Source organism: Heloderma suspectum, chromosome 2 (assembly GCF_057233095.1).
Source record: "Heloderma suspectum isolate Gila_16-S chromosome 2, 16-S_ref, whole genome shotgun sequence".
NCBI classification, from domain to species: Eukaryota; Metazoa; Chordata; class Lepidosauria; order Squamata; family Helodermatidae; genus Heloderma; species Heloderma suspectum.
Genome location: NC_139459.1, coordinates 257,145,844 through 258,299,276, shown reverse-complemented (window position 1 = coordinate 258,299,276; position 1,153,433 = coordinate 257,145,844). Strand labels below are relative to the sequence as shown.

Here is a 1,153,433-nt window from a genome sequence, read left to right as displayed (position 1 = left end):
CAGCTGCGGTGGCCAGTCTTCCGACCGGCTGCCGCCACGGCCATTTCCAGTTAAAAACAAACAAACAAATGTGATAGGCTACGTAAATCTTTACGTAAATCTACGTAAATGGTAAATCTTTACGTAGCCTATCACGGCTAGGTTTTTTTTAAAAAAGTGATAGGCTACGTAAATTTTTACGTAGCCTATCATGTCTGACTTTTTTTTTTAAAAAAAAATGCGCATACGCAAATGGCAGTGGCCACGGCCGCCGCCATTTGTGTTCCTTATTTTGACACGTCTTAGTCTACATAAACATTTACGTAGACTAAGACGGCGAAAATAAGGGGAACACAAATAGCGTAGCGTCTGCTACTCTATTTGCGTTCCCCTTATTTTCGCGGTCTTAGTCTACGTAAATGTTTACGTAGACTAAGACGTGCCAAAATAAGGAACACAAATGGCGGCGGCTGTGGCTGCCGCCATTTGCATACGTGCATTGTTTTTTTTTAAGTCAGCTGTGATAGGCTACATAAACATTTATGTAGCCTATCACGGCTGACTGCAGGGACGCAAACGGCGGTGGCTATGGCCGCCGCCATTTGCGTCCCTGCTAGCCAGCGGCCGGATGTCCGGCTGCTTGCGGAGCTGGCCAGTGGCTCCGCAGAATCCCTGTGGAACACAGCCGGCCGGCCAGGATTCCGAGGGGGGGGGGAGAAATGGAGCACCTCCCCCCCCGGCGAGGATTCTGGGGGGAGGGATGGAACGCCTCCCCCCCAACCATAAACATAATCCGCAAAAGGTAAGTGCCTTTTGTACATCCCTAGATCTTGTTAAGTGCCCTGTCTGGTGTTGCTGGAGGCGCTCCTTAAGATAGGCTGGGCCGGAACCGCATAGGGTTTTAAAGGTCAAAACCAACACCTTGAATTTGGCCCGGAAAACAACTGGTAACCAGCACTGGATTGATGTGATCTTGCCAGCGGCTGCCTGTAATTAGGTGAGCTGCTGCATTCTGTACCAGCTGCAGCTTCTGAACCGTCTTCAAGGGTAACCCCACGTAGAGCGCATTACAGTAGTCTAAAGGAGAGGAGACCAGGGCATGTACTACTGATGGGAGCAGATGGTTGGGAAAGCAGGGGCGCAGCCGCTGTATCAGATGGAGTTGGTACAGTGCTGTCCGGCTCACAGCTGACACCTGAGCCTCCATGGACAGCTGGGAGTCCAAAATGACCCCCAGGTTGTGGACCTGGTCTTTCAAGGGTAGCCGTACCCCATTCAACACCAGTTCAACATCCCCCAACCTCCTCTTGTCTCCCACCAAAAGTACCTCGGTGTTGTCAGGGTTCAGCTTCAGCTTATTCCTCCCCTTCCAGCCACTCACCGTCTCCAGACATTTGGACAGGGATTCTACGGCCAACCTTGTTGAAGATCTGAACGAGAGGTAGAGCTGCGTGTCATCTGCATATTGATGACACCGCACCCCAAACCTCCTGATGATAGCCCCCAGCGGCTTCACATAGATGTTAAATAGCATTGGGGAGAGGATGGAACCCTGTGGCACCCCAGAAGTGAGTGGCTACGGGTCTCAAACCTCTTTTCCCAGTGCTACTCTCTGGTATCTTCTGGAGAGGAAGGACTGGAACCACCGCAATATGGTGTCTCCAATGCCCAACCCCTCCAGGCGGTCCAGGAGGATACCATGGTCAACAGTATCAAAAGCTGCTGAGAGGTCGAGGAGAACAAGGAAGGAGCATTCGCCCCTATCCAGAGCCCTCCTCATATCATCCACCAAGGCGACCAAGGCCATTTCTGTCCCATGCCCAGGCCTGAAGCCTCACTGAAATAGATCTACATAATCGGCTTCTTCCAAGTGTGCCCTCAACTGCATTGCCACCACCCACTCAATCACCTTGCCCCAAAATGGCAGATTCGAGACTGGGCGAAAGTTGTTCAGAATTTGGGGATCCAAGGAGGGCTTCTTTAAGAGCAGTCTTATCACTGCCTCCTTGAGGGCTGATGGCATCAATCTCTCCTCAAGGGAGGTGTTCACCACCGCCCTGATCCCCTCACTCAATCTCTCTCTACAGCCCAGCCCATAACACAGCCATTTGTGTGGTTATGTGATTCCCCCCACCCCGCCTTTGCATGTTTTGTGCCTCAGTTTTCTCCTTCTGTGGTATGGGTCAGGGATGCAAAGACTGCTCCTCATCCACTGATCTCCCTTGGCTCTGCCTCTCATGAGCTCTTGGCTCTGCCTCTGCTGACTGGCCCTCCGTCCCACCATTCAGACTGGCCACCGCCTCCACTGCTTGATAATGGTATTTAAAATTTTGCATGGCTAGAGAAAGTGGATAGGGAGACATTTCTCTCCCTTTCCCATGATACTAGAACCCAGGGTCCTCCCATGAAGCTGATTGGTGGGATATTCAGGACAGGTAAAAGGAAGTCTTAGGGATGTACGAATTGTGTACCTTCCGTGCCGCTTGACTTCCGCAGTTTGCGGCCAGTGCTCCGTACCGTCGTTTGCAAGCCCCTGGAATTCTCCTCTTTTTTTTCCACTCCAAGAATTATGAAAATAAATCCTTACCAACAGCCGTAATTCTGCATAACTTCTGTAAGAAAGGCTATTTTTCATAGATATTGACGTATTTTCCCCCCTGCCCTGAGAGGTGCAGTAATTACTTTCAGCCAAAACACTTCCTCCTCCTTGGGGCTTCCCAAAACAAGGCTGCCCTAGGTGTGCCTGAGCGATGCACTCTTTGCTTAAAGCAACGCTGTTTCAAAGAAAGAAAGAAAAAACCTTTTAAAATGACCATGCCGGTCTGGAGCCCTGCACGAGGTATTATTCCCCGTGCTAGGCTTTCTATTTCCACATCCAGCCTTGTTGGTGACATGGTGAGGCTAAAATGGAGAGGAGAACCAACTCTGTGCATGTCTACTCAGAAGTAAGTCTCACTGAGTTCAATGCAACTTACTCCTACACATGCCCCCAGCTCAGCTTTGTATTTCCACATCCAGCTCATTATCAAACCTGTTAGTTATCCCCCTGGGTGACTTTGGGCTGGGCTCTAACCACTACATCATACTTCTGTTATGAAACTCATGAAGAAGAAGAGACAGTATAATGGAAAGTTCTTTCTGAAGCAGTCACACTTCACTTGTACAAATGCAGCATGAAGGGAAAAATCAGCAACCTTCTCTTAGAATAAAAAGCACACTCTGCACATGCTCAGGGAATGGACAAAATGAGGAATAAACATACCAGGGAATATGAAGAACTATATTCTTCCAGTGTGTGTGTGTGTGTGTGTGTGTGTGTAATCTCCCTCCATCCAGTTGTTCCCTGGAAAAAAAACCCATTCACCCAAGGAGGTTTGCTAATGAGCTGGATGTGGAAATATAAAGCTGAGCTGGGGACAAGTGGGGTGCTGACATGTGTAGGAGTAAGTTGCATTGAACTCAGTAAGACTTACTTCTGAGTAGACATGCACAGAGTTGGTTCTCCTCTCTGCTCAGCTTTGCATTTCCACATCCAGTTCATTATCAGACCTCCTGTTAGTTATCTCAAAAGTTATCCGCATGACTGCTGGCTCCGCAGGACCTCGTGGTGCCGTTCTGCAGAGGATTCCGTGGCACGGACTGAAGGGAATTCAATCCCATTTCAGTCCTTGGCGGAATTCTCTGACATCCCTATCACACAGTGCATAGTTGGACTGTGGAATTCGCTGCCACATGTAGTGATGGCTACTAATTTGGATAGCTTTAAAGGGGCATTGGACAAATTAATGGAAGAGAAGAGTAACAAGGGCTACTAGTCATGATGGCTATAGCCAGTATCAGTCAGTATGCCTATTTACACCAGTTGCTGGGGAACATGGGCAGGAGGGTGCTGTTGCACTCATGTCCTGCTTGTGAGTTCCTCATGGGCAACCGGTTGGCCACCATGTGAACAGAATGCTAGACCCCTGGTCTTATTCAGCATGGCTCTTATATTCATATTAGAGATAGGAACTCAGTGTTCAGAAGCACTGTACCTCTGACTGCAAAGACAGAGAGAGAGAAAGACAGAGACAGACAGACAGAGCGGTATGTGTATGTTAGGGAGACATTTACTTTTTAAAAACCAAGGAAATTCAATCATCAAAACCCCTGCCAGTTTAAAAGGCCAGACAATAAGGCTATCGCATGTTGATCCAAACTCCACAAAGCCAGGAAATTAGAAGCTAAGGCTGATGCCTTATCTGACGTGCCCCGTGATCAGTCAAGATGTTGTACAATGTCACAAATTGTGCTTGCTTACAACTTACCCTCCATGCACACACACTCTTCCTGGGTCTTTCAGTCCTAAATCCAGATTGGGAGGATGGAGTGCCTGGGACCAGCAAAGATGCTCCACATTGTTCTGGTCCTATATTGCCTTTTGAAGCATCTGAGCCTTACTGTATTGCTAGAGGAATCCTACTGTGAGGTGACCCATGCGTGTTTGTTGCTTAAGTTACACCAGTAGCTTGCAGGATGGGTTGAACAGTGAGAGGGAGCCCTCTTCTTGTACCCCTCACCATCCTTATATTATTTTTGTGTGTCACTACAAGGCAAGCCTGTATACATTGTAATTCAAGTCTTTTATTCTGGTTTTTCTATTGCACCAACAGGAATAGGACAAAAAAGTCATTCAACACCACACTGAGATTTCCAGTAGCAGGCATGCTGCAAGAGTTTTGGGATTGCTTTCTCATACAAAATGTTTGGTTGTGACAGAATAGGTTTGGAGTCTGAAAGGAAAATATTCATTCTCTACCATATTGAGATTTCAACTAGCACACATACTGCAGGATCTTCCCATGGTTGCTTTGGATCTTGAGATGCTTGGTGAAGATAAAACAATGTGGTTGCATGGTGTTGTAGATTAAAACAAGTGATTAGTGGAAGGCTTAAACACCTTCTTCCAGCACACTACTTATTTATTTTAGATAGCATCTTTCCAATATCACTTCACCCCAGAAAAGATGAGTGGGTTCAGGTTTGTGAGTTCAATTCTCTAAATTCATATTCTATGTAAGTCTCTTTGAGTACCTTTTAGTAGGGAGAAGGCACTTACCTTACACACATACTTCAATCTAATAGATGTAGCAACCTATTTCTGCTCAAAATCATTATGTTCCCCACCCCCATATGTGGGATCCCCATACTTATATCTGGCAAATATTTCCAAAAACTTGATGCTTTGTTTTGGAAATTCTTTTGGGGTTCCTTTCCACCAAGAATATCTTTGAAAAGGATGCAACTTCCAATTAATGAAGGTGGGTTTGGTTTTCTGGACCTTGCTACATACCATAGGGCTTATTTACTGATCTGTACTAAATTTTGGCCTTTTCCACTCAGATTTGATTTTCCACCTTGGTCAGTGTTGGAATCGTCTTGTCTGGAGCCTCTCTCTAAATGGATGGCATTAGGTTCTTGGCATATTAAGGCTGATAGAGCTCTTCCCACAGTCTTGGCAGTTAGGGACATGTGGCATATAATGTCATGCCAATTACAGTATGACCCATTTTCCTATGCCAAATTGACTTTATGGGGAAATCCAGATTTAATTGGAAAGAATTTTTTTTTGTTGCAGACCTGGACAGATAAAATGATCTTTACCCTAGATCAACGACGGGGTGTTGATGATGAGTTTTTCCTATTTTCAACTTTGCGAGATAAAGTTGATTTGCCTGCTACAGCGGAATGGCAGTACTTGCATTTGAAACATTTGTTAGTATCTATTATTTATTATTAATTAATCATTATTAATTACATTTCTTTACCACCCAATAGCCGAAGCTGTCTGGGTGGTTCACAACAATTAAAACCATAAAACACAGGACAATAAAATACAATATAAAAATGTTAAATTTTAAATTACAGTATAAAAATAATAACCAGATAGAACCTAGCTGCAGTGCAAAGATTTAAAATACAGTACCAGATTTTAAACAGAAACTGAAAAACTAAAATGCCTTGGAAAATAAAAAGGTCTTCACCTGGTACCCAAAAGAGTACAACTTGGGTGCCTGGCAAGCATCTTGGGGAACGTCATTCCACAACCGGGGTGCCACAGCAGAAAAGGCCCTCTTCTTAGTAGCCACCCACACTGTCGTATTTTACATATAAAGCTGTGCCAGATGCTGTATTGATATATTTTGTTTCACAGATTTATGTACTGCTTCCCAAAAAAATTATCGTAGTAGCGAACATAATGCCAACATCAACCCTAAAATATAACAATAAAATACAATAATTAAATTACTGATCAATTACTGATCAACAAAATTATAACTGTAACTGGCTAGGCCACACCTCTGGTAAAGTCTGCATACAGAGAGAGATCTTAAGGAGATGTCTAAAAGGAAAAACTGTACATGCCTGTCTGATGTCAATTGGGAGTGTGTTCCAGAAGCAGATGCTGCAACACTAAATGCTCTATTAATAGTGCTCCTAAGGTGAACCTCAGGACCATGCAGTACCTTCAAAAGTGCTCCTTCTGAGGATCATGAAGACCGGGTAGGGACATAAGGGGTGAGGCAATCCATAAGGTAACCTGGTCCCAACTTGTTTAGGGCTTTATACGTTAACAACAAAACCTTAAACTTGTCTGGTAGCTTTTTGGCAGCCAGTGCAGTTCTTTTAACAATAGCATAATGTGCTGTCAAAAGGAGGCATAACATGCTGTCATTTTACAGATCAGACATTGATCTGGTTCATATGACACCCTGCCATGGGTTAATTTACCTGCAGAGGCTGTCATGTCATGCTGGGTGCCGTGTCATGTGAACCCAGGCGGCAGGGGTTATTTGAGGGTTAGACAACCCTCAAATAACCCTAAAACAAACCATGGATTACTTGAGAGTTGTCTGACCCTCAAACAAGCCCTCCTGCCTGGGTTCGCACAACACAACAACCCAGGGCAAGCTGGGTGCCCACGGGTGCCACGCAAAAAGGTGTCTGGCACAGTGCAAGAGCCCCACAGGTAAATTAACCCATGGTGGGCTCTTGTGTCATGTGAACTGGTCTATTGTTTTGTTTAGGAATAAAACAGTAAAAATGGATATTATTTTCACTCATAAAAAGTTCTGTTTGTTTTTATCTTGAAGGGATGAAAGTCCATGGAAACCAAGTTTTCTACAAAATATGATAGAAGACAGAACAGAATCTGCATTGTCATACTATGAGTTTCTTTTGCATATCCAGCAGCAAGTGAATAAATGAGCCCTTCTGTTACATGGTTCATCTGCTCAAAGGAACGTTCCTGTGTACAGAACACTTGTGCTTGTAATGCTCCTATAAAATTTTTGCCTGATGCAGTTGACGAGAATCTCACTGTGATTCCCCCCACCCCTCAACAAAGCAAATAAAGGACCATAGAATCACAAGTACACTATTGTGTAGCTGTACATTAAACAATTAAAATCAATTTGAACATGTTGGATGCCTTTAATTGGCTGCAAAATGTTTCACTGTAAGTAGCTGCGGCATGAGTTCTAAAGGCGACATTGAAGAGTCGAACCTTTATAAACTAGATTTTTGTTCAAAGTACGTTTTTAACTTTATTTTTGTTATTCTGCTTGGTGTTTTGCTGCTAGAATTAAAACCTCCCAAGACTGAGTTGCAGGGAAACTATACTGTCTTGATTATACATCACTAATTAAAAAACACATTTTTAAAGGAGCAACGGGACAATTCATTGTGAACTGAACAAAATATTTACTTTTTTAAAATGAACTTAGTTGCCAGTGCTTTTTAAAATGGATTATGATGAGCAGGACGAAAAGTGAACTTGAGGTAGTCTGTCCGGATTAAAAATGAATATGGAATAATTCCTTTTAAAAACTTTAGGATGCATCAGTATTCCACTAACTGAGAGAACAAAGAAATCGCATTATGTCCAATGAGAATTATAATGAGTGGCCTGACTCAGCTGCGAAAGTGGCGAACATGGATCCCAGTCTTGGTGTGTTTAGTCTTAATTCAGTGAAAGTAGATAGGGGAACAGACAGTTCTACATTTGGTGCTGCTGCTTTAACTGCTTCAGAGTCTCCTTTGCTATTGGAAACACTTACTGAAGCTGACCAGATTTATCAACCCCTGATTCATGTTTACAAGTTCTTATTATCAATGAATAAATATGATACATGTGGTCTACAGCAGGAATAGAAAAGGGAATTGGAATGTCCTATTTTGTCTAATCAATGGACCCCCATTTTGGTGTCTGTATTGGATATCTCGATGGATCTTTGGTTACGCCTTATTCAGCAAAAAAAAATATGTTTCAGGTCTATTGGATACCACAATGTCTCTTTATTAAACTTTTGTCAAACTCAGCTAATTGTTGGAGGTGTAACGCAGTTAATGCTTCTCTTATTCATATGTTTTGGAAATGCCCAGTTATTGCCTCCTTTTGGGAGGAAGTTATTATACGGATAAATTTTGTACTGGAAAGCTCTTTAATATATACTGATGTAAATGTTCTCTTAACTTACGTATCTGCTTTTTGAAATGTCACACATCGTCAGTGTAAATAGATTCTTCGCACCCTTTTGGCTGCTAAAAGACTGATACTGGAAGGATAAGAGCTCACTGCCTACAGTGCAATGGATTGAAGACTTAACAATGCTAGCAATATTTGAAAGAGTGGTATATAGGCATAAATTGCAAATGGACTTATATTTGGATATCTGGTCTGCTTTTACTGAAGTTTACGTGTAACCTATTCTTTCTCTATATTTTTTTCTTCCTAGAATATTGTAATATTTGAAACTGAGGATTTTAGAATATGTTGTTATATTTTTTATTTTGGTTTTGTTATTTTTTTGTTTTGTTTTGTTAAAACTCACAATAAAAAATTGGAAAAAAAATGTTCCTCACCCTCACACTACCAAGTTCCACTTTTTCTTGGCGCCTCCTAATAATCTTTGAAACAATTTCCCCTACCCCCCCAAAAATGCTTTGACATTTCTCACCATTACTGGCAACATCATCAGTCATACTGTTGCTAGGAAATACAGCTACACATACCACACACCATTGTTAGCAGTAGTACTGTTCTCAGCTCAGCTACGTTAAAACCATCTCTCACTATAAACTCACCCAGTAAAGACATTGTTCGACTCACAGAATAAGGGTGTAAATCACCCCACAGTCAGATTCCTCTAGCAATACAGTACAGCTCAGATACAGGACTGGAAGGTTTTTTGATAATTGAATTTGAATTATATAATGCATGTTGTGGAGAAAGAGGACAGGGAGAAGTTTTTCTACAACCTGGGGTCATCAGATGAAGCTGAATGGTGGGAAACTCCTCTGGGGAGACAAAAGGAAGTACTTCACACAGCACACAGTAAAACTATGGAATTAACCACCAATTCAAATGGCTTTAAAAGTGTTTTAGGGTGTAATCCCATGGCTGCTAGCCAGCAGCTAGATGGTCATAGGATTGGTTGGTTCCTGGGAACCAACCTCAGAGACCGCACTCCGAGGCTGGTTCCTGGAGAACTGCCCTTCACCCCCTCCTGAGTTGCCTTGTAGGCAGTGCAGATTGGTCCCGTGCTCCGTGCTCGGAAGAGCAGCATGGAGCAGGGGAAACTGGGCATTCCTGAAAGTGGGCTGGGGCAAGGAGGTGGAAGTGCTGGTATGACACTTCCTATGTGTTGTCTGGACTCCCCACCCTGCGTTCCGAGATCCCATGGCTAGACAGACGAAATTGGCTGTCTAGCCACAAAAGCAGGGTGGCGGGATTACGGAGGAGTTGTGCTCCTCAACACTCCTCCCGCCCTGCAGTGGACAGGTGGTCATCCCTAGGTTTGGAGGCGGCCATTGATCCCCACAGTATTGCTCTCTCCAACAAATTTATGGGGGATAAGGCTATCAATGACTACTACCTCCAGGGTCAGAGACAGCATGCCGCTGAATAACAATAGCTGGGGAACATGAATGGTGTTTCCAGGTTGGTGGACTGCACCCCACAGATTCGAATGGACTCTGCTTCCAAACAAACTCTCAAGTTTTATTTAAACAAAGGCTCCTATATAGAGCTCTCTCAGGTTGTGGTGTCTCTCTCCTTAGTCCAGAAGCAGTGGGTGTTGCCCTTAACTACTTCCTGGCTCCTCCCAGGAAGCACACCCCATCCAGGCTGAATCTGGCAGTTCTTTCATATTGTTAGAAGTGGGAGGGTGGTCTTGACCTCATGTCCTGCCTGGGTGCTTTCCATGGGCTTCCATCCATTTGGCCTCTATGGAGACAGGATGTGGGACTTTGATCTGATTCTGTAAGGCTCTTGTTATGTTCTTGTTGTTGTTCAGTCATTAAGTCATGTCCGACTCTTCGTGACCCCATGGACCATAGCACGCCAGGCCTTCCTGTCCTCCACTGTCTCTCGGAGTGTGCTCAAGTTCGTATTCATTGCATCGGTGATGCTATCTAGCCATCTCATCCTCTGCCGTCCCCTTCTCCTTTTGCATAGCATTTAATTTATTTGTTTTTGGAGGTAGAGGGCTAGAAGGGAGATTTTAGAAGTCTCTAAAATCAGTGCAAAGGATTTGGCAGTGCATAAGGGTATAGGAATTAGGGATGTACAAAAGTGACTTACCTTTTCGCGGATTCTGTTCATGGGGGGGGAGGCGTTCCGTCCCTCCCCCCGGAATCCTCGACGGGGGCGGAGGCAATCCGGTCCTCCCCCCCCGGAATTCTTGATGGCCGGCTCTGCTCTGCAGCGTCTCCGCGGAGCAGCCGGCCAGGCCAGGGCCATCCGCAGCTGGATTTCCAGCCACGGTGGCTGCTGGGTAAACAAAAACAACAACGGCGTATGCAAATGCATTTGCGTTCCTTATTTTTCGCTGTCTTAGTCTACATAAATATTTACGTAGACTATTACGGCGAAAATAAAGGGGAACGCAAATAGAGTAGTGGGCGCTATTTGCGTCCCTTTTTGATTTGCTGTTTTAGCCTATGTAAATATTTATGTAGGCTAAAACGGCGAATCAAAAAGGGACACAAATAGTGCCCACTACGCTATTTGTGTTCCCCTTTATTTTCGCTGTAATAGTCTACGTAAATATTTACATAGACTAAGACAGCAAAAAATAAGGAATGCAAATGGTGGCGGCCGTAGCCGCCGCCATTTGCGAATTTTTTTTTTTTTAACTGGGATGTGATAGGCTATGTAAGTCTTTACATAGCCTATCACGTCTCTGTTAAAAACAACAACAAAACGACAAGAGTGCAAATGGCGGCGGTGGCAGTCAGTCAGAAGACCAGCTGCCGAAGCCGCCATTGCCGAAGCCGCCGCCGGAGCCACCGCCGCCCGGAACATCCACCCCAGGTAAGTCTCGTCCCGGGGGGGATCCGGGGGGGGCGGGGGGGCAGGCCGTTCCGCCACAGATTTCGGGGGGCCAAATGCACTGGCATTCGGCCTCACCGAGATCTGTGGCGGAATTCTCTGACATCCCTAATAGGAATACTACATGTACAGCCTCATTTGATATATGTGGAATTTTCCATCTTGCAACACCAATATGCATACAGTGGATTAGAGCTAGGAAATGAATCCAATGCAAAAGTGCATTTCCTTGTATAGATCACCCTGTGTTTGGAGCCTGTAATTTTTTTTTTTAACTCAAGTCAGCTTGGAACACTATGATCCTTCCTAATTCTCAGGATATTCTAAAGTGGGGTCTTTAAATAGTACATTTTTGAGATATGCTCCTTATCTTATTGTCATGAATTTGTTTGCAGGTATGTGTGCATGTTCATTAAAAGCCTCTATAGTATTTTTGTTGGTTCTTGGATTTAAGACAAGCAAAACTGCAGCAGCATAACCAAGGTAGAGAAACCTGCTTTATTTCTTTTTACAATTTTTTTTAAATTGCACAACCTAATGGGGTTTAAAAGGAACTCGAAATGTGTTCTCATTTCCTGCTTCATAAAATTTCTAGAGAAAAAAAAGAAGTACCCATTAGATTTTGGTGCAGTGAAGGCCTGTGAATTAATTTCTTCTATTCTTTTCACTGGTTTGCAGTGCATGTTTTAATTAACAGTATGATATTTCTCTGTGTCCTTGCTGCCCAACGCTGCTTCGTTTTGAGCACATGGGATTCATCTTTTAAATCCTTGATTGAGTCCTAGATTGACATTGGAAGAGCTGTTGTTTAAATCTGTGTCTTCCCGTTACACAAGAGACTGTAAATGCAAGACTAGAATGCTGTAGAAACATAGCTCACCTACGGACTTAAGAATCTCAAAGCTGCCATGCCAAACTTATGCATCTGTTAGTTAACAGCAGCTCCCATAAGCACCACCTCACAATAAAACTGTATAACTGCCAGGAAGATTTATGGCTTTCTATTGCTAAGCTCCCAGTCAGATAATTTTTCAGTGTCCACTTTTTTCTGCAGTATTGCAGAAAATGGAATTTTATAATTTAGAGTTCAGCAAGATACTCCTTTTTCGAAAATGATTTCTTTCTTTTTTTTGTAGGGGCGGGGGTGGGTAAATTAAAATGGAACTATTTCAGCCAGTGGAGGATATATCGTAATAGATAGTACTTTGTGAATATTCCTGCGGATATGATATGTGTCCCCCTTTTCTGAAAGATGAAACTGGGGCAAATGTGACTTTGGAGATGAAATAAGAATGTGTGCAGTGGGTCTTTGTTCACAGAGCTGGAACTAACGTTGCAATCTGGCCTACTTTTAAAATTGCAGCCTTGTGATATAACCGTGGTCTATCCTCTGCCCAAAAGGCTGTCCTCAGGTTTCTTAGTTATCCTATACCCATTTGGCAGGGGTTTGTTTATTTGATGCTTTTATCTAGCACCCTTATTTACACTGTTTTTTTTTTTTTTTAAGAACTAGTTGTATAATACACAAAGCCCCTAGCAGCTGTTAAAGCTGTCAGGATTGCATGAGGGAAGAGTCTGTAGCTGGCTCTGCCCCCTCCGTCAGGTCTCTGTCACATGGCACTGATGCCCTCCATACATCAGAGAAGGTCTTCTCTGTGCTACTTGTGTAGGCTCCCCGTACAATTTAAAACTATTTGTGTCAGTATGGGCCTAGATGGACCTACAGACAGTCTGACTTGGTAAAAGGCAATTTCAAACATTCATGTGACACATAAGAAGAACATAAGAAGAGCCCTGCTGGATCAGACCAAGGGTCCATCTAGTCCAGCATTCTGTTCACAGCGTGACCAATGAGCTGTTGACCGGGAACCCACAAGCAGGGCATGAGCACAACAGCACCCTCCCACCCATGTACACCTGCCCAGCAACTGGTGTACATAAGCTCACCGCCTCTGGTCCTGGAGGTAACACATAGCCATCAGGACTAGTAGCCATTGATAGCCTCTCCTCGAGGAATTTGTCCAATCCCCTTTTAAAGCCATCCAAATTGGTGGCCATCCCTAAGACTTGTGGAACACTAGTGAAGGCAGGCTCAATAATCTTAGACCAGGGGTGGGCAGAAAGTAGATCTCCAGAAGTTTGGGACTTCAACTCCCAGCATTCCGTTCCAAAATTTTTGGGTAGACTTCTCAGGGCCCAAACAAATATTGCTTTAAATTTGTGTCTAGCAGCTATGTTATTTATTTATTTTACTCTAGAGTAGGCGCAGGTCCCCTGATCTAGATCTTACAAGCCCCACCCCATGATCTGGATTTGGGCCCCTGCACTGTCCTTTGTTGTTGTTCAGTCGTGTCCGACTCTTCGTGACCCCATGGACCATAGCACGCCAGGCCTTCCTGTCCTCCGCTCTCTCCCGGAGTGTGCTCAAGTTCATATTCATTGCATCGGTGATGCTATCTAGCCATCTCATCCTCTGTCGTCCCTTTCTCCTTTTGCCTTCAGTCTTTCCCAGCATCAGGGTCTTTTCCAGAGGGTTTTCTCTTCGCATTAGATGGCCAAAATATTTCAGCTTCAGCTTCAGTATCTGTCCTTCCAATGAGCAGTCAGGGTTGAATTCCTTTAGGATTGACTGATTTGACCTCCTTGCAGTCCAGGGGACTCGTAAGAGTCTTCTCCAGCACCACAGTTCGAAAGCATCAATTCTTCGGCGCTCAGCCTTCCTTATAGTCCAGCTCTCACAGCTATACATTACTACTGGGAAAACCATAGCTTTGATTAGACGGACCTTTGTCGGCAAGGTGATGTCTCTGCTTCTTACTATGCTGTCTAGGTTTGCCATAGCTTTCCTCCCAAGGAGCAAGCATCTTTTAATTTCATGGCTACAGTCACCGTCTGCGGTGATCTTGGAGCCCAAGAAAGTAAAATCTGTCACTGCTTCCATTTCTTCCCCTTCTATATGCCAGGAAGTGATAGGGCCAGATGCCATGATCTTAGTTTTTTTAATGTTGAGTTTCAAACCAGCTTTTGCACTCTCCTCTTTCACCCTCAACAAGAGGCTCTTGAGATCCTCTTCGCTTTCTGCCATTAGGGTGGTATCGTCTGCATATCTGAGGTTGTTGATAATTCTCCCAGCAATCTTAATTCCGACCTGTGATTCATCCAGCCCAGCGTTTCTCATGATGTACTCTGCATATAAGTTAAATAAGCAGGGTGACAATATGCAGCCTTGTCGTACTCCTTTCCCAATTTGGAACCACTCGGTTGTTCCATGTCTGGTTCTTACTGTTGCTTCTTGACCCTCGTACAGGTTTCTCAGGAGACAGGTAAGGTGGTCTGGTACTCCCATCACTTTAAGAATTTGCCACAGTTTGTTGTGATCCACACAATCAAAGGCTTTAGCGTAGTCAATGAAGCAGAAATAGACGTTTTTCTGGAATTCTCTTGCTTTCTCCATGATCCAGTGAACGTTGGCGATTTGATCTCTAGTTCCTCTGCCTCTTCGAAACCCAGCTTGTACTTCCGGTAGTTCTCGGTTCGCATACTGCTGAAGCCTAGCTTGTAGGATTTTGAGCATCACCTTGCTGGCATGTGAAATGAGCGCAATTGTGCGGTAGTTTGAACACTCTTTGGCGTTGCCCCTCTTTGGAACTGGAATGTAAACTGACCTTTTCCAGTCTTGCGGCCATTGTTGAGAAATCTCTCCCAAAGTTCTGGAATGGATTCATTCAGGTGTAAAAGGGTCAGTATCTGGGCTGGTATTATCTGTGTTCTATTTTTCTGTGAGAAAATTTAAGATAACTATCCTGCAATGTGATCTCTTTTCTGGTCTTCCAAAGGTTACTTACAGTTCTTTTAGTACTTTAACTCCTAATATCACACTCGATCATTCTTTATTTATATCTAAACATAAAAGATATAGATTAGATAGACAGAAAGATAGCATGGTGAATGTTTTATTTATTGAGCAAGAAGATGCTTCCCTGAGTTTTAAACTTAATTAAGAATAAATGTTGTGGAGGTGAAGGGAAAGTTCATTTTCTATATGAATACTGGCAACAGACAGAAATAACTACATGTGCATGGTGAGGATATGAAGCTTCTTTGTTATGTAAAGAAGTGTTTATCCCAAGTTTTTAGCTGAAATTTAGAATTCTGCAAGTTTTGTTACAGGGGAAAGTCTGACTCCCTGAATATTTGATGAATGAATATAGGCCTTCCACATGGCTGGCTGGAATAGTGCTTTATATAGAATATTAGACTCTCTAAATGAACCCACTCTTTCTTTCCCAGAGTCAGAGTAAAGTATCATTATGCAGCACAGTGATAAAGCAGCTGAGGTAAAGCAAAGTTTAAAATGGGTGAAAAACCTCATAGCTAAATATTCCTGACTTATAGAGCTGCTGCAGTTGAGCAAATTCCTAACTGTGTTGGATGAATCAAATCAATAAACACTGAACATGCCCATTATTTAAAGCAACTGTAAATGTAACTATTTTAATTTAAAAAAGGAAGAATACTCCTGTGAAGTACGCAGCGGAAGAATGTATGTGATCCCATTGCTTGGAATTTCTTCCCAGTAGTTTTGGCTCATCTGAGAGTCCCCAGTTGGGAAGTAGCTTAAAGCTCTATGAGGGTGTTCAGCCTACTCACATGGGGGCTAAAAGCAGGGAGGCTCCAGGGCTCCTCAGCCCCACAGTCCCCGACCTTCCCATGTTGAGGAGAAAGGTCTGGAGGGAAGAAGTCTTCTTGCATTTGCTTGAAAGCAAGTAGAACAGGGATGAACTATTCCTATTCTTAAATCCATTCCATCTGTGTTTCGTAGATGGTTGGGCATCTTTTGTTCCATTGTCTGCTCATTGATGGAATTGGATTTTTTAGGGATGTAGGACAATTTTGTTCTACTTGCACAAATGCGTATTTGTGCAAATCCCTCCCCCCCGTAAAAAACTGGTCCACAAGACTGTAGAATCTGCGCAACTTGGGAAAAGCCAGTCAACTGTGGAATCTGCAGGTCAGATTTGTAGAAATCCAAACTCATCTGCATCTGTTGTGGATTTCTCCAACATCCCTTGAGTAGAAGCCCCAGAGAGCAATCTATGGCTGCTAGACACTGTCTAGCGGGCCATAGGATATGCTCGTTTCTGGGAACTGACCTTGGAGCCCGGAAAACCAACTGCTCCCCTTGTCTGTGCTGCCTCAGAGGCAATGCAGAGAAGCCCCGTCCTCCACGCTTGGAAGATGAGTGCGGAGCGACTGAAAAGGGGCGGGGATGGGGGTATTCCGGGGCAGGGAGAGCAGAGCTGTGTGTACGACACATCCAATGTGTCGTACATGCAGTCTCCTCTCCCAGTCGCCCCCCCGCAGCTAAACAGCTGAAAACGGCTGTCTAGCGGAAAATAGCAGGGCAGGAGAGGCATGGAGGAAACGATCATCCCATGCCTCTCCTGCCTTGCTTTGGATAGGCAGTCGCCTCTGAGGTCGGAGGTGGCCGCCTATCTCCTTAGGATTGCACCTGTCAGGATTGATTCTGAGCACAAGGAGATAGTTAGCAGCTCAGATTCAGAAGAGGAACAGCCAGAACCGGGGGATGCATTTTCCCAGGCCAGCTCAGATATGGGCAGGTGTGCTTCTCAGGTTACTAACTCCCAGCTGGCCGGGCCTGAAGCCCTTGCCCCCCTCTGTGAGAAGCTGGGAGGAGGACGAGGAGGAGGAGAAGGAGGAGAGTGGGGGCTGTGACCTAAGAGATGCTCGACTGCGGCGCAGAGCTAAGGGGGAAACGTCGGGGCGGAGCTCAGACGGTCGACCCAGTTAGCGATGCGTGAGAGGCGACGTGAGGAAGCATCACCGGAAGGGTGGGACATCCCTCCCTAAGTTAGTCTAGCCAGCAAGCCTCACTTCAAACTGCAGGCAAGGTCGGTGTTCCCATTTGAATCCCCTGGAGGCATCCCTTTGTAGCCTGAGACTCTTCGGGGATTTGCATCTGTAATGAACCTGTTGATAATGAATTAAAGGCATGAGGCTGAAGTCTCTCTATTTGTGTGTGTGAGTGCATAAGAAAAGAGCGGGGCCAAGGGAAACATGACAGCACCCTTGTGCCCTTACAGAAGTGTCAGAATTGTTAGAATACTTCTGCACTGCTTACAAAACAGAATGCATGTACAGATATAGCTCCAGACACCCTGATTAGCAGAAAGAAAACCAGAACATGGGACATCTGTGTGTGTGCGTGTGTATGTATCTATATCTATATATCACCTGCAAGTAGGAAACATGGAATGTACCCTCAGCTAGTTCGGTATTTCTATACCTTCCAATGTGGTACATAATGAGACAGAAAAGGAGCTAGAAAAGCTTGAAAAATTGATATTTGTACATCTTTCAATTAAAAAAGGGACATGAAGTGCATGCCATAATCAACTACTCCTGCCCTTTCTAGACAGCTGAAATTTGGTGTACATATACACCAAGACATGTGAAAATGGGACAGATTCAGTGTGTGAAGTTTACCTGATAACAGCAGTTCAGCACAGAGCAAGCAAAACCACCTATAGCAGCCTTCTTCAATCTGGTGCCCTCCAGATGTGTTGGACTACAACTCCCCTCAGCCCTGACAATCGGCCATGTTGGCTCAGGCTGGTGGGAGCTGTATTCCAAAACCATCTGCAGAGCACCCGGTTGGGGAAGGCTGACATATTGGATACAGATGTCACACCCCCCAGCGAAGAAAAGTTGAGAACCTCTCACTGGCTATACATAAGTTGCCTTATGTGGAAATGAAATAGATGCCATGATGAATCAGTGGACACCACAATGCACCAAGGAACGTGTTTTGTTCTCCCTCCTCCTTTTTCTCATAACATGCTTGCAGAGGTTTGAGATAGACCAGAAACAGTGAGACCAATCTTTCCCCTAATTGTCGCCTGAAGGCCCTGGACAATTGAAGCTTCGGCAAACATAAATCTTCCCTGTAGAAGAGAAATAAGACTGGTAGCCTGGGAATCAGAGAGCAGACAGACCTAAAGAGGGAGGCAAAGGTCAAACGGAAGGAATGAGAGATGTGAGAAGCCGGCTTTTTCAAAGACTTGCCTGTCTGCTATTTGGGGACAGACTTGTCCCTAAGTTTGTGACTATTGAGATCTAGATGGTGTTTAAGAGCTACTTTTGGATTCAATTATTTAGATATTTTATTCTATTTTTGTACATAATGAAAGAGCTGAAGTGAGAGAACATATATTCTCTCACTAAAGTCTTACCTTTGTATAAAAAAGGTTCATTCTGAGAGAGGATCTATCAATCCCATATTATATAGAGTATTAATCTCTCCAAGTTCTGGGAGTTGGGTCATTCAACTTGCTGATAAATCTCTGCTTGGAAGGGATCCTTAACCGTGACATGGCATGTGTGTTTGTGGGAGTGGTCAGTTTTGGGCGGTGGGGTGGATTTCCAGTTGCACCCAGGAATGTGGATGCATGCTTGGAGAATGCCAGTTGAATTGACTGGTTATAGTATACCACTTTGCTCCTTGTTACACTGTGAATGTGTAAATGAAACGCGCTTTGTATTTCCCCCATCGCCACTGATGTTACCTGGAAAAATGGTCCAGATAATATTCTGGCATGTCACTGAGTGGTTCAGTAGAATGTGTTGCATTGCAATCACCTTGAGTGTTGTTGCTGTTGGTAACCCTCTGTTGCAGAAATTGATTTTTCAGATGGCGGGTTTCTGTGTGCACCTGTTTGTGTTGATTGGAGTAGAACTGATGCAGAGCTGTGTCCCCCCTCGCTTGGTTCTTGTTCTTTGGATCTCTTCCTTACTGCTTCTTGTGTGGAAAATCTTGGCAACCAGGCTCCAGTGGCCTTCTTACCTTCGGTGCCACTGAGCCATCTTGTCTGCCAAAGGAGTTGCAGCTAGGGAAGTACGAGAAATTCAGTTCATTTTTTACTAGAATTTATCCAGTTTGCGCCTCCTGGAATGAAAGGCCGACCCAAACACAAACTGTGGTCCAAGTCTGTACATTTCTGAGCTTGTGATGAGATTTGTGGAACAAACGAATGAACAAGGAGCATTAAAAAACACATACAGTTGAAAATGTGTATGAAAAATGCATACTTTTGAAAAATGCACACAAACACACTTTAATCGATGAGAGAAGCCAGCGTACATTTCAAAAATGGGCACAATTGATGTGTGCATTTGGCAAAATGTGCACCAAAACCTGCATGAATTTTTATGTGAAGAGAAAAAGCCCCCAAAGCTCACAATCTGATACAGACCCCATCTACATGAACCTTTTACTCCAGGGTGGCTGCAAGTCAAAGTCCCTTGGGATAGATGACATAGTCGCCACTTCGCAGCCATCCATGGTTTTCTCCTGGAAACTGTGGATTTCTGAGGTGGCGTTTTGCTGTGATTTTATGGGTTTGCTGTGGGTTTCCCCGTGGTTGCGGATCATCTGTCCCTTCCGCGAACTGACTTTGCATTTTGCGGTGGGCATGTTGTAGGTGTGCGTAGTACTTGCATCACTCTGTGATGCCCCTTTACTCCCCCTGTCCCTCGGCAGCTGCGCAATTACAGAGGCACAAAGAGGCGTTTTCAGTTATCACACCTTTGCACATTTTTGCAGCTTTGTATCTTTGCAACGGTTGCTTTTGGACTCAGTGCCCAAGGGCTGGGGGGTGGGGTTCTTGGGGGAGGACCATCTTTGCTCCGGCCACCATATCGGAGCTATGGGTAGGCACATACCACTCACGCTTGTGAGCGCGAACCATCGGGAGAGTCTCGGGCTGGGGAACTGACAAACAGATGGCATGGAAATGAAGGAGCACAGAACAACCAATTTTTAACTAACGAGGGAGGGAAAGACATAACAGAAATACAAAACAGCTAGGGATGTACGAAAATCACTTACCTTTTGGGGATTATGCTAATGGTTGGGGGGGAGGCATTCCATCCCTCCCCCTGGAATCCTCGCTGGGGGGGGGAGGCGCTCTGTTCCTCCCCCCCCTGGAATCCTGGCCAGGATTCTGTGGAGCCACCGGCCAGCTCCGCCAGCGGCCGGACATCCGGCCACTGGCTAGCAGGGACACAAATGGCGGCGGCCGTAACCTCCGCCATTTGCGTCCCTGCAGTCAGCCGTGATAGGCTACATAAATGTTTACATAGCCTATCACGGCTGATTTAAAAGAAAAAGAAACCAGGCGCGTACACAAATGGCGGCGCCCATAGGCGCCGCCATTTGCGTTCCTTATTTTGGCACGTCTTAGTCTACGTAAACATTTATGTAGACTAAGATGGCGAAAATAAGGGGAATGCAAATAGCGTAGACACTACACTATTTGCGTTCCCCTTATTTTCGCCGTCTTAGTCTACGTAAATGTTTACGTAGACTAAGACGTGCCAAAATAAGGAACGCAAATGGTGGTGCCCATGGGCGCCGCCATTTGCATATGTGTGTTTTTTAAAAAAAATCAGCCGTGATAGGCTACGTAAACATTTATGTAGCCTAGCACGGTGTTTTTTAAAAAAATCTAGCCGTGATAGGCCACGTAAATCTTTACGTAGCCTATCACTTTTTTTGTTTTTTTGTTTTTAACTGGAAATGGCGGCAGCGGCAGCTGGTCGGAAGACCGGCCGCTGCCGCCGCTGCCACCGAACCGCCGCTGGAGCTGCCGCCGGAGCTGCCGCCACCAGGAAGATCCGCCCAAGGCAAGTCCCGTCCCGGGGGGTGGGGTGGGGGGGCAGACCGTTCCACCACCGATTTCAGGGGTCCGAATGCGCTGACATTCAGCCTCCCCGAGATCCGTGGCGGAATTCTCTGACATCCCTAAAAACAGCCCTAAAATACAAACAGCCGATGAAGTGTCACACCCCCATGCTCACAGGACTGCACAGCTACACATTTAAGTATAATGCCCCCCTGCCAAACGACACTGTGAGTCTGTTAGGGAAGCCTGCAATAAATTGTGAGAGTATCGTAGGGGATGCTAGTTCAAAGCTGCATTGCTGCACAGTTGAGACGGGGTGGGGTGAAAGCGGTGCCATGTCGATGACGCCACGGACATGAGTTGAAACGGAATTAGAGAGACTTGATGACCACAGGCTTTGCTAATTTGCACACCCCTAGTTACAGCTGGCTCAAGTGTAATGCTAGGTAGCATATATGGTGTTGAATGGGGTATGGCTATCCTTGAAAGACCAGGTCCGCAGCCTGGGGGGCATTTTGGACTCCCAGCTGTCCATGGAGGCTCAGGTGTCAGCTGTGAGCCGGACAGCGCTGTATCAACTCCATCTGATACGGCAGCTGCACCCCTTCCTTCCTGACCATCTGCTCCCATCAGTAGTACATGCCCTGGTCTCCTCTCCTTTAGACTACTGTAATGCGCTCTACGTGGGGTTACCCTTGAAGACGGTTCGGAAGCTGCAGCTGGTACAGAACACGGCGGCTCGCCTGATTAAAGGCAGCTGCCGGCGAGATCACATCACTCCAGCACTGAAGGAGTTGAACTGGTTACCAGTTGTTTTCCGGGCCAAATTCAAGGTGTTGGTTTTGACCTTTAAAACCCTATATGGTTCCATCCCAGCCTGTCTTAAGGAGTGCCTCCAGCAACACCAGACAGGCTGCTTAACAAGATCAGCCTCGGATGGCCTTCTCTCTGTCCCATCAGCCAGGACAGCTAGACTGGTGGGGATGAGGGAGAGGGCCTTTCTGTGGTGGCCCCACTCTGTGGAACTCCCTCCCTAGGGAACTCCATCATGCCCCCTCTTTAATGAGCTTCCGTCGTGCATTAAAAACGTGTTTGTTCAGGCAGGCATTTGGGGTGGGTTAGGGTATTTTAGAAAATGTTTTTACTGTAGAATTTTATTGGTTTAAACTGTTTTATTGTACGCTGTACATCGCCCAGAGTGGCTGGGTGACCAGCCAGATGGGTGATTAATAATAATAAAATAAATAAATAAATAAATAGCATTACAAGCCCCACTAGCCCCCGTTAGGTGATCTGGGGAGCCAAGACAAGTCTCCTTGGCCCTGTGAAGTTTCTGCCCTGGGGCCTGCTTGTTCATCTGAGCAACTCCTCTCTTAGTGAGAAGATCCTTCTGGACCAAGCACCCACTCAGTCAGCGCCTTTCCGCACACTCTGAAGCCTGAGCATATAGATGCCTTAGAGTGTGCTGCCTGCCTCTGGCCCCACTGGGCTCATGGCTTGCTCCCACCTGGGGCACTGATACCCAGGAGTATTGAAAGTCACCAAGGAAGCAGCTGCCATGTAAATTAGGAGATGAATGGACCAGCCTTTTGGTATTATATTGCTAACTTCATTGCTAACATCCCCTGGGTTGAACGCCTGGAATATATGCTGCAAAAGTTATCACTTGCTCCATCAATTGCACCCCTGAAAGCAACATTATAGTCAAATGTTGGCCTCTCCACCCTCACGGTGGCATCTATTTAGGCTTTTCTTTCTCAGCAACTCTTGCACAGGACAGAGTCATCAGCAGTGACATCCAGTGGCCAAAGTTAATTGAGCACTGCAGATATATACAGCTTGATTTGCTTTTGTTCAAGAGGCAGAAGCTTTAATGGGTATCAAGTTTAATCTTAAAATACAGAGATTTCAAAGGGAAGACAGAAAAAGAGTAATGTATCTGACATTTCTATATTGCTTCTCTGATGCAAAAAATCAGTACCCGAAGTGCTGAACAATGAAACAAGAATAATACGAAGAATCATGATAACCACAAAAAACAGTTCACAAATCATTTCTAAAAGTCAGAAATAGCAAAAAAATAACCCACACAAAACCCGACCCCAAACAAAAAAACTAAAGCCCCCAAAGCCCCCCTAAACATTTATAAATATGGAGTCCAATAAGTATCATGGCATATCTATGTTTAGTTATTTGCGAGGAACCCCTCATGTCTTCAGTTTGAGAAGAGAATGGAGTATTCTGGCTTGGTCACTCCCAAGCAAAATCCACTGACAAGGTAGAAGAAGTGAGTGAAGAATGTTAAAAACAATGTATTTTAGTGGACCCTTCTCCTGACACAAAAGGAGGCTATCAACATTGAAAAAGAGGGAGTCAAATCTTCTGAATATTTCAGGATATTCATGTCTCTCTGCATCTGCCTAAAAGAGTGAGCCCCAACATCTCATTCCTTCTTTCAACAGCAAGGCTAATGCACCGGGGGCGGGGGCTGCACCCAACTTTACCATCCATCCCCGCTGCCCCCCCCAAGCTGGCTCCAGGTTTCTGAGGCACCCCCAGTGGGCCCCCTCCTCGGTGAGTCTGCCTTCTCACCACCGTTGCCACCCGCTGCTACTGCTCCTCCTCCTCCTCCTCCTTGCTGCCACTTGCTTGCTTGACAGGCGGAGAGCCAGGGAGCAAGTCAGCAGGGGCATCCACCGCTCCTCCTCCTCACCTCCCCTGTTGTCTGGGCCAGAGCAAGGGGCAGGTGAGGAAGCAGGTTGCCATGGTGAAGAGGAGGAGCAACTCCAGGGGACTCATGCCAGTGGGCCCTTGCTAGTGATGGGGCCCTTGGCAGGTGCTCGTCCAAGCCTACCCTTGACATCAGCTTGTTCCTACCCTTGTTCCCAATTGCTCAGGCCACCAGATCACATGGAGAACCCTGTGCATGTTCAACTGAGAACATGCAGGCTCCCCATTCAGACTTTTGCAAATGTGTGAAAGCCTGGTGGGCGGAGCTAATTAAGTTGGCAATGTTCAGTTGGGGCCAGCACATGCAGCCCCCCCCCAGTTAAGAAGATAAGAAGAGCGAGCCCTGCTGGGTCCAACCAAAGGCCCATCTAATCCATCATCCTGTTTTCCACAGTGGCCAACCAGATGCCTATGGGAAGCCCACTAGCAGGACAAGAGGCATAACCATCTCCTGCTGTTGTTCCCCAGTAACTGGCATTCAAAAGGATGCTGTCTCTGACCGTGGAGGGCACATAGACCCATCGTGACTGTATTTGGAGACAAAATTGCAGGGACACAAAACCTGCCTTCCACTTTGAAAGCAGAAGGTGCGGTCCTTACAGACAGGGATCCCATAATAGGTTCCACTCCCCCCCCCCCGCCCCCAGCTCCTGAAGTCCTTGCAAGGCCTGCCTTCCACACATACTCACTTGTCATAATGATGTGCATTGTGCTAGTCTGCAATAAAAGCCACGGTGAAGTCTGCTGTCCTGGCAGCTGGGGGCAATGTTATGGTTCTAACTCTCATTTATCGGAATGAAGGAGCACACAACCCAGCAGCCCGCTTTTCTTCTATTCCTTCTCCCTCCATCCCTCCAATCCCTGCATAGCAACATAGGGCTGTTGACCCTTGTTAAATTTACAGAGCTGGGAAGTTATAGCAACAATAACTGCCCATCTACCAGCCTTAGCATTATGTTATTCCATTGCTGTGGCACTGGGGGTCATTATCATGCTTTCGAAACCCCTGTGAGTCAGCAGTTTTCTTCTCTGAGCCTTTTAGATCCTATTTTGTAGGAGAAATTATGCCTAAAACAGGGATGATCCAAAGTAAATGACATTTTTAAGCTCTAAATCTGTCTTCATTGCATGTACTATATACATGCTGTAGTTTTTTTTAACCCCACCAATAAGAAATGAGATACAATCTTCCATTTCCTTCCCCCTCCTCTAAACTAGGCAGACACAACAAAAGCAAAGACCGAGAGACAAAATGAGAACGCTGTGGCACTGAGTTTACAGTGCACTCCTAAACATCGGTGTTTTGAAAGGAGAGCACCACAGAATTCCACGGGATTCACTTCTTCGGAAGTGTGCTTTCAGACTGCATTGTTAGCGATGGCTACAATACAACAGACAGCTCTATCGATGTCGCTGGTTAAGTAACAAGGTGTTAAAAACATGCGAAAATCAGGGCAGTGTTGTTTAGTCAATCAGACTGCAGTCCTCTTTACGCTAACCTGTGAGTAACCCTTGCTGAGCTCAGTGGGGCTTACTTCTGAGTAGACACGTATAGGATTGCATTGCATATCAGTTATATTACAGACATTTTGATCAACTAAAATGTTGCCCCAGATTTCATCCATCAGCATACACACACACACAATTAAAAGTAAGTATAAAAGTCACAGATGATGAGTGCCATCTGCAGAGAGGCCTTCCCTCCTACAGAAGAGGGGATCAACAGGGGCGGGCGAACGAGCAACGTTCCAGATTGCCATGATTCCACCAACATCGTCCCGCCACTTGGCTTGCCCCCAGTTCTTGTCTGCGGCTCAGTCTGCACAAACGGGAAACTTGCACAAATCAAGAAGAAACTGAATAGGAGATTTGCTCATATCTCCCCAAATGTGTGCAAATTTTCTAATTTGCATAAATTTCCTCCCTGCTGGCATGGGGCTGATTCAGTCTATTGAAGAAATTTGTGCAAATCGAACTGGGAATCAGGAAGAAGACAAATGTGAGTACACATCTGACAATTTTCAAATATTTTTGATGGACACATGCTCGAGTTTGGAGCTTCGAACCGGGCATGCTGTCATACATCCCTAGGGATGAGCAATACCTCTTCTTCTAAGACAATGAATGGTGCAACATATGTACACATGATCTTAAACCAAAGGGTGGTATCCAATTAAACTATCACACAGACAGAATGGCTTCCATCAGTAGAATGGGGAGGGGAAACTATTGTTTTCCCTCACATCTGCAGATTTTAATCAACTGTTGTTCAGTCGTTCAGTCGTGTCCGACTCTTCGTGACCCCATGGACCATAGCACGCCAGGCCTTCCTGTCCTGCGCTCTCTCCCCGAGTATGCTCAAGTCCATATTCATTGCATCAGTGATGCTATCTAGCCATCTCATCCTTTGCCGTCCCCTTCTCCTTTTGCCTTCAATCTTTCCCTGCATCAGGGTCTTTTCCAGGGACTTTTCTCTTCGCATTAGGTGGCCAAAATATTTGAGCTTCAGCTTCAGTATCTGTCCTTCCAATGAGCAGTCAGGGTTGATTTCCTTTAGGATGGACTGATTTGACCTCCTTGCAGTCCAGGGGACTTGTAAGGGTCTTCTCCAGCACCACAGTTCGAAAGCATCGATTCTTTGGCGCTCAGCCTTCCTTATAGTCCAGCTCTCACAGCCATACATTGCTACTGGGAAAACCATAGCTTTGATTATGCGGACCTTTGTTGGCAAGGTGATGCCTCTCCTTCTTACTATGCCGTCTAAGTTTGCCATAGCTTTCCTCCCAAGGAGCAAGCGTCTTTTAATTTCATGGCTACAGTCACCGTCTGCAGTGATCTTGGAGCCCAAGAAAATAAAATCTGTCACTGCTTCAATTTCTTCCCCTGCTATGTGCCAGGAAGTGATGGGTCCAGATGCCATGATCTTCGTTTTTTTAATGTTGAGTTTCAAACCAGCTTTTGCACTCTCCTCTTTCACCCTCAACAAGAGGCTCTTGAGATCCTCTTCGCTTTCTGCCATTAGGGTGGTATCGTCTGCATATCTGAGGTTGTTGATAATTCTCCCAGCAATCTTAATTCCGACCTCTGATTCATCCAACCCAGGATGATGTACTCTGTGTATAAATTAAATAAGCAGGGCGACAATATACAGCCTTGTCGTACTCCTTTCCCAATTTTGAACCAATCGGTTGTTCCATGTCTGGTTCTTACTGTTGCTTCTTGACCCTCATACAGGTTTCTCAGGAGACAGGTAAGGTGGTCTGGTACTCCCATCTCTTTAAGAATATGCCACAGTTTGTTGTGATCCACACAATCAAAGGCTTTAGCGTAGTCAATGAAGCAGAAATAGACGTTTTTCTGGAATTCTCTTGCTTTCTCCATGATCCAGCGAACGTTGGCGATTTGACCTCTAGTTCCTCTGCCTCTTCGAAACCCAGCTTGTACTTCCAGTAGTTCTCGGTTCACATACTGCTGAAGCCTAGCTTGTAGGATTTTGAGCATCACCTTGCTGGCATGTGAAATGAGTGCAATTGTACGGTAGTTTGAACACTCTTTGGCATTGCCGTTCTTTGGAATTGGAATGTCAACTGACCTTTTCCAGTCTTGTGGCCATTGTTGGGTGTTCCAAATTTGTTAGCATATTGAGTGCAGCACTTTAACAGCATCATCTTTTAGGATCTTAAATAGCTCAGCTGAAATACTGTCATCTCCGCTAGCTTTGTTGTTACTAATGCTTCCTAAGGCCCACTTGACTTCACTCTCTAGGATGTCCGGCTCAAGTTCAGTGACCGCACTATCATGGCTGTCAGGGACATTAAGATCTTTCCTGTGTAGTTCTTCTGTGTATTCTTTCCACCTGTTCTTAATCTCATCTGCTTCTGTTAGGTCCCTGCCTCCTTTGTCCTTTGTCATGCCTGTCTTTGCACAAAACGTTCCCTTGAGATCTCCGATTTTCTTGAAGAGATCCCTAGTCTTTCCTATTCTATTGTTTTCCTTGATTTCTTTGCATTGTTCATTTAAGAAGGCCTTCTTGTCTCTCCTTCCTGTTCTCTGGAACTCTGCATTCAGTTGGGTATATCTTCCCCCTTCTCCCTTGCTTTTTGCTTCCCTTCTTTCTTCAGCTACTTGTAAAGCCTCATCAGACAGCCACTTTGCTTTCTTGCATTTCTTTTTCTTTGGGATGGATTGAGTTGCTGCCTCCTGAACAATGTTATGGACCTCCGTCCATAGTTCCTCAGGCACTCTGTCTATCAGGTCTAATCCCTGAAATCTATTCGTCACCTCCACTGTATATTCATCAGGGATATGATTGAGGTCATACCTGAATGGTTTAGTGGTTTTCCCTACGTTCTTCAATTTCAGCCGAAATTTTGCAACAAGAAGCTCATGATCTGAGCCACAGTCAGCTCCAGGTCTTGCTTTGACTGACTGTATAGAGCTTCTCCATCTTTGGCTGCAAAGGACATAATCAATCTGATTTCGATATTGACCATCTGGTGATGTCCATGTGTAGAGTCGTCTCTTGTGATGTTGGAAAAGTGTGTTTGCTATGATCAGCGTGTTCTCTTGGCAAAACTCTATTAGCTTTTGTCCTGCTTCATTTTGTACACCAAGGCCATGCCTCCCTGTTATCCCGGTGATTTCTTGACTTCCTACTTTAGCATTCCAATCCCCTATGATGAAGAGGACATCTTTTTTTGGTGTTAATTCTAGAAGGTGTTGTAGGTCTTCATAGAACCGATCAACCTCAGCTTCTTCGGCCTCAGTGGTTGGGGCATAGACTTGAATTATTGTGATGTTGAATGGTTTGCCTTGGATTCGTACTGAGATCATTCTGTTGTTTTTGAGATTGTATCCTAGTACTGCTTTTCCCACCCTTTTGTTGACTATGAGTGCTACTCCATTTCTTCTAAGGGATTCTTGCCCACAGTAGTAGATATAATGGTCACCGGAATTAAATTCGCCCATGCTTGTCCATTTTAGTTCGCTGATTCCCAAGATGTCCATGTTCAATCTTGCCATCTCATGTTTGACCACCTCCAGCTTACCTTGATTCATTGATCTGACATTCCAGGTTCCTAAACAATATTGTTCTTTATAGCATCGGACTTTCTTTTCACCACCAGACACATCCACAGCTGAGTGTCCTTTTGGCTTTGGCCTAGCCGCTTCACTCTTTCTGGCGCTACTTGGAAATTCCCTCTGCTCTTCCCCAGTAGTATATTGGACACCGTCTGACCTGAGGGGCTCATCTTCCGGCGTCATATCTTTTAGCCTTGTGATACGTTCCATGGGGTTTTCTTGGCAAGAGTACTGGAGTGGGCTGCCATTTCCTTCTCCAGTGGACCAGATTTTGTCAGAACTCTCCGCCATGACCTGTCCATCTTGGGTGGCCCTGCATGGCATAGCTTATGGCTTCGCTGAGTTACACAAGCCCCTTCGCCACAACAAGGCAGTGATCCATGAAGGGGTTTAATCAATTAATCAACTAAAACTCATACAGTTAATTGACTATGTTTTCATAAATTGGAAAATAACCCTAGTAAAGCCAACTAATTCAAACAAAATAACGAATTTTATTTATTTATTTATGTATTACATTTATGTTGTTGTTGTTGTTCAGTCATTCAGTCGTGTCCGACTCTTTGTGACCCCATGGACCATAGCACGCCAGGCCTTCCTGTCCTGCGCTCTCTCCCGAAGCGTGCTGAAGTTCATATTCATTGCATCCGTGATGCTATCTAGCCATCTCATCCTCTGCCGTCCCCTTCTCCTTTGGCCTTCAGTCTTTCCCAGCATCAGGGTCTTTTCCAGAGAGTTTTCTCTTCGCATTAGATGGCCAAAATATTTGAGCTTCAGCTTCAGTATCTGTCCTTCCAATGAGCACTCAGGGTTGATTTCCTTTAGGATGGACTGATTTGACCTCCTTGCAGTCCAGGGGACTCGTAAGAGTCTTCTCCAGCACCACAGTTCGAAAGCATCAATTCTTCGGCACTCAGCCTTCCTTATAGTCCAGCTCTCACAGCCATACGTTACTACTGGGAAAACCATAGCTTTGATTAGACGGACCTTTGTCGGCAAGGTGATGTCTCTGCTTCTTACTATGCTGTCTAGGTTTGCCATAGCTTTCCTCCCAAGGAGCAAGTGTCTTTTAATTTCATGGCTACAGTCACCGTCTGCGGTGATCTTGGAGCCCAAGAAAGTAAAATCTGTCACTGCTTCCATTTCTTCCCCTTCTATATGCCAGGAAGTGATAGGGCCAGATGCCATGATCTTAGTTTTTTTAATGTTGAGTTTCAAACCAGCTTTTGCACTCTCCTCTTTCACCCTCAACAAGAGGCTCTTGAAATCCTCTTCGCTTTCTGCCATTAGGGTGGTTCAGCAGTATGCGAACCGAGAACTATCGGAAGTACAAGCTGGGTTTCGAAGAGGCAGAGGAACTAGAGATCAAATCGCCAGCTTTCGCTGGATCATGGAGAAAGCAAGAGAATTCCAGAAAAAATGTCTATTTATGCTTCATTACATTTATATCCCGCCTTTTTTCCTCCAAGGAACTCAAGGTGGCATACATTATCCTCCTCCTCTCCATTTTATCCTCACAACAACAGCCCCGTGAGGTAGGTTGGGCTGACAGTCTGTGACTGGCCCAAAGTCACCCAGTGAGCTTCCATGGCCGAGTGGGGACTAGAACCCGGATCATTAAAAAAATGATCACTGTATTCTATCCTTAGCCTTTGGTCAGCAGATGAATTTTTAAAGATTGTTATTTACTGTTAAAAATACATGACACGTAGTTAAGACTTATATCCTGCACTTGTATTATGGTTTATTTGGGTTATATTCAGTGTTGCGTGAATGTTCCCACCCTATCCTCCCTCTGCCCCCTCTCAAATCTGTTTCCCCAACCTGCCCCCCCCAAGCCTCTGGAGTAGATTTGGGGGGGGGGACAGCAGGCTGCAGGGCAATGGGGAATCTGTCCCACTAGGGGTAGACATTCCATTGGCAGGAGACCACCATTTGACACAACTACAGATGCACAGATCTGTTAGTTTAGGCTTTTCTCAGTTTCTTGTTTTTACAATCTTATGTTTGGCGGTCCTGAATTTTGAGTGTGTTTTTTTTTTAATCGCATGGAAGTTTGAGCATATTCTTGTGTGCATTTCTCACAATACATGTATTTTTGTATACAATTTTGCCTAATATACACACTCTTTGGCAAGCAATTTTTAATGAAGTGCATTTTTGAACATTCTTTTCAGTAATATACATATTTTTGTGTGTACTTTCCCCTAACATACACACTTTTGTATGCATTTTTGATTTGGACCATTCCATTGCAAAACTGAGAGAAGTGCAAATTTGAAAATGTAACTGTGTTTCAGTTTGCATATTTATTTATTTATTTTTATGTTATCTATTTACAACATTTATATCCTGCTCCACATCTAAACAGTTTCTGGAGCAGTGAACAATAAAATATAAAAGAATAAAACATCCTATTACAAATCGTTGTTTTTAAAAACAGAATACCAGTAATTTTGGTTTGAAAGTGTGAAATTAGGTAAGTCTGCATTCAAATGCCAACCAAACTAATTTATTGTCCCATCCTAGATCAACCCTTTAAGTGTCTGGGCAATCAGCAGGGGCCCAGGCTGGGAAAGGCTGATTTAGGGTGCAATCTTATGGGGATAGTCGGCCGCCTCCAAACTCGGAAGCGGTTGACTATCCAATGCTGGGCGGGTGGAGCGTGGAGGGGGTCTTCTCCTCTGCGCTCCGGCCACCCTGTATTTGCAACTAGATGTCTGATTTCAGCTGTCTAATGAGGACACCTGGTGTGGGGGGGGGGGTGACCAGAGGAAGCGTCATAACGGTGCTTCTGTGGTCGTTTCCCTGATCCCGGGAATGCCCCCTTTTCAGCTGCTCTACGCTGCTCTTACGAGCATGGAGGCAGGGATGAACTACCCTGCCTATGAGGCAGCAAGGGAGGGGGCAGGAAGTCGGGTTTCTGGGAACCAAGCTTGGAGCACTGGCTCTGAGCTTGGTTTCCAGAAACCAAAAAATCCTATGGCCATCTAGATGCTGTCTAGCAGCCATAGGATTGCACACTTAGAGGATATCTAATCTGTAAGCCAAATAGTTGTAAAAATACTTCTTGCACTGTGAGACCACTTTTTTAAAAATTAGCAATTCAACAGGAATAACTGAACAATTTTAGTGGTTACCCGGGAATTGTATACTGACAACAATTATGAATAAGTGTCGAATGATGGAAGGTGGATGAGTGTCTGAAAAAGAGACAGTTTACTTGTCCCTTGTGCAAAATCATATTTTATTAGTGAAGAGATTGGTTTTAACTGGGGATATGATTTAATACCATATATCTGTATTTAATATTGGATAATTGGTGGAAGTAAAACTTACAAGGACAGAAACCTTTCTAGCAAAGAAGTCATGAAAGGCACGGGCAAAGGCTTATGTCTTTGCTGCTCTAAAATATATGTATTTTGTCTAGTTTTCCTGACTCTCATCTCACATTGAACTGGCGTTCTGTCCTTTTAATGTGCTGCTAGCAGCTTTACATCAATGGTCTTGAGAACTGATTCTTTGCGCAGGAACCTCTTAATTCCCATTTCTAGTGAAAACTAGGTTTTGCATCGCTGCTGACTGATACTGCTGCTAGGCCAAACAGTGACTAAAATGTATGCACATTTGAGGCTCAGAGCAGGCCCGTTTCAGTCAGTTTTTAATCTGAGGCTCAGGACATGATTTCAGGTTTTGGGTAAGAGTCCCACAAGTTCCAAAGGCTGGTCTTTGGGTTCATTCTATATCAAACTGTTAAAATAAGGGAAGATGCTAAATTTTAAGAGAGTATCTGTCATGTTTACTTTTTAGTGGTCTGTCAAATAAGAACAGGCAAATGCCTCACCTGTCTCCCTAATCCAGGGGTGCCAAACCTCTTTCATCTTGTGGGTTGAATTCAATTTTGGAGACGCTCTTGGGGGCTGCATTTCCATGATGGGTGGGGCTGAAGGCAAAAGGCAAACAGTCCCATAGGGAGGGGCCATAGCTCAGTGTGATAGACCACTTGCTTTGCATGCAGAAGGCCCCAGGTTTGATTCCCAGAGTCTCCAGGTAGGGTAAGGTAAGGTAAGGTAATTTCCTGCCTGAAACCCTGGAGAGCTGCTGCTGCCAGTCAGTGTCGACAATACTGGGCTAGATGGACCAATGATCTGACTCAGTATAAGGCAGCTTCAGATGTTCCTATGTTCCTACTTCCAGTAACTAAGCCTTAGGATAAACATTTCAAGCTTTTAGAAAGGGGGGGGGGAACTGTACAAAAGTGGAGAGACCCCCAAATGATTGGTGGCTGGGGGAAAGGGGCTTGGTGAGGGGAATGTGGAGAATCCTTGAGAGCTGGATTTGTCCTCCAGGCCTGAAGTTCAACCCTCCTGCCCAAATCCTTGCTGGGGATATGCGCTGATTTCAATGAGAGCCACAGGGCATTCCTTAATGCAAATACTCTGGCTCTCAGTCTTCAAGTCAGAATCATGCTCGTCTCTATTCTTCTTTACCATTGTTTATTCAACTTTGTCCTCCGAAAGTTTTCCTGAGTTTGATGTAGAGGTGTTTACCTGTAATGCAATTTGTTGCACCGCTTGAATTAGAACCACCAGAACAATCTCCAGTGTGATGGTATACAAGATTTATTAAAGACATAGGAACTTTTCCCCCAATTAAAAAAAGAGAGAAGATTTTAGTTGCATATACAAAGACCTTGAAAAACCTGTACATCAATACTCAGGGTAGGTGGGAAATGGTGACAGCTGATAAATAAGTGTTCGTTATTTAAGGCCACACATTATGACAAACAAAATTTCTGAATGAAATAATTGTATTACAAAACATGAATAATATTTGTACTTGGTCCCCAAAACAGAACATCACATTTTTAGACAGAAATTACTTTCATATCTTATAGCAAAATAATTAATCTTTTTATGACTGAAGGGTAGGGGTGTATGGATTCCCCACCGTCTGTTCCTCATTTGAATCCGCAGCGGATTTCTCTGACATCCCTACTGAAGGGTAAACTAGATGTGATAGTAAATGCAGGGCTGCTGCTGAAAATAGCAGCCATGTGTCTTATTCTCCCCACCCCTTTGTAATATCTAGCAGATTTTTCCTCTGCTCTGATACAACCATATTCTGCATTTTGCTCTATATTATTCATATTTATATCAAATATTTATAAATATTGATAAGTTGTCTTTTAGGGTAAAACAGTGTGCAACTAAATTTATAACCCTGAGACACAATGGATAGGTTTGCATGTCACACTAAGTCACCCTGTGAATAAGCCACCGTGAGTTGGTTGTTTGCTGAGCAAAGCACAGCATGCCTGACGGACAATTGGGATTCTGTGGATTGTTCTCCATCTCTTTCCCCTTCAGTCCTCCAGCTGGCTCTGGCACTTATCCCAGGTGCCTTTGCAGCAGCACCCATCTTGTCTCCTTGCCCTGGCCCCCTCCCTGCTCCGATTGCTAGTCCTTTTTATTTGCCACTTAAAAAAAACACCACTTGTCGGTGCTTTTGGAGTACGCAAATGTGTTTGTCATTTGTTAAATTCTTCCTCCCTCATTCTTTCGCAAATGCGCAAGAGTGCACTTTTGCCTGTCTGATATGTGTAGTCTTGCCTTGTTGTCAATGTCCTTGCATGTTGCAGCAGTCAACAGGAGCCCCAAAGCGCAGTAGGTAACATACAAGGAAATTGACAAGACAAGCTGTATATAGGCTAATGTGTGTACAGTTGCGAAGGCCCCAGGGAGAAATAACAGTAAGAGAACGGAGGGACCCAGTAGTGCAATTCAGAAGCAATTCGGAAAATGGGGGGAAAGGGCAAATGGAGTAAGTGCACCCAAAGTGGGGGGACAGTATCCCCCCTTGGCAATGTGATCCTCCTGCGTTTAAGTGTTGAACTGACACTTGTCAGTGTCCTCCTCCCATTCAGCTCTTCCCCGAGTCTCCAGCAAGCCCAGAAAGGGGAGATATTGGCTCCCCCCGCTCTTGTTTTTGCTGCTTATCCAATACCAGCACTTTAAATTGGGCCTGGAAATGCATTGGCAACCGGTGCAGCTGATACAGTATGGGTGTCATATGGTCTGACCTCCTAGCACCCCCTTGTACTTGAGCAGCCGCATTCTCTACAAGCTGCAGTTTCTGAACTGCCGTTAATGACAGCCCCATGAAGCACATTCTAGCAATCCAGCCTAAATCCGTGCTTCTCGCGGTGAAGGGCACAGCAATGCAAAACATCATGATATCAGGACATGAATTACTAGAAAACACCGAGGGGGAGGGGTGCTATATGCATGCTTTCCATTTTTGGTGAGAGCCATGCTATCAGCATCATGTTTAGTTTGGCCCTAACTTAGTGAATGAGCTTGATCCTTGCTGATTAATTTTTCAGTCTCTAAGGGCTCAACCCTACTGGGCCTACAAAGCCTACGATGAAGGTTTCTGAGAATCCTATGCCCTGCCAAGGCTGCCCGGCAGGATGGGAAGAATAATGGAAGCTCTTTTTGCCTTTCCATCCCCCTTTTCAAAAAAATCTTCCTCTAGACCAACCTCTGAGCCTGTCTAGAGGAGGTGCAGTGGAGGGGCTGGGGCTGGGGCTGGAGAGGCCATAGGGTTTTTCATTCTGGGCTTCCCCTCCCCTTCCTCCAGGATGCCCCCTTTTTCACCTCTGTAAGGTCCTCTGAGGCTGCTTTTGTGATCTTGGAAGGCAGTCCTTGTGTGTTTTTTTCTGTGGTGGCTGCAAATTGTGCATTCCCCCTCCTGAAGTCATGGCAGTGTCTACGGCTTTGGGAAGGAAAGTCTGAGAAGCTCTGTGGTTCCTGGGACCATGGGATTGCTCTTTAGCCCTCCCAGGGACCATCAGGTATAGTAAAAAGGTAAAGGTGTCCCCAGTCAGTCGTGTCTGACTCTAGGGTGTGGTGCTCATCTCCATTTCTAAGCCGAAGAGCCAGCGCTGTCCGAAGACACTTCCGTGGTCATGTGGCCGGCATGACTGAACACCGAGGTGCACGGAATGCTGTTATCTTTCCCGCTGAAGCGGTACCTATTTATCTACTTGCAATTTCTTGCTTTCAAACTGCTAGGTTGGCAGAAGCTGGGACTGAAGACGGGAGCTCATTCCGTCACGCAGCACTCGGGTCTCGAACTGCTGTCCTGCTGACCTTCCAGTCTGCAGTTCAGCGTCTTAACCACTAAGCCTATTGAGGCTGTAACCATAGCTACAACCTTGGGAGGGGAAATCTGAGTCCCTCCTCCCAGCAGCTTATTTTCTGAGGATGCAGCCGCATCCTCTGCCCTTTAGTTCTGCGCTTACTAATGTCATCTGATGAGATAACCAACTCCACTTGTTTCACAGGATATTTATTTCAAGTGAAATATTTATCCTTATATTAGAGCACAATTCGAAGGGATCAACACTTTATAGTCAGGGCGCTCTAGTATAAGGAGAACACAGTATTTCCAACTTACAGGAGAGTACAGGCAGGCAAGGGGTGGTTAAACATTTCCTCATCCACCAATTACACCCTGCAAATTTCTGTCAAATAGTGGGGAGGGGGTACTGCTGGGACCAGAGCTAAGGCAAATATGAGATGAGCCCAAACTTCAGAGAGGTTTGGGCTCTGCTCATAACTAGCCCAGATGATCTGAACTGAGGATGTTTCTACTCTGAACTCCCCCGTTCCAAAATTTGGTTACAAAAGTAGTCAGTAGTTGTATGCTGAGAAAGGGCTGATGGTACTCTACACAAGCAGGGCTTCATATGCTGTGAGATAAACAACATAAATAATGCTGAGTTGAACACTGTTTTATGCAAGATGTAGGGATGTACGAAAGGCACTTACCTTTCGCGGATAATGTTTATGGTTGGGGGGGAGCCGCTTCGTCCCTCCCCTCCCCTGGAATCCTGGCCAGCCGGCTGTGCTCCACAGCGATTCTGCGGTTTTTTTTTTTTTAACCCACCCAGCCATGATAGGCTACGTAAATCTTTACGTAGCCTATCACGTCTTTCTTTCTTTCTTTCTTTCTTTCTTTCTTTCTTTCTTTTTTTTACCAGAGTGGATATGGCGGCGGTGGCAGCCTGTCAGAAGACCGGCCGCTGTCGCCACTGCTGGTGGAGCTGCCGCCGCCCGGAAGATCCACCCCAGCTGAGTCTTGTCCCGGGGGGGATCCGCGGGGGGGCTTGGGGGTGGCAGGCCTTTCCACCACGGAGTTCGGGGGGCCGAATGCACTGACATTCAGCCTCACTGTGATCCATGGCGGAATTCTCTGCCATCCCTACATCCGTGTCATCGGCAGTATGCATCCTCTGTAGAATAGGATTTCCTCATAATGGGCAGCATTCACAATGCACCCGTTATATTGAAGCAATGTTTGAAAAGAGCAGGGGAAACAGACGTTTTTGACCATTCCACAGTTTTGATCCTTCAAAAGTGGTTTATTCATACATTTATAAAAACATTACAGTATATAATAATGACTGTGTTGTCATTTTAAAAATAAGACTGATGGAAGTAACATTTAAGCTATAAGACTGCAGTCCTATATATGCTTCCATGGAACTTACTTCTGAGTAGGCATACATAGGATTGAGGTGTAAAAACACTTTGAGGATTCAGTGGCCTTTAAGCAATTTCAAAGCACATGCAGGCTGCTGCTAACCCTCTGGATATGAAAAGTACAGCATACATTTGTAGGCTAATTGTGCAGAAAAAGAGCACAGTACTGCAATTTTATCTGCATAATGGGCTGATTGTGCAGCAGTGCTAACACTAGGTGACGGGAGAGGCTTTGGCTATGCCTACTTCTTCTATTTTTATCATCAGCAAAACTTTAATCATGACTGACAAAACCTCCCACCTTCTACATACACTTACAATGCAATAATTATCCTTTCCCTCCATGCTATCTGCATCACTGAACAGGGCAGTGTTATATTCAGTGGGAAATATTGATTCTCTGAAGAAATTATAACTACATTTGTTCTCAAGTAAACATATCAAAGAAGGCTATTACAACAGCCAGAACAAACCCAGTCAATTATCTATGTTTTACTGAACAACACAAGGCTAGACTGGAAACACAACAAAATTAACATAAGGTGATCGCTGGTGCTTACAGGAACAAAAGGAGGAGAGGTTGGATGGATGGCTTGAATACGTTTTGATTCACCTTTCTACTAAGGGTGGAAGAACCTGTTTTCTCTTAGAAGGCTTATGTCTGAACAGCAAGCATAAAGTAAAACACCCCCCCCAACCCTAGTAGCATCATGAATTTAAAGTAATCTTCACAGAATTTTGAAGTCTTCTGGCGTATCTGTTGGAGAAGAAGAAGTAAATGAGTGGGAAGGGTCTTTAAAATTTGTGGTCCAAATGTTTTCAGATAAGAGTAGAGAAAAGTTCTTTAACATACTGTTGGTAGGGAGGAGTAAATAAAGTGTTCTCAAAATGTTTCTGCTCTACTGCTGATTGAAAAAACAACAACAGCTAGTAGCCCAACAATCAAATGGATGTGGAGAACAACAACATGAGCCAAAAATGTGCTTCTGAGATTACAGAGACTTGGAGCTGGCAAATAATGTGAATCATCTCATGAATCGATTCTGCCAGCTGTCTGTGTGCAGCTATCCCTATCGGTGTCAGCAACAGCCAGGTTTTTTTTAACAGGTTTGGGGGAAATGTTAAGACCCACCCTTTCCAAAAGCTACCAATGGGGTGGTGGTGGGTCTGTTATGTAATTATTCATGTAACCTTATACTGCTACTGGGTCTATTATGTAATCATGTGGGTCTGTTACGTAATCATGTGGGTCTGTTACGTAATCATGTGGGCCTGTTTATCATGTGGGTTTGTTATGTAATCATGTGGGTCTGTATGTGTGTCTGTTATGTAATCATTCCTGTAACCTTGTACTGCCACATTCATGTAACCTTATACTGATACTGTCAAATTACAGTGAAAATGAGATATACTTTAAAGCATAATTTAATATAAAAACTTAGTTAATGCTAGAAAAAAATAAGTGTTATCAGACAAAACTTTGCCTGATGTCTTTGTGTTATGATTATGTGAAATGATACACCGGAGAACCACATCGTATGCTGGGATTTTTGTCTGTAACAATATCCCTGCAGGTCACCTGATGATGACAATCACATCCTGCTGAGGTCTGAGTGAATGACTGAATGAGTGAAAAACTCATTGAATGGGATGCTGTGATATACCACGGCTCAGCCATATCACCAGCACATTGACTGACCCTGCCCATCCACCTCTTGACTATCGCATTGGGATAAAAGCTGTGGCCTTGGAACGGTTCTACCCCTTTTTATCACAGTATTTGCAAAGAGTAACCCTGGATGACATGTGCAATTAGAGGCACACGTTGTAGCTAAGTGGTGGGGAGAGCTGGGTGTGACTCTCACTTGTATGCAAGAGCACTTGTAATCTAATAATCTAATCACTTGTAATCTAATAATCTAATCAAAGGGCCCACTTCTTTCCCCAATGCTCCCATTTCCTGTGCTGCTGCTCAAAGCAGAGGGGATCTCTCTCTCTCTCTCTCTCTCTCCCACTCCCCCAAAGGACTTGTATGCACACTAGCTCTAGGGACATATGAGAAATTCGTTTCAATTCATTTTTGGTCAGGATTTACCCAGTTCACAGCTCTTGGGCCTAATGTGGACTCAGACACAATCACAGTCCATACATTTCTGAGCTTGCAATGTGACTCGCAGACTCCAAGATATTGTGTTCGACGACAGCATGTGTACATTTGAAAAATCAAATGCACAGAAGAAAATGTGTAGCTTTGAAAAATGCATGCAGATACTTTACTCAATGAGAGAAGAATGCATATATTTCAAGATACGCACAACTGATGCTTTTGTTGTTGTTTATTCGCTCAGTTGCTTCCGACTCTTCGTGACTCCATGCACCAGCCCACGCCAGAGCTTCCTGTCGGCCATCGCCACCCCCAGCTCCCCCAAGGTCGAATCCGTCACCTCCAGAACATCCTCCATCCATCTTACCCTTGGTCGGCCCCTCTTCCTTTGCCTTCCACTTTCCCTAGCATCAGCATCTTCTCCAGGGTATCCTGTCTTCTCATTATGTGGCCAAAGAAAAATATGCCTGAAAATATGCACAGATTTTCATGCAAAAAAAAGAACTCCAAATCCAAGTTGGAACTAGCTTCAAGATGGAATTCGGAGAACTTTGGTGAGTGCGAGTTTTGCTGATTCGCACATCCCTAAGTAGCACTGGCATGAGGGTGCATATGCAATGCTCAAACCTGCTTTCCTTCCCTGCATCTAATTAACTGGAAGATCCAGGGAACCATGGTCCATGACCAATGCATGCTCCCTGGCGTTAACGCATGTTCCATGTAGGGATGTACGAAACTCCCCTTACCTGGCTCCGCCGGGTTCCGCTGGGGGGGGAGGTGCTCCGTCCCTCCCTCCGGAATCCTAGTCAGACGGGTCTGCTCTGTGGGGATTCTGTGGAGCCGCTGACCGGCTCCGCCAGCAGCCGGACATCTGGCCGCTGGCTAGCAGGGACGCAAATGGCGGCGGCTGTAGCCACCGCCGTTTGCGTCCCTGTAGTCAGCCATGATAGGCTACATAAAGACTTACGTAGCCTATCATGTCTGGCTTAAACAAACAAACGCGCTTTCGCAAATGGCGGCGGCTATGGCCGCCGCCATTTGCGTTCCTTATTTTGGCTGTAAATAAATATTTACATAGACTAAGACAGCCCAAAATAAGGAACGCAAATGGCGGCGGCCGTAGCTGCCGCCATTTGCATACGCGTTTTTTTTTTTAAGCCAGACGTGATAGGCTACGTAAGTCTTTACGTAGCCTATCACTACTATATAAAAAAAAACACAAAACCCGACAAGACTGCAAATGGCGGCGGCAGTGGCAGCCGGTCGGAAGACCAGCCGCCGCAGCCGCCCGGAAGATCCGCCCCAGGTAAGTCTTGTCCTGGGGGGGATCCGTGGGGGGGCGTGGGGGTGGCAGGCCATTCCGCCACAGATTTCGGGGGGCTGAATGCACTGGCATTCGGCCTCACCAAGATCCGTGGTGGAATTCTCTGCCATCCCTAGTTCCATGTGAGCCACCAGTCCTGCCCCATTTTGTATCGGTAAGTTTTGGAAATGGTATCATTAGCAAGGACTAGGGCTGGCTTGTGGTGGGAGGCATGCCTCTAGCCAAGCTAATCACAGCCAGAACTGAATGTTGGAGGGGGCCTGGCTTGGAATGGTCTTGATGTTTTCAAACTGGGGCAATTCATTTTTTAACTCAGCCAGTTCTGAACTTCAGCACCATGACTGTTCTCTAACTCGTATTCCAAACTATTGTCCCCTTTTACGTATTATTTCCATTCTCAAGTATTTTGATCACCAGGGTTCCAGTACAGAGGTGCTATATTTTAGATCTTGGGTTTCACTAACAGAAGAAAAAGGACTAGTCTGCATTCCAGTCATTTGTGCACAGAAGAAAGGGAAGGCTAAAGCCAGCAGCAGAAGTTACACAATTAGTCATCAGAGAAGCAGCAGCCAGAGGCAAGGTCATTAAAGGAAATGGGGGATAGGAGAGGCAAGGGCCAAGGGAAAGAAAGAGGAAGCAAGGTAGCTGGATAGAAGGAAAAAGAAGCTGCCTGTGGCACTGGCTGTAGCCTTACAGCAACAATATATTTCCATATGCATCCCGCCACCCATAAATGGGCCGCCCCCCAAACCCCCTCCTTAGATAAATTCTTAGAAGAGGATTTTGTTTTATGGTAAGAGAATATTTAGGCTCCTTTTCGTTCCACTTGCAGTTTTCTATGGCAGGAGCAAACCCCAGAAGCTCTGAATTGCATGTGAAGAAGTAAGTGCTTCTCTGTGGAAGCACATGCCCAAAGGAATGTGTTAGGGTTCTGGCCGCGGTGGCTGAGTGGTTAAGACGCTGAACTGCAGACCGGAAGGTCGGCAGGACAGCAGTTCAAGACCCGAGTGCCACGTGACAGAGTGAGCTCCCGTCTTCAGTCCCAGCTCCTGCCAACCTAGCAGTTCAAAAGCAAGAAATTGCAAGTAGATAAATAGGCACCGCTTCGGCGGGAAAGGTAACAGCGTTCCATGCACCTCGGTGTTCAGTCTTGCCGGCCACATGACCACGGAAGCTGGCTCTTCGGTTTAGAAATGGAGATGAGCACCACACCCTAGAGTCGGACACGACTGGCTGGTGACACCTTTACCTTTACCTTAAGTTTGGACACAGCAAAATTAAGCCCCAAAGGTCTAACTGATAAACATGGGATTGTGAGTGACAACCGGGTGTGGAGGTCTCGGCAGGCCAAAATAGGCCTCAGAGATCAGGCACTGGTACCACTGACGCCCATATCCAGCCCTCAGGCTTCACATGCATGAAAACTAAGGCTGAACGGAAACTTCAGCCCTAATGTGACAGCCCTTTGTCTTGCGAGGATGGACCCCTCTGTTTCTCTGGTTCTTCGGGGGTGCTGTGAACATGGGCAAAGTCTACCCATTGTTCTCTGTCAGTGGGAAGGGGCAGCGTCACTTTGTTGCTTTTGCAGCCGGGAACACTTTTTCCCAACTGGGTGAGGAGCTTCAGCTTCCCATACTGTGCTATAAGCCTAGCCTTGTTGCCAGAACAACACAGGAGCACTCCTCTGGCACTGTGTGTGCAGCTCCTAGCATGGAGTAGGCATGCAGGCAGTGCAGTTGCCCTTCTGCACTGATAGCTGGCAATGCTTCCTCATCCCCCGTGTTGTGCTGGGTGCCGTGGGAAAGACAGGGAAGCTTCTCCTGCCTTGCTTCTTCTGTGGTTGCAAAGCAGTCTGAGGAAAATGTTGAACTAAGATACATTTGGGTAAGTATCTTGGAGGGTCATTTTGTGCCCCAAACACCCCCAAATTTGTACTGAAGTATTGCCTTGGGGATACCCCAACTTAGCACTCTTGAAAATTGTGCCACATCAATGCCAAGGCCACCACTGATTGCTAGCATAGTATTCCATGGTACTGCAAAAGAAAAACTCCCCGTATCTGCTCCAGTGGCTGTGGTTGGTGGCTCATGTTAAGAGCATCTCTACACCAGCCCCAAACCCTGCATTTAAATAGAGCTTTCTGCTTCCGTTTATTTGCAGGATCACGACAACGCCCATTACCTTTGCTTCCTTCCCCCCTTTCCCCCTTATCCGAATCTTCCATATGTTTCATCATACAGCCGCTAGATGGCGCTGTGGTCTAGCTCCTCTTATGTGGGTTTTGGTTTTCCTCTTTTCAGGAGGGAACTCAAGCGGAACTCAAATGCTGTAATTTGATAGCTCATTATGTCCAATCTTTTTTTTTTTTTTTAAATGGAATAAAGGTCATTTAGTGATGCCCAGGAGGTTCACGACGTCATCTAAAGGACCCGCAAACTTCTGTGAGTAACCAATCGTAATAGCAGGATAAAAGCTCCATGTGAAGAAGCCCTAAATCAGGTGCAGGATCCAGCCAGAGGCATTTCATTCCAAAGCCTCGGCCTACTGTGCATTTACTGCCAGAAGGATTGCTGAAAGGATTAGAAGCGGCTAGGTAGAATGGCACACACAGAGCGCCTTGTTTCTGTGGTGCTGGGATCCTGGGAGAGCAGAGCATGCTGCTCCGTAGGGATGGACGAAAGTCCATTACCTGTCCTCGAAGCTTGCTTCGCGGTGGGGGGGAGGCGCTTCGCTTCTCCCCCCGAAGTTCATGCGAGGGTGGGAGGCGCCCTGCCTCGCCCAGCCGAAATTCAGGCTGGGCGGGAGGCGCCCCATCCCTCGCCGGCGAAATTCAGGCCGGGTAGAGGCTAAAGATTATACGTAAAGATTTACGTAAAGAAAATACGTAAAGATTTACGTAGACTACAGGGACCAAATAAGGAACGCAAATGGCAGCTCCCTATGGGGGCCGCCATTTGCGTATGCGCTTTTTTTTCCCAAAGTCACCCGTGATAGGCTACGTGACGATTAACGTAGCCTATCACGGCTGACTTTGGAGATCTAGCCGTGATAGGCTATGTTAATCGTTACGTAGCCTATCACGGGGTTTTGGTTTGTTTTTTACTGCACTTGTAATGGCGGCGGCGGCAGCTGGTTGAAAGACCGGCTGCCGCCCCCGCCCCTGACAAAGACCCGACGAACCGCCGCCGGGACCCACCGCCGGGAGGGACATTCGTGCAAGGTAAGTCCCATCCCGGGGGGGGCGTGGGGGGTGGCGGAGAATTTCACTGCCGATTTCGGGGGGCTGAAAGCGTTGGCACTCGGCCCCCCGAAGTTTCGGGGAGAAATTCTCCCCCATCCCTACTGCTCCGGCCATTCATTTCCTTCTCCTTTACAGATCTTCAGCCCTGCCTTTTGAGTAATGGGTCTTTGTAAGTCATCTGGAGATTTGGGGGATGACATTTTCCTCTGTAGGCTGTTCTGGCCTGAAGGTATGGGCCTCTACTATTCAGGTTCTCCAGGTAGGTGCTGGGTGATGCTGTGTAGTCATAAATCCAAAATAATGGTTTAGTTCAATTGAATATTTTTACAGCAGATACTTCTCCTATCACCATGGAGGGCCCATAGTTCAGTGACAGTGACAGAGCAAATGCTTTGTATATATAAGGTCCCAGTTTCAGTTCCCTGCATCCCCTGTCAAAAGACCTGCATCTGCTTGAGAACAACTAACTGCCACCAGAGAAGACCATCCTGGGCTATTCAGACTTTTCCCTGGCACTTTTGGTCTTCATAGGAGCGGTTACTTGTCATTAGTGTTGAACTAACTTTACCCTCCAGTTCCTTGCTCAGCTGTAGTTATCCAGAAGTCATCTTAAAGGATACGTCACAATGTTTCCTAATCCTTGAGGTCAAAAGATCTTAATCATATAGGGAGGGATAGAAATATTTTAAATGAAATGAAATGAAAGACAGAATTAGTCTTGGTGACAATGGACAATTGTATCCAATGTTAGTTCTACTTAGAATAGACCCATTGAAATGAATGGGACGTAAGTTATACTAACATTGGATACAACCCCAGGAGTCTTAAAGTCAACTTTAAAAAACCTGAGGACACATTCTCCTAAAATACCCTTCTAGATGTGCATCTTTTTGATTTAGTCTTGTCAACACATTTTTAAAATGTATCTTTCCCAGTGGGAATGTCTGCATATGGTTTGTAGTTCATTAGGTTTTTCTGTCCAGGTACATGGGATAGAAGATGTCTTTCAGGCTGCATGCAGTCTGTTCATGATGACATAATTAGCAGCTCCATTATTTTCATTCAGACTTTGCATTACTTAGTGTCTTAGATGTGGTTTACAAAGATGTGTTTATAGATAAGATTAATAATACAATTAGACAGAAGTATTGGGATACTTCTATACCACCTCCTTGTCAAGCTGAGAAAACCAAGTCAAGAGGTTTGTAGCTTTAAAGAGAGCTGCTTTCAATGATACATGCTTTTCTTTTGCCATCAAGTTTGTGTATCACCAACACCTGGGTGGATGAGCTGGTGATAGGGATGGCGGAGAATTTCTCCCCGAAACTTCGGGGGGCCGAGCGCCAACGTGTTCGGCCCCCCGAACAAGTTTCGGGGAGAAATCCTCCGCCCCCCCGCCCCCCGCCCCCCCCCCCGGGACGGGACTTACCTTCCCTGAATGTCCCTCCCGGCGGCGGGTCCGGCTGGCGGTTCGTCCGGTGTTCGAGCGGGGCGGGAGCGGCAGCCGGTCTTTCGACCGGCTGCCGCCCCCGCCACTGCAATGAAAGAAAAAAAAAAAAGTCCCCTGATAGGCTACGTGACGATTCACGTAGCCTATCACGGCAAGATTTGCAAAGTCAGCCGTGATAGGCTACGTGAATCGTCACGTAGCCTATCACGGGTGACTTTAAAAAAAAAAAAAAAGTGTGTACGGATAATGGCGGCCCCCATAGGGAGCCGCCATTCCCCTTCCTTATTTGGTCGCTGTAGTCTACGTCAATGTTTACATAGACTACGGCGAAATAAGGGCAACGCTATTTGCGTTGCCCTTATTTTCGCCGTAGTCTACGTAAATATTGACGTAGACTACAGCAACTAAATAAGGAACGCGAATGGCGGCTCCCTATGGGGGCCGCCATTCGCGTACGCGCTTTTTTTTTTTAAAGTCACCCGTGATAGGCTACGTGACGATTCACGTAGCCTATCACGGCTGACTTTCCAGATCTAGCCGTGATAGGCTACGTGAATCGTCACGTAGCCTATCAGGGGACTTTTTTTTTTTTTTACTTTCGTGTTCGCGGCCGGGCGAGGCGGGAAGCCTCCTCCCCGGCCTGAATTTCGGCCGGGCGAGGCGGGAAGCCTCCCCCCCCCGGCCTGAACCTCGCGGGGGGAGCAGCGAAGCGCTCCCCCCCACCGCGAAAAAGCTGCGAGAAAAGGTAAGTGACTTTCGTTCACCCCTAGCTGGTGAAGTTGTTCTGTCTCAGCGGTGTCCTGGATACTCCTCAGTTCAGTACCAGCATAGACTTGAGAGCCAGGGAATGTGGGATTGTCTTGGTCTATAAGAATAGCATCTCCTTCTCCAGACTTCCTGTCCAATCCAGTTCTATTTTTGAGCATTTGTATCTTGTGTTGGGCAACTGGGACAGATTAGAGATTCTGCTGGTGCACCACCCCATCCAACCAACCAGCAATCTCCCTACCTGAGCATACTACAGTGGCCTCGGATTTGGTGATGAGGACCACCTTGCGCTCATTTCACACGCCAGCAAGGTGATGCTCAAAATCCTACAAGCTAGGCTTCAGCAGTATGCGAACCGAGAACTACCGGAAGTACAAGCTGGGTTTAGAAGAGGCAGAGGAACTAGAGATCAAATCGCCAACATTCGCTGCATCATGGAGAAAGCAAGAGAATTCCAGAAAAACGTCTATTTCTGCTTCATTGACTACGCTAAAGCCTTTGATTGTGTGGATCACAACAAACTGTGGCAAATTCTTAAAGTGATGGGAGTACCAGACCACCTTACCTGTCTCCTGAGAAACCTGTATGAGGGTCAAGAAGCAACAGTAAGAACCAGACATGGAACAACCGATTGGTTCAAAATTGGGAAAGGAGTATGACAAGGCTGCATATTGTCACCCTGCTTATTTAACTTATATGTAGAGTACATCATGAGAAATGCCGGGTTGGATGAATCAGAGGTCGGAATTAAGATTGCTGGGAGAATTATCAACAACCTCCGATATGCAGACGATACCACCCTAATGGCAGAAAACGAAGAGGATCTCAAGAGCCTCTTGTTGAGGGTGAAAGAGGAGAGTGCAAAAGCTGGTTTGAAACTCAACATTAAAAAAACTAAGATCATGGCATCTGGCCCCATCACTTCCTGGCATATAGAAGGGGAAGAAATGGAAGCAGTGACAGATTTTACTTTCTTGGGCTCCAAGATCACCGCAGACGGTGACTGTAGCCATGAAATTAAAAGACACTTGCTCCTGGGGAGGAAAGCTATGGCCAACCTAGACAGCATAGTAAGAAGCAGAGACATCACCTTGCCGACAAAGGTCCGTCTAATCAAAGCTATGGTTTTCCCAGTAGTAATGTATGGCTGTGAGAGCTGGACTATAAGGAAGGCTGAGCGCCGAAGAATTGATGCTTTCGAACTGTGGTGCTGGAGAAGACTCTTACGAGTCCCCTGGACTGCAAGGAGGTCAAATCAGTCCATCCTCAAGGAAATCAACCCTGAGTGCTCATTGGAAGGACAGATAATGAAGCTGAAGCTCCAATATTTCGGCCACCTAATGCGAAGAGAAAACTCCCTGGAAAAGACCCTGATGCTGGGAAAGACTGAAGGCCAAAGGAGAAGGGGACGGCAGAGGATGAGATGGCTAGATAGCATCACGGATGCAATGAATATGAACTTCAGCACGCTCCGGGAGAGAGCGCAGGACAGGAAGGCCTGGCGTGCTATGGTCCATGGGGTCACGAAGAGTCAGACACGACTGAACGACTGAACAACCACCGGGATGTTAGTCGTGGGTGACTTCAACATTCATACTGAAACTGCCTTGATAGGATGGCTGAGGACTTCATGGCCAACCTGACAATCACAAGGTTTCCTGACTGTTACAGCAATACGACAATGGAACCAATTACCTAGGGAGGTGGTGGGCTCTCCCACACTGGAGGTGTTCAAGACGAGGCTGGATAGCCATCTATCAGGGATGCTTTGACTTGGATTCCTGCTTTGAGCAGGGGGTTGGACTCTTTGGCCTTGTAGGCCCCTTCCAACCCTACTATTCTATGATTCTATGAGACTTTCCCAACATATCGTCATCTCAATCCATGTAGCAGAACATACTTTTGACTTAGCGTTCTCAGCTATGCAGGGGGATGGTGGTCTCAAGAGTTGGAGGTTTTACTGTAACTCCCTTGTCATGGTTCACAGCTTGTGGAAAAGTGGTGCACACACATTAAGATAATATTTAATAGTAATAATAATCACAATGATGATATTAAATAAATAACAATGTGCAGTCACAGTAATCTAGCAGCCACTAACTAATAATACTAATATTTCCCTGCTTAGTTGAAGAGCAAACCCTACCTATGGTTTGAGCTGTATGTTTCCTATCTGAATATGCTCATCACATGGGTTTATTATTAACAGCATGTCCCAACTTCATAAACAGTTGGGAATTCGTCATTAATTAACACAACTAGATAGGAGGAGATTCGCACAAATATAGTAGTGACCCTGAGCTGAGGTCATCAGATGCTGAACTAAGGGTAATACATGATTGCAGGATAAATGCTTTCCATGTTTTTTGACCTCTAAATCTGTGATGTTGACTTTTTAAAATAAATTATAGCATCTCAATAGGAACATGTGACCTTGAGCATGGTAACATATTATTCAGCACCTACTGTATCCGAGGTAATCAGGTGAAACTACGCATCATTGGTTTATATTTTCAATAAACAACTTCAGTAATTAAAAACAAACAAAACAAGATATTAAAATCAAACTTTCATGTGTCAGAGGACTTAGAGTAAAGGCCAGCTAGCTCATGCCCTGTAGAGCAGCTGGAGCATGAAGATCAAAATCCGATGACATTCCTATTCAAGTTCCTCCGACATAACTTTATGAATCCCAGTAAGGAATACACTAGAGCAGGGGTGTTGAATCTCTTTTAGCCTAAGGACCAAGTTCCATGTTGGAGATATTCTCAGGAGCCACATTCCAGAGATGGATGGGGCTGAAGACAAAAGGGGCAAGGCCAAAAATACAAAAAAAATACCAGCATATTGTAGCTACAGTTCTTACTGCCAGTAACTAAGCCTTGAGAGAGGCATTTCAGCCATTTAGAATGGGTATCTATCCATCCTAGAGTTCTCAAAGAACTCAAGTATGAAATTGCTGATCTTCTAACCAAAATATGCAACATGTCCCTACGATCAGCCTCTATACCAGAGGACTGGAAGATGGCCACTGTAACACCAATTTTCAAAAAGGGATCTAGGGGGGATCCGGGAAATTACAGGCCAGTTAGCTTAACGTCTATTCTGGGTAAATTGGTTGAAGGCATTATTAAAGATAAAATTAGTAAGCATATAAAAGGACAAGCCCTGCTGAAAAAAAATCAACATGGCTTCTGTAAAGGTAAGTCCTGTCTCACTAACCTTTTAGAGTTCTTTGAGAGTGTCAGTAAACATGTAGACAGGGGTGATCTGGTAGATGTTGTTTACCTGGACTTCCAAAAGGCTTTTGACAAAGTCCCTCACCAAAGACTCCTGAGCAAACTTAGCCATCATGGAATAAGAGGACAGGTCCTCTTGTGGATCAGTAACTGGTTAAAGAACAGAAAACAGAGAGTAGGAATAAATGGTACATTCTCCCAACAGAGTGAAGAAAATAGTGGGGTCTGTATTAGGACCAATGCTTTTCAACCTGTTCATAAATGATCTGGAATGGGGAGTGAGCAGTGAAGTGTCCAAGTTTGCCAACGACACCAAATTATTTAGAGTGGTTAAAACAAAAAGGGATTGTGAAGGTGCTCCACAAGGATCTCTCCAAACTGGGAGAATGGGCATCTAAATGGCAAATGCGGTTCAATGTAAGCAAGTGTAAAGTGATGCACACTGGGGCAAAAAATCCCAACTTCAAGTATAGGCTGATGGGATCTGAGCTAGTGGTGACCGACCAGGAAAGAGATCTTGGGGTAGTGGTGGACAGCTCAATGAAGATGTCAACCCAGTGTGCAGCTGCTGTAAAAAAGGGCAAACTCCATGTTAGGCATAATAAAAAAGGAATTGAGAATAAAACTGCCAATATCATACTGCCCCTATACAAAACAATGGTGCTGTTAATCTACCTCAGCGCTGCAGTCTCCCCAGCTTGCAGTTAGTGATTTGCATCACCCTATGGATGTTGCGAGCTGCCTCTGAATATGTTTCGAAGTGCCTCACTTCTTGAGCCTAACTCTGGATAGGGGAGCATGAAGCCATAACAGAGGTGTCCTGCACACATCTGACCAGACAGTCAGAGGGTCAACATTCAAAGAAGCCTCAGCTGATGTCCTGAGCTATACATCCCATCTGGAATTATATATGACCCATGTTCATTGTCATTGTACCAGTTCAACCTGGCATACAGTGGGGAATCACTGACACAGTGGAGAAAACCTGTTCATGGTGATGGTGGAAGGTGGGGGGGAGATTAGAAGTGAGTTAGAAGATGCATAGTTACAGGGGTAGTGGGAAGTCAGAAGTATGGAATGGAGGGAGACTGGGAAGATGGCAGGAGATTTACCTGTTCACCTTTTGGTCATGGTTGTCAAATGGATATTGCATATAATATGCAGGCTGACTCCATATCCTTTCATGGTAGAGTATCTTCAGATCTCTTATTTGTGTGTAGTGACAAAGGTAAGCAAAAGTGCAAGAGAGGTTAAGGAAGCAACTTAATTTTCAATTTTCCTCATAAACATCAGGGACATGACTTACAATGTTCCCTCTCTTTTTCCAAAGGTTATCTAGTGGTCTCAGGTAAATGGAAATTCACAAACCAACTGTTATTGCAAATGTTTTGTTTTTATTATGCCTGATGTGTTGCATGCAACCAAAAAGGGGGTCTGCATTTTCAAAATGTATTATATCAACCCACTTTTGGTACTGTCCCCTTTTCTGTTAATATTGCACAGATGAATTTTTCCTGTTACCTCTGAATTGTTCTCTGGCATAAAATGATCTTATAATGAATCTTTGTTTTTTAAATGAAGAAAGGTTTGTGCTTATAATGCTCAGTAGCCTACTGGGCACTCCAAATATCTTTTTTTGTGGGGGAGGGGGGCAGACTGAAGAATAGCACGTAAAAGAATTGATTGTTTTAAAGGCTTAACTTTGTCACCAATCCTCCATGCATGCATTCTCAAAGTGTAATTGCAGCTGCCCCTGTGCTACTTATTTTCCTTTTCTCCTAAATCTATCCATTTCCACTCCTGTGTCTCACCATTGTCACCCATGCCTGAGCTTCTATGGCCTTCCAATCTCCTGCTCTGCCATTTCAATAGCATGACTTTCCTCTCCTTATTTGGCAAATGCGAATTTCCCCGGTCTTCTGTCTTTTCTCTGTCTTTTCCAGATAGGCCTGTTAGAATTCATATACTGGCTTATGTGCTAGAAGTTGGCTATACTAAACAAGCCATGTTTCCTCTTCTGTAACAAGTGTCCATGCATGTGTTTTTTAGAAGAAAAATCTATACAAATGAAGTCTATGCTTTGAACAAGTATTTGGGCTAATTTCCCCATTTTAGAAGTAGTTATTCCCCCCATTTTATTAAGAGCGTAGTGCAGAACTCTGCTGTTTGAGCACCATACCTCAAATAAAAGGCCCTCCTTAGACCCGTTTTGGTCGATACATATGTATACATGCAAGTTGCGCTTCCGTGCGAATAAGGATGTGAGGCAACCAACTATCCCGCCTTTTCCTTCTTAACATGTTTTTGTGTGGAAGGAAAGAAAGATGGGAGAAATGGTGGGAAACACACGAGGGTTATGTTGTCATCTGGATCACTGTAAAATTCCATGAATGAGGCAGGGTGATTACATGATAAAAGCCTCCACTGGAAGTACTCCTGGTCATTTCTGGAATGAGTGTTATAGTTCTTTATTATCGTAAAAGATATTGGCTACATATTGAGTATACCAATGTATAATGTTATTAGGTTACATTTCAATTATATTCCGAGCAGTATGTTCCACCTGTTCTTTTTTTAATTGTACTACTGAATGACTGGTGATGGCCTTTGGCTAAGCAATAAAGATGTGGAATTGGATTTAGCATGGAGTTTCAGTTAAAAATATAAGTTGTTCCTGAACTCTGTTTTCAAGGAACGCTTGATGAAAGTTCATTGCAGGCGAATGGAGAGTCTCTTGCACCAACCCGATTATTTCTACTCATCTTTGACAGTAATCAGGCAAGGCAGATGTCTCTGACAGCTGCACTTAATGGGAAGCCTTACTGTGAGGGGACGGACTAGACCTATACAGCTTTGTGCTCTACAGGAACTGCGTGGCTCTGGATGATATGGAAAAAGAGGAAAATCTAGTCATCCCTTCTTCTTATTATTTTAGCTTTACTACTCAGTAATGAAATAAAATAAAATACAATCCAAAATACATCTTTATCCCTAAAGGTGCCACCGTTTCCCATTGTTTGTGATGTCTGCTTCATTTCTTGATATGAGCTTGAAAGTTAGCTGATTTGGTTCAATTCCACCACCACCCCCAACAAAACTGTTTGTAATTAACACCCAGGTAAAGGTCACTTGAGTCTGTGTAGCTGCTAAAGCATTGTGAATAATAATGAGGCCATTTTTAATGCTGAGATAAAAATTATGCAAGAACCATACTCTTAATAGCCTCAAAAGCAATTAAGGGAGATGCTAATCAGGTGATAAGATGTGAATTTTTTTTTAAAAAAAAAAATGCTCCCACAAACACACGCTACTATGACTGGGACCCAAAGACAACATGGGTGCTGTGAGGCTGCTACTGCCTGCTTTCTGACAAGCCACTACACAAACCAAGAGGGAACTGTGGGCGCAGCTTCTGAGACTGTGACAAGAGCTAAAGTATAGAGAACAAAGGCGAAGCCCTCATGCAGCGATGGGCAACTGGTGGCCCTCCAGATGTGTTGGCCTACCAGTCTACTCCTATCAAGCCCAGCCAGCATAGCCAATGGTGAGGGATGATGGGAGTTATAGGCCAAAGCAACTGGAGGGCCCCAATTTGCCCACTCCTCCCCTAGTCCAAGTGCAGGCACAATGGCATGTACTAAGGCTGCCATCCTATACACACTTGGCTGGGAGTAAGTCCCACTGTATTCAGTGGGGCTTACTTCTGATGAGATATTATGGGATTGCATTCTAAGACTCTTTTTGGACCCCACCTACATATTGAGATAGTGCAAGAGGTTCTGCTAGCCCAGAAAGCAAGTAGCCCTTTAAAATAAGTGCCATTTTATGGCATACCAGCAGGAGAAACAATTATAAAACTATTACCAGATACGATTGAAAAGGACAAAGGGTGAACTTTTCCACTGAAGGGGGGTGCGACTTACATTCTGTGTGAAGCATGTCTCTCGACTGGTTTGTCTGCTGCACATTTTTTAGAGCCATTATGACTTGCATAAAGAGTAGCAGTTATGCATTTCCCCCTGCTCTGTGTCAAGGGACAAAGAATTCGTGTTCCTAGCACCCTCCTCAGTCGCTCACTCTTTCTCATGAGTCCTCTCTGTAATGCATACTGCATGAGGATGGGAGTTGTAAAGAGATGACCTTGTTCACTTGCTTTTTAAAAAACCCAACTAATATATGTCTGGGTTTCTTTTCTCCTATAGCCTGTTTTGGCAGCAAGGCACAACAAAAAGAAAAAGATTAGTGCACGTTACAATAGAAAATTACTGCATCACAGCTGAAACAAATGGGGAATGTGGCAACAGCTGCATAAAAGAGCAGTAAAAAGCTCCTTACCTTTGGACATAAGAACAGTTCACAACAACATATTATAATTAGTCCTGCTGTATAGTACCCCTTGTAAAAACTTGAAGGAAAATACAATTTAAAGATATATTAAAACCCTCTATTTTCAACGTCTCCGGAGAGCTGTTTGACTTCAACTTGTGCCAAAGCAGAGCTCTAGCGAGCTGTCAGGTTTTTAAGTATTTCATACGCTTTGTAGCAGACATAATTTATCAGCACAACAGCTTTGTCCTCTAGTTGTCCCTTTCCTCTGCAGAGCCCCCATGACCCCTGAAAACCTGTACCTGGGGGTTGGGGGTCCCTTGGGAATGGTATGGGATGTGAGGCAGGGGACTGCAGATGGAAATTGTTCCTGAACAGACAAGAAACTTAGGATCCAACCCATTAAGGCCAAACCTTTCTGTACAGAGGAGGTCAGTTAGACCTGTATCTAGCCAGTCAGCCTCTACTTTACTCCTCAGACTGTTTATTTTAGACCTCTTGGTGACAGGGACTTTCTTTTCATCTTATGAAACTCTGTAAGCACCATGTATACTAGTCTTCCCCAATCTGATGCCCTCCAGATGTTTTTGACTCCAACTTCCATCTGCCCCAGCTAGAATAGCCAATGCTGGGAGCTGCAGTCCAATACATTTGCAGGACACCAGGTTGGGGAATGTTGATGTATACTGCATAAAAGGTGGCACCATAGTACTCGCTGACATGTGTTAATGTGGTAAGATTTGTTTCATGCCATGCTCTTTTGCCACTAAGCCCAGTTATGGAATTCATCTATAATAGGGACAGGAGCAGAACTTTGTGCCATGGCATCATCTTTTCAAGGTTAATCTTTTCAAGGTGACTCATACACATACTGTACATAAAAAAAAGTCCTGTGGATCGGACCAAGGGGCCATCTAGTCCATCATTCTGTCCACACGGTGGCCAACCAGCTGCCCACAGGAAACCCTCAAGTAGGACATGCGTGCAACAGCAGCCTCTTGCCCATGTTCCCCAGCAACTGGTGTACATAAACTTACTGCCTCTGATACTGGAGCTAGCACATAGCCATCAGGACAAGTAGCCATTGAGAAACTTCTCCTCCAGGTATTTGTCTAGCCCTCTTTTTAAACCGTCCAAATTTGTGGCCATCACTACAGAAAGCAAGAAGGTTGCCAAAGTCAAGTGGTATAAAAATATTAAAAATGCTGGCCCAAATCTTACCTTGGCAGGTAATTTAGTTTGGGACTGGATCTTTTCTTTCTTTCTTTCTTTCTTTCTTTCTTTCTTTCTTTCTTTCTTTCTTTAAAAAATTAAGGATGCATTCCTATGGCTGCTAGACAGTGGTTAGATGGCCGTAGGATTTTACATTTTCTGGGAACTGAGCTCGGATCCAGTGCTCCGAGGTCGGTTCCCAGAAAACTGCCTCCCCACCCCCAAACGACATGTTACATTAATTGTGTAGCATGTAGCTGAGGATTTTTCTTTTTAGAGTAAGTGCGCATGGCCCCAATTCAGATCAGAACTACCATGTACCAGAAGGGGAGGCTACATGAGGCATTTATTGTGTGGTCATCATTCCTGACTATGTTGTTTATGGGTTCTTCATACGACATTATGACCCTCCAGTTTCACTGCTGTTTTTAAACAGCACTTTTGGCAAGGTTTTTAGAGCAGGGCAAATTTGGTATTATTTGTGAAAGTGGAAGAAAATGCTTTTTCCACTTGTGTAATTCTGCTATTCCACTATGCCACGGTGCCATCTGGAGGTTATGTAGTGGAAAAGCAGGAAAAGAAAAACCCTTGGTGTAGTGCTTGGTCTCAATTGAGACGAAACTAAAAGTAAATACAATGGATTAACAGCCTCATATAGAAAAAGCTCTAAACCACCCTCACACCAGTTTCCCCCCCCCCAAATTCCCCTCCACAGGGTGGGAGTGGTGTTAAAAAAACAGAAAAACTTCCATTGGCATCAATGGATGTTTCTTCCCCATTTAAAATCCTCCCACAGTGTGTAGGGGGGTGATCCTCCCCTCCCGGTAGTCTATGGTCCTTATCCAGATTGTGGAAGTGTGAACGTACTGTAGAGTAAACAAACAAACAAACAAACAAACAACAGATTATCCTCACCTACATGTGACACAATTAGCATAATGTGCAGTTTGAGCCAGAGACTATGTACCTAAAGTGTGAGACAGAGACTAAATATTGCGATGGGATGGGTATGGAATCTCCATCCACATACTTTAGTTGTGCCTTTATAACTGGAGACCTATGGAAGTGCAAATGTTAAAATACAGCTTTTCCAGATGAGGATTTATTGAGGAAACACCATGGCTCATTCACTCACATGATCCAGATGACGTTGTCATCCTTTTGTAATCTAGATTCTACCTATGTTTTTTCAACAATTTTCCTGACTTTCTGCTTAACACAGAAAATTATTTAAGGAGGGAAAGAGCAGAACAGCTGCACATTTTCTTTGATGGTGTGGATAGGAAAATGCAGAATGGAAGCAAGGTGCATCATAGGGGTGGACGAACCACCCCATGCTCGCCCCATGTGCAGCTCGCCAAACCACTACCACTTACCCACACCTGTTTGGTTCCCTGGGTGAGCTGCGGGATGATCTGCAGGCATCCAACTCCTCAACGAGCTGCCATTTTGCATAGAAATGGTGGTTTGTTGTTTTCCATAAAAGACGTCTTATGTAAATGGCGGCCGAAAAGTGGCCATGTACACAAGATTACAGGCGTGAATGGACCATTCTTGCATACATGGCTGCTTTATGGCCGTCATTTGCATCAGATGTCTTTTATGGAAAACAACAAACCACCATTTCTACGCAAAATGGCAGCTTGCTGAGGAGTCAGATGCAATGGTGGTGATAGAGCTGGGTGGGGAGGGGGCACTGAAGCTTTCTTTTTACATAGAAATGATGTACTGCTGAAGGGGAGGGGAATCTGCTCAGCCCTTTAAAAAGGAAACTGGTGCGATCTCCTTTGGGCTCCTCCAAAAATGGCATTAGCAGTCACTTAGAATCATAGAATCATAGAATAGTAGGGTTGCAAAGGGCCTACAAGACCATCGAGTCCAACCCCCTGCTCAATGCAGGAATCCAAGTCAGAGCATCCCTGACAGATGGCTGTCCAGCTTCATCTTGAATGCCTCCAGTGTGGGAGAGCCCACCACTGCCCTAGGTCATTGGTTCCATTGACATATTGCTCTAGCAGTCAGGAAGTTTTTCCTGATGTTCAGCCGGAATCTGGCTTCCTGTAACTTGAGCCCATTATTCCGTGTCCTGCACTCTGGGATGATGGAGAAGAGATCCTGGCCTTCCTCTCTGTGACAACCTTTCAAGTACCTGAAGAGCGCTATCATATCTCCCCTCAGTCTTCTCTTCTCAAGGCTAAACATGCCCAGTTCTTTCAGTCTCTCTTCACAGGGCTTTGTTTCCAGTCCCCTGATCATCTTTGTTGCCCTCCTCTGAACCCTCTCCAGTTTGTCTGCATCCTTCTTAAAGTACGGTGCCCAGAACTGGACACAGTACTCTAGATGAGGCCTAACCAGTGCTGAGTAGAGGGGAACTAGTACTTCACGTGATTTGCAAGCTATACTTCTATTAATGCAGCCCCAAATAGCATTTGCCTTTTTTGCAGCCACATCACATTGTTGGCTCATATTCAGCTTGTGATCTACAATAATTCCAAGATCCTTCTCCCTTGTCGTGTTGTTGAACCACGTATCCCCCCTCATGTAACTGTGCACTTGGTTTCTTTTTCCTAGGTGCAGAACTTGGCATTTATCCCTATTAAATGTCATTCTGTTGTTTTCTGCCCAGCGCTCCAGTCTATCAAGAACACTTTGAATTTTGTTTCTGTCTTCCAGGGTATTAGCTATCCCGCCCAATTTTGTGTCATCTGCAGATCTGATCAGCATTCCCTGCACCTCCTGATCCAAGTCATTAATAAAAATGTTGAAGAGCACTGGACCCAGGACTGAGCCCTATGGTACTTAATTATTTGTTTCCTTTGCTGCTTTGCTCCTGGAAATCACCTGCTTAACTTTGTAGTTGTTGTTGTTTTAAATAAATATAAATGTCTGTTAGTGGTATTCTGGAAAACAGTCTCACACAAGGATTATAAATAAAAAAAGAAATTAAAATTGTGTGAGACAGCTTTGCAATGGTGGGGCTCTGAGGCTTTCTTTTTACAAAACACGGAAAGGGAAATCTGCCTTAGTCTGCTTTTAGCTGCCTGCCAGTAGGCCCCCTTTCTCTCAGCCATATTTGTTGAGAAGCTGAGAAGGATGTTAGCAGTCGTAGGAGGGCTGCTGGCTCTGTATTTCTAAATTACAGCATTCTGAACTACTGCATGTCCAGTAAAAAAAATTTTTTTTTTAGAAAAGCATCATGGACAGGCAAGTTACATGCACCAATGCCCAAAATGGAGATAAGGTACTGTGGGAAGGCTACAGAGTAATGGGAGGGACAAGGAGAAGGAGAGGGAAATGACAGCTGGACAGATCCTGTCCTGGGCTGCCTCCCTTGAAATACTGCTATGTCCTCCAAGAAAAAAGGGCTCAGTAAACTCAATAAGCAACAAAACCTGGTACAGATACTGCCTAACTGCAAAACAAAAACAAAAAAAAAAGAAAAAGAAAAAAGAAAAAAAGTGGGGGGGGGGCTTTGTGTGGAAAAACCCTTAGGGAGCAATCCGATGCATTGCTGGCTGGGGCATGCTGGGAGTTGTAAGCCTTTACTCTGTCTAAGCATGCATCGGATTGCGCCCTTAGTCCCTTAGTCAACCTCTGCACATGATTCTGCTGGGCTTTGTTCCCCACACTGAGAAATTATGTGATGGTGATATTGCCTGCAGCGAGTGGCCCTCTGTGGTTACCATAAGTCTTTGATTATTAACATGCAAGGATCCATCCATCCACAAATGGATAGATGGATTGAGAAAACCGCATTAGGCATGGCCCTGCAACCCCTTTCTATCCATGCTGATAGTAGCATCTGCATAGGGTGTTCGTAGAACACTTATAAAAATATATATTTTAGTAGATATACTAACAGTGCAAACCTTAGTGGGTTGGTGGGGTAGGGGGTGGAAACCAAGTGCCGGATCCTCTGCCACTTCCAAAACTCGGCTGGCTCATGCCAGCCAGGACAGGAAGTGGTGGTGGTAGGGACTTACCTTGCTTTTTTTTTTTTTTACCAGTATCTGGATGTAGAAGCCAAGTTGGGGTGAGGAGCGGGGGAGATTAACTGATCCTGAGACACTTCAGGGATCAGAAGGCTATGGAGCCAGCAGATCTAAAGCTGCCTCCGCTGCACCACTGGAATTCCCCATTTTGGGATCTATACTAATGCTTGCTATAGGGTCATAGAACTTTCTGCTGGTGTAACTGGTCTTGTGAGGTGGATGTGCCCCTTCCCCACTGACGGAGGGGCACCTTCCCCTCATCATAATCTCTGCCAACCAGCAGATCTGGGGGTCTGCCCAACAGCAATCCTATACCCACTTACCTGGAAGTAAGCTCCACTGAACTCAATAGAACTTATTTCTGAGTAAACATGCATTTTGTTGTTTATATTCATTCAGTCGCTTCCGACTCTTTGTGAATTCATCGACCAGCCCATGCCAGAGCTTCCTGTCAGCCGTTGCCACCCCCAGCTAGGGATGTCAGAGAATTCCGCCACGGATCTCGGTGAGGATGAATGCCACTGCATTCGGCCCCCCAAAATCCATGGCAGAATGGCCTGCCACCCCCCTGCCCCCTGTGGATTCCCCCCGGGACGAGACTTACCTGGGGCGGATGTTCCGGACGGCGGCAGCTCCAGCGGCGACTGCGGCGGCGGCTGGTCTTCCGACCGGCTGCCGCCGCCGCCATTTGCAGTCTCGACTTTTTTTTTTACATAGTAGTGATAGGCTATGTAAAGACTTACGTAGCCTATCACGGCTGGGTTAAAAAAACAAAAACAAAACGCGTACGCAAATGGCGGCAGCTATGGCCGCCGCCATTTGTGTTCCTTATTTTTGGTCGTCTTAGTCTACGTAAATATTTACGTAGACTAAGATGGTGAAAATAATGGGGAATGCAAATAGCGCCCGCTACGCTATTTGCGTTCCCCTTTCTTTTCTTTGTCTTAGTCTACGTAAATATTGACGTAGACTAAGACGGCGAAAAACAAGGAACGCAAATGGTGGCGGCTGTAGCCACCACCATTTGCGTATGCGTTTTTTTTTTTACCCAGAGCCCTCCGCGGCTGGAAATCCAGCTGCGGATGGCCCTGGCCTGGGCCTGGCCGGCTGCTCCGTGGAGCTGCCGCGGAGCTGGCCGTTGAGGATTCCGAGAGGGAGGACTGGATCACCTCCCCCCCCCGTTGAGGATTCCGGGGGGAGGGACGGAACGCCTCCCCCCCACCAAGAGCAGAATCCACGGAAAGGTAAGTGACTTTCGTACATCCCTACCCCCAGTTCCCCAAAGGTTGATTCCATCGCCTCCAGATTATCATCCATCCATCTTGCCCTTGCTTGGCCCCTCTTCCTTTGGCCTTCCACTTTCCCTAGCATCAGCATCTTCTCCAGGGTGTCCTCTTGTCTTCTCATTATGTGGCCAAAGTATTTCAGTTTTGTCTTTAATATCATTCCCTCAAGCGAGCAGTCTGGCTTTATTTCCTGGAGTATGGACTGGCACTTTCAGAATTTTCCTCCAACACCACAGTTCAAAAGCATCTATCTTCCTTTGCTCAGCCTTCCTTATGGTCCAGCTCTCGCAGCCATAGGTTACTATGGGGAATACCATTGCTTTAACTATGCGGACCTTTGTTGTCAGTGTGATTAACTATTTTATCAAGATTCGTCATTGCTCTCCTCCCAAGAAGTAAACATCTTCTGATTTCCTGGCTGCAGTCAGTGTCTGCAGTAATCTTTGCCCCTAGAAAGACAAAGTCTGTCACTGCCTCCACGTTTTCTCCCTCTATTTGCCAGTTATCAATCAAGCTGGTTGCCATAATCTTGGCTTTTTTGAGGTTTAACTGCAACTCACCTTTTGCACTTTCTTCTTTCAGCTTCATCATAAGGTTTCTCGGCTCCTCCTTGCTTTCAGCCATCAAAGTGGTATCTTCTGCATCTCTGAGATTGTTAATGTTTCTTCCAGCGATTTTAACTCCAGCCTTCGCTTCATCAAGCTCAGCATGTTGCATGATGTGTTCTGCGTACAGGTTGAATAGGTAGGGTGAGAGTATACAACCCTGCCGTACTCCTTTCCCAATCTTAAACCAGTCCGTTGTTCCATGGTCTGATCTTACCGTTGCTACTTGGTCGTTATACAGATTCCTCAGGAGGCAGACAAGGTGACTTGGTATCCCCATCCCACCAAGAACTTGCCACAGCTTGTTATGATCCACACAGTCAAAGGCTTTAGAATATAGGGATGTTAGAGAATTCCACCATGGACTCCAATGAGGCCGGATTCTTTAGAATCCGCCTCCCTGGAGTACGTGGCAGAATGGAGCAATCCCCCCCGCCACCCCGCGAAATTTCCCCAGGACGGACCCTACCTTTTGTCGGCCATCCGGTCTGTCCGCTGCCCTGGTCTGCGGCCACAAATGGCTGCCCCACTCTGCAGCTGCCATTTGCCTCCCTACTTTAGCTGTGATAGCCCACGTAAATATATATGTAGCCTATCACGGCTAACGCAGGGATGCAAATGGCGGCCGCTATGCCATTTGCATCCCTGCTGTGTTAGCCATGATAGGCTACGTATATATTTACATAGCCTATCACGAAAAGAGCAGGGATGCAAATGGCGTAGCAGGCGCCATTTGCGTCCCTGCTTTTGCCGTGATAGGCTATGTAAATATATACGTAGCCTATCACAGCTAATGCAGGGATGCAAATGGCAGCCACTATGGTGGCCGCCATTTGTGGCTGCAGCCTGGCAGCGGATGGAAGTCCGGCTGCAGGTGGGCCCAGCCAGCCCAGCCGGCGGCTCCATGGGCTCGCCGTGGAGTGGAGCCGGCCAGGGAGGATTGCAGGGGGGAGGGACGGATCACCTCCCCCCCTCAGCAGACAGCCCCACCGGAACGGGGTGAGTAATCCGTACACCCCTATTAGAATAGTCAATAAAACAGAATAGATGTGTGCTATGTGAGACTTTATACAGGTACTCCAGGGTCATACTCATTTCCTCCTCATTTTACCCTGTCATCTACCCCATATTTTCTCTTCCTCCTTCTCCTTTTCCACATTCCCGTCTCTTTCTAGTTGGCCCCTCCTTCAATTGCATTGTTTGTTTGCTCAGATAAATAGTTGAATAAAATACTGATAAAAATGTTTGCCATGCTTTGGCCTAATATTCTTTTCTGACACAGTGTCTATATCTTTTCTACTCACTATGGGCGACTTGGTTGGAGCACACATTACTGTCACCATGGAGATGTCACCAGGAACTTTCTGCCTCATGTTACTGACCTCTCCCTGTCATATAATGTTAAAGGTGCTCACTCTGTGGAACGTTGACCGCCCTACTGTGAGTCTTCAGGTCGCCATATTCCAGGTGACCACCAAAGAGGATCTCACATTGTAATGGGTGAGTTTCCACATAATAAATGTATCTATGCTGTAAATCAGCGGTGGCCAACTTGTGATCCTCTGGATGATGTGGCCTACAACTCCCATAATCCCTCACCTTTGCTAGCTAGGGCTGATGAGAGTGGTAAGCCAAAACATCTGGAGGGCCACAAGTTGCCCACCCCCTGGTACAACTGAAACAGTAAATACATGTTTCTTGCCCATAAAGATATCCCAATTATTAAAAAATCAACAGAGCTCACAATCTCCCCCCACCCCACACTCATACAGTTGACAATGATTTTGTCTTCATTAACAGGTTTTAATATTTTTACATTATACAATTAAAAAAACCCAGTGTGAATGTAATTCATGTAGGGAAAATAAAAGTGCTAACTTGCCCTCTTCCTAACAGGATCAATCTTCCACACCAAACATCTGCTGCTTTGGGGTTACGTGACGTCTTAATGGAATGATACCCCTGCGTGGTTGATTGTGGCTTATGAATCATACAAGGATGTTTTGGCAAATGCCAAAGGCTGCACTGCTCCAGGTGGTTCTGAAATGACATTGCTAAGAAGATTAGATGCTTTCCCCCAAGGATTAGGCCCATGGCGTGTTGTAGGTGAGTACATTCTATAATGATACAGCAGAAAGAAAACTGTCTACCCATTCACAAAGTCATTTTCGTTCTTCGGTGAAAGGCTGAATTTAATTAAACATAGTCATTATTTATATAGTGCCATAAGTGTGCCTGGAGCTTTAGTGTAAAAAAAGGAAAGAAAAGGAAGGAAGACAGGGTTTTGCTTTCAGGACCGCGTAGCTCGAATTATGCCTTCAATAAAGGGAAACCTGAACTAAACGTCCTACCAGCATGTGAGAAAGATACTTAAGGAACACCAGTGAGCCATCTTTGAAAGCTCTAGTGCCATTTCTGTGGTTAGTGAAAGTCTCACCTGAGTCAGTGGGTAGTTTTTTACATGGTTGCTTTAAAGAATGAAAATTATAGTGCTTGGAAAGGAAAGGAAAGTTCAGTGCCCCATGCTGTACATAGTTGTCTCATTTCCAAATATGTGTATCAGCTCAGCCTATGTATTAGAAGAAAATGTATTGGCTGGCCACAAGGAGGAGGGAAACAGTAGCCCTGTGAGCCTACAAACAACATGTGAAGATTTTGCTCAGGAGAGATAGACAGTGCAGGCTATCTTGTCTTTAGGGTGGCCCCTTATGACACTCCAAAGAAGAAATACATCACCAAAAAAGAGGACAAAAGAGGCCTGCAATTTGCATAAAAGTTGTGTAAACTTTGCATATGCTAATATATATGTATAGATGCAAAGTTAGAAAGAATTATAATTTAAATAGAAATATGGTACATCTCACCATTATTCAGAAGAATGTGACCAGGTGACCTGAGTGCCTGCCTGTTCAGTCTGCTGTCCAGGTGTTACCTGAAGATGGGCATCTGTTCTTCTGCTTCCTTATCTTCACATTGGGACAGGACAGGGCAAATAGAGGTCACCTTCAAATAGAGAATGATCCTCTGACAGCTCATCAAATAGAAGACTGGCCTCTGTACAAGAGGCCACTTGGCCACCCTATGTCATGTGGCCAACAAAGAGCCAGTGTGGTAGAGCAGTTGGACTGGAGAGACGTGGGTCCCTGCTCAGTGGGAACAAGTGGAACAACAAGGTTCTACTATGAAAAGTTTTGGCAGAGAGCAGAATGACCCAAACTCTTAAGTAGATTGCAGTGTTACCACGTGTCTATGTCTACATGTATATATGCATGAATATCCAATACACATGTTGGGAACTTTAACCTGACATCGTGGTGGACAGCTCAATGAAGATGTCAACCCAGTGTGTGGCTGCTGTAAAAAAGGCAAACTCCATGTTAGGCATAATTAGAAAAGGGATTGAGAATAAACCTGCCAACATTATACTGCCCCTATACAAATCTATGGTGCGACCACACTTGGAATACTGTGTACAGTTCTGGTCCCCACACCTAAAAAAAGATATTGTAGAGCTGGAAAAAGGGCAGAAAAGGGCAACTAAAATTATCAAGGGGCTGGAGCATCTCCCCTATGAGAGAAGGTTACAACAGCTGGGATTGTTTAGCTTGGAAAAAAGGAGGGTAAGGGGAGACATGACAGAGGTCTACAAAATTATGCATGGTGGATGGGGAGACATTTTTCTCCCTCTCTCATAATACGAAAACCTAGGGTCATCCCATGAAGCTGATTGGTGGGAGATTCAGGACAGATAAAAGGAAGGACTTCTTCACAGAGTGCATTGTTAAACTATGGAATTCGCTACCATAAGACATAGTGATGGCCACCAATTCAGCTGGCTTTAAAAGGGGGTTAAACAAATTCCTGAAGGCCATCAATGGCTACTAGTCCTGAGGGCTATGTGCTACCTCCAGTACCAGAGGCAGTGAGCCTATGTACAGGCTCTTCGTGTGTTCTTATGTTCTTTAGTCATGGTGTGTCATGGCAGGAATTAAATGACCCATGAGGGAGGAGTAAAGAGACAACATAGCAGAGATGAGAGCGCTCAAACATGTGGTGTATTCAAAAAATAGACAGAAATTGACACAACATTCAGAGGCAGATGTACAGAGGCAACATTCGGATAGGAAAGGCAATCATTTGTTTAAATCTATAGAGCAGGGCTGGGCAACTTGTGGCCCTCCAGATGTTTTGGCTTACAACTTCTATCAGCTGGAGCCAGCATAGCCAATGGAGAAGGATCATGGGAGTTGCAGGCCAAAACCTCTGGGGGGCCACATGTTGCCCACTCCTGCTATAGAGGATGGGGACAGCCAAAAGAAATGGAGCAGTGTGCGGGTGGTATAGGAAGGCTGAAAATGGGAAGCTAATGCCAAAGAAGGAGACAGAAGGGCAGTAGAAGCTAGAGAGACCTGAGGGAAAGCCTTCTCAGGACAGAGCCAAAGCACCAAAATGTCAATAACTCTTTGAGATGGCACGGGGTAACTGCTTGGAGAATAAAAGAAGCATGAGAGAAAGCAGGGTTAGAGAAGGAGAGAAAGTGACAGTGTGGATCTTCCCCATCCCAAAGCAAAGGGGGGTTGAAGTGAATTCTTCTTCAAGGGGTCTGCTCTAAACCAGATCTTTCATTGCATGGGGCACTCAGATCATGTATTAGGAACTACCCACGGGCTGAAGAGACGTAGGTTTTAGAAAACAAGCTGCTGGTTGTTATATATGAACATCCAGGAAAAATTGCTGTAATGAGGGGAAATAGGCACTGGCAAGCCACAGATTCCCCTAGAGCCCCATATTTAAAACAAAAAGCTAGATTCTGCTCAGACCTTCCAAAATTGTACAAAACCAGAGTGTAGTGACAAACAGGGGAACACGCTTCCTTGCTGACCAGGGATGAACACTCGAACTAGAAAAAAAGTCTTTCTTAACATCTTGTCTTTGGGGGAGGGGATTTTGTAATACAAAAGGAAGACCAAAAGGCTGTAGATGACACTGATGAGGGGTTTGATTTTCCTGCTGTAGCTGTTGTGTGCCAAAAGGTGCAGGGTGAAAACATGTGCATCTCTTGGTTGTAGGTTCCTAACCATAGTGAGTGCTAGTGCGTTCAATGTATAGGTCTTACAGCGGGATCCCCCACTGCTTCCTGGAAGGTGCTCTTTGCCTCTTTGCCTCTGGGGATCTTAATAGCCAAGAAATGGGTGTGCTGTGAGACTTGACTGGATTGGAGCTGGGTGGAAGGTGCAGCATTTACATCTCTTCAGCAAGTTGCAGGCTTGCTGAGTGGAGTGTGGGCACCTCTCCCTTTGTCCAGTGCAATAGGAAGCCTTCCCCAACTTGGTGCCCACCAGATGTTTGGGACTACAACTCCCAGCATCCCTGTCCATTAGCCATCCCAGCTGGGGCTGATTGGAGTTGATGTCCAAAACATCTGGAGGGCATCAGATTGGGGGAGACTACAATACAGAAAAACTAGTGTACACCCGTGGCCTACTTTGTCCTATTTGGCCAGTTTACAGCAGTTCACCTTTGCAGGCAAAACGAAGACTTTGGGGGTCAGGGTGCTGGGGAAGCACTCCAAATGGCAGTGGGGTGGCTATCTTGGCAACAGCAGTGGCAGGAATAGATTCTGCAATCCCCTCTGGGCACGCACAGGCAGGCCTTAGAGCATAAAAGGCCCGTATCTGATGTTACATATTTTATTTATTTACAAAGTATTTATATTGTCTTTCAGTCAGGGCCGACAGCAGGCTGTGTGTGTGTGTGTGTGTGTAGGATCATTGTATTTGTGCGGTAAGGCAAGTGCAACCAATACATATCTCTTCCCCCTGCCAAAAGGAACATTAGGTGCTTTGCCATGATACTACTTTGTTCTCTTTGATGCACTTCATCCCCTCTAGCTAGTTCACTGGGTGATCATCTTGCCATGTAAAAGTGGATTTAGATGAAGAGCGTCAACCTTGGGTAGAAGATAACTTTTTTTAAGGCACTGAATTGCACTAGTGCCACAGGCTCCATTGTCAGAATGCTCCGTCTTCATTGATAAAATGACAGTTCTTTGATGGTGGCACTCTTTGGAAGGTGCTACTCTGACAGTTGTGAAAATTGGAATCTCAGTATATTAGGAGGCACAGCAAATATCTGAAGTTTCAGTACTAGGAGCATGCTTTTAAATTCCAAAGGCTCGTTTTATAGGGATATTTCTTTGTAGTGTGTATATCTTTCTTCCTTCAAAGTCTTACATCTGTATGAGGTCAGTCTTTTTGAGTCAGTGTTTTCCATTTATCTGCCTGGAAGCCATTGCTTTAGTCGGCTCTACAGCTAGTAAAGTAATCTTGTATAACACCCTTGCATGTAATTCTGGGTCCTCTTCTGGACCTTTTGCTAACAAACACTTGCTCAGGGACAACTAGAAAATACATTAAATGCATTTGCTTGTCTTTATTTTATTTTATTTAATTTAATTTAATAATAGCAGCTACAGTGTATGTGTTAACTGTGCCATCCCACACCATTTTCTCATCAAATATTGTCCCCCTGGAAGCTGCTATGACCATATAGCAGCTTCTGTTGAATGTTGATGTTGAATGTCAATAAAGATTTGGATTACTGTGGTTACAATCAAAAGGAACTTGTAATTAGTTGTAGGCTATTTGACTAATGTAAATTAGAGTATCTGTTTGGTTCTGGGCTCAGTTCAAGATGCTGGCCTTGACCTTTAAAGGACTAAAAGCCTAAGACCAAGGTATATAAAGGAGTTTCTTTTCCCACATGAACCTGCTCATCATTTAAGATCTTCTTTGGAGTCCCTTCTTGTACCACCATCTTCAGAGGTGGAGTAGGGTGGCTACTCTGGAAATGATGGAATTCTCCCTAGGCATGTTCAGCTTGTATCTTCTTTACTCTCCTTTAGGCACCAGGTGACATCTGTCCTGTTCTCTCAGACTTTCAATGACACTTGATGGCTGTTACAACAACTTTTAATGGATAGATTGCTGTTTTATGCATTTTTAGTCACTGGCTTGCTGTCGTTGTGTTTTAGTCTGCTGCTTTATTTGTCATTTGTTACCGGGCTTTTGATTTTTTTTTTTTTACTGTCTTCTTATTTTTTTATTATGATGTGATGTTTGTCAGTTGTCTTGAGACTAATGTGAAAGGTGGGATATAACACCCCCCATAACTAAATAATAAATTAATTAAAAATGGATGGTTGTTCCCAACATATTTGGCTTGGGTTATGGAATCTGGGTTGTGTGTGCAATGGATCTGGGAACCTGTGTGTTAGGAATAATTTGGCCACTGAAGACAATCCTGAAGGGTGCTGAGCTAGAGCTCTCTCTTGGTCAGAAGGAGGGACTGAGAATCAATGGTGTAAACCCTCTTCTCTTTATTCCGAGGGCAGAATAAGGATAAATGGACAGTGAGGCCACTGTCCCTCAACACACCAGGGAGTACCTTGGCAGCTGCTTAAGATATATTAGAGAATTGCCATGAAACAATGCTGGTGTAGCAAAATACACAATCAAAAAACAAACAGTGACATCATATCCTCAACCAACATTTTTATTTTAGAGCTGGTGTCAGAAAGTGTCAATCCGCTGAAGTAAATTTAGATTTATTTAGCTTATGCTATCTCTAAATTTGCCCTTTATGTTTCTTGTGCTGTTGTCAAGTAAACTACAGAATGGGCTCTGTTATCTCCAAACTGAAAACATGGCTATAATGATGTACAAGCACTGCCACACTGGCAACTTCTATAAATATCATGGAACTAGGAATTTACTCTGATGTTTCTCATGGGATCTAATTTAAAACAGCATTGTTGGTGAAACTCAGGTCAAGAGTAAAGAAGTAACTATGAGGGAAATGCAGCCTGACAGCTGAAATATCATTGAACATGCTAGGTTAAGCTATGAAGGGCTTCATGTAAAAGGACTTTGCGGGAGAATGTCATGAAAAATAATACTTCATTTTCCTTCTAATTTCCCACAATGGTTATGCACTGATGTCTTTTTTTTCATCCAAGTTGAAAAAGTCTCATACTGGGTTTAGATAGAAAACCTAGGGTGCAATCCTATGCAGGTTTAGATAGAAAAAAGTCCTGCAACTCCCAGCATTCCCCAGCTAGCATAGCATAGGGCTGGGGAATGCTGGGAGCTGCAGGACATTTTTCTGTCTAAACCTGCATAGGATTGCACCCTTAGAGCTGTTTCCAACATAATTCTTTGGAATTCACCATAGATGCTTTAGAGCAATCGTTTTGAACTGCTCTTTGTAAAAAATATTACATGGAATTAGTATCTATGAATATCATAGATACTTCATTAGTATCTATGAAGATAACAGGCAGTTCTGTATCTATGAAGAGAACTCAAAATCCATGTCCTGTTCAAGAAAGTGTTTGGGAAATCTTGCAGACCAGCATCACACTTCAGTTTGGAAATATCTGAAGTGTTTGTCTGAGAGTTGTTTAACAAAGCATCTTATTATTATTTTATTTGAAATACGGATGTTTATCCTACTTTCCCACAGTATAGTCTACAATGTGGCTGAGTCTGAGAGAAACAATTCAGATTTTAAAAAATAAAATAAAATACATCTAAGTAACCAGGCCCTTCTGTCAATGGCATTCCATATCACATGGCTTGAAAACAATATACTTTTAACTTGCTAGATGAATGTTGTAGATGTCCTGCCTCTTGTGTAAATTTTCTGCATATATTTTAGGATGCTCAAATAATAACCATTTTGGAGAAAGTATTATATATACTTTAAAAAAAACTACTGGGGATCCTAAAGAAAATTATTCGGATATTATTTTAAAAACAAAACAAATGGCAAATTGAATTGAGCAACATACAACTGATAGCACATTTATTAACCACAGGTTGGATCCAGGAACTACTTTCCTCTAGAGGAAGAGCTCCTCTTGCGAACAATCCCTCTGCCTACATTTGACAGATCCCCCCCTCCCCCATAGAAGGAGAGGGTAGGGAATTCCACTTCTGCAAGCAGAGTTGATACATAAAAAAACAAAAAATGTACTACTTAGTTATGGAAATCATCTGAAATCCTGCAGATTTCTGAATGGCTAAGAAAGATTTGGGAAGTAGCATTATCAATTAAATTGATATATTTTTAAAGGAATCAGCAAAATCTACAAATAAATAAATGTATGCAGAAGTGTAGTGTAGTGGTGTAGTGCCAGGGTAGAGCCAGGGTAGAGCCAGGGTAGTGTAGTGGTGAGAGTGACGGACTGGGAGCCGGGAGATCCGGGTTCTAGTCCCCACTTGGCCATGGAAGCTCACTGGGTGACTTTGGGCCAGTCACAGCCTCTCAGCCCAACCTACCTCACAGGGTTGTTGTTGTGAGGATACAATGGAGAGGAGAAGGATAGTGTAAGCCGCCTTGGGTTCCTCGCAAGAGGAAAAAAGGCGGCATATAAATGCAATAATAAATAAATAAATGCAGAAATGGACCTTTTTAATAAACTTTTGAAATAAGGATAAGATTATATTATTTTTTCTATGCTTCATTACTTTTTATTATAAGCTTTTCTGTAAACTCTCTATCCTTCTGTCTTGAATCGTAAATATTGTAGCTTATTTAAACTGTATTTGAACTGTATGTATACTGCTTTCCCACTTTTTCATAAAATGAATGAATAAATAAAAACAAACCAGGTCCAAATGAACAGTTAACAAACAGAATGCAGAAAAATGATCTTCGGACTACCTGACCTTTTAATCTATTTCAAATGAAATAGTTTGAACTTGTTACCAAAATGAATGAAGATCAGACATGAACAAATGTTTATCCTGTACACTATTACCTGGGAGTAAGCTACATTGAACACAGTAGGACTTACTTCCTAATAAAATGGAATCACTGGCTGGGGAATGCTAGAAGTTGTAGGATCTTTTTCTGTCCAAACACGCATAGGATTGCACCCTAAATAGCAGTATGGTATCTAAATAACAGTAGGACTCACCCCTGAGTAAAAAAATGGAAACTAAAAATGCGTAGGTTTCACAGCATGGTTTCTATCCCACAAGGGAAACCCTATTGCAGTTAGGGATGGCGGAGAATTTCTCCCCGAAACTTCGGGGGGCCGAGCGCCAACGTGTTCGGCCCCCCGAACAAGTTTCGGGGAGAAATCCTCTGCACCCCCCCCCGCCCCCTGCACCCCCCCCGGGACGGGACTTACCTTCACCGAATGTCCCTCCCGGTGGCTGGTCCGGCCGGCGGTTCGGCGGGTGTTCGAGCGAGGCGGGAGCGGCAGCCGGTCTTTCGACCGGCTGCCGCCGCCACCATTGCAATGAAAGGAAAAAAAAAAAAAAAAACACCCCCTGATAGGCTACGTGACGATTCACGTAGCCTATCACGGCTAGATTTGCAAAGTCAGCCGTGATAGGCTACGTGAATCGTCACGTAGCCTATCACGGGTGACTTAAAAAAAAAAAAAAAAAAAGAGTGTACGGATAATGGCGGCCCCCATAGGGAGCCGCCATTCCCGTTCCTTATTTGGTCGCTGTAGTCTAAGTAAATGTTTATGTAGACTACAGCGACTAAATAAGGAACGCGAATGGTGGCTCCCTATGGGGGCCGCCATTCGCGTACGCGCTTTTTTTTTTTTAAAGTCACCCGTGATAGGCTACGTGACGATTCACGTAGCCTATCATGGCTGACTTTGCAGATCTAGCCGTGATAGGCTACGTGAATCGTCACGTAGCCTATCAGGGGGCGTTTTTTTGTTTTTGTTTTACTTTCGCGTTCGTGGCCGGGCGAGGCGAGGCGCCTCCCCCCCGGCCTGAATTTCGGCCGGGCGAGGTGGGAAGCCTCCCCCCCAGCCTGAACTTCACGGGGGGACCAGCGAAGCGCCTCCCCCCCACCGCGAACGGCCTTCGACGACAGGTAAGTGACTTTCGTCCACCCCTAATTGCAGTAATCCAACCAGGAGGTTACCAAGGTATTGACAACTGCGGTAAGGCATTTTTCTTAGCAATGGATGCCACTGGCACACCAACTGAGGTTGATGAAAGGCATTTCTTGTGATGAATGCCAGTTGGGCATCCAAGCAGAACCAAGGTGAAAACCAGTGCAGTTTTTCCACTTCTTACATCAGCGGAATCTAGGGATGTACGAATCCCCTTGCCTGGAGTCTGCAGGGGGGTCCATGGGAGGGGGGAGGCGATCCATTGCTAACCCCTGGAATCCGCGCTGGCCGGCTCCGCTCCGCAAGCGATATGGCCGCCATTGCCATGCCGTATTGCTGCTGAGCAGAAACAGGAAGTGATAGGCTACATAAATATTAACGTAGGACGCCACTTACGTCTCCGCTCTTTGCTGTGATAGGCTACATAAATATTTACGTAGCCTATCACGGCTCAGTGAAGGGACGCAAATGGCAGCCGCTACGCTGGCCACCATTTGCGTCCGCAGACCTGCCGCAGCCAGATGTCCAGCTGCAGATGCACCCAGCCGGCAGCTCTGCGGAGTCACTGTGGAGCTGAGCTGGCCGGGGAGGATTCCGGGGGGAGGGACGGAGCACCTCCCCCTCCACCACGGATGCCACTTATGAAACAGGTAAGTGGTTTTGTACATACCTAGTTTGGGATATCCACTGAACAATGTTCAGGACTGCTTCTGAAAGATGTTCAGGACTGGGAGAATATCCCAGAAGAGAATTCTATAATATAGAATGAATAGTAAGTTAGACACTGGGTACCACAATTTATGTATGAAACCTTAGTTCCATGTATTTCCAATTATCCAGCTGATGTGAGAAAGAAGAATCAAGAACTAGTGAGGTATTTCAATTTACTGATGACTGCCAGAGTTTTATTAGTAAAATATTGGGAAAACAGGTTAGTTCCAAGATTGGATAAGTAGCAGATAATATTTTGGATGATATTTTAATGAAAAAAGTAATATACTTTAAACAATTATAAGATGGAAGGATAGGGTCAACTATTATTTAATTAGAAAAAATATTTCCTTTGGGGTGGAGGGTGGGGGAAAGAATTAAACCCAGGAAGTGCTATGATTTAGCATTGGTTATATATGGTATATCTAAGGATTTTATTACCCAAAAAAGAGATGCATCGCCAAAAAAGAGCTCAAATAAGAACACAGATTTGCATAAAATATACATTTGCTAATTTATATGTATAGATGCAAATGTAGATATAGTTGCTATAATTTAAATAGAAATGCATTCCATCTTTGTGGGGAAAACTGTGACTGGGGGGGTGTCTCCACCAGCGATTTACTCCGAGCCAGTTGTGTGTTGAGGTCGTTAGGGATAGATGATGTCGTGGCCATCCAGCAGCCACCCCGGAACTTATCAGGGAAAAACTGGATTTCTTGAGAGTGCTTGAAGTCCGATTCTTTTCCTTAAGTCAGGTTCTCCCTGGTATAGTTGCTGTGTGCCACAGCCCCAGCACTGATCTCAGGTATGCTAGCCCTGCCCAGGGGTGTGCCTTTCACTGTCACCCAGTCAAGGGGAGTTTCCTCCCACTGTGCTGAATGAGGCTTGCCCTGTCAATGACCACAGAAATAACAGAGAAGACCCTCAATTGACACGGCACATATCAAAGCCCAATTCCTTAAATGCGATTAAGCGGGATCTTGAGGCTCTGATTCATTACCTTAGGACGTAACTCCTTCACAGCTTCCTTAAAGAGATCCTGTGCATTAAAATGGGGGCTGGTTTCAGTCTCTTTCCCACAACAAACCAATTACTGTCTCCTCAAAGTAACTCCCATTGCGGTCAATGAGGCTTGCCTTTGAATGCCCACATCAGAACTTACAAAGATTCCCCTCAATTGAAATGGCACACTTTAATCCCAATTCCTTAAATGCGATTAAGCGGGATCTTGAGGCTCTGATTCATTGCCTTGGGATGTAACTCCTTCGCAGCTTCCTTATAGAGATCCTGTGCATTAAAATGGGGGCTGGTTTGTCTTTGTGTTTACTGGTATTTTTCCCACAACGAACCCAGTACTATCTCCTCGGAAGTAACTCCTATTGTGGTCAATGAGGTCCTGTGGGGGCTGGTTTCCATCTTTGTGTTCTTTGTTGTGCTCAGTGAGGCTTGCTCCTGAAATGCAGATGCATCTGGACTTTCAGGGGAAAGGACAAAGAGGGTGGGGAGAGAGGAGAAGCCTCTCTTATTGGTTGAGCAGTCCCTGCCAGTCAGATGACATTCACTCCAACCCCCACCCCCACCAGGAAGTATGTTCTGTGAAGCGATTTTTACTGCTGCGGAGAATCTAGCTCATGGAATCCTGCTCACAGCAAAGCTGATTCCTTTTAAAAAATCCAGTATGCCTCCGTTAGCTTCTCCTTCCGTTGTTGTGGAAACATGGCTCAAGTGACCTGTGTGCCTGCTCAGTCTGCTACCTTGATGCTAACCATTGACAGACCACCTCTAGGCCCCTGGGCTCTCCCTCCCTAGGGTGCTTTATCTTTAAAATTTGGTTGAAATTTTAAAACAGCCCTTGAAATAGATGCATTGGAGCAGTTAATGGGACTCAAACACTCTTCAGGGTCCACCAATGACATCTCCCTTGGGTGTTCTTTTATCCCCCCCACTTGGTGCTCAGTGATGATGGCTACCAATGTAATATACCTTGTGGTGGGGTGGGGTTGCACCAGTGTAGGAGGGTGACCACTGGAAGGCACTGTGCTTAATGCCCCTTGATCCTGGATCCAATTCTGGTCAGGATCCTCTAGATTTACCCCTAAGAATGCCAGCCTCTACCCCTTCCCACTCCCTCTCCCTCCAGTTCTCAGAAGATGCATTTCAGGATCTCTTGCAATGGGGAACTTTTATGCGAACTGAGAATTGACCCAGCATCCCCTATGACACATGGCAAAAGTTGCCCTTTCCACACTGTGCCGAAATGCCTTGGGCCAGCCATGGTAGGAGTAAATACCTCATCCTGCAGCACAGCTGCCCACAGGCCAGGGGTGATTCGATGGTTTGAGCAAAGCGTTGGCTCCTTGTACCTTTCTATTTATTGAAGAAAACTTGGCGAAATAATCTGTTGACTCTCCTAACCTCTCTACTTTCTGAACTTATAAACTCATTAGTAAAACAGCCTAGCAGTGAAGCCCTACACTATTTTCTGGACTTTCGAAAAGCCTTTTACTGACACTTTTCAAGTTACCGGAAATATTAACTACAAATCAATAGGACAGATCCCCAGCACTTGTCCTATCAGGCAATCAAAACAGATGATAGCAGTGCTGCATTCATTTATATTCTCCCAAAGTGCACAATGCTGACAACTAATGACAAGAGTTTTATCAGAGATTTGCAGGACCTGGTCAATTGGAGAGGACAGTAGCAGCAATCAATAGTTTTCTATCATTATAGCAGCGCTATTCATAGTGCTTGTGTAAAGAGGTTGTTAGCATTTCCATCTGCCCATCGCTTTGTAGTTGTTTCAAAGGCCGGGGACAAATGGTATATTTTTAAAGAGAGCTGAAGGTAGAAACATCATTTCCCATGTTGTGCACAGTCTTTGTTGTTGTTGTTCTAGTCTCATCCCTGGTCAAACAGGTTTTACAGGTTTTTGAATCAACACAAAACCTGTGATGAGAGATTATAATGGGATGTATGTACACCATGGGCAACGATGTCTCTATCTTACCACCTCCAACACTGAAATGAATATAAGATCTGTTAATAACATTGTTATTTCACTGGGGAGGGTGGAGGGGAAACTGAGATGACTTGCTATGCAGAACTTGGGGTCTGGCTCCAAAAGCAATATTACCATATTGCATTCCCCCTGTCTCATGACATCACCAAGCTATGAGTTTACCAGCAGCACCCAACATTGTGGACTGAGGGTGGAAAACCTCACCGACTGATGACATCACAACACAGAGAAAGCAAGAAAATCCTGACACAGAGGGAGTTGCTGGGAAGCCAACACAAGGATGCCATTTTTGGTAGCATCCCTATGATAACTGTAATATGCACTTCTGACGGAGGCTACAAGGCTCACATTTAAAAGAAAAGGTCCTTTGGAATTGCATCAATCCATCATCTAAGGATGCCTGTCGTAACTGGTTGCTTAGGAGACAGACAATGGCTCCTGGATTGGCTTTGAACAGTTGCTCTTGAAGAATGTGGTAAGAATGAGATCAAAGCCTGGTTTGAAGGAACTGTATCTTTCAGACATCACAGAACTGGCCCCAAACAGCTTGGCATCTATGATGAGTAGGGAGGTAACCTGGTCTGTTTTCTGGTGACATTTTAAAAATACCTTAAGTTGTATTTATACCTCTAAATTCTAACAGATTGAGAAATAACATGAGTTTTCTTATAACAAGTATAGATCAATATTCTTTGATGCAATGCAGGCGAGCCTAGCTGTCATGGGTCCAGAAACTATTCTGAATGACCAAAATGTTTGTCATTAACAGAATAGTTCTGGGACCTTTTCAGAGACTGGACTGCTCAGATATAATGTTAGGGTCTAACCAGGTAGTCAGTTTCTTTACAATTAAAAGGCACTCTGATGCAGAAAACCTAAAACAGTGTTTAAAGCCGAAGTGGTTATATGGAGCTTTCTTGGTTACTCCAGGTTGCTTTCCAAAGCTCTTCTTACTTCTCCACTGCATTATATATTCTTCATTAGTTAATGTTTAAAGTCTTAGTACATCTTGGGAGAAAATGGGCTTAGTACATAGTGGGAGTTAGCAAGGGCTTAGTACATCTTAGGAGAAAATGAAGAAAAATGGTAAACAGTGAGTTTTATATAAAGAAAAAAGAGCATGCATTCAGGCAAATTTGGAGGTGGGGGGAAACCTAGGAGACTCAGGAAAAAAATCTAGAAAAACTAGGGATGGCAGAGAATTCCGCCACGGATTCCAGTGAGGCTGGATTCTTTAGAATCCGGCCCCCTGGAATCCGTGGTGGAATGGCCTCCTGCCCCCCGCCCCCCACGCAAAATCCCCTGGGATGGAACTTACCTGGGGCAGATGTGGAGGATTCAGCGGCGGTGGTTCCGGCGGCGGCAGCTGGTCTCCTGGCCGGCCGCAGCCGGGCTGCTGCAGCCACCATTGCCGTCCTTTGAGCTGTGATAGGCTACGTAAGAATTTACGTAGCCTATCATGGCCAACCCCTAAAAAAACCCAAAAAAACCCAGCGTACGCAAATGGTTTTTTTTGCCGTTTTATTCTACGTAAATATTTACGTAGGCTTTTACAGCGAAAAATAAAGGAACGCAAATAGTGCCCACTACGCTATTTGCGGTTCCCTTTTTTTTCGCCGTAATTGCCTACGTAAATATTTACGTAGGCTAGAACGGCGAAAAATAGGGAGTGCAAATGGCTATGGCATTTGCGTACGCCGGGTTTTTTTTCCCCCCAGTCGTGATAGGCTACGTAAAGACTTACGTAGCCTATCACAGCTGACTGACTGGATGCAAATGGCAGCTGCTACAATGGCTGCCATTTGCGTCCGCACCAGCCAGTCTGTGGCTGGAAATCCGGCTGTGGACAGCCCTGGCCGGCTGCTCCATGGAGCCACCGCGGAGCAGAGCCGGCCGGGCAGGATTCCGGGGGGGAGGACCGGATTGCCTCCCCACCGTCGAGGATTCCGGGGGGAGGGATGGAGCGCCCCCCCCAAACAGAATCCACGAACAGGTAAGTCACTTTCGTACATCCCTAAGAAAAACAGCAGTACCACTAATGATGGGGTAAACTTCACCATGAGACTTGCATTGGACTCAGAAATTACATTTCCCAGTGGGATCACTGTGCCAGGTGCCACAGAGAAGAATGAGGAGAGACTTCCTTCCCTCCCACTTCCCCTAGAGAGCAGGGAAGATAAGTGGTTGGATAGGTGAGAGGGAGGAGGATGGATTTTGGAGAAGGTTGAGTTGGTGGAAAGAATGCATGGAGAGAGGACTTAAGTTTTCCTGCATGTCAGATTAAAATCTGCAACTCCTGCCAAGAACTCCAATCCTTTTCCTGTGCTCCGGCTGTAAGATCATGGCAACAGCTCCAATTTACTTTTGGACTCTGACAGTGAGATCTCCTGGCCAAGTTGAAACAGCATGCAGTGATGCAACCACCTGTGGGTTTATGTCGAGATGCCCTTGCAGCTCCGGCCCTTCAAAGCCAGAAGTAAGTCTCAGTTAATCAGGCTGAATGATCTCAGCTGCATTCCTATGGGAACCCCCCCCCTTCTATAGTTTGGGAATGCTGCTAGAGTTGGCCTGTGATTGGCTTCAAGAGATCGTCCCAGAGTTGTCAAGCTCCAGGGGAAAAAGGGGAGGCTGGGAGATGCCCCATCATCTCCACCTTGCCAGCTTGCCCTTGGGTTGGTGCGTTCTGAAATCCTGGATTGGGCTCTGTCCTGTTGGGAGACCCTTACTTGCCTAATGTATAGGATAGTCTTAGATATTGTTTTGTTATTTTGTCTAGAGTTGTTCCAAAGGTTCTCTTTGATATCTCTGTATACCTATTTATCCTTTCCCCTTACTTAAATAGACTTCATATTTACCTCAAACTAGGGATGTACAGACTGTAAAATCCACTCCGTCAGTGTTTCGTGGATTGTCAGGTGCCTTTTGTTCCATCATCCGCCCACAGATGGATATAAATATATTATTTTTGTCATGTGGAAAAATACACAAATAATTACATAAGTGTTTACATACTTGCGTAATTTACCTTAGTACGTAACATTTAGTGTATTGTCCCACATTCCATTCAACCTTTCCTCAGCAGAAACTTACGTATTTTCCTACAAATTTATATGCGTAAATTTCAGGAAAGTAAAAAAATAAAAAATAAAAAAAATCTGCGGCCTGAGGGGGTTGCTCCACAGTGGATTCCTCAGGTCAGATTATTAGAAATCCGAGCTCATTTTAGTCCATCTTGAAATTCTCCAGCATCCCTACCTCAAATGTGCTTCATCCCAGGTAATCTCAGTACTAAATTCAGTTCTTTCTGCTGGGCTAATTGCTACTGCATAGCACTTCAGGCTTGGGGCTTGAAAAAGAAGTTATTGGCTTTGAACCCTTATTTCTGCAAGTGTGTCCTGGAAGTTCAGAGAGTCCCCTTGTTCAGGCTGAAGTGGACGTCAAGGGCTGGTGGCAGTCTAGCTGAGTAACTGTGTATTCCTGCCTACACTGAAGGAGTCTGGGAGATCCCCATTTTCCCTTCACTACTCCCATCATCACTCCCATCACGATCATTGGTGATGCGGTGGGGGTTGATGGGAGTTGGAGTCCAACGTCTGGAGGCAGCAGCTTCTCCACCCCTTCATCCATGTGAGGATGAAGTCGAACCTAACGAGGAGCGCACCAAGGAACATGGACAGAAGGGAAATTGAATCAGGCAGGAAAGCACAAGCATAATCCACAAAAGAATAACCATTTTCAAAATAATTCTAAACCACTGCTACGGATGTTGAAAATGGCACAATGTATATGATTGTGTTTGATATTGAGAATAAATGACTTGATGAATGGGTTAAATTTGGATTTTGTCATTTCTAAAAGAAAAGTGACCTTTGAAAAAGTTTGGCTCTTTTTACCTAGCTGGATAACAGACATTTGCATTCTAGGTCATTTTTTAAAGGAACTGATGAAAGCCAAGCTCCTAAATCTGTATTTGGGTTTCTTAAGTGCTGAATGCCCACCAGCTCATGCTAATAAAACACTCAGGGTTCTTGGTACAATTTTCTAATTTAGCAGGATACATGTGGATTCATGTTACTTATTACCCGCTCCTGGCTTGGAAACTTTGTCTCTACTTTTGAGCTGAAATTCTCTAATTTTGAAACTATAGTTTCTCGTAAGACTTGCATGAAGGAAATTCCCTTTGGTAATAAATATTGATAGCTTTTGGACCTTCTGACTTTTGGACCTCAAGGTATAGATGTACTATACTAGGCGGAAAATGTGTGCTTTCTTATTCAAGGTGAGAAAGATGTTCAAGATTAGACAAGGGTTCAGGATGTAAAGAATGTGGTCCTTTTCCTCCATTCAGTGGGGAATTACTTGTTGTGGCGAAGGGGCTTGCGTAACTCAGTGAAGCCATAAGCTATGCCGTGCAGGGCCACCCAAGACGGACAGGTCATGGCAGAGAGTTCTGACAAAATGTGGTCCACTGGAGAAGGAAATGGCAACCCACTCCAGTATTCTTGCCAAGAAAACCCCATGGAACGTATCACAAGGCTAAAAGAGATGACGCCGGAAGATGAGCCCCTCAGGTCGGAAGGTGTCCAATATGCTACTGAGGAAGAGCAGAGGGTATTTCCAAGTAGCGCCAGAAAGAGTGAAGCGGCTGGGCCAAACCCGAAAGGACACTCAGCTGTGGATGTGTCTGGTGGTGAAAAGAAAATCCGATGCTGTAAAGAACAATATTGTTTAGGAACCTGGAATGTCAGATCAATGAATCAAGGTAAGCTGGAGGTGGTCAAACATGAGATGGCAAGATTGAACATCGACATCTTGGGAATCAGCGAACTAAAATGGACAAGCATGGGCGAATTTAATTCAGGTGGCCATCATATCTACTATTGTGGGCAAGAATCCCTTAGAAGAAATGGAGTAGCACTCATAGTCAACAAAAAGGTGGGAAAAGCAGTACTGGGGTACAATCTTAAAAATGATAGAATGATCTCAGTATGAATCCAAGGCAAACCATTCAACATCACAGTAATTCAAGTCTATGCCCCAACCACTGAGGCTGAAGAAGCTGAGGTTGATCGGTTCTATGAAGACCTACAACACCTTCTAGAACTAACACCAAAAAAAGATGTCCTCTTCATCATAGGGGATTGGAATGCTAAAGTAGGAAATCAAGAAATCACCAGGATAACAGGCAGGCATGGCCTTGGTGTACAAAATGAAGCAGGACAAAAGCTAATAGAGTTTTGCCAAGAGAACATGCTGATCATAGCAAACACTCTTTTCCAACAGCACAAGAGGCGACTCTACACATGGATGTCACCAGATGGTCAATATCGAAATCAGATTGATTATGTCCTTTGCAGCCAAAGATGGAGAAGCTCCATACAGTCAGTAAAAACAAGACCTGGAGCTGACTGTGGCTCAGATCATGAGCTGCTTCTTGCAAAATTTCATCTTAAATTGAAGAACGTCGGGAAAACCACTAAACCGTTCAGGTATGACCTAAATCATATCCCTGATGAATATACAGTGGAGGTGAGGAATAGATTTCAGGGATTAGACCTGATAGACAGAGTGCCTGAGGAACTATGGACGGAGGTCCGTAACATTGTTCAGGAGGCAGCAACGAAATCCATCCCAAAGAAAAAGAAATGCAAGAAAGCAAAGTGGCTGTCTGAGGAGGCTTTACAAGTAGCTGAGGAAAGAAGGGAAGCGAAAAGCAAGGGAGAAAGGGGAAGATATACCCAACTGAACGCAGAGTTCCAGAGAATAGCAAGGAGAGACAAGAAGGCCTTCTTAAATGAACAATGCAAAGAAATCGAGGAAAACAACAGAATGGGAAAGACTAGAGATCTCTTCAAGAAAATCGGAGATCTCAAGGGAACGTTTTGTGCAAAGACGGGCATGATAAAGGACAAAGAAGGCAGGGACTTAACAGAAGCAGATGAGATTAAGAAGAGGTGGCAAGAATACACAGAAGAACTATACAGGAAAGATCTGAATGTCCCTGATAGCCATGATAGTGCGGTCACTGAACTTGAGCCGGACATCCTAGAGAGTGAAGTCAAGTGGGCCTTAGGAAGCATTAGTAACAACAAAGCTAGTGGAGATGACAGTATTCCAGCCGAGCTATTTAAAATCCTAAAAGATGATGCTGTTAAAGTGCTGCATTCAATATGTCAACAAATCTGGAACACTCAACAGTGGCCACAAGACTGGAAAAGGTCAGTTTACATTCCAATTCCAAAGAAGGGCAACGCCAAAGAGTGTTCAAACTACCGCACAATTGCACTTATTTCACATGCCAGCAAGGTGATGCTCAAAATCCTACAAGCTAGGCTTCAGCAGTATGCGAACCGAGAACTACCGGAAGTACAAGCTGGATTTCGAAGAGGCAGAGGAACTAGAGATCAAATCGCCAACATTCGCTGCATCATGGAGAAAGCAAGAGAATTCCAGAAAAACGTCTATTTCTGCTTCATTGACTACGCTAAAGCCTTTGATTGTGTGGATCACAACAAACTGTGGCAAATTCTTAAAGTGATGGGAGTACCAGACCACCTTACCTGTCTCCTGAGAAACCTGTACGAGGGTCAAGAAGCAACAGTAAGAACCAGACATGGAACAACCGAGTGGTTCCAAATTGGGAAAGGAGTACGACAAGGCTGCATATTGTCACCCTGCTTATTTAACTTATATGCAGAGTACATCATGAGAAATGCCAGGTTGGATGAATCAGAGGTCGGAATTAAGATTGCTGGGAGAATTATCAACAACCTCCGATATGCAGACGATACCACTCTAATGGCAGAAAGCGAAGAGGATCTAAAGAGCATCTTGTTGAGGGTGAAAGAGGAGAGTGCAAAAGCTGGTTTGAAACTCAACATTAAAAAAACGAAGATCATGGCATCTGGCCCCATCACTTCCTGGAATATAGAAGGGGAAGAAATGGAAGCAGTGACAGATTTTACTTTCTTGGGCTCCAAGATCACCGCAGACGGTGACTGTAGCCATGAAATTAAAAGACGCTTGCTCCTGGGGAGGAAAGCTATGGCCAACCTAGACAGCATAGTAAGAAGCAGAGACATCACCTTGCCGACAAAGGTCCGTCTAATCAAAGCTATGGTTTTCCCAGTAGTAATGTATGGCTGTGAGAGCTGGACTATAAGGAAGGCTGAACGCCGAAGAATTGATGCTTTCGAACTGTGGTGCTGGAGAAGACTCTTACGAGTTCCCTGGACTGCAAGGAGGTCAAATCAGTCCATCCTAAAGGAAATCAACCCTGAGTGCTCATTGGAAGGACAGATACTGAAGCTGAAGCTCCAATATTTTGGCCACCTAATGCGAAGAGAAAACTCCCTGGAAAAGACCCTGATGCTGGGAAAGACTGAAGGCAAAAGGAGAAGGGGACGGCAGAGGATGAGATGGCTAGATAGCATCACCGATGCAATGAATATGAACTTGAGCACGCTCCGGGAGAGAGCGCAGGACAGGAAGGCCTGGCGTGCTATGGTCCATGGGGTCACGAAGAGTCGGACACGACTGAACGACTGAACAACAACAACAACAACAAGAATTGGTCAAAAGCAACCAATTAGTACTCCAGTTTATAGATGATGAACACTGAAGCTGAGAGATAAATAATTAGCATAAGATTAGCTAGGGCACCTTCTATTAAGGTCAGGAACCCTTGGAGATCTACTGCAAACTATCCTGTCACAGACCAGAAACCCATGTTCCACAAGGAGAAAAGAAAATAGGCAAAATAGTGTGCCCACACTTTTTTTTTTTTGCCCTTCCCTTCTTATGGCCTTTTCCACTGCCACCAGGTAGAAATCTTTTTTCTTCTTATTCTTCTGGCTGCCTCCACTAAATTAGACAGGGATTCAGGATGTAAAGAATGTGGTCCTTTTTCTCCATTCAGTGGGGAATTATTGTTTGAATGTTGTGCTGCTGGATTGCCATCAATTTCAGTGGTTTCTAGGACAGTCCTCTATTTTGAAGGCCTCTATGTGAAGGGCTGTCTAGTCCAAGTCCAGTTTAAAGATAAAGAACTGTCAGAAGGACGAGCTGGGCCTTGAAGTTGCCCACCAACAGCATCTGGACATCATACTGAGCAAGGCACACAATGGCCACCTGGTCACAGTCTTCCACACCATGGTGAGATGTACTACATTTCTATTTAAATAAAAATAATTTTTAAATTTGCACCTATACATATGCGTTAGCATCTTTTGTGCTCTTTTTTTAGTGATCCATTTCCTCTTTTGTGGCAATTCCTAAGAGGCCACCCTATTCTGGAATTAGGCCTACTACTCATTAATTTCTTCAAAGATGGCAACAGTAAAGCTTGTCCATTGAAAGCAGAATTGTGCTCATTCTCCAAGGAAGGTTTTGTATGGCGCTACTGCTGCCTCAGGGGACAGAGATCAGAAACTGAATGGTAGTGAAATCGGAATTGCTGGATGTTTTAAGCAAATATTGAACTTGGTATGTTTACTATTATCTTTGATTTATGCATATTTTAAATTTACAGTTGCATTTTATGCAAGACCAAAAGGAGGGGAAATTCAGGGGCTGAGTCAATGATCTGCTGCACCCCATCAGATCAGCCACACAGTGTGATACATGCTAATTTACCATGGATCAGGGATACTAACACATCACTTTTAAAACAGAACAGCAGAGCTGGACAAAGATCTAACTGAATTCGTCAACTGCAGAATTGGTCAAAAGCAACCAATTAGTACTCCAGTTTATAGATGAGGAACACTGAAGCTGAGAGATAGATAATTAGCATAAGATTCGCTAGGGCACCTTCTATTAACGTCAGAAACCCTTGGAGATCCTGTCACAGACCAGAAACCCGTGTTCCATTAGGAGAAAAGAAAATAGGCAAAATAGTGTGCCCACACTTTTTTTTTTTGCCCTTCCCTTCTTATGGCCTTTTCCACTGCCACCAGGTAGAAATCTTTTTTTTTCCTTCTTCTTCTGGCTGCCTCCACTAAATTAGCCTTAAACTCTCTAGGTCTCAGGTATCTAACTCAGGTAGTATGGGGGTTGACTATTAGATGTAGGTTGGGTAACCCAAAAAGAAAAGAGACCACAAAATTTCAAAGAACAAGATCTAAATTTTATGGAAGAAAAAATGTCATTAGGAAATCTGAATGGACACACACACACACACACACACTGAGTAATAGGGTAATAAAACAACAAGCTGGATAAATTCATCCAGCTAACCTTACTAGATTGTATCCCTATTTTATCCTGGTCTCTTATCCAATCAATCTCTTACTGTCATCCGTCCAGCTCTTTCAATCAGTTCTCCAGTTCTAGCACCCCTGACTGTTTCTTTCCTCTAAGATGCTGGGCTGATTGGCTTCCTTCCTTCTCTCTCTCTTCTTTCTCATTCTCTGCCCCATTGCCTTTTTGGCTTAGGCTTTTATCTCTTAAAATTATTATTTTCTCCCCAGCTCCAACCAGTCAGGAGGATAGTTTTTTATTTATTTTTGCATACCAAGTTTATGTTTCTTGTGTTAAAAGCTTTCTCTCTCTCTTCCGCTGATCTTTTGTTGAACTTTATAATCTCTGTGCTTCCTGAGCACAACTCCTTGGCCTCTATATTCCAACTAAACTTTTGACGTCTAAACAATTAACCTTTTGGATGAAATTGATTCTCACGCATGTGTGTGCGTGCGCGCGTGCGTGCACGCACACACAGATTTAACCCCGTAATATTCTAAAACTAAAGTAAATACAGGAAAACAGTGCTGCTGCTCCTTCACACCCCCAGAGACCTACCAGTATATCCTGATCTTCATTTTGCCTGCCCCTGATGTACACATTGCTTAGGCCTAGTTCCCCCTGAAGTGGGAAGAACATCTGGAGACAATTAGGTGGGAAATGCTGCATTACAGTGATGCCAGAGGATGCAGATATACTAGGGAACTGAGAATTAGAGTTCATTTCTCAAGTGTAATCTTAAAATGTCCACAGAGGAGAAAGATGGCAGAATATTTTTTTTGCCAAGATGTGTAAGCCCTCAATTGCTCATGCAGCATGCTTTAATGTTAAGCTATTATACTACAGTATAAGCATCTAGTATTAAATTATCATCACCATCTTCATGATCAAACAATTACTGTAGTAGGCCAACAACCTGTGCTTTCTAATAAACTAATAAACTAATGCACGCATAACGACTGGCAGGTGCCTTAAACAATTTGATGCTGTGCATGAATGGATTTTCCTATTTAAGGTCCTATCTGATTAATTTGATATTTGATTCAGCCTGTACATTCTCCCTAATCCCCTGTGGAACTGGACATGAAGATAAGTGTGAGGTCACAAACTGCAGTTATCGCTTTATAAATTCCTTTATCATGTTGGCAGAAAAATACACAATCTCAATTGATTGCGATTAACTTTGTCACTCTGCAATTAGCTAGCTTGAATGGCTGTAAACTTTGAACATCTATCGGCAAGAGGAAATTCTGGTGTCATTTCTGGTGTTATGATGGCTTAAAGAGGGATTTAGTTTTTATTTTTCAGTACTAAAAATACTAAGTCTAAAAAACTATTGGGCAGTGATCCAGAGAAGCCTGTTTGGCTGCCTCTCCCAAAGGGTGTGGACCAGGACCGCCAACTTTGCATGAACTCCGGAACCGGAAGTAGTCAGGGCACACAGTGTGTGGCCTACAGATGTGTGTGTAAAGGAAGGAAGGCAGAGAGCAACATGATTCAACTGAACTCTTCGTCTGCTATCACCACCCTCCACTGGCATCAAACCTGGGGATGGACGGAACCCCTAGTCAGACCTGCCCCTGTGCGGAAAGGGTAGAGACCAAACCAGTTCTCCCAGTTCCTTGAATCCAGAAAAAAGATTAGTAGAGCCAAACGAAAAACTACACTGGATTCAGCACTGAGCTAGATGGAAATAACAGCACAATTCTTAGAGGTAGATAGTATATTTACAAGTGAGGGAAAGGGGTATAGGAAGGGTACAGTAACAAGTGAATTTCAAAGATTTACATTGCATCAAATAGTTGGAAACCCACGTACAGACAAAATAAGAAAACAGGCTAACTGGCCTATGCTACTTTCTGGTCGTAAGGGTCCTCAGTCATAAGCCGCCCCAAATCTGAAACTCCTCCTCGAGACAGGATGAGAACAAAAGACCTTGGGCAAAAATCCAGACCTGACTCTGATGTGCCCCTGCACCCCAGAAAGGAGGGTGAAAGGCAAAAGTGGTGTGATTCACACCAGCCCAGCTGTACACACTGTCCCCTCCCTTCAGCTCCAAGTGGTTTATGGCCTTGAGGCTGGAGATAACTTGCCCATAGACAGCAGAGCCATATACTCTGAGATAGCACAGACTCATCCTCCCCTCAGGTGTCACAAGGTCTCCATGCCAGCGTCCTCCCTTTTGGGGCCTTTCACAGAACAGCAGTCTCTAACCCACACAATATAAAGTGAATATCACAATCAAACAAAAAAGAACATGGAGTCACTCTGGTTCTTTACAGCATGCCATGCTTATGCTGGTGTGCGCACGTGCGTGTGCGGGGGGCAATTGGGCTACTCTGGCCTGCTCTGCCGCTGTACCTTTTCTCTTCCTCTTATTTGGTGCCCACCCAACCTCCTTCTAAGACAGTCTGAATATGGATAGAGTAGGATTTTTTTTGTCCTGTAAACAGATTGTCCAATTTTTTTTCCCACCTACTACACTGTGATGTGAAGGAGAGGAATGTCAATCAGTACCTGGGGGCATTTTATGAAATAGCGTCAGGTCACCATGTGGCAGGGCTGTGCGGAGTAAGACACACAAGGTGAGGATTTGGTGAGCATTCTCTGGCACCTTTATGGTGGTGGAGGATTCCTGACACTAGCCACTCAGAGCTCTGGGACCTGGTGGGGTGGGGTGGCAGGATATGGGTTCCCTTTGTGGCTGACCTGCTTCCCCTGCCTGTTTCACCTTTCTGAGGCCAGGGGGAATAGAAATGATTCAGGAAGGCTTCCCTCAACACCTGGAAAGATATGGCTACTGGGAAGAATAGTGAATAACTACTCTCAACCCTAGGGGCTGGCATAGCTTGGCCTTCCTACAAGCAAACTGCGTCATCAGGTGGCTCCAGAGCTAGTTGATAAAGCCCTGCCCATCTGAAGAGCTGCAGATTTTGTTGCGAATAATAACTAATTATTGTAGTTGTCCTAGCTTACCTGCACTCCTGTGTCATGTCTCATTATTCCAATATATACAGTGAAGTAATTTGCACATTAATAATGCTTCCCTTGACGTTTTCTCCCTTTCAGCAGCTGCTGCAGCTGAAGAGGAAAGCCATGTTTGGTTTAAAAATAGCTTGCCTCTTTAGCACTACTAAAGAAATAAAGTTTGGGGAATAGTATCTCCCTAGAACACCCTGGTTTCAAGACAGTTACATGAATTTAGGTAGGGTATCTTCCTGGTGCTTCAATTATGGCCCTTAGGAGTTTCCCTATGCAGCAGAATAAAGGGCTGTGCCATGGATTGTACCATGACTGGGGAGAGATGAATGGGGCAGGAATGGGGCAGCAAGGCTTGTTAAAGTCTTGGCCAAGCAAGGGGATGGTGCCATTTTGGCTCCATTTCTAGCAGTAAAGTGGTTTGGGGTATCAAAATCAGACATAATCAGACATAGAATGTTAGCTATGGTAGACTTGTACTCTGATTAAATTTCCTTTTGCAGACTTGATGGCCCTGAGTCCCGCTTTGTGTTTGGGGCCTATTTGCTATAACTGAGGTCAGAAAAGAATGATTTCCTAGAACACGTACACTGTAAACTTCTGCCTTTCCCAGTAGTGAGTGGTCTGGCTGATTTACATGAGTTGCCTGGAACTTTATGTTCTGTCACTTTTTTTTTTTTTTTAAAGGAGGCTCTCATAACAGGCAATGTTGAAGTCTTTGGATGGAAAAATGTGTTGCCACATCCAGTTATGATACAGTGATTTATTATTATTTCTTGTTGTTTTGATTTTCTTGTGGGAAATGTTATTTTACATTAATATACCCAAAGGCCACCATCTAACAGCCTCCCCAGCTGAAAACAGAGAGCCATTAGCAGGCCCTGTAATTAGGCTGATATTAATCCTTCCTAATGGCAGTAGGGAGATAATGCTTGAAGCATTCTAGCAGGGCAGATGATTGTTCAGATGCACACTGCTGTGAAGAATGACTCTCAGTGAACATGTTTGTAGCCAAGAGAATTAATTGTGTACAATACAAAGAGAGGTAATCAGCTTTGCACAAGATCCCCAAGGCCTTCACATTTCATTTGATGCAAATCTTTTCCATCTGCATCGTCAGTTCATCAGAAACTTTCCAAAAAAATAGTCTCCTAAGAAGATGTCACAAGAACACATTGGCTTTGTACAGTTTTCTGTAGCACTGGCTGGGGAATGCTGGGAGTTGCAGTACTTTTTTCTGTCTAAACATGCATAGGATTGCACCCTTTGGTTTATGAAAAGATGGTTTTTTAAATCCCCATAAGGAGCCTGAAAGATACATGAAATGGATGGAGGAGAATATATGAAGCCACCTTATAGTACCAAGTGAGGCCATTGGTCCATCTAGCTCAGAATCTACATCAGAGATGGACAACTTCCTGCTTATTGGCTATACCTGGCCTCTGGGGGTTCCCCAACTGACCTACCAGCTTCTTTACCAGGCCCTACCTGCTCTCCCAGCAGGGAAAAGCTCTTATCTCCAATCAGCAGCAGATCAGAGATGAGCTTTTATCTGCTGGACGGGGAGAGAAGAAGCCTTTCTCATGGTACAGCCAACAAAAGCTGTTATCTCTGATCAGAGGTAAGAGCTTTTCCTTGCAAGGGAGACAGGTGAGGCCTAAGGATGAAGCTGCTAAGTGATTCCGTCCTGCTTACTTTTGAAGTTGCCCTGCAGAGGTTTGTCCTGCTTACTTTTGAGTAGACATGCAGAAGCCTTGTCCTACTTACTTCTGAACAGGCTTAACATTGGTAATAGTTAGGGATGTCAGAGAATTCTGCCACAGATCTTGGTGAGGCCAAATGCCAGTGCCTTTGGCCCCCTGAACTTTGTGGTGGAATAGTCTGCCACCCCCCGTCCCCCCACGGATCCCCCCGGGACAAGATTTACCTGAGGCGGATCTTCTGGGTGGCGGCGGTGGAGGGGAGGCGCTCCGTCCCTCCCCCCGAAATTCTCTCCAGCCAGCTCCGCTCTGTGGCGATTCCGTGGAGCCGCTGGCCGGGGCTGCCCGCAGCCAGACATCCAGCCACTGGGCAGCCTGCAGGGGTGCAAATGGCAGCTGCCGTAGCCACCGCCATTTGCTTCCCTGTATTTTGCCATGATAGGCTACGTAAATATTTATGTAGCCTATCACGGCAACCCCCCCCGACAGCGAACACAAATGGCGGCAGCTGCAGTCGTCGCCATTTGCATTCCTTTTTTTTTTTTGCCGTGCCACTACGCCAATTGAGCCCCTGTCTTTTGCTGTAACAAACTACGTAAATATTTACGTAGCCTATCATGGCAAAAAAAAGGGAATGCAAATGGTGGCTGCTGTAGCCGCCGCCATTTGCATTCCCTTTTTTTTGCCGTGATAGGCTATGTAAATACTTACGCAGCCTATCACGGCTTCCGCAGGGACGCAAATGGCGTCCCTGCATTAGCTGTGATAGGCTACATAAGTATTTACATAGCCTATCATGGCTATAGTGATGAAGCGAATGGCAGCCGCGGACGCGGCCACCATTTGCAAAGCAGCACGAATGGCAGCAGGTAGGTGTCCCATTTCGCGCACCTTTCGCAGGGTGGGGGGGAGGGGGGGCTTCGTTCTGCCACGGATTTCGGGGGCAGAATGCACTGGCATTCGGCCTCACCAAGATCCGTGGCAGAATTCTCTGACATCCCTAGTGTATAGTCATCAGGACTAGTAGCCACCAACAGCCCTCTCCTCCATGAATTTGTCCAACCCCCCTTCAAAGCCATCCAAGTTGGTGGCCATCACTACGTCTTGTGGTATCGAATTCCACAGTTTGACTATGCGCTGTTTGAAGAAGTACTTCCTTTTATCTGTCCTGAATCTCCCATCAATCAACTTAATGGGATGAGCCCAGGTTCTAATATGAAAGAGGGAGAAAAGGTCTTTCTATCCACTTTCTCCACACCTTGCATAATTTTGCACCCCTCTATCCTGTCTCATTGGCTCTGCCCACAGAAGGAATGTGGCTGCCTAGACCTTTGCCAGATTGGAATCTGGCCTTCAGGCTGAACATGGTTCCCTGCCTGTGATCCACATGGACTGGCAGCAGCTCTCCAGGGTTTCAGGTGGGTGTCTTTCCCTGCTCGACATGGAGATGCCAGGGACAGAGTTGCCGCTGGGGATTGCAACAGTTTAGGACCAGGTCTGAAGGACTGAAGCCATGTGAACCTGCCCCATATGAAACTGTCTGGGTCCTAAGATTGGCCTCAGGGGACTTGCTCTTGGATCTGCCACAAAGGTTGATCAGGTTGGTGGGTATCAGGGCCAGGGCTTTCTCAATGGTGACCCCACACTTACGGAACTCCCTCCCCCAAGAACTCTGCTTGGCCTCCTCTCTTGTGGTCTTGAAGGGATCCTAAAGACTTCTTAAAAAATCCCACCAGGATCTTTTTTTGGCTGATCCCTTGCATATGATGTTATCTGATGCTGTTTTTATGATGTTGTTTCCAGACTGTTCTGTCTTTAACATTTTTAATTGTAAGCTGCCTTGTGAGGGCTTGCCCTAAAATTCAGGGTAGAAATATATTTATTAAATACATAAATAATTCAAAGCACTCCCTCTGAGCTACTGCTCTGAGGAGTCATGTGACATTTTGGGCACCAACGAATATGTACTGGTGACCCTCATTAACTTTGTGCATGGCAATCATGGTCACACTATATACTAGCTGGAGAGGGAGGGGAGGGGGATAATATTTCCTTAGTAAGAAAATGCTTTGAATGCTTAGAAAATTTTGTCTCCACAGAAATGCTTCCTTAAACAAAGGTACTTATGAAGAAAGTTGTTGAATCTTGTGAAGCAACTGAGTAACTGACTAGCTCGTGTGGTAAATATACCTGGAAAGGCTCCAGTTAATATGGCCTTGAGATGTCTCTACTTTCAGGCCCAGATTAAACAGCTCAGAGTGGCCCAAAAGTAGGTATGCAATATAGTTTATTTGCATTTCATTACATTGTTTATTACATTTACATTTGTTTAACACTGTTTAACGTCGTAAGTGCTCGAAATGTATTCCATCAACATTGCAACATTCCTCGAACCTGTCCAGAACACTGTGACACACAATACGACATAAATTCCGGTCCGCATCAATGTCCATAAATGCTTCCGAGATGAACTCTTTTAATTTGTCCACTGTCCGGGGATTCCTCTCAAAAACCTTATTCTTTACTACGCTCCCCCCCCCCCCAGAAGACCATTGGTGTTAAGTTGGGTGAACGTGGCGGCCATTCAATGCTTCCACGTCGTCTGATCCAATGCTGTGGGAAGGTGTTGTCAAGATAGTCCCTTACTGCAAAAGCATAATGAGGAGGTGCCCCATCTTGCTGGAAGAGCAGTTCAGCGAAGTTAGCCCTGGTTCTGAGTTGTGGTGGCACTACCATGTTGCGTAACGTGTTTAGGTAATTGTTACTATCCACAGTTGTATCGAAGAAAACCGGTCCTACAACATCTCTGCTGGACAGTGCGCCCCACACTGTGACACCTGGCTGGTTCAGTTGTGATGTGATAGTCAAATGAGGATTTTCATCTGCCCAATACACACAGTTAAGCCTGTTCACGTGGCCTGACAACTGGAAAGAAGCCTCATCTGACCAGATGATCTTATCATTAGAGATTTCGTTATGCATCATCTCACAGAGTTGCAACCAACAGTCCGAGTCATCCTCCAGAAGACCATGTAACAGTCTTGGACAGTACAGCTTCAATTTCAATTTACGCATTAAGCGTTGCAAGGACATTCTAGGTATGGATAGCTGCTTAGATGCACGTCGTGTGGACTTTTTCGGACTGTTCACAAATGTCAGAGCGACTCTCATCTCATTTGTCAGGGTGGAAACTGAGCCAATAGAGCCCCAGAGCAGTTCTGATTCTGAGGAGGAACAGCAATCCGTGGGAGAGGAGTGCACTCATCTCTCACAGGCACAGCAGCAGCTGGCAGAGATTCCTCCTGCCAGCATTCTTGGGAGAGATAGTGACCCTGGCAGTGAGAGAGCAGGGGAGGGGGGTTGCTGGATGCTCAGCGCAGATGCAGGGAGTGTCGACAGATGGAGGGTGCCGAAAGGAGGCGCTCTGCTCGCTTGGCGTGCAAACAACGGTCGTGTCCCAAGGACCCAAGGGAAAGAGGGAGGATCTGTCCCTAGCCCATAAGTTCAGGTTCTTCCCGTGGTTCTCCTTCAAATGGGGACCAACTGCCTTACCTGGAGCTTAGGCTACTCTGCTATCTTTCCCCAGTGCTGTTCTTTGCTTTGTTGCTAGTGATTAGTATCTGAAAGAGTCATAAAGGAATAACGGAATAAAGTCTCAGAAAGAATCCTCATCGTCTGTGTCCTGAGTTGGCTATTGGTGGGGACTGCAAGAGGCAGCTAGGGCGTTCCTGACATCATTTTCTTCTGTCCTAGGACGTGGCCGTCCCGATTTCGGTGCATTAGCCACTGCACCTGTTACTTCAAATTTATCTGTAAGATGATAAATTGTCAGATGTGTTGGTTGAGGAGTGTCAGATGCTTCTTGCCATGCTGTGCGCACCCGCTTGGCATTTTCAGTCTTCCAGTACTGCTTTAGAATCCACTTTCTTTGTTCTTGACTCAGGTTCGCTGCCATCATTCACAATATCAGTAAAAACAACAACAACTAAACAACTAAACAACTGTCATTCTGACTCCACCCACACATCTTCTACTCACACATTCGCTCCCCCTCCCATCAACATTCTAAACAACTGTATACCTACTTTTGGGCCATCTGGTACTTATCCTATTCAGTGGAGGCTGGTGGCTCTGATTTCAGTGGGGATGTGAATCCATTCTGGATTCCAGTCAAAACCAGCCAGAACTCTAAGGGTGCAATCCTGTGGAGACAGACGTCAGCCTTCGAACTCAGAGACTGATGCCTATCCAATGCGGCGTGGATGGAGCACAGAGGGGATCAAGGATTCTGGGGGGAGGGACGGAGCACCTCCCCCCCACTGCGGATGTCCCTGGACGAAACCAGGTAAGTGTTTCGTACATCCCTAGTATCACCACATAATGGCTGTGATGGGAGGCATAGCTTGCCAGACCGAAGTGACAGGAGCCCTTTGTCTTTTCTTTTTCCCTTCTTTTTCTTGGTCGCTGGAGGAAGTGCAGAGGAAAGCACTGGTCTGCAGCCACCCAGCTTCACGTTACAGCCACATTGCCCACCCTTGCTCTGTCATGTTGTCTTTTATTGCTTTTGACTGTATTTTGTTTTGATATTGGGGTTATCATGAGATTCTGATCCTGACGTGCTTTAGAAAGCTGGGATTAAAAAAACACCTTATATACATGAATGAGTGAGCGAGTGAATGAATGAATGTGTGCTGGTTTTAACTTTTAAAGCCCTTCATAGCTTGGGACCATGGTATCGGAAGGATTACCTCTTTCCATATATTCCTACCCAAACCCTGAGACTGTCAATTTAGGGTGCAATCCTATGTGTGTTTAGGCAGAAAAAAGTCCAACAACTCCGATGCTGGCTGGGGAGTGCTGAGAGTTGTAGGACTTCTTTTTGTCTAAATGTGCCTAGGATTGTGCCATCAGGGCCTTTCCCCATGTACTCTTGCCTGTTCTGACATGTGGCCACAAGAGAAAGGGCCTTCTCAGCAGCAGCTCCCCAGTTGTGGAAGATCTACTCTAGAGAGGACCACCTGGTGTGTACTTTAACATCTTTTCAGCACCATGCAAATAATTCATTATTTTCACACTCCTTTTAACCTTTGAATATTTTTGTTACCATGGCATGTTCTAAGCTGTTTTTAACTCTCTCTTTTTTTAGATTTTAGCAGTTCAGTGCTAGTCATGGTATCAGGGCTGTGCATGGACCCCCCTGCTTTGGTTTTGATGCAGATTTGGACCTTCCGGAGCAGCCCTACTTTGCATTGGACCCATTTGGACCCAACCCACTTCACTTCATATTCAGATCCAAAGTGAGATTTGGATATCTGAATTATTCGGATTTGACGTTTTCCCATTGACTTGTGTTGGAAAACAGAAATGCCATAACTTTGTCCATTTTCATGATAAATATATGACATTGGGGGTCCTGGCAGCCCCAGGTGAGGGGATTCCACCTGCCAAATATCAGACAGTTTGGCCCAGGAGTTTTTGTGCTAGGCACAGATAAATTTGATTTTTTCAACAAAAACTCTCAAAGCAAAGGGCTATAACTTTTCACTGGTTGCACAGAAGTGCATGAAATTCCCATGGAGTGAATTTCACCTGCCAAATTTTAGACAGTTTGTTTGTCCCAGTAGTTTTTGTGCTTGGTGCAGGTAAAATGTGCTGTTCTCAGAAACTCAAACCAAAGGCCAGCAGGGATAATTAGAGTAGTTAGGTGTTGAAGTGGTGATTAGGATGAGGTCAATATCCCTAATCTCTGCTGTAGGTTTCTTTGAGGGGCAAAATAACTCCTTTTCCCTAGTACTACTTTCCTATTCACAGTTGATGACCTCAGGCATTCTTTGGCTGAATGGAATACACATTGCCCTGGGCGAAAAAACACTGTCTGATAGGCAGGCTGGCAGAATTGTTTTGTGACTATGTGCTTTTTTCAACACAAACTCCCAAAGCAAAGAGCTATAACTTTTCTCTGGTTGTACAGAGGTGCATGAAATCTGAGCAACAGGCAGCCCCCAAGCCAACAACCTGAAGATGCCTCGTATTGGGCTTGCTTTGCCACACATTGTAGTATTATTTAAATAATAGATGTTATGTGCTTTGCCCACTGTATTTTGAAATGTGGACTTGTGTGTATTGCTTTACCACACACTGTTTGCTTGAGCACAACACAAACACACACACATACACGAGCAAAAGAAAAGCAAATGCAGAACTACCTACAAACAAAGAAAAGGGTTTTTAATTTGTTTCATTTCGTTTTAGGGAAAAGGATATAGAGTTCAAAAATGGGAAGGGGAAGAAATATAGGAATTGAGAAGGGGGGAGCCAAGAACAAGGAAAGGAATATATATATATATATATATATATATGAATGAATATGATAAGAAAGAAAGAAAGAAAGAAAGATAGATAGATAGAAAGAAAAGAACTACTAAGAAATGGTTGAACTAAGAAGGGCAGAGGGTGGGACAGCCAAAGAACAAGGCAAGGAAAGGGGGAAACTAAAGTACTTTAAAAATATTTTTGTTTTTTTTAAATAAATAATCTAGAAAAGAAAGAAAGGGAATAGTTGAATTGGAAAGGGCTGGGTGGGAAAGAATAAGGAGAACAAAGCTACAGTACAACACACACGTACACACACACACACACACACACACACATACAAACGCGTGCGCGCGCGCACACACACAGAGATCTAGCCAACTAATTAAGCAATTCTAACACCTCTCTCTGACCATCACCTCTAACAGTACTCTCTCTTGCAATGAAATGAACACAGGCTGATCTCTCCAATATATACAGTATCCCCCCCACCCCGCCGCCACTGATTGGAGACTGCTGGGTTAATTTCAGCCCTCATTTGGCAACTAGAGTTGCCATTTGCCAAAGCTCACTCTCTCTTCCTCCCCCCCCCATCTTTTACAAGTTGATACATTTTGAGACAGGCTGTCTGGGCTTCAGAAGGCTTCAGAATAGCTCCGAATCCCCAAGGCAGACCAAGGCGCTTCAGTGGTGACTGACTTCACTTTGGATCGCCTTGACGCTGGTCTGATCTGCTTCAGATCTCAGAAGTGCCCAGATTCACTTTGGTATTTGAATTCCACTCCGAAGCTATGCACAGCCTAGTTTTAGTCTCCGCTTTGTTTTTTATTGATTGTTTTAATATTGTTCCGCTTTTTGGGACATCATTTATGTGGCTCTTATGCGCAATCTTATGCATGTCTCCTCAGAAGTAAGTCACATGACATTCAGTAGGATTTACTCTCAAGTAAGTATGTAGAGAAGTGGAGCCTAAGACTCCATCCCTCTCCCTTGAACATGGGGAGGGGGAGAACCTTAGCAACCCTTCACTCTATTGTAGGGTTCTGAGACCCAGAGAAGGAAGGTTCTTCTAAAGACAGGAGGGAAAGCTGCTGGAGCAGCCTTCCCCAACCTGGTACCTTCCAGATGTGCTGGACTGCAAATCCCACCATTCCTACCCAGCATGGCCCTTGGTCATGCTGGCTGAGAATGATGGGAGTTGCAGTCCAACACAATGGAGGAGCACCAGGTTGGAGAAAGTTGTATTAGAACGTGCTGGTGAGTATTCCCAAAGGGAACAAAAAGGAACAACAACAACAGGGGAACAAACACAAGAAAAAGTCCTGTTGGAAACCCAAGGCACCCACTTTCTTGTTAGGCTGTGGCTTGGAGATCTGAGAGCTGAGAATGATCAGATTTCTTGTGCAACACAGTCTTGCATGTAAAATTACAAGTGTCATCAATGGCTGCCCTCCCTCTAAGCAGTATAGCACCCCAAATGTTCAGACCTAGGTGTACATGTATATCCAGATAACTCCAGGAGAAATTAATCTTTGCCTGAGAAACACACTTGCCTTACAGTCTTCACATTCCCACCTGAGTGGCCTTGTTATGCTATTTTAACATTCTTGCTTATTAATGTTTCTCTCTTTATGACGACTCTCTTAATGCATCTCTGAGCTTATCAGTGGCAAGATGGTTCAAAGCAAGCAATTTCTTCTTGCGACCCAGAATTGTTATCACACCTTGCAACCACGTTTTCACTTTTATACAAACAACAGATCCAATCAATCATTATATTTTTATTCCCCCCCTCTCCCCCCCCTCTCTCAATCTCTCTTGTACATGGAATCATTTTGGCATCTGTTATATTGGGGCATGAGCAAAGCTTATATTGTCTTGTTGGATACCAAACAATATATGCTGATGTTTTAGGATTCTGGGTCTTGCTCTTTTATTGGCCCCTGTCTCCTCTCCCTCCTTTGTATTCATTGTTGTTGGAGTTCCACATTGGACTTGAGAGGTCTGAACATGATTACAAATACAAACCATGCCAAGGTTGTACCATTATTTTTCTTCTGCATCAAAGATCATTAAGACATGCCTGTTTTGAATTTGCACTGACCTTTACCAGTATACTCCTGCATCAGTGGACTGTGCTAGCTTGCTTTCTGGTGTTGTTATTCAAACAACAGTGCCAGCGGCATTAAAACAATAGATTTCTTCTGTTATCATATTTACAAAAACCTGCTTATTTTATCACTTGTTCTAAAGCAGACACAAAGTTGAGCTTTCTGATTATATATCCATAAACAACAAAAGGTCTTGTGGCACCTTAAAGACTAACAAATTTAGGTGCCACAAGACTCTTTCTTGTTTTTGCTGCAACAGACTAACATGGCTACCCTTCTGGAACAAAAATCCATAAACAAACTTCAGTACATTTCATATTCTATTATAGGGCAAAGAAAAGCAGATGAACTAGAATGGTCCATCTAGCCCACAAGCCTGTTTCTCATACAGACTAGTGCGGCTATCTCTAGGTAAGTGAACATCCAGAAAAACTGAGCTCATTGAAGTTCTCTGATTTTTAGCTCAAAGCTTGTCCTGACCAGGGATGTTGCAGAAGTCTGGGAAGGGGATGGAGTCTGGTGGACATTCTCCCACTTGGCCCTCTGGACGTCAGTCCATGCACCCCTGTGCTTGCCCGACTCGGCACGCGCAACGCAAGTCAGGCAAGCTTGAGGATACGCACTTACCCACAAGCCGCCATTTTGTAGAAAACTGTGGGTAAGCTTTCTACATAAATGGCCATTTTGATCAAAATAGCAGCCGTAAATATCACCATTTACACAAAATTGCAGGCGTAAATCGTCTAATTAGATTATTTATGCCTGCAGTGTTGCGTAAATGACATGACCTATGGCTACCATTTTGTGCAACATGGCCATTTATGTAAAAAGCTTACCTGTGATTTTCCTCAAAATGGTGGCTTATGGGTAAGTGGGACACCCTGTGTCACTCACCTGTGGACTGTCCGGCGGTTCACGCTGTGTGCCAAGCAGGGTTGGGCAGCCAGCAGGGGTTCAGCAAGCAGTGCACAGCGCGCGAGGTGGAGAAGGGTGAGTTCAGCCATCCCTAGTCCTGACTCACATCTGTACCAGATTATGAAGCTGGGTTTTTTTGTTTGCACAAAAATGTGTGTATATTTTGGTGAGCATTTTCATAGAATCATAGAATAGTAGGGTTGCAAGGGGCCTATAAGACTATCAAGTCCAACCCGCTGCTCAATGCAGGAATCCAAGTCAGAGCATCCCTGACAGATGGCTGTCCAGCCTCATCTTCAATGCCTCCAGTGTGGGAGAACCCACTGCCTCCCTAGGTAATTGGTTCCATTCTCGTATTGCTAACAGTCAGGAAGTTTTTCCTGATGTTCAGCCGGAGTCTGGCTTCCTGTAACTTGAGCCCATTATTCCGTGTCCTGCAGTCTGGGATGATTGAGAAGAGATCCTGGCCTTCCTCTCTGTGACAACCCTTCAAGTACTTGAAGAGCTCTATCATATCTCCCCTCCTCCTTCTCTTCTCAAGGCTAAACATGCCTGGTTCTTTCAGTCTGTCCTCAATCCTCATAGGGCTTTGTTTCCAGTCCTCTGATCATCTTTGTTGCCCTCCTCTGAACCCTCTCCAGTTTGTCTGCATGCATCCTTCTTAAAGTGTGGTACCCAGAACTGGACACAGTACTCCAGATGAGGCCTAACCAGTGCTGAGTAGAGGGGAACTAGTACTTCCCGGGATTTGGAAGCTATGCTTCTATTAATGCAGCCCAAAAGAGCATTTGCCGTTTTTGCAGCCATATCACATTGTTAGCTCTTATTCAGCTTGTGATCTACAACAATTCCAAGATCCTTCTCGCTTGTCATGTTGTTGAGCCACGTATCCCCCATCTTGTAACTGTGCATTTGGTTTCTTCTTCCTAGTTGCAGAACTTGGCATTTATCCCTATTAAATGTCATTCTATTGTTTTCCGCCCAGCGCTCCAGTCTATCAAGATCAATTTGAATTTTGTTTCTGTCTTCCAAGGTATTAGCTATCTTGCCCAATTTTGTGTCATCTGCAAATTTGATCAGCATTCCCCGCACCTCCTCCTCCAAGTTATTAATAAAAATGTGGAAGAGCACTGGGCCCAGGACTGAGCCCTGCGGTTGTTACCTCTCCCCAGTTTGAGAAGATCCCATTGAAAATTACTCTTTGAGTCTGATTCTGTAGCCAATTGTGGATTTACTCAATAGTTGTTTCATCGAGCCCACTTCGAGCTAGTTTGCTCATCAGGATATCATGGGGCACTTTGCTGAAAGCTTTTCTCAAATGTACGCTCCAACTGTGTGCATTTTTGAAAAATACATTCTTTTCTCTCATTGATTAAAGCATGTTTGTGCACGTTTTTCAAAAATACACATTTTTTCATGTGTACTTTTCAAATGTACACATTTTAAAGCACAGTTTTCTTTGGTCTGCAGATCGCATTGCAAGCTTTCGACTGCAGATTGTGTTCGGGTCTGCCTTCAAGTTTGGGAGGTGTGAACTCAGTAAATTCCGGTCTAAAATGAATGGAATCACATTTCTCACACCTGCCTGCTGTTTCCAATCAGATGCCAGAGCATGGAGGCAGCAGCTCTCTCTTGCTCTCCAGCAAACTATATTCCATGGCATATGGACTTTGCTTCTGAATCTGGAAGTTCCATATAGCCATAATTACTAGTAGCCATTGATAGACTTGGGATGCAACCCAATACCCCCTGACCTAGGAGTGAGTCTCATTGAACTCAATAGAACTTACTTCTGAGTAGACATGTATAGGATTGTGTTGCAATTCTCTGTGAATTTATTGAATTGCTCTTTAAAGGTACTTGAGTTAGTGACCACTATTACATCTTGTGGAAGTGAGTTCCATAAGCTGATTGTGCACACTATATGGAGAGAAGTACTTACTCCTTAATCTACTGCCAATCAACTTCATTGGGTGACCCCAGTTTGTTGTATTACGGGAGAGTAAGAAAAATGTGTTTCTACACTGCACATAATTCTGTAAAACTATCATGCTCTCCCTTAGTATTCTTCCCCACTGATAAAGTAAAGAGTCCCAATGCTTTAGCGCAGAATTTTTGGCCTACAATTCCCATCAGCTGTACCCAGCATAGCCAATGGTGAGAGATGATGGGAGGTGTAGGCCAAAACATCTGGAAGGTCAGAAGTTGCCCACCCCTGGTTTAGCTGTTCCTCTTAGGGAAGGTGCCCCTCATTCAACCCCCTGAATATTTTGGTTGCCTTTTTCTGCTTTTTCCTTTTTCAAACCTTTTTCAGCTCACTGATATTTATTTTGAGCTGGGGAAGACACCATAGATTTCTATGAGGGCATGACACCACTTTGAGTTGATTTTCAATCCTCTTTCAAAGGACCCATAGCATCTGTCTTTTTATTGCTCATTCATTTTTTGGAGAGATCCTTTTGGATTGTGCAGGAAGACAGAGTACCTTCCCTAAGAGGAAAAACAAAAGCATTTGAGCAAAAGTATTTGGGGCTCTTTTCACAGTCTGCTTGGGTTTTCATGTTCTGAATAATTTGGCATTATCCCCAAACTTGTTCACTTCATTGCACAGTTCATTTATGAATAAGTCAAATAGCACCAGTCCAAAAACAGATCTTTAGGACACTCCACTTCTTTCTTCCTTCCACTGTGAAAACTGTCTGTTTACTCTCATTGTAGGATGAGAGTTATTCTGCAGCAAGAAGTCCTCATATTATCTTGTTGGGAATATTTGCAAAGTCATATTGAAGTGTTCAACTTGCTAGGATGTACTTTAACTTCTTTTTAAAAATTGGTTTTAAACAGGGCTGCTCACACTCAAGTCCCTTAACATCTGGGATTCCAGCTGTAAGGCTTTCACCTTGTTCCCCACTCTCCTGTGCTTGCTGCTGAACCTGAATTGTCCTTATGACAAGATGACAGCAATCATACCTATTTACAGTTAATTTGTTCTGACTATCAGAACATACACGAAAGGCTTCAATTCCCAGCTCTGGAAAAATCTCTCGCCTCCTCTTTTATAAAGTGGGGGAATAAGTTCAAATTCCTGGAAACTAGCATTTCTGCTCTGAAGACCATGGTAGATATCTTTTCCAATACACAATGTTTTTTAAAAAAACATATAACTTGCCTTTGTGTGTCCTTGAACTATATCTCTGCCCAGCTGCTAATTAGGTTATGGCCACTCCATTGTAGAACGTAGCTTAGTGTGTTCCTAGCTTCAGTCTTTTTCACTTAGATCAAATGTGTCATGTTCAATAACTTAAACATGAAGGCACTAAAATTTGACAGGTGGACGAATGTGCTTTTATTCTGATCATTCTCCATTAAAGAGGAAATTCTCACATGAGGGAGGTCAGACAAATAGATGGTTTTAAAGATTGTACATTTGACTTGGTAGATGCAAAGATAACACCACAGTAGTCTTATATGGCATTGGCAGGTGGGGAGGGAAAATTGTTCCAGAGTGCATTTTTTTAAGTAAAGGATGATTTTTAAAAGAGTAAAATGGGGGAATACAAATACTGTCTGTTGATATTGGCTTGGTTCCTAGGCTGCTCTTCCATTTATGTAAGGGGGGGCAATTTCCACCAGGCCCCCCTCCATCTGCAGTCCCCTCCCCACATGTCCCACACAATTTCAAAGAGTCCTCCAACCCACAAGGACAGTTTTGGATAGTGCAGGAGATTGGCAGAGGGAAGGGGAAGGTGGGAAAACCCCATTCTATTAATATGAACTCTGCTCCATTCACAGAAGGAAAGTTAGGATTCAAGGCAAAGTCCTCAGTAACTCTGTCATTATCCTAGGAAAATGGCATGTGCCGTCCAATGCTATATATATCTATATCTACTCAGATGTAAGCCCAATTTAGTTCAATGTTTATAGATTACAGCTTTAGACTTGCTTACCACCTAAGGTCAGAGATCATGTGCAGGCCTAGGAATAAGAATCAGGGTGCAAAATAAGCTTAGCAGATGTAGAATTTAATATTCAGGTTCTTTCCCTGCATGCAGCAATAACCAGATTCCCAGTTCATCCTTCTAGAATCCCCACTGTCCTCCTCAGTCTAGTATAAGACCTGGGATAAACTACCCTGTGGCTAACCCAGAGCACTTTGAAACACTGGCTTGGATCAAGGAATGGACCTGTCACAAACATTACAGTCATCTTGAAGGGCGGAGTGCTAGGTACTTCAAAATGCAACTGTGTGGATGCCGCTTTGTGTGGTAGAGGTCAGTAATAGCTTGCCCAAACCTGCTTCCCACAAACAACTTGCCAAATTGAGCATCCGCCATGTGATTGTGTTTTCAAGTGGCCAACTTGCTTCTTGATTGTATGACGATCATGCTTGTTTAAGCCATGGTGAGCCGCGGTGTGTGCCAGCACATGCTAGGGGTTTTTGAACATTCAAGCTGCAGCTTATCATCTCATCTAAACCTGGGCAGTGGGGGTTGTGTGTGGGTTAAACAACCCTCGCATTAACCTACAAAAGGCCAAGACTAGGAAGGATCAGCAGGTGCATCATTATTTCATCAGTCAGAGAGACAGTATATCAATGGCAAGTGTCTGTTCTGATCCTCCTCATGGAGAAAATGGAGGGCAGTGCACCACACTATGCTACAGACAGGGGGAGGTACGTGGTCCAGTAGGGGGTGGATAAGACCCCTTGGAGTGCTTACCTACTCCAAGTGCAGAGGTAGTTTCCTGTGAGGAAACCATATTCAGTCTAGAGTGGAGTGAAACTGTCATTTTCAATTTCTCCTGCATTCAGATTTTTACAGTCTCAAGTTGTTTCTCTTCTGTAGGCAGAACTTTACAAATTTTGGTAAGTTCTTATCAAAAACAGAAAAAATGAAACTTTCATCCACCTGCAGTAGCCAAATTCAAAAGGTACAGCTATTCCCAGCATGTAGAGAACCATATTGTACCTGCCTGCTGCCATGTAGCTGTTAAATATGAGGTGCTGTAAGAAAAAAAGGTGGCAAGCCTAATGCAGCACCAGAAACACAGTTGAATGTAGAGGGACTGAAACCCAGACTTTTATGAGTTAACCACTCAAAGCCCTCTGCCTGGAGGGACAGAATCTGTCCATTTTGATTTCTTTCACATTCATTTTTAATCAATCAATCAATCTCACATTCTTTTTGTCCTAAGGAACTTGTGACAAAAATAATTTCAAAAAAACTTTGTGAATTGTGGTAAACGTTTAATGAAAATCGAACCTAGTTTAGGCGCCAATTCCCATAACATGTGGCATCCATGAGATGACTCCTGAAATGCTTCCAGTAGGCAGGCCCTACTGTTAGGCAGAATGTGGTGGCTGCCTTAGGCGGATGATTTTGGGTGTCATGACAGGGCAGTAAATTGTGAGTTATTTAATTTATTCTTATTGTATTTTTACTCAGAGAAAGAGGGAGGGGTTTATTTTCTGCCTCAGGTGCCAAAATAACTTGGCCAGCCTTGGACACTCTGCACCTTAACTCTGGAAAATGGGGCTGGCATTTGCTGTTGTATACATCGCACACTTCATCAGAATGAAAGCTGCTTTGAAGTAGTTGAATACCATTAACTGTGTTACTGAGACCATTCACTTCAGACTTTCATTTAGATGTGTGGCAGGGAGCACCATGCCAATAAAACTTCCTGTAGTCTGTCGTGTTAAAACATGTCCAAAGCTACACTGAATCATTTGTTCTGCTTGGTTATAGAGATTTCTGTGAGCTGAGGCTAGATTTTCCCACAGCTGTGGAATGCGGGATTATCCATGATCACTCTCAGGTGGATTCCTAATCTGATGAAACCTTTCCAAAATATACAGTCATGGGAATCATTCCAGGGACCTTCCTGTGAATGCTTAAATTGCTACGTAGAAGCCAGCCTTCAATATGATTGGCTTAAAGCTGTGGAATTTTGCCCGAGATAATGAACAATGGTGCCTTTGTTTCCGATGGCCTTTTCTTACATTGCTGTCCTTAAGAGTTACTTTGTGCGTCTACTGCATGTTTTGTTGGGGAAAGCTCACTGACAAGGCTGCACACCTGGGAAATAATAGAAAAATGAGATTGTGAGAGGGGTGTGTTGTTGTTGTTTTTGCCAGGGTGGAGAGCAATTAATGTAACAAATGGGCTCGGAGGACTTATGTAAAAAAAAGAAAAAGGAAAAAAACTCCGAACAATACAAAAGCCCGAACAGTGTTTGCACCCATTTATTTCATGGGTGCAAAGACTGTTCCTTGTGGGACAGATTTTCCTATGGTTTAACAGCAGGGAGCAGTAATTAAAAAGGAGAGCAGATTAGGAAAAGAGGAAACAGTAAGGGGGAGAGGAGGAGTTCAAGGGCAACAGGAACAAGGGCTTGTTTGAATAAGGGGAACACAAGCAAAAATGTGAAATACAAACCAGGACATTGGGCAAGGGTTTTGCATCATGCATAAGGTCCCAGGTTCAGCTGCTAGCATCTCAGGTACAAAAGGCCAGGAAAAGCCTCTGGAGTATCACCACCTGTCTAGACTGACCAACAGTCTGACTCAAAATAAGGACGCTTCCTATGTTCATAGTGATTGTCACTTTCACAAGTCTTTATTTCATAGTCTTTATTTAAATAATTAAAATTTAAAGAATTTAGATCTGAGCACTACCCGAGGAGTGTTTCCTTTCCTGCTTTCACACTACATAACCTCTAGGTGGCACTGTGGTGTAGCAAAATGGCCCAAATACACAAGTGAAAAAAGTGGTTTCTTTCGCTTTTACAATGAAATGCTGCATTTTCCCTGCTCTAAAAAAACTCACAGAAAATGCTCTTTAGACACAGAAGTGAAACTGGAGTGTCACGATGTCATGTAAACAACCCGTAAACAACTGTGAATAAGAAATGATGAGTGCACAATAAATGCCTTGTGTAGAAATGCCTTTAGACTAGGGTGCCTGTATATTTTTCCCAGTGGAGAAATTATAGGGCTTGAGGGCAAGACTTAAACTGGAAAATGATTAGACTCATCTTTCCAATGCTGTGTTCCAAACTTATCTTTCTCCCCCACCTCCAGCTGCAGGAGATCCTGATCATGTCTCTCCCACATCATGCCCCATGTCCCCATTGCTGTCATGTGGAAGTTGACTACTAGTGATCTCTAAGTTTGTTTGTTTTTTAGTTCACACATTCTAGCTTTCCTAACTGGAGCTCAGAGCAGTTTGGCGTATGTTGGCTGAGAGCCAGTGACTTGCCCAAGACTGATCAGGAGTTTGATCCTAGTTTTCATGCAGTCCCCCCCGCTCCCATTAAAAAGATAAAAACCTTAGCAGAGCTGTGCTGGATCAGACCACAGGCCTACCTAGTCCAGCATTCTGATCACACAGTGTCCAGTGAGATGTCAATGGGAATCCCACAAGCAGGACATGAGTGCAATAGCCGCACTCTCGGTCATGTTCTCCAGCAACTGTTATACAGCATTATGCTGCCTTTGATACTGGAGGTAACACAGTCATCATGCATAGCAGCAATCAATAGCCTTGATTTACATGAATTTGTCCAATCTTCTTTTGAAGCTTACCAACTCAGCAGACATCACCTCATCTTGCGATTAGGGATGGACATATAGGTCAGTTTTGGTTTCTCCAAATTTTTTTTTAAAATCTCATGTTTCATCCCACTTATGGAGAAATTTGCTAATTTTGATAAGTACTTACCCAAAGGGAACCAAACAAAATTCTCACCCTTCTGTACTACCCAAATTCAATAGGTATAGCTATTTCCAGCATGGAGAAAGCCATGGGGTACCTTCCTGCCATGTAGCTGTTAAAGATGAGAATCCTTAAAAAAAATAAAAAAAAGTGGCAACCATAATTCAGTATCACAAACATGGCTGAACACACACATATTCAAACCAGGCTTTTAAGAGCTAAGGACTCAAAGCACTGGGCCTTGATTGATAAATCAGTCAGTTTTACTTTCACTCACATTTGAATTTTTAAAATCTCAAGTTCTTTCCATTTCTGGTGAAATTTGAGAATTTTGGTAAGAATTTTTTGCATTTTGGCAGATTTTTTTCTGAACCTTTTCCAGCTCAACAATATTCTTTTTGCGATGCACCAACCAGAACTGTACACAGTAATCCAACTGTAGTCACACCATCAGTTTGATTAAAAGGCATCATTATATTGGCAGTTTTATGTTTGCTTCTTCCCTAATGAACCCCAACATGGAGTTTGCCTTTTTCACAGCAGCTACACACTGGGTCAACATTTTCATTGAGCTGTCCACCACAACCTCAAGACTCCTTTCCTTGTCCAGCAACAACACCCCAGACCCCATCAGTATATAAGTTATGATTTTTTGCCGGTGTACATCACTTCACATATTTTGCAATTTGCTTACATCGAAGTAAGCCATTTGCCATTTTAATATTTGGAAGGATCCCTTAGGAGCTCTTCACTGTTCATTTTTGTTTAAACCACTCAAAATAATTTGATGTCATCCACAAACCTGACCATCTCATTGCTCACCCCTAACTCTAAATCATTTATGAACTAATTAAAAAGCACTAGTCCCCATACAGATCCAATTGTTTACATCCCTCCATTGTGAGAGCATTCATTCCTACTGTTGGTTTTCTGTTCTTTATCCAGTTATCTGTTCTTAAGATAACTTCTCCTCTCATCCCATGCCATAACTGCTCACTTTGCTCAGGAGTCTTTGGTAAGGGATTTTTTGTCAAAAGTCTTTGGAAGTTCAAGTAAACAATGTCTACTGTACTGGATCATCACCCCTGTCCACATGTTTATTGACACTGTCAAAGAACTCTAAAAGGTTAGTGAAACAGGACCTATCTTTGCAGAACCTATCCTTGATTCTTCTTCAGCTAGATTTCCTTTTATGTGCTTACTAATTTATAATGCTTTCCACCAATTTACCTGAACAGACCTTAAGTTAACTGGCCTATAACTTCCTGGATCCCCCCTGGATTCCTTTTTAAAAATTGGTGTTCCATTGGCCAGGTTCCTGTCCTCTGGACTGGTACAGAGACCTATCTTAGGGATATAAATTTTCATATTTGAGTTCTTTACTCTTGGGTGAATACCATCTGGACCTCGTGATTTGTTTGTTTTCATTCTAGAACTTCATCTCTTGTCACTCAACACTATTTGCTTCAATTCCTCAGACTCCCTTCCTGAAAACGTAAGTTCAGGCACAGGTATGCGCCCTACATCTTCTTGCAGTGAAGACAGATGCAAAGAATTTATTTAGCTTTTATGTGATCCCCTTATTCCTTTAGTATGCTTTTAACCCTGTTGTCATTGAACAGTCCAGCTGCCTCCCTAGCTGGATTTCTGCTTCTGATGTATTTAAAGATGTTTGTATTATTGGTCTTAATGTTGGTTTATGAAGTTTGTTAGCTCCCCTGGGCTATTTGTGAGGAAGGGCAGGATATAAACTCAATCAGTCAATCAATCAATCAATCAATCAATCAATCAATGCTTTAGTGATATACTCCTCAAAATCCTTTTTCACATTGTCTCTTTGCATTTCTTTTACATTTCCAGTACCAACCAGTAGACTGTAAGCCTACACTTGGGAGGGGAACACTGTATGGATGTATACTGTAGAAAACATTGTCTCTTTGTCTTACATATTCATCTTTCTGTCAACATGTGACTACTCCCAATCCTCTGAATCAGGGTTGCCCTGAATTGATCCTAATGTCAAATCTATAATGAACTTAGGGGGTCCTGCTCGTTATCATGAAGGAAAATTAAAATAATGTTGGTAAGTTTAGTAATATTTAATATAGGGGGGTTGCACATCTCTACATTGGCATCAAATTTCTCCCACTCTGAAATTTGGAGGCACAGTTATAAGGTCTTGCTCCAGTCAATCATTTTTAGGAATTTCAAGAGAAGCTTAAAAAAGAAAAGAAAGAAAAGACAATATTAGTGAAATTTCCCTTGGGAAATTTCACACATCTCTACTCTGAACATTTTTTCTTCCTGCAACCAGCAGTGTACTGAAGAGTATGCATATTTTGTAAAAGGTTCCTTGTACCAAGCCTTGCACTGAAATTTAAATAACATCTGTTGAAGACTTCATCTGAATCAAAATAGTATAAAAAGTAACAAACTCCAACTTCTTTATTCAGTTTTGGTAACAAAAAAATATGTTTTTGTTTAGTAATTTTCCTGAGAGAGTAGCAACATGGCTTCAGGCATAAAAATCCATTAACAGAAGCAGATGTAACTCTTACAGGGAATTTCTCAATATGGTATCCAGCCTCTTTGTTGTGCTGATTTAAGGGAATGGATCACACTTTTGACTAATTTTGGACATGAGCATAGATGGTACATAAATTATAGCATAGCAAACGTGAGGCATTGACAACTTTTGGTCTCTCATGTGACACCAGAATCGAAGTAAGGCAAGGCATATAATAGCCTCCCCAGTTTTGTTGTGCATTATCAGCAAACCATTATCCAGCAGATCAGATGAGGTCTGAGCTGGGAGTAGCTGAGCAGGTAAGGGATCTTGGGGTTGTGGTGGATAGCTCAATGAAAATGTCAAGCCAGTGCATGGCAATGGTGAAAAAGATGAACTCCATGTTAGGGAGCATTAGGAAAAGGATTAAAAGAAAACTGGACCACTTTTTGGCAATGAAAATTAAAGGCCCTCCCCTTGATCTGGATTGGGACCATGGGGGGGCAAAGGGTTAAAGCAACTCGATAGTGTATGCTAGGGCTCCAACCTGGATTGGGCTCCATTGTCTTAATTTTATAATAAGTAAGTAAGAAAGATGTTGCTACTAGCTGCACCTTCAAAGTAATGTGTAGTTTGCATCTCTGTGACTCCCTGAATCTCAGAATGGCTTAGAAAACTTCTGGAGGACCCAGATCCCCGGATTTAGAGGACCACTGCTTTGCTTCAGACAAATCCTGAATCTGTCCGAATCTGCCCAATTCAGCATGGGGGATTCAGGATTCAAATCTGATTTACAGCCCTAATTTGAAACCCACAATCAGGACATGAGGGCAATAGCCTTCTCCTGCTGTTGTTGCCCAGTGACTCTGAACTGAGAGGTAGCATGTAGGCTAAACCTTGAAGCACATTGTAATTGTAACAAGTCTATCTATCATCTGTCTGTCTGTCTGTCTGTCTGTCTGTCTGTCTATCATCTATTCTCATGGGGTTATTCATAGGGGCATCTGAATTACAGTCCTGAAACATTGCAGCCCACCAGCCATGTACTGTGGCCTTCTAAATCCTTGACAATCCTATGATGGCAGCTAAAGGAAGAGGTTAATCGGATTAACCTGCATAAAGGAAGCAGGTGGACTGTATTCAGCTTGGTGGATGTCTTCAGTTGTGCAGGGTTGCTGTCCATGTCACAGCACCCTATCAGCAACACAAATAACTGTGATGAATAGTGGCATCTGAAGTGATGGAACAGACACAATGTGATTTAGAGAAGACAGATCCTTAGATTCACAATGCTGTAGAAGTTGGTTGTAAGTTACCCAGAAAGTTATTGCCTGGCTTGCTTCCAGCAGTGCTGCCATGCCCCTTGTCAGGTTGGGCTGGGGCCTTCCAGCCGTCAGCCCCTTCCTTTGCTTTGCCTCCATGGTACCCACTGCTGCTCTGCTTGGTGCCTGAATGTATTTATTTATTGCATTTATATCCCGCCTTTTTTCCTCCTTAAGGAACCCAAGGCGGCATACATAGTCCTCCTTCTCCATTTTATCCTCACAACAACAACCCTGTGAGGTAGGCTGGGCTGAGAGTCTGTGACTGGCCCAAAGTCACCCAGTGAGCTTCCATGGCTGAGTGGGGACTAGAACCCGGATCTCCTGACTCCCAGTACAACACTCTAGCCACTACACCATACTGGCTGTCTTGCTGAATGCTGCCCTCACCCACCCACTGCACAGCTGGCTGATCCCTGGGTCCGAGTTGCTGCCTGCTCCTCTTGCTAGGTAGGGCGCTGCCTGCTGTGGTAGGGCAGGCAGACAGTGAGAGAGGAAGCCAGGTGCTTGAGTCTCGCTCCTCCACCTTTGTCCAGCCCATTTGTCTTCTTCTTGTCAACCGTTTCCTCCCCAGACATGCCTGAGCCTAACTGTGCTTGCACCCTGGGCTCCCCTGTAGCCAAACCGATGCCAGCTGAACAGCCACCATCACGAGGACAGAGAACAAGAAGCCGAATGACATGCAAGCGACTGGATGGCATGTTGCACTGCTGCCTTCCTAGCAAGGAATTGGTTATAAAGAAAAATACTTAAAAAAAAAACAAAAACAGATCATGGCAAGTTGATGTAATGTTTGAAAAAATCCACTGATTGCTGTTATTTAACTTTTGAATGTATGCACTAGTGTCTGCATAGTCTCTCTCCATCCTGCTGGATTTTTCACAATATCTCCTTCCCCCTCTTGCAATTCATAGTCTGTAGTCTCTACAGTTATGCTGTTCCCCCTCCCCCAGTATTCTCTCCCCTCTTTTGCAATTCACAGTCTGACTGAGTCAGTATACTCTATTTTTATTTTATTTTTATTTATTTAAAATATTTCTAAGCTGCCTTTCAGGGCAGAAGCCCTCCCAATCCTCCTAGGTTTGTCATCCCCCCCCCCCAACTCACACTATTCAATTCATAATCTGTGTACAGTCCTGCTGATTTTTATGGTTCAGTTCCCCTGGGCATGAATGTGATCTATGATTTGACCATTTACGTGGATCCCATGTAAAAATAATGATCCATGCCTTGGATTTGGGTTTTTGGACCATGGCAGCACCAAATAGTGCAGGATATGTGATTTTTGATAGTTCAGTCAATGGAGACAGATCTGTGATTTGATGGTGATTTAGGGGGTATATGCCCTGTAAAAATCATATGAAATCAAGAGGGTCCATTTCTGATTTCATGGATCCAACTTTCACTTTCTTCCCTGCTGGGCTTTCATGATTTGCTCCCACCTTTGCAATTCATTATTTGATTCTGTATAGCATTTCTACAGTTTTGCTAGGCTTTTCATGATTCGACCCCACCCCTTTTTGCAAATCATCATTTGCTTCTGAAGAGTCACAACAGTCCTGCGGGGTTTTCATGATTCCCACCAGCACCTTTTGCAATGCATAATCTGTATAGTCTCTCTAGTCTCGGGTTTGTTGAGGTCATCTGAACTCACATACCCTTAACTCATTAACTGAAGCGTGTGGCTCTCCCTCTCATTAATGAATCACCATTAAAACGTTTGGTGCTTAAACTTGTTTTTGGCAATTCTTTTCCAGACTATACTCCAAATCCAGTTAGGACCCAGATCTTCCATTGCTTCTTTTCTGGTGATAGCTCAACCTCCTAGAAAGCAGGGCCAGCTGTACCTTTAGGCAGAGTGAGGCATTTGCCTCAGGCAGCAGAACCTGTTGCTGTCCCATTGCCATTGCCAAAGAAGGATTCAACCTCTTGTCCAGTCAACTTTTGTACATGGAATGGGAGGGGGTGCCATCTTGTCCTTTGCCTCAACAGCAAAATGTCTTGGGCCAGCTCTGCTACATGCACCTTTTTCTGGCCCATCTCAGGCAGCAAAATGTCTTGGGCCTTCCCTGCCACCATGAATTCCTTTTAAAGCCATCTAAGCAGGTGGCCATCACTCCAAAGCACTGCCATTTTAAACATTATTTTTGTTGAGGTGGGGTGTGTGTGCTCTTCTCACTTACTCTCTGTCTGCTGCCTCCCTGCTTTTATTTTTCAATCCCTGGGTGGTGACGTTCTCCGTCTTTGCTTGCTAGCTCGGTTGTCTGGCTCGGCTGGCTCGGCTTGATGAGGTTGCTGCCTGCCAGCACATGCTGTGAAGCAAAATGGCTCACCAGCCAAGTCCAAGGATGCAGCTGCCCTCCATTTTAACTGAAATCACTGGAGAAGGCTGATCTGTGACATGGCTGGCAAACAGCAACACTATCCCATCCACCCCAACAGCAGTATTCTGTCCCAAGGAACACCCACAGGTCACAAAACACACTCTTAGCCACTACACTACACCAGCTTGAATGGCACTTTCCACACACTTGGGCATTCTACAGACAGGATTCCATGTATGGAAAATAAATCTTGCATCTAGTGATGCAGTAATGCATGTGTTACTTTACTTACACCCCCCTGTGGTTATTCTGGATAGTCATGATTGCTGCAGGGAGCGCAAAGCCAACCACTGTATTCACCAATTTCCTGTTTCCCAGTGGATGAAAGTTTTCAAGCATATTATTACAACCATGACAGCTAGAAACATTGTTTATTAAAATGGTAAGCTCAGCTTCCTGGGTTTATGTGCCAGTTGACTAAATCTGTATAAGGATTTCATATGTGACTATTTCACAACTCTGCCTATTTAAACCCATATCAGTGAGTTCCACAGATAGATAAAGGTTCTGTTCCATGTTATAGAGCATACAAAGCAAACAAGCAAACATCCCTAGTAGGAAATAATTGTTTCTACTTTGAATTCTATTAGATGTATACATCTATTATCTGAGTAGTCGTGAGGTAAATAATTGTGCCTCTGGGGATCCTGATTAAGAATGAGATTTTATGTCAGGTGAGTGCAACTGGGGCATGTTCAAGGATTGATTTCAGCATTGTTGTTATAATAAAGCAGCTTCTGGAACCCTAATGAACCAAACTGTCAATGGAGATCAATGCAATTTTGAAGTAATGAAAAGCAGCCATTTAACCTTTATCTACTTTACACAGCTTCTGGCCCCAGTTGCATGCCTCAGATTGTAGTTTTAATTTAGTCACTCCAGATGACTAAGAATCCATCAAGGATTTTTTTTAAAAAATAAAAGCAGTACACAGAGCAAATGTTTGGCCCCCCTGCATAGGTATCCTGACTGGGTTCTTTTTTTTGCATGCAAATGTACCATTACACTGAAGAGTAGAAGTGGTCGGATGTGCTATTTGGCATGCTTTGATTTCTGTATCTAAGAGGAACTGCCGACATTTTGAAAGATTTTCCAGCTGTTGTTCCATGTATAAATTAAGAGGAGACACATGAAAGATTGTGCAGGCTTCTTCTGTTGCTAGGAGAAAATAATTCTGCAGTGTTTCTAGTCATGGAATCAGTCCCTGTAACCGTCTGTATTTCTCCACTTCAAATGTTTGATTAATTAAGGGAGCAATCCTATGGCCCCTAGACAGTGTCTGGGAGGCCATAGGATAGTGGGGGTTCCCCCCTCCAAGCTCAGAGACAGCCCTCTGACCTTGGAAGGGGGAATCAGAGATCTGCCTCCCTCCCCCTCACAGCCAGCATGGAACGAACTGCACCAGCTGCCCTCCGAGGTCAGATGACTGACCTCAGAGAGGGAGAAAAGGGGGCTGGAGAGGCCAGGATATGAGCTATCCTGAGACCTCTTTAGCCTCCTTCCCTCCCCCTCCAAAGCATCCTTGTCAGATGGGCTGAAAAGCCCATCTACTGAAAAACTCAAAGATCAGAGGGCAGGGAGGCAAAGATCACCTCTGCCATTTCTCCCACTCTGTACTGGATGATTGGAAGCCTCCAGGTTCAGAGACTTCCAATAATTGAGGGCGTGATTGATAGGATCGCACCCTTAAAATACTCATGTGCCACCTTTAAAGCCCAAGGCAGCTTACAAATGATCAAAACTAATCACGTGAGTAGACTCCTTGTGTCATTAAATAGCTATGGGGGCTAGCTGGGATGGGGGGAGGTGGAAATGTTTGCATCAGCTCTGAACAAGGGAAGCAAAGTTGTAATCCATACAGCATACCATTGGACTGAGAGTTCTCTACCCTATAACCAAGGGGTGGGCCACTTGTGGCCCTCCAGATATTTGGGCCTAAAATTCCCATCATCCCATAGCATTGGCTATGCTGGCTAGGACTGATGGGAGTTATAGGCCAAAAAGTCTGGAGGGCCACAAGTGGCCAACCCCTGGCCTGCCATAAACCCATTGGATTGCTTGAGCAACTCGTCAGCTCAAGCCCTTCTGCTGACTGTGGCATGCCCTTCAGAAATTCCTTATGATGAGGGGGTTGGTAAAAATGCAAGCAAATAAACAAACATCTTCTGTGCTGAAGAGACTGTTTAAAGCAGCTGTCCCCAACTTGGTGCCCTCCAGATTAGGGCTGTGCAGGGACCCCTGATGTGACTCGGAAGCTGCTTCGTTGCTTTGGAGGTGGGCCGGATTCGGCTCGGGCTGATTCGGGGGCACCTGACAGGATGGCAGAATCCCACTTCGACCCCCTTGACACCCCCATGCAAACTCCCAGGTCCTTACCTTGCCTCCTCCTCCTCCTCCGCAACCACCACCTTCTCTTCCTCCACTGCCACCTTCGCCGTCATCGCCGCCACCAGCTCCTGAGGCCTGGATGCGCACCGGCTCTTATTGCGGGGAGTCACCATGTTTAAAGTTCTGGGAAGTTGCAATTTTAAAAAGGCCTCTGGAGCTGGCGGTGGTGATGATGGCAGGGGCGATGGCAATGGCGCGGTGGTGGAGGTGTTGCGGTGACGGCAGTGGCGATGGTGATGGCGCAGTGATGGTAGTGGCAATGGTGATGGCACGGTGGTGGAGGTAGTGTGGTGGTGGAGGTGGCGCGGCAAAGGAGGCATTGGTGATGGTGCCAGCAGCAGTGATGGCGATGATGGTGGTGGAGGTGGTGGTAACAGAGGTGGCAGTGGAGGTGGCGGTGGTGACGGTGATGGGCAGTTCTCAAGTAAGGACCTTCAAGTGCTGGCACAGCTGGGCTGGGGGCGCCAAAGCTCTGAAGTGCACTGAGGCACTTTGGAGAGCCCCCAACCTGCTCCAGGTTGCTTCATGCCCCCTCTGCTTCACCGTGGAAGGGGCTCGAAGTGACCTGAATCAGCCTGATTCAACTCGGGCTTTGGGCCTCGGGCTGAAGCGGTGCACAGACCTACTCCAGATGTTGTACTATAACTCCCATTATTTCCAGCCAGCACTCATCCATATGCTGGTGGGGGAGGATGGCAGTTGTAGCACAACACATCTGGAAGGCACTAAATTGAGGGAGGCTGCTCTAAAGAATCTGAAAGTCTGCAATCCTACATACACTTTCCTAGGAATAAGCTCCGTTGAACAAAATGGGACTTGATTCTGAGTATACATACCTAGAATTGCTCTGAATATTATGAACAGGTGAGGCTTTGTTAAAGTAAAGGAAGAAAGGTTTACCAAAATGGGAACTGAGTAGCAGGATCTAGGATGAACATGACACAAATCATAGTGCTAGAATTCCAAAGAATGGAGTATATAGGCAAGGAAAGTTATCCATTTAGTAACTCCCCCATCCCACACTGCAATGAAATACAAGTGGCAGATGTGGCCAGTTCACAAACTCAGAATCACAAACTCCATGCAGTTTTTCCTAAACATCTCAGGGAATGCATTCACAATGTGCAGAGTTAAGCAGAGTTTGTGATCTGGGACCTTCACAGGCGAAGCTGTAGTTTCCCAGTTAGAACAGCACATTTATCAGACGAGATTATAGGAATACTTTTTGGGTGGCTGCCTAATTCCATACCACTCCAGTATCAAAATGGGGGTGTCACATGCATGAAATTTATATATATGTGGTTCTTTTTCATGTATCTATGGATAACGTATAGATTAGACATTAGTTTACCTTCTGGAGTGGGAGAGGAACCAACAGAAGCCCCTTACAATGACAAAGAACTATTACTGACATAAAATAAGGAAGAATCCTACAATTTGTCCAGGTGTCTTGAATTTCTCTGCCTTTTCCTCAGCGAACCTGCTTTACACTGAAGAAGTATGGAGATGTTGGGAAAGCATACACTCCTGATGCTTGCGACAAGCTCAAAGTCAGCTCAGCACTTTGGGATAGTCAATTCTATTCACAAGATGTCAAATTTCCATCCAGTAGAGGTGATGAAATGATGTTACTGTGGTAGAAGTTTTGTTTCCATTCATCCTGTCTTTGCATCGCTCCCCCAGTCTCTCAGTGAAGTAGCATTCATTGCATTTTCCCCACTGTATTTTCTTTGTTTCTTCCACTGAAGAAATGGCATTTGCTGAATTTGCGGTTAGTTGTCAATGACTTTTAGAACAAAATAGTCTTTATTAAACTCCAAAGCCCTCTAGGGTCATGATCAGCCTCTCCTGCGTATTTGTATTTGTGCCTTCCAGATGAAAAAGACAAGCTAGATAAATTCTGGTAATATGGGGGACTACAGATTGTACCTGAAGAAGTGACCTTTTTCATCCAAAAGTCTTGTGTGTAATAAATTATTTGTTGGCCCAGAATTATCTGTATTTCTGGTGTAGCAGTGAATGCTCTTGGCCTATCAGAAAATTCAGGGAGCTGAAGGCTGTAGAGAACATAAATCTTTCCCATAAAGAAACAGGAAAAACATCACATCGAAACTTAGCACGACTCTCAACAAGGATAATAAAACTGTCAGTTCTTGCAGCCTTATATAAATGTATACAGTCTGTTTTTTTTCAATTTCATTTTGTACTTTGGCTATATATGCAGAATAGCCAAATGTCTGTATTGCTTGGCTGCCTTTCTCAGAACATGCGACTCTGATTCCAGCTACCCCCAACCTTCCAGCCTATAAATGGGCATAACTAAGAGGAATGTGACATTTTATACTCCCATATCAGATTTGGTATGTGTGCATTTGAAAAAGAGAGATCTGAATCTGAGTCTGTTGCTATTGTTAAGCATGATTTCTGTTGCTGTTCAGAACTCCAGCTAACTTTAACACTGCTTTCCTTATGTGGCCCAGGGTAGCCAACCAGCAAATTAAAGACTTTAAAAAGAACAAGTGAAATGCAAAAGGTTTGTACCAACTAAAGAGAAACCAGAGCAATTACTGATGTGTGTGTACAGGAACAGCACAATTTCATATATGAGTATGTAAGACAAGAGTACATCCTCATTCATGCACCCTCCTCCCTTGCTGCTAGGACTGGCTCCGCCAGCAGGGTGATGTGACTTGACTTGGGTGTCGAGTGATGTAGCTGCCTTGGGTATCAGGTTGTAAATACATTACACACAAGCTGTTGGAGCAAACAGGTAACAGCTTCAGGTATGGTCTCATGTTTCCCTTATCAGTTAAATTGTGCCATAAAATAACAACAAACTGTCACTTATTTGGTTTATTATTATTCCGTGTGTGTGTGTTTTACCACCAGGTAGAAGGTGGGGATCACCATTTACATTTTCCGACTCGGGCACAAAAATGTCTTTGGGCAGCTGTGGTTGCTGCTCTCTAACACTGGAACTCTTTACCTTCTGGCACCCATCTGGCATCTTACGTTGCTGTGATTAAATAAATGCCTGTTAAAAACTCATGTCATCACTCTCACATTCTCAAATTGATCCACCTCCTCTTTCCCCCTTTACTCTCCTTCCCAGGTTAGTCTCAAAGACTGGAGGCAAACTCTTTTCTTTTGTCTTATGTGCAGCACCTGCTCAATGTAGGCATTCTGGATAACAACAGCAACACCTTGGACAACAACAATGTACTGTGTAACAGTGGACCAGAGTACCTAGAATCAAACAACCCATATTATTTTGACAAAGTGAATTTTTCTCAATCTAAGTTGGGTTATGTCTCTTCAGTGCAGCCCTGGTACTAGGGATGGGTGAATCAGTTTTGGTATTGCTCAGTTTCTTATTTCCCCAACCACAAGTTTGGTATTGCTCAGTTTCTCATTTCCCCAACCACAAGTTTGGTATTGCTCAGTTTCTCATTTCCCCAACCACAAGCCCATTTCCACATCCGTTTGTGAATTGGGGGGGGGGGGGGAGTCCACATGAAAATTCATATACATTTTCATGGACATTTCTTCTAATAAATGTATTTTAATACTAACTTTCCCTATTGTGCACAGTTTTTGAAAGAAATTTAACCCTAATATAATGTGTTTTTCTGCATATTTTCCCTTAATATATGCGTTTTTGTGCACTTTTCCTTAATATGTGAATTTTTGAGTTGTGAATCACATCACAAAATTCTGAAAAGTGTGGCTATCATTGCAGAAGTGCATTTCAGTTTGCCTATAGGTTTGGGAGGTCCAAATTGGGTAAGTTCAGACCAAATGAATTTTTCATCTATCCCTACCTGTACCTAGGTAGGAAGAAGGGAGTCAATCAGTCCTTTGTCACATTATGCCTTGATGCCCTCATCATCTGACAAAGTTGGTCCTTGGAAACCAACTAACAATTTTTCTGAGTAAGAGTCAGACCTAGAAGTCCTCCTCCTTCTTTCAGAGACAATGTTAATTACAAAGTTAACTGCCTTCTTCTCCTTTCTGGTGTTAAAGAAGAGCTACTGTGGCCAATAAAAACAAGAGTGTTGTGGCACCTTAAAGACTAACAAATTGGACTAGAGTTCACTGCTCAGTGAAAGCCTATGACAAATTTGTTAGTTTTTAAGGAGCCACAGGACTTCCTTTTTTTTGCTGCAACATGGCTACTTCCCTGTCAGAAAGGGTTCCGCCAGTGGTGCGGCTAGTTAATTTTAGACCCTGGATGTAACGACCGGGGGGGGGGGGAGCTCAGACATGTGTCTTTCTTTAGCTGTAAACCATACACCTAACATTTCTCTTCTCCTTGCCCCAACTGCTTCTAGATTCCTGATAAGTTGGAACAACAAAACAGTTTGCCGACCTTAGTTAAAAATATATATTCTGAGCATGTGCATCTTTTGCATGTTAAACTCATTTAAATCATAGCATCATCATGACAACAGGTATAAAATGGAGCTTACTTTTGCTGCCCTGATGCCCTCATCATCTGATGCTCCCTAGTGGTCATTTGGGGGCCCCTTGGCCCTGGACTTTGACCCCAGGGTCCAGCCTTGGCTGCATCACTGACTGCGGCCAATGTAAATTCAACCGTTGTCACTTAGTGTGCTGCAGAAGGTGATGCCCGGTATCCGTTGGGGTCGTCAGTAGTGCTGCAATATGAGCCAGGAAGCCAAAACCTGAGCTGTGTGTTGAATGAACAGATAGGCTGGATAGATGCAAAGGACTAAGTTCATACCAATTATATTAAGTCAGGACTGGTGAGGGTGGAAATTGGCTGGAGGTAGAAACAGTTCCACTTCCAAATACATGAGCTGACAAAATGCTTGTTCCTTACTTTGTGCATTTCTCATTCTCAAACCTATTTTTGTGCCATTTTATAGCAGTGTATAAAATGTTTATAGGTTAAAGTGTTGCCATAGTCATAAGCCAGTGTGTGCTTTATGATGGAAGTAGAAACATCAGTCTTGAGCTGTGGCACTGAGTCCTCCCCAGAAATGTACAGGGCTGTTATGAAACTCCCACTAAGGTAGCCTTCCCCAACTTGGTGCCCTATGCTCCTGATGCTGGCTGGGGCTGATGGGACTTGGGTTCCAAAACATCTGGAGGGCACCAGGTTGGGTAAGGCTGCATTAAGGCATAGCCAAGCACGTTGGGTGCATCCTGTAGGGATATGCGAATCAGCAAAACTTTAGCTCACCAAATTTCTCTGAATTCCTGGTTGACAACTGGGCTGGCTGGCCACTGTGTGAACAGAAGGCTGGACTTGATGGACCTTTGGTCTGATTCATCACAGCTCTTCTTCTGTACTTCTGTTCTTCCGAATTCCATTTTGAAGCTCGTTCCAACTTGAGTCTGTATCAGATGGCAAACATTGATATTTTCTTTTCACCTGAAACTCCGTGTGTATTTTTTGTGAGTATTTTATTTTTCCAAATATATGCATCAGTTGTGTATGCATGCTTCTCCCATGGATTAAAGCATATTTGTGTGCATTTTTCAAATGTACAGATAATAGAATCATAGAATAGTAGGGTTGGAAGGGGCCTACAAGGCCATCAAGTCCAACCCCCTGCTCAATGCAGGAATCCAGATCAGAGCATCCCTGACAGATGGCTGTCCAGCCTCGTCTTGAATGCCTCCAGTGTGGGAGAGCCCACCACTGCCCTAGGTCATTGGTTCCATTGTCGTATTGCTCTAACAGTCAGGAAGTTTTTCCTGATGTTCAGCCGGGGTTTGGCTTCCTGTAACTTGAGCCCATTATTCCGTGTCCTGCACTCTGGGATGATCGAGAAGAGATCCTGGCCTTCCTCTCTGTGACAACCTTTCAAGTATTTGAAGAGCGCTATCATATCTCCCCTCAGTCTTCTCTTCTCAAGGCTAAACAGGCCCAGTTCTTTCAGTCTCTTCATAGGGCTTTGTTTCCAGTCCTCTGATCATCTTTGTTGTCCTCCTCTGAACCTTCTCCAGTTTGTCTGCATCCTTCTTAAAGTGTGGTGCCCAGAACTGGACACAGTACTCCAGATGAGGCCTAACCAGTGCTGAGTAGAGGGGAACTAGTACTTCCTGGGATTTCGAAGCTATGCTTCTATTAATGCAGCCCAAAATAGCATTGGCCTTTTTTGCAGCCACATCACATTGTTGGCTCATATTCAGCTTGTAATCGACAACAGTTCCAAGCTCTTTCTCACTTGTTGTGTTGTTGAGCCACGTATCCCCCATCTTGTAACTGTGCATTTGGTTTCTTCTTCCTAGTTGCAGAACTTGGCATTTATCCCTATTAAATGTCATTCTGTTGTTTTCTGCCCAGCGCTCCAGTCTATCCAGATCACTTTGAATTTTGTTTCTGTCTTCCAAAGTAATGCCCTACCTGGCGCCAGGTTGTCTGGCTAAAAGGGGGGGGGCATTACGTGCGGGTGGGGTGACAAGACGTAGGGGCCTCTGATTGGTGCACTCCAGTGGCACCACCATGCAGGGAGGGGCATGCTGAGCTGCCTTAAACTCAGCTCCCCCTCCCAATCTCAGCTCTTTGGCGTGTCGCAGCTAGAGAGAGCTAAAGGCCTGGATTCGACGAGAGACTTCTGCCTGCTGGAGACCGGCTTCGTCGTCGTTCCAGCCACCTGGACCCAGCGTGCTTCTGCGCGCCCAAAAGCTTCTCTTCATACACGCCTATCGAGTTGCGCCAGCCGTCGGGAGAGCCAACGTTGCTGACGTTAGAAGGAGTGTCACTGGGCCAGCCTCTGACGGTGCTAGCTGCCTCCAGGGCTCCGGAGTTCTTGGTGATATCGTGCCCGCCTCACTCCCTCCCTCGCTGGCTCTTTTCTCCTCGCTCACTCGGAGCGCCTGCCACGGCCCCGGGTTGGCCGCTGGTGCGGCAGTGGCGCTTGTCTGCGAAACCCCTCCTCCCCCGCAGTCAGCCTTTTACTGTCTGTGTGAGCGCCGGCTGCAGCTCTGGGGTGCGCGCCTGGGTGTGGCGCTTTTAGTCTTCTTCTGCAGGGTCCAGGTGGGGTGGCACGTGCCCGCCCACCTGCCTGCTCATTCACCCCCCCACTCACCTTGCCCACCCGTTCGCTCACCCGCCCGCTCACTCACCTGTCCCCTCGCTTTCCCGCCCGCCCGCCCGCCCGCCCGCTCGCTCGCTGTTTGCCTGCTGGCCTGCCGGCTGGCTGGCCAGCTCTCGGCCGGCTGGCCAGCTCTCGGCCTGCCTACCGGCTGGCCTGTCTATCTGGCCACCGGCCTCTTCCTTACCGCACCTTCTGCCGGCCCTGGTGGACGTGGCCGTGCTCTTGTTCCTCCGCGGCCTTGGAGGAATTAATACCTGCGGGGAGCGTCGGCGGTGTGAGTGAGCGCGGTGCTGGTGTTTGCTGGCGCCAGCGCTCGCAGCGGCAGCGTGCCTGCCTCCCTCTTGACAGCCGAGACTGCCTGGTTGGGAGGGGCGCCTGGCTGCTGAGCCAGAGTCTGGGTGTTTATACCCCCAGCGCCAATTGGTCGCCTCCCAGGGGCTTGGGACGGCCTCCCCCCCCACAACAAATAAATACATAAATAATAAAAATTAATTAATTAATTAATTAAATTGTGAAACAGCTGCGGCTGCCCGTTTGGCGCCTCCCGAGCCAGGGCGCCCTCAGCTGGGGGCGCCCGCGCTCAAGCGCAGCTCCATCACCTCTGGCCCCTTGCTGCGCCCCTTGAACTCTGATCTCCTACCTAAATGGTAGTAGCGGCGCTCCCATCTTCATCCCCAGGCCTCTCTGTCTTGGTCTGGAACTCATATCCACAGATCGTGAAGACTGTGGGGTGGCTGCCTGTTGCCCGGGGTGCCCAGTTGCTTTCTTAATTCTTTGATAGCAGCTAAGCTTAATTCACTTTCTGCATCATGCCTCCCAAGAAGGGCCAAGGTGGTAAGAAAGGGACGGGGAGGGCCCCTTCCCCCCTCCCCAAAAGACCGCTGCCAAGGCCCAATTCTGATGAGGACGCAGACCCAGTACTGGCATCAATTCTTTCTCGTCTGGAAGCTGCTGAGCGTTCCTTGGGGATCCCTCCCCCGGCCAGGCCCAAAAACCCCTCAGTGGTCCAGCCCAAGCGAACGCGACAGCAGACCCAATGCTTGTTGCTCCTTTCTATTTCAGCTCGCCTGGACGCTATTGAGGCATCCACCTCCTCTTCCTCGGCTCTTCCAGAAGGCTCACCACCTTCAGTGGAGCTCCTCCTAGGGGTGGACGAAAGTCACTTACCTGTCCTCGAAGGATGTTCGCGGTGGGGGGGGGAGGCGCTTCGCTGGTCCCCCCGCGAAGTTCAGGCCGGGGGGGGGAGGCTTCCCGCCTCAGCCCGGCCGAAATTCAGGCTGGGGAGGAGGCTTCCCGCCTCGCCCGGCCGAAATTCAGGCCGGGGAGGAGGCTTCCCGCCTCGCCCGGCCGCGAACGCGAAAGTTTTTAAAAAAAACAAAAACGCCCCCTGATAGGCTATGTGACGATTCACGTAGCCTATCATGGCTAGATCTGCAAAGTCAGCCGTGATAGGCTACATCAATCGTCACGTAGCCTATCACGGGTGACTTTAAAAAAAAAAAACCCACTGCGTACGCGAATGGCGGCCCCCATAGGGAGCCGCCATTCGTGTTCCTTATTTAGTCGCTGTAGTCTACGTAAATGTTTACGTAGACTACGGTGAAAATAAGGGCAACGCAAATAGCGTTGCCCTTATTTTCGCCTTAGTCTACGTAAATCTTTACGTAGACTACAGCGACCAAATAAGGAACAGGAATGGCGGCTCCCTATGGGGGCCGCCATTATCCGTACACACTTTTTTTTTTTTTAAAGTCACCCGTGATAGGCTACGTGACGATTGACGTAGCCTATCATGGCTGACTTTGCAAATCTAGCCGTGATAGGCTACGTGAATCGTCACGTAGCCTATCAGGGGGCGTTTTTTTTTTTCTCTTTCATTGCAATGGCGGCGGTGGCAGCTGGTCGAAAGACCGGCTGCCGCTCCCACCCCGCTCGAACACCCGCCGAACCGCCGGCCGGACCCGCCGCCGGGAGGGACATTCGGTGAAGGTAAGTCCTGTCCCGGGGGGGGGTGCGGGGGGGTGCGGAGGATTTCTCCCCAAAACTTGTTCGGGGGGCCGAACACGTTGGCGCTCGGCCCCCCGAAGTTTCGGGGAGAAATTCTCCACGAACCCTATCTCCTCCCTTCTGCGGCCTCCTCTTCCCTGGGTGCACAAGCAACGTCGGTTTTTCCAGCTGGGGATCAGAGCATGCCCACGAGTGATACAGGTGAGACTGCTTTGGCACCTCAATTCGCCTGGCCGGGCATAGGGCAAATCAACCCCTGGGGTTGGGCGCCGTGGTTTACCTTTCAGGGCGGCCCAGTCCCCCCTCTTTCACTTCCTTCAGTTACTTCAGCCCCCGCAGTTAGTACTCCTCAGCCCTAGGGATGGACGAAAGGGACTTACCTTGCCCCGCAGCTTGCTTCACGGTGGGGGGGAGGCGCTTCGCTTCTCCCCCTGAAGTTCCCTTATTTTATATCGTTACCTTTATTTTCGCTGTAGTCTACGTAAATATTTACGTAGACTAGATGTGCCAAAATAAGGAACGAAAATGTAAATGAACGTAAGCGCTTTTTTTTTTTTTCAAAGTCACCCGTGATAGGCTACGTGACGATTTACGTAGCCTATCACGGCTGACTTTGGAAATCTAGCCGTGATAGGCTATGTAAATCGTTACATAGCCTATCACGGGTGTGTTTTTTTGTTTTTTACTTTACTTTTTTTTTTTGCAAATGGCGGCAGCGGCAGCTGGTCGGGAGACCGGCCGCCGCCCCCGCCAAAACGCCGCTGAACTGCCGCCGGGACCCACCGCTGAAAGGGACATTCGCAAAGGTAAGTCCCATCCCGGGGGGGGCGGGGGGCCAGCGGAGAATTTCCCCAACACTTTCGGGGGGCCAAATGCATCAGCGCTCGGCCTCCCGAAGATTTGTGGAGAAATTCTCCGCCAACCCTACTCAGTCCGTTGCCTCAGCCTCAACTCCTAGTTCAACTGCTCCGGTGGCCAGCCCATCCAGTTCATTGGGGCCTGGCGCCACATTCCCCTTACTACTACCGGCAGGAGACGCCACCATGCCTGCCCCGCCACTAGTCCAGCCTCATCTGCTTAACGTCGCCTCTGCCAGTGTTTGGCAGGGGACCGCTGGTTCGATTCGTGACCCCCTAGCTTCCCTACCTCCTCCCCTGCTAGCCCCACAGTTGTCCTCGGTTGACCCATGCGCCAACCTGAGTCGAGGATCTATGCCCACAGGTGCTACGTCCTCCCCTATTGGTTTTCACTTAACCATTGCCACCAGATAAAAGATTTTGCGGGGTGAATTTATCGATGTCTTTGCCCTGCTCTTTCGTGAGCCTGAACCCAGCGACAAAGATAGGACCTGTGACCGGGATCCTGAGCAGAGCAAAGCTCGCAAGGTGCCTCGCACCTGGGCGAATTGGTTGCCAGGTTTTTTAATTTACGCTGGCATCCTCCAACAGAGATTCCCTGAGAGGGCTTGGGTTCTCACCAAGTACCTTGACATAATATACAGGGCTTACTCCGAAAATGAAGGGAGCGCATGGCTGGCCTACGATGAGGCCTTCCGAAAGAGAGCCGCCATTGACCCTTCCATGCGCTGGGATCTGAAGGACCAGGACCTTTGGGTCCGATTCATGACCCCTTCCAGGCCAGGCTTTGGCGACAGGTTCGACAGCGGCCACATCCTGGCCAAGCTGTCGCCCGCAATAGCCGCCAGGGCTATTGCGGGTCCAGGGGTTTAACACCGCTGGCTGTGCTGGAAGTTCAGCTCCAAAGGTTCCTGCTCCCATAACCCATGCCGCTTCCGGCATGAGTGCTCCCTTTGTGGCGGTCAACACTCCTGCTCCTCTTGCCCGAGAGCCAGAGGTTGGAGAGGTCACCCAAGGGATGGCTGTGGTGGCAGAAAACAGGGTGGTGGGCATCCTCCCCCTCCCAAAGGGCCCCAACCCAGTTAAGATTCTTCCACTCCTTCAACTTCTAGGGCGTTACCCAAATCGGAGGGCAGCAATCTATGTGGAACGCGTCTTTACACTGGGTTTCAGGTAGGGGTGGACGAAAGTCCCTTACCTGTCCTCGAAGCTTGTTCGCGGTGGGGAGGAGGCGCTTCGCTGCTCCCCCCGCGAAGTTCAGGCTGGGGGGGGAGGCTTCCCGCCTCACCCGGCCGAAATTCAGGCCGGGGGGGAGGTTTCCCGCCTCACCCGGCTGAAATTCAGGCCGGGGAGGAGGCGCCTCGCCTCGCCCGGCCGCGAACTCAAAAGTTTTTTTTTTTAAAAAAAAACGCCCCCGTGATAGGCTACGTGACGATTAACGTAGCCTATCACGGCTAGATCTGCAAAGTCAGCCGTGATAGGCTACGTTAATCGTCACGTAGCCTATCACGGGTGACTTAAAAAAAAAAAGCGCGTACGCAAATGGCGGCCCCCATAGGGAGCCGCCATTCGCGTTCCTTATTTGATCGCTGTAGTCTATGTAAATCTTTACGTAGACTACGGTGAAAATAAGGGCAATGCAAATACGGAAAAATAAGGGCAGCGACCAAATAAGGAACGAGAATGGCGGCTCCCTATGGGGGCCGCCATTATCCGTACACGCTTTTTTTTTTTTTAAAGTCACCCGTGATAGGCTACGTGACGATTTATGTAGCCTATCACGGCTGACTTTGCAGATCTAGCCATGATAGGCTACGTTAATCGTCACGTAGCCTATCACGGGGGCGTTTTTTTTCTTTTATTGGAATGGCGGGGGCGGCAGCCGATCGAAAGACCGGCTGCCGCTCCCGCCCCGGACGAACACCCGCTGAACCGCCGGCCGGACCCGCCGCCGGGAGGGACATTTGGCAAAGGTAAGTCCCGTCCCGGGGGGGGGGGTGCGGGGTGCGAGGGGGTGCGGAGAATTTCTCCCCGAAACTTGTTCGGGGGGCCGAACACGTTGGTGCTCGGCTCCCCGAAGTTTTGGGGAGAAATTCTCCGCCATCCCTAGTTTCAGGATCCCCTTTAAGGGCCTGCGCAAGCCATATTTGACCGGTAACCACCGGTTTGTTCTTAGCATGTGGCGCTTGGTGCAAGATAAAATTAACAAAGAAGTTCAGTCAGGTCGGGTCATCGGCCCCTTTTCCTCACCCCCGCTACCCAACCTGAGGATTTCCCCTTTGGGAATTATCCCCAAGAAATCGCCCAGTGAGTTCAGGTTAAGTCATGACCTCTCTTTCCCCAAGGGCCAGTCGGTTAACGATGAAATCCCAGATTACCTATGTTCCGTGCGTTATACATCCTTTGACACTGCGGTAGCCATGATAAGAGCCTTGGGTTGCGGGGCATTGATGGGCAAGCGTGATATCAAATCCGCTTTTCGCATTTTGCCTATCAATCCTCTGGATTTTGATTTGCCTGGGATTTTCCTTCCAGGACAAATTTTACATCGACTGCGCCCTCCCTATGGGATGCTCCATCTCTTGCGCCATGTTTGAAACGTTTAGTACCTTTCTGGAATGGGCCATACGGGATAAGATGGGCTGCGGCGATGTGGTCCATTATTTGGATGACTTCCTGTTTGCTGGACCCGGGGATGGCAGTCAATGTTCTGACCTGATTAGGGCATTCATATCCCTTTCCTCAGATTTAGGTGTCCCTTTGGCACACGAGAAGACAGAGGGCCCAGCTGTTACTTTGACGTTCTTAGGGATCGAGCTTGATACCCTCACACAATGTTCTCGTCTCCCTCACGATAAATTGCTGGTACTTAAAAATAAGCTCCAGTCCATCTTGCACCTTCGTAAAGTCTCCCTTAGAGCCCTTCAGGAAGTCGTTGGCCATTTGAACTTAGCTTGTAAGGTGGTGGCCCCCGGCCGCGCATTCCTGTGACGGCTCTGCTGGGCAACGCGGGGTCTTCAACTCCAGCATCATCGTACCAGAGTCACCTCCGCTATGCGCATGGACCTGCGGGTATGGCTTAAATTCCTGAGGGACTTTAATGGCATCTCCTTTTGGAGGTGCGAGTTACTTCTACGAGCCGACATGCAGATCGATTCGGATGTGGCTGGCACCTTTGGTTTTGGGCTAATTTGGCGAGACCGGTGGTGCCTGGGCCAGTGGCCAGAGACCTGGGCTGCCGGCTGTATCTGTCGGGACCTCACCTTCCTGGAATTCTTCCCCATTTACGTGGCTGTACATATTTGGGCAGACTTGATGGCCAACTCTGTTGCCCTTTTTTGGTGCGACAACTTGGCTGTAGTGCATGTCATTAATACATTATCCTCCAGAAACCAAAGGGTCATGGAGTTAGTTAGAGCATTTATCCTCCAATGCCTACGCCACAACATATGGTTCTGTGCCCGCAATGTGCCGGGTCTGGGGAACCCTGTAGCCGATGCTTTGTCACGAAACCAGATCAACAGGTTCCGTGCGTTGGCTCCGTGGGCACGTCCGCTGCCAGACCCCATGCCAGACGAACTGTGGGAGATTGGCGCTCTCAAGTCGAACGCGCTATCCTGAACTCTATAGCCCCCAGCACTAGAGCTGCCTACGAGAGAGCAGGTAGGGAGTTTTGTGCCTTCAGGTGCGGACTTCAGTTGCAGGATGTGTGGCCCTTACCTGTGGACCACTTGTTGCAATTCTGCGTACATCTACATAACAAGGGAGTGTCTGCTAGGACCATTTCGGGGAGGCTAGCCTCTTTGGCCTTCTGGGCCTAAGCGCGAGGGGTGGAGGACTCCACCTCCAATTTCCGAATTAGGAGGGCTGTGCAAGGCTGGGCACAGATGTCTCCCACCCCGCCAGATTCCAGGCATCCTTTGTCGCCAGTTATTCTTGTAGGGCTTCGGGCGTTGTGGCCCTCCATTTGCTCTTCTCCATATGAAGCCTCCCTCTTTCACGCTGCAGCTTTAACAGCCTTTTTTGGGGCCCTCAGGATTTCAGAACTGGTCTGGGCGTCCAAATCCGACACCACTGGGAGGGCCTTGAGGTACTCCGATATCCAGATCCATCCTAGCCTGATTCACCTCCATATTCGACGATCAAAAAGTGACCAGTCAGGCAAGGGAGCATTGGTGGCCCTTAACCGGGCCCAGGCTGACGAGTTATGCCCTGTCAGGGCCTTGCGGACTTTCATTGAGCACCGTGGGGCGAGGGAGGGTCCCCTATTTTGTCATGTTGACGGTTCACCACTGACGAAGTTCCAGTTTTGGTCAGTCACTAAGTTAGCCTTGACCACACTGGGTCTGGAACATTATCGTTTCGGGACTCACTCATTCCGTATTGGGGCGGCCTCTATGGCAGCTGCCATAGGTTTTTCATCCAAGCAAGTGAAGGCGGTAGGGAGAAGGCGCTCCAGGGCCTTCCGCTCTTACATTCGCAAGTTGCCAGATGCTTCATGATGATTCTCTTCGCCTTCCCCAATGTTTTATTTAGATGGGATTCAACCGATGCCGGTACGGGTGCTCATTTGTGGGCACAGTATGGTTTTTTGGGCTGCCCTCAGAGCTTCTACGTCGGCCTTCGGATCCTGGCTGCAATTTCCCTAACAGGTGGCGATACAATGGCTCGGCCGACGGGGTATGCGATGGGATGGTCTCTCCCCACACTCTTTCAACGAGGTTTGGTCAGTTTCCCTCCACAGGTCCTGGTGTTACACCTAGGAGGGAATGACCTGGGCTACAAGCCTGGAAAGGGCTTGATCGAGCAGGCATTGGCAGATCGGCGGACGATCAGACATCGCTGGCCGGGGGTGACCATATTATGGTCCTCAATGCTCCTGAGAATCATGTGGAGGATGCAGAGCAATGCGGCCATGGAACGGGCCCAGCGCAAGGTGAACAGAGAACTGGCATGTGGGTTGTCAGATCATGGTGACGGTTGCATCAACCACCAAGGAATCCATTGGACTAGGAGGGAGCTTTACAGGCAGGACGGTGTCCACCTGTCAGACATAGGGAACAACTTATTTTTGGCTGATCTGCAAAGGGGCCTGCGGGAAGTTCTTCTACGCAGGTGGGGGGAGTTTCACAAGCAATAGGCTTGTGACTCTTGTGGCGGCTAGGACAGGCAAAACAGGAAAGGGAGTAGGGATGGTGTGCATGCAGAGGCACCTTATGGTGACAGGTGATGCCTAAGGCCCCCCGAACGGGTTGTGCGGCTCGGCAGGGGGATAAGGGTTGCCTGGGAGACCAACCCTACTCACTTACCCAGGTGTTGTGAGGCACCAGGTTGGGAGTGACACCGGAAGGTCTACCTCCCCCAGAAGGGGCAGTCCGGAGGGATGGCGAGATCACTGCCACCCCTCAGGCTGGGTGTGTTTTCGCCCAAGAAGTGTCAGATAGCCGCTGACACAGTTAGATGCCCGTCCTAGTTACCCCTTTGCAAATATTTCAATAAAATGTGGCCCAATTTTCAACTCAAGCTTGTTGTCTGCGTCTTCTTTGACCCATCTCTGCTCGCAAATGCCCTACCCGGCGCCAGCTTGTCTGGCTAAAAGGTGGGGTGCATTGCGGGCGGGTGGGGTGACAAGACGTAGGGGCCTCTGATTGGTGCACCCCAGTGGCACCACCATGCAGGGAGGGCCATGCTGAGTTGCTTTAAACTCAGCTCCCCCTCCCAATCTCAGCTCTTTGGTGCGTCACAGCTCCCCCCACCCTCCCCTTAGGAGTGTGGGTTTTTGCCGGTTGCCCCTTCGGGAGCCATGTAGGAATTTTTTGGCTCACAGTCCGATTGGCCTAGGACTGTGGGTCTTTCTCACCTACATCACACTGTTAGTTGGGGTGGGTGTGTCCTATAGGGGAATATGGTCTATATCATCGGTCACATTCCACTTGGTGGCTAGGACGGGCAAAACAGGAAAGGGAGTAGGGATGGTGTCCATGCAGAGGCACCTTATGGTGACAGGTGACGCCTGAGGCCCCCCAAACGGGTTGTGCGGCTTGGCGGGGGTAAGGGTTGCCTGGGAGACCAACCCTCCTCACTCACCCAGGTGTTGTGCGGCACCGGGTTGGGGGTGACACCGGAAGGTCTACCTCCCCCAGAAGGGGCAGTCTGGAGGGATGGCGAGATCACCGCCACCCCTCAGGCTGGGTGTGTTTTTGCCCAAGAAGTGTCAGATAGCTGCTGACACAGTTAGATGCCCGTCCTAGTTACCCCTTTGCAAATATTTCAATAAAATGTGGCCCAATTTTCAACCCAGGCTTGTTGTCTGCGTCTTCTTTGACCCATCTCCGCTCGCAATCCCTCCCAATTTTGTGTCATCTGCAAATTTGATCAGCATTCCCTGCACCTCCTCCTCCAAGTCATTAATAAAAATGTTGAAGAGCACTGGGCCCAGGACTGAGCCCTGCGGTACCCCACTCGTTACCTCTCCCCAGTTTGAGAAGTTCCCATTGATAAGCGCTGTTTGAGTCCGATTCTGTAGCCAACTGCAGATCCACCTGATCGTTGTTTCATCTAGCCCACTTTGTGCTAGTTTGCTCATCAGGATATCATGGGGCACTTTGTTGAAAGCTTTGCTGAAGTGGAGGTATATTATGTCTACAGCATTCCCACGGCCCACAAGGGAGGTTACTTGATCAAAAAATGAGATCAGATTCGTCTGGCAGGATTTGTTCTTGACAAATCCATGTTGGCTTCGAGTAATCAGTACATTGTTTTCAAGGTGCTTACAGATGGATTGCCGTATCATCTGCTCCAGAATTTTCCCAGGGATTGATGTCAGACTGAGTGGTCTGTAGTTCCCAGGTTCCTCCTTCTTACCCTTTTTGAAGATAAGGACAACATTAGCCCTCCTCCAGTCATCTGGCACTTCACCCGTCCTCCATGATTTCTCAAAGAGAATAGACAGTGGTTCTGAGAGTTCTTCTGCCAGTTCCTTTATTACTCTAGGATGCAGTTCATCTGGCCCTGGAGATTTGAACTCATTCAAAGTAATTAGATGTTCCTTGACCATATGCGTATCGATCTCAAGCTGCAACCCTGCCTTTCAGCCTGTACTTCGACTTTGCCAGGGGGGTCATAGACCCTCTTTTGGGAGAAGACTGAGCCAAAGTAGGAATTGAGCACCTCTGCCTTTTCCTTGTCATATGTTATCATTTTGCCATCCTTATTTAATAGCTGAACCACCATTTCTTTCCTCTGTCTTTTACTATGCATGTAGCTGAAGAAAGCCTTTTTGTTGCTTTTAGCATCCCTCGCTAGCCTCAGCTCGTTCTCACCTTTAGCCTTCCTGACGCCATCCCTGCAATTCTGTGCTACCTGCCTGTACTCTTCCTTTGTTGCTTGGCCTTCCTTCCACTTCCTATATGTGTCCTTTTTTGTTTTCAGGTCATCCCTAAGCTTTTTGTGAAGCCACATTGGCTTCTTTTATTGTCTTCCACCTTTTCTTCTTGTTGGAATTGTTTGTAATTGTGCCTTGAGAATTTCCTTTTTTAAAAGCTCCCACCCATCTTGGTCTCCTTTTCTCATTAGCGTCGCTTGCCATGGGACCTTACTGATCATTGTTCTGAGTTTATTAAAATCAGCTTTCCTAAAATCCAGGGTACGTGTTTGACTACACTCGGCTTTTGCTTCCCTTAGAACCAAGAACTCAAGTACAACATGGTCGCTTTCCCCCAGAGTTCCTGTAACTGCTACTTTATCCACTAAGTCATCTCTGTTGGTTAGGATCAAGTCAAGGATAGCCGATCCTCTAGTTCCTTCCTCTACTTTCTGTAGGAGGACGTTATCTGCCACACAAGTCAGGAATTTCCTGGAGGGGCCATGTTTTGCAGAATTTGTCTCCCAACAAATATCAAGGAAATTGAAGTCCCTCATTACTACTACATCATGCTTCCTTGAAACATTAGCTATTTGCTTTTCAAAAGTTTCATCCTCATCTTCTCCTTGATTGGGTGGCTGGTAGTAGACTACGACCACCAGGTTCCTTTTATTCTTTGCTCCATTTATTTTGATCCAGATGCTCTCGATGGGGCTACCAAGCTCATCCTCCTGTATTTCTGTGCAGAGATATGTATTTTTCACATACAGTGCAACCCCACCTCCCTTTCTGTTCCTCCTGTTCTTTTTGAACAAGTTATATCCTTCAATTGCTGTATTCCAGTCATGAGAGTCATCCCACCAAGTCTCAGTTATACCTATCAAGTCATAATTTCCCTCTTGTATTAAGAGTTCAAGTTCGTTCTGTTTGTTTCCCATACTCTGGGCATTAGTATATAGACATCGAAGACCATGTGCTTCATAGTCTGGCTTTCTTCCTACATGTGTCTGAAGACTATTATTGGGCACTATTAGAGCTGTTCTCTCCGTTGCAGTGCATGAGCCTATGTCCATTGTTACCCCCAACTTTACATCTCCCTTCCCCATAGGATTCAGTTTAAAGCCCTCCTGATGAAGTTCTTCATGCTGTGGCCAAACACAGTCTTCCCAGCCTTTGTGAGATGCAACCCATCCCTTGCCAACAGCCCATCTTTCAGGAAGTATAGCCCATGGTCCCAGAATCCAAATCTCTCTCGTCGGCACCACCTTCGTAGCCAGCCATTCACCTGGAGTATTTTTCGTTCCCTTTCTATCCCTCTTCTAACTACTGGAAGGATGGATGAGAAAACTATCTGGCCCCAAAGTTCTTGAGTTTCCTCCCCAAAGCTTCAAAGTCTGACATGATTTCTTCATAGCTCCACTTGGCGGTATCATTTGTTCCCACATGGATGAGAACAAAGGGCTACCGGTCAGTGGGCTTTATGAGTGCAGGCAACCTTTCAGTCACGTCTCTAATCTGTCCTCCCGGGAGATAACATACCTGGGGAGTCCACAGGTCTTCACGACATACTTGGGTCTCGATCCCATGCAGCAAGCAATCTCCCACTACTACCACTCTTCTCTTCTTCTTGTTGTAGGCCTGAGTTTCATCGCCTCTGTTTGACTGACCTTCAGCCTCTTGCTCGCTCTCATGTAGGTTCCCCTGTGATTCTTCCTCTGCAGGCTGAACTCCAGTCTCATCCTCAAGAACCTGGAATTGGTTCCACAGCTCCACTGCTTCCACTGGTGCAGAGTGGCATCTAATTCTTCTTCTCCTAACTGTCACCCTTTTCCAAGGAGTATCCTCTACTCCATTTTTCTTTACCTCAGCATTTCCCACTTCTGCCTCATCTTGCTGTTGCTCTTCAAGCTTCTGGTCTTCCCTTTGCTGCTGTAGTTCCCCCATTCTGTCCAAGAACTCTTCGTGTTCTCTTATTCCCCGGAGGGTCGACAGTCGCCGCTCCAGTCCACTTACTTTTTCCTCCAGCAGCGTGATCAACTTGCACTTGTTGCAGGTGTAGGCCATGTTGTTCTCAGGCAAGAAAACAAACATTGCACACACCTTGCAGGTCACCATCACTGGAGAGTCTTGTCCTTCCATAGCCTCTTTTCCCTTTTTTTTTCTACCTTTGTGATTGTTCTAGACGAGCCTGTGCCTGCTCCTCTACTCAGTAGAGGTTAAAAGCAGAGTCCCACTGGTGTGGAAGTGTGTGTTACAAGACAAATAAATGAAAAAAAAAGTTTGTTAAAAAAGAAAAGAAAAATGTTAGGGACTTCCCCCTTGACCTCCCCTGCCGAACTCCCCTGGCCAACTCCTGTTTGCTCCCCCGTTTGCTCCCTCTGGTCGCTCGTTCTCTGGGAGCTTGCTTGCTTCTGTAGTCAGATGCTGATGAACTCATTATTTGGTCTGCGAATCACATTGCAAGCTTGGACCGCAGATCGCATCTGAGTCTGTGTTCAGTCTGGAAGGTGCAAACTGGGTGAATCCTGATAAAAAACGTACTGAAACAAATTTATTATACTTCCTTAGCATCCTGTACACATTTGTGTACATGTTTTATCATGTGACTGAGACTTTCATTTTGATATTGTAACTGCGGTGCATGCAACAGTTAACACATCAGGACAGTTTCAGTTTCAGCTTCAGTACTAGGATAATGGTTGTTATAGCAATGACAGAAAGAGAGAACATTTTATTCCTTGAGCAGCCTATTTAAGGAGCATATTCACAAGACAATTTCCCAAATTATTCCTGTTCACCAGTGGCAGCCCTTCCTTCCTTTGCCATTAGCAGGAAACACAAGTTTGCGTGCCATGGCCAGCCTTCCAAATGGGGGCATACTGAACACAAAACACTATGATTTTTGTTCATGGTCTGTGGTTTAGTCAGAGCAGATGACCTGTTTGCCACCAGCATGCATGACGATGAGTTTCTGTTTAAGTAAGCCTTTCCGTTCTTTCTTACTCTTGTTCCCATGTGTCAGTGAAGTCCAAATTAAGGGCTTCCTAAGGGCAGCTTCAGACATCAACAGCCACAGCTTTTCCTAGGTGTATATTCAAATAAATACAAGAAATGCCACACACACTCCTTGGACTTCTAGTTTTAAACTGAGAGCAGCCATGCCCATGTTCCCAATGGACCCAGTGTGGCATCACTCTGTTCCTGCCATTACTATGCGGAAAACCATATAGAAAAAGGGTGCAGAACCTCAGGCCCAGGGACCAAATCCGGCCCTCCCCAGGTTCCAATTTGGCCTTCTGGGGATCCTCAGGAGGCCATAGCTTCTTCCCCTGGCTCCACCCCATTTCCCCAACCACCAGTTGTTTGGTGGTTTCCTGGCCTTTATGTAGTTTTTTTTTTGTCCATTCTGAAAGGCTGAAATGCCTCTCCTAGGGCCTAGTTTCTGGCAACAAGAGCTTTAAGCTAAAATATGCTGGCATTTTTTGTTTGTTGGGCCCACGCCTTTGACTTTGGCCCTTACCGCCACTGGAATGAGGCCCCCAAGAGCTTCTCTGAAATGGAATTTGGCCCTCGGCTGAAAGTGGGTCAGCACCCCTGCTGTAGATTTCATTCCAGCAGTTATTGTGGCGAAGGGTTCAGTTTAATACTGGAATCACCATAAGGGCTGAGACATGGGGCTGTGCCATGTTTGGCATATTCCCCTCCCCATGGTTTCAGGCATGCCCAGTATATGGATATCACTGTTGCCCATGGGTCAGGTTATTCTGTCATCAACCCAGTCAGTTTTGTCAGGGGCTGAGGCCCAAAATCAGGTGAGTTCCTTGGCGATGGGTAGGCAGGAAGGCAGGCAGAGGTTAGGCAGGGCAAAAGGCTGGCAGAAGGTAGGCAACTGAGGCTGAAGCTGAGGCTCAGAGCCAGTACTGTAGAAATGGCACAGCAGAAGGACCAGGTGCTCTCTCTCAGCAATAGACCAACAGAAGGCAGCAGATCTAGGTGACCTTTGCATGCAGAAGGTCTGAGGTTCAAGCCCTGGCATCTCCAAGCAAAAGGATGTCAGTTAGCAGGTGATGGGAAAGACCCTCTGCCTGAGACCCTGCAAAGCTGCTTTCAGTTGGATGAGAGAGAGTAGATGGAGAAATAGTCTGACCTGGTATAAGGGCACTTCCTATGTTCCTAGTTGCCTTTATATTAGGATTGGCACAAGATTGGCCCTCTGGTGTCATCTGACTTCCCACCTTGGTAGGACTATAAACTATTATAGGAATTTCCCTACTGGAACTGCCTGTAGTTGTAGTAAAAATGTAACCTAAAAGCCATTGTATGTGTCTTAAGCAGCACATAGTACTGTAAGAGCTGCGCATGCCTGGAATGAGCAGACAGTAACCCTAAGATAAGGTTGCTAAGCAAACCGCTGGCAACCAATCAAAAGTAACACGCTGGCTGAGGAATGCAAGCTAAGTGATAAAACTGTAGCACGGAGGTTGCCCAGGGTCGACTCTGCTTTGAGCGTGAGCTCCTTTGTCGAACTGTTTGCAAACAATAAAATCGAGTTGGACCCAGCCTGAAGTTGACTCTCCTCTTTGGGGCAAATTGGACCCAATTCCACCTCCAGGGGGTGAAACTAGCATTTTGTGCAACAAACTGGCGAGCAGTCAGGAGTCCCTTGGACCACCCTGGGGTCAAACGACAGAACCGGCAAAGGTGCCTGTGGGGCGCGCCGGACCGCCTTTGAGGTCTGCCACGGCACCAGAGAACGGGGGTCGGGACACCCAGGATGTTAAAGGCGTGGACTCCATTGATTGAGTCAACCAGGCTGAATGGGTCTGAAGAGACGGCACTAGGGTGTTGGGCAGAGTAAGTACTTGATTTCCCTTCTGTCTTTCTGTTTGAGTTGCCTTCGGAGCGTCTGAGGTTTGTCAGACTCTGAGTAAACGTCTGAGGTTTGTCATACTCCGTGTAAGTGTTGGAGGTTTGTCAGGCTCCGTGTATGGTTTCAAATAGAGGTAGGCACAATGGGGGCGGGTAGCTCCCGTTTAGAAAGCTCTGCCACTCCCTTGGGATGCATGCTAAAGAACTTTAGCAAAGTCAAGCGTCTGAGGTTTGTCAGACTCCGTGTACTAAGATGTCGAAAGGCAAGCTGGTTACACTCTGTCAATTGGAATGGCCAGCATTTGGAATTAGTTGGCCAGACATAGGATCCTTTGGTGTAAATCTTGTAAATGCTGTATATAAAAATGTGGTGAATAATGGGCAATGGGATCAATTCACCTATATTGATGGTTAGTTGAATTGGTGCGGAAAGAATCCCCCTTAGTTACAGAAGTGTAAATGTGTAAATGTGTTACTGGCAAAGGACCACAGGGGCAAGAGACCCCGGGTGGTGTCTGAATCAAGTAGTAAGAGATAAATTTGCCTCAGGGAAGGTGAGGTTATCAGCATTTGGATGAGTGCCAACCAAAATCCACTGAAGGCGAGAAAAGGTTGAATATAAAGTTCAATATTGTAAAGGCATGATGGTATGCTCCGAGGTGAAGCCCAAAGCCCCTGTTCTCCCTGATTCAAGCCCCACAGAAGGAGCTTGAAGACTGGGAGACCCTGCCCAAGGTGCCCTGAGCTCCCCCCGGTCTGATTTGGTCTGTTAGGTTGGGAGGAGAGGTTGTTGGGGGAGGGAGGGGGCCCTCCAGAGACAGTTTGTCTGCCACCGTATCCAAGTTTGTTAGAAGAAGCAAAAGCAGTTAAAAAAGTTGCAACTTCTGAAGAAAGAGATTTGTTTGACGACTTAAAGACTGTGGCAAAATCAAGAAATAAAGACAGAGCAAGTTCTTAAAATATCAGGGTCTGTGTAAGCTTATCTCTGTCAGCCTGCTCAGAGCAGAGCCAAGGGGGACTTGCCTAACCCCCCTTTGCCGTGGCTGGTTTAGCCTTAGCAAGCAGAGAGGCTGGAAGGTGTCTGTGAGGACCTGACAAAAGAGTGAGATTTGCAAAAAAAAAAACCAAGAAAAGCATCACAGCTGGAAAGCTGAGCAGCACTGCTCTGTTCTTATCTGTGGAGGAATCTAGAAGAGGTGTAAGGTTACACCTTCCCCATTCGAACTGATGAAGGGACACAGAGCTTTTGTTAAAAACATCCCTTCTTTATGGCCCAAAGCCTTCTTTGTTAGAGGCACTCTGCACATGGACTGGAACTTTAGACAGTTAAAGACTTGCCATAAAAAGTACTGTGAGGCTTGTCATAGCCTTAAACTCCCGTTGTTGTAGATTGTGTGTTTGTTTGTGATCAGCTCAGTGTACAGTTTGATTTGTGATTTCAACACTCAGATAAAAAGCTGCATTTGACTGAAAGAACTGGGTATATTTAGCCTTGAGAAGAGAAGACTGAGAGGAGATCTGATAGCACTCTTCAAGTACTTAAAAGGTTGTCCCAGAGAGGAAGGCCAGGATCTCTTCTCAATCATCCCAGAGTGCAGGACACGGAATAATGGGCTCAAGTGACAGGAAGCTGGATTCCAGCTGAACATCAGGAGAAACATCCTAACTGTTAGAGCAATACGACAATGGAACCAATTACCTGGGGAGGTGGTGGGCTCTCCCACCCTGGAGGCATTCAAGACGAGGCTAGACAGCCATCTGTCAGGGATGCTCTGATTTAGATTCCTGCACTGGGCAAGGGGTTGGACTCGATGGCCTTGTAAGCCCCTTCCAACCCTACTATTCTATGATTCTATGATTTCCAAGGCTTTGATTTCATTTACCCTAATGAAGCATACAGATACAAATTGTTAGAGATTCATAGACTACAAAGGAAACAGCCTTCAAAAAGTTCAAAGAGAAACTACGAAAGTTAGTTTCCCTTTAAAAAGGGGGGCAGCAAATTCTCTTAACTTAAGAGGTGAGAGAGAGAGAGTCCCCCACTCTCCCGTGATACTTCTAAGCCCAGCTGTGTTTCTGAAGCCTAAGAAAGTTCCTGCCCCATGTGTTCCAGCTCTTTCTCAAAATCTGAACTGTTCTGACGTTCCATTTGCTCAGAGGCAAACCTGACACTCTGCCAAAACTCATGCAGTGTGGAGTTGCCGATGCAAAAATGGTGGCTTGGAACTCTTTCCACATATGAGAACGCCCTTCCCTTGATTTTGATGGGCCCTGACCATGCAGTCAGAGGAGCAGTATAATGGTTAGATCTGCTCCACCATGCCCTACTATACAAAACAAATGTTTTCCAGTCATGGTGTTAGATTTTAATGAAATGAAAAAGGTATAAAAGAAGGCAGAAGGAAGTAGCAGACAAAAAGGCTTAAAAAAGAAAGAAAGCTTATCCCAAATGTGTGTCGTTGAAGATCTAAGCAAGCGAGTCTCTGTCGAAGCAATGGCAAACAGCCTAACTTGCAGAGAAAACAAAGAGTTAAAACTGGTGCATGGTACAGAGAATTTGAAACATGATTTGCAGAACAGGCAAGCCAAAAGATAAGTGTGCCTGTTACAAGAGGGAGGCTATAGTAGCCATAAAAAGGGGTGAAGCCCCCGTATGAAGCTTTAACAAAAATATTACCCACTAGAAGTGGACAATTAAAATAAAAAAGGCTTCTCTTAAATTGAAGCAAGCCTTAATATCACCGCCTGCTTTAGCCTTATCAGACCCCAGATCATGAAGTTTTTAGAGCTATGGTGCACATGAGAGCACATAAAAAAGTGCCATTCCTGGAAAAAGGAAAAGGCAATGCTAGCAGCCACCATGGGCGGATATATAAACAGCAGCTTGAGAGCACAGAAGCGACCAGAGGGGGGGGGGCAGAAAAGGAAAGGGCCAACCGGGGCTCAATAAATGTGCGTATTGCCGAGAGAAGAGACACTGGAAGAAAGATTGTCCAGAGCTGAAAGAAAAGAGAAAAGAGACTCACCCTGAAGGCTGCCAAATGCTGGCAGGGTCCTCCGGTGGGGGGGAGTCTAGCTGAAGGGCCACCACCCTACGAACAAACGCTCGGGAGAATCCCAAGGTAAAAGTAAGGGTTGGTGGCGAGGACTGTAAAGCCCTAGTAGATACTGGAGCCACATTTTCTATGATCCCTGTGAAGCCCCCCGGCAAGAGAAAGTGGAAAGCATGTAACTATAAAAGAAATTAAAGGGGAAAAAAAACAAACTAAATTGCCCATGTGTAAGCCCCTCCTCACGAAGACTGGAAATAACATACTGGAACATGACTTTGTAGTTTCATCTGCATACCTGGTTGCCCTCTTGGGGCGGGACTTGTTAACAAAACTGCAAGCTAAAATCTTCTTCAGTGATAATCAGATTGTAGTACAGCTGCCAGCAATGCAGGGCTCAAATTATCGAATGGCCCTTCAAGCAATCAAGATTGTGTCAGAGGCCAAAGGGACTGAGATTTTAGAGAATGTTAATCCATGTGTGTGGGCAGACAGAACCCCTGCCCGACCAAATGCATAACACAAATTAAAATCTTCTTTAAAAAGGGAGAGCCCTGTGTGCGTAAGGCAGTATCCTCTGAAAAAAGCCACCTGTGCAGGCTTGAAGCCGCTCATTGAGAAGTTCAAAAATTATGGTTAGTTAATAAAGGGATCATCCCCCTTTAACACCCCAATTTTGAGTGCGCCCGAGGCAGATAGCACCTCCTTCAGGTTAGACCAAGACCTGAGAACAGTGGCTGACTGCCCTTTGTGCCTCAAAAATGATTCAAAGATGTTTGAGCCCCCAGCTCAAATGAGAAGTCGCCCATGCGCTTACTATCCTTTTCAGAGATTTCAAATTGACTTTTCAGAGTTGCCCCAGACTCATGGCTATCGGTACCTGCTAGTAATGATAAAAGCAATTGGCTGCACCGCTCAGACAGTAGCCAAGATCCTGTTAAAAAGTAATCCCTAAGCTCTTGTTACCTAAAGAGAGTGAATCAAATCAGGGGCCCCATTTTGTTGGACAAGTGACGCAAGTAGTGGCCCAGGCATAACAAACTAACTAGAAGCTACACCCCCCTTGGAAACCTCAATCTACAAGTCAAGTCGAGAAGATGAACCGCACCTTAAAGACAATGCTCATTAAAATTTGTTTAAAGATTAAGTTGAAAGGCCACAGGCCTTGCCAATCACCTTGACTCGAGTATGGTGCGCCCCCAAGGGAAGTATTAAATTGACACCTTTTAAACGTTCCATAAGTGCCCACCTCGGATATTACCTATGGCTGATAGCTTAAATGTGAATTTAAAAGTAAAAGTTTTAAGATTCAAGGTTATGTTACTGCTTTGCAGTCTGTTTTGTTTTCACAGGTTTGCGACACCGCACCAATCCTGGCCTTTAGATGCTCCAGTGCATAATCTCAATCCCAGCGATTGGGTGCTAATCCAGTCCTAGAAAGATGAAGCACCTACCAAGAAGCAGAAGGGTCTGTTTCAGATCCTACTTACCACTCCCATTGCTATGAAAGTCGCCAAAGAAAAGAAGTGGATTCATCACACTGAATAAAGGCATCACCTGCACCAGAGAGGGTCACACCGGAAGCTGACCCACCTGAAGGTCATCGTTGGAATAATGAACCCCTGAAAGGACTCAAGTAGCTCTACAGAAAGAGGGTGCTCTCGTTTCAAGGGTTCCTGATGAACGGAACAAAACTGAGTTCCAAAAGTTCAAAAAAAAAGTGTTTTTGTTGTCAACATTCTAGTAGCTAGAACAAAGGCGTCCTAGGCCTCACTTGCTGTTTAGAGAAAACCATCAATGCCACAGCAATAATAGTTTGCGCCTTTAAGTGCATAGTCCACCGCGGGACCAAAGAGAGTATAAATTTGAGAAAAGCCTTTTGAGGGGGGAATTGTAGTAAAAATGTAACCTAAAAGCCATTGTATGTGTCTTAAGCAGCACATAGTACTGTAAGAGCTGCGCATGCCTGGAATGAGCAGACAGTAACCCTAAGATAAGGTTGCTAAGCAAACCGCTGGCAACCAATCAAAAGTAACATGCTGGCTGAGGAATGCAAGCTAAGTGATAAAACTGTAGCGCGGAGGTTGCCCAGGGTCGACTCTGCTTTGAGCGTGAGCTCCTTTGTCGAACTGTTTGCAAACAATAAAATCGAGTTGGACCCAGCCTGAAGTTGACTCTCCTCTTTGGGGCAAATTGGACTAGCCTCCAGGGGGCGAAACTAGCATTTTGTGCAACATAGTTCCGACAAGTGGCTTTGTGGATGGGAAACTTTGGGGGCTGGGGGGGGTAATTTCCCTCTGAAATTGCCACCGTGCCACCAGGGGCACTGGGGGCTGAAAAAAAGGCTGGGGGCCCAGATGTGGCCTGCAGGCCACATATTGCCCCCCTGCCCTAGGGGCACAAAAGTGTGAGGAACTAGTGGCTGGGCTTATACAACATGACAACCCACACTCCACCCATACTCAAGGTTGAGTATAGGTTGAGTGTGGTTGTAGCTGATTTGTGGGTTGTCACTGAAACATGGGTTGTCATGTTGTGTGAACCCTGCTGTGCTAACAAACCATGGTTTGTTAATCATGAACAGCCCACAGTTCACAACCCAGCAACAAACCATGGGTTCTCTTTGTGGGTGGTTCCTGAACACCACAGGACCAGACAAGTTGTCTGTTCTACTATATGTGAGTGATTTCTAGCTTCTGGTCACCCTGTTCTAAGGATTCTGCTCCTCCCCTCCTCAGTGAGGGTGTGGCCAAGTGTGTCTTCATTGGGTGATGAGTCTTCCCTTCAAGTGAGAGCAGCCGGGCAGTAGACTGCAGATACCAGAAATGAGTTGAGTGGCAATATTTACCTGCTGGGCAGTGAGACTTGGAGACTGCTGGCTATGTGCTGTAGACCCATTACTCACATATGGCCTTAAAACTGTTTCAGGAAAGCAGAGGAGAAATATATTATGCATTTTTTTTCATCTAAAAATTGTCAGTTGCTAACTTTTTTATGATTATGATGATCATGTTATTTAGGAACTGGTGAGTCTTGGGATCATTTGGAGGCTCAGCAATTGATAAATTATATGATGCTAATTATTATTGTTTGTGAACTTCCAGCTTACTTGGTATGAATGCACTTTTAAGCTGCATTCATCCTAGGTAATTTGCACTGATGGATTTATTCAGCCCTCCTATTAAAGACTGGCCAATGGTGAATATTGATTGCCTTTCTAAACTATTATTTTTTGGATATCTTGCCAGTGCTGAATTTGATTTGTTATGTTTTTGCTTTGTAGTTCTTGTAGGCCACTGGTCAGCAGTTCGAGACCTGAGTACTGCATGACGGAGTGAGCTCCCGTCTTCAGTCCCAGCTTCTGCCAACCTAGCAGTTCGAAAGCAAGAAATTGCAAGTAGATAAATAGGTACCGCCTCGGCGGGAAAGATAACAGCGTTCCGTGCACCTCGGTGTTCAGTCATGCTGGCCACATGACCACGGAAGCGTCTTCGGACAGCGCTGGCTCTTCGGCTTAGAAACGGGGATGAGCACCGCACCCTAGAGTCGGACACGACTGGTTGGGGACACCTTTACCTGTTAAAGACTGGCCAATGGTGAATATTGATTGCCTTTCTAAACTATTATTTTTTGGATATCTTGCCAGTGCTGAATTTGATTTGTTATGTTTTTGCTTTGTAGTTCTTGTAGGCCACTGAAGGAGACTGATGTTAAAATTCGATTGGCCCCTATTATAGTGTTTTGGTTCTATGTATTCAGTTTTTAATTTTTTATACTTTGACATATGTTTCATTGCTGTATTGTTACAACATTTGTATTTATTTGTAGAAAACAATATTGTTTGGAGGTATATATTTTCCTTAATTTGTGGTTTCATTGATTATATGTGCTTAAAATACCTGACCTTCCCTGGGCTGACTTGGGCCCCAGCCTTTTATTCTGTCTGTTGTACCAACCTCGTCCCCAGAACCAATGAGTCTGCTAACAAGGACCTGGAAATCCACACCAACCTGACACTCAGCAAAACCTCAGGAACATGCAGGACAAGCAACCTTTAGAGGTTCCAATGCATGCAAAACAAGCAGCCGAAAGGGTGTCAGGAACTTGAGCGCAAGGAGAGGTATGATTTGCTGCCTATGGGCCTGGCCTGTGTCATTATTTATGGGCAGAGAACTCTTCCATGATAACCAGGAAACTACTGCTAGCATAAAGATAATTTGGACAGCCACCACAAACAAATGCCCAGTACTGATGGAGCACCTTGGGTATAATGTCTGAAAGCCTCCAGAGCTTTCTTCATAGATTGCTGTTCATTGTGCGACACATTCTACCTAACTACAGTCCTTGCTATGTTGGATTTCTGGACAAGAGATGCTTATTGCAAAATGATTCACTTATGGCATTTTTTATCGAAGAGGGTGTGATCTAAACATCTGCCTATATCACTGCAGATCTATGCAAATCATTCTGTTTGAAATGTTGCTTCTTAACAATATTAAGATTTTATTGGATGGTTGAAACCAAACTAGTTTAGGTACAATTTAGACTGCAGAAGCATTTAAAACAATATTTTATCATCATGCATTGCTGAAGCACTTACCTTTTAAAATTTGATTATTGTTTTTCATTACAGCTGTCAGCTCATTCACCCTTCACCCATGCACATTTTTACACGGTTCCCTTGTGGCTTTTCTTGCCTGTAAGATAATGTTTCGGAAAATGCCACAGGGGAAGTTGCTCTTCCAGCAGTGAGTTAGATAAGCGAAGAGGGTGGTGGTGGTGGTGGTGGTGGTGTGGAAATGACTCACAAAAGCCTTTGAATATATCCAGTAGGAACAGTAGAACTGAAGAATTTAAATGAACAGCTTATATCCATTTTAGTTTAATACTTCTAATTGGCATTGTTACAGCAGGACAGATGCTTAGCAGTTCAGTGACAAAGAATAATGAATATACAATTCCCATGAGTAATTTCATTCTGGAATGGGAGGAGCTGTGACTCAGTGGTAGAACACATGCATGGCATGCTGAGGTAGGGATGGATGAACTCACCGCAGTCCGAGCCCGGCGGGCACTCAAGCAGCTGCTGCTGCTGCCCGCCTGTGCGAGCCAGGCTGCGCAAGCCTCTGGATTGCTTGGCGAGCTGTCCAGGAGTGTGTCACAGCTGCCCACTCCTCTAAACAAGCTGCCATCTTTTACACAAGATGGGGCTTTGTTTTCATAGATTTATTGTTACACACAATGGTGGCTGGAAAGGGCCATTTCCACAATGTTAAAAGGCTTCTAATGTTGTAGAACTGGCCCTTTCCATCCACATTTTGCACAACATTAAAGCTATGAAAATATAGAGCTCCATGTTGTGTAAAAGGAGCTCTATACTTGTATTGGGGTGGGGGTGGGGGAAGGATCACTCCTGTCTCCCTCTTCCATCCCAGGCGAGTGGCTTGACAGGATGAAAGCTTTGCTCTCACCTTCCTTTTCCTGTCAAGCCACTGCCTTTGCGTAGCTGGGATGAGAGGAGGAGAGCGGATTGTTCCAGTCTCCCCCTCCCATCCCAGGCCAGCTACATGGGGGCAGGAGCTTGACAAGAGCAGGAAGACAAGAGGCGCTTCCCTCTCACCTGCCACCTCCTGTCAAGCTGCTGTTTTCATGTAGCTGGGATGAGAGGAGGAGAGCAGATCATTCCAGTCTCTCTCCCCCCACCCCAATCCCTGGGCAGTTACATGGGAGCAGCAGCTTGACAGGACAAGGAAGGCGAGAGGGAAGCACCTTTTGCCTTCCTCCTTTTGTCAAGCTCCTGCCCCCACGTAGCTGGCTTGGAATGGGAGGGGGAGACGGGAACGATCTATGGGCACATAGACTTATATGCAAGATTCATGGAACTATTTTGCATATAAGTCTATGGGTTAAAAACATGGCAATTGGCATGGAGGCGGACGGGTCAGGGTAAGTAGCAGGCCAGTTGCCAAGTGCAGGAAGGTGGCCTGGGGGCAGTCCAGGGACTGGCAAGCAGGCGGGAGGGCTTGGGGGGCGCAGCTTGGGGAGTGCATGCGCCAGTGGTCCTGTGGTTTTGTGGACCGAAACAGGTGTCCACGCCATCCCTATGCTGAAGGTCCCAGGTTCAGTCCTCAGGTTCTCCAGATAGTCTGGAAAAGCTCCTGCCTGAAAACTGCCAGTCAGTGTTGACAATAGGGATGGCGGAGAATTCCGCCACGGACTCCAATGATGCCAGCTTCTTAGAATCTGCCCCCCCCCCCGGAGTCCATGGCAGAATGGACCACTCACTTCCACCACCTTGCGAAGTTCACGCTGGCTGGATCCTACCTGCTGCCGCTGGGTCTGAGTCCGTCTGCTGCCAGACTGTGGATGCAAATGGCATCCGGCATAGCGGACACCATTTGTGCCCCTGCTCTTTGCCAGGATAGGCTACGTAAACCTTTATGTAGCCTATCACGGCAAAGAGCAGGAACACAAATGGCATCCACTACGCTGGACGCCATTTGCGTCCTCAAACCGGCAGTCCGGCAGTCTAGCAGTCCAGCAGCGGATGGACCTGGCTGACGGCTCTGCGGACATGCTACGGAGAGGAGCTGGCCGGGGAGGATTCCAGGGGGGGGGAGGAACAGATCGCCTCCCCCCCCGCGGACTCCTCCAGAGGACTCAGGTAGGTGGGGTTCGTACACCCCTACTTGAAAATAATGGGCAAGATGGACCCATGGTCTGACTCAGTATAAGCTTCCCATGTTCCTAACTTACAGTAGTGAAAGGAGTGAATAGGGATGTCAGAGAAATCTGTAATGGAATCAAATGCGTTTGGATTTCTATGAATCCAAACTGGATTCCTCAGTGGACTGGCTTTTCCCAATTCATACGGATTCCGCAGACTTGTGGATCGGGTTTTTACTTTCCGGAATTTTACACAAATTTTACACAAAATGTCTACAATTTTAGTTGTAGAAAAATACGTAAAATAAAAGAAACACCAGCCGAAAATGTGCATTTCCCCATAGGCTAAAGCATGAAAATGCTCAAGAGGCGCTTTGTACATTGCGGGGGGGGGGGGGCTTTGCACATTTTCGCAAGTGCAAATTTGTGCAAATACAGGAAACTGGAAAACATCTGATTTTGCTAATGAGATGATAACGTAACAAAAGTTACCTGACAATCCATGAAACGCAGATGGATAAGTTTTTACAGAATTTGTACATCCGTAGTAGTGAAAGCCTCAGTGTTTATGTCTCCTGGTTTATTAAAAAAAATCAACAACAAGCACAATGTGTCACCATACATAGCCCCAGGATTTTGGTGAAACCTTCCGTAAATAGTGATCCCCAAGATTATCAACAGATTTGGGCTATCATCCAAAAATGTATGGATACATGAGCCAAGACTGTACGGGGGAGTGGGGGAGCAGGGCAGGAAAAATGATCTTGCTGTGTTAATACTACTGGAGAATGTGCTAGCTCTGTTCTTGATTGAACGTCTGTCAAGGATATACATACAAGCTGACATAGATAATTCTTTGTCAAACAAAATGGGACACTAACTAAATCTGCAATTGTTCAATTTATTAAGTATATAGATTCCACTCTGTTGTTCAGTGATCAAGTGATGTATGACATTTGTGACCAGATCTAGAATGATGAGGTGAAACATACGCCACTAAATTATCTTGTGCCATTTTATTTAATTTTAACATAATAGGATCTGCAGCAATCATAGGGATGTCGGAGAATTTCTCCACGAATCTCGGGGAGGCCGAATGCCAACGCATTCGGCCCCCCGAAATTGGTGGAGAAACGGTCTGCCACCCCCCCGCCACCCCCGGGATGGGACTTACCTTGCACGAATGTCCCTGGCACTGGCGGCTCCTGGTGGCGGTTCGGTGGCGGCGGCAGTGGCCGGTCTTCCAATCGGCTGCTGCCGCTGCCATTTCCCTGTAAAAAAACAACAACAACAATGCTGTACAGGATATGATTAATGCACAGGAACGTAGGAACACAGGAAGCTGCCTTATACTGAGTCAAACCATTGATCCATCCAGTCCAGTATTGTTGACACTGACTGGCAGCAACTCTCTAAGTTTTCAGGCAGGATTCTTTCCTTGCCCTACTGGAGATGCTAGGAATCCAACTGGGACCTTCTGCATGCAATGCATGTCCTCTGTCACCACCCATGCTTCATATTAGGGTGAAGGGCATAATTACTAACCCCTTTGACCACTGAACTACAGTCCCACCCCTCAAACTGAATTCAGGGCAGATACATAGGCCCATAGGAAGCTGCCTTACACTGAGTGTAATTACTAAGCCCTTCCCACTGGCCTCATGTTTTCAGGTGTCGAGGGAGTCCTTCCTGAGTCCCCTGCCCCCGAGCCTTTCTGACAAAAATGTACTCAAGGTGACTAATCCTGCACTGTCATCCTAGCATGGTTGAATGTGGTGCTGAGATGGCAGCACAAGGGGGCTAGCCAGGGGCGAAGGATAGCTCACCTTGCCTCAGCCTGCAGCCAGTGCTGAGATGGAGCATGTGTCCTCATGCCGCCTCCCACATGTCTTTGTCTCAGCCATTCACAAAATAATGAATGTGAATGTGAATGTGGTCACTACAGGCCAGTGGCTTCAATTTTGGTGGAGCTATCCATGGTGCTGCAACCTATCCCCACAAGGGGTTCAGCATCTTGTATAGCTCCCTTTGAATTCTGGCTGGTTCTGACTGGAACCCAGAATGGAATCACAGCCCCACCAAAATCGGAGCAGACAGCCTCCGCTAAAATAGCCCCAGCCTGAACCCATTCAGGTTGGACAGAAGGGTCAGACATTATCTATCTATCTATCTATCTAATCATAAAAAAATTAAAGCAATCACAATATTATGATGGAGTTATATGAAATAAAGATGCTTTTGAATTTGTTGCTTTAGGAGGAGGGTTCCTTAAATACCAAACACCTAAAGCCAGTTTAGAGCATGGCTGCATTTAGCCAGGCCCAGAGGCTAAATCCAGCCCTCTGGGGTCCCCCAGCCCCACCTTTGTTCCTCCAGCCACCCGTCATTTGGTGGTTTCTTAGCTTTTGCACAGCTCCCCCGCCCTCCCATTCTAAATGGGGGAAAATGCGTCTCCTGAGGCTGAGTTACTGGCAGGAAGAGCTTTCAGTTAAAATATGCTGGCATTTTTGGCCACTCCCCTTTTACCTTCAGCCCTGCCCACCACTGGACAGGTGTTCTGAAATGGAATTTGGCCCTCAGGCTGAAAGAGGTTCTTCTGCCCCTCTGGTTTAGAGGTTCTATGCAGGGCATAGCATCCAAACACAGACTTGCTTTTGTAAGCATTTTTTTTTTACATCACTTCCACAAGATGTGGTGATGGCCACCAATTTGGATGGCTTTAAAAGGGGGAGGAAAATTGGCTACTAGTTCTGAGGGCTATGTGCTACCTCCAGTATCAGAGGCAGTGAGCCTATGTACACCAGTTGCTGGGGAACATGGGTGGGAGGGTGCTGTTGCACCCATGCCCTGCTTGTGGGTTCCTGGTTGACCGCTGGCTGGCTGCTGTGTGAGCAGAATGCTGGACTAGATGGACCCTTGGTCTGATCCAGCAGGGCTCTTCTTATGTTCTTATGTCCTAACTGCATGTCCTGCTGTCTGCCTGTGTATTGTCATAATCCACTGTTTGGGAATTCTGGCCTTAAGTAGCCAGGTAATGGGCCTTTGCTACAGGAGGTGACTCAGTTTGGAATTTACTCTCTACAGATATTTGTCTTTATTCCCTCGTTCTGATCTTTGACAAAGTGCCTGCAGACCTTTCCATTCTCAGCGTCTTATTAGAAGATATGCTTTTGTGCACCTTTGGTATATATATTGCCTTCCTGTCCCCCCTTCCTCTGTGTAAACCCTTTTAATTGGATCTTTATGTGGTTTTATTGTGTTATGTAAAGCAACGTGAAGGCCCAAAGCGTTTTATTATATTATGTGAAGCTGGCTGTGCACCTGCAGGTCAAGGTGGTGGGGTTGATATTAGAATTATTACAATCTTTGGTGGAAGTGGGTGAGTAATCTTTTTGGACAACATTTAACGGGCGGCAACTTTACACTAGCAGCAGCACATGAGGAATGAATGACTAAGGCTGGAGGGCCATTTAAAAATGTTATCATAAGAACATAATTACATAAGAATTGTCATTGTGTGTGTGTGTGTAAAGCTGTCTAAGGTAGTGGACATCACTTGGGTTGGATCCATATTTAGTCTTCCTTAGAGTAGACCCACACAGGGCCAGAGTCAAGGGCAGGCAAGAGCAGGCATCTGCCAAGGGCCCAGACCTCAGCAACTTTACAAAGAGCTATGTTTTCTGTCAGAATGCTTTTTCTTTGTTAAAAAAGGGTTTTTTTGTTATTCATGGGAAGAATCTGGCCATTTGAGAAATGGTATTGTACATATAGATGAAACAGAAAGCCACAGGTAAAAGGTTTTCTTTTCTTTGGGTTTTTTCCTTCTTTTTTCTTCTTTTTTTGGTCTCTCTTTAACCTATCTCACTTTTTTTTTAATGTTCTGGGGGAAAAAAATCAAACCAGCCTATGACTAAATGTGGAAGCAAGCAAGTTCTAAGATGACATTGATCAAATGTGTGTGTGTGTGAACTAACTTGCAAGATATAATCTTTCTCAGGGTGAGATGCAAACAGGTACAGGAGAGAAATCAGCAGATATAAACTCTGTCTTTCCTCTACTGATTCTTCTTACAAAAATCTAGCCACATAGCACAATGCAGTGCAATGAAAAAAAGTGTATCTTTGGTGAAGTGGATGATTCCCAGACAAGCTTCTGCTTTATTGTGGTCCCCCACCCCATTATCACACTTTCAATAATGCTGGGGGGGGGGGGCTAGGTGCATCTTCTAAAAAAAGTACATGTAGCAAAAAATAAAAATAAAATCACACAGCAGTAAAATAATGGCCCCAAATCTCCCAGAGGTTATGATGCATGAGGAAAGTTTTTTCTTCTTTCTTTCAAGTAAAAATGAATACAGATGTGGTAAAACTCTACAATATGACATGTCTGAATGGGGCCATATAATCCACTAGCGAGCTTCAGAGAGAGGGAGAGAGAGAGAGAGAGAGAGAGAGAGAGAGAGAGAGATTGCTTCAAAGGGGGGAAAATGGGCCTTGAGATTTTGGCCATTGGGTTTTAATTCAGAGCTTTGCTGTAGGCCTTCTGTGAGACTTGAAACCAAATTTCTTAATCACTGTGCTTCTATTTTTGTAAGAATGGAATAAAAAAATCCCATTTTTGACACTGTGCTTTAAGAAGGTATAAGCTGGTGAGATGATGGTTCTTCTCTTCACAGCCCACCCCCCTAACATGGAAGAGGTAATATATAGAATTAAAGGTAATAAGAGAAAATAAGATGGAAGGTAATGTAATAACATAAAAAATAAGGAAAATATTTTGGTGTTCTTGCCTTATGCTTTCAGCAAGGAAGTTTTATAGCCATATTGAGATTTTTTTTTTTTTTAAATTGAAGGCAGTTTTCTCTTTGCAAAACACTTTAAGGTTTCTACTATTTTAGAATGAGAGACTAGCCACAAAAAGTTGAAGCCTGATGATCTCTTCTCGATCATCCCAGAGTGCGGGACACGGAATAATGGGCTCAAGTTGCAGGAAGCCACATTCCGGCTGAACATTAGGAAAAACTTCCTGACTGTCAGAGCAATAGGACAACCAATGACCTAGGGAGGTGGTGGGCTCTCCCACGCTAGAGGCATTCAAGACGAGGCTGGACAGCCATCTGTCAGGGATGCTCTGACTTGGATTCCTGCATTGAGCAGGGGGCTGGACTCGATGGCCTTATAGGCCCCTTCCAACCCTACTTTCTATGATTCTATGATATTTGCTAGGGTTATTATTTGAACAGAATCACTCATATTTCTTAATACGTTTAGAGCACAATCCTAAGGGACTGATGCTTGCTAATGGTGCAGTGGAGCTAGGGCTTGCAGGGACACAGTGACAGCGCCAACACTTTTTTTTTATTTATTAGCAGGGACACTGACATCATTTCCCACCCCTCTCAGCATTCCCTGTTCCCTCTGAGCTTAGCTGCAGTCACGGGGGCAGGGGAATGAATGATCCCAGCAAGAATATATTGTTTCCTGTTGCAATGTGAAAGTCTTTGGGGGTAGCTTGGTCCTGAATGGGCAATTAAGACCAATTAGCAGCTTCTCCTAGAAGATGAACGATGCCAAAAGTGGTTTGTGGATATGGATCAAGACAGCTGCCTGCAATTTTGGACTCTCCTTGGGGGTGTGGCTGCAGGGACTGTCATGAGGAGTGCCTGCACTTCAAAATTCACCACTACACCAGTGGACAGAGGGCTGCAAGACTGGAAGCCTCTGTCTGTCCTATGCTCTGCTGGCAAGAACCAAGCAGGGTGGGAGGAAGATGGAGGCTTTTACAGACCTGCCATCCTTAGTTTAAAACATTTTCAGCTAGATGGGCCTCTCAGCCTATCTAGCTTGCTTACCAGGGAGTGGAAAGGGACAGCAATAGACAGGCTCTTGGATCGAGCAGATCCAGGCCTCTCCTCCTCCCTCCACTCCCTGCCCACCATCCTGCCCCCTTTCCCCTCCCTCTGAACTTTTCTACACAAGGCTGTTAATCTTCTGTCTCTACCTTTGGTTTCGTCGCAGAGTTGAGATCTGAGAACAATACAAAGAGCATTTCCTTTCCTGCTTTTCTGCTACATAACCTCTAGGTGGCACTGTGGTATAGCAGAATAGTGCAAATGCACAAGTGAAAAAAGCAGGTTCTTTTGCTTTTACAATTCAATGCCACATTTTTCCTGCTTTAAAACAACTTGCTGAAGGTGCTCTTTAGACACAGAAGTGAAACTGGAGCATCATTACATCATTTAAAGTACCCTTAAAAACCATGAGTAGGGAATGACAAGTGCCCGATAAATGCCTCATGTAGAAAAGCCCCCCGACTCTTAAGGGGTTGCAGTTGCGACCCTGTAAGAAAAACTTTCTGCAGCAGTTGGGAGGGGGGAAGATCCATGATTGGATTCCTCCTCCGTGGTTATAGCCACCATCCATGGCTCTCCAGTTGCTGTCTTGGAGCAGTAGGATTGTTCTGCTATTTATTTAAAGAGATCAGGGCAGCTAACCACTGTAATAAAAATAGCATTAAAACAAATAAAAATTCAATCTCAAAAAATAAAATTATCTCTGTATAAAGAGTACAACAGATCAGAGCAATACAAACCAGCAGAACCAATAAAAATTAACAATCAAAGGAACAGTCCTATGTTTGGGCTGTTGGATGCTGTGAACCTGGTCCACTGTTAGAAATTCTCCATGGATAGCAGTGAAATGTTACACTTCTGTTGTTGCCCCACCAACATACTCCAGTGGCAGTGGGGCTGAAAATGGAGGAGTTTGAGGTATGTGTCTGTCAATTTTTGTGAACTGCCCAGAGAGCTTCAGCTATTGGGTGGTACAGAAATGAAATGAAATGAAATAAAAACAACAACAACTAGACATGGACTTAAATCACATGTGTGCTTTTAATGTGTCTTAAAAAAAATCTTTCAAAATAACAGCTGCAAGGGGTGGGGGAAGATGAGAGGGTGATCAGGACTGGGGCTGCAATGTGTAGAGTAGCAGAGTAACAGGTTTCCACAGTCCTTTTCTGGTGACTATGGTCTCCTCAAAGCTGCTCTTTGCCCTGGTAATGAAGCTGTCATTGGGCCCCATTGGTTGCACTGGGATTTAAGCAAGATCTCCTGATGAGAATAAAATAGCATTTGTTGTGTTTATATTAGGGCTGTGCACGGACCCCCTGAACCAACTTGGAAACCGCTTCAGGGCTTCTGAGTGGGCCTGATTGGTTTGGGCTGATTCAGGGCTTCCCCAGTCCACCTCAGTCATGAACCCAAAGTGGGATTCGGATGGCCGAATCCCACTTCAGGGGTCCCCCAGATGCCCCTGCCATGCTGTGCACCCTCCCAGCTCCTTATCTGGGCCCTTGGGATGTGCGCTGGCAGCCAAGAAGGAGTCACTGTCATCGCTGCTGCCACCGCCATCGCCGTCACCTCTGCCGCTGCCACCTTCGCCTCCACCTCTGCTGCCACCCTCCGCTGCCAGCTCCTAAGCCCTGGACGCATGACAGCTCCCTGTGACAAGAGCTGGCATGTGTCCAGGGCTCAGGAGTTGGTGGCAGCAGGTGGCGGGGCGATGGCAGTGGCAGTGACAATGATGGTGGCTCCCCCTCACGATGGCTCAGGTGAGGAGCTGGAGGCACCAGTGCAGCTGGGCTGGGCTGCTGAAGCTCTGAAGCGCACCAGAGCACTTTAGAGACCGCTTTGCCTCAGAAGGGGCCCGAAGTGGCCCGAAACGGCCCACTTCAACTAAGCCTTCAAGCCTCAGGCTGGAGTGGTGCACAGCCCTAGTTTATATCTCAAACAATACTTCTAATGAGGAAAAACAAATAAACCCCACTGGTGTCCTTTCTGCAGTGTATCGGGCCTCCTGGCCTGCCATACCAGGAAGTGCCTTAGTCAGCTTCCAGGCGTCGGGCTTTCAGTTTCTGTTCAGCATTGCCAGTAGCAGTATGCTGCCTGGCCGGTTCTCAGTAAGCTTTATTTATTAATGCTTTTGTCGTTGGTTTTCCTCTGTGTCACCTTCTCTTCATTGTACTGTTCAGTTTCAACATCCTGGCCTTCTGATTTTTCCCATTTTTGTTTCATTTGAGTTAAGAGGAGATGTTTCTGGTGTGTAAGTCATGTGATATGGCAGATGAAACCATTTGAATGATTGCATTGGGCTTTGAAGTGGAAAATAAGAAGTGCAAAAGTATGAAGCAGATGAGGAAGTGGCTTACTGATCCAGTCTCCATTTCACTGGAACTAGTGGAGACAAACTTTCTTCAGATGGGATAAAGCCAATAAAGAAATCAATCACACAGATTCACACCAGTAGATGACTTTGACTCAGGCTTAGGGAGTTTAGCTGCATTTATACACAAGGAAATCTGACTTGAGAGTAGAAATAATGTACAAAAGATTTTTTATATGTGTTTCTTCAGATAAATTCTCCATTTCATCATGGTCTTAATCCTGAAACCCTCATTCATGCCACCTTGAGTGAAGATTGTACTGAACATTATTTCCTGAAAGCAAATTTTAAATGCAAGCTACATTTTATAATACCTTTCACTTTCAAGTGGCATTTTGCTTTTTTTTTTGCTTTTTATTCCTTAGACATTTTCCCATTAATGTTTATGAGCAAATAAAAGTAAATAGCTATCAAGGGCTGCTGGATCTTTTAGGGCCGTATAGTTACGGCCCAATCTAACATAATTCATGGATCTTTCTTTCAAGAACATTTGCCTCCTGATGCATTTTGGATACATTTTCTTGTTTCAAGATATATGAATAAAAATGGAAATTAGTTTAACCCCCAAATAAGGTGATCCTTGTCATTCTTTCAACCTGGAGATGTTAAATAACAAACGTTTTACTTAAACAGCTGTTTTTAAGTGGAAATTTTAAAAAGCAGTAGACATAGAGTTCAACCCAGAGGAGCTTCCTCTGCTGGAGAAAGTATTGGGGCAGGGTTGGTGTGGTCACCCTCCCCTCCTTAGGTTCACTGAACACTTGAGTGGTTGTAGTAACACCTCTTGAGTGACTTCAAGCATTACAATTGGGTGGCTAGGTGAAAAAAAGGCAGGGCTCCTGCAACAAACAGGAAATTTCAGCATGTGTAACTCATGCACATGATTTGATTTTATATACTGTGCATTCGTTTACGCAGACATTATAGGGTATGCAAGTCCACATGCCCAGAATGACTTAGAAATGGCTTGTTGCATATCCCAGAATATCTCATGCCAGGGTCATCACTGTGCAAAGGGACCCTACGGCTTCTACACTGTCTGCAACTGACATTTCTATCAGCATGCATACAGTGCGTATGTCCCACTGATTGTGCAATAAATGTGATTCTGACTATATTCACTGCCTGCGTGTTTTATATACAAAAGATTGGAGGGGGAGATGTAGCATAGTGACTAGGGGAGCAATCCTATGGCCACTAGGTACTGTCTAGAGGGCCATAGGAGTTTTTGGTTTCTGGGAACCGAGGTCAGAGCCAGGGCTCCCCTCCCGCTCCTGCTCATAGCTGGCGCAGTTCTCTCCACACCAGCTATGCCTCCACGCTCGGAAATGGAGCGTGGAGAAAGGAAAAGGGGGTGGTCCCAGAGGCAGGGAGGGGAGGAGACCACAGAAGCTGCATTACACAGCTTCCTATGCTAGAAACTGCCTGTCTAGTCAAAGATGCAGGGTGGCTGAAGCAATATGCGAGGATCTCCCCTGTGATCCAGCTGCCCTGCATTGGATAGTCATCAGCTTCAGAGTTCGGAGGCTGATGACTGTCTCCATAGAATTGCACCCTAAGAGACTGAGTTATGAATTAGGAAGTCCCTCATTCATTTTTTCTCTCCCATGAATTCACTAGGAGACCTTGGGCAAGCCACTCTCTTTCACCCTCACCTGCCCAGTAAACAACATGAAGGTAAAAACAGTGACCTACCCTATAGCAGGGGTGGGCAACTTATGGCCTTCCAGATGTTTTGGCCTAAAACTCCCATAATCTCTCACCATTGGCTATGCTGGCTAGGGCTGATGGGCATTATAGGTCAAAATATCTGAAGGGCCACAAGTTGCCCACCCCATCCTACAATTTTGTTGCAATGTATGGTAAGCAGTCTGAACACTCTGGGAAGTATATACATGGTTAATAATAATAATAATAATTGCATGTGGTCTTTTTCTTATATACATGTCACTGAAATCCTCTGCAAATATATATCCATTATAATGTCTAGTTAGTATAATGTCCAAAGCCAATCCCTATATGAGATAGATAATGTTAAACTTTGTACATTATAATTTGTCAGTTAAGGTTACACACACACACACGCACACCTTCTGCGCAGCCACCCAACGAGTCTATAGCTACACAAGGACATTCTGTTCTCCCAGGCTTTTAAAGGCAATTAAAAATCTTGTTATTTTAGTCCCTGTAACGCTGATGATAGTTTTACGTCCTGTACTGGCTAGTTGTTTTTAGCCCTAGTGATTTATATTGTATTTTTTACTGTATTTATATTGTGTATTTGGGTGTTTTTTGGGGGGTGGGGGTATTGGATTTTTTTTAAAAGATGTATTCTTGGATTTTTACTGCATTATTATTTTTGGACAACATCTAGAGAACTTGTTTACTAGTCATCTAGCAAGTACAAATAATAAAGTAAATAAAAAATAAGGTGGAATATGATGAACCAAGGTCTTCCAAGTTGATCATGTCATCCAGTGGATCAGCTAATTAAGCTTTACAGTGTGATGCTCAAAATCCTACAAGCTAGGCTTCAGCAGTATGCGAACCGAGAACTACCGGAACTACAAGCTGGGTTTCGAAGAGGCAGAGGAACTAGAGATCAAATCGCCAACATTCGCTGGATCATGGAGAAAGCAAGAGAATTCCAGAAAAACGTCTATTTCTGCTTCATTGACTACGCTAAAGCCTTTGATTGTGTGGATCACAACAAACTGTGGCAAATTCTTAAAGTGATGGGAGTACCAGACCACCTTACCTGTCTCCTGAGAAACCTAAACGAGGGTCAAGAAGCAACAGTAAGAACCAGACATGGAACAACCGATTGGTTCAAAATTGGGAAAGGAGTATGACAAGGCTGCATATTGTCACCCTGCTTATTTAGCTTATATGCAGAGTACATCATGAGAAATGCCAGGTTGGATGAATCACAGGTCGGAATTAAGATTGCTGGGAGAATTAACAACCTCTGATATGCAGACGATATCACCCTAATGGCAGAAAGTGAAGAGGATCTAAAGAGCCTCTTGTTGAGGGTGAAAGTGGAGAGTGCAAAAGCTGGTTTGAGACTCAATGTTACAAAAACGAAGATCATGGCATCTGGCCCCATCACTTCCTGGCATATAGAAAGGGAAGAAATGGAAGCTGTGACAGATTTTATTTTCTTGGGCTCCAAGATCACCACAGACGGGTGACTGTAGCCATGAAATTAAAAGATGCTTGCTCCTTGGGAGGAAAGCTCTGGCAAACCTAGACAGCATAGTAAGAAGCAGAGACATCACCTTGCCGACAAAGATTCATCTAATCAAAGCTATGGTTTTCCCAGTAGTAATGTATGGCTGTGAGAGCTGGACTATAAGGAAGGCTGAGCGCCGAAGAATTGAAGCTTTCGAACTGTGGTGCTGGAGAAGACTCTTACGAGTCCCCTGGACTGCAAGGAGGTCCAATCAGTCCATCCTAAAGGAAATCAACCCTGAGTGCTCATTGGAAGGACAGATACTGAAGCTGAAGCTCCAATATTTTGGCCACCTAATGCGAAGAGAAAACTCTCTGGAAAAGACCCTGATGCTGGGAAAGACTGAAGGCAAAAGGAGAAGGGGACGGCAGAGGATGAGATGGCTAGATAGCATCACCGATGCAATGAATATGAACTTGAGCATGCTCCGGGAGAGAGCGCAGGACAGGAAGGCCTGGCGTGCTATGGTCCATGGGGTCACGAAGAGTCGGACATGACTGAATGACTGAACAACAACAACAACAACAAGTGCAATACTAACCCCCCAGATTTGTTGGGTGGAGGGGTTTAGGATGCCACACAGGCAGTAGCGTAGTGGCAAATCCAGAAGTGCAGGGCCCCTTCGTGGCAGTCATGGCCACGCCCCCTCAGGCACGCCCCTCCTAAGATTGTACAACCTCGTAAGATAGACAGCCTTCAACTGGGATCCAGAAATGGTGCAGCTGAGAGTAAGGCAGGGGTATTTCAGTTGGATGTCTGAGAAAAAAATGCAGGGCTGTTAATCCTTTTCACTCACTCACTGAGACACAAACATTTTAGGTTTTCAAAATATGATACTCTGTGGAAGCTTCACCCTCTCAACTCAGACCTCCTGGACAGATCCCTTCTCATGTAAACAGCCCCCTCGCACACACCCTTAGCACCCCAATGTTACCCATTAGCCTTCCCTAAGCACCTTAATTATATCTCTCCCATCCTGCAACAGAAACATCCACACACACAGCTGAATTGAAACACAACGACACACATGCTCCTTCTTTCTCCTCTCCCCATAGCTGATTTTTGTCTGTTTCCCTCCCCTCTACCAGGTTTGTCTGCCCAGATACATGCCAGCCTTGTACCAAAAAGTGTAGCTGGCAGAGCAGGTTGCATCTGGCAGTTCCGCTTACTATAGAAATTAATGTTCAAGAATTAACAGTGCAATCCGATGGGTCTTTATTTCAAATTAAATTTACAGAGATCTTGGGAAGGCAGCTAAGGCTGCAGTCCTACGCACGCTTACCTGGGAGAAAGCCCAATTGGCCATTGAACATAGCGGGACTGACTTCTGAGTAAACATGCGTAGGATTGTGTGATAAATTCCCCAAACTGGCACAAACCAGCCACCTGCCCTGCCCCATAAGTAAATAATGGTGGCAGCGCCCCCTCCCCTATTGCTGCCGTGGCCAGCAGCAGCAGCCCCGAATGGGTGGCCAGTGTTGCACGAGATGAGGGCAGCGCCGGGCGCGCAGGCAAGGAGCAGGGGCGGGCGGAGAAGCCAAGAGCTGAGGAGGAGAGGGGGGGAGAGGAGGCTGTAGAGGTCCCTCAGGCTCCCTCTCTCCCTTGCTCCCTTTGCCTGGCCAGCTCTGTGTAGTAGTAGATGAGAGGCAGCCAAGAGGCAGCCGCCCCCTCCCTCTGCTCTCTCCGCCTTCCCTAGCAGACTGCGACCCGGCTGGGGGCTGGCTTCAGAAAAAGTGCCAGAGCGATGCCCCGGCATGACCCGTCACCACTACACTGCTGCACACAGGTCCCCACCTACCAATGGAAAAGAACTGTGCTGGCGAGGAGGTCCGACTTCTCCAAGAGTCCAGTCAAACCTGGAAAAAGTTCTGTGGGCTTAAGACTACTTCTGGAATTGTTCCCACTGGCAGCAGTCAGTGGAAGGTTCTGAAATGGGGAATTTGGGGTGTGGGGTGCGGTGGGAGCTGGTTTAGGTACTTCTCCTGCTGCTGAAATCAACGGGAGGGGAAAATGACCATGGGGGGGGGAGGCAACAGCAAGACTCCCCCCCGCCTGGGCCTGGCTGTTTGTGTTCTGGCAGGGCTCCAAGTGCAGCAGTGACTCTTTGTATTGGCACAGGTCTGGAGTGATGTCGGAGATATAGACATTGGTTCTGTGTTGCAGGGATATATATTACCCCAGGTTGGATACTTCTATCTGAATAGTTAGGACATTTGCCTATATTCGGATTCTGGTATCAGTGACAAGTGAAAATAATGATTCTAAAACTTTGTATAGGATCAATAGATAGCTGATCAGCTACAAACAGATACCAAACACTTGATCTCTCAGTTTTGCATGAAAAGACACCTCAGCAATTTGTCTGTGATAAAAGCCAGAAGTGCTTTGTGATCTCAGGATTGGTAAAACTATTATCCTTTCCACTATATTAGGGTAAAACTATTACCCTTTCCACTATATTAGGATTCTGATAGAATCGTTATCGATACACACACACACACACACACACACACAGATTTAGCCTCATACTGTATATTTAGCAGAATGAAATGGGGGATAGGAAGGGGGACATGTAGAGCAAGCTATTTTGGGGTGCTTCAAAAGACAGTAAAGTTACACATTAGGTAATTTTCAGATGCTCAATTTTTTTTTCACTTTGCTGACCAAATCCCAGATCTCTTGCCTATAGTAAAACCAAGAAAAGAAAAGAAAAGAAAAGAAAAGAAAAGTGGATGGATGTTTCTTTTTCTTTTTTGCTTCTGTAAATTGATATTGGATCTGTCAGTCTAGTAGGGGTCATTTCCCCCCTGCTACAAACAGATATGAATCGTATGCTGATAAGCAAGAGTTTAAAAATGGCAAAGTTCAGAGAAAGGGTTTAAAGGGGAAAAAAATCTTAAACGAAAATCTGGAAATAAATACAGCTCCTATTTGTGAGCTTAAACAGGATTCCAAGCAGTAGCGATATGTATTGTTCAGTTCTTTGAAAGAGTGAGTGCTGATTTTGTGCTGCCTTTGAAAGAGATAGTATTCGTCTTTATTTGCACTACAGCTTCGACAGAATGGACTTAAAAGGCAAGACATTACGAGCCATTCTCGATCCGGAGTGGGAATGACAGGCTGATTTTATCACTGCCAGAAGCAATAGGTATGCTTGGTTTCAAGTGCCATAGAAAATCAAGATACATTTTAAATGGGAAGTATTTTATTTTAAGGGGAAGCAAATAGTCCAGGAATGTACGGCTTCAGCACTGTCAAGCAGCTGATGCTGCCCTCCTACCTGCAGATATTGAATATATTCAGAGAGACATCAGCACCGTTAGAGCAGTGGACAAGAGCTGGATTTTTTTTTTAAGGATACATACATGGATGCCGTCTCAGATGCCTAATTCTCAGAATGGGATGTTATCTATGTGTCTCTTTTAATAAAGTAATCATGGGAGAGTATCTGGATGTCCATTTTTAAATGAACATTTCACTTCATTTTATGGCCAGATTACATGTTATGCCCAGGATGGGGAAAGGCAATTTAAATCACTCTCTGCTTCTACATGGTAACTAACCAAGATAACTTTTGGGAAGTAATGAGGTTATTGCTTGGGAACTTTTTCACAGTGCAATCTTATGCCTCTTTTACATGGAAGTAAGCTTCCCTGTGTTTAATAGGACTTCCTCTAAAATAAGTGTGCACAGAATTGTAGCCCCCTAACAAAGTGCGTCAGCAGCTGAACCAGTGGCCAACCTAATTATCAGTGTGGATAAAACATTCCAACTCAATGGAAGCCATTACATAACCATTTTTTAAAAAAATGATCCTTCTGCATCTGCGCTCTCAGTAACATATTGCTCACTTGAACTATCTGAGCTTTCTGGAGCCCTCTCCACTTCTCTTGTCCTTTAACTTACAAGTTGGGGGAAGAGAGAAGGGCTGCTAGCAAGCCCCTAGCAGGGTCTCCCTGAGGCCCCGGATGTTGCCATGAGTTTTGCAGCAATGCTCAAGTACACCTAGAACCATGGGCATGTGGTTCCCAGGTTCTCCAGTATCCCTGAAGCATACACTGAATGCTGCTGTAAGCATACACATTAGTGTCCTAGGTAGGGATGTACGGATTGTTTAAAATCTGTTCCATCTGTGTTGCATGGATTGTCAGGTGCTTTCTGTTCCATCGTCTGCCCATTGAGGGAAATTGGGGGGGGGGGTTGTTTCCAAATTTGCGCAAATTCGCATTTGCAAAAATGCCCAATTGCACAATTTCACACTTGCGAAAATGCACAACATCTCAGAAATGCATGTTTTCATGCTTCATCCTATGGGAGAAATACTTTTTGGCCAGTTTCTTTTAATTTTGCATATTTTTCTACGATGAAAATTCAGGAAAGTTTGAAAATCATTCTGTGAGTCGGCGGAATCCCCCCAACAGGGGAGAAGCTGGTCCACTGCAGAATCCATAGGTTGGATTCATGAAAATCTGTACTCATTTGGTTCTGTTGCAGATTTCTCCAACATCCCTAGTCCTAGGTCTAGAAGTCCTCCCTAGATTAATTTACACCTCATTAAGTTCAGGAATGGGCTAGGTCAGAAGATTCTGAGGATTAGATCCAAGGTCTGCCTTCCATTGATAGAAGGCATCTACTCACAGGAGGTGCCTCTGCCTGATTTTCTGGGATCTGCCCTCCTCTTTGCACCACAGCTCACCCCAATCATCAACAGTGTCCCCAAATCCTCTATTTTCAGGGGGCTGGAAGAGTTGTTCTGTGGAGGTGGGGTGGGGAAGTCACTTCCACCACCTTAGTTGCACACAACTGGGTTTGGGGTCAGATCCAAAATTGATCTGGGGAAGGGCACCAACCCCACGTTTCCTCCATCTGTAATTAGAGTTCATTCGATCTGCAATTATCATGATATACTGAGCTCCTGATATGTTTGAATTAATACAGGAATTCTTTTTTTAATGCATCCAATACATTCATTTTAAAATGGGGTTAAAAGGTTCAGCTTAGTTCAGGAAGTTTCTGATCTTCTATGGTGGTGGAGAAGGAATGCATGCACACACAGTTTTTTTTTTAAAAATTGCAAGACTTAATGCTATCAAATGTGGAATCATGAGAAATGAAATCAAATGATTGCAGAAAATGACATGGCACAATATATTCATAAACAGTGGCCCAATTCAGATGTAACAATATATTTGATAGACTGTAGGTTGCCATATTGATAACACACGCTCCTTCTCTTATGCTTCTCCTTGTGCACCTGACTTGGAGAAAGAATTGTGCAGGATTAGCTGTTTGTGTCTCATCCTGCGGGGCATTGCTTAATTTAATGATTGATACATTTTCAAAGTCCTGACTCTTTATCAAATTCATTGTTTCTGTGTCTGTTCCCCCTCCCTTCGCACACTCACTTTAACGTCCTGTTTCTGCAGAGGATATGTGAAAAGTTCATGAACAAGACAAATGCTACAATGAAAAAGATCCATAGGAAATTATTTACATGTCCAATGTTGTCAATATGGTTGGTGTAGTGAATCTATTCCTTCATTGAGCTGCAACCTTAAACTGCAAAACTTTTGTTTCCACATTCTTTGTTGTCTTGGAGCAGTGTTTGTGATATGCACTATTCATGAAGGCTTTTAGTGTTTCAGACAAGATCATATATAAAATCCCACTTTTATTTTTATTTGTTCCATTTCTGCTTCTTGTGCTGGTTTGAATTAAGGCTCTTTCCTGCTGCTGAACTTTGCTCAGATTTGCTTCTCTCCTAAAGAGTTGGCTGTAGTGTTGCTATTAAATTCCAACTGCGTTCACCTTTTTGACATTATACGTATAACTCCATTAGGTCCCCATATATCAATGAGCACTTGAAAATAATATTGACATTGCACAGTGCATCTTATCTTATACACATAAAACACTGTTTTTTAGTAGAAAAGTAATGGGGTTGTTTATAATGGTGTGTGCGCACATGTGTGCACTTCTGCATGTGTGTGTGTGTGTGTGTGTGTGTGTATATATATATATATATATATATATATGAAAAATATAAATGGCATACAGATTTCACAAAATATTTTAAGAGGAGGGTAAATTAGATAGTAAAAAGTGCAAAAGGGCCATAAATCATACAGTAGTTTCCAAGAATTATTATGAAACATACTGGAGTTAGTTTTAGACTGTGAAACTTTTGTGCCTGTTAAAATAAAGCCGGCTGGCTGCTGCTCATAAGGCACAAAGGAAATATGGCATTCTGTGAAACAATTACAATGGAATATCCTGTGTTTCACAACTTGTGCCCTATGTGGATATTTGCTATATGCATGGAATGTGTAGGATTGTGATTGTAGTAGCAGGTCTTACTTCATCTATTTTCCTGACCTGAAAGGAATGTATACATAGTGATCTATGTGTGCAGAGATAGAGACACCAGAAAAAACTGGGCATACCAATCATGCATTCCTGCCACACACAGACTTGGGAGTTTCAAAGAGATTTGAACCTTAATTTACACATCGTCACCTTTCAGGATACTGACATCTAAACAGTTGCCTATTTGAATCATAACTTGTGAAGGTTTCCAACTCCCTAAGATGTAAATACCAAATCCCCTTTAAAGTTATACGCACTTTCATAACTTGCTTTGAAAATTTCAGGCAATGTACTTCTTAGAATTTCCAACCATTTAAGCAGTAGTAGTTTGAAGCAATTCTTTTAAATGGACAATTTGAGCTTTTCTCTGTCTGCAACAGTTTTATTTATTTATTTCATTTCTATACCGCCCAATGGCCAAAGTATTATAGATAGACGGGATGCATGTTGCACTGTTGTTGTTGTTGTTGTTGTTGTTGTTGTATACTCCCACTGAAGATTCAAGGCACTGACCGCTACTGGAAGGAGAATGACCACCTTTGGCCTATGGACCATCCATCTATCTGCTAATAAAAGAGCATCTTGTTATGGTCTTATGGAACACAGAGGCTATTTACCTAAGAAATCAAGTTATCAGCTTCTCCCATAAATAGACATTTCCAATGTCATCTCTTAATCCCCTGTCTGATAATCCAGACACTGATGGTTGACTGTCAAAGCAAACGGTGGATACTATGCCTCTCTGAGGTAATAGTGCTGACTTTATCAAAGAGTCCTCTCACATCTATTCAGTACTCTGCTGCCAAAATTATTCATCTCTTTCATCATTCTGACTATGTGACTCTACTCCTTGAATCTCTTCACTGGCTTTCTGTGCACTCCCAGATCCCGCACAAGCTTCTAGTCCTTACCGTCAAAGTCCTCCATGCCCTGCCCCCTCTGTACACATCCTTTCTTGTGACCTTTGCTTCTCCAGCTCCACCACCTTCAGTTGTCTGAAGGTCTCCTGCTCCCTGAAACTACTCCACTCATTTTCTCTTGCTGTCCCTTATGCCTGGAACTGCCTCCCAGAATGCATCTGTGCAACTATCTCCCTTCTTTCCTTAAAGTCCCTCCTCAAAATGCCGCTGCTGCCCGGAAGATCCACCCCAGGTAAGTCTCGTCCCGGGGAGGATCTGCGGGGGGGCGGGGGGGGGCAGGCCGTTCTGCCACGGAATTCGGGGGGCTGAATGCACTGGCATTCGGCCTCACCGAGATCCGTGGCAGAATTCTCTGACATCCCTACTTATTGTAACATGTAATTGAAATAATCACATATTCTTTCCCTCATCACCCATGGCTCCATATCCCCCTTCCTCTATTTCACTCTGTCCATTTTAGATGGTTAGCGCCTTGAGGTAGGAACTTGTCATACCTATTCTTTGTAAAGTACTATGTGCAGTCTTGGCACAATATAAATAAATAGATTATAGTTGCAGTGGTTGAAGAGACAAAGGAGACAAAGGAGACAGAGGCTAAGAGGTAAGTGGGTTGCAGGAAGCCCAGGGCGCTGCCCTTTATCCTTCTGACTGGCTGTGAGCTCACCAGGAGCTTCTGAGAGCTCCAACTGAATTGGAGGGGTGTGGCCTGAGTACTCCCAGCAGCTGACTGGGCGGGAAGCTTCAGTCTGTTTCCTGCCTCCCAGCTGAGCAGAGCAGAGCAGAGCAAGCTGCTCCAGCTGGTCCAGGGACTACAGAAGCAGGCAAGCTCCCAGAGAGCGAGCGAACAGAGCGAGCGAACAGGGGGAGCAAACAGGAGTTGGCCAGGGGAGTTGCAGTGGTTGAAGAGACAAAGGAGACAAAGGAGACAGAGGCTAAGAGGTAAGTGGGTTGCAGGAAGCCCAGGGCGCTGCCCTTTATCCTTCTGACTGGCTGTGAGCTCACCAGGAGCTTCTGAGAGCTCCAACTGAATTGGAGGGGTGTGGCCTGAGTACTCCCAGCAGCTGACTCCCAGCTGAGCAGAGCAGAGCAGAGCAAGCTGCTCCAGCTGGTCCAGGGACTACAGAAGCAGGCAAGCTCCCAGAGAGCGAGCGAACAGAGCGAGCGAACAGGGGGAGCAAACAGGAGTTGGCCAGGGGAGTTGCAGTGGTTGAAGAGACAAAGGAGACAAAGGAGACAGAGGCTAAGAGGTAAGTGGGTTGCAGGAAGCCCAGGGCGCTGCCCTTTATCCTTCTGACTGGCTGTGAGCTCACCAGGAGCTTCTGAGAGCTCCAACTGAATTGGAGGGGTGTGGCCTGAGTACTCCCAGCAGCTGACTGGGCGGGAAGCTTCAGTCTGTTTCCCGCCTCCCAGCTGAGCAGAGCAGAGCAGAGCAAGCTGCTCCAGCTGGTCCAGGGACTACAGAAGCAGGCAAGCTCCCAGAGAGCGAGCGAACAGAGCGAGCGAACAGGGGGAGCAAACAGGAGTTGGCCAGGGGAGTTGCAGTGGTTGAAGAGACAAAGGAGACAAAGGAGACAGAGGCTAAGAGGTAAGTGGGTTGCAGGAAGCCCAGGGCGCTGCCCTTTATCCTTCTGACTGGCTGTGAGCTCACCAGGAGCTTCTGAGAGCTCCAACTGAATTGGAGGGGTGTGGCCTGAGTACTCCCAGCAGCTGACTGGGCGGGAAGCTTCAGTCTGTTTCCCGCCTCCCAGCTGAGCAGAGCAGAGCAGAGCAAGCTGCTCCAGCTGGTCCAGGGACTACAGAAGCAGGCAAGCTCCCAGAGAGCGAGCGAACAGAGCGAGCGAACAGGGGGAGCAAACAGGAGTTGGCCAGGGGAGTTGCAGTGGTTGAAGAGACAAAGGAGACAAAGGAGACAGAGGCTAAGAGGTAAGTGGGTTGCAGGAAGCCCAGGGCGCTGCCCTTTATCCTTCTGACTGGCTGTGAGCTCACCAGGAGCTTCTGAGAGCTCCAACTGAATTGGAGGGGTGTGGCCTGAGTACTCCCAGCAGCTGACTCCCAGCTGAGCAGAGCAGAGCAGAGCAAGCTGCTCCAGCTGGTCCAGGGACTACAGAAGCAGGCAAGCTCCCAGAGAGCGAGCGAACAGAGCGAGCGAACAGGGGGAGCAAACAGGAGTTGGCCAGGGGAGTTGCAGTGGTTGAAGAGACAAAGGAGACAAAGGAGACAGAGGCTAAGAGGTAAGTGGGTTGCAGGAAGCCCAGGGCGCTGCCCTTTATCCTTCTGACTGGCTGTGAGCTCACCAGGAGCTTCTGAGAGCTCCAACTGAATTGGAGGGGTGTGGCCTGAGTACTCCCAGCAGCTGACTGGGCGGGAAGCTTCAGTCTGTTTCCCGCCTCCCAGCTGAGCAGAGCAGAGCAGAGCAAGCTGCTCCAGCTGGTCCAGGGACTACAGAAGCAGGCAAGCTCCCAGAGAGCGAGCGAACAGAGCGAGCGAACAGGGGGAGCAAACAGGAGTTGGCCAGGGGAGTTGCAGTGGTTGAAGAGACAAAGGAGACAAAGGAGACAGAGGCTAAGAGGTAAGTGGGTTGCAGGAAGCCCAGGGCGCTGCCCTTTATCCTTCTGACTGGCTGTGAGCTCACCAGGAGCTTCTGAGAGCTCCAACTGAATTGGAGGGGTGTGGCCTGAGTACTCCCAGCAGCTGACTGGGCGGGAAGCTTCAGTCTGTTTCCCGCCTCCCAGCTGAGCAGAGCAGAGCAGAGCAAGCTGCTCCAGCTGGTCCAGGGACTACAGAAGCAGGCAAGCTCCCAGAGAGCGAGCGAACAGAGCGAGCGAACAGGGGGAGCAAACAGGAGTTGGCCAGGGGAGTTGCAGTGGTTGAAGAGACAAAGGAGACAAAGGAGACAGAGGCTAAGAGGTAAGTGGGTTGCAGGAAGCCCAGGGCGCTGCCCTTTATCCTTCTGACTGGCTGTGAGCTCACCAGGAGCTTCTGAGAGCTCCAACTGAATTGGGTGTGTGTGGCCTGAGTACTCCCAGCAGCTGACTGGGCGGGAAGCTTCAGTCTGTTTCCCGCCTCCCAGCTGAGCAGAGCAGAGCAGAGCAAGCTGCTCCAGCTGGTCCAGGGACTACAGAAGCAGGCAAGCTCCCAGAGAGCGAGCGACCAGAGCGAGCAAACGGGGGAGCAAACAGGAGTTGGCCAGGGGAGTTCGGCAGGGGAGGTCAAGGGGGAGGCCCCTAACATTTTTTTTTATTTTTTTTTACTAACTTTTTTTCATTTATTTGTCTTGTAACACACACTTCCACACCAGTGGGACTCTGCTTTTAACCTCTACTGAGTAGAGGAGCAGGCACAGGCTAGTCTAGAACAATCACAAAGCTAGACACAAAAAGGGAGAAGAGGCTATGGAAGGACAAGACTCTCCAGTGCTGGTGACCTGCAAGGTGTGTGCAATGTTTGTTTTCTTGCCTGAGAACAACATGGCCTACACCTGCAACAAGTGCAAGTTGATCACGCTGCTGGAGGAAAAAGTAAGTGGACTGGAGCGGCGACTGTCAACCCTCCGGGGAATAAGAGAACACGAAGAGTTCTTGGACAGAATGGGGGAACTACAGCAGCAAAGGGCAGACCAGAAGCTTGAAGAGCAACAGCAAGATGAGGCAGTGGGAAATGCTGAGGTGAAGAAAAATGGAGGAGAGGATACTCCTTGGAAAACGGTGACAGTTAGGAGAAGAAGAACTAGACGCCACTCTGCACCAGTGGAAGCGGTGGAGCTGTGGAACCGATTCCAGGTACTTGCAGATGAGACTGGAGGACAGCCTGCAGAGGAAGAATCACAGGGGAACCTGCATGAGAGTGAGCAAGAGGCTGAAGGTCAGTCAAACAGAGGCGATGAAACCCAGGCCTACAAGAAGAAGAAGAGAAGAGTGGTAGTAGTGGGAGACTCCTTGCTGCGTGGGATCGAGACCCAAGTATGTCGCGAAGACCCGTGGACTCGCCAGGTATGTTGTCTCCCGGGAGGACAGATTAGAGACGTGACTGAAAGGTTGCCTGCGCTCATAAAGCCCACTGACAGGTATCCCTTTCTTCTCATCCATGTGGGAACAAATGATACCGCCAAGCGGAGCTACGAAGAGATCACGTCAGACTTTGAAGCTTTGGGAAGGAAACTCAAGAACTTTGGGGCCCAGATAGTTTTCTCATCCATCCTTCCAGTAGTTAGAAGAGGGATAGAAAGGGAACGAAAAATACTCCGGGTGAATGACTGGCTACGAAGGTGGTGCCGACGAGAGAGATTTGGATTCTGGGACCACGGGCTATACTTCCTGGAAGATGGGCTGTTGGCTAGGGATGGGTTGCACCTCACAAAGGCTGGGAAGAATGTGTTTGGCCACAGCATGAAGAACTTCATCAGGAGGGCTTTAAACTGAATCCTACGGGGAAGGGAGATGTAATGTTGGGGGTAACAATGGACGTAGGCGCATGCACTGCAATGGAGAGAACAGCGCTGATAGCGCCCAATAATAGTCTTCAGACACATGTAGGAAGAAAGCCAGACTATGAAGCACATGGTCTTCGATGTCTATATACTAATGCCCAGAGTATGGGAAACAAACAGAACGAACTTGAACTCTTAATACAGGAGGGAAATTATGACTTGATAGGTATAACTGAGACTTGGTGGGATGACTCTCATGACTGGAATACAGCAGTTGAAGGATATAACTTGTTCAAAAAGAACAGGAGGAACAGAAAGGGAGGCGGGGTTGCACTGTATGTGAAAAATACATATCTCTGCACAGAAGTACAGGAGGAGGAGCTTGGTAGCCCCATCGAGAGCATCTGGGTTGAAATAAATGGAGCAAAGAATAAAAGGAACCTGGTGGTCGGAGTCTACTACCGGCCACCCAATCAAGGAGAAGCCAAGGATGAAACTTTTGAAAAGCAAATAGCCAATGTTTTAAGGAAGCATGATGTAGTAGTAATGGGGGACTTCAATTTCCCCGATATTTGTTGGGAGACAAATTCTGCAAAACATGGCCCCTCCAGGAAATTCCTGACTTGTGTGGCGGATCACTTCCTCCTACAGAAAGTAGAGGAAGGAACTAGAGGATCGGCTATCCTTGACTTGATCCTAACCAACAGAGATGACTTAGTGGATAAAGTAGCAGTTACAGGAACTCTGGGGGAAAGCGACCATGTTGTACTTGAGTTCTTGGTTCTAAGGGAAGCAAAAGCCGAGTGTAGTCAAACGCGTACCCTGGATTTTAGGAAAGCTGATTTTAATAAACTCAGAACAATGATCAGTAAGGTCCCATGGCAAGCAATGCTAGCGAGAAAAGGAGTCCAAGATGGGTGGGAACTTTTAAAAAAGGAAATTCTCAAGGCACAATCACAAACAATTCCAACAAGAAGAAAAGGTGGAAGACAACAGAAGAAGCCAATGTGGCTTCACAAAAAGCTTAGGGATGACCTGAAAACAAAAAAGGACACATATAGGAAGTGGAAAGAAGGCCAAGTAACAAAGGAAGAGTACAGGCAGGTAGCACAGAATTGCAGGGATGGCGTCAGGAAGGCTAAAGCGGAGAACGAGGTGAGGTTAGCGAGGGATGCTAAAAACAACAAAAAGGCTTTCTTCAGCTACGTGCATAGTAAAAGGCAGAGGAAAGAAATGGTTGTTCAGCTATTAAATAAGGATGGCAAAATGATAACAAAGGACAAAGAAAAGGCAGAGGTGCTCAATTCCTACTTTGGCTCAGTCTTCTCCCAAAAGAGGGTCTATGACCCCCCTGGCAAAGGCGAAGTACAGGCTGAAGGGGCAGGATTGCAGCTTGAGATCGACAGGCATATGGTCAAGGAACACCTCATTACTTTGAATGAGTTCAAATCTCCAGGGCCTGATGAACTGCATCCTAGAGTCATAAAGGAACTGGCAGAAGAGCTCTCAGAACCGCTGTCTATTCTCTTTGAGAAATCATGGAGGACCGGGGAAGTGCCAGATGACTGGAGGAGGGCTAACGTTGTCCCTATCTTCAAAAAGGGTAAAAAGGAGGAACCTGGGAACTACAGACCAGTCAGTCTGACATCAATCCCTGGGAAAATTCTGGAGCAGATCATAAAGCAATCCATCTGGAACCACCTTGACAACAATGCAGTGATTACTCGAAGCCAACATGGATTTGTCAAAAACAAGTCCTGCCAGACAAATCTGATCTCATTTTTTGATCAAGTCACCTCCCTTGTAGACCGTGGGAATGCTGTAGACATCATATACCTCGACTTCAGCAAAGCTTTCGACAAAGTGCCCCATGATATCCTGATGAGCAAACTAGCTCGAAGTGGGCTAGATGAAACAACGATCCAGTGGATCCACAGTTGGCTACAGAATCGGACTCAAAGAGTGCTTATCAATGGGACCTTCTCAAGCTGGGGAGAGGTAACGAGTGGGGTACCGCAGGGCTCAGTCCTGGGCCCAGTGCTCTTCAATATTTTTATTAATGACTTGGAGGAGGAGGTGCAGGGAATGCTGATCAAATTTGCAGATGACACAAAATTGGGAGGGATAGCTAATACTTTGGAAGACAGAAACAAAATTCAAAGTGATCTGGATAGACTGGAGTGCTGGGCAGAAAACAACAGAATGGCATTTAATAGGGACAAATGCCAAGTTCTGCACCTAGGAAAAAGAAACCAAATGCACAGTTACAAGATGGGGGATACGTGGCTCAACCACACTACGAGCGAGAAGGATCTTGGAATTGTCGTCGATCACAAGCTGAATATGAGCCAACAATGTGATGTGGCTGCAAAAAAGGCAAATGCTATTTTGGGCTGCATTCATAGAAGCATCGCTTCCAAATCCCGGGAAGTACTAGTTCCCCTCTACTCAGCACTGGTTAGGCCTCATCTGGAGTACTGTGTCCAGTTCTGGGCACCACACTTTAAGAAGGATGCAGACAAGCTGGAGAGGGTTCAAAGGAGGGCAACAAAGATGATCAGGGGACTGGAAACAAAGCCCTATGAAGAGAGACTGAAAGAACTGGGCATGTTTAGCCTTGAGAAGAGAAGACTGAGGGGAGATATGATAGCGCTCTTCAAGTACTTGAAAGGTTGTCACAGAGAAGAAGGCCAGGATCTCTTCTTGATCATCCCAGAGTGCAGGACACGGAATAATGGGCTCAAGTTACAGGAAGCCAGATTCCGACTGAACATCAGGAAAAACTTCCTGAGTGTCAGAGCAATACGGCAATGGAACCAATTACCTGGGGAGGTGGTGGGCTCTCCCACACTGGAGGCCTTCAAGACGAGGCTGGACAGCCATTTGTCAGGGATGCTCTGACTTGGATTCCTGCATTGAGCAGGGGGTTGGACTCGATGGCCTTGTAGGCCCCTTCCAACCCTACTATACTATTCTATGATTCTATGATTAATAATATGAATAATAAAAAGGAAGTAGGAGCTTGATACTCTGCTATAGAGAATATGAAGTCCTTCAAGTCAATTTATTTTGTTGATACAACTTTAGACATTATTAGTCTTTGTTAACAATTTGATAAATAATGTTTGTCCTTTTTTATTGGGCAGCTAACCGCGGTGGCTTAGTGGTTAAGACGCTGAACTGCAGACTGGAAGGTCGGCAGGACAGCAGTTCGAGACCCGAGTGCTGCGTGACGGAGTGAGCTCCCGTCTTCAGTCCCAGCTCCTGCCAACCTAGCAGTTCGAAAGCAAGAAATTGCAAGTAGATAAATAGGTACCGCCTCGGCGGGAAAGGTAACAGCGTTCCGAGCACCTCGGTGTTCAGTCATGCTGGCCACATGACCACGGAAGCGTCTTCGGACAGCGCTGGCTCTTCGGCTTAGAAACGGGGATGAGCACCGTACCCTAGAGTTGGACACGACTGATTGGGGACACCTTTACCTTTTTAATCTTATTGGTGGATTTGTTTCCATTTCTACAGTGCTCTGGTTACGCTAACTAGCCTGCTAGGTTTTGACTGAGTTTTAGCTTCCTTTCTGAAACCTTTAATCTAAAAAGAAATCAGTGAGCCAAGGATTAATTGGGATTTCCCTGAGGAGATGCTTGAAGCTGGCTATGACTTAATAGTTGGTTAGCATTGCTACAAGCCTTTTATGCCACTTTCTTAAGGTTAGTTAAAAAAAAGGCAAAAAAGCCTTCTCCCATCATGGCCTGTCACACTTCATTTATCTTGTTGAATAATTGTGAATCAATGAACCAATTAGCAACTGTTGAACTCGTTATTTTTAGAATTGTTACTGGTATGTGATTTGCATATGTCCGTACATGTTGCTAAGCATAAAGGCTAAGAAGACTCCTAAATACCCAAATTTTTAGAGGGTTCAATTAGATGAAGAAAGGATTCAGATTGCTGTCCCTGCCAGAGGCAAATTTATACAATCCTCAAGAAGAAGGAAAAAAGTCAATTACCTTTCCTTCCAGTATACATCTACCACTTCCTCTGACATTACTGATGCAATTAATGAAACAGTATATAAACAACACAAATAAATGTCTTTCTTTTTTTTAATCCCTAGTGTGTGAATCTAAATGTTGAGCCATTTCCTGTACTATTGGTGCACTAACAATCTAACATTTTGCTAGTTTTTATTTTCCTTACATTGGATGAGTGGAGAACATTTTAAGATAAAAGGGAAATATTTCACTTAATGAAATGTCTCAAAGCCATTTGATCCGGGGTTCAGACCCACAGGACAAAAAAAAGAAGCACAAATTTGCATATGCTAATTTACATATGTAAATATATGTGCACAATTAGAACTAATTACTATAATTTATAGAAGACAAGCTAATTAACCTCTTGCTTGCTTTCAGCAGAGAACTGTGCAATGTCCCAAATTAGGCTTGCTTAAAACTTGCACTCTATGTGCCCACACATTTCTTGGTCTTTCAGGCCCAAATCCAGATGGGGCGGATGGAGTGCCTGGTGAGACCAGCAAAAAGTTCTATGGTACCGTAAACATTTACTGACTAATTGCAAACTGAACTTGGCACACTGGCAAGGGAGAGTGTGGGAATGTTTTGTAGACTATAATAACCCATGCTCTTAGGCTGCAAACTTACCCAATTATTAGGGAGTAACCCCCTTTAAACATAGTGGGATTTACTTCTGAGTAAATCCTCACTCATTCTTCATAACGATGCTGGGCAGAAACCTCAGGATTGGAGGACATTGCTTTGCTGCTTTTGGTCCCCGGACCAGGTGAGGAGCCAGAAAGCTGCCGCCAAAGGTGTGTTCTCATTGTATTTCAAATACTTTATTTTGGTAGTTTGAGGGATTCTAAATTTTTCTTTTTTTTCTTTTTTACAGTTCTTGGGTTCTAATTTCTGGAAATCCTAAAATCTACACCAAATGTTGCAAGCAATATTAAGTTTCTAACAACCTCATCATCATACAATTCTTAAAGTACCAAAATGCATACTTGGATACCCTTATTAGGAACAACCAAAATTCCCAATAAAGGTATTTCCCAGCTGTGGATTTGGGTTTTTTTTATTTCTCATGGACTGGCATGGCTACCTTTGTTTTTTGTTGTTTGTTTTTTAAATTACCAAAGTTATGAATCCCCAAATTCAGACACTTCTGCTCATTCAAAGTTCAAACCCTTTTTGCAAGCAAACCCACTTCTGTTTTTCCAAGGTAAGGGGCCTGGTCCAGCTTGGAGGAATCAACAGATGAGGAAGGCCTCTTGCACTCCATTTCATATATGAGCAGCCAATGCGCCTGATCTTCCCCTTTTCAGGGCCTTGCTGCCTACAGTGGCCCAGGGCACAAGTGCAATTGGCCAGCAGCAACTGCCTGGGCAGGTCTCTGCAGAGTTAGGCACCCTCCGAGAAAGCCAGGTGACAGTGGTGCTGTAAGGCAATTTTGGACTCTGGACTTAATGAAAACAAGGAGCAAGCTGTGGGAGGAAAGGTGGCAGTCTCCGTTCCAGTTTAAAAGGCTGGTGCCTTCATGCTAAACTCCCTATTAGTCTGCCAAGGAAATAAATCCTAAGGTATCCTAGTAACTGCAAGGCTACTCAGGTCAGGGAGAAGAAGCAAGCTTGTATTAAGGCAGATCATGGCAACTGGGGCAGCTCTAAACATCTGCGGCCCATGGCTAGGTGGGGCCTCCTCTGACACTGCCCATGTTTGAAATCATCTCCCCCCTCCCCCCAAGTTTGTCAGCCTTCTGTGGCTACTGACCATTCTCAGTCCTCTTTGGGTTGTTTTTCGGGTCCTTCCCTTAGGTTTTCTTTACTTCTGCAAGGCTTGAGGTTCTCCCACTGATGCTGATACCTTCATTTTGTGTGTGGATGGTGCTGTTTTGGCTACATAACCACTGGCACTCATGCCTAAACATCGGAAATAGGTGGGATGATTTGTGCCACTACAGTTGAAGTCCCGTTCCAGGTATGGAATGGCCAATTCATGTTTGCATCAGTCTCTGGACCAAAAAGGCATTTCAGATAGAGATGGGTGTACTCCCCAAATGTCTCCCCATTTTAACTTGGAACTGATGTGGACTCTATCCCTCTACCCCAAATTGAGACAGCCTGAATTATTTTTCCAAGCCAAAATGGGGGGGATGCCCACTGTTCATCGTGCCAGCCCCTCAAACACACTGCCCCCGTCCTTTCACTTACCTTCAAAGTGGTCGTGAACCTAGCAGCAGGAGCATGCAGAGATTTAAAAGAGGTTTTTTTCTTCTTCATTCCATTTCTCTTTGACTTGTTGATTAGTAGCATGTTGGGAAGCAAAGCCCAGTAGATGAAGGGCAATGGAGTTTTGCAGTTGCAGCTCAATTCAAGTAAGGAACCTATCGCCAAGAGAGACCTTTTGGTATTACCTTTATAATTGCTGGACTGTTGGGATTAAACATCCTCTTACCACCAGCAGGTCCCATTCAGTATTTTTATCTCCTTGTGGGGCATAGGGAATTATGACCACCAGTCAATGAAAGTTGTCAGGTATTCATAGCATTTTATAGCTGTAGCTACTGACATATCTGCAATATCGAATGAATCCTGTATGAATAAGGAATAGTAAAAGATACAAAGAGTTTTCTGCGTTATGTAGGGATGTACGAAAGTCACTTACCTTTCCGCGGATTATGTTCATGGGGGGGGGGAGGCGTTCCGTCCCTCCCCCCCAGAATCCTTGACGGCCGGCTGTGCTTTGCGGCGGCTCCGCGGAGCAGCTGGCCAGGTCCAGGCCAGAGCCATCTGCAGCTGGATTTCTGTCTGCGGAGGGCTCTGGGTAAAAAAACAACAACAAAAAACGCATACACAAATGGCAGTGGCTACGGCCGCCGCCATTTGCGTACGCGTTTTTTTAAAAACCGGGATGTGATAGGCTATGTAAGTCTTTACATAGCCTATCACGTCTCTGTAAAACAAACAAACAACAACAACAAAGTGACAAGACTGCAAATGGCAGTGGCGGCAGCCGGTCGGAAGACCAGCCGCCGCCGCTGCCGCCCAGAACATCCGCCCCAGGTAAGTCTCATCCTGGGGATCCGTGGGGTGGCGGGGGTGGTGGTGGCAGGCCATTCCGCCACAGATTTTGGGCGGCCGAATGCACTGGCATTCGGCCTCTCCGAGATCTGTGGCGGAATTCTCTGACATCCCTAGCATTATGGAGAATTTGTAACAGAGTAGGTCTTTTTAGGTAGCTGCCAGAATGCATTGTGTGTCTGTAGTGTCCTTTAGAGCAGTTTTTCTCAACCTGGGGCTCTCCAGATGTGTTGGACTACAACTTCCATAACCCCTCAGCTAGCTCTCACAGCAACATGGAAGCTGCTTATATTTCAGCAGATTCTGTGCAGATGGGAGCATGGTTAAATGATCCAACAACTCAGAAGGAACATGTGTGTTATTGAATGGGGTTTCCTTGTGAAATCAGCAGCTCCCATCACAGTGTGGGTGCCAATTTCTGTTGGAATGAACCAGACAATCAATCTTTTCTGCCTGTGGACTGAGACTTTAAACATTTCCCTATTCAGGAGCTGCCCCCATGCAGGAGCTGTTCACATGTAAGTGTGGTGAAGCAATTAGAGTATTGGACTAGGACTCTGAGACCCGAGTTCAAATCCCCACTCAGCCATAAAGCTTACTGTGTGACCTTGGGTTAATCACCAACTCTCAGCTGAAACTACCTCACAGGGTTGTTGTGAGGATAAAATGGAGAGGGGCTGGCAATGACCACATACACCATGTTGGGCTCCTTGGAGGAAATGTGGGTTATAAATGTAATCAATCAATCAATCAATCAATAGCTCCCATGCCTATGCCTCTGGGAGAATCACTAAAGGGCACTTGTTTTGGACGCTGAAAGGTATCAATTTTTATTGCCTTGTATCTACTGAAATGTTAAACTGTGACACATTCTGCTACAGCACAACATCTTTAATTGAAAATTCAATTTAAGATGCTTGGAAACTTAATCCAGCTCCTTGGTTTCTCTAAGTCTAGAGTCTAAGAAGCTGTGTTTGGTGTCCATAACCACTCATAAATGCATGTTGATTGGCACTAGGCTTTTCCAATTGGATGTCTAGAAGTTTTGTAGGCCAGGTGTCCCTTGCGATGGATATTGACGTAAGATTCATGGACAGGAGAGGGTTAGTGGAGCCAGAAGGATTGCTAGAACCTGAGCAGTGGAAAAATTGCCAGGTACATCTTTTGTTTGGGAGATTGCTCTGGATAGCTGGATCTTACATCTTCTGAATGAAGCAAAAGCAGACCCCTGCCCCTGCCCCACCCCCTAGAGAAGGATGATAATCTAGGTGACTGTGAAAGGGAACATAGGATAGACTGCAGTTTTGAATGGGACAAAGGGGAAGGGGCTCTGTTAACTAAACACAGCAGGAGTCTCTCTCTCTCTCTCTCTCTCTCTCTCTCTCTCTCTCTCTCTCTCTCTGTGGTGGGGCAGTGGATATGACTGGCTGTTGAAGTGTTAAGCTTCACCTTTGCTCAATCTGTATATTTGTAAATAAATTAAAATATTACCAAATTCTATAAGCCTCCAGGGAACTCCTTCCACAAGAAGCCAAACCTGCATCCTGTGGCCCTGGACCTTTTCACCACTAGCAAAAAAGTGGCGACAATAGGTAGTATCTAATGTTAGTCCTACATAAAGTAGGCCTATTGAAATTAATGGGGCTTAAGTTAGTCATGACCAACTGAAGTCCCATTCATTTCAATGGGTCTACTCTGTGTTGTTCTAAGATTGACTAATACCCAATGTAACAATATAACAATTTCCTGTGCAGTTTTCAGTTGGATGAACTAGTTTAGCATTAAATTAAATGTATTACTGGCAGTAGGTAAGTCAGGTAAGGTTTGCATTATGGAAGAGGCGTTAGTAGCATCAACCTTTTGTGCTTTTTACAATTGTATGTTTTAAATTAATTTATGAGTACAACATACTGCTGTGCTGTGAACATTCAGGATATTGGTGTGACTCACACAATACATGTTTTTTAAAGCATTACTTGAAAAACCGTATTGATTCATTCCACAAAACATTTCATGTTCACTTGATGGCTTTTGCAGTTCTCTTTATTTAAGTGAACAAATCAGTTTTATAGAAGTAAACTATATTTTATGGCTTAAGATTTACAGATAAAATTATCCCAAATGGTCTTCAGAGCACCGTGAAAGATTCTGCTGCCGTAAGAGCCACAGGCTTACCACATAGATCCCCCTTCCAATTTGTTTTTGGTACCCTGGTGGGCTTCAGATGCATGCTTCTCCTTGAGCGATCGTATTTCTAACGGGGAATAGTAAGTTATCATAAATAGTTATGGATGTGCTAGGTGTAATGCTTACCAGGGTGTTCTGTGTTTTATGAATGTGTGTGTGTGTGTGTGTGTGTGAGAGAGAGAGAGAGAGAGAGGAGGAGGAGGAGGGGGGGATATTATGAAGAGAAAGGAGGAGACTGGGTAGACCTGTGCTTTGATCCTCACTCAGCTGAGATGCTCACTGGGTGACTTTAGGCCAGTTATTCTTTTCCCAGCCTAAACTACCTTACAGGGTGGTTGTAGGGATAAAATGGGAGAAGCGCTATGAGTTGTTTAGAGGAAGTGCAGAATATGCATGTAATGTTGATGAGATGGAGAAGGAGAGAAAAACAAGGATCTAAAACATATGTCTGGTGGAGGCGTTGACTTGGAAAATAACGGAGACTCCAAGCCATCCCCAAACTTGATTTTGAAAGGCCTATTAGCCAAAATGAATAGCTATACATGGCAGGTGGAAGGCTGTTTGAGAAACACAATTTCCAAGTCCCCTTGGGTGCACAGTTGCATGGGCCTTTTCATCCTGGCTGAAGTCAGGAGATTCACACAATTTCAGGGGCACATTCAGGAAAGAGGCAGATGATTTGTGTTGCTTTGAAGAAGACTGGAAGGCTGAGTAATCATTCAGTCCCTTGAAAATATCTATTTTTGTGTGATTCTCCCCCCCCCCAATACAGCATGGGATTCCTTTTAAATCTGCTTTAAAGCATCTTCATGTTTTTGCAAGACATTTATGATGCCATTTTGCCAAAACACACACACCAAAAATGACCAAGTGAAGCATCCCATTCCAGTGTGAGTGAAACAGCATCAACATGATCACTGCCGTTTTGAGTCAGGGTTACCTTCCCACTTTCACAAAAGCAACATGTTGCTATGAGGAAATGAAAACAAATTATTTAATGATTATTTGATCAGCTTTGTCTTTTGGGTAATAAACATAGTATCAGCAACCCTCAAAAGAGGTTCCATGTGGTAGGAAGCCTCTGGGTGACTGCAACAGCTAATATTTCAACTTTTATGTTGCCCTTTGAGCCCAAGAGATCGCCAGACACTGCTAGAGGGAGGGTGGGTGACTACCGTTCACTAGCTCTCACTGTCACCCGGATGCTTCTCATCCTGTATAAGCTCATTTGTGGGCCCCTGCCCCCTGTGTGAACCAAGAACTAGGACACCATTTTTCACTGACATTTTATTAATGTTCTTTGAGATGTTGAAAATTTTGATGCAAATTTTACGGATATGTCTTTCTGCCAAGCACGCTTTCAATCTGAATGTCATATCTTGTCAATCTCATTTTGCTTTTCATAAAGGTTCTTACGAAGCTCATTTCAATGAATATGAATGCTCATATACCATAAACAGATATTTAAAAACCTGTCTGTTTTGGGACTGTGTCACTGTTGCATGTTTTTACCCATCATAATTCCATTCTATTTCCTCTAGGCTTGGGCAGTCCTCGTTAATCTGCACATGAGAAAGAGAGAGAGAGAGAGAGAGAGAGAGAGAGAGATTCTAATAAAAATGAATATTTAAATATGTATTTAACTTTTCTCTCAAATCTGTATTTTATGTGTCTTAAAATACACTTTAAATTGTGTATTTTGATCATGTTTAAACTGCCGAGAACTGCATCACTGCAAAAACTGCTAGATAGCTAAGGTCCGATCCATATATTAGTCGGAGAGATGCAGGTCATTTTGTATAAGAAATGCCTCAAGGATCCCTATGTGTTCCTTAGAAACTTAGGCACAAGGGCATCTGATTCCATTCTTCAACCAAGCCCATTCCCAGGTGCTGGTTGTGGCTGCTATCTCACTGGAGAGGCTGCTGATTCTGTTAGGTGGTCTGGGCGGATTTTTCTTGTGAAGAACAGCAGCTACCTTACTTACAAGTAAGTGTATGCATTTCTGTTGTCTCTGCAAACCCTTGTGTCTGTGCCTGAGAGGCAGAGAGACTGTGACAGTGCATGTGATGGAGGGAGAGAAAGAAAACATTTGAAAACATATATCTGTTGCACGTTCATATTTTAGATTTCTGGGTGTACACGTAAGACATCTTGGGTGTACACCTAAAAATGGCCCTGTTACATGAACAGTTTCCCTTACTTTGTTATACTGATAGTGGCAGTTGTGGCTTCTGTCCTCTGGGTGTCTATGCTGCAACACAGTTTCCTTTCCCATCAGTATGAGAGGAGAGCGAGGTGACTATAATCTTTTTCATCTCAAGGTCAGGGATAGAGCTGAAACAAACAGGGCTTTCATATCTCACAAACCAAATTCTAATACTCGTTCACTTTGACAAATATGCCAGTTGGAGTTCTGTCTATACTAATCAGTGGCCATGTTTTTATCCTTTACTTTGTCTTTGGCAAAAATGCTTTTAACATCAATGTGAGAAAAGCATTCAACATGTGTTGAGTGGAACAGCACCATTGTCATAGCCTGCACACAGATGTTTGTAGACATTTGTAGGCCAAAAGCTTTTTCCCTGATGGCTTTTTCTTCTCTTCTTCCTCCTCCAACATTGCATCTGAAGGCAAGAACTCTTGTCTGTAGAAAAACAGCTGTGTTATTGCCATGTTAAAAAAAGAGATGAAATATATAGTTCAACTTTTATTTACAATTATTTATTTTAAGACATACTTGTCAACCAATAACATTTATTTTAAACCTATATTACGTTTTTAAACAGATCGATATTCATTCCCATTTCATTGCAGACTCCACTGTCCCCTTCCTTTATGTCCCAAGTGTTATTGTCCAAACTCATGTGATTGATTACAATCACATGGAGCAGGAACGAAGGGCAGCACCTATTGGCCGTTGCATCTTGTTTCTCCCCCCCATCTATACATTGGGGGCACATCTGCAGCCCTCCCCCCATTGTACATACAATGGGCAGGATCCAATGGCACCCTTGCGCGGGTGGCCAGGTCTGCCAGTCCCAGTGCGCACACGGCTGCTTCTTCTGCCCTCGGCAGTGATGTCATGCTTCCAGGGGCAAGCCCTCCCGCATGAGCAGAAACACGAATTTCTGGAAGGAGTGGGTCACCCCTTCCAGAAACGAGCATTTCCGCTTGTTTTGGGGTTCGCCTTCAAAAGTGATACATCGCAGCTGTCAGCGGTAGGGGCTGCACGCAGACCTGGCTGCCTGCCCAAGGGCGCCATTGGATCCTTCCCATTGGCTCCTCCTGTGATGTGGAACCCTGCACAATCAGGTTCCATATCATGGCAGGAGGGCACTTTCTGTGTAGAGCAGGCTCCCCTCAACAGATCTGCCCCACAATATATGGATGGGAGGCGGGGATGATGGGACTGCAACAACAGAGGGTGTGTCACATGATTGGAATCGTGCCATTTTGAATGCCCAAATAGAGCTTGCGATTTCAAATCTTCAGTGAAAGTTCTTCCTAGAGATGTATGAAAGTGACTTACCTTTCATGGATTATGTTGATGGTGGGGGGGTAGGCATTCCGTCCCTCCCCCGGAATCCTGGATGGGGGGGAGGCCCTCCGTTCCTCCCCCCGGAATCCTCGAATGGCTGGCTGTGCTCCGCGGCAGCTCTGCAGAGCAGCTGGCCAGGCCTGGCCCGGCCAGGCCAGAGCCATCCACAGCCGGATTTCCGGCCTCTGGGTAAAAAAAAAAAAAAAATGCGTACGCAAATGGCAGCGGCTATGGCCACCGCCATTTGCATTCCTTCTTTTTGGCTGTCTTAATCTACGTAAATATTTATGTAGACTATGACGGCGAAAATAAAGGGGAACACAAATAGCATAACGGGCGCTATTTGCGTCCCTTTTTCATTCACCATTTTAGCCTACGTAAATCTTTACGTAGGCTAAAATGGTGAATCAAAAGGAGACGCAAATAGCGCCCGCTACGCTATTTGCATTCCCCTTTATTTTCGCCGTCATAGTCTACGTAAAGATTTACGTAGATTAAAATGGTAAAAAGAAGGAACGCAAATGGCGGCGGCCGTAGCCACCACCATTTGCATATGTGGTTGTTTTTTTTTTAAACCCACCCAACCATGATAGGCTACGTAAAGATTTACGTAGCCTATCACGTCTTTTTTGTCTTTTTTTTTTAAACCTAGCCATGATAGGCTACGTAAATCTTTACCTAGCCTATCACGTCTTTTTTTTTTTTTTTTTTTTTACACAAGCCTGGTCGGAAGACCGGCCGCAGCTACTGCCGCCGCCGCAGCTGCTGCCACCGCTGCCTCTGGAGCCGCCGCTGCCCGGAAGATCCGCCCCAGGTGAGTCTTGTCCCGGGGGGATCCACAGGGGGGCGGGGTGGTGGCAGGCTGTTCCGCCACGGAGTTCGGGGGGCTGAATGCACATAGCATTCTGCCTCACCGAGATCCATGGCGGAATTCTCTGACATCCCTAGTTATTCCCAACTGTAAAAGTTGGGTTTTTAAAAAAACATTTTTACTTAGCTATCATTCATACCTCAATACGTACAATAAAGAAAAAGATAAACAGGAAAGTCTGAATGAGAAGATGGAGAGAGGGAGGGGAGGTAAATAAACAAAACAAAACAAAAAAACCCCAAATGATCCTCAGTAAACCCTTTTTTATGCTATTTTTATTTCCACAAAAATCCCCCCATACTTCTTTATACCTCTCTTCCATACCCTGATTTTTATATGCAATTTCTTCCTTGGCTGCTAGTTTACACTGCGTGTATAAAGCATCGTGGGAGTCAGGCATTCCACATGTAGCTTTGATTCATGTGATCATCTTCCCCCTTAATGAATGTGTGTGGGGAAAATATTGCAAGTCAGGGTTCCGTGTACATAGGCCTTTCTGTGGATTGCTTGGCTTGCACCATACTTTATACTCATGATGGAGAGTTGACTTGCCATCCACCATAGCAGTGATCTTTGGCTAGGTGAGTGTGTGAAATGGCATATAGAGGTAAAACATGTAAGGCAGAAACTGATACATCGCCTGTTGCATGTTCCTTTAGTTGTTGAACAGCACATTATTGTAAAGTATCAGGGATAATGATACTGCTCCAACCTTTCCTTAGTTTCTGAATTCCTTATTTTCCCCAGTGCTGTTTCCTAGGCTCTCATATCAGTGACTGGCCTAATTTTTTGTTTGCTTGTATTTTCCCTAGCAGTAAATTCATTCTTGTGCCTTATTATTGCTTAATAATTAATTCTGATATGAGTGCAAATCTGAATGCAAAATATATTAATGTCAAATAATAATGGAAAACAAATCTTGTAGATTGGATATGGAGCGGCTGGTGTATCCTCCACACGAGTAACACAGTTTGTTTGAAGTACTAAAAACGAAGAGACTCTCTATGTACCATCTCCTTCCAATTTCTCCTAGATGTTTATTTACAGTCCCAATTGTTGGGATTTCATTTTATAGTCCCAGTTGCTGGGATTGGATCTCCAAAATTAGCATTTTAGGTTTGAGATTAAATGTTTGTGTGTGTGTGCGTGTAATCCTGAGGACCAGTGTACTATCCAGTTAAGAGGGTATTCTATTTGGGGATTTAATGTTGTCAAAACTTTACATTTGATGAAAAATGATTTTTTCATATTTTGTCAGTTAAAAGTAGGAATATAGTTCAAGTTTGCTGCATTTTATGGCCTTCACTGACAAGTGGAGAGACTGAAACTACATGTGATGCAGAATGCATTATTAGGAACTATGTCAGTATCTTTTAAATTTAATAACTGGCATGGATGGCCCCACCCAATTTTCATTGGGGCTGCAGTGCGCTGGGAAAAGAGGTTTAATCCTTCCTTCCACAGCCCTGTCTCCAGTGCAAATTCACCACCATCTCCATATGCCTATGAACCTTAGAATAAAAGAGTCAATTGTACTAATGGAAAGTTTCATTTTTGTGATGAATAGCAATGATTTCCAGTTGTTTATTTACCAGTCCAGTATCTCTGGAAGGTATATGAAATAGATCTGGAACTTTCTGCTGCAGCTACACTAAATGAAGCAACTTGTGTCAGCAACTGACCCATGGGCTGTATTTTCAGAATTGGGTCACTGAATTTAGCAAATCGTGATAAGGGACAAATGTTTTGGAGCATGCTATTAGTGGTACCTTGGGAATCTTCAGTCTTGTAAGGAAGCTGTCAGAAACAGAGGGTCACACCGGGATGGCAATTTATTCACAAGTTTAAACAGACCAAAGAGACCGCTGAAAATATAGCCACAGAAAGCTGGATCAAGATGCAAGCAAGACAGAAGCTTGAGGGATATGGTGGACAGAGGCGAAGGAGGGCAGATTAAAGACAGTAACACATTCACATGGCTGGGCCAGGAAGTGAGAAGAATAGAATCATAGAACAGTAGGGTTGGAAGGGGCTTACAAGGCCATCGAGTCCAACCCCCTGCTCAATGCAGGAACCCAAGTCAAAGCATCCCTGACAAGTGGCTGTTCAGCTTCATCTTGAATGCCTCCAGTGTGGGAGAGCCCGCTTCCTCCCTAGGTAATTGTTTCCATTGTCATATTGCTCTAACAGTCAGCAATTTTTTCCTGATGTTCAGCTGGAATCCGGCTTCCTGCAACTTGAGCCCATTATTCCGTGTCCCGCACTCTGGGATGATCGAGAAGAGATTCTGGCCTTCCTCTCTGTGCCAGAAAGCCAAAATAAAGTAGGAGCAGAAAGCCAAAATAAAGAGACTGAGATAGCATGTACCTAGGGATGCTGCAGAAATTCGAGACAGGCTGAAATGACCTTGGATTTCTAAGAATCCGACCCCCTCAGGCCGCACAGAGTCTATGGACATTCGGGTGATTTTTTTTTTTACTTTCCCGAAATGTACGCATATAAATTCATAGGAAAATATTTAGGTTTCTGCTGAGGAAACGTTGAATGGAATGGGGGACAATATGCTAAACGTTATGTTGTTGTTCAGTCATTAAGTTGTGTCCGACTCTTCGTGACCCCATGGACCATAGCACGCCAGGCCTTCCTGTCCTCCACTCTCTCCCAGAGTGTGCTCAAGTTCATATTCATTGCATCGGTGATGCTATCTAGCCATCGCATTCTCTGCCGTCCCCTTCTCCTTTTGCCTTCAATCTTTCCCAGCATCAGGGTCTTTTCCAGAGAGTTTTCTCTTCGCATTAGGTGGCCAAAATATTTGAGCTTCAGCTTCAGTATCTGTCCTTCCAATGAGCAGTCAGGGTTGATTTCCTTTAGGATGGACTGATTTGACCTCCTTGCAGTCCAGAGGACTCGTAAGAGTCTTCTCCAGCACCACAGTTCGAAAGCATCAATTCTTCCGCGCTCAGCCTTCCTTATAGTCCAGCTCACACAGCCATACGTTACTACTGGGAAAACCATAGCTTTGTTTAGACGGACCTTTGTCGGCAAGGTGATGTCTCTGCTTCTTAGTTCTTACTATGCTGTCTAGGTGTGCCATAGCTTTCCTCCCAAGGAGCAAGCGTCTTTTAATTTCATGGCTACAGTCACCGTCTGCGGTGATCTTGGAGCCCAAGAAAGTGAAATCTGTCACTGCTTCCATTTCTTCCCCTTCTATATGCCAGGAAGTGATGGGACCAGATGCCATGATCTTAGTTTTTGTAATGTTGAGTTTCAAGCCAGCTTTTGCACTCTCCACTTTCACCCTCAACAAGAGGCTCTTGAGATCCTCTTTGCTTTCTGCCATTAGGGTGGTATCGTCTGTGTATCGGAGGTTGTTGATAATTCTCCCGGCAATCTTAATTCTGACCTGTGATTCATCCAACCTGGCATTTCTCATGATGTACTCTGCATATAAATTAAATAAGCAGGGTGATAATATACAGCCTTGTCGTACTCCTTTCCCAATTTGGAACCAATCAGTTGTTCCATGTCTGGTTCTTACTGTTGCTTCTTGTCCCTCGTACAGGTTTCTCAGGAGACAGGTAAGGTGGTCTGGTACTCCCATCTCTTTAAGAATTTGCCAGAGTTTGTTGTGATCTACACAATGAAAGGCTTTAGCATAGTCAATGAAGCAGAAATAGACATTTTTCTGGAATTTTCTTGCTTTCTCCATGATCCAGTGAATGTTGGCGATTTGATCTCTTGTTCCTCTGCCTCTTCGTAACCCAGCTTGTACTTCCAGTAGTTCTCGGTTCACATACTGCTGAAGCCTAGCTTGTAGGATTTTGAGCATAACCTTGAGCGCAATGGTATGGTAGTTTGAACACCCTTTGGTGCTGCCCTTCTTTGGAATTGGAATGTAAATTGACCTTTTCCAGTCTTGTGGCCACTGTTGAGTGTTCCAGATTTGTTGACATATTGAGTGCAGCACTTTAACAGCATCATCTTTTAGGATTTTAAATAGCTCAGCTGGAAGACTGTCATCTCCGCTAGCTTTGTTGTTACTAATGCTTCCTAAGGCCCACTTGACTTCACTCTCGAGGATGTCCGGCTCAAGTTCAGTGACCGCACTATCATGGCTATCAGGGACATTCAGATCTTTCCTGTATAGTTCTTTTGTGTATTCTTGCCACCTCTTCTTAATCTCATCTGCTTCTGTTAGGTCCCTGCCTTCTTTGTCCTTTATCATGCCTGTCTTTGCACAAAACGTTCCCTTGAGATCTCCGATTTTCTTGAAGAGATCTCTAGTCTTTCCCATTCTATTGTTTTCCTTGATTTCTTTGCATTGTTCATTTAAGAAGGCCTTCTTGTCTCTCCTTGCTATTCTCTGCATTCAGTTGGATATATCTTCCCCTTTCTCCCTTGCTTTTCGCTTCCCTTCTTTCCTCAGCTACTTGTAAAGCCTCATCAGACAGCCACTTGGCTTTCTTGCATTTCTTTTTTTGGGGGATGGAAAACATTATGTACTAAGGTAAATTATGATATACTTACATAAATACTTAAGTATTTGAGTGTTTTTCCACATTACAAAATTTTTTTTGCATCCATCTGTGGACGCGGACGACAGAAAAAAAAGGCACCTGACAATCTGCAAAACTCAGATAGAGTGGATTTTACACACTCCATACATCCCTACATGTGGTGCTGCCCATTGCACAAGAGAATGAACTTTTGCAGGGTGGTGTGTTGTGTTCTAAGATGGACAGTGAGAGCTTTGGGGGCTTGATCTCTCTTGAACAGACATAGGTGTCAGTAGGCATGACCTCAGGAACTGGGATATGATGACTAAGGGGCACAGGAAAATGTGCATAAACTCGGAAAGCTGGGATAGACATTCCCCCGTAAAATGTCAGCACAAGGAGTCAGTGCAGAAGGGAGTTGTCCAGTGTATGCTGTAGTTCTGGAGGTCAACTTTGGTGCCATCTTCAGATGAGGTGCTAAGCTTGCAGGTCTTATATTCGGGAGTCAACTGGTTATTAACCTGTTATCGTGCTCTCCATTGTCCCAGACCAGGTTTAGCCTCCTCACAGTTGTATTGTACTGGATTTTATTGTGGAAGCCACCTTGAGAGGATTTCACACAACGGTGGCCTAAAAATATTTTAAACAAGCAAATAAACATTGCTGAGCTTTACCTCCAGCCCTCTGTCTCTTATAGCCAGCCATAGGAAGGAACCATAGCTCAATTAAAAGTGCACATCCACTTTGTGGAAGGACCCACTTGGCCACTTTCAATCCGTTGCACCTCCAGTTAAAAGGACCCAAGGGAGTGAAAAATCTGGCCATTTCATTTCCAATTTTAAGTTCAGTTTGTCCCAAAGTTTGAGGACTTTTTTTGGCAGCTGTTTGCATGAAAGAAAATTCATAATTTTTTTGTGCACATTTCTCCTAATACTGCATATTTGTATGCATTTTGTCTAATATATGTCTTTTTTGGCAGCCATTTTCCTATAATGTATTTTTGAAAGTTATTTCTGATAACATACACAATTTTTGACATATTTCTTGGATTGGAGAACTCCTTTGGAAAATTCAGAGAAGTGCATATTTCAAAGGACAACTGAACTGAGCTTCAGTTCACATAGCAGTTTGAAAGTGCAACATGAATGAATTTCTCCACAATCCTTAAAGAACCAGGGAGGAGGAGATGCTGTGAAAGATGCTGTGAAAGAAGAACTCTGCATGAGTTCCTGGAGAATTGCTACTGGTTAGAATAAACAATAGTGGGCTAGATGGTGCTCCTTAGAGAGCTCCTTTAGAGTTCTGACTGGTTCTGACTGAAACCCAGAACGGATTCACTGCCCCACTGTCACCAGAGCCACCAGCCTCCACTGGCCTGACCAGGAATAAGGCAGCTTCCTAGAGTCACACCGCGGGGGGGTGGGGTGGGGTGGGGTGGGGGAGCCAAGTATTCAACCAGCTGGAGCAGGAACTGGTAGAAAGGCACAGATTGTCCCTGGGTTTAGCTTGTTCTTACACCCTTCTAATTTTCTGAGAACTTTCAAATGGTTGCTATCCTGCAAATCTGTTAGCAGGAGAAATAAAACCAGTATTGTTTTTAAAATGCTGCTATTTGAACAAGCAATGAAAATGGATTCTAGCTTGTCCTCTAAGTACCACTGTTGGTTAACCCCACCCTCAATCTGATTTGAGTTGATTCTGGAGAGTCGCAGTGACATTAGTAAGTACATCTTTGGGGGTTATGTTCTCTCTCTCTCCCCCATTGTTATTCAAACAATAAGAAACACAAAGGTCTTTAATGGCTGGTCACAAGCCTGCCAAAATAAATATATCACCAGTTTGGTAGAAAGCCATGTGTTTAACCTTGTTCTGCCTGAAGGAGATAATGAGAAATGCCATGATGAAGCCAGGTCTGGAGATGCTCAATTCTGAGTGTGCTACATACATTATTTCAGTTTAAGGGGTTAGTTTTGGCTATTAAGGCCCTACAGGCCTGGGTCTAACTTATCTTATGGAATATATCCCCCCCCCATAAGACCCCTGTCCCCTCTATAAGGATTCCCTGGTTCATGTTATGTATGTATGTATTTATAAAACCATGTATACCCTACTTTTTGGCTCTAACAAATGCATTCAAGACAGCTTAGAGTCAGAATTACAAGTAATACATCTAATACAATCAAATCTCAGAGCACAGAGTAGAATCATTAAGGGCGCAATCCTATGCATGCTTAGACAGAAAAAAGGCCTACAACTCCCAGCATTCCACAGCCAGCATGGCATGGCTGGCTGTGGAATGCTGGGAGTTGTAGGCCTTTTTTCTGTCTAAGCATGCATAGGATTGCGCCCTAAGAGATTAAAATGTAGAAGCCAGTACATTAAAAACAGAAAAGGTGCAGCAGGGGAAATATTCAGCATAGGCCTAAAGTCTGGCAAAAAAAAAAAAAGATCTTGACGACATTACATCAAAAAAGAAAAAGAAACAAAGGAAGAGATGGAACCAGGGAGGGAATTGCACCACAATCAAGGGGCTGCAGCTGAAAAGGTTTGCTCTTGTGTTCCTGCAACCACACCTCCGAAGGTGGTGGAATATGGGGCATTTTCTGTCACTTGGTCAGGTGTCATTTGTGCAGATTAGGAGCGGGCACTTTTTGGTATAGTGGCACCACGTTTGTGGAACGTCATCTTGTGCATGTAGCTTTAAAGGCTTAAAATAATTCACACCAGTCCAACAACCATGGTAAGCTTCATTTTACTGAACTGTGACTCAAACAAAGACCAGGTAGTAAACTGTAAAATAGGGTAAGATTTTAAAAAACAGTGCACCAGACTCCCTACCCAAGGAATACCATGTTCAACCTCAGGCAACTTGTGGCCCTCAAGATGTTGTAGCCTACAAATTCTATCAGCTCTAGACAGCACAGCCAATTGTGAGGGACGATGGGTGTTAAAGGCCAAAACATCATATAGCCCCAAGTTGCTCACACTTGCAACATGAGTCCAACTGTCCTGTCCATTGATTTAAGACAGAATGGTTTTTCATTGATTTTATACTGTTTTAATGTATGTGTTTTAATTGGTTAACAAATAAGTGATTTCCAAATGCTTTAAATAAATAATACAGTGCGGTTCGACAACAACATATTGCAGTGTAGAGTGCTTCTGTTCAGTCACTTCATTCCATTCCCCTTCCCTGACTTTCCCTTAAAAATAAACAAACAAAATTCTGATAATCAGCACTCTGTGTTCACTGAACATGCTCAGACATCATGAGCTGTTTTGGTCCTCTCCCCCCATTTTGGAGGGGGTTTGGGGAGCAGGGGTGGACACAGTTCCAGCTACGTTAAAACGAATGTTTTCCATTGCTTTCTATGCACAGCTGTCACCTTGATCCTTGGGAACATTTTAAAATTAAAATACCTTTTCAGTCTGAGCCAGGAAATGACCTCTCCAGACAATGAGAAAGTTCTCTCTGCATTAGGGGTGTAAGAACCCCGGTCACCGTTCCGGGTGGCGGTGTCCGCTGAGGGGGGGAGGTGATCTGTCCCTCCCCCCAGAATTCTGCCGCTGGCCAGGCCCATCCGCAGCCGGACTGCCGTCTGCTGCCGGGCTGCTGCGGCCGCAAATGACGGCCGGCGTAGCGGCCACCATTTGCGTCCCTACATTAGGCCGTGATAGGCTACGTATATATTTACGTAGTCTTTCATGGCAAAGAGCAGGGACACAAATGGTGGCCACTATGCCATTTGCGTCCCTGCTCTTTCCTTGATTTGTTGTTGTTCAGTCGTTCAGTCGTGTCCGACTCTTCGTGACCCCATGGACCATAGCAAGCCAGGCCTTCCTGTCCTGCGCTCTCTCCCGGAGCGTGCTCAAGTTCATCTTCATTGCATCGGTGATGCTATCTAGCCATCTCATCCTCTGCCGTCCCCTTCTCCTTTTGCCTTCAGTCTTTCCCAGTATCAGGGTCTTTTCCAGAGAGTTTTCTCTTTGCATTAGGTGGCCAAAATATTGGAGCTTCAGCTTCAGTATCTGTCCTTCCAATGAGCACTCAGGGTTGATTTCCTTGAGGATTGACTGATTTGACCTCCTTGCAGTCCAGGGGACTCGTAAGAGTCTTCTCCAGCACCACAGTTTGAAAGCATCAATTCTTCGGCGCTCAGCCTTCCTTATAGTCCAGCTCTCACAGCCATACATTATAGGGTTGGCGGAGAATTTCTCCCCGAAACTTTGGGGGGCCAAGCGCCAACGTGTTCGGCCCCCCGAACAAGTTTCGGGGAGAAATCCTCCGCACCCCCCCCGCACCCCGCACCCCCCCCCGGGATGGGACTTACCTTTACCGAATGTCCCTCCCGGCGGCGGGTCCGGCCGGCGGTTCGGCGGGTGTTCGAGCGGGGTGGGAGCGGCAGCCGGTCTTTCAACCGGCTGCCGCCGCCGCCATTGCAATGAAAGAAAAAAAAAAACGCCCCCTGATAGGCTACGTGACGATTCACGTAGCCTATCACGGCTAGATCTGCAAAGTCAGCCGTGATAGGCTACGTCAGTCGTCACATAGCCTATCACGGGTGATTTAAAAAAAAAAAAAAAGTGTGTACGGATAATGGTGGCCCCCATAGGGAGCCGCCATTCCCGTTCCTTATTTGGTCGCTGTAGTCTACATAAAGATTGACGTAGACTACGGCGAAAATAAGGGCAACGCTATTTGCGTTGCCCTTATTTTCGCCGTAGTCTACGTAAACATTTACGTAGACTACAGCGACTAAATAAGGAACGCGAATGGCGGCTCCCTATGGGGGCCGCCATTAGCGTACACGCTTTTTTTTTTAAAGTCACCCGTGATAGGCTACGTGACGATTGACGTAGCCTATCACGGCTGACTTTGCAGATCTAGCCGTGATAGGCTACGTGAATCGTCACGTAGCCTATCAGGGGGCGTTTTTTTTTTTTTAAACTTTCGCGTTCGCGGCCGGGCCCGGCCTGAATTTCGGCCGGGGCGAGGCGGGAAGCCTCCCCCCCGGCCTGAATTTCAGCCGGGCCGAGGAGGGAAGCCTCCCCCCCCGGCCTGAACTTCGCGGGGGGACCAGCGAAGCGCCTCCCCCCCACCACGAACATCCTTCGAGGACAGGTAAGTGACTTTCATCCACCCCTAATACATTACTACTGGGAAAACCATAGCTTTGATTAGACGGACCTTTGTCGGCAAGGTGATGTCTCTGCTTCTTACTATGCTGTCTAGGTTTGCCATAGCTTTCTTCCCAAGGAGCAAGCGTCTTTTAATTTCATGGCTACAGTCACTGTCTGCGGTGATCTTGGAGCCCAAGAAAGTGAAATCTGTCACTGCTTCCATTTCTTCCCCTTCTATATGCCAGGAAGTGATAGGGCCAGATGCCATGATCTTAGTTTTTTTAATGTTGAGTTTCAAACCAGCTTTTGCACTCTCCTCTTTCACCCTCAACAAGAGGCTCTTTAGATCCTCTTTGCTTTCTGCCATTAGGTTGGTATCGTCTGCATATCGGAGGTTGTTGATAATTCTCCCAGCAATCTTAATTCCGACCTCTGATTCATCCAACCTGGCATTTCTCATGATGTACTCTGCATATAACTTAAATAAGCAGGATGACAATATGCAGCGTCCCTGCGTTAGCCGTGATAGGCTATGTAAGTATTTACGTAGCCAATCACGGCTATGAAGAGGAGGAAGCGAATGGCGGCCGCAGGATGGCCACCATTCGCAAAGCAGCGCGGACGGGAGCAGGTAAGTGCTCTGTTTCGCGCGCCTTTCGTGGGTTGGGGGGGCAGGGGCTTCGTTCCATGACGGATTTCGGGGGGCCTAATGCACTGGCATTTGGCCTCACCGAGATCCGTCATGGAATTCTCTGACATCCCTAGCCGTGATAGGCTACATAAATATATACGTAGCCTATCATGGCTAATGCAGGGACGCAAATGGCATAGCGGCTGCCATTTGCATCCCTGCGTTAGCCGTGATAAGCTATGTATATATTTACGCAGCCTATCAAGGAAAGATAGCCTATCAAGGAACGACTCTACAATGGACATCACCAGATGGTCAATATCAAAATCAGATTGATTATGTCCTTTGCAGCCAAAGATGGAGAAGCTTTATACAGTCAGTCAAAACAAGACCTGGAGCTGACTGTGGCTCAGATCATGAGCTTCTTGTTGCAAAATTTCGGCTTAAATTGAAGAACGTAGGGAAAATATTTACGTAGCCTATCACAGCAGGGGGGGAAAAACTCCAGTGTACGCAAATGGCAGTGGCTACCGCCATTTGCGTATGCTGGGGTTTTTCCCCCTGCTGTGATAGGCTACGTAAATATTTACGTAGCCTATCACAGCTCAATGCAGGGACGCAAATGGCAGCGGCTACAACAGCCGCCATTTGCGTCCCTGCAGGGCTGCACAGCTGCCGGATGTCTGGCTGCGGGTGGCCAGAGCCGTCCAGCGGCTCCGCAGGTTGGCCGCGGAGCGGAGCTGGCCAGGCAGGATTCCAGGGGGGAGGACTGGATCGCCTCCCCCCCCGTCGAGGATTCCGGGGGGAGGGACGGAGCACCTCCCCCCTACCGTGGATTGCCCGGCGCAGAGCCAGGTAGGTGTTTCGTACATCCCTAACATGGCTACGTAAATATTTACATAGCCAATCACAGCCACGGGCTGGGATGCAAATGGCGGCCACTACACCGGCTGCCATTTCGTTCTGTAGCCCGGCAGCGGATGGAGACAATGACCTGGAGTAGCCATCGCCGTCAGGTAGGGTCCATCCCAGGGGGATTTTGGGGGGTGGCGGGGGGGTGTAGTCCGTTGAGTCCATGGCGGATTTCTCCGCCATCCCTACTCTGCATCCTTTTAATATCTATGAGTCTTGTCTTCCTCCATTCTCCTTTTTCAGCCACCGTGCCCCCACATTCCTCATGGCTGTCAGGTGGCCCCTGGCCCTCTCACTCCATCATTGTGCCATTAAGTCCTCACTGGGCTATTTGGGAGGTGGGGGAGAGATATACCCCTCCCCCTAGGATTGTTTTTCCTTAAGATTTGTTGTATCCCAGCAAACCTGGGGGTATGAAACCGGATACCTCCGTCTTGCGCAAGGGTGGTGTGGATTTCGCTACATTTGCAGGAGTGTGGGAGGACTTCAGTCAGAAATAGAGGGAATTATGATGATTAAAGAAAATAAGGGAAGCCCTGCAAACTAGCAGAGCAGAGTCCTGTTTCAAACAGGGGGCAGCCTAGGGTGGCCAGGTGTCCTACCTTACAGAGGATGCTTTCTCCTTGAAGGTGTCCTCTGTTCGAAGGGCTGTCCAGTTCAAGTCTGGTTTAAAGTTAAAGCACCAGAAGGAGGGAGAGCAGCATCCTGGAGGCTGCCCCTCAACATATAGTGATTAGACAGGAGACTGAGCAGGCACACCGGCCACTATGGTGAAAGCCAGTGTGGTGTACTGGCTAGAGTATTGGACTGGGAGTCAGGAGATCTGGGTTCTAGTCCCCACTCATCCATGGAAGCTCAGTGGGTGACTTTGGGCCAGTCACACACTCTCAGCCCAGCCTACCTCACAGGGTTGCTGTGACGATAAAATGGAGAGGAGGAGGATTATGTATGCAGCCTTGGGTTCCTTCAGGAGGAAAAAAGGTGGGATTTAAATGTAATAAATAAATAAATTGCATTTCTATTTAAATAATAGTTCTTATTTCTAAATTTGCACTGACAGAAGTGCATGTGCCAATGTTATGCAGATTGGTGTCCTCTTTTGTTCCCTTTTCTGGTGATGCATTTCCTCTTTTTGGGTGATGTACAAGTGGCCATCCTAGGCTTTCAGGAAGTCCACAAGCAGGGCATGGGATCCTTCCCATGGTTTGCTCTTCAGGAGCTGGTATGTGCACAGGCTGTTCCTGCTGCAGCCCCCAAATCTCCCATGCCCATTTTTGTTTCTGCTGTGCTATATGACACTGCAATTTGCCAAAGAGCAGAATTAGTTTTTCACATGTATGATTTCACTCTCCCCCACTTTCTTGGGGTGCAGTAGCCATTCTTTAGCTTTTTAAAATTATTGTTGAAGTAACTCACTTTGAGTTCTAATTTGCAAGAAAATCAGGATATACATTTTAAAAATAATAACAAAAAGCAAGGAAACAAGAAAGGCTCATACCTGAGAGCTTTCTCTTGTAACTCCCATACATATTAACCAGAGAGTAAGGCTCATTGGACTCAGTGGCTCTTACTTCTGAGTAGACATGAAGAGGATTGCACTAAGATCCATTGATTTCAGTGGCACATAAGTCAACCAAATACTGTCTAAATTGCACTATTGGTCTATAACTTCATTGCACTCTTATTTGTATTCAGTTGTTTTATAGCCCCTCAAACAGCTTCTATCTCTCACTGACTTCCTTAGTAATAGTCTAATCTTATAATAGTTTTTAAGGACTGTTTCTTTATTAGCCCACTAACTGGCTTTAATTTTTTAAAGCTTATCCTTGTCTCTGTCCTTCATATTGTATGCAAGCCTTTCTTCCTTCTAGTTTTCCTTTCTTTATATTATCCATGCATATACAGCAACAAATCTTAAACTGTTTAATCTCACTTTATTATTTCATTTGTTGTTGCACCCATCCTCCCACTTACTTGGCTTTTTTATTCCAGATTGTCAGTATGTTATGAAATTGCTGAACTAGAATCTACCAGCAAGTTTGATTCACTTTCTTTAGAGCTCTGTAAGACCAGAGTTTTTTCTCTCTACCACAGCTCTTAAATCCACATAACAAAGCTAGAAAGACTTCATTATTGCTTACCTCTGATGGTGACTCTGCTTACCTTCTGCATGTTTGAGGTTTGCATAGACGTTTTACAGATTGTACCTTTAGCATTTCATGGCATTTTAGCCCAACTGTTTATATTTTTTCCTTTACACTCATATATTTATCTGCCAACTGAGAAGAATAATTCATGCATTTGATGAATTGTGCTGTAAACTGATGAAAGTTTATGCTACAATAAGGGAGCAATCTTACCGGGATAGGAGGCCGCCTCCCAACTCGGAGGTGACCGCCTCTGAGGTGGGATGACTGTCATGAGGTGGGATGACTCTCATGACTGGAATACAGCAATTGAAGGCTATAACTTGTTCAAAAAGAACAGGAGGAACAGAAAGGGAGGTGGGGTTGTATGTGAAAAATACAGATCTCTGCACAGAAATACAGGAGGATGAGCTGGGTAGCCCCATTGAGAGCATCTGGATCAAAATAAATGGAGCAAAGAATAAAAGGAACCTGGTGGTCAGAGTCTACTACTGGCCACCCAATCAAGGACATGACGAGGATGAAACTTTTGAAAAGCAAATAGCCAATGTTTCAAGGAAGCATGATGTAGTAGTAATGGGGGACTTCAATTTCCCTGATATTTGTTGAGAGACAAATTCTGCAAAACATGGCCCCTCCAGGAAATTCCTGACTCGTGTGGCGGATTAATTTCCTCCTACAGAAAGTAGAGGAAGGAACTAGAGGATCGGCTATCCTTGACTTGATCCTAACCAACAGAGATGACTTAGTGGATAAAGTAGCAGTTACAGGAACTCTGGGGAAAAGCGACCATGTTATACTTGAGTTCTTGGTTCTAAGGGAAGCAAAAGCCGAGTGTAGTCAAACGCGTACCCTGGATTTTAGGAAAGCTGATTTTAATAAACTCAGAACAATGATCAGGAAGGTCCCATGGCAAGCAACGCTAACGAGAAAAGGAGTCCAAGAGGGGTGGGAGCTTTTAAAAAAGGAAATTCTCAAGGCACAATTACAAACAATTCCAACAAGAAGAAAAGGTGGAAGACAACAGAAGAAGCCAATGTGGCTTCACAAAAAGCATAGAGATGACCTGAAAACAAAAAAGGACACATATAGGAAGTGGAAAGAAGGCCAAGCAACAAAGGACAAGTACAGGCAGGTAGCACAGAATTGCAGGGATGGCGTCACAAAAGCTAAAGCTGAGAATGAGCTAAAGTTAGCGAGGGATGCTAAAAGCAACAAAAAGGCTTTCTTCAGCTACATGCATAGTAAAAGACAGAGGAAAGAAATGGTGGTTCAGCTATTAAATAAGGATGGCAAAATGATAACAGATGGCAAGGAAAAGGCAGAAGTGCTCAATTCCTGCTTTGGCTCAGTCTTCTCCCAAAAGAGGGTTCAAAGCTTTTGAAAAAGTGCCCCATGATATCCTGATGAGCAAACTAGCTCAAAGTGGGCTAGATGAAACAACGATCTGGTGGATCCACAGTTGGCTACAGAATCGGACTCAAAGAGTGCTTATCAATGGGATCTTCTCAAACTGGGGAGAGGTAATGAGCAGGGTACCACAGGGCTCAGTCCTGGGCAGAAAACAACAGAATGACATTTAAAAGGGATAAATGCCAAGTTCTGCACCTAGGAAAAAGAAACCAAATGCGCTGTTACAAGAAGGGGGATACGTGGCTCAAAAACACGACAAGCGAGAAAGATCTTGGAATTGTTGTAGATCACAAGCTGAAGATGAGCCAACAATGTGATGTGGCTGAAAAAAGGCAATTGCTATTTTGGGCTGCATTCCCCATTTAGGGATGTCAGAGGATTCCGCCATAGATCTCAGTGAGGCCGAATGCCCCCCCAAATCTGTGGTTGAACAAAGCCCCCCTCTCCCACCACCCCGCAAAATGGGCCCTGAACGGAGCCTACCTCTGTTGGCCGTTCCGGTGCTCCTCGAATGGCAGCCACGTCTGCAGCCACCACTCGCCTATTTCGAATGGCCGTGATAGGCTACGTAAATATTTATGTAGCCTATCACGGCTAACGCAGGGACGCCATTTGCGTCCCTGCAGAGGCCATGATAGGCTACATAAATATATACGTAGCCTATCACGGCAATAGACAGGAACGCAAACGGCGGCCACCGTAGCCGCCGCCATTTGTGTCCTGACTTTAGCCATGATAGGCTACATATATATTTATGTAGCCTGTCCAGGGATATCAGAGAATTCCGCCATGGATCTTGGTGAGGCCAAATGCCAGTGCATTCAGCCCTCTGAACTCCGTGGCGGAACGGCCTGCCACCCCCCCTCCCCCCCGCGGATCCCACCCGGGACGAGACTTACCTGGGGCGGATGTTCCAGACGGCGGCGGCTCCAGCGGCGGCTTCAGTGGCAGTGGCGGCTGATCTTCCAACCGGCTGCAACTGCCGCCGCCATTTGCAGTCTGTCCCCCCCCCCATTCATGATAGACTACGTAAAGACTTACGTAGCCTATCACGTCTGGGTTAAAAAAAAAATGCGTATGCAAATGGCGGCGGCTACGTAGTGGAGCGGATCCTATTTGTGTTCCTTATTTTTGGCCGTCTTAGTCTACGTAAATATTTACGTAGAGTAAGACGGTGAAAATAAAGGGGAACGCAAATAGTATCCGCTACGCTATTTGCGTTCCCCTTTCTTGTCTTCGTCTTAGTCTACGTAAATATTTACATAGACTAAAACAGCCAAAAATAAGGAACGCAAATGGCGGCGACCGTAGCCGCTGCTATTTGCGTACGCGTTTTTTTTTTTTAAACCCAGACGTGATAGGCTACGTAAGTCTTTACGTAGCCTATCACGGCTGAATTCAGGGACGCAAACGGCGGCAGCTACGGCCGCCGCCATCTGCGTCCCTGCTAGCTAGCGGCTGGATGTCTGGCTGCTGGCGGAGCTGGCCAGCGGCTCTGTGGAATCCCCGCAGAGCGGAGCCGGCCCGCAAGGATTCCGGGGGGAGGGATGGAGCGCCTCCCCCCCCCCAGCGGAACCCAGCGAAGCCAGGTAAGTGGGGTTTCGTACACCCCTAAGCCTATCACGGGAAAAGACAGGGACGCAAATGGCGGCCGCTATGGCGGCTGCCATTTGCGTCCATGCGCAGCCAAGTGGCCGGATGTCCGGCTGCGGGTGGCCCCGGCTGGCAGCTCCGCAGAGTCGCCGTGGAGTGGAGCTGGCTGGGGAGGATTCCGGGGGGAGGGATGGAGCACCTCCCCCACATGGCGGATTGCCCGGCACGGAGCCAGGTAAGAGTTTCATACATCCCTAGCTGCATTAATAGAAGCATAGCTTCCAAATCCCAGGAAGTACTAGTTCCCCTCTACTCAGCACTGGTTAGGCTTCATCTGGAGTACTGTGTCCAGTTCTGGGCACCACACTTTAAGAAGGATGCAGACAAACTGGAGAGGGTTCAGAGGAGGGCAACAAAGATGATCAGGGGACTGGAAACAAAGCCCTATGAAGAGAGACTGAAGGAACTGGGCATGTTTAGCCTTGAGAAGAGAAGACTGAGGGGAGATAGGATAGCGCTCTTCAAGTACTTGAAAGGTTGTCACCGAGAGGAAGGCCAGGATCTCTTCTCAATCATCCCAGAGTGCAGGACACAGAATAATGGGCTCAAGCTGCAGGAAGCCAGATTCCGGCTGAACATCAGGAAAAGCTTCCTGACTGTTAGAGCAATATGACAATGGAACCAATTATTCAGGGAGGTGGTGGGCTCTCCCACACTGGAGGCATTCAAGATGAGGCTGGACAGCCATCTGTCAGGGATGCTCTGACTGGGATCCCTGCACTGAGCAGGGGGTTGGACTCGATGGCCTAGTAGGCCCCTTCCAACCCTACTATTCTATGATTCTATCCAGTGCAGGGCAGGAGAAGCGCGGAGGGGATCATCCCCTCCACGCTTCAGCCACCCTGCATTTGTGGCTGAAGCACAACACCCTGGCCGCAGGAAGTTGGAGCAGTGGAAGGGGCAGCCAGACGATACATCGGATGTGTTGTACTGATGTTTCCAAGTTCCCCGCCCCGGCACGCTCCCAGGAATGCCCTGTTTTCACCACTCTGAGCTCCTCTTCTGACTGCAGAGCACAGGGCCATTCTGTGCTGCCTGCAAGGCAGTGCGGGAGGTGGTGAAGGTCAGTTCTCAGGGAACCAACCTTGGAGTGCAAGCTCCGAGGTTGGTTCCTGGGAACCAACTTATCCTATGGCTGTCTAGCCACTGTCTAGCAGCCATAGGATTGTGCCCGAAATGTGTTAGTCTTTAAGGTGCCACAAGACTTTTTTTATGTTGGTTATCCATGGCTGTCTTGCAGGAGTATCTTAGCCCTAATGTAAGAGCCATAGAAAGCCAAAGAAGCCAGATGTCTTTGTCTATAGGGTTGTCTTCTCTCCACCAACACATAGTAATTTCTGCCCTTGGCATGCTCACTGAACACCCGAAAGGGGCCCATGTGTGTAAAACTGCCAGCTGTTCAGGAGCTCAGTAACTGCACAGAAGAACAGCAGCATAAGGGCTAATTACAAAAGATATAGGACAAAACTATGTCCCTTTGGGTTCTGTACCTGCTCAGTTCCTAGGGGTGAAGGTGTACGTGGTATGTGAACCCCATATCTCAAGTATTAGGATAATTCATTAAATAAATAATTATTTTGTTTCTTGCAAACATAATCTGCTGCAATGACTCCTTATTTTCTACGTCTCCAGCCATGCTTTCTAAGGACAGTGTCAACTGTCCAAGGGTTTTGAAAAATCTAGGACTCCAACCAAAAAAAGAAAAAAAGATTATGTGGATGCACATATGTCATTACTTCATGAAGTTATGGAAAATTTTCAGCAGATTATTTAATGGTTCTATGAACTTGTCATGGGCCATGCTTGATATTCAGTGACAAGAAGACTTCAGCAGAATGCCATTTCCCCCTTAGGTAGTCAGTTAAACCTAATTTAACAAGTAGAGTAGGTTAGGTCTTTCTCTGACCAGGAGGAGTATATTTTCCTTCTTTTGACAAAAGGATAAAAAAGTTACTCTTGACTTTGGTATCTGGAGTACGAAGGCATTCTGACTTAAATTAAAAGCCTTGGCAAATAAACAAGACTAACTGTGTGATCCTGTGTATCTTCACTCAGACGTTAGCTCTGTTGAGTTCAGTAACGCCTCCTCCCAGGTAAGTGGTTATAGAATTAAAGCCTATGCCTTCTAAATATGTGGTAACAAACAACAAGTTTAAGAGTACAATCCTATGCATATTAGACAGAAAAAAATCCAGAACTTGCTTGCTGGGGAATGCTGGGAGTTGTAGGACTTTTTTCCGTCTAAACATGCATAGGATTGCCCCCCTTAAATGTTTTCTTTTAGACATTGCTTAGCCTATTTCCATGACAATGGAAGGAGAAGGGAGAAGTGGTTCATCTGCATTCTTCTATGAGCTGCTTTTGGTCTGGGCAGGGCTCTATGAGGGTGTACATCGCAGGAGTCTAAGTGGCTTCACATGACTTACTTCTGGTTGGGAGGGGGTGGAGTGAACATCAGGAGCTGCTCAACCAATAAGAGAGGCTCCCCCCGCTCCGTAAGGAAGGTGTGAAGTAGTTACTTCTCCTTGTGCACATTTGTAAGACAAGCCTCCCAATGAGCCCCAAGCCTCACTGAACACAATGGATGTTACTTCTGAATAGACACACATATGTGTGTGCTGCGAAAGGCGGGGGGAACACAGGGATGGGAAACCAGTCCCCTTTCTAATCAAAGTGATACTGCACAGGATCTCTGTAACTAACCTGTGAATTAGTTACTTCCTAAGGCAATAAAGCAAACGATGGAGAATCGGAGCCTCGAGATCGCACTTAACCGCACTTACGGAATTGAGCTTTAAACTGTGCCATTTCAATTGAGGGGAGTCTCTGTAAGTTCTGATGTGGGCATTCAGAGGGTGAGCCTCGTTCAGCACAATGGGAGTTACTTCTGAATAGACACTAATTGTTTTGTGCAGGGACAGGAAACACCCTTCTTAGTCTTCTCCCAAAACAGGGTCTATGACCCCCCTGGCAAAGGCAAAGTACAGGCTGAAGGGGCAGGATTGCAGCTTGAGATTGATAGGCATATGGTCAAGGGACACCTAATCACTTTGAATGAGTTCAAATCTCCAGGGCCAGATGAACTGCATCCTAGAGTCATAAAGGAACTGGCAGAAGAACTCTCAGAACCGCTGTCTATTCTCTTTGAGAAATCATGGAGGACGGGGGAAGTGCCAGATGACTGGAAGAGGGCTAATGTTGTCCCTCTCTTCAAAAAGGGTAAAAAGGAAGAACCTGGGAACTACAGACCACTCAGTCTGACATCAATCCCAGGGAAAATTCTGGAGCAGATGATAAAGCAATCCATCTGGAAGCACCTTGAAAACAATGCCGTGATTACTCAAAGCCAACATGGATTTGTCAAAAACAAGTCCTGCCAGACAAATCTGATCTCATTTTTTGATCAAGTAACCTCCCTTGTGGACCGTGGGAATGCTGTAGACATCATATACCTCGATTTCAGCAAAGCTTTCGACAAAGTGCCCCACGATATCCTGATGAGCAAACTAGCTCAAAGTGGGCTAGATGAAACAACGATCCGGTGGATCCACAGTTGGCTACAGAATCGGACTCAAAGAGTGCTTATCAATGGGACCTTCTCAAACTGGGGAGAGGTAACGAGTGGGGTACCGCAGGGCTCAGTCCTGGGCCCAGTGCTCTTCCACATTTTTATGAATGACTTGGAGGAGGAGGTGCAGGGAATGCTGATCAAATTTGCAGATGACACAAAATTGGGCGGGATAGCTAATACTTTGGAAGACAGAAACAAAATTCAAAGTGATCTGGATAGATTGGAGCGCTGGGCAGAAAACAACAGAATGACATTGAATAGGGATAAATGCCACGTTCTGCACCTAGGAAAAAGAAACCAAATGCACAGTTACGAGATGGGGGATATGTGGCTCAACAGCACTACAAGCGAGAAGGATCTTGGAATTGTTGTCAATCACAAGCTGAATATGAGCCAACAATGTGATATGGCTGCAAAAAAGGCCAATGCTATTTTGGGCTGCATTAATAGAAGCATAGCTTCCAAATCCCGGGAAGTACTAGTTTCCCTCTACTCAGCACTGGTTAGGCCTCATTTGGAGTACCGTGTCCAGTTCTGGGCACCACACTTTAAGAAGGATGCAGACAAACTGGAGAGGGTTCAGAGGAGGGCAACAAAAATGATCAGAGGACTGGAAACAAAGCCCTATGAAGAGACTGAAAGAACTGGGCCTGTTTAGCCTTGAGAAGAGAAGACTGAGGGGAGATATGATAGCACTCTTCAAGTACTTGAAAGGTTGTCACAGAGAAGAAGGCCAGGATCTCTTCTTGATCATCCCAGAGTGCAGGACACGGAATAATGGGCTCAAGTGACAGGAAGCCAGATTCTGGCAGAACATCAGGAAAAGCTTCCTGACTGTTAGAACAATATGACAATGGAACCAATGACCCAGGGAGGTGGTGGGCTCTCCCACACTGGAGGCGTTCAAGACGATGCTGGACAGCCATCTGTCAGGGATGCTCTGACTTGGATTCCTGCATTGAGCAGGGGGTTGGACTCGATGGCCTTGTAGGCCCCTTCTAACCCTACTATTCTATGATTCTACCCCTTGACCGGGGTCACGGTGAAAGGCACACCCCTGGGCAGGACTAGCATACCCGAGGTCAATGCAAGGGTTTGGTCACAACCCTTGTAACTATACCAGGGAGAACCTGACTCGAGGAAAAATATCGGGCTCCAAGCCATCTCAGGAAATCTGTTTTTTCCCTGATCAGCTCCGGGGTGGCTGCTGGATGGCCATGACATCATGTATCTCTAATGACCTCAACACGCAGCCGGCTCAGAGTAAATTGCTTGTGGAAACAGGCCCTTGGTTTCAAGGGAAGTCTTCTAACTGATTGCAGTGTCGATTGGCTCAAACCAATGTGCAGCTTTAAAAACTAGAAGCAATATGTGATTGGGAGCCACACAAGTTGAATTTAAGCTCTACTCTGTGAACTACCGTTGAACTTACTGGTAAATAAGCCAATGATTCTCTGAAGAAATACAGTTGTTATTGGGTTATGTCTGGAAGTGCTGCACTGAAGTGAGCTCAATTTATTTCTCTCTGTAAGAGGATATAGACACAGAAGTGTGCAAGATTTACAGGAAAAATATTGTCAAAGGCTGGGCCCTGGTGTCATCCCAAACTGTCAATAGTATCTTGAACACTGACTCATAAAGGGAAGAGGCAGATGAGTCATGGGGGTGGAGGGGGGCAGTAATACAATGACAGAGGACAAGACTGGGGCCCTGACACCAGGCTCAGATCCAGGGACCTCCTGAGTGCTGAGCTGGGATCCCCAGGGACTGCAGCCCCTGAGCCAAATTGCCAAGGGGAAAGCATCCGTCTTCCCAAGGGCTGTGCACTCCACCAAGTCCACTCATTTCTGCAGTCAGCATGCCTGGAAAGAGATAATGGAAAGGCAATGGAATGCCAGGCTCCAAGCCAGAAGGATGCCTTCCTTGAGGCTCTCCATCCCACATCAAGGGCCTGGGCCTGGGAAGGGCCTGGAAAGGCTAGTCATGCCCAGGAAGTATGTAAAGGCTCTTAGGAAGCACCAAGCACTTGTAGGAACAAGTTGCCTGATCCCTGGGACCTTTCCAGGGTTTGGAAGGACCTGTCTCTGATTCTAGCTCTCACCTTGGAATGGATACTCAGTGCTTGTCTGTCTGCCCCTGCTTTTGCTGTCTGGTCTGGACCTGCTTCTTCCAAACTCTTCTTTTCAGGATTGGACACCTGGGGCAGTATCTAACTGTGTCACTCCATTAATGCTAATGATGGTGCGTTAGCGGAAACTAGGTTTTGAACTATGTGCAGGAGAAGAATCCAACTAAAGTTACATTTCCTAAGACACAGTTGTGCAAGTGACTGTGCGTGATGCTCGTGCAACCAATTGTGCAACCTATTGTGCATAACTCTTGTCCAACACATTGTGCAACCCATTGCACATAATTCTTGTGCAACCCGTTACGTATAGGTTTTGTACAATGGGTTGCACAACCAGTTGTGCAAGTGTAATGGGCAACTGCTTGTGCAATGGAAAGATTCAGCAGAGCACTGCTAGCACTATTTGAGTTTGCAGAATGACACCATTGGATACTGCCCTTGGACTCAAGAAGCTCTGCAGCAGAGGAGGAGATCTGGGAGACCAAGGGGTGTGGGATTACTTTCTGGGATGCAGGCACGCCTTCTCAAGTGACCACTGCCAAAATACAAGGCTGATTCCCAACCAGGGAACACAACCTAGCTATCAATGAGCCCTATGAATTCCTCCCCCAATCTGTCCTTTGGTATCAATGATTCCTCCTTTGCATGTGCCCCATCCCTGGGACACAGAAGTCCACTTCAGTGCCATAGGGACCATGAATGGAGAGAAGACAAACTGGCATCGTCATAATGTATGGCTCAAGGCCAGAATGCTCCTCTCTTTAAGAGCTAGAGGAACTTCAGTGTCTCTACAGAAGGAAGTAGGGGACTCCCAGGAACTCCCAGCTCCCAGGGTTGAAAGGTCCTCTCCATGATCCTCCCCGCACTGGGTCACTGACCTCCAGTCAGAGGATAGGACAGATAGGACAGCGGATACGACCTTTCTACACATGTTACCTCTAGCAAAGTGTTGGACATGTGCATGCAACTACAATCATTAGGTGAAGGACCAGTTACTTACAACTACTGAATGATTTTATCACTTTTCTCCCTCTGTCCTTTTAGTTCACTCTCATATACCTGCTTGTCTTTTTGTATACTAGAGGTCCAGTTATGTTTTCAAGTCAGGTCTGGTGCATATTCAATAGCTGGAAAAGTGATGTGCTTCTTCACACATTTAACACACCCCTATTAAAATTATAAGCAAGGTCCAATTGACTCAAGAAGAGCACATTTTCAATATAATCTCAGTATAATTGTATTTTTCCCTGCAGTTTTCATGAATCCACTGACTTTAAAGCAATAGGCAAGGGAAGTACAAAGGTAAAAAGCCATTATATTTCAGCTTTTTGTTCATTTTAATGGTATTGGTTATTGGGAAAAGGGTAGAAAAATGGTATTCTAGGGTACTGCAAAATGTAGGTTTTGACAATTAGATGCTCTTTGCAGTATACATATAAAAGGTACTCCCCATCCCTCTCTGAATTTAATCCAAAAAGAACCACAGCATTTCCTATGAGACAAGAGCCGTTTTAGCACAGACTGACAAGCCGTTGTCTTCTAAAGCTCACAGAAGTGGCAGGGTAGATTTTCAATGTTTTTTCTCCACAGGCAGTAGCCCTTGCTTCCTGCCTGCAGGTCATAGCAGTGTGCCCCACTCTGAAAATATCTTACAAGCTGCAAGATATGCGATAATTAAAAGAATATCTGTCTGCATATATTGCCTACCATGGCAGGAAAATAATCTTAATACGAATGATCTGAATGAAATTGAAAGGCATGTGAAACCTTCAAGAATTCAGTCGTAGTCAGGTCAAGACAATGCTGCTTATGCCTAGGTGGGCAAAAATGAAGCATGTTGAGATCATAATCTTACACTCAAAGTGAAAGCCTGCAAAAATCAGAAAAAGGCCCAAATTAGGAAACGAAGGAGATAAAATCATGACAGTATTGATGGAGGGATTTGCCTGGTTTCTTTTTTGAAACTTGCAGAGGAAAGCAAGTCCTAGCATTTACCAGAGAAATGGAAAATATTTCCTCCCCTGCATGTGTGAACACCTTGAGACCTGCTTCCGGCTGTGGCTAACAGCACGACGCAGCTGTTCTATACTTCCCGTTCTTCCTTTGGCTTTGCTCTAGCAGGGAGTACAACCTCATTTGCTTTTTCACTCTAGCCCAGGCTTATGATCTACCTACTGATCTTCTGTCATTATGGTGTGATAACCTGGAAAATAACTGTGCCCATCTCCCTCCATCCTGTGCTACTCCAGCTGTGTCTTGCTTCTCCGCCTCCCTTTATGTCTTGGAATCAGGATATGTCTTTAAGCTCGTTGGCTGGAAAGAGAGATTTCTTATGGACATTGAATTCCCTCCCCCTCCCATTTGCATCTTCGAGTCTTTAACCAGCTGCCACATCTTGACTCTACAGTTTCACATCATATGAACTGAGATATTCATATGGTGTTTGGGGGAAAAGAATCAGCTCATTGATTTCCTGTACTGGCCCTGGGTGATTAATATTTCATACAATGGGACAAAATGGCACAGAATTTTATCCCCCCACACCTTCTTTTGAAATGCGATTTCCCAAATGATGTGGTTTGGCTTGCAGGGCTGGGTGGTGGTGGTGGCATTGGTGATGGGAATGGAATGGGGCTCTGCATAAGCTAAGCTTAGAATACAGTCCTGAAAGAGCTGGTGTGCAGTTTCGAAGGTTGCTTGACAGGGTTGTAAATTATGTCATATGCAGTTCATCAATTATAGAGATAAAACTGTGAAGGAGAGTGGTTTGTCAGGAGAGATAAGGAAAGAGGGACTGAACCTAGATATATGTTCTATCCTGATGATCTGGTCGTTTTTAGAAGTGAAAAGAGTCTGCTGAAGGAGCCACTTAATAAATTTAATGACTTGTTAGAAGGAACAGGATGAAAAAGAGCTAGGATAAAATGCTAACTATACTTGCAATTGCAAAATCACCAACTCCCTTTGTGAAGTTCGCTAATGAGTGTAAATGTGGACTGCAAGTAAACAGGCATGAGGAGGAGAAGCTTAGCTTTTCCATGTGAAGAAGAATCCACAGGTGCTTCCAAGATGGAGTGCTCCAAGCACTACCAATCAAAAAGCGTTGTGCAGCTATTTCATTTTTCTTCTTCAGCATATTTTTTTCTAGCAAGAAAAAAGATGGAGGAAGTGGTGGGACAACATGGGAAAGCTCCAGACTGAAGGCATCGTCATCTGGAGCCCCTGAAAATCCTGTGAATGGGGCATGGTGATTGTACCAGAAACACCTCGTCTGGATGGAGCCCTTGTCTTCAGAGGCTCAGTTAGGATAAACATCTGTATCTTAACTAATTATTTTCTCCTATCTATGCAGAACTAATTCTCACATTAGACTCAGGTCCCTAGGGAACTCCGCCATGCCCCCTCTTTAATGTAGGGATGTACGAAACCCACTCACCTTTTTGCAGAATCTTTTGCGGGGGGGGGATGGGAGGGAGACAATCCGGTCCTCCCCCCCCCGGAATCCTTGACGGCCGGGTCTGGATTTCCGGCCGTGGACGGGCTGGTGCGGACGCAAATGGCGGCCGCCGTAGCGGCCGCCATTTGCTTCCAGCCAGGCAGCCGTGATAGGCTATGTAAGAATTTACGTAGCCTATCATGGCTAACCCCCCCCTCCCAAAACCCAGCATACGCAAATGGCGGTGGCTACGGCAGCCGCCATTTGCATTCCCTATTTTTCCCTGATTTATCTTACATAAATATTTACATAAGATAAAACGGCAAAAAAAAGGGGAACGCAAATAGCGTAGTGGGTGCTATTTGCGTTCCTTCATTTTTTGCCCTTCTAGCCTACGTAAATATTTACGTAGGCTAAAACGGCGAATAAAAAAGGAACGCAAATAGTGCCCACTACGCTATTTGCATACCCCTTTTTTTCGCCATAATAGTCTATGTAAATATTTACGTATTCTAAAACGGTGAAAAATAAGGAACGCAAATGGCGGCCGCCGTAGCGGCCGCCATTTGCGTACGTCTTTTTTTTTTACCCAGACGTGATAGGCTACGTAAGTCTTTACATAGCCTATCACGTCTAGGTAAAAAAAAAACAAAAAACAGACTGCAAATGGCAGCTGCGGCAGCCGGTCGAAAGACCAGCCGCCACTGCCGAAGCCACCACTGGAGCCGCCGCTGTCCGGAACATCCGCCCCAGGTAAGTCTTGTCCCAGGGGTGGGGTCTGCGGGGGGGCAGGGGTTGGGGTCCGCGGGGGGGGCGGGGGGGGCCATTCCGCCACGGATTTCGGGGGGCCGAATGCCAGTGCATTCAGCCTCACTGAAATCCATGGCGGAATTCTCCGCCATCCCTACTTTAATGAGCTTCTGCTGCGCATTAAAAATATGGTTGTTCAGGCAGGCATTTGGGCTGGGTTAGAGTATTTTTATGATTTTTTAATGTGGAATTTTATTGTTTTAACTGTTTTGTTGTTGTACATCACCCAGAGTGGCTGGGTGACCAGCCAGATGGGCGATTAACAAATTCAATAAATAAATAAATAAATAAATAAATAAATAAATAAATAAATTTAAGGCAAGGGGTGGCTGATCAGGCAAGTGAGAAGTCCAGTGGTGCAGGGCAAACAGCAGAAGCCTGTCAGGAACAGATGCCAGAGTTTTTTGAACATCAAGGATGGAAAGCTCACCGTGGCGCAACAGTAATGACCAGGTTTGCATGACATGCTAGGCTTACTGTGGGTTGTTTAACCCTTGCATAACCCCTGATGGCTGGGTTTGGATGACATGCCACAACTCCATCAAGGGTTGCATACTCAAAATGGCGCCCGGCATGTGAACTGGGTCAGTGTGAGATAGGTGAGGAATAGCTTCTGGTGGCCTCCAAGAGAAGTTTCTACACTTCCATTCTCAACTGCTTACCATACTAAGGATGAGTTCATGCATGCATGTTCATTACTTGATGACTGTAATGTCAAGCGCTGACCTACAGGCATGTGTCAAATCAAACATCAGAGACACAGTGCAAATGTGTCCTTTCATGCTGATTCAAACACAATGGCCCTGATCCAGCGAAACATGCTGGCTCCGTATTGGGGGGGGGGCTTGATCAAGGTGCCCTCAGTGAGCCCCCTCCTGCTCAGCACTGTCATTACTGCCCTTTTGTTTGCCTTCTCCCTCTGGGCCCAATCCACACACTGTTGTGCAAGGCAAGTGGAAGATGCTGCTCCGTATCCTTACGCTTGTCATTGCTTATGTGCTTAGAGGTGGAAGATGAACAGACGCAAGCATTGAGGAAGAGGAGGAGGAGGATCAGAAGGCTCCCAGGATCAGCAATGGGCTCACTGCAGAGGTGTGGGCCTTGGCAGATGCCCAGCAATTTCAAAACAAACACTACAGGGGATGTGACAAAACTACACTGGATCAGCTAAGTATTTTTATACAAAATTTATAATACTTGATGGTACAATCATGCCAATCAATTTTTCAAAACAACCATATCAATTACAGACAGTCAATTTTTCAGAAGAAGTATATCAGTTATATCTGGCAGTCTACAGAACCCCGAGTATTTCTGTTTCGACTATGAAAAGTCTTCATTGGGTACTCATGTAGACATAACACATTCTAATAACAATTTTACAGTAACCGATAATGTTGAATAGTTGATAGTTTCACTTTTCTGAATGGATAAATTCTTTCAACGGTATACCGGTCAGCAAAGGCAATATAGCCCACTATGTTTGTGGGTTAAGAGTGAGATGATCCCTCTGGTTTTCTCCAGCTCACCCTTCCCAAGATCTGTAGGTACTCCCAAGACCAGTCACCAAAAAACTAATGGACGCTGCCACAGCAGTCTATTCAGACTAAATCCCACTGAAAGCAATGGGATTTAAGTTTGGTTACTAGTGCAAGTCATTGCTTTCAGTGGGACACAGGGACAAGTACCTTTAGCTGGATAGGGGCTAATGCTTTCCATTGGAAGCAATTTCACAGCAGTGAGTTACAGCAGTGAGTCCCATATGAAGAGATGGCATGACGTCTTATGTGTGAATCCACTCCGAGCATGTTTTTGTTTTTTGTGGTTGATAATTTTTCCATGTCATCAGCAAAACTGTTGCTGACTATAAGGCTCTACCATGGCCTCCTGGGAGCTGCACCATATTCTAACTGGGCCCACCCATGTAGCCGGTCATGCACTAGACCTTGTATTTGTTTCTGGAGAAGCGGGGAGTGATCTGGAAGTCAGGGGTATATCCACCACCCCCTTGTCATGGTCAGATCACTATCTGGTGAAGTTGGACTTCTCGATTCCACAACCTCTCCACAGGGGTGGAGGACCCATTAAAATGGTCTGCCCCAGGCGTCTTATGGATCCAAATGGATTCCTGAACACGCTTGGGGATTCTCTGGGGCACGCCAATGGCCACTCGGTCGAGACCCTGGTGGGTGGCTGGAATGCCACAATCACTGGGGCATTAGATCAGGTGGCTCTGAAACGCCTTCACCCCCTGAACAAGGCTCGGACTGCACCATGGTTCAATCCGCAGTTACGAGCTCTGAAACAGGAGGTGAGATGGCTAGAGTGCCGGTGGCGGAAGTCTTGCTCCAAAGACGATCAGACACGGGCTAGAGCTGTATCTTCAGCCTATCATGTGGCGGTGAAGGCAGCAAAAAAGGAATATTATGCTGCCTCTATCGCGTCTGCAGAGTGCTGTCCCAGGAGGCTGTTCCAAGTGGTCCGGAGCCTGGTCGGTCCTGTGGCTCCGGAACCACTGGAGCATTCTAAGGCCTCCTGTGAGGCCTTGGCAAGGCACTTTGCAGATAAAATTTATCAGATTAGGTGTGTTACTCTGCACGCTGTGGATGCAGTTAGTGAGCAAGAGGCGGCCTGTGGCAAACTGGTTTTGTGGGATCGGTTCCAGCTTCTTCCTCCTGATGAAGTGGACAAGGTGCTTTCATCTGTACGGCCGACCACCTGCTTACTTTATCCTTGCCCATCTTGGCTCATTATGGGCTGCAGAGAGAGACTGGGTAAGGGGATCAGGGCGGTGGTGAACGCCTCCCTTGAGGAGGGAGTGATGCCATCAGCCCTCAAGGAGGCAGTGATAAGACCGCTCTTAAAGAGGCCCTCCTTGGATCCTCAAGTTCTGAACAACTTTCGCCCAGTCTCAAATCTGCCATTTTTGGGCAAGGTGATTGAGCGGGTGGTGGCGGTGCAGTTGAAGGCACACTTGGAAGAAACTGATTATCTAGACCCATTTCAGTCGGGCTTCAGGCTTGGGCATGGGACAGAAACGGCTTTGGTCGCCCTGGTAGATGATATGAGGAGGGCTCTGGATAGGGGTGAATGCTCCTTCCTTGTTCTCCTCGACTTCTCAGCGGCTTTTGATACCGTTGACCACAGTATCCTCCTGGACCACCTGGAGGGGTTGGGCATTGGAGACACCATATTGCGGTGGTTCTGGTCCTTCCTCTCTGGCAGGTACCAGAGGGTAGCACTGGGAGAGGAGGTTTCGGACCCATGGCCACTTACTTGTGGGGTGCCACAGGGTTCCATCCTCTCCCCGATGCTATTTAACATCTATGTGAAGCCGCTGGGGGCTATCATCAGGAGGTTTGGGGTGCGGTGTCATCAATATGCGGATGACACGCAGCTCTACCTCTCATTCAAATCTTCACCAAGGTTGGCCGTAGAATCCCTGTCCAAATGTCTGGAGACGGTGGGTGGCTGGATGGGGAGGAATAAGCTGAAGCTGAACCCTGAAAAGACCGAGGTACTTTTGGTGGGAGACAAGAGGAGGCTGGGGGATGTTGGCCTGGTGTTGAATGGGGTACGGCTACCCTTGAAAGACCAGGTCCGCAGCCTGGGGGGCATTTTGGACTCCCAGCTGTCCATGGAGGCTCAGGTGTCAGCTGTGAGCCGGACAGCGCTGTATCAACTCCATCTGATACGGCGGCTGCGCCCCTTCCTTCCCGACCATCTGCTCCCATCGGTAGTACATGCCCTGGTCTCCTCTCATTTAGACTACTGTAATGCACTCTACGTGGGGTTACCCTTGAAGACAGTTTGGAAACTGCAGCTGGTACAGAACGCGGCGGCTCGCCTGATTAAAGGCAGCCGCCGGCAAGATCACATCACTCCAGTGCTGAAGGAGTTGCACTGGTTACCAGTTGTTTTCCGGGCCAAATTCAAGGTGTTGGTTTTGACCTTTAAAACCCTATATGGTTCCGGTCCAGCCTATCTTAAGGAGCGACTCCAGCAGCACCAGACAGGCCGCTTAACAAGATCAGCCTCCGATGGCCTTCTCTCTGTCCCATCAGCCAGGACAGCTAGACTGGTGCGGACGAGGGAGAGGGCCTTTTCTGTGGTGGCCCCCACTCTGTGGAACTCCCTTCCTAGGGAACTCCATCATGCCCCCTCTTTAATAAGCTTCCGTCGTGCATTAAAAACGTGGTTGTTCAGGCAGGCATTTGGGGTGGGTTAGGGTATTTTAGAAAATGTTTTTATGGTAGAATTTTATTGTTTTAAACTGTTTTATTGTATGTTGTACATCGCCCAGAGAGGCTGGGTGACTAGCCAGATGGGCGATTAATAAATTTAATAATAAATAAATAAATAAATAAATAAATGGCTGTGCTTGGCCTTCCCATAGATATTAAGGAGAAACGTATTTTCTGCATTTCACATTAATAGTAATAACAACAGCAACAACAACAACAACAGAAACAAACATCTGATACAAAAATGGAAAAAGTCCACCAGAAACATTCATGAATCTACTTAGAAAGTACCATAATTTTTAATAATCCCCTTCAAGCCCAACTGCCCAGGCCGTTGGTCTTGAAAATGGTATATATTGAAGCCACCCTTCCCTTTCTTGCAGCCAAACTGGTCCTATAGGATTTCTTTAGGGCTTGTGAAATCATTGGGTGACAGCCAAGCCCTAAAGTCAAATGTAGGATTCTTTATTTTTCTTACTATAGTAAGAAACCTTGCAGCAAGACGGTTCTGAGTTCACAACCTCACACAAATTCTGTGATACAACAGAATTCTACTAAACACACACGTACACACACACATACACATGGTGTGATCACATAAATCTTACTTTTTCCCAGTGTAGTAATGCCAGCTTCCCAAAATATGGGGAAATGTGGTTACCTTTAAGCTTCTTTCCAATTCGTATTTGACTTTCCACAGCTGAGATGATTTCCTAATGAAAAACTGAGGCGGCTGTATTGGATGGCATTATAATGAACATAATAAAACAAAGAGTGCATGACAAGAATATGCAAGGTAAGTATTCCAAAATGAGCAAAATAGTGACTGCCCACTCTGCATTCACTCAAGGATGTGCCTTATATGTAAATATTTTATGCAGTGTTAATTGCTTTGTCTGTAATTTTTGGTGGAGGAAGCACTTGGATGAGTCTGTGTACACATGGTGATATTTCTGCTTAATAATACAGTCATATGAGTCTAGGTGCTGCATCATGCCATTTTAATAATAGGCAACTTAGCATGACCAAATGTTAGGTCCTATCAGCCTTATCCATTCGCCTCAGAAGCTCTGGCCCTCTTGTTTGTTAGTGAATGGCACCAACCTAGACTTTTGCAATTTTTCAAAAGAGAAACCACAAAACAGATAACTCTGTGACTAGTTTCATACATTCATTGGAGGTTTTGGCCACAAATATAAGAATTTACCAAAATCTGCAAATGCAAATTTGGAATGGAAAGAATTTGAGATTTAAAAAAAATCGAATGTGAGAGAAACTAAAACAGATTTGTCCATCCAAGCAGAAGGCTTTGAGTGCTTTGCTCTTAACTGTCTGGCTTTGAATTCCTGTATATTCAGCTATCTTTGTGATACTGTATTAGAGTTGCCACATCTTTTTCCTGACAGGCTCTTCATCTTTCACAGCTATATGGCATGAAAGTACAGCTTGGTTCTTTCCATGCTGGGAATAGCTATACCTATTGAATCTGGTTAGTGGTTCTGCCTGAAAATTCCATTTCAGTTTATTTTTTGATAAGAATTAATCAACATTTGCAAATTTCTTCAAATTTGGGATGGAAAGAAAAAATTCAAATGTGGGAGAATCCAAAACTGACATATTTGCCCATCCTGAATTATGCCAGGTACCCTATGCCCATCCTAGGTCTGCTTTCTGACACAGCCACGCAATTCAAGTCAAGCAAGGTCCTTCCATAACTCCCCTAGGAGCATCTTCCCTGGCCCCTGGAATCCAGTCTACTCACAGGTAAAGCAAGGGAAGAACAGGAGACCTGGGGAAGAACAAGCTGCCAAATGCTTCTAGGACAAAAATAGAAGAGCCTCCTTTGACTAGGAGGCTGGTGGCCTCTATGTCCATGGGGCAGTGAATCCATTCTGGGTTTCAGTCAGAACTCTAAAGGAGCTATCTAAGGTGCTGAAACCATTTTGGTGATGGGGTTCAGCACTTTGGATAGTTCCTTTAGAATTCTGACAGGTTTTGACTGAAACCCAGAGCGGATCCATTGCCTCACTGACATAGGAGCCAACAGCCTCTACTGCTGGAATTGCTTAGCTGTACTGGAGTGCACTCAAGAAAGTGACAGTTCACCCATCAGAGCAGCTTAGTGGGGACAGGAGGATTAATAGAGGTCAATGGGAGCAACTCCTCATTCTGTTCTCTGCCTGAACAGGAGTGAAGGACTTTGTGCCGTGGGCTTTGTTCTGCAGTATTGTAAACTTCAACAGCCATTCACAGTATTGCATGAGAGAGCTTTGGCTTGGTGGGCACACAGAAGCCGTTCTGTGGCCTAAAAAGGCTCACTAGATTCTGCCAGATTCACAGATTCCTTTGAGAAATGGCTGAACCAAAACATAGGTGGGGGCTTCAGTGCTCATCTGCAGATGTGGCCCCCAGCCTGGCAAAAGATAGTCACACTCAAGTGGGACTAAATTTGGCTGGACAGAAGCCATGTTGTGGCAGCTGCAAGGAATGTTTAGCATGCCCCTTCCCAAATTCCGATGGCATCCTGGCTGCCTAATGTCACAACCGAAGTTGAAGTGCAAACATATTTATTTTTTGACTATTTTAACTCATTCATAGCCATATTTGCTAGAATTAAATACAAAAGCTTAGTTTGAGGCCCAGCAGTCCATTTCGCTTTTTCTGTGTCAAAGCAAAACTTGATCAAACTTTCCCCAGTTTTAATTTAAAAAAATGGATCTTCTTCAGTATTCTACAGTATTAGAAACAGTACGAAGTTTGTACTTTGTGGAACAAAGTTTCACTTGTTCCAGGGCTTCTTCACATGGAGCTTTTATGTTTTATCCTGCTATTGAGATTGCTCACTCACAGAAGTTTGTGGGCCCTTTAGATGACGTCTTCAACCTCCAGGGCGTCTCCTGCACTGAATGACACTTATTCCATTGTTTAAAAGATTGGAGATAAGGAGCTATTAAATGAGCTTGAGTTCCCTCTGTGAAAAAGGAAACACGGCAAGAAGAGGAACAAGATCAATGAAACATATGGAAGACTCAAATAAGGGGAAGAAGGAGGGGGAAAGGGGAGGGGGCAAAGGAAGCGCATGTAAAGGGAGTCCGTTGTGATTCTGCATTTAAAATGGGAGCAGAAAGCCCACTTTTAAATGTGGGATTTTAGGCTGGTGTAGAGATGCATCCAGTGTAATAAATAACCCATTAGTTTTGTGCAGGAATCCCATGTTCATTATGGAGTGTCAGCAACTCATTCCAGCAGCATGAATCCCAGATTCTGTAGCCCTGCCATTGTGCCCTTAGCCCACCTGGAGAACAACAAGTGGCGCTAATTAAAGGAACTGCCTTGATGAGGTTTAAGGCAGCAAAGAGATTTGCTTCCATCCTTCTGGAAAGTTGTCATCCCCAACGTCCACCAAACATAGGGAGGTTAAATGATTTTCTTCTGAGTCATAATGCTCTATGTTGGTGCCTCCTCATGGCCTGAGATGTGAATAATTTTCAGAATGGTTAGAGTTTTCCTTATTTCAAAGAATTCCCCCACCCCACAACAACTTTGTGTAGGTGCATCTAATATTGATACTCTCTTACCAAAAAACAAAACCTCCATAGACCTCTGTAATACAACTGTACCACTGTAATACAACTGTACCACTGTAGTACAACTGGCACAATGCCCAGTTGTCTGGATGAGTGAAAAGGCAGGGAAAGAAACATTAAATGAAAAAAAGGCTAGCAGGGTGGAGTGATAGGAGGTGGATTCCATGTGCAAAAGCTACCAAACCTATTTTTGAGGGTCTCCGGGTTCACCTCAGGCATATTAAGAACCCTAGTTATCCTTGCACAGAATGTAAATCTAATCTCTAAGCAGCCTCAGTGGTTCTTGACTAAAGTGTTACAGCATGCACTTTCAGCTATTCGCTTTAATGGGTGTTTTTGAATGGCTTCAAAATGGCTTTTTTAAGACAACAAAATTGCATTTTGTTCTTTCTTTTTAAAAAGAGTGAATTATTTTGAAAAAAAATGTTATAATGTTAAAATATTGAGAAGAATCCCAACGAAATAACATCCTGGTCTTCAAGAAATTGATTCCAGAAATTAACAAAGGTGATTGGCTTTGTATAAAGAGAGAGCATCCTCTTGTCATACTGGTCAATTTAATGATTTCAAGTGCATTCCAGATTTTCCATACTATTTTTATTTTATTAGGCATTTGATCATTCTTCATGCTATTGACAATACATTTACAGTGAAATCCTGTATGTGTCTACTCAGAAGTAAGTCCATTGAGTTCAATGGGGCTTACTCCCAGGCAAGTGGGTATAGGATTGCAGCCTTACTATCAATTCCAGGTCAATAGTTTCAGCTAAATCAGATAAGCCAGGAGAACAACTTTAGATTAGAGTCCATGACAAGTATACCTTTGGGACTGCCTTGTCGCTTTTGTCCTTGCCTAATCCTTGCAGTCCTCAGGAAGAGCACTTCTGATGGTGCTGAATGCTCCGGAGGTTCACCTCCGGAATACCTGTAGCTAGGGATGGAAGAAAGTCCCTTACCTGTTCTCGAAGCTTGCTTCGCGGTGGGGGGGAGGCGCTTCGGTTCTCCCCCCGAAGTTCAGGCGAGGGGGGGGAGGCGCCCTGCCTCGCCTGGCCGAAATTCAGGCTACCCCGTCTACCCGGCCATGAAAAAAAAAGTAAAAAAAACAACAACACACATACACACCCGTGATAGGCTACGTAACGATTTACGTAGCCTATCATGGCTAGATTCCCAAAGTCAGCTGTGATAGGCTATGTAAATCGTCACGTAGCCTATCACGGCTGACTTTGAAAAAAAAAAGCGCATACGCAAATGGCGGCTCCCATGGGGACCGCCATTTGCGTTCCTTATTTTGACACGTCTAGTCTACGTAAAGATTTACGTGGACTATGGCGAAAATAAGGGCAACGCAAATAGCGTTCCCTTATTTTCGCCGTATACGTAAATGTTTACGTAGACTAGCCGTGCCAAAATAAGGAACGCAAATGGCGGCGCCCATGGGCCGCCGCCATTTGAGTACACGCTTTTTTTTTTCCAAAGTCACCCGTGATAGGCTACGTGATGATTTACGTAGCCTATCACGGCTGACTTTGGAAACCTAGCCATGATAGGCTACGTAAATCGTTATGTAGCCTATCACAGGTGTGTGTGTGTGTGTTTTTTACTTTACTTTTTTTTTTGCAATGGCGGCGGCGGCAGCTGGTCGGGAGACCGGCCCCCGCCCCCACCGAACTGCCGCCGAACCGCTGCCGGGACCCGCTGCCGAGAGGGACATTCGGCCACGGTAAGTCCCATCCCGGGGGGGGGCGGGGGGCCGACGGAGAATTTCCCCACCAATTTTGGGGGGCCGAATGCGTTGGCATTCAGCCTCCCAAACATTCGGGGAGAAATTCTCCGCCATCCCTACCTGTAGCAGTATTTAGTGTTGCAGCACCTGGAACATGCTACCTATTGACGTTAGTCAGACATCTTCTGTTTTGTCCTTTAGACATCTGCTCAAGATCCATCTCTTCAGGAAGGCTTTCCCTAAGGAGTGACCCAGCCAGTATGCTTATATGCGACCAGTAATTATTTTATTGTGCTTTCATTGTTATATGCTATGTTTTTATTATTCCTCTTAACTGCTTTGAGAGTTTACTAGAAACTAGTATATAATTCTCTCTCTCTCTCTCTCTCTCTCTCTCTTTCTGTAGTTTCAATTGTAATATCAGTTTAAGAAATGTCCCACAAACAGTCATTTCTTGAAAAGGAGACATCTGTAGCATTGCCTCCAGCTTTAACTTCTCCAAGGCCTTCTTCTTCAGTGCTTTTTATTTGGGTTTATTTGGTTTTTCTTTTCCTTTAGAGTTAACTTACTTCAGCGGTGTTGTAGTACACCTTAAATCTTCAAGAAGGGGTAAAAAACAACAAGTAATGGCAGCTAGTTAAAACAATCTGTGAACTACTGCGTTTTTCACATAAATAGGGGCAAGTTGGTCACAGTTTTTATTGCTGCTGACTGATTGCTGGAGCAAAGAGGGTGGGCAAAGAGAAAGCCTCCATCTTAACAGGAAATCTCCTCTGGAGAAAGGAAGAGACTTTACTTGTCCTCCTGCCCTTCTCAGGGCTGACAATTTACTGCCTGAGACAAAGGAGAAGATGGTGCCTCTCCCCATTCCATGTACAGAAGCTGACTGGGCTGCTTGTTAAATCTTATTTCAACACTGAGAAAAGGATAATATCCTCCACAACATCTGAGGGCAGCAGACTAGCTTAGGGACTGAAGCGCAGGCTGAATGGTGCACACAACTCTGTATTCCAATGTCTTGCCACCACTTCAACATCTGCTGCCTCAGGTAGTAGCCTCATTCTGCCTAGTTAAGGGGGTGGCCCTGGCCTTCCTGTTTTCAGAGCAGTCCTTAGTCCAGGGGTGTTTGAAACTCTTTCAGCCTGAGGGCTGAATTCCATTTTGGATAAGCTCTTGGGGGCTACATTCCAGTGTTGGTTGGGGCCAAAGGCAAATGAGGTGGGGCCAAAAAATACCAGCGTATTTTAGCTTAAAATTCTTGCCGTCGGTAACTAAGCCTTAGGAGAGGCCTTTCAACCTGCACAAAAGCTGGGAAATTAAATTACCCAATGATAGGTGGTTGGGGGAAAGGGGAATGGTGTGTGGTCAACTGGGGAATCCCAGAGGGCCACACTGGGACTCTAAAAAGGCCAAATTTGGCACCCAGGCCTGAGGTTCTGCACTCCTGCCTTAGTCTGACCATGAGCTATAACAGAAGGCTGCTTAAGTACTATATATTTGCTATAGTACATAGATGATTGGGGCATATCATGTAGCCTTTAGAGCAAGTTGAATTGGTCTCCTTTTCACTGAAAAAGGTCATGCTAATAATCCTTTGTTATTCTGAATCCTCTGCTGTGTTTAGTCAATATCATCATATGCAGAGCTGCTATGATAGCCAATGCTAAACTGAAGTGCAGAGTGATTTTCTTTCACCCAAGGATCCAGGGGTAATTACCTAGAGTAAATTGATCATGTGGGTTTGTGGGCTTTTTCTCTTTTCTCTTTGGTCCAGGCCTTGGAAAAGCCACATTTCTGACAGAATGTCAGATATAACCTACAGTGCCAGTGACATGCATAGGGTTGTCATCCTTTCTGAGGCAGTTTCCGACAGGCAGAAAATCAATAGCTTCAACTTTTCCTTGCGCTGAGGTGCAGAGCTGGAAAAGCGCAAGCTGTTTAATTTTTCTCTGTCTTGAAGTTATTATTAAAAGCACAGAATACATGCCAGAAAAAGTTCGCTATTCACTTCAGTGAAGCCAAGACTCTCTCTCTCTCTCTCTCTCTGAATATATGTATTATCAGTTGTAGGTGGCATTTTAAAACACTACGATAAGTTTTCTTTTGTCTTCTTCACTTTATTATTTACATTTCAACTGACTTTATACTCTCTTTAAACTATAACAAGATGTCTGACTTTATTTGTCTGTTATTTTATCTCCAGAGAAAGTATTCTTTAGATTAAATGTTGTTGTAACCATAGGTTATTAAAGGCAGTTGGGACCCGTGGTGATGCCATTGTTTTGTTTGTATATGTGATAAAGTGCCACCATTCTGTTATAAAAGTGTCTTTTTTCTTTTGCCCTCTTAACATTCTCAAATGTTGGGTAAGTTTCTCTGAGAGTGCTATTTCCCATACTATGTTGTACCATCTCCTTATATTTAAGCCTTTTGCGTCTTTCCAGCATTTGGCTATCAGCATACGTGCTGCTATTAGAAAATATTCAGTTTGTTTTTTATATAATAAAGTTTGATTTTGACCATCAAATTTGTTAAGTAAAGCCAATTCTGATGTTTTAACTACTTTTGTTTACATTATGACAGATATTTCTTGGAAGGTTTCTATCTAGGCTGACCATATTTCCTTGAGACAAAAATGGGATATTGGAATGACAAAAATGGGATGGGATTATGTAATATTCCATATTTATGAAAAAGTAAGACAATAACAAAAGTTTTATTAGAGAAAGAATATCTATGGGCAGAATGATGGTAGAAGTAACAGTAAGACTCACCCTCCTTGCTCCCACACGCTGAATGGGGCTTAGCAACCGCCTCTTGAATTCCCCGCCACTGCAGGCAAGCAAGGGGGTGGCATCTGATTGTCACTAGCTCAAGAAGCCTGGCTCTGACTGGACAAAGTAAATGGAACTTCCTCTTTCGTCACACTAGTAGTTTTACTGCACGCATTGATTAGCATAGAGCCTTATGATAAACGCGTTCAGTTTTTTACAAAAAATTAAAAACGGGACAAAATTGACATATTGAAATGACGGGACGGTCAGGAAATATGAAAAAACCGGTACTGTCCCATTTAAAATGGTACATATGGTCAGCCTATTTCTATCCTATAACTTTTTAATTATTTTATTAATATATGGTGGGATCAAGGTGGGGTCCCAAGGCATAGTCTGAAGGCACATGAGGCAGCCACCTTGCTGAAGCTAAGCAGGTGTGGGTCTGATCAGTGCTTGGAGGGGAGACCACCTGGGAACCACGTGTAGCCACCTTGAATTCCATGATGGAAGAAAGGTGGGATACAAATGTAATAATAATAATAATAATAATAATAATAATAATAATAATATCTAGACTTAGTGATGCCCATTAAAATCAGTCAGACTTAAGTTAGGATCGAAACCACAGGCTACAATCTGGCATGTGGTTGTGTGTCCAAGAGTCCCAAGAGACTTGCAAGTGTAACTTTTCATGCAGGAATTCAGACTTATATTTTATTTTTTAAAATAGGGGAAATCAAGAAGAAAAAGTGCTGCCCAGAGAATTCCAATCTTTCAGTTGTTTTCTGTCTTTACCTAATGTGAGAAGTGACTCCGACAAGTACAGTGATGGGGGCAGCCAAATGGGTGGCTCATCTTTCTTCTTCAGTGGCAGTGAATGTGCAGAACTGACGAAAATATGGTTTTGTTAGAAAAAGGGGGAGACATGGAGAAGGAACAACACAACTAACCCCTGACAGTGACGTGCTATTACCTGAACTAAAAGGGGCTGAGTAACAGCAGCAGCTGTGAGTACATAAAAACTTTTCATTGAACCGGAACATTTTTCGGTTATACCCAGAATGTCATGAAACCACTTTGTTCCATCAGTGGCACACAAAGCAAGAGAAGCGGAGTATACACTACCTAAAACCTTGCTTTCATGGGTCAAACGGCACTTGAAACTGCCATACTTTGGGGCTGGGTGGGAGGAGTCCAGCGAGTAGAACTGAACATCATCAATCATGTAGGTGATGCTCAGCAAATGAGAGAGGCTTGCTCCCTGCCCCTTTCAATACTCCCCTGCTCAGGGAAGTTTAATGGAAGAGATGGAGTACATCCCGTAGTTTACCCCACACCTCTCCCCTTGTATCCACCAGGACTGCGAAGCAGCAATATTGAAGCCCTGCTCTAGAGAATTTCTCCACAAATCTCGGGGAGGCCGAATGCCAGCGCATTCTGCCCCCCCAAATTGGTGGAGAAATGGTCTGCCCCCCCGCCCCCCCGGGACGGGACTTACCTTGGTCGAATGCCCCTGGCGACGGCAGCTCCAGCAGCTGTGCGGCGGCGGTGCAGCGGCGGCGGCCGGTCTTCCAACTGGCTGCCGCCGCCGCCATTTCCAAGTAAAAAAACAACAAACAAACAAGCAAACATGATAGGCTACGTAAAGATTTACGTAGCCTATCACGGCTAGATTTTTAAAAAACACCGTGATAGGCTACGTAAATCTTTATGTAACCTATCACAGCTGACTTTGAAAAAAAAAAAAGCACGTACACAAATGGCGGCGCCCATGGGCGCCGCCATTTGCGTTCCTTATTTTGGCACGTGTAGTCTACGTAAACATTTACGTAGACTACGGCGAAAATAAGGGCAATGCAAATAGCGTTGCCCTTATTTTCGCCGTAGTTTACATAAATGTTTATGTAGACTATACGTGCCAAAATAAGGAACGCAAATGGCAGCGCCCATGGGTGCCGCCATTTGCGTACGTGCTTTTTTTTTTAAAGTCAGCCGTGATAGGCTATGTAAACATTTACGTAGCCTATCACGGCTGACTGCAGGGACGCAAATGGCGGCGGCTACGGCCGCCGCCATTTGCGTCCCGGCAGGTGACGACGTTTCGTGGCCAGAGGGACGGGGCGCCTCCCCCCCAGCCAGAATTTCGGCGGGGAGGGACGGGGCGCCTCCCCCCCAGCCAGAATTTCAGGGGGAGGGATGGAGCGCCTCCCCCCTACCGCGAAGCAAGCGTCGGGATCAGGTAAGTGACTTTCGTCCATCCCTAGTTACTATAGTGCACTAATGTGACATTGCACAATTGTGCAATTACAGGACTGTGAACTAGCAGTATTGAAGCCCTGCTCCCACCCCAGTACAATTCAATTCTGATTATTGCCCTAATGCGGCATTGCACAATTGTCAGTTGTGTGAATACAGGACTGTGAAATAGCAATGTTGTAGTGCAAAGTAAAAATAAACAAGAAAGGCCTGCAGCCAAATAGTGCTACTGTGTAATAGTGCTAACTGGGAAGAGAAGCCTGTGTCCAAAGTGGCTACTGTTAATGGGGGTGGGGTGGGGAATGGGAAAAAAGGGACAGCTCCACTCCTTGACCACGTCACAGCCAGGTCACAGAACACCCCTAGGCATGCCCATTATGCAGGACTCAGTTTGGGGGAATGGGGCACGCTGCATCAGAGCCACGTTTAAGGGGAAAAGATGCACTAAAAGGACTTTGCGACAATGCACCTTTTTGAGAGGGAAGTTGCATGGTTGTTGGGGGTGACAACAACATCATGTGTCGCAAATGACTGATGTGCTGTCGCTCAGCATTAAATCACCTGTGCAGAGTGGACATCGTTAGCAACAACTCCATAACTATGGCAGCTACAAGAAGTACTGCTGCAATCATGGAGCTGCTGCTGCCATCTATATTTATGATTGCTCAGTGCACACATTATAGAACCTTGCTATACATAACTGTAGTGGCATGGGTGCCACCGCCTCCACAACTGCTGCTCCCAAGTAGGTTTATATGCAACACATACCTACAGAGACCTGCAGGTGAACATCTGGAGGACCCAAAAAAGCTCCCCTGGCAGCCAAGCCTTTGTCTTTTTGGCCCCCAGGCCTATCTAAACTCTGGTGATATTGTTTTTTGTGCTGCAGTCTTCTGCTTCTGCTCCTCCTCCTCCTCATCCATGTGTTTTATTTATTGTTTTACTATTTTATTGAGAGTGTATTGTTATCTGCAGTTGTTAGCCACCCTGTAAATAGCACTGTCGAAGGGTGGGATACAAATGTGTAATGATGATGATATACTATATGATCATCATACACGTAAAGGGAACTATATTCATCCATGTAAGTGTGTGCCTGAAAGAAGTCAGGACTCATGTGTAAAAGCATAGGATTGGATCCAAATTTAGGCACATACAACAGGGCTGGAGGAGGTGGACTTCCCAGGCCCCTTCTTCCCACAGCAGCCCCTCCAGCCCTGGAAAATGCTTCACAGAGAGTCAGGGGACCTTGCTGAATGGGATGAGCTGGGGAGGGGGAAGGAAGATCCCCCCAAATTGGGTGTAAGCACCTTCCACAAGTGGAGCTCTTTCATCAGTGGAGGGCAGATCTTGCATCTCACCTATATTGTATAAGCCAGCCCTTTGCTTGTGCTCTTCATAAGTTTCTCGAGACTTACCAAATGATATTTGAGAACCCAAAATGAGAGTAAGCAGCCCATTACAGAGGCAACTTCTGTAGAAATGAAATGAAATAAATAAACTTCCACACAAAGACACAATGTTGGTCGCAGACTTGTGTTCATCTCCTATTTCCGGCTGAGCATCAGGAAAAACGTCCTGACTGTTAGAGCAATACGACAATGGAACCAATTCCCTAGGGCAGTGGTGGGTTCTCCCATGCTGGAGGCATTCAAGACGAGGCTGGACAGCCATCTGTTGGGGATGCTCTGACTTGGATTCCTGCACTGAGCAGGCGGTTGGTCTCGATGGCCTTGTGGGCCCCTTCCAACCCTAATATTCTATGATTCCATGGAGGGAGTCAGTGGGTGGGATTTATAAATTTCATTACAAGCTCCCCTATCTCTTTCTGTATAACTCAAGTACTGTATTAGGGTAGCTAATGTCACTACCTCTTCCTCTTCCAGGGAAGAAAATCTTTGCCAATCTCTGAGATCACACACTGCTCTCAGGATGGTTTAATACAGTTAACTTGACAAACCCAATGGCAGGAAAGACTTTTCTTTTTCAACTGCTATGGCTTCCTAATACACTTTGTGGGATGCTGTTACTTTGCAGAAAAATGCTGTATTTAATATTCTCACTCACTTTGTGCACATTTCCAAAGCTAGATGAATAAAATATATGCAGTGAACAACAGGCAACTCTGAATAGGTTAAATTCTCAGGTTGGTCATTGTCTCCCATTCAGTCAAATGAGCCTAAAATACATCTTCAAAATGTTCTGACATTTGTTTTCTCATTAGTTAGTTTTGGAATCTGTCCCATCAAACCCCCAACAGATCGGGAATTTGGGCTATAGAATGGTTTGCCTTTAATTTCCTGTTTTATTCTTGAGGCCCCTGTAAAACTGCTTACAGAATGAGAATGCTTATCATACGCAGTAACATATGCCAGTAAACATAATATTTAATATGCATATCTTTCTACACAATTACCTGCAGCATTATGCCTATTTTTTAAAACCCTTGTAAAATCAACAGAGGGAGGTATTCCATTCATGCTAATAGGTTTTGATGGAGTCATAAAATGGTAAGGGCGCCATCTCCTCCAAATGTTCAAAAATCAAGTCATTTCTCAAAATCATGGGAACAGCATAAAATGAGTTTTTTTTTTTTTAAAAAGTAATTCCTTGTGGCTTGAAGTCTTTTGGGTTAGTATAACATAAGAAATAAAAAAATAAAAATAAAGCTGAGCTATTGAATATTTCAGCAGCTGTTGCTTTAACCGAACTCCTAAAGTTATAACACTTCTAATGAAAGTGTGAGAGCTAGCAACTTTCAGTATAAATGGGACAATAACTGTAGAGTAACCCCCCCCCCCAAGTATTCACACTAAGGACTGCTTCACACACACATACACATCTTGACTTGATTATTTATTACTGTCAGCTAACTGTATGAAATGTCTCCACTGAAAAATATTTCATCCCAGTAGACACCAGGTACTATACAAATTCTGTTTGTGTGGATTAATCTATGACACCTCATTTACCTCATTTATATAGACAGACAAGTCATGAATGATAAGCATGCATGTGTGAAGTGGTCCAAATTGTAAGTGAAGAGCTGAATTATCTGTTTTTTCTCATCCTTAGAGGCCATGGCTATATAAGTAGCAATTCATTTCTTAACAACTTCTGGGAAAGTCATCATTTCCCCAGAACAGATTAAAATATCACAATCTCATTGTGTGTTATTTATAAAAAGAATCAAAAACCTACTACTAGGCCCTGTACATGAACAGAAAGAACAGGTCTCAGTCTGCAAGCTCACATGCTAAAAAGCATGAAAAAAGGAGACAGGAGGGGAAAGACTTTGTGCATGTTGGGTGGGACAAAAAGGAAGCAAAAATGTTAAAATAAAAACTGAACAACAATTAATCTATGAATAGAAAAAGAATCTAAAGGCTGAGCCCAGATTGATGCTGGATCAACTGTGCTGAGGGAAGTGGATTTTCCCACCTGCTCCTTCCCACAGCAGCAGCTCCATCCTCCTGAAAATGCCACAGAAGGCTGGTTGCATGACACGAGGGTGGTTTACAAGCCACGGTGGCTTATTAACCACCCTTGCACGTGCCAGCTGATTTCCCTAATTACCCTTGCCGGCTGCAGGTTGTCATGGTGTCCAGACCTGGTGAGGTGAATAGCTGAGGTGGTTAACACACTACCCAACAACCCTACAACATACCATGGGGAAACGAGCTGGCATGAGACCAGCATGCGCAGGGATGGTTAACAAGCCACCACGGCTTATTCATCACTGTCATGTTGTGCGAAGCTGGTCAGGGTGTCAAAAGCCCCTGCTGAATGGGTGAGCTGCGGTGTGTGTGTGTGTGTGTGTGTGTAAGGGATGTGTGCGTGTGCGCGCATGTGCGCATGTGTGTGGTTAAAATGAGTCTCAGTGCAATCCTACTGAGGTTTACTCTGAAGTAAGTCCCAATGACACCAGGCTGAAAATGATGAGAACAGGAATTTGAAAAAAGAATGTGTCAGGCTGCTGACATACCAAATGTCACTTGGATCACAGAGGCAGAATCTGAAAGCTTTTGGGGTGTGTGTGTATTTTCATACTGAGGAGGAAAAAGAGAGGAATCTCCTGCACTCTACACAGGCTGTTCTACCCCTGAAATAGTGTAAGTGAGATGATGGCCACAGCTACGCCAGCACCTGCGTACCCTGGGCTGCTTCTCTAGGGTGTTTTGCTCTCTGATGCTTCTGCCTCTCTCTCTGCCAAACTCTGAAAGTGTTTCTACAGTCTTAGCTCTCTTGAAATGGTTCAGGTCAAGTGTAATGCAGCTTCCTTGGTCATAGGGACCTTCTCTACCTAACCCTTTAGTTCACTGTAGTCGTTTGCTTTTTGTAGAGGTCACTGTGGCCAGGGGGCAACAGAGCCCTGACAGTTCAGGACACAGTGGGAAGGAGTGACCCTGCCCTTGTCCAGTTTGGTCATGCATTTAACAGCCGCATATTAACAAAAGGAGGATTGGATCCAGAATTGTGGTTCTGCCAACGGAAGGGTACTGCTGGGGGAATGGGCTCCTCCTTCCGCTGCCCTGACCACTCTCCAATTTTCCTCCTGAAGTTCTCCCCCAACCCTCTGTAGCAGATTTTGATGCCTGCAGGGGAGGAAAAGAGGTGGAAGTCCTGTTCCGGCAGCAGTATCCGTCCATTGGCAGAACCGTGGTGCTCGATCCAAGCTGGAAAGTGGTTATCGCTGACTATAAGTCACTGTTAGCGCTGTAATCTACTTACACAGTTTTCTTTCACAGGATGGTCACATACTGAATATCAGCTGCCAGTTATTGAAATTAAAGGAGAACAATTTGAATATCTGATAGCTGGTCAATGGAAGAATGTATGGAAGAGAACTATGGAAAGGATCGAGAAGGGTGCACAGTGATTTACACTACAGCCACACTGAAGCATTTGGCACTGCTCAAATAAGAAAGACAGAAAAGCGATAGCACTGATCAACTGGCTATATGCGACCTCCAGTATCAGGGGCAGTATGCCTATTTATGCCGGGCCATATTGCTGGGGAACATGGGTGGGAGGGTGCTGTTGCACTCATCTCCTGCTTGTGGGTTTCCTGTGGGCAGCTGGTTGGCCACCGTGTGAACAGAATGCTGGACTAGATGGACCCTTGGCCTGATCCAGCAGGGCTCTTCTTATGTTCTTATAACTGTTTGGAGGACGGGGTGATTAAATTCAGCCTCTTCCCCATCTTTGCCCATGAATGACTGAAAGGTGCTACTATCAGTGATCTGACTAAGACTACATTCATGCATCCCAGGCTTTGTATTTAAGAGCCACATGCACTGCGCCCATTTGTATACATTGGAGTTGTATCCAGTGTGAGTCCCATTCATTTCAATGAGTCTACTCTCAGTAAATACAACCCATCTTTCCATATCCAGATAGGGTTATGTATTTAAGAACCACATTTAAGAATCCCGCTTTGCCCCCCCCCAATGCCTGCACGCAAACCCCCAGCTCCGTACCTGGGCCGCCTCCACTGCCACCTCTGCTGCCACCTCCTCCTCCTCTTCCTCCTCCTCCTCCTCTTCCTCCTCCTCCTCCACTTCCTCTTCTTCTTCCTCCTCCTCTTCCTCCTCCTCCACCTCCACTTCCTCCTCCTCCTCTTCCTCCTCCTCCTCTACTTCCTCTTCCTCTTCTTCTTCCTCCTCCTCCACCTCCATTTCCTCCTCATCCTCTTCCTCCTCCTCCTCCACTTCCTCTTCTTCTTCCTCCTCCTCTTCCTCCTCCTCCACCTCCACTTCCTCCTCCTCCTCTTCTTCCTCCTCCTCTACTTCCTCTTCCTCTTCTTCTTCCTCCTCCTCCACCTCCACTTCCTCCTCCTCCTCTTCCTCCTCCACCTCCACTTCCTCCTCCATCTCCTCTTCTTCTTCTTGTTCCTCCTCCTCTTTTTCCTCCTCCTCTTCTTCCTCCTCCTCCTCCACCACCACCTCTTTTTCTTCCTCCTCCTGCACCTCTGCCACTGCTGCCTCCACCTCTGCTGCCATTGCCACCACCTCCACCACTTTCACTGCTATTGCTGCTACCGCCATCGCCGCCGCCAGCTCCTGAGCCCGGGATGTGTGGTGGCTCTTGTTGCAGGCAGTCGCCACTTTTAAAATGTTACCACTTTTAAAAGTTCTGCCATTTTTAAAATGGCGACTCCCTGCAGCAAGAGCTGCTGTGCGTCTAGGGCTCAGGAGCTGGCGGCGGCAATGATGGTGGCGACGATGACTGTGGCAGCAGCGATGATGGCAGCAGTGGCAGTGGCAACAGCGATGATGGAGGTGGTGGCCACGGCAATGACGATAGTGATGGGCGGCTCAGGTGTGGGGCTGGAGGCGCCGGAGTGGCTGGGCCAAGGTGCCAAAGCTCCGAAGTGCACCAAAGAGCTTTGGAGAGCCCCTGACCTGCTTCAGGTCGCTTCATGCCCTCTCCGCCTTGGAAGGGGCTCAAAGCAGCCCGAAGTGGCCCACTTCGACTCAAGCTTTGGGCCTTGGGCTGAAGCACTGCGCAGCCCTAATTTAATCCATCTGGTCCTCGGCTGTCCTATATCACTGATTTAGCACTTCTGCTGCCTAGGAGTAGTTGGAAAAAAGAAACAGAGCTGAGTGTCATCTGCATACTGATGACATCTCACTCCCAATTCCTAGAATATCTTACCCAGCAGTTTTATATAGATGTTAAACAGCATGGGGGACAAGATGGAACCCCAATGCACCTTGTAAGCCCAAGATCAAAGGATGGAATGCCAGTTTCTCAGCATTGTATTTCAAGACTTACACTCCATGTAAGACCAGAACCACCTGAAAACTTGTAGCTGAAGGCATGGGGTATAGAATTTATTGAAGAAATGAATAAACAAATCCATCCATCCAGTCATTGATAGAATCACTGCAAGACTGTGAGCTTTGCTACACAAGTCTGTTAATCAGTTGTGAATTGGCTGCATCTACTTTTGGTTTTGCTGCAGAATTGAGATCCGAGTACCACACAAGGAGCATTTCTTTTCCTGCTTTTCCACTACATAACCTCTAGGTGGCACTGTAGTATAGCGGAAACACAGGAGAAAATCACACTTTCGTTTGCTTTCACAATTAAAAGCTGCATTTTCTCTGCTTTAAAACTAGCGGAAAGTACTCATTAGATACAGAAGTGAAACTGGAGGGTCACAATGTCATCTAAACAACCCATAAACAACCTTGAGCAAGGAATGACAAGCACATAATAAATGCCTCATGTAGAAAAGCCCTGTACAGCCCAGTCCCACCACAGCAAGGTGATCCAGAAGGATGTCGTTACTGGTGGTAACAAAACCCACTGTAAGGTCCAGAAGAGCCAACAGGGGCACACTCACTCAGTCCATATCCTGGCACAGGACATCTACTAGGAAGACCAAAGTTTTTTCAGTGACAAAAACAGGTCAGACGTCTGTCTGAAGAGGATCTAGAAATCAGCTTCAATCCAGACCACCTGGGGCTAGGGCACCACCTTCTGTCTCAGCACCTTTCCCCAAAACTGTTTATTTGAGACTGTGCAAAACTTATTTAAGTCAGAGGCATCGAAGGGTAGGCTTCACCTCACCAAGGATCAGGCTGCACAAACTGAAAAGTATCTAACATAAAAGGACAACTGGATGCCCTAGAGAAAAGTAACACATCACATTTCTGTTCTTTAGAGAAAGCAATGCCATGATTTTTTTTTCAATTTTCTTTTTAGAGGGAAAGAGCTTTATTGTTTTTTTTAAAAAAAAACAGTTATTCCCATATAGTTAAGACAATTTGTTTCTTTATGCTATGCTTTGCTGCATATTTTTCCATATGCTACTAAAATTTGAGCCATTCACTACAACTCCCCAAATCAAACTTTTAACCATCTGGTCCTTTTTTTTCTTACTATCTTTTTATTTTATTCAGCATGTCTGCATGATGAAAAGATTTGATTTTTGTCATAAGATGCTCTTTAAACCTCAATTTAAAAACTGCAGTTAAAAAAATCCTGTCTCTTACCATTTTCCTGGATAATGACAGAAATAGTACTGTTACCCTCTGAAGAAAACATTTGCAAATTTAAAAAAAGCAAATAACTAGGCTCCAAAAAAGACAAATGACATTATTCGGGCATAGCAGTGGATGAATAGCAGAGAGACAACCCCATCTTCTGTTAAATGAATTTCTATATCAGTGTCTCTATGCTGTATAGTTTGAACTGTATCTTTTGACTGCTGGGGTGTTTGAAATGTATTTAATGTGCTACAAATTTCAATGGGGTTGAAACTGATAGAGGTTTGTACTTCCTGTTAAATAACCTAATAGGATGCTACCTGTGAAAAACAACCCATATTGCTTAAGATGAATATATTGGGACAAACACATAGCTGAAACTAGGTAAGAAAGTATGCTTGAGTTGAATGAAATGCATGTTGCATGGTGTGACCAAAGCTTCGGCTTTGTTTTACATAGTTATTTTGAAACATAATATGCCCTTCATCTCATTCTAGTCACACACAATTTTGCCACATGAAACAACTAACAGGTCCCAGACAGGGATACATACCCCTTTCAAAAGACATATCTGGCAAGTTCAGCTAGAGTTTTAGAGGACTTCACCTGGTTCCGGGATACTAGGCAACCACCTTAGATTTTTGTTGTTGTTGTTGTTCAGTCGTTCAGTCGTGTCCGACTCTTCGTGACCCCATGGACCATAGCACGCCAGGCCTTCCTGTCCTGCGCTCTCTCCCGGAGCGTGCTCAAGTTCATATTCATTGCATCCGTGATGCTATCTAGCCATCTCATCCTCTGCCGTCCCCTTCTCCTTTTGCTCACCTTAGATTGGGGCTGGAGAATTTACAGCTCTCCAGATCTATTGGATTCAAACTTCCATCAGCCCCAGCCATCATGGCCAATAGTTAGGATTGACGGGAAGTGCCCTGCATGAGCCTCACTCTGAAATTAGGTCCCATAGTGTTATTTGTGCTCTTCTGAAAGTCCATCTTCTGGCCAAGTTTCATCTGACTACTACCATATTTACAGTAGGCTTATTAGTTATTAGTGGCATGAATAAGTCTAGAAAATGCATTTAGACCAAGTTTAATTTAAATGAAAATAAACATGGATTATGAAATCAATTACACATAGATGTATGTGTAATAAATCCACCAATTTAAGAAGCATTTTATTACAATAAGAATAGACGTCTCCTTGCTTCTGCCTATGAAAGCTGAGATAACGTGAAACAGGCAGAATTAGGTCCTTACCCCTTTTGCACAAAAGGAGTGTCTCCAAATTCCCCCCCCACCCCCTTCAAATTCCTATATCTGATACTCACCATGATACAACAAACTACATGGATACGTGGCAGTCCTATTATTTCTTCACAATACCCTGAGCCCTCCAATCCACATCTTTCACTAGGAGACTGATATCAGAAATCTCTTATATAACATCATTTACAAATCAAATCTACAGATTGCCTGTTTAGGATTGCTACCTGGTAGTGGTTTATATGAAAATAATAAAGCTCCCCACTCATAACATGATGATCACCTGTGCTTTCTTTTATCATGTGTCAGTATCATGCTGGCTTGTTTAAGCCAGGGGTGGGCAGAAGGTAGATTGGGATCTACTGGTAGATCTCTGGATTATCTGCAGTAGATCAGCAAGGGTATCTGACACCCCAGAGCCAATCTACATTACAACTTTAAACTGGTTTCAAACCGGTTTATTTAAAGGGATCCTGCAGTTTCATGAGGGTACTGATAATTCTTTGCTAGAGACCCCTGTCCCCTGCCCAAGCGGCCCCTCTTCCTGGAGCTACAATTCCCAGAATTCCTGTATTTGGTAGCCGTAATCACTAAAAACAGTTCTGAAACCAGTTTAAAGTTGTAATGTAGATTGTAGGCCCGTTGTTTATGAACAGCAGTAAGATTACTTTCCACACTGATTTTAGGTTTCTGAAATTAAGAGATCTTAGGTGCTGAGGAATCCTGGCACTAAAAAGAAATTCCTAGGCTTGCAATGTCTTCAGAGGGACTCTGTTCTTTCATTCTAAGTGTGTCTCTTCTGCACCTAGCTCGGGTTGGTGGGTCATGGGGTAGATCTGACAAGCATGAGGTTGTTTCCCAGTGTTTTAAGCCACTGGGAAATGACACTTGGATTGAAACTGAGAGTCCTGCTGTCAAGCAAGTGGCTTCCCATGTCGTGCAATGACTTTCCTACCTCTCTAAAGTCCTTTGTGTACTATCACTGTTTATGTTAAGTGCACGTTGCCTCTCCTAGGGTACTAATGGGGTTTTGCTTGGTCTTCAATAGTGCTGACTCTATTGACTGGAGGAAAGTTAATATTTGGTTGCCTGTGTTCATTTTGTCCTTTTCAAGATTGAACTAAGACTCCTTAAGGGTGAAGACAAATAACTAGTCAAATGCATATGCTGTGTAACTCTCAGAAATTCATTTAACCTGTATCATTTTTAAATGCGAAAAGGAGCCCATTACACATAACCTTTTGCACAAGTTATTATACAGGACAGCTAATTAAATAATCTTCCTCCCTTCCTTATGAGTCATCACTAGACGTAGCCTGCAACCTTTAAATGCGTTTAACATTGAGAGTGGAAGGGAAATGGTGTAGATATTCAATAGCAGATGAGCATATTGCAAATCTCCCTACTGAAGGGGGATTTCCCTCTCTCTTCCTTAAAATTTTGGGAATTTTATCCTTGCTCAGCCAAATAACCTACACAAATGGGTGAGTTGAGTTCAAAAGGCCAAATGGATGTGTCATTGAGAATAATTTCATGGTAGGATCTGTGCCAAATTCAGCATGTAGCACCCCTAAATTGATGATAACCTCACACCTTTCAGTGGTGCTGAAATGGTTGTTGTTTTAGAGAGAACATTTTAAATGTAACAAAAGAAGGTGGCAACAACAGCAGCAGAGTGGAGATTAAGATGAAGGAGCCAGGGATTGAGTGGGTAGATAGAATTCAGAATTTAGAAGGTCATTCACTTATATGGAGCATGTAAACCCTTAGATTTACAATCTAAAAGACATGACATAAAAGGAAAAGGGATTGGGAGGGAGGAGGAAAAAAACCAATACTCTAATACTCTTAAGGAAATGGTAATCTGAGGACATGTTGTAATCTCTCTGGAGTCTGTTAGATCAAAGAAAAACTTGAGACTGCTGTACTCGCTAATGAGTCACTCTTTAGATTCAAGTGGTGTTTAATTTTTATGCTCCTTCATGTTTGCATTTATGGATCAGAGAACATTAGGGTGTGAAGGCCACACTAGACATTTTATGCAATTGCATGTAGCTAAACCATTTCTTTGTTGAAAAACAAGGCAGGGTTTTAGTGCAGAAGTGGCAGGAGTCCTTAACCCCCACCCCACCTGCCCCTGCCGCCCCACCACTCGTATTTTCCTGCTGCAGCAGTCTCTCTCTCCAAACTGTCACAGAAGAGCTCAGGCGTGCTGGTCCGCTGAATACGTGCATATGGCATTTCATTGGCATTGCCCTGATCCCTTGGCTCAAGTATACATTTTTGTTTTGGGAGCAGCAGCATGGGGAGTTGCCAGGAAAGACAATAAGTCCCTGGATGATCACTGCAAGGCCAGAGGGACTGTGTGTATGTCCTTCCTCCATTGATTAGATTAAAGGGAGCTGCTCCCAAGTGATCACCTGATTGGCAAGTCACCTCCCACCCAGCAGACTCATGAGGGCAGCCTTTGAATTCGCCAGTCCAGAGCTGTGGCAGGAAATAAGGTCCAATCATGAAGCCTTCCCACCTACTGGACAGATCAACTGGTTCGGATTAGGGATGGCCGGAACACTTACCTTCTGTTCTGTTTTCCACTTTGGATGGAGGTGATCTGTTCCTCCCCCCTGGCATCCTCCCGGAGCAGAGGTAAGTGATCCCTTCCGCTGTGGATTCTGGAGGCCGGATTCCAAAGGATCCAGCCTCATTTGAGTCCACGGTGGAATTCTTTAACATCTCTAGTTCAGACACCACCTGGGCAACCCTCTGTATTTGTTTTGAATACTGTACTGCGCTGGCTGCTAGACGGAGCTCAGTCAAGTGGCCAGGGGCTTCCACAGAAGATAAACCATTCTTCTTTTTTGCTTTGTAGGGGTGTACGAAACCCTGCTTACCTGGCTCCGCCGGGTTCCGCAGGTGGGAGGAGGCAATTCGTTCCTCCCCCCTGGAATCCTGCCCAGCCAGCTCTGCTCCGCGGCCAGGCCACAGAGCCACCAGCCGGGCCAACCCACAGCGGGGCCTCCAGAAAATGTATATATTTATGTAGCCTATCACGGCTAAAGCAGGGACACAAATGGCGTAGGGGACGCAAATGGTGTCCCCACTTCGCCGTGATAGGCTACGTAAATATTTACGTAGCCTATCACAGGCCAGCATAGGGACGCAAATGGCATCCCTGATGCAGGACGCCATTTGCGGCCACAGCATCCTGGCAGCGGCTGGAGCCACAGCCAGGTAGGCTCCGTTTTGCAGGGCTTTCGCGGGGTGGTGGTGGTGGGGCTCCATTCCGCCATGGATTCCGGGGGGCCGAATTCACTGGAATTCGCCCCCCCTGGGATCTGTGGTGGAATTCTCTAACATCCCTATTGCTTTGACCCATTCTGCTTCCAGCCTCTGAACCACTGATTTGTACTTTCTGTTCTGAACCCTGTAATTGCCCTGGAGTTTGGGCAGCTGTTGTTCTTTCTTTTTGGTTGGGCATCCCTCATGCTGGTGGGTCTCAGCTGAATTCTAACATCAGCCCAGGGTCCAACTGGTTTCCAAGATGGTTCCATATGATCATTTCCTGGCACAAGTCTCCATTCCGCTCTAGTGCCTCTCCTATGTTTCCGGGGCCAGAGTCCCTGCTCTCCTCTTGAACCACTTTGCAGACTTGTTTTCCTAGAGAGATAGGAAGCTGCCCTATACCCAGTCAGATCCTTGGTCCATCTAGCCCAGTATTTTCAACACTGACTGGCAGCAGCTCTCCAGGGTTTCAGGCAGGATTCTTTCCTCACCCTACCTGTAGAAGCCAGGAATCGAACCTGGGGCCTTCTGCATGCAAAGCAGGTGCTCTATCACACTGAGCTACGGACCTTCCATTTGCCTTGCACACCCAGAGAAAAGACTTTACCCTCTTGCTAAAGTACATCTGCAATCCAAAGCTGGGTTCCATGCAGTGGACTGCAACCTATATATGTGACTTGTCCATGTTGAGTCCAGTGGTGGTGGCCAAGCATGGAGCCACGAACATCAGAAAGAAGCTACCAAAGCTCTCGAGCAGAGCGTAACCATTTTAAATCTTACTGGAATTTGAAAGAGAAGCTCCATTTTCAATTATCTCCACCCAAATTCTATTTTAAAACCAAATTGTGGTGGCTCTTGGGTCCTTAATAATTTGATATAATTTGGCTTGAGGCTTTTGCTCCATTTTTTTATATGTAACTAAAAGCTGAGAGATCCGAGGGTAGTCTGTGCCCACAGCATTTTTCTAGTTATAACTAACCAGGAAGTGATGTCCTTTGGATTCCCTTTATTCTGAAGCCAGGTAATTCTAACTGCTTATACTTTGTTTCTTCTCCTTTCTTCCCAAATCTATCCATTCCTGCTCCTGCAGCCCACCATTGTCACCAGCACCTGAACTCCCCTAGTCACATACCCTCCCAGTCCTCTGCCTCACCATTTCCATAGCGTTACCTGTTCCCCATTTTGTTAGAACAGATTGCATAAATCTGCTTTGTGCACACCTCGCCTCTGGTACATGTTCATCATTACACGTGTATACACATAAGTTCACATGTGTGCATGAATGAGGATGTGCAGCAATATTTTATTTATTTATTTATTTATTTATTTATTTATTAAATTTATTACTCTCCTATTTGGCTGGTTGCCCAGCCACTCTGGGCGATGTACAACAACAGCACAGTTAAAACAAAATTCTACATTAAAAACATTATAAAAAATACCCTAACCCACCCCAAATGCCTGGCTGAACAACCACATTTTTAATGCACGGCGGAAGCCAATTACATCTGCTTCCCTCCTGCTTCATGTGCATGTTTACTCCTGGAAAGACATGTCTGGAAGCCCACAGGAGGAAAAATCACCTGTGTGTGTAGAGGAGTTGCAGTTGTAAAGTGGCAGACAAGGAGAAGATTAAGCTCCCCCCCCCCCCATCTTCCCATTACTTCTTCATTGAAAATTACCTCCTCTCTGGACGTCTCTACACTAAAGGAAAATCTGGGAGCAACCCAAAGCATTTTCTTCCATCTCCATGGCACAATAAGAATTGGCTCATTAGATGAGGAAAGCGACCAAATCTCCTTTCTCACCAGCCCGTATATCTTTCAGTGAAAAACAGCGCCGTCTGAAAAATGGCAGTGCACCTTGTTGTATTTAAATACCTCATTTAAACTTTTTTTAAAAAAACCTACACTTTTTGCTGGGGATAGTGCAGGAGGGGCCCTGGATGACGATGGCATCATGTAATGGACCCGTGGACTTCTGTGGCCAGTCACAAGTGCAGTGGCCTAAATTATTTATTTGTATTTTTAATCTGTCCAAATAACAAAAGTTCTCTGGGCAGATTACAGTAAAGGTGACCATCAGAATTTTCATATATGTAATTATGTATAACATATAATTTGTTCTTGACACATACCCTCCCCACACCCCACACACAATCTCTTTGTATAAGACAGGGAGGGAGCTCAGAAAGTTGGGCCTGAAGTTGCCAATAAAATGTAAAAGCAAGGTCATTCCCCCCCACACACACGCTTTTAAGCTTTGATGGCGAATTCCAAAAGGCAATTAAACAGCCATTGTACCTTTGCTTATTGATCACTAGAAAGCACATAAAGTTGTCTGTCAAAAACAGATGGCATGGCATGATATAAATTTTCCCTATTACTTAACTGCATTACTATAATCACTATAAAACTATAAACATTCCATAGTACAACTGGAAAGGCAGATTGGTCGGTACAAAAAAAAGAGAAAAAGGCCTTTGTATGTTTTTTTTAGGTAATCATATCAGATCTTCTTTAGTGGCCTTGCAATGGTAATGAAGACAGCTTGGAAGCAAGATGTTCAGTAACTTAAATTATCCAGAGGTTGTCATGTTTGGCATCTGAATAAATTCAGGCCTTGCCAACACTAACTGCAGCATTCTATGATCCCCCCCCCCAATGTCTGACACCTATAGGAAGCATGACTTTTTCAATACAAACAAGCTATCTCTGGAGGCTTACCTATGTCAAACTAATTGCCATATTGCTACTCCACTATGGACATTTACTTTCATATAGAAGGGTGGAACTTGGCCATTTTTGTTGCCCGAGGACTCCAGCTCCACTTCATTTTTGGTCCCCGCACTATTACTTTGTCTGAAAAGCCTCCATCTTGTCTGGAAAGGTTAGCTGGCCAGGTCTATCAAGTTAGGACAAAACGCATTGGACGTGCTTGCTGACGCTTGAAACAGTGAGTGCTGCAGCCCTCTGGGAACTCTCTGTTTCCTGATTTAATGAAGACAGCCCTGTAGCCCAATTCAGAAGTTAACCCTCCACATATTAGAATTGTATGAGGGGAGATGAGTCTACTCGCCCCACCCCTTCAGTCACATCCTCATCATCGAACTCTGCAGCCTTACATGTGCTGGGGGCTGTCTGCACCGGGGTGGTGGAGGTGGTTCTACTTGTGTAGGCTTCCTGTGTGATTTAGAACCCTGGAATTTCAGGGTTCTAAACTGTGTGTGTGTGGGGGGGGCTACACAAGTTGAGAATAGTCCCCACTGTCACTGTTTCCCCTCCAATGGGCTGCGGGGATAAGCAAAAGGGGATGTGATGGAAGAGGTGGGGCAAACAGGCTCATTCCTGCTCTCCCCCTCACAAGTTTTAATCCTATTGGGGCAAAGTTCTGAACAGGGCTTGTATCACTTATCAGTTGGATATGTAGAGCCCTGCTTGAGTGACTTCTCAAGCAATACTGCAACACACCCATCTAGGGTCCAGCAACCCCTTTTTTGCCAGGAAGAATGGTCAGTCATCCTTCCTGGAAAACATCCTTCCACCCTAGTCCTTTGCAGTGGTTGCTTTCGAAGACTATAACTTTTAGTAGCCCCCTGAACTCAGTGTGATTCCAGGAGGGAAGCCCTGGTGGGATAAAATCAGTGTGGCTCTATCCTGAGACTTCCTGAGATCCCATGAGCAGGAGAACTTCCAGGAGATGTCTTGTTGGGATCATCTCACCCTGACTGACTCTGGAGCTCCCCGAGTGGGAGGGAGTCTCCTCTTCATACCACCTCATCCAGAGAGCTCCTTGTCCAGTAAAGCTATCCAAGGCTGATGACAGCCTGTTCTTTCTGCCTCTGGGATAAATCCAACCGTCTCCGCCACCCCAACCCCACTCCTTTGTAGAAACGTATCTGAACAAGAGGCACGCCCAAATGTGGCCAAAGATTTGTAGACACTACAATCCACATCTCTACACATTCCAGACTGATTCTCCCCCTCCCCCATGACTGAGCTGTATGGAGGCTAGATACCTACAGGAATCACCTGAGCATGAGAAGGTCCTCCCAGGCTGCTGATTGGTCATTCTGCATTTCCCTCTCTGGGAGCTTCCCAGACCCAATAGGAATACCTTTGTTTGTGAGAGAAACGTCCTTTGTTTCCATCTGTCTGGCAAACAGGCAAGACAAGAGTGAGCTAGGCTATGGAGCCCCAGGTGCGTGCACCTCCTCCTCCACCACCACCATCTGTAAGCTGCTTTCTTGAGTGATGCTTAGGATCTTCATAGATATGTTTTAGTTAGCTGGTCTGACGTTTCATTTTAAGGTTGGCCTTATCCATGTGCTAGACTGCTTGGCAAACACACTGACCCAGTTTGAAGGAATTTCAAGGAAGCTCTGGAAAAGGGGTCTGTCCTTTTTCGTATACATAAGCCTGCATTCTTATGTGTGCAGGCTAAGAGGTATTATTAATATCATGTGAGTGGTGGCTGTCTGTCTTTGAGGCAAAGGATGTCTTGCAGGCTGCCTTACCTCACAGGGTTAGAGGTGCAGATAAACCACTTGTCACAGTCTCCTGTTTAGATTTCCCTTCATGCTAAGGCCCCGCATGCCTCCTGGATATGTTTCTGGGCAGATCATAAGGAAGGAAAGGCATCTCTTTCCCTCTCCCTCCCTCTCTGTCTGTCTCTGTCTCTCTTGTCATCTTTCCAGCTTCCACCTCTTCTGGTCCTGCTCCAAATTCTGAAGCATCACTGTGTGGCCTCTTTTGGGTCATTGCCTCCCCACTCCTATTTCCCAAGTGCCTCTGGAAAACTTACCCAATGGACCTCATGGAGATAGCTGTCCCCATTATGTCCCTAGCATCTGGGCTGTGTTTCTACCAGCGATTTACACCAACCTGGCTGTGCAATGAGGTCTCTGTCTTTCCATGACTTCATGGCCATTCAGCACCAGCCCAGCATTTTTTCACAGAAAAACGCCTTCTGAGACTGGTTACAGTCTGACTTTTCCTGCTTACTTCGGCTCCGTTACTGACCTGTTTCCACAACCGCACTGGGTTCAGTATCATAGTCCTGCCCATGGGGCATGTAGCCCAGCCTTTGTGGGTGTGTCGCTCACATGCCCATGACCTCACAGCTAGGGATGTACGAAAGTCACTTACCTTTTCAAAGGGTGACATTCGCGGTGGGGGGGAGGCACTCCGTCCCTCCCCCTGAAATTCTCTCCGGCTGGCTCCGCTCCATGGAGATTCTGTGGAGCCGCCAGCCAGGGCCTCCCGCAGCTGGACATCCAGCCGCTGGGCAGCCTGCAGGGACACAAATGGCAGCTGCTGGAGCCGCTGCCATTTGCATCCCTGTATTTTGCTGTGATAGGCTACATAAATATTTACGTAGCCTATCACGGCAAAAAAAAAAACAGTGGCCGCCATTTGCGTTCCCCTTTTTTTCCCCCCATAATAGCCTCCGTAAATATTTTCGTAGGCTAAAACGGCAAAAAAAAAAAGGGAATGCAAATGGCGGCTGCTGTAGCCGCCACCATTTGCGTTCCCTTAGTTAAGCCGTGATAGGCTACGTAAATACTTACATAGCCTATCACGGCTTTCGCAGCAATGCAAATGGCGTCCCTGCATTAGCCGTGATAGGCTACATAAGTATTTATGTAGCCTATCACGGCTACATGGAAGAAGCGAATGGTGGCCGCAGCCGTGGCCGCCATTCGCAAGTCAGCGTGGACGGCAGCAGGTAGGTGCTCCGTTCCGGGCCCATTTCGTGGGGGAGCGGGGAGGGCTTTGTTCCACCACGGATTTCGGGGGGGCAAATGCACTGGCATTCAGCCTCACCGAGATCCGTGGCGGAATTCTTTGACATCCCTACTCACAACTGGAAGCAGTGTGTGTAGGAGAGGGGGTGATGATACTGGAGGGAGCAGTCAGACAAAGAGGAAGGGATGCACACAGAAGCACTCCTGACATATAAGTTCAGTGTCTGTCCATGCTGGGTATCCATACGGGTTTCCCAGCCATGGTGTTGGTAGGGAAATCACAAAAGCCCCAAAGATGGCTTCATGGAGAGTCGATAAGGCACGATTTCACTCTACAGACAACTTTGCCTATGAGCACCTCTTTGTTGAAGTGAAGCAGCGCTTTAGATCCCTTTTTGGCAAAATCACCAAGGGTTTAAAAGGGCGGGAACACTTCATACAGGACATTGCTCCGCTTAAGGGGGGGGAAAGGATGAAAAAGGGGTGGGAGGCTTTTCCAGTCCTTTGTTAAAGAGAAATTGCGCTTTAAAACTAAGGATGACAGAGAATTCCTCCACGGAGCCCAGTGAGGCCGGATTCTTTTGAATCCAGCCTCCAGAGTCCATTGAGGATGGAGTACTTACCTCTGCCTCCCTGAGGAATCCTCCCTGGCCGGATCCTCCTCGCCGCCAGCTCCGGAGCACCAGCGATATGGCTGCCATTGCTATATCGCTGGCTGAGGCTGACCGACTCCAGACGCAAATGGCATCCGCTACGCCATTTGCAGCCATAAAGCTCTTAGGTTAAGCTAAATGCAACTGTAAATGGCTGCATTTAGCTTAAACTAAGGGCTTTACAGCTGCAAATGGCGTCTGCTACACCATTTGATCTGTGGTTTTTCATGCGATAGGCTAGCCATTTACGGCTGCATTTAGCTTAATCTAAGAGCTTTATGGCTGCAAAGGGCGTAGTGGATGCCATTTGCGTCTGGAGTCAGTCAGCCTCAGGCTCAGCCAGCGATACGGCAATGGTGGCTGTATTGCTGGTGCTCCGGAGCCAGCCAGTGGCTCCACAGAATCGCGAGGATTCCAGGGGGAGGACGGATCGCCTCCATCCAAGGGCAGATTCCCTGGAGGACTGGCAGGTAGTGAATCCATCCATCTCGATTTAAAACTCACTTTTAAGGGGGGAAAAGGGCCCAGAAGGCAGGGAGGAGACTGGCCAGAGCAGGAAACTGGAGTGGAGTGAAGCAGAAGGAGTGAAGGAGGGGGGAATCGGTAGGGCTGTGCACAAAGTCTGAATAATGAGGCAAAGCAGGCTTATTTGTAGCAAAATCCTTGTGATACAAGGTGGGTCAGAGCAGTACTGAGGCACCCAGGGTGAAGCCCTGCCCCACAAAGCGCATCCTCCACCTCATATATTTGGAGCTCTACTTAAAGTCTGAGCAGTCCAGAAAGACTGTCTCCAAAATGTATTGACTTCTGAAAGCTCATGTGGAGGGGTGGGAGGAGGGAGGGAAGAGGGAGGAGGGAGGGGGAAGTCGAGTACAAGAGGAGGAGGAAGTGTGCTTTGGCGAATAGGAACTCTCAGCCAGAACCGACACCAGCAGTCTCCAATCAGGGATAGTGGTGGAGGAAGGGGGTATATACACTTCAGTGAAAGGCTGTGTTCAGTTATTGCATTAGCTGTGTCTTTGGGAGACGGCTGGTGTAAGGGGAGATGATGGTTCGTGTGTGTGTGCGCTAGGGATGTCAGAGAATTTCACCACAAATCTCAGGGAGGCCGAATGCCAGCGCATTCGGCCCCCCAAAATTGGTGGCGAAACGGTCTGCCCCCCGCCCCCCCCGGGGATGGGACTTACCTTGGGCAAATCCTCCTGGCGACGGCGGCTCTGGCGGCAGTTCTGCGGCAGTTCAGCGGCAGCAGCTGCGGCGGCCGGTCTTCCGACTGGCTGCTGTCGCCGCCATTTCCAGTAAAACAACAACAACAACAAAAAAACATGATAGGCTATGTAAAGTTTTACGTAGCCTATCACGGCTAGATTTTTTAAAAATACCGTGATAGGCTACATAAATGTTTACGTAGCCTATCATGGCTGAGTAAAAAAAAACAAAAAACCCTGCGCGTACGCAAAAGGCGGCGCCCATGGGCGCCACCATTTGTGTTCCTTATTTTGGCACATCTAGACTACATAAACATTTACGTAGACTACGGCGAAAATAAGGGGAATGCAAATAGCGTAGCGTCTACACTATTTGCGTTCCCCTTATTTTCGCCGTAGTCTATGTAAATGTTTACGTAGACTAACGTGCCAAAATAAGGTACGCAAATGGCAGCGCCCATGGGTGCCGCCATTTGCATACTTGCGGGGGGGGGTTGGTTTTTTTTTACTCAGCCGTGATAGGCTATGTAAACATTTACATAGCCTATCACGGCTGACTGCAGGGACGCAAACGGCGGCGGCTACGGCCGCCGCTATTTGCGGCCCGGCCGGCCAGGATTTGCGGCGGGAGGGACGGAGCGCCTCCCCCCCCACCAGAATTTCAGGGGGGAGGGACAGAGCGCCTCCCCCCCACCAGAATTTCGGGGGGAGGGATGGAGCGCCTCCCCCCCACCACAAATCAAATTTCGTTCAAGGTAAGTGACTTTTGTACATCCCTAGGTGAGCATGCATTCCTTGGAGTTGTTTCTTCTGTTCATTTTTGATCGCCATTAGGCTTTCCTCAATATTTAAATTAAAAGGAAATAGCTTAGTTGTGGTGGGATCCTCCCCTCACTCCTTGGTTGTCCGTCCCCTTTGGGATGGTGTCTTTGCAGCACCCATTCCAGCTGCCTTCTCCTATTTCTTTCTACCACTGACTCATTTATTATTTGAATTAGATATATTCATCTCTCCTCTCCATATTTTTTCAAACTAACTTAGCTTTTCCTGACCCATTGCTGCTATGCTCCCCCCCCCCATTCCTGTGTTTGTTTGATTATGTCACTTGTGGACTCTGGAAAAGGCTGTGTTTGTTGTTTAAGGTAGACCCTCACTTCTGCTTTCTCCATTATGTTTCCTTGTCATTTTTGTGTGTCAACTCTGTCTTTTTTAGATTTTAAAAAACCTAATCTTATTTTGATTTTTAAAAGCAAACATTGACTTCTGGACATGGTCCTCCCCCTCACCTTTTAAAGTCATATTCAAGCATTTTTTCTTGCTTTTTAAATTCTTAAAGAAAGACATATTATAGCAGCCTATGTGTGTAGTGTTTGGTTCCCTCCCTGCCCCTATGCTGAAGTTAACCATCTGTGTCTTCTCTGTGTTGATCCTCCCCAAACAGAAATTAAAGAAGGGTGGGGTTTTTTTTAATGTTTTGCTTTTTCTTGGCTCTTATCTTATCTCCTGTGCTGTCATCCTGTATTTCTTGAAGTTACCCTGCCTTCCATTAAAGAACATGAAATATAAAACAATACATGAAAGACACCCGTCATTTGCTTAGGTAGTTCTGCTTTTCTTTAGCTCTTGTGCGTCTGTGTCCATGTGTGTGCATGTGTGCATGCTAGGTTGCTGTTCCACGAACACTATACTTCCAAATTTCAAGGCAGTGTTGAAAAATCATGAGACAGATAGCATTTTATAAAAATCATAAGACAGCATTTTATATTAATCACCTTCTTAATCCAATAACACTCCACTGTGTGGCAAAGCAATCCAGCACAATATGAGGCATCTTCGGGGTGCTGGCCAGGGCAGAGGTGCTTGCTTAGTAGCAGCACCATTAGGCAAGTCATCTGTCCCCTAGTCCAGAGAGTGCATCCCGGTGCAGTAGGGCAGCAGAGTGCAGAGGCCAGTTGCAGTGCTCGGAGGTCAAGGAGGCTGGTGTGGGCAGGTGCAGCAGTCGCACTCTTGCCCAAGGCGGAGCAGCATCTCCTTCTGCAGTGGAAGAGGGGGGCCCGCTGATGGACGTTAGGTCAGAAGTGTCTGATGTCCTCAGTATGGTGAAGGGCAAGGAGGAGGAGATCCTCCAGGGTGTGTTGGAGGAGGAGCAGCAGGCAGAGGCTCCAGCACCCAGCCCGTCTTCCATTGTTCCTCCAGGTTGTGTGATGCCCCCCCAGACTCAAGGCAGGCAGTCTGCATCTCCCCCTGCCCGAAACGTCGGGGCAGCATTGCGTGGGGCCACTTTGAGTTGGGAGCGGATCCAGCACTGCCATGCGCCGCCACTGCAAGGTGCCTCTGAGCAGGGGACAGCAGCCGGCTCCTGCATTTCAGGAGGTAGCACCAATCGGTCTTGCTCAGGGAAGAGGCCTCCACGTCCCAGCAGGCTGGCAGCAGGGGCAAGCAGAAGGCTGGTAGTGCCGATGGAACTCCTGCGAGCTCTCTGCCTCATCCCCAGGAGGCTTAGGCAGGCAACCATGGAGGAGCTGGGGTGGGGGAAGCATGGGTCCACAAGATGGAGGTTTCCAGCATTCAAAACTCAGTGGCCCTTCTGGCTAGGCACTGACAGTGTTCATTCAAGATCCATTCAAAATACTCATTCAGTGTGTGCTAGAAATAAACAAAAGCAGAGAAAAAAATAACCTCTTCCTGCCTGCCTGCCAAATAATGTGTGTACATAGAGAGGCTGAGCCGGTGATTCTTCTGAATAAAGGTTGTTTTGCACTTCAAAGAAACCTGCAGCAGAGATTAGGGATAGTGACCTCTGCTTCAACCCACTCCTTTCTGAGTTTGGACTGAGCTTCTGGGAATGTCAAAGTCAACCTGCGCCTAGCACATGAGCCAGTGGGCCAAACTGCCTGGACTTTGGTGGGTGGGATCCCCTCAAGGGGGGCTGGGAGAGGCCCAGGTGTCATGCATGTCTGTAGAAACAGGGAGAACTTACAGCTCTTTGCGTTGGGAGTTGTGGTGGAAAACATCAAATATCACCAGTAGGGATGTACGAAAGTTCCGCCACAGATCTCGGGGAGGCCGAATGCCAGCGCATTCGGCCTCCCGAAATTGGTGGTGGAACGGCCTGCCACCCCCCCGCCACCCCCCCTCGGGACGGGACTTACCTGGGGCGGATCTTCCTGGCGGCGGCAGCCGGTCTTCCGACCGTCCGCCGCCGCCGCCATTTCCAGTTTAAAAAAACAAAAAACAAAAAAACGTGATAGGCTACGTAAAGATTTATGTAGCCTATCATGGCTAGGTTTTTTTTAAAAAACGTGATAGGCTACATAAATGTTTACGTAGCCTATCATGGCTGACTTAAAAAAAACACAAAAAAACGCACGTACGCAAATGGCGGCGCCCATGGGTGCCGCCATTTGCGTTCCTTATTTTGGCACGTCTTAGTCTACGTAAACATTTACGTAGCCTAAGACGGCGAAAATAAGGGGAATGCAAATAGCGTAGCGTCTATGCTATTTGCATTCCCCTTATTTTCGCCGTCTTAGTCTACATAAATGCTTACGTAGACTAAGACGTGCCAAAATAAGGAACGCAAATGGCGGCACCCATGGGCGCCGTCGTTTGCGTACGTGCGTTGTTGTTTTTTTCTTTACTCAGCCATGATAGGCTACATAAAGATTTACGTAGCCTATCACGGCTGACTGCAGGGACGCAAACGGCGGTGGCTATGGCCGCCGCCATTTGCATCCCTGCTAGCCAGCGGCTGGATGTCCGGCTGCTGGCAGTGCCGGCTGGCAGCTCCACAGAATTGCTGCGGAGCACAGCTGGCCGGCCAGGATTCCGGGGGGGAAGGAACAGAGTGCCTCCCCCCCGGCGAGGATTCTGGGGGGAGGGACGGAATGCCTCCCCCCCAACCATCAGCATAATCCCCGAAAGGTAAGTGATTTTCGTACATCCCTAATCACCAGTGCCTTGCACACAAGCCAGAGGGTCAAACTGCCTGGACTATGGTGAGTGGGATGCCCTCGAGGGGTCCTGGGAGGGGCCCTGGGGGGGCACTGTTCACACCATCCATGGAAACAGGGAGAAGTTACATCTCTTTGCTTTGGGAGTTTTGGTGGAAAACATCAGATTTTAACTCCGCCTAACACAAAAACCACTGGGCCAAACAGTCTGAAATTTTGCAAGTGGCCTCCTCTCCAGGGGGGTGGAGAGGTCCCCAAATGTCATGCCTGTATCATAAAAACAAAAAAGTTATGAGTGTTTGTGTTTTCCCATGCAAGTCAATGGGAAAACGCCCAAATCAGGCAATCCGGATATCCGAATCTCGCTTCAGATTCAGATTTGAGTCAAAGCGGAGGAGGTCCAAATAGATCCAAGGCAGATAGGGGTCACTTCAGAGGATCTGAAGCTGCATCTGAAGCCAATCGGGGCACAGCCCTAGGAATCGGCAAGAGGAGGAGGCGGGAACACTGTTAAAGTAATCAGACCCAACACAGACTCCACCCAGCCATCAAGAAAATAATTCGATTAGAACTCAGTGGAAACAGCGCAGAGCCCCAGGCTACAGTGATGATAAGCTGGGACTTAAGGGTTGTGGAAAGAGGAAAAGGAGAAGATGCGATTGGGGAAACATCGCAACAAAGTTGCGAACAAAGTGAAGCCGATAGCATGGAAACACGCCCCTTGTATTCAAAGGCACATTTCATGCAGCTCCTTGAGGTGACTAACGCTAGTTCTCATATGTAAATGTACTCGATAGTGTCAGCAGCTGTGTTCTCCGTCAAGAGGAAAGTCAAGGGGGAATGGAGAGCATTCGAGAGCAATGGAGCCGTCTTAAAATGCTACACCAGTGGAAATGATCAAGTGCAGTATTGCAGCTTTCCCCAACCTGGTGCCCTCCAGATGTGTTGGGACCACAACTCCCATATTTCCCAGCCAGCATGGCCACACCTGGAGGGTCCCAGTTTGGGGAAGGCTGCAGTATTGTCTATATTGACTGGCAGTGGCTCTTCAGTTTTTCGGAGAAATGTTTTTCCCAGCCCTACCTGGAGATGCCTGGAATTGAACCTGGGATCTTTTACATGCAGAGGATGTGCTTTACCACTGAGTCATGGCCCTTCCCTACAGGGGCCCTACGCTAGAACTACAGGGACCCTAACCTAAGATGAGCCACGCAGTCCCAGACCAGAGGTCCACCTAGTTCAGTTTTCGGTTCACACAGTGGCCAATCAGATCCCTCTGGGAAGACCACAAGCAGGACATGAATGCAACAGACCCTCCTGCCCATGTTCCCCAGCAACTGGTGTACAAAGGCCTACTGCCTCCAATCCTAGAGAAAATATGTAGTCATTGTGAGTGCAGCCATTAATAGGCTTATCCTCTGTGAATTTGTCTAATCCCCTTTTAAAGCATCCAAATTGGTGGCCATCTTGTATCATGTGGTGAAAGGTGTATGCATTATTATTAAACATAGCTATTAAGAAGGCTAGGCTTAATAATAAAACTATTAATATTACTATTTATATTTATATTACTATTTATTAATAGTAGACCAAAGGATGATGACTATCTTCTTAATTTTAGCAGAAGTGGAGTGCCTACTCAGGAGTAAGGGCGACTGCATTCAATGCGGGTTACTGCTAACTAAGTAACTGGATATAGGATTAATGCCTAAATCAGTTTCAATTTGTGAGTAGATCAGTTAGGGGAGCCTTTTTGCAGGCAATCCCCATCACGATCACTGAGCTCATTAAGTGCAAACACTTATGAATAGAAAAGAAAAGAGTTACTTTTCTATATGAATAGAAAAGAAAAGAGTTACTTTTAAGAGAAGGAGAATAGTTTTCACCACTGCAGTTGGTTTACTTTCAGTTTTCATTCCGGGCTTACGCTGCAATTCCTGTCAAAATTCTACCCCTTGTCACAACAATCCCATGCCAGATCAGGGCCTACCCATGTAAAAGCATGCTGCGTACATGGCTCCCTTTGCTGCATCCTTACATGTGAACAGGGAGGGAAGCAGCTTGCATGGTGGTCACTTATGAATCACCAAAACCAGAGGAACTATATCACCAAAATGGAGGACACCAATTTCCATTAAATTTCCATATGCCAATGTATATGTTTAAATGCAAGTTTAGAAATAATTATCATAATTTAAATAGAAATGCAATACATCTCACCAGAGTGTGGAAGCTGTGACCAGGCCAGGCTAAGGTGCTGTTGACAGGCAACCTCAAGGCCCAGCTCTTCCTTCTGATGGTTCTTTATATTTAAAGTGGACTTGAGCTAGGGAGCCCTTCAGACAGAGGATGCCTTCAAAATAGAGGATAGTCCTCTGTAGAAGTGGATACATGGCCATCCTGATGGCTTGGATGAATAGAAAGGAGAAATATGTTCAAGGCACATCATGGGAGGAGCAGCATTTTAGAAGAGGGAGATAGGAGTAGAAGAAGATAACGAAAAAGACTAAGAGATGTACAGACAGAATCATTTCACCGCTCCTCAAATCTGCTTAGAAGACAGGGGTGGAAGCGAAAGAAGAGAGGGCGGGGGGAGTCCTAGCTGTAAATATCAGAGAGTATGTATCTTCCTACCCCAATCTGAATTTGAATTATTCTAGATCATCATGATTATTTCAAATGCAGGAGGGAAAAACATCTGCATTCTCTGTTATTCCTCAATATCCTTAAAACGAATAGCTGGAAAGTTAATTTTTCCCTATCTTCAACAATAGTTCCTATAATAAAAGTAGAGGAGCATTCATTCTTGAAAAACAAGGCTGAAAGGAAGCTCTTCTTTCCTCCAGCTTCCTCTTATAGTGACAGTTTAACTACTGAATGCAGTCCAATAATCCTAAATGAAATATTTCTTTTGATGCTTAGAGAGCCAAAAGTGTCATTTTCTCTAATTCTTTTTGTCAGGGGAATATATCACCCTGGAATTAAGTCTCCTGATGAGCCAGAAATCCTCCAATGCCCATTATTATACCACTTTATTTTCTGCTTTCCTTCTATCACCTCATCTCCACTTCATCTATGTCAGTGCAAAAATGAACAATTCACTTTAAATGGTTTTTGATAATAGGTGATACAGGTATGCTCACAGGTTTTTATACACATCAAACTATTTTTTAAATTTTATTTTAAGGATTTATAGCCGACTTCTCTGTTTTAGGTAAAATTTCCAAAGCAGCGTACAATTAAAAAAAAAAAACACTTAAAAAAACTGCACAAAGATTTAATAAAAAGCTTAGAACTAGAAGCAAAATTTAAATGCAACCACAAACAAAGCATAATAAAATACAGGATAAAATAGCAAGTAGCACAGCCTATAGAAGTTCTCAACAGATCAAATCAGAATCACTGTTCGCAAAAAAGGTAAATGGTATCGTCCTGATTTTGTGCTCAAAGAAAGCACCCATCAGACCTTGCTACAGAAGGTATTCCATAAACTAGGGGCCACCACTGTAAAGGCCCTCTTTCTAAAGGTGTTGGGGACATTCAGGATGCTTGCAGAAGAGGCTTATGTGAGCACAGTGTAATTTATGCTAGTGCTATTCAGCTGCCTATTCAGCTCTGGTGTGCAAATATTTTTGGTTTTTCTATCTGTATTAATTCATAAGGCAGAAGGAAATCTGAAGGACATTGAAGCTAAGACGTTTACGTCTGCAACCATTTTTTAATATGCAATATACAATATATAGCCTGATCCACAATCCAGTTAAGGTGAAATATTTTGTTTTGGCAAATATAAATTGCACTAAAACAGGTTTAAGTTGATTTAATACCTCAGAGTTGAGTTAATGGACCTAGACTTGATTAAATCTGAGAACTGAGTGTGGTTAAGAATTTGTGTTTCTCTAAGAGGCTAGCTACTCCAGTGGCTAGTGGCTAGGATGAATGAATCAGCTCAAGTATCCTGGGTCAGATTAGAGTTGAAGCAAATTCTGTGAACAGATAATCTTCAGTGCTGAATTAATAATTGAGTCCTCTGATCCCAGTTGACTTTTTGGGTCTTGTGTTTGGATTCCTCCACTCCTGATACTGCTTCTAACACAATGGAACTGCATGGACTAACAAGTAGATAAGCTACGAAGATTTTCTTTACTCTTTTGTTCTGTTTATTCAGCAAAATGTTTTATCTGTCACGTGGATGGTTCCTGAAAGAGCACGAATGCTTCTGTCTAGTGGTGATGGAAGAAACTTCCCTTAAGAAATGTGAAACAATCGCTCACTTCCACAGTATCTCATGCACTTGAAGAAATGATTTCTTGCACTGAGTGACATTGTTTTACACATATTACTGTAAGGAGTAAAGTAGGGGTGGGAAACATGTGGCCCTCCAGATATTCTTGGACTGCAACTCCCATCAGCCCTTTTGAGCATGGCCAATGGTCATGGATGATGGGAGTTGTAGTCCAACAACATCTGGGGGGGCACACATTTCCCACCCTTGAAATAAGGGTACCAAAGGGAAACAAAAAGATAAAGCCAACCGATTTATTGGCTCTCCATGAACCATGAAGCAATATGAGAATTAGTCTGAACAGGGTTTCTTTCTGTCAGTGGATTATTATTTTTTTAATCTTTGCTGTCAAGCTATATAGTGTGAATGTTTCTACAGCATGTCTTATTCCTGCATAAGAAGAACTGAGTCCATAATCTACTACAATTAATGGAACCTTTTGCACATTCAAAGCATCAATATGTTTTGGCCTTAACCTGCAGCAAAAGCATTGTAAAGTTATTTGTAAACATGTCAATACAATGACATTTAGGTCTGGCTTGTTTTGCCTGGTGTCTGTCCTTTATTGATCAGTCCGGGTGCACGGCAGATAGGTTACCCTCCTCAGCTATATTTTTGCGTTATTGCTAGTGATAAGAGAGCATTAGTCAGTGCTATTGCTGATATACATCTTTGGTCCATTAAAATGCAAATGTTCAGGTGTATTACTGATAGGAATCTTTGCCTCTTAAAGCAGTGAAATGCCTGGCTAATTATAACTCAGAACTATTTTTCAGATAACCGAGCAATAAGTCATTATAAAAATGTGTCATGTAGGCCCTTTTATGTCTCTGTGTCCCTGACTGCTGGGCCAGGGATAATCTAATACGACTTTTTTTCTGCACAAGGTTTCTGAATTAGTTCCAGAGTATTGTCTTTTCTTCTTTTAAATTAAAAATCAAATAGCTCTAAGAAATCAACACATTGTTCAGGCTGTTAAGGGCGAAGGAAACATCAGTATTAATTATGAAATGAGAAGTCAAGGATGCATAATTTATATGAAAAGAGAATGGGAAAAACTTGCGGGTTTTGTCACATTGCCGGTTTATTTTACCCCCCAGATTATGAACTTCTGAATATATAAAGCTGCATTGTACTGGCTCAGGCTAGATCTACACTAGTGCTTTTTGTCGGCATTGAAGTGCGCTGATAACCATTGGGACACATTACGCATTCCACACACTGTTTTTCTAGTGTTATTTCTCGCTTTTTATTCTGTATTATCCAAAATACCACAACAGATGTCATTGCGTGTGCAACGGGATATAAATGCCCAAGAGGGATACGGTGTCACCATAATTGGATCGTAGCGATATGATGCGAGGTGTAGATCTGGCCTCAGACCATCAACTGAGCTAGCTCACTACTGGGCCTACCCCTTCCTCCTCCTCATTGCCACACTTGCTTGTCTGACAGACTGACAGCCAGTGAGCAAGCAGGCAGGCAGCGGCACCTACTGCTCCTCTTTCTCGCCACCACCGCCGTTGTCTGGGCCACAGCGAGAGGCAGGTGAAGAAGGAGGTTGCCATGGTAAAGAGGAGGAGCAAGGCTGGGGGGCTCTAGTCAGGGGACCCCTGCTGGGGTGTGGGCCCTCAGCAAGTGCCCAACCTGCCTACTCTTGACACTGGCCCTGAGGTGACCTACGGAATGTTGCAGGGGGGAAAATACTCGAATTCCAAAAGCTCCTTCAAACTTGTTTTTGAGATGTTGAGACTGGTCTGACACAAGCTGGTGGCAGTTTCCATTCCAGCATGTCCAACAGCATGATGGCCCCTCCACCCCCTTTCCTAATTATATGGAAAGTTAAGTTACTTTTAATGTTTGTCTTCCACTGTGCATGTGGCCACAACACAATTTTTAATCCCCACAGTTTTAAAACTGTCCAATGTTGCACTTTCCCCCAGTTGTTCTCTTCTCCAAAACTGCTATCTTCTCTTCCCCTGCCGCTTTCTCCGTAGTGTTGGCTGCATTATATGTTTTTTGTTATCCCATTAGTCCATTTAAAAATTGTTCATTAGTTGTATTTTTAAGATTTTATTCTACGGTATTATTATGATGATGTATGCCACTCTGGGTGCATTTAGTAGATGAGCAGAGACACTCTTCATCATCAGCATCATCAGCATCAAAAATGTAGATTGTGAGACTAGCTCATTATTACAATTACACCTATAGTCAGACAAAACTGCAATAGTGCAGTAAATAATTTTGGGCAAAGTAAGCGATGAGCACCGCACCCTAGAGTCGGACACGACTGGTTGGGGACACCTTTACCTTTTTATGATGATTCTAGAGCTGAGCTGAGCTGATCCTCCCATATTTTCCACCCTACTCACAGACTGCATTTCAGCAATTTTGGTGTGGGTTACCAACAGGAGTGAAGTTTTCACACACACACACACACCCTTACTGCTGGGAGCATTCACTCTTGGCAATGCTGCTGAGTGTGGTTTCTTCCAAACTCCCTTTCCTTTCACTCCAGGAAGTGCCTATTTATTGTGGCATGAGCCCAACATTTCAGAGAAACACCCCTTCCTCTAGGACTACCTGCACTAGTCAAGCCAACTCCTTACCACTCCACATTCCTTTGATCTCCCCCACCCCCTTCTTCATTATTGTATCTGTCTACTGTTGGCCATTCCATCCACTCCAGACGGAAAGGTTTGCTTCCTTTTATAGTGTTGTCTAGCCGGAGCCAAATCAGAGAGAGGGCAGGAGAAGTACGCATTGCTTCTGGCAGTCACTCTGAAGACACCAAACATCAAAGCAAGGGCAAGGAAACATTGCTTCCAGCTTCTGCCCTTACTCCAATTTGGCTTCAGAGCAATGCCATTAGGGCAGATGAAGGATGCAATGTTTCCTGTCTGGAGAGGAAGGAATGGAAGGAACCATCCCCAACAGCAATAGGGAGAGCCATTGAATATGTGGCAGTAACAGTAAAAAAGGTAAGTGGGGGGAAAGGTAAATTTGGAAAAGCTGTTGTCCTCTGGCCTTATTAGAATCAAAACTTTCCTTTAAGAACTTTCACCTCTGCTTTGTTGATGCATTTAGCATAACAAGATGGATGGGTCAAACCATCTAAGTTTTCTGATATTCACATTTGGCAATATTTAAATCAAATTCTCTGATTCTCTAAGAAATTGCACTGGAGTGGTGCTGTTGAAGTCACAGAACATTAGAGGCCTACTCCAGAGAGTAAATAGTTCCGACCCAGACCATGTCTTTTTTAGATTTGTGTAAACTCCCATCTGTGTTGTGTTACTGAGGACACTAATATATGTTGATACCAGGAACAGCTTAGTTGCCCTTCAGCTATTGTTTACCCAGAGATGGGAGACTCAATATGTGTAATGTACCAACAGCCCTGAATCTATCTTACCATGTTAAACTTTTAAAGTAAATATGTTATGACATAAAGAAGCTTGGGCATCTCATTTTGATAAGCCAGGTTTGTGAGCCTTAACCGACAAAGAAGAAATGCCACAAGTAGGACTGCCAACAACAGCCTCGGGGGGGGGGGGTGAATGGCAGTGCTAATATGCATGCAGAAATTTATGCTAATGTGGTCTTTTTGGATAATAAAACAATTTTTAAAAAATCCTGTGTGCTAAATAGGAGGAGATGGTAAGGCATAACATAATTAGCTGTGTGTCAGGAATGGGAAAAACATGCACATATATTTTCTACATAAACACAGAAGAAAAACACTCAACCAACTTTTAATTCATATAGTTGGATTTGCAGATAGTTACCTCTGCATCCTTTGGGAATGAAAGAGGATGTTCCCCTAAACTCATTAATCCTATTCGGTAGCAGTAAAATGTAACACTTTGAGGTACTTGTGTGCCCCATGTGTTGCAGCCCCACTCCAAACATTCGGAAATGTCGGGTTCAATCCAAATTTATGGACATGCAATGGGGCTGGAAGAAGCAGATGTTCCTGCCCCTCCTCCCTACAGCAGCCCCTTCAATCCCTCCTCCCCAAATGCTACAGGGCATTGGGGAACCCTGATGAATGGGGTAGGCTGTGGTGTTTGTGGGGTGGGGTACTGAGGGGAAGGGGGAATCCCTGAAAATCAGATGGAGGAAACTTCTGTGAGCAGGGAAAGTTTCTTCCTCGCATTGTTAAGAGTTTCCAGATGACATGGTAAAATTCACTTCACTTTCAAATGGCGGCTATACAAAATCGGAACTCTTGCTTCTATCCTCAGTCAAAACAGCTTCTGTTAATTCCGGAGCCTTGCTCCCCATATCAAATTATTTGGCTCATGTCAGGATTATGTGAGCCACCTAAATTGTACTAACGAATTTGGGCCAGATTTTGTAATCACTTTTTTTAATCTGCCCATGTGGACAGCGCTGAGTCAGGCCAACCCTGCCTAGCTCCACACCTAGGACTCCGTAACACATGCCAGGTCGGCCCCTTTTATCCACAATTAAATCATGGATGGGAGAGATTTTATTTTGGACGAACTGGGCATTAACCAACACCAGGCTAGAGGCCAGGTTGAGTGGTCAATTTGTGTCCTGATGGATGGGTGATGGTCTTGCTAAGGGGACAGCTTTCAACAGCTCTGCTCCGTCTGCCTTCTCTGTGCGTGGTGAACAATCTTGAAGGGGCTGGATGAGGAATCAGTTTTCTCAGTCCATCTCTTCCTCAGGCCCTAGTATTTCATCTGCTCACCCCACACTTGCAGTTCCTGCCTATGCTAGACATTGAAACAGTGACAGGTCCTTGGTAGCAGGGGGAGAGATGTACTCAGTTTGACCTCCCTCCTCCTAGTAACCTGGCTTCCTTCAATCTGCTGCTATATCACAAGTTCTGGACACTGTTCCTGCCTCCTGCTGGCCACTCACCTCGGCTGAGAGCCATGGGATGACAGCCCTTATGCTCTTGCCCTCTGGCTCGCACATTTGCCAAGTCACAAGCCTTAAAGCAACCAGAATCAGAAGCACTGGGTGAAATGAGGTGGCCAAACACACCTTCCAGCCAACTTCTCCCCCAACAACTACAATGTCATAGCTTGCGCTCATGGTTTTGATTCTTGGCAAAAGCAATCAAGCCACCAGGATAGAATGGGTTCTCAGCTAGATTATTGTCATTTCCATTGGAAATATCCAGCAATTGCTTGGTAGCTGACAAATGCAAGATCAAGCACCTGTGTGCCAGATGGCTCCGTCTGTCAGGTTGCCTCTTGCTAATTGAACTACAATGCAGTATGTGCCCCATGTCAATTTCTTTTCTAAAATGGATGGAAAATGTTTTTTCCCCCTCTTTTGTATTGTAATGATGCTTCAAATTGTTCAGTTGCAGTCTGTGTTTGTCTTCTCTGCGTGTCACTGACCTTTATTGTTTGTAAACAGCTTTTCTGCTTCTCCCCTAACTCACTTTATTTTCCTAGTCCTCTAGTCATGTACTACTGTTAATAACCTCATAGTAGTTTATTGTGTAAGCAAAACTATTTCAGAAGGAGAGGGAGGACAGAAGTAGAAAAACAACGGGACACCTATGTAGATTCTGAAATGTTATGTAGATTCTTTGTAGATTCTGAAAAATTACAATCCTTTGAAATGTTGATTCTAGATAAAGTTGGCTGTAGATTTGCATCTACAATCTCCTTAACCACTTTCTGCTAAATAAATTGGTGTAATACCATAGGGCCCATGTGAGTTAAGCTGCAATAGTGCAGAAGATTCATCCTTCTATCTTGGCACTTACTACCTGAAGTATGTGAGATGCATACACAGCATCCTCTAGAACACTGATGATTTATCCCAGCTAGTCATGTGGTTTAATATTCGTATTAATTCTATGACCTTGCAATCTCTTGGGCTCTCTAGTGGCTCTAAGGTTGTGCTACGTTGCCTCTGTAAAGTGAAATCCTATATGCAATTACATTAGAGCAAACCCATTGAACATAGCAGGATTGCTTCCAAGTAGCATGGCCAGTTAACCATTGCCAAAAAAGAGGACAAATATTTGCATAACATTTGCATGTGCTAATATATATATGTGTGTGTGTGCGTGTGTGTGTATGCAAATTTAGAAAAAAAAATCCTACTATAATTTAAATGGAAATGCAATACACCTCACCATAGTGGAGAAAACTGTGAGGAAGCAACCTGGCTGCCTGCTCAGCCTACTGCTCAGGGGCAAACTGTTGATGGTCAGCCTCTAGTCCCCTGCTCTCCCGTCTTATGATCCTTTGTCTTTAAACAAGACTTGGACGGGACAGCCCTTCAAACAGAGGAGCCCTTAAAATAGAGAACTGTCCTTTGTCAAGTGGGACACTTGACCACCCCACATCCAAGTAGTCATGTATAAAACCTCTTTGCTCATTGACCAGGAGGAATTAAACAACAACACCATCACCTTTCTCAGAATTAAACCAAGGGCTGTTTTTTCTGCACCCTACACTGGAGACTTCTGAGCAAGTCATTTCCCCCTCTTTTAATGAAAAAAGGATAGATGCAGCCTTAGTTATGGACTCAAAATCATCCTACCTTAATTGAAGGTGCTATCTTGGCAAAATAAACAGATTTTTAACTCAGCCTTGTATCACATGTTATCTATTGTCCACCTAATCCGGAGACTTCTGCTGACTTGTTTTCCACTGGATTTTCTTGTAGCATCAATGTCTTGGTGGAGGAAAACTCGTGCTGAGTCTGACCGAACACACTATCAAGCCTACTCTGTGGCGGTGAGGGTGGAAAAGAGACAGTTCTTTTCCACCAGCATTGCATCTTCTCAGTATCATCCAGCGGAGATTTTCCAAGTGGTTCGCGGCCTGTTACATTCTGGGCCAGGGCGAGAGACGGTGGAACCCTCGGTGGCACACTGTGACGAGTTTGCACGGCACTTTGAAGATAAAGTCGCTCAGATTCATCATGAATTGGACACCACGATTAATGCAGTTCCATTGGTAGAGGCGTTCAGAGCACCGTCTGGTCCAGTTTTATTGGATGAGTTTCAGTTACTGAGGCCTGAGGATGCGGACAAGGTGCTTGGCCAAGTCCGATTGACCACTTGTGTGCTTGACCCTTGCCCTTCATGGCTTATTAAATCAAACAAGGAGGGGATGTCTGGCTGGGTCCAGGAGGTTGTAAATTCCTCCTTGAGAGAGGGAGTGGTGCCTGCCGCTTTAAAAGAGGCAGTAATTAGACCACTCCTGAAACAGCCTAACCTGGATCCAGAGGATGTTAATAATTATAGGCCAGTGGCCAACATCCCCTTCCTGGGCAAGGTGCTTGAGCGGGTGGTTGTAGGACAGCTCCAGGCACTCTTGAATGAAACGGATTATCTAGATCCATTTCAATTGGGCTTCAGGCCTGGTTTTGGAACAGAAACTGCCTTGGTCGCCCTGTGGGATGACCTCTGCCGGGAGAGGTACAGGGGGAGTGTAACCCTGTTGATTCTTCTGGACCTCTCAACAGCTTTCGATACCATCGACCATGGTATCCTTCTGTATAGGTTGTCTGGGTTGGGAGTTGGAGGCACTGCACTACAGTGGTTCCGCTCCTACTTGGATGGCCGATTCCAGAAGGTGGTGCTGGGGGATTATTGCTCTGTGCCATGGCAATTGTGCCATGGGGTTCCACAGGGCTCTATTTTATCCCCTATGCTGTTTAACATCTACATGAAACCACTGGGGGAGGTTATCTGGAGGTGTGGGCTGAGGTGCCATCAATATGTGGATGACACCCAGCTCTACCTCTCTTTCTCATCAAACCCAGGTGAGGCTGTGGCTGTTCTGAATCAGTGCCTGGGCACGGTAATGGACTGGATGAGGGCCAATAAACTGAAACTCAATCCAGACAAGACGGAGGTACTGCTAGTGGGTGGTTCGTCTGCCCGGCTAGGTGATATTCAACCTGTTCTGGAGGGGGTTGCACTCCCCCTAAAGGATCACGTTCATAGTTTGGGGGTGCTCTTGAATCCAGAACTGTCACTTGAGGCACAGGTGAACTCAGTGGCACGGAGCACTTTTTATCAGCTTAGGCTGGTATACCAACTATGCCTTTATCTGGACAGAGATAGCCTAGCTACAGTTCTCCATGCTCTGATAACTTCTCGTCTGGATTACTGCAATGCGTTATACGTGGGCTGCCTTTGAAAACAGTCCGGAAACTTCAGCTGGTCCAAAATAAGACAGCAAGATTGTTAACAGGGACTGGCCTGTGAGCTCATATTATGCCAGTACTTTTTCAGCTGCACAGGCTGCCAGTCCATTTCCGGGTCCGAATGAAAGAGCTGGTATTAACATTTAAAGCCCTTAACGGCTTGGGGCCAGGTTACCTGAAGGATCGCCTCCTCCCATATGTGCCTGCCCAGACCTTAAGATCATCGTCAGCGGCCCTTCTCTGTGAGCCCCTGCCAAAGGAAGTGAGGCGGGTGGCTACTAGGAGGAGGGCTTTTTCTGCTGTGGCACCCCGGCTCTGGAATGAGCTCCCTGGTGAGGTTCGCCTGGCACCTACATTGTATTCCTTTCGGCGCCAGGTGAAGACCTTTTTATTTTCCCAGGCATTTTAGCATTTTAGCTTTCTAAACTTTTAGCTTTGCTGTTTTAAATTTGTATTTTAAACTCCTGCACTGCTGCTAGGTTTTACTGTGGTTGTATTGTTATATTGTGGTTTTAATGTTCTGTATATTTTATTGTTTTATTGTGTGTTGTTTGGTTTTAATTTTTGTGAACCGCCCAGAGAGCTTCGGCTATTGGGAGGTATAGAAATAAATAAATAAATAAATAAATAAATAAATAAATAAAATTGTTTTATTGCTTTTAAATCCTCCTTTGCTGATGCTGAAATAATAAGAAAGGTTAAATCCTTCATAGCTGCAGTGTCCCTTTTAAACAAAATCATATTTCCATAACCTTGGGTGGGCAACGCTACAAATCAAATGTGAATTTCTCAAGATGTTTGCCTTCAAATTCACAGACAAAAAAACTGCTGTGCACTGTGGAAGCTGCCGCAAGATTTCTCATACAAAGACAAGCTGTTATTCCATTTTAATGAATAGTCTTGGAAGAAAGCACATCAATATGGGCAGCTATTCATATGTGTTTATCTTTTCAGTTTTATAGGCCTGCCACCCACATGCCAATATGTGACTGCCTAAATCTGATCATTGGAGGTGCACAAATCGCTTTTCTGAAGCTTAGGGGAATAACAAAAGTTCTGTCTCCTCACACATGCACGTAACACCCTTCTTTTTCAGAAACATACCTTTACTTGCCATCTCAAACCACTGTGAATTTTTGTACATACTTTTGTCAATATTAACAACAACTGAGAACAGTGAATAATTTCACAGGTTGACTGGTTTAGTCAAATTTCAGATAGTACTGTTTCAGACTACAGACTACAGGTAAGGTGTCACATTTTTAATACTCCCCCCTCCTTTTGTCATAAAAATGTCCATGCATGTAATAAAGTAGCACATCAGGGAGTGGAATATGCAAACCTTTCTCTCTGATGGTTTACTGCATGGATGAATATATCTTGTAAGGAGGAAAGCATCTTAAAACATGATACTCCCTACATGGATTGAAGTAATACAGTTCATAATTCTTCAGTCTTGTACTCCACTACCTCTCTTTGCCTAATATAGGACAGATACAGGAGTAGTCTACACAATCATTGTAGATTTATTTAGTTATTGGTGGCTTATTTGCTAAGCACTTTGGTAATGGAGGTGGGGTGTGTGTGATTCAACCCACCAAGGCAGGAAAGAATACAACTGTGGAATTCCCACAGAGGTTGTTGTTGTTGTTGTTATACCCCGCCTTTTCCCCAGTACTGGGACACAAGGCAGCTTACAAAAATTAAAACATATACAATTAAAACATATGAAAGTATACAAAAGTTAAAATACAAATTAAACAACAATACAATTAAAATTATATTAAAACATTAAAACAGCATTTAGGTTGTTGCTGTGGCAGGGGTGACACTATGGTGGGGTGTTTTACTGTCTTGTTGCCTGGGTGATAGCCTTTGTTGTCTGCAGGGCCAGTGTACCTTGGCTTCTTGCTTTTAAATAAACTGCTTAGAGATATTTCTTTTTAAGTAAGTGGTATATAAATCTATTGAATATTAAATAAATACATAAAGTAATGGCTCTCTACACAAGGGCCCCAGCAAAAGATAGTGGTGTCTGTCCAAAGAAATAAAAATGAGAAGGGCATCCCCAGGCTTAACTACATTCAAACAGGTAATCAAGATTAAGCTGGTGCCCTAGAGCTCCCTTATACTCAGGAGCCAAGATCACCTACTGAGGTGCTGTCATCTTGAATTACCATTCTCTTGCAAGTAGGGATGTCAGAGAATTTCGCCACGAATCTCGGGGAGGCCGAATGCACTGGCATTCGGCCCCCCGAAATCGGTGGCGAAACGGTCTGCCCCCCCGCCCCCCCCCCAGGATGGGACTTACCTTGTGCGAATGTCCCTGGCGGCGGCGGCTCCGGTGGCGGTTCGGCGGCGGTTCGGTGGCAGTGGCCGGTCTTCCAACCGGCTGCCGCCGCCGCCATTTCCAAGTTTGGAAAAAAAAAAAAGTGATAGGCTACATAAAGATTTACGTAGCCTATCACGGCTAGATTTTCAAAAAATATTGTGATAGGCTACGTAACTGTTTACGTAGCCTATCATGGCTGAGTTAAAAAACAAAACCGCGCGTACGCAAGTGGCGGCGACGATGGGTGCCGCCATTTGCGTTCCTTATTTTGGCAAGTGTAGTCTACGTAAACATTTATGTAGACTATGATGAAAATAAGGGGAACGCAAATAGCATTCCCCTTATTTTCGCCGTAGTCTACGTAAATGTTTACGTAGACTACACGTGCCAAAATAAGGAACGCAAATGGCGGCGCCCATGGGCACTGCCATTTGCGTACGCGCGGTTGTTTTTTTTTAACTCAGCCATGATAGGCTACGTAAACATTTACATAGCCTATCATGGCTGACTGCAGGGACGCAAATGGCGGCGGCTATGGCCGCCGCCATTTGCATTCCTGGCCGGCAGGATTCACAGCAGGAGGGACGGGGCGCCTCCCCCCAGCCAGAATTTTTGGGGGGAGGGATGGGGCGCCTCCCCCCTGGCCAGAATTTGGGGGGGAGGGACGGGGTGCTTCCCCCCCGGCCAGAATTTTGGGGGGAGGGATGGAGCGCCTCCCCCCCACCGTGAATTGAATTTCGGGCAAGGTAAGGGACTTTCGTACATCCCTACTTGCAAGGCAGAGCTGTCCAGTCTTCTGCATCTGGCTGGGTGTTTTTGGCCACTTGTAAGTGGTGGGGTAATGCAGGCTGGCTCTTTCCCCCACTCTCTTCCAAGTCAGGGAACCCTCTGGCAGCTTCTCTTGCTACTACATTCCAGCCTTCTCTTCCTGCAGTGGAGACATGGCACACTTTTAATTCCCCACTCTCTATCTCCCAGCTCTCGTTGGCTTCAACCCCTTCCTGCCATGGTCTGCAGTCAGCCCCATCTTGCATTTTTCTTGTGCCAGGTGAGCTGACCATGAGGGCATTTCCATGAAGTGGAATCTAGGCCAGCCGCTACCAAGAATGTAAGGATGTATCTTGGGCAAACAATGAAAACCCAAGTCAAACACAGAGGAATAATATCCTGACCACACAACATCAAAACATCAATATAAAAAGTTCAGGACAAAAGCTATAAAGGTTACAGGAAAAAAATGGAAATCGTATACACAGAATAATACAATAAACTATATAAAAATTTATAACAATACAACAAAGTGCTGTACAGTGGCCTCTGTACAGCACTTTGCTATATTCTGTTATGAATTTTATATAGTTTATTGTATTATTCTGTGTATGTTTTTTTTTCCAGTAACCTTTGTAATTTTTACTCCAGGCTATGGAAAAGCCATTGACCTGGCCACAGACCTTCCTTTGCCTGTTTAATCACCACAATGTTGAGGATATTTGAGGTGGCAGGAAAGCAATACTTAAAAAAAAGAAAAAAAGGCCACAGGCATCATTGTTATCAAATAAGCCTCTGATTTTCTGTGAAATCAGAAGAACTTCCCTTCCCTGAAAAATGGAACATGCCGTTCCCATGCACAACCCCTGAACTGGATGTTGAATTGTGTGTGGAGAGGCACCTAAAAACCCTCACTAGAAATTGTTAAGTAGCACATCAAAGAGATTTCGTGCAACCTGCTCCCTGCTTTGCTAATTTATTCTATTCAAGAACTTTTAATGTGCTGAGCATTCAAAAATATGATAACCGTACCGTCATCTGAAGTGGTACAGCCCGAAAACCAAACAGCTCTGCCATCCTCTGAGGGACAGATTTAAAGGGTTCCCCCAAGCACACAAAGGGCTGTTCACAAGATCAGTTGCCATGCTGACACGCAACTAAGAAGGTAGTGAACTCTGTTTCCATGATAACAAAGCTCTATCTGTGAGTGAATACACATGACCATTAGCAAGTGGGAACTCACCACAGTAGATACATAACCACTTGGTAAGGCAGTCTTATTTTGTATCTCATAAACAGGCAAGGAGAATTATATCACCCTCCCGTTTCCTTGGGTTTCTGATTAGGTGTAAAGTGAATGGGCTGCCAATAATATCAATGGTTACCCAGTTCACACATTACTCCACATAATGCATACCACAGATGGTTGGAAATGGACTATTCACACGAACCAAGAGGATTTAATGAATTAGCCCTAAGAAACGGTCCCCATTTTTTTAAAAAAGTGACCATTTTGTTTATTTTTCCAAAGCAAATATTTGATATTTATCAAATGAGGTATCCATTTATTAAAATGCTGTGATGTCTAGATAACAGAAAACCATTTTTGACATTCTCGGGTGTTAGCTGAGTGGTCCCTCTCAAATTTTCAAAACATGAAAATATTCCTGTCAACAACAATAATGATTTGAAATGTAGTAGAAAGTAGTTGAAAAGCAAATGAACATTGGTGATAATTTCTGGCCAGTTTACCATGCGCTAGTGAGTGAGTGAGTCCCACTGTTGTCTTATTACAAATATTAACTGACTGATAACTAAGGTATTTGTATAGTTCCTTTGTACAAAATACCATCCAAGGATGAAATCAGTGGTGCCGATGAACCATGAGGGAATCTGGCTGTTGTTGCCTCCGTTGAGATTGGAGATTTAATCCTTTATGAATAATTTAGAGTTTAAGAGGACTAGACTGGAGTCTCTAATGAGAACATGATTAAAATCGAGGAATCTCATATTCATTGTACTTGCTGCTCTATAAAAATTACATTAATTAATGATGTATAAGTTGCAGGGGAGTTATTACAGAAGTCTCCTTTTCTTTCTCTTTTAGTCTAGCAGATTTCATGCATTAGCGGAAAATGCTGAGGCTCCTTCGATATTTGAAAACTGATCAACTTTCTGAACACATCACTTTGGGCTTTCTTTTAAGAGCTCCCCCCACCCACACACACACATCACTTATGTGGTATTCTTTTTTTTTTTTTTGCCCATTTAAGCAAAAATGGAGCACTTTCTTTATGACATTTCGTTTGCTACAAAGTATTCTATTTTACAATCAAAAAGAACCTGTTCGAAGTAATGAATGAAGCAGTTCCTGCATGCCCGGTTATGTCGAAATGAGAAGAACCTGCTAGTTCTGCTCCGTGATTATCCAGTTATTTACTGGTTGCTATTCATTATTAATTTGGAATCCAATGCAAAGTATGCATTAATTATGAGTAGCCCTTGGAGCACATACCAAGGCCAAGAAGCCCCCAAGCAGTCTGTAATCTACTCAGCAGGGGCTGTGGGATTAAGCTCTCCTGTCCTGACTGCCTTCATCAACTTCTAGTGCAGTCATGGGAACTACATGGAGCCATGGGTAATGTGCTGCCCATGAGGCCAATTGCCCTGTTACATTGGCCTGTGTGTGACCTTGGCTGGGAGTTAAAGGGTTGTTACAATGAACCTGGGTCAGAGCAGGATCTAAGTACCAGTGAAACAGAAGACCTCTGGGACTTGGTGTCAGGGCTGGGCCACAGGCAGCCATTTGAGGGAAGCCAAGAGCTGTGGATGAAAAGGCTGTGGATCCAGTCAGTCAGCCAGGGCCAGTGTCAAGGGTAGGCATAGCTGGGTACCTGCCAAAGGCCCACACCCCATCAGGGGCCCACTGACAAGAGCCCTTGGGGTTGCCCCTCCTCTTCACCATGGTGACCTACTTGTTCACCTGCCTCTCACTCAGGCCCAGATAATGGTGGTGGTGAGAAGGATGAGCAGGAGATGCCTTCCCCAACCTAGCACCCTACAGATGTGTTAGATTGCAATTCCCATAATCCCCCAGCCAGCACGTTGGCTATATGCTGCCTTCAAAATTAGAGGCAGTATGCCTATGTACACCATTTATTGGGGAACATGACCAGGAGGGTGGTAATTATTTCTTTTTAAATTATTTATCATTACATTTATATCCTGCCTTTTTTACTCTTGCAAGGAACCCAAGGCAGTTTACATGCTGAGTGCAATGTTTCTATCTATAATTCTTAATTCTAGGATCAAAAATCTTCAGTTTAAGAGTTAATCTGAATAAAATGTTAAGGTGCTAACAAATGCACTCATGTACCAAAAAGTATATTGTGCTTGCTTGTTTATTTTATTTAATTAATTTCTTTTTTCCTCCAAGGAACCCAAGGTGGCTCTGTGTTAACCTCACAACTTCCCTGTGAGGTAGGCTAGGCTGAGAGTCAGTGACTGGTCCAAAGTCACCTAGTGAGCTTCCATGGCTGAGTGGGGACTAGAGGACTCCCAGTCCAACACACTAACCTACACCACACTGTCCAACAGTCTAAACACGACACCACACTATTGGACTCGTGTCCTAGCTGTGGGTTTTCCACAGGCAGCTGGTTGGCCACTGTGTGAACAGAATGCTGGACTAGTTAGCATTGGTCTGATCCAGCATGGCTCTTCTTATGTTCTTCTGGGAGTTCACAGGGGAGAGTAGGCAAGGCCAAAATTGGCTTTGGCTTGCAAATAAATAACCTACTTCCCACTGGGGGAAGTAGCTCAGCATATTTCTGAGCCAAAGCTGATAAGCCATGAGGTGAGAGCCAACTTCCACCATTTTTGTTGTTCAGTCATTCAGTCGTGTCCGACTCTTCGTGACCCCATGGACCATAGCATGACAGGCCTTCCTGTCCTGCGCTCTCTCCCGGAGCGTGCTCAAGTTCATACTCATTGCATCGGTGATGCTATCTAGCCATCTCATCCTCTGCTGTCCCCTTCTCCTTTGGCCTTCAGTCTTTCCCAGCATCAGGGTCTTTTCCAGAGAGTTTTCTCTTCGCATTAGGTGGCCAAAATATTTCAGCTTCAGCTTCAGTATCTGTCCTTCCAATGAGCACTCAGGGTTGATTTCCTTGAGGATGGACTGATTTGACCTCCTTGCAGTCCAGGGGACTCGTAAGAGTCTTCTCCAGCACCACAGTTCGAAAGCATCAGTTCTTCAGCACTCAGCCTTCCTTATAGTCCAGCTCTCACAGCCATACATTACTACTGGGAAAACCATAGCTTTGATTAGACGGACCTTTGTTGTCAAGGTGATGTCTCTGCTTCTTACTATGCTGTCTAGGTTTGCCATAGCTTTCCTCCCAAGGAGCAAGCGTCTTTTAATTTCATGGCTACAGTCACCGTCTGCGGTGATCTTGGAGCCCAAGAAAGTAAAATCTGTTACTGCTTCCATTTCTTCCCCTTCTATATGCCAGGAAGGGATGGGGCGAGATGCCATGATCTGAGTTTTTGTAATGTTGAGTTTCAAACCAGCTTTTGCACTCTCCACTTTCACCCTCAACAAGAGGCTCTTTAGATCCTCTTCGCTTTCTGCCATTAGGGTGGTATCGTCTGCATATCGGAGGTTGTTGATAATTCTCCCAGCAATCTTAATTCCGACCTCTGATTCATCCAACCCAGCATTTCTCATGATGTACTCTGCATATAAGTTAAATAAGCAGGGTGACAGTATGCATCTTGTCGTACTCCTTTCCCAATTTTGAACCAATCGGTTGTTCCATGTCTGGTTCTTACTGTTGCTTCTTGACCCTCATACAGGTTTCTCAGGAGACAGGTAAGGTGGTCTGGTACTCCCATCACTTTAAGAATTTGCAAGAGTTTGTTGTGCTCCATGCAATCAAAGGCCTTAGCATAGTCAATGAAGCAGAAATAGACGTTTTTCTGGAATTCTCTTGCTTTCTCCATGATGCAGCGAGTGTTGGCGATTTGATCTCTAGTTCCTCTGCCTCTTCGAAACCCAGCTTGTACTTCCGGTAGTTCTCGGTTCGCATACTGCTGAAGCCTAGCTTGTAGGATTTTGAGCATCACCTTGCTGGCATGTGAAATGAGCGCAATTGTGCGGTAGTTTGAACACTCTTTGGCATTGCCCTTCTTTGGAATTGGAATGTAAACTGACCTTTTCCAGTCTTGCGGCCATTGTTGAGTGTTCCAAATTTGTTGGCATATTGAATGCAGCACTTTAACAGCATCATCTTTTAGGATTTTAAATAGCTCAGCTGGAATACTGTCATCTCCGATAGCTTTGTTGTTACTAATGCTTCCTAAGGCCCACTTGACTTCACTCTCAAGGATGTCCGGCTCAAGTTCAGTGACTGCACTATCATGGCTATCAAGGACATTAAGATCTTTCCTGTATAGTTCTTCTGTGTATTCTTTCCACCTCTTCTTAATCTCATCTGCTTCTGTTAGGTCCCTGCCTTCTTTGTCCTTTATCATGCCCGTCTTTGCACAAAACGTTCCCTTGAGATCTCCGATTTTCTTGAAGAGATCTCTAGTCTTCCCCATTCCGTTGTTTTCCTCGATTTCTTTGCATTGTTCATTTAAGAAGGCCTTCTTGCCTCTCCTTGCTATTCTCTGGAACTCTGCATTCAGTTGGATATATCTTCCCCTTTCTCCCTTGCTTTTCGCTTCCCTTCTTTCCTCAGCTACTTGTAAAGCCTCCTCAGACAGCCACTTGGCTTTCTTGCATTTCTTTTTCTTTGGGACGGATTTCGTTGCTGCCTCCTGAACAATGTTACGGACCTCCGTCCAGAGTTCCTCAGGCACTCTGTCTATCAGGTCTAAGCCCTTAAATCTATTTGTCACCTCCACTGTATATTCATAAGGGATATGATTTAGGTCATACCTGAACGGTTTAGTGGTTTTCCCTACGTTCTTCAATTTAAGCCGAAATTTTGCAAGAAGCAGCTCATGATCTGAGCCACAGTCAGCTTAACATGGATAAAGAAATTAAAGCAGTAATCCTGTCTGCCACTTCTTGCATTATATCTCTTTTGGTTCATCTCACAGAAGATCTCTACAGTTCTCACTCCCTCTTTACCACCATTGTTTGTTTCTGTCTTTCTTTCCTGTCCCTTCTGTAATGTTCTCTGAAAGCCAGTGTAGTGGTTAGAGTGTCAGTCCCCACTCAGCCATGAAGCTCACTATCACTCAGCTTTACCTACCTCACAGGGTTGTTTTGAGAGGGGAGGACCATGTACATCATCTTGAACTCCTTGTAGGAAAGGCAGGGAATAAATATAATAAATAATTAAAATAATTAAAACCTCACTGTCTTTCTTGTTCCTCCTTCTGCACACATGCACAGTTTATAGAGTCTTTACCATCATGATAGGATATAAGATAAACCAGACTGACCCTTGATTGGTATATTGTGAATGTTCATACTGGACTAATTGGGGTCAATTATGGCATTAAACAGAAAGTCATATGTTTATATAGGAACTGATCTGCTCCAAACTGTGTTAAAGCAGAAAATGAGGTCTAAATTGTGGAGCACATTGTCTGTGCGCATAATTTTCTCATTTGTGGTTTTGAGACCAGGTCGATGTGCAGCCATTCTACTCAACTTTGACAAGGCTATTTTTTAAAACCCTCCAGTCTAATCAGCAGCATATAGCAAATCTCCTTAGCTGGAAAATGTGTCAAGCACAGAAATTCATATATATATATATATATATATATATATATATATATGAGATACTATTTCTGCAGTCACATGCTGACTCCAATGGTTCTATCTATAACTTTTAATTCTAGAATCAAGAACCCTTCAGTTTAAGAAAAGAGTTAAGGTGCTTACAAATGCTCTCATGTATCAAAAAGCATGAAAATTGTATGTTAAGGTACCTGCTTTAACTGCCCCATCATGTAAGGGGGGGGGGATGTCCTACAGTCCAACATATTGTGCTTCCTTCCTTGCTTGCTTGCTTGCTTTATTTATTATATTTCTATCCTTTGTTTTTCCCTCCAAGGAACCCAAGGGGGCTTACATGGTCCCCCTCCTCTCCATTTTATCCTGACATCAACCCTGTGAGGTAGGTTATGCTGAGAGTCAGTGACTGGGTTCACGCGATCACCACAGCCTGCCATGGCATAAATAAGCATTTGCAGCACAAGCCAGGCAGCTTCTGAATATTCAAACTACATCCACGACTTGTTGTGTTATCCAAACCCAGCGAGGGTGGGTTGTTGGCATGGTTAACAAATCACCCAGAACCCATGGTCTGTTTTAGGGTTGTGGGTGGTTTGTTAACCACACCAACAATCCATCCTTGCCAGATTCAGGCAACAAACCATGGTTGAAGCGAAGTCACCCAGTGAGCTTCATAGCCAAGTGGGGACTAGAAGCCAGGTTTCCCCAGTATTAGTCCAACACTGTAACCACTACACCACACTGTTTACTACTTGGCCTCCAGGTACCCTTGCTCCTTCCCTTGATCTTTCACCCCCCCCCATCCTATTCTTATTTTGCAGGCTAGGGAAGCACTAAATCTCAAGTCACTATGGGGTCACTTCGGCACACTGGCCCTGTGCTTTTCCTACATGCTTTTATCTGGGTTAGGGACAACTGTCGACACTGTTGGTCTCCCTGTGCCACCTGCCTCACCACAGCCATCAGAACAGATTTTCAGGGGGCTGAAGGAGAGGGAAATCAACAACACTGCCTTCCGCCTTCCATTAGCAGGCACCTGGAGTACCCCCTCTATGGGTGAAACACCACTAAACACTCAGGGGATCTGAAGATCATCTAACCCTTTCTGATCTGCCCCTCAATGTAAGCATTCAGTTCATTTTGCACCTGAGGATTGCCACCATGTTCCTTTCATCTACTGAGGTCATCTGATATCCTAGAAGCTAGAATTGGGCCAAGGGCATGGATTGGGAAAGAGGAATAGAATCATTATTATTCTGGAAGCCCTGTGGGTGAGTGGTTCCTGGGTAGGCTCATTGCCTGTTCTGGATGGGGTTGTACTCCCTCTGAAAGATCAGGTCTGTAGTCTGGTGATACTCCTAGATCCATCATTGTCGCTGGAGGCCGAAGTGGTCGCGGCGGCTCGGAGTGCCTTTTAACAGCTTCGGCTTGTTCGCCAGCTACGGCCTCTCCTGGACAGGGATAGCTTGGCCACGGTGGTACAGGCATTAGTAACCTCAAGACTGGATTACTGCAATGCGCTCTATGTGGGGCTGCCCTTAAGGCTGGTCCAGAAGCTGGAGCTAGTGCAGAATGCAGCAGCTCAGCTGTTGTCAGGAGCTGCCCCTTTTCAGCATGTAACTCCTCTGCGGAGGGAACTGCACTGGATGCCTATTCCCCACCATGGAATAGTGGTCCATGGTGCCAGGTTTAAGGTATTAGTACTAGTGTACAAAGCCCTAAACAACTTGAGACCAGGATACCTGAGAGAGTGCCTCCTTCCTTACCAACTTGCCTGGTCACCGAGGTCATCATAGGGCATGTTCCTGGTGGTTCCACATGGACCCATGGCCCAGTTGGAGTCCACCAGGAAAACAGCCTTCCGTGTGGTGGCCCCCTTTCTGTGGAATTCCCTGCCTTTAGAAGTCAGGCAGGTGCCAGCATTGTGTTCCTTCTAGTACCTCCTGACGACGTTATTTCAAGAGGCCTTCCTTGCATGACCAGCCGTGGTTTGTTAAATTCCACTTTGTTGGGGTTTGTCTTTTTCAAAAATGTTTTAACTCTTTTAACCTGTTGTTTTATTCTTTTACCATGTTGTTCACTGCTCCAAAATCTTCTGATGTGGAGTGGTATATAAATATTGTAAATAAATAAATAAATAAATAAAGTTTATCCTAATAACCACCACGGAAGCGTAAGAGAAACCCATGGCTGATTCCTGAAGGTATAACATAACTTGACCAGTTTCTTCTCTGTTTCATTGTCTTCTGGTAAAAATAGAATAGACAGCTTTGTGCAAGTGAAGAGCACAACACTGTGTACCAGTTATATACAGGCTGCCATTTAATGCGATGTCCCTACCACTTTCAATCAGGTGATTAAATGACCCAGTTTCTTCTTCTTTTACTATTCTCCCTCTGCTTATGGGCATAAGTGATATTTAAAGCTAGTAATCCCTGGAAAAACGTCAGATTTAAAGTGGTCAGGGCAGAGAGTGGAAGTTACTGTAAGAGAGAGAGAGAGGGAGGAGAATCAAGAATGAAGTCCAGCTTTTCTGTTTCTGTTGATGTTTGATGAATGGGAGAAAAGATAGCTTTGCTTTTTGGGACTGCTGCCCATTTATCAGGATGTAGCATTATAACTCTTCCCTGTTACATAACTCTGGGTGGACATCTTGATGCGTTGGGAGCATCTGTGGCCTGTGAGAAATAAAGAGATCTGCTGACATCATTGTGTTATTTTGTCTTTTAATCCCATTCCCAAATGTAGAAAAGAACATAAGAAGAGCCCTGCTGGATTTGACCAAGGGCCCACCTTGTCCAGCATTCTGTTCCCACAGTGGCCAGCCAGCTGCCCATGGGAAGTCCACAAGCAGACATGAGCAGGATAGCACCCTATGGCTTGTGTTCCCTAGCAACTAGTACTGAGTGGCATAATGCCTCTGATACTAGAGGTAATACATAGCAATAATGACTAGCAGCCATTGATAGCCTGAGCGGTTGGTAGAGTGTAATGAATGCAGAACAATCACAGCCCAGTAACAGCCATTCCTGCTAGAACATTCAGTAATTTGGATGAGAACTCATGTTTTATGTCTCTCTAAATAAAGTTGGTGTATTTCATCCCCACCTCTGCATCTTAACTAGATCTTGTAGCTTAATGACTAAAGTCCCTCTGGCATTGCAGTGACCTCACCATTGTTCTTTATAAAGGCGAGACGGCCAAGATTACACAAAGCACTTCGTCTCTGTGACATACTGCATATAAATCCTGATAGCAACATTAAGCTGTTTAGCGTCATTTAAACATTGCCATTTAAAGTCATTTTGATCTTTACTTTTTCTTTTTCTTTCTTTTAACAGTAGCAAGCTGAGTTCTTCACTTATGGGGAACTGAGAATTGTGGAGGTGCATAAGTCCAGCAGCAACAGAGGGGAGATGCTGGGAAGTCACAGCTGCTCAGCAGTTTCAAAGGAAGACCTATTGAGCCAATCAGGGCTCCAAAAGGCTTGACAGGGGTGGGGCAAAAGAAGTGGACCAGAGGGAAAACTCCAAATGCGCTCTCTTCCTTCCTTGCAAGAAGGGGAGGGCACCCAGTTGGAGGACAACTCCTGCCTCTGCTCAAACCTTCACGGGTTCCTTGCTTGCGAGGAGCCCGTGATGGCTTGAGTTAGGCCAGTGGCGGCAGCTCACAATGAAGGTGGGCTGCAGCTGGTAACTCCTAGGCCCTCTGGATGTGTGCCAGCTGCCATCTTACTGTTCTAGGAAATGGGGGGAGCCATTTTTAAAACACAGGGAGTCACCTTTTTAAAAATGGCTTCCCCCTTCCAACAAAATGGCTTCTGGCACGCATCCAGAGGACCCAGGTAAGAAGCTGGGGGCTGGGCAGCAGCATGGCTGCTAGGCCTCTGGATTGCGCTGAAGTGCTTCGGAGTGACCCAATTCACTTTGGGCTGCTTCGTGTCCTCTCTGCCTCAACTTGGAAGTGGCCCGAAGCGGCCTGCTTTGACTCGGGGGTCAAGCTTCAGGCCAAAGTGGTGCACAGCCCTATTAAGCATGTCCGTGCCAGGCATGGCAAAAGTGTAGATCATGTGGGAGGATAGTTATGGAAACTTATTTCCTTGTATCTATGTGCCTATTGGCCAGATTTGCTGAAGCCAATTAGAAGTTAGCAATATTCTGAATATAGAGATCCTGCCCCAGGCCTTTCTTGAGAACAGAGAAAGCATGCTTGTGCAGTTGAACTAGAGATTTGTGCTTTCCTATGTGACATGCTGACTGGGTTTGGATGTCATGATAACCCATGATGGGCTAAATAAGCCATGGTAGTTTATTGAATCCATGCTGGGTTATCGTGTTATCTGGCAGGGATTTTTTCAACCCACAATGGCTTATTTGGCCAAAATAACTAGGGATGTACGAAAGTCACTTACCTTGTCCCGCAGCTTTTTTTGCGGTGGGGGGGAGGCGCTTCGCTTCTCCCCCCGAAGTTCATGCAAGGGGGGGGTGTCTTCCCGCCTCGCCCGGCTGAAATTCAGGCCGAGGGGGAGGCTTCCCACCTCGCCCGGCCGAAATTCAGGCCGGGGAGAAGCGCCCCGTCTCCCTGGCCATGAACTTCAAAAGAAAAGTAAAAAAAAAAAAAAAAGCCCTGTGATAGGCTACGTAACGATTTACGTAGCCTATCATGGCTAGATCTTCAAAGTCAGCAGTGATAGGCTACGTTAATTGTCACGTAGCCTATCATGGGTGACTTAAAAAAAAAAAAAAAAAAAGCGCGTACGCTAATGGCGGCCCCCATAGGGAGCCGCCATTCGCGTTCCTTATTTGGTCCCTGTAGTCTACATAAAGATTTACGTAGACTACGGCGAAAATAAGGGCAACGCAAATAGCAAATCTTTACGTAGACTACAGGGACCAAATAAGGAACGCGAATGGCGGCTCCCTATGGGGGCCGCCATTTGCGTACGCGGGTTTGTTTGTTTTTTTCAAAGTCACCCGTGATAGGCTACGTGACGATTAACATAGCCTATCACGGCTGACTTTGCAAATCTAGCCGTGATAGGCTACATTAATCGTTACATAGCCTATCACAGGGGCGTTTTTTTTTTTTTTTTAACTTTTCTTGTAATGGCAGCGGCGGCAGCCGGTCGAAAGACCAGCTGCCGCCCCCGCCCCTGACAAAGACCTGCCGAACTGCCGCCGGGACCCGCCGCTGGGAGCGACATTCGTAAAAGGTAAGTCCCATCCCGGGGGGGGCGGGGGGGGGAGAATTTCTCCCTGAACCTTTGGAGGACCGAATGTGTTGGCACTCGGCCCCCCGAAGTTTCGGGGAGAAATTCTCCCTCATCCCTAAAAATAACCCACTTTGATAACCCATAGCCTGCAGTAGGATTTATTTAACCCACCATGGGTTATCGTGTCGTCTGGCAGTCACCGTGGGTTATTCTGGTCGCTTAACAAGTTCTGCCACAACAGCAGTCAAAACCACTCCTGCTCTGCTCTTCACTGGCTTTAGCACTTATAGGAACACATTAAAGTGGCCAAGCCAGCAGTGTCAATGGGGGGAAATGAGCAATTTCCCTAATGGGAAGAAGTTAAAGCAAGCAGCAGTGTTAATGGGAGGAAATGCGCAATTTGGCTATTGATAAAAGTAATAGTAACTAAGCCAACAGTGTAAATGGGGGGGGGGAATGCACATTTTCAGTTTCGTGCTAAAGCACTATAGCACTTTATGGGTATTGGGAACCAATTAAAGCAACAAAGCAAGGGGGTGTGCAAATTTACTCCCCCTTCCATCCCATCCCAGCTCCCATGAAAGCAGTGGCTTGACGGGAAGAGGGAGACAAGAGGGAAGCCCCTCTTGCTTTCCTCCTCCTGACAAGCTGCTGCCCCTGTGAGTAGCTGGCCCAGGATGTGAGAGGGAGACAGGAACGATCCTCTCTCCTCCCCTCATCCCAGCTACGCTAGCCCTGGCCATACTGAGGCCTTTCTTTCCTGAGCCCAGCCCTTGACAGCTGGTGTGAGGAAGAAGGGCCTCAGCAGCACCCAGCACTCTCACCCTAGCCTCCTCTAGAGTAGGCCAGGGTGAGAGCGATGGAGGCTAGCTGCACTGAGAACTCAGCAGTCAAGCCCTTGTGTGCATACAGCACAAGGGCTTGACTGGAGTCCTTGGCACCTCTGTGAGCAGCTGGGAATAGCTCGGACTTGGCCTCGGCTGGCACCCTGGCTGCTGGCTGTCCCCTGCTTGTGAGGAGGAGACGGCTAGGGGCTGGGGTGTGCATCGCTCCTCCTCTTCCTCCTGCCTGGGCGATTCACAGTGCTTTTCGCATATAAGTCTATGTGCGCATAGACTTCTGATCGCCATGTTTTTTAAAAACATGCTGCTTGCGACAGGGGAGGATGCTTGGTGGGTGTTCAGGCAGGCATTTGGGGTGGGTTAGGGTATTTTTTATGATGTTTTTAATGTAGAATTTTATTGTTTTACCTGTTTTGTTGTACATCGCCCAAAGTGGCTGGGTGACCAGCCAGATGGGCGATTAATAAATTTGATTAATAAATTAATTAATGTATGGGCCTGGGCAAGTTGTGGCCTTTCACCAGGGGGGGAAAGGGGTCAAGAGTGGTTCAGGGACTGGCAAGTGGGGGAAGGGGCTGGGCAGGTGTCTTAAGAAACTGGACAGGGGTGGGCTTTCCCATCCCTAATCAGATGCCCCCTAACTAGAGGAGGCAGGGTATGAGGTTTGGTCCCAATCCTGCTAATCCTCAAGGTGTTATAGTTTTCTATTGTAATCGTTTTGGCACCAGGTTAAAACTGCCCTCTTCTCTCAGGCATTTGGCAGCATATAATGTGTGTTATTTGTTTTATGTCATTATGTGAATGGTTTTTATATTTTATATAATGTATTTTAATGGTTTTTAATTTTTGTGTACTGCCCAGAGAGCTTCAGCTATGGGGAAGTATAGAAATATAATAAATGAAATGAAATGAACTAGTTGCCATCCGCTTTTTCGTGCACCTGAGATTTTCGTTCCTTTCAGAGTTAGCGCAGAGGGTTTTATCAATGTGTGAAACAGCACCACTGCTCAGGCAGGAGGACTGCAGGGGGATGACTCAGATGATGCACAGTAGCTTAATAAGCTACTCACAGTAGCTTAATAAGCTACTCACAGTAGCTTATTAGCCACTTTTGTGGTGGGGAGATCATGGATTATTTTAAAAAATAAGCAACTGTGAGTAGTTTATTAAGCCACCATGGCTTAAAGTGACATCTGAATGAAGCTGCTCTCCTGAGAACTACCAGGCCCAGAGCAATTTGTGCATAGTGGGGCAAAGCAGCATAATAACAAAAGAAACATTGTTTTCATGGTCAGTGGGAGCCAACGCTGGTGGAAGAAATTACAGGGCCCAAATATATCCGAGTAAATGTCGAGTTCATACACTCATTTTCAGTGAAGTGTACATAGACCTACTGATTTTTCACACACTGCCAATGACAGTGAGGTGACCTAAACAGACGTTTCAGCAGATTAGCACCTGAAGAGTTCTACTATAGAGCAAGAACAGTTAAGTCACCTAGCTATCAAGTGTGAACTTGCATGAAAAAATGACTTTGGGAAGATAAGTCGTGATTTTGCAGTGAAAAAGGCCACCTCCTCTCTTTTGCCAGCAGGATCCTCTGATGGATCAAAAGATTTTCCCTGGAGACCTAAGTCAGGATCTAAGCCATTATACATAAACGGTTGGATCCAGGTTTAAGCTGGATCAGCTCAGCTGCACTGGTGAAAATGGTCTTCCCCACCCTTTTCTCCCCACAGCAGCCCCTCCTGCCCCCTGAAAATGCTACATAGAGTCAAGAGAGTCTGCTGAATGGGCGAGCGAGTGTGTGTGTGTGTGTGGAGGGGGATCACCCAAAATTGGGTGGAGGTACCTTCCACGAGCAGAACCCTTCCCCTCCATGGAAGGCATATCCTGTATCCAGCCCAATAGGGCTTCTTATGTATTTGCACTCTCTCTCTCTCTCTCTCATTCTCTCACACACACATATATTTGCTCTCTCTCTCTCTCTCACTCACACACACACACGACGATGGCATCCTTAAACATACCACTGAGTTTAGCAAAGTAATTGGTGCTCATGCAGCACCCATCAAACTCAAACATGTGGACTTGAGTGAATAACCATGCCAAATATTTAAGTTTCTCTACCAGTGTATGTGTTGTCGTCATTGTACAGAAATATAATTGTTGAGAAATGTTCCTTTGAAACAACAAACTTCAGTGGAGTGTGCCCAGTACCCTTGAGCCTAATGGTAATTAAATTTCAGTGTGCTGAGACATAACACTTTATATGTCTGTGCTGAAGCCAGCACTTGGTGAGATAATATGATATGTCCATCCTCCTGATGCTTTTGCCAATGATCTAGTTACTAGATGAGAACCATGCTTCTCAGCAATGACACCTGCCGGAAGCATGAGCCAAACCCTCATTCGGAAATTAATATTTCTGTGCAGCCTTCGTTGCAAAATATGCCAGGATAACACAGTGGGAAAAGTTATACTAACTATTCCATCATACCCACACCTTCATCTTGGTTAGTGCAGTCATTTTCTTGCGCTAATAATGTAGCTGGTTTGTAGCTGTCTAACCTGCATGAATTCTCCAGAAAGAGCAGTTTGCATTAATTATTATGAAGAATAGATGACTTCTTCTTTTTAATCCAAGAGCAATTTGCAAACTAGCTTTGATTCTTATCAACCTATCAGACTACCATTTCATCCTAAGTATTTGCTGGAAAATGTATGAACAAATTCTACTCTAACCAACTCCCCAAGTCTAATCAGGTATAAATTACTGCATTTGCTATCACTGTAAAACAGCATATTTTGCTTACTGGGCTCCCCACTGTAATTTCTGCTACTGCTGTAGGGATGAGGAGGTCCATTTTTCTACATGTTGTTGTTGTTGTTCAGTTGTTAAGTCGTGTCCGACTCTTCGTGACCCCATGGACCATAGCACGCCAGGCCTTCCTGTCCTCCGCTCTCTCCCGGAGTGTGCTCAAGTTCATATTCATTGCATTGGTGATGCTATCTAGCCGTCTCATCCTCTGCTGTCCCCTTCTCCTTTTGCCTTCAATCTTCCCAGCATCAGGGTCTTTTCCAGGGACTTTTCTCTTCGCATTAGGTGGCCAAAATATTTGAGCTTCAGCTTCAGTATCTGTCCTTCCAATGTGCACTCAGGGTTGATTTCCTATAGGATGGACTGATTTGACCTCCTTGCAGTCCAGGGGATGCGTAAGAGTCTTCTCCAGCACCACAGTTCGAACGCATCGATTCTTCCGCGCTCAGCTTTCCTTATTGTCCAGCTCTCACAGCCATACATTACTACTGGGAAAACCATAGTTTTGATTATATGGACCTTTGTCGGCAAGGTGATGTCTCTGCTTCTTACTATGCTGTCTAGGTTTGCCATAGCTTTCCTCCCAAGGAGCAAGCGTCTTTTAATTTCATGGCTACAGTCACCGTCTGCGATGATCTTGGAGCCCAAGAAAATAAAATCTGTCACTGCTTCCATTTCTTCCCCTTCTATATGCGAGGAAGTGATGGGGCCAGATGCCATGATCTTAGTGTTTTTAATGTTGAGTTTCAAACCAGCTTTTGCACTCTCCACTTTCACCCTCAACAAGAGGCTCTTTAGATCCTCTTCGCTTTCTGCCATTAGGGTGGTATCGTCTGCGTATCTGAGGTTGCTGATAATTCTCCCGGCAATCTTAATTCCAACCTGTGATTCATCCAACCCGGCGTTCCTCATGATGTACTCTGCGTATAAGTTAAATAAGCAGGGCGACAATATACAGCCTTCTCGTTCTCCTTTCCCAGTTTTGAACCAATCGGTTGTTCTATGTCTGGTTCTTACTGTTGCTTCTTGGCCCTCATACAGGTTTCTCAGGAGACAGGTAAGGTGGTCTGGTCTGGTACTCCCATCTCTTTAAGAATTTGCAAGAGTTTGTTGTGCTCCATGCAATCAAAGGCTTTAGCATAGTCAATGAAGCAGAAATAGGCGTTTTTCTGGAATTCTCTTGCTTTCTCCATGATCCAGCGAATGTTGGCGATTTGATCTCTAGTTCCTCTGCCTCTTCGAAACCCAGCTTGTACTTCCGGTAGTTCTCGGTTCACATGCTGCTGAAGCCTAGCTTGTAGGATTTTGAGCATGATGGTACAAATCTGCCAAGCACATAAGAAATGGCCTACCCCAAATAACTTGCACAACTTGTGACTCAGCAAAGAGAAGGCAGACCAGTAGCTGTGTATTGTGGAATGGTAGGTGCTTCACATCCCCTGAGTTCTGTTTTTTTCAGTCCCAGAGAGGCAGCAAAAAACAAGAGGTTTGTCCAGCCCCTGAAGGGTGACCAAACATGGCTGAAGCAGCGTCCACTTTCCTGAGTCACAAATTGGAAAGCTCGAAGAATTTGATATTTCTGAATTCCGATGCTAGCAGCCCTGGGGTTGGACCCAGCATTGTGATACGTTAAGTGGAGGCTACCATTTGTGGAAGAGGAAAAATAATGGAAAGTAAAAAATTTTCTACATCCCTGCTGGGGTGAGGGGAAGGCCTGATCAAGAGGTGCATGGCTGAAGAGTGCCGAAGATTTAAATAATTTTCTGTATCTACAGCTTTCTGCGATGAATCGAGACTGGTGACTCCTGAGTTTGAAATACAATTTGTGAATACTTTTCACCCCATCAGACCCCAGTGAGTTTTCCTACTGGCAGCAGTTATGCTCTGCTGAAATTTCAAAACCAATATGGGGAGTTTGCTGTGCATGGAGAAACCCTCCAGCTTTGATGTGCTGTATGCAGCTGCTTCTGAATCATGCCTTTGGTGGGGCTGTGTGTAGGAACTACAGTTAGGATGTACTGTGAAGGCACATATTTTTAAGATTTCCCTTGACCCAAGAGGGCTAGAAACTTTCGCAAAGTAGAAGATGTTGTTGTTGTTATTGCTGTTGTTTAGAATTTTGGCAAACATATAGCTCTTCTGCTGAGAAAAAAAGAGAGACTGCCATTTATAATAACAACAATATACATTTGCTTTTTGTTAGTGTAGCAGGCAGAGAAGATTCTTTTTTCCCTGTGGCAAGATATTGGAAGATCCCACAGGAACATTCAAATTATTGAAAATGCATAAATGACTATGCAGTGATCACTGAATATATTGTGCACACTCAAGAAATCTCATTGCAATGCTGGGAACATGTTTTAGATCATTGGTGATGATAGTATGTGGAAATGCATCTCACACTGCTGTTATTTGATTCACTTCCATCATGTTGACCTTGTCACATTTTGAAAACTAAATTGAAAGGACAAATGCTATCAGAATTAATAGTAATTGAAAGATGATGAAGATATGGCAACTACGTTCCCTTCTGCTACATCCTCCCCCCTGCCAGCAAGAAAATACTCACTTAGGGTAAGAGCTTCTTCAAGAACCATGGCTTCTCTCAGAAGCTCCTTGCAGCTCCTTTCTGTTTCTCTAGATGTTATCCCAAATAAATGGATAGACTGCATATATGGGTAATATGGCAGGTTTCTATACATTAGAGTTCAGCTGAATATTTGTAGCAACTTCTTTATTTATTTTTCATTTATTTGATTTTTTAGCTGCCCATCTGGCTGGCTACCCAGCAGCTCTAGGTGGTGTACAATACTAATAACAAATTTACATAATCAACTGAACAAAATTAATAATAATAACACAACACTGCTCTAAAAAACCCTAACCCACCCCAAATGCCCGCCTGAACAGCCAGGTTTGGGTCATAGCTGAATAACACTTGTGGTGACGTATCGCAGTTTGCCAGGAAATTTAATGCTCCCCTCCCTCACACACACACACACACACACACACACGACACACACAGAAACAAAACAAGACAACTGCCAGGTTCAAGTCAGATCCTTCTGACACCATCTCCTCTAGTGTGTCTGGCTGTCCATCCCACTGATAAGTCGCAGCTGGATGAGTTGCTGGGCACACTGAAGAAGTCTTGGATTCCATAAGTCTGCTGCTGGCTTTACTCTCCATCTTGGATTTATCCCATGGAAGTCTTTCCTGCCAGTTGCGAGAGTATTAGACCTGTACCAATCTGAACTCTGGAATACTGTTTGCCTGAAGGCTGGATCCAAATATCCAGTTTGCCTGGACGAGATCTGCTTTCTCTGTTCTGCTCTGTTTAGATCTTACATGGGTGTCCACCTGAAGACTGGAAACTGTTGATGCTTTCATGAGCTTGGGTCCTGACTGGAATTGCCTTGGGATGTTTTACATTTCTTTTCATAATGTCATTACTAAGGCCAACAATTAAATGACTTTTTTCCTTGACGAGCTCCTCCTTCTCATGTTTGGGATAGCAATAAGCATAAGAAGAGCCATCCTGGATCAGACCAAAAGTCTATTTAGTCCAGCACCCTCTTTCCCAAAGTGGCCAACCAGGTGCCTATGGGAAGCCCACAAGTAGGGCATGAGGGCAATAGCCAACTCTGCACTGAATGGTGCCCATGTGTCCACCTGGAGGGTAGACTCTACTGTTGGTTCGTGTTGCCGATAGGCAATGGTTCATTTTAGGATTCAGAATACAATAACCACACTAAGGGGCGAAGGCGAAAGATCTATTAGCAAATTAACAGAATGAAAGTAGGCAATTAAAGCAGAACACTGCATGATGGCAGCAAGCAACTTCAGAGCAAGATCATAAGCTTATGCCCCTTCAGTTGCTGGGAACCCCCCACCCCTCAGAACCAGCAATGGGCGGATCCCAGTAGGCCTGGTATGCAGCACGGTCCAGATCTGCCTGCATCGAGGTTCCGAATTGGGAGGATCCCAGGGACACATATACTATCCCATTGATCCTTCCTATTCTGGCTGTACTAGCCTCTCACACTGTACTCCACTGACTTCAAGAATAAGCCAACAGAGACAACTCCCATCCCAACTACTCTGCTAAGAACAAGAGGCCTAAACTTGAGATCTCACTACAGTCTTTCTTATCTACCAGCCTTGAGCTGTACAGTCTCAAGCAGATAATTGTTTCTGGGAACTAGCATAACTAACCACTAAAAGCGATAGGCCCAAATGGAAGTCTAGACATGAGAAGGAGCTATTTGCGCATCGCTAACTCCTCGAAACGACAGTGGTCTTCCACATTTCCACTGCATGTTTTCATGAGCCTGGATCCTGAATGATTCTGACTAGATGTTCCTTTGACTCTCTAATATTGCTGTCTGTAAAAGATGGAACAATAATCATGACGTCAGGGCCCACCGTGCATGGCTTTGCAGCAGCCATCTAGAAGCAGATTGCCATCTAACAATCACAAACGTTATCTCATTATGGTCCTTCCCCTACCTAGTATGCTATCCCTACTTTACAGATTGGATGTTAAATTTATAAGGCAGGGTCAAAATAACATATTTGTTGCCAGTGGAGCTGACAATAATTAGCAGAGGAGAGGGGCAAGGACTTTCATCTCCAAATATTCTTATCAGAGTTAATTCATATAAAGTAACAAGAGAAGGGTGCAGCCTATGCTAACCCAAATTACTGTCATAAGACATCTGATCTGTAAAATAAGGTGATATAATGTGATCAATAATAATGATCTGTAGTAAAATGCACAGTTCACATAAGCAAGGTGTGCCCCATAGTACATGAGAAGAAGATCATCTTCAAAGATACCTCAAGATCTTCAAAGATCTGAGGAAACTCATGGAGTCTACAAGTAGGACTAAGTCCATCAACCCTTGTTAAGATAACCAGTACTTGAACATGCTAATCTTTCTTTGTGACTAACTCTGCCAATGATCAAGCCAGGATTCAGAAGCTAGAACAGCATTACCTGAATCCCAACCTTCTCACAGCTGGCCATCATCACTCTACCTCTATAGGAGAACCAGGAAGTATTAAGGCAAGTCTGAAGCGCTGAAAGGTTTTCTTCCACTCCATTGGTGATGACAACCTGTGGAAGTATTATTTCTATGTGTGATGAATCCTAAGTTTACTCAATCTTTCTTAGAACTTTTAGAATTAGATTGACTTCCCAATAAATCATAACTGTGTTCAAGTTCTTTTGGTCCCAGGTTGTGTTGTTGTTGTTGTTATTTGTAGACTAGTGCTTCTGCATTTTCTTCCTGGCCTCTCAGCATCTCCAACTTCTTTGCCTGCCTGCCTGCCCTTCCTCCCCATCAATATAACTGTAAATGCATCACCACAGCCCAAGGCTGGAAAACTTGACAAGCAGTTGTCCTAAAACTGGTATTGGCTGTTAAACAGAAGAAGGGATAAGCTCTATAAGAGAGCAACACGATTGCTAATCTGCCCTGGAGCATTAACTCTTTGCCTGTGTGCATTATGCTGATCCACTACCAGCACAGAGACCTCAAGCCCTGAACACTCTGCTAAAATTGCCTCCTATGTAAGGCAGCAATGAGGTGCTGCTGACATCCCATTAAGGCTTACTTAGTTCATCAAGGAAACTTGGAGATGATTTAACCTGATGGGATGGGATGAGCTTCTAGCCCTAGGAAACCTCTGAAGTGTTTGCAGTTATAATTAAGAAATGCACTAGCCCCGCTGTTAACCTAATTGATGTGAAGCCTTGATTGGGCAGAGGCCTGCTTTTCCCAAGCTGCCTTTAATTCAAGAATGGCACATTTTGAAAGGAAGTCTGTAAAGCACATGGCCTGTTTTTTCTTTTCACTTTCTGGAAATTTGCAAGCGATGGCTGCAAGGCTGTCTTACACAATGAGAAGTGCAGGAAACAGAAAATACCATGCAGTGGCAGCTCTTCATTAAGGTTGATAGTAGGTATAAGGTGTTTTCTCCTGGTTTTGGATAAGAAAATAAAGTTGCTAAAATCCTGGCTTAAGTGAAAAAGCTTGGTCTCTCTCTCTCTCTCTCTCTCTCTCTCTCTGTGTGTGTGTCAAAGCACATGGCAAAACTTTCTCCATAATTCTCAGCATTCAGATAATGACAGGTGAAATTTGTCATGTATGCTTTATAGCCCCCCCCCCTCGTGTTTTCCTTCCCAGCTATAAAGGAAGGGAATGTCACAACTCGGACACTCTGTGGGGGTAAATTTGCCCCTCCTCCTTCAGGGCCTGGATGGAGATATGTGAGGGACCAATTTAATGAGGCACCTGGGAAGCTTAAAGCACTTACCTCTGCAGGACTTCCTCCCTTGGGGCTTTCCAGCACTGCTGCCTACTGAGAACATTTCTACACAAAGCATTTATGGTGTGCTCATCATTCCTTACTCATGGTTGTTTATAGGTTCGTTGGATGACATTGTGACCCTCCAGTTTCTCTTCTGTTTTTTAAGAGCACTATCATGGTGGGATGTTTTTGTGTGTGTGTTTTTAGAGTGGGGAAAATGAGGTATTATTTGTGAAAGCAAAGGAAAACATATTTTCCTACTTGTGTAATTGTGATCTCCAACTATAGCACTGCACCACCTAGAGGTTATGTACCTCTACACGTCTCAAGACAGCAGGAACAGAAAAACTCTTTGTATAGTGCTTGGATCTCAATTCCGAGACAACACCAAAAGTAGATACAGCAGATTAACAGCCTCATGTAGAAAAGCTCTGAGTGCCTGAAAGCTGAGTGAGGATATTTTTTCTTTTTCTTTCTCTTTTTAAAGGACTTAACAACAAGAACAACAACAATGTTACTCAACTTTCAGGTACTCAGTAGGCAGTAGTGGAAAGCCCAAGGGAGGAGGTCATGGTTAGGTCTTCTAGAGGGCTTTTCAGAAAGCACAAACAGCCATGGAGGCTGCAAAAGCACAGGAGAATGGGACATACATTCTTTTAAAAAATAAAGAGCATGCACATACACCACCACAGCCACCTCAGGTAAGGTAAGCCCTGAAGCCCTGCAAACTGAGAAATGTCTCTGAAATTCTCACCCTTTCCCTCTGTCATCAGATGTGATTTCTTTTTGCCTCTACTCTCAATGGATGGTCAAAAAGAAGTAGACAGAAAAATGTGGCACGGTGCTATTTTAAACTCATGTGCTGGTCCATATGTGGTAGACAAGCACAATGTGTGCTGGGTATCTGTCATACCATACCACAGGTTAGAGTGCTGCAACCATGACAGCAGGCCGAGTGGATTTCTGCACAGCCCAGGTGAGTGCTCCTGGACATCAAGTATCTTTTTAAAGTTTGGCTGCAGACAAAGCAATCATCTTCTCCCTGGATCAAGTCTGCTTCATAGGAATGTCAAGCTTTGAACTTCACGTCTTCAAGCAGAATGAGAATACGCAATGTAAAAGGAAGTGCAACAAATGTCAGTTAGCACAAATTCACACAAATTCTTCTGAGCGCAAGCAGGGGAAACTGGTACACGTAGTCACACCTCTCTTGACTGGCGTAGGACTACTTTGACTGTATAATACTAAGCTATCAAGGAAGCAAGAGCTGCCACACCACAGCAAAAAATATAATGGACATTTCACAATTAATTTATCTGTTTGATCGGAAGCTTCTTTCCACTGATTCCACTAAACTGTGAATCAGCCCCATGAACTGCATGGCTAAATTGTCAAAGGTTACATATTGGGCTTAGCACTTAGGGAGCAATCCTATGTCCCCTAGACAGCATCAGGGTTGTTCGGTTTCCTAGATCCGAGCTCAAAGACAAGAAACCATGCTCCCTATCGCCTTCATAGCTGGTGCAGAGAGAACAACACTGGCTACCTCTCTGTGCTCGCAACGGAGCGTGAAGATCGGAGAAAGAGGGTGCTCCTGGGGGCAGAGAGGAGACCAGGGCAGCTGGCTTATGCCTTTTTCTATTGCCGCCCCAACTGTCTTCCCTCCTCAAAGCTTCCGCTAGATGGGCAAAATCACCCATCTAGCTTAAATGCATTGTGGGAGGCGCAAGGCGTCTCCCTCTCTGCATTGGATACATGTCAGCCTCTGAGGTCAGAGGCTTACATGTACCCAGGGTGCAACCCATAGGATTGCACCCTTATAGTAACATTGATTACTACCATGATGACTGTCTATGCTGAGAAGCAGATGCTCCATTGGTAAAATGCTGCGCCTCAGTGCTAAAAATATGTGCCTTTACTGGAGTTTGAGGAAGACAAAGCGGGGTGCTTAAAACACACACATATGCAGATATTCTGTTCCATGAAGTGGATAAACTAAACAATTTGGGAAAACATAATATTCATTGACTACGCTAAAGCCTTTGATTGTGTGGATCACAACAAACTGTGGCAAATTCTTAAAGTGATGGGAGTACCAGACCACCTTACCTGTCTGCTGAGAAACCTGTACGAGGGTCAAGAAGCAACAGTAAGAACCAGACATGGAACAACCGATTGGTTCAAAATTGGGAAAGGAGTACGACAAGGCTGCATATTGTCACCCTGCTTATTTAACTTATATGCAGAGTACATCATGAGAAATGCCGGGTTGGATGAATCACAGGTCGGAATTAAGATTGCCGGGAGAATTATCAACAACCTCCGATATGCAGACGATACCACCCTAATGGCAGAAAGCGAAGAGGATCTCAAGAGCCTCTTGTTGAGGGTGAAAGAGGAGAGTGCAAAAGCTGGTTTGAAACTCAACATTAAAAAAACTAAGATCATGTCATCTGGCCCTATCACTTCCTGGCATATAGAAGGGGAAGAAATGGAAGCAGTGACAGATTTTACTTTCTTGGGCTCCAAGATCACCACAGACGGTGACTGTAGCCATGAAATTAAAAGACGCTTGCTCCTTGGGAGGAAAGCTATGGCAAACCTAGACAGCATAGTAAGAAGCAGAGACATCACCTTGCCGACAAAGGTCCGTCTAATCAAAGCTATGGTTTTCCCAGTAGTAATGTATGGCTGTGAGAGCTGGACTATAAGGAAGGCTGAGCGCCGAAGAATTGATGCTTTCGAACTGTGGTGCTGGAGAAGACTCTTACGAGTCCCCTGGACTGCAAGGAGGTCAAATCAGTCCATCCTAAAGGAAATCAACCCTGAGTGCTCATTGGAAGGACAGATACTGAAGCTGAAGCTCCAATATTTTGGCCACCTAATGCGAAGAGAAAACTCCCTGGAAAAGACCCTGATGCTGGGAAAGACTGAAGGCAAACGGAGAAGGGGACGGCAGAGGATGAGATGGCTAGATAGCATCACGGATGCAATGAATATGAACTTGAGCACGCTCCGGGAGAGAGCGCAGGACAGGAAGGCCTGGCGTGCTATGGTCCATGGGGTCACGAAGAGTCGGACACGACTGAACGACTGAACAACAACAACAACAACAACAACATTCTTAAACCCTCTTGATGAGTGCAAAAAGGTTTTAGGAACATAAAATAAAACCTTGGAGCAATCTAACCTTCATCTGTGTGTGGTGCAATCCTATGCATCTTTACTTTGAAATAAACCTCTGTTCGGTGGGGCTAACTTCCTAGTAAGTGCGTTTAATATTGCAGCCTTACTAGTGTCACTGAAAAAAAAACCCTGTTAGCTAATACTCATTCAATGACTGAACATTACGGGCTACTCATTTAGGCTGCAGGTGCTACCCAAGGGCCTCTAATAGTATTACCATTTTGCAGGCAGTTAAGGAGTCATTCTAAGAAATATGACATTGGAAGCCATGAAAGGGCAACACTTTAAACTAGAAACGTTACAACAAAGAGAAGGTAATTGAAATAGTGCATAGTCAGAAAGGTCTGCTTTGGAAATATTCCTTAGTGACTGCTTAGTTTGAATCAGCGCATTCCTCCCTCCGCTCAACCAAAGACAAAATAAAAGGGTACAGAATAGGATGTGCACATAGGCTGGCCAAATAAAATAAAAAGTGACATTTCCAGTAACATTATACCAATGGGGCAACTGCAAGCATTTGTCAACAGGAAATGCAATGGAATTGAAATAAAATGTCTTCCATTTTGAACAAGGAAGATGCTTAAAAAGAAAAAGAAAAAAGAATAATTCTACTGCAATTAGTGGGGGAAGACATTTTTGTTTTTAACAAATGCTACTCTGATATATATGAGAATACATTCACTTTTAAAAAAAAATCAAATAGTTCAGGGAGAAGCATGTGCTGAATGTCAGAGAACATCTCCACACAAGCAATTTATTGCACACTCATGATTGGTCACTGACGGAAGTTTGTGGGTCGTTTACACAATGTCATCAACCTGCAGGATGTCTCCCATGCTTCCCCCCTTTATCCCACTTTCAAAAAGATCAGACATAAGCTGTAGTAAAAGGTAATGGAGTGATGTTGGCAATGTGTGAAGCTGGCGTAGTGCCACTAGGTGGCGCTGTTTCATTGAACATATAGAGCATTGCTGCTGAGAAGGGAAGTTTTCAATTCCAAATCATGTGTTTGCCGTCTAAAGGAGCCCACCGTAAATCCAGAAAGACTCCAAAAGAAGAAAGCCCCAGTAAGGATCCGGGATTCTTGCTGAATGTAGAGAATGCTATAACGATTCCAAATGCTTCTACTTGTATTCATCATTTGTCAATGTCTTGATGTCTTAAAATTTCACTTTGCCAAAATCTGAACCACTGATTTTCAGCCTTAACAATCTTTATGAAACACAAACATTAAAGTTTGTTCATCCTAACTGGAATCACGATTTCCCATTAAATATTGATATTAACCACCGATGCCATTGTTCAATGTAGTGTTGCAAAATTTGCTAAAATCCATCTCACTAGATGCTGCGAATGGCCAGATTCTGCATAGAATGGGCAGTATCCAACAGGGCTACTTCGACTCCATTGTTTCTGTTGCCCTCGCGGGACCGTCCTCTTGTGCAACGGGGTTTTCATACTTCTAGAAATACCCTGGAAATGAGCAGAAATGCTTGTTTCTTGGTTAGGACTGGTCAGTGGAGTGCCCTTCTGTGAGCTCTGCTCACCTGCCCCATTCCAGAAAGGGGCATTTCTGCTCATTTGGGGTTATTTTGAGAAGGACAAAAGCCCCATTGCATGTGTAGTCGCTCCCACGAACTCATGGACACAATAGGATACTACCCAATGTTATTTTTATTCGTATTGTCATTTATATCTTGGCTTTCTGTGCCAACAGCATACTCAAGGCAGTGTATAGAATAAAAAATATTAGGGCTGTGCATGGACCCCCACCCCGCAATCTGCCTTGGAGGCTGCTTCAGGGCTTCCAAGGTGGGCCTGATTCACTTTGGGCTGATTTGGGGCCCCCCACATCTCCAACATGCCACCCAGCCCCTTACTTGGGCCCTCTGGACGTATGCCGCCAGCTGTCTTGTTCCAGGGGATGGAGCCTTGTTTAAAATGGCAACTCCCTGTATTTCCAGAACTAGATCCTGCAGGATCTATTTCCAGAAATACAGGGAGCTGCCATTTTGAAACTGGTCCCCCCGCCCCTGGAACTAGAAGAAGGCTGCCAGCACACATCCAGAGGACCCAGGTAAGGAGTTGGGGGCTGGCAGGTGGTGGCAGTGGTGCAGCTGGGCTGGGCTTCAGGATTGTGCCAAAGCATGCCGAAGCACTTCAGAGTGACCTGATATACTTCTTGCCACTTCATGGCCCCTCCATGCCCCTCTGCCCCACCTCAGAGGTGCCCAAAGCTTCCCAAAATGCTCTGCTTTGACGCAGACCTCGGGTTTCAAGACGAAGCAGTGCACAGCCCTAAAAAATATAGTAACAACAGTAAGTCAAAATACAGTTCTAAAAACAACAGCACAAAATCTGCAGCAGCAAGATAACAGTGCAATAAAACACACCAGAAAGAGGAGTTAAAAGCACATCATCCTTAAAATCCTCATTTCACATATATACTAAGATGGCAGTGGCTAGCCAGGAAAGAGACCTGGAGTCATGGTGAAGATCTCAATCAAAATTCTGACCCACTGTGCCTCTGCATACCAGTTGCTGGGGAACAATAGAGGCTGGTTGCTCACTGAGGGGAAACAGGTTGCTGAACTAGACAAGAAAAGGTTCCTCCTGTGCAAGCACCGAGTCATTACTGACTCCTAGAGGGACACCACTTCCGCTGGCATTTTCTAGGGATGGTGGAGAATTTCTCCACGAATCTCCACTTTTTCTTTCGTGGCCGGGGAGACGGGGCGCTTCTCCCTGGCCTGAATTTCAGCCGGGCGAGGCGGGGTGCCTCCCCCCCTCGCCTGAACTTCGGGGGGAGAAGCGAAGCGCCTCCCCCCCCCACCGCGAATCACCCCTGCGAAAAGGTAAGTGACTTTCGTACTTCCCTAGCGTTTTCATGGCAGACTAGAGCGGGGTGGTTTGCCATTGCCTTCCCCAGTCGTGACTACCTTTCCCCCAGCAAGCTGGGTACTCATTTTACCGACCTCGGAAGGATGGAGGGCTGAGTCAACCTGAGCCGGCTACCTGAAAACCAGCTTCTGCTGGGATCAAACTCAGGTCGTGGGGAGAGTTTTGGTTGCACTACTGCCGCCTACCACTCTGCATCTAATCCAGGAGGGCTCTTCTTGTGTTCTTATCCACCTACTCACTCTAATTGTTAAAATGCCCATTGAAATAACAGTCTTAAGAGCCCTCTTAAAAGGAGGCAAAGAAGGGCCAGACAAACTCCTTAGGAGACTGTTCCATAATTTAGGCCTCATGACCCAAAAGGCCCTTTCTCTCATCCTGACCAGCCAAGGTGTGGCTAGCAGGCGAACAACAAGAAGGGCCTCAGAAAATGAGCAAAGATACCTGTGGAGGAAATGATATGGGATAATTGGCTCTCCATCTAGTTGTGGTTGCCTCATCACACATTTACAAATGACCACCCCAGGTCGAATGTGTACATATGCTCCCTGTGTTGAAATGTAGAAGGACTTCCCACATGGAAGTATAAGCTACAGAAGCTTGGTAATCAAAAGAGAGGCAGAGAAGGATGGGGTGGGGTGGGGAGGGGAGAGAATGAATAAATCCAAATGGGAGGTGTTACAAAACTCGTCTTTTCATGTCTCTTGAAGCTGAAGCATAGGCTTGCTTTTTCCCCCTATGTGTGCCAATAAAGCTGTTAACAGCTGACATTGCTAGCAAAAAATTGGCGGGGAGGGGGGACATGTGGTTTTTAGAAGAGCCTTTCAATGAATCATTCATTCACTTAGAATGACAGCTCCAAGACTGCCTGGGTCATGTCTAGAATTAGAACTATTTGCTGCTAGTTAGATACTGCAATGATGACATAGGGCAAGATGTATTTTCAGGAGATATTTTATAGATAGGCTCTGAGACTGGGTTCAGACAACACATTAACCAACAATGGTTAATTTAACCCACTGTAGGTTAGCGTGTCATTTGTGAGCTGTTTTCCAACCCACAATGGTTTCTTTACCTAAAATAAACCACCTGGAAATCCATGGTCTGCATTAAGGGTTATTTAACCCATCATGGGTAAGCGTGTCATCTGTCGTGCAGCACAGGCTAAAATGCTCGCCTACAATGTTGCTCAGCAAGAGCGGTCAAAGGTGCGGCCACGGCTCTGCTCCTCTTGGGCAATTTCTGTTTCTGAGATCTGCCTAGCAACAGCACACTGCTGAGATCTGCTCCATCATTTCCCTTGCCACCCAAGTATTATGCACCCCGCTCCTTCGGAGAAGCACTCTGCAAACTGCCACAGTGTCGTTCACCCATGTGCCTCCCCAAGACGTTCCCATGGAGTACAATCCCCACATTTCCCACAGAGAGGCAGAGCTGTGCAGGGTTTCCACTGTGCGTTAGGTGCCTCCCCATGAGGGAACCTGTTCCTGAAATGTCCTCCCGGTCCTGCAGACTTTCAAGGGTTTAGAGCTGTCCCCTCCCTTTTTGCTGCGAAGTAGGTTTCGCTCATGCAGGGTTTTAGTGGTGCATCTTGTGCCTCCCCATGAAGGGAACCTGTGTGTGAAATTTCCTCCCATGTTTGCAAACTTTCAAGCGTTTAGAGCTGCCCCTCCTTTTTTGGTGCACGCAGCCAGAGGTAAGGGAAGGGCTTGGAAAACCAGCTTGGGAAGCGAGGCGGTTGTGTGCGTGTGTGTGTGTGTGGGGGGGGGGGATCGGGAAGGAGGGCCATGAGAATCGGGCAACATGGGGTGGGTGGGGGTGCAGGGAGGTGACTAAGGATCAATGCCACATTGAGAGTGGTGGGGAGCCAGCAGAGCCAGCAGAAGACACCTGTCGTGTGAAGCCGACCAATCGGAGGGAGGCAGGTGATGTAGTGGTGGCGCGAGGGATGGTGGGACATTGTTTCCACTGCAAAGGAAGCTGGGATACCTGCCCGGCCAGGCAGGAGGACTACAGAAGAGATGAGGGGCGAGGGGGAGAAATAAGCTACACACAGTAGTTTCTTTGTCCAATCGTGTGACAGGAACAGTGAGCTATTTTTCAAAATAAACTACTGTGAGTAGCTTATAAGCCAGCATGGCTTAAAGTGACATGCCTGTCACACGACTGGACAAAGGAGCTACTGTGCATAGTTTCTGAATGCTGAGCCTGCAGAATATGTTGAGCATCCAGTCACCCAGTGGTTGCTACAAGTCTCATAAGTTTCCAAGATGAATACATGGACCATTCTCCGATATTTATATTCTCCCATTGCCAACTAGGTTTCAAGACATTTCGAATGTTAGCTGCAGCTAGAGATGGAGGAATCTGTCAATTTTGGTTTTTCTCAGATGCTCATTTTTCCAGTTTTAAGTTCATTTTGCCCCATTTCCATAGCAGTCTGCAGAAAGAGGAAAGAGGAAAGAAAAAAGAAGAAAAAGACCACACAAAAAGTTGTGTGCATTTCTCCTAGTATACAAGTTCTTGTATGCAATTTTTCCTAACATACACATTTTTGCAAGACATTTCCCCTAATATAAGGCATTTTTGTACATTATTTTCACTAATATACACATTTTTGTGTGCATGTTTTCCAAATATACACATTTTTATACACAGTTTTTGACTGGAGAATTGCATCACAACATTTGGAGAAGTGCAAATACCTAAAGGGAATTGTGCTTTCATTCATGCTTTAGATTGGAAAGTGCAAATTAGGTAAGTTCACATTAAAATGCGAATCAAAAGAATTTCTCCTCCATTATTAGCTTCAGCAGCACTTGAAATTTCCTTTATCTGAAGTAATTCTGGAGCAGATGATAAAGCAATCCATCTGTAAGCACCTTGAAAACAATGCAGTGATTATTACTCGAAGCCAACATGGATTTGTCAAGAACAAGTCATGCCAGATGAATCTGATCTCATTTTTTGATCAAGTCACTCCCCTTGTGGACCGTGGGAATGCGCTGTAGCCATAATATGCTTCGACTTCAGCAAAGCTTTCAACAAAGTGCCCCATGATATCCTGATGAGCAAACTAGCTCAAAGTGGGCTAGATGAAACAATGATCTGCTGGATCCACATTTGGCTACAGAATCGGACTCAAAGAGTGCTTATCAATGGGATCTTCTCCAACTGGGGAGAGGTAACGAGCGGGGTACCACAGGGCTCAGTCCTGGGCCCAGTGCTCTTCAACATTTTTATTAATGACTTGGAGGTTGGAGGAGGAGGTGCAGGGAATGCTGATCATATTTGTAGATGACACAAAATTGGGCGGGATAGCTAATACTTTGGAAGACAGAAACAAAATTCAAAGTGATCTGGATAGACTGGAGTGCTGGGCAGAAAACAACAGAATGACATTTAATAGGGATAAACACCAAGTTCTGCACCTAGGAAAAAGAAACCAAATGCACGGTTACAAGATGGGGGATACATGGCTCAACAACACTACAGGTGAGAAGGATCTTGGAATTATTGTCGATCACAAGCTGAATATGAGCCAACAATGTGATGTGGCTACAAAAAAAGGCAAATGCTCTTTTGGGCTGCATTCATAGAAGCATCGCTTCCAAATCCCGGGAAGTACTAGTTCCCCTCTATTCAGCACTGGTTAGGTGGCCTCACCTGGAGTACTGTGTCCAGTTCTGGGCACCACACTTTAAGAAGGATGCAGACAAACTGGAGAGGGTTCAGAGGAAGGCAACGAAGATGATCAAGAGACTGGAAACAAAGCCCTATGAAGAGAGACGAAAGAACTGGGCATGTTTAGCCTTGAGAAGAGAAGACTGAGGGGAGATATGATAGCGCTCTTCAAGTACTTGAAAGGTTGTCAGAGAGAGGAAGGCCAGGATCTCTTCTCGATCATCCCAGACTGCAGGACATGGAATAATGGGCTCAAGTTACAGGAAGCCAGATTCCGGCTGAACATCAGGAAAAACTTCCTGACTGTTAGAGCAATACGACAATGGAACCAATTACCTAGGGAGGTGGTGGGCTCTCCCACACTGGAGGCATTCAAGAGGAGGCTGGACGGCCATCTGTCAGGGATGCTCTGACTTGGATTCCTGCATTGAGCAGGGGGTTGGACTCGATGGCCTTGTAGGCCCCTTCCAACCCTACTGTTCTATGATTCTATGATTCTAACTGTAATGATAATTTAACGCAGATGAAGCCTTCACAGTATAAACTCAGGAAGCTCTGTTGGCTAATATAAGGAAAGGGAAATGGATTCATGAATGAAGAGACCATGGGAAAGAAGCGTTGGGAAGATGCCTGTCTATGTGCGTGCATACACGCACACACACTGAGTCTTGAGGTAGTATAGTGGAGATTAACAGAGGTGCCACCTAGAGATGGGTGAGCTCCCTCTGGCTCTCATCAGATTGGCTTGGAAATGAGCTGAACTATTTATTCCTGTGTTGGTAAATAGTTTGGTTCATTGCTAAACCAGTCTGTGCAGCTGATCAGTGTCGTACACAGGGCAGCAAAGCAGACATCTATCCTTGGCCTTGTTAAGGGCTGCTTTGAAGATCTTCTCCAGAAAACTGGGAGTGGAAGCCAAATGCTGACACATTACAGGGGCCCTTTTACTCCAAGAGTCCCCTGTGAGAGGTGGGCTTTTGGCCCTCAGCCCCAGTTTTCCCAGGGGTAGCACTTCAAAACAACACCCTAGCAGAACCATGGAGAAGGCTCTCTCTGACTTTGCTAGGGGGCTGCTTTGAAGAGCCGCCCATTGGAAAATTCAGACAGGGTGACAAGAGCCCACTTCCCTTTCAGTTAAGAGGCTCTCTTGTGGAGGCAGGCTTTTGCCTCCCAACTCAGTTTTCCTGGGAGCAGCTCTTTAGCAGGAATCCTTCTTCACCTCTGATATTAATCTGAGTTAGAGAAGAATTCCAAAGCCCAGCAAAGTTCACCAGCACCTCTAGTTCTGTTGTTGCATCTAGCACTCTCTATTCAGCTGAATTCTCTACTACAAGCAATATTCAGATATTCATCTGAATGTACGTACAGGAGGGGGGATCGGGATCAGAGCTGATTAGGGTTACTAGCCATGCCCACAGAGTACACGCACATGCACTGAAAGGTCTAAAAACACCTAACTGCATAAAAAGTGTATATGTATAGACTTTGCCTACTGAAGGCAAGGCAAGATGTACAAACATTTGAACAGGGCTAGTTTGACTTCAGCTTCAGATATTCTAAGGTAGGTGTGGCAGGGAGAGGGTTCTATTGCCTTTGCTTCTCTGTAATGTCTAAATCGGAACATGCACATCTTCTCTGTGGTGAGATGTACAACCTGTGCCAGTGGATACGGTGGAGAGAGATGTGCAAGTCCCAGTTAGGACAGTCCGAGGTAGGGTAGTGAACAAGAAGCATGAGCTACTGACGTTTCTGCCCCTCCTGCATTTCATGATTGCTAAAGCGATTTTAGTGGGTGTGGCTGTAGTCTAGTGGTAACACAATAACTGTGTATGTGTGTTTCATGCAAGTGGCAGCCAGCGACAGCCAAAAACACATTAACGTTGCAAATACAAACATGGGAGCCTGGTGACCATCAATCGGGCTGGTAGGACAATGAGGTGTGGGTATAGCAGCCAGGCAAGGTGGGAACTGTCTCCTCTCAGCTCTCCTGATGGGGATCATGTAAAACAGAAGACAGAGCCCAACATCCAGCAGTGGTGGTGTACTGGAGCCAGGGCTCACAGCACTGGCCCTTCTTTATTAGCAGGGTTGGTGACATTACCTGCCACCCCTCCCATCAACTTCCCAGTTTCCTCTGAGCTTACCTGCAGTCCTCACATTAGCTGGGGGGTGGGGAATGCATGTCCTCAGCAACAATATATAGCTGTGACCTGTTGCAATATGGAGTGTTTGGGGGTGGACTTGTCTTGAAGGAGCAATTAAACTCCATTAGCTTTCTAAAAGACCTGCTTCAGGTGGAGATGAAATGGCTAGAATGGGTTTATTGATATGGATCAAGAGAGCTGCCTGAATTTTTGGCATGGCTATGGGGACTGTCATGATGAGTGCCTGCACTTCAAAATGTACCACTTCACTACTGCCCAGCCTGTTAGCACAGCACAGTCAGCAGCAGCTAGGGATGTGTGAACCCTCCCCTGTCCAGGTTCTCCAGGCACCCACCCAGCCCCTGCCCCCGCTCGTCAGTCCTCGGACTATGCTCGAGCACCCTCCAGGGCTCGGCGAGCATTCCCCCCCCCCAAATGCGCGTTTTCACACATAGGAAATATGCACATTCACAAAATGCACATTTTTGTGATCACCATTTTATTTATTTTTTAATGGTGACCACAGAGCTCAATGAGGCTGCTAGGGTAAGTGCGGGCCGCTCACCGAGCATGGGAAGGAGGCATGCGGGGCTTGGCATGCAGGGCTCAAGGATGTGGGGGGCAGGCGGGGGGGGGGTTTCCACCAGATTTCTAGGCCATCCCTAGCAGCAGCTACAGGGTGGTGATGGCAGCTCCTTGCTGCTTGCTCACTCCACCAACAGTCCCACTGATCCCAAGCCAAGCCTGCTCTCTGCCCCTGCATGTCTCAAATTCAGAATCGCCAGCAGCACTGCAGTGTGGGTGAAACAGCAGCATACACCTTCGTTGTGCCTTGCCTGCCCTTCTCCAGCCCACTGACACTCAGACCAGTGATAGCTGGGAGTGCCTGCACTGAAGCCATTCTTGTCATGCTGGAGCAGGTGCTGTGAGCCCATTTGCCCTGGTTTTGCTGTCTCTGTTCTTTTGCGGTGGGCCTCTCAGAGGAGAGGAGGAGACCACCTCAGAAAGCCATCTCAAGAGCTGCTGGCTGGGCGGGGCTGGACCCAGCTCCCTCAAGTGGATAGAGGGTGGCGATTCCCCCCCCCCACACACACACAATTTTCCACCTGATCCAAGGCGCTCGCCTTGTCTCATGGCAGGGCTGGCCCTGGGAAGGAGATCTGTCTGTGAATCACAGCTACGTACAGATAAAAGTGCTCAGGGGTGAGCTCTAGAAAATATTCCAAACATTTACTTAAACAATTACAAAACAATCCCACCTGTAAATCTTCTCTGTATTCATATCCCATTCAATTTATGCACTGGGAACATCGAAGCAGGTGAATAACCATACATAATGTTTATCTTGGAATTACTAAACAATTTTCCCCCTATAGAGGCGTACCTCAGTGTGGGTATATAAATCCACCATTCTTAGACAGGTACTTGCTGTGGAGAAATGACATGTTTATTCTTCTTCTTATAGTCTTTCCTCTTTCCTGAAAAGTAAAGATTATAACCCTGGGTCTATTTTGGTATTATGAACAGCAGGCCAAGAACTCATGAAGTATTGTGCTATTCCTTAACTTGAATGCAGAATCCTGACAAAATACATAAGAGCCCACTTCACAGCACTTCTGGTTAACAGTTCTCTCAGATGTTTATTAGGTAACAAAGTGATTTTTCGCTTATCTCTGCCTGTTTGCCCTTTCTCCAACCCTTTCTCCTCCTAACCTGAATCAGTTCTGCTGCAAAGGCATTTCTAGAGAAATCAAAAGAAGTTTGGTAATTGGTGAAGTATTATAAATGTTAACAACAACAGCACTTCACTTTTCTAGGTGATTTTCTCTGATGCATTTTTTCTAAAGCTATTCTTCTTTTTCTCTTATTGTGTCAGGAATGGAGATGGAAGAAATGAAGGAGCCAACACAATAGAGTTGAGTTCAGAGCAGGTCATAACTAAAGCAGTCATACAGCAGGTTTGGCATATGAGACTCTTACCTTCCATTGTAGCCTGACTTCTGGAAGGCTGGCAGCATAGATCAGAGTGGTCTGACTGCTGGGAATACCTGGAAGGAATAGAAGAAATGAGTAAAAATGTTTGTGTGTGAGAGAGAGAAGGGGGGAGGGGAGGCCAAGGGAGATGGGCCAACGAGGGAAGAGTTGTGATTATAGGGTGGTGCTGCAGGGGCAGTGCCAAAAGGGGCTGCTATATTCTTATCTAAGAGCCCACAAAAACCTGGAGTTGGCCCTGCACATTACTGCCTAAAAGGGGGAGTCTGTAAACCCATTAAGCCCATTAATTACCTGAATGCACCACTACTTACTCCTAACAAATTGCGCATAGCACTGCAGACTGAGCTATCTGTACCACTTCAGACTGTTTGCATGGAATTCTTCTTCACCTGTATAGAGGGTTATCTAGGAAAGAATGTAATTCAGCTTCTGACTTTTCCTTCAGCTCTGTTCAATGCCTGTAGAGATTAGTTAAATGGAGGGCTGCTTGTTGCATTCCTTTTAAACGACACCAGTATGTCCTTCGTGTGCTTCAGACACCAGTACATCTGAAGATGGATGGAAGTGTAATGGAACTCTAATCCATGTGTCTGTAATGCAGAGAAGATTTGAAGACACCTCCTTGATGTAAACGAAGCTGTGATATATGCCACTTGGAGGTGTGGCCCTTCATGTGCTTGAGCACTTTCCATACACCTGATCATCCTAATGGAATGCTGACAAAATGTGATTGATAAAAATGAGCAGTGAGAAACCAACAGTGGATTGAACTATGCGGTGCTTTATTCACTGTGATAGCAATGACGCCTTCTCTCATAGCGTAATTACCACAGTATAAAAGCCAGCTATGGAAACCTACCAAAGAATTAGCTTTTCTTTGACCAACTCTTGATATGGATGCTTCCTTTGCTGCGGAACTATCCTCCACCATGAAGAACTATATGGTAGCTCCTTGGCATACCTTGGAGATGAGGGCAATGAAGCAAGTGGGATGATGGCTGGAACACAAGTGGAGAAAAACATATGCTGGATCTGACCAAACGTGCATTAGAGCTCATTATTGAGTAGGGATGGTCAGAGCCATCTCCATCCATGCTGCCACCCACGTGTTGCACAATCTGCCATGTGATCCACCCATTCTCTCAGCAAGCTGCCATTTTTCACAAAATGGTAGCTCTGTTCTTTCCGTAAATGTAATGTGAAAACAGTGGCCATAAATGTACCATTTAGCCTGTAATGTTGTGTAAGTAGCCCCTTTACAGCCACCATTTACATAACATTACATTACAGAAAAACCTGAGCTGGGATTTTTTCACAAAATGGTGGCTCGTAGAGGGAATGGGTGGCCACTGGGCCACTGGGTGGCTCTGCCAGTGGGGGCTGTGAGGCCATGTGGGGGGAACTCCACCGGACACCTCCCCCTCTTGGACTCCTGAGACATCCCTATTATTAAGCCTAATCTGTGGCAGTAGGGGTGCAAAGGAGGAGCTCTCTTCTACCTCCACTGCATCTTTGCCACATCATCCAGCAAGCTGTTCCAGATGGTGAGGACTTTATTACAGTCTGAACCTGAAAGGAAATTAGTCACTCTTTCTACAGCTTGCTGTGACAAATTTGTGAAATACTTTGAAGGTAAAATCACCTGCATTCAGCATGATTTGGACTCCATGTTAGTGCAGTTCCATTAAGAGTTATCCAGTGCACCACCTGGTCTAGTTGTCTTGGATGAATTACAGTTGCTGAGGTCTGAGAATACAGACAAGATCCTTGGACAAGTTTGACCCACTTACATGCTTGACCCTCGCCCATCTTGGCTTGTTAAATCTCATAAAGAGAGGGTGGCTGTTTTGGTCCAAGTGGTTATAAATTTCTCTTTATCATGACCTCCAGCCCTTGGACCTTCTGGTATGCAGCAGAGAGTTCTGCTGAGGATGAAGCACAAACTACTTCCTTGGGGGTAGGATAATCAGTGCCTTATTTAGGGCCCTGCCCATCAGGCAACACAGCCCTGCCATCATCATCTGACTTAGAAGATGAATCCCCAGAGATACCCCATCTCACAAGTCCCACAGGCTACAAAATCAGGCAAAGGCCCTTCAACAGTCCAGTCAACTCCTTCAGGAGGGGTGGAGATGACCATATTACAAGTTCTGTTAACCTATGTCAGGCTTCAGTTGGCTTTAGCTCCCTGCTGAGGAAACATCCTCTTTATTATTCTAGTTTAAAGAAGAAGAAAAACATTCCTGTCAGCACGTCCCACTTGGAGCTATCCAAGTAGTATCCTATTTTCTTCATGCCTTGATCTGAGTGTCAGCAGGTACTACAAGTTTCTGGAAACCCTCAAGTTACTATAGAATGGGACACTCTCAGCAGTTTTCAATATCATTAACCATAGGATTCCTTTGGTTGAGAGCAAGAGGCACTATTTTACAGTGGTTCTGTTCCTACTTGGGTGGTTATTTCCAGAAGGTGGTGCTGGGGATTACATCATGAGGTAATCATGCAGGGCACAATTTTAGCCCACATGCCAATTAACATCTACATGATACCACTGGGTGTTCTGCTCTAGTTGGGTCAGTCTCTCTATGCCTGGCAAATAAAGGGGTGAATGCAATAGACAAGTCAAGTAAGCAGCTAAATGGTCAAGCACAAAGGTATGGGATCAGCCTAAGGCAGGAGTGGTGAAGATACAGGCAATGGTCAAAGCACAGTATTACTAGGCAAGTAGGTAGTTTCCAGAAGAGCGGTCTGATGCACAACCCAGATCAAAACGTGGGAGAGTAGTCAAGCAGAAACACAGTTTGTCAAGCAGGAGTCCAGAGATTAGTAGCATGAAAGTTCAAACAGGACACTAGAGCTAAAGATAAGATGTTGTTCCAAAAATGGCTAGCCTCAAACTGAAGGTTTATATAGCCAGAGCTTTCTGAGCCCCACCCAGGGCTCAGCTACAGTTCATTACAGGCTCTCTGGTTAAAGTCCTACTCATGAGGAGACCCTTGCTCACAAGGTGACCTTTACTCTTGAGGAGTCCAGTTATAATTCTTGAGGTGTGTGCTTTCATCTCTGTCTGGAAACCTGTGGCTCCACCTTCTGGAGCTGACGCACTCAAGGGCCAAGTAGACACATCTCTCTGCCACAGGGAAGTTACACCAGTGCTTCATCAGCTCCCCTGTCTTCCACTCCATTGCCAGGCCCAATTCAAAATGTTGGTGTGGACCTTGAAACCCTAAACTGCTTGGGGCCAGAATCTATAAAGGAATGACTCCTCCCATATGTACCTGCTGAGACCCTTAGGTCATCTTAAGAGGAAATTAGGCAGGTGGCTACAAAAAAGGGGGCATTTCCAAGAAAGCTCAGTCTTCACCCATATTGTTATCTTTTTGGTGCCCATTCCTCTTTTTGAAGGCATTTTAGGTATGTTAGATTTTAGATTCTAGATATTACAGTTTAGGCTGTTTTGTTATATCTTGTATTGGAATAGCTGCTTTTACAATCTTACCTTGTAGTTTTATCTCCTGTGTGGGTTATTATTATTATTGTTGGTTTTATTGTGTAGTGAATGAGTACTTATTCTTTTAAGGTGCAGTGCTAATGTTTACACAGAAAAAAAGTCCTACAACTCCCAGCATTTTCCAGCCAGCCATGCTGTATAACTTTTCTCGGTCTAAACATGCATAGGATTGCACCCTGTCCCTGAGTATCATGCAATCCACCCAGAACCTGTATAGACGTACAATGTGGCACCCTAGGGTTAAGTACCATCTTTAGCTGATGTATCATTGTGTACGTCTTGAGCAGAAAGAGTCCGTCATCTATGGCCATCTTGCCACTTTAAAGCCTTGAAAGCTTCTTAGGTGAGCAGTAAATGAAACCACATAAACCCTAGGGTGGCTCTGATGGCTTCTAGCATTTCATTTTTATGTCACTCACTATTGGGGCCTGTAGTAGAACTATGTGACCTTCTTGCCACACAGGGACATGAGGAAGCATTTGTGCGGTACTCTGAATGGCTGTTGCCTTACTGGAATTAAATCCAGGATTGGGCCACACTAGGATTTGAACCCAGTCCTCTGCTCCAACTATGACACCACCATGGCTTCAGTCTTATGACTTTCTGTCCTTGAACAGATTAGGCTGGTGCTTAGTTTGAGGCACACCTTATCTTGAAAATGAAAATTAGTTGCTGCACTAAAACAAGATTGAGTGTTTTCTCACATTATTAGCACACTGCTAGATATATGCAGTGATAAGTGTCAATCTGCCACTTATCTTGGTACTTTTCACGTATCTCTAGGGTTTATTCAGTTACATGCTCACTGCGTATCAGCAGCTCTTAAATCAACGTATTTTGCCAGAACTAACTTCAGCTCAGCATTCTCTCCAACACGCATCAAGACTGGCTACATGAACAAATACTTCAAGGTAAAAGGGATTTTTAAAAAATCATATTAATAGAAGCGTGTATATAGGGATGCCTGAGGAATTCAGTCTTTTGCAAATTCCCATGTGAGATTATCTGATCCATGTTTTGCAGACTAATATGCAGACTGGAATTTAGCTACCCACCGGATGTGGCACATCTTCAAATGCAGTTCTTAGTGGTATATGGACACAATCTTATGCATATTTAGCCTGTGCATATTTATCCTATGCATGTTTAGACAACATTGCTGGGAGCTGTAAGACTTTTTTTCTGTCTAAATATGCATAGGATTGCACCCTACATGTATCAAAATATGCCTTATTTTGAAGGAAAACACAAATTAATCTTAAAGTACCCATTTACTGTAAATACATATTCTGAAAGGACTTTTTTCCAGTTTCAGGTTAATGTGAAAATGGAATGTGATTATGGGTAAAGATGTGCAAAAGGCACATGGACCAGACACAGACAAGTTCACCCATTTCCAGGGCTGCACTTCTGCTCACAGAGATGTGCCTGCAAGTCTCATCTCTTTTTATAAGTAACATGTGAATCATGAAGAGCATGGTTAGAACTTTAAAGTACATGAAGTATGAATAAAGATTACAGTATCCTAAAAAATATACAGCTGAACCTGAGTGTTGTTACAGAGCCTTGGTTTCAGCTGGAAATGGTTAATCTGGAATCAAGGGACTCTGCTGCACCATGCCTATTTTTCCTACTTGGTTTAGGATATAATTAAGTATGTGTGAATCAGCAAAACTCAAGCTCATTGAGGTTCTTTGAATTCTATCACAAAGCTCATTTCAACCCTATCAGTTTGCTTTATTTTTTGTTTGCATGAAAATTCATGCACATTTCAGTGTGCATTTTGGTGCGCTCTAAGAAGTATGCATTTTTCCCATTGATTAAAGCATGTTTCTGCACATTTTCCAAAAGTATGCCTTTTTCATGTGTATTTTTCAAATGTATGCATTTTCAAATGCATTTTTTGTTGACCTGTGAATCACATCTCAAACTCAGAATTGTACTGACTTCGACAGCAGATTGCATTGGAGTCCACATTCCAGTTTGGGAGGTGCAAACTGGTAAATTTTGGTCTAAAACAAACAACTGAATTTCTTATACATCCCTCGATATAATTACCTTCCCTCTCCTCATGGTGGGACCATAGGGCCACCATTGTTCCTGCTGTCACCAGCCCAGACAGGTACATTGGGCTTAAAGAGAGGAGCAGAGAGTACGTGACAGATCCAGGGTTGGGTGGGTGACTCCGAAAGTCAGATTAGCTCTAAAATAAGCTATTTCTGATTTGGGGGGATTCTGATTTGGGGGTTTCTTTTCAGAGCCGATCTACGGATGGAAGAATCAGTGATGTTTGAGATTGCTGAGATTCTCTAAACTCCACCTTGAAGCTCAGATCGCCTTGCTCACATGTTCAATTGCAATTGGTTTTTCTTTTCATTCAAATGGGGAAAGTGCACATTTTTGAAAGTGTGCACTCGAATGCTCACTTTTCCCCCATAGAACATGAAAAAGCGAGAAAATAAGTTTTTTTAAAACCTTTTTTTTTTAAAAGTGCACATTAAGTGAAGGAAAGTTTTGGGACATGCAAGCTTTTCCTGAAAAAACATGCTCACATTTATGTTCACATTTGGAGAATTTTGTTTTGCTTCAAAAATAAAGCAAAATAAATTCTTGTACATCCCTACACCAATCTGACATGAGTCTGGGGGAAGTTTCTCATCTCTAGTTGGGATAACTGAGGGAGAAATATTTGTAATATCTCTCCCTCTCCCTCTTCAAGCAAGCATTTGCTCCCTTGAAGGAGCAAATATTGATGTGGCCAGGGGTAACCTAACTAGTACTATAAACAACCACCTCCATAAAAGATAATTCTGGGTACTGTAATAGCAGCAAGTGATGGCTTAATATAAATATTAGCAATTTTATGCAGTGGAAATAAAAAGTCTAAATCAGTGCCCTCAAGTGAGAACTTAATCTCCAACCTGTACAATCTCTCCCTCCTATCAGAAATAATATCTTTCTACAATGTACCCCACTCTGTGGTGATCTAATTAGAACACTAACTGATGTAGCATTCTGACAAAGCCAACAGTGAGAATGAAGATTTAGTTGAATGGACAAATTAGCTTTGAATTTTCCTGCAGTCATAAAAGCTTTTATTGTAATTTTCCATTTCTGCTTCTGGCATATTTGCATTTTGCTTAACAATTTATCTCCAGTCATTTGTCAGATATTATCAATCTCTTGTTAATAAGTTAAGACAGCTCACATTAAGTCTTTTTAATATGCGGGTGTGCTCCTTGTCTGAAATAGACTTCCTTAGGCTCTAGCTGTGCAGCAAACCCATTCCCCGCTGCTCTCCTCGCAAGAGGTCAGAAAGTAAGGATGGACATAAATCTCACATGTGCGGAGTACTAACATGAGGGCTTTGGTTTGACACCATGACCTCCCAGTCTCTGTGTGAGCTACATAAATGCCATAAGCTAAGCACTGTACTTTAGCACAAGGAGTACAGGGACAATGTGGTGAAATTAGGAAGAATGTTTTCTCAGAGGGCATTCTTAAGAGCTAGAATACATCTTTTTCATCATCTGCTACTACGGGTTTCATTCTTCTGTGAAGGATCAACCAACATACTTCATTGTGCCTGTTGCCATTTTCCTACCTATATTGTCAGGGATGGCCCAAGACATCCTGCATGAGGCAAAGGACAGGATAGCCTCCTCATTCCATACAGAAGATGACAGGACTGGCAGTTGAATCTCACTTCAACACTGGTGATGGGACAACATCCTCTACTGCACCTAAGGGCAGCAGGCTAGCATAGGGGGAACAGAGCAGGCTGTCCAGAAACAAACAACTCTGTCTCCAACAGTGGGAAAAGGCCATATAGGTCAAGAGGAACTGCACTGCTGCTGCTTGAGGTGGCTGCCTCACTCTGCCTAATGGTAGGGCTGGTTCTATATTAAATTTGTATCTCAGGCAGCTGCTGGGAGTGGAGGGAAGGCAGTACTGCTCTACACAGTAGGAGACAGCCTATTTCCTCTTGCTGTTTAGCAGTAAATTTGAAGATCCACAGTGTACCCCTGGCACCATTTGTGGTAATATCTCTCTGCAGGAACAGACTTTTTCTGGGTCTTTCATAGCCTCTTCCCTTCTTTTCCTTTAGTGTCATATCCTACTTCCTGAGGTGGACAACATCACCACTACCATAAATCTGGGTAGTGTACTATTCCTACATTGCTAACATGTAGTCTTCCAACAAAGGATAATATTTAATTGCCTTTCTAGTTCATGTTCTCTAAACATCAATATCTACCCTACCCTGAGAAACAATGACCAAGACCTCCCCCATAAGACATGGGCCTTCATCTCTTAAAGTACCCCCAAAGCATAACTTCTTTTCAGTCTTCTTCTCCTTCATCAAGATGGGACAGATATTAAGCCCCTCTGTAGGTTTGCTATGATAAGCCTGCAGAGAGAAACATCAATGTAAGAAGACTAGGAATGCATCAGAAGACTAGGAAGGAGTAACTGGAAGTTGGAGAGAGCTCAGGGACTGACAGGATTGAGGAGCACTCAAGATGAATTAGCATCAGGTGTCATTGGTGAAAGGATTTAAGAACCAATTTTGGAGAAAAAATGTTAATATTCTTCAACAGTTCCAAAACCTAACACTAACTGAAACAATGTCAACATTTAATGTTGTCATGGACCACCAACACCCTGTTCCATAAGTGGAAGAGAAAACAGTCAAAATAGTGTGCCCCATCCTTTTGCCCTCTTCCTGCAGCCTTTTCTGTTGCCACCAAATAGGGATGTGCGTGTGAGCTCACCAAAGTTCTCCAAATTCCACCTCGAAGCTCATTCTGACATGAGTCCATATCAGATGGCGAACTTTGTTTTTCTTTCCTTTTCACATGAAAATCCATGCATATTTTGTGCATATTTTTCCAAGTGTACATATCAATTATGCACACCTTGGAAATGTACACATTCTTCTCCTATTGATTAAAGTGTATTTGTGCACATTTTTCAAAAGTATGCATTTTTTTTCATGCCCATTTTTCAAATATATGCACGCTGCTGAAAGCGGGTTTTTTTGTCTGTGAATCACACTGCAAGCTTGGAAATGTACCAACATTGACCGCAGATTGCATCCAAGTCTGTGTTCAGTCCATCCTGATAAAAAATGAACTGAAACGAATTTCTTACGCATCCCTAGCACCACAGATCTCATCTCATAGAATCATAGGGTTGGAAGGGGCCTACAAGACCATTGAGTCCAACCCCCTGCTCAGTGCAGGAAGCCTGATTCCCAGGCGGTCTCCCATCCAAGTACTAACCAGGGCTGACCCGGCTTAGCTTCTGAGATCAGACAAGATCAGGCGCATCTAGCCCTTTGCTCGCTCCTGGTGGAAATCTTTATTCCTCTGGCTGCCTCTCCCCAAACCAGCCTCAAGATCCCCTGGGTCTCGAATATCTACTTTAGGTAGTGTAGGGTTTGGCTGTTAAGAGATGATAGGTAACCAAAAAGACACTACGAAATTTCAAATAACAAAGTTTAAATTTCACTGAAGAAAACTGTCAATAGAATTTAAGAAAACACACACAACCTGAATGGATACATGCACATAAAACAGGTGAACATACACATGCAGAAAAACATATCAGCAACAGTATAATAAAACAAACATGGGAAGCATATCCAGCTAATATAACTAGACTGTGCTCCTATTTTATTCAGGTTCCTTCCAAGCAATCTCTGAATGTCAGGTCTCCAGTTCCAGCAGCTCTGACTCTTCCTCTAGGGCACGAGTGGGCAACACACAGTCAGGAGGCTGCATGTGCCCCCATCCTCCACCAGCCTCTAGTGCAGCCTCTGCCATGCTGCTGAAATTCAGCAGTGTGGTGTCTGGGGAAAAAAAGTGGGTTGCCGCCGAATTTTGGTGGCAAACCATGATGAAGGATTAAAAGGGGCAAATTTAGCTTGAAAACAACCAACTTTTTTCCCATGGTGGTGGCAGGAGTGTGGCCCCTGGACCACCCAAAGTTGTACACCCCTGCTGTAGGACTCTGGCCTTCTTTCCTTCCATCTATCTTCTCTCTCAACAAGTACAAAAAGAATTTAAAACAAATTAAAAATCCAAAAGAGCTTCATAGATTCTCCGAATTATTGTAGTGTTATTGGTATTCAATCTCTCTTTTCCTACTTAAGCATCCTTGGATCTTTTAAGTTTTCTCAAAAATATTCAATCACTCAATGTTGTCTGGGGTGCCAGATGATCATAGTCCACAAGTCACTTTCATTGATGCCCACACTCTGTAGTTTTGCTTTCTAGCTCTGTGATGGCTACTGATTTATCCACTTTTGTCTTCCTTTCAACCTTTTATTTTGGACATCTTACTGTCAGCTGAAATTTTAAAGGCCTTCAATTTTGTTTTGTTTTTTAAATATGTCATTGCGTTTTTCGATCTTTACACTGCTGCTGGCTTTTACTCTCCCTTTTACTCTGGTTTTATTCCGTTTAAAATTTTTAAAGGTTTGATAATTAGATTCTATCATGCTGTATTTTATGGTTTTCATTTTTGTGAACCACATAGAGAGCTTTGGCTATTGGGCAATATAGAAGTGTAATAAATAAATGTAATATGGTTACAACCAAGGCTGCAGTCCTATCCTCATTTAATGAGGCTTACTTCTGAGTAGACATGTATATGATTGCATTTTAAGCCTCTGATCTTTCCTATGTGACCTTTCTCAAGCCCTGCTTGGGTGTCACAATGACACTGGCACCATTTTGTTCAGTCCTCTTCACCACTGGTGGGGTAATGTCTCTTTTACATAATAAATTTTTGTTAAAAATTCTGCATTATAATTTTATTATATTTGAACATTTCTTCTGTGTGGAATCCAAAAATCCTTGTCTAGAAATGTTTCACCTTATGTCCAGTTCACTGTCCAGTTTCACCTTATGTCCAGTTCACTGTCCAGTCCAGTTCACTGAATATCTCAGTGCTGTTCTTCTAAACAAAACTTAATTATATTATTCTGGCCTTTGTAATTCCACATCTCCACTCCCTTTCATGTTTGCTCACCTGATCCTGGCACTGTCACCTGTTTTGGCACCAGGCAAAGAAGTGATTATTTCCCCAGGCATTCAGACATTAGTTATGGCCCAATTGTTGTGGGCTGCTACTGTGGTGTTAATTAATTCTAGCTTGGGATGGTGGGGAAGGGAGATTTTGTGTATTGTGGATATGCCCTTTTCATTTTTAGGTTATGTTTTTATGGGGTTTATTTTTATTTGTATTATTGTGCTGGTTGTAGTTTATATGGTTTATATTGATTTTGGTATTTTTTTTTTCTTGCCATAGTAATCTATGGATGTCTGTTTATGTGTGTGCAAGTCACTTTGGGGTTTTTATTTAATTTTCTAAAAACAATTTCTTAGCTGCCTTTAAGGGTGGAATCCTTCAAGGTGGCATAGAAGTTAAATACATAAATGCAGCACAGGTACAGTAAGAATGCAACAAATGTGTATTCAATAAAACTTCCATAGAACTTTGATTATCATTTTAAAAAAACAATAAAAATAGATATTGCTATTAAAAACCAGCAGCCTAAGACCCTATGGGAAGGCCAGTGTAAACAGGTGAGTCTTCAGAGCTTTTCTGAAGACCTATAAAGAAGGGGTCTGATGAACCCCCAATGAAAGCCGATTCCAGAAGTACGATGCCACCACTGAGAAGGCCTCCTCCCCTGTACTCACCAGCCTGACCACCCTTGGAGTTGTGCAAGTGAACTGCCTCTAATTTATTCAAAATTTGGAGAAGTTTACAAAGTGATCTGCTAGCATTTGCACAACCACTTGTGCAATGAGAACAGGTACTGGAACAAATGGAGGGTTTTCCCTTTTTAGCCCCGGTAAGGCATGGGGGTGGGGGAGGACTTTAGCTCAAGGGGGCAGAAGTTGGATGGGTAGGTTTAACCGCCCCTACCCACACTTTCTTGAAGGTAAAAAAGGAAGTTAGGATCATCTGCACACTGTGTATTTAATGTAGGATGTAGTTTAGTTTTGAGTCCTTCACAACCAGGGTAACATTAGAATCATGGAATCATAGAATAGTAGGATTGGAAGGGGCCTATAAGACCATTGAGTCCAACCCCCTGCTCAATGCAGGAATCCAAGTCAGAGCATCCCTGACACATGGCTGTCCAGCTTCATCTTGAATGCCTCCAGTGTGGGAGAGCCCACTGCCTCCCTAGGTAATTGGTTCCATTCTTGTATTGCTCTGACACTGACAGTCAGGAAGTTTTTCCTGATGTTCAGCCGGAGTCTGGCTTCCTGTAACTTGAGCCCATTATTCTGTGTCCTGCACTCTGGCATGATCGAGAAGAGATCCTGGCCTTCCTCTCTGTGACAGCCTTTCAAGTACTTGAAGAGCGCTATCCTATCTCCCCTCAGTCTTCTCTTCTCCAGGCTAAACATGCCCAGTTCTTTCAGTCTCTCCTCATAGGGCTTTGTTTCCAGTCCCCTGATCGTCTTCGTTGCCCTCCTCTGAACCCTCTCCAGTTTGTCTGCATCCTTCTTAAAGTGTGGTGCCCAGAACAGACACAGTACTCAAGATAAGGCCATTAAAATGATTCAAACATGGGGATTCATCAGGAATGGGGTGGGGATAGTTCCAAGGGAAAGACCTATATGATCACCCCTCCCCCCCCAGGCATATAGTTAGGTCATTTAGGATGCACTCCTATGTATGTTTAGACAGAAAAAAATCCTACAACTCCTGGCATCCCCCAGCCAACCATGCTCGATGGGGAAAGCTGGGAGTTGCATGATTTTTTTCTGTCTAAACTTGCATAGGATTCTGCCCTTACAGTGCAGTGCTGTAAATGCCTAATCAGAAGTCGATTTCATTTCATTTAATGGAGATCACTCTGAGGTAAGAGTGTGTATAGGATCGCAGTCTTAAATATGACTGCATCCATGCAGCAGAGGCTCACAGAAAAGAAATCCCACATGGTATGGAGACAGTTAAGGGATCCTTATATAGCTAATAGAAAGAAAAATAATGCTGTCTTGAAATTGGTTAAAACTGGGCTGCTGCCTTCATATTGTTTCCTGATAATTTCTACCCCTTTAAAGGAAATTCCCTCTCCTCCTCCTTCTAGCACATTTTCCATATGTAGAGGGAATAATACAAATACTGTTCAATCTACAAACACTGTCTTGGAGAAGCTCGCTTTATAATACACATTCATACCAGGCTATTGTATCTGTGATCATAGTGCTTTATTTGCAATGCTTTACTTGCTGAAAAATAAGTTGTGCCATCATATTGCTAATCAGAACTTAGGTTTGCAGGTGAGGCTGAAGGAAATGGGTTTGCTCATATGTACACTCTGAAATGAAGACACAAGACAGCTATAGGCTGAATAAAGGGTCATACCTTTAGTCCTAACTTAAGGCAAGGGCTGGAAGGATGAATCTCCTGCTGTCTACTTCACATGGGCAACTCCCAGTGCTGTATCAGACCCAGAACTGATCCTTACTTACCTTTCCTTGCCCATGTGAAGCACCTGATGGCTTCATCCTATCCAAAATGGTCAGCTTTAGATGGGATGCTGCTGCCAGGACCCAAGAGTCACTTTGTTCCCATGGGTTGGATCCAGGATCTGCCTTCCTTAAGAGGAAGGGCTCTACTTGTGGAAAGCCTCACCTCCCAATTTTGGGGAATCGTCCTCCCTGCCCCCCCCCCACACACACCACAGCTCACCCCATTCTTCAGGTTCTCCTGACTCTCTGTGTAGCATTTTCAATGGGCTGGAGAGGCTGCTGTGGGAAGGAGGGTGCAGGGAAGTCCACTTTCATCAGCACAGTTGATCCGGCTTAAATCCAGACCAATGCCATGCAATCCTATATTTTTTTAGACAGAAGAAAGGGCCTACGGCTCCCAGCATTCCCCTATGAGCCATGCATTCCAATCTTTGAAGAAGGTGTAAGAGAAACTTCCAGTTGTTTCCAGATAATTTGTACCTGTTCAAACTATAGTGTTATTCAGGCATTCAGAGCATGTGAGGATGAGGAGCCCACTAGCCACACCCCTTCCATCATCATTTCCCTCACCCTCTGCACGTGGAGGGAAACTTTCTGAAATGCAGAGCCTTCTCTGTGCAAGTAGGTTCTCTATGTGATTTGGACCCTTCACGAATAGAGGAGGCTCTCTAATTCAGAAACTCACCCTTCATGTGTAGAGGACAATAGAAATGTTTGAGAGGGGTGGGGCTAGTGTGCTCCCCTCTTCATGCATTTAATCGACACATATTCCAAATGCCTGAATAGGGTTCCATTGTTTCCCCAATCTGCTTTAGCAACAAGGTTTTTAAGTCTGAAAGGGCTTCACTACTACAAATTCCCAGACAATCAGAGATCTCGTAGTAAAGTTGTTGACATCACTGCATCATATAGCCAATCAGATCTGGTAAGGTGATGATATCATTGAGGGCAAAATAAACTCTCCCATTGCTCTTACTCTGAGAGAAGCCAGGCTACCATCTAGGCAATTGGGTCGAAGTCTACCAACTGTAGATTGGTGGGCAATTGGGGCAATTGTCCACCAATCTATCACAGTCCTGCTCAAATGACTGAAGCCAATCCTGAAAGGAAGGAAATTCATTTAATCATGGTTGAATTAAAAAAAAAAACATTTTTGCATAAAAATGCATGCTACAATAAAACTGCTTATTGACTAGTATTTTCATTGACAATGATATAAGGCAGTGCAGTGGTGGGGAACATGTGGCTGTCCAGATGTTGTTGGACTGCAACTCCCATCAGCTCTAGCCAGCAGAGCCAGTGATGATGGTTGATGGAAGCTGCAGTCCAACAACATCTGGAAGACCACACATTCCCCATCCCTGGATAAGGGAATGAATGTATAAACTCCTGTATCCATCAAGCAAGTACCAATGTGGCGCTCATCCTATTTTGAGTTTATTCAAAAGGCCTTGCCTGAGTTGGGCTGTACCTTTATGCGCAGATGCCTTGTGCCTTGAACAGCTACATAACAGGCAGAAATCAACAGGTGAAGCCTTTTTTTGCATGCAGATATAATGGGAAATAATCTGTTTGTTCTGTAGCTATTAAAAGTACAACATAAAAGGATGACAAATGTACACTGGGGGGTCTATTCCTGTCTTCAGTTGTTATTTGAACAGCAGTGTAAACAGTGGCAAAATATGACGTCTAGAGGATCACCTGGAAATAGTAGGTCAGTTCACAAAATCAAAACAAATATAAACAAAACATGAACCAACCAAAAAAAAAAAAGTTAGATTATCTGTACTGGAATACTGAAAGGCCAGTTCCTGCTAAGAAAAAGCTTGTGAATATTCAAGGTTGTTTATTGACAGACACCAACTGTACCTAAGCACAGATATCTTTAATTGATTGATCATCAAGTCAGATATCTTGAAGAGCTTTTGAACAAGAAAGGAACAATGGAGCTATCCAAGGGAAAAACAATATATGCAGCTTGGGGGGGGGGTGTTTTTACAAGCTAACCTGTTTTAAAGAGATTTTAATCTTTCAGGCTAGTATTCTGAGCACACTGTTTTATTCATTGTTCAAAAATCTTACATCCAGCCATAACATTTTCTCTGTTGACAAATACATACTTGGAATGGAGAGCTATAGAACATGATATGAAAACATAATGTTGCAAAGTTGCTTATGACAAAAACGCTGCCTGATATAAGAGCATAAATTTGGGGGATTGGGATTTGGGACTGTGTCAAATATTCAGCTACCACAAAGCTAGAAGGGAGCCTCCATTTGAGGCTTCCATATTCAGTTACCATATTTAGCTACCTCCATCTGAGGCAAAGATGGTACCTCACATGCAAAGCTGAGAGGCCCAGGGTGGTAGCAGTGACTTCGGTAAACCTTCCTCAGAACATCAATGTGAAGGCTGTGATGGGTCATGGGAAGGGGGAAGACTAGCCATAGGCCCTGAGGTAATCTCTCCTACATCAGTCTGATAAAGGCACCTGCACTGGAGGTGGTAATGGGGTAATCTATAGTTATGTCCAAAGATACCCATTGCAAATCCTTTGAAAAATGTGATTACATTGTTACTCATGTTAAGCCCAATGGGTGGAAGCTTATTAACTCCTCCTGCTGACAGACTGGCTTGTGTCAGGGGAACAGGTGATGGGAGGTGAGTCCCTTTTCCCTACAGCCTCTCACGCACCCTCAAAATCTGCTCTGGGGGTTGGGGAACCTGCTGGAGCAGATTGGGGGGGGGCACCAAGGGAAGGAGAGCAGGTGAAAGTCCCATGATATCAGTGGACTTCCGGTCATACAACATTGGATTTCACCCAATGTTTGGAGTTGTGCCTCTTCATTTGTGGGTCTGAGTGCAAGAGACTAAGTAAAAAACCCTTCTGCCTGATTTTCTTCTCTCTTTTTTTGTTATATGCAAACAGCTTTTGTATTGGGGGAGTGCTCAAACATACCAATCCCTCCCTAGCTGAACTGCTATAGAGCTTTTCTACATGAGGCTGTTAACTGCTGTTTCTCATTTTGGTTTTGTCGCAGAATTGAGATCCAAGCTCTACACAAAGTGCTTTTCCTTTCCTGCTTTTCTGATACATAACCTCTAGGTGGCACTGTGATAAAGTGGAATATCAATATTACAAAGTAGGAAAATACCTTTCTTTCTCTTTCAGAAATAATTTCCCATTTTCCCCACTCCAAAAAACCCCCAGGAAAGTGCTCTTAAAAAACATAAGGCTGAATCTACACATAGCAGTTATACCGTTATCATACCGTTATCATAACTGTTGGTACACATGACACCAATGGGCACCAATAGTTATGATAATGGTATAACTACTATGTGTAGATTCAGCCTAAGTGAAACTGAAGGATCATGACATCCTCTAAAGGACCCGTAAAAAAACAGAATCATGAGGACAAAATAAATGCCTTGTGTAGAAAAGCTCATAGCCCAGCAAAAGCTGCACCACCTGAAGTTACCAAAAGCAAGAATTTCCTTTAATATAGAAGCCTTGTATATCTGTAATACAGACAGTTTTGAGTTGACAAACTGCAAGCTTTGAAAATGACCCTATCATTCTGAAAGCGTTGATCCTCTGGTTCCCAAGAGTCAACTCACACAATTAACTGCGTTTGGGGGACCCAGCCAGGCTTGTGCAGGCTCCAGATACTGTCAAGCTTGGTAGTGCACTGTGAGTGTGTGATTAAACATCAAAGCTCTTCAGTCCGTTATCATAAAAAACAGTTACGGTTACTGTCAAGGGCCCACTACGATTGCTGTTGTAGAATGCAAAATTTAAGGGGAAAGACTCATACAACTTGACAAGCACAGTGCACCATGCTTCAGTATACAAATAGAGGTTTATTTACTTTTTATTATGAAAAAGGCACTTTGGGAATTATCACAAATCATGGCTGTTTCATACTGACTAATTAGGGATTCAGTATACTTGGTGAAGGAGCTGCTACACACATGACTCCTGCCCTCCCTGATAAATGATACCCTGACCGGGCATTTTCCATTGTGTGAGGGGGAAGAACTGGGATGTGTTTGCTCGCCCCCTCCATCACATTCCTTTTAAAATATATATATATACTTTTTGTTCTATTTTTTATCTTTATACATGAAATCAACGGTACCAACAACCTAGTCATTATCTACAGTTTCCAACAATACAGAATTCTTAGGAGGACACAGCAATAACGAAAAAGAAAAAGAAAAGAAGAAGAAAGAGGAAGAAGAAAGCAAGGAAGAAAAAGAAAAAGTATTAAAAAGTTACTTGAAAGGATTAAATTTAAACTGCATTACACACAAACTTCAAGTATCATTCTACTTAAAAGTTATACCTATAACATTGCCAATATTACAATTCAGTACAGCATAGATAATCAACCTTACATTTCAATATCATAACTTCAGTCTTATAGCAAGGGAGCAAGCCTACAATTCATTTCCAATAACCATATATTACCCTTCAGTTAACATATAATAGTAAAGCTTAACAATTTTGTTTGTTGTTGTTTATTCGTTCAGTTGCTTCCAACTCTTCGTGACTTCATGGACCAGCCCACGCCAGAACTTCCTGTCGGCCGTCGCCAGCCCCAGCTACCCCAAGGTCGAGTCCATCACCTCCAGAATATCATCCATCTATCTTGCCCTTGGTCGGCCCCTCTTCCTTTTGCCTTCCACTTTCCCTAGCATCAGCATCTTCTCCAGGGTATCCTGTCTTCTCATTATGTGGCCAAAGTACTTCAGTTTTGCCTTTAATATAACAATTTAACCAGCCAAAAATATTACTGATCAAAGTCTCATAATAATGATAGCAATAATAATAAAAAAGGAAGGAAATTAAAAAGGATAAATAATAGTAATAACTTTATGCTATCTATATTTTAGATAGTGTCATTTCTAAATCTATATATGAATGTATACATATCTATGCACACACAAACAGGAATTTTATTATACAGTATATCATGTCTAATGTAAAAAAGGAGGAAGTAAGAAAGAGGGAGAAAAAAAAAGAGGATATATGTAAACAATCCTCTGGACTGGCGTATTGCCTGGACCTTATAACCCAAATAAATCTGAAAAAGAATAATAATTGAAAAATTCCCAGCTCATGAGGCTGAGGAAGATGTCTCCCATGCCTTACTTTGAATGCCAGCTAGCCAAGCCTCCACCATTTCATGATTTAAAAACTTTTTCATCTTGCCTTCAAAAAGAATGCAAAATATAGCAGAATATTTGATATGATATTGCAGATTCATTTGTCTTGCCTGGATTCTTGCCTTGGTAAATTGCCTTCTTTTGCCAGCGATTTCTTTAGTGTAATCCAGAAATAACATAACTTTGTCTCGTGTCGCCCCCCCAAAAAAGTTCTCCTAAGTCCCTTGCCAGGCGCAAAATATGATTTTTTGTGGAAACTCTTGCAAATTGAACTATAACAGTATAGGCAGTCCCTTTGGTGCCATGAACTGGACCTGGAACATGGTATGCATGCTCAATATCAAGTAAATAATCAGATGGCAGAGCGAGTAGCTCATGCAGAAATGTATCCAACAATTTAAACAGACTTATATCAGCAGGCAAATCTTTGATACCAATGATATGCAGATTCGCTCTATGAGTATATGCCTCCAGTTGGGAAATTCTCACAGACAGGATATTATGGGAGGCATGCATAGCGGTCTCTTGCACAGACACCTGGTCTTGGAGAGCATTAACCTTCAATTCCATCTTTTGCGAAGAACTATTAATTAAATCCACAGCCCCTTGAAGGTTAGTAATAGAAACTTGGATTGTATCCAGCCTCTTACCCTGTTCTGTTAATTGAGAAGACAAAGTTTTTATCAGAGCCAGCAACTCCTGTACATCTCCGGCATCTCTAGAAACCTTTGCCAAGGGAGGTGTCGGGGGAGTTGGCAGTGGTCCAGTGGCTTTTTTCCTTCCCCTTGATGCTGCCATCCTCCTCCTCCGTAAAGAAAGCAAGTAAGTATAATTACAAACAAGCAGTCACTTCAACAGATTTTGCAGGTCCTCAGATATTGTTGGTATTTTTAATCCATAAATACTTTTGGAACTCCTCAGCCCTGAAGTCTCCTAATTACACAGGAATTTCAAAACAGCTTTGAATAGATGATGGTCCAGAAAACTGACCTTAGAGTCCAGCTCTTCTGCTGCTCTGCAAAAGAAGTTGTTCTCCCAAGACCTTATCCAGATGGTACTCTCGCTTCCCCTTTTAATTCCAGGGGAAGATGAAAAGGTTTTTCAACCTTTTAAAAGCTGTTTGAGGAGGCGACCTGCGGAGCCTCCGCAGGACGCTTGCCAGGGTGACATGGCTCCTACCGGAACACCCCTCCATCACATTCCTGATGGCCTGCGAGCCTTCTGCAGTGGGGCACCTGCTCTATGCATGTCGGGTCCCCACGTGATTTAGAACGTTGATTGAGCAGGGTCATCAATCGTGTGGGGAACGTACAGTGGACAAAGGACAGCACTGTCACTGTAGAATGGGAATAGCCTGCAGGCAGTCTGTTGCTTGGGTCACCCCCAACTCTCCCCATCAGAGAAAGGAGGAGGCTGGGCACAGATGTGACCCAACCACAGAGTGTGGTGCCTAGAGCAGCTCTTTGGAATGTTAGTTGCCATGTTCTGTGCTTTGCCCTCCAAGCTCACCCATGTGCCTGAGGGAGAGAAGAGAACTGAACTGAAGGCTGGAGTGGAGCAGGCTGGCAGTGTGTGGTGTCCCAGAAGGGAGCAAGCTGGCTGTTAGGTTTGCAGGGCCATGGAGCCATGGCAGGTGCGTGTGCATGTGAGAGAGACAGGCTGTCCCTGCCCACATTCACCCAAGGCCTTACCCACTGTTAGCTTTGGCTTACCCACCACCAGAGATATTTGGCCCCACCACCGCTTTCTCCCAAAGGAATGCAGCCAGCACCCCCCCCCCCATTTGCCCACCCTCGGTTTATAACATGCACAGCCACTTTTTGCAAAGTCCCATAAATACCTTCTTAAACAAAGGACTTCGTAAGCTAAATATCTGGTCTCTCTGTAACATTTACTCATATTTCCTAGGCTACAATTCTGTATACACTTGCTTGGAAGGAAGACCCATTGAACACAAATGGGCTTACTTCTGAATAAACCTGCATGGGACAGTACTGTTAATCTTCTATTTGGATATTCTAGTCTATTAATCTTCTTTTGCAAATCACTTACAAGTTACATGATGCATTCACATGCACACGTTTTAATTGACCCAAATCCTTTCCCCCTGCTTGCGAGAGCTGACTAAGCTATTTGTCATGTGTTATTTAGCACCTCTTTTAAAATTAAATGTGCAAACAGTCTGTATTTTCAGGTTTATGCAGATGGAATTGGGAGTTTAGTCTGCATAGAGTCCTGGAAGAATATTCTGACTTTGTATCTAATTTCCAATGACCTCTTGTATTCCTCTCAATCTACAGTCTTCCCAAGTGTATTCCTGTGCTGTACAATATTATATACAGAGATGGGAGCTCTAGTAAATGATGTCCCTTTTTGACATTTAAACTAGGGTAATTTTTCTAACTGAAGTGTGAACGGGCCCTAAGAGGAAAGGAATGGGCAGTCATGTTTCGGTGCATTGAGAGTTCCCAGAAATTGTTATCTGTTGTGTGTGAAAGAGGTTTAGAAGGGGAAGATTCAGCAGGGGTGGACACAACATAGATTGGTATTTATTTACTAGCAGATCTCTGGGAGATTTGCAGTAGTTTCTGGCTCACATTTTTAAAAACAATTGCAACAACTAAAAGCTCCCCCCCCCTGCATTGCATTCCTATGCATGTTTACTCAGACGTAAGACCTACTGTGTTCCATGAGGCTTAGTCCCAAGTAAGTGTGCAGAGAACTGAGATATTAGTTCAGCAGCTGAAATTGAGAGTTCTGGGGGGTGGGGGGTGAGCAGGAGTGGATTTTTGTATGATGGGACTCTGAGCTCAGTGCTAGTACTGAAAATAAATTCCTGGGTTGAGCCTGTACTCTCTGCTCCTTAATTCTCAGGATATGGCTGCACCCCTGAGCCACTCTTTCACACCTGGTCCTACTTCGCAGACCTTGGGGTTCTAGTGAAAAACAAAGTAGATCCTGCAGGTGTAAAGTCTGCCTCTCCTTACGCAAGCAGATCGTCCTCTCTCAAACTGGAATGTTTTTGTGATATGAGGGATGGATCCTAGCAGGGCTCCCCTCCAGTTTCTAAGGGTCTGAGGAACATCTCTGAGAGCTGGGCTGTTATCTCTTTTCAGCCATCCTCAGAAGCCATTCGGTTGATTGAAGCCTAGCATTTCATGACATCAACCAGTTTCACCTACAACCAGGATTATGGAGCATGCCTAACTGCCAATGGAAAAAAAAAAGTGCTCTGCAATATGATTGGACTTGGTTCAGCTGCTTACCTTGGAGGTGATAGTCTTTGTATAATATAGGGGAGGGGTACACACCTTTCCTCCACCACATATGCAATAGAACATGTGTTTTGAGTGCTCCACATACAAGCCTGTACATACAGCCACCCAGTTCATGCAGTTCTTCCCTCTCAATAAAGATCTCATAAATGCAGTTTATGCATGGACTACTATCCTATTCATGAAATAAACACCCCACACCCCACTTTAACTGCAGTTATTGAGGGGAAGGGGTACATCTCTACACAAATACTGTTGCCACCTGGGTACATGTCTGAACTTATCTGTAGACATGAAAACTTTCTTTCATGAATTTTACAGATGTGGAAGCCATTTAAACCAATCATTAAAAAAAAACACAAAAAACCAAAGCATCCTTTGAACATGAATACTCATTAGGGAATATAGATCTTCTACTATCCAATGCTATACAATGCTGCCATTGTGAATCCTAAACTTGTTCTGTAGAGAGATTTGTGGTCACTATTGTAGTCGTTAACCTACACCTCTCTCTCTCTCTCTCTCTCTCTCTCTCTCTCCATATATATATATATATATATATATGAATGAACAGGTGATAGATTGTCAGGTTTAGATGCTTTTTAAACTCTTGTAAAATTGTCTTTTCAATGGTGCATAGCATTAGTCTTCTAAGAATTATTCTGTTCATCTTCCTAGCTTCACATACTGGCTGACTGACAGCAAAAATATTCCAAAATGGAGGATATTAAGCAAGCAAGCACTGATGATGGATGCCTGTGGCTATCCCAATGGAGTTATCATTCATGTGATTTAAGTTGGCTTCAGAGACACTTTTGTGCCCTTGAGGGTTTCTTGACTTTTTTCTTTCCAAACTCCACGAGCTTTGCCAAATTTCTGTGTATAGCTGCATAATGACAATGTACCAAGCTGGTGTTATGGCAAACTGCTGTGATCTACATATTTGTAGTTTTATTATCAAAAGGAGTCTATCAACTCCTTTGTTGTTGTAACCACTTTTATTATAGCTACATTGGTTATTATCATTTTCTATGCTCTAAGTGAAATTCATATTTAGGATTTCCTGGTCTGGTTCTGATCATAACTGCCTATGCAGAAGAGAAAGTAGTACATTCCTTATCCCTTCTACCATTCAATGAAATGTCAGTAACAACATGGGTGCTTCTGTGGAGACACCTGATGCATGGAGATGCTCACAATTCATCCACCTCAAAAAAGGGGTGGAGATCGTGCAAACAGGGTGCCGCATGACCAAACATTCCCAGGGGGCACCTGCGTTATTTGGGACATGATAATGACCACATGGGGTAGGAGGCATGGTTCCACCATATGAAGACTCTCGCCTCAAGATAAAATGCTGGAATTGGGCCCTGTTTTAACCAACTTTTTATTTTGTTCCATATTTCATCATATGATGTCAGGTCACCAGGCTAATGTTCCTCCTATAGGCTTATTGAAGTTGATACTAAGGTCATCTACTTCTATTGATCCAAATAGTATGTGGCAATATACAACTCAGCTGTGGTTTGTTTGCTAAATTTTCTTTCCCCTTCCATTGCTTTTAAGGCTTCTCTATGCATGTGCTCATGGAATCTCATTTTTAAAACATTACTGAGCAGAAAATGTTACAGAGAAACATGCTCAGAATCACATCCCCAGTTTCCATGAGTCTCTTCTCCAATGCACTCTTCACTTCCCTGCATCTTTACTGACAGCCTTTTGTAAGAGTATGCATGAAGCCACATTTCCCCTCATTTTAACTGACCTGCTCAAAATGGCAGCAATGTCCTTGCTTACTTACAATGAGCTCTATAATCTATGATGACATGATTCAAGAATCTAGCTCCATACTTTCCCCCAGGTATGTTGCCATTCTGAACTGATGAGTGCCACTTTACTTAAAGAAATCATTTATTTAAAGGCAGTAGAAAGCTTATTTCCACAAAACAACTTATTTATAAAAATGTGTCTTTTATAATATGGCAGTTGATGAGGAGGTGTCTGCACTCATTAGCCTTGAGTGCTTTTCAGGTGTTGAGAGATTATCCCAAAACCACAACAGACATAGCGGCATTGAGATAGAACTGACTTTTTATTATCTCATTATTCCCCTGAGTCCCCTTCCCCCCTTTTTTGCTTGTTAACAATTACTGGGTTTCAAGCCCACCACAAAAGGTTAGCCCTTCCAGGGAAGAATTCAGTGCCTAACTGAGGTAGGGTGGATTGAATCTCAGAGGTCTCTGCAATATTAAAGAAATCAACTGCACTGACTTCACTCTCCTCTACTGTCAATGGTGGTTTCTATTTATCTTCAAGCTTTTGATCAAATTCCAGTCAAGTACAGATGCCTATTTTTTTCTTACTAAGATTTGGCTACGTAACTTACACATCCAAACTCTCTCAATAATGAATGAGCAGTTTTACTCTTAATTGTCCCACACTCTCACCCAGGATATACAAAGGACTGTAATTAGTGGTTTTCCTTTCCCTCTTAATTAGTGATGGTGCATGGTTATGTGTGTGTCCTTCCTTTCTTCTGTCCATATTTTTAACTTTATTTCAAAATAAGCTTCCACGTTAAACAAAGGAACCATTGTCTCCGGTGGCGTGCTATCAAGTCCCTGCAAGTCCTTTTTCTAAATAAAAAACCTGCCCATGTTGATAGTGAGCAAAAAAGATGATGAAACACATATGTGTTAAAAAATGCTCAAAGAAAGACTGCGGCTACAGCAAGCCAAGTCTTGTGTACCCCATAGAGCCCTTCTTAAAAATTTAGAATCCACGGGATCAGGTGTTTGGCAGAGAAGCAGACGCACAAGCAGCCCTGAGCAGTGAACCTGTGGGATTTTCATATTTTAAAAAGATCGTTGCGTGCTGCTTTAGTGGTAGGACTGGGGAAGGGAACCATGTGTATGTGATCTGTAGCCACATGTGGTTCTCCATCCACTAGGGGTAAATGCTGTGTGGTATGACCATGTGTGCATACCCGGTCTAGCTAGTTTAGGGTCAGCAGGTGTAATGGTTAAACTGATTGAGGCATTATTTTATATATTCAATGGTTTAATTTATTTTAGGGTACATCCTGGCTATTATTTAATTGAATAATCCTACATGTCTACTCAGAAGCAAGTCACACGGAGCTCAATGAGACTTACTACCATCAGGTAAGGCAACCTTATGGCTTTTATTGGTTTTATTTGGTTTAATACTTGTATGCTGCCTTGAGGTTAAAGGAAGGGTGTACCCACTTCTTTAAATAAGAGCAATAAAATAATTTTCACAGAAGTCCCTGGTAGGATATTAAAAGTAACACAGGAAAAAAAATCTGAAGTGAGTGAAAAATGAAGACTGATCCTCTGCCTGTTTACTGAGATTTATTTATTTATTTGATTTGTACCCATCTTTCTTCCAAGGCAAATGGCACTTGAGGTGGCTTACATTAATCAATAAAATTTGAATAAGGGTGCAATCCTATGCAGGCTTAGACAGAAAAAAGTCCTGCAAGTTGTAGGACTTTTTTACATCTAAACCTGCATACGACTGTACCTTAAAACAATAATAAAACAAATGTATTAGCACACAATTAAAAACACAGCAATAACATAATAAAAACAGCATGCAACCCAGCAGACCTGCTTACCCACCAAAGGCCTGCTTGAATAAAAGGGTCTTTGCCTGCTGGTGGAAGGACATCAGAGAGGAAGCCAGCCTAGCCTCCCTCCGCAGAAAGATGTAAGCCCCACTGAGTTTGCAGTGTGCATAAGATGGTAAGCCGAGAGTTCTAAAATGAATATTCAGCATCCCAGCCCCCAGCCCAGCCACCCACCAAAGCACTAACACTGTTTGCTAAATAAAGAATATGTTTCAAGTGCTGACTAAATAAGGTAAAAAGATTCAGCATAATGGGTTTCAAAATGCTCAGTCTAGCTCTTTACCTCGCAGGGTGTTGGAGGTAGTAATGAAAGATTTTTTTTTGTCCCTGCAAAGTGGGAAACACAGTTTTGTCATTTTCTACCACTATTTTTTATTAAGATTGTGAATTTAAAAAGACACAGGCAGCAGAACAAGAAAGGGACGTTACATGCTGAGATGAAAATGTCACTTTGGGATTCTGATGATAGCTCCTGTGTGTGCGCGTGCACGTGTGTGCGTGTTGGTGGTGGTGGTGGTGGTGCATTGGGAACCTACTGGAGGATGAATTGTACCTTGAGGAGTTAGGTATGACCTGTCACAGCTTCCCTTCATGCCTTTGCTCCTGAGGAAAAAGCTTGGACACGGCAGCTCCGAGAAGCTGCCAAGCTATAGGGCTGCTAGCTATGAACAAGCGTGGGAATATCCCTTTAAGTAGAGACTGGTAGGACTGGATGTTGATGCTGCATTTCTCAGAAGTGTAGGATGGATTAAGCCTACAGGACAGACTGCCTGCAAGGCCCTGCTCATGGACTATAAAAGACAGCTGGAGAAACAGGAAGGGAGGTTGCCAGCAGATGCCTGGTGTGAGAGTCAGTCCACTACCAAAAGCTGCTGACTTGGCTGCTGCCTCCCTCCTTCTTGTCTCTGGGATTCCAGACCACTGAAGCTGGAGAAGTGCTGTGACTGCAACCTGGAAAGAGACCCAGTCCACCAAGGGGAAGGAGGTATCATGCCTTTGCCTTGGGGACACACCATAATTTGGGACAGTATAAATGAATTAGTGGTGTTAATATATGTGATGGATAAAACCCAGTGGGTCTGTTTTTTTTAATATTTATGTTGGCCAATAAAGCCTTAGGACAGCTGCCTGCCTTGACCTGCCTTATGTTGGGTAAAATCAAGAACCAAATCACTTTGGCAATACAGGTGTTTGTATTTTCCCATTATAAGTACTGATGAGCATAGTGAAATGAATTTCTGGGCCTTACTGGCCAGCTGAAAACTTGCAGTGAGGAAATGCCTAGGGAGATTGTTTTTAACATCTTCCACAGCACAGTGCTTTTTGGATACTGGATACTTAGGTTTCGGTAGGGATGGCCAAACTCACCCCGCTGGCCGGCCAGCCCTGCTCACTGCGTGCAGTGATTTGTGGGGTGGTCTGCTGGTGCCTGGTGAGTGGCACACATCATCTCTCTTATCTGCTGAGCTGCCATTCTGCAGAAAATGGCAGCTTGGCCTTTTCCTTAAAGGCCTATTTTACGTAAATGGCGGCCATAAAGAGGCCCGTCTATGCAACATTGCAGGCATAAATTGTCTAAATAGACCATTTACACCTGTAATGTTGCATACCTGGGCCTCTTTATGGCCGCCATTTATATAACATCAGCCTTTAGGGAAAAGGCTGAGCTGTCATTTTCTGCAGAATGGTGGCTCAGCAGAGGAGCAGGGACTGCCGTGCTGGCCTGACTCAGTGTGCACCAAGTTAGGTAAGCACAGGGGTCTGCGGACTGGCATCTGGGGGGCCGAGCTAGCAGGAACCCACTGAGCTTGAGCCTCCAACCGGATGTTTGCGACATCCCTAAGTTTAGATGCCGAAGACATCTGCAATGGATTTGAATGAGTTCGGATTTCTGTGGATCCTACTTGCAGATTCTGCATCAGAATTTGCGCACACAGGTTTTCCCCGAGTCACGCAGATTCTGCGGACTTGCGAACCAGTATTTCACTGGAGGGGTGGGGGTGGGTGGACCCAAATTTGCATTAACTAATGTGGATTAGCACTTCTGCAAAAGTGTGCATTGTCACTAATCTGAATTAGCCCAAGTAGAACACAATTCTGGTTAAAAAAAGAACCCAATTCCTTTCAATAAGCAGATGACGGAACAAAAGTCTCCTGGTAATCCACAAAACACAGATGGGATGGATTTAACAGAATCTGTACATCCCTACTTAGGTTGGTGCATAGCTGTCAAGACTGAAGACATCTTTGGAGAAAGAACCTTTTCTGATAGTAATAAGGAAACAGACCTAACATCTGCGATAACATATGTCCACAGCGTTAGTTAACTTCAATAAACTTAACATAAAATCATAGAATCATAGAATAGTAGGGTTGGAAGGGGCCTACAAGGCCATCGAGTCCAACCCCCTGCTCAGTGCAGGAATCCAAGTCAGAGCATCCCTGACAAATGGCTGTCCAGCTTCATCTTGAATGCCTCCAGTGTGGGAGAGCCCACCACCTCCCCAGGTCATTGGTTCCATTGTCGTATTGCTCTTACAGTCCGGAAGTTTTTCCTGATGTTCAGCCAGAATCTGGCTTCCTGTATCTTGAGCCCATTATTCTGTGTCCTGCACTCTGGGATGATCAAGAAGAGATCCTGGCCTTCTTCTCTGTGACAACCTTTCAAGTACTTGAAGAGTGCTATCATATCTCCCCTCAGTCTTCTCTTCTCAAGGCTAAACATGCCCAGTTCTTTCAGTCTCTCTTCATAGGGCTTTGTTTCCAGTCCCCTGATCATCTTTGTTGCCCTCCTCTGAACCCTCTCCAGTTTGTCTGCATCCTTCTTAAAGTGTGGTGCCCAGAACAGACACAGTACTCCAGATGAGGCCTAACCAGTGCTGAGTAGTGGGGAAGTAGTACTTCCCGGGATTTGGAAGCTATGCTTCTATTAATGCAGCCCCAAATAGCATTTGCCTTTTTTGCAGCCACATCCCATTGTTGGCTCATATTCAGCTTGTGATCGACAACAATTTCAAGATCCTTCTCACTTGTAGTGTGGTTGAGCCACGTATTCCCCATCTTGCAACTGTGCATTTGGTTTCTTTTTCCTAGGTGCAGAACTTGGCATTTATCCCTATTCAATGTAATTCTGTTATTTTCTGCCCAGCGCTCCAGTCTATCCAGATCACTTTGAATTTTGTTTCTGTCTTCCAAAGTATTAGCTATCCCGCCCAATTTTGTGTCATCTGCAAATATGATCAGCATTCCCTGCACCTCCTCCTCCAAGTCATTAATAAAAATGTTGAAGAGCAGTGGGCCCAGGACTGAGCCCTGCGGTACCCCGCTCGTTACCTCTCCCCAGTTTGAGAAGGTCCCATTGATAAGCACTCTTTGAGTCCGATTCTGTAGTGGATCCACCGGATCGTTGTTTCATCTAGCCTACTTTGAGCTAGTTTGCTCATCAGGATATCATGGGGCACTTTGTCGAAAGCTTTGCTGAAGTCGAGGTATATGATGTCTACAGCATTCCCACGGTCCACAAGGGAGGTGACTTGGTCAAAAAATGAGATCAGAGAAAAAATGATAACAAACCACTTTGACAACTATCGCATAGTGATGGGGAGAGAACCAGGTCATGGGTTCCCTAGATGGATTAGATGCCTCAATGGGCTGTCCCGATGCAAAACACTCCCCAGACCATCAGCTCAGTCCTGAGTTTTACTGTGGTGGACATGCAGTCCTGCCTCCTTAGTACAGTGAGGCAGAATGATACACAGGCAGCAGCTGGCGGGATCACTGCCACCTGTGTGTCACCTCATCTCACCTGGAAGAGAGCAAAGTCCTCCTTGCTTGAAATCTAACCTGTTCTGTTGACTCAGGATTGCCCCTTCCAGGTTTAATTTCTGCAAAGCTCCCCCTCAATTACTGTTCCACCCACCATAAGAAGGGGCCAGCTTAGCAAAGCACCCTTCTCCCCATCACTAAATCTCAACGTATTAACCGAGCCATGGACAAGGAAATCCCCTTCATCAAATTACAAATTGGTCCCCTCAGGAGAAAGTGGATACCATCTCCCCCATACTGCTGGATAGCATCTCTTGGGTGATACCAAGTTGATGGATTGAGGTGTCACACCATGAGGAGACTGCTGTAGCTATTTCAGCATTTGCTTTATGACCTGCCTATTCAGTGGCTTGTTGAATTCACATATGGGTAAGTCCACCAATTCACCCTTCCTCATTTTCTCTTCGGTGGCAGATAGAAAAATATATAGTTTGTTTAAAATCAGCCCACAGAGCCGTAGCCTTGGTGGCAGGCAGCAAGTGACAGCCCAGCTAGGCAAACAGTGCAGCAAGGGATGGACAGACTCACCTCTGTCTGAAGTGCAGAAGAGCTCACTGTGACACCGCCCCTGCTTGCATGGCCCAGACCAGCTCAGCAAGCCTCCCTGTCCCCCCACCTCCACCAGCCAAGATGCATGCGCCACCCCTCCTCTGTGCACCGAGGACTCCAGCAGTCAAGCCCTTATGCAAACCAGGGCTTTATGTGCACAAGGGCTTGACTGCCAGAGCCCTCAGCACCATGCATGCCCAAAGCGCTCCCGCCATCTCCTCCTTGCAAGGAGGAGATAGCGAGAGTGGTTGGGGCATGTGTGATGATGACAGTTCTGGGCTGCTCCCAGCCACTTGCTGAGCTCCAGGGCACTTGGCAGCCAGGTCCGTCAGTGACCTGCAGCTCAGCCCGGGCACAGGGGACTTCACCGGCCTCCCGGACCAAGCTTGCAATATCCCTTACTGCAGCATAGGAAAACCACTGACCACCCGTTCCCCCAACCCCCAAGCATTCCCCTGTGGCCTTGAAAGAGCTGGAGCCTCGGTGACACCATCGCAGCACACTCCTCCCACACTGTAGATGGCCATGCCGGCCGCCACCCTAATGCCATGGCTCCCAGCCACCCTGACCCCCACTTTCCATTCCTGGTGAGAGAACTGGCCACGATGAATGGCTAGCTCTGGTACCACCACTATTGCGAAGGTACCTGGCATTGCCACCTCTGCAGCAGCACACACTGAAGTCATCCCTGGCAGGGTCCATGGTACTGAAGATGAAGCCACAGAAGGCACTACTGCCCCTTGAGTAGATGGGAACACTGGGAACGCTGAGGGATGCCTGAACAATGCCATGGCCAGTGCACTGGGCCTCTGGTAGTATGCTGGCAGCCCCCCCACCTACTGGCGTTGCCCAGCATAGGCAGGTCCATTGCTGCCCTCTCCAGCAAATTGAAATGACTTCCAAAGTCCTCCAACAAGTGAAGGGCAGCCTCCCACTTACTGTTGGCCTTCCTTTATTATCTTCTTGTGCCAGGGCTGGCTGGGGCTATCGCTAGCCTCTTTGTAGGTCCAGGATTTGGATACATACATCGAAACCAGATCAGGACTTTAGCAATGGGAACAAGATGCCAAGCTGAGCTTGGAGAACAGTCCATTGAGCATTGCTGATGTAGGAAGAAATCTAAGGCAGATAAAGCAGAAATCCCAGTGCCGATCACAGCTTAGGAAATAGTCTAAGGGTGGGGAATATGCAGGCAGTGGTACAGCTAGGTAGTTTTCTACTCTGGACTTAGAGTTACTCCTAACCCCCTGATGGTAATGTGTATTGCTTCACTTACTTAAAAACAAACACCTTCTGCATTTGGGGGCCCTCCTGCTGAGTGGGGCCCTGAACTTCTGCCCCAAAGTCCTGGCCTGACAGCACCACTGAAGCATGGCAACTCTTGAAATGAAGATGAAGGGAAGGAGCAAGGAGAGTGGAAGCAAGGAGAAGCAGAGAGCAGGACAAGTTAGCACAAACAACGTGTCACCATCATGGCCCCCGCATCTGTATAAATCTTCCGCAACCTGGTGCCCTGAAGATATTTTGGACTTCAACTCCAATCAGCTCCAGTCAATTGTCAGGAATGCTGGGAGTTGTCGTCCAAAACATCTGGAGGGCACCAGGTTGGGGAAGGCTGGTGTATATGGATCCCTAGTACCTGCTGTAGGTCATCCTTTGCCACACAGCCCTGTATCCCTAGACAAGGCACAAGACTGTTTGTGTAATGGTTAAAGGCTTCTTGGGTCTCTGCATTTTCTAGCGAGGCTTCTAGCGGGGCCTCTGCTGTTTTTATTCAGGGCAAACTCTGAATGTACTTCCAAGATGCCAAGCCACGTAAAAAGTGCCTCTGCATAAAGCCAACAAACTTTATCTCCTGCATAAATCCCGTCAAGGACTAGAAGTGTTTTAAGACGCATCATCTCAAAGAAGTTTTAGAATGTGCTGGGAAAGAACTATAGTGCTGCAATCCATAACAGGGAACATTCACTCGACAATAAGAAACCTGATGCATCAGACTACAAAAAACACTGCAGTGTTGAATACTGGCTTGTTTGTGAGTTTCATTTTAAAGCAGAATTGTACATTTTATTGGCAATTTACTGCCATTTCTCTCTCTTTTTCTTTTCTTTTTCGAAATACAGTTAACAAGCAAAAGGAATAAAATTGTTCATTGCAAGGTAATTGTCAATGCAAAAATAAAAATCTAACAATATAACATCCTTAAAGACTTTCCCAAAGGCCTCTTTACTATGAACTGAATGTAGTGGAGGAAGAGTATCAATAACGGCAGAGAGAGGCACACAGAAAACAAAGGGAAACTGTTTAGTCCATAAGGGGAAAAAACTAAAATCCACAGGTGAGCAATACTTTTATTAGGGCCAAACCAAATGTCACAAAATACTGAGCAAGCTTTCGAGTTCTCCTGAACTCTTCATCAGGGTGGATGGTAAAAACAGTGGGTGGTGGGGAGCGGGAATCTGGCTAGGTATTAAAGCCATAATGTCTGCTTTGGTCACAAGAGCAGTTCTGGGGGATGTCAACATTCGCACTGAGGGCACCTTGTGTGGGGCAACTCAGGATTTCATGGCCTCCATGATGACCATGGGACTGTCCCAACATGTCATCGTCCCAACGCATGTAGCGGGGCATACTCTAGACTTGGTTTTCTCAACTGGACATGGAGATGGTGGTCTGAAGGTGGAGGACTTTGCATTAGTCCCCTTGTCATGGTCAGATCATTACCTGCTGAGGTTTAGACTTACAGCAGCCTTTCCCCTCTGCAAGGGTGGGGGAACCTATTAAGATGGTCCGCCCTTGGAGGCTAATGGATCCATATGGTTTCCAGAGGACTCTGGGGAGGTTTCCAGCTGATATGGCAGGCTCTCCTGTCGAAATCCTGGTTGATCTGTGGAATGCAGAAATGACCCGGGCGGTTGACATGATTGCTCCTGAGCGCCCTCTCCTGAGTAGAGCTCGAACTGCTCTGAGGTATACCCCAGCGCTGAGAGCAATGAAACAAAATAGGAGACAGCTTGAGTACAGATGGAGAAGAACTCCTAGTGGATGCAGCTGAATGCTGGTATATGCCTATGGTAAAGTATATTCAGGGGCAGTGAGGGTGGCAAAAAACCATAATCTTGCTGCCTCTGTTGAATCTCCTATCTGCCACCCAGCTTTTCAGAGTGGCCCAGGGGCTGTTACATGCCGGCCCTAAGGACATGCCTGCTGTAATCCATTTGCTAGGCACTTCCAGGATAAGTTCACTTGCATCTGCCGGGACTTAGACTCCAATGTTATAGCAGGTGAATCTGGTGAGGTATCCAGAGCACAGCCTTGTCCTGTTCTCCTGGATGAGTTTCAGTTGGTACAGCTCGAGGACATTGACAAGGTGCTTGGGCAGGTTCGTGCAACCACTTCCGTACTGGATCCTTGCCCCTCTTGGCTGATAAAAACTGGCAGAGAAGGAACAGCTGGCTGGGCCAGGGAGGCAATTAATGCCTCCTTGTGAGAGGGAGTGGTCCCGGGACACCTCAAAGAGGCAGTACTGAGACCACTCCTAAAGAACCCCTCCGTGGACCCAGAAAATCTTAGGCCAGTGGCAAATGTTCCTTTCCTGTGCAAGGTTCTTGAGCAAGTGGTTGCCAACCAGCTCCACTCTTGGATAAGACCGATTATCTAGATCCATTTCAGTTGGCGTTCGGGCCAGGTTTTGGCACAGAAGCAGCCTTGGTCGCCCTATATGATGACCTATGTCAGGAGAGAGACAGGGGGAGTGTGACCTTGTTGATTCTTCTTGATCTCTTGGTGGCTTTCAATACCATCGACCATGGTATCCTTCTGGGATGATTGTCTGAGCTGGGAGTGGGAGGCACTGCATTGCAGTGGTTTCACTCCTACTTGGATGGAGGTGCTTGGGAAATATTGCTCAGCCCCATAGATTTTTCAATATGGGGTTCCACAGGGTTCAGTTCTGTCCCCCATGCTATTTAACATCTACATTAAACCGTTGAGTGCAGTCATCCGGAATTTTGGGGGGGTGTTGTCATCAGTATGCTGATGATATGCAGCTCTATTTCTCCTTTTCATCTTCGTTAGGTGAGGTTGTGGATGTGCTAAATTGGTGCCTGGCTGCAACAGTGGACTGGATGAGGGCTAATAAACTGAAACTCAATCCAGACAAGACTGAGATGCTGTTGGTAGGTGGTTCTTCTGACCAGATGGAGAGCGCTCAACCTGTTCTGGATGGGGTTGCACTCCCCCTGAAGGAGCAAGTTCATAGCTTGGGGTTTCTCCTTGAGCTCTCTTTGTCACTTGAGGCTCAGATGGCCTCAGTGGCACGGAGTGCCTTCTACCAACTTTGGCTGGTGGCCCAGCTATGCCCCTATGTGGACAGGGATAACCCGGCTTCAGTTGTCTATGCTCTGCTCCAAGTTAGATTACTGCAATGCACTCTACATGGGGCTGCCTTTGAAGACAGTTCAGAAACTGCAGCTCATGCAAAATGCAGCAGTCAGATTGATAATGGGGACCAGAAGGTCCAAACATATAAGACCAGCTCTGGCCCGCTTGCACTGGCTGCCTGCATGTTTCCGAGCCTGATTCAAGGTGCTGGTTTTAACCTATAAAGCCTTACATGGCTTGGGACCACCAGGGGGGTACGGATTCCCCACGTCTGTTCTGGTGGGGAATCTGTGTGGGGGGGGAGGTGATCTGTTCCTCCCCCCCCCAGAATCCTCTGGAGTGGCTCTGCTCTGTGAGGATTCGGTGGTGGGGGCGCTTACCTTCCCTTCTGCCAGCCAGAGCCGTTCGCCTCCTCCCTGTCCCTGCCAATCACCATGTCTTTTCTTTAAAAAAAAAAAAAAAAGTGATCGGCGGGATGTGCCCATAGACTTAGACGCAAATAGACTCATGATGACTCTTGCGTCTAAGTGTATGTGTCCATAGGCTTATATGCAAGATTCACAGCTCTATTTTGCATATAAGTCTACGGGCACATCCTGCTGATCACTTCTTCTTTTTTTTAAGAAAAGACATGGAGATCGGCAGGGACAGGGAGGAGGTGAACGGTTCTGGCTGGCAAGAAGCAGCCGAGTGCTGTTCCACCTCCAGTCCTCCTAGAGTGGAAGTAAGTGGTCCCGATCCCCTGCGGATTCCTGTGGCCATTGAATCCGCAGCGGATTTCTCTGACATCCCTAGGGACCACAATACCTGACGGAGCGCCTCTCCCAACATGAACCTGCCTGTATACTACGCTCAACTTCTAAGGCCCTCCTTCGTCTGCCTACACCGAGGGAAGCTCAGAAGACGGTGACAAGGGAGAGGGCCTTTTTGGTGGTGGCCCCTAAATTATGGAACGATCTTCCCAATGAGGCCTACCTGGCACCAACATTGTTATCTTTTTGGTGCCAGGTTAAGACCTTTCTCTTCTCCCAGATATTCGGTAGCATATGATAAATTTTAATAGATCCTGAAATGTCTTATGTTTATTGTTGTTTGCTTTTGAGATTGTTTGTTTGAAGTTGTTTTAGATATATGTTTTTTGTGTACATTGTCTGCTCATGTGTTTTTTATGTACATGGTTTTTAATCTTTGTACATTGTATTTTTAATGTTTTTAATCTTTGTAAACCACCTAGAGAGCTCCAGCTAGGGATGTACGAAAGTGACTTACCTTTAACGAAATTTGATTCGAGGTGGGGGGGAGGCGCTCTGTACCTCCCCCTGAAATTCTGGCCGGGGGGGAGGCGTTCCATCCCTCTCCCCCCCCCCGAATCCTGGCTGGCCGGGTGCGCAAATGGCTGCGGCCGTAGCCGCTGCCGTTTGCGTCCCTGCAATCAGCCGTGATAGGCTACGTAAATGTTTACGTAGCCTATCACGGCTGATTTAAAAGAAAAAAAACGCGCGTACGCAAATGGCGGCGCCCATGGGCGCCGCCATTTGCGTTCCTTATTTTGACACGTCTTAGTCTAAGTAAACATTTACGTAGACTACGGCGAAAATAAGGGGAACGCAAATAGCGTAGCGGCTACGCTATTTGTGTTCCCCTTATTTTCGCCATCTTAGTCTACGTACGCGTGTTTTTTTTTTCCCCTTTAAATCAGCCGTGATAGGCTACATAAACATTTACGTAGCCTATCACGGTATTTTTTAAAAAATCTAGCCGTTATAGGCTATGTAAATCTTTACGTAGCCTATCACTTTTTTTTTTTTTTAAATGGAAATGGCGGCGGTGGCAGCTGGTTGGAAGACTGGCCGCCGGAGCCGCCGCTGCGGCCGCCGCCGCCAGGAGGATTCGCCCAAGGTAAGTCCCGTCCCGGAGGGTGGCGGGGGGGTGGCAGACCGTTTCGCCACCAATTTCGGGGGGCTGAATGCGCTGGCATTCGGCCTCCCCGAGATTCGTGGCAAAATTCTCTGACATCCCTAACTCCAGCTATTGGGTGGTATAAAAAGTAAAGGTGTCCCCAACCAGTCGTGTCCGACTCCAGGGTGCGGTGCTCATCCCCGTTTCTAAGCCGAAGAACCAGTGCTGTCCGAAGACGCTTCCATGGTCATGTGGCCGGTATGACTGAACACCGAGGTGCACGGAACGCTGTTACCTTTCCCGCCAAGGTGGTACCTATTTATCTACTTGCAATTTCTTGCTTTCGAACTGCTAGGTTGGCAGAAGCTGGGACTGAAGACGGGAGCTCACTCCGTCACGCAGCACGCAGGTCTCGAACTGCTGACCTGCCAACCTTCCAGTCTGCAGTTCAGCGTCTTAACCACTACTAAATAAATAATAAAGATGGAGGGCAGGAAGAAGGTGCAGACTTAGTCGGATTAGGTGCTAGGTGCTATGGAGGCTTCAGGCTACACCGAGAGATGCCGGGACAGAGAACAATGGTTGATTCCCCATTTTTGGAATATAAAATCTAGCAGTTATTCAGATTACTTTCCAGCCTTAAGTGAAATGTAACACACACAGTTTCCCTGTTAGGCAGGAAAAAGAAGTAAAGAGAAACATGGCTGTTTTTATATGAGCAAACCTGGTGATTAATTTTAGGTGACACACTGGGTAAAGAAGTTGCTATTAGCTGAGGTTGCTATTAGGTAGCATTACCTAATGTGCCCTCAAATAATAATGTCCCATCTTCAGGTGATAGAAAGTCCTGTTTGTCCAGTTTTAGGGTCCCTCTCTACTACAGGATTTTATTTTTTCAAAAATAGCTGTCAGCCATGGTCTGTGTTTTCTTGCCTTTGCTTTCTGGGTGCCATGGAGAAGCTGTTAAGAGTGGGATTTGAGTGGGATTCTAAATCCTGTTCCTGTCTATTGATGGACAAACTCCCCACAGCTCAATTCAGAATAGGCTCCCTATTTATGACCTTTCTCAGTGAGCATTCGGGGTGAAAAAGCCTCATCTGTTTCCCAAGAGTTTTTTCCAATTTAAGAATGCAAGAAGCACCCTACTGAGTCAGATGAAAGGTCTATGCAGTCCTACATCCAATGTCCCACTCACAATGGACAAGTAGATGCACCTGGGAAGCCCACAACCCAAGGCCAACAGCCCCTTTCCACTACTGTTTTCCCAGCAATTGTTTTTCAGAGGCATGTTGCTTCTGATCCTGAAGGTAATATATAGCCATCAGGACTAGTCGCCACTGAGAGCATTAACCTCCATAGATCGGTCTAATCCCTCTTTAAAGCCATCTATGTTGGTGACCATCACCACATCTTGTGGTAGTGAATTCCATAGCTGAACTATGTGTTGTGTGCAAAAATATTTCTTTTTTGTCTCTACTGAAATTTCCATGACTAGGGCCAGTGTGCCCTTGGAATGGTGCTGCTGATGGGCCTTCCAGTGCCAACCTGGACCCCCATCTGGCTCTGCTGCTGTCCCCACTCCCATTGGAGCCTCTGCTGAGCACTACTGTTGCTTGCTGCCACCAGTTACTCCACCTTCCTCTTCAACGTGTTGGGTGGCGGCAGACCTTTTGGATGGGGAATGAGCCACCTGCCATTGCTTGACTCTGATCCATGGCAGGACCCACTATCTTAGGTTCCCCAAAGTGCAATGATCCCCAAAGTGCAATGCTCAACAAAGTGCTGCTGCCTGCCATGTACACACATCGGGGGGGGGAGTTATTGGAAGCATCATTGCTGAGCAGGGCTCCCAATGGCATTGACAAATGCTGGCTGGGACCCGCAATGGTGGGGCGAGCAGGATTGATGGTGGGGGTCTTCTGAGCTCCGGGAGTGATGGCAGGCACCTGACCCTCAGTCATGTAGCGGATCCATGACTCACAGGGACACAGGCACTTCTTTACTAGCGGAGAAGCTGCCATCATCTGCCACCCCCCTCAGACTTCCCTGTTCCCTCTGAGCTTAGCTGCAATCCCCACAGGAGCTGAGAAGAGGTGAATTACTAGGAACATTAGTTTGGTTTTACCACTCCTGCCCATGCCTCAAAGTGCCAGCCAAGATGGGAAGCTGTCTGGAAAGTCAACCCCACCCCACCCCACCCCACCCACCCCACACAAGCAAGAGAGAACTCTGGAACTGGATAGGGAATGCAACCACATAACATGCTTGCCAGGAACAATCAAGAATATCTGGAAGCATCTAACCATATCACTGGTGCACCAATGACCATCACAATGAAGATAGGGTGGGTGGGGAGCACTTCCAAATAGGCTTCTGCAAGGTATGTTTGAGGAGGGCTGCTTCTGTGCGTAGAGCTCTTTTTGTTGGATCACGCCATTCAGTTTGGAGGAATCACGATGTTCAGATCTAGCTGTCATCTCTATACCACAGTCAATCACACTTGAAATAAGGAAGAATAGCTGGAATGGATGCACCGATGTTGAGCCTGAGGTGGAGCAATCCAAGGACATGTCCCCAAACCTAAATTAAAGCAGGGGAAGAAACAGATAGTAGAAAGTGGTCTGGCCACAGATCAGCAGAGACATCTTCAGTCTCAGAAAGAGACCCCATGACTGGTTTTCTGAGAGGCATGTCCTTGTCATACCTTTCCCAGCATAGGCTGGACTGCAGCTAGGGCTACTGGACTGAATTAAATCCACCTTGGTCAATAATCTGGGTTGGGTATCTAGGGATGTGTGGGTCAGACTAAACTTTTGCCCTCTGAGACATTGTTTTCCCTTTGCTGAATTTAGCAGATTTGAAAAACTTCCATAAAATGCCTTCCTCTATGTGCTCCATATTCTACCTGTGTGCCTCTAAATAACTGAGCTGCTCTTTCAGGCACACCTTCTACAATTTCCTTGGATAGCATAGCATAGGAGCCTATGCCAAGCTATTACTGCTTCTGCTTAATGATCCTGTTCAAGCAGTTTTGGATGGCTAGGCCTTATCTCAGTGTCTCACCTCAGAGATTTAAATAGGCTTGTATATCAAAGCTAAGTCTTTATCTTCTATTTCTATCTCTATTCTAAATCACAAGGGTGCCAGGGCTTTCTATAAAGCAGCTATAAGGCTCGCTGGCATTTGACGGTACCTGCCGCTATCAAAAATCACCCTTGAATATGCATGTTTAACTAGCAAATTTGTTCAAATCTAATGTTCCAGTTGCTAAGCAGTATTTTAACACATCTCAGGAGGTGTCTTTTCATCAGTGGCGAGAGTTCTTTTTTTTCTTTCTACATTTATAATGGCTTGTATGCATGAATTTTCATAACTGCCACTTCCCAAATACAATTTTACATGTAGCTTTCTGTATTCCACCTTTGATTTTTCTAAGCCAGCTGCTTTTTGGGCAACCAACTATTCCACTTGGGGTATTTACTTGTGCGATATACAGATCTGCCTCAAGAAATCCATGCACAATTGTAAGATGTTATGGTCGGTTCAATCCTTTTTATACTTCCATCTCCCCTGTGTTGATGTTATTGAAGAGGAAATGGCCATCTTACATGCATCCATGGATCTGATTGAAGTTGTACTGGATCCACTGTTCTTATTCTGGCATGTTGCACCCCACTGTGGAGCTACAATGATCCCCACAGAATACATGCTCAGGTATAGCTCTGTCTCATGGCCACCACTGGAGTTATTGGCTTGAATCCAACATCCACTAGGAAAGATACTACTGGTGGAATGGGATTTCCATGTCCTCTCCTCCCCTTGCAGCCGCCCCAATTCAAATCTCAGTGTGGTTGAGAGACTCTCTGGAGAAGATTTGGAGGGTGCATAGGGAGGCTGCAAAGGGGAGGAGAGGACATGGAAGTCTTGTTCTGCAAGTGGTATCCTTCTCCTGGCAGAATGTCAATGCTGGATCCAACCCATAAGCAGGAGAATTAAAATTTGTATATGAACTTCGTATACTGCATAGCTGACCTGTCATTTACTGCACGACTGAACAACTGAACAACAACAACAATGGTTAGATGATGGAAACCAGGGTGCTTCCCAATGATAGATGCATGTGGGCAATACAGCTGGTGCCCTATCAGGTCAAAAATCAGACCATGGACTATATGGTTAAGTGTTAAGAGTCAAGCATGCTTTATATAAATATGAGAGTTTACTGCTGCATGTCAATTATACAGCAATCTATAAGAAGAGCAAAAGGCACTCCGTGAAAAAGGTGGCAAGGTACTCACATCATAGTGCCATTTAGACAGTCACTTATCAATTGCTTTGCTGAGCGCCTTCATATCGTATCTGGACAATCTTAATAAAGTGTCAGGAGTTATGATCAGACTTTAAACTTCCCTCTCTGTAACAGGGACTTCCTACAGCACATAAAACAGCTATTGATATTTGCATATTCAGGGCTGTTGGGGTTTGTTTGTTTTTTTAGCTCCAGCTATTAATTTGGGGCTTTTCAATTAAGAGATTTTCATTAGAGATGTGCACAACCCAAGAGAGGAACTCTGCTCTGAAGTCTGTTTAAGTGACTGAGGACCATGGATTTCCACTGAAAATCCATTTGCCCTGTTGGACTGCAGCTGGTGCAATTTGTGGTGCCATTCCAATGCTACTGTTGATTCTCCTATCTCCTTTTCCTTTGAGATATCTTTGTGAATCTACACAGCATTCCATCACATTGCAGCCATAGCTTGATCAAAATCTCACTGGATCATGGTTTTTGCAGTGTTACGGCTGTATGAACAATCAGAGCAGTTCCCGATCTGGGAGAGTGTTCAGCAGATTTAGTGACCGCTGTGCAGATCATTGCTTATATTTCTCAGTGTTAAGTGTCAAGCATGCTTCATATCTCTTCAAATGATGATGAGAACTGTTATTTGTCACTTGTAAAAGAACTTGTGAAAACAGTGAACAGAGATTCTGATAAGACTAAACATTCCAGTTCCATAAAGCAGTTGCTGTCAGTCTTAAAGACTTAAATGAATGCTGAGAGTTGAACTCCAAAACATCTGGAGATCTGCTTCCTGCCCACCCCTGGCTTAGGGAGCTCAACACAGCTTCCTTTTTTCTACCCAACACCACCAAACTGGAGTATGATGAGTGGTGTTGTTGTTGTTCAGTCATGTCCAACTCTTCGTGACCCCATGGACCATAGCACGCCAGGCCTTCCTGTCCTCCGCTCTCTCCCGGAGTGTGCTCAAGCTCATATTCATTGCATCGGTGATGCTATCTAGCCATCTCATCCTCTGTCGTCCCCTTCTCCTTTTGCCTTCAGTCTTTCTCAGCATCAGGGTCTTTTCCAGAGAGTTTTCTCTTCGCATTAGGTAGCCAAAATATTTCAGCTTCAGCTTCAGTATCTGTCCTTCCAATGAGCACTCAGGGTTGATTTCCTTTAGGATTGACTGATTTGACCTCCTTGCAGTCCAGGGAACTCATAAGAGTCTTCTCCAGCACCACAGTTCGAAAGCATCAGTTCTTCAGCGCTCAGCCTTCCTTATAGTCCAGCTCTCACAGCCATACGTTACTACTGGGAAAACCATAGCTTTGATTAGATGGACCTTTGTCGGCAAGGTGATGTCTCTGCTTCTTTCTATTCTGTCTAGGTTTGCCATAGCTTTCCTCCCAAGGAGCAAGCGTCTTTTAATTTCATGGCTACAGTCACCGTCTGCGGTGATCTTGGAGCCCAAGAAAGTAAAATCTGTCACTGCTTCCATTTCTTCCCCTTCTATATGCCAGGAAGTGATAGGGCCAGATGCCATGATCTTAGTTTTTTTAATGTTGAGTTTCAAACCAGCTTTTGCACTCTCCACTTTCACCCTCAACAAGAGGCTCTTGAGATCCCCTTCCGTTTCTGCCATTAGGGTGGTATCGTCTGCATATCAGAGGTTGTTGATAATTCTCCCAGCAATCTTAATTCCGACCTGTGATTCATCCAACCCGGCGTTTCTCATGATGTACTCTGCATATAAGTTAAATAAGCAGGGTGACAATATGCAGCCTTGTTGTACTCCTTTCCCAATTTTGAACCACTCGGTTGTTCCATGTCTGGTTCTTACTGTTGCTTCTTGACCCTCGTACAAGTTTCTCAGGAGACAGGTAAGGTGGTCTGGTACTCCCATCACTTTAAGAATTTGCCACAGTTTGTTGTGATCCACACAATCAAAGGCTTTAGCGTAGTCAATGAAGCAGAAATAGACGTTTTTCTGGAATTCTCTTGCTTTCTCCATGATCCAGCAAACGTTGGCGATTTGATCTCTAGTTCCTCTGCCTCTTCAAAACCCAGCTTGTACTTCCAGTAGTTCTCGGTTCGCATACTGCTGAAGCCTAGCTTGTAGGATTTTGAGCATCACCTTGCTGGCATGTGAAATGAGCGCAATTGTGCGGTAGTTTGAACACTCTTTGGCGTTTCCCTTCTTTGGAATTGGAATGTAAACTGACCTTTTCCAGTCTTGGAAAAGGCCGCATTGTTGAGTGTTCCAAATTTATTGGCATATTGAATGCAGCACTTTAACAGCATCATCTTTTAGGATTTTAAATAGCTCAACTGGAATACTGTCATCTCTGCTAGCTTTGTTGTTACTAATGCTTCCTAAGGCCCACTTGACTTCACTCTCAAGGATGTCCGGCTCAAGTTCAGTGGCCGCACTATCATGGCTTTCAGGGACATTAAGATCTTTCCTGTATAGTTCTTCTGTGTCTTCTTGCCACCTCTCCTTAATCTCATCTGTTTCTGTTAGGTCCTTGCCTTCTTTGTCCTTTATCATGCCAGTCTTTGCACAAAACGTTCCCTTGAGATCTCCAATTTTCTTGAAGAGTTCTCTAGTCTTTCCCATTTTGTTGTTTTCCTCGATTTCTTTGCATTGTTCATTTAAGAAGGCCTTCTTGTCTCTCCTTGCTATTCTCTGGAACTCTGCATTCAGTTGGATATATCTTCCCCTTTCTCCCTTGCTTTTCGCTTCCCTTCTTTCTTCAGCTACTTGTAAAGCCTCATCAGACAGCCACTTGGCTTTCTTGCATTTCTTTTTCTTTGGGATGGATTTCATTGCTGCCTCCTGAACAATGTTACAGACCTCCGTCCATAGTTCCTCAGGCACTCTGTCTATCAGGTCTAATCCCTGAAATCTATTCCTCACCTCCACTGTATATTCATAAGGGATATGATTTAGGTCATACCTGAATGGTTTAGTGGTTTTCCCTACGTTCTTCAATTTAAGCTGAAATTTTGCAACAAGAAGCTCATGATCTGAGCCACAGTCAGCTCCAGGTCTTGTTTTTACTGACTGTATAGAGCTTCTCCATCTTTGACTGCAAAGGACATAATTAATCTGATTTCGATATTGACCATCTGGTGATGTCCATGTGTAGAGTCGCCTCTTGTGCTGTTGGAAAAGAGTGTTTGCTATGATCAGCATGTTCTCTTGGCAAAACTCTATTAGCTTTTGTCCTGCTTCATTTTGTACACCAAGGCCATGCCTGCCTGTTATCCCAGTGATTTCTTGACTTCCTACTTTAGCATTCCAATCCCCTATGATGAAGAGGACATCTTTTTTTGGTGTTAGTTCTAGAAGGTGTTGTAGGTCTTCATAGAACCGATCAACCTCAGCTTCTTCGGCATTAGTGGTTGGGGCACAGACTTGAATTACTGTGATGTTGAATGGTTTGCCTTGGATTCGTACTGAGATCTAGGGATGTACCAAAGTCACTTACCTTTTCGCAGCTTGGCTTCGCGGTGGGGGGGAGGCGCTTCGCTTTCCCCCCCGAAGTTCAGGCAAAGGGGGGGAGGCTTCCCGCCTCGCCCGGCCGAAATTCAGGCCGGGGAGAAGCGCCCCGTCTCCCCGGCCATGAAACAAAAAGTAAAAAAAAAAAAGACCCCATGATAGGCTACGTGACGATTTACGTAGCCTATCATGGCTAGATTTCCAAAGTCAGCCGTGATAGGCTACGTAAATCGTCACGTAGCCTATCACGGGTGACTTTGGGGAAAAAAAAATAAGCGCGTACGCAAATGGCAGCGGCCCATGGGCGGCGCCATTTGCGTTCCTTATTTTGGCACGTCTAGTCTACGTAAAGATTTACGTAGACTACGGCGAAAATATGGGCAACGCAAATAGCATTCCATTATCTTCTCCACAGTCTACGTAAATCTTTACGTAGACTAGACGTGCCAAACTAAGGAACGCAAATGGTGGTCCCCATGGGAGCCGCCATTTGCGTACGCACTTTTTTTTTTTTTTCCAAAGTCACCCGTGATAGGCTATGTGAAGATTTACGTAGCCTATCACGGCTGACTTTGGAAATCTAGCTGTGATAGGCTACGTAAATCGTTACGTAGCCTATGCACGGGTGTGTGGTTTTTTTTTTTACTTTAGTTTTTTTTTCGCAATGGCGGCGGCAGCAGCCAGTCGGGAGACCGGCTGCCGCCCCTGCCCCCGCCGAACCGCCGCCGGGACCCGCCACCGGGAGGGACATTAGCCAAAGGTAAGTCCCGTACCGGGGGGGGGGAGAATTTCACCGCCGATTTCGGGGGGCCGAATGCGTTGGCGCTTGGCCCCCCGAAGATTCGGGGAGAAATTCTCCGCCATCCCTACTGAGATCATTCTATCGTTTTTAAGATTGTACCCCGGTACTGCTTTTCCCACCCTTTTGTTGACTATGAGTGCTACTCCATTTCTTCTAAGGGATTCTTGCCCACAGTAGTAGATATGATGGTCACCTGAATTAAATTCGCCCATGCCTGTCCATTTGAGTTCGCTGATTCCCAAGATGTCGATGTTCAATCTTGCCATCTCATGTTTGACCACCTCTAGCTTACCTTGATTCATTGATCTGACATTCCAGGTTCCTAAACAATATTGTTCTTTACAGCATCGGATTTTCTTTTCACCACCAGACACATCCACAGCTGAGTGTCCTTTCGGCTTTGGCCCAGCTGCTTCACTCTTTCTTGCGCTACTTGGAAATACCCTCTGCTCTTCCCCAGTAGTATATTGGACACCTTCCGACCTGAGGGTCTCATCTTCCGGCGGCATATCTTTTAGCCTTGTGATACGTTCCATGGGGTTTTCTTGGCAAGGTTACTGGAGTGGGTTGCCATTTCCTTCTCCAGTGGACCACATTTTGTCAGAACTCTGTGCCATGACCTGTCCATCTTGGGTGGCCCTGCACGGCATAGCTTATGGCTTCACTGAGTTACGCAAGCCCCTTCGCCACAACAAGGCAGTGATCCATGAAGGGGCCCTGGTAATTATCCCTACCCAATTCCAAACAACAGACAGATGTGGCTAAAAAGCTGAACCCAAGGGAAGAATCTTGTGCTCTATGAAGAGGGCAAAAAACTAGTGTTGTGGCAGAAGGAGGGCAACAAAGATTATCAGGGGACTGGAAACAAAGCCCTATGAAGAGAGACTGAAAGAACAGGGCATGTTTAGCCTTGAGAAGAGAAGACTGAGGGGAGATTAGGGATGTTGGAGAATTTCTAATACTGCCATTTAGCAATGCTATAAAATTGCTATAAAATAGCAATGCTATTTGCGTTGCCCTTATTTTCGCCGTAGTCTACGTAAATCTTTATGTAGACTACAGGGACCAAATAAGGAACGCAAATGGCGGCTCCCTATGGGGGCCGCCATTTGTGTACGTGCTTTTTTTTTTTTTCCAAAGTCACCCGTGATAGGCTACATGACGATTAATGTAGCCTATCACGGCTTACTTTGCAAATCTAGCTGTGATAGGCTACTTTAATCATTACGTAGCCTATCATGGGGGTGGTTTTTTTTTTTTTTTTCGTGGCCGGGTAGACGGGGCGCTTCTACCTGGCCTGACTTTTGCTGGCGAGGGATGGGGCGCCTCGCCCGGCCTGAATTTTGGCCGGGCGAGGCGGGAAGCCTCCCTCCCCTCGCATGAACTTCAGGGGGAGAAGCGAAGCGCCTCCTCCGCCTCTGCGAAAAAAGCTGCAGGACAAGGTAAGTCCCTTTCGTACATCCCTAACAGGGGCAGGAGGGTGCTATTGCACTCATGTCCTGCTTGTGGGCTTCCCATAGACAGCTGGTTGGCCACTGTGTGAACAGAATGATGGACTAGATGGATTTTGGTCTGATCCAGCATGGCTCTTCTTATTTTCCTATGTTCTTTCATAAGCCCACTTCATCAGATTATTCTTTAAGACAGCAATCTATGGGGGGGGTGGAGGCTGCCTCCGAACTCAGAGGTGACTGCCCATCCACTGCAGGACAGGAGAAGTGGTGAGGAGTGGATCCCCTCTGCGCTCCTGCCATGCTGCTTTCATGGCTAGACAGCCGATTTTGGCTGTCTAACTATGGGACCTCAGGGCATGGGGTGGGGAGGCTGGACAATACATAGGAAGTGTCACACTGACAAACTCCCCACCCCGCCCCACCCCTTGTTTTCCCTGCTCTGTGCTGCTCTTACGAGCACGGAGCATGAGGCCAATCCACGCTATCTACGAGGTGGTGCAGGAGAGGATGGAGGGTGGTTCTCCAGGAACTGACCAATCCTATGGTAGTCTAGCTGCTGACTAGCAGCCATAGAATCATAGAAACATAGAATCATAGAATAGTAGGGTTGGAAGGGGCTGATAAGACCATTGAGTCCAATTCCCTGCTCAATGCAGGAATCCAAGTCAGAGCATCCCTGACAGATGGCTGTCCAGCCTCGTCTTGAATGCCTCCAGTGTGGGAGAGTCCACTACCTCCCTAGGTCATTGGTTCCATTCTCGTATTGCTCTAACAGTCAGAAGTTTTTCCTGATGTTCAGCTGGAATCTGGCTTCCTGTAACTTGAGCCCATTATTCTGTGTTCTGCACTCTGGCATGATCGAGAAGAGATCCTGGCCTTCCTCTCTGTGACAGCCTTTCAAGTACTTGAAGAGTGCTATCATATCTCCCCTCAGTCTTCTCTTCTCCAGGCTAAACATGCCCTGTTCTTTCAGTCTCTCTTCATAGGGCTTTTTTTCCAGTCCCCTGATCATCTTTGTTGCCCTCCTCTGAACCCTCTCCAGCTTGTCTGCATCCTTCTTAAAGTGTGGTGCCCAGAATTGGACACAGTACTCCAGATGAGGCCTAACCAGTGCTGAGGGGAACTAGTACTTTCTGTGATTTGGAAGCTATGCTTCTATTGTTGTTGTTGTTCTTCAGTCGTTCAGTCGTGTCCGACTCTTCGTGACCCCATGGACCATAGCACGCCAGGCCTTCCTGTCCTGCGCTCTCTCCCGGAGCGTGCTCAAGTTCATGTTCATTGCATCAGTGATGCTATCTAGCCATCTCATCCTCTGCCGTCCCCTTCTCCTTTTGCCTTCAGTCTTTCCCAGCATCAGGGTCTTTTCCAGGGAGTTTTCTCTTCGCAATGCTTCTATTAATGCAGCCCAAAAGAGCATTTGACTTTTTTGCAGCCATATCACATTGTTGGTTCATATTCAGCTTGTGATCTACAACAATTCCAAGATCCATAGGATTGTGCCCTAAATCACACTTCCATTATAATGGTTTGTCATGGAAGTTTAACACATGTTTGGTTTTGTGTCAGCTGTTCCAGTGGGAAGTTTCTATCCTTTCAGTTTAGCTAATTTGAATGGCATTGACTGTGTAATGTCCTATGCACATTTACTCAGAAGCCCCCTTGAGTTCAATGTGTATGGTGTATATAGGATTGTACCCTTCATCTGGATTTCAGAAGTCCTCCTTTTGGCAATAATAAGAAACATTCTCAGCAAAAAGAAAACAGTTAAACTAACTGGCTGAAAGTCTGACAGAATAGGGAGAATATATACAAATATAAAATCCTTTTTGTCTGATGCTATAATAAGTTCATATCATATAACAGAAAGATTGCCCAAAGGTAGTAGGTTTGGGATTTGTTTGGTTTTTTTAAAAAAAATCAAAATAGCTGAAACTGAACAGAACATCGAACTAAAGAATAAGTAATTCCAAATCTTATTAAAGAACTAAATAGGTCCTGTTCATTTCAGATCAGGTTGAGATGTCATCAATATACAGTAGTTGATTTAAAACAGACCCACAAAACTTGAGACCTATTCACCAATCTGGGGACCAGGCTAGGAATAGCAGTCCACCAAGGGTTTAATAAATATTGGGATTGCCAACAAAAAGGAAAAACACTGGGATTGTCAAGCACCACAGAGATTACGAAACATGGCTGGAAGGCAGAGCTGGCCGTGGTGTGTCATCAGAAGTGCTTCCAGAAGGGCTACCAGTTAGAAGGCATTGTGCAGCTATTCCATCTATTTTCCTTAACAGATATTCTCTGGTAAGAAATATGACAAAAGAAACAATGGGAAAACACATGATGGTTACAAGTGGAAGGCAACGTTGTCTGTTAATTCTGTGGATGAGGCAGGGTGATGGCACTATAAAAGCCTTGGATGTGTAGGCCTGATTTGTGGACATCAGGCAGCTCCCAGCTCCCAGTCCTGTTACCTTGGAGAAATCTTATTGATAGCTTCAGTGAAAGATCTGTGAAAATCTAGTGATTCTCTGAGGTTTTAGGCCCAGATTCTTAAAAAAATAAATGCGTTAATGCCTGAAATTATACCCTTTAAATGGCCATAATAGTGCTACTTGCTTAAGACAAATTCAGCCCCCGTAGTGCCTGCATTAAAATCCTTAGTATTTGAGTAAGCTACCTCATTAAGCATACCGAGCTGTATTTATAGCAGGATACTGATTATTATTACTGACCAATCTGCTCCTTAATGATTCGGCAAGCATGTTGGTTTTAATAGTAATGAAAATGGAGCTCTTAATCAGGTGATCTGACAAGTGTGCAATTTGCCAAGGAAAATGATGCCAGGCTAGAAATGTTTGTGTGGAGAATAAAAGAAAATGGAAAGCACCAAGGTAAATGTCAACAATGAGACCTTGATGAAACAGAAAGAAACGAAGAACTAACTAATAATATTTGTGCATTTCACTTATTAAGCGGATCAGAGGAGTGCTCAAAGGCTTGAATTAAGTACTTGATGCCATAGGTTAGCCTCGCTGACACTTCAGCAAAAACTAAATGAATGTTTCTTTGGATGAGGAGGGAAGGAGAATAGCTCCTCCACTCCATAACGCTATGATGAATTTCTACAAATAGAACTCTCTAACCAAAGAGTCAGGGCCAAGCTACATGTTATTTTATTTATTTATTTATTTATTTATTTAATCGCCCATCTGGCTGGTCACCCAGCCACTCTGGGTGATGTACAATATTAGAAACGGTTTAAAACAATAACATTCTACATTAAAAACATCATATTTCTAAAAATACCCTAACCCACCCTAAATGCCTTCCTGAACAACCACGTTTTTAATGCGTGGCGGAAGCTCATTAAAGAGTGGGCATGGCGGAGTTCCCTAGGGAGGGAGTTCCACAGAGTGGGGGCCACCACAGAGAAGGCCCTCTCCCTCATCCTCACCAGTCTAGCTGTCCTGGCTGATGGGACAGAGAGAAGGCCATCCAAGGCTGATCTTGTTAAGCTGCCTGTCTGGTGTTGCTGGAGGCGCTCCTTAAGATAGGCTGGAACTATATATGGTTTTAAAGGTCAAAACCAACACCTTGAATTTGGACCAGAAAACAACTGGTAACTACTCTTTCAGTACCGGAGTGATGTGATCATGCTGGTGGCTGCCTTTAATCAGGTGAGCCACCACGTTCTGTACCAGCTGCAGCTTCTGAACCATCTTCAAGGGTAACCCCACATAGAACGTATTACAGTAGTCTAGATGAGAGGAGACCAGGGCATGTACTACTGATGGGAGCAGATGGTCAGGAAGGTAGGGGCGCAGCCACCATATCAGATGGAGTTGATACAGCGCTGTCCGGCTCACAGCTGACACTTGAGCCTCCATGGACAGCTGGGAGTCTAAAATGACCCCCAGGCTGCGGACCTGGTCTTTCAAGGGTAGCCGTACCCCATTCAACACCATGTCAACATCCCCCAACCACCTCTTGTCTCCCACCAAAAGTACCTCATCTTGTCAGGGTTCAGCTTCAGCTTATTCCTCCCCATCCATCCACTCACTATCTTCAGACATTTGGACAGGGATTCTACAGCCAACCTTGATGAAGATTCGAACCAGAGGTAGAGTTGCATGTCATCTGCATATTGATGACACTGCACCCCAAACCTAGGGGTGTACGAAACCCCCTTACCTTTCATCCGCGGGAGTCCGCAGGGGGGGAGGTGATCTGTCCCTCCCCCCAGAATCCTGCCTAGCCAGCTACACTCCGCGGCAAGTCCGTGGAGCCACCAGCCGGGCCCATCCGCAGCCGGACTGCTGTCTGTTGCTGGGCTGCTGCGGCCAGTGCAATTGGTGGCTGTCGTAGCGGCCGCCATTTGCATCCATGCGTTAGCTGTGATAGGCTATGCATATATTTACATAGCCTATCACAAAAAGAGCAGGGACGCAAATGGCGTAGCGGCCGCCATTTGCGTCCCTGCTCTTTGCCGTGATAGGCTACGTAAATATTTATGTAGCCTATCACGGGCAGGGACGCAAATGGCCACCATTTCATGGCCACCATTTCAGTCTGCAGCCCGGCTGCAGAAGGAAGACGACAACCCGACCTGGAGCAGCCGCCGCCGCCAGGTAAGGTCCGTCCTACCTTACCCGTCTTTCTAGGGATGGCGGAGAATTTCTCCACGAATCTTCGGGAGGCCGAGTGCCGATGCATTTGGCCCCCCGAAAGTGTTGGGGAAATTCTCCGCCAGCCCCCCGCCCCCCCCGGGATGGGACTTACCTTCAGCGAATGTCCCTCTCGGCGGCGGGTCCCGGCGGCGGTTCAGTGGCGGTTCGGTGGGGGCGGCGGCTGGTCTCCTGACCAGGTGCCACCGCCGCCATTACAAAATAAAAAAGTACAGTTAAAAAAAAACACACACACACCCGAGATAGGCTACGTGATGATTTACGTAGCCTATCACGGCTAGATTTCCAAAGTCAACCGTGATAGGCTACGTAAATCGTCACGTAGCCTATCACAGGTGACTTTGGGGAAAAAAAAAAGCGCATACGGAAATGGCGGCACCCCATGGGTGCCGCCATTTGCGTTCCTTATTTGGACAGGGGTAGTCTACGTAAAGATTTACGTAGACTATGGCGAAAATAAGGGAACGCTATTTGCGTTGCCCTTATTTTCGCCGTAGTCTACGTAAATCTTTACGTAGACTAGACGTGCCAAAATAAGGAACGCAAATGGCGGTGCCCATGGGGCGCCGCCATTTGCGTACGCACTTTTTTTTTTTCCAAAGTCACCCGTGATAGGCTACGTGACGATTTACGTAGCCTATCACGGCTGACTTTGGAAATCTAGCCGTGATAGGCTACGCAAATCGTTATGTAGCCTATCACGGGTGTGTGGGTTTTTTTTGTTTTTGTTTTTACTTTTTTTTCGGGGCCGGGGAGACGGGGCGCTCCTCCCTGGCCTGAATTTTGCCCGTGAGGGATGGGGCACCTCCCCCCCCCGGCCTGAATTTTGGCCGGGTGAGGCGGGGCGCCTCCCCCCCCTCGCCTGAACTTCGGGGGGAGAACCGAAGTGCCTCCCCCCCACCGCGAAGCAAGCTGCGGGACAAGGTAAGTCCCTTTCGTCCAACTCTAGGATTTTCAGGGGGTGGCGGTGGGGGGGTAGTCCATTCCACCATGGACTCCAGGGGGCCGGATTCTAAAGAATCTGGCCTCACTGGAGTCCATGGCAGATTTCTCCGCCATCCCTACCCAAACCTCCTGATGATAGTCCCCAGCGGCTTCACATAGATGTTAAATAGCATCAGGGAGAGGATGGAACCCTGTGGCACCCTATTTTGGAGATGTAGCTAGCAGCTATAGTCAGGGCCAGAAATATTGGAACAAGGATAACTGTTTTGGCAGTTGGTCTCCGTACACCACCACATTGAAGTTGAAAGGAACACACCCAGATGGGAGCGAAGTCAGGACTTTCAGCTGTAGGGGTTTGACAAAAGTGGGGCACTAACCATTCAGGAAGTACAGCCAGTGGCATGCACACACACCCATTGTTGGTGGCTCATAAGTAATGGAACGAATGGCTGACAAGAAGCTGCATGGCCAGGTGTGGCCTGTTTCCTGGGTACCCCATGACCAATCAAGCAGATAAAAGGCCTGGAGGTGGTTCTGAGTGTTACATTTGCATTTGGTAGCTGTTCACTGGAACTCCCAACATGAGGTCCAAAGAGGTGTCCATGCAAGTGAAGGAGGCCATCATTAGGCTGAGGAAACATAGACCCATCAGAGAGATAGCAAAAACAGTGGGAGTGGCCAATACAACAGTTTCGAACATCCTGAAAAAGAAGGAATTAACTGGCAAGCTCAGCAACAGCAAAAGGCCTGGAAGACCACGGAAGACAACTAAAGTGGATGACCACAGAATTCTGCTCATGGTGTAGAGGAACCCTTTCACAACATCTAGCCAGGTCAAGAACGCTCTTGTGGAGGTAGGCATGTCACTGTCAACGTCTACAGTCAAGAGACGGCTTTATGAATGTAAATACAGAGGCTTCACAACAAGGTGCAAACCACTGGTAACGCTCAAGAACCGAAAGGCCAGATTAGCCTTTGCCAGCAAACACCTAAAAAAGCCTGCCCAGTTCTGGAATAAGATTCTTTGGACTGATGAAACCAAGATTAACTTGTGCCAGAATGATGGGAAGAGAAAAGTATGGAGAAGGAAAGGACCAGCTCATGATCCAAGTATACCACATCATCTGTCAAACATGGTGGAGGCAGTGTTATGGCATGGGCATGCATGGCTGCCAATGGAACCAGGTCACTGGTGTTTATTGATGACCTGACTGCTGATAAAAGCAGCAGGATGAATTCTGAAGTGTATAGGGCTATACTTTCTGCTCAGATTCAGCCGAATGCTGCCAAACTGATAGGACGCTGCTTCATATTGCAGATGGATAATGACCCAAAACATACAGCAAAAGCTACCCAAAAGTTTCTCAAGGCAAAGAAGTGGGATGTTCTTCAATGGCCAAGTCAGTCACCTGCTCTCAACCCAATAGAGCATGCTTTTCACTTACTGAAGACAAGACTGAAGGCAGAAAGACCCACAAACAAGCAGCAGCTGAAGGCAGCTGCAGTAAAGGCCTGGTAAAGCATCTCGAGGGAGGAAACTCAGCATTAGGTCATGCCCATGGGTTCCAGACTTCAGGCAGTCACTTACTGCAAAGGATTTTCATCCAGGCATTAAAGGCGATCCTCAAGTTTGAGATGATGTTGGTTTGCTCCATTACTTATGAGCCACCAACAATGGGTGTGTGTGCATGCCACTGGCTGTCCTTCCTGACTGTTAGTGCCCCACTTTTGTCAAACCCCTTGAATTACAGCTGGAAGTCCTGACTTCGCTCCCATCTGGGTGTGTTTCCTTTCAACTTCAATGTGGTGGTGTACAGAGGCCAACTGCCAAAACAGTTATCCTTGTTCCAATATTTCTGGCCCTGACTGTATGTCTTTCTTGCTTTCTCACTCTAAAGTAAGTGCAAGGGAACTGATCCAGTTTGGGACCCTAGCAAGGGGGCTAAGGGAACTTTAGCCATTTACCCTCAAATGTAGAGTATTTTTTTGCAATGAATGGATCACTTTTGGGCAATGAAAAGTAGAGGTACAGGGGGCTGAGCTGCATCAGGACCATACTAAGGGGCAAAGGATTCAAGCCCCGCCTACCCCCATACTATGGTCTCCTTGATTGCCCCCCCCCCATGATTACTTTAGAGTAAACAAGGGAAAACGTAGCTGCTAGCTATGTCTTCCAGGTAACATTTAGTTTGGGTCTCAGCGACCACAATTTGAAAGTTTAAATTTGGAAGCCATGTATCTTTTTTCTAGTGGTCCCCTCCAGATTCTGGAACTTTAAACCTTCAATGAAACATGGAATCAAGGGGCTTAGACATGATAATTATGCCAAATCCAAGGAGGACAGCTGGTGTGATACCTGCATTGTGATGATAAAATAATGGAGAAGCTTCTCCAAGTTATAAAAGGGTATACTTGATCTCCTGTCATACATATTTGATTTCCTATCAAGCTTTGCCATGATATCAGAGCTGTTGGCTCAAGTTTACCTCAGACAAAGCTTACTCAAAATGAGATTTAGGCAGAACGTGTAAGATGTTGCCACTTATGTAGAACTCTGTAATACATGGGACCTACATCTCCCCAAATCCCTCACCATTGGCTATTCTGGATAGGACTGGTGAGAGTTGTAGACCAAAACATCTGGAGGGCCACAAGTTGTCCAACCCTGCTCCAGAGAAGCAGGGGGAGGGGGCTGAGTACACTATCCAGCCACCACCAAAGGGTAGCAAAAATGGGGAGAAGGGGCCTGGCCTTTTACAGGAAGTTGTCATTTTTTCTGGCAGTGGAGGCAAAGAGTGGCTGGGGCTCCATGGTATAGACTCCATGCCCCAAAATGGTAGAAGCACACACTCTGGGCCTATCATCATCATCAGTCAAGTGCCTGGTGGGCTGGTTATCTTCTGTTAATATATGACACCCTCTGGTAAGAGGAGAGGTGCTTTCTCCCATGTGGTTGCCACAGTTCAGTTGTGGCTGGGTAATGCGCTCCCCTTCCAGGCAGGGAGCACACTACCATAGTTGTAGGAATATAGCACAAAATCCACATGGCAAACATCTGTTTTTGGCCCTTAATTTGCTATGGATTAGTAAAACAAATAGAGAAACAAAGGAAGAGGCCTGTATCTTCCTGAAGAAAAGGGATTGTCCCTCACATCAAAGAGTGGGTTGGCTATGAAATGTTGGAGATTAAATGTTTTATTTCTGTGTTCCCTGTTGCATCTGGCTGACCCTTCTTTCCCCACCTTATATCCTTGCTTTAAAGAAGCTATAAAGAGGCAGGAGGGGTGGAAGTCACCTCATCAAATTATACAGCTATGATGAAAAGGTCAATGTAGGATAGGGTAGTATAATTCACATGGCTTGGAAGAGGCCGGTGTCTGATTTTTATGCTGAAGGTTTCAAGCAGGAGGGGAAAATGGCTCAGAATTTGTTCATTTTCATGACAATCATAGTAATAAGTGTGTGTGTGTGTGTGTACGTGTGTGTGTGTGTGTGTGTGTGTGTATAGAGGAGGGGGGAAGGGTTCTGTAAATGTAATCCCACTAGCTGTCATCTTTTTGGAGAAGACAAACTCAGTAATACTGGAATATGCTAGTGAACCTTCTGTTTCAAAATGCCAGTTGCATACATTTTAAATTATAATTTTGAACCTTTCCCCCTGTTAAACTTTACTTAACCATCTCTGGTTCCAGTGTTAATGTCAAAGATCTGGAAAATGTGTGAGACATGCTGGTGGAGAGATAAAAATATAACTTGACAAGAAGGTGTTCAAGGATGAGGCTGAATTTCTTAAGTTCAAATAATGTGTGAATGTGACAATAAGAATTCCATCTATCCCTTCTAGAGATTACACAAACGTTCTTGCACCCAGATTTTTGCTTTTCTTCATAACTCTCACTTCTTCAAACAGTTCCAAAGAGGGCACAGGACTTTACCAGTGCCTTGACCCTTTACACTACCCACCCTGACTAATTTCAAAACTCTTGTTGTACACAAGTTGAGGAAATGGCGGGTGGGTTAATTGGTACTGCAAAAGTAGGTTCTGTTTAGCTTTACAAATGGGCAATCCACGCTGCTCAAAGCTTGCGCAGACAGCCTGGGTGTAGAATCAGTGAGTCTGCACAGGATTAGAGACGCTTCTGAAATTCTCCCCATCTGAATTTCTCCAAGAAGGATTGTAACATTCAAATTATCTGTGTCTATTTCCAGAGTGGAAGTAATGCATTAGGAATCCTCCATTCTTCTCTGTCTGTGTTTTCCTTCCTCGATTTTGAAATGAACACTTCCCATGTGTGGTTTGCAGCAGCTGTCAGCTCCTTCCATTCATTTGTGTCTCCCTCCCTCCTTACAATTATAATTTATTAGCAATAACTATAAATAATTACCAGTAATTATTAATTATCCCAGTTATTAATAATTATCATCATTATCATCATCATCATTTTTATTATTGATAAGGACATAATTACAATCCATGCTGGATCAGGCCAAATGCCTAGTTCAGCATCCTGTTTCCCACAGTGGCCCAACCATATGATCATGGGAAGCCCACAGGCAGGACATGAGCAAAATGGTACACTCCTGCTTGGATTCCCCAGCAATTGGTATTCAGAAGCATACTGGCTTCTGATATTGGAGGTAATGTATAGCTGTTATGACTTTGATACATTTATAAAATACTATGTGTTGATAAAAAAAATGATAAAACACTACAAAAAGCACTTATGATGTGATTGTACATATGATTGTAACAAGATTGATTTTGAGTGGTGTTTTACTGATGGAATAAATGTGCACATCATTAAAACACTGCATAAAAAGAATCTCCATGCTATCTCGATCACATCAAGATGGCATGCTGCCATTACTATCCATGTGTGAATCTTCCCCAAATCCGATAAATTCAGGCTCTGGCCTGGCAAAAGCAATGTTGGAGAAACCAGTGGTTCATTTTGGGATTTTTTTTGATACCCAAAGGGATGATGATTCACATTTGTACCCAACCCACATCTGCACTATTATCTTCCTTTGTCCTCCCATAACTACCCCTTGTAATTAAGTGTGGTATGTTTTGTTTGCTGTTATTATGCTTTTTTAAAAGCTATCAAACACATTTGATAGCGAAGCATTCATATTCTTTTAAAAAGCAGAACAAGTATCCAGTGGTGTTTAGTACCTGCAGACTCCCTTCTACTTTTTCTCTCAGTCAAGGTGCTCTATACCAGATTAGACCAAGGGTCAGCATAGCCCAGTGATATTAATTCTGTCTGGAAGAAACCCTCTAAGATCTCAAGTGAAGGTCTGTCTCAGTCCTGCCAGCTGAGATCCTTTTAAGCAGAGAAGCCAACCATTGAACCTGGGACCTTCTACATGGGATGAATATGCCTCTACCACTGTGCTGTGGACCCATACAACAGGATGGTAGGAAGTGGATAGAGAATAGGTATCGGCGGCAGTCAATCACTATAAGTGGATTCACCTCTCCTTGAGAGGTAAAAATACATTGTGAAGCATTCCTATTATTCTTTTATTGTTGGAGGTACCTTGGCCTCAATGAACATTTTGCGATGTAAGATATCCTTTTATCTGCATTGTAAATCTGGAGATATTTGTTCGTCTTCATGTTTTTGTCTAAAGCTCTTAGTTTTCTATTATCTTTGTAGAAATTTCAAATTAGTCATTTACATTAACTGCTAAAGCAAGCGCTGGTGAAGTTGAAACACAGCTTTATTTTCTTTTCGAAACTCAGATTTGACAGTTGCTAACCATTTTCAATACTGTATTATTTGCTTTGATTTCTCTTTTTAAACAATCCTGTCTGTTTAAAATGATAAACATTTAAAAACTATTTGAAATTGGATTTCATACACACACAGACACACACACACAGACACACACACACAGACACACACACACACACACAGAGTGATCATCTTTCTGCATGAACTTTGAATCTAGTCAGCACGTCTTCTGGGTGCCTGCACAGTGCAGGGTATTCGTATGGGCAACATCTAATACTAGAGCTGTATGTAAATGGCCTCTCAAAATTTTCTACCCTATTTGTGGGCTGAGAAATTTTGCCCAATTTCTTCAAGATGAAGAGAAATTCTTCAATAGTTTCTCAGGAGTGCAGTTCACCATTAGCAGTGGCAGTAACACAGATTCTTTCTCCCCCCCCCCCCGCCCCAGTTTATTTTTGCTGCCACTGCAAATGGCAACAGCAGCCTGGCCACCATTTTGCAACCTTTGCAGTGCTCTGGGCCTAGCATCATTCTGGGGCATTATGGGGATTATGGGGAGGGGGGATGGCAGCTACCACAAAAAGTGGTGGAAAATATTGGAAGAAAGTTCTACAAGTGCCCTTCCTTTTCTAGGGTGGGTGAGGAAAAGAAAAACATCAGAAATGTTCTTTAGAGAGAGAGAAAGAAAGAAAGAAAAGGTTTTCTGAGAAATTTCAGCCCAGCTCTAGTAACACACAGGGGATTTTCTACCCCTTTTCATGTATACTTTTGAAACAGACCAGCAGTCTTGCTTTTCTGGGACCAGCAGAGGGAAACTTAGGAATAGAGCTGCGTGGGTGGACAACATCACCAGGCCATGTGCATTGCTCCAAGAGGCCCCCAGTGCACCGAGCTGGGTGATGGATGCATGCCCCAGGGATACAAGTCCCTTTGCACAACCTGTTCAGAAAGACACATTCTGTCAACAATCCCAAAGTGAAGGGCCAACACACAGCCAAATATCATACACATGTGCCAGTGTGGTGTAGTGGCTAGAGTGTTGGACTTGAAGCTGGGAGATCCGGGTTCTAGTTCCCACTCAGCCATGGAAGCTCACTGGCTGACTTTGGGCCAGTCACAGACTCTCAGCACAACCTACCTCACAGGGTTGTTGTTGTGAAGATAAAATGGAGAGGAGGAAGATTAGGTACACCGCCTTGGGTTCCTTAAAGAAGAAAAAGGGTAGGATATAAACATAACAATAAAAATAAACAAGTGTGTCAGAACCCCACGACTGTGGATCTAAGATAAGCTCACCATGAATTGTCCAGGCTACCCAGTGCACATCATCCAAACTATTCAGAGTGACTTTAAATCAGGCACTAACTACTCTGAGAATATATCTAGAACTTGAGGACAGATGAAGATGGGGGAAAGAGAGGGAGACGGCAGTGGCTGTTGACATTTACATCCCACCATTACAATCTTGGTGACCGTGTCATGCTTCTTTTTCGGTGATGGTGGTGGGAATCATCTCCTGCATCTCACCATGGCTGATCCAGCTGAACAGTATGAACATCTCCTGCATACTTCAGTTGGTGTTGAGGACAAAGTGTGCAAGTGTGCAGTGTCTGGCTGTCACAAGTAGAGAGCACTTTTACCCATCCTGGAAAGTGGATACAGCTTTGATCGTGGCTGTAGCTTCCCCTTTCTCTTCATTTGTCCCATGTTCGGCTACATGCAAACTGGGTCCACACCCACCCACCACCTACAGGTATTGTAGCTTTCACCGCCTGAGAGCCTGTAGCTGTCTTTGAACAAGCTGTCTTTGTAGCTGTCTTTGAAGGATTCTGGGTTAGGGTTTGGCAAGTTCAATGCCCTATATGTACTCATCGCCTAAAGAGAACATCAAGGATAATGACATCTCTGAGATGCTGAGAAAGAAGCCCAGCATCAAAAAGCAGCATGTTCAGGTGGCTGGGCCTATTGCTGCTGATGCCACTGCCCTGGTCCCCCTCTATTGAATGCTGGTCAGCTGCTGTTATAATTGCCTAGATTGCACTGCACAGATTGACTGTTGCCCTTAGCTGCAGCCTGCAGGGCACTGAAGCAGCAGCACATCATGATTGTAGTCCACAATCTGGAGGCACGCATGCCTGGCACAGAGAGCCGGGGTGCACGTGCCTGCTCCCCAACTATGATGCACATAGGGTGGAAGCTGGCCTGTGGTTGTGGGGGTGATGACACAGGCAATGTTTCTGCCAAAGTACTGAAAAAATGGTGGTTCCTCTGGGTCTCTTGGGTCGCTGCCCTGCTGTGTTCCATCCCCTATCCCACCACTGGTTGTGGGTGGCTGAGAGGGTCAGCACACAGACTTCCTTCTGCTGCCTGGCTGGATGCCACTTCAGCACTGATCTCTTTCGCTATGTCTTGCAGGTGGCCCTTGTACATCTGCCCCTGAGCCTTGTACATCTGCACACAAGCTCCACATGCAGATGCTGGAGGTGAGAATGTTCCCAGTACTTCTAGTTGTAAAGGCTGGGATGGGTGTTCATTTTTAATGAATATGTCAAAAAACTGGTTGACTTAACACTGTTCGTTTACATGCAACTCTCCTTTTAAAACAGGGGTGCAGAAACTCAGGCCCAGAGGCTAAATCTGGGCCACCTGGTGCCCCAATCCAGCCCTCTGGTGTTCCCCAGGTGGCCATGCCGCCTTCCCCTGGCCCCACCCCTTTCTCCCAATCACCAATCATTTGGTGGTTTCCAGGCTTCTGTGCAGGCCCTCCTGCCCATTCTGAATGGGGGGAAATGCCTCTCCTAAGGCTTAGTTAGTGGCAGGAAGAGCTTGAAGCTAAATTATGCTGGCATTTTTGGTCCTGCCTCTTTTCCCTTTGGCTCCACCCATCTTTGGAATGTGGCCCCGAGAGCTTCTCCAAAATGGAATTGGCCCTCAGGCTGAAAGAGGTTCAACACCCCTGCTTTAAAATACCACATTGGAGTAAGCGTTATTAAAATAACTGAGCGATTGGCATGCACATTTGGAAAATAAAGTTCTATAATGGAAGAAAGCTGAAAGCATCAGTAATGGCTACTTCTCATGGATGCCATCTTTAATCTAGCACTGGGGAGTAGAGGAGATAATGTTTTCACACAAAGAGAACAGCCAAATACCTCCTGGGTCTTTTTAGCAGGGCGTGCCCATATGTCACATGACAAGGAAGTGGCAAGGAAAATCAACACAAAACAGTATGGGCGCAATCCAGTAAAAAAAAAAAGTGCTTTCAAGCCCCACTGATATCAGTGGGAGGCCTGGGCCTGTGCTTCGCTTTCTCCCATTGGAAGTGCTTCTTTTTGCCTGGATTTTGCCCCGTGTGTCAATCATCTCATAATCAGCTCTTTCATTGCAATGCTCTCAGATGATGAGGCAGTAATTATAGAACGAATTTAGAACCTTCCATTTGAATTTCGAAGATTTGATTTGAAGCCGTTAAAATCGTACTCCAGAGAATGTGAATCTCAATTTAAAGCAATATTTTAATAGAGGGAGAGAGCTATTCAAAATGAGCAGCCATTTAATCAGCATGCTCTCACTGTGATTTTTTTTTTTTAAGCCTGAAAAGTGTTTTTGATATATTATCACGGAGAAATTGCATCTGATTTTAAGACATGAAAATAAAAGCAATGTACAGTGCCCCCTAGTCAAACTGTGAACAATTTCCTATAACAGGCAAAAATCAATAAGCCGTAGCCATAGGTGGCAATGGCAGTGGCAGAGGCTTCTGCTTTAATGTTGGCAAAATGAGCTTTAACAAAGGGGCAGGGGGAATCATAATCAAAATTATAACGTACATCAAAATGCACCAGCTCATTACACACGAGGCTCCCGCATACACATGCTCTTCTGTTTATTGAATGAACAAGGGAGATCAATTTATGCATCCATATGAAAGGGCAAAATCCTTGTTCTCTATTATAGAGAAATTTAAAATTGTGTTAATTAATTGTCCTGGCTGTAAGCTACTCTGAGAACTTGGTTATAGGGTGGAATATGAATGCCTCAGACAAACAAACATACAAAAGATATGGTAACCTGCACAGCAGGGTAGCCATGTAGGCAAACCTGTGTTCAGGGTTTTATATTAACAGTACAGGGCTAGATTGCCTAAAGGAGCAATCCTATGCATGTTTAGTCAGAAAAAAAGCCCTGCAACTCCCAGCACGCTCCAGTCAGCTGGCTGGCTGGGGCATGGTGGGAGTTATAGGACGTTTTTCTGTCTAAACATGCATAGGTGTCGGGGTTCACCTTATGACCTGCCCCCCCTGAGCAATTCCTTAAGGATCTCTTGCCTCTTTAAGAGTCCCACCTTCCTTCTTTTAAACATCTCCTTCCCAATAACATGGGCTTTAGGCTGTAGACATGGGGTGATTGGCACTTCAGATATCTGGGGGCTAACCACAACAGTTTACTGGTAAATTAAAGCAATCAAATCACAACTAAAGGTATTATCTCAATGGAGCTGAGTGATACAAAAGGCATTAAGAGCAAATAAAAGCTTCGAAAATGCAAGTTCCTCTACCCTACCTGCATTTAGACTTCTCCAGGCTGCTCCTTCCTGCTCCGGTCTTCCTCTCTCTTGTCTTCCTTTTCCTGGTCTCCCTCTTTCTCTCTCTCACTGGCTCATTCTCCCTTTTTATTCCCTCCTTCCCCCAAACTGAAAGTACTGTTTCAAACCTGGAGAAATGAAATGTAACTCAGGAAAATGAAACTTAACCAGGGAAATGACACTACTCCTTTCAGGGATACCCCCTCCCAACAACAACAACAACAACAACAACAACAAAAACCCTGGTTCTAGGCTTGACCTTTTTACCTTGCCTCTGTAGTCCTCAAACCTTCACAATAGGATTGCACCCTAAATGACTATCTCCATGTGCCCGTGGGAGAGCGGGGACAGAGGAAGGACTATGAGTTACTTCACATGGAGCTTTTATCCTGTGATTGAGAGTGCCCCTTCATGGAAGTTTGCAGGCTCTTTAACATCATGCCGTCACCCTGCTGTAACCTTCCAGGGCATCTCCTGTACTAAATGCCCTTTGTTCCATTTTTAAATAGATCGCAGATAATGAGCTATCAAATTATTCTGTTGTGTTCCACTTTAGTTTCCGCTGTGATCAGAGTAAAAACGGCAAGAAGAGGAGCGAGATCAATGAAAGATAATGGAAGACTCAGATTTGGGGAGAAGGAGGGGGAAAGGGAAGGAGAGGAAAGGAAGTACGTGAAAAAGGGAGTCGTAGTGATTCTGCATTTAAAACGGAAGTAAAAAGCCCCTTTTTAAATGCAGGATTTTAGGCTGGTGTCCCGTATGGGTCAGACAAGTGCAGGAAAGGATGTGCACCATTACTCATGAGAAATCACACTAATCTTTTCAAAACTCTTTTAGCTTCTCTTGAAATTCCTTGTGGGGTTTGCTCAAGCTGAAACCTTTAGATGGAATTCAGGGGTAACCATTAGGTATTGAGCATGGAGAAAAGGCAGCAGGACAGCTGTGGCCTTTAATCCTGCATTGATTCCATTGGCAGGTACTGCATACCTATATTAGGTCAATTTAGGACAACCTGGAGGCAAACAAGCTGAAGCTTAATCTAGAAAAATGGAGGTTCTTTGTGTGAGGAAATCTGCTGAACTGGATAGAGAAATGTAACGAGTATTGGGCAGGGTTGCATTCCTGCTGAAGAACCAACTTCACAGCTTGGGGCTCCTTCTGGACTCACCGCTGTCTGTGGAGGCACAGGTGGTGGCAGTGGCGTTGGCACATCACCTGCAACCCTATCTAGAGAAAGTAGACCTGGCCTCATTTATGCATGTCCTAGTTACATCCAGACTGGACTGCTGTAATGCACTCTGACTTTGAAGACAGCCCATAAACTTCTGGTGGCTATACATGTCCTCACTGGGGCTAGATGGTCGGATCATATTACACTAATCCTGTACTAGATGCAGTATGTACCAGCTGCAGTGGTTGCCAGTGCATTTCTAAATCCAATTCAAAGTACTGTTTCTTACCTTAAAGCCCTAAATGGGTTGGGTCCAGGTTCTTTAAAAGACCACCTACACCCATATGAACCTGTCCATATTTTAAGATCATCTTCACAGGCCCTGCTTGTTGACCAGCCATCAAGTTCAGTAAAACTGGTGGACATTAAAGGAGGGCCTTCCTGCTGGTGACTGCAACCCTATGGAGTTCCCTCCCAAGAGATATACAGTGGCCCTCATTTGTGGCTCATTTTAAGAGGGTTTTAATAACTTGTCTGTTCTCTCTGGCATTTAATTGAATTTTTAAATCGTATTTTTAATGGCATGGCTGATGGGTATTTTGAAAATGTATTTTATTCTAACTGGTTTTATTTAAAATAGTTTACAATTAATATGATTTCATTAACATATTCTATTTGTATTTATTTCTATACTGCCCAACAGCCGAAGCTCTCTGGGTGGTTCACAAAAACTAACAGCATGTTGTACTGTTTTTATGATTTAAGCTACCTTCAGGGAGCTAAGAAATGGATTTAATAAATAATCAAATAAAACCTACTGGGTTGGATCCAGATTTAAGATTGTGCCCTTGGTGACAGGAAGCCCCTGAACTTGGAGTTGTCCGAACATCCAGTGCAGGGCAGGAGGAATGGCAGAGGCGAACTTTGCTTCCCGATCCTCCCATCCTGCAGATTTTGCTAGATGAGCTTTTTAACCCATCTAGTGATGGCGCTTGGGGTGGGGGAGAAAGAAGGCTGGAGGAGACTCAGAATAAATCATATCCTGGCCTCTGCAGTCTCCTCCCCTCCCCTCCCCACCACTCTCCTGGTTCTTTCTGCGCCGGCTGCAAGGGGGTGGGGGAGGAAAGGGAGATCTTCGACTTCCCCTTCCAAGATTGGAGCGCCATCTCCAACTTCAGAAGGGGGAATCCAAATAATCCTATGGTTCCTGGGATGCTTGCCCAGAAACCATAGGATTGCTCTCCTCAGGTACAATCCTATGCATGTTTAGACAGAAAAAAAATCCTACAACTCCCAGCATGCCCCAGCCAGCCATGCTGGAAGTTGTAGAACTTTTTTTTCTGTCTAAACATTTATAGGATTGCATCCTTAGTCGTGCTTACAGTGGTTCCATTGCACTCCATGGGACAATTTAGTTATGACTAACAAGTCCCATTAATTTCAATGGGTCTATCCTAAGCATGACTAAGTCTGGATTCAACCCATTATCTCTCAATGACAATTAATTGAGTAAAGAAGCCTTGGATGTGAAATTCTATAGACATGCATTATCATTTGCCCAGTTACAAAAAGTAATTTAGCTGTTATCAATTGCGCCAAGATTGGAGGCTTACAGGAAAACAAGCAAGGCAAACTGTGAGGAAAATGGCAATGAACTGAACTTTAAAAGAAATCCTTAAGTTCTTTTTCAATGCTGAGGAAATAGTGTGTGCGCCCAGCGCACACACAAGAAATTAGTTTACTTGGTTTAGAACGACCTTAGAAACACTGTCACTGACATACAAATACATATTTAACCACTTGCATAATTGAGTGTGAACCATCTGCAAAGAAATCCTTGCCTGAGTGTGGTGTCTGTTGCCAGTTAATAAGAGGATAATAGTTTAGATGCTTAATCAGAGTAGGGGTGGGGTTTGACTGATTATATACAAAACTCATATTCGAATGCACAAAACACCAATTCATTCCGTTTGTGAAATTCCACGTACACAGATTTCTTGTTTATGGCAAGTTACATAGAACTAAAATTTTCACTGCATTGGGGATTTTGTTCCTTTCTTGATCCATGCTGTTATTTCAGTCTTCAGGGGGATTTGAGGGCTTAGAGGACTGGTTCCTACATGGGTGTATATCACTTGAAATCTTATTAGGTGATTGATTCATGCTTGCAGATGCTCAGTGTGGGAACTGGCTCCACTGAAAAACATTGTGTTCAGTTGTGATGGTTCACGGTAACAGGAAAGCTCTGTCTGTGGTGGTTGATTTGTATTGGCTCATTCATTAACATGTGCAGGTCACCGCTGGATAACACTGCAGTTGTTAAGTTACAAACAGGTGTGTGCGCACATCAGTGAGAGAGTGGGGAGAGAGATACAGCCCATCTATTCAGAAAGATCAGTTAAGGAAGATTTGATTTGATTTGTCCATAGAATTTCTTAGATGCCTTCCCACTCACCCCAATGCACCAAAGGCAACCATGAGTCAACAGACATTTTTTTTAAATAAGTAAACATAACAAAAGAACAACATGATAAAGTTTCAGTTAGCAAAGCACATATTAAAAAGAACCATATCACAGAGGAAAGACAATTAAAAAGTACATTTGTTGTTGTTCAGTCGTTCAGTCGTGTCCGACTCTTCGTGACCCCATGGACCATAGCACGCCAGGCCTTCCTGTCCTGAGCTCTCTCCCGGAGCGTGCTCAAGTTCATATTCATTGCATCCGTGATGCTATCTAGCCATCTCATCCTCTGCCGTCCCCTTCTCCTTTTGCCTTCAGTCTTTCCCAGCATCAGGGTCTTTTCCAGGGAGTTTTCTCTTCGCATTAGGTGGCCAAAATATTGGAGCTTCAGCTTCATTATCTGTCCTTCCAATGAGCACTCAGGGTTGATTTCCTTTAGGATGGACTGATTTGACCTCCTTGCAGTCCAGGGGACTCGTAAGAGTCTTCTCCAGCACCACAGTTCGAAAGCATCAATTCTTCGGCGCTCAGCCTTCCTTATAGTCCAGCTCTCACAGCCATACATTACTACTGGGAAAACCATAGCTTTGATTAGACGGACCTTTGTCGGCAAGGTGATGTCTCTGCTTCTTACTATGCTGTCTAGGTTGGCCATAGCTTTCCTCCCAAGGAGCAAGCGTCTTTTAATTTCATGGCTACAGTCACCGTCTGCGGTGATCTTGGAGCCCAAGAAAGTAAAATCTGTCACTGCTTCCATTTCTTCCCCTTCTATATGCCAGGAAGTGATGGGGCCAGATGCCATGATCTTAGTTTTTTTAATGATGAGTTTCAAACCAGCTTTTGCACTCTCCTCTTTCACCCTCAACAAGAGGCTCTTGAGATCCTCTTCGCTTTCTGCCATTAGGGTGGTATCGTCTGCATATCGGAGGTTGTTGATAATTCTCCCAGCAATCTTAATTCCGACCTCTGATTCATCCAACCCGGCATTTCTCATGATGTACTCTGCATATAAGTTAAATAAGCAGGGTGACAATATGCAGCCTTGTCGTACTCCTTTCCCAATTTTGAACCAATCGGTTGTTCCATGTCTGGTTCTTACTGTTGCTTCTTGACCCTCGTACAGGTTTCTCAGGAGACAGGTAAGGTGGTCTGGTACTCCCATCACTTTAAGAATTTGCCACAGTTTGTTGTGATCCACACAATCAAAGGCTTTAGCGTAGTCAATGAAGCAGAAATAGACGTTTTTCTGGAATTCTCTTGCTTTCTCCATGATGCAGCGAATGTTGGCGATTTGATCTCTAGTTCCTCTGCCTCTTCTAAACCCAGCTTGTACTTCTGGTAGTTCTTGGTTCGCATACTGCTGAAGCCTAGCTTGTAGGATTTTGAGCATCACCTTGCTGGCATGTGAAATGAGCGCAATGGTGCGGTAGTTTGAACACTCTTTGGCGTTGCCCTTCTTTGGAATTGGAATGTAAACTGACCTTTTCCAGTCTTGTGGCCACTGTTGAGTGTTCCAGATTTGTTGGCATATTGAATGCAGCACTTTAACAGCATCATCTTTTAGGATTTTAAATAGCTCGCCTGGAATACTGTCATCTCCGCTAGCTTTGTTGTTACTAATGCTTCCTAAGGCCCACTTGACTTCACTCTCTAGGATGTCCGGCTCAAGTTCAGTGACTGCACTATCATGGCTATCAGGGACATTCATATCTTTCCTGTATAGTTCTTCTGTGTATTCTTGCCACCTCTTCTTAATCTCATCTGCTTCTGTTAGGTCCCTGCCTTCTTTGTCCTTTATCATGCCCGTCTTTGCACAAAACGTTCCCTTGAGATCTCCAATTTTCTTGAAGAGATCTCTAGTCTTTCCCATTCTGTTGTTTTCCTCGATTTCTTTGCATTGTTCATTTAAGAAGGCCTTCTTGTCTCTCCTTGCTATTCTCTGGAACTCTGCATTCAGTTGGGTATATCTTCCCCTTTCTCCCTTGCTTTTCGCTTCCCTTCTTTCCTCAGCTACTTGTAAAGCCGCATCAGACAGCCACTTTGCTTTCTTGCATTTCTTTTTTTTTGGGACGGATTTCGTTGCTGCCTCCTGAACAATGTGACAGACCTCCGTCCATAGTTCCTCAGGCACTCTGTCTATCAGGTCTAATCCCTGAAATCTATTCCTCACCTCCACTGTATATTCATCAGGGATATGATTTAGGTCATACCTGAATGGTTTAGTGGTTTTCCCGACGTTCTTCAATTTAAGCCGAAATTTTGCAAGAAGCAGCTCATGATCTGAGCCACAGTACATCCCCATGTACATCCCCATGCATATTTATGTATTAAATATAATAGTACATTAAAATCCTGCAATGATAGAAAGGCCTTTACCTGGTGCCTAAAATCCAAAAAATGTGTGGCGTTGTAGGGAGTATATTCTATAATGTTTGATTTATGCAGGAGGAGGACGGGAATAAAGGGGGGCCTTTAAAGAAATTCACAAACCCTACTCCCTGATTCTTTCTCATTTTAACCATGCCCTTTTTTCTTTCTTAAAACAGTAGCTAAGAGGAGCATCACAAAAGCTCATGGAGAGGTCCCTCTCTTCTTCTCCTGTAAGTCAAGTTGTGATGTGCATTGATTTAACATCTTGGAAAGCAGGAACCCAGAACACAACCTCCCCAGATGTTCTTGCAGATTGAGGAAGGTCCTTGGTTTTTGCCATCTTATTCTCACGACCAGGATTGCTTAAGAATGGTAAATGGGTTTTAAAAAATCAATGTCAGTTCTTACTTTGGGGAACTGAGCAAGCATTGCCCTCTGCATTAATATAAGCACTGAACACTATTTGGCAATCATTGATTTAACAATACATTAGCAGTGCTTCTTGAATGGATGTAACATAGTTGGTGGTGGGGGGTGGGGGAAAATGTATGTTCTACCGGCATGGAGCTATTTAACCCTAGTTTGTCATCATCAGTTATTCTCACATTCTAACTATTTTTTAAAGCGACTATGCTATGCATAGACCTAAAAACCATTTAGCTGAAAGGCTCTAAATAATGGAAACTAAAAGACTATTTTAATAAAGACTTTTTATTCTAATAAAATTAAAGGCTTTAAATAATGTAAATTATTGAGCAGGGTTTTCCTCTCAGTAAGAATAGCTGCCTGGTAATTGCATTATACTACCATTCAGCATAGGCTCCGTATCTTAATTTACTGCATGCTTGCTAGCCTGTGAATTAGAAGGGTACCATGTGGTCATTCTGTTTATGTACAGTGTGTATCATAATGGGTGGTGGGGACCCTGATTGCTACATTGCAGGGTATATTTGAACAGAAAACGAAGTTGACAGACTTCCATGCAGAGCCCTTTCTTAAGGCATCAAAGTTTTCACATGCACACAAAAATGGTGTGTTATAAGTATAGTGACTGGCAACATTTGGAGAATAGGGAGAGGTTTATGGCTGTGACCCAGTCTCTCTATCTGCACAGAAAGTGGTTCATTAGTAGATGGGGAGGGTCAATATTTCCTTCTGGCAGCCCCTCATACTTTGTGGGGTGATGTTTCAGAGGCCCCCTGACCTTGGGGGCCTCTTCATGAGTTGTGGGAGACTGCCATTATAAGAGGAAGGTTAAATGCTCTCATGCACAAATAGAAGATGGCCTGCTGCATGTTGGATCCTGCCTTCTATAATTAAATATTGCTTCAGGTTATGGCTAATTCATTTTGCACTCAATTACACAGAGTAGGTCCTGAGTAAAATTGTATCCCCAAACTCAGTCTAGTCAGTAACTGTATGAAATCAGAGTCTAGGATTCACTTCCAAATTTCATTCCTTCTGTAGCAGTACTTGTCAATTGATTAACAATTCATGGTTTGTTCGTTTTTTAAATTACAATTTCTTTCATCCTGCTCTTCAATTCAGAGATTCTCAGAGCACCTTACAAAGTTTTACATATAGTAATCACTAGAGTCCAATAAAAACTGATAACTGCTTGATCATCTGCCTTTTAGTTTTGCAGTACATGCAACTGTATACATGTCATTGAGTTCAGTGTGGGGCATATTCTCGGACAAGTGAGTATGGGACTGCAGCCTTAATTAATTGCATTTAGATAAATTTGCAGATCTAAAACCTTCACCAGGTATCTTTCTGAGATAAGGAAGGAAGTAGAAGACAACTTAAATTAAAAAAATAAAAGCTAATGCTCATTGTTAAAAAAAGAGGCTATCACATATGTATGTATGTATGTATATGTATAGATATTCATTTCCTTTTAGCAGTATATCAGAATCAAAATAGCTTCTTTAAAAATGTCCCTTTAACTCATGGCCCCATAGATTATCATCTAGAGCTTTGGTAATTGATCTTCTTCTTCTAGCAGAGGTTAAAACATATAAAGAGTTAAAACAATTTAAAACAACTAAAAACAATTAAAAATGCCAAGACCCAGTAAAACAACTAAATTAAGAAGCCCCATCATATGCTGCCAAATGCCTGGGCGTAAATTCACTGGTTAGCATTTGCAGCTCTCATTTTAATGCTATACAATCGGGATCAACAACTAGCAGCTCACACATATCTGAATCCTGTCCCCTGAGGGTGTCATCTTCCCTTCATTGTGCTTCTTGAAACAGATTGTAGCAGGATACAGGGTGGGGAGAGACCTTAGTATGTCTGGAAGAATATGCCTTGTGGGACAAGGTTGAATCCCATCACTTGCTTATTCCTTTGACCAATACGTTTCAAATGTATGAACATTTCTCTCCTGGATTTCCACACTGCCTCCAGGGAGATGTAGGCCTCAGGGCAGTAAAACTAGCAGGCAGGCACACAGTCGTATCATTCACAATATGTCCTTGGACACACAACAGTCTACTGCAATAAATCCCAAACTGTTGTGTGAGAAGTACTAACAATGGTCCCTTGTTACACCCTGTTAAAAAATGTTATCATAAATCAGTGAAGTATTGAGTCTTTTAAAAAATGAGAGAAAAGAACATAAATCAGGGATCCTTACAGCACCAGTGAAACAAGCCTCTTCAGGTGGGATAAAGACTTGTCATGCTTCATGTACAAAATGAGGTTCTTCGTCACAACTGCATTCAAATATATCTCCTGGATACCTTTTGCTTACATTTCACTTTTCATCAAGATAGCCAAGTGTAACCTGAAATAAGACCATTCCCTCATGCTAGGCTTAATGATCCTTTTAATATCAGTACAGTCTGATATCTTCTACCTATCCCCCTCATTCCCCCAGCCTTGGAGCATTAAACATGTGATTAAAAAAATACTTTTTGGTATGGTTCACAAATTAACCAAAAGGTGCAATGAAACTGTACGCTCACCCAGCATGAAATAAAAAGCTAATCAAAGCAGATTATATTAGTTTAGTTTAATCAGGTAAACAATTAGCAAAATTATGCAACATAGTTCTTGAACATGATTTTTGCTGTTGTTGCAAAATTCCAGGTTGTGTCAGTCTAGGCCTCCACAACCACACCCCCATGACCACCCAGAGAGTGGCAGGTGATGAGACAGTGACAAAGAGGACAGGTGTCAACTCAACACCTGGGCCAAAATGGGTATTCTGCGGCCTGTTGGGGGTGATACTGATCACAGCATCCTTTCTTATTATTTTTGAAAATATTTTCTAGTGAGGGGCAGCCTGCCAGACATGTACATAGCTACAGATGCTCATATTATTATTTATATTTTAAAGTATATTATCCTTTTCTACAAAAAAATGGTGCTTATCCCCATGTAAATCTGTTAGCATTCAGGTACCAGATGCAAACTCCATTTTATTACTGTAGTCATGACTACACCATGATTTAAGTGAGTTTAAAATGTGAAACTGCACATGCTCAGGGTATTTCTTTCTTCTTTTTTATCAGGGTTGGCAAACTATATTTTGTTTGTTTGTTGCTCTAACAAATCAGGAATATAGAAGCAGTTGTAAAGCATGGAATGATTTGCAGGACAGGGGCCGGGGAGAAATGTTAACTGTGTGCTTCACAACTGAAGGAATACACATGCCCATCTAAAGGAGTAAGACCATTAACGGCACAGCCCTGTGGCTTGCGCCCTGGGTACTTGTAAGCACCCCAAATTGGAGGCTTACACAAATATCCTATGCAGAGAGGAAGGCACCTTGTGCCTCCCACACTGCATTTTAGCTAGATGGCTGATTGTGCCTGTCTAGGCTTCAGGGAGGGGCAGGGAAGGAAGCTGGGGTGGTGATAGAAAGAAATGTAAGCCAGCCATCCTGGCTTCCTTCCCTCCCTGCTATCAGGAATTCCTCTTCCCCCCCCCCATTTCCACGCTCCGTTTACCTCTCTCTCTACACCGGTTAAGAGGGGGAGGGGGGCAGGGAGTGAGGTTTCCTGGCTCCAAGCTTGGAGCCCTGTCTTTGAGTATGGAGACAGGAAACTGAAAAATCCTATGTCTCTTACACACTGTCTAGGGGACGTAGGATTGCTCCCTAAATTAAATTACCTACCTGCACCATTGGATTGTACATTAAATGTTTCCTTCCACAATGAATCTAAAATAATAGTATCAATTAAAAATACATTTGACCTTCAAAATATTTGGCCTTTTTTCTCAGCATTTGTGATGGATTGGCTGCGGAGGTGGGGGGAAGACTTTCCCTTCATTGTTGGTGGACCCCCTTTTTGTAAGTTTCCACCAAAATGAATTACTGATAGGCTGCCACCATCGCAGCTTGAGGACTCTAGACTGTCCAGCTACTTTGGGAGTTTCTAAGATCTGTTGCTAAGGATGATCCCTTCTGCCCAACTCTAGGGGGAAAAAGAAGGAAAAATAATAAAATTAAATAATAATAAAATAAAATTAAATAATAAAATCGAAAAATAATAAAATGGAAGGCACTTGGAATTACTTTCCCAAAGCCCGGAGAACACAAAATCTTACAAAAGTTATGAACTGTCCTTGGAACACAAGGGAGTTGCTTAACAACCACGGAGTCAGCACATGGGAAAGATTTTAGTAAGACTTTTCCTTTTCAAGCAGTGCAGCCAAATGGCAAGGTATAAAAGAAGTGTATTTGGGTTGAAAGGAAAGGGGTGGGGAGGAAGAAAAAGGACAAGAAAAAAACAAAGCACAGACTTGCAGATAAAAATCTAACTTCACTAGTATATTCAATCTAAGTTCATAGAATCATAGGGTTGGAAGGGGCCTACAAGACCATCGAGTCCAACCCCCTGCTCAATGAAGGAAGCCTGATTCTCAGGTGGTCTCCCATTCAAGTACTAAACTAGGGCTGACCCTGCTTAGCTTCCGAGATCAGTTGAGATCAGGCGCATACCTTCACTAGTACATTCAATCTAACTACAATCTAACTTCACTGGTACATTTTACTTGCTAGAGAAGAATCTTGGAGTTCAAGGCACATGTAGAATTTCTTACAGAAAAGAGGGTCTGAGAGAGAGAGTGTCTTTGGATTCCTGGTTGGATGGTTCCAAGAAATAAAGTACTGAGGTGCTACTTCACCTGTTCATGGGAATTTGAGACTAGTAAAGGCTGGCCCTGCTGGAGATGGATTGTTGTTTTGACCACATTGTGAGAGAAGCTCCATTTCTGATGTAAGTGGTCTAGTTAGCCACATCCTTAATGGCTCTTGACTTACTTTATAGGAGAACCAGCCAATTTAGACCAGACAAGCCACTGTAAAAAGAAAAGAAAACAGAACTGACTTCAGAATATATATTGGGAACAAAAGACAGGTTATTTGTCTGTTGTAGACTTCCCAAAAGGTATTCTGATCATAGACACTCTAGGGTTGTCTGCTCAGAGTATAGAGTTCATCACAGTATTCAGCTTCAAATATTGACTTGCATTTTTGTCCCATTATGTGTGTGGGGTTTTTTTTGTATTAAGTAAAAATGCTAAATACCAGTGACTGCAGAACTCTATGGGAAAGTGTGGACTCTTTTTTCTCTCTCCGCAGTTCATCTGACCAATTATTTTTTTCAGAAATTCTTTGTTCCACAAAGAATTACTGGAGCTACCACCCAAATTTGAAATGAAATTCCAAAGTAATGGGAAATTTGAACAATGCATGTTTGCTTCTGAAAAACATATAGGAAGAGCACGTGTGAACTCTCCTTTTCGATTTCAGAATTTCTTTGAAGCGTTGGGCCTTTCCCCTCTGAACAGTAGGAAAATGCACCTGTGCGGCAGGATGTCAGCATTTAGTATTTAACACTCCTCTTTTTTTGCCAACTCACCTTTGGGGACACATCATGCAGACAAAAGAAACCCAGAAGTTAAGGTAAGAAGGTGCTGTCATGGAAGGCTTAGAGGTCATACCAGTCATAGGGCGGCCATGTGTCCTCTTTTACAGAGGGTATTCCTCCATTTGATGGCCTGCCAGCGGACTGTATTTTGAAGCTTCCACTATTTGAAAGGTTGTCCAATCTGATTTAAACATAAAAGACATCAGAGGGAAGAGCTGGGTCTTGAAGCTGCCCATCAGTGGCAGCTGGGCAGCAGATTGAGCTAGGCACACAGGTCACCTGGTCAGAGACTTGCATTCTATGGTGAGATGTACTGTATTTTTTTTAAATTATAATGAATATTTCTAAATTTGCATCTATACATGTACATCAGAATATACAAAATGTATGCAGATTGATGTGCTCTTCTGTCCTCTTTTTTGGTGATTCACAAGTGGCTACCCTAGTCAGGATGCTACATAAGAATTCTATTGTCTCTCTTACCCAGGACAGAAGAGCAACCTAATGTATCCTTGGACTTTCAAAAAGCTTTTGACAAAGTCCCTCACCAAAGCCTATTGAGAAATTTAGCAGCTATGGGTAGGGATGGATGGGCATCCCCCGTCCGGGTTCTCCAAGCACCCGCCCATCCCCTGCCCCCACTCTTGTGCCCCCGGACCCTTTACACCTATAATATTGCATATATGGGCTATTCGTGGCCCCATTTTGCATATATCTAAATATGCACATTTTTGCAATTGCCATTTTTACCCCCAAAATGGTGATTGCAGAGCTTCAGAATGGGGCCTAGGTCAGTGCCAGCAACTCGCTGAGCGGTGGGGGGAGGTCGAGCGGGTCAGGGGCTTGGCAAGCATGACTTGGGGATGTGGGCACAAGGGGGTGTTGCTGGAATTGGGCGCCCACACCATCCCTAGCCATGGGATAAGACAATGGATCCTCTTATGAATCAGTAACTGGTTAAAGAATAGGAAACAGAGTAGTAATGAATGAATAATTCTCGCAATGCAGGGATGTAAACTGTGGGGGCCCAAAATGATAGTGCCTTTTAACTTTTTCATAAATGATCTGGAGGTAGGGATGAGCTGTGAGGTGACCAAGTTTGCCAGTGACACCCAGTTCAGTGTGGCAAAACAAAAAGGGGTTATGAAGAGCTCCAAAACGATGTCTCCAAACTCGATGGATGAGCATTAAAATGGCAAATGTTGTTCAGTATAAGTAAGTCTCAAGTGATGCTCCTGGGGTGGGGGTGGGGACAAATCCTAAGTTCACATATGCACTGATGGGGTTTGAGCTGGCAGTGTCTGACTGGGAAAGAGATTTTGGGGTCATAAAGAATAGATCAATGAAAATGTTGATTCAGTGTGCAGCAGCTGTGAAAAAGGCAGATTCCATCCTAGGGATAATTAGGAAAGGGATAAAAAATAGAACTGCCAATATTTATGACCATACTTAGAATACCATGTACTGCTGTGGTTGCTGCATCTCAAAAAAATGATATTACAGGCCATATCCAGCCTGTGCAGGTTCCCCGTCTGACCTGCAAGCTTCTTCCCTGGGCCCCATGCCCTCTCTCCTGTATGGAAAAGCTCTTATCTCCAATCACCTGCTTATTAGAGATAAGAGCAGGGGAGTGGGCTCAGGGCCTTAGGAGGGAGTCATTCAGTGATTCAGTCCTGCCTCCTTCTGAGGCTTGACCTACAGAGGCTTGTCCTCCTTACTTCTGAGCAGACTTGCCAAGGCTTGCCTTGCTTACTTGTGAGTAAACACACTGCTCATGCTTACTGCTGATTAGAAAGGCAGGGTACTTGGGATGCTATTTGAAATGGCTAAGTGATTCAGTCCCACTTACTTGTGAGTAAATATGCAGAGACTTGGTATTCGGGATGCTATTTGAAAGTGCTTCATGAAGTGAGTGGGCTTAAAATCATTAATAATCACATTTGCTCCCCTTTCTGCCTTTGACCACACCCACTTTTCCTTTGGCCCCACCCACAAATGGAATGCAGTCCCTGAGATATTTCCTAAATTTGTATTTAGCATTCAGGCTGGAAAAGATTCCCCACCCTTGTCACTGAGCTAGAAACTGTTCAGGAAAAGGCAACCAAAATCTTCAAATGGCAGGAGAAATTCTTGTATGAGGAAAGTTTACAACATTGGATCTTTTTAGTTTAGAATAAAGGAAATTAAACGAGGAACATGATAAAGGTTTATAAAATTATTTATGGTGTGGAGAAATTTGATGGAGGGAAGTTTTTCTCCTACTCTCACAATATTCAAACACAGGGTAATCCAGTGAAGCTAAATGTTCAGTGATTCAGGAGAGATAAAAGGAAATACTTCTTCTCACAGACTTTGCTTAATACTGTGGAGTTCACAAGATGTGGTGAGGACCGCCAATCTAGATGGCTCATAGCCTGCTTTTGGGCTTCCTAGATTCTCCCAGTTGGTCATTGTGGGAAACAGGATGCAGGACTAGAAACACCTTTCATCTGATCCAGCAGGGCTCTTCATAATTATCATTTGATTTATCCATTGGGGATCCAAGCTGATTCTAACTAAAATAAAACAACTCAAAACACTAGTTTAAGAATTGCAACTTAGAAAAGTCTAGATTTGTGCATATAATTGAATGGGAGTAGACAAAGTTCCTAATAGATGCCACTCTGAAAATGTGAAATAGCTGTTTATTTCATTTATCAAGTTGGAAAGGTTTTATTCCATTCAGTTCCAAACTTTGCCCATTCCGATGAATGTTTAAAGACAAAAATATATAGAAAGATACTTCAGAAATTAATAAAATTGATGAATAGCTCTATGTAGATCATGGGTGGCTATAAATTCCTCTTGGGTAAAGTGATATTCACTGGAGCATATAATGTAAAGTGCATCGCTCTTTCTACTACATTACTTTTTGTGTTTGATTTATCCTTTCTGGTTGCCAATTTGATTTCTAATTAAAATAAAATGACACATAATATTAATTTAGCTATATTAAAATGCCATCAGAACTTCCTGTTTGTCTACATTAATGTTGCTCTTCCACAGTATAAACACATACATTTCATTTCTTTCCAAGATTGTATGTTAATGCAGGAATTAAATTATGTTTATATTTGCAATTATATCACAGAGAATAAACATCACCCTTTCCCATCTTTTGCTGTCTTCTTCTATAGGGTAGAAATGGTGATGAAACCTATCAATTGCCTCTAGAAATTATAATGACTTACTTCTGAGGAGACACGAATAGGATCTCACTATAAGAAATCTTTCTAATAAAATAAACCAGGATGCCAAAGAAAAGTGTTATAGTACTTGAAAATAACTGGCAAGTGCTTGGTAGTATCAGAAATCTAATGATCTTGAATTATCTCATTTTCAAACAGATTATATTTAAACTTAAAGCTTTTAAAATGTGTTTATTGAATTAATGTATTGGTATCGAACATTTGCATGTTCTCTGATACATCTGTATGAGACCTTCAAAATATTCAACCACACAATCCTATCCATATTTACTCAGAAGAAAATCTCACTGCATTCAGTGGTGTTTGTAGGTGAAATTCTATGCACACTTACCTGGGTCCCATTGAACTCAGTGGGACTTACCTTCGAGTAGACATACCTGAGATTGTACTGCATGTGCAATCAAAAGGTGTCCCAGTTATTCCTGTCCAAAATTTTGATCAAATAATAATGAATGAGTGCCACATTTGCCACTATTACTTGGCAAAAGAACAAGATCAATCCTTTAGTTGTACTATATGATCACTACAGATCAGTGGTGCAGCTAGATACCTTTAGGCCCTGGACTTAATGGTCTTATGGGGGGATCAAATTATAGGAGTCAGTTTATTAGCTAACTGACAATATTTGACCAGTCTGTTGACCAGCAGTCCGACCTTACTTTGGAGCCAGCTGAAAAGGAATTCTCTTTTCCAGATTCTCTGTTTGCATTTAGATGCATTGTTCGGAAAGGTTCTTTTAAGATATTAGTGAGAAGGGGTTGTAGAGTTATTTTATGCAGGACATCATCCAAGCTCACTCAGGGCTTTTCTACATGAGGCTTTTAACCTACACCTTTACCAAGGTTTCTACTTCCGGATTCTTTGTGGGATTAAGATCAGATGCTTTACCTATGGTTTTTTTTCCAGGGGTTTTATTTCTCTGCCTTTTTAAATGTTCCATTACATGACCACGAGGTAGCGCTGTAGTATAGCAGATTCACACAAATACACAGAGGGTTTAATGCTGGCATTCAGGAAATACCGGACTTTGGTTGTTAGGAAAAAAGCTGCTAGAATGGTTGCAAAGCATACGGCAGGCCCTGGAGGATGACAATGTTGTGTAAAGGACCCGCAAACTACCAGTGAGGAATCACAAGTGCACAATAAAACCTTATGTAGAAAGGCTCTCAAAAGATCAACATCATCCCTCTTTGTTTGTAAATAGGTCTGGTGTGTATGAGCTAAAAGATGGTGAGGAATATTATTCATTGAAAAATCAAATGGTGTAGAAATAAAGGGTGGTGATCTTTAAATCATGTTCCTGTTCTGACAGCCCTTAATTATACATATGCCACCTGGAAACTATGAAAAGGTCTTGACTGCCTTCTAACAAAGTGTTTGATTCATTTTCCAGAAATGCTCATAGCTCATATGATTTTTAATCCAAGTGGAAACAACCTGCAGTTCAGCAGACTTTTGTGAATAAAAAGAAAACAAACAGCCCTGGGAGTTATAGGACTTTTTTCTGTCTAAACATGCATAGGATTGCACCCTTACAGTACGATCCTATCCTCTGCTAATACTGGTTAGACCAGGATAAGATCCCAGATAAATCTCCTTGTGCCAGACCAGTGAATCCCTAATGAGATCCCAGGCAGCGTTAGGGAATTATGCCAGCATATCCCATCAGTTGGAGCTAGAGGAAAAGAAGAGACCAAATGATAACTGGAAAGAGAGATCTTGTGCAATTCCCTCCATGGGGTGGGTGAGCATTGTCTTAGGGCACAATCCTGTGCATGTTTAGATAGAAAAGGCCTGCAACTCCCAGAATGCCCCAGCCAGCATGGCTGGCTGGGGCATGCTGGGAGTTGCAGGCCTTTTCTCTGTCTAAACATGCATAGGATTACACCCTTAATCATTATGTTATCTACCATGAGGTCCGCCAGCATTGGGGGAGTGGGGTTGAGACATGAGGAGTGGAAAAAACAAAACCCTAGGTGGCAGGAGTCCCTCGGGGCAGTAGTCTTTCCCAATCTTTCACTCACCAACCCCTACTGAGTGTCTAGCTACAGGAACTATCTGTTGCTGATCTTTACTTATTACCAGCCCCACCCCCTCTCCTTTTCTCCATAGGTAACTAGGAATCAGGAATAATTCTGCTCCTGCTTGTGCCATGTCACAATTCATTGTTTTTTTTCCTTCTTCACCAGCAGTATTCAGTGGTTAAATGTGCTTTAAGGTGTAATCGTATGTGTGTTTAGGCAGAAAAAAAAGTCCTATAACTCCCAGCCTTTCCCAACCAGCATGGTTGGCTGGGGAACACTGGGAGTTGTAGGACTTTTTTCTGTCTAAACATGCATAGGATTGTGCCCTTACAGTGTTAATTGCATGGGCTTGAGGCTGGGTAGCTGTAGCAGTGATAGTCTGCCTAGCATCTTGCCCTTAGTAAGACTTGGAGAAAACTGCTGTTAGACTTTTCATCTACTACAGGGGTAGAAAACCATTTTCCAGTCATGTGCGACATTCCCCCAAGGCAATGGTGGAGTGGTAAATATTGAAGTGAAGGCGCTCATTGTTGCAGTTCCCATACATGGCCACGTCCCCAAGGAGAGGCTAAAAATGCAGGCAGCAGTTCTGTGGATCCATATCAACAAACCACTTCTGGCAGTTTTCACTTCCACCAAGAGCAGCTCTTTTGTAAAGCTAACGGGGCTTAATTTAGGGATGTCATGAGCATCCATTTGGGGGCTCAAGCTCAGTGGATTCCTGCCAGTTCGGCCCCCTGAATGCCAGTCTGCAGACCCCCGTGCTCGCCTGATGCGGTGCACCCTGAGTCAGCCAAGTGTGGCACCCCCCACTTCTTGCCCAACCGGCGGCCACCATATACATAAAATCAGCTGTTACTGAAAAGGGCCTGTCAGGGTTGCCTGTCAACCCTTCACACTTCCCTTGCAAGCATGAGGGGCCTCTGCTGGTGGCAGCAGAGAGAGGCACAGTTGCTCCGCAGCCACCATGGTGCTCCCCACTCAGTTCCCATCCTGCTGTGGCCACCGAGCAACTGCACCTCCCTCTGTCAATGCCTGGCAGAGCGAGACAGGGTTGCTCAGCGGCCACAGCCATGGCAGGAGGGGAGCCGAGAGAGAAGTGCCCTGGCACTTGCTTTCTTGGCTGCCTCCGCCACCGCAATAAGCTGCCATTTTGTGTATAATGCGGCTCGTCAGGGAAGCAGGCAGCTGCTCGTTAGGTGCCTGCAGACCGTTGGGGGACTCGTGCCCCAGCGTGAACACAAGTGGCCGGCCATTGGGGGTCCGTCGAGTGGGGTGGACCCAGGTGAGTTTGCCCGTTCCTAGCTTCATTGTCCATTCAAGGCTAAGCCACCCCCAAATGCTTTGTATTGCAGCAAGGAAGATGTGGATGCTTGGAAAATCCACCTGGCCCCCAGCTACTGTGAGGATTACAGCTAAGCTCAGAGGGAACAAGGAAGCCTTTTGGATGGTGATGGCAGATGATGTCAGCATCCCTGCTATTCAAAAAGCTGAGCACCGTGTCACTGCAAGCCCTGGTTCCACTACAGCACTGTTCAAAGGCTGCATTCGGGGAAGGGGCGAAGGGAGGCATAAAACTCATAGTAGGCAGGCCCAGACCAAAAGTGGATGGGGCCACTTCTCCTCCTCTTCCTCCTCCTCTTCTCTCTCTCTCTGCCACTCCCTCCCCCCGCACCCCGCAGTGAGTTGCTAGGGAAGGGACAGATTCCCTGTGCTAGAGGTCTGAACTCATTGCTTGCAGAAGATTGAAGTTCGGCCAAGGGCCACACAATATTAGAGCGAGGGCCACAGTTTGCCCACCCCGATCTAGCATTTTCAACTCTAGAGCTGTGCACAAATGAGCTCTTGAAATTGTCCACCCTATCTGTGGGCAGAGAAATTGGGGAGACAATGTCACTGAATTTCTCCAGTGGGAGAAGAAATTCTCCAACAATTTCTCATGGGTAAGGCTCACCATTGGCAAGGGTTGTAGCACAACTTCTTTCTCTCTTTTTTGGTAAGGATTTTTGTTTGGGGGTGGGGGTGGGGGTTGAACTGCCACTGCAAATGGCAACAGCAGCAACTGTGTTGGCAGCCTGCCTCCATTCTGCATTCTTCACAATACCCCATAGCTGGCATTTTTCCGGAGCATTGGGTGGTAGAGGGAGTGGGGAGAGGGAAGGCAAACCACACCCAAAATGAGGAAGAAAATTTGGGGAAATTCTGCAAACTGGCCTGTTATTTCTAGTGGGGTAAGAAAAGAAAAATCTCAGGACATTTCTGAGAAAAATGTCTCCTGAGAAATTTTGACTCAGCTCTAGTTGTCATTCTTTAGGGTTCAGCACCTTCCTGAGAATCTTCCAAATGAATGAAATTTCTGATGGGTGTTTGTGGATATATCTTGTCTCTAATGCAGGTGCACTCCTCAGCCACCTCTTAAGTAAGGTAAGCACAAGAATCCTGAACACAACCTAGGAGAATTTCCCCGAAATTTCTTCTCATTTGAATCAAAAGCCATTTCTTTTCTATCAAATTGAATGAGAATGGTCGAAAAAAGATCATAGAATCTTAGAATAGTAGGGTTGGAAGGAGTGTACAAGGCCATCAAGTCCAACCCCCTGCAGTATTCAAAACAAGCTTAGTTATTCTGCACTGCAAAGAAAACATTATACATTACTGTAATACCTGTCAATACAGAGAGCAAGTGTGATGTAGCAGTTAGAGTGTTGGACTGGGACTCAGAAGATCCGGGTTCTAGTCTCCCCTTGGGCATGAAGCTCACTGGGTATCTTTGGGCTGGTCACTGGCTCTCAGCCTAACTTACCTCAAAGGGTTGTTGTGAGGATAAAATGGGGAGGAGGAGGACTAGGAAAGCTACCTTGGGTTCCTTGAAAGAGGAAAAAAGGCAGGATAGAAGTGTAATAATAACAATAAATATATATTTTAATATATATGTATAAAAATATTCCATGATCTTCGATGCTCATTGTGCACCCCTTGACAGGGACAGGCTGGGTAGTTTTATGTAAGTCTCTTACACTTATGTAAAATGACTGGTCTGTTTCAGCCACCGCTGCCACTGTAGTGGGGTGGGGGGAGAGATGAGAGGAGCTCCCTTCTGCCCCTCTTGTCCCTGCTACAGCGGCTCGCTGAGGGGGTGGGTGCTCCTAAGCTTGCCCGACTCACCATGTGCTGAGTTGGGCGAGTGCTGAGGGCTACCGACTGGCAACTGGGGAATGACCTGGTGATTTCTCGCCAGGCTTCAAGCCCCAACCGGACACCCACACCATTGCTATCCCTACCCTCGACACACCCTTCTTACAGTGGTGAGGATTAGTGACAATAAACTGCTACTTCTCATCCCCAGGAACTCATTGATTCCAGGTGCTTTCTGTGCTTTTGTGTATTATACAATGCCCTTCTTTGGCTCTGATGTGTGTGCTGTTAGATACTATTTTAATACACTGCAGTAGGAAATAAAGTGCCAAATAAACTACTAATTATAAGAGGGCAACAGTGTTCTGAAATGGGAGAAACAACTGATCTTTGTTAAGAATGCTGCTTTGTTCTAAATCTGAATCATTATTAATGAGGGCTGAACAACACTCTTAGCCTGACTTCACTTCCATGAAAATTTCTAAATTGCTTCAAGCATTTCATAGGTTTGTCTTTTAAGTCTGACTTGAAAGGCTATCCAGCTAATAGCTCTTTTGAACATTTGGGTTTGTAAAGCCATTGGACTTTACATCCAGTTCAAATATATTTTTTGTTCCCAGTGCTTAAGCAAAATAAAGTACTTCATGGAGTTGTGTTTTAATCTGAAACTTGTAGATGACTAAACTGCTTTGATAGTGCAGAGAAATCTCCACTAGACAAATGAAACCAAAGAAGCAAACTAATTAATAAAAGACTTGTTTGAACTAGGGAGCCTCTTTTATCAGAAAGAAAAAGGACTGTTTTTTCCCCCTCTACTCTAAAAGACTAGAGTTAACTAAAATAATTATGTCGAAAGAGTGTATAAATTTGTTAGCCAATTCTGTGTTCCTATTGATTGTATGATTGTATCTGGAAAAAGAGAAGCCAGCATGGTGTAGTGGATAGAGTGCTGGACTGGGAGTTGGGAGATCCAGGTTCTAGTCCCCACTAGGCCACGGAAGCTCACTGGGTGACTTTGGGCCAGTCACAAACTTTCAGCCCAACCTACCTCACAGGGTTGTTGTTGTGAGGATAAAATGAAGGAGGAGGAGGATTATGTATGCCGCCTTGAGTTCCTTGGAGGAAAAAAGGCGGGATATAAATGTAATAAATAAATAATAAATAAAAAGAGAAGGATTAATTCAAAATACTGTGAGAGAGTTGTAGCTAAAGCATTTTATTCATATAAATTCATTTCAGTCATTATAAACTGTGCAATGATCACAAGCACTGGTCTATCAGGAACAATTTTATATAAGGAACAGTGCCCATGCTGTGTGATGCGTGCATCTGAGCTAAACAAGGCGGCATGGCTTGAAGAATCTCTAAAATCAAATATTTTATGACTGACTGCTCAGAAATCAAATTAAGAGGAAATATGTGAGAGTCATGAATGAAACAGTTAAAATCACTTGTGCAGCCACAGAAGTCTTAATCCTGTAAATTCCCCTCCCTCCTTTAGCCTGATTTAAATATGACTTGGCAGGCACTGATGTTGTTACTTTTTGGCACCTGCAAAAGACATTTTTAGTTCAACAAGCCTTCCCTGACTGACCAGCCACAGTTTTCTTGCCATCATTTCATTTTAAGCATTTTAATTCTGTATTTTGATGCTTTTTTTCCTTTCTTTTTATTGTTCGCTGCTCGAGAATCTTATTCAATATAGGGTAGTATATAAATCATGTACATCAATAAATACACAAACACACTTACCCATACAGTGTGCACATGCTTGGCATTTTAAATCCAATTGCTTTGCCTGCGTCTGCTGCATTAGCACACCAGGCATCCATAGCTTAGGTGACTGTTCCACTGGTATGATATAACACTGCACATGTAGCAGCTAAGGGCTTGGTTTGAACAAAGCGCTGGATACATGCACAACCCCACCTAGGTATGCTTACTTATCTGCTCAGCATGACATTTAAATTGGGTTCCCAGTGTGTATTCCCATAATCAAAGATGGTAGTGGTGGTGGTGAGAAACAAGCTGAGTGTCCTACCTCACAGATTTGGATTTTCTAGCACACCTCTAGAAGAGGAACAGATCTGGGAACTGTCTGGCCTTTGTTCTACCAGCCTACTCTTACATTGCCTATCAAGATTCTGGAAGAGGACTAGAAGCACTGCTTTATTTACTTGTGTGTCCAGTCTTCCCCCCCCCCCCGACCCCCTTTTGGGCTGCCCTTCTTACTTTTCTTTCCCTACTCATCACTGGAAAAATCATTATCAAGTTCCATTGTAACCCGAATTAACTTTGGCATGGCCAACCTGATGTGCAGAGCTTTTGTGGACATGGGCAGTGCCCCAGAAGGTGGGGAAATCCTAATGTGGTTGGGGGTGCAATGTAGATGGTCAAGGCTTAGAGTTGCCAAGATGATGAACTGATTCTCCCCTGTGATCAAGAGTAGGGTCAACTGGGGGTCTTCACTATTGAGGGATTCTAGAAACAGAAAGATGTGGGAGAGGCAGTCAAGGAGTTGTATGTGGTGGAAGGGTATGCTTACTGTAGTATAGATGGCTGCGGGAGGCAGACGATCTAAATGAGATCAAGATAGAAAGACATTCTAGAGGGGTGTTGGAAGTGGTATGGACACAGAATGGCTAAATTTGAAGGGGTTTATTTTTACTGCAGATAATAGGAGTTCTAGTCCTTATGCTACACTGAGACTACAGTTCTCTGCACTCTTCCTTGAGAGTAAGCCCCAATGAAACATAGTGGGAATTACTTCTGAGTAAATATGCATAGGGTTTCACTGTTGGAATGCATCTCTCTCTTTCATCTTAAGGCCCTCTTTTCACATACATTCCTGCTGCGGTTCCACGCTTGTGCGGGTATATGTGGAGCCAGACCTTGGTGGTAGAGCCCCTTCTTTACATGCAGAAGGTCCCAGAATCAATCCCCAGCATCTCCGGATAGGGTTGGAAAAAACCCTTCTTGAAACCCTGGAGAGTTGTAGCCAGTCAGTGTTGACAATCCTGGGCTGGATGGACCAGTGCTGTTACCCAGTGTAAGGGCAGCTTCCTGTGCTCCTATGTGTAAAGTACTTTCTGCACCCAAACCCAGTAATAAAGAGGCAAGAGATCAAGTGTTGGGTAAGCTATGATGGCAGACTTTCTTATTTTTCAGCAGGAAGGTATGGAGCTGTGAGGCTGTTGGTGGGGTGGGGGGTAACAACCCCTCCCCCTGCTAGTTAATGTGGACAAGCTCACGCTCACCTCAAATTCAGCTGTCCCTGTTCCCTTGACCACACCTTTAAGTGTTGAGGAGTTGCCTCCTGATTTATCCCCTCCTCAAGGAAATCATCAGTGCATGGCAATGGAAGGTGGGATTTCCTCTCAATGCATATAGCAGCTTCAAAGAAGGGATTATCCTCAGGATGACAAGGAGGAAAGGGTTAAATTCTCTCTCTGTCTGCTCTGATCCCATTCATTATTAATATCCCCCAGCTGTTGCAATTTGCAATTTTAACACCCCATCCTACCCATGTTACATGCAAAGATGCATTTCACATGGGGTCTAGTTTAGCCCCCAGTTTCAAGGTCAGGAATCTGCAACCCTGCTTAAAGAAAGGTCCCCAGCAAATATTCCCCTTCAGTTGGATGCATTGCATCCTAAAAAAAGGTAGGATGCTTCTTTTCTGAAGAGTCTGTAAATCTTCATTAGTGCCCCCACCCCACCCCCCATAAAAAACGGTTTGCTAAATTTACTAAATAAAGATATTCATTGAGGCAAAGAAAATGGGCTCCAACCCCACCATTAAGTAGTAAAGAAATATGTCTCAAATTACATGCAAGCATTCAAATTGTTTCAACGAATACTAGGAAATCATGATGAACGTAAAGGCAGCTTTTCTGCATCCAAGGAACTAAATAGACCTACCATATTAAAGCAAAACAGCTTTGGTTTTGAAATTGATTTCTTTAAAAAAAAGTTGAAGAAAAATTGCTCATGATTTTAGGATGCCTTTATGAAAAAAGCCAAATATGCTTTTGATTTGACTGAGTAGATTTGCATATGACTGGAATGCCTACAGACTCCAGTGAAGAAATTAGCATTCATGCAACAATGCAGAATGCCTCATGCTTCTTAGAGTCTTCTAAAAAATATCAGAAAGCGAAATGGGACATTGAAACATGAGAGTTTAATTCAGTGTAGAATTCATCAGGGTAGTGGTTTGATGCCAAAGGGGGCGGGGGGGGGAAGAGGTTTTAAATGGTTTTCAGTTATCCTAAGCTGGTGACTGAAGTACAGCATGGTGGTGGATTTCAGTTCTCTGCAGGACAGCTTTTTAAACGACTCACCATCTTGGCACACGATCAAATTATGGGAGACCATGTAGGGGCTTCCGCCCTACCATGAAGCAGAAGTGGCTGCCTCAGGGGGCACATGCTAAGGGATAAGGGCAGACAAGCCTGCTCTGTGCCCCCTAAGCTTATCTGCTGCGCTTACATATGGTGGAGGATGTTGTTCCTTCATCAGTGTTGGAGTAAGGTTCACTGCCAGCTTGGTCTGTTGCTGTACATGGAAGGGCAGGAGAGCACCATCTTGGTCTTCATCTTAGGCAGCAAAATGCCTTGATCATGCCATGACTTGGTCTATTTGGAGCCAAATGATGGCCCTCACAACCTTCTGAAAGGGGTGATCACAAAAGGTAAGGGGGCCAGGCTGCTGGCTCATCTGTCAAACCTTCTATGCCTACTTGTAAGTTTGAAAGCTACAAGTCACTAGAGAAGAAACTACATGGAGTGAAATAACAAATTGCTTATGAGGTAGACTGTGCGTTAGCTAATGGAGTTTGGATGTGAAATAAAATAACAAAGATAATTAAAACTGCTGAGTACAGGTAACACATGATTAACAATAAATGTTTCAGCTCTTGTACATAGTTTTACCTTTTTTGCATGATAATTTGAATTTTGAAAGTACATCTGCAGTCATTGTTTTTGCCTGCCACTAGTGCACAATTAATCTAGAGCAGGGCTGGGCTAAGGCAGTTTTGGAACACGAGGTGGAAAATTCATGTGGTGCCCACCCCCAGCAGTAATACAATAATAAATCAAGGCTTCAATCCGAAGGTCCCATCCTATGATTGGGGCACGCTGGGGGAGAAAATCCCAGCTTCAAGTATGATGGGATCTGAGCTAGCAGTGACTGACCAAGAAAGAGATCGGGTTGGCCACTATGTGAACAGAATGCTGGACTAGATGGACCCTTGGTCTGATCCAGCATGGATCTTCTTATGTTCTCAGGGTAAGGTGTTGTCACATTCTGCTCATGCATACCTCCTTTTCTTCTTTCAGAAACTGGAAAAAGGCATACCAGCAGTGGTTCCCCATTGATGTGGCATTTGCTCCATAATGAGGCTACATCTGTTACACATGAGATAGTGTAACTGACTTATTAAGTGGTGCTTGCATATGTTATAGGTTTAATTATCAGCTATGCCACATGCAATCTGACATGACTTTGCTGATGCCTCTCAGCTAAACTTTTTGAAAGGTTACTTTAAGTGACTATTTCAATGCCTCTTGAAAACCTTCTGGATGCATCTGATCTCGGAAGCTAAGAAGGGTCATCCCTGGTTAGTACTTGGATGGGAAACCGCCTGGGAATCAGGCTTCCTGAATTGAGCAGGGGGTTGGACTCGATGGTGTTGTAGGCCCCTTCCAGCCCTATGAGTCTATTTTTGTGGATGATGAGGGTTGTTTGATGGGGAAAATCACAGTTTCAAAATATAAATATTGAGGCATATTATCCCAAACTCAGGTGGTGTGAAGTGTACATTCATAATTTTGCATAACTGTTTCTATGCTGTTTTGAGATCCAATGGAAATGATCATGAAAGGGATTTAACTTGGATACTCTTTCTGAGCAGCCAAGGAGCCCCCCCCTTGAAATGTTATAGGATGCTTGAACTTATAGAGGCATCCTGAAAACAGTTAAAGGAGCGGGGGGGGGGGGATGTGAATTGTTTATTTATAGGTTTTTTAAAAAAAATCCTGCACTTTAGTTCATTGGTTCCCAAGAGAACTGTTTTGTACTCAACCGAAGCAATCTGCATTCACGTCAGAGCTTTATGAAATAGTCCACTAGTTAGGGCCAGCGTATCAATCAGTGCTGGCTCCAGGTTTTGCAGGGCCTTGGCTCCTCTGTCCTCTCCCTCAGTGAGTCTACCTTCTGACCAGCATTGGTGCCTGATGCTGCTCCTCCTAGAACATAAGAAGAGCCATTCTGGATCAGAGCAAGGGTCCATCTAGTCCAGCATCCCCTACCTCATCATTACTGCCACCTGCCTGCTTGCTCAGCAGAGAACGAATGAGCATGCAGGCACTGGCATCTATGGCCCTTTCTTCACACCACCACTGTTGTCTGGGCCAGAGTGAGAGATGGATGAACAAGCAGCTTGTGACAGTGACAAGCAGGTTCAGGAGCTCTTGTCAGTGGGCACTCTGCCGGAATGAGGGCCCTCAGCAATTTTGCTGCCCCTTGATGCTGGCCCTGATGGAAGTCAACAATGTTTCTTTCTGCTTTATATTACATCTTCTGTTGGAATGAAATCCACAAGATACAGCATCAAAATGTGTGCTACATTCTTCCTGGCAAAATGTCCTCATAGGAAGCTGCCTTATATCAACGTTCCATCAAGCTAAGCATCGTTGACACTGACTGGCAGCAGCTGTACTTCCAGACAGGGCCCTTTCCCAGTCCTACCGGGATATGCTGGGGATTGCATTGTGACCTTCTGTCTCCAAAGCATTTGGTGTTCCACTGAGCTACAGTCCTTCCCATAGCTCAGTCTTTGGGTGCTCCCTGCTTATAGACATGGTCACGTTGAAGCAGTCAGTGACATTTGGGCACACCTACATTTCTGCTCCTTCCCCCAGAGTATTGTCAGGGATGGTGGAGTTGTGTCTGGCTGCAGAAGGAGGTGGTGCATGTGAGTGCTGGGGCCCAGAAGAGTTTTTAAGTTCAGTGCCCACCCCTTATCAGCCTTGTTGTGATCATCTCAGCATCCACCCAGCCAGGCTATATTGCAGTGCAAAAATAGTTGGTTACCTAGGGGCTGAGTAAGATTCTGTCATTTGTTTTTTTTTTTTGCCAATGTACCAGATGGGTTTTTTGCCTACTCTTCATTGTTTTTCTCAGGAGGGGTTGGCAGCTAGTGAGAGGTGGCATCTAAATAGTTAAATAGGCTGGTCACAATTTTAGGACAGCGCAGGAAAGGTTATTAGCAGACCTACTGGTAAGCACCAGAATGGTAAAAGAGATTCCTTTGATTTGACCTCATAGGTTTGGGAGCTGCCTCAGGAAAGGCATGGCAACCTCTTTGGGGCTTGCCTCATGAAAACGCCAGTGCAAGCGGCGTCCCTCTAGGAGCCAGCAATGACTCGGTGCTTGCACAGGAGGAACCTTTCCCTTTCAGTCACGCACCACAGAATGTTGTTGCTCGGGGGAGGGAGTGACTCAGAAGGGCCACCCTCAACTCCAGAACTGGAGTTGTGGTCCAAGTTAACCCAATCCAACTATCTCACCGTTTTTATTCCAGGCATGGACCCAGACATACTACCATTCCAGATGTCTGCACATGCACTGCAGAGCATCCCAGTCTTTAATGTATGTAGGGATGGGTGAACCTGTCAAGCTCAATTTCACTCAAGTTCTCATTTTTCCAATGTAAAGCTCATTCGATGCTGATCTTGAATCAGATTGTGATTTTATTTTTAGTCCTGGCAAAAATCTGTATGCATTTTTGTGTGCAGTTTTAAAAAATCCATATTTGTACACATTACACATTATTCCAATGTACACACTTGCATGCACACTTACTTTTGGAAATGTGTGTATTTTCCTCCCACACCCATCAAATAAAGCATTTTTGTGCATATTTTTTACACACACACATTTTTGTATTTTTTGAAATATACATAATTTTGTGTAAATTTTTTAAGTATTCATTTTGTACACTTTTCTATGTGAACTCTGTTGCAAACTTCAGAAATGTACAGATTTCAGCAACATACTGTGTTCTGGTTTGTGTTTAGGGCTGGGTATGTTAGCATCGAAATGCGAACCAAACAAATGTCTTATCCATATCTAAATGTATGTGTGTTTAATTACTACAACATAGTTTGCAGAAAGTTTATGAGAGCCTATTGCTATTACAACAACCTATCACTAGGCAGAGGTTGTGGATAAGAAAGAAAGAAAGTTGACACTGCTGATCTCTGTTCATACAATTCAACTGTAACTCATTGCTACCAAAGGTAAAAGCTTACTAAATGGAAAGATATATCCATGCTATTAAAAAAACAAAAATTGATGGCTTAACTCTGCTCCATTTTGGGGAGCTGTTAAGTATTATAGGGTTTTTTCAAACTGAATTCAGAGACTGAAACCTTAGCCTGAATGAATTTGCAAAAGTGGATAAAGCAGTCCAGGAACTCAACGGCTTCACTTGTTCAGGAAAGGAAATGACAATAAGTATTCCTTAAAGAATGGATTCATTTGCAACTAAACTAGGGAGGATGTTTATCAAACAGAGAAAAAACTATTTCATATGCAAGCAAAGCTCTAAATGATAATAGCAGGGAAAGATTCAGTCCCAGAGAGGCTATATTTTCAGTAATATGGCTATAAAGTATTGTGTGTGTGTGTGTGTGTGTGTGTGTGTGTAAGATTAGAGGAGTGATGGAACTTTTTATTCTCTTGTGCCCCTGTACATTTTGGGCATGATCCAATGTCATGAACCCTGTTATTTTTATTCATTGTGAATGATGTGAGCTGCAAATGTCATTTTCTGTTTGTGAATAGTTTTGAATACAAAGCCAATTTAAACAATTGTATATTAATCATAATTGCAGTCTAGTTTGGATGGTTTCTTAACATTGTCCTCAGACTTTCAGTTATATCAGATACAATTATTTATTCCTCAAATGTTGCCTGTCATACTGCACCATTCCTGCACTCTGGATGGATGACTGAAATTCTTTAACTTGGGCCTAATCTACACAGCCGATTCAGTGTGGAAGACAGCACGTCAGGGTTGTTCATGACAGATGATGTAGTTACCAATCCACAGCAATCCTGCAGCTTCCCTCTGGAAAAGGCACATTTTTGAGAAGTCCTTTTAGTGCGCCTTTTCCCCTTAAATGTGGCTCCCACATGGTTCTGCTGCAGTGTGCCCCATCCCTCCGCATTAAACCCCGGGCATACCAATTTCTGTGACTTCGCTGTGACCTGGCAGACACCTAGTGAAGGGGTGGGGCCGCCCTCTTTCCCCCCATGCATTCCCTCTTTTCCCCCATTCACAGTAGGGCTGCTTTCCCATTCACAACATCTAGCCTCTTTTTCCCCATTCACAGTATCAATGTAGCACTGTTTCAGGCACTCCCAATAGCAGAGTAGCTTCCTTCCCCATTCACAGTATGTAGGTTGTATTTCCCATTCAGAATAGTAGCATGTATAAATGCCTGTAATGTTGCGGACATTGCCCCTTTGAGGCTCCCATGTGCATAGATGGGATAATTACAGAAAAGAACAAGCAGCCATTTGAGTGGAAAATGGTGCTCGATGAGGGAGCGGACACCCGTGCACTTGCCCGGCTTGGGTGGTCCATGGACTGGCATGGGGGGGGGGGACAGCTAGCAATTTCTCGCTGGGCTTCAAGCCCCAACTGGGTTCCCACACCATCCCTACTGACGGGAGGCCTTTTCAGTGGTGGCAGCCTGTTTATTAAAGTACCCCCCCTCTTGGGCTCACCTGGTATTCACTTTGCTATCTTTTCAGCCAACCCCTTTTTCTTCTCACAGCATTTTTAAGTTCTGAGTTTTCTAACTGTTCTGCTTTTAATTCGTGGCTTCTATTGTGATTTTATTTTGTTTTGTCATACTAATTTCATTGTTTGCATGTTATAGATAGCTCTGGGACTGTTTTTGGCTGAAGGGTGATATAGAAGTGTATAAATGTTTCAGCCTGAGCACTGCGTTACTTTGTATCAAACCTTCTGCGGGCTGCGGGCCAAAGGGGGTGGAGTGCAGTGGGGTCTGGTGGCTCTGATGTCAGTGGGGCATAGGATCCACCCCACAGTTCAGCCAGAACTCTAATGGAGCTATCCAAGCTATGTTTTGCACCTCCCCGCCCCCTCCCCTGCCACCTCATAGGCAGCGCAGATCATCCTTGGGCTCCGTGCTCGGAAGAGCGGCATGGAGAGGGGCAAAAGGGGGTTTCCTGGGGGCGGGAAGGGGAAGGGAGTGTGGATGTGCCAGCACGATGATTCCTATGTGTCGTCTGGCCTCCCCCCCCCCCACCCCGTGGCTAGACAGCCGAAATTGGCCGTCTAGCTACGAGTGCTCCTTTAGAGTTCTGACTGAAACCTGGAGCACATTCACTACCCCACTGACACTGGGGCTACCAGGCTCCACTGGTGAAGTGCACTCAAAAGGTGGGTGGGGTCAAAGATAAAGCTGATGTGGCCACCCACATTCTCTGTCATGCACCCGCACATCCTTTCTCACATATAACACATATAACACACCCACATTCATTCACACCCATCTAACAGGCTCATTCTCACACCTAAAACCCACCCATTCTCTCTCACATACACAAATATCTCCTGCAGAAATTAGGTCTGAAAAAGCTTTGAATTGGAGTCAATGGAGGGCTTTTTCCAAGCCCAATTGCTACACTGTGGGGGGGGGGGGAGGAATTTGGCAGGGGAGTCACAGCATATGGGGAGGGTTAACCACACACTGCAATTAATAGGCATTGGTCACAAGCAAAAGTGCTTCTGGATTTGTGCAAATGCAGAGTCGTGCATATGCACATGTGTGAAAATGCGCAAATTCCCCCCAAAAGTGCATTTTGAAACTTTAGCCTATAGGAAAATGTGCATTTGGGGCCTGGGCTTTTTCACTGTGAGTATTTTTCTATGAAGTTAGAAAGCCTATCCGCAAGTCTGTAGAATCCATCTGACAGGGGGAAAGCTGGTCCGCTGCAGAATCCTTGGGTCGGATTCATGAAAATCCAAACTCATTTGGTTCCGTTGTGGATTTCCCTGACATTTGTACTTGGGGGTGGGGCGTGCAAGGAGGAAAAGGCCCACAGACCACATTTGCCCATGGGTTGGAGGGTCAGAGCCCCTGGTATAAATGAAATACGGAAAAACATTTTTCTTTCTGTCACACCACTTTCTCTGTCATGCTGCTGTTAGAATAGCATCAGTAAAAAGCGGGAAGAGCGGCAGTCTAATTTCAGTAACTGTGGCAGGCTGAAACTTGATCTAATCCTTGCTATATAGGCCACAGCCTGTACAAAAAGCTCAGAATGGTCATGCTCATGAACAGTGTATTAAGGCCATAGCACAATAAAAATAGTCATTCCCAAGACCTGTGCAAACCTGGAGGTTTCTGAGTATATGAGGAAGCATTCATACCAGTTTTCATTGTGCTGGCCACAGACTGCACAGGAGCTTCTAAATAAAAGGTGCTTCTAAACTCTCGCATACCTGTCTTCCTCCACTCAGTGGGATAAATGTCACCTTTATCTTCTCCAAGCCCTGATGGATATCAAGAAATGATCTCCTACCAATTAACTTCCATTGATTGCAGGTAAAAACTTATTGTTTGTCATGGTAAAACCAAGGGTGCTTCCAGATGAGGCTTTTATTGTGACATCACATTGCCTCATTCACAGAATTTTATGGTGGGGGGTGGGGGTGGTCCAGATGACAACGTCTTCCACTTACTTCCCATGTTTTCCCACTACTTCTTCCATCTTTTTGCTGACCACAGAAAATCAATTAAGGGAAAGAAGATGGAACAGGTACACAATGTATTCTGATTGTTAGTGCTGTTGTTTTTCTTGATGTTTTTGTAGATTTTGTAGATGCCTTTCTAGCAAAAAGAAGAAGACTCAAGGTGACTTACAATAGAATTAAAAAACCCAAACTTTAAAACAGCAACAACAATTATCCCTTAAAATACAACCACCCCATGAAACAGGGTGGGTAACGTCTGGGGGACTGGGGGCCCAATTCCATCCCCAAACTCACTGTAATGGGGCGGATAGTGGGAAGACCATGCATTCCAGAAAAAAAAAGCTTTTTTTTTTTTTGAAACTTTTCATAAGTGCTCTATACATATGTAAGATTAATTTGGGGGGTATGGCCCAAAGATAATGGCCACCATTTTCAAAACAGTGGTCATATATGGCAACTATATAAATAACAACCATAAATAAAAGTTGTAACATTTTTATTGATTGATTGATTTGCTTATTTATTTTAAAAGTATGCATTTTTACAATTAAACAATGTAAATAATATAATTTTCTTTTAGCATTGTTAATAATCGGGGACATCTTGTTTATTGGGTTATGAAGTAAATAGGTTTTACTGTATTGGCTGTGAACTACATGTTTTCTTTACTTTTCAAACACATCATTGACATTTTCACAATTATTGCACTTGCATATAGGGATGGATGGACTCATCTCCATCCAGGGCGTGGGGGAGCTTGATGAGCTGCCCCCCCTGCTTGTGTGGCCCAGATTCACTTGGTGAGCCTCCTTGCTTGCCCCGCTTGCTGAGCCACGCAAGCTGCCCCTCCTCTGTGCACCAAGGACTCCAGCAGTCAAGCCCTTGTGCTTTATGCACACAAGGGCTTGACTGCTGGAGTCATCAGTGCAGCACACCCCTCAAGCACTGTAGCTTCTCCTCCTCCCAAGGAGGACAGGGCTAGAGTGCTTGGGTGCTGCTGAGACCCCTCCTGCCCACACCAGTTGACAAGGGCTTCCTTGAGAGCTGGCAGAGGCGGGATGAGTCCTTGGTGCCACTCCCAGCTGCTCACCGAGTTCCGGGATGCTCACCGGCTGGGTCCGTTAGCACCCCACAGCTCAGCAAGTGGGGTCCAGGAGGCCGGACAGGGGAGAGTCCATTGGACTCCACCTCCTCCTCGGACTCCTGCACCATCCCTACTTGCACAGCATTGTACATCTGAGTAACGCTTTTTTGCACTTGCACCAGCTGGTACTGCATTTCTTATAGGAACAGTTTAATAAGTCCTTGCATATTGCGGAAGCTTCGGGAAGATTTGTCCATACTAGGGGTGCACGAAAGTCACTTACCTGGTCTTGCAGCTTGCTTCGCGGTGGGGGGGAGGCGCTTCGCTGCTCCCCCCGAAGTTCAGGCTGGGGGGGGAGGCTTCCCTCCTCGCCCGGCCAAAATTCAGGCTGGGGGGGAGGCTTCCTGCCTCGCCCGGCCAAAATTCAGGCCGGAGAGGAGGCGCCTTGCCTCGCCTGGCCGCGAAATAAAAAGTAAAAAAAAAAAAAACGCCCCCGTGATAGGCTACGTGACGATTTATGTAGCCTATCACGGCTAGATCTGCAAAGTCAGCCGTGATAGGCTACGTTAATCGTCACGTAGCCTATCACGGGTGACTTAAAAAAAAAAAAGCACGTACGGCTAATGGCGGCCCCCATAGGGAGCCGCCATTCACGTTCCTTATTTGGTCGCTGTAGTCTACGTAAATCTTTACGTAGACTACGGCGAAAATAAGGGCAACGCAAATAGCATTGCCCTTATTTTCGCCATAGTCTACGTAATCTTCCCTGCCCCTGTTGAAGCCCTGCCGAACCGCCGCTGCAACCCGCCACCGGGAGCGACATTCAGGAAAGGTAAGTCCCATCCCGGGGAGGGTGCGGGGTGTGGGGGGGTGCGGAGAATTTCTCCCCGAAACTACTTCAGGGGGCCGAATACATTGGCACTCAGCCCCCCGAAGTTTCTGGGAGAAATTCTCCCCCATCCCTAGTCCATACAGGTTTCCAAGTTGATTTGTCAACTTTGTGCCAGCCCCAAGCTCCTGGATCTGGCAACTTAGGTTGCTTGACCTAACATTGTCCCCAGCAATATCCAGCTTGATATGCAGACCACAATTGGGGATGTTGGAGAATTCCGCCACGGATCTCAATGAGGCCAAATGCCAGTGCATTCGGCCCCCTGAAATCCATGGCAGAACAAAGCCCCCCACCCTGCAAAAAGCGTGCGAAACGGAGCACTTACCTGGTGCCTTTCGCGCTGCTTTGCGAATGGCGTCTGCGGCCGCCATTCGCTTCTTCATTATTGCCGTGATAGGCTATGTAAATAATTACATAGCCTATCACAGGTAATGCAGGGGTGCCGTTTGCGTCCCTGCAGAAGCCGTGATAGGCTACGTAAATATTTACGTAGCCTATCACAGCAAAAAAGGGAATGCAAATGGCGGCCACCTTAGCAGCTGCCATTTGCGTTCCTGTTTTTCTGCTGTGATAGGCTACATAAATATTTACATAGCCTACACGGTGAAAAAACAGGAACACAAATGGTGGCCCCCGTAGCCACCGCCATTTGCGTTCCCTTTTTTTTGCTGTGATAGGCTACGTAAATATATACGTAGCCTATCATGGCAAAAGACAGGGACACAAATGGCGGCTATGGCAGCTGCCATTTGCGTCCCTGCGCAGCCCAGCGGCCGGACGTCCAGCTGCGGGTGGCCCCGGCCAGCGGCTCTGCGGAGTCGCCACAGAGCAGAGCCGGCCAGGGAGAATTTCGGGGGGAGGGACGGAGCGCCTCCCCCCCACAACGGATGTCCCTGGATAAAACCAGCTAAGTGTTTCGTACATCCCTAACCACAATGCATGTTGCTCTGTGGCTGCTTTGGTTGGTGGTATCCTGCCAATGGACCTCCCCTTTTGGGTAAAGAGCTCTTTTCTACACTCATTTATGCTTGATTTGTTGTATAATAGGACAACAAATGTTTCTAAATCATTGGTTAAGTCTTTTATGTCTTTGGGTTGTTGGGACAAAAACTCATATGTTTGGGTAATTTCAGGAAGGGTATTAAGCGTTTCCCATGCAGACTTTTTTCCATGACTTCCAAAGGATGATGTGAATGCATGAGATAATGGTGGAGGAGCTGCCTTATCCACACTAAGCACACTATAAACTAAATGCACTGGGATGTAATGGAAATGCTTCCCTACACCAAATGCAATCCACAACAGATTGACTTGTAAAGCACTGAAAACAGATAATGATAGGCCCACATCATCTATGTCTATTGTCTGAATGATAATTGACTTGTGTACATGTTGGCTGGCTTCTTTCGCATGTAAAAGAATTCTTGCGCCAATTTCTTCATGAGAGCATGGCTCCAACTGGTCATGAATACATGTGTTGCATCTTATTTGCTTTCCTTGAGTAGTTACTATCTCTTTATCGTGATGTGTTGTGAGTTTTTCTGCCAATAGTTTGAAGAGCTCAGTTTTCTTTTCATTGTTAGAGAGAAAATGTGTCCAGTTCTTTGGAATTAAGTAACTAAGTTGTTATTAAGTACACATCATCTTGTGTCAGCACCTCAAGATATTCAGGTTTCTGACTTTAAACTGTCTGCATGATTGTTATCCCAGATGACATCAATTCAGCTAGCTTCACTCCACTCCCAGAGAACTGAGTCCACGAACTTCTCGCCATACTCATAGAAAGTCTTCATTTCTCTAGGACGTAACATAACCATAGTTGGTCCATCAAGAACTACTTGGGATAATCTGCCAAGTTTCTGATGCATTGCAGGAGATCTGATTTGTTAATTTTTCTTAGTTGCCCATATTCCAATAGGGGAGGGGATGGTTGATGCTCAAGTGTAAAGAAGTTGTCTAAATGGGCACCCAGTTGTTGGCAGCCAATGTACAGTTGTACAAATAAACATGCGCCATTTTTGGCTAGTTTCAACTGGAGGCTTGCTTTGTTTTTTTCTAGCTCTGGGGTAAATAATTTAAACTGATTTCACTTGATTGATGAGTGATGACTCAATTGGTACAATTTGCTCATCATGTCGCAGGCACATATAGTCCTTGAACTGCTGAATACATCTTGCTTGAAGTTCTTGTAAGTCCTGAAGTGTGGCTTGTGAAGTTATTACCATATTGTGAATGTTCATGATGTCCTGAGAATGGGTTCTTTCAGGAAGATTGGTCAAATCTTCGATCTTATGTATCATTGCCTTGACGTATTTAAAAGAATGGAAGCAGTAAGCTAAATAGGTGTTTGTGGTGCTGAATTAAAGAGAGAGTTGTTGTTTTTTTGTGGGAAATCTTGTTTCAAAATCCTGTTATCAGTTGTACTACATCAGGCCCTGCCACCATCCATCTTCTCAACACATTTGGATTCTCGGTTAAACCAAGAGCACCTCCATCACCCTCCAGAAGTGCATTTCATTGTCTGTGTCTTTGGTCTAAGGCCATTGCTAAGAAAATTTTTCCACCAATGTTTGCTGTGAATTTCCCAGCAGTGAATTCAGATTGTATCTCAGGGTGCGATATTTCAAAGATATACAGGGAGCCGTCTTGCATCATTGGTGTGATTCGTAGGGATGTCAGAGAATTCCGTGACGGATCCCGGTGAGGCCGAATGCCAGTGCATTCGGCCCCCCGAAATCTGTCACAGAACAAAGCCCCCGCCACCCCACCCCACAAAAGGCGCGCGAAACGGAGCACTTACCTGCTCCCATCTGCACTGCTTTACGAATGGCGGCCGTCCTGCGGCCACCATTCACTTCCTCCTCTTCATAGCCGTGATAGGCTATGTAAATACTTATGTAGCCTATCACGGCTAATGTGATAGGCTACGTAAGAATTTACGTAGCGTATCACGGCGGGGGGGGGGGGGAAACCCCAGCGTATGCAAATGGCGGTGGCTACCACCATTTGCGTACGCTAGGGTTTTTCCCCCTGCCATGATAGGCTATGTAAATATTTACGTAGCCTATCATGGCTCAATACAGGGACGCAAATGGTGGCGGCTACGAAAGCCACCATTTGCATCCCTGCAGGGCTGCCCAGATGCCACGGAGCGGAGCCGGCCGGGCAGGATTCCGGGGGGAGGGACGGAGCGCCTCCCCCCCCACCACGGATGCCCCTGCGTGGAGCCAGGTAAGGGATTCGTATATCCCTAGATTCAAGGAGAGAATCAAGGTGCGATTCTCGTCAGAGCTCTCATGTACAAACTGAAACTGGTCTATGAATTGCTGATAAGAACTTGTTTATAGTATCTTCTGCTTCCATAACTGTGCTCCAAATGCACACTGTGGAATAGCTGTGTGTGGCTTTTCACAGCACGCTTCAAAAGTAAGAGGTTTCATTCATCATACTCTTTGATGTACCGTTTGCTGGCTTGTTTTCTTAAACAGTACAATGCACAGAGGTCCATATCTTGTTCTTGTTATATGTGATATGTGAAGGTATGAATCCACTCTACCACGTGATGTGATTCCAGCTTCAAACAGAGCTTCAGCCTATCCACTTTGATCAAGTAAATGTCCAAGTATGCTCATTTTGGCCTTTTCCAAGTGAAGACTTCCCATCATGATAACAAATTTGTCTTCATCAAATATGTTAGGGGATATCCCTAACATATTTGGTGAATGTTGTCTATGTTTAGCAATTGCATACAAGGGGGCATCACATGTAACAACTGTCATTTGGCCCAGATTTAGATGATTAGTTGCCTCTCATATGAGACCTATTACATGTCTTATCATTGGTACGGAATGGGCAACATCCAGAAACATAGGTAGCAATACACATTTTGTTGCATGCATGTCCATCTTTTCTTTGTAGCTTGTCCTGTCATGAAAAGCACCTCATGAAACATACTCAGCTGCATCCAAAGAATTTTGTTTTGTAAAATTTTCAGTGTGGTGTAGCCAGTGTTCATTACACTTAGGTAAACAACCATATTTGACATGGCTGTGACTGCAAGCCTGGTCATACTTTGGAAATGTTAGCAAATTAGCAAATAAGCAAATTTTAGTTGGTAGTTAGATATTCCTCATGAGCCAGATGCTTTGATTCATGAATATAAAGTACATGCGTAAAAATATGAGCATATTTTTATACATTTCTTTTATAGCTGCCATTTTGAAAACAGCTGCCATGGGGGGGGGGGCTCCTTCAGAAATTAAACTGACATGGATATAGATCGTTTGTGGAAAGGTTCATGCTTTTTTCCAAAAATGCACGGTTTCCATGAATTAGTCGTTTTATCTGCCGTACTACTGGGGGCTGCACCCCTGAAACATGGCAGCACAGCAGCAAAAAGAACCAATTCTCCTTTAAAACAAGGCTCTCTTTTTTTTGCTGAAGCACTGCTGCATTTTGGCAGCAAACCACTGCTTGTTTTCCTGAAAACAAGGGGAAATCGGCACCGTTTTGTTGCCATGGTACTGAATCCTGGTGGCAAATTCAGGGGGCGGCAGGGGCCACAAAAATGGCCAGGGAGACCCACATGTGGCCCATCCCTGCCATAAAACAACTAAACCCTCAGCGACAACCATAAATCATTTGAGTCTCTCCTTCTGGTAGCTTTGTGCGAAGCGACTCCGTGGATTAGTGATATTATTTTTTAGAATTAATATGGAAGCGTGTCACCAAAGGCAAGCATGGCAATTAGAGGGGCTGTGAAATTCAGCAGCTTTTATACATTTGGTGTGAACTGATGACAAATTCACATCCCATTTGCAAACAACACCTATGAAGTTTTACGTATGTTTCCCAACTGAGAGGAATTTCAAATACTGTAGAAACTAGATTAAAAATTAAAGATAATCCAGATGAAGTTGGTCATATAGCAACACGGGCATTCAACAAATCCAAGTGCAAGGTGTTACACAAAGGAAACAAAAACCAGATGGCCACATATAAGTCAGCCTGACTCAGCTCTGGCTTCTACTGGCTAGAAGAAACATTGTCAGTGGCCATGGAGTCACGGACTGACCTGCAAGTCCAGAAGGGAACTGGGAGTAGAGACAAGGTGCAGCTGTAATGCCACCACTGGGAAGTAGCTTTCAGATACCCACAAAAGATACTGCAGGCCTTGAGAGCAGGGAGGAAGAGCCAGAAAAAACTGACATGCATGATGTTGGAAGCTGATGCAGCAGAAGTGGCAAGTCTTAGCACCAGCTCCAGGTTTCTAAGGCTCTTGGGCAAGCCCCTGTCCATGGGGCCGTTTCTTAGCGAGTCTAACTTCTCACCACCATTGTCACCAGTGCTAATGCTCCTTCTCCCTTTTTTCCATCATTGCTACCACTTGCTTGCTGAAGAGGCAGAGAGGCAGGGAGCTGGTAAACAGTGGCATCTATTGCTCCTCTTCACCACCACCATTGTCTGGGCCAGAGCAAGAGGTGGATTAACTAGCAGGTTGCAACAGTGAAGAGGAGGAATAACTCCAGAGGGCTGTTGTCAGTGGGCCCCAACTGGGGTGTGGGCCCTGTATTGGCCCCAGGCCTGTAACCAAGTCACCTGTAGTTTTAGAAGGGCCTAGAAATCCATAATGCTTGGCTTAGGTTCATTATTGGTGCAATTTCCTTGCTAGTGGGCCTCTGAGCATGTGAGATGAGTCAAAGGTCGATAGCGCGGCCTCAGCACATTCCATGCTAATGAAGGCTAGTATCTTATCAGGGCCTAGGATGTGCCTGAGAAGTGAGGCTATGTTTATGCCGAGTAACAGGTAGGGATGTATGAAACACCTGCCTGGCTCCGCGCTGGGCAATCCGTGGTGGTGGGGAGGTGCTCCATCCCTCCCCCCGGAATCCTCCACGGCGGGGAGGTGCTCCGTCCCTCCCCCCGGAATCCTGCCCAGCCAGCTCCGCTCCACGGCCAAGCTGCGGAGCCGCTGGCCAGCTGCGGCCGCCCACAGCCGGACATCCAGCCGCTGGGCAGCCTTGCAGGGACGCAAATGGCGGCTGTCATAGCCGCCACCATTTGCGTCCCTGTATTGAGCCATGATAGGCTACGTAAGTATTTACGTAGCCTATCACAGCAGGGGGAAAAAAAACCCAGCGTACGCAAATGGCGGTAGCCGCCATCATTTGCGTATGCTGTTTTTTTCCCCCCCTGCCATGATAGGCTACGTAAATACTTATGTAGCCTGTCATGGCAGGGGGAAAAAAAACCCAGCGTACGCAAATGGAGGTAGCTGCCGCCATTTGTGTATGCTTGGTTCCCCCCCCCCCCCGCCGTGATAGGCTACATAAATACTTATGTAGCCTATCATGGCCTCCACAGGGACACAAATGGCGTCCCTGCATTAGCCGTGATAGTCTACATAAGTATTTACTATTTATGGCTTAAAGCTTAATTAAGTATTTACGGCTATGAAGAGGAGGAGGCGAATGGCGGCCGCAGGATAGCCGCCATTCGCAAAGCAGCACAGACGGGAGCAGGTAAGTGCTCCGTTTCGCACGCCTTTCGTGGGGTGGGGGCAGTGGGGACTTCGTCCCGCGCACCTTTCGTGGGATGGGGGGGCAGGGGCTTCATTCCACGACGGATTTCGGGGGGCCGAATGCACTAGCATTAGGCCTCACCGAGATCCGTCACGGAATTCTCCAACATCCCTAGTTACAGGTGTCTGTGCTGGGAAAGTTCTGATTGTTTCCCTTCTGACCAAGCACTGTTAGCCTATGCTGGGAAAGTTGCAGATGAACGCTAATTAATGCTTGCTGCTGTCATGCTGCCTCACTGCTGACATGTATGATATAAAACCCATTGTACCCCTTGGCTCTGGGTTCAGAGAAGCTGTCTGATCCAACCATTGGGTATGTCTGTGTGCTGTAAGTACTCAATAAGTCTCCTTGTAAGCAAACCTGGGTCTGGCTTATTATCTCTGCACCTCCAAACCTTAGCAGCCCACAGACGAGGCATACAGGCCCTCAGCACGTGCCCAACCATGCCCACCTTTGATGTTGGCCCTGGTCAGGTTGATGTCTGCAGAAAGTTCAGTGTGGGGTCTATAGCACAGCTTCTTCTTAGGGGTGAACAAGGTGGGACTACTTAGGTATTGAGATTTGGTTTTTATAATCACAGAAACTGTAGAACTTGTGTGAATATGTCGGAGCTGTCATTCAGAGTCTCAGAAGGGCTAGGCAATTGATGTTCATTTGCATGTTGCAAACTTGATTCCCTCACCCCACCCCAATAGCAGACCTAGGGATGTACGAAAGTCACTTACCTTTTCGTGGAACCTTTCGTGGTGGTGGGGGCGCTCCGTCCCTACCCCCGGAATCCTCGACGGGGGGGAGGCGATCCGGTCCTCCCCCCGGGATCCTCGACTGCCACTGCCACTGCTGCATCCGCCCCAGGTAAGTTCCATCCCGAGGGATTCCGTGGGGGGGGGGGCAGGAGGCCGTTCCTGGAATCCGTGGTTCACTGGAATCTGTGGCAGAATTCTCTGCCATCCCTAAGCAGACCTCTGTTATTTCCTGGCACATATCTTAAAGATCAAAGCAATACAACACCTTGGAAAATGTAATTGCTATTGACTTTGTGGAGGATTTGATTAGGATGAATTGGCCAGGAAGTAATTTAATGTTAAATATTGAAGGCACTTTCTCTCTTATGTCCAGGAGTTATTCTAGAGGGTTAAAAAGTGGCATGTTCTCTCTCTCTTTCATAAGAAAATAAAGAGATTGATTTTTAATAGATGACAGAAAGGATGAGAAGTTATGGTGATGAAAGCAAGGGGGTTGTTTTTAAGAAAGAACAATTTCTGCTTTTTTATTTGTGCAAGACTGCAAGAGATATGCTCAGGAAAGTTAAATAGCACACTCACAGAAAGATGTGTCTGTGTAAGCATTTAGAAATATAAATGCAGGATTTTTTTTTTATTCAAGGCACTTTCTCAGGACTTATTACCAATGATTGATTATCTGAATCTTGGATGTCCCTAGCCTATTAGAATAAGTGAGATGTATGTTGCTGTATATGGAATTTATTTGTCAAACATGCATTCACCTAAGTAAGGAAATACCTCTAGTGCTTTACATACAAAAGGACTAATAGATCACAAAGTACTTTTGCACATATCATGTACAAATAATGTATGTTTACACATTGCCACAAAGGAGGGAATGAATCACACCAAAAAAGAGGAGAAAGGAGGACATGAATTTCTGTATAATTTGCATAGGCTGATTTATATTAGGGCTGTGCACAGACCCCTTGCTGCTTCAGACCCTCCAAATGAGCCCCGCTTTGAACCCTCCAAATGAGCCCCACTTTGACTCGGACCCCCTCTGCTTTGACTCGGTTCCAGATCTGAAGTGAGATTCAGCTATCTGGATCACTTGGTTTGGGCGTTTTCCCAGTGACTTGTATGGGGAAACACAAATGGCCATAACTTTCTCAGTTTTCATGATATATTAGGGATGTACGAATCCCTTACCTGGCTCTGCGAAGGGGCATCCGTGGTGGGGGGGAGGCGCTCCGTCCCTCCCCATGGAATCCTCGACAAGGGGGAGGCACTCCGTCCCTCCGCCCGGAATCCTGCCCGGCCGGCTCCGCTCCGCAGCCAAGCCACAGAGCCGCCAGCCGGCTCTGGCCGCCTGCAGCCAGACATACGGCCACTGGGCAGCCCTGCAGGGATGCAAATGGCGGCTGTCATAGCCACCATTTGTGTCCCTGTATTGAGCTGTGATAGGCTACGTAAATATTTATGTAGCCTATCACGGCAGGGGGGAAAAAACCCAGTGTACGCAAATGGCGGTAGCCGCCACCATTTGCGTACGCTGGGTTCCCCCACCCCCGCCATGATAGGCTATGTAAATACTTACGTAGCCTCTCACGGCCTCCTCAGGGACGCAAAAGGTGTCCGTGTGTTAGCCGTGATAGGCTACGTAAGTATTTACATAGCCTATCATGGCTATGAAGAAGAGGAAGCGAATGGCGGCCAGGACGGCCACCATTCGCAAAGCAGCACGGATGGGAGCAGGTAAGTGCTCCATTTCGCATGCCTTTCGTGGGGTGGGGGCGGCGGGGACTTCATCCCATACACCTTTCATGGCAGGGGCTTCATTCCACGATGGATTTCGGGGGGCCGAATGCACTGGCATTCAGCCTCACCGAGATCCGTCGCGGAATTCTGTGATATCCCTATGATATTGGGGAACTCTCTGTGGACATGGAGGGGATCCCACTGGCCAAATTTCAGACAGTTTGGCCCAGTATGTTTTGTGCTAGGTGCAGCTGAAATTTGATTTTCCCCACAAAAACTCTCAAAGCACAGAGCTTTACCCTCAGCCCCGCGTCTCCTCCTCCTGCTGCCTGCTTGGCTGTCTATGGCTGATTTGCAAGTGTTTTCATGACAATGGAAGTAGAAGCTAATGGAGGAGTACTGGATTTTTAAAAGGAATCAGCTTTGCTGTGATGTGGTCCACGCAGGGCTCCACGAGCGAGTGTTCCGTACCAGTAAAAATCACTTCACAGAACATACTTCCTGGTGGTGGGGGGGGGGGTTGGCGTGAACGTCATCTGACTGGCTGGGGCTGCTCAACTGATAAGGGAGGCTTCTCCCCTCTACCCCCTTTCTCCTTTCCCCTGAAAGTCCAGCTGCACCTGCATTTCAGGAGCAAGCCTCATTGACCACAAGGGCAGTTACGTCCGTGTAGACATACATATGCTTGTGGTGGGAAAGTGAGCAGTAAACACAAAGACGGAAACCAGCCCCCATTTTAATCCACAGGATCTCCACAAAGGGTGGAAGTAGTTTCTTCCTAATGCAATAAAGAAAACAAAGGAGAATTCGAGCCTTGAGATTGCGCTGTACTGCACTGAGGGAATTTGGGCGTTAAACTGTGCCATGTCAGTTGAGGGGGATCTCTGTAAATTCTGTGGGCATTAAGAGAGCAAGACTCATTGACCACAAGGGGAGTAACTTCTGAGGAGACACTAATGGGTTTGTTGTGGGAAAGTGAGCAGTAAACAAGAAGATGGAAATCAGCCCCCATTTCAACCCTCAGGATCTCTATAACGGAAGGGTCAAAGTTTCTTCCTAAGGCAATAAACCAAACAAAGGAGAATTGGAGCCTCGAGACCACTCTGTGCCTTGTCACTTGAGGGTGGAAACTGCTGGTGGAAACACCCCCAAGGACTGCTAGCCATCTCCTGCCCACAAGGAGGAGACAGCTAGCGAGTGGTGGTGGGGATGCACCACGCTGCTGGTTGGCTGTCCTTGACAGCTGACCAGGTAGGAGGAGAAGGAAGTGTGGCACATGCCCCATGCCAGCAGCCATCTTCTGCTTACAAGAAGGAGACAGCTAGCGAGCGGCGGGGGCATGCGCTGCACCTCCTCCTGCTGCTGCTTGGATGATTCACAGTGCTTTTTGTGCATAAGTCTATGTGCACATAGACTTCCAATCACCACGTTTTTTAAAAACATCGTGATCACGGTAGAGGTGAGGGACCAGCAAGAGGAGCAGGGGCTGGGGGGGGAATCCAGAGAACCCAGACAGGCGTGGGTTCTCACATCCCTAAGTAACACTACCAGAATGTAGGGGTGCACGAAAGCCACTTACCTGGTCTCGCAGCTTGCTTCGCGGTGGGGGGGAGGCGCTTTGCTGCTCCCCCCGAAGTTCAGGCTGGGGGGGGAGGCTTCCCACCTCGCCTGGCCAAAATTCAGGCCAGGGGGGAGGCTTCCCGCCTCGCCTGGCTGAAATTCAGGCCGGGGAGGAGGCGCCTCGCCTCGCCTGGCCGCAAAATAAAAAGTAAAAAAAAAACAAAAAACCCCGTGATAGGCTACGTGAGGATTTACGTAGCCTATCACGGCTAGATCTGCAAAGTCAGCTGTGATAGGCTACGTTAATCGTCACGTAGCCTATCACGGGTGATTTTTTTTAAAAAAAAGGCGCGTATGCAAATGGCGGCCCCCATAGGGAGCCGCCATTTGCATTCCTTATTTGGTCGCTGTAGTCTACGTAAATCTTTAAGGGCAAATAGCGTTGCCCTTATTTTCGCCGTAGTCTACGTAATCTTTACGTAGACTACAGCGACCAAATAAGGAACGCGAATGGCGGCTCCCTATGGGGGCCGCCATTAGCCGTACGTGCTTTTTTTTTTTTTTTTTAAGTCACCCGTGATAGGCTACGTGACAATTTACGTAGCCTATCATGGCTGACTTTGCAAATCTAGCCATGATAGGCTACGTTAATCGTCACGTAGCCTATCACGGGGGCGTTTTTTTTTTTTTTTTACTTTTATTGGAATGCCGCCCCCACCCCTGACAAAGACCTGCCGAACTGCCGCCGGGACCCGCCGCCGGGAGGGACATTCGGGAAAGGTAAGTCCCATCCCGGGGGGGGGGGCGGGGATGGGGGGGCGGAGAATTTCTCCCCGAAACTACTTCGGGGGGCCGAATACGTTGGCACTCGGCCCCTCGAAGTTTCGGGGAGAAATTCTCCCCCATCCCTACCAGAATGATCTCTGTCTCTGAAATGCAGCCATTTTTCTCCAGTTATTCAGTCTTCCTCTGTCCCCCACCACTGTCACTGATTGGAGATTGCTGGGTTACATTCAGCGCTGATTTGGCAACTAAAGTTTCCATTCATCAAAGCTTCCTCCCCCCCGTCCTCCTCCCTTCCCCCCTCCCTCCTTCTCAACCCCTCCCTGAACTTACTCAAGTTGATACTTTTGGCGCCAGGCTATATGAGTTGCTCAGAATGAATCACCAAGTCAGACGAGGTGCTTTGTATACAAGCCACTTTGTTTTGGGGCACCTCATTGTTATTCTGCTCCACCTTGTATCATGCGGTGGCAGTGGCACCTCCAAACAGTCCGCTTCAACTTGTTATTCGGGCTTCAGACCGAAGCAGTGTGCACAGCCCTAATTTATATATAGAGGTGAAAACTTAATTACTATAATTTAAGTGTCATAGAATCATAGAGGTTTTTTTCCTGATGTTTAGTCAAAATCTATCTTTCTGTAACTTAAGCCCATTGTTTTGTGTCCTGGAGGGATCTTCATGACAACAGAATGAGAAGTACGTTGGGGTATTATCTGGATTTTCATGGAATAGGCTTTGATCCATCAGGGACACATGAAGTAAGATTAGATAAGCCAAGTGTAGCGTACCTTTAAAATCCAGTTTTTATGGGCCACACAGTGCTTGAAAGGGACATACTTCTGGATGGGGTGTTGGGAGTAGAACTGAATGTCATCAAACCAGCAGGGGCAGCTCAACCAATGAGAGAGGCTTGTTTCTTGCCCCTGTCTAGGCTCCCTCCTGCTACTACATTATTATGAATGGAAGCAACTAATTTCCCCCCTATGTGTGCAGATTTTCCTGAAAAAGCCAAAATCCCTGATTCTCGAGTGGAGCATCTGAAGACTCTCCCTGAAAGTCCCCCCCTCCATTTTGCTGCATTCCAGCAATCTGCCACAGAGTTATTGCTTCCACACACCCCTTTCTCCTTTTCTCCTTCTCCCTGTTCACAATGAGAAGCTCTCATAAACCTGAAAGATCAGCCTTCGCATTGGAGAAGGGACTTTACATAACAACAGAGAAACAACTTTATGTCAGAGAAACTGCAGAACATCAAAGAAGCACAGAATCACAATAGTGATTTTAGAGAGCATTGGAGAAGTGAAAGAGCACTAATTACTAAAGTTAGCTTTTAACCCTTTTAACACTTTAGCACTTTGGAGAAATACCCTGGCTCCTAATACACAGAGATATGTTAAAGATTCACTGTGGGGGAGTGAGATTTATTTCTTACTTATGAGTAAACATGCACTTGGGGAGGGGGAGATATGTTAAAGATTAAAAGCAGGCTACCTAAGGTGAATGAGTGTCTCCATTACTGTGAATGTGAGGGGTCGCTGCTGTGCTACTGAGGATTTTCTCAATGGGAAAAACTACTTCGATTGGGGAAACAAGGGTGAATGGGGCACCGCACCTCCTTGACCACATCACTGCCAGGTCACAGAGGCATGCCCAGGATTTAATGCGGGGTGCCATAGCACACACTGGCAAAACCACCAGGGAGCTGTTTTAAGTAAAAAAAAAAAAAGGAGAAAAAGGAGTTTCAGAAAATACGGCTTTTCAAGAGGGAAGCGGCTGGTTGGCAATGGATTGGTGATGATGTCATCTGTCATGAAGGATATCAGACTGCTCTAACTTCACACCAAATCACTTGTGAAGACAGCCCCCTATAGTCTTGGGTGATAGAGAACCCTCTTCTGTGTGACAACTTCTTACGTACTTGAAGAGTGCTATCACATCCCCCCTTAGTCTTCTCTTCTCAAGGCTAAACATGCCCAGTTCCTTCAACCTTTCCTTGTAGGACTTAGGTTTTAGTCCCCTGATCATTTTTGTTCCCCTTCTTTCAACTCGTAGAAATACAATACATCTCATCGCAGTGTGGAAAAGTTTGACTAGGTGAGCTGTGTGCTTTCCAGGTGCTAACTGTTGATGGTCCTCCTCCTCTCCTGTATTGTGAAACTGGACTTGGATCAGATAACCATTCCAAAGGAGGACACTTTCAAATAGAGGACTGCCCACTGTCAGCCCTAGAAACAGAGGACTGTCTTCTGCAAAGTAAGACAAATGGCCACCCTACTACACACAATGAAATAAATGATTTTGTGATTATGTGCAGGCAGTCCACGGGGCCACTATTTTAGATTTCAGTATGGATGGGAGAGAATTCAGTGTGTGCAAATGAGGTGGGGGTTGGGGGAAATAATCCAAACCCATTGTTGAATAAGTTTAAGAATAAATGCCCCCAAAACTCCGTGTATTTTAGGAACATTGGTTGTGATTACTTTATAATGTTTTCTAACAACTACAGTTAGCGATATTATCAACCTTTTTTTTTAAAAAAAAGGGGGAAAGCATGTTGTTGTTGTTCAGTCGTTCAGTCGTGTCCGACTCTTCGTGACCCTATGGACCATAGCACGCCAGGCCTTCCTGTCCTGCGCTCTCTCCCGGAGCGTGCTCAAGTTCATATTCATTGCATCCGTGATGCTATCTAGCCATCTCATCCTCTGCCGTCCCCTTCTCCTTTTGCCTTCAGTCTTTCCCAGCATCAGGGTCTTTTCCAGGGACTTTTCTCTTCGCATTAGGTGGCCAAAATATTGGAGCTTCAGCTTCATTATCTGTCCTTCCAATGAGCACTCAGGGTTGATTTCCTTTAGGATGGACTGATTTGACCTCCTTGCAGTCCAGGGGACTCGTAAGAGTCTTCTCCAGCACCACAGTTCGAAAGCATCAATTCTTCGGCGCTCAGCCTTCCTTATAGTCCAGCTCTCACAGCCATACATTACTACTGGGAAAACCATAGCTTTGATTAGACGGACTTTTGTCGGCAAGGTGATGTCTCTGCTTCTTACTATGCTGTCTAGGTTTGCCATAGCTTTCCTCCCAAGGAGCAAGCGTCTTTTAATTTCATGGCTACAGTCACCGTCTGCGGTGATCTTGGAGCCCAAAAAAGTAAAATCTGTCACTGCTTCCATTTCTTCCCCTTCTATATGCCAGGAAGTGATGGGGCCAGATGCCATGATCTTCGTTTTTTTAATGTTGAGTTTCAAACCAGCTTTTGCACTCTCCTCTTTCACCCTCAACAAGAGGCTCTTGAGATCCTCTTTGCTTTCTGCCATTAGGGTGGTATCGTCTGCATATCGGAGGTTGTTGATAATTCTCCCAGCAATCTTAATTCCGACCTCTGATTCATCCAACCCAGCATTTCTCATGATGTACTCTGCATATAAGTTAAATAAGCAGGGTGACAATATGCAGCCTTGTCGTACTCCTTTCCCAATTTTGAACCAATCGGTTGTTCCATGTCTGGTTCTTACTGTTGCTTCTTGACCCTCGTACAGGTTTCTCAGGAGACAGGTAAGGTGGTCTGGTACTCACATCACTTTAAGAATTTGCCACAGTTTGTTGTGATCCACACAATCAAAGGCTTTAGCGTAGTCAATGAAGCAGAAATAGACGTTTTTCTGGAATTCTCTTGCTTTCTCCATGATGCAGCGAATGTTGGCGATTTGATCTCTAGTTCCTCTGCCTCTTCGAAACCCAGCTTGTACTTCCGGTAGTTCTCGGTTCGCATACTGCTGAAGCCTAGCTTGTAGGATTTTGAGCATCACCTTGCTGGCATGTGAAATGAGCACAATTGTGCGGTAGTTTGAACACTCTTTGGCGTTGCCCTTCTTTGGAATTGGAATGTAAACTGATCTTTTCCAGTCTTGTGGCCACTGTTGAGTGTTCCAGATTTGTTGGCATATTGAATGCAGCACTTTAACAGCATCATCTTTTAGGATTTTAAATAGCTCGGCTGGAATACTGTCATCTCCGCTAGCTTTGTTGTTACTAATGCTTCCTAAGGCCCACTTGACTTCACTCTCAAGGATGTCTGGCTCAAGTTCAGTGACCGCACTATCATGGCTATCAGGGACATTCAGATCTTTCCTGTATAGTTCTTCTGTGTATTCTTGCCACCTCTTCTTAATCTCATCTGCTTCTGTTAGGTCCCTGCCTTCTTTGTCCTTTATCATGCCCGTCTTTGCACAAAACGTTCCCTTGAGATCTCCGATTTTCTTGAAGAGATCTCTAGTCTTTCCCATTCTGTTGTTTTCCTCGATTTCTTTGCATTGTTCATTTAAGAAGGCCTTCTTGTCTCTCCTTGCTATTCTCTGGAACTCTGCATTCAGTTGGGTATATCTTCCCCTTTCTCCCTTGCTTTTCACTTCCCTTCTTTCGTGAGCTACTTGTAAAGCCTCCTCAGACAGCCACTTGGCTTTCTTGCATTTCTTTTTCTTTGGGATGGATTTCGTTGCTGCCTCCTGAACAATGTTACGGACCTCCGTCCATAGTTCCTCAGGCACTCTGTCTATCAGGTCTAATCCCTGAAATCTATTCCTCACCTCCACTGTATATTCATCAGGGATATGATTTAGGTCATACCTGAACGGTTTAGTGGTTTTCCCGACGTTCTTCAATTTAAGCCGAAATTTTGCAAGAAGCAGCTCATGATCTGAGCCACAGTCAACTCCAGGTCTTGTTTTTACTGACTGTATGGAGCTTCTCCATCTTTGGCTGCAAAGGACATAATCAATCTGATTTCGATATTGAACATCTGGTGACGTCCATGAGTAGAGTCACCTCTTGTGCTGTTGGAAAAGAGTGTTTGCTATGATCAGCATGTTCTGTTGGCAAAACTGTATTAGCTTTTGTCCTGCTTCATTTTGTACACCAAGGCCATGCCTGCCTGTTATCCCGGTGATTTCTTGACTTCCTACTTTAGCATTCCAATCCCCTATGATGAAGAGGACATCTTTTTTTGGTGTTAGTTCTAGAAGGTGTTGTAGGTCTTCATCGATCAACCTCAGCTTCTTCGGCCTCAGTGGTTGGGGCATAGACTTGAATTACTGTGATGTTGAATGGTTTGCCTTGGATTCGTACTGAGATCATTCTATCATTTTTAAGATTGTACCCCAGTACTGCTTTTCCCACCCTTTTGTTGACTATGAGTGCTACTCCATTTCTTCTAAGGGATTCTTGCCTACAATAGTAGATATGATGGTCACCTGAATTAAATTCGCCCATGCCTGTCCATTTGAGTTCGCTGATTCCCAAGATGTCGATGTTCAATCTTGCCATCTCATGTTTGACCACCTCCAGCTTACCTTGATTCATTGATCTGACATTCCAGGTTCCTAAACAATATTGTTCTTTACAGCATCGGATTTTCTTTTCACCACCAGACACATCCACAGCTGAGTGTCCTTTCGGCTTTGGCCCAGCCGCTTCACTGTTTCTGGCACTACTTGGAAATACCCTCTGCTCTTCCCCAGTAGCATATTGGACACCTTCCGACCTGAGGGGCTCATCTTCCAGCGTCATATCTTTTAGCCTTGTGATACGTTCCATGGGGTTTTCTTGGCAAGAATACTGGAGTGGGTTGCCATTTCCTTCTCCAGTGGACCACATTTTGTCAGAACTCTCTGCCATGACCTGTCCGTCTTGGGTGGCCCTGCACGGCATAGCTTATGGCTTCACTGAGTTACGCAAGCCCCTTCGCCACAACAAGGCAGTGATCCATGAAGGGGGGGGAAAGCATATGGCCTTTTAAAAAAGAAAAAAAGGGCCTTGTGTGTTGCATGCATATTTAGTGCACATAGACCTGTTTAATTGTTTCCAACAGTCATACTGTGTGTAAAAATAGTAACCTGGCCACGGAGGAACAAATACATGTGAACTGAAATGTAACAGGAAATGTCTGTTACTCAACCCCTGGACATGTTATCCATCGCAATTTAGAGCAGATCTAAGAATTATAGAGGAAAAGGAAATATCAATCCATTTTCAACAGGAGGATTCCTCTAGCAATACAGTGAGGCTCAGATGCTTCATAAGGCAATACACAACCAGGAGAATGTGGGGCATCTCTGCTAGTCCCAGACACTCCACCCCCCCCATCTGGATTTAGGCCTGAAAGACCAAGGAAAAGTGTGGGTGCATGGAGAGTAAGTTGTAAGCAAGCACAATTTGTGACACTGCACAATGTCATCACTAATCATGGGGCATGTCTATTAAGGCCTCTGCCTTTGCCTCCAGTTGATGGCTTTGTGGAGCTTGTGCAAATATGAGATTTGGGGAAATAATAATAATAATAGCCATCAATGTTCATGGTGCTTTACAGAGTAACAAGAAGACAAAACTTCTAGACTTGGTGGGCAGAAGGTAGGGAGTGTGCATTCAGTTTGGGGCATATGGAAAGACAAACTGAGCATTTGACTGGATTTCCATTCAGCTTGTCACTGACGACTACTTGTCTGAGTGCCTTTTAAGAGCTTTGGACACCTACTGCAAAAATGAACTGCTGGTAATTAATTATGCCAAGTCCAAGGTCCTAGATTTTACTAGGAGGAGGATCAAACACAGATGGAAGATAAATGAGCACCCTATTGAACAGGTTGCAATGTACAGATATTGGGGTGTTACTTTCCATTCATCAGGCTTCTGGAGAACACAAAAAGATCCCAATGCCATTGCAAATGCTCAGGGGAGTATACAGGCACTCCTTGGCTCTTTTTACACTGAAGGGGGCCAGCATATCCCATCAGCCATGCAGGTATTTACAGCTAAGGTTACACAGCTCAGATACTGCATGGTTCGCAGATGTGTGCTTATGGTAATGATGCCCCATTTGAAATTATACAAACTAAATTTCTGAGAGCCCTGTTTGGAGCCCCAAGCTCTGTACCCAATGTAGTTCTACGATTGGAAGCGGGGCAAATTTTCATAGAGGCCCATGCATGAGTAAACAAGATAAATTTTTGGTTGAAGATTATTTTTTTTCCTCTGGGATTGGCCCCACTAATGCTAACTGATGTCTTTCAGACAAAATGGAAAAGGACATTGAATGGGAAATTATGGAATCTGGGATTCCCTCTTGGATATACCAAAGCTAAAGCGACTATCCATTAGCAAATCCGGGATACTGAATTGCAAAATCATCTAAGTTTGGACACAATACACCCTGACTTCAGGGACAATGGGAGGGCATTTGTGCCTGCAAATTATTTGGCAAATTTCATTTGTCTGTTCCCAAATTTAGAAAAGTATTTACATCAGCTAGGTTCAATGTTCTGCCATCTGCGCTTTTGGAAGGAAGATTCAGGAGGGTTCCTTATCAAGAATGCATTTATGGGGGGAAGCGGAGACAGTTGGACATGTTTTATTTTATTGCTCCTTTTATCGTGATTGTCTATTCACTTTTATCACCCCAATTTTTCAGAAAATTCCTGGTAGATCTGATGTATTTTATTTATTGTATCTTCTGTCTGATCAGAATCCCCAGGTCACAGCAAAAGTGGCTAGTTTCTGTGCAGCTGCTATTGCTTGTCAGAGGGTGATGATAAAACAATATTATTTTCACACTTTATCAAGGTTTTTAACTTTGGGATTTGTATGTTCTTATTATACTGTTTTGTAGTTATTTGGTTTCGAGTCCTTGGGTACTGTACCTTTAGTACTTTATATTTTACATGTGCTGGTCTACCACCAAAATAAACAATCTATATCTGAATCCATCCAGCTTGAAATGGGTGCTACAGGGGGATGTGGATGGGCACAAATGGGAGTCTTGTTTGGGCCTCCCATTTGAGTCCACTTGTTCCATTTCTGGGTGAATTGGACCTTACCTTTGGTGGTGGTGGTGGCTAAGTTGTCTTTTGGCCTCTTCTATATTTTTGCTTAATGCTATGTTTTGCTGCCACCTGCAATGTGGATAGCACAGGGAGATGGCTTTTTCGCTGCCTATGTGGTCATCACTTTGTTTTTCCTTGAATGCCACAGATGTTGCGTCATTCTGTGCAACCACCATTTTGCTTTTCCCACTATGCCCTGGAACATTAAAAATATAATGGCTGCTCCTGCCACTGCTGCTGCCAGTGTCAAAACATAGTAAATGAAAGGTGAGGAGATTTGCAAATCTAGCCGTGATAGGCTAGATTAATCGTCACGTAGCCTATCACGGGGGCGTTTAAAAAAAAACAAAACTTTTAGTTCGCGGCCGGGCAAGGCGAGGCGCCTCCTCCCCGGTCTGAATTTCAGCCGGGCGAGGCGGGAAGACTCCCCCCCGGCCTGAATTTTGGCCAGGCGAGGCGGGAAGCCTCCCCCCCCCGGCCTGAACTTCGCAGGGGGAGCAGCAAAGCGCCTCCCCCCCACCGTGAAAAGCTTCGAGGACAGGTAAGTGACTTTCGTCCATCCCTACAGATGATGACAAAGAAAAGTAGGGATGTCGGAGAATTTCTCCACGAATCTCTGGGAGGCTGAATGCCAACGCATTCGGCCCCCCGAAATTGGTGGGGAAATTCTCCACCACCCCCCGCCTCCCCCGGGAAGGGACTTACCTCGTGTGAATGTCCCTCTCAGCGGTGGGTCCCGGCGGCGTTTCGGTGGCGTTTCGGCGGGGTCAGCAGCCGGTCTTCTGACCAGCTGCCGCTGCCATCATTTCCCAGTGAAGTAAAAAAAAAAGTGATAGGCTACATAACGATTTACGTAGCCTATCACGGCTAGATTTTCAAAGTCAGCCGTGATAGGCTACGTAAATCTTTACGTAGCCTATCATATTGTTGTTGTTGTTGTTTTTTACAATTTACTTTTTTATTTCGTGGCCGGGGAGACGGGGCGCTCCCCCCTGGCCAGAATTTCGGCGGGGAGGGATGGGGCGCCTCCCCCCCAGCCTGAATTTTGGCTGGGAGGGTCAGGGTGCCTCCCCCCCACCAAGAATTTCAGGGGGAGAAATGGAGCGCCTCTCCCCCCCACCGAAAACAGCTGCGGGACCAGGTAAGGGACTTTCTCCCATCCTTAAAGAAAAGGCAGAAGTGCCCAATTCCTACTTTGGCTCAGTCCTCCCAGAAGAGGGTCTATGACCCCCATGGCAGAAGTGAAGTACAGGCTGAAGGGGCAGGACTGTAGCTTGAGATCGATATGCATATGGTCAAGGAACATCTAATTACTTTGAATGAGTTCAAATCTCCAGGGCCAAATGAACTGCACCCTAGAGTAATAAAGGGACTGGCAGAAGAACTCTCAGAACCATTGTCTATTATCTTTGAGAAATCCTGGAGGATGGGGGAATGCTGATCAAATTTGCATAAGACACAAAATTGGGCGGGATAGCTAATACTTTGGAAGACAGAAAGCAACAGAATGTAATTTAATAGGGATAAAAAGCCAAGTTCTGTAGCCTGAAGCCTACAGAGAGAGAGAGAGAGAAAGAGAGAGAGAGAGAGAGAGAGAGAGTGAGAAGGAAGGAAAAGTAGCGGTGGGTTGATCAGAAGCAACAATTTGTAAGAGCCTCCTCCCAACAAACAAAAGCAATATATTTTCTTGGCTGAAGCCCTCTTGTGCAGACAGAAGCTAGTGCGCATTGCAACCCACACCTCTTCTGGACCAGAAGTATTCCATTTTCAGACACAGCAGCGCCAGCATGCATCTAAATCAGTCCCCCTCCCCCCTGCCCTTTCCACAGCCAGGCATGTGAATGACTATCTGACAGACTGTACTTGATAGACATTCAGTTATATCCCCAGGCAGTCAGCTAAAGAGAATGAATGAGGTACTCACGTGCCCCGGCCCGCCCTTTATCATGGAAATGCATTCTTAAAACAAGGGAGAGGTGATTTTGCTTGTTGCCCTCAGTTACCAGATGAACAGTAGTGCTGATTTCTGAGTGAGTGGGTCTTCCCACATTCTACCAAATGAACCTCCTCTCCATTTTATCCTCACATCGACAACCCTGTGAGGTCGATTGGGCTGAGAGTCTGTGACTGGCCCTAAATCACCCAGTGAGCTTCATTCCAAAAATTCCCATGTCTGCTAATCTGCAATAGCACTGAACTGACCCCTGACACACACACCCCAGAATATAATTGTGCATATTCTCAGACAACAAAAGACTGATAGTGCCCCGTGCCCCGGAGGCTCCTTGTCAAATGTCAGTGCATTAGCAAAACAAAGGAGAGGAGAGGTGGCAGAATCAATGAGTGAGTCATAGAGATGACTCATCATGCTAATCGCTGACAGAATGGAAAATGGGTGGATTCATTCACTACACGGAAAGATCATTGTTCAATTGGGAAACACGGGGGCCTGTCTCACATCATCCGTCCGATCAGGAAAAGAAATTAGCACATCACAGCAACAACTCAACACTCCTCATGCTCCTTCCTCCCCAAAATCACTGCAATGGCGAACGGATGACTGAGCAATACTGAACACAAATGTAGCTGAAAGTGCGCATTTCAGAGATTTAAAGGTGTGCAAATTCAAGGCTTTGTGTGCGAACATCCCCTTCTTTGTGCATATTAATCACCGAATCAAAAAAAAACATCACAGGCGTGATCAGTTCATGGAGCGATCGACAGTGATTGTCGATTGCTTGAGTGCTTCAACGAACAGGAGGAGTGGTGAGCAGCGGGGAGTTCTCACTGTCAGGGGGCCCTAGCCAGCCTCTTTCAGTTTACTCCAGTAGCCAACTCCAGACACAGTCAAAGGATTCTTTTCAAGGCTTTATTCTTTTTACAACTTAATAACTCTATCACCAGTGACTAAGCTATGAACAGCAGAGTAACCTATGCCCCGGGCTGGAAACAGTTGGTCTCCATTTGAACAAGAATCACTTGCAGACCCTGTACTTATGGGCTAGGGAGAGTCCCTCCCCCTTTCCCTTGGGTCGTCTGGACGTGACCGTTGCTTGTACGCAAAATGGGCGCTACACCTCCTTTCTGTGCCCTCCATAGCTCGTTGCTCTTTGCGTCTGCTTCGAGCATCCAGCCAGCCCTCTTCCCGTGCTCTTTCACTCCCAGGACCGCTATCTATCTCTGGAATGCCAGCAGGAGGAATCTCTGCCAGCTGCAGGGCCTGGGAGGGATGAGTGCGCTCATCTCCCACGGGCGGCTGTTCCTCCTCAGAATCAGAACTGCTCTGAGGTTCTATGGGCTCAGTGTCCACCCTGACACTCACATCCCTACTTTGCCTTGCCTCCAGCAACAGCCATTTTGTGTTGGTACTCAGGAAAGTTTCTCAAATTGCCAAATGTGCCCACAGCCCCAAAAGGCTGCCTAGCCCTGGCTTGGAGAAAAGATGAGAAATACAGTGTTGGACATGTTAAGCTTGAGCCAGAAATGAGACCTCCAAACAAAATATCAAAGAGGCAGTTGGAAATGTGGGAGTTGACAGAGGGGGAAACTCTGGGTTAGAGAAATTGAGGTGGATGTTGTCATTGTACAGGTAGCACTAACAGGCATAGGACTTGATGCCTCGTGGCATGAACCCAAGGACAGTGTGTGTGTAAAGGGAAGATAGCAGAGGGCCAAGAACAGAGAGGGGCCTCAATGGAGAGAGGGAAAGAAGAAGAGTTTCACCATGTGGAGAGTGGAATTATCAGTTAGACTGGGAAGAAGAGAACTAACAAAATAAAAAGTCCCAGGGGCCTAGACCATCAAGGGATTCAAGCAGGAAAGGGAGTTAATGAGAATATAAAAATACGGTGCAATGGTTTTTGCCTTGCTGCATTATTGAAAGCTGAATTTATTCCTAAAATAGATTTTAATTCTTAAAGGGTAAGGGTCATTTTGTAATGACTGTAAATGTTAGGTAGAAAGGAAATCTTTCTGTAGCAATGAACAAAAATAAGAATAACTTCTCAGCATTACTGTATATCAATAGCCAATTATTTTCATCTGGATGTGTTCCGGCTGGCTGCTAATGGACTGACAATGAGTTAGCTTTTAGAGGAACCGTCATTTCAAAGACAGAATAGCTGACCCTTTAATTCAGAGGTATTACAGAAATTACACCCCTCACCTTTAAAAATTTCAAATGCACTAAATCATTTGATCTCTCCGTGGACTAAGGTACTTTTTCCTTGCTGTTATATTTTATAAATGTATGCCTCTGAGTAGCACTAATGCTCAATTTAGGACATGTTTCACAGTTTCTCTAAGTGCGATCTCTTCTGTCGCAGTAAACATATTTTTGGCTGTGTGTGATAGTTTCACAGAGGTTGGAAGAACAGATAAGTTGTGGCTTCCTCCACCATTCCTCCTATGCAGAACTATTTTCACACAAATTAGGTAAGAAGCCAACACTATCAACAATATCTTAAAGCTATGAATATTTAGACAGAAAAAAAGTCCTACAACTCCCAAAGTCTGGCTGGAGCATGCTGGGAGTTGTAGGACCTTTTTCTGTCTAAACATCCATATGGTTGCACCCAAAATGTCCTATTTCTGTGTTTCAGTTTGGGACAAAATCCTGATTTATAAAGGACTGAGTACCCAAGTACTCATGGCATCACATGGCTTAGACTTCCTCAAAAAAACAGCCAAGTTCAGAAAAATAAATTATTTTTTTCTGTTTCCTTTTTAGAACTTGGGCAGTTCTATTGGGCACTATTCCCTTGACTTCAGGCAAAGGAGGAATTTACCTTTTGTTCTTTGGGTACATAAACAAAATTTGGAGGTTGCTATCTCAGGTTTGTTATACTGTGGTTAGCATATGAAGACTACATGCACATGGAATTGTAGGGCACACAGGTCCTACAGACCTATAGTGCATATATGAGAAAACCGTGCACACCTCTGGAGGCACAGACTTTGCAGGCAGAAAGCCCCAGCATTCAATCCTTGGCATTTTCAGGTGTTCCTAAGTTCTCTGAAGTTCCCACTACAGCTGCTTGCACTGCAAAAGAGGCACAGTGCTTTCCAGTTTTAAGAGTGGGTGTACTGCATCAGCTGCAATCAAAACGCCAAAGAAGCCTTTGGCTCCATTGGCATATTGACTCTGTTAGGTCAGCTGCCTGTCAGGGTTGTTTCTGAGTGCAGGGAGTGGGACAGCAGTTCAGATTCTGAAGGAGAACTGCCAGACATGGGGGCGGTATTTTCCCAGGCTAGTCCAGAAATGACTGGTCCGGCTTCTTAGGTTACAAATGCCCAGCTGGCTGAGGATGAGGGTTCCTCTTCACACACCCCTGTGAGAGACAACGAACAGAAGGATGGGGGGGTTGGAGAATCGGATCTAATAGACGGCAGGTGCAGGCACAGAGCAAAGAGAGAGAAGGCAGGGGCGGAACTTAGATGGTCTACCCAATTGGCCTTGTGTGAAAAGCTGCGCTTAGAGGCCTCACGAGAGAGATAGACCTCCCCACTTAAGTTAGGCTAGTGAGACTGCCTTCCTTTCAAATGGCAGGCAACTCTCGTAACTTCCTTTGAATCCCCTGACGGCTTTCCTTTGTAGACTGAGAGTCATTGAGAATTTGCATCTGTATGACCCTGTGAAGTAATGGATTAAAAGCTGTAGACTGAAGCCTCTCATCAGTGTTTGTCTTTGGTGCTGAAATAAAGTGGGGGCTCAAGGAATCCTGACGCTGCCAGAAATAGCAACCCTGCTATTCTTTAACATGCAAAGTGATTGGGTCGTGGTTGTTGGGATGGGGAGGGGGCTGCAGCTTTATCCCTTCCCCAGTGACCTTGAAATAGCTAGGACTGCTGCTTTACTGCCAGTGCCACTGATGGCTGCTAGTGGTGGCTGGGGCAGTTTTCAAGGCTGCAGTAAAGTAGTGTTCGGATCAGGGTGGCTGGGGCATTTTCCAAGCGACCCCAAATCTTCCACAGCCTCCTCCCTTACGCAGCATGTCTCTCTGTGGGTCTGCCTCTCCTCTACCCACATGTGTGAGTGTCTCCCCGCAACCCCAGCATATAGGCACCAGATTGTTGATGTGGACTCATCACTCATATTGTAGAACTAGCGAGAAAGGAAGGATGAGTGAGCTGAACATCCTTTCTCCCTGCTTCTAGATAGTGTGCAAAAGGAGACTGCATATCTCCCCCTTCACACAGGATCTGTAAATGGGAGGAGGAATACAGCTCTTCACTCATAAACCTATGATTTACCTCTTGAACTGGGATCCCAATTAGAAACTGAAGCTGAAGCCTGGATAGTTATCTGGGCCTTGAAAGTACTGAAGATCCAGATCATTGCAATGTGACTCACAGTTACCAATTCTGGGAAGAAATGAGCACTCCGCTGTCAAAACTTAGAGAAAGTACACATTGCTTTAAAGTAGGCATTCCCAAGGGCAGCAGTAACACCTGTTTACCACAGGAATTAGTCTAATGGTATATATTACGCTCCGGGAGAGAGCGCAGGACAGGAAGGCCTGGCGTGCTATGGTCCATGGGGTCACGAAGAGTCGGACACGACTGAACGACTGAACAACAACAACAACAATATATTTTGTTGTAGAAGCTTTGGGGAAAATATCAGTGTTAATTCAGGTATTAAAAGCCATCTATTATGAACCATCCTGTCAGAGTCTCCTCTGCGTCAACAAGTGAGCTGTCCTGACAACCTCTAAATATTTAAGAAATGTATCCTGAGTTCTCTGACATTTTATATTCCAAAGTTTGCCCAGTGGCTGATGGTTTCTTCCTCAAAGTGACATATTGATTGTAGGTACATGTAGGGTGAGTATGATTGTGTTCAGTATTTTGAGCTCATCATCTGTTATCCCATTCTTATTGTCATCCTAGGCTCAGACAGTATCAAATTGGAAGCAGTAGTGTAGAAAATTACGAACAAATCAGAAAAGACTACAGCTGTGAAATGAATCAAGCCATTGTTTCCACATTTAGTATTTCCTTGAGAATAAAAGATTTTAAACATATTTGGGGGCCTTTCAGCTATCAAGAGAAGAATGCATTTCTGTAATTACAGGCAATGGAACCAATGACCCAGGGAGGTGGTGGGCTCTCCCACACTGGAGGCATTCAAGACGAGGCTGGACAGCCATCTGTCAGGGATGCTCTGACTTGGATTCCTGCATTGAGCAGGGGGTTGGACTTGATGGCCTTGTAGGCCCCCTCCAACCCTACTATTCTATGATTCTATGACTCACATTGCTTGTACTGTTGAACTTAGCCATATTTCAGTGGCACCAAATGCATGGGAGGTTTTTGGTTTTTTGTTTAAAGTGGGACATGAAGGATTATACTACTAACATAATGTAACATACAGTTACTTTTAAAGTTTTTTTTAAAATCAAGACAACACGAATTATTTTTTTTGATGCTTTATTGTATGCCCAATTTGGGTTATTTATGCCCTGCATTGTGCAAAAAGTATTGTAAAATGCATTGAAGCTTGACTGGTGCCGATGCTCCTGCCCCTTCGGTGCTGGGTTAAAAGTGACTTAGGTCACGCAACCCTATGCATGTTTAGACAGAAAAGAGCCCTACAACTCCCAGCATTCCCCAGCCAGCATGCTGGGCCAGCTTATTTGCCCAGGTATTTAAAAGTGTGATATTGGTTTGAGCTTCATCGGTTCTGCTTTTCACAGCTTTGGTTTGTTTGTATTGTAATGTCTTATGGTTTGATTATATTTGTGGTATATTTTTGTTCATATATTTTTGGTTAACTGCCCTGGTATCTTAAGCTGAAGGGTGAGTTAAGCTTAAAAACTTTTAATAAATCAATCCATATATATACACACAGACAGACAGAGAGAGAGAGAGAGAGAGAGAGAGAGCATGTGGATGAGCTGAGGAGGGAGGGTAATGATCAGAGCCTCTCAGCTCCTCAGCTGACCAGTGCAGATCAGGTGAAGATCAAAGAGATCCCAGTTTTCATCCCCACTGTGACACCATGGAAAAGGAGGTTTAAAACTTCCCATTGAGAATTCGATGATGGGGATGAAGATTATGCTGGGGGCAGGGGGAGGGGAGTGTTCTCAAAAAGCACCACAGTCTGAATTGGGGATCCTCACAGGTCACATTAGGCCCTTGGGCTGGAAGTTCCCTAACCCTGGTATAAAGCTTGTTAAGGAGACTGGAAGGGATGGACTTAGGGTTCATAGTATTTGAATTCATATTATTTGCATATTAGGGTGTATGTTTTAATCATGTCCCCATTTGAGTATACCCTAGGCCACGATGTGGAAAATCAGTTCTGTGAAGAACAGAAACAGGATTTATGGAGGCTCATCTTCTAAACATTTTGAGTAATGTTGCAGCCTGCTCCAGGAGCTCAGACAAGTTATAGTAAAGTTCTTATTTATAAAATTGAGCCGACCAGTTTTGTCTTCATGGTTATTTGCTAGATCATACAAAATGATGAAATAACTATGCAATGAAGAAGATATACTACACCCAATGCTTGATTCTATCACTTTGTTAACAATCAGGTTGATCAAAGCAGCTGTGATTAATTCAATCAAAGAGGACCTCATGTTATAAATATTCTCAATGTGTATTAATCAAGGAGCTTGAAAACATAAACATTATTCATTTGTCTGCTCTGTTCCTAAGTGTAGGTGATTTTATCAGTTGTTGTTTGTTTCCATGTGACTTTGATCATTGCTCGGCAGAATTGACGTGCTTGCCAGATCTATCCCTATGCAAGCCAGTATGGATGTAAGCATGTGTGTGTGCATGTATCTATCAGGGCTGGCTCCAGGTTTTTCAGGGCCCTTGGGCAAGGCACCCTCAACGGGCCCCCTCTTCTCACTACCGTTGTCACCAGCTGCTATTGCTCCTCATCCTTTTTCTCATCATTGCTACTTGCTTGACAAGCAGAACCAGTGAGCAAGAAGGCAGTGGCATCTACTGCTCATCTTTCTAACCACCAGCATTGTCTGGGCCAGAGCAAGAGGCAGGTCAATAAGCAAGTTGCAATGGTGAAGGTGAGGAGCAACTCCAGGGACTGGCAAGGACCTTGGCAGGTGCTGAACCATGCCTAACCTTGATGATGGCCCTGGTATCTACATATCAAATCTATCTATATAGATATAAATGTACGCATCAGTGTGCATGGCACTTCATAGAGTTTACCTCTGCCTTCACTTCCCTCCCCATCCTTTCTTGTGACTGAGGGCTTCTTCATATGGAGCTTTTAACCCACTATTAAGATTGTTTACTCACAGAAGTTTGTGGGTCCTTTTCATGATGTTGTCAACCTCCAGAGCACATCCAGAGGCATTTCCTGGTTATTTCATCTCAAAAAGATCCAGAAATAATGAATTATTTAAGTTGGATTGTTGCACTATTAAAACAGCCACTAGATGGTTCTGTTTCATTGATCTCTATGGAACCTTGGAAACTAAAAAATTTCCCCTCTCAGCAATCATGTGGTTGCTGTCTGGGAGCCCACAGTAAACGCAGAAAGGCTCCACAACAGGAGGACTGCAGGTTTTTTCTTTAATGTAAAGACAGCCTGAAAGAGGAAGCCAGTTAGCTAAATCATACAAAGCACTGGAGTGTCAAAGCAGTAAGTAGAAGAAAAAAAGATGGAGTTAACCAAGGACTATGAGGAGATGCCTCCAAATTCCTACTTAGCCCCCTCATGGGCAACTGGCTAGTCCCTTATTGCAGCACAGAGGGGGTGGGAGGGTTGCCACACTGAAGGAGAAAGAGGCTGGAGTGGGGCGTGAACCATTTAAAATGGCAGCAGTCCACCCCCCACCCCCCATTGGCCCAGTGCTCATCATGTGGATGCAGCTGGTGAACCTGCCTGCATCTTCCTTCCCCAGTGTTGGTCAGTGGGGCAAAATTGTTCCAGCCTTAATGCCAGAGATTTCCATCCTGCCATGTTCACAAGATTATTGAGAGAGAGAAATTGCCACTCAGCCTATTAGATGGTGACCAGGAAGCGAAGAGGATCTCAAGAGCCTCTTGTTGAGGGTGAAAGAGGAGAGTGCAAAAGCTGGTTTGAAACTCAACATTAAAAAAACTAAGATCATGGCATCTGGCCCTATCACTTCCTGGCATATAGAAGGGGAAGAAATGGAAGCGGTGACAGATTTTACTTTCTTGGGCTCCAAGATCACCGCAGACGGTGACTGTAGCCATGAAATTAAAAGACGCTTGCTCCTTGGGAGGAAAGCTATGGCAAACCTAGACAGCATAGTAAGAAGCAGAGACATCACCTTGCCGACAAAGGTCCGTCTAATCAAAGCTATGGTTTTCCCAGTAGTAATGTATGGCTGTGAGAGCTGGACTATAAGGAAGGCTGAGCGCCGAAGAATTGATGCTCTCGAACTGTGGTGCTGGAGAAGACTCTTACGAGTCCCCTGGACTGCAAGGAGGTCAAATCAGTCCATCCTAAAGGAAATCAACCCTGAGTGCTCATTGGAAGGACAGATAATGAAGCTGAAGCTCCAATATTTTGGCCACCTAATGCGAAGAGAAAAGTCCCTGGAAAAGACCCTGATGCTGGGAAAGACTGAAGGCAAAAGGAGAAGGGGACGGCAGAGGATGAGATGGCTAGATAGCATCACGGATGCAATGAATATGAACTTGAGCACGCTCCGGGAGAGAGCGCAGGACAGGAAGGCCTGGCGTACTATGGTCCATGGGGTCACGAAGAGTCGGACACGACTGAACGACTGAACAACAACAACAACAGCAAGGAAGATTATGAAAAGTTTGCACATTTTTGTAGGTTGGCTTGCATAACCAATCACTGTCAAAAACAAAGAGGCTCAGTAAAATGCACGTGGACTGTCATCTTAATAAGCAAGCAATTAAAAGTGGGATGTCTCAAAGAATGCTGTCATGTCTCTTGTCTTGTCACCCTCGTGTTCATGTCTTACATTATAAAATAGTTTAAGGTTCTCTTCTAATTAACAGTATTTAATGTTCTTGGGCCCAGTAATGAGAAATAATGATCATAACCATCTTTGTTACACAATTTTTACAAATATCAGGCTCCATAACTAATGAGAAATAAACAAGATATCTGATTTATATAGATATAAATAAATATTATTTAATTCATTTTGGCATGCCATTCACAGCTGCATCCGTATGCATGACACTTTCAAGATCTACGGGAAGAGACAGTACAATCCTATGTATATTTACTCAGGAGTAGATCCCACTGGTTTCAGTGGGACACCACCCTTTTTCAACATGAGATAAGGATTTTGGCATTGGCATTGATCAATGTATTCAGCCAGATCTATGCTACTGCTAGTGCAGCACTGAAGCGCAGTGGTTACTGCTGGGGCACATTACACATTCTTAGGGATGGAGGATTCTCCATCCCACCACGGATGGCCATTCCACTAAGGCCATTCCACCACGGATTCTGGGGGGCCGGATTCTACAGAATCTGGCCTCACTGGAATCCGTGGCGGAATGGCCTCTTGCCCCCCCCCCCGCAGAATCCCCTGGGACGGCACTTACCTGGGGCGGATGTGGTGGATGCAGTGGCGGCGGCAGCTTCGGCGGCGGGTGCGGTGGCAGTGGGTGCGGTAGCTGCAGCTGCAGCAGTAGCGGTGGTGGCAGTTGTGGCGGCGGCGGCAGGTGTGGCGGCGCAGCGGCGGGTGCGGCGGTGGCAGGTGCGGTGGCGGCAGGTGCAGTGGGGGCGGTGGCTGGTCTCCTGGCCGGCTGTGGCCGGGCGCAGTGTACGCAAATGGCAGCAGCCATGGTGGCCACCATTTGTGTTCGCTATTTTTCGCCGTTCTAGCCTATGTAAATATTTACGTAGGCTAGAACGGCGAAAAATAGCGAACGCAAATGGCAGCCGCAGTAGCAGCCATTTGCGTATGCGTTTTTTTTTTACTTCGCCGTGATAGGCTATGTAAATATTTACGTATCCTATCATGGTTAAGTACAGGGACGCAAACGGCGGCGGCTATGGCCGCCGTCATTTGCGTCCCTGCTGCCCAGCGGCCGAATGTCCGGCTGCGGGCGGAGCCGGCTGGTGGCTCTGCGGAATCCTCGTGGAGCGGAGCCGGCCGGGCAGGACTCCGGGGGGAGGGACGGAGCACCTCCCGCTCGTCGAGGATTCCGGGGGGAGGGACAGAGCGCCTCCCCCCCCCACCGCGAAGCAGACCCGCGAAATGGTAAGTGACTTTCGTACATCCATGCACATTCTATATACCACTACTGCCGTGTTATTTCCTGCTTTTTATTCCACATTATACAAATTACTGCAACAAATGTCACTGTGTGTCCTATGAGGCAGAAACGTGCAGGAGCGATGTAGCATTACCATGATGGAATCATAATGATGTAGTTCCGGCCTTCATTGCCTACAAAAACATTCATCTAGGGGGTGTCTCCATGAGCTATTTACTCTGAGCTGGCTGCGTTTGGAGGTCATTAGGGATATATGACATCATGATCATCCAGCAGCCACCCCAGGGCTTATCAGGGAAAAACTAGATTTCCTGAGACTGTTTAAAGTAGGGATGTACGAAAATCACTTATCTTTCGGGGATTATGCTAATGGTTGGGGGGGAGGCGTTCCGTCCCTCCCCCTGGAATCCTCGCCGGGGGGGGGAGGCGTTCCGTTCCTCCCCGCCCCGGAATCGTGGCCGGCCAGCTCCGCTCCGTGGGGATTCTGCGGAGCTGCTCGCCGGCTCCCCCAGCGGCCGGACATCTGGCCGCTGGCTAGCAGGGACGCAAATGGCGGTGGCCGTAGCCACCGCCGTTTGCATCCCTGCAGTCAGCCGTGATAGGCTACGTAAATGTTTACGTAGCCTATCACGGCTGATTTAAAAGAAGAAGAAAAAGCGCGCATACGCAAATGGCGGTGCCCATGGGCGCCACCATTTGCGTTCCTTATTTTGGCACGTCTTAGTCTACGTAAACATTTACGTAGACTAAGATGACGAAAATAAGGGGAACGCAAATAGCTTGCATTCCCCTTATTTTCGCCGTCTTAGTTTACAGAAATGTTTACGTAGACTAAGACGGCGAAAATAAGGGGAACGCAAATAGCTTGCGTTCCCCTTATTTTCGCCGTCTTAGTCTACAGAAATGTTTACGTAGACTAAGACGTGCCAAAATAAGGAACGCAAATGGCGGCGCCCATGGGCACCGCCATTTGCATATGCACATTTTTTTTTCTTTTAAATCAGCCGTGATAGGCTACCTAAACATTTACGTAGCCTATCATGGTGTTTTTTAAAAATCTAGGCGTGATAGGCTACATAAATCTTTACGTAGCCTATCACATTTTTTTTTTTTAACTGGAAATGGCGGCGGCAGCCGGTCAGAAGACAGGCTGCCACCGCCGCCACCAAACTGCCACCGCAACCGCTGCCGGAGCCACCACCGCCAGGAAGATCCGCCCAAGGTAAGTCCCGTCCCAGGGGGCGCAGAGGGGCAGACCGTTCTGCCACCGATTTCGGGGGGCCGAATGCGCTGGCATTCGGCCTCCCCGAGATCCATGGCGGAATTCTCTGACATCCCTAGTTTAAAGTCCAATTCTTTTCCTTAAGTCGGGTTCTCTGCAGTATAGCTGTTATGTGACCCAACCATTGCATTGATCTTGGGTATGCTAGCCATGCCCAGGGGTGTGCCTTTCACCATAACCCCAGTTAAGGGGTGTTTCCTGTGTGTTTCCCATCCCTGCACAAACCAATTAGTGTCTACTCAGAAGTAACTCCCGTTGTGCTTAGTGAGGCTTGTCCCCTGAATGCCCACATCAGAACTTATAGAGATCCCCCTTAGGAAGTAACTACTTCACACCTTTGTTATAGAGATCCTGCGCAGCATTGGCTTAGAAAGGGGGCTGGTTTCCCATCCCTGTGGTTCCCCCCCATCTTTCCCAGCACAAGCATAGGTGTGTCTACTCAGAAGTAACTGCCATTGTGCTCAATGAGGCTTGTCCCCTGAATGACCACATCAGAATTTACAGAGATCCCCCTCAATTGAAATGGCACAGTTTAAAGCACAAATTCCCTAAATGCTGTAAAGTGTGATCTCAAGGCTCGGATTCTTCATTGTTTGGTTTATTGCCTTAGGAAGTAACTACTTCACACCTTTGTTATAGAGATCCTGTGCAGCATCGGCTTAGAAAGGGGGCTGGTTTCCCATCCCTGTGTCTCTCCCCCCACCCCATCTTTCCCAGTACAAGCACATGTGTGTCTACTCAGAAGTAACTCCCACTGTGCTCAATGAGGCTTGCTCCTGAAATGCAGGTGCATCTGGAGCTTCAGGGGAAAGGAGAAATGGGGGGGGGAGCAAGGGGAAGCCTCTCTTACTGGTTGAGCAGCACTCCCCCCAGTCAGATGAAGTTCACTCCAGCCCCCACCCCCACCCAAAGTATGTTCTGTGAAGTAATTTTTACGGGTGCAGAGCACTCACTTGTGGACCCCTGCATGGACCAAAGCACAGCAAAGCTGATTCCTTTAAAAAAAATCTGGTATTCCTCCATTTGCTTCTCCTTCCATTGTCATGGAAACATCCCCCCTCTGGGGGGGGGGGTAAGCTAGGGATGCTGGGGTTGGCATCATGAAAAGCAAACATGGTATCTTGGTGGCCACTTCCCAGGAAAGAACTAGGATGTATAGTTGTCACAGAAATTTTGTATAAGGTGAAATCCAAAGCAAATTCAGATGCCCCTCTTCTGTCAGTTTTTTTTTGAGGAAGCAAATACAGTTTTGATAAGACTGCTTACAAATACCCTTATCTCATGTTGAGAGAACTACCTCTCTTTTTCATCAGATCTAGGTGAGGCAGTGGCTGTTATGAATTAGTGCTTGGGCATGGTCATGGAGTGGATGAGGGCCAATAAACAGAGACTCAGTCCAGACAAGATAGAGGTACTGTTAGTGGGTCATTCGTCTGCCTGGCTATATGATGTTAAACTTGTTCTGGAATGGGGTTGCACCCCCCTAAAGGATCAGGTTCGTAGTTTGGGGGTGCTATTGGACCCAGAACTGTCACTTGAGAAACAGGTGAATTCAGTGGCACAGAGTACCTTATATCAGCTTAGCTTAGGCTGATATACCAACTATGCCCTTATCTGGACAGAGATACCTAGCTACAGTTATCCATGCTCTGATAACCTCTTGTCTGGATTACTGCAATGCATTATATGTGGGGCTGCCTTTGAAAATGGTCCGTAAACTTCAGCTGATCCAAAACAGGGCAGTGAAACCATTAATGGGGAGTGCCCAGTGTGATCATATCATGCCAGTACTTTTCCAGTGGCACTAGCTGCCAGTCCATATCTAAGCCCAATTCAAAGTGCTGGTATACAAAGCCCTTAACGGCTTGGGGCCAGGTTATCTGAAGGATTGCCTCCTCCTATATGTATCTGCCTGGACCCTAGGATCATCCTCAGCAGTCCTTCTCCAGGAGCCTCAGCCAAAGGAAGTGAGGCAGGTGGCTGGTACTCCCAGTGATGGGAGTACCAGACCACCTTACCCGTCTCCTGAAAAACCTGTACGAGGGTCAAGAAGCAACAGTAAGAACCAGACATGGAACAACCGATTGGTTCAAAATTGGGAAAGGAGTACGACAAGGCTGCATATTGTCACCCTGCTTATTTAACTTATATGCAGAGTACATCATGAGAAATGCCGGGTTGGATGAATCACAGGTCGGAATTAAGATTGCTGGGAGAATTATCAACAACCTCCGATATGCAGATGATACCACCCTAATGGCAGAAAGCGAAGAGGATCTCAAGAGCCTCTTGTTGAGGGTGAAAGAGGAGAGTGCAAAAGCTGGTTTGAAACTCAAAATTAAAAAAATAAGATCATGTCATCTGGCCCTATCACTTCCTGGCATATAGAAGGGGAAGAAATGGAAGCGGTGACAGATTTTACTTTCTTGGGCTCCAAGATCACCGCAGACGGTGACTGTAGCCATGAAATTAAAAGACGCTTGCTCCTTGGGAGGAAAGCTATGGCCAACCTAGACAGCATAGTAAGAAGCAGAGACATCACCTTGCCGACAAAGGTCCGTCTAATCAAAGCTATGGTTTTCCCAGTAGTAATGTATGGCTGTGAGAGCTGGACTATAAGGAAGGCTGAGCGCCGAAGAATTGATGCTTTCGAACTGTGGTGCTGGAGAAGACTCTTACGAGTCCCCTGGACTGCAAGGAGGTCAAATCAGTCCATCCTAAAGGAAATCAACCCTGAGTGCTCATTGGAAGGACAGATAATGAAGCTGAAGCTCCAATATTTTGGCCACCTAATGCGAAGAGAAAAGTCCCTGGAAAAGACCCTGATGCTGGGAAAGACTGAAGGCAAAAGGAGAAGGGGACGGCAGAGGATGAGATGGCTAGATAGCATCACGGATGCAATGAATATGAACTTGAGCACGCTCCGGGAGAGAGCGCAGGACAGGAAGGCCTGGCATGCTATGGTCCATGGGGTCACGAAGAGTCGGACACGACTGAACGACTGAACAACAACAACAAATTGATTGATTGACTTTGACCAGTTCTTTATATACTGTATCTCTGCTGGCCATTTTGATTTGCTGCAGGTTTAATTGTCAATCCCTGATCTGCAATAACTGAGATGTAGATACGGACTTGCATATGCAAATCATTCCACTGTGTTGCTCCTCATAGGCCACTGTAGATCATTGGTGCCACCCCTGGGGTACCATTGTGTCTCTGACTCCAATGGATGGACCTTGGAGTTGTAAAAGAAAAGGAGATTTTTGAAGCCTGAAGATTGCTTGCCCAAGTTGTAAAGTATCAAGCATCTAGAGGCACCTATGCAAAAATAAGAACAGATGGAACCAATTCCACATAAGCGGCCCTATCTCCATTTCTTCTTTTGCTCTGCATATTCATATTTCCCAGAATGAGTGCTGCAGCTTCACTTTATCAGAATTTCCACTTATTTATCATGATTCCTCTCCCCACCCACCCCCAACAAGTCACTTTCAGATAAAAATGCTTATTCTCATTTTAAGTGAAAACTGATTTCTGTCTAATGTAACAGATTATATCCTACTGCTTTTCTAATCAGGAACAGTAGCATTTTCCTTTTGTTTTCTCTCCTCAAGGCAATTTCCAGTCCCCATATGTGTAACACACCTTCTCCTTCCCCTACAACTAACCACTTTATCCTTATAGTATTCTATGCCAGCTTCAAGTCTGTACTGTAATTGCAGACTGCAAAACTCCTATAGCTCCTAATGCATTCATCAGGGTCACCAAATGTTCAGTTAACTTTCATCTTTGAAAGATGCTCCTTCTTTCCATGCTACAAAACTGGAATATTTAGACCTTGAATGATAACAGTGGAATGATGGTTATAAAAATCTTTGATCATGCATGTTTGTCTAACTGCAAGATTTCTATTCTTAATCTTTCTTAAAGGTAGAGGGCAGAGGGTTATCTTTTAACAGAATGGAATGGAAGGTGAGATTATGGGGTACAGTGATATGAGGAGAGTAGCCAGGGAGGACATCAATGGCATGCATGCTCTCTTTCATTTTCAAGGTACTGTTTGGCTCATGTCATTTAGAATGCATTGCATCTGCTCAGCTGTTACCTGCGCAGTTTGCGTCATCATTCTTCACTGACAGGACTCTCCAAGTGTAGATGTGAATTGGTCTTTATTGTATTCCAAGGTTCCTTCTCCCCCCACCCATCGTATCCTGAGCAGTCTTCCCTAAAACCTATGCAATTGCTTCCACATGTGATCATATGGCCTACGTCACAATATTTGAAGGGCTGTTAGATGACAGTCCTGTATTCAAAGGCAATCTCTATTTGAAGGGCTGTCCAGTCCAAGGCCCGTCTAAATATAAAGAACCATAAGAAAGGAAAACAGGGGTCCTGAAGTTGCCCACCAATATTTCACACCCCAACAGCAGACTGAGCAGGGACATAGGTCACCTGGTCACAATCTCCCCCCTTTTCAGGTCTTTTCAGTGATCCTGACATGTCTGTGGAATGCCCTCCCAGAAAAGCTTACCTGGCACTTACATTATGATCTTGCCAGTACTAGGGAAAGACTTTTTAATTTTTCCAAGCACTTTAGGAACTTTTAAAAATACTTTTAAATCTTTGTATTGCTACAGTCCTGCTCCTGGCTTTCCTTTTGCTTTCATTGTGAGGTATTGCTGGTTTTATCTGACTTTTTGTTGTCATCATTCTATTGTTACCTTATATTTTATATCTTTGATTGGTATCAAAATATTGGTATCAAAACTGCCCAGAGCACTTTGGTTATTGGGCAGTTTTAAAATGTAGCAAACAAGCAAATAAATACATTCCCCACTATGGTGCATCTCTAGTTAAATTATAGCAATTCTTTCTAATTTTGCATCTATAGATATAAATTAACATATACAAATTTTATGCAAACCTGCATCCTCTTTGTTTTTTGGTGATGCATAAGTGGTCTCTCTACTTCCCAGAAGGAAGACATGACAGACTCAGGCCTGGGAGAAACTAAAGTCAGAACTTCACTGAATGCTAAGGATCAACAATGTGCCTAACAGCCCCCTATAGACGCTGCAGTGTGGAGTAAAAAGGAAAAAAGCAAAAGCCTTCTCCCAACTAGTTTGTACTGAGGCACAATAAATAAATAATCGTCAAACTTTATTATTTATTTATTTATTTATTATACAAATGTGTATACCACTTTCCACAAAGTTATCAAAGTGGTGAACATAGAATTTCATTGCCACTAAAATGTATTGATCAAACAATACTATAATAAAGTATATAAGTAAAGCTTCCGTCGTGCATTAAAAACGTGGTTGTTCAGGCAGGCATTTGGGGTGGGTTAGGGTATTTTAAAAAAAATTTATGGTAGAATTTTATTGTTTTAAATTGTTTTATGGTATGTTGTACATCGCCCAGAGTGGCTGGGTGACCAGCCAGATGGGCGATTAATAAATTTAATAATAATAATAAAGAATTACTAATTAGCAATACAAACTCTACACTGTGCTGTGTCCTGCAGACTATATCTGGCTGTGTTACACTTCAAGGAAAGCCTGCGTGAAGAGGTGGTTCTTAAGAAGACATCTTAATATCAAAACAGTGGGCTCCTACCTAACAACAATTGGTGATGCACTCCAGGGGGTGGGTACTGTGACACTAAATGCTCTGATGCAATTGCTCCTGAGGCAAACCGATGACTAGCGAATCGCACACTGCCTGCTTGTACAGTAGCGTAAGGTTGAGGGTCGGTAGCTACAGATCAGAGAGAGTCTGCCCCATAGACTTAGAAAAGAATGGAGAGCCGAACTAAACATTTGGGATGTTAAAGGCCCCTTATTAAAATATATGCCGCCAAAGAGTAGAGATTTACCTCATTTTATTTTTTTTATTCAAAATATTTATATACAGCCCTTTAATTCAATGGATTCCAGGATGGTGAACAAGGATAAATAATAGGTTATCTATACCATAAACCTTAAAATATACAATTTAACAATAAAAGAAAAGAAAAGGAACAACCATGCATACACCCTAAAAAGATGTTTGGTTTAACCCCATTATTGGGGCGGGGGGGGGGTCTCAAGAAGCCATTAGATATATCATGCAGAGATGGGACTATAGGTGTATCTAAACTGTGGGTACAGTCTGATGTGAGAATAGGTAGCCGATAAACATTTAAACAGTGAAATGGTGAGTAGATTGGGTTTTTTTTTCTTCCCTATATTTATCTCTCTAAAGTATAAGACTGTTATATTTGTGAGTGACAAAGTGAGAAGCATTTTTTTTTTCAGACTGCCTGTGTGACTGACACCGGCTGACAGGACAACTGGTGAGGCCACTTGTTCTTCTCATGCCCTCTATTAAATACTGTGAGTATCTCTCTGTTGCAAATGTTTTGCAGCAACTGTTGTGCACACCCATAAAAATACAAGCACAGACTATAAAAACTGTACAGCGCAAATATACCTTGCCAGTCACACCACTAAAACATCCAACGTAAGAGGTGTGCTAAATAAGTTTTTTCTCCATTGTGTATAGCTTTGTATTTGTATTTGTATTTTAACAAATTCATTATGCCTTTCAAACTGAACATTTTGATAAAGAATAAATAAGTACTACAGCGGGTGATTCTCAACAAATAACAATAAATAGAAAATAATTCCCTATAGACATTGGGCCAAAGCAAAATAATTCTCTACAGAATTACTTTAGATGTAGCAAGCACTTACATCTTTTGTTCTTTTCACTCAAGTGTAAGTGCAGGGACCCAGTCCAGATCAAGGCCACTGCACCTGCCATTTCTATTGCAAAATACTGATCCATTAAATACTGGTCAATATTTTGCATTATAAATTGGAATAGCAGGAGACTCAGTTCAGACTGGGATTGCATTGTGTGTGTGTGGGGGGGTGGTGGTAAAGCCAACCTACCCCCATGCTATGGTCCTGATCCCAGTAGAGCCCACTGTTCTTACACTAGAGTAAAAAAGAACAAAAATGCAGCTATTTGTTACATCTTTAAAGTAATGTCTGTTGGGGCCCTTATTTTGTCTAGTTGAAATATATATCTGTGGATTCTTTTCTTAGTAAACAATATGAATTTAGATATGAACAATCATTATGAATTTATATTACAGCACCAAAGCACCTTCAGTTTAGGAGAAGAGTGGACCTTGTTTCCACTCCCATATACTGATCGTCACTTCTAACATATGTCATTCTATTTATTTAACCCAAATGAAAGTGTAGAGAAAGCAAAGACTCAGCAGGTAGTTAGATGGCCACTGACTTCATAGTGTCCTGAACTTGAGTGCACTAATCTCCAGAGGAACTTGATTTGGGGCTAAAAGACCAAGGAGAAATGAGGACAACAAGTTGTAATTTAGCCTAATATGTATGACTGTGGACTGCTACATGATGTGGAAGTTAAGGCAAGCACTTTAATTTCCATGCTTTGGAATGCATGACTACATTTGTAAATCATGTCTCTTAAAGTTACTTTTTTAAAACCCAGATTTTCCTTGTGTTTTGAAAAGGAAACTCACTGAATTACATGAGCTGTTGGTTGATGATAACATTTAACTTCTTTAGTATTTTATACTGTTCTTTCAGGTGTTCAAAGCATTTCACATATATTAGCTCAGTAATCTTTACATCAACACTGTAAGATTGGCTATTATTATCCTTATTATTCCTGTTTTTTTTAAAATTATGCTTATTTTATACAACATGTTCAAAAAGTGTACTAGGCATGTGATACAGTCCATTTCTTTCATTCCCATATTACCGTTGTGGGCACAGAGTGGCTTGACAACTCTGGAATGCAGTCTACTGTTATCAAATGGCAAATCAAGTGAACATGGCAAAGATGTCAAAAGAAATGTAGATATGAGAGGCTGTGTACGGGTGGAAGTTTGGCAGCCTTGCTTCTCCTGAAAGTAATTGCGGCACTCCCAAAGTAGGTGGGAGCTGGCTGCCACATGCAGCTAATGAGCCCAAGCAACAATGGGAAGATGTAAAAAATGGACCAAAGACAAAAGGAAGGGTGTGGGAGGAGAAGACCAGGAGTCTGGTATGGAGCCATACAACAGACAGGCAAGTTTTGTTCTGGGAGACTATTGAGACTGGGACTATCTATGAGAAAAAAAACAGCCTCTATGATGAGCCAGCTATCTCTTGATTAAGGCCACACTGGAAAAATATTTAGCTTTCTCAAAGAACTGAGATAGACTAAACCATCTCTGAAAGGCAGTATCTTCAATAGCTTCTCACAGTAGAGGAGAAAGTGAGCCAAGCCAAAGACTGCAGACTGAGGGAAGGTTTAACTCTTCCCTCCCCAGTTGCGATCTTGTCCTGTCCAAAATCCTCCCCACCCCACATCCCACCTCAGGCTGCAATTCATGAATGAAAGAAAAAAAAGCTCATATAGCAATAGGAGCCTTCCCCACTATTGCTAACTGCAGTACGGGGGGGGGGGGTTGTTGCGATTATGGCTGGGGAGGAAAGGGTTAAACCCTGCATACTGCAGCCCTGATTAAAATCACACACAGATATACACACCTAGAACCCCTGACATGGCTGCAAGCAACACAATCAACATAATGTGTAGTTAGGTAGTTTGGGATTGGACTCCATGGCCTTGTAGGCCCCTTCCAACCCTCCTATTCTATGATAGGTACTAAACTACAGAGCTGGGAATGGCCATCTGAAGGGAGAAAGAGTAGGCTGAGAGCAGAAACAAATTATCACATTAGACATGCAACTGTGAGTGTTCCCACTTTAAAAATAAAGCCTCACATATAGCTGAGGATCCTGTATTCCATTATTAAAGCAACAGCTATTCACAAAGCAGAGCAAAGTAAAGGGCACTATCTAACAATGACCAGCTGCATGCAGCCAGTCCATATTCTGTTCTGCAAGCGGCCCCCATCATTTGCAGAACTGTGATTTAGCACTTATGGGGGCAACCCCAAAATGAGTGGAAATTAGCCTTCCTGGAATGGGACAGGTCAGTGGAATTAAAGTGGTGGTAGGCAGGATTGGATACTGCCCAAAGGTTGGAGTGGCTCCCCTTTCTCCAGACTCAAATTAGGGGCACCATAACAATAACATATAATAGAACTAGACATTTGATTCAATACTTTACTATTCTGACATCCAATGCAGGACTTGTGAAAACATCACACTTTTTGTGACCAGGAAGCCATCCCCAAAGCTGTAGAATTAATCTTATAAATGAGCCTCATTTTACCCACATAGAGACGGGGTGGAGAGTGTGTGTGTTTCCAACCTTAATAGTTCTTTTACTAATGCACTCCAGGAGACACATTTTTGCAGTACATTTTCTGTTGGATAACAGAACTATTTTGTGTGTTCAAAATTTGCTCTGTTTCACACAGCACAATAATCCATTTCAGATATCAGTATCCTCTCAGAGGAACAGTCACCAAATATGATTTTCCTTACTTCCTCATACTTTTCCAAAGTATATTTTCTTTCAGGGAGTCCCAGTACTCCTAATTAAAAGATGCAACCACTGGCTTGTATTATCCCACCAAGATGGTATTGGAAGACTGCAAAAATCCTTTATTTTGCATTTACAGCAATGGAGACTGACCTGTGAGGTGGTGGGGAGAGCATGGGGCAAAAAGGAGGAGTGATGAAAAATTTGGTACCGAAGCAGCCAAAGGCATTACCCATCATCAATGTAAGTAGAACTGTGCAAGTCAACAGCCATGTTCTATTGCCCTGCAATGCATAGCATGCCCTGCTTGCAGGCTTCCCATAGGCATATGTTTGGCCCCTGTGAGAAACAGGAGGCTGGACTTCGGGCTCTTGTTGTTATGACCTAAGATCACCCTCCCCTCTTTTGGGTGTTGCATAATGACTAATGGCAGATTTGAAAATGGAAGTTCAGGAGACAGGACAACAGTCTTGCATTTTCCTCATCTGCTTTATTTTGTTTGTTACATTGATGAGTCTCCTCCTTCATCCAACTTCCATTTATCCTTACAACAATCATCCCTGCTCTAGCTAACTCAGCCATCCTGCACAGCATCCTTCTTCTTCCCTGGAACTAAATGGAATATGAGAGTAGCTACTAAAAGCCCATAACAAATGACCTCAGCTCAGCTCATCCTTCCAAAGCTATCGTCTTGAATGTTCTCTCAGCAGCAACAACTAATATAAAGCCTACTGCTGACTCATCTGACCTGATTCACTCCCATCATTGTACTTTTACTGTACTGGTGTGAGATAGCCCTCACATGAATGGAGGTATACTGTGGCAGGAGGCTTTACAAGGTGCAGGGTGATGGTGAATTGGGTCCTTTCCAATAAACCAGCTCAGAGAGTGGAGCTCTCTGAGATTTACTCTAGTGATTTATAGTAGAAATATGGTGTTCTTTACATTGCAGCTGCTGCCGTAGATCTTGGCAGAACTACACATATAATAATAATAGAGGTCACAAAAGGAGAGAATGGCTTTACCAAAACACCCACCCCCTTTGTCAAAGCATGCTGGAGAAATGTGCTTGAGTGCATTGGAACTATTTTGGGGTAAGTTATCTGACATTTGCAGCCAAAATATTATTAGAGTAGAATTAAAAGATTCAGTGAAATTTCAGAAAACTACATGGTGTGAATTAAAAGTTAGATCACTGTGTTCTTACCACTGATATGATTCATTGTGAATTGTTCTTGTTTGGCTTCATGATTTCATGATCATATCTCTGGTTTATGTAAACATGAGGTGGGCTAACAGTGTCACTTTGATCACAGGAATTGAAACAAAAGTATCAGTTTCTGTTTCAGTTGGGAGTTGCCAAAACCAGTTAAACAAACTCGAAAATTCTTTAGTTTAAAAACCAAAGTTCTAGAAGATATGAGTTCCATTTTAAATAGCAAATGCAAAAGGGATTCCATCATTTCTTCAATGTACATCAATATTCATTTCCAAAACTGTGCAGTCTTTAGGCCTTGTGGTGTAGGACTGCATGCTGTTTGTATTGGTAACATTTTAAAAAAAAATTATAGACATATATTCGCCTGTGGTGAAACACCATTGGTTCTTCATTTTATTTTTAAAAATATTCTTTAAAATACATTACAAGAAAGCAGCACATGTAACTATATCTACACAGACCAGTATATTACCTTGTAGTTTCAAGACAAAGAGCAATCTATAATTAATTCCTCTTGGTGCACAGCCTGAGCTGTATTTAATTTGTAACGAATGAATGAATAAACACAATTTTTTAAAAACAACTTTTTGGATTTTCTGTATCCAGTTCCACATATCTTCTGAAATAGCATGTCTTTTATCTTGTCTCTGCTTCTTTTGAAAACCATTTGTCTTGTGTAAATTGAACATTAATCAGTATATATTTTACCCAACAGCCATCTCCGTTTATCAACAGATATTAATTCTTCAAATTTAGTTGGACTTCCAAGGAGCCATATTTTTTAATTTAGAATGCAATCCAATGCTTACTTATTAGGGACTACATCCCAATGATATTAATGGAATTTGCTTCTGAGTAAACATTTTTGTATTCATTTATTTAAAACATTTATATATCACCCATAAGCAGAGCTTCCGGGGTGATTTATATAGAATCATACTGTAATTTACTGATGCTGTACTTGTTCTGCAGATATTGAAACCACATTGTGAAATACATGGCTTTATGTATAATGTGTTGGAATGATACATTTCAAGGCATGAATATTTATATCAATTATCTATGTAAATTATTCCAAGCCAATGAATATCTAGATAAAGTGCTGTAATATTTATTTATTTAGAATTATACCCCATCCTTCAAGTACATTATCAGGGTGGCTTACACTAAAATATTAAAAGCACAATATTTCTATCGTGTCCATTTTTACATCTGTCTTGCTTCAAAAATAAATTGAAACAAACAAAAGCTTTTGTTTTGTTTTAAAATGAAGGATGTAGTCAGTCTTTGGAATGCATTGTTACTGAGTGATAATGGTCAACCATAGAGATAAATTTTTTCTTTTGGGACTTGCTCCCAAGTAAGTATGCATAGGATCTCATCAGGCAGGGTCAGTTCCAGGTCATGGGAGGTCCTTGGCAACATGCCTTTGATGGCCCCATCCTCTTTCACACTCTTCAGCAGGCCCAGTCCTCTCTGGGCACTGCTGGGGCGGGGGGGAGGGCGGAGCGGTGCTCTCACGTGTTTATTTGTGCTCAGTCTCTCCCTAGGGATGATGGTGGGGATTGACTTGGTGCTAAATCCTCACAGCTGGGACACTAAAGACGAGGGTGCAAGTGATCAATTTCAGGTGGATGCTGCTGCTGCAACGGATAGCCACAATCTCTACTTGCTCACCTGTGGGCCTTGCTTCTGTCTGGGTGGTGTGGCCCCAGCACAACAGCAGCAGCCATCTCCCCTGTTTTCTCATCTCCCCCCCCCCTTGCAGCAGAGTGGATTGGGCAATCCCACTTCAGCCTACAAGAGAGCACAGTCAAATGCATGCAGGGAGGCATCAGATGCTCTATGCAGCAGCATCCAACTGCTTGCTTTCTCCTTCTGGGTGGGTGTGACAGAAGGATTGGGCCTGCTGAGGAATGAGGAGGAGGAGGAGGAGGAGGAGGACGACGACGACGACGACAGGGTAGGCCACCAAAAGATATGTTGTTGACCCTCCTGCAACATGATGATGATTTGGGAGTAAGTCCCAAAGGAAAAAACAACAGGGTATTTGTTCCCTCAATGGCTCTCACGCCTTCATCATAAGCATGGGATATAATGTGCAAAATGGAACTGAAGATTTCCCTCAGTGTGGGAACGACAAGGTGTGGGGATTGGGGAATTGGCTTTCTCTCCTGATCTGCTCAAGCCAGCTGGAATTGTGTCTTGTCCAATTTAAGAAATCTGAACCAACCTGTTTTGCTTCATCCTGGAGAGCATTCAGTGAACATATCCTAAAACTATGCAGCCCAATGCTGTGCATACTTATTTAGAAGTAAGTCCCAATGTATTCAATGTTTCTTACTCCATTGCTCTCTTGAGAATTCCGCCATGGATCTCCGTGGAGGAACAGCCTGCCCCCCTGCCCCCCCGCGGATCTCCCCCGGGATGAGACTTACCTGGGGCGGATCTTCTGGGCGGTGGTGGCTCCAGCGGTGGCAGCTGGTCTTCCGACTGGCTGCCGCAGCTGCCATTTGCAGTCTTGTTAAAAAAAAAGAATAAATGATAGGCTACGTAAAGATTTACGTAGCCTATCATGGCTGCGTTTAAAAACAACAAACACGACGTGATAGGCTACGTAAAGATTTACGTAGCCTATCATGGCTGGGTGGGTTTAAAAAAAAAAAACCGCGTACGCAAATGGTGGCTGTAGCATAAAGATTTACGTAGGCTAAAACGGTGAATCAAAAAGGGACACAAATAGCGCCCACTACGCTATTTACGTTCCCCTTTATTTTCGCCTTCATAGTCTACATAAATATTTACGTAGATTCAGATGGCCAAAAATAAGGAACGCAAATGGCAGTGGCCGTAGCCGGCGCCATTTGCGTACGCGGTTCCCCCCCCTCCAGAGCCCTCCGCGGCCGGAAATCCGGCTGCGGACGGCTCTGGGCTGGGCCTGGCCAGCTGCTCCGCGGAGCACAGCCGGCCATTGAGGATTCCGGGGGGGGGGGGAGGAACGGAGCGCCTCCCCCCCATCGAGGATTCCTGGGGGAGGGATGGAATGCCTCCCCCCCACCATCAACATAATCCGTGAAAGCTAAGTCACTTTTGTACATCCCTACAAGAGAGCAGTGGCAGCAACCTTCTCTTTGATGGCTTTCCACAAGTTGGTAAATAGAAACCTTGCTTTTTTAAGGAAGGCATTTGGGCTGTGAATGGCTGCCTCACCGAACTTGATTTTTAACCTTGTGGCTGAAAAAAGAACATCGTTGCATTTTTATTTTCGGCCGCTGTGTGAGTGTTCCATTACCCTATCCTAAATCCAGTTTTCTTTTGTTGATAGCCACCTTGGAAAGGTGGGGGTATAAATGTTTTCAATCAATCAATAAAACATTAAAAAGGAGGAGCAACCCCCTCCACTAGCTTGCTGCTCCCTCTGAGCGGTGGCTCTGGTCCCAATCCACATACACACACCCCTCCAGAGGGAGCTGGCAGGCAGAGCGAGCAAGGGCAGCAAACACCCCTTGCCCACAAACGGGCCTGTGCCTCCTGCCCTCTAAGCCCGGGCAAGGGAAGACAGCGGTGGTGGTGCCGCCGCCGCCGCCGCCCCAGGGCAGCCCAAAGGAGGAGTGGGGGGCTGGGCCACCCGCCCAGAGAGGCCCCTTCCTTGCCGCCTGCGTCTAGGCGGGGGGACCAAGTGGCTCAGAGCCAGAAAGGCGCCGTGACACCTCGTGCGCGGTCTCCCGCAGGACTAGCGCCCTCTCTGAGGCGGGGACGTGAGGCAACCCTGCCCCCCGTCGCGCAGGCTATCGCTGGGGCAATGGCTGCTCTGGCGGCGGCGGCGGCGGCCCCTTCAGCCCTCGCCCGCCGCCCCTTGCGCGCCGGCTCCCCGTCGGTCCCGGCTGGGGCGCCCGCCTCTTTCTTCCCCTCCTCGCCCCCCCCCCCGCTTCTCGGCTGCCCGCACAGGTGCCAGCGATTGGGTAGAATATGCAAATGCGCCGCTGACGTCACGCAGCGCCGGTCCAGACAGCAGAAATAGGGCAGGAATTCAGCGCAGCGGCATTTACGCGCCTCTTCGCGCCCGGATTGCGGCTGACGCGGCTTCCCGCTCTTCTGTGTCTTCTTGGGGCTCTTTCGCTTCTCCCCGCTTCGCCTTCCAGCCTCCCCTCCCCCTCCCCGCTGTGCCCCCTCCCTCCAGCCCCACCAGCCTTTCATGATCTCCGCCCGCCGTCGCCCTTCCGAGCGCTCCGGCAGGCGCCCCTTGCTCAAGGAGCCTTGGGGCGGGAAAGGCAGCCCCCCGGCTCGGACGCCGCCGCCTCTTCCAGCGGCTGCGTGTTTTCCCCAGCGGGCTCCGTCTGCCCTTCCTGGAGCGCAGCAGGTAAGCCTCCGAGATGGTCGGTCAGCCAGCCGCGGGGAGGCGGGGGGCGAGCTGGTGTCCAAGCAGCCTTTCCCTCTCCTCCCGAGCCTCCTCCTGCCCCCCGGGGGGCTCCTCTTTGCTTCACCCCGCCCACCTCCGAGAGCCCCGCGCCTTTTCGCTTCTTCAGAGTCTCTCTGAGGAGGAAGGGCTGAGAGTTCACACAGCGTGAACTTCCTAGGCAGCGAAACCGGCGCCGCGCCGGGCAGTTTCTGCTCCCGAGTGTAGCGTGGATGGGATGGGATGGGATGGGATGGGATGGGGCGGGGGGGAGTGCAGGAGCTCCGGGGGGGAGTGCAGGAGCTCCAGGGAGGAGAAGGGAAGAAGCCTCTCCAGAGAAGGTTGCAGGCTCCGTCCCCGGCTAGCTGAAACCTCAGTCCCGTAGCCCCGGGCTCGCCCCCCTTCTCCCGTTTTTGCCGAGGGAGGTGGCCAGCTTCCTGCCTCCCCCCCGCCCCCCGTTGCTGGTTAGCTGAGGGGAATTAAGCCCGGCGCAGGGCGGCCGCTGTCGCCCCGCGCCTTCGCCGCAGCGCTTCCCCGGCGTTCTCTTCGGTCTGGGGCGCCTGCTGATGGCAACTTTGCGCGGCCGGGCGTTGCCGCAGGTGCAGCGCGCGCCGGTCTCGGATGGGCCGAGGCCGGAGCAGCTTGCTGGGGCAGCCTCGGCGTCAGAGAGCCGCTCTCCCTCTGCGCGCCCCGCCCTTCACAGAACTCGGGCAGTTGGGTGCTAGTGGGTTCCTTGGCTCTGTCTCTCAGGCGCTCCTTAGTTTAGCCGGGCGGCTACTTTCTCACAGGGCAACGTGGAGGATCCAGGCTGTCCTGCAGCGGGGATTGGAGCCATGTGCCCTTCCTGGCTTGAGTAGGGGCTGTGAGAGAGGCAGGACTAACGGTCGAATCCTTATGGCAGCCTCCTGCTAAGAAAGGCACAGCACAAGTTCCCCGGGTTTGCTTGCATATGCAATATAGCAACCTATCTGGGAGCAGCCTATCTGGGGAGTGCGTGCGTGAGTGTGTCTGTGTATAGATAGCAGCAGACTTGCAGGCCTAGCCTAGGGAACAGGTGAAGTTATGCAAGTCTCTCCCTCCACCCTACTCCTTCACGCTTCTACTGAAACTGTCCAATGGCACTTAGAAACTAAGGATGAGATGCTAAGGCTGCAATCCCATGCACGCTTACTTGAGACTAAGCCCCGCTGACTTGAACTCGATGGGGCTTCCTGCTGAGTATACTTGTATAGGATTGTGCTGCAAGTGTAGTTGGAAGAAGTAGTATTAAGCCCAACTCTATTAATGTTTACTAAGAAGCTTACTCTCACTGAGTTCAATAGCATTTATTGACTGAATGTGCATAGGACTGTACCTTAGATTTGGGGTACCAGGCAACCAACTAATTTGCTCTACCCTTGATCAACAGTTTTGTCCTCCCCCCATTTGTGTAGAAGCTGTTGAAATGTAGCTGTGGGTTATTGGTTGTAGGTTATTGGTTATTATGATAACCAACCAGTGCTTCCTCCAAGAAGTATGAAATAAACATCTACAATATAAATATCTACAAAACTTTGCTTCTAAGACATGTAAAAATTAACTTATTATGCATCTTCCCTTTTTGCAGTAGAATTAAAACTGAATAGAGATCAAGCCCAGGGAGTTCTCTAGAATAGTCTGATCATGGGGTGCTTAAACTACATCTAGAATAAGAAAGGAACTGTATGGGAAAGAACAAGCTAAAGAGGTGTAACATTAGCAGCATACTTACAAATTTAGAGCATGCTGGGTTTTTTTAGCTTTATCACAAAGCCTCAACAAATAACAAGTAATCTAACAGTACTTAAAAATAATGATATGTTAGAGAATATCTGTACTATCTTTCCATGGAAGGCAATCTACAAAAGATTTAAGGGTATTCATGCATCTGTTCATATTGTTTACTAGGAGGGAAGTTCCAATGGGTTCAATGGGACAATCCTAAGCAAGTGTGCATAAATTTCAGCCATCATTTTTAAAGCACTAAAATGCACAGGCTGTATTCTTCATATGCTTTAGCTTAAGAGAGAAGATTTATCTTCTCTAACAAGATAGGATGATTACTAGGAAAAAATCCAGAACATATTCAGGATTTGTTTTTGTTTCTTCAGAAGTAACTTGAAAAGCTGCAAAGGGAAGTTTCTGCTTATCCAGGCTTTCCTCTAATCCTCTGTTACAGCTGTAACATGTTAAATATCTTGGGACCTCATTGTTAGATGCTGAATGTTCCAGTCTTTATGGCAAACCTTTCTGTATTTTGATGTATTATTATCCTTTAATGCATCTTGATAATTACGGATAAACCTGTTGGAAGTTCAACAAGGATTCTTTGTCACCTGGGTTACACAGCAGGAATGAGCTGTCCATGAGCTGTGGTTCTGAAATCCTGCCTTCAGAGTTGCAGTTTTGCCTTTTCTCTTTGTTCTGCCCCTAGGTGTCGCCTTTAGAATTTAAATTTCTACAGATAATAATGGTGCTTTATTTGTAAATAGCGTTTTGATCCCAAGTTCAGCAGGGCAGACAGATGTTTTCTTTTAGTGTTCTGTGTTAGCTTCCTTCCCCTAGTGTCTTTTTCCATATGGCTCTGAGATCCTTAGTCACATTTGATCGTCAGTAATTGCTATATCCTGGTTAAACTCCTGTATGGAATACATATTTCTATGATCAGTAGAGGAAAATAGTAATATCTCATTTTGGAGAAGTAGTATGCCTTTTTTTAATGCATACCTTGGAAGGACATGCTTAACAATGATTACAGGTTATAGCTGACTGCACATATTTAACCAATCATTTACACTTGTGTGCATTTCTAGGTAACAGTGCTATCACTCATGTAAAACTGGCAATTGGTTCAAAGTGAAATTATGCTCTTCAAAGTACATGTTGGAACTGCTTTCTGGTATCTTAAAACTGTCATCTCTCATTCTCATTTTTATATGCCCCATTATCCTATCTTGTCAAGGTGGCTAACAAAATCATAAAATCAGTTAGTACAACAAAACCAAAGATCCACATCAGCATCAATAAAAAACAGCAACATTAAAGCAGCTGAGATAAATTAAACAGATAAGCCTCAGTACAGAATAAAACTTAAACTTAACTCCTATTTTAAAAGGTCTGGGATTTTTCCCCTCAAAAGAAGATGTGAACCTGTCATCAAAAAGACATAAATGGTGAGTCCTCAGCAAACCTCCCTGAGGAAAGCATTTCATAGATGGGGCGCCACAACTAAAAAAGCCCTGCCACTAATCACTACACCATAACTTCAGAGAGCAGGGATGCCCAGAGTAGGTGTTGCTGTAATGTTCTTATTGCACAGCTAGAGTAAGTGGTAGAGGGCAGTCCTTCATGTTCCCAGGTACTAAACCATAGTGGGCTTTAAATATAAGCACCAGCAGTTGTAATTGTTTCCAGAAATGGACTGGCAGTGAGTGAAGTTGTTTTCAAACTGTGGTGAGATTTTTTTTCCACAGCCAGTCTTACTTAGTTCAGAATGCAACTAACAGAAGTTTCTAAGATGTCTTCAAGGGCAGCCCAGTGTATAGCAAATTAATCTAATTTAGAGGTTACTGGATAAGTAGCCAGTCTATTCCTGTCTAGGAGGGGTTGCAGCTGGTGCACCAGCCTAAGCTATATGCCATGGACACCACATAAACATCTAGGGATGAAGCTGGATCAGTCTGAACCCACAGACTATGATCCTTCAGGGGCAGTGCAATTCCTTCCAGACAGGTCTATTCTATTTCTTTGCACTGTGCCATTGTGAAACATCCCTGATGGCCCCAAAGCACCACAAATAGGTACTATGTCTTTTCATGATCTGTCTCTTCATTAATGTATTGATATTCATATGATCTTTCAAATGCCTCATTGTTTATTTTACTGTTACACATCATGATTTTGAAATGCTTCCTTTCCTATTGTCATTATAATCGTATCTCATATTCTAGTCTGCTAACCTCGTCATCCATAATATTGGAAAAATCTGTAGCATTTTAGTTCATATTTTCTACTACTTTGACTTCTACTTCATTCCACAGCCCTTTAAATAGGACCTAATGTTGTTGGTGATTGTATCAGTAATACACAATGATTTTCAAGTGGCTTCAAATCATGAAATAGTTCAAGCATAGTCTGATCAAAATGGACATTATGTCTTTCTTCCTCTCAGTCTTAGACAAAGTCCGAATCAGATGTAACCGCGTGTTTCATTAAACAAAAGTCTGCTTGCTCAAGCTTTTGAAATTTGCTCATTTGTCCTCCACAACTCAAGACATGTACATATTTCCAAGTTTTTAATCAAGATATGTACATATTTCCAAGTAGATATCCTGCTATAAGATCTCAAATACAACTTTTCTAGGATATAGAAATTGTAACTACATCAAACACGCTTATGTCAAGTTTTCTATATCTTGCATGAATCAATATATCCAGTGAACAAAAGTTGAGAGAAGCTTTTGCTGCTTCAAGGTCACATGGATAATGCAGAATGACAAGGTGAAAAGATAGGAATAACGTTAATGTTCTGATGTAGGAACCAGTTTTACTCTTTAAATAGGAAATATATGCTTCACTTAAGCAAAAGCAAGTTGAGACATTGGGCCAGTTTGCATGATCAAACAGCCCACCATGGCTTATTTAAGCCACAGTGGGTTGTGGCGTGTGCCAGTGGCTGTTTTGAATATTCAGGCTGTGACCGCAGCTTTGTTTGTTGTTTTGACCATGGGTTACAAAAGGGTTAAAACAGGCCACACGTTCTGTGAGGGTTGTTTAATCCTTACATAAACCACAGTCCCTGGGTTTGGAGAACATGGCAAGCCATGGCTGTGACTTCAATATTCAGGATGGTGCTAATGGGTATAGTGGCTTGTTGGGCTTTAAATAAGCCATGATGAGGCACAGCGATCATGCGAACCCAGTCACTGTCACGTCTGCTCTAGTTTGCATTGAACAATATTAATATAACTATTTTACCCTTATCTTGACATGTAATATATGGATGGTTCGTAAATTTCCTGTTTCTAATTGCTGTCAGATTGCAAAAGGAACACTGTGGAAATATTACCAAAATCATGGAATATTTTGGGATGTGTTGATTCAGTTGCACTGAAGTGAACGTGACTGCTATTAATGTTCCTATTTGGGGGTCATTAATTTTGACCACTGATAGCAAATGTGCACCAGACTTCTTATAAATGGCATCTCATTCAGGCAGCTATAAGAATATTTGGAGCCATAATCTCCTCAAAATCTGGCTCCTCAACAATGGCCAGATGTGATCTTAAGTACTTCATATACCAACACCTTATTAAATCTCTGTTCCAAGCCAAGGACCTCTTCATGCTTCTATTCTGTCCATGACTAGCTTTTTAACTTTTAGCCTGGACTGCACAATGTGCTTGATTATATGGATAATCTAAAATATTTTATGGCCCTAAACATTTTTTAACATTTCCACAAACTTTCCTAATGTGCTTCTTGCAAGTTGTTCAGATTACCAGATCACCACTTGCTGAGTGCAATCCTAGCTGAAACAGAAAGAATTTATATCAATCAAATCTCTGTTGGAACTTGCCAATGTTCTTTCATTTTCCTGAAAAATAATCAGGTTCTGGGTAGGGATGAAGATGGGGGTGGGGGAACAAAGCAGGTAAAGTGAGAAGTTTGTTGCTGTTTTTTTTTTTTTTAAAATGGGTTGACACCTGATTTTTAAGAAGTTCAATACTTGCTTACACTGCAAGACAGACATTGGGGACAAAGTGAAACCCTTGAGCTGAGGTTTCTTCAGCTTAATTTCTTTGCAAATGCTCCTTGTCTCAAACAGAATGCTCAACAAAAATGTAACATATTACACTTGGTGCCATTTAGGCATCTCATTTATCAAAACCTAAGAGATTAATCTGAGATAGTATAATTAATTGGAACTGTAATTTAACTTCATGATGGTTTGCTGATAGGGTTAGTATAGAATTATGCTATTTTCCTTGGAATAGCAGTATTTTATGAAACTGATGAGCAGTAAAATTCTTTTCTAAACTGCACAGCTATATAGCTGTTGCAACAAATGAACAACTTCGAAGACATGAAGGCTGGATTTGTTTTGGAGGCACATGTATTCAAACTAGTAATAATACAATTGAGGTTACAGTGCCTGAAGGGTGTGATTTGTCCTTCTAGTTATCTATGGCTGACTCTCCATGGTGGTTCTTTTTGTATAGATGAAGGGGGAAAGGGAAGATGGTGGATAGATGTTGCAGGAAATATGGGTGCTGTTTGCTGCTGACACGTGTTGTCCGTGCAATAAAATTAATGTTTTGCCATGGGGATGTGGCAAGATGTGATTACCATCAATTTGAATTGCTTTAAAAGGGGATTAGACAAATTCATGGAGCATAAGGCTATCAGTAGCTACTAGCCATGATGGCTATATGCTATCTTCAGTATCAGAGGTAGTAAGCATCTGTATACCAATTGCTGGGGAGCATAAGTGGGTGCTATTGCACTCATGTCTTACTTGTGGGTTTCCCACAGGCAGCTGGTTGGCCACTATGTGAACAGAATCCTGGACTAGATAGACCATTGATCTGATCCAGCTTGGCTTTTATGGTGTCTACTCTGAACCTTGTGATACGATGAACTGTGGCTTTAAATAAATGTTTATCAGTCAAGACTGTTTCATGTAGAATGCTAACTTTCAGATTAAGGACATACATTTCACAACTCACTCTGTGAATTATGCACTGAGGATAACTCATGCTGCTGAGCATAAGAATCCAGCACTGGAATGTGGGCACAACTGTTCCCTACCTATAACAATAATATACCTTTCTGTTAGTGCAGTTGTACTAGTTCTTCCTATGTCCTTTTGTTAGGACATATCTTCAAGCAGTTGTCCCTTAATATGGGAAGTTCTGTACTACATACATTTGACAGACTGTTCATAAGTCATAAGAGTTTCAACTAAGGCAGCACAAACCATTCTTTGTGCTATGCAAGCTAAAACATATATGCAGGGTCTGGCTTCCATGAGTACCCTGAACATCCAAATCACTTAAAGGAGTTCACACAAAGCCCTCCATCTGTTCACTGATATGCAGAGGAGTTTTCAGAGCTATGCAGGCCAGCCCTGCTCCTGCTGGAACCACATGCCACCTCCCACTCCCCTGATGAATTGGTCATTTATGAGAATGCATTCTCTGTACATGCAGCTGTCTGTATGGAGAGCCCCTGCACTCTAGTGTAGGAGCTCTCTGTGGATACATCTGTATGTGTGGAGAACTCCTTTTCACTAATGTCTTTTGTTGTTGTTGTTCAGTTGTGTCCGACTCTTCGTGACCCCATGGACCGTAGCACGCCAGGCCTTCCTGTCCTGTGCTCTCTCCCGGAGTGTGCTCAAGTTCATATTCATTGCATCCGTGATGCTATCTAGCCATCTCATCCTCTGCCGTCCCCTTCTCCTTTTGCCTTCAGTCTTTCCCAGCATCAGGGTCTTTTCCAGAGAGTTTTCTCTTCGCATTTGGTGGCCAAAATATTTGAGCTTCACCTTCAGTATCTGTTCTTCCAATGAGCAGTCAGGGTTGATTTCCTTTAGGATGGACTGATTTGACCTCCTTGCAGTCCAGGGGACTCGTAAGAGTCTTCTCCAGCACCACAGTTCGAAAGCATCAATTCTTCGGCGCTCAGCCTTCCTTATAGTCCAGCTCTCACAGCCATACATTACTACTGGGAAAACCATAGCTTTGATTAGACGGACCTTTGTCGGCAAGGTGATGTCTCTGCTTCTTACTATGCTGTCTAGGTTGGCCATAGCTTTCCTCCCAAGGAGCAAGCGTCTTTTAATTTCATGGCTACAGTCACCGTCTGCGGTGATCTTGGAGCCCAAGAAAGTAAAATCTGTCACTGCTTCCATTTCTTCCCCTTCTATATGCCAGGACGTGATGGGGCCAGATGCCATGATCTTAGTTTTTGTAATGTTGAGTTTCAAACCAGCTTTTGCACTCACCTCTTTCACCCTCAACAAGAGGCTCTTGAGATCCTCTTTGCTTTCTGCCATTAGGGTGGTATCGTCTGCATATCGGAGGTTGTTGATAATTCTCCCAGCAATCTTAATTCCGACCTCTGATTCATCCAACCCGGCATTTCTCATGATGTACTCTGCATATAAGTTAAATAAGCAGGGTGACAATATGCAGCCTTGTCGTACTCCTTTCCCAATTTTGAACCACTCGGTTGTTCCATGTCTGGTTCTTACTGTTGCTTCTTGACCCTCATACAGGTTTCTCAGGAGACAGGTAAGGTGGTCTGGTACTCCCATCACTTTAAGAATTTGCCACAGTTTGTTGTGATCCACACAATCAAAGGCTTTAGCGTAGTCAATGAAGCAGAAACAGACGTTTTTCTGGAATTCTCTTGCTTTCTCCATGATGCAGCGAATGTTGGCGATTTGATCTCTAGTTCCTCTGCCTCTTGGAAACCCAGCTTGTACTTCCGGTAGTTCTCGGTTTTCATACTGCTGAAGCCTAGCTTGTAGGATTTTGAGCATCACCTTGCTGGCATGTGAAATGAGCACAATTGTACGGTAGTTTGAACACTCTTTGGTGTTGCCCTTCTTTGGAATTGGAATGTAAACTGACCTTTTCCAGTCTTGCGGCCATTGTTGAGTGTTCCAAATTTATTGGCATATTGAATGCAGCACTTTAACAGCATCATCTTTTAGGATTTGTCTACTGGACATTCATTAGGGGAGAGGGGGAGTTGCTGTGCGGTTCTGGTGCTGGGTAGAGCTAGCCTGCATGGCCCCACAGCGCCCGCCCCCCGTTATCCATTCTTTCAATGTACATGCTCCTCTACTTTCAGTAACAACCAGAATATTATTTTTTATGTAGGTAAGGTAGATCAGTGTTACATTAATATTGCATAGCAGTGTCTGGGGGTGAGGGAATAGTGGTATATTTAAGTTTACCTACCAAATTCCCAGCAACAGTTTGAATCAGGCACTTCTTACTTCACAGTGCAATCTGTTGCCCAGTTTCTCTCTTGATGGACTAAGTACTTTTATAGTGAGTGGTTGCGCTATATGGATGTAACAGAAAGGTGTACAAATAAAACCACAGAGTGCAAAACCCAAAACAGCAGTATTGTTGTAGGCAGCGTTACAAATAAAATCATATGGCCTCTCCACTGAGTACTAATGGATCCAGAGACCTGGCCTGGGCAGAAACTTGTACTATATAGCAGTACAACCTCTCATAGTAAGAACAGAGAAATTTCACTTATAAAGGCCCATTCACCTTAGAAAAAGGAAGTGGAATCTTGTGCCTTCAACATGCATATAAAAAAGAAACGTCTGTAGCTGGAGAATAGGGGAAGACAGGTCACTCTATTTTCTGGCTGTCATAACTTCACCTGTGTTTACTGTAAGTCTGTTCTGTCTCATTTTCTCATTAATCTGCATTTAAACAACACATTTCTAAAAGTATGTTTTCTTAAAATATGTATTTTAGAAGGGATTTTGTTACATATTTTGAGCTGAGAACTGTGTTGCAATATTTGGAGGAGTGCATATCAGAACATAGCTATCCACTGGATTTTGCACATTAGTTTGGCATTTGTACTGGAATTTGCTAAGATCAGATTCTTCAAGCATCCCTACTGGACAATGGCATGTACAAATGGCTATGCCTATGCAGCATCTCAGCTAGGGATGTACAAAAGTGACTTACCTTTCCACGGATTATGTTGATGTTGGGGGGGAGGCGTTCCGTCCCTCCCCCCGGAATCCTGGCTGGGGGGGGAGGCGCTCCGTTCCTCCCCCCCCCGGAATCCTGGCCGGCCGGCTGTGCTCCGCAGCGATTCTGAGGAGCCGCCGGCCGGCTCCACCAGTCGCCGGACATCCGGCCGCTGGCTAGCAGGGACGCAAATGGCGGCGGCCGTAGCTGCCGCCGTTTGCATCCCTGCAGTCAGCCGTGATAGGCTACGTAAATGTTTACGTAGCCTATCACGGCTGATTAAAAAACAAAACAAAACGCGTGTATGCAAATGGTGGCGCCCATGGGCGCCGCCATTTGCGTTCCTTATTTTGGCACGTCTTAGTCTACGTAGACTAAGACGGCGAAAATAAAGGGAATGCAAATAGCGTAGATGCTGCGCTATTTGCGTTCCCCTTATTTTTACCCTCTTAGTCTACAGAAATGTTTACGTAGACTAAGATGTGCCAAAATAAGGAACGCAAATGGCGGCGCCCATGGGTGCTGCCATTTGCATATGCGGGTTTTTGTTTTTGTTTTAATCAGCTGTGATAGGCTACGTAAACATTTACGTAGCCTATCACTTTTTTGTTTTTTTGTTTTTTTAAACTTGGAAATGGTGGCGGCAGCCGGTCAGAAGACCGGCCGCTGCTGAGCCGCCGCCAGGAAGATCCGCCCCAGGTAAGTCCCGTCCCGGGGGGGGGGGTGGCGGGCCGTTCTGCTACCAATTTCGGGTGCTCCAATTTTATAACCAACTTGATAATTGCTTGACAGAAAATCTGGTTTTAGGCAGTGGAAGCACTGTAAGTCATCATGAGGAACCTGCTGTCATGATGTGACCTGTCAGAAATGTTAAATGAGCTGGGTGCAGGGAAAAAGCCAGTCTCCATAGTGAAGTGTTTCCCCCTCTGTTCTGGCTGGAGAATGTTGGGAGATGTAGGACATTTTTCTGCCTAAGCATGTGTACGAAAGTTCTGCCACGGATCTCGGGGAGGCCGAATGCCAGCGCATTCGGCCTCCCCGAGATCCGTGGCGGAACTTTCGTACATCCCTAATCTCAGCGTATGATGCCATCATGGCTCACTTTATGTGTTATCTTAGTAGCATGACTACTATTGGGAACCCAAATCATGTCAATACCTGCTAGCATGATCAGCCACTTTTGTGATGCAGAACCTTCTGATGTGGACCTATTTTAGGTACTGCAAGAAAACACTTCACCATCCGTCTCCCAAAATGAGGGGTTTCAGTGGCCAAAATGGGGCAGACCCCCATGGGTGCTGTATCACGTAAGTGGCTAAGTGAGATAGGTGGACAACATGGTTCAGGTTTGGGGGATGTTAACAGGATAATATATGAAGCACCAGTGTAAATGTTGTTGTGATCAGCCACAAATATTTAGAATCAGAATACCAGTGTTTCTCGTAATTATCCTAGATTGCATTTGGTTCTGGGTCAGATTTCTGCCACCCTTCTCTATTATACACAAGTTGCAACTCTTAAGCGGAATTTAACCCAAGAGGAGGTGCTCATAAATATGCATGGGTTTGATTGCATTTCACCTCAGTAATTTAAATCAAAATATGTTAAATCCCACTCTGCTCCAGTTTTATAACCAACTTGGTAATTGCTTGACAGAAAATCTGATTTTAGGCAGTGGAAGCACTGTAAGTCATCATGAGGAACCTGCTGTCATGATGTGACCTGTCAGAAATGTTAAATGAGCTGGGTGCAGGGAAAAAGCCAGTCTCCATAGTGAAGTGTTTCCCCCTCTGTTCTGGCTGGAGAATGTTGGGAGATGTAGGACATTTTTCTGCCTAAGCATGTGTAGGATTGCACCTTTAATGGGTTAATTCACATGTGGCTTGAACACTAATGAAGGAATTCATTCCCCAATGCATGTAAAAAAAATTCCAACCCTTTCTCCAAAGACCCAGCATTTATATCCTTACAGCCCAATCTTAGACGTGCATACTTGGAAGTCAGTACCATTGAGTTTCATGGGGCTTACTGCATATGTAGTTGTGCTTAAGACTGAAGACCTTAACGAAGCATTTGGCATCAAGAAATTAGAAGAAGAAGCATTTCTTAACCCCTTCCCTCTTATAATTTTTTTTTTTTAAATTAACATGTTTCAGTAACTAGCTAAGCATAGTTCTTTTGACTGTGTTCTACACAAAGCCCTCTGCAAACTGAATTCGTAGTAAGTCCTATCAAACTCAGTGGGACTTCCTTATGAATAAACATGCATACCACTGGTCTTCATGAGCGAGTACTTAAGAGTATTTAATTGTTACAGGCTGGAAATTCCTTGATTCGGTTTTTCATTTGGCCGTGAGTTCACTCATGGATTTGTGCAAGCCACTGTTTCTCCCACCCCAGCTCAGTCCTCATCTATAATATGGGGATAATTAGAGTGGCCTCTTTAACAGGATTGTTGCAAGGATTAAGTGGACAATGTACATTAAATGTTTGAACCATATAGGAAAAACACTGTGTAAATATAAAGCACCCAATCCAACCAAAATTAAGCATGATGGTTCTCTGAAACCAATGGGACTAACTTTGCTGCACCTTGACCATGCTGTTTGAACCTAGTTCAGAATTTAGTGAAAGTATATTTACTTTAGGAAATGTGTATAGGATTGTAGCCACAATATTTATGAACATTTACCTGGAAGTAAGTCCACTGAAATCAATGTGATGTACTTCTGAGTCGATAGGCATAGGATTCGACTGTAGATGGAGCCCTGATTTGTATTATTTCAGACTATAACTGTACGTATGTATATTATATAACATATTATATAGCATGCGTGGACAGCTTGTTGCTCTCCAGATGTTATTGGACTGCAACACCCATCAGCCCTAGCCAGCATAGCCAATGGTAAGGGATAATGGAATTGACAGTCCAACAACATCTGGAGGCCACAAATTGCTCACCCCTGTTGTATATAGAATGGTGACTGTTACTTAATGCTTTGATGTGTATAAATTATGACTATTATCACTGCCAACCCAGTATAATGCTGGATTTCCTTATTCTTGCCTACTAATTCTAACTGGGAATGGTGAATACTTTAATGTTTCTGTAGCCATGATTCCAAAAAGCTGGTAGCACTGAGCTCTCTCAAATTGCAAAATGAAATTGTTCTATTTGCTGTGATGGTATCAAATGATGCAAAATACTCTATATAAAAAGTGTAACAAATAGTACTTCTGCATAAGAGCAGTTTACTATATAATGGGATTGTTTTCGGAGCTTATTGATATAGAAGTTCTGCTTGATTTAACTATTATTTATAATTCCAGCTACCTTCCCTTTGTGAGCATATAATTGGAATTTTGAAAATCTAATATTTATTTTATTTTGTACTGATCCTCTGTGTTCACATTTATGCCTAAAAGTAGTGCCTAGTGTTGATGAGAGAATGAAAAGAATAACAGTGTGAATTGGAAGGGTAAAAAAATGAATGGGGTCTAATTAAAAATGCTATAAATGGGTGCAGCTTGCTGGAAACAATTTTTGAGTTATTCTGGGGGAATATAGCTCACTATAAGATCTGCTTGCATATTTTCATATCAATCTTGGTTTTACTTTCTTTCTCAGCAGTGACATTACCCCCAGCCCCTCCAGCAAAACTAAGACCCAGTCCATCATTTGGACTGGTCAATTGCCAGTGGTACCCTTGCCTTTGATTCTGGCCAGTCTTTTAGGCTTGCTCGCAGAGATCTCCCTCAGCTTGCCTTATGTAAGGAAATGGAATACATTATGCTAGATACTGATGTTCCTTCCCCCCTCCCCAATATTATGCAAAGAGGAGAAGCTGGGGGTATTGCCTAGTATGATCATTTAATATTTGTAAAAGTGCCTGAAGTATACTAGGTGCTCTCCAGAGATAAAAGTAAACAGGCTCAAAGCCCAGACTAAAAACAAGAAACAATAATGAAGGGGACATGTAGTAGGTCCTTTTCTTCCTGCAAGCAATGCTGTGTATGGAAAAAAAAAATAGTTGAAGGATTTGGGTGCAATGGCAGTTCACTCCTTAATCCCAGCCATAAAAGCTTAACAATATATGTTGATGAAGGAAGTTGGATCTTGGGGTCTTGACATCCTGTGTCCTCCTGCCAGAGAACAAGGAAGCTTCATGTCAACCCTTTATTACATTCACATCCCACTTTTTTTCTCCAAGGAACCCAAGGTGGCTTACATGATCCTCCTCTCCACAGCAACCCTGTGAGGTAGGTCAGTCAATGACTGGCCCAAAGTCGCCCAGTGAGCTGAGTGGGGACCAGAACCCAGATCTCCCGAGTCCCAGTCCAACACTCTAACCACTACACCACACTGGCTGTTATTTTCCTGCAATCTACATGACACTGATAGAAATAGAAATTCTGGCTTCAGTACTGTGTGTGCTTGCTTCAGAGTGAATGGGTTAGATCCAGGATCTGCCTTGTGGATGAAGGGTCCTTCTCCAAGAGGAATGGCTCCAGTTGTGGCAGGCCCCCTGTCTGATCTTTGGGGATCTCCCTTCTCCCTCACTACAGCTCATCCCATTCAGCAGGGTATCCTGACTCTAGCATTTTCAGGAGGCTGAAGCAACTGCTCGGGGGAGGAGGGGGTGGGGAAACCCACTTTCACCAGTGCAGTTGATCCAACTTAAATCTGGATTCAACCGAACATGTATAGGGCTCCACTGCATAAATCTTTCAGACATGGTTCTTTGTTAGGAAAGGAAAATGGTTCTTTCTTTGTAAGACATAGGCATTCTTAGAAATGCTGTTGGCTATTCTAGAAACCAATAAAACATCTGTTCTCATATGGGCTGTGCTATGTCTGGTAGTTTTTGTAAAATGATGACTTTGTGCTTGTGCTGATGTTAGGTATACCTAGGGATGTATGGATTGTGTAAAATCCATTCCATCCATGTTTTGCAGATTGTCAGACACCTTTCATTCCCTCATCTCCCCCCTCCCTTGCCATTGACTGAGTCAGATTTTTTCCTGCAGTTGCACAAATTCACATATGTAAAAGTGTGCAAATTTCCCCCAGTGCACATTTCCATGCTTTAGCCTATGGGGGAAATGCATATTTTTGGCTTGTTTTTTTTTTAGTTTTGCATATTTTTCTATTTGTACAACATTTGGGAAAGTTAGAAAACTGGCCTGTAAGTTCACGGAATCCACCCAACGGGGGAAAGCTAGTCCACTGTGGAATCCATGGGTCAATTCATGAAATTCCAAAATCATTTGGTTCCGTTGCAGATTTCTCTGACATCCCTAGGTATGCCTCATCTGAAGTATTTGTCTGTTACTCTATTCATATACTACATTCCTACTTTCTCCTGATCCATAATGCTATAGTCTATTAAATATAATCCAGGCATGCAGAAACTTCGAGGATGCTTCTTGCACTAGAGTCAAACATTGCGTACAATTGGTTTACTCATTCTTCCTTGTGCTACTATTCCTTCACTATACGCATCTGTTGGCAGAGAAATTGTATTGCAGTAGAGCTCAGCACTCAGGTCTTCTAGCTTGACAGACCAAAAACATATTAGGTCAATCATTCTGATAGTAGTACACATCCTAGAAAGCATCTTCTATGCTTGGTAAAAAGAAATCACCGTGAATCTCATCTTGTTGAGTGGCTGTATTGAAACAAAGCAAGAAATTGCCCCTATCGCTCAAATGATTAAGGCTTGGAAATGACACTTGAAAAGGAAATCTGGCTTATGAAACAGAATGAATATCTGTCCATCAAATTGGCAGCACAGTTACACACACCACTCTTCACTCCCACCAATCAAAATTGCAGTCCTTTCTTATGCAAATATATACCCAAATCCTGTAAAAGAATGCCTTGTGCACAGCCCTAGCTATTATCAGAGGAGCCACACTCTGGTTGTTGTACACTGGAGTTATAAGTTCATGGTTCTTTTTCATAGCCAGGTTACCACATAAATCTTTATTTATTTGAAATATTACATGTGATAATAGTCTTCCAAAGTGGCTGACTGTGAGTGAAAATTAATACATAAATATAAGATTATGTTAGAAAGGCAGTGGTGAATTATGAAGACTCTAGGGCAGCCTTCCCCAATCTAGTATTCTTCACATGCCCTGACAGTGATGGGAGTTGTAATCCAACACATCTGGAGAGCAACAAGTTGGAGAAAGCTGATGATAAAAATGTCCACTCCCCAGGCTTTAGCTGCTGCTAATACTGTGGGTGTTCCAGCTGCTGTCCTTCAAATAATCAGCTTCATCAACCAAATAATTCACCTTCAGCTGTATTTTAGCGCAGCTATGGCATGTTTTTGTGAACATGAGTGTTTAAGGATATTCCTGTGTCATTCACACTTCATGTTTGCTTCAGGAAACACTGATGTATGTACATGGCAAATCCAATTGCTATATAAATTGCTTCCTTCGAGTAGCTTTATAATCTTTTGTTTTTATTCATGCACTCTTTAACCCAAAATTACTGTAAGGCCAATTCATGGTTTGGTGTTATGAAGACAAGCAGACTTGCACACTCTCCTTACACTTCCACCTTCCTTTGTGCATGAGGGGAGGTTTAAAGCTTCCAGACATGATTTTGAACATATCACAATTTCTTATTGCTTCAAAACACAGGCAAATGTGGTTTGTTCTAACTATAGTTAGTTCAAACAAACCAGGTTCAAACCATGGTTTCAGATCCTGGTTTGTTAATTAACTGTGGCTAGAACAAATCCGTTTCTGATATTTAGATGTAACATGAAACTGTGGTTTCTTCAAAACGATGACCAGAAGCTTTAAACTAGGGATGGGTGAACTCACTGTGGTTCAGATTGCTCACCGCTCACTGGACCTCCCCCTGCACAACTGCCTGCCCCTGCTCACCATGCAGTCTGCATGCAACTGGCAAGCAGCAAGTGGTTGCTTGATCCCTTGCTGAGCTGCTGTTTTGCATAAAAATGGCAGCTTGGCTTTTTTAGTAAAGGCCGATTATATGCCAAGAGGGCCCAAAAAGTGACAATTTATACAAGATTACAGGGTAAATGGCCATTTAAGCCTGCACTCTTACATAAATGGCTATTTGTGTGAAATCAGCCTTTACAAAAAAGGCCAAGCTGCTATTTTGCAGCTCAGCAAGGGATTGGGGATCTCCACGCTTGCCCAACTCAGTGACTGCTGAGTCAGGCAAGTGCAGGGATCCGTGGACTGGTGTCTGGGGGGCTGAGCCAGCAATTCTAACTGGGCCTACAGCTCCAGCCAGACACCCATGACATCCCTACTTTAAACTGACTTATCTGGAATACAAAGAAGAGACATATTATGGGTTTGTTGTGACATCTGTATTGGCCTGAAGTCTGCATCTTCAATTTGGATCCTCAGCACTGAAATCTATTTTACTAATTGCAAAGCTATTCTGGAAGCAACTGTCCTATAAGTGAAGTGGTGAGAGGTGATTTAAATCTAAGTTATGTTACTGACAACCAAATGTCAATGTGGTCATCTGACCGTACTTCCAAATGCATTTTCAGCTCACCTCATTATGTGTTGAAAATCATTCTGGACAGTTAATAGAGATACCTAGTAATCTGACAACTGTGTGGCCAGTTGTAATGAGTTTACTATTTACCTAGGTCTAACTGTATCCTTAACCATGGAACTAACTTTCCAATGACATGGATCAGTTCTTAAGATGCAGGCATATTGGGGAGAATGGGGGTAAATTTTATATGATTCACCAAAGCAAATCTTCTTTGATTTATAGGAATCTATACAAAGAGCTTAAGCCAGTGGTCTCCAAAGTGGGGTGTACAAGACAATCCATTGGAGTGCGTGAGCTGCCTCCCACTGCTCCTACGAGGTGCTGTAGTTTGCAAGGAGGGTGGCAGTACAGATGAAGGAAAGTGGGAAGGGGAGTAACCCTTCCCGCTCTCCTTTTGCAGAATGAAGCCAAGAAGGAAGCGGGCACTTTGCTCTCAGCTTCCATCCTGCCAAATGAGAGCAGGGAGCGCTAACAGCCCAGGCCAAGCCACTAGTCAGCCAAGGAGTGGGGATTCTGCGCAGGGTGCAGGGCTGGCGACCAGGACTCCTGGCTCTGGCACAGGCAGGAGCTCCTTGTAAGGAGACCTTTCCTCTCCTTGCAAGTTGACAGTGGTGCCCTTGCTAAGTGGATTTACAGATTTATATTAATTTTTTTAAGTAAGAGCAAAAAGGGGAATAATTTTTTTTTAAAAAAATATTTATTTCATCTTTATCTCATCCTGTTTAATTTTTATTTTTTTGTTTATGTTTATAGTGTACGTAACATATTAGTACAGTAGTTTGTTGTTTATTCATTCATTCGCTTCTGACTCTTTGTGACTTCATGGACCAGCCCACGCCAGAGCTTCCTGTTGGCCATCACCACCCCCAGCTCCCCCAAGGTCGAGTCTGTCACCTCCAGATTATTATCCATCCATCTTGCCCTTGGTCAGCCCCTCTTCCTTTTGCCTTCCACTTTCCCTAGCATCAGCATCTTCTCCAGGGCATCCTGCCTTCTCATTATGTGGCCCAAGTACTTCAGTTTTGCCTTTAATATCACTCCCTCAAGTGAGCAGTCTGGCGTTATTTCCTGGAGTATGGACTGGTTTGATCTTCTTGCAGTCCAAGGCACTCTCAGATTTTTCCTCCAACACCACAGTTCAAAGCATTTATCTTCCTTTGCTCAGCCTTCCTTATGGTCCAGCTCTCGCAGCCATAGTACATGTATATAATTTATAAGCAAATATACATCTATTGGGGGTACGTGCTCAAAATTTTTTCACTGATAGGAGTGCACAATCAAAAATGTTTGCAGGCCACTGGCTTAAACTATGCAAGCAACTCCCGAACTATTGTTAAAATGCAAGACATTAACTTACTGGTTAAGAAACCATGTTGAAGCTGTTCATTGACCCTTATTGAAACTACTGTCTTGTCTTCCTCAGATTTAAAACAATGAAACCAAGAAGCTTCTGGTCATTCCTCATATTACTTGAGGTTTTCCTGTCAGTTTCTTGGGGATGGATGGAGTCAAATAGGAGCCGGCAAGTATATTCAGATGCTGGGAGGCTAACACAAGAGGTATGGTAAAACGTTCTATTGCTTTCAAAGCCATTTCTGTTTCTTTTCTTCCCAATGTCTTTGTTTGCTTTTTTCTGCAATAAAGATTAATAATGCAGGCAGTGGTGGAGGGCTACCTTGTTTCAAGTGACGATTGAGAAACGAATACCAGTTTCCACATTGTGTAAGAGAAAGTTTTCTCATTTGTTTTTTTCTTATTTGTGACGTTTATAGCCTGCCTTTCCACCAAAAATGGTGTTCAGTAGATGCTAATAATAATAAAATACAGATCAAAACAATGTAATTAAAACATAAAAACAAATAAATTAAAAACACACCAATAAAAAGAAGTAAGCAGCGCCCAACCAGTTGAATCCACTTCAGCAGCAAACCAGCTTACATGCCAAAGTTCTGCATGAACAAAAATGCATTTGAAATGCTGATGTTAGGACAACAGAGAGGGAACCCAGCTAGCCTCCCTTGGCAAGGGGTTCTAGAGTCTGGGAACAGCCACGGAGGAGGCTGTCTCCCACATCCCCACCAGACAATCACATTTGTATTCTACCTTTACTCTAAGGAACTAAGGGCAGCCTACATCTGACTTTCTCCTTTTACACTTGCAACTAGGAGTGTGCACAGACTCCCCCCTGCTGTGCTTCAGATGCTGCTTCGGATCTTCTGAAGCAGTCCTGCTCTGCTTCCTACCGATCCAGATCTGAAGCGAGATTTGGACATCCGAATCACTCGTTTTTGGCATTTTCCCATTGACTTGCATGGGAAAACACAAATGGACATAACTTTTTCAGTTTTTATAATATGTACATTAAATTTGGTGACCTCTCAGCTTCCCTGGAGGGCATTGTACCTGCCAAATCTCAGACAGTTTGGCCCAGAGGCTTTTGTGCTAGGCGCAGGTAAAATGTGCTGTTCTCAGAAACTCAAACCAAAGTTCATAAAGTGATAATCAAGTTAGGTGTTGAAGCCGTGAGGAGGTCACTATCCCTAATCTCTGCTGTAGGTTTCTTTAAAGTGCAAAGGATACTACTTTTCTATTCACAGTCAATAACCACAGGGTCTCTTTGGCTGAATTGCCTGGGAAAACACAGGCTGGCAGGGAAGAAGCAAACAAAAACAGCAACCCTGACAGGTGGGCACATTGACTTGAACAAAGAGCAGTGACAGTTGTCTGTTGGACTGAGAGAGGCAGGAAGCAACACAGCAACCCTGCCAGGAGGGCACAGTAGCACCTCGCCCACCTCCGCCCCTTCCAAGACCCCGAAAATGCCTCATATTGGGTTTTCTTGCTTTGCAACACACAATATAGTATTATATTATTTCAATAATAGCTGTTAATGTGTAGTCCTTTGTCCACTGTTTTTGGAAATTGGGTCTGTGTGTAGTCCTTTGACACATACTGTTTGCTTGTCCGTGCAGCACAAGCATGCATGTGCACATGCGTAAGCGTGCGCGTGCGCGCGCACACACACACACACACACACACGCAGAAGAAAAGCAAACACTAAACTACAAGCAAAGGTGTGTGTGTGTGTGTGGGGGGGCTAACTATAATCCAAACAGAAGAGAAAGCATTTTTTATTTTTTATTTTTTTAGGGAAAGGAGATCAAAAATGGGACAGGAAGGAATACAAGAATTGAGAAGGGGAGGTGGAGGGGAACCAAGAACAAGGGAAAGGAGAGAGAGAGAGAGAGAGAGAGTGTGTGTGTGTGTGTGTGTGTGTGTGTTCATTGGGGAGTGGGGGGTAGACAAGCAACTACAGTGAAATTGTATGGATTTTTAAATGAACAAATAACAAAAATGATCGGTAAACCTATTAGAGAAGGGTGGGGTGGGGAGACAGTAACATAGCTGTCATAGTGTGGGAAGAAAGTAAAACAAGGATCCATGAAATAAAAAAGGGATCCTCACGATGTCGTATGATGTTTAAAGGGGAGACCCCCAAAACCACCATCCAGTCACAGAGCACATCTGCCTCCATGGACTGAACCAGAACAATCATGGATCCACCTCTCATGGGCACAGCCATGGTGCAAAAACAGGGATCTGAGGCCAGGATCCTCTTGTTTTCATATGATTTTCACACCATTTGAGGTGAAGCAGAAGATCTGGGATCTGCCGGGAAGCAGCAGATGTGGGGTTCTTGGTGTGCATACTTGGACAAAGAGGAATTCTGTGCTTTGATGGGGTTAGGCAGGGGGGACCCAATGTAAAAATTCAGAGGATCTATATTGAATTGGGTGTCTTATCCATGGCTTTATGACATGATGGTGGTATGAAGCCCCAAATCTGTTTTTTGTCACAATCCATAGGTATAGATGTGCTCTGTGATATGACTATGTTTTGGGGCATATATATATTTTAAAAATCATGGGGATCCCTAAGGATCCCTGCCTCGAATCCATGTTTTTCCACCATGGCTGTACCCACGAGTGATGGGTCTGTGATTTTTCTGGTTGTAGATTTTTCTGTGGAGGCAGATGTGCCCTGTGATTGGATGGAGGCTTGGGGGGGGGGTCTCCCCTTTAAAAATCATATGAAATCATGAGGATCCCTTTTCAGTTTTATGGATCCCTGTTTTACCCAGTCCCCATAGCACAAACTTTCTTCTCAGCTTTGTTCTGCCAAAGGAGAGTGGGAAGGGTTAAGGCTTCCTCTGTGATGCCTGGTGGAGACCAGCATAGTTGCTCTCTGTGACTACAACAGAGGCAGGATAGGACTGGAGCAGAGCGAGAAATGCCATAGAGCTTCCCTCTCAGCTCCCATCCCATCCCATCCTGCAGCTGCTGCCACCACCATCATTGCACACAATAGCAGCTTGTCAGGGTAGCGGGAGGGAGGCTGCTGAAGTATCAGGTGCCTCACGCACTCCAATAGATCATCTTGCGGCCCTCCTGGGGTGCATGCACCCCACTTTGGAGACCACTGCTCTAGCCAAATAATGGTCAGAGTCCTCTTCTCTCTGGTAACACCACCTCTTTCACAATGAGTAAATGGAAGCTGACACACAGCAAAGCTCATTCCGTCCTCCTCCTCTGCCCTTCCCCCCTCACTCTTCATCTTCTGCCACTCCTGGTGGCTGGATCCTTCTCAAACTGATACATTTGGTGCCTCCACATATCCTCCCTTTCCTCCCTCCCTCCTCCTCCTCCTCCATGAGATCTTTCAGAAGTCAATACATTTTTCAGACAGCCTGTCTGAGCTGCTTAGAAGGCATAAGAAGAATTCCGAACATACGAGGTGGACTGAGGTGCCTCGTAGGTGATCCAGTTCAGTTCGGGGTCCCTCGGTGCTGTTCTGATCTACTTTGTAGCAAGACGAGGTACCTCTGAATCAACCTGCTTTGCCTCATTATTCAGGCTTCAGATGGAAGCGGTGCACAGCCCTACTTACAACAAATACATGTGATGGGATAGGCTGTGAGATACTTACTTGCCCAAGACCACAGAGCAAGCTTCATGGTGGAGTGGAGCTTTGAGTAAAAGTCTTCCCAATGCAAGTTCAACTCTTCCCCTCCCTCTCTCTCTCTCTCTCTCTCTCTCTCTCTCTCTCAAAATCATCATTATATAATAGCTTGCAAGCTTATTCTTTACGCAGATTTCGATCTTTTGGGACCAGGATTGATTTTCCAACCCTGTTTTCAATCAGCATGTAGATCAACAGTGTTCTTCTTCTTTGCCCATGCCAATGTTTTACAATATATGACAAATGTACACCAACATTTTATATATCTATATTTGAAGCTCAGCTTTGTTTGTCTGAAATAGTAATGTCCAATTATTATTTATAAATATTATTATTGAAAAGCACATAATGAATGTGAAGTACTTTATACTGAAGAAGTGCACTATTAGTGTTGCTTAGTAGTATTATTAAATATGCTGATGGAACTTGCCATTCTCCCCCCCCCACACACACACACTTGTGATATAACCATAGAGGAGTAAGTGACCAGAGGTACAACTTTACTGGAAGCAAATACTAACAGAGATGCTGGTGACGTTCTTCCAAGCCAGGCTCAGAGACCAATTCAGGGAGGCTGTAAAAGCCATTGTCAACTGAGAGCTGAGCTTTTAAAGCCCAAGAATACTTCTCCAACTTGAATCCAAATTTGAACTGTTGGAGAATTCCTGGGCTCTCCATCACCCTACCCGTTTCCCCCAAACACACCCCTAGTAGCCCCCATCCCCCGAACACACCTCTCCCTCTGCCTTCACTTTGACTTTTTCCCCTTTAAAATAAAAACATAAAGAAATCTAATGACAATAAACTAGTAAGTACTATAATGTGAATGATATAGTGAACCCCTTGTCCAGCACTTTCCCTACCTTTAATTGGCAGTGGTGGGGGAACAGTAGCAGAGGAACCTGGTGATAGGGGAAGACAGAGGTTCCCCCCACCTTTCTCCACTGCTCTGGATAACAGCATATTGGAGCAAGGGGATTATCAGAGATGTAGTTCCAATCCCCTACCCCAATTAATCCAAGATGAGTTTGAGAGAGCTTTCCCCATTTAACAATATTACTATTGCTAATAATTTTAATCAAAGACATTATTTGTGGACTTCTACTCTTAATAGCTGAGATGGTAGCAGCAGTAGCAGCTTGTGCATATGGTGCATTAACATGATCTTTTAAATTCTGGGACTTGTGAAACTGAGGTTTCAAATTAGAAATCTGAGTTTTAAATGAGAACAGTACCACTTTGCATGAAATTCATTGCTCAAATGATTTAGTAAAGTGCTTATGGATTTCAATATTAAAATATCTAAAGAAACTAATTCTTTTGGTCTTACTCTGAATCCACAAAGTTATCATACCAATTACTTGATTTTGATTGGGAGGAAAAGACCTGAGGCATCGATGTATTTGTCCAAAGACCTGAAGAAAGGATAACAAGTGCGAATATTATTAAAATAGTGAAATTTTTGTATGTACAAAGCTCCAGATGATATAGCTACAAGAGATATAATATTAATAAATACAGATTAAAAAACAGTACAAATAGAGAGAGCTTCTTCAAAACCAGCAGATTTCTACAGCATGGAGCAGAATCTGAAAATGTACCCAAATGGCATCTCATTGGATACTAACTGGAAGCAGGTTCCTCATTGATTGACTGATTGAGGCACTTTTTTTTTTACCTTACTCTTCAGCTAAAGGCTTCCAGAATGGCTTACATACAATTAATAAAAACAAGACACTCCCTGCCCACAGACTTACAATATAAAAGACATTACACAAAAGGAGAAAGACATGGGGAGGGAAGAGAGAAGAAATGGAAACTCAGCCACCAGTTCTTATAGGTTAAGTAGGTGTTCTAGTAATGACCAGCTGCTGGAAATAGTTCAGGGAGAGGAAAACCCTGAAGGCTTTCAGCAATGGAATGGACCTGCTTCCCAAATGCTGCAACCTCATTATGGTTAATGCATGCCAATATTCTACAACAAAGCAACTTGGTGCCCTACAGATGTTTTGGGCTGCAACTCTCATCAGCCCCAGCCAGCATGGCAAATGGTTGGGGATTATGGAGTTGTAGTCCAAAACATCTAGAGGGCACCAGGTTACCTACCCCTGTTCTAGAAGAGAACAGCATTCATGCTGATGTTAACCTCATTTTATTTCAGGATCCCACATGATTAATATGATGGTGACTATACAGTAGGAGTCTGAGAGTGGAACTGCATGAGTAATGGAAGTCCAGTTACTGCCTCTTGTAGGGGAATATTAGGAGAGGTTGTTTTTGAATCAGGAGACAGTGTGCGGGACAGGATGTTTAATCTTGTCCTGGCTGCTGCTTCTCTAGTAAAAATAATCCATCCCAGGATGCTTTCCCAGATGCGTTATGTAACACTGTGCAAAAATGTTTGGAATTGCATCCAGAGGAAAAGGAGCTCGTAAGGCTGATTTGGCATGGAGAAATGGTATAAAGGAAAAGGGTTAAGCACTTTGCCTATAGCTACTCCCTGAGTCCCTGCCCATTTCTGAATCTGCTTTGTTAAAAAAAATAGAAAACAGCCATTAGGTTTACCTTAACTGGCAGACAAATTCTGCTGTCTCAAGAATAAGACTGGAAGTTCTCATGTGTTAAAATTGAATTCATATTGTTTCCAAAAAAAATTGGGAGAAGGATTTTCAGTATCTCTGTGGAAGTGGATGCAGGAATATACATAATATACACAATACAACCATCTGCGTCAGTCTTGTAGATAATTTAAGATTTAAGTACCAATGTCACTTATGCCTTATAAACTCATGCAGATATAGAAAAAAGATAATGGCAATTGTTGGATTTGTAAACTCCAAACTGATTGTTTGTAATTGTTGTAGAAAATCTTGATCCTTCTATTCTGATAATGCTACTGTGGGCTTTGTAAGTGTTCCTTTCTGGGGGGAAATGAAAGCAAGCAAAGAAACTGAAAGTCCTTGTGACTTGCATTCTCTTTCCAAAAGTATCCAGCCAGGTATCCTTGGAAAGCTGACCTGTAGGAAATTACAGAGATAAAGTGATTTTTAAATCATCACCATCTGTAAAAAGCTGTAGACTTCCCTTCAACAGTATTTTTGCTTGCTATCTAGTTTGGTTAGCATGAAAAATAATCATTTATATCTCTATCCTCCAAAACGTTCTCCATTTCTCTTTTAAAACCATCTAAGCAACTGGTTATCACTACAAGTTGTGGTGGTGAATTCTAGAAGTTAAATACGTATTGCATGACAAACTTATGTCATGATCCTACTAATAAGTCAATTTCATTGAATTAGAAAGTTCTAGCAGTTTTAAGAAAAGAAAGATACAGAGAGTGTTCCATTTTGCCACACCATTCATAATTATACAAACCTGTCATATTCAGTCATAAGTTCTAGCTGGCAGTGGACTGAAACAACTTGGGTTGAACGGTTTTGGCCACTGAGACAGTACTTAAAGAAGGGAAAATAAGTGTGTGTGTGTGTGTGTGTGTGTGTGTGTGAGAGAGAGAGAGAGAGAGAGAGAGAGAATATACCCTGAAAAAATTCAGAGGGTACATTTCTTTCTCTTGAACTCATGCTCCTCAGCAGAGTGAGTTCCTCAGGATAGTCAGTAGCTAGTTGCCACCCTCCATTATTCTCCTCTAAGATGATGCTTGGTCTTGATGCAGAATGTATCAACCAGAACTTCATCCACCTTAACAGACAGAACATCTAGATAAGAGGTGGGAACCTCTGGCCCTCCACAACCCCCGCCTTTCCTGACTTTTGACCATATTGGCTGGGGCTGATGGGAGTTGGAGCCCATCAACATTTGGAGAGCTAAGCATTCTCTACCCCTGGCCTAGATCCTTCTAGATCCTTAATTCTAATTGCTGACTTCTGAAAGATATGCATGTAACAACAGTATATTTACAGCAGCATTTAAACATGTCATGGAGACAGTAGCTCTCTGGCCATGGTCTTCTGTCTTGCTGTATATCCACTGCATACAATAATACTTTCTTTTTATGCAACACAAAATGTTTCTGTAACATAAAGGATGTTCAGGAGTTCTTTATAGATCCTGGTGTCTAGATATCAGAACTAGTAGTTCTGGTGTATTTTTGTTTTTCTTGACAAGAAATGGGTATTAATTATGAACAATACCTATCTGATGATGGTTGTGATAAAGTGGTCTCTGGTAATATATAACTACATTCATTCCACTAGAAGGCATTCTAAGTCCTCTGTGAAAAATAGTAAAGTTCCTAGGCTGTAACTAACTAAAATTACTTTTTTAATGTAATCATCTTGGCATACGTAAAATGGCTATTTTAGAGCTCAAATGATTTCGAGCATATTCTGATTTAAATTTTCCTCCAGATTCATTAAGAAAGGAATTTTGGAAGGGTCACTGGCCTTTATGAATGTTTGCTTGGATCTACAAAGAGGTTGGTTTATTGAATCAAAATTAAATTGCTCAACTTATGGTCAAATTGTTAAGTGCTCACTTGTGGCAGAAGCAAGTTTTTCCATGTTATAAAGTACAAGTAATAAGTATTAGTCAAATACTGTATTTGAAACAGTCTGTAGATCCCAATACCAACTAGTGTGGATATAGAATTATTTTTCCTCTGATCTATCTACTTGCGATATTATGTGGTAGGGCTAATGAGTTATATACAACACTGGCCACCCACCAGTGGAACGGAAACTGCTGGCAGAATGGATTCCCTGCCCCGTGTCCCCACATCTGCTCCAAAGGGTTGAGGGATCCCCCAGAGCAGATTTTGGAGAACATATGAGGGGCTGCAGTAGGGAGGAGGACAAGTGGACGTTCTGTTGCATAAGTGTAAGTCTGCTTACATGAGGTTGGATTTGACTCAATAGTTATATTTTCTAAATTGGAATAGTATTAATAAATGTGTTTGTGTCATATCTAAGGATGAGGCTTTTTTTGTTGCTACTATGGGTAAGTGATTTGTTCAGCACTGATGTCCCTTGTGGGACTAAATTGCTCACCAGAGCAATTCCTATATTTAATTTGAGTAGATTACAGATGACATTTAGTAGTCTGCAGGGCATGGTTTGTGTATGTTACAATCCTTTTATTAGAGACTCTTCATACAACTTGTCAGTCTGAGATAGAAGATATTTTGGAAATGTATGTTTGATGAATATTTAGATATGGAGTATGGTCTTCCAGAGGGAAAGTTTCTTACAAAATCCATGTCCACCCTATAGACATAAACTGGTTTAACAGCAATTCCCACTTCCATACAATTCAGGGAATTGTCCTGTTGTGAGGGGGGAGCCAAGAGATTTCTTGGCACCTCTCCTTATCAGAGCTGAAAAAACATATGATAAAAGACTTGTGAATGTAATGCCAGTTCTCTCTTCATACAATGTTGCCTAATATATGCATTTTTGCAAGCAATTTTACCTAATATGTGTTTTTTAGTACCAATGCCTGCATTTTTGTGTGCACTTTCCCCTAATAAACACATTTGTATATGCATTTTTTAATTGGAGAACTTTACTGCAAAATTTCAGAAAGTGTAAATATTGAAGTATAGCTGTTCATTTTATGTATTTGTTTTTGGGAAATGCAAATGAGGTAAGTCCACATTAAGATGCAAACCAAACAAATTTCTCCCTCGGCCATGTTGTAGAAATGAAGCGCTTGTACTTCACTTATATTTCATATCCTTTATCTGGAGAGAAGAAATTGGTTTATCATCCCTTATAATGTTCCCTGGTCCAGTTGTCTCTGTTTTGTTACTTCTAATTATTTTATAAAGCACTTGGGTAAGAAACTTCTCTGGAGTCACTATTGTTTCTCCGTTCAATCATTTGGGAACAGAAACTATTAAGAGGGCATCAATTGCCCAAACCCACAAAAACATCTTGGCCAGTGACAGACCTTGAACCCAGGGACCTTCACTAAGACTGAATCTGTACATAGCAGTTTTACTGTTATCATACTGCAATGATAACTCTTGGTGCACATGGCACCAATGGGCACCAATAGTTACCACTGCAATATGGTGGCAGTATAACTGCTGTGTGTAGATTCAGCCTAAGACATGTACAGTCAGTAATAAAACAGATTATTTTGTGGAAGAGCCAGATCTACACCTTGTGTCATATTGATACAACCCCATCATGGTGACGCTGTATCCCTCTTGCACATTTATACCTCGTAGCACACACACTGACATCTGTTGTGGTATTTTGGACAATATGGAATAAAAATTGGGAAATAATGCTAGAAAAGTAGTATATGGAATATGTAGTATGCCCAACAGTTATCAGTGCACTTCAATACCGATAAAAAGGTCTAGTGTAGATCTACCCCAAGTTAGGGCTGTAATGTGATAGTGTTACACTAAGCAATACTGCTGTGGTACCCTTTGAACAATAGGTGTTTGATTTATAATAAGCCAATTAACTATATAATCTAAGTTGGATTCCTAATTAGTGTTTACAGTTCATAAAATGGAAAGACATTTTTTTTCAAAGTGAAATATTTAGGGCACAATCTTATGGATGTTTAAACAGAAACAACTCCCAGCTGGCTAGGGAATGCTGGGAGTTGTATTACATTTTTCTTTCCAAACATACATAGGATTTCACCCTTCGAGGTTTAAAATTACAAGGTTTTGTTACACTTGTCACTATTCCAAGGGGGTGTTTCCATCAGCAGTTTACTCTGAGCTGGCTGTGTGTTGAGGTCATTAGGGATACATGATGTAATGGCCATCCATCAGCCACCCTGGAACTGATCACGGGGAAAAGCAGATTTCCTGAGACTGCTTAAAGTCCGATTCTTTTCCTTAAGTCGGGTTCTCCTAGGTATAGCTGCTTTGTGCCCCAACCCCCGCATTGACCTCAGGTATGCTAGCCCTGCCCAGGGGTGTGCCTTTCACCGACACCAGGGTCAAGGGGTGTTTCCTGTGTGTTTCCTGTCCCTGCACAAACCAAGTAGTGTCTCCTCAGAAGTAACTCCCCTTGTGCTCAATGAGGCTTGCCTTCTGAATGCCCACATCAGAACTTACAGAGATCTCCCTCAACTGACATGGCACAGTTTAAAGCCCAAATTCCCTACGTGTGGTAAAGCACGATCTCGAGGCTCCAATTCTCCTTTGTTTGGTTTATTACTTAGGAAATAACTACTTCCACCCTTCGTTATAGAGATTCTGCAATTCAGATGGCTCATTTCCCGTCTTTGTGTTCTTCCCCCCCTTTCCCAGCTCAAGCATATGTGTGTCTACTCAGAAGTAACTCCCGTTGTGCTCAATGAGGCTTGCTCCTGAAATGCAGGTGCATCTGGACTTTCAGGAGAAAGGGGGGAGGGGTGGAGCCTCTCTTATTGGTCAAGCAGCCCCTGCCAGTCAGATGACATTCACTCTAACTTCCACTAGGAAATATGTTCTGTGAAGCGATTTTTACCGGTGCAGAAAACCTGCTTGTGGAACCCTGCATGGACCAAAGTGCAGCAAACCTGATTCCTTTTAAAAAATCTGGTAGTCCTCAGTTCACTTCTCCTTCCATTGTCATGGAAACATGGCCCCAAACCAGCTTTATGATGAGCTATAATTTGAGGGTGGAGAGATTTCGTGAGCTCTACCTGGGCTTAAAATTTGAAGTACAGAAATAGCAACGAGAAAACTTAGAGGCAGAGAAATTACTTCAATTAGATACCTTATGGATGAGCAGATGATACAGTCTTACTTGGGCTACCAAAGTATCGCATTGTTTATAAAGGGACAAATTTAAACTGCCAACATCTAATGATGAAACAGAGCTTCCTACCACCCACCCCAAGTAATAGTTCTGTTATCTACTCTGGAGAATATTTTTTGCTTCATTAGCACCTTTTATAAAACACAATATGTTCCTAAATGTAAACAACATAAGTCCTCCTGTTTATATAAAAGCTACAAATTAAGGTTATGCAAATATCCTAGTCTGCATGTTCATAAACAAACCACTTAATGAAGTAGCCAATACTTGTGATCAATTAGCTTTACATTTCCTTTTTATGGTAAAATGAATTTTAAATTTTGTCTGCAAGTCTTTTTTCTATTTTTGAAAAATGCTGCACTTGAATAGTACTTGATTCATTTTTTAATTGTGGGTTATAAGTGTCCCTGAGACAATTAGCTGAGCCAGAGCTCTAGAAAATTAATAGCCTGATCCTAGACATGTTTACTTAGAAGTAACCCTCACTGTTATTTCAATGACATTTACATTCAGAGTATATATAGAATTATAGTATTGGTGCCATAAACCCAGAAAGCATTTTATTGATTGATTGCATGTATATGGTTGTATCTTGCCCTTAAATTCAAAGGATTGGATCCAGACTTTGTCAGGCTTAGAGTAGAACCATTGAAATCAATGGGACAAGTAATTCACAACTAATTCAAGTCTAATTGATTTTCAGCAATTGATTGAACATTAATATTTGGAATCCTCCAACTTGAATGCACCTATAGCTTCAGTTGGGTCACACATGCCCAGAGGAACAGATCAACAAATTGGCACTGCTGTATCTGGACACCAACATTCATCACATGTGGTGTTAGCTAAATGAAGGGTTATTATGGTATATTGCAGCTATGCTTGCACAGACAAAGTCATGCAAAGAGACTGTTATTTGCTCAAGTCACTGACTAAGGACAGGGATGGGCAACATGTGGCCCACAAGGCCACATGTGGTCCCTGAATTCAGTTTTGTTTTGTTTTTACCAAAAGAAAGAAAAAGAATTGTAATGCTCTTGAGCATCAAAAGGGTCAAATTTAGCTTATTTTCAAACTAATTTTGACCCCTTTGGTGCTCTGTAGTGCTATGGGCACCTATTACTACTGCTACTACTACATTTTACTGCTTTGCAGAATGCAGCCCATGGAGGGGAGGGTCCAGGGGCGGAAATGGGTCTGCAGTTGCCCACTGCTGGTCTAAGGCACTGCAGTTGGTAGCTGCTACCAGGCTTTGCTACTCCCTATTGAGAGAGGTTATGTTGGCTCCCTATGTGCTGTCCTTCTGCTGGCAGGCAAATATGTTTTTATTCAAGCAAGCCTTTGGCATGTGAGCTGGTCTGTTGAGTTGGGTAGTGTTTTTATTTTTCTATTGTGTTTTTTATTCTGTTTTTAATGTATTTGTTTTGTGATTGTTCTAACTATGTTTTTATTTTAAATGTTGGCTTTTATTGTTAGCTTCATTGAATGCAATGTCCTGCTAGAAAGGCAAGGAATCAAATTAAATCAAATGTTTGTTGGCTCGGGCAAGTATCCCCACGAAGTAATGAGAGATTTAACATGCAAGGTTAGTGAGGACAACATTCATGCTTCAGCTTCTCTAGCAGTCTGTGGAGAATGAATGTCTTCCTGAACTGTGAAGAGTTGCATTAAATGTTCCTTCTATTGAATATGAGTAACTTTCAGCTATGAAAGTTACTCTTGCCTACATGTATAGCAAGACTTCTTCCCCTAGCAAACAATGTAATTAAGATTCAGTACCTGTCAGAATTGTCCCATGGTGTACTGCATATATTTGTGACAGAAAGGTAGTCATAATCTTTTAGCCATTGTTAGTTCCAACATAGATGGTTAGATTTCACACAAGCACATCTCAAAGACCATGACAGTTCAATAGGAACTGTCTATTCTACTAGTAAAATGGCAAAGGAAACAATTTAAAATTTAAGCTATTTATAATACTAATGTAGGTATTTCCAGTGTCTCCATGGTTATTTAAAAAATTGCTCAAACTTGGATCAGATATGGGTTATTTAGAAGTTGATGGATTTCTTGTTCCAAAAACTCAGACTGTTTGAGTCTCCTCTGTCCCATTCTCAAGTCATACAAGATGTCCTGCTCCTGGAGGGGCTTATTCCACACTTTGTTTATTGATAGAGACAAGATTAATGGCAAGTGATCACTCTCAGCTCACTCCTCAATGTGAGACTTAGCCAAATGGGGCAATAATGTAGTAGACATAGTCTACCACATTTCTACCTCCAGAGCTCAAGTGTAAAGTATCCATCAAATTTATCAAGATAACTTCCATGTACCAGGGATGGGCAACCTGTGCCCTACAAGCTACATGTGGTCCCTGAATTCATTTTTTTCAGAACAAATGTACTGTGGAGCATCACAAAGGTCAAATTTAGCTTATTTGAAAACTAAGCTTAGTTCCAAGGTAACTTCCACATTAACTGATGTTTATAGAGAATCTTCAATAGTTCCCAAACACTAGAATTTAACATCTCATCTAGTGAACAATTGCCCAGAGGAAAAATGTCCTCCATGTAGATGGAAATTTGACTGCCCTCAGATTTCAATCTTACACTTCTATGATCATTAAAATCTCCACATATGTATTTATTTAATACATTTCTGTAATAAATAGCAGAAGCTCTTTTATTTATTAGAAGGACAGTACTAGGGTAGCATAATAAGATAGTCTCCAGAACTCTGTACAGAATAAAGACAGCTCTGCTGGAGGAATGTAGATGTTAATACAAATAATTCTTCCCATTGTGAATCATCGAAGTCTGGATGTACTGACTATTTATTAATGCCAGGTCTTCCACTATAGCCTTCAAATGGAGACAGATCAGAAATACAGCTACTATCAATGTCTGTCTCAGTGAACAGGGCCATTTTCTTTCATTTGAAAAGATTGATTAACATGTCTGACCACAATTTGGCTAATTTTTCTATCTAGAATAGAACAACAGGGGTGGCTGGACTTCTTGTTTTGAAAAAACTGGCCCATTTTTCTATTTCATTGGCTTCCTTTCATCTAAGTCTAAGGTTAAAACTAGCAGTGAGTTATACACACAGGATGCTAATAAAGATGTTAGAACCATTCAACGAACAGGATTTAGCAGGTTAGTACAATCTTTACAAGGGTGAACAATCTTGCTCTAATTATCTTAATTCTTTGATTCACTAGTAGCTAAGGCAGGCATTTATGGAATTATGCTTCCAGACCCTGCCTTCTCCATATCTGGTTGGGAGGTAATGTTCCCATATTACAACACCTTTGTATATGTGGGGCTCCACAAATTCATTATTCATTGTATATATTTTTTGTGAACTGTATGCCAGTCCCAGGAAAAGATTTATTATACCTTTGCTGGGAGGAATGTCTGGTAGAACCTTGGCTGAGCTGATGTGTAAACTTCTTGTAGGTATGGAACCTTATGTAACTAATCAAGTATCCTTATTCGCAGCGGCTGCTAAAAAGATTAGAGAAAGGGCCCTAAAAACTGTTTCTGTAGATTGTGCACAGAATCAACTGATTTGAGTGGCTTGTTCAACCTTTTTCTTTCTGTAACCATCTCTTTTGTTGTTGTTGTGGCAAAATTGTAAGAACCTATGGTCAGAAGCAATAAAATCAACTGACTGACAAAACATTAAAATCCAAGGCTCACTGTGCAGTATGTCCTTAGTCTTCTTTAAAACAAAACTAAACCATGAAGTAATAATCTCATTAAGAAGCATTTGGGTATTTCTTAACTAAGACTTATTTATTAATTAAATTTATCCTGCCTTTCCACCAAAAATGGCACTTAAGGTGCCTAACAATAATACAATTGAGATTAAAACAAAATCTTAATTAAAACACACCATAAAAACAAATAAACAGAATTAAAAAGCAAAACAAAAGAACAGCACCCAGCCCAATAAAAAAAACCCTTCAGCAGCAGACCAGCTGACACGTCAAAGGCCTGCTTGGATAAAAACATATTTGCTTGCTGGAGGATGGATAACACAGAGGGAACCTTGGCAGGGAGTTCCAGAGCCTGGGAGCAGCCACTGAGAAGGCCTTCTCCTGTGTCCCTTCCAAATGTGCCTCCAGTGGCAGCAGGACTGAGAGAAGGGACTTCCTGGAAGTTCTTAAAACACAAGCAGGCTCGTATGGGAGAATACGGTCTTTCAGATAGCCAAGTCATGCTGGATTTTATAGGTCAAAATCAGCAATTTGAATTGTGCCCAGAAATAGACTAGTAGCCAGTGAAGCTCTTGTAACAAGTGACTCACGCCCAAGCCTGATTACAGGGAACACGACAGTCTGGCTGCAGCATTCTGGACCAGCTTAAGTTTCAGAACACTTTTCAAAGACAGTCCCATGTATAGTCCATTTCAGTAGTCCAAACAGGATTTAACTAAGCTGTAAATGAGTGGGGCCAGATCAGATATAGCCAGGAACAGTTACAATTGGTGCACTAGCTTTAGCTGTGTAAATGCATTGGGCATCCAAGTTCGGGGCTGAATCCAGGAGTACACCTGAACTGGGAACCTGAATCTTCAAGAGGGAGTGTAACCCTATCCATCACAGGTTGAATCCATATCTCCAATTTGCCTTTTGACTAACCATGAGCTCCTCTGGATTTAAGTGGTTTAAGCTTAAATTCATTTCCCTTTATCCAGTCCATTAGTGAAATTAGACAGTGATTTAGAACTAGAACAGTTTCCTTGGATTTAGTTGGAAAAGACTGAGTGGAGCCAGATACCCATTGGGACAAACGTGTGGTTGCCATGGAGATTATAAAGTCCTGAGCCAATCTGAACAGGGTGGCCTCAGCATGTATCAAATGTATGTCGGGAGTCCCCCAGCATAACAAGCCAGGGAAACTCCAGCACCACCTCTGAAACCACTTTTGCTAATTCAGGAAGGGAGACTCTTGGGCAGCAGGGCAGGCAGTACACCAACAGAATCCCTATTCTGTCCCCAGCACCCACTTTCAGATACACACACTCAAAAGTAGAAGAGCATGGAATGGACCACCTGATCAGGGGGATAGAAACATGATCATTCATTGTAGTCCACCACCACACCTCCATGTTGCAGCAGTCTTGCCTGCTGCAACATGGAAGCCCAGGTGAGCAAAGCTGGAGAGATTTACTCCCCCAGTCTTATTCAACCACGTCTGTGATACAGGCCAGGTCAGCACACTCATCCGTAATCAAGTCCTGGATGGCTGCTATTTTCCCATTCACTGACCTGGCATTTGGCAGCAGTATCCTCAACCCGACTTGCTCAGAATGTCATCAGTAAATTGGTTTCATATGGAGGCTCTGCATGCATGGCTGTCATACATGCCTGGGGTGTTTGGAGCACTTTCCCTTCTCATAGAAGCCCTGTGCATTTCATGGGATACCACGATGATCTTTTGTGGAGTTCTTGTGGGCATGGCAGCTGGTGCCAGTTGGTGAATCTGAAAAGTGCCCATGCAGAATACTGCACAGAGAACTTTGGATTCTTAGCTTTCTATTTAATTTCCTAAATTCTTTGGAAATGGGGTAAAAATTAGGAGCATGGAAAAGTAATTATTTGACAAATATAGTGTTATAACTCAGACTTGAATGTCAAAAAATATAGAACTCTATGAACATATGATGCAGAATCTGATAACCAGTAGTAATTTCAAATGATGTACCTAAATAATGGTATGGAATAAGGTGTACAGTCTGAAGTCATGGCTGTACCTCAAAATAATCTATTCTTTGAAGTGTGACACCTGTTAAACTTTGGCTAATAGAGCAGATTCACATAAGTATATATTCCAACCCAAACTGTGATAGTTTTAACTATGCTTTAGAAAACAAGCCAAATTCAAGCTATTGTTTTTGATCCTGGCTTGTTTCTCTAAACCATAGTTAAGATTAACCATAGTTCTGGGCTCTGAAGCAACAGTATACCATGGTTAGTTGAAAATGGAAGTGAAAGCTTCCAATCTTCTCCTTGCATCTGCACTGAAGGAGGGTGGGAGGGAGGAGAGCAAGAGCCTGAGGCTCCTGCACATCACTAAACCATAAACTTCTTTCATGTGTTACTTGTGTGTAGGGGCACAGTGCATTGAAAGGAGCTGCAGGATTGCACCTTTACCACACCCTGAAATCATGTGTTTCCCCCTGGCACAATCAGGATTCCAGAATCTAGGGAAGTCTCAGCATACAAGGATTCCCCCATATCAGACATGTAAACAGCAAGTTGGGGTTGGGGAGCACACAACATTTGGGGAGGCTAAAAGTTTGGCCTCACAGCCCCTTTCAACATGCTATGCCACTTCACGCAAATAACTCTTCCATCAGAACACAGAGAATGGGCTCCTTCACATCGGGCTTTTATCCTGCGATTAAGATGGCTCCCTCATGGAAGTTTGTGGGCTCTTTACATGATGCGGTGACCCTTCTGCACTAAATGGCCTTTGTTCCATTTTTAAATAGATCGCAGATAATGAGCCATCAAATTACCCTGTTGTGTTCCGCTTCAGTTTCCTCTGTCAAAAGAGTTAAAGCTGGAAGAAGAGGAGCAAGATCAGTGAAAGATAATGGAAGACTAAGATATGAGGAGAAGGATGGGGGGAAGGGGAGTGTGTGTAAAGGGAGTCAGTTGTGATCCTGCATTTAAAACAGAAGGAGAAAGCCCTGTTTTAAATGCAGGATTTTAGGTTGGTGTAGAAAGGCCCAATGGATTCTCCCTTCCATAAATCCGTTGTGTGGTTTCTCTAAAAGGCGGCCACAGTTTTCAACACAACGGCTTTAGATTAAAGTTACTATACTTAATTTTTAAATAGCTAATAAAAGATTGTGATGCTAGTCATACAGATGAACAGTTTAATACATTGCTAAACCATATTTAATACATCCAATTACAAAGCATTTAAAATCCTTCAGTGCACAGAAGATTTGGCTAGTTACCACTATTTCAGTGCTGTGGAATTCTGCATGAGAACTCCTAAACTCTGCAATCACAAAGCTTGAATACTGAAATAGGAATAAATGAGAAATTTACATTGCTACACTTTCCAGAGGGACATTTTTCTAATTAAACCTTCCTGGAAGTGTTACATCCTGTTGACTGGGGGCCAATCTACATTGCGCCCGCCATCGCAATGAATTTGGTGTCCTGTCGGGTTAAGTGCTCTCGCATTAAAACATGATTATTCACACTCACCCATTTTCCCCGTTTCAGTGCTTCATCGAATGCGCAAGCTTGGTTCACATTTGAGTGCTGTGCTGTTTTCCTGCGCGCGCTTGTATGATCTCGGAAGCTAAGCAGGGTTAGCCCCGGTCAGTAGTTGGATGGGCGACCGCCTGGGAATCAGGCTTCCTGCATTGAGCAGGGGGTTGGTGTATCCCTTCAAATGAGACTAAGTTTTTAGTATTCTAAAATTATTTAGAGTAATTTCTAAATTTGCATCTATACATATACACTAGCATATGCAAATTTTATGAAAATTGGTATCCTCTTTTTAGTGATGCATTTCTTCTTTTTGTGTGATACATAAGTGGCCATTTGAAATCTAGTGGTGGTATTTTATTTTTTAAAAAATCCATCAGACTGACTAGTGCTTTGGCTTATTTGGTTTATTTTATAATGTGCTGAAATAATATCCTTCAGAAGAATAATCCATTCTGCCAGATTATGGGGTGGAGACTCTTCCCCCTCCTCCCTGACATGAAATCTGACTCTGCATTCTAATAGTACTTTCCTTATCAGCAAAAGCCACCGTTCAACAGTAATCAAGAACTGGTAACACCAAGTAGCCATTGTTTTTTCAGCTTGACAGCTGGAGGCAGTCTTTCATAACAGCAGAAATGCTATTTGTGCTGAGATGTTGTCAAATTGTATCAAGGTTCACCCAGGTGTCTGAAGTGCTTCTGTGCCATGCAGCAGTTACAGGTTAAAAAAATCTATTCAGTAGCTTTATAGACAATATTGTGGTATAAAAAGCATTTTAAAAAACAAAGATGGCAATTGACAGCTGATAACAGTCCAACTACCTCCTTTTGGAAGGGCAGTGACACGGCAGCAAACATTTTGTGAAGAATGCTCCTCAAAGGATCATGGGACAGTGACTCTGGCATGACCAATAATTCATGCCAGAGTTAAGTTAAAATTATATTGCATTAATATCGGGGAAAATAGATGCTAAAAATGCAGGCTGATGGGAAAAAAACATGGGGCACATAATTAGCTAAATGACATTCAGAATGATTTGCAGAACCATGTTCATGAAAAGATTCCACAAAGTGAATTAACACCCTGAAACAAAGTCTCCACTTCAAATCATATGACTTATGCCAGAATGAAATTAGATTTTTAGTTACAGTTATGTACAATCATAAAACAATGCCCAGGAAATAAGCCCCATTTATAAGCATCTGTTTGAAAGCCTCAGTACAAAATTATTCTTCCTGAGGCAGTGTATCCAAGTGCTTCACTATAATTTCTGTCAAAGTAGTTTTGATCCTGGATTTGTATGTAATCAAATATCCTCTGGAGAAATGTGAAGGATTTAAGCAAGTGGGAATATATTTTCTTTTCTGTTAAGAAGCACTTGAATGTCCAGATTATCTTTTTGTTATACTGGCATAAGTCTTGAAGCTATAATGTGGCCGCCACAACTCATAGAACTAAGCTACTTGATCAGCAGAATAATGTGGTACAATTCTTGATGTGCTATATAATCCCATTCTTTAGGTAAATAAATGTTTTTGAAATTTTCTCCTCTAAATTAAAGAAAAAAAGCTTTCTCCACATAGAAAGTAGCATGTGAGGGAGAAGAGGTCTATGGTTGCAATCCTGTGCATGTTTAGACAGAAAAACTCCCAGCATGGTTGGGGCATGCTGGAAGTTACAGGCCTTTTTTCTGTCTAAACATGCAGAGGATTGTGTCTTAAGAGTTTACTCCCAGGTAAAGGAGTCCTTAGGATATGAGCACAATACTTTATATACTCTATGCAGCTAGTTAATCACTTTAAAACCCCACCATCAAGTGCTAATAATTGCCAGCTCTTCTTTTTGGCTTGGCTCCTGTACCCTCAACAAAATTAAGTAGTTTATTTTGTATTTTTAAATAATCCACTCCATGATGGTTGCATAGGAGAGCCATAGCTCAGTGGTAGAGCATCTGCTTTGCATGCAGAAGTTCCCAGGTTAAATCCCGAGTATCATCAGGTAGTGCTGAGAAAGGCTCCTGCCTGAAACCCTGGGGAGCTGCTGCCAGTCAGTGTTGACAATTATGGATGTACAGACTGTGTAAAATCCACTCCATCTGTGTTTTGCGGGTTGTCAGGTGCCTTTTGTTCCATTGACCACTCACAGACAGATGAGAATTATGTTTTTTTTTCATCATGCGGAAAAATACACAAATAATTACATAAAGAGAGAGAGTGTAGTGTAGTGGTGAGAGTGACGGACTGGGAGCCGGGAGATCCGGGTTCTAGTCCCCACTTGGCCATGGAAGCTCACTGGGTGACTTTGGGCCAGTCACAGACTCTCAGCCCAACCTACCTCACAGGGTTGTTGTTGTGAGGATACAACGGTGAGGAGGAGGATAATGTAAGCCGCCTTGAGTTCCTTGCGAGAGGGAGAAAGGCGGGGTATAAATGCAATAAATAAATAAATAAATAAATAAATAAAAGGTTTTGTATTAATTTACATAATTTCCCTTAGTACATAACATTTAGCATATTGTCCCCCATTCCATTTAACTTTTCCTCACAGAAACGTGCATATTTTCCTATGAATAAACGTGCGTAAATTTGGGGGAAGTAAAAAAAACAACAACCCCACCTGAATGTCCACGGACTCCGCGCGACCCGAAGGGGTCACTCCACAGCGGATTCCACAGGTCAGAATCTTAGAAATCTGAGCTCATTTTTGTTGTTGTTGTTGTTGTTCAGTCGTTCAGTCGTGTCCGACTCTTCGTGACCCCATGGACCACAGCACGCCAGGCCTTCCTGTCCTACGCTCTCTCCCGGAGTGTGCTGAAGTTCATATTCATTGCATCAGTGATGCTATCTAGCCATCTCATCCTCTGCCGTCCCCTTCTCCTTTTGCCTTCAGTCTTTCCCAGCATCAGGGTCTTTTCCAGAGAGTTTTCGCTTCGCATTAGGTGGCCAAAATATTTCAGCTTCAGCTTCAGTATCTGCCCTTCCAATGAGTACTCAGGGTTGATTTCCTTTAGGATGGACTGATTTGACCTCCTTGCAGTCCAGGGGACTCGTAAGAGTCTTCTCCAGCACCACAGTTCGAAAGCATCAGTTCTTTGGTGCTCAGCCTTCCTTATAGTCCAGCTCTCACAGCCATACATTACTACTGGGAAAACCATAGCTTTGATTAGACAGACCTTTGTCGGCAAGGTGATGTCCCTGCTTCTTACTATGCTGTCTAGGTTTGCCATAGCTTTCCTCCCAAGGAGCAAGTGTCTTTTAATTTCATGGCTACAGTCACCGTCTGCGGTGATCTTGGAGCCCAAGAAAGTAAAATCTGTCACTGCTTCCATTTCTTCCCCTTCTATATGCCAGGAAGTGATGGGGCCAGATGCCATGATCTTCGTTTTTGTAATGTTGAGTTTCAAACCAGCTTTTGCACTCTCCTCTTTCACCCTCAACAAGAGGCTCTTGAGATCCCCTTCGCTTTCTGCCATTAGGGTGGTATCGTCTGCATATCAGAGGTTGTTGATAATTCTCCCGGCAATCTTAATTCTGACCTGTGATTCATCCAACCCGGTGTTTCTCATGATGTACTCTGCATATAAGCTAAATAAGCAGGGTGACAATATGCAGCCTTGTCGTACTCCTTTCCCAATTTTGAACCACTCGGTTGTTCCATGTCTGGTTCTTACTGTTGCTTCTTGATCCTCGTACAGGTTTCTCAGGAGACAGGTAAGGTGGTCTGGTACTCCCATCACTTTAAGAATTTGCCACAGTTTGTTGTGATCCACACAATCAAAGGCTTTAGCGTAGTCAATGAAGCAGAAATAGACTTTTTCTGGAATTCTCTTGCTTTCTCCATGATCCAGCGAACGTTGGCGATTTGATCTCTAGTTCCTCTGCCTCTTCGAAACCCAGCTTGTAGTTCCGGTAGTTCTCGGTTCGCATACTGCTGAAGCCTAGCTTGTAGGATTTTGAGCATCACCTTGCTGGCATGTGAAATGAGCGCAATTGTGCGGTAGTTTGAACACTCTTTGGCGTTGCCCTTCTTTGGAATTGGAATGTAAACTGACCTTTTCCACGCTTGTGGCCATTGTTGAGTGTTCCAAATTTGTTGGCATATTGAATGCAGCACTTTAACAGCATCATCTTTTAGGATTTTAAATAGCTCAGCTGGAATACTGTCATCTCCGCTAGCTTTGTTGTTACTAATGCTTCCTAAGGCCCACTTGACTTCACTCTCAAGGATGAGCCAGGGCCTGCAGGAGAGGCCACCACCACCACCGGGGAAGAGGCGGGCCTGCTGCTGCCGCCGCCACTGCTGTCACCACCACCAGGCCTTCCCTGGAGACTTCTGCCTGGCAGACTGCCAGTCCCTGCAGGACCAGGCCCCCAGGTATCGAGCCAGCTGTGCTGCTCCACCTGCCCTCCCTGGAGGGGCTACATAAGCTGCCTGGCTGAGGTGGCCTGGGTGGCCTCTGGTGGCCTGAGTGGCCTCTGGGGCATGCAGGAGAGGCCACCATCACCGGGGAAGAGGCGCACCTGCTGCTGCTGCTGCTGCCACCACCACCACCACCACCACCTGGCCTTCCCTGTGGACTCCGGCCTGGCATTATTTTTAAGGGGATTTTTAATTTTGTGTGTGTGTGTGTGTGTTTTCTTTTTCCTGGGGGATTTTGTTGTGGTTTTAGGGGTGGGTAGCCTGCCTGATAGGCGGGAGCGAGGGGGCATGTGTCCACCTGATGGAGGCAGTGGGGGGAGTGTTGGGGGCCAGAACATACCGAGGCTGGGCGGCAGGCGCTGGCGGAGCACTAGGGGCAGGCCATGCCAGGTAAGGGGAACAAGGGAGAGGTGTGTAGTATCTGTCCCCTGCTCTGGGCATGTCCAGAGCCAAAGGATGGCTGGGGGAGGCGTGACCCCATCTTCTGGCCTTCGTTTGCTGCTCTGCAATGCCAGGTCTGTTACCCAGAAAACCTCCCTCATCCATGACATGATCCTGGATGAGGGTGCAGACCTGGCATGTATTACGGAGACCTGGCTGGCCGAGGCGGCTGCTCCAACCCTTGCAGCCATGTGTCCAGCTGGATTTTCGTATGCACAGCAGCCGAGGGCTGGGGATCGGGGAGGGGGAGTGGCTGTTATCTACCGAGAGTCCTTGGTCTTCACCCGACCCCCTCTCCGGGAGACCAAGGTTGCTGAGTGCATGTACTGGAGGTTGGGCCCGAAGGGCAGTCTGGGGTTTCTGCTCATGTACCGTCCACCCCGCTGCACGACTGACTCCCTGGCCAAGGTGCTTGAGGTGGTCTCTGATGTGCGTGTACAGTCCCCTAACTTACTGGTGTTGGGGGACTTCAACGTACATTCGGAGGCCATCCTCACAGGAGCACCTCGGGACTTCATGGAGACCATGGCTTCCTGGGAGCTGCACCATATTCTAACTGGGCCCACCCATGTAGCTGGTCATGCACTAGACCTTGTGTTTGTTTCTGGAGAAGCGGGGAGTGATCTGGAAGTCGGGGGTATATCCACCACCCCCTTGTCATGGTCAGATCACTATCTGGTGACGTTGGACTTCTCGGTTCCACAACCCCTCCGCAGGGGTGGAGGACCCATTAAAATGGTCCGCCCCAGGCGTCTTATGGATCCAAATGGATTCCTGAATGCGCTTGGGGATTCTCTGGGGCATGCCAATGGCCACTCTGTCAAGACCCTGGTGGGTGGCTGGAATGCCGCAATCACTGGGGCATTAGATCAGGTGGCTCCGAAACGCCCTCTCCCCCTGAACAGGGCTCGGACTGCACCATGGTTCAATCCGCAGTTACGAGCTCTGAAACAGGAGGTGAGACGGCTAGAGCGCCGGTGGCGGAAGTCTTGCTCCAAAGACGATCAGACACGGGCTAGAGCTGTATCTTCAGCCTATCATGTGGCGGTGAAGGCAGCAAAAAAGGAATATTATGCTGCCTCCATCGCGTCTGCAGAGTGCTGTCCCAGGAGGCTGTTCCAAGTGGTCTGGAGCCTGGTCGGTCCTGTGGCTCCGGAACCACTGGAGCATTCTAAGGCCTCCTGTGAGGCCTTGGCAAGGCACTTTGCAGATAAAATTGATCAGATTAGGTGTATTACTCTGCACGCTGTGGATACAGTTAGTGAGCAAGAGGCGGCCTGTGGCAAACCAGTTTTGTGGGATGGGTTCCAGCTTCTTCCCCCTGATGAAGTGGACAAGGTGCTTTCATCTGTGCGGCCGACCACCTGCTTACTTGATCCTTGCCCATCTTGGCTCATTATGAGCTGCAGAGAGAGACTGGGTGAGTGGATCAAGGCGGTGGTGAACGCCTCCCTTGAGGAGGGAGTGATGCCATCAGCCCTCAAGGAGGCAGTGATAAGACCGCTCTTAAAGAAGCCCTCCTTGGATCCTCAAGTTCTGAACAACTTTTGCCCAGTCTCAAATCTGCCATTTTTGGGCAAGGTGATTGAGCGGGTGGTGGCGGTGCAGTTGAAGGCACACTTGGAAGAAACTGATTATCCAGACCCATTTCAGTCGGGCTTCAGGCCTGGGCATGGACAGAAACGGCCTTGGTAGATGATATGAGGAGGGCTCTGGATAGGGGTGAATGCTCCTTCCTTGTTCTCCTCGACCTCTCAGCGGCTTTCGATACCGTTGACCACAGTATCCTCGTGGACCGCCTGGAGGGGTTGGGCATTGGGGACACCATATTGCGGTGGTTCTGGTCCTTCCTCTCCGGCAGGTACCAGAGGGTAGCACTGGGAGAGGAGGTTTCGGACCCGTGGCCACTTACTTGTGGGGTGCCACAGGGTTCCATCCTCTCCCCGATGCTATTTAACATCTATGTGAAGCCGCTATGGGCTATCATTAGGAGGTTTGGGGTGCAGTGTCATCAATATGCGGATGACACGCAGCTCTGCCTCTCGTTTAAATCTTCACCAAGGTTGGCCGTAGAATCCCTGTCCAAATGTCTGGAGACGGTGAGTGGCTGGATGGGGAGGAATAGGCTGAAGCTGAACCCTGACAAGACCGAGGTACTTTTGGTGGGAGACAAGAGGAGGCTGGGGGATTTTGACCTGGTGTTGAATGGGGTACGGCTACCCTTGAAAGACCAGGTCCGCAGCCTGGGGGTCATTTTGGACTCCCAGCTGTCCATGGAGGCTCAGGTGTCAGCTGTGAGCCGGACAGCGCTGTATCAACTCCATCTGATACGGCAGCTGCGCCCCTTCCTTCCCGACCATCTGCTCCCATTGGTAGTACATGCCCTGGTCTCCTCTCGTTTAGACTACTGTAATGCGCTCTACGTGGGGTTACCCTTGAAGACGGTTCGGAAACTGCAGCTGGTACAGAACGCGGCGGCTCGCCTAATTAAAAGCAGCCACTGGCGAGATCACATCACTCCGGTGCTGAAGGAGTTGCACTGGTTACCAGTTGTTTTCCGGGCCAAATTCAAGGTGTTGGTTTTGACCTTTAAAACCCTATATGGTTCCGTCCCAGCCTATCTTAAGGAGCGCCTCCAGCAGCACCAGACAGGCCGCTTAATAAGATCAGCCTCGGATGGCCTTCTCTCTGTCCCATCAGCCAGGACAGCTAGGCTGGTGGGGACAAGGGAGAGGGCCTTTTCTGTGGTGGCCCCCACTCTGTGGAACTCCCTCCCTAGGGAACTCCGTCATGCCCCCTCTTTAATGAGCTTCCGTCATGCATTAAAAACGTGGCTGTTCAGGCAGGCATTTGGGGTGGGTTAGGGTATTTTAGAAAATGTTTTTATTGTAGAATTTTATTGTTTTAAACTGTTTTTATTGTATGTTGTACATCGCCCAGAGTGGCTGGGTGACCAGCCAGATGGGCGATTAATAAATTTAATAATAAATAAATAAAAATAAAATGTCCGGCTCACGTTCAATGACCGCACTATCATGGCTATCAGGGACATTCAGATCTTTCCTGTATAGTTCTTCTGTGTATTCTTTCCACCTCTTCTTAATCTCATCTGCTTCTGTTAGGTCCCTGCCTTCTTTGTCCTTTATCATGCCCATCTTTGCACAAAACGTTCCCTTGAGATCTCCGATGTTCTTGAAGAGATCTCTAGTCCTTCCCATTCTGCTGTTTTCCTCGATTTCTTTGCATTGTTCATTTAAGAAGGCCTTCTTGCCTCTCCTTGCTATTCTCTGGAACTCTGCATTCAGTTGGATATATCTTCCCCTTTCTCCCTTGCTTTTCGCTTCCCTTCTTTCCTCAGCTACTTGTAAAGCCTCATCAGACAGCCACTTGGCTTTCTTGCATTTCTTTTTCTTTGGGATGGATTTCGTTGCTGCCTCCTGAACAATGTGACGGGCCTCCGTCCAGAGTTCCTCCGGCAGAGCTCATTTTAGTCCGTCTTGAATTTCCCCAGCATCCGTATCAGCAATACTGGGCTAGATGGACCAGTGGTCCGACTCTTTGTGAGGTAGCTTTCCATGTTGCTACTCTGAGAGCCAGACTATAAATCTCTTAAATGCATGCATACATATGAAGAAGAAATTACGTAGTTACGGCTTGTCCTGACATTTTACGAAGGCTGAGTTGGGAAAGGCTTTGTGTGCTGAATTTCTGATAATGCAGCTATTAAAGGTAGAGAAACCATTCCAGGAAAAGGTTGGCGACTCTCCTAATAGTACAGAATGAAAGTGTTCACAAGCATGGCATCAAAAATCTTTGCAGGATCATCAAAATAACTGCAAGTCTCCAATGGTGAGGACAACTATACAAGGGTCTGGGCATGTAGTCCAGTGCAAAAGCTCTTTATTCATCTATGGTATACAGCTAAAAAAAAGGCTGCATCCCATTGGCAGTTGGCCCAAAATAAAAATAAAAGTCAAGCCTTTTTTTCCTCGTCGTTTGGCAACTCCATCATGAGCAGAAACTGCTTGAACCAGTTGTTTGAGCAGATTTAAGTCATGCAGGCAGCCCCTGAAGAAGGAGACTTTTCTCCAAAATGTGAGGCAGGCAAAGCACATCATAAAGGCCCTGTTGTGACTTCCCCATTTTTTCTTTCTTTCCATGGCCGTTTCCTCCAGTTTAGTCAGTTTGGAATAACTACCATCTCGTTGTTTTGTACTCATGGGTGAATTGAAGTTGCCAGCTTTTTGTACTAAGCAAACATCAAGGTTCAGAGTCGGTGACCATGGTGAGCTGGATAGTGGCCTCTCTCTTAGGGCAGTGCTATATATTATAACAGAAATGATTACAGGTATCTATTGGTTTTTTCCTGACAAAGCCTTTGTGCCTTTAGCAGCTGTGTAACAGACAAAAATTCTGTTGGCCTTGTAGGCCTCTTCCAACCCTACTATTCTATGATTCTATGAAATTCAACTGGTGCCTTTACCCATTAGCATAGCTTTGTGCTGGATAAAGCTGCAACTATTTAATAAATATTAACTGCAATAGAACTAGTATCGTAGGAGTTAGATCTGAGGTATAGGTGCTTAAAATCTGTAAAAATAAAAGTTCTTGTGTTGTTGGTAAATACGTATTTTGATGTGGCTTTTCACATCATGTCTTGTTAAGGGTTAGACAGCATGTTATATCATGACATTTAATTCGTCAATAAAATAATGGCATTTCTATCCAGAACTGTCTATTGATTTTTGTAAGTCCTTTTGTAAGTGCATACCAACCTGAACTTGTAAACAGATATGTCAGTGGTAGTATGCATAATAAGGCAATCTAGTGAAAGTATGTGACCATTGTGGTCATTCTCCTTAATTTCCATTTCTTCTAAAATTCAGATCAGTATATAAACATTCCAAGAGAAGGAGCTGAAATGATGGACTGCTCCAATATTGGAGTGTCTGATCTACCCTAACCCCTGCTAGGCTCTTACCAGCAAGGTGTAAGTAATGACTGAGATCTTTGCTAATGTTTTAACATCCATGTTAACATCTCCTGAACTTCAGATTTGTTGCATATCCAGCAAATTGCTGAGGATAAGTGCAATTTGTTTTTGATGCAAAGTCCTCTTTGATCCTCTGTGCCAAACAAAATAGCCAAGAGCATGATAGCTACGCATATAAAGATTTGGTTTCAGATACTCACATAACAGATCCTAGTCCTATTTTTCACTGGCTAATCAACCTGGCACACACCAAAGTATATGAAGAAACTTTTTGAATTGTTGGATGGTCGTCCTGCCATAGCCTATGCAGATGGTTCCTTGAAGAAACCCATCAAGTCACAGCTGTTGGGAGATTTCTCAGATTGACATTGGCATTGACTGATATGATGACAATTTGACAATGAAGAACAGTAAAAGGCAAAACAGAGGCGCCTAGTTGCCTCAAAAGTGCTCAGGGCATTTTGAGTGTTCCAGTCAAAACATTCAAAAAGCACTGCAGAGCACGCACTCCATGCTGCTGCCCCTTCCCCAAGGCAAATGTTCTTCACTTGGGGAAGGGGGAGGCACTAAGCAGGCATTCCCAGCATCACACAGAACACTGTATTTTCTGCTGGTTCCACAAGGGGAAGCTGAGATTTCATGTAACATTTGCTTGCTCATTTGTGTTCATTTGGCCTCTGTGATGGCTGCACATATAAGAAGTGTAAACTAATTTTCAGAAATAACACTGAGTGCTGTTCACTGTGTCCCTGCTTATGAAGACTGTCATATAATCTATTGTAACTGACATGTGTTAGGAACATGACTTGGTCCAAAGTTTATCATGGTTTGTTTTTAACTTAAAAGGAGATAATTTTCCTATGATTTTCAACCATAAACTTTGACCCTAATTATGTGACAGCTTCTGTCCAATTGAAACACTTTCACAAAGCCCTTCTTTCGTTTATTGTTTCAAGGTTATATCCCAAGCTACTAGTCTCAGAAGAGTGGAGGGAAACCCTCATAACCAGTATTGAGTTAAGGGCACCATATTGAAATCATGCCACATAGTAAACGAAATCTCTCTCCAAAGTCTATGAGACCCATTAAATATGGATCAGAAAAGAACAGCTCTTATCACTTATTCTTATTTTTATTTCTTATCAAGAAAGCACATGCTATGGCAACCATGTTAGTATCTCCCCACCCCACCCTTCTGTAATAGGTTTACTGTTCATTCGTGTTCGTTCATTTAAAATTCCAGAAAATTTCAGAAAATTTCACTGTAGTTGCTTATTTCCCCCCACACCTTTTCAATTCTCTCTCAACCATTAGTTTGCCCTTACTTTGTTTCAGTCTAGATTTTTATAAATCTATGTATCATCGATAGTACTTTCTTTTCCTTGCTCTTGCTCCCCTACACTTCCATACTCAATTCCTGTATTCCTTCCCTTCCCATTTTTTTATCTCTTTTCCCTAAAATAATATAAATAAATAAATAAATAAACCTTTTCTCTTTTGTTAGGATTATAGTTAGTGTCTCCCCACCCCTTTGCTTGTAGTTTAGTGTTTGCTTTTCTTCTGCTTGTGTGTGTGCGTGTGTGCACACATGTGCTTGTGCTATGTGGACAAGCAAACAGTATGTGTCAAAGGACTATACACAGTCCACATTTCCAAAAACAGTAGGCAAAAGACTACACATTAACAGCTATTATTGAAATAATATAATATTTCACTGTGTGTTGCAAAGCAAGCAAGCCCAATATGAGGCATTTTCGGGGTCTTGGCAGGGGCGGAGGTGGGCGAGGTGCTACTGTGCCCTCCTGGCAGGGTTGCTGTGTTGCTTCCTGCCTCTCTCAGTCCAACAGACAACTGTCGCTGCTCTTTGTTCAAGTCAGTGTGCCCACCTGTCAGGGTTGCTGTTTTTGTTTGCTTCCTCCCCACCAGCCTGTGTTTTCCCAGGCAATTCAGCCAAAGAGACCCTGTGGTTATTGACTGTGAATAAGAAAGTAGTACTAAAGGAAAGGGGTTATTTGCATTTCAAAGAACCTACAGCAGAGTTTAAAGATAGTGACCTCCTCACGGCTTCAACACCTAACTTGATTATCCCTTTATGAACTTTGGTTTGAGTTTCTGAGAACAGCACATTTTACCTGCGCCTAGCACAAAAACCTCTGGGCCAAACTGTCTGAGATTTGGCCGGTGGGATGCCCTCCAGGGAGACTGTGCATTCCCCAACTTTCATGCACTTCTGTGCATGCAGTGAAAATTTATAGCTCTTTGCTTTGAGAGATTTCTTGAAAAAAATCTAATTTCACCTGCACCTAACACAAACACTAGTGGGCCAAACTGTCTTAGATTTGGCAGGTAGGATGCCCTCCAGCGCGGCTGAGAGTTCCCCAAATGTCATGTATCTATCTTGAAAACTGAATAAGTTAGAACCATTTGTATTTTCCCATGCAAGTAAATGAGAAAATGCCAAAAATGAGTGATTCAGATATCCAAATCTCGCTTCGGATTTGGATCGGAATTGAAGCAGATGAATTGAAGCAGACTGAATTGGTCTGAAGCGGCATCTGAAGTGAAGCGGGTGGGGGGGCGGTGTCTATGCACAGCCCTAATATTTACCAATTTTTGTGAACTGCCCAGACAGCTTCGGCTCTTCGGTGGTATAGAAATAAATAAATAAATAAATATTCATTCATTTGTTTATTTATGCAAGCAAGCAAGCAAGCAAGCTTGCTTGCTTTAGTTTTAACTATCTGGCTTTTTCCATAGTGACTTTCACAAAAAATGCCCCACATTTGTAAACAGTGTTAAAACAAATATACTGTTGGTTTTTTTTTACAGGAATACAGAAGCTTTGAAGTCACAAGACGAAAAGGTAAGCAAATAGATTTTTCTTTTATATGAGTAAACCTGGGATAACTTGCTCAAGAAAACATGAGCTTTCAAGCTTAAAACAGACCTCTTGTTTAAGTTTTAAATGTTGAGTATGTAAACATATTATTTAAAAAAAAAATAAAGAAAAAGATGCTCTCCAAATGCTTACCGGGAGTAATATTTTCTCAGTACCATGTGGCAAGGTTGTTCTGTGTTGGGAACTTGTTTCAGTGTATAAAACTTTTCACTGTCTCTTAATTGTAACAAATAGCTGGTTAGATTCAATTTCATGACCGTAATTTTTTTGGAAACCTGTATGATAAGCCCTACATTCATAGCATGTGGCATTCTGTGACAACTCATTTTGCAAAAAGGATTTTAAAAGAACTGCTTTCAGGGCAGGTTGGTAGCTCAGAAATGTAAAGAGTGGTTTCTATTTGGTAGATGTTTATATGAAACACCCTGTTCTGATAAGCTGGCATATTACCTTAATTTGCATCATCTAGCTGTAGCATTTTAAGCAATTAACAGTGCGTTTCAAAGCCTAAAAAGAAATCTGTTTTAACCTGAAAAGTTGTGGTAATATGCTCATTTTTAAATGTGGTCATGCACTATAGATCAAACAATTGGGATCATCATTTGTTTATTTATATGTCACTTTTCCAAATTATGCTCAAAGCAACTCACAAGTATGGTAAACAAAACTTCATAGTTTAACATAGGATTTTGCTAAATCCCTTTCAGTTAGAGTAGTGGAGCTTCATGTTAAAGAAGGACTGTTTGTAAAGGTTGCTTTGGAGCAGCAGTGGGAAACCGGAGGCCCTCTAGCTGTTGCTGGACTACAACTCTCATCACCCCTGACTATTAGTTGTGCTGGCTGCGGCTGATGAGGGTTGGAGTCCAGCAACATCTGTTTTTCAACTCCTGGTTTGGAGGATTCCTGATTATAAATTATACTGGTTGTCTAGATGGGTTAGTAGTAGAAGCAAAACATGGCATGCGTGTTGACAGTCTACCTGGCTGCTGCACCATGATCCATCTTTGGCTAGTACATATAACCTGAAAACAGCAGACGCACTAACATGTAAGAGAAGAGTATGTGTTGTAATCACAGCCAGTGCTCATCTGTATCCAGTTGCCTTGAACAACTTTTCTCTTTACTTCACTTTAACGTTTGTTGGAGAGGGAGAAGCAAGCACAACAAGTGTGTAAGCAGCTGCTTTAATTCAGCTCTTGCCAACTGCCTTGCAAGTTAAGACCAAAAGGTTATCGGCAAAATGTCCCAGACTGTTGTGTGATTGCATTGTGATTGATGGCTGTCTAAGGATAGGGAAAGAGTCAAGAGGTACTGACTAATAGCAGCAAGCAACTTTTTTAAATGCATTCCTGCCCTGCAGGCATGAGGTTGCAGCCAGTGCATTGAGATTCTGTTAGGGTGGGAAGTTGCAGGAGTGAAAATTGGAAACAATAAAGAATTTCAGGTTCTGCTGCCACAGAGGATATAATGCAAATGACTGGGACAATATGCTCAGGAATATATAGGGGATGAGTAAATACCTCAAGAATTCTATGTGTTATTAATTGGCAGCTGTCTCAAGCTGTTCTATATAGACAGCTGGCTGAAAATCAGCTATTGGAAAGCTCCACTATTTACTGTTAAATTTTCAGTTTTATTTAACAGATGTTTCTGGGATGTCTGTATAAATGTGAAGTGGGAGACAGTTCTCCATTAAACAGATTACAATACTTTCCCGTTTTGTTTGAATTAGGCTGCAATAAATTTTATTGTAATTGAAGGGTGCCATGTAGGCATGTACTCTGCTATTAGTTGTCTATTCTTGCAATAGCTTCCAGCAAATAAGAAAAAGGGCAAACGGCTGTGATTGTAGTTGAACAGGCCTCTGTTGAATTCCAAGGAATCTTTGAATTTGATTTTATAATGCTTTGCTATAATGATCTAATAAGTGGGCTTGGCAATGGGTACCCAAGCACTATTCAGCATTAGTAGCATTTATAGTGCAGCACACTCTTTGTTAAGAACATAAGAAGAGCCCTGCTGGATTAGACCAAGGTTCATCTAGTCCAGCACTCTGTTTACACAGTGGCCAGCCAGCTGTTGACTGGGAACCCACAAGCAGGACATGAGTGCAACAGCACCCTCCCACCCATGTTCCCCAGCAACTGGTGTACACAGGCATACTGCCTCTGACACTGGAAGTAGCACATAACCATCAGGACTAGTAGCTATTGTAGACTTCTCCAGGAATTTGTCTAACCCCTTTTTAAAGCCAACCAAATTAGTGGCCATCACTACATATTGTGGCAGTGAATTCTATAGTTTATGCTCTGTGTGAAGAAGTACTTCCTTTTAACTGTCCTGAATCTACCACCAATCAGTTTCATGGGATGACCTTGAGTTCTAGTATTGTGGGACAGGGAGAAAAATGTCTTGTGGAATTACTGCAGTTATACCCATCTTCGCTTGGCCCTATGTCTATTATGAATCTCTTCAATAAGTAACACAGTAAGTGAAAGGCAAGCATGGGCACAATCATCTTGAAAGTATAGCCATGGTATACCCACTGCAAAGGCATGACAATATTGTGAGATGGCAGGAGTCATAGCACCATCTTCAGTTTATTTCCATTCTGCCTTTATGTGACAATTTTAACTCCTCTGCTAATATTGGCTGGTGGGTGCAGGAGGTCATCTGTCTCCAAAAAGCTATAGTCTGCAGTCCTTGCAGGTCTTGGTATAGTGTCATCCTTGGCGGTGGTACACATTGCATATGATCAAATTGCTTTTACAAGTTTTTTAGAACTTCTTGTTGTTGTTCAGTCGTTAAGTCGTTCAGTCGTGTCCAACTCTTCGTGACCCCATGGACCATAGCATGCCAGGCCTTCCTGTCATCTTCTCTCTCCTGGAGTGTGCTCAAGTTCATCAAGGTAAATTCAAAGTGTGACTAGTACTGCTACCACAGATGGGTGTATATGCTGATAGGAGAAACACCTCATGCCCAGAGCAGTTTTTCACATGAGAAAAAATGGATACTCATCCACTCACATAATCCTTTGAAGAAAAAAAATCTGAGAAACTGCCAGTGGCCCAAACAATGATTTTCCACTTCAAACACACCTTTCCTTTATTTAAAAAATGCATTTTCTTTGGACAGTATGTGCTGTCCCTCCCCAGTGCTAGAACAAACATTTTGTCTTTGTCTTCATCGTCTTCTTCATTTTTAAGAGGAGAATAAAACTGTTGCATAACTAGTGCTTTTAAAGAGTGACTTAAAAGAACTGAGACTGGTTGGAAATTGGTTATAAGTGTATGTTGAAGGTACTAAGCATGTATCTTTTCTTCTAATACCTCCTCCACAGACAGAGACTTATTGTTTAAGCTTTATTTAAGCATTACTCATTAAGCATCCAGGAACCTATTATTTTTTCTACTATACCACACCTTCCAAAGAGATGAAAGCACAGACTAGCTATGAGCAGCCAGTGGTTTTACTTTGTGAGGATACAATGCTGTCTTTTTACACTGAATTATAGCTACAAAAGGAAGAGCAAAACAGATTTCTTTCTCCCCCCCCCATTTGCAATTCTAGTCATATTTTATTATGTCACATTTGCTGTCATCAAACATTTTTCCAATACTGTCTGTCAAAGCAAAGCACCCTTGAATTTTAGACAACAGCACAAACAGTAGATGCGAAGAGATTCTTCAGTGCCCAGCCTGCACTCTGCCTATCTGTAATCAAAGTGTGTTTGGAGATTTACAAGCAGTGGCATGGAAGTCAAGCCTGGTAAATATATGACTGCTCTCAGAGAATATCTGAGAGGATTTGCTAAACTAGAGGGGATTTTTCTTTTTCATCATATAAGTGGATAATGGAACTGCTGTCTCTGTGCTCCTTACCTTCTCCCATAGCAATAGTCCTATCTAAGATACATTGCATTAAAACAACAACAACACTATACCATCAAGTGAGATAGAGAAACACATTGTTCATAAACACATTGTTCATAAACACATTGTTCATAAACACAGATGAAAACAATGTTTTCATCTGGATATGTCCAATTCACATGACAAAGACTTTGGGATCCCTCTAAAGTTAGCCTCAGAGAAGTTACAAGAACCAAAGAAGTGGTCTTCAGACTGCAAAGGTTGTTTCCGCACTAAACGTCTTTTAGTGCCATGGAGGCATTGTTTCTCCACAATCAATTGGAAACAGAATTAAAATGGAGGTTACACATAGCACTTCATATGGTGCTGATATTTTATTCAGCAATGCTCTTTCCCATGGCCAAAATCTTTCTATAATGTTTACTGAGAAGAGAGTCCTATTCAGGAAAGGTCCCTTCCAATGTGTGCTTAAAGGATTCCTGCTTGCTGGTTCTGCCTTTTTATTGTTTCCTATTAAGCACCACAGTAGTATTGCTGATGTATACGCTGTCAATTGCCCCATGGATATCCTCTTCAAATTTCTCCATGTAGTCAGTTTCTGTTTCCATGGGGGAGGAAGGGTTCAATTCTTTATTTCCTCTCACTTCATCTTTTTTTTTTCATGTACCAAAATCGTGCTGTTTACGAAGAAAAATATACTGGGCTAGTCACCTACAGTGTGATTCTATACATGGCTACTGAGAAATAAGCTGTACTGAATTAAGTGCGTTAAGTCCAATATGTGAGTGGACATCCACTTGTGCAGTGGGGCTTTCCCATCTCTCCTTCTCCCTGCAGTCCCTGTGCCCCCCATTTTCTCCAGAGGCTCCCCCAGCCTCCTGGAGGAGAATTTGAGGGAACATGAGGGCCACAAGGGAATGAGGAATTGTCCGTTCCCTGTTTAGCTGAAAAGAACCCATTCAGTCAGTGGGAGAGGTTAATTAGAACTTCCCAATATTACTTATTTCCAGGTAAGTGAGAATAGGACTGAAGCCTTAGTGCTTAGTCCTCATTGTTCCTTGGGCCCATGTGGTCTAAGTGGAATATACATTGAATATAGTACACATTATGTATTTAACTTGTGTAGTGTTTGGCTTATTGCTCCTTTTGTTATCTGGGGATATCTGCCTGCATACATTTTTCATTCTCACTTTTGGCTTGTGATACATCTGAGTCTGGACTGAGTTGGCTCCATGAAGCCATGCTGTTCATTTCCCAGACTCCACTCCCTAACCACACCTATGCATGCACAGGTATGCCCGTTTTCATCTGTGAAATGCTGGAGAGCATGGATTTAGAGCTGTTTTATTGTTATTCAGTTCACCCTTGGAGGACTCTATGAGTCCCATCAAATCTAACGTAGCAGCTTTCTTGTTCATAGTGCTTCATAAGTCATAATCATGTATTAGAGAGCAAAGCATAATTCACACATGAAAGCCAAACAACTGTGCCCTATCAAATGCCACTCATCCAGTTAATTGATTATTACATCCTTAATGGTTTGTTCCACACAATTAAGACCCAATCTTGCAAGGTTCTAGGAAATCTGGAGAAAGCTTCCAATTGCCTTTTGGATCATCATGCTGCTGATGAGCGTAGAACGTATTTGGCATCCTGAAGGATGAACCTTTTCTTTAAAAATAAAAATCATATACATGCTTGGGTGAGTTATTGTACTAAGCTTCTCTCCCTGTGAAAATTGCAATAGCTTTCCACTCCCCTATCCTCCATTTGTCAATGAAGCTACTAGATCTGGTTCAGGGACTTCAGCCATAATTATTCATTTGTTTTTATTTTGCTTGCAGTCATCCATTCAAGAAATTGGTGTCAAATGATGGGTTTTTTTTTAAGCCAGTCAGCCAAGAAATGATCAGACCAATTTTTCCCTCTCTGCTCGTCTGTCTAACTTTAACAAATGAGATGTATTTTGTGGTTTATCACTAGATGAATAAGACTGAACTATGCTGCTGGCTGTGTATTAGATAGCTTTAAAACCCAACTCCTTAAAATGTATTAAACCCAGGAAGGTGTAGGTACATATATGCATTTGTTAACTCTACTGTGATTCACCTTTTTCATTTTTAATATTATGTTATTATTTTTCATTTTAACATTATTTTCATCCAATATTTGCAGGTGAGCATTAAGCAGAATTAATTATTAATCAGACCACTGTATGCTTTTCCACTATTTGTCTAATAGTTTACATTGCAGCTCTAGGAAAACAGATATAATCTGTCTGATCCAGAGTTGTATGATGCAGAAGAGGCAGTTTTTGTTGATTTCCCCTTTCAGCACTGTATGCCCCCTGAAAATATGTACCAGCAGTTGAGGGATCCTCCAGGACAGCATGGAAGGTGGTACTGGGGAAAGGGGGAAATTGGCAAAAATTGCCTCCCTCCTTCTGCCATTGGGTGTGTCCAGTTAGTGGACTGGGAACCACTGCTAGATCAGACTTATTTCCACAAACTGAAAGAGCACTTCTCTTTCCAGAACCAGGGTCTAGATCCAACCCTATCACCTGCACAAATTAAAATTTCAAAACATATATATTAAATTACAGTTTTATTACAATTAATATGTTTAAACCATTTCATTCACAGAAGGGAATTTAATAAAAACATTCCAGAATAATATCTCAGGGGTGTTTTTGAAGATAGCTCTGTTCTTAACTTGTTTGTTTATTGTACGTTGTTTGTCACGTACACCACTTTCAGAGCCCTAATAGGGCATAAAGGTGGTTAATAAATATTTTAATTAATAAATAAGTGAACATGTCCCATTTGCAGCCCTGAACAGGAGCAGGAATATAATGCTCAGGACATTTTTGTAATTTCCTGAACTTGCATTCATGTTTGAAAATATGCATCTCTCTCCCCCCCCCCCTCTGCATTTTAATGCTTTAGCTTCTGGGGGGAAATGTGCATTTTCTATTGGGAAAAATTCGCAATTTTAAAAATGCAAATTTTCTTGATTGAAAATGCACATTTTTGAGAATTGCAAAAAGATGCTTGCATTCAGGAATGCAAATGAGCTGAGCTTTGAGGAGGTGTTCAGAAATCATCAATGAGCTCTAACATCGCATGTTTACACATTCCTAATATGGAGGTAATCAGTTCTCCTCTAATCAGTTCTCCTCTAGATTCTATTTAGTATAAAAATGGTGTGCAGGTGAAACAACAACAGACAATTGGTAGACCAATGAAAATGTTAACCAATGAGCAATTGTGTAAGAAGTAGCGGTGTCCCATATTTTCAGAAACACTGACTTTTAATAGGTATTGGAGGATTCTTTGCTACCTCCCTTTCACTTTGTTTTTATTTGTATTTTTTCATTTTTATAGCATTTTTCTGTATTTGGTGTTTTAACTTGTTGAACACTGCTCAGAAATCTTTTGATGTGGAGTAGTGTATAAAACCTATAATAAATTTTAAAAATATATATTTTTTAATTTTTGCCTCTGAACTCAGAGGCAACCGCCTATACAAAGCAGGGCAGGAGAAGCACGGGGGGGATCATTCCCTCCACACTTCTCCTGCCCTGTTTTTAGTGCTAGACAGCCAATTACAGCTGTCTAGGCCCAGGGGGGCCGAGCGTGGAAGGAGGCTGCTGCACGATACCTTTGGATCGTGAAGGAGGCTGCTGCATGACACGATCTCCCTGCCCCGTAACACCCCCAGCCACACCCCTTTCCGGCTCCTCCACACTCCTCTTGCGAGCACGGAGGACGGGGCTGTTCTGCACTGACTCCGAAGCAGCGTGGAAGTGGGGGGAGGTCAGTTTTCCAGGAACTGATCTCGGAGCACAGGCTCCGAGGTCGGTTCCCGTAAAACAGCATATCCTATGGCCATCTAGTTGCTGTCTATTGGCCATAGGATTTTTGGCTCCCTTAATGTAAGACTTTATTGAAGTAGATCAGATTTAGATTGGAATTAATTTGAGAGGTGAGAATCAGGTCATTTTGTGTAGGAATTTGCAAATACTGAAGCCTGGGTGGAGCTGGTGAGGAGGAGTTAGAATCATAGAATGGTAGGGTTGGAAGGGGCCCACAAGGTCATCGAGTCCAACCCCCTGCTCAATGCAGGAATCTAAGTCAGAGCATCCCTGACAGATGGCTGTCCAGCCTCATCTTGAATGCCTCCAGTGTGGGAGAGACCACCACCTCCCTAGGTCATTGGTTCCATTGTCGTATTGCTCTAACAGTCAGGACGTTTTTCCTGATGTTCAGCCAGGATCTGGCTTCCTGTCACTTCAGCCCATTATTCCGTGTCCTGCAGTCTGGGATGATGGAGAAGAGATCCTGGCCTTCCTCTCTGTGACAGCTTTTCAAGTACTTGAAGAGCGCTATCATATCTCCCCTCAGTCTTCTCTTCTCAAAGCTAAACGTGCCCAGTTCTTTCAGTCTCTCTTCATAGGGCTTTGTTTCCAGTCCCCTGATCATCTTTGTTGCCCTCCTCTGAACCCTCTCCAGTTTGTCTGCATCCTTCTTAAAGTGTGGTACCCAGAACTGGACACAGTACTCCAGGTGAGGCCTAAACAGTGCTGAGTAGAGGGGAACTAGTACTTCCTGGGATTTGGAAGCTATGCTTCTATTAATGCAGCCCAAAAGAGCATTGGCCTTTTTTGCAGCCACATCACATTGCTGGCTCTTATTCAGCCTGTGATCGACAGCAATTCCAAGATCCTTCTCGCTTGTAGTGTTGTTGAGCCACGTATCCCGCATCTTGCAACTGTGCATTTGGTTTCTTTTTCCTAGGTGCAGAACTTGGCATTTATCCCTATTAAATGTCATTCTGGTGTTTTCTGCCCAGCGCTCCAGTCTATCCAGATCACTTTGAATTTTGTTTCTGTCTTCCAAAGTATTAGCTATCCCGCCCAATTTTGTGTCATCTGCAAATTTGATCAGCATTCCCTGCACCACCTCCTCCAAGTCATTAATAAAAATGTTGAAAAGCAAGGGGCCCAGGACTGAGCCCTGCGGTACCCCACTCGTTACCTCTCCCCAGTTTGAGAAGGTCCCATTGATAAGCGCTCTTTGAGTTCGATTCTGTAGCCTACTGTGGATCCACCGGATCATTGTTTCATCGCACCCTCTTTGAGCTAGTTTGGACACTTTGTTGAAAGCTTTGCTGAGGTCCAGGTATATGATGTCTACAGCATTCCCACGGTCCACAAGGGAGGTGACTTGATCAAAAAATGAGATCAGATTCGTCTGGCAGGATTTGTTCTTCACAAATCCATGTTGGCTTTGAGTAATCACTGCATTGTTTTCAAGGTGCTTACAGATGGATTGCTTTATCATCTGCTCCAGAATTTTACCAGGGATTGATGTCAGCCTGACTGGTCTGTAGTTCCCAGGTTCCTCCTTCTTACCCTTTTTGAAGATAAGGACAACATTAGCCCTCCTCCAGTCATCTGGCACCCGTCCTCCATGATTTCTCAAAGAGAATAGACAGTGGTTCTGAGAGTTCTTCTGCCAGTTCCTTTATTACTCTAGGATGCAATTCATCTGACCCTGGAGATTTGAACTCATTCAAAGTAATTAGGTATTCCTTGACCGTATGCCTATTGATCTCAAGTTGCAATCCTGCTCCTTCAGCCTGTACTTCGCCTTTGCCAGGGGGGTCATAGACCCTCTTTTGGGAGAAAACTGAGCCAAAGTAGGAATTGAGCACCTCTGCCTTTTCTTTGTCATCTGTTATTGTTTTGCCATCCTTATTTAATAGCAGAACAACCATTTCTTTCCTCTGTCTTTTACTATGCACGTAGCTGAAGAAAGCCTTTTGTTGCTTTTAGCATCCCTCGCTAACCTCAGCTCGTTCTCAGCTTTAGCCTTCCTGATGCCTACCTTGCAATTCTGTGCTACCTGCCTGTACTCTTCCTTTGTTACTTGGCCTTCTTTCCACTTCCTGTATGTGTCCTTTTTTGTTTTCTGGTCATCCCTAAGCTTTTTGTGAAGCCACATTGGCTTCTTCTGTTGTCTTCCACCTTTTCTTCTTGTTGGAATTGTTTGTGATTGTGCCTTGAGAATTTCCTTTTTTAAAAGCTCCCACCCATCTTGGACTCCTTTTCTCGTTAGTCGCTTGCCATTGGACCTTACTGATCATTGTTCTGAGTTTATTAAAATCAGCTTTCCTAAAATCCAGGGTATGCGTTTGTCTACACTCGGCTTTTGCTTCCCTTAGAACCAAGAACTGAAGTACAACATGGTTGCTTTCCCCCAGAGTTCCTGTAACTGCTACTTTATCCACTAAGTCATCTCTGTTGGTTAGGATCAAGTCAAGGATAGCCGATCCTCTAGTTCCTTCCTCTACTTTCTGTAGGAGGAATTTATCCACCACACAAGTCAGGAATTTCCTGGAGGGGCCATGTTTTTTAGAATTTATCTCCCAACAAATATCCGGGAAATTGAAGTCCCCCATTACTACTACATCATGCTTCCTTGAAACATTGGCGATTTGCTTTTCAAAAGTTTCATCCTTGTCTTCTCCTTGATTGGGTGGCTGGTAGTAGACTCCAACCACCAGGTTCCTTTTATTCTTTGCTTCATTTATTTTGATCCAGATGCTCTCGATGGGGCTACCAAGCTCATCCTCCTATATTTTTGTGCAGAGATATGTATTTTTCACATACAGTGCAACCCCACCTCCCTTTCTGTTCCTCCTGTTCTTTTTGAACAAGTTCTATCCTTCAATTGCTGTATTCCAGTCATGAGAGTCATCCCACCAAGTCTCAGTTATTCCTATCAAGTCATAATTTCCCTCCCGTATTAAGAGTTCAAGTTCGTTCCGTGTGTTTCCCATACTCTGGGCATTAGTATATAGACATCGAAGACCATGTGCTTCATAGTCTGGCTTTCTTCCTACATGTGTCTGAAGACTATTACTGGGCGCTATCAGAGCTGTTCTCTCCGTTGCAGTGCATGCGCCTACGTCCATTGTTACCCCCAACATAACATCTCCCTTCCCCATAGGATTCAGTTTAAAGCCCTCCTGATGAAGTTCTTCATGCTGTGGCCAAACACTGTCTTCCCAGCCTTTGTGAGGTGCAACCGTCCCTTGCCAACAGCCCATCTTCCAGGAAGTATAGGCCGTGGTCCCAGAATCCAAATCTCTCGTGCCGGCACCACCTTCGTAGCCAGTCATTCACCCAGAGTGTTTTTCCTTCCCTTTCTATCCCTCTTCTGACTACTGGAAGGATGGATGAGAAAACTATCTGGGCCTCAAAGTTCTTGAGTTTTCTCCCTAAATCTTTAAAGTCTGACGTGATTTCTTCATAGCTCCGCTTGGCAGTATCATTTGTTCCCACATGGATGAGAAGAAAGGGCTACCGGTCATTGGGCTTTATGAGTGCAGGCAACCTTTCAGTCACGTCTCTAATCTGTCCTCCCGGGAGACAACATACCTGGCGAGTCCATGGGTCTTCGCGACATACTTGGGTCTCGATTAGGGATGGATGAAAGTCCCTTACCTGTTCTCGAAGCTTGCTTCGCGGTGGGGGGGAGGCGCTTTGGTTCTCCCCCCGAAGTTCAGGTGAGGGGGGGGAGGCGCCCCATCCCTCGCCGGCGAAATTCAGGCCGGGTAGGAGCGCCCCGTCTACCCGGCCACGAAAAAAAAAGTAAAACACACACACACACACACACACACCCGTGATAGGCTACGTGACGATTTACGTAGCCTATCACGGCTGACTTTGGATATCTAGCTGTGATAGGGTACGTAAATCGTTACGTAGCCTATCACAGGTATTGTTTTTTTTTTTTTACTTTTTTTTTTTTGCAATGGCGGAGGCGGCAGCCGGTCGGGAGACGGGCCGCCGCCCCCGCCGAACTGCCGCCGGGACCCACCGCCGAGAGGGACATTCGCCGAAAGTAAGTCCCATCCCGGGGGGGGGCGGGGGGCTGGCGGAGAATTTCCCCAACACTTTCGGGGGGCCGAATGCGTCGGCGCTCGGCCTCCCAAAGATTCGTGGAGAAATTCTCCGCCAACCCTAGTCTCGATCCCACGCAGCAAGGAGTCTCCCACTACTACCACTCTTCTCTTCTTCTTGTTGTAGGCCCTTGTTCGTTCACTCCGGTTGCTCGCTCTCTGGGAGCTGGCTTGCTTTTGTAGTCCCTGGACCAGCTGGAGCAGCTTGCTCTGCTCTGCTCTGCTCAGCTGGGAGGCGGGAAGCAGACTGAAGCTTCCTGCCTACTCAGCTGCTGGGAGTACTCAGGCCACACCCCCTCGATTCAGTTGGAGCTCTCAGAAGCACCTGGTGCGCTCACAGCCACTCAGCCCACTTACCTCTTAGCCTCTGTCTCCTTTGTCTCCTTTGTCTCTTCTACTGCTGCAACTCCCCTGGCCAACTCCTGCTGCTCCCCCTGTTCGCTCGCTCTGGTCGTTCGCTCTCTGGGAGCTGGCTTGCTTCTGTAGTCCCTGGACCAGCTGTAGAAGGGGAGCACCAGGCTCCATAACCCAAGCCAGGCCAGGAAGGAAGCATAGAAAAAGTGGGTCATGGCAGTGCTGCCACCAGCATTTTCTTTAAACAATGCTCATTTGCCTATTATTCCCCCCCCCCAACACACACATAAATTGACATTTAAAAACTGAGCTCTCTTAGGCTGAAGCAAAGGTAGTAGTAGCAACAGATGGGTCAGTGGGGAAGTAGCTTTCATCTACTACTTGTGCCTCAGGACTCTGCATTGTTCACACTCCTAGTTTCCCTCAACTATCTCAGACTGTGAACTGCTCAGAGAGCTTTGGCTGTTGAGCAATATAGAAATGTAATACATCTTTTTTAAAAAAATATTTATCAACAGCTAAGCCTTTACTATATTGTGGTAGGACTGGATCTAATAGTCATCTACTAGGAAATAATGGATGACTCCAACACGCAGAATTGCATGAACCTTTGCAAGCTTCCTTAACCATAAGTCTCGTGGAATTCAAGGGGATTTACTTACTTTGCAGCCTTTATTTGAAGTCCTGGATAGAGAGGGAAATAGATAAATGGAGATTGCTGAGTGCTAAAGGGTAGGGATGGGAGAACCAGGGATGTTCAAGCTTGTTGAAATTCTCTGAACGTCATTTTGAAGTTCAGTTTGGCTTGCTCCCATTTTCATTTGTAACCTATTTTTCAGTTTGTTTTTTCTAAAGTGTGCACTTTCACCCCACTGACTAAACTGAAAATGAATATTTTTTTTAAAAATGCATTTTTTGAATGCAGTTGCAAGTTCAGGAATGTGCAAATATTATTCAGGAAAAAAAATGCTTGTATTTGCATTGGGGGTTGTGAACAGGACAAATCTGGGCGATTTGTGATCTGAAATGAAAGTCCTGTACATCCCTACAGAAGAGAGGCCTCTGGGACTAGATGAAATCATGACAGCTGGCATGGGCAGGAAGGGCCTTGGTGGCACCCCAGCGCTCTCACCCTGGCCACCTCCCAAGGAGGCCAGGTTGAGAGCACTGGGGTGGTGTCCATGCCGAGACCCATCCTGCCTCCACTGGCTGTCAAGTAAGCCCTTGACAACCGGTGTGGGAGGAAGGGCCTCGGCAGCACCCCAGTGCTGTAGCCTTGGCCTCCTCGAGAAGAGGTCAGGGCTAGCATGCTGGGGGGTGCGCTGCTCCAAGTACTCTGACAGTCAAGCCCTTGTGTGCATAAAGCACAAGGGCTTGAGTGCCGGAGTCCATGGCACAGAGAGGAGGGGTGGCTCGTGCGGCTCGGCAGGTGGGCAGGGAGGCTCACTGAGTGGGTCAGGGCTGCATGAGTGTGGAGGGGGGCAGCTCATTGAGCCCCCCATGGCCCGGACAGAGAAGGTTTGTGGAAAACGATAAGGATGCTGATTTCTATAGCCAGTGTAAGACATAAGCCAGCTGTCTTTTGGCAGTCCTGAAGTTGAGAACATAAGGTGTTGGATACTGAGCTGACAAATCATCATACTTTGAGTCAAACTAACATCAGTTTATACCAGTTTAGACCAGGTGTAGCTCCATCTTCTTGAAAGAGAGAACCAAAATGTTAAAGCATTTAACAAGACAAATAATACTGACTTAAATCTCTGCCATATAATAATTAATGCATTAATCATTCTGCCCACAAGTTTGGAAACACACATTCCCAATGTAGACAGCTTTATTGGGAGAAAAAGCAATTGCTTTTCACATTATTTATTTTACCAATTTTAGCAACTATTCTCATGTGAATTGTTGCTGGATCTGACAACGCAGCTGTTGTCATTTCATATTCACCTGCTTTGATTTCCTATTTTCCTCCAAAGCATTGCCATGGAAAAGTAGTGCCCAAAGATGAATATTTGACTAGGACCATATACAGTATGAATGCGCAACTTTCACTATTTTAACAAGTTCTGATACTGTAAAATGTTATTTTTATCCTGCCTGCTCTACCAAGGCTTCAGGAAGCTTACATCAAAGGCTCACAACTAGATAATCATATAAAAACCTACAAAATGCTATAAACAATGGAAGTCACACTCATCCATAAACATATTTTCATTAAAATGGCTTCTAGCAATCAAATTTACTAGGCCCATAAGAGCTGGTGTAGCATAGTGGCTAAGAGACCGAACTCCTCAGATTTAATCTGCCTCTACAATAAACACGCTAGTTTGCCTTGCTCCTTCCCTCAGCCTCAGTTTCCCCAATTGTAATGGGGGGGGGAGAATACTCTGGTTTGTCTTGCATTATTGTTTTGAAGATTTCAACTAGATAACGCTTGTGAAACACCTTATCAATTATCAATTGATTATCAATAACAACAACCACGATAATAATAGATGTCAGGATGATTGTGTTACACAGGGAATGTGCACAAAAACTGGTCATTGCCCCATTCAGTAAAGATACCGTATACCTGATTTTTGTAACCAACAGAATAGGTGAAATGATAGAAAGTAGCAAATCTAAAAGCAAAATCCCCTCCCCCACAAAAAAGGTCTAGCGGCCTGTCAGACATACACAGATATCCTTGCTGGAGTCAAACCCATTGCCATCAGTATGCATGTTATCCATTTGGAGACCTAATCTGTAAAGATGGTGGAGTTAATTATTTTATTACAGCCCTGTCAGTGGTGAGACTTAATTATCCGTTTGACATTTCTTGGCCTGAAGTGAAAACAGCTTACCAAGTGTGTGTGAGAGAGAAGGGAATAAAGCTATCAGTTCATTAACCAATGCCAGAAACAGCAATAACTTAACCAGAAAATTCTGATTAGCACAGAGGGTCCAACGTGTAATAGCTTGTTAAAGACAACTTCATAGAATTCTTGGCACCAGTATGTTGGCACTGAATTTTAGGTTTGCCATACAGAAATTTGAAGTTTTCTTCAGTTTCTAGTTACATAAACAGTGAATTTTCCCTACGTTCTTAAAAGTTGGTTTAAGTGAATAAATTAATGGTATGTTAACTATGAGTCCATTTTCTTTAATAAAATGAGTGAGCTACATATGACACCAATTTATGGAAAATGAGGATGAATCTGGACTATAGACTTAATTTATATGAATAGGCCTCCTCTCTTGCAAGGGTATGCTGGAATTTGTAGTTTGGAGGAGGGGGAGAGCTGTCTAGAACAAGGGTTCCAGTTATCAAGGAAGATGGCAATTCTGAATAGCTTCCTGCCCCAACACCTCTGCTAATGTAACCGATTCTCAGTCCTTTCCAGCTCTTTGAACATATTGTCTCCTACTGTCATGCTGATTCCTTCTCAACTAGAATAAATTACCAGAAATGTATTACGAATTGCAAATGGACGGCTTTAGCGCTGTAAACTATATCCCACTACAGATGCATGAACATTCTTCTGCTCACTTTGAAAGAGGTCAAGCCTTTGAGAGTCTTCAGGTCTAACGCAGGCAAAGGCTCAAACTTTTTTCAAGCGTTTGATCTGAACCTGCACAAAAAGTGCAGTGGGTGCTCATTCAGTGGTTGCCATTTGCCTTCACCTCCTCTCCTTTCCCCTGGCCCAAAGCTCAGCAATTTACATTGCGGCAGGGCAGGGGAAAGTGCTGGAGAGGCAGGGCACTCCTCATTCTCCTTCCTATATAGCAAGGGCAGGGAGGGGAACCTCTTTCAGCCCAAGGACCGAATTCCATCAGAATAAGCTCTCAGGGGTCACATTTCAGTGGGGAGCAGAGCAGAAGGCAACGGGGTGGGGCCAAAGTACAGAAAATACCAGTATGTTATAGCTTAGAGGTCTTACCGTCAGTAACTGAGCCTTAGGAGAAGCATTTCAACCTTTCAGAATGGGGAAAAAAACTGCACAAAACCACCAAATGATTGGGGGAAAGGGGCTGGGGTGAGGGGAAGGGGGCATGCCCATCTGGGGAACCCTGGAGGGCAGATTTGGCCCCCAGGTGGGTTGGATTTGGCCCCCAGGTGGGTTGGATTTGGCCCCCAGGTGGGTTGGATTTGGCCCCTGGCCTGACATTCACCACCCCTGCTATGTAGTGTATGTGCATAAAAACTGGTCATTGCCCCATTCAGCAAAAATACCATATACCTGATTTTTGCAATTTCACCAACAGAATAGATGAAATAATAGAAAGTAGCAAATCTAAAAGCAAAATGCAAAAAATAAAAATAAAAATCTAGCAGCCTGTCAGACATAAATAGGTATCCTTCCTGGAATCAAACCCATGGCCATCAGTATGCATATTATCCATTTGGAGACCTAGGGCCAATCTACATTGCGCCTGCCATTGCAACGAATTCACTGTCCTGTCGGGTTAAACGCTCTCGCATTAAAACATGATTATCCACACTCACCCATTTTCCCCGTTGTGGTGCTTCATCGAATGCACGAGCTCAGTTCACACTCGAGCGCTGTGCTGTTTTCCTGCTCTTAAAGATGGCGGCTCTCATTGGAGGATCAGAAACTCTTCCTGTTTCTGCTGATTCCACACCCACCACGTGGCAGTGGCACGGGAGAGGCTTGTCGTTTTCAGCATGTTTTCCTGGCCTTGCAGGAAATGACCAGCTTGTCCCTTGCCACTGCCGCTGTAGCAGGTGGGGATGGAGGGGAGAAGGAGGCACCTATCCTCTTCTCCCCCCCACCTACTGGAGGCCAGGGCGAGCGGCTGCGAGGTGTCTGCCAATGCTCTTTTCCCTGCGCCAGCCCTTGACAGCCAGCACGAGGAAGAGGGGTAGTGACGGTGGCACCCAGCACTCGCGTTTTTTTTGGGGGGGGCTGCTGGCATCTTTGAAGATTCGAAGCTTCACGTTGGCCCGATCAGTAGTTGGATGGGTGACCGCCTGGGAATCAGGCTTCCTGCATTGAGCAGGGGGTTGTTCTATCCCTTCAAATGAGACTAAGTTTTACCTCCTTCTATCCCCCGCTTCAGCTTTAAAAAAAAAATTAAGGCATTATCTTTGAAGAATCGTGGCTTCTCCATGATTTTTTTTTTCTAATTCAGGCATGATCTTTGAATATTCGAAGATTCGAAGATGTGAAGCTTTGAATCTTCAAATCTTCAAAGATCATGCCTGAATTAGAAAATGCAGGAAGCCTGATTCCCAGGCAGTCGCCCATCCAACTACTGACCCGGGGCCAACCCTGCTTAGCTTCTGAGATAGACAAGTGCGCACACATCCAGCCCTTTGCTTGTTGCTGAGGAAACATTGAGTGCTGAGGAAGCTATGCGATCAGTAGCCAGAAGACAATATGGGGCTGTCGAGAGCTGTGATTGGACAGGAGAGAAATACAAACACCGCCGTATATGGACAGACAGGGGAGGGGACTACAACCAGATATGGTAGCGACGGTGGAAAATCAGAGCACATTAAGGGGAAATACCAGGATATCAGGGTATTGAAAGCGGGAGCACGGAAGCAGGACATTCCGGTTCCAATTCGAGCGGGTACTGCGTAGTGTGAAGGACGGGTGGTGAAACCTGTTTGGAAGCAAAAAAACCTGTAGTGTAGATCGGCCCCTAATGTGTAAAGGTGGTGGAGTTAATTATTTTATTACAGACCTGTCAGTAATAAAATAATTTTTGTGGTTGGTTGTTCGTTTGTGTGCGTAGGGGTGTGTGTGTGCGTGTGTGTGTGTGTGTGTCTCATAGTTGTCTTTAGTTGAACAAGTTTTGTAGATTAAAAAAAGGAATCAAACAACACTGCAAAACCTTTGGTAGAAATTGAAGTTAGATGAGTATAGACATCACTAGCACAAGCAGCAATACTACTTTCAAAATGCGGTCACCTTTCTGAAACAATTATTGTCTGCCTGCTGCCATTGTTCAGCAATTCTGTGTCTCTGAAGGAGGCATCAAATGAGCTGTGCATTGCAAAGTTAGTTGAATCAAAATAATCAGTGTTTCAAGCTTCTTCCTTTTTAAACACAAAATGTTACTCTAGCTACTTACTGAAATCACAGTTCTATTTAACTATCCATATTTTCCAACAGAGATGCTAAAATGGTGTCCTGTGGGTAGCACCTGGCCTGCAAGATGGTTTTAGGATAATCTGCTAATTCCCCATGAGAAACCATGTTTTGTTTTATGTAACTTCAATTTGATCTCAGCACAGTGCTTTCACAAAGTCTGTAATTATGCTTCAATTGAGGTTTAAGTTGACAAAGTTACATTCTTTAGGGATTATAGTCAATCCTTTCTTGTTTTTTGAAATTTATTCCACAACAGTAATAACTTCACAAATGCATGAGAGTTTGTACAAGTTACCTTTTAGAAACCATTACAGGACATGGAGGGGAAAGTGTGTGTATCCACATACAATTTCCCTATTTTTTCTGTAGAGTATCTATGGCAGCAGCTGCAATCAATTTATTATATAGACATAGATGTATACATGGATAGATACACTTTATAGGTCTGATGATACTAGGATAGTCTGAAGAAAGATTGCTCTGGAATGTGATGACATGAAAACAAGGGCTGATGCATTTTGAAAGCTTTCTGTGGGTTATATCCAATCCTGGCTGTCTTCCAGCAGAATGGAAACTGCTAGCAGAACAGTTCTCTCTCCCCTCTGCAGCCCCTGCATGTACCCCCAAATCTGCTCTGAAGGGTTGGGGGGTCCCTCTGGAGCAGATTTGGTAGCTGCATGGGGGACTGCAGGGGAGGAGAGCAAAGGGAAGTCCCATCTCATGAGCAAATGTCTGCTCGCATAACATTGGATTTAAACCTGTGTCTAGTTATCTTAAGATAGTATCTGGAAACGTACAGAGTGACTCTGAAGAAATGAAGGTCTGAAAGAGAAATTGGATGCTGGGACAGGGAAGTAAAATTAGGAGCAGAGTGGAAATTAGGGTGACAAAGCTATTCTATCCATGTCTATTCACTTGTAAGCCCCGTTGAGTTCAGTGGGGCTTACTCTCAGGTAAGTATGGCTAAGATTGCAGCCTATTCCTCGGAGAAGATGGTGAACGTCCTTAGACAAGTTTCAAGTTGAGCATCCAATCCATTACTATCAAAATTAGATGACATGTGGCATTTATTTCCACTTTTGCTAGACAGGAATATTTTGGAATACTCTTGCTCACTTTGAGGTACTTCAGAATATTGTTCTTTTATCTTTCGGACAGGAGTGGCAAGTAATGAAAGCTTTGTGATGTAAATTTTCAAATCCTTAGAAAGTATAATTAATCTCGAAAGTGTTCCAGTGGGGAAATGTAAATCTGGCATCTATTAATCAAAACATGAAATCAGAAAACATGCCCCTTAAGTTAATAAAAAGAATAATTTCCTTTTGGCCCAGAGCCTTGGGTCCAAATAGGGTGGCCACTAACACGTCACCAAAAAAGAGGAAGTGCATCAGCAAAACAGAAGACAAAATAAAATTGGCATATGCTAATTTATATAGCATGATGCAAATTTAGAAGTAATAACTATAGTTTAAATAGAAATACAATATATTCCACCATAGTAAGGAAGATTTTCACCAGGTGACTTGTGTGCCTGTTCAGTCTGCTGTCCAGGTGCTCTTAATGGGCAAATTCACAGCCCAGCTCTTCCTTCTAATGGTTCTTTATCTTTAAACTGGACTTGAACTGGACAACCCTTCAAATAGAGGAGGACTTTTGAGGAGGACTTTCCATTTGGAGGACTGTCTTCTGACAGCCCTTCAAATAAAGGGTAAAGTAGGGAACATAGCCACCCTAAGGCCCTAAACAGCTTATGGGATATGTTGACAGCGCCAGCTTGAGGTTTTTGAGAGTCCTTGCCCTAGACACTCTTAATGCCCTCCCTCCCTCAGCGAGTCTACCTTCTCATTGCCGTTGTCGCCAACTACTATTGCTCCTAATCCTCATTCTCATGATTGCTTGCTTGACAGGCAGAGAGCCAGTGAGGAAGTAGGCAGTGGCACCTACCACTCCCCCTTCTCACCACCACTGTTTTCCGGGCCAGAGCAACAGGCAGGTGATCAAGCAGGTTGCCATGGTGAAGAGGAGCAGGGGCGCCTGCTGTGGTGTTGGCTCTCGGCAAGTGCCCAACTATGCCAACCCTTGGCGCAGACCCTATCTGTCAGATACCGTATTTGATTTTAAAATGAAGTAGTCTGCTTTTTCAGAATAACAGTTAGTACAGAATAAAACTTTGTTTTCACTTACAGACCTATTACAGGTATGTGGGAATTTAATACAGATTGTTGAGCTTCACCTTAATACTACATGCCAGAGACCAATTTCATTTTAATGTAAAAGTGTCTGCCTTTCTCCAGTGTTCCTTTTAGCTAGAGCAGAAGGCAATTTACTGATTTAGCCACAAAATAGCGGTTATGTGATTAAAGCACAGGAATTAAGCTTTTTCCATTCTCTGATGTCAGGTGGCTAAACGTAGCTTTTCACTGTTTTAATTAAGAGAACAGAGTATGACATTTGAATCATGAAGGATGAGATATACAGTACTGTGCAAAAGTCTTAGGCCACCATTAGATTTGTTGTTTTAGCAATGGTATAATGACCATATATAATTATTTCTCAGTCTCTTCATTAGAATACAACTAGAAAATACAGGAAATTTGTATGCAGTATTCAACAATAGAAAAAAAATCAGAAAAAAACAGTTTCCATAGGCTAAAGTGGCAAGTATTTAGTGTGACCTCCCCTTACACTAGAGTAACAACAGGCACCTGGCCAGGAATGGTCTTCGTGGAAGGGTAGCAGCGAAGAAACCACTTTTGTGGAAGGGGAACAGATTGAAAAGGCTAAGATATGCTAAAGCTCACAAAGATTGGAATGAGGATCAGTGGAAAAGAGTATTATGGAGTGATGAATCCAAGTTTGAAATTTTGGGGTCCCATCGTCAACAATATGTGAGAAGAAGAGTTGGAGAGAGATGGCCGAATGAGTGCTTGCGGCCTTCAGTGAAACATGGTGGAGGGTCTGTCCTGGTTTGGGGCTGCATTTCTGCCAGTGGTGTTGGTGATCTTGTCCGTATTGATGGGATCATGAATGCTAAAAAGTACAGACAGGTTTTAATTCATCATGCCATTCCTTCTGGAAAGCGCCTGATTGGGAATGGTTTCATTTTTCAGCATGATAACGATCCCAAGCACACTGCTAATGCAGTGAAATCATATTTAGCAAGGATAACAGCTGATAAAACACTGACAGTCATGGATTGGCCTCCACAGAGTCCAGACCTGAATATTACAGAGGCAGTATGGGATCACCTGGACAGAGAAAGAAATAAAAGACAACCTACATCTAAAGAAGAACTCTGGGAAGTGCTGAAAGAAGCCTGGTATAAGAAAACTTCAGGACAGTCTCTCCAAAAGAGTTCAAGATGTGCTTAGAGCCAAGGGAGATCACATTAAATACTGACTTTTGCCTGTACATATTTCCTGTATTTTCTGTTTGTATCTTAAAACAGAGACTGAAAAATAATTATGGACAGTCATTAAAACTTGGCTAAAACAACAAAGCTGGTGGTGGCCTAAGACTTTTGCACAGTACTGTATAACAACATTTATTGTTTTGATTCACATTCTTAGGGTTTTGGGAAAAACTTTGTATTGCTCACTCTCTTATTATTCCACACATATCTATGTGGGATTAGGTCTGATTATGAGTCCAACATAAATTCTGGAAGTAAATAACCAAGATAGCCAAGCTGGTAACAAGCCATTCACATAACACCAGAGGTGGATCTTTCTCCTTTAAGGTGGATAAGAAGCAATTTTTTCAAGCTGGAGAAAAAACAGCCTTAGAACACACCCTTTTATCATATCAGACTATTTTAGGTCTTTCTCCCTGGTACACTGTAAAATGTGTTCTATGATGGTGGATAGCATGGTTAGCAGAACTCTTCTGAAGTCACTAAGCTCAAAGTGTTAGATGACACTCCTGGTGCCACATAAGCTCTCTGCAGTACTTCTTATTCTATTGAGCTGCCATTGCTCTCAGCAAAATTTGGGTAGATATGTGTGTGGGGATTGCTCATGGTTCCTCCTTCATAAGCAATGACAAACGTATTGTAGCATTAAGACTTTTTAAAAGTATTTGATTGGGGCCTTATGGTGTCTGGAAAATCAGGGTTTATTTACAAATATACGGTTGAGGGAAGAAGAGCAGTAAGCACAAGCAATGTTAGCCACAAAACAACATGAGTTTAGTGGCAACCAGTAAGGTGTTTCACGCTGCAAAATTACTGGTGCCCCCTTTGTGGTGGTAGGGTGGGAAATTTCCATATGGAGGTGGAAGTGAAGATTTTAGGTGCTACAGTTCAGCAAACATCATATAAATGTATAGTTGTTGATGTCAGCAAGAGCTGATATTACTGTTCTTGCATGGGTACAAGCTGCTAATGTCAGCAGGAGTAGCTATTGATTCAGCAACCATGCACTTGCATGGTGCTCTTTGTGGCAACCTCTGCTTCCATCTCCACTTTTCTGATGGTCAGGGTGGGAATTCCCTTCCCTTCTCTAACATCATACAGACAAGTGATGGATTCACCTAGCAAACTGCTTCACTAGCCACTACTACATGGACTCAGTGGCCAGAGTTAACTGATGGACATGTAGGAGTGTGGCACAGTTTGCTTCTTCAATTGGAACAAAGATAGAGCTTTTCTCTGCTTAAAGCCAGTTGAAACTTATGCAACAGCCTAAGTGTATACAACAGCCCAAGTGAACATCAGCATCCCCCTGGCACGTGCAGTGTAAAGTCTGAAGGGGTGATGCATGTAGAATAATAGAATAGTAGGGTTGGAAGGGGCCTACAAGACCATTGAGTCCAACCCCCTGCTCAATGCAGGAATCCAAGTCAAAGCATCCCTGACAAGTGGCTGTCTAGCTTCATCTTGAATGCCTCCAGTGTGGGAGAGCCCACTACCTCCCTAGGCAATTGGTTCCACTGTCATACTGCTCTAACAGGAAGTTTTCCCTGATGTTCAGCTGGAATCTGGCTTCCTGTAACTTGAGCCCATTGTTCCGTGTCCTGCATTCTGGGATGATCAAGAAGAGATCCTGTCCTTCCTCTCTGTGACAACCTTTCAAGTACTTGAAGAGCACTATCATATCCATCCACTAACATGCAGTGACTCATCAACCTGTGTATGTGTCAGGAGTGTTTCTGAGCACAGGGAGTGGGATAGTAGTTCAGATTCTGAAGAAGACCCGCCAGACTTGGGGGAGGTACTTTCTCAGGCTAGTCCAGACATGGCTAGGCAGCCTCCTCAAGTTTCAAAGGTCCAGCTGGAGGAGGAGGGTCCCTCTTAACCCCCCCCCCCCCGTGAGAGATAGAGAACAGGGAGAGGCGGGGTTTGGAGAGTCTGAATGCCAGGCGCAGACACAGAGCAAAGAGGGAGAAGGATGGGGTGGAACTTAGACGGTCTACCCGATTGGCCTTGTGTGAACAGCTGTGCCTAGAAACCTCATGAGAGAGACAGAGACCCCCCCCCACCCCTTAAGTTAGGCTAGTGAGACTGACTTCCTTTCATAGCTATCTTTTGAACCTCCTGAAGGCATTTCCTTGTAGACTGAGAGTCACTGAGAATTTGCATCTGTATGACCCTTTGAGGTAATGGATTAAAAGCCGTAGATTGAAGCCTCTTGTCTGTGTTTTATTTGGCGTTTGAAGTTCAGTGGGGGCAAAAGGAATCCTGACAGTATGCTTGAGAGTCAGATAAGTGTTTGTGGATTCACTGTGGGCTCCTTCTGAAGTTACCTGCATGATTCCAACCTGTGCTGCTTTTTCAGGTAATGGTAGATGAACATTCCGCTGTCCATTTCCATATGACATTTCTAGGAAGACGCTGCATCGTGGATTCCTCCCACAGGACTTCTGACATTACCTGGGTGGTGTGGGAAGGAAACACACTGCAGTGGCTCACATACCACAAAAATGACCTCATTCCTGAGGCAAACACTGGTGTTTCTTGGCTGTCACATAGTGAGTGAACAGTATCTTACTATTAATAGATGGGAATGAAGATGTACGTGTTTCTAGCTAGCCGCTTTGGTCACATTTGATGGTTATCTTCAACAAACAGATTCCACCATACTGAAGAGCAAAAGCATTTCTTCTACACTGAAGGTGGAGCTAATACACCATAATAAATAACAGCTTTAATAAGTGCACCATATAGCAGTGTATTTATGCTTCTTTAGATAGGACTCTGTAGGACCTTTTGTTAGCCTTATTTGTTCAGAGATTTCTATTTCCCCTGTAAATGCTCACTCCAGGCTATGTTATTGCAGACCAGGTCCCAGCTCAGTAATTAATGCCTCTGTTTGTGTATATATTTTTTAATAAGTTGAGTCTGTAAAATGGTCCAGTTGTTTTTGGAGTTAAAGAGTGAAAAATGTGCTGCATATATGGTAATGTAATTACTTTCTCAAATATATTTCATAAGGATTTTTTATTGTATGCCTAAATACTTATTTACTGCATTTAGTAGATCAATGCAAACCCAAATAAGCCATTTTGGTGTGTTAAGTAAATAAAAGCATTGAGAAACCCCTCAGAAGCCAATCCTATCACACATTTATCAGTTGCCTCAACAAATAATACAAACACCATATTCTCCCATAAACATTTTCTTGATTCCCATGTCTATTGTTTTTCCAGGGCCTGAACTCTCTCCTTTGTGGCACAATAGTTTGACCTTAAATGTGTTTATATCTTCAGTTTCTTAACTTCTTGTACTATTATTTTATTTATTTATTATATTTATAAGATGCCTATAAAACAAATCCTCTAGGCATCACACAATTTTAAAGCAGAATAAAAATACACTAAAATATAAACCTCTAAATTTACTAGGATTGTTCTAGTGGACAAATGGGTAATATTTTATGTCTGCTGGATCTTAGAACAAAAAATAAACACATGCATAAAACTGAATACACAAATGCAGGTGCTGGCATTTTAAAAAAAATGGGGTGGGGGGACAGTTTCACCAAATTTCTCCAAGGAGTAGAGAAATTCTCCAGCAGTTTCTCACAGGTATGGCTCACCATAGGCTGGGGTTGTAGCACATCTTATTTCTCCTAAAGGGTTTTAGCATGGGGGGGGGGGAGGGCACTGCCACAGCAAGTGGTAAGAGCAGCAACTGTGTAGGCAGTGTGGCCCCCATTTTACATTCTCCACAATGTCTCATACTGTCAGGGTGGAAACTGAGTGCATAGAGCCCCAGAGCAGTTCTTATTCTGAGGAGGAACAGCAATCCGTGGGAGCGAGCTCGCTCATCTCTCACAAGCACAGCAGCTGGCAGAGATTCCTCCTGCCAGTTTTCCTGGGATAGATAGTGACCCTGGCAGTGAGAGAGCGCTGGAAGGGGGCTTGCTGGATGCTCAGCGCAGATGCAGGGAGCGACAACAGATGGAGGGCGCCGAGAGGAGGTGCTCCACTTTTTTGGCGCTCAAACAATGGTCGCGTCCCGAGGACCCAAGGGAAAGAGAGAGGATCTCTCCATACCCCCTAAGTTCAGGGTCTTCCCGTGGTTCCCCTTCAAATGGGGACCAACTGCCTTACCTGGAGCTTAGGCTACTCTGCTATCTTTCCCCAGTGCTGTTCCTTGCTTAGTTGCTAGTGATTAGTATCTGAAAGAGTCATACAGTAATAAAGAAATAAAGCCTTGGAAAGAATCCTCGTCATCTGTGTCCTGAGTTGGCTATTGGAGGGGACTGCAAGAGGCAGCTAGGGCACTCCTGACATATACCTAGTGTCATTCCAGGACATTGTGGGGGAAGAGGGGGAAGGCAGCCGCCATATAAAATTAATTGAAATGTAGGAAGCCAAAGAGACTATATGGGCTGCCTGAGAGAATAATAGTACAATGAAAGACAGGACAGTTGTGTACATTCCTTGGCAAACTCATAAGTAAGGTAAGCACAAGAACCCTGAACCCCATCCATGAGCATTTCTCCAAAATTTTCTTCTCCTCTGAATTTTTTCTTGAAATCAATTCCTTTTTTTCATCAAATTGAATGAAAATGGTCAAAAAATGTGGGAGAAATGTTTGGCACAGCACTAGTTCTTACTGTGAAATCTAAGTAGGGTTGTACAAAAGTTCCACCACGGATCTCGGGGAGGCCAAATGCCAGATCATTCGGCCCCCTGAAATCGGTGGCAGAACGGCCCGCCCCCCTGCGCCGCCCCCGGGACGGGACTTACCTTGAGCAGATCTTCCTGGTGGCGGTGGCTCCGGCGGCGGCAGCCAGTCTTCCGACCGGCTGCCGCCGCCGCCGCCATTTCCAGGTTAAAACAAAAACAAAAACAAAAAAATGTGATAGGCTACGTAAAGATTTACATAGCCTATCACGGCTAGATTTTAAAAAAAAACACCGTGATAGGCTACGTAAATGTTTACATAGCCTATCACGGCTGACTTTAAAAACAACAACCCCAAAACACGCATATGCAAATGGCGGCGGCCACGGCCGCCGCCATTTGCATTCCTTATTTTGGCACATCTTAGTCTACGTAAACATTTACATAGCCTATCACAGCTGACTGCAGGGACGCAAACGGCGGCCATTTGCATCCCTGCTAGCCAGCGGCCGGATGTCCGGCTGCTGGCAAAGCCAGCTGGCGGCTCCGCAGAATCGCTGCGGAACACAGCCGCCCGGCCAGGATTCTGGGGGGGGGGGACGGAGCGCCTCCCCCCCCAGCGAGGATTCTGGGGGGAGGGATGGAACGCCTCCCCCCCCACCATCAGCATAATCCCCGAAAGGTATGTGATTTTCATACATCCCTAAATCTAAGCTCTATGAGCAGTATCCAACAGGGCCGCTCCACCTCTGCTGGCACCATTGCATTCACACACAGAGAGGTCTGATGAGTTCTGCAAGCTCCACTGCCCTGCCCTGCCCTGCCCTGTTATGCAGGAGGTCATTTTTACAAGCGCAAAAGTCCCGTTTCGTGAGTGCTCATTCCCAGGAGTTCACAGGCACAACAGGATATCACCCCAAGCGTTGAAAGTCAGCCACTGCACACAAAATCCTATTTTTTATGCTTGAAAAGTGGATTTTGCATCTCAAAGGGAGCAATCCTATGTGGAGAGGCAGCCGCCTCCGATCTTGGAGGTGACCGCCTATCCAATGCATGGCAGGAGGGGGGCGGAGGGGATGGCCTGCATTTGCAGCTCAACAGCTGATTTCGGATGTCTAGCTGCAGGACGCTGGAGTGTGGGGTGGGGAGGATGGACGACTCATAGCAAGCGTCTTACCAGCACTTATGCACTCTCCACCCCACCCCCAGGACAGCCCCTTTTGCCCTGCTGTATGCTGCTCTTATGAGCGCGGAGCCCAGGGATGATCCATGCTGCCTATGATGTGGCAGGGGAGGGGGCAGGGAGGCGGTTTTCCAGGACCCGACCAATCCAGTGGCTGTGTAGCTGTTGATTAGCAGCCATAGGATTGTGCCCTAAATCCAGGTGTTTTCAGTTATAACTTCTAATTTTTTCCTTGCATGTTTTTCTTCTTCTAATGATAAATGGATGCCAATGTAGCAGATTTGAATTCTTAGGAAAATAGGAAGCTGTATTAAACTGAGTTAGACCACTCATCACTGTGGTTCAGTATTCTCTACACTGGTAGAAGCTCTCCAGGGTTTCAAGTAGGGATGGGCAAATCCTAGAAACCTGTCTTAGGTTTGGCTTAGTTTTTTCCCTAAGTTCCAACCACCCACTCATGAAACAGGGAAAGCCCAGAAGAGTTACAGAAGCAAACAAAGGACTTAGAAGGTGTTACTTCAGCCCTTTGCCCCTTCCTGCTTTGTGGAAATGGATTTTTTTAAAAATATCCCCCCTTTCTGGTTCAGAAGGTGGCTAAGGGCCAAACTAAATGTGATGCCAAACATGTCTTTGTTTGTTAATTGTTAATAGCCACAGAGGAACCCCCCCCCCCATTTTTCTAAGGGCTGAATGTGCAGAGTGGTCCCAGCAAAAATTTTCCTCTAACTCAGCATGGTCTAGTTTGTCAGTAGGCTGGGGAAGATCTCAGGAAGAGGTCTTCCCCAGCTGTTCTGTCAGTGAGAGATTCTTCAACTAAAGATGCAAAGGATTGAACATGAGCCCTTTAGTATGCAAGGCATGTGCTCCACCACTAAGCTATGGCCATTTTATTGTGGGGTATATGAATGCTGTACATTAACCATTTAATCGTGTTCTCTAACATGTTTTTCAAAGCCCCTTGTGCTTTGATTTTTTAAACTGTTTTATATGTGGCAATTATCTTCTTATTGAACCACCATCCTGCTCCATGTCTATTCCAGCTGTTTTAGTTTCACTTAAAATTCATGTCATTGTTTTTTCTCCTATCCTGTGTGTTACTTTAATTTCTTGAAACCATTACTGTTAGTTTCCATGATTTCATGCTCAACATCAGAGCTAAATTCTGCAAAATTATATTCCCAGTGAAGAGCTCCAGTGATGCTGCTACAAGTTGGATTTTGTATCGTGTACCTTCTGTGTTAAAGACGCATCCAAGTCTGTGATGGCATCAGTGCAAAATGAGGGATGCTCCTGTGCCAGAAAGGTTTAGTGAGGGTGGGAGAAACACAACAGTTCATCAGAATTGGAGGGAGGCTGCAATTACAACAGATGCACTGCTGAGTGGATGCATAGTCATCACCAAGTGAGAAAGGAAACCGACAGCATGAGTCCAGCATGCTCAATAGAAGACTGCTGAGTATTCCATCAATTGTGAACATAAATGCAATGATAAAACCACCACGTCTAGTCTTATGCCTCAGCAAGATCTAATTACCCTCTTTAGCGGCACTTTAAGTATGATACTAGAGAGCCCTTGCAGAGCTGGAAGACAACTTACAAATGAGATAATTCAGCTGCCTAGAGGAACATGAGGGTGGGGGAGCAGAGTTTTCAAGTAGCTCCTGGAGAAGTAGCCAAATGGCTTTGGCTGGAATTGCAGATGTTTGGCAGTAAGCATCATTGTCTCTGCATTATGTGCCCAATTAGATAAACGGCAGGTGGAAAAAGCTGAATGGTCTGATCAAATATGAGATAAAGGCTTTTTCTGGTGCATGCTGGCAGATAGAGAGGATCTGATTGTGGTGTTTTTGAGATTGTGTTGATCAAACTTAGGAAGAAGACAAAAGTTTGTTATTGTATTTATGGCACATGGCCATTGTTGGCATAAATATAGAATATTCATTGCTTCATTAGGTTCGTGTACCCAGCCATAGCTGCAATAAGCATAATTCATAATAAGTGAAAGAGAGAGAGCTTATTCCACATGCTAGAATTAATCAGTAGGTTTACAATATTCATCACTGAATAGCAGAAACATTGTAGGGCAGCTTTCCCCATCCTGGTGGTGCCCTATCTTCTCATCCCTGACCATTGGCCATGTTGGCTGGGGCTGATGGTAGCTGGAGTCCTAAACTTCTGGGGGGGGGGCACCAGGTTGGGGAATGCTGTTATAAGGCATCTTGCCATGCTTCTTTTAACATGAGACTGTGGACATCAGGACAAGGCTGATGCTGCAGCATTCTGTACATTAATGGAAAACTTATTCACAGCTGCCAAAGAATGCAGCAGAACAGATGCTTATTGAATGTCGGCATTTGTCTAGGAGATACAACATTCATATCTGTCAAAAGGTAGATGGATTTCAACGTTCTCCTCATCCAGTTTTCTCCCTGGATTTTGGATGTATGAATTTCTGATCTGATTTCCCAAAGCAGATCTGATGCATTAGGAATCCTTCATTGTTCCATTTTTAAAAAAAGAATTCCAAGAGCAGTTTGGCAAAGATTACAATTAATTTCTTTCTCTCCCCTTCCTCTGCTCGACATGATCAATGTGCACATCCATGTTGGTAAAGCACAACAAAAAAAGCAATTGTGACATGACTGAACATGCATCCATGTCAAGATCCTTTGGTGTGCTGTTTTACCAATGTGCAGAAGCAATGTGTGTGCTTCCGTAGAACACCACACATAAAGGATCTTGATGCAGTCATACCTTGAAAACATCAAGATGCATCAAACACTGCCAAAAGAAAGAGGTGTGGGGAGAGAGAGAGAGAGAAAAAAGAGGAAGGAGAGATGTTTAGATGCTAATGGGTAATACAGAGGGAAGAACTGAATAGAAGGAATTGAACTCTGCAGCAAATTACACTCCTTTCTAGGAGAGGGCAGGTCTCTTGTGCAGAGGTCCACAAGAATCTGGAGCCAACCGAGACTCCTCTTAAAACCTTAGAGATAATCACTTCTCCTAAGTGGTGAGTGCTGACAGAAATGGTGATACAGCAGGCCACTAAGAAAACATGAAGCATGTTTGGGGGAACCCAAAGGTTTGCAGAAGTACAAGAGGTCAGTAAAGTAACAGAGGAAGCAACATCTCTCCCCCCATCCCCCAATAACTCAGTGAGAACTGAGCACCCTGAGTAACCATGGAATGTTGAGCACTGGAACAGAACAAGGGGAATAGAGGGGGGTGGAATGGCTTTCTTCAGCCCCTTACAGATTAAAGTATCCTGCAGGAGGGCATGATTTTCTGGCTGGCACACCTTTTAAGGGGTGAGGATACACTGCAGCATGTTGTTGCAGGTCCCCTCGCAACAGACATTGAGTTAATTTATAGAAACCGTTCCTACCTTTGAATCACCTTAGGAAATGGGGAAAGAGTACTTCTCTATCAGATATGCTTGTAACTAATGTTACAAATTAACTAATTGAAATGATTTTTTCTTCTTTTGACCAAGGACTGCAACAAAGGGTGTTAATAGCATACAATTTACTTTGTAGCATTTCATGTAAGGAATTGACATTTAGTTGGGTGCGATAATGATACACTTTCCTTTCTGTGTGCATTGTACTTTGATGTCTTTAGATCTTTCCTAATAAGCTGCCTTCAGATTGTTCTTGGTAATCAATGGAACTGTTGTGGAAATGGTATCAGGAACCATGTTCCAAGAGACAGAGATAGTATTTTTGCCTGGGAGGGATGTCTTAGGTTTCTTATGTTTGATAGCTGATCAGAACAATGAAGAATTACTTGAGAGAGAAGGCCATTAACATTAAGCTGCTTCTCTAAGCTTCAGGAAATGAAGAAAAGATATGATTCTGTAATTTTATTCATTATCACCAGACCTCCGTATTTCCTAATGGAAGTTACAATGATAATAATGGAGTCTTGCATCCTGGTTACCTTCTAGCAGTTTAAGAACAAAATAAGAGTCCTACCAGATCAGACAAAAGCCCTATCTAGTCAGGCATTCTGCTCCCACAGTGGCCAAGCAGCTGCCTATGGGAAGCCCACAAGCAGCACATAAGGGCAATAGCAGCCTCCCACTCATGGTCACCACCAACTGGCATCGAGAGGCATACTGCCTCTGATACTGGAGATAACATATAACCATCATTACTAGAAGCCAGTGTCATTTAGGCGCATTTCACACATAACACTGTTCTATCCATGTGCGAAATATTTATTTACTTCATTTCTATACCGCCCAATAGCCGAAGCTCTCTGTACATAAAGCATGTACACTACCATGTGTGAAGATCATGCAAGAATTGTTTCTGTAGCATGTGCAGTATTTTCACCCTACACATATGTACACACACAGCAATATAAGAAAAATGTCACCTATGAAATGCTCTTAATTATTTGGAGTAGCATTGTTCTGTGATCCTTGCACAGGGCCTAAGTACAAAGTATAAAACTAAGGGCGCCATCCTATCAGGATAGCTGCCCACCTCCGAAGTTGGAGCAGGCCAAATATTCTATGCATGGCAGGTGGAGCCCAGATGGGATCCTCTCCTCCATGCTCCACCTACCCTGCTTTTGTGGCTAGGTGGCAGATTTTGGCTGTCTAGCTGGGGTGCTTCAGAGTTTGGGGGGGCACATGGCACATAGCACATAGGAAGCTTCATAATGATGTTTTCATGGTCTCCTCCCCTCCCTGTCCTTGGCAATGCCCCCTTTTCACCCTTTCTATGCCCCATTTATAAGCATGGAGATGATGACAGCTACAAGGGAGCAGGGAGCGCAGTTTCCTGGCTCTGAGCTCGGAGTGCTATCTACAGACTTGGAGCCAGTAAACAGAAAAATCCTATGGCTGTCGAGACAGTATCTAGTGGCCACAGGATTGTTCTCCAAGTTGATTTTGTTGTTTTTAAAAAAAGGAGCAAAGAAGAGATTGAATCAGACACAGGAACAGTGTATCTTGTAAATCTGGTGCAACAAAAATTGGGAAAATCCAGCATGGTGCATGTTAGTATTTTCAGGACCACTGAAACATTTGATCTAGAATTCTTCTTCATAGGAATTAACTTATAAAAGGAAAATATATATCAAAATGCCATTTTGACAAATACAAATAATGAAAAACCTTAAGATTTGTCATAAATAGCAACCTAATAGACTGTCATCTCTTTTGTAATTCCATAAAAAGCAAGAAGACTTTAATAGGGTTCCTTTCCTATCTCCTAAATTAAAACAACAAAAACAGCATTATAATACTTTGGCCTATATTTTATGGATTGAATCCAAGCTTGTCCCTTTGCAAATGGAAGGGCTGCTTTTGTTTGTGAAGGGGTCTGAGATCCAGTGGAGGCACCCTGTTGGAGGATGGGGAGGGGAAGTGATATTGCTGATTCCCCCCCTTCCTTCTGTACCACCTTCCACGTTATTCCTGAGCCCTCAGCCCTTCCTCCAGCAGGAAGCATACTGTGCTTGGGAAGTCTGGATCCAGTCCAATGAGTAGGTGGGAAGAATACAATTTGAACTCCATTGTTAAAAATAATATCCACTTTGTGGCTTTGAAATACATCATAAATATGGAACAAATTCTGCCCTCAGCCTTGTAGGAGAAGAGAGAAAAGCTAGGGTTTGAAAAACACACACTTAAAATAGCCCTAAAAGCAAAAGGGCATGGCTGTACTGTATAAACCATTACAGCAGGGCCTTAAACAAAATGTACTCCCCTTCATGGATCACTGCCTTGTTGTGGTGAAGGGGCTTGCGTAACTCAGTGAAGCCATAAGCTATGCCGTGCAGGGCCACCCAAGACGGACAGGTCATGGCAGAGAGTTCTGACAAAATGTGGTCCACTGGAGAAGGAAATGGCAACCCACTCCAGTATTCTTGCCAAGAAAACCCCATGGAACGTATCACAAGGCTAAAAGAGATGACGCCGGAAGATGAGCCCTTCAGGTTGGAAGGTGTCCAATATGCTACTGAGGAAGAGCAGAGGGTATTTCCAAGTAGCGCCAGAAAGAGTGAAGCGGCTGGGCCAAACCCGAAAGGACACTCAACTGTGGATGTGTCTGGTGGTGAAAAGAAAATCCGATGCTGTAAAGAACAATATTGTTTAGGAACCTGGAATGTCAGATCAATGAATCAAGGTAAGCTGGAGGTGGTCAAACATGAGATGGCAAGATTGAACATTGACATCTTGGGAATCAGCGAACTAAAATGGACAGGCATGGGCGAATTTAATTCAGGTGACCATCATATCTACTATTGTGGGCAAGAATCCCTTAGAAGAAATGGAATAGCACTCATAGTCAACAAAAGGGTGGGAAAAGCAGTACTGGGGTACAATCTTAAAAATGATAGAATGATCTCAGTACGAATCCAAGGCAAACCATTCAACATCACAGTAATTCAAGTCTATGCCCCAACCACTGAGGCCGAAGAAGCTGAGGTTGATCGGTTCTATGAAGACCTACAACACCTTCTAGAACTAACACCAAAAAAAGATGTCCTCTTCATCATAGGGGATTGGAATGCTATGGTAGGAAGTCAAGAAATCACCGGGATAACAGGCAGGCATGGCCTTGGTGTACAAAATGAAGCAGGACAAAAGCTAATAGAGTTTTGCCAAGAGAACATGCTGATCATAGCAAACACTCTTTTCAAACAGCACAAGAGGCGACTCTACACATGGACATCACCAGATGGTCAATATCGAAATCAGATTGATTATGTCCTTTGCAGCCAAAGATGGAGAAGCTCTATACAGTCAGTAAAAACAAGACCTGGAGCTGACTGTGGCTCAGATCATGAGCTGCTTCTTGCAAAATTTCGGCTTAAATTGAAGAACGTCGGGAAAACCACTAAACCGTTCAGGTATGACGTAAATCATATCCCTGATGAATATACAGTGGAGGTGAGGAATAGATTTCAGGGATTAGACCTGATAGACAGAGTGCCTGAGGATCTATGGATGGAGGTCCGTAACATTGTTCAGGAGGCAGCAACTCAATCCATCCCAAAGAAAAAGAAATGCAAGAAAGCAAAGTGGCTGTCTGAGGAGGCTTTACAAGTAGCTCACAAAAGAAGGGAAGCGAAAAGCAAGGGAGAAAGGGGGAAGATATATCCAACTGAATGCAGAGTTCCAGAGAATAGCAAGGAGAGACGAGAAGGCCTTCTTAAATGAACAATGCAAAGAAATCGAGGAAAACAATAGATTGGGAAACACTAGAGATCTTTTCAAGAAAATCGGAGATGTGAAAGGAATGCTTTGTGCAAAGTTGGGCATGATAAAGGACAAAGAAGGCAGGGACCTAACAGAAGCAGATGAGATTAAGAAGAGGTGGCAAGAATACACAGAAGAACTATACAGGAAAGATCTGAATGTCCCTGATAGCCATGATAGTGCGGTCACTGAACTGAGCCGGACATCCTCGAGAGTGAAGTCAAGTGGGCCTTAGGAAGCATTACTAACAACAAAGCTAGCGGAGATGACAGTATTGCAGCTGAGCTATTTAAAATCCTAAAAGATGATGCTGTTAAAGTGCTGCACTCAATATGCCAACAAATTTGGAACACTCAACAGTGGCCACAAGACTGGAAAAGGTCAGTTTACATTCCAATTCCAAAGAAGGGCAATGCCAAAGAGTGTTCAAACTACTGTACAATTGTGCTCATTTCACATGCCAGCAAGGTGATGCTCAAAATCCTACAAGCTAGGCTTCAGCAGCATGTGAACCGAGAACTACTGGAAGTGCAAGTGGGGTTTCGAAGAGGCAGAGGAACTAGAGATCAAATCGCCAACGTTCGCTGCATCATGGAAAAAGCAAGAGAATTCTAGAAAAACGTCTATTTCTGCTTCATTGACTACGCTAAAGCCTTCGATTGTGTGGATCACAACAAACTGTGGCAAATTCCTAAAGAGATGGGAGTACCAGACCACCTTACTTGTCTCCTGAGAAACCTGTATGAGGGTCAAGAAACAACAGTAAGAACCAGACATGGAACAACCGAGTGGTTCCAAATTGGGAAAGGAGTACGACAAGGCTGTATATTGTCGCCGTGCTTATTTAATTTATATGTAGAGTACATCATGAGAAATGCCAGGTTGGATGAATCACAGGTCGGAATAAAGATTGCTGGGAGAATTATCAACAACCTCAGATACGCAGACGATACCACCCTAATGGCAGAAAGCGAAGAGGATCTAAAGAGCCTCTTGTGGAGGGTGAAAGAGGAGAGTGCAAAAGCTGGTTTGAAACTCAACATTACAAAAACGAAGATCATGGCATCTGGCCCCATCACTTCCTGGCATATAGAAGGGGAAGAAATGGAAGCAGTGACAGATTTTACTTTCTTGGGCTCCAAGATCACCACAGATGGTGACTGTAGCCATGAAATTAAAAGATGCTTGCTCCTTGGGAGGAAAGCTATGGCGAACCTAGACAGCATAGTAAGAAGCAGAGATATCACCTTGCCGACAAAGGTTCGTATAATCAAAGCTATGGTTTTCCCAGTAGTAATGTATGGCTGTGAGAGCTGGACTATAAGGAAGGCAGAGCGCCGAAGAATTGATGCTTTTGAACTGTGGTGCTGGAGAAGACTCTTACGAGTCCCCTGGACTGCAAGGAGGTCAAATTAGTCCATCCTAAAGGAAATCAACCCTGACTGCTCATTGGAAGCACAGATGTTGTTGTTGTTGTTCAGTCGTTCACTCGTGTCCGACTCTTCGTGACCCCATGGACCATAGCACGCCAGGCCTTCCTGTCCTGCGCTCTCTCCCGGAGCGTGCTCAAGTTCATATTCATTGCATCTGTGATGCTATCTAGCCATCTCATCCTCTGCCGTCCCCTTCTCTTTTTGCCTTCAGTCTTTCCCAGCATCAGGGTCTTTTCCAGGGAGTTTTCTCTTCGCATTAGGTGGCCAAAATATTGGAGCTTCAGCTTCATTATCTGTCCTTCCAATGAGCACTCAGGGTTGATTTCCTTTAGGATGGACTGATTTGACCTCCTTGCAGTCCAGGGGACTCGTAAGAGTCTTCTCCAGCACCACAGTTCGAAAGCATCAATTCTTCGGCGCTCAGCCTTCCTTATAGTCCAGCTCTCACAGCCATACATTACTACTGGGAAAACCATAGCTTTGATTAGATGGACCTTTGTCGGCAAGGTGATGTCTCTGCTTCTTACTATGCTGTCTAGGTTGGCCATAGCTTTCCTCCCAAGAAGCAAGCGTCTTTTAATTTCATGGCTACAGTCACCGTCTGCGGTGATCTTGGAGCCCAAGAAAGTAAAATCTGTCACTGCTTCCATTTCTTCCCCTTCTATATGCCAGGAAGTGATGGGGCCAGATGCCATGATCTTAGTTTTTTTAATGTTGAGTTTCAAACCAGCTTTTGCACTCTCCTCTTTCACCCTCAACAAGAGGCTCTTTAGAACCTCTTCGCTTTCTGCCATTAAGGTGGTATCGTCTGCATATTGGAGGTTGTTGATAATTCTCCCAGCAATCTTAATTCCGACCTCTGATTCATCCAACCCGGCATTTCTCATGATGTACTCTGCATATAAGTTAAATAAGCAGGGTGACAATATGCAGCCTTGTCGTACTCCTTTCCCAATTTGGAACCACTCGGTTGTTCCATGTCTGGTTCTTACTGTTGCTTCTTGACCCTCGTACAGGTTTCTCAGGAGACAGGTAAGGTGGTCTGGTACTCCCATCACTTTAAGAATTTGCCACAGTTTGTTGTGATCCACACAATCAAAGGCTTTAGCATAGTCAATGAAGCAGAAATAGACATTTTTCTGGAATTCTCTTGCTTTCTCCATGATGCAGCGAATGTTGGCGATTTGATCTCTAGTTCCTCTGCCTCTTCTAAACCCAGCTTGTACTTCCGGTAGTTCTCGGTTCGCATACTGCTGAAGCCTAGCTTGTAGGATTTTGAGCATCACCTTGCTGGCATGTGAAATGAGCGCAATTGTGCGGTAGTTTGAACACTCTTTGGTGTTGCCCTTCTTTGGAATTGGAATGTAAACTGACCTTTTCCAGTCTTGCGGCCACTGTTGAGTGTTCCAGATTTGTTGGCATATTGAATGCAGCACTTTAACAGCATCATCTTTTAGGATTTTAAATAGCTCGGCTGGAATACTGTCATCTCCGCTAGCTTTGTTGTTACTAATGCTTCCTAAGGCCCACTTGACTTCACTCTCGAGGATGTCCGGCTCAAGTTCAGTGACCGCACTATCATGGCTATCAGGGACATTCAGATCTTTCCTGTATAGTTCTTCTGTGTATTCTTGCCACCTCTTCTTAATCTCATCTGCTTCTGTTAGGTCCCTGCCTTCTTTGTCCTTTATCATGCCCGTCTTTGCACAAAACGTTCCCTTGAGATCTCCAATTTTCTTGAAGAGATCTCTAGTCTTTCCCATTCTGTTGTTTTCCTCGATTTCTTTGCATTGTTCATTTAAGAAGGCCTTCTTGCCTCTCCTTGCTATTCTCTGAAACTCTGCATTCAGTTGGGTATATCTTCCCCTTTCTCCCTTGCTTTTCGCTTCCCTTCTTTTGTGAGCTACTTGTAAAGCCTCCTCAGACAGCCACTTTGCTTTCTTGCATTTCTTTTTCTTTGGGATGGATTTCGTTGCTGCCTCCTGAACAATGTTACGGACCTCCGTCCATAGTTCCTCAGGCACTCTGTCTATCAGGTCTAATCCCTGAAATCTATTCCTCACCTCCACTGTATATTCATCAGGGATATGATTTACGTCATACCTGAACGGTTTAGTGGTTTTCCCGACGTTCTTCAATTTAAGCTGAAATTTTGCAAGAAGCAGCTCATGATCTGAGCCACAGTCAGCTCCAGGTCTTGTTTTTACTGACTGTATGGAGCTTCTCCATCTTTGGCTGCAAAGGACATAATCAATCTGATTTCGATCTTGACCATCTGGTGACGTCCATGTGTAGAGTCGCCTCTTGTGCTGTTGGAAAAGAGTGTTTGCTATGATCAGCATGTTCTCTTGGCAAAACTCTATTAGCTTTTGTCCTGCTTCATTTTGTACACCAAGGCCATGCCTGCCTGTTATCCCGGTGATTTCTTGACTTCCTACTTTAGCATTCCAATCCCCTATGATGAAGAGGACATCTTTTTTTGGTGTTAGTTCTAGAAGGTGTTGTAGGTCTTCATAGAACCGATCAACTTCAGCTTCTTCGGCCTCAGTGGTTGGGGCATAGACTTGAATTACTGTGATGTTGAATGGTTTGCCTTGGATTCGTACTGAGATCATTCTATCATTTTTAAGATTGTACCCCAGTACTGCTTTTCCCACCCTTTTGTTGACTATGAGTGCTACTCCATTTCTTCTAAGGGATTCTTGCCCACAATAGTAGATATGATGGTCACCTGAATTAAATTCGCCCATGCCTGTCCATTTGAGTTCGCTGATTCCCAAGATGTCGATGTTCAATCTTGCCATCTCATGTTTGACCACCTCCAGCTTACCTTGATTCATTGATCTGACATTCCAGGTTCCTAAACAATATTGTTCTTTACAGCATCGGATTTTCTTTTCACCACCAGACACATCCACAGTTGAGTGTCCTTTCGGCTTTGGCCCAGCCGCTTCACTGTTTCTGGCGCTACTTGGAAATACCCTCTGCTCTTCCCCAGTAGCATATTGGACACCTTCCGACCTGAGGGGCTCATCTTCCGGTGTCATATCTTTTAGCCTTGTGATACATTCCATGGGGTTCTCTTGGCAAGAATACTGGAGTGGGTTGCCATTTCCTTCTCCAGTGGACCACATTTTGTCAGAACTCTCTGCCATGACCTGTCCGTCTTGGGTGGCCCTGCACGGCATAGCTTATGGCTTCACTGAGTTACGCAAGCCCCTTCGCCACAACAAGGCAGTGATCCATGAAGGGGTGAAGCACAGATAGTGAAGCTGAAACTCAAATATTTTGGCCACCTAATGTGAAGAGAAAATTCCCTGGAAAAGACCCTGATGCTGGGAAAGATTGAAGGCAAAAGGAGAAGGGAACGGCAGAGGATGAGATGGCTAGATAGCATCACCGATGCAATGAATATGAACTTGAGCACACTCCGGGAGAGAGCAGAGGACAGGAAGGCCTGGTGTGCTATGGTCAATGGGGTCACGAAGTGTCGGACACGACTAAGCGACTGAACAACAACTCCCTTAGAGGTGATTCTGAATACTCAGCAATTTCAACATCAAACAAAGCAAATATTATTTTTTATGAAGACTGACCTGTTTTCTGGGCATATTAATTCTCTTGAATGCTGTCTACTTCCTGCACATTTAAAGAAGAATTTGTATACTGAAAAGGGAAATCTGATGGAGTATCAAGCTATGACATCTGATATGAATAGGATTAAATTAGGAGCTTGTTCTTCTGCTACTGTGGTCAAAATATCTAGGCTAACTTGCTACTGGTGGTTTGGCTTGCCCATTTGGTTTTTTTCCTGATTCATCTACTATTGCCATCTTCCTCCATTTCTGGATACCTTGTAAATCCACCTCCCCCTTTAAATCCACCACGTACCTCCTGCAGAACTGAGTCATAATGATGTTCTGAGCCTTGGAGCGGAGGAACAACACAACTCAAGTCAATAATATCTAGTAACAGACTGAACTTGAGCTTGTTTAACATAAGAACTAATACAAAATGACAGTGTTGAAGTTCATGCATTTTTACTTGAACAATAGTAAATTGAATTTGAGCATTCATTAGTGGGAGCTAATATCTGATTTATGAATCAAATTAGCCTGATGAGTGTCAGGCATTGGGTTTCTCTCTCTCTCTCTCTCTCTCTCTCTCCCCCCCCCTCTCTCTCTCCACCCCCTCTAGTGTAGTCTGCTGTACCTACTGCTGTGCTGAAAATTTCTTCCACATTATTTTTGATAGAAAACAAATTGTTTTCAAAAAGAAATTCAGTGGAGAAGAAAATTTTGGAAAAAATTCTTATGAGTTGTCTTCAAGATTCTTGTGTTTACTTTACTTATGTGGTGGTCAAAGAGTGTGCATTATCCTTGGCATCCTGCACCAATTAAAGCCCAGGGGAAGACATGAGGAAATTCCTCCCGTAGGGATTTTTCAGATCAGGAAGTGCTGACAGCCTGGGAGGCTGCAGAGCAATGGAGATATGTGTAATGAAAAGAAAAACACACAGCAACCTCAGCCATGTTGCAATGATTATGTAAGCTTAAAACACCACCAAAAGAAATTATAAAATGTCCTGAGAATCAGTGATGTAGAAACTGGAAGCCTCTTTCATGAGGGAAGAAAACTTTCAGGAAATTAAAAAAAGAGCAAGCATGATCCTGGAAATAGCTGCTGGCTGTCTTGATGTACAGGACAATTCATATACAGTTCTGCACCCATACGCATTGCAGGACCCATAGTTTTCTCACTTTCCATATTCCTCTTAAATGCAACAAAGGTTGGTTAAACAAAAGCAAGGCACAAAAATGAGAAGATAGTTTCCCCACTCTCCTTAAGCAATATTTAGCCTGCTGTAAGTTTTCAAGCCACAGGATATTTCAAATCCCATGGTTGTGTGTTCGATTCTCAAACTAACGAAAGGGACTCTCAGTACTTTCAATACAATCAACCACGGTATCATTCTGAAGAGGCTGTCTGCATTGGGTGTGGGCAGTACCGCTTTAGGTTTGGGGAGTTCCACTCATACTTGGATGCCTAGGGATAGCATGAGTGTCCAGTTGGGGCTCAAAGCCCAGTGAGAAATTGCCAGTTTGGCCCCCTGGACGCCAGTTTGCAGACCCAAGCCCTTGCCAACTTGCCGCATGCAGAGTTGGGCAAGAGTGTGAGCACCTGGTCCCTCAGCGAGCTGCCTGTCACCAAGAGGGAAAGAAGGGAGCATCCCCTTGGTGCATTGGCAGCAGTGCAGGACAGGCTGGTCGTTTCTTATGTAAGTCTCTTACACTTATGTAAAATGACCAGCCTGTCCCTCGCTGCTGCCGCTCTAGCAAGGATGAGGGAAGGAGAAGAGGTGCTGCCTTCTTTCCCTCTCATCCCCATGTTGGCAGCGACGAGGAACAGGCTGGTCATTTTATGTAAGTATAGGAGCCTTATGGAAAATGACCAGCTTGTCCCTTGCCACCACTGCTGTAGCAAGTGGGGGTGGAGGGAAGAAGGAAGCACCTATTCTCTTCTCCCCGCTCCCACTACAGTGATGGCAGGAGCAGTGGCGAGCGACAGGCTGGTTGTTTTAGCAAGTCTCTTACACTTAGATTAAACAACCAGCCTGTCCCTTGCTGCTGCCGCTGCTGTAGCAGGGGTGAGGGGGAGAAGAAGGGAGCACCTATCCTCTCCCCCACACACACTACAATGGCAGCAGTGGCAGCGGGGACACCCCTGCAGCCGCCCATGCCTCGATGCGAGACCCCCCACCTTCCATAAAAATGGCAGCTCGCATCAAGGAGTGGGAGCTGTGGGAAGTTCCTGGACAGATCGCCGAGCCCTCCAGGGCTCGTGCAGCCCCTTTTGTGGGGTTGGGCAGCAGCATGCTCGGTGGGCGCAAGCAAGTTCTCACATCCCTATGGATGCCTGTTTCCAGAAGATGGTGCTTGGGGACATCTGCTTGACCACATGCGTTGGGGTTCCACAAGGTTCCATCTTGTCTCCAGTGCTATTTAACATGTATATGAAACCCCTGAGTCAGGTCATTCAGAGATTTAGAGTGTAGTCTCATCTGTATGCTAAAGACACACAGCTCCAGCTGTCTTTCTCATCAGATCCAGGTGAGCCAATGGAACTGCTTAATCAGTGCCTGACCATAGAAATGGACTGAATGAGGGCCAATAAACAAAACTTAATCTAGAGAAGACGGAATTACTCCAGATGAGTTCATCCGTCTGAGTGGGTGGTGCTCAACCTGCTCTGGAAGGGATTGCACTCCCCCTAAAGGATCACATTCATAGCTTGGGAGTGCTTGTAGATCAAGCATTGTCACTAGAGACACAAGTGTCTCCTGTGGGATGGAATTTAGGCTCGTACAACATCTATTAACCTATCAAGATAAGGCTCCGCCTGGCTTCAGTGATTTATGCCTTGGTAACCTCCTGGTCAGATTTAAAAGAGGTTTTAAAATAATCCTTTTCGTGTTCTAGCTGCAGGATTTTGTTCCTGCTTACTTTATCTATAGGTTTCAATCATTTTTGTTAATATCTATACTTAAGGCCTGGTGCATTTAAGTTTTAAAAAATTCTTTATAAATAATGTTTTGATCAAGGATGATAGTTAACCTTTGACAAGCATCTCAAATAAGTGACAAAGGAAAAGGTGAGAATTACTGAGCAAATCCATACCCCTCAGGAAAAACAGTTGAACAGGCATGTCTACAAAACTGTATATGTGATTCATTCAGCCACTCTGTTTTGAGTCACTTTGGTTTTTACGGAGGACGTTTGTATCAAATATGGATATATTTTTTTAAAGAATTTTCCATCAAAACAACACCATAGCTCAACCTTGAAGTTCATATCGACTCTCTGTCAGATTGTAAGCTTTGCTTTTTGTTTTTCCATTTTGCATTAAAACTCATGCACACTCTTCCAAATGTACACATTTTCTCTCTCATTGATTAACTTGTGTCTGGGTGCATTTTTCAAAATTATACATTTTATGTGCATTTTTCAAATACATCCCCCCCCCGTCACACACACACACACACACACACACACTCACACACACACACACACACTCACTGCAAGCTCAGCAATCTACAGACTTCAACTGCAGTTTGCATTCAAGTCCATGTTTGATTCCAAATGGTGTGTACTGGGTAAATTCTGGTCAAATATGAACTGAAACAAATTTCTCATAAATGTCTCCTCCAGCCCAATATTGTTGGATGGAATAATACTTTATAAAACAGGGCCATCATGTAGAACTGAGCACTGGAGACAATCTTCATATCCAATTGTGTATCCTTTTGGTATATTCGATCCCAGAAGCAATACGAAATCTGAAAATTTACATAGCTACTGATATTAATTTGCCTAACTTCATACATATATAGGATGATATATTCTCTTGTACCAACAGTGAAGAAATTTACTACACCAAAATGGAGAGTCAGGACAGTTCTAAACAATTCATTGTTCCTATTTGTGATAGCAAAGGAAAGCACAGGTGTCTAACACAAGCATATGTTAGACATGCTGGAAGAAGAATCTACAATGATACAGTGTAAGTTCAGATAATAATCCTGACATTATTTACTACAACAAACGCATTGTGTTGCTTACCATTAGATCTCACCTAGATATTAGACTATTCCAAGGTACGTTCTAAGAAGCATTGCTTCAGATAACAATCTCTTTATCAGCAGATGAGTTCGCTGTTGCAAACTGTAGCTCCTCTAGCCACCATGAATTAAATTACCCTGTGTCCCAATTCCCCATCTGCCATAGTTATATAATATTTTTCCTAAGGGCAGGAAAGCTATGGCAAACCTAGACAGCATAGTAAGAAGCAGAGACATCACCCTGCCGACAAAGGTCCATATAATCAAAACTATAGTTTTCCCAGTAGTAACGTACGGCTGTGAGAGCTGGACTACAAGGAAGGCTGAGCGCTGAAGAATCGATGCTTTCAAACTGTGGTGCTGGAGAAGACTCTTACGAGTCCCCTGGACTGCAAGGAGGTCAAATCAGTCAATCCTAAAGGAAATCAACCCTGAGTGCTCATTGGAAGGACAGGTACTGAAGCTGAAGCTCAAATATTTTGGCCACCTAATGTGAAGAGAAAACTCCCTGGAAAAGACCCTGATGCTGGGAAAGATTGAAGGCAAAAGGAGAAGGGTGAGATGGCTAGACAGCAGAGGGTGAGATGGCTAGATAGCATCACCGATGCAATGAATACGAACCTGAGCACACTCCGGGAGAGAGTGGAGGACAGGAAGGCCTGGTATGCTATGGTCCATGGGGTCACAAAGAGTCAGACATGACTTAACAACAAATCCCCTGCTTTGGCTTTCTTTAAAAAAAAAAAAATTAAGGATCACAAGTGAGTGCCTTTACACACCCTTCCCCCCCCAATCTAACTTAACTGGTGCTGTAATGCTTTCTCGCGGCCCCAATCCTGGGCACTCAGTTACTCAGGAGTAAGTCACATTGAACTCAATGGAACTTACTATAAGATCACCCTATAAGTGATTTATTTTTAATTAAGGCATTAACTTCGAATTTTCAAATCTTCAGATCTTCAAATCTTTGAAGAATAGGCCTTCTCCAGCCTGATTTCCTCATGCACAAGCATACATTTCTTCACTGGGTAGTCTTTGAAGATGCAAGCAGCCCCCCCCCCGACCTGAATGTCTCCTGCTTCTGCATTTCTGAATTGGAGGGAGCAAAGGGTAAAATGCCTCCCTGCAGTAGAGGGAGACACCTCTGATTCCCCACCCCACCAAGCTCAGAAGCAATGTCCTCTTTTGTTCCAGAGCACCCTGTGGGGCTCAGTGGGGCTTACTCGAGGCTTGCAGACTTACAGGGTGATCTTAGTAGTAAGTTCCATTGAGTTCAATGTGGCTTACTCCTGAGTAAGTTTGTGCCAGTTTTCCCTCAATTTCAGTATTTCCTTTGAAAGGAGGACATTTGATGCAAACAAAAGCTTGTTTGACCCAGAGGATGTTGTTTATGATCATTATGATAATCATTGTTGACCTGGTTCACACAATGCAGTTATTTAACCCATGATGAGCCATGGTGTCTGCAGGCATCACACCTGGTTGGGGGTTGTCATGCCATGTGAGCCCAGTGAGAATGGGTTATGTGAGGGTTAAACAACCCTCACATATACGATATGACAACCCAAGTGGGGATTTAATGTACAAAATGGCAACCACACACACTCTAATAGGCTGCAGCCTACCATGGATTAAATAACCCACGGTGGGCTGCCCTGTAGTGCAAACCAGCGCCTTGTCTGTTACAGCCATTTGGCACTGTGGGCACACAAGGGCCAAGGCTTGTAAAAGCAAAGGAAGAAGATAGCACAGAGAAGAACAACATCAAAACAATGCAAGTGGCTTTGCAACAAGTGCGGATAGACACCAAAACCAGAAGGCACCTTTCAGCACGTATTGGGCTGAGTAGCTCCAGTTGAGCTTGAATCCTTCCCTTCCCACCACCCGCAAATGTTTGTGTAATAAAAGATAGCCTTCATATTTCTTTTCTAAGAATTCTTCACCCTTATACAATGTATATAGGAATCATATTAGAATGAAACCATTTTTTAAAATCTGATACCCTAGTTTCTGATTATCATGTAATTTGGGCCAAGATGAAAGGTGGACTTATATCTGGTTACTTTATAGTAATTTATATAGCATACCCTGTTTTCCATTTACCCCAGTAAATGGGTGGCAGTATCTTGTGATGTATTAAAACAGCTAAGGAACTGATAATTTAATTTACTTTAATTATCTAAGATGTAACTCCCTATTATTTCAAAACAAAGCATATTACCATTTCCTAATATTAAATGAATATTATCTAGTTTCAGGGGTGAGAAGAATTTGCAATGCACCTGCAATGTTGTTTTTATGTGTATGAGGCTACAATCCTTTCCTACATGTTTACTCGTGAGTAAGTCCCATTGAACTTAGTGGGGCTTACTTCTGAGTAAACATGCATGGGATTGCCATGTGAGTTATGGGTTGACACCCTGTTTTCTTCTGTTGAAGGAACAATGCTACTAAAATTTGTGTGGTTTTCTCTGAACAGCACTGTCGAGCTCTCAATGTTTGTTCAAATAATACAGTCCTTTAATGCAATTAGTTGTGTCTCAGTGCTATACAGCTGGGTGTCTGAAAATATAATAAACATGCCACCAGGAAATTTTAATTCATTTTTTAGTATTTCAGTTACAAATGTGGATATTGCTGAATATTCCTAAAATATTTTCAGATAAATGAAAAAGAACATTGTCACCTAGACAGAGCTAAAGGGAAATTCTGGTTTCTTCCTTACAAAGAAAATCACCAGGGAAAAACAATTGGAATGCATTTTAAATGCTTTATCGCCCATTTCCAAAACAGCCTGAAGTACTTTGAATATCAACCAATTCAGAACATGCCGAGGAAATAATAGGACACAAATATGAGTGTGTCCATATTTTGTATTAATTTTGCTGTTCTTGTGGCAGTAAAACCCTACATAGGGTCAAAGGTTGCATCTGCCAACCTCTACTGTCTTTGCTTTTTAAATTTATATTGACAGTTATTCTAACATACTCTCTGCCTCACGCCATATGAACTACATTGGAGCTTTCCTGTCTTCATATCTTCATCAATATTGGTAGAGATGTTAGCTGAATTTCCCACCAGCCTCGTCTTAGCCCAACCATTTATTTCTTAAGTTGCATATTAATGAGCTGAGACTCAGATGTCAATAGAATTTGGAGACAGTTCCTTATGCATGATGGGTTGTGATGTCACTGTTCTTCGAAGTGGGTTCTGGCTGCAATCGTATACCCTCCTACCTTAGAGTACATCCCATTGAACTCAATGGGATTTTCTTCAGAGTAAACAAGTATCAGACAAAGTACACTGACAAAGTAGTGGGAAATGCTTTACCTGCTATATATGTGTAAGAACAGAGCCATGCTGCATCAGGCTAAGGGTCCATCTAATCTAGGGACATACGAAAGTCACTTACCTTTTTGACAGGGTGATTCGCGGTGGGGGGAAGGTGCTCTGCACCTCTCCCCGAAATCCTAACCCGGCCAGCTCCTCTCCACGGCAGCTCCGCGGAGCTGCTGGCCAGGTGCATTCACAGGTGCTGTGTGGAGCCTGCGGACGCAAATGGCAGCGGCTACAGCAGCCGCTATTTGCGTTCCTGTTTTTTGTCCATGATAGGCTACGTAAATATTTACGTAGAACTATCACGGCCTCCACAGGGATGCAAATGGCGTCCCTGTGATAGGCTACGTAATAGTCTACGTAAGTATTTGCATAATGCAAGTATTTGCATAATACTATGTAATGTGATAGGCTACGTAAGTATTAGCATAGCCTATCACGGCAAAAGTAGAGAAGCGAATTTCTCCAGCCGCCATTCGCAAAGCAGCACGAACGGCACCAGGTAAGTGTCCCATTTTGCGTGCCTTTCGTGGGGTGGTGGGGTGGGGAGCTTCATTCTACCTCAGATTTCAGGGGGCCGAATGCACTGGCATTCGGCCTCACCGAGATCCAAGGCGGAATTCTCTGACATCCCTAATCTAATCCAGCATTCTATTCACACAGTGCCCAACCAGCTGCTTGTGGGAAACCCACAAAGCAGGACATGAGCACAACAGCACCCTCCTGCCAATGTTCACCAGCAACTGGTATACATAGGCATACTGCCTCTGATACTGGAGGTAGCATATTGCCATCAGGACTAGTAGCCATTGATAGCCTTCTACTGCATGCATTTGTTTAATCCTGTTTTAAAGCCATCCAGGTTGGTGGCCATCACTACATCTTGTAGCATAGTTTAACTATGTGCTGTGTGAAGAAGTGCTTCCTTTTATCTGTCCTGAATCTCCCACCAATCAGCTTCATGGGATGAACCCAGGTTCTAGTATTATGAGAGAGGGAGAAAAATGTCTCCCTATCCACTTTCTCTACACCTCTATTATGTATCCCTTATTCATCCCTTTTCTTAATGAAACAGCTCCAGACGTTGTATCCTTTCCTCATAAGGGAGTCTATGTCTCAGGTTACTGTTAAATGCAGAGGGACAAGAAAAAATAATAATAAAAAGAGGCAATGTTAATGCGCAGTACAGAGACTTCACATAATTTAATCTGGTTCATGTATGTTGTTGTTGTTCAGTTGTTAAGTCGTGTCTGACTCTTTGTGACCCCATGAACCATAGCATGCCAGGTCTTCCTGTCCTCCACTCTCTCCCGGAGTGTGCTCAAGTTCATATTCATTGCATCGGTGATGCTATCTAGCCATCTCATCTTCTGTCATCCCCTTCTCCTTTTGCCTTCAATCTTTCCCAGCATCAGGGTCTTTTCCAGGGAGTTTTCTCTCCGCATTAGGTGGCCAAAATATTTGAGCTTCAGCTTCAGTATCTGTCCTTCCAATGAGCAGTCAGGGTTGATTTCCTTTAGGATGGACTGATTTGACCTCCTTGCAGTCCAGGGGACTCGTAAGAGTCTTCTCCAGCACCACAGTTCGAAAGCATCAATTCTTCGGCGCTCAGCCTTCCTTATAGTCCAGCTCTCACAGCCATACATTACTACTGGGAAAACCATAGCTTTGATTAGACGGACCTTTGTCGGCAAGGTGATGTCTCTGCTTCTTACTATGCTGTCTAGGTTTGCCATAGCTTTCCTCCCAAGGAGCAAGCGTCTTTTAATTTCATGGCTACAGTCACCATCTGTGGTGATCTCGGAGCCCAAGAAAATAAAATCTGTCACTGCTTCCATTTCTTCCCCTTCTATATGCCAGGAAGTGATGGGGCCAGATGCCATGATCTTCGTTTTTGTAATGTTGATTTTCAAACCAGCTTTTGCACTCTCCACTTTCACCCTCCACAAGAGGCTCTTTAGATCCTCTTCGCTTTCTGCCATTAGGGTGGTGTCATCTGCGTATCTGAGGTTGTTGATAATTCTCCCGGCAATCTTAATTCTGACCTGTGATTCACCCAACCCGGCATTTCTCATGATGTACTCTGCATATAAGTTAAATAAGCAGGGTGACAATATGCAGCCTTGTCGCACTCCTTTCCCAATTTTGAACCAATCGGTTGTTCCATGTCTGGTTCTTACGAATTACAGTTGTATATCTGGTATGCTTGCCCAAGAACTCTGTATTCATTCAACACTGCATTCTGTCTCATTTTTATTGAAAGGGCAGTAATGTTTGACCACGCTAGTGAATCAGCAACAGCTCAAATAGAAGTCCCAGGCAAGCTAGTGCAGACAGATTAATTTCCAGATGAAAAGTGATTCCCCAGTTATTATTGGTCTGTCTTTTCCCACTGCTTGTTCTCTATGTGCTGCTCATGCTGCTGAGAATGTTTCTAATGAAGAACCCTGAATACCAAGCACTTTGCGTTCATATGGATGGACCCAGAAGGGCAAGTCTGAATGCTGATAATGTAAAAACAATTGACATTCAAGGGAACTGATGTTGATCTACCTTCTTATAGTAGCCCTACATAGTGTCAATTTGCAACCAGAGGCCACACGGTGCCATAGAAAGGAGTCCTGAGACTTTGCATTCCTCACTCACCTGCCTAGAAGGCTAAACATTTATGGAAAAGAAGTGTTATGTGTTGCTCTGGTTTTATTTTTCAGACTCCGAACTAAGCAAACCCTTACATAGTTATTGGGAGGTGGGGGTGGAGGGGAGAAAGTTTATAACAACTAGTCAGCCAAGGACAGGAGAAAAAAATCAGTTGGGTAAGAGTTAAAAATCCGGAGGCATAATATATGGTTAATGGAAATGGATTGTTTGCTCCCATTTATTTGCTATAAGTCTGAGGTTATAACATTGAAAGACAAGGCTTACAGTTTATGGAGCTGCGGAGTGAAGATTTAATAATACCTGCATTGTTTGGAAGAGTGGTGTATAGGTATAATTTGCAATTGGATTTATATTTGGATCTTTGGTTTGCTTTCATTGAAGCTTAGATATAATCTTTTCTTGCTTGCTTGCTTGCTTGCTTTTTTTTACTCCTTCTTTTGCTTTCCTCCTTTTTTCTTCCCCCCCACCCCCCGAAATCTGTAATGTTGGAAACTGAAGATTTTGACTATGTTGTTGGTATTGTTTATTTCACTTATAAAAAATAAAATCAATATAGATTAAAAAAAAAAAAACCTGGAGGCAGACATACTGACATCAAAGCAGTATGTTTTGCGACTTGAGTTTCCCAGTGGCATTTATATAACAAACATGGAGCAGTTGGAGCAAAGCTTGAGCCATGCATGTCACTCTGGGCTGAGCTGGAGCAATATAATAGCAAGGAGCTGTTCCAGTACACAGCCAAAATGCCAACCTACTTCTGGACACAGTACCACCACACATGTCTTTCCACACCAGTTGTACAGCTGAGAAAGTAAAGGTGATTCTCAGTGCTGTTCAGGCACAGTCACAGAAGAGGCAACACTGTATTCATGGCTAGAAGTTATGCCCACACCTTCCCTGTTCTGCAAACCTTCAGACCGCACCAGTCTAGGCATTTAAAGCAGAAATCAAAGCCCCATTTGCGAGTGAACTTTCTGCAATTTGCAAAGCCCCCACCTCAAGCTGGGTTCAGAACCCTCTCGGATTTGGCTTGAAAAGGGGCTTATCTTCAACCCTCACCACTAGCCCTCTCTCTACCAGTCTCACCTTCCCAAGCAAAATAACCCTTTCCCTTTGAGGAAAGGGTAACTGACCTTGAGGAGGCCTTGCTATGCATGTTATTTCCTGCTGGGGGACCTGGTTTTGTTACACAAAACCCAATACTCCAAGTGGTCAAGTTTCAGGAGTTCTAATTTTACTCTGGGGTTTGGTTTCCTTTGAATGAATTCACTGGAAAAAGCTTATGGTAGTTTTGTTACATGTATATACAGGTAGATGGAGAGTCAAAGGTTTAACGCTCTAAGAGATACTGCTCCCCCATCAGATTTCTTGCAGGCCCCTTCAGGCCTTTGTATTCTACCGTAGAATAATGACTGAGACGAGGACAGTTTATTTCTCTTAACTTATTAAAAAGTAGTAAAATGTGTCATTCAGCACTGGGAAGTCTTTTGTTTGAAGTAGCATTGCTTCTTTCCCGAAGGACCTGTTGAAAAACCTGTAGACCATGAACCTGCCCAGATGTAGTATATAGCGATAATCAAAGGATTCTAACCAGGCATTTCCTGCTTATTGGTCCAAAGCTCAGATCACTGTATATTGGGAACCTCAATTAAAATGCAGGAGAGAGGAGGCACTAAAGTTTGTATAAGTAACATTTTTACTATCCATATCTATACACTGCTTTAACTAAGATGTTGTGTTTAAATCGTCTTTGCCTACTCACTTCCAGATTTAACTAATAGGACTGGGACGGAACACTCCTCTTTTGTGAGACTTTCTGCCACTGCAAAAACAGGGTTCCCATTTGGGTGATCATTTGGGGACATGCAAAAATTGGCAATAATGTTTGCCTTCTTCAACTGCTTAGAGATTTATTTTTAAATATGATAAACACTACATAAATCTATTACATAAATAATAGAGATGTACGAAAGTCACTTACCTTTTTGATGGTGTGATTCACGGTGGGGTGGAGGTGCTCCGCACCTCCCCCTGAAATCCTAATCCGGCCAGCTCCGCTCCGCGGAGATTCCACAGACCCACTGGCCGGGGCCGCCCGCAGCCAGACATCTGGCCGCTGGGCAGCCTCCAGGCAAAACAACAACAACAACAGCGTACGCAAATGGTGGTGGCTATGGCGGCTGCCATTTGCGTTCCCTTTTTTTCGCTGTTTTAGCCTATATAAATATGTACTTAAGCTATTACGGTGAAAAAAAAGGGGAACGCAAATAGCATAGTGGGTGCTATTTGCGTTCCTTTTTTTTCTCGCCGTAATAGCTTACGTAAATATTTACGTGGGCTAAAACAACGAAAAAAAGGGAACACAAATGGCGGCCACTGTAGCCGCCGCCATTTGCGTACGCTGTTGTTGTTTTAGCTTGCTATGATAGGCTACGTAAATACTTAAGTAGCCTATCATGGCCTCCGCGGGGACACAAATGGCGTCCCTGCGTTAGCCGTGATAGGCTCCGTAATTATTTACGTAGCCTATCACAGCTATGATGAGGAAGCGAAGGTAAGTGCTCTGTTTCGCGCACCTTTCGTGGGGTGGGGGGTGGGAGTTTTGTTCCGCCACGGATTTTGGGGGGCTGAATGCACTGGCATTCGGCCTCACCAAGATCCATGGCGGAATTCTCTGAAATCCCTAATAAATAAATAAAGTGGCAACTGTGACTTTTAGGATGGGATCTCCAGTGTGGCCCTCTCATTCTCTTGGCAGGTACCTTGCCAACAAAGGTATGGATGGTATTTCACAGCAAGAGGCATTTCTTTTGCAAAGAAAATTTATTTCAGACAAAATGTTGTGTCCACCAAAATGCCAACTTTCACTGAAAAATTAACCCTCAAAAATGTGGTGTATAGTCCTGTGAACTAGTTCATCAACTGAAGGTCTCAGTGTGAAATACGATGAGAAAATACAAATAAACAGCAAGATGGATGGATGGCTAGATGATGGAAGGAAAACTTTGAAATCATAAAGATAGGCTTTTGTGGAATAGTATTGCTAGATTTTATTGCAAATATGTAACCTTATCTATCTCACAGGTTTAAGATGGTGAAATATTGTTAAAAGAAAGAGTAGAAATCACTGGGAAAGCAGCTGAAAGGACAATGGGATAACAGGTACCAGTTTTTATAGAAGGATGCTGCAATCCAAAGCAACATAGCTTACTATTTGGCACAATATGTTCTATGTATGTGTCAGCCTCCATTGACTTTGCTCTGTGACTCATGATGATATATGATTCCTCCTAATTGTTTCTTTTAGTTTGTATCTTGGAAGGACAACCCTTTAAGTTAAGCTAAAGATAAGATTGATACTGTGGTCTACTGTAAGAGATACTGTGGTCTTCCATTATTTTTTTCTGTTGCCTGAAGTAAGTAAAAAACATTATCATGCTATTTCCCAGGTGCTCTCTTGACTGAATACAAGCAAATTGTAACACTGTGGTATATTATTGCGATCTAGGAAGTCTGGAGGAAGTTTTAAAAATCCTCAGTTGACTAGGTGAGTCTCAGGTTGAAGCCTTGTTTTAGTCTTCTGACCATAGCTCAATCCTATTGGGAACACTGATGGATGATTTAAAATGTTATGGATCAGGGGTGGGGAATGCATGGCTCTCCAGATGTTGTTGGACTGGAACTCCCATCATCCCTCACCATTGTTTATGTTGGCTAGGGCTGATGGGAGTTGCAGTCCAACATCTGGAGGGCCACGCATTCCCCACCCCTGTTGTGGAGTATTTGCTCAGGTTCAAAAGGCTCTCACCTCTCAAACCATTAACCCATGTTGCTAATTTACACTGGACACACCACTAGTGATGCTTCCTGTTATGACTCTGGGCTTTTCCCCACACCCAGAGTTAAGAAACAAAGGAGGAAAAGAATTACATCAGGCAACAACTTTATTAAAGGACCTATGGGATCTGCAGCTAGATATGAATGCCCTTGCTCTTCCCCCACCTTCTAATGCAAAGGTGGGAGCTAGGAAGGCCTAATTCTGCTGTCATGCCATGCCACCCCAACTCACAGTCTTTGCAGGCCTAAGGCTGATCCTTGCTCTTCCTTGCCGTATCTCCTCTAAAGGTTGTCAGGCAAGCTTCTGGCAGCAAAACTAGTCCTGAAACTGAGAAACCAGTACCCAAGGGTGGCACCCATCCCATTCCCTTTATGTCTGTGGAGCTCGGAGAGAATGTTTCACATTTTAACTCCCTTCAACTCAGGATGCTCACCAGTGTACCCTGCCTCTTGCATCATTCACAGCCGCCATCTGTGAATAACCATTGCATTGTAATGATGCCATGCAAACTACCTATTTCCATCACTGGACAGTAGACCCCCCCCCCACACACACACACAAACACTTTTCCAGAGCCCACTTGGTAAAGAAGCACAGAATCCCTGTTTGGCCCTGGTAACAGTGATTAGCCAGTCCACACTGTTAGTAGTGGAATAGGTGGGCAGATGGCCACCTGAAAAATCAGAGGAGGACAGCATCAGCCTATGGACAATGTTACCTTCACTTGCACAAGATAAGGGGAAGAATGATAGGCCAAATGACTATACTGGGAGAAGACTGAGGGAAGCAAGGGTTCAGATGACGGCCTCAGTCCATTCAGTTCTAGATTCAGCCTGGATATAACTGTATGGTTGCACAGGTAGCATTATCAGGAGAGGTATGGTTTCCTCAGTGCTACACTTAAGCTTCATGGACCACTGAGCACTGATAGGATCTGGTTGGGGAAGGTATCCTACCAAAATAAGGCACAACATTTATTTATCAGGGAGGAGATGGTGCACATCATTGATCCATTCATACCACACACACTTTTGTGTATTCCTTGCCATAAACATCAGTGTTGTGATCCACCCCACCCCACAACAACATGATGCTTTGTGAGATGGCTTGGTTTAACACCTGCTGAAGTTTACTTTCTTCCAGGTAAACATAAAAAGAACCCTTATATCCTAACCCAGTTTGCATAATTTGTGCTGCCTTCTTTTTGTAAAGTCTGAATAGCCTAATTGAATGCAAGTAAAGTAGTACTTAACCACATTAGTGGGGAAAGGTAGTACTTTGTAGTTCTGTGGGATGTTCAGGGCCAAATCAAGGAAGAAAGTAAAAGAAAAAGAAAACCCACACAAAATAAAACCTCACCAAGTCCAAGCAGAAGCCTGATTCATACATTGCCACAGCAATGTGGGATCTGCTTCCCCTTGCCTTCTTTCAAAATTTCCTAGTTAAGAGTTAGAGAAAGGAACCATATGGGTTGGAGTAACTCTAACATTGTCCCAAGATGGGTGATGTTTGTATGATTGTACCATTGGCCTTGCCCACATGGTTTTTCCATCTAGATATCATTGAAGCAGTGTGAAAAGAAGCCAGGGGGATGCAATTCCGTGTGAACTGGGCCAGTGACATCATTGATTGGTCACTTTCATGGCATGTGTGAAAGCCTGGCCATTGGTATTAATTTAATTTGAACTGCCATGATAGCAAATCTTGACATCACTGCAGTGAAATACAGAACTTTATTTAACCAGTGAAATACAGAATGGTACAGGAAATGCAGGTAAGTAGAGGAAGGCCAACTAACTCTGCATTCTGATTGCACAAGTGGAGAATAAAGTCCCAGCCCATCACCTTCTTTTTCCTGGGGTAATAGACGAGCTGAGATTTACTGAGTCAGACTGTCTAGAATAGCTACCTGGACCACTATCTGATTCCCCAAAGTACCATTTTTTGACAGACTGGCTACCCCAAATTAGTCCCCATCATGTTTTCCTATTAAAAAAATGCTATCAAGACCCAAGGTGCATGGCTTTAGAGTCATCCATTTCCTGTTAGTCAATCTCTGGCTGCATGTGGCAGTCACATTGAAGCCCTGCTGCTAGAGATCCTCCGTGTGGACTTCTCATAAACACAATTGTCTTTCTTCTCATGGAGAAAGTAGTGTGTAAACCAAAAGTGCGGCTATGTCTGGATACACATGATTGCAAAAGTTCCTGAAATTAAGATAGTCCTTTCTAGAGCCACTGCAATCATGTGGAATATCTTACATTGAATTTTATATCTGTTTTGAGCATGGGCCCCAATAGTTTCCCCTGTAGATTGATTTGATTTTCTTGCTTTTGATGTATGTAATATATGAATTAGTCAACTTGCCAACTTAAAACCCTAATCACATAAGCAGGTAGAATTATATTCTATTACCATACTAATAACTAAAAAGTATTTTTATTATGGAGGCAGTCTTAACACTCTGCCAAACTTCTGTGTTTATTAAACATTAGGGCTGTGCATGGACCCCCACTCTGACTCAGAGGCCACTTCGAAGCTTCTGAGGCGGGCCCAAATCAGTTCAGGCTGATTTGGGGAGCCTCCGCCTCACTTTGGGCATCCCAACATATCATCCTGTCCCCAACTCCTTACCTGGGCTCTTGTTCCATGGGGGAGGGGGAGGCCACTGCTGCCAGGGGAGCCAGAGCTGACCAGCGCAGCCCACTAACCTCCTGTTCTGCCCCCTTTGCAAAGAGGGAACAATGGGCAATTGGCAGGAGGCACTGTCAATCCTGCAGGACCTCCTTCCTTGCACAGAAGGAGACCATGCAGATTGGACAGGCACGAGGGCAGGAGTCACCCGCCAACTGAGCTCTCTCCCTTCCTTGCAAGGAGGGGAGGGGGCATGGAGGGTGGCTCCTGCCTCTGCTCAAGCCTTCATGGGTTCCTTGCTTGCAAGGAGCCTGTGAAGGCTTGAGTGAGGCCAGTGACAGCAGCTCACAACGAGGGTGGGCTGCCGCCAGTGCTGTTGGGGGAGCCACTGTCACCACCAGCTCCTAGACCTTCTGGACACACACCAGCACCCATCTTGTGGTTCTGGGGAATCGGGGGAGCTGTTTTAAAAATGGCGACTCCCTGTATTTCCAGAAATACAGGGAGCTGTCATTTTAAAAATGGCTCCCCCACATCCAGAACAACAAGACAGCTGCTGGTGTGTGTCCAGAGGGCCCAGGTAAGGAGCTGGGGGCTGGGCAGTGGTGGCAGCAGGTGGGCCTCCGGATCACTTGGAAGCACACTGAAGTGCTTTGGAGCGACCTGATTTGCTTTGGACCACTTTGTGCTCCCTCCACCTTGCCTCGGAGGCAGGCCAAAGTGGCCTGAAGCACCCTGTTTCGAATTGGAGCTCAGGCTTCAGGCCGAAGTGGTGCACAGCCCTATTAAAAATCATTGCCTTTAATATTGAGCTCAGGTGGTTGAGTGCCTATCAGTTTCTAAGAGAGAACCCCACAAAAATAAGGGGCTGGTTTTTACATGGGAGATTCCTTAAATATGCAAAAGAGCAGAAAGACTCCTTTGTTTCAACCCAATGGCTGAACAAGTACCTATGAAGTAGCAGGACTTACAGAAAGTTGATGGCGGCTGAGCCTGTTGAGTGGGGATGAGCAATATGTGGCCCACAAGATGCACATGATCGCTCCTGTTCTGTGTCCTTTTGTACAGGCCCCCACTGAGTTGCCAGACTTTGGCAGTGTGGAGGCAGGAAGGGGAAGGCTCCTTTCAAAAGCACAGATGGGAGCTTGCCGTTGAAATGCATGGCGGTGGCATACCACCACACCCCAAGGAGCAACTTTGAAAACTAGCCCCCTTTCCTGCCCCAGCAGTGTTGAATTTTGGCAGCAAATCATGCTGTCCTGCTTCTAAAAGGCTTTTCTTCCTGTTGCTGCTGCCATACCCCCAAATTTCAATGGCACGTCTGGCAGTGTGGCGGGGGTGGGACAGGGGGCAGCTCCTGGTGGGGTCCAGGGAGGCAGTGAGGCTCCCTAACCTCTGGAAGCTCCACACCCCTGTTACAGAGAGAGCAGGGATGAACAGATTTTGTTAGATTTGTTCCCTCTGCGTTTCAGAGATTGGCTTTCATTCCATCATCCACTCATTGACATATTTGGATTGGGAGGGGACATATACAAGAACGTCTTTCTTGGTTGCAAATGTACATTTTCTCTAATGTGCATTAGTGCAAATCCCCCGCCCCATGGAGAGAAAAGAACAGTCTCTAAATTAATGTGATTTAGAAAAAGCCAGTCTGCTGCAGAATCTGCAGGTTGGATACATAGAAGTCCAAACTCATTTGAATCCATTGGAGATTTTGCCAACTTCCCTAAGAGAGAGGGGGAAGGAAGGAAGGGCCTAAAGGAATCGTAAGTCGTGCTCATTGCATTAACCCAAGCAGGGTACAAGCAACATGCATAAGAGGAATGGGGTGGTGCATGCCAACCCCACCCCTATGTCCTACACTTTGCATGTTGAGTGAGGAAGTCCGCAGGGGGCTTCTTCTTTCATTTGCTTGAACACAAGTAGTAGCCTCCATTCAAGCGGAAACCATGCATGATCAGGTTTTCAGATTACTCAAAAGGTTCTACTCACGAACACACAAAAGAGCTATCAAGCATCTCTTAGGCGATAATACAAGGCTTGAGGGCCATCACTGACTTGATAAGTTGGACATTGTGCAGGCTTGCTATAGAAAAGTGTGTATATAAAATTATTTTGAAGTGGAGGTTTCTTTAGCCAAGAGGATAGTGATCAGGTAGTGAATAAAATTGGCAAATGCCCAGCTGATAGACTCACAGGGAGTAGGAGAGACTTTTGTCTAGATGGCCAGTTGCAAACGAGGACTGAGTTTCCTGCACCTTTATCAGTTGTATAGAAGAGGAAATCTCAGTAGGTGTAGCTTGTCATGCTTTTCTACAAAACTATTAAAGGTCAGGAGCCCTGCCCACTTTTGCATCTGGCTTACCTAATTTTGTCACGCATGAAACATTACAATGCAGCTGTACATCCTTCTATATAAAGATGAATGCCACATAGGAAAATTTAGGATGGGCAAACAACCCCCTGCTCACCTCACAAAATGTTTGGGTTTTGCAAGCATTCCTTGAAAATATTTAATTTTTAAAAAATATTTAAAATTTTAAAGTATTTAAAATTGAAAAGCCCGGGATGGAGGCCAGGGAAGCCAGGGTCAGGGATGGAGCAAAGAAGTAGGGTGCCTCATTTGGGCTCCCCAGAGAACAGGGGTGGTGGGAACCTGAACTTGTGCTGCAAAGTCTGGAACCAGCAGCACCACAGCTCCTGCAACTGCAAGGATTTCTTTTCCTTGTGGCAGCAGGGCTGGGGTCTTGCAGAAGATCTAAATTTGTGAGTACCATTTTGACACTTCAACCATACTTGTGGGTGTCCGTAGCAAGTTGAAATGGCAGCCTTAAAGGCAGCCTAAAAATTATTCTAAATAAATAAATAAATAAATAAAAATTGTACATAACTTGCTTGTCCTTGAACAGAATCATGCTTGTATTCACCTCTTAGCAAAGGTTTTACAACCAAGGTTCATCTAAAACTCCATGCTGCAGCTGGGATCATATGAAGGGAAATCTCTGCATCTAATACATAACTAAAGTCCAGGAACTAGGGATGTGCATACAAACAAAACTCAAGCTTGTTGAAGTTCTCCAAACTCTACCTTGTTCCTTCTCATTTCTGTATCAGATTGCAATCTCTCTTTTTTCTTTTCACACAAAAATTTGTACATATTTTCCTAAATGTATGCATCAACTGTACACATCTTTGAAACATACACATTCTTCTCTCATTGATTAAAGCATGGTTGTGTGCATTTTGCAAAAGTATGCATTTTTTCACACACATTTGTTTTTCAAGTATACGCATGCTGTTGATTTCTTTGGTCTGTAAATAACATTACAAGTTCAGTTTCCATTTGAGCCTGTATTTGGTTTTGGGAGGTTCAAACTGGGTAAATCCTGATCAAAAATGAACTGAAATGATTTCTTATACATCCCTACCAGGAACCAGAGTTGAAAAGAAAATAGTAGCTATATCCTTAGGTGAGCCTAAAGTCCATTTTTGAACTATTGTTGCATACTTGTTAGTTCAAGAAACGATGTTTCTTAAGATTCAGCAAAAGCTTTCTTTCTGATGCCTTTCCTTTATCAGCACAATGTACTCACTGTACAGATGGGTAATTTACATACTGTTTTATTCCTGCCTCATATTAGTTGTTAAACAGCTGCCAGGTTTCAGACTACAGATAGCTGCTGCGAATTGTGTCAGAATTAGGGGTGGACGAAAGTCACTTACCTGTCGTCGAAGGCTGTTCGTGGTGGGGGGGAGCGCTTCGCTGCTCCCCCCGTGAAGTTCAGGCCGGGGGGGGAGGCTTCCCGCCTCGCCCGGCCGAAATTCAAGCCGGGGGGAGACTTCCCGCCTCGCCCGGCTGAAATTCAGGCTGGGGAGGAGGCGCCTCACCTCGCCCGGCCGCGAACGCGAAAGTAAAAAAACAAAACAAAAAACGCCCCCTGATAGGCTACGTGACGATTCACGTAGCCTATCACGGCTAGATCTGCAAAGTCAGCCGTGATAGGCTACGTGAATCGTCACGTAGCCTATCACGGGTGACTTAAAAAAAAAAAAAAAAAAGAGTGTACGGATAATGGCGGCCCCCATAGGGAAATAAGGGCAAATAGCGTTGCCCTTATTTTCTCCGTAGTCTACGTAAACATTTACGTAGACTACAGCGACTAAATAAGGAACGGGAATGGCGGCTCCCTATGGGGGCCGCCATTATCCGTACACTCTTTTTTTTTTTTTTAAAGTCACCCGTGATAGGCTACGTGACGATTGACGTAGCCTATCACGGCTGACTTTGCAAATCTAGCCATGATAGGCTACGTGAATCGTCACGTAGCCTATCAGGGGGCGTTTTTTTTTTTTTCTTTCATAGCAATGGCGGGGCGGCAGCCGGTCGAAAGACCGGCTGCCGCTCCCGCCTCGCTCAAACACCCGCCGAACCGCCGGCCAGACCAGCCACCGGGAGGGACATTCGGTGAAGGTAAGTCCCGTCCCAGGGGGGGGGGTGCGGGGTGCGGGGGGGTGCGGAGGATTTCTCCACGAAACTTGTTCGGGGGGCCGAACACGTTGGCGCTCGGTCCCCCGAAGTTTCGGGGAGAAATTCTCCGCCATCCCTAGTCAGAATAGAATCTCCCTGCCCTCCGCAAGTTGCTTAAGTGCTTGCAGAATTCTTGGGAAACGAAAGGCTCTACTGAAAATGAAAGATTATCAGTAATGTTGAAAGTGGGCAGATGCATCTAACATATATAATTATAAAGTTCTGAACAAGATTATTTCATCTGGCAAACCTTGTGGGACTTGACTTCCAATTACTGTGTTCTAAAGAGTGAAATTTTCTACTCTCTTGGGGTTGGAAGATTAGTAGCTGTGTAACCAATTTTTCTGTTCCTTGTTTTCGTAAGCACGTATTTAATTGCTTACCCTCTTAATTTGGTTGGCAACATTTTGTTTTGCAACAATTCTCCACAATGTTCTTCAGCCTTTTGGACAGTCGCATATGCAAAAAAGAATAAAGAGAGAGAGAGAGAGAGAAAATGGATACTTATGTGTGTAAGATTTTGCAATAAACGTTTGAAGAAATGAACATGTTGTTTATTTATCAGCTATTGATGCAAGGTATATAATACAATTATATAATAACAGTACTAGGTAAATTAGAGAATATTACTGAAAATCCTATTACAGTGGTGTTGAATAAAATGTGGAAGAATTCTGACCAGATTAATAAATGAAATACATGTCAGAACAAATAGAAAGTTTTTGGTATGCTACTTACAAGTTCACACATCAAGCTTTAGTACAGTACAATCTTATTTTTCCCCAAATGACTTAGATAGGACCTGAACAATTGTGAAACACTGAAGCACTAGTAAAGAGGAAGAAGTTGATGCTGAAATCTGGATTTAACTGGTGTGTGTGATTTCAGCAGATGTCCAGTTGAACTCACCAGATGTCCAGTTGAACTCACCAGATGTTAAGTGTCACCTCCAAAAGGACCCAGGACTTCCAGGTGCACACTGATGACATAGGAACATAGGAAGCTGCCATATACTGAGTCAGACCGTGGGTCCATCTAGCCTAGTACTGTTGGCTGTCTGGGGTTTCAGGCAGGATTATTTCCTAACCCTGCCTGGAGAAACCAGGGATTGAATCTGGGACCTTCTGCATGCGAAGTAGGTGCTCTACCACTGAGCTACAGCACCTCTGATACAGCCTAGTCCTAGAAGTGTCTGAGGACCAACTACACATTCTTGAAAGCGTGCATAGCAGAGCATTATAGCGAGCATTAGAATACTGAACACCCGCCACCCTCAAAGAATAGCAGAGCTATGCGTGATCATATTATTTTCCTCAGTGTAAGTGTGCATGGCCCTGATTTGGATTGGGGCTGCAGGAAGGGGGGAGATTTAAGCTTTCTCCCCTCTTATTTTTGTCCCCAAATTCCATCTATTGGAATCAATGCAAAAAAGACTTTTTTCCCATTTTTTTAATGCACCCACCCCATGATGTTTGTGTGTGAGTGGAATTTTGGTACAAAAACAGGAAGGAGGAAAGCTTACATCCCCCATCCTGGAGTGCCATGATCCCAATCGAAATCAGGGCCATGCTATGTTATGTGGTATTTGAAGAATATGTAGTCTGGTCTTCAGGCGTTTTGTGCATCTCCCAGTTCAGCTTGGGCTTTTCATCTAAGGTAGTCCGCAATGTTCACTGAAACATAAACATAACCAAACAAAGAGGAAAGAATCAGTGGAGGCTGGTGGCTCCAATTTCAGTGAGGCTATAAATTCATTCCAGGTTTCAGTCAGAACTAGCCAAAAATAGGGCACTGAACCCTATCCCCAAAACAGGTTGAGCACCTTGGATAGCTTCTTTAGAGTTCTGGCTGGTTCTAGCTTAAACCCAGAATGGATTTAATGAGCTTTTGCCATGCATTAAAAACGTGGTTGTTCAGGCAGGCATTTGGAGTGGGTTAGGGTATTTTTAGAAATATGATGTTTTTAATGTAGAATTTTATTGTTTTAAACTGTTTCTATTATTGTACATCGCCAGGAGTGGCTGGGTGACCAGCCAGATGGGCGAGTAATAAATTTAATAAATAAATAAATAAAAATTCACAGCCCCACCTAAATCAGAGCCACCAGCCTCCACTATCAGTGGTGCTAGTCTTTCACCATCAGTAATATGTAGCCTTCCCCTGAAGCCTAGTGTAAGATAAAATAACATGAAACCTATGAAAATCCCTTTTGCCAAGCTCTCTCTGCAGCTGGCCTTTTGCTTGTATGATCCTGCAGTGTTAATCTGGTTCAAGCAGACAAGGTGCTTATTCTTATCCTACCTTAAAAACAAAACAAAAACTCGCTTGTGCTTTTTCTTCCACTTTTATCTCAGTTACTTTTTCTCAGCTCCTGAAATAAAGGCAAATCTTACAGCCTAGCTTCCTAGCTCTGTTGGCGTCTGCAGTCAGGCCAGTGTGATGAGCAGCTGGAGTGCCCAAATTCAGGGCTTAAAACTGGGAGGGTTTTTCCCAGATAAGGAATTATAGGCATCAGGTCTGGAGTTTACCGTCAGAGTTGGGACTTGAACTGCTTTTCTACAACTAGGATTAGGATTTGGGGAATTGGAGAAGATGCAACATTTCACATGAGATGCCTATAACTGGTTCTATTCCTGACAGTAGTTCAGCTATGGGGAACATGTGGCCCTCGAGATGTTGTTGGACTATAACTCCCATCAACCCTAGCCAGCATTATGGCAGTTGCATTCCAACAACATCTGGAGGGCTACATGTTCCCCATCCCTGTAGTATTTGGCCTGCCCACAGCTGATACCAAAGCTGACATCGGCAGCAGTTGCAAGTGCAGTTGCAAGTTTCTGGAATTAACTAGAATTGGAATGGGGGTTAAAATGCCCATGGAGATCTATCTGCCTATGTTTAAAGTTCATATCAGGACAAAGTTCAAAGGTTTTGTTTTTTTTAAAAAAACTTTTATGTTGATACACATCCATTTTTATAGCTAAAAACATGTGATGAATTCAGGAGTCTCAGCTGGTGGAACACCCAGAACACCTTCTCTACAGGCTGTGACAGGCCAAGCATATGTAAATCACATATCTGCATGATAATCTGGAGTCACATTATGCATGTGGATTGTATTTTTATTTTTGACAGGTGTCACCTGCACAGAATCTCTTTGTTGAATACAATTATGTGCATATTGTTTCAACACTACCCTCCCCATCTCCACATTCTTACAAATATCCTTTGGACTTTTAATTCTCCAATAGCCATCAGATAGCCATCCTGTTTTTGTAGCGCATATATATTCAAGTTCCTCCTAATTATACCTATGGAACAATTCATATTAATTACTCCCCACATACATTGCTAACCATGGATGTGAATTGTTTCATAATTGTAAAAATAAGGAGTGTGTGTGTGTGTGTGTGTAGATATATACATATATAGATACGTATATATCTATATATGTATATGATGCCCTGTCGAAACAGGATGGCTATTGGCGAATCTTATAGCTGGTTGACAAAATGGTAAATCATGGACAAAGGAAATTGACATATCCTGAGCTGCATGAGATGTGCATATCAGACACAAAGGAATTTCCATGGAGGGAAGAGTGTTCTCCTATGAAAAGGTTTAGAACAACTGGTTTAGACAGCCACATATATAGAGAGATAGATGAATTTGCCTGTTTTGCATTCTATAATATTTGCATTTTTTCATGCACATGTTCCTGTTCCCTCATCAGTTTTGAATATTTTAATTAAAAGTTTCCATGAAAATTGATATGCATTTTCATGCACTTCTTTGTGCGCACAAAAATTTATACACATTTTTGTATGCAATGCCCTCTAATATGCATTTTTTGCAATCACTTTCCCCTAAAATCTGACTTTTATTGTATGCTCTTTTCCCTAAAGTACGCATTTCTGCATAACATTTTCCCTACTATATGCTGTTTTGTTGTATCAGAAAATTGCACTGCAGAATTTGGAGAAGTGTGAAAACTGAAGGATAATGGTGTTCCTTTTTGCTTATTAGTTTGTGAAGTGCAAATTAGTTAAGGCACAAATTTAGGGCACAGTCCTGTGGTCCCTCCGGGCCCTACTAATTTGGCAGAATGGGGTGGCTGCCTCAGGCAGCTGATTCTGAGTGTCATGAAAGGGCAGCAAATTGTTCATTATTTAATGTACTATTGCTGCATTTTACTCCTAGGGAGAGATGCTTCTGGGTTTTTCTGCCTCAACTGCCAAAATAACTTGGCCTGCCTTGGGAACTATTCACCTTGATTTGAGAGGAGGGGTGCCATTCGCTGCTCTGGGACAGCGGAATGTCTTGGACCTGCCTTCCTGGCGGCCATTGGATTTTCGGGATCTCCTTCTCTACCTGTGGAAGAAGTCTGCAGGCAGAGAAGATAGTCGGCCCTCAGAAGACTCCTCTGTAGGGCTCCCCCTTTCATGAAGCATGGCGAAGTCCCTGCCTCAGGTGGCACAGTGGGAGGAGTGATGAATTGTACACTCCCCCCCCCTTCCTGCCAGGAGGACCTGCTGATGCCATGCTCCCTCCCCTTGCCATTGCTATCACTGGTGCCACAGCAGAAAAGGCCCTCTTCCTGGTAGCAACCTATCTCACTTCCTTTCGCAGGGGCTCCCAGAGAAGGACCCTTTGGGAAGGAAACTCAAGAACTTTGGGGCCCAGATAGTTTTCTCATCCATCCTTCCAGTAGTTAGAAGAGGGATAGAAAGGGAACGAAAAATACTCCGGGTGAATGACTGGCTACGAAGGTGGTGCCGACGAGAGAGATTTGGATTCTGGGACCACGGGCTATACTTCCTGGAAGATGGGCTGTTGGCTAGGGATGGGTTGCACCTCACAAAGGCTGGGAAGAATGTGTTTGGCCACAGCATGAAGAACTTCATCAGGAGGGCTTTAAACTGAATCCTACGGGGAAGGGAGATGTAATGTTGGGGGTAACAATGGACGTAGGCGCATGCACTGCAATGGAGAGAACAGCTCTGATAGCGCCCAATAATAGTCTTCAGACACATGTAGGAAGAAAGCCAGACTATGAAGCACATGGTCTTCGATGTCTATATACTAATGCCCAGAGTATGGGAAACAAACAGAACGAACTTGAACTCTTAATACAGGAGGGAAATTATGACTTGATAGGTATAACTGAGACTTGGTGGGATGACTCTCATGACTGGAATACAGCAGTTGAAGGATATAACTTGTTCAAAAAGAACAGGAGGAACAGAAAGAGAGGCAGGGTTGCACTGTATGTGAAAAATACATATCTCTGCACAGAAATACAGGAGGAGGAGCTTGGTAGCCCCATCGAGAGCATCTGGGTTGAAATAAATGGAGCAAAGAATAAAAGGAACCTGGTGGTCGGAGTCTACTACCGGCCACCCAATCAAGGAGAAGACAAGGATGAAACTTTCGAAAAGCAAATAGCCAATGTTTTAAGGAAGCATGATGTAGTAGTAATGGGGGACTTCAATTTCCCCGATATTTGTTGGGAGACAAATTCTGCAAAACATGGCCCCTCCAGGAAATTCCTGACTTGTGTGGCGGATAACTTCCTCCTACAGAAAGTAGAGGAAGGAACTAGAGGATCGGCTATCCTTGACTTGATCCTAACCAACAGAGTTGACTTAGTGGATAAAGTAGCAGTTACAGGAACTCTGGGGGAAAGCGACCATGTTGTACTTGAGTTCTTGGTTCTAAGGGAAGCAAAAGCCGAGTGTACTCAAACGCGTACCCTGGATTTTAGGAAAGCTGATTTTAATAAACTCAGAACAATGATCAGTAAGGTCCCATGGCAAACAATGCTAGCGAGAAAAGGAGTCCAAGATGGGTGGGAACTTTTAAAAAAGGAAATTCTCAAGGCACAATCACAAACAATTCCAACAAGAAGAAAAGGTGGAAGACAACAGAAGAGGCCAATGTGGCTTCACAAAAAGCTTAGGGATGACCTGAAAACAAAAAAGGACACATATAGGAAGTGGAAAGAAGGCCAAGCAACAAAGGAAGAGTACAGGCAGGTAGCACAGAATTGCAGGGATGGCGTCAGGAAGGCTAAAGCGGAGAACGAGGTGAGGTTAGCGAGGGATGCTAAAAACAACAAAAAGGCTTTCTTCAGCTACGTGCATAGTAAAAGGCAGAGGAAAGAAATGGTTGTTCAGCTATTAAATAAGGATGGCAAAATGATAACAGAGGACAAAGAAAAGGCAGAGGTGCTCAATTCCTACTTTGGCTCAGTCTTCTCCCAAAAGAGGGTCTATGACCCCCCTGGCAAAGGCGAAGTACAGGCTGAAGGGGCAGGATTGCAGCTTGAGATCGACAGGCATATGGTCAAGGAACACCTCATTACTTTGAATGAGTTCAAATCTCCAGGGCCAGATGAACTGCATCCTAGAGTCATAAAGGAACTGGCAGAAGAGCTCTCAGAACCGCTGTCTATTCTCTTTGAGAAATCATGGAGGACCGGGGAAGTGCCAGATGACTGGAGGAGGGCTAACGTTGTCCCTATCTTCAAAAAGGGTAAAAAGGAGGAACCTGGGAACTACAGACCAGTCAGTCTGACATCAATCCCTGGGAAAATTCTGGAGCAGATCATAAAGCAATCCATCTGGAAGCACCTTGAAAACAATGCAGTGATTACTCGAAGCCAACATGGATTTGTCAAAAACAAGTCCTGCCAGACAAATCTGATCTCATTTTTTGATCAAGTCACCTCCCTTGTAGACCGTGGGAATGCTGTAGACATCATATACCTCGACTTCAGCAAAGCTTTCGACAAAGTGCCCCATGATATCCTGATGAGCAAACTAGCTCGAAGTGGGCTAGATGAAACAACGATCATGTGGATCCACAGTTGGCTACAGAATCGGACTCAAAGAGTGCTTATCAATGGGACCTTCTCAAGCTGGGGAGAGGTAACGAGTGGGGTACCGCAGGGCTCAGTCCTGGGCCCAGTGCTCTTCAATATTTTTATTAATGACTTGGAGGAGGAGGTGCAGGGAATGCTGATCAAATTTGCAGATGACACAAAATTGGGAGGGATAGCTAATACTTTGGAAGACAGAAACAAAATTCAAAGTGATCTGGATAGACTGGAGTGCTGGGCAGAAAACAACAGAATGGCATTTAATAGGGACAAATGCCAAGTTCTGCACCTAGGAAAAAGAAACCAAATGCACAGTTACAAGATGGGGGATACGTGGCTCAACCACACTACGAGCGAGAAGGATCTTGGAATTGTCGTCGATCACAAGCTGAATATGAGCCAACAATGTGATGTGGCTGCAAAAAAGGCAAATGCTATTTTGGGCTGCATTCATAGAAGCATCGCTTCCAAATCCCGGGAAGTACTAGTTCCCCTCTACTCAGCACTGGTTAGGCCTCATCTGGAGTACTGTGTCCAGTTCTGGGCACCACACTTTAAGAAGGATGCAGACAAGCTGGAGAGGGTTCAAAGGAGGGCAACAAAGATGATCAGGGGACTGGAAACAAAGCCCTATGAAGAGAGACTGAAAGAACTGGGCATGTTTAGCCTTGAGAAGAGAAGACTGAGGGGAGATATGATAGCGCTCTTCAAGTACTTGAAAGGTTGTCACAGAGAAGAAGGCCAGGATCTCTTCTTGATCATCCCAGAGTGCAGGACACGGAATAATGGGCTCAAGTTACAGGAAGCCAGATTCCGACTGAACATCAGGAAAAACTTCCTGAGTGTCAGAGCAATACGGCAATGGAACCAATGACCTGGGGAGGTGGTGGGCTCTCCCACACTGGAGGCCTTCAAGACGAGGCTGGACAGCCATTTGTCAGGGATGCTCTGACTTGGATTCCTGCATTGAGCAGGGGGTTGGACTCGATGGCCTTGTAGGCCCCTTCCAACCCTACTATTCTATGATTCTATGACCCCTGAGGATGATCTTAGGGTCCAGGTAAGCATAGTTGGGATGAGGTGAGCCTACAGATAACCTGGTCCCAAGCTGTTTAGGGCTTTGAATGTTAATACCAAAATATTTTTTGTAAGAGCTAACATAAATTACCTACAAGGAGAAAAATGTAACAGAAAATAAGAATTACATTATTGCAGGTATGTAAGTGATAGAATCAGAAACTGAACAGTAGCAGATGCCTGTTGACTGCATTCCCTGCCTATCAAGACCTACGTGGTTTCTGGGAGCCCAGGAGTTCAAGGCAGTTGGTGACAGAAGCTGATCTGTGGAAGAGGCTGGGTAGCGTGTGCCCAGTGACGATGACCACACCATTGTCCAGCTCATCAGGGAGTCCTGTCCAGCAGAAAACTGCACAGGAATTAGAATTAGGCCTATCAGCTGCTTAAATATTTGTTAACTGATGGTCTGGCTTAAGTCAGCGTAGTGTAGTGGTGAGAGTGACGGACTGGGAGCCGGGAGATCCGGGTTCTAGTCCCCACTCGGCCATGGAAACTCACTGGGTGGCTTTGGGCCAGTCACAGACTCTCAGCCCAACCCACCTCACAGGGTTGTGTTGTGAGGATACAACGGAGAGGAGGAGGATAACGTGAGCCGCCTTGGGTTCCTTGCAAGAGGAAAAAAGGCGGGGTATAAATGCAATAATAAAATAAATAAATAATAAATAAGTCAAATGTACATTCTGGGGATTCTGGAGGAAGTGTATGGTTTCTGTGGTTCCTGTTTTTAGACATCTTTGTTAGTTTTACCTTGAAACTGTTTGGTAGCTTTGAATATAAACCAGATGGGGAAACAGTTTTAGGTTTGGTGCACTAAAGGAGCATGCACATGATCTGACAGGCAACCTGGTCAATCATGGGCACTGTCAAGTCTCCAAGGGAAAGAATTCTGTAACCGCAGACTAGGCTGTGCATATGTACCAACCATGTTTATTATTCACAAAATGAAAAATGATGACAAGAACCATAGTGGCAGTAGGCAGATGTCCAAGGACAACAGTGATGACAACATGACTTCCCCCCTCCCCCCCCTCACCCAACACATGCAGACACACCCTGCACATGGACCTCCTCTCCCACAGCCCTACAAAATACTCACAGGATTTTAAAGTTAAGTATGTTCTTTTTAAGAGAGCACAAAATAAGAAATGAGGCATTAATGTTATTCTGTTGACTACTGGGGAATGATCTTAAACCCAACAGACACCGCTTTTATGTGTATTTTCCCCTCTTTTAAGCACCTCAGTCAAGAACTGCTGAAAAATCAATAATCACAATACTGTTCTTCTCATACTGAATGACTGATGGAAAAGGAGAAAAAATATTGCTGAAAATTAAATAGTGCCTGCAGTTACTCTCTCTTTATTTTAGTCTTCCCCTCTTTCCCTCTTTCCATAGGCTGCAAACAGTAGAAAAGAAATGTACTTTAAACAACCCCAGGCGAGTTTCCTATAACATTATGCCATGATCTTAACTAAATTGCAGCAGAACTGAAATGTCTTGGGACTGGCTCAGCTCATGATATTTTGCCAAGCTGTTTTCCCACTGATAGCTCAGTGATTTCATTTGTATTATTGAGTCAGTTATTGCTCATTTTCCAGAACTTGTTCTTGAGGTGCTGAAAGAGAAAGGCTAACGATCTTGAAGTATGAAATTTGGAGGAGGTATCAAAACAGGAATATGCTGAGAGGGCCTCATTTTCCAAACAGGCGGACAACAAGAGCACAGGGAGCATGCTTTTTTGTACAATTAAAGTACGATGATCCAATGACACTTATGGCTCTTTGAATCGATGTACAGATTTGGATTTAGTTGTTAATTTGATGTGGTTATTTGAATATAATGCTTCCCCTGTTTAAAAATGACTAGTAGTTCCAGTACGGTGAGTGTAGTCTCTGAATCATTTCCCATGAGCCACATATTGCACGTTTCAGCTCTGTCCACTTTGAAAAATCTGCCCTGGAATGAAAAAAAGCAGCTTTTGAAGGCAACCTGTTTGTTGTAATGTACAGACAGCCACCAAGGTTAGTAGCTTCCACTTTGCAAGTTTGAGACTGTTCCTCCTGAGTTCCTGCAGAGGCTTTTTTATACACATTGCAGCGAAGCTCACTGAGCTCCAGCCAGGGTCCCAGCCTTGATCCCAGTTGCATAAAGCACAGGTGGTGGTTGTATTTTTCTCGGGTTTATCTTTTTTATTTAAAATATTAACTCAAAAAATTGTTAAGTGTCCTTGTGTCAATGACGTTACATCAGTTGGGCATGTGTCCTACTTCACAGAGGACAGTCCTCTGTTTGTAGGGCTGTACAGTCCAAAGCCTGTTTAAAGATAAAGAGCCATAAGAAGGGAGGGAGCGCAAGGGCCTGGAAGTTGCTCATCAAAATTTAGCACCTGGACCACAGCAGGCTGAGCAAGGCACACAGATCCCATGGTCACAGTTTTCCCCACTATGGTCAGATGTATTAGTTTTCTATTTAAATTATAGTAAGAATTTCTACTTTTACTTTTGCTTCTGTACATATAAATTAGCGTATGCAAATCTGGGTCCTCTTTTGTCCTTCTTTTTGGCAATGCCTAAGTGGCTACCCTAATGATGATGTATCATGCAGTGACAAAGTGAAGCCGAATCCACAGTTCTTTTCAGAGAACAAAGAAGGGGAGTGGATTTTATCTTGTGTGTACTTTTAGCTGCTGAGAGATCATGGCTGCCACACAGGGGATGCTTTTTCCCCAGTTTAATCAACAGCAGCAAACCTGGGAAAAGCATTGTGATCCTGACTCACTTTTCCACTTCTATTGATATAATAGGTAAAGCAACTAAGCTCAGTCGTGTGGGGTTCCCACCTAGCATTTGATGAGAAATGCATTAACTCCTGAAAACTCAGGTAAAAGATAGAACTTTAGTTGGGAAATCTGTCAAAAAGCCATTTTAACCCAACTTCCAGTGAAACAGACAGGACTCGCGCTCTTATGTGGTGCAACACTGACACAGATGTTAAGGGGGAGACTTACACATGGAATTGATGACAAGTGCAGTGGAGAGTATTGTCTGAACCATAGTTAGTCTGAGTCAGCTTTCAAGCTGTCCTGGCTTTGGAACCATCAAATAAAAGTGTGCAGGATTTGCAGCTACTACTCTTGGGCAGGATGAAAAAGAAAAATAGCATATAGCCGACAGAAGGAAATATATTTCAATGTATAACCTGAAAAGGAAATGAAGATGCCTTGGGAGAGTTGTTAAAACAGTGGAAGAAGGCGGGCACCCAAGGCCTGTGGTTTTTAAATAAAATATTCCAAAGTACTGGTCTAGCAGGTTGCATTCGGAAGATGATGCAAAGTTAAAGTCTGACCAAAACTGACCGAACACAGGTAAGAGCCCACTGACCGAACACAGGTAAGAGCCCACTATCGAGCCTACTCTGTGGCTGTGAGGGTAGCAAAGAGACAGTTCTTTTCCACCAGCATTGCATCTTCTCAGTGTCGTCCAGCAGAGCTTTTCCGAGTGGTTCGCGGCCTGTTATATTCTGGGCCAGGGAGAGAGACGATGGAACCCTCGGTAGCACGCTGTGACAAGTTTGCATGGCACTTCGAGGATAAAGTCGCTCAGATTCGTCATGAATTGGACACCACCATTAATGCAGTTCCATTGGTAGAGGCGTTCAGAGCACTGTCAGGTCCAGTTTTATTGGATGAGTTTCAGTTACTGAGGCCTGAGGATGCGGACAAGGTGCTTGGCCAAGTCCGATCGACCACTTGTGTGCTTGACCCTTGCCCTTCATGGCTTATTAAATCAAACAAGGAGGGGTTGTCCGGCTGGGTCCAGGAGGTTGTAAATTCCTCCTTGAGAGAGGGAGTGGTGCCTGCCGCTTTAAAAGAGGCAGTAATTAGACCACTCCTGAAAAAGCCTAACCTGGACCCAGAGGATGTTAACAATTATAGGCCAGTGGCCAACATCCCCTTCCTGGGCAAGGTGCTTGAGCGGGTGGTTGTAGGACAGCTCCAGGCACTCTTGAATGAAACGGATTATCTAGATCCATTTCAATCAGGCTTCAGGCCTGGTTTTGGAATGGAAACTGCCTTGGTTGCCCTGTGGGATGACCTCTGCTGGGAGAGGTACAGGGGGAGTGCGACCCTGTTGATTCTCCTGGACCTCTCAGCGGCTTTCGATACCATCGACCATGGTATCCTTCTGGATAGGTTGTCTGGGTTAGGAGTTGGAGGCACTGCACTACAGTGGTTCCGCTCCTACTTGGATGGCCAATTCCAGAAGGTGGTGCTGGGGGATTATTGCTCTGTGCCATGGCAATTATGCCATGGGGTTCCACAGGGCTCTATTTTATCCCCCATGCTGTTTAACATCTACATGAAACTGCTGGGGGAGGTTATCCGGAGGTGTGGGCTGAGGTGCCATCAATATGCAGATGACACCCAGCTCTACCTCTCTTTCTCATCAGAACCAGGTGAGGCAGTGGCTGTTCTGAATCAGTGCCTGGGCACGGTAATGGACTGGATGAGGGCTAATAAACTGAAACTCAATCCAGACAAGACGGAGGTACTGCTAGTGGGTGGTTCGTCTGCCCGGCTAGGTGATATTCAACCTGTTCTGGAGGGGGTTGCACTCCCCCTAAAGGATCAGGTTCGTAGTTTGGGGGTGCTCTTGGATCCAGAATTGTCACTTGAGGCACAGGTGAACTCAGTGGCACGGAGCACTTTTTATCAGCTTAGGCTGGTATACCAACTACGCCCTTATCTGGACAGAGATAGCCTAGCTACAGTTATCCATGTTCTGATAACTTCTCGTCTGGATTACTGCAATGCGTTAGACATGGGGCTGCCTTTGAAAACGGTCCGGAAACTTCAGCTGGTCCAAAATAGGGCAGCAAGATTGTTAACAGGGACTGGCCTGCAAGCTCATATTACGCCAGTACTTTTCCAGCTGCACTGGCTGCCAGTCCATTTCCGGGCCCGATTCAAAGTGCTGGTGTTAACATTCAAAGCCCTTAACGGCTTGGGGCCAGGTTACCTGTAGGATCGCCTCCTCCCATATGTGCCTGCCCGGACCTTAAGATCATCATCAGCGGCCCTTCTCCGTGAGCCCCTGCCAAAGGAAGTGAGGCAGGTGGCTACTAGGAGGAGGGCTTTTTCTGCTGTAGCACCCCGGCTCTGGAATGAGCTCCCTAGTGAGGTTCGCCTGGCGCCTACATTGTATTCCTTTCGGCACCAGGTGAAGACCTTTTTATTTTCCCAGGCATTTTAGCATTTTAGCTTTCTAAAATCTTTGCTGTTTTAAATCTGTATTTTAAACTCTTGCACTACTGCTAGGTTTTATTGTGGTTGTATTGTTATATTGTGGTTTTAATGTTCTATATATTTTAAATTATTTTATTGTGTGTTGTTTGGTTTTAATTTTTGTGAACCGCCCAGAGAGCTTCGGCTATTGGGCGGTATAGAAATGAAATGAAATAAATAAATAAATAAATAAAGAAAGAAAGAAAGAAAGAGGTGCCACTACACAAAGTATGGGTGTGCATTGAACTTGTACAAATACCAAACCAAGTTGGGCTGATTTGGAGGGGTTTGGGATTCATCCAAAGCTATGCAAGAGTTTTCTGAATCACCAGAGCCCACGGCCTAGGGGTGCACGAAACACTTACCTTGTTCTGCTGGGGCCAACTGCGGTGGGGGGGGGAGGCGCTCTGCTCCCCCCGAATCTCCCCGACTCTGCGGAGCTGCTGGCCAGGACCGTCCGCAGCCGGAATTCCAGCTGCTGCTGGGCTGCTGCAGCCACAAATGGCGGCCACTACGCAGGCCGCCATTTGCTTGGCTGCCAGCCGTGATAGGCTAAGTAAGTATTTACGTAGCCTATCACGATAAAGGCAGCCACGCAAATGGCGGCCGTTTGCAGCTGCAGCAGCCCGGCAGTGGCCAGGAGACCAGCTGGAGGAGCCGCCGCCGCATCTGCCGCCAGAGCCGCCACCAGTTACGCTCCATCCCAAGGGGATTCCGCGGGGTGGCGGTGGGGGAGGCCGTTCCACCACGGATTTCGGGGGGAATTCTCTTCCCTACCATGGCCTGAGGCAGAGCAGCAAATGGAGCCCCCTCCTCCCAAAACCAAAGTGCAACGTACCCTATGGCAATCAAGTTATTTTGGCACCAGAGGCAGAAAATCTAACAAACAGCAAAAATACAATCATAGTAAATTAAAGGTGGAATCCCATGCATGCTTAGACATAAAAAGTCCTACTGTTCCTTGATTCCCTGCTGGGGATTGTAGGATTTTTTTCTGCCTAAACACACATAGGATTGAGCCCTAAATAATAGCAAACACATGCTGCCCTTTCATGACATCCAAATCTGCTGCCTGAGGCGGCAGCTTCACTCTGCCTAATGGTGGGGCCAGCCCTGCGAGTCCCATCAGTGGAGCCTTTCTTTCCTTTCTTTTAGTAATGCCACCCATGGGTGTGAGTGTGTGGAATTTCGCAAAAAAACAGATGGGGTGAAAAGGTTTCACCTGCCTTCCGAGAGTGCCACAGTCCCAATCCAAATTGGGGCTGCATGCACTTGTATGGAGAAAAAGAGATGTAGCATGCATAGCTTCACAGTACAATTCTCAGGATTCCTTTTGCCCCCACTGAACTTCAAATGCCAAATAAAACACAGACAAGAGGCTTCAATCTATGGCTTTTAATCCATTACCTCAAAGGGTCATGCAGATGCAAATTCTCAGTGACTCTCAGTCTACAAGGAAATGCCTTCAGGGGTTCAAAAGATAGCTACGAAAGTTGCCCGCCCTTTGAAAGGAAAGCAGTCTCACCAGCCTAACTTAAGGGGAGGGGGGAGGTCTCTGTCTCTCTCATGAGGTTTCTAGGCGCAGCTGCTCATGCAAGGCCAGTCTGGTAGACCGTCTAAGTTCCACCCCGGCCTTCTCCGTCTTTGCTCTAGGGATGTCAGAAATTCCACCACGGACTCCAGTGAGGCCGGATTCTTTAGAATCCAGCTGTCAGGGTGGAAACTGAGCCAATAGAACCCCAGAGCAGTTCTGATTCTGAGGAGGAACAGCAATCCATGGTAGAGGAGCCAGGTCATCTCTCACAGGCACAGCAGCTGGCAGAGATTCCTCCTGCCGGCATTCCTGAGATAGATTGTGACCCTGGCAGTGAGAGAGTGTGGGAGGGGGGCTTGCTGGATCTCTTCCTAGCCCATAAGTTCAGGGTCTTCAAGTGACTCTCCTTCAAACGGGGATCAACTGCCTACCTCGGTGCATAGGCCACTCTGCTGTTCCTTGTTTAGTCGCTGGTGACTAGCATCTGAAAGAGTCATTCAGTTGTAAAAGGATTAAAGCCTTGAAAAGAATCCTTTTGTCTGTATCTTGAGTTAGCTATTGGAGTAGACTGAAAGAGGCCACCAGGGCGCTCCTGACACTGCCCCCCCCCGGAGTCCGTGGTGGAACAGCCTCCCCCCCGTGCCACCCCACGGAATCCCCCCAGGACAGACCTACCTGGTGGCGGATGCGGCGGCTCCAGCAGCGGCAGCAGATGAAGTGGCAGTGGTGGCGGCTCCGGCCACAAATGGCAGCTGTCATAGCGTCCCCTATGCCCCTACGCCATTTGGCGTCGTCCCCTACACCATTTGCGTCCCTGCTTTAGCCATGATAGGCTACGTAAATATATACATAGCCTATCACGGACAAGCATGGGGACACCAACGGCGGCTGCTACGACGGCCGCCATTTGCGGCTGCAGCAGCCCAGCAGTGGGTGGAGGCCCTGCTGTGGATTGGCCCAGCCAGTGGCTTCGCGGACTTGCGGAGCAGAGCCGGCTGGCCAGGATTTTGGGGGGAGGAACGGATCGCCTCCCCCCCATCGAGGATTCCGGGGGGATGAATGGATCACCTCCCCCCACCTGTGGACCCCAGCACAGCCAGGTAAGTGGTGTTTCGTACACCCCTACTTTGCGTCTGTGCCTGGCATCTATTAATTCAGACTCCCCAAACCCTGCCTCTCCCTGTTCACTATCTCTCACAGGTGTGTGTGTGTGTGTGTGTGTGAAGAGGGACCCTCCTCCTGCAGCTGGACGTTTGAAACCTGAAGAGCCCACCTAGCCATGTCTGGACTAGCTTGGGACTATACCTCCCCCATATCTGGCAGTTTTTCTTCAGAATCTGAACTACTATCCCACTCCCTATGCTCAGAAACACTCCTGACATAAGTGCTAGAGAGAATGTTTAGTTTGGTCCTTAGTAATTTATAGGTAGTGTCACTTCCTTCATCCCCTCCCTCACCCCAAATTTTGGTGCTAGTTGTATAAGATTTTTTAAAAAAAATTAAATTCCATATTAGTGAAATACCTTTATTGGGCCAACCAAAAGATCACAAAAATATGCAGGCTTTCAAGATCTTCTGATTGCGTCATCAGGCAAGATGTTACAAAAAACAGGTGGGGAGGGGGGAGAGGGGAGGAGAAAAATCTGACTGGAAGTCACAGTATCTGCAGACATTCAAATCACTGCTGGTCATGTGGTGGTTAAAGACTGGACCTACAGTTGCAATGTTCTCCGTTTTTGTCTGTATGTATCTCTACTCTTGGACTAATGTAATACTTTCTTCCTGACACTGACTTGGATCCAGATTAGGGCACATACAAGTGGGCTAGTGGAAGTGGGCTTCCCATCTTCCCCACACCCCAGCAGCAACTCCAGTCTCCTGAAAATGCTCCACAGGGGGTCAGGGGACCCTGTTGAATGGGGTAAACTGTGGTGTAGATGGGAGGGGGAAATCTGCAAAAATTGGGTGGTGGCATCTTCCATGAGTGGAGCCCTTAGTCAAAGGAAGGCAGATCCTGGATCCAACCCTCTGTTTCTTTGGGGTGGGGGTGCATCTGAGTGTGCACAGGAACTATTATTAAACGCATATTAATTAAGGGCCTCAAACTGTATTTCAATCCTAACTCCCTAGCCACTGCACCTAAACTTTTGAATTTTACAAGTTACTTGCTTAGGGGCACCTCTATGATCTGTGCATACAAGTTGCCCACAAAACTTCAGTGAATCCCTTTTTTAGTCTGCCCCCAATCAACTTTAAAGGTACCTAGCACAAAAACTCCTGAAATTACCCTTCTAGCCTTCTGCAGGTTTTGTCCCTAGGGCCATGTCTGTGAGGTATGTTGTTTTCATGCAAATTGCCCCAACCCCCCTGCCCAAAAATGGAGGGAGGAAGCAAATCCCTTTTTTAAAATCCCTAAACTGTAAATGCTGCTCTTGCACAAAAACACTTCATGTGTCTGAAATTTGGCAGGCTTCATTCCCTCAGAAGGGGCTCCTATGCCTGCAGATTTCATCCAATGCTGTCAAACATCAACGACATTATAGGCATTTGTTATTTTCGAATGACAGTCAGTAGGGAGGCACGAAGCTTCAGATTTCCCAAAGCAAGGTTCTGATTTGGACCTGAGTGAAACTGGGCAGGCTCGGAAGCGGCCCACGCTGAATCAGGCTGCTTTCCAAATCAATGAAGCAGAGGCCTAACCAAAGCTTGTTGTCAGTGCACGCCCCTAATACATAGTGATATAAAAAGGCAATTTAGTGCTCACAGAAATTATATTAGATGAAGTAGGTTTTAAAAGTATAGGTGATGAAATAGCGTATGCTATCTACAGCATAACTGAAAGAAGAACCTATAATCTGGGCCCTATTCATTTTGCAATGGATGTGAACAATCAGAAAGTATTATTTAAACTGGGCACAGAGGATACTTATGAGACAAGCATTAAATGAGGCCTTATGGAAATTGGAGATGTGGAGAGATGGCCTCAATAAAAACTTATAAAATGAATCTGCACACATAGAAAAAGCTCTGAAGATCCCAGGAACACATACCTGTTTCATCTAATAATGATGTCACACAATTTCCTGTGGCAATGGTATGATGTGGTGGTGGTGGTTACTTATTTATTTATTTATTGCATTTATATCCCGCCTTTTTTCCTCTTGCAAGGAACCCAAGGCGGCTTACATTATCCTCCTCCTCTCCATTTTATCCTCACAACAACAACCCTGTGAGGTAGGCTGGGCTGAGAGTCTGTGACTGGCCCAAAGTCACCCAGTGAGCATCCATGGCCAAGTGGGGACTAGAACCCGTATCTCTCGGCTCCCAGTCCAACACTCTCGCCACTGCACCACACTGGTTCTCTTATTTGGTATTGGATGGTCAGATGCCTATTACTGGAGTGGAGGAAAGATGTACGTATATCACTTCAAAATGGAATGAGAACTACTTCTAGAAGACATATGAAATTAATATCAGAAAGTTTTTCAAGGTGTTGGTAAGTAGTCTCCTGGAGACTATGATATGCTAAAACCAACAGTACACCTCATTATTTCAGACCTAGATCTGTATCTTCTGCAATGAATTAAAAGTTAAGGTGGAGATGAAGAGTCTGAAGGAAAGCAGGTATTGCTGAAAATGAGAAGTTTGCAGAATGGGCAGTACCCATTAAAGCCAGATAGCTCTGCGCATATCTGTGCTTATTATAAGTTTTCTGTTAATAGAATATTGTTCCAGCTGTAATACTCTGTCTCAAAACCTTTTTTTAGCATTAGTAGGGCAAAGACCTGCCACTAGCTCACATGAGGATTCCAAGCAATATGTTACAATCAAGACACAAAGGATATTTTAAATATAATCCTTTACCTTTCAGAGTATACTTTGCACTTTCTGTCCATGGAAGGCTGTGGAGGGGTTCTTTTAGGAAATTCCTCATGTGGTATTATAGGTACATTAATCACAGGGGCCATGGAATGTAGACACTTAACAATATTTAGCTGAGGTTTTGAACAGACTGAACAGGTGTGTTGACTGTGATTAAAGAAAAACAGGTGCTCTTTTAGGGGCACTAGAAGTGGTATACTTGTGAAATAAAGTGGATGCCCATGAATAAAGTGAATACGCCAGGGCTGGGCAACTTGTGGCCTTCCAGTTGTTTTGGCCTATCAGTTCCATCAGCCTTAGCCAGCATAGCCAATGGTGAAGGATGATGGGAGTTGTAGGCCAAAACATCTGGAGGGCCACAAGTTGCCCGCCACAGGACTACACCTCATGATGGATAAAATAAAAGCAGTTTGAGAAGCTCCTAAACTTAAGAATGTCTGAGCTGAAAGCTACCTAAGTTTGCGAAATCACTACAGCGTGTTTTTGGCTAACCAGCTAACACTTGCTTAAGAAAAATGTCAAGTTGCACTGGAGAGTTTCCTCAAGAAAAAAAGCATTTGAGGATGCCAAGCAATTGTTTACTGCAGGTCCTAGAGATTCTATCAATCTCATACTAAAAGTTGTTTCTGACTGTGTCACTTCTTATGGGATTGGAGCAGTATTAGCTCATTGGAGAAAGGATAGATCAGAGAAACAAATAGGATTTGTATCACAAACCTTGTCACCTGCTGAACACAATTAGCCACAATTGGACCAAGAAAGGTAAGCTGTTATGTTTGCAATGTTTGCCTCACCTTGAAGGCCTCCAGTGTGGGAGAGCCTGCTACCTCCCTAGGGAATTGGTTCCATTATCGTATTGCTCTAACAGTCAGGAAGTTTTTCCTGATGTTCAGCCAGGATCTGGCTTCCTGTCACTTCAGCCCATTATTCCGTGTCCTGCACTCTGGGGTGATCGAGAAGAGATCCTGGCCTTCCTCTCTGTGGCAACCTTTCAAGTATTTGAAGAGCGCTATTATATCTCCCCTCAGTCTTCTCTTCTCCAGGCTACACATGCCCAGGTCTTTCAGTCTCTCCTCATAGGACTTTGTTTCCAGTCCCCTGATCATCTTTGTTGCCCTCCTTTGAACCCTCTCCAGTTTGTCTGCATCCTTCTTAAAGTGTGGTGCCCAGAACTGGACACAGTACTCCAGGTGAGGCCTAACCAGTGCTGAGTAGAGGGGAAGTAGTACTTCCTGGGCTTTGGAAGCTATGCTTCCATTAATGCAGTCCAAAATAGCATTTGCCTTTTTTGCAGCCACATCAGATTGTTAGGTCATATTCAGCTTGTGAAGTTGTGATCGACAACAATTCCAAGACCCTTCTCGCTTGTAGTGTTGTTGAACCACATATCCCCCATCTTGTAACTGTGCATTTGGGGTTTTTTTCCCCTAGGTACAGAACTTGGCATTTATCCCTATTAAATGTCATTCTGTTGTTTTCTGCCCAGCGCCCCAGCCTATCAAGAACACTTTGAATTTTGTTTCTGCCTTCCAGGGTATTAGCTATCCTGCCCAATTTTGTGCCATCTGCAAATCTGATCAGCATTCCCCGCAACTCTTCCTCCTCCAAGTCATTATTAAAAACGTTGAAGTGCACTGGGCCCAGGACTGAGGCCTGCGGTACCCCGCTCATTACCTCTCCCCAGTTTGAGAAGATCTCATTGAGAAGCACTCTTTGAGTCCGATTCTGTAGCCAACTGTGGACCCACCTGATAGTTATTTCATCTTGCCCACTTTTAGCTAGTTTGCTAATCCAGATATCATGGGGCAGTTTGTTGAAAGCTTTACTGAAGTCGAGGTATATTATTTCCACAGCATTCCATAGTCCACAAGGGAGGTTACCTGATCAAAAAATGAGATCAGGTTAGTCTGGCAGGATTTTTCCTTGACAAATCCATGTTGGCTTCGAGTAATCACTGCATTGTTTTCAAAGTGCTTACAGATTGATTGCTTTATCATCTGCTCCAGAATGTTCCCAGGGATGATGTCAGACTGACTGGTCTGTAGTTCCCAGGTTCCTCCCTTTTGCCCGTTTTGAAGATAGGGACAACATTAGCCCTCCTCCAGTCATCTGGAGGCACTTCCCATCAGCCCTAACCAGCATAGCCAATGGTGATGGATCTGAGACCACTGCTCCTTGACTCTATAGCCTTCTTATAACCCTTAAACTGAGGACACAATATTACGGCACCATAGTGCATTTTGGGGTCTAAATGGCAAGGGGGAGTGTAGTAATAATTTGTATCTCATTCTCACTCTATACTGTACTGAATTTAACTGCTACGTATAGAATAGCTACAATTCCCTCCCTAGTTAATTCTTTAACTGTCACACTGATAGTAAACATATTAGCTCCCCCCCATTTTTTTATTGCTTGCAGTACCTCATGATTTATGGCACTGACCTGGCGCAGTAATCACCATGACCCATTCTAAGACTTCATTTGCTGGCACAGCAAGTAAAAAACATCAGCCCATATAACACACACAAGCTGATACTGTTCACACAGAAGAGCTCTGCATCATTTTAGTATGCTAACCAGGTTTTAAGAAGACAGGTAAACATACAGTTCTCTCCCACTGTCACCATCCTTTTAACCCCCCCCCCCCCCGGCATGGAATGGTTTGAGTATAACATTGAAAATGAGAGCTAATGAAATGATCAGGGCTAAATTGAACTATCAAGTTTATTTGCTTGAATATGATAATAGTTATGCTCAATCATTCATTAAGACACAAGTCTGTAAAACATATTCTGGAATGAGGTTGTACTGAAATTGAACATTGTCATAAATAACTAGGCTCAGCAATTTACAGTGTGTACTGATCTCTAAATAAGGAGTGAGTGGAATGGCGATGATGGGACATAGTTAATTAAATAGTGTGTGGGATGCCATAAACATCACAATATTACAAATGGAAATGAAACGCCATGTATTGGGGCAGCCATTACAGCCTGAAAACTCCAATGCATCTTTAGTGATGTCTTCATGACAAATGCTTCAATACCTCTGTGAGTTCTTTCACTTGATTCAAGGGCATCTTGAGTGCCATGGTCTCTTTTCCTAACCTCTCTGTCAGGATGGTAACACATTTCATTTACAAGGAAAACATTGCCAATGTGGAATATATTTCATAAATATAAAATCAACAACTACAAGCAATACCGTTAGTTGAAAATGGAATTTGCATTTGGAAGATTGATGATGGCATTGTCACAGATGTCAAACGTTCTTCAGATAAACAACTTCGAGGTGTGGGACAAATGCATATTTCATTATATGACACTGGGGAAGGTGATATGATAGATTTTAACGAGTCTTCCTGCAAAGTAAAGTAGTAATTAAATCTGGTCATATCTTTCTAGCCAAAACAATGGTCCCTCCCCCCCAAAAAAACCTTCCTCTGGTTGAAAAAGATTACTTAAAAAAAAAAATTACAAACAACACTAGAAATAAATGTGCTTGTGATGGAATAAATGAAATAGCTGTTAAGGAGAAAAATGACAGCCAATCTCCAAATGTTGATATCTTTAGCAACTAAAGTCAGTAGTTTAAAAAAAATCTAGATGGATTTTTTCTTTTAAAAATAAAAATTCAAATAAAAAAGGAATAATTATTCACTGTTTTGGAGGGAGCAATCCTATGACCACTAGTCAGTGGCTAGAAGGCCATAGGATATGTGAGTTTCCAGGACCCAACCTCAAAGCCCATGGTCTGAGGTCAGTTCCCAGAGAACCAATCTTTCCCCCCTTTCACACTGCCTCACAGGCAGCGCAGAACTGCCCCACACTCCCTGCTCAGAAGAGGAGCATGGAGCGGCCAAAACAGGGCATTCCAGGGGGACGTTCTGGAGTGAGGAAGGTAGAAATGTGTCGTCCGGCAGCCTCCTCCCCTGCTGTGCCTTCCTGCGGCTATACAGCCAAAATCGGCTGTATAGCCGCAAATGCAGGGCACGAGAAGCGCGGAGGGAACGATCCCCTCTGTGCTTCTCCTGCCCTGCATTGGATAGGCGGTCGCCTCCAAGTTTGGAGGCAGCTGCCAATCCCCATAGGATCACACCCTTTAAAAAAAAGAAAAAAAGTAAACCAAAAAGGTTGCATATATTTATTACATGCTGATGTTAGACTTTGCTGGAGGTATCAACATTGTCACAATGCTCACCATAATTGCTTACATTAAGCATGTGCTTCTGAGTTTTGTTTGACTGGACTTCTAATGTTTTAATAAACATCAGTGTACTTAGAATGCTGCACTTCCTGTTCTAAGAAGCATACTACATTCTTCTCCCCACTGCTCCCACAATTGTACCCTCATTGCCATTTGCTCCATGTACCTCAAGCCATTCTTCTTCTCAAAACTTGCACATAAAGACTAGAACTGCAAGTAAGAGGGTTTTCCCCTACCTTTAAAACAGGTTTGTATACATATGATTATTACCTTAGGCTGCAATCCTGGGAGTAAGTTCCATTGAAGATGGTGTAACTTACTTCTGAATAGGATTTATAGGTTGTCATTACTCTTCTTCTAGCAAGGATTAATTCTTACTTGCCACCACTGGCCTATACAGGAAAATAGGCAACCTTGGATCTAGTATTAAATTCCAGCCTTTAAGCAATCATGCATCCTGAGTAGATAACAACAAATTCTGGCTTCTAAGAAGTCATGTAATGAAGCAAACAAAGCCATCATTTGCATAAAACATGGGTGGCGATCAGATACCCTCTAGACCAGCCTCCTCCAGCCTGGTGCTCCCCAAAAGTGTCGGTCTACAATTCATATGTATTACAGTTACACAGCTGGCTGGGGGCGTGTGGAAATCCAGTCGTGCCCTTGCTCATTTCTGGAAGGGTAGGTCACCATTTTTGCTCATTTGGGGGCTTGCCAGTGGGAGGGGCCACATGCATGCTGGGGCTGGTAGGCCTGGCCATCTGTGCAAGGGCACGATTGGATCCTGCCCTGTAGTCCAACACATCTGGAGGGCAGCAGGTTGAGGAAGACTGCTTTAGACCATACTTGTATGAAATCTATTTTATTGTAGAGAAGAAGTGGGAAACTATAGCATAAAACTTAGCAAAGCAACATATTCCTTTAATGGGTTACTTTTTGTACTGCTTGGGTTGATTGCAATTTACTAAGTAGTGTTCTAAAAATGTACAGTTGCTAGAGTCCTTTGTACTGAATCTGCTGCCAATCAGTTTCATTGGGAGATCCCATGGTCTAGTATTATGAGAGGAGGGAAAAATGTCTCCAGTCCTTCATGCCATCTGAATTCATTCCACCACTTCTAGCATGGAGTGGGGAAGGTGCTGTAGCTGTGTAGGAAGTGTTTAGTGCTATAGACTGAGTGAAATAGTGCCTAATTTCACAGAATCATACAGTCAGATATAAAAATTAACTATAGTGTTTCCTTTGTCTTATTCAGTGGGAGCAGACATCAGAACTAGGGCTGGGCACCACTTTGGCCTGAGGCCTGAACCCCAAATTGAAGCGGGCTGCTTCAGGTCACTTTAAGTCCCTTCTGAGGTGAAGCGGAGGGGCACGAAGTGCCCCGGAGCAGGTCGGGGGCTCTCTGAAGCACTCGGTGTGCATCGGAGCTTCGCCCCCCCCCCCGTGCCAGGTCCTTACCTGAGCCACTGCCGCCTCCTCCACTGCCACCTCCGTCGCAGCCATTGCCATTGCTACCGTCTTCTTCACCACCGCTGCCACTGTCCTCGTCGCCACCTCTGCCATCCTTGCTGCCGCTGCCTCCACTGCCACCGTCCTCGCTGTTCTGGAAGTTCCTGGAAGTTGCCATTTTAAAAATGGCGAATCCCTGCAGTAAGAGTCGGCACGTGCGCCCAGGCCTCAGGAGTTGGTGGCGGCAAGAACGACAGTGGAGAAGGCAGTGCGGATGGTGGCAATGATGGTGGCAGTGGTGGAGAAGGTGGCGGAGAAGGTGGCGGAGGAGGCGGTGATGGTGGCGGCGGTGAGGATGGCACCAGTGAGGGCAGCGGTGGCAGTGATGGAGGTGGTGGCAGCGAGGGCAGTGGCAAGGTAAGGGGGTTTATGTGGAAGCATCAGGGGGGACCCGAAGCGGGGTTCGACATCCGAATCCTGCTTCAGATTCAGGGCTGAGTTAGGTCAGGGACACCCCGAATCTGCCCGAGCCGAATTGGGCCTGTCTCTGAAGCCACAAAGTGGCTTCCAACTCAGATCGGAGGGTCTCTGCACAGCCCTAATCAGAACTACCAGCATAATTCTCAATGTACAACTGTAGCTGATTTCATAACATAAATTACATTTTAAAAGTAGGAATCTCCAAATATTGCCATGTACTCCTTGGGATGAGCTGTCCTCCCCATCCTTCTCTCATTGTGGTAGGAATCCACTTCCATAACTTGAATGACAACCCCATTAGGATGAATACAACTCCTACATCCCCATCTGTATTTTTCCTCTCCATACCTACCTTCAGAGACAGAATGTGTGTGTGTGTGTGTGTGTGTGTGTGTGTGTGTGTATATATATATATATATTGACTTTTTTGGCGTGTGTGTGTGTCTTCCCGTTGTGGTAATCAAATCTATAGAACAGACGTCTAATTCACTTCCCTGGATGCACCTTTTGCTTTTCTCTCCATGTCTCTCTCACACTCACTTGCCTAAAAGTTGTTTTGCCTTGAGGGATCTTGCTGCAATGTTCAACACTCAAGGGTAAGCTCTTATTCAACCATCTGTTTTCATTCTCCATGCTACCAGAAGCAGAAATATGAAACACATATGTTATATTGCTAGATATTTGTTGAGTCTGAATAATTTTTAACAGAGCAACACCATACGTCTATCTTGAGGCGGCTGCTTCCTTCACAATATTCTGGAGGCTTGGGTTTGGTTGTTGTTGTTGGGTTGTTGTTTTTTGCTTTTGCAAAACACCTAAGCTAACATAAAAAGTAGAACAAAGCCATTTTTTATGAGAGTTTTGCCTTTTTGACAATGTAGAAGCTTTTTTATTGAATCAATGGACAAGTTCTGCAAAAACAAGCAAGCAAAAACACTGATTCTGCCCCCACCCCCGCCGCCACAAGGCTATTTCACAAAGATGGCATACAATTCCAGACCAAGAACAGGGAAGCTCCAGAGATAATGTTGTTTATTCGTTCAGTTGCTTCCGACTCTTTGTGACTTCATGGACCAGCCCACGCCAGAGCTTCCTGTCAGCCATCGCCACCCCCAGCTCCCCCAAGGTCGAGTCCATCATCTCCAGAATATCATCCATCCATCTTGCCCTTGGTCGGCCCCTCTTCCTTTTGCCTTCCATTTCCCTAGCATCAGCATCTTCTCCAGGATCTCCTGTCTTCTCATTATGTGGCCAAAGTACTTCAGTTTTGCCTTGAATATCGTTCCCTCAAGTGAGCAGTCTGGCTTTATTTCCTGGAGTATGGACTGGTTTGATCTTCTTGCAGTCCAAGGCACTCTCAGAATTTTCCTCCAGCACCACAGTTCAAAAGCATGTATCTTCCTTTGCTCAGCCTTCCTTATGGTCCAGCTCTCGCAGCCATATTTAAAACAAAAACAAACCAGTAACAAATAAAAACATCATATGAAATAAGGGTAGTGACCCAGTTAAAATATAATTGCATAAGCAGCAGAAAAACAACTGAATTCGTATTAGATACGGACACATTCACACATTACAATAAAGTGGTGGGGGAATGGTAGTTGAAGTGCAACGGTAGTTGAAATGCAAATGACTTGTGGTTTCAGTATAATGTATGAATAAGAATATGTGCGAATAAAATGCAGGGCTGTGTTTTCTCATCTGTAGCCCTTGCATCTCACTCCTTCTGTCTTCTTTCATAAATTATACTAGAATCTCAATTCACTTGTGCCTCCTCTCCTCTGGTTTTGTTATAACACTAATGATGCCCATAAGTTAAACCTGAAGGATGCTGATCATTTGTTGCCATATGCACACAGTGCTGGAATATTTGTAAAACTTACCCAAGTTAACCAGCCATGAAATAAGATACTTTTTGTGAAAAGCTGATGTAAACCTCACTCAATGAAATAGTGAAGGTGAATGAAAAAACAACAATATAATGGATGAATTCAGTGCTTGTTAATAAAAATGGATTCTAATCAGTGTGATTTTTCTTTAGAAGGGGTTCCATGTATGAAAACAGAATCTCTTCAAACACAACAGGAAAGATTATGATTAAATTTTCAAGAGGCTGGAATGACAGCACAACTACTGAAAGGGAATAATGTCATTTCCTGGAAATACATAATTTATTTCAGACTCATTAGGAGAGAGGCAGAGGCTGGATCTACACTTACCACCTTTTTTTTGCTTCCAATGAGGTTTCACCGCCTGCCTTTCACACTACGCAGTACCCGCCTCGAATTGGAACCGGAATTTCCCACTTCCGTGCTCCCACTTTCAATACCCTAATATCGCAGTATTTCCCCTTAATGTGCTCTGATTTTCTGCCTTCGCTACCATATCTGGTCGTAGTCTCCTCCCCCGCCTATCCATATACGGCAGTGTTGGTATTTCCCTCCTGTCCAATCACAGCTCTCGATGGCCCCATGTCTTCTTCCTGCTACTGATCGCATAGCTTCCTCAGCAGCCCCCATTTCCTCAGCAACAAGCAAAGGGCTGGATGTGCGCGCGCTTGTCTGATCTCGGAAGCTAAGCAGGGTTGGCCCCGGTCAGTAGTTGGATGGGCGACCGCAGGCCATTGTGAAGTTGTGAAGCTTCACAACTTCGAATCTTCGAAGATCATGTCTGAATTAGAAAAAAAAAATTGCGGAGAAGCCCCGATTCTGCGAGGATAACACTTAATTTTTTTAAAAAAAGCATCCAAAGCGGGGGATAGGAGGGGGTAAAACTTAGTCTCATTTGAAGGGATAGAACAACCCCCTGCTCAATGCAGGAAGCCTGATTCCCAGGCGGTCGCCCATCCAACTACTGACCAAGGCCGACCTCGCTTAGCATCCGAGATCAGACAGGCGCGTGTAGGAAAACAGCACAGCGCTCGAGTGTGAACCTAGCTTGCACATTCGATGCAGCACTGCAACGGGGAAAATGGGTGGGTGTGAATTATCATGTTTTAATGTGAGAGCGTTTAACCCGATGGGACACTGAATTCATTGCGATGGCGGGCACAATGTAGATCGGCCCAGAGAGAGAGATTAAAAAAACAACCCAAAGAACCAAAACAAAACAGATATAGCAGTATATAATTTTGGTAAATGGACACATATGAGACTCAGGTGTTCAATTCTGGTAGATTATAACAATTTTGGGGATAAAATGTTTAGTACAGAAAGGTGTCATAAAATTCTTATTAACAGATAATTAATAATCTGTTAATTACAGATTATGCAACAGGACCATGTATTAGATGCAGACTTTGTCATACTTAGAGTAGACCCACTGAAATCAATTTACTTCATTGGGACTACTCTAAGTGTGACTACGACTGGATCCAACCTGATGTGATATTTGGGGCAAACATTTTTAGCTAATTTAGGGAGCAATCCTATGGCCACTAGACACTGTCTAGATGGCCATAGGATATGCTCTTTTCTGGGAACTGACCTCAGAGTCCAAGCTTCGAGGTCAGTTCCTGGAAAACCGACATCCCCCCACATCCACGCTGCCTTGGAGGCAGCGCAGAGAAGCCCCATCCTCCGCGCTCGCAAAAAGAGCATGGAGTGACTGAAAAGGGCTGGGACTGGAGGCATTCCGGGGTGGGGATTGCGGAGCTGCATGTATGACACTATGTGTTGTATATGCAGCCTCCTCTCCTGGTCGCCTCCCCCCCCCGCGGCTAGATAGCTGAAAACAGCTGTCTAGTAGAAAATAGCAGGGCAGGAGAGGCGTGGAGGGAACGATCCCCCCTGTGTCTCTCCTGCCTTGCTTAGGATAGGCGGTTGACTCTGAGTTCAGAGGCGGCCGCGTATCTTGACAGATTTGCGCCCTTAAATAATTAGCAGTTTAGTCCTATACATATCTACTCAGGCATAAGTATCATTCAGTTCAATTGGACTTCTTCCCCTTTGGGTATGATAGGATTGAACCTTAGGTTATTAGAATAACTAGCTTATGCAGGATAAAATAGGGGTTTTAAAATGGAAGACAGATGATAAAGGTCAAGATGGATATTTTCTGCCTGGAAATAAATTTTGAAACTACCTAAAAACATCAGATCTGTTACAACCTGGTGGTCAGGATACAGTTAAGGTATGATTTCAATTAAGGTACACACAAAATTGCCAGATAATGAATTATACAGTCCAGTTATAGAATAATGAGGACCTGATGTCAACAAACTAATGTCAGGACCTTTGGACATTTCAGGTTCTCTCTTGGCTGGATTTTCCAGAAACATCTGTAGCATTTCTAAGAAATGACTCAAATGAGGTGAATATTCAGCTTATTTTCTCTGTGGTGGTGCTCCAGCTTTGAAATGTTCTTCCAAGAGAGGTATGATTGATGCTGAACTTGCTTCATTTGGGCACCAAATTAAAATGTTCCTTTTTGCCCAAGCATTTAAAGTTCTAAATGATTTATTAACTGATTGATTTGTTTGTTTGATGGCTGCATAGTTTTTATGCCTCTTGTAATTTTATTCTTGTAAATAAACTGTATTTGTCTTTTTTATAATACCTATTCATTTAATGGCTTTATATACTGCTTACCATATTTTTTAAAGTATCAAAGCAGTAATGGCATCCTGGGATCCTTTGTTGAGGAAGGGTTGGTTTATACATTTTAACAATAAATAAAATAAGTGGTTTTTTGGGGTCAGTTACTGTAATTTTAGAATTCTAGATTATTCTACAAAAGATGCAATGGGTATGGGTGCCATTCAAATAATTTCCTTGTTGACTTCCATGGATAACTCCCTTAAGGGTAAAGTCACAGCAGGTCAATGTTCTAGTAATGTACAGTCTGCATAGTTTTAGCCAAAGAGATAACTTTTTCTTCATCTCTTCAGTTTTAAGTTGAAAATCCACCTACACCACCTAATTGTTAACTGCTAATATAACTTCTGAACTGCTGTTTTAATGCTGGGATTGGTAATTTATCCTTTTGACTTTTTGTTTAATCTGTTGCTAAATATTACTTTCACACTGCAGTCTCATTATGTCTTTCTTGAGTCATTTACTTCTAGCTTTCACTTGATATATTAATGAAATGGAAGAGCTTTATTTGATTTATTCAGCAATTTCTGAAGTCTGTGAGGGTAATCAGCTTTACCTGATTAGGATGGTTCCAGTCTGAAACCTTTTGGCAGAGTGTGGAACAATATTGCTGCTCCTTTGGTGTACTGGAAACCTCAAAATGATGGTCCCTAGAATGGATTGAGAGAACTCTCCCTACAGGTCACATTGTGCCTTCCCTTCACTGTTTGAGACCTTCAAACACACCAAGGTTGAAGTGATATCATGTTCCCTTGGTATGCAGCTTGAGGGTTCTTCCCCAATCACACTAGGGCTCTTCTTTCTGAGACATCCGAGCATGCCGGAAGACTCCAGACATGGGAAGTGGGTGCAACATGACCAAGGATGGCCCAGGCTGCAATTCATCTACCCCAGATGTATTTCCAGAAAGGGCTTGAAACCCTCTGTAAAGTAGCACACTGGAAATGCCTCCACCCCAGGGTGGAGGGTCAAGGGTGCACCCCAGATGTTTCTGCCCCAACAGGAATCTGTGCTTCCAGTCTACATTCCAGTTGGCATTGAATACACCCCCATCCCTATTGGAACCACTATTCTTCAGAGCAACTGAGGTACCATTTATTCCCATTGAATAATATAAGTTGTGTGCTTTTAACTTAAGCTTGTCTAATTTTATGACTTCCTTAGTTTAAGAACACACAGAAACATGAACCTAGACCTTTTCTCACTGAGACAACTTCACTATCCTTGAAGATTCTATGATTTCTGACCATTCCAACAATATTCAAGTGCAAAAGTATTTTTTCGGATGACATGATTAGTAAACATTAATCCTCTGTTTTTGCACCATTCCTAGATTTCATTCTTTAAAAAGCCGTAAAGATACATGAACACAAGCATATAGTAGTAGCACGTATATATGTTAGTTTTCTCAAAGCATTTTTAAACTTCATAATGACTTTTGTTTTCTTTATTAGTAATTGTTTTACTCCCCCCCCCCCCGTGAATATGCTCTATAGTGCTTAATAATAACATGTTCCTTCCCCATGCAGCAGCTACAGGGTTCAGTGGAGGGCCTCTTTCACTTTTGGCATGCATTAGTAGGGCTGGGTGAATCTGTCAATTTCAGTTCCTCATTTTCTAATCTTATGCTCATTTTGTCCTGTTTCCACATCAGTTTGTGATTCTTCTTAAGTTTTCATGAAAATTTTTACACACTTTTGTGCACATTTTCCTAATATTTGGTATGCAATTTTGCCTAATATACCTTTTTTTTTTTTTGCAAGCAAGTTTTCCTAATGTAATGTATTTTTGTATGTTATTTTCACTAACATATACATTGTTGTGTGCATGTTTTCCTAATATACACATCGTTATATGCATTTTCTGACCGGGGAACTGCATCACATAATTTGGAAAAGGTGAATATTAAAATACAACTGCAGTTCAGCATGTGCAGTGGTTTGGAAAGTGCAAATTAGGTAATTTCACATTAAAACACAGACTAAATTTCTCCCTCATCCCTATTGGCATTGGCCATTACATAGAGTGAGAAGCCTATGTGCATTTCCCATATGCACATGCACTCCTCCATCACCTTCCTAAGCCTCAGCTCACAGGTTACTCTGACTAGGCTCAAATAACATGCAAGTAATGGGCACAGCCAGCACCAGCTGAGAAGGGGAGACTGGGCTCCATTGAGAATATAAGAACATAAGAAGAGCTATGCTGGATCAGACCAAGGGCCCATCTAGTCCAGCAATCTGTTCACACAGTAGCCAACCAGCTGTTGACTGGGAATTCACAAGCAGGACATGAGAGCAACAGACCCTCCCACCCATGTTCCCCAGCACCTAGTGTACATAGTCTCACTGCCTCTGGTACTGGAGGCAGCACATAGCCATCAAGACTAGTAGCCACTGATAGCCTTTTCCTCTAGGAATTTGTCTAACCCCTTTTAAAAGCCATCTGAATTGGTGGCCATCATTACATCCTGTGGTAGCGAATTCCGTAGCTTAACTATGCGCTGTGTGAAGAAGGACTTCCTTTTATCTTTCCTGAATCTCCCACCAATCAGTTTCATGAAATGACCCCGGGAGAGAAGGAGAAAAATGTCTGCCTATCCACATTCTCCACACCATGCATGATTTTGTACACCTCTATTATGTCTCCCCTTACCCTCCTTTTTTCCAAGCTAAACAATCCCAGCTGTTGTAACCTTTCCTCATAGGGGTAGTCTAGCCCCTTGATCATTGTAGTTGCTTGATCTTTTCTGCATTTTTTTTCAACTCTGCAATCTTTTTAAGCTGTGGTGACCAGAACTGTACACAGTATTCTAAGTGTGGTCTCACCATAGATTTGTAGGAAGGCAGTATGATATTGGCAGTTTTAGTCTCAGTTCCCTTCCTAATCATGCCTAACACAGAGTAACATGAGGGGGCAACTCTGACTTGGCATTCCACAGGTCCAAGCACTCTGGCTGTTGACAGATAGGTCCCAGAGCCCTATGGTTCAACAGTCACTTGTGCATCCTAATGAGCTCCTGCCCTTTGTCACTTGCCACACATATGCTGGTCCCTTTGACCAAGGCACATTGTAGTTTGAAAGGGGGCTGGCAATGTGGTTGGAAAAATGATTTCCCAGATTTTGTGTGTTCAGTTCAACCATAACTCACAAACCACTGTAGATTTTGCAACTGAACTACACTCAGATGGGGAACCTTTTTCCTTCCAAAGGGTAGGATTCCATTTCGGAGATGTTCTCAGGTGGGCGAATCCAAAGGCAAAAGTGAGTAGGGCTGAAAAATCCCTCCAAATTCCACTGTTACCAACTTATAGTTGGAAGCATGTCTACTCAGTAGTAAGCATGAGCAGCATGTCTACTCACAAATAAGCAGGACAAGCCACCTCAGAACAAGGCGCAGAAGGAAATAGGACTCTCTGTAACAGAAGAGTGTGACAGCTGAGACCAGAACAGAACGTTGGGTGGAGCTAAGGGCAGCTGGAGAAAGTTAGTTAGAAGGAAGACTAACAGGGGCAGATAGGGGAGGAGAGAGAGAATTGAGTTAGGATGGACAGAGATAGTGAGAGGCATTAGGAGAGGAATCTAGTAGCTAGGTTAATTAGTAAGTAGAACAACAGGCAGGGTGTGAATGAAAAGGGTAGAAAAGCTACTGAAAGTGGTATTAGGTTTTTAGAACATTATTATGATTATTTATCAGTTATTCAGAGCAGGGGGTTGGACTCGATGGTCTTGTAGGCCCCTTCCAACCCTACTATTCTATGATCCTATGATTGTTTGTTCTGAAAGTTGACTGTTAAATAAATAAATGTTTATTCTTTTGAAGAGCTATGTTCTGGTCTAGGTGGAATTAAAGACTGGCATATTTTACCCTCACGAGCAAAGTATATAAAGGGGAGAGCCCTACTGCTCTCTCTCTAAATTAGTATGGGGTGGCAGGTGGTGTTTTGAGGAGTGCTGGGAGGGGCCATCTCTAGAGGCCAGGGCCTTATAGGGGGCCCCTAGATGATGTCACACTCTCTTTCTCAATGCTCAGCAGGGAAACTTCTATATAGTACTTATCTCTGATCAGCTGCCAGTCACAGATAAGAATTTTTCTATCTGCAGCAGAAGGAACAGGGCCAGGGGAAGTAGCTGCTAGGGTGGATGGGAAATCCCCGTGGGCCATGTAAGGCCCGTCGGCCGAGGTTTCCCCGGGTGGCCCTAGATTGCTGCCAGCAACTGGTGGCCTAAGTGAACCATGCAGTTGACACCCACACCCCCAGACCCCAACAGCAGTTCTACGCTGAGTTTTTTTTTTGGCAAACTGAGAAACATTTTGCCCCTATTTTCTGTGTAATAAAGAGGCACCCTCCCCTGCCCCCTGCATCTTTGGAAGCAGAAATATTATCATTTATTATTTATTTATGTATTTATTTATTACATTTATACTGCCCAGTAGTCAAGGCTCTCTGGACAGTTCACAATTAAAACCATAAAATACAACACGATAAGACACAATATAAAACTTCTAAAAGTTTAAAAGTGCCACATAAAACCAAAATAAAACCCAGCACCAGTTACAGCCCAGGGAAAGCCTGTGTGAAAAGGTGCACTTTCAGGATAATAAAATGCACCCACAATGTTTCTTTCTTTCTTTCTTTCTTTCTTTCTTTCTTTCTTTCTTTTTCTTACTAAGCACTGTATCAGCACAGAGAGTCTGATAAAAACAACAATGGAGTTGGGCACAGCCACCTGCTCTTTGAAGGAACAGAAGTCCCATCCACAATGCCCAAGGGAGGTCCCTGGAAGAAGGGCTCCAGTTGCATCCTTGGGGCAACATGGCCAATAAGGCACTGCCAGCCCCTGGGCTCAGCTCTCTGAGGGCAAAGGAAGTGGCTACTCTTGGGGGAGCCTCTCACTCCCTGCCTCCAAGTGGGAGCAGCAGCAGAGCAGGAGGATATCATATCCTGCGTCACCTGAGGGAGGAAGCCTCCCAAAGATGGGTTGGCCTGTCTTAGCCCCGCCATCCCCAGTCGGTCTCTCGCTCACCTCCACAGCCTTGGTCACATTCCTTCTGTATGTGCATGGGAATTGAAATAATGACATCATCGTTATTCTATTTGCGTGTTTTTTAATTTGTATTTTTTCCCTTGAATTTGGTCCCCCGCTTAACTTGGTGCCCTAGGCAACCGCCTAATTCACCTGCGTATATGGACAGGCTGCCCTGGGTTTCCCATCACTATTCTACACTGACCGGCAGGGAATCTCTACGTCTTTAGACACGAGTCATTGCTAGCCCTACCTCGAGATACCGGGGATGGAACCTGGGACCTTCTGCATGCAAAGCAAGTTGAAACTTCCACTGACTGAGTTACAGTCCTTTCTGCAAAGTAGATGTGCTAATCGCACACCGAAAGACACTGTTACTCATTTCATTTGGAAAAGCATCCAGGTATTCTTCAGAAATTCTAAGGAATATCAAATATGTCCCCCTATGAGTTGCTGTGAAGAGTTTCTCAGAGATCTGAAAGAAAATTGCCTCTTGGAGAAAGACTGGGAAAAAGGCATCTAAGCCTGTGTTGACTTGCATTGTCACTTTCATAGTAATAGGTTATTAGTCTGAATCATACTGAAGACAAAGTAGGCAGAATAAAAAAAGCCTTTTGGGATCTTTAAGGGAAAACAAATATGTACAGTATCTCATTGACTGGATTAATTTGGAGGGGGGATGTCTCAGCTTTGCAGACAACTCATTTTCCTTTGAGAGTAAAATGAGCTGCAAAGTAAAATCACTGTTTTCTATTATTATAAAGGCCTTAGAGAAGGGAAAGGAGATACGTATATATACACAGTGAGAGGAATGGTTTGACATGCAGCTTTCAGCTTCTGTAACTCAGGCATTACTGTAGGGTAGGAATGTATGAAAGTCACTTACCTTTTCGCAGGGGTGATTCGCGGTGGGGGAGAGGCGCTCTGCACCCCCCCCCGAAATCCTAACCTGGCCGGCTCCACTCTGCGGCAACTCTGAGGAGCTGCCGGCCAGGTGCATTTGCAGGCGTGTGGAGCCTGCGGAAGCAAATGGCGGCAGGCACGGCGGCCACCATTTGCATTCATGTTTTTGGCTGTGATAGGCTACATAAACATTTACGTAGCCTATCACGGCAAAAGGCAGGGGCGCAAATGGCCGCTACACCATTTGTGCCCCTGTTTTTTTACTGTGATAGGCTACGTAAATATTTACATAGCCTATCATGGCAAAAAAACAGGAACGCAAATGTGGTGGCTATGGTGGCCGCCATTTGCGTTCCCCTTTTTTGCCATGATAGGCTATGTAAATATTTACGTAGCCTATCACGGGCTCTGCAGGGATGCAAATGGTGTCCCTGCATTAGCCGTGATAGGCTACAGTCAGGGCCAGAAATATTGGGACAAGGATAACTGTTTTGGCAGTTGGCCTCTGTATACCACCATATTGAAGTTGAAAGGAAACACACCCAGATAGGAGCGAAGTCAGGACTTTCAGCTGTAATTCAAGGGTTTGGACAAAAGTGGGGCACTAACCATTCAGGAAGTACAGCCAGTTGCATACACACACACCCATTGTTGGTGGCTTATAAGTAATGGAACGAATGGCTGACAAGCAGCTGCATGGCCAGGTGTGGCCTGTTTCCTGGGTGCCCCATGACCAATCAAGTAGAGAAAAGGCCTGGAGGTGGTTCTGAGTGTTACATTTGCATTTGGTAGCTGTTCACTGGAACTCCCAACATGAGGTCCAAAGAGGTGTCCATGCGACTGAAGGAGGTCATCATTAGGCTGAGGAAATAAACCCATCAGAGAGATAGCAAAAACAGTGGGAGTGGCCAATACAACAGTTTGGAACATCCTGAAAAAGAAGGAATTAACTGGCAAGCTCAGCAACAGCAAAAGACCTGGAAGACCACAGAATTCTGCTCCTGGTGAAGAGGAACCCTTTCACAACATCTAGCCAGGTCAAGAATGCTCTTGCGGAGGTAGGCATGTCATTGCCAACATCTACAGTCAAGAGACGGCTTTATGAATGTAAATACAGGCTTCACAACAAAGTGCAAACCACTGGTAATGCTCAAGAACCGAAAGGCCAGATTAGCCTTTGCCAGCAAACACATAAAAAAGCCTGCCCAGTTCTGGAATAAGATTCTTTGGACTGATGAAACCAAGATTAACTTGTGCCAGAATGATGGGAAGAGAAAAGTATGGAGAAGGAAAGGAACAGCTCAAGATCCAAAGCGTACCACATCATCTGTCGAACATGGTGGAGGCAGTGTTATGGCATGGGTATGTATGGCTGCCAATGGAACCAGATCACTGGTGTTTATTGATGACCTGACTGCTGATCAAAGCAGCAGGATGAATTCTGAAGTGTATAGGGCTATACTTTCTGCTCAGATTCAGCCGAATGCTGCCAAACTAGGACGCCGCTTCATACTGCAGGTGGATAATGACCCAAAACATACAGCAAAAGCTACCCAAGTTTCTGAAGGCAAAGAAGTGGGATGTTCTTCAATGGCCAAGTCAGTCACCTGATCTCAACCCAATAGAGTATGCTTTTCACTTACTGAAGACAAGACTGAGGGCAGAAAGACCCACAAACAAGCAGCAGCTGAAGGCAGCTGCAGTAAAGGCCTGGCAAAGCATCTTGAGGGAGGAAACTCAGCATTTGGTCATGTCCATGGGTTCCAGACTTCAGGCAGTCATTGACTGCAAAGGATTTTCATCCAGGTATTAAAGGCGATCCTTAAGTTTGAAATGAAATTGGTTTGTTCCATTACTTATGAGCCCCCAATGATGGGGGGGTGTATGCCATTGGCTGTACTTCCTGAATGGTTAATGCCCCACTTTTGTCAAACCCCTTGAATTACAGCTGAAAGACCTGACTTCGCTCCCATCTGGGTGTGACTCCTTTCAGCTTCAATGTCATGGTGTACAGAGGCCAACTACCAAAACACTTATCCTTGTTCCAATATTTCTGGTCCTGACTGTATTTACATAGCCTATCACGGCCTAAATGGGGAAGCGAATGGCGGCCGCAGATGCAGCCACCATTCGCAAAGCAGCACGAATGGCACCAGGTAAGTGCTCCATTTCATGCACCTTTCACAGGATGGTGAGGCAGGGGGCTTCGTTCTGCCACAGATTTCGGGGGGGCCGAATGCACTGGCATTCGGCCTCACTGAGATCCGTGGCAGAATTCTCTGGCATCCCTAATGTAGGGTGATTGTTGTTCCTATATACGTTCTGGACAGATATATCACAAGATTTTGTAAGCAGTGGTTGTCTGAGAAGGTTTGAAGGACTGTCTGCAGCTGTATGCGTCTCCCCAGATTGGCTGTGGAACCTCTGCTCACAGGACCACCAGTTATGTCTATTAGGCTGGTGGGCACATGAGACAGGAACTTCTCAGTGGTGGCCCCATCATTATGGAACTCCCTACATGGGAAGTGTGGCTGGATCCCTCACTGATTGTTTTCTAATGGGCTCTAAAGATCTGGTTGTTTATATTCCCTTTTAAATGATTAATGGTTCTGGTTTACGCTGTTATAACATTTGCTTCTGTTTTTACTGCTGCTTTTGGACTGAATTGTTTCTATTTGGTTAGTGTTCTTATTTGGAATTTTGTATTTCAGATGCAGTATAAAGGCTTTTTAAAAAAAGAAGAAGACAAAAATGAAATAAGCATGAGGCTAATGCACTGGCCCTGATCCAAAGGACCCTGTATGCAGTTCTATATGTATAGTGGGGCTTCTGATTCTCCTTGTTCTGACAGAAGCCCACAGTGGTTATTGGCAGGCTACTCCCAAAATAACTTCCAATGTAGTGAAAAGAGAACTTAAGAAGCTGCCTTATATCAGGTCAGACGATTTGTCCAGCTAGCCTTGAGGTGTACAAAAATTTTGATTCACTTTTCACCAGAACTTGCTCTGTTCACATTTTTGAATGTGAATGCAAATGCGGGTGTATGGTTTGGGCAAAACTTGCACATTCCCAAACTTGCAAAATGCATTTGTTACAAAAATGTGCACTGTAAAAATGTGCATTTTGAAAAAATGCACATGTTCATACTTCAGTCAATGGTGGGGGGTGCATGCTTTTAAAATTGTGCACCCAAATGTGCACTTTTCCCATTGAAACAAAGAAAAGCTCACATTGGGAATGGGAATGAGATGGCCTGAGCTTCGAGGTGGAACTGAGAGGACCTTGACGTGCTCCATTCGCACTGAGTCTCCCATTCCTAATCTGGCCCATTCTTATCTACTCTGACTGGCAACAGCCCTCCAGTGTCTTAGGCAGACATTTTTCATGTAACTGTTGCCTGATTCTTTTAATTAGAGATAACGGGGATCAAAGCTGGGAACTTCTGCATGCAAGGTACATGATCTAGTGCTGAGTCAGGGGCCCTCTGCTAAGGCCCAGTAAGCACACACAAGCCTTTACACATATGTGCCTGCATAGATGCAAATATGCATGCAAACACACACATGCATGCACGCACGCACACACACACACACACACACAAGCACCTTGAATCATGGCCCATGGTCATCATTGTCACACAGCCCCAGAACCTATGGCCAGTTTTCTTCCAGTTGAAACCTGGATTCAACCGCCCCGCCTCCCCCCGTCCACCAAATAAGTGACCGGATCCGTCAAAGCTGGCAGACATAACTATCAGTTTGGCAGTTACTCATATGCAGCAATACAAGAGTACCCACTGCTGTGTGCACATCTCTGGATCAGGGACAAAGTGGAATGCAATCTGGGGAGAGATTGGATGTAATTCCATAGTATGTTGTGCTAGGAAAAAGTAGTGTATAGATAATATAGTTGAAAAATGACAATAATTGGCTTGCAATGCCATGCCTAACCATGATATAGGAATATGGTGGAACACACAAAAATAAACCAATAGCCAGACATTAGCTCAGTACATTCCTGAACTGTTTCTAAGGGTGTGTGGTTTTGCAGCCTCTCCAATGCACATCCTTGTACTCTTTGGCTCCAAGAGTATCTTGCTTCACAAACCAGTTTAAGCCACAGTATACAGATATAGTTTAGCCTTATTTCGATGGGGCTTAATCTCCTGGAATAGTGTCAACGGAGATACCTTGAAGCAACTCCTGTGACTGACAGGAAATGCTTTTATTTGATCATGTAGACATTTTCATGAGACAACAAGGATTTCTTGTTTGCTTGCCTTGGAGATATGAAGTGTCTATATTGTAAAGCTGGATGGAAGTGTTATTCTGCAAACAGTTCATATTTTACTGAAGAGCTACTAAACCTTATAACAGTTTGAGATGACTTCTAGAGAGTGAAGTCAAGTGGGCCTTAGGAAGCATTACTAACAACAAAGCTAGCGGAGATGACAGTATTCCAGCTGAGCTATTTAAAATCCTAAAAGATGATGCTGTTAAAGTGCTGCACTCAATATGCCAACAAATTTGGAACACCCAACAGTGGCCACAAGACTGGAAAAGGTCAGTTTACATTCCAGTTCCAAAGAAGGGCAATGCTAAAGAGTGTTCGAACTACCGTACAATTGCGCTCATTTCACATGCCAGCAAGGTTATGCTCAAAATCCTACAAGCTAGGCTTCAGCAGTATGTGAACCGAGAACTACTGGAAGTACAAGCTGGGTTTCGAAGAGACAGAGGAACTGGAGATCAAATCAGCAACATTCACTGGATCAAGGAGAAAGCAAGAGAATTCCAGAAAAACGTCTATTTCTGCTTCATTGACTACACTAAAGCCCTTGATTGTGTGGATCACAACAAACTGTGGCAAATTCTTAAAGAGATGGGAGTACCAGACCACCTTACCTGTCTCCTGAGACTGTATGAGGGTCAAGAAGCAAAAGTAAGAACCAGACATGGAACAACCGATTGGTTCCAAATTGGGCAAGGAGTACGACAAGGCTGCATATTGTCACCCTGCTTATTTAACTTATATGTAGAGTACATCATGAGAAACGCCGGGTTGGATGAATCAGAGGTCGGAATTAAGATTGCCGGGAGAATTATCAACAACCTCCGATATGCAGACGATACCACCCTAATGGCAGAAAGCGAAGACGATCTAAAGAGCCTCTTGTTGAGGGTGAAAGTGGAGAGTGCAAAAGCTGGTTTGAAACTCAACATTACAAAAACGAAGATCATGGCATTTGGCCCCATCACTTCCTGGCATATAGAAGGGGAAGAAATGGAAGCAGTGACAGATTTTATTTTCTTGGGCTCCAAGATCTCCGCAGATGGTGACTGTAGCCATGAAATTAAAGGACGCTTGCTCCTTGGGAGGAAAGCTATGGCAAACCTAGACAGTATAGTAAGAAGCAGAGACATCACCTTGCCGACAAAGGTTCGTATAATCAAAGCTATGGTTTTCCCAGTAGTAATGTATGGCTGTGAGAGCTGGACTATAAGGAAGGCTGAGCACCGAAGAGTTGATGCTTTCGAACTGTGGTGCTGGAGAAGACTCTTACGAGTCCCCTGGACTGCAAGGAGGTCAAATCAGTCCATCCTAAAGGAAATCAACCCTGACTGCTCATTGGAAGGACAGATAATGAAGCTGAAGCTCCAATATTTTGGCCACCTAATGCGAAGAGAAAACTCCCTGGAAAAGACCCTGATGCTGGGAAAGATTGAAGGCAAAAGGAGAAGGGGATGGCAGAGGATGAGATGGCTAGATAGCATCACCGATGCGATGAATATGAACCTGAGCACACTCCGGGAGAGAGCGGAGGACAGGAAGGCCTGGCATGCTATGGTCCATGGGGTCACGAAGAGTCGGACATGACTTAGTGACTGAACAACAACAACAACAAGGGATGGGTGAGAATTTTGTTTGGTTGAGGGGGCCGTGGCAGTGGTAGAGCACCTGCTTGTGTGCAGAAGGTCCAAGATTTGATCCTCGGCATCTCCAGGTAGGGCAGGAAAAAATCCTGCCTGAAACTCTGGACAGCCACTGCCATTCAGTGTTGATAGTACTAGGCTAGATGGACCAAAAATCTGACTCAGTATAAGTGCCTATGTTTCTATGTTCATTTTTTGACCAAATTTACATTTTTTTCATAAACAGGATGGAAAGAGCTTGAATTCTTTTAAAATCAAATATGGGAGAAACCACAACTAACATTTGTCCAGTCAACCCTAGGGCTTTGAGTGCTTAGCTATTAAAAGTCTGGGTTTGAATCCATCTGTATTCAACCCAGTGGCCAAGTTCGCATGACATGATAGCCCATCATGCCTGACAAGCTACACAGTCTGGGTTCTTTTGCAAACAACCCACAGTGTGTAATTGTGCAGCCAACAGACAATCAGGCTTGTCATGGGTTGTTTTCCCCCTCCTTCCCGCTCAGACCTCAGTCCTCCATCTAGCTCTGCCTGGTATCCCAGGAGACTTGGTGGCACTACCCGTCTTATCTGCCCCCAAGCCCCCCGTCCCCACCAGTTGTGGCTGGAGCCTTTTATACAAAATTTCTCCTTCCCTTTTTTTGTGCAAAAATGGGGCCAGGATTTTTTATTTTTTTTTTTTGCATTTTCAAGCCCCAGGGAATATGCATTAATGCCCCCCTTTCAAGACAATCATTTTTAATCAGTTATTAAGAGTTGCACAGTCACGCAACTCTGACTGTCCAAACTATACAGGCTTGCCTTGGCTGGAGCCTTGTATTCTGGAGTCGTAAAACATACAAGGTAACAGTCAAGGTACACTGTATATGGGCTGGTTTGACAATTTTGGGTACTTGACAGGTAGGGAAGCAAGGTGCAGATCACCCCCTTATCAAGGGGACCCTCATGGTTCAAAGAGTTGCCCTGAACCTTGGGGTGCCCTGCTTTGAATCTCCACTTGCTAGATTCCCCAGCAGCTGTTTTTCAAGGTGCCCAGCTCTTTTTCATAGAGATTTACATTTCACCCCACTTTCCCTTCCCTTTTGCACTGACTGCAGCAACCATTGATAACTTCTTTCACAGCTGTCAAATGTAAGGCAAAAGAGTGCAAAAAGGGTGGTGGTGTGCACATTTATATGAAAAAGAGTTGCTGCCAAGTCAGGGAGGGGTGGACTGGAAGGGGGCACCCCCAAGGGTTGAGGCAACACTTGAAACCCCAGAGATCACCTTGCTAAGTGGGCAATCTTAAGCCCTTTCCCCCTCCTGCCAAGGCAGAAAAGGTCTCAAGGTCACCCACTTTTCAGGGGGATCCCCAAGATTTAAAGGGTGGACCCAACCCTTGGAGGTGGCCTCATCCTAGACCATTCCTCCCTGATCCAGCAGCACCTGTTTTTCACAGAAAAGTGCACACCACGCCACTTTTCATTCCCATTCGCAGTAACTGCTTCTAGTCTGACAGCTGTCAAAATAGAAGCGGTTATTGCCACTGGGAGAAGAAAGTGAAATGGAGTGTCGGGCACCCTTAAAAATGGTTACTGGGAACTCAGGCAAGTGGGGATTTGAAGTAGGGCTGTACACTGACCCTCCACTTCACTTTGGATTCTGCTTCAGACCTTCTGAAGCAACCCTGCTTCACTGCAGACCAATTCGGACCCAGTCTGCTTCACTTCGGATTCGGATCTGAAGCAAGATTCAGATATCTGAATTATTCGGATTTGACGTTTTACCATTGACTTGTATTGGACAACAGAAACGACCATAACTTTTTCAGTTTTCATGCTAAATGCATGCATTTGGGGACCTGGCAGCTCCCATGGGGGAGATTCCGTCTGCCAAATTTCAGACAGTTTGGCCCAGTAGCTCTTGTGCTAGGCGCAGGTGAAATTTGATTTTTTTCAACAAAAATTCTCAAACAAAGAGCTATAACTTTTCACTGTTTCCACACAAGTGCATGAAATTTCGTGACTTGTCAGCTTCCATGGAGGGGATCCCACCTGGCAAATTTCAGACAGTTTGGCATAGTAGTTTTTCTACTAGGCACAAATAAAATGTGCTGTTCTCAGAAACTTAAACCAAAGGTCATAAAGGGATAACCATCAAAGAAGTTGGGTAACTATCCCTAATCTCTGCTGTAGGTTTCTTTGAAGTGCAAATAACTCCTCTCCCCTTTTCTATTCACCTTCACAGTAGATGACCTCATGCTCTCTTTGGCTGAATGGAAATACACATTTCCTGGGAAAACAGGCTGACTGGCAGGCAAGCTGTGTGCCTTTTCAACAAAAACTCTCAAAGCAAAGAGTTCACTGGTTGCAGAAGTGCATGAGATCTGGGCACCTAGCAGCCCCAATGCCAAGACCCTGACAATGCCTCATATTGCACTTGCTTTGCCACACAGTGTAGTATTATTTAAATAATAGATGTTATGTGTGTAGTGCTTTTCCCACTATATTTTGAAATGTGGATGTATGTAGTGCTTTGCTTGACCACAACACAAGCATACACAGAGAGACACACAGGAGCAAAAGAAAAGCAAATATAGAACTACCTACAAAGCATTTATATATTTATTTTTTTTTAGGGAAAAGATACTGAGTTCAAAAATGGGAAGGGACTGAATATAGGAATTGAGAAGGGCAGTGGGTGGGGGGTGGGAAGGGCCAAGAACAAGGAAAGAGAAGTACATTTAATTTTTTTTTTAAGGATTTAGCCAGAAAACTACAAAGAAAGAGTTGACATGAGAATGGTGGTAGATGGTGGGGAGAGCAAGCCAAAGAACAAGGCAAGGCAAATAAACTTATTTTTAATTTTTTTGTGTGTTTTTTTTATAAAGAATCTAGAAAGAAAGAAAAAGAAAGAAAGAAAGGAAGGAAGGAAGGAAGGAAGGTTTAATAATTCAGAAGGGTGGGGAAGGGGAGCCAAAGAATGAGGTAAGGAAAGGAAAGGAGGAAACTAAACTACTAAAGTACTAAATATATTTGGTTTTTAAATAAATAATCTAGAAAATAAAAGAAGGGAATAGTTGAATGAGAAGGGCTGGATGGGAAAGAATAAGAACAACGCTGCAGTATCTCTCTCTCTCTCTCTCACACACACACACACACACACACACACACACCTGCCCACAAAGCTAGCCAACTAACTAACCAACAGGTCTCTCCAGTAGCCACCTCTCTCACACACAATGAAACAAACACAGGCTTTTCTCTCCAATATATACAGTACCCCACCCCCCGCACCCACACTGTCACTGATTGGAGACTGCTGGAGTTCAGCCTTCATTTGGCAACTAGGGTTGCCATTTGCCAAAGCTCCCTCCCTCCTCCTCCTGCTCTACCCCACCCTGATATTTCTCAGGTTGATACAATTTGGAGACAGGCTGTCTGGGCTTCAGAAGACATCAGAAGAGCTCTGAATCTCTGAGGTGGACCAAGGCGCTTCAGCAGTGACCTGCGTGACTTCGGAGCACCTCGGTGCTGTTCTCATGTTTCACCAAGGCACCCCCAAAGTGCCCCGATTCACTTTGGTATTTGGAACTGAAGTGATGTACAGCCCTAATTTGAAGCAGGGTACTCCCGAGGTTCAGGGTAAACTTTTGAACTATGGGAATCCCCTTGCTATGAGAGCAATCTTTACTCCATTTCCCCACCTGTCAAGTGCCCAAGGCTGTCAAACCTAGGGGTGTACGAAACCCCGCTTACCTGGCTCTGCCGGGTTCCGCAGGTGGGGGGAGGCGATCCGTTCCTCCCCTAAGAATCCTTGACAAGGGCGGAGGCGATCCGTTCCTCCCCCCTGGAATCCTGCCTGGCCGGCTCCGCTCCACGGCCAGGCCGCAGAGCCACCGGCCAGGCCAACCCGCAGTGGGGCCTCCAGCCGCTGCCAGGCTGCTGCGGCCGCAAATGGAGTCCTGCGTAGGGGACGCCATTTGTGTCCCTATGCAAGCCCATGATAGGCTACGTAAATATTTACGTAGCCTATCACAGCTAAAGCAGGCACGCAAATGGCATCCCCTATGCCATATGTGTTCCCGCTTTAGCTATGATAGGCTACATAAATATTTACATAGCCTATCACGGGCCGGCGAAGGGACACAAATGGCGGCCACTACCATGGCTGCCATTTGCGGCTGCAGCAGCCCGGCAGCAGCCGCAGCCACCACCGCTGCCGGCGGAGCCGGAGCTGAAGCCGCAGCCAGGTAGGCTCCGTTTTGTGGGGCTTTCGCGGGGTGGTGGGGCGTGGGGCTCCGTTCCGCCATGGATTCCAGGAAGGGGCGAATTCACTGGAATTTGCCCCCCCCCCGGGGGATCTGTGGCAGAATTCTCTAACATCCCTAGTCAAACCAGCCGGTACACAGTGTAGCCTTGACTGTTGTCTTGTATGCTTCACAACTGCAACATACAAGGCTCAGCCGAGGCAAGCCTGTATAGTTTGGACAGTGCAACCCCGAAAAGCCTATATATATATATATATATATATATATATATGGGGGGGCATTAGTGCACATTTCCTGGGACTAGGAAAATGCAAAAAAAAAAAAAAAAATCCCAGTCCCATTTTTGCACCAAAAAAGGGAAGGAGAATTTTTTATTTTTTTAAGGGCTACGCTCCCATACGCCACATGGACAGAGCTGAGAGAGAGCGACCTCTCCAGGTATCCCTGTTGGGTGGGGACATTTTTTTTAAAAGGACTCTGAATGCAATGGGGATTGCAATCAGACTGGGGATGGGGGGCTTAGCGGGAGCCGGGGGAGTTGGTGACAGCCCCACCAAAGTGCCATTTGGGCACAGTTGGAGGGGTTGTGATTGGCAAGGGGAAAGGGCACTTGCAGCAGCTTGGCCGCAATCATGAAGAGCAATCGTAGCTGCACTGGGAAAGAGTGGCAGGGTTTCTGCCACTCTTGCTGATACCCCCTACCCACAAAGTTGGCATGTCCAGGTAAAACAACCCCAAGAACAAACCACAGGGTGCTGCCATGGCTTGTTTTTAAAAAATGACCCACCCCATGGGAAGCTGTTCAGGTTTGAATGACACACTAACCCATTGTGGGTTGTCACCCACGATGGGTTGGCGTCTCATGCAAACCCAGCCAGTTTGCCGTGCAAGCTTAGGGTTCCCAACTCTTTTTCTGATAGGTTCCTCATCTTTAAAAGATGTATGGCAGGCAGATATAACATGGTCAATAGCAATACCTATTGAATTGGCCAGTACAGATGGGTTTCATTTCATTTCATTTTTATAAGAATTTACAGAAATTCATATATGTAATGGGAAGAACTTGAGATTTAAAAAAGTTGAATGTGGGAGAAAGCAAAACTCCATCTTTGGAATTTGTCCATCTTTACACATTTCCAGGATCATGAAGTCCTTCAAACCAGTGTAGGTTGCGTGAACTCGTGTGTCAGTGTGCATTTCAAGAATACACAAACCTGGCCATTTTCAGTGATCCATATACATCCTCTAAAGTGCAGAGGAAAAACATTTATCTTTTAAAACCAATTGATTTATACAAAATACATGAAAAATGCTATGTAAAATCATTGGTTTTCTTTAATGATGGTTAATATTGTGTCAAATCAATTAACATGCAGCCATTGACTCAAACGCTGAGAAAATCTCAATCCATACTGTGCTGTTAAAATAGCTCATTAATATGGGAAAAGAGGGTTGCATAAAACTGTTCCACATCTGTGTCTGACAATTCCAATGCATCACTGTGATGTGAGCACAATATATAATACATGCCAGCTTTAACTATAGTGTTTGGGATATACTGAAGACTGAGGACACTGAGTTCTTTTCTTCTTAAGCCTGTGGACTGCCAATTTATACGTATTGCGATGCACTGTTAGGATAGTGCTAGGTGAACAGAGCTGAACTTATCTGAAGCAGCCTGACCATTGCAGCTTTTAATTGGACATGTGAATGAAATATCAATTTATCTGCTTCCTGTGTCTGGCTGCTCTGTTGAATTTATTGTGTGTTTGGGTGAATGATGGGTGGGAAGAGCTGTCAATGTACATAGATTTAAAATATATCGTATTTGAGGAGTAATACAATATTCTACAGGACAACAGTTCTGGGGGATGTTACACTGAAGATGAGACAATGTGACATCTTAAAATCTTTAAAAGCCTGGGCCCTTAAGGGACATGGTCACAGGTCCATCCCCACAAGAGGAGAGCAACGCCACCTCTGAGGCGGAAGCTGAGTGACCACCTGGCCCCCAAGAGCATTGCTGTCTCAAGAGGCAGGCCAGTAGGGCTCCTATGAGAAGAAGTGCTCAAATGCAAAGGAGGGCTCCTCAAGAGTAAGGCCTCCTTGTGAGCAAGGCCCTCATGAGTAAGATTTTTGCCAGAGGGCCTGTAATGAACTGTAGCTGATCCTCGGGTGGGGCTCTGGAAGCACTGGCTATATAAGCGCTGGCTATATAAGCAGTCAGAGTTTACTAGCTGCTGGAACAACATCTTACTTTCAACTCTAGTGTCCTGTTTACTTAACCTTGAGTGTGTTTCCACGCTATTGGTTTCACTTCGTTTGCAACTTTGTTGCGATGTTTCCCCACCCGCAGCTTCTCCTTTTCCAGTTTCCACAGTGCTTAAAGTCCAGGCTTATCTCTGTGCTGTTTCCACTGAGCTCTAATCGAATTATTTTCTTGATGGCTGGGTGGAGTCTGAGTGGAGTCTGGGTTGGGTCTGATAACCTCATCCGTGTTCCCACCTCCTCGGCCATGTCTCTAGGACAATGGAAGGAGAAGCTAATGGAGGAGTATGGGTTTTTTTTAGAAATGAATCAGCTTGCTGTGAAGAGAGGCTTCCCCCCTCTCCCCCCTTTCTCCTTTCCCCTGAAATTCCAGATGCACCTGTATTTCAGAAGCAAGCCTCATTGAGCACAATGGGAGTTACTTCCAAGTAGACACACATATGCTTGTGCTGGGAAAGGGGGAGAGAACACAAAGAGGGAAACTAGCCCCCATTTTAACCAATAGGACCTCACTGACCACAATGGGAGTTACTTTTAACAAGACAGGAGTGAGTTTGTTGTGGGAAAGAGAGTGAAACCAGCCCCCATTTTAATGCACAGGATCTCTATACAGAAGCTGTGAATGAGATACGTCTTAAAGCGATGGACCAAAGTCTCGAGATCATGCTTAATCGCATTTAAGAAATTGGGCTTTGATATGTGCCCTGTCCTCCTTCATATATCACTGCCTTGTTGTGGCGAAGGGGCTTGCGTAACTCAGTGAAGCCATAAGCTATGCCGTGCAGGGCCACCCAAGATGGACAGGTCATGGCAGAGAGTTCTGACAAAATGTGGTCCACTGGAGAAAGAAATGGCAACCCACTCCAGGATTCTTGCCAAGAAAACCCCATGGAACGTATCACAAGGCTAAAAGATAAGACGCTGGAAGATGAGCCCCTCAGGTCTGAAGGTGTCCAATATACTGCTGGGGAAGAGCAGAGGGAATTTCCAAGTAGCGCCAGAAAGAGTGAAGCAGCTGGGCCAAAGCCGAAAGGACACTCAGCTGTGGATGTGTCTGGTGGTGAAAAGAAAGTCCGATGCTGTAAAGAACAATATTGTTTAGCAACCTGGAATGTCAGATCAATGAATCAAGGTAAGCTGGAGGTGGTCAAACATGAGATGGCAAGATTGAACATCGACATCTTGGGAATCAGCAAACTAAAATGGACAAGCATGGGCGAATTTAATTCAGGTGACCATCATATCTACTACTGTGGGCAAGAATCCCTTAGAAGAAATGGAGTAGCACTCATAGTCAACAAAAGGGTGGGAAAAGCAGTACTGGGGTACAATCTCAAAAATGACAGAATGATCTCAGTACAAATCCAAGGCAAACCAGTCAACATCACAGTAATTCAAGTCTATACCCCAACCACTGAGGCCGAAGAAGCTGAAGTTGATCGGTTCTATGAAGACCTACAACACCTTCTAGAACTAACACCAAAAAAAGAAGCCCTCTTCATCATAGGGGATTGGAATGCTAAAGTAGGAAGTCAAGAAATCACTGGGATAACAGGCAGGCATGGCCTTGGTGTACAAAATGAAGCAGGACAAAGGCTAATAGAGTTTTGCCAAGAGAACACGCTGATCATAGCAAACACTCTTTTCCAACAGCACAAGAGGCGACTCTACACATGGACATCACCAGATGGTCAATATCGAAATCAGATTGATTATGTACTTTGCAGCCAAAGATGGAGAAGCTCTATACAGTCAGTAAAAACAAGACCTGGAGCTGACTGTGGCTCAGATCATGAGCTTCTTGTTGCAAAATTTTGGCTTAAATTGAAGAACGTAGAGAAAACCACTAAAACCATTCAGGTATGACCTAAATCATATCCCTGATGAATATACGGTGGAGGTGAGGAATAGATTTCACGGATTAGACCTGATAGACAGAGTGCCTGAGGAACTATGGACGGAGGTCTATAACATTGTTCAGGAGGCAGCAACGAAATCCATCCCAAAGAAAAAGAAATGCAAGAAAGCAAAGTGGCTGTCTGATGTGGCTTTACAAGTAGCTGAGGAAAGAAGGGAAGCGAAAAGCAAGGGAGAAAGGGGAAGATATATCCAACTGAATGCAGAGTTCCAGAGAATAGCAAGGAGAGACAAGAAGGCCTTCTTAAATGAACAATGCAAAGAAATCGAGGAAAACAACAGAATGGGAAAGACTAGTGATCTCTTCAAGAAAATCGGAGATATCAAGGGAACGTTTTGTGCAAAGATGGGCATGATAAAGGACAAAGAAGGCAGGGACCTAACAGAAGCAGATTAGATTAAGAAGAGGTGGAAAGAATACACAGAAGAACTATACAGGAAAGATCTGGATGTCCCTGATAGCCATGATAGTGCGATCACTGAACTTGAGCCGGACATCCTAGAGAGTGAAGTCAAGTGGGATTAGTAAGCATTACTAACAACAAAGCTAGCGGAGATGACAGTATTCCAGCTGAGCTATTTAAGATCCTAAAAGATGATGCTACTAAAGTGCTGCACTCAATATGCCAACAAATTTGGAACACTCAACAGTGGCCACAAGACTGGAAAAGGTCAGGTTACATTCCAATTCCAAAGAAGGGCAATGCCAAAGAATGTTCAAACTACCGTACAATTGTGCTCATTTCATATGCCAGCAAGGTTATGCTCAAAATCCTACAAGCTAGGCTTCAGCAGCATGTGAACCGAGAACTACCGGAAGTACAAGCTGGGTTTCGAAGAGGCAGAGGAACTAGAGATCAAATCGCCAACATTCGCTGGATCATGGAGAAAGCAAGAGAATTCCAGAAAAACATCTATCTCTGCTTCATTGACTATGCTAAAACCTTTGATTGTGTGGATCACAACAAACTGTGGCAAATTCTTAAAGAGATGGGAGTACCAGACCACCTTACCTGTCTCCTGAGAAACCTGTATGAGGGTCAAGAAGCAACAGTAAAAACCAGACATGGAACAACCGATTGGTTCCAAATTGGGAAAGGAGTACGACAAGGCTGCATATTGTCACCCTGCTTATTTAACTTATATACAGAGTACATCATGAGAAATGCTGGATGAATCACAGGTCAGAATTAAGATTGCCGGGAGAATTATCAACAACCTCAGATACGCAGACGATACCCTAATGGCAGAAAGCGAAGAGGATCTCAAGAGCCTCTTGTGGAGGGTGAAAGAGGAGAGTGCAAAAGCTGGTTTGAAACTCAACATTACAAAAACGAAGATCATGGCATCTGGCCCCATCACTTCCTTGCATATAGAAGGGGAAGAAATGGAAGCAGTGACAGATTTTATTTTCTTGGGCTCCAAGATGACCGCAGATGGTGACTGTAGCCATGAAATTAAAAGATGCTTGCTCCTTGGGAGGAAAGCTATGGCAAACTTAGACAGCATAGTAAGAAGCAGAGACATCACCTTGCCGACAAAGTTCCGTCTAATCAAAGCTATGGTTTTCCCAGTAGTAATGTATGGCTGTGAGAGCTGGACTATAAGGAAGGCTGAGCACCGAAGAATTGATGCTTTCGAACTGTGGTGCTGGAGAAGACTCTTACGAGTCCCCTGGACTGCAAGGAGGTCAAATCAGTCCATCCTAAAGGAAATCAACCCTGAGTGCTCATTGGAAGGACAGATACTGAAGCTGAAGCTCAAATATTTTGGCCACCTAATGCGAAAAGAAAACTCTCTGGAAAAGATGCTGGGAAAGATTGAAGGCAAAAGGAGAAGGGGATGGCAGAGGATGAGATAGCTAGATAGCATCACCAATGCAATGAATATGAACTTGAGCACACTCCAGGGGAGAGCGGAGGACAGGAAGGCCTGGCGTGCTATGGTCCATGGGGTCACGAAGAGTCGGACACTACTTAATGACTGAACAACAACAATCTCTATATGGAAGCTGTGAATGAGTTATGTCCTAAGGCGATGGACCGAAGCCTCGAGATAGCGCTTAATTACATTTAAGGAATTGGGCTTTGATATGTGCCCTATCAGTTGAGGGGCTTCTCTGTTATTTCTGTGGTCATTGGGAGGGCAAGCCTCATTCAGCATAATGGGAGGGGGAAAAAAAACCCTGACTGGGGTCATGAGCTGTATTCTAGTGCTTATTTTCAGTGATGTTTTAAAAGTTGGTCCCTTGGCATCCTGCTCCAAAATGGCAATGAAACTTACGGAAAACAGTGAGGTCACTGAGGTCAGAGCAACACACCCACAAAGGCTGGGCTACACGCCCCATGGGCAGGACTATGATACCTGACCCAGTGCAATTGTGGAAACAGGTCAGTAATGGAGCCACCATAAGCAGGAAAAGCTGGACTATAAGCAGTCTCAGAAGAAGCAGTTCTTCAGTGATAAAATGCGAGGCTGGGGCTGAATCGCTACAACATCATGGAAACGCAGAGACCTTGCCACGCAGCCTGGTTGGAGTAAATTGCTGGTGAAAACACAGCCTTTGTGACTGAACTTCTGTGCTATTGACCCCTGGGCTCCTGCTTGAATCTGCTTCTTGGACTGCATTTGTGTTTGACTGCTCACCCGTGTTTGGACTTTGGCTGTTCCTCAGACTCTTCTTTTGGAACTCACCATGTTGCCTGGTAATTCTGTGCCTTTGACTGTTTTCTGTTTCCTGACTACTCCTGCCTTGAACTTCTCTCTTACTGGACTGATACCTCTGTATTTGACCATTTGTCTGTCTCTCACTTGCCATTGGATTTGTCCTCATGCTGAGTCTGACCCAGCCAAAGCAGGCAGGATAGGTCTGTAGGACAAGAACTCAGACATGGGTTGTCCTGTCTCCTTATGCAGCTTACATCTTTTGGGATTCACTCCTTTGGTTCATGTAATGTCCCTGGACTACCTCAAAATAAGACAAGGTCAGATACCTTGTCTTCAGCCCTGCTAGTCTCTGGCTTTGCAGTAGATGTCCTAGATGTAGTACCAGTTCCCCCTGCCCAGCCTGATGGAGAATTTTGTTGAGTAAAAACATTTATTTTCCAAATAAAGCATTTTATATTAATGTCCATCCCAAAGTTTAGACCCAGTCATACTTCTGATGATGTCTATGGGGGCATGATGAGTCCTCGAGTCAACTCTTCCTGCAGCAGCATCCGGGGTTTCCAGAAAACCAGGAAAAACAGGAATGTATTGTGTTTTGTTTCTTTGTTTGGTATAAGTATTTCACACTATGCTCTTCAGTCAAAAAGTCTTTCAGAGTGGCTTGCAAGAATAAAAAAACTCAGCACAACAATTAAAAATTATAAAAGCCACCAGCACAGAAACGGTCTTACAATAAAACAGAATTAAAAGCTACAGATCTTTTTAAAAAGCCTTAAAAGATCCAAAATTCCTGAGCAAATAATGTCTTAAACTGGTGTCAAGCATTCATCAGCAAGCCTCCCTGCTGCCAAGTGTCTTTAGCCACATATGAATGCACTCATACACACCTACCCGAATGACATGTGAAAGGATCATTAACTGAAGGAAGGCTATTTTGCACTATGGCAGAAATCAGGATGCAACAGTACCAGTAGGGATCAGATAAAAAATAAAAAAGGAACAGCTGCACCAATTGAATTCCCAATGTGTTTCGACACAGGTCTTTACCAAGGGGAAAACGGAAGGAGAAAGAGACCAGAGAAGAACAATGTATGAGTGTTTTGGAAGAATGGAGAAGGAGGGCTGATACCTCATAAGCAGCCATATAATCACAGAAGGGACCTAACTGGGCTGGAGATAGAGATCAGAATAGAAACAGCTTGGCCCATAAAAACTCAGGTAGCTACTCTAGAGTTAGGGAGGAGAAAGGTGGGGCAGAATTAGACATGGAAAGAAGTTGAAGCCCAAATATTTCCCATCCTGTAGAAGTTAGAAGGTGGGTTCTTCCGCAGGGTCTGCTGTGTCCCAGAAATTCATCTTTCTTTATGCAATGAGGATGGGCTACAGAGGCACCAGGTCATGGTGGGTGACTGAAGGTAGGTAATTTTGTCCTCAAGGTTCACTTGAGCCCCATATGGCATGGAACTTAAAACCCAAATCAAACCAAACCTGGGTTCTCCTCCAAACTGCTATCAAAAATAGAGCATGTGTATGGCAGCGCAGGAAGGGGTGAGCTTCTCTCATGCTTATTAGAGGAAGGGCAAAGAATAAATTTGAGCAGGGGGAACCAAGCCACTTCACACTGAAAAACATTCCATTTTAAAATCTTGGTTTTGGGAAGGGTTCCCCAAATCAAAGGAGGGGCAAGGGGATATAGTTGGTGATGGTAGGTTTAGATTTTCCTAACATAGCTGTTTAATTTTTTAAAAAATGCAGAGTGCAAAAGAATGGTCCTGTGCACGTTTGGGTTGTACATTCCTAATGTTGGTGGATGCTAATGAGGGTTAATGTGTTTACTAATGGTAGCAATGCCTTAGGCATGGGGCATCCTTGTCAGGGCTCTAGGTAGCCAGTTAAATGGGTGCACCTTGGGTGGTTTGATTGTGAGGACTACATTTTCCCCATTCCAGCTTGCTAGACTGCCTGAAGATTGCACTCAAACAGCAAAATCCATTCAGTTCTCTGTACTTATGAGGTCAGGGGGGTTAGTTGGAAAAAGGCAGGTGAGAGGGCTTTGTATTAATCTAGCCATTTTTCCTCTCGGTAAAGAACTATAATAGACACAAGAAAGAGAACTAGTCTTCCAAAGCAGAGAGATAAACAGTGCTGCCTTGGAAGACTCACGAATATCTGTAAAGCATGTTGCACTTAGGCATATCCATGCTACAGACCTAAACTGGTTTAACCAGTTGAGTCCAGGGATTTCTGAGAATTGTCATTCTGAGGTGGTAGGGATATGTAATAGAGTATTTTCAGAAATCTCACCAAATGACAATTCCCAGGATTATTTGGGGGGAAACTATAGCAGAGGAACTACTTTAAATCCAATGAAGTTTCGAAATGTAAATATGTAAATATAAATATGCCCCTTGTATGGGTTTTGCAAGTTAGTCTGCAAACAGCTTACAGTGTTGTGTTGCAAAGAAGGTATTGATTAAAACAACAGTTCTGAAACTTAGTCCCAGTTGTCCACATTAGTTAAGGGCTGGTAATTTACAAGCAATGTTAATGTTACTGCTGCTGCTTTTAGAACAGCTTGTATCACATAGAGGGATACTGAAAGCCAAGTTGGTAAATTGCCAACTCAGATATCTGGGCAAAGCAGTCTTCTTTAGTTATGCAAGTGGTGCTAAATTAAACCTGGAAATTCAGAATTAAAGAAATTATATTAATATTCTAATATGAATAAATTTATCAAGGAAGGGCAACTCATCAGCATAATCAACAGAACTTATAAATAATTTTCGAATGATCTTCTGATCAATGGATACAGCTGGAATCTGGCTCCCATCTTGGTCATCCTGTCAAGACACACATCCTCTACCACCACTGTTTAGTTCTGTGTTCCAGAACCTTGCTGTCTTTTTTCAGATAAACTGGAGAGCATAATAAAGAAATAAACATGAATTCTGCATCCATGCCAGTGGGAATCCAGCTGCAAGTTAATCATACATGCTGAATCCAATGTGACTGGACTGACTGACATAGCCTGTCTTGTGGGAATGTGCCTATTAGAATATGACCCCATTATCTTTTTCATTCAGATTCATGTGACTATTATTCAAAGAGCATTCATCTGCTTAGAAAGTACTTTCTCTGTGTTTGCAAGTATTTGCATTATGCTAGTGTACTATAAAAGAATATAGGTGAACCATTTATGTAGCCCAACCTTCTCCAGCTTCATGCTCTCCAGATGACTAATGGCCATGGTGGTGGGGGATAATGAGAGTTGCAGTGCAACACCTCGTGAGGGCAGCAGTAGGGATGTGTGAATCAGCAAATCTGGAGCTCATTGAGGTTATCCAATTGACATGTAACCAAGGTGGTTTTCATGGTTCAGCACTCCAAAACAAAACAAATGACCACCAGTAGTGCATCCAGTTTATAAATTTATAGATTTTTTAAAATTAAATTTAAAAAAAGATTTTAAAACTTTTTTATATATATATATATATATATATATATATATATATATATGCATGTGTGTGTGTGTGTATATATGTACACACACACATATATATATATATATATATATATATATACAAATTTTAAAATGTCAAACATTTCAGTATAACACACCAGCTTCAGTGACAGAAGAGATCTGTGAATGATCTCCTGTGACTTATTTCAAAGGTAAAACAGCGATAAGGGGTTGATTGGGGCCATGGCATTTTTTGAAGGAGGAGCAACCCTTTCCCTCAGTGTTGTTTTCATGATTATAACCACTCTGCTCACCCCTGAAGCTGCCCCTGGGAGGAAACCTACAAAACCCAAATGGTTATCTGTATGTTTTCCCCCACAGGGCAAGTAGCAGTTTGAGAGTTTATATATTTTATTTTATTTAAAATATTAAGCCCCCTCCCTCAGCCGCTTTAACTTCTTTGGAGGGCAGAGCTACAAGAGATCATGAATAATATCCCAATATCATGTCTGGTTTGACCCCAATGTAAATTGGATTTCTTAGAGGCAGCACAGAATGTGAGTGAACTAACATAAGAGTTTCAGGGTGCAATTCTATGGCTAGATGGCCATAGGATAGGTCGGTTCCCTGAGAACTGACTTCCACCCCCTCCTGCACTGCCTTGTAGTCAGCACAGATCAGCCCCATGCTCTACGCTCATAAAAGGAGCATGGAGCAGTGAAAACGGGGAGTTCCTGGGGTGGGGCGGAGAGGGCGGAAGTGCTGTTCCGATGCTTCTTATGCATCGTCCAGCATTTGCACCACCTGCTCCGACTTCCCACGGCTAGTCAGCCAAAATCGACTGTCTAGCCATGAATGCAGGGTGGCTGAAGCATGGAGAGGATGATCCCCTCCACGCTGCTCCTGCCCTGCATTGGATAGGCAGCTGCCTATCTGATAGAATTGCACCCTAAAGGAGTTTCATCTGATATGTCTGATAGCCACACTATCAGAGAAAATTGCCCCCAGCATTTTCTTTCACAACTCTGTGAGTCACCTTCATTCTTAACCCATCTTTTTTCAAATTATCAGAACTGTATATTTAAAAGATTATCCTGCCCCCATCTAATGGCTTCTTCACACATTGACAAATGCATCTACCAGTGGCAGCAAAACCATGAGTTAGTTAAGGTACAAAAGAGTATTTGGTGGACTGGTTTGTTTCTCTCTCCAAAGTTTTCTGGAATTATTTCACATCTCTTCTTAGGACATTAAAGCATAATCAACCAAAGGGAGAGAAAACAGATCTTTCAGCAAATTTGCTGGGATCGCATCAGCATGCACAAAACTACACATCTGTGGTGGTTGATAGAACCAGCTGTGTTTTTGGTTATATGCCGTATAAATTGAACTAGGAACTGAACATCCAGCTAGATAATGTATAGTACAATTTATTGTTCTTCTATTATTGCTTTTAGCTAGGAAGGACACTTGGTCCAAAAACTGCATCACAGTAGATTCATACACCTAATAAGATAGCTGATATCAACTGATTAGCACATGTCATTATGGATGAATCAGAGAACCATTTACCAAGTGGTAAATTTACCATGGCGTGTATCTATTCCTTGGTTAGTTAGTCCATTGTATGAATTTCCCTGCTAGACAGTGAGGAAAATATTACCATTTCTCTTCCTCAGATTTTTGTTCAGATCCAGAAGTTTGGAAAAATTCTTTGCACCTGCGGCAGGGCAATACAGATGACTAGTGGTTACCTGCACACTGAGTTCGTTGCCACTTGGTCACTGATCACATCTGTATTGCTATTTACCTTTTATGTCTGTTAATTTCTGAGTTCTAGCAAGACAGAAGTAAGTCCACAATGCCATTTGTTTGACTTGAAGTTGGTAAAGTCAAGACTTCAGATAAATCATAAAGGGGCCCTTACTAATATGAACTTCCCGTGTGGAAGAAGAAAAGGGAAAAATACTTCTTTTTGTCAGTGTAACAAATGTGAAGAATGGCTGGCTGTGACAGTTAAGAGTGTAACACATCTTGTATAGCTTCAGATTCCTGAAATCAGTAGCAATGTAAATTCTTGGGATTTGGTTAACTTTGTATTATATAACATCTATTGAAAAGTGGCTGTGCTTATCTAGTTGCACTTTAGCTTCCTACTGTATGTATGTCATGTCTCAAAAGGGAACCTGAGCATCTTGCCTTCTGTTCACAGCACGTAGTTTGTATAGCTGTGTTTGCCTGTCTTCATACACTTTTCATTTGGATACCTATTCTCATATCTGGTATGATCTGCAGTTGATTATGGCTACTCTGCTAAAGTCTTGTAGGAAGTAAAACTGGATACAGTTGAGAGCATAAGGGAAATTCTAAGATGTTGAGTGAAAGCAACCCTCCTTAGGTCAGTTTTAATATCACTCTTGGACTAATTTTGAAGGTAGTTGTTGTCATTAAAAAACCACTAAATTAACTGCACATCAAGCTTAAGTTCCACAGGGGGAAAAAAAAATAGATGTCAGTTTTCATAGGCTGAAACATCATCCAGACATGAATAAAAGCGGAGACATTTCAATTTCAAAGGGAAATTGAGACATTTACTCTAAACTAGTGATATTTTCTTATGATAACAAGCAACAAATTCCAAGAGCAATTCAATGCATTTTTCTAGCACTGAATTTTGCATTGTTTGCTGTCAACAGCAACAAAAGTGTCACCTAGGATCAAATGCCCAAAGTATGAGAAATAACAAATCCGGGTATTGCTCACCAAGCTAAAATTGATGGCTACTATTCACAGCTCTATTAGGGGTTACATTAAATTGGCAATCGTATTCAAGCTGTAATGGATCTTATTCTTGTTCAGTGGCTTAGCTGTCTTAAAAATAACCATCAAAATCAATCACTTTGAGTCTTCATGGAGTGATGAAAAAATTGTTTTCAATTTTTTGCAAGGAACTTTTATGAAATGTTTTAATTATTAGTCTGCTCTCCAGTATGATTCTTGGGGCTTATCTCAGTTTTTTGTACCCTGGAAATATAGACTTGTGTAATGAAATTCTGCTTTGTGCATTATTCATGAAATAATGGAAGAAAGCTCTAATAAAACCCATCTGCTTATAAAATGCTTACCTGTGAATATCACAGTGTAATATAAATACCCCATATTTGGATTCTGTTATTCATTGAAAGTGATGCTGCTGAATACAATGCAAAAATGTTAGCTGAGTGGCCTGCAAATCAAGAAAGCCCAATCTAGCTAGACTTCTGCATGTCTATCTCTGGCTGAATTAGGAACCATGAGCACAAACAAGTCACATGCAATCAAGTTTCTCCTCTGCCCCAGCTGATGGAAGATGCAGCACTTTCCAGAATGTGTTAGCTGCTTGGGAGGGGGTACAAGCAGTTGACAGTGCAATCCTATGCCAGTTTATTCAGAAAGTATGACCCACTGCATCCAGTGGGCTTAGTCCCCAGTAAGAGTGTTTAGGATCGCAGCCAGAATTTAAGCTCCCCCTTCCTGCCAAATAGCTGATCAGAACAATTGCCAAGTTTTGAAGGCTACAATTACACAACAAAAACAGGGCCAGAGTTTTCATAATTCTGCAGCCCAATAGATAATGGGTGCAATTCTAGACTTCCCAAAGGCAGAATTTCATTCTGAGGAGTGACTTTCATCCTTCCTTCCTTCCTTCTGCCTTCAGCCCCCAGTACTACCTCCACCCTGTTCCACAGCATCATTTCAGGAGGCACAGGAATCAGTGAAAACCACCATCCCATTTCCTCCATTGGGAGGCTCCACTGGATCCAAGACTTTCCATTATCGGAACGAACCATTTGGTTCACAGAAGGGCATGTCTGGGTCCAAGCCAATAAGCTGAAGATAGAAATATGCAATTAATCATATTTGTTCAATAAAAATGTCATCATACAAGCATAGTTATGGTAGCCATGTGTGTCCACAGTGTCTGGAACATTTACTGTAGCTATTTCATAGCAGAGGACATCGCCCCCTTTATGCACGAAGCCCATGCACAAGGGAGGTTTTGTATATGCAGCAGTGTTATCTCCATTAAGCGAATAGCAAAGCCTGGGAAGCAGACAATATGCATGTATTATAGCTGTGTGCAAATAGCCTGTCAAAATTCTCCACCCTATCTGTGGGCAGAGAAATGGCGGGCGGCGGCGGGGGGGGGAGAATTTCACTAAGTTTCTCCAGTAGGAAGAGAAATTATCCACATTTCTGAGGGGTGGGGCTCACCACTAGCAGGGGTTGTAGTACAGAGTCTTTTTTTCTGAGGGTTTATGTTTTTTTCACTGCCAGTACAAGTGGCAACAGCAGCAGCAACTGTGCTGGCAGCTTGACCCCCATTTTCATCCCCCACAATGCTCTATACCTAGCACATGGGGAGGCACGCACTAAAAAAAAAATAATGGTAGCAAATATTTGGAGAGAATTCTGTGAAGTGGTTTTCTATTTCTGGGTGTGGGGATTTTAAAAAAATCTCAGAAATTTGAGCTAAACATGCTTACAGAGCCCTTTACAGACCTTCATGCTCAAGGTGTGGCAGTCTAACCAGCAGCTGGGGGTGCAGAGAGATGTGGGGGAGGGAGGGCTTTCATGCATGCCCACACATGTTAGCCCTACATAGAAGCAGGTAAATGCCTGCATAAGACTCCAGAGTACCATGAAACTGGGTGGGGAGCCCAAAGCAGCTTTAACTTTTGAACCACAGCTCTCTGCCCTCACTAATGCCACATGGCAAGCTGCTTTTGAAACCAAGCAGAGTTTCATCATTCAGAAGCAGCTTGTGACATGGCATGGGGATTAGTCTAACAAAGGGAAAAAAGAAAGAAAAAAGGCCAGACGTTTACTTGGTAGGCACAAGTCTCTAGTGTGACTGTGAACTGAAGCAGCTCTGTGGGCCACTAGCCTAAATCAGTCTTGCCCATCTGCATATCTTGTTTATCTTTTCTTAATGAATGTCAGCACCAGCACTTATTTGTAACTATTGAAATAGCAGAAGGAAAATACTTCAAATTTGGTAGAAATTATAGGTTTTAAAAAGAGCAAATGTGTTTAGTTAATTTTTTCTTGCAAGGACTGTGTGTTGCTGCTAAGCACTTTTGCGGCTATCCTTTAAGCCTTTAAAACAGCATAGGTCACAGAACATAAATATGACATTTCCAGAGGGTTCCATTCTGCCCTTTCTGTGCTCCACTGAGAGCATTTTGCATTAGCAAGAAGATAGACCTCTCAAATGACCGAGATGCATTAGAATTTGCTAAGGGTGAGCAGCTTCAAAGGCCCCCTCAAGATTATGACTACATTTTCAACTAAAAAGCAGGTAATAATGATTGCTTTTGAGCTATGACTGTTCAGATGAAGGTCAACTTCTCTGTGTATGTCTTAAAACTAGGTCTGAGCCAAAGTATAATTCAGCCAATACTTAGGACAGTTACGGGAGAGTTGTGAGGTATGAAATGTGCCCCCCGCCCCACAACATCCCAGCTGAGTCTTTGCCTTTACATTTGCTCCTTCTGTGGTGTTTGCATCTTTCTCAGCTATGGAAGAAGATTCTCTGTGTTACCCAGGTGAGTCTTCCTTCCAGCATGTGTCTGTAACTCACACAGCCCAGTAGCATAGGATGGGGAGAGACAGTGCTAGTGTCACCAATCAGCTAGGCCAGGGGTGGGCAATATATGGCCCTCGAGATGTTTTGGCCTGCAACTATCATCAACCTTAACCAGCATAGCTAATGGTAAAGAATGATGGGAGTTTTAGGCCAAATCATCTGAAGGGCCACAAGTTGGCCACCCATGGCCAAGGCAATGTGGAGATACCACCTTCTCTTCCCACTCTGTACAGCAAGGGTGCATCTCAATGCAGGAACGGAAGGAAACATGCCCTTGCTATCTAGGCCATGCAGCAAGGAGCTTCCTTCCTACACCTGCCCTCTGCACAACTGGCAAACTTCACCCATCTTTGAAGCCCTCCTAAGGCACCAATGAAGGGGCAGCTTGGGGAGGAAAATTGCAAGCTCACCAAGGAGAGGTTGGGAATCCTGCCATGATCCTGATTATGTAACTGAGGGCACAATGGGGTCCAACTGAATTTGGAATAAACTGAACTATTTCCCCAGTTTGGCAGGGGCAAAAGTTTTCCAAGCCTAACCTGGGGGAGGGGTTCACCTCATCACTACCAATGCACTTTGGCTCCTCGCATCATGTTGTGCCTGTTCCTGCCCTTGCTCAATATCATTGCCTTTTGTTAGTGCAGCTGGGGAAACTACAACATGACAACGATGGCTCGTGGTGTTGGTGTTCCTAAATGCTACAGGTCACGGGGCTGGGGACATGCCATGGAGATGCCCGTTGGCAGCAGGTTCACCATACTGCAGTTGATCTACAGTTTGGCTCTTTTCATCAAGGATGCAGAACCTCTTTCAGCCCAAGGGCTGCATTCCGTTTTGGAGAAGCTTTTGGTGGCCACATTCCAGTGGGGGGTGGGGCTGAAGGCAAAAGGGGCAGGGCCAAAATACAAAAAAATAATAATACCAGCCTACTTTAGCTTAAAGTTCTTATGTCCAGGAACTAAGGGCTCCTTCACATGGAGCTTTTATCCTGCTATTGAGATTGCTCATTCACGGAAGTTTGCGGGCCCTTCAGATGACGTTGTGAACCTCCAGGGCATTTCCCGCACTAAATGACCCTTATTCCATTTTTAAATAGATTGGAGATAATGAGCTATCAAATTACCCCATTTGTGTTCTGCTTGAGTTCCCTCCATGAAAAAGGAAAAGCGGCAAGAAGGGGAACATATGGAAGACTCAGATAAGGGGGAGGAGGCAGGGGAAAGGGGAGGGAGAAAAGGAAGTGTGTGTAAGGGGAGTCCGTTGCAATCCTGCATTTAAAATGGAAGCAGAAAGCCCCCTTTTAAATGTGGGATTTTAGGCTGGTGTAGAGTTGCTCTAAGCCTTAGCAGAGGCATTTCATCCTTTTAGAATGGAGGAAAAAACAGCACAAAAGCCAGGAATTCACCAAATGATTGCTCACCAGAGGAAAGGGGGTGTGGCCAGGAGAAGGGGTGGTGGCCTTCTGAGATATATCCCCTGTGGGTCAGATTTGGCCCCCAGGGGATATAAACAATGTTAAGGTTAAGGTTATACTTGTCCTAATAAAAAAGGAGTTTGCTCATAGTAATTCACTTAAAATGCAGATGGTTACTAATAGCTTGTGTTTAAAGTTATGCAAAGGCATATTGACTTTTTGTTTGCTTTGTACATCAGAATTTTCAATGAAGTGTTGTTGAGTACAGTTTATGTGCACTTCTATTCTAACGTGTAGATTTAGATGTGGAATAATGGGGATTTGTGTCATTTTTGTAAATGTGGAAGCTGATCACAGCAGGGAGTAATTGATCAAATCCTTTGTTCTCTTTCAGTTCATTCTAGGTTCCTTCAAATGAGAATAAAAGACTGAAATAAACCTGGGACAAGTTCTTCAATGTATGACTCATCTTTTCAACCAATCTTGCTAGAGGAATTCCTACAGCTATGCTTCCTTGGGCTGTGATCTTGTCAGATCCAATAAGCTAAGCAAGCTTGAGAGCAGTCAATATTTGGAGAACAGATATTGCAAGGAAATTAAAATGTTTCAGGAAGGAACATTGATTTCAGAGGCAGGGACAATTTTCTTCATAATCAATCCAGGTTTTTGCTAAGATAGTGGTTGCTGTTCAACATAATACTAAACTATGGTTTAGCTTAAGCCTGTCTTGGGTTTCTGAGCTCCCTTTACTCTCTCTTCCTCTAGTATGGCTGTGAGGAGAAGATTGGAAGTGTTTGTTTCTGTTTTCAACTAATCACAGTTATGTCTGAACCCAAACGTAGTGGTGGTTAGTCTTAAATATAGTTTAGGGCAGGCATAGGGACCTGAGGATTTCCAGAAGTTGTGGGACTCTAACCCACATCAACTTAATCCAGTATTGGTAATGGTCAGTGATTATGGGAGATGTAGTCCCAACACCATTTGGAAGGCTGCATTTTCCCCACCCTGCCCTGAACCATAGTTAAGATTTTAATTATCCCTGATTATAGGATCATTGAACTGAATGAGTCATACATTTCTTTCGTCCATTCACTCCATTTCCTTTTTTCAGTTCTGATACTGAAAAGAGAGAGGGAGGAAATCCACACTCCTTATTGAGACTCCTTATCCAGACTCCTTAAAATGCACAACATTCTAGAAAGGTATTCAGGATTGTTTCTTGCTTATCAATGAAATCCCACTTTTAATAGAACATTTTGTCACAAGTAGCAAGAACTAGTATCTTCTTTGTCCCTCAGGTGTAGCTTAAGCCTCCCCAGCTTGCAAAACAGAGCACTCAGGATCAAACCAGACGTTACTTTAAACCTGTATCTAGTGGCTGCTGCTGCTGCTGCTGCTGCTGCTGCTGCTGCTTCTTCTTCTTCTTCTTCTTCTTCTTCTTCTTCTTCTTCTTCTTCTTCAGAAGGTGCAGGGTCCCCTATCCAGATTGGTACAGTAGCATTGAGGTGGGGGTGGGGAGGCTTTTAAGATGCTCCCTGCCTGTGAAGTTCAATAGGGGGGTAATTAGAGGAACTAGGGGCCGCGGTGGCTTAGTGGTTAAGACGCTGAACTGCAGACTGGAAGCAGTTCGAGACCCGAGTGCTGCGTGACGGAGTGAGCTCTCGTCTTCAGTCCCAGCTTCTGCCAACCTAGCAGGTCGAAGGCAAGAAATTGCAAGTAGATAAATAGGTACCGCCTCGGTGGGAAAGGTAACAGCGTTCCGAGCACCTCGGTGTTCAGTCATGCCGGCCACATGACCACGGAAGCGTCTTCGGACAGCGCTGGCTCTTCGGCTTAGAAACGGGGATGAGCACCGCACCCTAGAGTCAGACATGACTGGTTGGGGACACCTTTACCTTTAATTAGAGGAACTACCTGTTAGAGTATTTTGCTCACTAGCCAGTGGGAAGGTGCAGATGAAGTGGTCACTTAAAGCTCTCACAACTTCCTATAGCACCAGTTTGGATGGAGGCTGCAGCTTGTTTACTCAGAGCAGTATAAGATTAGCTGGTTACCTTGAGGGACTGAATAGAAATGTTTCAATGCCTTTTCCCTGAGGTTAAGGGGAGGGCACTTTTTTAGCCTACTCTGTACTGCTAGTGATTTCAGTTGTAGCAACCTGATCTTACAATTTAAATGCAAATTTGCATGTGTATTTTTAAAAAAATTCACAGAAAATATGACAGAACAGACTTATGACCGAACATATGCAAAACTGACATGAACTGGAAATAGATGGATCTATCCATCCCTGGAGGAGTGACTGATGCAGGATATGTTGGTGAACACCCTGAAGCATTATAGCGGTGAAAGGGGGCATATTCTAACAAACATCTCACAGTTTCCAGGCTTAAGAGAATCTGGGAAGGGAACCACCCCTGGGTACCAAGATCCATATTGACCCCAAGGCTCACTGGCTGGGTGGTGACAATGCTTTGAGGAGCCTCCTTGGTGTACTTGGCTGTGAGGGGCAGGGACCAATTTTAGGACTGATATGATGTCCTGAGCCAGAGTGGCATTACCCAAGCAAAGTAGGCAGTGGGAAAAACTCCTTCCCAGATCCCACCTTAAAATTATGCAAGCAGCAATGACAATGAGATAAATATGCCAATGCAGATCCTTGAAGTCAATCAAGTTATACACTTACAGCAGACTACACACGTGCCTTGTGCCTTCACTGTTCTGGGTCTGCTCTTCAGAGACAGGCAAGAAAGCCAGAGGCCATGCTGCTGTAATCTAGGCTGGAATCCTATACTCATTTACCCAGGAGTAAGCCCTGATGAACTCAGTGGGCTTACTTCTGACTAGACATGTAGACAAATGCACTATTAATGTGCTCAGCAGGTACCAATGCTGCTATAACTTAAAAGTTTAGGCATTTAAAAGTATTATGCTGGTTTGTTTGCGCTGCTGTTTTTATTCTTTCATTCTTTGCTTTGTTTTACTGCAATGTTGTATGATTGTATTGTACTGTGTTATTTTGCAGCCTATTTTGTTTTTCTTTCTTTTTTCTTTTGCCTCTTGTATACCAGCTTGATATTCCAGGATGAAGGGTGAGCTAAACATGCTACAAAATAAATAAATTGATAAGGTGAAGAGAAGTGAGGCTGAGCGTGTACTGACTACTTTTTGAGATCCAGCTTCCAGTGATTTCCATACTGAACAGTTATTTCAGCTCACATCCAAATTAAAGAACAACTTGCAGTAGACCACACTGTGAAAGCCCCTTTTCTGCAGTGTAATTTCCTCTAATGAATGGAAAAATTATATTTTAGTCCATATATTGAGTAAACTGCTAATCCAGATAAACTTGTATCAATGTCTTCTGACAGAAGTTAAGGATATAGTAATAACAAAGAGATACTTTGGGGTAGGAGAGTATGAGAGAAAACATCATCAGCTGTCCTATTCTCCAATCTTGCATTTTTTAAATTACTGTTCATTTTGTATCATCCATTTCACCACTGCCCAGAGTTTCACATATATTTGACAACTGAAAAGGCAGAGTTTTGCAACTCATCATATCTGAAGCAGCTGCAAAATCGGTATAGTAGGTCCTGATGGGCAATTGATTTTTAATGAAATGTCAACATAAGGTGCCCACAAAGAAATTTTTTTCATACACTCTGTCCCACAGCAAAGGGATTGACGACATTCATGAAGTTTTTTGCTGACCTCTTTTTATATGTTTGGCTTCAGGTGTATAGGCTGGTGACACAGAGACATGATTTAAATTCCTCTGCAACTACTGGAAGAGAGCAGATACATCAGGGATGAAGTTAAATTATATTCCTCTACTTTTTGCTGATTTCCAACTCTTCCCCTCCCATGCTGTAGGAAAATGTGTGTTTGAAATTTCATGTGAAGTATTTCTGCACTGAAAGTTTTTGCAGTTATGTTTAAAAGGGTCAACACAACCATATTTCAATATAACTTCCCTTTTTTCTGCAAATGAAGTTTCGCCCATGTATTTTGGAAAAAAGGGAAGGGCTTTTTTTAAAGCTATGTTTCTTAACTTAGTAGGTGAATCATTTCAATATCTATATGAAGCTGCTGGGAGAGGTTATCAGGGGATTTGGGGTGAGGTGGTAGCAGTATGCTGATGACACCCAGCTCCAATTCTCCTTGTCATCTGTGTCAGGTGTAGCCATACATAAGCTGAAACTGAATCCCAATAAGATGGAGGTACCGTGGGTAAGTGCTCTCTGAGTCCAGGAATTAGGGAGTTCACCTGTTCTGGATGGGGTTGCGCTCCCAATGAAAGAATGGCTATGCAGTTTGTGGTTGCTCCTATATTCATCATTGTCATTAGAAGCCCAAGTGACATCTGTGGTATGGAGTGCTTTTTACTGACTTTGGCTGGTACGTCAACTGTGCCTGCTCCTGGACAGGGATAGCTTTACCACTGCAATCCAGGCACTGGTAATCTTGAGACTGGACTACTGTAATGCTCTCTATGTAGGGTTGCCCTTGAGGCTGATATGGAAGATGAAGTTAGTGCAGAATGCTGCAGCGAGGCTGTTGAATGGAGTGCTGCCTTGCCATATGCACATAACGCCTGTGTTGAAAGACCTACAGTTGCTGCCAGTTTGCTACCAAGCCAGGTGCAAGGGATTATTACTGATGTATAAAGCCCTAGGCAACTTAGGACCAGGTTACCTGAAAGATCACTTTCCCCTATACTGTGAGAGAGACCCATACCACTACAGGAAGTACATTGAGTGGTGACAGAAGATAAAGCCTTCTCTATGATGGCATCCTGACTTTGGAATGTCCTCTCCCCAGGAAATACACCTGGCACCAACTTTATTAACATTTCATCACCAGGCTAAGCCCCAATCACTTCTAGTTTAGCCTTTACTTAAACCTAGAGCTCATTTGTAAAGTTTAGTTGACTGTCTTGCTTCGACCAGAAAACATTTCCCATCAACCACTTCCTTCCTGACGCAAAGCATCATGAAAAGTATTTTTGGTTGAATCCAATTGTGTTGTTCTGCTGATGGAAGCAGTTCCATCAGTGGAACCAAGTGGGTGGATGAATTCCCTTTCAGCCCCCTGTGCACCCTCAAAATCTGATCTCGATGGCTAGGAAATCCTCCAGAGCAGATTTTTGGGCAGCACAGACAGCTGCAGTGGGGGAGGAAAGAGAAAGACCTGTTGTGCTAGTGGAAGTCTGCTAGTGTGACATTGGATTTAATCCTTGAGAAGCATCTCTCTCTCTCTCTTTGGAATATCTTAATTAATGGTTTAATTGAAGAGAAAAGTATATGAGGTGATTCAACTGTGCAAGATTACAAGAACTGTATTTTGGCCCAAGTTTTCCCCAGCATTTAACTGAAGCTTGGAAATAACTTAGGGCAATAGCCATGAATTAGAGATCCACACATTTTGTTTATTTCATTACATTTCTATACCACCCATTAGCTTAAGCTCTCTAGGCCATTTACAAGACAAAGCTTTAAAACCATAAAATACAACATCACAGTAAAACATAATATAAAACCGTATGTTTAAAAGAGAATAAAACCAAAGCAGTAACCAAGATAAAAGCCAGCAACAGTGCAAAGATCTAAAAAAGCATTAACACAGTTTTTAAAACTGACATGCACAGTGCAGCTTCCTGATTTGCTTGTGGTTTTTTGACTCTCACAATGTGAGTCACTGCTGGGGAAACTCTGTCTAGGTCCCCTCATATACATATACATCTCCTCTGAATAGTCCCTGAGATCATGGCCAGTACGTTTTAACAGGCTAGAACTACCAGTGAAAATATTTTGCATTTGACAGACACCAGCTGAACTCCAAAGGGCTGTTCAACCATGCCAAAGTCTTCAGCCATGCCCAGTGGCAATTTTTTCCTTTGAAAGGCAGAACCCAATGTTGTTTTACAATCCCTATTAGCAAAGGTGGGCTGAGAGTCTCGGGTTCAAAGGTGATCAGGCAAGTGGCATTGCAGGCTGCGGTTCAAGAAATGCCAGCCCAAAGGCCTCTCTGGGTATGTGGAACTAGTTGTGTGGCCCTTTAAACCTAAACCGCTATATGCATTCTCAGGGCTGGCCCTACTGTGAGGCAGAATTAAGTTAAGTGCCTTAGGACGCAGATGCAGGTGGGCAGCAGCCCTGCCACAATTCCTCCTGAGCCTCCCAGCCATTTCTCTCTGATGGCAGACAGAGCTGGATGTGGCACATGACCTGTCCCACACTCTTTAAATTAGCCTGCTGCCCTCTGATGTGGTGAAAGACACTGTCTCATCACCAACATCAAAGTAAAGTTCAGCTGCCAGCCTCATTCATTTTGGCATGTGGGATGTGGTGGGGGCACCATCTTTTCTTTTGCCTCAGGCAGCAAAATGTCTGTTCTGCCAAGAGACAAAGGATCTTAGGAGGATTCAGAAGCAATGAACACTCAAAAGGGTAGAAGCTAAGAATTGTATTAAATAGCAGACAAAAGGTGATAAAGAGACATGCAATATGCTAAGCAAGATATATAGCTTACTCCCCCTTCAGTTGTTGGGAACGCCAAGCAAAATGACAATGGAGAGACCCCAGCCAATGGCTGACATGCAGCACCTCCACAGTCCAGGTCTACATCGAAGTTCAGCTTGGGCAAAATCTCAGGGGTCTTGTATATCCGAGAGCTCTATGTGCTATGTGCAGTTTCCAGCACCAGACTCATTAATTACATCTGCAGTGGTGGTTGTGTTCTTAGGTCTTATCAATGTATATGCATCCTCCCATCTTCCAAGGTCATACAAGTGATTAGCCAAGAAGCTTGAGGACCCTTAAAGGGACCTAGTTCTTAAGGAGATTCAGGCATAAAGGAGTAATTGTAACACATCATCCTAACTCCTTCATATATAATGGGTCTTCTGGAGAGTTTCCTCTACAACCTCTTGGGCTAGACCTGTGAATTCCTAATGTTGGACATACGGAATGAATGGATTGTGTAAAATTTGTTCAATCTGTGTTTCACAGATTGTCAGGGGCCTTTCATTCCGCAGTCCACCCATTGACAGAATCAGATTTTTGTAAGTTCCTGAATTTTTGCAAATTCGCACATATGAAAATGCGCAAATTCCCCCCAGATGTGTAAAATTCGCCAAAATGTGTATTTTCATGCTTTAGCCTGTGGGGAAATGCAATTTTTTTGCCATTTTTCAAAAAAGGTGTATTTTTCGACAATGAAATTTATGCAAAATCAGAAAAGTTAGGAAAACAGTTCCCAAGTTGGTGGAATCCGCCAACAGGGGAAAAGCTGATCTGCTGAGGAATACACCGGTCAGATTCATCACTCACAATTTGTCAGTTTGAAATACCTTTTTGCTTTTGCAAAATGGTAAAGTAAGAGCTGAAAACTGTGAATTAAAAATAAAAAGAATTTCAAAAGTGTCAGTGGGTTTTGAAGCTCAAGCCAAGAGGAAGCGTTCCGCTGTATCAATTTTATGTCAAGCAAATCAACATTCACCTTTGTTTTTTCTTTCTGCTTGAACTCATTTGGCCCTCTGTTGCGTGATGTGATTTCAGAAAGGATTTGTATGTCTTCTGTTAGAACAAGGTGAAATGGAATCAACTTGACCAAGAATGGGGAGAAGATGTCAAGGTGGAAAAAAAATTGGTGGTATCAGTGGAATTTCTCTGGACAGCCATGTGTAGGTCTGTAGGCAGGTCTCTCCATGGATGTGTGGGTCCTACTTTTCAACAAATGGATTATTCAGTTTCCATTTCCTCCCATTTTGCTTTACATTTTGTGTACAGCATCTTCTCTAACCAATTGCCTCAGACACGTTTTTGAGGTTGTATTTCCCCTGTAAGCATTGTGGCTCCATTTGACTGATTAGTTTTGAAAAGTTACCAGTTAAATCCTACATTAAGTCAGCTGTTTGTGAAGTCAAGCTAACAGGTGTGATGTTTTCCTGGGGATGCTGAAGTCGGGAAAGGATTACTTCATGCAGTAATGGAGCTAATGGTGTTACACTCAGGACAGCTGTGGGCACATCTGGTGTTAAACTACCATTATTTAAACTTTATGATGTGAGAGACTGCCAACTCTCCTACTTGCAGCATATAAATTATGTCGATTGCTCATGCACTTTTTCTAACCCTGATTTCTCCTGAATTATGGATGATTGACAGGGCCAGAGCTTGCTTTTAGCATTCCCATGTGGCCACATGTGCTTTGAGTGCAGTGAACAATCATAATCTCAGTGTGTTCAGTCAGGGGATGCATAAAATCATGTGGGCTATGACCATATAATGTGTATCCTGACCATTAAAGGAGCTTTAACATCTCAAAACTGACAAGCTGTTTTGGGATCGTACACGTTTATTTTCTCAGAAGGAAATATGTTGTGGCCATGGCTTTGCAGGAAACTCCTTCATCTAGAATTAAGAAGGAAAGCTATATGCCTAGGCATGAACTCCACTCATGTCCTCAATACATCCATTTCTGAAAGTAGAGACAATTCCTTTATAAGGGAAAGAATACCCTATTGGAAGCAGAGTATATCACTTAAGAGCGTCTCTTTCTGAATACTAGTTATATTTCCAAAAGTGGCTTTGGGCAGACTCTTGACTACGGATAGGACAACCAGGGATGCTTGAGCTTGCTGAAATTCCCAAACTTTACTTCAAAGCTCAGTTCAACCTGCTCCCGTTCTTTAGGGATGGCGTGGGCACCCGATTCAGTCCGGGAATCTGGCAGAACCTCCCTTGCCCGCACCCTTGAGCCCTGCTCATCGAGCCCCTGCCCCTGCTCACCCCTGGCCCACGCTCAGCGAATGGCTTGCATTCACCCCAGTGGCCTCATCGAGCTTCGCAGTTGCTGGGCTGGCCGCTGCTGCCACACTGCAGACTCAAATGGTGGCCTCTATGCCAGCTGCCATTTGTATCCCTGCCTTAGGCTGTGATAGGCTATGTAAGTATTTACGTAGCCTATCACGAAAAGAGCAGAGACGCAAATGGCCTTACTGGTGCCATTTGCGTCCCTGCTCTTTGCTGTGATAGGTTACGTAAATACGTAGCCAATCATGGCCATGGGCAGGGAAGCAAATGGCGGCCTCTACAACAGCCGCCATTTCATTCCGCAGGCCGGCTGCAGAAGAAGGATGACCCGACCCAGAGCATCTGCCGCCAGGTAGGGTCTGTCCCGGGGGGATTTCGGGGGTGGTGGTGGGGGTAGTCCGTTCAGCCACGGACTCCGGGGGGCCGGATGCCAAAGAATCCAGCCTCACTGGAGTCCATGGCGGATTTCTCAAACATCCCTATATGTAATCTAAGACTGTGACTGTTAATGATATCACTACAGTTCAGAATAATCTAGTCCAGCTCATAAAGCTCAGCTGAATTATGGATCAATCATTATTTTCCCCAGATGTTCTTCTCTAGCTCACTTTTTTCTGTAGAAATGCACTGTTAATTTCAGTGAAATTCTCACTGATTGTTATGATAGTACATGGATTACAAAGCTGTTTGCTTTATAGGTCCCTTAATATCGATCCCTTACTCTTGATGAAACTTGTTGTGAATAGGGATGGATGGATGGACCTCCGCCCGCCCGCCTCACGCTCCGCTCACCGGTCCTGTACTGACTGCCCAGATGTCAGGGTTGGATCGGAGCCCATAGAGCCCCAAAGCAGTTCTGATTCTGAGGAAGAGATAGAAACCGTGGGAGAGGACCCCGCGTGCTGTTCAGAGGTGCCGCTGGAGGGAGAGCCCCTCCCTGCTCACATTCATGAGAGTGGTAGCGACCCTGGCTAGGCTCCGGTTAGGGATGGACGAAAGAGACTTACCTCATCCCGCAGCTTGCTTCGCGGTGGGGGGGAGGTGCTTCAGTTCTCCCCCCGAAGTTCAGGCGAGGGGGGGGAGGCGCCCTGCCTCGCCCGGCCGAAATTCAGGCCGGGGGGAAGGCGCCCCATCCCTCGCTGGCGAAATTCAGGCCGGGTAGGAACGCCCCGTCTACCCGGCCGCGAAAAAAAAAGTAAAACACACACACACCCATGATAGGCTACGTAACGATTTACGTAGCCTATCACGGCTAGATTTCCAAAGTCAGCCATGATGGGCTACGTAAATCGTCACGTAGCCTATCACGGGTGACTTTGGGGGGAAAAAAGCGCGTACGCAAATGGCGGCTCCCATGGGGACCGCCATTTGCGTTCCTTATTTTGGCACGTCTAGTCTACGTAAAGATTTACGTAGACTACGGCAAAAATAAGGGCAACGTGAATAGTGTTCCCTTATTTTCGCCATAGTCTACGTAAATGTTTACCTAGACTAGACGTGCCAAAATAAGGAACGCAAATGGCGGTCCCCATGGGAACCGCCATTTGCGTACGCGCTTTTTTTTTTTCAAAGTCACCCGTGATAGGCTACATGACGATTTACGTAGCCTATCACGGCTGACTTTGGAAATCTAGCTGTGATAGGCTACGTAAATTGTTACGTAGCCTATCATGGGTGTGTGTGTGTTTTTTTACTTTACTTTTTTTTTGCAATGGCGGCGGCGGCAGCCGGTCAGGAGACCAGCCACCGCCCCCCGCCACCGCTGAAATGCCGCCGAAACGCCGCCGGGACCTGCCGCCGAGAGGGACATTCACCGAAGGTAAGTCCTATCCCGGGGGGGGGCAGGGGGCCGGCGGAGAATTTCCCCAACATTTTCGGGGGGCCGAATGCATCGGCACTCGGCCTCCCGAAGATTCATGGAGAAATTCTCCGCCAACCCTAGCTCCAGTGAAGGAACAAGTGGGAGATGGAGGGCGCCGAGAGGAGGCGCTCAGCCTGCTTGGAATGCCATCAAGAGCTACACCACGGTGCTCCATGGGAAAGGGGTGGACTTTTGCCTCCTAGCCCTTAAATCCAGAGGTTTCCCGCCTCTGCCCTCCAAACGGAGACTAACTGATTCTCTAAGGCTAGAAACCTCTGGTAGGCAGCTCTCTTAAGTTTCCCTCATTAGGCTCATGCAGTTAGCATCTATAAGTGTCATTAGGCTGAATGGAAATAAAGCCTTGGAAAAGAGCCCTATTGTCTGTGTGTTGATTCTGGCTACTTGAGGATTTCAGAAGGAAGCAAGGGCGCTCCTGAGACCATATCTGCTCTCCTTGTGCAGCAAGCTGCTGGGTGGTCTGCAAGTGCCTGGCAGGCTGCCTGTTGTCTCATTGAGCCACCATTTTACATAAAATGGCGGCTGTAAAAGGGCCATTTATAAAACATTACAGGCTTAAATTGTCTATTTGCACCTGTAATGTTCTGTAAATGGCTCCTTTATGGCTGCCATCTGCACATATGAGTACTTATGAAAAAGATGGACCACCATTTTTACACAAAATGGCAGCTCAGTGGGGCAGCTGTGTGCTTGGCTGGCTTGGTGTGCACCAAGTCGGGCAAGTGTTGCGGGGGGGGGGGCGTCCATGGACTGCGTCAAGGGAACCAAACTGGTGCTCTTTTTTTTACCAAGGTTTGAGCTCCAGCAAGACACCCACGCCATCTCTAGCTGTGAATTACATGACCAAGCCACTTTAGGGTTGTGCACCACTTCAGGCTGAAGCCTGAGCTCTGAGTTGAAGTGGGGTGCTTCAGGCTGCTTTGGGCTGCCTCCAAGGAGAAGCAGAGGGGGCAAGAAGTGGCCCGAAATGCTTTGGTGCACTTTGGAGGAATCCAGTATCCCAGCTGCCACCCAGCCCCCAGCACCTTACCTGGGTCTCCTGGATGCACACTGGCAGCTGTCTTGTTGTTCTGGAGGGGGGGACATTTTTAAAATTGCTCCCCCCCCAGAACATCCAAGACGGCTGCCTGCACGCATTCAGATGGCATAGGAGCTGGTGGCGGCAGCGGCTCCCCTGGTAGCAGCAGCGGCTTCCCCAGTGCTGGCTCCCCCGGCAGTAGAACTCCTGGCGGCACCGGCGGCTCCCCTGGCAGTGGCTCCCCCAGTTACAGTGCCCCCGACCCACGGAACAAGGTCCCAGATAAGGAGCTGGGGGCTGAGCAGCGTGTTGGGGTGGGGTGAAGCAGGATTCGGATGTCCGAATCCCACTTCAGCTTAGTAGGCTGAAGTGAGTCGGGCGGGCTCTGAATCAGCCTGAGCTGCATTGGGCCCACCTCGGAAGCCCTGAAGCGGCCTCCAAGTTGGAGCAGGAGGTCCATGCACAGACCTCTTCTTATTTCCAAGTTTGTTTTGTTTTAGGAGTAGGAGCAGGCAATTTAATTTCCACATGGTCCATAGTTATGGCTGATGCTAGGCAATTTAATTTCCAAGGGGCAACATGATAAGGCACATGTGTGCACAAGCATCAGTGTGCGTATGCTACTATCGCAGTTGAAGAGAGAACTCCTCAAGAACAGATGAACTTTTTCTGACTACTGGCTGAAGACAAGGGCATAAATAGCAAGCCAGTTCTGAATTGAGCTTAGGGTAGTTTGGCCATCATCAGTGGCTATTTGAGTCCAGCTTCTGTTGCCAGTTCCAGTAAGACATATTTTTAAAGAGGAAAACGTTATTAATATATTTATTTTGTAAACTTCTATGCCACCCTTCTCAAGGCAGCCTACATGATATTTTTTAAGCACACACACACACTTCAGTGTTAAAAACACAGAGATAGAAGAAGTAGCAAGTGAAATTCAGCAGAACATATAAAACCATAGTGAAAGTCAGCGTACACCACATGATGACAGACGTACCTTGGAAAGATCCAAATTAAAATTGATTATTCTAATCAAGAATGTGGTGTTAAGCTCCCATGTTCCAGTGGTTTCAAGATAATGGAGGGCATTCTTGCTGTTTTAGGCTGCAATTCTATAGACACATAAATGGGAGTAAGATCCCTTGAGCTCTGTGGAACTTACTTCTGAATAAGCATGTATAAGCAGTTAGGTTAGAACTTGAGCTCACAAACACACACAAAAATAATGCTGGAGCAACACACACCATTCTCCCTCTGTTCACTATTGATTTGAGTCTTGGAGAAGAGTTTGAGGGAGTGTAGCAGAGAGGCCATGGCTAAGAGAAATGACCTTCCATGACTTCCCTCTTCTGACACTGCACCACTAAGGGCACAATCCTATTGGGATAGGCAGCCACCTCTGAACTCGGAAGTGACCACCTATCCAATGCAAGGCAGGCAGAGTGCAGAGGGGTTCTTCTCCACGCTCTGGCCACCCTGCATTTGCAGCTAGATGGCCGATTTTGGCTGTCTAACTGTGGGACTTTGGAGCGGGGAGGGGGGAAGACCGGATGACACATAGGAAGTGTCATACCAGCACTTCTGCACTCCCTGCCCCTCCCTGTCCCAAGGAACGCCCCCTTTTGCCCTGCTCTGTGCTGGTCTTATGAGCCCGAAGACATTCTGTGCTACTGCCTGAGGCAGCAGGGAAGGGGACAGGGAGGCGGTTCTCTGGGAACCAACCAAACCTATGGCCATCTAGCCACTATATAGCAGCCATAGGATTGTGCCCTAAACCACCCATGTGTTTTTACAAATAGGCCTGCTTGAATAACAACTGCACTGGCTCTCAGATGAAGTGGGGTGATAGGAACACTGTTGTAGTGCTGGATCTGCAACTCATTGCTTGACACTGCAGACACTGAGTGAAGATAAACATAAACATGTACTCTCATGCTTAGATATTTTTCAGACCTGACATTTGAGTTAGCCTACAATAACAAAGGTCAGAAATCTCTTCTCTAGCTTTAAATATAAATACTACTGACAACCAGACTTTTTGTGCAGTATTTGTAGTAAGAGCAGCCCAATGTGTGTAGGTTATATTTGAGACACAGTACTAAAATAATTCATGTTGGAATATACATTCTCAAAGTGACGCATAAAAAAGACAGATAAAATTACTACAATATATTTAGCAGCATAATCCTATATATGTCTGCTCAGAGGCCAAGTTTAATTGATTTCAAAAAGGGTTACTACTTCCTGTGTAATCTTTCTTTCTTTCTTTCTTTCGACTACCTAAAAAAATATTTTTTACTGCCTAAAGAATAGATCTGTATTCATCACATAGGCCTGGAGGGATGAAAAAATGTAAATGCAATCAAGGAGCCTGCTGGTACATTAGGAGAATATTGTATATTAACAACTTCCAAGAAATCCTCCCTTTTTCTACGAGAAAGTTGAGTTAATTTTTCCCTATATACACACTCCTAAGTATACACACATGGGAGGAGTAAATCCCATTTGACTTGCTTCAGAGTAGACATGCATAGGTTTGTGCTGTTAACCATTCCAGATACTGTATTGTTCGAGTAAAACTGAAAACACAAAGCCTTGTACTAAAATTCAAAGGTGACACTGTGGGTTTAATTTGCACAGCGCTGAAAGATATAGGTTTTTCCATTGTACTCACTCAAAGATTGCTTGTTGATGTCAGTTTATATATACCTATTCTTTCTCATAGAATATAAACACTTGCTTAGATATTTGTTTGTTGTTCCATTCTCAAAGATGGCTAAATATAGTCAGATCCTTGGATGGTAAAAGGATGAATGTAGACCATCTCCTGATTCTTAAATAGCAACAACTTCGCTTTACTTAAGACATTCTAAATCTTCATTTAGCTGTACAACACATGAGGGAGGTAAAGATGAAAGACAGTACCTTGCCCCAAGCCGCAAAAAATAAAATAAAAGCATATATACACTGACGAATGACTGGATTTTTGAATGGTTAACTTTTAAACTTTAGTGTCCCTTGTTCCTCAAGGAAGCCTTCTTACAAAATGACTCTTCAGATTTGGCTACACAAAAGACAATGGGCTATTTTGTTAATTTTGTTTTATTTTGTTAATTCTGCCCCCCCACACACACACCGCATTTCTCCTTTGTTTTGAGCCATCTGATCCAGCTGGATTTTATTCGAGATGTAGAGCTATACACCCTTCATTTTCTCCAATGGCACAGTTGGCTCTGTTCCCCTCTATGCATCAGTATGCTTGTTACACAAACAGAGAGTATTCAGGGTAATATAATGCATTCTGACTCCAGTATACTAGATTGTAAATGCGTGTTGGGAATCCATTATTGTGATAAAATCCCAGGCATCTTGTATCATGCAAAATGATGTATGCTGCTGAGATTAATTAGTGGATAAATGAAACAGAGTTGTTTCATCTAGCTCAAAAAGTATATTGCCTGTCTCAATCACAATCATAAAGGTTATTGCTAAAATTATACACCATAATACAAATAGGAAGACATTTTTTTCTTTCTTAGAGAATATTTCAAAATCTTGTGCAGCCAGTTGCTAGTCAGATAAATGAATTCCTCAGAGTCCCTTGTAATGTTTATACCTTTAGATTTTGTCTTCAGTAGGTGTACCCAGCTTCCAGAAAAAGCTGTTGGGTTGGATCCAGACCTAGTCATACTTAGAGTGAAATCAATGGGACTTAAGTTAGTCATGGCTAAGTCCCATTGATTTCAGTGGCTCTACTCTAAGCATGACTAAGTCTGGGACCAACCCGCTGTGTGTGCTATATCTCTCCATAACAATATTTTCAAAATTTTTACAACCTCCCAGTGGAAGCATCCTTCCCTAAAGTTCCCAAGCCCCAATTACAGAGTCAATTGTGGTGTGTGGTTCCTCTTTTTAAACCTCCTCTATAGACGTGACTGGTGAATCTGCACTTTGAATGTTACATGGGGAAGCACTGATAGGTCTTAATTTTAATCTGCATAAGAAAGAAGCAGCAGGATCCCGGGTGAGGAAATCTACAAAGAAGAACAAGTTGTTGTTGTTTTACTTAGAGCAAAGTTGTTGTTGTTTTACTTGTTTTACTTAGAGATGTAGTATTAAAATACCAAGCATAGGATCATAGGGCAAGAAAGGACTATAAAAGAAGTAGTAAAAATGTTTGTAATGTAAAATTCAGATAGATGTTAATACTGTAACAGATAATATTATTAAATGTGCCCTTAAGAATGAGGGCACATTTCTCATTGCCAGATTTGCTTAACGAATGAGTATTTATGATTACAGTAGTAATCGTTGGGGCTGCCGTCAAGGATAGGTGTAGCTGGACACCCGCTGAGGTCCCACGACTCAACAGGCCCACTGACAGGAGCCCCCTGGACTTGCTCCTCCTCACCATCGCAACCTGCTTGTTCACCTGCCTCTCACTCTGGCCTAGACGACGGTGGTGGTAAGAAGGAGGAGCACTAGATGCCGCTGCCTACTTGCCCACTGGCTCTCTGCCTGTCAAGCCAGACAGTGGGAGCAATAATGGGGAGGAGGAGGAAGAGCAAGAGCAGCTGGTGGCAATGGTGGTAAGAAGGTAGACTCACTGGGGGTGGGGGCCCATTGAGGATGTCTTGCCCAAGGGCCCTCCAAAACCAGGAACCAGCACTGGTAGTAGAAGTACGATATTATGAAGGAACACGGAGCTATATAAAATGGGGTGATCCAGGTTTTTTCTTGCAAACATGATGACATAGGTTAGACTGAGAGATGGTGACTGAGGCTAGGGACAGATGGATGTGTAGTTCTGATCTATGTCACTTTCATATGCATTCACTCATAGGCCTGTTTTATCTGGATTCTGCATTAACCTTTGATTTTTTTTTTTAAATGTATATGAAAATCTCCATTTAAATATATATTTAAATACAAATTTTGAACATATTTTCTCTTAAAATATACATTTCTAAATGTATTTTAATCCCCAATTTTAAAATGCATTTTGAAACCTTTTTTGAACTGAGAACTTCATCGCAACATCTGGAAAAGTGCCAAAGCCAATGGAAAGCTCAATTACAATCTACACATTAGCCTGAGAGGTGTGTATCACATTATGTCGTATCAGAATTTGCAGAGATAAAATACCTCAAGCATCCCTACTCAGGTTAACCGAGCAAGCTTCAAAGCTGAGTGGGAATTTGAACCCCTGTTGCCCGGTTTCACCATTATAACACTATATGGAAAAACATTACATTATTATGAATAAAGTTAGGGAGGGAGCAATCCTATGGCTGCTAGTCAGCAGCTAGACAGCCATAGGACATCTTGCTTTCCGCGAACTGACCTTCCCCCACTTCCACGCTGCCTCGCAGGCAGTGCAGAGAAGCCCCGTGCGCCACACTTGCAAGAGGAGCATGAAGCGGCTGAAACAGGGCATTCCAGGGGGCAGCATTCTCTCCCGCTCTGCCATCCTGTGGCTAGACAGTTGAAAGCGGCTGTCTAGCTGAAAATGCAGGGCAGGAAGAGCGCGGAGGGAATGATCCCCTCTGTGCTTCTCCTGCCCTGCTTTGGATAGGTGGTCGCCTCCGAGTTCAGAGGCGGCCGCCTATCTGCATAGGGGTGCACCCTGAGCGTACAACGTTCTCAGTATGCAAATCTGACATTGGGCTTTGAGAGTCCTTTGTGAATTTCCTTTTTCTGTACTAGATTTCTTTAAGTCAGATATATCAAGCCACAAGACGAAGTCAGCAAAGTAGAAGTGACAAGTGATCTAATGGGTCATCAATTTCTAGAGTGCATAAATACATTGACACAATTGTGTATTGTACCTAAAAGAATGAGATGGAGGACAACAAAAGTGCAATTGCAGCTAAAGAAACAGTGTGTGCAGGTCAAAACAAGTAGCATAGTATGGCATGCTAAATCATTGCAGACAGGCAAGTATGGAAGATAGAGGCTTTCAGTCCCCGTGACATTTCGTGAATTTAGGTTTCTCTGAAGTGAAGTCAGCCACTTAATACTTGACTGAACAAATATGATGCTAATGCCCTGTGCTTTGTTGTGTACTATGATCTAATTGAGAATTAATGCATTCTCTTTTGTCCCATCAATGACCTTGCCTGCACACTCCCTTTGGACCATGCAGTACAAGTTTATCAGCAGCATCTTGCCTTTCTGTAGCCTCATCCCTCCATCTTGATGGGCACACAGGTGCTTGTCATTTGGTGTGCCCACCTGAAAAGTCATGAAATGTTGTTCTACAAGGAGACTGAAAGATTTGGGGCTTGAAATTTGTATTTCTTGGAAATACATCTTTGTTTTAAGGCAGATCATTTGGCTCTGACAGTTTTATTCTGTTTTACCCCTTTGCATAATAACTGTTTACTTTTCCTTCTCACTGTCAGTATGTCAGATACGATCATGATACCGACAGATCCATCACTCCAGTGTAATATTTTCACAAAGAAGAAATTCAAATTAGACCTCAGAGACATACATCTGTTTTAAGTCCAGCTCAAGAAACTGTCAACACTTCTCTGTATAATTTTGAACCCTCCTTTTAAAATCAGAGGCATATATTGGAATTTGCTTTATTGTTTGAGTGCCCTTCATCCTAAAAATTGAGTTGTGTGACCTATAAGAGCCATAGGTATCAGCCAGAGTCACATGGAACTTCTAGAGCTTAATTTTTGAGAGGTTAGTTAGGATGAGGCAGTATGTGCATCACAAAGAGGCAGATAAGAGGTGGTAAAACACTGAGCAAGTAGAGTACACTGTACCATTTCAGGCTGCAGGTGTAGAATCACATTTTTAACACTTCCCCCAATAAATAAACTCCTGGCCATAATAAAAGTAGCATAGCAGTGAGAGGACTACCTTCTTGATGTGTTAGTTTTCTACTTTCAAGACGTTTTTATCTGGAGGAACAATTAAAAATGGTATCTCTTGCCTGAAGTCTGAAGTAGTACAGTCCATTCTACCACATGTTGCTGCAAGCCTAGCTTAGGCGCCAAACTTAGAGCTGTCAACAAATGCTAACTACAATAAAAAATTTCTGAGGGTGGGGAATTGTACAAAATCTCTAAGTTCCAATCAAATTTTATGTATGATGAAATTTCAAGGCTAACGTAAAGGTGTCAGCCCAGGCAAAACCTCCCAGGAGTTTCAAGGGATATCCTTTGAAATATCTAAATACAGTTCAATAAAACGAGCAAAATATCTCAGTGGGAGTTGTCTTTCCCTATGTTGCAACCAAGACCTGTGTAAGGTGACATTTTAAGGTGAATTTCATGGGTTTTTTCCCCTTCAGGCAAAGGATCAAAGGAATTTTAGGTGAAGCTGGAAACTTTTCATAAGATTTGCAATGTTTCTAAGCAGAGTTCCACATATCCCTGCTTAACTGTTACTTTCACAGAAGAAGTCCTAGATAAACCAAACAAAGAGTCTCACAAATTTATGAGTTATATAAACATTGAGAAACATGGAGATGGGGCTGAGTAAATTAAATTAGCTTCAAAGATTTGGGATGAATGGAACTGCACCTGCCATGCCATTGCTGCCTTGAACCTTGTAAATGGAAGTTAAAAATAATATAACAGAATTGGCATCATGAATGTGGATATAGTAGTCATACAACCAATAACTGTAGTTTTCAGTTCTTGAGCCAAACCCAGATATTTGCTGTGGCAGACATGTTTGCTGAATAGACAGCAGGTATGCAAAATATTCATGTATCCTTGAGGGGGGAAAGTAGTGCAAGCTATTACACAGTTAAGATAGTTGCACTCCTATTCCTCACAAATGAATCTCAATGAGTGAAGGTAGTGATTGTACTGTGGCAAACCTGGGCGAGGGGTGAGGGGACAACACATCTGACTCCCATACTTCAGTCCTGCTGTCTCAAAGGTCTGGGCTAAAGGGAGCAGCTGTGGTCCCTTCTTAAATATTTTCCCAATTTCGGCCCCAAAATAAAGTTGCAAATCTGCTTTTGCAGAAAAAAATGTCCCAAATATGTATTCTTGTGTTTCTGTTCAAAGCTGTTCCCCGCCACTTTGGCTATGTTGCATGCTTCCTAGCATTTCTTTAGAAAAGCAGAGGATCTAGGTGCCTCCTGAAGCAATTACTGTGGGTGATGAATTCTGGTCCTTCGCATTTCCTAGTTTGTTGCAGCACAGAGGACATAATAAAATAGCGGACTTCCAGGTTAGAATATCATGGTGTTAGTGTGCCTGTTTTTTAACTCAACAATTATATGGGCACTTCCAAGCTGGTGGTGTCCTTATGGAATTCTGAATAGGAAAAGCTTTCAAAACCAGCAAATATATATATATATATATATATATATATATATATATATATATTCAGCAGGTACTTAAAAGCGAAAGCTTGCTATTAATTTCTTGATAGTTTACTTTCTGCTGCAGTGTCATTTTAATGCTGTTTTATGTAAGGTTTTCAGTTGTTATAATAGTTTATGTTCATAATATAGGCTCCATTCGCATGTAAAGGCAGCAAATTGTTGGTTAATTAATCTACGATTTGCCACAGCATGTGCCCAGCATGTGCTGCAACCACTTTGAATATGTAACCTCCAATCAGAGGTTATTCTGTGACATGCAAACCCAGACACTACCTGCAGGACTAATCATAGCTTAACTGTGATTTAACCCATGATTAACCCATATTGTCCAGGTTTGCACATCATGGAATAATCTCCGATTGGGCCAACTGGAAGTTGCATATTCAAAATGGTGGCAGCATACAACCCAGGTGAATCATGGGTTAATTAACCCATGATTTGCCACCATTATGTGTGAATGAGGAGATACTTTCTTTGGTTTTATTGTATTATAAGGCACCCCAAAGACCATAGTAGGTGAGACAGATGTAGCAAAAAATAATATGGTGAGACAGAAAGTATTAATTAGTATGGAATCTAATTGGATCTAGGGTTTGATAGCTTTAAAATTAACACTACTCCCATTCTTACCACGTGATTCTTTAAAATGTTTACTTAGAAGTATACCTTTTTGAATTCAATGGGAATTATGTTCCCATGTAAGTATGCTTAGCCTTTCAATTTTAATTCATGTAGGTTTTCCTATTGAATTAATAGCATGTTACACTGTATGCTATTTTAGTCCAATTCAAACATTATTGGAATGGTATAGCAGGCAATTCCTCATAATCCAGTATCAGTAAAATCCAGAAGTATGAATTATATTGGTAAGAAGAATGGCATAATTCCTTCCCAGTAGATGACAGTCTCCAGTTCCACCCAACCCACACATATCTCTAGAGGGAATGTACCCTGCTCAGAAATTTGATTAGAATCATCATCTTTACTTCACTTTTTGATGAAATTAGAGCTGGGCAACAGAATACATTATTTATTCCAGTGAACTCCCCTGTGGCAACCTGAGCTTACAAAATTCTTGTCACCAAATATTAAATTGGACCATAACTCAACTTCTATATATCCATTGAAGTAATTTGCACTTGCTTTAGAGTTGGTCTATAAATCCTTTTGTTTGATTTTACAAGAGAAGCTTCTGCCAAAAACATTTACTGGGAGGTTGCATTATCTGATTTTTTTCTTGGTGGGTTACATATGAAGTAGAATAAAGAACACAAAGGCAATGCTTAAAGCATATTAAGAGTAAAACAGAACTTGACAAAGTTTACAACATTCAAAGTCTAAGCTGTCATTTTATCCCTAAGTTGTATGGCTGTGAGTATGAATACAACAAAGGAAACATCATAGCAGGAGTTTAGGGGATTTTTTTTTCTAGTCATGTGTATCTTGAAGGGGGGTGTCTTTTAAACCCTTTCACATTTTGACTATATTTTTGTGTAAGGGCGCAATCCTATGGGGACTCGAACTCAGAGGCGACTGCCTATCCAATGCAGGCAGGAGAAGCATGGAGGGGATTGTTCCCTCCACACTTCAGCTGCCCTGCATTTGTGGCTAGACAGCTGATTTTGGCTATCTAGCCACAGGAAGGCAGAGTGGGGGAAGCAGCTGCCAGATGACACATAGGATGTGTTGTACCAGCATTTTCACCTTCCCCACCCCAGAACGCCCCCAGCAATGCCCCATTTTCACCGCTCTGTGCTCCTCTTCCGAGCGCGGAGCGCGGGGCTATTCCAAGCTGCCTGCAAGACAGCATGGGAGTGGAGGGAAGGTCAGTTTTCAGGGAACCAACCTTGGAGAGTGGGCTCCGAGATTGGTTCCCAGAAACCGACATATCCTATGGCTGTCTAGCTGCTGACTAGCAGCCATAGGATTGCTCCCTAAGTCTCTTCAGCATACATTTCTGTTGAAATGCCACTGAAATTTTACCTAAAGCAGACTTCAAAGAAAGTATGAGGGATCCTTCTCAGGTGAAACAGCTGAAGCCTTTTTCGAGAAGCCAAAAGAATTTAGAATATATGCCTAGTTAGATTACTGGGGGATGGAACTCTGTGCATCCTTAGTTTATGTTAACTCTCAAATGACTGGAGACATACCATACGTGGGGCAGTATCCAATGCTGCCCTTGCATTAGCAGGAATGACTGCTAGACCTTGATAGTGCAACTGGAATCAAACAAGCTCAAACTAGCACTTCCAGAATAGGTTAAGTCAGCAGAGCATACCAAACAGAGCTGTGCTGATTTGTCCTGTTCTAAAAGTGCCAATTTCCAGAGTGGCGCTAAAAAGCACTAGTTTCCTGCTGTGCCAGCAGTCATTTCTGCTAGCATAACCTGATTGGCACTGGTGGACTGCCACCATTGGATACTACCCATTGCTTCAAAGTTATTGTGCAGTAGTTTATCAAACCACATCAAACCAAGTACAAACGTATTTGTGGGATTTTGTCATAGAACAGTTTTCCTTCCTTATCCCCATCTCCCACCACCAGGCTTGCTTGGCTTCCAAACATTCTAAACCTAGAACAGACACATTCATATTGATTTTAGGGTCAGGATAAGGCTTGCAAAACCATGTGGCTTTGCAGAAGTGGCAGCCCCATTCTTAAGATCTCTGCTATGAACTGGTTGTTCAAAGTAAGTGCGTGCAAAAGATATTGCATCAGTTGGTCCTTAGAAAGGCTGGAAACAGTTAGGTGGATGCTATAGAGACAACATCTCTTGGAACAAGATGGTCAGATGTGTTTTCCATAACAATGACTACCAACCCACTGGCAGGATCTGAATGCCAGCTGTACAGGAGCAGAACTGGAACATCAGCTCAAAAATACTGCTCACTAATTACAAATGGAGTAAGAATTTCAGGGTAAAGATGCCCAACTTGCAATAAAAACAAACAAACAAACAAACATGTGTGTATGTTCAAATGTATGTATTTAAATATAACCCAATTCACTTTTCTGTAAGTTTTTCTTCTAGAAATTCAGGAAGAACCAGTCTGAGTTTATGGCAAACCTATGTATTAGCTATGTATTCGCTTGGGGAAGTACCATAGCTTAGTGTTAGAGCACTAGATAGGTCTTTGGCCTGAACCACCAGGACTCTCCCTATGATCTTATGATTTGCATGCAAAAAGTACCAGTTTCGATCCCTAGCATCTCTAAGTAAGACTGGCAAAGACTCCTGTCTGAAAACCTGAGCTGCTGCCAGTCAGTGCCAACAGTACTGAGCTAGATGGACTAATGGTTTGATTCAGAAAAATTCAGCTTCCTATGTTCTTAACTGATGTAGATAATACAACTGCTCTTTGCCTGCCTTGAGCCATCAACCTTTTACCTTTCAAAAAGTGTGTGGCAGATATACGAGAGCAATACTTGAGTCCTACAGTTTTGAACTTCAGCAACTGAAATAGAAGCCTTGTAATTAGATTTAGAGTTGTGAGACTCATTAAGTATTACCTTTGAAATATCCTCCATGAAAGGTTAATTTCCTCCCAGGGGTGCAATACTTTAGCAAAGGGGTCTGATTATCCATCACATCTTATCGATGGTCTTTCCTATCCGCTTCCATATCTAGCACAATCTCTGTGTTCTTACATTTAAAGGTCTCCACAGCCTCACCTCCCCCCCAATCTTTCTGCTCTCATATCCCAATATATATTGCTGTGACTTGTGCTCCACCTGTACCACTCTCAGCTGCCTAAAGACATCCTGCTCTCTTAAAAGAGGACAGTCTCCCTTGCTACACCCATTTTCTGCCCCTAGCTGCTGCTTAAGTCTGGATTTTGCTCCCTGAATGCCTACATTGGTGCCACATCAATATCTTTCTGAACTCAGTTCAGAATCTACATCTTCTATGAAACCTTTGGCTTAACCTAACTTCCCAATTGCTCTCCCTCTCTTCCCATTTGTTGTATCTTCTTCCCCACCCAGTCTGATTGTACAGTCCTTGGAACAGGGGCCTGGAGTGGGGGTTGTTTTTGCTTCTGTCTAATTGCCAACTCAGATGTCATGTATGGAAAAGAGGTAGGGTGAGTTCACACATGTATGTTCATCACTCAATGATTGCAACATCCATTAAGTGATAGCTTGATGGTGTGTGTAACAGAAAATACAGAGCAATGTCTTCAGACATTCTTAAATAATGGTGCTTATTGGTATTCAGAACATAGACAAAAGGAGCCGCACATGACACAGACTGGCTGGCTCAATCTGTTAGCATCCAAATTTGATGTCAGGGAACTGACTTGCCAACCACGGAGGCCAGAGTTTATCTCAGAACTCAGGTGCAAGTGTCAAGCTAAACATCCTTTGTAGTAGACCACTCTGGTTTTCAGCAGCAGCAGCTGCCGCCAGTGCAAAAATGTAGCTCTGGAAATTTGTTAATATAACTACAAAGCCATTTAGAGCAACCAAAAGAGATGGCATTGTTTGTGAAAATGTTATCTCTGAGCCAAAAAAATAGCTTAGCTAAAGATAACAGAGAAATCAAAAACAAGCATTCAAAAGTGCTTGTTCCTTTGTTTTCAGTTGACAATATTTTGGCCTGCTCTCAAAATGGAGTATCTAGAGCTCCCTCATGCTGGCCAAAATTGAACTAAGAGTTTACAGCTGTTGTAATCCCCTTCCTTTCAGAGCATTGTGAATAGTTAAAAACAACAGCAAAACATCCAGTTATTTCTACAGTCTCCTATTTATGTTGTTAATCCACTTAGAGCAATATGTAAATTCTTGTGCCCTGTAACCTCTTTAGAACTCATTAACTTGTGTGGCACGCTTATTAGCTATTTCAATTGCCTTAAAAATGAAAAACCAGCCAACTTCTGTTTGAAATGGTGGCAACTGCATTCTTGATAAATATTCTACAAAGCTAAGGCACAAATCACATTTGTCACATGATTGCTACTAAAATCCACCTGAGGGAAATGATCCCCACCCTGGCTGCAATATCTAAAACCACTTACTTCATGGATCACTACCATTATTTTTAGTTTTTGTGAACCGCCCAGAGAGCTTCGGCTATTGGGCGGTATAGAAATGAAATAAATAAATAAATAAATAAATAATGCTGTGAATCTCCAAACCCCAAAGTTCCTTCCTAGCAGATGCTGGAAGAAGAGTGAACCGTTGTTACTGTCATCTCATCCATCTTCTCCCTCCACCCCATCTGTTGTTGTCCTCCACTATCTAACTTTAAACAGTCAACTCCCCACATATGTTACCTGAGGGGTGTTCACACATTACATTCAAGACATGTACAGTCTATGTAGATGTGTATACAGATTGTCAATTTGTACACTCATATTCATATGTCATGTTCGGCATGTGTATAATCCATGCACACTGTACACAGATTGCTGATTTGTACACTTGTGCAGTTATTCACATGTAATGGAGTGAACAGAGGGCATGTGACAGAATATTGTAACTCTTACATTGCTGCTATATTCAAGCCTATTGAATAACAAAAAGTAGAAATAAGGTATTTGGGGGTCTTGAGAAAATTTTCTTTTAATTCAAGCAGTTGTTCATAAAAGTACTGCTGCATTAAAAAAACACTGCCCACCAAAAACACTACTATGGAACTTTGGAAATTGAATAAAAATGCTAATGAAAGTTGAAAATATGTGCTGACAATCATTTATTAAATAAGGAGAGGAAAGAGGGAAGGAAGAAATAGGAACAAGTCAGATAATTATATAATTTAAGGTAAGTCTCTAAACAAAGCAAACGAAAAAACCAAAAAAACCCAAACAAACCCAGAAGGGGGTGGAGTTCAATAAATCTGTTATCTGGCACTAGGGAGCACTTAGGTTCTCTCATCATAGGCCTGTCTGGTGCTACACAGCCTTTAACTATAACACAGCCTGCCACTCTCGGGCCTCAAAGCTTCTGCTGCTGCTGGATGAATGCTGTGAGTGAGGATATTTGGCTGTAGTTCTTTCCTCCATTCTCTTGTCTAATGAGTGCTTTTTATTAACTCATTCCCCCATTGTCTTCCCAGCCCCTTTCCTCTCTCAAATTTTCTACTCTCCCTGAGAACTACCTCATAACAACGCCTCAGAATCTCCTATGGCAGCTCATCAGAGCAGGAAAGCGTTGTGCTCCAAGCATCCTGCAGGAGGCTATACTTGAACATGGTTATGTAAAGTGAACATGCGTTCATCAATTCAAACAAACGTATATGCGTTCATTCAACACAGATACAGCTGCACACTTAATCTGTATCCTGGATTAAATAGGATTCTAGTACCGGGTACAAATCAGGTATGAACACAGGTAGGCAGAGATCTGTGGGGCTCTCTACATGAACAAGAATGCTGAAAAATCTGTGTTCCAGCTCAGGAGCCCCATGGATACAGAAGGCTCCTTGCTGCAGACATTTACCCTCCATGAATACAGAATGACAAATGCAATGGAAGAATGGGGTGGGGCTGGAACACTCCTCCTCACGCATTGCTATTAATCCTTCTTTTCTGAATGCGTGAACAGGTCTAGATTCTCACAACCTCTGAATGAGTGTACATATAGTCTGAATACATGTTTAGAGTGACATATTCATAAAGTGTTTTACCTTCATAGCATTTTATAAATAATATCACTCCTTTTAATTCTGAACCCAGGTTGTGAGTGCCAACAGTGGTCAAAATGGGACCACTGACAAACTAGAGGGAAGAATCAGCACTGCTTGAGGGCACCTGTATTCCTGCAAAGGTACATTTTAAAACACACACACATACACAACCCATGCTCAACAGCTGTGGAATGTTGAGTGTCCATTTGAGTAAAAAAAAAAAAAAACAGAAACCAAGGGTGGGAGGGAGAGGAAGAGTTGAATGCCATATTTGGAGGGAATGACCAGCAAGAGTCCTGAACAGGAACACTCTTGTTAGGATATATTACAACACTTTGTTGCGTCTCCTACTTGTAAAATAAACAATTCCCTCCATCTGGGAACTGCAGAATTAATTCAAACACAAATTTCTTATTATTTCCAATTGATGACGGAGTAGACAGGCCAAGAAATAGCTTTAATTCCAGATCATCGTGTAATACAGGTGTTTATCCCTCTTTCTGACTATACTTGAAAGCATTTTGATACAAATATTAAGTTCCTATAGTTTTGCTGAGTATATAAACGTTGCAGATTGAGGGTGGCTTCATTTCACACAGGTTTCAATGGTGGAATTTTCATGTTTCTATTTTCACTTTTTCATATCATGTACAAAGAGGGAAATGGTGCAGTGTGATGTAATGGTTAGAGTGTCGGACTGGAACTCTGGTTTTAGTCCCCACTCAGCCGTGAAGCTCGCTGGTTTACTTTGGGCTGTTGCTGTGAGGATAAAATGGTTGTGCAGATCAAATGGAGAGGAGGAGGACCAGGTAAGCCACCTTGGGTTCCTTGCAAGCAAAAAAAGTGGGATATAAATGTAATAATAAAAATTAAAATAAATAAAATCTTACTTTAAAGTCAGTTGTTAATGCACAAGCTTCCTTTCTTATGTTATATTGGAAGAACATGAGTGCAACCTGCACATCCTTTGTTGGACCTTCTGCATAAATGTTCAGAGCAGCCCTAAGGTGTCAGATTCTACAGATGTACCTATTTTGCTAATTCAGGGCTGATATGAAAATGGCAGTTTCCTGTTGCCTATCTACACATTTCTAATCTGTTCCATTAATAATTACTTTTTTATGATCCTGAAATGGGATATGCTTAGGTAGTTTCCAGTGTAAGAAGATGGGACCTCTTTAGATCTACTGTAATATTATCGCTGCTTTTTATATTATTATCAGCCTTCCAATATATCCACTCTCCAATAGGCTAGGGGCAAGAAAATCCTTGATCTGGCAAGTAAGAATGCTCAGGGAGGGAGGCTGCATTACAGCAGTTTAAATAAGCTGCCAGAAAAACTGTAGATTTTGGGAGATAGTCAGCAGATCTGATTGGTGGGCTGAAACGGAATCAGCTGCACTATTTTTAATCTCTCTCTGGTACTGCTTTGTGTTGTGTTTTATTCTCTCTCTCTTTCTCTCTCTCTCCACATACAAAGCTGCTTTCCCCATAGAGTCTTTTACTCTCCTGCCCAGATCCAAGAACCTGAGCTTCTACCTATCACTTTGAGACTATATGTCTACCAAATACCTCCCAACAAACAAGCTCCCGGGACTTCTTTCCAATTGCAGGTAGATTTTTGAAGAACAATAACAAATTGATTGATTGACTGAATGGGAGAAGAGACAAAGCAATTTCATACTTCCCCTTTTCCTCCCTCAGTTTTTTATATCTGCTTTCTTCAGACTGCACATCTACTTCTGCAGTCTTTCCCCCATTCCCCAACCCTGGTTCCCCCCTACTCTCCCTCCCACTTCCCATATAAGAAAGAAGAACAACAACAACAACAGCAAATGTTTGCATCAATCTAGCAGCTGATAAAGAAACAACAACAACAAAAACTGGGTTGTGAAGGGAAGCTGCTGCAGGGAAGGAAGAAAAATTCAGAGTGGATTTCTTTGGGAGAAAGGGCAGGATTTTTTAACCCTGGCTTTGAAAAAAAAGATGCTTGCTGTGCTGTGCTGGGGCTTGTCAGGGAAGCGGGGAAAATATTAATTTTCTGAAGTCCTGCAGGGGACTCGAGCTTGTAAAAACAATGCAATCTGCCCTATTGGCCCTTCTCCTTAATTCAGAGAAGGGGGCAGGCTGCCACTTGTTGGGTGGAAAGGGAACTCTCTTTTTGTTTAGATATTTTCAGTGCTTTTTTCCAGTATTGTTTCCTAGTCTCAATAATTTTCAGCTGTTACCACTGAGATTTTCAAGAATAGATTGAAAGAAAAGAATATGTCTCAGCCTGTCATGTGTTACAATTTCCAGTTTCTGAGCACCTTCCCAGTTCCCCGGGATACATAAAAGGCTAAAACAATGAAAGAGGATTTAGAATAGTTTGATGTGGTTGTTTAAGACAGTTGCACTTCCAAATCCATGAAGGAACCAATAGCTTTAAATGTTTAAGCCTCTCCTCATTGCTCAGAAAGACTTGTGTGTTGTATTTGGGGAAAAATATTATTTACTTCTAAAACACCAGCAATGTCCCTGGGAAATGAAGATTGCCCAAATAAGCTTCCAAGACCTGGACCACATGTTACATTTACTATGGGGATGTGGATGAAAACAGCCTTGCCATAGCAAGTGATCCCTATTTTGGTGACAAAGGCCCCAATCCAGACAAAGGTAATTGATTTTAATAGGATTTAAAGCACAATAATAATTCTCTGTACTGAGGACAATGTTTAGAAGATTTTTTAAAACATATTTAATTAGCTTATAATCTCCTTTATATATAAACCCAGAGCACTGAAACATCCAAATTAGCATTTGGATCATTGCCATCTTGTTGTCCAAGCCATCCCCCTCCTTTCCTGGTGGCTGCTGGCAACAGTGCTGACCTGAGACTCACGATATAATGGCAGGGAACCATGTAGTAAGTCATCAGAGTCCCTATTGCTGATACAGGATAACTTCACATGGGGAGTCTATTTTTTCGGTATCTTTTCTGGCAAAAATAATGTGCCATTTAGCCCTTTCTTTAAAAGATGGAAGACAGAGAAAGGAGTACCCAGGGAGAAACAAAGGTCAAAAAGGCATTTATAAATGTATAAATACAGTAAATTCAGATAATCTTTGGAGATGGCAACATACATGCATACAAAGTAGCATTCACATCTAGAGCATTGCATTAAGGCTCTCTCTGAAGAAAGTGCTCCCCTGGTTCCCATGTTTATAGCAATTTGAATGGCTTTGGTGATTCAGCACAATGTTTTGACACATTCCATACAATGAATTTCAAACAGCTCATCAATACTTTTGTTTCAGTTGTACAGCAATAATTTAACCTGAGCTAAATTAAATGATTGCCAGGGGCGGGGGGGGGGGGATGTAAACCAAAGCACTGTTTCCATAGTTTAACCATGGATGTGATCTATTATTTTCTTTGCTTATTTAGCAGGAAATGGGTTCCAAACTTTCTGTCCCATTTGAGCCTGATGTAGGGTGAAGATTTATTTAAGTATGATGGGAGTGGTTTGAACAAGCAACAGTGCCCAATGCCCAGGAAACATATTGTATTCATGTAGGGATGTATGAGAAATGTGCTTCATTTTTAATCAGAATTTACCCAATTTGCCCTCCTGGACCAAACACAGACTCAAACACAATCTGCGGTTGAAGTCCATACATTTCTGAGCTGGCAATATGATTCGCAGACCAAAACAATGTCTTCAACAGCATGTATACATTTGAAAAATGCACATGAAAAAAATGCGTACTTTTGAAAAATGTTCACAAATACACTTCAGTCAATGGGAGAAGAATGCCTAATTGTTGCATACATTTGGAAAATATGCATGAAAATACACATGGATTTTCATGCAAAAATGAAAAAAAAAAAGCTCGCAATCTGATACAGACATGAGATGCAGTGAGCTTCAAGGTGAAGTTTGGAGAACTACAAGCTCGGGTTTTGCTTCTACATACATCCCTATTTTCACAGCATTGAATATAGATGTTCCAATCATTTCTCTGACACTTAAAATATATATATCTACCTTCACTCTTAGAGCCAGTTGCACATTATATTCGACAGTTTAGGTTCCACAGCCAAAAATGGCATCCCCATGCTGAATCCTCCCCTTCATTGCCATAACATCTTGGATAGATGTTCAATGCCATCTTGTATTCTAATTCTGCTTTACTTCTCTGAGTGCCATCACTTATATAGCCAAAATGGCAGCAGCCACACACAAGATGGAGGTATAAGAACAGAAGAAGAGCCATCCTGGATCAGACCAAGGGTCCATCTTGTCCAGCATTCTGTTCACACAGTGGCCAACCACCTGTTCACCAGGAACCCACAAGCAGGGCACAAGTGCAACAGCACCCTCCCACCCATGTTCCCCAGCAACTGGTGTACATAGGCTCACTGCCTCTGGTACTGGAGGCAGCACATAGCCTTCAGGACTAGTAGCCATTGATAGCCTTTTCCTCCAGGAAAAGGTATCAGCAGGTTTCAGGTAACCCCAAGGTTTGCAGAAGTACAAAAAATATTTAGAGGGGAAACTTAAGGGAAGGGGTAATCCTCCCCCCAAAGCATATTCAGATCACTCTTTCTCTTGCCATCGGCCTACTCACTTACTCTCTCACCAGCTAGCACCCATCTGTTCACTCACTATCTTGCCAGCCAGTTGCCTGCTGAGAAGGGAAAGAGAGCTTTGAAGCCCCCTCCTCCTGGCAGTGCATACTGACTTGTAACATCTACCATCTTGTGGCCATGTTGAGTTTAGGGATAAATATATTAAGAAATATATTCTGAAAATAACAGTTAGTTGTTGTTGTTTGAAATATTGACTGTGTGGCCCAGTTGTAGTGTGGAGTTCTATTCAGGTGTTGATCTCTGTGGTACCATTGAACTTCTAGCTAATGTGAAAATCTATACGGACAAAATGGCTTGGAAAAGAGTGCTATCCTGTATGAGCTATAAATGGGACAAATAATACATAAAAATGACTGATAATACTGCCCAACAGCCTTCTGTCTTTGGTTCTAGTCAGTATAACTACCAGGAGCTTTCTCCTAATTAAAATGAGAGAATATATTTTTGACATCTTCACAGAGGAATTTCAGTTTATTACATAGCTGCATACTTTCAGCCACAATATTCAAGATAGTTTACAGTTAAAAGAATGGCTTATGATACAGGAGAAGTGGATAGGTAGGAATAAGGAAGATATAGTTTTCACAGAGGCAGCTAGCATAATCAGTACTTGGATGGGAGACCACCTGGAAATCACGCTTACTGCATTGAGCAGGGGGTTGGACTTGATGGTCTTGGAGGCCCCTTCCAACCCTATGATTCTATGATTCAGTAATCAGGTGCCTTGGGAAAACTGCAGCTCCCAGCATTCAAGGGACAAGAATTGGAGGTGGAAGAACAAAGAGAGGAAAAATAGAGAAAAAGAAACTTTGACCTACCTGTCGCCGCTGCCACATTGTCACTGCTGTGTTGCAGCAGGTGGTTGGGTGGGGATTAAAATCTGAACCACAGAAGAGTTCAGGCATCATAATGCTTGCCTCACTTTTATACGGAGTATTCTTGGTTGCTGAAATTCATATGCGGAACCAAGGAACTGCAAAATCATATACCAATTCTTTCATAATGTTATGGAGTCACTACAGGATACACTTCTAGGAGGACAATAAAAAAAACTTCAGGCCCTAGCTGAGCCAGTGGGTGGGCCTTATTGTACCACCTCTCCCTTTGGTGCAGACAAGTGTATTATTATTATTATTATTATTATTATTATTACTACTACTACTACTACTACCACCACTACTACTACTTTATATAGCAATTTTCAAGTGTTCAGAGTTCTCACACATTATGACAGTAATCTTTAAAACTGTCCTGTAAGATAGGATGGTATTATTAACCCCATATTGCAGAAAGGAGACTAAATCTGAGAGAAAATGGCGTCTCTTAGATCCAAGTGAGTTTTACGTGAGAGCTGAGATTTGGAATGTGAATTTCCCAGCTCACACTCTTAGCTCAGCACATTGCACCAGCTTGGCATAATACAGAAGATGATATAATCTCCTCTGAGAAATATGTAAGAAATGCCAGAATCAGTGATTCCTCAAAATATTCTGGGGGGAGGGGGGAAATAGTTGTGAGGGATGTCATTAAAGTGTATATTATATATCTAACTTGCATTAGTTAACTTTCAAGATTAGGGAGGAGATACAGATATTAATTGGGTTGGGGGAGAGATGTTTAAAGATTGAAACAATAAGAGTACCAAACCATACCTGGTTATTTCCACCACCCTCAAAACTGAAGAAATAACTTTGATCATGGATGTGTTCTTTGGAATTTATTTCATAATCACATCACAAATTCTACGCTCTCTGCTAATTTCACTGAAGCAAATGGACATGTGACATTAAACTATTGATCTCATTCATCTTTTAGAATGTAAGCACTCACTGCAGTGGTTAAAGGGTAAAAGACAACTGAAAAATAAGAGAAAAGGAAGGATGGCCTTGGGATTAAGAGAGAAAGCCAGGGGCATTGGGAAGGGAGTAATGAAAAAATGAGATCCAACAAGCCCAGCTTTGAGCAATGATCTAAAGGGATTTCATATCCTGCTTTTAGAAGCACTTAGAGATCTTTAGCTCTAACAGTTCAATTCCCGACTTCACTGTAATCCATACCCTACAGCACAGATAACTGGATATTTCTTTATTTACGTGTAATGTCCTCCAGTGCTGTGATAAGGCCTAACTAAGAAAAATATACATACATTAACTTACTTAATAGGCTCATTGGATGGCCAACTAAGCTTTAAATGTAGGTGCTTGGCATTACATTAAGATCTAAAAGAAAATGTCCTTCCTAGAGATGACAATCTAGTTATACTATCTTAATGTTCTCATTAGTTACTAAATTTCAGCAACAGGATTTCATCTTCTTGGAGAGTTGCCAGCTTTTTAATGAGCAGCTGCAGCTCTGCCTTTAAAAATAGTTTGATGTGCAGACATTAGCAGGTTATAAAATTTATCTGCAGGTTGTGAGATTCCTCACTTGTTGATTTGTACACTCTTAAAGCCATTGGAGCAAGCTGGCATGTTTTGTGGATCAGTTTGCAATTCTGCTATCTCCTATTTCTTTCCTAGTCCCATAACTAGGAACAAAAAATCAAAGCACAAATTCCTGTGGTTTGGCAATACATAAAACACTAGTTTCATATTTATTTATTTATTTATTAAAAGCGATATTGCCTGGCATATCATAGAATAATCAGGTTTAATGGCTGGGATCTCTAAATAATAAAAGGATATATTGGGCATAATAAAAATGTATTTACAACTGTATTTTAATACACAGATACAAGGAAGTATGTCTGCATGCCAGGAAGTATTCTAGTTGGATTTACTTCTGACAAAAACTGCTCAGGATCAGGTTGTGTTCGTTATATTTCACTAAAATCAGTGAGACATTAGCATGCAGTTCTAAGTAAATCAATGGAATTTAGGCTTTGTTTTGGGTAGATTTTGGCATACCAGCAAAAAATAATCTAAGAACAGGCTCCTGTGTAACATTGGTTGGCTTGAGATTAGTTTCCTTTAATATGTCAAATGACTATGTTGTCAGAAAAAGCAAAGGAGCCCATGTTGATTCATGAGAAACTGCAAAATCCATAGTTGGGCAATTCCTTTCTGAGGAACAACCAAAATGTCACAAAAGGATGAGCAAGCTCTCAAGCTGTCCAGAACACTTGATCAGGCTGGATGTTAGGCAGACCCTGAAGGCAGGCCTCAAACTCAGGGACAGATCCTGTCCAGGCTAGCAACATTTTAAGTTTTAAGATGGCATGTAGAAGAAGGTAGAAGCAGACATAGCCTGCAATTCTATACACCAGGTTGCCCTGCTTGGTGCCCTCCAGATGTTTGAGACTTCAGCTCCCCAGCCAGCATGGCCAATGGTCAGGAAAGATGGGAGTCGTAGTCTAAATAATTTGGAGGGCACCTGGTTGTGAGAGGCTGTTGTAGAAGTCTGCAGATTTTTATTTTTTTAAAAAAAATGAAACTCACATATCCATCTGTCTATCTATTTAAGTAATTCCATTTTGTGTTTCACACCTGGAGAGGTGATTGAACAAAATTTGTAACTGGGTCCTCAACCTGACAGACTGTTCTACTCACTTTCAGGTTAACATGAGTAGGACTCTGCTTCAGGGACTGAAGGGGCAGGCATGGGAATGCGTAAGGGAGAATGCCTGCATAGGGCTAGAGACGTTTGTTTGTTCATTGACTTATTTATAACTATTTTAGGCTGCGTTTCAGGGTGGAACCCTCTCAAGGCAGCGTAAAAGATACAAAAATAATTTAAAAACAAATACAATAAAACAATGATAGAGAGATAGAGAGACAGAGACAGACAGACATCTGCACTCTGGAGATTAGTTTGAAATGGTATGTACATTTTTGAGCAATTCAAATAATTCAAGACTTAAAAGTTGTCCCTCCAGTCATCACAGTTCTTGAACATCTCATCTCTCCAAGGTAGCTTTTAGCATGGCAGCTCAAGGGTGCCTTAAATATCATTGAGACCCACCTGGGTTAAAATTAAATATCATTGAGACCCACCTGGGAACAAAATTGGAATTCATCATTCATTGGGGATAAGTCTGTAGTAAAAGAATCAGTGAGGGAAACCCCCTTATCTTTCTGAAACAACTAAGCCCAATTCTGAAGCAATTTGATTGATTTCCCTACTATTACAGATTTATCTTTGGCATAATACTTTGTACATGGTGCCATATCATAAATTAGTTTTCTTCACAGTGAGAACATTGGCAGATAGAGTTTTAATTGTGTTTTTGTTTCAATACCTTTTATTGTTTTATATACTGGTTGAATCCAGGATTTGCCTTCTGTGTACAGAAGGGATGTGATCATGAGAGGTGCCTCTGCCCAGTTTTGGGGGATGCCCCCCTCCCTTACAGCTCATCACATTCAGCAGCATCCCCCAACCTTCTGTATAGCATTTTCAGGGGGCTGGAGAGACTAGCAGGGAGTGGAGGGTTCAGGGAAGTCCTCGTCCATAAGCCCAGTTGCACATGACTAAATCTGGATCCCACCCAAAGTAAATAAATGAAATAATAAATAGGTTGAAAGTTGTGAAGTACAGTATTCATTTCTATTTCGACATTCAGCTTTTCTCTGGGAACACTCTTAAAGGGGTGGAAGGTTTAATCCTCCTCACATTTGAATGAGAAAATTTTCTTTATTCAATGAGGCATCCTGATTATAGGGACTTTACCTCTGTTGCTGAAGGGTGCTTATTTTACTGTTTCAAAACTGTCATGGCCAAAACTGTCATCCCTTGGCAATATATCAGCAGCTATGCCCTTCACTGATTCATGTTAATGTAACCACGTCATGGCAATGTTGCTAAATGTTGCTTTTGTGGCTGCCAGCAATCTTTGCTGTTCTTGAATTGTTGTCAGATGCATTTGCAAAATGATATACTTGGCACCCAAGAAATGGTGATAGTCACTATTAATCATTCACCTTTGACCAAAAACCCGTTTCACAGAAAACAGTTGAGCATGGCAAGTGAACCACCATGGTGAAGGATTTCCTACTTTTAGTTGCATAAGGAATGCTTTCCTGTGGCAAGAACCCACGGGGTGCTCTAGAAAGCATCTGAATACAGGAATCACATCAGCAGGGATAATCATGTGGATCATTTTCACTCACTCAGTCATCACCAAATCCCGGAGTAATGATTCCTGCATTCAGACTTTATCACAGAGACTTAATCTCTGGATGGGTGGGTGAGTGAATCGATCAGTTTTGCTTTCTCCCATATTTGTATTTTTTGTATCTCTAGTTCTTTTTTCCCTGAATATTAAGTTTGCACCCATCTGCACTGGCCAAATTCAATAGGTACAGCTGTTCCCAGGACAGAGCGAGAGGATCATGATGTACCTGTTACAGATAAGGAGCCTGACAGAGAAAAGAGGTGGCAACCCAAGTTAACCACTAACATGGTTGTATACACAAGGATTCAAATCCAGATTTTTAAGCACTCAAAGCCCTGGGCCTGGATGGATGAATCTGCCCATTTTGGTTTCTCACACATTCAATATTTTTTAAAAAATTGGGGCAGCCCCCAGCCCATGCCCCTTTTAAAAAGGGGTAGCCCCCAGCCATGCCCCTTTTCACCTGCTCCACATTCCTCTTGCGAGCGTGGAGGACGGAGCTGTTCCATGTTCCCTCTGAGGCAGCGCAGAAGAGGGGGGAGGTCAGTTCTCTAACATGATATCCTATGGCTGTCTAGCCGCTGTCTAGCGGCCATAGGATTGCTCCTTAAAACAGCTTAAAGAACTGGCTCTGATTTTCCTGAATTTCGCCCATACCTATTAATACTGCATGCACTAGTCATAGTAAATCTTCACTTGGATATATTATAGAGTGTCACCTGGATAGATACAGAGTGTTATGTTCTAAAACTACTGGAAATTCCCTGCAAAATGTGTTCTTGTTGTACCAATCTGTTGTTTTTTGTTGTTGTTTTTTGCTAAAAGTCTAGAATTTTATTATTTCCAGACTCATTGTTCTGTAGTGTTTTGTCATGTTATGGAATTGGGTAGGAGGTTTAAGGCTGGATCTACACTTACTGCCTTTTTTTGCTTCCAATGAGGTTTCACCGCCCGCCTTTCACACTACGCAGTAGCCGCCTCGAATTGGAACCGGAACTTCCCACTTCCATGCTCCCACTTTCAATACCCTAATATCCCAGTATTTTCCCTCAAGGTGCTCTGATTTTCCACCTTCGCTACCATATTCAGTCGTAGTCCCCTCCCCCGCCTGTCCATATGCGGTGGTGTTTGTATTTCCCTCCTGTCCAATCATAGCTCTTGATGGCCCCATGTCTTCTTCCGGCTACTGATCGCATAGCTTCCTCAGCAGCCCCCGTTTCCTCAGCAACAAGCGAAGGGCTGGATGTGCGCGTGCTTGTCTGATCTTGGAAGCTAAGCGGGGTCGATCCCGGTCAGTGTTTGGATGGGAGACCACCTGGGAATCAGGCTTCCTGCACTGAGCAGGGGGTAGTTCTATCCCTTCAAATGAGATTAAGTTTTACCACCTCCTATCCCCTGCTCCGGATGTTTTTTTTTTTAAAATTAAGGTGTTATCCTTGCAGAATCGTGGCTTCTCCTCAATGCTTTTTTTTTTTCTAATTGAGGCATGATCTTTGAAGCTTCGAAGTTGTGAAGCTTCACAACTTCGAAGCTTCAAAGATCATGCCTCAATTAGAAAAAAAAAAAGCATTGAGGAGAAGCCCCAATTCTGCGAGGATAACACCTTAATTAAAAAAAAAACCATCCGGAGCAGGGGATAGGAGGGGGTAAAACTTAGTCTCATTTGAAGGGATAGAACAACCCCCTGCTCAGTGCAGGAAGCCTGATTCCCAGGCGGTCGGCCATCCAACTACTGACCGGGGCCGACCCCGCTTAGCATCCGAGATCAGACAAGCGCGCTCAGGAAAACAGCAGGAAAACAGCACAACGCTCGAGTGTGAACTGAGCTCGCACATTTGATGAAGCACTGCAATGGGGAAAATGGGTGAGTGTGAATAATCACATTTTAATGCAAGAGCGTTTAACCCGACGGGACACCGAATTCATTGCGATGGCGGGCGCAATGTAGATCAGCCCTAAGTCTCCCATTTATAGCTTTCTAGAGTGGAAACATTAAAATGGTGTATTACCTTTTTACTCAACATTGGTAGGTTTCAGACTGGCAATTTTTATTAAGAGGCATTTGAACTGCAAAATATTGTCCATATTTTCTATATACAAATAGGTGGCCCTCTCTTCCGAAGGTTGGTGCAGGTGGAAAGAGCAGCATTAATAGAAATGGAGACATTAGTTCCCTGATTGTCAAAACTGATGCTGCTAGTAAGTTTTTTTTTTTTTTTAAGAGTGGAAATGGTAATCACAGATTTCATGCATGACCTCTAGTTTGACCCTGAAACTATATCAGTAAGGGAAAGAACTTGAATACCACTTGAATTAATATTATTGTCTTACTAGTCTTCCTGATCTCTTTCACATAATCCTGGGCCCCATCTACATGGCGCCCAACTTGTCCATCACATCGTTGTATACCGGGCGAGTTACTGTGCAGCTTGCCGAGCGCTGTTGTTGTTGCTGCCTCCACAGGCCACTGTGTCCCTCTCTACAGAGCACCGGCAGAGAGGGGCACAGTTGTTCTCGGCAGTGGCACGAAGCACCACTTCCCTTTCCCATCGCAACTGCACCCCTCTTAGCTGAGCACCGCGCAGAGAGGGGCGCAGTTGCTCTTGATGATGATGATTGCTACTCGCCCCATGCTGAATTGTGTTGGGCTTTTTAAACACAGTGTTCACTCTGAAGCCAGACAGAGAGAGAAATACAAATTTTAAAAACGCACAATCGGAAATAAACCCTGCACCATAGCTGCTGCTTCTTGGAAACAGTTCCCTTTCTCCCACTCCCTCCCTGCACTGCCACATCTTGCGTGGCACGAAGTGCCACTTCACCATCACAACTGCGCCCCTCTCAGCTGACTACTGGCAGAGAGGGACACAGTTGCTCTCGGCAGCAGGATGGGAAGCGAGAGGGAAGAGAGAGAAGGAGGAAAAAGGTGCCACACTCACTGCCCACCCCATGTCCACCTCAAACCATGATGTCACCCCGAGGGATGGTTAGACAGCGCACCATGCTGCTGTGAAGCTGCAGCAGCCAAAAAATTTGGAGGAAAACTACACCTTGGAAATTCACATTTTCCAGGCAGAAACCACAGAAGACTGCAAAGTGGCGAGTGCATCATCTGTGCTGAGGGACCTTGACTCCCACCTGCCCCAGAGTAAAAGCTGGGTGTAGATGCACCCCGGTCTGTCTTTCATTCTGTCTTCCTAACTCTCTGCCTGTCTAGACCATCTGTATTCATATTCATCCATAGGAGTATGTATTACTTACTGGCCATTGGATTTGTGCACATAAACCTCTACATTATGGCTGAAACATTTCGTGCTTTAATTTATGCAGCTATTCAGACTATATTCCCTGGTTATAGATGAGGCATACTGTCCTCCTATTCAAATTCCCAGAGTGTCTTCAAATTAATGTGGGAGCTGATAATACTCTGTCATTCTCCTCTGAGACTCTTGTTATCTCATTCCAATGGAATTGTGACATTTGTTGGTGTCCTCCTCTATATCCTCTTCAGATAATGTGTCTAAAAAATGCATATGACCTCCAGACTTCGTCACCATCTGAAAGAGTGGGCTGCACTTGTTGTTAAAATAAACACCTATTAATCTTTCCAGGAGTACAACAGAATTAACTGTTATGTGGAGGGCTAACATGTTGCAAGTTTACACAGTCTAAAGCAGGAAGTAGTTTTTCTATATTTTTCTTCTAAACAAGTACATGCCCAAAAAGAAACCCCCCTCCCCAAATCCTCACCTCACCTTCCATTTGTATAATAACCATGAGAAATTAACACCATTTGGCACCCCTCAGAAATTCTATCTATCCTTTCAAATTGCAGTGACAAAAATGCACGCTTAGGTATGGTAGCTGAAGAGCAACCAACCTGAATTAGCATATGACTAAATTTATATTGCTTCAAAGCATAAATTTACCTAAGGAATAAATCATAAATATGCATTGCTAAGGGAAGGTGCAAGGTAGCTCCCTTATTAGATCTGCTGGTTTGTTATCCTTACAAGCTAAGTAAATTATACTTGCTCAATACGATGGAGGGCATACAAGTTATTTACATTTACTTGCTATTCTTTACAGGTAATTAATGTGTAATGCATGCTTAACAGCATTTTCATGGCCTAGATACGATAATATATGATCCGTAATCCCCTGAAATCAGTGGCAAAGCAGTTGTTGATTTATGGAGCTGGATTCTCCCCTGTATATTTACCGTATTTAGTAAAGGAAAAAAAAAACATGCACATCTAGAATAAGAAATGGCAGAGAATAACCTAACAATTATAAACATGTGGGCAGTCAATTTCCCCCTCCCCAGTACAATAAATGCCCTGGGAATGACGCAGCTTCATCAAGGGGTGTGGTGTCTTTCCAGAGGCATTTGCTACCCCATTTTCAAAGTGTGCAGGAGTGGTGCTGTTGGCATGTGCTCAGCTGAGTTGCACTGGCACTTGAAGGCTAGAAAAATAGGGGAATTAACTCATTATTTAAAGCATAGGTAAGGTAACCCTGCTATCTTCATCCACACCTTTGCCTTCTCCACCTGAAGATCTATCCTATCCCATCTCCTATCTCCTATCTATCTCCTATCTCCTATCTCCTATCCTATCTCCACCTGAAGATCTATCCTCTCCTTTATCATTGGGAGAGATTTTGCCCCCATGAATCCACACAATGTAGAGAAAATGGGGAGGGGAGAATTGTTCAGGTTAGGGATGTCAGAGAATTTCGCCACGAATCTTGGGGAGGCCGAATGCCAGCGCATTCGGCCCCCCGAAATCGGTGGCGAAACAGTCTGCCACTCCCCCCGGGACGGGACTTACCTTCGGCGAATCTTCCTGGCGGCGGCTCTGCCGGCGGTGCGGCGGGTGCGGCGGGTGCGGCGGCTGGTCTTCCGACCTGCTGCCGCCATTTCCAGTTAAAAAAAAAAAAAATGTGATAGGCTACGTAAAGATTTACGTAGCCTATCACAGCTAGATTTTTAAAAAACACCGTGATAGGCTACGTAAATGTTTATGTAGCCTATCACAGCTGATTTAAAAGAAAAAACAGCACGTACGCAAATGGTGGCGCCCATGGGCGCCGCCATTTGTGTTCCTTATTTTGGCACGTCTTAGTCTACGTAAACATTTACGTAGACTAAGACGGCGAAAATAAGGGGAACGCAAATAGCGTAGCATCTATGCTATTTGCGTTCCCCTTATTTTCGCCGTCTTAGTCTACGTAAATGTTTACGTAGACTAAGAACTGCCAAAATAAGGAATGCAAATGGCGGTGCCCATGGGCGCTGCCATTTGCGTACGCGTGGTTTTTTTTCTTTCTTTTAAATCAGCTGTGATAGGCTACGTAAACATTTACGTAGCCTATCACGGCTGACTGCAGGGACGCAAATGGCGGAGCCAGCCAGCCAGGATTCGGGGGGGGAAGGACGGAGTCCCTCCCCCCGGCCAGAATTTTGGGGGGGAGGGATGGAGCACCCCCCCTGGCTAGAATTTCAGGGGGGAGGGCCGGAGTGCCTCCCCCCTGCCAGAATTTCAGGGGGAGTGACGGAGCGCCTCCCCCCCACCGCGAATGTCACCCTTCGAAAAGGTAAGTGACTTTCGTACACCCCTAGTTCAAATCAGCCCTAGTTCTGTCATTATGCACATGAGAAACTCCATGGTCATTTATGAGACGTCTTGTGCAGAGTTTGATTTCTTAGTCTCATCTGTCGGTGCTTTTGAAAGCAAGTGAAGAGTAGGGATGGGGGAGAATTTCTCTCCGAAACTTCGGGGGGCCGAGTGCCAACGCATTCGGTCCTCCGAAGGTTGTTCGGGGAGAAATTCTTCGCCCCCGCCCCCCCCCCAGGATGGGACTTACCTTTCACGAATGTCACTCCCGGCGGCGGGTCCCGACAGCGGTTCGGCAGGTTTTCGTCAGGGGCGGGGGCAGCAGCCAGTCTTTCGACCGGCTGCCGCCGCCGCCATTACAAGAAAAGTTTTTTAAAAAAAACGCCCCTGTGATAGGCTATGTAACGATTAACGTAGCCTATCACGGCTAGATTTGCAAAGTCAGCCGTGATAGGCTACGTTAATCGTCACGTAGCCTATCACAGGTGTCTTTGAAAAAAAAAAAAAGCGCGTAAGCAAATGGCGGCCCCCATAGGGAGCCGCCATTCGCGTTCCTTATTTGGTCCCTGTAGTCTACGTAAATCTTTACGTAGACTACAGGGACCAAATAAGGAACGCGAATGGCGGCTCCCTATGGGGGCCGCCATTAGCGTACGCACTTTTTTTTTTTTTAAGTCACCCGTGATAGGCTACGTGACGATTAACGTAGCCTATCATGGCTGACTTTGCAGATCTAGCCATGATAGGCTACGTAAATCGTTACGTAGCCTATCATGGGGCTTTTTTTTTTTTTTTTTACTTTTGAAGTTCGCGGCCGGGGAGACAGGGCGCTTCTCCCCGGCCTGAATTTCAGCTGGGCGAGGCGGGAAGCCTCCCCCCCGGCCTGAATTTCGGCCAGGCGAGGCGGGAAGACACCCCCCCCAGCCTGAACTTCAGGGGGAGAAGCGAAGCGCTTCCCCCCCACTGCGAAGCAAGCTGCGAGACCAGGTAAGTGACTTTCGTACATCCCTAGAAGAATTCTCATGATTCTAGAGATGCATTTTTTCATTTTCTTTCTTAAAAAAACAACAACAATCCAGTAAGTTCTGCAGGAGTTTCAACTCCCATTTAATTTGCTGGAAGTTTTGACTATCAGGATTTTTGAACAGAAACCACATCTGGGAATGGCAGTGGTCATCGTAACAAAGGTGATCGTACACTACAGGATGTTTATGAAAGCATAAAGCTTTTGAAAATAGCAAATGGAGCTTATGTCCTCTTTTCCCTTCCCCTGTTGGTGTTGGCAGGGCTTTCAGAGGACTGTCCTTTATTTGATGGTGTCCTCTGTTGTCCTGTCCAATTCCAGTTTAAAAATAAACACCCATAAGAACTGTTGTCAGTCACTAGTTAGCACCTGGGGAGCAGGCTGAACAGGCAGGCCCCCAGGATACGTGGTCACAGTCTTCTGCACTATGGTGAGATGTACAGTGTTTCTATTTAAATTATAATAATTATTTCTCAATGTGGATCTATACAAATAAATTAGCATATGCAAATTGTATGCAGATCAATATCCTCTTTTCCCCTATTCTTTGGTGGTTCATAAATGGCTCACCCTAATTAAAAGACGCTTGCTCCTTGGGAGGAAAGCTATGGCCAACCTAGACAGCATAGTAAGAAGCAGAGACATCACCTTGCCGACAAAGGTCCGTCTAATCAAAGCTATGGTTTTCCCAGTAGTAACGTATGGCTGTGAGAGCTGGACTAAAAGGAAGGCTGAGCGCCGAAGAATTGATGCTTTCGAACTGTGGTGCTGGAGAAGACTCTTACGAGTCCCCTGGACTGCAAGGAGGTCCAATCAGTCCACACTAAAGGAAATCAACCCTGAGTGCTCACTGGAAGGACAGATACTGAAGCTGAAGCTCCAATATTTTGGCCACCTAATGCGAAGAGAAAACTCCCTGGAAAAGACCCTGATGCTGGGAAAGACTGAAGGCAAAAGGAGAAGGGGACGGCAGAGGATGAGAGGGCTAGATAGCATCACCGATGCAATGAATATGAACTTGAGCACACTCCGGGAGAGAGCGCAGGACAGGAAGGCCTGGCGTGCTATGGTCCATGGGGTCACGAAGAGTCGGACACGACTGAACGACTGAACAACAACAAATGGCTCACCCTAGAATTATCTGTATTTTGTATATGAAAGGCTGCCATTAGGGGTATGGGTGTGTCTGCATGTGTCAATATTGGGTATGATCCAACTGAAGCAATGCCCTTTGAAGAAGCATTGTTAATTTCCCCTTAATTTCAAAGGGGAAGAGAGAAGCACATATTTAACTCTCCTATTGAAAATAACAGGAACTAAATATGACTTTACTTTATCTGGAACATGCCCATTGAATTTTATATCAAATGGAATTATGGCTTCAGAGACATCTCCCTGCTAAGATCCGCATGCCTCTTACTTAGGCCAGAATTCCATCTGAGAACTAATATCTGGTATTAGTTAGAGGAGACAAAAAGACTCCTTCCACAATGTAATACAGTACCTCTAGTCTTGAGCCATATTTGGTAAATTTAATTAGTGTTAAAAAGTGGCTTGTTTTGTAAGATGATCAGTTTTTAACCTAAGTAAATTACTTCCTTTATGACTAATAAATTAAATGAATTATATCTTTTTCATGCTGTGTGGTGGGCTCATAACTCCTCCAAGCAGTTAGCTAGTAGTTTCACTTGATTACCTTTTCCATTAGTGTTTTTCTTTATAATCTTTGCAGAAGTTGGGAATTTATTCAGCTTTAATAATGTAAGAGAAATATTGATGAGGGGCTTGTTTAATTAGTGAACTATATCCTGGATTTGGTCATTGTCTCAGAAGCTGAGAAGTGACCTGATAGCCCCATTCTTGTGGCTTGGCTGATGAGCCTTAAACATTTCTTTTTAAGTGTTCAAGTGTACTTCAGACAGCAATATGGCTTTAAATGGACATGTTCTCTTGTAAATAGCCATCACATGAAAGAGCAGGCCTTTGGAGTCACTTTACTTAATGTACCAGATGACCGAGGTCAAAAGTTTAGTAGAGAGCTATTAATTAAGTTCATTCATTAAGAGCGCTTTAGAAAATGCTCTTAGGAGGCTGTTCCTTGTAGTGTGACTTCCCCTGTTGGAAAATGCAGAACAGTCTTTGATTCCAAAACAGTTTCTCTGCATGGATCCTTCATTTGCAAAAACAACCCCCCCAAAAAACACACACCCTACTTGAGTTAATAACGGATCAGAACCAAGCCAGCTTTAGGTAATGTGTGTAGGCAACACACAATACGCTGTACTCCCATTAGTGTGGGCATGTGTCTTACTTTACAAAGGACAGTCTTCATTTGAAGGCATCCTCTGTTTGAAGGGCTGTTTAGTCCAAGTCCAGTTTCAAGATAAAGAACCCCAAGAAGGGAGAGCAGAGATCCATTGACAGGTAGCAGCTGGAAGGTAGCAGAGACCCATTGACAGGTAGCGTCATTTGCACTTGCACAGACTGAGCAGGCAGCTACACAGGTCACCTGGTCAGTCTTCCCCATTGTGACGATATGTACTGTATTTCTATTTAAATGTAGCACTTATTTTTAAATCTGTATGTACAAATTAGCGTGAGCCCGTTTCATGCAAATCTGTATCCCCTGTTATCCTACTTATTTCTAGTGATGGGCAAACTTACCCCAAGTGAGTTCATTATTTACTGGGAAAATAACAAATTCACCCATGAAGCCTTGGATGAGAGTTCACCCTCAGAGCATACCCTTGTTCCATGTAAACGAGCTTTTGCACAAGTGTAATACCAAGGTGCATCTTGGGAGATGTAGTCTGGTATTATGTAGTGTCTACTCTGAGTCAGACCTGGGTGGCCACTGCAATGAAGAGGGAAGCTGCTAAGGAGACTAAAAATTTAGGATGACTAAAAATTTAGTTGGCGGGGAGTGTTGCCAAGTCCCCCTCCTTCTTGCAGAGCCAGAATGGCAGTAGGGGCAAGGAGGGAAGCATCACCTGATTAGGCATGGAAAAGGTTAGTCCAATCAACTCAGCACACGCACAGTGATGCCAGATTAGGCAAGGGAACAGTTAATCCAACCAAAGCGGTGCATGCACAGAAATGTCATTGTTTAGATACAGACTGTGCATGCACAGAAGCTCACAATCAATTCCAAACTTTTTATTTATTTATTTATTTATTACATTTCTATACCATGCAATAGCCAAAGTTAATAGCAAATTTGTAAACTGCTGATGCAGTTTTTATTGCAGGCTCGTTAAAAAGAAGAACATTACAAACAGGCGAAATTTGGCCAGCAAGCAGACTAATTACAAAATTCAGCAGCATCGCTACTTATTTCTAAATTTGCATCTATGGGTAGTATCCAGTCCTCAGTGCTATACTAATGTCACTTGCTAGGCAAAAGGAAAAAGCTGGATTTTGGCAGTGCTGCTTTGCCATCAGATTTTTGGCAGGTTTGTTGCCACTTTTCCCCTTTGCTACTTTTCCCCTTTGCCTAGCAAGTGCAAATGATGTTACGCTAGCATTTGTTTATGCTAGTGCTGTGATAGTATTGGATACTGCCCTACATGTATAAATTAACATTTTCAAATTTCATGAAAATTGTGTCCACTTTTGTCCTACTTATTTCTAAATTTGCATCGATACATATAAATTAGCATGTTCACATTTTATGCAAATCTGTGTTCTCTTTTGTCCTCTGTAATGGTGAAGCATAAGTGGCTACTCAATTCCCTATTCCCTCTACCTTCATGTTGTTCTATTAGCTACTGCCCATTTGGCAATCCCCACCCCATTGCAGGAACATTGATTATTGATCATAGGGGTAGCTGAAGGACCACTAGAAGAATGGTGATAAGCCTGGGCAGAGCAAGCCAGGAAAGAGTTGGTAGAACAATTGATGGAGGGTGAGGTCAGATGAGAAGGAGTTGAAGCAAATGCCTAGTAGGAGAGGTTGGCAACAACCACAAGACTTGGTTCAGATCATGATTTGGCAATTTGAAAAACAGCCTGATTCGGCTCAGTCCAGTTCAAAGGCCTCCCACTTTGACTTCAGTCTGGATTCAAATTTCAATTAAGAAATCCAAATCTTCATGCCTCCCATAGACCATCATTGAAAATCCACTTTTTTTTCTGTTTCTCAGAATAGGACAATATATATAGTGGTAGTAATGCATTAAGACCACTGCAGATAGCTATTACTTATGCAGCAGATCTCTGCCTGGACATAATGGGGGTGTTCAGACATCATGCTATGCAGGTGGGCTATGCAGAGTAAGCTGTTTGGCAAACAACCTACTGTGCCCCCATCAGGCAATCTAACAAACAAGCTACACAGTATAGTTTATTCCCCCCTGCCCCTCCTCCCCCTGTAGTCTTCCCACCTGGCTAGGCAGGTATCCCAGTGTCAAGATTCCCTTGGCCCCCTCTTTCCTCAAGCACTCACAAACACACAAAAGGAGAGGCTTCAGTCTCACACCTTTAATTCATTACTCACAAGTTCATTACAGATGCAAATCCTCGAAGACTCTCCAGCTACAAAGGAATGCCTCCAGGGGATTCAAATGGGATCACCAAAAGTTGCCTGCAGTTTGAAAGGGTGGCTGTCTGACTAGGCTAACTTAGGGAGGGAGGTCCCACCCCTCACCTGCTGCTCCCCTGTGTAGCCTCTCATGCATCGCTAACTGGTTCCAACATCTAAGCTCCACCCCTGATGTTTCCCTCTTACCTCTGCGTCTCTGCCTGGCATCTCTTAGGTCACAGACCTCAAGCCCTTCCTCCTCCTGCTCACTGCATCTCACAGAGGGGGGTAAGGATGAAGCTTCATGCCCAGCTATCTGGGTGTTGGTAACCTGAGAAGCACGCCTATCCATATCTGAACTGGCCTGTGGAAAAAACCTCCCACAGTTCTGGCTACTTCTCTTCTGAATCTGACCTGCTAACTCTCTCCCTGTGCTCAGAATCAATCCTGACATCATCCCCGCTTCCATGAGGCCTCCCCCCATCTCTTCCCGTGGGTACCCTGGCTTGTGGGGGTAGTGCCGGTGGAAATGGCGAAGTAGTAAGGCGGCATGCAGATGTTCTGCCAGTTCCCAGGAGCATTCATCTGGCCCATACCTCTCCCAGTCAAGCAAATATTGCAGACACCCCCGGAAAAGGTGTGAGTCCAGGATGTCAGCAACCTCAAACTCCTCCCCCCACCACCAAAACTGGAAGCAAGGGGTGCAGTTGGAGCGATGGGGGTCACCAGAGTCCAGGGGAAAAGTAATGAGTGATGAAAAACAGGATGCACCTTCATGGAGGGAGGGAGGGAGGGCCAGGCGAAAAGCAAGAGGGTTAATTTGGGCCATAATTTGGAAGGGCCCCATCCGATGGGCTGCCAGCTTCTTATTCTGGGGATGAGAAGGGAGGTATCGGGTGGACAACCATACCCAGTCCCCAACATGCAGAGCTGGACTGTGTTGGTGATGTCGGTCCGCAGTTCCTTTATACGCGGCTTTCGCTTGCTCGACATTGTCCAGTAAGAGGAGATGCACAGAGCGCAATTCCTCTAAAAATTCATGGGCAGCGGGCACCGAGGCGGGGCCCAACAAGGAGGGGAAGGTCTTGGGATGGTACCCAAAATTGGCAAAGAAAGGGGTTTGGTAGTGGAGGCATGACCCGCATTGTTGTAAGTAGGGATGGACGAAAGTGCCTTACCTGTTCTCGAAGCTTGCTTCGCGGTGGGGGGGAGGCGCTTCGGTTCTCCCCCCGAAGTTCAGGCGAGGGGGGGAGGTGCCCCGCCTCGCCCGGCCGAAATTCAGGCCGGGGGGGAGGCGCCCCATCCCTCGCCGGCCAAATTCAGGCCGGGTAGGAGCGCCCCATCTACTCGGCCGCGAAAAAAAAGTAAAAAAAACCCCACACACACCCGTTATAGGCTACGTAACGATTTACGTAGCCTATCACGGCTAGATTTCCAAAGTCAGCCGTGATAGGCTATGTAAATCGTCACGTAGCCTATCACGGGTGACTTTGGGGGGAAAAAAGCGCATACACAAATGGCGGCTCCCATGGGGACCGCCATTTGCGTTCCTTATTTTGGCACGTCTAGCCTACGTAAAGATTTACGTAGACTACGGCGAAAATAAGGGCAACGCAAATAGCGTTCCGTTATTTTCGCTGTAGTCTATGTAAATCTTTACGTAGACTAGACGTGCTAAAATAAGGAACGCAAATGATGGCGCCCCATGGGAGCTGCCATTTGCATACGCGCTTTTTTTTTCCCCCAAAGTCACCCGTGATAGGCTACGTGACGATTTACATAGCCTATCACAGCTGACTTTGGAAATCTAGCCGTGATAGGCTATGTAAATCGTTACGTAGCCTATCACGGGTGTGTGTTTGTTTTTTTTACTTTACTTTTTTTTTTTTGCAATGGCGGCGGCGGCAGCCGGTCGGGAGACTGGCCGCCACCCCTGCCCCCGCCAAAACACCGCCGAAATGCCGCCAGGACCCGCCGCCGAGAGGGACATTCGCCGAAGGTAAGTCCCATCCCGGGGGGGGGGCCGGCGGAGAATTTCCCCAACACTTTCGGGGGGCTGAATGCATCGGCGCTCGGCCTCCCAAAGATTTGTGGAGAAATTCTCCGCCAACCCTAGTTGTAAGCAAATTCAGCCAGAGGCAACAGGGACACCCAGTTGTCCTGTTGGTGATTTACATAGCAATGTAAGTACTGCTCCAGTTGCTACTGTGGGATTGGTGCGTTCAGTTTGCCCATATGTCTGGAGAAGGTGGGCAGAGGAAAGTCTGAGCTCCACACTGAGCAGCGCAAGCAACTCCTGCCAGAAGCGGGCCGTGAATTGGGCCCCCTGATCTGAAATGGGCCCCTCTGGCCAGCCATGCAACTGAAAAACGTGTGTCAAAAAGATCTCTGCCGTATCTTTGGCCATGGGCAGTCCAGAGCACAGGATAAAGTGGGCCATTTTCAAAAATAAGTCCACCACCAGAATGGTGGTCTTTCTTTGTGAATGGGTCAAGTCAGTGATGAAGTCAAGGGAGAGCAGCTTCCAGGGCCCGGAGGGTGTAGGCAGGGGACGGAGTAAGCCAGTGGGTTTGCCTGTGGGGTCCTTTACCCATTGACAGGTGTCACAGGAGATGACATAGGTTTTGACATCCCGACATACGCGGGGCCACCAAAAGTCCCGCATAACCCATATAATGTTTTGGAAAAGCCAAAATGCCCAGCGGTGGAGGAGTCATGGCACTGACAGAGGACTTTTTCCCAGAGGCTTTTGGAAGGCACATAGGCTCCGTGGGAGTGGTAAAGCAGCCCCCCTTGCAAAGAAAAAGGGGTGGATTTGGAAATGCCAGCTACCTGCCCCAGTTCCACCACTTTATCATGCACAAAGGGATCCTGGCCTTGTTCTGTGCCAAGAACCTCTATCCAAGAGTGAGGTTCAATAGCAGCTGCCAGACTTTCAGGGGGAAGGATGAGAGTGGGGGAGGGGCTCTCCTTACCCCCTCGCTGCAATTCCAGTTTATGGGAGGGTGCGTCCACCTGTTGGTTGTCCGTGGCTCTAACGTGGTGGATCTTAAGGTTAAACCATGAAAAAAATAAAGACCACCTAATTTGGTGCTGATTCAAGGCCCAGGCCATCTGGAGATGTTCCAGATTCCGATGGTCAGTTCTCACTTCAACTGGGTGCTGCGCCCCCTCCAACAGATGCTGCCACATTTCTAATGCCAACTTTATGGCCAACGTTTTTTTCTCCCAAATGGTATAGTTCCTCTTGGACATGCTTAATTTCCTGGAATGGTAAGCACAAGGTTGTAACTCTTCCCCTGCTGTGCCCGGCTGGAAAAGCACAGCCCCCACAGCAAAGTCGGAGGCATCTGTTCACACTACAAAGGGTTTCTGTGGGTCAGGATGGAAAAGGATCAGCTCAGAGCTAAATAGTTTCTTTAGCTCTTCAAAAGACTGTTGGGTGGAGGCAGACCAGTGAAAGGGAGATTTCTTGCCTTTGAAGAGGTCTGTGAGAGGAGTTGTCAGTTTTGCATAGCCGGGCAGGAACTTTCTGTAAAAATTGGCAAAGCCCAGGAATCGTTGTAAGTCCTTTTTGGTGGATGGAGCCTGCCAGGAGAGGACCACTTGGACCTTTGTAGGATCCATTTGATGCCTTCTGCTGAAATAATATAAACCAGATAGTCCAAGGACGTTAAATCAAAAGCACATTTCTCCAGCTCAACAAAGAGATGGTGCTCTCGCTTTCACATGCCGTTGATGTGTGTGTGGGTCCGGCGAAAAAAGTAAATCATCGAGATAAATGATAAGGAATCTGTCCAAATAATCCCGGAAGATGTCATTCATAAAACACGAAAACATAGATGGGGCAAAGGCCAAGCCAAAAGGCATTCATACGATCTGTACCTGCAACTGAAACTTGTCTTCCACTCATCCCCCTCCTGCATATGAATCAGATTATAGGTGCCACGCAGGTCCAATTTAGTGAAAATCTTGGCTTGACCCAGGCTCTCCAGCACCTCAGGGTTGAGAGGGAGGGGGTATTTGTCACAGATGGTAATGGCATTGAGGTCCCTGTAGTCATGCACAGGCCAGAGCTCTCCTGATTTCTTCTTCACAAAGAGAGTTGGAGCGCTTGCAGGGGAGGTGGAGGGGTGAATGAAACCCCGCTGCACGTTAGTGTCCAAAAACTCCCGTAGAGCTCAAAGTTCCAGCTCTGACATAGAGTACAGCCGTCTGGCTGGGATGGTAGCTCCTGGGATCAGGTAAGTGGTGCAATACTAGGGCCGGGGGGGGGGGGAGTCAGTCAGCTTCTTTTTTGTCAAAAACATCCCAGAAAGCCGCATATTTACTGGGTAGGGTCACCGGAGTACAGATGAAGAGGAAGGAGAGGAAGGGGTTAACGCCTGAGCCGTGGCTGCTCCGGTGCCTGGGAAACAATTTTGTTGACAGTATGGGGATGAGAACTGCACTTGATGAAGTTTCCACGAGATCTGAGGATTATGCTTTGAGAGCCAGGACATGCCTAGCACAGTTGGGTACTTGGGGCAGGTGAAATTGGATTTGTTTGATGTGCCCCTGGGAACTTAAGGTGACTGGAGTTGTAATCCAAGTGACTGCTCCAGGTAAGAGAGGATGCTCGTTGATGGTCTCTACTTTCAGGCGGGCAGCAGCAGAGCAGAGATGTTGCGTTGCTGAGCAAACGTTTCATCCATAAAACTGGTAGTAGCCCCAGAGTCCATCAGCACCATGACATGTCATCCCCCCCACTGGGGAGAATGGAGGTGCACAGGAAGCAACAGATGGAATAAGGGAGAGAGGTGCGGGAGGCGTACCCTGCTTGTGGATGGTCCCTCCTCACTGGAGACTCCCAACAGACTTGGGGAGTGGCCTAGCCAGGCTTGGGGTGCAGGAGGTGGTGAGGGAGGTGGGGCTGTTGGTCGGGACTGGCAGAATCTGGCAAAGTGGCCTTTCTTTCCACACCTGAACCACTGACGTTCAGCGTGCCACTGTTCCAGTTTTTCCGGCGACAGCATGGATCGAGTTGCTCCCAGTTGCATAGTAGTCTCCTCCTTCCTACAACAGGGCTGCAGTGGGGAGGGGGCAGTGGCCATGGGGGAATGGGAGGAAGAAAATCTTGGCTAACAGAGCTTTTCTTGGCTTGTTGGTGCCCTTCCAGCCGACTGTCAATCTGCAGGCATGACTGGATGAGCTCAGCCAGCATTGGTGGGCATGTTGCCTGTGCTAACTCATCTAAGATCTTATCATTCAAGCCGTCCAAAAATTGGGCCACCAGAGCCGCATCATTCCACTGTAAATCCTGCATCAGCAAGCGAAAACTGGTCACATAACCTGAAACAGAGTCCTTTCCTTGCTTGAGGTGGCGGATATCCTGGGTTGCCATCTCCGCACAAAGGGGGTTGCCAACCCCCACCCATTGGCATTCATTAAGCCCTGGTAGTCAGCCAGCAGGGGGTCATTAGCGAGGAGAAGCGCTGAGGCCCATTTAGCTGCCACGCCTGAAAGCAGGTTAATGATAGACCCCACACGAATCTGGTCCATTTGGAAATCCTCTGGCCGGAGGCACATACACAGTTACGAATAGGCACAGAAAATTTGAAACAGTCCTTTGTTTCCAACAAACTTCTCTGGCAGAGCCACTGGGCATTTCCGATGGGGAGGGATCAGGGTGGAGAGGATTGAGTGGCCGCTTGTAACGCTTGAACAGCGCCCATTAGGTGGTTGATCTGATTGCAAAGAGCCTGGTTCTCCTGTGTCAACATGGTCAAAGCTTGTTCTATGGCACTGCCCGAAAGAGCTGGCAGGGAAGTTGACCAATGAAAGGAAATCATCAACAGGGCTGAAGGCTGGCTAGACCAAATGGTCAGTGGCACCTCAAAATGGCCACCAGCTATTAGGGCCTACTGCTGTGAGCAGTTGGGCCCTTATTGCCCCCAAAGCAACCACTGCAGGTGGGGATGTGAAACCCTAGGCTTGCAATGCCTCTGATGAAATGTAGCTCATGACTGGCTACTAGGCCTCAACCATTCCTATTTCCTATGCCCCAGGGATCCTGTCCTATCCCATTTCCTAGCAACCACAGCCTGAAATAGGGCACAATGTCCAAAGCAAACAGGCTGCTCCTCAGCACAGTCTCAGCAACAGTTGATTTTAAACAACAACAACTACTACAACAGTGCACCAGCAAAGACACTTTAAAGAGTATTATAAGTAAAAGAGGAACCTGTCCAAAAGAGCATGGCAGAGTTAGTATGGAGGAGAGTGAAAAAGAAAACATTGTCTGAATGATATGTTATATCTTGTTTTGATGGGGGGGAGGTGTACTGTGAGCATGAGATTGCTATGAGTTATTTCTCCACTGGAGAAAATAAACATTTTTGTTCTAAGCAGCCTCATGCTAGGCACCCAGCTGGGTGTAGCAGATGTGAAGAAGTTTGCTTCTCCATCCCTCTTCTCATCCCCTACAACTGCAGCTGCCCTTTGCAAGGCATTTTGTTGGGATAATGGAACAGGTGCTTAGTAAGGTTATGAAAAGATATTCCTGTGAACATTTTTGTATGCCTTCACAGAGTCTCCAGGGGGACAAGACCTCTCCCAAAGATTGGGAAATGGGGTGGCTATTTGTGTGTGTAAAGAAGAAGAAGTGAAGTTGATGCTGAAATCTTGACTTAACTGGCATATGTGTGTGTGTGTGTGTGTGTGTGTGTGTGCATGTGTGTGACAGAAAGACAGACAGAGATTTCAGCAAACCCAACAGATATCTAGTTGCATTTACCAGATGTTAAGGACTTCCAGGTGCACACTGATGACACAGGAACATAGGAAGCTGCCTTATACTTAGTCAGATCATTGGTCCTTCTAGCCCAGTATTATCAACACTGACTGGCAGTGGTTCTCCAGGTTTTCATGTAGGAGTCTTTTCCACTCTACCTGGAGATGCTAGGAATTAAACTTGGGACTTTCTGCCTGCAATGCATGTTCTCTACCACTGAGCTATGGCCCCTTCGCGTGCGTGTGTGTGTGTGTGTGTGTATTCCTTTTGCCCCTGCTGAACTTCAAAGGCCAAATCAAAACACAGACAAGAGGCTTCAATCCACGGCTGTTAATCCAATTACTTCAGTGGGTCATACAGATGCAAATTGTCAGTGACTCACAGTCTACAAAGGAAATGCCTTCAGGGAGTTCAAAAGAAAGCTACGAAAGCTGCCCACCGTTTGAAGAAAAGGCAGGCTCACTATCTTAACTTAAGGGGTAGGGGGGAGATCTCCCTCTCTCTCATGAGGCCTCTAAGCGCAGCTGTTCATGCCAGGCCAATTGGGCAGACCGCCTAAGCTCCGCCCCTGCCATCTCTCTCTTGGCTCTGCGTCTGCGTCTGTCATCTAAGAATTCAAGTTCTCCAAGCCCCACCTCTCCCTGTTCGCCATCTCTCACAGGGGTGTGTGAAGAGGGGTCCTCTCTATCCAGCTGTGCCTTTGAAGCTGGAGGAGTCTGCCTATACATCTCTGTACAAGCCTAGGAAACTTTCTCCCCCACATCTTGCAGTTCTTCTTCAGAATCTGAACTACTCTGCCACTCCCTGTGCTCAGAGGCAACCCTGACAGTGTGTGTGTGTTGTATTACTTACAAAGTATTTTATAAGGTGGCCCAAGGGCTGGCAGTTTTAGTATCTTTTAAGTTTATTTTCTCTGATTTTTCTTTTAGTTGGCTCAGTGGTAGAGTGCCTGGCACCATGGCTGCCACATGCTTGCAAAATGGGGCCAGTAATGGCTCTGGGAATCATAGAATAGTAGGGTTGGAAGGGGCCTACAAGGCCATCGAGTCCAACCCCCATGATGATGGGGGTTGGACTCGATGCTACATGATTTGTTACAAGGGACATTGTACAAAAAAATGGCGGTTGCTCCTACCTCATTGAACCTATTGACTGATATGGTAGTTCCATATTCTAATTTACCATGTAGTGTTATTCCCAGAGGCATTAGCAGGAACGTTTCCCCATTTCCCAAGCATGCAACAGCTGTGCTGCTGGGTCGTCTCCCATGGAGCAGCAGCTTCTTTAAAAGTTTTTTAAAAGAAAATAAAGAAAAATGCCACCCTTCAGACCACCTTATAGAAGACTTTGTCATAATACAACCCCTGCCACCTCGAAAGAGAGAATATTTACCTGCACCACTGAATATCCCCAAATCCCACCCCTCATTTTCTTTTCCTGTACAAACGTCTAGTGGCGGGGGGAGAGGATTTTGCACAGCCCTAGTCTTTAGGGAATACTCTGGGGTGGGCCACTAAAGAGAGGAGGCAAATAGCCACAAAGAGGGGAGATGGGGGAAGGCATCCCAAATCTACAGTCAGACCAGAAATGGGATTCAGTACATACAGTAACTCCTTATAAAACATCCTTAATTGCCAGAAGAAAGCTCAAGAATATCTTTTCTCATGTAACAAAAGATCAGGTGAATATAGCTGTGCAGATTTTTCCTTCTTCGAGGCTTCTATGCTTCAGCACTGGGACAATGTGTTCTGACAAATGTACAGTATACTGTAATTGTAAGTGACCTTGGCAGTCATAGGTTATGCTATTAGCATTCCCATGGATATTGCTGGAGGGGCACACTGAACAATTAGTGAAGTGAATAAAGGATACTCACATACGCCACTTAGGAATTGTAATTTTTGTGCCGCTTGGAGACATTTTGACCTTCTAGTTTATTATGATTCAAGAAAAATGTCAGTATTTCTCAGCCTGCCAAGGTTGGTGGAATTTTAATGAGTTATTGAACAAAGCAGTTAATCCTCCAATAACAGATTCTTTTCCTTTGACTTTACAGTGATGACAATAAAGGTTTAACTACAGCTGTGGAAAAAAAGGGGGGTATTTTCAATTTTTACATGTGAAGCTATTGACCAATAGTGTAGTTTCATATTTTAACTCAATTTGGTCTTCAGGAGGTTTGGAGTCTCTACCTTCCACATGGAAGAGTTTTGTGCTATATTGTAAAAGCAGAAAAAAAGATAAAGCAGCAGCAGCAACACCGGGATTAAAGCCTGCAGTAAATTGCAAATTAACTTTTCTGTTTTGATTATTTCTTTTGCAACTTCCTTTTGTAATGCTCTATGTTGTGCTTATTACAATTAATGGTGTGCAGTAATCTAGTTTTGAGAAATTTGGATAATGGAGAATAATGCTAGTTATTCATTTTTGCACAGAACTTTATTTGGGAAATCTTTTTATGTATCCATTTTGCTACGAGCTGTAAGCCTTGAATTCCCTGAAACATCAGGTGCCTCATTATTGGGGACTAAAAATTACACTACTAGTTTTCTATGTCACCTAGTCTTATTGTGTGCATACTTGAAAGGTACAAGAATGAAATGTGCCATCCAGTAAAAATATGAAGCTCAGAACTTGCATGTATATGTGTGTGTGTGTGTGTGTGTGTGTGTGTATGTATGTATATATGTGTGTATATATATATATATATATATATATATATATAGAGAGAGAGAGAGAGAGAGAGAGAGAGAGATGTATGTATATGTGTGTTATTACTTGTTTATACTTGGGCCCTATCTACACAGGGAATTTATTCCAACTCTACTGTGGCTCTCCAATGATTGTGGTACATGAACTATGCCCCTTTTTGCAGCAAGCGTGTGTTTTAATGCCATAAAACCAGCTTTTTTGCAAACTCGTTTTGTGATGGATTTTCCCATTGCGGCAGCTTCAGTGTGGTTTTGGAATGTGTGTGACCTCAACTGGCTTTGGTGAAGCCTGGGGAGGAGTAGCACTGATTAGCAGAAGGGAAAGTTGCCGTCATGAAAGGGTGGACACAAGGAGATGAGTGGGCTAAACATGTCTACTTGGAAGTAACTCATTGCCTTCAATAGCACTTCACTGAGCACCGGAGCAGAGAGAGGGGCCAGGAGCAAGCCTCCACTCATTTGCTGCACCTCACCCACAACAGTGACATTCCGTTCTACTCACAGGGCCCTGCTCACCCAACCCCAAACTAAAGTGATTTCAGGTGCCATTTTTGTCAGTGTATACACCATTTTACTGGCCCCATGTGCCACAGAAGGAGCTAACTCAGTTTCTTAAAAATCCACTTTTAAATGGAATTGCATTGGAAAGCGTCTCCATGTAGATGGGGCCTTGGTCAATATCTCCTGGTCAAAAAGGTTGGAGACAAATGAAATCCTTTTTCAGAGAACATACGATGGTATTATAGGATGGTATTGTAGAGCTACATCACTGAGCTACTGAATGTCTTTCATTCAACTATCATTTCCAGTAGTCAAATAGGCTTTGCATGTGGTTGCAGCAGTGCTTCAGAAAACCTGCGAAAACTATTTGACCTGAGAAGAAAGGGGTCCAAAAGACATTAGTGAGTACACCATGGCTCTCATATAGGGATGTACGAAAGTTCCGCCACGGATCTCGGGGAGGCCGAATGCCAGCACATTCAGCCCCCCGAAATCAGTGGCGGAACAGCCCCCCGCCACCCTGGATCTCCCTGGTGGTGGTGGCTCCAGTGGCGGCTCCAGCGGTGGTGTGGCGGCAGCGGCTGCGGTGGCCAGTCTTCTGACCGGCTGCCACCGCCGCCGCCATTTCCAGGTTAAAACAAAAACAAAAATGTGATAGGCTATGTAAAGATTTACGTAGCCTATCACGGCTAGATTTAAAAAAAAACCGTGATAGGCTATGTAAATGTTTACGTAGCCTATCACGGCTGATTAAAAAAAAACAAAAACGCACGTACGCAAATGGCAGCGCCCATGGGCACCGCCATTTGCATTCCTTATTTTGGCACGTCTTAGTCTATGTAAACAGTTACGTAGACTAAGTTGGCAAAAATAAGGGGAACGCAAATTGTGTAGATGCTACGCTATTTGTGTTCCTCTTATTTTTGCCGTCTTAGTCTACGTAAATGTTTACGTAGACTAAGACATGCCAAAATAAGGAACGCAAATAGCGGCGCCCATGGGCGCCGCCATTTGTGTACGCGCGTTGTTTTTTTTAATCAGCCGTGATAGGCTACATAAACATTTATGTAGCCTATCACGGCTACTGCAGGGACGCAAATGGCGGCGGCTACAGCCGCCGCCTTTTGCGTCCCTGCCAGCCAGCGGCCAGATGTCCAGCTGCTGGTGGTGCCAGCCGGTGGCTCCGCAGAATCCCTGCGGAGCGGAGCTGGCCGGCCAGGATTTTTGGGGGGAGGAACGGAGCGCCTCCCCCCCTGGCCAGGATTCCGGGGGGAGGGACAGAACGCCTCCCACCCAGCATCAGCATAATCCGCGGAAAGGTAAGTACCTTTCACACATCCCTACTCTCATACCAGTTTCAACTCTCTTGAAACTACTGTCTGTATCCAGTCTAATCTTTTATTTTACATGAGAACTCATGTAACAATACACCCCCTATGTTCCCACTTTGCAGGGTTTCCAAAGTATACCCATTGTCACTGGAGTTCTTACTAATTAGTCTTGATTACCTTAAAGACTCAAATATGACCTCATCTAATTTTGTCACTCTACTTTTATTCAGTTCAGAACACTTTAATCTTTTCACTTTACAGAAGAGGTTTCCTATCCTATCGAAATCAAGTTCCCTGTGCTGAGAATATGAAAATAGCCCTATTAAAATAACATGGTCAATATGCTGTAATTGTTTCATTCCGGTTGCAGTTTATCACATTATCACATGTATTAGCCATTTTAAGCAGGAATTGTGGTCTGCTCCTTTTAGAAAGAACTTGCAACACATTCTTAAGCATGTTTCTTTAGAAATCCCAGAAGTAAGTTCAATGAAGTTTAACCTCTAGTCAATATGCTAGCATTGCAGCCTTAAAACTCCATAGGCTGATATTTTAATTATTGATTATGCTAATTACCTCTAGTTAAACAAACTGGAGTGGGAATATGAAAGGAGCCAGGTTGCTGGGTTTACACTGTCAACAAGCAGGCATGGATGGATCTGTCCATTTCACTTTCTCCTGCATTCAAATTATTAAAATCTCTAGGTCTTTCCATCCCCAATATTAAGACATTTCTAAGAAAATTCTTATAAAAAATGAACTGAAAAGAAATTGTCACCCATCCCTGTCAAGTTCAGTGAGTGTTGCCACAGTGGGGACTATTAAAGTAGGAGCTAACATCCAATGCAAAGACAGGTCTGGCAAGTGAAAAGACAACTGACCTGTTAGAAATGTGGTCTATGTATGTGGATTTTTAAAAAATAAATAAATCAGGAAATAAGATATAGGTCCCAACCAAAGACATGATATGTGTATAAGTAACAGGTCTGGAAGATTTCATTCATTTATTCAATCATTCATTCATTTCATTTCTATATCCCCCAATAGCCGAAGCTCTCTGGGCGGTTCACAAAAATTAAAACCACAGAGTGCGGCATAAAACAATATAAAATATGAAAGCTTAAAGCCACAATATAACCGGACAACCAGAATAAAATCTAGCAGCAATACAGAGATTTAAAATACAGATTTAAACACCAGAGCTAAAAGATGAGGAAGCTAAAATGCTAAAATACTGGGAGAATAAAAAGGCCTTCACCTGGCTCCAGAAGGAGTACAACATAGGCACCAGGCAAACCTCTCTAGGGAGCTCATTCCACAGCCAGGGGGCCACAGCAGAAAAGGCCCTCTTCCTGGTAGCAACCTGCCTCTCTGCCTTTGGCATGGGCTCCTGGAGAAGGACCCCTGAAGATGCTTTTAGGGTCCAGGCATGCACATATAGGAGGAGGCAATCCTTCAGATAACCTGCCCCCAAGCCGTTAAGGGCTTTGAATGTTAATAACAGCACTTTGAATCCGGCCCAGGAATGGACTGGCAGCCAGTGCAGCTGGAAAAGTACTGGCATAATATGAGCTCATTGGTCAGTCCCTGTTAACAATGTTGCTGACCTATTTTGGACCAGCTGAAGTTTCCGGACCATTTTCAAAGGCAACCCCACATATAATGCATTGTAGTAATCCAGATGAGTTGTTATCAGAGCATGGATAACTGTAGTTAGGCTATCTCTGTTCAGATAAAGGTGTAGTTGGTATATCAGCCTAAACTGATAAAAAGCGTTCCATGCCACTGAGTTCAACTGTGCCTCAAGTGACAGTTCTGGGTCCAAGAATACCACCAAGCTACAAACCTGATCCGTTAGGGGAAGTGCAACTCCCTCCAGAACAGGTTGAACATCATCTAGCTGGACACCCAGTAACAGTACCTCCATCTTGTCCGAATTGAGTTCCAGTTTATTGGCCCTCATTCAGTCCATTACCGTGCCCAGGCACTGATTCAGAGCAGCCACTGCCTCACCTGGGTTTGATGAAAAGAAGAGTTAGCGCTGGGTGTCATCCACATATTGATGGCATCTCAGCCCACACCTCTGGGTAACCTCCCCCAGCAGTTTCATGTAGATGTTAAACAGCATAGGGGATAAAGGACAGCCTGTGGAACCCCATGGCAAAATTGCCAAGGCAGAGAGCAATAATCCCCCAGTGCAGCCTTATGGAATTGGCCATCCAAGTAGGAGTGGAACCACTGCAGTGCAGTGCCTCCAACTCCCAACCCAGACAACCTATCCAGAAGGATACCATGGTCGATGGTATTGAAAGCCGCTGCAAGGTCCAGGAGAATCAACAGGGTCATACTCCCCCTGTCCCTCTCCCAGCAAAGGTCATCCCCACAGGGCGACCAAGCCAGTTTCCATTCCAAAACCAGGCCTGAAGCCTGATGGAAATGGCTCTAGATAATCCATTTAATTCAAGAGTGCCTGGAGTTGTCCCACAAACACCCGCTCAAGCACCTTGCCCAGGAAGGGGATGTTGGCCACCAGCCTATAGTTGTTAACATCGTCAGGGTCCAGGTTGGGCTTTTCCAGGAGTGGCCTGATTACCACCTCTTTTAAAGATACTATATTATTAGCTTATGTATGATGATGAACTACCACAGGTTCTCTGTGAGCACATAGGGTCCCTGTTCAGGCCTTCCACTGAATGCATGGGGGTCAGGGGCTGGAGATGGAGGCATATGGTTGCAGCCGTCCACCCCTCCATGTGTTCATGGGGAGCATTGTGTGAAAAGGACTACAGTCCATTTGATATTTGCCTGACGTAGCCTTGCAAAAGCTGGTTGGATATAAAAGTATGTTGCAACAAAACAGAATCTCACTTCTGTTGCTTGGCTTGGAGTTGTTCTCAATACCGATAGATTTTTTTCCCTGCTTTTCCAGTGCTTTATGGGCAAGATGGCCTCCATGCATCATGTGAAAAGAAGTATTGTGGTCGGGGAAGTCAGTGTGTTGTGAATAAGGAGACTGATAAGCCCGAATGTAGATGCATAGATGATTGCAAGCCCAGTTACATGCCGGTATGTGGATCTGATGGCAAATTCTATGAAAATCACTGTGAACTCCATCGAGCTTCATGCTTGCAAAGGAAGAAAATCTACATTATTCACAGCAAAGACTGCTTCTTCAAAGGTAGGCCTTTCTCTCTGATAAGCTAACCGTAGAGAATTTATGCCACCTTCTTTGCCTTGTCCGGTCCTGTGTTAGGTTTAATTCTGTAGCAAATAAATGTTTAAAGGAATGCACAGAATAGATATTATGTTCACAGCTGTTATTAAAAAGCAATTAGCATCTGAACTAATAGTTGATGTATTTCCATATAAGGGGCAGTATCCAGTTGAGTTATCAGCAATGGCTGCTAGCGCAACAGGAAGCTAGTGCTTGCTACAGCAGTCCTGGAAACTAGCTCATACTATCTTTTCAGAATGGGACAGGTCAGTGGAGCTCCCTTCCAGAAGCTCTGCTGACTTGTTCCATTCTGGAAATGCTATTTTGGGCTAGTTTAGCACTAGCTTCCCATTCCACTAGCAGCCAGGTCTACTATGACAAGTACAGTACCACTGAATGCTGTCCATTGGATACTAAGCATATTTAAGTATCTAACACATTTTGTTGTTCTATGAAGCTTTGAACAAAATAGATGAACAGGTAAATAGTTTTTAATAGCTGGAAAAGAGAAGCCAGTATCAGATACTTTGGGGAATTTACATGGATCAGAGAAGTATAATTGTGTTGCCTCTGAAGACACAGAGTATGTAAAGATATCCTTGTTTTTTCCCATAATTTTGCAGACGTTTGAACTTTACAAAGTGGATTTATTTTTTTAAGAAAGGGTGTTTCTTAAGGAAAAGAAAATGGATGGCATTCTTGTACAGCCAGATGAAACAGCTGGTTTATATGCAAAGCAGGACACAGGCAAAACTCTCATCCATTAAGGGGCATACTTGGCCAGATATTTTGTTTAAAATGCCTTTTTTACTCATCTTCTTTGTGTGCACTGTTAGCATGCCAGCAATCAATCCTGAGAAAGATGCCATGTTAGCATGGTAACAACACAAAGAAAGGGCCAAACTGACTGGTAAAAAACATTTTTAATGAGATGCTGGGCGACATGGGACACTGCATAAATCAGCTTTAGCAGCCAAACACATATGAAACGAGACATCTCTGACTGGGAGTTGGATCAAGATTATGACACTGAGGGGGTTATTCTTCCACCCACCCCAGCGTCATTTTTCTGATTTAAATATCTTCTTCAAAGCTGATATTAGCTGTGGAGAGTAACAAAGACAGGTACCTATATTGTACCCCAATGGCTAATAGTAGTTGGGGAAGAGGGCAATTTCATTTTTTTAAATGGGACAGGGGAAAGGGTTGAACTCACCTCTGCTGCCAAATCAGGCCTCCTCACAGTGGCTTTTAAGCAGAGACAAAGAAAGCTGGAGATCTAGGCCACCTTCACACCTTGTTTTTTTTTTTAGCATGATGGTTCTTCATTAATCACTGGTTTTCCCAGGAGCTTTAAACAAAGACGCTGCTCTTCTCCTGCTATCTCACAGCTTCCCTCCCTCTTCCCATGTCATCTGAGAAAGCAGAAAACCCGGCATTTTCTGTGCTTGCAACTGAAATCACCATTCCCCCCTGTGCATTTCCCCTTTAGCGCTTTGTCCCGCTTTGTGTGGGTGTGTCTGGTAAGGGGTGTTGCTGGGCAGTGTTGAGTAACAGGGTCATGACAAAAAATCGGTGGGAAGGTGAGGGCAGGCACTGACCGTGCTTTCAGTGACCATTTCTGCCTCTCCCCCATTCTACTATGGTCGCTTGACCTGTAAAGTGGTTAATTTATTTATTTATTTATTTATTAAATTAATTAATCGCCCATCTGACTGGTCACCCAGCCACTCTGGGCGATGTACAACCCACCATAAAACAATTTAAAACAATAAAATTTTACCATAAATTTTTTTTAAAAAATACCCTAACCCACCCCAAATGCCTGCCTGAACAACCACGTTTTTAATGCACGACAGAAGCTCATTAAAGAGGGGGCATGACGGAGTTCCCTAGGGAGGGAGTTCCACAGAGTGGGGGCCACCACAGAGAAGGCCCTCTCCCTCGTCCCCACCAGTCTAGCTGTCCTGGCTGATGGGACAGAGAGAAGGCCATTTGAGGCTGATCTTGTTAAGCGGCCTGTCTGGTGTTGCTGGAGGCGCTCCTTAAGATAGGCTGGGCCGGAACCATATAGGGTTTTAAAGGTCAAAACCAACACCTTGAATTTGGCCCGGAAAACAACTGGTAACCAGTGCAACTCCTTCAGCACTGGAGTGATGTGATCTCGCCAGCGGCCGAGATCACATTTAATCACTTTAATCAGGCGAGCCGCCGCATTCTGTACCAGCTGCAGCTTCCAAACCGTCTTCAAGGGTAACCCCACGTTGAGTGCATTACAGTAGTCTAAATGAGAGGAGACCAGGGCATGTACTACCGATGGGAGCAGATGGTCGGGAAGGAAGGGGCGCAGCCGCTGTATCAGATGGAGTTGATACAGCGCTGTCCGGCTCACAGCTGACACCTGAGCCTCCATGGACAGCTGGGAGTCCAAAATGACCCCCAGGCTGCGGACCTGGTCTTTCAAGGGTAGCCGTACCCCATTCAACACCAGGTCAACATCCCCCAGCCTCCTCTTGTCTCCCACCAAAAGTACCTCGGTCTTGTCAGGGTTCAGCTTCAGCTTATTCCTCCCCATCCAGCCACTCACCGTCTCCAGACATTTGGACAGGGATTCTACGGCCAACCTTGGTGAAGATTTGAATGAGAGGTAGAGCTGCGTGTCATCCGCATATTGATGACACTGCACCCCAAACCTCCTGATGATAGCCTCCAGTGGCTTCACATAGATGTTAAATAGCATCGGGGAGAGGATGTAACCCTGTGGCACCCCACAAGTAAGTGGCCACGGGTCCGAAACCTCCTCTCCCAGTGCTACCCTCTGGTACCTGCCGGAGAGGAAGGACCGGAACCACCGCAATACAGTGTCTCCAATGCCCAACCCCTCCAGGCGGTCCAGGAGGATACCGTGGTTAACGGTATCAAAAGCCGCTGAGAGGTCGAGGAGAACAAGGAAGGAGCATTCACCCCTATCCAGAGCCCTCCTCATATCATCCACCAAGGCGACCAAGGCCGTTTCTGTCCCATGCCCAGGCCTGAAGCCCGACTGAAATGGGTCTAGATAATCAGTTTCTTCCAAGTGTGCCTTCAACTGCACCGCCACCACCCGCTCAATCACCTTGCCCAAAAATGGCAGATTTGAGACTGGGCGAAAGTTGTTCAGAACTTGAGGATCCAAGGAGGGCTTCTTTAAGAGCGGTCTTATCACTGCCTCCTTGAGGGCTGATGGCACCACTCCCTCCTCAAGGGAGGCGTTCACCACCGCCTTGATCCCCTCACCCAGTCTCTCTCTGCAGCTCATAATGAGCCAAGATGGGCAAGGATCAAGTAAGCAGGTGGTCGGCCTTACAGATGAAAGCACCTTGTCCACTTCATCAGGAGGAAGAAGCTGGAACGGATCCCACAAAACCGGTTTGCCACAGGCCGCCTCCTGCTCACTAACTGTATCCACAGTGTGCAGAGTAACACACCTAATCTGATCAATTTTATCTGCAAAGTGCCTTGCCAAAGCCTCACAGGTTAACCATCCCAAATGCTTCTCTGAGATGCCCCTGAACACAGCAATGCTTACTTCTGAGTAAACTCATTGGCCGTAAGGCTGTACTTGTTTTTTAAAGGGTACAGGGACATCTTCTCTTTCTCCACAAACCTTCTGCTTTACTGCTACAGTCCTCAAACTGTGTAGAGGCCAGTGTCAGTTCTAACTGTAACAAGAAGAAAATCTACATTAAAAGATGGAGTTTTACTGAACTGACTTGTAGATTGCACTGTGAAGTGGAACTCAGGCTGTGGCTTCATAAATACTCCTCACCCTTTCCTTTCCTGGGAGTAAGTGCCATTGAAATCTGTGTGGCTTCCTTCTGAGTAGGCATGCATAGGAGTGCACTGTAAGTCTACTTAGAGTAGCAGTCTTAAGGTCTCCCATACCCTTCAATGCATGTACTTTGAATCTCCCCCTCCCATTGACTTCACTGACTGCTTCTTCTCCCTTTTGCTCACCAGATTGATGGGCTGTTTTCCTCCCAGGGTGGATGGGGGTGTCTCTGCTCTCAGCCATGCAGGAGAAAGGCTTGACAGTGAGGATTTCAATGGGTATTAAAAGTGCCTTTTCTCCTCCCCTGAATAAATCCATCATGCAGCACTTGGAATGGTCATTTTTAATAGTTTCCTTTTCGGGTGTGGAGTTGTTTTAACTAAGGCAGCAATGCTGCAGTGGTCTTTCATAGTACTCCCTCTCACCTACAGCAAACCACTGCAATCACTGGCACAAGGTCTTCTGAGTGGCAACCATCTAGGACAGCACAGAAGATGGTGGAGCAGACATTTATTCATTCACTCACTCACTCACTCACTCATTCATCCATTCATTTCATTTCTATACCACCCAATAGCTGAAACTCTCTGGGCGGTCAACAAAAAATTAAAACCAAAAAGCACACAGTAAAACAATATAAAATATAAAAAAAATTAAAACCACAATATAACAGTACAACCAGAATAAAACCTAGAAGCAATGCAGAGATTTAAAATACAGATTTTAAACAGCAAAGCTAAAGGTCTAGAAAGCTAAAATGCTAAAATGCCTGAGAAAATAAAAAGGTCTTCACCTGGCACCAGAAGGAATACAACAGAGTTGCCAGGCAAACCTCACTAGGGAGTTCATTCCACAGCCAGGGTGCCACAGCAGAAAAGACCCTCCTCCTAGTAGCCACCCGCCTCACTTCCTTTGGCAGGGGCTCACAGAGAAGGGCTGCTGAGAATGACCTTAATGTCCAGGCAAGCACATATGGGAGGAGGCATCTGCACAGGGTTGGCATGTACATACATACAGCCATTGAATGGACTTGCACTCATGCCTGTGAAAACATCTGTATGATTGGGAAGCCAGCCAGCCACTATCAGTTCTCCTAGCCCACCTTACAGGGTCGTTGGGAAGCCAGAATAAGGGGGAAGAGCAACAACAGCACGTGGGGGGGGGGAAGAGGGCAGTTCTGACAGCCCACTATCCCAGTCACTAGAAAGGCTTCCGACTTGCCTCCTGCTGCAGAGGAGTGGAGGGATGGGTGGAGCCATCAATCATGTTACAGGAACCAATGATCAGTGGAGGGGAGGGGGCAAGGGGCCAGCAGCCCCCTTCTGTCCTGATTGTTCCATGCAGCTTGGCCCAGCCATGAAAAAGTATAGAGCAGAGGGAAGCACTATGAGAGATGCCTGTATACAGGGCCAGTGTAAATCCCAGAAAGGAACTGGAATCGAAAGGACCAGTTTGTAGTGGGATAAAATGCCAGGTGTGAAGAGAGCCCGAATCACAAAGATCACATATCCAGTCTATTTGGGCCCTTAGTTTCTGGATGCTTGGAGAACAAAAGAATAGAATCTGGAGAGATTAAGTTGTGCCGTTTAGTTTATGTGGACCTGTAAAAGACATTCAATCTGATTCAAAGCTTTTCGAGATCAGCATGTGAACAATAGTGGTCCCACATGCAACTCAAGACCTTAAATCAGGACAGTTGCATTATTGAGGGTGAAAGTGGAGAGTGCAAAAGCTGGTTTGAAACTCAACATTAAAAAAACTAAGATCACGGCATCTGGACCCATCACTTCCTTGCATATAGAAGGGGAAGAAATGGAAGAAGTGACAGATTTTATTTTCTTGAGTTCCAAGATCACCGCAGATGGTGACTGTAGCCATGAAATTAAAAGACGCTTGCTCCTTGGGAGGAAAGCTATGGCAAACCTAGACAGCATAATAAGAAGCAGAGACATCACCTTGCCAACAAAGATTCGTATAATCAAAGCTATGGTTTTCCCAGTAGCAACGTATGGCTGTGAGAACTGGATTATAAGGAAGGCTGAGCGCCGAAGAATTGATGCTTTCGAACTGTGGTGCTGGAGAAGACTGTTACGAGTCCCCTGGACTGCAAGGAGGTCAAATCAGTCCATCCTAAAGGAAGTCAACCCTGACTTCTCATTGGAAGGACAGATACTGAAACTGAAGCTCAAATATTTCGGCCACCTAATGCGAAGAGAAAACTCCCTGGAAAAGACCCTGATGCTGGGAAAGATTGAAAGCAAAAGGAGAAGGGGACGGCAGAGGATGAGATGGCTAGATAGCATCACCAATGCAATGAATATGAAACTGAGCACACTCCGGGAGAGAGCGGAGGACAGGAAGGCCTGGTGTACTATGGTCCATGGGTTCACGAAGAGTCGGACACGACTTAACGACTGAACAACAACAAATCTTGAAGCGTGAACATGAGCACCTGTCTGGGAACATAAGAAGAGCCATGCTGGATCAGACCATATGCCTATCTAGTCCAGCATTCTGTTTCCTGCAGTGGCCAAACAGATGCATATGGGGACTCTACAAGCAGGACATGAGCACAATAGTACCCTCCTGTTCGTGTTTCCCAGCAACTGATCATGAGAGGGAATATATAGCCACCATGACGAGTAGACACTGATAGACTTAACCTCTATGTATTTGACTAAGCCCCATCCAAGTTGGTGACCACTGCTACTTTTTGTGGTTATGAATTCCATAGTTTGACCAGGCACTGTGTGAAGAAGTACTTTCTTCTACCTGTCTCGTATCTGGGTCTTCCTTACCGCTGTTATCGCAGGGGAGTTATTTCTAATTGCATAAATGGTGCAGGAGCTGGGAGGAAGTACGTTGATCCAGAACTAGTTGTTCGTACTTGTGATTCCTCAGCCCAGAGCAACAGATGCTTCTGTTAGCTTTTAGCTGATAGTGAAGAGCCAGATTATATTCACTTTCTATTAGTTCATCGTAACAACTTGATTTTTTACTAGAAACAAGCCCTCAATCCTACTAGAATCAGTGAAAACAACTGCAGCTAACATGAATGGGCCTCTGCCAAGGATTCTTTTTCTCCAGATAGTAGCATACTCTCGACTTTGACTTCCTCTGTGATTTATTTATATTTCTTTCAAGCCATATCAGAGAAGGATATTTCTTTGGATTAAACCATCATGAATGAAACACATGATATATCCTTTTGAAAGATGTTAGCTTTTTCTTCAGCTGCAAGTAGATTAATTGATTCCATGCATTTCGGCTAACTGACATGGTAAGCCCAAAACAAATGTTTCCTCCTACTCTACATGGCAGTTCTGTATGATGGATATGCTTTGAATTGCCTGTAAGCTTGCAACAGTTACAGAAGGTAAAGTTTTGGCTACAAGTATCCAGTAAGCTTTTCTATGTTGTGAACTATCTTGTTTGATCTATTATATAGTAGAATTCTTTCTTCTGTCCTAGTGAAAATCAAAGTTGAATTTCTTGAGACAAAAGTATTGAGAAAAATTAGTGTGTAGTAAACAGAATTCTCACCAAGAGAAAGCTTTCTGTCAAACAATCACAAATCTGTTAGCAGAACAATTTAATGTGTCCCCAAAATGTTTGACTTCCACACCACTGATTAAATGCTGCCATTATACCTAATGATACAATGTCATACTTGACTAGTTTTCTGTACAAACCATGAAACTATATATGAAAGGAATAAGTTAGTATTTCCATTTAAATAAGCATGAAACTTCAGAAGCTGAGCAGTGTTTAGTTCTCTATGTTTGCATTTTAGTGATTTAAGCACCTCTTTCATTTGGAGAGGGCTATTAGAACTTTTGAAAATTGCTAAAATAATGATAATAAACATTTAACTGTCTGTGGCAAAACTGGCAATGTGAACTAAAATAATAATTTTTCGTAAAAGACAGAAGACACCAAAGACCAATTCATCCATGCACTTCACTAGTAATGGGGAGGGTGAGGGTTTCTCCACATGAGGCTTTCATCCTGTGACTTGAGACTGGTTACTCACGGAACTTTGCAGATGCTTTACATGACACTGTCAACCTCCAGCACCTCTCCTTTGGTTTCTGACCATTTCTGCAGCTTAATTTGAAATTTGAATCCCCTTATTAAAATTAACTCTTTGGCCATTCTACTCCTTCCCTGAGTTTCAGTCCTGGCCTTGGCCTTCCCTTTAGGAGTGGTTAAATTGGCTGGAGAAGGCCCACTTTCCTGAACTAGTAACTCTAATCAATCACTCTACTTTTTATCATTTGTGTAAGATTAAGCAGATGAGGACGTTTGCGAGCGGAGATGGGTTAAAGAAGACACAGACAACAAGCTTGGGTTGAAAATTGGGCCACATTTATTGAAATAGCTGCAAAGGGTAACTAGGACGGGCATCTAACTGTGTCAGCGGCTAGCTGGCACTTCTTGGGCGAAAACCTACCCAGCCTGAGGGGTGGCGGTGATCTCGCCATCCCTCCGGACTGCCCCTTCTGGGGGAGGTAGACCTTCCGGTGTCACCCCCAACCCGGTGCCGTGAAACACCTGGGTGAGTGAGTAGGTTTGGTCTCCCAGGCAACCCTTATCCCCCTGCCGAGCCACACAACCCGTTCGGGGGGCCCTCAGGCGTCACCTGTCACCATAAGGTGCCTCTGCATGCACACCATCCCTACTTTCCTGTTTTGCCCGTCCTAGCCGCCAACTGGAATGTGACCAATGATAAAGACCATATTCCCTTACAGGACACACTCGACCCGCAAAACAGTGTGACGTAGGCAAAAAAGACGCACAGTAATAGGCCAATCGAACTGTGAGCCAAAAAATTCCTACATGATTCTCAAAGGGCAACCGGTAATAAACCCACACTGCTTAGGGGAGGGTGGGAGGGAGCTGCGTTGAGCCAGAGAGCTGAGTTTGAGAAGGGGGCTGAGTTTAAGGCAACTCAGCCTGCCCCTCCTTGCATGGTGGTGCCACTGGGGTGCACCAATCAAAGGCCCCTGCGTCATGTCACCTCACCCGCCCGCAATGCCCCCCCCTTTTAGCCAGACAAGCTGGCGCCGGGTGAGGGCATTTGCGAGCGGAGATGGGTTAAAGAAGACACAGACAACAAGCTTGGGTTGAAAATTGGGCCACATTTATTGAAATAGCTGCAAAGGGGTAACTAGGGCAGGCATCTAACTGTGTCAGCGGCTAGCTGGCACTTCTTCGGCGAAAACATACCCAGCCTGAGGGGTGGCGGTGATTTCGCCATCCCTCCGGACTGCCCCTTCTGGGGGAGGTAGACCTTCCGGTGTCACCCCCAACCCGGTGCCGCGAAACACCTGGGTGAGTGAGTAGGGTTGGTCTCCCAGGCAACCCTTATCCCCCCGCCGAGCCACACAACCCATTCGGGGGGCCCTCAGGCGTCACCTGTCACCATAAGGTGCCTCTGCATGCACACCATCCCTACTTTCCTGTTTTGCCCGTCCTAGCTGCCACAGGAGTCACAAGCCTAGAGCTTGTGAAACTCCCCCCATCTGCGCTGAAGAACTTCCCGCAGGCCCCTTTGCAGATCAGACAGACATATGTTATTCACTAAATGAGACAGGCGGACACCGTCCTACCTGTAACGCTCCCTCCATGTCCACAGAATTCCCTGGCGGGTGGTGCATCCATCACCTCATTCACCTGGCAATAAGCCATTTCTCTGTGCACTTTCCAACGTGCCTTGCCACTGGCAACGTCATTCCATTCCTTCCCATTGATCCATGGGAGCAGTGAGGGCTGCAGTAGGCTACTTCCAGCCAGGTATGCCGGACCACCTGCATCTCAACCAAGGCCTGTTCCATCAGGTCCTCGTCTGGCTTACAGCTGAAGTCATTCCCACCAATGTGCAGCACCTGGACCTGCGGAGGAAGACTGACAAACTTGGTGGGACAGAGTGAGGAGGGGACTCCCACCGTATGCCACGTCTATGGAGCCACTGGAACTTAATGTGACAGGGTGACAGAAGCTGAATTCTGAAGAAGACATACAAGCTCTTCATGCAGCTCCAGACATCAAAACGTGCCCATGTAAGAGCACCCATACCGGCGTACAACGAGTCTGCTGGTCTAAGGAATAAGCACATTAAGGGAAACTATACAATTGCCCTTAAGTCAACAACAAACCATTGAAGTGATAAAAACAGAGGCCCCTCCTCAGACCCGTGGCATGCCATAAAAACCCTTAAGGTGCCGCCAGAGCATAATCCATTGACTTGCATTTGCCCGTGGGCCACAGCCGTGCCCTTGCCATGCCGATCAGTTTGATCACCAAATATGTAAATGGATTACCTTGGGCCATACCTGTACCTTGCAGCAAATCAAGGCCCTCCGGGACAAGTCGGCCTTGTGAGCCCAGACCAACCCTGCATTCCGTTAGGGCTGCTATGTGGAACAGGGAAACGTCTTACTGGAAAGCTCAAATGGAGGGCCATGACCCCCGGAGCCCGAAAGGGGTATCCGGAGAGAGAGGATGGTTAATTTACTAATGCAGGCAAACATCTGTGCCCAACACTATCTTGCACGCCGAAACCTAAATTCTGACATGGAGTCAGTGAAACCCACCTTTGTGGGCTGGAAGGCTAAATGGCCAGCTTGCGACTTATGGACCAAATAGTCTGTTGTTCCTTAAGGAGGCGTAAAATTGTGGCCAATGATCTATAGATAAGGGCCATGAATCCTATCGCTGAGGTTTTGCATAATGCGTGGCACACACACCCTGCTCTGTCGCAGGCGGCTCCTGTACGGAGAGCCATGGAATGCAGGCTGGCATGCCTGGCTTCAGTATCCCGATCTCCCATAGTACTGCAAGGATGGGATCTGGGAACGGAGCACCCACGGGGCTAAGGCCCAGAAGATGTTGACCTAATTTCATGACAAGGCATCGACAATTGGTTTTGCCTAACCCAGCACATGGTGGACCCAGAACCAGATGTTGTAATACTGACTCTGGAGCGTGAACACACTGACACATGACATGACCCTCCAATTTTGGGAGGACGGAGAATGAATAATGTGGTCATGTTGTCATAGTGAAGGGGGAGGGTTACTGACTTGGCTATAAGGTTATCCCTCAATATGCTTGGTGGGGGCGGCAGCCTCCACTCTACAGGCCTTTACCCACTGCACGATTGGACCTGCCCTAAGAATCTGAAACCCCTTGGGGTAGGGGGCAGAACCATGTGAGTCCGCAGTCCGGCTTTGAGGAGAGGCTCACACTTCCGGGAGGAGGTGCCATTAAAGCCCTACTAAGTTGAAGCCATGCCTGATGTATAACTACTTGGAGCTGTGCCTAACGGACCTGAAAATTGTCCTGAGGGAGGTGAGAATAACACCTAAGGGTATCAGATTGGCTTCACCGAATGTTGCTGTGGGAGACAGGCCCTCAGCCTTTGTGAGCTAAGGGGCACCGGAGTAACAGAAAAGGGGAAGCAATACTTGCGTTAGGTCAGAACATTGACCACCATCTTTGGACTCCATGTAGCACATGCCCATCAGGGACCCGTGGCCGGGATCCCAGACAAAGACAGCTGCCTCATCGAAGAGGTGTGACACACTGAGCAGAGATGATCAGGGATCTCGTGATAATTGACTGGCCCTCAGGAAAGAGAGGTTACAAATCAGGATAAACTCCCTAGAGGATTTCCTGGGCACCATTTCGAGAAGGGAGATCCCTAGAATAGCTAACGGGGTGTGGAAAAAAAGGGGGGAGGCTAAAACCCTTCTGCCAGTACTGCATTGTTAACCTCTCCTGAACCTGTCAACGCCTAGTGAGGAGAAATGTTGCTTACGAGGTAGGGATGGTCTACGTTGACCTAAAGAAAAAATGCTAGGGGGCCCTAGAACCTAGCATAAACCGTGTTCCAAGTTAAGACGCGTTCCCCCAGTTGGGTAGTGTCTTAAAGCCGGAGTATCGGCGCCAACCTTACTAGGCATTGGCCATCCAGAGCTTCCTACTGCCTCGGCTTTTCCAAGGGGACCCTACCCTCCCCGAGCATTGGACAAGAGGTGCAAGAGTGCTGACTGCTACAAGGGAACATTCACGATGAAAGCTGCACGTGTCCTGGGAGCATGTGCCCATTGGGGCTTTACTCCCAGCACAGATAGCAGTGCTGAAGCAGCGGACCCGCCATAGGCCGAGGGCCAGTGCGGGAGACCACCTGGTGAATGTGGCCGCTGCCAGATCTGTTGCCGACCTCAGCTGGGAAGGAGTCAGGCTTCTGTCTCACTCAGGTGACATGACGCAGGAGCCTTTGATTGGTGCACCCCAGTGGCACCACCATGCAAAGAGGGGCAGGCTGAGTTGCCTTAAACTCAGCAACTCAGCCCCCTTCTCAAACTCAGCTCTCTGGCTCAATGCAGCTAGAGAGAACTACAGCTCCGCTAGAAACGACGAAGGACACCTGCCTGCTGGAGACCGCTGTTACGCAATTTTATTAATTAAATATTTAATAATCGTAATTTAATTAATCTTTATTATTATTAATATTAATATTTATTTAATTAAAGCTTTCTTTTCATACAAACATAGGAAGCTGCCTTATACTGGGTCAGACCCTGGGTCCATCTAGCACAGAATTGTTGACACTGACTGGTAGCAGCAGATCTCCAAAGTTTCAGGCAAGATTCTTTCGTAGCCCTACCTGGAGACGCTGGGGATTAAACCTGGGGCCTTCTGCATGCCAAGCATGTGCTCTACCACTGAGCCGCAGCTCTTCCTATTTAATTAATTAATTAATTAATTAATTAATTAATTTTGTGGGGGGGGGAGACGTCCCAAGCCCATGGGAGGCGACCAATCGGGCTGTGATATACACGCCCCGACTCGGCTCAGCAGCCAGGCGCCCCTCCCAACAGGCGGGCTCGGCTGACCAGTGGGGGGGGCAGTCAGACCGCCGCTTGGAGCGCTGCCACTGGCAAACACCGGCGCCGCGCTCACCCGCCCGCCGACGCCTCCCGCCAGGAGCAACACCTCAGGGAGGCCGGCAAGGCGAGGAGGAAGAGGCTGGCAAGGCCGGTGGCTGGGTAGACAGGCTGGCAGGCAGGCAGTGAGCTGGCCTGGCGGCCGGCAGGCCGGTCAGGCAAGCGGGCGGGCGTGCGGGCAGGGCGAGCGGGCGGGCAAGCGAGCGGGCGGGCGGGCTGAGCGAGCGGGCGGGCGAGCGGGCAGGAGAGCGAGTACACAAGGAGTACTCCGAACGGACAGGCGGGCGAGAGGAAAGGCGCCGGCGAAGGAGGGAGGGAGGCGAACAATATCACCAAGCAAAGATTTTGGCGCGCAGAAGCACGCTGGGTCCAGGTGGCTGGAATGAGGACGAAGCCGTTCTCCAGCAGGCCAAAGTCCCTCGTCGTGAACCGAGGAGAAAGGGGGGGTGGGCGCACTGCAGCCTCAAGAGCCGGGGCCCTCAGCGTGCGTGACGACACCGGTCTCCAGCAGGCAGGTGTCCTTTGTCGTTTCTGGCGGAGCTGTAGTTCTCTCTAGCTGCGTTGAGCCAGAGAGCTGAGTTTGAGAAGGGGGCTGAGTTTAAGGCAACTCAGCCTGCCCCTCCTTGCATGGTGGTGCCACTGGGGTGCACCAATCAAAGGCCCCTGCGTCATGTCACCCCACCCGCCCGCAACGCCCCCCCCCCCCTTTAGCCAGACAAGCTGGCGCCGGGTGAGGGCATTTCTTCGAGGACTTTTTGCTCTTCAGCTTCTATAGCATAGGTGAAATTCTCTATGGAGCATGATCTGATTAGTGTTTCAGATTGAATTCCTTGTCTGACATAGTTACCCAATATCCAATATCTAAGTTATCCAATATCTAAGTGACAAACCTCATGCCCTATGCACATCACTAGTGATCAAGAGCATACTGTTTCAATGGCAGAAGGAACAAGGCACAAATAAATGATGACAAAGTTGGGACATTCCATCTTGGTGGTTATGATGCTTTTGTGCATATTTTTAGGCTTCTGTCTCACTCGTCATCTGATGTTGGCATGAGAGCTTGTGACAGGGAGTTTATTCTATTAATATGATTCACAGCTGTAGCGGTGTGAACCCAGGGAGATGCTTGACTTCCACACATACAAGGAACTTCGGAAGTACCTGTTGCTGTATTCCTCAGTATATACTATGCATGCATATTAAATATGAGCCAAGCAGCAGCATTTTTGCAAGCTGTTTTTATTTGATTTATTTTTATTTATACTCCATCTTTGATTTATTTTTATTTGATTTATACTCCATCTTTCTACCAAAAAAATGGCACTCAGTGAGAGAAATAAGGTGGTGGGGGGTAAGCCCTCATTAAACCTAGTGGGGCTTATTTTTTAGTAGAGATGCATAGGATTGTGCTGTAATAAATAACAAGAAAAGACTATGGCAGCCAATAGTTCGGGAAAATAAAGATTGCCCAGATAAATGATGTTTGACATACAACTAGGGATGTCATAGAAATCCGCAATGGATACAAATGAGTTCAGATTTCTATGACTCTGACCAGCAGATTCCACAACAGACCAGCTTTTCTCAAGTCATGTGGACCTGCAGACCGTTTCTTAAAACCTTTGTGGGGGATTTTTTCAAATTTGTACTTGCACTAAGGCATTAGCGCATGTGGAATGAAATTCTCGTTTATCCCTAAAAAAAATCTGATTCCATCAGTGAGCAGATGATGGAATGAAAGTCACCCGACAATGAAACACAGATGGAACAGATTTAACAAAATCTATACATCTCTACAATATAAAACCTCTTAAATTACAGTTTTCTGTCGCAGCACATTCCAGCTTTATTTGTTTTACTTCCTAGGGCTAAACTAGACAAAGCAACATTCATACAATTAATAATTGTATGAATGGTTTTAAAAAGTAAATTGCAGGTATGAGGGATCTGAGCTGGATCATGACCCTGATGTGGGGAGGATCAAATGAGAGCTCCCCCCCAGTGCAAATAGGAGAGGCTGATCTGGCTAGGGACTGCAGTGAAGGCCAAATGCATATGCACCTGTATTTTACTCTTACAAAGCCTATCATACAATTGCTAAGTGCATAAATGGCATCTAGTCTAATCAGCAAAAGAAGGTGTTATAGACATTTATTTCTAAAAGTTTATTATTGAGCTGACCTATGGAATTCTGTCTTGTGTGGGACCCAACAGGAAAGGAAATCCAAGCCCTCTGGGTAGATCTGAGGCAGCTTCCAGTCTGAGGTTATTTTGAATACATCTATGTTTTAAATATAGATTTATAAATGTAAAGTGTGAATGTGACAAATGTGTTTGCAAACACGTGTGTATCATCCAAAATATCTGAGAAGGTGGGATTAACTGTTGTTCCCTGGGGAATATGTTTGTTGGCATATTGGAGTTTGCTGCTGCATAATATGTTAAACAGCTGTTACACACATTCAGTTACTTTATTTATTTATTTATTAAATTTATTAATCGCCCATCTGACTGGTCACCCAGCCACTCTGGGCGATGTACAACCCACCATAAAACATTTTAAAACAATAAAATTTTACCATAAATTTTTTTTTTAAAAAAATACCCTAACCCACCCCAAATGCCTGCCTGAACAACCACGTTTTTAATGCACGACGGAAGCTCATTAAAGAGGGGGCATGACGGAGTTCCCTAGGGAGGGAGTTCCACAGAGTGGGGGCCACCACAGAGAAGGCCCTCTCCCTCGTCCCCACCAGTCTAGCTGTCCTGGCTGATGGGACAGAGAGAAGGCCATCTGAGGCTGATCTTGTTAAGCGGCCTGTCTGGTGTTGCTGGAGGCGCTTCTTAAGATAGGCTGGGCCGGAACCATATAGGGTTTTAAAGGTCAAAACCAACACCTTGAATTTGGCCCGGAAAACAACTGGTAACCAGTGCAACTCCTTCAGCACTGGAGTGATGTGATCTCGCCGGCGGCTGCCTTTAATCAGGCGAGCCGCCGCGTTCTGTACCAGCTGCAGCTTCCGAACCGTCTTCAAGGGTAACCCCACGTAGAGCGCATTACAGTAGTCTAAACGAGAGGAGACCAGGGCATGTACTACTGATGGGAGCAGATGGTCAGGAAGGAAGGGGCGCAGCCGCCGTATCAGATGGAGTTGATACAGCGCTGTCCAGCTCACAGCTGACACCTGAGCCTCCATGGACAGCTGGGAGTCCAAAATGACCCCCAGGCTGCGGACCTGGTCTTTCAAGGGTAGCCGTACCCCATTCAACACCAGGTCAACATCCCCCAGCCTCCTCTTGTCTCCCACCAAAAGTACCTCGGTCTTGTCAGGGTTCAGCTTCAGCTTATTCCTCCCCATCCAGCCACTCACCATCTCCAGACATTTGGACAGGGATTCTACGGCCAACCTTGGTGAAGATTTGAATGAGAGGTAGAGCTCTCACAAGGACAAGTTACTTGTCCTTGTCCAGGACTTACAAATGCTGTATGTTCATGAACCTACACACAAGCCCTGGGTTTCCACCTGCTGGGCTCCCCATTTTGTTCCTGTTTTATGGGGGGCAGAGAGAAATCAAGAGGGATCCCCTTCCATGCATGGCAGGTAGTTCACTATCTTGGTTCACTACCTGGCTGTGCTGTCATTCAGGCCTGCCAACTGCTGTGGCTGGATGGCTTCTGGGAGAAGGATCTGGGAGCAGCCCTCAGGAAGAACCTTGTCCCCTGGTCTCCTCCTATGATATAAACAGGAGTCTTGGTCCAGGGCATTGCTGTCATGACTTCCCACTCACCCAGCCTTGGTTATGGCACTTGCCATCTTGCTGTGGAAAAAGGGTTCACTGTTGGTTGATGGAGCTGGGAATATTACCCAGAGTTGTGATTGGTCTTGGCAATGCTTTTTTGCCTTCTTCATAGCAACAACTGTGGTTTGTTGTTGAATTGAGTTGTTTCTGTTTTTGTCACAAAATTTCTTCCAGGTGCTGGAGGCACTGGGTCAGGCAAGAGAACCAAAAAAGTTAAGGACCCACACACAACTTTTAATAGGAATTATCAAGTATATAATGTCTGTGCATAACCAGTAAGTAAGCAGTGAATAACACTGATGAACCAAATAGCATAGCTCTGTGATACCTATAATAATAAAAGAGGATGTGTGTCTGTCTGTCTGGCCATCCATCTCTCTGTCAGTGCCATAGCATCAAGACTATGAAACCTGGAACTTGGTATGCATATAGAGGGGACCCTAGGGGTGTGCACCTCAGGGTTATTTTGCTTTTAAAATCCATTAGAGAGCAATCCTGTTGGGATAGGCAGCCCGCTCAGAACTCGGAGGCTACTGCCTGTCCAATGCAGGGCGGGCAGAGCATGGAGGGGATCTTCTCCTCTGCGCTGCAGCCACCCTGCATTTGTGGCTAGACGGCCAATTTCGGTTATCTAGCTGTGGAACTTTGGCACGAGGGTGGGGAGGCAGGATGATGCATAGGAAAGTGTCATACCGGCCGCTCCCCTCCCCACCCCCAGAAGCACCCCCTTTTGACCTGCTCCCTGGTGCTTTTCCAAGCGCGGAATGCAAGGATGATCTGCGCCACCTACGAGGTGGCAGGGGAGGGGGTGGGGACTTGGTTCTCTGGGAACCGATCTCAGAGCGTGGGCTCCAAGGTCAGTTCCCAAAAACGAAACAATCCTATGGCCATCTAGCAGCCATAGGATTGCGCCCTTAATTAATTTTAATGAATTTAAATGTGGTTGGAGCCTGCAGTAACATCTTCAGCCATGTTGTTCAGTCGTTCAGTCGTGTCCGACTCTTCGTGACCCCATGGACCATAGTACGCCAGGCCTTCCTGTCCTGCGCTCTCTCCCGGAGCGTGCTCAAGTTCATATTAATTGCATCGGTGATGCTATCTAGCCATCTCATCCTCTGCCGTCCCCTTCTCCTTTTGCCTTCAGTCTTTCCCAGCATCAGGGTCTTTTCCAGAGAGTTTTCTCTTCGCATTAGGTAGCCAAAATATTTGAGCTTCAGCTTCAGTATCTGTCCTTCCAATGAGCATTCAGGGTTGACTTCCTTTAGGATGGACTGATTTGACCTCCTTGCAGTCCAGGGGACTCGTAACAGTCTTCTCCAGCACCACAGTTCGAAAGCATCAATTCTTCGGCGCTCAGCCTTCCTTATAGTCCAGCTCTCACAGCCATACATTATTACTGGGAAAACCATAGCTTTGATTAGATGGACCTTTGTCGGCAAGGTGATGTCTCTGCTTCTTACTATGCTGTCTAGGTTTGCCATAGCTTTCCTCCCAAGGAGCAAGCGTCTTTTAATTTCATGGCTACAGTCACCGTCTGTGGTGATCTTGGAGCCCAAGAAAGTAAAATCTGTCACTGCTTCCATTTCTTCCCCTTCTATATGCCAGGAAGTGATAGGGCCAGATGCCATGATCTTCGTTTTTTTAATGTTGAGTTTCAAACCAGCTTTTGCACTCTCCTCTTTCACCCTCAACAAGAGGCTCTTGAGATCCTCTTCGCTTTCTGCCATTAGGGTGGTATCGTCTGCATATCGGAGGTTGTTGATAATTCTCCCAGCAATCTTAATTCCGACCTCTGATTCATCCAACCCGGCATTTCTCATGATGTACTCTGCATATAAGTTAAATAAGCAGGGTGACAATATGCAGCCTTGTTGTACTCCTTTCCCAATTTGGAACCACTCGGTTTTTCCATGTCTGGTTCTTACTGTTGCTTCTTGACCCTCGTACAGGTTTCTCAGGAGACAGGTAAGGTGGTCTGGTACTCCCATCACTTTAAGAATTTGCCACAGTTTGTTGTGACCCACACAATCAAAGGCTTTAGCATAGTCAATGAAGCAGAAATAGATGTTTTTCTGGAATTCTCTTGCTTTCTCCATGATGCAGCGAATGTTGGCGATTTGATCTCTAGTTCCTCTGCCTCTTCGAAACCCAGCTTGTACTTCTGGTAGTTCTCAGTTCGCATACTGCTGAAGCCTAGCTTGTAGGATTTTGAGCATCACCTTGCTGGCATGTGAAATGAGCGCAACTGTGCGGTAGTTTGAACACTCTTTAGCGTTGCCCTTCTTTGGAATTGGAATGTAAACTGACCTTTTCCAGTCTTGCGGCCATTGTTGAGTGTTCCAAATTTGTTGGCATATTGAATGCAGCATTTTCACAGCATCATCTTTTAGGATTTTAAATAGCTCAGCTGGAATACTGTCATCTCCACTAGCTTTGTTGTTACTAATGCTTCGTAAGGCCCACTTGACTTCACTCTCTAGGATGTCTGGCTCATGTTCAGTGAGCACACTATCATGGCTATCAGGGATAGATTGTTGGATATATCTTCCCCTTTCTCCCTTGCTTTTCGCTTCCCTTCTTTCCTCAGCTACTTGTGAAGCCTCATCAGACAGCCACTTGGCTTTCTTGCGTTTCTTGTTCTTTGGGATGGATTGAGTTGCTGCCTCCTGAACAATGTTATGGACCTCCGTCCATAGTTCCTCAGGCACTCTGTCTATCAGGTCTAATCCCTGAAATCTATTCCTCACCTCCACTGTATATTCATAAGGGATATGATTTAGGTCATACCTGAATGGTTGAGTGGTTTTCCCTACGTTCTTCAATTTCAGCCGAAATTTTGCCAGAAGCAGCTCATGATCTGAGCCACAGTCTGCTCCAGGTCTTGTTTTTACTGACTGTATAGAGCTTCTCCACCTTTGGCTGCAAAGGACATAATCAATGTGATTTCGATATTGACCATCTGGTGATGTCCATGTGTAGAGTCGTCTCTTGTGCTGTTGGAAAAGAGTGTTTGCTATGATCAGCGTGTTCTCTTGGCAAAATTCTATTAGCTTTTGTCCTGCTTCATTTTGTACACCAAGGCCATGCCTGCCTGTTATCCCAGTGATTTCTTGACTTCCTACTTTAGCACTCCAATCCCCTATGATGAAGAGGACATCTTTTTTTGGTGTTAGTTCTAGAAGGTGTTGTAGGTCTTCATAGAACCGATCAACCTCAGCTTCTTCGGCATCAGTGGTTGGGGCATAGACTTGAATTACTGTGATGTTGACTGGTTTGCCTTGGATTTGTACTGAGATCATTCTATCATTTTTAAGATTGTACACCAGTACTGGTTTTCCCACCCTTTTGTTGACTATGAGTGCTACTCCGTTTATTCTAAGGGATTCTTGCCCACAATAGTAGATATGATGGTCACCTGAATTAAATTTGCCCATGCCTGTCCATTTTAGTTCGCTGATTCCCAAGATGTCGACGTTCAATCTTGCCATCTCATGTTTGACCACCTCCAGCTTACCTTGATTCATCCATCTGACATTCCAGGTTCCTAAACAATATTGTTCTTTACAGCATCGGATATCAGCATATAGCTTTGCAGTCTATACAGGTTGAAGCCAGGGCAGATGAGTAGGCTGAGGGGCAGAATTATATCCCTGCCCCTTCTCTGGAGGAGCCCCTCCCCCTGCAGGGGAATGGAGTGGACAGACCCTTCCCATAAGGGGCTACAGGGGTGCACTCAGCAGGCGCCATGCCTAGGGCTTCCAGAAGGCAGGACTTCAGTCAGATGGGGCGGGCACAACGTGTCCAGTTCTGACAGCTGTGTAAGCTTGCTTGAAGCCTTTCTAATATCAGACAAAGAGCTATTCTAACCTGTGCAAAGCCGGGTCCATTCTCTAGTACACAGTTGAAGAAGTTTCATTTGCCTGAACACATTTCATCCAGAAAATGTCTTCAGTAGGAGAATACACATGATGTTTTCAATGTATATTTTGAAATATACTTTGAAATATATTCACGTGTTGGCATGCGTGCTACACAGTCATGTCGCAGAAATGGCCCGCGGTATTGGTTTGTGCCATGGTGGGCCTGAAATTCCTGCCACAGACATCAGTGTCACCCCATCACATGGGTAGGGATGGGATTGGTCAGCAGTTGGTCTGGGCAATGGCTACATCCTTGCCAAATGCCATGCCAAACTTAGAGTTTGCCATGGCATACTCTGTAAACTATAACCAATAAATGTTGTTGCTATTAATAATCCACTTTAGCCTATGCATAGTTCTTGCATAGAGATGAAATTAATACCCATAATGTTCTATTCCTGTGATGAAAACCACCTAACTGCATATGTGGATAATTGTCCTGAACAAGCCGCAGGAGTTGCAAATAATTTCCAAATAGTTTTGTTGATCCTCCAAATGGGAAACAATGTGCAATTAATCCAGGTTTCTGTGCTTAAAGGAGGTATGAATTGCTATTGTCTGCTTCCATTTGCTAAATCCTTATCAAAAGCAACAACTGGTATGTCCATGATAAATAATTTGTAGCAAAACAATATTAAAAGTGAAAACTATTTTTTATTATTTAAGGCTGTACTCCTGTGCATATGTTCTTGTCAGTAAACTCCACAGTGTGACTTACATACAAGGGACTTTTTCTTTAAAAAAACCCATGCCTTTGATTGGGCTGTACATTTGTGTACCATTGCAAAATATCCCAAGCTCAAAACATGATTGGCTAATGCAAATTAGAATGTATATGCATCAAAATACTTGTGATTAATCAACATCTTTTGAGCTGGTGTATTCGCGAACTTGTAACATGCTGGTGATCTTTTGTTGAATTGTAAAATCTAGTGATAACTCTGAGACCTGAATGTTCCATGATTGTTTTTAATATTTCGATATTTGTAATGAATAGAGTCACACTACATATGCCACAGCAAACAGCAAGAAGCTGCCAATGCAGAACCAACTCATATAATGAAGTCCCACTCGTTTAAGTTTTTTAATTTCTTCGTTGAAATTGTCAGAATGATTGAAAGATTGTAAAATTATTGATGCAGAAGAAAGAAAAAAACAAAATTGTCAAATCAAATTATTTAAAATTCAGAGTTGTCTGCCTGAAATGTACCATTTCCAAAGAAAATGAACATGCAGATTTGATGTACAAAATATAAATATTGATGTTCGAATGTCTATTTTCCACTCATTAGCATATGATTTGATTGATGAACAATATCTACTGTATTTTGTTTTTGATTGTCACAGCAGTGAAAGGAAGCATTATTGCCCATCGTTTTGATGCTATTACATTGAGTAACCAATTTCTGGTTATCATTGCATGCTCAGTTACACAAGTTTAAGGCCAATTGAAATCAATAGAATTCTAAATGTGCATTAACTGAGGACTAGGAATGTAGCCTAAGACTTTTTCATATTTACATGGATCCAAAATATATCCACTGTATTTACTATTATACTGAAATGCTCACTGACAGACAACAACCCCCCCCCCCCGCCAAAAAAATGGAAATGGAAATTCCATTTCTGGAAGCCCACTTAACTACTTAAAATATGCTGGCAATTTGTGCCTCTCTCTGTCTTGGTCTCTTGGTCTTGCTCTCTCTCTCTCTCTCTCTCATGAATAGGCTCTCTGAGCAGCATGGCAATATAATTTTTTGCATAGTGATTTCCTGTCATTCTGTTGTTGTCCCATAGCTGCAGTGCTGTTTTTCTTTTCTATATATTCATTATTCCCTTATTTCTATCTTGCTTAATTTCTTATTCTTTTTTTAATACCACTTGACATTTTTATGTGCTGTGGGAAGAAGTTCCAGCCATAGGGGGAAGCAATGGAGGCCTTTGGCTGACTGAGGACTGGAGGAACAAAGGTTATGGGCAGCACCATTTCAGAAGAACGTGAAGACATAAATATAGGATGGGGAAGCCCCCTTGGGAACTTAGAAGATAAAGACAAGGAGGTGTATCTAATGGTGCCATCCCCTACCACAAAGTTTCTACCACTTGTAGAAACCCTATTTTCAATCCATGCACAAATGTCAAATCCAGTACTTTGATTCCCATTGATTAAGCCATTGCACCCTGCACTGAACAAAGTGTTGCACAACTTCTTTAGGCTAGGCATTGCTTGCACTAGTTGTGCTAGTTCAGGGATGGGGAACCTCAGCCCTGGAAGTTGCTCCTTGGGTCTCAAACTGGCCTTCTGGGGTGGCCCCACTCCCACTCCCTTTCCCCGAACCACCAATCATTTGGTGGTTTCCTGGCTTTTGTGCAGTTCTTTCCCCCATTCTAAAAGGTTGAAATGCCTCTCCCAAGGCTTATTACTGGAAGTAGAGCTTTCAGCTACAGTATGCCGTGTTGGTTTGCGTGCGTGCGTGCGTGTGTTTGCTCCACACCTTTTGACTTTGTGGCCTTGAGAGGTTCTCCGAAAGTGTTTCCCCACCCCAGTGCTAGTTGCTCTGTTAGTGGTTCTGCAACCACTAACAAAGTAACACCAACTCTGATAATGTGTCTACTCGTGTAGAATGGGAAACCAGTGAAGAGAGTAGGGGAGTCACATCACAAGATCAGAATGATATGAGAAGTGAACTCACTGAGTAGCACAGCTCTGGGTAGACATGAGCGGAAGTGAGGTGTGATGACGGCAATAGACCAGAGAGGAGACTGTTATGGTAGCTAAGTAGGAGGTAACCAGGGCATAGATCAATGTTTGATCAGAGAACTTTTATTCTTTTCTCTCTCCTTCTCCCCCCTCCCAACATACTATAACTGAAATAAGTCCATTATGTTCTCATGCAGCTTTGACTTTGCCCTCTAAAAATTAACTGTAATTTCAATTGAAATTCAAACCATCCTCTAGCGTTAGTTCTGAGAATCTTTTGCCTTCCCATTTAATAAAAAAATGTATTAAAATACTTTTTAAAAAAACATGCATAAAACTGTGGTTCACATTCACCTAGGTATTCATGAGGGAGCATGCATTCTTTTGCCATTTCTCCACTGGAGAAGGAAAAAAGAAGAGAAACATCACTCATTGGATATCATTTAGGGTGCAATCCTGTGCATGTTTAGACAGAGTAAAGTCCTACAACTCCCAGCATTCCTCAGCCAGCTAATATACCATTTATTCACAGTTCTAATTATCAGGGTATTGAGAGATTCTCTCTAAGACAGCTAAAGAAAGGAAGTGAAATAGTGGTTTCTTGTGACATGACAGGGTTGTCTTCACTACACTCCAACACAGTGTGTGTGAGTGTGTGAACCCTGGGAAGACATTTGTGTGTGAACCCTGGGAAGACATTTCTTTTAATAGTCCCCTTGTTTCAGGGCCTCCTTACTGTATACAATGCAACACCAAACAGAGAGAAATGTAAGAAGATATGCAAATACAAACTGATGGGTTTGGGCAAGAAATACTAGTCTTATTGACATTCTGAATGACTACAGTAAATCCACAGGTAACCTCCTACATGTATTGTGCTTATGCACAGCAGTGGCAGAGCAAGATGTCCCCCTGCCTATATGGAAGGATGTGCACTGCCAGTCCTGCAACTCCTGTTGCCACCCTGACACACACAGCCCCCCATTATTGCTCTGCTACCATGTTCTACAGGCAGTCTCCAGGGCTACCTCACAATGCCTCGCTTTGAGGAAGGACCCCTCCAAGCATGGTCTCTCATTTGGTGGGTGGGGCTGCACATGCATGCATGTGTGAGCATGATCGCAGTGCAGTACTGGGAGGGGCATGCATGTGTGGCGGTGGAAACGGCAGTGTGGGGAGTGGCAGCACACATTCACTTCAGGCGGCATTTGGGCCAGGGAAGCTCTCCAGAGGAGCTGCCTGTCCAATCTCTCACATTGGAAGAATCCTCAAAGTGAGAGATCAGGAAGGTGGCCTCTCCAGAGAGCCTGCCCACCCAATCTTTCACTCTGATAACTCTTCTGAAGTGAGAAATTAGGCAGCCTCCCACCCCACGCCTGGTAGAGAATTTAGAGCGAGGGATGGGGGGTCTGTTCGTGGAGCGCTGCTGCCGACTTGCCCACTGTGGCATTTGCCACAGCGGGTGAGTGGGGCTGGTACGTCACCAGAGGCAGTGCCCTCAGAGGTCCTCTTGGAAGTGGGTGGGTGCAGTCCATCACTCCTCCTGATTGGATCCAGAAGAGCTCTTATTAAGTTATGAATATTCTTACGATGACTAAGTTCAATAACCAAACTTAGGACTTTCTCATCAAGGGATGTACGAAAGTCACTTACCTTTTCGCAGCTTGGCTTCGCGGTGGGGGGGAGGCGCTTCACTTTTCCCCCCGAAGTTCAGGCGAAGGGGGGGAAGCTTCCCGCCTCGCCCGGCCGAAATTCAGGCCGGGGGGGAGGCTTCCCGCCTCGCCCGGCCAAAATTCAGGCCGGGGAGAAGCGCCCCGTCTCCCCGGCCGCGAAACAAAAAGTAAAAAAAAAAGACCCCGTGATAGGCTACGTGACGATTTACGTAGCCTATCACGGCTGTCTTTGGAAATCTAGCCATGATAGGCTACGTAAATCGTTACGTAGCCTATCACGGGTGTGTGTGTGTGTGTTTTTTACTTTAGTTTTTTTTTTTTTTTTTGCAATGGTGGCGGCGGCAGCCGGTTGGGAGACCGGCCGCAGCCCCCGCCCGCGACAAACTGCCGCCAAACCGCCGCCGGGACCCGCCGCCGGGAGGGACATTCGCCAAAGGTAAGTCCCGTCCCGGGGGGGGCGGGGGGGCGTAGAATTTCACCGCCGATTTCAGGGGGCCGAATGCGTTGGCACTCGGCCCCCCGAAGATTCGGGGAGAAATTCTCCGCCATCCCTATTCTCATCTTAAGCTATAGAATGGCTTGCACTTGCCTGTTTTTGCCTCCATCGCCTACCGTGTGTGTGACCCTGTTGCATACATGGTTTGTTGGTTCAGGATTATTGGAAGTAAAATAAAAATAAAAATGAATGAATGAATGTAAGTAGATTTTGGGTGGGAGGGGGAAAAACTTGAATGAAAGAGAATGAAAACAGCTTAATATCCCCACAGAGATACACCACATGCAAATTAGACTAACAAAGATGAATGGTAAAAGAACAAAAGCAACTAATTAGAGTATCTAGGATGCATTTTTACAATATTGTTTGGGAATACCACTCTCTGTGATAGCAACCCCATTGGTACAAAGGGAATGGGAATCAAAGGACATCATGAAAAACTGCTACTAATTTCAGAAGACTGCATGCACAATTATATTGGGAAGAAGCTAATGAAACTTCTGATCAAACACCCCATACAAACCATCTGTTGATGAGAAAATGTTTGATATAGTCTTTAGATTGAGAAGGATATTTTTGTATCTTTGTTAGAACAGTAGGTATTTAGACTATCTGAAATTTAAGCTGCTCATGTCAGGCAGAGGGAAACCATTTCACTTTGAGCCTGTTTTCTCACCTTCAACTGCTAGGTAAAGCACTATTTTCAGTTGCAAGGCAGTGGTGTAATGGAACCAGGGCTCACAGGAACACAGCACCAACATTTTGTTTTTAATTACCAGGGAAATGGGCATCATCTGCCACACCCTTCAGAATTCTGTCTTCCCTCCAAGTTTAGCTGCAATTCCCACAGTAGCTGGGGGGAAATGAATTTTCCAGTAACAATTTTTTTGTTCCCTGTTTTTTAATGCAAAGTATTTTGGGGTGGCTTGCTCTTGAGCGGGCTATTGAGCTTTACAAACAATGTGCTCCAGGTGGAGATGAAAGCTGCTAGAACTAGTTTGTTGATATGGGTCAACACAGCTGCCTGTATTTTTGGACTCTCCCTGGGGGTGTGGCCATAGGGAATGTCATGACGAGTGCCTGCACTTCAAAATTTACCACCACACCACTGTTGAAAGGTGAGATATAAATGTAAAGAAATGAATAATTTTATGGATACTACCACTGTTCAAGGCATCAGATAGGCTATTAAGGAATGTATTTTGACCACAGTATGATCTAATACTGTTTTAAACATTTTAATTATTAAATATAAGCAGAAATTTCCCTATCTGGCAATGAGGATGCTGGCAATATAGGTTGTTCGCTGGTGACAGAAGACATTTTACTTAATTCAGTTGATCCTATGGCCAACTAAATATATGATCTTTGATTTACCAGTCTTCACCATTCATTGTTATCTATTCAGATTTTGTTTCTTATAATAAGTCACTACAACAGAAGTATAGATAAATGTTATTCATTAAATATGTTCTGCATATTTAGGCACTGAGCTCCGTAAATATGACCAATTCATACACGTTATGAACCTATGCCAGCCTTAATGATTGGGTGTAGTTCTGTGTTAGCACTCAAACATTCTGTGGATCCATAATGGTCAGCAGTTCATGCATTAATTAATTTTCCTGTTGGAACCAAATAACAGTTAGTCAATGAGAGTACATCAGAATAAGTGCTCTCAGAAGTGCAGCCATAATAATTTATAACAATGTGGGGCAGAAAGAAGTAATTTAATTTTAATCTGTGGAATAGAATCACACACTGTTCCCCCACCTTCTCTGGTTAAGTAGTTTGTCTTAAAGATGCATTTGCAAGAGTAATAATTGTGTAAGCCCATGTATAAAATTACACTTGACAATCGTTGAAGGAACGAATCCTGAAAATCTATTAGATTACACTACTTCCATCTCATCTCATTTTGCAAATCTATGAATCTTATCTAATAATCATTCTAACAATGGCCATAATGAACAAAGTACTGTTGAGACGGATACTGGAAATGGAAGTGACTGAGCTAACACCATGGAAATAATGCTAGCCTTGGAATGCTTGACTGTTAATATGTGCTGACTACTGGATAAGCCAATTAAGGCTTATCACCAAAGCATTCCAGGTCTCATTTTGGCCCTGAGATAGATCCCAGTTTCAAGGATTCTACTTGTGCACCCCAGCCATTCTCTCCTGCATGAGCCAAGACACAGATTAAACTCTTTAACCTTCTCTACACATGGTGAAGAACAACAGATGCTGTTTGGCCCCTTACAAAGAGATTCAGACAAACGTTTCACTTGCACATACAGCAAGAAATGTTCTGTTAAGTAGGAGCTCACACACATAAAGGTATAACTTGGCCAGAGTTCCCTTGCTGTTCCCTGGGAGGAAGGAGAGTTAAAAAGCCATTTTCCTAAATCTTGACTCACATGGGAGTGAGTCAGTGAACACAGCCCATTATAGCTGACCCTTCAGCCATTGTTCACAGCAAGATATGAATTATTATTTTTTTTTTTGTTAAAACCAAGTTGCTGGCCAAAGGTTTAAGATAATCCCCCAGTCTTATCCAAACAGACTAGCTCATGGGTTAGATCCAGACTTAGACATACTTAAGTAAACTGTGACTTAAGTCTGGATCCAGCGTTTTGTCTTTTATAACTTAGGACGTATTTTTATTGATCTTGAATCTTTTGTGGAAAACCTTTATAGAACATGCAGCTTGTCAGATTGTTCCTGAATAAACCAAGAAAGAACAGATTGGCAGTTGAGTCATGTGTTGCATTCATTTATATAGTTACTGAAACAACCTATATCCATTCTAAAGAGCCATTTCCATTTGAAAAGAAAAGCCAAACCTAGAAAGGGAACTCAGAAAGCACTACATAATCCAGGTTTTTACATTCTAATGTGATAGCTAAATTGTTGTTCAGGATGAATGGAGTTAATTCTTTATCTTTATGGTAGCACAAAATCACTCAACACAAACAGGCATTTTTGAATGTCGTGAATTCACTAAATAAAAAAAGAAGGGTGATAATGAATCATTTCTTCAAGCATTGCATTAGCGCTTGAAATGGGAAATGAAACTTGTTATGTAGGAAGTGGGAAAATAAAACAAAAGATGTGAGACAAGGCAGGAACTCACACTTTACAATTGGTGTTCCTTTGAAAATATTTGTTCTACCAATGTAGCACTTTCATGAGATACAGGGTCTTTAATTTTTAGAGACAGGTAGCATTATACTAGCATACTTGATACAGAACTCCAAACTGGCACTTAATCACTTATTAGAAAACAGAAATATACCAAGGTGTTTTAGTTGTAAAGGCCAGGACTGATTACTGTAATCATGAGCTTTTCCTTGAACACAGTTCAGAAACTAGAATTGGTGCAGAATCCAGCAGTTACAGTATTTGTAGAAGCTAGGCATTTGAATCATGTTATACTTACTCTGCACCACTTACCTTGGCTGCCCATTCATTTTTGGGCCCAATTTAAGATCCTTTTAAATCCATAAATTCTTTGAGACCAAGTTATCTGAAGACCAGGTTACTGCACTGATACAATCCTAGCTGTGCTTTAAGATCCGCATTTGAGGCCCTGCTCTCTGCTCCACCAGTGAGAGCTGTGAGATTGGCAAGTACCAGGACAAGATCTTTTCTGTGGAATGTCCTCTCCCGTGAAGTGTGTATAGCCCCCTATTTACCGGCTTTTAGGAAGATTTTAAAGACTATTTATTCCAGTCTACATTTGTTTAATTTTGGTGTCCTGTGCTTTTTGCTAAGGTTTTATCTGCTGCTATCTTATTTTCTATCTTATAAAATATTTGTTATTTTAATGATTTTTGTATAGAATATTTATTGTTTGTATGGTGTGATAATGTAATTTGTACTTTAAAGCATGTTGTCATATGCATTCTGAGGGTTATGCATTCTGAGCAACATTAGCAAGGCGTTTTAGTGAGCAGTGGTGGCAACTCAACTTCAGGCTTTCTTGGATGATACTGATTATTTGGATCCTTTCCAATCTGAGTTTAGGCCCAGTTTTAGGATTGAAATGATTTTCATTTCTTTGGTGGACCATTGATGCCAGGAATTAGATGTAGGGGATGGAGAGTGAGCCCCAGTTGGATTTGCAGTTCTCAGTACCATTGATAATGGTATTCTTTGGAGGCATCTCACAGGGTGGGACTTGGGGATACCTTTTTATAGTAACTCTACTTACCTGCCAGGTAGGTTCCACAAGATAATGCTGAAGGGCTACCACTCTGCTCCATAGCCTTTGTGGTTCCGCAGGGTACTATCTGGTCTTGCATGCAATTTAATATCTACATGAATCTGCTGGGGAGGTTGTCCGGGTATATGGAGTTGTGTGTCATCAGTAGGCAGATGATATCCAGCTCCTTCTCTCCTTTTCTTCTAATTTCAAGAAAGCTCTGGAGGTTCTGGACCATTGACTCAGTGCAGTGATAGATTAAGCGTGGGCTAAGGCTTAATGCAGACAACACGGAACTGCTTTTGATCAGTAGGAGAGAGCTAATCCAGGCTTGGAGTTATGGCCTCTACTGGATGGGTTTGCATTCCTTGTGAAATAGTTGTTTTATGTGCTTGTTGTACTGCTGTTTTCATGATTTAATTGACATATTGCAATTATCTCATTATTTTTATTGTATTTTATATTTGGGTTTTAAATCTGGAAGCTGATTTGAGAGCTGGAAGGCAGAGCAGAAATTTTCTAAAATGGAAATAAATATAATACACTGTCTGGCAGCATCTCTGCAAGGTTTCAGGCAATGATGTTTCCCAGCCCTACTTGGAGATGCCAGAGATTGAAACTCGGACCTTCTGCATACAAAGGCTGTTATCTACCACTAAGCCATGTCTTCTCCAGAGCTATGTTTAATAGTTTCTCATGTTAGCCCAATGGGCAAGAAGTGCCAACATTACAGTAATTGTAATGCTGCTGGAATAATACAAGAACCCACTCCAAAATGTGGCAGTTGGATGTTGGCTGTTGAAAGTAAACGTGACATAAATTCAACAACAAGTAGGCACACTACCAATAGAGCAACGTGAGGAAGCAAAAGATATATTAGCGGGAAAAAATTGTAAGATTTACCCACTGCCAACCAGCAGTTGTGGTGGGGATATGGAATATTCTTCAGTTTCTAGTTTTGTACCTAATTGAGATGTGAGTTCTTTTCAGGAAAAACAATTCTTATTATTTCGCAATTTTATATTATTATGTACACCTCAGGGCACATGTGAGAGGTCTTCTGTTTTCAGCATGTTATGTTATCTCAGGGGCAAGACTGTGAGAAATGCAAACATCTACCACAAGTGACCACAACTGTATTCTCTTGAGGGAGAAGGAGCAGCAGGCTTAATATCCAAATACTTGTGATCTCTTGCTAGTTTAACATGACTTACAGTCAAGCTATGCCATACTGTCAGCTGTATCTACTCATTACAATACTGAGTCCCAGTATTGGGAAAAAGGCAGGATATAGATAAATATAATAATAATAATAATAATAATAATAATAAATAAAATTACATGTTACTCACCAGTCTTTTGTTCAGAGTTTGAAGGGAGGATTTTCTCTAGCCATTTCAGCCTCCCACTTAGTATATATATCTGATGAGCCAAATTGGGGAGGGATTCTAATTATCAGTGATTATGAGTGGATAATCATTGGATAACCATGCCATGTTTAGATCACTGCCATTTAGATCATTGATACCATCAATTAGGCATTAAGAGATTACAAATAACTAATCTTAGATTTCTATACCATTCACATGGCAGAAAAGCTACTTATTACATTTTTCTGGGACTGTATTTGAGGAAAGCATTGTTGAATACTCTGACAGCAATGGATGGACTCAAAGTCTCTCAAACATCTGCCATTCTAAACAGTTGGTTAGTAAGGCCATTTCCTCTACTATTTGGCATCAATAGTTATATCCTGTAATGGCATCATCCCAGTGCAAATGGATTGTATGCTATGTGTGGTATAAACAAGGCAATTGCAGAACTTTTCTTAAGGATATAGGAGTATAGTGTCTGCTGTTGATACTAAGCCGTTATGAACTCAGCAACATGTTTTGCTGGGAGTGTCTATTTAACATTGTTGTCTCAATACTTGGGGCATTTCTTTAAAATATTCTTGCTTACCATCATCTTGTGAATGGAGACAAATTGGTTATTTTCCCCTTAAATCAGGAGTTGGAAACCTGTAGCCCTCCAGATGTTGTTGGACTTCAAATTCCATCAGTCCCAGCCAGCATGGCCAGTGGTCAGGGGTAATGGGATGTATTATCCAAGATCATCTAGATTGCCAAAGGTTCCTCACCCCCTTTCTTAAATATACTCCGGCTGTATTTTTGAGAGGTTCCAAGAGAACTTGGAGCGTCTCAAAACAAAATACTTCTCTCTTGTTGCAACTGGTACATCTCAGCCTTAGAATTTGTATTAGTCTCTTAGAAGAGGAAACATGTTTCACTGGTTATTTGAAAAGGATGAGGTGACATTGCATATATGGGCTGATAATTTGCAAAAAGACCTACACATCATGACCCACCAAGTCAAATGCATCCATATATTGTAACCCACCAAAGCCCAGTTGGTTTCCTGGTTTGCTGTCTGCATGGCGCTGTGAAAACCAGGGGGTTCCCATGAACTTGGTCGGCCTAAATGCATGGCTGTTGAGCTGTTTTCAGCTTGGTAGGTCACAAGTTGGGCAGGTCTTCCCTGTTTGATTTTTTAAAATAAATTTTGGATTTGAAGAGTTTTCCATACATATGAACCTTGCTGAAACTCTCCAGGGTGACATCACCTCATCCTCTTAAAAACAAAAATGAAAGGTGTGTTTCTCTTTTTTTATGACGGTAATTTTGAAAACAGGTTTTATTTATTTGCAGTAACAGTGTTTCAGGTGAGTTTCAAATTATTTGTTACCAGTATCCAGAAGCCAGTCAGTGTTTCTGAGCAATTCATGTGGAATATATTGGATGTGACAAAGGTGCAATATCCAGCAGAGCAGGCTTTCAAAAACAGAAGGGTTGTTGTCTCTCTTCATTAGATTAGGAGCAATGCAATTGCTGCTAGCTTTTGTGCTTTTCAAAAACGCATTCCTATTAAGTAATTATATTTATGGTGTACAAAACCTGATGTTCTATCAAGCTGTACATTAGTCACTACAAAATGCCATTCCCTTCATGGGATCAAGCTACTATGCCTTGGAAAACAATGTGAACAGTTGACATTTTGATGGTGATAGAATCTGAATTCATATCATGTGGGTCAAATGTTGTTATAGAAAATCCTGAGTTTTGAATCAGGTTTACAACAATCTCCTGAGATAGTTCAGCCCCCATTCCCCTGTGGAAGTAGAAGAATCATTCAGACCATGTTCTGATCACATTTTATTAGCTGAACAATGGATGACTCTCCTCCTTCTTCATTTTGTTATTCCTATTGCAAATGTTTGCTCACAGCATTTTTATGATACCAAGGCAAATACAATTTTCATGAATTTATTACTTTGCATACATTTCGAATTTGCCATCAAATTATATCAGAAGAGTTGCATCTAGTAAATTGTTGTGCTGTAAGGCAAGTCTTGGAAGAATGCAAGCATCTCCCATAGTGGCAGTGACCAGTTAAGGTGCTTGCCTGATTATAAAGCTGAGCAAAGGACACTGAGGAAAATAATAATAATAATGATAATAATATACACATTTATCTCCAGTATTCAGGGTGAATGGTTCAACAACTATATTGACTAATGCTGAGCTGAATGTTTGTTATGTCCAATGTTTAGCTCCAAAAGAGGGGCATTACAGAGGGGCAGCATTTTTCACTAAATTCTCCTGTCAAAAATAGCTTATGATTCAAACATTATGGTGGTTTCCATAACATGCCATGATCTTTTCAACCCTTTTCACTATTGTTAGTTTTTTCAGGTTGGAGAATCATAGAGTTGGAGGAGGTCTTCACTATGGGGTATCTATTCATGTCACAACAAATGAAAAATTGAACTGAATGGACCCCATTCAGTTATCATTATCTCTGAAATGAAGGCAAAGAGGTACAGATGGGAATTCATACCATTTGTGGGGGGTGCTACACTGTCATAGAATCATAGACTTGGAATGTACCTCAAGGTCATCTAGTCCATTTCTGTCTGATGCAAGAAATCCACTACTACAGCACCCCTGAGAGGTAGCCATGGAGCCTCTGCTTAAAAACCTCTTAATGAAGGTGAGTCCACCACCTTCCATGGCAGGACATTCTTTGTAATGTTTAGTCAAAATCCCCTTCCTTGTAATTTGAACCCATTGGTTAAAGTTCTATCATCTGGAGCAACAATAATCAAATTTGCTCCATCATCTACATCTTACTAATTTTAGGCCAGTGGCAAATGTTCCTTTCCTGGGCAAGGTTCTTGAGGGTGTGGTTGCCAACCATCTCCAGGCACTCTTGGATGAGACTGATTATCTGGATCCATTTCAGTTGGGGTTCAGGCTGGTTTTTGGCATGGAAACAGCCTTGGTAGCCCTGTATGATGACCTATGTCGGGAGAGAGACAGGGGGAGTGTGACCTTGTTGATTCTCCTTGATCTCTCAGCAGCATTCGATACTATGGACCATGGTATCCTTCTGGGGCAATTGTCTGAGTTGGGAGTGGGAGGCACAGCATTGCAGTGGCTTTGTTCCTACTCGGATGGTCAGCTCGAGAAGGTGGTACTTGGGGGATATTGCTCAGCCCTGCAGATTCTCCAGTATGGTTCTGCAGGGGTTGGTTTTGTTTCAACATGAAACTGTTGAGTGTGGTCATCCAGAGTTTTGGAGTGCATTGTCATCAGTATGATGATGACCCACAACTCTATTTCTCCTTTTCATCTTCTTCAGGTGAGGCTGTGGATGTGATAAATTGGTGCCTGGGTGTGACAATGGACTGGATGAGGGCTAATAGACTGAAATTCAATCCAGACAAGACTGAGATGCTGTTAGTGGGTGGTTCCCCTGACCGGAGGGAGGGTACTCAACCTGTTCTGGATGAGGTTGCACTCCCCTGAAGGAGCAGGTTTGTAGCTTGTCCTGGAGCCATCTTTGTCGCTTGAGGCTCAAGTAACTTCAGTGGCATGAAGTGCCTTCTACCAGATTCGGTTGGTGGCCCAGCTACATCTGGACAGGGATAACCTGGCTTCAGTTGACTATGCTCTGATAACCTCCAAGTTAGATTACTGCAATGCACTCTACATGGGGCTGTCTTTGAAGATGGTTTGGAAGCTGCAGCTTGTGCAAAATGCAGCAACCAGATGGATAACAGGGACCAGAAGGTCTGAACATATAAGACCTATTCTGGCCCTCTTGCAATGGCTGCCTATATGCTTCCAAGCCTAATTCAAAGTGCTGGTTTTGACCTATAAAGCCCTACGCAGCTCAATACCACAGTACCTGATGGAATGCCTCTCCTGGCATGAACTGACCCATACACTATGCTCTGCATCTAGGAACCTCCTCCAGGGACCTCTTCCGAGGGAGGCTCGAAGGGCAGCAACAAGGGAGAGGGCCTTCTCAGTGGTGGCTCCCCATGTATGAGTAATCTCCCTGACAAGACCCGCCTGGCACCAACAGTGTCACCTTTTTGGCACCAGGTTAAAACTGCCCTCTTCTCTCAGGCATTTGGCAGTATATAATGAGTCTCTTGATTGTCTCTGGCTGATTGTTTTTGTTTTAGATTTATGTTGTTGTTGTGTGTTATTTGTTCTATGTTATTATGCAAATGTTTTTATATTTTATACAAGTTATTTTAATGGTTTTTAATTTTTGTGAACTGCTCAGAGAGCTTCGGCCATGGGCCAGTATTGAAATATAATAAATGAAATGAAATCTATGTGACATCCCTTCAAATATGTGAGTATGGGTATCATATTGCCTCTCAATCATCTCTTCTCCAGGTGAAACATACCTGCCTCCCTCAATCTTTCGTGGTCAATACACTCTTCAGGCCCTGGTCACATCTGCTGATCTCATTCTTAAACTGCATTCCCCAGAATTGGACATAGTACTCAAGATGAGGTTTATCTGTGCCAGCGGTGATGGCAGGGTTGCTGACTTTGCTGGCTGCCATTCCCCCTGTCCTCTAAACAGCCTGGATGTTGCATTTTTCTGGGGCGTTGTGAGGAAAAATGGTGCCCGCCGCACAGAAATAGCAAATGCTACTGGAAGTTGCAGGTTCTATTGTGGCAGCCACCATTTTCTCCACAGTGCCTCCAAACATACAATGTCTGGGGCACTGTGGGTAAATAAATAGTGGCTGCTAGGAGGCTGCTACTCAAAAGGCTGCTGCTGCTGCAGACAATGGCAAAAACAAACAGTTAAAGCAACACAGTATACATAAACATGAATATTAGTAAAAACAAGTATGTATTAGCAGTGAATTAATAACACACTGAATGTGATTTCTACAGATTAATAAGAAAACAATTGTGCTCTTTAAAAAGACAAATGGAAAGCACTTCGCCAAGGCCTCCCCTCAAATCTGGAGTCAGTCCTGATTGCTTCACACATTATCGATTGTACATTCTAGGTCCAAGTCATGACTCGGTTTAAGCTATAGGTGCAAAGATACCAAGTTGTGTGACATGAAAATCCCATAAACTAGGTGAGTGGATGCGATTTAAACAAATGAAAAGTGGCACAAACCTGGTTAATCCATTTGCCGCAGGAGTAGGCAACGTGTGGGTGTCCAGGGGCCAATTTCCCGCCCCCATAACCTGAGGCCGCACACACCCTGCTGCTGCCAAAATTGCCACTGCCACACAGCCAAATTTGTTGCTGGCACAGGGCTTCCAGGAATTCAATGGTGTAGGGCTCCTGGGACCACAATGTTGCTTTAAAGCAAAGTGTGCACTCCTGTGCACTTTGTTTTAAAGGAAAAGCACATCCTTTTTGCTAGCACTGTGTCGAATTTTTTGACCTATTTATTTTCAACCGTTGGTTAGCGGGGGGGAGAAACTGCAACTGAAAATTGTGGGAAGGGGGGAGAATTTCTCCACAATTTTTTAGAGTGCTGGGCTTCAGTGCTTACCTTACTGTAAGGAGGTGGCAGCGGGGGGGGGGGCGGTGCATGTGCATGCTCTTTCTTTTACTGAAAGCTGAGAGAGGACAACTTCTTGTTGTTAAAAGGACTTTTAATAAGAATAAAGCAATTTTTTTTAAAAAAAAATGTCCGTCGGCTTTCAGGCTCTCAGCAGACAGCAGCATTGGAAAGCTCCATGGGAAGAAGTACTGGCTAGGTCCTCCAGGTTTTCCGAGAAGCTCAAGCAGCCAGAGAGGCTACACGGACAGAATGGGAGTGGGGCGGGGGATTTGCTCCATGGCACCTGGGCATGCATTCTAAGTATCTCTAGTTGTTTCCACACCAATTGACTCTAGCAACATTTGCATTGAAGCAGGTCTAAGTTACTAGATGGTAGGGATGGTGCGGGCACCCGATTTAGTCCGGGAATCGGGTGGACCCACTGCTGCCCGCATACCTGAGCCCTGCTCGCTGAGCCCCTGCCCCTGCTCGCCCCCTGCCTGCACTCGGTGAATGGCCTCCACTCATCCTGGTGGCCTTGTTGAGCTTCGTGGTCGCCATTTTTGGAGAAATAAAATGGCAACAGCAAAAACGCACAAATTTGCGCACACAGAAAAATGTGCATTTTCGCAAATGCACATATTCACATATATGAAAATACACATTTTGCGAAAGTGCATTTTTGTGTATGCAACAAAATGTGCATTTTCCAGAAAATGCACATTTTTGCACGCACACTGTGTGCCTTTGCAAAAATGCACATTTCACACATGAGAATATGCGCATTTTTGCACATAGAAAAACATGCACATTTTTGCAGTCGCCATTTTATTTTATTTTTAGCTCAACAAGGCTGCTGGGATAAGTGCAAGCTTCTCGCTGAGCGCGGGAGGGGCTCAAGCACAATCTGGGAGCAAGCGAGCAGGGACAGGGGCTGGGCGGGCATCCGGAGAACCCAGACAGGGGTGAGTTCGCACATCCCTGCTAGATGGCAGGGTTAGCCATTCTCTGGTCCTGCCCCCTTTTATGCTGGAAACTTGTTCTTTCCGGCTCATCTCTTTTTGTCTCCCTTCACCAAACCCTGCCATGCCCACTTGTGTCTTAGATTCTCTTAAGGACAGATTTTTTTCCCTGCAGCAACTGGTCAAGGGGAATCCATGTTCTATCATTGCCTTGATATATATTTTTGTTTACACACAGACTGAAGGAAGATATGCATGTGTGTACGTGTTGGGGGTGGGGAGGATGTGTGTGATGTTACTAGGGATGTACGAAAGTCACTTACCTTTTTGCAGCTTGGCTTCGCGGTGGGGGGGAGGTGCTTCGCTTCCCCCCCCAAGTTCAGGCGAAGCGGGGGAGGCTTCCTGCCTCGCCCGGCCGAAATTCAGGCCGGGGAGAAGCGCCCCGTCTCCCTGGCTGCGAAACAAAAAGTAAAAAAAAAAAAAAGACCCCGTGATAGGCTACGTGACGATTTACGTAGCCTATCACGGCTAGATTTCCAAAGTCAGCCGTGATAGGCTACGTAAATCGTGACATAGCCTATCACGGGTGACTTTGAAAAAAAAAAAAGAGCGCGTATGCAAATGGCGGCGGCCCATGGGCACCGCCATTTGCGTTCCTTATTTTGGCACGTCTAGTCTATGTAAAGATTTACGTAGACTACGGCGAAAATAAGGGCAACGCAAATAGCGTGCCCTTATTTTCACCGTAGTCTATGTAAATCTTTACGTAGACTAGACGTGCCAAAATAGGGAACGCAAATGGCAGCGCCCATGGGCCGCCGCCATTTGCGTACGCGCTTTTTTTTTTTCAAAGTCACCCGTGATAGGCTACGTGACAATTTACGTAGCCTATCATTTAGTTGTGTTTTTTTTGCAATGGCGGTGGCGGCAGCCGGTCGGGAGACCCGCTGCCGCCCCTGGCCATGACGAACCGCCGCCGAACCGCTGCCGGGACCCGCCGCCGGGAGGGACATTCGCCAAAGGTAAGTCCCAGGGGGGGGCAGGGGGCGGAGAATTTCACTGCCGATTTCGGGGGGCCGAAGATTCGGGGAGAAATTCTCTGCCATCCCTAGATGTTACTAGGTTAAAAGCTAGAGAAAGACAATAGGCAATGGCAAGACATGCCTATCATCATGGAAAGAGGTGGGATGGACTTCAATGGGCTATTGGGTAGGAGAAGTGTGTGGCTGAACAGCAGCAGCCAATCACATCCAAGGGACCAGGGTACACTGAAAGGCACAGAAGGAAAAAGGCAAGCTGAAATCCCTTCTGGAAGGATAAATGAAGAAAACCCTGTCAAAGACCAGGTGGGAGAAGACTTCACAGTTGTTCAGCTGACGCAATGTTGGAAAGGGCTCCTGTTTTTAATATTTTACCCAAGGCATCAAATTACTTAAGTCTGATCCTATTAGCCAAAATTTGTAGTCTATTAAAAAGTGTCCCACAATGGATATTATGGGTTCACTGTTGTGACTGGCCATGATAAAGCAGGGGTTATAAACAGAAGTTGATGTGGCTTGTTACTTTGCTATCACTTTAATATATCTACTCTAATTTGGTGTGCAATAGACCTTGCCTATTTTGTGAAATGTCTCAATTGAACAAGCAGCAATCTTCATCAAGTGAGACCTGACCCCCCTCCCTCAAACACACATATACTGGAAATATGTGTATTTTCATGTCACATGTCAGTAGAAAGAAATGGGCTGCCTGTAAAATGTCAAGTGATGACAAAATTAACTGATCAGGGTAGAAGTATCAGCAAGGCCTGTTGCTCAGAGGAATAGTTTCTGGATAATTTCCCAAGATAGATCTAATCGTTTGAAGACTTTGGCATTGAGAGGATTGCTTCTGTATGCTCTGGACATCTATTTGGAAAATACCAAGCAGGTACATTTCCGAAGGGTACTGATTCCATCAGTAACTGAAAGTTAATTTTTAGAAAGATGCTTGCAATGTCTGCCTGAAGGATAGATTATCTACACTAAGTCTGATATTTATTCAGTGCCCCAAAGCTAAATTCCTTGGATTCAAATTGTAATCAGGGAAAAATCAGCTATACAGTTGAATGTGCCTGAAGTATTCTTTTCAATCTGATATCTTCTCGAATATATGTTAAATAGGGTTGTTCCTCTCCAGCCCCTTTCCCCTTCCACAACTCCATCTGAAAGATTGATAGTGGACCTTGTATTTAGCCAGGTGAACAAATAGAGTAAGTATTTTGGCAAGATCCAGTGGGAACCCTGAGCTCAAATTAGTCATTACTGTGTATTATGGTATCAACTGCAATTAGATCAAAGAGAAAAAAAATGTTGAGGCAATAAAATGTATTTTAAAGTCTAAAGGGGACAGAGCTAAGCATGGAAATCCAGCACTGTGAGGTGCATTCCATGGTCACTGGATAGATCAGAAGATGGTTATAGGAAGAAATTGAAGGGCTCTGTTATGTTTCTATGGGAGGTGTTCAGGCCTTTGAAGCAAAGACATTCAAAATCAGGAATGTCATGGTTTATTTAAGTACACCGACATAAGTACTATGATTATCATCCAAAGAAAAAAGAAGAAAAACGCTGTTTCAGCGCAGATTCATATAATCAAGTCCCATGATTACAAGGATGGCCCATCTATTCTTTTTCAGTGGCTGGGAAAGCAAGATATAGTCTCCAAGGACACACTGTGGTAAATGCTTTTGTCTTGTCTGCTCAGCTTCATTTCATCTTGTTCTAGCATTGGTTCCTTGCCAGTGAAGTTCTAATAGGAAAAGGACCCTATGCAGTCTAAAGCATTTCCCAAAGTTCAGCAAAATCCCTTCACCACCAGCAGGTTTCACCAACATTGTGGTACATTTTGCAAGCCACAATAATAGACCCAGAACTGTCCTTTTTGCCTTTGTTAGCTAGAATCACTCAATCCTTATGTGAGGAAAGTATTTATTTCTATATAACACTTGTACACTGCTTGATATAATAAAATCTCTAAGCAGATTACATGCTAAAATTGTAAAAATCACTATTAAAATACTCAGCAAACAATTACAGGTACTAGTGACGCATGGTTCCATGTTTCATGGATTGTCTGGCATTTTTCGTTCTGCAGTTTATTCATTGATGGAATCAGATTCCCCCCGCCCCCCTGGAAAAGTACACCCAAAAAGTCTGTTGCAGTTACGTAACTTTTGCTGGCACTTAACATTTTGCATATTTTTCTTAGTTCAGCATACAGTCAATGAGCAAAGCACACACACACAAATTACTGCTACACAGAGGAGGCTGAAGAGAGATCAGAGGGCTGTGTGTGTGTGTGCGTGTGTGTGTATGGATATATATATTAGTGTATCTTCAAGTACTTTCATGCTTTTGTATGACTGAAATTTGCTTACAGTTCTGGAAAGTTAAAAAAAACCCAACCCTATCCACAAGTCTGCATGGCTCGGAAGATGCTGGTCTTCTGCAGAATCTGTGGGTCTGAGACCCTGTAGATTTGATAGGCGCAAGGGCAGGAGTCACCCACCAACTGTGCTTTCTCCCCTCCTTGCACACAGGTGGAGGGTGACTCCTGCCTTCACTGTGTCAAGCCTTCACAGGTTCCTTCGTTGAACATAAGAACATAAGACGATCCATGCTGGATCAGACCAAAGGTCCATCTGGTCCAGCATTCTGTTCACACAGTGGCCAACCAGCTGTCAACCAAGAACCCACAAGCAGGACAGGAGTGCAACAGCACCCTCCCACCCATGTTCCCCAGCACCTGGTGTACATAGGCTCACTGCCTCTGGTACTGGAGGTAGCACACAGCCATCAAGACCAGTAGCCATTGATAGCCTTTTCCTCCAGGAATTTGCCCAACCCCTTTTTAAAGCCATCCAAATTGATGGCCATTGCTATATCCTGTGGTAGCGAGTGCCAGAGTTTAACTATGCGCTGTGTGAAGAAGTTCTTCCTTTTATCTGTCCTGAATCTCCCACCAATCAGCTTCATGGGATGACCCTGGGTTCTAGTATTTTGAGAGAGGGAGAAAAATGTCTCCCTAGCCACATTCTTCACACCATGCATAATTTTGTAGACCTCTATCATGTTCCCCCCTTTGTTGTTGTTGTTGTTCAGTCATTCAGTCGTGTCCGAGGGGAGATGCTCCAGGCCATTGATCATTTTAGTTGCCTTTTCCTGCATTTTTTCCAGCTATACAATATGGTTTTTTTAGGTGTAGTGACCAGAACTGTACACAGTATTCCAAGTGTGGTTGCACCATAGATTTGTATAGGGGCAGCATTATATTGGCAGTTTTATTCTCAATTCCTTTTCTAATTATGCCTAACATGGAGTTTTCCTTTTTTACAGTGGCCACACACAGGACTGACATTTTCATTGAGCTGTCCACCACAACCCCAAGATCTCTGTCTTGGTCGCTCACTGCTAGCTCAGATCCCATCAGGCTTTACTTGAAGTTGGGATTTTTTTGCCCCAACATGCATCACTTTATACTTGCTTACATTGAACCACCTTTGCCATTTGGATGCCCATTCTCCCAGTTTGGTGAGATCCTTGTGGAGCTCTTCGCAATCCCTTTTTGTTTTAACCACCCTAAATAATTTGGTGTCATTGGCAAACTTTGCCACTTCACTGCTCAGTTCTAATTCCAGATCATTTGTGAACAAGCTGAAAAGCATTGGTCCCCATAAAGATCCCTGTGGGATCCCACTATTTACTTCCCTCCATTGGGATAATTCACCATTTATTTCTACTCTCTGCTTTCTATTCCTTAACCAGTTACTTACTGATCCATAAGTGGATTTCACCTCTTAATCCATGACTGCTAAGTTTATTCTGGAGTATTCTGGTTAGGGACATTTTCAAAAGCTTTTTGGAAGTCCAAGTAAACAGTATATTGGTATACTGTTTTGTTAACCACTTTGGGCACTTCTTTTGAAAAGCAGCATATAAATTGATGATGATGATACAGTCCCTGATTCAAAATCTCGGTATTTTAAACATGGAAGCAGCTCAGAAACTCCTTGCAAGGAGCCCGTGAAGGCTTGAGGCAGGGGGTAGAGGCAGGGGTCATCTGCCAACTGTGCTCTCTCCCTTCCTTGCATTGAGGGGATGGTGCATGGTTGGAGGGTGACTCCTGCCTTTGGGAGCCTGTGTAGGCTTGAGTCAGGCAGCAGCAGCTCGCAATAAGGGTGGGCTGCTCCCAGACTCTTGCCAAGCTCCAGGGTGCATGGCGACCAGATTTGTCAGCGCCCTAGGGCTTGGCAAGCGGGGCCTGGGAGGGGCAGATGCAGGGGAGTCCACCATGCTTCTGGTCCCGCCTGGGCACTTGTGACATCCTTAGTGAAATTCAAGTATTTGCATGATATTGGGAAGTTTTTTGGTGTCCATTCATTTTTTTTTTTTTATGGATTTCTGAGTTGCTTGCATGTTTAAAATACTGAGGTTTTGAATCAGGGACTGTAGCAAAAAGTGCCCAAACAAAACAGTACAAAAACAAAAAAGCATACCATTACATCCTTACAGTAATAACTCATTTCACTAATACTAAATTATAAAATCTCAAATTAATTACAAAAAGGCAACATCAAACATTACAGCACAATATCAATTATTATTTATTGATTATGCTTAAACCAGAGCAAAATAAACTAAACCTTTCCTATGCATTAAGGCATTAATAAACACTACATACTGCAAACAGCTACCCCAGGAATACAAGGTTCAGAAAATAGCAACGAGCTTTCTTACAGCCTGTAGCAGCTGATCTCTCCGATGTTCCAGTCTTTCATTCTGGTGCAGTTCTCAAGGCTCCAATAGAGGCAAGGAGGGTATCTACACAGGGCTTTCACTCCAGTTTAACTCCGCCCCTAAGTCGATCATGTCAGATGACACATGCCCCTCTCCATAGCTGGCGTGGTATTTCTTGCCCTAAATTGGAGGGGGGGGTTCAAACTCAGTTTGGGACGCCTTTTCCCATCGCAGTGGCTTCAGTGCAGTTTGGGAGCTTGTGTGACCTCAGCTGGCCTCAGTGCAGGCTGGTGAAAGTGGCGCTGACTGGCAGAAGGAAAGATGGTGTGGGGCAGGGGCGTGGGGAGAGCAGAGGCCTAAACATGTCTACTCGGAAGGAACTCATTGCCTTCAATTGGACTTTGCTGGGTACAGGAGCAGAGGGATCGGGAGAATTTCCTTGCCTGTTGTTTGAACGCAGGAGTCGGGAGGGAGCAGGGAGCCAGCCCCTTTTCATTGAAACTGCTCTGTTGCAAAGATGGGCTCAGCCGCAGCCTGTTCCTTTAAATAGTCAGTAGCGTGGGAGTGGGGAGGGGAGCCAGCCCTGCTGCTTTCAAACTGTGCTGTTGCAAACGTGGGCTCAGTTGCTGGCTTATTATTAGTGCTGCTGCTGCTCTCAGTCATTCAGCGCCAAGACCAGAGCAGCATCTGCTATTATCACTTGTACAAAGGAGCGGTGCTTTGTAAACATCTCTCTCCCCTCCTTTCTCTCTTCCCTGCCTCCACGCCTCAGACCACCACATCTGCAGGGCGCAAGGAGAGGAAAGGAGACGCAAGAGCAAGCAGCCATGGGTCTGCTGTTATTAGTAGTAGTACTATTGCTTCTCAGTCATTCACAAAATTGCTTTTCCAGAAGAGCGTTTTGGGGCATCTCTGCATTATTTTACCCAGGCTTGGAGGCGCCTCCACTGTCCCCACAGGGAGAAAGAGGGTTGTGAGGGCAGATGTTTTCATGTCTGCGTGGAAATAACTCCATTGCACTTTATGAGCATGCAAGTGACAAAGGGGTTGGGAAAAGCCTGTTGAGTCAAAGCTGCACAACTACAAAAGAGTACAAAGAAGAAAGGGTGGATGCCTGTTTGTTTGTTTGTTTGTTTATTTATTTATTTATTTTAAAAAAGAACAAAACACAACAACAACAGACGCAGAACACTACACATACACTAAAATATCTTGTAAGATATCTACCTTTGGCTCAGCTTACACAACAAATGCTTATTATTATTCTCCAGTTCTTATCTTAGTTGTATATCATACATTGAGTTCACAGACATTATCCCCTTTCTCCTAATTTTAACAGCAACAGAAAAAAGAGAATCAACCATCTCAAAGTTCAAAACCCACATACATAGATATCATTTTTCTGTTTCTTGTACAAATTCTATAAAAGGTTTTCAGTCTAACATAAATTTAGTTACTGACCTTTCCTAATTATAATAGTAAGTCTTGCCATCTCTGCCAATTCCATCATTTTCACGATCCAGTCGCTCACATTTGGTGCGGGTTCATTCTTCCACTTTTGTGCATACAATAACCTTGCAGCCGTTGTCCTGTAGAGAAAGAGGGATACCTGTTGATTTGAAGCTACAAACTAGGGCAGCTTCACTTCCTATTTACCCTGCAATAGCGGAGGAATACAGCACCTTACTGGGTTGCATGTGCCATGGAAGGAGCTAATTCATTTCTGTGAAAATGCAGATTTTGCCCAAATTGCTTCACAAAGTATTTCTGTTTAGATTGGCCCAAGGGCGCTAGTAGTTGGTCTCTTCCCCTGTGCCTTGGGTGTTTCTGCTGCTTCTCTTTGTACCACTTTCTGCTGCTTTACTGCCTGTGCCACTTTTAGAGCTTGCCCGTGCACTAGAGCTGGGCCAGAATTCTTGCCCTCACTCTGTTTGACCATTCATGGGTGGTATTGGGTGGGGGACGGGGAGTGAAGAGGAAAAAGAAATCACCTCAAAAACTGGGAAAGGCAAGAGAAATCTCTGAAATTGTTTTGAGCAGGGGTTGAGGGATGGACTTACCTTACTTATTTGGATGACGTGGCTGAGGATTTTATGTAGTTTCTTTCTTTAACACTTAAAAAAGAAGAAGCCTCCCTGGCTTCTCATTGCAGCCGGGGAGACTTTCCACTGCAGCTTCCTGCCTCAGATCAGGAAGAGGAACCAGCAGTGTGCTTCAAGTTCTCTATGGTGTTGCATGTGAGGGAAAAAATAAATGCTCTGCTTACTTACCTCTGTGTAAGCATGCATGGCCCTGATTTAGATCAGGACCATGGCAATTCTGGAGGGGGATTTAAGCTTTCCCCCTCCCATTTTTGTGATGAAATTCCCCTGTCCAAAGGGGGAGGGGTTAAAAAAAATCCATCTCCATGGATTCCATGGGATGCTTGACCATAGCCTATGCTGGCTGGGGCTGATGGGAAGTGAATACGGACAGCACCATATTGGGGAAAGCTGACATGCATACTACCATTCCCATTTTCACCTTCTCTTTTAAATCAAGATGATGGCAGCAGAATGAGAGTTACTCAACCCCAAAATATATTTCTGTGGCAACTGACTTATAGGGCGTTCCAGGAAAGAAGAATACTAAATGTTCTTCCTTTCTGTTTTTTTAATATGTAACCTATCAGTGCTGTGATTTGTTTTTGTTTTTTTAAAAAAATACCTTAGATGTGATGAGCTCCTGCCTCCCCCTATCCCCAATGGGACTATTTCTAGGCTTGAAGTTTACACGTTTTGAATACACACGACTATTCACAGCATCTGTGATTCTGTCTACTCTGTTTCCCTTGGAGAGCACTCCTATAGCCCCTAGACAGCATCTGGGGGGCCATAGAATATTTCAGATTCCTGGATCCGAGGTCGGAGTCAGTACTCTGACCTCAGACCCAGGAGTCTGAACTCCCTACCCCCTCTCCCTCACAGCCGGCACGGAGAGAACCGTGCTGGCTGCCTCTAAGAGGTCACAAATGCAACCTTGGAGGGAAGAGAAAGGCAGCACGCTGGAGGGCAGGGAGGGGAGTGGACTGGAGAGGTGCCTTATGCCATATTCAGTGGACATCCCAACTTCCTTCTTTCCTCCTCCCTGATGCCTCAGTTAAACAGGAGAAAACGTCCATCTAGCTAAAATGCAGAGGCTCTGTGCTGCTTCCACTCTGCATAGCATTCAGAGTTCAGAGGCTGACAGGAATCATGACAGGATTGCGCCCTTAATACATTTGGGGGTACAGCCAGCAGTGTAGTGGTGGCGGGTCATGCCGGGGCATCACTCCGGCACTTTTTCTGAAGCCAGCCCCCAGCCGGGTCGCAGTCTCCTAGGGAAGGTGGAGAGAGCAGAGGGAGTGCAGGCAGCTGCCTCTTGGCTGCCTCTCATCTACTACTACACAGGGCTGGCCAGGCAAAGGAAGTGAGCGAGCGAGAGAGGGAGCCTGAGGGCGCTCTGCAGCCTCCTCTCCCCCCCTCTCCTCCTCAGCTCTTGGCTTCTCCGCCTGTCCTTGCTCCGTGCCTGCGCGCCCGGCGCTGCCCTCATCTTGTGCAACACTGGCCACCCATTCGGGGCTGCTGCTGCTGGCCACGGAAGCAATAGGGGAGGGGGCGCTGCCACCATTATTTACTTATGGGGCAGGGCAGGTGACTGGTTTGTGCCAGTTTTGGGGATTTATCACACAATCCTATGCATGTTTACTCAGAAGTCAGTCCCACTATGTTCAATGGCCAATTGGGCTTTCTCCCAGGTAATCGTGCGTAGGACTGCAGCCTTAGCTGCCTTCCCAAGATCTCTGTAAATTTAATTCAAAATAAAGACCCATTGGACTGCACTGTTAATTCTTGAACATTAATTTCTACAGTAAGCGGAATTGCCAGATGCAACCTGCTCTGCCAGCTACACTTTTTGGAACAAGGCTGGCATGTACCTGGGCAAACAAACCCTGGTGGAGGGGAGGGAAACAGACAAAAATCCACTGGGGGGAGAGGAGAAAGAAGGTAGGTGTGTGTGTGTTTCAATTCAGGTGGGCATGTGGATGTTTCTGTTGCGGGATCGGTGAGATATAATGAAGGAGCTTAGGCAAGGCTAATGGGTAAGGTTGGGGCACTAAGGGGGTCTGCCAGGGGGCTGTTTACATGAGAAGGGATCTGTCCAGGAGGGCTGAGTTGAGAGGGTGCAGCTTCCACAGAGTATCATATTTTGAAGACCTAAAATGTGTGTGAGTGAGTGAGTGAAAAAGATTAACACCCCTGAATTTTTTCCTCAGACATCCAATTGAAATACCCCTGCCTTGCTCTCAGCTGCACCGTTTTTGAATCCCAGTTGAAGGCTATATATCTTACAAAGTTGTATGATCTTAGAAGGGGTGTGGCTGAGGAGGCGTGGCTGTGACTGTCACGAAGGGACCCTGCACTTCTGAATGTGCCACTACACTACTGGGTACAGCATTCATCAGTAAACTCCAATATACTTGGATATTTGTGGGAAGTCTCTTTATACCAGGGTTATCTGCATAATAATTCAGGGAAATACCTAAACTACATTATTTATATGTATAAAATGAACAAAACATTTCTTTTATTCTGATTACTGGGTGTTCTATCTCTCCTCTCAACCAGCAGAGAACATTTTGAAGGGGGTGGGGGAAGATGAACAATCTCAATGGTGTAATTTCAGAATACTGAAAAGGTCAAGGGAGCACATCAGACTTCAGTTACCTCCAAATTATCTAGCACTGGGTTCTGATATCCCCATCTTGTCACAAAGGCTGGCCCAAGCACCAAAAATAGTGATGCTCTTATCATGTTCTTTATAAATGAACAGATTTGTCACTAGAAGAGGCAATACATTTGGCTGTACTCAGAGTGGTTTCTATCAAAACTCTGAATTTATTTCCCTCTTTAGAGAGTACCAAATGCATCGATGCTTCTACTAAGCAGTTTTCTTTAAAATAGCATCCCTTCATTGTGATATTGATTGTGCTGTTTAAGAAGGAGCTTAAAAAAAATTGATCTGATTTTCTGTTGTTGTATCACAGTACCGAATCACATCTGCTATGACTTTTCATTCTTGTCCAGTTTAAAGTGCTGATATTGGCAAAAGTGCAAGATTCAAAAACAGACAGAGTGTAAAAGTTGCTTATTGGCCCAGCATGATACAGATAGTTTGGTAATTCTCTTCCATGTATGTATCCCTCTAAGATTTCACAAAGATGGACAGACAAGAAAGACAGAAATATGAAATGCAATCAGAAGATAAAAGGTCATAATACCAGCTATACTTTCCCTGAGAGTGGGGGATGAACCTTTTCATCTGAGCAGGCAAGATATTTGAAACTTAGCTCACATTTTAAAGGCTAGTTGCGAACACCCCCAACCCCCAACAACAACAATGCTTGCAGATATATTTGTCTGAAATTTGACAGGCTTCATCCCCTCAAAAGGGCCTACTACACCTGCAAAATTCATCCAGTTCTGTCAAAACCACAAGCAAAGAAAGTTATTTGTTGATTTTCCGATGATAGTCAGTGGGTAGACACAAAGCTTTGGATTTCCCCAAACTAGGTTCTGATTCAGACCCAAGTCAAATCGGATGACCTCCAAAGCAGTTCCAGTCAAATGAGGCTGCTCTCCAAATCACTGAAGTGGGTTCCAATCCAGACACAATTGTGTTGTGTGGTCAGCCCACACCATTATTAAATAGTTTCTTTGGCGCTGTCAGTTCTGCTGTTTTGATGTGGGGATGATTCTCTGCACAGCAAACAGAGCTGATTCCAAATGTTCAAACAAAGCAAAGAGTATAGCCTTAAGGGATGTAGCACCCTAGATGTTCATGTGGAGGGGAGGTCATCAAGAAGGCTAAGCCTGAACTCATCTCCTTTGTGTGTGAGCTTTCTACATCAAAAGCTTTTTAATGTGGGAAGGATTCAAATGTAATTCTACCACCTGCATTTTAAAAATAGTAGTTACATGAGGTATTCAACATGTGCTTTTTCTGAAAGTGTGAATTGGTTCTGAGATTCGATAGTTTCATATGTAATTGTACAACAGCAGAAGGGCATATATGAATTAACCACTTGCGTTCTTTTACATAGATGTTTTTATCATAATATGGATGCCTTTGGGTTGATGTCCATGATAATTTGCCTCCTTGGACATACAAGTACAAAGGGGGGTGGCCATCTATAGTGCCTGCTGTCATAGTGAGGAGAATTTTACCAAACACGTGAACCAGTTCAGAAGCCTGGGAAAGCAGAGGCCTGGTAAAATTCTCTTCATGTAGAAGGAGGCTACTAACAACCTGCTCTCCATGTGGTTGTATGCCAAATGTGCCAAGTTACTGCCTGGTAAATATGGTCGTCTGTATTCTCCCTAGGTTTATGGCCTTTATGTTTGTGCAGAAATCATTATGTGATAACAACATTAATGAATGTTGTTATCACCAGGGAGCCTTGCTCTGGAATTGGCATTTTTAAGGAAATCCTCTTCTCCCAACTGAGCAAATAAGGGTGTGCAAGAACTTGGTGTTCAGGAGAGAGAAACCAAAGCTGGAAGAGAGGACATGTTCTTTGATCTTTGGGGAAGGAAAAGAAGTAGGCCAAGGGTAGAAACTGCCCTTTGGAAAAATATGGGAATGAAGGTAGGAGAGAGAATGTGGTTTAAAGGAAATGGCAGAGTTAAGGGTTTAAACAGATAAGGGAAAAGAGTGAAGTTCAATGGCACATGGAAAATGAGAGGAAGGAAATAATAATAATTTTAAGCCCTCCCCACCTCCTAGAAGTGAGATGTCTAAAGGTCATACTTTTGGGCGTATTTCCTTTGGAACAGAGAGAACACTGGAGACTTACGGTGTCTTTGCAATATTTTGTAATATTTGCTTTATTAACAAATGTACAAGAAGAACATATTGGAAGCAATTAGGCACTCCTACTCAAGGTAGCATACCTTCCAACCCTGCATCAGATTGCGGGTGCATAGGGGGGAGAAATGACGAGATGACACCAATAGAGTTGGGATAAAACTGGGCCACATTTATTGACATATTACAATCTGCAAAGGCAGCACTGGCGGGCGCATAGAAAAACAAGTAATCATGACAGGTATTGAGTGAGGCATTTGTCGTCTGAGGCATGGTGTCCACTGTAGCCACCCTGCAGATCAATCCACCCAATTCTGGGCTGGGAGACCTTCCCCTGTCATCCCCCCTCAAGCCACAGAACCCGAGTGGGTGAGGAGGGTCAGCCTCAGAGGTAAGCTGTAGCTCCCAACTCAGGGCCACGAAACCTGGAGCCGAAAGCCTCGGGCCTTACCAGTCACCTGAAACGGTGCCCACGAATGCTCACCTGTCCTCTCCCCCAGTGGAGTGCCCACCCGGAACTGCCACAGGAGGGTGACAAGCCTCTGCTTAGTCACTCTCCCCCCACTTATGCAGCAAAACACTCCAGGATGCCCCTTTGCAGATCGGCTAACAAGAAAACCTTGCCTAGGTCAGAGATGACCACCATCTTCAGGGATCCCAACCATCATTCCATGGCCCCCACAGCAGCAGGTTGGACCCAATGGTGGCAATTCTGGGTCAGCGACACCGAATCAGCTGTAAATCTCAGGCTTGAAGAATCAGGGCCTTGCCCTTCAGCAGGCATAAATCATTCCCCCCATGTGCAGAACCAGAATCTGTGGAGGAACCTTCACCAGCCCTTGCTGGAAGAACGTGGGCAGGAGGTGCTCCCAACACATGCCGCATCTGCCCAACCACTGAATGGTGGCACACCAGCTGAACCCCAGCTAGGCTCCGCCACTTGAGGAGGCAATCCGACCCACCCAGAGAACCAAGCTGTGCCCCCAGATGAGCACCCGTACTGGTTCCCTCACACTCTGGACATCTGAAAGAACAAGAGACAAGCATGTGAACACCAACATCCTCATATTCGAAAAGTCCCAGTAGTGGTCTTGCGAAGGCCCGGGACACTTTGGTGCGCCATCTGCCGATGGACTTCACTTTGTCTGATGTGAGCCCCAGAGACGCAGGGCAAACCCAATGCCTTAAAGGCCGCAGAGTGACTACCCAGAATTGATGTTTGGTCAGGGGAGAGGAGTCACTAAGGCCGAAGAAGGGGCCAGGGAGACTCCCCTAGACCTTGAGAAAAAGCCCCCAGGGTGGTGACCAGATGAAGGTCCAGCACCAGGGCTGGGAAGAGTGATGCGCTGACCCCACTCCCGCCCGGTCAGTTCTGTACTTCCTCAGCCGAATAAAGACCACCCGCTGGGGAAATTGCACATCACCAAACTGCAAAGCCTCGTGTGGTGAGTTAACAAAAGCGGGCCACAGACCCCATAAACCCAGCAATATGTCTGGCAGCAGAAGGGCTCTGGAGGCATTAGGGACCCCCAAGACCAATCCCGGAGCTCCTGCCTGACCCAGAAGTCAGCAGTGTTGTCGGCCCCACCCTTCGTCTTAGCCCAGAAGGCCAGTGCAGTGAGCCTGCCCCCAATAGTCTGGGCAGAGAGCCATAGTTCCTTTCATGGGCTTTTGCAACTGATCATAGTCCTAAATTGATTCCAGCTGAACAGGATGCTGAGACCTTTGCGTGGGAAGAAACTGGAGCCAAAACTATGGTTACTCTAGCAGGATACCCTATGGGTAGGGTGGGAGAAAATCAAAGGAGCCTACACTAGATCTTACTTAAAGGCCAGGATTGGACTCATCTCCTGCACTGCCATAGTGCTGGGCATAGTAAAGGAAGCTGAATAATAGGAAAACTCCTGCTATACGTATAGGCACAGACAGTGCCCCTCAACAGTCACAGATAAAATCTTAACAATTTGTCATCTCCTTCCAAAGACTGTCTCCATTCAAAAGTCACGAGAAACGCGAGATAAGTTAGAAGCCACACAATGAAACACAAAATGAATATTTGGACCTGTGAGTAGCATTCTAAATGTTTGTTAGCCATTCTGCTGCTTAATGCTGAAGCACAGCACAGCAAACCTCCAAGTTTTAACAAGGAAGCTGGTGGATTTTTATTTTATGTTTAACACACAGGCTTATAAAATATCAAATTCTAAGGTCACGGGTAGGGATGTACGAAAGTCACTTACCTTTTCGCAGGGGTGCTTCGCGGTGAGGGGGAGGCACTTCGCTTCTCCCCCCGAAGTTCTCCATCCCACCTCGCCCGGCTGAAATTCAGGCCAGGGGGGGAGGCTTCCTGCCTCGCTCGGCCGAAATTCAGGCCGGGGAGAAGCGCCCCGTCTCCCCGGCCGCGAAACAAAGTGTAAAAAAACCAAACAAACCTGTGATAGGCTACGTAACGATTAACGTAGCCTATCACAGCTAGATTTCCAAAGCCAGCTGTGATAGGCTACGTAAATCGTTACGTAGCCTATCACGGGTGACTTTGAAAAAAAAAAAAAAGCGCGTACGCAATAGGGGTGGATGAAAGTCCCTTACCTGTCCTCGAAGGTTGTTCGCGGTGGGGGGGAGGCGCTTCTATGCTCCCCCTGCGAAGTTCAGACCGGCTGCCGCTCCCGCCTCGCACGAACACCCGATGAACTGCCGGCCGGACCTGCCGCCGGGAGGGACATTCGGCGAAGGTAAGTCCCGTCCCGGGGGAGGTGCAGGGGGCGGGGGGGCAGAGGATTTTTCCCCGAAACTTGTTTGGGGGGCCGAACACGTTAGCGCTCAGCCCCCCGAAGTTTCGGGGAGAAATTCTCCGCCATCCCTAGTACGCAAATGGTGGCGGCCTATGGGCGCTGCCATTCGCATTCCTTATTTGGTCCCGGTAGTCTACGTAAAGATTTACGTAGACTACAGCATAGTCTACGTAAATCTTTACATAGACTACCGTGACCAAATAAGGAACACAAATGGCGGCGGCCTATGGGCGCCGCCATTTGTGTTCCTTATTTGGTCACGGTAGTCTATGTAAAGATTTACGTAGACTATGCTGTAGTCTACGTAAATCTTTACGTAGACTACCGGGACCAAATAAGGAATGCGAATGGCAGCGCCCATAGGCCGCCACCATTTGCGTACGGCCTTTTATTTTTTTTCAAAGTCACCCGTGATAGGCTACGTAACGATTTACGTAGCCTATCACGGCTGACTTTGAAAATCTAGCCGTGATAGGCTACGTTAATCGTTACATAGCCTATCACGGGGTTTGTTTGTTTTTTAACACTTTACCTTGTAATGGTGGCGGCGGCAGCCAGTCGGAAGACCGGCTGCCGCCCCCGCCCCCGACAAAAGGCTGACGAACCGCCGCTGGGACCTGCTGCCGGGGGGGACATTCGCCAAAGGTAAGTCCCATCCCGGGGGGGTGGGGGGGTGGCGGAGAATTTCACCGCCGATTTCGGGGGGCCAAATGCATTGGCACTCGGCCCCCTGAAGATTCGGGGAGAAATTCTCCGCCATCCCTAGTCACGGGAGAAAATTAACAACAGGAATTAGCTGTTGGGTACAGTTAAAACTGGAAGACTTCAGCTTTTGCCACCCTCCAGGTGATGCCACCCTGGCTTCAAACACTGGCACACTAAGTTGGTGGTCTGAGCTTTCTCTTGCCTGTCCACCATGAAGGTGGACTGAGGGGCCTGTGATTGTTCCAACCCGTTGCCCCTGGTTGGCAACTCGTGAGGAAAACTCTGCTAGCATCACCCTCCGAAGCTGGCAATAATATAATTTGGGTTAGCAGACCGTTACCTTCTAGGAGATGCTCCAGACACATGCTGTGTCCACCAACCACTGAATGGTAGCATACCAGCTAAGCCTGAGCTGGGATCCGCGGCTTGAGGAGGCACTCCGACCCGCACAGAAAACCATGCTGCACCCACAGACGAGCACCTGCACTGGTTCAGACACACTCCAGCCATCTAACAAAGCACATTCCTCCCGTTAAGTTGAGGAAGGAAGCCGGACTGCTGATCATTATCAGCGCATGACCTGAGAAAGGTCCTTGCCTTTCCCACCCAGGTTGTTCCTTCCTAGATGCAGCAATGGAACCTTCAGGGGAACACGCACCAACCCATAATGGAATGGAATGGGAAGAAGGTGCTCTCACTACAAGCTGTGCCTGTCAATCCGCGAACACGTGCACACTGGAACTGGGAGCTGCCGCCTGGCCTATATGCGCTACAGCCAGCTCGTAACACCATGCTGTGTCCGGACATGAGCGCACGTGCGCACGAGTTGACGACCAATACATTGGTCTAAAGGAAGAAATAACTGTAAAGACAAGAGATACCAAGCAGTAGAGTCCACACTTTTAGGAATGGAAACAAGACCATAACTGTAAACTACCGGGAGGGCTACAACAGCAGCTGAATGAGAGAGCAACACCCAGGGCTCCCTATCAACCCAGGTACAGAAGGCCCTTGTCATGTGAGACATGAAATGCAGCGTGGCTTACACTACTTAAATACACAACACTCAACGAGAGCCTCTTAGCATGGTCTCTGGAATATCGGACTTCTGGGTATCAGAGGAAATGTTGGCACTGGCGTTCAACCTGCTGTTTGTATGCCTCATGAGAAAACAGGTGTTGCGCAGGGGGTGTAGCAAATTCAATACTACTACCCGATCCGTAAGGATCGGATTGCAGGAGGACTGTGTTTTACTGACCTGAATGGAGGCCTGCCCTTCGCACACAAGGAATTTAAGAATGGACATAATGCCTTGAATCAGCTTGCATGTGCAATGCTGTGTAAAAGAGAATTTCGAAAAACGGGATCATAGGGCAGCCCTTGGGCATGGCACCATGCATCAGATGATCCCATACGCTGACCCTAACAGGGTAGTGTTTCTTACCTCCCTTGTTACTGCACAGTTGTAACCTTAATAATTTAACCAGTTGGCTGAATTGGCAAAACTCCTGCCACTGACTATGTGGAGTACAAAGCAGATGCCGCCTGTTCCTCAAGGTCATGCCCTTGGAGCGAATGCTAAAGCCGCTGCCCCACAATATGAACGAAGAACAACCCTTACAATAAATCCAATGAGGTGGGTTAGGCGGAGGGCCAGGGATTGGCCTAAAGTCACACAGTGAGCTTTACGGCTGAGTGGGGATTAGAACACATATCTCCAAGTCAGAACCCCAAACCCACATAGCTAACAGTCTCCCCGCATGGCGTTGGCAACAGCTCTACAGGGACTTGAATCAAGATTCTCATCGCGCCCTACCCAGGGAAGCTCGGTATCGAGCCTCAGACCATGTTTAACAACAAGGGGGCTCTGCGAGATGCTCAAAGGCCAGAGTCTGAAACTTAAGCAAGGTGTGGGGCCTTCCCCCCCTCCCCTTTTCCATTTCTTTTCTTCTCATTGGCCCCCTACCGCATAGGCAATGGACAAAGGGGGGGGGGCAAACACAATCCCTTAGTCTTTTTACACAGCCTTAATCTGACCCAATTTAAGATAAGTCTGGCTGGGCCTCATCTTCAGATGAAGAACCATGCATCCTCCAATGCTTATTGGCAAGTGAGCAGGGTGCTTTGCCCTTCCCTGCTTGGCCTTTCTTGTGAGGACAATCCACCCATCACAAAGGAAATGGAATACACAAACAAACAAACAAACAAAAAAGGGGGGTGTCTCAGTGCGGGCCTAGTGACCTGAAACCCTTACAAATCCAAGCAGAAAATAATTAAGTATGTGATTCTCCCATACAATTACAGACCAGGCCTGACCCTCCTTAGCTTTGGCAGAGCGGAAGACTGATGCTCCTCCAGACCATGCCCTTAGAGCAAATGTTAAAGCTGCTGCCCCACAAAATAAATGAGGAACAACCCCTTACAACAACCCGGTGAGGAAGGTTGGGGAGAGGGGAGAGGGATTGGCCCAGAGTCACCCAGTGAACTCCATGGCCTATTGGGGACTAGAATCCATACCTCTCAGTCCCAATACTGTGCTCTAACCACTGCAACAAGCTGGCACTCAAAGGTGCCTGGCAGGTAAGAAAACAATAGAGCCCCAAACCCACAGGGCTACTGCACAGGGGTCAGCAATGGCTCTACCAGGGTGTAGGGATGGCGGAGAATTTCTCCACGAATCTCTGGGAGGCCGAATGCCAATGCATTCGGCCCCCCAAAATTGTTGGGGAAATTCTCCACCCCCCCACCCTCCCCCGGGGATGGGACTTACCTCATGTGAATGTCCCTCTCGGCGGCGGGTCCCGGCGGCGTTTCGGTGGGGGCGGGGGCAGCGGCCGGTCTTCCGACCGGCTGCCGCCGCCGCCATTACAAAGTAAAGTTAAAAAAAACACAAAAAACCGTGATAGGCTACGTAACGATTTACGTAGCCTATCACGGCTAGATTTTCAAAGTCAGCCGTGATAGGCTACGTAAATCGTTACGTAACCTATCACGTTTTTTTGTGTTTTTTTTAACTTTACTTTTTTTATTTTGCGGCCGGGGAGATGGGGCGCTCCCCCCCAGCCTGAATTTCAGCGGCGAGGGATGGGGCACCTCCCCCCCGCCAAGAATTTCGGGGGGAGAACCGGAGTGCCTCCCCCCCACCACGAAGCAAGCTGCAGGACCAGGTAAGGGACTTTCGTCCATCCGTACCAGGGTGTCCCACAAGATTCTTGCCACGCCCTACCCGGGAAAGCTGGGGATTGAGCCACAGACATTCTTTAACAAAACAGGGGCTCTATGAAGTGCTCAAAGGCTCCCTGTCTGTAATTTAAGCAAGGGGGGGCTTCCACTGGATGCTAGGTAAGAAAGGGGTGTCCTGAGTCTGGGAAGCAGACAGTCTCACCCCTTGATGCAAAAGCGCCTCTTCTTCCTGTGGTACACCTAGGGAATGCAGGGCCCTGAAGGGCTGGACAGCTCCCACTCCCCAGAGAGACTACCACCTGGGATTGCACCACTCCCGCAGGGCCCTTTCAGCCAAACCTTGGGCCAGATGGCCCAAGAAGGGTCAAAGATGCATGTTGCCATGTCTGCGGCAATCCCTTCAAGCTGCTAGGCCGGCTAAATATGTTTCTGCAGGCGTGGCAAAAACTCAGGCCATCCCCTGCCCCAAAGAAAAAACAAGGCACGGGAGACACGATTGCGTCCTGCTGGCAGCCGCCACGTGCCCTGCTGGACAGGGCGGGCAGCCTAGCCACGAACAGCAGGCCAGCCACCGCGGCCTCCTACACTCCTCTCCTGTGAGGGCGGAGGCCCAAGGGAGAAGAAAGGCGCCGTTCCCACCACCACTCCGCTGGAATCCCCTCCTCAAGGGCCTGTGTGCTGCTGGGCAAAGATGGCAGCCTACCTGCATCCCAGCAGGCTGGCCATGGCCGCCTCGTCCGCTGCTTAGGCCGAGGCCCGGGGGAGAAGGAACGTGCCATTCATGGCGCCGCCACCTTGTCCGCCTCCCCCACCCGAGAGGCCGAGGCCCAGGGGAGAAGGAGTGCGCTGTCTATGGCGCCACTGCTTCATCCACTTCTCACCTGCAAAGGCCGGGGCCTGGGGGAGAAGGGATGTGCCTTTCACAGCGCCGCCACCTTGCCCGCTCCCCCCCCCATGAATACCGAGGCCCGCGGGAGAAGGAGCGCACCGTTTACGGTGCTGCTGCCTCGTCCACCTCTCCCCCGCGAAGGCCCAGGGGAGAAGGAGCACGTCCATTTCTCTGCCTCTAATCCTCAAGCTCGCGCCACCTTGCAGAAGATGCCTTGCAGAAGATGCTGCTGCCGTGCTGCCAAACATCGCCGCCGTCTCCTCCTAGATGCCTTCTCGGTGCCTCAGCCGCACACTGCCGTGGAAGACTGAGGACACTGCCGCTCAAAGCAGAGCTCACAAAGCCAGAAAAGCCGGAATGAAAGAGGGGGCGGCGGGGCCTAAATATTGGCCGGCTCACCCCCCCCTGCCCCACCGGGATGTCCAGAGCGAGGGCTAATGGCCTTTGACCTCATCCCGCCCTTCCCCCCACCTGCAACATCCCCCACCCCCGCGGCCAGGCAAGCCGGATGCGGGGTGAGGGGACTTCCCAAAGAGGGAGCTCATGTGCCCACACTGCTGTTACTGCTCAAAAACATATCTTTATCCCATGATTCAGACTGCAAAACTGGCTCTGAACTGTTTCTGTGCTGTCTTCTACTACCTGAATTGTGTCACCTTCCAACATCAGTAAAGAGAAATTCTCCAGTGATTAAGACATGTTCATATTCTTTTCTTAAATTTTAGGCTAATATCAGCTAATAATGTCTGGTAGTTAGCAAACCATCAACATAACAAAGATGGCCAATCACAACTGAGTAATAATATCAAATGGAAGATGCAGAGAGAGGGAAAGTATCTGGCTTTGAATGGTTAAACAGCTGGCCCAAGGTGTGCAGATCAGTATATGAAAATGTTCTGGAACCTCAGAGGTGGGCTTACCATTTTTATGAGCCTGTGCATGGCTAACAGCAATCCTAGGCATGATGACTCAAAAGTAAATCCTTCTGGTTTTCATAGTACTTACTCATAAGTACATTTAGTCTTTGGCTAAATCCTATGCATATTTACCAGGGAATAAGCTCTAATGAACACAGTGGAATGTACTGAGTAAATATCTATAGGCTTTCTCTATGTTTTCTTGCATCAAGAACTATAGATAGAAATAGAGAAAAAAATAATTATATAGTAGTAAATATTTTAGCATTTCTGTAAGATCATCAAGAAAATTGAAGACATTTTGACCTCAATAAATGAGTGATTAAAATAGCAATGTTCTTCCCCACTCCCACTAGTTAGTAAGATAGGCAATTCTGGCCCCTTCGTCTCTCCATGTGTTGCTCCTAGAAATGAACGAGAAGTACCAATTACCATGTAAAATTCCTTGTAAAACCAAAAACAATATAATGATTTGGAAATTGTACAAATCACAAACAGCTTAAAGGTAAAATAATTAATGCAGAAATCGACCAAGCAATTATTCTTCCATGTTCTAAACCAAAGCTCACTGAAAGGTAACTGTATATAACAGTATTTTGAGCTATGAAATGGATGCAGCAGGAAATCTTAATAGATCAGTGAACCCTGAGGAACACAGGGAGGTTGTATTAAAAAGAAAGCTGAGACTAACGACAGGGATAAGATGAATAGATTAATGTGATTAGGCTGTGATTGAAGACAACTGAAACTGAATGAAAGAAAACTGAAAGCATGGTCTGAATCTCAGAATTAAGTGGGCATGTAGTGGGCAGGATTTTTTTTTTTAACTTTAAAGATAAAAGGAGAGCTGATTAAAAGCTATTCAGCACAAATGCAAATTTTCATGGGGCATGCAGAGTAAGAATCCGTGGAGTAAATTGAAATTCTAAATGCTGGGGAATACTAAAAGCTTCAGTGCTGCAGATTCAATTAAGTGGCTTAGAAACAGACTGTACATCTCCTGTTTGAGTTCATTAAATCCCCAGCTTCATAGATGTGTGATTTAACAAACCTTTTCTTTTTCTTTTTTTACTAATCCACATTCAGGGGAAACATTCCTATAGGAGGTGTCTGGGAGCCAGATGAATGCTATTTAAAATCAGGTCTGAACATGAGACCAGCAGCATGATAAGCTGATTAAAAAAAAAATCCAGTGCAACTCTTACGTTGTTCTTTTGCATATTATAATCAAAGCTGAATTTTTACTTTACATTTGCTTTTACATTAAGTACTCATGTTTAAAGTTATTCCTCTTTATGTAGTGAAATGTCACCTGACACATTAAAGCGTGACATATGGAACTCATGAGTGCTTCATGAGTGTCAACTATTAGGAGGCTAGCTTTTAACAAACACCTTTTTCACTGGAAAGCTAAAAGTTTGGAATTTCAGCCTAAAAATGCAAGCTTCAGTGAAGAGTAGCTGTTAGGGCCTTCACATACAGATAGTGCAGTGGTTACCCAGAATCACTGAAGGGAGCAAGTGTTCTCTCACAATGCAGGGCCCATTCTGGGGTTAAAGAATCAAGGAACTGAAGACCCAGTAGCAGTGGTCAATTTACACAGCAGAGATGCAATTTTTAGTAATACAACTGCTGATAGTGTAACTTTAAGAAGCTGGCTGGCTGGTTACTTTATAAGAATTAGTGCATCTTACATGAAAAAAGAAAGGTTGTTAGCACCTCTTTCTCTACTACTGTGAAGGCATACACATACATTCCATTAATGCTAATTCGAGGCGAATTGGTCATAAAATAAAGAGAAAGGTGATGGCTTCCAGCTGAGGCTTCAAAAAGATGGCTTATCCTAGTGCTTAATTATAGAATCATAGAATAGTAGGGTTGGAAGGGCCCTACAAGGCCGAGTCCAACCCCTTGCTCAATGCAGGAATCCAAGTCAGAGCATCCCTGACAGATGGCTGTCCAGCCTCGTCTTGAACGCCTCCAGTGTGGGAGAGCCCACCACCTCCCTAGGTCATTGGTTCCATTGTGGTGTTGCTCTAACAGTCAGGAAATTTTTCCTGACGTTCAGCCGGAATCTGGCTTCCTGTCACTTGAGCCCATTATTCCTTATCCTGCACTCTGGGATGATCAAGAAGAGATCCTGGCCTTCATCTCTGTGACAACCTTTCAAGTACTTGAAGAGTGCTATCATATCTCCCCTCAGTCTTCTCTTCTCAAGGCTAAACATGCCCAGTTCTTTCAGTCTCTCTTCATAGGGCTTTGTTTCCAGTCTCTTGATCATCTTCGTTGCCTTCCTCTGAACCCTCTCCAGTTTGTCTGCATCCTTCTTAAAGTGTGGTGCCCAGAACTGGACACAGTACTCCAGATGAGGCCTAACCAGTGCTGAGTAGAGGGGACCTAGTACATTCTAGTTATAACTTATACTTTATATTGTAGGATTTTTCTTCAATTGGGGACAAAAAATGTTTTTGTTAAAATAAACCCCTACACATTTCGCTAAGGGAGGAGCCACAAATAGCTTTTTCTTTGGCAGCCACCCCACCATACCCAACCCCCCACATTCTTCTTCAAATCCTTATCACTGAGGGCCACTGTAAAATGACCACAATCATAGATCTGGTGGGTGGGAGCCTTTATGTATATAGCTATGGGGTATATGTGTTGGGTAGCCACATCAAACCAGAGATTCCCAGCACATGTACCTGTATCAGAAAACCCACATATACACATATTGGGCAGCACTAATGCAAACCAATGCTAGCGCAATGTCATTAATGTTTGCCAAGCAAAGGGGAAAAGCAGTTATTTGCCACTGAATTTTGGCAGCACACTTTGCTGTAAAATTTAACAGCAAATCAGCCCTTTCCCCTTTGCCTAGCAAGAGCTAATGATGTTTCATCATCATCATCATTTACATTTCTGTACTGCCCCATAGCCTAAGCTGTCTGGCAGGTTTACAGAAATTAAAACATTAAAACACAATATAAAAACTTTAAAAGCCATTTACATAAAATCACACAGACAATATACACAAACAACGTGTGACTAAAAACAACTAGTACTGGTTTGCATTAGCACTGAGACAGCATTAGATATTGTCTATTGTTGTCCATCCCTCATAATACTAGAACCCGAGGTCATCCCATGAAGCTGATTGGTGGGTGATTCAGGGTAGATAAAAGGAAGTACTTCTTCACACAGCGCATAGTTTAACTATCAGATTCACTACCTCAGCATGTAGTGATGGCCACCAGCTTGGATGGCTTTGAAAGGAGGTTAGACAAATTCCTGGAGAAGTCACTGGAGCAGGTTTTGGGGGCACATGGGGGTGCAGGGGAGGAAAGAGAGCAAGGGAAAGTCCCACTGCATGAGCAGAGGTCTGCTCGCATGATATTGTAGGTAGCCTATTGCAATGTGTACACTGGTTTTCCCATAGATTACTCCGTAACAGAAGTAATTTCTGTAGAAGAATTTTATCTCATGTGAAGTGGCTGTGCCATTGACTGTTCAAATGTTGAAAGGAGCAGATGTAAAGCAAGTGAATAATATGTGCATCTTCCTCAGTGTCAGGTACATGAGTACTTTGGGACATTGGTTGTTCAATAGAATATATTAAGGATGAGCAGATTCTGCCCATGCCATTCCTTTATTGTTCTGTGGATTTGCTCTCCATGCATTCCCGTCTGCCTGCCTTCTAGTTTAACTTGCAAAATTAATTTTGGATTTGGCAAATGCATATTTTGACACAGATTTTTTTTTTAATTGCACATCAATTAAATTACAGTGGAAAATGGAATCTTGGTGTGATCATGCAATTCTATTAAGAATCTCTTTGTGTTTTGACTTAGTCAATGCACACATGCACTGGTGTACATCAGTAACCTGTAAAATAGGTGGGTGGGGAGAGATAAGATGTTCCAAGGAACAGCTACAAACTGTGCATGCATGGTGGTCTGAATGAAAAAAAAATCAACAATGGTAGAATGGCAGATTGCTAATGCAGTGAGGCCTCTCCAGAAACAAGATCAAGTATTGCAAGATCCTGAGATTAATTCACATAGGGAGAATGTCATAAGAATCATTTGTCTGCATTCCATGGAAGTTGCTCCTCAAGCTTAGGACATGCCAACATGGAGATATTCAATGCCAGCCAGTATAGAACACTGACACTAAACCAGAAATGTGAAAGACAATATCTGAGACAAAAGAAAGTGCCACGTGGTTTGGAATTTTGTGTGGAGTGTGCCACTCACACAAACTCCCTAGTGACTAGCAAAGATCAGCAGCAATCAATATAGGGTTTAACGTGATTGTTATTCAGCATAAGGAATTGGGTGTGCTGACCCAGGGCATCAGAGCCCTGACAAAACCTCAATATTGGCCTCCTTATTTCATGGCTTAAATATTTCTCTGTTTTCTGATGTGTAATGGAAATTGATGAATTTCTGTTCCTGAGGGAGCCAATAAATGAGCCGCCAATAAGTGAGCCAAGTCTCAAGCAGAACACTTCTTTGGGTTTCCACTAGAAAGTTTGTACAAGAATAAGTAGATTTCCTCATTTCACTGTTCCAATATTCTGATTTCCCTTGGGGTTCATTGCCTTTGAATTCCAGCAGGAATTTCAGATTTTGGAATGCCAGTAACAAATTTAGCACATCTGCTCTCACAATAATAATTTAAAGAGCAAAAGAACCCCCCACTGTTCATGTTCCAGTGTGAACCTTGTGGCAATGAATGAAAACATTCCCAGTGTTGTTGTTTTAAATGAAATGTTCCTTTAATTTTTTTAATGTCTTGCCAAATTCTGGAAATATAAAGTAAAAACCAATGTAGGTCCTACTTAGAGTAGACCCATTGATACAAATAGGACTTAAGTTAGTCATGACTAACTTGTCCCATTTATATCAATAGGTTTACTCTAAGTAGGGCTTACATTGGATTTTACCCATAGATTCAGAAGAATCACAGATTCCAACATTTTGAGTTTATATATCCTGTAAATCAGAACCTCAAAATCAGTGGCAGAACGTTGCAGAGTTAAGAAGTATTGCTGTTTGTGGAACCCTCACCCCAATCTAGTCTTGTAAGACTATGCATTAGGGATTTTGTAACCCTTACATCAGAGCATAAAACTCACATTCCAAACAGTCTGATTTATTTATAAGTGCCTTGATCTAAGCCCCTCATTCCAAGCCTCTATCTATTTAAGAGAAACTATAGAAAATAAACAAAGGGACATATAATAAGTGAGTGCCAAAAAATGATAGTTAAATAAATCAGCTGTGTTGCCCTTCATATGACTGCATAATAACAAGCCGTCAGTCTTAGGAAGAAAGCTGACAAATGTGTATAATCCCCTCTTGTATGTGGCCTGGGTTATTAATATCTCAATACTGATGCCTTTTCTCCAACTGTCCTTTTGTTGTCTCCTTTCAGTGATGAAAACCCCATCCACAACCTTCTTCTCCCTCCTCTCTGCTTGGTTGTTCTCATCAAACATTTTCGTTTCCTACTGTGCCAAGTCCCCTCCTGCAAGAAAATTGGGGCTACATGTGCAAATATGACTAGACCACAATGTTAGGACCCTTACAATGAAATTCTATTAATGTCTAATCAGAAGTAAGCCCCACAGAGTTCAATGAAGCTTACTGCCAGGTAAGTATGCATGGAATTGCAGTTTTAGAGTCAAGTAAACTAGGTGGTCAAGGCAAAATACACCAATAAAATAAGGAAAATTAAACACTGGAGCTGGAGCACATCCCCATTAAATCCCATAGATGAAACTGTTAGATGCAGAAGAAGCCATTTGCAATATAAAATGACAAACTGCTAGATTACAGCTATTTTTAAAGGCAATACCTCTTGTAAAGATAGGGTATGATCAGGCTACATCTAAAATAAACACAGGCTTCATCTAAAGTAAACAGTGACTATAACCAACATTTCTTGAGTTGATTTTTTTCTTGTTGTTGTCCTTATTGAAAATAGGCTTGTGGGTAAAACTAAAATTAACCTGTACTTGGGGGGCTTCCAGTTTCCCCCATAAAATAACTGTGATTGCATCTTCTTTCCCTTTGTGGCTTGAAATTTATTTATTTTCCTATTTGCACTAGCTTTTGGCATTTCCTCCTACCACCCAAAGAATTTAGTTCATTGGCATAGGCACATACAGTAACAACAAAAAGAAAAAAAAGGAAAGGCTTTGGACAGAAAAACAAACTGCAGAAGAAAAGATGAAAGATCGGTTTTATTTTTTCAATCTACACACGCTTCCCAGAATGCTCCTTTAGTTGAATGCTACTCACTTTTGTAGCACTTGTGTTCATAGAATAGCTTTTTGGTCTGGTTTCCCATTTTGACTGGCTCATAATTAACGTCAGGAGAAAGCAATTGCTTCAGTAACGAACCTATAGCAGAGGCTATCCCATTAACCCATATTATTGATAGCCAGCCTGTTCTTCAAGGACCTAAAGCAGCATTTCCAAGTAGATTTTCATCAGAAAATAAATACTCCTTTATTTTCTCAGTTTGAAAGACAGGACTAGTACAACATGCATTTGCTTATTATTACTTGGGCCAGGACAATTCCCACATGTCCTGGAGCTGCTATGTTGTGGATTAATGGTTGAATATGGTACTGTGATATTTGGCTTCATGCCCCCCCACAGCCATAGATACATGAAGTATCCTTGGGCAAGACATTCTCTCTCCAATTACTTCCCAAGGTTTCCACATTGTATCTTGTTTATGCTCGTATTACCCCTGTGTGTCAGTCTTACTCCCATAGGCTAGATCTAAAGATACTGCTGGAGTTTGCAATTACCCTGTTGAAATTATAAATGTATCCAGCACATAGTGCTTAGCTATATTTCAGATCAGGTACAATTTCTTCAAAATGTTCATCTTCAGCTCAGAATGTAAAAGTAGATTGTGCACATGTGTGGTCAGCATTCAGAAGAGCAGCTGCCCAAAGCCAGCTGCTTTGTATGCTCATGCACAAAGGTTTAACCTATTCATTCATTCATTCATTCATTCATTCATTCATTCCTATACTGCCCAATAGCTGAAGCTCTCTGGGTGGTTCACAAACCCTTCAACCCTTCCTTTTCTTGCTACTCTTCCTTCTCTAAACCTTAGCTGCTGGGGTAAAGACAGGAAGTTTTCTGTCTCTTTCCACCTCCATCCCTCTATCAGGGCACCCACATGCAGCAACAGCAACAGCTCAGCTAGAAGGAGACCTGGAGAATCTCTCTCTCTATGAATCTTGAGTCTGTAGCATAGATTCAGGAGCCCTGGATAACTAAGGGCCTATCTACATTGTGCCCACCAATGAATTCGGTGTCCCGTCGGGTTAAACGCTCTCGCATTAAAACGTGATTATTCACACTCACCCATTTTCCCTGTTGCAGTACTTCATCAAATGCGTGAGCTTGGTTCACACTCGAGTGCTGTGCTGTTTTCCTGATCTCGGAAGCTAAGCAAGGTCGGCCCCGGTCAGTAGTTGGATGGGCAACCGCCTGGGAATCAGGCTTCCTGCACTGACCAGGGGGTTGCTGTATCCCTTCAAATGAGACTAAGTTTTACCCCCTCCTATCCCCCGCTCAGGATGTTTTTTTAAAAAATTAAGGTGTTATCCTCGCAGAACTAGGGCTTCTCTGCGATGTTTTTTTTTCTAATTGAGGCATGATCTTCGAAGATTCGAAGTTGTGAAGCTTTACAACTTCGAATCTTTGAACATCATGCCTGAATTAGGAAAAAAAAAAATCACGGAGAAGCCCCGATTCTGCAAGGATAATGCCTTAGTTTAAAAATGGGGAGACTGGGAGACAACCCAAAAGGAAGAGAAAAATCAGTGAAAAGATGGTTGGATTTGCCCAATTAAGTGGCACTGGCTGGCTCTTTGGCTTCTTGCCTTCTCTGGGGTCAAATGTGATGGTCTGTCACCTCACACTGCTGTTTGTAACATCTCTAACAGCAAACAGCACACTGCTGTTTGCTGTTAGAGATGGCACGGGTGCCCAGTTCAGTCCAGGAATCTGGTGGACCTGCTCCTGCCCACACCCCTGAGCCCCGCTCACCAAGTTCCTGACACTGCTTGCCCCCTGCACATGCTTGGCAAATGGCCTGCACTCACCCCGGCAGCCTTGTCGAGCTTTGCAGTCACCATTTTCTGAGAAATAAAACGGCGATCACAAAAATGTGTAAATTTGCGCACATGTGAAAATGCACATTTTGTGAATGCGCATATTCATGTATGTGTGAAAATGTGTATTTTATGAAAAATGTACATTTTTGTGCATGCTCTAATGTGTGCCTTCACAAAAATGCACATTTCTCACATGAGAATATGCGCATTCACAAAAATGCATTTTCACACATACAAAAACATGCACATTTTTTTTTTTTAGAAATGGTGACCATGGAGCTCGATGAGGCCACTGGGGTGAATGCAGGCTGCTCAGCGAGTGTGGGAGGGGCTCAAGAACAGTCTGGGGACAGGCAAGCAGGGGCAGGGGCTGGGCAGGAGTCTGGAGAACCTGGACAGGGGTGAGTTCGCACATCCCTAATTCCAGGGATAAGGATGTTAGAGGAATCAGTCTGTGGAGTGCAGTTTTTAGAAATTTTCAGATTCTGGGGAAAAGCCCATGGCTTATCTCGCAAATGCAAGCTGAGCCAGGGGCTCCGGGGAATTCTGTCAAGCCCCAAACGGGCTGGATTTCCCACGACAGACATCCCTAACCTGGATGTTCAGAGAATAATATATGAAGTTCCAGAAGAGTCAGGCACTATTGCCTTCTTGCCTCTCTCTGCCCTGGCTGGACACCATCTACTCTTGCTGTTTCCCTCCCAGTGGCTGATCCGTTGGCTCAGCAAAGTAGCTCCATGTTCATGTCGGCTCCTTTATTCATCCTGGACAGGAAATGAGAAGATGGATATGAAAGCATCAACGTCCTGCCCCATTCAGTTGCCCATTCCAGCCCTCTTTGTACTGTTTTCATGATGTGGGGTTAGGGAAGAATAAATCTGTCAGTTTCAGTTTCTCACCATTACTCACTTTTCCTCTCTCAAGTTTGTTGAGAGAGGAAAATTCCAACCATTAACAATTCTTATTTAAAATTTCACATTCATACACATTATTTTGCATTTCTCCTAACACATGCATTTTTGTACACAATTTTGCCTAATAGATACATTTTTGCAAGCAATTTTCCTAATATGCATTTTTAATTTTATTTTCACTAACATGCACATTTTCCATAATATCAACGTTTTTGTACACATTTCTTTTTATTAGAGAACTTCACTGCAAAATTCAGAGAGGTGTGAATTTCAAAAGATAACTGAGTTTGGGTTCACAAATCAGTTAGAAACTGCAAAATTAGAAAAGTTCACATAAAAATGCATACAGAATGAATTTCTAGCCCATCCCTCTATGGGCTGTACTATCTGTGCCAGGTGGATTGGCCTGTTACTGCACCACCCAAGTGTCACTCTGTCTTCTGCTAAAATGGTGCTGATGTGCACAACCACTGTGGTGTGGCCCAGTCATCCTATGCCACACTCATATTTAATCCTAGATTAAAAAAATATTCCATTAAATCCCAGTGATTAACAATGAAAAGCCATCCCTTATAACAAGCAATAACTTTATGTACTGTGATAAGGTAAAGTAGCCTGGGTACAGTTTGCAGTGGAAACATTTAGGCCATGCAGTGTGTGTGTGTGTGTGTGTGTGTGTACTGTGTACTGGCTTAGAGATGTTGGAGAAATCTTCAATGGATTCATATGAGGTTTGATTTCTATGAATCCGACCTCCAGGTTCTGCAGCAGACCAGCTTTTTTTCTGAGTCACATAGATTCCATGGACTTGTGGATCGGTTTTTTCACTTTTTGCCAGCGGGGGGGATTTGTGCTAATTCACATTAGTACTAATGCAAATTAGTGCAAGTAGAATGAAAGTCTGGTTAAAGAAATCTGATTCTGTCAATGAGCGCTTGACAGAACATAAGATGCCTGAGAACCTGTAAAACACAGATGGAACGGATTTAGCAAAATCCGTACATCCCTAGTGGGGATTATTTTATGCAAATAAAATAGAAAGATTCTCTAATGAAAGTAAATTCAAAATTGCTTCACTAAACGGCTGAAAATGTGCCTTGGGCTAAGAGTAGTGGCCTTACCCTGATATGTAATGAAGCCTCCATAAATCTGGAATGTCTATATTCAGTTTCTGTGCTGTGGTTAAAAGCAGTTAGTGATTATAAACCTCTTCATTGAAGCATGCCCTGATATATTAGGATCTCAGTGATTTCAGACACCTGTGCTTGTTCTCCTTAGTCCCATACTTTTTAGCTGAGTGCTTGTCTCTGGAAAGGCAGGTCAACAAACAGTGATCGGGTTTGTTTACCCCTTTTCATTCCTTTATTGAGAGTGCTGAAGCCTGCTGAATGTATTAATGAGATAACAGACAGGTTGGCTGCTGAAACATCTGCTAATCTGCAGTTTTGATACCCAACAAGAACCTGAATAAGTTTTGTTAAATCTGATTAGCTGCCTGGAATCTGAACTTCATGATCCTCCACTTTGGCAATGGTTGCATGTATAAAAATAATTTTAAAAATAATCAGGAGCAACACAGACCCAGTCTCTGATCTATCACACAAGTTCACTTCACTGTCTCTGGATTTCATATATTTGAGGTTGTACTAATTCTATGCAATATGAAGAGTCTAAAGTAAAAGCTGCTTATTTTGAAAGGATGCAGCTATGCAAAAACAATTTTGTGGCTGATTTCTTCCTGGCCTGTCCAATCCTCTCCTCCAGTACTCCCCCACCTTTCCTCTCTTAAATCTCTCATGCCATTTTTCTCATTATAATCAAAACAGATCCTGCAATGGAGTAAATGGCATATTGCCATTAAAGACAAAGAGCTCTAGATGTTGAAATCAATGCAAGTCTGACAATTTAACAGAGCTGAAGGCCTGGCATTATATGTTCTCTTAATGTCCTTTCTGCTTGTTCCAGTCAATTGCACCTGATCTTTCATTTTTAGTTATGTCAGTTTTTGTTCTCTCAATCTGTCAAGTAGTCTAAGTTTTAGGAAAAGCAGCACAATCAATGATGCCAATGTAGAATTCAAGTCCAATTCTACATGCTCTTAGTCAAGGCATGCTCTTAGTCATACAGATCTATCAGCTGGATGGCAAAAGCACCTATTTCCAGGCAGCAGTTAATTTTTGCTCTTACAGACCCTCTATAGACCCTCCTATGCAGATGCTAATTTACAAGGCCTGGAGCTTGGAATATTCTTTTCTATTAAGATACACATTCCCTTAGGGGTAATCTGTCAGGGGCTGCATGCCAGTTGAGAGTGGGGCCTAATATGAATATGTCGTCTTCTTCCTCTTCCTCTTCCTCCTCCTCCTCCATGGGAATAGATGTTGACTTCATAAATGCTTTAGATGAATCAAAAGACACATATTTTTAAAACCAATAGAAACCATTTACTAATGCCTGTTATTCAAGAAAAAAAATATATTAGTGTCATTAACAGTGAAAGCTTATATGCATCCAGTCAGAAGTAAACCCCACTGAGTTCAATGTGGCTTACTCCTAGATTGCATATAGGATTGCATCCCAAGTAGTAGCAAAATACAGCCTTGTTTCACAGACAGTAACAGTTATCTTACAGTGGGTAATTAAAGGGATTTGTTAATTAAAGTTGCAGTCGTGATCACATTTACTAGGGAGTAAGCTGGACACAGTGGAATTGAGGAAACATGCATAGGGTTGCATGGTAAAGTTATTTCCTATGGAAACAGAGGTATATATTTAATTCTTAGCAACTTCAATCATTTCATATTCCATTTTCTCCATAGGTTTTTTTTAAACATAAAGTTTGTAAAAATGCTGTCCAACACCCTTTATCCATTCTGAGTATGCAAAAGGAGCCCAGGAATCCTAGAAAAGAGTGCAAATAACATGAATGTACATCTGATCAGCAAACCCTGCTGTACAAATATTCAAAGCCTCAACCTTCAGAATGCTGACACTAGTCAGTAGTATATGAATACACCACTTATTTAAAGGAGATGGGGCAGCAGCAACTCAGTGATAGAGTGTATGGTTGACATGTCTGACTCTATTTTGTTCAGTTTGCATATTGATAAGAATTTACCAAATTCACACTTCCAGAATCAGTATGTGATCTGGAATGTAGTTGTCCTTTAGTATTCACACTTCTCTGGATTTTACAATGCAGTTTTCCAGACCCCCCAGAAATGTGTAAAAAAAAAGTGTACACAAGGGAAATGTGTCCACAAAGATGCATATACAGAAGAAAAGAAAAATGCACCAAGAAAACATTATATATGGGGAAACTGCTTGCAAAAAGCATGTATATTACGCAAAAGTGTGTAGAAAATGTATATATTGGGAGAAATGCATATAAAAATCTGTACAAGTTCTTGTGCTAACTTAAAAATCTGGAAATGGGATGGAATGATCTGAAGACTGGAAAATAAGAAACTGAGAGAAACTAAAAATGGCAGTTTTGTCCATCCCTATATGTTATCCCTGAGAACCATTGCTATGAGATCCTGAAGAACTGTGATCAAAATGTGTTCCAATATGATTTGACATACTGAGCCAAATGGGACTATGGGCCTGACTGAGTGTAAGGCAATTCAATTCTGATTCACATGTAGTGGCACCAGCTTTATTTACACTGGAGAAGCTGAGGTTGATCAGTTCTATGAAGACCTACAACACCTTCTAGAACTAACACCAAAAAAATACGACCTCTTCATCATAGGGGTTTGGAATGCTATGGTAGGAAGTCAAGAAATCACCGGGATAACAGGCAAGCATGGCCTTGGTGTACAAAATGAAGCAGGACAAAGGCTAATAGAGTTTTGCCAAGAGAACATGCTGATCATAGCAAACACTCTTTTCCAACAGCACAAGAGGCGACTCTACACATGGACGTCACCAGATGGTCAATATCGAAATCAGATTGATTATGTCCTTTGCAGCCAAAGATGGAGAAGCTCTATACAGTCAGTAAAAACAAGACCTGGAGCTGACTGTGGCTCACAGTCTTATCGCAAAATTTCGGCTTACATTGAAGAACGTAGGGAAAACCACTAAACCATTCAGGTATGACCTAAATCATATCCCTTATGAATATACAGTGGAGGTGAGGAATAGATTTAAGGGATTAGACTTGATAGACAGAGTGCCTGAGGAACTATGGACGGAGGTCCATAACATTGTTCAAGAGGCAGCAACTAAATCCATCCCAAAGAAAAAGAAATGCAAGAAAGCAAAGTGGCTGTCTGATGAGGCTTTACAAGTAGCTGAGGAAAGAAGGGAAGCAAAAAGCAAGGAGATATACCCAACTGAATGCAGATTTCCAGAGAATAGCATGGAGACACAAGAAGAACATTGTTCTTAAATGAACAATGCAAAGAAATCGAGGAAAACAATAGAATGGGAAAGACTAGAGATCTCTTCAAGAAAATTGGAGATTTCAAGGGAACGTTTTGTGCAAAGACGGGCATGATAAAGGACAAAGAAGGCAGGGACCTAACAGAAGCAGATGAGATTAAGAAGAGGTGGCAAGAATACACAGAAGAACTATACAGGAAAGATCTGAATGTCCCTGATAGCCATGATAGTGCGGTCACTGAACTTGAGCCGGTCATCCTAGAGAGTGAAGTCAAGTGGGCCTTAGGAAGCATTAGTAACAACAAAGCTAGCGGAGATGACAGTCTTCCAGCTGAGCTATTTAAAATCCTAAAAGATGATGCTGCACTCACTATGCCAACAAATTTGGAACACTGAATAGTGGCCACAAGACTGGAAAAGGTCAGTTTACATTCCAATTCCAAAGAAGGGCAATGCCAAAGAATGTTCAAACTACCATACAATTGTGCTCATTTCACATGCCAGCAAGGTGATGCTCAAAATCCTACAAGCTAGGCTTCAGCAGTATGTGAACCGAGAACTACCGGAAGTACAAGCTGGGTTACGAAGAGGCAGAGGAACTAGAGATCAAATCGCCAACATTCGCTGCATCATGGAGAAAGCAAGAGAATTCCAGAAAAAGTCTATTTCTGCTTCATTGACTACGCTAAAGCCTTGGATTGTGTGGATCACAACAAACTGTGGCAAATTCTGAAAGAGATGGGACCACCTTATCTGTCTCCTGAGAAACCTGTACGAGGGTCAAGAAGCAAGAGTAAGAACCGGACATGGAACAACCGATTGGTTCAAAATTGGGAAAGGAGTACGCCAAGGCTGTATATTGTCGCTCTGCTTATTTAAATTATATTCAGAGTACATCATGAGAAACGCCAGGTTGGATGAATCACAGGTCAGAATTAAGATTGCCAGGAGAATTATCAACAACCTCAGATACGCAGACGATACCACCCTAATGGCAGAAAGTGAAGAGAATCTAAAGAGCCTCTTGTTGAGGGTGAAAGTGGAGAGTGCAAAAGCTGGTTTGAAACTCAACATTACAAAAACTAAGATCATGGCATCTGGCCCCATCTCTTCCTGGCATATAGAAGGGGAAGAAATGGAAGCAGTGACAGATTTTATTTTCTTGGGCTCCAAGTTCACTGCAGATGGTGACTGTAGCCATGAAATTAAAAGACACTTGCTCCTTGGGAGGAAAGCTATGGCAAACCTAGACAGCATAGTAAGAAGCAGAGACATCACCTTGCTGACAAAAGTTCATATAAGCAAAGCTATGGTTTTCCCAGTAGTAACGTATGGCTGTGAGAGCTGGACTATAAGGAAGGCTGAGCGCCAAAGAATTGATGCTTTCGAACTGTGGTGCTGGAGAAGACTCTTACGAGTCCCCTGGACTGCAAGGAGGTCAAATCAGTCCATCCTCAAGGAAATCAACCCTGAGTGCTCATTGGAAGGACAGATACTGAAGCTGAAGCTCAAATGTTTTGGCCACCTAATGCGAAGAGAAAACTCACTGGAAAAGACCCTGATGCTGGGAAAGACTGAAGGCAAAAGGAGAAGGGGACGGCAGAGGATGAGATGGCTAGATAGCATCACCGATGCAATGAATATGGACTTGAGCTGCGCACACTCCGGAAGAGAGCGGAGGACAGGAAGGCCTCGCGTGCTATGGATCATGGGGTCACGAAGAGTCGGACACGACTTAATGACTGAACAACAACAACCCATCCAAAGAGCGCATAATGAATTAAGGGCAACAAACATTTTGAAACATACAGATTCTCAGCTCCTCTCCTGGCTCTTCAATGAGTATCACCAAGTGTCTGAAGATGTGAGGGAAGGCCAGTGTAAGTATGCCAGATATGCCTGCCACTGTATCATGGGAATTGGCCCTCTTAAATCAAGCTCATCACAGACCTGCTGGTGATCCTGCTCATGACTGCTATGCTATGAAATCACAGAAGCACAACAACAATGTGTGAATTGTGTCTCAGAAGGTGCCAGGAGCTGCTAAGGATACACATAGGAGCAGCATTGTAAGCTTAACTCATCTGATAATGCCTAGACCTAATACAGCAGTTTACCCTCTTTTTTTGGCCAAGGTCTTTCTTTCCAGTGGGGGCATGGATTTTTCTTTGCCAATATAGGAACTGTAAGAAGGAAATTCATATACAAAGGACAAAAAAGAAAAGAAAAAAATAGGAGATTGGTAATTAATTAATTGGTAAAAGGAAAGGAAGGAATGAGCAACAGTGAGATTTGGCTGCTGTGGTTTAGATTTCACACAAACAAGGACAGAGAAGAGATGAGAGAAATGCTCTTCAACTCCAAGAATGCAACCAAAGTGAATAAATTTAAACATCTATCTTAGGGGAAGGATTTAGACAGTAATAATGGGGCAAAGACCGACACAGAGATACTCCTCCACTAGGGATGGCATGGGAGTCTGAGGAGGGGGTGGAGTTCAGTGGGCTCCCCCCCGCAATCTGGCCTTCTAGACCGCTCTCTCCAAGCCATGAGGCACTGACGTACCTGGCCGCCAAGCTCCCTGGAGCTCAGTGAGCAACTGGGAGCACCACCAAGGACTCGTATTGTCTCCACTGGCTGTCAAGGAAGCCCTTCACAACTGGTGGGGGAAAGCACCCAAGCTCTCTAGCCCTGTCTTCCTCAGGTGGAGGACAGGGCTAGAGTGCTGGGTGGGGGGGCATCAGGACCTCTGTTCCCTCTGCCGGCTGTCAAGGAAGACCTTGACAAGTGGCGCAGGCAGGAGGTGCCTTGGTGGCACCCCAGAGCTCTAGCCGTCCTCCTTGGGAGGAGAAAGCTAGAATGCTTGGGGCATGTGGGGTGCTAAGGACTCTGGCAGTCAAGCTCTTGTGCACATAAAGCACAAGAGGTTGACTGCTGGAGTACTTGGTGCACAGAGGAGGGAGGCTTGGCAGGTGGGTGGGGTGAGCAGGAAGGCTTGCAGAGCAGGTCTGGGCTGCACAAGTGGGGGGGCAGTTCGTTGAGCTCCCCCCTTCCCAGATGGAGTTGGGCCTGTCCATCCCTATCTTCAGCTGTCCAAGGATTCTATCATAAAAAGAGAGGCAGGCTCTGTAAACTTGGAACTTTTGTTGGGAAGAATTAGTGAATTATTTTTTAAAAAAAGATCAGTAAGGGTGCAATCCTATGCATGTTTAGACACAAAAAAAAGTTCTACAACTTCCAGCATGGCTGGCTGGGGAATGCTAGTAGTTGCAGGACTGTTTTCTGTCTAAACATGCATAGGATTGCACCCTAAGTGTAGTGGCCAACAGTTTCTACCTGTAGACTTTAAACCATGGCAAAGTATTACCAGGTGGTACATGCTGCAAATTTCGTTCAAATAGTTCGCTAGCTGTGGTCCATTGGAAGGAATTCCTTTTTTAAAAAATTAGACAGATACAAGATTTTCAGTTTTTCAAAAACTACAATCTTCCACATCAGCCTTTCTCAACCTAGTGCCCACCAAATGTTTTAGATGACAATTCCCATTATCCCTGACCACTGGCCATGGTGACTATGTCTGATGGTATTTGTAGTCCAAGACATCTGGAAGATTGGAGAAGGCTGTTCTACAGCATGTTCTTAGTATCTAGGGATGTTGGAGAAATCCTCCACGGACCCCAGTGAGGCCAGATTCTATTGAATCTGGCCTCCCGAAGTCCGTGGAGGATCGGATCTCTTACCTGCAAGAGGAATCCTCACTGGCCGGATCCTCCCTGCTGGTCAGCTGTGGAGTGGAGTAACTGCGGCTGCAAATGGTGTCCAGGACACCATTTGCGGCCGTAAAGGCCTTAGTTTAAGGTAAATGCAGCCATTTACTAAGGCCTTTACGGCCGCAAATGGCATCCTGGATGCCATTTGCGGCCTCAGTTACTCCGGCCCACCAGCGATATGGCAATGGCTGCCGTATCGCTGGCACTTCGAAGCCGCCGTTGGCTCCGCGGACTCGGAGCGGAGCTGGCTGGCGAGGATTCCGAGGGGGAGGGACAGATCGCCTCCCCCCCCCCGTGGACCCCTGTGGATTCGTACACCCCTATCAGTATCTACTCTGCAACATGAGCATTCAAGCTAATTAGTATAAGTGTATTTTTAAATAACAACATAGTGTGTGTGATAATTAGCACCCTGACAAGACCGAGGTACTTTTGGTGGGAGACAAGAGGAGGCTGGGGGATGTTGACCTGGTGTTGAATGGGGTACGGCTACCCTTGAAAGACCAGGTCCGTAGCCTGGGGGTCATTTTGGACTCCCAGCTGTCCATGGAGGCTCAGGTGTCAGCTGTGAGCCGGACAGCGCTGTATCAACTCCATCTGATACGGCGGCTGCGCCCCTTCCTTCCTGACCATCTGCTCCCATCAGTAGTACATGCCCTGGTCTCCTCTCGTTTAGACTACTGTAATGCGCTCTACATGGGGTTACCCTTGAAGACGGTTCGGAAGCTGCAGCTGGTACAGAACGCGGCGGCTCGCCTGATTAAAGCAGCCGCCGGCGAGATCACATCACTCCAGTGCTGAAGGAGTTGCACTGGTTACCAGTTGTTTTCCGGGCCAAATTCAAGGTGTTGGTTTTGACCTTTAAAACCCTATATGGTTCCGGCCCAGCCTATCTTAAGGAGGGCCTCCAGCAACACCAGACAGGCCGCTTAACAAGATCAGCCTCGGATGGCCTTCTCTCTGTCCCATCAGCCAGGACAGCTAGACTGGTGGGGACGAGGGAGAGGGCCTTCTCTGTGGTGGCCCCCACTCTGTGGAACTCCCTCCCTAGGGAACTCCGTCATGCCCGCTCTTTAATGAGCTTCCGTCGTGCATTAAAAACGTGGTTGTTCAGGCAGGCATTTGGGGTGGGTTAGGGTATTTTAAAAAAAATTTATGGTAGAATTTTATTGTTTTAAATTGTTTTATTGTATGTTGTACATCGCCCAGAGTGGCTGGGTGACCAGCCAGATGGGCGATTAATAAATTTAATAAATAAATAAATAAATAAATAAATAAGACCTGATAGACAGAGTGCCTGAGGAACTATGGACGGAGGTCCGTAACATTGTTCAGGAGGCAGCAACTCAATCCATCCCAAAGAAAAAGAAATGCAAGAAAGCCAAGTGGCTGTCTGATGAGGCTTTACAAGTAGCTGAGGAAAGAAGGGAAGTGAAAAGCAAGGGAGAAAGGGGAAGATATATCCAACTGAATGCAGAGTTCCAGAGAATAGCAAGGAGAGACAAGAAGGCCTTCTTAAATGAAACAATGCAAAGAAATCGAGGAAAACAACAGAATGGGAAAGACTAGAGATCTCTTCAAGAAAATTGGAGATCTCAAGGGAACGTTTTGTGCAAAGATGGGCATGATTTTTATTTTATTTTATTTATTTATTTATTTATTTATTTCTATACCGCCCAATAGCTGAAGCTCTCTGGGCGGTTCACAAAAATAAATGATAAAGGACAAAGAAGGCAGGGACCTAACAGAAGCAGATGAGATTAAGAAGAGGTGGAAAGAATACACAGAAGAACTCTACAGGAAAGATCTGAATGTCCCTGATAGCCATGATAGTGCGGTCACTGAACTTGAGCCAGTCATCCTAGAGAGTGAAGTCAAGTGGGCCTTAGGAAGCATTAGTAACAACAAAGCTAGCGGAGATGACAATATTCCAGCTGAGCTATTTAAAATCCTAAAAGATGATGCTGTTAAAGTGCTGCATTCAATATGGAGAGCCAGTGTGGTGTAGTGGCTAGAGTGTTGGACTGGGAGCCCAGCGATCTGGGTTCTAGTCCCCACTCAGCCATGAAAGCTCACTGGGTGACTTTGGGCCAGTCACAGACTCTCAGCCCAACCTACCTCACAGGGTTGTTGTGAGGATAAAATGGAGAGGAGGAGGATCATGTAAGCCGCCTTGGGTTCCTTGCAACAGGAAAAAAGGCGGGATATAAATGCAATAAAATAAATAAATAAATAAATAAATAAATAAATAAAAATATGCCAACAAATTTGGAACACTCAACAATGGCCGCAAGACTGGAAAAGGTCAGTTTACATTCCAATTCCAAAGAAGGGCAATGCCAAAGAATGTTCAAACTACCGCACAATTGCGGTTGTAACATTAGTAACAACAAAGCTAGCGGAGATGACAGTCTTCCAGCTGAGCTATTTAAAATCCTAAAAGATGATGCTGCACTCACTATGCCAACAAATTTGGAACACTGAATAGTGGCCACAAGACTGGAAAAGGTCAGTTTACATTCCAATTCCAAAGAAGGGCAATGCCAAAGAATGTTCAAACTACCATACAATTGTGCTCATTTCACATGCCAGCAAGGTGATGCTCAAAATCCTACAAGCTAGGCTTCAGCAGTATGTGAACCGAGAACTACCGGAAGTACAAGCTGGGTTACGAAGAGGCAGAGGAACTAGAGATCAAATCGCCAACATTCGCTGCATCATGGAGAAAGCAAGAGAATTCCAGAAAAAGTCTATTTCTGCTTCATTGACTACGCTAAAGCCTTGGATTGTGTGGATCACAACAAACTGTGGCAAATTCTGAAAGAGATGGGAGTACCAGACCACCTTATCTGTCTCCTGAGAAACCTGTACGAGGGTCAAGAAGCAAGAGTAAGAACCGGACATGGAACAACCGATTGGTTCAAAATTGGGAAAGGAGTACGCCAAGGCTGTATATTGTCGCTCTGCTTATTTAACTTATATGCAGAGTACATCATGAGAAATGCCGGGTTGGATGAATCAGAGGTCGGAATTAAGATTGCTGGGAGAATTATCAACAACCTCCGATATGCAGACGATACCACCCTAATGGCAGAAAGCGAAGAGGATCTCAAGAGCCTCTTGTTGAGGGTGAAAGAGGAGAGTGCAAAAGCTGGTTTGAAACTCAACATTAAGAAAACTAAGATCATGGCATCTGGCCCTATCACTTCCTGGCATATAGAAGGGGAAGAAATGGAAGCAGTGACAGATTTTATTTTCTTGGGCTCCAAGATCACCGCAGACGGTGACTGTAGCCATGAAATTAAAAGACGCTTGCTCCTTGGGAGGAAAGCTATGGCAAACCGAGACAGCATAGTAAGAAGCAGAGACATCACCTTGCCGACAAAGGTCCGTCTAATCAAAGCTATGGTTTTCCCAGTAGTAATGTATGGCTGTGAGAGCTGGACTATAAGGAAGGCTGAGCGCCGAAGAATTGATGCTTTCGAACTGTGGTGCTGGAGAAGACTCTTACGAGTCCCCTGGACTGCAAGGAGGTCAAATCAGTCCATCCTCAAGGAAATCAACCCTGAGTGCTCATTGGAAGGACAGATACTGAAGCTGAAGCTCAAATGTTTTGGCCACCTAATGCGAAGAGAAAACTCTCTGGAAAAGACCCTGATGCTGGGAAAGACTGAAGGCAAAAGGAGAAGGGGACGGCAGAGGATGATATGGCTAGATAGCATCACCGATGCAATGAAGATGAACTTGAGCATGCTCCGGGAGAGAGCGCAGGACAGGAAGGCCTGGCGTGCTATGGTCAATGGGGTCACGAAGAGTCGGACATGACTGAACGACTGAACAACAACAACAATAGGACATAAACGTGTGCCTGTGAGATGGCAAAATGCAAAATAGACTGATATCAAGTTGGGTCATATATATAGAGACAGACACACACACACACACAGCATTCCACAATTTGTGGACCACCACAGAAAAGTCTTGGTCATAGGTACCTACCCATCAAATCTCACTATATGGCAGCACTCAGAGCAGGTCCTCAGATGATGATCTCAGGGCACAGGCAGGAATGTATGGAAGAGGAGTCCTTCAGATACCCCCAAGCTACGTAGGGCTTTAGAAGTTAACAGCAACATCTGGAATTGGCCCTGAAATGAACTGGGAGCCAGTGAAGGTGTACAATACTGGCATAATATGGTTAAAAACTCCAATTCCAGTCAGTACTCTTGCTGTCATATTTTGTACTAACTGAAGATTCTGGACCATCTTCAAGAGCAGCCCCACCTACAATGAATTACAGTGATCTAACTGGGAGGTTATAAAGACATGAATCACAAATTTGATTCTTTAGGGGGAGCATAAACCCATCCAGAATGGGTTGAACACCATTCATCCAGACAGACAAACTATCTACCTGTAGTATTTATGTCTTATCTAGACTAACCCTCCATTTATTGACCCTCATCCAGTCCATTTGGACAGCCAGGTTCTGATTTAGGACTTCCATTGCCTCACCTGGATCTGATGGGGCAGGGGGAGAGCACTCTAAATCTCCAAATGACCACTCTTAGGTTTCATGTAAACGTTAAATAGCATGGGGAGCAAGATGGAATCTTGCGTGACACCAAAGAATAAATGCCATGGGGTTGAGCAGAAGTCTGCCAGCAACACTTTCTGAAAATAGCCATCTATACAAGAGGGGAGCCACTGCAAAGCAGTACCACCCAACTTGGACAGCTTGTGCAGAAGGATACCATGGTTGATGATGTCAAAAGCCACTGAGAGATCCAGAAGAGTCAACAGACTCACCCTGTCTCTCTCCTGGTAAAAGTCATTCCACAGGCTGACCAAGGCAATTTCTATACCAACACCAGGCCCAAACCCTGACTGAAATAGATCTAGAAAATCTGTTTCATCCAAGAGTGTCTGGATCAGTTGCACTTTTTCCTCTTCTGCCTCAATTAGCACTGGTGTTTTATAAATTATATATTACAGACGTTATCTGTTATACTTCCCTGAAATTACATTTTACTGTGTGCAGTTGACTGGTAAGGTGATAAATGCAGAAAACTGAAAATATATAGCTGAAATCAATGAAAGTTAGCTGCTTGATATATTGGTTTTAGTGTAATATTTATCCTTTAAAGTATGTGTCAATTTCAACATAACATTGCCTTGCTTCCCATTTCCAGATCCAAAGTGATTCCACACAGTACAGAACTGACATCTTTGCCAAATACGTCCACAACATACAATAGAAATGATTTCAATTGTTCCTTTAAAATATGGGAGCTTGCATTTTAGAACCTGGAGAAGCTACCAACCTTTTTACTTTTAATTTTGCACAGGGGAAATCCATTCCCCACCCATCCAAGCAGGTACATTTCCTTGACCAAGGTTTGGTTTTGCACAGATTCTCTTATGGATGTTGGCACAGCTGTCAGTCTTTGACTATCCAGGTTTGAGACTTCCAGTGATTAAGCCTTGCTCAGCATGACAGCTTGTGAACTCAGCATGGAACTACTTCAAATTCCAGCCTCTAGAATGCCGATCTCAGACATTCTGTAGAGTGCTGTGACTCAGCACAAAAGAAGCCCAACTGTGCTTGGCTCCTGAGAGCATGGCCCAGAGTTGTGGCAGCGTGAATAATGCACATTGACCTGTGTGTCATACTAATATGCCATCTCTTTTTCAAAGGGCTGATGCACTGTGTAAAAGTCTGATGCACTGTGGGCAGCACAGACATAAAGAATATTCGTAAATCACACTCATAGCCCAGACACGTTTGCTGTGTCATTTTCGTGCCTTGTCCCATAGGCATCATGTTAAGGTATTCCTATAGTAACTTGTATATGGCTAGATCCTACAGTCTTTGTTGAATGTTTTGCTTAGACAGCTGTTTGGCAGGCTGTAGAGCACGATCCTCATGTACCTTGTTTCTCTGCAGTACCAGCATATATTCTAGTGACTGGACGTATGGGGAGTGTGTGCCCTTGATTCCCGGCAGAAATATACTCTGCCCAGCATACCAAAGAGGTGGGAATCTGGTGGTGCGGCAGTGGCAGGGCTGTGCCACGGAAGCAGAGGACCCTGTGGGAGCTGCAAAACTCCACCTGTGGGCTGCATGTAGGCTGTGGTCCTTATGTTGTCCAGCCCTGGCTGGGAGGAATCTAGATACTGAACCAGCAACAGATGCTGCAGGAACATAATTCTCCATCATTGTCATAACTGCATCTCTAAGATAGGAAAACGTATCTTGAACCTCTCCATAGCTAGGGATGGGGGAGAAATTCTTTGGGTTTGTATTTTAATGCAAACCCACCTAATCTGCATTTCCAGAACCAATAAGTGCACAGAAACACAGTTATAATTGAATATTTGTACTTTTTCGAATTGTGGGGTACAGTTATCCAATCACTAAAGTAATACAAAAATGCATATGTTAGTGACAATAACATATAACCCATTGTATTAGGGGAAACTGCTTGCAAAAAAAAATCCTGTGTATTAAGCAAAATTGAATACAAAAATGTGTGTATTTAGAGAAATGTACATTAAAAAAAAACCTTTAAAAACCCAAATTGTTGCAAAAATGGGACAAATTGAAGTTAAGGTTGGGAAAATAAGAAACTGAGAAATTGAATTGGGCAGATTTGTCCGTTCCTAGCCATTGCACTCTCTTCTCACCCAGTGAATGCAGACTGCTTTGCAGTTTCAGGGCTTACCTAAAGGAAAGGAGATGTCTGAAACTGGAATCTTCAACAAAGGCAGCCAGCATTTAAGAACATCTTAGTTCATGGAGCTAATTCATGTTCTGTCCTGTGTACAAATGCCCCAAAGAAATAAGAATACTATATAATATTTTTAATGTTGCCATTATTATCATCTTTTTGAGAAATAGGTCATATGTGTCTGAGGATGACAAAACTAAGAGATTTTGCTCATCTATATCTAGTCATTTAATTTATATACCACTTTTCTTTATACAGTATGCTCAACGTGGTCCACAACAAAGCATGATAAAAAGAGAAAATAATACATCTCTATCCATATTGAGGAAAATTCAGAAGAATTTCATAGTAACTAATACAACAACAATATCAAAACAATTAATTAATAGTTCATTTGCCGACAAGAGCAAAGTGAGACACCCTCTGATTGCTAATTAGCAGTAACAGCAGAGTGAAGCCTTTCAAAGAGCTTCAAAGGGAGGCAGGGCCAGTTCTCAATCCCAGTTTTAGTACAGGAATGGGGGGGGGGGTCATTTCAGTCAGTGGGCCTGAAAAAGCCCATGCAGTTTTCCCATCTGGCTTGGCAGTAACAGCAGCTTTTTCTTCTGGCTCTGCCCCCTCTACCTCTGAGGTAAAACTTAAAAGCTGTTATCTCTGATCAGTAGTTGGTTGGGGGAAAAGGTTATTTTCCTTGCTTAGCATTGAAAAAGGCTCCCTCCCTCTCTCAGTGCTTAGGAGGGGAAAGCACTTATATCTTAATCAGCTGCAGATCAGAGTTAATAGCTTTCCCTAAGGGGCAGAGGGGACAGGACCAGGGGAGGAGGCTGCTGAGTGATTCAGTCTTCCTTCCTTCTGAGTAGTCATGCAGAAGTTGCCCATCTTATTTCTAAGTAGACATGCTACTCATGCTTACGTCTGACTAGACATACAGAGGTTTAGAGTTTGGGATACTATTTGAAAGTGCTGTGGAGTGATTATTTCCTGTTTACTTTTGAGTAGTCATGCAGAGAGTTGTCCTGCTTATTTGTGAGTAGACATGCTGTTCATGTTTACTTCTGAGGCTCTGTATTTGGGACAATCTTCTGCATGTCACTGAAATATATCCTTGTGTGGTAAGATAATAGATGTGGTAGTAAGAATTTGCACTGCTATATCATGTTAATCATCACAATAGTGGGTTTTTTTAGAGTGGTCACTTATGCATGGCCAAAAATGAGACAATGCATCTGCAAAAAAGAGGACAAAAGTGGATACCAATTTGCATAACATTTGAATAGGCAAAGGTATATGTATAGGTGCAAATGTAGAAATAATAACTATTGTTTAACTAGAAATATAAGACATCTCACACCATAGTACGGAAGACTGACTAGATGACCTGTGTGCCTGCTCAGTCTGCAAGTAGACATGCTTACTACTGAGTATGCATGCTTCCTAGTTTAAATTGGTAACAATGGAATTTGGGGAGGGGGTTGTTTCTTCTTCAGCCATGTCCACTTTTGCCCATGGTCCTACTTACCACTGGAATGTGGCCCCTAAGAGCTTCTCCAAAATGGAATCTGGCCCTCAGGTCAAAAGAAGTTCCCCATGCCTGTTTTAGTAGGAATAGAGTGAAGCAGCGTCTGTCCTAGATATGGCTTTGCTGGTATAAAATGGTGCACACAGAGCTAGTTATAAACGATAATCACAGGACAGGGCTTATTGGGAGTAGGGATAGGAGAAACCCCCAACATCCAGTCTGGAGGGGGGGCACCACAGGGAAATCTGGGCTGCCTGGGGCTCACCGGATTTCCCCCAAGCCCTGGTGCATCCTCTGGACTTCGCAGTGTGGTTTTCCAGCTTTAAAAAAAGGCAAGGTATGCTAATGGCAGCTACCATTAGCATCTCTTGGGAACATTACAGCTGTAATGTGTATATTTTACGCCATTTGTGGCTGTAAAGCACTTATGGCTGAAATTTATGTAGAAGTAAACGCTTTACGGCCGTAAGTAGCATAAAATACACAAATTATGGCCGTAATTTTCCCAAGAGATGCTAATGGCAACCACCATTAGCATATCTTGCCTTTTTTAAAGCTAGAAAACTGCCCCGCACAAAATCCAGAGGATGCACAGGTAAGGGGGGGAGGGTCCTCTGCAGACTCTGCAGATCAGATCCTTGGGAAGTCCGCAGCAGATTTCTCCAGCATCCCTAAGTGGGAGGAAGAGGTCATTTCCTTTGGCATGTCTAAATCTACTTGCTTCAGGAATACTGTACTGGGGTGAAAAGCCATGTTCTTTTTATCCATATACAACTAGGGATGGATAGACTCACCTGCACCCAGCTTTGCCAGGTGTTCACCGAGCCACTGCCACCTCCTGCCCCTGCTCACAGCACTGCACAAGCTTCGTCACACCCCACCAAGCGCCCAACAAAGCCACAGGGCCACCTGTCCTCCTAGCATGCCACCATCATATGCAACGAAGGTGGCTCGGGAGCTTCTGGGTAGGTAATGTTGCATAATTGGTGGCCGTAAAGAGCCCATTTATGCAACATTACAGGTGTGTTGCATAAATGGGCCCTTTATAGCCACCAGTTATCCAATATTACCTAATGTAATGCGGCTCACTAGTAGGATGGGGCAGCTGCCAGGCACTCACCAAGCTGCGGGGCACTCACTGAGCAGGTCCGCCAGTGCCCTGCAGTTTGGCAAGTGGGGCCCAGGACGGTGGGCAAGGGGGAGTCCATCTCCCCCTCGCCCACCCTCTTCCCCTGCGGACTCTCGCAACATCCCTATGCACAGCCGTGGCTGGCCCACTACAACAATGAGACCAAGCCACCACAGCAGCAAGAAATGTGGGGCAGGCTAGTAGGATGAAGTGCACTTTGGGAGAGAACAGGCCTTGTCCACCCTCACGTACTTGATGGAATGACATTGCCAAGCTGCCACCACTGGTTGATTGATGGGGGCGAGAGAAACAAGCCCATGAAATTGGTGGATCCCATGCTGGTTTATTATATTCAGGCAGAAACTGCTACTCAGGCAAACTGCTGAGTGCAAGTAGAAATGGATGTCACATTTCAGACATCAAAGGAGAAAGCCGAAAACTCCTGTTGACTGTATTTTGTGGAGAACTAAAGTTAATGGAGCCTCTTTAATTTTCATCTAAGGGCCAACACAGGCATTACTTTAAATCTGTATCTAGCAGCTGGATCATTTTTCTTCCTTTATTCTAGAGTAGGAACTGGGGGCCCCAATCAGGATCAGGTCCTGTGTGCCTTTTCTAGGGTAAAAAAATGAAAAAAGCCATAACTGCTTTACACATATTTTAAATAATGTTTGTTTTGGCCCTAATTCTATTCAATAGTAGTATTCTTAAATATCTGGCATCTCCTGCAAGAATAGGATGGATGGCCAGGCCAACCCAGCACCTGAAAGAGGTGCATAAAAGATCCAATATGGTACAGTGGTTTGAAATTAGGTCTAGGAAGATTTCAGTTCGAATCCTTACAGCCATGAAGCTCACTGAATCACCTTTTACCAGTTGCTGACTCTTGACCTAACCTATCCCACAGAGTTGTTGTGAAGTTAAAATGGGGGCAGGAGAACTATGTTCACTGTCAAGATCTCTTTCGAGGAAATTATTATTATTATTATTATTAAATTGTTATGGGGGAGCAAAAGTGTAGCTTAGGGAGGAAGAGGAGGAGGAAGGAAGGAGGAAGTGTACAGAGCCTCTGTTAGAGCTTGCCTACCTCTTTCCCAACTTAGGCACAAGCAGACAGGAGACTTAGAGATGGAACTTTCTGCACCAAAGACACCTGATGGAGGAAAATTCAGGAAATAAATTACTGGATTGAATGGGATGATGCTTGCCTAAAATTCTTGAAAAAATGTATTCTTGACGGGTCTCTGTGAGTTTTTCTACATGAGGCTGTTGATCTGCTGTATCTTCTTTCAGTTTTATCACAGAATTGAGATCTGGGCACTACAAAAATAGCTTTTCCTTTCCTGCTTTTCCCCTACATAACCTCTAGGTGACACTGTGCTATAGTGGAATAATGCAATTACAAGTAGGAAAATATGTTTTCTTTCACTTTCACAAATAATACTCCATTTTCACTACTCTAAAAAAACACACCCAGGAAAGTGGTCTTAAAAAACTGAAGTGAAACTGAAGGGTCGTCATCTAAAGAATTGTAAACAACTATGAGTAAGGAATGATGAGTGCACAAAAAATAGTTCATGTAGAAAAGCTCTGTGTTATGGTATGGCTATTGTGTCTCTTTCTAAGCCCTGCAGGCAAGCTATTCCCCTGCCCCCTTATACCAGCCTCTATATCTATCTGTCTATCTAATCTAGTTGCATTTTTTCTTAGGTAATTCTGGTTTATGTAATGGAAGTCACCACATACATGTCAAAATTTAATCTGCACTCATGCAAAGTGGGGCAGCTAGGGCTGGACCTTGGGGCAAAGTCCAGGGTCCCCATAGCCCAAATAGCTATCCAGAAAGTGGCAGGTGATAGGGGTACTGGCAGATAGGCTCAGCATCAGCACCAGGGCCAGCATAGGCAGGAAGGGGTCCACCAGGCTTGATGCTACTAGCCACAGCTATCTACCTACCTACCTACCTACCTACTTATTAGAGTCAGGGGGCAGCTGACTGGAGGATGTACCTGGTTACAGATGCTCATTTTATTATTTTTAATTTAAAAATACAGTATCCTTTTCCAAGTAAATATGTTTAGCACAAGGGTAGCAGAAACAAGCACCATTTTATTCCTGTCGTCATAGTGACGCCATGAATTGAGTTTGAAATGCAACACTGCACATGGCTCAAAGTTATTTTTTATTTTTTTATCAGTGTTGGCAACCAGTTTTGTTTTGTTTCCTTGCTCTAATATATCAGGAATGGAGAAGCGCTTGTGACATATGGAACGGAGGGGAGGGCAGGAGAGAAATGTTTGCTGTGTGCTTCGTAACTCAAATAATACATATGGCTATATAAAGGTGGTGGGCACAATACTGTTAAGTCCAGCGCCTAAAATTAACTAGCTGCACCACTGATTACTACCTTTACTCTATTAGCATGAAGATGATTTTGTCAATTTTTCCAGTTCTTGCCCATTATTGCAGTAACTACTGTTACTGCAGGCACTGACCCTGCATACTGCACAATTTTGTTAAGGCTTGACAGCTCTAAGCAATCAGACTTTGAATTTAATTTGATTTAATTTGCATACCAGTCATTAGATTTGTTTTGTTTTGTTTGCTGCTTCATCTGATGAATCGCGAAATTGTTTTGCTGAAAAGCTTTGGCCATGTTATCCGAGAAATACCCGTGAAAACATGCTTGTGCTCGCTAAAATTGGAACAGGCTTCGCGCCTAAGTCCTTTGACTCAGCAAAATTCCAACCGACAGTTTAATTTGCCTGGAAATAGCAGGCTTGGCTCTAATTCAGTTTTTCTGAGCCTGATGCTCCCTCATCTCTACATGGCTGCAAATTGAGAATAACAATCCACTTCAGCTCATGGAATTATTGAAGTCCTTTAAAAAAAAAAAGCACATATTGGGAGGGAAAGATCAAGCCCTCAGTGCCTTGTGATTAAAAGCACTTGCACTCCTTGCAGTCAGCTGCTGGCTATCATTGTAATTTTGAGAGCGAACACAGGAGCACAGGTGCCGGGGCAAGCTTCAGCATGAGTGGGTTAGTACTAGAACAATGCTAATCCGAGGGGTGAGATATAGCATCAATGAAGCAGCTATTAGTTCTGCCACCTTCAACCCTGGAACTGAGTGTCCCTCACCCTTTAATGATAATAAATTTTGCTATGTGTATAACCTTTGATCTGGCAATGAGAAATCCCCCCGCCCTCACTTTTTAAAAATGATACGAAGGTCATAAGTTACCATCTACATATTCTCTGCTTACGAGCGTTGACTTACACTTGAAAGTTGCTCAGAGAGTGCTTTGCGCAAAACAGGGTCAAAGTTGGCCATATTACATGCTGTCAGCTCCCTTCCAGCATCATTAGGGAGGAACGATTTAATAACAGCTCTATTTGTTATTATATCTGTTTTGCGTTGCCCTGCCAAAAAGCTTTTCATTAGTTGCTATGACGGGTGGTGGCAATGGGCAACACAATGATGTCTACACACACACACACACACACACACACACCCCTCTTCAAAAAGAGTGTCACATCTGCTCCTTTCTTTTTCTTCCCTATGAAAAGCTTTTTGGGAAAGAAAAAAAATCAAGCCCAGAACATTTGTGATGGGGAATAGATTTGTGCTCATCCGTTAATGAGGTATAGCAGAGTATCATACCTTGCTTTATCATTAGAGATGACCTATTGCCTTCGAAATCTGAGAGGCATTTGTTGGACTTTGAGAACTCAGAGGGAGAAAGGATGCAAAACAATAGGAGTATAGATTTGCCTCCTGTATTTGGTGGCTACTTGTGTACGATGAAAATTCAAATGCTGACCACTTCAGAAACAGAGGTTCAAAATGTTAATTGCTCTGAAAGATACCCTTAGCAACCCTTTTGCCATTGACCTATATACTCCTCCACTCAGCTCCTTGGACTTCCACTATTTATCTGGCCTACCTCACCCAAACTTGGGGATGTACGAGAATTTCTGTTCTGTTTGCAGATCATGTGAAAATGCTCTGTTCACATTCCCTAACATGGACAAGAAGTGTGGTTTCTCTAGAAATGTTCACAAATTCCTGACGTCATGATCATACTTGGGAAAAAATCATATTTTTTAGAAATGCATTCTTTGAAATGTGCATTTGAAAACCCCACACACATTTTTATGCTTTAGTTAATGGGGGACACGTGCACGCTTTTGAAAGATACGTACAGAAATGTGCACTTTTCACATTTGGACAAGTTTACCATTTGAACAAATTCAAAACAATTTTTTGAACAGGTCAAAAATAAAAAAGATGACCAAGCCAATGCAAGCTTCGAAGTGATTTGAGGAGAATTTAGGCGAGTTTGGAAATTGCTGGTTCTCCCATCCCTACAAACCTCCACACCATAGACATGAATGAAACACACTCTCTCACTGAAGTCTGTATGTTTTCTACCACTCAGTGTAGCCTAACAGTTGACCAAGAAGAATGACAACAGTTATAGGTTACCTTTTATCCTGGGAAGGGTAGGATGTATAAGAATTTCATATCTGTTCACAAAACATATGAGCATGCCCTGTTCAAAGCTCTGAACATGATCACAATTGCAAGCAGGGGTCTGCCGAAAACATTTGCAAATTGCTGGACATGTGCTTGCATTCGAAACTGCGACCTTCCCAGTTACATTTTGCACAAATTTTCTAAATTGTGCAAATTTTCCTGGAGACAGAATCAGCCCTGCTTCAGTCTATGGAGAAAAGTTGCACAAATCAGGAAATCTGCATAAATCTAACATTTGAGCACTGCTTGATTTGCACAATTTTCCAATTCATGTAGAGCAAGCAGCAGTCGCAAACACAAACAGGAATCAGGCGTGAGATGAGCGGCAAGACAATGTTTGGAGAACTCTAGCAATCTCGAACATTGCTTGTTCGCCCATCCCTAGGGCATGGGCAACTGTCAGTTAACTCCCCAGTTACCACTGAGAGAATTCAGCCTGGTTTCCCCTTATCTACCCTGGGTCATGGTGTGCAGCATGGTCTTGCACACAGGGCAAAGATCCTTGAGTTGTCAAGAGTGAGCAGTCAGACCCAGATTCCACAAATTAACACATGTCCTTTAGATTAGGGATGAAGATATAAGGGAAGAGAGGACAGGTGGCACAAAAACAGAAACAAAAAAGGACAGGAACAGAACTCTCTAAATAATTTAAGCTGGAAAATCTTGAGAAAGATCAAACTTCCTTCTGAGGAGCAAGGATCACCCATGATGACAAATGTTCACTTATAATAATGCCCATTTTAACCCTTGTGGATTCAGGGGAGGGGGCTGATGTGGAAGGTGGATACTCCAGCCAGCTATAGCTATGTGGGCTTGGGCACACAGATTTGTCCCTCCAATAAGCTAGAGTGAGATTGTTGTCGCAAGTGATAGATCAGGGGGCAGGCAGATTGGTACCCCAACCCCTTCACCACTGTCTCTCCCTTCCCACACTGCCTTGTTTCTCTCTCTGCTACCATTTCACCCACCACTGCCTCTGGTTGCCTCCTCCTCTTCTCCAGCTCCAACTGGTTGTGTACAGACACACACACCTGCTGTCATGGACTAAGAAAGGCAGGATTTGTCTGAGGAGTGCGTTGCCCCATCAGGATCTGCTTTCTCAGGTGGCAGTGGGGTTGATTGTGCCTGCAAGTTGAGTTTGTTGGCTTCGGCACAGTTTGGGAGAGGGGCAGAGCAAGTCTCTGCCTCCAAGCCCTCCTACCCACCAACTGTTGCCTAGCTTTCTCTTCCACTGAGGCAGGCAGCCACTGTTCCTTCTGTGACTGGGTAGCCACCTTCTCCAATCTTGGAGAGGTACAGGAAAGTGAAACAACACTACATGGCTTTGCCTTTCTTCCTTTCCCAGTTGCCCCTATTGGACCTAACCTACTTCACAGGGTTGTCGTGAAGATAAAATGGGGCATAGGACCTTGAACTCCTTGGAAGAAAGGCGGCATATACATGTAGTCATTTTTCCTAATGTACGCATGTTTGTGTGCATTTTTAAATGTGTACATTTTCCCCAAAGTACTTTACATTTCTGATAGGGATGTCAGAGAATTCCACCACGGACTGAAATGGGAATTCCCTTCAGTCCATGCCACAGAATCCTCTGTGGAACAGCACCACGAGGTCCTGCGGAGCCAGCAGTCATGCGGCTTTTTTTGGTCATCCGCACAAAGTCGTGAAATTTTCATAAATAAAATCACACCATATTATATTCCGATAATAAATACGTAAGGTGTTTTTTTTTAATGAATTGTGCTCACCCCCTTGTTTGCGGGTGTTCTTTTTCAATTGAAATCTTCCGTCTCCGTTTACTTTCAGCCAAAACACTTCTTCCTCCTCGGGGCTTCCCAAAACAAGGCTGCCCTAGGTGTGCCTGAGCGATGCACTCTTTGCTTAAAGCAACACTGTTTCAAAGAAAGAAAGAAAAAACCTTTTAAAATGACCATGCCGGTCTGGAGCCCTGCACGAGGTATTATTCCCCGTGCTAGGCTTTCTATTTCCACATCGAGCCTTGTTGGTGACATGGTGAGGCTAAAATGGAGAGGAGAACCAACTCTGTGCATGTCTACTCAGAAGTAAGTCTCACTGAGTTCAATGCAACTTACTCCTACACATGTCAGCACCCCACTTGCCCCCAGCTCAGCTTTGTATTTCCACATCCAGCTCATTATCAAACCTCCTGTTAGTTATCTCACTGGGTGACTTTGGGCTGGACTCTAACCACTACACCATACTTCTGTTATGAAACTCATGAAGAAAAAAAGACAGTATAATGGAAAGTTCTTTCTGAAGCAGTCACACTTGTACAAATGCAGCATGAAGGAAAAGATCAGCAACCTTCTCTTTGTGTGAATAAAAAGCACACTCTGCACATGCTCAGGGAATGGACAAAATGAGGAATTTGAAGAATATTTGAAGAACCAGGGAATATGAAGAACTATATTCTTCCATTATGTGTGTGTGGGGGGAATCTCCCTCAATCCAGCTGTTCCCTGGAACCCCCCCCCCAATTCACCCAAGGGTCTTCTGAGATAACTAACAGGAGGTTTGATAATGAGCTGGATGTGGAAATCTGAGCTGAGGGCAAGTGGGGTGCTGGCATGTGCAGGACTAAGTTGCATTGAACTCAGTAAGACTTCTGAGTAGACATGCACAGAGTTGGTTCTCCTCTCCACTCAGCTTTGTCAAGCGGCACGGAAGGTGCACAATTCATACATCCCTAATTTCTGAAATGCTGTTTTGTGTGCACTTTTCTCAAATATATGCATTTTGTGTGAACTTTACTATAATATGCACATTTCCACATGCATTTTCCCCCAGGTGAGCTGCATTGGAAAGCTTGAAAAGTGTGGATTTTAGAACACAACTCTGTCTCAGTTCACTGAAAGGCTCAGGAGGTGTGAGTTGGGCAAATCCATTTAAAAAAACAACACCCAACCATCTATGGAGTGTATTTCTCATCCATCCCTGTCCTGTACACAATTGGGATGAATTAGGAGAGCATCCCCCAGAATGCAGTTTTTCTGAGATTTCTCTCAGAAGTCTCAGGGAAAAAAGTGAAGTTGTTGTCCCCAACCTTCCATGATGGTCCTTCACTTCTTTCCCCAAAATGTGCCCTGGTGAAGCAGGTGAGTACCAGGAATAACAGGCATGGAGGACTCATAGGTCTACTAGGAAGCCTGGGATATGGAAGTTCCAATGCCACTCTAGGAGACATTGGGAAGAACTCAATTTCCTAGCAGCAATGGGTCGGAAATGCTTTCCAGTTCATTCCGCTTAGCAGAGACACATTGGGAACGCCATTTCTCAGGCACCCTTGCAACAAAGGATTTTTCTGAGCATGCTCAGAAGAATCCAGGAGCGACTCATTTACACCTTGTTTGTTGCTTTTTGATCAAGCTTACAGATGCACACAAGCATTCGTGCACATTGATGCGACACCGCACAAGATGGTTTCTTGATTTCTTGAGCTAAATCAGACCCCTATGCAGGGGGGGGGGCGGCGGGGAGGCACAAATGAACAGAAGGAACTGGGAGCTGTGGGAAACTGCATGCACCTATCTCACAATTAATTTTAGACATTGTTTATGATAAATCGGAATACAGACAGAGTATGAACCCATGGAATAATATAACTGAAGTATGTGTGTGTGTGGTACATTTATCCTTGAGTTTCTAAACTCAAATGCTTTTCAATCTATATATAATTTTTCATCCGGGATAATAAACAGATACTGCAATGCAAAGCCTTTTGTTAAAAAGCGCTCAAGCATTGTGTGGGGCTAAAACTTGGGAATGGCTTTTTGACAGCTTCTGCATGGGGGAGTGGGGACATAATGTTTAAATCAGGCCTAAATTCAGGCAAATTATGCTGCACGAAGTTGTAGATGCAAATTAAGACTTCATTGAGTTGCTTAGCTGTCGTGTCTTTAAAACGCATAGCTAATATGAGAGCTGGAATATGATGTTTCCAGAAATGCATTCATAAAATCCATGGCTGGGTCTCATTTCACTTGCCAGGCTTCTTCCTGCGGCATTCTGAAAAGTAGGTAATTTCATGTCTGTACAAATTCAGGAACCTATATAAAGAGCTGAAATTCATAATGCACAGAAACAAGCTACAGCAGTGCAGCATTCCAGACAAAACTCTTTAACAAATCATGCTGATGGCCTGAGAAGCTGCCTAAGTGAGTGAGGCTGATATTGCAGTTTTTGTGCTCTGAATCACAACAGCTAATATAGCTGCCCATAAGATGTAGCCCAGCTGTTCTACAGAGGAATTCCACATGTCTTGGGAGCATGTCTGAATACCAGAACTGTAGATCAGGCCATTCACACTGGTCCTTTTCATGGAATTGTTCGGACCCTTGGAAAAGCAGTTGCCATGCCACTGCAGCTTCATATGAAGCGCACCATGTCTGGCTCTTCTGAATAAACTAACTGAGGCCCTTTGTCAGCTCAACTGTTAAGACTGATATTTGTCAGTTTATTTTGCCAGGTTGCTGCTAACATGAAAATTCCAATGAATACTGAGATATAAGAATGAAGTTTAGTACACATAAATATATACACGTTCAAGGCAGAATTTTATGCTTAATTACTGAATATCAGCTTGATTCCCAGAGCCATGTTCAAGGAGAAAGGAAGGGTATAAAACTGAGCCTGCGAGGCAAGTTCTCTTAGGAGATCTTTTGGTTCCAATGTTGGGGGCTCTAGGGGATGGGAAAGGTTACCCCCAACCACCCACCAGCTTTTTTTCTGTTGCCAGCTGCTTTTAAGGTTTCTAGGATGATGTCACATTGACTTGGGCCCACTCCATTCATTATGGAGGACTGCAGTGATATTTAAAGCAGCTGTGAGCATCTGTTCTCATGTGTAGGTGTGGCAGGGAGGCACAATTGGCTATGGCTCCCTGATCTGCTCAAGGAACTTACTTCACTCCTTTATAATGAAGGCAGCCAAACACCTGAATGACATGTGAAACATCAGAAAACTACTATTTGACTTATTATAGAGTCCACCAGATTAAAAAGATGCATGTTGTCCATATGCAGCTTTGGCACACTTTATAAGATGAGGAACCAGCATTCCTTGAATGGTACATTTTCAAGCATGTGTTTATATGGCCTAAGCTAATCACACAGAACTAGGGTGGATGCCCCGCCCATCCAGGTGCTGCAGGTGCTGCTGAGCCCCTCCCCCTACTTTCATGTCCCCAGACCTGAGCTCGACCCCCCCCCCTGCATTCACCGAGCTACCCACACTCACCTGGCACCCACCTGTCAGCGCCATGAGCACCGCACCGTTTTGCAAAAAGGAAAAAAAAAAGGCAATGGCAAAATGTGCACACATCTAGTCTTATGCAAAATGGCACCATGAATGGCCCATATATGCAAGATCGCAGGTGTAAATGGCCCAAGAGATCACAGAGAGCTGTTGTCAGTCAGAGTTGGTAGGTCTAATACACTATTGATCTGACTGCAGAGGATAGTCCTTCATAGCTACTTATGTGTAAAAAACAATGTTCCCCACCCCTCACCCCATAATGAATGTCCTTGATTCCATGGGGAAAACACCTCGTCCTTATCTGAAATGAGATTTTGAAAGGACTCAAATATGGCAAGACATCTGCCTTTCTTGTTATTGTGCTGCACAAACTCTTTATTCATGGATTGCATTTCTATTTCATGATGTGTACAGGAGGCACTATGGTGTGCTCAAAACACACTAATGCTTATAGTATAGTATAAGCATTGTACTGTCTACCTGTTATACTTGATATGAAGAAATTACAAATTTTGGTAAATTCTTAGCAAAAATGAAACAAAATGAAATTCTCACCCATCTTAATCGGCCAAATTCAGTAGCCGTTCCCAACATGCAGAGGACCATGTTGTACTTCCTGCCATGTAACTCTTAAAGATTAGGAGCCTGTCAGAAAAAAATAGATGGCAGCCCTAATTCAGCACTAACATGGTTGAATACATGGGGATTCAATCCCAGACTTTTAAGAGCACTCAAAGGCCTGGGCTTGGATGGATGAATCTGTCAATTTTGGTTTCTCCCCCCCCCCCAATTTAAATCTCTAGTTCTTTCCATCTTGTTTAGGAAGAAATTTGCACATTTTGGTAAGTTTTTACAAACAGAACAAAATTCTCAACCATCTCTTAAATATCAGTCACTTTCTCCTCTTTGAAAAACCAGTTGTTGTTAGAGCTCTTTTTACTGCTGCCAAAGGCAGGTAAACAATTTATAACATCATGTTCATGAACTTGAAAATTGAGAAGCTATTTTCACATTTTGGAAGCTTCCTTAGCTCAAGTAGGAGAACAAACTAATGACTGTGAAATTGCTTCTCTGCTGTCATCAGCTGTTCCTTGTTGTTACAGACCGGTAACTTTAAGCTGAAGTTCTGTCCGCAAATAAAGTGAAGTTGTCATTTATTAATTTGCTTGGCTCCTGAGACATTTCACAACAGAACAGTGCTTTTCCTCAACATATAATATGGTGATGCCAGCCATCACGTAAGTGCCACTGGGACTTAAAAATATAAAGGAACAATATTACTCTCCAGGGATTGGCATTTACAGTTAGACATTCCACACACAGGAAATTCAGTCTGTCAAAGGGCAGCTGCCTGGGCTGGCGACGAAACCAAAACAGCCTTAAAAAAAATCCAACTTATTGGAAAACCATTGCAATTACTCAACTCACTTGTTCAACAGGCTTTTGAAACACAAATATAAGTTTGCATGGTCCCAGGGCCTGGTCTTGTCCCAGAGCATTGTCTGAGGGTACATGATGCAGCCAGCATTCTGGCTAATCAGGTCTTTGATCATTGATAGTATGGGAGACCGTCTGGGAAGGGAATCCAATCAACACCACTGTGTGTTCCAAACTGGGAAAAGGTGGGGTCTAATGTCCTAAATCAGGGGTGGGGAACCTCTTTCAGCCTGAGGCTGAATTCCGTTTTGGAGAAGCCCATGGGGGCCACAGTCCAGTGGTGGGTGGGGGCCAAAGGCAAAAAGGAGTGTGGCCAAAATACAAAACAAAATACCAGCATATCGTAGCGTAAGGCTCTTAGTGCCGGTCCAAAGCCTTAGGAGAGGTTGGCAAACCACCAAACAATCATAAGAGCGTAAGGAGAAACATAAGAGCATAAGAGCCCTGCTGGATCTGACAAGGTCACATCAAGTCCAGTGTTCTGTTCACACAGTGGCCAACCATCTGTCAAACAGGAACCCACAAGGAGGGCATGTGTGAAACATGGGGAAAGGGGGTGGGACCAGGGCAAAGGGGCATGTCTATCTGGGGAAAGCCAGAGGGCTGGATTGGGACCACAGGAGGACCAGATTTGGCCCGCAGGCCTGAGTTTCACCTCCCCTGTTCTAAATAAATAGATGCTATCTAGATTCCTTGCCACAAAGTTTCCTTCCAAGTCCATAATTCATTCATTCATTTATTTATTTATTTATTTATTGTCCCACCATTTTTCAAAGGAGCTCAAGGAAACATACTTGGCATACCTCCATTTTATCCTCACAACAACCCTGTTAGGTAGTTTAGGATGAGAGACAGTGATTGGCCCAAGGCCACCCAGTAAGCTCTGGCATTCGATGGGGCTAAATAAGTGTGCCTTTTAAGATACGTTGTTGCTGTTACTGTTGCTGTTGTTATTGTTATTGCTATGTATTATGTTCTACGTTCTTACATGAATGGTTTTATATTCTATATATGTTGGTGGGTCCACTGGAAGAGGCACATCAAATCCCCCTTGTTCCATTGCTTCCATAGATCACGTGAGTACAAACTCTGGCTGAAACTTAAATTTATTACTCAAAAGGTTTCAAGTTACAGCCCACACAAAACAACATAGAAACTCCCAAGCCAGGGAACAGCTACAGCGAAGTTCCTCCCAGCCAAGCCTCTCTAAAGTTGTGTGTTTGGGACTGTAGGCAGATAAGCTCCACCGTTCTCGCTGTCTTCCAAGACTGCTGGGGAAATTAGCTCTGAAGACAGGAGTTCTTTTGCCTTGCTCTCCCCCTGGAGCTGTGCCTGTTCCTCAAGACAGGATTTTCTAAACACACTCTCACACCTCCACTGAGGCCCCAGATAAGCAGTTTCCACCAGAGAAGGGCTGGGAATGCCTATGCCTTCCACTCCATAGTTTACCCCATCTGGAGTAGGGATGGCGGAGAATTCCGCCACGGATTTCAGTGAGGCCGAATGCACTGGCATTCGGCCCCCCGAAACCCGTGGCGGAACGGCCTCCAATCCCCTGCCCCCCCCCATGGAATCCCGCCCAGGACAAAGCTTACCTGGGGCAGATGTTCCGGCGGCTCCGGCAGCGGCTCCGGCAGCGGCAGCTGGTCTCTCGGCCAGCCGCTGTGGACTCAAATGGCGGCTGCCGTAGCAGCCGTCATTTGCGTCCAGCCAGGCTGCCGTGATAGGCTACGTAAGGAATCTCCGCGGAGTGGAGCCGGCCAGATTAGGATTTCGGGGGAGGTGCGGAGTGCCTCCCCCCCCCCCCCACGAATCACCTCATCAAAAAGGTAAGTGACTTTCGTACATCCCTAATCTGAAGTGAAGCTGGCTCTTCTGTTAAGCCTCCCATCACCTGCAGCCTTGGGCTCCGTTTCTTCCTGCCAGGTCAGTGAACAATTCTCCACCCCTTTTCCTTCTCTGTTTACAGCCCCTGCTGGCTCTTACCCCTCTTCCCACCATCCTAACAACTGCAGGATTTAGGCTAGGGGTTGAAACACCTCCTTCCTCTGGTCTTTGTCCCCTCCTTCAGCTTCCCTGCATTGTCCTCCATGTTGTTTTGCTTTCACTTCCTCCTCCAAATCCTCAGCGTTTTGTAAGCCTTCAGTCAGTGTTTGTCTCTGACTTGCTTCTTCTGTCTTATCTCTGTCCTCCCCTTTTTGCCTAAATGTTGCCTCATTAAGTACTCTCTCCCGGTGCAGCCCCCCCCCCAGGACTCTGGCCAGCTGAGCAGCATCTCCCTGCTACTTCTGGGACATGCTGCATAGTAGCCTGGCCTCCCCCAGTTGCTGCTACTCCCAAACAGACTGTTCACTGTTTCTCTCACTGCTTTGGCTGAGTGACCTTGGGAGTGAAATAGTTGCAATGGGGTCTCCTAGGGCAGGGCATGCCTCGGTGATCCCCGATAAGTCATCACACATCCCCCTGCCCAAGAGGGAATTGCCGCCTGCGAGATTAGGCCACGGGCCCTATCGAGAAAGAAATCAACGTTAGCATGCTGCTGGCCATGGTGATGCCATACTGTCAGCGCATACAGCTGTAGAGCCAAGTACCAGCGAGTTAATCTAGGGTTTGCATCTTTCATTCAATACAAACATTGTAAGGGAGCATGGTCAGTTACTAACACAAAAGGGGCGCCCCAGAGATAATGCCGCAGGGTAAGGATGGCCCACTTAACGGCCAGAGCCTCTCGTTCAATTGTGGATTAAGTCTACTCCCTATCTGACAACTTTCTACTCAGATATAAAATAGGATGCTCCTCCTCGCCTTTGCCCTACCACTAGCAAGACAAAGAAAACCGTTCCTCTCGCTGTTTTGGCTGAGAGGTGAGTGGCCTTGGGAATGAAACAGCTGCAATGGGGTCTCTTTGGGCAGGGCATGCCTCAGCGATCCCCGATAAGTCATCACAATATAATATATTCTAATATTTTTTTCATTTTTTGTGAACCGCCCAGAGAGCTTTGGCTATGGGGTGGTATAGAAATATGATAAATGAAATGAAAATGACTGCAATACGTGAACACATATTTTATGGCTCTGTAATATATTATAGCTCCTTTGGAGGATGTTGAGCTGTAACATTGGTCACTCTCTTACTTCATGCTAGCACTAGCATCATGAGACATTGGCTTGGAACCTTTCCATGTAATCATATTAGTGCAGATATTGGGTTGTATCCATTGAGTTGTATCCGGTGTTAGTGTAACTTAAGTCCATTTGTTTCAATGGGTCTATTCTAAGTAGGTAACATTGGGTACAACCTGTAATGAAGCTTACCAATTTTAGGCCCCTGTATGGAGTGTTGCCTTGAATAGAAACAAATTTATACATAAAGATGCTCCAGTAGGCATGCCACTGAAACTCAATTTTTTGTGGTTCATTGGTAAAATCTATTATATTCGTAATACCCATATGTGTACCAAGACTGAGTGGCTATGTAGTGAAGTTTAGTATTTTCATTATTCAAATCGAGATTGATTACGGCTTGATATCTATGTTTTGCACTTGTGCAGACTGCATGACTAAACATCTAAACTCTGTCATTTCTATGCATGTCCTGCTGTTGGTTGGTTTAACCCTTTACTTTTTGAAGAAATGTAAACATTTTGAAGAAATGTAAACACATGCTGGTAGAATTATGCCACAACCCTATAAAGAGCAATCCTATGACCACTAGACAGCATCGGGGGGGGGGGCATAGGATAATTCAGATTCCTGGATCTGAGATCAGAGACAGCGCTCCAACCTCAGACCCAAGAGTCCAAGCTCCCCGCCCCTCTCCCTCATACCCAGTGAAGAGAGAACTATGCCCACTGCCTCTCCGATCTCAGAGGGAAGGAAAAGGGGGCATGCCGGGGGACAGGGAGGGGACAGCTTATGCTGTATCCCCAAGCCTCTCCAGCCTCCTTCCATCCCCTTCCCCAATGCCTCAGCTAGTCGTGCAAAAATGCCCATCTAGCAAAACTATAGAGCAGAAGAAGCACAGAGAAGATCACCTCCACTGCATCTCATGTTCTGCTTTGGATGGCTGTAAGCCTTTGAGTTCGGAGGCTTACGGCCATCCCCATAGGATTGTGCCCTTAGTTACTGTTTTCCAAACCAATCCATGTAAAAGTTTGTATTTGGAATCCTTCAACAAACTTGTTTGATAAGAAAAAGCCTTCTTTAGACCGGGGTGCTGGTGGGTGAAACTCTGAAGGGATACTGGAAAGAGAATCCAAGGAGGAAGAGATCAGGTGGGGAGAAGCACAGCCTGGAGCACCTGGTGGGCAAGGAGGAGATCTGGGCTTTGGCAGATGGAGGTGCCTCTTCCATAGCTCCTACTCACACTTCAGCCACTCCCTCTGTCAAGGGCTCCTTGGAGGCCTCTCTCAGTCTAATCCAGTAGCCAAGTCCAGACACAGACAAAGGGATTCTTTTCAAAGCTTTATTCCTCTTTTACAACTTAACAACTCTACCGTTAGCAACTAGATATGAGCAGCACAGTACCTATGCCCTAAGTTGGAACAGTTGGTCCCCATTTGAAAGGGAATTACTGGCAGACCCCTGAACTTAAGGACTAGGGAGAGTCCCTCTCCTTTTCCCTTGGATCCCCTGGGCGCAGCCGTTGTTTGCACGCCAACCGGGCACTATGCTTCCTTTCTGTGCCCTCCATTTGGCGCCGCTCTCTGCGTCGGCGTTGCGCGTCCATCAAGTCTGCTTCCCGCGCTCTGTCACTCCCAGGACTGCTGTCTAAGCTAGGAATTCTGGTGGGAGGAATCTCCGTCAGCTTTTGGCCCTGGGAAAGAGGAGCGCGCTCCTCTCCCAAGAGCGACTGCTCTTCCTCAGAATCAGAACTACTCTGGGATTCTATGGGCTCAGTGTCCACCCTGACATCATCCCCGCTCCCATGAGGCCCCCCCTCGTGCTCCTTCCCTGGGGCCCCAGGTTTGTGGGGGTACAGCTGGTGGAAGCGCCTCAGCAGCAACAGAGCATGCACATTTTCCACGGGTTCCCAGGATCACTCATCAGGCCCATACCCCTTCCAGTCCACCAGATATTGCAAGCGGCCATGAGAAAGGTGGGAGTCTAGAATCTCCATGACCTCAAACTCCTCCTCCCCCTCCACCAGCACTGGCGGCGGGGAGGAGCCGACTGAGTGACGAGGGTTGCCAGAAACCAGGGGGGGACAGCAAGGACCGATGAAAAACGGGATGGATCTTCATGGAGGGGGGGAGAGCCAGGCGAAAAGCAACAGGGTTAATCTGGGCCGTAATCTGGAAAGGCCCCGTGCGGCGAGGCACAAGCTTCCTTGCGGGCGAGTGAGAGGGGAGGTATTGGGTGGACAACCAAACCCAGTCCCCCGGTTGCAGAGATGGGCCTGGCTGGCGCTGCCAGTCTGCAGAGGCCTTGTAGGCTGTCTTGGCTTGCTCGAGGGAGTCCCATAAGAGGTGGTGTACCGCTTGCAACTCCTCTAAAAAGTCCTGGGCCGCTGGCACCGAAGAGGGAGCTAGGGTGGATGGGAAGGCCTTGGGGTGGTAACCAAAATTGGCAAAAAATGGAGTTTGGCGGGTGGAAGCATGGCAGGCGTTGCTATAAGCAAATTCTGCGAGAGGCAGCAAGGAAAACCAGTCATCCTGCTGGTAATTTACATAACAGCGCAGATATTGCTCCAGAGTCGCATTGGTGCGCTCGGTCTGACCATCCGTCTGTGGATGGTGGGCGGAGGAAAGACGGAGCGTTACATGGAGCAACACAAGTAGCTCACTCCAGAAATGGGCAGTGAATTGGGCCCCCCTATCAGAAATGAGACCCTCGGGCCATCCGTGGAGGCGGAAAACATGTGCCACGAACAGCTCTGCCGTCTCCCTGGCTGTGGGCAACCCAGAGCAGGGGATGAAATGGGCCATCTTAGAAAACAAATCCACCACCACCAGAATAGTGGTCTTACCATGTGAGCAAGGCAAGTCAGTGATGAAGTCAAGGGAGAGCAGTTTCCAAGGTCCTGAGGGGGTAGGCAGGGGGTGAAGCAAGCCTGTGGGCTTGCCTGAGGGGGCCTTCGCCCGCTGGCAGGTTGGGCAGGAGGCGACATAGGACTTGATGTCCTGACACACACGAGGCCACCAAAAATCCCTCGTCACTCCATGCAGGGTCTTAGCGACGCCAAAATGCCCAGCTGTGGGGGAGTCGTGGCACTGATGGAGGACCTTCTTGCGGAGGGGTCTAGAAGGCACATAGACCCGGTCGGAAAGGTAAAGCAGGCCACCTCACAAAGAGAAGGGGGTAAAGTGGGGGGGCAGAGGCTAGCTCCAATTCCTCCACCTTTGTGCGAACAAAAGCATCCTGAGCCTATGCAGAGAGAAGGAGCTCCTCCCAAGAATGAGGCACCGCAGCTGCCGCCAGGCCTTGGGGGGGAAGCACGTCAGCCTCCTTCTTATCAAACACATCCCGAAAAGCTGCATACTTCTCTGGGAGGATGACGGTAGCTGAAGGACTGCCAGAAGCAGACGGAGGGGGAGGAAAGGGTTAAGGCCTGGGCTGGGACTGGCACCTCCTCCGGGAGGCAATGCTCTCAGCAGCAGGGAGACGCAAATTCCACTTGCTGAAGCCCCCAAGAAATCTGAGGGTTGTGCTTAGAGAGCCAGGAAACACCCAGCACGATTGGGTATAAGGGAACTTTGGCTAAGTGAAACTGAATCTGCTCAACGTGGGACTGGGTGCGCAGAGTGAGCGGAACTGTAATACGGGTCACCGCACCTGAAGAGAGAGGACGCCCATCAATGGTCTCCACTGCCAAGGGGGCAGGAAGGGGCAGGGTAGGAATTTTGTGGAAGAGGGCGAAGGTCTCATCCATGAAACTGGTCATAGCCCCCGAGTCCACTAAAGCTAGGGCCTCCACCCCACCCCACTGAGAGGAGCGGAGGTGAACATGCAACAGCAGATGGGAGGGTGGGGGGGTTGCGGAAGGCACCCACCTGGTGGGGAACTGACCCCCACACTGGAGGCCCCCAACAAGTTTGGGGGGCAGTCTAGTCAGGCCTGGGAACGAGGAGGAGGAAGAGGGGGAAGGAGAGGAGAGGAGGAGGAGGTAGCGGAGCTGTGGATTTAACTCGGCAGGTGTTGGCGAAATGCCCCAGCTTTCCACATCGAAAACATCGACGCTCAGCATGCCGGCGCTCAAACTCCTCTGGCAGCAGCGAGGTTCAGGTAGCTCCCAGCTGCATCAGGGTCTCCTCCACCCCCAGCACCGGAGCGGGGGGTGGGGGAGGAGGCAGGAAACGTGGGGGAATGGAAGGAGGGAAATCCCGGCCCCCGGCGCCCCGCCGGGTCTGCCGGCGCCCCTCCAGCCGACTATCTATCTGAAGGCAGGTCTGGATGAGGTCCTCCAAAGTAGGCGGGCTGGGCGTGCGCACCAACTCATCCAAGATCTCGTCGTTCAAACCATCCAAAAACTGAGCCACTAGCGCAGCATCATTCCACTGTAAATCCTGCATCAGCAAGCGAAAGGTTGTCACGTAGCTGGAAACTGAGTCCTTGCCCTGCTGGAGGCGGCGAATCTCCTGAGAAGCCATCTGCGTGCGCAGGGGGTCACCGAAAAAAGTGCCATGGCTGTCATGAAACCTTGATAGTCCCCGAGCAGGGGGTCATTAGTGAGCAGGAGCCCCGAAGCCCATTTAGCTGCCATGCCTGACAGTAGGTTAATGATGAAACCCACACGAACCTGTTCCGTCTGGAAATCCTCAGGCCTAAGACGCATGTACAGCTCTGATTGGGCCCTGAAAATCTGAAAAAGTCCTTTCTCACCAGAAAGCTTCTCTGGCAACGCCACCGGGCACTTGTGGTGGGGGGGAATCGGAGGTGGTGGGGTTGAACCACAGCCTGTAGATTCTGCACGGCAGCCGTCAGTTGAGCCATCTGATCATGGAGCATCTGGTTCTCTTGCGCTAGAGCTTGCACTGCTGGGTCCCCAGCGCCCTCCATAAGGCAATAGGAGAAGAGAGAGAGAGAGAGGGGAAAAAAGAGGAACGGGGTCCAAGCTGTCAAGGGCTCCTTGGAAGCCTCTCTCAGTCTAATCCAGTAGCCAAGTCCAGACACAGACAAAGGGATTCTTTTCAAAGCTTTATTCCTCTTTTACAACTTAACAACTCTATCGTTAACAACTAGATATGAGCAGCACAGTACCTATGCCCTAAGTTGGAACAGTTGGTCCCCGTTTGAAAGGGAATTACTGGCAGACCCCTGAACTTAAGGACTAGGGAGAGTCCCTCCCCTTTTCCCTTGGATCCCCTGGGCGCAGCCGTTGTTTGCGTGCCAACCGGGCACTACGCCTCCTTTCTGCGCCCTCCATTTGGCGCCGCTCTCTGCATCGGCGTCACGTGTCCACCAAGTCTGCTTCCCGCGCTCCGTCACTCCCTGGACTGCTATCTAAACTAGGAATGCTGGTGGGTGGACTAAAATGCAGATTTTATGCAGATTTGTGTCACATGGGCAGTATGGCTCGCTGGGCATGCTAGGAATTGTAGGACTTTTTCTGTCTAAATGTGCATAGGATTGTGCCCTTAAGCCCCAAACTATTTTGAAGGGTCTGGACTTACCTTGTATTGGAGCCAGGCTTTTTGAATGTATTTTCAATAGCAACTTTATCCCCAGTCATGAGTAAAAAATATTTTCCCACTGTGCAACTTACTTAAACAACAACGGGAAAGAAATGATATAAAGATAGTTGTTCAGTTTCTAAGGGGACAGTTTCCCGTCAGCTTTGCTTGCATTTTTATCATGACGTCTGTGTTAGAAATACACCTGGATATTAACAGTTTTTATGTGTGAACTAAGCAAATTATTCATTATATTTGTGATTGCTTTCAATGAAATCTAGTAATTTATTTGGCTTCACACCTTGAATTTCTGTAAGACACATTTTTCCCCTGATAGTTATACAAGAAATAGTATGTGATGATGTGTGTGCCCTGCATATATTCCAAACTGAGCAGCAAAGAGGTTAAAATAGATCCAGGACTGATACTAGCAGATTGCATTTCCTTTGTAACACACAGCAGATGGATGACATATGACATATGTTACGATATGCATTTGGTGGGAGTTTACAGCATATACTGAGTACAAGATGGCAGGTAAGAAATGGCTCTGTAAAGCCGTCCTCTAGATTCCAATGCACTAATAGCTGCCTCAGACCAAGTAATGGAACTGGGGTGGGTGATAACATAAGAGCTAAGCTCACCACCCATCCCATCTTACTCTGTAGCACCTTTCCCCACAGTCAATGGATTACAGCTTTAGTGCCTATATTTGAACCACCTATGATTCTCAAGTTACATCTTATTCACCAAAAAGTCTTGTTCCATGTCTGTTGGACACTGGAACATCTCTTCAATAAGGGTTTCTCTAAGTAGGCTAATTGCTGGAGGTGTAATACTGCTAATGCTTCTCTTAATCATATGCTTTGCCAATGCCCAATCATTTCCTCTTTTGGGGAGGAGGTTATTATATGGATAAATGTTGTATTGGAACACTCTGTAATATTTACTGATGTACACATTTTTTAAAATTATTGACCAGCTTCCTGGAAGTTAATTCACAGTCTGTGCCTTTTTGACAGCTAAAAGACTGATATTACAACACTGGAAGGATAAATGCTCACCTGCTATAATGCAATGGATTGAGGATTTAACACTCTCAACATTTGAACGGGTTATATATAGGTGCAACTTGCGAATGGATACATATATGTATATTTGGTCTGCCTTCATTGAAGTTTATGTATAATTTCTTTTATTTTCTAGAAAGCTGTATTTTCATGTATGCATTTCATTAACTGAAATATATACGTTAACATGTATTCAGTTAACATTTCATTAACTGAAATTGATACATTCAATCACGTTGACATATTTCCTTTTCTTTTTCTTTTCCCCCCTTTTGTTTATGGTTTTGCTTTGTTGAATTTTACATTAAAAAGTTAATGAAAAAACCCTTTCCCCACACTAGCTATTGACAGTAGGTGCCATTGCTGGAGATGAGGAACATTCTAGATGGAGATCCATCTGCCTCCTGGCAGAACTCCAGAGAAACCATCACCTGTCCCGATTAAAAGTTTGCAGCACCTGTTTAAGAAGCATTTGTTAATATAAAGCATTTTTACCCTGCTCTTAGTCTGAAAAGGTTCCCAGGGTGACTTCCATACATTCATTAAAATGAAGTCAGTCCCCAGGCCATTCCAGAGAACTCAACAGCAGCTGCTGTCACCCAGCGTACTCATGCTGCGCTAGCTAGGGATGTCATGGGGCTCCAATTGGGTCTAGGAGTCTGGAGGACTCTCCCCGGCCCGTGTCCCTGAGCTGTGTGCCCTGAGCCCCTGCCCATGCTCAACACTGCCCCCCCCCCATGCTCACTGAGCCACCAGCACACCCAGGACCCATCCGCAAGTGCCGTAAGCACGATTTTGCAAAAAAAAAGAAGAAAAAAGTCTATTCTGCATATGCACATGAATGGCCCATATATGCAAGATTACAGCCATTATGGCCAACTTACACCCATAATCTTGCATATATGGGCCATTCGTGGAGCCATTTTGTGTTTAACTAGATGTGCGCATCTGGGGGAGAAAGCTATGAATGGCTACTAGTCCTGAAGGCTATGTGCTACCTCCAGTACCAGAGGCAGTAAGTTTATGCACACCAGTGGCTGGGGAAAATGGGCAGGAGGGTGCTCTTGCACTCATATCCGGCTTGTGGGTTCCTGGTTGACAGCTAGTTGGCCACTGTGTGAACAGAATGCTGGACTAGCTGGGTCCTTGGTCTGATCCAGGATGGCTCTTCTTATGTCCTCATGGCCATGTGATTATTCTGGGTTATATGCATGAGGAAGCAGACTCATAGTAAAACCAATTTTAAAATAGTTCTAAATAAAAAAAATCCTTCATGGATGTATGTAAAGAAAATGTGTGTACCCTGGACTTACATTGTTACATGTGACCAAAATATACATGTTGTATTTTGCCTTAGCATACATGAGGAATGCAGTCTATCTGGCTAATGTACAGATTGGAACTTAGTTGTCCACCACCATCTTTTGAGAGAAAATATTTATAAAGTATGCATTTAATTGTGATTCTTCAGGCATATTTTTAAGAATAGCAGATTTTTATTTATGTTATTATGAAAGGTTTACAGTGTGGTCCTGTGCATATTTAGTCAGCCAGCATGGAAGAAGTCCTACAACTCCCAGAATTCCCCAGCCAGCATGGCTGCCTGGGGAATGTTGGGAGCTGCAGGAAGTTTTTTTCTGTCTAAACATGTATAGGAATGTGCTCTAAATCCCTAATTTTGCCACATGTAGACACCATGGGATGTGTATGTATGTATATGTGGGAAAATAGACACGTGTACATTCATTCCCACATGAAAATTATACCCATGTTTGAAATGAATTGTGAATGAGGTGAGACACAGCCTTTTCCAGTTGAGGGCAGAACAGGCCAGTTCTTTAAGCATTGTCTTTGAAACATGCCCTTTACTGTCAATATCCTTTCTCTACCTACCCTACCCCCACTCACAAATAATATAGGTTATGTGTAGTCATTTATGAGGAGAAAATGAAGAGGTCCACTCCTCTGAGGACCTATTCGGGGTTCTGGTCATGGCCTGGTGCCAACCTTGCAGTCTTTCATGTGTCTAAGGGGCAGGGTTCACATTTACATAAGCAGCAGTGATAATTATGATTAAATAATGATGAATACGTACGAATGAATGATTACGCTCATGGAAATTCATGGCAACTCTTCAGAAAAGAGATTGTTAGCAGAGGGATTGTGGTAGGTCAGCTGCCGCTTAGGCACCCATGCATTTTTGTTTTGCTCTTTATTATTTTGTTCTTTTTTGCTTTAAAGTTCACTTCCCTGTGCAGCCAAACCACAGCCCTGTTTAAGAGGGCCTACCAGAGGGAGGCTGCTTTACCCCACTGTTAAAAGAAGATCGTTCATCTTAAAGCAGAGGAACAAATCAGAAATGAAGAGTGAAGATCTCCTCACTAAGCCTTCTTATCAGCCAGGGCTAGCTTACAGGCTCATAATGGATTGTTGGAAGATTATGTGGGCTACGGCTTCATTCTTCAGAATTTGAAACTGTAGCTCCAACAGCATTAACTTGCATTCTTTTCAGTCATGTCAGTCAACTTTAGGGTAGATGCCGTGCCTCCCATTTAGCTGTAAAATAGAATTATCTGCATTGTCTTTTGATAGCAAAGCTGTGTTATGAATGTATCCTAGGGATGTACGAAAGTCACCTTTTCGACGGGGTGATTTGCAGTGGGGGGGGAGGCGCTCCGCACCTCCCCCTGAAATCCTGATCTGGCCGGCTCCACTCCGCGGAGATTCCATGGAGCCACCGGCTGGGGCCGCCCGCAGTCAGACTTCCGGCCGCTGGCCAGCCTTCCAACCCCCCCCCCCCGCGTACGCAAATGGCCGCGGCTACGGCAGCCACCATTTGTGTTCCCTTTTGTTCGCTGTTTTAGCCTACGTAAATATTTACGTAAGCTATTATGGCGAAAAAAAGGGCAACACAAATAGTGTAGTGGGCGCCATTTGCATTCCTTTTTTCCCCGCCGTTTTAGCCTACGTAAATATTTACATAAGCTATTACGCCGGGAAAAAAAGGAATGCAAATAGCGCCCACTACGCTATTTGCGTTCCCCTTTTTTCGCCGTAATAGCTTACGTAAATATTTACATAGGGTAAAACAGCGAAAAAAAGGGAACACAAATGGCGGCCACCATAGCCGCCGCCATTTGTGTATGCTGTTGTTGTTGTTTTGCTTGCTGTGATAGGCTACATAAGTATTTACGTAGCCTATCACGGCAAAGGCAGCTACACAAATGGCATGGTGGCTGCCATTTGAGTCCGCAGCAGCCGGCCAAGAGACCAGCTGCTGCTGCCGCAGCCACCGCTGGAGCCACCACCAGAGCCTCTGCCGGAGCCACCGCCGCCTCCACATCCGCCCCAGGTAAGCTTTCGTCCCAAGGGGGATTCCGCGGGGGGGCGGGGGTGGGAGGCCGTTCCACCACAAGTTTTGGGGGGCCGAATGTCAGTGCATTCGGCCTCACTGAAATCCGTGGCAGAATTCTCCACCATCCCTAATGTATCCACAGATTATAAACACCAATCTCCTGAAAAACATGGTGAGGAAACCTTAATCAGAGATCTCTGCATTTGATGCTTGGCTTTGTAGATTCTTTCAAGCCTCAAACCTTTCCTAATAATTAAGATTTTTGAAGGAATACCTTTCAGGTTTTCCTGAAGGAGGATTCAATAGGATGATATTTTAGCATTTCCTTTTCTCATATAGAGATTTCACATGCATGTGTGTGTGTGTGCGCGCATGCACACACACAGTGTAGGGATGCTGGAGAAATTCGAGATGGACTAAAGTGAGCTTGGATTTCTAAGAATCTGACCTGCGGAATCCGCTGTGGAGCAACCCCCTCAGGCTGTGTGGACTTCCGGATTCTTTTTTACTTTCCCAAAAATTTATGGATATTCATTCATAGGAAAATACGCAAATATCTGCTGAGGAAAAGTTGAATGGAATGGGGGACAATACATGAAATGTTATGGGCTGTAAATTATGTAAATTCTTATGAAAACTCTTACGTAATTATTTGCGTATTTTTCTGCATGACAGGAAAAAAATTCGCACCCATCTGTGAGCGGATGATGGAACAAAAGGCACCTGACAATCTGTGAAACACAGACAGAGCAGATTTTATACAGTCCGTACATCCCTAACAGAGTGTAGTTAAAAACAAAATATCTTAACCCATTGCCTGTATTTGCTATACTTTTAGTAGCAGCACTTTTCCTGTGAATATTGAAGGTGTTGTAAATTGTATTCAGTATCAGATAAGAAAACTCTGGTAAAAGCTCCCAAGAACAGTGTTTTAATGGTATAGGCTGCATAAATAGATTTCAGTATCTGAGAAGAAACTGCTTATAAAAATCTATTAAGAACAGGGCTTAAAAACGTAGACCAGAGAGCTAATTACAGCAAGCTATTTGAACCACTATATCCATATGCTTTTGCCTGCAGACACTTTACCCTGCAACCATGAAGTGTCCTTCCTGATACCTGTGATTTTTTTTATTAAAAACACACACTTAGGGTGCAATCCTAAGCCAGTCATGCTGGCAGGGGGATGCTGGGAGTTGTAGGACTTTTTTCTGCCTAAACATGCATGGCTTGTGCCCTTAGGAGGTAAAGATGGTGAGCAGCTTCACTTTGATGTGTTTCTAGCTGACCCCCCACCCACCCAACGAAGCAAGAGATGTACTCCATTGCTGCTGCCTATTTAAAGAGGGAGGTTTGGGGTTGACAGCAGGGCAGGCGAGGGAATGCTGGTGATATCCCAATGGAGTGGGAGAAAAAAGTGGAGAGCCCAGGGCTGCCTGGGGCCACCCAATGAAGTGGGAAGGGCTGGGAAAGTGGTGGGACTTGGGACTGTGGTGGGCTGTGAACTGAAGGAAAGAGAAATGAGTGACTGGGGTGAGTGGGTCTTGTGTTCTGGGAATGTGCAGAAAGAGTGAGAAAGTGTTTCTGGGCTCAGACCCTGCCTCTGCCTTGTATTCAGGTTCTTGGACAAGTGACTTGTCATTTAGCATCATCAGTTTGCATTTCTGTAAAATGGTCTTCTGGTGGAGCAGTAAGTGGTGGGTTCAAAGGTGTAGGTTTGTGTTTTGGGGCTTAGCATCCATCTCTGCCGGGTATTCAGGTTCTTTGGCAAATGATTTGTCTTTTAGCCTTACCAGCTTGCCTTTCTGTGAAATTGTTAAGTTGTGACTGTCTGTGCCCACTATGGCAGCGATTTTGTGATGACCCCCTTGATGCTTCCTCAAAATTTCAAATGTGCCCAGCAGCCCAAAAATGGTGGAGACCCCTGACTCCTAAACATTAATAGGAATAATTTTCAGTTTCATCATCTCGTGTATATGACTCAGGTTGTTGCTGATTTCTGAGACCTGAAAGTGGCTGGCACTGCATATGTCTCTATTTTCAGTGTCACCATCTGGCAGTCTGCTTGTCTAGACAATGAAGCACTAAAATGTATATTTAATTATTTTTTTATTTCAGCCTTTATGATCTATTAGCATTATTAAGTCATTTAAGAGCTGTAATCACAGCCATTTTGATAAGCATGCCTGAATTTCCATAAGTGTGACATAAATACAATCAACACATATTTGCCATTAGCTTCGGTCTAATTTAAACTTCTTAAACTAGCAATTTAGGACACAGTATTAAATTTTAATTAATAATATTTAAAGAAAAGTTGATCATATACAAATTAGCTAATATACGATTTATTTATTTATTTATAAATGTTTTTGATCGTACATCTGCTTCCATAAAATAGGGCAGCTATAACCATATATAAAATAAAATAATATGGAATTAGTTTTCTATTGTGCATTTCATGACTTTTTAGAGCTTTTCTACATGATGCTTTTATTGGATGCTCGTCATTCCCTATTCATGGCTGTTTATGGGTTCTTTAGATGATATTGTGACCCTCCAGTTTTGCTTCTGTTTGTATACAGCACTTTGGGCAATTTCTTTTTCTTAGAACAGGGAAAATGGGTATTATTTCTGATAGGGAAAGAAAGCGCTTTTTCCACTTATATATTAATGCTATTCTGCCATACCACAGTGTCACCGAGATTATGAGTGGAAAAACAGGAAAGGAAACACTCCTCCTGTAGTGCTTGGATCTCAGTTCTGTGACAAACCTGAAAGTAGATGTAGTGGATTAACAGTCTCACGTAGAAAAGCTGTTAAAAAAATAAATTGCATTATATTGAAAATAATCTGCTTAGGGCACAATCCTATGCATGTTTAGACAGAAAAAAAGTCCTACAACTCCCAGCATTCCCCAGCCAGCGTTTCTGGCTACAAATGCATAGACTTGCACCCTCAGTGTGTTTTTAAATAGATTTTTTTTAATGGTTGACCTTATGCTCATAGGGGGTGCCATTCAATGGAGAGAGTGGATCCAAATGTACATTGAAATAAATGGGGAAACCACTGACAGAGCCTAAGCATCATTTTTTGGAGGGTCCAGTACAAACTTGCCAAATGGGCCCCCTCATAAGCACATAAGAAGAGTCATGTTGAATCAGACCAAAGACCTGTCTAGTTCAGCATTCTATTCCTACAGTAGCCAGCTGGATGTCTATAGGAAGCCCACAAACAGGACATCAGTGCAATAGCCACTCTCTCCCAATCATGCTCCCTACCAATTGGTATGCAGAAGGATACTGCCTCTGATACTGAAAGTAATATATAGCCATCATGACTAGTAGCCATTGACAGCCCTCCCACACACATACCATGACCCCATTTCATACATACCATCTCATGTATCATGAGAAAAAGTCTCTATTTTAATTCTGAAATTATTTTTCCTACATTTCTGAAATGATACCATGGCCAAGACTGGTCCATTTCTACCATGCTCCAATGCCGCACCCCCACACACACCCTTTTTTGGCTATTTTTATTTAACATAACACTCAGCCTGAAGAAGAGTCCCACTTTGTAACTCGTTGATCGGCCCTAATGTACTATCCCGTTGAGGTTTTGTTATTTTTATTCAAATGCCCACCCCACCCCCCACACACATGACTGTAAACATTGTTCACTTTAAAGATTTATTTTTTGTTGCAAAATCATGAATTGTCTCCACGAAGTCAATTTCTCTTTCAAGTTCACACTCAATAGATAAATTAGCTAGGCAACTGAACCACTCTTGCCCCCGCCCCAAAAGATTTGCTTTTTTATCTTGCACTTAATGCTTTGATGTGTATCTTCCATCAATTTCTAGTTATGCACATATTTACACATGAGCAGGATAAATAATTGCACTAGTTGTGGTTGGGAGTACACAGCCAAACGTGCATGCCACTGAGATTAATGTGGACATTGTGTTGCACATTTTGATGTCCATCCCCACCCCCATCTTCCTAGCTTGCACTAGAGTTTGCACAGACATTTTTTTCCCTGATGTAAATCAGAAAGAATCAGACATTTCAAAGTTTGAGTAATTGTTTGTACCAGTGAAACAATATCCACTTAGAAATCAAGTTTGGGGGATTACTGCAGCGTCTCTAATTATGCCTCTGGGACACCTATATATCTGACCAGCTGTGCATCGTTCTTCACCCATGTATATGAATTCACATCTATACACATATATATACTCTACCAACACAGAAATATTGGGATCTTTTGCGGTGTTGTGTGGACATGGCAGATTATGCACTGTTCTTTGATAAAGTAGGGAAATTAACTCTCCAAGAAAGCTTCAGATTAAAGCTCCTAAGTGTTATCATAACATAAATGTTTACAGAGAAGTATACCAAGCCCCCCAGCAGACTATTCTTAATGATAGAACAAGAGAAGACAGAGGTGGGCAGTTATGGTTAGCCAAATAAGGGGCAGTGAAGGTGCTAGGGAAATGGAGAGACAGTCTTTGGAGACCTAAGCACAACAGGGTACTTGCATTTCAGTGGCCTAGAGTGGGCTGTGCTGGGATGGAATGGTCAAATATAGAGTGATAACAGGAGACGGAATAGGTAATGAAGTCAGAGTGGGTATGTTTATCTGTTTCAGAGGAATGAGAGACACATAGGACTTCACTTCCTGGTTGGTCTAAATCACTTGGAAACTCACAATGAACAATGACTACCCTGGTTGTCAGGGCTTCTGGTCACAAATTCAAAAATGGAGTCATCACCCTAGTATTGTTGATAAAGGGATGCAGTACATTATCAACAAACATCCACTCCTGTTGGACATGCCTGGCTGAAGATTAGCAAAATGCCCTCAGATCTTTGTTTCGCCAACAGCAGGAGATGGGACCACTGAGATTAAAGACAATATCTTAACAGTCACAGTTTTCTTGGGAACCCCGGTGGTTGGCCATGCTCCCAACAGGTTTGGGCAGCGCCACTGAGATGCCTGTTAGCAATTGCAACAACGGATGCTTCACAGGTTGTGACGCTCTCTCTGGATATACAAGGCAGCAAAGTGGTGCAAGGAAAGGGAAGAAAGCTCATGTCCTGGAAATGTTGGTTTCGTCCCAGAAAAAGAAAGAGGGAGATCATGGGTAATGGGCAGCTTGCCAGGTGAACCCCAGGAGGATCTAAAAAACACTGAATAAATTTGATTCTTTGGAAGGACTCTGTGGTTTCCTCAAAAGATGTTGGAACTCAAGAGCATTTATAGAGTTCAGGCAAAGAGCACAAAGTAGGCAATGACTTGGGGCACACCTAGGATGGAGCTAAATCTGTGGTTCAAAAGCTTGGCTCCTAGGATGAACTTAGCCTTGCAGAGGTTCCTGGCTTCTTGATTGAGTTTGGGCTGGTTGTTTCAGCATGACTTCCATAGGCTATCAGAACAAAAAAGATCACACGGGGGGTACCTTGGAGGTGCTTTACCCCGGCAATCTATATGGAAGCGGGCTCACTTCAGGATTGGACCATATTTCCCACCAAGGGAATTTGTAGGTTACCTCATGTGTTGCTTGACTGTGGTGATGACCTGGAATTCAGGAAGGCATTTACATTTATCTGGAGTTCCCACTGTTTGCCTACTCACATGAGTGATGGATGTGGTAGTAAGAAAGTGCTGTGTATTAAAACAAAGTGTGTGTCGGGGGGGGGGGAGTTTTCTCATCCTGCACTGCTAACCTTGCTATACTGGCTATGGAGTATTTAAGAGCAGGCCTTTAAACAATGCTGAACCATCTCCCTAATCCCAACTACAAAAAACCATTTCCCCTTACTGAAATCAGAAATGGCAACCTTTCGCATGTCGCAGACCAATTGGAAGCAGATGGGAGCCAGCTGGCAGAGCTTAGAGAATTTCTGACTTCATTTTATTCACAAAGAAAGAATTTGCTAGAACAATTGCCAAGGGATTTCTACCAAGGGTTTTATAGCTTCCTCAGATTCCACCATCTGAAATGTATGCATGTATATTCATCTTTCTGATCTGTACCACTGTCTCATTTCAAGAGAGCTTGGTTCTGTTTTAAAGTAACATCTGCATGTATTATTGAGCTAGGTTTGCAGAAATCACTAGCTTTAATGGGCAGAAATTTTATAACCTTATCCCCTGCTGCATTAAACTGCGTAGTCGTGTGTCTATGGGGAAAGCTTAGCCATTAAAAACTCACAAGAAGTCACTAATCTGTCCCCATTTTGTGAGTTAGGGGCTATTTTAAAACCACATGTAAGTACGTGGATCTCACACCTTTTTGCAGCTTATAGCTTTTAGCATAATGACTGAAGTGAGAGTTTTCATTACGTCTGAGTTTGCATTAAAAATTAAAAGAAGTTGGTGTATGATAAAACCATGTGGGGAGCATTAATGTGCTAGCAGCAGCTATCATGCATCCATGTGGTGTATTTATTTATTTATGCATGCATGTATGCATTGGATAGCAGAGAATTATGCAGAGATGTGGTGTGGCTGCATTGTGACACAGGCTCATCCCTGTGTCCCGGTGCCCACAGCCAGGACCAATGAAAAGTGCCATGGCTCATCCCAAATTTATTTGCACTACCATAGTATCACCTCTTATTGTTAGAATCCTAAACAGTTCTGGAACAAATGTAACATTTCCCACTTTCTTAACTATCTCATGCCTTGAGAGGCCAGGAGTACCTTATTTGGCTCATGCAAGCTTGCACATTCCCATTAGGGTCTCCACCAATGGGAGGATGTGATTCACACCCTCTGCTGGCTCTTCGAAAAACAGACTCATTCAACTTAGACCACTTCAGGCATAGCCTGTATTGCCTCTGGTCCAAAGCAGAGCATTGCTTTGGAAAATCCAAGGCTTCATATAGTTCCCCATTGACTTACATGAGGGAAGAGAACAAATGACTATAACATTTTTTACCGTTTGATAAAATTAAATGGAATGTGCAGGCATAGTAATTCTTTTCTGAGTGGATGAAGCCTTCTAGGTTTCAGACAAATAGATTCAGGGGTTTCTGTACAAGGCCCCTTTAAAGCTTGCGGGTTGTTTTTTTAAGGGGTTATCTATAACTTCTTATTTCTTAAAAGATATGGATTAAATTTGCAGGTGTCGTTACTTCTTCTTGGGAGATGAATCTTGCCAAATGCTAGAAAAATAGGAGCAGGGTTTTTTTGTGTCCAAATAGAGTCTTTAAGGTTTGGCAAGGAAACAGATTCTCGTACCTCCATGTAGCTTTGGGTGAAACTTGAAAAACACTGACATACATTGTAGAGGTGTCCCTGTGTGTTCTATATTTTACTGTTTGGCTGCTCCCAGGACTCTAAGCCCATTAAAGTGATCTGAATGTATTACCTTTGCCTAGCCTTTATCTCTTGAACAAAAAAAAATTCACATAGTTGTTTTAATCTGGGTCATGCATGCAACGACTACGCAAATTCTGTATACCAGTGTTTGTTTGTTTATGGGTCACTTTCAAAGTCTCTCAAATTTGAATTGTACCAATAAAAGATGGTTGGTGTCATTTGGAAATGACAGATGTTTTAGTCCATTAGGTTGAAAAAAATTTCTCCCCAAAGCGTGGAATAAATGTATCTGACAGCCATAAATACATTTTCTACTTGACTGACTGTAGTTCAAAACATTGTGCAATATTATAAAATGGGTTTAAGTTGTAGGAGACAGAAATACTTGACCCTTCATGTTCTCTCTGTCTCTCTCTGGATTGTGTAGCTGCATCTAAGTCCAGCTGCATCTAAGTCCAGTGTAATGCTCCTAAACCAGAGGTGGGCAACTTGTGGTCCTTCAGATGTTTTGGACTACAATTCCCATCAACCATAGCCAGCATAGCTAAAGGTGAGGGATGATGGGAGTTGTAGACCAAAACATCTGAGGAGCCAAAAAGTGCTCACCCCTGTCCTAAACTGTGAAGTAGCATTGAACTGGAAGTCCCAAAGGCCGTTGCTTGGTGGTAGAGCACATGTTTTGCATACGTAGCATCTCCGGTTCCGTCCCTGGTATCTCTACTTAGAGCTGAGAAATAGTTTTGTCTGAGACAACTCTGAGCCGGATGAGGCATAGGTGTGTTTATTAAACACAGGTGTCTTTATTTTGTTATAATGATTATGGTTCATATTGACATTGTCTTCTTCATTATATGGATTATGGGTTTTTTTTATCTTTTCCTATGCAAGTGGCTCTGTGACTACTTGTGTGGTGGGAAATGACACATAAACTGAATGAATGGATGAGATGAGATGAGATGAGATGAGATGGGTTCTGGTTTGCCTATAAAGCAGGGGTGGGGTGGGATTCACCTTGAAGATGAAACAGAGTGTGGGATGACAGGGAGCAAAACCATCTTGCCTGACCCACACTCTGCTTGCTTGCTTGCTTGCTTTATTTATTTATTTCATTTATACCCTGCCTTTTTTCCTCTGTAAGGAACCCAAGGCGGCGTACATAATCCTCCTCCTCTCCATTATCCCCACAACAACAACCCTGTGAGGTAGGTTGGGCTGAGAGTCTGTGACTGGCCCAAAGTCACCCAGTGAGCTTCCATGGCTGAGCAGGGACTAGTACCTGCATCCCCCGACCCCCAGTCCAACACTCTCGCCACTACACCACACTGGTTTTCTCCCAGTCTGGGTCTATTCTGGTATTAAACAGAGTGTATTAAAATATTAAAATACTGGAGTGTGGTGAGGTAAGGCAGGGAAGGGGCAACATTGCTCCAATCTCCCCTGCACTCTATTTAACCTTAAAAATGAACCCCAATCCCCACTTGTTTAATAAATGCATGTGTCTGGTTTGGCCCTAAGGTGCCTTCCAATATTCCTATGAGCAGATCCCCCTCCTGCCCCTTCCATTCTGTTATTGATCATTCTGTTCCACATTCTGCTTTGTCGCTTCTGGATTTAATGTGGAGAATTTCTACACTTTATTTCGGAGTTGGTGCAGGTACAATTTGCCACAGTTTTCAGTTCATATCTTTGATTAAGTCACAGCACTAAAAAGAATATTGATGCTGTTGTTCCATCACATCAAGGTTCCCTTCAACACTCCTGTAAAGTAGGGTTGAACTGAATTTGTATAGCTTACAATTTATTAAAATATGGGAATGAATTTTAATAAATATGACATTGACATTCATTGTGTGCTTATTTCACGTATATGGCTCAACCAGGGCCATGGAAGGTGTAAGAAGTAGACTTTCTTTTCATTTTCATGAGACATTGTGATGTAGAGTGGAACCTATATCTTTCTTGCTTGGAAGTCGATAAAAAAATGCATTGTACTCATATAAAATGTGTTACACCTGAGTTGCCAGCAGAAAGCCTTCTACTTGAGTGAACAACAGTGAAATCTGTACAGGATTCTGGCATCACTCCTTTGTGCAAGACCAAATTCTAATCTCATAAGTGTTACAAAATGTAGTTTCCCCTTCCTCAGTTTTGTACTATTGGCGCACAGCTATCTGGAGTATAAATGAAACCAAAAGCTCTATCCTATCACTTGTGCCATCACATAACTGCTTATGAAAGGGCGTACTGATGTCTGTTGGACCCGATGGCCTTGTAGACCCCTTCCAACCCTACTATTCTATGATCCTATGACAAAAATCATAATATGCATCATTTAAATGGTAGTGTAGTAAATAATGATGATGCCATCATTTGGTAGAATCAGGGTGAGAATCTCCACAAATATATCTAGTTATCATCCACCAAATTCTAATTCCATTACTACCTAAAAGGATGGTGTGCATTACATATTATTAGCACTGTGCCAAAAATTTCTTCCACATTTTTTTCAACCATTTTCATTCAATTTGATAGAAAAAGAAATGTTTTCGAGAAGAAATTCAAAGGAGAAGAAAATTTCAGAAGAATGCTTAACAGTTGGGTTCAGGGTTCCTGTGCTTACCTTACTTATGAGTGGCCAAAGCATGTGCACAGGTGTCCTGTATTTTGTTGTACAATCATTGCTTTGGCGGCTTATAGCCCCCTTGGCTTCTGACACTTCAATGAAAGCCCAGGAAAAGACATCATGAGATAATTCCTCCCATGGGGCTTTTTCAGATAGGGATGTACAAAACACTTAGCTGGCTCTGTGCTGGGCAAGCCGCAGTGTGGGGAAGGCGCTCTGTCCCTTTCCCCGGAATCCTCCCTGGCCGGCTCCTCTCCGCGGCAACTCTGCGGAGCCGCCGGCCAGGGCCACCCGCAGCCGGATATCTGGCCGCTAGGGTGCACAGGGACGCAAATGGCAGCGGCCATAGCCGCCACCATTTGTGTCTGTGTCTTCAGCCGTGATAGGCTACGTATATATTTACGTAGCCTATCATGGCAAAAGACACGGACGCAAATGGCGGCGGCTATAGCGGCCGCCATTTGCATTCCTTCCTATTGCCGTGATAGGCTACGTATATATTTACGTAGCCTATCACGGCAAAAGACGGGCACAAATGGCGGCTGCTATGCCATTTGCACCCCTGTCTTTTGCCGTGATAGGCTACGTAAATATATACATAGCCTATCACAGCTAAAGACACAGACGCAAATGGTGGCTACAGCAGCCGCCATTTGCATTCCTTCCTATTGCCATGATAGGCTACGTAGCCTATCATGGCAAAAGACAGGGGCACAAATGACAGCTGCTACGCCATTTGCACCCCTGTCTTTTGCCGTGACAGGCTACATAAATATGTACGTAGCCTATCGCAGCTAAAGACACAGACGCAAATGGCGGCTACGGCAGCCGCCATTTGCGTTCCTTGTTATTGCCGTGATAGGCTATGAATATATTTACGTAGACTATCACGACCTCCGCAGGGACACAAATGGTATCCCTGCGTTAGCCATGATAGGCTACGTAAATACTTGTGTAGCCTATCACGGCCTTTCGAAAGAGGCGAATGGTGGCCGCAGACACAGACGCCATTCAAGGAGCACTGGAATGGCCGACAAAGGTAGGCTCTGTTCCAGGCCCATTTCGCAGGGTGGTGGGGTGGGTGGCTTCGTTCCGCCATGGATTCCGGGGGGCCGAATGAGCTGGCATTCGGCTTCCCTGGAATCTGTGGTGGAATTCTCCAACATCCCTGTTTTCAGATCAGGAAGTGCAGTTGGCCTGGGAGGCTGCAGGGCAATGGAAAGATGTTTAATAGAAAGAAGACAACGCACACAGAACTCTTAGACACCTCATGGTAATTAGGCAAGCTCAAAAACATGACCAAAAGAAATTAAAAATAAATGGTAAAATGCTCTGATAATGAGGCAAAAAAACCCAGAAGCCTCTTTTATGGTGGAAGAAAACTTCCAGGAAATAGGAAGAGAGATTCTAGCATAGCACTATTTCCACAACTTCCCCTGGACACAACATTGCCCTCCTCAAACCTGCCACAGGGTGTTCAAGGACATAGTGCAGTAAAGAAAACAGGTATCTGCAATCACACCTCAGAAATTTAAGATTTTGAAGACTCTGGGGAAAGTGCTGAATCTTGGACAATGACAAGTTGACAACTAAAGCTAAGCCAGCATTTCTCAGAAGACATTTGTCTTAGAAAGGTTCTGAGATTTTTCTTTTCTTACCCCCTAGGAATAAAAGGCCACTTTGCAGAATTATCTCCAATTTTTCTTAACTATTTGTATGGGGGGGGCTGCCTTCCCTCTCACCCCACACAATGCCCTGGAATGACACTAGATATGGGGACATTGTGAAGGGATCAAAAAGGGAGGCAGGCTGCCAACACAGTTGCTGCTGGTGCTAGCCAGTTGCAGTGCTAGCGATGGCGTGGGTGCCCGTTTCAGTCCTAGAGTCCGGCGGACCGCCTGCATTCCCCAAGCCATTCCTGCTGAGCCCCTGTAATCTTGTGTATATGTGCAATTCTCTGTGCCATTTTGTGTCTAAGTCTACGTGTGCATTTTTGTGATCACTGTGTTTTTTCACAACATGGTGATCGTGGCGCAGGAGGACGGGGCCTGGGGGAGTGCAGGTGGCTCGGCAGCGGGATGGGGCTCGAGCAGGGGTCCAGGGCATGCGAGTGGGGGCAGGGGCTTGGTGGGTGCCTGGAGAACCCAGACGGGGCGGGGGCACCCATCCCTAGCAGTGGCAGTACACACACACACACACACACACACACACTTTAGGAAAACAGACATAAGCTGTGCTACAAGTCCTGCCAATGGTGAGCCCTACCTGTGAGAAACGGTTGGAGAATTTCTTCTCCCTTTGGCAAAATTAGTGGTATCCCCTCATTTTTATGCCCACAATAGGGTGGAGCTTAGCAAATTCACCCATCCCTACCTACAAGTCGTGTCTCCTGCATACATGGAAGAACCTTCCTGATTTAACTGATTAACTTGATGCAGTTTGCATTTAAAGTCACTAAGTGAGTGAATGGATGTTGCATAAGGGGAAAAAAATATTTATGTACATGTTCTCCTCCCATCCCCAACCAACCACATTAAAACTTCACTTGAATCACCAGTCTGGCTTGGTGCATTTCTGCCATTGTCAGAACCACAGAGCTGTTGCTGAATTCCAGTTAGTATTTTAATTTGGTAATGTTGGAAAGTTTGGTGTGACTTACAGCAGAGTTACTTTATATAAAGAAAGTGTGGTAACACAGCATTTAGTATTAGATGGAATAAACACTGGCTAGAGCCAGTTGAGAAGAAGATCGAATCAACTTAGTTTATTAGTGGTTTTATACACATCGTCAAAGAAGGCTATCTAACACTGTTCATAAGAATATAAGAACATAAGAAGAGCCCTGCTGGATCAGACCAAGGGTCCATCTAGTCCAGCATTCTGTTCACACAGTGGCCAACCAGCTGCTCATAGAAAACCCACAAGCAGGACACAAGCTCAACAACACCCTCCCAATCACAACCACCCCCTAAAGCTGGGTGTGTGCGTTTAAGTAAGTGAAGGCCTGAGATATGGTTCCTTGCTTCCCTCAGGCAGACAGCACATGTTACCTGTTCCAGAGGCAAAGAAGAAGGGGAGGGAGCAGGAAAAAGGAATTAATCAAGTTACAGGACAACAAGGGGCATGAAGAAGACAAGTGGCTGTTGATACAGCACATTCTCTGTCTCCCCCATCCCCCAGTGTCTGGAAGCATGCAGAGCTGTTCCCATTATCCAACAGGCAGCATTTCTAGTTTTAATCTGGCTGGATGGGGGATCGTGGGGATGGGTGGAAAAATGTACACAAATAGTTATTTTTCTTTATAAATATTCCTTAGCTTAGTGACTTTAATGGAAACTGTTTTTTAATATCTTGCAGGGTAGAGGCATCTATAAGCAAAAGCAGTAAGCCCTATATCATTTCTGCTATATCACCTTGCACACTGAGCATGTGATTCTCATCCCCGCTCCATCCCCCAAGCCATCAATGTGACAGACATGTGAATCATATTTGCAGTATCAAATTTTCATTCACACTTTGCTCCCATTTAACTGCCAGTCTTAGCACTGAAAGGCTTAAGAAATAAGCATCTGCTCCCATCCTCTTATTTCTTGAGTAAGAAGCTTTACTTTGTACTTTAATAACATATAATGAAAATCCCACAGCCAACTTCTCAGGTTGGGGATATTGTTATCTTGACAGGTCTCATGTTGACCTACCTCAGAATTGGTATCCTGAGCCATGAAAAGGTTATTTGCCCTGTCAACAGTAAAAACAACAACACCCAGGTAGCATTCAGTTGACTGCACCATTCATCTTCTATCATTACACAACATATGAGGAACAAATGTCAACAATGGAATGGAAGATTTCCTCTGCAAATCTAATCTGAAACATATACTGAAAGTATACACTTTTTTTTAGAAAATGTCTCTGCATCTTTATTCTTTTTGCTGTTAGTACTTTCAGTCTTAACAATAATTCTTGTTTTTCAAATACTGGAATCAATCGGAATGTTATCAATCAGTAAAAATAGTGTTGGCTTGCTGTCATTTTTCAATGAGTCTTACCATATGCTTGCAGCCTGTGAGATCTTTCTGGGTGTTTGGCTCACATGCTACAATGGCAATGTAAGAATCCTTCAGGGCTTTATTCCCCTAGAATCCACACAGGCAGAACAGGACTAACTAATAAGCAATTATGAAGAACATTTTCTATACAGGTCCTCATTTCAGTTGGAGTCTAGAGGTACGTATGCAATATACCAGCATCTCAATGCTAACATGGGAACACATGATGTTCCATTATACTGAGTCATCTAGACCAGTCCATCTATACCGGTACTGTCAAGCCTGACCGGCAGGGGCTCTCTGGGGTCTTAGTCAGAGATCTTTCCCAGTCCTGCAGCCCAAGATCCACTTTCAGCTTGAAATAGCAGGACAGAATCTGGGATGCTCTGTGTACAGAGCATGTGCTCTACCACTAAGCCAGTGCTCCTTCCCTATGCTAAGTTGATGCAGATCATATCCTGCATCACTGCCATCCTATGCAAAGCATGTGAGTTATACTCCAAAGTCCTTGCTGTCCTGGTAAAGCTGCTGGAAGCTGGCTCAATATCATTATTTATATAATGCAGGGGTACTGAACCTCAGGCAGCAGAACAAATCAGACCCACTTGGGGTTCTAATCTGGCTCTCTGGGGTTCCCCAGATGGCCACACATCCTTCCCCTGGTCCCCACCTCCTTTCCTCAACTGCCAGCCATTTGGTGGTTTCCTGGTTTTGGCACAGGTTTCCCCCCCGCATTTTAAAAGGTTGAAATGCCTCTCCTAAGGCTTAGTTACTGGCAGTAAGGACTTTAAGCTGAAATACACTGGTATTGTTTTGGTATTTTCAACCCTGGCCCTTTGGCCTTTGGCCCTGCCCAGCACTGCCCATCTCTGGAATGCAGCCCCTGAGTGGCCCTTGGGCTGAAAGCAGTTCAACATCCTTGATATAATGCAACAATGTGTATGGCACTTTACAGACTACAAGAGGCAATCTATAATTCAACACAGGCGAGACAACAGAGGAAGGGGAAGAAATAGAAGCAGGGATAAACCATGAAGAATATTGTTTCAGTCACACATACTTCAGTTTTGTTAAAGTAGGGTATGGGAACCAGAGCGTTGTACCAAAGGTTTCATGGAAAAGTTGGGTTTTTGAAGGAAGATATGACATCACATAGGTGTGCTGGAAGACAGCATAAAGGGCAACAAAGGGGAAAGGATGTAGTCATTTGACGGAGTGTCTTAAGACACCCATCTGCTTTGGGTGTCTTAAGGTGGTGGAGCTACCGGAGCAAAGATAGGATGTACTGGAATGTAGGAGCAAGTAGATAAAGGGATGTAAAGCTATGAAGGGCTTTGAAGGAAAGGATGGATATGAGCTTTTGCTGGATCAGAGAGTGGACAGGAGGTCAGTGTACAAATTTAAGGAGAGGTGTCACATGTCAGAGCAATGACAGGTGTAAATGGTTTTGGCAGCAGAGTGCTGGATTGAGAGGAGGAGACTAAGGTGAGACAATGGAAGATCAGGAAAGAGAAAGTTGCAGTCGTCAAGGTAAGAGATGACCAGGGTTTGAACTAGAGCTTTTGGCAAGGGGTTACAGTGGAAGGGCCATCTTTTTGTTGTATACAGTTTATGTTGTATAAAGGGAGAAGTGACATATTCAACAGAATAAATATAGGAACAAAAGAGAGAGAGAGAGGAGTCAAAGGTGAAGTCAATAATAGCTACAAGGTCTTTAAAAGCCTGCCACTCTGCTCCTATTTTGTTCACGTGTGTCTCATCTCTATGCATTTTTTTTATCCTGTGGTCTAGCTGTATGCAATATTGCTGTTCTGCATGTAGCAATTATGGCAGTTTCTGAAGTATCCTCACTGCTGTACTGATGCAGAATTTTGGGTGGGCTAATGATGCCATAACCTGTGGCACTGTAGCAGTGCAGTGTTCCATGGACTCAATCCAATATACTTATACATAGGAATGTATGAGAAATTTATTCCAGTTTGGTTTGGCCAGTATTTATCCGGTTTGTACATCCCAGAATCAAATGTGGATCCAAATCCAATCTGCATTGGAAGTCCATACCTTTCTGAGTTTATGATGTAATTTGTGGCGCAACAACAAAATGTTTGAAAATGCATTCATTTGAAAAATGGTACTTTTGAAAAATGCATACAAACATGTTTCAATCAATGGGAGAAAAATGTGTGTGTTTAAAAATGCACACAATGGATGGATACATTGTGTGAAAAATACACACAAAATATACATGAATTTTCATGCAAAAAGCAAAGCAAAGCTCACCATCTGATATGGACAAATTAGAATGAGCTTTGATGTGGAATAAGGAGAACCTCAATGTTCCACTGAGTTGCAAATCGCTACTTATATACTGGTGCAGCAGCCCGTAGGGTTGAGCGGCACGAAATAGAGCTGGTGAGATACAGTGATTTTGATCAGAATTCATGAAATTGACTCAGTAATTCAAGGAGATGTGGTTTCATGAAACAGCTCCCCCCCAACTTTGTTTTGCTGATTCATTTTGCTGATCCTTCAGCATATTTACTTGGGAGTAGGTCCCACTCACTGAACCTTAGTTCTGATTAGATATACAGGATTGCACTGTTAAATCTCTGATTCCCCATCCATCTTCCCACCCCACAAATATAGCATAGGACACCTTTTAAATCTTGGGGTTGGCTTTCAAATAAAGCACTATTGGGTTCCCCCCCCTTATTTATTTCATTTTTATTTTGTGGATAAATTGACAAATCAAAACAGCCCATTTCAATGTGAGTGAATCAACTTCAAAATGATTGTGGTCATTTTGAGTTAGCCCTCAAAGGAACCATATAATTTAATGGAAAAATTAATTTTTAATTCTGCCATTTTTTTTAGCATTAGTCAATATTTACCGGATATTATTATTTATTTGTTTAATAGATTTATATACCACTGAACATATTTAAACATATCTCTAAGCGGTTCACAAAAACATTATCATATACATTAAAATACGTAATAATTCCTAAAACATTTATATAAAACATTAAGAAAAACATTAACATAAATTAAAACCAGTACAACACCATAATTACAAACAAACTGACTGGGCAACACATTCAGTCAAGGAAGTCCTGGGTAAAGAAATGAGTTTTTAATTGGCGCCTAAAGCATGCTACAGTTAGGACTTCCTGAATAAGGGCGGGGGAGATCATTCCATAAATTAGGCACCACCACGGAGAAGGCCCTGCTTCCTGGTTGCTGCAAGATGCCAATCTGCAGGTCGTGGTAACCAGCAAGACCTCCTCCAATGAGCTTAATGCTTGCACTGGCATGTATTAGGCAATCTGGCTGGTAACCTGTTCCCAGGCTAATCAAGGCTTTATATGCCAACACCAAGACGTTGTATTTGGCTCGGTAGCTAATAGGTAGCCAGTGCAGTTGCTTCAACACCCGTGTAATATGTTAAAAGGATATGAGAATAATCCAGCCAAGGTCAAGCACTTTTAAGTCCCCTTGATTTCAAGAGGTTAGATTTAAGCACATGTTTAATTCCTATTGAAATGAATGGGATTCAAAAGTGCTAACACACCGAGTACAACTCAAAAAGAGAGGGGGGGAGGAGAGTGTGCTGTTTTTGTACTGACTTTTGCTAACCCACATGGCAGCTTCTTCTGTCTGAAATCATGCACATGATTTGCACCATCTATTCAGCAACATCTACCCAAAATGTTGCTTTTACTGATCAAATCATCTACTGGAATTCCAAAAATGGTATTTCCAAAAACGGAGTCCCAGAATTGTCTGTGGATTGACCTGTTTGCTTAACACTTGTCTGCTGCTTGACCGACAGGCCAATATAATGAATGGTTTTTCAGTTGCATGATTGAATGATGCACTAAATCCTGTATGAAGGCTATCTTTTCTGGTTTGCTCTATTATCTCTACTGATGTTTCACTCTGTCAGTGTAGTTTTTAAAAAAGCAGCAATCCCTCCGCACAACGTAGGTAACAATGACTAAAATGCCTGGCCTCAATCACATGAATAGCAAAATGCTGTGTGCACTATGTCATGCTCACACCCTAACTGAGCAGGTTGACAAATCTCTAACTATACCAATTCATAGTAAGGTGGGTCAGAAGTGATGGAAGGTGGCATCCAGGCTCAGTTTGGATGCCCCTTCTGGGATCCTGCCCAATCAGTAGCAAAAAGGTATTGTGGCCTCCCGCAGTGCCAGTCAACTGGCACCTGAACTGAGTTAAGTTTCCCTTACTCCAAACTACCTACTGAAACTGAAGGGCAGAATTCAGGAATCTTACTTGTTAATTAATTCCAAAAGGTTCCACCAACCAAGCAATCTGAGTTAACAGCTGGATTTTATATTTTCAAAACTGGAGGGTCAACAAATGTCTGCTATTTTCTTCTTCCCTGTGGTCCTAAGAGCTCTGAAACCTGAAACAATCACTTCATCTTGCAGAAAGACCAGTTTGAATGCCTGCAACCCCTCCTCCTCCACATCACCTTCAGACTCTGACTTTGCAGACATCCGGTCTACAACATCCAGTCACCCTTCTCCCCCCGCACCTGCCAATCCTTTTTTTTTGTTTTTGTATCATGTTGCTGATGAAAAGATCTCAAAAGCTTGCAATTTTTTGTGATCTTTGAGTTGGCCTATTAAAGGTATTACACTAATATGGCTTTTGGATTTTTTCTTATGGCCAACATGGTTGCATTTGTTTTTTGTATTACTTCTTGATGGTCATTCATGGAATAAGAGATCATATATATATATATATATATATATATATATATATATATACACACACACACACATACATACACACACACACACACACACACACGTATATGCGCATAGCTTTTAAGAAAATACTTTAAAAGATGGGATTGCAATTCTGTGCACACCTAACAGGGACCAAGTCCCACTGTTTACTCAGAAGTAAGTCTCACTGAGTTCAGAGTGGCTTACTTCTAAGTAAGTATGCCTAGGATTGCAGCCAAAAGTGCTATAGTAGCTCAGGCCTCTAAAGGAGGCCAATCTTATTATTCCTATATTACGGAATGAGGACTGAGGCCAAGAGATGGTTGTTTGTCCAAGGTCAGTGATCATATATCTTAGGTGAGATTTGAACTGTGCTAAACTATGCAGATAGTGTACAATAATTTAGCATCTCCACTGCCTGGCAAAACTTAGAAAAATCTAAATATGAAACTAATGAGGACAAACAATTAATGAAATATTTCAGTATATTCAAAAATATTGATGCCATAAATCAGGTTATGATTAAAAAAGGATGATGATGATGATGACGACGACGACGACAGACTTGATTCAACTTCTTGAGTTAAATTCCAGACTTAGACATACTTAGAGCAGACCCATTAAAATCAGTGTGTCAGATCTGACTATGTCTAGATCCCACCCACTGATTTCTGCAGTTGTTCATTACTCATTTTTATACCGGCAAATTGAATCAGGTTAGTTTACTGAAATCAAACTGTAATTTTATTTTAATGGGAGTGATATTATCTTACTCCAGAAAATAAACATTTGTTTGATTTGTTTTACATTTTTAATCCACAATATATACTAGCAGTAGTCAGGGCAGGGAAATCCTACACTAGAGACAAGACTCATACAAGGAAATAAGCACCATATGGGCATTTTCCTGTGTTTATCATCAACCATACTCTTCTGGGTTAGCTTGCTCTAGTCTAAGTTGTGCTACCTTATCTGGGTTTTTTTTAATTTGAAGAAAGGAACACCATATTTGGAGAACACTGTTAAATATGTGGAAATAAGACTAATGTTATAATCACTTATTTTGTAATCACAAAAGATTATTTGTGTGTAATTTGGTACTGAGTTTTAATAAGATCAGTTCTCAGTAGATTATTGCATGAATATTCATAAATTATACGGCCAGAGGCTCAGCTATTTACTTAAATGTATTTTTCTTTAAAAGAGGTATTGATGGAGACTGAACTTTCAGTTCAGGATTATCTTTCCATTTGGGAATAAGGTGGCTATGGTTTTATAATATATTGAAGCTGAAGCAAATACATTAACTAAAGCAGCTGCTTTGATTCTGTATGGAAGGCAAATATCCATAACGGGCATGAACTACAATCAGACATTAAACATTTTCCCAGTGGAGATTCCACTGCCTCCATTTCTTTTACAACAAATTATTATAAAATAGAAATTTGGAGGAAGAAAGAGATATAGATACTATGTATGTTTGTTACATAGTTTAGGCCTGAGCTGAAAGGTTTCCAGAGAGAACTTTCAGCTAAAATTTGGGGGCAAAAGGGAAGCCGAATCAAGCCCCTCAGTTTACGTAATTTTTCTGCCATGTATTTTGTCACCAATATCTGTGTTGTGGCAGGGGCAGCATTCTTCACAGCTGATGGCCACCATTTTCCCCAGGCCCCCAACCACTGTGTACTACCACACTGGATAGCATCTGAGGCGGGTCCTAGGGAAATGATGGCCCCGAGCCACCAGGTGGTCGATGCTACTTTTTCATTGAAACACTGCCCCTTTTCCACACAATTATATATCGTTGCATAGCATTGTCTGAAGGGGAATCTGGGAGAAAGATGGCAGCCACCAGGTATTGAGAAGAAAATTGCTTTAACCATTACCATCACCAATAATTTAGTATACAAATTACAAACACACACAGGGCACTTTCCAAGTTGACAATGCCAATAATGTTAGCTGGTGCAACAGGTTTCCCCAAAAAGTCTGTCATGCCAGCTAACGCTATTAGCATTGCACTATAGGTCGCTTATGCTAGTGCAACAGAATTTATATCCGCACTTGTGTTGACTTGGATACTGCCCACAATATTCACCCCCACCCACCATTGAAAAAATCACTACCCCCCACCAGTCCAGGAAATGGGGTAACAAAACGGGGGGGGGGGGCAGCATTATGGCCTATGCATGTTGAGGAGGCAATGGGCTTGACCCAGCTAAAAACTGAGTACTGCTTTCAGTTAAATTTCTCCCATTGAAATTAAAGGAATGTACACATGCTAAACTTGTTTGGTAGGGGAATGCCACACTTTGTTTGGGTCATGTCCAATGTGAACTTCAGCAAGATCTGAAAAGAGGCATCTATTTGCCAAGAAATTGAATTGATGGGATATCAGAGGCAAACTGAAAACAAACACTCCCTTTACCAGAATATGTTGTTGCATAACAACAAGAACAACAAAAATTGGCAAAAAGTTACATTTCTTACAAAGTGCACAAGAATATCCATTAAGTTCTAGCTTAATGCTAGAGCAGTGTTAACATTTATTAGAAAGTTCTAATATTATATTTGCTATCTAGAACTATATGATAGATGTGCGAGTCCTCCATAAAAAAAGAGAGCATAGAGATATCTCAGAGGAATCCAACCAATTTTGCTTTCCATGATAGGAATACGGTAGAACACTGTAAATGTCAAATAGCAGACTGTGTAGAAGCATCAGTCTCTAGGCTAACATACAGAGCAAGCATCCCATATTTCAGTCAGATGGCCTTTTTTGCTGATTTGTGTTGCTGATTTGAATGATGTAATGATGGTTTAAAACAGCTATCAAAATTATGTCCTGGAATTTCAGTAGGCTGTAGGTTCTTTGAAACAAACCAACGAAAAGCAATGAACCAAGTGATCTCTATTAGTCGAAATTCTTCTCCATTGAAGCTCATGACAGCAAACTTGAACAAATGAATGTCTGTCACACACACACACCACCCCCGGTGTATAACTTGCTCTAAAGTACCAAGAATGTCTTTGGCATGTTTCTGCTGTGCAACATACACACAGAAGATTGTATGAACCTCCAACATTTTAAATTACATCTGAAATTGGAGAGCTAGAAAAACAGGGGTTTGGACAACAGATGTTGAAGTACAGAAAATGCCTGCAGGATGGCTTAGACAAGCATTCCAATTAGATAGAAACTGTTTTGCTGATTTACACTTCCCTTTAATTTTGTTTTTGTTCTTCTTTTGTCCTTGAATATTAAAGCTATTTGCACCAAACCCAGCAGGTTTTGTTTTTGACTTTGAGTCCATCTACTAAACGCCCACCTACCTGGAGGCCTACATTTTTGGCTTATTGTACTGCAATCTGTGGTAGTCAGTCAACTTCACTGTAATGTAAAGGGACTAAGGATGTTCTTCCCAAGCCTCCTTATGTAGTAGTAGTAGTCATTGTCATAGTATTGCAATTATTTCAATTAGCAGAAAGATTAGCAGAAAGGTTTTCTATAAATAGCCACTTGACTACCTTTTGGCAATTCTGTAACTTTCTTTTTTAAACATCTTGTGAGCAGAATTATATATTCAAAAATATCCCTTCCCAGAGCTTTCTAATATCTCTTTTCATGTACTATGCAAACATCAATTTTCTTGGATCAGAACTGAAACAGTGTTGGCACTGCAAACCTCTTCATGTGGGTTGAATATTAACAAGAGTTGCTTCTGAATGTTTCCTCACCCGCATTACTCCCTGGATTTTGGAGCACTGCACTACATGATCTTGTCTCCAATGCAATAGGCAACTTCCCAAATTTGTACGGTGAATGGTGCATGCACAATTTGCAGCAGCTTTCAGTTCATGTGTATCTTCCCAACCCCACAGTATTGCCAATGCATACAGGTGCACTGATCAAACACTGTTGAAAAGCCATCTTGATGTGATTGTATTAAGGATTTCAGGGTTTGCCCAATTTTTAGGGAGGCATTTCTGGCAAAGCCTGAAACCAAGAGAAGGAGGGGCAGTGCAAAGTGATTCATGCCACTGGGTGTGGGGAGGGGAGTGGCTTACACTGGCAGCAGGGTGGACTTCTCACCTTCCTTTATTCCCCTCCCTTTTTTTCCCAAAAAGCTGTGAGCTCTGCTACTGGCCTTGGCACTATAACAACGGAACTCCGGCCACTGCTGCTGTCATTCCTTCCCAGAGCTGGTGGCTTTCAAGAGCAGACAGTTAAGAAGTTCACCTGTAACCATGATAAGCCCTTCCCTGAAACCATTTTAGGGGCTGCATTTTGCCCCTCTCCCCAGAATGGCATTGAGACTGCCACTGCCAATTTGCCACCTGTGGATGGGCTAGTGAATTGGGGCAGCTGTTTCAGTCCAACACTAGACTGTGTGATGGTATCACCCACCGGGAATGTATTTGCTTATCAATAAAACATTGTACAAAAAGAATCTTGATGCAAGATAACATCAAACCAGATTTTTAAAAAATGATGTTTCATCAAGATTCATAACAGCAAGAGGAAAAATATACAAATGAACTGGAAACATATTCCTTTGCCAGTGTTCAGGTTACTATTTGTATCTTTTCAGACTGCTTTGATATTTCTCACCTGTGGGTTTTTGTTTGTTGTTAATGAGCATGCTAGAAAGGTTCAGGACATCTGACACCACCTGTAGACATAAATCCTATGAATGTTTGCAAGCAGGTATTTAGGGATCAGAAAGCACCTCCTCACTTTCTCAAACACTTTCTCAGGGTTGCGAAAGTGGGGCAGAATTTCTCTACATTCTTGGGTCATCTGGAGAAATTCTAGTCAAAGTGGGATGTGCTTTGGGGTGGGCTTTTTATGTGTCTGAAAAGCACATGAAACCAAAGGAGGTGCCACCAGCAGAAGATGGTCCTGGAACTTCAAAGCCCTGAACTTTTATCTCAGATGCCTCAGAGTTGAGATGGCTAAGGCTCAGAAGGAAATGTATTGTGCATATGCTCAGAAGGAAATTTCTCTATTTTCATCAGGTCATATGTTACACACACACACACACACACGTGACTGCCTGCTATTCTCACTTTCATACTCTTGGGTAAATCCTGTGGATTCTTCCTCCCTAGCCTGTCCACTGCTTCAATTTTGTGATTTCCCTCCCTAACTCTCTGTAATGTACATCAGCTGAGTCTTTTCTTTTAAAACTGCCTGAAGAAGAGAGTGTTCCTGAGCGTAAGCTGAGTGCCTTTCCATTGGATCCAGCAGAGGGTCCTACAAAGCATTGAGCCCCAGCACCTCTTACATTAGATCAAATTCCTTGCATCCAGTGCCCCACCCAGAAAAGAAAGCTCCCCTCTCCTCTCAAAGGTAAGTCTCTCCCCTATGTGTGCACAAATACGCACTGTAAGAGGGACATATCCTACTCTCCCCTTGCAAACACCCCCTCCTCCATCTGAAGTTTATATTTGATTCTGCATGCAATTGTGGAGAGCATGGAGCTATTCTATATGAGGCATTTATCACATGGCCATCATTTCCTACTCACAGTCATTTACGGGTTCTTTAGATGATCTTGTAACCCTCCAGTTTCATTTCTGTGTCTAACCAGCACTTCAAATATTTTTTTAGAGCAGGGAAAATGTGGCATTTTACTGTAAAAGTGAAGAAAGCACAATTTCCTCTTGTGTATTTGTGCTATTCCACTATACCACAGTGCAACCTAGAGGTTATGTAGTGGAAAAGCAGTAAAGGGAGCACTCCTCGTGTAGTGCTTGGATCTCAATTCTGTGATGAAACTGAAAGTAGATACAGTGGATTAACAGCCAATTAACATCCTCATGTAGAAAAGCTCATTATGAACAAAGAGAACCAAAAATGGGTTAATAAAATCTTAATGAATTTGGCGCAATCTGTTTCTGAGAACAAAGTGAGCAGAGATCTTCCTGTACAAACAATGTGATAATGCTTTAAACAAGGTACAACCCACAAGAGCACAAGACGTCTGGGACAGGAGATTAAACCACAGATAGAGAGCATCATGCTTAATAGGGATGTCAGTTTTACACAGTAGGGCCTCCTTAAACTAATTAGATGTGATTTGCTGAAGCAGAGAGAGAGAATTCCAACTCTCAGTTTATGCACATTTCTCACTTGGAGATTTCAGAAGCCCTACTGAAGGATCGTTCTCTTGCCAAACAGTCAGATCCTATATGGAGGAGACATCAAGAAACAGTCCAAGAGGAATTAACTTGGTTCAGGGTTTACATGAAACTGCACAATCTATGGATGTGCAGCATTTAAGAGCTGAGGCAAAAATTACCATCGCAATTCACAAAGAGCTATTATTTTTCTACTACGGAATGTGAGATGTAGCACCAAGCTCCTTCTGGGCTCAGGCTACTGGAAGGACCAGGTCATGAAAACAGGAGCTTGCCAGTTGTTATGAGGGTAGCCAATTCAATGGGGATTTGCTAGGTTCCCAACTTCCAGTGGGGATAGCCTTTGTTGGACCCTTCAGCTAGTCATGCCCAGATTTTAATAACACAGGAAAAACAAAAGAAGGAAGGGTTTCTTAGTTAATCTGGGGAAAGGGGCAGACAAGGATTATGTCAGGTATCCCGAGCTTTTTGGGTTTGGTGGGTGCACTTGGAATTTTGAGAGTGCCGTGGGTGCTCTCCCAAAATGGCTGTCACGGGGGGCATGGCCAGTCCCCAAACACTCATTTTTTTCAGAGGGCAAACCGATGAGACTAAATGAAAACCAATTTGTCCAAATACCTAAGTACAGAGATGGTCTCTCTTCTGAATCCAAATAAAGATGGTACTGAAAGGCAACCCTTTGCTTTGCAGTAAGGAAGCCTCCCAGGTTACAACAACAAGAACAATGATTTTTAAAATCTTAAATAAAATAAAAACCAGGAGAGGTAGGGAGCCTGGTGGGCACCAGAGACCCCAACACTATGTAACCCAAAACAGTAAGACACCTCATTGGCTATTAAGAGGGCTTTGAGTTGCAGCATCCCCATCAGTGGCCCATAGAAAGCACACAAGGAGAATAAAAAATGAATCGAGTCCTCTGTGTGTGAGTGTGTGTGTGTAGGGGGGAGGTGGTGACTTCACTCCTAAGTTAGAGATGTTCCTCCCCTTGCCTTGTGCTCTCTCCAGACAACTCCAGGCTTTCCCAGCCTCTAATTTTCTGGGACTTTCGTCTTCCTTCCTTTCTTGGGCAGCAGCTGTAGGCTGTCTCTGCTGCCGAGCAGTCTCCATCTGCTCCTCCCTCCAGTGTGTTTAAATTAGGGATGTACGAAAGTTCTGCCACGGATCTCGGGGAGGCCGAATGCCAGCGCATTCAGCCCGCCGAAATCGGTGGTGGAACGGCCCGCCCCCCCGGGACGGGACTTACCTTGGGCGGATCTTCCTGGCAGTGGTGGCGGCTCCGGCAGCGGCTCCGGCGGCGGTGTGGCGGCAGCGGCCAGTCTTCCGACCGGCTGCCACCGCCGCCATTTCCAGTTAAAACAAACAAACAAACAAAACAAACGTGATAGGCTACATAAAGATTTACGTAGCCTATCATGGTTAGATTTTAAAAAAACACCATGATAGGCTACGTAAATGTTTACGTAGCCTATCACGGCTGACTTTAAAAACAAAAACAAAACGCGTGTACGCAAATGGCGGCGCCCATGGTCGCCGCCATTTGTGTTCCTTATTTTGGCATGTCTTAGTCTACGTAAACATTTACGTAGACTAAGACGGTGAAAATAAGGGGAACGCAAATAGCTTACGTAAATGTTTACGTAGACTAAGACATGCCAAAATAAAGAACGCAAATGGCGGCAGCCATGGCCACTGCCATTTGTGTACGCGAGTTTGTTTGTTTTTATAAAAATCAGCCGTGATAGGCTACGTAAACATTTACGTAGCCTATCACGGCTAACTGCAGGGACGCAAACGGCGGCGGCTATGGCCGCCGCCATTTGCGTCCCTGCTAGCCAGCGGCCGGATGTCCAGCTGCTGGCGGAGCCGGCCAGTGGCTCCGCAGAATCCCTGCAGAGCGGAGCCGGCCGGCCAGGATTCCGGGGGGGAGGAAAGGAGCGCCTCCCCCCCCAGCCAGGATTCCGGGGGGAGGGATGGAATGCCTCCCCCCCAGCATCAGCATAATCCACGGAAAGGTAAGTCACTTTTGTACATCCCTAGTTTAAATGGCCTTTCATCATTGAGTGCCCATGTGTCCCCTCTGTTTGGTTTGCTCTCAAGTGAGAAGGCATTGGCTTGGGCAGCAGTTATTCTGTTGGGCAGCTTGAGATACGTTGTCAGGCACAGGACGAGCTAGTGTGGGGCACAGCTCTGGGAGGATGCCATTCCATAAAATATCATAGGCATGCTCATCTCTGTGAATTCCAGAATGGACTGACCTGATTCCGGGGGCCTGTCTGAAACAAGGAAGAGGGGGCAAGAGGCCCCTAACATTGGTTGCAGGGGTGTAGAATGGGATGATCAGGCAGAGACCTTACTGTTGTGGTCAAGGCTAATTGAAAAGGAAAGGGAGAGGTATAGTTCTAGGACGCAACAACTGACTGCAATGTCTTGCTGCTGTGCCTTCGAAGAAGCAGAGCTTAGCTGTGAAGGGAAGGGCTCTTCCCTTCACAGCTTTAAATTTCAGCTAAATTGAGCTGAGGGCCAAGGTGTGGAGAGAAAGAGAGAGAGAGTTCGGTCTGTTTCCCGCCTCCCAGCTGAGCAGAGCAGAGGAAGCTGCTCCAGCTGGTCCAGGGACTACAGAAGCAAGCAAGCTCCCAGAGAGTGAGCGACCAGAGCGAGTGACCAGGGAGAGCAAAGAGGAGTTGGCCAGGGGAGTTCGGCAGGGGAGGTCAAGGGGGAGGCCCCTAACATTTTTTTTTATTTTTTTCATTTTTTAATTTATTTGTCTTGTAACACACACTTCCACACCAGTGGGACTCTGCTTTTAACCTCTACTGAGTAGAGGAGCAGGCACAGGCTAGTCTAGAACAATCACAAAGCTAGACACAAAAAGGGGAAAGAGGCAATGGAAGAACAGGACTCTCCAGTGGTGGTGACCTGCAAGGTGTGTGCAATGTTTGTTTTCTTGCCTGAGAACAACATGGCCTACACCTGCAACAAGTGCAAGTTGCTCACACTGCTGGAAGAAAAACTAAGTGGACTGGAGCAGCGACTGTCAACCCTCCAGGGAATAAGAGATCATGAAGAGTTCTTGGACAGAATGGGGGAACTACAGCAGCAAAGGGAAGACCAGAAGCTTGAAGAGCAACAGCAAGATGAGGCAGTGGGAAATGCTGAGGTGAAGAAAAATGGAGTAGAGGATACTCCTTGGAAAAGGGTGACAGTTAGGAGAAGAAGAACTAGACGCCACTCTGCACCAGTGGAAGCAGTGGAGCTGTGGAACCGATTCCAGGTACTTGCGGATGAGACTGGAGGACAGCCTGCAGAGGAAGAATCACAGGGGAACCTACATGAGAGTGAGCAAGAGGCTGAAGGTCAGTCAAACAGAGGCGATGAAACCCAGGCCTACAACAAGAAGAAGAGAAGAGTGGTAGTAGTGGGAGACTCCTTGCTGCGTGGGATCGAGACCCAAGTATGTCTCGAAGACCTGTGGACTCCCGGGAGGATGAATTAGAGATGTGACTGAAAGGTTGCCTGCACTCATAAAGCCCACTGACAGGTATCCATTTCTTCTCATCCATGTGGGAACAAATGATACCGCCAAGCGGAGCTCCGAAGAAATCATGTCAGACTTTGAAGCTTTGGGAAGGAAACTCAAGAACTTTGAGGCCCAGATAGTTTTCTCATCCATCCTTCCAGTAGTCAGAAGAGGGATAGAAAGGGAAGGAAAAATACTCTGCGTGAATGACTGGCTACGAAGGTGGTGCCGGCATGAGAGATTTGGATTCTGGGACCACGGGCTATACTTCCTGGAAGATGGGCTGTTGGCAAGGGACGGTTGCACCTCACAAAGGCTGGGAAGACTGTGTTTGGCCACAGCATGAAGAACTTCATCAGGAGGGCTTTAAACTGAATCCTATGGGGAAGGGAGATGTAAAGTTGGGGGTAACAATGGACGTAGGCTCATGCACTGCAACGGAGAGAACAACTCTAACAGTGCCCAATAATAGTCTTCGGACACATGTAGGAAGAAAGCCAGACTATGAAGCACATGGTCTTCGATGTCTATATACTAATGCCCAGAGTATGGGAAACAAACAGAACGAACTTGAACTCTTAATACAGGAGGGAAATTATGACTTGATAGGTATAACTGAGACTTGGTGGGATGACTCTCATGACTGGAATACAGCAATTGAAGGATAGAACTTGTTCAAAAAGAACAGGAGGAACAGAAAGGGAGGTGGGGTTGCACTGTATGTGAAAAATACATATATCTGCACAAAAATATAGGAGGATGAGCTTGGTAGCCCCATCGAGAGCATCTGGATCAAAATAAATGAAGCAAAGAATAAAAGGAACCTGGTGGTTGGAGTCTACTACCGGCCACCCAATCAAGGAGAAGACAAGGATGAAACTTTTGAAAAGCAAATCACCAATGTTTTAAGGAAGCATGATGTAGTAGTAATGGGGGACTTCAATTTCCCGGATATTTGTTGGGAGACAAATTCTAAAAAACATGGCCCCTCCAGGAAATTCCTGACTTGTGTGGTGGATAAATTCCTCCTACAGAAAGTAGAGGAAGGAACTAGAGGATCGGCTATCCTTGACTTGATCCTAACCAACAGAGATGACTTAGTGGATAAAGTAGCAGTTACAGGAACTCTGGGGGAAAGCGACCATGTTGTACTTCAGTTCTTGGTTTAAGGGAAGCAAAAGCTGAGTGTAGACAAACGCATACCCTGGATTTTAGGAAAGCTGATTTTAATAAACTCAAAACAATGATCAGTAGGGTCCAATGGCAAGCGACGCTAACGAGAAAAGGAGTCCAAGATGGGTGGGAGCTTTTAAAAAAGGAAATTCTCAAGGCACAATCACAAACAATTCCAACAAGAAGAAAAGGTGGAAGACAACAGAAGAAGCCAATGTGGCTTCACAAAAAGCTTAGGGATGACCTGAAAACAAAAAAAGACACATATAGGAAGTGGAAAGAAGGCCAAGTAACAAAGGAAGAGTACAGGCAGGTAGCACAGAATTGCAGGGATGGTGTCAGGAAGGCTAAAGCTGAGAACGAGCTGAGGTTAGCGAGGGATGCTAAAAACAACAAAAAGGCTTTCTTCAGCTACGTGCATAGTAAAAGGCAGAGGAAAGAAATGGTTGTTCAGCTATTAAATAAGGATGGAAAAATGGTGACAGATGACAAAGAAAAGGCAGAGGTGCTCAATTCCTACTTTGGCTCAGTCTTCTCCCAAAAGAGGGTCTATGACCCCCCTGGCAAAGACGAAGTACAGGCTGAAGGGGCAGGATTGCAGCTTGAGATCGATAGGCATATGGTCAAGGAACACCTAATTACTTTGAATCAGTTCAAATCTCCAGGGCCAGATGAACTGCATCCTAGAGTAATAAAGGAACTGGCAGAAGAGCTCTCAGAAGAGCTGTCTATTCTCTTTGAGAAATCATGGAGGACGGATGAAGTGCCAGATGACTGGAGGAGGGCTAATGTGGTCCCTATCTTCAAAAAGGGTAAAAAGGAGGAACCTGGGAACTACAGACCAGTCAGTCTGACATCAATCCCTGGGAAAATTCTGGAGCAGATGATAAAGCAATCCATCTGGAAGCACCTTGAAAACAATGCAGTGATTACTCGAAGCCAACATGGATTTGTCAAAAACAAGTCCTGCCAGACGAATCTGATCTCATTTTTTGATCAAGTCACCTCCCTTGTGGACCGTGGGAATGCTGTAGACATCATATACCTCGACTTCAGCAAAGCTTTCGACAAAGCGCCCCATGATATCCTGATGAGCAAACTAGCTCAAAGTGGACTAGATGGAACAACAATCCGGTGGATCCACAGTTGGCTACAGAATCGGACTCAAAGAGTGCTTTCAATGGGACCTTCTCAAACTGGGGAGAGATAATGAGTGGGGTACCGCAGGGCTCAGTCCTGGGCCCAGTGCTCTTCCACATTTGTATTAATGACTTGGAGGAGGAGGTGCAGGGAATGCTGATCAAATTTGCAGATGATACAAAATTGGGCGGGATAGCTAATACTTTGGAGGACAGAAACAAAATTCAAAGTGATCTGGATAGACTGGAGCGCTGGGCAGAAAACAACAGAATGACATTTAATAGGAATAAATGCCAAGTTCTGCAGCTAGGAAAAAGAAACCAAATGCACAGTTACGAGATGGGGGATACGTGGCTCAACAACACTACAAGCGAGAAGGATCTTGGAATTGTTGTCAATCACAAGCTGAATATGAGCCAACAATGTGATGTGGCTACAAAAAACGGCAAATGCTCTTTTGGGCTGCATTAATAGAAGCATTGCTTCCAAATCCCGGGAAGTACTAGTTCCCCTCTACTCAGCAATGGTTAGGCCTCATCTGGAGTACTGTGTCCAGTTCTGGGCACCACACTTGAAGAAGCATGCAGACAAACTGGAAAGGGTTTAGAGGAGGGCAACAAAGATGATCAGGGGACTGGAAGCAAAGCCCTATGAAGAGAGACTGAAAGAACTGGGCATGTTTAGCCTTGAGAAGAGAAGACTGAGGGGAGATATGATAGCGCTCTTCAAGTACTTGAAAGGTTGTCACAGAGAGGAAGGCCAGGATCTCTTCTCGATCATCCCAGAGTTCAGGACACGGAATAATGGGCTCAAGTGACAGGAAGCCAGATTCCGGCTGAACATCAGGAAAAACTTCCTGTCTGTTAGAGCGATACGACAATGGAACCAATTACCTAGGGAGGTGGTGGGCTCTTCCACACTGGGAGGCTGGACAGCCATCTGTCAGGGATGCTCTGACTTGGATTCCTGCATTGAGCAAGGGGTTGGACTCGATGGCCTTGTAGGCCCCTTCCAACCCTACTATTCTATGATTCTATGAGAGGGACGGACGGACGGATGGACGGAGGGAGAAAGAGACAGAAACCCAGTTCACATGGTCAAAATAAGCCACTGTGGCTTATTTAAGCTACTCAGAAGCTTATTTAAATTGTGATGCATGCGGAGCCCGACTTCCATAATCACCGTCTGGGAGCGGCTTGTCATGCCATCAAAACCTGGGCAGCATGGCTTGTTGGAGTGGGAAACAACCCTCCAATAACCCATGGGCTGCTGTACGGTTATTGGAGGGTTGCCTCCCCATGGTGGCTTATTTTGATTGTGCAAAATAGCCCAGTGTTCAGGTTGAGAGTAAAGATACTGAGCCCAGAACAGTGACCTTCTAGTTCTTCTACTATTCTTCTACTGTTCTTCTCTAATATACATGAATGGTGTCATTTCAGTATGGTGAGTAGCCCTTTTGAATTTAATTTGGTTTTCTTTTTAATTTAATATTGTGCCACATTGATCCCACATTGAGTTAAAACACTTTTGTGGTCTCTACTTGATCTGCACCTCCCAAACAAATGCGTGGATCAGAACTTAGTTCTCTATAAGCTTTTCACACTTCCTGAATGTTCCAGCATAGTTCTTGGCTCAAAAAAAAAATGTGTCAAAATATATTTTAAAATTCATATCTGAGGAGAAAATATGTTTAGAGATACATATATTGAAATATGAATTTATGTTTAAATGTGAATTTCTGTGTGGCTTTTAAAAAATAAATAAATCACAGGTTAGTGTGGAAGTGGATGAGTGGATGTGTAGATGAACACATGTGAAACTTACAAAAAATAGAAATAGACTCATTTGCCCATCCCTAAAATAGTGTTATTTTTATATTTAAAAATGAAAAGAAAAAACACAAGGAAACCAGTAATTAAAGCAATCTGCCATGTGGGAACAGAAATTGACATTTAGGCAATTATGAGAGGCTAAGGGGTAATTAAGAAGTTATTCATCACTAATCCTCCAACCTTGATCAACTGGAAGCAATAAAGTGCATAGGGCCAGACCGCAAACAAAAAACTCTGTATTACATTGGAAACTACCTTTCCTGAATAGGGCTTATTTGTGAGTAAATGTTATAAAAAGGTCTTGGCTATGATGAAAGGCACTGCTAGATATTAATATAGTGCTATATTTGAGTGGTTTATCAACCTGCTTTTTTCCCCCTGTGATTGTCTCGCTTTTGTTTTGTTGTTGTTCTGGCAAAATTGTAAGAACCTATGATTATATACAATAAAATCAAGTAAACTGACCTGAACTAATATAGTGCTATATGAAGTCCTGTGCAGAAGCCCCCAGCTGCTTATGGAAAACTAATACTTCAGCAGCATTGAAAGGCTCCAGTGTGAAAGCAACTTCAGTATAGTAACCCAAAGTTCAAATGTAGCCTGCCGTGCAAGATACCGGAGTTCCCTTTATATTCCTTGGAGTGCAGTTCTCACCAAGGTTAAGAATCTCAAGTCCCCTGGTAGAAGGATGAGGGGTATACTCAGACACATAAAAGACCTACCATGCAGGTAGGGATGTATGGATTTTGTTTAATCTGTTCTTTCTGTGTTTTGTGGATTGTCAGGTGCCTTTCATTCTGTTATCTGCTCATTGACGGAATCTGATTTTTCTCAATTTCCTGAACTTGCATTCATGTGCACTTGTGCAAATGTGCACTTCTGAAAATGTGCAAATTCCCCCTCCCCAGTGCACATGTTCGCCCTTTAGCCTATGGGGGGAAATGTGTATTTTCAGTCGGACTTTTTTGTATTTTTGTATGATTAAATCTGCGTACAATTCTGGAAAGTAAAAAAATGATCTGCAAGTCCAAGGAATTTGCACAACTTGGAAAAAGCCGATCCACTGCAGAATCCACAGGTCAGATGTATAGAGATCCAAACTCACTTGAATCCATTGCAGATTTCTCTGACATCCTTACAGGCAGGCCACCACAAGTAAGCACACTGGTCCCCATTGTGCTTTTTCCCATCTCTGCTTATGTGGTGCCAAAAAAGAGGAAATGCATCACAAAAAAGAGCAAATGATTATATAGATTTTCATAAAATGTGCAAATGAAGATTTATATCTATAGATGCTAATGTAGGAATAATTACTATAACTTAAATAGAAATATGTCTCACTGTAGTAGGGAAGACGGAGACCAGGCCTTGGTCAGTCTGCTGTCCAGCTGCTAACTGGTGATAGCAACTTCAAGTAGGGATGTTGTGAGAGTCTGGTTGGGGCTTGAGGCGCGGTGATTTCTGGCCAGCTCAACCTCCCAGATGCCAGTCTGCAGATCCCTGAGCTTGCCCAACTCAACAGGTGCCAAGTTGGGCAAGCACAGGGATCCCCATTTGTCCGCAAGCCACTTGTCCATGAGCTGCCATTTTGTATAAAAATGGCAGCTCTGCTATTTACATAAGTCACTATTTCTGTAAAATGGTTGCCATAAATTGCCCCTAATTAGGGGCAGCCGGCTGGCAGGGATCCTCCAAGCAGTGCATGAGGCAGGCTCCAGTGAGTTCACCCATCCCCAACTTCAAGGCCCCTACTCTCCCTTCTTGTGATGCTTTATCTTTAAACCAGAGCTGGACAGGACAGCCCTTGAAACAGAGGGCACTTTCAAACAGAGGACTGCTCTCTGTAAAGTGGGACACATGGCCACCATTCCCTTATATGAATGGACATGGGCCCTGTGTGAGAATGTCAATGGCAGTTATTCCTTATCAGAATGAATTTATATATTTTTATATTCTGGGTTTTAATGTATTGTCAGAGCTCCCAGAGCTATTTGTGGTTTCCCCTCACTGTAAAACAAAAATAAATAATTTCTGAGTTGACTTTGAATTTTTGTAGGTGATAAATTTCTAGTTTTTAATGGTGCTTGCTTCTGTATTCCATTCTATAGCACTGATTTATTCAGTGTGCACTTCTCTGTTGCTTGCTTTATGGAATCTGAGAAATGTATATTACACTCACTGAATTATATTCTAAAAACTCTAAAGAGAAGCAAGTTAGTTTGGGCATTTATTGTTAATTGAAATTTTCTACAAGTAGCAGTTAAAGGACTGCTCATGCTCATGAATTTACATCATATCAAACATCTGCTACTCTTCAACACAATTCTGATAAAGTTACAACCAGCTCATAAATTTCAACTGGGAGTAAAAGAAGTTCTCTGATTCGGAGAGGCTTAATGTTCTGAAAAATGGGACGGAAGATGACATGCTGTACTGAGACCATTTAAAATCAACAATGCTTTTGCCTATATATCATGAGCAGTCCATTTCATGATCAAGTTCAAAGCTGCTTTTTGTGACTGCAGCACTAATGTACTAAATTATTGTCCATGCCACTCTAAGAAATTGCAGACATAGGAGCTTGTTTAAGTGTGAGTTTCTAGTACCACGTAGGTGATGTAAAATAGTATCTCAAGTTGTACAGTCAGAAAATACATGATTCAGTGTTCAGTATTGGTCTTATTTGCGATCTATTTACAAGAACATGGAGTAAGAAGGCAGATGTCACTAGTGTCCTAATAGGGTAATATTCACACCTCTCTTACTGCAGGACCTATGAGTAAGAAAAGAGAGCAGCATAAGATAGTTTCCTTGATATTTTATTTCTTCAGTTAAGAGTGAATTTTAAACATATGTTCTTTAGTTGCCAAACAGTTTTAAATTTCGCTTAGGAATGCTTGTATATGCTAGCTATTACACACAAATGTATTTGCAAAGAAAATGATCTGCTGTGCAACCCTTCCTCCTTGTACCAGCATATGGTCCCACTGGACCCTACTTATTATGGTCTGATGCTGCCAGGAGAGCATTGCATTATGGGGGAATGAAAATGGTGCTACAACACATCCAGCTATGCAGGCCTGGCTGGCACTCCTGCCAGCATTCCTGCTGCTGTTGGGCCACTTGGTTAGCCCACTGGAGCAGTCCACTAAGGGCACTTTGCCCGGAGCCCTTCAAACATAGAGGCTGTCTCCCACCTACCTTTCTCAATGTGATATACAAATGAGCCTCCAGCATCTCTTCATAGTGTGCAGGAATCCTCTTCACCAAGTAGTGCAACAGCAGATGCTGTAGTGTAAGAAGTCTGGCAAAACTGGAGGAAAGAAAGCGGTAAGATGTTTTGATATGGCAAGAGTGGTCGAGACCTGAGAGCTGTGTGCGTGTGTATGTTCAGCATCTGGACAGACCTGAAAATTCCAAAGATTGCAGAGCCCTTTCACAGAAGTGATGCACAAGTGGCCATTTTTGGAGGTTTGGTCTGGCACCTACAGTATCCTGGGTGGGAATGAGACAAACTTCTGTCTTCCTGCATATGTGGGCATAATGAAGAAAACTGATCTTATCAATCAATCCATTCAGTTTTATCATTTATAACTAGCTATGTCCACCACTGGGAAAACTGGCCCTTTTGGAGCTCGCTGGACTTCCACGGTGTGCCCAACTCAGCTTGCTTTTGTGAGCTAACCCATGCAGTTTCCCCCAAGTTCCAGGGACTTTTAATGTATTGTTTTGTCTTAGCCGTGATTTACACAAATAGAGATTTGCACAAATTACTGCTGCAAATTTCAACAATTTGCACAAATTATGGCTGTAAATTGTGCAAATGCTGTATAATTTGCACAAATTACAGACATAATTTGTGCACCTTATGCAAATTTGCCCAATTTACAGCTGTAATTTGGTTCGTATAATCAAAGTTATGGTTTTCCCAATAGTAACATATGGCTGTGAGAGCTGGACTATAAGGAAGGCTGAGCGCCAAAGAATTGATGCTTTCGAACTGTGGTGCTGGAGAAGACTCTTACGAGTCCCCTGGAATGCAAGGAGGTCAAATCAGTCCATCCTAAAGGAAATCAACCCTGAGTGCTCATTGGAAGGACAGATACTGAAGCTGAAGCTCAGATACTTTGGCCACCTAATGCGAAGAGAAAACTCCCTGGAAAAGACCCTGATGCTGGGGAAGATAGAAGGCAAAAGGAGAAGGGGACGGCAGAGGATGAGATGGCTAGATAGTATCACCGATGCAATGAATATGGACTTGAGCACACTCCGGGAGAGAGCGGAGGACAGGAAGGCCTGGCGTGCTGTGGTCCATGGGGTCACGAAGAGTCGGGCATGACTGAACGACTGAACAACAACAGCTGTAATTTGTGCACATTTTTAACACACACACAAAAATTTATGGAAATTCCGCCAGCTGGCCTGATTTATCGCGCACCGAACTGGGCCAGCAAGTGGAAGATAGCACAGAGTCTGGGGGGCTGAGCCCAATGAAAGCTCATTGAGCTCCACCCCTCAACCAGATTCCTCTGACATCCCTATATATAACAGAGAAAAAAATCCAATGCATTATAAAAAGTAAAAATGAACAAATTAAACATGGATCAGAGAATATTAATAAATCCAAAGCCAATACACTTAGGGTGCAATCTTATGTGGATCGCTGGCAGCTTCCAGACTTGGAGGCTGCTGAGTATCCAATGCAGGGTGGGAGGACAGCAGAGGCGATCTTCACCTCTGTGCTCCAGCCGCCCTGCATTTCTGCTAGATGGGCGATGTCGCCCATCTAGTGGCAGTGCCTCAGAGGGGAAGAGAAGGAGGCTGGGTCGACCACAGGATATGTTATATCGCAGCCACCCTGGCCTCATCCCCTGGGAAAGCCCCATTTCCCCCATTTTTGCACTCCATTTTTCGAGTGCAGAGAGGTAGCCAGTACAGGTCTCTCCACGTCGGCTATGAGGGGGAGGGGAGCACAGTTTCCTGTCTCTGAGGTAGGAGCCCTGTCTCCTATTTTGGAGCCAGGAAACCAAACTATCATTTGCACCCCCTTCCCCTGATGCTCTCTGGGGGGCATAGAATTGCTTCCCCCATCCAAAGATACAATTCCATAATACCAGTTTCTAATTAAAACATGCGAGGCTAATATCAAAAATGTTAACTATGACATATCTGCAGTATCACCATTTCTGTTTTCCTTATAAAATCTGGTGCAGACCTTAGGTACTGCCATTAAGAAAGCAGCAACTCTTCTCAAAATCTTTATGTCCTTATTAAAAAGCAAGAAGTCTGTCTTTTAAAACTGATGTTGTATATGCAGAACAGTAACATCTTTGGCCAGTGATCAGAGCAGAAGTTCCATCACAGCATCATGGAAACTAGTTATTCAAACGTTTTTATTCTGATTGAAGCTTGGAAGCAAACACTGCAAGACTCATAAGTAATGAGCATTCATTTCAAAATGCTTCTTCAATGCCATAGATTCAGAGAGAGTTTTTGAATGTCTTGCTGAAATCTTGGATATTGGCTAAATGATTGTATGGACAAAAAAGGATGTTTTCTATTGAGCTCTAAGCTGCATTTTTATTTACTACATCCTTGCCTCTCAAAAACAAACAGAAAGCAACACTATTTCCTTCACCATTTCAGCCAGCTTTTTTACCCTGAACTAAGTAATTGCCATAAAATCCATGGGTCAGCAAGCTTAGGTGCTGCACTCTGAAGTAACTGACAAAGAAATGACATCTCTAGTGCTGCCTGCACTATTAAAATGACATCCTTTGCACTGTTGCAAATAACTTCTGTAATGCCACGTTTGGTGTGGTAAAATGTTGCTCTGAGAATTAGTACCACTTGTGTTCACCTTTGGTGAGGTGTCCATGTATTGTGGTGTTGATGCTTCACGCCCTGGAATAGCTGAGACTAGACAGTTCTCTTGCAATGACAGTTCCCCAGCTAAGGACCAATTTCTCACTGAGATGGTGCCCATGTATGGCACTTTCAATTGCTTTACAGCTGAGCATGCGGATAGATAATCATGTGTAATTCAGCATGCAGGCTGGAGGCTGACAGCTCCTAATGCAATTCCCAATCATGACATCCTAACTCACCAGTTTCAGGCAGCAATGGGTGTGGGGGGAGTGCTGAGCTACCAAACTGCAAATATGTAAAGGGAGATTTCTGCACTGCTCAGGGGAAGGTGGATGGAAGTGCGTGTAATGCCATTCTGAGCTCCGCAGTGTTTGTATGCCAATAAACCAGGTTATACTTATTTAATGTCTTTTAAAATGGATGAACATGCAGGATATTTTGAAATGGAAATGATGTTGTAATATTAAATATTTCAGCTAGAATTGGAATTGGTTTACACAGACACCCCCCCCCCCCCGGGGTTTTGTTTCTTCCTGCAGTTCGAGTATGCGCATTTACACAGAGAAATATGTTCCCTGCATTGGTGACAGTGTGCTTGTGGTGTCCCGATTTCTGCAATTGCTGGAGTGCTTTGGGGAACTGCTGTGATCATGGAAATTGCTGCAGTATAAATGAATTTCAGGCTTGTGCACAAAATCCATTTCTCCACACAATCCTGTCAATAGGGAGAGGATCACACTGAATAATTAGCAGACAACACACAATCTTGCTCTAATCAAATCCAAATGTAAAGCAAACTAAAAAATTATAGGGCCATAGCAGGGCCGGTCCTACCATTAGGCAGAGTGAGGCGATTCCCTCAGGCAGCAGGTGCAGGGGTACAGCCGTGGCAGCCCACAACTGGTCCTCCTGAACAGCCTCCAGCTGTTCCCCTCCACTGAAAATCAGAGCTATGTATATGTTACACAATCTGTCTTGGAGCCCCTAAACAAACCTGCTTCCTCCAGTGTGGTGGAAAACACTGTTCCTTCACCAATATTGGAGCAAGATGTCAGGGTGGACACTGAGCCCATAGAATCCCAGAGTAGTTCTGATTCTGAGGTGGAGCAGCTGCTCTTGGGAGAGGAGCACGCTAATCCTTCCCAGGGCCAACAGCTGGCATAGATTCCTCCCACCGGCATTCCTGACATAGATAGCAGTCCCGGGAGTGAGACAGCATGGGAAGAGGGCTTGCTGGATGTGCAACGCTGACGCAGGGAACGGCGCCAAATGGAGGGCGCGGAAAGGAGGCGTAGTGCCCAGTTGGCGCACAAGCCACGGTTGTGTCCAGAGGATCCAAGGGAAAAGGGGAGGGACTCTCCCTAGCCCATAAGTTCAGGGTCTGCCAGTGATTCTCCTTCAAACGGGAACCAACTGTTCCAACTGAGGGCGTAGGTACTCTGCTGCCCATAGCTAGTCGCTAATAGTAGAGTTGTTAAGTTGTAAAAAAGGAATAAAGCTTTGAAAAGAATCCCTTTGTCTGTGTCTGGACTTGTCTACTGGATGAGACTGAAAGAGGCCACCAAGGAGCCCTTGACACAAGATTCAACTGCCAGTCTGGCCAGCTACTCTACATGGAATGGGGAGGGGGCACCATCTTGTCCTTTGCTTCAGGCAGCAACATGCCTTGGGATGGCCTTGGACCATAGCTTAGTGCTAGAGCACTTGCTTTCCATGCCAACCCATTCACCCTTCCCCTGGCATCTCCAGGAAAGATTGGGAGGGGCTCCTGCCTGAAGCCCTGGAGAGTCACTGCCAGTCAGTCTGTAGAGACACAGTACAGAGTGAGATGGACTAGTAGTCTGACGTAGTATAAAGCAGTTTCCTTTGTTCTATATCAGAGATGGGAAGGAGGTAGATCTCCAGATGTTTGTGACTTCAACTCCCATAAGCCCTGCAAGCCCGGCAAATGATAAGGAATGCAGGGATTTGAAGTTCCAAACATCTAGAGTCCCACTTCCTGCCCATCCCCGTTCTATACAATACAAGCTGTAATTTATTGGTAGAGTATTGTAAGGCTGGAGAAGACTCTTACGAGTCCCCTGGACTGCAAGGAGGTCAAATCAGTCCATCCTAAAGGAAATCAACCCTGACTGCTCATTGGAAGGACAGATACTGAAGCTGAAGCTCAAATATTTTGGCCGCCTAATGCGAAGAGAAAACTCCCTGGAAAAGGTCCTGATGCTGGGAAAGACTGAAGGCAAAAGGAGAAGGGGACGGCAGAGGATGAGATGGCTAGATAGCATCACCGATGCAATGAATATGAACCTGAGCACACTCCAGGAGAGAGCGCAGGACAGGAAGGCCTGGCGTGCTATGGTCCATGGGGTCACGAAGAGTCGGACACAACTTAACGACTGAACAACAACAACAGATTGTAAGGCTACATAACTAAAATGAATATTCTAACTGTTAACATCTCAGGAACTAACTGGTCTAGTTCTCACTGAGGTGGTGAACCTATGTTTGGGCTGCACCACTACAGACTGCTAATGGAGCTCATATGATGTAATGCCCCTTCATTAAAAACATACCCTCACTTGAAATATTGGGGAGAAAGCTAGCCAAGAACCCTTTTCTGTGACATCTGGTCTTCGATGTGCCTGGATGATGACAACGACGATGATTATGGAGCATTCAGTCATGTGAGCTTGCAGTCTGGAATGCACCCTAGACAAAGATTTAGTGAAAACTAGGCCGTTATCTCAGGCTTGTTTTGCCAAGTTAAGAGAAGACAAATTATTTTCACTTTGAATAAGTGCTTCTCTGCATTTATAGACATGAAAACCTGATACACCTTAAAACAGAGGTGTGTGTGTGTGTGTGTGTGTGTGTGTATATATATATATATATGTGTGTGTGTGTGTGTATATATATATATATATATATGTGTGTGTGTGTGTGTGTATATATATATATATATATTCCGCACCCCTGACGTAAGTCTTAGGGAAGCTGTCTTAGGCCAAGCCAGATCATTGATTGGTCCATCTAGTTCACTCCATTGACTGGCAGCAGTTCTGCAGTGCTCCAGGTAGGAGTTTTTCCCAGGTCTGCTGGGAGATGCCAGGGACTGAAGACAGGACTTTCTGTGGGCAAAGCATTTTCAAGATACTTCAAGCTGTCTTTGCAGCTTTAGTGCGTGGATGGCTATCCATGACCTCACCACAGGCTCAGTATAGCCTCCACACTTATTACTGAGGTCCTAGAGACTCAGGGCACGATCCTGTGCATCCTATGAATGGCTGGCTGGGGAATGCTGGGAGTTGTAGGACTTTTTTCTATCTAAACAGGAGTAGCATTGTGCCTTCAGGCCCTTAAACGTCTTTCCCATTTCAAGAAGTCAACCCCTATTATCTACTCAGAGGGATAGCTGTGTTAGTCTTCGCTGCAGCAAAAACAGCCAAGTGTCATGTGGCACCTCAGAGTCTAACACATTTATTCTGTTAATGTGTTAACAGAATAAGGCATAAACTTTCGTGGACACATGCATGAAGCGTTGGCAAGTCTGTACACATGCTAGGATGGGGGATGGGGGGGAAATATTAGCTATGTTGTCAGAGGGAATTGAAATGCAAAACATACAGACAGTGGTGATTACTGGAACAGCTGCCAGCCATTCACAAAACATCATTGGGTGACAGCACAGTCATCATAGCGATGGTGAGCTGACTGACACACGTAGTGTGATTTAAAAACAAAACAACCACAGGAAATAGAGCTCAGTCTCTTGATGGATTGTGTCAGGGTGGACACTGAGCCCATAGAACCTCAGAGCAGTTCTGATTCTGAGGAGGAACAGCCGTCCGTGGGAGCGGAGCGCGCTCATCCCTCCCAGGCCCTGCAGCTGGCAGAGATTCCTCCTGCCGGCATTCCAGAGATAGACAGCGGTCCTGGGAGTGAAAGAGCACGGGAGGAGGGCTGGCTGGATGCTCAATGCAGACGCAAAGAGCGACGAGCTGTGGAGGGCACGGAAAGGAGGCATAGCGCCCATTTGGCCCATAAGTTCAGGGTCTGCAAGTGATTCTCGTTCAAACGGGGACCAACTGTTTCCAACCCAGGGCATAGATTACTCTGCTGTTCATAGCTTAGTCGCTGGTGATTATTAAGTTATTAAGTTGTAAAAGGAATGAAGCCTTGAAAAGAATCCTTTGTCTGTGTCTGGAGTTGGCTACTGGAGTAGACTGAAAGAGGCCGGCTCGGGCCCTCTGACAGCTTGTACTTCAGCACTTTCATGTTGTGATATCTGTCTTTGAAATTCCTTTGTTCAAAAATGGCCACCCTAAGGCCATTGACAGAGTGTCCTGGAAAGTCAAAATGTTCCCCCACTGGTTCCTGAATATTGCCATGCCCAGATAGGTGCCCAGCTTGCTCAAACATATGTAGATTTCCATTGTTAAGAGCTGCTGCTCATGTCTTTCTGCTGCTTGTTAGTTGCATCCCTTTGAAGAACCCTTTGAAGAACATTCAGCAACCTCCTTCCAGACCCAAAATTACTGCTCTTATTGTTTTGTAAATTTGTCTTTGCTCACCAGTGAACTGTGCATTGGTTTTAGGTCCCCATAGTAATCTGTTACAACAACTCACAGAAATCCAGAGTAGATTTTTCAGAAGTGGGCCAATTACTGAGGGAGCTAGATTAATGAGATGTCATCACTTACCACTTAGCTTTCTCTGGGAGGATGGCTTTGAGAAATGCAGTTCATTGCCAAGTCCTGACATCAAAATAGGATCACAGTCTATGTTTCTTGGCACACTGATCAATATTTTATCTGCCAAAGCATGTAGAATTGCTAAACAGAATGAATTGTGGAGCTATGTAACAACACAAAAAGCAGAAAACTTCTCTGTGAAGAGAGCATGCAAATTTGACAGAGACTGTGTACAGCCCTGTCACAATCGTCACTGGGTTTGTAATTTCTTTAAAAATCCTGAACACTGCCAAATATCAGCTGATGAGAAATTCTGTTTATAGATCAGTCAAAGGTTTAGGGTCTCCAGAAATTTGCCATAGGGAGTGTCATAGCGGACAGTAATGAGCCAGTGTGGTGTAGTGACTAGAGCGCTGGACTGGGAGCTGGGAGATCCGGGTTCTAGTCCCCACTCGGCCATGGAAGCTCACTGGGTGACTTTGGGCCTGTCACAGACTCTCAGCCCAGCCTACCCCACAGGGTTGTTGTTGTGAGGCTAAAATGGAGAGGAGGAGGATTATGTATGCTGCCTTGTGTTCCTTAGGAGGAAAAAAGACAGGATAGAAATGTGATGATGATGTCCAATAAATCCAATTTAAACTTACTGCGCATGCTCCAATTTCAGAATTAATTTTAGAAATCTACTGCATTAAGCAAGAGTTCAGGTGGAGTGGAATTCAAGGTAGAGTGAACTCAGGGAACATCAGAAGAACAACATGGGGAAAATCTGTTCATCCCTAGCTATAATTCAGGCAATATGGGATTAGCATACACTACAAGCAAAAGCCCAGGGTTTGGTTGGAAGGAAGTGAGATTTTAGAGTGTGGCTGCAGCATAAGCCCATAGCGGTGCAGTTATTCATCTATGCTGTCAGTGGAAAACCTCACCTTTCGAACAAGGAAAATGTATTGAGGTTTCATCCAAGAAAACCACAAGGGAGGGTGTGCTATGTGTACTATTTGTATAGCATCAAAAGCATTTCTCTTGTAGGGTCTCTATACAAATATGAGTGGCACTTCACAGGGGAAATGTGTTTGAACCCCAGCAGTGTCATACAGATACAAACAGCTCTGCTCCCCTAGAGTGTTGTCATATAATGGAGTGGCAGGGGGTGGACATTTTGCTAAAGAGAGCTCCAGAGTTTTGTAGGAAAGATTGTTGACTGACGTGTATTTTCTGAACCCTGACAATTACATAACATGCGTATTTCATATTATTTTCTGATTCCTGAAAGGTTACATGACATTTGTATTTTCTGAACCCTGATCATTAGAGGTGAGAATGAGATAGATGATTTTGGATGTCCAAACACATGTAACGATCTTGCGTTATTGCCCCCCCCCAATGTAATTATAAAGAGAACTGAGAAGAAGAGGTGAATTTTTCTACTTAATTTCTATACAGATCAAATGAAATTTTAAGCAGCTCCTAAATTACCAGTCAGGAAATGAAATTTGGAAAGACCATGGAATGAAGGAGTTTCCTTTTCCCCCAAGTTTTTATGAATAGCAAAATGTTAGGCTGGAAAACATTAAAAACCAGTTAGAGCCACTACTCCAAAGATATTCTATAACTGAGTCGTGTCCCTAGGGATGGGCCAATGAGCGATGTTCGAGATCACTAGGATTCTTGAATATCACCTAGGGATGTCAGAGATTTCTGCCATGGATCTCGGGGAGGCCGAATGCCAGCGCATTCGGCCCCCCGAAATCGGTGGCGGAACTATCTGCCACCCCCCCGCCACCCCCGGGGACGGGACTTGCCTTGGGCAGATCTTCCTGGTGGTGGCGGCGGCGGCTCCGGCTCCGGCGGCGGTTCGGCGGTGGCAGCTACAGCGGCCGGTCTTCCAACCGGCTGCCGCCGCCGCCATTTCCAGTTAAAAAAAAAAAGAAAAAGTGATAGGCTACTTAAAGATTTGCATAGCTTATCATGGCTAGATTTTTAAAAAACATCGTGATAGGCTACGTAAATGTTTACTTAGCCTATCACGGGTGATTTAAAAGAAAAAAACGCGTGTACGCAAATGGCGGCGCCCATGGGCACCGCCATTTGCGTTCCTTATTTTGTCACGTCTTAGTCTACGTAAACATTTACGTAGACTAAGACGGCGAAAATAAGGGGAACGCAAATAGCGTAGACGCTACACTCTTTGCATTCCCCTTATTTTCGCCGTCTTAGTCTACGTAAATGTTTACATAGACTAAGACATGCCAAAATAAGGAATGCAAATGGCGGCCCCTATGGGCGCCGCCATTTGCATACGCGTGTTTTGTTTTGTTTTACAAAATCAGCCGTGATAGGCTACATAAACATTTACATAGCCTATCACGGTTGACTGCAGGAATGCAAACGGCAGCGGCTATGGCTGCCGCCATTTGCGTCCCTGCTAGCCAGCGGCCGGATGTCCAGCCGATGGCGGAACCGGCTGGCAGCTCCGCAGAATCCCTGCGGAGCGGAGCCGGCTGGCCAGGATTCGGGGGGGGGGGAGGGACGAAGCGCTTCCCCCCCCCGGCCAGAATTTCGGGGGGAGGGATGGAGCGCCTCCCCCCCACCACGAATGTCACCCTTCGAAAAGGTAAGTGACTTTCGTACATCCCTAATATCATCTCACCACTTGTCTTGTACTTAATCCCCATCCACATTTGGAGTCACTACTCGCTTTGCACAAACTGAGCAGCGATTGAACAGGAGATTTGGGCAAATCTCCTGATTTGTGCAAATTTCCTCCATAGCCTAAAGTGGGACTTAGTCTACAGAGGAATTTTGCACAAATTGGGACATTTGCGGAAATTGAATTTGGAATCAGGAATGAGACAAACATAAGCATCTGTTCAATGATTTGCATACATTTTCAGTGGATACATGCTTGTGCTCATTTTCTGGGCTTCAAACAAAGAATGTCCGCATGTTTTGTGAGCAAAAATGCAATTCTCATACATCCTTAAATGTCACTAGGGATGTCTGTCGCTATTGGAATCTGACACTTTGGGGGCTTGACAGACTCCTGGTGAGCACCTGACTCAGCTAGCATTTGCAGGCCAAGCCGCAAGTCTTTTCCTGAAGGCTGGGAACTTTTTCCAGTTGTTTTTTTTTTTTAAAAAATGCATACATAGAAATGTGTGCAAATTGCTGGATGCAATTTGTGCACATTTTTTATTTTTGGAAATTTTTAAAAGCAGGAAAATCCACGAGCTGACCCTACTCAATGCAGAACAAGTCAGGCCAGCTCTCATGGAGAGTCTGGGGGTGGGGGGGGGTGAGCTGATGAAAACTCAGTGAGCTCCACCCCCCAGATGGATTTCTCTGACTTCCGAGGTGTCACATATACTGCAGCATTTCTGGAATATTGGTGCACCAACATATTGGTATAGCCATTCCGTAATTAGATATTTATAGCTACTCTAATGGCATGTGAATACTTAGTCACCAGTCTTCCTTTCAATATGTTCCTCGATGCACAGGTGAAATACATGAGGGAACTGTGTCTGGTCCCACCCTTAGTATTTCCATGCCCTCCTGGCCCTGCCCTCTGATAGCACAAGGCTTCTGATCTTGTGCAGCACCTGTGGCAGCTGTACATGCATAGGTGCCCCCTGTAAAACCTGCTGAATGGATGACGCCATGAGGAACACCTGAAAGGGGTTTCACACGGTATAGCACAAGATGGGCACTGTTGTTGGCATTTTGCATAACTTTGATAGCTTCTGGAGTCATGTTTAGCACACGTTTTCAACCACACAAATATCCTTCAAGTGTAATAGAAGTTGTTGAGTTGAGCCTTGGAGGGAATATAGGAATCCATATTTGCTGTGTGAGGCAGTCCTGAGGTGATGGAATCACAGCCAGGACATCTGGGGTGGAGATGTGGGTGGCAAGCTGGTCATCTTGTCCATCCAGCTCCTTAGACTGCTGAAAACTTCCACCCTATGCAGAAAGCGCTACAGCTGGGGCCATGCATCTTCATCTGTGGCTTCTCACCTTGCAAACAGAATGGCAGAAGCACTGTCTTCTTAACCATGACTTGCTCTGTATAGTTGTAATGTGTCATTATGGCTTGCAAAACCACACTTCAAATCAAGCTTTCAGATCCTGGTTGGGGGCCAATCATTAACCATAGTTAAAGTATCAACACATGATGCTTAACAAGCATATTGTTCCACCCTATCTAAAATAAGGTATCAAATTGTAACAGAATGGAATGTGCTTTACTTCAAAGCACCATGCATACTTCTGGGTTTAAATGGTTCTGACAAAGGTTATAATGGGACAATAATAATATCATACGGAGATGTGGTTATTCAGAGACCAGGGGGGTGTCTCCATGAGCGATTTACTCCAAGCTGGCTGCATTTGGAGGTCGTTAGGGATACATGACGCCGTGGCCATCCAGCAGCCACCCCGAAGCTTATCACAGAAAAATTAGATTTCCTGAACTGCTTAAAGTCCGATTCTTTTCCTCAAGTTGGGTTCTCCCTGGTATAGTTGCTGTGCCGCCCAACCCCCGCATTGACCTGAGGTATGCTAGCCCTGCCCAGAGGTGTGCCTTTCACCATGACCCCAGTCATTTTCCTGTCCAGGACATTGTTTCCTGTCCCTGCACAAAGTAACTCCCATTGTGCTGAATGAGGCTTGTCCCCTGAATGCCTACATCAGAACTTAGAGAGATCCCCGTCAGTTGAAATGGCACAGCTTAAAGCACAACTTTCCTAAATGCTATAAAGTGCAATCTTGAGGCTCCAATTCTCTGTTGCTTGGTTTATTGCCTTAGGAAGTAACTGCTTCACAACTTCATTATAGAGATCCTGTGCAGCATCACATTAGAAAGGGGGCTAGTTTCTCATCTGCCCTCCCCTCTTTCCCAGCACAAGCATATGTGTGTCTACCCAGAAGTAACTCCCGTTGTGCTCAGTGAGGCTTGCTCCTGAAATGCAGGTGCATCTGGACTTTCAGGGGAAAGGAGAAAGGGGGGAGGGGGGAAGCCTCTCTTATGGGTTGAGCAGCCCCTGCCAGTCAGATGATGTTCACTCCACACACACACCCCAACCAGGAAGTATGTTCTGTGAAGCAATGTTTACAGGTGCCGAGAACCTGCTCATGGAGCCCTGCATGGACCAAAGCACAGCAAAGCTAATTCCTTTTAAAAAATCCAGTGCTCCTCAATTCGCTTCTCAATTCCTTCCATTGCCATGGAAACACCCCCCAGGACTTTAATAGAAACTAGGGCTGAGTTCAGTGTTCAAAAAACGTTAGCTGAGGCTACAATAATGTGACTGCTCTCGAGTAGGGTAGATCTACCGCCACAGCTTCCCCAATTTTTCTGAACGTTGTAGCTGGCACTACTTCTGCCCTAAGTTCACTTGGAACCCCAACCAAGCTGATCTCCCCTGCCCAAGCGGAGGATCACGGGGTGTGTTCTGGTGTGCACACAATTGGCTTGGAGAGCAAGCCAGAGTGGATGTGCATGACAGGACATTGTTCTGGGACAAACTGCATGTTCCCTTCCACACTGCCTGCAAGTCCAGCTGGGAAGGTGAAGGGAAAGAAAAGAATTGGAGTGTATAAACACAGAGATTTTTCACTGCACATTCCGTTCTATTTTGCTCCCCTTTTAGCTCACTTAGGATAGATCTACACTACTGCTTTATAGCAGCACTGAAGTCCACCAATACCTGTTAGGGCAGATTACACATTCGATATACTGCTATCGTAGTGTTATTTCCTGCTTATTATTCCACAGTATCCAGTGTACCACAACAAATGTCACTGTGAGTCCTACGAGATATAAATGCCCAAGAGGGATATAGCGTTACCATGATGGGATCATAATGATATGTCACAAGGTGCAGATCTGGCCTTACAGCCAGACTACCCGTTATGCTAATCATGTAGCATGTAGCTGAAGGTTAGCTTTTTCTTTACTCTAGTGTGAGTGTGCACAGTCCTGATATGGATCAAGACCACTGTGCAACAGAAGAGTAGGGTCAAACCTTCCCCCATTGTTTTTCCTGCCTCCCCCCCCCCACAGGGTGGGGACTGACAAAATCTCCATTGGAGATGGAGCCAACGGAGACTTAAAAAACTAAAGGGGGGGTCAGGAAAAAATGGTGGGCAGGGAAGGTTTCACACACACACACACAGGTTCAGATTGGGGCCATGCATGCTTACACTAGAGTGAAGAAAAGCTAACCCTCAGCTACATGCTTCACAGTTAGCATAACTTGTAGTTTGGTTCTGAACCAGAAGGAAAAGGAGGTGATCAGGGTATGTCAACAAGGAGCCAATTCTTCTGTTCATTTCTTATTGCTGGAATTTCATATTCTCTTCATATTCTCTCTTCTTTGATGACTAAACCTATTTCCTTTCCTTGCTTGCACACTGGTATCATGGTGGCTTGTAGTTGAATGCAGGTGGAAAGAAATTCCACCTTCTGCTATTGCTCATGCCTGCTTTCTGTTCAGTTACAGTGGAGAGGAGTGGCTAGAGGTGACCATTCCTTCCACTGCCCATCCTGGAGCATGAGTACTTTGGTTGCTATGCAAGGCCAGCCCCATTACACTACCTCTGTGCAACTTGGTGACACTGGATTCCTGGGGCAGCATCTCCCTCCAGGAAAGGCCATCCCAATTTTGTATCTCTCTTCCCTGACCACAGTAGACATTCTTCTGGACTCTTGCATATTGGACGTTTAACATGCCAAAAGGTGGAAGTTCTATATTCCCTAATATATATTAGGAATTCCTGAATAATGGGTTAGATCCAGCTTTGTTGTTCTACTAGTGGAAAGCATACTGCTGATGAACCAGGATGTCTCTGTCCTCTTCTCTCCATTGCAGCTCTCCACGTACCCTCCAAATCTGCTTCAAAGGATCCCTCCCTCAGCAGCCTTCAGCACCATATCCCCCAATATTCTGGAACTCTCCAGAGATGATTTTCTTGAGATAAAGGGATATGGAGAAATCAGCAAAGATTGTCCCCTTCCCACATTCAGCCCCTTGCCCCCTTCCCACATTCAGCCATTGCAAAAGCTCCATTGGATCAAATGCCTGCCATGGACAGAAGGTGTCCTTCTGTCCATGGGAGGCTTCCCTTAAGTTAGATCCAGTCCTACTCTCTGTGGATAGCTCCAAGTAAATGTTTCTAAAGCTTTCTCATTACAAAGGAAGACCTCAAAGGAATACCTCAAAAACCCTCAAAGGAAGACTTCAAAACCCACGTCTGTCTTGGTATAGGGAAGGGAAAGAAGTGGCATTACCGTTTCTGATTTGGACACCAAGGTGGCAGACCTCAAAGATATATGTCATAAGATATGAAGCCAGCTAATGTGGCACATATAAGCTGGGCTGCAATTATGAAAGAATCAGGAGTCCCCAGGAGTTGCTAACAAGGCAATCCAGCTGTGAACTACCTCTTAACAAAGACCTACCAATGAGGATATTATGAAATGAGATAAATTGCTGATAATGACTTCATGTTGTAAAGGAACGAAAACTGCTGGAGGTGACCACCTAACAAAGCAGAGAGAAGAATGGAGATAAGTGAGAGTACATAAAGATGGTGTTTCATTATTCTCATTGGCTTAACAGCCATGGTTTTAGCACTTGAAAGGACAGGCATAGGTATGAGCCAGTGGTGCTGCCAGATAAAGCCTTAGAACTGGGAGTATTTTGTGGATAAAACTAGTAGATTCCAAGGAGAGTGTAAGAAGATTACCAGGGTCTTTGACAGCAGCAAAAGGGTCAAGGGAAATGATAACACAAGTAGCCTCTGTTCTTGCCAATCCCTGTACAAACACTTCAAGTAGGATTTCAGCAACATTCTTTTAGAGAAAGAAAGGGAGTTATAGGTTTAAAGAAAACCACCTCGCTGAGTAAGGGGGGAAAGGGATGCAATCTTCACTGCAGAAGTCAGGACTTTGAAGAAAGATCTGTGGTCTCTTAAAATTACATTCACCATGAAGAGAAACATTCTTCCCTCATGTATATATTCCCTTCCTCTCACTGAAGGTTGCTCGCTAAGACACAGATGCACTTTCACAATGTCTGAAGAGAAGACATAGACATAACATAACACACATGTTACCTATCTGAAGGACTGTCTTCTACCATATGAATCTGCCCAAACCATATAATCATCTATCAGAGACCCTCCTGTGATGTGCTTAGACAGGTAGCAAGTGGAGAGATGGCTTTTTGATTGCGGTACCTGATATTTGGAATGCCCTCCCCAGAAAGTCACCTGAAGTCAACTGTCAAGGACTCTTTTGTTTGCCGAGATATTCCAGCATCATGAATTGCTGGTTTAACTGTTGCTCTATGGTCTAGATGACTCTTATTTATTGATATTTCTATTTCCGTGTTTTTATTGCTTTGACTGCTATATTTTCTTGCACTGTTTTATTCTTGTAATTATTTTATCCTTTTAATTGTACACCACTGTGAGCTTCAGCTTATGCTGAAGAGTAGCTAACAGATTTACTACATGCATACATTCATATGTAATACTGTGCATATGTATTTATTTTATGTTATTCATACTATTTATGTGGCACCCAATAATGAATGTTCTTTGGTAGTTTGCAATACAAGTTAAAATCAATAAATGCAATACCCCAAAACCCCCACCAAATTTCTGTTGAAAAAAGCTCACAACAAACTGTACCAAAAATTTCACAGAAATATACAAATGTTCTATAGGTCACTATTTAAGAAAAAAAACTTAAGAGCCTGGGAAAATAAAAGCTCTTTTAGCTGGCACTGAAAAAAACCACGACACTGATTGATTGATTATATATCTGATCTGCCCCAAAACAGACATTCTCGGGGTGGATTACAAAACTAAAAGAATAAAATACAATATAAAAACATAAAACCTAAAATAATACAAAACAAAACAAAACACAGCACAGCACAGGAATAAATATAAAATATATAATCTAAAAGACTAAATTCTAAGATGCTTGGGAGAAAATAAAGTTCTTTGCCTAACACTGAAAAGATAGCAGGTGAGCCTCCTAGAAGCCAGAGCAGATGACAAAGCTCTGCAGACCATCCAGTACAAGTTAACAACCTTACTGCCCTATTTTGGACCAGCCAAGGTTTCTGGACCATTTACAAAGACATCCCCAGATTTAGACTGCAGTAATCTAATGAGAGGTTACCAGAGTATGGGTCACTGTAGCAAGGCTAGCTCGGTCCAGATTGAGTTGCAGTTGGTATTAGGGACGTGCAAATTAGCAAAACCCAAGCTCATCAAGGTCCTCCGATTTCCACCTTGAAGCTCTTTCTGACTTGTGTCCATGAGCTGGGGCGGGGGGGGGGGGAGTTCTGCACAAAATATTGTTTGTATTTTCATGCACATTTTTCCACATGTACGCCTCAGTTGTGTGCATTTTTTCAGTGTACACATTTTGTCCCATTGATTCATGTGCATTTTTCAAGTGTCTGCATTTTTCATGGAGACTTTTCAAACATATGCATTTTAACGATAACATTTTAAAATACCTATTGCATTTTAGTGTTTTAACTTCTGTAAACTGCCCAGAAAGCTTTGGCTGCGGGGCAGTATCGAAATGTCATAAATAATGACACAATTAAATCCTATCTCAGTTGAATCCTATCGCAAGCTCAGAAATGTATAGCCTTTAGATCATGTTCAGTTCCAAGAGGTGCAGATAGGATAAATTCTGATCAAAAATGAACTGAAGCTAATTTCTCACCCATCCCTAGCTGGTACGTCAGCCTAAATTTCTTGAGAAGTCAGCGGTGTCTTTCCTCAGAAATAAAAATGTTTATTGTAGTTTTTATGCTGATTCTGCACGTTTCTTCTGACACCAAATGGTTCATGAGAGTAAACTTCCATTGTAAAATACAATGAAAAATGACCTTGAAGGAGGATTGAAATGACCAGTTCAAGGGGAAGATAATGCTTGATAAGCTCATCATGTATCAGCTTGTCTTTCATGAATAGATGCTCGTTTCATATGAATGGCTAATCACTGATATCATTTTCTCTCAGCCAATTTATCCTTTAATATTATCTTGTGAGATGCATGGCTGCCCTGCTGGCCGCATAAGAGGAAATCACCATCTGTGACCTCTAGCACGTCTGGGCATCACTTAGCTGACTGGATGTCAACAACAGGTTTCTGGTAGGTAGAGTCAGGAGGGTTGCTTGCCAACCATCTGTGAATTGTAGTTTTTCCCTGCCCACGTGACACGTTTGCCTCAGGTTTGATATCAGATATTGTGTTTAGTATACTAGGTATTTTGAACACAGAGATTTTCAAGCTTCTGACTAATGTGACAAAATCCCACCAGGCAGCTCATGCTGTCCGTCAAACCCCCATTAGGCTTCACCTCCTCAACCCTGGCTCCACACACACACACAAAATAAACATGTCATAGAGACATAGAGTACTCATACTATAAAAAAAACCCTCTGTACTCATTTTCCTCTTCTGGTAATATATTTTGTCCTTGGCTGGTGTTTCCAGATAGGAAAAGAATTTCTAATATTTGGTGTGCGTGTGCGTGTGTGTGTGTTTAAAAAAAACCATAAAAATATTTAATCCAGGTGTGTCAATATGTCAGATAGTTTTCTTTCTGACTTGAAGTCCCCATACAAATCCTTCTGAAAAGAAAATGCCAGACAAGGGAGAGATCCATCATTGCACTCAGCAAGGTCAGCTATGTATAACATAGTAGCATTTTTTTTTATTACTTGGGATAAGGCAATTGATTCCACCACCACCACCACCACCCTGCAAATAAACATTTGAAGGCAAAGAATGATGGAGCTCTGAATATGCCTTGTGATGGGAAGCCAAGTGAGATGGGGCCAGAAAAATAGAGAAAAACAAACAGTGAGAAGGCTCGCTGTGACCAACTTGCATTACATTTTGTAGACAAAATCACTCACATCCATTCCGATTTGGACGCCATCATTTTGACAGCGTCAGAGATGAATGCAGCTAGGGTTCCATCTAGTCATGTTCTTTTTGGATAGATTTCAGCTTGTACAGCCTGATAATGTGGACAAGTTACTTAGAGATTTGAGACCCACCATCTGAACTTTGGATTCATGCTGTTCCTGGATTTTAACATCTGCCAGGACTGGGTTCATCACCTGGACCTCAGAAGTGGTTAACACCTCCCTCATGGAGGGTATGGTTCCCACTGTACCTAAAGAGGCAGTGTTTAAACCCTTGTTTAAAAAAAACAAAAACAAAATTTAGATGCCCTGTTTCTGGATATTTATCACTGAGTATCCGATATATCATTCCTGAGTAAGATACCAGAAATGGTTTTACCCTTGATGATTGTGTATCTTGATGGTCATCTAATCATGGTACCTCTCACTGCGACAGGGGTAGAGTTAGGACATGCAATTAAGTATGAGGGGCAGTGGATTCCAGCAAAACCTCACCAGTTGACATGGAGGGACAGGTATCTTCAAGCAGTTGTTGAAGACAGAAATCCATGGCAGAAGTAGGACTTGTCCCCAGTACTTATTTTCTGTCCACAGAGCCACATATTGGTGGCTTTTCAAGCTGAGAAGTGTAAAATCTTGCAGCATTTCCAGTTTTATTGTCTCAGCTTTTTGTTAAGTCTATCATCTGGTTAACAGTACAATCCTGTTCATATTTACTCAGAAGTAAGCTTCATTCTGTTCAATGGGGCTTACTAGTAAGTGTATTTAGGACTGCAGCCTATGTAATACATGTTTGATTAATCATATGACTTGAAACCAATTAATCAAATCATTAAGCAATTAAATTAAAATGCATTAAATTAGTTTTGCTAATTGACACCACCTCAATATATTTTGAGATGTATTGAATGAAGTATGTAATCATTTTCAACCTAATAAATAAAATGCATCACTCATGGTTAAAAGGAAAGGCCATTTTTTTATTTTTTATTTTTTTATTCCCTTTCATGGCGAAAAACCAGAGCTAAAATGGCTACAAAACTGAACAAGTTCATTCACAATACCACTGACGGAACTTTGCACTTAGTGAGTAAAAGTGGTGCCCTTTGATTAATTGCCTGAAGCTTTAGTTGATTAATCTACCAATTACAGCTTGAAGCTCTACTTATTGTTGGATTGGCACTAATACCGAAAGTACTTCTGCTCCTTTGGTGTTCTTCTTTGCTGATGAACTGAGTTTCCGCAACATGCCACCAGGGAAATACTAGGGATGTCAGAGAATTTCGCCATGAATCTCGGGGAGGCCAAATGCCCCCGAAATCGGTGGCAAAACAGTCTGCCCCCCCGCCCGCCCCCCCGGGACGGGACTTACCTTGGGCGAATCTCCCTGGCGGTGGTGGCTCCGGCAGCGGTTCGGCAGCAGTTCGGCGGCGGCGGCCAGTCTTCTGACCGGCTGCCGCCGCCGCCATTTCCACTTAAAAAAAAAAAAGTGATAGGCTACGTAAAGATTTATGTAGCCTATCACGGCTGAGTAAAAACAAAACAAAACCGTGCGTATGTAAATGGTGGTGCCCTTTTTTTTCCCCACTCAGCCGTGATATTTATTTATTTTATTTTATTTATTTCATTTCTATACCGCCCAATAGCCGAAGCTCTCTGAGCGGTTCACAAAAATTAAAACCAAACAACACACAATAAAACAATTTAAAATATATAGAACATTAAAACCACAATATAACAATACAACCACAATAAAACCTAGCAGCAGTGCAGGAGTTTAAAATTCAGATTTAAAACAGCAAAGATAAAAATTTAGAAAGCTAAAATGCTAAAATGCCTGGGAAAATAAAAAGGTCTTCACCTGATGCCGAAAGGAATACAATGTAGGTGCCAGGCGAACTTCACTAGGGAGCTCATTCCAGAGCCGGGGTGCCATTAGGGATAGCGGAGAATTTCTCCCTGAATCTTCGGGAGGCCAAGCGCTGACAAAAAGGTAAGTGACTTTCGTACATCTCTAGTGCCATAGCAGAAAAAGCCCTCCTCCTAGTAGCCACCCGCCTCACTTCCTTTGGCAGGGGCTCACGGAGAAGGGCCGCTGATGATGACCTTAAGGTCCAGGCAGGCACATATGGGAGGAGGCGATCCTTCAGGTAACCTGGCCCCAAGCCGTTAAGGGCTTTGAATTATTTATTTATTTATTTATTTATTTATTTCATTTCTATACCGCCCAATAGCCGAAGCTCTCTGGGCGGTTCACAAAAATTAAAACCAAACAACACACAATAAAACAATTTAAAATATATAGAACATTAAAACCACAATATGTTAACTTTGAATGTTAACACCAGCACTTTCAATAGGGCCCGGAAATGGACTGGCAACCAGTGCAGCTGGAAAAGTACTGGCGTAATATGAGCTCACAGGCCAGTCCCTGTTAACAATCTTGCTGCCCTATTTTGGACCAGCTGAAGTTTCCGGACCGTTTTCAAAGGCAGCCCCACGTATAATGCATTGCAGTAATCCAGACCAGAAGTTATCAGAGCATGGATAACTGTAGCTAGGCTATCTCTGTCCAGATAAGGGCATAGTTGGTATACCAGCCTAAGCTAATAAAAAGTGCTCCGTGCCACTGAGTTCACCTGTGCCTCAAGTGACAGTTCTGGATCAAAGAGCACCGCCGAACTACGAACCTGATACTTTAGGGGGAGTGCAACCCCCTCCAGAACAGGTTGAATATCACCTAGCCGGGCAGACGAACCACCCACTCATAGTACCTCCGTCTTGTCTGGATTGAGTTTCAGTTTATTGGCCCTCATCCAGTCCATTACCGTGCCCAGGCACTGATTCAGAACAGCCACTGCCTCACCTGGGTTTGATGAGAAAGAGAGGTAGAGCTGGGTGTCATCTGCATATTGATGGCACCTCAGCCCACACCTCCGGATAACCTCCCCCAGCGGTTTCATGTAGATGTTAAACAGCATGGGGGATAAAATAGAGCCCTGTGGAACCCCATGGCACAATTGCCATGGCACAGAGCAATAATCCCCCAGCACCACCTTCTGGAATCGGCCATCCAAGTAGGAGCGGAACCACTGCAGTGCAGTGCCTCCAACTCCCAACCCAGACAACCTATCCAGAAGGATACCATGGTCGATGGTATCGAAAGCCGCTGAGAGGTCCAGGAGAATCAACAGGGTCGCACTCCCCCTGTCCCTCTCCCGGCAGAGGTCATCCCACAGGGCGACCAAGGCAGTTTCCGTTCCAAAACCAGGCCTGAAGCCCGATTGAAATGGATCTAGATAATCCGTTTCATTCAAGAGTGCCTGGAGCTGTCCTACAACCACCCGCTCAAGCACCTTGCCCAGGAAGGGGATGTTGGCCACTGGCCTATAATTGTTAACATCCTCTGGGTCCAGGTTAGGCTTTTTCAGGAGTGGTCTAATTACTGCCTCTTTTAAAGCGGCAGGCACCACTCCCTCTCTCAAGGAGGAATTTACAACCTCCTGGACCCAGCCGGACAACCCCTCCTTGTTTGATTTAATAAGCCATGAAGGGCAAGGGTCAAGCACAGAAGTGGTCGATCGGACTTGGCCAAGCACCTTGTCCGCATCCTCAGGCCTCAGTAACTGAAACTCATCCAATAAAACTGGACCAGACGGTGCTCTGAACGCCTCTACCAATGGAACTGCATTAATGGTGGTGTCCAATTCATGACGAATCTGTGTGACTTTATCCTCAAAGTGCTGTGCAAACTTGTCACAGCGTGCTACCGAGGGTGCACCGCCTCTCCCCCTGGCCCAGAATGTAACAGGCCACGAACCACTCGGAAAAGCTCCGCTGGACGACACTGAGAAGATGCAATGCTGGTGGAAAAGAACCGTCTCTTTTCTGCCCTCACCGCCACAGAGTAGGCTCGATAGTGGGCTCTTACCTGTGTTTGGTCAGACTCAGCACGAGTTTTCCTCCACCTGCTTTCTAGCTGTCTCCCCTCTTGCTTCATTGCCCTCAGCTCAGGTGTATACCAAGGAGCTGGCCGGGCTCTGCTCAGAGGGAGAGGGCACTTGGGCACGATAGTGTCAACCGCCCGAGTCATCTCTGCATTCCACAGAGCGACCTGGGCTTCGACAGGAGCACCAGCCATACCAGCAGGAAAATCCCCCAGAGCCCTCTGGAATCCATCGGAATCCATTAATCTCCGGGGGCGGACCATTTTAATAGGTCCCCCACCCTTCCGGAGGGGGAAGGTCGCCAGGAGTCTAAACCTCAGCAGGAAGTGATCTGACCATGACAAAGGGACAGATGTTAATTCCTCCATTTTCAGATCACCATCCTCCTGCCCAGTCGAGAAAACCAGATCAAGCGTGTGTCCTTTTATATGCGTTGGGCCGATGACATGTTGGGACAGCCCCATGGTTGTCATGGCGGCCATGAAGTCCTGAGCCGCCCCGGATACAGCAGCCTCGGCATGGAAGTTGAGATCCCCCAGGACCATCATCCTAGGGGTCCTCAACACCAAGTCTGAGACCACCTCCATCAGCTCAGGCAGGGAGTCTGATGGGCAGCGGGGTGGGCAGTACACCAACAGAATCCCCAATCTGTCCCGGGTACCCAACATAAGGTACAAACACTCAAGATCTGCACTCGAATGAGCAGGAAGCCTGGAGAGGGAGATTGAATTCCTATAGACCACGGCAACCCCCCCTCCCCGACCCACAAGTTGGTGTTGGTGCTGCACCGAGTACCCAGGAGGGCACAGCTGGGAGAGAGTGACCCCTCCCAGTTCCCCCACCCAGGTCTCAGTAATACATACCAGGTCAGCCCCCTCATCCACAATCAAATCATGGATGAGGGAGATTTTATTTTGGGCCGACCTGGCATTCAGCAGCAGCACCACCAGACCCGAGGGCAGACTGGTAAGGCTTCCAGGAACCATCAGGTTGGGGGAAGAACCAGAAGAGGGGACAGCTGTAAGATGTCTAGCCCCTCTTCTCCTCAGCTGGCCTGTTAATCCCCCAATGCCATACCTCCCCCTGCCCGTGACCACAGTTATGGTGGCACCTCCCCGACCCCCTGAGTTGCCCAATAATCCTCCCAGGCACATATTAAAGTGTTAGGATATAAAATGCACAACAGTTTAAAAGAATATAAAAGATAAAAGAGATAAAAGAGAACAGAAGCTAAGAAGGAGCAGATAAAGTCCATGTTTGCCCCTTTCCCCTTGTCTTTAAAGCTGCTGCCCTCTGCTGCTGCTATTTGCTGCTGGTATTGTGGCTGCTGGTGGCTCTGGAGAGGCAGGTGGGTGGGTCTTCAGATCCTACGCGACTCCAAGTGCGACGCTAAGTGTGCACTTAGCGTCGCACTTGGTGCGACGCCAAGGTGCACGCCGAGGCGCTGCCTCTGGCAGCCCCGCCTTAAGTACCTGTGGGCGGGGGCAGAAGCAGGTTCAGGCTCAGGATCCACCTGATGCAGCTGCTGGCTGGTCCTCCTTCCCCAGGCTCCTTCCCGAGCAGCCTCTGGCAGCCCCGCCTTAAGTACCTGTTAAGTACGTAACATTTACGTAGCCTATCACGGCTGACTGCAGGGACGCAAACGGCGGTGGCTACGGTCGCCGCCATTTGCAGACCCGGCCGGCCAGGATTCGTGGCGGGAGGGACGGGGTGCCTCCCCCCCGGCCAGAATTTCAGGGGAAGGGACAGGACACCTCCCCCCCACCTCGAATCACATTTCGTCAAAAGGTAAGTGACTTTCGTACATCCCTAGGAAATACTATAACCTGTCCATGTAATAAAGGATGTAGGAAATAGTGGACAGCATCCAACACTGCTACTGCACTTCTGCTGGTTTTGTTGTGCTCATGGCCCATTGCGAGTGTAACAGGAAGTAGCACTTTCTAATGGAACCCTAGAAATGAAAAGAAATGCTTGTTTCTGGAGTGGGACAGGTCAGCAGAGCTCCCTTCAGCACACTCTGCTGACTGTGCCGTTCTGGAAATGAACATTTCTGCTCATCTCCAATTGTTTTGGGAACTGCTAGGATTCCATTGTGCTAATGGTAGGCCCCATTAGTGTGGGAGCAGTACTGGATACTGCCCAGTGTGTTGTTTTGTTTTACCAGTGGCCCTGACAAAGAGTATTGGACCGAAATTGTGTTTTCGTAGACCTCTTTTCACACAACATCTGTGCCCCCCCACCTCTTGAATATGCAGATGAATCGTCTTTGTCACCTTCGACTCTCCATCTCCTGATTTTGTGTGTTAAATTCCTTCCTGCATGGGAACAGGAGCCATGCCTCTCATATACAAAATTAGCGACAATAATAGGTTCTACATTTACATGCAGCCTTAAAACTAATTGTATTTAATTCTTTGTAATAATAGAGTCTTAAAAACAAGTTTCTTAAATCAGAAGAAGCTGCTCTCTAGGCCCATACAAAGGATAGCCACCAGAGATTTTTTTTCCAGTGTTGCCCTATAATTGTATATTTCTAGTCTGAAAACATAACTATTTTTATCCTTCCATTTCTGAAAAAGCTCCTTTAGGGAAATCCTACAGGGGACATAATTGTAACTTGTATTTTAACGCTTGCTGTGCTTCAGTGCTACTCCAGTTGTTTACTATTGCCCCAGGCAGGTGACTTAATTCTAGGGTGTGTTTTTTCATTCCAGTCATTAGACCAGGGTTGGCCAACACAAAGCCCACATTTGCCCCCTGCTGCCCCCCATGTAGGCCATGCTGCCCTCCATAATCCCCAGAAATCGGGGGGTGGGAATAAATTGACACCAACATTTGGTAACAAACCACTATGGAGACTTACTAAAGATACATTTAGCTCATTTTCAAGTTGATCTGGGGTGGGGGCACCAGTATGGCAAGAGTGCAGCTTCAGAGAGAGTGCTTGGAGGGGGGATTGGCCCACAGACCACCCCTCCATTAGACAATGAAACTTCAGTGGGCCCTCCTCCAGCCTCCATTGACAGAAGGGGGACAGAAGCAATAGTCCATGGGCTTGCTTGGGGTAGAAATACTTGTAGTGTCGTTATCCCATTTTGATTACATACTCTTGCGCCTTAATCTTGAACTCATTACTAGGAAGTCAGTCCAACTGGAATCAGGAGGATGCCCAAGTAAAGTCTTTGGGAACATTTGGACTTGGATCTGCTCTCCTCCCTCTTTACTAGGACAATGTTTCATAACACTGTGCACAGGGAGCTGCGTTGCCTGTCTTTTGTGGGAGGGTGTTCTTTTAGAAGCAATTGCCAAGGAGATCCTGAGGAAGTAGTTGAGGAGTCAGGTTGGTGGACCCTCTTCACCCTGCTCCATTAGACCATGGCAAATATGTCAGGACTTGAAAACCAGGGGAGGCTTAGGTGAATACCTGGGTCATCTGGGTCCTGGTACCAGCCCACTCCTATCAAATTTCTCAACACATTGAAAGCATCCCGCTCTTTTAATAGAGATGGTTATTGTTTAAACTTCTCTAATATGACAAAGCAGCAGAATTTAGGGCTTTCTGGTGTGGAAATTTGTGTCCCAGCTTGTATATTGTGAGATTGGATTCAGGATCTGCCTTTCATGAGATGAAAGGCTCCGCTCACAGAAGGTCCCTCTGCCCAATGTTTGGGGATGTCCCTTCCTACACGCCACAGCACACCCCATTGTGCAGGGTCTGCTGACCCTCTGTGTAGCATTTCAAAGGGCTCCCCTGGGAAGGAGGGGGCAGGGAAGTCCATTTCCGCCAGCACAGATGGTCCAGCTTAAATCAGGATCCAACCCTGTATTTACACTGTCTATGGAATATTGAGGGGCCGCGGTGGCTTGGTGGTTAAGACGCTGAACTGCAGACCGGAAGGTCGGCAGGTCAGCAGTTCGAGACCCGAGTGCCGCGTGACGGAGTGAGCTCCCGTCTTCAGTCCCAGCTCCTGCCAACCTAGCAGTTCGAAAGCAAGAAATTGCAAGTAGATAAATAGGTACCGCCTCGGCGGGAAAGGTGACAGCGTTCCGTGCACCTCGGTGTTCAGTCATGCCAGCCACATGACCACGGAAGCGTCTTCGGACAGCGCTGGCTCTTCGGCTTAGAAACGGGGACGAGCACCGCACCCTGGAGTCGGACACGACTGGTTGGGGACACCTTTACCTTTTATGGAATATTACCTTTTGATAATCAGTGTTCCATGCCTGAAGATGGAGCCTTTTTTGACTGAAGTTGAGCCAGTTCAGGGAGTCAGTTATGATTGTCACTTCAAAGGCAGTCTAATCTTCTTCTTGTGTATCAGAAAAAAAGTAGACCGTGCTGTGGAAATGCGGAGGTGCGTAACAAAACTGGGACTCTGTGGGGAAAAAAATAAAAATGTCGATTCTGGACCATTTGATTTCTTTCTCTTCTTCATAGTCACTCAACATATGCATTTACTTTTAAGAAGTATCTGGAGCAAATTTAATATAGTCAGCGGATTATTACATTTTACACGGCTGTCTGCTGAGCAAAGCTGTATAATCTGTAAAGTAAGGTGCTGATGAATGTCCTTGGAGGTAGGATTTAGAGGGTGGTGGGAAATCCCATCTTCTACAAAAGGGGATCTCCCAAAAATCATCTGAAGGCATTGCTTTTGAGAGCTGCAGCAGATGCAGTTCCTCTGCCTTTGGCAGCAGCTTGTGTTGCTCCTTAGAAACAGAGTCCTTCCACAGATCAAACACAAGTACATAGCCAGGTAATGATCTCTTATCTTTTAGGTGACACATGCACAATGGCAGACTACAGTCAACTAAAGGGTATCCTTCTGGACCTTCAGTCTCACCGCCAGAGGCAGCAAACTCACCCAGGAGAGGACAGAACCCAAAAGCGCTTCTTAGTTGAAGATATGTTTAACCACTTGGATATAAATGGTGACGGGCACCTCAGCAGCTCTGAATTGGCGCAGGTGGGTTTGTCGTTCAATGAAAATTGAATTATGAAGTGAATCACATTTCCCATTCAGAGTGTAAATTGAATGTAACCACAGTGGGGTTCTCCTGAGAATAGCCGTTTGTGAAACAACTCAAAATTAGGCTATGAAATCTTGTGCCATAGCTGAAACCTTCCATCTGCCTTAGAAGATGGGGATGTTATTTTGAATAGTTAAGGCTATTTTGCAAAATAAGACTATACTGAGGCACATTTTCCCCCCTCTTTACCTCCCCAGCAAATATAGGTTTGCACCGGCAATCTTCCTTTTTAAATATGCCCTGCTTGCTGCCAAACATGAGACCGTATTTGCATTGAAAAATATTTAAATTAGAAAAGTGGCAATCATTCCTCTGAGATGCTTTAATAGCATAAACTTTATTAACATCTTTATTTCTCAGCCATGCACATAACCTCCTTTTGTAGGTGCAAAGGTGTTGATTATCAGTACAAAATACAAAATTCAAGACTGCGTCATAGAAAATAGTGATTTTATAATTACCAGCATGCTGTTGTCTTCATGTCCTACCTATAGACTTCTGGGAGATGTCTGGCTAGCCACTGTCAGAGAAGGGGCTCTGGGCTGGGTTGGATGGTCCCTTGATCTGTTACATATGTTCGCATGTTTTGGGGAGATGACACCATAAACAAAAATGTCTTCTTTGTATTATTGGTAGCAAAGAAAGTCGCACAGGGATTTAAGTTGTCATTTCAATCCCTACAATAAGTAGAGAAATTCAAATCAATTGGGGAATTGGTTCCTTTTTCATTCTGTGTAACTCCAAAACTTTGGTGCTCTTTTGCTGGCTGCAGTTGATCCAGTGAAAGATGACACCAACCTTACCGATTGTGTATATTTCACACAGAGGAAAACACGCTTTCCTCCAACCCCCTTTTCTTCTTGCATTCTTCCTACCCTTCCTCCAAAGAACTTGAGGAAGCCTAGATGTCAAAGTTAAAATATCTGACTCTGAAAATTCATGCAGGATTAGAGATGTTTCCCAATTCTGTAATTCCTTGGTTTGGGAAATTATAGTGATTAATCCACCTATGATTAATTATAATTATTAATCCCCCTCCAAGTTCTTCTATTGAATTAAAATCCCATGCAGTCACTTGCCTCCAGTCCTCCTCCCACCAGTCGCCCTCCCACCTACTTATCTTGTGCTGAAGTTTAAGCCATAGAGATGGGATAGAGGACCTGGATATCCAAAGGAAGTCCTCTTCCCAAATCTACCTACCTGAGGCCTAAAATCACCAACAGAGGCCCTTCCCTGAGAGCTCCCCTCCTCTGAAATTTGGAGGCTGGCTCTGGGAGAGAGGGTCTTCTCAGCAGTGACTCTCCACCTGTGGAATGCTCCACGTATAGAAGCTCACCTGGCACATACATTAATAATGTCTGCCTACAGTGCTAGGCCTTTTAGCATCATTTTAATATCTTGTAACATCACCTACAAAATAGTATTAGGGTGCAATCCTAATTGGATAGTCAGCTGCCTCCAAACAGTTGACCATCCAATGCAGGGTGGGCAGAGCATGGACGAGATTTGTGGCTAGTCAACCAATTTTGGCTCTGTAGGTGGGGACTTCAGAACGAGGCCGCACAGAGCATAGGAAGCGTTGTAACAACATTTTCGCGGTCTCCTCCCCTCACTGCTCCCAGAAATGCCCTCTTTTTGCCCACTCCACGCTGCAGTTATGAGCGCGGAGACAGGGAAGAACTGCACCACCTATGAGGCGACAGAGGAGGGGGTGGGGAGTATGGTTTCTGGGAACGAAGCTTGAAGCCCTAGCTCCGAGCTCAGTTCCCAGAAACCAGAAAATCCTGTGGCCATCTAGACATTGTCTAGCGGCCATGGGACTGGTCTCCCCGTCTCTGTTTCCTGCCATTTGCTTGTTTTTAGCCTTTATAAGGTTGTTATAGCTTTCTGTGATTTGTTGCTGGCATTTTGTTTTACTCCGTGTTCTACTTCTAGATTGTTGTGTGGTTCTGCAATTTTGTCTTATTGATGGTAAATATTGGGATTTTATGTTTTAAATTGTTTTAAGCTTATTTATTGTATGTCACCCAGATAACATATGGTATGGAGTGACTTACAAGTCTAAACAATAAACCAATCAAAAATAATAATTCTAATCTCTAGCAGGGCTGTATTATCCATTAGGCACAATAGGCACAGTGCCTAAATCCTACAAAACTCCCAAGGGCCTATGAAAAAGTTCGGGCCTACAAAAAGATTCAATTCCATTAAAGCAAATTCTTGTTTTATTTAACAGTTTATTCATACAGGTATAACATGTCTTAAATAAATGTAAGTTAAATGTTAACTTTGCTGCTCTTTTTGTTAGCAAAATCACAGATTACATTTTCATATTTTTTATTATTATTATTTTGCAAAAGCTCATTTTCAATTGAGAGTAGTGCAATTGAACATAGTCATTTATGTCCCATGGTGGATTTAAGACTGTTTGTTATATGTTACGACTTTAAAAAAGAGCTCTCCACATCACAACTTGTTCCAAAAATGGTAATATACATTCTAACATCAATGTTGACATTTGGAAAACTTGTCATCAACTACTCCATTATTTGTGAAATGATCATTTCTGCCACAGATTTCCTGTCTGCATACATACATGAGACCACTAGAAATTCATTTGTGAATGCATGTTCAACATCTGACAGGTATTTATCAATGCCCTTGCTTTAGAGGTCACTTCATCACTAGACAATTTCTGATTAGCTCTGCTGTGTAAGAGCAATTGTTGGCAACTGCACCGGTCAGTAGATGCACAGAAAGCTCCTGGTATGTTTAAATGACAAGCTATGAATGTGGAGGAGTATCTGTAGACTCTGGACTATTGTTTGGGGGTTCCCTGGGGATATTTTGGAGGCCAGACTCTTCCCAGGGCTATGCCCCACTAGCCCGATGAAACACACACATACTGCCTCTGAATACAGATCTACGATTATGGGACTTATACGGTGTAAATATTTATCTATAGATCCATCTTGGGGGCCTATGATTATGAGAGTTCCTAGGGCCTACAAAGACTTTAATCCAGCTCTACTCCCTCCAGAGCTATACCCCAGTTGACATGCTCAGCTCTTTCTGTCTGCTGCCGCTTTTTACAGTTTAAATTAAGAAGTATCATTGTGGCAGCTCACAACGGGTGACAAGGCTGTCTGGCATGCAGTATCCTGGATGTATCTTGTGGGGGGTGGGCCCCTGAGACTGATGCCCAGGCCCCAGGAAATGTGGCTGGAGAAATTTGCTGCTTGCTGCTTACTCTGAGTGGCTGTGGCAATGCTTTTACATTTAAACTGTAAAAATGGAGATGGGGAAAGAACCTTTGGCCACCCCATGGTACACTAAAGTAACTCAGCCAGCCCTGATAATGTCTTAGAAACTCACCACACCTTCCCTGAAAACAGCCCAGACCCCTCCCACACCTTTGTGGGGGATGAGGGATGAAGATCTTCATGAAATGGTTGAGAGAGGGGCCAAAGCCAGGGTGCGGGGCTGGGGGATCTCTAGTCTCAGCTCACCTAATCGAAGCTGTAGATTTTTAAAATCAGGAAAACCACCTCGGAACAAGGTTGGAATAATAAATTAGCCCAGTTTGTGTAGTTCTATTATATTATGGATTAGCATTATTAGAGTTAGCGAAACCATACCAGTTGAAAAAAAGTGTGCTGCTCCTTTTGTAGGAGACAACGATATCATTGCTCAGACTTCAGCATAAGCATGGGGGATGCTTTCAACTCCCCCACCCCCTGAGATCACCATGGAAACGATATTTGAACCCAACCAGAAGGTAGCACAGTTTGTTTGCTGCCACTTTTATCTATATACAGTTGACAAGTCTTAACATCTTCACCAGACAATGCAGGGTGTTAAACTACATTTTTTCATAGATTTCATAGTAATAGCTATAACAAAAATCAAGTACTGTAAACTGGGTTGCAAAAGCCCTGCCTCTCAGAAGTCCAAGGCTCCAGGTCCTAACGAAGCATGCATGCCCTCTCATTCACACACATTACAATTCCACCTATTTCTTAAAAATAGGGTTCCACAGTTTCACTCACCTCCTCATCGGTGGGCAAGTGCACCTCCCTATCTGGTGTGTGCCCCTGCACTTTGACCAAAAAAGCATCTTGCAGGAGAAAAGCCACCTCTCCTTTCCTCCTCCATTCTTCCATCAAGACAGGGGTTAAAATGAAACTCCCTGTTTTTCCACAGAAAACTTGGGGGAAGAAAAGCGGGGTGGGTTTTCTTCCTTCTCATTATGCTTTTGCAGGACGCAGCAAAAAATGGTCCATAGGTCCGTATTATCATGTGCCGTCGCTCCCAGGGGCTTTTCTGGCTCAGTTCCAGCGCAGAGCAGGACAGTGCTTCCCAGCTGCTTCAGGCAGTTAGAATCTGGAAAACCAAAAGAAAAGGAAGTTAGCAAGCCCTCCCCTTCATCCTAGGATTTGGTGACAGGCCAGATTCTAAACTGGGTCACCATTCGATCAGCACATTAGTCTGGAAGTTGCAGACCAGTTAAGTCTGCTTCATAAATCAGACCCACCAAATTCTTCCCCCCCATCCCAGCTCTCCCTTCCTGTTGGGATTTTGTGGGAGGCGGTGAGGTGCTGCTTGCACCTTCTGCGAAAAAGAGCAAACGCTCCTCCATTCCGTGGGGACATAGGAAGCTGCCTGTACTGAGGCAGACCAATGGCCCTTCTAGCCCAGTCTGGTCGACACTGACTGGCAGCGGCTCTCCAGGAGTTCCTTCTGCTGGGAGATGGTGGGGATCAAACCTGGGACCTTCTGCATACAAAGTGTGTGCTCTACCACTGAGCCGCACGCCCTCCTGAGTACCCTCAGCTAAAGGAGGGGCATGTGGTGACCAAATAAATGGATTTGACTAGAAAGCCAAATCAAAATTTGTGGACCCCTGCTTAAAAACATTCTGATAAAAATTTACAGGGCATTCTGTAGAAAGTTGATTGAGCACAGATGATGAATTTCCACAGGTTCCTGAAATGTTGATGATAATGAATGGTTTGTCTTGACCAGCCACCGTGGCCGTTGCGATTCTAACATAAAATAAAGCAGCATCATAAAGAGCGATCATAAATCATGCATATCACTTACAACATACCTACAAAGTTGATTGGCCGTAATATATTTATTTTACCAGCTGCTTTGTTTGTGTTGGAACATACTCTTTTTCAGTCCCATCTAATGAGCCTTGGAAGGAAATCTACATATTTTAATTGTCACAATAGGATGACATACTGAGATGTTTTCAATGAGTTGTTTAGCAACATCTTCTCCCCAGCTGAATCGTTACAATAGATCAGAGCAGGGCAGACCATATAGCATCCAATAAGTGCTTAACTCCTGACTGAGCACTAATTGGTTGAGCTTATATGTGATAGTATTTTTCTGGCTTGGAAAAATCATAACATGTCATTGGATGTGATTCACTGACAAAGCAAAGTGTGAATGCAATCATGCATTAGGAATAGTAGCTACTATATATGATGAATGTCCTGACGTAAGAAGTGATATTCATTATTTTACTAGCAAAATGTCCATCATTATAGCTGGTGAATATGTTTGAAGAGAGAGCTTGTCTATTGCCAGGGCCTTGAGCACAGATGCATGGGTTGTGCTCTCATACAGATTGACTGTGTTCACACGAATGGTGGCACCCACCATGGCTTAAATAAGCCACTGTAGGTTGCGACACATGATGGCTGCCATTATGAATATTCAAGCCACAGTGAGCAATTGCCGCAGCTTATAATGAAGTGTGAACCCAGGTGGGATGGCTTGTTGCCATGGTTAACAAGCCACCCAGAACCCATGGGATGTTGTAGGGTTCTGGGGTGGGTGGTTATTTAAGCCAGTGTGGGCTAAGCCACTCATGAGGAGTGAGCTGGTTTTATCCTCACTGCAACAACCCCACTTCCCAGTACAATTCTTAATTTTTCTCCCACAGGTGTGGATAACAAACATGTATTTGTCTATGGGAAAATAAGGTGATTCACTCAAGGACACCACTGAGGTGTGGGCTAAACTTGTTCTCAGCCTCTTGTGAACCTCCATTAAGAATCAAGCCTGTTCATACCTTCATATTAAATTTTGTTGAAAGCCACAACATCATGATGATGATGATAATAATAATAGGCCAAAATTTAAAAGAGGTACCCTTGGCTATTGATTTTGTTGGATTTAGATAACTCCATTAAAGGGGAGGACAGAGAAACTTATTTAAAATGTAGAACATACTTTTGTTGTAGCAACCCAGATAGCTTTGGAAAACCACTGGAGATCTGCCAGCCATCGCTCCCACTCCCAAATTTTGAAGTGCTAAAGAAAAAGAGGAAGGAAGGCAGGCAGGCAGGCAGGCAAGCAAGCAGGCAGGCAGGCAGGCAGGCAGGCAGGCAGGCAGGCAGGCAAGCAAGCTGAAATTTAGCCCTGGGAAAGTTGCCAACTTATTTACTTCAATTAATGTCAAACCATTCTTTTCAGCGAGAAAAAAATGTCCTTAGCAATAAGAAAGCAGAAAGTCAATATTTGTCCTTTTAGTTCTTAGTCCAATCCAGTTTTAGTCACTGGAAAAACCTGATTAAAATATCCCCTCCTCCCGTTTATTCTTATGAAATATCAGATAAACTTCTGATTTGTGAGTATACAAGCCTATTTACTGCTTTGGTAATTGAAATGTTATTATCATTTAAAACTTTAATGCATTTATGGAATCACTTTCATAAATCTGCTGAATACATAGCTGCTAAAGCAGTTTCTTTTCAGGCATTAAATCAAAGGAGCCTGTCAGTGTTATGAAAAGTTAATCAATTTTCAATACAAAAGTAGGCAAAGGCATAGTTCCATCTTTAAAGATTGATCCTGGAAGCTATGGTTGATCTCAGTTTTATTGAACATTTTATATGGTAGGTGAAGGGTAATTTTTAAAAGCATTATTTCTTGAAATTGTCATCAATGAAATGAACCACATCTGGACTATATCAGGAAAGTTTTTAATACCCTGGAGACTAGAAAGTGTACATTTCATGGGTTTCTCCTGTGATGTTGTCTGCATGTAGGGATTCTGTCTCTCTTACTGCATTTCATGTTGATTCTTGGCTTCAGTTTCTGCTTCAGTTTCATAAATTATTGTTTTTAAACACTGTAATTATGGATTTGTACTATTGTGTTGTTTTTGTGTGCAGTAACCCATGGCTAGAACAAATGAGGCTGTTTGATCTGATCATTTATAAAATCTGCTACATTTCTATATGTTGTGCTGTCTCACAACATATATCAATGACAACAATGACAATGTAACTCCTGCTTTTCAGCCAACTAATCTCATAGAAGGTTTTCAGACAGTTGAGGTTTTCCAACAATGATGAAAAGCATAAAATGTTGGCATCCCTATCTAGCTTATATACTTACTATGGCCCATTTGCCCATTTTAAAATCCCAGTGTTCAGTTTTTCATGCATAATGTATTCAGTTATAATGACTCCACCTCTTTTCCTCTTTTCAATAGCTGATGAAAAAGGAAGATCTGGAAGATGATTTCTTGGATTGTACAGCAGAAGATCTTCTCCGATTTGATGATTACAACAATGATGGTTACCTAACCTTGCAAGAACTCTATACTGCATTCCGTAAGTGCTGATAGCTATCTATCATCTATCTATCTATCTATCTATCTATCTATCATTTATTTATTTCTAAAATTGGCCTGTTTTGTGTGGCTGTGCTAGCAACCCATAGCAGAATGCAGGCAAAGTGGGAGGGGAACCTCTCCTTTTACAGGGAGCCTAAGTGAGCACTTTCCTTCTTGAATCTTCCAAATCTTTCCACGCAATAGTTAATGCATATGTGCTTCCTTCTGCTACCAAGAATATCTTCAACAGCAGATGACAGAAAGAAGCACAAGCCTGAGAGGTGATGGTGGTGGGTAATTGAGTTGGTTAAGGGAGGTGAGCACAGCTGGTACAAGGAACTGTAAATGCCCCCACCCTCCATTGCTTCAGGGATCAAGGAAGCTTAAGAGATCATGCAAGGAAGAAGGAACTTGGAGTCAGAGTTAGATCACCACTCGTTGTTAATGAGTGAAGGAGAACTAAGCAATAATTGTGGGCAGGGATTCCTTGTACAACTTTCCTTTGTTCTAAGCTTATTTTTGTAATGTCAAAATATGTGTTTTTTTAATAACATACCTTGTAAGATGTGATTCTTCTTCAGAATTAGAGGTGTCGGGGGGAAGAAACTTTCATTTTCCCTATGAGCGTTTCTACAAGAGACATTTATTGTGTGCTCTTCATTCCCTACTCATGGTTGTTTATGGGTTCTTTAGATGACATCATGACCCTCCAGTTTTGCTTCTGTTTTTAAACAGCACTTTTGGCAAGTTTTTTTAGAGCACGGAAAATGTGGTATTATTGTAAAAGTGAAAGAAAATGCTTTTTCCACTTGTGTAATTGCACTATTCCACTATTCCACTATGTCACAGTGCCATCTAGAGGATATGTAGCAGAAAAGCAGGAAAGGAAACGTTCATGTAGTGCTCGGATCTCAGTTCTGTGATGAAACTGAAAGTAGATACAGTGAATTAACAGCCTTGTGTAGAAAAGCGCTAGATGTTGGTGCTGTGGAATGTTTTTGTTTCTTAGTGGGCAAATCACTATCTATTTACACCTATACTGAAGATATGGGACAGACACCAGTGTAAGTGGTGAAGAATATAAGCCCCTCCCCCCCGGCCCTCTAATATGGCGAATCAGTTGTTGATTGGAATTTGTAGGACATATATCCGTGGAAGATTGCTTGAGTAATAGCTTTGATTGTTGGATTATTGTGGTGTTTCATTCTTAGGGGCAGTCTTATGTAGACCTGTGCATGTTATTTTGCGCTATCCACAAGAAGCAGTTTAGCAGTGATGTTTAATTTCCATTTGTCTACTACTGGAGATTTGATCAACTGGTCTTAGATGGGGTTGCCTGTCTGGAGAGGACGGAGCTTGCCTCAGTTATCCAAGGCATATTGATGACACATGGTTTGCTCTGACACCCATCCCAGGATGCTTCATGTTGACACCAGACCTGTTGGTAGGGATGTCAGAGAACTCTGCCACAGATCTCGGTGAGGCCAAATGCCAGTGCATTCGGCCCCCTGAAATCTGTGGTGGAATGAAGCCCCCCCGCACTCCCCACCCCGCGAAAGGCACGCGAAACGGGACACCTACCTGCTGCTGTTCGTGCTGACTTGTGAATGGTGGCCGCGTCCACAGCCACCATTCGCTTCATCACTATAGCCATGATAGGCTACGTAAATACTTACGTAGCCTATCACGGCCAACACAGGGATGCCATTTGCGTCCCTGCAGAAGCTGTGATAGGCTGTGTAAGTATTTATGTAGCCTATCACGGCAAAAAAAGGGAACGCAAATGGCGACGGCTACAGCGGCCGCCATTTGCGTTCCCTTTTTTTTTTGGCCGTGATAGCCTATGTAAATATTTACATAGGCTATTACAGCAAAAGAGGGGCACAAATGGCGTAGTGGCCGCCATTTGCATTCCCTTTTTTTTTCTTCGCCATAATAGGCTATGTAAATATTTACGTAACCTATCATGGCAAAAAAAAAAAAAAGGGAACGCAAATGGCGGCCACCGTAGCCGCCACCATTTGCGTTCGCTGTTTTGTTTTGTTTTTTGCCGTGATAGGCTATGCAAATATTTACATAGCCTATCTCGGCAAAATACAGGGACGCAAATGGCGGTGGCTATGGCAGCCGCCATTTGTGTCCCTGTCGGCTGCCCAGCAGCCGGATGTTCGGCTGCGGGCGTCCCCAGCTTGCAGCTCTGCAGAATCTCCGCAGAGCAGAGCCAGCCAGAGAGAATTTCGGGGGGAGGGACGGAGTGCCTCCCTCCCACTGCAAATGTCACCCTTCAAAAAGGTAAGTGACTTTCATACATCCCTACCTGTTGGGGCTCATTCAGAATAGAAAAATGCCCAGTGGGGAAAAGATTAAGCACGCCTTCCTTGCTTCTCTTCCATTCCCAAGTTTCCTCTTCCGAAGCTACTTTTTTTTTTTTTAAAGGACATTAGCAGAATGTCATTTCATTTCATATATTACATTTATATACCACCCAATAGCCAAAGCTATACTCTCACTACCACCATTATCTGTGCCAGAGCAAGAGGCAGCTGAAATAGCAGGTTGCAGTGAAGGAAAAGAATCCATAGGACTCTTGTTAGTGGGCCCAGCCAGGGTGAAGGCCCTTGGCCAGTGTCCAATCATGCCTATCCTTGATGCCCTGGTGATAGAGGAGTTGTGCTGTACAAATTAGTAATGGAGGCAAATTGCAGAATTGATAGAGCTTGGAAATGAACTCCTCCAGTTTGGAATTCCCGGGCCCATTATGAACCACATCCCAATGCCTTCTCAAATTCAGACCCAGCTCATAATTGGCTCACTACCCTTCCTGCCAGTCCCCACTCTTCCCAAACAAACTGACCCTTAGAAAAAGGGGGGGACCAGCATGGAAGATTGGCTGGGGATATCAGGAGGCCAGTAAGCCTCATCCTCAAGTGTTGAATGCTCCTGAGCATGCTTAGGAGCATCCATTCCTGTCAAAATTTATGGAAATAATGGTTTCCAGTGCTTCCTGGTTTAGTTAATCTGGATTTCATGTATCAAATACCAGAATGTGCTACTGAGCATGCTCAAGAATAAGGCCTACATGATCTCTGCTGCTGCCAGCCCGTCCTTCTCACTTCTGACTCCCTTCCTCCACCATTGCAATGGTAAATTTGCTTGGCAAGGGCCTGGGGTGAGCTGCAGGGGCAACCTCACCTTGAAGGCCAGAGATGAGCTCAACATTTGAAGCTTTGTTGGAGAACTCTTGGATCTCTGAGAAAGCTCAGAGGGGTGGGGGTAGAAACAAACTGATTATGAGGTGAGCCAAGGGAGCTCACTCATCACTATTACAGATACTGCCTTATGGGAGCTAGCCTCTGGAGGGGATTGTCGACAAAAGCATGTCCAACAGGATTTGGAACTTATGAATAAATACAATTTTCAGTCAGAAAATACTATTTTGTATAAAAAAAAATACTAATCTGCTTTTAGAAGTTTTGAAGTCGTAAGATATAGGTAATTACTCTCCCTCTGATGTCTGGAACTCAAGAATAAAGTGAATGTTTTATTTTTACACCAGGACTTACATGGGAAGTCCATGATATTTTGCTTCAAGAATACTCTCCTGTCCAATGTTTGTCACGTGCCAAAGATTCTGAAATAGCACTTTTCTTTCCTGATGACCTTTTGCCCTTCTTAAGTGCAATAAAAAATAAGGACAAGTTTCTGTTCTATATACACATTTGAAGAGATGATAGATAGATGATAGATAGATAGATAGATAGATAGATAGATAGATAGATAGATAGATAGATCTGGGGAAAATATAAACTTGGTTGTCACACTGGGTCTGTTTTGCCCTGTAGTTGCATTTTACTCACTGCATCCTATCTTGAGTAATAGATATATAATAAAGCGTAATGCCTCATGTGTTAAGTAGGCTATAAAATGAATTAACCTTGCCATAAAGACTTGACATGCAGTTACCAGGGAGCATATTTGAATCAGTGGATTTTCAAAGTCACAGGAAATATAAGTTAAATTCCAACAGGCCTTTGAATGTATTTGTGGCTCATTGATTTTTAAATAGGCAATGAAATCTGAGACAGGTGCAAAAAATTACAGAGAGACCAAATTTAGTAAGCCATTTTTAGAATTATAGGACATTTAAAGGCATACAAGTCTATAGTCCATTGTCAAAATAATATGAGGTAAAAGAGTGCACAGACCCAGCCACCTTTCGCTAAAAAACCCCTAAGGTAACCCCCTGAAAACTTGGAGAAATGTTTCACCCTCCCCCCCAAAGAAGCAGAAATTCCCCTGAATCATCCTAAGGAAATGTGAGGTTATTTTGGGGACAGCATTATTTCAATAGGCTTGTAAACAGCCAGTTGCAAACTAAACTGTAGCAAGTAAAAATTGCTTCAGGGAAGCAGGTAGGGAAGTTTAAACAAAACAAAACAAAACAAAAACCAAATTATAGAAATTGATTCCACCCCACCCTCAGTCTGGAGATGTGCCACAAATGACTTATATGCATATGCAGATGGATTAGAAAAAATATTTGTTGTTAGTAGAAATTGTTTACATTAACTTGCTGAATGGTGCTTTTGAACTTGGGAATAGATTTATGTCTCTGTTCTAAATGTGTATTTCAATTTTACCGTTCTGAACTGGAATGTTGTTGTTCGAACCATTTAAGATTGTTTTCTGCAAGTGCCTCAATCTTTAAATACTCATTAGTGAAAGGCTGAATGGCTTAATTTCTTTCTTGATCATATGCAAATAACATAACAGTGGTGTGGGGAGGTGCATGGCATGACAAGCACATTTTGGATATTGTTGGCTTTGATTAATGGAATGTGTTAGACAGTGATGGCTCAAGGGCACCATTAACAAAGAATTGTAGTTTTACCGTCTCAAGATATCTACCTCTCATTAACTATGAGCTGATGTACATGTTTTGTCACTTGAGGTCTCATCACTCAACAGCATATTTACTTGGAAGTAAATCAAATCAAATGAATGGAATTGCTTCTGACTAAACATAAGATCAAGGGCCGTGGTGGCTTAGTGGTTAAGACGCTGAACTGCAGACTGGAAGGTCGGCAAGTCAGCAGTTCGAGACCCGAGTGCCGCGTGGCGGAGTGAGCTCCTGTCTTCAGTCCCAGCTCCTGCCAACCTAGCAGTTCGAAAGCAAGAAATTGCAAGTAGATAAATAGGTACTGCTTCGGCGGGAAAGGTAACAGCATTCCGTGCACCTCGGTGTTCAGTCATGCCGGCCACATGACCACGGAAGTGTCTTCGGACAGCGCTGGCTCTTCGGCTTAGAAACGGGGATGAGCACCGCACCCTGGAGTCGGACACGACTGGTTGGGGACACCTTTACCTCTTACCTTTTTAAACATAAGATCATAGAGCAGAAAACTCACACTTGAATATGTGAACTGCTTTCATGGAAAACCATTGAGTTTGAGGTGATGTGGAGAAATTTGTTCGTATTTTGATATGAATGAATCAAATTCATACTTCCTGAATGAATATGCCAGCTGGAAAGCAATTATCGTTTGGTTTTCAAGGCAGCTGTCTGATCACAAAATGCATACAATGATGGGTACATTAGGAAAAGATAGCATACAAAAGGATGGATATAGATATAGATATGGGGAATTTGTCTGCAGAAAATGTATATATTAGGGAAAAATGTGTACAAAAATAAAGATGAATTTTTGTCTCTACAAAAATGTGCACAAAACTGTGTATGAATGTTTGTGTTAATTTTTAAAAGAAGAACATTCTCAATCTGATGTGGAAATGGGATGGAACAAACTTGTGCTTTAAAAAGGAAAACATTGTAGAAAGCAAAAGAGATAGATTTGTCCATCCTTAGAGGTGAGGTGATACAAAAGTAATAGCGGTGATGTTTGAACTATGATGGCCATTTCCGACATGCAAGCTATTTGTCTTGTAGTCATCAAGTGGTGAATGTGCGTGTGTGACTCAGCTATTGGGTCTAATAAGATGCTGCCCTGGCAGTTTTCAACATACAATGACCCAATAAACAATGAATGAATAGAAATAATAACAGCTATGGATACACCAGAGCATAGAGTGAACCCAGTTAATTGGCATGGCAGCTATCTAGTAATTTGGAAAGCTCACAGCCCAGCTGAGTAGGACTTTAAATATGCTCAGATGACTGCTTTTGAATAGATCTTTTGGAATGAAATCTGACTGGAGGTCATTAAAATTAGGCAAGTCACTTCTGGCTTTACCTTTATGTCATCCCCTAATGAGAAAAAGAGAGAGGGGGGAAGTTGGCAGATGTGATGTTCTGGCTGGGGAAAAAATAATGCTCTCTTCCGGTGCTATATAATGTAATCAATGTGGGCAGGTCAATTAGCAATACAAATGTGTCAAAGAGAAGGGAAACATGTATTCAGTCACAATGATTCTGTCTTGTCAACACAGTGTGAATTAATAACATGTCATTAACATTGAAATTAAAGTCTCTGTAAATTATAATTCAGTGCTCATTAGAGTTCTCCAAAATGACATTCATTTATGACAGCTTGGCTCAGCACTGTATGAGCCTTCAGGACAATATAATAGAGCCCCTCAAAAGTACACTGTGATTTAAGAAGTAAGCCCACGAGTGTGTCTGCTGAACCACAATATATTTTTGGAGATCTCTTTATTCTGGCTGCTAATAGCATCACAGTATGTTCACCCATAGGGCAGTTCTGTTCTATTTCTGTAATAATCTGTGAATTTTTTAAATAAAAAATCAACACAAACATTTACAGTTAAATAAATATTTGAATAGTCATTTTGTAGGTTATTTTCACTCAAAATACACATTTCAAAAGATATTTTTATACTTTTTTTGAGCGAAGAATAACTACGCTGCAACATTCAGAGATGTGCGAAATCAGATGGAGAGCGAGCTATGGTTCCAAACCACACATTATTTGAAGACGTGTAGATCACATTAGTTCATGTCATAATTCCCAGAGAACTTGGGCTATTAGGCCTTCTAGAAGTGTAATAAACAAATAGATATTTAAATATATAAAATAATTAAATTTCTCAAGGATCTCTAGTCACAGATTATTCTTTGAAACCATTATGTAGAATTTGAAGTCATCTCCCAGAGAGAACATTTATTTATTTATTTATTGCATTTCTATACCATCCATAAGCTGAAACCTTCTGGGTGGTTTACAAGATAAAGCTTCTGGAGAGACCCTTCTCTCAAGAAGCTGCTTTGAATTTATTTTATTTATTTTAAATTTATTTTATTTATTTTAAATACATTTATTATGTATTTAAAATAATTAAATACATAATAAATAAAGCTTTAAACCATAAAATACCATATGATAGTAAAACATATGAAACCAAAGGAAGAACCAAGATAAAAGCCAACAGCAGTCCAAAGATCTAAAAATGCACTAACACGATTTTTAAAACTGCAGGGTTAAAAAACCTGGAGAAATAAAGTTTTTCACCTGGTACCAGAATGACACAATGTAGCTGCCAAGCAAGCCTCTCTAGGGAGGTAATTACGCACCCGGGATTCCACCACTAAAAAATCTCTCTCTTTTTTATCCACCTACCTCACATTCAGCAGAGATACCCAGAAAAAAAATCTCTGAGGCTGATCTTAAAGTCCAGGAAGATATATATGGAAGGAGCTGATCCTTCAGGTAACATAAGACTGTTGAGTATGGTGTAGCTCAGGATAAAATTTAGGAGGTCTGTGGAAATATCCCTCTGAAACAGAACCTCTGTCCCCAATTAGTGATGGGCAAGCTCTTCTTGGTTCAACATGAAGTTGTCCCATTATTTATTAAATTCTTGGTGAACATTCAGGGAAAAAGCTCATCTATTGCCAAGAGTTCTCTCCCAGCTTGTAATGTTGGTGCATGGTTGCTGGTGGTGCCATTTTGAATTGACCACTGAGATTTGTAGTGTTTATGGAACCTTATGAATGGGTAGAAGCTTGAAAAAAAATCATAGACTGACAGACCCATGGGGCAGTATCCAACTCTGTCATTCTGCTAGCAATTGTACTAGCCGAAACTGGGTTCTGAACTATGTGCAAGAGGAAAATCCAACTAAAATTATGTTTGTACAAGTGTGGTTGTGTAACTGTGCAAGCATAATGCACAAGTGTGTGTGCAATGGAAAGATTTCGCAGAACTCCGATAGCACTATTTGAGTTTGCCGAATGACACTGTTGGATACTACCCATGCTCTGTATATATTTATTTATTGGCAAGACATTTTAGAGGCAGCTCATTCAGGCTTCTCGTCTTACTGATATATGACCATTTTTCTGCAAGGCTGAGAACACATCCCACGTATTCCTCCTGCCCCCCGGATATTTTTTATTCTTTAGATAGGGTTTCTTTTCCTTTGGGGGAAAACCATATTTCACCAGTATAATAATGCACATTTTGCTTCTGTAAAAATGGGTGATAATGACCTATGTGGATGACAGACATAAGACAACTTATGTTGTCTTTCTTTCTTGGAATTAACACCTTTTTTTTTTTTAATGGCATTTTGAAATGCTTCACACATGTATGCACATGATTTGATGCATCATTCATTATTCAACAGTTGATTGATTCTAGCTGAACATGTGAACTGCCTTAAATGAACACTACTGTATTTAAAGTGATGTATGGAATTTTTTTTGGTTCCTGATATGGTTGCTTCCCATAAGCAAATAATTATTTAATGTCACAGTCTGAGAGGGATGAATATTCATGTGTGATCTCACCGTTATGTGTACCTTCTCTTATTCTTGCACATACATGAGCCGGAAATGCTCTATGTATTCATAGAGCATCGGATATGGACTGGGAAGACATGGGTTCAAGAAGAAGAACACAGTAAAGGCCAAAGAAGACATGATGTTAATTGCATAAATGTAATAAATATGCAGGTTATTTCAAATAGCTGTCAGGAGCGCCCTAGCTGCCTCTTACAGTCCCCTCCAATAGCCAACTCAAGACACAGATGAAAAGGATTCTTTCCAAGGCTTTATTCCTTTTACAACTGAATGAGTCTTTCAGATGCTAATCACCAGCGACTAAGCAAGGAACTGCACTGGGGTAGTTAGCAGAATAGCCTAAGCTCCAGGTAAGGCAGTTGGTACCCGTTTGAAGGAGGAGGGTGGGAAGACTCTGAACTTATGAGCTATGGAGAGGTCCTCCCTCTTACCCTTGGGTCCTTGGGACGCGACCGTTGTTTGAGCGCCAAGTGAGCAGAGTGCCTCCTCTCAGCGCCCTCCATCTGGCGCTGCTCCCTGCATCTGAGCCGAGCATCCAGCAAGCCCCCCTCCAGCGCTCTCTCGCTGCCAGGGTCACTATCTATCCCAGGAATGCTGGCAGGAGGAATCTCTCCCTGCCGCTGTGCCTGTGACGGATGAGCGGGCTCCTCTCCCACAGGTTGTTGCTCTTCCTCAGAATCAGAACTGCTCTGGGGCTCTATGGGCTCAGTTTCCACCCTGACAATAGCAGCTGCAGGGGTCCTGAGCGACATCCAAACTATAGGGGTGAGCAGAGAGAGTTTAGTTCTGACAAAAATCTCTGCCCTGAAGCTGCTGTTTGCATCACGAGGGGTGCCAGTGGAGTCTTCCCTCTCAGTGGAAGTAACACCTTTGGGAGGGGGTGGTGTTCATCAGGATCACAACAGGTGAGGGGGAAGGTTATGCTTTTCCTTACCACCCCTTGGGTCCCAATATTGTTCCACCTTGCACCATGGCTGCAAGTTACATTTAAAAACTTGTGCATCCCAATTGTATTCATGCAATTGTCATCATATCCACTTAGTTCTAAAGGGTGCATTAATTAAGGAACATTTCCTTACTGCTAAACCTTTCCTGGGTGTCCAAACCACACTGGTGGTTTCCAAGGCAGCATATTGTAATGATCACACTCATAGCCCTGGTGCATTTCCTGAGAGCTTTGGGGAACCTGGTATTGTACCATTTGGTGTATGTGTTTGGATACTAAACAACTAGATCGATAATTTTCTTCCTTGTGTAAAGGTATCTTTTACGAACACATATACACATATCATATTAATCTACCTTTCTGATATAACATTGACAAACACTGTATGCATTCTAGCCGTTCATATTCATTCTGTATTCTCTCTTTCTATCCATATAAAGCCATTCTATATCTTTGCACACATATTTGTTTTTGTTGCATTAAAAAAAAGGTCTGCTTTTCAGTACTCGTCAACAGAAAGCATTGGGCTTTAGGGTCACTAACAGTGCAATCCTATACATGTCTACTCAAAGGTAAGTTCCATTGAGTTCAATAAGACTTACTCCTATGTAAGTGTGCAAAGCTTTGCTGCCTGTCATGGCCCTAAAGTATTCACCAGTTGGATGCTCTGCTTTACCCATCAGGCTTTATCACTTCAGTATGTGGTCTTGTTTCATGCTCTGGCAGTTTTTAGTGCCAAAGTAGGAAATAATTCATTAGTTTACCAACATTGATTTGTTTCTCCTGTGAGCTATGCTACAGCTACACTTCAAAGATGCCATAGCAAGCAAGGGAGTTTCAGTCCCCTACATCAGACTGAGGCAATGTTGAAAGATGATACTTAAAACTCCTGAGGGAAGGAATGAAGTTTCCTTCAAAGTGACTGAAGCAATTGCCTTTGAGCTATGTTTGCCTCAAAAATATACTCTGCAACATTATTAAACAGCCTGTTTATTCAATGCCTCCCAGAAAAATAAATTATAAGCAATTCAGTGTGATAACCCTATACTCTCTGTTGATGCGGAGGGGCGGGGGAGAAAACTCCAACAAACTCAAACATAAGAGCACTTGGTAAATTGCTTCAGATGTGCTTGAATCCAGTGCTGTTTGAAACTGCGCTTTGATATCTTGTTAATTTGGTATATTCTCCATATAGAATCCTTGACGTAGCACGAAGAGCAGCCATCACATGATGACCAAACCTGCATGCATGTGTTAGATAAAAAATGTAAAAGAGGAAGAAGGAAGTAAAATAATCTTCGGTGCTGTATTCCCCAGTTCCTTAGATCTGTTTCCATCCTTTTCTCTGTGCCTGAACCCCAATATCACAACTCAGTACCCCTTTCGTTGCCCCACAGAAGAGGATTTTGTTTTGTTTTGTTTCCCATTTAAGGGTGGAATAAGGAAACAGGCAGATATGCATTCTGGAAAAATTGTTAATTGTAAACAAAAGTATTTGTCTTACATACTGATATTATGGTGGAATCTCCTCTGGGAGTTTTGCAGCAAAGTCTGGGTGAACTTCTGTCTTGGATGATTTAGTTCCAGTGAGTTTGCATGGCACAGGAGACTAGATTAGTTAACCCAGGTCTTTTCATGCTCTCTAATTTTGCAGCTTTGATCCATGAATAGAAATTTCTTACTCTCCTCTAGCAACTGCGAAGTTGCAGGAGATGTCATTTATCATCTAGACCCTATATTAATCAGTGCCCAGGAAATGTGCCATACCTATGGAATTGTGGGGTTTTGTGGAACACATTTGTCATTATTGGTTATTTTGTTGCATTTTGAAGACCCAAAAAGGATGTTTCTTCTTTGTCTGACATCCCAATGTGAAACTTATTTTGTGCTGAGTGGAGAGAGAGAGAGAGAGAGAGAGAGAGAGAGTGATGATATAGATATATGAGAGAATAATTAGAATCTCACAACTAAACCAAACTGTTGGTACTCTCTGAAGAACTATTTTTTTTGCAAGGGAAAACATAAGTTTCCTAAAGTCATTTGGGGACACATAACAGCCCTTTTCTGATCTTGGCTATCTAATAGTGCAATCCTGTGCATGTTTACTCAGAACTAAAACCCTCTGTGTTCAATGGAAGTAAGTGTATTTAGGAATGGAGTCTAAAACATCTACTTTTTGCTCATAAGGGCTACTGGGAAATGGAATGAAGGGCCTCATGAGTCACGGCTGGTGAAACGGTCAGTGGTTGCAGGCTAATGAATGGAAATGCACCAAACGTTTCCAACATTTAACCTGCTAGGCCATTAAATTAGGGAAATGGACTGATCTTCAAAGTTATGAGCCGTCATGCACAGAGCAAATACTAAAAGATTATTGCAGTTTACCGGGATTAGCTCTAATTTGTGGCATTCTGGAGAGTGACAGAGTTTCATCAAATAATTGTTATAATAAATTTATCTGCGGTGTTTGCATTTACAAGACTGTTTTTTTTATAGTCATAACATTTTAGGAACATTGTTCAAAATATTTTTCAACAATTTGGTTATATGGAAAATAAGTTTGTCTGTATGGTATTAATCTCACTGTTTTCCAGTTGTAACACTCCAGTTAGGAGCTGTAATACAGAATGCTTGCATAAGATACATCTGGCTAATTACAACTTGCAGTGAAAACCTCTGGCATACAGATTGCAAGGAAAACATATTGGGTTGTATCCACAGTTAGAGTAGACCTATTCAAATCAATGGGCCTTAAGTAAGACTAATATTGAATACATGCCAATGGATATACCTGAATAACACCTAGTTCCCATGGGAATGTACATTTGTGTCTGGACTATACCACAGATTCAGATAATTGCCTGAATACTCCTCCGTACAAAAAAAATATCCCTGCACATTAAAGCTAGATGACAAGGTGAAGGGTTCTATTTATTTCATTTTATTTATTTGATTTGTACCCTGCCTTTCTACCAAGAAAAATGGCACTCAAGGTATCTTACTATCACAAATGAAACTTGATAAAAACAATAATAAAGCAAATGCATTAAAACACAATGAAAAATACAATAATAACAGAATAAAAAACAGCATCCAACCCAAGAGACCAAAGGCCTGCTTGAATAAAAAGGTCTTTGCCTGCCGGAGGAAGGACAGCAGAGAGGGAGTGAACCTATCTCCCTCGGCAGGGAGTTCCACAGCCTGGGAGCAGCCACCAAAAAGGCCCTCTTTGAGATTACCACCAAATGCTCCTCCCAAGGCAGTGGTCTCAGAAGAAAGGCCTCTCCCAAAGATCTTAAGAATGGGGCAGGCTGGTATGGGAGAATCAGTGCAGTCTTTCAGGTAGTCTGGTCCCAAGCTGTGTAGGGCTTTATAGGTCATAACCAGCACTTTTAATTCTGCCGGGAAACAGACTGTTAGCCAGGAAAGCTGTTGTAACAAGGGAGTCATGTGCTCCCCGTAAGCAGCCCTGGTCAACAGTCTGGCTGCAGCATTCTGGACCAGCTGAAGTTTCCAAACAGTTTTCAAAAGGAGCCCCACATACAGCATGTTACAGTAGTCCAAACAGGATATGACTAAGGTATGCATGACCGTGACCAGATCAGACATCTCTAGGAATGGCTGCAACTGCACACTAGCCTCGGCTGTGAAAATGCACTCCTAGCCACTCCCGAAACCTGGGCATCCAGGTTCAAGACCAAGTCCAGGAATACACCCAAACTGTGAGCCTGAAGCTTCAGGGGGTGTGTAACCCAGCAGAGGTTGATGTATTCCCTGACCTGCCATTTGACTAACTAGGAACATGTTTGTCTTGTCCAGGTTAAGCTTCAATTTGTTTGCCCTCATCCAGTCCTTGTGTTCCAGTATAAACTTTTCCATTACATGCTAGTTCTAGGTTCAGAGAGAGAGAGAGAGATGCTTGTTTTTATTTTATTTTTTCTTTACAGGAATATATGAGCCTCTAATGACAGTACAAAGTCATACTGCCTCAACATAGGTTTACTAGCACACTGAAACCTAGGCCAAAACAACAATGCTTTTTAAATATTTTTAAATTATTTTAAAATATTCTTTGGTAGCACTGTTTTTCTTAATGTATATTCAGTTATTAAAATGATTTTGTCCTGATATAGTGTAATGCAAATTACATCAAATGTTATCTTGAACTGTGGGAAGACTAGACTATATCAATGTTTATAGCAAGCCATAGCTGCACAAAAAAGGGGGGGGGCAACCTATTTGTCTGCAGTCTGATTAGCTATGTGGATTGAGCAATTCTTTTCTTTTTCTCCTATGCTTTCCTTGGAGATTTGTGGGTGCTTTGGAAAATATGGTCAAATCCACTTACAGTGCTCATAATAGGTTTGCCCCTGGGAAGTAAATTGGAGCTTTGGGGTTGTAGCCAATTAGCACTTCCTGCTGGTGGAGTGCTTTCTATCACCAGAACACCTCTCCCCTGCAGGCCCCCCCCCCATCTGCTCTGGAGGGTTAGGAGACCATCTGGAGCTTGATCTGAGGAACACAGAGTGCTGCAGGGAAGAGGAAGGGAGAGGAAAGCCCCATTGTATGAGCAGAAATCTGCTTGCTCCAAGTTGGATCTCATTTTTAGATTACTGCTTTGAGGGCTTTGAGGGATGGGAGAACCGGGGATGCTTGAGTGCACCGAGATTCTCCAAACTCCACTTTGGAGCTCAGTTCACCTCCCTCCTGTTTTCATTTGTGACCATTTTTGTTTTGTTCAAATGGGAAAAGTGCATTTTGAACAGGGAAAGCATGTATTTCCATGCACATTTTTCAGAAGCGCACACTTAACCTCATTGACTAAAGCATGAAAATGTGTGTGTGTGTGTTCAAAAAAGGCATTTTAAAGTGCATATTTTCCCCAAATTATGCATTTTTAGAATACAATCGCAAGTTCAGGAATGTGCAATTCCCTCCCCCTCCCGCCTCCAATGAGCTCCTGTTTTCATTCGCGTTCAGGGATGTGAATGGGGCAAGTTCTGATCATCTGTGAACTGATACAGAATTATCATAAATCCTTGCAGAAGGCCATGAAAATGGGTCTACGATAATAACAGATTTTCCTTTAACGACAAACATGAATGCACTAGGGCTGTACACCACTTCGGTCTGAAGCCCGAATAACGAGTCGAAGCGGGCTGCTTTGGAGGTGCCTCCGTGTGATATCAGGTGGAGCAGAATATCAGTGAGGCACCCCAAAGTGTAGCGGCTTGTATAGGAAGCACCTTGTCTGACTCTGTGATGGCAATTGGAAGTCTATGTGCACATAGACTTATATGCAAAAAGTGCTGTGAATCGCCTAGGCAGGAGGAGGAGGAGGTGCAGCGCATGCCCCCGCTGCTCTCTAGCTGTCTCCTCCTCGTGAGCAAGAGATGGCTAGCAGTCTTTGGGGTGTTTCCACCAGTGATTTATGCCCTCAATTGACAAGTAGGGATGGCGGAGAATTTCTCCCCGAAACTTCGGGGGGCCGAGCGCCAACGTGTTCGGCCCCCCGAACAAGTTTCGGGGAGAAATCCTCCGCACCCCCCCCCCGCACCCCGCACCCCGCCCGGGATGGGACTTACCTTCCCTGAATGTCCCTCCCGGCGGCGGGTCCGGCTGGCGGTTCGTCCGGTGTTCGAGCGGGGCGGGAGCGGCAGCCGGTCTTTCGACCGGCTGCCGCCCCCGCCATTGCAATGAAAGAAAAAAAAAAAACATCCCCTGATAGGCTACGTGACGATTCACGTAGCCTATCACGGCAAGATTTGCAAAGTCAGCCGTGATAGGCTACGTGAATCGTCACGTAGCCTATCACGGGTGACTTTAAAAAAAAAAAAAAAAGCGCGTACGCGAATGGCGGCCCCCATAGGGAGCCGCCATTCGCGTTCCTTATTTGGTCGCTGTAGTCTATGTCAATGTTTACGTAGACTACGGCAACTAAATAAGGAACGCGAATGGCGGCTCCCTATGGGGGCCGCCATTCGCGTACGCGCTTTTTTTTTTTTTTTTAAAGTCACCCGTGATAGGCTACGTGACGATTCACGTAGCCTATCACGGCTGACTTTCCAGATCTAGCCGTGATAGGCTACGTGAATCGTCACGTAGCCTATCAGGGGACGTTGTTTTTTTTTTTTTCTTTACTTTCGTGTTCGCGGCCGGGCGAGGCAGGAAGCCTCCTCCCCGGCCTGAATTTCGGCCGGGCGAGGCGGGAAGCCTTCCCCCCCCGGCCTGAACTTCGCGGGGGGAGCAGCGAAGCGCTCCCCCCCACCGCGAACAAGCTGCGAGAAAAGGTAAGTGACTTTCGTCCACCCCTATTGACAAGGCACAGCGCGATCTCGAGGCTCCGATTCTCCTTTGCTTGGTTTATTGCATTAGGAAGAAACTACTTCTACACTTTGTTATATAGTTCCTGTGGGTTAAAATGGGGGCTGGTTTCCCTCTTTGTGTTTCCTCCTCACTTTCCCAGCACAAGCATATGTGTGTTTACTCAGAAGTAACTCCCCTTGTGGTCAATGAGGCTTGCTCCTGAAATGCAGGTGCATCTGGACTGTCAGGGGAAAGGAGAAAGGGAAGAGACGGGGGGAAGCCACTCTTATTGGTTGAGCAGCCCCTGCCAGTCAGATGATGTTCACTCCAACCCCCACCCCCACCCAGAAGTATGTTCTGTGAAGCGATTTTTACTGGTGTGGAAAACCTGCTTGTGGAGCCCTGCATGGATCACATCGCAGCAAAGCTGACTCCTTTTAAAAAATCTGGGACTCCTCCATTAGCTTCTCGTTCCGTTGTCATGAAAACACTTGCAAATCGGCCATAGACAGCCGAGCAGGCAGCAGGAGGCAGCGGCACGAGGCTGAGGGTAAAGCTCTGTGCTTTGGGAATTTTTGTGGGAAAAATCAAATTTCAGCTGCACTTAGCACAAAATGTACTGGGCCAAACTGTCTGAAATGTGGCATTTGGGATCCTCTCCTTGTCGGCAGAGAGGTCCCCAAGTTTCATATGTTTATCATGAAAGTTGAAAATGTTATGGCCATTTGTGTTTTCCCATGCAAGTTAATGGGAAAACACCCAAACCGAGTGATCCGGATAGCCAAATCTCGCTTCGGATACGGAACCAAGTTGAAGAGGAGGGGGCCCAAATTGGTCCAAGCTGAAGCAGGTCTGATTTGGAGGGTCTGAAGAGACATCTGAAGCAAAGCAGGGGGTCCGTGCACAGCCCCAAAATGCACCATGCCAGTGGTTTTCAAAGTGCCTTTAAGGGAACCCTAGTATTCCTCTGAAATATATTAAGGTTCCTCAATGAGAAGATCAGTAATGGCAAGCAAAATTGATACATGAGGACAGCGTTTCCTAACCTGACACACTCTCCAGATGTTTTGGACTACAGCCCCTATTATCCCTGACCATTGGCCATGCTGTCTAAGGCTGATTGAGATGGTAGTCCAAAACATCTGGAGGGCACCAGATTTGGGGAGAATGCCTTAGGAAGCTGCCTCATGGCAGGTCAGACTATTTTCCCATCTAGGTCGGGATTATCTATTCTGACTGGTCACGGCTGTCTGCAGACAACTTTCTCATCACCTGCTACATGATCCTTCTTGTTGTTGTTGTTCTTAAAAAACAGCAGCAGCAGCAACCTGGAAATGCCAGGGATTGAACCCCAGCCTTTCTGTATGCACAGCATGTGCTCTACAACTCCAATGGCCCTCCCGCTTCCAATGCAGACCAGTAGCTTGTCTGCCTTTAACGATCTTCCCTTGCAAATTGTGGATGCAGGAGAATGTGGGTCATGGGCCACTTTCCATTTGATTGAAAGGTTTAATGGGGTTTACCAGGTCTGTCCAGTAGCACCCAGTGCAAACTGAGAGTGTAATTCTAGAATCCATGGCAGTTGCACATGTGTTCAATGTGGGAAAGGATTTCTTGAGGACAGGAAGTTTGAAAACCACTGTCTACATCAGAGCTTTCCAAACTTTTTATGTTGGTGACACACTTTTTAGACATGCATCATTTCGTGACACGTTAATTCAGTTTTAGTAGCAAACCGGAGGTTAAACTAACCCGTTATAAGAGATACAGACACATACATAAATTGTAATAACAAAATGTATGGGGATAGAACATATCTCATGAAAACCTTTCATTTATATTTTTTTAAATATATGATTTGTAAGATAATAACATATATTGTTGACATTTATGAGTAACAGTATGTAAATATGTGCAAGAAAATGTGAAAAATAAACAAAATTAACTAAAGTATTTACAATACATATTAGGACACATAGGCCCAGGTAGGAGCTCAGCTGCAAAAACACATGAAGTAGAGAAGCAAAAGTCCAACAAAAATGGTGTAAATATATATGTCTCACTACAAGGCTATATTGCTGTAAATATTTGCAATGCCTATGTCCAGAGTCCAGTTCCAGCACTCTCCGGTGGTACACTGCCGGTGGGTGGTTAATCCACAATTACAGCAGAGTGAAAATAAAAATAAATGGCAGAAATCAAATGATAAGTGCCACGTCATGGGTGGCTTGCTGTTTGCCACATTGGGTTTGGGAGGGTGGTCTCCCTTCAGCCAGCAGCAGGTGGGTTGACTGGGTGACAGCCTGCAGCTGCGCTTGCCCGGGTGCTTGGGAGCACACCGATTCTGAGGCTTCTGGCCTCCACTGAGCTCCGTTCCGACTGGCCAAGATGGCGGACGGCCCACTTGGTACAGTCCCAGGCGGCATTTCCACCCACGTACTACTGTGGCCTGGCCGTGCAGCAGCGCGGTGCAGAAGTCCGCGAAGAGCGCACTCGAAATCTCGCAGGGCTGGTGGCCGCTGCCACTTCTCTGCGCCGGCGTTGGCCAAGCTCTGCTCCCAAGGCGGCGCCTCCCCTCCCCTCTCTTCGCCCTGCGCCTCTACCTCGCCGTACTGCTCCAACACTGCCAATCATGGGCATCCTACATCAAGACGCCACATGATCCTAAAGCAGCTAATATTAAAGCAGCTAAGCCTTAGCTGCTTTAACATTAGCTGCTTTAGGAAGTTCCGGGGGGGGGGGGCAAGGGAAGCAAACGCGAGTAAGGGAGCTCCGTGGTGCCCTTCTGCACAATTTTCTGCATTTCGCGCGACACACCTACACACTGCCGCCGACACACTAATGTGTCGCGGCACACAGTTTGGAAAGCTCTGGTCTACATGAACAGAAGTTGGCCTAATAAAAATTACTGTGTTAGCTATTGTATATTCTTCTGCTAATTTGTAACTAAAGAACATAATTTGTTTCTAATTCATTGTCTCTCTTTTGAGGGGGAGGGGGAGAGAGAGAGAGAGAGAGAGAGAGAGAGAGATGTTATTGACTAGCCATGAAATGGGGGGAAGGAAGCAACTGAAAGAAATGACCATCTACCAATCTGTTCAAGCATGTTTCCAAAGCCAATTCTTCAATTCCAGCCAGCATATTTTCCATCTGAATGCATGAATTGTGGATCTCTCATGTTCAGGCAGCCTGACAAATGCAGTCATAAAGAGACTGATATTTTAAACCAAAGTCTGATTTTGTACTTTTGAGGCAGTGAAAGGGACTGACACATTCACGCGACATTACTTTGAGCTTGTTACTTGAAGAATGCATTTTTTTGTTGGAGGGTGGGGTGGGGAGGGGAAATGGTAAAGCAATTTGTGGGCTTAAATTGAATTGTGTTGGTGTGTTTGTTTTTTTCACCAGCTCAGGACATAAGTTGTTGGGAAGAGGCTTAGTCACTTTCATGAATGATGACAAGCATGAGATCAGTCTCCTAATTAGTCACAAGTATTGCATGAGTATGAAGTACTGTCATCAGCTAGCATTAAAGAACCTAAAGAGGGGAAAGGAAAAAGAAACAGCCTGATGTTAAAAGGAAAACAGGAGGGAAATCCCAAGATTTTTTTTAAAGCCTAACAAAAACAATAGGCGAAACTGTGAAAAGTGCATCAAAATGTATAGGAAGGAAAAAAAAATAGATCACAGAAGTTTTATCTTCTTTCTGTTTTTCATCTCTGCATCACAGCGTTTCTGTTTTATATGAAACATAACAATTAAAAATGGACTTCAAAATGTCAGATCTGTTTAATTGGAACCCAGAGGTCATGCTGCAGAATAGAAAAGTTCTGATAATTTGAAAGAGTTTTGCCAGTTGAAATGTGATTTTCCTTTAGCTCCAGAAAAGGGAAGTTTCTGCTTCAGCCTCCACAAAATGTGGACTGTATTCAAGCCATTACGTGATCTGGAGGCTCATTCACATGGCTGGCTGAACCTGCCAGCTGCATTTTTTGTCAGCTTGGACTGACTTTCACTGTGGTTGTTACTGGTTAAGCTAGTCACACGACTACTGCTGCTTACCCCAAATTGAATGGAGCCTAGGTTAGCCTTTCACAAAACGGGGGTTGGGGGGAAGCCGCCTTTGAAAGTTGAGTACCAAAATGCTATCAAGACTGAACGCCATTTGCACTGGGAAGCAATAGCAAATAGTCATATGACTGGGTTCACACTGGGTGACAGGAAAAAAAGCCATGGCTGCCACAGGATCAATTGCTCATGGCAATGATCTCTGAAAATAGCATGTAGATGTCATTCTTTTTACAATGGAATAATTCAGTTAGTGCAATACATACCCTGCTCGTGATCTGGGATCACTGCCGTCCTCCCTGACACTGTCACTGGTACCATTTGAGTCCATTAGCAATGAGCTCTAGCTTCTCATCACAGTGGATGGTTTAACCATGGCTCTCCAGTTCCAGCATTTTAGGGGACGGATGTTGAAGTAATCTATTGCATGATGGATCAAGGGTCCAATGTGCTTTGCCAGTTCTCTCTCCCCAAAGCAGCAACATCAAAAGAAGTATGGAGGTGGAGTCTGTGGAACCTGGAAAGGTGTAGCATTGGGTGCTGGTGTGGAAAATGCTGGATGTTCAAGTTCGGGCTGGTCCTTCTGGCTCTGCCATTGTATGCTCCACATCCACCATCCACTTTTGTCCAATCGCACTTTCTGTGATTTTGCTGCCAAATGAGCATTTAAAGTCTCCATATCTACATACTGGGTATTTCCAGATGACAGAGTCCTAGCACTAGTGATGAGAAAGCCTTGTGCAGCTATTGCATCTTTACTTACTTAATGTATTTTCTGCTGTAAGAAAAGAGATGGAAGAAAGAGTGGGAAAGCATGGAAGGGTGGAAGATGATGATGTCTGGATCCCCCATAAAATTCCATGAATGTGGCAGGGCGATAACACCATAAAAGCCTCACCTGGAGCCACCCCCTGTGTACTACTGAGTCCTTAGAAATCTGAGTGGTCATCCAGTATTCTTAATTGCTATTATAGTCCTGGTTGTTATCCCTATTACTACAAAAAAACACACACACACAAACAAATAAATAACTATGGTGTGTGTGTGTGTGTGTGTGTGTGTGAGAGAGAGAGAGAGAGAGAGAGAGAGAGAGAGAGAGAGAACATTTGTGTTCCCCATCTTGGAGCCCAATAGCATCTAATAAGGCTAACATTCTTCAGGGAAATAAGGTCAGTTCCTTAGACATTTATAAGCTCATGTGTGAGTGTTGTTCAGGACATAAGTGCAGTGTAATTGCACATAGAGGTTTGGTAATTGAACGTTCATCTGAGCAGCTGGTTGTTTGCTGGGCAGTGGCACAATGATAATGCCCCTTGCCTACGGGAACACCTGCAGTTCTCTTTCTCTCTCTGGATGATGGCATGTCCTTACTTCTATTTATTCTGATCTATAGCTAATGTTCTGCTTGCTGCCTATTTTTCCAAGGCCAGTATTACCCTGTCTGACACATACCAATACATACACAAGCCAAGTGCACATTTTTCCTTTCTCTGTATGGTACTCTTACCAACTGATTGAAAGAACAAGAATGTGCACTTCAAAAATCAAAATACTATATGGAAGAGTTATCATAAAAGGAAGATCTAGTGAGTATTAGGGCAAGGATAAAGTAGGAAACAAGCCATTTCATAAAAATTGTATATGACCATGGCATGAACAACGTCTTTGGGCATGGTACACATTGCCTCATGCAGTGAGATAGAGAGAAGAAAGGATTGTTTGTCCCTTTTATTAAAGATGAAACAAAGAAGATTCATCTCTCTCCTTTGCCCCAGTTCCTGGATGTCATTGCTTATGCAGCTATGGCCTGCAAGCTGCCTGCAAGGTGTAAATCCATTTTTCTTGTACTGGAATTGTTTGATAAGACTATGGACATTTCAGCTTCCATTCTTTTCAAAGTAAATTAACCCTTACTGAGGTAGAGGTATTGTTAACCTGATCTTGCCAGGCTGCATCTCCAACATTTTAAACTATGACTTTAGTTTTGTCCCTGAAAATCTCAGAAATCAACAATATATGCAACTTTCCTTTTGTCTGAAGTCATTGATGTTAAGACAATTTAGAGACCTTTTATTTTAAAAAAGTCATTAGCAAGCATATGTATTTGCTCTCATCACCACCACTGCCACCACCCTTGGGGGGGTGAGGAAAATTGGCATCACACTTGAACATAAACCCATGGAAATGGTTGTACAGGTATCTACTTTGCTCCATCTCTTCAATCTTGAAAGATGGGACAGAAATAGGACTTTTAAGGGAGTGACCTGTATTAACACTAAGGAAAGAATGGTTGCAGCTGGTGAAAAATACTGTGTTATTTAGGCACAATAGTGCAGTGATGGAGCAGAGACCTTTAATCAGTGCTGGGAGCATGCCAGAGGTATGCAGGGATCTTTATTTGTTTTAGAGATCCACTCATTCTGAAAGAATTACAGGAGCTTAATAACAATATGGATTTTTAAGTGCATGAAAGTAAAACAAGATGCTGTATAATATTTAAGAAATCTGATACTGTCACAGTGCTAGTGCTAATGACGTTACACTGGCATTGTTGTTGTTGTTGTTGTTGTTCAGTCGTTCAGTCGTGTCCGACTTTTCGTGACCCCATGGACCATAGCATGCCAGGCCTTCCTGTCCTCCACTCTCCCCCGGAGTGTGCTCAAGTTCATATTCATTGCATTGGTGATGCTATCTAGCCATCTCATCCTCTGCCGTCCCCTTCTCCTTTTGCCTTCAGTCTTTCCCAGCATCAGGGTCTTTTCCAGAGAGTTTTCTCTTCGCATTAGGTGGCCAAAATATTTGAGCTTCAGCTTCAGTATCTGTCCTTCCAATGAGCACTCAGGGTTGATTTCCTTTAGGATGGACTGATTTGACCTCCTTGCAGTCCAGGGGACTCGTAAGAGTCTTCTCCAGCACCACAGTTCGAAAGCATCAATTCTTCGGCGCTCAGCCTTCCTTATAGTCCAGGTCTCACAGCCATACATTACTACTGGGAAAACCATAGCTTTGATTAGACGGACCTTTGTCGGCAAGGTGATGTCGAAACCCCGCCCCTGTCGAAGCCCTGCCGAACCGCCGCTGGGACCCGCCGCCGGGAGCGACATTCGGGAAAGGTAAGTCCCATCCCGGGGGGAGGGCGGGGGGCGAGGGGGCGGAGAATTTCTCCCCAAAACTATTTCGGGGGCCCGAATGCGTTGGCACTCGGCCCCCCGAAGTTTTGGCAAGAAATTCTCTGACACCCCTAGCATAACCTTGCTGGCATGTGAAATTAGCGCAATTGTACGGTAGTTTGAACACTCTTTGGCATTGCCCTTCTTTGGAATTGGAATGTAAACTGACCTTTTCCAGTCTTGTGGCCACTGTTGAGTGTTCCAAATTTGTTGGCATATTGAGTGCAGCACTTTAACAGCATCATCTTTTAGGATCTTAAATAGCTCAGCTGGAATACTGTCGTCTCCGCTAGCTTTGTTGTTAGTAATGCTTCCTAAGGCCCACTTGACTTCATTCTCAAGGATGTCCGGCTCAAGTTCAGTGACCGCACTGTCATGGCTATCAGGGACATTCAGATCTTTCCTGTATAGTTCTTCTGTGTATTCTTGCCACCTCTTCTTAATCTCATCTGCTTCTGTTAGGTCCCTGCCTTCTTTGTCCTTTATCATGTCCGTCTTTGCATAAAACGTTCCCTTGAGATCTCTGATTTTCTTGAAGAGATCTCTAGTCTTTCCCATTCTATTGTTTTCTTTGATTTCTTTGCATTGTTCATTTAAGAAGGCCTTCTTGTCTCTCCTTGCTATTCTCTGGAAATCTGCATTCAGTTGGGTATATCTTCCCCTTTCTCCCTTGCTTTTCGCTTCCCTTCTTTCCTCAGCTACTTGTAAAGCCTCCTCAGACAGCCACTTTGCTTTCTTGCATTTCTTTTTCTTTGGGAAGGATTGAGTTGCTGCCTCCTGAACAATGTTACGGACCTCCGTCCATAGTTCCTCAGGCACTCTGTCTATCAGGTCTAATCCCTGAAATCTATTCCTCACCTCCACTGTATATTCATAAGGGATATGATTTAGGTCATACCTGAATGGTTTAGTGGTTTTCCCTACGTTCTTCAATTTAAGCTGAAATTTTGCAAGAAGCAGCTCATGATCTGAGCCACAGTCAGCTCCAGGTCTTGATTTTACTGACTGTAAAGAGCTTCTGCATCTTTGGCTGCAAAGTACATAATCAATCTGATTTCGATATTGACCATCTGGTGATGTCCATGTGTAGAGTCGCCTATTGTGCTGTTGGAAAAGAGTGTTTGCTATGATCAGCGTGTTCTCTTGGCAAAATTCTATTAGCCTTTGTCCTGCTTCATTTTGTACACCAAGGCCATGCTTGCCTGTTATCCCGGTGATTTCTTGACTTCCTACTTTAGCATTGCAATCCCCTATGATGAAGAGGACATCTTTTTTTTTGGTGTTAGTTCTAGAAGGTGTTGTAGGTCTTCATAGAACCAATCAACCTCAGCTTCTTTGGCCTCAGTGGTTGGGGCATAGACTTGAATTACTGTGGTGTTGAATGGTTTGCCTTGGATTCGTACTGAGATCATTCTATCGTTTTTAAGATTGTACCCCAGTACTGCTTTTCCCACCCTTTTGTTGACTATGAGTGCTACTCCATTTCTTCTAAGGGATTCTTGCCCACAGTAGTAGATATAATGGTCACCTGAATTAAATTCGCCCTTGCTTGTCCATTTTAGTTTGCTGATTTCCAAGATGTCGATGTTCAATCTTGCCATCTCATGTTTGACCACCTCCAGCTTACCTTGATTCATTGATCTGACATTCCAGGTTCCTAAACAATATTGTTCTTTACAGCATCGGACTTTCTTTTCACCACCAGACACATCCACAGCTGAGTGTCCTTTTGGCTTTGGCCCAGCCGCTTCACTCTTTCTGGCGCTACTTGGAAATTCCCTCTGCTCTTCCCCAGTAGTATATTGGACACCTTCCGACCTGAGGGGCTCATCTTCCGGCGTCATATCCTTTAGCCTTGTGATACGTTCCATGGGGTTTTCTTGACAAGAATCCTAGAGTGGGTTGCCATTTCCTTCTCCAGTGGACCACATTTTGTCAGAACTCTCCGCCATGACCTGTCCGTCTTGGGTGGCCCTGCACGGCATAGCTTATGGCTTCACTGAGTTACGCAAGCCCCTTCGCCACAACAAGGCAGTGATCCATGAAGGGGTATATTGGCATAAACCAATGCTAATGCAACATCACACTTAGTAGGCAAAGGGAAAAAGTATCAATTTGATGCAAAATTGGTGACAAACTGCACCACTGAAATTTGGTGGCAAACTATGGAAATCACCATTTTCCCCATATATATATATATTTACAATATTTGTATACTGCTCCATATCTCAAACAGATTTCGGAGTGGTGAATATAAAAGAGTAAAAGAGTAAGAAGTTTAAAACACCATATTAAAAGTATGCTTTTAAAAAACAGAATACCAATAGAAACCGTGGCTGGTCAGTTAAGGAATGCCTCCTGGAACAGTGCTGTTTTCAGGAAGCACTGGAAACAGCACAGTGTTGCATGACCTCCAAGGGCAGGGAGTTCCAAAGACAGGGGGCCACAACACTGAAGGCTCTTCTCCTGGTGGACTCCAGTCGGGCCATAGGTCCATGTGGAACTACCAGGAGCATGCCCTTTGATGACCTCAGTGACTGGGCAGGTTGGTATGGGAGAAGGCGCTCTCTCAGGTATCCTGGTTCCAAGTTGTTTAGGGCTTTGTACACTAGTACTAATACCTTAAACCTGGCCCAGAAGCGAATAGGCAGCCAATTCTCTCAGCAAAGGAGTTGCATGCTAAAAAGGTTCAGCACCCGACAAGAGCCAAGCTGTTTCTTTCTGCACTAGCTCCAGCTTCTGGAGCAGCCTTAAGGGCAGCCCTACATAGAGCGTACAGCAGTAATCCAGTCTTGAGGTTACTAGTGCCTGTACCACTGTGGCCAAGCTATCCCTGTCCAAGAGAGGCAGGGTGTCTTGCTACGTAAATATTTGCTACGTAAATATTTACGTAGACTAAAATGGCGAAAAATAGGAAATGCCAATGGCTGCCGCCATAGCCGCAGCCATTTGCGTATGCCCACCCGCTCAACCCCCCGAACTTGTCTCTGCCCTCCCTGCTCCCTCCTGTTCATCAAACATCTCCACATGCATCCCAGTCGATAAAGCAGCCATGGAAAGGTCTTTCTAGCCACTTGTCAAAAGTTGGAAGCCCACCTCCCCTCAGGAAACTCCTGGTGGAGCCCATCTCCTTCCCCCTTTTTCCTCCCTCCCCACCCCGCAGGGTGATCCACCTACCCCCTCCCAAAGTTCGAGGCACACTTACAGTTCCAGATTTCTTCTCTTGCCCACACGGCAGAGTTCAGGGGCACTGCAGCCTCTCCCGCACCAGGGCAGGTGTGCAGGCTGGCTGCCGCCTTGGCCCCTTTCCCTAGTCCCGGGCTCGCCTAGGCAGGCACACAGCGGCTCTATCTGGGCACTCTCACGCGGGCCAACTCTCCGCGTTGCGCTCTTTCTCCCCCGTGAGGACCTTCACCCAGCCATGGCTGGCTCCGCAACCACTGTGCCAGAGCCAGGAGTGCCCAACAGTGAACACACATGCCTGCCGCCCGCACACTCCTCTCTCTCCCTCCTGCCTCCCCTCTGTCACACACACTCTCACATGCTGCAGAGGGAGAGAGAGAGAGCCTCTGAAATGAAATTTATTATTGATACAAAGAGAGAGAGAGAGAGAGAGAGGAAGAGAAAAAGAGAAAGACTTTCAAGACAATTTCAAGTTATTGTTTCTCTCTGGGAAAGAAAGAAAGAGAGAGAGAGAGAGAGAGAAACAGCGAGCGAGCGAGGGCTTCCCTCCCTCCCTCCTCCCACTCCCTCCCCCGTCCAATCCCATAATATAATGAAACGCTTTTGTGTGGCACTGAACAATACCAAACAAGTATTCTAATAAACAGCCACTTTCCCCCCCTCGTCTCGGTGGTGAATAGAACTGAGCAGTTGGTTTGAGAGCAGCTGGGACGCTGCTTGGAAGAGGGAGGTGGAGCTCTGTCCTTCTCTCTCTGTCTCTCTCCCCCCACCCGCCCCGGCAGAAGTGCACTTTCTCCTCAGACCTGATCGGTCCCCTTCCTCTCTCTGGCTGTCCCACTTTCTGTGCTTGCACCTCTGTCCTCCTAGGCTCCTGCCATCGGGTTCAGAAACCCATCTACCTGTGTTGCAGGTAGACAGACCTCCTTGGTTATTCTTATTTTATGCTGTTTAGGATCGCAGCTTAGGTTCCCTTCAGACATCGCCTCCTCCCCGCACCCAGCATTGTCCTGGCCTGGGAGGAGCAGATCACCTCGCATTCCTTAGCGCAACCCTGTGCGTAAAAGGCGACTGCGCGGCTAGAGGAAAGGAGGTGTTCTGCTCACTTTTCCCGCCTCCGCCGTTTTCTCCTGCCCATACTGGTCTACAGGAGGCTTCGTTCGCCTTTCTTCCCTTTCATTCATTCGTTTTATTATTAAGGAGGGAGGCTGTCTTCCGGTGCCCTCCTAACTTTTCACTCTTTTCTGGAAGCCTCACTGACGCCTTTGGCACCGTTTGTAATAAGGTCATTGTGTGTGTGTGTGTGTGTGTGTGTGTGTCTATACACACAGAGAGATTCATACACACATACAAGATCTGGGGAATCCCTCTCCAAGGCAGGTTCATAAAATGGTCACCTACAGAACTGCAGGTGAAGATAAGAGCACCCACTTTTGCTTTTCTACTCTGTGTCACATAATAGCTTACGTAAATATTTACGTTGGCTATTATGGCGGAAAAAAAAGGAACACAAATAGCATCCACTATGCTATTTACTATGCGTAAATAGCATAGTAAATATTACGTAAATATTTATGTAAGGTAAAACTGCGAAAAAAAGGAAACTCAAATGGCGGCTGCCGTAGCCGCCGCCATTTGCGTACACAGTTTGTTTTTGGGTTTTTTAGCTTGCCCTGATAGGCTACGTAAATACTTATGTAGCCTACCACGGCCTCCGCAGGGACACAAAAGGTGTCCCTGCATTAGCCGTGATAGGCTACGTAAGTATTTACGTAGCCTATCATGGCTATGAAGAAGAAACAAATGGCGTCCGCAGGGCGGCCTCCATTCACAGATCAGCGCAGATGGCAGCAGGTAAGTGCTCCGTTTTGCGCACCTTTCAGGGGTTGGGGGGGTGGGGGCTTCGTTCCGCCATGGATTTCGGGGGGCAGAATGCACTGGCATTCGGCCTCACCGAGATCCGTGGCGGAATTCTCTGACATCCCTACCTGGAAAAGTCTCTGATGCTGGGAAAGATTGAAGGCAAAAGGAGAAGGGGACAGCAGAGGATGAAATGCCTAGATAGCATCACCGATGCAATGAATATGGACTTGAGCACACTCCAGGAGAGAGCGCAGGACAGGAAGGCCTGGCGTGCTATGGTCCATGGGGTCACGAAGAGTCGGACACGACTGAACGACTGAACAACAACATGCATATACCAAGCACAAAACGTACGTGCATTGCATCAGCTGAAAATGGAGTGCTCGTATTACAACTTCTGTAAACCACCCAGAGAGCTTCAGCTATGGGGCAGTATAGAAATGTGATTGATTGATTAATTAATTAATTAATTAATTGTAAATCATAACTTTTCTTGGTGGCGACTGGGAAAGGATTGGACACCTACTTCTGTATGTGTGAATCTGATTACCATTCAGTCTCAGCTGATGAGATATATATACCCGTGTGTGTTCGTGTGTGTGTGTGTGTGTGTGTGTGTGTGTCAATGTATCAGGTATCCACAACATGGTACATAATTTACAGTGGGAAGAGACCTTCTCTATGTGTATGGAAAAAGTAAGCATAGCGATACTGAGCACAAGCCAATGTTGAACATGTCACAATAATTGTTTTACTCATCTGGGCTGCCAAAGTTTCCTTTGTACTAATGATAAAAAGATAAAATCACTTCTTCCATTATCGTCCTTCACAGTTCATGTTCGGTGTGGCATGTGGGGATTAGAGTCCTTGTTAACACTGGAGCGAGCCTACACTGCCAGCTCAGTTCTTGCTACAGGCTCAGAATGTACCTGCTAATCTCTGTGCCCTAAAATAAATGTAAAAGATAGCATCATGCCTAGGAGAATAGAGTGAGATGGTTAGATTTATGTTCGATATTATTTTTTCCATGATGAGAAAAAAATTAGCAAGAACATCAGCGTCGCTGGGAATTACAAATTGTTCTGTATAAATTTCAGGCTTTTGTGGCTAAATCTTGGACTGCAGGACGTTCCTGTTTGGATCCAAGGTTCCGTTCAAATACTTCTATCTTTCTGTAGGTCTAAATCTGTCTCTCAGCGCTCCATGCTGCTGTGTGTTGGTACTGATGGCATCAAGCATTCCCATGCCAGGGCTACACATCCTCAGCGGCCATTGGCAGTTGCATGGCATGGCGATGTTTCACGTGATCAGCCCCAACCGTATGGTACGTTGTTCACAAAATATGATGTCCTGCATGGATTTCTACCTTCTATGCACCAACATTTTGCAGGAGGAGTCATATGGGAAGTGTAATGTTAGAACTGGCTGTTCAGTGGTGGTGGGGTCCTCTGTACCAGCTGAAATGCTCGTTTCCGGAACAGGACAAGCCCGTGGAGCTCCCTTCTGCAAGCTCCGCAAAACAAGGGTTTGGGCTCATTTCCAGTTGCTTCAGGAAGTGCCAGCTTCACATTGCCCTGGAGGTGGTTCTCGTTGGTGCGGAGACAGCTTTGGACGGCTACGGCCGCCGCCATTTGCGTTCCTTATTTTTGCCGTCTTAATCTATGTAAATATTTACATAGACTATGACAGCGAAAATAAAGGGGAACGCAAATAGCGTAGCGGGCGCTATTTGCGTCCCTTTTTGATTCACCATTTTAGCCTACATAAAGGTTTATGTAGGCTAAAACGTCGAATCAAAAAGGGATGCAAATAGCGCTTGCTACGCTGTTTGCGTTCCCCTTTATTTTCGCCGTCATAGTCTACATAAATATGTACGTAGATTAAGATGGCAAAAATAAGGAACGCAAATGGCGGCCATAGCCGCCGCCATTTGCGTATGTGGTTGTTGTTGTTTTTAAACCCACCCAACCATGATAGGCTATGTAAAGATTTACGTAACCTATCACGTCGTGTTTTTTTTTTAAACCTAGCTATGATAGGCTACGTAAATCTTTACGTAGCCTATCACGTCTTTTTTTTTTTTTACAAGCCTGGAAATGGCAGCGGTGGCAGCCGGTCGGAAGACCAGCCGCCGCCGCCGCTGCCACTGCCGCCACCCGGAAGATCCACCACAGGTAAGTCTCGTCCCGGGGGGGATCTGCAGGGGGGTGGGGGGGGTGGCAGGCCGTTCTGTCACGGAGTTCAGGGGGCCGAATGCACTGGCATTCGGCCTCACTGAGATCCGTGGCGGAATTCTCTGACATCCCTACTGCCCACTGAGCGCAGTTTTTACGGAACAGTATTTTCACACGGAGCAATGTTCTTTCCTCGTGAAAATGGAACCATATGCTACCGTGCATGGGCTGCCTCACTTTGGATGAAGAACATTTCAATTGCCTGTCAACTGCAGATAGACTCTGATGCAATTCTTTGGATGAAAGGATGAAAATTCTTTGGGTGGGTTTTGTTGTTTTCCATACAAATGCTTCCAAGGGAAGCAGCTCTTTCTTGGCTGTTTGGTTTATTAAAGTATTTGAATGGTACAGCAAGAATACATTGGAGATACAGCAAAAAACTGAGATACCAAAGTAAGATATTACTGATTGTTATATTTCCAAAGGGAACATATATTCTGTCAAAAACCTTCCTACATTACTCTACACATAACGTCCATGTTTCCTCTGGCACCTGACCCCCTTATTACCAGCCCTTTACCTTATTTTCCGTCCTCATTCCCATCCATCCATCTACACAAGGGGTTCATAACCTTGTTCAGCCTGAGGGCTAAATTCCACTTCAGAGAAGCTCTAAGGGGCCACATTCCAGTGGGAGCTAGGGGTGTACGAAACCCCGCTTACCTGGCTCCGCCGGGTTCCACAGGTGTGGGGAGGCGATCCATTGCTCCCCCCGGAATCTTTGATGGGGAGGGAGATGATCCATTCCTCCCCCCCGGAATCCTGCCCGGCTGGATCCGCTCTGCGGCCAGGCTGCAAAGCCGCCGGCCGGGCCAACCCACAGCATGGCCTCCAGCCGCTGCCGGGCTGGTGAGGACGCAAATGACGTCCTGTGTAGGGGATCCCATTTGCATCCCTACACCGGCCCGTGATAGGCTATGTAAATATTTACGTAGCCTATCACGAAAAAAAAACAGTGAACGCAAATGGCGGTGGCTACGGCAGCCGCCATTTGCGTTCCCTTTTTTTCCCGCCGTGATAGGCTATGTAAATATTTACGTAGCCTATTACGGCAAAACAGAGGGGCGCAAATGGTGGCCACTATGCCATTTGCGCCCCTCTGTTTTGCTGTGATAGGCTACATAAATATTTACATAGCCTATCATGGTGGGGAAAAAAGGGAACACAAATGGCGGCCGCCGTAGCCGCCGCCATTTGCGTTCCCTTAGTTTTGCTGTGATAGGCTACGTAAATACTTACATAGCCTATCACGGCTTCCGCAGGGACGCATATGGCATCCCTGCGTTAGCTGTGATAGGCTACATAAGTGTTTACGTAGCCTATCACGGCTATATGGAAGAAGCAAATGGTGGCCGCAGACGCGGCTGCCATTCACAATGCAGCATGGACGGCAGCAGGTAGGTGCTCCGTTCCGGGCCCATTTCGCAGGGTGGGGGGTGGGGGGGCTTCATTCCACCATGGATTTCGGGGGGCCGAATGCACTGGCACATGGCCTCACTGAGATCCATGGTGGAATTCTCCGCCATGCCTAGTGGGAGCTGAAGGCAAAAGAGGTGGGGCCAAAAAAAAACCCAAACCAGAATATTTAGCTCTTACTGCTTGTAACTGTACCTTAGGGGAGGCATTTCAACCTTTTAAAATGTTGGGGGGGGGGCTGCCTAAAAGCCTGGACACCAAAAAAAATTCAGTAGTTGGGGGAAAGAGAGTGAGACCAGGGGAAAGGGCATGATCTTCTGGGGACAACTGGAGGGCCAGATTTGTCCCCTGGGCCTGAGGTTCTGCACCTCTAGAACATAAGAAGCACCATGCGGGCTCAGACCAAGAGTCCATCTAGTCCAGCATTCTGTTCACACAGTGGCCAACTAGCTGTCGACCAGGAACCCACAAGCAGGGCATGGGTGCAACAGCACCCTCCCACCCAAGTTCCCCAGCAACTGGTGTGTACATAGGCATACTGTCTCTGGTACTGGTTGTAGCACATAAATAGCGATGTTGCAAGCATCCGTGTACGGGGTGGAGTCCAATGGACTCCCCCCCCCCAGATGCGGCTCACCAAGCCCCCACCCGCCAAGCTGCGCAAGCCACCAGGACAACTGGTCCCACCTGCAAGCACCGGCAGCCATCTGTCCTCACGTTGTTGCCGCCAAGTAGCTGGCCCAGGATGGGAGGGGGAGAAAGGATCAATGCTTTCTCCCTCTCCCATCCCAACTACCAGTATACGACAATGTAGAGCCCCTTTTACACAAGATGGGGCTCCATGTTGTCATATATTTACTGTTGCACACAATGATGGCCAGAAAGCCCATTTCCACATCATTAGAGGCCTCTAATGTCATGGAAATGACCCTTTCCAGACACCGTTGTGCGCAACAATAAAAATATGAAAATATAGAGCCCCATGTTGCATAAAAGATGGCCTCTTGCACGGAGGAGTGGGCAGCTGCAGTGTGATCCTGGACAGTTCACCCTCTCCAGGGGCTCACACAGACTGGCCGACGTGAGCAAGCGGCAGTGGAGGGTGCTCGCGCGCCAGTTGAGCACAGACTCCAGTGAGTCTGTCCATCCCTACACATAACCATCAAGACTAGTAGCCATTGATAGACTTCTCCTCCAGGAATTTGTCTAACCCCCAGTTAAAGCCATCCAAAATGGTGGCCATCACTACCTGTTGTAGTAGCAAATTCCATAGATCTCTGTTCTACATGGTATATTTATTAATTTACTGACTACATTTATATCCCACCTTTCTTCCAGTGAGCTCAAGGTGGTAAAGATGGTTCCTCCACCTTTCCATTTTATTCTTAGAACAACCCTGTGTTGTGTAGGATGAGAGGTAATGACTGGCCCAAAGACATCTAGTGAGTTCCGTCTGTGACTGTGGAGATGAACCTACATCTCCCCAATCCTAATCCAACACTCTTACCATCACAATGCACTGGCTCTCAATATATAGGTATTCTGTTCTCTGGACAGACAGTACTATGCTTCTTCTGTGATCTGTGCTGCAACTGGCACATTGCAGCTGCTAAATGTTCCATGACAAGAGGGGAGATTTTTAATTGTGACCCCACCCCCAAATAAGAGGCAAACAACAGGAGGTGAGTAAACTAGGGCCACAACTTTATTGATTTACAGTAAAACAGATCTGCAATGGTAGGTTGTACAGGTACAATGATGATAGCTGACAATATTACTATTATTTATTTATTTATTCATTCATTTCATTTCTATACCACCCAATAGCTGAAGCTCTCTGATGGTTCACAACAATTCTCAGATAAAAAAACAGTGCCAGGCAGGCCTCAGTGGGGAGATCATTCCATAACTGGGGGGGGGGGCACCACTGAAAAAGCCCTCTCCCATGTCGCCACCTTCCAAGCCTTTCTTGGAGGTGGCACTCAGAGAGAAGGGCCTAGATGTAGATCATAGTGTCTGAGTTGGCTCAGGTTGGGAGAGGTGCACCATCAGGTATTGCAGTCCCAAGCTGTGTAAGGCTCTACAGGTTAAAACCAGCACCTTGAATTGGGCTTGGAAATTTACAGGCAGACAATGCAAGCAGGCCAGAACTGGTGTTATATGCTCAGACCTTCTGGTCTGAGCATGTAACGGTTATTAATCTGGCTGCATAAGCTGCAGCTTCTGAGCAGTCTTCAAGGAAAGCCCCGTGTAGAGTGCATTGCAGTAATCTAACTTGGAGGTAACCAGAGCATTGAATTACTGAAACCAGGTTATCCCTGTCCAGATAGGGGTGTAGCTGGGCAACTAGCCAAAGCTAGTAGAAGGCACTCTGTGCCACTGAGCCCACCTGAGCCTCAAGTGACAGTGATGGCTCCCGGAGAACCACCAAACTATGAACCTGCTCCTTCAAGGGTTGAGCATCCTCTATCCAGTCAGAAGAACCACCCACCAACAGCATCTTAGTCTTGTCTGGATTGAGCTTCAGTTTATTAGCCCTCATCCAATCCATTGTTGCAGCCAGGCATTGCACAGCTTCATCTGATGAAGATGAAAAGGAGGTGTCAAGCTGCATGTCATCAGCATACTGATGGCAACACACTCCCAAACTCCTGATTAGGGATGTGGACCCAAATGAGGCTGGATTCCGCTGTGGACCCAAATGAGGCTGGATTCAAAAGAATCTGGCCTCCAGAGTCCACGGAGGAACTGATGACTTACCTCCACCTCCCCTTGGAATCCTCTGGATCCGGCTCCTCTCTGTGGCAATTCCATGGAGCTGTCAGGGTGGACACTGAGCCCATAGAATCCCAGAGTAGTTCTGATTCTGAGGAAGAGCAGTCGCTCCTGGGAGAGGAGCGCGCTCCTCTTTCCCAGGGCCCACAGCTGACGGAGATTCCTCCCACCAGCATTCCTAGATTAGAAAGCAGTCCAGGGAGTGACCGAGCACAGATAGCAGACTTGGTGGATGCGCAACGCAGACGCAGAGAGCAGCGCCAGATGGAGGGCACGGAAAGGAGGCACAGTGCCCAGTTGGCGCGCAAACAACGGCTGCGCCCCGAGGATCCAAGGGAAGAAGGGAGGGACTCTCCCTAGTCCTTAAGTTCAGGGGTCTGCCAGTAATTCCCTTTCAAACAGGGACCAAGCTGTCAAGAGGCTTGGAGGCCTCTCTCAGTCTAATCCAGTAGCCAAGTCCAGACACAGACAAAGGGATTCCTTTCAAAGCTTTATTCTTCTTTTACAACTTAACAACTCTACAGGTAGCAACTAGATCTGAGCAGCAGAGTACCTATGCCCTAAGTTGAAACAGTTGGTCCCTGTTTGAAAGGGAATTACTGGCAGACCCCTGAACTTAAGGACTAGGGAGAGTCCCTCCCCTTTTCCCTTGGATCCTCGGGGCGCAGCCGTTGTTTGCGCGCCAACCGGGCACTGCGCCTCCTTTCCGCGCTCTCCATCTGGCACCGCTCTCTGCGTCTGCATCACGCATCCACCAAGTCTGCTATCTGTGCTCTGTCACTCCCAGGACTGCTGTCTAAGCTAGGCATGCCGGTGGGAGGAATCTCCGTCAGCTGTGGGCCCTGGGAAAGAGGAGCGCGCTCCTCTCCCAGGAGCGACTGCTCTTCCTCTTCCTCAGAACTACTCTGGGATTCTATGGGCTCAGTGTCCACCCTGACAGGAGCCGCATGCCGGCTCTGTATAGCTGGCTAATGGCGATACGTTAATGGCAGCTGCAACTTTACGGCGGCATTTAGGTTTACCATTTACAGCTGCATTTAGGTTAAACTAAGGGCTTTATGGCCACAAGTGGCATCCGCTACACCATTTGCGGCTGTATTCATTCCTCAGCGATACAGTAATGGCAGCCGCCATTACCGTATCGCCATTCACCAGCGATACAGAGCTGGCGTGCGGCTCCATGGAATTTCCGTAGAGAGTAGCCAGCTCCTGAGGATGCCAGGGGGAGGAACAAATCGCCTCCCCCCGTGGGCAGATTCCCCATGGACCGGAAGGTAGGGAATCTGCCCATTCCTACTCCTGATGAACCTATTCAGCAGTTTCATGTTGAATAGAATAGGGACAAAGCCAATCCCTGAGGAACCCTAGACTAGGAATCCATGGGGCTGAGCAATATTCCCCAAGCACCACCTTTTGGAGCTGGCTATTCAAGTAGGAGCGGAACCACCTCAGTGCAATACCCCCCACTCCCAGCTCAGACAGTTGCTCCAGAAGGACGCCATGGTCGATGGTATCAAAAGCCGCCAAAAGATCCAGGAGTATCAACAGGGTCACACTCCCCCTGTCTCTCTCCCGACCCACACATACAGGGTGACCAAGGCTGTTTCCATGCCAAAATCCAACCCTGACTGAAATGGATCCAGATAATCAGTCTCATCCAAGAGTGTCTGGAGCTGGTTGGCCACCACCCACCCAAGGACCTTGCCCAGGAAAGGAACGTTTGCCACTGACCTAAAGTCGTTAAGATCTTCCTGGTCCAGAGAGGGTTTCTTCAGGAATGGTGTCACCACCACCTCTTTAAGAAAGCATAGGACCACTCCCTCTTGCAAAGAGACAATAGTCACCTCCCTGGCTCAGCCAGCTGTTCCCTTCCTGCCTTATTTTATAAGAGTCAAGAGGGCCAAGAATCCAGTATGGAAGTGGTTGCATGAACCTGACCAAGCACCTTGTCAACATCCTCAAGCTGTGCCAGCTGAAACGCATCCAAGAAGACTGGATCAGGCTGTGCTCTGGATACCTCACCTGATTCACCTGCTGTATCACTGGAGTCTACATCCAGTGAGTGCAAGAGATTTTATCCTGGAAGTGCCTTGAGTTACAGTGGGCCTCAGATGGATCTACAGTGGCCTTAAGGCCAGCATGTGATAGGCCCTGGACATCCTAACACGTTTTGCTAGGCAGCAGATAGAGGATTCAATAGAGGCAGTGGGATGTTATTTGTTTGCCGCCGTCACTGCCTAGGGGTGGACGAAAGTCACTTACCTGTCGTCGAAGCTTGTTCACGGTGGGGGGGAGGCGCTTCGCTGCTCCCCCCGCGAAGTTCAGGCTGGGGGGGGGAGGCTTCCCGCCTCGCCCGGCCGAAATTCAGGCCGGGGAGGAGGCTTCCCGCCTCGCCCGGCCACGAACTCCAAAGTTTTTTTTTTTTAAAAAAACGCCCCCGTGATAGGCTACGTGACGATTAACGTAGCCTATCACGGCTAGATCTGCAAAGTCAGCCGTGATAGGCTACGTTAATCGTCACGTAGCCTATCACGGGTGACTTTAAAAAAAAAAAGCACGTACGCTAATGGCGGCCCCCATAGGGAGCCGCCATTCGCGTTCCTTATTTGGTCGCTGTAGTCTACGTAAAGATTTACGTAGACTATGGTGAAAATAAGGGCAACGCAAATAGCATTGCCCTTATTTTCGCCGTAGTCTACGTAAATCTTTATGTAGACTACAGTGACCAAATAAGGAACGGGAATGGCGGCTCCCTATGGGGGCTGCCATTATCCGTACGTGCTTTTTTTTTTTTTTTTAAAGTCACCCGTGATAGGCTACGTGACGATTTATGTAGCCTATCACGGCTGACTTTGCAAATCTAGCCGTGATAGGCTATGTTAATCGTCACGTAGCCTATCACGGGGGCGTGTGTTTTTTTTTCTTTTATTGGAATGGCGGTGGCAGCAGCCGGTCGAAAGACCGGCTGCCACTCCCACCCCGCATGAACACCCGCCAAACCGCCGGCCGGACCCGCCACCGGGAGGGACATTCGGCAAAGGTAAGTCCCGTCCCGGGGGTGGGGGTGGGGGGGTGCGGAGAATTTCTCCCCGAAACTTGTTCGGGGGGCTGAACACGTTGGCGCTCGGCCCTCCGAAGTTTCGGGGAGAAATTCTCCGCCATCCCTATCACTGCCCCTGAATATACCTAAGCGTAGGCATGCACCAATGTTCGATTGCATCCACTAGGAGTTCTTTTCTGCACTCAAGCTGTCCGCTATTTTGTTTCATCACTCTCGATTCTGGAGTACACCACAGAGCCATCCGAGCTCTACTGCAGAAAGGGTATGCAGGAGCAATTGTGTCAACTGCCCAGGAACACAAAATTCTCATACATCTGGAAGAGAGCATTCTGCAGGCAGTGGGAGGCAGAATGGGCCATTTGGGGAGCATGTCAGGGGAGGGCATAGAACTTCAGGATCTTAACCCCATCTAGTTCCCATGCCATATACCCAAACAAGTCCCCGAACTGCACCGAACTGCACCTGGAGCCGGCACAGTTAATTTTATCCCAACGGTTTCAGTGGGAGGGAAATATTTAAAAATAACTCTGGCAAAGAAACTGATGAAAACTAGGGATGGGGGAACCAGCAGTTTTGAAGCTCACCTAAATTCTCTGAAATTCACTTCAAAGCTCATGTTAGCTCACTCCTGTTTTCATTTTTTACTTCTTTTTTGGCTCGCTCAAGTGGGGAAAGTGTGCATTTCGAACAGGGAAGCGTGCATATTTCTTTGCATATTTTTTCAAAAGTGTTCACTTTCCTCCCTGCTGACTGAAGCGTGAACATGTCTTCTTTGGAATGGCCATTTCTAAGCATGCATTTAAAAAATGCAGAGTTTTTGAATGCATTCACAAATTTGGGAGTTTACAAACATTTGTCCAGAAAACCCTGCGCCTGCTCATGTTCGTGTTCAGGGTTGTAAACAGGCCATGAACAGAAACGAAATTCTTGTACCTCCCTAGAGAAAATCCACCAGGCCATCTGCCACGCCAGCTGCTGAGTGCTGGTCTGCTGTGAGCCTGCTAGGGCTCTGGATGTGGATGTGGCTCCGTGGTGGGTCTCTCAGCCCTTCCGCCATACTTATGATTGCTCTGTAATTCTGAAATGGTACACAATGGATTGAATGAACACAAGGGAAAGTGACATGCACTGAAAATAGACTGTTCAACCCTCTCTTTTACATAATGCAAAAGCCACATTCCAGTAGAGAACCTGTCTTGATATAAAAATGTATCTCATGGGAGGCCTAACAAGGGTGCTTAGTTTTTAATACACTCTGCCAACAAAGTAATTCTTCAAAAGAAACGAAAGCAGGAGAGCCGTGCCATCTCTTCTTTATAGTTCTAAAACATTTTGGGAGGTGGGGGAGGCAGGATGAATCCATTTCGCCATCCCTCAGTTAAGCAAGTTTGGTGTATGGAATAATTCCAGCCTTTAGTTGTCATTTATTAAATGCATTGCTCTTCTGTGATGGACAGATACATTGGACTCTAATGAACACGTTGCGATCTCAAGCTGATTTCACATAGAACTGAGAAATGAGAGCAAATGACCCTGGGCTCAGCATGCATTCATGCCTTTATTGATGTGGGTATTTCTAAAGAAAAATGGCTTTGCAAATAAAACGGAACCAGAGGTTCTTATTCCATTGCCAAGAATTTCATGGTGGCAGCTCTGGTTCAGCTGCAACAGAAATGCTTTGAAACTACAAAGGAAAACTTTGTAAAAACATGAAAAAGACAAGTAATGATTCCAAATCTTCTAAGGAAGTGTCACCTTTTGCAATGAACAGGACAGCTAATATGCTTCAAAAAGGGAGATGGGAGCAACACAAAGGAAGCTGTGCCTAAACCACGCTTTCAAAATGAAGGTGTGCATGCTGCCGCCTAATTTTGGTTTGTTTTTATGGTGACACGTGCTTGTTTATCCCAATCCTCTTATTGCAAGGAAGAATCAGATATGAAATGGTTCAAGGAATGTTTTCATGATCACTCATCCTGAAGTACATCTTTTCTTTATAGGAACAAGAGGGGTGACTTGGGTGTAGTAGCCACTTGATATGTGAATAAGCCAGCCTTGAAATATGCAACATCTGGAGCTGAAGCAAAGACACAGCACGCCTGGTCTTTCTGATTTCATATTTCAGCATTATTTATTTATTTATTTATTTCTATACCGCCCAATAGCCAAAGCTCTCTGGACGGTTCACAAAAAATTATTGTTTGTGTAAGCAAAAGCATGCTAAAAGGATGACTCGGCCAGGCTGTCCTTCTATTCACTTAACATGTCACACCATCTCCCAGGCCAGCTTCACAAGTGAAAGCCTAGGACTGTGTCTTGCAACTCATTTTTAACGGGGACCATATTTTTGAACTAAGCAAGACCTGAAGGGGCTGTCACACTGCCCTGTGTCCAGTCATTCCCTCCCACGCAAGGTGTTCTTTTAACTGTTCTTTTTTACACTGGGACTGGGAGTTGAAGAAGGGCCATAGCATAGCAGTAGAGCACATGCTCTGCATAAAGAAGGTCCCAATCCCTGCCATCTGCAAGCAGGACTGGGCAAGGAGGATCCTATAGGGATGGGAGAATGAGCCACGCTCAAATTGTCTAGGTCCACCTCATTCCCATTCCCAAGAGTAGGCAGAGTACAATCGAGAACTGAGTGATTAATTATAAGTAATTAATTTTTAGTTACTTGTGATGTAACCCTCCCTCCGGTCTGTCTGCCTCCGCTTTGGGACAGCTGGCCTCACTATTCCACAAGCTGCAGCCCCTAAATTCATCAGGTAAAAGAGACACCCAATGTGCCTAATTGGTTCCCTTTACCCAAGCAGGAGAACTACCCAGGAAATACGAACACTATTGGTAGTGCAAAAGATGGACAAGACGTGGGGTTTTATAATTTCAAAACAAACAAACTTTATTTAATACAAGACATGCCATATCTTATAATTAATCATTCAGTTCTTGGTCTTACCCTGCCTGCTCTACCCCTTCTAACTCCTATTCCCACAACCATTTTGTGCAACACTGGCAGCTGGGTCATTTCCAGGGAGGGAATGTTGTGTAGATTGTGGCAGTAAAGAATGATCTAAACAACATTACAGGGATGAGTGACTCATTCACACCTGGAATGCTGCGTAGACCGCCCTTTACGGCCACAATCTACACAACATTCCCTTCCCAGAAATGCCGGGGAAGGAGCGGGTGGGCTGCCGGACATTCACAGACCACTCAGCACTCACAGAGAGTGCCAGTGAGTGCTGCACCATCTGTGAACAGGGCTCCAAGGGGCTGAGCCAGGGGGGGGAGTCCACTGGACTCCACCCCCATATCAGGTGCCCGCAACGTCCCTAAAATACATACATACATACACTGTGTGGATTTCTTCCAAGTAAACATGCATAGAGTAGAGTTGCTTCCCTGACGCATTCAGACTATCTTTCTAATGTATGAAATGATATGAATTAGTCGCAAAGTTTGTATCAGGGATAAATATGCTCCCAGAAAATAAATAAATCAGTGCATGAATGCTGCATTTCAAGCCTTGTAACTAAGTGCTAATACAATTATGTTTGGAGGATGCTCAACATTTAGAAATAATGAACTACTGGATTCCTCCCTTATCAGAACAATTTGAAAGAAACCTCGAGGGAGCAGATTTCCTGAGCTATAAACATCATATTTCAGGAGCTGCTGAATGCTAAAATAAAAGTGGCGGAAACTTTTATGACTTTCCCTCAGGCCAGGAGTCCTCGTGAGTCCCCACAGCAATCAGCCATTGAACAAAATGATATAGCAGATGCATATTTCTTGAAGGAAAGAGAAGGACTCAATATATTTCCCAAAAGAATTTGAGCATTTTACCTAGAACCACAGTCTGAATATAGCCAACTAGTTTTTGTTACAGATTTGCTTTGACTTTAAAATGTCCGGTTTTATCCCTCATGGCTTTAAGAAAAAAATGGGAAAAGTACTAATTCTCTAAACCCCAAAGAGCCCTGGCACAGCTAACTATGGTTGATGGTGGATGAGACCTTTGACTCCTGGTATGTGTTAACCCATCCCTGTGTTTTCCTGTGTGGAGAACTGCAGCTTCCATTCTTAATTGTAGTGCTAAAATAAGTGCAACTGGTGAGAAAAGTTGTTGATGAAAAAAGAACATATAGCAATAACAGTGGCTCTTTTGTTCTCAATTAGTCATTCTCCATTAGGTAAAATATATATCTTCTTCCTATGGGGGGACAATTATCAGAGTTTTTCTGCACACGGCATTTATCGTGTGCTCAACATTCTGAATTCATGGTTGTTTAGATGATGTCATAACCCTCCAGTTTTGTTTCTGTGTCAGTCTAACCAGCACTTCTGGCAAGTTTGGGGGGGGGGGGTTTAGAGCAGGGGAAATGTAGCTGTTGTTGCTGTTGTTGTTTATTACACTTCTATACTGCCCCATAGCCGAAGCTATCTGAGTGGTTTAATTTAATTTTGAAAGTGAAAGAAAGCACAATTTCCTCTTATGTATTTGTGCTATTCTGCTATACTACAGTGCCACCTAGAGGTTATGTACTGGAAAAACAGGAAAGGAAACGCTCCTTGTGTAGCCTTGGGTCTCAGTTCTGTGATGAAACCAAAAGTAGATGCAGCAAATTAACAGCTGATTAACACCCTCATGTAGATAACTTCTCAGTCTATCCATTCAGATCTTCCCTGTTCCCCATTCAGATCTTACTATGGCATATTAAAGATCATAATAAATGGCCTGGCACAACTAATAACTTTAAACCTTGATTTTCTATCACCTAAATTATAGGATACATACACTAAACATGCCTCAGATCCTAGCTAACCTCCCATATTCCCAAATTACAGTGAAGGGGTGTAAACAAAAGTAGATTGTTTATGCCTGAAGCTAACACTTGTTTCATCAGTGAAGCAATCCACTTAACTGCGTCCCTCTTCCCAACCAATCCTTTATACCCCTCTTCAAATCTATGCTCTTTTGGATATTTTGAATGGTGAAAAGGAGACAGATAGGGATAGCTAAGCATCCTGCTGCTCACCTCAAATGGATCAACTCTTTGTTCCAATAAAATGTTTTGATGAGAATGCTCTCAGAGCATCGCCATAGCTGCCTCCCATTGGCAGAACCAGAACTGGAAACATACCTTGGGTTAGAGATGGTGGCAGAAGTGGCAGAGCAGCTTTCCCACCAGGGACTGGGACTGGAAAGTCCCCTTTCCTGACAGGAAACTGGCACTACGTTTCCCAGAATCTCCATTAGGAAACTGACACTACCACTTCCTCCACTCCTAACCAAGCTAAGTTTCTGGACCTTGGGTGAAGAAAAGGGTGATGGCTGATTGAGACAAGCAGAGTCCTATGAGCAGGAGTTTTTTCCTTGCCTCAGTCCTGCTCACAAGCGTTCAAGCTGGGGTGTTTGCTTATGTGAGCACCCTGCCTTGAAAGCTTGCTACATCTTTAAACAAAGGAAATATGCACAATTCACACTTGAACAAATTGATTGCTTAAAACTCTTGTCGATGTTTAAAGTTATGGCTGGTTGAACATTTTATTAATGAATTGATTACCCTGCTGTTCCTCCAAAGAGTTCAGAAAGGCATGTGTATGCTTCCTAGGCAGTCCCATAGAGACAGTACTGAGAGCCAGGCCCACCTAGCTTCAGGTAGCGATGGATGGACTCACCTACGTCCGGCTTGGCCATGTGCTCGCCAAGCCACCACCACCTGCCCCTGCTTGCTGCAGGAGCTGCAGGAGCTCCCAATGAGTGCCCAGTGAGCATAAATGGACCATTCACATGTATAATGTTGCATAAATGGCCCCTTTACGGATGCTGTTTATGTAACATTACATATATGGAACCCCCTGGGCTGTCATTTTGATGCAAAATGACGGCTTGCTAAGAGGATGGGCAGCTTCCAGGAGCTTGTGGACTGCACAGGCGCTTGGTGAGAGGGTTTGTTGAGTGACGGTGGATCAGCGAATGGGGTTCAAGAGGCCAAGCAGGACAGCCTGGTGGATTCCAGCCCCTTCTCTGACTCCAATGACATTCAGCAGTCTGAAGAGCTGCCATCTCTTACCACTGTTATAGAATTTGTACTAGCTTAAAATAGTACATGCGAACCTAATCGAAGTGATGATTATGGCTGATACATTTCCCCATCCTAGGGTGTGTGCATGAATGTCTTGTCTGTTCTGTTTTGCTCACCACCATCTTTGGCACTTAACTATAGTAATACTCTGGTTTCTCTTCAGATCATATGAATATTAAATTTGATATCAGTGTTCCTTATGTACATGCCTTCCTTGGTCATGGCACTTTGTCTTTCCTTTTCTTTTGGCTCAAGCCAATTTACTCAAAGTAGGTACTTTCCTGGGTGTGCACCTGTATGACTCTTATCATGTTCCATTAAGAGGTCCAGGGCTGTTTTTGCCTCATAAGAATCTGAGACAATGAAAAATTCAGGCAGAGCCAAACTGTGAACATGGATTATTAGGAACAAAATGGATCCCAAAATGGATTTCTTCTGTCCCCAGACTAACCTGTAAAATGCAGGCCACTGATAAAACTGTCTGATTGTTGATTCTTGCAAGCTGCTCTGGGAGTCTTTTGAATGACAAGCAGGATAGAAATACTTTGAATGAATGAATAACATAAAAGCCAGAGAAAGGGAGTGACTGAGGAGGAACCCAGTGCAACATTGCCCTGAGCTCAAGGAAAGCAGCAGTTTTCCAATCCCCGTTCTGCCACTGGAGGCTACAGGATCTCCAGGGGAACTAGAGATTGAGATACTGGCTGTCTGCTCCTCCACCATAAATGGATATCATTATGCTGGTGACATTTTAGCTTCTGAGACATTCCTACATACACAGTTATATATGCTAAATTAGGCTTGTAAAATGTGGTATGCCTGTTCACCTCTGGTGAGTGAGAATTACATTCAGGTGAGCAGGTAGAAAAGATTTTGTTAATTGGGAGAGAATGGATTCCTATTGTTCAAGCCACAAATGACTTGCATTGGTACACAGGGATGTACGAGAACTTCATTTCAGTGTGCAACTCACTCAAAATTGCCACATTCACAACCCCAAACATGAACAGAAACACATGAAAATGTTCTCAAATTCACAAACTTGTGTTCGAGTTTGCAAAATGTGCACATTAAAAAATGTGTACTTTTAGAAATGTAAACATTAAGAAATGCAAATTTTAAAATGCACACTTTAAAATTTGCATTTCCACACTTCATATGGGAGAAATGGGTACTTTTCCCAATAAAAAAGGGCATTTTTCCCATTTGAATAAACTAAAAAACAAAACATGTTACAAATGAGAATGGGAGCAAGCTGAACCAAACTTTGAAGTGAAATTTGAAGAATTTCAGTGAGCTCGACCATTCCTGGTTCTCCCATCCCTATTGGTACACACTCTCAATATACTTTTTTAAAAGGGGGAACCTAGTAATGCCTGTAGACTTATTTTCAGGTCTGTTAAGATTCAGTTGCTTTTAAGAGTGTCTTCACAACTTGGTTATTAATAATATGAAGGTGTGATCATCTGTTTAGAACAGCGGCATGATTATTGTTTTACTTGGTGACTGAAGGTCTACAGTAGCATTCAATGTGACCTGCTTGTGGGCTTCTCATAGGCATCTGGCTGGACATTGTGGGAAACAGGACGCAGAACTAAATAGACCTTTATATGTTCTTAATGCCTGTGAATGAACAGAACTAGCCTCCTTTTTGTGTTTAGCTTGGGGTCTGGATATCATGGGTTTAAATCTTTTTATGTATGTGCTAGTCAGTTTCAGTCAAAAGGTTAACAGCTTAGAGGTCAACAGTTTAGTTAGAATGTAGAAGTCAAGAAGTTGTGCTCAGGATGCCCCGAGATGATAAAGTTCAGCAAAACATCAGAGGAAGAGAGGGTAAAAAGTCTTTACTCAGGAAACTGAAACATAGTTTGCAAAAATGAGCAAGAAACCACTCTCCTGATTGATTTAAGGAGAGAGAAAAAACTAATTGTAAGAGATAAAAGCCAAAGGCAAAAAGGCTGAATGGCAGAGCGAAACAGAAGAAGAGTAGCAGCAGCAGCAGCTAAAGTCCTAGAGGAAAGAAAGAGTCAGGGGTGCTGGATAGAGAACTGATTGAGAGACCTCGACCACTGACAGTGAGATATTACTTGGATAAAGGACCTGGATAAGATGATGACACAATCTAGTCTGCTGGATGGATTTCTCCCTAGTTGCTTTATTACCATATTGTTGTGTGTGCATCCATTTAGGTTTTTAAACTTTTTTCCACTTAACATTTTTCTTCAGTATATTTTATACTTTGTTATTTGAAGCTCTTTTCATTTGGGATTACCCAACCCACATCTAACAGCCAACACCCACACTACCTAAAGTAGCTACCTGAGACCCAAAGAATTTTAGGGCTGCCTGGTTTGGTGGAGGCAGCCAGGAAAAAAAGATTTCCAGCTGATGGCAGTGGGAAATGCTGGAAGGGCAAAAACGGAATGTGGGCACGCTATTTTGACTGTTTTGCCTTCCACTCATGGAACTGCCACGGCCAGTCTGTGGCAATGCCACATCAGTTTATCTGGTGCATGTTGCTTCTTTCACTCAGACCGATTCGGGGCTCATGACTGTTGCTCTGTGAAATGAACAACTGATTTAAACCAAAGTTGTTGTTTAGTACAGGGAACATCTTTAAAAATGTACTTTTTCTATCCCCGTATCTAGTTATCACTATCTAATATCAAACCCATATCTAGTTCAAACCTAAAAGCCATCTGGGCACTGATTTTACTCTCCTTTTGAACGTATATTATGGAATAATTCCCCTCTTCATGCACACATACATATAAAAGCTTAACTTGGATATTGTTTCCTAATATGCTATATGTTTTATAAAGCCCAGAGTTTAGTAGAATCACTGGCTTTGCCACCATTCCATATTTGTCTTTCTGTGAAATTTAACAACTGCAGTATGAGGTTCTCAGTCTTGAGTAATATAAAGAAAATCTGCAGATACCTCAGCTGTTATTGTTGAGGTGTATATTACAAAGCAAGAAAGGCAGTTAAGAATATATTCCTTAAGCATCATAGAACTTAACACAATCTGGATGCAGTCTTTTGCAAATCTTATTGAACCCAGTGAGACTTACTTCCAGTTTCCCATTCATTGCATCACATTGTTAGTTAACCAGCCTTTCATGAAGTGATACATGCATGCTTTCCTCTCTCAGGTGGCTGTGACTCACACATAAGCCACCATGAGACGACACCTTTAAATGGACAAGTTATCATGCAATAACTGAGATCATAATGTCAAGAACATGGTTATGAAAACCAGCTTTTTGTTGCTTTGTTGGCATTTCCCCCAAAAAAGTCTTTCAGGAAAAAGAAACCATTTTATATTTGTCTCCTTTTTTTGTAGCTTGGCCTTTCCAGTCTTCTTTCCTCCTTTATCAAACTCTCTGTATTATCTTGCTGAACTGTGCAGTGTTCTTTACTGAGCACCAACCACATACGCATAAAGGTCACAACACGTGGCCATCTTATCTTCCTGTCTAGACTGAAGACTATGCCGATAGGAAAATGTGTGCAGAACAGTGCAAATGTATGTCTGAGACATCCATTATTACTATGCATTCCTCCCTTGTCTTATTGTCCTAAATGTGTCAGGATATGAGCTGAAAAAGTAAATTATCCTGCTGTTCAATCATGAAAAAAAAGGTTATCCATGGAAGCATAAAAAAGATTTACTTTTGGTCAGACTATTCAAGGCTAGCATTGGCAGCCAGCATACTTGGGCACCTGCTAGGGTTCCAGCATCTCAGAGGGCCCATGGCTGATACCTGACCTGATCCTCTTGATATATATGTACCCGACCAGCAATCTGGGTGACTGGGTCTAGCCACCATTTAGTTTCCCACAAACCCACCAAAGCAGTATCACTCTGAGACATTGTGGGAAATTGAAATGGTGGCTAGATCCAACTTGGACCACTTCTGCTGCCTGCTGCATCCCACCACTATCAGGTGAGCCTACCGTGCTCCACTGACAGAAGAGGGGCTCACTGGAGAGCAAGTTGCCCAGGGCCCCCTCAAACCTGGAGCTAGCCCTCAAACGGTGAAGATTGGTATCACAAATTTAGTCTTTATGGCTCATTCCACTGAAGAGTGGGGAAAGTGCCAATGCATTTTCAAATTGCCACCCAAATTTCATCATTATGAATGTGTGGGGGTGGGGGGAGGAGGAAACAACAATTTCAACAGTAATAGAGCACAATAAAATGTGTGGGCAGTCCAGTCCTATGAGTAAAAGCTTATGCCACAACGACAGCTAACAGGGGCATTCTGTTGGGACAAATGGAACAGAGGGTTTCAAAGGTATTTAATGAACCTAATGGCAGCCCAAGTCTGCTCTTTTGTTTAGCCTAATTCATAGAGGATTATTTTTATATGACCATGGTTTTATTAAGATACAACATCAAATAAAATTAGGGGGGGGGAAGGAAAAATGAGGAATTTGTGAAAAAGCAACAAATGATAGAACTGGCTTGAAAGCCAAGTCCAACTCAAGGAGCCCCTGCAGTAATATCCCAGATTCAATTTCAACTTTTATAAAAATCATAAAATGTTTATCTATCCATCAGAGCTTATTAAAAATTATCACCTGGTACCACCAGAAAGAGTGAAGCGGCTGGGCCAAAGCCGAAAGGACACTCAGCTGTGGATGTGTCTGGTGGTGAAAAGAAAATCCGATGCTGTAAAGAACAATATTGTTTAGGAACCTGGAATGTCAGATCAATGAATCAAGGTAAGTTGCAGGTGGTCAAACATGAGATGGCAAGATTGAACATCAACATCTTGAGAATCAGCGAACTAAAATGGACAAGCATGGGCAAATTTAATTCAAGTGACCATCATATCTACTACTGTGGGCAAGAATCCCTTAGAAGAAATGGAGTAGCACTCATAGTCAACAAAAGGGTGGGAAAAGCAGTACCGGGGTACAATCTCAAAAATGATAGAATGATCTCAGTACGAATCCAAGGCAAACCATTCAACATCACAGTAATTCAAGTCTATGCCCCAACCACTGAGGCCAAAGAAGCTGAGGTTGATCGGTTCTATGAAGACCTACAACACCTTCTAGAACTAACACCAAAAAAAGATGTCCTCTTCATCATAGGGGATTGGAATGCTAAAGTAGGAAGTCAAGAAATCACCGGGATAACAGGCAAGCATGGCCTTGGTGTACAAAATGAAGCAGGACAAAGGCTAATAGAGTTTTGCCAAGAGAACATGCTGATCATAGCAAACACTCTTTTCCAACAGCACAAGAGGCGACTCTACACATGGACATCACCAGATGGTCAATATCGAAATCAGATTGATTATGTCCTTTGCAGCCAAAGATGTAGAAGCTCCATACAGTCAGTAAAAACAAGACCTGGAGCTGACTGTGGCTCAGATCATGAGCTTCTTGTTGCAAAATTTTGGCTTAAATTGAAGAATGTAGGGAAAACCACTAAACCATTCAGGTATGACCTAAATCATATCCCTTATGAATATACAGTGGAGGTGAGGAATAGATTTCAGGGATTAGACCTGATAGACAGAGTGCCTGAGGAACTATGGACGGAGGTCCGTAACATTGTTCAGGAGGCAGCAACTCAATCCTTCCCAAAGAAAAAGAAATGCAAGAAAGCAAAGTGGCTGTCTGATGAGGCTTTACAAGTAGCTGAGGACAGAAGGGAAGCGAAAAGCAAGGGAGAAAGGGGAAGATATACCCAACTGAATGCAGAGTTCCAGAGAATAGCAAGAAGAGACAAGAAGGCCTTCTTAAATGAACAATGCAAAGAAATTGAGGAAAACAACAGAATGGGAAAGACTAGAGATCTCTTCAAGAAAATCGGAGATCTCAAGGGAACGTTTTGTGCAAAGACGGGCATGATAAAGAAGGCAGGGACCTAACAGAAGCAGATGAGATTAAGAAGAGGTGGCAAGAATACACAGAAGAACTATACAAGAAAGATCTTAATGTCCCTGATAGCCATGATAGTGCACTCACTGAACTTGAGCCAGACATCCTAGAGTGGGAAGTCAAGTGGGCCTTAGGAAGCATTACTAACGACAAAGCTAGTGGAGATGACAGTATTCCAGCTGAGCTATTTAAAATCCTAAAAGATGATGCTGTTAAAGTGCTGCACTCAATATGCCAACAAATTTGGAACACTCAACAGTGGCCACAAGACTGGAAAAGTTCAGTCTACATTCCAATTCCAAAGAAGGGCAACGCCAAAGAGTGTTCAAACTACCATACAATTGCACTCATTTCACATGCCAGCAAGGTGATGCTCAAAATCCTACAAGCTAGGCTTCAGCAGTAGCAGAACTACCGAGAACTACCGGAAGTACAAGCTGGGTTTCGAAGAGGCAGAGGAACTAGAGATCAAATCGCCAACATTCGCTGGATCATGGAGAAAGCAAGAGAATTCCAGAAAAATGTCTATTTCTGCTTCATTGACTATGCTAAAGCCTTTGATTGTGTGGGTCACAACAAACTGTGGCAAATTCTTAAAGAGATGGAGTACCAGACCACCTTACCTGTCTCCTGAGAAAGCTGTACGAGGGTCAAGAAGCAACAGTAAGAACCGGACATGGAACAACCGATTGGTTCAAAATTGGGAAAGGAGTACGACAAGGCTGCATATTGTAGCCCTGCTTATTTAACTTATATGCAGAGTACATCATGAGAAACGCCAGGTTGGATGAATCACAGGTCGGAATTAAGATTGCCGGGGGAATTATCAACAACCTCACATACGCAGATGATACCACCCTAATGGCAGAAAGCGAAGAGGATCTAAAGAGCCTCCTGTTGAGGGTGAAAGTGGAGAGTGCAAAAGCTGGTTTGAAACTCAACATTACAAAAACTAAGATCATGGCATCTGGCCCCATCACTTCCTGGCATATAGAAGGGGAAGAAATGGAAGCAGTGACAGATTTTATTTTCTTTGGCTCCAAGATCACCACAGACAGTGACTGTAGCCATGAAATTAAAAGATGCTTGCTCCTTGGGAGGAAAGCTATGGCAAACCTAGACAGCGTAGGAAGAAGCAGATATCACCTTGCCAACAAAGGTTCATATAATCAAAGCTATGGTTTTCCCAATGGTAACGTATGGCTGTGAGAGCTGGACTATAAGGAAGGCTGAGTGCCGAAGAATTGATGCGTTTGAACTGTGGTGCTGGAGAAGACTCTTACGAGTCCCCTGGATTGCAAGGAGGTCAAATCAGTCTATCCTAAAGGAAATCAACCCTGAGTGCTCATTGGAAGGACAGATACTGAAGCTGAAGGTCAAATATTTTGGTCACCTAATGTGAAGAGAAAACTCACTGGAAAAGTCCCTGATGCTGGGAAAGATTGAAGGCAAAAGGAGAAGGGGACAGCAGAGGATGAGATGGCTAGATAGCATCACTGATGCAATGAATATGAATTGAGCACACTCCAGGAGAGAGCGGAGGACAGGAAGGCCTGGCATGCTATGGTCCATGGGGTCACGAAGAGTCGGACACAACTTAATGACTGAACAAGAACAACAACCCCTTAATGCTTGCTTTGTACATCACTTTGTTCCTGTTTACTTACTTTGGAAATCGCTTTGAGATATTTGGGCTCTAAAAGGCTCTTTACAAAATCAACACAATGTATATTTCCTTGAACAGACGGTTATGCAACTCAGTCAAGTTAAAATGAAGCCACTTCAGGATTTAAGCTTCATAAAACCTTTTGTATTAGTTCCGCCATCTTGAGGCCAGATCCTTACATCTTGGAGACAAGTACAAACGTGAAGAGATTTATTCCTCATGAAATTGAGGTGAGAATATGTCACCGAGATGCTATATTGGTCTTTGATACTGTACATTGTCTGTGAACAATGCTGAAAAAAGAGGTGGAGGGGGTTTGTACTGGAGTAGATTTTATTTATTTATTTATTTATTTATTTATTTATTAAATTTATTAATCGCCCATCTGACTGGTCACCCAGCCACTCTGGGCGATGTACAACCCACCATAAACAATTTAAAACAATAAATTTTACCATAAATTTTTTTTAAAAAAAATACCCTAACCCACCCCAAATGCCTGCCTGAACAACCACGTTTTTAATGCACGACGGAAGCTCATTAAAGAGGGGGCATGACAGAGTTCCCTAGGGAGGGAGTTCCACAGAGTAGGGGCCACCACAGAGAAGGCCCTCTCCCTCGTCCCCACCAGTCTAGCTGTCCTGGCTGATGGGACAGAGAGAAGGCCATCCGAGGCTGATCTTGTTCAGCGGCCTGTCTGGTGTTGCTGGAGGCGCTCCTTAATTTATTTAGGTTGGTTGGAGCTTTTATTTATATTCTGTTTAGAAAACATTTGTAATGCATACACTTCCACCACCCTCGAAAAAGAACTATGTGCATTGCTTCATGATTCCCATACAAACCATTCATTCTTGTTTGGCTTATCATCCTGGCTTCAGCTTGGAAGAGGGTAAATTGCTATATGGAAAAGGCCAGGGCCAGCTTGATAGATTAGACTGTAACTCAGTGTTCATTTGCAACCGTAAATAGGCTCAACAAGCTTCTTCTCTGCCCAACTGCTGAGATAAAACTCTGTTTCATTCTTTTAACACATTCACATTCATACAGGGTAATATCAAATAATTAATCCATGGGCGGCTTTTGTGGTATATACAAATCTCGTTGCTCTAAGCACAAGAAATTTGCATGGTTGCTTAACAAATTGACTGCTGAAGATTTGTTCAGAGCACTCATTTTTCATCTTGACTTCTTTTTTTCTTTGAGGGATGTAAAGCTTTTGTGTACTTTAATACGTCGTATATTCAGGCAAGTGACAGTGCATTAGGAATGGATGAGGAAAGTTATTTTTGCTACTTTGGAATACAAATGCAATTGTGAAAATTAGTCCTCCCCATATTTTGTTTTCCTTTGTTTCTAAAAAGGAAACAAACAAACTGCAATGGAAAATAATATTTGCTGTTGTCAAAGCAAGACTTTTTTCTAGCTGAGGATATATTTTAGAATCCATATTTATGATAAAATGTGATCTTAACGTATATGTGTATGGGTACAAGTAAAATCTATGGAAGCATTCTAGGAATGAGACTTCTATGGCAAGAACTACAGAGCCCATTTCTATAGCATTTTGTCCTCCTCCTTCTTGAGTGTCACTGCTGGGTTTTTTGGTGGCAGTGGATGCTGGGGAGCTACTAGACTAAGCTGGTGGGGATGCCTGCAGCCTCACGGCTGCACCTTTTTCACCCCTGTGGTAGGCAATATATTCTTGGACTTCCAAAAAGCTTTTGAGAAAGTTCCTCAACAAAGGCTCTTGACTAAACTTAGCAATCATGGGATAAGAGAACTTTTGACTGCTGGGTCAAGCCTCTGCAAATATTCTAAGCAAAGGTTTGACAGCTTTGCAAGCATCTGATTTCAAAGGGTTATATCCCATGTTAGTCCTACTTAGAGCAGACACACTGAAACAAATGGGATTTAAGTTAGACTAACATTGGATACAATCAATTAGATACAACACTCTATGTTACATCATGACAGCCGTAGTTGACCATTGCCATCAGACAGTATCCAACACCGCTGCTCTGCTTATGCAACTGATGTAGTACTAGCGTAAGCGACATCTAGCACAGCACCAATAGCATATGCTCAGGGATGGGTTTTCCAGGGGAAGTGGTTGCTCCAGCATTCGCTGTTGGCATTGCACTAGAGGTTGTTTGGACTAACACTATGTCAATGGCATAAGTGGGGTAGCAGTGTTAGATACTGCCCATAGCTAGCTGCACAAAATGTCCTTATTATGAAAGAATGGCATGCGCTCCTAGGATATATCCCCATGTGCTAACTGCACTTAAACTGGACAGCATTGTGCTTTTTGTTCATCGTTAGCTAGCTTTTCAAATCTGACAGGAGTTATAATTCACACAGTAGGCTTGCATTCCATTCAAAGTCTGATCTGTGTTAGCCACATGATGAAAAGTTCATCTACAAAACAAGTTGGTGGTGATGCTGACACTTAGTGGCAAAGTCAAGCCTATTCTGAAGGCACACCAAAAAAGCCAATGCAGTTGTGGCAGTCTAGTGAGGGGTTACAAGGCTTTAAAGGGAGTTAGATGTATCGAGGTTTGTGCAAGACTAGAGAAAGGCAATGAAATCAGTTTAAGAAAAAGAGTATCATTGTGAGGAAGAAACCTCTAAAGGCTCCGAACAAATTCTTTTGTGTGCTTTCTTCCATCCTCACAAAAGCTCAAGCATATAGCTTCCCACCTATTTTTAATGAAACCTCTAACATGTTACTTTCACAAATAAAGAAAGGGAGAGAAGAAAACCTAGGAATTATACTTATAAAACTGTTTCATAGTTCATCTTCCACTCTAGTCCCCAGCAAAGTTCCAAGGCCCATGAAAATAGAATCCCAATGGGCCCTTCTTTCTGAATGTCTTTGATACTGGCAAAAGCAGCACAGGAGGGGATGACTGTGGCTGTAGTTATGTGCTACAACATTGTCAACACTAATTGCCATATAAGGTAAAGTGGAAGAGCTAATAACTGATGTCACAGGTAGATGATAGCATCATCTTTCAGGGACAAACTAATTAAGGTATTTCTTCGTGAACCTATGGAATGCTTGCATGGTTAACAACATTGGGTAGATTTCATTAGAAACAGAAGTCCTGTGTACTTTCTGAGGCATTTTCTAAAAAAATAAAAATAAATCATATTTTGTAACTAAGACATTCAGGATGGCTTCTTTATCAGTATCACGACAGCTATAACATATGTCAACAGTGTACAGATTATTTTATTTTATTTTATTTTATTTTCTGTGGTCTGTGGGGGGCTGACAATATTTTTTGAAGTTGGCAGACTTTTCTGCCCATAGGCAAACAGCATCCAAATGTCTTGGTACAATACTGCCATTCTGTTTTTTAATAATAATAATAAAAGAGTATGGATTCTGGGAAATGTGTTACCTCACAGATTAGCTAAATTGCTTCCAGGATGGCCTGATGGACAACCTATTACACTTTGAGCTAAGAAATCTGGGTCCAGTTATAGGCTTTACTAACTGATTTGCTGCTTGTTTTTTATCGTAATATTTGAAGAAAAGTAGAAGCAAGAATGTATCTTAGATTGTTGAGATAATGAATGTAATACTTTGTCCAGGTTAGGTTTGAACCAAATATACAACTAGCCTCAGTTGCTGTCAATGTAATTTCATTTGTAATCTATTTGAGGCAACTTTTAAGAATGGAAAAATAAAAAAATAGTCTTGTAGCCCCTTGAAGACTAACGTATTTGTTGTGGCCTAAGATTTTGTGGACTACAGGCTACTTTGTCAGGTGAAGTCTTTAAGGTGTCACAAGACTCTCTTTTCTTTGTGTTTGCCATAGCGTTTGCTGCAACAGACAATCATGAGCTACCGTTCCGCAGTTTGTATCTGTAATCTGTGTATATAGCCCTACTTGGGCATTCAACTTACCAGGAAAGTGAACACACGAGCAAGGAATACGGTAGCACCATGTGGCTCCACCTGGACATGTGTGTGTCACATGAACCCCCCCCCCATCTGACCTCTGTACATAGAATGCAAATATCTGAAGACAAGGAGTGTTCTTGTGTACAGCTGTACAGCTGGGGCCTTCCACACAAGCCAGAAACTTATGTTATACACAACTGTACACATAGTTCACACTTAATGCACAGACAGATGGGGAGGGGTTCTCAGCATAGCCCTGTTCCCAGCTCACATGATTGCCTGCCCAGTAATTTAAACACCCAAATAGGTCCTACATCTTTCTCTCTGTTTGAAAAAGAAACATAATGCAGGCATACCTGCTCCATAAGGCCTTCTCAGGTGGTAGACTGTGTTATGTCTCCCACGTAGGACTTTAGAAAGAACACAATGGGATAGATTGTGGACAGATTTGAAAAACTAAAATGACACACTAGTGGGCTTTCATAATAATGGATGCATGGGAGCTTTATCGGCATATTTGGTTGAATAGGTCACAAATTGTCATCTTTTGATTGTCAATTGTCATCTGTTCTAGTGCTTGCCACCCATTGTCAGTTAATTTGGGGATGGGCTACAAATATTTTGCCGCTAATAAATGATAGTCATGTCTGCCATATAGAGATGATCAAATCAAGGATGTAACATCCGCTTCATCTGCAGAGTCTCTGACCACTGTTTTATTTATTACTGAGTGTACACAATGAAACTGGACTTAATGTTACTAGGACAGCTCTCTTAGAAAATAAGGATAAATGGGAATCGAAAATAGTCATTTCTCTTCAGCTCTAGCAATAGAGAATAAAATGTTTATTCCCACTATAAACCCACTACCATTCCATGTAGTAGCCACTGCTTTGTATTTTTACCCAATTTCCAGCATCATGTTATCAATGCCTATTTGTTTATGTACAACACACTCTTTCAATACTTGGTTTGGTGAACAAGTATTCTAATATATATTCCAAATATATTCTAATATTTTTATTTATTGAAAATATTTCTAGACTGCCTTTCAGGGCAGGAGCAAGGCAACTTACAACAATAAAATCCAATATAATCAAAGCCAATACAGAAATGAACAGCAAAAAATAATAAAAAGCAACATGCACTGGCAATAAAACATCTGGCCCAGACAGTACTAAAAGCCTACAGCACAGTTGCAGATACAAACCAGGACAGTCCAGAAAACATAATCAGGGGGGTGGCCAGATTAAACAAGTGAGTCTTCAGGGCCTTCCCAAAAGTCTGCAATGATGTGGCCTGACAGACCCCCGGTGGCAACCCATTCAGAGGTATGAGGCCAATGTGGAAAAGGCCCTCTCTCTTGTGTACTCAGCTGCCCTCAAAGGTGGGCAAGTGAGAAGAGCCTCTGTAGCTGATCATAAAGTGTGGGCAGGCTGATTTGTGTGAAGGTAGTCCTTCAAGTAATTTGGTCCCAAACCAGCACTTTAAACTGAGGTTAGGTGCAGTTATATGATCTGACTGCCTCACGCCTACCATGCAGCCACATTCTGCACCAGCTGAAGTTTCCGGATCGTCTTCAAAGGCAGCCCCACATACAGTGTGTTACATACTCCAGTCTGGATTTCACTAGTGCATGGATAACTGAAATGAAGTCCATGCGCTCCAGATAAGGCATACCTGCATACCAGCCTAAGCTGGTAAAATGCAGTTGTGGACACAGCAGCTTCATTAGCTTCCTCAACTAGGGCAGAGTCCAAGAGGAGTCCCAGACTATGCACTTGGCCTTTTAGTGGGAGTGCAACCCCATCTAAGACCAATCATAAACCTCCATCCAGAGTAGTTGTTTTCCCAACCCACCACATCTGTCTTGTTTGGATTAAGTCTAAGCCTGTTAACCCACATCCACTCCAAAACAGGCTCAAGACACTGGTTCAAGAGTTCCACAGCCTCCCTGGGATGTGTAGATGGAAATAAGAGGTAGACCTGAGTATCACCTACATACTGATGTCACTTCAGCCCAAACATCTGGATGATGTCCCTCAGCAGTTTTCTGTAGATGTTAGAAAACATTGGGGCAGGATGGAACCTTGTGGCATTCCATAGGCAAATGGCCATGGGGTGGAACAAAGTCCCCCAGCATCTCATTCTGAGATGCTCTGAGAAGGACCATAACAACTCTAACACTATTTCTTCTAAGCCCAACCCAGATGGTTGATGGCTACACATCTCTGCAAAAGTCAAGTTTCTCTTTCTCCGTTCTTTAGAACATCCTTATAAAAGAGGAATGACACCTTGGGATCATTCTGAGTCATTAATGTTGTGATTTTTCCATACAAAACATTTGTGACTGCCTGTTTCTACCATGCCCAGAAAACTCTAGTTTGAGCAGCAAAAAATGACTGACCGAAATGCCAAATTGAAATAAATGACCAAATGACTGGAGTACAGATTTGGATAGATCAAAGATACTAGCATGCTGACTATTGACAATGCTGGCTGGGAATGATGGGAGTTGCAGTCCAACACATCTGGAGGGTATCAGATTGGGAAAGGCTGCGCTAAGGAAGGAAGTCAATGAGACAGAACCAACTGGCACATTCTAAATGGAATAGAATACGAATTTAAGAAACATGAACGTAATGCGTAGTGCTTTGGAAACTGTTTATAAACAAAGGCCTAGTTCAGACTTAATGGCAAACCCCCATGATGAGAGCACTCAGAGCCATTTGTGAGAGCCATCTGGGCCTCCAGGTGCAGATTGTTTACCAGCATGGGCAGGAAGTAGATCTCTGGGCATTTTGGACTTTAGCTCCCAGCATTCCTTACCGCTGGCCATGCTGGCTAGGGATTCTAGGAGCTGAAGCCCCAAACACCTGGAGATTTTACCTTCTGCCACCTGGTTTACATGACAAGGGGCACTGCAATCATGTAATCATGGAACCCACATGGAGGACCATATATCCTTTTTGTCTGAGGGTTCAAGAGACAGATATTTATTTAGGCTTCCATGCCCCAGTAGGTTTTTGCTCTCAGCAGGCCAGCACTCAGAAGAGGGAGGTAGACTGATAAATAGCTTCTGTTCTATTAAGAACAGTGCATAGAAACATAACCTGGTAGCAAAGCAAAGCAGCTTATGCAGTCTTCCACATGCTCTAACATATGCACAGAAAGGTAGAACACACCTAGTGGGGCTAAACCACAGCAGGCAAGTATCAGAGGGGAAACCAGACTTGAAGCCTTTACATTTGTGTGGTGAATAGCTCTCTTAGACAACTGGCCATTGTTGTAATATTGTCTAAAGGGGGGGGGGGTGCAACCTGCAGCACTCCAGATGTTATTGGACTTCAAGCCCTGACAGCCCCAGCCAACATAGCCAATAGTTGGCGATGACAGCAGTTGGACTCCAACTGCAACTGGAGCAGAGCACTCCAGGTTGCCCACCCCGGTCCAAAGGTTATCATCTTCACCCATAATCTCCCAGTTAACAGTTACTTTGTAAAATATCGCTGTAAGAAGTGCTGCTGTACTTTATCTTTCTCAGGATGACGTTAAGAAGGTGTCAAGGGTGTGTTTGTGCTGCTAATGCTAATAACTGTTTTCAAGACTGTGCTCTTCAGTAAGTTACACAGACACGAGCAAGCCATCCGTAGTCAAGAGAGTTGTTTTAAGTGAGGAGGATGAAAATGATCCCCCAAATCGATTCTAATTAAATTTCGTTTCTCTTTCATGAGATTAAAAAATGGTTCCTGAGGAGGAATGCGGATGGAAGGCAAAGTGAAGATGTTTACTGTATCTAATAACTTCTGTTTTCTGATTAGAACACAAAGTGCCAGTTTTCAAAGACTGTATTCAGTTTCTTTAAATGAAAGACTTTTCTTTCTTAAATTATTTTTGTAAAGAAAAAATGTCAATGGGAAAACAGTCTGTCTTTAACTGAGATGCTCTAAAAATCCATTATAAAGGAGGACAATTTATCATTCTAAAGGATCCACTACATAGGAAACAATGTGGGAAAACAATCTGCATTATGTCGGCCCATTTTACATAGCTGAAAACATAGTACACAGATGAACAATTTATATCTTTTCTGTCCTGAGAAAAGGAGTTTGGAAAGGCCTCTGTGCTGTCCCACATTACGGACTGTGCAGGTGCAGGCTAGCCGCAGAACCTTCCGGAGATTCTTTTTTGTGGCCTGGGGGCACTTCAGACAAAGGAACACCTACCTAAGCTTGATCAGGCCCAATGTAAGGCTAGTCTTTAAAATGCTGCAGTATATCCCTAGTGTATGTGTGTTGTCTGAGCCTAGGGTGACCTACTTTACAGGGGACAGTCCTCCCTCTATTTGAAGGGCTGTCTGAGGACAGTTCTCTGTTTGGATGTGTCTTCTATTTGAAGTACTGTCCAGGCCAAATCTGATCTAAAGATGAAGCGCAATAAGAAGGGAGAGCAGGGTCCTCAGGCTTCCCACAGTTAGCACCTAGACAGTAGACTGAGCAGGTAGACACACAGGTCACCTGGGCACAGTCTTCCCCATGATGGTGAGACATATTTGTAGTTCTATTTAAATTATACTATTTTTTTTCTAAATTTACATCTATTCCTATACATTAATATATGCAATCTGCGTCCTCTTCTGGCTTCTTTTTGAGCTATGGATTTCCTCTTATGCAATGTGTGATTGGCCTGTGGTGGCTGAAGGGCTGGGGAAAAAGTTAGCATGAAGGACAGGGGTCCCTGCTCTAACTGGGGATTTACTTAGGAATGGATGGACATGCCATGTCTTGTCCCGCAGACCTCCACCGTTTTTCACCACCGAGTGTGTTCCATGCCGGGGTTTGTGTGGGGGTGCGGGTAGGGGTGTGTGTTCCAGACATAAACCTATACAGATTTTTTTGTGTGTGTACTTTTTTTTTTTTAAGTGCACATATTAGTACACATTTTTTCAAATTGGGTGTATTTTTCTATGCATCTACCCATTGACTAAAACATGTTTATGCATATAAGAATATAAGAAGAGCCATGCTGGATAAGACCAAGGTTCCATCGAATCCAGCATTCTGTTCACACAGTGGCAACCAGCAGCCCATGAGAAACCCAAAAGCAGGACATGAGTGTAAAAGCACCTTCCTTTCATGTTTGCCAGCAACTGGGGTACGCAGGCATACTGCCTCTGATACTGGAGGTAGCACATAGCCATCAGGATTAGTAGCCATTGATAGCCTTCCCCTCTAGGAATTTGCCTAACCCCCTTTTAAAGCCATCCAAAGTGGTGGCCATCACTACATCTTGTGGTAGCAAATTCCACAGTTTGACTATGCACTGTGTGAAGAAGTGCTTCCTTTTATCTGTCCTGAATCTCCCACCAATCAGCTCCATGGGATGACTCTAGATTCTAGCATTATGAGAGAGGAAGACAAATGTCTCCCTATCCACTTTCTCCACACCATGCATAATTTTGTACACCTCTATCATGCCTCCCCTTACTTGCCTTTTTTCCAAGCTAAGCAATCCCAGATGTTGTAACTTTTCCTCATAGGGAGTTGCACCAGCCCCTTGATCATTTTAGGGAGCAATTCCTATTGGGATAGGCAGCTGCCTCTGAACTTGGAGGTGACCGCCTACCCAATGCAAGGTGGGCAGACAACAGAGAGGCTCTTCTCTGCACGCCAGCTGCTCTGCATTCGCGGCCAGACAGCCGATTTCAGCTGTCTAGCTGCGGGACTTCAGAGTGTGGGAGGGAAGCATCTGCACTCTCTGCCCCTCCCCACCCCTGGGAACACCTCCTTTTGCTCCATTCCACTTTGCTCATCTGAGCACGGAGCATGGGGACAATCCACACCGCCCAAGAGGCGGCAGAGGCAGGGAGGCAGTTTTCCAAGAACCGACCTTGGAGTGCAGGCTCCGAGATCAGTTCCTGGAAATTGAACAATCCTATGGCTGTCCAGCCACTGTCTAGCGGCCATAGGATTGCGCCCTTTCTTGCCCATTTCTGTATGTAGTACTCTGCCAAACCCTGTCCCTATTTTCACGGAATTTTTCTCTCCCTGTAAGGCATTGGGTTTTTTTTGTTTGTTTTTTTGTTTTTGTTTCTGGCCTCTTTTACAGGGAGAACTTCAAATACTTTTCTCATTGGGGGATGGGGCAGGATATCCACTTAACTTTTCAAGTGTAGGAGGCAGACGAAGGGGTCTTATTTTTATTTTATTTTTCAACTTTAAAATCGCCCCCCGCACTGTTGCACTGCTGCATGGCTCTTTCTGCTTCTTCAGCCCAGCGGCTCTTCCTGAGCTCCCACGAGACCCTGTGACATCGCATGTTCTCATAGGCATTCAGGAAGACCTGCTGTGCTGGAGAAGGCTCTCTGTAAAGAGTCCCACACTGTCACAAGTGCATAGGGCGTTTTGAAAGTAAAAAGAAAAGAAAGAATTTCTATTTATTTCAGCCACCTCCTACACTTGAAAAGTTAACTGGAACCCCTGCCCCACTCACTGCCCAAGGAGAAAATAATTCAGACTTCTCACCTCTCAGTTTTTGTTTCACCCCCGCAAATTGCTGAAATGGGCAGAATCAAAGTATTGGGCACAGCGCTAATAAAATGTACACATTTTCTTTATATCCTTTTCAAAAGTTCATATTTCATCAGATGCGGGGGAGGGGGTTGTTCCATGGAACACATCACAAATCCTGAAATGTATAGATTTGTGGATGCAAAATGAGCCCACGTTGGTGGGGGGGGGGGGCTGCAGATTGAAGAAATCTCTTACCAAAAAATCCATCAGACTGGATTCTTCACACATCCCTGGTTTTACTTCATGTGCAACATTTATTTATTTATTTAGTTTTTGAACGAGTAAAAGTGCAACCAGTCTCCATCCAAGTCAGTGGAGCATAAGGTTTCTAATTGTAATTGAGTGCTTGATTTGATCTGGAATGAAGTCTGAGAGGAGAATTTAAGTAGATTGATACTTGCTGCAACCTGCAAGGGATGAGGGATTAAAAAAATAATAATGATTTTCAAACAGAAATATCAGTCAATAATACATAGCTCAGCATTCAGTTAAATATACAAAACATTAGGCTGATTTGGGATATGAGGTTGTGGCCCTATCAGATAATATATTGAACTTTTGGTTCATCTTATACATAAGAGGGGGAAAGCATACAGTTGAATGCTGTGCTAAAAGTTCTCATTCCAGAAGGTGATAAATAATTGTCAGGGTTCCCTTTTTGCCCTGCTGAGAACTCCAAAAGCCAAATCAAAACACAGACAAGAGGCTTTTATTCCACGGCTTTAATCCACTTACTCTAATGAGGTATACAGATGCAGATTGCTAGTGACTCCCAGACTACAAAGGAAGAGCCTTCAAGGAGTTCAAAGGGAAGCTATGAAAGTTGGCCACCATTTGGGAAAAGGCGGCAAACTATCCTAACTTAAGGGGTGGGAGGGGAAGATCTCCTCCTCTCCCGTGACACCTCTAGACGCAGCTGTTGACTCCGAGCCAATTGGGCAGACCACCTAAGCTCTGCCCCTGCCATCTCCCTCTTGACTCTGAGTCTGCACCTGGCATCTAAGAGTTCAGGTTGTTCTTCCCCTGCCTCCCCCTGTTCGCTATCTATCACAGGGATGTGTGAAGGGGGCCTCTCTCCATCCAGCTGTGCCTCTGAAGCCTGGGAAAGTTCCTCCCCCACATTTTGCAGCTCTTCCTCAGAATCTGAACTGCTCTGCCACTCTATGTGCTCAGAGGCAACCCTGACAATAGTGAACATTTTTGTAGAGATTTATCATTTGGGGGGTTCTGTTGCCTTCTTGAATAATAAGTCAATTCTGTAAGCAGAGCTATATCCCAAATTATTTTTGACCATATTGTTAATAGTTATTTGTAACCATTACAAATGGCTAAGATACACATCTTAGCTGGTCTTAGTAAATATACTGTAAGCTATAAATCTACAAATTCAATTTCCTGTTTGAAGTAACACAATCAAATTGATTTTGACTTGGGTGATAGCTGATACCCTGCCATCGGATGAATTATAGCTAATATTTTATTCCAGAATTGTTTGATAGTTGGGTAGGACTAACGGAATACAATAAAATCAGAAGAGCATCATCTGCCTTTGAAGCTTGAGATCTCCAAGACAAATCCATAGGATTGTTACAGATCTTGCTTAGTTTGTATGGACTGAAATACTATTGACAGATCTTTCTGAAGGTGCTTTCTCTTATAATTTTATTCATCAGGGTGAGTGGTAGGTTGTTGAAAATCCATGATTATTCTTGTTCCTGAATGTGTAAGTTCAGATCTGTATCCCATTTTTAATGGATATACAAGTTCTTTCTTGTGGGTTTTATCCAATGTTAGTCCTATTTAGAGCAGACTCATTGAAATGAATGGGATTTAAGTTAGACTAATATTGGATGCAATCCATTGGCTTGTAATCAGACAAATTTTGCTAATCAGATTCTGAATTGCATGATCTATTAATCATGCTTCAAATTTCATTTTGTATGTAATTGGCCATACCTATTTAGCCATAAATTAGCTTAAAATATGCCAAGCTTCGAAACATTCAGCAATATAGGGGAATTTTGACTGGGAATCCAAAGCACCCTCAATTCCACCTCTGACCTGCAATTTTAATAGTAGATTACATTGTAGGGCTGTTATAAACTATTTTCTCTCAGCCCAGCCTCCAACTGAAGTTGGAGAATACTGTTTTCTCAGCCTAACATTCAACACGGGAATACAAAAGCAATAGATATCACTACAGGGTTGTTGTAAGCTACTCTCTCATTTTCAGTCCAGCCCCCAATCTGCAGTATGAGTCTAACAACTTTGGAAAGCACTGTAGGATTCTTGTAAACCACTCTCAGCATGATCTGTGGTATTGAAGGTGACCTATACCACAGGGCTGTCATAAGCCAAGGAGTCCTGGCTACAGTCCCTTCCAACCTACAATATGGGGACAATGAATTGCATTTGCTTGGGAATTTGCATTAGCAGTTAAAAAAAAGTTTCACACTAAATAAGAACTAAAGAAGCAGCAGCAGAAATGTTTCTTTGGTGCTAGCTTTGGAGGTGGAGAGGAATGGATGCACTGATGCTCAGTGCTGGCTACATTAAAATAATGGATCTCTCCATTGATTTTTATGGACAGCTCTCACTTCTGCCCCTGGGGGACCTTTAAAAATAGCAGTGTTTGCAAGCTTCCTGGCCTGCCCCAGCCATGGACTCCCCTTCACCAACCCATCAGTTGATTCAGTGCCCCCCCCCTGCTTTTTATTTCAAACTAACTCAATGGTATGTAGCTACTGAGTATGTTCAGTCCTCCTTGATCTGTTTTGGAGTCCTTAGGGATTTTTTTTTTTCTAAAGATCTGTTGTGCTTCCACAAACCTTGAAGTTTCCCCAAGCCTGCCAATATGTCCCTCTTGTATGTGGATGGTACCATTTTGCCTGCATAAGAATTGGTACTCACCTCTGAACTTCGTATATAGAGGGAATGGTATGTCAGGAATGTTATGGGCACAAACATGCAGCCCTCTTTGAACCCAGGGGATTGAATGGGACAAACAGAGTATGGAGATTCCTTCCCACACTAGTGTTTCCTACTCTCGCAGCTACTCAGATTTTCAGTTTGGCCTAATAAACCAATTCCCGCTGAATCACATTTTTGAGATATTCTGAATAACACCTCTATAGGGTCATTTTGTTACCAGCAGAAATATGAATTAAAACATAGTTGATATGAACCGAACAAATGAAATCTAAACCAGCTGTATGTAGCTGCAGAACACAGTCACTTTCCAATCCACTTCTTGTTCTCTTAAGAAAATACAAACCCCCTTTCTCAACTGGCAGCTGCTAGCTGAGAGGATCTGTAGTTTTTAAATGACTGCTTACCGAATCTCGATGAAATGGAATTGTACGTACATATTAGGTATGTCAGCCTTAGCTCACTCAGGAAATATTTTCACTACAGGAAGTATTTTGTTGTTTGATTTATGTAATTGATTTAGTCCAAAATATGTAAAATCCGGATTGCTTCAGGCAGATGTAGGATTCACACACACCCCATCTTTGGGTGTATCAAAGAAGATCACAGATCTAAGCACTTTCCAAGTTGTATGCTGCCCACTGAGCCTACATTTCATTACAAGAAAGAACAGTACTTTCTCTCTTAGCTGTCTTGTATTAACCTTTGCTATTTGCCCTCCTGAGTTGGCTGTATCATCTTACAAGATCTAAAAGGCCATTCTGTTCGTTGCTTCTCTTCTGTGCACTGTGCCCTACACTTGGCTGAATCTCCCCATGGTATCAAAGGTCAGTAAATTTCTACAGACGTGGGAGCCGAACTCTTCTCTGGCTCACAAAGGTTTTACACCACTTTGAATTCTACTATTAGTGCGGATTTCACTCCTAGAGGGAAGTCAGAATGGGACCAAAGAAAAGACATAGACTATCAAATGTCACAATTAAAGATAATGTTTAGACTACAGTATAGGTCAAATGTGTATCCTGAATTAGAACTAGTAGTTGGAAGTAGCAGATGATTACAGTAAATGAATTATGACATTCAGATTCAGTGTAATAGTGCAGATTTTGCAGTAGCATTAATAACCCTTCAAAGCCATTATATGCAAGAACATCCTTAAACTGGCACTGTTGAACTGGAGGTTCTGTTCTCTATGTCATTGACTTTCCCAGCCTTCCCCAACCTGGTGCCCTCCAGGTGTTTTGGCCTATATCTCCCAGCATTCCTGACCAGTGGGTAGAAGACAATTTAGATCCAAGCCCATGTAGGGTTTCATGTTAATCATTAGGAACATATGAAGCTGACTTATATTGGTCCATCTAGCCCAGTATTGTTGACACTGACTGGCAGCAGCTCTCCAGGGTTTCAAGTAGGATTCTTTTCTGCCCTTCCTAGGGTTGTTGGGGATCACCCCTGGGACCTTCCACATACAACTTGTGCTCTACTATTTAGCTATAGCCCCTACTCCTACCCGATTCACAGGAATATTAGAGCAAGATATTCCAGTGGCAAAAGAAATATACTTTTGCCAATTCTTGAGCCAAAAATGTGTATCTGGGAGTAATTTGGCTTACCAGTGTTAGCAGACACTAGTATAATAATCCTTCCAACATATGGAATTACATTCACGGAAGAAGCTTGGCCCCTGAGAGGGGTTATCATATCACTGACTGGTTCACTACCAATCTGAAATCTTCCTTCTTTCAGCCAACACACTGTGTTGGTTGTAGCAATTGTCCTCAATGACTGGAGACTGGGCACAGATCCAACTGCTGGCGCAGAAAGAATGTGAGCTGGCGCAGTTTTTAATGCTCAGTTGAAAGTGTCAGCTAATCTCTACCATTAATTGACAAGATAGGTTTAAATTTTGAAACGGCAATATTGTTATACTCTAGTACTTTTAACAATACAATATTTTTTAAAAGAAAATGGCCACAAGTATTGATTTAGTTTTGCATTTATTAAACTGGGGAAAGTGTTCACTGAATTAAAACAAACTGAAATAAAAATACCATGGAGGCCATCTTAGCCATCAAAAGAATGTCAGTATTTCTGTAATATTGTGTTATGGGAGGCAGCAGCTGAGAGGAATATGTATCAGCTGAAATTCAAAACTCAAGTAATTGATGAGAAATTGCCTGAGAGGTAATGGGTAAATAGGTGATTTTCTCACTCCATCTGTTGAGAAAACAGTGATTCACGTTCTCATGACAGGGGACAACTCCTGTCTTTCTTTCCTTCTTTTTTTGAACCTGTGAACTTCAAAGGGGATATACCTCAACCAGCCCTGTGGCAGGTAATCCAAACACAATGGTTACTTAATTATTTCACACTGTTTGAGGGGTGTCAGCTGTCATCTCTTTGAAAAGAAAAACAGACCTTATTCACCGTACATGTTGTACATGTAAATGCCCTGAGTGCCAAAGATTTCTTCCTGACTTGCTTCAAATATAATGAGAAAAGAATGACACCCAGACTGCTAGATGAACACCATGTTGCCTTGCTCTTGGTTTCAAAGAAAATCACATAACTTTCAATGGGACTGTTACTTCATTTTGTTGAATAGATAGATAAACGCCGTTTCCGAAGCTTCAAGGTATCCAAGATTAGAGCAGGAGAATGCATTGTACTTGCCTTGTGGTACTGTCAAAACTTGCATTCCTGACCTGCAATGGGCTCTCCCCTGCCCCAGTGTTTAATGTGACCCAGCAACATATGAGTTTACTTGAGCCTGCCGTGTGTTAGTACATTGCGCTGGCAGGCGTCGGTGTAACGTCTGCCTGCACTCAAGAGACCTTCCAACTGTGAAAATCATGCCGGCAACGTTTTCCTCTTCTTCTAATGTTATTGGTTATGCATTCATTTATTTATATCCCACCCTTCCTTACAAGGAGCTCAGGGCAGCTAACAAGCCATACCAAAACAATACAACACATGAACACCATTACAATCATAATTCTAAAATGACAAATACACAATAAAGTACAATAAAACCAGGACTATAGCCCAAATGCCTGTACAAATAAACACGTCTTTAACTGGCACCTGAATGGCAATAGTGTGGGGGACAGTGGGATTTCTACTCAAAGGGGATTCCATAGTTGTGGTGCCATAGTCAGGCTCTGCCCCACAGGTCGGATTCCTCAAGGTTACCACAAGCAAAGCTTCCCCAGCTGATCTTAAGTCCTGGGTTGGTCAGTACTGGGGAAGAAGGGCCTTCAAGTTGTACAATGCTTAGTTGTAGTTGCCATGGAAACAATAAATATTACCATCCTCTCTAGGAAGGAGTTATGGTTGTTTATGAGGTTTCCTAAGTTAATAAGCATTGTTGTTGTTTTTAAAAAACTTGTGTTAAGATGTAAGAAGAGCAATGAGAACACAACTGATAATCTATTATGAAACAAGTAAGAAACTCATAAGATGGACTGGTGGAGAGCGAAGCTTGCCCAGGAGGGGGCTGGGTGGGTGGAACGTCTCCACAACTGTTGCAGTAGTCACTGCTTCCCTCATTTTTCTCAAGATGATGATTCGGTGGCTGCTTCCATCCTGGCTGCCTCATCACACAATTTTATTTATTGTAAATATTTTCATACCACCTGTCATGTACAACATATCCGAGAAGTATTCAACACTAAAACTCCAATATAAATGTACATTATAGCTAAAACAAAGCACCACTATATAACATAATCAATCGTCCATAAACAAAAAAATCGTAATGACAGTTGTAAGTCAGCAAACACCAAGAGAAATCAAACCTGAAATCATCATTTTCAGTATGCACCTAAACTACAACAGAGTTGATGCATGTTTTATTACTGGGGAGAGGGTATTCCAGAGAGTGGGCTCTACCATGGAAAAGAAATAGGATGATGTGCTCTCTCACACTTCTGGAATGCATAGCATACTTCCTCACATCAGCTATGCTGAAAATGGCACATGCTTAGTTTGTTCAGGATCACTTTGCACTTGGTGAAAGATTCTCCCACCGAAGAATATACTGTCTGATAATGCAACCGAAAACTACAGCAGATACCTGACATAGTAGTTACAGAAGCTCCATCAGTCCACGAAGCACTGCTGTCCTCTAGTATACACAACAGGGATACAGTTACTTTGCCTGATTCCCCAAGAGATGTCTCCATTAACACACCTCTGAAACAATTCTGCAGTACATCATTTTACAGAGGCTGTAACCTTCCTGGATGAATACAGCGAACTGTCACAGTACATGTCAGCTCAGTACCTCAGAAGGACTCCTTTGCAGTTATGCGTCAGACTATTTCCCTATGTTATGTTCACAGATTGCAAAAATTCTCTGAAGGCAGCATACTATAATCAGCTTCAGCAAAAGAGCTAAACTACTACTAATTAATTTCCAAGTTGGGTGCAGCTCATGTGAGCAGATGTCTATTGAGAACGCAAACAACCCTTTTTCAAGTATAGCGGGAGCATTGTTAGTCGCTGGTCCACCTGGGCATGGGCTCTAGATCTTGTGAGCTGTCCTCTCTAAGTACCTTAAAACACACACACACACACATTTTCCCATTGACTTGTATTGGAAAACAAAAACGGCCATAACTTTTTCAGCTTGTATGATAAATACATGCAATTTGGAGATCTGGCAGCCCCTGTGGAGCTGACTGAACCTGCCAAAGTTCAGACAGTTAGGTCCAGTGGCTTTTGTGATAGCCATGCATAAAGTTTCCTTTTCTCAAAGACTAAAGCAAATAGTAAAAATTGTCAAGCCACACAGGGAATTAGAGATCCTAATCAGAAGATGTTTAAAGTGACCATTGTTGTTGTTCAGTCGTTCAGTCATGTCTGACTCTTCGTGACCCCATGGACCATAGCACGCCAGGCCTTCCTGTCCTGCGCTTTCTCCCGGAGTGTGCTCAAGTCCATATTCATTGCATCGGTGATGCTATCTAGCCATCTCATCCTCTGCCGTCCCCTTCTCCTTTTGCCTTCAGTCTTTCCCAGCATCAGGGTCTTTTCCAGAGAGTTTTCTCTTCACATTAGGTGGCCAAAATATTTGAGCTTCAGCTTCAGTATCTGTCCTTCCAATGAGCACTCAGGCTTGATTTCCTTTAGGATGGATTGATTTGACCTCCTTGCAGTCCAGGGGACTCGTAAGAGTCTTCTCCAGCACCACAGTTCAAAAGCATCAATTCTTCGGCACTCAGCCTTCCTTATAGTCCAGCTCTCACAGCCATACATTACTACTGGGAAAACCATAGCTTTGATTAGACGGACCTTTGTCAGCAAGGTGATGTCTCTGCTTCTTACTATGCTGTCTAGGTTTGCCATAGCTTTCCTCCCAAGGAGCAAGCGTCTCTTAATTTCATGGCTACAGTCACCATCTGCAGTGATCTTGGAGCCAAAGAAAATAAAATCTGTCACTGCTTCCATTTCTTCCCCTTGCATATGCCAGGAAGTGATGGGGCCAGATGCCATGATCTTAGTTTTTTTAATGTTGAGTTTCAAACCAGCTTTTGCACTCTCCTCTTTCACCCTCAACAAGAGGCTCTTTAGGTCCTCTTCTCTTTCTGCCATTAGGGTGGTATCGTCTGCGTATCGGAGGTTGTTGATAATTCTCCCGGCAATCTTAATTCCGACCTGTGATTCATCCAACCCAGCGTTTCTCACGATGTACTCTCCATATAAATTAAATAAGCAGGGCGACAATATGCAGCCTTGTCGTACTCCTTTCCCAATTTTGAACCAATTGGTTGTTCCATGTCTGCTTCTTACTGTTGCTTCTTGACCCTCGTACAGGTTTCTCAGGAGACAGGTAAGGTGGTCTGGTACTCCATCTCTTTAAGAATTTGCCACAGTTTGTTGTGACCCACACAATCAAAGGATTTAGCATAGTAAATGAAGCAGAAATAGACGTTTTTCTGGAATTCTCTTGCTTTCTCCATGATGCAGCGAATGTTGGCGATTTGATCTCTAGTTCCTCTGCCTCTTCGAAACCCAGCTTGTACTTCCAGTAGTTATCCATAACTTCTGGGACCTGCCACTATTCAGCTTCACTGGATGGCCTGACACTCCTCATTAAGGGAAGAAAAAAGTTAAACATCTGTTTGGCTGCAATTCACATTACCTGGGAAAACGTCACACTGAACTCAACTTATTTATTGCACTGCTCCACTTTCACTACTTCATATAATTGTATAAATCTTCCTCCTTATTTGTCTTTCTTCTAAATTAAATAGCTCAAACACTGAAGCCTTTCCTTACAGAGTAGTGATTGCACCCCACTCTCAATCACTGCACTGTGATTGGAGACTGCTGGGTTAAACGTTCAACCCTATTGGCAAATAGATGTCACTTGTGAAAACTCAGTTTCCCCCTCCCAACTCCTCCTCTCTCCCTCCCTCCCTAATCTTAAGGAAATTGTTACATTTCCCATACAGGTTGTCTGGGCTTCAGAATCATCTGAAGTGATCTGAAGCGATCTGAAGCGATTCGGACCGATCTGACCCGCTTCAGATCAATCTGGACCCACTTTGTATCTGGACCGACTTGGTCTGAATCACCCTGCTTTGGTTTGGAATTCGGATCCAGATACGAAGCAGTGCACAGCCCTACTTAATACAAGCCTGCTTCTTCCCTCTGAGTTCGGTAGCCTTGCTGTTACTAGGAGGCCTTAGGACTCGCTCCCTTGGCAGACCAACAGGGACTCTAGTGTGAATACACCAGCCTTTTAAATGCAAGGGGAGACCGTCACCTTTCCTTCCACAGTCTGCTCATTAATTTTTCTCTCTCCCCTACTTTTCTGCTGTTACACGTCCACTGTTGGGAGCCTGGTTGCAATGAAATTTTTAAGAGACAGAAGGAAGGGCAGAAAGAGCCCATGTGAAATATTGGTATTTCACACAGCATCTGATTTTACTGCCCCAAATTGGAAACTTTGGTTTCTGCAGAAGTTTAGTAGCTTCAGTACAGCAAAGGATCCAATCAGCCTCCACAAACTTCTTTCTCCCCCTCCACTTTAAATTCTCCTAAATAGCTGTAGGACTCAAATTATTTCAAAAGGAGGGTTAGGACTATGTGGCATCGTGATTGAGGAACTGCTGGGGCTTTTAAATAGGTTCTACAGTTTTGAAAAAGCTAGAAAAAGCCCTTAGCCACCTCACCTCATAAACCCTGCACAGCCTCCTAAATTTATTTTATTTATTTATTTATTTATTTATTGCATTTATACTCCGCCTTTCTCCCTCTCGCAAGGAACTCAAGGCGGCTTACATTATCCTCCTCCTCACCGTTGTATCCTCACAACAACAACCCTGTGAGGTAGGTTGGGCTGAGAGTCTGTGACTGGCCCAAAGTCACCCAGTGAGCTTCCATGGCCAAGTGGGGACTAGAACCCGGATCTCCCGGCTCCCAGTCCGTCACTCTCACCACTACACTATACTGGTTCTCTAATTCCTCTGAAGAACTACCTCTCTGAAAGGAGCCACTTGGTTTAGGGAATTCTCTCTACACCCCCCCTGCGCACATTTCCAAGCTCCATTCTTCTTTTCTTCTTCCCTCCCTCCCTTATCCTGTCCTATCCTATCCTTTCCTTTCCCTTTCTTGCTTGCTTGCTTGCTTGCTTGCTTGCACCCAGAGCATTATCTTGGGGAATTCTTCAAGATAATTCTCTTCGTGGGGCAAGAGAAGTTCTGAACTGTATTTGGCTTTATACAAACAGACAAGAGGGTTGGTTTTTCTCCTTCTCACTCAAGCCTTTGAGAAAAGTGGGCTCACATGGTTGCAGAGAAACAAATCTGGGGCTGTTTTGTTTGTCAGTTGCCATTATCCAGCAACAGGAAGGGCTGTAGCTCAGTGGTAGAGCACATGTCTGGCATGCAGAAAGTCCAGGGTTCAATCCCCTGCATCTCCAGGTAAGGCTAGGAAAGAATCCTGCCTGAAATTTTGGAGAGCTGCTGCTGCCAGTCAGTGTCAACAATACTGGGCTAGATGGACCCACGGTCTGACTCAGTACAAGGCAGCTTCCTATGTCCCTATGATCAGAAAGCTTTAATAAAAATAGGGCTTTTGGTTTGTTTTTTTAAGTAGAAGGGAGATACAGTCAGGGCCAGAAATATTGGAACAAGGATAACTGTTTTGGCAGTTGGCCTCCGTACACCACCACACCGAAGCTGAAAGGAAACACACCCAGATGGGAGCAAAGTCAGGACTTTCAGCTGTAATTCAAGGGGTTTGACAAAAGTGGGGCACTAACCATTCAGGAAGGACAGCCAGTGGCATACACACACACACCCATCATTGGTGGCTCATAAGTAATGGAACGAATGGCTGACAAGCAGCTGCATGGCCAGGTGTGGCCTGTTTCCTGGGTACCCCATGACCAGTCAAGCAGATAAAAGGCCTGGAGGTGGTTCTGAGTGTTACATTTGCATTTGGTAGCTGTTCACTGGAACCCGCAACATGAGGTCCAAAGAGGTGTCCATGCGAGTGAAGGAGGCCATCATTAGGCTGAGGAAACAAAATGAGCCCATCAAAGAGATAGCAGAAACATTGGGAGTGGCCAATACAACAGTTTGGAACATCCTGAAAAAGAAGGAATTAACTGGCAAGCTCAGCAACAGCAAAATGCCTGGAAGATCACGGAAGACAACTAAAGTGGATGACCACAGAATTCTGCTCATGGTGAAGAGGAACCCTTTCACAACATCTAGCCAGGTCAAGAATGATCTTGCGGAGGTAGGCATGTCATTGTCAACATCTGCAGTCAAGAGACGGCTTTATGAATGTAAATACAGAGGCTTCACAACAAGGTGCAAACCACTGGTAACACTCAAGAACAGAAAGGCCAGATTAGCCTTTGCCAGCAAACACCTAAAGAAGCCTGCGCAGTTCTGGAATAAGATTCTTTGGACTGATGAAACCAAGATTAACTTGTACCAGAATGATGGGAAGAGAAAAGTATGGAGAAGGAAAGGAACAGCTCATGATCCAAAGCTTACCACATCATCTGTCAAACATGGTGGAGGTAGGGGTGGACGAAACTCACCTGTCCTCGAAGTTTTTCGCGGTGGGGGGGAGGCGCTTCGCTGCTCCCCCCGCGAAGTTCAGGCGGGGGGGAGGCTTCCCGCCTCGCCCAGCCGAAATTCAGGCCGGGGGGGAGGCTTCCCGCCTCGCCCGGCCGAAATTCAGGCCGGGGGGGAGGCGCCTCACCTCACCCGGCCACGAACTCAAAAGTTTTTTGTTTTTTTTTAAACGCCCCCGTGATAGGCTACGTGACGATTAACGTAGCCTATCACGGCTAGATCTGCAAAGTCAGCCGTGATAGGCTACGTTAATCGTCACGTAGCCTATCACGGGGGCGTGTGTTTTTTTTCTTTGATTGGAATGGCAGCGGCAGCAGCCGGTCAAAAGACCGGCTGCCGCTCCCGCCCCAGACGAACATCCGCCGAACCGCCAGCCGGACCCGCCGCCGGGAGGGACATTCGGCAAAGGTAAGTCCCGTCCGGGGGGGGGGGTGCGGGGGGCGGGGGGGCGGAGAATTTCTCCCCAAAACTTGTTCGGGGGGCCGAACACGTTGGCGCTCGGCCCCCCGAAGTTTCGGGGAGAAATTCTCCGCCATCCCTAGGTGGAGGCAGTGTTATGGCATGGGCCTGTATGGCTGTCAATGGAACTGGGTCACTGGTGTTTATTGATGACCTGACTGCTGATAAAAGCAGCAGGATGAATTCTGAAGTGTATAGGGCTATACTTTCTGCTCAGATTCAGCCAAATGCTGCCAAACTGATAGGACACTGCTTCATATTGTAGATGGATAATGACCCAAAACATACAGCAAAAGCTACCCCAGAGTTCCCAAAGGCAAAGAAGTGGGATGTTCTTCAATGGCCAAGTCAGTCACATGATCTCTACCCGATAGAGCATGCTTTTCACTTACTGAAGACAAGACTGAAGGCAGAAAGACCCACAAACAAGCAGCAGCTGAAGGCAGCTGCAGTAAAGGCCTGGCAAAGCATCTCGGGGGAGGAAACTCAGCATTGGGTCATGTCCATGGGTTCCAGACTTCAGGCAGTCATCGACTGCAAAGGATTTTCATCCAGGTATTAAAGGCGATCCTTAAGGTTGAAATGATGTTGGTGTGTTCCATTACTTATGAGCCACCAGTGATGGCTCAATGTATGCCACTGGCTGTCCTTCCTCAATGGTTAGTGCCCCGCTTTTGTCAAACCCCTTGAATTACAGCTGGAAGTCCTAACTTCGCTCCCATCTGGGTGTGTTTCCTTTCAACTTCAATGTGGTGGTGTACAGAGGCCAACTGCCAAAACAGTTATCCTTGTTCCGATATTTCTGGCCCTGACTGTAAATACTGCTCATTTATACAATCCTATGTATGCCTACTCAGAAGCCCCATTATGTTTAATGAGGCATACCCTCAGGAAAGTGTGCATAAGATTCCAGCACAAGTTACTTTTGCAGCGAGGATTGCACTTTGATGTTCTGCATGTTTACTCAGAAATACATCCTGAGTTGTGAGCAGGTACTGCAGTGCTTAATACAGTGCTTACCCAATTCCAGCCTAATTAATAAACTACCATTTCAGCTCAGTCCTATGCATGTTTTGTCATTTATCTTTTGTTCATTTTGCATGAACTCTAGCTTCAGTGGTGAGGGAAAGGCACTTAGTACATGCTCAGAGTTTCTCCATAACTGGTAAGTCTTGGCACAAATGAAGTTATGGGGAGGAAGGTACAATGAGAGCTTGTGCATAACAAGGATGGGGTAGAGGAGAGTTGTACAAAACAAGATATCTGTTTTTATGAAGAGTTGCTGGAGAATGGTAAGATGAGGAGGGATGGTTGCATGGAGGAGAATAGAATTGGTAGGGGGAGAATGTAAGTGCCCAGTGGTGAAAGAAAAACATTCTTCACATGCTCAGAGGCACTCTGTATTTAAGAACATAAGAAGAGCCATGCTGCATTAGACCAAGGTCCATCTCGTCCAGCATTCTATTCACACAATGGCCAACCTGATGCCCACAGGAAACCCACAAGCGGGACATGAGTGCAATAGCACCTTCCCACCCATGTTCCCCTGCTGCTAACATTGGTGAAATGTAAATAAATTCCATTAATTCTAAATTAGAATGCATGTATATCCTTCAGAAACTTTGCAGGTTTCTTGTCTGGGGGACTCCTCTAATGACCTGTGCATTTTCATACAAATTTACCCAAAAACTATTGGGGGTCAGGATAAATGGAAGGGAAAGCAAATCACTCCCTCCCTCAAATTGGAGAACTCCCCTTCCACATGAACTGCTGCACCTATCCTTCTGAAACTTTGCTGGTTTATTATCCATTACTTTGACTGTCGCAAATCACACACCACTCAGCTTCATTGGATGACCCCATTAGGTTCTAATATTATGGGAGAGGAAGAAAAATTCTTCCTATCCACTTTCTCCACATCAAACATAATTTTATACGCCTCTTTTTTTCTTATTCTTCTAATGATCATAACATTTGCCACATATTAAGACAAGCAATAGTAGTGTGCCTGTATTTATATTCCAAACTGTGTTCAGATAATGTTTGGATCTATCTCTAATTGCAACAAATAGTTGCTCGTTGCAGTGGACAGAAAATATGTACCATGTTAATTGAGTTTATGTTGCAAACAAAGACATGAGTCTTATTAGGCAGCTTGTTTGTGTTTAAGCTATAGGGCATCCCCAAAACCCCAAAATGAATTTTGGTTTATGTCATAATTTGGAACCTGGGCCCTTTTGTGTAGAGATATATTCATATAAAATATCAAATCAAATCATTTCTTTTCTTGATCATAGGTCATCATTTCAGAAGCTAGCATACAGGTTAACAAGACAAAGCTCAAAGCACCTATAACACAAGCTTTGCATAATTAAAAAAAGTAGAATAAATAAATAAAATAATCAGTCAAATAATGACTTGATTTCTCAACTGTCAAAGGAAATGATGATGCTACATTTTCTAAAACATACCTGACTTTCTTTGATAGTAAATACTCAAATATAAAATCTGATAATTTTAATGGGGTTCCTGCACTCAGACACTCACAAAGTCAGAGGGGTAAGGGATGTGGTGCTCATGGCAATCAGTGTGCCTAGGACACCTTTCTTGGCACCCACTAAGGTGCCCGGCCCCTCCTTTTTATTTGTTTTTAAACAACAAAATTTACTGGCAGCTGGGATCACTTCAAAGGGAGGGCCTGTAGCTGTTCCCATCTTCTTTTCCCATGAGTGCCTCTGGGCCACATGTGAGACTCAGAGAAGCTCTTAGGCAATAAAGATGAAGCAGGCCTCTGCAGTGCATCCATTTTGTGGTGGTGCCCAGGAGAGTTTCTCAAATTGCTAAATGTGACCCTGGGCCCAAAAGGTTGCCTACTCCTGCCTTAGGATATGTGATGATGAAAATGGTACGTGATGATGATATGTGGCTGAGTGGGGATTTGAACCTGGGCCTCCCCAGTCCAAATCTAATACTCAAACCACTATACCACACTGGCTGACACTGGCAGAGGGGACTATCTGGATTGGGATCCTAATGTGGAGGGCAGGAGGGCTTTTAAGATCTGCATTGGGGCCCCTGCATCTACTCTAGAATAAAAATGGGGGGAGAAAGATGCAGCTGGTAGATACAGATTTCAAAGTAATATCTGTTTTGGCCCTCAAATATCCTGAATCAAAACCACGTAGGACTTTAACAACCTTTGAATTGGGTTTGGAAACATACCAGGAGCTGACACAGATTAAAGAACAATAGGGTCACAGGGAGTGATGGATGAAGGAGGAAACTATAGGATGACTAAATATTTGCTGGGGGGAGAGGCACTGCTGAATCTTCCTGCTTCTGACTGATCCTGAGTGACGGTGGCAAGGAGGAAAGCAGCACCGGGAGAATCCAACCAACACAGTGCATGTGCAGAAATGCCGGATTAGGCAAGGAAAGGGTTAATACAACCAACACAGCACATGCCCAGAAATTGCATTGTTTCGATACATGCGAATGCTCAGGAGCTCACATCAATTCCGTCCTTAATCGTAAATTCATAAACCACTGGTCAAGGCTTGTTAAAAAGGTGGGCATTACAAACAGGCAAGGTTTGACAGCAGGCAGATGAATTGCAACATTCGGCAGCATCACTAGTCACACAGGCTCCAAATAACAGCCCTGTTAACAGCCTGGCAGCAGCATTCTGAACCAGTCGTAGTTTTCAAGCAGTCCTTAAAGGCAGTTCCTCAGCAAGTGTGTTACTGCAGTCCAGGGTCCCCAAACTGTTTGGACCCATGGGCATATTTGGGAATTGGAGAAACTGTTGTGGGCACCACCACAAAATGGTTCCCCTAGAGGATGTGGCTAGTCACATAATGGGGGCCTGGTTAGTCAAAAGTGAGCTAAAGAGGGCCGGGGAAAAGAAATAGTGAGGATAGAGGCTGGGAGGGAGCAGGAAACAGCAAGGCAAAGAGATAGTTGGGTGAGAAAGGGCAAGGCTAGAGGGAGAGAAAGAAGAGTGCCCTAATACTTTTCAAGGTTTTTATTAAAACATTTTTTAAGAGGCAAGGAGTAGAGAGCTTCATGGGTGCCTTTGGAGGTTGCCACGGGTGCCACTTTGGGGACCCCTGCTGTAGTTGAAGTGATGTGATATGCTAACAGAGATCTCTTGGGCAAGCAGGCAGGGGGCTAAATTACGGGAAGTGAGAAAGGCCAAGAGCCTATGCTTTTATGAGTGGGGAGATTAAAAAAGTTCTTTCCCATTTGCTAAGCACTGAATGCTGTTCAGTTGCTAAAGCAGAGTCTTAAGAGAGAACTGCGTGCTGCTGTATTGGCAAATTATACATCAGCACAACTCAAACCAATATAGAAGGAGGAAATCCAGATTGTATAGCATCTCAAAATAATTCTTCGGAGCGAAGAGGTATAAAATGCAACCATTTTCGCTTGTATTGATCACATTCATATAGATTGCCAGTACAAATCTCTTTTTATGCAAGAAATTGCCTTGCTTTGCCTTGCTGGTTCCTTCATTTGGAAGTATAAAGCATTTTCTGTTGTTGTTGTTGTTGTTGTTAATTAATATTCATTTTAGGACAGTGCATATGGTAAGGAAACCTGTGTATTTCTCTTATCTCTTCGAAGATGCAATGCAACAATTTGAGAAAAACATTCCACTGTGATGGGCCTAAAACTCATTTCAAGTTGTTTTCCAATTACGTATTTCATTTATTCCATGAATGTTAAATGAAATTGCATCGAGCTAAAATGTTAGTTGGCACTCATCCAAAAAAAAAACCAGACTTCATTTCTTTATTTCTATATTCAAGCATGTGAAATAAATTATTATGAATTATTACAATGTAAGCCATTTTAATTTGTTCAGAATTGCCTCAGGGGATTTTAGTCTCTCAGTCTTTCAGTGTCTCCCAAACATCTTAAACAGCCACTTTGCATATAGCAATGGTTCTTGGATAGCCTAATTTCTATGTTGCAGTGCACTTTGTTTTATCACATGTGCTTATGGTGGTTAGACCCTTTAAAACCTGGTTAAGGATGTGCTAAGCTGTGTGCTTTCACCAGTGGTTCCAAAACATTTCTATTATGAAGGAGAGCTTTTGTGATGTGAACATTCTGTTTAATATCCATTGGGATGGTCCTGGACCACAGCCAAGAATTTACTTCTTCCATAGTTTCACTTTGTTGTTATCCTCATGTAACAGCCCACTGGGACTCACCGGACCAAGTCATCCTTACTTTGCTGGAAACGCCCATGCAGAGAGGCAGCTAGGCCTGAGTATAAACCTAAAAGGGAGCACTGCCTAGCGATGGCTCGAGCGGATAAGGGTAGCACAGTTCAGCTATGGGGAATGGAAACTTCAGCAGCAACAGCTGCTATAAAGCCCTGGGAAGGAGCAGGAAGAGGAAGATGGTGGGAAGAGCAAAAGGAGGGAGGGAGTTACTTGCAAGAGGGCAGACAGACACTTTCTTCTGAGGCAGATATTGGAGGAGGGCTTCACCTGCAACTACCAGTCAGGGCTTCTGCTGTTGGGAGACCTGGAAATTACCACTTGGTATCCACAGGAGGAGCTCAGGCATATCCAAGCCAAGGCTTCGCATCCTGCTCAGAGGCACCTCAAGAGCCACACCCACAGGTTGGTCAGGAGAGCTACTTTGCTACAAATGGACAACCACTAGTGCTTTAACTGGAAGCAAAGACTTACAAATAGAAGCTGCCTGCACTTACTGGTGGACTCCTGTAATTATGGAGGCTATGGAAGAGGGTGGCTTTACGCTGCCCCTTCCAGAGGACATGCACATACCTCAGGATCCACTCATGGCATCCAAGCAACTCATTTGAATCATGAAAGGTCAAAGTCTGACCCAGACAGTTGGAATTAAACATTTTTGCTTTCTTTCATGAGAATCTATGAGCTAGCTAGAGAATGTTCATCAGTTTGCATATATTTTAGTCTCTACCATGTTTGTAGTCCAAACACATTTGAATGCCAGGGATGGGTGCTTTCTCTGTTTCAGAATCCTTATACAATCCAACCTACTCCTACCAAATGAGCTAATGGCAGAAGATTCATTTTTCATACTTATCAATTATTAGAAAGAAATTCCAACATCACATCATTTGCATCTGTTCCTTTTCTAATTCAAACACAGGGTGGATTCACATCACATGGTCATTCTTGCAATCAAAATGGATTTTGGGGGGGAAAATAGAAATGAATTGTATTCTGCCACATTTTTAAGGTCTGCTGGGCATTCGGGCATTCAAGTCATTATGTTAGATCCAATCAAAAGTAAATTTGGAAGTGCAGGCACTTATCCTAACAGTCTCTATAGCCATGCCCCTGGCCTGAGGGGAATCCAAAATGCAGGTAGCTGCTGATCTCTCTCTCTCTCTCTCTCTCTCTCTCTCTCTCTGTATTATATGTGTGCTCATATATGCACCCTGTCCAAAAGAACATAATATCCAATTTATTTATTAGGATCAGCTGACAGTCATAGAATAATGAGCTGGCAAAGGGCACTGTAGTGGTTATCCTGTTGGGCTTTGACTGAAGATACCTGAGATTCATGAGAAAGGGAAAGAGAAGGACATAGCATGTCCCTAAACAGTATATGACCATCAGCTCAAAATCTTCCAGAAGTTTCTTTCCCAGGGGAAAACATTTGATGTCAAAGACACCAAACCAGTTCTAGCCATTTTCTTGTCCATGGGTCTTTTGTAAAGTTTAGTGGTCTTAGGGCACAATCCTAATCATGTTTAGACAGAAAAAGTCCAACAATTCCCTGGTAATCAAAAAGCCCCAGTGCTTTGACCCTTCAAGGCCTGGCTCAGCTACACAAAGCTACTCCCCACATAGATCTTGCCACACTATGATTCCAAAAGGCACTTCCTAGTAGGGAGAAAGCCACTGTGAATCTACCCATAGGACTCCACAAATATGAATACTCTACTATTCTATGAGGGGGTTGGACTCGATGGTCTTGTAGGCCCCTTCCAACCCTACTATTCTATGAATACAGATTGGCACAAATCTGTTTGTATAATAATCTGTACTTAAAGCTAACATGGTTAACAAGAATTGTTTTTAGAAATAATATATGACCCAGTTCCTTTAATTAAACCATAAATACATCAGAAAATGAAACAACAGAGAAGAAAGCTTTAGCTAGTCTTCCAAAGGTTTGTTTAGTAGGGATGGAAGAGAATTTCCAAGAAGGACAGGAAGTGACAGAGTTAGAAACAAGTTCTTACATCTCAGAAATTCCTGGCTCATTATGAGCCCAGCCCAACCCCCTCACCTTCCTCCCCAACCTCCCTCACCTTAGCTCATAATGGCTCAATGTCAGCCCTCTCACCTTTCAATGTTTTGCAGCTTTGCATCCCCTCACCACACTTTCATACGTTTGCCAAGTTGTGAGGAGGTGGGAAAATGGCAATAACAGCTGAAACCAAATATGATCAGCTTACAGATATGATCAGTTTACAGAGAGGTGGAAACTCTGGGCACTTGTCTTTGGCAGGTCCTCTCAATGGCTATTTTCTCTCCTCCATTGCACTGGTAACTTTGGGAAAGAGGAGGATAAGAGAACTTTGCAGATAAAAAGACTGGTAACGGTTACCTCTCAGCCTAAGCTACTTCACAGACTTGTTGTGTGGAAATATTGCACTGATCTCTTTGAAGAAAAGGAGGAGAATTCTCCAAAATAGCTCAAGAAAGCCCTAGGCAAGGGTAGAATTCAGGAGGATAAGGCAGGTGGGCCCAGCGTAGCTAGTTGTTGTTATCTTGGGGTTTCAGAATTTTATCTTTTGGATGTGTTAGGTCAATAATAAACAATAGTAAACAACTGAAATATTTAGAAAATTAAAATTCACTACTGTTCTCCATCTGTAAAATATATATTTTTTCCTATCCTGTAAAGACAGGCTAGAATCATTTGCTCACTTGACAAATGCTAAATTCTTTGGTAATGTGCCACATATATAAAGATTATAAGAACATAAGAAGAGCCCTGCTGGATCAGACTAAGAGTCCATCTAGTCCAGCATTCTGTTCACATAGTGGCCAACCAGCTATCAACCAGGGAACCACAAGAAGAACGTGAGTGCAACAGCACCCTCCCACCCATGTTCCCCAGCAACTGCTGTACATAGGCTCACTGCCTCCAGTACTGGAGGTAGCACATAGCCCTCAATACTAGTAGCCATTGATAGACTTCTCCGGGAATTTGTCTAACCCCCTTTTAAAGCCATGCAAGTTGGTGGCCATCACTACATCACTAACTACATAAGTGTTGTGACGATGTGCAGTCGGTGGATGTATTATTGCTTTTGCATACATTTCTCGTTCTTGTTTTGTGCTTGTGGCATATTGTACTAAGGATTGGTGAGAATTTTGTTTCTGTTCATTTTTTACCAGAATTAACCCCCAAAATGCAATTTTTGTCAATTTGGGATGGGGAAAAGTGGAGATTTTCTGGAATAGAAAGCAAAACAGACAGATTCGCCCCTCTCCTCAAATTGTTCTAGTATATGGTCTAGGAGATCAGGATGCTGAAGCTCTTTCATCCTGAGGGCCAAATTCCATCTGGAGAAGCTCTTGGGGGCCACACTGCTGTGGTGGGTGGGACCAAAGGCAAATGGGCTGTTGCCATAAAATGGCAGCATATTTGAACTTAAAGCAGTTATTGCCAGCAACTAGGACTTAGGAGAGGCATATCAACCTTTCAGAATGGGGGGGAGCTGCACAAAACCCAAAAAAACACCAAACAATAGGTGTTTGAGGAAAGGAACGGAGCCATGTGGGGAGGCCCAAGAGGGCCCGATTTGCCTTCAAGCCTGAGCTTCTGCTCCCTGTAGTAGATTGATGACCCCATATCATCTGTGGGGGGCCTACCTTCTTCTTTAGAATTCCAGCCCTGGCCCCAACCCATTCCAAACAGAGATGGATAGATTTTGCCCATTGCTAGTTTTGAGTGGTGGTCTATGCAAAGAAATCGAGGAAAACAACAGAATGGGAAAGACTAGAGATCTCTTCAAGAAAATTGGAGATCTCAAGGGAACGTTTTGTGCAAAGACGGGCATAATAAAGGACAAAGAAGGCAGGGACCTAACAGATGCCGATGAGATTAAGAAGAGGTGGAAAGAATACACAGAAGAACTATACAGGAAAGATCTTAATGTCCCTGATAGCCATGATAGTGCGGTCACTGAACTTGAGCTGGACATCCTAGAGAGTGAAGTCAAGTGGGCCTTAGGAAGCATTACTAACAACAAAGCTAGGGGAGATGACAGTATTCCAGCTGAGCTATTTAAAATCCTAAAAGATGATGCTGTTAAAGTGCTGCATTCAATATGCCAACAAATTTGGAACACTCAACAATGGCCACAAGACTGGAAAAGGTCAGTTTACATTCCAATTCCAAAGAAGGGCAACACCAAAGAGTGTTCAAACTACCGTACAATTGTGCTCATTTCACATGCCAGCAAGGTGATGCTCAAAATCCTACAAGCTAGGCTTCAGCAGTATGCGAACCAAGAACTACCGGAAGTACAAGCTGGGTTTCGAAGAGGCAGAGGAACTAGAGATCAAATCGCCAACATTCGCTGCATCATGGAGAAAGCAAGAGAATTCCAGAAAAACGTCTACTTCTGCTTCTTTGACTACGCTAAAGCCTTTGATTGTGTGGATCACAACAAACTGTGGCAAATTCTTAAAGAGATGGGAGTACCAGACCACCTTACCTGTCTCCTGAGAAACCTGTACGAGGGTCAAGAAGCAACAGTAAGAACCAGACATGGAACAACCGAGTGGTTCAAAATTGGGAAAGGAGTACGACAAGGCTGCATATTGTCACCCTGCTTATTTAACTTATATGCAGAGTACATCATGAGAAATGCCGGGTTGGATGAATCAGAGTTCGGAATTAAGATTGCTGGGAGAATTGTCAACAACCTCCGATATGCAGATGATACCACCCTCATGGCAGAAAGCGAAGAGGATCTCAAGAGCCTCTTGTTGAGGGTGAAAGAGGAGAGTTCAAAAGCTGGTTTGAAACTCAACATTAAAAAAACTAAGATCATGGCATCTGGCCCTATCACTTCCTGGCATATAGAAGGGGAAGAAATGGAAGCAGTGACAGATTTTACTTTCTTGGGCTCCAAGATCACCGCAGACAGTGACTGTAGCCATGAAATTAAAAGACGCTTGCTCCTTGGGAGGAAAGCTATGGCAAACCTAGACAGCATAGTAAGAAGCAGAGACATCACCTTGCCGACAAAGGTCCGTCTAATCAAAGCTATGGTTTTCCCAGTAGTAATGTATGGCTGTGAGAGCTGGACTATAAGGAAGGCTGAGCACCGAAGAATTGATGCTTTCGAACTGTGGTGCTGGAGAAGACTCTTACGAGTCCCCTGGACTGCAAGGAGGTCAGATCAGTCCATCCTCAAGGAAATCAAGCCTGAGTGCTCATTGGAAGGACAGATACTGAAGCTGAAGCTCAAATATTTTGGCCACCTAATGCGAAGAGAAAACTCTCTGGAAAAGACCCTGATGCTGGGAAAGACTGAAGGCAAAAGGAGAAGGGGATGGCAGAGGATGAGATGGCTAGATAGCATCACCGATGCAATGAATATGAACTTGAGCACGGTCCAGGAGAGAGTGCAGGACAGGAAGGCCTGGCGTGCTATGATCCATGGGGTCACGAAGAGTCGGACACGACTGAACGACTGAACAACAACAACTAGATCACCAGTACAGGTCCTCTGATAAAGGGAATAAGGCTTAGCATGCTTTCTGACAGCCTCATACTAATTGATGTTATGATAACTCAGATAGTCTGCCAGCAAAAGTCTTGCACAATAAATTTTGTTAAGGCTGGTATAATTACTGATGGAGCATATGGAACTCAGCAAAGCCCTGGGCAATTTATAATATCCTGTCGTTTTCATTATGATCCATATGTACAACGTTTCAAACAGACCTTTTGCAACTTTCCCCACATTGTTCATTTAACCTAATCCAATTAGACATCTTTCTGTAGTGGTTCTACATATCAAATGTTAAAGAACACACAGGTGCAGATTTAATGTTCTTTATTGTGATTTAATTGCTTTTTTCTCCATTCATGTAAAACTCCAAAAAAATAAAATAGTGTGCATGAGATTTCTTTTCCACCCCATATATTAATAATATTTTCAGACAGGATCAGCATGCCCAAGCTGTGAGAACTAGCCAGTTCTGGTGAAGCAGAGCCCATGAGTGCGTCAGGAGCCTGCAGGTCCATTGGGCAATCTCGGGTAGAAGAAGAGGACAGGCAAGATACAGGCAGGCAGGGTTCACTTGTTTCTTTGGAGTATTTATACCCCACCTCTAGAATCCAATCCAGGGTCAGCCCATGAAGCTGCTTGGTAGGAGATTCTGCACTTCTTCACACAGTGCATAGTTGAAGTGTGGAATTCGCTACCACAAGATGTAGTGATAGCCACCAACATGGATGACTTTAAAGGGGAGTAGACAAATTCATAGATGATAAGGTTATCAATGGCTACTAGCTTTGATGGCTATATATTATATATTACCTCCAGTATCGGGGACAGTATGCCTCTGTATACTAGTTACTAAGGAACATGAGTGAGATGGTGCTGCTGCAGGGTCCTACTTGTGTGTTTCCCACAGTCAGCTAGTTGGTTACTGTGTGAACAGGATGCTGGACTAGATGGACCTTGGTCTTATACATCATGCCTCGTATATTCTCATCCATCTCCTTTCTGAAGTGCATGGCCCCGCTCTCTCTCTCACATTCTCCACCTGATCTGAAGAGGTTGCATGTTAAGGGATGTCAGACTGAGAAGGTCCTGCTTGTTAGGCTCAGACTCAGTAGTGGTGCTCAGGCCCAGTGCTGCTACCTCAATCAGAACCAGGCCCCCCTTGCCCTCTGTGTCTGTATCCAGCTCATTGCTAGACTTTGGGGTCATAGCAAACACATACCCATGAAATATTTTATTTGACTTCTTCCCAATACTAGCACTGTGGTATTGCACCCAAATGCAGTAATACATTTAATATATTGATGCCTCATTCCTATATACACTTGCCTGAATTGCTCTGTTAATTGCCTGACCAACTAATCAAACTGTTTCAGTAAACTCAGATAAGTAGCACACCATTCTGGGGTCCCAAATGTTGTTCTTAATATTGCTATGGGGAACATCTTACTTCTGGGCAATTTTTCTTTTACATTTCAAGGACAATTGTACTTGTTTGTCTGAATTTGAAAACAAATGCAGGTCTTTAAAATACAAACCTCAGGATTTTCAGTTTTAAGAGAGTGATTGTAGTCAAGTATTCATTATAACGTGTCTTTTTGCCTTTGAATGTAAATGCTGTATGTTCAAAGGTTTTTATTCTCCATACAAAACACAGAAATTAGGATGTCTTTGTTGTGGAATCAGAAAATAGTGTTAAACGCATCAAAAGTCCTCCTATTCCTTTTTCCCCCATTTATGCACAAAGTGGATCAAACAAGAACTAATGCACATATTACAGGCACCTGATTATTCCAAATACTCTCACAAAGATGAAAAAGCACCAGAAGCCAACTGGCTAGAAACACATCGTTTCCATTCTAGCCTTTTCTTTGCTCTCCACTGTTTTGTAACAGAAACGTGTGTTGTTGCTTTCAAAGTTTTTTTTTTTTTAACTCAACAGGATAACACAGAACTGGTGGTTACACCTTAAATAAATAGTTATGTTTATTTATAAGGTTTCTCCTCTAACAGAGTAATCCTATGTCTACTCAGAAGTAAGCCTAGGAAAATGTGTAGGATTGCAGCCTAAGCTCTTTAAAGAAAAAAGGCCTGTCACAAGAGCCGTGGGCATCATGTGTAAATGTTTGGGTAACATTTATAGGAGATTTATAATGTCAATAATTGAGCTGCCTGAGTAAGTCAATGGCAGAGCTTTCAACTTGCAATAATAAAAAGGGGGAAAAGGACTGAGCTGGCTTCTAAGGGATTATGCCTACTTCGAAGCTAAGAACAGATGAAGTTGGATGTCGATTTAGTTCCAAATGTGCCATCAGTCTAACCAATCAGTAGTGAATGCTGGGCTGGATGGACCCTTGGTCTGATCCAGCATGGCTCTCCTTATGTTCTTCTGTTCTTATGTCAGAATAAGTTATAATTATTTAAGTGCACGTTTGTGAGCAGAGGATAGCAGAGGAAAAAGAGACCTGCTGAACATCATCAAGCTTTTGTACCAGGACAGTTTTTTTCTGATATCAGCATTTAAGGTCATTGCAACCCTGTCCTTGTCTCTGCTTCACCCAGCGAGCACTGCCCTTCTCACAGCATATCCACGACACAGGGATTTCTCAGTCTTCTGCATGTTCCTCAGTGATAGGAATCCTGATTCAGAGCTGGTGTGGCCAGGACTGGCTCCAGGCTTGAGGGGACCCTTGGGGGGCTTACCCAATGGCATCCCCATCAGCACAGCATCTCTCATCTGGGAGGCTGCCATTTTAAATTTCCCACAATGCCCCAGAGTGATGCTACATTGGGCAAACCAGGGAATTGTGGGCAATGTTGAATGCCAGTTAGTAGTTGCCCGCTGCCCAGGACAGGCATCAGCACAATGGTCCCTAGCAGCTGCCCAAGGATGCTGGGTGCTGATGCCAGCCCTAGGTGTGGTAGAGTTGCTAAGAGCACAAGCGAGGAGTCGGAAGTCCTCAGCGCAAATCTAAGTTCATCCATGACATGGCATCATTTCGGCTTTCAGCAGAGGAGGGGGGAAGCATTTCCACTGCAGGTTGGGTCTTAGATATATTTAAAGTGAAATGGCAAAAAGGAACATTTCTTATGCTTCTTAACTATTAGAGCAATGTTTTCAGCACAGGTGAAACAATCACCCATGGTGGATATTGTGGTCTTGGTGGTGGGTTTTGGAACCAAAAGCATTTGTGCTTTTGGAACATATAAGTAATTCTTAGGCCTATTGAATATAATATACAGTAGTAGTAGTAGTAGTAGTAGTAGTAGTAAAAGGTGCCGTGCTCACACACGGAGTGGTCATTGTAGGCACACTGGCTTGTACGTAAGTTCCCTTTAAATGAATATGACTTCCTTCCAAACAATAGGATGGAGTTAATGATTTCTCTGCTTCTTTCCATGCTGCTTATTAGCTCTTTTTTATGCTTCATTGAACTTTATTTATATTTAAATACTACAAGATATCAAAATAGTCTGTCAGTTCTGATGGTCAGATTTCTAAAGACTAAAGAAGAGGCCATTGTCCTCTTCCATTTGTAAAACGTTCTGGACACTGACATAGCCCTGAAAGCTCAACAGAACCCTGAGTATCAGTGTTGTTTTTTGCTTTCTCTTGGAAAGATAAAAATCATCTTTAGATGTTGTTTAGCTGTGTCTCTCACCATAACACCACATCTTCTTTAAGCAGACTGTGCAACTTCTATCATCACCTTTACTCTGTATCCAATGTTTTACATTCCATTTCCATTCATATTTTGCAGGGTTGTAGTGAGTAACAATGGAGAAGTGATTACATAGATATTCAGTTTTCATGTTCCAATTTGTTGCATCTGGGGCATATTTAGGATTACACTGGATATCAATCCATCAACAAATTCAGACAGTGTGTGCATGTCATTTAGGACTAGTAGACATAAGAGAGTAGTTTAGATAGCTGTGCTGGCTGGGGAATGCTTGGAGTTGTAGGAGTTTTTTTCTTTCTAAACATGCATAGGATTGTGCCCTTAGAGTGTCAGATGCAGGGGGAGGGAATGGGAGGCAGGGGGAGAGAAGAAATTGGCCTGTTGAATTTATGGGGGGTATCCTGGAGGAGAGGGATTAGGTTTGGGAGATGTGTACGATGAAGCTAAAACAATCCTTCTTTGCTGTATACAGGGATGTTTCAGGAGTTATTTAATGTGTGGAGAGTTACGTGATGAAATCTGTGGTATAGTAAATACTTGAGTCGCCTTGATATTGAACTTTGGCATATGGAAATTGCATGAATGGCCTTAATATTTTCCATTATCCAGGAGTAATCCTTTTAGGGGCTGCGGGGATACACTGCAACATTTTGTTGCAGGTCTGATTTAATATGTGGAAAGGAATGCAATGGAATCTGTGGTATAGGAGGTACATTGTTGTTGTTGTTCAGTCGTTCAGTCATCTCCGACTCTTCGTGACCCCATGGACCATAGCACGCCAGGCCTTCCTGTCCTGCACTCTCTCCCGGAGCGTGCTCAAGTTCATATTCACTGCATCGGTGATGCTATCTAGCCATCTCATCCTCTGCCATCCCCTTCTCCTTTTGCCTTCAGTCTTTCCCAGCATCAGGGTCTTTTCCAGAGAGTTTTCTCTTCGCATTAGGTGGCCAAAATATTTGAGCTTCAGCTTCAGTATCTGTCCTTCCAATGAGCACTCAGGGTTGATTTCCTTGAGGATGGACTGATTTGACCTCCTTGCAGTCCAGGGGACTCGTAAGAGTCTTCTCCAGCACCACAGTTCGAAAGCATCAATTCTTCGGTGCTCAGCCTTCCTTATAGTCCAGCTCTCACAGCCATACATTACTACTGGGAAAACCATAGCTTTGATTAGACAGACCTTTGTCGGCAAGGTGATGTCTCTGCTTCTTACTATGTTGTCTAGGTTTGCCATAGCTTTCCTCCCAAGGAGCAAGCGTCTTTTAATTTCATGGCTACAGTCACCGTCTGCGGTGATCTTGGAGCCCAAGAAAATAAAATCTGTCACTGCTTCCATTTCTTCCCCTTCTATATGCCAGGAAGTGATGGGGCCAGATGCCATGATCTTCGTTTTTTTAATGTTGAGTTTCAAACCAGCTTTTGCACTCTCCTCTTTCACCCTCAACAAGAGGCTCTTGAGATCCTCTTCGCTTTCTGCCATTAGGGTGGTATCGTCTGCATATTGGAGGTTGTTGATAATTCTCCCAGCAATCTTAATTCCGACCTGTGATTCATACACATAGGTGTATGTGGTACATAGGTGGTACATAGGTGGCCTTAATACTGAACTTTGGCATATGGAAATTGCGTAAATGACCTTAATGTTTTCGAAGCATCAGCATGATCTGATAACAAGGCTTTGAACAGGAATGTTGCACACCACCCCTTCTTGTCCTGGAAATAAACTGAAGGGGCTCCTCAGATGTTTGATATGGACACCTGAATTCCAGTTTAGTTTCCTGCTATTTTCATCCTCCCCAAGCTAAACATTCTTAACTTGGGGAAGGACGTAGCAAGCAACAGGCAGCTCCCATAAACACAGGAGATAGCAAATGATATGTGGAGTGATCCCCAGCAGGATAGGACTCTTTGCATATCATTTGCTGCCAAGTAGAGGCCTTGTGGGAGTTCTCCCCAAGAGGGTTCTCTCCCAGCTGCTACCCTTTTCTCCACATCCAAGGAAAGACTTTTTTCTTGGGGAACAGGTGGTAGGGAAGTAGGGAAAACAGAGGTTTAATTTAATTTCCTGCATTTTGTCCTCACACAGGAAGACCTTGACCTTACCTCAAATGAACTCTGCGACATGACCTCTTGGTGTTTGAATCTTGGTTGTCATTAGCTCTTAGTCCTTTGCTATCATCATGTCAACAGTTCAAAAAAGCAAAGAAGTAGAGGGGGCCTGATAATAATTAATCCACTCTGAATGTTTTTAATGAAATACAAATGTTAATAGTGTGCTTAGATTGTTTCAACACTATTAACATTCCAGGAACAATATTTCTGCATTATACCATTAATGAAACACCTTGACTATGTATTCTGGCATATTTGCAATACTCCTGCCATGTGGACCTTTACAAAAATATCACTTCTGCTAGAGCACAGACGAGCGCATGCATAAAATATTAATTTTGCACAGTCCTTTATATTATTTTAATTACATTAGGTTTCTTGGCACATAATTTATTTGCAGATGTGAAGTGAAAGCTATGTGCCTGTGTTTGTACAGACTGTTCAACACCTGAAGTGTAACTATAATGTATTTTATATGTGCATAATTTAATGGGGAAATGTGCTACCTCTTTAAGTGAAAATTGTAATTCTAATAGTTATGAGTGGTCTTTGGCAAGTTCAGGTTGTGTTCATTGTTACAGATTGCATCGCTTAATTCATTTCTAAGTGCTATTGATTTCACATGGGTGGCTGTACAGATAACCATGAAATAGTGTTTTTATTATTCTAAGGAGAATAAGTAAATAAGACTTTAAAATGAACACAGTGGAAAGGTCACCTCCATTAAGGGCATGAAAGGAGATTCAGCAGGGGAAAATGTAAAGATGCCACTGTGGAAATGAAAAGGCAACCAGAAAATACTGTGACCAGGATCCAGCAAAATGTGCTACTCATTGTTCCACATGCTCCAGCGTGCTCGTACATGTGTTTCTTGAGCAGCGCCCCTTCATATTTAGCATAGAGAATTTCTTCTGAATGCGAGGGGAGTTTCAAAAGCAGGTTTGACATGGAGTGGGTCTCATGAGGTGGAGGCCCTTGGACATAAGAAAATAAGAAGTGCCGTGCTGGATCAGACCAAGGGCCCATCTAGTCCAGCAGTCTGTTCACACAGTGGCCAACCAGCTGCCCACAGGAAACCCACAAGCAGGACATGAGTGCAACAGCATCCTCCCACCCATGTTCCCCAGCAACTGATGTACCTAGCCATACTGTCTGTGATACTGGAGGGAGCATATAGCCATCAGGACTAGTAGCCATTGATAGCCTTCTCCTCCTGAGGTAGTTTAGGATCCCAACCTATACGACAAATTGTGATTGATCATATTTCAGTCTGGAAAATTCCACACTGGGTTCAAGACTTATGCCAAGCAAAAATATCTAGGACGGGGCTGAGACAAGTGACTGAATCTTCCCCTAACTTCATATGCATGTATTTAATATGCATACCCACTCAGCAGGCAAACATAGGCACATATATTCAGGGATTCTGAAAGGGGTAACAGTTGACATGTGAGGAGAGGGAATGCTCTCGCCCTGCCCCCTTCTTGCACGTTTCCATCAGCCTGTATTCATGGGGGTGTGACTTTCTGAAGAGGAGAAACTGCTGCATCCAGCTTCTACTCTTCAGAAAGTCACAAGATCGGGAATGCTGGGAAACCAGGGTTCTCAATCTCCACGACTGCAGAGCAACAGAAATGTGTGAGGAGTGGCCAGGGCTACAGCATTTTCTCTCCTCACATGTTAACTTTTATCTCTTTCAGAATGCCCGAATAGGGCCACATACATCAAAGTTTTACAGCTTTAAGAATCGCTTCCCTTTTTGGGACATACCTTTCTTCTGCACCATCTCAAGGGAGCCTCCAGCAGTGGGAAAGGCCAAGAGGTATTATCAAAGCAATAAGGTAAAGAAGGGGGAAACTTGTGCCTTCTTTTCTCTGCCTGCCATGCCCCCAGGACAGTCAGGGAGGGAGGTTCTGTATAATCTGGGCAAGACACTTTTGACTGAGGAGCTTTAGCACTTATCCATACCAATAGTTTGGTGAGACTGGCAGAATATTGACTGTGCACCGACATGCAAGCAATCTGCATTGCATGATATATGTGGACTGATACATAATAGACCTCAGGGATCTATGGTAACTTAGAGCGAAAGGATCCATGGTAACTGCAATAGCAGTGCTGGGGTCTTTATGATATCTGGCATAGGGTCAGCACTGGTTAATTCCATGCCATTAATCCTAGTTTCAACACAGACAATGTTATCATTATTTATCATCATTCTATCTGCTTTCTGTTCTCCTGGAACAGCAAGTGCAGAGTCTGGTGCAGGCTTGTGGGATCTGATCTTTGAGAATTCAAATATAAACTGATCGGAACTGCATCTCCCAAACAAATGTGCATAATGGAACTTAGTTATCCACCAGTTTCTCATTTCTCAAATGTTCCAACACAGTTTTCATTGCAAAGAAACATTAAAAAGCATTTAAAAATGCAGTATGTTTAGAAATGTGTATTTTGCCATTGAATACATTTTAAAATATCTATTTAAAGGCCCATTTTCAGGCAGATTAAAAAATGATTTGCAAGTTAATGTATAATGCAAGAGAATGGACTTATGGCTGAATATTCCATCAGCCTCATCCAGCAATGTCAATGGTCAAGGATGATGGGACTCGGAGTTCAGCATCATCTGGAGGGCCATAGGTTCCCCATGGCCATAGTATGTATTGGCTCCTTTATCACAGGGTTCTTCCAGATCACAAAACAGCTATTGGGGGGTTAATGCTGTATTTAGAACTAGACCTCTTCGGAAGAAATATTATCTGGATTCTCAATAATAATCAATGATTAAGGAAGCAATCCTGTGGCCCCTAGACATTGTCTGAGGGGCCATACAATAGCAGGGTTTCCTCCCTCCGAGGCTGGAGACAGCCTTCTGACCTCAGAAGGGGGATTCAGATATCTAACCCCCTCCCCCAATCTCTCGCAGCCAGCACGGAAAGAACCGCACCGGCTGTCCTCCGAAGTCAGGAACTCAACCTTGGAGAGAGGGGAAAGGGGGCATTCTGGTGGGTGAGGAGGGGAGGAGACCAGAGAGGTCAGGATACAAGCTATCCTGAGCCTCTTCCAGCCTTCTTCCCTCCCCCTCCAAAGCACCATTGCTAGATGAGCAAAAATTTCCCTCTAGTGAAAAAACGCAATGATTGGAGGACACAGAGGCAAAGATCGCATCCACTGCTCCTCCCACCCTGCCAACTTCAGACCAGCAAGCCATTGGATACACGGAAGTGTCTGAGTTCGGAGGCTTCTGTACTGCAGTTCTATGGGTTGTGCCCTAAGCAAATATTGCCAATAAAAAAATGATTGTGGAAGCACCCATCTAATAGTTTCCTTCTCCCTGTTTCTCAATTTTGTTTTTTTATAAAACAGTGTCTTAATTCTGTATTTATTGAATAATTATCCAGTAAAGAAGGGTAAAAATAAACTTTTCCAATGACTTTCTATTTCATGCCATGGCTGATCCCATAGGTTTGGGGATGGTTTACAATATTTTTACAGTCTGTCTATCCCAGAGAGGCTTGCCTGGCACCTACATTGTGTCTTCTTGGTGCCAGGTGAAGACCTTCTTGTTTCTTCAGGCTTTTTAGTCCTTCAGTTTTAAAAATTGCTTCAGTCATTTTTATATCTTTGCACTGCTGCTGGCTTTTATCTTGGTTCTTCCTTTGGTTTCATTGTGTTTTACACATATGGTTTTTATTAGTGCTGTGCCAAAAGTTTCTCCCACATTTTTTTCGACCATTCTTGTTCAATTTGATAGAAAATAAATTGCTTTCGAAAAGAAATTCAAAGGAGGAGAAATTTCAGATAAATTCTTATGGGTTGGGTTTGGGGTTCTTGTGCTTACCTTACTTATGAGGTGGCCAAAGAGTGTGCATGAGTGTCCTGTCTGTCATCATACAATAATCTGTGTGACAGCCTGTAGCCTCCTCAGTTTACCACACTTCAGTTAAAGCCATCATGAGGAAGACAACTGTAAAGGCCCCAGGAGTATATCCAATCACCTGTATTTTTAGAGGGGCCTAGAGATCCATAACGCTTGGCTTAGGTTCATTTTAAGTGCAATTTCCTTGCTAGTGGGCCTCTGAGCATGTGAGATGAGTCAAAGGTCGATAGCACAGCGTCAGCACATTCCATGCTAATGAAGGCTAGTATCTTATCAGGGCCTAGGATGTGCCTGAGAAATGAGGCTGTTTATGCTAAGCTACAGGTGTCTGTGCTGAGAAAGTTCTGATTGTTTCCCTTCTGACCAAGCACTGTTAGCCTATGCTGGGAAAGTTGCAGATGAACGCTAATTAACGCTTGCTGCTGTCATGCTGCCTCACTGCTAACATATATGGTATAAAACCCATCTTACCCCTTGGCTCTGGGTTCAGAGAAGCTATCTGATCCAACCATTTGGGTACGCCTGTGTGCTGTAAGTACTCAGTAAAGTCTCCTTGTAAGCAAACCTGGATCTGGCTTATCACTATCTCGGCACCTCCAAACCTAAGCAGCCCACGGCCGGGGCATACAACATCGTGAGGCAATTCCTCCCGTGGGGTCTTTTCAGTTCAGAAAGTGCAGGTGACTGGGAGGCTGCAGAGCAATGGAAAGATGTGCAATAAATAGAGAAAACACACACAGCAGCCTCGGCCAGTTCACAGGGATTTGGTAAAAACTCAAAAACCAAAAGAAATTCAAAATTCTGCCTCAGAAAAGTGGAAGCCACAACATAGTTGATGCTGTTGCCACTTGCAGGAGCAGTGCAATAAGCCAAAGACCCTTAGGAAAAAAGAAAGAACCTGTGCGACAACCTCTGTCAGTAATGAGCCCTATCTGTGAGAAACTGTTGGAGAATTTCTCCTCCCCTAGGAGAAATTCGGTGAAATTGTGTGTGTGTCCCCGCCCCTCGCTTTTTCTGCCCATAAATAGGCTGGTGAATTTTGAGAGGCCATTTGCACATAGCTCTAGTTTTTATATTATTTTTTTTACTATGTTATTGCATTTTATGGTTTTAAGTTTTGCTTTGTGAACCACCTAGAGAATTTCAGCTGATGGGTGATACAGAAATGTAATTAATTAATTAATTAAATAAACATATTCAAAAGTGACACAGACTGGAAACAGAGTGACTCACCCAATCCCAGCTGCAGGCATGGCTGAAAAGAAAGTTGCACCAAGAGGATTTGTTGTTGTTGTTGTTATTGGTGCAATGCTATGCATGCTTAGGCAGCAAAAGTCCTACAACCCCTAGCATTTCCCAGCCACAATGCTGGAAGTTACAGGAAGTTCTTCTGTCTAAACTTGCATAGGATTGCACCCTAAATTGCTTTTCTCCCCACCGGGACCTTCAAAACAATACAGTTTAAAACATTACAACAGTACAGTAAAATCACAGCAAGTAAAAACAGGAACAAAACATTTTAAAAAGAGGCCAGAACAATATTAAAAAATCAGCAAAGGCTGTTTTTATTGCCTGTCAAAAAAAAACTCAGTGAGGATAGAACCAACCTGACCTCCATCAGGACAGAGTTCCACAATAGGAGTGCAGCTACAGAAAAGGCCCTGCCTCATGTACCCACCAACCTAGCTTCCCTTTGTGGTTGGACACACAGCAGGGCCTCTGCTGAAAATCACAAATTATTGGCAGGCTTGTGCAGGAGGAGGCAGTCTTTCAGATATGTTGACCCAAGCCATTTAGGGGTTTAAAGGTCAGAACCAGCACCTTGAATTAGACATGGAAACAAATTGGAAGCCAATGTAGTTGTTCAAGACCAGTGTTGAATGGTCTGTAAAGTGCGTGCCAGACAACAGTCTAGCTACCACAAGTTGCACTAGTGTAGTTTCCGAACAGTTTTCAAGGGCAGCCGCACTTAGTGCACATTACAGTAGTCTACATGAGAGGGAACTAAGGCATGGATTTCTTTGATCAACTTGCGCACCAGCCAAAGCTGGGCAATGGCCCTCTGGCCCTCAAGATGTAATGCTGCATCCAAGAGCACCTCCAAGCTGTGAACCTGATCTTTCAGTGGGAGTGCAACCCCATCCAGAACAGGATGTACTTCCAAACTTAGGTTGGTGTGTTTACTGATCAACAGAGCCTCTATCTTGTCTGAACTGAGCCTCAATTTGTTCGCCCACAGGCAGGGCTTCAATAGGATTGCCAGCTCTAGCTGCTGAAAATTCCTGCCCATGGGGCCAGATGTGGTCTCCACTGTCTTTGAATCTGCCCCATGGTCTTGCTCCCCTTGCAATAATCAAACTTTGGGAGGGAAAAAAGGTTCCATTTGCAGAAAAGGGAACTTTTTTTCACTAAGCCTAATCACTTCTAGGGGATGATTTTGGGGGAAAGCTCAGTTAGGGACGACAGGGTTAATCACCCCCGGTTTTGCACACTGGAATCCCCCCAAATCACCCCCATACAGTAATAGGTTGGGGGGGGCTATCCATTTCTGCATGAGGGGGGGAATCAGTGGGGAAGGAACACTAGAGAGATGGAGGAAAGGACAGATAAGGGGAGAAAGGGAAGGGGCAGAAAAAGTGAGAGGGAGAAAAAGAAGGGAGGGAAGGGCAGAAAGGGAGAGACAGAGGTCAGAGGAGAAAGAGAAGGAGAAACATAAGGGGTAAAAGAGAGAGACAAGGAGGGAGACAGAAGTGGGAGTGGGAATGAGGTAGAGGAAGGAGGAGAGAGAGAGAGAGAACGGAGTTGCAGAGAGAATGTGTGTGTGAGAGAGGAGGGAGCACTGGCTGGCACATAGAAAACGGGTGGTGCTGGCCCTGCCCGCCTTCGACTTTGGCCTCGCCCAGTCCCCCATACCCCAGTCTGTGGTATTCCTCAGTTTAGTTCTGTGGGTTTGGTGGAGAGTATTCACTATATGAGATAGCTTTCCAACATGCCTGCCTTATTTTTTATTTATTTCTCTATTACATTTATATTCCATCTTTTTTTTTTCCTGCAACGAACACAAAGAGGCTTACATGATCCTCCTAATTTCCATTTTATCCTCACAACAACCCTGTTAGGTTAGGCTGAGAGTCAGTGACTGGCCCAAAGTCACCCAGTGAGCTTCATGACCAAATGGGGGCTAGAACTCAGACCTCCCAAGTCCCAGTCCAACACTCTAACCACAACACCACACTGGCTCTCCAAGGTAAATTATGGCCAAGATGCAGCAGCAGTCAGCATCACTTTGAGAACCTCCTTTATTCTTAGACAACAGAGATACCAACTAACAACTTAGAAGCTTGAGCTTGCTATACAGACAAACTTCCACTAACCAGTTCTAACTGGATGATGGAGAAAACCACACCCACTCAAGGAGGAAAGGGAGCTGCTACTAATGCCCCAACATGTCTCGGAGGGAGCAATCCTATGGCCGCTAGTCAGCAGCTAGATGGCCACAGGATATGTGGGTTTCCGGGATCCAACCTCGGAACCCACACTCTGAGGTCGGTTCCCGGAGAACTGACCTTCCCCCACTTCTGCGCTACCTCGCAGGCAGCTCGGAACACCCCCGTGCTCCGCTCTTGGAAAAGGAATGCGGAGCGGCCAAAACAGGGCATTCTGGTGGGCATTCCAGGGCGGGGAAGGCGGAAATGCTGGTATGACACATCCTATGTGTCGTTCCAGCAGCCACTTCCCCCGTTCCACCTTCCCACGGCTAGACAGCAAAATCAGCTGTCTAGCCGAAAATGCAGGGTGGCTAAAGTGTGGAGGGGATGATCCCCTCCGTGCTTCTCCTGCCCTGCATTGGATAGGTGGTTGCCTACGAGTTCAGAGGTGGACGCCTATCCCCATAGGATTGCGCCCTTAAAGACTCTTACATGCTACGCAGTCTGTAGCCTGTGAAAGATTACCTAAGAGGGAATGCAGCCCTCAGTGTGAAAAATATTCCCACCCCTGTTGCACTCCCCCATACAGAATAGCACATGTGGTCCTTTTGTATTGTGTACCAGAGGCTGGTGAGGTGAACGGAGGCACTGGCTGCCAGGAAGCCTCAAAACATCCATCTACTTAGAAGTAAGTCTCATTGTGTCCAATGGGGTTTACTCTCTAGTAAGTGTGTATAGGACTGCACTCTTTGGTTGCAATCCTCTCTGCGTGCTTACCTGGAAGTTAACCCCACTGAATGTAATGAAACTTACTTCTGAGCAAGCGCACGTAGGATGGTTGCACTGTTAGTCTTCATTTAGATGCCCAAGCAGGAGTAAATAAAATACAGGCAATACATTTCCAATTACATGGATTTTTATCTGCAAAGTGCTTAATATAAGTCACACAACATACATGTTTAAAGTAATTATATTTATTCTGCCACTGGAATATATTAGAAAACCTCTGATTAGAAACATAATGTATATTTACATAGGCAGAAGAAACATAATCTCCAGACCAGAGTCATAGTATTTGTACAATGGCCTTTCCAATTTCTGTACCAATTGCGCTTGCTTTAGCAATTGTAATTTTTATTTCGACAATTTTATGCTACGTGTATTACATGTGTTTAGTAATTATAAATTAATTTGATATGGAGTGATATTTCTGAAAGATGATTTATTTATTAAATGGGATAGCTTCTTTTTTTAAGTCTTAAATGTTTGATAAAATGATATGTCTTAAATCAGAAGATTAGCTAAAGCGTGATATTTTAATATTTCAGAGCCACATACTGCATTGCAGATTCAATTTCATTATTTTATTACATGTCCACTAGCGACACAAGGTCCCCCCACCCCCACACAATAAGTGTGACATTCATAATAACACTCGAGTGAGAAAGGAAATTAGCATTACGGCTTTATGTGGTTTTTCTATTAATCCTTCATTAGACATTTTCAAGAGTCTGCTGCTAACACAGATGGGAGCCATGGATACAGGAAATTAACTGCTCAAAGTTCTATGAAATCGAAATTGCATTTAGTGGCTGTAACACTGAAGGAGAAACTGAACAAACTTTCCTGTATCTTCTCATACATGACCTTTGTCCTGGATAAAATGATAAATTAGTCCTCTGATCATCACTCTGGTATAATTTCACTATTTTGTTAATGAAGTGCCTGTAAAGTGTAGACTTTAGCCCAGAATTACTAAATTGGGCTTTTTATCCAAATAACAATTAAGCTCTTTACATTTGAATTTGAATGCAGAACTACGTATGTTACCGTGCTAAATGGCATATATTTATACAGAAAAATACAGTTAATAATTCTAATTCAAAAGATACAAGAGGGGCTCAAATCAAATGCACTTCTTAATGGTGTCACACATGAACATCTCCTTCAACCTAGGACACTCTGGTTCAGTGCTCCAGTGTGCTATGACACTGTGTGACCTTGGCAACCCATTACCTCTCATCCTTGTTTACCTTGCAAGGTTGTTGTGTGGATGGAATGTTATATAAACTCCTTGGAGCAAAGGTGGCATACAGATGCAACAGAGAAATAAATACTGTCTAATATTAAACCTAGTTCGACTTGAACTGTTCTAAGGCTACTGTGGAGGAATGAAAACCTAAAACAGCATGCTGCTATCACGTCCATTGCTTTTCATGAAAACACACTGGTGCTCACCTTTTAGAGGAGTTTCACATAAATTTGTTATCATGAAACCCTCTACATTATTTGAGATATTAACGGTGGCAATTTGTAGCTATGATAGCTGCCCATTAAATTAGAGCTCTATTCCAACGATTCTATTGTAGAGCTGGAAGAGACAAGTCTAGCCCAGGTTCCCCCACCTCAGAAAGAACATCTGAGAGTTGCCTCAACTCTATCAAAATGCACCCATTTGACCTTTCCTTGAATATTCCTGAGTAAGGAGATTCCAGAATTTTACTAGGAAGTTTTTTCTGTTGCTAAAGTGAAGTATCATTGCTTCTTGTCCCATTCTCAGGAATCAAAGTAAACAGATGCTACTATTTTTTTTTAAACTTTCTGAGATCCTTTAAATTATTTTTACAGTTGTCCGTTACCAAGCTTTTTTAATCCAGATTTTGAACAAAACCAGTTTATCTATTCATTCCCCCCATTGCCACCCCTGCATGAGAATGTTGACAAAACTGCTTCCCTCATCCAGCAAGACATTGGAGCAATCTGCCATCATGCATTAAAAATGGAATATATTCAGTGGTGTATGGTCAATTCTGAAGTGCAGCTCTCCTCATGACAGTCCCCATAGCCATGCCCCCAAGGAAAGTACAAAAATGCAGACAGCTGTGCTGACCCCTATCAACAAACCAATTGTAGCAGTTTTCATCTCCACCAGGAGCAGGTCTTTTGTAAAGCTATTGCGTCTTTACTGCCCATTCAAAACCAGGCCACTCCAAAATACTACAGTAGGGGTAGCTCACAACAATATATTGTTGTCGGGAGAATCCATTCCCCACCACCAACTAGTAACTGTAAGAATTATATCTAAGCTCAGAGAGAAGAGGGGAGTCTGTGCCTGTGTGTGGCAGAGGACATTAATCAATATGTCCAGGTGCTTCAACCCTGTGAGCTCCACTACACCACTGAGTAAATTACTATTGAAATGTATGACTCTGTGGTGTTGTGAGCATGCTCCAGATTGTGCACAGTGACTGGGTTTTCACAACATGCTAACCCACACTCAGTGGACGTGTTCAGATAATTGCAGGGGGAAAAGAAGCCATTGTGGCTCCCCCCCCCCCCAGTGTGTGCTGGTCATTTACATAAATACCCATGCTGCAGCACAGGTTGGCATGTCATGCGAGTGCAACGTGGTTGTGGCAGCTTCGTACCCACTCTGCGACCTCTACTACACGTTGTGGGTTAGCCATCCTTGCCACGCCCTGCACCGGATTCACACAACATGCCAATATGCACTGCAGGCAGCACGGGTAATTATGTGGCATGCATGTGGCATGTTAGGGGGGCAGGGGGAGAAGCCACGATGGCTTCTTTCCCTCCCTTCATTGTGCGAACTCAGTCAGCGGTAGAGTGTGGGTTGTTTGTTGAACCCTGTAGCATGTTGTCTGAACCCAGGACATTTTCTGCGGAGTGGCTTGTTAACCATACAGTGTGGCTTATTTCTCTCAATCAAGGCACCTTGAGACCCCTGATTTGTTGTTGGGTTGTTCGGGGTGGTTAACAAGCCACACTGCATGGTTAACAAGCTGCCCTGTGGAAAATGTCCTGGGTTCAGACAACATGTTAATTCATGGTTCAACAAACAACCCACAGTTCAACAACAACCCACACTCAATCACTGAGTGTGGGTTAGCATGTTGTGTGAACAGCCCCAGTATTTAGTTTTAATGAGTTGGAAAAGGATCATGTGGAATGGCACTACTACAGGAAACACTCAGAAGAAGTGTAAGACAGAGGGTAGTGCCTGGTGGTGATGCCCACAAGTATTGCTGCTATGCACAGAGCAGCCTTCCCAAACCTGGTACCATCCAGACGTTATTGGACTATTCTATCATCCCTAGCCATTGGCCATAGCTGGGGCTGATGGGAGTTGACATCCAGCCATCTGGAGGGCACCAGATTTGAGAAGGCTGGCACAGAGGGAAAGGGTTCTTGTGATGCCTCGACCAGCCAGCTTTCTCCCATCCGCATACCTGCTTGTATCTTTGTAGTATTTATAGTACTTTGTAGTATTATTTATATTGTAAATAATGTACATGTAAATGTAATGAAATGTCTACATTACATTTCCCCCTTCTTTACTGACACAGTTCTGTGAATTTCAGTGACCTTATTAACCATTTGTAGCTAGGGAACCGAAAGGAAGAACTAGTTTGATCAGTGCATCCATGGTCCAGAAGAACCATGATCCAATGTGCTGTGTCCCGAAACAAGTTGGCCAGAAAATCAACATCAGCCATGCATGAGCATGGAGTTGGCAAAGATAATGGCAAAAGTTTGGGTAAAAGTAGACAGTTTCCAACACAAAAATAAACCCAAACACACCTAGGACCAAACACACAATTCTCATATTGCGCCTGTAGATCTTTAAGAGGAATCTGGTGAGGAAAGTAGAACAATTGTATGTTTTGTGGGTAGCATAATTTTGTTATGGTAATCTGTGGCAAGGCGCCTTTTTATTTTTGTGTATAGTTTTAATAATAATGAAAGAAGTAATAATAACAGCATACACAAGTAATCATCTTAACATAATTAGATGCTGGTGGTTGTATTGCTGCGCTAATCCACTTCCCCATTGTGAGTGAAATGCCGATCCTTTGTATCAGTGCTATCTTATTCTGTAATGTTATGAAATTATGCATTCATTTCTCCTATGAAGCCCTCTTGTTTATTGTGTGTGCAACACAACAAAAGAAGACCTGTGTATTTACTTTCGATTAAAATGCCCAGTGTTCTTCTCCAAATTCATGCAAACTAAATGGATCATCAAGGGAAGAAAACAAACTCTATTATTTATTTTCATTACATCAATAATTGTGAACCTGCTTTTCAGTATTATTACCCCAGAAATGTGAATCTGACTACATGCTTGCCAAAAGTTGACTCATAAGCACTATCTTTTACTCAGCGCATTTCTGTACGATAGCCCTCTGAGTGAAGATGTGTGCTGAACACGAGCATTAAACAAGGTATTCCTCGCCTAGTTAGAGCAGGTGCACCAAAAACAGTTGCCATGTGAACAGTGGCCACAAACGATCACCATGATAAATTGGGGGTTCTGTATATAACACTACAAGCTCTCTCTCCCCCAAAATGGTCTGTGGTGGCATGCAGAAAATCCCCTACTCATGTGGTGAATCACTGCATGAGAACAGCTAGACTCTTGGTGATGACCACTATCGAGGCCAGATAATGTTGCTTCCACATGGTGGGCATTTTTTATTTTGTATACTGACACTTGCTCCAAGGACCTTAGAAGGTTAGTGCTATGCTCACACTAGTATATATCTCGAGACAGCAAGAAAAAAGAGGTAGCTTTGCAGCAGAAGTATAGGTGTACACTTGTTTGCCTTGGTGGTGGCAGTAGCATAGCTTGGGCTCGCCATTTTGTTTTTATAAAAATGTTGCATCCCACCCTGCAGTGGTACAGTGCGGGGAGTGCTCAGCCTCTTATTAAGCTAATGGAAACAGAAACAAAATAAAACCTCATAAAATGTTCATAAGCCTGGGACAGAGTTTGTGACATCGCAGGAATTCATGCAACTTCAGCACTCACAACACTCATTAACACAGTAGAGTCTGAGTGTTGGGACTATCTGAAATCCCCACAGCAGAGGAAACTGGGATGTCATGTAGTTTCCGACACAAAATGAGTGATAACAACAAGGCAAAATAAAAGATTGTTTGAAAGAGCTGTAAATTTTCTCAGAAGAAGCCTTGGCAGTGGCAAAGTTGTGTGCGTAAGGATGGGACGGCTTATGAGGGTTATATTAACAAAAGCAGGTTGACTTGTACAACATATGAGAAGTTTGCAATGTATAAGCAACACTGATTCTCAAGGAATTCATAATTCTGAAGTTCAGATTCGCTGATAACAAAATAGACAAACATCTTGAACCATAAGCGAGTTAAATCCACCAACTCCATTTGGAATAACTCCAAGTTCTTAAGCTCCAGAAGCTCATGGATCAGAAACTGAGAGCCAGATCAGGTTTTTTTTTCTGAGTGAAAGACAACAAGCAGGTCTCTGGCTTCCCGCCCCCCATCCCCCACCACACCATTTCCTTTACTACATGTAAAAATATAACATTCTAGCTGGGCTGTATCACCTTTAACTGTAACTGAGATCTCCCCAACCCTATAATTCTATCCCTAAAGTGAAAGAGAGACAGATCACAAAGCAAGGGAGATTCGAAATATAGGTAAGTGCAGGATGCTCAAGCGCTACATTCTATATTCTATACTGAGAGATGGAGGGGTCTTGTGGAATCTCAACACTCGCCCCTACTGTTACCTATGTTGCCATTGGCTATCTATACATGACACAAAGTGAGGATGTAGTGGAAGAATTCTGAATCGTATAGTTTTAGACTGCAAGAGGGATATTGGTTTTGGTTCCCCCCCCCTCCTGCCCTGATTCTTTATACAGCTGCCTAGGGCTTCATCTCAAAGCCATAGCATAGCTCTTTGCATGCTGTGCCTGTTTACTATATGCAGGGAGCATTTTGCATAGGGAGAATTTAAAAGTATGATACCCAACCTGCAATCTGAAGTGACACAGTCTTAAATTCTGCGACCTCTCTCAATGTGTATAATGTAGAGATGGATGAAACTGTCACTTTCGTTTTCTTCCATATCTTTTTTTTAAAATCTGAAGTTCTTTCCATTCCATCCCATTCATGAAGCAACGTGTGAATTTAGGAAAGTTCTTATCAAAAAATGAACCAAACAAAACTCTCACCCGTCCTTAGTGGAATGCCTCACAGTAAGAGTAAGATCTAACCATGCACCAAAACTATGATAGTTGCGGTCCTTGAACTGCTCCTTATTTATTTCAACAAGTTTTGTAATGATCCAGCACTGTGGATCAAGCTTCCAGTGTGAGGAATAATGAGAAGTATTTGGGCTAGGCTTTTTCTTTTTCTTTTTTGCAGCAGTTTGCTAATTAGATCTCTGAGCCTTGAAATAACCTTGTCTGGATTTTCAAACAGCTTTTTACAAGGGCACTCTTTTAAAAAAAACTGTCTTACTAATCAGAGCATCAGACTCATTGCAAGGACCTTTGACACTGCTGTAAAACCAGGATATAATGTTTGTAATATTACCTTTATTATGTGCAATAACGTTTATCACTGCCATAGTGATTATCTCCCTCAAATTAGAAAGAGCCAGGAAATCTATCAGCCATATAAGATGCAAGACAATTGAAAGTAGCTAGTTAACCTTTTGTCCAAAACACCAACAGAAATGATGCTTTGTAATAAATCTGTCTGCTATTCACCTGACAGTTGCAAGGTGCCAGATTTAAAAAAAATGATTAAAACAGGATTGGGGGATTATTCTTGGACCCAACGTCATCATAAACAGGTTTATCAATTAAAATATTTTACGTAGGCACATCCTGTGGCTGAAACTCCCAAGACAACTTCAGATTGCAAAAGAAAGTGAAGTAGAACTTTATACACTGCATTTTGGTAAACTTTGTGAGTTGCTGGGTGCATGAAATATAAGGAGGAGGTTTCAGTCTGATGGGGGCCCCAAGGGATTTATGGATTATGGTCATAACACATGGCTGGCTGGTTCTTTGCTACTGAACGTGCTAATTGGGGCAGCCTGCTTTGATATCCTTCAGAAATGTCACCTAGGTACATTTGTGTCTCCAGCTGCTTGTGCTTCAGAATGGCAGGTAGCATGAGAATGGCCTGCAAGAAAGCTCATACTTCCAATTGCAGGCATGGGGTGATTTTTTTATCCCATGTGCAAATGGAAAACGGCAGCAGCAGTCCACATGAATGATCACTCAGGGCTTCCACTTGGAATCCTTTCACTGTAGCTTCCATTCAAAGCCATGATGCAGTGTGGCTGTCTTGGAGCCAATGTGCATCAATGAAGAGCCTAGGGTGTCTAGTTCTCCCTGAGGCGATAAACTTGTGTCTGGCTGTACTACCTCCATTTGCAGCTGGGGCCTCACTTGACTGATTGGTCCTCCATACAAAAAGCATCTCATCCGGGATCCCATTGAAGATTAAGAGCCAAAGTATACATTACACTAATCACGCAGCGTGTAACTGAAAGCTTTTTATTTACTGTAGTGTAAGCGTGCATGGCCCTGATTCAGATTGGGACCAGCACACACTGGGAGAGGAAGATTAAACCCTCCCTCCATCTTTTCCTCCTCAAATCTCCCCCCCCCCTTGCAGGAGTGGGTGAAGTTAAAAAAAAAAAGAAGAAGAAGAGGAAAAGCTTCCATTGGAGACTTCTCTTTTTTAAACCTCTCCATGGAGTGGCGGGGGGGGGGGATTTCAGGGGGGAAATTGTGGATCAAGAAAAGGCAACTAAAATGATCAAGGGGCTGAAGCAACTCTCCTATGAGGAAAGGGTACAACATCTGGGACTGTTTAGCTTAGAAAAAAGGCAAGTAAGAGGAGACATAATAGAGGTGTACAAAATTATGCATGGTGTAAAGAAAGTAGATAGGGAGACATTTTTCTCCCCTCATAATACTGGAACCCAGAGTCAGCAAACAAAGCTGATTAGTGGGAGATTCAGGGCAGATAAAAGGAAGTACTTTTTCACTTAAAGCATAGTTAAACCATGCAATTTACTACCAGAATATATGCACTGACAGTCATCAAGTTGGATTACTTTAAAAAGGGACTGGACAAATTCATGAAGAATAAGGCTATCAATGGCTACTAGTCCTAATGGCTATATGCCACCTCTAGAATCAGAGGCAGTACGCCTATGTACACCAGTTGCTGGGTAACATGGGCAGGAGGGTGCTCTTGTACTCATGTCCTACCTGGGGGTTTCTCAGAGTCACCTAGTTGGCCACTGAGTGAACAGAATTTTGAATTGGATGAACCCTTGGTCTCATCCAGCATGGCTCTTCTTATGTTCTCAGCTTTCAGCTACACCTGATGTAATTAGCTTAATGTGTAGTTTGGTTCCAGATATCAGAGAGAAGAGTTCTAGCCTAGCCTTCTCCCTGACACACTAATTTTCTGTATGCAGGTAATAGTTCTGCGTGGAGGAGGTTTCAGTCAAGTAAGCCGCCACCTACAATCAGGAGTTGTACAGACCAAAGACAAATTTACCTCCTCAGGCCTTAATATACAAAGAGCAAGGTTTTTAGCATTGCTTGCTATTGCTCTTTAATAAATTTCAAATGAGGGTGAACTAGTATTAGATATCTCAGTGATGAAGCATATATACAGAGTGTAGAAGAAACTTAAGATTTGGAGGCAGTGGAAATGTTCTGTCTATAAGGACCTTTGCACTCAAGAAGATAGACACAGGTCGGTGGTCTGCTGAAGAATATTAGAACACTGTTTAGAAGATTCACAAGCTAAAGTGCAGCTAAAATCTAGAAAGTAAGTGTTCAGAACACTTATATTTGCCTCTAATTCTTACACAGTTTTTCCCAACTCATTTTTAGATGCTCTGGTTTATGCTCTGTAAACGGTCAATTAAACAAGGGCTTTTTAGAAACTCCAAACAGGATTTAGGCTTATTTTACCCTTTGTATCAAAATGCCCACAAACATTTAACAGGATGTTGGCCCTGAGCTTACACCTATGGAAGGGAGCTGGTAGGCAATTCGTAAGTGCCATATCTACCATGGTTTAGTCAAGAGCACCTTCTTAGAGAAGTTAAGGTTACCAGTTTCCTGAGAGTAAGCCCCACTGAACTCAGTGGGACTTACTTTTGAACAGAAATATATACAGTTGTGCACTGTGTGTTCTAAATAGATCAAGCTCAATTTGGGGAGGGACCCCCTCCCTCACATCACAGCTCACCCCTCCAGCGGTGTCTCCTGACTCTCTGTGTGGCATTTTCAGGGGACTGGAAGAGCTGTTGTGGGAAGGAGGGCCCAGGGAAGCCTATTTCTGCCAGCACAGTTGATCCAGCTTAAATCTGAATCCAACCCCTGCAAAGCTATTATTAGATTAAAAAGAAGAAGTTTTAATGTGAGGAGTGAAGATATTAATATTACAAGTCTGTCTCGTGGTTTAGTACGGGTTCTCGTTGCAAATATGTCTTGTGGTTGAATGCTCTTCAAGCATGTCCTGCAGTATAATGCAGGCACACAGAGGTTTATTTAAAGTACGGTTGTTTGGCTTGCTGCCAAAACATTTTGTTTCATTAGGAGATGCCTCAGCAATAATAATATCCTTGCACAGAAGGAAGGACAAAGGCTTTGACACTAGCAAATCAGAACACCATTGATACAGATTCATACAGTTCTATAAATCTGCACACTCAGAGACACTGCATAGGAGCATGTGGGAATACTTATTTATTTATGCTCAAGTGGCACCTTTCTTTTGTTCATCCTCAGAACTACTTTGGGAATTGTGGTAACCTAACTCAGATTCTATAGCTGTGAACTGAAATTGAGACAGAGTGACTTGCCAAATGCATTCACAGTCAACATAAGAAAACTCCAGCTGCTCTCCACCAAGGTTCTGCTTAGTCCTGGGAGCTGCCCTCATGGGGTATTTGCTGCGAATTGGGAGCATTTTGAGGTTGTTGGCAGAAGATGATGTTGTGGCCAATCTGCAGCCACCCCAGAGATTTCTTGTGGAAAACCCAGATTTGCTGAGTCTGCTTTTACTCCATTTTATTTCTTTAATTCAGGTTCTCTCTATGCTTCTGGTGCTGTGTGCCCCTGTCCTATGCATTTACTTCAGCATGATTGCCCTGCCCACAGGTGTATCTTTCACCTGGCCGTGACCTCATGGCCTTTCTAGCCTTCAGAATCACGCCGCACTCCCATTTCGCCAGTAATTAGCCTCCGTCATGATGCACTTCTCTGATGTTTGCATTACTTGCTTCTCTGTTATTGTGTTAAATCGCATCTCCGATATTGTGTAAAGTCATTTCTTTGATGTTATGTAAAGTCGCTTCCCCAATCTGGCACGATCATTTCAAGAAGGGAGGCGGAGGAAAGGGGAAGGGGGGAGTGGAAGCAATAATGTGCCTGCCTGGACCTTAAGATCATTCTCAGCAGCCCTTCTCCATGAGCCCCTGCCAAAGGAAGTGAGGCGGGTGGCTACTAGGAGGAGGGCTTTTTCTGCCGTGGCACCCCGGCTATGGAATGAGCTCCCTAGTGAGGTTCGCCTGGCACCTACATTGTATTCTTTTCGGCACCAGGTGAAGACCTTTTTATTTTCCCAGGCATTTTAGCTTTCTCAATTTTTAGTTTTGCTGTTTTAAATCTGTATTTTAAATTTCTGCACTGCTGCTAGGTTTTATTGTGGTTGTATTGTTATGTTGTTGTTTTAATGTTCTATATATTTTATATTGTTTTATTGTGTGCCGTTTGGTTTTAATTTTTGTGAACTGCCCAGAGAGCTTCGGCTATTGGGCGGTATAGAAATGAAATAAATAAATAAAAATAACTCAGCAACTGTTTGCTGGAATGCCGCAAAATGGGGGGGGTGCTCTCAGGGGAAGCCTTCAGATGCTGCACTGGATAATTGGGGATTTTGGCTTCTTCAGGGAAATTTGCACACATGGAGAAAAAATAGTTGCTCTCCATTTATAATAATGTAGTAGCAGCAGGGAGCCTGGACATGGGCCGGGAAACAAGCCTCTCTCATTGGTTGAGCAGCCCCTGCCTGGCTGATGATGTTCAGTTCTACTCCCCCCACCCCACCCAGAAGTATGTTCCTTTCAAGCACTGTGTAACCTGTGAAAACAGGGTTTTAAAGGTATGGTACACTCAGCTTTTCTTGTTTTGTGTGTCCCTCCTGGACCAAAGCTGATTCCATGAAAATCCAGATAATACTCCAGTGCACTTCTCATTCCATTGTCATGATGATCCCCCCCAGGATCCTGTTTCCACCAGTGGGCGGCCAGACATTTCTGGGAAAATTACAAACAGAGCCCAAAGGTTAGAGCTCTTGTGTACTTTCTCTACAGACTTAGGTTTTGGAAATATACTGCCTCTGGATGGGAGGTTCCCTTCATTCATTCATTCATTCATTCATTCATTCATTGTATTTACATATTGCCTTTCTGGGCAGAGAGCCCCCTCAAGGCAATTTACAATATGTTACAAATAACAGTTACAGAGATAAAATGCCAGTAGTATAAAAACAAAACAGGAACTATTAAAACTATTAAAATTCTTAAACTACAGGCCAGCAATCAGTCAATCAATTAATAGCAGTTTCAGTTAAATGCAGATTCAAACCACTAGATCCTTAGGCCCTATTTAAAAGCAATCAGTGAAGGAGCCAGCCACCTTTTGCAAGAGAGGGAGTTCCACAGTGCTTGCGCCACCACCGAGTACGCTGTGCCTCTTGTGCCTGCCAACATGATGGGTTTTATTGATGGGTTTATTAACAGAGTCTCCATCACTGATCGTAATGCCCAGGCAGGTACACATCAAAACTGGTTTTCTTCAAATTACCTGATCCCAAACCCAGGTCAGGCAAACCTTTTCTGGGGCCCGAATTCCAATTTGGGAAGGATCTCAGGGGCCACATTCCAGCAATAAGAGGGGTTAAGGTCACATGGGGTGAGGCCCAGGACAGACCAGGTGGGGCCAGGTGTTGTTTGTACCAATTTAGGGTGCAATCCTATGCATGGTTAGACAGAAAAAAGTCCTACAATTCCCAGCATTCCCCAGCCAGCATGAATTGCAGTACTTTTTTCTGTCTAAACATGCATAGGATTGCACCCTTAGACATTTCCCCACCAAGCATAGAAGCCACAGCTCAATTCCATACATGTCTACTCAAAAGTAGCTCAGAGTTGTAGAGGCAGGCCTTCTGGCCGCTCTGAGCTGCAGGAAACCCAGCGGCGGTGGGACTTGTGGGTTAAGGATGGGGCAGAAAACAATCTATTGGAGGGAAGGGTTAAGCCTCTTCTACTCACATGCAGTGGCCCTAATCTGGATCAGGGTCTGTGCATGCACTTGTGAGTAAGAAAGAAAAAGAGGGTCAGTTGCACCCTACAAGTTTAAGATATTGTAGTTTGACCCTGCTATACTCACCAAGATGTCTTAGCTATACCCTCTTAAGTCTGGTTTGCCTTGTTATTCCTACCCACCTTTCTGACCACATTTCAGCTTTTTTTTCTCTCTTTCATGATCTTCATTGGCTCTCATATACTTATTATTTTATTTATTTATTTATTTGTTTGTTTATTTATTTCATTTCTATACCGCCCAATAGCCGAAGCTCTCTGGGCGGTTCACAAAAACTAAAACCAAACAACACACAATAAAACAATTTAAAATATATGGAACATTAAAACCACAATATAACAATACAACCACAATAAAACCTAGCAGCAGTACAGGAGTTTAAAATACAGATTTAAAACAGCAAAGACAAAAATTTAGAAAGCTAAAATGCCTGGGAAAATAAAAAGGTCTTCACCTGGCGCCGAAAGGAGTACAATGTAGGCGCCAGGCGAACCTCACTAGGGAGCTCATTCCAGAGCCGGGGTGCCACAACAGAAAAAGCCCTCCTCCTAGTAGCCACCCGCCTCACTTCCTTTGGCAGGGGCTCACGGAGAAGGGCCGCTGATGATGATCTTAAGGTCCGGGCAGGCACATATGGGAGGAGGCGATCCTTCAGGTAACCTGGCCCCAAGCCGTTAAGGGCTTTGAATGTTAACACCAGCACTTTGAATCGGGCCTGGAAACGGACTGGCAGCCAGTGCAGCTGGAAAAGTACTGGCGTAATATGAGCTCGCAGGCCAGTCCCTGTTAACAATCTTGCTGCCCTATTTTGGACCAGCTGAAGTTTCCGGACCATTTTCAAAGGCAGCCCCACGTATAACGCATTGCAGTAATCCAGACGAGAAGTTATCAGAGCATGGATAACTGTAGCTAGGCTATCTCTGTCCAGATAAGGGCGTAGTTGGTATACCAGCCTAAGCTGATAAAAAGTGCTCCGTGCCACTGAGTTCACCTGTGCCTCAAGTGACAGTTCTGGATCCAAGAGCACCCCCAAACTACGAACCTGATCCTTTAGGGGGAGTGCAACCCCCTCCAGAACAGGTTGAATATCACCTAGCCGGGCAGACGAACCACCCACTAACAGTACCTCCGTCTTGTCTGGATTGAGTTTCAGTTTATTAGCCCTCATCCAGTCCATTACCGTGCCCAGGCACTGGTTCAGAACAGCCACTGCCTCACCTGGTTTTGATGAGAAAGAGAGGTAGAGCTGGGTGTCATCCGCATATTGATGGCACCTCAGCCCACACCTCCGGATAACCTCCCCCAGCGGTTTCATGTAGATGTTAAACAGCATGGGGGATAGAATAGAGCCCTGTGGAACCCCATGGCACAATTGCCATGGCACAGAGCAATAATCCCCCAGCACCACCTTCTGGAATCGGCCATCCAAGTAGGAGCGGAACCACTGTAGTGCAGTGTCTCCAACTCCCAACCCAGACAACTATCCAGAAGGATACCATGGTCGATGGTATCGAAAGCCGCTGAGAGGTCCAGGAGAATCAACAGGGTCGCACTCCCCCTGTCCCTCTCCCGGCAGAGGTCATCCCACAGGGCGACCAAGGCAGTTTCCGTTCCAAAACCAGGCCTGAAGCCCGATTGAAATGGATCTAGATAATCCGTTTCATTCAAGAGTGCCTGGAGCTGTCCTACAACCACCCGCTCAAGCACCTTGCCCAGGAAGGGGATGTTGGCCACTGGCCTATAATTGTTAACATCCTCTGGGTCCAGGTTAGGCTTTTTCAGGAGTGGTCTAATTACTGCCTCTTTTAAAGCGGCAGGCACCACTCCCTCTCTCAAGGAGGAATTTACAACCTCCTGGACCCAGCCGGACAACCCCTCCTTGTTTGATTTAATAAGCCATGAAGGGCAAGGGTCAAGCACACAAGTGGTCGATCGGACTTGGCCAAGCACCTTGTCCTCATCCTCAGGCCTCAGTAACTGAAACTCATCCAATAAAACTGGACCAGACGGTCCAATATACTTTATTTTGTATCCAGCATAAACTCTTTGTTTTAACTTGTAAGTATTCTCATTCTCATGCTGTTTCTTACCTTTCTCTTTTGTCTCTTCATCAGTGGCAGCTGGTGGCCAATCTGACTGGTGGGATGGAGGGGACAGGTCAGCAAGGGGAGCCAAGGGGTCACTGGACATGGAGCCAACCACATCTATTTTGCTACACAACCCCCAGAAACAGCACAGAACATATGGCAAGCACATGCAGCATAACAGTTTTACAGAACGTTACATGGGAAAGGATAGAATAAGGGCAGAGGAACCTTTAAAGGCATGCAAGTTGGCAAGCACATGTAGCATGGCAGTTTTACCCCCAGAAGAAAAAGACAGGATCCCCAATAAGAAATCAACAAGAACACACACAAGGTGCAGGGAAACATAGGGCACAATCCTATGGCAGCTAGTCAGCAGCTACATGACCATAGGATAAGTCAGTTCCGGGAGAACCAACCCCCACTCCCTCCAGCACCACCTCATAGGCAGCGTGAATCGGCCCCACTCTCTGTGCTCATAAGAGCAGCACAGAGTGGAGAAAATGGGGCGTTTCCAGGGGCGGGCTGGGGTGAGGAAGTTGGAAATGCTGGTACGACACATCCTATGTGTCGTCTGGCCACCGCTTCCCACACTCCGAGGTCCTGGAGCTAGACAGCCAAAATCGGCTGTCTAGCCATGAAAGCAGGGCAGGGGAGCGACGAGGAGATCAGCTCCTGACCACTCCTCATGCCCTGCACTGGATAGGTGGTCGCTCCTGGGGTCAGAGGCAACTGTCAATCCACATAGGATTACTCCCTTATAGAAAAATACCAACATACATGGTGTATAAAAAGGAGTAAGTTTATAATAAATTAATCACACACACAATTAAGGCACAATAAGTTGTATGCACCAAATTTCAGAAGTAGTCAATGATAGCACTGCACATACATCATCTCAGTCATAACAGTCATACATCATAACCATCATATAAATCAACGGAACCCTGGGGTATTGCTCTCTTCCTCAGGAATTATATAGACCAATCTTGTTTATTGAGAGAGAGAGAGAGAGAGAATGTGAAATCTAGTATCACAAGCAAAAATTCTACTTCCTAAATATTATAGACATAAAGAAAGAAAAACAAACATGCTCTTAGTATTAATTGCTTCCCAAAACTTTACTAGCACAAAATTGCCATAAGCTAACAATCATTGTCACCTGATTTTCTCCAACTCAGTCTTTCCCTGGAAAAGATTTGTGCTCCAAAGGCCAGTCATTGACAAAAGAGATAATATACCACCAAAGCAGCCATAACTCAGGAAGTGGAATCAGCTGTATATGTACTCAAATACAGCCCACAGTTTAAAGGCATAAATAAGATGTTTACAAATACGCTGCCAAATCAATATTTTCATTCAAACCTACAGGGGCCAAAGAATTAAGAGGAAATATCAGAATGCTCCCCTCCGTGGGTGGGAGGTGACACCACTTCATGTTTTCAAAAACACATTAACAACTTCTTGATCCTCTTCATGAGGTATATTGGTATACAGGGATGTAAGGTCTAATATAAAGATAATATATTCTCTACCTATCTTAAAACCTTCTGTCTTCAAAGGAAAATCAGAAATGTCCCTTACAAAGGAACAGGTCCAAGGCACAAAAGGACTCAACAAGTGGCCCACATATTTAGCCAAGGGTTCAAAGTACTGAATCTGAGCCAGATGCAGTTGGTTAGCCCGGTGATGGTCTCTCAGGTTTATATATTTTTGGTAGCATGTACAATACTAGAATAAGGATTAATCAATAAGTTATCTACTGAATCTTCTATGTGTCCTAAGGCCTGGGCATCATACACCACAGTCTTAATAACAGACAGAATATGGCTGGTGGGATCATGTGTGATCTTCCTATAAAAAGAATGATCACTGAATTGTCTCTGAACTTCAGCACGATAACCCTCTAAGACTAATACAACAGTAGCCCCACTCTTATCTGCTGGTTTTATAACAGTTGACCTGTCATTGATGAGACTATTAAGAATATACCGATCCTTCTGAGACAAATTACTACAATTATTTGCGAAAGCATTCTCCAGCTCAGTCAAATCATGATGGACTACATTTTCAAAAGCCAAAATGTTGCTATTACTATAGATGGAATAAAGGAAGACCTGCCCCTAGCTTTGATGCACTATGATGTAAATTACCACCAAAGAATTCCCTTAATCTAATCAAGCGAGTTAACATAAATTAGTGCTACGTTGAAAACTCCTCCCACATGTTTTTGACCATTCTCATTCAATTTGATAGAAAAGAAATTGCTTTCAAAAAGAAATTCAACAGAGAAGACTTTTTGGAGAAATTCTCATGGGTTTGGTTCAGGGTGTTTGTGCTTACCTTACTTATGGGGTGGCTGAGAAGTATGCACGAGCATCCTCTCTTTCACTGTACAATCATCTCTCTGGCAGCTTGTAGCCTCCTTGACTTCCCACGCTTCCCACCCAGGGGAAGATATCAAGAGGTAATTCCTCCCATAGCGTTTTTTTCTGATCAGGAAGTGCAGGCAGCCTGGGGGGCTGCAGAGCGATGGAGAGCTGTGTAATAGAACGAAAACACACAGTACTCTCAACCACCTCACAGTGATTATAGTTAAGGTCAAAAGCACGACCAAAAGAAATTCAAAATAAATTATAAAATGACCTCAGAATGAGGTAGAAAAATGGAGGCTTCTTTCATGGGGGAAGAAAACTTTCAGGAAATTGGAGCAGATTTTGGCCCAGCACTAGCTCCACCTCTTCCCTGGAGCTGTACATGACCCTGCCTCCCTCACACCTTGTGCAAGCGCACTCCTTGTGCTGTTTATACTGTGGCTGGAGAGATCAAGGATCTGCTAGCCAGGCTTGCTGTAGCTGGATCCTAGCAGTCTGAAATGCAGAGGCTTTCCTTTGGGCGGGGGTCTTTCTTTACTTTTCGCCTAGCCAGCAAAGAAGCACCAGGCTCAGAAGACCTGGGAGAGAAGACTCTGTTTTTACCAGGCTTCGCCCCTTTTTATCCAGCATCCACCAATAATTTCCCACTGGACCTAGCTCTCCTTTGTGATAACTCCTTGTTTCCTGTGGACTGTGAGTTATTATTTCTTTGTTGCTCTATTGAAAGAGACTGTTCAATAAAGAATTGTTTTGGGGATTTAAAGAGAGGGTTGAGTTAAATTGGTTGAACAGTGTCTATACGCAGGGCACATAGGCATGGAGACGGCACACACCCGCTTCAGGGCTTGCGGGGAAGGAGTGGTATTATCAGCAGCTGCATTACAGACAAGATGTATCTGCAGTCATCCCTCAAAAATTAAACATTTTGAGAACCTTGGGGAAGGTACTGAACCCTGAAGAATGACAATTGAAGCTGAACCAAAATTTCTCAGAAGACATTTTACTCAGAAAAGTCCTGAGATTTTTCTTTTCTTACCCTGCCCCATAAAAATAAAAGGCCACTTTGAGAATTCTCTCCAAATTGTCTTCTCCATTATTTCTTGTGGTGACTGCATTGCCCCACCCCCACCCCTATTGCCTTGGAATGATGTGATACAGTTAATGCTGTTGCCACTTGCAGTAACAGTGCAAAAAAAAAAAAAAACCCTTGGGGGAAAAAGAATGTTGTCCTACAGCCCTTGCCGAAGGTGAGCCCTACCTGTGAGAAATTATTGAAGAAATTCTCCTCCCCCTAGAGGAATTTTGTGACCCCCCCCATTTTTCTGGCCACAAATAGGGCAGAGAATTTTGAGAGGCCATTTGTGCACCGCTCTAAAATAAATCGTTCTAAAAGGCATAACAAGACATCTAAGCAGGTTTCTTTTTTGGACAATTATTCTGTGGGAAATGAAAGCAGTGAGTCTACTTAGGTGTGGGTACAAATCCTAGTCCCAAGTTCAATAGTATCAATACTCTGTGTTTCTCATTAGAAAAATTTCTTGACAACAAATTCAGGACAATGTCTGTATCCTGTTTGTTCCGATGTCCACATGGGGTCTTTTAAAAAGCTATGGAAGATTCTTCTTCTTTATCAGAAGATAAAGAAGATTCTTGATACTCACTGTTTTCATTTTTCACAGAGAAATTGTCCAAAAAAGAAACCTGCCTAGATGTCTTATTATGCAAGCAAGGTACACCAATTGGTTTTTCTAATCCCTCCATAACTCCTAAACGTTGTGATTTTAACAGTTTTTAATAGGGATGTACGAATCCCTTACCTTGTTCCATTCCGGGGATCCATGGTGGGGTGGGGAGGAGATCCTTCCCTCCCTCTGGAATCCTCCTCAGCCAGCTCCGCTCCATGACCTTGCTGCGGAGCCACCAGCCAGGGCTGGCCACAGCCAGACTTCCGGCCGTTGCCGGGCTCCTGCAGGCGCAAATGGCAGCTGTCGTAGCGGCCGCCATTTGTGTCCTTGCATTAGGCCGCGATAGGCTACGTAAGTATTTACGTAGCCTATCACAGCAAAAGGCAGGGACACAAATAGCAGCCGCTACACCATTTGCATCCCTGCCTTTTGCCATGATAGGCTACATAAATACTTATGTAGCCTATCACAGCAAAGAGCAGGGGCGCAGATGGCGTAGTGGCCACCATTTGCACCCTTGCTCTTTGCCGTGATAGGCTATGTAAGTATTTATGTAGCCTATCATGGCCTAATGCAGGCACGCAAATGGCGGCCGCTATGACAGCCATCATTTGCGGCCACAGCAGCCCGGCAGCGGCCAGAAGACGAGCTGGAGCTGCCGCATCCGCCACCAGGTAGGTCCGTCCCGGGGGGGATTTCGGGGGGTGGCATGGGGGGAGGCCATTCCGCCATGGACTCTGGGGGGCTGGATTCCAAAGAATCTGGCCTCACTGGAGTCTGTGGCGGATTTCTCCCTAGTTTTGAATTCATTCTATAAGCGGTTAGTTTTAGACTCCAGTTTCATCAAACCGGTATTCAAACCATCAGGCTCCATAGAGACTTAAATGCACTTAGCTCCTCCTCTATCTTGGAGTCTATGGTGAGTATCTCCTGATTAGGAGTAACAGAAGGTCAAGTGAACACTTGTTGAGGATGGCACTCTTTTATTCTTAAAGGTCTCATCTTCCCTAAACAGCCCTGGAATACATTTAATGTGAGGGCCCCAAGGGATAAATTCATTCTTACAATATTCAGTCAAAGTATATGTGTGTAATCCATATCTAGTCTTCCATTTTTTAACATTCTCAAAGTCATTCCAAACATCAGTTTGCTTAGAATTGCCCCCATCAGAAAATCTGGTTTGCCCCCTAACAAGAGTTGCTTATCAGTGACCATATAAGTAAAAACATAGGTCCATTGTGCCATAATGTCTACCAAGTCTTAAGAACATAAGAAGAGCCATGCTGGATCAGACCAAAGGTCCATATAGTCAGCATTCTATTCACAGAGTGGCCAACTGTTGCCCGGGAGACCCACAAGCAGGACACAAGTGCAACAGCGTCCCAGCAACTGGTGTACGTAGGAATACTGCCTCTGGAACTGGAGGTAGCACATAGCCATTAAGACTAGTAGCCATTGATAGCCTTCTCTTCCAGGAATTTGTCTAACCCCCTTTTAAAGCCATCAAAATTGGTGGCCGTCACTGAGGTAGTGAATTCCATAGTTTAACTATGCACTGTATGAAGAAGTACTTTTATCTGTCCTGAATCTCCCACCAGTCAGCTTCATGGGATGACCCCAGGTTCTAGTATTATGACAGAGGGAGAAAAAGGTCTCTCTGGATTCCTGCACTGAGCAGGGGGTTGGACTCAATGGCCTTCCAACCCTACTATTCTATGATTCTATGATTCTCTTTTCACATTCTCCACACTGTGCATATTTTTGTAGACCTCTATCGTGTCTCCCCTTTACCCTCCTTTTTTCCAAGCTAAACAATCCCAGCTCATAGGGGAGATGTTCTAGCCCCTTGAACATTTTAGCTGCCCTTTTCTGCATCTTTCCAGCTCTACAGTATCCTTTTTTTAGGTGTGGTGACCAGAACTGTACACACTATTCTAAGTGTAGTCGCACCATAGATTTGTATAGGGGCAGCATTATACTGGCAGTTTTATTCTCAATTCCTTTTCTAATTATGCCTAACATGGAGTTTGACTTTTTTACAGCAGCCGGACACTGGGTTGACATTTTCATTGAGCTGTCCACCACAACCCCAAGATCTCTTTCTTAGTCACTACTAGGAATGGATGGAACCATCTTCGTCCAGGGCAGGGGCAGCTTGATGAGCTTCCCCCCCAGCTCGCATGGCCCAGACACACTCAGCAAGCCTTCCTCACCCCATCCGCCAAGCTGTGAGAGCCACCCCTCCTCTTCGCACCAGAGACTCCAGCAGTCAAGCCCTTGTGCTTTATGCACACAAGGGCTTGACTGCTGAGTCCTCAGCATGGCCGGCCCCTTGGGAGGAGGTCAGGGCGAGAGCGCTGGGGTGCCACCAAGACCCTTCCTTCCCATGCTGGCTGTTAAGGAAGCCTGTGAAACGACCCCACTCGCCAAGCCCTGGGGTCCTGACAGACCTGGCCACTGAGCACCCTGGAGCTCGGTGAGCAGCTAGGAGCACCATGGAACCCTAGCGCTCTCGTCCTGGCCTCAGGAGGAGGCCAGGGAGAGAGTGCTGGGGGCTGGCCGCACTAGGACCCATCCTGCCTCTACCGGCTGTCAAGGAGTTCCTTAATAGCCAACGTAGGGAGGAAGGGACTCGGTAGCACCCCAGTGTTCTTGCCCTGGCCAGAGTGTTGGAGGCTGGCCACACCAAGGACTCGGCAGTCAAGCCCTTGTGTGCATGAAGCACAAGGGCTTGACTGCTGGAGTCCTTGATGTGGAGAGGAGGGGCGGCTCAGCAGGCGGGGCAAGCAGAGAGGCTCGCCAAGCAGGTCTGGGCCATGCATGAGCTGGGGGCAAACAATGTCTACCAGTTAACGTCTGTCTACATGTTTATGGACAGTCCCAAAGAACTCTAAATGGTTAGTGAGGGATGACTTACCTTTGCAGAAGTCATGTTGATTCTTTTTCAGCAGGGCTTGTTCCTCTAATATGCTTACTAATTTTATTTTTGATAATGGTTTCAACCAATTTACCTGGAACAGACATTAAGCTAATTCAGTAATTTCATGGATCCCCCCTGGATCCCTTTTTAAAATTGGTGTTACATCTTCCAGTCCTCTGGTATTTTATTTATTTATTTATTTATTAAATTTATTAATCGCCCATCTGGCTGGTCACCCAGCCACTCTGGGTGATGTACAACAATAAAAGCAGGTTACATAGTAAAATTCAACATTAAAAACATCACATTTCTAAAATTACCCTTGTTGTTGTTGTTCAGTCATTCAGTCGTGTCGGACTCTTCGTGACCCCATGGACCATAGCACGCCAGGCCTTCCTATTCTGCGCTCTCTCCCGGACCGTGCTCAAGTTCATATTCATTGCATCCGTGATGCTATCTAGCCATCTCATCCTCTGCCGTCCCCTTCTCCTTTTGCCTTCAGTCTTTCCCAGCATCAGGGTCTTTTCCAGAGAGTTTTCTCTTCGCATTAGGTGGCCAAAATATTTCAGCTTCAACTTCTGTCCTTCCAATGAGCACTCAGGGTTGATTTCCTTTAGGATTGACTGATTTGACCTCCTTGCAGTCCAGGGGACTCGTAAGAGTCTTCTCCAGCACCACAGTTTGAAAGCATCAATTCTTCGGTGCTCAGCCTTCCTTATAGTCCAGCTCTCACAGCCATACATTACTACTGGGAAAACCATAGCTTTGATTAGACGGACCTTTGTCGGCAAGGTGATGTCTCTGCTTCTTACTATGCTGTCTAGGTTGGCCATAGCTTTCCTCCCAAGGAGCAAGCGTCTTTTAATTTCATGGCTACAGTCACCGTCTGCGGTGATCTTGGAGCCCAAGAAAGTAAAATCTGTCACTGCTTCCATTTCTTCCCCTTCTATATGCCAGGAAGTGATGGGGCCAGATGCCATGATCTTCATTTTTTTTAATGTTGAGTTTCAAACCAGCTTTTGCACTCTCCGCTTTCACCCTCAACAAGAGGCTCTTTAGATCCTCTTCGCTTTCTGCCATTAGGGTGGTATCGTCTGCGTATCTGAGGTTGTTGATAATTCTCCCAGCAATCTTAATTCCGATCTCTGATTCATCCAACCTGGCATTTCTCATGATGTACTCTGCATATAAATTAAATAAGCAGGGTGACAATATGCAGCCTTGTCATACTCCTTTCCCAATTTTGAACCAATCGGTTGTTCCATGTCTGGTTCTTACTGTTGCTTCTTGACCTTCGTACAGGTTTCTCAGGAGACAGGTAAGGTGGTCTGGTACTCCCATCACTTTAAGAATTTGCCACAGTTTGTTGTGATCCACACAATCAAAGGCTTTAGCGTAGTCAATGAAGCAGAAATAGACGTTTTTCTGGAATTCTCTTGCTTTCTCCATGATGCAGCGAATGTTGGCGATTTGATCTCTAGTTCCTCTGCCTCTTCGAAACCCAGCTTGTACTTCCGGTAGTTCTCGATTCACATACTGCTGAAGCCTAGCTTGTAGGATTTTGAGCATCACCTTGCTGGCATGTGAAATGAGCGCAATTGTGCGGTAGTTTGAACACTCTTTGGCGTTGCCCTTCTTTGGAATTGGAATGTAGACTGACCTTTTCCAGTCTTGCGGCCATTGTTGAGTGTTCCAAATTTGTTGGCATATTGAATGCAGCACTTTAACAGCATCATCTTTTAGGATTTTAAATAGCTCGGCTGGAATACTGTCATCTCCACTAGCTTTGTTGTTAGTAATGCTTCCTAAGGCCCACTTGACTTCACTCTCAAGGATGTCCGGCTCAAGTTCAGTGACCGCACTATCATGGCTATCAAGGACATTAAGATCTTTCCTGTATAGTTCTTCTGTGTATTCTTTCCTCCTCTTCTTAATCTCATCTGCTTCTGTTAGGTCCCTGCCTTCTTTGTCCTTTATCATGCCCGTCTTTGCACAAAACGTTCCCTTGAGATCTCCAATTTTCTTGAAGAGATCTCTAGTCTTTCCCATTCTGTTGTTTTCCTCGATTTCCTTGCATTGTTCATTTAAGAAGGCCTTCTTGTCTCTCCTTGCTATTCTCTGGAACTCTGCATTCAGTTGGATATATCTTCCCCTTTCTCCCTTGCTTTTCGCTTCCCTTCTTTCCTCAGCTACTTGTAAAGCCTCCTCAGACAGCCACTTGGCTTTCTTGCATTTCTTTTTCTTTGGGATGGATTTCGTTGCTGCCTCCTGAACAATGTTACGGACCTCCGTCCATAGTTCCTCAGGCACTCTGTCTATCAGGTCTAATCCCTGAAATCTATTCCTCACCTCCACTGTATATTCATAAGGAATATGATTTAGGTCATACCTGAATGGTTTAGTGGTTTTCCCTACGTTCTTCAATTTAAGCTGAAATTTTGCAAGAAGCAGCTCATGATCTGAGCCACAGTCAGCTCCAGGTCTTGTTTTTACTGACTGTATGGAGCTTCTCCATCTTTGGCTGCAAAAGACATAATCAATCTGATTTCGATATTGACCATCTGGTGATGTCCATGTGTAGAGTCGTCTCTTGTGCTGTTGGAAAAGAGTGTTTGCTATGATCAGCGTGTTCTCTTGGCAAAACTCTATTAGCTTTTGTCCTGCTTCATTTTGTACACCAAGGCCATGCCTGCCTGAACAACCATTGTTTTTAATGCATGGCGGAAGCTCATTAAAGAGGGAGCATGGCGGAGTTCCCTAGGGAGGGAGTTCCACAGAGTGGGGGCCACCAAAGAGAAGGCCCTCTCCCTCGTCCTCACCAGCCTAGCTGTCCTGGCTGATGGGACAGAGAGAAGGCCATCCGAGGCTGATCTTGTTGAGCGGCCTATCTAGTGTTGCTGGAGGTGCTCCTTGAGATAGGCTGGGCTGGAGCCGTATAGGGTTTTAAAGGTCAAAACCAACACCTTGAATTTGGCCTGGAAAACAACTGGTAGCCAGTGCAGCTCCTTCAGCACTGGAGTGATGTGATCTCACCGGCAGCTGCGTTTAATCAGGCGCGCCGCCGTGTTCAGAGGCTGATCTTAGGGACATATTGCATATTTTGGTTAGAATATCAGCAATTTCATATTTGAGTTCTTTACGAATTCTAGGATGGATAACCATCCTGGGCCTGGTGATTTATTTACTTTCAATTTGTCAATAAGTTTGAGAACTTCATCTTTTCTCACCACTATTTGCCTCTGTTCCTCAGACTCCCTTCCCAAAAACATCAATTCAGGCAGAGGTATCTGTCCTATATCTTCCACAGTGAAGACCAATGAGAAGAATCCGTTCAGCTTCTCTGGAATCTCCTTGTCCTACTTTAGTACTCCTTTAACTCCACTGTCATCCAGTGGTCCAACACACACAAAATCAAAAAAAGACAGCATCTCCAATAAGAAGTCAACAACAACCGCACATACGTACTAGGTGCAAGGAGCCTTATAGAACTGCAAAATACCAATATATATATGGTGTATAAAAAGGAGTAAGTTTATAAAAAAAATAAAGGATTTATATATACACAACAGTTAAGGCACAATAAATTGTACACACCAAATTACAGAAGAAGTCAATGATACCAACACACATTTATTTATTTATAATATTTATATACTGCTCGAGAGCAGTGAACAATAAAAATTAAAAAGATAAAAGAATAGAACACCATATTAAAAATGTGTTATGCATTATTTTAAAAAACATATATCCGTCATAACAGTTTTACATCGTATCCATCATATAAGTCAATGGAACTCTGGTGTATTGCTGTTTTGACTAAGGATAGTCTTCCTCAGGAACTATATAGACAAACCTGGATATAGGTAGAATATTTAGGAGGTGAAATTTTTGCTTGTGATAATATGGAATCTAATATTACAAGCAAAAATTCCACTTCCTAAATATTCTAGATTTTTGGTGGCATAACAGCGGCTCATTGCACATGCCCAGTGTTCCCCCTAGCCAAAGCAGGAAGCAAATCAGGACACAGAGCATTGTGCTGCTGCCAGCCACTCTGCGCTGCACAGAGGGTAAGAAAGTATGGGCTGCGAGATGGGAAGCGGGTTAGGTGAGGCTCTACCACGTGGTCCCCTCCAGTGGGCTGCTTTTGCTCTTCAGTCTGCTCCTCATCTTCTAAGTCCTACCAGCTCTAATCTCTTCTCTAAATAATTTTTGTTCTCTGCTATTTGTCACTTTTTCTGTTGCTACCTCTGGGACTCCCTGCCCCCATATCTACCTACTTTTTTAAAAGAACACCTGTGTCTTTTCTTTTTAGCTCATCCTACTTGCTACTTTCTGCTGTCACCTCTCCTCCCCTTGTTCCTCTTCTATCCCCTTCATCCCTTCTGTCTCCAGTCATTTGCATGGTGAACTTGCAGGCAGTGCAGTGGCTGCCTCCCATCTGTGTGCCTAGCTATCTTAGGAACGGGGGGAAAGTATGTTATTTAGAGCAGAACTGCACAACTAGTGAGCCAGGCAGCTGAATGAAGCCTTCTCAGATATATATGTTGAGCGACATACCAAGGGCTTGGTAAACATCCAGTTTTTGTGTGCTTCCTAGGGCTGCAAAACAGGGGAGATAGTTTAGCGTTCTGCAGGGGATAATGTGTGGCTACTGGTCTGTATTCAGCCTAATAGGTTGCAAGCAGAGCAGGCCTGATATAGGATGCTGTCACAACAGGAAAAAGCCACCACCACCACCAGATGACTTTTAAAGAATCTGGTAAGTACAGAAGAGTAATAATGGTATGCATCATCCTGACACTAGCCCTAGCGGGAGAAGCAAACAAGGTGGGTACCTCTTCTGCTGTCTACAGCAGCATCCAGTTTTCTACACATAAGACCTAGCGCATGCCCAGGGGAGGGAGATGGTGCAGTCAGGGTGAAAATGTGAGAGGGACTGGGTCAGATGAGAGGGAAGAAAAATGGAGCACCAGTACAAAATGAAAAGAGAGCCAAGCCTCAAGCTGGTTTTGAATTGGAAAGCTTTTTCTTACAGAATGATAATAATACAAAGCCCAACACATTTCCATTAAAATCATTCCTCAGGGCAACAAAGTTTGGGCGATAGATTTTTTTTCTTCAAAGAGAAGTCTCTTGGGTCCTTTCTCTGAATGCTTATGATCCCCATTTCTCAAGAATACATTTTAAAATGCAATATAGGCTTCCTCCTTGCTTCTCTCTCTTTTAAGTCAGATGACACAAATTGTGATGGTTCAGGCAGTAAAGATATGAGCTAGATTTGGGTACGGGGTGAATGGAATCAGTGCTCATTGTGCATTGATAGCACAAGGGTGGCAAATACTAGGTGAAACTGGACATAGGCCCTTCTAGGCTGCCAAAATGTCTTCTGCTATCACATCATATCACAGTGGCAAAATACCTCAGGTCCCTGCTAATGAGATCTTGGTTTCATCATGTATGGAACAGATCAATTGCAAATGCTTCTTAAAGGGGGGGGGGGCAGGAGAAGGCAGAAACATCACTGTCATGAAAAAGACATAGAAAAGAATTTTAAAAAACCTAGGAAAGAATATTATTCCAAAATAGAAATGTATTACTACAAGTACAGAATAATTGTCTTGCTGTGTTAGAACAGGATCTGTCACTATTTTTTATTTATTTAATATTAACATATATATTACATTCACATTGTGTTCTTACTAGGGAAAATTGAATCAGCAAAACCTGAGCTTGTTGAGATTTTCCAAATTCCACCTTGAAGTTCGTTCTTATTCATGTCCGTATCAGAATGAGAGCTTTGTTTTTCCTTTTTACACAAATATCCATGCATATTTTTGTGCACATTTTCCCAGTCAATTTGTGTGTCTTTTTAATAGTATGCATTTTTCTCCCATTTATTAAAGCATGTATGTTTGCATTTTTAAAAAGTACCATTTTTTCATGCACATTTTTCAAATCTACACATTTTTAAATGCGTTCTTTGCTTGTTTGTTTCAGGCTCCATGCATCATAAGCTCAAAAATGTACAGGCCTCAGCCACAGATTATGTTCCGGCCCATATTCAGTTCTGGAAGGCATTAACAGTAAATTCCAGTCAAAAATGAACTGAAATTAATTTCTCATACATCCGACATGAGAGGCCAAATGGTTTTCCATCCTAACGGTAGACCAGGTTGAAACCCACTTAGCTGCAGAATGAAGTGCAATTCTGTTTATAGCACTGGCCAGCCAGATGCCTCTAGAACCACATAAGCAGTACGTGATGGTGATGATTGAATAGTTGTTCCCTGTTGCGAGTTCCTTTTTATCTAGAATTTGGAGGTATACTTCACCTCTGTGCATTATGATTTTCTAGCTGTTATGGCTATTAGAGCTCAATAGTCAGACCCGCCCTCCTGGTATTTGAGTGATGCTATGTTCCATTTATGTAGCGAAGTTGCAGTCAATCTATTGTGGAAATCTTAATTAGTGAGGAACTTGCTGCCCAAGCACAACAGCCCATGTTTCCAAGGAAATTATATCTAAAATGGGCTCCTGATACTTTTTTTCCAGCTAAGTTCATAGATCCCATTATAACAGACTTAAATATATATATATATATATATATATATATATATATATATAGTGGAGATGAGCTGATATCTTAAATTTTTATATCTTAACCTGTATTTCTATGGTTGGCTATCAGTGATGAAGTGGAAATGATGCAAAATATTTCTACTCCATTAAGGAATGAACAGTTTATTTGCAAGGATAATTAGAGAATGCCTCTATGAATTTTGTGTCTTTACATGAATCAGGATGCTTAAAATCTGCCCTTACATACCAAGGTTCATCTGGAACCAGGGCTGGCCCTTCTATGTGCCAAGGTGAGCCATGTTGTCCAGACAGCAGAATGAAGGGGGGATTGTACCCCCCCCCCATCTGCCACCACAGTGACTTGGCTGACTGCGCTTCCACAGATTGCCCTGAGTCCAGGAGCACCCTGAAGCTCTGAATCCTTCAAGGGGAATGCAGCCCCATCTAAAACCAGTTGCAAAATTCCATCTGGTCAGCCAGTTTTCCAACCCACAGCTTCTCAGTCTTGCTTGGAGCCCATCCAGCCTAAAATGGCCTCCCAGCACCAGCTCAAGAGTTCCACAGCCTCCCTGGGATGTAGGTGAAGAGGAATTCCTGGCTTCTGCCATGCACTCCTGCCTGCCATTCCGTCCCCTCTGCTGCTCCCAAACATTGGATTTGAGAGCACCATAGTCATGGTTCCTCTCATGAGACTCTGTACACCAGTGTCTGACAGGCCAATAGGCTCTACATTCTCTTTTGGTACCAAGCAGTGCAATTTCCCCATCTTGGCTTTGAGGCTTCCGGCATAGACATACAAACACCTGCGCATTGCATCCTTCTCCTGCACTGAGCAGTATAAAAATATAGCATCACTCCTACAGTAATAAAATCAGTGATATTATAACATGGAAATGCCATCAGCCCTGCAGTGTTTGTGGAAGGATGAACATGTCATAAATTATCTTTTGGGAGAGAATTCTTGATCACACTGCATTCCAGTGTAATATATTGTACTAGTAGGAATATTAGGATGATTAACATGTATTTAAAATTCTAGGGAAGTTAAGCACTTAGAACTAGTAAAGCCATATGGACTGTCTGTGTCAATCTGATGCAGGTGTTGGTTACTTGCTGCAGTTCGACAGAGGGCTTCTTCAAAGCCATGAAATGACTTGTTCACCCACCATACAATGTCACTGTTTGTGCTCTCTGCTGGTAGCTAACTCTTTATAACAGCAGTAATAATGCATTATAGGCCCATTCACATAACATGTGGGCAGTCGACATAGTTACACAACACACACATTTCTTTTTTACCCCAAGAAAACAGAGAGTCCCAGTCAGTACTAATATTGCCAGGAGTTGCTAATATCCAGTGATCAAACAGAATAAGAGCCAATCAAGGGTTGGCATCCTGTAATGCAATCTTTGTCACAAAAATTCTTCTGCTTTGGATTCTCACATCCACTCCCTAGAATAGGTGTGATTGACATTTATCACCTTTAACGGTAAAATGACTTCTCAAGTCAGTTTACAAATAAAACTGTGAAACAGCCAGAGTTCACAAACAACCCAGGTCAGATCCAAAGTAAGATAGTAAGCCAGGCAGTACAGACAGTACAAGGTCATGCAAAGACAGTAGTCAACTCCAGACCAAGGTAACTTACAGAGAGGGGTCCAACCTGTGGCATGTTCCCACCTCAAGTGAGGTGGCAGTGCCACTGCCCCACGTCTTCTGGCCACCGCCACCCACCCTCCCTGCCACCTTCCCTGCCTGCTTGGCCAGTCAGCCACCAACCCCACCTGGCTTCTCACTCCCACTTGCCACTCCCACCTTGTATCCCAGCCACAGGACTCCTGGGAGAGGTTGGCTAAGCTATCACAAGGGGTCCCAGCAGGCGGGCAGGAGCAAGTGGCCGGCCAGCCAGCCAGCCAGCCAAGCTGCAAGCAGGTAACCGGCAGCACCACCAACAAGAAGCAGCAAGTCCTTTGATGGGAGAGAGTGGCACAACTTGCTGTTCTTCCTATTCTGATAAACCCACATCAGGCTGGCTCATTATAGGGCCGGCCCTGGGTCCAAGCAAAAAGCAGCATCCACAGGCAGGATAGGAGGCTAGAGCCAGTACAGAAGCTGTTTCAAGCAGCTGCTGTAAGCTTCTACTGGCTTTTTCTCTTGGAGCTGCCAGAGCCCCACCCAAGTCCCAGCTGAGTCATTCACTTCAGTTGCAGAGCGTCCCCCTCATGGAGAGGGCCCTCTCCTCATGAGGAGCCCCTTTGCTCCTGAGTAGACCTCTGCTGCAGCCTGGCACTTCATCGAGGTTGTCTGAGTTGAGCCTTTCTCCTCTGGTGCCATCACTGCCTGGGACTTGGGGGGCACTCAGCCTCCTCCTCTGAGGCAGACTTTCCCTCTTCCTGAGGGGCTGTGGGCTCCTCTGGCACTGTTGCGGCCTCTGACTCTTCCTCCGCCTTGGAGTCTTCTGATGGGGGCATGACAAAGAATGGTCAGGTCAGGTCCCCTGATGAGCTACAACAATAAGGTTAGTGCCCTTTCAGCCCTATCACCACTGCCTGCTTATTATGCCTGTAATTAAAATGTGTGGTGAGTTTTAACCTAAAGCTCATGTCTCCCTACCATTTACATTGCAAAGCATGTTCAGCATGCATACAAATTACTTTGGGTGTCTTGGGTTGTTGTTGTTTTGCAATACTTTCTTACTCAAAACTGTATGATGCCTGATACTATGCAGACTTGGATGTCCCTAAACCTATTCATTTCAGTGGTCTTAGGTATGTATAACTCATCATGGGTTTGGACTGGCAGTGCTTAGATGTAAGCACGCAGAAATGTGATACCGTGCAATTAAGCCACAGATTTAGGATAAGACACCTTTTACCAGGCAGTTTCAGTTCCTTACTATTACATTACCTTACATAATCTCCCTTCCACAGGTTAACTTCAGAATACATTTGCAGCTTTCCTTACTTTGGAGCAATTCCCAACCTGCCAAAGTTAAACTATTTTCTAAGAAAATATTTCTGCCTTTAAGGTGAACTTTTTCCCACCTGTTGTTATGTCCTGTTATTATGTCTGACTTAAAAGATGTATGACTTTCCATCCAAGTGTAGGCAGATTTACAGCCAAATACCTTGTAACCAATTTAGTTAGCACCTGTGCATGTCAAGATAAAAACCTAAATAAAATTGTCTGGCTTCTGGGGTATACTGGATATTTGGTAGCATATTTGAAATAGGTTATTACATTGAGACATTTTATGTGGCTAATTATAGAAGACCCTTCAAAATCCCAATATAGTCTTCCTTCTATGGCCAAATAGATTAACTTATGTTACTATGAGATTCTGACTAATTGGCAGAAAGAAGTAAAATATACTACCTATGAATGGATTTTTAAAATTCTCTAAAAGAAAAAAAAATCCTGTGGCAATTTCTTTCTAAGCAGTGCGATGATCAGCAATGGTGTTGAGCAATACTAAAATTTTACTAAGCCCCAAATCCCCAACCCTTTATTACAGGTATTTTTATCCCCACCATAAATGGAAAGTACCTCTAGGATTCTGAAAACTGCCCAAGGGATTTGGAACCAATTATTTTTACTATTAAGACAGAATGGGAATTATGCACCCACTTCCCTTAAGTGCCTTTCAAAATGTCAGTATATACTGTTCCACCTGGATATTGTTAAAGATATAATTTTATTCATTAAATTCTGGTTTTATTAATTCCTTTAATCATTGTTTAGTTCAATTAGTCATGTTAGCATCTTCTATAGGTAAAATTGTTGTGCCCAAAAGTTTCACTGTGACACAAAATCATTTCCTTTAAATTTAGCAAACGGCAACATTGGAAAGATTTCTAGTATTCTGGTTTAAAAATGTGCCTCTCTTAGAAATCATTAAGTGTAATTAAACTTTAATTATAATGTTACTGCATTTCTCACATATACCCTAAAGACTGTTCCAGAATTTAGAAGGCTGTGGCCTTTAGGGGATTTTTCATATATTGTTTTGTGATGATAAAGAAGAGAAAAATAAACCTGTATTTCACAGGTAAGCTAAAACAAAAACCACAACTAGGGATATGTGAACACACTCCAGCTCAAGTTTTCCAGGCACCTGCTGAGTGCTGCCCCCCCTCACCCCCGACCTGTGCTTGAGCCGTCATGAGCTCGGCAAGTCGCCCACACTTACTGCGACCTCATGCAGCGAGCGAGCGCCATTTTGCTGCTTTTTTTCTTCATAAAAAAGGGAGTTTAAAAATGTACATATTTAAATATGAACAGCTTGGGGGCTGGGAAAGCTTAATACGTGCAATATTAGAGGCATTATGCCTCTAAAAAGAAAAAAAGGCGGTGAAATGGCAGGCGCTCGCCGGATGAGGTCACAGTGAGTCTAGGAGGGTGTGAGCAGGCACAGTCCAGGGGTTGTGGGCGGGGAGGGGGGCTGACGAACTCCCAGACCCAGTTGGGCACCTGCAACATCCCTAACCACAACTCAGTGAGCACCCTTACTGCCTTCACTAACCAGGGAGTAATTATATTGGATCAAGGAAAATCAATAGCTTGTCAAGTCTTTAAAGCAAATGGCAGACCAAAGATGAGAACTTCTCCCTATGTTTTAGGGCCATCAACACCAGGGCTGGCTGGGGAATGCTGGGAGCTGTAGGACTTTCTTCTGTCTAAACATGCATAGGATTGCACCCTTAGATATCTAGATCTACCTCCACTACAGTAACAGCTTCTCAGACTTTTATGAAATTCAACTGTTTGCTATAATTTTGATATCTTAGAACAGGGTTCCCCAGTCTGGCACCCGCAGGCATTTCCAGTGGTGCCTGTGAAGGTGTCTCTAATTTGGCACTCATGGGCACCCACAAAACTTTTTTTTATTTCCCCCCCATTTTTTTAATATACATACATGGATTTGTACATATCCATAGCAATTAATACATATGAAATGCATGCAGCTTTCTAGAAGTTATACATGGGCTGCAACAAAAGTGGACCAAATATCCAGATAAGTATCTATTAGAAGGTGGCGTCTATATGCCACCCATTCAAATATAGATAGCATTGCAAGGTCCTCAATCCATTGCATTATAGGAGGTGAGTGTTTATCCTTCCAATGTTCTAATGTCAGCCTTTTAGCTGTCAAAAGGATGCAGAGAATCCATTTATGCTGACCATTTGTTAATTCCCATGAAGCAGGTAAATAATTTAAAACACTGTGTACATCAGCGAATATTAAAGACTATTCCAGTACAAAATTTATCTGTGTAATAACTTCCTCCCAAAAAAGAAACAACTGGGCACTGCCAAAACACGTGTTTAAAAGAAGTGTTAGCTGTATCGCACCATCAGCAATTAGCCAAATTAGGCAATCCCTTATTTAAAAAAACAGCAGCACTGCAATGTCAGTAGACATGGAACAACTGATTTTGCTCAGTGAGACGCAGCCTAAGATCCATAGACGTGATAGGTAGAAGCCAAAGTGGTGATCCACTGAGTAGACATTTTGTGTTGGTGCCCACAGCAGTTTCTCAAATTCCCCAGTGTGCCCTTTGGTCCAAAAAGGTTGGGGACCTCTGTCTTAGAACATAGGATTCAAGCTAACTCAAAAGTCTGTAGAAAAATAGGGTTCTCTATTCATCTCAAGATATGAGATACAAGTGGGGTGGAGGTTTCTGAGGAATGCCACAGCACACACATATGTCCATGTTATTTCACATTTAGTATTTTAAAGGGGATATATATGTCGGCACTCCACATCTTCAGCCGAAGCACACACAAAATTCATATCTTCTTTTAATAAGGTCCATCTCACAATTTGAGAAACTTCGCTGCTGAATTTTATTGCCAGTTGCCAGGGATAAAATAGTAATACAACACAATAGAACATTTTGAAATACTAATGCACCACTTCCAATTTAATTTTATCCCCTCCCCAATATTTCATAGCTCTGTTGCTTTAGTGGATGAACTTGCCTCATAAAAATGACACATTGGAGATTTATGAAGGGTCATCATTTATAATAAAAAGACTAGAACACTTTTAAAGTGTCAGTTTAGCACCTATTATAGGGACAGGGCTCGTGGTAATTTTAAATGTATCGCTAAAGCACCCCATTAAATCATTCGGAATATGTTCAGGCTCTCCTTTCCACACACCCATGTCAAATTATAAGTGTAATGAATTGTAACTAGACATAAGTGAAAGGATTATACCAAACACATTTTATTGCTTCCACAGTCATTGTTTTAGGTTATCTTGGGTATGAGGCACTAAAAAAATAACAACAGTGAAATACTGAGCATTGCTCCTGGTAGGCTACCAAGTCCATCAGATTTGATATCTAGTGAAGGTATTTCTCTCCACTCGATCAGTTTTACAATATACAGTATACACTAAGCTAATAGCAATAAAATCCAAACTGTAAGAAGCCAGATAGCTCATTCTTAAATTACATTGTGGGAGACAAGTATCTGTTATCTTGAGAGGAATTCTGGAAAACTAGTTAGTTGAAGAGAACTCACTCGACCAAGGTTGGCTCAAGAGCACCTTGCAAGATTATTATTTTGCTACATGATAAGAATGAAAAACAGGCCTGTCTTCTGATGGGAACCTAGGCCAGGATTGTCAAATTAATTAAGAGTTTAAAAATTGAATGTTTTCAACTCTGAAAATGCACTCTCATTTAATAATTTGCGATAGTGGGCACTGCCAAAAGTAAGGATTTCTAAAATATTTATCGACACCTTGTTAAGATATAACTACAGATGTCAGAGAATTCCACCATAGATTCCAGTGAGGCCGGATTCTTTAGAATCTGGCTCCCCAGAATCCGTGGCGGAATGGCCTCCCGCCCCCCTGCGAAATCCCCCCACGATGGAACTTACTTGGGGTGGATGCGGCGGCTCTGGCGGCAGCTCCGGCAGCGGTGGCAGCAGCTGGTCTCCCAGCCGGCCGTGGCCGGGCTGCTGCGGCTGCCATTTGCATCCTTGCAGCCATGATAAGCTATGTAAGTATTACGTAGCCTTTCACGGCAAAGAGCAGGGACGTAAATGGCGGCCGCTATGCCATTTGTACCCCTGCTCTTTGCCGTGATAGGCTACGTAAGTATTTACGTAGGTAAAGGCAGCCACACAAATGGCAGCCACCACACCATTTGTGTGGCTGCCTTTACCGTGATAGGCTACGTAAATACTTACGTAGCCTATCACGGCTGCTTGCAAGGGTGCAAATGGTGGCCGCTATGACAGCCGCCATTTGCAGCCGCAGCAGCCTGGCTGCGGCTGGAACTGTGGCTGCGGATGGCCCTGGCCGGTGGCTCCGCGGAGCCACCGCAGAGCGAAGCTGGCCAAGGATGATTCCAGGGGGAGGAACGGAGCACCTCCCCCGCACCGCGGATGCCCCTGTGTGGAGCCAGGTAAGGGATTCGTACATCCCTAGAATAGCCCAAGAAATTATGGCATGGTATTAGGTAATTATGGAACTATCTTGAGAGCAGTTTATCGAGTGCTAGCATTATAGAGAGAGTGAGATAGCACTCCTGCACCACTGTAAGGAAAGAAGCTGTAGCAAATCCTGTAGAAGACAGGTGCATCCCTGCATTTCTTACAAACATAGGCTTACATTATAGCTTCACTTTTGAAACTGAACCTCAAACTGTGGCAGATAGCTCTGCAACTGCTGGTGGTAGGAAAATATTTGAAGAAGAGGTTAACCCCACCTCTCCAGCCCAGAAGTTCCCTTTCATACCATAGCTGCTGTTCTCCTGAAAACCCACTTCCTCATCTGCTTCCCCCCACAACAGACAAACATACATCTGGTAAGCTAGCAGTAGGGATGGTGAGACTTTCATTCCAGTTCGATTTTGTTAAGAATGTACCAATTCACGCATACCTTCATATTTGGGATGGCAGAACTTGAAATCTAAAAAGTCAAATGTCACAGAAACCAAACTGGACAGATTTGTCTATCCAGACCTTGGGGTTTGACGGCTACACTCTTCAAAGTTTGGGATTCAATCCCGGTGTATTCAACCATGCGACAGCTTAAATGTAAGGTTGCTGCCTCTTTTTTCTGACAGGCTATCTTTAACAGCTACATGGCAGGCAGGTACATGATGGCCCTCTCCATGCTGGGAATACCTGTATCAATTGAATTTGGCTGGTGTAGATGGGCGAGAATTTCATTTCAGTTCTCTCTTAATAATTTACCAAAGTTCACCAAGTTTGAAAGAGAAAACACTTGAGATTTTAAAACTTTGAATATGGGATAAAGTGAAACTAACAGGTTTGCCATCCTGAGATTGGTGTGAGAAAAGCAGCAAAGAAGAGGCTTGCAGGTTTAGGCAGCAGGCAAGAAAGGGTTAGGTGCTCTCTCCCACCCAACACTTCTCCCCTTCAACAAACAGAAGGGACAAGGGCCCGTGTGGAATGTAGTAGAAAGATTGAACACATTAGGCAAAATGTATTCAGCAAAACATACTGTACTGTGCTCATATCATCATATGAAGGTGGAATATTGTTCAGATGGCTGAAGTAGCAAAGATAGTACAGCCTATCTCCCCCACCCCCGAAAAAATGGTGGCGACAAAGAGTTAAATATTGGGCAAATGCGGATATTGCTGGGAATAACTTTAATGTTGCTTAAAGTTGCATTTGCTTTCACCTCATCATAAGCAGGATACATTGGACGTTTCATGTACAGTTGTCTGCCCAGCAGAAGTAATGTGATTGAAATTTAGGTCTACTTAGCATGGGTCCCAAGCCTACATACTCCTGTCAAATAGCAACAAAATGTTTCTTACATTTGCTCAGGAAGCTGTGCTTTAAGATATACAAAAAGTCTCCTGAAATCCTCTCCCATCCCCATACAACCCAAAAAAGAAATGCCCACACATGGCCTTTGTTGGTTTTTTGACTTGGTTCTGTATAAAGCTCAATATCTTTAACAATAATTAAGACAGAAGAATGAATTAAAAGCTTTCTGAAAGAGCACACCTCAAGCTTCGAATTAATATATAACAGTGACCATATCTGCAATTCAAGATAGCCAAAATAAGTTGGGATTGTATTTAGTCATTTCTTTATTTTAAAACAACATTTGAACTCTGATATTTTTCCATGGAGTGATTTCAGATGCCACATGCCTTAAGTAAACCATTTAAAATTCTATGTTCTGCATATTTTATAGTCCTGTGCCAGCATTTTTGCCATATTTGTGGCATGCAAGGGCATTAAAAAAATCACCTGAAAAAGAAAAGCGAGAGAATGAGAGAACTCTGGATAAATCCTCTGAAGGGGTATGTGGGGGTTGTGTATTCTTGCTCATGATTCATGATTGTGTATTCTTGCTTAACGCCCCTGAGAGGACATTAAGTTATGAGTCCTCCCTTGGCATTTCAGGCAGTCTCTCAGCCAGTGAGAGATTCTGGTGGGAAGATCTTATACTGTAACATCCTCCCATCCAGCCAGTGCTGAGAAGTACTGTGGAGATGATCAGAAAGCTGTAAAAAGAACAACAAGAAGTTAAAAGAACACACTCCATTCAGCCACCTTGTAATGTTATTGAGGTAAGAGAGAAAGAATACACAAGCCCCAGACCCCTCCTTGAAGGTTTCTCGAAAGTTCTCTCCCACAATAAGAAAACAGCAGAAAAACATGCCCCACTTTCTCAGAGTGGGGTCGGGGGAGAGGGAGAAGTGTTCCACAAAATGGAAAGGGGGGATTCAGCACAGCACTAAAGTTTTATATATAGCATAAACCATAATTCTAACTTTCCACACAAATTACGCTATTAATGGTAATATCAGGACCACAGTGCATGGAGAGGGGAGGTTTTACTCTTCCTTCCTTAGTCATGATCTCTGCGAAAACCATCCCTGCACTGCAACTAGCAACAGGAAAAACATGCCAATAGAATATTTGGTGCCAATACAATATTTTTCCCTATTGCTAATAGAGTTCGGGGTGGTGGGATTTTTCATGTCCCATAACTAAGAGAAGTTAGATTGGTGAGGTCACAGGACATTTATTTATTTCTATACTGCCCAATAGCCAAAGCTTTCTGGGTGGTTCACAAAAATTAAAACCAAAAACCACACAGTAAAACAATATAAAATATAAAAAACATTAAAACCACAATATAACAATGCAACCATAATAAAACCTAGCAGCAATGCAGAGGTTTAAAATACAGATTTAAAACAGCAAAGCTAAAAGTCTAGAAAGCTAAAATGCTAAAATGCCTGGGAAAATAAAAAGGTCTTCACCTGGCGCCGGAAGGAATACAATGTAGGTGCCAGGAGAACCTCACTAGGGAGCTCATTCCACAACCGGGGGGCCACAGCCGAAAAGGCCCTCCTCCTAGTAGCCACCCGCCTCGCTTCCTTTGGCAGGGGTTCACGGAGAAGGGCCATTGAGGATAATCTTAAGGCAGGCACATATGGGAGGAAGCGATCCTTCAGATAACCTGGCCCCAAGCCGTTAAGGGCTTTGAATGTTAATACCAGCACTTTGAATCGGCTTTGGCTTTTCTGTAGCAGCACCCTGATTATGGAAGTCCCTCCATAAGGGACTCAGAGTAGCCCCATCTTTAGGTGAGCCAGAGGTAAGACAGTTTTGTATAGGCTGGCTTTTGATGGGGTTTAAAATAGTTCTGTTCCACTCTCTAAATATTTTAAATATGGTTTGTGCTGTTCTTAATTTGATCATTTTGTTATGAGACTTCTTTTTAAAGTTGTATATCTCCTTGGGAAATCATTTGGGCAGAAAGGCGATTCATAAATGTTTTAATAAATAAAATAAATATATACTTTTAAAGAAAAAAAAACAAAACCCTACTGATACATTTCCCAGTGACACATTTAGCATCATGTGTAGTTAGGCCCTTATAGAGCTAATAGTATATTAAGACGGGCTCAGAATAAATAAACATGCAGGGATCATAAAGAGGCTCACATCCACAGAAGCAGAGTCGCGTACATATTCCAGGCCAAGGTGATGTTCTGGGGCTGCAATGATAAAATGAGGTTTTCTGAGGTAGTCCTATATGGGCCCCATAGGTAGAATTCTGGCTACTTAAAGAATCTTTCTCACCCCATTTAATTAATTCAGTATTCCCAAAGTGAGACTAAGGAGGGCATTAAGCAAGCTTTGGTATCTTTTGAAAAATGGATTTTTATGAATACTGCCCCTAGATTTCCCAAGGCTTAGCTGGTGTCTGTTATGCCAAAATTACCTTATTCCCAGGGGGGAAATAAACTCACTACTGCATTGTTAGAACTGGTTCAGATAGTATTCTACATTTTATTATTCTAAGATGCACTCAATTATATGTTGAATGATTTGATATTATTAGGAAAGGAAGAGTACATAAATTACAATGTTTCAGAAAGCATTTTCCTGAATGCCCAGTAGGTATGTATTATGTCTCGGTTAATGAAAGCCGTGTTATGTTTGTGGAAAACACTTCATTAGGAAAGTTATGATTTAAGTAACACATTATATTGTTTAGAAATAACAAAATAACCAACGACCCCATTATTGCCCTAAAGCGTTCAGTGCTTTTAATTTGCACTAAAATTGTAATAGGTTGTTTGCTTTGGCTTTCCCTATAAACAGAAAGCATCAGTTTCAGCTTTCCCCATTCACGGAGGTTATTTTGTCATCTGTAATAATCACAACTGACTGAGTGATTATATTTTGAGCAATATTATTTTGAGCAAAATGATCTTTTCCTGTTAAGATTTCATTATTACATAAAGGTGTATATGTGTGTTTAGGGTGGAGGTTTATTTATTTATTTATTTATTAAATTTCTTAATCGCCCATTTGGCCGGTCACCCGGCCACTCTGGGCAATATACAACAGTACAATTCAATAATAAATAAATAAATAGGTATATTTATGTCTTTCTTGGTATTGCTTTGCTATGTCAGGGTCATTTTATACTAGTGGTAATGCCAAAGATAATTATTACCTGATTTAGGGTGAAATCCTATGCATGTTTAGACAGAACGTAGTCCTACAACAATGTATATAATTAACTCTGTAGTTAATACAAGGGTATTAACATTCAAAGCCCTAAATGGCTTGGGACCAGGTTATCTGAAGGATTGCCTCCTCCCGTATGTGCCTGCCCAGACCTTAAGATCATCCTCAGTGGCCCTCCTCCATGAGCCCCTGCCAAAGGAAGTGAGGTGGGTGGCTACTAGGAGGAGGGCCTTTTCTGCTGTGGCACCCTGGCTGTGGAATGAGCTCCCTACAGAGGTTTGCCTGGCACCTACATTGTATTCTTTCCAGCGCCAGGTGAAGACCTTTTTATTTTCCCAGGCATTTTAGCATTTTAGCTTTCTAGACTTTTAGCTTTGCTATTTTAAATTGTGGTTGGGGGTGGGGGGAGCCCCCTAGTTAGGCTAGGAGTTGTTCTGGGTGGAAGTTCTTCTCAATCCCCCCTTTGAGCCTAGCAGGTGCTATTAACTGGTAGGCTCATTCATTTGACCAGCAGTCCAGGGGTTGCATCTCTATGCTCCTATCAGGGTTACGTATGGGAACAGAAGCATACATTAGTTTGGCAGCAGCTTTGAGGTAGCAATTCTAACATAGCGGAGTACATTGTAAGAAACACCACTAATAATAATTCTGGAGTTTCAAACGGTGGACAGGATTATCAGACAGTTCAACATTCAAGGGATCTTCCAAAGACACGGCTGCATACTGTCCCCTAGGGGTTTTGAAGCATTTTTGGTATAGGAGAGTTATAAGACCCATACAACAGTGCAGAAAGCAAGGAACAATAATTACTATGCGAACAATGATAATCAAAGCAGTGACTAACCTTCTTATCCAAGCAGTTGAAGGGAACCAAGAACTTAGCCAGTCTCCAAACGTGTCCTTACCTACTGAAGACACAGATTCTGAGATGTCATTGCTGTTATTTAGATGGTGTAATATATCTGGCTGATTGTCAACAACCTAGGTACAACATTCATTTCCAATCAAGGCACAGACCCCCCTAACCCCTGAGAGGTTAGGAGATAGTCTAGGGCTAGTCTGCTCTTCAGAGCAACCAGCTGCAACTGGCTAAGTTCAGTTGCGATATCAGTAGTAATATGTCTAGACTCATTGATAAAATGCAAAAAGGATTCTGACAGTGTAACAATATCTCGGTAGTTTGCATCAATCCCATAAGGGGCCAATATAGCGTGACCAAACCCAGTCCAACTGCGTTTATTGCATCAGTGACCTTGAGGTAGGCTATTTACAACATGCATGCCCGGGACTACCATACCTGGAGCGCATTGCCATGGGGGCAATAAGTTGGGTAGCCTGAGGGTGGCAGTGTGTCCACACAGCCACCACATTCCAGTAGGCAACCTAATGCTCTGTATGGTGCCATTTTGAGTAAAAAGATTGAGCAGATTACCTGATATCATTTTCCAGCCAGATACAAGATCTGACACTGGAATGGAGACATTATCAGATTCAGTTGCCCAATTTTTACCGTCAAACTGGAGAGAGACCTTACACTGGTGTCCTGTCACAGACTGTCCTGAGAATATGTAGGAGAGGCAGAAGGGGGCTTGGCCGTCCCCACTTAAAATTAATTCTGAAGTGGTATCAGTCATAGTTGTGAAATTCAGGGACAACGCTCCACTTAATCGGGAGACATTTACAGGAAATCTGGCCAGTGGTGCTCCTCCAGGAGCTTGTGTTGGTGTATGGGTGCAAATATAACAGGTCGGGTTGGTCGTGGCAGCTAAAACTGAGAGCAAATGTAAATACAAATTATGTGTCCATTCTCCTTGGGGGGGGGGTTAAGGGCGAGGTCTTGTGGCTTTTCCCAAATCTTTTCTGACGACACCTGTCTTGCCTCTCCAGGCTTCACTACGGTTTTTGTCCACCCTAGCCCAAAAGGAATGTTGGCAGCGCAGCAATATTCTTGGAGCTTCTGATAAGAAATGCCGTTAGTCAAATTTTTCTGGCAATCTTCTTGAAGCTCCTCATCGCCTAACTGGCGCCATCGGGCTATCTGAGCTACCGTGGCTTTGGATTTTGCTAGATCGTAGCAGGAGGGGTTCTGATGTGGGGAAATACAAACTGTCTTGTTCCCTAGAGTTGATTTGGTGGTGGGGAGGTTGATGTTTACTACCATGAAATGCCCCACCTTTTGGATGGTCGTCTAATTCAGATTTGATGAACATCCACCATCTCTAGTTCCCTCCATCATGGAATCACATCCAACCACTAATGACATTGCTCAGTCTATTTATTCCAGGATCAACCCACGACACCTGTACATACACCTTGCCTGTGCCATTGTCTGGCCTATAATAGTGGGCAAACAAAATCTCATTCCTCTGGGTGGGACAGGTGGAACTGGTATATATTGCTGTCATCAATTTGTCTTGCCGGTCAAACGTTTCTAAGGTTCTTTAGTCAGGGCATTGTGTCCTGTCTTTTGGTTCCCACCTTCCTAATACAGAGCCCCACCCCCACCTTGTGTTTCTTTGGTAATGATGTTTGGTGCAGAGAATGACATCTACTGGGCAACATGTACTACTGAAAGAATCAAAGAGTTTTGGTGTTACTCCTTGAAAACATAAGAATGAAACTAGGAGGTGTGCTCTAAGGTCAGTTTTAGTCCTTCCAAATGAGTAGTCTGCCATGAGGAGGCACTCTGTTCATCTACTTCTGGCACATTTTATCAAGTGCAGCTTGGCCTTGAGATGTCAGCCACTTCAGACTCGACCCTTTCCGGGTCAGGAGAGTCCCTTTTGTTGGCTAGTGGGTTGGCTAGCAAGTTGTCATCTGGCTGGGGTGCGCTGTCATCCGGAGTTTCAACTCTGGGTACCCAGGCGCAGAGGGTATAATGGATCCATAGCTCTTTGCCAGCACCTTCAGAGCAGTATGAGTGGTTAACAGCACATGTGGCCCAGTCCAGCATTCCTTCAAGCCACCTGTGGTCCAAGCTCAAATGTGAACTTCTTCTCCTGCCTGGAACTGGTGAGCTGGGATGTCTAATGGCAGGCCCTGGTTTGCAGACACATGGTCACGGATGCGGAAAAACTGGCCTGTAACTGTGTTACATAAGAGGTTAGTTCTTCATTCCCACCCCCAGCAATGAAACATGAGGGGATCCATATTCCTTGGCTACAGGTGATGGTCTCCTATACCATATTTCATATGGAGACAGTCCTAATGGCTGCCTTGGGGCTGTTTGAACTGAGTACAAGTACAAAGTACAAGGGAACAGCTGTCACCCAGGTGAGTTGACCTGTTTTATAAAACAACCTGACCTTACGGGTGGAATTCATTCATTCTACTTGCCCAGATGACTGCAGGTGATAAGGGGTGTGTAGTTTCTAGGTTATATGTAACGATCTCACTAAATGTTGTATGATTTCTGCAGCAAAATGAGAGCCCAGATCACTTTCAATTATATGGGGGGGGGGCAAATCTCAGCACCACATCCTGTAGAAGCTTTTTTCCCACCTCCAAGGCTGTGGCCTTTCGGCAAGGATAAGCCCCTACCCACCCAGACAAGTTATCTACAATTACAAGAAGATGTTGGTACCTTTGACACTTTGGCATGTAAGCAAAATCTATTTGGACTGATTCAAAAGGCAACTGAGCCCATGGCCTCCCCCCTTGGGGCTCTGGTGCTGCTGTTTTGGCATTTATTTTTGCACAGGTGCCACACGACTGTAGTACATGCTTCGCCACCTGGTGAATTCTAGGGGCGGAGCACATACGACTAGTGGCTTTTGCTAAACCTGAGGTGCCAATGTGGCCCAAGGTGTGTTGTTCTTGACCCACTACACGAAATCTTTTTTTTGGAAGCACCAAGCGACCATCAGGGACACACCACACTCCTTCTGTAGTCTGAACCGCTCTGTCTTGCCTTAACCCACATGTCAGTCTTGTCTTGGCTGGCTTTGTCCCACCAAGATTCTAATTCTGCTTGAGCCGTAGGGGAGGCGAGGGTGCACTGTGTGGCCAAAGGCTGGTCCTGGAGCGGCATGGTCATTTAAAAAAGGTTTTTTCTTTCTTTACAACAGCGTTGCTTTAAACAAATAGTTTATCACTCAGTTACACCTAAGACAGCCTTCTTTTGGGAAGCCCTTAGGAAGAGGAAGTGTTTTGGCTGAAAGTAAATGGAGATGGAGGATTTCAATTTAAAAAGAACACCCTCAAACAAGGCACCGGTGAGCACAATTCATTTTTTAAAAAAACTTACGTATTTATTATCGGAATATACTACACTGCATTTTTATTTATGAAAATTTTGCGACTCTTGACAAAATGACGAAAAAAAGCTGCATGACTGCTGGCTCCGCAGGACCTCATGGTGCTGTTCCGCAGAAGATTCCGTGGCAGGGACTGAAGGGAATTCTCTGACATCCCTACTACAGAGTGACGGGGGATCACATATTCATTAATTTTTCATAGGTCTTAGACTAACCTATAGACCAGCTTTTCTCTTGGTGGGGTTTTCTTCTTTACAGCTAAAACTAGGGTGTTACATGGGGATGAACACGGAATCAGAATTCTCTGTTGTTTTAACTTCTCAATAAAGTCTCCAAGTTTTGCCTCAGCCTCTTTCAACATTGGATATTGCTTTACCATGTCCGTTCTGACTGTAATTTTGACTGGCACCGCTGATTTTAGTAAGCCAACTTCCCCTGAGTCTTCAGCCCAATATTCAGACGCACGGACTCAAGCAGATCAGATGCGGGTACTTGGCCGGGGTCCATTATGTCTGTAAAAGCTAAGAGGCTGGGGGCAGGCATTGTTACCCATATTCCATCAGGACTATATTTAATTTCAGCATTTAACTTACACAGCAAATCTCGGCCCAATAAGTTCCATTAGTACAAAGGCATGGTCTACTATGAGTGGGCCCACTGACACCATAACCTCCATACTAAGGGGTTGAGGTCAGGGTTTCCCATTGATACCAATGATATATTCTCAGCATCCCAAGATGGGCAGTTTTGATGAATTTAGTATTGAGAATGTGGCGCTGGTATCTACAAGACAGGACAATGTTTCTCCATTTACCGTGAGGTTCATAAAAAGACTAGAGGTTTTCAGTTTCCAGCTGTTTGGGGGGTCATTTGTTTCGCCAGAAGTATTCACATAGAAATCTCCCTTGCACCTTCATTGCTAACTCTCCATGGCCCCCATCTCTGCTCCTTGGTATCCACCCACATTCTGTCCTTCTCGGGGCCGGTAGGGGTACTCCTTTTTCCAATGGCCTGGGTTTTTACAATAATTACAGATGTCTCATCCATCTGCACTCAGCTGAGACCCTACGCCAGGTTGTACAGGAAAAATATCCCTGTCCATGTCCCCTGCCCCTTCCTCGACCGCAGCCCTTGCCAGTCTTGGAAATCTAGGCCGCCCAGAGCAGCCAACATTTTAACACTTGTCTCTAGTTCCGTCTTCTTTTCTTTCTTTTCTTTTGCCTCTTTTCCATTTAAAACATGACTTGCAATACTCAAAACCTTATCCACTGTCTCACTTTGCCATCCCGGAACATATTTGGTGAAATATTCTTTAATATCAGGTGCACTCTGATCCACAAACATGCCCAAAATCAAAGCTTTATTCTCTTCAACCTCTATGTCAATACCTCCACCATACATTTTTATGGTTTGACCCAATCGAGTGAAGAAGTCCACTGAACTCTCCAAAGGCGTTTGTTGAACAGCCATTATTTTTGGCCAGTTCACTGTCTTCTGTCCCATTTGACACAATGTTACCATAGCCTCCTGATACGCTGACAAATTTTGCCACCCAGCCGGCAATCTATATCCCAAGTAGGCTCATTGTCTGGCCACTGATTCAATCTATCGATTGGGGTGGTATGCAACGCTTCCCCCAAATGCCATCTCAATTCAGAGAACTGAGCCGGAGTTAAGACAGCTTCCATTAACTGATGACAATCCAATACGGTGGCATTATAGGTTTTCAAAATCACCCTAACTTTCTGCAGAAAGTTTTCTGGCTCAGTTTTTATATTTGGAGTTTTATCCTGCCATAGAACAATGTCCGCAGAAGTAAATGGAACAGGTTGACATGTACTAGCCACCTCTATCCGGGCGGTAATTGTGCCATCTGGACTGGGTGGTTGTGGAACTGCTAGAGGGGTGGTGACATCTAGTAGAGGATATTGACCTTCATATGAGGGAGGTGGCACCATAGAGATGGATCCAAACTCTAAAAGAATACTCTTTTTCTGTATTTTATAAGCCTCATTTGCCCACAAATACCTATAGTCCATTTGCCCTGGATATTTATCCTCTGCCTAGTCTCAGATCTCTCAAAATGGAGTGATTAAAGGATCCTATATCTGGCCAAGTATGTGATGTTACTGGCCATTCTTCACTACACAAATACACATGCGCTTCTTTGACAAGCCAACAGTACCAGATAGAGTATTCCAGATTTTCATCATTACATCCAGAGGTGACCCCAAATAATTCCTAATACACGTATTTCAGTCACAGTATGAATGACAATTAGGATTATTAATATGAATACTCACTGAGGCGCCAATCTAAACAGAATCTGCTTACCCTTTAGGACCTGACCTTACTGAAGTCCTTCTGTCCCCCAAACTCCTCCAAGTAACCCACAGGTGAACTCACCTAGTGCCGGCTGGGTCTTTGATGGAGCTCGGAGGCAGAAGAATGACGAGCTAACCAGTCCTGCTGCGGTCGCAAAATTGTGGTTGGGGGGGGAAGCCCCCCAGTTTGTTGGCTAGCTGATGGTCCAATTGAATCAACTAGACACGAGTAAGCTTCTGAATCAAACATGCATTTATTTCTCGAGCAGTGGCAGAAGTCTCAAAGAGAAATCAGCCGCGAACATGTGGCGGTTTACAACTTTATACTGTGCAGTAAACAAATCTCTTCAGAGTGGAAAAATGCGGTTTCTAGGCAGTTTGCAGATGTTATCTCGCAAGCTTCGGGCTGTGGTTAGCAAGTCTCTCAAGCATACCACTTCTCAGAAAACTTTTAGGTGCTGTGGCACTTTCTAGCACATACACATACCCATCTTGCTTTGCTAAGGTTATACAGCAGACAAACATGGAGTCACACTGGTCAGGCCAGGAGTTGTTTTGGGCGGAAGTTCTTCTCAAAATCTGTATTTTAAATCTCTGCATTGCTGCTAGGTTTTACTCTGGTTTTATTCTGGTTGTATTGTTATATTGTGGTTTTAATGTTTTTATATTTTATATTGTTTTACTGTGCGCTTCTTGGTTTTAATTTTTGTGAACTGTCCAGACAGCTTCAGCTACTGGGTGGTATAGAAATGAAATAAATAAATAAATAAATAAAATATAGAGCTTTTCCTTGTCTAAACATTCATACAACTGCATCCTTATAATACAAATTAAGCCAACTTGTAATGCAGCCTAATTTCTAAAATTCTAAAAGCTAAAGATTTCCAGTAACAGGGAAATATGCATGCCCCGTTCGTAATATATTGAACATACCTTTAAGAGGCCTGTAATGGAACAGTCCAGTTTCCCTCTGATAATTGCCTGATGTGGTCTAATCCCCTGAGTATTGCTCTCATTTCTGTGTTGAGAGGGTGGGAGGGGTCGGATAAAGGGAAGGCTGCATGAGCAGTTCCGCCTTATTGCAAGACAGCTGTGTTTCCATGTGGTGTTCCCAATAAAAGGAAGCTGTTTATGAACCTGCCTCTCCTGAATGCTGACTTGAGAACAGAGCTGTTGCGGGCATGGGATTCTGGGGGAATACTCCACCCTAGGACCTGTATGCAATGATGGTACATTACAGAGAGCTTTGGCTATTGGGTTGTATAAAAATATAATATAATAAATAAATACTGTTCAGCCCACCTCTTTACACAGGACTTACCTACATCCAGGGTGTACATGCAAAGGTTTGTATGCGTGATCTGTGGCCTCCAAAAATACAGTGTTCCACTTACTCCAAATACAAAGCCTAGGCACGTACAACTTATACACAGGCACACTCTGTCCCTAAGGTCAGATAAATGCAAGAGGTCAGGTATATAAGGCCAGGTATATAATTCTTACCCTCCCCTACTCCACATATCATTGGGCAGCAGAAAAAATATAAAATGCCAGAGGAGAGTTCAAAAAAAGTTATGTTTGAAAGTATTTGAAGTAACACAAAGGCAAGAAACTTGCAGAATTCTCATTAAGCACAGCTCTCTCATATGGTGAGGTTCCTTTCATATCGCAAAGGTGATCAGTAGGCAGATGCTTGGGACTGCTAATTAATCTCCACACAGGGAGATACTCACTGGGGTATCAGGTCTTTTATAGCTTTTCCTGTCATACAAAAACATATTTATTTGGGAAAAGTGCACACAAAAATGCATATGTTAGTGAAAATAATGCACAAAAGCACATTATATTAGGGGAAAATGTTTGCAAAAAATATTTATATTAGACAAAATTGCATAGAAAATGTGTATATTGGGAGAAATGCACACAGCAACGCAGACAGATTTTCAAGGGGATCTTTTAAAAGGACATATGGGAATGGGATGAAACCAACTTAAGTCTGGAAAAATGAGAAACTGAGTGAAACGTAGGGATGGATGTCCGCCCCATAGTTTGGGTCCTCTGGGCACCCACCGAGCTGCTGACACAGCTCACACACACCCTAATCCACACTCAAGCTGCCCCCCCCCCGCTTGCCTGTAATCATGTGCATATCAACCATTCATGGTGCCATTTTGTGTAAGACTAGATGTGTGCATATTCACGATCGCCATTTTCTTTCACAAAACGCTGCTCTCGCAGCGCTTGCAGACAGGTCCAGGGTGAGTGCAGGTGGCTCGGCAAGCACAGGGGGGCACTCAAGCGGGGGCAGGGGCTTGGCGGGCAGAGCTCAGGGGCCCGGGGTGGGGAGTGTGCCAGACTCCCAGACCTAATCAGGCACCCATGCCATCCCTAGTGAAACCAAAATTGACAGATTCATCTATCCTTACTCCCAGATCCCCCAAAATAAGTTCCTCTTCTCCCTCCCTCTCTCTCCCCTTCTCTTTCTCCTTCTCCTGTTGCTGCTTCCCAGCAGTTGGTAATCTTTGGATTACCTCCTCTTCCTCCTCCTGTTACAGCTATCACTAGGGCTAACTGCTGCTGCTACTCCTGATCCCTACTTTCTCTGAAGGAGGTGCAGTTGGATACAGACAGTGTTGTCTGCTGGTGGGGCTTTTTCTTTCTTTCCCCGTTAGTGTGTTAGAGAAATGTTCTTGCCTCTTCCAACACACAGCCGCAAGCCTGAGCCAGTGGTGGCTAGCGAGACTTGGAGTTGGTGGGGACAATTTTTTTCTTTTGCTCAGGCACAGACATCATTACAACAGTTGTAGTGGTGCATGTGGAATACACACGTATAGTTTTCCTGTGTCTGTGCACATTCAGGTAACCACTGTATGCTGAACAAAAGTCCTTCACTGACACTTTCTCCTGTAATGTATTTCCTTCAAGTGTACAGTGCCAACATCGCATATTTCATATGCCACTCGCTCCACTGTTTCTATATTAACATTCCTTGGCAAGACAGCACCACTGGGTACTTCCACATCAGGCAGCCTCTTATTTCCAGCACTGCCCAGGATGGTGTCCTGTTCCCTGTTCGTCCAGTAAAATACTGGGAAACCAGACAATAAAGCAAAGGTGGTTCTGAAATGGCTAGCAAGTGGTGATCTTTCTTTTTTAAAGCTGTATAAATCCAAAAGTTAAGCCAGGAGCATCAGTCCTCCTTACAAAGCAGTGTTTGGTATACCACAGCACAAGTTTAATCAGAGAAGAAATAGACATCTGACATATCGCTGCCACCATACACAACAAGACAAACAGGTTCCCTTTTCCTCCCACTCCCGATGCCCCTCTTGAATTTCCACAAATGTTTCTTTTCCACTAGGACAGACTGCCTGGCTGTCTTCATAAACCTTTCTCTGATTTACCAGTTTCCTCTGAGTCTTCTGTTGTGAGTATCAGAATTCCCTGTGGAGACTAAGCCCACTGAAGCACCAGGCTATGATGTCTTTGAAATGCTGATTCAGTTTTTTGAAAAAGCATTGGAAGCCAGCCAAGAATCCACTATGAAGTCTGATGAATTACCCCCTCACTTTATGCAGTAATGTCAAAGGTTCTTAACTTCAGGGTTCCAACTTTTAAAGACTTAATAGCAGCAAAACCAAGTTGCAACTTGCAGCAATAGATGTGCTGATAAAATGAATCCCATGGATTTCTTTGTGAATTACTGCTCTTTCATCTCTTGCCCTTGGTGCTTCAGGTTTTCCTCTTTAGTAGTAACATTAACATGGTTTTTGTAATACTGCACTTATTTAGGGACTCTCTCTCATTTTAACATGGCCATTATTAATCAACAACAAGCCATTTTTGTGCTGACAGAGCATTGTGAGGTAGAAATCTACTGCTATATTAATATTAATACAATATCTTAAATCAATATGTATGTAATGCTGCATATTTATAAGAATAAATTATATTATTGTGTAGTTATTACCTTTGTGAGGCTATACGTCATATTTCAGGTATCGTATGTTATGTATCAAACTTTATGTATCCATTGCATGCATCACATTTTATATATCTATTGTATGAATCTCATTGGAAGTGAATGAGTTCCAGTGGTGTGAGTGTTGGTGCATTCCAGCAGGGCCATGAGCTATGGAGTATTGGGAGTCCCAGAAGTCCTGCCATAAGCACTTTTGGAGACTGGGTGAAGAGGCCCTTACAGATGTCCAGGCTCAGTAACAGTAGTGTCAGCAGCCGCAACATCCCGTGGAATAACAACTCGAAATAGCAGTTACAATATCCTGTGGAAATAGCAAGCTTGTGATCAGTTGACCCAGGGGCCTTGCACCATCAGCAATAAGACTGTTACTGACTTGTGGGTCACCATCTAGAGGGCAGGACAATAATAGAAAGCATCTGTGGGATGAATCAGTAACTGGAAAATGTATATAAAGTAGGCATAGCAAAAGTCCCAGTCAGAGCTCCTAGGACATCAGAAAGGTGCTTAACTTGGGATCCCATGATCTCCAGAGCAAAGTCTCTCTGAATAGGGGTTGGCTTCCCATTGTAGTGAGTAGTGAGTATGATTGGAGAGGGATAAAATTTGATGTCTGTACCAGTTTGAATTTTCTATATGCAGTCTTTGTGAACTAATAAATCAGCTTGAGATCAGAAGATAAATCAGATGCTTGTGGGCAGCATCATTACTCCAACTCTTTGGAGATTCCTGGTCTGATTGGGACTGAGCATCCTAGATCAGACAGCTTTGGGTCACACTTTGAAGACTAAAATGTTCAACAGATGCTCATGGGGCAGGGGGGAGTCACATTTTCCACAAAACCTTACGGTAAGTCTGCATATAATGTTCAAAGAAAGGGTCTAAGGAAAACCAGTTAAATATTCAGAATGATTGGAAATTGGCGGGGGTAGTGTTGAGAGTTTGCAGCTTGGATAACCAAACGTCATGCTGGCGAAGCCAGTGGTCTGCATTTGTTTATACGTTTCTGTATTATGAAGCGTAAACATGTAATAAAAGGGGGAAATAGAGGAAACTGTACTTTTTATGAGGTAACTGTCACGTCGTATCTTATTTATCATGAAATTTTACTTTATTTCAAAATAAGGTTAACAAAATAAAAGCAACAAAAAGAATGAGCATAATAATAAATCAGAATCACTAAAGAAACAAAGGAAGTCACTAATTCTAAATCTTAAGTCTGTAATTGATATGCTTATGGAACACTTGCTGAGTAAGTTTATACATTCTCATAGTCTCCAAAATTTTATTAAACACTGCTCTTTAGTTAGTCGCTTCCAGTTACATGCTATACATAACTTTGTAGCTGTATACAATTCCTTAAGAAAGTCTTTATGCGGGAATCCAGAATCATTAGCTTCAAAAAGATGAAGCAGCATTGCTTTAGGAGTTACAAGTGGTCTATCATGAAGAAATTCCTGACAGTAATCAGCTGGAGTTCCAAAACTCCAACACTGTAGAACCTTCCCACCAAAGATGAAAGTATGGACCAAGGTGACCACACCCCTTCCAACAATATTGACTATAATTTGGATGTATTAGGTGAAGCCTTGCAGAAGTAATGTATCACCTACTCAGAACTTTGTATTGTGCTTCCTTTATATTAGTGTTGATTGATAAAGATGCAAAAGAAGTCCAAATACACTGCCAATCACTTTCTTCCAAAGACTCATCAGCTAGATCTACACTACTGCTTTATAGCAGTATTGAAGTCCATTGATACATGTTGGGGCACATTACACATCGTATATACCACTATCGTAGTGTTATTTCCTGCTTTTTATTCCACATTATCCAACATACCTCAACAAATGTCACTGTGTGTCCTACAAAGTGTAAATGTGCAAGACGGCAAATAAATGGACTGGATGAGTGCAAACAAATTGAAGCTTAATCCAGACAAGATAGAGGTGCTCCTGTGGTGTGTTTCCATGCTGTCGGCTTCACCTGGCTTACAACTTTGTTGTGATGTTTTCCTAATCGCATCTCCTTTTCCAGTTTCCACAGTGCTTAAAGTTCCGGCTTATCATCGCTGTAGCCTGGGGTTCTGTGCTGTTTCCAATGAGCTCTAATCAAATTATTTTCTTGATGGCTGGGTGGAGTCTGGGTGGAATCTGATTACCTCATCCATGTTCCCACTTCCTCTTCTTGCTGAGTCCCCCCCCTCCCCCTTTGCTGACAGAAACATACTTCCAGGTGGGGTGGGGGGATTGGAAGTGAACATCATCAGAGTGGCAGGGGCTGCTGAACCAATCAGAGAGGCTCCCCCCTCCAGGCTCTATTCCCCTTAATGGCAATCTCAGGAACAAGCCTCATTGACCACAACAGAAGTTACTTCTGACCAGACTTCCTGGATGTATGCCTGATTCCACCCATTTTTCTTTCTTTCCATCTAAACAGCAGGCTCCTGCATTAGGAGGCACCCCTAAGGCTTCCACATTAGCAGGCACACCCCAGGTCGCTATCTCATTATCACACTATTGTGCAAGTCTCCCATCAATATGCATACCCTCCACGTCAGTATGTTGCTATGACTCTACCACTCCCATCACTCAATCATGAAATAGCACTAATATGCATTTGTGCTATTGCACAATAGCACATTGGTCCAGGGATAACTGCTGACTCTTGTTGAGGTCAAGGGGGCTTGTTCCAGAAAATGTGCTATGGCGCAATAGCATGATAGCACGATAGCACAAATGTGTGTTAGTGCTATTTCTCTATTGAGTGATAAAGTGGTAGAGTCATAGGAAGATACTGACATAGGGGGTGTGCATATTGATCAAAGCTCTGCACAATAGTGTGATAATGAGATAGCAACTTAGCGTGTAATATGAAAACTAGACTATGATGCTTGCAGCATTGTTTCCCTGGTCCAAATGACACAAAGGAATATGAGCCATGGATTGTCCCCACGTGTAGTTCTGGGGAAGCGACCTGAGATAAACCTTATTTTCAGGCTGTAGTGGGAGTACTTGCTTGCCTGCGACAGCAGGCTTATAAGCCCTAGTGTTCTAGCGCTTAATTTCAATGACATTTTAAAAGTTGGTCCCTCAGCATCCTGCTCCAAAACGGCAATGAAACTTCCGGAAAACAGGGAGGGAAAGGGTTGGGTCACTGAGGTCAGAGTGACACACCCACAAAGGCCAGGTTACATGCCCCATGGGCAGGACTATGATACCGAACCCAGTGCAGTTGTGGAAACAGGTCAGTAATGGAGTGGAAGTAAGCTGGAAAAGTCAGACTATAACCAGTCTCAGAAGAAGCGGTTTTTCCATGATAAAATGTGGGGTTTGTGCTGAATGGCCACGATGTCATGGAAACACAGAGGCCTCACCATGCAGCCAGGTTGGAGTACATCGCTGGTGGAAACATAGCCCAGGTCAGTCGAAAGGTAGATCAGGGAATAGGGATTCAGCTTGTGCTGGATGTGGTTACACTCCCCCTGAAGACACAGGTTCGCAGCTTGGGCATACTTTTTCAGCCCTGAGCCTGGATGCCCAGGTTTCAGCGGTGGCCAAGAGTGCATTTGCACAGTTAAAGCGAGTGCGCCAGCTGCCCCCATTCCTTGAGATGTCTGACTTGGCCACAGTGACACATGCCTTAGTTACATCCCGTTTGGATTACTGTAACATGCTCTACGTGGGGCTGCCTCAGAAGAGTGTTCGGAAACTTCAGCTGGTTCAAAGAGCTGCTGCCAGACTGTTGACTAGGGCTGGCTACAGGGAGCATACAACTCCCCTGCTAAAATAGGGATGGCGGAGAATTTCTCCACTAATCTTCGGGAGACCGAATGCCAACGCATTCAGCCCCACGAAATTGGTGGGGAAACTCTCCGCCGGCCCCCCGCCCCCCCCCCGGGATGGGACTTACCGTGGCTGAATGTCCCTCTCGGCGGCAGGTCCCGGTGGTGGTTCGGCGGCGGTTCGGTGGGGGCGGGGGCGGCGGCCAGTCTCCCGACCGGCTGCCGCCACCGCCATTGCAAAAAAAAAAAAGTAAAGTAAAAAAACACACACACACACCCGTGATAGGCTACGTAACGATTTACGTAGCCTATCACGGCTAGATTTCCAAAGTCAGCCATGATAGGCTACATAAATCATCACGTAGCCTATCACGGGTGACTTTGAAAAAAAAAAGCGCGTACGCAAATGGCGGCGGCCCATGGGCGCCACCATTTGCATTCTTTATTTTGGCACGTCTAGTCTACATAAAGATTTACATAGACTACGGCGAAAATAAGGGAACGCTATTTGCGTTGCCCTTATTTTCGCCGTAGTCTACATAAATCTTTACGTAGACTAGACGTGTCAAAATAAGGAACGCAAATGGCGGTCCCCATGGGAGCCGCCATTTGCGTACGCGCTTTTTTTTTCCAAAGTCACCCGTGATAGGCTACGTGACGATTTATGTAGCCTATCACGGCTGACTTTGGAAATCTAGCCGTGATAGGCTACGTAAATCGTTACGTAGCCTATCACGGGTGTGTGTGTGTGTTTTACTTTTTTTTCGCGGCCGGGTAGACAGGGCGCTCCTATTCGGCCTGAATTTCGCTGGCGAGGGATGGGGCGCCTCCCCCCCAGCCTAAATTTCGGCTGGGCGAGGCGGGGCGCCTCCCCCCCCTCACCTGAACTTTGGGGGGAGAACCGAAGCACCTCCCCCCCACCGCAAAGCAAGCTTCGAGAACAGGTAAGGGACTTTCGTCCATCCCTAGCTAAAACAGCTTTGCTGTCTCCCAGTCTGTTTCCAGGCACAATTCAAAGTGCTGGTCATGACCTATAAAGCCCTATATGGCTCGGGTCCAGGTTATCTGAAAGACTGTGTTCTCCCCTATGAGCCTGCTAGTGCCCAGGGGAGGCCCTTCTCACTGTCCCACCACCATCACAGACTCACCTGATGGTAACGTGGGAGAGGGCCTTCTTGGTGGCTGCTCCAAGGCTCTGGAACTCCCTGCCCAGGGCGGTGAGAGTGGTACCCTCCTTGGTATGTTTCTGCAGGTAGGCAAAAACTTGTTTGTTCCAGCAGGCCTTTGAGGATAGATAGTCTGGACCTGTGAGAATATGATGGATTGATACTATTGTTTATTGTTGCTGTCTTTTAAAATTTTGATATTTTATACAATTTTAATATTATTGTTGATTTAATTATATTTTTAACTTTTGTATATTTCTATTTATATGTTTTAACTGTAAAAGTTTGTAATGTTGTAACACAGCCTTGAGTCCCAGTACTGGGGAAAAGGCAGGATATAAATAATTATTATTTATTATTTATTACATTTCTATACCACCCCATAGCCAAAGCTCTCTGGGCAGTTTACAAAAGTTAAAACATTAAAATACAGTATACAAAGTTGAAAAACCATTTACATAAAAACATACAGACAAAAACATATAACTAAAAACAGCTTTGAACTAAAATCATTTTTTTAAAATCCAACAATAAAACACAGTTTAAAACAACACAGCTTAAAAATAGTATGCAAGAGTCAGCAAAAGGAACAAAAGTTCTAAAAAGGGAAGGCCTGCCGGAATAACAGAGTCTTTAATTCCTGCTTAAAGACCTTCAAAGAGGTCAGCAGGCACATTTCAACCGGCAGGTCATTCCATAACTGAGGGGCGGCAAAGGAAAAGGTCTTCTTGTACATTAGGCAGCCGCAGCAGAGAGCCCTCAGAGGACCTTAGGTGGTGGACTGGGACGTAGGGGAGAAGGCGTTCCCTAAGGTACCTTGGACCTAAGGTACCTTGGACCTAGACCACATAAGGCTTCAAAGGTAAGAACCAGCACTTTATATTTTCAGAAACAAATTGGCAGCCAGTGTAAAGTTTTTAAAATGGGTGTAATATGGTCGCCATGGGGTGTCCCAGAGACCAACCTGGCTGCCATATTTTGTACCAGTTGAAGTTTCCGAACTAAATATAAAGGCAGCCCCAAGTATGGCGCATTGCAGAAATCAAGCCTAGAGGTTACCAGGTCCACATGTTCCAGGAATGGGCGTAGCTGGCGTATCAGCCAAAGTTGATGACACTTCTCACTGCTGCTTCCACCTGGAGTGCCAGGAGAATGGTTGGGTCAAGAAGCACCCCCAAGCTACGAACTTGCTCCTTCAGGGGGAGTGCAATCCCATCCAGAACTGGTTGACATACCTCAATACCTGAATTAGGACCCTTCACAATGAGCACCTCTGTCTTACCTGGATTCAATTTCAACTTGTTCTCCCTCATCCAGCCCATTACTGACTTCAGGCAGTCATTCAGAGGAGTCATACCTTCCTTGGATAAAGATGATACGGAGAAATAGATTTGGGTGTCATCAGCATACTGCTGACACTGAGGCCCAAACCTCCTGATGATCTCTCCCAGCGGTTTCATGTAGATACTGAACAGCATCGGGGATAGATTGGAGCCCTGAGGGACTCCACATAATAGTTCCTTTTCCAAGGAACAACTATCCCTGAGCAACACCACCTGGAGCAGTCCTGAGAGAAAGGAGCAGAACCACTGCAGAGCAGTGCCCCCAACCCCCAACTCCCTCAGGCAATCCGGAAGGATACCACAGTCAATGGTATTGAATGCCGCTGAGAGAGCCAAAAGAATCAACAGGGATGCGCTCTCCGTATCGATTCCCCGGCGACGATCATCCACCAAGGCGACCATGGCAGTCTCAACTCCATATCCCACTCTGAAGTTGGTTTGAAATGGGTCCAGGTAATCAGTTTCATCCAAACAATTATAATAATGAGAAGGAGGAGGAGGATATAGTGTTACCATGATGGGATCGTAATGATATGCCCCATGGTGTAGATCTGTGTATCACCTACTCAGAACTTGTGTATTGCCCCTGTAGTAGGCTTCAAACTCTTAGTTTAGAGGTGCCAAGATAGTGATAAATCAGATCCAGGTTTACTTACAAGGAGATACTTTATTGAGTACAGTCAGCACAAAGGCATACCCAATGGTTGGATCAGACAGCTTCTCTGAACCCAGAGCCATGGGGTAAAATGGGCTTTATACCATACATGTTAGCAGTGAGGCAGCATGACAACAGCAAGCGTATTCATTCCCAGCATGCTAGGTCAGGAGGGAAACAGTCAGAGCTTTCCCACTACAGACACCTGTTTGTTTTAAAGCAAACAAGCTTCACTTCGCAGGAACATCCTGATAAAATACCCTCTAGCTTGTTAGTATGGAATGCGCTGAGGCTGCTCTTTCGGCCTTATCACTCTTTGACTCATCTTGGTAAATCAAGAGGCCTGTTAGGGAAAACAGCAGCCTTCTGAACCAAAGTCAGAGAGCCTTATGGATCATCCAAGCCCCTCTAAAACTACTAATAGCTTGGTTCAGGCCTGGGGCCTTACAATCTGGCCACCGTATCTTATTATAAACTGGCAGATTGAAATGTCCATCAAATTATGGACAAACTTTGGTATTTCTGGAAAAAGAAGTGAATAGTGTGGTTTGGGTATTCTGTTGCTTATTAGTAAGCATTATTCTTAATACATATATTATGCCCCTTAGACTGGATTGTTTACTAAATTGCATTAACAAATTTCACTTTACCAAATGTTATCCGTCAAAGATCAAGCCATCAATCTCAAACAGTGGTATCAGACTATTTCCATAGATGGATTTCCTAGATATAAGTAGCTTTAACAGAGCAATCTTCCCAGGGTGGAGGGAGATGTGAAAGCAGAGGGACAAACGTATCCAGATCTGCTAGGTTCATACTGGTAGGGTGGAAGGGAGAGAGGAGGAATTTTCCTCCCCCCTCCTTTTATTGTTTTTCTTTACTTTTATTATTTCCCTCCAGTTGGTTGCAATAGGCCATCAAAGGCCATGAAATGTCCCCCTTTTGCCAACATCAGAGCTCTGATGTTCGACAACCAAGTTTGTGGATGTTTCCCTGGCCACAGTGAAAGGGGCTGCAAGACTGGATATCTCCTTCCAAAGTCAGACTTCTCCTTCCTCCTTTAGAGGGTGGCATCCAAAACATCCTATGGCTCCTGGGAGGGATGCCAGATGTTTCCTTGCTGTTTCTGTCCCCAAACTCCCTGTGGCTTGTGGTCTCTGTAAATTCAAAGTAATTTACTTAGATATTACTGTAGCTCATGATAGTTAATGGTACATAAATATTTTCATGATAACCCCTAGGAGCTTACAGAGTAGCCATAAAAATTAATTCCAAGGAATAACTTGGCACTTGACAGCCAACACCATAAGCTATTTTTCTGTCTCAAATCAGGTATAAATCTAACTACTATAACTTCTAAGAATATAAAAAGTTGTTTTTATTAGTTTCTGATACTTCAGAATGCCTCTGTCTCTCTTTCTGCCTGATAAGTAATAAAACACAGAAAAGGTTCCTTTGCTGGAAATGAGTGCCTATGGATCATATAATTTAAAATTAGCAATACCTCAAAAGATATCCCATATAATATGTTGCTTAATGTACTTTAGATTAGGAGTGCACGAAAGTCACTTACCTGGTCTCGCAGCTTTTCGCGGTGGGGGGGAGGCGCTTCGCTGCTCTCCCCCCGAAGTTCAGGCCGGGGGGGGGGAGGCTTCTCGCCTCGCCCGGCAGAAATTCAGGCCGGGGGGGAGGCTTCCCGTTAATCGTCACGTAGCCTATCACGGGGGCGTGTTTTTTTTTTTTTAGTTTTATTGGAATGGCAGCGGCGGCAGCCGGTCAAAAGATCGGCTGCCACCCCTGACGAAGACCTGACGAACCGCCGCCGGGACCCGCCGCCGGGAGGGACATTCGGGAAAGGTAAGTCCCGTCCCAGGGGGGGTGCAGAGGGCGGGGGGGTGCAGAGGATTTCTCCCCGAAACTTCTTTGGGGGGCCGAACACGTTGGCGCTCGGCCCCCCGAAGTTTTGGGGAAAAATTCTCCGCCATCCCTACTTTAGATGCCATGACTTGCCTGTACCTTTTTCCTCCTCTCATTTCCATCATGATCAAGTGAGTTGTTAATATGACTACCATGTTTTGTTTTGTTTTTTAAGCAATAGTCTGTTGTAGTAACTGTTGTAGTCTCTCTCTTTTTTGTGAAGAGGAGGAGGTCTGTAGTCTCTCTCTTTTTTGTGAAGAGGAGGAGGTCAGGAGGACCCATGGAACAGAGGAACATAGTATTGCTCCTCTAGTCCTACAACCAGTCACCATGAATGTTTGATACAGACATCAGGTATAACTGTGAAATGAGAGAAGCTGATCTAGGTTTCCATCCCTATTTTTGATATGCTAGCATTTGAGTCTCACACTCCTGTTATTTTACATGTGGTATTCCTCCTTTCTGTTACCTATGTGCCTTTTGTCCTGCTGCTTGTACTTACTGAGCACAGAAGCACAAGAATGCATATTTCATCCGCAGTGGCTGCTCTGTGTTGATCAGCAAGGCTGTGGACAGAAATTCTCACACACGCGCGCGCACGCACACACACATGCACACACATAAAACAAAGCAGCAGCAGTCAGAAAAAGTTATGGAAGTTGTTTGGCCATTAGCAGCTTTATAATGTCAGTTAAGAATTGATAATGCATGGTTATGATCAAATTGAGGTGATTTATGGAGGTCGCATTTTCAAGGGAGACAGATGCATTGCCATAGCAACAACCAAAACATAGCTGTACAGCCCCAGGCTTTGGTACTGGGGAAGGAAGGAAGATAGAGTAGGAAGGAGGTGGTTTGCTTATGAAGTGTATAAATAAATACAGTGTGGAACCACAGTGATAAGGAAGGGGAGACTGAAGATCAAGAAATGACACAGAGCTTGGCCTCTGTCAGAGCTGAGCAATGCTAGCTAAATGCAGGCCCTGTGGTCCAACGCACCACCCATTCCAGCAGCCAAACTGACCAGTTACATAGGTGTGCCACAGCCCTTTTACCACCTCAGAGTACACTGGTGCCACTTCTGACCTTCCTGCCATCACTGAGTGCCTGTAGCAGTTACATTCACAACACCGGTTGAATAACATAAAAGGGACATAGTTATGTCCCTGACATCATTTGGATTCTCAGCATGAGCCAAAGGATGGCTGGCTGAGAGTAGCCACCCTGTCCTCTGTTTCACTGTGAGGATCACCGCAGAGTGAAACAGAGGGCAGGTGGCTTCTCCAGAGGGTCGTGCTGGCCACTCTCTCACTGCAGCATTTGCCACAGTGAGAGGCTGCAGCTGGCAGGGCTCTCCAGAGCACCCGCTAGTGTCACCAAGCTGGCAGCTGCTCTGGAGAGCCCCACCAGCCCTGCTCTTCCCTGCAGCAAATGCCACAGTGTGAGAGCAGCTAGCAGGGCTCTCCAGAGCACCTGCTGGAAGGGGGCAGGGGGAAGCAGTTGTATTGGCCCCAGGAGTGTAGCCAAGTCATTTGTAGTGTTAGAGGGACCTAGAGATCCATAATGCTTGCTTAAGTTCATTACTGGTGCAATTGCCATGCTAGTAAGCCTCTGAGCATGTGAAGATGATTCAAAGGGCCGATAACAGCCTTCTCAGAACATTCCTTGCTAATGAGGAGAAAGCCTTATCAGGCCATGCCTGAGAAGTAAAGCTGTGTGTTTATGCTGAACTGCAGGTGGCTGTGCTTGAGGACCAAGTGCTGTTAGTTTATGCTGAGAATGAACGCTAGGGGCGTGTGCTGCTGTTACACTGCTTATTGCTAACCTGTAGCGTATAAGACCCAATGGCTGGGGGTTCAAAGAAGCTGTCTGATCCAACCATTGGGTATGCCTGTGTGCTGTAAGTTACTCAATAAAGTCTCCTTGTAAGCAAACCTTTGAGTCTTATTTATCACTATCGTGGCACTTCTAACCTAAGAGTTCAACGCCCACGGCCGGGGCGACACAGCAGTCAAGTTCACTGCTCTGCCTGCCCACCAGCCATTTGTTTGCCAGGGCATTTGTCACAGTGGGAGAACAGGCCTGGCAGAGCTCTCTGGAGCAGCAATCTGTTTGGCGACACTAGCAGGTGTTCTGGAGAGGCCCTCTGGTCCCACTCTCCTGCTGTGGTAAATGCCACAGTTAGAGTAGCTGGCAAGGCTCTCCAGAGCAGCTGCCCACCCTCTCTTTCACTCCTCCTGTCCTATGGCTTGCTCCGAGAACCTTGCATTGCGTAAGAATGGCTGTATCTGTTAGCTTTGCTTTCTCCTACATTTTGTTTTTAATTTGAGTTTTTTCCACCCCATTTATGAAGAAATGTGTAAATGTGGATAAGTTCTTATCAAACAAAGAACTCGATAAAATTCTCACCCATCTACACTGGCCACATTCATTAAGTACAGTTATTCCCAACTTGGAGAAGACCATGTTGTACTGTGTCTGCCTGCCAGGTAGCTGTTAATGATAAGGAACCTGTGAGAGAAAAAGGTAGCAACCCTAATTGAGCACCACAAAGACGGTTGAATCCACAGGGATTCAAATCCAATCTTTTAAGAAGTAAGCACACAGGGCCAACCTAACATTACTTTAATCAGGCATAGCTGAGCGATGCATGATTGCCTCCCCTGCTCTCCTGCAAGTGCACACAACCCCAATTCAAATTGGGACCATGGCGCTTTTAAGCTTCTCCGCCCACCCCCCATTTTCTTTTTTCAACCCTCCTCAGGGTTGGCTCCTTAGAAGACCCTGGCACTACTCAAGATGGTCCAGGAGGCTCAGGGGTGATGCCTTTGAATCCACCTCCTGGAGAGGCAGACAAGTCAGCTTTTGAGGCAAAGGGGAATGCTGGGCCACCACCTAGCCCACAGGAACACTGGTGCCTGAAGGTGGCAGCCAGGTGAAGGAGTTCTCACTTACTGAAGAGGACTATTCATGAGTCAGGCTCTCCTCATGGGGAGGAAATCTGACAAACCTTTAACGTGATGCAGCTGAGCACTGGGTGGGGCTCTAGTAGCTCTGGTTATATCAGCTCTCACTTGTAACTTGATTGCTGCTGAAAATAGCATCTGATCTTCAGTACTAGTTTTTGTATCTTGTTTTCTCCCTGGCCTCGTTGTGTGCTTGGACTTCTGTGCTACTGACGTCTGGACTTCTACCTGACTCTGCTTTTAGACTGTGCTTTTGCTTGATTGATCTCCTGGCTTTGACCTTGGCTGCACCTCAGATCTCGCTCTGGGAAAGCCCCTATGTGTCTGGTAAAACTGTGCTTGACCATTTGCCTGCTAAATTGACCATTCTATTGTATACATCCGTGTATTTGCTTGGGAAAGAGCCAGGACTGAGTTTAGAGCAGGACCCTGAGCCTCTTTCTTCGACCCTGGGTGTGGCAGGCTTGTGGTCCCTATGCTGGGCTTGAAGGCACTCCCCAGGGACCTCAGATGGATCCCCACCACAGGCAGGGAGCCCGGTCCTGCTCCCTCTTGCCTTCTATGCCTACAAAGTTATGACTGAAAACAGTAGCAACTGATCTGTGAGTGATAACACATAATGCAGTATAAAAGAACTAACACAAGAGGAAAAAGTCTTGCCATGGAGAAAGTGAAAGCCTTGCACTGTTATGCCAGCTGCACATGCTGGTAAAATTTCTCACCAGCCCTGTCAACCAGCAACTAACTTCTGTCTGCAGGAAGAAATGTGACTACTTTGGAGTGGGTGGGTAGGGAAGTTGGTGATGGCAACTCTGAAGCTGCAACTCAAATATATGTCAGGGTCAGGCCAGAGCAAAATGGTTTTCCCTCTGGTCCACCCAGAAGCCCTGCCTCCCACTGAATCAATCAGAGCCCTGATTGAACAGCTGCATGGTTCTGCCATTCCTGTCCCTGGGACTGCCCCCCACCCCACACACACAAATCGGTTCCCCTTATAAGTGGAGAGCTGTGCATGCTTCAGGGTGGGAGGAAAGAAAAAGGGATAGAGATTCCCGCTATTATCTCTGCACAGTCATCTGAATGGTTGGATAACTAAGGGTGCAATCCTAAGCATATTTAGACAGAAGGAAGTCCTACAACTCCCAGCATTCCTGAGCCAGATATGCCGGCTGGGAGTTGTAGGACATTTCTTCTGTCTAAACATGCATAGGATTGCGCTCTCCGAGAGAGAGAGAAAAAACGGTGGTGGCAGTGGTGCCATTTTTTTAAAAAAAAATCTCCTATCTCAGCAGACCTGCTCACCTTCCCAGCCCAGCAATAAAGGACTGGTGCCACTGGCCACCCTCCTTCATCCACTGGGGGAGAGGAGATCAGAAAAATATTCTGATCCTACTAGTACTGGCCATATCTACAAAAGTCTGTCTGTATTTTTAGGAAGAACTTGGCTGCTTCAGCTGCAAATGGTGGGGGAGCTGTACTGGACTTACTTTCTGGAAGCAAAGTTGACAGGATAAATTTTACACATTTAACATAAGATTAAGTAGGGATGTACGAAAGTCACTTACCTTTTCGAAGGGTGACATTTGCGGTGGGAGGGAGGCGCTCCATCCCTCCCCCCGAGATTCTCTCCAGCCAGCTCCACTCCACGGAGATTCCACGGAGCCGCCAGCTGGGCCCACCCGCAGCTGGACATCTGGCTGCTGGGCAGCCTGCAGGGACACAAATGGCAGCTACCATAGCCGCCAAAAAACAACAACAGTGGACGCAAATGGCGGCGGCTACGGCAGGCACCATTTGCGTTCCCTTTTTTGCCATTTTAGCCTACATAAATATTTACGTAGGCTATCACGGCGAAAAAAAGGGAACGCAAATGGCGGCGACTACGCCATTTGCGTTCCCTTTTTTTCCCGCCGTAATAGCCTACATAAATATTTACGTAGGCTAAAACGGCAAAAAAAAAGGAATGTAAATGGCGGCCGCCATAGCCGCCATTTGCGTTCGCTGTTGTTGGGGTTTTTTTGCCGTGATAGGCTACGTAAATACTTATGTGGAGTGGATAGGTGGAGGCCTATCACGGCCTCCACAGGGACACAAATGGCATCCCTGCATTAGCCATGATAGGCGACGTAATTATTTACGTAGCCTATCACGGCTATAATGAGGAAGCGAATGGCGGCTGCAGACACGGCCACCCTTTGCAAGTCAGCGCGGACGGCAGCAGGTAAGTGCTCCGTTTCGCACGCCTTTCGTGGGGTGGTGGGCGAGGGGCTTCATTCCGCCACGGATTTTGGGGGGCCGAATACACTGACATTCGGCTTCACCGAGATCTGTGGCGGAATTCTCTGACATCCCTAAGATTAAGCACAGCTCAAAGAGTCATAGCCTGTGGAGTTCATGAGTAAAAGACAGACAGGAAAGGTTTGAGATGTTAAAGTCTTTTTCACAGTGAGAAATACGGTCATCGTCATGCCTTATTTTTTTATGACTCAGAAAACACCGTTACTAATCAACTGGAGAATTTACCCTAAAACACTATTTGAAACACTATGGTAGGCAGGATGTACATTACGTTAACAATTTGAATGATGGCAATTACAAAATATAGTTGAGATTAGCATATTTTCCCTAGGTTTTAAAACAATCTTATTACGCACCGTTCAATTAGTTGTTTTTCCTCAGCTAGTGCCAGTACTGAAAATGACTAATTGAAATAACCCACCTGTAAAAGGCTTTGAGCGTGACTCTGGCCTGGCTCACACAAACAGCAGCTCCTCTTTCACAGAAGAATCAGCATAGATATACACAGAAATAGAGAAATACAATTAGTCACACCTGAGAGAGAATGCTTTACATTAAATGTCCATAAGAAAATTTCTGACAATATACTTGGACATAGATAATTTTTATTCCCCTGTTTCTCCAAGTTCATTTCATTGAACTATCCTACCCACATTTTCACCACTGCTGAGAATTTAATCATCATCGGTGTAATTTACCGAATCTGTCTATGCCGTTCATCCAGCATTTGGCAAATTTACATTTCTCCAAAATTTGACACTAAGCATTCATACATCTGCCAGATGCCATTTCACCAAAACTTTGTCATTGTTTCTTTTCTTTTTTCCTGTTTCCAGGAAATATTCAATAGCATAAGCTGAGGCCACTTGGGGAAACAATCCCACATAATTATCTGTATTGTTTGGAGTTTTTTCCAGAACTGTTAAACCAAATACACATAAAATCAACATTTGGGGCTCCTTCACATCGGGCTTTTATTCTGCAATTGAGATTGCTCCTTCACAGAAGTTTGTGGGCTCTTTATATGACGCAATGATCATCCCAGACATCTCCTGCACTAAATGCCCTTTGTTCCATTTTTAAATAGATCGCAGATAATGAACTATCAAATTACCTCATTCTGTTCCACTTCAGTTTCCTCCATGAAAAGAGTTAAAGCGGCAAGAAGAGGAGCAAGATCAATAAAAAATAATGGAAGACTGAGATACGGGGAGAAGGAGGGGGTGGGGGGAAAGGAAGCACATGAAAAAGGGAGTCGTGATCCTGCATTTCAAACAGAAGCAGAAAGCCCTGTTTTAAATGCAGGATTTTAGACTGGTGTAGAGATGCCCCAGGCGTGTTCCTGCACCAACACTGATTCCAAATCGTTTGCAGGGAACCTTTTTTTATATGGAGGAAAACTGGATCATGTGAGCTCCCACCTGCAGTCTGACACGGTACAGTACCATTTCATCTGCTGTTTGTGAGAACTGGGGCACTGTGTTGGATTTGGGGGTATTATAATTAACAATAATGTTCTCAGCCAGGTCCAATATAGTTTATGATAGTGGCAGTGAGTGCAACAGGCTGGATTCAATAACTCACTGCCATCAGATTAAAGGGCCTCCTGCATTTATTAGAGGGAGTTACTTGGTGGAGGCCCGGAATGGATTGAGGATGAAAATAGTTGAATCTGGGTATGAAGAGCAGCCAGCCATGTTCAGCAGGCACCAACTGTGTACATTTGGTCTGCAGCCCAGCTTGGTGTCTCAGTCATGACATAATGGCAGCCTCCAGGAGGTGTATTTCCCATCCCTCCCCTGAACTTACTAGCATTGGTTTATTGAGCGATAATGGCATAGCTCTGCAGATTAATCTGCAATTCTGCGAGACAAAATAATTCAGAGAGAGAGAAAAGGATACTTTGTTCGTTGGGAAGACCTAATGCACAACTTCCATGTTAGAAATAATTAGGAAAGGAACTGAAAATAAAACTGCCAAGATCATATTCCCCTTGTACAAATCTATGGTGCTCCCACACTTGGAATACTGTGCACGGTTCTAGTCACCACACCTAAAAAAGGACATTGTAGAGTTGGGAAAACTGCAGAAAAGGGCAACTAAAATGATCAAGGGGCTGGAGCAACTCCCCTACCAGGGAAGTGTACAACATCTGGGCTTGTTTAGCCTGGAAAAAGGGAGGGTAAGGGGAGACATCATAGAGGTCTACAAAATTATGCTTGGTGTGGAGAATGTGGATAGGGAGACATTTTTCTCCCTCTCTCGTAATACTAGAAACCGGGTTCATCCCAAGAAGCTGAGTGGAAGGAGATTCAGGACAGATAAAAGGAAGTACTTCTTCACACAGAGCATAGTTAAACTGTGGAATTCACTTCCATAAGATGTAGTGATGGCCACCAATTTGGATGGCTTTAAAAGGGGGTTAGACAAATTCATGGAGGATAAAGCTATCCATGGCTATTAGTCCTGATGGATATATGCTACCTCCAGTACCAGAGGCAGTATGCCTATGTATACCCGTTGGTAGAGATCATGGACAGGAGGGTGCTACTGTACTAGTGTTGCACTCATGTCCTGATTATGAGTTTCCATGGGCAGCTGGTTGGGCACTATGTGAGCAGAATGCTAGACTAGATGGACCCTTGGTCTGATTCAGCATAGCTCTTCTTATGTTCTTAACTTTATGTAGTCTTTGAGAAGGAGATGTCTGACAAAGGTAACTTCTTCCAAACTGGAGTCTGTATTCTTATTATATATAATCTGTGTGTACAAAAACATGTGCATATAGCAGAGATAGACAATGTGTGCTCCCCACCACCCCCTGCCCCCCCCAATTTGAAATATAAACAAAATGACATCTGGAGTGGCCATTTTGAAGCAGTTTTGACCCTTTTGGTTCTCCGTAGCCAAGATGTAGCCTATGGGGCTGGGGTGTCCAAGGACTGAAAATGGCCCCCAAACTTCCCAAAGCTGCCCACCCCTGGTATATAAACTAGGGGTGTATATGTATTCACATGCAAATTTGTGTCATAGGCCTGTGCCCCGGATCTTTCAAGTACCTAGTGATCCCCTGGTTGTGGGCATATTCAGAATGGTGGCTGGTGCACACCTCAGAGCTCTACAGGTTAAGCTTAATGTGGCTTACTGTAAACCAGCCCACTGTCTGCCTTTTAAAACTTGAATCACAAATGAAACCTCATGTAGGGTCCATCTTCCATTTTGGTTGGTTTGGGGAGAAGCCTGCTTTCCCTCAAGAAGCACCAGAAATGGGCTGAATGGGGCCTGATTCAGCTTGGACTTCGAGCTTCAGACTTCAATGCACATCCCTAGTGAAAACTAAAGAATAATCATATTCTGGTTCATGTATTAGTTTGGGAAATGTAAAGTAGGGTGTTTCATATTAAAATGCAAACCAGACCAATTTGTTTCCCATCCCTTTTTAAATCCACCGGGAATACAGATTATCTACAATAGCACACCTTCTAGATTTGGATGTGATATCCTTCTTCAGAAATCTTGATGTCTAGGTTGCGATTTGGGGCTATCACATACCTTTTCCCTGAATTCCATTTAGACAAGCAGAAACTATGGTTAAACTGACCACTTGAACTAACTGAAGCCAGTGGGAGTATTTCCAGGGAGGCCAGCAACTTTTAACATGCAGATCTAAGAAAATAAAGAACTGTATTTGGAATGTGTTTTACTGATGGATGAGACAGAAGGTACTGATGATGACGGTGGTTGACTTCAGTTTGTGTGCGCTAAACTAGGACAGAACTTACTTAGTAAGGCTGAAATCCAGGCAGATTTAAGCACCTTTAAGCCCCATTGATCTCAAAGGAAGTGTGAAGTACATGTTTAAATCTGTTGAAATCAACATGATTTATGTCAGGGCCCAGGTTCAGTAGTGCAGTGGGCCTTGTAGATTATAGCCAGGATTTGATTAGAAGTAGCCTGGAAGGGCTTGGGCCTATTCCATTTCTGGAATGTCAGAGTCTATGTGAGCTTATCTCTGCCAGTGTTCTCAGAGCAGAGCCAGGGGGAGTCACTCAACTCCCTGTCCACCTGCTGGTCTGGCCCTGGCAGGCAGGGAGGCTGGAGTGGAAGCTGTCCGTGAGAACCTTGAAAGAGGTGGGTGGGGTTTGCAGAAGGGTTGCCCAGGTTGTAGCATCACTGCTGGAAGGCTAAAGGACAGATGTCTGTCGAGATCTGGAGGGGGTGTCCTACAGTCACACCTTCCCTTTTAAGCTGATGCAAAGGCGAAGAACCTTAGCTAGGAACATCTCGTCTCCATTGCCCAAAGCCTTCTGTGTTTGGATCCATCATTGTCTGGGCTTGTGGAGGCACTCCGCACATGGACTGGAACTTTGGATTGTTAACAACTTGCCATGAAAAGCACTGTGAGGCTTTTCATGGCTTGAACTCTTGTTGTTATGGATTGTGTGTCTGTGTTTGTAGTCAGCTCAGTGTACGGCAGGCTGGGTTCGATCTACCACTTTTGGACTTCCCTCTGCCAGAACAAATGCAGCGTGGAGTTGCCAATGCGAAAGCGGTGGCCTTGAACTCTTTGCATGTGTGGATATGCCCTTTCCTTGATTCTGATGGGCCTTGACCATGTAGCCTAGAGTTATCAACAAAAGATTCAAAGTTGGACTCTTTATGGGTGTGGGTTGTTTAGGCCTTTCAAGAGGTTGTCCCCTGATTGCCTGATGAGTTCATTCCAGGAATCCTTCCCTTTCCACGTCCGGGGTTGGAGCCCTGTGAAAGGATTGTCTGGGTTAGGTACCCAGGAATCCAGAGTCCATTCCCTTGTGTTCAGAACCGTGGAGATGGCAACAGAGAAACCATGTTGAGGATCTCAGTCACGGTAGTAGTGTTTAGCTTTGGACTGTTCTGGAATTTCATAGAGCCTATAGCTACCGGCCATCAGCTATATGATTTCTGAAGAGTGTAACCATTAAGCTTTTGCTGTGGGATTCCCTGCAATAAAGAAATCTCACTGATTTGGGTGTCCAGTGTCAGTTTGCCTGAGCTTGTGTGCTGGGGGGATCAGGCAACCTGACAATTTAATACCACTTAACTTTGACTGGATTGCACCCTAAATCTAATAGCTAGTTAAACAAAAAGAGAGATCCCCAAATTAGAGGCCTTTAAAAAAAAAAAAAAGATGTTAAAAGTGCAATAGCATTATCTATGGCTATTTTAGAATGGGCTACACTGTTTCCTTCCTAACCCAAAGAAATACATTGACTTTATTTTTGAGACAAAATATTCTGATTTCTTCATAGAATCATAGGGTTGGAAGGGTCCTACAAGACTATCAAGTCCAATCCCCTACCCAATGCAGGAAGCCTGATTCCCAGACGGTCTCCCCTCCAAGTACTAACCAAGGCTGACCCTGCTTAGCTTCCAAGATCAGACAAGATGCCCTTCTTAAAGAACTAATTCTCCCATCACTAACTACAGACAGTGTTTTCAGCTTCTGACAATAATCTTAGTAAATAAAAGAGACAGAATAATCTTTATCCTTTAAGTAAAATTCATGCCTGATACCCTAAAGGAACTATTACAAGCACTGAAATATATCTGTGAGCAAATGTAAGACGAATTAAAAAGTAACAAAACACTGCAAAACGATATGCCTAGAGTTTAAACTGAAAAGATCTAATTAAAGATACAAAAAGCATTTTCAAAATGAAAATGGAGTTCTCTGCATACTCCTATAGAAAAAGAAAAGTAGAGTCTATGACCAACATTTGCTATGTAAATTATCTCTAAGCCATGCTAAATCAATGGGTTTTGTTCTGTAGATGCTCATTCCAGGTTGCTCCCGTTAATGACCTCAATTATACATGTCTTCATTGTGAAATTATGATTGCTGTTGGTGGGCTGCAGATGACAGCAGAGGAAAGATTTCCATGATAAAATAGCACAAGTAGTAATACCTGACTAAATTAGCAAGCAGGGCTCGCTGTTGAAGTCAGTGCAGTTCCTGTTAAAGATCCTCTGAGTTAAAAATAAAAAAATAAAAAAAGGTGGGGGAAGGGAAATATGCATGGGTTTTTAGACTGTAATATAAACTGAAAACTTAACAAGGCTGCATATGAAGGTGGAGGCAAGAACGTACAGGATAATTATGTGTTTCAAAGGCTACTAGATTTCTCAGAATGATTCTTTAGAACCTTCTGTAAATAAGTTTGGATATACTGGTCCAGTTCGTATGACATGACAGCCCACTGAGGGTTGATTTATGCTGGAGCAGTTGTGGCACAGGCTGGCTGCCATTCTGAATATGCAACCCCCAGTTCCCCAACAGATTGTGGACTATGTGATGATTGTTTAACCCTCAACCAGTGGGGCTTATTTGAGGGTTAAACAACCCTTGCATAATCCACAATCTGTTGTTTCAATAAGGCTGGACAGCCATCTGTCAGGGACGCTCTGACTTGGATTCCTGCACTGAGCAGGGGGTTGGACTCGATGGTCTTGTAGGCCCCTTCCAACCCTACTATTCTGTGATTCTATGATTCTGTGAAATAACCCCCACTGGCCAGATTTGCTTAACACAACAGTCAGGGGTTGCACGTCCATAACGGCAGCCGGCATGCGCTGTAGCTCTTCAAGGGTGAATTAGCCCTCGATGGGCTGTCATGTTGTGTGAAGCAGGTCATTCTCTTCTTAATTGGCAACAGACTTGAAACCCGTGGCTGCATTTTCTGGACTGAGACCTTGTGGTTCCAGTTTACAGTCAGGGTTACCTTGAATGTGTGGTCATTTTAAAACCTACAAAATTAGTTCTATTTGTGTGCAGATTGGGCTTGTTGATTAAAAGAGAGAGAGGAGATTAGGTAGGTATGTTATAGGACACTCTTCCCCAAGCTGGTGCCTCCCAGATGTGTTGGACTACATCTCCCTGTGTTGACTGGGGTGGGAATTGTAGTCCAACACATCTGGAGGGCACCAGCTCAGGGACAGTGTGTTAGGAAGAAGAGGAACAGGCTAGTCACTACAGTTGGTCTGTCCTGTCTTGAGAATGTAAGGTTATATCACATTTTCTAAATGTTAATTGATCTAACTCCATGAGTTTAAGTTCGCACAGAGAAAAGACAGTACCTTATTGGAACAGTAAAACTACTGCAGCTGAGAAATAAGTGTATGCCTGGGCATGTTTTTCTGTAATATGTGAGCAGGCTTACAGAAGTAAAATAACTATAGGAATTAATTCTGGTGTCTGGTCTAAAGATCAGCTTTGTGCCAGTTAGGGTTGCTACTTTTTGCCCTGGCAAACTATGAATACTTCAGCTATTTGGTCCATTAGTGGGACCAAATCAATGGGATTGTTGCTACTATAATAAAATCATAATATCAAGTCATATAATTAAATAAAAAGTTTGAAAGGACACTACTGATAACTAGTAGGCACTATATCCCCCTATTTTCTTAGGTTGCAGTTTCCATTTTCAGAGCAAGATGACAAGCAAAACAACAGCATGATTTATATTACTACAGAATAACTTGCCCTTTATTTTTCTTCTTGCAGTTGTTTTTGGCCACCTCCAGGGCTGCTTTTATTCCCTGACTGTATACTTTTGGAGGCAAAAGCAGCAATGATTAAAATTTCTACACAATTCTTCTTTCACAAACTCCATCCATTATCAGTTTTATTCTTAGCCAGGGAGCTCCAGAAATATGAATAATCCATTAACATTATTTAGGCATTACAAGCTTGGTGTCATTCAAAAAACTGCCCATTGCCCCAAGGTGGCCTACAAAGTTATTCCATGTATTATACTAGCCAAGGCTAATGATGTCTACAAATCAATGCACAGCTGTTGCTGTGACAAAGTAATTAGTTTACAGTACTTACAAAACTTAGTACTATCTCACCGTCACTTCAACATATGGTTCTTACAACAGCTTATAAGATACAATAAAGTACAACTTCCGACAAAGTGCCCCATGATATCCTGATTAGCAAACTAGCTCAAAGTGGGCGCGATGAAACAACGATCCGGTGGATCCACAGTTGGCTACAGGATCAGACTCAAGAGTGCTGATCAGTGGGACCTTCTCAAACTGGAGAGAGGTAATGAGCAGGGTACCGCAGGGCTCAGTCCTGGGCCCAGTGCTCTTCAACATTTTTATTAATGACTTGGATGAGGAGGTGCAGGGAATGCTTATCACATTTACAGATGACACAAAATTGGGCAGGATAGCTAATACCCTGGAAGACAGAAACAAAATTCAAAGTGATCTTGATAGGCTGGAGCGCTGGGCAGAAAATAAGAGAATGAAATTTAATAGGGATAAATGCCAAGTTCTGCACCTAGGAAAAAGAAACCAAATGCACAGTTACAAGATGGGGAATACTTGGCTCAACAAGACTACAAGTGAGAAGGATCTTGGAATTGTTGTCGATCACAAGCTGAATATGAGCCAACCATGTGATGTGGCTGCAAAAAAGGCTAATGCTATTTTGGGCTGCATTAATAGAAGCATAGCTTCCAAAATCAAGTGAAGTACTAGTTCCCCTCTGCTCAGCACTGGTTAGGCTTCATCTGGAGTACTGTGTCTAGTTCTGGGCACCACACTTGAAGAAAGATGCAGAATAACTGGAGAGGGTTCAGAGGAGGGCAATGAAGATGATCAGGGGACTGGAAACAAAGCCCTATGAAGAGAGACTGAAAGAACTAGGCATGTTTAGCCTTGAGAAGACTAGGGATGTACGAAACACTTACCTGGTTTCGTCCAGGGACATCCACGGTGGGGGGGAGGCGCTCCGTCCCTCCCCCCGAAATCCTCGACAGGGAGGAGGCGATCCGTTCCTCCCCCCCGGAATCCTGTCCAGCTGGCTCCGCTCCGCGGCCAGGCCGTGGAGCCGCCTGCCCGGCCAACCCGCAGCGGGGCCTCCAGCCACTGCTGGGCTGGTGCGGACGCAAATGGCGTCCTGAGTAGGGGACGCCATTTGTGTCCCTATGGTAGCCCGTGATAGGCTACGTAAATATTTACGTAGCCTATGACAGCTAAAACGGGAACTCAAATGGCGTCCCCTACGGCAGGGGATGCAAATGGCGTCCCCAAAAGGCAGCCACGCAAATGGCGGCCGCAACAACAGCTGCCATTTGCAGCCGCAGCAGCCTGGCACTGGCCAGAAGACAAGCCGGATCCACTGCCACCGCATTCGCCGACGCATCTGCCGCCGCCACCGCATCTGCCGCCAGGTAGGTCCATCCTGGGGGGGATTTCGGGGGGTGACAGGGGGGAGGCCGTTCCACCACGGACTCCGGGGGGCTGGATTCCAAAGAATCCGGCCTCACTGGAGTCCTTGGCGGATTTCTCCGACAACCCTAGTCGTAGCGGCCGCCATTTGCATCCTTTCATTAAGCCGTGATAGGCTACATAAATATGTACGTAGCCTATTACGGCAAAGAGCAGGGGTGCAAATGGCGTAGCGGCTGCCATTTGCACCCCTGCTGTTTGCTGTGATAGGCTATGTATGTATTTACATAGCCTATCATGGCCTAATGCAGGCACGTAAATGGCGGCTGCTATGACGGACACCATTTACGGCCACAGCAGCCTGGCAGTAGCCGGAAGACGAACTGCCACCGCATCCACTGCCGCATCCACCGCCAGGTAGGTCCATTCTGGGGGAAGGGGATTGCAGGGGGTGGCGGGGGGAAGGCTGTTCCGCCACGGACTCCGAGACTCCGCAGACTTCTTTAGAATCCAGCCTCACTGAATTCCGTGGCAGAATTCTCCAACATCCCTAAGTTACAGGAAGCCAGATTCCAGCTAAACATCAGGAAAAACTTCCTGACTGTCAGAGCAATACGACAATGGAACCAATGACCTAGGGAGGCAGTGGGCTCTCCCACACTGGAGGCATTCAAGATGAGGCTGGACAGCCCTCTGTCAGGGATGCTCTGACTTGGATTCCTGCATTGAGCAGGGGGTTGGACTCGATGGCCTTATAGGCCCCTTCCAGCCCTACTATTCTATGATTCTACAACCATTTAATTTAAATCAATTGTAGAAACAATTGTTTTCTGTATGCATTATCCTCTTGTTTGATTTTTTTTGCTTGTCTTCAATAAAATGTAAACTGTGCACAGACTGTATATCTTTGATAATGTTATCTTTTGTTGATTTAATTTAAATTGTAATAGTCCAGGTGGCATCAATAAAAATGATCACATTCACTTTTATCATAAGAATACACTCTCTCTCACACACACACACACGCCCCCAAATCATGGATCAATCAACCAGCAGTTAATATGAAGTTAAATCAAATGGATGATAATCTGCGTCCCTTTAGTGATGCCCCAAATCTTCTGTCAGCAATGGCTGCGTCAATCCCAGTCATCGTAGGCCCCTAGGATGGCTCTGTGTGCTCTTTTCTCCAGGAGCAGTCCTCTGTTTGGAGGGCTGCTGGATGACTGTTGGCTATTTTGAATGTGTCCGCTATCTGAAGGGCTGTCCAGTCCAAGTCCAGTTTAAAGAGAAAGACCTGTCAGTATGGATGAGAGAATCAGTTGGGCTGGGATTTGTTGAGATTCTCTGAGTTCCACCTCAAAGCTCAGTCCGTCTCTTTCCCATTTCCAAATGCAAGCTTTTGTTGATGATACTCAAACAGGGAAAGGGTGCATTTGGGTATGCATTTTTTAAACACGCTTTCCAATGCATACTTTTCCCTTATTGACTAAAGCATGAAAATTTGTATTTTTTTAAAAAAATGTGCATTTTTTAGTGAACTTAGTTTTTGAATGCACTTGCAAGCTCAGAAATATGTGAGCTTTGCCCCCCAAATGCACTCCTGTTTGGAGGTGTGTACGGGGCAAGTTCTGGTCAAAAAGGAACCAAAACAAGATCCTCACCAGTGGAAGCGAGTGCTGGGCCTTGAAGTGGCCCATCAGCAGCACCTGGACAGCAGACTGAGTAAAGCTTGCAGGTCAGTCTTCCACGCTGTGGTTAGATGTGCTGTATTTCCATTTAAATTACAGCGATTTCTAAACTTGCAGCTATGCGTATACATTAGCATATGGAAATATTGCTCAGGCAGTTCAGGTCATAAGGGGAATGCTGGCACATGCAAATCTGTGTCTTCTTGTGCCCTTTTTTGGTGATGCATTTCCTCCTTTTTGGTGATTCATAACTGAACACCCTATTTTATTTATTTATTTTTAGCATTTATATCCTGCCTTTTTTCCTCTTGCAAGGAACCCAAGGCAAGGAACCCATAAGCCTCATCCTCTTCTCCATTTTATCCTCACAACAGCAGCCCTGTGAGGTGGGTTGGGCTGAGGGTCTGTGACTGGCCCAAAGTCACCCAATGAGCTTCCATGGACGAGCGGGGACTAGAACCTGGATCTCCCAGCTCCCAGTCCAACACTCTCACCACTACACCAACAGTCCAAAGCTGTTGTACCTCAGAAGGGAGATTATTCCTCCACAGGGTGGGCAGCACTGCAGAGAAGGCCCGTCTCCATGTTGCTGCCAAATGGAAATCTGTAGGTCACAGAATGGACAACAGGGCCTCCCCTGAAGGTCAGAGTGGCCTGGGAGGTTGGTAGTGGAGGAGATGTTCCTTGAGCTAACCTGGTCCTTCACTGTATAGGACTTGTATAGTAACACCAATACCTTAAATCTAGCTTGGTAGCAGACTTACAGCCAGGGTAGATCCTTTAGTGGAGGCCTACTGTGTGTGTGTGGTGAGGCACCCCAGTCAGTAACCCTGCCATGGCATTCTGCACTAGCTGCAGCTTCTGAACAAGCCTTAAGGGGTAGCCACACATAGAGCAGATTACAGTAATCCAGTCCCAAGGTTACCAGTGCATGGATCACAGCTGTCAGGCTATCCTTGCCAGAAATGGGTGCAGTTGGCATACCGGCCTAAGCTTGTGGTAGGCACTCCTGGCCACGAACGTCACTTCATCTTCCAATGACAACCCTGGATCCAGGAGCACCCTCAAACTGTGAACCTGTTCCTTCACAAGGAGTACAACCCCATCCAGAGCCGGCAATTCCCTGGCTTGGGAACTACTCACCCATCCAGCTTATTATTGGGACCATAGTAGGGAGAGAAATAATTAAACTTCCCCTCCTGACTTCCCATGGTCCTGAGGCTGCTCAGACTGCCTTGTGGCTGCCATTTATATAACAACAGCAAAGAAGTGCACATGTGTTAATTGCACTCACACAATTAACAACATGTCTAGTGTAGACCTCAGCATACAGAGCCACGAGGAGATCTTGTTTGGCAAGATCATAATAGCAATTCTTGATCTTCTCGCTCAACTTTATTGTCTGTGGTTTCTCAGATAGCACCATTTTAAATCCAAAGTGAGTAGTTGTTTTGTTAGTCCCTAAACTGATCACCACTGTTAGACTACTATAACTCTCAAAATATTGCTATTGTTTTACCAGGGACTGGGAACGATAATATTTTATCCTTTTCCTGAGAATTCTTGCATTCTGTCATTATTAGAAACCAAACAATGTTTGGCTTAATATAAAAAAGATATTTCACTACAACAGACCACTCAAAAGTATGTGCATGAAGAGCCCTGCTGATAGATTTTAGGGGTGTTTCATAGAATCCAAACCAGTGTAAGCAACAGGATTAAGGAAACATCATTGAAAGACATAAAGTACAGTGAGTGTGCACTTACTTCTGAAGAGATATAAAGAAAGCAATCCTCATTACAGCCACTAAACGTTATGTGTTTCGCTAATTACTTGTTCTTTATTCTATCAAATACATTCCAAATACAGTACTGTTTTCATTAAAATGGAAACTGTACTTTGGCGACAAATATCTACTATTGTGGCGTATATAACCAGTGTTCCAAACGGCAGCATAAAGTGTAGAAACGATCAAAACTGAGTATTATAAGCTGTGACTATTCAGCCCCCAAACAGTTGCAAAGATGTGTGAGTAAAGACAGGAGAAGCAAGGAAACAATTTGGCCAGCTATCCAGATTATAGGGAATTTATCTCAATTTGCAGCAGTAACATCAGCTTCCAGGGCAACATTTTGCAGAGTCCTATGCTTGACTCAGTCAGAGTGCTTTGTAGCTGGCTGTCAGCCCAGCTCTATGAATTTCTGCTCTCTTGAACTCACTATGACAAATCTGCCTTCAACACTGCATCATATAATCTGCACTTTACAGCCCATAAAGAAAGGGGCATGGTTTCAGTAGATTTCTCCTTGCTTCTGGATAGCTTGCTGCAATGGCATAGCCATTTCTAGTTTGACTCTGTGTACAATGTCTGCAGAAAACAGAACAAATAGATTGGCAATGACCTCTTCACAAAGTGTGAGCTCAGAGCTCCACAGCTGAACTGTGTACTGAGTGTATGCTATAAGACCCACATACGGCTGGCTTCCTGACTTCCCCAGCATGCCTCTGGGCCCATGTGGGGCCACCTGGAAGCTCTCTGAAGATGCCAGGCACAACTGCAGCTTCTTCTGTGGCATGCCTGATGAAAGGAAGGGGGAGAGAGCAAGTACAAAGTGAGGAGAGAAAGGGAAGAGGGGGTGCAAATGCAAGTATCAATGGTGGGGGTGTCCTTGCCTGAAAGGCTTTTTAAAGGTGTGAAAGTATGTGTGCTGACTGCATTTAGGGCTCTTCCAGGCTGCAGGGCCCCAGACTTATTCCCTGTGGTCTGACCCTGATGGCACCCCTGCACCTTTTATGTACCCATCTTCATACTATTTCAGCTTGGCTAAATCTGATATTATCATTTTACTGGAATGTGTGTTTCAGTGTGCTCAGTTAAGCATATGCAGCCTGTGAACCCTAAGCAACAAGCAGCCCTTTCCTGCTTGAAGTGAAAAAAAGTGGATACCATCCACTGAGAGGCTAGCAACATGCCACTGCTGTTTGCGAGAGAGACGGTCAATAATTTGGCCTATCTTTTCTGCAACTGATGCATTGATAAAAAGTACTTTGCCCCTAAAGCAGGTCTAGGCTATGTCAGATTCACTGATCGGTGTTTCAGTGTGGATACTTAATTTCTCTGGACATAAATAAAGGGAAAGAATTGTGAGGCAGCAAAGGGTATGCGATCAGATTATCCAGTGATTCAGTTCCTAATCAAAGTTTCTCTTAAAGGCTAATCAGCCTTGACACTTATAAAGAGGAACTAGCTATTCTCTCTATTCTCTTCCCTACAAATCTAAGGTTATTTGAACCTCAGGGTTGTGTATTGAAAAGTATGTGTATGTGTTTAATGTTTTTTCAGCCCACTGCCTACTTAAAGGCCTGTGTTGCTTGTTTGGTTCTTCCACTTTAACAGTTTTTCTTACTGCATGATTACTGTTGTCAAAATGAACAAAAGTATTGAATCTTTCAACGTGGCAAAAATATTGCCTCTGGAAAAATGTCAGCTTTGAAGGGAAACTGCTCGATCCCAGCCCTGATTACTCTTGTTACTTAATCGTGATAAGGCTCCTGCAAATTCCTACCAAGCTTTTGTTTCAGTTATGTCAAGGTTTATTATTTGTCTTTTTCTCTTTTAACATGGCAGTCACTTTTCAGTGAGCAATATCTATCCAGCAGTTAGCAAACAGAAATTTGCAGGCACAAAGTGTACATGACTTCCAGAGATGTCATGTCTCCGGGAATCTCTTGTTTGTTTGGCAGCCACAGATTGGATCAACATCATCCCAAAGAAGGGACTGAACTACCCCCTCCCTTTAAAAAAATCATCTTAATGGGCTATTAACTTGAAAGCTCAATTTGGAGCATTTAAATGAAACATAGTTCTAAGGTCTTCATTTTTTGCCAAAGCCTCAATTGCTCAGCCAAGAAGTAGCACCCAGGGAATGATAAAACTAAATGTTGTGGTTTTGACAATGCATCCAGATTGCTCTACCACTCCTTGGTGTCTCTAGTTGAAATGCTAAATAACAACTCTCTGCCAACAGTAATTTCACCATCAAGTTCCTTACCTGTCAGTATAGCCAGGCACACAAAACTAAGTGGTTGTTGTCATCTTTTGTAATAGTTGGCTATGCAAATAATAATTCTGCTATAGTCATTTTTGAAGGGGTAAAACATACAAATGTCTGGATCCTAAGAAATGTTATAATTATCCCTGTGCAAAATGTAATATTAAGGGGGAAAGGAAAACTAGTTTCTTGATGGCTAATCAGCAGTTACACAGGTAGTTAGAATGGTTATCAGCCAAGCAAAAGATCCACAAAATCATTTCCCAATGGAAGAAGAAATTTGGAGGGCTGCTTACTTAGTCTGCACCCTGCTGTGCATCCCACTCAGAGTTACCATCTTTTTCTGGTAGATCTCCTGTGCCTCTAAAAGCTCAATGGCAGGTAGAATTTCAACAGGGGCAACATTTCCTATTGTTACATCTGCAGGCTGGGGGGGGGGGGGGAAGCACCAGTTCTGACTTTCTGCATGCTAAAGGTATTAGGAACCTTTCCACTAAAATATGGGCAACCTTAGTCTCACTGTATTGTATCAAAAGCTGGACAAGGGAATATTACAGAATGTGAACTTCATTGGTCATTTCCATGATGAAAACATTCAAGGCATCCTCAAACGTTTCTTCAATTCTTTGAACTAGTTTGAATGTTTTGAAAGCAAAGGTGAGGCAACCAGCAGAGGAAGGGAGCCTGGGCCTCATGCCTGCTACTCCCTTCCTCAAGGATAACAAAAATTATTCAGCTTGGTGAAGAGGGGAAGGTAGCAGGCAGAAGAGGACTTCCTGAGGCCTGGAAACAGCTGGGAAGCCACCAGCGGGTAACAAATTACTTGAAGAGTGTCTTTTTCCTGCTGGGAAGTTATGGGCAGCTTCATTCTCCCCCAGCACCACTAAACCCAGCTCTGAGCTACACCTGATGACTTGCAATCATTCTCTGTGTGGAGAAAGGCACGCATGAAGTAAGTTTCCCACATGAGCCACCTGAAATTCTGCTGGTTGTCCTATGTCTTGACTACCCTAGGCAGCAGTCCCACTCTTGAGCCACTCCAGACCTGTGAGTATCATGTCACCCACCATCTCAGCTGACTTGGATCTCCTGACATCTTCCCCTTCGTGCCATATAGGTTGCATTTTCCACATCCCCCGTTGGTGCTTCTGCCAAAAGAGAAGGAAGGAATTAGTAAAAGCCCAAGCTCAAGAGAAGACACATCTCTGTGAAGGCAGCAAAAAATATACCAGCCCAGCAGCCAGAGAGCTTAGTATAAAACAAATCCTTCACAGCTGCCAAGAGTGACCAGTCAAAGCCCAGTTTGCACCTCTGTTCAAATGTCTGGCTGGGGGCACCAGCCTTGGCCTGCCTTGACCAATCCTTAGAATGGGCCTTTTATAGGTTCCATTTCCTCATCTTGTCCCAAGTCTCATGATACAAAATGCCAGGTTTTGCAAGGTGTCAGGCCATTCCAGCCCAAAGTCCTGATGTTGCAAGAAAGGAGGAGGGATGGATGGATCTGTCAAGTTTGATCGCACTCAGTTTCCTTATATTAAGTTCATTCTGTCCCATTCCTGCATCAGTTTGCAAATTTGTTGTGTGTTTTTTTAAGTCTGTGCAAGAATTCATATGTATTTCCATATGCAGGTATCTTGTTTTCCCAGTGACTGGTAATCAGAGGCATGCCCCCTCTGATCCTGGAGGCAGTATATACAGTAACCATCATGATTTGTAGCCATTAATAGCTGTATCCTCCATGAATTAAGGAGCCTGAAGAGCTCTTGACAGAGGTCAACTTTGTTTTGGCAGGATGAGTGTTCTGGTTTCCTGAAATAAATGGGCAGGAAGCAAATTGCTTCCCCTGGTCTGGGCAGTGGCTCCCAAATGCTTTTTGCAACAGCGACTCTGCATATATTTTTTCCACTCCATCACTGCAGAGATCCCCTTCTCCTTGGCCCCACCCTCCTTGAACAGCTGCAAGCACCATCTCTACCACAACACACACAGTGTTGAGCTTGACTTTCTTCCAGCCAGGCTCAATAGAAAACCTTTTCCCTGGCCTCAGAAGAGGGCTGTCTTACACCTGCAGCCTGTTTGCTGTGCTACACAGAACGAGGAGCAGCTGCATGAGGCCTGTGATGCTGGAGATGCCCCCTTCACAGTCATCCTTCTCCCCACACCCGTGGCCACTGTTACTCTGGCTGCTGACTGCTGAGGGGGAACTTTGCTCCACCTCTTCCCACTTCCCCCCATTTCCAACTGCCTGGCAATTGCTGAGACAAGCCTCTCCTGAGGGAACGGCCAAGTGGGGGAAAGCAGCACACTCTTGGCGGCAGCAGGGGGACACTTTCAGGCAAAAAGGCTCTTGGAAATGTAGTGGGCCAAGGACTCACAGCTGGGTAAGGTGGGTGGGACCAAGGAGGAGCTGGTGGGGATGAGTAGGAGAGGACATTGACAGGGCAGGAAAGTGCTATGGTCTAGAACCGGCCTAGGGAAGAACAGTTCCCTGCTCCTGACATACATCATTTATGTGGTCTTTGTAAATTATGATTACATTGCCTCAATAAATCCTGATCAGCCCCTCTGTGCTTACTGTATATATGTATGTATGTATGTATGTATAAATCAGATGTGTGATACAGTTCAGGTGAGTCAAATCACTTGTTCATTATGCATACCTCTTGACAGAAAAATTAGTAGCACAGACATTCTCAAAGTGGTTTAGATGTGCATATTGGAGACTGTGAATTATTTTTATTCCTGCCTGCTAGTTTGAGGCAGGGGGGGGTGTAAACCTTATTATAGTTAGTTTGTTCTACAGTCTCTTTAATATGAAATCGATTTCTGCAGGATACAAATGAGAATGGATGATATTACTGTCTTTTTCTAAATACCCCAAAGATTGTCTGACAACCAAGGAGAATGAAATAGAAGATTATGTTATAATATAGGTTTGTTGAGGTATATCCCATTCACGTTATTGTTCTAAAATTGACCTTTTTTGCAGTTCGTACCTTAGCTATTGCTGAAACTTCACCAATCAATCAGTGAAAAGGCCAGATTCCTATTGGTAGATTATAGGAGCATTAATTACTTTTTGTTATTACTTTCACAGAGGTGGTCCAACTTGCACTTTCCGAAGAGCAGAAGGTCAGCATTACCACCGTAACCGTTGGGCTGAGCACTGTATTGACTTGTGCTATCCACGGACCTCTGAGGCCTCCAGTCATCTGGAAACGCAATGGAGTTATGTTGAACTTTTTAGATTTGGAAGATATCAATGTAAGTCTTCAGCCTTAGTTAGAAGATTGTTTTTAGGGATCCTAAAAATCCCACACAGACATGATGAAAGAGTAAACCAAATTAGTTCAAGGAAATTATCTCTAGAAAAGTTGGTCTTAAAATCTCCCAGGATTCCCAACATATACATTCTTCCTGAGGGGACATGCATTCTCAATGGAATGCTAGGACTCACAGAGGCGCAGCACTAGGGGTGTATGAAATCCACTTACCGTTCCAGTCTGGGGCATCCATGGGGGGGGGAGGTGATCCATTCCTCCCCCCCCGGAATCCTCCTCGGCCGACTCCACTCTGCGGTGAGTCCGCGGAGCCACCGGCCGGGCCCGTCTGCAGCTGGACTTCCGTCTGCTGCCGGTCTGCGGCCGCAAATGGCGTCCGATGTAGTGGACGCCATTTGCATCCCTGCTCTTTGCCATGATAGGCTATGTAAAGATTTACGTAGCCTATCACGGCTAAAGCAGGGACGCAAATGGCGTCCGCTACACCGGACGCCATTTGTGGCCGCAAACCAGCAGCAGATGGACCGGACTGGCTGACGGCAGGTAGGGTCCATCCGGGGAGAATTTTGCAGGGTGGCGGAGGGGAGTGCTCCGTTCTGCCATGGACTCCAGGGGGCTGGATTCTAAAGAATCCAGCCTCATTGGAGTCCGTGGTGGAATTCTCCACCATTCCTACTCAGCACCGGCATTTGTTAGCAGTAGGGATGTTGACACTATCTGCCACCCCCCTCAGAATTCCCCATTCCCTCTGAGCTTAGCAGCAATCCTCAAAGTAGCCAGGTGGGTGGAATGATTTTTCCCAGCAACAATATATTGTTCCTTCTGATGTAAAGTATTTTGGGGTGTCTTGGGCCCAATCTGCACTCACGGTTTGGCATACTTCTGAAGAGTTTCCACCCCTCTCAGTGCACATGATGTTCATGCTGTATTGTTTCTGAGCTGCAAATTTTCTTTGACCTGTTACCATATTCATTTCCCTGAAATAACGTAATATACTATTAGATTTCCATTCATGTGGTTCAATGTTTCGCTTCAGGTACCATATATAGGCATGGTGTGCTCCTAAACCTGTCCTTTTACATTTGATCTCGTATTTCCCTACTGGCCAATCACAGCTCTCAACCCCTCCATCTGCTCTTCAGGCAGCTTCTAGCATTGGTAGCTCACTTCCCGGTGTGTTCACCCATAGTTGTCTTTCCTCTCCGAGCTAATTTTTTTTATATATAGTACTTTATTCTCTTCGGATCTTCAAAGAATCAGAGAGTGTCTAGGGACAATCTAACTTCATTCCAGGCAGGCAGCACCGGTCCCACTTGCACAGACACACACACACACACACACACAGAAACAAACACACACAGGAAAAAGGGAAGACGACAGCTTAAAATTTAGCCATGTACAGATTCTGATCTTCATATCATTCAAAACATACAACACATGGAAGGAGCAGTCTCTCCAGTAGGGATGTTAGAGAATTCCGCCACGGATCCCAGGGGGGCTGAATTCCAGTGAATTCGGCCCCCTGGAATCTGTGGCGGAACAGAGCCCCCCGCCCCTCCACCCCATGAAAGCCCCGCGAAACGGAGCCTACCTGGCTGCGGCTCCGGCGGCAGCTCCGGCGGTGGCTCCGGCTGCCACCGGGCTGCTGCGGACACAAATGGCGTCCTGAGTAGGGGACGCCATTTGCGTCCCTGCGGAGGCCGTGATAGGCTACGTAAGTATTTACGTGATAGGCTACGTAAGTATTTACGTAGCCTATCACGGCAGGGGGAAAAAACCCAGGGTACACAAATGGTGGCGGCTACCGCCATTTGCGTACGCTGGGTTTTTTCCCCCTGCCGTGATAGGCTACGTAAGTATTTACGTAGCCTATCACGGCTAAATACAGGGACGCAAATGGCAGCTACGACAGCTGCCATTTGCGTCCCTGCAGGGCTGCCCAGCAGCCGGATGTCTGGCTGCGGGCGGCCAGAGCCGGCCGGCGGCTCTGCAGCTTGGCCGCGGAGCGGAGCCAGCTGGGCAGGATTCCGGGGGGGAGGACCGGATCGCCTCCCCCCACCATCGAGGATTCCGGCGGGAGGGACGGAGCGCCTCCTCCCCTCAGCAGAAACAGAACAGAACGGAAGGTAAGTGTTCCGTCCATTCCTAGTATTGAGGGAGTGGAGATGAAAGAACTATGCTTCTTAATGTACTTGAAGGCAGTTAATTAAATTACTTCATTCCCCACCCTTTGAGCATGCCTCAAGCAACAACTCAATTGCATTTTTACTTTTCACAATAAGGTTAGCAATTTAGTTAATTGGAAGTGCAACGAGAGATTAATTGTACCTTTTAACTTCAAGGAAACCCTCCCTGCTTCTGGCACAGTTAAAACCACATACAAGCTTAGAAAATGTTCAGGCATTGTAAAAAAAAAAGTTAAGAATTAAAAATCCACATATCCTATTTCAGTTGAGCTATTGCTCTTCTAAAAGCTAACAGTGATCCAGAACATGATATCAAAATAAGAACCAGCTTGTAGCAGGAAATCTGATATTGTATGGACACAAGGAGGCCCCACTCCTGTTAGTGGAGGAAGGCAGGCAGGTGATCTCAGTCAAAGTAGAAATTGATAATGATGGCCAACAAAAGACTAGCCAGTCATCAATGTGCATAGAAATTAAAACCAGGAGACTAAAACTCCTTTGTTTTTATATGCCCTTTCCCCCTTTTGTGTAATGCTTTGATTGGCAACTAAAATTAATTATTTTTTCTTGCTCATTTAATGAGAAACTTTTATAGGCAACCCAGTAATTTCTCTTATCTCCTAAGAACTTAACAGTTTCATCACAGAGTTCTTACAAAACACAGCCTCCAAATGGCATGTGTAATTAAATCTATTTTTTCCTGTCCCAAACATTCAAGGCTGCCTGATATTTAATAGAAATGAACTATGCTGCACCAAGGGGCACATGTAAAAACAAAGAAGCCAGTTTAATTTACTCACAAAAGTTAGGATTTTAAAATGCAAGAACAATGGTTGCTAATTGTAATTCATTCTTGTATTGATAAGAGCACACATGAGGCAGAAAAAGAAGACGACGTGCTTTGTATTGCATTCAGCGGTCCACAGACTGGTAGTGCCATGCCTTGCAGGGATGACAACTGGCATGCAGTTCCCTACTTCCCTAACTATATAGCCTTTTAACTGAAGATATTGATAACAATTAGGTGCATAACTGCCTAATTTATAACTCATCTCTGCTCAAACATCCCTGCCAAAGGAGGTGAGAGCAAACTCACCCCAAGCTCTACAAACAGGCAGGAGAATACCAATATGGTGGAAACGTAGGGCCAGCATCACATCCGAGCAGGGCCCACTCATGAGAGCCCCTTGGAGTTGCTCCTCCTCTTCATCATGGCAACCTGCTTGTCCACCTGCCTCTCACTCTGGCCCAGACAATGGAGGGGGTGAGAAGGAGGAGCAGGAGATGCCACTGCCTACTGGCTCACAGGCTCTCTGTCTGTCAAGCAGGCAAGTGGCAGCAATGCTGATGAAGAGGATGAGAAGCAAGAGCAACTGGTGACAATGGTGAGAAGGTAGACTCACTGGGGGAGAGGGCCATTGAATGTTTCTTGCCCAAGGGCCCTCCAAAACTCAGAGCTAGCACTGCAGATAGCAGTTTTATACTTAATGAAAATGGTGGATCGAGGGCTGGTGTTGAGGGTAGGCATAGTTGGGCATCTGCCAAGGGCCTACATCCCAGTAGGGGCCCACTTTGCTCCTCCTCTTCATCACTGCAACCTGGTTTCTCACCTGCCTCTCACTCTAGCCCAGACAAGGGTGGTGGCAGGGAGGAGATGCCACTGCCTACTTGCTCGCTGGCTCTCAGGCTTTCAAGCAAGCAACTGGTATCAGTGATGAGGATGAGGATCAATAGGAGCTAATGACAATGATGGTGAGGAGGTAGACTCACTGAGGGAGGTGGCCCATTGAGGGAGCCTTGCACAAGGGCCTCCAAAAACTTAGAACTGGCACTCTGGAAACGGATGGAATTGCCCACATCAGATAAACTTCAGAAACAGGAATGACCATGCCTGTAGTTTTGCCAAATGTAATGTAGCAGGTGCACGTATCCAGAAGTCTACCCTACACTATAAATAATTTCACAGGACAACTTACCACAAAATCCACATCCATTCATTGGTCCCAAAATATGGTTTTCATGGCATGTCATTTTTCCCCCTTCTCACTGACACTAGGGGTGGAATGAAACTTATTTGCTGCCTCCAGATTTGATTTAAAGACATCTGCAAGGAAGCAATTGACTTTGGGGGGTTTGCATAGGGCACATCTGGGAATTTAATGCAAGGAGGCAAATGTTCTTTGAAACTAGTTTATAGCTTATCTTTCCAGACCTTTGATGAAAAATCAATAGTTTCTCTTCACTGCTCCCAGGGGCTAACAAATTGCAGCACACAATTTGTTTATTGCTGTCGCTTATGTGTACAAATCCCTGTGACAAATACAGTAGGACTGGAGTTACTTGTAACCATCTCACGTCCAAAGGCTGACATAGTTAAAGAAGGAAAAAGCAATGGTTCAGAGTGCCAGTGTGGCAAAGTGGAGAGTGTTGGACTTGGGCCAACTTTATAGACTTGGGCCAACAATAGACACAGCTTTAGGGGGACACAGCCATGAGGCTGATTAAATGACCGATCTCTCTCTCTCTCTCTCTCTCTCTCTCTCTCTCTCTCAGGCTAACCTACATCTCTCTCTCTCTCTCTCTCTCTCTCAGTCAGTCTCTCTCTCTCTCTCTCTCTCTCTCTCTCTCAGGCTAACCTCTCTCTCTCTCTCTCTCTCTCTCTCTCTCTCTTTCTCTCTCAGGCTAAGCTACTTGTGAGGATCAAAGGGTTAAGTAAAAAAAAAAAAAAGGCCAAGCAAATGCCAGATCTTCACCCTTTATGCACAATTGTGTTTGTCATGGCTATTGTGCTTTCCCACAGCAAACAGGTAAAGTGTGAAGAGTAGATATGTAAACACACAACAGACATGTGCTGGGGTTTATAGCCAATCAGGACTCCCTGACTGTTTAGGAATGTGCATCTACCTTTCACCTTTTATGTGTTCACTGCAGGGAACACTGCTGTAGCTGCAATTCCTGTCATTATGGCAGAAAGCTTGCAGCTTCATATGCCAAGGCTATAAAGGATGTTTTCTCTGCCACATTCAAGCTATGAACAATGAAAGTTAACACTGCAGGTAGGGCTTCACTGACTAGGCCAAACCCCTGACTGATGTTAAATGTGCAGCTTTTTAAGGTTAAATTATTAGCAAATGTTAGAACAAAGCTGTAGAACAGTGGTTTTCAAACCGCTCCAGGGAATCCTGGGGTTTGTTTGAAGCTTATCTGCAGTTTCTTGATCAGAATATCAGTAATATCTGACCAGCTTCCCTGGAAGACAGCTTGTCCATCTCTAGTGATTACCCACTGCAAAGCACATCTGCTGCACTATGTTGGGTGTGCTTTATGGAAACGGGATATGATGTGCGGATGTCTCCTTATACCCAAGGGACTAAAAAATTGCAGTGTGGCAACCAGGCAACCCTGTACGGGATGTAGCTTTGTAGCTCAGAATAAATAATTTTAAAGCCTTTTTCATTAAGGATGTGTGGGGTGGGGGGGTGTGGATCTGAAAAGAAGCATGCAGCAATTTGAAACCAAGAAGGGCTCTATTCATGGCTTTCAGTGATCAAGGAGCAGATGCCTGGACTTTGCATCCCCCAGTCTCTCTCATCTGCCTGAATACTATTAGTTTGGCTCCATTAACCCTTTACCCTCCAGAACTCCAGTTTTGGACAAAAATCCCAAATTCTGTAAAAATTAGGAATGAAACAGAAATAGTGGGCATTAAATTTTGGTGATTTTTGCTGGAGAATACGTGAATTTGGGCTCCTGAAGAGGGGGTGATGGGAGTGGGTGATTTGAGTGTGGTTTGCAAACATTTGCAGTGGGGAGAGGTTGGGGGGGTTTTGCGAGGGGAGCATGCTTACCATGGCAGGGAAGGTGAGTGGTGCTGGCTTCCTTTAAAAAATCATTACTGGATAATGGGAAAATATCATTTTCCTGCCACCTGCCTCAATGGTAGCATCAACAGGTGGAGAACTCTTCTGACTGACCGCTAGTTAGCAACCACCATTTTTCCCCTCCCAGGATGCCCCTGGAATGATGCTGTGTATTTAAATTCCAGGGGCATCCTGGGAAGGGGAAATGGCTCATTCCAAGCCAGCATTCTGAACAGAGAAATGGTGACCACCCATAAGAGTTTCTCTTTTCCTTCTACTGCCACTGCTACAGTTGGCAGCAAAATACCTGAGAGCGCCTTCTCCCTTACCTACCTGTCCAGTCACTGAGATCATCCGAGGGCATGCTCCTGGTGGTTCCACATGGACCAATGGCCTGACTGGAGTCCATCTGGAGAAGAGCCTTCAGTGTGGTGGCTCCCCTTTTTTGGAACTCCCTGCCCCTGGAGGTCAAGCCACACTGTGTGTTTCCAGCGCCTCCTGAAAACAGTTCTGTTCCAGGAAGCATTCCTTAAATGACCAGCTATTTTTTTAATTGGCATTACGTTTTTAATAATTTTAATATGGTGTTTAAATCTTTTACCTGTTTTCTATTGTACCTCTTATGTTCACCACTCTGGAATCTGTTTTAGATGGGGAGTGGTATACAAATGTTGTAAATAAATAAAATAAATAACATGAAATACCCCCCCCCCGGCACACACACTGGATAAAGGATTTTTTTTTTTTTAAGGAAACCACTACTTGCTCTTGTTATCACAATAAGCCCCCACCCCTGAAATGACCCTCTCAAATAATCAAATCACCTGTGAATGGGGTGGTGAGCTTTGCGAGGGAGGAATTTGGTTAGCCCAAGAAGAAGCTTGTATGTTGCATCATGAATAAAATAGGAAAAATTAATTGTTGTTGTTGTTCAGTCGTTCAGTCGTGTCCGACTCTTAGTGACCCCATGGACCACAGCACGCCAGGCCTTCCTGTCCTGCGCTCTCACCCAGAGTGTGCTCAAGTCCATATTCATTGCATCGCTGATTCTATCTAGCCATCTCATCCTCTGCCGTCCCCTTCTCCTTTTGCCTTCAATCTTTCCCAGCATCAGGGTCTTTTCCAGGGAGTTTTCTCTTCACATTAGGTGGCGAAAATATTTGAGCTTCAGCTTCAGTATCTGTCCTTCCAATGAGCAGTCAGGGTTGATTTCCTTTAAGATGGACTGATTTGACCTCCTTGCAGTCCAGGGGACTCATAAGAGTCTTCTCCAGCACCACAGTTCGAAAGCATCGATTCTTCCGCGCTCAGCCTTCCTTATAGTCCAGCTCTCACAGCCATACGTTGCTACTGGGAGAACCATAGCTTTGATTATATGAACCTTTGTCGGCAAGGTGATGTCTCTGCTTCTTACTATGCTGTCTAGGTTTGCCAGAGCTTTCCTCCCAAGGAGCAAGCATCTTTTAATTTCATGGCTACAGTCACCATCTGCGGTGATCTTGGAGCCCAAGAAAGTAAAATCTGTCACTGCTTCCATTTCTTCCCCTTCTATATGCCAGGAAGTGATGGGGCCAGATGCCATGATTTTAGTTTTTGTAATGTTGAGTTTCAAACCAGCTTTTGCACTCTCCACTTTCACCCTCAACAAGAGGCTCTTCAGATCCTCTTCACTTTCTGCCATTAGGGTGATATCGTCTGCGTATCTGAGGTTGTTGATAATTCTCCCGACAATCTTAATTCCGACCTGTGATTCATCCAACCCGGCATTTCTCATGATGTACTCTGCATATAAATTAAATAAGCAGGGCGACAATATACATCCTTGCCGTACTCCTTTCCCAATTTTGAACCAATCGGTTGTTCCATGTCCGGTTCTTACTGTTGCTCCTTGTCCCTCGTACAGGTTTCTCAGGAGACAGGTAAGGTGGTTTGGTACTCCCATCTCTTTAAGAATTTGCCAGCGTTTGTTGTGATCCACACAATCAAAGGCTTTAGCGTAGTCAGTGAAGCAGAAATAGATGTTTCTCTGGAATTCTCTTGCTTTCTCCATGATCCAGCGAATGTTGCTGATTTGATCTCTAGTTCCTCTAGTTCAGCGTGTTCTCTTGGCAAAACTCTATTAGCCTTTGTCCTGCTTCATTTTGTACACCAAGGCCAAGTTTGCCAGTTATCCCGGTGATTTCTTGACTTCCTACTTTAGCATTCCAATCCCCTATGATGAAGAGGACATCTTTTTTTGGTGTTAGCTCTAGAAGGTGTTGTAGGTCTTCATAGAACCGATCAACCTCAGCTTCTTTGGCCTCAGTGGTTGGGGCATAGACTTGAATTACTGTGATGTTGAATGGTTTGCCTTGGATTCGCACTGAGATCATTCTATCGTTTTTAAGATTGTACCCCAGTACTGCTTTTCCCACCCTTTTGTTGACTATGAGTGCTACTCCATTTCTTCTAGGGGATTCTTGCCCACAGTAGTAGATATAATGGTCACCTGAATTAAAATCGCCCATGCTTGTCCATTTTAGTTCGCTGATTCCCAAGATGTCGATGTTCAGTCTTGCCATCTCATGTTTGACCACCTCCAGCTTACCTTGATTCATTGATCTTACATTCCAGGTTCCTAAACAATATTGTTCTTTACAGCATCGGACAGTTTATTGACTAGTTTCTTCTTGCTGCCACTTTTGAATTTGCCAGCTATAGCATCTGGAGTTTTAATCCACACCTTACGCTTACCACTTAGTCCTGTGGTCATTTACTCATGTTGTCAATTTCCCATTTCTGTGATGAGCACACTCACTGAGACAAGAAGGGAAAGACATATGTCAATAAAATAAAGGAGCTTTTGTCTTTTCCCCCCATATTATAGCTTCCTCATAATATGCCCATAACTGTAGCTGACACAGAATCCATATAAATATGTATTTAATCATTTCCACCTACAAATTTAATATATAAATGCGATTGAAGTTCATTGTGTTGTAGAAAATTGAATGCAATATTTGAGTGTTGTCAAATATGTGTTAACTAAATGAAACCAGGCCAGAATGTGTGAGAGAAAAATATTCACGTTGATCTCTAAAATGTAGTATCAGTCTCTAAAGAATTAAAGGCCAAGTGTCAATAAATCAAAAGATGGAGTAACAGCAACTAAGAAGACCAATCTCTCATATTATCCTGTTTGTTGCATAAATGAAAGAATATGAATAAACAGTCACATACTTCAGTGCCATGATAAGCAGGTCCCTGTTACCACATCAATTGTACTTAGTTCTATAATTGTAATACTAAGAACATTCTTGAGATTTTTAGTAGTACACAGGAGTGTTGCTAGGTCCTTAGGAGATCCAGGGCACAGACCCATAACACAAGCTCGCATGTGAGAGGGGGGGGGTGTACTGCTCTGCCCCTGAGTCAACTCAGATCCTGATTAGGCACATTGGAAACCATCCCACTTCTGTTCAGACAAATTTGGAGTCAGTCCACTTTGACTCATTATCAAATGCAAGTCAAGGTTTGGAAAACTCAGGATTTGTGTTTCCTGTTGACTATCATGGGAATTTAAAGAAACCCTATAACTTTTTTTCTCTTCGAATCAAATGATGTTTGCAGGCTTAGTGGCCCCTTAGGAGGAGATCACACCTAGCCAATGTCAGAAAAATAGGTGCAGGGTGTTCTGTGCTACATGCCTTTATATTTTGATTTTCTTTTAGAGGGAACTGCTGATAACTTTTTTATGTCTTGGCAGAATTTTTTTAATTAAAATTTTATTGTGAATTTTTACAAAACAAACTGAAAGCATTGCAAAACCTAAAAAAAGAAATAAAAATACAATATATTCAAAATCCTCAGTTTCTAACATTACAATATTCGAGAAAAAAGGGGAAGAAAAAAAAAGTTACACAAACTTCAGTAAAAGCAGACCAAATATCTGCATATAAGTCCATTTGCAAGTTATGTCTGTATACCACTCTTTCAAATGTTGCTAGTGCTGTTAAGTCTTCAGTCCATTGCGTTATAGGCGGTGAGCTTTTATCTTTCCAATATCGTCGTATCAGTCTTTTAGCAACCAAAAGGGTGCGAAAAATCCATTTACTCTGACCATGTGTTACAATCCAAGAAGCATGTACATAATTTAAAAGAACATTTACATCAGTAAATATTAAAGAGCTTTCCAATACAAAATTTATCTATACAATAACTTCCTCCCAAAAAGAGGCCATTGGGCATTTCCAAAACATATGAATAGAAGAAGCATTGACTGCATTATGCCTCCAACAATTAGCCGAATTTGACAAGCCTTCACTAAAAAGACGTTGTGGTGTCCAATAGACTCAAAACAAGAGCTTTTGCTGAATAAGGCATAACCAAAGATCCATTGAAATGTCCGATACAGATGCCACAGCGGCAGTCCATTGATTAAGCAAAATAGGACGTTCCAATTCCCTGTTCCATCCCTGCTGTAAACCACTTGTGTCATATTTATTCGCTGATAATAAATGTTTATAAACATGGATTGTAAGTCAATACATCTGATCAGCTTGGCAGAATTGAATGAAAATTTCAAGATTAGTTGCCTCCTTTGAGGGAATCATCCCTGTCAAGTTGCAGAATGATAGCCTAGGGATGCCACAAGAGTCCACGGGCGGGGGACTCCCTCTCATCCACCCTCCCAGACCTCACTCACCAAACCACAGGGCACTTTTACAGACAAACTGGGGATGTGCAGAACCTTCCTGAAATGTTTCACACTTCTTATGTTTCCACTAGTAACTTTTAGGAAGTTTTACCCGAGGAAGAATCCACATGTTTGTTTCATATTTCTCTTTAGGCAAAATGTTGCTGTTCACCAGGCAAGCAGTTATGAGACACTAGAAAGGGAGGATCACAGAATTATGTTGTCCATATAATGGGAATGAGAGAAAGTGATGCTCAGAAATCTCATTTCCTGCAAGGATCATGGTCCTGCATCCTTGCAGGAAATGACATTTTTGAGCATGCTCAGAATAATCATTTCCACTTCAGCATCCAGGCAGGAGACCTGCATCTATGAAGATGGGTTTCCTCTCCTGCCAGACCCTGCTCACTTCTCACAAGGAAAAGTAAGAGCTTTGTGATTTTCCTCTTCATCCTTATTTTAGCTTGGGAAGTGGGGGAGGAACTGGCAGCTTTCAGCTAGTAAGTGAGCAGGCCATTTTGAGACCTGTTGAAACTTGAATGGGTCTGGACCAGACTTGACATGGATAACAACTATTCAAGCAGAGAGGCTCATGTTTTCAGCCCCCCATGTCAAACACTCACCATTCCCAATTGCTTACTATGTTGTATCTCATTCTCATCTGTAAATTCAAGTACTTATAAACTTATATCTGCCATGACAAGTTAAAGACACATTTGTCAACAGGTTGTAGTTGCAGATGTTTTTAGGCAATCAGGGCCTTTGCTTTCCTTAAATTACAGAAATGATTATCATGGGTAAAACCAAGAACAAATGAGGCTAATGAAGCTTATGTTCCTTGCTTGACTCTGGAAATGAATTATTAAAAGGACTGAAGAAAATGATAGGTGTCTGTGACTAATTTAGATATTTATTGGTTCTTTTTACATTAATCACTGTGGATCTATTGTGAGAATTAAGATTAGGGACACATTTTGATTAGTATGGAGAAAATAATTTTCACAGCGACAGACATTGTAGGTTTTGCATGAGACACATCTCATTATCTTGTGCCAGAGCACTTTTTTGTTTTTAAATCTTCTAAGCATTGTCAGATAAATATTTTTGGTATTGTGAAAAATAAGTTTAATTTTCAGAATAAAGACACCTGTTGTTTTTGTAAATATTATAATTTTGTGTCAAAGCCCTCCTTGTATCAAGTAAAGCAATGTCTGTTGACTGCGATGGAAAGAAAGATAGTTGTCTTTATGAGTCATTTTTTGGATGCTTAAGGACATCATAGGAGGTCATCAAGAAAAATTTGATTGTGCTTTTGTTGAGAATGCTTTTAAGTAAGGAATTCCTTGCCCTAGGGCCAGGAGTTATAATATGTCAAGGGGCAGCAACAGGGAACTCTTGGGCCAAATGAAGCTCATGGGGAAACCACAAAGCTCTTCTACTCTGCACCTACAATCAAATGAAGGGTTATGGAGGTGGCAGAGTTATGACGGACACCACCTAGCACAATATGGTGGTGGTGATGGGGAATCTTGTAATGCCCTGTATGCATGGAGGGTGAACGTCTGAACAGGAGAGCTTCCTGTATCCATGGATACTCTACATGTGATCCAAGACCCTGGTTTTCCAGGGTTCTGGATTGCATGAGGAGCCTCCACAGATACAGGAGGCTCTCCCATTCAGACCATCGCCCTCCACACATAAAGTGCAGTGGAAATGCACGAGGAGGGGCTGGGGTTGGAGAGCTCCTCCCCTCACAACATGGGATGAAGAACAACTGAAGAGGGCTAGTGTTTATCCAGTTAACTGTTTATCCAATGTCCATCTAACTGTTCATCCACTTAAAGAGTGATATAACACTATTATACTTTTTTCTGCAAAGAAGGACAGGTTGCTTGCCTGTAGCTGTAATTCTTCAAGTGGTCATCCGTGCATTCACACATATGAGCTCTGTGCCTGCACAGAGCCGTGTTTCAGGAAACTTCCAGGGCTTGTTGTATTGGTGAATTCATTAACAGTGGTGCAGTGGGGATTCACACTAGCACATTGATACAGATGGCCTCGGCACCAATTTAGCCTCTTTCTTAGAGCCCTTCTTTTCCTTAACTTAGGCTCCAAAGATGATTTTGCAGTTCTGGTCTTTTTTTATCATTTCCTTGCTAAAGATAGTGTCAGTGACCACCCAGGTGTGAGTGAGTCACGTTGACCTGGAGTCTGCCCAAGTGTGGATGGGTCAGATTGGTTCTGCGACTGCCCAGTTGTGGGTAGATCACTTAGGCCTGTAGCCAGAGTCTGACTGGGGGGCGGGTGGGTGAGTGGCAAGGCAGACCCGGACACTTGCATAGGTCGTGGCGATGTGCTGCTTTCAGCAGACCCTCTGACAGGTCAGGTGGGGCCTGGACCATAGGTTTCGCAGGTACTTCCATGGCTTCAAGTGCTCTCCTCCACGACACAGCACAAAGTGTGACAGACCAATTGCATCTAGCCTGTTTCATAAAAGCTTGGCAAGAGACCCAGGCATCCACCTTGTGTCCTTCTCCAAGACAAAAGAGGCAGAGATAATGGCCATCTGTGGGTGGTAGTTTACTTCCACAGTGGACATACTCGCAGAAGGGGGCTCTTAGGGCCATACACCCTGAGGCAATAAGGTGTTCATGATGATCACAGAAAATAAAGAAACAAATAAAAAAATCTAAAGACTGAAATAAGGATAGCAGAAAAGAAAAGAAAGAATAAAACTTCAGCAGTTCACAGAATTTGCTTACTGAATGGAAGAAGTTCCTAAATGAGCCTGCTACAAAGGTGGTCTAAAGAGAGCTGAGGGAATAGGTGGGAATCCGCTGGGGACATGTGCGCTGAGATGGTGGGGGAGGGTTCCCACCAAAAGTTCCTTAGCTATAGAAGTTTCCTGAAACGGGGCTCCACACAGGCGCAGAGCCCATTTGTGTGATGCACAGAGATCATGAAGAAGAACCAAACACTTTTTCTGAGGTGTAATATAATCCCTCAGATTTACAAAGGCCATGTTTCTGAGACTGAGGAAATGGTCATGTGTTGTCTGTGATACAGACCTCACATCTCAGCAAAACATAACTGCCGCCTTCTTTGTTTATATGGGAAGCTTCATATCAGATCAGTTTTGATGGACTTAAAAGCAGCGCCAATATCTTTAGCTGAGATTGACATTAAGCTTTTGACAGCTACAATTACTGGCAGTAGAAACACTTGATCATCACCAACCTAGGAAGTTGACAAGGGCTTTCATGTCACTCTTTACGCAGGTATTTATTGGCTGCTGAAACCTGATGTTAGGAAGAGGGGAACTAAAGATACATGAAAAATAGGACAGTGAATGTACATCCTGTACATAGTTTCCACCACGGCAAGACGTACCAGCCATATCACGAAGCAGAACAAACATTGTGAAACTGAACCTTCATGCAGTGAGTTTCCCCACCTACAATCCACATCAATGGCAGTCACCAGAAGAGTTGGGGAGACTAACTGTGTGAAAGTCCTAACTCATGGAGTCAGAGGGCCCATAGCTTGAGCTTCTTTTTCTGCATGTTGGTGGGGTTTCCACCTTTCTTTACAGGCAGAAATTCAAGAGGCGGTATGGAAATGAGGAAAGCTTCACCTGTTGAATTTCTGCTAGTCATGCAATTGGTAAAGGCAGACACATGAGCTTTGCTAGAAATGTATTAATTTTCCAAAATGTAAAGGGAACAAAGAGTGCTGAATAAACAGAAAATGCCTGTTTGAATATATAAATATTTGGAAGCAATCATGAAAGGAAATGTGATACAGTAAAGGTACCTGACAGCTGGCCAGACACTGTTTTGTTTATTAAATTGTCTGTTTATCGTAGTGGCTTTTAAAGGCTTATTGAATACAAAAGCAAGCTGAGATCTATTTGGAACACTGGTTTTTAAACTAACAAAGCTTGAAAGTGTACTGGGATCATTTAGGCGATATTCTTTTCCAAGGGTATTTGAAAATGCAAAAGAAACTCGCTAGAGGATACCGACTTTTATTTCAGAGAGGAAAAAGTGAGGCGGACCAAAGAATGAAGCAGTTTTACATATGACTCCATGTGAATATGTTACTAATGAGAATATAGGAGCATGATCTTATGAAAAATAGAAATTCTATCAAAGCCATTTCACAATGAAATAAAATTTTATAGGGGCTAGATGATATAGTCTCTGTGCAAGATTATGAAAAGACAGAACTTAGGCATTAAAATCGCAAACATAAAAAAAAACCAGAGAGGGAAACTTTTCCATTTCATTTGATTCCTCATTTATGACTTTAGTGTTGCAATACTGAGCAGACATTTAAAAGACAGTTGGAAATATGGAAGATTTCAGAACTGAGGTTCATTAATAAATGTGATAGTATTTCTCTCAGTACCTATCATAGGTCCACTTTAATTAATTTGTTTTCAGTTTGCCTGTGTTGGGTGCATTATGTTATCTTGAGTTCTTACCTTGTTGAATTGTTTTCATCCATCCAATGCAGAATGTTGCCTACAAACTCTTACGCAACAATAAGCTAGTTGCTCCCAAAGGAGCTATGGCACTTAATTGCTCCAGTCTAGACAATCACATCCATACAAGATACAAGAATAGTTTCTGCATGTGGTCTAGCCATGCAACAAGTGTAAAAGACAGACCGGACAGGGGAAACCTGTAACCACCGGTCAGGACAGTGTGGACAGAGAAATAGGTCATATTTGCTGACACCTGCACAAACCTTCTATTACAGCACAAACCATCTCTTGGGTGGGGGTGGAGGAGTCATACAGATCAATGCATATTTGGTGTTCCCCAACATCCTCTTCCCACCTCCTAATGTATGATCACCGCTATGCGCTTACAGTGTTGATCACATTCTTGGCAAAGATGGTTTGGTGACAGTATGTGAAGTAGCACTCTTGAGTTGTCACCAAAATTTTGACACCCCAAAATTTCAGACTGAAATGGATGTTCCTCCTATAAAGGTCAAAGCTATGTAGGAGTTTTGAGGGACCAGCAGGGAAGTTAATGGAATCTGAGTAATATCACTTAGATAAGAACATAAGATGAGCTGTGCTGGATCAGGCCAAGGCTCCATCTAGTCCAGCATTCTGTTTACACAGCGGACAACCAGCTGCCGACCAGAACCCACAAGCAGGGCATGAGTGCAACAGCCAGGACCCTTCTGTCCATATTCCCCAGCAACTGGTGTACATACGCATACAGCTCCTGATACTAGGGATGTACGAAAGGGACTTACCTTGTCCCGCAGCTTTTTTCACGGTGGGGGGAGGCGCTTCGCTTTTCCCCCCGAAGTTCATGCGAGGGGGGGGTGTCTTCCCGCCTCACCCGGCCGAAATTCAGGCCAGGGGGGAGGCTTCCTGCCTCGCCCGGCCGAAATTCAGGCCGGGGAGAAGCGCCCCGTCTCCCCGGCCGCGAACTTCAAAAGAAAAGTAAAAAAAAAGCCCCGTGATAGGCTACGTAACGATTTATGTAGCCTATCATGGCTAGATCTGCAAAGTCAGCCGTGATAGGCTACATTAATCGTCACGTAGCCTATCACGGGTGACTTAAAAAAAAAAAGCGCGTACGCAAATGGCAGCCCCCATAGGGAGCCGCCATTCGCGTTCCTTATTTGGTCCCTGTAGTCTACGTAAAGATTTACGTAGACTACAGGGACCAAATAAGGAACGCGAATGGCGGCTCCCTATGGGAGCCGCCATTAGCGTATGCGCTTTTTTTTTATTTTAAAGTCACCCGTGATAGGCTACATGACGATTAATGTAGCCTGTCACGGCTGACTTTGCAAATCTAGCCGTGATAGGCTACATTAATCGTTACATAGCCTATCACAGGGGCGTTGGTTTTTTTTTACTTGTAATGGCGGCGGCGGCAGCCGGTCGAAAGACCGGCTGCCGCCCCCGCCCCTGACGAAGACCTGCCGAACCACCGCCGGGACCCACTGCCGGGAGCGACATTCGTGAAAGGTAAGTCCCATCCCGGGGGTGGCGGGGGGGGTGGCGGAGAATTTCTCCCCGAACCTTCGGAGGACCAAATGCGTTGGCACTCGGCCCCCCGAAGTTTCGGGGAGAAATTCTCCCCCATCCCTACCTGATACTGGAGGTAGCATATAGCCATTACTCAGATTTGATTTTTACATTTGTTCATGAATGTTTTGAATGTTACAAGTGTGAGCACAGTAACTTTACTGTGATAAGCCATAAATTAGAAAAATGTTAGCTTTAAAAGAAATTACGTTTCATCTCACTTGCATATTTGGTGAGCATATTTGGTGATCTGTCCATAGTATGCTTTACAGTAGATTAACAAGAATTCTTTTTATATCCATTTGATAAAGATATGAGGGAGTTTTAAAAGGATAATCAAGCTAATATTTTAATAACATCTTAAGAAACTGGAGCATTTGGAATATTGAAGAAGACTCACAGCTGGCTAATAAGTAAGAGGAATTTCTTCCAAAATTTCTCCGTAGGGCTTATTTCTTGAATTTGGGTTACTGCTGCTTTTATTTTATTTATTCATTCTTTTACCTTCATGGATCACTGCCTTGTTGTGGCAATGGGGCTTGCATAACTCAGTGAAGCCATAAGCTATGCCGTGCAGTGCCACCCAAGACGGGCAGGTCATGGTGGAGAGTTCTGACAAAATGTGGTCCACTGGAGAAGGAAATGGAAACCCACTCCAGGATTCTTTCCAAGAAAACCCCATGGAACGTATCACAAGGCTAAAAGATATGACGCCAGAAGATGAACCCCTCAGGTCAGAAGGTGTCCACTATACTACTGGGGAAGAGCAGAGGGAATTTCCAAGTAGCGCCAGTAAGAGTGAAGTGGCTGGGCCAAAGCCGAAAGGACACTCAGCTGTGGATGTGTCTGGTGGCGAAAAGAAAGTTCGATGCTGTAAAGAACAATATTGTTTAGGAACCTGGAATGTAAGATCAGTGAATCAAGGTAAGCTGGAGGTGGTCAAACATGAGATGGCAAGATTGAACATCGACATCTCGGGAATCAGCGAACTAAAATGGACAAGCATGGGTGAATTTAATTCAGGTGACCATGATATCTACAACTGTGGACAAGAATTCCTTAGAAGAAATGGAGTAGCACTCATAGTCAACAAAAGGGTGGGAAAAGCAGTACTGGGGTACAATCTCAAAAACGATAGAATGATCTCAGTACGAATCCAAGGCAAACCATTCAACATCACAGTAATTCAAGTCTATGCCCCAACCACTGAGGCCAAAGAAGCTGAGGTTGATCGGTTCTGTGAAGACCTACAACACCTTCCAGAACTAACACCAAAAACAGATGTCCTCTTCATCATAGGGGATTGGAATGCTAAAGTAGGAAGTCAAGAAATCACCGGGATAACAGGCAAGCATGACCTTGGTGTACAAAATGAAGCAGAACAAAGGCTAATAGAGTTTTGCCCAGAGAACACGCTGATCATAGCAAACACTCTTTTCCAAAAGCACAAGAGGCGACTCTACACATGGACATCACCAGATGGTCAAGATTGAAATCAGATTGATTATGTCCTTTGCAGCCAAAGAGGGAGAAGCTCTATACAGTCAGTAAAGGCAAGACCTGGCACTGACTGTGGCTCAGATCATGAGCTTCTTATTGCAAAATTTCAGCTTATATTGAAGAACGTAGGGAAAACCACTAAACCATTCAGGTATGACCTAAATCATATCCCTTATGATACAGTGGAGGTGATGAATAGATTTCAGGGATTAGACCTGATAGACAGAGTGCCTGAGGAACTATGGACGGAGGTCCATAACATTGTTCGGGAGACAGCAACTCAATCCATCCCAAAGAAAAAGAAATGCAAGAAAGCCAAGTGGCTGTCTGATGAGGCTTTACAAGTAGCTGAGGAAAGAAGGGAAGCAAAAAGCAAGGGAGAAAGGGGAAGATATACCCAACTGAATGCAGATTTCCAGAGAATAGCAAGGAGAGACGAGAAGGCCTTCTTAAATGAACAATGCAAAGAAATCAAAGAAAACAATAGAATGGAAAATACTAGAGATCTCTTCAAGAAAATTGGAGATCTCAAGGGAACGTTTTGTGCAATGACGGGCATGATAAAGGACAAAGAAGACAGGGACCTAACAGAAGCAGATGAGATTAAGAAGAGGTGGCAAGAATACACAGAAGAACTATACAGGAAAGATCTGAATGTCCCTGATAGCCATGATAGTGCAGTCACTGAACTTGAGCCGGACATCCTAGAGAGTGAAGTCAAGTGGGCCTTAGGAAGCATTAGTAGCAACAAAGCTAGCGGAGATGACAGTATTGCAGCTGAGCTATTTAAGATCCTAAAATATGATGCTGTTAAAGTGCTGCACTCAATATGCCAACAAATTTGGAATACTCAACAATGGCCACAAGACTGGAAAAGGTCAGTTGACATTCCAATTCCAAAGAAGGACAATGCCAAAGAGTGTTCAAACTACCGTACAATTACGCTCATTTCACATGGCAGCAAGGTTATGTTCAAAATCTTACAAGCTAGGCTTCAGCAGTATGTGAACCAAGAACTACTGGAAGTACAAGCTGGGTTTCGAAGAGGCAGAAGAACTAGAGATCAAATCGCCAACATTCGCTGCATCATGGAGAAAGCAAGAGAATTCCAGAAAAACGTCTTATTTCTGCTTCATTGACTATGCTAAAGCCTTTGATTGTGTGGGTCACAAGAAACTGTGGCAAATTCTGAAAGAGATGGGGGTACCAGACCACCTTACCTGTCTCCTGAGAAACCTGTACGAGGGTCAAGAAGCAATAGTAAGAACCTGACATGGAACAACCGATTGGTTCCAAATTGGGTAAGGAGTACGACACGGCTGCATATTGTCGCCTTGCTTATTTAACTTATATGCAGAGTACATCATGAGAAACACTGGGTTGGATGAATCACAGGTCGGAATTAAGATTGCCGGGATAATTATCAACAACCTGAGATACACAGACGATACCACCCTAATGGCAGAAAGTGAAGAGGATCTCAAGAGCCTCTTGTTGAGGGTGAAAGTGGAGAGTGCAAAAGCTAGTTTGAAACTCAACATTAAAAAAACTAAGATCATAGGGATGGCAGAGAATTCTGCCACGGATCATGGTGAGGCCGAATGCCAGTGCATTCAGCCCCCCGAACTCCGTGGCGGAACGGCCTGCCACCCCCCCTGCGGATCCCCCCCAGGATGAGACTCACCTGGGGCGGATCTTCCGGGTGGTGGCGGCTCTGGCGGTGGCGGCAGCGGTGGCTGGTCTTCCGACCAGCTGCCGCTGCCGCCATTTCCACTCTTGTAAAAAAAAAGAAAGAAAAAGAAAGATGTGATAGGCTACGTAAAGATTTATGTAGCCTATCATGACTAGGTTTTTAAAAAAACACACGACATGATAGGCTACGTAAATCTTTACTTAGCCTATCATGGCTGGGGGGGTTAAAAAAAAAAAACGCGTACGCAAATGGCGGCGGCTACGTCCGCCACCATTTGCATTCCTTATTTTTGCCCTCTTAATCTACGTAAATATTTACGTAGACTATGACGGCGAAAAAAAAGGGGAACGCAAATAGCGTAGCAGGCGCTATTTGCGTCCCTTTTTGATTCCCCGTTTTAGCCTACGTAAATATTTACCCACTACGCTATTTGCGTTCCCCTTTATTTTCGCCATCATAGTCTATGTAAATATTTACGTAGATCAAGAGGGCCAAAATAAGGAATGCAAATGGCGGCGGCCATAGCCGCCACCATTTGCGTACGCGTTTTTTTTTCTTTTTTACCCAGAGCCCTCCGCGGCCGGAAATCCGGCTGCGGACAGCCGTGGCCTGGCTGGGCCTGGCTGGCTGCTCCGCGGAGCTGCCACAGAGCACAGCTGGCCGTGGAGGATTCCGGGGGGAGGGACGGAATGCCTCCCCCCCCACCATCAACATAATCCGCGAACAGGTAAGTGACTTTCGTACATCCCTAGATCATAGCATCTGGCCCCATCACTTTCTGGCATATAGAAGGGGAAGAAATGGAAGCAGTGACAGATTTTATTTTCTTGGGCTCCAAGATCACTGCAGACGGTGACTGTAGCCATGAAATTAAAAGACGCTTGCTCCTTGGGAGGAAAGCTATGGCAAACCTAGACAGCATAGTAAGAAGCAGAGACATCACCTTGCCGACAAGGGTTCATATAATCAAAGCTATGGTTTTCCCAGTAGCAACGTATGGCTGTGAGAGCTGGACTATAAGGAAGGCTGAGAACCGAAGAATCGATGCTTTCGAGCTGTGGTGCTGGAGAAGACTCTTACGAGTCCCCTGGACTGCAAGGAAGTCAAACCAGTCAATCCTAAAGGAAATCAACCCTGACTGCTCATTGGAAGGACAGATACTGAAACTGAAGCTCAAATATTTCGGCCACCTAATGTGAAGAGAAAAGTCCCTGGAAAAGACCCTGATGTTGGGAAAGATTGAAGGCAAAAGGAGAAGGGGACGGCAGAGGATGAGATGGCTAGATAGCATCACTGATGCAATGAATATGAACTTGAGCACACTCCGGGAGAGAGCGGAGGACAGGAAGACCTGGCGTGCTATGGTCCATGGGGTCATGAAGAGTCGGACACGACTGAACAACTGAACAACAACAACATCAACAACAACAACACCCAATAGCCAAGGTCCCTGGGAAGTTCACAAACAAAATGTAAAACCATAACTACAATAACATAGTAAAACATAATATTAAAATCTTACATTTAAAAAGGAATAAAACCAAAGCAAAAACCAGGGTAAAAGCCTGCCACAGTGCAAAAATCTAAAAACACACTAAAACAATTTTTAAAATTGAAGAACTAAAAAGCCTGGGAGAATAAGTCTTCACTTGGTGCTGAAAAGTCCTCAGTGGAGGCACCAGTCAAGCCTCTCTGGGTAGGGCATTATCTGGGCCGCCCTCTCTTTAGTAGCCATCTGCCTCACTTCATTCGGGAGTGGGGGTCATCTGGAGAAGGGCCTCAGAGGATGATCTTAGAGTCCAGGCAGGTATATATGGAAAGAAACGATCCTTCAAATAATCTGGCCCCAAGCCATTACAGCTTTGTAGATTAATAGCAGGACTTTGAATTGGGCCCAGAAATGGACAGGCAGCCAGTGCAAATAATAAAGCATTGGTGTAATATGATCAGATTAGCCTGTCCCTATTAACAGTTTCCCTGCCCTATTTGGACCACAACATTTTCGAAGGCAGCTGCACATATAAAGCATTGCAGTAATCCAAACAAGAGTTTACCAAAGCGTGGATAACGCTCTGGGTTGTAGTTCAGCCTCAGCTAATAAAAGGTGCTCTGTGCCACTGCAGCTACCTGTGCTCCCAATGAAAGTGACAGTTCCAAGAGCACCCCCAGATAGGGATGTCAGAGAATTCCGCCACAGATCTCGGTGAGGCCGAATGCCAGTGCATTCGGCCCCCCGAAATCTGTGGCGGAACGGCCTGCCACCCCCCCCCCCGCCCCCCTGCGGATCCCCCCCAGGATGAGACTTACCTGGGGCGGATCTTCTGGGCGGCGGCAGCTCCGGCAGCGGCGGCTGCGGCGGCAGTGGCTGGTCTTCCGACTGGCTGCTGCCACCGCCATTTGCAGTCTTGTCAGGGGGTTGTTTTTTTTTTACAAGACGTGATAGGCTACATAAAGACTTACGTAGCCTATCACGTCTGGCTTTTAAAAAAAAATGCGTACGCAAATGGCGGCGGCTACGTCCGCCACCATTTTCATTCCTTATTTTTGGCTATCTTAGTCTACGTAAATATTTCCCTGCTAGCCAGCAGCTGGATGTCCGGCTGCTGGTGGAGCCGGCTGGCGGCTCCGCGGAATCCCCGCAGAGCAGAGCCAGCCGGCCAGGATTCCGGGGGGAGGGAAGGAGTGCCTACCCCCCCCAGTGGAACCCGGCGGAGCCAGGTAAGGGGAGTTTCGTACATCCCTACCCCCAGACTACAACCTTATCCTTTGGGAGGGGAATGTAACCCCCTCCAGAACAGGTTGAATATCACTCATCTGGGCAGAAGAACCAGCCACGAACCACCACAGTGCTTCTGTCCTTTGGTGTCATCTGGGCAGTTCTCAAGCCCTGTTCAGAAGTGCCCCCCCACAGACACATGTGACTAGGATCAAGTGATGGGGAGAGAGGATCACTAGGATTACTAGGATCACTAGGATCAAGTGATGGGGAGAGAGAGGAGTTGCCCATTGGTCCACCCCTCCATTGCCTCCTCATGGCCTGTTCCCTCAGCCCTCCACATGTTGGAGGAGTAACTTCTGCAGCACTAGTACATGTTACCTTTGTGATCTAGAATCATGCACAAACAGGGTCCTGAACCATGCAGGGGCCTACTCGAGTAAAGAAGGCATGGAGGGCAGTGGGGATGGGAGACGAGGATGCGGGCGAGGGGCAGGGGCAATGAGCTCATCCCTACTCTCCTCATCCAATTCTCATCACGTGTGGGATGACAGGGACTCTGATTCTGACTAGGGCATATGTAATTCTCACATGACAGCTAGGAGATATTTATAGTGTAAGCATAATTTATTATAGCCAATGCATATATATATATAAGCTGCTGTATTAATTGCAAAGAATAAAACACTGAATTTATACATCATAAATTTTATGTGTTAAGGAAAAAGCTTCTCTTTAGTATATGGGAAGAAAATAATAAAACAGAGCCTTACATCTTTCAAAAATGTCTCTGCATACCATACATCAGAGTAAAATAGATCATCCATAAAAAAAAAGACAATTTTAGAGCACCAACCAAGTGTTCATAACATTAATCAGAGATGTCTATTAGGAAGCAACACGTGAATGACAGAGGATTTTTATTGCTTTGTTTTTCTTCATCTCTTTTATAAATCATCCCATAAAAGTAGCCATCTAGTTTTTATTGATCTAAATTTAATCCGGGCTACAATACATCAAACACAACAAAGCCGGATAAACACTGGTACTTCAGTTGAGCCTGTCTAGCTGACGTACTTTCCAGGAGAGGGTTGTGAATCCAATGGATCCATATCTCTCCTTTCCCTCCCCACCCGCTGTCCCTGACCCTCTTTCAAGGGCACTGCGAGATGTGTGTGGGTGGGAATCCCTGCTGAGATTTTCCCCTCCCAAGGTTGTAGCTGTGTCAGTATCTTATGGCCTCCCAGGGACCATAGGGTTGTTCTATTAGACTGTTTAAAAACTTTTTAAGTCAATGGGAGTTAAGCAACCAAACTGTTGACAGGGATGTAGTCCACCCAAAATCTGTTACTTCTTGTACACAAAAAGGTAGGAATATTTTTAGTGATGTTGCTGGAATGCATGGAAATTGTAGGTGCAAATTTATCCTGGATCAGTGAATTAGGGGGTTATTCAGGGAACTTGCCTATTACTATATGTTTTGCATGCACTTAATGAGGCTCGTGTCATTTTAAAGAACCCTTAAGCATTGCTTAGAATTGTGCCCTGGGTGTAGGGATGTCAGAGAATTTCGCCACGAATCTCGGGGAGGCTGAATGCCAGTGCATTCGGCCCCCCGAAATCAGTGGTGAAACGGTCTGCCCCCCCGGGATGGGACTTACCTTGGGCGAATCCTCCTGGCGGCAGCGGCTGCGGCGGCAGTTCGGCGGCGGTGGCTGCGTTGGCCAGTCTTCCAACCGGCTGCCGCCGCCACCATTTCCAGTAAAAAAAAAAAAACATGATAGGCTACGCAAATGTTTACATAGCCTATCACGGCTGAGTAAAAAAAAAAAACCGTGCATACGCAAATGGCGGCGCCCATGGGCACTGCCATTTGCGTTTTTTATTTTGGCACGTGTAGGCTACGTAAACATTTATGTAGACTACGGCGAAAATAAGGGGAATGCAAATAGCGTAGCGTCTACATAGGCTACATAGTGCCAAAATAAGGAACACAAATGGCGGCGCCCATGGGCGCCGCCATTTGCGTACGTGCAGTTTTGTTTTTGTTTTTTTTACTCAGCCGTGATAGGCTACGTAAACATTTACGTAGCCTATCACGGCTGACTGCAGGGACGCAAATGGCCGGCCAGGATTCGGGGGGGAGGGACGGAGCACCTCCCCCCCACCAGAATTTCAGGGGGGAGGGACGGAGCACCTCCCCCCCAGCCAGAATTTCGGGGGGAGGGATGGAGCGCCTCCCCCCCACCTCGAATCACATTTTGTCAAAAGGTGAGTGACTTTCGTACATGGGTGATTTCTCTCATGCTTAGCATTTGTAGAGTGTTCAAAACACTTAACTTACATTATCTCCATATCCTGTGCAACAGCCCTAAGAAGGTAGCTAAGTATTATTACCAACTTGTTGCTGCAGATGAAGGGTTGAGAATGAGCAAATAACAACTTTCAAAGACCGCTTAATAAGTCAATAACTGAGGTAAAACTTTGGTTCTCATTGTGGTTGTGGTTGTAGTTGTTGTTGTTTATTTATATCCTGCCTTTTCCCCAATACTGGGACTCAAGGCAGCTTTACAACATTAAAACGTGTACAGTTAAAACCTATAAATAGAAGTATACATAAGTTAAAATATAATTAAATCATCAATAATATTAAAATTGTATAAAATATCAAAGTGTTAAAAGTTAACAAAAAATATGCCTACCAGGACAAAAAAGTTTTTGCCTGCCTGCGAAAGCGTATCAAGGAGGGCGCCACTCTCGCCGCCCTGGGAAGGGAGTTCCAGGTTCTTGGGCACTGCGGTCTTGGGCACCGCGGTGCTACCTTTTTTCAACCAAGGACAGAAATGCAGAATTTGAAAATAGGTCTTGCCATTTGTCACAGTTTTTTTAGTTCTCCCTCATGCTTATTTCTTAGTAGGAGCAAGGGGCATGGATTTGTTTTGGAAAGAATGAAAAATTGGAGTGGGGCCCATTCAGTTCAATTTTCATTGGTTCAAAAATAAATGCAGTGACAAATGGGTAAGAATACCATTTTCCATATCTTGTTTGTGTCCATTCATTGGACATTTCAGGATGGGGGCTTACATTTATCTGGAGGCAGCAGAGCTGATTTGGGTGACTGCTCCTAGTGGCCACCATTTTATTTTCCCAGAATACCTCAATGTTGAATCACGGGGAAATGACAGCTGCCAGTGGGGCTGCAATTTTCTTTGTGGCAGTTGCCATTTTCCCCCAACATATCCTGAAATAATGCAATGTCCGGGGCATTCTGAGAAGATAAAATAAGCAGCTGCCAAAATTAGTAGCAGTGACAAATAAATAAACGAATGAACAGGTAAGAAAAACAAAACAGAAAGTCCCAAAGCAAAAGAAGTTTAAACATTATTGCACACCCCTATTCCTTAGCGATGAGCATGGGCTAGCATACACTTTGTAGACCACATGATATACCCAAAAGAGGGCAACAGATAGGAATGTGTGACTGAGCAAAAGTCAAGTGCATCAATGAATTCCTCGTCAAAGCTCTTTCTGACTCGTGTCTGTATTGGATTGCATGCTTGAAGGGTGGGGAGGTTGCACAAAAATGTGTGCATATTTTGGAGCACATTTTCCCCAATGTTGAAATGTTGTGCACATTTTTTTTTCCTGTGACTGAAACATGTTTTTCAAATATACACATTTTGTCATGCACATTTTTCGGAATTCTCTTTTTTGGTCTGCGAATCACTAGGGATGTGCGAGCGCATCCCAGCTCAGGTTCTCCAGGTGCCCGCTGAAGCGCTGCCCCCGCTCACCCCCACCTGGACCTGCACTTGCACCTGCTCGCACCCACTCGCACCCCCCGGACTCACCACAACCCTAGAGTGAGCATTATGCCTGTAATATTGCTCCCATGAAGCTTTCCTGGCCCCAAACTGCACATATTTAAATATACATATTTTTTTTTAAAAAAACTTGTTTGCGCAGAAAAAAAGGCGGCAAAATGGTGGGCGCTCACCAGACAGCATTGTGGTGAATCCGGGAGGGTGTGAGCGGAAGCAAGTGAAGACAGTGCACAGTCTGGGGGTTGCTGGCTGGGGGGGCCACAGACTCCCGAACCCAGTCAGGTGCCCACAACTTCCCCACGAATCTCATCACAAGGTCAGAAATGTACAGACTTCAGACTGCAAATCCGCATTCAGTTCCAGGAGGCGGAACTGGATAAATTCTGGTCAAAACAAAACTGAAACAAATTTCTCACCCAACTCTAGCAAGAGCGATGGGCGGGAGAGTGGGGAGGGGGGTCTGAAAACCAAGACTTATGAAGAACGGTTGAAAGAGGTGTGAATGTTTAGCCTGGGTGAGACATGATAGCTGTTTTCAAATATCTGAAGGGCTACCTCGCAGAAGGTGGAGCAGACTTGTTCTCTGTTGCTCATGAGCAGGGGCGGGGATTCTCCAGCCAGCATCATCATTCTCTAGTCTGGGCACAAAATCTTTGCTGGTGAACATGCCCCTTTTAAAATGCATCCCCTCTTACCTCTGTCCTCCCCCGCCCCCAACTTTCTCTTGTGTTTTCACTTTTTGTTGTTGTTGGGCTGGGCACTGAAAAAGCTCCCTTTCTCAGTGCTCAGTACAGAATTACTGTTATCTTGGATAAGCTGCTGATCTAAGAGCTTTTCCCTGCAGGAGCCTGGGGAGGAAACTGCTAGGTGATTCAGTCCTGCTTACTTCTGAGGCTTGTCCTGGTTACTTGTGAGCAGACATGTAGAGCTTGCCCTGCTTACTTCTGAGTAGGCTTAAAATTGGCAAGGATCGCGTCTTGGTCTGTCCTTTCTGCCTTTGGCCATACCCACTTTGCTTTTGGCTCCACCCACAGATGGAATGTGTCCCTCCCCCTCCCCCTCCCGCCTTGAGACTTTTCCCAGATGGGAATTCAGTCTTCGGGCTGAAAAAGGTTCCCCATCCCTGCTCTAGAGGAAAACACTAGAACTAATGGGTGGAAATTGCATGGAAGCAGCTTTCCAGCTAAACATTAGGAGAAACATCTGACGGTAAGAGGTGTTTGATGATGGAAAATGCTGCCTATGGAAACGGTGGGCTTTTCTTCACTGTAGATAAGCAGAGGCTGCAGAATGATCTGTCAGGAATCCTAAAGTTGCAAAATTCCGGCACTGAGCAAGGGGTTGGACTACATGGCCTCCAAGGCCCCTTCCAACTCTAAATTCTGTGATTCTGTCTATCAGTTCTGGACATCATTGAGATTCAGGAGCTGAGCATATTTGACCTCATATTTCTGGTTATTTTCTGATATTTTATTAATTGCATATTTGGCGATATATTCTACTTAAGCACTGAAGCTCTGCATGTAAAGGATTTTATTTAGCATATGTCATACTGTAAGTTAATTAAGAAAGGGAAGCCATTCTTTAAGCTAATTAAGTATGGTTTTTAAATGTGTCCTTTTGGGTTTTGTATATAAAGATCAACAATTCAGCACTGCAGAACCTGCATACTAATGAACACAGAAAATAAGCTGCTGCCGGCATTTATTCATCAATATATAGGCTTGTGTAGCATCCTCTAGAATAACCTGATAAGTAGAGCAGACCACAAGGTCGACATATCCAGGTTTTCAAACCCAGCAAATATTTCATCTTCTCTAGCAGAATTATCAACCTAAATTACACAGTAAGAAATATAAGTAAGAAGAAGGGTTTTGTGTGTTGTAGGCCATGGTGCTTTCATGATCAGTCTCCATAGATTTAAACCATACCCCAAAAGTAGTTTGTATTATAATTTTAGTCATCAAATATTTAATCACAGACCTAGATGATCATCATTTTATGTGTGGGTACTTTTACTGGAAATCAGAAAAAGTCCTGTTTTTCACTTCAGTTCGTTTTAGTTTCACCCATTTATGTACTTGGAAGTCATCCCTTATTCATTCCATCCTACAGATTTACGTAACTAAACATTAAAGTACGGTTTTCAAAACTCAAGCCCCGTTAAAAGCCAAGCAATTGTGAAAATAACCATAGTGTTAGCTTAGCCTCTTTCCGCATTTAAAACAAATTTGCTAAATGATAGGTCTTTTTGTCCCTCTTGTCTTTTGTTACTTACAGGATTTTGGAGATGATGATTCTCTCTACATCACCAAGGTAACAACTATTCACATGGGCAATTACACGTGTCATGCCTATGGCTATGAAGAACTGTATCAGACCCACATTCTTCAGGTGAATGGTTAGTAAATGGCACATATGACAATTCGCTGAAATGTTCCTGTGAGCAATGCTGAATGTTAATATTTTTCTAACAAAAACAACCAAAGAAAAATACTGCATCTTTTCATTAGTACCTGCAAAAGGGGGGGGGGGGACATCTGTTTCTCTATTAATTTGTCCAGTGTAGAAATACACAGTAAGAAAGAAGCCATAAATAGAGATATGAACCAAAGAGATATATGAAAATATTTGTTCCTTTTTACCTACAGTGGATTGGATCCAGACTTAGTCATCCTTAGAGTAGACCCATTGAAAGAGCTGGCCCTGTCATAAGATAGCCAAAACTCTTTGGCTGGTTCAAAACAATTAAAACCATAAAATCCAAGTTGATAAAATACAATATAAAAAAAGTTTAAAACGACAGTATAAAAATAATAGCTGGAGTGCAAAGATTTAAAATACAATACCAGATTTAAAACAGAAACTGAAAAACTAAAATGCCTGGGCAAATAAAAAGGTCTTCCCCTGGTGCCAAAAGAGCATAGTGTAGGTGCCAGGTGAGCCTCTCTAGGAAGTTCATTCCACAGCTGGCGTGCCACAGCAGAAAAGGCCCTCTTCGTAGTAGCTACCCACCTCACTTCCTTTGGTGGGGGTTCCCAGAGAAGGACTGCTGAAGTTGACCTTAGGGTCTGGGCAGTTGTATATGAGAGGAGATGATTCCTCAGGTGACCTGGCCCCAAGCCATTTAGGGCTTTGGATGTTAATACCAGCACTTTGAATCGGGCCTGGAAATGTACTGGCAGCCAGTGCAGATGGAAAGTACTGGTATAATATGATCATGTTGACCAGCTCCTGCTAACAATCTTGCTGCCCTATTTTGGACCACCTGAAGTTTCCAGACCATTTTCAAAGGCAGCCCCACATGAAACAGATTACAGTAATTCAGATGAGAGGTTATCAGAGCATGGATAAGTGTAGCTAGGCTATCTCTGTCCAGATAAGGATCTCATTGGTATATCAGCCTAAGCTGATAAAGGGTGCTCTGTGCCACTGAGTCCACCTGTGCCTCTACTGACAATGCTGGATCCAACAGCACTTCCAAACTATGAACGTGACCCTCTAGGGGGAGTGCAACCCCCTCCAGAGCAGGTTGAACATCACTTAGCTGGCCAGATGAAAGGAGAGGGCAAGAGAGAGCTTGGCGTCATCCACATATTTATGACACCTCAGCCCACACGTCCAGATAAGCTCCCCCAGTGGTTTTATGTAGATGTTGAACAGCGTGGGGGATAGAATAGAGCCCTGTTGAACCCCATGACATAGTTGCCAAGGCACAGAGCAATAATCCCCCAGGACCACCTTCTGGAATTGGCCATCCAAGTAGGAATGGAACCACTGCAGTGCAGTGCCCCCAGCTCCCAGCCCAGGTAGCCTACCAGAAGGATACCATGGTCAATGGTATTGAAAGCAAGTGAGAGGTTTTAGAGAATCAATAGGGTTGCACTCCCCCTGACCCTTTTCTGGCAAAGGTCACCAAGGGTGACCAACACAGTTTCTGTTCCAAAACCAGACCTGAAGCCTGACTGAAATGGATGTAGATTAAATGTACATGAAATGGGGGATGAGGCACTATTTTGTCCACTTATGGCAGGGAAAATTCTTTGGCCAACCCTGTCCGTTGAAAGCACTGAGTCTTAAGTTATTCATGACTAAATCCCATTCATTTCCATTAGTCTACTCTAAGCATAACTAAGTCTGGGATCAAGTCAATAACATTTCTGAGTGTAGCAGCTATGAGTGATTCCTGGCCCTTTGTTGATAACTGTATATCTGGAGGCCAATGACTGCTTCCCCTTTACAGAGGTTTCCTTTTCTTGGCCACTGACAATTTCTGACATCATGATGGCTTGTTCCATGTGTTCTACCCCACTTCCCATGGAGTAGGGCTGGGGTCCCCAACACATGGTACTCATGGGCACCAGGGTATCTCCAGAGACCTGCAATGGTGCCCACCAGGAAATCAGCATCCCTCTGGACCAGATTCCATCCGCCTTCCCATTGTCTCCCTTACCTGTTGCTCTTCCTGCTTGCTGTTCTTCTGCTGCACGTTCCCACCCCCATTCTAATCAGTGGCAGCAGGTCTTTGGATCAGTAGGAGAGGGAGAGAGAAGGACCTTGGCGGCTGAGCTGTGCCTGAGCTGACTCAGTATATTGGTACTTTAAAGGAAGAAAAGTAGGCAGCACAGAACAGTGGAGAGGCCATGGGTGGAGGGTGGAAAATAGGGCAGATGGGGCCATGTGGGGGTGGGAGACCAGGACATTTCTGTGTCCCCCCTCTCTGTGTCTGTGTCTGTATGTGCCTTCCCCCCTTTCTCTGGGTCTGTGTGTGTGCATGTGCACATGCACATCCTGGGCAGGAAGAGACAGAGATGTGGAGAGTTTTCTCTCAGCCTCACCAGTTTGCCTTCTGTGGAATTGGTGTTTTATGACTGAGCATGCCCACCACAGTAGCCATTTTGTGAATGGGCATACCTCCCATGGTAGCCATCTTTTAATGGTGCCTAAGGCGCTCTCTGAGAATTCCAAATGTGGCCATCAGCCCAAAACAGTTGGAGAGCCCTGCAGTAGGAAGTCCCTGGAGCCTCCTTTTACAGGGAAAATAGATGGAATACTGGAAGTTTTTTTGTAATACCTGTTTTTTAGGGCTGTGTATGGACCCCCCACTTCACTTCAGATGCCACTTCAGACCTTCCAAAGCAGCCCCACTTTGCTTCGGGCTGATTCAGACCCACTTTGCTTCGGGCTGATTCAGACCGAACCCGCTTTGCTTTGGATTCAGATCCGAAGAGAGATTCAGATATCTTAATCATTCAGATTTGATGTTTTCCCATTGATTTGCAATGTAAAATAGAAATGGCCATGACTTTTTCCATTTTCATGATAAATATTTTATTTATGAATATTTTATTTATGAATATTTTATTTATGAATATATATTAATGAAATTTGGGGACCTGTCAGCCCCCATAGAGGGGATTCCATCTGCCAAAGTTCAGACAATGTGGCCCAGTAGTTTTTATGCTAGGCACAGATAAAATTGCTGTTCTCAGAAACTCAAACCAAAGGCCATAAAGGGATAATCAGAGAAGTCGGGTGTTTAAGCGGTGATTAGGAGGAGGTCAGTATCCCTAATCTCTGCTGTAGGTTTCTTTGAAGTGCAAATAACCCCTCTCCCCTAGTACTGCTTTCCTAGTCGCTTCACAGTGGATGACCTCAGGCAGTCTTTGGCTGAATGGATTACACACTACCTGAGAATACACATTACCTGGCCCTAAGGCCCATCAGCTGGCTCCCCTCTTCCCCTACAGAAGGAGATGCTGCTCCTTTGGCAAGAGTGCTGCTGCTGCCTGCACCAGCCTGCTCAAACAGTGACCTCTGGGCACTGCGACTGGCCTCCGCATTCTGCTGCCCTACACCAGGACCCGCTATCTGGACGGGGGATGACTCAGCTTGGCTACTGGTGCTGCTGGTCCCACCAGCACCTCGCCTACCTCTGCCCCTGCCAAGGCCCCAAAGATGCCTCATATTGGGCTTGCTTTGCCACACAGTATAGTATAAAATTTAAAAAATATATGTTGTGCAGTGCTTTGCCCACTGTTTGTTTTAAATGTGGACTGTGTGGTGTTTGTCCACAACACACGCACACACACTGAGGCATACAAGAGCAAAAGAAAAGCAAAAACTGAACTACCTACAAGCAAGGACTATCGATAATCCTAACAAAAGAGAAAAGGGTTTTTTAATTAATGTATTAAATTTTTTTTTAGGGAAGAGAGCTCAAAAATGGGAAGGGAAAACTTTGAAAATCTAGCCGTGATAGGCTACGTAAATCGTTACATAACCTATCACGTTTTTTGGTTTTTTTTACTTTACTGGGAAATGGCGGCGGCGGCAGCTGGTCAGAAGACCGACTGCCGCCCCCACCGCCACTGAAACGCCGCCAGGACCTGCCGCCGAGAGGGACATTCGCACGAGGTAAGTCCCATCCCGGGGGGGTGGTGTCAGAGAATTTCCCCACCAATTTTGGGGGGCCGAATGCGTTGGCATTCGGCCTCCCGGAGATTTGTGGAGCATTTCTCCGACATCCCTAGAAGCACTACAGGAATTGAGAAGGGTGGACTGGGGGTGGAGGGGAGCCAAGAACAAGGAAGTTATATATAAATCTAGACAGAAAGTAAGGTAAAACTAATGGTTGAGAATTGAGAAGTTGGAGAGGGGGGAGCTAAAGAACAAGGCAAGGAAAGGAAAACTGAAGTACTTTTAAAAAAAGATTTTTTTTTTAAATAAACAATCAAGAAAAGAATGAAAGTAAAGCCTATTAGATGGGCGGGGGAGACAAAGAACCAAGCAAGGAAAGGAGGAAACTCAAACTAAGTGCTTTTAAAATGTCTGTTTTTTTAAAATAAACAATCAAGAAAGGAAAGGGAATAGTTGAAAGACAAAGAAGAAAGACAAAGCTGCAGTACAAACACACACTCACAAACAGTACAAACAGTACAACTCCCTCTAAGAACACGAAAACACCACCTCCAACTCTAACCAGTGCACGGTCTCTCACAATAAAGCAAAAGCAGGCTGATCTCTCCAATATATCCAGTATCCCCCCCCCCTCCTGCACCACTGTCACTGATTGGAGACTGCTGGGTTAGGTTCAGCCCTAATTTGGCAACTAGAGTTGCCATTTCCCCCCTCACTCCTCCCCCTCCTATCCCCTTCCCCCCTCCATTCTCCTCACCCCCTCCCTGATCTTTCTCAAGTTGATACATTGAGAGACAGGCTGTCTGGGAATGGCTTCAGTGCCTCCGAAGTGCCGAGATGGACCGAGGTGCCTCGGCAACGAACCGCTTCGCTTCGAGGTGCCTCAGTGCTGTTCTGATCTGCTTTGGATCATGCTGAGGCACCTCCAAAGCAGCCCGCTTTGCTTCAGTATTCGGACCAAAGCGGTGCACAGCCCTACTGTTTTTGTTCTTGTTCCTTAACAAATGTATATATTGAGGAGGAGAAAAGATTTGTAAGGGCTGACTTCGTAAGGAACTGGTTGTGCTGTCTGTTACTGAACCTTGATTACTTCTTCAGGCTCCACACAGCTGTCAGCAACATAATGGATTTATTAACAGGGTTATATAGAGATTCCTGGCAGGGTTCTAAACACAGGCCTGAAGCAGGGTTTCTTTGAAACCAAGCAAAGGGAAGAAGGAAGGTGTCTGGAGGCAGGAGGCTGCTAGGGGAGACAGTACAACACATTGGTCTGACTTAAGGGAATACTTACAATTTTTGTGTGTGTTCATATATACACAGCTAGATGGGTGGTACACTTTGCAGTGGAAAAAAACATATTTTCTCCCTCAAACTGTTATTTGTATGATAACTGATGGGTTTGTGGGGAGGGGGAAGCTTACTGTTCTATATCTATTTTGACACTGTATTTGTGTACTTGGGTATCAGACAGCAACGTAGATTGTTGTCATCCCTGAGAATTAAACCCCAAAGGCTTTGAAACTTATACCAAACTTCAAAGAAGATCACATGGAGTGGGATATTGTAGACAGTAGATCAAAGCAGATGCATACTCCATCCTGTCTTTTCAAATACAAGTTGGGAGGGGATATATGTTCTTTGTAGATGAAAGCACAGGAAAGTGAGTTTTGTAAAAAAAATAATAATAAAGGCCCTGTGAGCTTCTTCTTATCAAAAGGAAACCTTCCCATTACAAATGATCTTCCTAGTTTGCTTTGTAATATGCCCGAACAGCCACCAAGTGCTAGCAAACATGTCAAGTGAGTAGACATCAGTTTTGACAGAATGATTTTATTTATTTATTTATTTATTCATTTCTATACCGCCCAATAGCCGAAGCTCTCTGGGCAGTTCACAAAAATTAAAACCAAACATCACACAATAAAACAATTTAAAATATATAGAACATTAAAACCACAATATAAAAATACCATCACAATAAAACCTAGCAGCAGTGCAGGAGTTTAAAATACAGATTTAAAACAGCAAAGCTAAAAATTTAGAAAGCTAAAATGCTAAAATGCCTGGGAAAATAAAAAGGTCTTCACCTGGCGCCAAAAGGAATACAATGTAGGTGCCAGGCGAACCTCACCAGGGAGCTCATTCCAGAGCCGGGGTGCCACAGCAGAAAAAGCCCACCTCCTAGTAGCCACCTGCCTCAATTCCTTTGGCAGGGGCTCACGGAGAAGGGCCGCTGAGGATGATCTTATGGTCCAGGCAGGCACATATGGGAGGAGGCGATCCTTCAGGTAACCTGGCCCCAAGCCATTAAGGGCTTTGAATGTTAACACCAGCACTTTGAATCGGCCCCGGAAATGGACTAGCAGCCAGTGCAGCTGGAAAAGTACTGGCATAATATGAGCTCGCAGGCCAGTCCCTCTTAACAATCTTGCTGCCCTATTTTGGACCAGCTGAAGTTTCCGGACCATTTTCAAAGGCAGTCCCATGTATAACGCATTGCAGTCCAGATCTCTGTCCAGATAAGGGCGTAGTTGGTATACCAGCTGATAAGAAGTGCTCCATGCCACTGAGTTCACCTGTGCCTCAAGTGACAGTTCTGGATCCAAGAGCACCCCCAAACTACGAACGATCCTTTAGGGGGAGTGCAACCCCCTCCAGAACAGGTTGAATATCACCTAGCCGAGCAGACGAACCACCCACTAACAGTACCTCCGTCTTGTCTGGATTGAGTTTCAGTTTATTGGCCCTCATCCAGTCCATTACCATGCCCAGGCACTGATTCAGAACAGCCACTGTCTCACCTGAGTTTGATGAGAAAGAGAGGTAGAGCTGGGTGTCATCCGCATATTGATGGCACCTCAGCCCACACCACCGGATAACCTCCCCCAGCAGTTTCATGTAGATGTTAAACAGCATGGGGGATAAAATAGACCCCTGTGGAACCCCCTGGCACAATTGCCATGGCACAGAGCAATAATCCCCCAGCACCACCTTCTGGAATCGGCCATCCAAGTAGGAGCGGAACCACTGCAGTGCAGTGCCTCCAACTCCCAACCCAACCTATCCAGAAGGAAACCATGGTCGATGGTATCGAAAGCCGCTGAGAGGTCCAGGAGAATCAACAGGGTCGCACTCCCCCTGCCCCTCTCCCAGCAGAGGTCATCCCACAGGGCGATCAAGGCAGTTTTCGTTCCAAAACCAGGCCTGAAGCCCAATTGAAATGATGCTGTAATCTGTGGAAAATATTTGTCTTACACCTGCATGACCTCTTGAGGTTTTCCCCCAAAGTGCCTTGTTGCAGCTCTTAATGTGCTTCACTACACTCCACCCTTCGCTAACCTCTCCTTTTAATCTTGTTCTGGCAACTGATGTTGGGGTGATGGATCAAAGGGAGATGGCAAACCATCCTGCTCCACTGACGAAAGACAGTGCCTAGTTTTGCAAGATAGATTCTTCTTCAAGAATTTCTTGTGTGTTGTGATTTGACAGTTGGGGGATGAGGTCTGAGATTCTCCCACAGAAGAACGGTGGAATGCTAGCTAGGTAAGGAAGAAAGCAAAATGCTGGCCAAAGAACTGTGTTTCTTCAGGTAATTTGACTAGATATAAACAATCCAAGTGACCTGTGGTGCAGTGGTGAATTCTGAAGTGCAGGCACTCACCTTGACAGTCCCCATAGCCTTGCCCCAAGGAGAGTCCAAAATTGCAGGCAGCTGTCTTGATCGATATCCACAAACCAGTTGAAGCAGTTTTCATCTCCACCAGGAGCAGGACTTTTGTAAAGCTAATGGGGCTTAATTTCCCATTCTAGACCAAGCTACCCCGAAATACTTTGCATTACAATAGGGGACAATATGTTGATGCTACGAAAATCCTTTCTCTCCCCCCACCCCCAAATTCCTGTGAAGACTCCAACTAAACTCAGAGGGAGCAGGGAACTCAGAGGGAACAAGGACGTGGCAGATGGTGTCAGCATCCCTGCTATTAAAAAAAGTGCTGCTGCCGTGTCCCTGCAAGCCCTGGCTCCACTACACCACTGCAAGTGATTTCGCAAGATAGGACTATACTCAGAGAATACAGCCTTAAATATACTAGCAGGCAATATTACTTTTAAAAGTCTGTAGGGAATCAGGATTTGGGAAGACAAATCTCTGGTTGTTCTTCCCTTTATAAGCCATACCATTCATGCTTATATTCTGCCAAAGAACCTGCACCCTGTAATTATGAACACAGGAAGCTGCCTTAGCCTTATACAGAGTTGAACCACTGGTCCATCTAACTGAATATTGTCTGCGCTAATTGGCTGAGGCTCTCCACATTTGTCAGACCACAGTCTTTACCAGTCCTACATGGAGATGCCAGGGATAGAACTTGGGACCTTCTGAATGCAAACATGTGTTCTGCCACTGAGCTATGACCTTTCCCCAAATGGCCATACCAATATATCAACAATAACTAAATCTGTATGGCCATTCCTTCTCCACCTTACCTCAAATCAAAGGCACTCCATACAGATCAAGATTACAGATCTTAGTAAATTCTGGAACAAAACTCTTCTCTCTTATCACAAAAATTTCATGCACAAATGCTTAGATGAAATCCAAGTTAGCTTATCAACTGCCCCTTGCACATGGCCACTAAATGGTTTACCTGTTAAGCACGCCTGGATTCATTTGAGTCCCTTCCTCCTCTGTTGAAAGAGTGTTGTGCTACACTCCACTGTGTATCTCCCAGTTAGTGCCAACTGGGTGTATGTTGAGCTGTATGTGCAAATCCTCACTATATGAGAAGTGTGTAGACTGTAACCAGAGTCAAGCAATATGCTCTCCTACAAAGCAGTAGGCCCATTGCCCCCCATCATATCCTGAGAGTCACCCTGCACACCACGATGGTTCCAGTCTTCAGATCACAGCTTTCTGTCTTGATCCCCAAAATGGCTTCTTTTGTTCCTTCACACATGCCTCTTACATTAGCCCTCTACATCAGTTGTGGAAACATCACCTTCTTTGCTGTGATAACTCTTCCATTCCAAACATTTAAGAGAGATGTTACCAATTTCTTAACCATTAGCTCCCATTGAAGAAACTTCTACTGACCATCCTTGCCCATTAACCAGTATTCTACCTAATAAAGTAAGCTTGTCCAACAGCTGTAACACCACTATTGCTAAAAGCTAGTGCAGATCCATAGGATGTGCAGACACATCCTAAAGAAAAGACATATGGCAAAGTAGTTTCATGTATAATAAATCCACATTACCTTCAATAGCAGCACATACTCTGAAAGAAAGAGTGTGTGCATCTAGAAGCCCCATCTCAGTGTTATCTTATTTGCATGGAGGCTGCTAGAATAGGTGTCATTCCAGTGCTGTGCAATATCTGAAAATCCAAGTCCTGTGGGAGAAGTCTGTGAAGGAGCTCCCTTCTCCTGCCAGCATCGTCTCTACCAGGATCTGGAACAATGTTCAAGTGTAACTTTGTGGACTCCTATGTGACCTGGGGACTTCTAACATTGGCAGAGTTGCATTGGAAAGACACTGTCAAGCCATCACTGAAAGGGGGATTGGGGTGTGTGGAAGAGGTACAGGAAATTTGACATAGGATAAATCGAACCATCAGAGCTTTGTGAGAAGTAAAACCACTGGTATTTCTATGAATTGAGCTATCTTTCATATTATTTCTGTCAAGGAGAGGGAATGAATGTAGTAGAATGTACCCTACTTGCATGAATATGTAATAGAGAGTCATAAAGAAAAGTGGTTATGCTGGTAACATGCTTCCCCCTTATATGTGCTCATACCACATTCGAGGTTTGTATTTTATATATCAAGTTTAGTGCAAGAAAAGCCATTTATCATTTCTAACAGGAAGCTCTTTCAGGGATAAAGAGTCTCATAAAACAGTAATCTGCTATGAAAATGGATAGTTTGCAAACCAAAGACCCCTTAGTGTAGGGAATCATTTTCCTTGGTCGCTGCACTGTAGAATAAGTTGACATAAATCATCATAATGTCTTCTATGAAAATGGCTACCAAAGGCAGTTGGCTCCTCAATCCAATTTCAGAGATCCTCCAGGAGAGTTTTCTAGTAATAGAGAAAGACCCATTTTGAACATTGCAATATATGACAATCTGGCATTTAGAAGAAAAGCATAAAGGTAGCAAATTCCTACCATTTTTTATCACAAAAATTCAAAATGTCAAAGGCAAATGATCTATCTGTCAATGTTAATAATTGATGCAACATCAGAATGTGTTTCGGCTTATGGCTTCACACCTGAATCTCTCATCTTTGTGTTACACCCACACCGGAGTGCCACTGTTACAGACCATGCTATTCTGTTATAGCTTGTTTTATTTTTGTCTTCCACCTCATGATCGCAATATATTAGTATAGACTCAGTGTATACTAATAAGAGCATGCGTGTGTGTGTTGAACAGGTCCTCCTTAGTGGAGACTGAAGGCAGACATAGCATTCGAGGAGCTGTCACAACGGACGTTTTGTCCATGGAACGAGAATTTGGGTTTACAACTAGCATTATAGTCATACATACCTGCAAATTGGATGCTAGATAGAAATGGTTGGATTTCCTCTCTTTTGTCCCTTTATTGTTCTGTGGGATCATTCTGCCCTGCATGGCACTCTTCCTTTCCAAATTTGTAAAATTGACATTCAATTGATATTCACATAGGAGCATGTGCAATTTGCTGCAGTTTTTAGTTCCTTCAGTTCATTTGAACCTCCTTTTTTCACCTTCTGTGTTATCAATGAACACAAGCAAATTGATAAAACACTTCAAAAAAGCAATCCTGATGTGAGCTAGTCATGATTGTGTCAAGTTTCTCTTTGTGCAGTGTGCGATTCTGATGTGGTGCATGTGCTCTCCCACACTGGCAAAACACCACTCAAGGAGAAGCTTGATGGAACTGTAAGTACAATTGCATCAAGACTGGGTTATTTTTGCAGTGTTTTATCCATGCTCATGTGTGAATTGATGGGGCTGAGAAGGGAATGAATAGAAGGAACTGGAAGCTCTGGCAAGCTGCAAATGCACACCGCACTGTACAAAATGGGGCTTCCTAATGCATCCTTTGGAACTGTTCCATTGTAAATAGAACTGGTAATTCAGCAGGAAAATGTTTGGAAGAACCTCTAATGCTGGTTCAGGGAACTGCATCTTATTCCAACAGGGTGTACCAGTCCTCAGTCTTGCTCCTGTCCTTATGCACCACACAAGCTTTAAAAATAGAGCATATTGACATTCAACCCTATGCACATTCACCCTTCACTTTATCCCTCCATATAAAAAAACACAAAACCCTAAACTGTAGCAAAAATGTATTTATTATATTTTTAATCCTCCCAATAACCAGTGTTTTCTGGGCAGATTACAAATGGTTAAAGAATAATACAAAATACAAATATTTAAAATACTGCATGGGGGAATGGTGGGATGTGTGTTAGTGAGGTCATCTTGAGTGCTAGCCAATAAGCACACACCACAGCCAGCTTTAGCTCTGTTCGAACAGAACACACTGAAAAGCTACAGAACTATGTTGTTTTCCAGAGCTCACAATGAGTCAGAAAAATAGGCATGTGTTTGGATGCAGTGTTCCTGCCTTCAGATCACCTCCACTGCTCTGTCTTTACTCTTTACCCAAAGGTTACTAAATACACAGGCATGAGCAAAAGCAAATAAATATTTATGTTAGTTTAAAGAAACAAGCCAAGGTGGGACACATTGGAGGGAATATGAGCCAGAATAATAAAATCCATTCCAAATAATACAGTGCCACAGCCATATGTTAAAGATGCCAGTGAAATGTTCATCCAATATTCATCCAAATGACCACGGGACATAGTAGTCAGTCTGGCACCTCATTGCTGTGTATTAGCTTTTCCGTTAAAAATGGAAAAATGCAGAGAGCAAGTGCTGATGAGATTTACAAACATTATACTGAAATAATATAAGGAAGGGTTGCATAGATCATATTAGAACTGTGTAGATGTTTGGTCCCCACTTAGCCAGGGAGAGACTGAGGAGATCTTCTCCTTCATGCAGCTGGGAGAATTATGAACTGTGTGCCACTTGGCTGTGCAAAAACAAGGGGTTTCTGGGGCAGGCCTTGGAGTGGACCAGAGAGGACACTGGTTTTCTCTGGTCTATTACCAGCTTACAGCCAGGGAGCCTGGCTCAGGGCTCCAACATTTCCATCTCCATTTTAGTGCTTTTTCAAAAACCTTGTTATGGACAAAGTTGCCAGTGGATGGGGCTGGGAAGGAACTGTACTTGCATTCACAATTGGTCTTTATGGTCTGGGGTTTTTGCTCTGTTCATAGCAAATTTTTGTTGTTTATTTGCATGATTATATGTTTCCAGTGGTGGCTGGTGACTCCAGAACTGGACGGGCCTTGCTTCCATTCTGGGCTTTAGTTTCAACCAGCCAAAGCTCTAAAGGTGCTATCCAAGGTGCTGAACCTTATCACCAAAATCAGTGCAGCACCTTGGATAGCACCATTAGAGCTTCGGCTGGTTGTAACTGAAACCCAGAATGTTATCACTACCCCTCCAGAATTGGAGTTACCAGCCATCACTATATGTTTCCATCACAATTTCTTGTTACAGGAGCTGGAGACATTGGACTGGATAAATAACAAGGATAAACATGCTATAGGGGGATCCTCTTGAAGAATCTTGGGATGTCATTATATGGCCCAGTACAGCTTGGACTGCCACACCCCCAGGTTGCAGGAAAGGCCCGTGCAACTGTTTTCTACTTTACACAGGTCTCAGATTCTTGTTGTCTCCATCAAAGTTCTCCACAGCACACAGGCTGGATGAGGGGCAACAGTGGGGCTATCTGGTATCTGGTTCCATGCCCTATGCCACACCAAACTCTGTGAGTTGTAACCAACAAAAAGTGGCTGCCTTTTTGACCCACTCCAGCCTGTGCATAGTTCTTGCTTCTGCACTGCTGCACTCAGGGCCAGCCCTCCATGAGGTGGGGTGAACCACCTGCCTCAGGCAGCAGATTGGGAATCCCCCATGTGCCCCGCTGGGAGTCCCAATGCCACTGCTAGCCTGTGCCTCTCAAAGTGAGGCACAGGGTGGATGGGTACTCCAGAGCGCTCTGCCAGCCAGTCTGTTGCTGCGGTAAATGCTGCAGCAGGGAAGCAGCCATTGCGGCTCTCCAGAGCAGCAGCTGCTGCCACCGTCACCGCCACCCGTCCTATGCCTCCCTCTGAGCATAGGCACGTGACCACTCCACAGAGCCACAGCAGTCGGCTCCCTGCTGCGACAGAAGCTTCAGCCAGAGAACACCCAACGTGGCTCTCCACAGAGCCCAGCCAGCCAAACGCCTCACTCTGAGGGGCCCTTCTTCAGAGCGAGACATTGACAGGGAGGTAACTCTGGAGCTCACCTGTGCTGCCATAGCATAGGCAATTCCCAGGGCCATCTCCCTCTGAAGAAGGGCCCCCTCATAGCAAGGTATTCAGGGGAAGGCGGGTGGCAGCGGGTCACGCTCCCACCCCCAGTAGCAGCACACAATGGCTTGCGCTCTCCCCCACCTAGGGATGGACGAAAGTCCCTTACCTGGTCCCGCAGCTGTTTTCGGGGGGGGGGAGGCGCTCCGTTTCTCCCCCCCAAATTCTTGGCGGGTGGGGAGGCACCCTGTCCCTCCCCACCGAAATTCTGGCTGGGGGGGAGCACCCCACCTCTCCGGCCGCGAAAGAAAAAAGTTATGTAAAAAACAAAACAAAAAAATGTGATAGGCTACGTAAAGATTTACGTGGCCTATCACGGCTAGATTTACAAAGTCAGCTGTGATAGGCTAACATAAATCTTTACGTAGCCTATCACGGCTGACTTTGAAAAAAAAAGCACGTACGCAAATGGCGGTGCCCATGGGCGCTGCCATTTGCGTTCCTTATTTGGGCACGGGTAGTCTACGTAAAGATTTACGTAGACTACGGCGAAAATAAGGGCAACACAAATAGCGTTGTCCTTATTTTCGCCGTAGTCTACGTAAATTTTTATGTAGACTACCCGTGCCCAAATAAGGAACGCAAATGGTGGCGCCCATGGGCGCCACCACTTGCGTACGCGCTTTTTTTTTTCAAAGTCAGCCGTGATAGGCTACGTAAAGATTTAAGTAGCCTATCACAGCTGACTTTGAAAATCTAGCCATGATAGGCTACGTAAATCTTTACGTAGCCTATCATGTTTTGTTGTTGTTGTTGTTTTACTTTACTGGGAAATGGTGGCGGTGGCGGCCGGTCAGAAGACCGGCCGCCGCTGCCGCTGGGACCCGCCGCCGAGAGGGACATTCGCACGAGGTAAGTCCCATCCCGGGGGGGCAGGGGGGGGAGAATTTTCCCACCAATTTCAGGGGGCCAAATGCATTGGCATTTGGCCTCCCAGAGATTTGTGGAGAAATTCTCCGACATCCCTACCCCCACCCCGGGTGGTGACACATGTTCCTGCCTCCAGCAGCGGGAGGTCGTGTGCCTGCCCCGCTCCATGCTGTGGGCACAATACTGTCATTACCCTCATATTACATTAATCCTTTGAATTTGTCCCTTAAGTGAGTAGCTACCCACTGACTGGCAAAATCAAACCTTTCTTAAGAAGGATTGCAACTGTTGCCTGCACATTCATTGTAACATCTACATTTTTTTTATGGCTTTTGGGTAGAGATGAGAGGTTTTAGTTACCAGTTAGTTTTACATTCAATAAGGGAAAGGTATTATATTTCTCTATAAATTCCAAAGTCTTCATCTAATGACCTTGCAGGTATAACACAAAAGGGGATTGCCTACAGTTTATTTTATCAAGGACAATAAAAACTCATTCTATGCTTTCCAAGCTACTGCAAAGTCATTACAAGCAATAACTTATCTTTGCCATGAATTATCTAGACAAGGGAATAGAAATCAAATATTTAAAACAGGGTGGGTGAAAGTAGCACAGGAAAGGAGGTACAATGCTTCCTTGGGAGGTGAAAGTATAATGTGCAGGCCTCATTAATCATTCTGAATTAGTGATATAGCACAATATAATTTCACTTTAAGACCATTTTAATGGAGAACTTTGATTCAGTGCCTTAGGTAGCTAGTGGTAATGCTTTCATGATGTAAATCTTACTCTCAGGGCTGCTGTTAGAATATATGGGAAAGTGTTGTTCCGTTTTCACTTGATATCCTCAAATGAATATGGAGACTAGCAGTGCAATCCTATGCACGTCTACTCATCAGAAAGCCCCATTGAGGCAATAAAACAATTAGCAATTGCAATATTGGAAAGATGTTAAAGCAATGGGAAGAATTGCATGTTAGCAAATGAGTGTTACATCTCTATGAAGCTTGGTCCTGATCCTGCAAACCTCCAAGGTTTTATAGCCACCTTAGATTTTTGCTTCTGTCAGTGTCAGGGTGCTGAATTTTTGAGAGTGCTTCGGGTGCCTCCTGAGTAGGGGAGGCTGGCTATGGGTTTTTGTCCTGATCCTGCAAACCCCCGTGGTTTTATAGGCATCTCTCCCTTTTTGGTGCACCTGGGATTTTCTTTGCTGTCAGTGGCAGGGTGCTGGGTTTTGATGATGCATCGGGTGCCTCCTAAGTAGGGGAGGCTGACTGTGAGGTTTAGTCCTAATCCTGCTCATCACACACACACACACACAGATTTACACTGCTGGCTTGGCCGCTTTAACATGTTCCTAACCACTAAGCCAGTGAAGAGCAGAGCATATGTGGTTTTGACTGTTCTTCCTGCACAGTTCTGTAGTCGGCCAAAGTAACGAGAACATGATAACCATGATGGGTTAAATAACCCGCTCTGCAGACCATGGGTTATCACAGTGGGTTATTTTGGCCAAACAAGCCACCGTAGGTTAAAAATCTCCCACCAGATGACACAATAACCCACAATGGGTTAATTAAGCCATCGTGGGTTATCGTGATGTCCAAGCCCAGTCAGCGTAAACAAAATCCCGAAAGAGTTTGGGGAAATCTACATTGCAACTTTAAACTGGTTTCAAACTTATTTTTAGCGATTACGGCTACCAAATACAGGAATTCTGGGAAGTGTAGCACTAGGAAGAGGGTCCGCTTAAACAGGGGTCTCTAGCAAAGAATTCTCAGTACTCTCATGAAACTGCAGGATCCCTTTAGATAAACTGGTTTACCAGTTTAAACCAGTTTAAAGTTGTAATGTAGATTGCCCCTTCGTTTCTTTTTATAGACATCATCAGTAGAAAACAGATTATATTCAATGAGGATGCAATTTTCATGCCTATTTGAAGATATGATGTAATGTCCACTAAAATTAGTTTGGGAATTGGCTGTAATGGGAATTGTTCAGGAGCAGAGTGCTATTAATATGTTGGACTTTTCACTCACATGAGTTTACTAAGAGCAAGTTGGCTTTTGTAGCAGCCTCAGTACACAATCTATTTCCTTCTGAGAGAGGATCTAACCAATCTAGCATGTATGTCTCATGATTAGTCTATGATTAGTAGGCTTGGCAAGGTAAGAAAGCATGCTGTCAGCCTGGTTAGAGAGACTCATGGTTTGTGGAACGTATTGTAATGAATGACCTAATTGTGCAATTGGCCTCGATAGTTTTATGGATGAAATAAAATAAACCCAAAAGCCTAATGTAAAATGGAAGCTAGGCCCACTCCTGTGTTACCAGCTCTCAGCTCTCACTTTCTTCCTCCATAATTGCATCCAATCACTTCAGTTCAACTTACACCTGAACTGTCTTTTTTTAAGGTCTCTGAAACTGAAAAGACTGGAATGAGGCTGTCGTTTCTGATTCTATTTACAGTATTAACCAAAACTGGTGACATGGGGACTATTTTAGGAATCAGTAAGTAGGTACAAGAGAATGGAAACTTTCTGCTGATAGTCACTGGGAAGTGACTGCTTAAAGGACTCTGTAGTTGAGTATAATTGCTAGGTATTATAAATCCTTTCTGGATATACCGTTGGAAGAGGCCATAGCTCAGTGGTAAGGCACATGCTCCCCTTCATGGATCACTGCCTTGTTGTGGCGAAGGGGCTTGCGTAACTCAGTGAAGCCATAAGCTATGCCGTGCAGGGCCACCCAAGACGGACAGGTCAGGGCGGAGAGTTCTGACAAAATGTGGTCCACTGGAGAAGGAAATGGCAACCCACTCCAGGATTCTTGCCAAGAAAACCCCATGGAACATATCACAAGGCTAAAAGATATGATGCCAAAAGACGAGCACCTCAGGTCGGAAGGTGTCCACTATACTACTGGGGAAGAGCAGAGGGAATTTCCAAGTAGCGCCAGAAAGAGTGAAGCGGCTGGGCCAAAGCCGAAAGGACACTCAGCTGTGGATGTGTCTGGTGGTGAAAAGAAAGTCCGATGCTGTAAAGAACAATATTGTTTAGGAACCTGGAATGTCAGATCAATGAATCAAGGTAAGCTGGAGGTGGTCAAACATGAGATGGCAAGATTGAACATCAACATCTTGCGAATCAGCAAACTACAATGGACAAGCATGGGCGAATTTAATTCCGGTGACCATCATATCTACTATTGTGGGCAAGAATCCCTTAGAAGAAATGGAGTAGCACTCATAGTCAACAAAGGGGTGGGGAAAGCAGTACTGGGGTACAATCTCAAAAATGACAGAATGATCTCAGTACGAATCCAAGGCAAACCATTCAACATCACAGTAATTCAAGTCTGTGCTCCAACCACTGATGCCGAAGAAACTGAGGTTGATCGGTTCTATGAAGACCTACAACACCTTCTAGAACTAACACCAAAAAAAGATGTCCTCTTCATCATAGGGGATTGGAATGCTAAAGTAGGACGTCAAGAAATCACCGGGATAACAGGCAAGCATGGCCTTGGTGTACAAAATGAAGCAGAACAAAGGCTAATAGAGTTTTGCCCAGAGAACACGCTGATCATAGCAAACACTCTTTTCCAACAGCACAAGAGACAACTCTACACATGGACATCACCAGATGGTCAATATCGAAATCAGATTGATTATGTCCTTTGCAGCCAAAGATGGAGAAGCTCTATACAGTCAGTAAAGACAAGACCTGGAGCTGACTGTGGCTCAGATCATGAGCTGCTTCTTGCAAAATTTCGGCTTAAATTGAAGAACGTAGGGAAAACCACTAAACCATTCAGGTATGACCTAAATCATATCCCTTATGAATATACAGTGGAGGTGAGGAATAGATTTCAGGGATTAGACCTGATAGACAGAGTGCCTGAGGAACTATGGACGGAGGTCCGTAACATTGTCCAGGAGGCAGCAACTCAATCCATCCCAAAGAAAAAGAAATGCAAGAAAGCCAAGTGGCTGTCTGATGAGGCTTTACAAGTAGCTGAGGAAAGAAGGGAAGCAAAAAGCAAGTGAGAAAGGGGAAGATATACCCAACTGAATGCAGAGTTCCAGAGAATAGCAAGGAGAGACAAGAAGGCCTTCTTAAATGAACAATGCAAAGAAATCGAGGAAAACAACAGAATGGGAAAGATTAGAGATGTCTTCAAGAAAATCGGAGATCTCAAGGGAACGTTTTATGTAAAGACGAGCATGATAAAAGATAAAGACGGCAGGGACCTAACAGAAGCAGATGAGATTAAGAAGAGGTGGCAAGAATACACAGAAGGACTATACAGGAAAGATCTTAATGTCACTGATAGCCATGATAGTGCAGCCACTGAACTTGAGCCAGACATCCTAGAGAGTGAAGTCAAGTGGGCCTTAGGAAGCATTACTAACAACAAAGCTAGTGGAGATGACAGTATTCCAGCTGAGCTATTTAAGATCCTAAAAGATGATGCTGTTAAAGTGCTGCACTCAATATGCCAACAAATTTGGAATATTCAACAATGGCCACAAGACTGGAAAAGGTCCCAAAGAAGGACAATGCCAAAGAGTATTCAAACTATCGTACAATTGCGCTCATTTCACATGCCAGCAAGGTTATGCTCAAAATCCTACAAGCTAGGCTTCAGCAGTATGTGAACCAAGAACTACCAGAAGTACAAGCTGGGTTTTGAAGAGGCAGAGGAACTAGAGATCAAATCGCCAACATTCGCTGGATCATGGAGAAAGCAAGAGAATTCCAGAAAAACGTCTATTTCTGCTTCATTGACTATGCTAAAGCTTTTGATTGTGTGGATCACAAGAAACTGTGGCAAATTCTGAAAGAGATCGGAGTACCAGACCACCTTACCTGTCTCCTGAGAAACCTGTATGAGGGTCAAGAAGCAACAGTAAGAACTGGACATGGAACAACCGATTGGTTCAAAATTGGGAAAGGAGTACGACAAGGCTGCATATTGTCGCCCTGCTTATTTAATTTATATGCAGAGTACATCATGAGAAATGCCGGGTTGGATGAATCAGAGGTCAGAATTAAGATTGCCGGGAGAATTATCAACAACCTCAGATACGCAGACGATACCACCCTAAAGGCAGAAAGTGAAGAGGATCTGAAGATCCTCTTGTTGAGGGTGAAAGAGGAGAGTGCAAAAGCTGGTTTGAAACTCAACATTACAAAAACTAAGATCATGGCATCTGGCTTCATCACTTCCTGGCATATAGAAGGGGAAGAAATGGAAGCAGTGACAGATTTTACTTTCTTGGGCTCCAAGATCACCGCAGATGGTGACTGTAGCCATGAAATTAAAAGACGCTTGCTCCTTGGGGGGAAAGCTATGGCAAACCTAGACAGCATAGTAAGAAGCAGAGACATCACCTTGCCGACAAAGGTTCGTATAATCAAAGCTATGGTTCTCCCAGTAGCAACGTATGGCTGTGAGAGCTGGACTATAAGGAAGGCTGAGCGCGGAAGAATCGATGCTTTCGAACTGTGGTGCTGGAGAAGACTCTTACGAGTCCCCTGGACTGCAAGGAGGTCAAATCAGTCCATCCTCAAGGAAATCAAGCCTGAGTGCTCATTGGAAGGACAGATACTGAAGCTGAAGCTCCAATATTTTGGCCACCTAATGCGAAGAGAAAACTCTCTGGAAAAGACCCTGATGCTGGGAAAGACTGAAGGCAAAAGGAGAAGGGGACGGCAGAGGATGAGATGGCTAGATAGCATCACCCATGGAATGAATATGGACTTGAGCACACTCTGGGAGAGAGCGCAGGACAGGAAGGCCTGGCGTGCCGTGGTGGGGTCATGAAGAGTCAGACATGACTGAATGACTGAACAACAACAACAACAACAACAACAACAACAAGGCACATGCTTTGCATGCATGTGTGTTCAGTCCCCAGCATCTCCTTTTGTAGAACTCCTACCTGAAACCCTGGAGAGCTGATGCCAGTCAGTGTCAACAGTACTGGGCCAGAAGGACTAAGGGTCTGACTCAGGATAAGGCAGCTTCCTATGTTCCTATGCTCCTCAGTAGACCTTCCATAAAAGGCCTCAAGCAAATATATTTTTTGATATTGCAAACTGAGTTACCACCACGCAGGAGAAATAATTTATAGATAGCAAATCTAATTAAGCAGACCTCTTGTTATCTTGACAGGGTCCTACTTCCTGTCTTTATCTGGGTCCATAGAGATGTGGTTTTTCTGATTCCAAGAAGGATTCAGTAAGCCTGTTCAAACATCATGCTAAGCATTTTTGAGCTAACCATGATGGCTTAGAATGATGTCTGAACGGCCTTTTTCCCAACCATTGTGGTTTACTAACCATGGACTAACCACATTCACTAACCACTTGTTGCAAGATGGTTAGTGGTTTCTACCATGGCTTAGCATAATGTCTGAGTAGCCTCCATGGTTAATTGACAGCTGCCATAGAGCTCCGCGGCAAGAGCAGCCAAAGAAGGACTAGCTGCTCATGCCTGAGTGGCAGATCTCTGTGGTTGAGATCCGCCTATCAGGAAATTACACAGCTGCTGCGAGCCTGCCAATACACTGCCCCTGGCAACAGCCCATTGCACACCAGCAGAGAAGTGAGCATAGAGCTTCGGCTCACAGCCACTTGTGCCCTCGCCTGCTGTCACTATGGGCATGGCCATGTGCCACCATGTGCAATGTTACAATACAACTTCAGAGGCAGCATGAACTCTGGCACTGTGCCTGAAGTGGCATAAACAGTCAGCAGAAGCAACAGAAGCTGATTCCTGATGGCCGCCTATGTCCATCAAGGGGACCCTTGAATGCACTGTGCATCAGGGCAGCAGATTACAGCAGTGAGCAGCGATTATAGGCCTCCGGAATGGGAAAGATGGATCTCAGACCATGTGAGTCCATGCTGTGGGATGTGTCTGGGGGTCATGTGCCATGGCACAGGGGGCAGCAGGCTGCTGAACTACCAAGCACCAAAATGGCTGGCAGCACCAAGCACCAAAATGGCCAACAACACAAAGGCCACTGGGATGCATAGCTGCCCATCCGGAGGATTACAGGTTCCTGCAGGAGGCTGGGTGGTTAGAGAATGGTTAGTCTAACCACATTGTGGAACATGGTTACCTGTACATGTGGCTCACAGTGGTTAGTAGTAACCACCATGCACCATGGTTAGCCTAACCACTTGTCCCCAATGCACATCTGAACAGGGCCAGTCATTTTACACTCAACATAGTTATTTTATAAACCGATGCTCATAAACTGTATTTTAAATATTTATTAGCAATAAGCAAGTGTATTTAAGACAATTATAGAAAGAAATTGATACCATGGTATTTGTTGACGAAAGCTACAATAAGGAAAGAAAACAAGACAAAGCAGAATGCATACATTAAGAGACAGATTTTTGCCACTAGTGATTACTCCTGCAAGGGAGAAACACCACACAGTGTCTTCCCTTTACTTTTATAGTTTTACACTTGAATATGACATGTAATGTGATTGTTTACTGTATTCTGACTGGCTACTGTACTCTTTTAATTCCACCTCTTCATATTTGCATGACATCATATTTTTGCTTGTACAGTTCTGTAGAAATTTCCCAACTTGTCCTTTGTAGTTTTGACTTGTCAGGGACATGGACCTTATTGAGCAGGAGTGTTTCATGTAAAGTTCTTGCCAGTAATACGTCAAAAGCAAACTTTGGTTCAGACTATGCCTCCTTGATATGCCTGAAATGACCAATGCCTTAAAATTGCCTAAAACCAGAAGATTTGCTGTTCAGTCGTGTCCAACTCTTCGTGACCCCATGGACCATAGCACACCAGGCCTTCCTGTCCTGCGCTCTCTCCCGGAGAGTGCTCAAGTTCATATTCATTGCATCCGTGATGCTATCTAGCCATCTCATCCTTCTGCCATCCCCTTCTCCTTTTGCCTTCAGTCTTTCCCAGCATCAGGGTATTTTCCAGGGAGTTTTCTCTTCGCATTAGGTGGCCAAAATATTGGAGCTTCAGCTTCAGTATCTGTCCTTCCACTGAGCAGTCAGGGTTGATTTCCTTTAGGATGGACTGATTTGACCTCCTTGCAGTCCAGGGGACTCGTAAGAGTCTTCTCCAGCACCACAGTTCGAAAGCATCAATTCTTCGGCGCTCAGCCTTCCTTATAGTCCAGCTCTCACAGCCATACATTACTACTGGGAAAACCATAGCTTTGATTAGATGGACCTTTGTAGGCAAGGTGATGTCTCTGCTTCTTACTATGCTGTCTAGGTTTGCCATAGCTTTCCTCCCAAGGAGCAAGTGTCTTTTAATTTCATGGCTACAGTCACCGTCTGCGGTGATCTTGGAGCCCAAGAAAGTAAAATCTGTCACTGCTTCCATTTCTTCCCCTTCTATATGCCAGGAAGTGATAGGGCCAGATGCCATGATCTTCGTTTTTTTTAATGTTGAGTTTCAAACCAGCTTTTGCACTCTCCTCTTTCACCCTCAACAAGAAGCTGTTCAGATCCTCTTCGCTTTCTGCCATTAGGGTGGTATCGTCTGCATATCGGAGGTTGTTGATAATTCCCAGCAATCTTAATTCCGACCTCTGATTCATCCAACCCGGCATTTCTCATGATGTACTCTGCATATAAATTAAATAAGCAGGGTGACAATATGCAGCCTTGTCGTACTCCTTTCCCAATTTGGAACCACTCAGTTGTTCCATGTCTGGTTCTTACTGTTGCTTCTTGACCCTCGTACAGGTTTCTCAGGAGACAGGTAAGGTGGTCTGGTACTCCCATCACTTTAAGAATTTGCCAGAGTTTGTTGTGATCCACACAATCAAAGGCTTTAGCGTAGTCAATGAAGCAGAAATGGACGTTTTTCTGGAATTCTCTTGCTTTCTCCATGATCCAGCGAATGTTGGCGATTTGATCTCTAGTTCCTCTGCCTCTTCGAAACCCAGCTTGTACTTCTGGTAGTTCTCGGTTCGCATACTGCTGAAGCCTAGCTTGTAGGATTTTGAGCATCACCTTGCTGGCATGTGAAATGAGTGCAATTGTGCGGTAGTTTGAACACTCTTTGGCGTTGCCCTTCTTTGGAATTGGAATGTAAACTGACCTTTTCCAGTCTTGTGGCCACTGTTGAGTGTTCCAGATTTGTTGGCATATTGAATGCAGCACTTTAACAGCATCATCTTTTAGGATTTTAAATAGCTCAGCTGGAATACTGTCATCTCCGCTAGCTTTGTTGTTAGTAATGCTTCCTAAGGCCCACTTGACTTCACTCTCGAGGATGTCCAGCTCAAGTTCAGTGACCGTACTATCATGGCTATCAGGGACATTCAGATCTTTCCTGTATAGTTCTTCTGTGTATTCTTGCCACCGCTTCTTAATCTCATCTGCTTCTGTTAGGTCCCTGCCTTCTTTGTCCTTTATCATGCCCGTCTTTGCACAAAACGTTCCCTTGAGATCTCCAATTTTCTTGAAGAGATCTCCATTCTTTCCCATTCTGTTGTTTTCCTTGATTTCTTTGCATTGTTCATTTAAGAAGGCCTTCTTGTCTCTCCTTGCTATTCTCTGGAACTCTGCATTCAGTTGGGTATATCTTCCCCTTTCTCCCTTGCTGTTCGCTTCCCTTCTTTCGTGAGCTACTTGTAAAGCCTCATCAGACAGCCACTTTGCTTTCTTGCATTTATTTTTCTTTGGGATGGATTGAGTTGCTGCCTCCTGGACAATGTTACGGACCTCCGTCCATAGTTCCTCAGGCACTCTATCTATCAGGTCTAATCCCTGAAATCTATTCCTCACCTCCACTGTATATTCATAAGGGATATGATTTAGGTCATACCTGAACGGTTTAGTGGTTTTCCCTACGTTCTTCAATTTAAGCCGAAATTTTGCAAGAAGCAGCTCATGATCTGAGCCACAGTCAGCTCCAGGTCTTGTTTTTACTGACTGTATGGAGCTCCTCCATCTTTGGCTGCAAAGGACATAATCAATCTGATTTCGATATTGACCATCTGGTGATGTCCATGTATACAGTCGCCTCTTGTGCTGTTGGAAAAGAGTGTTTGCTATGATCAGCATGTTCTCTTGGCAAAACTCTATTAGCTTTTGTCCTGCTTCATTTTGTACACCAAGGCCATGCCTGCCTGTTATCCCGGTGATTTCGTGACTTCCTACTTTAGCATTCCAATCCCCTATGATGAAGAGGACATCTTTTTTTGGTGTTAGTTCTAGAAGGTGTTGTAGGTCTTCATAGAACCGATCAACCTCAGTTTCTTCGGCATCAGTGGTTGGAGCACAGACTTGAATTACTGTGATGTTGAATGGTTTGCCTTGGATTCGTACTGAGATCATTCTATCATTTTTAAGATTGTACCCCAGTACTGCTTTTCCCACCCTTTTGTTGACTATGAGTGCTACTCCATTTCTTCTAAGGGATTCTTGCCCACAATAGTAGATATGATGGTCACCTGAATTAAATTCGCCCATGCCTGTCCATTTTAGTTCGCTGATTCCCAAGATGTCGATGTTCAATCTTGCCATCTCATGTTTGACCACCTCCAGCTTACCTTGATTCATTGATCTGACATTCCAGGTTCCTAAACAATATTGTTCTTTACAGCATCGGATTTTCTTTTCACCACCAGACACATCCACAGCTGAGTGTCCTTTCGGGTTTGGCCCAGCCGCTTCACTCTTTCTGGCGCTACTTGGAAATACCCTCTGCTCTTCCCCAGTAGCATATTGGACACCTTCCGACCTGAGGGGCTCATCTTCCGGCGTCATCTCTTTTAGCCTTGTGATACGTTCCATGGGGTTTTCTTGGCAAGAATACTGGAGTGGGTTGCCATTTCCTTCTCCAGTGGACCACATTTTGTCAGAACTCTCTGCCATGACCTGTCCGTCTTGGGTGGCCCTGCACGGCATAGCTTATGGCTTCACTGAGTTATGCAAGCCCCTTCGCCACAACAAGGCAGTGATCCATGAAGGGGAAAACCAGAAGATGTTGCATGGTAATGTTGTGCATCAAAACATCATCAGTTAACATCATCTTCATGAAAATGCCTCCATTGTGACATCACACCTAATGTTATGAATTGGATTAACTAAGTTCAGTATATTTGGCTGAAAGGTGACGCATGCTGTCTTGCAAGGATACTGTAGTAATCACCCAAAATTCATTCCTCACAACCCCTTTTTTCAGCAGACCTTATTTAAACAGCAACCAGCACTATTTTAGCATTCCTTCACCAATTAAGCTGGGTTTTGGGTGGCTGGGGTTGTGTCAGATATCAAAAGCAACAAGCCATGTTTTAATCTTTGGGGCATGGAAGGTCGTGGCATATGACAACACAAAACTTGAGTTCTTGTGGGCAGTGGCTTAGATCCAGACTCTTTCAGAGCTCCCATGAGTGGTACTCTGATCACTGAACACCCCCACTGGAGGATGGGGAGAAAACCATTTTTATCATGTTCTTCTTTCCCCTGAAGCCTCCAGTGGTCCCTAGAAAGATCCTCCGGGGGGCTGTGAAACTCTCCAGAACAGTGTGGGAGGAGGAACAGAGTCTGCTGGGGAAAGGGGCAAACAAGAGACAATCGCATCACCCTGTCCTCCAGGCAGAATCTCCATCAGATTCCAGACCCCATCAGTTCACAGAAGGGACACCCTGGATCCAGCCCAGACACATCATAATACCATTACCAGACTGGCTTGGGGGGGAAAACAGCATAAAGAAATGGGTGTATCCTATATTCACTAAGGAGGCTGTGGCACCTTACAGACTAACACATTTATTATGGCATAAGGTTTTGTGGACTAGATGCATCAACCTGATGAAGTCAACTCTGTGAAAGTTAATGCCAGCCTTCCCCAACCTAGCGCCACACCTGACTATTGAACATGCTGGCTGGGGCTAATGGGAGTTGAAGTCCAAAACATCTGGAAGCACTAGGATGGTGAAGGCTAGCTTATACCATAATAAACTGGGTAGTCTTTAAGGTGCCACAAGACTCTTTGTTATTTGTGGCTCAACACGAACTAAGACAACTGCCCCTCTCCAATTTCACTGAAATGCAGAACGCAAAATTCAAGAGGTGAGCAAAACATTTCAGAGTGTTTTTCGATAGCTACATCTGTTATCTTAAAGAGCAGTAGATGTCAGTAAATGTGTACTTCTTCAAATGGGGTCCATCCTTGTGGCCCTTCAAAGGCAAATTTAAAATGGTTCCCTTTATTAGCTCTTCTTCAGTTGGCAGATACAGTTAAGCTTCTGGTCTCCTCAGAACTGCTCCACAGGCAGTGGAACAACACCTTTTCTTCAACAGGTTAGTTCAGGATAGATATGCTAACAGGGTTAATTTGTATTGCATGACAAAGAAGATTAGGATGAACTTGCAAGTGTATCCTGTGTATTCTTTACCAGGACTGTGGTTCTACAGAACAGAGATCCTGTATTCTTTCACTGATTTTCAAAACAAAGTAGTTTAATTAGGCAGCAAACTCCTGTTGCCACATTTACAGTTATTTTAAAATTAACATTATAGGCCTGCATCCTGTTAATCTCTAATCTCCTTAGAGACTGAGGGAGCATTTATATGACCACAGCAGAACATGGTAACTGTAGGAAACTATTTCATGGACCAGCTGTTATGTGGTTAACCAGTTTTGTATATACAGGAGAGCTAAACTGAAAGTTATTTTTAAATTATTATTTTTCAGTTCGAATATAGGGGCTTTGGAGGTATAAACCATCCCCTCACCTTTTGCACTGCTGCCATCATTTGTTTTATTATCATATCAGTGGTGTTGTGCACAATATTTTTTTACACGTAACACTCCAGGGTGAGGCAGGAGGCATTGCCCCCTCTCTAATTTGTCTTCATGTCAATGTCACATCATCAACTGGCATCATCATGATGCTGTCAGAGTAAGGGCAGTGCTTTCTGTCCTCACTCTAGAGACCTGTGGGTAAAAAAAAAGAAAAAGATATGTCCAGATGCTAGGCTTGCATTCATCACTGCTCATACAATAGCACCATAGCTTGCCCTGTTTGTGCCTCCCCAACCTTCTGAAATGCACCCCCCAACTTTGCAGCCTGAAGACAGGGTGCTGAAGTGATGGGGGCTATATTTCAACTCAGTATTAATATATGCTGCAAATACAGGATTCACTTTGGACATATTACCATAAAAATGCATCATGTTTGTGATGATGTCAGTATTATGGACCTTTTAACTGCAGCTTGTGGGGGTTTTTTAAATGTTTCTTAAACATTTAGATCTGCTTGCTTTTTCTTCTAGCTATATTTAGTATCTTTTAATTTTGTTTTGAAATATGTTTTACAGCTTGAATTGTTAAGTCCCTTCACAGGGACTGTGGAGGGACTTAAATCCTTTCACAGGGACAGAGGACAGTAGAATACAAATTTAAATAATAAATTAATCAACCAGAAATATGGTAATAATTAAGTCCCCGTAACCAAAACAGCTTCATGGATCCCTTCATAGATCACTGCCTAGTTGCGGTGAAGGGGCTTGCGTAACTCAGTGAAGCCATAAGCTATGCCGTGCAGGGCCACCCAAGATGGACAGGTCACGGTGGAGAGTTCTGAAAAAATGTGATCCACTGGAGAAGGAAATGGCAACCCACTCCAGGATTCTTGCCAAGAAAACCCCGTGGAATGTATCACAAGGCTAAAAGATATGATGCCGGAAGATGAGCCCCTCAGGTCGGAAGGTGTCCAATATACTACTGGGGAAGGGCAGAGGGAATTTCCAAGTAGCGCCAGAAAGAGTGAAGCGGCTGGGCCAAACCCGAAAGGACACTCAGCTGTGGATGTGTCTGGTGGTGAAAAGAAAGTCCGATGCTGTAAAGAACAATATTGTTTAGGAACCTGGAATGTCAGATCAATGAATCAAGGTAAGCTGGAGGTGGTCAAACATGAGATGGCAAGACTGAACATGGACATCTTGGGAATCAGCGAACTAAATGGACAAGCATAGGCGAATTTAATTCAGGTGACCATCATATCTACTACTGTGGGCAAGAATCCCTTAGAAGAAATGGAGTAGCACTCATAGTCAACAAAAGGGTGGGAAAGCAGTACCGGGGTACAATCTCAAAAATGACAGAATGATCTCAGTATGAATCCAAGGCAAACCATTCAACATCACAGTAATTCAAGTCTGTGCTCCAACCACTGATGCCGAAGAAACTGAGGTTGATCGGTTCTATGAAGACCTACAACACCTTCTAGAACTAACACCAAAAAAAGATGTCCTCTTCATCATAGGGGATTGGAATGCTAAAGTAAGTCAAGCAATCACCGTGATAACAGGCAAGCATGTCCTTGGTGTACAAAATGAAGCATGACAAAGGCTAATAGAGTTTTGCCAAGAGAACACGCTGATCATAGCAAACACTCTTTTCCAACAGCAAAAAGAGGCGACTGTACACATGGACATCACCAGATGGTCAAGATCGAAATCAGGTTGATTATGTCCTTTGCAGCCAAAGAGGGAGAAGCTCTATACAGTCAGTAAAAACAAGACCTGGAGCTCACTGTGGCTGTCAAGGGCTCCTTGGAGGCCTCTCTCAGTCTAATTCAGTAGCCAAGTCCAGACACAGACAAAGGGATTCTTTTCAAAGCTTTATTCTTCTTTTACAACTTAACAGCTCTAAAGGTAGCAACTAGATCTGAGCAGCAGAGTACCTATGCCCTAAGTTGAAACAGTTGGTTCCCATTTGAAAGGGAATTACTGGCACACCCCTGAACTTAAGGACTAGGGAGAGTCCCTCCCCTTTTCCCTTGGATCCTCAGGACACAGCCGTTGTTTGCGTGCCAACCGGGCACTGCGCCTCCTTTCCGTGCCCTCCATCTGGCGCCTCTCTCTGTGTCTGCGTCGCGCATCCACCAAGTCTGCTGTCTCTGCTTGGTCACTCCCTGGACTGCTTTCTAATCTAGGAATGCTGGTAGGAGGAATCTCAGTCAGCTGTGGGCCCTGGGAAAGAGGAGTGCACTCCTCTTCCAGGAGCGACTGCTCTTCCTCAGAATCAGAACTACTCTGGGATTCCATGGGCTCAGTGTCCACCCTGACAGTGGCTCAGATCATGAGCTTCTTATCGCAAAATTTTGGCTTAAATTGAAGGACGTAGGGAAAACCACTAAACCATTCAGGTATGACCTAAATCATATCCCTTATGAATATACAGTGGAGGTGAGGAATAGATTTCAGGGATTAGACCTGATAGACAGAGTGCCTGAGGAACTATGGACGGAGGTCCGTAACATTGTTCAGGAGACAGCAGCAACTCAATCCATCCCAAAGAAAAAGAAATGCAAGAAAGCAAAGTGGCTGTCTGATAAGGCTTTACAAGTAGCTCACGAAAGAAGGGAAGCGAAAAGCAAGGAAGAAAGGGGAAGATATACCCAACTGAATGCAGAGTTCCAGAGAATAGCAAGGACAGACAAGAAGGCCTTCTTAAATGAACAATGCAAAGAAATCGAAGAAAACAATAGAATGGGAAAGACTAGAACTCTTCAAGAAAATCGGAGATCTCAAGGGAACGTTTTATGTAAAGACGAGCATGATAAAGGACAAAGACGGCAGGGACCGAACAGAAGCAGATGAGATTAAGAAGAGGTGGCAAGAATACACAGAAGAACTATACAGGAAAGATCTGAATGTCCCTGATAGCCATGATAGTGCAGTCACTGAACTTGAGCTGGACATCCTAGAGGGTGAAGTCAAGTGGGACTTAGGAAGCATTACTAACAACAAAGCTAGCGGAGATGATAGTATTCCAGCTGAGCTATTTAAGATCCTAAAAGATGATGCTGTTAAAGTGCTCCACTCAATATGCCAACAAATTTGGAACACTCAACAGTGGCCACAAGACTGGAAAAGGTCAGTTTATATTCCAATTCCAAAGAAGGGCAATGTCAAAGTGTGTTCAAACTACCGTACAATTGCGCTCATTTCACATGCCAGCAAGGTGATGCTCAAAATCCTACAAGCTAGGCTTCAGCAGTATGTGAACCGAGAACTACCAGAAGTACAAGCTGGGTTTCAAAGAGGCAGAGGAACTAGAGATCAAATCGCCAACATTCGCTGGATCATGGAGAAAGCATGAGAATTCCAGAAAAACGTCTATTTCTGCTTCATTGACTATGCTTACCTGTCTCCTGAGAAACCTGTACGAGGGTCAAGAAGCAACAGTAAGAACTAAACATGGAACAACCGATTGGTTCAAAATTGGGAAAGGAGTATGACAAGGCTGCATATTGTCACCCTGCTTATTTAATTTATATGCAGAGTACATCATGAGAAAGGCCAGGTTGGATGAATCACAGGTCAGAATTAAGATTGCTGGGAGAATTATCAACAACCTCAGATATGCAGATGATACCACCCTAATGGCAGAAAGTGAAGAGCATCTAAAGAGCCTCTTGCTGAGGGTGAAAGTGGAGAGTGCAAAAGCTGGTTTGAAACTCAACATTACAAAAACTAAGATCATGGCGTCTGGCCCCATTACTCCCTGGCATATAGAAGGGGAAGAAATGGAAACAGTGACAGATTTTACTGTCTTGGGCTCCAAGATGGTGACTGTAGCCATGAAATTAAAAGACGCTTGCTCCTTGGGAGGAAAGCTCTGGCAAACCTAGACAGCATAGTAAGAAGCAGAGACATCACCTTGCCGACAAAAGTCCACATAATCAAAGCTATGGTTTTCCCAGTAGTAACGTATGGCTGTGAGAGCTGGACTATAAGGAAGGCTGAGCACTGAAGAATCGATGCTTTCGAACTGTGGTGCTGGAGAAGACTCTTATGAGTCCCCTGGACTGCAAGGAGGTCAAATCAGTCAATCCTAAAGGAAATCATCCCTGACTGCTCATTGGAAGGACAGATACTGAAGCTGAAGCTCAAATATTTTGGCCACCTAATGAGAAGAGAAAAGGAGAAGGGGACGGCAGAGGATGAGATGGCTAGATAGCATCACCGATGTAATGAATATGAACTTGAGCACACTCCGGGAGAGAGCGGAGGACAGGAAGGCCTGGTGTGCTATGGTCCATGGGGTCACGAAGAGTCGGACACGACTGAACGACTGAACAACAACAACAAACCAAACCAGCACTCTAAGGATGGACAAAACTGTCAATTTTGGTTTTTCTCGGTTTCTCATTTTTCCAGTCTTAGATTTGGTTCATCTCAAACTTTGAGAATTTCTCGAGTCTTTTTTTTATTTTAAAGTTCACATGAAAATGTCATAAGCATTTTGTGTTTTTTTCCTCCTAATACATGCATTTTGCATGCATTTTGCCTAATATACACTGTTTTTTTCCAAGCAATTTTCCCAATATTGTATGCATTTTTAGACTGGGGAAAGCTCCATTGCAAAATTCGAAGCCTGAATTTCAAAGGATAACTGAGTTTCGGTTCACATAGTGGTTAGAACATGCAAAAGTAGGTAAGTTGCAAACTGAAGCAATTTCTTCAGTTGGACTCAATGGTCTTATAGACCCCTTCCAACCCTATTATTCTTTGATTCTACTCCTCCATCCATACTGAGCCTTCACACACTTTCTCATCTGCAGCCTTCAGGTTAAAAAAAAAAAAATTGTCAGGAGAAAGAAACATGCAATTTCATGTAACATGTGGTTTGGCTTTGAATATGCTGTTTGATGTTAGTGACTTGCAGGTAACTGACAGCTTAGTTTAAGGTCACCAACTCCTTTTTCTCTCCACAGTGCCACCAGTGATTCGTGTCTACCCTGAAACCCAGGCACAAGAACCAGGCATATCAGCAAGCCTCAAATGTCATGCTGAAGGCATTCCAAATCCCAAAATTTCCTGGCTAAAGAATGGCATTGGCATCACACCAAAATTGTCCAAGCAACTGATGCTGTTAGGTAAGGATAAAAAAGGTTGTTTTATCTATCATAAGCCACAGTCAAATGGAATGGGTTTTGTACTTTTATTTCCTTTACTAATTCACAATCATATTTCAAACCCAGTTAAGACTTTTCATTTCTTCTGTGGTTAAACCTCTATCAAGTGTTGTGTTGGCTGGGATGAAAAATAATTGGCCCCACATGTTGCAGATGTTTTCATAGGGATATTGTGGGAATTAAGGCAGTTTTCCATTCTTTTTATCACTTTATGGTAAGGAAAAAATAAAATGAAGGCATATATTTTGAACATATTCACAATTCCTGTGTAATTGCCATTTTTATATATTAAATATTCATGGTATCAGAAGAATGCCTATAAAAATGCTGTGTTCTCTATTAATGTTAGAGAAATTTAAAAATGCTTCCTGTTTGAAAATGTATTTACCTATTGTTGTCCTTCCCTTATTCTTACAAAATGTGTCAACTTTCATGGTTTCATGGTTTTCCAATCATTCATCCTAAGTATTTCCAGACTTCTCCATCTGTAGGCAATCTCAGCTCTGAAACTACTTGACTAGAAAATCATTGTGAGGCTGACACTCTGATCCCATTTTATTTCAGTGGAGCTCTCCGCCAAGTAAATGTGCTTAGGATTGCAGCCTAAAACTCTTCACTTTCCAAAAGTTGTTACAAATTACAGCTGTTTATGGATTTCTTTTTTCTTTCCTTTTTTTTTTTTTGCAGCAAATGGAAGTGAACTTCACATCAGTAGTGTTCGATATGAAGACACAGGTGCTTATACTTGCATTGCTAAAAATGAAGTGGGGGTAGATGAGGATATTTCTTCTCTCTTCATTGAAGATTCAGCTAGAAAGACCCGTAAGTTTATCTTTTACATGTACTTTCTCATCTATTTCTTTAGTACCTTATTAATATATGTGAGTATGTATCTGAGGTTACTCCTTTCCTGTTTGTTTTTTTAAAATTGTGGACTTGAACGAAATTGGATTTTGTCTGAGTAAAGACTCACATGAACAGGCCTAACTATCTGATTCCCATTTATCATCAGGAAAAAGTAATTGCCGAATTCAAAGGGACTTCATGATGGCCTCACTGTTGATGTTTAAGAGTTGTCAAACCCTTGTAAAAAGGACCCATGACTTTCATTAGTAACCTTAAACATACATGTATTTGAAATTCTGTGTCGACCATGAGGAATGTAGTGATGGGTAGCGTACCATAGACAAATTTGGAATTAAGCTTAAAAAATGAATTAATTCAGCAGACATCCATTGGAGATCTAGAGCTTCTCTACACAAGGCTTTCATTGTGTGCTCGTGATTGGTCACTCATGATTTTTTGCAGGTCCTTTACACAACTTTATCAACCTCCAGGGCCCCTCCTGTGCTTTCTGGCTATTATAGTGGCTTTATTTTCAATGAGGGAAACGCAATCAGAGATTTTATTGCTCTTTGAAGCGCGATAAATTTCTGGTGAATTTTCGGACTCCCGCTATATCAGAGCTATACCATCATGCCATCTAGTGGCTATATAATGAAACATAGAACTTGCCCAGAAAAAAAAACCCCGGAAAAAAAACCACACACATATAAAGGAGCCAATCTTAATCCTGCAAAGAATCCGGAAGCAGAAGCCCCAATAAGGATGCAGGATTTTAGCCTCATGTAGAGAAGCCCATAATATACACTAATGGCCACAGGAGCACACTACATATAGGCCTGCCTGAAGCCTGTGCCTCTTTCAGCTTGGTTAGGATGCTCACTGTCATACTTCCAGTAAATCATCTAAAACTGCAGATTATGGCAGTGGTACCATCCAGGTTGGGAGGGTCATAGGCTGCAAGAAAATCTCTAGTTGCTGGTGTGCTCCTGATGACACGTGCGGGCTAGAAGCCTCCAAGCCTACTCTGCATGCCACAGTACAGCTTGAGCCCTTCCTGTTGCCCCATTGTCATGGAGTCATCGGAGAGAGCAGGGTGGTGGGAACAGGATGTTTCAAGACCTCTAGGTTCTGGCTCTTTTCTCATGACATCTGCAGGAGTATGCTGTCACTTAGACATTTTGGCACTATTTTGGATTTTACAGCCTTCACAGAGTTTGAAATGGAGCTGGAAAAAACTTCAACCAACCCCCAGTGTGTCAGGCAGATCTGGGCTTAGTCCCCTTTCACCCCACCACTAGTGGCACATCGTGGAAATCTAGTTTATAAAATATCTGCTGTTTTTCTGATTTAGAATCATAGAACCATAGGGTTGGAAGGGGCCTGCAAGACCATCGAGTCCAACCACCTGTTCAATGCAGTAAGCCTGATTCCCAGGCAGACTTCCATCCAAGTACTAACCAGGGCTGACCCTGCTTAGCTTCCCGAGATCAGACGAGAGCAGGCACATCCAGCCACCAAGAAGGTCCTGCAGACTTATATGAATATACGACATTCAGTTTGCATGGCAGGGAAGAATGAGGCACAAGCTATTTCTCCAAAGCTCAAATAATCACATTTCTTTTAAAATCTCAGTTTAACTCTCCTCTGATGCCCCAAACTAGCAATGGTCTGTTGTAAAATGACAATCTTTGAAACTGTTTGTTCTTTTTTTAAAAAAGGGGGGGGGGCAATGTAAGGTTGCTTTGCAATCCTTTGCATCATCATAAGGATCAAATTGAGCAAGTCAGATTCTCTAAGGACCATTCTTCACATTACATTTTAAAGCTATACCAGTAAGATGTTGTGCAGATACATGTAAAGCTGTAATTCATGAGTGTGACAAACACATGTCTTCAAATGTGTATATCACAAGACAACAGTCACCAGGGAACTGTGATTGACTGTGACTCCTTAACTAATGTGCATTCAGTGGCAAACTCAGGGCTGCCACTGCATAATGTGAGAATAGCCCTAAGCATAAAATGTCAATAAATATTAGTGAAAATAATGGATGATAGTAATCCACATAACAGGACTATTTTGATGGGTATTATGGATTGCCCAGAGAAATTTAACAAAAAAACAACAACACAAAACTTTGGAACATCAAAGTGCTCATTAATTAGTATGAATAAATGGGAAGTCTGCACTCCTCGTTCTTTGCTTAGTGATGATTTTTCAGAAAATGGATTGTATTTATAGCAAACTTTCATGTGGTGTTTGCTGTCATGTGATTGTACAGCGCAATGGGTTGTTGTTGCAGGAAAAGGAGCATCATCTGCTTATGAAGAGATGCATTTTACAATCTTTGCTCAGCCCCAAATCAGAAATGTTTAGCTTGATGAGAATTTCCTAGCTTTTGGGGGGGGGGGGGAATCCCAATTGAGCAAATTAAAATTGGTAATATCCTTCTTTTCTCACAAAACCTTTACTCCATCATTCTTCTGGTCTGATGCTGTAAGACTATCACAGAAATAATTATTTTAAAAGTTAAAAAAAAGAACACGAGTCTTAAATTCATTTAACTGCTACAGTGAAATGTTGATGTTGTTTTTTGTTTCCCTTTCTTGACCATTTTCTGGCTCTCCCATTTCTCTGATGCTGCAGTTGCAAACATACTGTGGCGAGAGGAAGGTACTGCAGTAAAATTGTCTTGTTGTAGTGATAATGTGCTTGTCTGCTTTAATAATTCCATAATGGACCATTCTCCACTGATTTGCCACTAACTTTAGCACCGTTGGCAGGTCTCTCAGCTTAAATCATGGGCAAACCAATCAAATCACTGGTACAATTTTAGTGATATAAGTTTTCAGAAAGACTCTAAGATTTCCCCATAAAATATAAAAGGCATTCAGAAAGTTAACAATGATATTTAAATATGGAATCTTAAATATGTAATTAATTATTGCCAGAAACACCAGAAGGAAAGCTACAATTTACTGCACTTTAGCTGAAATGTATGCATACACATCCTTATTTGCATCTAACAATTCCTGCCCCTCTTTGTTCTTAATCTTTACTTGTACAAATGTTTATTTTCTAAGCCACATTCTTGAGCTCTCTATTTTTGCTGGATAAATATCAGGAATGCTGTTGAACTCCTTCCTTTAAACATTATAGGGCTTCGCTTAGTCTATCTATTTTTATTCTATTCTGCAATTGTGTATTCCAGATGTCTCCAGCGTGGTAGCCATGGTGCCACTGTGCCCACAAGGCCAGGCTGAAGTGCCCGCCAAGCTATTTTCACTCCGTATATAAGCCTATGGAGTGACTCCTCATAGGCTTGTAGGGAACGAAAAACCCATCTGCCAAAAAAATGGCTGGAGGAAGAGTGAAATACACCGTCCACCAAGGACGCTTGGGGCAACAGGGTCCTTGACAGGGGCTGAACTCTGCTCCCTCCTCCAGCCAGTTTTCAGCGGGGGAGGGCACCTTTTCCATGCCCCATGCAAATGAATGGAGAAATTGCTTTATTCAGTTGCGTAGGGATGAGGAGAAGGAGAGAGAGAAGAGCCAGAGAAAAGTAAGTGTGTGTGTGTGTGTGTGTGAGAGAGAGAGAGAGAGAGAGAGAGAGAGGGAGGGAGGGAGGGAGGGAGGGAGGGAGGGAGGGGCCAGAGATAGGAAAGAATGAAGAGCAGCCAGAGACACAGAAGGAAGGATGGGTGGACAGATGGATGGAAGGAAGGAAAGACTAAAGAGCGGAGGGGGGGAGCCAGCTGCCAGAAAGAGAGAGAAGAGGGGGCAAAGGGCAAGGGAAAAAAACAAAAGAAGGAAGGGGAGCCAGAGAGATAGAAGAACGGATGGAAAGAGGAGTCAGAGAGAGTGAAGGAGAGAAAGAGGAGAGGGGGGAGGAGAGAGAGAGAGAAAGAAAGAAAGAGAGAGAGAGAGAGAGAGGATCCAGAGATAGGAAGGAAGGAAGGAAGGAAGGAAGGAAGGAAGGAAGGAAGGAAATGCCAGAAAGAGAGGGAGATAAGAGGAGCCAGAGAGAAAGCGTGGGGGAGAAAAGAGCCAGGGAGAGGGAGAGAAGGATAAAGAGCCAGGGCAGAGAGAAGCCAGAGTGATTTGCATACATACAGGGTGAACATTCATGTGTGTGTGTGCACGTGCACTCGCGCACATGCACGCGCGCGCACGCGCACACACACACACACACATACACACAGGGCCACTCCTATAATTTTTGTGATGTGATGACCGCAGTCAATTTGTGGTGGTTCCCAGGGCACTTTTTCAAAATGCCAGATGTGGCCACTGGCCCAAAAGGGTTGGAGACCCCTGGTGTATTCAGTTTGGACTTATCATGAACTCTACACCAACAGATATTAGCATAGTCTAAGTAATCCTAAAAATCATACATTCAATTGAGGGCTCTTTCATACGTTCCCAGGAGATTTTCCATTGCCTTGTCCCATGCCACCGTGACAATGTTTGAAAAGCTGGACCACATGATGGATCCAGTTGCAGAAGTTCCTATGTTACTGTTAGCCAGCCAAGAAGGAAAGGTGGCAATTTCCACACCCACATGGTTCCAACGTTTCTAAGATTACTGCAGCACGGTGTCATAATGCCACAAAAAGGCAAATCCCATACCACTGCAGTTTTGAGGTGCCCTGAGTTTTGAGATTTTGGACTTTAAAATGATATCTAAGTGTATCAAATATATACAGGATTTATTGCAAGGATTTGCCAGTGTATACATTTACTGGTGGTGGAAAAGGGTATAAAGTAACTTATCTAAACTTCACATACTTAACTCATAAATTTGCATATGCAAAAGCTAGTCATGGGAAACTCATATTAGGGTGCCATCCTATGGGTCGTGGTCCCCATAGACAGAGGGCTCTGAGTTTGAAGCCCTTCACCTATACTTTGCCCTGCCGGCAAGAGCCAGGGAAGTCTAGAGGAGGATGGAAGTGATTAAAATACGAAAAGCCGCCACTTGAGCCTGTGAGCCCATCTAGCTGACTTACTTTTTGGTGGGCGGGAAGGGGATTGGAAAGGCCATAGGATACTCCATATCCCAGCCTCTCCTCTCCCCTCCCCTCCTCACCCACCAGCATGGCCCTTTTTTCCCTCATTTACTTCTCTTATGAGGTCGCAGTTGCAACCTCATAAGAGAAGGTTTCCATGGCAGCTGTGAGGGAGTGGGGAGGAACGATCCACAATCCGATCACCTTCTCTGTGCTTATAGCTCTGTCTATGGGCATGAAGGAGGAGATCCACAGCATCCTATGGAACCTAAACACTGTCTAGGGACCATATTGATTGATTTGATTTGTACCCTGCCTTTCTAACAAAAATGGCATTAAAGACAGCATAGGATTGCTCTCTTACTGTTGTTTAACTTCTTTTGGCATGTTGATAATAACACAGCATGCCCAGGTTTGATCTACTTTTCAGTGGTGGCTATGGACTCATTGGGCATATATGGAAACTAAAAACAATTCAACATTCCCCAAATTGCTGAAATAATCTACCTGTATTGACTTTACCCAATTAAAAATGGCTCCACCAAGTGTCCCTTAGTTTCATCAGTTCTTGTCAGATTAGAAAAGGCCTATGTGATGCTAATAGAACACTGAAGTACGACTTACGGGAAACAGTAAAAAAAAAAAAGTGTATCTTCAAAATTCCTTTTATAAAACATAAACATAATATCCCACAATGATCAAATCTTTAAAAATCAAATCCTTAGCCTATATAATGCAACAGTCTTTTGCAAAATTCCTTTTTCACTATTGTGGTTGTTTCTGATATTCTAGGCTTGTGTCCACACAAGTCAAGTATGCCATAAATGGGGAAAAGGTGGTCACTCATTAGCTCTGACATTACATACACACTATACATACTGATATTGATGTCAGGTTTGATATCATATATACGACATCATATATTGATGTCATGTTTTTGATTCACAGATACTATGCTGATGTCATGTTTGATTCACAGATCTATGTTGAGTCATTCCTGATTTTTAAAATTAGCTACAATTAACGTTTTAAAGGCAGAACTGTTAAGTGGAAAGAATATTAGATTACAAATATGCAGTTCAGTTTTGCTAATTTGCTAATAGAAACAGCACTATGAGTACAATTCTGTTCTCTGCGACAGTGCTATATTGCTAGCTAACATCAGCGTGACACCAGTCAAGACATTACAAAGTCAAGACATTACAAAGTCAAGACATTACAGTTATTTGAAATCAGTTCCACATAGATTAAACGGGATATGAATGCCTGCTCTGGTAACAGAAGAGGCCTAGGTGCCAATAAGGAAAGAGCTAAACCCTTCTTTAAACCGCAGTTAATCAGAATAAAATATTACACTTAATAATAATAATAAAAGGTTTAGAAGCCTTGTGTAATACAGTGCTAGTGCTAATGGAGATCAGGTCAGAAATCACAGTATTTTCCTAATGGAAAATTTATCATAAGCATAAGCAACATTAAATAGATTATTTGTATTACCATTAACATCTGCTCTAAAGAAAGGGCAAATAAAATCTGAAATGTGAACATGCATTTTTATCACAATGATCATACAGAATAGGATGGCTAATGTGCATGAATCAGAACGTAGGCATAGTTCACAATTACCATTAGTTAATGCATGATTGTTATCATTTGTTTTAAAATGTCCCAATTTTAAACATCTGCCAAAATGTGCGCTCATTGCATCAAGGGCCAAATCCTGCCTTCTGATGTGTGCATTCAGTCCCCACTGAAACTTATAGGAACTGTGTGCATGCTGCAAGAAGGGATTTTGGTCCACATACGTTGAAAATTTCAAACTAAGAAACTCTTAGTTTCAGAAACTTCAGTGGTGATGATAACATAGGAATTTGTTAGCTTTGCTTTCAGAAAATGCATGATCCCTCACTGCACCATCACATTTAAGGATCACTGCTCCTAGATCCACTTTGATGCCTTAACTGGGGTATTTCTGTGGTATAATTCAAAAGCTAAATTCCATATATCGAATTCTCAGTACACCAAACAAACCTAGTAAAAACTGCATAATATGACATCTAGATGCTATTGTGCTTTAATGTTATGTGATCTACACAAGAGGACCAATCTTGCAAACACTCACACTCCATTGAGTAATCGTTTGCAGGATCTGTGCCACAAGGAGCATTTGTATTGAAAAGCACTCCATGATTAATCCCAACAATTAAATCAAGAAAGCAAATATTGCATGGACGTTCCTTTATCCCAATTCATTTACCTCAGTCAAAAATATGTTCATTATTAAACTGCCTAAATACAATCTAGACAAAGTTAGGCACTTGTAAATCCAGCTAATTTCAATGAGAGTATTGCCATACACTTAATTTTCTCCTGTTGAAATCAATGGGATTGAAAAGTGGTTAACTTTGGCTGAATTGCACCCTTTGTGAATACTTAATTTCAAGTCCTGGAAGATTTGATGTCCTCCAGTAACTTCTCTAGTCTAAGAAGGATTCACAGGTTGCTAGTCTAAACAGAACTACCTTCCACAAGAGGTGACATTTCTTTGATTGAATATTTCTATTCCATGCAAAAACAAAAGGGGCATTGAAACCAAATTTTCACAGCAGCAGAAGTATGGAAGTTCGGCAGATAAGTACACTATCAACATTATTTGGGATGACAATAGCCATTATAATACTGTATTTGTAGAATATATAAACATGTATAGCGATGGGATCTCTGAACAGAGCGATTGAAAAGATCCCCAATGCGGCATACAAGGTATTCATTACTGCTTTTGCATGTAATGGAGAATAAAGTACACTACTAAAGTTGAAGGACATTTCTGATTAAGCAGAAATGTAGCATACAATCATTTACTAGGAATTCACTGACAGGCTATTTTTCTAAAGCTTCTGGAATGCCCCAGTTTTGATAGATGAGTGCTATTGCAATGCTAAAAGATTCCACATTTGTGAATTACAGTTTGCAAAATTTCAAAAATGTCTTTGCTTTGGTGGCTATAAATATTCACTCCCAATAGCTATAGGACACCAGACAAAGTCTTTCCTGGAACAATGAAAAATAAAGTTTCAAATTATATGCAATACATGGTTGTATTCCTGCATTTGAAACATTTCTCAGAAAAAGCAAAATGCTTAGTAAGCTGTTTCTAATGTAAAGGAAAGAAACCTGCAAATTAACTTGATTGCGAAACACATGACGGCAAGTTGTTTACTCAAATTTATGACTGCTACCACCAAGGCAATACATTTTTGAGCCTATCTGTATCTCCTTCCTCACACCTTGAAGCCCTACTTGTGACATGAACTTTAATTTTGTGAATGCACCAAAAGCATCCCAATTTCTAGGTGTGGTTTTTTTTTTTGTATAGTGATTTTTTAATTTTTGGTTTAGCCTACATTTTTTTGTTTTTAGACATAGGAAATTATGACATGTTTTTCCCATGCTCTTCTTGTTTTTTTCTCTCTCTTTAAGGGCTCAGTGTGGGAAACATGTTCTATGTCTTTTCTGATGAAGGAATCACAATAATTCAGCCAATTGACTGTGAGATCCAGAGACACATCAAACCGAATGAGAAAATTTCCACAAGTTATGTAAGTTTGGGGTCATTAGTATCCACACTATTTGTAATCTTGGCCTAGTTAGATGATTGTGAAAGGGAGAGAAAAAACTTGAGAGGAGAGGGAAAATATGATGATTTAAATGTACCTGCATAGAAATAGAAAGATGGGCTTAGTTATCTCGGAGATTATTTATTAAGTATAGCCATCGAATTTCACAGACCTCCAATTCTGTGCATTTACCAGGAAAGAATGGAATAGAATCAAACTTTGGATTTGACACTTGTGAAAGGATGAAAACAGGTTTCCGCAATCAATTGAAGCTTTGCAGTAGTGGAATGACACCATTGGATACAACTGTTAGTTTCCTCATTTCTGTTGTGGAAGGTTAGCTACCAGGTTGAAGTCTGGACTAAACCAACTATTGTTTAAGGTGAACATGCACACAGCATATTGATAAATTAATTTCACACCTCTATCTTGCTGCTTTTGCCATGGGTCTAGTTTTGCTTCCATAGCAGATGCCCGGGTAACCTACATGTTTTATGTATTACCACAGGTGATTTGCACATTCAGCTGTAAATGATCTGTGTATTCTGTACTTCAGATAGATCTATTTGCTAATACAATCATCAAGAGAGCCAGTGTGGAGTAGTGGTTAGAGTGTTGGACTGGGACTTGGGAGATCTGGGTTCTAGTCCCCATTCAACCATGAAGCTCACTGAGTCACTTTGGGCCAGTCACTGACTCTCAGTCTAACTTACCTCACAGGGCTGTTGTGAGAGGAGAGGAGTAGGCCATATAATCTACCCTGGGTTCCTTGCAAGAGAAAACAAGGCAGGATATAAATGTAATAATAAATAATAAAATAAGTGAGCACGGTGTTGGTGCCCGCCCGATCAGAAGGGTTATATCTTTGCCGGTTTGCCCCACATCTGTCACTCTTTTAAAACAGACACGTTATAGAGTTAGTTGCCTGGATGGGGCAAAGCACAGTCACACACGCAGGCATAATCACAGATACAGCATGAGCGCTGCTTCCTATTTTAAGATATACACAGAAAAATCCAGCTGTATGACAATTTGGAAATTTGTATTTCACTTCATCTTCAACACACAAAGTGGTGAAGGAAGCACCATCAAGCTCCCTAATTCTCAGAAAGTCTGTCTGAGAAAGACCGGCTCTAAACAGATTCACAGCTCTTCACTTCCGCTGAACTGAGATGCTTAAATGCACAAGGACCCCAGAATAAGCCCACCCCAAAGCAACACTTCTGGGCTCCATTTAACATGATGGGGAGCAGGATGGAAGACAGGCCAAACAGTTCTTCTGTATTCTTGGCTACAAAAGCAAATGCATCATTTTTACTTAATGTGGTCTATTCTTTTCCTTCGTGGATGTATATGGCGGATGGTCTGAATCACAGCACTGAACGTAAATGGATTAAATCTGCTTTCATTCTTTTTATTTCAGGCAGAAATCTGTCCTAGAGTTGAAGGTGAAGCTGTTCAGTCCTGCCTCTGGGCTTCTGCTGTCAATGTCAGAGATAAATATATATACGTAACACAGCCGAAGCGGAACAGAATAATGATCTTTGATATCCAGACTCAGAAAGTCATTCAGGTAACTTTCCAGGGGCAACTGATCACTTTAGGATAGAAAAAGGCTCTGATAATGCCAAGAATCTGTCCCTTTCCTAAAGGAGATTCTAGCTATTGACTTGGCCATGCCTTGTGATCTTTCAATTGACATGTCCCTAAAAAAAAAAAAAAAGCAGAAGGTTTGCTGCTGTTATGAATGTGGCAATGTTTCATATTGGAAGAAGCTGAAATGGCTACTAGAAATGGCATTGTTATTACTTACATGTTGCTAATAGTTGGTCAGTAAGAATTTTTGACAATAAGAATGTTTTTATCAGTTGAAGTCCTCTGTTAACAACATAAGTTGTAATATGACCATATATAGAGAGACCATATACATTGATGACCGGGGGGGGGGGGTGCATATAGGGCTCTGGGGCTGCAATCCTATGCACACTTACCTGAGAATAAGTCCCATTTTACACTGTGGGAACTTATTTCAGAGTAAACATGCAGGGGATTCTGCTTTAAGGTTGTACTTCTTTGCACTGAACTCAGTAGGACTGATGTCCAGGTAAACATGCATAGGATTATGCTGGATGTTGTTCAAGTGGCCAAACCTGATATTTACAGTGCAATTCTGTGTGTGCCTACTCAGAATCAAGCCCACTGACTTCAGTGGGACCTTCTCCCAGGTAAGCGTTTATAGCATTGCAGCCTGAGGCTCGCTTATGGCTGCCACAATTACTGATGAAACTGGGGCTCCACAACTCCTCTTCCTTATCCACCCCATTGCCAAATGAATTGGAAGCATGTGGAACTGAAGTGGTTCTGTTGCCTCCAGTAAGATGCTGAGTCCTATTCAGTACAGGACACATTTCTAAAATTGTATATGGAAGAAAGCCACAGGACCGAGATGCCCTACTGGTGCAGGTGCCACTAGCGTGGTATGCTGCCACAGGATCTGTGCTAGCCACCTGGATGGAAGTTGCATATGTCATTGGAATGGTGTGGAAGTAGCCATGGATGGTAGCAGCTATATCACTGCCAATAATATGAAGCAGACCTCAGTATACAGTGTCATCTAATCCTGGATATAACTAATGGCATGCAGTGTTATGTTGTCCAACTTCGACATGGAATGAGGAATGTTCGCAAAACGTTTTCTTGATAATTTGTTAACATGAATCAAGTGCACAGCTTACACCCCTTTTCAGAAAGAAGAACTAATGCCATTGTTTTTGTTTCTTTGAAGTCCCTGGATATTGACCCTCTACCAGTAAAATTACACTATGATAAGTCACATGACCAAATTTGGGTACTTAGCTGGGGGAATATGAAGAAGTCCCATCCAACGCTGCAGGTAAGCCTCATATGCCCCGAACAGCTAATCTGTACTTTAATTTCTTTACAGACATTGTTCTCTGCAGATAATTAACCATATGATTTACAGCTACACACCTTATTGCTTCGTTGGCATGTCAGCTCTGCCTTGTCTTTCTGTTTTATCTCTGTTTCTTCTGTTTTGGACACAGTCCAAAACAACTCAAGCCACAGTGCAGACTTTTTATAAGCTGAGAACAGAGATGCCAGCAAGAAATGCCTAAACTGTAGTAGAGGATGATTCGTGGGTCTATGTGAGAGCTAAAGACCATTTTGGTGTTGTTGCACTTGAAGAGTAGCTTTTGATTCAGCTATCACCTCTGGATCAAAAGGAAGAGGAGGGGGTGATTTCTGCCAATTCCCTCTTCCCCCTGCATCCCCCCTTGCTCTCAGAAAATATAGTTCTCTCCTTACCGTTCTTTTTCATTTTCTCTTCCCATTTTTCTTCCTCAGTCCTCCTCATTTCTTCTCTTTCACCTTTTCTCTCCAAAAACTACAGTCATAGTTCTGTTGGTTTGATCCACCATAGGTTCTGTTGTGGATTGCAACCCGACTATTAAGGGCCTACAGTGTAAAGAATTCGTGATTCTAAAATTGGGATCTAGAAGAGCTGCTGTGCCTCATGGGTTTATGAGCTTGAACCCATGCTCTTCTACTAAGTTCAGTCCTTGCCACATAGGGAACTCTGGTATGCCAGTTCTGTTCCATGGACATTATAATTTGAATAACATGAGCTAATTTGACAAGGGTTTTAGGAACAGATGATCTTGCCTTCATATACATGGTTGGACTAGATTACTTTTCAGTACTGTAGTTTGTGCTTCAGTAGAGCTTGGATGGTTAAATTACATCTTGAATTAGAATTCCAAAGAACTTTAGAGTGAAGTAGGCCACAAACAGAGAAAACATGTGGAGGAAAAATAGGAACGATAGATGATGGAGGTATGATAATACAAGATGTTGATATGGTTGTCTATGTTCTAGCATTGTCTATGATCTTCACTGATGTTTCCTTCTGTTCAGAAGGGATTTTATAGCTATAGATTCTACAATGATCATTTTGTCAGAATGTGAGAATAGGAACTCTAATTTGCCTTCAAAACAGTCTTGTACCTAATGTACATCATGCTTGGGCAAAGTTTTGTTCTGTAAACCATCAGCTACTTACAGTAGTTACCAATATGCTTCACATGGTGTGAAATCCAACAGTGTTGATCTGCCAGCAGAAGGGACACCATTGGTGGAATGGATTCTCCCTCTGACTTGCAACCTGCCCCATCCAAATGTGCTCTGAAGGGTTGGGAATTCTCCAGAGCAGAATGGGGCGGAGGGGGGGGGACATGGAAGTCCATTGTGCAAGGAGAAGTCTACTCATGTGACACTGGATGTTGCTCATGATGTATGGCATTTTACAAATTAATTGGGTCTCAATAATACTATAGGACTTCAGCTGCCTTCCCAAAAAAGAAAACGCACATGCAAAATGATGTCTACAGATTATTAGACTAAAAACAAACAAACATGAAATTCCTTATTAGTATTTTCCATCAATAAAACTATGGTCATGTAGGAGAAGGCACAAAGCAGTCTCTTTCTTTCTTTCTTTCTTTCTTTCTTTCTCTCTTTCTCTCTTTCTAGCAGTGTTTCTTAAGCAACCTCAACCCACAGCCCTAATGACTAACACAGCTTCATATGCAAGGTACAGTACAGCATAGCAGGTTCTCTTCACCCTCTCCAGTTCTATTTCTTCTGCCTAGCTGTGCAGAGTTTCTGTAATTAAAAGAAAGATAGCCCTTGGTTTGTTGTTATTCTTAACAAGGACATGCTATCTGCACAGCTGGAGAGCAGTTAGGCATCTACAGTGACTCAGATTGTCATCTTTGTTATCTTGTCCAGTGCACATACACCAAGATTGTAGATTAACATTAGCAGCAGCTGCCCATTCATTTTGTTTTATCTCCTCCTTTATTTTATTTCCTCTACATAAAAAACAGGGGGGGAAAGGAGTGGCCAGTGTGTGAATGGGGAAAGCAGCTCATCTGTTCTTAGTCAGGGCCAGCATCAAGATTCGGAATGGTTGGGGACCTGCTGAGGGCCCACATCCCAGCAAACAGCCCACGGATGAGCCACCAGACCTGCTCCTCCTCTACGCCATTGCAACATGCTTGTTCACCGGCCCTCACTCTGACCCAGACAGCCGTGGTAGTGTAAAGGAGAAGCAGATTCCACTGCCTACCTGCTCACTGGCTCTCTGCCTGGCAAGCAAGCAGGTGGTAACAATAATGAGGAAGAGGAGGAACAGGAGCAGGCAACAATGCTGGTGAGAAGGTAGACTCCCACTGAGGGTATCTTGCCCAAGGGCCCTCTGGAACCTGGAGCTGGCACTGACTTGAGTGACATGTTTCTCAGACTGAGAAGCCAAGCCAGACTCACAAGCTTTGTAGGATCAGGTGGAACTCTCTTGGCCTCTTGTGTTGCTGCCTGCAGAGGCAGTAGCTGCAGTACCACACCTGGACTATCCACAGTGTTGGTGATGAAGAGCAACAATGAGAAAACTCAGAACTCATTCATCAGTAAGCTATCAGGGTTAGCACAAAGAGTAAGTCCCACTGCCAAAGCCCTCCATCTGGCATTCCTAGCCCTAAAGGGTTAGCTCACACACACATTAGCAAAGAAGATAAACTACACGGCACTTGTTTTGCTTATACTGCATTAGTAACATGGGGAAACAAAATACACTCTACTTTTTCTGATTATGTTAAAACACTCTCATCAAGAAATGGCAGGTTTCTCTGTTGGTTTAATTGGATACCTCTAAATGGCCTGACCAAAATATTTGAAGCAAATCTTTTAAGGCTCTAGCAGTTTCCATAGTGAATTACTTAAATGTAAATTCTAAGGCATCCTGTTAACCCATTGCACTAGGAAACATTCCTAATGAACTGACCTTAGCCATTTAAAAAGCACACAAAAAACCCTCCTCAAATAAGGATTGTCAGAATTTTAACTTTTTTTTAAAGTTTCTTCTCCATATTTTGCTGGATCTACAGGAGAAATAACAAAATGAGTTTTCCATTGTAACAAAGGCTTGCATTCTCCTCAGGAATCGCCTTTTTGAACAGGAAAAGATGCACACTGTCCTTTCCCATGTATCTTCCCCCCCCCCGCCCCGTTCCCAGTGTAGTAGATATTCATTCAAAGAGAAAATTAACTGTGGTGACTTTGCTGTCAGTCAATCAAGTCAGTGAATTAGCATGGTGCAGTTGAGTGAGATTAATAAATGTGAACATGAAAACAATGTTTACTGTAGGCAGTGTGGAAAAATTATTTCAGGGTTAGAGTTGGGACACTATTTCAACGCCTCCACGATTGCATTGTCTTTTGATATGAACAGCCTGAAAGCAGATGGGGAGTTATTCTCTTATCTTGTAAATGTCACACGCACACACAGATGCCATTCATTAGTATCCTTTGTTTTCAGGAACCAGGACAACCATCATTTCGACTTATGGAATGCTGCTAGATACATGGCAAAAGTCATGTTGATGTAATGTTCATTTAGGTAATCTGGTGTTTCCATTTCAGTGCCTCGTTTGTTGCTCTGTCACTGCTCAGCATTTTGATTATTTGTTGTAGGTGATACCAGAGGCAAGTACAGGAGAAAACCAGCATATCATTCGCACCCTTCTGAATGGAGTGGATGATTATTTTATTCCACATACAAACCTTATTATCAATCACATCAGGTAAGAACCCTCTTAGCTCCAGTAGTGTATACCTTCAGTTGAATGAAATCATTATTAATCATGAGTATGACTTGCTTTGAATTGTGCAGCAATTGCTAGAAGCTCCACCATGCTAGGAAATATAAACCATAAAGATTTGCTCCAAAGGGCTTCATAAGTTAGCTATGAGATGAGAAACAGCACATGAAATCAGGCAGGAGGCATACAAGGAAGCAATGAAGCAATAATGGCCTACATGACAATAAATGAGCTTCTGGCTGTTTGTCCACTCTCATGTTTGTCATAGGGTTTCAACCAGGGAGAAGCTGTGAAGTATGTGTTATTATTTAATTAGAAACACTGCAGAGATTCTCCAGCTATCATGCTTCATTCTTTAGAAAACCAAACCAACCATTTTGAGTTTTACCCTCAGTGTGGTAGCAGTCTAATAAGATATGATGTTGTTTCTGGTTCTGGATGCTGACACACTTTCAGAGTGCTCAAGTTACAGGAAGCCATATTCCAGCTGAATATCAGGAAAAACTTCCTGACTGTTAGAGCAATACAACAATGGAACCAATTACCTGGGGAGGTGGTGGGCTCTCCCACACTGGAGGCGTTCAAGATGAGGCTGGACAGCCATCTCTTAGGGATGCTGTGACCTGGATTCCTGCATTGAGTAGGGGGTTGGCCTTGATGGTCTGGTAGGCCCCTTCCAACCCTACTATTCTATGATTCTATAATTCATTTCTCAGGAAGAAAGCTAATATACTACACAAACTCATTCTAGAAACATAACTACAAGTGCACAAACCCACAAATCCTGGTGTGCTGATGGCCCCCTGATATCCCAGGCCGCAGAAAACTCCAGTAATACCTTGGATGGGGTGGGGAACCATGGGTCAATTCTGGCCCTCCTGGAGTCCCGGTCTGGTCCCCTGGGATTCTCCAGGTCGCCCCACCCCTTTATCCCATCTAACAAGTGGTATTTTCCTGGCTTTTGTTCATTGTCCTCCATTCTAAAAGGTTATAATATCACTCCTAAGGCTTAGTTACTGGGGGGGGGGGGTCACCACTAGAATGCAGCCCCCAAGAACTTCTCCAAAATTGAATTTGGCCCTCATGCTGAAAGAGAGTCCTCACCCTCACCTAGGGTATGGATACCACAAAGTCCCCAACACTATTATGACCAGTGGGAGAAGTCATAATAGCTCCTGGCCAAACCTGTGGCACCTTGCTCAAAGGAGTGAACAGAACCTCAGAGAAATTTTGTTAGGCTTCTCAAAGGTCTTTTATCTTCTGTTGAAATTCCTCAGAGGTTTCCCTTTGAGGAAGAATCTTTGAATTCCTTCATTAGCACCTATGCTAATGTCTTTTAAGCTGCTAGGCAAAAACACCCTTTGATTTTCTACAGCTTTTAACCTCTGTTAAAATGTGACTGTTTTTAGCACTGCCTTTCTGTGTTTTTATTATTTATGGAAAACTGCCCTGGAAATTTTGAATTGAAGAGCAGCATGGAAATGTTTAAAAATCATGCCATGCAAAATTTCAGTGGCAACACTTCTCTGTTCCTAGCTGAGAGCCATTGCAAATGTTCTGCCCAGTCACAAAGCAGTATCAACAGTTTTTTATGCAGCCTGTTGGCCATGCAATATCCAGACCCCAGAACTCCCAGGTTTGCCAAGGGTGGTCATGTGAGCCTAGCACAGTTTTTGTATCTGTTCCAGTGCAGGAAAATAATTATTTATGTATTGATTTATTTCAAATATGTATACATTTTTCTTTAAATACAACTAAAGCAGGTCATAACATGTAGTTATCCTGCTGTTATTCTGATGGTGCTCTGGAAGAAAGATAATTATTTCCTATAAAACAAACAGTAAACACTTTTTAAATTTAAGATTTCAGTTAACAACAGTCTCACATACAAATTGGCTGTGTTTGCACTTCATGGAAAACCATGGGAAGTGCAATGTGCATGAGCCGGAATAAGCTGCCGTGAAGTTTCTCCCCACCACCCTCCTTCTGCACAGCCAGGAAGAGGAGTTCGGAAGCTTTTGCTTTCCAAAATTTATTTATTTAGGGCACAATCCTATGCATGTTAGGCAGAAAAACATCCTACAATTCCCAGCATGCCCCAGCCAGTTATGCTGGCTGGGGAATGCTGGGAGTTGTAAGACTTTTCTCTATCTAAACATGCATAGGATTGCATCCTTGTTTATTTAAAATTATTTTTAGGCAACCTCTAAGGGTGGAACCCTCGTACCTTTAACTGCAATTTGTCATGATGACTGATGCAACAATGTGGTTAACTATGGTTCATTTCAAAGAAGCCAACTTGAAGTCATGGTTCCCAAAGCTGACTTGTTGAAACTAACCATAGTTCATGTAAACCACAATTCTGGTTCTGGACAACGAACACAGCAAACTAGTTAAGTGAAACTGAAGTGAAAGCTTTGGAGCGCCTCCACCTGACTGTGTAGGAGGAAAGGAGAGGGGAGTGCACGCAACCCCATGGCTCACTGCAACTCATGCATGAGTTCATAGGACTTACTTCCAGGTAAGTGTTTATAGGATTGCATCCTAAAGTTTCTTATAAGAATATTTTTAAATAATGCTTTTGAAAGGAAGGTTTTTGTTTAAAACATTCTTCCTGTTACTTAATTCAAAAGAACGGTTGGTGTCATGTTACTCTTCAGTCACATACCGTTTCCAATTTCTCTGCTGGTATTTCTTTTTCTCCCGAGGCAAGTGTGTAATACAAGCAAAACAGCTGAATGAGAAGCTGACTCCCAGGAGTGTTCACATGTGATCATATACTGTGTTGGCTTGCTCTTCAGGAGTAAATTGCCATGGCTGGACGCTCAGTGATGCTTCTGACTAAACAGAAAACACACACACACACCCCTATTATTTGGAGACAGCAGGCCTGAAATATGTTTTTCACACAACAGAATACTGGGACTGCAGTTATTATGGAAATCTAGAAACCTAGACTTGGGAAGGAATGTAACAACTTCTCCAGTGCATGGCCTCATGAAACATGACATTATAGTCTTTGAGGCAGATAGACGATTCAGGTGTACAGAACTGTGGTGACAGTGACTGTTTTCTGTCATTTTCCTTTGAGATGGACTCCCATCAGGGGACATGTTGCAACAGGGCAAATGCTTCTTCTCCACCGATTTATCTCTTTATTAAGTATTTTCCTTAAAGGGATGATAGAAAAGGTTAGCACAATACATGCAACAAGTGCAAGGGAAATATATCATCTATACAAAGAAAAACCTATTGTATTTATATCAGGTGTGTCCAGAGCTTAACCCTTCTTTTATATGTCAGTTGTATTTGGGGTCAGATCCAGAGTTAGTCATAGTCGTGACTAATCAATGTTCCACTGATTTCAATGCATCTAAGTATGACTTAGGCTAGACCACATTTCCTTAATTCTCTGTTCCCTTTTGACTTGGAGAAGAATAATGGCTATTAATGAGAAGATTGAATTATTACCCTTACATGGCTTGAAGAACTAGCTTTCAGTGCTGCATAGTCTTTGGGACATAGGTTGATGTTGGTCTAATATTGAAAAGATCCAGGTACTGTTAATGGAGGGAGCAATCCTATGCAGTTGGTGGCCGCCTCCAAACTCAGAGGCGACCACCTATCCGCCTCGGAACTTGGAGTCGACCACCTCCTCCGGTGCATGGCTGATTTCGGCCATCTAGCCACAGGACATCAGAGCGCGGTGTGGGGAGGCCGGATGACACATAGGAAGTGTCATACTAGCACTTCCACACTCACCGCCCCTCCCTGCCCCTGGGAACGCCCCCTTTTGCCCTGCTCTGCACTGCTCTTACGAGCGCAGGGACAATCCGTGCCACCGATGAGGCAACAGGGAGGGCGTGGGGAGGCAGTTCTCTGGGAACCGACCTCAAAGTGCGGGCTCCTAATTCGGTTCCCGGAAACTGACCAGTCCTACTATCTAGCCACTGACTAGCAGCCATAGGATTGCGCCCTAAGACACAATAACCAATCCTAAATTCTAGCCTTTACTAGTGGTCCTTTGCTATTGCCATAATACACCTTGAGGCACTGTCCACCAGCGCAGCTGACTCGATTTCTTGTTTCCAGAGCACAGGCCTTGGTAACCTGGGATTCAGTTTTAATATGTCTCCTTTCTTAAGTATCTTTGTGTGTCCATCAGATATTTCTGTAGCATGGTGATTAAGATGAGTCACATTATGAGCTGAGAATGAGCTGGGATAATCACCAACTCAGCTGTGAAATAGTTGTGTGGCCTTAGACAAGGCAATTTCTCCTTGCCTCACCCCTTTCCCCAATCCATATATAATATGACAATAATAATATAGGCCTACCTCACCAGTTGCTGTAAACCTTACTGAGATAACATCTTTGGAGTGCTTCAAACACTTAGCCACTGTGATATTGTATTATGTTCTATTTTGCCATATTTTAGGGTTCTAATGTTTTATTAAGTGCCCAGAGATTTCTGGCTACTGGGTGGTACAGAAATGTAATAAATAAATGAATATTATTGTCTCAGGAATCATATGTTGCCAAATTTCTTGAGGCACCTCTTTGGTCATATATTGTTCTGCTTTTGAAAACTTTTTAGATTTGGTTTCATCTTTAACAAGTCAGAATCTGCAGTTCACAAAATAGATCTGGAAACCGTGGCTCACATCAAGACTATCAGCTTCAAAAACTACAGCTGCTTGCCACAAGCCATGGCCTATACCCACCTGGGCGGCTACTTCTTCATCCAGTGCAAAACAAATACATCAGTACCAATAACTCCACAGCTTATAATTGACAGTGTTACAGATTCCATTATTGGCCCCAATAGTGATGTATCAGGCACTCCCTACATCTCCCCTGATGGACACTATTTGGTCAGCACAGATGAACACAGCGGGAGGATCAGAGTCCAGGCAATAACAATCCAAGGAGAAATCAAGTTGATTTATGACTTACAAACCACTATGCACATATCTGATCTGACATTTCAGTCCTCTTTCACCGAAGGCAATCAGTATTATATATATGCTTCTTCACATTTGCAAACAGATGTGCTTTTTGTGGAGTTGTCAACAGGGAAAATGGACGTCCTGAAGAATTTAAAAGAACCTATCAAATCAAAAGACTGGCCCTGGGGCAGCTACAACAGAATTATCCAAGACAGTGGATTATTTGGGCAATACCTTATAACACCAGCAAAGGATTCACTATTTATAATTAATGGGCGACAAAACACATTACGCTGTGAGGTTTCAGGTATCAAAAGGGGCAACACAGTAGTTTGGGTTGGAGATGTATGAAAGGTCAAAAAGAACAGAACTTTGGGAAAACAAAGTACTGATTGGACTTCTAACTGCAAAAAATAAATATATGCAGTAGCATTGTATATTTTTACACTGAAGGAGAAACACTAACCTACTTGCAAGATTTATAATATAAGGTATGCTCTGCTAATAGGAATTGGTTATGCTGGGAATTTGTGTGGAAGTCAGACTTACAGCTTGAGTTATGGAACCTATGCTGGGGAAGTGGAATAGTATCTCCAACTGAGACTGTATAAGCCACATTCCTTGGTGATTCTGTACAACACCACTTTTGAGTTGAAAGGCTGAAGAATCCTTAACTTCTGTCTAGGTTATCAGTATTCATTCTGTTGGTCCAACGTAGCATTTCCTGTAGTGTGTGCCATATGGCATGGAATCAGGCCTGTAGCGTAGACATTTTCACACAGATGGGTGAACTGGAGGACTTTTAAGTGTTTATGTACTCTGCTAAAAATGCAGTCTCAGTCAAAAGTCTTTTTTAGAGCTTTTTTAAGAAATGAAGATATTATTTCTATAATCATTTCAAGTCGGGAAATTTAAATATGAATACAGATAAATTTCTGCTCACCTAAAATACATTGAAACTAAGAAGGTTATATATATATATATATATATATATATATATATATATATATATATATCTGCTTACATTACTTAGAAGTGTATAAGCATTGGCAGTGCCCCTGTGCGGTGCCCCTGTAATGCCTTCCAATAGCTACAGGCCTTCACTGAAGACATCACCCTTAACATCAAAGGGAAAAGGTAAGACGTTAACATCAAGGGTGGGGAAAAGTGTGAGTCAATTGTTATGTAAAACAATATTCAGAATGTAAAGAGATTGGATCCAGCTGAATATATGTTTCTTTCCAATCTTAGCCATACTTGAGAATTAAGTTACTCAACTTAAGGTGATTGATTTCAGTGGGTATGCTCTAAGCATGACTAAGTTTGGATCAAACCCATTGTTTCTTGTGGGGAAATACAATTTAAGAAGGCTAACAGTGTAATCCTCTACATGTCTACTCAGAAGTAAGCCCCATTGAGTTCAATAGGTCTTACCTCCAAGTAGGTAGATATAAGATTGCAGCCTAAGGGCACAATCCTATGCATGTTTAGACACAGAAAAAGCCTACAACTCCCAGCTTTGCTGGCTGGGGAATGCTGGGAGTTGTAGGCTTTTTCTCTGTCTACACATGTATAGGATTGCGCCCTAAGATGCCTTTTTGAAACCAAACAAGGCAGAATTCTACACTATCGGGTGTTTTTCTCTGCTTCACACCAAGAACCCATACTTTATGTGGGTGCAGACACCACCTCCCCTTCAGACATAGGAACATATTACTTAATTTTGTATGATATGTTTGTAAAACTAATGGAGGTGTGGTGGATTTGAAAGCTAGAAAATAAATCGGGCAAATATGCAACTATCTTCTCTGTAATCAGGAAAGAGAGCGTTATTTATTTATTTTTGAAACAGCAGCAGCCATACAAAGTGTGTAAAATGAGCTGCTATTTTAGCAGACAGGAAAATAAGCAGTGCTGTTGCCAGCATAGAAAGAAACATTTCCCCAAATCATTTATTCCCCTTCATTAAAAATTTACCGTTACTCGAAGCAATTGGGTTCTTCATAAAAACAATAGCTATGTCTTGAGAAGAATTCTTTTCAGTGGCATATTTTTGTGCAGAAAACTTCTAGCTTTTATATAAATCAGACACTTAATTTACATCCATCATCTAAGACCCTGGGAATAAAGGATTTTTCAAAATTTTATTTTTTTTGCTGCTGCTGTTCATATTTTTCTCTTGTTCACAGTGTTCTCTTTTATAGTCAATTATCATTCAGTTATGAAAAAAATATCGAAAAACAGAATAATCTAAAACCAATTAAAATATACCCAACAATGCAACACCAGACACTAGGAAGTGTAAGTTTATTTGCCATAAAACTTACATCTATTTGCACATTTAAAGTGATGTAAAATATATGTATGTTGTTATTGTTGGTAACTGTGACTAATCACAATGGGAAAATGCACAGAAACAGAATAACAATGGTTATAACATACAAAAATAGATATAGAATACATAGCCCCAACCCCAGTATAGCCTAAACCACTGGAGTCAAAATATCCTTATCCAATTATTGTAATTTATCCAGTGATTGATAAAGGTATCTTCAAGGTGGTTTAGATTAGCTTATTCAAGAGCAGTGTTGTGGCATCATAGTATTTGGTGGCTCACTAAAGAAAATGAAAGCTGGCCTATTCTTTTTGCATGAGTTTGTTGACGGGGATTAATACAAAGGCAGTTACTCAATACATATGGTGACAATTAGAGTAACAGTGTTGAATATAATGTTAGACCTATTTCCATTGAAATAAATGGTCATGACTAACCTATGTCCCTTTCATGTTAGTGGGTCTACTCTAAGTAGGACTAACATTGGATTCAACCCTTAGTTCTCTAACCATTTTAACATGAAGTGGATTCAGACTTACATAGCCTTCAGGATTGCAAGACTAGGCAGGCTATCCCTCCACCTGGTGGCCATGCTCCCCCATCTTCAAATTTGGTGTATGTGAGAAGGGGCCCTAAGCATGTACCAACATATACATGTAAAGCTTCTCCATGTGAAGAGGATCTTGATCAGTTAGGAATCCCCCCCGCCCTTGTAGACAGAAGCTCTATGTACATGCGCATAGAACTCCTTTTCACATACACTGAATCTGCAAATGGTGGTGGGATGTGGACACCGGGCACATGGACAGTGGGGGTGGGACTAGCCCTTACTGGCCCTTGACCCCCTTCACACATCTTTTGAACATGTTTTGGTGGTTGCCTGAACTTCCCAACATCCATTCCTTGAACTGCAAGAATTAACAGAAGTATTACTAGTTATTTGTTAGCCTTTTCCCAAATGATTTCCATTTTATACCTACTGCTGTATGTTACATCTAAGACTCCATGTACACTACAAATGTCAACTATTTAATAGGCATGGCTTCCATGAGGTACCTTGGAAACTGTAGCTGTATGTGGGGATGGCAGTGATTGCTAACTGAGAATTCGCAATGCCCTCACATACCTTCAGCTTTCATTATTCCTTCAGGAAAGTCATTATAGCTTAAAACTAGATTATGTCATGTAGATATAGCTTAAGTCAAATCATTCTGGTAGTTTTAAAGCTGTTGGCCAGAAAATGCAGAAGAATGGGATCTTATGTTTAAGTAAGCACAGAGTTCTTTAGGTTACCCAGAAACACATTGCTTACCTTTATAGCAGAGAAAGTAGTGTGTTTGAGCACTTTTCTATAAGAGAAAAGCATAAGTACTCTTAACAGGAGTAGGTGGGGTTGTCTCCTCTACCGTTTCTCCCAGTTTGATCAGTGGTAAAATATACATTTTTTATTTTTTTATTTTGCAAAAGCCTACATAATTTTCCTATGAGCCATAGGAGGTTAGAACTCAGATATGTAATAATGGATGTAGCCTCCATTTAGAAAAATGCAGTGGTCAGTAATGGTAAAGCAAAGCTGTATCCATACATTGCACTTACTCTGGAGGTGTTTTACTGGATCTGGTCACTGCTCTAATACCCCCTTTTTATGATTTTACTATTTTACTCTGAAAATGGTAAGTTCCCCATCAATTAAAACCTTTGTGGCATAGATATAGCAAAATGATACTTTTATACAATTATTTTAAAATAAATCCTTGTAAATATCTGTTCAGGTAAATGTTCTTGAAATTAGGATGTGAAGGATGTGTAATAGACTTCACTGCTTTCTGTTTATTGTAACACATTGGACTAGACTTAACTCTAAACTTTAACCTTCCAAAGATGCTTCTATGACTTTCCTCTTCTGCCTTCAAGGTCTGTTGATGTGTTTTCTAAATATCCTAATGGCCTCAACCTATGTAGAAAATGATATTTAATTTAGATGCATTACACAACTTGTGAACAATTCCAATGATGTTTGATCCAATATAAAAAGTGCTGCACATTTGATAATAATTTTTCCCTTATACGCACTAATATCACAATTTCTCTGTACCACAAAAGGTGTAAATCATGTTTGTCTCCTTTCAACTTTTGTTTCTCAAGCATATTAAATCTCACTTGGTTGCATTTTCTGATTTATTCCTTTGGTCTGTACATAACATTTGGAGTACCACTTCATATTTCTTTCTTGGCCAAGAATTAATAGTCACAGTGATTAAGTGGAAGTAATTTAAATTGAACTAGCATGTAATTAGTTACCCTAACATGCTCATGTATCACTGGAGAGTCCTGTTTGATGGGCACTGAAATCAATGAACAAAGTAACTGATTTAAGGATCAAGTCCGTGAGATCCAATGCAATGCTTTTTCACCGCTTAGATTAAATAAAGGACAATACAAAAGAAATATCATGATTATAATGGGTGCTTTTTAAAAACAAATTGACTGAAAGGCAATGCTAATGTTTAGTCTGTTTATCATGTAGCTTGCTTTGAAGTAATCAAAATGAAGCATGCTCTCATGACATTTAAATACAAGGCATGGATCGAATTCCACCATGGGTGTACATGCATCTCATATGTTCATTCAGCCTTTCTGTGTCATTACTTATGCTTCAAGTAGTGGAGTTGAGTAAGGAGGGCTGAACTGACTCACCAGGGGTTGTTTAAGAAGGCTATGTATTTCTCCCCTCCCTCAGTTAATAAAAGTTCAGTGTCTTGCCTATGGGTGCAGACCAAATGGCAAGAGCTAAAGCTGCTGGCTTAAATCTGGGGGTTGTGAGGCAAGATCCTTCTGACTGGATTACTTGGGACCTCTGTTGTTGCCATTTTTGCTATCACTGCACCATTCCATCGCAGATCCAGTTAATCCAAGTAGTAGTTCAACCCTAGCGCTGAAGTAGGAGTCTTTTTAAAAGGGTACCCGTGTTCCAGAATATGAATAACTTGCATTGTGCAGAGAAGTAGGGATGGATGGATATGGGTACACAGATGTCCCATTTCCTGTAATGGCTTGCTGCATAGTTTGCACACACCTGCCAGGGAAAGGGGAGAACAGGGCTCTAGTGAAGAAATACCCTTTTAATGTGATACTGACTTACCCAGAAGCAGGGTCTTAAAAGCAGGGACGCAACCCAGAATAAGGTGCTGACTGAGCCATCTGTTTTACATACATCCTGAGCTATATCTTGGGGGAAACAGCAGGTGCAAACATAGCCTAAGGTGGGGAGACAATCACCTTCAAACAGCCTTGTATTTCTTCAAGGCTTGTTTAATTAAGTACTTCAGCACATATCCCTCTGCATTGCATGGTGTCTTCGGCACTTGTCAGACACCAGATAACTAGACTTGTCAGATAAAGTCAGTCAATACAAAATGACAGACGGGAAACTGGGATGAGCAGAGCAAAACAAAGTGCACTTAGTCTTAGCCAAACAAGCCCTTCCAGAGCTTTGAAAGGTTAGTTCAGATTTAACTGCCCTTTCCCCTCAGAGCTCTGGCATTTCACGAAATGCAAGTCAAATTAATTTCTTCGGAATTGTTACAGGCATTCTTCCTGAATTCATTGAAAGGCGTTTGCGTTCAAAGCTTTTTCCAAGGAACTCAAAGTCAAATCATGGCACCAGCCCCCTAGCTTGTATTAAAGGATGAGCATCCACTGGAGGATGAAAATGCAACTATTCTCTTGAGTATCTTCATAAATTAACATAACTGAATTGCAATAGTGGAGCAGTAGTGAGATTGGCATCCCAATTCAGAGCACTTTGGATGACACATCTGAGTGCCATGTGAGTGGAATATTGCTGAGTAATCTCTTGAATTGAGATGTGCTGCCATAGTTTGTTGATATGCCCCATCCAGGGGAGGCTGGTAGTTCCAATGTTAGTGGGGCAGTGAGTCCACTTTGGGTTTCAGTCAGAACCAGTCCAAACTCTAAAAGAGCTATCCAAGGTGCAAAGCAAAGCTCCTTGGATAGCTCCTTTTGAGTTCTGACTGAAACCCAGAGCAGATTTACTGCCCCACTGACATCAGAGCCACCACCCTCCACTGGTACCATCTTAACAAATTCTGTGGGGCTCCAACATGTCTTGGGAAACAACCGCACAAGAGCTTCTGATGCCTGGGTTCAATGTAGTTCAAGACATCAGTGCATAACTGGAAGTACAGGATACAAAGAGAACAAGTGCCTATACCTGTACAATGAAAGATCCTTTTACTCCCTGTTGCTGTGCACAGATGGCCATAAAAGACTGGATTCTGAAAAATCCAGCGCTTCTCCTCCCAGAGAACATACACACACCTTTCTGGTTCCCCCCGAACATGGGGTGGGAAGAGCACACACCTTGCTTGGGGCACGACAGTGTTCATACAGCAGCCCCTCCCCAGTTCAGCTTAGTGCTACTCTCCACTGGTGAATTTGAGTCCAGAACCACCTTGGGCAGATACCATAAATTTCTGCTTATTCTGTAAAGTATCCTGCACATGGATTGCACTGTATAAACAGAATAAAAGCACAGGGGAAGACAGTAGCCAGAGGCCTTATGCTCACATCTTGATGATATGCTACTTGCCAGGGAGCGGGCGAGGGGATGTTAACTACAAGGCAGAACTCCCCACGACACCGTAGGCCCATGTATGCGCACTTGCCATTTCTCCCTTTGTGCATACTCTGCTACTTGAGGCTCAGACACTGTGACAGCAGATGCCAGCTTAATTTGAGAGCTCTCGTTTGCACTTTAATGGGGTCGCACTTGACTGCTTGCCAAAGCAACGTCCTGAAGGCTTATTGCCATTGGCCCAGGAGGGCTCACTCTTCATCTTGGGCATGAATGTGTCCATTAGTTTGCCATGAAACGCGAGCCTAGGAATAGCATCGCACAAAGCCCATGGGAAATTCAAGTGGCTGCAGTCACAGCGGCCGGCAAGAGTTATGAAAATGAAAAGTAACGGCAAGGAGTCCTCCTGATCATGACTTTAAAATAAAGTGTATGAGGTGAACTCAAGGACTGACTGTCAGGTGTCTTTGTGCCTTACCTTGAGCATATTTTCAGGAACAAAGGAGCCTGCGTTTCTAAGACATTGGTCTTTGAGAACATGGCAACCTTCCATTCTTTCTTTGCTTTAAGCAAGTAATTTCCCACATGTAAATTTACATGTAAATTTACATATACATGTGAGTAATAGGCCATAGTTTCAAAGCACCAGGATGCGGTGTGGGATCTAATCATTCCAATAATAGTATGACCTCCTGCATAGTAAGGAAAAATTGCCATGAGTTTATCCAGACTTGCCCAACATGGCACCCTCCAGTTGTGTTGGACTACAACTCCTATCCCCAAGACACCATTGTGTGGAGATGATGGGAGTTGTAGTCCAACACATCTGGAGGGTGCCAGGATGGGGAAGGCTGAATTAGTCTGTAGTCTCTCACAATATGGTGCATCCTGATAACTTCCCTTCAGCATAATTTTCTTTTGCACAGCTGATTAGCATCACAGATGCTTCCTGATTATTCCTGACTAGCCATTAAAGGATAGGAATGTTTTTATCATGCATTCTGCTCCATTGACATGATAAAAGTTATGACAGGACAGATCATCTGATGGCTTCAGATGACAAAACTATTGTGCTAAATAATAGGAATGTTTCCTTTTGATTTTATAACAAACATTGCAACAGAAAAGATCATGGGAACGTGTCAGATTTACATTACAGATTATACTATGTTTCTAGCCTGGTAACTCGGGTTACTTTCTTTAACTCTGGCACAGCTAGTCAGTATAATTTGGGTTAGTTTTATTTGTCCTATAAATGTCAGACAGTCCCAGCGCACCTGCCATACCACAGTTTCCTCCTCCTACATGTTTCCAGTCACCTGCACCTGGGAATGCTGGAGCAATCCACAATCGACTCCAATGAGGTTGGATTCCCAAGAATCCAACCTCTGGAGTCTGCAGTGGACCAGCTCTCCTTACCTGCTCATCCTCTGGATTTTGTCTGGGGTATTTTCTGTCTTTAAACTGGGCAAGTTACACTAATTGCGGTGGCAATTAATGTACTTGGGGAAATTACGGCAGCATTTAGCGTATTTTACCCAAATTGTGGCTGTAAAGCTCTTAGTTATGCATAAATTGTGGCTGCAATTTATGTATAAGTAAGTGCTTTATGGCTACAAATGGTGTAAACCATAAAATGCTTATTATGGTCAAAATTTGCCCAATATATGCTAATTGCCACCACAATTAGCATATGTTGCCCATTTTAAAGACAGAAAATGCCCATGCAAAATCTGGAGGAGACACCAGGGCTCTGGGGAAATTTGCGGAGCTCCAAGCAGCCTGGATTTCCCTGTGGCAGACCCCCTCCCCACCCCCCAACCAGACATCAGGAGACTTGCACATCCTTCCCTGCACCCAATTTTTTTGATTATGTATAGATGGGCCCTCTTATGTTCTTTCTTATAGATGTCTTTAAAGGGGGATTTGACAAATCCATGGAGGATAAGGCTACTGGTGGCTACTAGTTTTGATGACTAGATGCCAGTTTCAGATAGAAGCAATGAGCCATTGAATACCAGTTGCTGGAAATTACCAGTGGGTGAGAGCTACTGACCTCATGTCTTGCTTGTGGGTTCCATAAGGGGTGTGCATTCCCTTAGGATGAAGCCCCAGCTCCAAAGTGGAGTTGGCTGCTTCAGAAGTATGTTGACGTTCTCCAAAGCAAAGGGGCTCTTGTCCACAACAAGTGAGGCAGGCTGCTCCTGAAGCTTCAAATGCACGTTGGAGCTTCAGACAGGTGTTTTTATTACATCTATTGGGTTGGATCCAGAATCTGTCTTGCTAGAAAGGAAGGGACCTTGTGTGAGAGGACCAGCTCTGCTCATGGAAGGCCCCTCTGGCTGGTCTTGGGGGCTTCCCCCTCTTCCCACACCACAGTTCACCCCATTCAGAAGGTTCCTCGGACTCTCTGTGTAGCATCTTCATGGATGGGCTGCCAGGGAAAGGAGAGGGTGGGGAAGTCCACTTCCACCGACATAGTTGATGCAGCTAAAATCTTTATTGGTTATAACAGCAATTTGAATTGTGCTCAGAAATGCGCCAGTAGCCAATGAAGATGTCTTTCGTTGCTATGTCCACTTCTTTTATTGTTGTGTTTTTTAATTGTGATTTCTATTTTTTTTTTTTATTTTAGGTTTCTAATTCAGATTTTGTTTTGAATCTGTATTTTATTATTGTTGGCCACCTTGAATGCCATTTTTGCTCATTATAGAAATCCAATAAACAAACAAACAAGGGAATCACATGCTCGCTATAAAAGGCCCCAGTCAACAGTCTGGCTGCAGCACTCTGGCCCAGCTGACATTTCTGAAGCTGTTTCAAAGGCAGACCCAAGTTGAGCATGTTACAGTCATCCAAACAGGATGTAACCCATCCAACACAGGTTGAATCCCTATTCCCTGATCTGCCTTTTGGCTGACCAAGAGCCAATCTACACCATTGATTTAATGTGGAGGGATAGCACATCAAGGTAGTTTGCAGCGGATTTGCCCTGTCGCAAATCCACAGGCACTCCGACGCTTCCTTCTGGAAGAGGTGCATTTTTGGACAGTCTTTTTAGAGCATCTTTTTTCCTTAAAGCGGCTCCCAAATGCTTCCACCACAGATATGCCCAGTCCTGCCACATTAAATCCTGGGCATGATGTTTCTGTGACCTGCCAGTGAGCTGATCAAGGGGTGGGGCCGCCCAGGGCACTTTCGGACACAGGATCGCCCCTTCAGACTAATGCAGCAGTGTGCTGCATCCATTTACAGAGAGCAGCCTCTGATACATTCATTTCTCCCAATCAAGCAGTCGTGCTATGTTACCCCTCAGAGTAGTGCAGAAGTTTGCTCTCTCCACCCAGGAAGCCTTTGGTTCATTCATTTCCCACCGAAAGGGTAGACAGGAGGAAAGGGGCGGCAAGGAGAAATACACATTCAGACTTGGGCACCACAACCAAAATGGCCCTTTCTCTGGTTGTCACCCACTTTACCTCCATCAAGGAGAAAACAGAGGAAGGGGTCTTGCCTGATGACCTAGGCAGAGATAATGAAACCACAACATTTGACCTTAATTCATAGGCTAGAGGCATGGAGGAGGAAGCAACACTGTGTCCACTGGCCCCATCCCAACTGTCAACATGCTTTCTACCCTGCCTTCAACATCTGCATATTCAGCAAGACATCTGAACAGGGACATGTATGCACATACACCTGCAAAACAAAGAAGACATGATCCCCAATAAGAGCTCAACATAAACACACCAGATGCAAGGGAGCTAACAACTCCACTAGATCATTGAAATAAATTTACAGGGATTTATAAACATACATACTACATAAAGCACAATTGATGGTACACATAAAATTATAAAGGAAGTGAATATTTCCAATGCATATATACCATTTATAACAATCACATAAATATCATAACAACCATATCAATCACAGCCACATCAGTCTAATATCAGTCTCTGGAACCCCAGTGAATTCCTGTTTCGACTAAACATTAGTCTTCATCAAGAACTCCTATAGAATATGTTTTTAAATGCATAACAGACTCAGAAAACTGATATCATTAAAAGATGTTTCACTTCCTGCATTTATAAATTTTCAGTGGTGTACTGGACAATAAGCCAAAATAGCCAAATACTGTATATTGATAATAAGTTGTGAGTTATATGATTCTTCTAGGAGAAAATTTTAATGTTGTGTTTAATATAGAAATTCTGAGAAATAAAAACAAATACATTCACAATGGTAAATATTCCTCAGATTTAACTAACACAAACTTGTCATGAACCACAATTAACATTTACCTGGGCTTCTCCTACTCACTCTTTCCCCAGAAAACATTATCACTCCAAAAAACCAGTCACTGAACAAGAGATAAACACCACCACAGCAGTCATAAATCAGGAAGTGAATTCGACAGTATATATACAAAAATGCACTCCACAATTTAACGGCACAGTACTTATCAGGAGAAGCTTACAAATATGCTGTCAAATCAATCCTTTCACTCAAACCTGCAGGGGCTAATGATTGAAGAGTAAATATCCAGAATTCTTCCCGCTGTAACAAAAGTCTGTCCATATCAACCCTATTGTACAAATGTGGTCTCAACCACCCAATCACACACACACACACACACACACAAAAATCCTCCCATCTGTGAGACTTATCAATGCCAAGAGACATCAAGGGAGTATCTATTACCTTATTCTTAATTTTACTAGGATGCTCAGACATCCATTAAAGACCTAACAGTTTTTCCCACATATAACTACTTACATGTACATGTTACAACATAAAGAACATGAGTAGTGTTACAGTTGGACATATGATGTAATTTAAAAGCCCTCCCTCAACAGGATGTATGAAATCCTGAATTTGAAGAGATTGAGGTCAGTTAACACAATGTCCACATTTATAATGGCCTCTAATATCTTCATTTTGAGAACTCAATGGGAGAAAATCAGAATGTACTGGAAGGCCCTTAAAGGATGTAGGTCTGTGATAACTTATCAACAGTACATTGGAACAACCAGGTCAATCATTCACTAGATGCCAATTTTTTCTAATAGTCTTATTGACCAAGAATGATAGTGGGGAATACAGCATGGAAAAAAATATCCGTGATATAGAATGAACAATTGTTGCCATGGAATTCTGTCTGCTCTCTTTCGCACCTCATGGATTATCCGAATTGGATATCTCTATTTATTAATTTTTTAGTTAAGGCTTCCAAATAAATTTTATAGTCACCATAGGATGTGGAATTCCACTCAATATGCAAAAATTGGTTATATAGTAAACTCCACAACACACATCGATGCTCTGTCTGATCAGCAGCCCTGTCTGGTTAGGGTTCCAAAGCATGTAGAGTGTCCAAGCACATACGCCCATCTGCACATCAGCACCCATGTTCAGAAATCCCACCGAATGTGAGGACTTTGGATGACAGGTCCATGAGATGCAGTTCCTTTGCCCCCTCCATACATTTAACCCATGCATGGAAGGAATGACTGAAAGAGGTACCTGCCAGTGAGTGACATATTTGCTGCTCAGTGTGAAAATAGGTCAAGCTTTAGGATTGACCCACTGAAATTCATAGGACTTCAGTTAGTCATGACTTGTGATTTCAATGGGTCCACTCTAAGTATGACTAAGTCTGGATCCAACCCTTGTAAAGAGAGGCCCTTAAGTATCTGCACTTGCTTGCTAGCTATATAGTTTCATATGCTTATACAGTGGTAATCCTACTCACTGTAACCCATACTCACTATATTATTCTTTTTTAAAATATATTTTTATTTATTTTATCTTTATAAATGACATAAACAATACCAAAATTACCAACAACCTGATCAATATTACAATTTCCCAACAATACAATATTCTGATGAGGACACCACAATAACAAAAAGAGAAGGAAAAAGAAAAAAAGGAAAAGGAAAAGGGAGGAGGAAAGGAAGTGAAGAAAAAAGAAAATTATTTCCCCTTCCCTCTCCCTCTCCCTCCCCTTTAGAGAATTAAGTTTAAACTCCAATATCCCCCGGCCTCCAATGCCATTCTATTTTAAAAACTATATCTGTAACCTTAACAATCTTACAGATTAATAAACAACCTTACATTTCTATATCATATCATCAATCTTATATCAAAGAAACAGGTCTACAATTCATTTAATAATAATAATAATAAATATATAGTGTTATATAATAATAAAACTTAATATAAACCTTCAACAGTCAGTAATATATTTTATACTAGATATATTATCTATTTTAAAGTAAAAAATATAAAGAAAAGCAAGAAAAAACAAAACATGAAAGAGAATAAACGAATACATGTATAATCATTTATCTTCTGAGCTAGCCTGGATCATGCAGACTAAACACAAACAGTTAACAAAGCTTGTTTAAAGATTCCAGTTCATGGGGTTGTAACAGAATTCTCACGCATTTTTATGTTCAGCCATGCCTCCGCCATTTCATGATTTAGAAACTTCTTCATCTGACCTTCAGACACAATACAAAGCGTAGCAGGATATTTTAAGTAATATTGTCAGTTCATTTGTTTTGCCATATTTTTTGCTTTGATAAATTGCCTTCTTTTATTTGCCACCTCTTTGATGTAGTCTGGAAATAATATAACTTCATCTTGTTTCCAGGAAAGGCTTCCACCCTCCCTTTCCAAATGCAGGATATAATTCTTTGTGGAGACTTTTGCAAATTGGACTATGATCGTGTAATCAGTCCCTTTAGCATTTGGCACACACAATGTCTGCTCAATATCAAGTAAATAATCAGATGGGATAGGGAGTATCTCATGCAAAAGTTTATCCACAAAAATAGGCAAGTTTACATCATTAGACAGATTTTTAATCCCAATAATATGTACACTGGATCTCCTCGTGAAGGCCTCCAGTTGAGAAATTCTATCAGAGGCATTTTTAAAATAAGTATGTGTCGTAGTTTCATTTCCTGCCACTCGGTCTTCCAGCTTATTAATTTTCATCTCCATTTTTTGCCATTACCCATTAATTAAATCTACAGTTCCTTGCAGGGCGGTGATGGAATTTTGGATTAAATCCAGCTTTTTGGCCTGCTCCATAAATTGTGAAGATAAAGTCTTTATCAGAGTAAATAATTCCCCTATATCTTCTGTTCTCAAAGCTTTTGACACAGGGGGTGTGGGGGGAGTCGATGCCAGCTCCTTCTCAGCGCAGACATGTTTCTCTCAAACAGATCTTGCAGGTCCTCAGGTGTTCTCAAATATTGTTAACATTCCTTAAATCATCCCTCAGAAGTTGTTGATATTTCTTAAAGCATATATTATTATGGAACACGTCAGCCCTGTTTTCTCTTATGAAATAGGAGTCTCAGTACAGCTTTTTGCATTGGTAAAGCTCTGGAGAGATAATCCTGGAATCCAGCCCCCACACACACACCATCTCGAGGGGGGTACTTTTCTCCAAGATATTATCCAGATGATGCCTTGCCCCCCCCCTTTCAATTCCAGGGGGGAATTAAAACCTTTTAAAAAGCTGTTTGAGAAAGCTCCCACGGAGCACCCATGGGATGCTACCAGAGTGGCATTGGTTTCAACCAGAAGTCCCTCACTATATTATTCTTATACAGTGATAATACCAAGGTTATTATTATTAATAATAGTACACATATCCCACATTTCCTTCAAGAAGTTCAGGATGGCCTGTGAGATAGGTTAGACTATAGTGAGTTCCCCAAGGCCACATACTGAGCTTCACGAATAAGCAGGGTTTTGAACCCAGATTCCCCCACCAAATACAACACTCTCTCCAATATAGGACTCTGCATCTCTAAGGTTCTTCCCCTCTCAGGAGGTCCCACTTCACAATGCATGCAAGTGCTGCTGTGATTTTGCCACACATGCTGCATGAAAGAGCCAAAGAAATAATATTTATAAGCCATTATAATTCAAATGGCTCAATTTGTCACTGAATGCATTGTTATTAGTAATTCTGACAATGCAATATAGATGGGAAAGGTGTACAGAGGTAAATAGATCTAACTTCTTTGTGTTCAGATATTGTGCCCTTGAGCCTGAACCAGAAGAGCAGTGGGAAGGGAGAGGGGAGGAATAGCAAGGCTAGTGAAAGATTACTACTCTAAATATGGAGGCTGATTGGTCCTCCCCAACAACCAACAGTCACTTCCCACAAGCCATATTGGGTAACAGTTAGAAATCATGTCGATTCTTCTTTCTTTCTACCTCATAAAAATAGAAAACGGGGTCACAAAGGCAATGCAGAGTCAGGTTTGTAAATCAGAGTAGAGAAAGAAAGCATCTCCCCTAAGGATCGCTTGATGATATTTTGGGTGCTTGCCATGAATTTCCATCATGAAGAAAAACGTTCGTTTAGAAATCGACATAATAAAATGTTATAACCAGTGTCACTCTCCACCCGGCTATGAAACACCAACCACTAAGGAGGGGCCCTTGCCCTAGCCATGCGTGAACCACTCCCCTCTCGCATGGCCAGGAGGAGATTAAAAATAACCCAGCCGCTTCAGTGGAAGCCAGGTGCTCGGGCCTTTCCCGAGGAAACCAGCAGAGTGCCTGTTGCAGGCTCCTGCTGCTCCCACTGATGTGGTTGGATCCAGTGGTGCAGCCAAGGCTAGGCATGGGGCACTAGTCTGGGGCCCTGACATCTGGAGGGGGCCCCAAATACCCCCTAAACTGGTGGCAGCTGCTTCCCCCTCTCCCTTTAGCTTGGCCCTGAGCACCGCAGCAGCCAACCAGGTGAGCCTAAAAGCCTCATGGCACGCCATTTTAGAAGTACACTTTTAAAAACTCATGTTTTAAGTATCAGTGATCTGAACCAATCAGACGTTGCCTTTGGGGGAACTCAGCCAATGAGGGCACAGAAGAGACATAAAGACTGTCCCTACACCACTTCTGTGTCCTCATTGGCCACGTTCCCCTAAAGGCTGCTTCTGATTAATTCAAATTGCTGTTATTCAAACATAAGGGGGGGGAGTTTACTTTTAAAACGGCATGGCAGGCTAGGAGGAGGACCTGCTGTCACTGCTGCTGCTGCCACAGCCACCAGCAGGTATGTTTTGGGGGTGTTTAAGGGAGGGAGTTGACATTACTGCCCACTGGGACTGAGGGGAGTTGAAGTCCAAAACAGGTGGAGGGCACCAGGTTGAATTAGAGATTTCAGTTTGGAGGTGACCAGGGATGTACGAATCCCACTCACCCGTCCATTCCAGGGCATCAGCAGTGGGGGGGAGGTGCTCTGTCCCTCCCCCCAGAATCTTCCCCAGCCGGTTCCGCTCCGTGGTGACTCCGCAGAGCTGCTGGCCACGGCCAGGCTGCTGCGGCCGCTACGCCGGCTGCCATTTGCATGGCTGCCAAGCTGTGATAGGCTACATAAGTATTTACATAGCCTATCACGACAAAAGGCAGCCACGCAAATGGTGGCTGCTATGCCGGCCGCTATTTGCGGCCGCAGCAACCCAGCAGCGGCTGGGAGACCAGCCGGAGCCGCCGCCGCTGGAGCCACCACCAGGTAAGCTCTGTTCTGGGGGGATTCCGTGGGGTGGCCAGGGGGGAGGACGTTCCGCCATGGATTCCAGGGGGGGGATTCTAAAGAGTCCGTGGCGGAATTCACTGACATCTCTAGAGGTGACAATCCCATATTCATGACCTCATTCAGTTCTGAAACCGATGGGAAGCCCGAGGCAAACTACCCAACTCACAGACTAGTTGTAAAGATAATGAGATAACTCCATGTATACCAGCCCAAAATGTCATGAGGAAGGGCAGGATTTCAATGCAATCTCTCTCTCTCTCTCTCTCTCCCTCTCTCTCCCTCTCCCTCTCCCTCTCTCACGCGCTTGCTTGCTCTCCCTTTCTTGCCCGCCCCCCTCTCTTTGGCAATCCTAGTGATACATTGGAGGTTCATACCAGTCTCTATTTAAAGCACAATAATACAGTCCCACATTGGGGATCTCTACACCTCAAGCTTATTGCACATTCATGGTTGCTGTCTCACTGAATTGTGTGGATCCATTACATGACGTCGTCATTGTCTAGTCATTATTCCACTATTTCCTCCCACTTATCCCGTGTTTTTCTCAAATGGAAAAAATTGGGTATTTTTCCAGATATGCGCAAATGGAGCGCCATGTCCTCCCCGTGTATTTCTCCCTTAGCGTGAATGAAGTGCTGAGTGTGGTTGTTGGGGGCGTGGTCATGATGTCGAAGGTGGTGACGAAGGTCTGATGGGGTTCAGCCTTCCTGCTCCTGCGCCATTTTGGCTCCTTGCCATTTTCAGCCTGCCTGTTCAAAACAGAGCAGCACAGCAGCAGAGTGGCAAAGCGGGGGGAGGGGCAGAGCGAAGGAGCAGCAGAGGGGCTGAGCGGCAGGAACTAGCCAAAAGCATGGAAGAGGGAGGCGGGACCTGGGGAGATCAGTGGGGTGGCTGTCCGCATGTCAGTCCCCATCCATCAGTCATATGCAAGGGGAGGAAAAGGGGCAGGAACCCAGGAGCAAGTATCGCTGGACCTGGAGCGTGTGTAATGCCTAGGGATGTACAAAAGTCACTTACCTTTTCGAAGGGTGACATTTATGGTGGGGGAGAGGCGCTCCGTCCCTCCCCCCGAAATTCTCCCTGGCCAGCTCTGCTCCGTGGTGACTCTGTGGAGCCACCAGCCGGGGCCGCCCACAGCCAGACATCCGGCTGCTGGGCAGCCTGCACAGGGACGCAAATGGCAGCCACTGTAGCCGCCGCCATTTGCATTCCCTTTTTTTTTTTTTTGCCCTGATAGGCTACATAAATACTTACGTAGCCTATCATGGCCTCCACAGGGACACAAATGGTGTCCCTGCGTTAGCTGTGATAGGCTACATAAGTATTTACATAGCCTATCACAGCTATAATGAAGAAGCGAATGGCGGCCGCTATTTGCGTTCCTCTTTTTTTCACCGTAATAGCCTACGTAAATATTTACGTAGGCTAAAACAGCGAAAAAAAGGGAACACAAATGGCGGCCGCTGTAGCCGCCGCCATTTGCATAGGCTTGTTTTTTGGTTTTTTTGGCTTGCCATGATAGGCTACGTAAATACTTACGGAGCCTATCACGGCAAACAGCAGGACGCAAATGGCGGCTGCAGCAGCCGGTCGAAAGACCAGCCGCCGCCGCTGCTGGAGGTGCCACCACCGCTGGAGCCCCAGGTAAGTTTCGTTCTGGGGCTATTCCACAAGGTGGCGGGGGTGGGAGGCCATTCCACCACGGGTTTCGAATGCCAGTGCATTCGGCCTCACTGAAATCCATGGCGGAATTCTCTGCCATCCCTATTTAAATGCAGGATTTTAGGCTGGTGTAGAAATCTCCTTAGGCTTTGCTAAGAATATACTTGAGGATATGCAGAATAAATGATCGAGGAACCGGTGCAACTGCTGCATGTGATTATATTTGGGATAAAATTGCGAATTTGCGAATGTTTGCATTTGTGTGTGCAAAAGAGAGCGATGCAGTGCTAGGACACTGTGCTGCATGCTATCGGAGCTACCATAGTCATGGCATTTATTTAATTCCACAATATTGCCAAATAGATCCTAGTGACTCTCATCAGACATAAAAATGGCCCCAAGAACTTTAGCTATGTGGCTCCCACATTTTCTGAGTGCTCAAATGCAATGATTCATGCCTGAGAAAATGCCCAAGTTTCCTTAGCAGGACATTTACCGCAGTTCATATATACACCACAGCCACAAAAGCAGGGTCAGAATAAGCCCTTCCCCGCATCAGCTACAGGGACAGGGGCAGCCTTCAGAGTGAACTTGAAGAGCTACTGGTCCCAAGTCCAAATACAGTCCTCAAAAGGTGCGGTGTGGCATTTTTGTGATGTGGGGAGGGAGCTGCTAGGTTGTACAAATAAATACACCATGGTAAGGATTCCAACAGAAAATTATGAAAGAGGCTCTAGGTGTGAATTTCCCCTGATTTCTTTGGATGACCAAGACCTGAGGCTCCTTGTTATTATCAGTCCCTTGGTGAACCCAAACCTATTGCAATTGGTAGAGCTGTATAAAATATAAATCAGGCTACACTAGTATTTTCCTTTGTCATTGATGGATGTGAAGCAACCTGCCCTTCAGAGGAAAGTTGTTCTATTTCCTATATATCTTTCTGTTTGAGAGAATTCGTTTTCGTTACCTCAAGTCCAGCTGAAGACCCTTTCTGGATCGTCATATGAGGCTGTAAAGGCTCAGATAGCTCACACAGCATGGGTTAAAGACATGCAGTAAAAGAATAGGAATGCAATCACTAGCTGTTGTATTACTAAAGGGGCCTGCCATAAAAGATCAGAAAGGTTTTTTCCCTTTCTGCTTCTCCATCCGTAATTCAGTAGAATTTCTGAATTAGGAGCAGCTTGGAGATACATTATCTGTACTTCTGTGTCTGCCTCTCAAACACTTTTTTCCAGTTCTGCAAAAAAAGGGAGAAAGATCAGATCCAAGTCTGCACAAAATGCACCCACCTCCTTCAAACCCTCACAATATCCCTAGTATTTTCACTCTTTTAGTAACAGATCTGGCAAAAAGTGTAGGGGAGACAGGATATACATACATACAGAGATATTAGAGTTAGGGGAAAGAAATCAGAGTTCCCATCTGATTGTGGCAACTACAGCTGTAAATGGCAGCATTTAGGCTATTCTACCAGCTTTACGGCTGCAAATGGCACCCACTACGCCATTTGCGTCCAGAGCCTGACTTACAGTGATACGGCACGGCAATGGCTGCCAGCCATATCAACATTCGCCAAGGATGTGGAGCAGGTGGCCGGCTCTGCAGGATCAAGGCGGAGCGGAGCCAGCCTGGACAGATTCCGGGGGGAGGAACAGATTTGCGGACACCGCCCCCCGGAACAGGGTAAGTGATCCGCCCATCCCTGTTCACATGTTACAGTGGGCATGAGGTAGGCATGCGTAGTGCCTGCGTCACTCTGTGATGCCCCTTTGCTCCCTCATCCCTTCACAGCTGTGCAGTTACAGAGGCACAGAGGGGCATTTTCATCTATTTAATCACACTTTCGCACAGTTTTGAAGCTTCGTATCTTCATAACGGTTGCTTTTGGACTCAGTGCCCAAGGGCCGGGGGGGGGGGTCTTGGGGGAGGAACAACATCCCTCTTGCCACCATTTTGGAGTGATGGCCAGGCATGTAGTGCTCATGCTTGTGAGTGCGACCCATCGCAAGAGTCTCAGGCTGGGGAACTGACAAACTGATGGTGCGGAAATGAAGGAGAACAAAATACCCAATTTTTACCTAAAACAGGGTCAGAAAGACACAGCAGAGCCCCTCAAATACAAAACAGCCTCTGAAGTGTCACACCCCCACACTCATGGGACTGCACAGCTGCGCATTTCAGTACAATGGCAAAAAAACAGGGCACGGCGGAGTCTGTCAGGGAAGCACGCAGTACATTGCGAGTGTCTTGCAGGGCAGGGTGATTCAAAGCTGCACAGCTGCACAGTTGCAACAGGGTGGGGGTTCAAAGCAGTGCCATATAGATGGGCCCCAGATGTTGTTGGACAGCAACTCCTATAACACCTCACCTTGCTTTGCTGACTAGGGTTGATGGGACTTCAACTTCAACCAATGGCAGTCCAACAGCCTTGGGTCACAGATTCCCCAGGCCTTGTCTAAAGAAACATTATCAAGAATAGGGAGCACTCTGGTCACCAGGCAGAGAAGGCTCTATAAATGTCAAATTGCCAAATATGGATGTCCCATGAGGGGCAAGTAGACTTAGGGCACAATCCTATGCATGTTTAGACAGGAAAAAGTCCTACAATTCCCAACATTCCCGAGCCAGTTTAGCCACTTGTTTACTCTGGCTTTCACCTACTTGTGTTTTATCAGACTGTTCTGGTCTGTAGCTGCAACTGCGTTGTAGATTTTGTCTTATCCTGGTGTTTATTGTTGGTTGTTGTTATTTTGGAATGTCTGTTGTTTTTATTATTTTACTGATTTTTAGTATATGAATTTTATTGTTCTACACCGCCTTGGGAGGGCTCCTATACTGAAAGGCAGCCATAGAAAATTTTAAAATAAATAAAATAGATAAAGAAACTAAAGAAACTTTCAGTGGTTAATAGAAGGGTTCCCATAATATGTTCCTTTCCATCACAGCAGTTTACTATATAAGTGTCATCTTTCCTCAAGTGTCGTTCTACACGTTTTACCATTCTTCCAGAATCTTTACTGAAATCCTTACTCCTTCCCATGTCTCCCCAATCCCTGTTCCATATAATCACTAGCCTTGTTGCTAAAGCAAAAGTCTTTTATTCACTTATATTATCCAGCTCTGAGAGGCTTAGAATATAAAAGTCTGACTCCCTGCCCCAAATACTTCAAGGCATCAAAATTTCTAGACAAACGGCCTTACACAAAGAAGACATCTGTCGTCCGGCTTTGCAGAAGCTAGCAGGATTTTTTTAAACCAAGAAGACTCCCCACAATGAAATAATCTAATAGCACACCATGTAATGAGAAAATGTAGGAAGCTGCACAGGACACAAAACAGAACTTCTGCTTGGATGGCAGAGGAGCCATTTATAATTCCTTCACCATCTTTGAGATGAAATCAGGAAAAAGCTCAAAGTCTTTGGCGACATTAGAGCAGATTTACACTCATTTCGCTGATGGTATGCGACCTGTTACATGCTCTTCAGGAAATAGATGATTAGATAGATGATAGATAGATAGATGATAGATGGATAGATAGATAGATAGATAGATAGATAGATAGATAGATAGACAGATAGCACACCTTCTAATTTTACTTCCCAACCCAGCTGGAAAATAGTTATTTTACTCTTCAGCTCCCACAGTCTTCTGTATATATGCAGCTTACCAAATGGTCAGATCATTTGCTTGTTTGACTGTTAAATTATACATTGCTATGAATATTTATTAATGTAGTCTTATAGTCCACCCTACCTGAGGCATCAGTAGCATGAATTAATGATGCAGTTCCATGACCTCACATCTCATTATACGGACATGGCAGAGTGTCATTCACCCTCGGCCCAATGAGGAGAGAGTTGAGGCAACGGGAAGGAAGCAAGAGGGGTCCACAAAATAAAGGGAAGCTTCACAACCAATCCACTTGGAGACAGCGGAGAGAAATCAGCAGCCTGATCCAAGGCAGCCTCGCACTTCTTACAGGCTGCTCTTCACTGAATAACCCTCAGCTGGCCCATTGCTAACCACTAATCCCCAGGTAAGCAACACTCAAAGATGAGGCTGAACAAGGCGGAGAGAAGGTCTCTAACAGAAGTAGAGAACTGTAGCAAGGCTGGGTGAAAGGAAGCTGAATGAGGGTGGAATTGGGAGCCGAAGGTGAGACAGCAAAGGAGGCTGTAGTAGGAGACCTGCTAAGACAAGATGGCCACAATGGGTGGAGTGGCCCCACAAGTCCAAGCAAAGCACTGGGGGGAACAGCTGCCACAGAGGTATTTCAGATGGGGGAAACCCCAAAACATGACCACTACTGTTGGCAGCCCCTGCGTCAGTGGCTCAGAACATCCAAAGTTGTCCTGAAGACAGTTTGACTGAAGGATGAGATACATATTCAATCAATACATCAGCCCCCATTTGTGCCAGGGAAATTTTTAGGTATGACCCTCCTGCTTTGTTTATGGCTGATGTCAAACCTCTAAGTAAAGACACTGAAAACCTAAGGCAGCTTTGTGTTTTTATGTTTCATGAGACTTTATTTATTTGTTTGTTTAGAAATGTGTGAGTCACTTTTCAGCCCGAATAGGCCTCCAAAATCAACTTACAATTAAAACTTAAAATAACGTAAAAGCTTTTATTCTTTTTTTAAAAAAAACTATACAGCAATTTGTAAGTTTTAAAAACAAATTAAAAACTTTATAACATCATCACCAACAGCAGAATTAAGACCAGGAGAGAATCTTAAAAACAGTGTGGAGCTAATACATTTAAAATTATAAATAGCCATAGAGAGAGAAAAAAAGTTTGAACAGCTGGCCTAAAATGAAACAAAGAAGGGACCAGCCTAACTTCCTTTGGTGGAGAGTTCCACAGGTGGGGAACCCTCTGCCAAAGTGTGTACCTTCACACTCCCAGCAATGGAAAAACCTGTACCTGATGATGAATTCCTTTCATCTTTTAGTTTCCACTCAAAGGGCTAATGCTTGCCAGGAAACTGTAGTCTGCTACATTACAACTGTCAGGAACGATTCTGAGTATGTGGAGATAGTTAGCAGCTCAGAATCTAGATTCAGATTGGGAACAGCCAGAACCGGGGGAGGTTTCCTCCCTAGTGAGCTCAGATATGGATAGGCATTCTTCTCAGGAACTTGGCTTGCAGATGGCTCGACCTGAAGGCCCTCCCCTTTCCTCCCCCATGAGAACCCAGGTCTTGGAGGAGGAGGAGGAAGAGGAGGAGAGTGAGGGGTGTGACCTGAGGGATGCTAGAGTCCAGCGCAGAGTGAAGCGGGAAAAGTTAGAGGCGGAGCTCAGACGTTCCACCTGTTTGGCTATGAGTGATAGCTTATGTAGGAGGCACAACTGTAAGGGAGTGGCATCCCTCTCCCAAGTTATTCTGGCCAGCAAGTTCTTGTACAAACTGCCAGCACCCAGCATCTCTGATTCCCACTTGGTTCCTCTATTGATATTCGTAATTATGTGGAGTAGCTGTTTTCCTTTGTAGTCTGAGAGTCTCTGAGGATTTGCATTTGTAAGGAACCTGGTAGCTAACTAGTAAAGTAGTGAGCCTGAAACCCGGTCCTTGGAATGTGTGATTGCCGTTGGAGAGAACCAAGGGACCTGACAACAACATGTGAAAGTTACGACTTCTCGTTCCTTTGTTAGATTGCAACACTTCAGCTCACTTGCATCATAAGGAAGAGTGCAGGCTATTATCCAAAGCCCCATTCTCTTACACCGCAACAAACAAAACCATTGTCTCAGATGTGTGGCTTCCATGTCCTCCATCAGAGGCAGCCTTTCGAGATGTGTGGCTCAATGCACGTAAAAAGCAGTTAGAGCTCTGACAACTTACATGTGCGCTGAGCACCAACTGCAGAGTGCAGACACACAGATTTGCTGTTTCTGCCCATTCCAACACACCCTCCTCCCATGATCTAAACATACTACAATTCAGCTGAATTCACCTTACTCTCAACATGTGGTCTTGGTCGGACCTTGTACTGTTTGAACAGTAGTAATATTGACATTACACTGGTTGCTCATCAGGAAGGGCTGTGAGTCATCTCCTCCCCCTGCCCCGGCCGACGCTGCCGCCACTGCATAAGGGGGAAGGAAGATGTGCCACTGAGATAATTTTCCCAAAGTGGAAAAAAGTGCCAATTGGAGCTGGCCTCAGTGGAGCCCCCAAAACCTCAGAACAATTTCTGAGCAGCAACCCAGCCATTCCTCCCTTTAATATGTATAGCAGGGGATTGGCTAGCCACTGGTTCCCAGGGCTGAATAAGATTGTTGTTTGTTTTTTGGTGCTCTCAGAATTGGCCATTGAGGGCATGTTTTGTTTTTTGTTTTTCTTTGCCGTCTCCTTGCTGTTCATGGGGGTGGAAGTTCTGTCAATGTAGCAAACTGGCTTTTGTTTCAGGCACAACTGGCAGGTGCAGGGCAGGCAGGGAGAGCCTGAAGTTGAGGCTGCCTTGGTGAGGACTCTGAGGCATCTCTATGGTAATGGGGGCTTAACCAACCAACCATTCACAGCCGTTCTGTGAAAAGGGATTGGGCACGGGCAGCCCCATCATATCTGGGGCTAGAGATTGCCTGGGCCTTGTCAGATCGCCTCTTGGTGAGCAGACAAGGACAAGCACAGATTAGGCAAAGTGCTGATCTGGTCCTGGGAGCCACAGTGGAATCACTCATGACAGGCTGACAGCAGGGGAGTTTATTCCCCTTGCTCTCTCCTGAAGGATAGCAGCCTACACTGAAAGGTGTTAGCTGGTGGCCAACTGGTTTGTTCATTGCAGATTCTGTCAAAGTTAATAAAGCTCATTTTACCCCAGTATGTGTGTCATGTCTTTATTCCTGATGGGGGAGCAGTAGTTAGGACTGGGGCAGAAATTGTCCAATTTCACACTTTTAAACCACTATGCAAACCAAAACTTGTTATCCTTCGAAATTCATACTTCTATGAATTTTGCAGTGGAGTTCTCCAGCAAAATAACATTCAACAATGCATTATATTAGGAAAATTGCTTGTAGACATGTGTATATTAGCAAAGATGTGTACAAAAATGCATGTATTCAAAGAAATGTGCACAAAATGCTTATAAATGTTCATGCAGATGTTTTTTTAAAAGATCTCAACATTTAGGATGAATGGGACTTAAGGCTGGAGAAATTCTCAAAGTTCAAGATAAACCAAAATTAAGATAGGAAAAATGAGAAACAAAGAGAAACCAGAATTTCAAGATTCAGCCATCCCTAGAGGTAGTAGCATCCATACTCAAAGCGTTGTTGTGAAAATGGGTGTGTGTATGTGTTTGTCTGTGTTAAAGTTCTGTATTAAAGATAATAGTGTGCACTCCTCAACCACATGATGTAAGTTTCTTGTCCCCTTCCACACCTCAGTACATGGTGATAAGGGGAGCTGGACTATCCTACCAGAATATGAGCTACAAGAAAGGGGACACAGCTAATTCCCCCTGTTTCCAAGAGCCCTTGTATGTACATACACTCTTACCCAGATTTTTTTTTATTTAATTTTTTATATCCTAGTGGTTTTACGCTAGATAGAAAGCACACCAAATCTTGGGTGGCAGGCAGTGGCAGAGGTGGTGTTACAGAAAACAACAGTCTCATTTCCATAGGTTCCTTACTTTATCCCTTCAATCTGGGAAAAATTAGCTTGGCTGTTTTTTTCAAGAAGCCAATATTCTAAGACACAGATGGCTGATCATCTAAATGTGTAATAGCATCTTTGAAGTCATCCTAAGGCAAAAAAGCACTTGTGACAAGCATTATTTGCTGAAACAAATTCCACTTAATTAAGACATGAAGGCTGCAGTGAAAGACATCCCAGCTTGTCAACAGAACTAACTGTTACAAATGTTGCTGTGGGTTATGCTTTGCAACTGTTCTTAATGGTAAAGGACAGGAAGCCTTTGAAGAATTTCTAAAGTACCCAGTGCGTCCTTGCTAAGTTTGTTGACTTTCATTTTATGTTGCCAACTTTAGAGCTCAGTGTTGGTATCACCACAGCAGAAGCTCTTGTTCACAAGTGTCGCTCCTCTACCTATAATCAGAACATCAGCAAAAGCACTAGGCTTCTATCCATATGCTTTTTTTTCACCAACATGGAGCATGTTAAAGAGCAAAAGTCTGAGGAACATCTTCCATTTTAGTGCATATTGTTTTTCATTAACAGTGTCTTTGCTGCAGGGCTCAGTTTATGTGGACGAGTTAGTCATCCTGAAGTAGATAGCCCAATCTACATGCTACTTGAACTACTGGGTACTTGAATACAAATGGCTTTGGTCCCTCTGTAGTCAAGAGGCACAACACAACGCAGAGTTGAGCACACCCTTGAGCACATGGAAGCAGTGCTGTGGTGATGGATTTTGAAGTGCAGGTGCTTATTATGACATAACCAAGGAGAGTCCACAAATGCAGGCTGCTGTATCAATCTATATCAACAAACCACTTCTAGCAGTGTTTGTCTCCACCAGAAGCAGGTCTTTGGTAAAGCTAATGGGTTCTAATTGCCCATTCAAGACCAGGCCATCCTAAAATACTTCACATTACAACAAGGAACAATATATCTATTTCATTGCTGAGAAAACTCATTCCCCCCATCCATCCAGGTACTGTGGGGATTGTAGCTAAGGTGAGAGGGAACAGGGACATCTGAGGGGGATGGCAGATAAAGTCAATATCCCTGCTAATAAAAAAAAAAAGTGCCTGTTCTACATCCTTATGAGCCCCTAACTCCATTACACGTCACAGAAGTTCCTGTTTTATGTAAGCCTAAATCTATGCTGGATGGCAGCCAAAATGTTTTATTGTTATCCTGCCACCTAATGACCAACTCTTCTGAATTTCAGAATGTATCATTTCCTCTCATTTTGTTCAGACATTTTGTTTGAGAGATGCCTATAACCCTCTTTGCTTAAACTGCCCAACTGGAAAGCACTTTAGGTTTGGATTTGGGTCATTTGAATCAGCCAAACCGGATGGATTCCAAAAATTCCCAGTCGGAAGACGACAGAGAGTTAGATGCTCAATGGGGCTTTGTCTTTATGATATCTTGCAACTGCTTATATATCTATTGTTAGCATATTAAAATGTAAACAGGCCACACTGATATCTTAATTATAACCTTTTTTGAACCAAGTAAATCGTGTCTACAGCTACATAACACCAGTTCTGGTCATTTTAGACTTTCTCGAAGAAGCATGTAAGGCTTGAGGGAAGCAGCCAAAGTACAGGCTGGAAGGAGCAGATGGCCCACCATTCATGGTCTCCCATATGGTGGTAAAACCATTCGAGAGGAAATAATGCATGGTGTCAATGTGTTCAGGCTGAAATGAATGATGTCAAAAATATCCACATAGAGCTCAGTCAGTTTTCATTACAGTCTCAGGGAGCTGAATATGGATTTGGTATCTTTTCTTTTACATAGACATTACTAGGAAACAGCGCTATTTAGGCATCACTCTAAACTGCACAGAAACAACTCATGAAGAGGGTGTAGATCAGCACATCCCAGTTTCTTCCTAATGCTCCACACTCACTGGCTTCGCCTCTTCCAGTCCTGATCATTGGGCACTGAGCATGTGATAGTGATGGGAAATTCTAAGTGATTCAGCTGCACATATTTAGAAGGCTCTCTGAAATTAGAAACCCTAAGAATGCAGAGTTCCCAATCATGGGTAAACTTTTAAGCCTGTTCAGCTGAACATGTTTACAACATGCTCATCATGTGAAGGTCTGGAGTGGAGTCAGTGGTGACTGGGGTGTTGGGGTCAGGGCTTGTACTCTCAGCCCTGTGCCCTCTTCATACATTATTGCCACACAGTTTGGAGTAACACCTGACGAGGCTTACATGGCTTGGTATAGGCTAAAGACAATCCATACATCGTCAGAGAGACCATATTTTATTGCTCTTTGTTTTATACACAAGCACATTCTTTCCTACATTTCTAGGAATGAGACTTTTTTTTTAACTATTAGGTTCAAACTCTGTCATGGTTAGGTTCCTTTTTCCACCCAAATCACCCAGTGTAGCTCAGGCCACTTCACATTGCCAAGCACTCTCTCTCAATGTAAAGCACATCTATTGTATGTTAAAGATGACCTGCTGCCACATCATTTGTATCAGCACCACATCACCTGCTCTGATCACTGTTTAGCACACAGTGTAGTTAGCTGGAATAATTGCTTACCTTACTGCGCATTGAATAGCAGTGTGAGTATTCAGTGGAATGCTCAAATGAGAATTTCATTGGTCAGCCAGCTGTAATGCACACTGGATGTACTATGCACTTAGAGCTTATCTCTTAGGACATGATCTTTAGTCATGTAATAGGATCTAAGGCAAAAGAAAAGGATAAACTTTCCAGAGCTAATTCTTGATCCTAGCAGAGGCGAAAACAAACCATAGTAGACAGGAGCAATGCCGCATGGGCAGAGCCTGTCTTTTGAGGTATCTGCAGGTTGCTCCATTGCCGCACTGAAAATTAGCATAAAATGTGGAGTACTGAACATGGTGCGCTGGATTAAATGGCTTTTTCCCCCCCTCATGGTATAATCAAGACTCACATTTGGGAAAGGTCAGGGAGGAGCTCACATCTCGAAGGACTATCCCATTCTTCCATAGCCAGAGGTTTAGATGTTGTACAAATTAGGGCTGTGCAGGGGGACCCTGATCCAACTCAGAAGCTGCTTCATGGTGGTGGCGGCAGAAGTGGCGATGGCATGGCAGCAGCGAGGAGAAGGC

General features: G+C 44.3%; 1 protein-coding gene across 1 annotated transcript; it reads left to right on the top strand.

Annotated features, from left to right (window-relative positions):
* Positions 1–462,808: 462,808 nt before the first annotated feature.
* FSTL4 (follistatin like 4) lies at positions 462,809–1,124,858 on the top strand. Its single transcript, XM_084838897.1, has 15 exons — positions 462,809–462,934; positions 494,047–494,080; positions 679,641–679,889; positions 852,194–852,381; positions 859,959–860,079; positions 1,041,985–1,042,151; positions 1,070,964–1,071,084; positions 1,103,209–1,103,370; positions 1,104,097–1,104,231; positions 1,106,902–1,106,928; positions 1,112,745–1,112,863; positions 1,114,305–1,114,454; positions 1,115,667–1,115,774; positions 1,119,431–1,119,540; positions 1,124,156–1,124,858. The coding sequence occupies exons 1-15, from the start codon at positions 462,809–462,811 to the stop codon at positions 1,124,856–1,124,858; spliced, it is 2,520 nt and encodes an 839-aa protein (XP_084695023.1).
* The last annotated feature ends 28,575 nt before the right edge of the window (positions 1,124,859–1,153,433 follow it).

Bases quoted from the DNA above. Each gene is read 5' to 3' on its own strand.
- FSTL4 (XM_084838897.1), top strand. From the start codon at position 462,809: ATGAAACCAAGAAGCTTCTGGTCATTCCTCATATTACTTGAGGTTTTC. The intron at 679,890-852,193 runs GTAGGCCTTTCT...CTTATCTTTTAG, and splicing joins CAAAGACTGCTTCTTCAAAG to GTGACACATGCACAATGGCA. The intron at 1,114,455-1,115,666 runs GTAACTTTCCAG...GTTTCTTTGAAG, and splicing joins AGACTCAGAAAGTCATTCAG to TCCCTGGATATTGACCCTCT.